At 38.9% G+C, this 1,132,517-nt stretch overlaps 5 protein-coding genes and 1 pseudogene across 26 annotated transcripts; 2 read left to right on the top strand and 4 right to left on the bottom strand.

Annotated features, from left to right (window-relative positions):
- Window positions 1-49,779: 49,779 nt before the first annotated feature.
- TRPM3 (transient receptor potential cation channel subfamily M member 3) lies at window positions 49,780-837,608 on the top strand (the record flags this gene model as incomplete). Of its 21 annotated transcripts, none has more annotated exons than XM_082657218.1 (27): window positions 49,780-49,962; window positions 575,579-575,658; window positions 577,082-577,286; window positions 594,310-594,523; window positions 597,638-597,762; window positions 611,355-611,526; window positions 629,319-629,393; window positions 651,583-651,757; window positions 672,116-672,239; window positions 718,049-718,121; window positions 740,493-740,593; window positions 741,992-742,126; window positions 747,941-747,991; window positions 755,169-755,204; window positions 755,363-755,503; window positions 756,878-756,907; window positions 757,702-757,991; window positions 758,645-758,873; window positions 761,048-761,215; window positions 765,951-766,091; window positions 772,728-772,856; window positions 777,333-777,584; window positions 783,625-783,799; window positions 823,614-823,764; window positions 823,885-824,084; window positions 826,044-826,176; window positions 836,156-837,608. In XM_082657218.1, the coding sequence occupies 27 exons, from the start codon at window positions 49,780-49,782 to the stop codon at window positions 837,606-837,608; spliced, it is 5,241 nt and encodes a 1,746-aa protein (XP_082513344.1). The 21 variants fall into 21 exon arrangements, with proteins under 21 accessions (XP_082513344.1, XP_082513362.1, XP_082513348.1 ...); XM_082657229.1 differs by lacking the exon at window positions 49,780-49,962 and adding an exon at window positions 324,132-324,308; XM_082657236.1 differs by lacking the exon at window positions 629,319-629,393.
- LOC309824378 (transcription and mRNA export factor ENY2-like) lies at window positions 627,533-627,986 on the bottom strand. Its single transcript, XM_082657240.1, has one exon. It carries the CDS (start codon window positions 627,885-627,887, stop codon window positions 627,582-627,584), a length of 306 nt encoding a protein of 101 aa, XP_082513366.1. The 5' UTR covers window positions 627,888-627,986; the 3' UTR covers window positions 627,533-627,581.
- Window positions 837,609-942,415: 104,807 nt separating the features above from the next.
- Window positions 942,416-966,811, top strand: KLF9 (KLF transcription factor 9). The gene is made up of 2 exons (XM_082656193.1): window positions 942,416-943,043; window positions 963,403-966,811. Exons 1-2 carry the CDS (start codon window positions 942,539-942,541, stop codon window positions 963,630-963,632), a joined length of 735 nt encoding a protein of 244 aa, XP_082512319.1. The 5' UTR covers window positions 942,416-942,538; the 3' UTR covers window positions 963,633-966,811.
- A 30,092-nt stretch (window positions 966,812-996,903) lies between these two features.
- On the bottom strand, window positions 996,904-997,344 carry LOC309823804 (small ribosomal subunit protein uS8-like; the record flags this gene model as incomplete). Its single annotated transcript, XM_082656383.1, has 1 exon — window positions 996,904-997,344. Exon 1 carries the CDS (start codon window positions 997,309-997,311, stop codon window positions 996,904-996,906), a length of 408 nt encoding a protein of 135 aa, XP_082512509.1. The 5' UTR covers window positions 997,312-997,344.
- Window positions 997,345-1,017,361: 20,017 nt separating this feature from the next.
- SMC5 (structural maintenance of chromosomes 5) lies at window positions 1,017,362-1,122,673 on the bottom strand. Its single transcript, XM_082657095.1, has 25 exons — window positions 1,122,413-1,122,673; window positions 1,117,304-1,117,445; window positions 1,108,929-1,108,981; window positions 1,083,564-1,083,726; window positions 1,082,417-1,082,551; window positions 1,080,725-1,080,865; window positions 1,078,939-1,079,100; window positions 1,078,067-1,078,138; window positions 1,063,148-1,063,403; window positions 1,060,066-1,060,220; window positions 1,055,345-1,055,458; window positions 1,046,214-1,046,308; window positions 1,045,439-1,045,571; window positions 1,042,604-1,042,777; window positions 1,041,159-1,041,328; window positions 1,038,511-1,038,634; window positions 1,038,050-1,038,172; window positions 1,024,831-1,024,956; window positions 1,022,322-1,022,366; window positions 1,021,781-1,021,876; window positions 1,021,111-1,021,215; window positions 1,020,776-1,020,895; window positions 1,018,915-1,019,094; window positions 1,018,743-1,018,838; window positions 1,017,362-1,017,588 (listed from the first exon to the last, which is right to left on the bottom strand). Exons 1-25 carry the CDS (start codon window positions 1,122,607-1,122,609, stop codon window positions 1,017,445-1,017,447), a joined length of 3,321 nt encoding a protein of 1,106 aa, XP_082513221.1. The 5' UTR covers window positions 1,122,610-1,122,673; the 3' UTR covers window positions 1,017,362-1,017,444.
- Window positions 1,058,089-1,059,442, bottom strand: LOC309823712 (ferritin heavy chain-like; annotated as a pseudogene). Its single transcript has 2 exons — window positions 1,059,425-1,059,442; window positions 1,058,089-1,058,571 (listed from the first exon to the last, which is right to left on the bottom strand). The product of its transcript is annotated as a ferritin heavy chain-like (transcript).
- Window positions 1,122,674-1,132,517: the final 9,844 nt, after the last annotated feature.

Here is a 1,132,517-nt window from a genome sequence, read left to right on the forward strand (position 1 = left end):
TGTATTTCCTGTGCTGTATAATATATCCTTGTAGCTTATTTTATTTTTTAATTTTCCTTTTATATTGGAGTATAGTTGATTAACAATGTTGTCTTAGTTTCAGGTGTACAGCAGAGTGATTCAGTTATACATATACTGATACATGTATCTATTCTTTTTCAAATTCTTTTCCCATTTAGGTTATTATAGAATATTGAGCAGAGTTCCCTGTACTATATAGTAGGTCCTTGTTGGTTATCTATTTTAAATATAGCAGTGTGTACATGTCAATCCCAAACTCCCAATCTATCCTTCTTCCTCACCCTTCCCCCCCAGTAACCATAAGTTTGTTCTCTACATCTGTGAGTCTGTTTTGTAAATAAGTTCATTTGTATCATTTTTTTAAGATTCCGCATATAAATGATATCATATATTTATCTTTCTCTGTCTGACTTACTTCACTTAGTATGATAATCTTCAGGTTCATCCATGTTGCTGCAAATGCCATTATTTCATTCTTTTTAATGGCTGAGTAATATTCCATTGTATATATGTATCACATCTTCTTTATCCATTTGTCTATAGATGGGCATTTAGGTTGCTTCAATGCCTTGGCTATTGTAAACAGCACGGTAATGAACATTGGGGTGCATGTATACTTTTGAACCATGGTTTTCTCCAGATATATGCCCAGGAGTGGAATTGCTGGATTATATGGTAGTTCTATTTTTAGTTTTTTAAGGAACCTCCATACTGTTCTCCATAGTGGCTGTACCAATTTACATTCCCACCAACAGTATAGGAGGGTTCCCTTTTATCCACACCCTCTCCAGCATTTGTTGTTCATTTTGTTGAGAAAATTTGCATCTGTATTTATCAGGGATATTGGCTTGTTTTCTTTTCTTGTACTGTCCTTATCTAGCTTTCGTATCAGAGTAATTCTGGCCTTCTAAATGAGTTTGGGAGTGTTCCCTTCTCTTCAGTTTTTTGGAAGTGTTTGAGAAGAATTGGTGTTAAGTTTTTTTCAAGTATTTAGTAGAATTCACCAGTGAAACCATCTGGTTCTGGGCTTTTTTTGTTGTTGGGAGTTTTTTTGATACTGATTTGATCTCCTTGCTTGTTATTGATCTGTTCAGATTTTCTTTTTCTTCATGATTCAGTCTTGGTAGCTTGTAGGTTTCTAAGAAAGTATCCATTTCTTCTAGGTTGTCTAATTTATTGCTGCATAATTGTTCATAGTAGTCTCTTATGATCATTTGTATTTGTGTGGAATCAATTGTAATGTCTCCTCTTTTGGGCTCTCTCTCTTTTTCTCTTGGTTAGTCTACCTAAGATTTGTTAATTTTGTTTTTATTTTCAAAGAACCAATTTTTAATTTTGTTAATCTTTTCTATTTTTTTCCTATTCTTTATTCCACTAATTTCTGCTCTAATCTTTTTTATTTCCTTATTTCTGCTGATTTTGGACTTTGTTCTTTTTTTAATTCCTTGAGGTATAATGTCAGGTTGTTTATTTGAGGTCTTTCTTTTTTCTTGATGTATGTGTTTATAGCTATAAACTTTCCTCTTGTAACTGCTTTTGCTGTATCCCATAAGTTTTGTTATGCTCTGTTCCATTTTTGTTTGTTGTTAAGATTTTTTAAATTTCCCTTTTGATTTCTTCTTTGATCATTGGTTGTTCAGGAATGTTGTTTAATTTCCATGCCTTTGTGCATTTTCCAGCTTTTTTGTGTGTGTGTGTGTGTGTGTGGTACGTGGGCCTGTCACTGTTGTGGTCTCTCCCGTTGCAGAGCACAGGCTCTGGACACGCAGGCCCAGCGGCCATGGCCCATGGGCCCAGCTGCTCTGCGGCATGTGGGATCCTCCTGGACCAGGGCACGAACCCGTGTCCCCTGCATCGGCAGGCGGACTCTCAACCACTGCGCCACCAGGGAAGCCCCCAGCTTTCTTTTTGTTATAGATTTTTACTTTCATACCATGTGGTCAAAACAGATACTTGATATAATTTTTATCTTCTTGAATTTGTTGATACTTGTTTTGTGGCCTAACATATGATCTATCCTAGAACATGTTTCATGCACTCACCAGAAGGGTATGTATTCTGCTGCTGTTGGATGTTCTTTGTATGTCTGTTAAGCCCATTTGGTATAGTGTTGTTCAGATCTGCTGTTCCCTTATTGATTCTGTCCAGATGATCTGTCCATTGTTGAGAGTGGGGTATCAAAGTCTCCAATTACTATGGTATTGCTATTTATTTCTCCTCTTAGTTGTTAGTATTTGCTTTATATATGTAGATGTACTGATGTTGAATGCATATATATTTACAATTATTGTATCTTCTTGCTGAATTGATCCCTTTATCATTATATTATGACTTTTTTGACTCTTGTGACCACTTTTAGCTTAAAGTCTATTTTTTTCTGATATAAGCATGGCCACCCCTGCTGTCTTTTGGTTACCACTTGCTTGGAATATCATTTTCCATCCCTTCACTCTCAGCCTATGTGTATCCTTAAAGCTAAAGTCTCTTGTAGGCAGCAAATCATTGGATCTTGTTTTTTAATTTTTAAATTAAAAAAACCTGCTCAGCCATTTTGTGTCTTTTGATTAGAGAATTTAATTGATTTACATTTAAGGTAATTATTGATAGGTAAGAACTTGCTATTGCCATTTTCATTGTTTTCTGATCCTTTGTTCCTTGCTTCTTCTCTTGCTGTCTTCCTTTGTGATTTGATGACTTTGGGGGTAGTATGCTTTGATTTCTTTATCATAATCTTTTATGTATTTACTACAGATTTTTCCTTTGTGGTTATCATGAAACTTACGTAAAATATTTTATAGTTATAACTTGCTGTTTTAAGTTGATAATAACTTAACTTTGATAGCATACAGAAACAATATTTTTTCTTCTCTCCCCCCTCACATTTAAGGTTTGATGTTACAATATTTTTTTAATTTATATTGTGTATCCAATAAATAATTAATATATAGTTTTTAACATGTTTGTTTTTTAACTTTTAAACTAGAATTGTGATTCATTCACCATTATTACAATATTAGAGAATGTAACTTTTACTACGTATTTACCTTTACTGGTGAGTTTTACACATGCATATGTTTTTACCATGTTAATTATCTTTTCATTTCAGCTTGAAGATCTCCCTTTAGCATTTCTTGTAAGGCTTGTTTAGTGGTGATTAATTCCCTCAGTTTTTGTTTGTTTGAGAAAGTGTTTATTTCTCCATACTTGAAGGACAGCTTTTCCAGGTATAGTATTCTCTGTTGAGTATTCTTGAGTATTTTTAGAACTTGCAGGCTCACTTCATCAGGGAAAGACCTTCACCAGTCAGCTCAGTTTGGTGTACTGGATGGGTCAGCTTATAGTGTTCATGGGTAGGCAGGGCTTGCTATCAGGGTTTCTAGTTGGGTAAGGTCACTGCTCATGCTTGGAGGTCAGTGGGGGTTGCCACTGGCTCTGCTCTGTGGTTGGTTGGGCCTATTCAAGTAGATGCTGATGGATTCCCTAGTTTGATGGGGCTGCTGATGGTGTTCTATGGTCAGGTGGAGCCACTAGCTGGGCTCTGCAGTCACTTCTGGTCAGGCAGTGATTCCTAGCAGGGCGGTGCCACTCTTTGGATTCTGCAGTTTGGCAGGACTGCAGGATATGCTCCATAATTACTCACGGTCAACTGGGTCATCAGGCTGTGCTCCTCAACTAGATGGTGCTGCTGACTGGATTCCGTGTTCAGGCAGGGTCACAGGCCAAGCTTCTCAGTCAGACAGGGCCTTAGGCTGTACTCTGTGTGATCAGGCAGGGCCACAGGCTGTGCTCCACTGTTGGGAAATGTTGCTGGCTGGGCTCTGTGGTTGGGTAGGGCCTCTGACTGTACCCTCCAGTTGGGTAGGGCTCGAGACTGCTCTGTGGTCAGGCTGGGTCAGTGTCTGCACTCCCTGGTTGAGTGGGACTTCAGGCTATGCTCTGCAACTGGGTGGGTTCACTCTCTGGCTTACCTGCCTGGCAAAGCCACAGGCTGTGCACAGCAATCAGGCATGGCCATAGGCTGGGTTCTGCTGCTGGATCGGGTTTGTAGGCTGGGTTCCAAGGCTAGTCAGCACCACTGTTCAGGCTTGCTGATTGTGTGAGACCAGAGGTTACCCTCAACAGTTGGGCAGGGCTGCTGGCTGCTGGGTGGCTCCATAGCTGGTACAGCTCATTGGCTGGGGATCCAAGTCAGGCAGAACTGCCAACTGAGCTACCTGACCAGAGAGGGCCACCAGCTCAACTCTGCAGATGGGCAGAATCACTGGCTGGGAAGTCTGCTTTGGCACCGCTGCAAGCGGGAAGGTTGTCCATCATAGTCTGAGCGCTAGTTGCTGTAAGCTTTGGCCCCTTCTCTGTCTCTGTCTGATCACCAGTGTTGAGCTCCATAGATTCCCCTAGTGTTCCCTGTGAGGTGAGTCCTGAATGGGCCTCCTGGGAAGCACCCCAGGAGGGGAACCTGGTTGTCCACTTTGGACTCTCTTTCCCCACTAGAGAGACCTTAGGCCAGGGTTGAGGTGGGGTTTCCCTCATATGGCACTGTGCTAGTCTGGGACAGAGGTGGTGCAGTCAAAGTGCACTCCTCTTACCTTTCTAATGCAGTCCTTCTCTGACTCTGTGGTCCTGGGGGCCCCAGGTTCTGGGATTTTCACACTGGTGTCTATCTATCTATCTATCTAATCTATTTATTTACGTCTTAGTTGAGGCAGGTGGGCTCCTTAGTTGCGGCTCGTGGGCTCCTTAGTTGTGGCATGCATGTGGGATCTAGTTCTTAGACCAGGGATCAGATCTGGGCCCCCTGTATTGGGAGTGCGGAGTCTTAACCACTGCGCCACCAGGGAAGTCCCCACAGTGGTGCGCCACCAGGGAAGTCCCCACAGTGGCGCCTTGCCTGTGAAGAGTTGCTAGTTGACCTTCTGTGAGAGAGATCGAAGTCAGGAACAAACTGTGTCACCATTTTGATGACATTACTTCTCTTTTCATGATTGCTGATTTCTGAAGATTGTCTTTGGACCTTATCCATGTGCACATAGGAAATAATAGAGTTATGCTGTGCATTTAAAGGTAATTAATATCTTCACGTAATGTATAAAAGGAAATTATTTACTCATGCTCTGTGAACTTGAGAGCATGACCTGAAAGGATCTGAAAACAGAATAGCTTTACTTTCCTTAAATTGTGTGTATGATAAAGGGCATTTCTAAAAACAGGTAGCAATTTTCAAATGACTTGAATCAAAAATCATGGAGGCTGCTTGATTTGAATCTCAATATGCCTACTTATTAACAGTGGGACCATGGGTATGTTAAACCTCTCTGAACCTCAGTTTGCTTATCTGTAAGATGGGGAAAATTCCTGTTTCATTTATTAAGGACATTAAATGAAATACTCTATCTAGAGGTTTATGCCCAAAGCCTGGCATTTAATAGACATTCAGTGGATGTAAGCTTTCTCATTCATTATGGATGATTGCAAGAACTTGTGCATTATTCATTATCTGGTAGCTAAGAAGAATTTGAAAGGCTCACTTTCAGTTCAAATACCACAGTAGTTCTTAAATTTAAAAAAGATGTTATATAGGTCTTATAAATTAACAGCTTATACTTTAAAACCATTCAGATATGTAATTTGTACAAATCTGTGGAAATACAATAATAAATTATAATAGCAATAACCATGAGAAAAACAAAAACAATGATAGTAGCCAAAATTAACTGAAAGTTTATTTTGTGCACAGAGAACATGATCTTATTTAATATTTGCAAAGCACTTGGGTGTTTATTATTCCTGTTTTTTGGATGTGGAGTTGTAGAGATTAAATTAATTGCTCAAGGTCATGTAACTAGCAAGTAGAAGATCCAGAGCTGGAAACTTCTGTCTTAATCCAAATCCCAAAGTCTTCTATGACCAGTACCACTTTTCCGCCTGGGCCCATGGGCCCTTGCCCTTCATCTTACCCTTAAAAGGATCTCTTCTGACCCTCCTTTGGCTGTGTCCTTTCCTAAGAGGCAAGAGCCTGAGGAGCAAAGGGGAGATGCTCACCCAGAGCCTGTAACCTCTTCTACACTACAGACTGGGTACTCAGGGCCTTGGAATTCTCTGCATTCAGAGTCCCCAGCCAGCTTCCCAAACTTGCTTAGATTTATCCCCAGTGTATCCTCCTGAGCATGGACTATCCGTGGTGTGCAAACCCCAAGTGGACTCGTAAGCTGCTGTGTACACACTAGGGAGATGGGGCACCTTGAGGTGTGGGATGAAACTGAGGGTGATAAGAAGGAGGCTGCATGAATGCAGCCAGGGTGTTGCCATGCTCTCCAGGGGTTGGCTGTTGCATTCTGGACTAAAACTTCAAGGAGTTCAAGAATTCTAAACCTGAATCTGGTCTTTCAGATCATAGCAAAGTTATTTTTCTCAAGAGAGGAGATAAACAAATTTTATTTGATAGTTTATTGTCTTGATTGATAGATTTTAATTTTTGAGGATAGTTAGAAGAGCTGTTTTCAAAACCCTTTCTGCTAATTCAAATATCTGGATTATTTGGAGATCTGTCTTTAGTGATTACCTTTTCCCTTGAATATGGGCCATATTTTTTGGATTCTTCATAAATCTAGTGATTATGGATTGTATCCAGCAAATTGTGGTTGTATGTTACAGAGACTCTACATTTTATTATGTTTCTCTGCAGTGTTTTTTGTTTGTTTATTCTTTTTCCATTTTGTTCTAGCAGACATTTAAATGGACTGAACTCATATTTTCAACTCAGCTTCCCCTGTGTGGGCAGAAGCTAAGTCTCAGGTTAGTTTTATTAGCTTTAGCTGAGCTGCTTGGAGTCTTCCCAGATTATTAGAATTTTATAGGTCAGTGAGAGATTTGGGCAGAGTTTTTATACCAAATTTGGGGCTATCTCTTTTCTGGTTCTCTTCTTTCTGGAACGTCTCTCCTCACTTTCCAACTGTGGTTGCCCTGAAATCTCTCTCTTTATCAAGCCAGTAAAACTGCAGGTTTCTGTCAGCATGATGATGGAAGGGACCTGCCCTTAAACTAAAGCCTTTAAAAATCAGGAAGCTCATTTCTGTTTTCTTCCTTCAAGTGTCCACTCCTACCCTATGCCTTCTTTTAGTCACATTTAAACATGACTAATGAGTTCTTTACTAGTATATTTCCTTGGACATGAATATCACTCGTTTTCAGATAACCAAATAGAATTTCATTTTAATAAAATTTTCAATACCAAGAGGAAAAATAATAATCAAGCCTTGGCTCTTGGGTTGATTTATTTTTTCCCTTGTGCTTATCTACAAAATGATTATTTGATCACCTATAAAATTATCTATCTTTGGACATTCCAAATATATATCTTAATGATAGTGAGTGAGTCAAAGTTATTGTCAATGTGTATATTATTTAAAGAAAAAAAATACGATTTTCATGAAAGCACGTATCTATTTGTTGAAAGCAAGACTGCATTGCCTATTTTCCCATTTTGGCCTATAACAGTGTTTACATATTGGCACTTGATGTTAATTGACTCCCAGGCCCTATTTGACTTACTATTTTAATCCATTGAAAAATATGGTAGCAATATTATTTCCATGTTATAGAACTTCTGTGGTCTAGTTTATCAGTTGTTTTTTTTGTTTGTTTTTTTTTGTGGTATGCGGGCCTCTCACCGCTGTGGCCTCTCCCGTTGCGGAGCACAGGCTCCGGACACACAGGCTCAGCAGCCATGGCTCACGGGCCCAGCCGCTCTGCGGCATGTGGGATCTTCCCTGACCAGGGCACGAACCCGTGTCCCCTGCATCGGCAGGCAGACTCTCAACCACTGTGCCACCAGGGAAGCCCGAGGATGTGCTTTTTGAGTTAAGTAGTTGGAACAGAGTATACTAAAGACCAGTAACAAATTCAGCATCCAAGGATCTTCCTAACAAAACATAATCCAAAGAGAAAAAAAATCTTAAAAATACTATTTTTCATTTACAAAAGTTACTTTTAAATCTCTTAAGAAGGGCACACATTTGAATAGATGGCTGAACACTAGTAAAAACTCTGGGTATTTTTCATTTCAAAGAGAGGTTTCAAATGCCTATGATTCTTTATACCAAAATATACCAATACTGAATAATGAATCAAAGGGATTCAACTCTGGAGCCATTACTGCTGGTTTCTAATGAGCCCATAAGTCAGGGCAGATGACGTCTCTGCAGCGTAGTTAGAGATAGTAAATGTTCCAGAGAATATGCTGAAATAGAGGAGTTTTTAACATCATCATATGTCTAAGTCAGTTTGCTTCCTATAACAAGGGTGATGATTCAGGACAACAAAAAAAAAGACATTTTGTAAATATGAGGTATTTTTTATTTGTCAGTACTACTATTCATCTGATTTTTCTGCCCCCAAGTATATTTTGTTCATTACTACAAAATTCTGTATATAGCAATTTCTCTGTAATAGCCATGGTTAGAAAGTAAGATGCTCTGAGAAAAAATATCTTGATTAGTGGAACATATGTTTGGCCCTTCTTCGATTATTTGGAAGATAACATAATATCTCGTACTTTGGAGCCATTACAGTTATGGACATCATTTTTTTACTAATATATTGACTCATATTAATTTTTCTAATAACCATTTGTTGAATGTTTTCAATGTGTAAAATACCATGTTATACATATGACCAGAAATTATGTTTAAAGTATCATTTAATCAAATTATGTAAAATTAATAATTTGTTATACTTTGTATAAGCTTCTGCGAACCCCAGATTATTTTGCTCCCATATCACAATGCAGTCCTGATGAAACTGAGGAATACATGAATTATTAACTGTCAGAAATCTGATAGAAGCTGAAACATGAATATTGCTACCTAAATTTGGAAGCATAAGTCGCGTTCTTTTTTTTTTTAAACAATGTTTTTTGTTTGTTCTTTTGACAAGATGGAAAACCAAAACAAAGATAAGCAATGAGCATTCTCTCCTAGAGAAATTTGTTGCTGTCACATAAGAGTTGGCATGTACAATCTTGATGCCTTTATCTCTGATGGAAGGGTGTTTTTTTTTTTTTGTGGTACACGGGCCTCTCACTGCTGTGGCCTCTTCCATTGCGGAGCACAGGCTCTGGACGCGCAGGCTCAGCAGCCATGGCTCATGGGCCCAGCCGCTCCGTGGCATGTGGGATCCTCCCGGACTGGGGCACGAACCTACGTCCCCTGCATCGGCAGGCAGACTCTCAACCACTGCGCCACCAGGGAAGCCCCCTGGAAGGGTGTTTTGATCCCCCTCCTCTTAAATTGGGAAAGACCCCCTCACTCCCCCTCCCCTCCTTCCTCATTCATTTTTCTAGCCTTTAATCTGTGAGTCAGAGACCTAGCAAGAAACATGTGGAGTAACTGAAGAGCATTTAATAAAAGGAAAAAGGGCTTAGGGAAACCAAAAAGTGTCTTACCTTCCTTTGACTGAAGGAGCAATGGGAGGAAGCATTTACCTGTTACCCAAAGTTGCTGTATAGAGGCAGCCTTCTGACAGGAGCTGTGACCTCGTGGAGAGGGACACATCCAACCTGTGACAACTTGACAGGGAGGGATCCTGGGCAAGACATTCCCTGGCTTCGCTGTCTTCCTACTTTTTCTGGTACTTCCAATTAGCCAAGTCCAACCAGTAGCCAGAGACAAGGGAGCCTCCAAGGGCTTAGGGTAAGTAGGTAAGCGTGGACATTGGATCTGAGGACACAGATGGAAAATATTCAGCATGTGCTGCATTATATGTTATCAAGTCAGTATCCCCACCACTTCTAAATGCAAGGAACCATGTTTCCCAGAATCCCCTTTGTCATAGGGATCTTAGTTAGGGTCTGCCAATGAAAGCCACTTGTGGGAGGTTAGAAGGAAGAGGAGAAGGAGAGACCATTCTTTTCCCTATGCAGCAGTGGACAGATGTGTGCCCCAACAAGCAGTTCCAAGCAGCTTCTAGGTAATTCCTTGAGAACCACTCACTTCATGGCAAAGGCTGAGAAAGCTGGTGGGAGCATTTCAGAAGTTTTGGAGATTCACAGCCACTTTCCAACAAAAGGGCCATAGGTTGAGCTCATTGGTGGCAGCTTTCCTACCCCTTTGTTCTCTCAACACTTCCGATGGCTATGTATGTCTCTATTTCCAAATTTGGAAAATGTGGAGTGGCTGCAGTTTTTCTGACTGAATTCTGATTGATACACAGAACAATTCCTGTCAGCTGAAGTGCTAGAAATGTTCATTTTATTTGAAGAGGGAATATTGGGATAAATGATCAGCTTGGCACTGATACGAGGCCACAACAGGGAGCCCTAAGGATGGTGAGACAACAGGAGGCTCTGGGAGTAAAGGGGAAGAAAGAGGAAGGAAAACAGAGTCATGCTGTGCTATGGAGTTCCCTGGGGTAGCTATGAAGAAAAATTCCTTTGTAACCACGGAGTTGGGTGGCATTATAGGAATACCTAATAGATATTAGCCAGATTTGGTTTTGTAAACAATAGTCTTGTTTCAAGCATACTGTTATTATAATTATCAGGGCTATTAACCTCTGAGGAAAGTGACATGTGCCTCTTTTGCACACAGTTTAGCTCATGGAGATGCCATCTGTATAGCTTCAATCACAGCCTAAGCCAGTGGTTTTTTACTTCAGCTGCATATTAGAATTACCTGGGAAGCTTTTGAAACAATACCAATTCCCTGGAATCACCCCAAATCAGTTAAATCAGAATCTTCAGGCATCAGTGATTTTTTTTTTTGAAACTCCATAGGTGAATATAATAGACAACCACATTGAGAAGTGGTTCTAGAGCCTTGCTACTCCAGCTTGGATCCCCCGATAGCAGCATGGGCATCCATCCATCTGTCCACTCACCCACCTTGATAGCAGTGTGGGCAGCCCCACCCCAGGTCTACTGAATCAGAATCTGCATTTTAAGAAGATACCCAAGTGACTTGTGTGCACTGTTAAAGACTGAGAAGCACTAGTCCTGGCCATTCTAAGTAGGCAAAATTTACCATTGTTCCATCACATTTTCCTGTTAGCACTTAAGTTTCCTCCTGCCCTTTTGTAATACCTTTTTCACACTCCTCCCCTCAGCCCTTCCCCCAACCCTATCCCCATGCAACCATTGATCTGCTTTCTGTCACTATGATTAGTGCATTTTCTAGAGCTTTATATACATGCAATCATACAATATGTACTTTGTCAGTCTGGCTTTTTTCACCTAGCATAATTACTTTGAGATTTATCTGTGTTGTTGTATGTCATTCTTTTTCATTGCTAAGTAATATTCTATTGTATGGTGTAATACAATTTCTTTATTCATCTGTTGATGGGCACTTGGGTTGCTTCCAGTTTTTGGCTTTTACAAAGAAAGTTGCTATGAACTTTCGTGTACAAATCTTTGTATGGATATATATTTTTATTTTTCTTGGATAAATACCTAAAAGTGGAATGACTAGGTTATATAGTAGTTGTATGTTTAACTTCATGAAATGTGTTTCATAACAATCCTCTAAGGTAGGTATTATTGTTGATCTCATTTTGAAGTTGAAAAAAAGTGACCCAGAGAGGTTAAGTGATTACACTGCCTATTGTGAGATATTTTCCTATCTTTATAGTGATAGCTCAGTGATGACAAAATTTTCACATGTTCTTGGATATTTAATTATAGCCATTATTACAGTTTGGGGACCATTGCTTGCGTCTCAGCCAGATGTGACTCAAACCATTTGGTCCAGGGAGGGTCCTTACATGTTCAGCAAACTCCTTTTCCCTCTGGCCATCATATATTGTGGATTAACAGATGATGCTGGTTGAAGCCAAATGCCATCATGTCTATTGGGAAGTCTACTGTTACGCAAATTGCCATACTTCATAGAAGATCCCTGTATCAGTCAGCTATTGCTGTGTAATAAACCTGAATGCTAAAACCTAAAAGCTTTCATTAATTCTCACGTCTGTGAGTTGGCTGGGAGTCATATGATCAAGGCTGAACTTGGCTGGGTAACTGTTTCAAGCAGTAGGTCTGATTGAGCTTGGCTTTTCACTGTGTGTTGGGCTCAGATTAGCTGCATTTGTCTTCATTTGGAGGCCCAAATATTAGTTATTAGTGCAATTATTCTTCGTTAGGCCAACCTGTATGCTGAATTTTCTGAAGCCAAATTGCCAAGAAAGTGAGTAAAATTAATAGAGTGGAAGAATAGAAATTGCACAAGTAGGAGTGGAGAGGGACAGAACACAGAAATTTATTTTCCAAGTAGGATACCTTTAGCAGACATTGCAGTTATTTCTCACCATTCAGTCTGTGAAGAGGCTGATAAGTTCACATAAGGACTCTTGGATAAATTAAGGGTCCAATGAATTCCATTTAGCACATCAAATTTTACCCAGTTACCACATTCTACTCTGCTGCTTGAGGAAAGCCTGAAAATGACCTTGATAGCTTATAGAGGAGACTCATGAAGTAATAAACTCTAGTCTGCCATTTCACTTAAGGTTTGACTTTTAACAGACTGATGATCCAGCAGTATGAATAAGTTTAGCATACTGGATTACAATGAATTTTCTGGCATAATGTGCAAGACACAGATTCAGCTGGCTTTGAATGGGATCATCAAGTTGGTGATAACAGAGTACAAATGAATGAATGATCGGCAGATAAGAGCATTAAATGATTTTAAAGTAATAGCATTCTCAGTCTGAGATATTTCCATTGGCTACAAATGCCCTAAATGTTATTAGACTAAATCATCCTTTGACTGAAATAACATTTCACCTTTTCCTCTTTAATTAGTGTTTGTGTCTCTATTTGGGAGCAAATAAACATTTTCTCACTCATGTTACCTAAACACCAAATGAAAATAAAGACATAATTAGTATAAATATTCAGTTCTTGGTAGGGTGTCCCAGTCTGTTAATTCTAATTTCAGAAATTCATTGTCTTTTTAAAACAGGTAAGCAAAAACCACTTGGTTTGCAAATAATGGTACCAGACCATCGCCACCATTGGAACTAATTTGATCCAAATTATGGCATCATGCAAATGAAGCATGGGCATGGTTCCCTAGGGAGAAATGCTTTTGGAGATAGGAAGAACATTGGCAGATGATCTATACCTGCCAACAGTGGAAAGGGTTATACTCTGGCCAGGAACATTGTGATCTCTTGAATTTTTTGTAAACATACAGGTACTCTTCACTGACAGGTTACAAAATGAGTCATTTCAATTTTATAAGTTGTTGAAACATTCAACTAACCCTTGCATCCTTATGAATATCTTAATGCTAGTTGGGATACAGAATTTGTAGAAGCTGGAGATCTATAAACTTATATTAAGGAATCCCATGATACTTGGATGGTAAAGCAATGTAAGGCACAACCAGTCCTCCAAATTTCAATTCATGTCCCTAATACTAACGTTCTTTAACTTTTGTCTGTGACATACTATGCATGCAGGAGAGAAAGATATTTTTCCCTCGTATCATTGGTTCTCTAACTTGAATTGATAATAAGTATATTCAAGGTTGCTTATTAAAACTTTAGATCCCCAGGACCCACCTTAGAGTTTCTGATTCAGTATATCTTGAACGAGACTGAAAATCAGCATTTAAAGTAAATCCCACAGGGGATTCTTTTTAAGGTGGTCATGAGCTCACGCTTTGATATAGACGTCGTTGGACCTTTGTGATAAAGAGCAGAACTGTCTCACATAGATACAGGGTGACATGTCTTACCAACTTGGTGTCGGGATGTATCCCCTGGTTTATTACACAAAAGACCTGAAGTAGAAATAGCTTAAGATAAAGATAGATTTAAAAATAACATATTATAAACAAGCAAACAATAAAAAGTAAGGAAGATTTAAAAACAATTTGAGTAAGAAGTCAAGATTGAGAGAAAATAGTACAAATAAAAAATGTATAAAATCTTGGTTACTTGCTATGATTAAACTAACAACTTGGTTTAAATTCTCTGTTCAGCCAAAACAATAGGAAGATACAGTAAGTTCTACAGTCAGTTTTCTGTTACCAAAATGAGGAAGAAATACCTGACTTAGCAAAACTTGCCCTGGCATTGCCCTGGCATAGAAGGACACTGAGTGCTGGGGCAGGCCATGTCCTCAGTGGCTTTCTTCATTGGCAGGAAGGAATGGTCCAGTCCCCCACTCCATTATTGTCTCCCTGCTCTTGAAAGATGAGGTATGTGTTAGTGTAATCTGGGTGTAGAAGGCATCCAGCTGGCCTGAAATGCCCAGATCTTCTACTGTTTGAAAGCTGAAGATTGGCATAAAAGGTGTTTTCCCCTAACTCTCACACCTTTCCTCACTCATCCCATCATTGGTAACAGTTACAGCCATCTTCTCTCCTGCCACGGAATCATGTTCTTCCAGCTAGTAGAGTCCTGCACACATGCTATCTTCTCCAGGAGGCCCTTTAGTCATATGATGGTTGTTCCCAGGATTGTCCAAGTCTATCTAAGGGGGACTGCAGTATGGAGTTCTTGCAGTTGAAAACATGATACGAGCCAGAATTATATCACCCTTCCCATCATTCTCAGATCCCACTCAGCTTTTAGGTCTGGACAGGGAGGAATGAGACTGACATAGGCTCCTGACTGTTTCTGGCTACTGAATTTAGTAGGATGAGAAGAAATCTTGAAAGCTGCCTTAGATCCTCTTTGGGAAGCCTGCCTGCATCTTAAAACCATTGCTACACTTATGTGGAGGTGCAGTCTAGATGGTGAAATCTAAATCTCCTCAAGTAATATGTAGTTTAGAGTTGAAATTCCACCATTACCAATTCATTCCTTTGTATTGAAAACTTTCAACTGTGGTTGAATCCTCAAATATACAGGATGATTCAATATGAGTACATTAATCAGCTTCTTTGTAGCAGAAGGACCAGGATTAACTGAGAACCCTGAGATGCTAAAGGCAGGAATCACTTACAAAAGGAACATAGGTGTGGAAGGGTAGCAGGAATTAAAGATATTTATCTATCTCATAATTTTGCCTAGTGCTATTCTTGCCTATCACACTGCAGTGGAATGAAATGAAATTGTCTTTATTTTCTTTGTGAGGTGCCATATGATCTGCTTATATTAGCATAAGAGACATAATCTAGAAACAAGGGAAACCCTTTAATGTTAGGGATGCTTTTGCTAAAATTCACACATGTAGTGCTGATATATTTAAAGAGGCCAGAGGAGATCATAATTAACAACTGAAGCACGAAGAGGAGAGTGCAGGACTGCAGGTCACAGCAGATGCCAGTGAGAACCTAGAATGAATTTTTTCCCCCAGGTGACCCTTATATTATTTGTGAGTAGTAAGGCTTGATTCCACTGAGAGGAGTCACAGGTCTGGAGTAGATTTTTTCCAGAACATCAGGGAGGGGACATCGTTAGAGGGCCTTCCAGTCACTGGTCCCTACCTAATATGGCAAAGTTTGTGGTAATGATTCATGGTAGACACAATGCCTAATAATCTGGTAAAACCTGGGCAAAATGGAATTGTTATTCCATTTGAAAATGGACATTCACTATGGCCTCTTTGCTTCATAAAGTACATCTCAAAAGCACAGTAAGGTGTAATTGTCATTGCACATGAAAATAAGCCAAGTTTTCTCAAGATTAATCTGAGGGAATGGTCTTAACTGTAAAAGGAAACTGTCCAATGAAGTAACTGGTCTTGAGAACATTTCAATTACACTTTAGAAAGGAAAATAACATTAGCTTTTCATGGAGGGGAAATGGGAGGAATGCATTTTCTTTTTCTTGTTTTTTTTAATATATACCAGTGGTATATTTTTAGGAGCTATTTTGAAAGTAGAAGATCTTTATGCTTACACAAAGATCTTCCAAACTTATTTGTAGGTTAAAGCCCAATTTTTCTTTATGGATTAAAAAATGTAAATCCTATTATTATTTGATCAATTCCATTCTTATTTAAATCTTCATAGATTTTTAAAATTCTAATATCAGTAGGTAGTTTAGAACTTTGAATAACTATACTCATAGACAAAATGATGTAAATAGAAGTTAGGTTCTTAAGTCCCTTCATCAGACATGATGGAACCTACAATGTAGCCCAGACCAAATCAACCCTAATCGCCCTGTCACATGTCCTTGGATCTCTGTATTATCCAGAGCCCAGGACTCTCAATCCTAACTCACCACAGGTTCCTTGGGCTGGAGGTTTATCACTCCATGGCCTTCTGATTCTTACTGGGGTAGTGTTCCTGCAGAGAATGGGGCTGTGGCAATGAGGGACAAGCTTAGAGAAGGGAAAGAAGGACGGAGACCCCATTAACAGCAGATTCTGAGGTCAAACTGGAGAAGGGTTTTATTGTCATTGAAGTAGGATCATTGTGGGAGATTCACTGTGGGTAATTCATAAAGTCTTAGTACTTTAAGGTGGGGACTACGTGTCTCTCATTTTTGAGCATTATCTTTGAGTGGGAAAAAAAATGTTAGACCTTTTTCGTATTGCCCCTGAAGTCAACCAGCAAAGTTGTTTGTTTATTTTGGTATTTTCTTTTGGAGAAAAGAATTGGTTCAAAGTGATGCAGAATATAATCTTTTCTTTAGAAGTTTGACTCACAGCTAGCAACAAATGGATGTTTTAGATAAAAGGAAGCACAATTAATAACCAGACAAGAAGTATATAGTTACCTAGGAGATCACTCTCCTTCCAGGTCTACTTATGTGGGTTCCTTCTCTTTTCTTAGAAATGCAGTGGATTAGATGAGGTGCCAGCTGTAGGAACTGTGGAACACAAACATGGAATTGTGGAAACATAATTATGCCAGCCAAATAAAAAGCCTTTATGAAGTGTACATTAATAACATTGAAGCTGTCCTTCTTGTAACATAAAAGACATAAAGTCTCAGTTTCTTGAAAAGACAAATCTATTCATGGAGAAAATCAGTAAATGAATACACAAAAGCTATAGAACATTGGAGCTGGGAGGTCTCTTAAAGGTTATCTGTCCAACTGCTTCATGCAGATGTGGAAACATGCTCAGAAAAGTTAGTAAATTGCTCAAGCTTGCAGAGCCAGAGGCAGGGCTGGGGTTGGGTTAGAATCCAGGATTCCTAAATCCTCTTCAAATCTTTTCCCCTCCTTTCTCTACATACTCTGCTTCCACAGCTGTGGTTCTCAAACAGGGGCAGTGTTGCTTCCCAGGTGTGCCCTTTGGCGATGTCTGGAGATGTTTTCAGTTGTCACAACTGAATGTGTGTGTGTGTGTGTGTGTGTGTGTGTGCACAGGAGGGGTTGCTACTGGCATCTCCTGGGTAGAAGCCAGGGATGCTGTTGAACATTGTACAATGCACAGGACAGTCCCTACAACAAAGAATGATCTAGCCCAAAATGTCAGTAGTGCTGAGGTTGAGGAAACCTGCTTTAATAATAAATCTTAGATTACCCTGCATTAAGCAGACTGTGAGAAAAACTAGATTTAAAACCAAGCAAATGCTTTATAAAGGATTTACCAAAGGGTTTGATTAATTGATCATATATTCTAATGTGAGGATCTTAAATAAGGTTTAACCAACAACAAAAGACATACGTCAAAGAGACACAAGTACTATAAAAAATCCTGACACTCTTACGTGAACAAAACATGAACACAAGTGAGAAGTAAGCATAGTAATACTGTAATTTCTATACATTCTATAGGGTATGAAGTGATTTCACAGGTTATTCCTCACTATTAGAGCCTTGTGACAACCAAGCCAAGTGGGAATGGAAAGCATTCCTATAAATCTGAAAACTAAAGCTCAGAGAAGTCAAAGATTCACTCCCATCATACGGCGCTGGAGCTGGTACCCAGACCCAGTATTTCGGTCTCCAACAACAATGTTCTCCACGCATTTCCATGTTGTCTACATAATATATAGGTATTTATAAGTATGTATTTTAAGAATTCATAGTCTAGAACATGTGAAAGTTCTTACGTCTTGCATGTTTTGGAAGAATGTGCAGAGAAAACCAGTCTTGCGTTATTTTTCACTGGGAACCAGAAATGAAAACAGTAATAATATTTTATAGGAACTTCTCTGCCTGAAAGCGGATTAATTTAAAAGTGACAACTTGCCTAGAGCCTCTCTTCTTAGGATCATTAGACCTGTGTTAAGATTAGGTGGAGAAAGCCATGACCAAAATCCCTGGAGGGGTCCAGATAAACGTCACAGCTGATGCTCTCAGCTTATTTCTCATGCACTTTTTACATGATTTCTTTGCTCACTGACTTGAGCAGAGTTATGGAGATGGGGTAAAGATGATAGGACTTTATTATGATCTGTTGAAGTCAAAAGACCACCATCATCAAGAGTGTCAACTCTGCTACTTTGGAACAAAAATCTTTATTTTCAGTTTCTCTCTAAGTCTGGGTTTCTGTCCTTTTCTCATCTGAAAGATTTTAAAAGGAACAGCATCTCCAGGTGAATATCCGGTAACATGACATTTGATATTAATAAGGTATTTCTGGTGGGTTCTAGATTTTACTGTATTACTTTAAACTTGAAAGGAAATTGTTCTTCTGTTTCAAGGAATTGATAATTCAGAACCTCTTAATTTTTTTTTTTTTTTTTTTTTTTTTTTTGCGGTACGCGGGCCTCTCACTGTTGTGGCCTCTCCCGTTGCGGAGCACAGGCTCCGGATGCGCAGGCTCAACGGCCATGGCTCACGGGCCCAGCCACTCCGCGGCATGTGGGATCTTCCCAGACCGGGGCACGAACCCGTGTCCCCTGCATTGGCAGGCAGGCTCTCAACCACTGCGCCACCAGGGAAGCCCAGAACCTCTTAATTTTGAACCTTTTAATACACGTGTTCTTATAACATGTAAATACTGGTTTATACACCAAGAACAAAAATGAAATCAAAAGATTTTTATGGGAATCTATTTTAATATTGTTTTATTTGGTTTTCTGTAGCCAAATTCTAAGTACCTTTCTGGTAGGCTATTTGTCTTTGGCCTCCAAGGTAACGTAATTCATTCTCACACTTTTCTCCCCATCATTTTAGTCTTTTAATCTCTCCCATGGCAGAATGAAGACATTTTTATTCCCTGCCTTCACTTCCTCTCAGTTGTTTCCATTTTGTACCCATCAACTAAGGTGAAGGGAATTTCTTCTTTGAAAGTAACTTTCTCCTCAATGTCCTGGGAAGGAAGATATTCTTTCATACCTGGCTGATCCTTGGCATCCTATGGCTCAGAGGCAGGAGTCAGGCTTGGTCTGGATTAGGTGTCATAGAATGTCTTGAACTTTATACATTACTTTACGCTTGTGTTTACTCTAAGGAAGGCTGCCCATGGAAAGACACTGCAGCGGAAGGGGGCGGGGGTTTAGGAGAGAGCGAGAGTTCTGAGCAGCCAACCCTGGGAGCGCTGTGAGTAGGTATTATGAAGCAGGACAGCACTGTTAGAAATGCAAGAAAATACTCAAACTATTTCAAGATACTGTCCTGGGAGGCCTCTGCCCATAGCAACAAATTCAGCTGCCAGTATTCCATTTATTCATCACTTCATTCAAATATTCTTAATTCATTTAGGCATTAGTTTAATCAAACGTTTTGATTATAGATGATTCCCAGCACCACAATCTCAGAAAATGAGCTGCCCAGTTTTCTCAGGAAAGAGTCCTCTTGTACCTGAATGTGCCGATGACATGAATTCTTCAAGAGTAGAAGAGTAGGGCTATGTTGTTATTACTTTTAGCCCTTGTTGAAAAGTGCTTGAATTGGGACATCATAGGGCTGCCTGTTTGGGGAATTATCCTCATAAACACACACACACTCCATAGAAACTAATGGAAACATGATTTACTTGGAGAATATTGCTATACAAAGACATAGATATGTGTACATAGGAGTTACGACTCTGAAATACTGAGGCTGATTTTACAGTCAAGCATGAAACTTATTTTTATCATTTTAGAGTTATGACTTTGCATTGAAATATGCTGCAAAGGCAGGAAGGGTCAGAATCTAAGAGTAAAAATATTGGAAAAAAGAGGTATGTCTGAAAATGCCAGAGGTGGATGAAATCAATGCATATTTGAGGACCAAGGGTAATATTTTATGGAATTAATATTTTTACAGGTTATCCCCACAATGGTATGTTGATAATATTTTTACTTCTGCATGTTATGGTTAAAAGTAGAGAAATAGATATAAAGAAGTAAAAAGCCTGTATCCATATTTTGCCAATCCTCTATCTTATTGAAGAAATAAAGTAAATATCAGTCTCTTCTTCAGCAAGAATGAGTTCTTTATCATAACATAAATAAAACAGATTAGAAAGAATTAATATCTGGGAGAAGTATCTAAATAAATAAATGGAAAAGAACTTGAGAGAGATTTATTTTTGTGAGTTTTGTGGGCTGTGATATTAGATCTGGGCAGCTCAGTGTTGGACAGATATCGAGTGGTGTGGTGTTTGTAGCTTCAGATCCTTCCAACAGAGCCATCTTTGTATTTATTAAGAATGTAGAATGCAGGGTGGGAAAATAAAACTCCAAATTAATCACAGCAAGGCTCAACAGGGGAAAAATACATGGGTAAGAAGCATCAGGAGAAGTCCATTTAGCAACAGGAAGCTAATTGCTTCATTTTTATTCCATGGCAAAATCAAAACCAGGTGGCTGGCAGTCAGCCCACACGTGAAAATGTTTCTTAGAGTTCCTCAGTCCTGGGTCATGGATGTTGTCAGATGAAGTTGGAAGGCTGAAACAGCCATCTGGTGGCCGGTCATATTGTTGAACTTAATGGCCTTGGCTCCATCACAGAGCTTTCTAGCTAGATCACCTCCTGGTCTGTACATCCTTTATTAAGAATCAACAGAGCTGCTAACACTAGCCAGACAGATAAAGCCGCACACACCTAATTAACTCACATTAAGGTTGATTGATACTTCATTCTTTATAAAAGTAGAACTCGTTAAGCAGTGCTTCTTAAACTTTAGGATGAATCAGGATGGCTCGGAGGGTTTGGTAAAACACAGAGTGCTGAGTCTCCTCCTCCCCAGAGTTTCTGATCTGGTAGGTATGAGGTGGGCTCTAAGAATCTGCGTTTCTAACAAGTTCCCCAGTGATGCTGTTGCTCTGGTTCACCATCCTCAGGGGAGCCATTTATTGTGTTAGGTGTAAATAAAACAAGAAGTGAGTTACATTATAATGCAATTTTCTCCATTCACATGTGACACAAAGTTCCTGAATTTTTATTTCTGACAAAGTTATAAGGCAGGATTGCCTGTATTAACTTTTTCATAGAAGTTCCTCCTGATCATTACTTTTAGGTGATACACCTGTCCCCATCCTCCCACCCTGATAAGTGCAAATAAATTAATGTTCCTATTTAGAGTGACTCATTACTTGGTTAGAAAACAAATTCACATCCAGTGTAGGCTGACCTTACCTCTGTTTTATTAAAAAACAAAACAAAACCAAAGAACTCAACAAATCTATTGTGCTTTCACACTAACAAGCATTTAACAAGAAGTAAGGTTTCTTTTTTTTTGCTTCTCTTCCTGGAGAACTACATTGACCTATACCTAGTATTCTATGTAATGAACATTTTTCAGGGATTGCAATGGTAGAAAAGTAGAGAGCAGTGGTAGGCTGCTGAGAGATGGCAAGGATAAAAGACGTGCTTTACAAGGTATCCAGAGATGAATAGTATCTATTTTTTGTTAAAAGTGATGAAGACAGGCTCTGAATATACAACTTTAATCTAATTGACTGAAATAGAAGTTGGTTAGGTGTATTAGAGGAAAGAAAACCTTTACTATAGTATAAATCTTGAAAAGGAGAGACATAATCAGCATAGGCAAAAAGGAGACAGGATGGCTTAGAAGAGGCAGTGTTGTGTTTTCTTTTGTTTACATTTTTATTGAAGTATAATTGACATATAACATTGCATTAGTTTCATGTATGCAACATAATGATTTGATATCTGTATACATTGTGAAATGATCACCACAATAAGTCTAGTTACCATCTATCATGATACCAAGTTACAATATTTTTGTCTTGTGATGAGAACTTTTAAGATTCACTCTCAGCAACTTTCAAATGTGCAATATCATCTTACTGATTATAGTCGCCATGCTGTACATTACATCCCCATGTGTATTTATTTTATAACTGGAAGTTTGTACCTCTTGACCCTCTTCACCCATTTTTCCCACCCTCCCTACCCCTCTCCCCTCTGGCAACCACCAATCTGCTGTCTGTATCTATGAGTTTCATTTCATTTGTTTTGTTTTTCAGATTTCATATATAGTGAAATCATACAGTATTTGTCTTTCACTGTCTGACTTATATCACTTATCATAATGCCCTTGAGATCCATCCATGTTGTCACAAATGGCAAGATTTCCTTCTTCTCTATGACTAATGTTCCATTATATATATACATATATATGTATATATATATTCATATATATATGTATATATATATAAATATTTATACAGCTCTATCTTGACTTATGATAGGGTTACGTCTGATAAACCCATGGTAAGGTGAAAATATTCTAAGTTGAAAATGCATTTGATACACCTAACCTACTGATCATCATACCTTAGCCTAGCCTAGCCTACCTTAAATGTGCTCAGAACACTTACATTAGCCTATAGTTGGGTAAAATCATCTAACACAAAGCCTGTTTTATAATAGTGTTGAATATCTCATGTAAATTATTGAATACTGTACTGAATGTAAAAAGCAGAATGATTGCATGCATTCACAATGGTTGTAACTGTATCAGTTGTTTACCCTTGTGATTGCATGGCTAACTGGGAGCTGCAGCTTGCTTTCTCTGCCCAGCATCATGAGATAATATCATACCACATATTGCTAGCTTGGGAAAAGATAAAAATTCAAAATTCGAAGTATGGTTTCTACTGAATGCATATTGCTTTCACACCATCATAAAAATGAAAAATTGTAAGTTGAGCCATCGTAAGTTGGGGACCAGCTATATATTTTGGGTATTAGCCCCTTATCAGATATATGATTTGCAAATATTTTCTCCCATTGAGTAGGTTGACTTTTCATTTTTTTGAAGAGTTCCTTTGCTATGCAGGAGCTTTTCAGTTTGATGTAGTCTCACTTATTTATTTTTGCACTTGTTGCTTTTTCTTTTAGAGTCAGATTCAAAAGATCACTGCCAAGACCTGTGTCAAGGAGTTTACTGCCTATGCTTTCTTCTAGGAATCTTATGGTTTCAGATCTTACATACAAGCCCTTAATCCACTTTGAGTTAATTTTTGTGAATGGTGTAAGATAGTGGTCTAGTTTCATTCTCTCCTGCATTTGGCTGTTCAGTTTTCCCAAAGCCATTTATTGAAGAGACTTTCCTTTTCCTGTTGTATATTCCTGGCTCCTTTGTTGTAACTTAGGTGACCATATATGCATGGGTTTATTTCTGAGCTCCTATTCTGTTCCATTGAGCTACGTGTCTGTTTTTATGCCAGTGCCATACTGTTTTAATTATAATAGCTTTATAATATAGTTTGAAATCAGGGAGCATGATACCACCAGCTTTGTTCTTCTTTCACAAGATTGCTTTGGCTGTTCAGGGTCTTTTGTGGTTCCATACAAATCTTAGGATTGTTTGCTCTGTTTCTCTGAAAAATGCATGTGAAATTTTGATAGGGATTGCACTGAATCTGTAGATCACTTTGGGTAGTATGGACACTTTAACAATATAAATTCTTCCAGTTCATGAATACAGAATATCTCTCCATTTATTTGTATTATCTTCAGTTTCCTTCTTCATTTTCTTATAGTTTTCAGAGTACAAGTCTTTTAACTCCTTGATTAAATTTATTCCTAGGTATTTTATTCTTTTTGATGCACTTGTAAATGGAATTAAAAAATTTTCCCTCTCAGGTAGTTTGTTATTAGTTGTACAGAAATATGACAAATTTTTGTATATTGATTTTGTGTTGTGAAACTTTACCAAAATTGTTTATTAGTTCAAAAGTTTTTTGGTGGAGTCTTTTTAGTTTTTTGTATGTAAAATCATGTCATCTGCAAATAGTGATAGTTTTACTTCTTCCTTTCCAATTTGAATGATTTTTATTTCTTTTTCTTGTCTTATTCCTCTGGCTAGGACTTCCAATACTATGTTGAATAAAAGTGGGCATCACTGTCTTATTCCTGATCTTAGAAGAAAAGCTTTCAGATTTTCATCATTGAGTATAATTTTAGCTGTGGTCTTGTCCTATAGGGCCTATATTGTGTTGAGGCATGTTCCTTCTATATCCACTTTTTGAGAATTTTTATCATAAATGGCTGTTGAATTTTGTTAAATACTTTTTCTGCATCTATTGAGATGACCACATGATTTTATCCTTTGTTTTGTTAATGTGATGTATCACATTGATTGATTTACAGATTTTGAAACATCTTTACATCTCTGGAATAAATCCCACTTGATCGTAGTGTATGATCAATCTTTTTAATGTATTGTTGAATTTGGTTTGCTAATATTTTGTTACAGATTTTTGAAACTATGTTCATTAGGGATATTGGCCTGTAATTTTCTTTTTTTGTGGTGTCCTTACCTGGTTTTGGTGTCAAGGTAATTTTGGAGAAGAAGTGTGTTTTTTACTTCGGTGATTTAATGAAAACCTTGCCAATGGCTACAACAATATCCTTTCTGTCTTCCATTTTCTTTTTTTCCTTTCTTTTTTTTCTTCTCTTTCCTTCCCTTCCCTTTCATTTTCTTCCCTTACCTTCTTCACTCACTAGATTTTTACTTGTCCCTAATATGTGCAAACATAATTCAAGATTGTAGAGGGAGAGGTGACTCAAACACAGATTCTGTCCTCAAAAAAGTACAAGTTGACAATTTCACCATATTTAAATCTACTTGGGCTTAAACTATAATAATTTCATCTCAGATCCTTAATATACACTTTGATTATGATAGACTCCTTTGAAGAATAACATGGTTGCCTCTCCCTCTCCATCATGTTTTGCTTGACCTGGAGATTCCCTCCTCTCCTCCTGGGTGCCTCCCTAGCAGCCTCTGTCCTTTAATTTGCTATTATATTTTGGTAGGTTTAAATACATGTAGCTTACAATGGATAGGGCTGTGTGTTCAACACTCAAAGGAACTGGGCAGTCAAGATGAGGAATGTCTACGCTTCCAGCTGCTGAACTATAGCATGTACCTCAAAGACAGGCAGTATGCCAGAGGTCTGTCAATGGAGCAGTTACTACATTCATACAGATGTGGCTAATATTAAGTTATATTGGTTCATTCAGTGGTTTAATGTGTGGTAACTAAATTAAATAATTTGCATTCTGGGCATGTTTATTGATTATTTTGTTGCTGTGGAAATCCTGAAGAACAGAGCATGGTCATAACTTGGGTGAGTCTGTCTTTGAGGCATGTTGAGACCTTGACAGCACTGATGGTTGAGGAGGGGAGGAACTGGTGAGTGAGCAGGATTGGGGGGCTTGCCTTGGCTCCTGACTGTAGCATTGACCAGCAGAGAGTAGCAGAAGTACAACATATAGGGAAATACATGTAGTTGTTACCAAAAAAGTGACATCTGAGGAGTCAGGACCAAACTCCACCATCTACTGTGTATATGAACTTGCTAAGCCAAAATTCCCAAGTAATATGGGAACATTAATATTGTATTATTAATAACAACAATACTCAATTTATAGGGTGGTGTGAGGTAAGTGAAAAGTGTCAAGTATTTAACACAATACCCTTAATAAATATTAACTTTATTAATTATCTATCTATGCCCTCAAACACAAGCTACCCATAGGCTTCTTTCCAGATTTAAGTGATCTAGTTCTCTATGCAGATGTTCTCAAAGTGTGTCCTCAGACTGAAATCACTGGCATCTTGCTCAAAACGCAGCCCCTCTAGCTCTTCTCATACCTACTAAGTCAGAAACGCTGGGGGTGGGGCCTAGTAACCTGTGTTTTCTCAAGCATTTCAGGTGATTCTGATATACCCCCAAGTTTAGAACTGTTGCTTTAGTGGGACATAATAGAGTCATTTTCAGCAAGGGAGTGATGATCAAAGCTGATGAGTGAAACACTGTGGTTCCAGGGGATTGGCAAATACAGCAGAGGCTTCTAGCCATCAGCCAGAGATATTGAGGACGAGGTCTAATCTTCCAGGAGAGAAGGCTGGGACAAAAGATAGGCAGCATGGCAGGCTTGGCTCTATCCTTCCTTTCCCTATCCCATCCATACCAACTGACTTTGGAGACAGGGTTCTTGCCCTTTGAGGGAATGGGGATGCTAATTATACCAGAATCCCATCATAAATTGGGGCAAAGTAAAAAGAGGGTAAGGGAAACTTGCAATTTTGTGGACCTGTAGGTAACCAGGGTTCACTTCCTGGAGGAGCAAAACTTATTCCTGATCAGATATGAATTAGGTTGGAACTAACGCTGAAGATAAAAAGTTTTCACTCTTCGAGCTGAATAGAGCTTGGCAAGGTAGGGACTGAGATGCTGGTTGCATTAACACAAACTCTTTGGTAAAGCATAACCAACTTCAGTTCAAAATACCTCTGATCCTCTACTCTCTTGTTCTGTCCTCCTGGCTCACATATTCACAGGTTTCTTGGAAAAATACTTAGCATTTTCTTTGAAGGGCCAGCAACAGGCTGTGGCCAGGCTATTTGTGTCTGGTGGTGGCTGCATGAAGCCCCTGGGATTGCCCACTTAGCTACAGACTGTGTCTGAATGCCCTGGGCTGGAAATTGAAAATGTGTGCTTGTGTGAGCGATCACCCTTGGCTGTAGGCGATGATTTCCACAGTGCTCCTTGTAGAAACCTCAGGGGAGGAAATCATGGAATGATATAACTGGGAGGACCTCTGAGAAATCATTTGGCCTTGCCTCCCATGGAGAGCCCAGGACAAAGAAAACAAGGAAAAGAAAAACAAAAAACCGAACCCTGATTCTCTTCCCTCTTGCTGGCACACTGTATAATGCCGGTGTTCTCTCCCCATGCTAGCAGAGGAAGTTAGGATCAGGGAACCACTTGGGTTTTTTCCCTGCCATCCATCATTTGAGCTTTCACAGTGTGATACTCAACAGCTTGGAAATATTAGCACTAATATGTAAGATATGGATTGAAATTCAGCCTCACAATTATGATTAGAAATGAAATCACATTGAACTGATGAGTGTCACATTGTCATTAAATAGAAATTAAAACCTAAAAATGTGAATGAGTTCAATAAATATTTAAGGTCCCATTAGGGTAGTTCTCAAATAACACATGGAAGTATCACCTGAAAGGCTTATGTAAAGTGTTCTCAGGATCCACCCTCAGAATTTCTAATTCATTGGATTAGGAATGAGGCCCAGAAATCTATATTTTTAACAGTGTCCCCAGGGAGTGCTAATGCTAATGCTCTACAAAGCATACACTGAGGAGCACTGTTTGCGGAAAAGGACAGATACTCTGTGAGTAGTTACTATGTTCCGTCTCTAGACTATAAGCTTCCCACCTGCAGAAGCTTTTCATTTGCCACCATATCATTCCTGTGGCTTGTGGCTTTAAATACCATTATATGCCCACAATTCTAAATCTGTATTTTCAGCCCAGACAACAGTTCCTAACTTCAGACTCATATAGCCACTCAGCACCTCCATACAGATGTCTAAAAGACATCTCAAACTTAACATGTTGAAATTGAACTTTTAATCTCCCCTAACCTACTCTACTTTCAGTATTCCCATCTCAACTAATGCTGAACAAATCCTTCCAGACGTTCAAGTAAAAAAATAGTGGGTCATCTTTGACTTCTTTCTTTCTCCCATACCCCTCATCCAATCTGTTAGAAATGCTGTTACCTGTGTCTTTAACCTATATCCAGACTCTGGCCACTTTCACTCCTACCACCCTGATTCAACATACTCTGTCTAACCTCTCTTGAGTTATGGCCAATTGTCTCATATCCATGCTTCCACTCCTGTCCCCTACTGTCTGTTTTCGACATAGTAGCCAAAGGGATCCTGCGAAAATATAAATCAGGCCATGTGACTCTTTGGTTCAACACTATTTTGAGTAAAAGCCAAAGTTCTTACAGTGGACTGCAAAACCCTGTAAGAGGTGACTTCTTGTTGCCTCTCTGGCCTCATGTCTTGTTCCTCTCCTCCTTGCTTTGCCATGTCCACACAATCACTGGCTCTTGCTGCAATATACTCATCATGTTTGCACGTAGGCCTTTATATTGGCTGTTCGTTCACTTTGCCTGGAACACTATTTCTCCATATATCCACATAGATCACTCTCTCACTCACCTTCTTCACGTCTTTGAGTCTTTGCTCAAATTTGTCTCTATTACCTTCTCAGTAAGGTCTATCTGGGCTGCCCTATTTATTGTTATAATGACTCCCACCCATCCCTAGCATTTCTGAACTCCTTCTCCCCTCCTCTGTGCTATTTGTTCTATGGCATTTATCACCATTTAATATACCAGGAAATTTACTGATTTATTATGTTTATTGTCTTTTCTCCCATTAGAATGTAAGCTTCACAAGTGTGGAGATCTTTGTCTCTTTTGTTCAATGATGCCGCTCAAGCACCCACAGCAGTGCCTGCCACGTGGTAGGTGCTTTATTAATATTTGTTGAACAAATTAATGATGCATAATAAATTCTTAATATTTATTAAACGATAAAGCATTTAGAAATATTACTTCATTTAACTCACAGCAGCCCTTTAATCCCCATTTTACAAATGAGAAAACCAAGGTTGACATATATTAAGTAACATGATCAATATCAAATATCCAAATATGTCTGACTCTGAAATGCCTCCACTTTCTACTCTCCCACTACCTGTACAATGCCCCAGGCACTATACTAGCTATAGGATATGAATGAAAGAGGCATCGTTCCTTCTCTAAGGATCTCATTTGTTAGAGAAGACAGATGTACAGAAAAAAAAAATGCTACAGGGAACTTACAGTTTATTTCTATAGCAAATGTACAGACAGTTAACTACAGTGCAAAGCAGAATGTGGCATATATTATCAAAAATGTACTAAGTGTTATAGCAGAGAGAGTTAGTCTTGCATGGAGTGACAAGAGATTGAACTTGTAGGAGGAGGAAATAATAATAATTGAAAATGTGAATAGTCCTTGGTTAGCTGCTGAATGATGGATAGGATTTAATAGCTAGAGATGCTCAGGACTAGTATTTCAGCATGAAAAAAGGAAATAAGCAGAAAAGTGAAGATTAGGTGTGGGGAACATAGAATTTTCTAGAAACACAGTATATGAGGTGGCTCAAAGGCAATAGCCTAGGTAAATCTATTGGATCTTTCTTCTGAATCTGCTAAAATGCTTTTGTTGAAGGGAAAGCTGTACTCTGGGAGAGCTATTCTGGCAGGCATGTGTTCATTTATGTAACATTATTAAGTGCCTGGCTATGTGTTCGATGAAGGGGTTAAAATAGAAAGAGAGATGGAAGATGCCTCTGCTCTTCAAAGCTTGTAACCTGGCAAAGATGGCAGCTGATTAAACAAGGAAATACAACTCAATGAAATATGTACAGTGGAAGGAGACACAGAACCCATGACAAGGGAGAACAACGTTCTCTGAGGTCAGGGAAAATATCAGAGACTTACTAGAGGACTTACATTTCAGCTGAGACTTGAGGGATGTATAGGCATTACCAGGGCAAATAAGAGGGCAGAGAGTGTTGTAGGCAAGGGAATGACATGTACAGACAACCAGAAGTGACCAATACCATTCACTGAGCCCGCCAGGACCCAGAAAACATTCAATATAGCTGGAGTATAGAATGAAAAAGGAGAGAGTGGAAAGTAGTAATCTGGAGGAGTAGGCAGAAACACATTATAGGCATGTTAAAAATTTTAACTTTATCAAAAGGCGAAAAGGGCGTCATCATGGGTTTCAAGCAGAGAAACTGTATGATCAGATTTTCATTTTAGAAGCTTTAATCTTGCTTTAGTGAGCAGAATGGGTTGGAAGGGACTAAAAATGGAAGTAAGGAGATCTATTCAGAGGCTGTGGTAATAATCCAGTCAGGCGGGGATAGATTAAAGCAGATGGATGAGATTGTCAGGATTTGGGGATTGATAGGATATATGGGATGGAGAAAAGGGAGGCCTCAAAGATGACTTGCAAGTTTCTAAATTGTGCAAATGGGTCATGGTATAGTCAGTTACTGAAATATGACTGAACAGAAAGTATGCATGTGTGTGGGTGTATATATGTAGATGTAATCAGGGAGTTATTACAGTAGACCAGACAAGAGACTTAACAATGGTAATGATAGAAGTCAAGTAAATAATATTTAACCAAATTTATAAATATTTTAAGGTTATTAGTAAGAAATCATGTAGACTTATAAAGTGATGATGGCACAATTTTTATAATCCATTTGTAGTTTTCTAGATCATTGTTTGATAGTCTGTCTGCGTACTGAGTTGTTGAGTCAATGCCTCATTTATTTAGTCAGTACTTACTTAGGGAGAGGATTTTAAACCATCTTATAAGACCAAAATTTATTATTAAAAATATTAAAAATATCCATCATTTTCATTTTATCATTTCATATCTCTGATATAAAGAATGAGTGCACTATTTAAACAGAGCCCTAATTTATTAGCTTAAGTACAACATGAGCTGCTCCCTAGACCTGACCATTCTTTTTTAAGAAACACACTAATTTGGGAATTGTTCAGTTGTATAGGCTTAAAAAGTAAATAGGGGCAAGGAAAAGCTACATACGGCTCATCTACATGAAGGATGGCTGGAAGATCAACTTAGCTTGATTCTTCAGGGAGTGATTTTCTTTGAACACTTAGCTGAATTCACATATAATATTCATCCAAGTGGCTCATTGCATCTTCAGAAAAAGCCTCATCTGGGCTTGCAAATATTCTTCTTTTAAAATGGTAAACTTAAACATTACTTTTGAAAGCACCAGTATAGAAAATGAGCCTTCAGAATATTCATTCAGGGCAGTCATCAATAAGATGGCAATCCTCTCTGGGCTAAGAATGATGGGTGGCCAGTGCTCAGAGACTACCTCTGCACACTCTGATGGAGATAGGGGTAGCAGGAAAAGATACAGCTTATAGGAAAATTAGCCTCGTCAACCAAATGGACTTGGTAAGATTCTCCTCTTTCTACCATTTTGAATAAAATGATGGGCTGTGTAGTTCTCAGGAGTGTGGTCTGCCTTTATTACATACCTCCTTCTTTTCAGAAAATATATAAAGAATTCCAACCCTCCACCAGGCACTGTGCTAGGTCCTGGGGATACAATATACAAATTCTGGTTTCAAGAATCTTATAGGCTGGCAGTGGAGACATTCTCTTCATGCCATTCCTAGTAATTAAGCAACTAGCATGTTGACCTGCTTATGGTAGGTATTCAATACATGAATAAATGAAATGACAAATAATTCATAATATATAATCCACACTGCCTGACTTGACTTCCCTGATTCCCTGTAGAGACCCCTGCGCTTGAGTGGTTCATTTCTCATGCAAAAGCAAATATTTTGGATAGGAAATTTTTAATGAATACTTACGGCAGAGCCTTTAAATTGCAAAAATAGATTTTTCTCTATAACTATTGCTCTATAACACTGAACTTCTAAAACCAAAATTATTCCTTGCTAAATTATTTGCTACAAAGTAATAACACGTTTCTGACCTAACAACCAAAAACTCAAAAATCGGAGACACAGAGCTGAATGGAAGACAGTTTACTCACTTAGCAACACATGATGGAGGAGAACTATCAGCAGGTATATGGTGGCTTGAAGGGCCTTCAGTTTATCTTTTCTTCTAGTAACTCTCTTCACACTGTGTTGTCTTCTTTGGATCTCTAATGCCATTCAGTTTTCAAAATCTGCTCTCAGGAAAGCACCTTATAACTTTGTAGAAGACAAAATTTATTCTCCCAGATGGAGGGTCACGGGAGGAAGGATAGGGGATCCTTCTCAATATCCCTGTTACCAGACCACACAAGCACTGCCTTTGGTGTTCATAAGAGCGGGGTGCTCTAAATAAACATACATAATAAATTAATTTATTCATTCATTCCTTCAATAATTGAATGGTTAATAAGACAAAGTTTTTGGTGCTTATGAGACAAGATGGAGTTATGAAGTGACAGAAATTATGATTCAGAAGTAATAGGCATACAGTAAGTAAAATGGAAACAATGAAGTCAGTAGATGAGAGAGCTGAGTGGAGTAGACTTAGGAAAACATAGACACTGCTAAAAAGAGTAACTGGCCTCAAATGTCTTAAAAGGACTGAGATGAGGGCCACACTTGACCCACATGCCTTTGGAAAACCATATTGGAAAGTATTTTAAAACTTTAAATAGAATGGAGATGAGAAGTTAGGAACCAAGAAGATAAGCCCAAACTCTTTCCTTCTATCTCATGGTGCCTTTATCCCTCATAATTCCAACTCTACTTCTCCCCTTCATGACATTAAAAAAAAAAATTGGCCTATCTTCAAACTACTTAATTTGTTCACCATTTCCAGAATACAAATTGCCTGAGAATAAGATTGGCCCAGCTCATCTGTGTACAGTGGACTTGTTGTGTTTATGTCAAGTGCCTTTATCCTTGTCTAATCCATCATCCATCGATGGCTTCCCAGTGCTGGGGCTGTGGGTAAGTAGGGCTGTGCCCTTTAGAAGGAATTTGTGACACCACAGGCATGAAGACTAAAAAAATCTAGAGCAAAAACGAGTTATTAGAATATAAAAAGAGCTAACTTCTTTGAGTATCTGCCATATGCTACATACTGCTTTATATACTTTAAATTTAACCTTAATAACAATCCTTTCATTATACTTACTTTTTATATGAGGAAACTGAGATACTGAGATATTCAGTAACTTATCAAGTGGCAGAGTTGAGGATTGAACTCAGGCAGCCTGATTCCTGAACCTATGTACACAACAATTACATTCTACTGAGTAGTTTAAAATTGTTTTCTCACTTACTGTTAGGTATGTGCTTCTAGGCAAGGGATACAACTCCTTTAAACTCTAGTTTTTCCATCCATCCAATGAAGGTAATACCTGCCCACATACCACATAAGATTGTTCTCAGGATTAAGTAAAAATGTATTTGAGAATTCTTTTTAAACTGTAGAGCAAGGTATTACAATTTAAAGCAACAACATTATCAGTAGCAATAGGAATAATAAAAGTACGGAGACGTTTCGTTAAGTAGTTAACTTTCTGAGAGCTCCTTAAAAAATTCATATGTTCTTTGCCCTCAAGTTCCCATTATAAAATAGCTGTCGTCATCTTTTACACTTCAGCATGACAGTCTTTTGGGGGATTTTTTTTCTTGAGGTTGATCAGATTACTGCTGTGTCATCCAAGAAATGATAATATAATGGGAAAAGGGCAAAAGTCCTGGATCTGCATCTATTTTTCTCATTTCTCTTTCTACCCATGATTATTTATGGGATAGATAAATTTGTAACATGCTTTGAAAGCTTCAGATGAAAGGTGTTATAGGCAATTTAAAATCAGTATGTTCTGTTCATTTTTTTTTTCTTGAGACTTTCAGCAACAAATTGCACAATGGAAAGTTCTCTTACTACATATCTCTTTAGTTATATGTCTGTTTTATTTTAGCACACTCAGATTTGCATGGCATACATCTAAATAAATGCTATAAAAAAGAAATCATGGGATTTTCCTGGTGGTGCAGTGGTTAAGAAACCGCCTGCCAATGCAGGGCACATGGGTTCGATCCTTGATCCGGGAAGATCCCACATGCCATGGAGCAACTAAGCCCATGCACCACAACTACTGAGCCTGCGCTCTAGGGCTGGTGAGCTACAACTACTGAGCCCACGTGCCACAACTACTGAAGCCCATGCGTCTAGAGCCCGTGCTCCGCAACAAGAGAAGCCACCACAATGAGAAGCCCGTGCTCGTCGCAACTAGAGAAAGCCCATGCACAGCAACGAAGACCTGATGCAGCCAAACATAAATAAATAAAATAAAATAAAATAAAATTATGATTAAAACTGTTAGAACTAATAAACGAATTCAGCAAAGTTGCAGAATACAAAATCAATACACAAGAATTTATTGCATTTCTATATGCTAATAACAAACTATCTGAAAAAATAAGAAAGCAGTCCCATTTACAATTGCATTAAAAAGAATAAAATACCTAGGAATAAATTTAACCAAAGAGGTGAAAGACCTGTATATTGAAAACTACAAGACATTAATGAAAGAAATTGAAGAAGACACAAATAAATGGAAAGATATTCCATGCTCATGAATTGGAAGATTTGGGCTTCCCTGGTGGTGCAGTGGTTGAGAATCTGCCTGCTAATGCAGGAGACACGGGTTCGAGCCCTGGTCTGGGAAGATCCCACATGCCATGGAGCAACTAGGCCCGTGAGCCACAACTACTGAGCCTGCGCGTCTGGAGCCTGTGCTCCGCAACAAGAGAGGCTGTGATAGTGAGAGGCCCACGCACTGCGATGAAGAGTGACCCCTGCTTGCCACAACTAGAGGAAGCCCTCGCACAGAAACGAAGACCCAACACAGCCAAAAATAAATAAATAAATAAATTAATTAAAACAAAAAGAATTGCAAGAATTAATATTGTTAAAATGTCCATACTACCCAAATAAATCTACAGATTCAATGAAATCCTCACCAAAATTCCAACAACATTTTTTCACAGAAATAGAACAAACAATCCTAACATTTGTATGGAACCATAAAGACCCTGAATAGCCAAAACAATCTTGAGAAAGAAGAACAAAGCTGGAGGCATCATGTGCCCTGATTTCAAACTATATTACAAAACTGTTGTAATTAAAACAGTACGGTATTGGTATAAAAACAGACACATAGATCAATGGAACAGAACAGAGAGTCCAGAAGTAAGCCCACTCATTTATGGTCAATTAATTTGCCACAAAGGAGCCAAGAATATACTATGAGGAAAAGATATTCTCTTCAGTAAATAGTGTTGGGAAAATTGGACAGCCACATGTAGAAGAATGAAACTGGACTGCTGTGTTACACCATACATGAATATTAAATCAAAATGGATTAGAGGCTGAACATAAGACCTGAAACCGTAAAACTCCTAGAAGAAAACACAGGTGGTAAGCTCTTTGACATAGGTCTTGGTGATGATTTTTTGAATCTGATACCAAAAGCAAAGGCAACAAAAGCAAAAATAAACAAGTGGGACTACATTAAACTAAAAACCTTCTGCACAGCAAAGGAATGCAATGAAAATGCAGCCTACTTTATGGGAGAAAATATTTACAAATCATATATCTGATAACGGACTAATATCCAAAATATTAAAAGAACTCATACAACTCAATACCAAAACATAAACTCTCTGATTTAAAAAGTGGACAGAAGATCTAATTAGACATTTTCCCAAAGAGGACATACATATGGCCAAAAAGTATATGAAAATATGCTTTATATCATTAATCATCAGGGAAATGCAGACCAAAACCACAATGAACTATCCCCTCACACCTATTAGAATAGCTGTTATCAAAGACTAGAAATAACAAATGTTGACAAGGAGGTAGAGAAAAGGAAGCCCTTGTACACTGTTGGTAGGAGTGTAAGTTCATGCAGCCACTATGGAAAACAGTATGGAGGTTCCTCAAAAAATTAAAAATTACCATATGATCCAGCAATTCCAACCCTGGGTATTTATCCAAAGAAAACAAAAACACTAACTCAAAAAGGTACATGCACCCCCAACATTCATTGCAGCATTATTTACAATAGCCAAGATATGGAAACAACGTAAGTGTCCATCAATGGTTAAATGGATAAAGAAGATGTGGCATGTATATATAATGGAATATTATTCGGCCATATAAAAGAACGATATCTGGCCATTTGTGAGAACATGAATGGACCTTGAGGGCATTATGCGGCGGTGGTGGTGTGATGAATTGGGAGATTGGGAATGACATGTATACACTAATACGTATAAAATGGAGAATTAATAAGAACCTGCTGTATAAAAAAATAAACAAAATTGAAAAATTCAAACAAAAAAATAACAATAGTAAACAACTAATATTTATGGAGTATTTCCTATGTAACCAGGCACCGTGCAAAGCACAGCGGAGCACACACTTAATCTCATCCTCTCATCTGTATTAAAGAGTAAGAAACTGCAGTTTGGAGAGCCTCAGCAACTTTCTGAGGACACACAGGGAAGTTTTTAACTATACTCTCTTCAGATATTTTTTCGTGTCCTTTCTCTCTTCTCCTTCTGGTACCCCTATAATGCAAATGTTGGTGCATTTAATGTTGTCCCAGAGGTCTCTTAGGCTGTCTTCATTTCTTTCCATTCTTTTTCTTTATTCTGTTCCATGGCAATGAATTCCACCATTCTGTCTTTCAGGTCACTTATCTGTTCTTCTGCTACTGATTCCTGCTAGTGTATTTTTCATTTTAGTTATTGTGTTGTTCATCTCTGTTTGTTCTTTAATTCTTCTAGGTCTTTGTTCAACATTTCTTGCATCTTCTCAGTCTTTACCTGCATTCTTTTTCCGAGGTCCTGGATCATCTTCCCTATTATTATTCTGAACTCTTTTTCTGGAAGATTGCCTATCTCTGCTTCATTTTATTGTTTTTCTGGGGTTTTATCTTGTTCCTTCATCTGTTACACAGTCCTCTGCTCTTTCATTTTTTGTATCTTTCTGTGAATGTGGTTTTCATTCCACAGGCTGCAGGATTTTAGTTCTTATTGCTTCTGCTTTCTGCCCTCTGGTGGATGAGGTTATCTAAGAGGCTTGTGCACATTTCCTGATGGGAGGGACTGGTGGTGGGTAGAGCTGGGTGTTGCTAAGAAGAAGGTAGAGCTCAGTAAAACTTTAATCTGCTTGCTCGCTCATGGGTGGGGCTGAGTTCCCTCCTGGTTGGCTGTTTGGCTGAGGCGACCCAGCAATGGAAGCTACAGTCTCTTTGGTGGGGCTAATGGCAGACTCCGGGAGGGCTCACGGCAAAGAGTACTTCCCAGAACTTCTGCTGCCAGTGTCCTTGTCCTCACGGTGAGACACAGCCACCCCCCACCTCCACAGGAGACCCTCCAACACTAGCAGGTAGGTCTAGTTTTGTCTCCTGTGGGGTCACTGCTCCTTCCACCTGGGTCCCGATGTGCACACTACTTTGTGTGTGCCCTCCAAGAGTGGAGTCTCTATTTCCCTCAGTGCTGTTGAAGTCCTGCAATCAAATCCCACTAGCCTTCAAAATCTGATTCTCTGGGAATTCCTCCTTCCGTTGCCGGACCCCCAGGTTGGGAAGCCTGATGTGGGGCTCAGAACCTTCACTCCCGGGGGTGAACTTCTGTGGTATAGTTCTTCTCCATTTTGTGAGTCACCCACCCAGTGGTTATGAGATTTGATTTTATTGTGATTGCGCCCCTCCTACTGTCTCATTGTGCTTCTACTTTGTCTTTGGATGTGGGGTATCTTTTTTGGTGAGTTCCAGTGTCTTACTGTTGATGACTGTTCAGCAGCTAGTTGTGATTCGGGTGCCCTTGCAAGAGGGAGTGAGCACATGTCCTTTTACTCTCCAGTCTTGAACCAATCTCCACATTTTAAAATAATGTCTGGCACCTGTATATTGTTTCCCTTTTCGCTTACATAATCAATTTAAAATTTTCCCAATAGCCCTGTGAGAGTATGGCGGAAAATAGTTGCAACAGATATAAATATACATATTGAAACTGCTGTAAGGCAAATGCTGGCAATTTATTTAATGGAGAAAAGCCACCCAGTTCTTGATTTCTCATTTCCAGTACAACAGCAGTGATGGTGCTAGGGGTTATGAATGATAATGATGATGATATGCTTTATTTGTATAAGTTTCTACTATTTTATCTGCTGTTTGATTTTGGCCTAATCCAGGATGACATTATCAGGCATTTCAGTGCTTCGGGAAACACTTCTCACCAGCTGGATTGCTAGCCAAACTTGTAAGCTAACAACTGAATACTACATAAGGTCTATCACCCAGCCACCCCCATACTTGCTCCCCAGGGCTGATGGGGAATGGGCCATGAGTCATGGAGGCAGTTGGTGGGGAGGTGGCAGCTCTACCCACCGATGATTATTTTTTAAAATAACTGAGGGCTCTTACTGTACCTCAACCCACAATTTCCTTGCCTCCACCACAACCAAGCCAATGTGGTGGGGTAAACATCATCAGTTTTTTACTTCTTTTCATGTTTTAAATTTGTTTTAGCTGGATTTTTTTCAGCATTCTGATATCAAAATAGAGGAGAAGGGAGAATGTGCAGGATAATTTGCCCAAGTTCCTTATCTCTCTAGCAAATACCAAGACTCCTGAATTGTACTATTTTCTGTGCCTCATAATTTTTTTTGAATTTTATTTATTTATTTATACAGCAGGTTCTTATTAGTCATCCATCTTATACACATCAGTGTACACATGTCAATCCCAATCTCCCAATTCATCACACCACCAACCCCACCACCACCCCCCACTGCTTTCCCCACTTGGTGTCCATACGTTTGTTCTCTACATCTGGGTCTCTATTTTTGCCCTGCAAACTCGCTCATCTGTACCATTTATCTAGGCTCCACATATATGTGTTAATGTGCAATATTTGTTTTTCTCTTTCTAACATACTTCACTCTGTCTGACAGTCTGTACATTCATGCACGTCTCTACAAATGACCCAATTTCGTTCCTTTTTATGGCTGAGTAATATTCCATTGCATATATGTACCACATCTTCTTTATCCATTCGTCTGTCAATGGGCATTTAGGCTGCTTCCATGACCTGGCTATTGTAAATAGTGCTGCGATGAACATTGGGGTGCATGTGTCTTTTTGAATTATGGTTTTCTCTAGGTATATGCCCAGTAGTGGGATTGCTGGGTCATATGGTAATTCTGTTTTTAGTTTTATAAGGAGCCTCCATACTGTTCTCCATAGTGACTGTATCAATTTACATTGTCACCAACAGTGCAAGAGGGTTCCCTTTCCCCACACCCTCTCCAGCATTTGTGTTTGTAGATTTTCTGATGATGCCCATTCTAACTGGTATGAGGTGATACCTCATTGTAGTTTTGATTTCCATTTCTCTAATAGTTAGTGATGTTGAGCAGCTTTTTGTGTGCTTCTTGGCCATCTGTATGTCCTCTTTGGAGAAATGTCTATTTAGGTCTTCTGCCCATTTTTTGATTGGGTTGTTTTTTTAATATTGAGCTGTATGAGCTGTTTGTATATTTTGGAGATTAATCCTTTGTCCGATGATTCATTTGCAAATATTTTTTCCCATTCTGAGGGTTGTCTTTTTGTCTTGTTTGTAGTTTCCTTTGCTTTCAAAAAGCTTTTAAGCTTCGTTAGGTCCCATTTGTTTATTTTTGTTTTTATTTCCATTACTCTAGGAGATGGATCAAAGATCTTGCTGTGATTTATGTCAAAGACTGTTCTTCCTATGTTTTCCTCTAAGAGTTTTATGGTGTCCAGTCTTACATTTAGGTCTCTAATCCACTTTGAGTTTATTTTTGTTTATGGTGTTAGGGAGTGTTCTAATTTCATTCTTTTACATGTAGCTGTCCAGTTTTCCCAGCACCACTTATTGAAGAGACTGTCTTTTCTCCACTGTATATCCCTGTCTCCTTTGTCATAGATTAGTCGACCATAGGTGCGTGGGTTTATTTCTGGGTTTTCTATCCTGTTCCATTCATCTGTATTTCTGTTTTTGTGCCAGTACCATATTGTCTTGATTACTGTAGCTTTGTAGTATAGTCTGAAGTCAGGGAGTCTGATTCCTCCAGCTCCATTTTTTCCCCTTAAGACTGCTTTGGCTATTCGGAGTCTTTTGTGTCTACATAGAAATTTTAAGATTTTTTTGTTTTAGTTCTGTAAAAAATGCTATTGGTAATTTGATAGGGATTGCATTGAATCTGTAGATTGCTTCAGGTAGTATAGTCATTTTCACAATATTGATTCTTCCAATCCAAGAACATGGTATATCTCTCCATCTGTTGGTATCATCTTTAATTTCTTTCAACAGTGTCTTATAGTTTTCTGCATACAGGTGCTTTGTCTCCCTAGATAGGTTTATTCCTAGGTATTTTATTCTTTTTGTTTCAGTGGTAAATGGGAGCATTTCCTTAATTTCTCTTTCAGATTTTTCATCATGAGTGTATAAGAATGCAAGAGATTTCTGTGCATTAATTTTGTATTCTGCAACTTCACCAAATTCTTTGATTAGCTCTAGTAGTTTTCTGTTGGCATCTTTAGGATTATCTATGTATAGTATCATGTCATCTGCAAACAGTGACAGTTTTACTTCCTTTTTTCCAATTTGGATTCCTTTTATTTCTTTTTATTCTCTGATTGCCATGGCTAGAACTTCTGAAACTATGTTGAATAATAGTGGTGAGAGTGGACATCCTTGTCTTGTTCTTGATCTTAGAGGAAATGCTTTCAGTTTTTCAGCATTGAGAATGATGTTTGCTGTGGGTTTGTCATATATGGCCTTTATTATGTTGAGGTAGGTTTGCTCTGTGCCCACTTTCTGGAGAGTTTTTATCATAAATGGGTGTTGAATTTTGTCAGTAGCTTTTTCCTCATCTGTTGAGATGATCATATGGTTTTTATTCTTCAGTTTGTTAATATGGTGTATCAAATTAATTGATTTGCATATATTGAAGAATCCTTGCATCCCTCGGATAAATCCCACTTGATCATGGTGTATGATCCTTTTAATGTGTTGTTGGATTCTGTTTGCTAGTATTTTGTTGAGGATTTTTGCATCTATGTTCGTCAGTGATATTGGTCTGTCATTTTCTTTTGTTGTAGTATCTTTGTCTGGCTTTGGTATCAGGGTGATGTTGGCCTCATCGAATGAGGTTGGGAGCGTTCATTCCTCTGCAATTTTTTGGAAGAGTTTGAGAAGGATGGGTGTTAGCTCTTCTCTCAATGTTTGATAGAATTCACCTGTGAAGCCATCTGGTCCTTGACTTTTGTTTGTTGGGAGATGTTTAAACACAGTTTCAATTTTATTACTTGTGATTGGTCTGTTCATATTTTCTATTTCTTCCTGGTTCCGTCTGGGAAGGTTATAGCTTTCTAAGAATTTGTCCATTTTTTCCAGGTTGTCCATTTTACTGGCATAGAGTTGCTTGTAGTAGTCTCTTAGGGTGCTTTGTATTTCTGCGGTGTCCGTTGTAACTTCTCCTTTTTTATTTCTCATTTTATTGATTTGAGTCCTCTCCCTCTTTTTCTTGATGAGTCTGGCTAAAGGTTTATCAATTTTGTTTATCTTTTGAAAGAACTAGATTTTAGTTTTATTGATCTTTGCTATTGCCTTCTTTGTTTCTATTTCATTTATTTCTGCTCTGATCTTTATGATTTCTTTCCTTCTGTTAACTTTGGGTTTTGTTTGTTCTTTCTCTGCTTTCTTTAGGTGTAAGGTTAGATTGTTTATTTGAGATTTTTCTTGTTTCTTGTAGGCTTGGTTGGCTTGTATTGCTATAAACTTCCCTCTTATGCTGCATCCCATAGGTTTTGGATCGTCATGTTTTTGTTGTAATTTGTCTCTAGCTATTTTTTGATTTCCTCTTTGATTTCTTCAGTGATCTCTTGGTTATTTAGTAATGTATTGTTTAGCTTCCATGTGTTTGTGCTTTTTACGTTTCTTTTCCCTGTAATTGATTTCTAATCTCATAGTGTTGTGGTCAGAAAAGGTGCTTGATATGATTTCAATTTTCTTAAATTTACCGAGGCTTGATTTGTGACCCACAATGTGATATATCCTGGAGAATGTTCTGTGTGCACTTGAAAGTTTTACCTGCTGTTTTTGGATGGAATGTGCTATAAATATCAATTAAATCTATCTGGTCTATTGTGTCATTTAAAGCTTGTGTTTCCTTAATTAATTTTCTGTTTGGATGATCTGTCTATTGGTGTAAGTGAGATGTTAAAGTCCCTGTCCCTAAAAGCCTGGCACATAGTAAGTGCTTAATAAATGTTAACCATTTTAATATGATTGTTATTAATGTTTTAGTTTCTCGTATCCTACTTGGACTTTTAGGGACACTTTTGAATACTACATGAATAAATTGTTGACACTTGAAACTAAAATTACTGCCATGATCTTAATCAGTGTGTTTACTTTACTTCATAAAGTAATTTGGAAAGAATGTGGTCATGACAGATACATAGATTTCTATACATGCATAGAAAAGCTGGCTAGAAACTTTCAACCATCTTGCAAAGTTGTTCACACAGGTGAACAGTTTGTAGCATCCATCTGTATTAGTGGGTATGATGGAAGTAATGAACAGGAGTGCTTCATGTGTTTGCCTTGACTCCACGTTAGGTCTGGTTGAAAAATACTGGTAGAAAGTAAGAAGTGAAGCTAACTAACCAGTGAACAAATACTGAGGCATCTTGTTGTTAGAGATCTTAAAAATCACTTAAATGTTCACCTTTAGGTAGAAGAAACATTTGTCAATAAAGCCTTAACAGAAAAGAAGTGTTTAGAGCACTATGACTTTCCCATTTGCATTCTCATTTTGGTTAAGTTTTTATTTTAACCAGTTTGGCAGTGCTTTACATCTTATTGTAGTTTCAACAGTGATGAATTTTGTTTTCAAGCCACCAAACTGGACATGTAAGTTCTTTCATTGTTGCAACATAATTCATACCTTTCAGACAATCAGACCAACTTTCTTTTCAGCTAAATGGCATAACTCTACATTATTTGGTACATATATTTCTTTTAACCCAATTTAATACAAACCATCTTTTAGTCTCAAGTGTTATAGTAGGCATTGGAGTATCTACTGAACCTCTTAAGAGCCCATTCACCAGGCAAAGGTAATTTGTAATGGAATACATTGTGTCAATGACAATAGCTTGTCTCATTTTTAGCATCTTGTTGGCTTTGTTTCTTTTGTGGAAGTCAAAGGAGAAATGTGAAGCACTTGAGAGTTTTAGTTCGTTCATTGAGCCTCTGCCTTCAGACTCTTCTCAAGCCCCCATAATGATTTTGCATGAGTTGGAGGAAATTAACTTTGAAATACATCAAAGATGAAAAGGTTACTAAGCTGCTGTTTCTTGTTTAACTAATTGCTTTCACTTCATTCACCTTTATACTTTGGGGGGAAAATGCACAAATTTGTTCTGTTTTGAGTAGTGAAAAATGCTTAATAGGATTCTAATTAATATGCTCAAATTCAAAAATCACATTTGAATAATTCTTTTCCAGTGTGAATAGAAATTGTGTCTTTAAGAAATATGGGAGTTTTGCATGGTCACTTACATGTTCCCTTTTCACTCTGTTTTGTATTGGAGTAGATGACACTACTTGTCCTTTTGCAGAAAAGGACAAAATTGCACAAAATTATTCAAGTGGGCAGTTTAAAATTTTAGTTTCATAAAGCCATTTAATACACTTACATTTAGGAAACTAAACGTGTTTAAGTGCTGGACCTAACTGTGTAGGACATTACTGAATAGTTTTATTGACCTGTGTGGTGCTTTTAGATATTCATACTTTCTTAAAAATTCAAAAGGAGAAAAAGTAAAGTCTTCCTCTAGTGATTAGACCCTGTGTTCATTTTGAAGCTGACCTTTGATGTTTTCTTGCTCTTTATACTGGACAAACAGAAATAACTGGACTTTAGAAGAAATGATTGCCTTCTGTTTTAGTGGTCTAACTCAGGAGGAGGAAGGAAACAATAGTTTCCCTTTAGAAACCTGCAGGTGCTGCATTCTGTACCTCACCTTACCACATCTGTGTATCCTCTCCCAGTCTCCTGGAGTTCTTGCTACACACCTAAAAAAATCTTGACTTTAGAAAGGTGCTAATGAGTGATAAAATTTAAAGGATTACTCATTGAAGAAGGAGTGGCATTTTTAAAGAAGAAAAGTAGTGGAATTACAAAAGTTCAGGTATCCATGGTGTCAGAAAAGCAGTTTGAGAAAACATGTGTCCCTTCTAGATGGGTAGCTACCAATTTCTTTGACTGTCAGCAAGACCAGTTCCTCCTGGGGATAGCTGAATCCTATATCAGTTGAAAAGTCAGTTAAGCTTAAATAACGTATTTTAACTTAAAACATTATATTTATTTACTGTTTTTGATATAAGGATAAAGTCTTTTCTTTGACAATGGTACTAGTCATTGAACCTCTGATTTACCTCTTTACATAAACCACATCCATCATGTAGCATCTAATTTCCAGTTTCATTTCTTTAAAATAGAGATATTAATGATAACTGTAGAGCAATTTGGTGGAAGTGAACTTTTGTATTTTTTCTACTTTATTATTCTTATTTTTACATTTGTCTACACTACATTATTCTTATTACTTCATCCATGGTTTTGCATGTAACAGTGATTCATTCATTCTTGTTACTGTATACTATTCCAAAACTTATATATCCATATTTATGCTGATGGGCATTTGTGTAGTTTCTAGTTTGGGACTTTTACAAATAGTGCTGCTGTGACTGTTTTTTCCGTATTTTATTGATCGTGTGCATGCATTTCTGTTGGGTATATACCTTGGAGTAGAATTGCAGGGTCATAGTATGTATATCATCAGCTTTAGTAGACAGTGCAAAATAGTTCTCTAAAATAGTTGTACCAGTATACTCCCACTAGCAGTGTGAGGGTTCCAGTTGCTCCACATCCTTGGCAACACTTGGTATTTTTTTGTCTGCTTAAATTTTCTATCTATAGAATTTTAGCCATTCTGTTGCTAGTATTATATTAATATTTAAAAATCTTAGACATTATTTTATAATAGATAAGAATTTAGTTCACTTACGCTTTCCTTTTTTTGTTCTCTCTCCCTTTTTCCCCAGTTTTAATCATTAAATTATTTTCAATTCTATTAATTTATTTTTATAATTCTTACACAACTTACTTTAGTCATGATCTTTTAATTTTGAAATAAAATTTTAAAAAACTATGTAGATTGAGAAAGAGGGAAAAGTGTTTTTATGCAAATACATCAATGAAAGATAAAGAGGGTTTATACTAAAAATTTCTACAAATCATAATGTGTTTAGTGGGCAATTGGAGGATTTTGTTTTATGTTGAGGGAATGGTCTACAGAAAAATTAAGAATAGGAAAGAAGGAAGGGGGAAAGGAGAGTGGAAGAGAGAGAGAGAGAGGAGAAAGAAGAAAGGAAGGAAGGGAGGGAGGGAGGAAGGAAGGAAAGAAACAGTGCAGATATGCAGCTAGATTCTCTGACCTGCAATGACTCCTGCAGGGAGGACTTGGGTGTGTACCAGCTGTAGCAGCTGGTATTTCAGGAAAGATATGACATTGTTTTCAGGAGGGGATCCCCAGAGAATTTCATCCACATAGATGGCAAACTTATATAACCAGGATAACCCTACTGCTCCTTTTCTTCATTAACAGTCGTGGGCTTTGGGAGATCTTTTTGCTCGAATTACAGGAGTAATTGTTTCAGCTCTCACTACAGGAGTAATTGTTTCAGCTCTCACATTTGTTTGGCTTGTGTGAGAATCAGCCTCATATCTACTGAAGGGAATCTAATCATAACTAAACACATCCTATCTCCTGCTTCATGGGTATTGACTAATCCCACTTCACTGTGAGTCTAGTCATAGTGATTAAGCTTTTAGTGAATTCACAAAGCAGTTGGCTCCAAATTCATTTCACACTCACCATTTTCAAATTTCTTAGTATGCTAGAATGCCAGTTCTGACTTTGCTCCTCCATGTGTGTGAGGATGTGACAAAAGGAACCAGATATTGTTTAACTTAAGAGAAGATAAAAGTTAGGAAGCTTGTAAAGGCCATCTTCAAGGACCTGATGACTATGAGGAAAAGAACATATGTTAAATTAGGGTGACTCTACAAGTTGAAATAAGGGTAGAAGGCACGGGTTTCAGCTTAGTCTATAAGGATGAGCTTCTAATGCTTAAAATTGTTTAGTAAGGAAATGTCCTGCTTATGAGAAAGAAGATATCTAATGCTGCAGACTGAATGTTTAGGCAGAGGATGAATGATAGCTTGTTGGGTTTCTACGGACAGACCTCTAAGTGTCTATCTCACTGTAAATCTCTATGATTCAGTAAAACGTATTAGTCTGAATTTGAGATACCATCTATTATAAAAAGCATCCCGATTTCAGGGAGGTTAAAATGTAAAAAATTGAGAGTGTTAAAATTGATGAAACGTGGTTCATATTCTCTTATTTTGTGAGGAGAAATTGTGGACCAAACATGGCTTTGTAGTTTTCGTCACTTTCTCTATGTTTACTCTCCCCTCTCACACTTTGCTTGATCTAGTTAGTCCCAGGGCATGCCTAGAACTAACCAAAGGAAAATAACCAAAGGAAATAACTAGAAATAACCAAAGGAAAATATATTTACTGTTAACTCTCCTGCAATACAGTGCATGGCCATGTGACCCAGAGCAAATGGGATTTGGAGAGAGTTTCTTCTGATTATAGACTCATAATAGACTCAACAGGCTAGTAGGACCATGTGTGTTCATAGAGTACCTAGGGCTAACAGATGACCTTTGGCATCTAATATTTTCTTGAAAAAAATTTTTTTGAGTCCTACTTGAAGTTCACTTTCCAGAACACTTCACAATATTATATTTTGATTGATTCATGCATAAAATTTTTAAAATTTTATGTAGAAAATCTATTATTTAACAATATAAGTAATTTTGCCTTAATCTTTATTTATATTCACATCCTTTAATGCCAAGAAACAATGGAGAAAAAAAGGTTTATGTCATACTTCCCGTTTACCTTTTTAATGTATTAACATCCACCTTTGTAATTGTGGTGACTCTTCTGGGAAAGTTAAGGTGCTCTGGAAATGGCTTCTAAGCCTGCTCCCAGAATTTCAATGCTGGTGATTTTAAACGTGTTCTTAGTTTTGATGCTGCTATGCTCTGCTAAGTTTGTGAGAAATATGATAGACATTTAACATAGTTTTCCAGTTCCTGGCTATTAGGGAACTTGAAAAAAGACAAATGAACATCAGAAGAGGAAGGGGTCGATTTTCTGCTTGCTTATAATCATGTCTAATTTAGCCTCTTGTACAGTTCCCAGACATTTTTGGTCCTTGTCAAGTGCAAAAAGAAATGCAGAGATGGTCTTCAAACAAGGCTTTAAAAATATTGCTCTAAGAGTCCACCTGCCGATGCATGGGACACGGGTTCGTGCCCTGGTCCGGGAAGATCCCACATGCCGCGGAGCGGCTGGGCCCATGAGCCATGGCCACTGAGCCTGCACGTCCGGAGCCTGTGCTCCGCAATGGGAGAGGCCACAACAGTGAGAGGCCCGCGTACCGCAAAAAAAAAAAAAAAAAAAAAAAAAAAAAAATTGCTCTAAGATAAGGGCAATTGAAAGCTCATTTTCAGACCAAACAGCTAAAAAAAATGACATATGCAATCAAAACTCATCATTAAATTTTTCTAAGTGTGTTTAAAAAACTCATCAGTTGCTCTGAATGCTCATGGATGTGCTGGTACCATCGTTCATGACAGATACCATTGATTGATAGCAGGGTTATTTTCCCCTTAATAGGCAGATGCAGGTGAGCCAGGGTCTTGTGGCTCTGTGAGGTGAGCATTCTTGGATTTTATGTGCCTTGATATATCTGTGAAGGCCCCTCGTAGCTCCTTTTCAAGGATTTTATCATTACACCTAAAGAATGAACTTTCAAGTCATCCAAGTTGGCACACAGGCTTTTCATCTTCTAGGGTGTTCTCACCTATATTTCCCTTCATTGACAACTAAAGGAAAAGGTAAATATTTACTTTATCATAATTTATTGACTTTTATTCTACTCCCTAATTGGTATTTAGTTCTCATACTTGTCTAATTTGTAAACTATGCATAATCATTTTGATTTATTTTTGTCAGGGGGAGGAATCTGGGCTGAATTATTATATTTCCATGAAATGTCACTAATAATTTCAAATCCATGAACCTAGATAGGAAGTGTGAAAACGCAGAATGGAGCCTGTGGTTTTCTCATTAAATGGCATTGTGTGTTGCAAACATTGTTTAGAGTCTCATTTTATTTAATATGGGTGTGTGATTTCTGGACACAGAGGATTGTTTAAAAAGGTAGAAAGTATGCTCTGTGAGTCGCTTTGCTTAAAATGACAAGATTAATATTAATGTAACACTACATACAGGTGCACAGCTGTGGGATATTAGGGCTCTGTATTCCATTCCTGTGAACTAGCCAATTCCAAAACCTCTGCTTAATCGGACTGACCACTGACAAATCAAATTATGCTTTTCATAACTGGCACCACAACACCAATTTTCCCACAGCATTTCTCACTCTCTCTCCTTCCCTCTTATTCCCTTTTCACCTTTTCCTCCTGGGAAGACCTGGAATTACTCAAATAGGAGGGAGAATGCTTGATTTCAGAAAGAAATGAAAATACATCTGTTGCTGTTGCAACAGTTAAGCAACCAGACAGCCCTTTTCAACTAGGAGCGAGTTTAGGTCTCCTTCCCTTTAGTAATGAGTAAGGTCATTGTTTCAGTTTTTGTAAATTTATGATGCCCCCTACGACCTTCTCTCATCTGATCAAGGACATTTCTGAATATGAGGACAGCTCAATCTGGTAAAATAACTAACACAAAACTGATGAGAGATTGCTGGCTTTCCTTCTGATGAGCAGAGGCAGATGCATGAACACAGGCGGAGGTGGAGGTGTCAAAGAATGTACAACAAACAGAAGCTCAAACATCATCATCCTCACTGCTTAACGGCTGTACCACCCTTGCCCCAGGAGTGAAAGGGTAAACTGAATACCCATTCCTACCTCGGAGAGAGAAGTGTGTTGATTTAAGAAGTATCAACCCTCTATCCCTTCCAAGGATCCTCCTCTGCCCTGTCCCTATAGTTCAGGTCCTTGAAGGCTTTTAATTGCGGTTAGAACAGCAAGAATCACCCGGGGAGCTTTTAACTATCCTGATTCCCAGGCTACAGCCAGGCCAATTAAATTAGAGTCTGAGGAATATCAGCATTAAAAAATTTTTTTTCCTTAGGTAAACTCCAGTGTGCAGCCAAGTTTGAGAACAAGTAGGTTAGTCTAACCAGGCGTGAGAAGGAATTAGCGTGGCGTCTGACAAGGAGACGAAGCTTTACTTTCCCCAGGGATACTTGGGAGACAGTTGTTGCTGCACAGGGGAGAAGGGGAAGAAAGAGAAAAGGAAGAACAAAGTTATACGTTTCCAGTCTTTCTCCAAGCCAACTGGAGTCTCCACCCACCCAGTGTGGGTAACCCAGGCTTGCACCTGCAGCTCGTGGTGGGGTGAGGTTGATCTCCAGGCCTGGGGGACTGGGCGGGGCGGGGTGACCGGAGGTAGCTACCCAGCGGCGCATCAATAGCCCCAGGTGTGGGCCGTGCCCCCCCGCCCCCCAGGGAAGGCGGCGGCCGCGGGTGGAGAGCAGTTTGGGGGGCGCAAAAGGAAGCTGTCTCGGGCGCAGGTGGCGCTCGCAGCCCCAGCCCCCAGTTTGGCCAATCGCGGGCTCAAGCGCAGCCTGGTGGCAGCGGCGGCGGTAACGGAGTGCAGCAGGGCTGTGGCCGGAGCCGGCGGAGGCAAAAAGGCGGCGCCAACAGTGAGCTACGTGCATGCGGGAGTGCGACCCGGCGGCTTGAGGAGCGAGCGAGAGCGCTCGACGCCGGGGTGTTGCCCGGCCGAGCGAGGCGAACTTAGCATGGGGAAGAAGTGGAGAGACGCGGCCGAAATGGAGCGGGGCTGCGAGGACCGCGAGGACAGCGCGGAGAGCCGCAGGCGCAGCCGGAGCGCCAGTCGGGGCAGGTTTGCCGAGTCGTGGAAAAGGTTAAGTTCCAAGCAGGGATCCACCAAGCGCTCGGGACTCCCGTCGCAGCAGACGCTGGTGAGTGGCTGGGGGAGAGCCCCTGGTGTCTTCTCCCTCTGCACGCGACTCGAGCCCTTTCCATGGTGCTGAACTTGCCTCCTTAGAGGCTCAAGCCAGGAACTTGTGGAGCCGCTTCTAATGAAAGTGTTGGGGTCTGTGAGGAGGGGCAAGAAGGAACGACTTTCCTTTCCTCAGCTAGGGGAGGGTCTCCTGACATCTCTGGTGTCTCTGCAAAAAATGGAAAACATGTTCGAGAGGCGAGGGCTCACTGTGAGATCATTAGAGTTTTGCAATTAATGGGACGTGGGAGATGTTGTCGAGTGTGTTGTTGTGACTCGCATACGTCCCGAGGGTCTGCCTGTGCAGAGTGTTCAAAGGTACTAGGCATTCGCTGAATGAGGGCGGAATAAGAAGGGCATGCCATATTTTTACTCTTAACACTTGCTCTTTTCCATCACACACCCCCACTATGTTAATAGGTGCGTTTAGTTGTTTGCAGAGTCATTTACACGCAGAGAATAGCAAGAATATCCCAGGTGTTTATAATCTGACTGTTAACATATACAGCGTTCAGAAAAGTTTTCCCATGTGCCAGCTCCTTTTCAGTGTCTAATTAGTGCAATAAAAGCACTCAAGCGAAATTAATATAGGCATCGTATGTGTGTAGAGAAGTACAGTTGATAAAAACTTCAGCCGCATTTGCATTTTTAGTATTTAAATATTATGTTTTCCTTCAGCCTAGAGGGAGAGAACTCTGTTCTAGAAGAGAGTGCAGAGCCCTCCTGTTGCTCCTAGGGAAGAAGGGTACACCACTTTAACTTCCAAGACATCACTGAGAACATCAGGGTGTGTGTATTTATGTTTTACATCCAGAGGAGTTGACAGCAGAGATTGTATAGTGAAGAGAAATTGAATTCGTTTTTTTAAAAAAGGATGGTACATAAACATTGTATAGCACGAATAATGTTACCCTGTTCTGTTTTTGAAAGGTCATCATTGCAGGACAAAAATTAATCCCTAAAAAGCAGGATGTCTAAAATATTCCTTCAAAAGAGTAAAATATAAATGCATACCATTTTTTGGTATTTGTGTTTATGTTGTTTGCTTGTTCACAAAAACTACTAGCAGAAAATGTTATTAGATATTTATTTGAACTATTTTAATATTTAGTGTGTTGAATGGGTAGGTTTTTAATAAAAATATGGATATAGAACACTTAAAATGCAATTAATTTTATTTCAGCCATTAAAATATTATTTTTCTAGAAATGTAGACTTGAAAATATTTTAAAAAGGAAAATATTCTGAAGATAGGTTTTTTCTGAAATAAATTATGTAGAACATATAAAATTAATTGATTTTGGTTTCTATCAATTATGTGAACTACGAATTAATTTTATCCCCTTTTTAACAGAAAGTGTAAATATCAATTTAAGTAACTTCTTTGATTTTGTTCAACAGATACATTCAGAGTCTATATCAGGAACATATAAAATCTTCATAAAACTGTAAGTTAGATTAAATAGCTTGCAGGTCTGTTAGCTAGAATAAAAATGTGAGAGAAAGAGGACATAATAGATACCATGACAACCAGAAGACATCTGGAAAAGTAACCATGTCTACTAAGGGTGATGATGATGCTATATTTCTCTGTAGTACTTGTTAATTGCAACATTAGTAATTCAGCTAAAAACCAGTAATGGCAAAAGCCTGTGCTTATTCTCACATTGCATGGCAAGTTTGATATTGATTTTGTTTTAAAAAAGTCTAATAAGTGCTCCTAGCTGTGATTTTAATTATCAGAATTTTTAAAACAAATATAATGAGGTTTTGTAAATGTTGGAGCTGGGATGATGGTTTTTAACCAAGGTTTGATTCCATTAATTCATAACAAAGACTTTCTACTTCATTTGTAAGTAAGACATCCAACTTATTTATGCAAACAGGAGGGAAGCAATAATAATGTTTGCAACAGATATGCTTATAAAAGTTTTTAATCTTTAAGGTAAGATGTTTGACTCCCTCTTAAAGTGAGCTGGTGCTATTTTCAACTTTCACTGTATTTCATGTAAAAAATAGCTCAAATTATAGATATTAGGAAGAGATTAAAGTAGTTAATTTGATTAATACTGCTTTTTATTTATTCTTATGAATAAATAAGATATTCTGTGATGTGGCTTTGGATCTTATTCATTTTGTGTTGTACGCAGAAATATTGTGGCATCCATCCTGATAAAAATCGTATAAGGATTTTACTCTTTCCTTTGAAGACAAAATAGATAAATGTGGAAAAAATTAGTTAATAAAACATGGAAGCTTTCTAACATCTTTCTGTCTTCTTTCTTTTGAGAATGTAAAATGATTATATAGTTGTTTTAATAATGTGGCCTTTGTTACTCTCTTCTCTGCTTTAGTTAGAGTCTTGAAATTACTTCCAGTTAAAGTTGTTCCCAGGGAAAGATACAACCTGTGACTCTGTCCCCAATGGGAATGATTACATTATTTTCCATTTTCACTAACAACAAAGCAGGCATACATCATGGATAATGGGGGAGATTTTCTTCAGCAAAGAGAGGTCTGCTATATTCTTGGTTATCCAGAAGTACTTTTCTTCTGTGATCTGAGTCATGGTGATTTTGTGTGTGAAGTATAGAGGAGGTGTGTTTGAATCAACCTTGGCAGTTAGATTTCCTACCTATCACTAAATATGTTGGGGTTTTCTTAGAAATATCTTAGAGGCTGGGCTGGTCCCATGATTTTAATGCTGCTATTAGAAATCAAAAAGTCACATTCCTGGCAATCCCTTTGGTACGCAGAAAATGGTCTCCTGATAGTCTTTACAGATTACGGCAGGCCCACATTAGGACAGTGTGTGCCACCCCTGCCCCAGCTCTCTGAGGTCTGCTTCTATTCTGCAGAAGCAGCACTACCCTGTGCAATAGCTGGAGGACAGGCAGCCGTTCTGAGTCCTAACAGTGGCATTTAAAGGGCATGTTTTCAATTTCTGGACCACAGTCCTGGGTGTGTCAGACAAATCAATCCTTGCTGATTTGAAAAGTTTTTTTTTTTTTCATTTTTCTAATTCAAGAAACACTCTCCTCTCCACTTATTTTTAGACTTCATGGTTGACAATGAAAGCTTTAATCCAGTAAGCTACAATACTCAAAATATACCCCAAATCATAAAATTCTGATAGAGTGAAGCAGGATTTAATCATATTCATTCCTTAGAATTTGTTCCTCTCTGAAAGTGCATCATGGATTATTTTTTAAAATCTAAAAATACTGGGTTTTTTTTTTTTTTAGTAAATGTAAAGAATTTTATATCAAGTTTACAGTTAAATTAATATGAAAGTTATATATTTGAATTTTGGATATGAAATGAAGTTTCTGGATATTAATGTTTTATGTAATGTCTCTGTTGAATTGGTTAATAAGCATAAAAGTAATTTAAAACTTCTTTGCCTCCATTCTATAAGATCTGGATTTCATATTTCTCCTTGAAGTATTGTTCTTGTTATTCCTATTATTTGTTTTAATTCCACCCACACAGAAATACATGGAAATCTATTGAAAGTTGAGTCAGCAAGTGCTGTCTGGTGTTACAATATCAAATGTTCACCTGCGCATATAACAGTACTTTTAATTTTGAAAGGCGATTTCCTCCTCTAGTCCATTTATACAACTATTTAAAGGCTTGTTTTCAAATAGAGGCAGATTTAATTTAATCTCTGAGTAATCTCTTGCAAAAGAAAAAGAAGCAGTTCTGAGGGAGTCAAATGATGGTTGTTTTTCAATCTTAGATGTCATGCTTGCTTCCACTAATGCTATAATTACCCTCATCAGCAGGTGCCCACCACAGAACATCACACCTTGTGCAGACAAGAGGGCAGCTAAGAGCGTATAGAAGCAGCAGTGAGTCTATGAAACAGCAGTCCTGAGAAGTAGACGAGAACCGTTCAGCTGGTACCACATTCACTACTCCCACAGCTGTTTGAGATGCTGTGTGCGCAGGGGGGATTCCATGAACAAACCTGGTTCCGTTTCTGAGGCTGACTTGTCTCTTTTGGAGCAAGTGACTTCCAGTTGTTCCTGCCAAAAGCTGGGTTCTACAAGATCTTAAATGAGAGAAAGCTGAGTCAAAGGCAGGGCTAAAGTCAGAAAAACTCATTTCCCAATCGATTGCCCATTTGAGGGTTGTGTGAGTGGTAGATCCCATGGTGGCCGTAGAAACAACAGCAACTTGGTGAAAAGAATCCTCATTTCCTTTTTCAGTGTCTAATATGCTATTGCAGTGTCATTAAACCCTTAATAGTTTGTTCTTGTTACACAAAGGGCTCGCTGGTGAAAGCAGAACAAATCCCCAGTAGTGAGTCCATTACTGAATAAACCATTTCTTGACAGGTTGATTTTTGTCTACTGCCTTTTACTCCCTGTGTTGAAAAAATAAAAAAAGGGACAATGTTGTATCACTTAGGAATATGGCTGTATGTTCTTGTTATTGTGATTTTTTTGTTGGGGAAAAAAAGCCATTTTCTGATAATCGTCTATTTTGTTTAAGCATTTCTGAATTCTTTTTCTAGTAATTAATATAACTAACAAGCTTTTTCTCATCAATCACAGTGAATTAAAAATTTAATTTAATTTAGTTTCATCTTTAATTTGAGGGCCATGGTATTAGGTGGCAGGTAATTCAATATTTTAAGTTTTGAGGAGGAAAAATATCCTTGTATGGGGATGGTTTTAAACATGTTTTCAGTTATTCCCAAATATATTACAGCAGTTTCTTCTGCCATCATTTATTGAGATCTTGAAAAAGAATTGAATCATTAAAAATCATTTATAAATAGTAGCAAAACATATTCATTTGTTCTGACCAGCTGTGCTGGTCTGTGCATTGGCTTTACTTTTTGTTTCTTTCATTTGCAAAGCCAAATGGGGGGCTGTTAGAGCAAATATGAAAGGATTATAGAGAACAATATTTAAAGAAACTTTTATTCCTCTAACATTCATTGAGTACTTAGGAAGTGTTAGGCACCATGGTAGGTACTGAACAACTTCCTCAATAGAACTAATGGTTTAACACAAGACAGAGATGTGCAAAGCAACAAGACAGGGTTATACATAGACTAGCTTCATGGTCAGAATACAGTGGAGCAAAGATTAAAGTAGTCAGTGCCTCTTAATGGATGGTGATGGAAAATTTAGATAAGAAGCATCCTAGACTTGGTGCCTGATTCTCAAAAGATGAGGAAGAAAAAGAGTTGCTTGGCTTTGGCAGTTTGGAAAGAGGGCAATAATTCCTTTCTCAGTCATTTTAACAGACTCATGAGGGTCGATGCCTGACTGCACAGCAGATGAGACAGAGAAGTAACAGCGATGACACAGCAACAACACAAAGCACATAGGTAGTACTCAGTATGTGCCAGGCATCACAGAATTTATTATCTATTGCCTGACTTCAGCTAGACTGTAATCAAAAGTGGGGATCTTTGTTTTGTTCACTGACTTATCCAGATGCCTTGAATAGTGCCTGGTGTGTACTAAGCACTCAAATATTTGTTCAATGAATAAAGTGACCAATTAATTGTAAAATGGTGCTTTTTGATTAATATGAGGTAGACTTTAGGTTCTTAGCTATGAGGGAAAAAAGAAATACAGGCAATTTTTCTTTTTTTTTCAAGATGGGAGAAATTTGAGCTTTCTGTTTGCTGGGTGAAGAACCTATTAGAGAAGGAGGGTTTAAACAAGTAGGAAGGGAGAAAAGCGATGAAACTAGTTTATACATTTGGAGGAGTTGGGATTTGCTTAATGGGAGGGTTAAAGATCTGTTTTCCCTCATGTTCAATTCTGGCTCTACCCTCTTTGTCTTAGGGACTTGGCTGGTGGAAATTGGACCCGATCGTTGATTATTTTGCAGGTTTTACTTAGTACATATTTAGTCTATAGTGTTAGTGAATAATTCAAAATTATCACGCAAATATATGTATTTCTGGGAAACTATTGTTTGTTAATAATTAATAGATTGCTGAAATGCTACTTTGTATCTTTGACCTCTCTAAGTACCTGAATTCTTTGATCTCACCAAATACCTCAAGAGATGTGGGAAATTCCTCAGATCTCAACAAGGTGGGAATCAGTACATCAGTTTTCCTGAGGATGGTTATCTTAGTTGAGTTGACATGGCAAGCTGCCAGTCCCTGCATACAATGTCATGGGACTGTATATTTATTTAAAATGCCTCTGTAGAATACCAGAACTTCAACCACAAAATAGTCACACAAAACGGAACACATTCACAGTGATAATCAGTAGGTTTTGTCCTCCACAAGCATTGATTTTTCTAGGACTTCCTTGGGAATGAACTTTATAATGGTGAGATTAGGAGGGACAACTCTTTTGGGTAAGTGTTCCCAACAGGCTCAATTTGAATGCAGTTCATCTCTACTTGGAAAGTTCTATGGACAATCTGAATTGATTTTAGAGAACAGTATTGTGGCTTTGGAAGCAAGCAGATCTAGATTGGAACCCTGGCCTCTCTCAGTTTTCTCCCCAGTTCTATCAGGAGGATTCCTTCTTCCTTTCCCACTGTTTAAGACTCACTTGTGTTCTTTTTTTTTCCTAATAAAGAAAAAGTAATTATTGTATTTATTTTTATTTAAAATTTAAATTGGCCCAAATAGGCAAAAATAGAAAATACTATGAAAAGAACTCACATACTCATAATACACATTAAACCAAGGTTAACAATTTGCCGTATATTCTTTATATCTTTTTAAGAGTAAACTGCTACAGACACAGCTAAAATATCTGCTTACCGTTCTCTTGATTCCTTTCCCAAAGGTAAGAATTATTCTGAACTTGAGGTGCATTCTTCTCGTATAGGTTTATTTTAAAAAATCTCTACTACATATTTATTCATAACTATGTGTAAATAGTATGGTTCTGTATGTTTAAAAACTTTTACGTGAATGTATAGTATACTTTTGCAATTTGCTTTTTTTCATTCAACATTGTATTTTTTGAGGTATATCAAGGAGTTAGAAATAGATGTTGCATATTATTTCAGTCTGTTTGTACCACAGGTAATTTAGTCATTTCTCTACTGGCAAAATTTTAGTTTATTTCCTTATTTTTTCGGCTATTACAAACAATATTCAATGAAAATCTTTGTACTTGTCTCTTTGGTCCTTAACTTGCAAAAACAGGATATAAACTCAGGAACTGACCTTGCTCTTTGGAAGATATAAGGACCAGGGCTTCTTCCCTAGAGAAAGGTCAAGCTTGTCCAGCTCCTTATCTCTGAACAGATCCAGAATTTGCAAGGAGTTGAAGGGGAATGGTGCTGGCCTTCTTTAATACTGGACTGACATTCAGATCAGACAGACTTGATTTCCAGTCTGGCTCAGGTCATTAACTGGTTTTGCAGCTTTATCTTTCTGTGTCTCAGTCCTTTATCGTAAAATGAGGATGGGAATACCTGTCTCCAGGATGAATTGTGAATGTTAAGTGTATTGATGTGTGTAGCTATTTCAGTGTCTGCAAGAGCTACTTGTTAAATGGATGTTACCTAACGCTCGGTATTAATCAGAGGTCTTACAACAAATAAGACTTTGTTTGATGGGGAAGTGTTTATAATCTTTAATTCTCTTGAAATTAAAATGTTGTTTACAGACAAGAGATAATATAAGGCTAATGATCATTTGTATTGGGCTGCTGGTTTTGAAAGTGCTTCGGAAAATAAAGTCAGCTTGTCTTCTCCAAGATGATTGTTTTCCACAGTTGATTCTCGTCCTTGAAATGTCCATTATTCTGTGTTTTTACTGAAGGTAAATTTATTGACATTTTTAGAAAAAAAATGTGAAATCTGTACCATATTGAAATACAGGATACTCTTTGCTTTTGGTATTTTTACCATTGGGTTCTTTGTGTTTTGAAACAAATTATGATTATAAAATTGTTATCGTCATGAACCTCAAGATTTTTGGAAAAGAATGCTTTTTAAAATACCTTTATTAAGGAAAATCCAAACATATACAACACTAGAGGGAATAGTGTAATAACCACATTTACCCATAATCCAGCTTCAACAATTATCAAAACATGACAAATCGTATTTCATTTATATACCCCTATTTCCTGTTTTTTCCGTCTTCACTAGATTATTTGCAAATTCCAGATATCATATTACTTTTTTTTTTTTTTTTTTTTTTTTTTTTTTTTTTTTTTTTTTTGGCGGTACGTGGGCCTCTCACTGTTGTGGCCTCTCCCGTTTCGGAGCACAGGCTCCGGACGCGCAGGCTCAGCGGCCATGGCTCACGGGCCCAGCCGCTCCGCAGCATGTGGGATCCTCCCAGACCGGGGCACGAACCCGCGTCCCCTGCATTGGCAGGCGGACTCTCAACCACTGCGCCACCAGGGAAGCCCATCATATTACTTTTAATAAATATCTGAAAAATAAGGACCCCTTATCAAAACAAAACTGCAATACCATTATGAAGTTTAAACAAATTAATAATTTCCTAATACCCACATATATTAAATTGGGATCACGTTTCCTTAATGATCTCATAATTCTGTTTTCTACTCACGGTTTGTTTGAATCAGAATACAGCTGTAATTTACACATTACAGTTATTTGTGTTTTTCAGTCTATAAGTTTCCTGTCCAGGTCTCCTGTTTTTCTGTTGAAAATTATTTTTCAAAGAAATTTATTTGTCCTGTAGAGTTTCCTCCATTATATATTTTTCAGAATACATCCCAGTGGTGTTAATCTTACATTTTCCTCTGTCCATTGTATTTCCTGTGAACTGGTAGTTTGATCAGGAGCCTTGATCGGTTTTGACTTTTTTGGCGAGGATCCTGCATAGATATTCTGGTTGCCTCTCATTTTAGGTATTAGCTACCATTGATGATCACTGTCTAGAGCAGGTGTTGGCAGACATTTTATGTAAAATCCAAATAGTGAACATTTTAGGTTTTGTGCACCATAAGGTCTCTTAGAACTACTCAACCCTGCTATTATAGCCCCAAAGGAGCCATAGACATTATATAAATAAGTGGACATGGCTGTGTTCCCATGCAACTTTATAAATAAACACTGAAATTTGAATTTCATATAATTTTTTATATGTCATGAAATACTATTCTTCTTTTAGTTTTTTTTAACCATTTAAGAATGTAAAAATCATTCTTAGCTCACAGGCCAAGAAAAAAACAAGCCACAGACTGGATCTGGCCCTTAGCTGGAGTTTGACTAAGATCCTGACTAAGATCCATTGCTTTATTAGGGCATTGCAAAATGATAATATACAATTCTATCTTTCCTTTTTCATTTATTAGCTGAAATTTTATAGATAGGAACCACTGCATCAACGATTTGCTTACTTTGAGTTATAATTCATACCATAAAGTCAAGATAAATATTTGGGAGAGACAGTTTTTAAAAAGCTGAGCTAATAATAATAATAGGAGCTATGTGGTGGCACTGATCTCTTAGTTTACTGTCAAGCCTTAGATTTTAATTGGGTCACTGTGTTTGGTTAACCATCAGAAAATACTTGGCCGTTTATTATGGAGGCCAATTAAACTGTCATTAAGAAATGGAATATGTAAAAACATTGTCAAACTGATTCTGTATTAAGGCTTTTGCTCTCAGTATTTAAAAAAACCCTGGGAATTGTGTTAGGTTTCTGCTGCCACCATAAAAAATTACTACAAACTTAGTGGCTTAAAGCGACGTGAATTTATATTATCTTACAGTTATGTAGTTCGGAAGTCTGATATGGGTTTCTCTAGACAAAAATCAAGGTATTGACAGGGCTGTGTTCCTTTCTGTAATCTCAAGGGGAGAGTCCATTTCCTTGCCCTTTCCAGCTTCTAGCAGATGACAACATTCCTTGGCTCCCGGCTCCTTTCTCTTTCACATCAAAGGCAGCAAAGTTGTCTGTCATTGACCCCTGCTTCTATCATCACAATGCTTTCTCTGACCCTCTCTTTTGACAAACATTATATATATTTAAAGTATATAACATGATGTTTTGATATAGTATACATTGTGAAATGATTACCACAATCAAGCTAGTTAACATATCCGTCACTTCACATAGTTACCTTTCTGTTTTTATGGTGCGAACATTTAAGATCTACTCTCTTAGCAAATTTCAAGTACGTAGTACAGTATTGTTAACCATAGGCACCATGCTGCACATTAGATTTCCAGAGCTTATTCATCCTGCATAACTGAAACTTATACTCTTTTGTTTTCTGAATGTTGAATTCACAGTGAAAACTATAGAAGTGAAAATTACCTTTCCTACCAGTGGATATTCAGTAGATTTGGGGATATGAATGTTTTGTTTTGACATACATTTTAATGAGCACCCACTCTGTACAAGATAAAGCCTCAAATGCTACAGGAGAAAGAAATGTGAAAAAGACTTACTTGTGATTGGTGGGAGGGATGAAACTATAAGTTGGCATATAACATGATATATTTACTGTAACATATTAGGTATATAGTTAGCAATTATACATAAATGATATATTATGACTGTTACTCATGAGTATATTAAAATTGCCTTAATTATATTATTAGTCTTCTAAAAAGCTTGGTAAGACTTGTCAAATGGTTGAGAAAATCAGTTGATTGGACCCATGGTGGAACTTTCAGTTTTTGATCCACAGACTTGAAGCTGTACAGGTAAAATGATTTTGGGGATATCTTTAATTAGTATTTTCTTTAAAAAATTTTTTTAAACTTTTATACAATTTTTAAAGGTTACTTTCCACTTACAGTTATTACAGAATATTGGCTATATTCCCCGTGTTGTACAATACATTCTTGAGCCTGTCTAATACCCAGTAGTTTGTACCTCCCATTCCCCTACCTCTGTATTCCGCCCCCCCAGCCCCCCCATAACCACTAGTTTGTTCTCTAGATCTGTGAGTCTGCTCCTTTTATGTTATATTTACTAGTTTGTTGTATTTTTTAGATTCCACATATAAGCGATATCATACAGTATTTATCTTTATGTCTGACATTTCACTTAGCATAATACCCTCCAAGTCCATCCAGGTTGCTGAAAATGGCAAAACTTTTTCTATGTAGATGTTTCAAAAAGCAGTTTTTACTAGTTTGTAAATATTTTATTGATTTTTTTAAATGAATGAAAATAACCCTTAACTTGAAATTTTGAGTTACAACTACTTTTTAAATAGGGCTCTTAATGTTTTTTCCCGTTATTTGAGTACATCTGATTATTCATGTAAGTGCTTGTCTCCTTTATTCAATAATCATTGTAACAATAGATAATTTTTATAAATCACTGTTAATAGAAAAGAAAGAAGGATGAATAATTAGCACCAAGTGAGGACATAGTAATAGGTAGAGTCTTCAAAATGCTAAGGTCAAATAGGGTGAGAAATTGAGTCTCTCTTTCTAAAAATGTTCCTATTTCTATTTTTATTGAAATATATTTGACTGTAACCTTGGGTACATTTAAGGTATACAACATGTTAATTTGATACATTTATATATTGTTATATGATCACTATAAAAGGCAAAAGGACCAAGATGAAGACAAAAGATCTGGACCTTGACTCAAGATAAAGACATTTCCTTCTATCATTCCTAACTAAGGGTTTTCCTGTGGTTATAGCTACGTATTATTGTTACTATTAATGATTACAACTTATATGTGTGATTAAGTTTAAGGTAATATTGGTGAGTAAACTCCGTTTTATTCCCTTTTCCTTGACTTTATAAAGTCTGTCATAAAATAAAACCTTCAGGAATTATTGAGGGGAAGTAGCAGAATTGGACCTGACAGACATTTGTCACCAGCCCATTGTCCAATGTGGGTGCCAGTTTCAGAATAAGATCTATTTCCATTTGTTTGGACTTTATATCACAAAGTTGACCCCGCATGTAAAGACACATTTTTAACAAAAAGATAAAGTTTAAAATTGCTTTCCTTTTTTCGGAGTTATTGGCAGCCATTTTGTGGGAATGTGGGTTTTTAAGTATTTAAAAGTATTAGATACCCTAGCACTAAATGAAATTAGTTTTCTTTAAAAGATAAACAATAATGATTCAAATTACTAGAGCCTAGGACAAAGTGGGAATGATTTGGATTACAGATACAAAAAGAGCTCATTGTTTGAAAGGTGCATCACGTTATCGGATGTAACTATAGAATGCAGTGGTAACAGTAACTAAAAGAAGAGCTTAAATCATGTTATGAAAATCACATACTCCAGGTGAATAGACTTTGAAAAATGAATGCAGAAGGAACCAGTGATAAATAATGGCTAAGTCCTACTTTTGTCTCATTACCCATTAAGTACACTTAGGGGAAGAGAGGGAAAAAAATGTGTGACTATACTGTACCTTGTATAACTGGTGCCTTTGGGTCCACTGATGGAGATAGACGACTAAGCTGGTATGATAACATCACCGTCCTGCATTGATCTGGGCAGTGAGGTAATTCACAGGATATTGTATTACTGCATAGTTTGTGAATCCTACACATTGTAAAACCTTTGGATAGCTGGGAATTATTTCTTCTTCCTGGGGAAAATGTCTGATTGTCAAATATAACCTTAAATGTGCCTAGAGTATAATTTAGTCCTTTTGTTTAGGATCTCCTTTAGGATGAGGTTTGTATTTTATTTACCAGTGTAGCCCCACATTTTGCACAGTGCCTGGCATGTTGTAGAAACTCAGTACTTGTATGTGGAGTAAATGAGAGAACATAGTGAAAATGCTCTAGACTTAGGTGTTTCATACCTTGGACAGAAAAAGGGTGAAGAAAGGAAGAAAAATAAACATTATTTTGGTATTTTTAAATACCAGGCACTTTCAGTGATCTCTTATGTAATCTTCTGTACATTATTCTGATGTAGGATTGATTTGGATGCCCAAAGCACAGATGAAGAAACAGAATTTCAAAGAAGTCAAGTCAGTTCTTACCAGGGTAACTGGGAAATGGTAGACATAGAATTCAAATGCAACCATCCATTAATTTTTTTTCAATACTCTGCTGACTTGTGAGTTAGGGATAAGATGATTTAAAAAGCATAAACAAAGTTTATGTATGTCGCTTCCCTCACAAGGGTGATTTGTTCTTGGAGGTGGCTTAAAGGTCACTATGGGTAGTGAGACTAAGTCAGAGCAGCACTGAGTAATGAAAGCAATTAAACTGTATTGTTAACAGTCCTGCCAACAAGCTTAGTCCCAGGTATAAACTATTGAATGGAAAAGCAAAAACATGGTAACTTGTTATTGTTGCTACTTCTCTTACTGTTGTTGGGTGAGAATAGGGCAATATAGTTGCATTTACATGATTGTGATACTTTATTTCCTTTATTTTCCAAAATATGTTGAATCATTTACTTATTCTTTCAAGTTTTAAATAAACTCTGGTTATTTCATTTTTGTGATGTCAAACAGAACCAGATTTAGAAAACTATAATTTCAAGTGAAACTTGAGTACAGAACCCTTGTTAAATACGTTCTGTGTGTGTGTGTGTGTGTGTGTGTGTGTGTGTGTGTGTTAGAAAAATGTGACAAATAAGAGATAAATAAGAACCTTTCCTGGGAGTTTAATTTGAGAAAGTAATTACCTTGGTTTGTCTTGAGGTCAGAGTAGAGTCAGGCCAATGTACCGAATCGTTAATATCTTAAATCAAATGGAATTGGAGTCCATAATAATGACCCTGAGCCAAGGTGTTGTACTCAGACATAAGAGAAAGATGGGTTTGTGTTCCGTGCTTCCTACTTACTAAGGCAATAAGCCGCGTTAAGATCAGGAAGAGAGATGTTCAATAAAAATGGGTGACAGAAAATGAGTTGTTGATTAACTAGGGAAAAAAACAATCAAAAGAACCCTTTTCACAAGCATTCTTATTTAATCTTACTCTGTGTGTGTGTAAGAAGTATATGCCTATATTTTCACAACCAAGGGTGTTTAAAATCTAATTAGGATATGCTGACATTTGTTGTAAATCTAAATAATGACCATAAAATTGAAGTTTCCATCCATTCTTCTCAGATATCTGGGATACTAATTGTGGGGGATGATGGTGGTGGTCGAGATACAAGAGAGGCAATGTGCCCACCCTCTTTGCTTGTTATCGTGAAGAAAGGGAGAAAATGAACATTTGCTATATGTTCAGCACTTTGTTAGGCTTTTTTAAAAATATTTATGAAGGCTTTATACTTTATACATGCTATCTCATTCAGTTCACACAACAACCTGATTAGGTAAGCATCCCTCCTGGAGCTTATATTCTAGTGAGGGCTGACAGAAGATACACAAACAAGCATGTAAATATGTAATAAAATGTCTAGTGATTATAAGTACTATGAGGAAAAAATAAAACAAGGCCAGGAGGTAAAGAATGAGTGAGGGTACTATTTTAGCTAGAGGGGAAGCCTCTCTGATTGGTGCTCTTAGGCAGATGTCAAGATGAAGTGAGGAAACAAGCCATGGAGATACCTGGGGAAGAACATTCCAGGCAGAGGGAACAGCAGGTACAAGTGTCCTGAGGCAGAGGAATGTCTGATGTGTTCAACCAAAGACGCTGGAGCAGAATGAGCCAGGACGAAAGGGGAAGGAGATAAAATCTGATTTGAACCCAAGTCTGTCTGACTCCAAACTGATGTCCACAACATTCCTGTCACACCATGAATTGGGAAGATGTGTAGCACTAGAGAATGACACAGGAAATTGAAAACAATTTGAGACTTTATAGTATGGACTGTAACTATTGTAGAAAATCAAGAATAGGACAGAAAGATGTTTTGTTGGAGGCAGGATGACATGGACTTGGGCTCTAGGATACACATAAATGTGGGCTTGCAGATTCAAACTACAAAGAGCAGATTAAAATGAAAAGACCATTGACATGGGAATGTTAATAACAGTTACACGTGTTGAACTTCATGTGCCAGGAACTGTTCTGTGAGACTTACATGTATTGAATAATTTCCTCCATATAACAACCTCATTGTACCCATTTTATGGGAGAGGAAACCAAGGCACAGAGATATACAGTAACTTGCCCAATGCCATGGAATTTAGGTTTGAAATCAGGATGCCTGGCTCTGTATTCTGTACTCTTAAAGAATGGTGAGATTGAAAGAAAACGTGGAGCAATTTAAAAAATTCTTTTTAAAATCTTCTCCCATCACTTTCCTGAAGTATGGAACAAAGATTGACAGATGACCTATCAGAAACAAAGTTTACTTTTATCCTTCTGAAGAATATAAAAGGAAGTTTGGGCAGAATCAGTTGGGGAGGATGGTGAAGATACACATTAGTCAAAGTATTTTCTCATCTCAGTTTTCCTGTGGCTTTTGGCTAGGGTGAAAAGGTGATTAGCCAGTGAGGTACAGTACTGTGCACATAGTTGTCCTCAATAAAGAGCTCATTAAATCTGCTTCAAAATATTCTTTATATTATTTTTTCTTTTTTAAAAAATAATCTTTATATTAAATGAAGAAGCCAATTATTGAAACCGGGGGCAATTGGATGATTATAATGTATTAAATATGTGCTCAAGGGTTAAAAGAAACCATGAGACAGTATAAATTTGTTTTCATTATTGCTTTTGTTTTTTGTGTGTGTGTCTCTGTTTTGTGTTTTTCACTGAGCAAGACTTTTAGGCTTGTTTCTCTTGTAAATTGGCTGCTGAAACATGCCAGAAGCATCAGAACAAGTAGTTTTAGATTAAATTTGTTGAAAGCTCTGTAGAGATACATCAGTGAGATTTAAAACAAACAAAAAATCTATCCAGGAATTCTGAAGGAACTTAACTGTGAAATAGGAAAGCAGTTCATTGAAATGTGTAACTGATTGTAAATACCACAGCATTGGAGAAGTGTTCCCAAATCTGCTGGCCATTAGGATCACCTGCGAACTGTTTGAAACTGTAGACTGCTAGACTGGCCACACCTTGCCTGCGGGCTTTCCGTCTCTGTGACAAGGCTGGAAAAACAATAATTTGATGAGATCCTCACGTGATTTAGATGATAACCCATATTTGGATACTACTATTTTTATAAGTATTATCTGTGATGGTGGGTCTCAATGTTAGCACATATCAGAATCACCTGGAGGGCTTGTTAAACCACCTTACGGTGGGCTGTAACTTCCAGCGGACCTTAACTTCCGGTGTTTCTAAATAAATAGACCTGAGGCGTGGTCTGAGAACTTGCATTTTGAACAAGCTCCCAGATGTAATGGCAGCTGCTGGTCTGGGCATTGCGCTTTTGGAGCCATAACTTATAAGAACTTCAGAGTAGGATGTGGGTGACAGCCGGACAGGTAAGCAATATGATTTTCATTAATGGAATCTGGAAGACTTCATGGTATGGGATAGAATCAGTGACCTTAAAAATAAAAAAAATATGGTGAGTAAGGCAACGTTATTGCTCTAAGGTATATTCAACCAATTCAGTTGTTTGTGGTTTTAGTAAGTTTGTGAATAATGGCTTAACAAGGAAAATATAATTTATAGGCCAAAGACTAAGAACTTCTAAAACAATCTAGTTTCATGGAATTGGAAAAAGTGGATGTGCGAAGGAAATCTTTTTTTCAAGGATGAGATCAGATTTAATGACAGACGTGAAAAGGAGATTAGCAAGCATTTTTAAAGACACAGAAAACAAAACAGTGAATTACCTTTGGCAGTAGGTCTGGGAATTTCTTTTCTTTAATGCTAGTAAATGTCTTACAACTGTGAATACCATGGTAAATCACTCAGTGTACTTAGATTCTAAATTCTTCCCAGTAAGAAAATGCCAAGCTAGTAGAAATAAATTTAGGAATCTCTTCACAACAAAATCTGTGGTACAGGCAGGAGCAGCTGCATAATTTGTGGAGCCCAGTGCAAAACGAAAATGTGAGGCCCATGTTCAGAAATTACTAAGATTTCAAGACTGCAACAGGAAAGTATTAAACGAAGTGTGGGACCCTGTGAGACTAACCCGATCTCACATCCATGAAGCCAGCTCTGGGTATAGAGGCAAAGGGGCTTCAAGAGATTTGGAGTTAGAGCTAGATTTGAATTCCATCCCTGACACTGTGTCATTTTGAGGGATATACTTTTGCTCCCCAGTTTCTTGATATGTACAGTTTGTTGAATAATCCCTACTTTGAAAATCCATTGAGAAAAACAAGTTAGGGAACAGATGAAACTCTCTATGGCAGCACATGGCATAGGGTAGACAATTTTTAAAAATTCTAAATAAAAAAAAGAGTTGGTAGGGCTGGGGAGATTATTGATCTTACCAGTATGAGTGTGTCATTTCTCATATTCGTATAAAACTGACAAATTCATTAAAGATTTGTGGACTGCTTATAAAGTGCTAGGCAGCGTCCTAGGTGCTGGTGTTTGTGCAGGTCACAGTCTAGTGGGAGACACAGCCAGTAAAGTAGATGAAAACATAATTGTGAAATGTGAAGTGTGATGGAAGAAAATAACTGGCACAAGAGGTATGGCCTTGGAGGGAGGCCAGGGAAAGCCTCTCTGAAGAGATGGCATTGCAACGCTACGATCTACAGGTGAGGAAAATCTAGTTAGGGGAAGAGAAGTCAAGTTGGAGAGAGCAACACGTGCAAAGCTTCTTAAGCAGGAAAGACTTCGGTGTGTTTCAGGAACTGAAAGAAGACCAGTAAGACTACTAGAGAATGAGGTAGAGAGTGGTAGGAGATGAAATTGGGGAGGAACATAGGACCGGAACGTAGCCCTTTGTGGGTGAGAGTCAGAAGTCTGGATTTTATTCTAAGTGTAATGGGAAACCATTGAAGACTTTTAAGTACAGAAATGATGTGTGCTGATGGATATTGCTAAAATATCTCCAGATGCTTTGCATACAATAGTTGGAAGAGGGACAGAAGAGGAAGTGCGAGGCCACTGTGCAAAACCCAGTGAGAAATGATAATGGCATGGACTAGGTTTGTGACAGTGGAGGTAGGAAGAAATTGATTTTCTAATGTATTCTGGTGGTAGGAGCAATTGAATTTGCAATTGGGATTTGTGTGAGTGTGAAGAGAGACAGATGAATCAAGAATGGATCCCAGGTTTTGGGCTTGGGCAACTGGGTGGATGGTAATATTCCAGAAATCATGAAGACCTGGAGGAAAACAGGCTTTGGAGGAGAGTGAGAAGTCCAGTTTTGAACATGCTGATTTTGAGATGAGGGTATCAAGTTGGTTAGTTGAATATATGTGACTGGAGTTTAGAGGAGAGGTCAGAATGAGAGATAATCCAGGTGTTATCTGTTTATAGATGGTATCAATATTAAAGCCCTGGGAATGAATGATGAGTAGCATGACAGTACATAGATAAGGGAGTCCAGAAAAGACCCCTGTGGATCTATTTAGTAGAGGGACCATCCAAGGAAACAGAACAACCAGAGAGATGTATATAACCTCTTATGTTACAGAGGCCAAGAGAAGATCTTTCAGGAAGGGAGAAGTGACCAAGAGGGTTGAATGCTGCAGAGATTGGTCAAGGAAGATGAGGATACCAAAGAGCCCATTGTATTTGGCTTGGCAATTTAGATTGTTGTGAATTTGCTAAGAGCAGTTTTGTTACAGTAATGGGGACAGGAGCCAGAGTGGAGTAGGCTGAGGAATTAGGTGTGAAGTAGTGGAGACAGGGTGTATACTCAATATTTTGAGAAGTTTAATGTACAAAGGAGTGGGAAAAAAAGGGGATGGGCATTTAAGAGGGCATGTGCAGTCAAGGTACTTTTCTTTTTTCTTTTAGGATGAATAATACCAGGGCATGTTTGTGTGTTGATAGGAATGATACCACATAGAGGGAAAGAATAATGATGGAGAGAAGGGATGCTTGTTAAACACAAAGTCATAGAGAAGGCTGAGGGGATCTATAAAATTATGCAGAAAAGCAGAGTGACTCACTGAGATAAGTGGCCAGCAGGGTAAACCTAACATTTGAACTATGTCCTCCCTTATGATATTGCTTGTATTTGGATTATTTAACCTGTTTTGTATATTTTTTTCTCTCCTTGGCTTGTCAGCTCCCAGAGAAAGAGAACATGCCTAATTTACCTGACCCCTTACACAGTATCTTGGCTTAAGTGTCATCCAGATGAGTTTTCTAAAATGTTGTAGTAGGAAAAAAATGGAAATTTGAACCAGCTATCTTAAGAATTGGTAGATGGTTTGCCATAAGGCACAAAATGACTGTTTCTGAACAGTATAGGAAGGAGCGCAAATGCATATCAGGGATAAAAAAGAGTAAAGAAATAAGATTTCTTCACGGAAGAGTGTGTATTGAATTATCTATAAGAAACCGTATGATGTTGTAAAGTTGATGGTGGTCTATAAGGCCTCATTAAGAATGCAAATGATATGAGCTCTGGGTGGAAACCAAAAGGCAGACCCTGGAAAGCTGGAAAACTGTTGAGGTGTACTTACTCTCACTGGGAGCACTCAAGGTCCAGAAGCTCAGCCAGCCCGATTTCATGCAGCCCTTTCTGTCACCTTGTCCCAGACAAGGTGGAAACATTACTGGATTTGGAAGAAAGGCCGATGAAGGAAGTAGGTTAATTACATGAAGCCTTGGTTGTCATTTTAATAATTTTAGCCTCATCAGAAAAAAAAACATTGTTTCTCTGGGTTAAGAAATTGGGAGCTGAGGCTAAGATTTAGGAAGAAAAACTGTCAGAAATAGCAGAAAAATATTATTCAATGGCTTAGGCAAGGCTGTCATTGCTCTATAATGTTAACATCCTGAATTATCCTTTGAGATTTTTTCAAATATATACTTCTTAAATTCCATAGCCAAAATATAAAAAACAAAACATTAAAAGCAAAAACATTGTTTTTATTTCTAGAAGAACATGATACTGTTTTCTATTCACAAAAGCTCAGTAATGAGCATAAAATATTGAGAGAAAACAGACTTAAACTACTTTTATGGTGCCAGGCTTTAGTTCTGGAAGACTGTTTTGTAGAGAATGGTGACAATGAATAACTCCTAGAGAACAAAGGAATGGTTACTCAAAAATGCCAGGTTTATTTATTGTTTAGGTGCAGTGTTTGCTTCTCCTGTATTCTGGTCACATTCCCAAATAGTCTGAAAGGATGAATCTTGAAAACAAAATGGCAAATTCCGATTGGTTTTTAAAGGGTAGTTTGTAAAAAAAAAAAAAAAAAAAAAAAAAAAAATTATAATAATAAATAGAATATTTTAAAAATCCTATTGAAAGAGTTTTATGGCCATCCTTACTGGATGTTTCCTGTTTATTTCGTATAATTTCGTCTGTCAAGGAGTGAAAATCTTCTATGAACAGGAGAAGTAAGTTTAATGGTAATGAAAGCGACTTGCTCACAGCAGGGAATGGAGTTTTGCTCCAGGTTTTCTGCTTTGGTGAGCAAGTGATGAGAGACTGAAATGAAAGTGCTAGGAACTGAATGAAACTCTTAATCAGCTATATAGAGGATTGTCATAGAATTGATTTGTTCCGTTTACTGGGATAGGAATTAGAGCAGTTTTTGCTTTGTAGATATTGCATATTGATGTGGTAATGAATGTGGGGGGCACTTCAAAGATTACCCATATCACTGGGTATGTGGGGTGAGCTGATAAAACCAAAGGTTTAAAAATTATTCTTAAATCTCCACTGAACAAAAACTTATGAGTTGCTATAATATGTAGTTGTCTCAAAGATTCGGAGATACTGGAAAATTAATGTATTTTATCAGCTGAATAATCTTCAGAAGCTAACTGTAAGAAGCCAAGCATAGCAATATGACATGGGTTCAGCCAAATGTGTCTCATTTGGACTCCCTTTTTAATTTCAGTGATCATGGAAATGTTTTTAGCTCCCTTGAAGCCTTTGGAGATATGCTACTAGAAAAATCTTCAAATTATGTTACCTAAAGTATAAGGAAACAGTGATTTTTTTTTTTCAAACTACTTGGTGAAATCCCAGGTTTTCATAAAATGTCTGTTGGGATTCCTTGGAACTAGGCGTGTGGTCAAGTGGTCGTAACTTTTGCTACTGGGTCCAGTAGTGAACGCAGATTGAGGGGTCTCATAGGCAGAAGGTGACCCAAGTCAAAAGGATGGAAAACCGTTGCCTTAAATAATATATACAGATGGCATTGCTTGCTGTGAGTGTCTATTTATAAGTGTAGAGATAATCTGCCACATTTTCCTTCAGCATCTGAGATACTGATTCCTTTTTTTCATATTCTCCTTTTAGTATGATGTCAGAATGGTCATGGTTCCTTCCTAAGTTAGTAGTCGTATTATCATACCTCTGTGATATTTGCTCCAGTATTCCCTTCAGAGTCTGTGCTTGACATATTTGCTCTAAACATCATCCTGAAAGAAAAAGGGGTTTATATAAGACACATTTGTTCAGTTAATTAGGTGGCCCTTTACGGGAGGAAGTGGGCAACAGAGCAAGTCTGTGTAGCATTCCTGTCCTTGGTTTTCCTTCATTTACCTCTCTAATTCTCTGCTTTTCCAGTCCCCTCCTTACCAGACTTCCCACCCACACCACCCACCTGGTGATGTCTCAGATTCCTGCAGGTTCTCTCCTCGTTATGAAGAGTAATGTAAGACAAAGATGGTAGCTAAAGATTTTAAACATGGAAACTATGAAAACTTATTTAAAATGACATGCAGCAGAACCCTTTATTTTATTCTTTTTAATTTAATTTTTATTTTATATTAGAGTATAGTTAATTTACAATGTTGTGTTAGTTTCAGGTGTACAGCAAAGTGATTCAGTTATACATATACATATATCCGTTCTTTTTCACATTCTTTTCCCATAGAGGTTATTACAGAATATTGAGTAGAGTTCCCTGTGCTATACAGTAGGTCCTTGTTGGTTATCTATTTTTTAAAAAATAAATTTATTTTATTTTATTTTTGGCTGCGTTGGGTCTTCATTGCTGTGTGTGGGCTTTCTCTAGTTGCGGTGAGCGGGGGCTGCTTTTTATTGTGGTGCGTGGGCTTCTCATTGCAGTGGCTTCTCTTGTTGCGTGCGGAGCATGGGCTCTAGGCACACAGGCTTCAGTAGTTGTGGTGCGGGGGCTTAGTTGCTCTGCAGCTTGTGGGATCTTCCCAGACCAGGGCTCAAACCTGTGTCCCCTGTGTTGGCAGGTGGATTTTTAACCACTGCACCACCAGGGAAGTCCTACTTTTAAAAAAATTTTTATTGAAGTATAGTTGATTTACAATGTTGTGTTAGTCTCTGCTGTACAGCCAAATGAATCGGTTATATCGGGTTGGCCAGAAAGTTCATTCGTGTTTTGCTGTAGGCTGTTACAGAAAAACCTGAACGAAGTTTTTGGCCAACCCAATACTTATATCCAATCTTTTTTAGATTCTATTCCCATAAAGTTCATTACAGAGTACTGAGTAGGGTTCCCTATGCTATACAGTAGGTCCTCATTAGTTATCTGTTTTATACATAGTACTGTGTATATGTCAATCCCAGTCTCCCAATTTATCCCTCCCCCCTCTTTACCCCAGGTAACCATAAGTTTGTTTTCTACATCTGTGACTCTATATTTCTGTTTCGTAAATAGGTTCATTTTGTACCATCTTTTTAGATTCCACATATAAGTGATATCATGATATTTGTCTTTCTCTGTCTTTACTTAGTATGGTAATCTCTAGGCCCATCCATGTTACTGCAAATGGCATTATTTCATTCTTTTTAACTGCTGAGTAATATTCCATTCTATATATGTACCACATCTTTATCCATTCCTCTATCAATGGACATTTAGGTTGCTTCCATGTCTTGGCTATTGTAAATAGTGCTGTAATGAACATTGGGGTGCACGTATCTTTTTGAATTATGGTTTTCTTTGTATATACGCCCAGGAGTGGGATTGCTGGTTCATATGGTAGTTCTATTTTTAGTTTGAGGAACCTCCATGCTGTTCTCCATAGTGGTTGTACCAATTTACATCCTCACCAACAGTGTAGGAGGGTTCCCTTTTCTCCACATCCTCTCCAGCATTTACTGTTTGTAGACTTTTGGATGATGGCCATTCTTACTGTTATGAGGTGATACCTCATTGTAGTTTTGATTTGCATTTCTAATAATTAGTGTTGTTGAGCATCTTTCCATGTAGCAGAACATTTTAAATGTAAGAATGTATGACCAATTGGACTGTGATTGGTTGACTATTTTTTTTTTAATTTTATTTTTTGGCTGTGCCACATGGCATGTGGGATCTTAGTTCCCCTACCAGGGATTGAACCCATGCCCCCTGCATTGGAAGCGTGGAGTACCTGTGGGAAGTCCCAGTGATTGGTTGACTATTAATAACAATTCATAATTTGATTTAAAAGAATAGTTTTGTTGGATTTCATTGAAACTTAGGAGGTTTAATGTTTGGTGAGTATCAGAATTATATCTTAAATATGTATCTGAACCAAGATACGAGCATTTGTTACCCTTATTCTGACCTTCATTATAGAACAGAAACCATTGGTCTCACATATTATGGAAAGGAAATAAGCCAAAATGAGATTTTTTTATATCAACTTTTTAATGTATTTTTACTTTTTTATTGTGGTAAAATATAAAATTTATCATTTTGTCACTTTTAAGTATACAGTTCAATGACATTAACTACCTTAACATTGTTATATTAGAACTTTTAAGGAAACACGTTTTGTGACATGTATTTCTGGTTATAAATTTTTATTGCAAATGTTTTGATCTCTTTTGCTATTATCCAATTATGAAAATTAAGAGAATTCAAGATTTATGGCCAAAATAAATTAACTGACTTGATACCTGACTGATTTTTTCAACATGCTCAGAAATAAATTATTCCTCAGGCGAAGAGAAGCCTACCAACATACAAACAAAAACACCGCTGGTGTATACATTGGACATTTCTCAATCTTATCTAAACTGTCATTGGATTTCTTGGTCCTTTGGGAAAAATTTTTAAATTCAAAGTCTTTTTATAATACAAATATCCACACATTACTACTACCATAAATAATGATTGTACTGCATTAAATCCTGTCAATAAGGCCTTTTCTATTATGAGTTCTATAAATTACTTTGGAAGAGAAATTGCCCTAGGAAGTAGATGCTATATTAAGATGAGCAAAACCCATAATAGCTCTGAGGTTTTACATTTTATGATAGCTTTTTAGTTTTATTTACCTTAGGTTTACATTCACTGTTATGTGTTTTCATATGTCCTCTTTAAGTTCATATCAGTGTAACGAAATGTTAACATTTGCTAGGTGCCTATGGTTTTCAAAGTACTTATGTACATATATTGTATTATTAGAGCCTTTTAGAAACCTTTCAGTTGGGGAGGAGGGGCCATTCTCAGAGTTTTATAGATTAAGATATTTAACTTGCCTGAGGTCATTAGGGGAGATTGATTAGTTCCTGAATTTTCAGGGCCTTTTTCTATTTCCTAACAACACATGAATACCCTTTCCCCCTAGATACAGTCACCTAGGGCTGTAGTGAGGGGCCCACCAATACCTGGTCGTGGGGGCAGGTATGAGACCTAAAGCACAGGCGGTTAGAGGCTCCCTTTTTGCAGCATGAACAATGAGATTGCTAGTGGCTGAGGTTACTCCATCTCAGCAGAGGCATGTCTTGATTTGACTGTTCCTGCTGAGAGCACTGCAGAACTTCCAGCTTCCTCAATCTGAAGTGGCCTTGCTTCCTCTTTTCCAGGTTCTGAAGCCTCCTGGAGACTCTGGGAGTCCCTGATATCCTTTCAATAAATTCCCTTTAGTTTGAGTTTGCTGGAATCTCTTTCTGTTGCTTGCCACCCCAAAACCAACACAAGATCATTCCCAGTGTCAGTGTGGTAGAAATCATTGCTTGGACCCAAATATTCCCTCATGATGTTCCATCAAATATTGGTTCTTTTAAAGCATATTATTAAAGCTAATTAAAACAATTGCTTATCCTTTTAAAAAAAGATTTCCAATTAATTGTTATATTTTTAATATTTAATTCCCATTCCTTTTCCCCCTTTCCATATGCCCTTCTCACCAAAGAAAAGTTTTTAGTCTTTTTAGAAACTTAAAATTTTTTTTTTCTTCAGGCCCTCTGCTGACAGTAACAGAGCATGATAAAGAGAAATGGTTCATCTAGTGCAGGCAACTAATGTGTTTTGAAGTGAAAATTAAAAAAATCTTACCTCAAAGTTGAGGTAAGTCAATGGTTAGATAGAGATGGGTGTGAAATTGTTTGATATTTGGATTTCAAAGTAATCATGTCTCCTCCTAAACTATGAAGTCATTTTCTTAGAGTACTTCTTGTTTACATGTCCATGTGAGATAAAAGAACCCAGCATGCTGTGTTCTTTAATATTTCCATTTTGTTGGCACTTTACTTCTTTTATGCCCTCTCGCATGTGTTTCTAATACCTGTTTCCTGTAGATTCTTTATCCACTAACTTAGATTAGGACATTAATGTCATAGGATTATGAGGTAATACTTTGGAATACCAAGTCATTTATTCAGTCACTATTGAGTGTTTATGGGGTGGGAATTGTGTTAGTGTGGGTAGATATCTTTCAACAAATGGACTATTCACTGAAAGATTTGAACAGGGACTTCACAAAGGAACATATAGAAATGGCTAATAAACACACGAAAAGATGCTCATTATCACTAGTTTATCTGGAAAATGTAAATTAAAACCGCAATGAGATACAACTACACACCAAACAGAATGACTAAATTAAGATTGACAGTACCCAATTTTGGTAAGGACATAAAGCAAGTGAAACTCCCATATTTGTTACTGAGAATATAAACAGATACAGCACTTCAGAAAACAGTTTGACAGTTTCTCATAAAATTAAACATACACTTACCATATTTTGCTGTCTTCCCTACAAAAATATCACCCCCCAAAGACTATCACTTGAATGTTCATAGCAGCTTTATTTGTAAGAGCCTTAAACTGGAAACACCCCCAAATGTCCACTAATAGGTGAATTAATAAACAAATTGTGGTATATCCATATAATAGAATATTTAGCAATAAAAAGAAATGAACTGATATATAAAATTGCATGGTTAAATCCTAAAAATATGTTGAGTGAAAGAAGGAAAGAACAGAAGAGTACATATCGTATGCTCTCACTTATATGAGATTCCAGAAAAAAAAAATCGATAGCAGAGCAGGGGTTGCCTAGGGATGGGAGTTAAGGTGTTTGGGAAGGGGGCACAAGGAAGCTTGTGGGGGTGGTAGAAATGTTTTGTATCTCACAGTGGTAGTTTCCCAGGTGTATAATTTTGTTAAAACTCATTGACATGTACTTTTAAAATGCGTGCATTTTATTGTATGTAAGTTATACCTCAATAACGCTGGCAAAATGTAGGTGGATACTGTCTTTTTGTTTTACAAGCCAATTTGAAATATGACTAATTAAAATGGAAACATCACAAGGCACTTAATTGTTATATTTTTAAAAGTATAGTGCTTTTTTGAGAATTTTAAATCAAAATTCCCTCTATTTACGGTAATACAGGATGGGGAAGTTATCCAAGAAACCAAATATATTTTCCACTATTAAATAATCTTTTATTATGGAACAAGAGTTAGACAAGTCCTCATATCTTTAAGTAGCTTGTGCTACTAGTTTGGGGAAAAAATGTTAAAACAGCAACAGCAAAAAAATTTATGCTAGGTGGTAATAAATTGTCAACCAATCCAAACTCATTTATCAAATATAAAATGATAATTTTAACATACTTAACTCAATATTTTATTATGTTTTATTAAAATGGTAAGAAACCATGTGTTAATTTCTCCCCTGCTTTCTTAAACACCTGCTTTAAGTTATGTGTTGTGAAATCGTCTCCATGGACTTGTATCTTTTAACAGGTGCCAAACAAATCCCAAGCAATACTTTGATTCTGTAGGTAAAATGACTAGGTTCTTTCTTTGTGAAATAAAAGCATATTAAAAACGCATTTATTGGTATGGTGATACTCAGCCTTCCTGTCAGCTAATAGAAAGTAATACCTTAGCAAAAAAAAAATCATTGGGATATTATAACAGGATTATTAAATGTTTTCCTGAGGCCTCAGGTAATAATAGAAATTCAGTGTTCTACCATCTGTTCTTTTAATGCAATTTCAAAGTAAGTTTTTCAGGAAACAGTCTCCTCACAATTCCTTTAAATTTTTACTTTTCTAACATGATTTCATTTTTAGTGCTTATATTTTTAAAAATCCATTCACTATAAATCTAGAGAGGCTATTATAGGTGAGAACCTCACAAAGAGTCTCTTGGATACCCATTTGGGAGAGGCAGGGTATAGAAAACTCTCCCAGTGAGGCAGCAGTAGAAAGTAGGTGAAGCATTTTGTAAGCTGGAGTCAATGAACTTCCACATTAAGAGTTTAATGGCCATACGTAGCAGTGGAGGTTTATAATTTAAGTCTGTTTGCATTTTTTTTAATAGTTCTGAAACTTGAATGTTTACCTCCTTAAAAGCATATTTTGGTAGCACCCTTAATACTTCTATTTATAATTTAGGAAAAAGTTTTTCTTATTAGGTTGTCTTTAACAGGTCTAGATAAGTAGAAAAATATTTTTTATATGTTTGAAGAATAATAATTAGATAATTATATCATATTGAAACTTAATTATGACTGTATCAGTTTCTTGTGGCTAATATAACAACCACAAAGACAACAGAAATTAATTTTCTTGTAGTTCTGGCGACCAGAAATCTGAAATTAGTATCACTAGCTGAAATCAAGGTGTCAACAGGGCCGTACTTCCTGCAAAGTCTTTAGAGGAGCATCTGTTCCTTGTCTTTTCCAGGTTCTGGTGGCTCTAGGCATTCCTTGGCTTGTGGCCACATCACTCCAATCCTTGCTTCCATGGCCATGTTCTCTTCTGTCTAGGTCAGATTTCTCTCTGACCTAGACAGACTTGTGACTTCATTTAGGGCCCACTCAGATAATCCAGAATCACATCTGCAACGACCCTTTTTTCAAATGAGGTAACATGTACAGATTCCAGAGATTAATTAGGACCTCATATCTTTGAATGTCATTATTCAGGCTACTGCAAAGACCTAAAAAATGAAGCTTGCTATGCCAATTATATTGCTCTTTTTCCTGTCATTTCAAAGCACATATGGTCTTTCCTACACATTTAGTAGTTTAAATATATTACTTATTTACCCCAAAAAAGACTATTTCTGTTGTATAACACACTGTCTGTTGTCATTTACAATAATCAGAAGAATCTTAGGTTTTCTCTGCCTTATGAGTTAGTGTCCTGTGTCTCCATTACAGTAGTAAAGATTTTGAGCACAAGACCTATGTGATACTATGCCGTGTATTGTGAACCTGAGAATTTCACTGATAGTATTAATTTAAAATATTCAGTCCTGTTGTTAACCAATGTGTTTATTGCATGCTAAATTTTTGATTCAGAAAATGTGATTGCTGTATACAGACCATCTGATAGAGTAGAACTTTTAAAAATATCTGTTCAAGAGAATAACGGCATTTCAGTTTTTTAAAGCTAGTTCACCATATCCCACGTCTATTTTTTTTCATTTTGGGAAAGGAAGTAAAAAGGTAATCAATGAATAAGCTGTTAAGAGTGGCAATATCAACTCTGTTTCACAACATAAAATGATAACAGCCTATTGTTATGATGAAATGATTCTTGTAATAAGGCATTGATGTAGGAAAAAAAATCCATCATATTAAAATTTCATTTCCATGGTTTCACTTAGATGCTGACATCTTCCCTCAAATGGTATAATATTTTTTTTCATTTTAACAATGTCTTTTAGCCTTGTAGGCCACAGAACATGCTGCTTCTGTGTGAGAGGTCAGAGCTACCCTATACATCATAAAGAATGGAGCTACAACAATTGCAGTACAATAGGACAAATTAAATTTTATTTTTACACAGCAAAATTAGAAGGTTATATTTCAGTTTAGCCTTATGAATATTACAAAGCAAAGGGTCATTCTTGGGAAGCCATTTTTAGAATAGTGTCCATCGATGAGGTGTGGTGAAGTACCGAAGAGTGAAAAGTGAGCAGACAGTATACAAGCCAGTGAAGAGTATGCACTATTCATTCATCCATTGAGCAAATATAAAGAGCCCTGTACAAGGTTGAGAGGCTTGTTAAGGGTGTAGTTTGGGGGGCCTGCCCGTATGCATACAAATCACATTGTGACTACTTACTAATTTTATGACCTTGAGAAAATTATTTAATCTCAGCTACCAAAGTCTATTTTCTTCTCATCTATAAAAAAGAAATAGAAATTATCTCATACTTTTAAAAGTTAAGTTAGATGAACTGTAAGAAGCACTTAGGACTGGCACATACTAAATGTTTAACAATATGAATTACTGATTTTCAGGGTCTGAACTAGATATAAACCATATAGGAGATAATAGCCAGTTTGATGAATTTAAGCCATGACCACACTCATACAAATTAATAAGTAGGCCATATTCAATGCATATGACCAACAAAAGTTTTTCCTTCACTGTGGATCAGAGTTTCTTTGCAACTTCCAAACTGGCCCTCAAATTCCTCACATCAAACCTAATCATTTCTCTAAACCTGCAGCCCTAAAGTCTGAGTTCTAAAACTCCAGACCACTTTATTGTCTTTGAGTTCAGTCCTTGATCCCTCAATCAATACCATTATTTCCGTTTTTAAAGAGGACTAAATACCTCGAAACAAAGTCCCCTAATCCAATGGAAACTGTTTGTTATGGTTCATAAAGGTAGTGACACAAATGACGTGACTGTAACAAAAACGGTGGAACAAAACAAACACATTTGGGTTGTGTTGATTTCAGGTCACTCTAAATATCTGGAGAAGTTTCAGCTACATTTTTTCCATGGACAGAATTTCCATTTTCTTTCTGTCAAAACAAAACTAATTTTTGCTTCCTGTGTATGTGTATTTATGTGTGGTGTGTGTTATATTTTTTCTCTTGGTAAATTGATGTAAATGGTTTTCTTATTTAGGAAGGCAGGCTCTAGCTAAATGCTGATGTTGGAAATGTTTAAGTTAATTCTCTGATGTTTTCTTCCCTTGGAGTTACCCCTTTCTAATATATCTGAATGTTCTCTTATTCCTTGAGGAAAATTTTGGTCTACTTTTACTTACATTTTTCTTTTCTACAAACTATATCTCTGTAGACAGAGGCCATATTGTGTGCCTTCTTCCATGCTCTACATTCATCTCTTTAATTCAACAAATAGTAAGCACTGCCTATATCCGAGGCATTGTGCTCGGTGCTAGGAATACTACAGTAAACAAAATAGACAAGGTTGGATCTTTTTTTTATAAGGGGAGCTATTTACCAACTTCTTACTGTGTTAAAATAATGACACTGTATTCAGTAATGGAAGGCTTTATTTTTCTTGTTTTCCTCTGTTACCTTTTGAGTATTTATGCACTTAGGTGTGAGGCAATGAAGAATAGGTACAGAGATTTTTTCTTAGCCTTTGGCATCCTTTAAAATATATTTTCGTCTTGAATATGTATTAGTTGTCATCTGCCAACTATTAATTACTGTTCTTTGAAGCATGCCTGGTACAGAGAATAAAGACAAATAGAGTTGATAATTTTGCATAGCACTGTGAAAAAAGGAATCATCAGAAGGAGATGAAATGCATAAAAGGACATTTTTGTTATAAAGCAATTATAATTAGATCTCAGTATGTACAAAGCAAACAAAATTTTTCCAACAGAGCTCTCTGAACTTATGGTGGTTAGAGTGGTTTAAGCTTACTTTTGTCCTCCTCTCATTTTCCAAAAGGAAAAGACACAAATCTATTTGTATAACATTGACAAGCAGGAAAAAAAATCCATGTTTATGGTTGAAGTTTCAGGATAAGATCTTGTTTACATGGAAAGAAAACCTACCAATTATCTACTACTGTTGAACTACCTCTGGGAATTGGGAGGATGTGAGCAGCTGGTTTGTGTCTCCACCTATTCTAAACCCAACGTCTAATGATTATTTGTGCCCTTTCCTAAATTCCTAGAATTTAGCACAGGAGGAAAGATCCTATTTCTTTTTGACTTTGTATATTCCACTGGGCACAGGACAGGGCCATACATATGGTAAGGAAGTGCTAATTTCTAGTAGACTCAGAATGAAGTTGTTTTTATATGATGGTAGAATCTATGTTGACAGTAAGACAAGGAGTAATTATCACTACATTTGCCAGTCGACAGATATTTACTAGTAATTAGATAAATATACCAAGTGTGGAGGATATGAAGTCAAATGAAAAGAAACCTCCAATTTAGAGGTTCCCACAGTTTAGGTGTGACCCATGCATGTTAATTATAGTACAATACAGGAATACCAACATGTAGATATGTACAAAGTACTGCAAGAGCTGGAAGGGTCACGTACCAATGCTGCCTGGATAAGTTGGAGGGCCTTACAAAGCACAGAGATATTTGGTTTAGGCCTAGAAAGATTTTCTAGGTGTCGAACACGACAAGGGCCGATGAATCTATTTTGTGGGGAGGTGGCAGAAATTGAGGCAGGGTAGTTAGATAGGATGTGTCTTGGGGGTTGTGTGAAAAAGTTCAGAATTCAGTCTCCATACAACGAGGAGCCATTGGAGGTTCTAAGACGACCAGTGGCATCATTTTAAGACACCCATTGGTCAGTTTCGAGAACAGGCTGGAGGAGAGGAAGAGACTGATACAGCTAAAGCCTTCAGAAGGTGATAGCACCAGTCCAGTCAAGAGATGACCAGGATCTACCTGACATAAGGACAAGAAAGGGAGGAGAGATTTAAGATTTCATAAGGTAGCTTTGAAAGAAATTGGTGAGTAATTGAATTGTAGGAAAGGGAGTGATGAAAGATGGGTAAGAGAAAGGCAACTGGAATAATTTCAAAGTCAGAATATTCCCATGTTATGCTACGTTGCTCAAGTGGAATGCATCTGATTAAGGTTGATATTAGCTAAATTTATTTCCTAATGAAAGTCTATTAATGTAACAAACAATCACTGAACACCTGTTTATTTCTTATGTGTTGGACACTCTTTTATCCTTAAAAATCCAATAAGAAAAGCTAGCATTGAGCTACTACTTTGTGTTAGGCATGGTGCTGCACACTTAGATGTTTCTATCTAGATATCTTAGATATCAGATGTTTCTATCATTCTCACAGTCACCCTGGGTTGTGTGTATTATGGTCCTAATTTTATATATAAGGATGCTGAAACTCTGATATCTAGTTTTCTGTGTAATTGAACTTATAAGAGGTTTACTAGTTGAACAAAAACTGGACATTTCTGATTCTAAAACTGTTCTTTTCATTAGCTTACTCTGCTTCTCTGTCAGAATTTCATATACCCTGCATTTTCAGGATTTTGAAAGGAGAAATATTCCCAGTTGGTCATTAGGAAGCACCAACTTGCTGACATGCTCTAAATTCCTTTAAGTCTTATTCCTGTGGGTTCCTAATTCTTATTAGGAAAATGCACGTGTCCTTTATCCTATAGGAGTCTGTGGGGTTCCATAAGTCCTACCTCTTTGGATCGCATCTCCCGAAGACTTTGTGGTGATAACTGCTTCATACTTGCCTTACTAGTGGTATAGAGCTATAGGAGTTATACCGCCTGGGTTCAGACCTCTCCTCTGTCATTCATGAGCTATGTAACCTCAGTTCCGTTCTCTCTGCATCCATTTACTCACTTATCAAATGAAGGTTATAGTTTTACTTCACAGGACTGTTGTGAAACTTAAATGAGGTAATGAATGTGAAAGGATTAGTAGAGTAGTACCTGGCAAAAAGCAAACACTAAAAAATGGTAGTCATTATTAACATTTTTTCAACTACCTACGCATGAAGTGCTTTGTAATCTGGTCCATGGTTATCCCTCTAGCCACATTCCTCCCCACTCCCCAAGCACACTCTGTGTTCTAGCTACTCTGAGCCACAAACAGTTTCCTTTGAAACAACCAATTTTTTTGTCACTCTGCTATCTTTGCACGTGGTTCCCTTCCAGGATGGCCAAATCCTATCTCCAAATCCTCCATAGCCTCTTTCTCTAGAACAAGAGTTGGCAAGTTTTTTTTGTTTTTGTTTCTTGCAAAGGGCCAGACAGGGCCTATTTTAGGGTGTGGTATGTGGTATCCATAGCAATTACTTAATGCTGCCATTGTACCATGAAAGCAGACATGACAGTAATCGAAGGAATAATTGAGGCTATATTCCAATAAAGCTTTCTCACAAAACAAGTGAGCTGGTTTTACTTGTAGGCATATTTTGCCAACCCCCTTTCTGGAAAGTTCTCTGGAAGCTCCCAGTCTGAGGTGGGTGCTCTTCTAGATGAGCCTTTACCCACTCATGCTACCTGTAACCAAGCATTCTTTACCCTCAGGAAATTATTTGTCTCTCTGTCTCTCATAAGACTGAGAAATGTGAGAGCAGGGATTACATCTTGTCTTTTCTGGCTTTTTATACCTTTCCAAGGGCAGAGAAGTCTCATTAATGTTTCTTGTGGAAATGGATGAATCTCATTAACAAGATGCTGTGCACTGACTTTGTGATTCATTTGCTCTTTACAAAATCTGGCCTAACCTGATAAGATTACTGTAAGGTTCAAATTGAGGCCAAATCAGCATGGCTCATACTTTCAGAAGGCGTGGCCTCTGTCTTATAGATAACATGAAATTGGCATATACCACTCCTTTCTGTTTGCTGTAAAGTATTTTCCCTATAAAAGAGTACAACTTTCAGAGGCCATTGAAGTGAAACAATTTAATAAAAACTGTTTGTTCATTTCTTAGTAATGGGGTGATTCAGTTAAGTGCAATTTTAAATTTAATGATGTGGGGAAAAATTTGGAAAGTGAGTGTTGATTGTATGCTTTGGAAGTACCTGTCCTATAAGATTATTGAAGTAGGTAGAAGAAATACCATGGACCTTTGATACATCCATACAAGCCCTTAGGGCATCTTCAACATAGCTGACTGAGTAGGGAGGAGGTTAAAGATAGGGGTTACCAAAATTATCAAAGAATTATCTGGAGAAGATGGCAAACCAGATATCTTAAATTTGATAATTTTCTATCATTTCCAATTTCAGGAGATTGTGTACATTTCTTATTGTTGACTACTGAAGCAGCAAGGTTTTGTGGCATCTTTTCAAATTTTCATTAAGTTATCTTGACACATAAAAATGAATCCAATATCTAAAATAGCTTTGGATTTAAATTTATTTTGGCATATGTAAGCAGCAAAGTGACAGACTATGTAGACTTGCATGCTGATTCTAATTTGTGATAAGCAGTTGATGACAATTTGTTTGAGTGTTCATTTCTCCATTTCAACCTTGCTGGTTAAAAGGTGGCTGAAACAATTCTGGTATGTAGGCTAGCCATAACTTTATTGCTTACATATTGATCATGAAGGGTGTGCCCTTTTAGAACTCTTTCTCCTAGTAACCCATGAGAGTGATCTGAGGAGATAATATTAACTCGAAATTTCGATTTTTGCCTCTTCCTCCTAACGGCTGTTCAGCTGGTTAAGTCATTTACTTGAAATAATTCTTCAGTTATTCAATTGTCTGTGGTCAGATTTGAGTCTAAGCTTTATTTTGACTTAGCCTAAGGAATCTTAGGCTGTGTCAATCTTTTCAAAGACTGTTTTGAAATGACAAACAGGGGCTTTGCCTTCCTCCCCATTATAGCTGTCATCACTCAAGTTCATCTCTTTAGCACTTCAGCCTTACAGCTCATTTCCCATTCTCTGATTACTCTCTAACCACCCTGTGTATTACTTCTGCTTTCAGGATATCATTACCTGTTCCAGAATATTCAATGAATCCTTGCTATGCACATCATCAAGAGCAAACTCTTCAACTCTTTTTTTTTTTTTTTAATTAATTAATTAATTTTTTGTGGTACGCTGGCCTCTCACTATCGTGGCCTCTCCCGTTGCAGAGCACAGGCTCCGGACGCGCAGGCTCAGCGGCCATGGCTCATGGGCCCAGCCGCTCCGTGGCATGTGGGATCTTCCCGGACCGGGGCATGAACCCGTGTCCCCTGCATCGGCAGGCAGACTCTCAACCACTGTGCCACCAGGGAAGCCCTCAACTCTGCTTTTAAGACTGCTAAAATCTAGCTCCATCCTGTCTGTCCAACCCTCAATTTTCTTTCACCTAACTTAAAGCACTATTTTTATATCTCAGCTATTGGGAAATAATGCTGCAGTGAACATGGAGTGCAGATATCTCTTGTCTAACTCATAGAAGTAGAGGGTAGAATGGTAGTTGCCAGGACTGGCGGGGAAAAGAGAAAATAAGGTACAAAATTATACAAGAGGAATGAGTTCTGGAGATCTAGCATACAGCACGGTGAAAATAGTTAACAGTACTGTATTGTATACTGGAAAACACACACACACACACACAATTGTAACTATGTAGAGGTAATAAGTTATTTAGCTTGATTGTGATCTTTGCACAATGTATGCATATATCAAAACATTGTTATATACCTTAAATAATATAGTATTTATACATAGAAGATATAATAAATAAAGTTGTTTTTTTAAAAAAAACCACTATTCCCAACAGATGAATTATTTACTGCCCCTTAGGCCTGCCAAAACCATGTCCCCCATCTGCTTGCCTTTTCTCTGTCTGCTCATATGAATCCTGGGTGCCCTCTGAACCCCTCCAGTTCCCCACATCCCCTAACTACCCCAGCCTACTCTGATATCCTTTTCTCATCTTTATCCTACTCTATGTCCATTTGTTTCAATTAAATGGAACTCTAAGTTCCTTGAAAGCAGAGGTTAGTGGCTATATCATTGATTCTTAATGAATATGTGATCTTTTTTTTTAATGAAAATTAGAAACCCCTTCTTTGAATTTTTTTTTTTTTTTTTTTTTTTTTTTTTTTTTTTTGCTGTACACGGGCCTCTCACTGCTGTGGCCTCTCCCGTTGCGGAGCACAGGCTCTGGACGCGCAGGCTCAGCTGCCATGGCTCATGGGCCCAGCTGCTCCGCGGCATGTGGGATCCTCCCAGACCGGGGCACGAACCCGTATCCCTGCATTGGCAGGTGGACTCCCAACCACTGCGCCACCAGGTTATAAAGTTTGTCTTTTTCCTTGTTAAGAGCTCTGGCAAATAAAGTATAGGAGTAAAATTAACACCTGTTTTCTAATTATCTGAAGATAACATTGTTCTCACTTTAGATTTCCTTGTATTCTTTATTTGAATACATATAATACATAACATAACTACAATCACTGTGACCATATGAAATCTACAATTTATCTAGTTGTTTCCACTTCGACTCTAAGCTCCTTGAAGCAGCGAGTTTGTCTGTTTACTCTCCACTCAGCTCCCAGTGCTTTGAAAATTCTCAGCTGTATGCTGGGTGTTGACAAGGACAATCCCCTCTGCTTATTTCCACATTAAATAGTCTTCGAAGTCCTGATGGTTAATGGCTTCATTATATTCCTGCTTACAATTATACTATATTATTTTAACATCCCCTGTTTTTGTGCATTTAGGTTGTTGCCATATTTTTCCTTATAAAATTGCTGCTATGAAGCTTCTTGAACACAGATGTTTCTGTACATATTTGGGTGTTCTTAAATGGTAAATATTATTGTTTTAGAATTGAGGCAAAGCTTATGGCCAAAATTCTTCTATTTAAAGGCAAATTATGGGTATTGTTAATGCCCTTGATAAATATTATCACTTTTGAGATTGTTCTCTTTCTGTTTAATGAATAAAAGGAGAATTTTAAAGCCTTCATTTCTTATTTATGAAATTGAACAGTTTCCTAACATTTATGGATTATATTATCAGTTGCCTGTTCATGCCATGTGGCCTTTGTTTTATGAGGACGTTCCTCACATTTCTCACTTTACATTTGTGTAGTGATTTACAGACTCAAAGTACAGATGGTCCCTGGCTTACGATGGTTTGACTTACAGTTTTTTGACTTTACTGTAGTGAGAAAGTGATGCGCATTGAGTAGAAACCGTACTTCAGATTTTGGATTTCGATCTTTTTTTCAGGCTAGCAATCTGAGGTACAATGCAGCTTCCAGTTAACCAATGCTATCATGGGGTCAACAACTGATATTTAGAACCATTCAGGGACTTCCCTGGTGGCCCAGTGGTTAAGAATCCACCTGTCAGTGCAGGGACACGGGTTCGATCCCTGGTCCTGGAAGATCCCACATACCACGGAGCAACTAAACCCGTGTGCCACAACTACTGAGCCTGTGCGCCACAACTACTGAAGCCTGCACGCCTAGAGCCCGTGCTCCACAACAAGAGAAGCCACTGCAGTGAGAAGCCTGTGCGCAGCAATGAAGACCCAACGCAGCCAAAAATAAAATAAAGATTCATTACTATAAAAAAAAATTCAGTTTTTCCCTTTCAGTATAGTATTCGCTAGATTACTTTCGATAATCAACAGTTTATTATAAAATGAGCTTTGTGTTGGATGATTTTTGCCCAACTGTAGCCTAATTTAAGTGTTCTGAGTGCCTTTAAGGTAGGCCAGGCTGAGGTGTGATGTTCAGTAGGTAAGTGTATTAAATGCTTTTTTGACTTTATTTTCAATTTATGATGAGTTTATTGGGATGTAACCCCATCTTAAGTCAAAGATCTGTACACATAGCACCTTATTTACTCATTGTAACAACCTTCTTGGAGAATAGGGCCATGTATGAGCCTTATTTTATATACGAAGAGAGACTCAAAAAGCTAAACTGCTTGCTCAGGGTAATGGGCTAACAGATGCAGCTGGGACCAGAACGTGCCTTTTTACTGTTATCCTAAAGCTTTTCCCTCAACAGTATCTGGCCTAAAGAAAACCTTTTCAAAGGAGAGATCCTTGAACTTGTAAAGAAAAATTAATACTATGTGAGAGTATCAAGTGTAATTAAATGTATCATGAAGCTTATCACGACACAGACCAGTGTTGGTCAACTCAACAGTCTTATGCCAGTGCCTGACACAGGTGATGCACTTCATACATGGTTGCTGAGTAAATAAATGGGCAGAGTCTATGTTGGATAAACTGGATAAAGTTGCTGGGAGCATGCATGTTTTGATTGAAAATCTAACCTGTTTGGATGGGAGTTTGTCTTAGTAAAGAATCCATTCTATTTATCAGGCAATGTTCAGACCTACATTTGAAAGCAATTTTTGCCAATTTAAAGAATCTGTAATGTGGAGTTGATGAGGTTTGATGGACTCAGTATTCTGGAGTATATCTTATAGGTTCTCCATCTTTTTCAGTCTTTTTCTTTATGATGTAAAAATGAGTTCTAAAAATGCATTGTAATATTAGACTCATGAGTTCAGGTCACTGCATTTCAAATTGCATAATCCTCTTCCACAATTTCATTTCAAACTCCTCTAATTTAGGTGGGCGGATTTTTTTTTAAATTTATTTAATTTTGGCTTGTTGGGTCTTCGTTGCTGTGCGTGGGCTTTAGCTAGTTGCGGCGAGCGGGGGCTATTCTTTCGTTGCAGTGCGCAAGCTTCTCATTGCGGTGGCTTCTCTTGTTGCGGAGCACGGGCTCTAGGTGCGCCGGCTTCAGTAGTTGTGGCACGTGGGCTCAGTAGTTGTGGCTTACGGGCTCTAGGGCGCAGGCTCCGTAGTTGTGTTGCACGGCCTTAGTTGCTCCACTGCATGTGGGATCTTCCTGGACCAGGGCTTGAACCTGTGTCCCCTGCATTGGCAGGTGGATTCTTAACCACTGCGCCACCAGGGAAGGCCCTGGGCAGATGTTTAATGCCAGGGATTTAACTCTTTTGTCATTCCTTGTGCTTCTGAAAAAAGGTATCAGAGAACTATGGGGGACAGAGGGTTTTTTTTTTTTTTTTTTAGGTTTAATCTAACAAACATTCATTGTGATGTTTTATGTAATAATCAACAGACCTTAGGGTATCAGAAATCAGTTATTAAGGTATGGTTTATAAGATTATTTGATTCAGAAATACTATAGAGTAAAAAGGAGAAGCAAAAATCGAAGAGTGGTTATACCTAAAGGTCTTAAAAAACAGACAGTAGAATAGTATTAGAAAATATATGCCTTATAAACAAAACCTATTATCCCTGGCCAGTACCCTCCAGATAAAGGCTGTACTCTTCTGGCTGTAAAGGAAATAATAGTAGCTTGAAAAGTGGTCCTTCTCTAAATTGAGACACATTTCATCGTTGGACGAGCATGGTTTTATCCTGGTTACCAACTGTACTATTTTATTTAGAAATATCTTATTGTACTACATGAATGTTATTGAATTTTCTACATTGGAGACACAGCTTCTATTTTATTTGTGATATGAAACTATTTTTCCTGCCTAATTAACATAAATTAGATGTGAACATTGGCAAAACAGAGCTTGTGTATGTTTTTATTCAACTGTATATGTTGAATTCTTTTTCTTACAGAAGGATTTTGTTCCAAAGATTGATTTTAATTTCCTAGACATGGTTCTTAAACATCTATCTTCTGAGCTCATACTCCTATGATTGGAATTTCCCAAGTGTAAGGGTATAATAGGATGACTCACATATAAAACTGGCCCTCTGACTTTAAAATATTCTGTCCCATAGCAACAAACCTATTGCTTTAAATGAAAACGAAATCAAAGTTTCTGTAAATTATGATTGTTTTACAGCTGTTTAAGACCAAACTGTATCACTCTCTGGACTCTTAAAAGTGGTTAAATAAAACTGTGCTTTGATGACCATAATCATTACTGATGTATAAACGTGTACCCCAAGAGTATCTTTTTAAACAATAGTTCTTAAAAACAATGTATAAAGTTAAATATAGGAAAAGTATATCTGCTAAACAGTCTGTGATTAATTCTAAATATCATGAGCCAGAGCAGAAAACAATTTGCAAAGTTATTTCTGTTACCAGCCTGCTTGAATCCATTTTATGGCTCTAGGAGTTGTTTTCCACTGGTCATGGAATTAAGACCAAATTACCAAACTCTTCTTCAACGTAATCCTCTTACTTTTGTTAACTTTTCCTATTTTCATTTTTTTTCCCATTTTTGCTTTTCTAGGTGGTCTTCCTGAACATTTTCTTCACTTGATTTTTTTTTTTTTTGGTTCCCACTCTTACCCTTGTTCATTCCCCAAATTCACACCCAGTGGAAATTGTTCCCCCTGCTTTCAGACTGTGAGCTTCTAAAAATTTACATTAATTCTGTAATTCCATTTCTCCCACTAAATCTTTACCAGTTAAAGAAGGGCATTACTTTTCCCTCCAGCTGTGTCTTTTCCAAAGCATGCAATTTCTTCTTTGTTCCCATCTTTTGCTTCAAGGCTCTCTCTCCTTGACCCCCTACTAAAAAACCTTAGGTCAATTTTAATTGGTATGAAGCTTGCCCAGCACATGAACCTAATAAGTTCTTCTGATCATAATGATAAAGAATGAACTAACCTAGAGTTTAAGACCTTAATCAAGATGTCTAATCCAAATGTTGAAGTAAGCTTTCATTAATTTTCTAGCAGCTAGAAAAATCAGAAAGGGAAATAGTTAATGTTTGATCATCTACTGTGGTACCAGTATTACCTCAGCACAGTACTGCTATTGTCAGTTATACCAAGTTAAGGTTAACAGTTCAGCTCAACATGTGCTTGTTTCTTTAAAAATAACTCTTCCTAGAAAGTCTGAAGTTTTTGCAGTATTTGACCTTTTTCTATATAACGTATTCTGATTTGTTGACATAGAGTTTAGCATTTCCTAGATGATAGTACTCAGAATTTTCCTAGGTGACCACACACTCAGGACCTCAAGGTTCTGTTTAGGAATGCAAAGCATTTATATATGAAGTTGTTAATCCTTATATAAAAAACATAAGTACCAAACTGAGTACAAGAGATGGAGATACAGAGAAGGGATGCGAATGAAGTGTTTGGGGGAAGTTTCATAGAGAAGATGGATTTGGACTTGAGCCCCATAGGAGAATAAGAGTGTATGGGAAGAACACAGACAAAGGCTTAGTGTTTCTCAGTAGAAGTGCTGTTGGCATTTTGGCAGTACGGCTCTTCATCATGAGAGACCGCTCTGGTCATTGCAGGATATTTAGCATCCCTGGTCCTTGGGTACTAAATGACAGCAGTATTCCAGTTACAGTGTAATCAAAGCACCCTACACAGGTCCAAAACACTTGCATGGGTGCTGTGCTGCCCTTGGTTGGGAACCACTGTGGAACATGCCATCCTCTTATGGATGGTCCTGATTTTGGCTTTCCCAGGCAGAGTTTATGATGCCAAGTAACAGGAAGTAGAGGTTTATTTATTCACACTGTAACATATTTTAGAAGGTGTAGACTTGAGTATTTTTAAAGGATAGGTTGGATTTTTCTCTTGAAGTTATTTCGAAATGAGTTTTTCAGTCACCCAGGAGAAACCTTTTTTTAGGTTAGAGAAAATCATGTGTGAGATAGGTAGATCATACATAATTTAAAAGACTGGGATGTGTGAGGACAACATCGACACCAATAAAATATAATTTTCTGAAATTGGTGAGTTTTGGGACTAATCATTTTTGGCTGATATATCTACACAGGGAAAATATCTTCACTTTTAATTCTGGAAGCCTGTACTCTCCATGTATCTTTATAAATTATGTACACATGTACAGATTAAGTCTAAAAAGGCTAAAGCAATACATGCTTACTTAAGAAAATTTAGAGAACACCAAACATTGTGGGGAAGAAAAAACTAAAAATTATAACCTCAATAATGAGGGATATTTTCTCAATGTTTTCTATGGTTCATACATACAATGTAGTTTCCTGCTTTTTTCCCACTTAAAGTTCTGATGAAAGTATTTTACATATATATTGAACTCTTCATAAGCATATTTGTCATGCATCAATAGAATATTTAATATGAATGATTGAGTCAGTTGTAGTACATTTTGTCTATTATCAGTTCTATGAAACCTCTCATGTTAAATGAATCCTGGCAAGTAGGTGTCATTGATTTTTTTTTTCTTTTAGCAATGGTTCTTAATTTCTTGCATCCTACATCTCTTTGAGGGCCTAAGGAAGTCAGTGGATCTCCCCTCAAAAAAAGGCATATATGTATATGCTCAGAAAATTTCTAGACCACCTGAAGACTCTCTGTGGGTCCTTTAAGGAAATATAAATATTGGATTACAAACTCCTATTTTTCAGCATAAACTTTCTCTCAAATGTGGGAGATGTCAGGGGAAGAATGAATGCCACTGTTGAGATGTCTGTCACTTGGTGGTCTCAGTGGAACTTAATGACATGAGTGTGCTGTGTGGTGTGCTATTGCCAACTGTTCTGAACCCTGAGGCCATCTAGAGTTCGCTTTTTCCAGGCCATTGTACCAGAACCTGTTTATTGATGGAACTGGCTGTGTAGTGTTGGAAGGGATATGAAGAGTCTCTAAGTTATTAACGTAGGAAGAACTGAAGTCCACATTTCCAAAGAGTCTAGAGATAAGGCTTTTTCTCTGAGCACTGCTTATTCGCTGCAGAATTGGGTAGTATCCAGATTTTTGTTGGTGACTTCCCACTTTTCCTTCAGGTGTTTTTGTTCCTTCTGTTTGACATTGCATCCTTAAGTTAAGCTCTATTGCAACTCTCCCCCCCAAACACCCTTAAGTAGCACTTACCAGCATCTCCTTTTTCATTTCTTGCCCCATCACAATCTCATCTGTTTTATTCTTTTCAACCTAGGCCAAATTCTGGAACACAAGAATGAAAATGGATACTATTTTCTCAATACGTGGAGCATTTCACCCCATATTATGCTATTCAGTATCTATAGAAATACCTAGAAAGTGGTGTTCTCAAACTTAACTCTGTGCTTCCCCTTGGCTGTTTTATTGCCATAGAAACTTTAACAGATTTAAAAGTTAATTCATTTATCTCACTCCCTTGGCTTGAATCTGTCTCTCCTTTTCTTACTGCTACATTATTTCAGTCCCCCCAGGCTCAACTGCCCGGTCATCTTTGACACCTTCCTCTCACTGGCCGTTTAGAACTATGGTATCCTAATTCCTCCTAGAAAACAAATCACTTCCTCCTTTTAATTCTGACTACTACTGGCCTAATTCAGGACAATAATTTATGTCCTAGATTGGTTTCCTTTCTGTATTCTATATTCCTACCAAATCATGTTCTACAATATTACTTTGACCACATTACACATGTACTCTAAAACGCTTAATGGCTTTCCCATTTCCTAGAGGGTAAAGTGCTTTCAAGTGAATAATTATTCAACTAACATGTCTTAAATGCCTTTCTCCATGCTATATAGCGTACAAATGTGATATAGATATAGTCACTCAAGAAATTGTTCAGTAGGAAAACCAAGATGTGCATAGTTAACTATAATGCTAGATAGAAGATGCTCTAAATTTTGAGAGGTAGAAAGTTATAGTGAATTTGAGAGGAGAGTGCTGATGTTTCCCTCTGACTGAGAGAAGTAAGGAAGGCTTGTTAAAGCCAGAACTGAAAGAATGAATGGGATATAGATGAGGGAGAAATGGGGCAATATGCTTTGAAAACAGGGAGAATAAGAATAAAGACTGACACTGAGCCAAGGCACATTTGGGGAAATTCAAGTTGTAGTTTAAACTTAGTCTTGGATTGAGGGCCTTCCAGACCTTGGCTCAACCGTCTTTCTGGTTAACTTAACTCCTTTCATGTCCTTAAATGCACTCTTTGTTCTAACGAAATTGGCCTATACTTTATCCTATGACAAATGCCTTGATTTCCCTGTCTTCATGTCTTTGCCTTTGTGTTTCTGTTAGTAGGCTCTTTCCCATTTTCTCCATAACCAAAGTTCAGACTATCAGTTACAGGTCCTGACTCACTTCTGAAGATATGTCTTGTTTAGCAGGTACAATGTTTGTTTTTAAATTAAACTTGAATGCCTGAATGTGGGGCACATATGCTCTCATTCACTGCAGTTCCCCTAAATTCTCTCGTCATATTTTTTTAAAAAGGCTTTTCCTTTTAGTTCCCACCCAGGCCCTTGTCAGCATTTGAGTTTGCAATCCCTATGAACTTGTTCAAATCCCACTGATTTTTTTCTTTAATGATTTTCCAAATTACTCTAGCCCATGGAAATGACTTATATCTTTAAATTCTCTTCCTTCTCTGAACTTACTGTTTTATCTCCTTCAGTTGGAAATTAGGTACTGCTTTAAAATGTCTATGGATTTAATGATTAAATTTGCAAAGATGTTTAACTATTATACCCAGTATCTTCAGCACTGGGTATGTAGGAGCTAGAAATGTTTTACAAGTTCTTCATGCCACATGAGTGGCATTCAGCATGAGTGCAACAAATATTAGGTTGAACCATATGAAATTGTTATTTGTGTTGGTCCAAATGGTTGAATATTAACAATTTCAAACAGTTCAACATAAGAAAAATCAAATTTGATTTTTAAATTTGCAAACTTATGAAACTTCCTAAAATGAATTTTTTAATTGTATAGGTTGATTTATTTATCATCCTTCATGTGGAAAAATTCCAGTAACACTTAATAAAGCTTGACCATTATATTCATGAATTAGAATTTTAAAAAGTCATTTTAATCTAAGTATATGCATAATAACCATTATTAACCTATACTTATAATAGGAAAAGTTTTGAGGAAAGGTAATATCATAGGAGAATCACTTTATATATTTTACCTATGTATAAATTTTTTTTCTTCAAGAAATAAAGAGGTAGATAGATGTAGTTGCTTTTGTATTATTGTAGAATCAGTTATCTGAACTTGATTTTGGGTTCTGAACAAGTCACTTCATTTTTTTAACCTCAGTTTTCTACTGTATGAAATAGAAATAATGGTAATAATACCCCTCACAGGTTTGTTGGGAGGATCAAATAAGAGAATATACATCAAGAGACCAAGGATGGTGCCTAGCGTGTAATAGATGCTCATGTTGGTTTCCTTCCTTTTGATCTTCAGGCAGGGATGGTCTTAGGGAGTATGTTGATGATAAATGAGGGTAATTTGTAGTCATCAAGGCTATGGGGAATGTTTGCTTTTTTATTTATTCATATGTTATTCATTTGGATCTGCCGAATCTCTCTGGCCTTGTGTTCAACACCTTTTACCTCTTCATTATACTGCTGTTCCCTCTGTTCTAGCCAACTCGAGGTTATCTTTTAATCTTTGCTCGAACTATAGTCTTCCCCATACTCAATGAGGACAGTTCTCCCAGGACTCTGCTTTCTCCCTCGTAGCATGTAACCACAACTGCAGTGAAAAGCAACCATGTACTTCAGTGTTTATTATCTCCTCCTTCACTAGATTTAAATCTCCAGTACCGTGACCATGTCAGTTTAATTTACCACCATCACTACAGGGCCAAGCATGGTACCTGGTCCATAGTAGGGTAGGGTTCAGTGTATGTTTGCAGAATCTATGACTGACTGACATCTAATTAGTGAATGTCTAGATCTAAAGTGGTGCATGTACAATCAGGATGGAGGAAGAGTCTGTTAGGTGGTCACCTCAAGGTAATTTGCCAGCTTAAACTGTGTCTAAAAGAGGACTACTGATTCTTATTTATGGAGCTGGTAGAAAGGAGAGTCCTGTCTTTAGCCAAACCAATGATTGTGTTCTGCATTTCAAATGGTCAGAATTTAAAGATATGCAAGTGACTGAAGCTGAAATTTAGACAACTCCTAGAAATATAACTGCTGCTCAGATGACAACAGCCAAGTTCAATTGTTGATTGAGATGAAGAAAGTTATTTAGTTGTTTGTTATGCACATAAACAAGGGAAACTTAATACTCTCGACATAGTACACTCATTCCTTTCTCCAGGACACTCATTCCTTTCTCCCTCTCATTTCCTTTCTTCCTTTAAATAAATGGGCTCCTAATAGTTTTACCTCTTGTTCTCTTCTGTGTGCCAGTGAGATCTATTTATCCATCTCATATGGAGAATGTAGATGAATGTATGTATGTGTGTATACATGTCTATCTGTGTGTGTGTATATATAGTCAATGCTGTCTTGTCTAAAATATTAAGTCTTCTAGATGGGTTGTTTGAATTTTATATAGGGTTGAGATTATCTCTTATTTTTATCACATAACATTTTGTTCTCCTTTTTTGCTCTAAGAAGCTGTTGCTTTGCTATAGTTCTTACAGCACGATAAGACTTTTCAAGTGGCCAAATCTATTCACAGCAGTTCAAGTCCCCAGAATCCTCATTTTGATTTCTCTGAAAAACAGTAGACTGTTGATCCCTGGGCTCTGGACTGCAAATGTGCATTTCCTCAAACTGTTAAGAGTAATCTCTCCTGGGGAGCTGAAGCCACATTAGGGAAATTAAAGACACAAATTCTTTTTTTGTTCTTGAGTTTTAAATGACTTTGCTCTGAAGATAAAGTCTCCCTTGACTGGTATATGTGGAGAATTTAGAGGCTAGTAAAATGTGCCTGTAGACCCTAATATACTGTGTCAGCTATTCTCTAGGCTGAAATAGGTGGATGGGGCAGGAGCATGGATTAATTTCTGCTTCAGCGGCAAATGACTTACATGTTCCTTAAGGGATTTTTCATACTGCCATTGGCTTTCCTACACATATCCCATATTATGAGGCCAAGATAATATACCAAGTGCCATGTATGTACTCTAAGGTTTTATCTCAGAAATTTTGTGGGGAGGGATTTGTGGCAAGCTTTCCTTCTCATTTGTTCAATTTTTATTTTAAGTCTTTCTCATAGCCCAGACTTAATTTGATTCTCTCAGACAGACATAATTAAATAGCCAGACTTTATACTTTTCTTGAAAAAAGATGATGCACTTTGACTTTTTTTATTCCTCTAAATTTTGTATACCTATCTGTGTTTCTGTTACCTCTGCCCCTCTGAATGTATCCTCTTCCTGTATTCTCTATTTTAGGTAGTAGTGTACCACTCTTCCCCACCAACCCAGAAATCTCAGTCATTCTTAGTTCCCCTCTTTCCCTTGTAAGTTCCAAGTGGTGGTAGTCCAATCAGCCACCATTTCTTACTGATTTATATGCCTATATATTCTAAGAATTACTTAAAAATAACAGATAATCTGTGAATGTCAGTGTAGTGACGAGTATGTTTTTATTGTAGATAGGGCTAGTCATTTAACTTGAGCATCACAGTTTGGTTGTAAAGTGATTGGGAATGGCAGGGATTGTGGCAAACTGAATAGTAGCCATGCAGAAGTGCAGACTCCGAGTTTTCAGATATTCCAGTATTTTAAGAGAAGCTGGAAATCTGAATCTTTGTGTCAACTCCTGATTTTTAAATGTAAGCTTCTAGTTTAAATAAAGAATATGCCAGGCTAGTTAATAAACTCTGTAAATCCAGTTTATCCTCTGGGTTGCCACCTTTAGATCTATGCATATAGATCATGTTGGGTACTATGTTTCATATACATTCAAATTGGGTTTTTTCCTAAATAGTTATTAAAGAAATAACTTCTTTTTCAGAAAAATTGATTTTTCTAGATTGATATTTTGAGAATACTGCAGAGACAAATGTGGAGATAATATTCTACCTCCTTATATTCTGGAACCATTCTCTGGGACTTCAAGGACAAACTTCCATAATCCAAATTTAGGGCTCTCCGTGTGCTGCTCAAAGTTTTTAGATATTTTCTTTGTCTTTCCTTTTATCAAAGGAAGAGTTTAGTTTCACTCTCGAAATGGAATGGGCGATAACTGTGTCCCCATTATCTCAAGAGATTCAAAATTTTATAATTCCTTGGTTACATTTTGCCAAAGGGGTTAGACTTCAAATTCTATTATATCAACTTTTCTTCTCCATTATTCAAGAGATTTTTATTAACTGAAGAATTAATACCTTTTATAACTGTTGATTCTTCTTAAATGACATTATAAATCTTCTATTTAACAATATTGAGAGCTCCTGAGCAGTTTTAAGGCTCACCTGGGATTGTATTAAAATGAATTCTTGCTCATACTGTGTTCATTGCACAGCATTCAATGACTAAAATTGTTACATTTAGGTACAAGATACCAACAGTGTTTTTTCTTTGTTTTCTTTTTATTTATTTTTTCTTTCTGGCATTGCCAGAAAGCCCTAAGACTGCTAAAGCCTAAGAAAATCAGAGCGGAAAATTCAGTGGTATCTATGGGAGAGTCAAGGAATAGAAAGGCTAGTGACTGGCAGTTTCCATGGCAACAACGGAATTTTCGGGCTAAAAAGATGTGTACGCTACACCATCAAATGTGCCAGAGATTGGTCTCCATGACGACAGCACTGTGAATGGGGAAATGTACGCTCATGAGATTTTGTTTTAAAAGCCTGTTGGGTTATTTTAGAAGAAAATCCTTGCCAAATCAATATATTTTTCTATTATTATTTCCCTAAAAAATACATAGTCAAAATAAGGAATTCCATTTGTTCCAATATTTGAGAAAGTAACATTCTTGAATATTGGTATTACAAAAGGGGTTACTGACGTACAAATAACTCCTTTGGCAGCATGTCTGAGATAAAGAACCCGAAGAGTACAGATTTTTCGAATGTATTTACTTTTAAATTTCAACATTTATTTCAGAGAGCAGTGCCTCCAAATGTGAAAATAACTACAGTTATTTAACTTGTTTCTGAACATAAATCAACAGCCAGAATGCATGATGTATTAAAGCTTTCCTCCTGTTGTATCAGAGAGACAGGATTTATTACAGCAGTCATAGAATAAAAGAATGCTCAAGACTAATTACTACTCAAGTTCTTATGCTTCGATTTCTAAGAGCTCTTGGCGAATTTTCCTTGTTGCTGCATTTTGTAATCTCTAATGTAAGCACTAGGGAAACAGACCATGCGGTTAGTGTGTTGTGTGCATAATTAAGGACTCATATACATAGTGTTAGTTAAGGATCGATTCAACCATAGAAAAAAACACTGGCTTTCTGCCTAAGGTTTAAAACACTTGGTGAACACATTTTGTTTTCATTTCATGGGCAGATGCTTATGTAACCATTTTTTGAGACCTGCTTGGTAAGATTGATTTGTTTGTATTAGTGAGGAAATGTAAAATTTATGAAACTGTAAACAGGGTTGAGGAAAAAGGGATAGTATTCTCTGGGCTGGTACTAGCTGGAAGCATTTAGGCTAACCAGGACAAGAAGGCAATCCCAGAACTTGGAGAGAGGAGCTGCTGCACTTTTGTAGAGGGACACAGATAACTAACTTGGAGCAGCCTAACAGAGCAGGAGCTGAGAGTAAACACCCCGAACGCATTTTCCACCCTTCTCAATCTCTCATTCGTGTTTCCCATCGGCTGATCCCAACAGAGGTCAGAAGGCAAAAGTAGCAAATAGTCTCTGAAGGTCAATTGCCAACGGCACAGAACAGGGAAAAGAAGGGTGGAAAATGAATCTGGAGGGGCAAATACAAGATATCCAGCACTACCAGAAGTGAGACATTTAAAAGTGTCAAGAATAAAAATTAGCTTGATTTAAAAATATCACAACATACATGTATGTATAGTAGTTTGGGTTAATAGTGTTGTAAATATTGATGTAAAATGTTAGAGAAATCTTTTTATGCTCTGTATTTTTAAAAAAGCAAAACTGAATAGTAATACAGAATATTGATGAATGTCTTTTTAAAATGAGTTCTATTTCATCATTGTTGATAGTCATTTATCTAGTATCCATATATAATATACAATATTATTTGGGGTTTATACAAAGTAAGCTAAAAAAGTCCCCTTTTTTAAAGATCAGTACTGTAGAACTGAAAAGGATTATCAGACACTATTTTCATGTTTGTTCTCTACTTTGAGACAATATGTAATATCAACTCTCAGTGAATTGATAAATAAAATGCATATGGTCATTTCTGAGTAAAGGTGAAAAAGGAAGTATGAAACATTGCTTTGTCCTTTAAAGAGCTAAAGATTTAATTGAGAAAGAAAAATGTGTATTCGAGAGACTAAAGGACATTAAAAGCAATATGGGATAAACTGCAAAAACTATGGCTTTACAGACATAAAAGTTCCATAACTGTTTTGAGGTGGTTTTTTTTTTAAGATTTTCAAACAAGAAAAATCAGGATATCACTCATTTCAGGGTTCATCTGGTGCTTTTGCTGGGTCTACGCAAGGCAAGCATTTTCTGTTAGTTCTCCCTTATATAGTCTTATGTGTGGATTTTTTTCCCCCCTCTTACTGTTTAAATTCAATTCTAAATACCACGGTACTTAGAGTAAAAAGAACAAAAACACAAATTCACATCTTGGTTTTACCATTTTCTTGTAGAGTGGTTTGGATTTTTAACATTAGCGCCTCAGTTTCCTTATCTGTAAAATGTGAACTTAGAAGAAAATAATAAATGGAAAGGTTTTTCACATGCAGCTGTTGCACAGTAAACCCTATAAATGAAGTGGAGCCTGTCCTTTTATTTATCAGTTAAGCACTCAGTCAGGTTTTTATGGAGGGTTAGAGAAGCAACCATTTCAAAAGTTTAATTAACTAAAATTCTCATTGACTTTTCTAGTCCATGACTCATTTCCCCCTAGGTGTGAAGCAAGTAGTTCCTTTCAAGGACTCAGTTTAATAACTGAATCTTTAGATTGGCTCCATGAGTTATACATACTTAGCTTCTTGTAAACTTACACAAGTATTTCGAGTTCCAAGTCTATAGAAACTATGAATTGGTTTTCTTGAATTCACTGACCAGTGTGGTAATTGTGTACATTCATGAACAGTGAGAAAGGTGGACATTTGTTCATGTTCAAACTTGTTAGTGCTTGTGCCTAGTGGCACGGAAACGCAGGTCTGTCTAGACTTTAGACCACAGGACACCACCACTTCTAACACCAGAATGACAGCAATTTATTGAGTGCTTACTCAATGTCAGATACAGCACTGAGTGCTTTACATACATGACTTCACTTAACCTGAATAGGGACCCTGTAACTCCTAGGCTTTTTGATCCTCATTTTATGGATGAATAAACTGGAGTTTTGAGAAATTACTTACACAAGGCTGCGTAGGTAATAAGTGACAGAAGTGGGATTCAAAATAAAGTCAGACACTAAAGCAATGTTCTTAACCAAAACCAGTTTCAAATACTTAATTGTGTTAAAGGGCACACATTTATTTATCCATCTATTCATTTATTCAATCAACCGTGGCATGCGTCACAGAATACTGTGATTGTTTATTTTCTCCTCTCTCCTGTGGGATCTGTCAGCACTGTGAGGTCAGGTCTAAGTAGAGAGGAGGTGCTCAGAAACTGTAGAATCACTCAGCATTTACTGAACCCAGCCTCTTCTCTAGTTGTTGGGGACAAACAGGAAGGATGAGGAACTTAGAATATTTAATAATCCCTCTGTCCAAGAACTAAAGCCATCCCAATATTAGAGAAAACCGTGTTAACATAATGAATTGCGTGGGCTCTGAAATAGACATACCTACTTTCACATTTTAATTTGCTTGTTAGAGTGAATTTGCTTGTTTCTGTGAGCCTCAGTTTCCTTACCTGTAAGTTGTGGTTAATAGCGCCTACATCATTATGTTGTCCTGAGCACTTGTATGCTGACAAATATGAAGCATTCAATAATAATAATACTTCAGTGCCATATATTTTTCAATTCAGCCACAAATATTTTTTCAGCTTTGAACTTGGTAGTTGCCTAGAGTCCCACTTAATCACTGAGAGTACTAAATGACACATGGGGCCTTACCCGGCCCCATGAAATGGCCAGGTTCTGACTTGACCATACTTACAGGACTCCGGACTCCTATTTCTTCCTACTCTGTTTTCTTCGGGGATGTACTCACCTGCTCTCTTCTACCTCTGTGGTTTTGATAATATTCATCCTTATGTCTGGGATGATCATCTTCTCTGTTCCCCCATCTGACTGTTACTAGCTCTTTAAGATTTAATTCCAACTTTCATTCTTCTAAGAATTTTTTTCTATGCTCTAGTGTTTATTGATGGCTGAGTGTTCTAGTCTCTACCACATAATGCAACACTATTTTATGCTGTCTGAGGTCATCTGGTATCATTCCATATGCATGAGGCTTAAGGGCAGTGATTATGTCTTACATTTCTTTAGTCATGGTTGGTCCTTATTTCAACCTGGGGACTGACCTGACTCTACTTATCTAAACCTGTGTGTGTAACATCTTTCCAGTGGGTTACAAGATAGTTCCAGCTTTTCATTCTTCAATCTTCTATTCCCTCGTACCTAGGGGCAAGATGCATAATAACTTCTTCCCTTGTAAGTTTTAAGCAGTTCTGAGTTGAGATGTTGAGTGCTTCAGAGTCGTCTTGGCCAAAGATCAGGGGAGTGCATTCTCCCTGTCAGGCCCTAAGTTACTAAGTAGGTTTTATTTATGATGTAGTGAGTGAAAGATTTAGAAATCCAAGAGACAAAACTCAGGAAAAATGGATTTTTTTTTTTTTAGTAAAGTCACTTATTTTTTATGTAATAGAATGTTCAATAATAATAACCAGATATTGGCCATACAGTACTGGTTTCTCAGCTCTTTGCTGATGAAGGTTCTTTCCCTGGGAAGAATTGTCTTTCTTAGAAGGGGGTGCTTTAGGGAGGTTGATCCATGGTTCAGCCCTGTGAACTGAAGTTGGTTACTGCTTCTCCAGGGTCAAAATGACCTGCCTCCCTCCTTAGGCAATGAAATGATTGACAAAGATGAAATAAAGTTTGAACTTTTCCATTCTTAATTGTGGTGCTGAGAGTTGGGATTCTTTGTCTTCTAGTTGATAATATTACAAAATCACAAGCATGCATAATTTCTCATAACATAGGACAAGATTTAAAGTGTTTACGTGCTATTTCATATATTCTTCTTCTGCCTTGTATGTATTATCCTTTGGGATTGGAATGGCCAAGGACTTACTGTGTGAAGCACAAAGAACATCAATGACATTTTAGAACCCTGTCTTTTCCTGGAAAGAAGAATTTCCCTAGGCAAATAACCAAGAAGACCACTGCACATTGAGGAAAAATGACAGTCCCTTCTAATTTTGGGAGTGTCGGACACTAACCTTTTAAATCAAGATTTGTACTTCTTGGGCTTCCCTGGTGGCGCAGTGGTTGAGAGTCTGCCTGCTGATGCAGGGGACAGGGGTTCGTGCCCCAGTCCGGGAAGATCCCACATGCCGCGGAGCGGCTGGGCCCATGAGCCATGGCCACTGAGCCTGCGCGTCCGGAGTCTGTGCTCCGCAACGGGAGAGGCCACAAGAGTGAGAGGCCCGCGTACCGCAAAAAAAAAAAAAAAAAGATTTGTACTTCTTGAATCTACACATATTAATAAATTGACTATGTTGAAGGATTGTGAAAGCAGTGAAAATTAATGCATTGCTTTTACAAACCTGGGCAATCATTATCTTGTCTTAGAAAAATTGATAATATTTAAAATATTATTCCAAATAATGCTCTTTATATTGGCATAAGACCTGCTTGAATAATGAAGATCTGTTCTGTCATGTCATAAAGATATGATTAAGCATTTATATCATTTATATTCTCATAAATATGCCACTTGATATTTTACATTTATCTTAATTGATACAGCCACTATGGAGAACAGTATGGAGGTTCCTTAAACTAAAAATAGAACTACCATATGACCCAGCAGTCCCACTGCTGGGCATATGCATATGCATATGGCAAAACCATAATTCAAAAAGACATGTACCCCAACGTTCATTGCAGCACTATTTACAATAGCCAGGACATGGAAACAACCTAAATGTCCAATGATAGATGAATGGATCAAGAAGATGTGGTGCATATATACAATGTAATATTATTCAGCCATAATAAGGAACAAAATTGTGTCATTTGTAAAGATGTGGATGGACCTAGAGTCTGTCATACAGAGTGAAGTAAGCCAGAAAGAGAAAACCGAATATCATATATTAACACATATATATGGAATCTAGAAAAATGGTACAGATGAACCTATTTGCTGGGCAGGAATAGGGATGTAGACATAGAGAATGGGCATGTGGACAAGGTGGGGATGTGGAGGGTGGGATGAATCAGGAGATTAAGTTTGACATAAACACTACCATGTGTAAAATAACTAGTGGGAACCTGCAGTATAGCACAGGGAGCTCAGCTTGGTGCTCTGATGACCTAGATGTGTGGGGTGGGAGGGAGGGAGGTCCAAGAGGGAGGGGATATAGGTATACATATAGCTGATTCACTTCATTGTACAGCAGAAACATAATATTGTAAAGCAATTTTACTCCAATAAAAAAAAAAGAAAAGAAAAAATAAACAATGTGCTTAGTGATTAAAAAACAAAACAAATCTCCAACATTTTGGAAAAAATTAAAAAGTCAAAATATTATTTAAGTATTATATGATAAAGAAAGAGAAACATGGTCTTATTTCCATGTCCTTTAAGTCACCCCAAGTAGTTGTAAATTTCTGTGATGCAATACTGTACCTAAAATGGAATTTAAAAAATAAGACAATTATTTTTGCTACTTAAAATTTATGCTCCTTTAATATTAATATCTTCACATTCATATCACATAGCAGTTCTAATTTTACTATCATTAGACTTTTAAGAACAAAGATATATCTAAATTACACCATTGACTTTCAGCGATAGTTGTACACACTGTATATTATTATTCAGTAATATCTAATGCTGTAATAGTATCTAAAGCAAAGATGGACATGCGTAGGTTCTAGCAAAGGGAATTTTTTAACAAACAACTTGTTAAAATTTTACATAGATGGTATTTGAAGATATTCACTCAAAAGGGCATCGTTAAAGTTATAGTCTAATGTTTTGATAATTTGAATAGTGACAACATAGAAACATCGCCCAAAGTTTCCAAAGGGCAGCAAGAGGAAGCATCTCAGCATGAAAATATGAGGGAAGAACTAAGTTGGAGTCTTATATCCTCAGAACCTGGTACAATGTCTACGACTTATTAGGTATTCAGTGTTTGACTGAATAGCATTTCCATTTTGCCCAAATCAAGAAAATTATGGCAAAGGTTTTCAGTGCCTTGGATGGCTCTAACTATAGCATTATTAAATAAGGAATATTACAGATGGTGCAACTATGAACACTTTTGCTAAATAGTTTTTTAAAGTAGTTACACCAATTTACAAAGTGGTTGTATCAGCAGTGTGCCTAAATTCTAATTGTTCCATTTTCTTGCCAGTACTTGGTATTTTCAGTTTTTTTCCACTTTAGCCATTTCAGTCTGTGTATAGTAATATCTTATTATGTTTTAATTTGTATCACCCTGATGCTTAGTGAAACTGTAAGTCCTTTTGACATGTTTATTGACTATTTGCATATTTTTTGAAGTACCTGTTTTAAATCTTTTGTTCCTATTTCTATAAGGTTATCTTTTTTTTTTTTTTTTTTTGCGGTACGCGGGCCTCTCACTGTTGTGGCCTCTCCCGTTGCGGAGCACAGGCTCTGGACGCGCAGGCTCAGCGGCCATGGCTCACGGGCCCAGCCGCTCTGCGGCATGTGGGATCTTCCCGGACTGGGGCATGAACCCGTGTCCCCTGCATCGCCAGGCAGACTCTCAACCACTGTGCCACCAGGGAAGCCCTATCTTTTTATTTTTGATTTGAGTTATTCATATATTCTGGATATGAGTCATTTAGACCTGTGTATGGCAAATATGTTCGCCCACTGTGAAACTTGCTTTTTATTTTTTGAATAATGTCACTTGACAATCCAAATATCCATTAATAATAGAATGGATAAATATATTGTGGTAATTTCATACAGTTGAATATTATATAGCAATGAAAAAAAAGGGCTGCAGCTACATGGACAACATATTGGGTTGGCCAAAAGGTTCATTCGGTTTTTTTCCATAAGATGGCTCTAGTAGCACTTACTTGTCTTTAATTTCATTCGAAATAATTTTGTTAGATTGTATGCGACAGCTGTCATATCAGCGTGCATTTAAAAAAAGACATTGAAATTGGTGAATTTTTGTGTAGCCATTTTGATATTGAAGATGGAAGAAGAAAAGCAACATTTTCAGCATATTATGCTTTATTATTTCAAGAAAGGTAAAAATGCAACTGAAACACAAGAAAAGATCATGCAGTGTATGAAGAAGGTGCTGTGACTGATCGAACAAGTCAAAAGTGGTTTGTGAAGTTTCGTACTGGAGATTTCTCACTGGACAATGTTCCACGGTCGGATAGACCATTTTAAGTTGATAGCCATCAAATTGAGAACAATCAACATTATACCCTGGGAGATACCTGACATACTCAAAATATCCAAATCAAGTGTTGAAAATCATTTGCACCAGCTTGGTTATGTTAATTGCTTTGATGTTTGGGTTCCATGTAAGTTCAGCGAAAAAACCTTCTTGACCGTATTTTTGCATGCAGTTCTCTACTAAAATGTAATGAAAACGTTCCGTTTTTAAAATTGTGACGGGCGTTGAAAAGTGAATACTGTACAGTAATGTGGAATGGAAGAGATCGTGGGGCAAGCAAAATGAAGCACCACCGCCAAGGCCGGTCTTCATCCAAAGAAGGTGATATTGTGTATGTGGTGGGATTGGAAGGGAGTCCTGTATTATGAGGTCTTTCCAGAAAACCAAATGATTAATTTCAACAAGTACTGCTCCCAATTAGACCAACTAAAAGCAGCACTCGACAAAAAATGTCCAGAATTAGTCAACAGAAAATGCATAATCTTCCATCAGGATAACGCAAGACCGCATGTTTCTTTGACGACCAGGCAAAAACTGTTACAGCTTGGATGGGAAGTTCTGATTCATCCGCCATACTCACCAGACATTGCACCTTTGGATTTCCATTTATTTCGGTCTTTACAAAATTTTCTTAATGGAAAAAAATTCAATTCCCTGGAAGACTGTAAAAGGCACCTGGAACAGTTCTTTGCTCAAAAAGGTAAAAAGTTTTGGGAAGATGGAGTTATGCAGTTGCCTGAAAAATGGCAGAAGGTAGTGGAGCAAAAGGGTGAATACGTTGTTTGATAAAGTTCTTGGTGAAATTGAAAAATGTGTCTTTTATTTTTACTTAAAAACTGAAGGCACTTTTTGGCCAACCCAGTAGCTGTGTCTCACAAACAAAATGTTGAGTGAAGGAAGCCAGATACAAAATAGTATGTGAATGTTATATAAATGGTCTGATACAATGCAAACAGGCAAAAGTAATCAATGGGAGACTAGTAATGTTCTGTTTTTATATCTAGGTGTTGTTCACATAAATATTGGTCATATTGGTGTGTTTACTTAGTTAAAAATAAACCTTATACTCTAATGATTTGTATACTTTTCTGTATATATGTATGCTTTTCTATATGTATGTTATAGTTCAATAAAAACTTTACATAAAAGAGGTACACACTAACCCCACTTATAGAAGGATAATATATCAAAAATAGAAACTCTTTAACAGATGAAGAGTAATGGGCGTGGTGATTTATTATAGATCTACCTTACGATGAGCTGGTTCTGGTCAGGGTCACATCAAAATTTTGGCTACTGAATACAAGCAATTCAATGGAACCAATATTTCATATTAAGCTTAAACTTGAGATTTGGTCTAAAGAAACTTAGATGAGAACCTCCATATGATTATTTCCTTCTTGTCAAATGACTCAAATGATTATCTTTGGATAGTGGTTAATACTCCATCTCTCAGGTTAAAGAATAATTAGAATGTTTTAATGCCCATATATCTCAGGTTTATTATAATAATCTGTTACCAAAATATCTTTGGTTAATAGGAATTTCTAATAAATGGCTATTATATTTAAATATTTTATCAGTACGAGGCAGTATAGCAGGGTGGAAATAAAAAAATGACTTGGCATCTCCAAAAAGTGGTTTGAAACTCATTTCTGTCATGTATCAGTTGTTCGCATTTGTGTAATTTGCATAATTATTTGAGCCATTTTTCAGTTGTGTAGTACTCAGAGAAACACCTTCATAGCAAATAGTAGATACATGATAATTGGTAGCTATTATGCAATTTTTATAGACTTTTGAATTTAAATTCCATTCTTTGAGAGAATCTTAATTGCAGTGATATAGATGAAGATTACATTTCATAAATAGCATTGAAAATAGAAAACACTTTCAAATTTAACTTAAATATTAAAGATATATAAATTTTCAATCCATGATTCACTGTGCCTTTGTGAATAGAAACACAGAATTTCAAAATTTTCGGTTTTCTTAGCATGTCATTAAATTCAAATAGCACTGAATGTAAATCATATTACCTATTTTTGATGACTAGAACCTGGATGTATGCATTTAAATATGGAAAAAAGGAGTTGTGATTCTAATGATAAAGGTGATAATGATGATAAAATAGCAAGCAATTATTGAGCCCTTACTATGTGGCAGGCACTGTTTTATTAATTCTATATGCATTTTCCTATTTAATCCTAACAACTTGGGTAAAATAGAACATTTATATTCCTACTGTACTGACAAGAAATGAGTAAAGTTAAGACATCATTTAAAACATGCTATAAATATAGAACTCTTGGAAAATTGCTTGTGTAGCCATTTACTGATAATTATGAAACAGTGTTGTAGATTTTAAATCTTACTCTATTAAGGAGTTTCATGTAAATCACTTGGAGGGGAAAGTTGTTTTCTCGAAGTTGCAAGAGTTGGCCTTAGAATTCTGTTATATTTTGTCTGATCTCCCATAATCCTAAATGAAAATGAAATATAAAAGTTTATTTTTTCCAGATTTCATTTAGTTTAATTCAGATTTTTTTACTATATCTCCCACCCACTCACCACTCAGTGTTAGAAATTACTATCTGTGAGTTTGGGGAAAGAGATTGCACTCTTGTCAGGAAGTATCTAGTTATATAATTTTTTAAAGAAATGTTTTATTGCAGTGTAATATATGTGAACAAACAACAAATTATAGGTGTAGAGACTGATTGAATATTCACAAAGAACACATTTGTGTAACCATAACCCCAATCAAGACCATTATCAGCAAGTCAGAAATCCCCCACTAGCCTACTCTAGATGTAGCACTAGTATATCCCCCTAGATGTAGCACTAGTATATTGTCTGTCTTCATTTAATTTCTCTAAGTTTTGATTTTTTTAAACAAATGTGTCCTTTTATTTATATTTTCAAATATATTGGCATAAAGATCATAATAGCCTCTTATTTTTTAAATATATAGAGTATTATCCCTTTTTAAATTCCTGGTATTAGACTTAGTATTTTCCCTCTTTGTCTTTTGATTAGCATTACTAGAAATTTTATTAGATCTTTCAGAAAAACAAAGTTAATTTCTCTTTTTATGTTTATCCTCATTTCATTCATCTGTGTTCTCTGCTTTCATTTTCATTATTTTTTTCCTTTTACCTTTTTAAAGGATTTAATTTGTATTTCTTTTTCTAAGTTAAGATGGATAGTTTATTGATTTTTAGCTATTTTGGTAATATACATATTTTTAAGACTATATCCCCAGTAAGCATGGTTTTTTCTATATCCTACATGTTTTGGTATGTCCTATTTTTATTATTCAGTTTACCACTTTTTAAAATTCTGTTGTGATTTCTTTATTGACCTGTTTTTTTGGGTGGGAATTTCTGCTTGTCATACATTTTATTTTCACTTAATATTTTATTCTGAAAAATTGAGTGGATTCAACAGAAGTCCATTATTACAAATTGTCTAGCTTGCTTGTTTTAGTATTTATCTGGTTGTTTTGTTATGGATCATATAGGAAATATTTGATTCTTTTCATGAACCAGAGCCAAAGCATTTTGTTTATTGCCTAAACTTAGGTGTGAAAGAACATTTCAGAACAGTAAATCACTAAAATTATTCGAAGCAATTACATTAAAGCTAGAGACAATTATACAACAAAGGTATTATAAATAATACCACATATTAAGCATTACCTATTTTGATTTGTTGTTTTAGAACCTTAATACTAATATAGAATAATGGAAGATTAAGCTCATTTTAGCCTGATATTGAAATTGGTGGGTATTTGGAGCTCTGCTTAGGGTACTAATGAAATTTAATTTATAAGGGACCAGAAAGAAACTTTATTTCAATGCTATGACATCTAGAAAAACATAGATTAAAATTAATATGTCATCTTTAAAGTGCTATTTAAATTTTACTAATTAAGTGAAACTTTTGGCCCCAAAAGACAGAGTGTTGAAAGTTATATTAAATGCTTTAGAGGAGCAATAATAACAGTAATTGGTGAGTCATGATCTTATATTTCTACATATCAAAGGATAGTTTAACAATTTTTATGAGGCAGTAGCATTTCAATAGTAAGAAAAATCTTAAAGGTAACCTAAAATCTTGACTCAAAATCTAGTATCATATTATATATTTTGACCTAAAGTATACAATGCCTACAATGAAGAATAACATCATTGTTAGGAAGAAAAATCAGAGGATCCCTACAACAGGGTAAAGTGATAAGACTCTAAAAACAGGTATATGGATATTCCTATAACAGCTGCATGTAGTGCATTTTCCAGTTCCTGGTGAGGAATTTGTGAATGTTCCCAAAGCAATGCTCTAGGTATATGAGATAATAAAGTATACGGGAATTTTAAAAGTTGCTATTTGAGTAAATGAAAATCCTTTTTATTTTAAAAAATGTGATGTTTATTTGTACTGTATTACCAAACCGAACGTCTTTAGAATTTGATAATTATGCCTTCTTTTCTCTTAGCTTGAAATTATTGGAACTTTTTGTTATACGTTGTTAAAGGGACTTACTGATATGTCTATGCAGGTTGTACTGTAGGCTCAGTGGGTGTTTTTTTTTGCGGGGGAGGAGGAAATTTCTTAAAATTAGAGATTCCATTAAAATAAGAGAAGGCTTCCATGAAATAAAACACTTTAGCTTGTATTTAGCATGTATGAAAGTGGGAGGTGGGACCTTATAATCCTCATACTGTGTTACTTTTTCCAAAGCACTTCTTGGGGTGACCAACTATGATTTTACTTTGTTGTGTTGTAGTGAGTTGGTTTCTTCATGATGAAATGGCTTCGGTTAGTTGAACTTGTGATTCTTAAACCTCTTTTAACTTTAAATTTTCTTCTAGCTTTAAGATCCTAGTAATTAATGGGTAAAAAAAATTTTTGTCTGACCTTATTTCCCTTTTTTAAAGGACAGTGGATTAGTAAATACTACCTGAAGTCTACAAATATGAAATTTTAAAACCTTTATTTACATGAGAATATGGTTATAAATATGGTTATATAGGTTTTTATTCTCTGGCTGCCATTAGATTGTATTCCTGTGACTACTGCAAGCAGGCATTATCTAGATAGCCAATGAACTAGCAAGGTAACCAACCAGCAAATTTAGCTACTGAAATTCTTTTCAAAGAGAAAATGAAAGTGAAAGTGAAAAAAAGAAGAAAAAATAAGTGAGTCAGTTAAACCAACAGTGTGGTTTAAAGTACACAGGGCCACATATGTGTATATTTTGTGGCACCTCTTGCTAAAGATGCATGTCATGTCTGCGATATGCAGTGTAAATACTCATGCTTCCCATTGTAGTAGGTTACAAAATTATGTGATTTGATTAATGCTATTAAGCAGGAAACTCCAGGACACACAGAACTTACGACAATTGAGAGGTGTAGGAATTCCTATGATTTGTGTCTCTAAACTTTATTGGAAAAAGTCATGGCATAGATAATAAAAATATTCATGTATTATTTATGAATTACCCTAGAGTACATATGGGACTCCAGCTAGCTATAATATTTCTTTGCCTTCTTTCCTCTTTTTTCCTTTTTTTCTTTTTAGACTCAACTTATGTACTTTCAGGAGCTCTGTATAGTATAGATGCAAAGGACCCTTCCCCTAGATATACATACACATTTTATTGCAGGTCTATTCATTTATTAATTTAATAAACATTTTCCAGACCACATCACTAAATGTAGGCCTTCTGCTCCACACTGGGCAAACACAATTAAACAAGATAGACGGGGTCCTTGTTGTCAGGGCTTTCCATCTACTGGTTGGGGGCACTGCTTTACTCCTTAGGTATCAAAAAAAAAAATCCAATCATGGAACTTTTTTCCTATAGGCTTTGGGATAAAAATTTCCTTGTTGTCACTAGGGTTCACATGGGAGTTCAGGCCTGGAGTTTGGCCAGGTGACTGAGGATTATTCTAATCCTCAGTTTGTCAGTAAAAGTTTCAAGGTAGCAGTAGCTCCCCTGAGCTAATGGATAAACTCTGTAGCTGTCAAACAAGTAATCAGAAGGTCTAAATCAGCTTCTACAGTTGTACTCACAATCAGAGAGAATAGCGCTGTTGGGAGTCTTCATCACATTTTACCAAAGAAAATTATTTTAAGGTCAGAGTGGCACATCTAAAATCTTGGTTCTCTCTTTAATGGTTGCAGATCCATCCCTGGTTACGGATAGTTCTTTAGTCAGTTAACCTAATGATGACTGCATGTGTCTCATATCTTTGAGTGCTCAGGTTTCCTTAAGTGATTAAGGAATTAGTTTTCAATATTGTTTTTGGAATTGATGTATTCTAATAGTGGTGAACAGAAATATTAAGGCTGCCCCAGGAATGGACGATGTTCTCTTTGTATATGGGAGCCCAATACTTTATTTTTTCTTGGTCATATTCCATGTGCTCTGCTTCTTATTTATTTATTTTTTGCATAAAGATGTCTTACTATCCTACTACGAGATAGCACTAAATCTTTTTTCCAGTCCTATTATTTTTCCTGGTTGGCATTAACAAATAAACAGCTTTCAGGATTCAAATGAACTTCAGTACCACAAGGTTAGCATATTATTTCATCCATTTATTTCATAAATATTTTTGTACATTATTGTACGTGCTAGGCCTGGGCACACAGTGGGGTCTAAGCCGTGTTCAGGGTCTACTCTCACAGAGAGTAGCAGTTAATTCTGGTGTGATGTATTCTGGTAGTGCATGGGAGCTATGGGAACATGTGTCGGGGTCCTGTTCAGGGATCAGGAAAGAATTCCCAGAGGAGGTATGTTGTAGGCTGAGAAGTGATGGGTGAGAATAAGTTAGCTTAGAAAAAGAGATTGTTACAAAAATACATTTTTACTTTTTATGCTTATGAGCTTCTAGTTCCGACAAGTATATTTTATGAAGATGGCTAGGGACAGAAGAGTTGTTTCAAACGAAAAGCAACTCGAGTTGAAAAAATAAAACATAATGAAACCACATGGGGCAGTGTGGTGACATGAAAATGGAATGACATTAAAATGATGGGGGCTTGGGTTCAAATCGCACCTCTGCTGTTTATTAATTGTGTGTCCCTGGACACATTAGTTAACTATGGCAACCCTCAGTTTTCTCTTCTCTACCTAGGGTTTGTTTGGATATAATAATGAGGTATAAAGTATCAGCATACAGTAGCTCTTGTCTACATGGTATCATTTTTGTTACTGATTCAGGACTCAAAGCAATCTATCACATTAAACATTTGCAAATAGGGTGAGCAAATTAGTCAACTGAAAGGCATTTGATTTGAGTGACCATTTTTGCTCTCTTATTCATGACATGGCATGGGCACCTTTTTTTAAGGATAAAATTACCCAAGCCAGGAAAGATGGTGATGATCATTGAAATTTTCTTCAGTTAGTAGTGAATACAAATGAAGTTAGCTTTACAAACACAGTGAATTTTATATGTTCTTATTGGACTTAAGAACCTATGCCAACATTTTGGAGTTGTCATTGCTATGTGGTTTTCTGGAGCACAGCTTTGGAGTTCTGTGTTTTATTCCTTTAATTTAAAAATAGATGAACTTGATGGAATCAAGAGTATTTATTTAACAAGCTCTTAATCTAAATTCTGTGGAGAGCATTTTCATGGCACATTACATTTAAGCAATATGTATGGGCATCTGCATGAGAAGCAGTCACTATAGTGCTGGGGACCAAGATTTCAGAGTTACCCTGACTGTTCTAGTTCTGGCCCTGCTACATATTTACTTGTACAAGTAAATATCACCAACCCTCTCTTTCCCCATCTCTACAGTAATAATTATAATAATAATAATAGCCATCTGATAGTAATTTCTGGGTCAATTAAGATAATGTAAGCATATACTACATGCTTAGCATAGAGCAAGGGCTCAATTAATGGTAACTATAATCTCTCAATTTGGTTTGTAACATAAAAATAAAAAGCACAACCCCAGGTCTATTGGCTGGTGGACTGCTTATATATCTCGTATAGACAGGACTTAAGACAAAATTAGTTATTCCATGATCATACCAGTAAAGGATGGTAGAATGGTGTTATTAACCTGGAAGTGATGGCAGGTATCCTCTTATTTAGCTGAGTGTTTCCCTTGATATAACTTTCCAGTAGTTATTTAAGTTCTAGCAGAACCCACATGCAGAAATTTTGGCATATGAAAATTTTATCAGAATGATCCCTCAGGAGTAAGTAGTACAGGTAGTAAAATGAATAAAATCAACATTTCTGGTTTCTTAATCATAGTACTGGCAAGGCTTCTTGTTTTCAAAGTATTGTTCTAAAGAAGATTTTGCTTTTTTAGCTTGCTTGTTTTAAATGAAAGAATTGCTCTTTATGATCTTAAGCAATTCCAATGAAATGCCAGTGTGTTTTCCCAAACCCATGCTTACTAAGCTTAATTCCTAAGATGGTTATTATTATTATCTTTATAAATTCTGGCCTAAATTTTATGCAGTTGTTAACTAGAGCCATAATCTGTGTTCCCAAGTCACTCAGCTTTAGTAGATACAGGTACTGTTTAATTTGAAACTTTAGATCTAATTTATTATGTTAAAGAAAATGTGTTTAATTAAGTTTCAAGAATTGTTATCCATTATGTTCAGGAGGTTTATCTGTAGTCATAGAGACAGGCAGTAATATTAAAGAGAGAGGATCATTCTGGATGTTGGTAGTTTGAAACTTTAATTTCAACTCGTATTTTTAGAATGTGTGAGTACAAGGGCTACCCTTGCTGAAATTTGCTTTAAATAGATAAGAGTAAAGTCCTTCAGGGCCAGCCGCAGGGGAAATAGTCAAGTTGACAGTTTTTCTTGGATCCAGTCACAGCTTCCTGTTCTACAACTCTTCTTGCTGTTCTGAAGAAAGCCCTGAAGTGAGCACTTTTGACTTCCTATTCACTGGACCCTGCCCTTCCCAAGGTCAGTATCCTTTGTTCTGGGCTGGCTTAATGGCTACGGGCACACCTCCTCCCAGGGGAACTGGGTTTGTAATTCTTTATTCCTGAACAAGGCAACCTTTAAGAAGCCTTCTCTGAAATGAAAGATGTTCAGGCTGTGAACAGGCCTAGACGGGGGATGGAGGAACCTTGTCTGAAGTTTCTCCAGCCATCCATATATACGTGTGTGGCCTTATCCATGGGCATCATTCATGCGGTGAAGAGCACTAGGGGAGTTTGTCCAAGACCCCATCCCAATGTGGCTTTAAGTAAGGTGTGATGATCTTGAAGCAAATCGCCTCCTAGCTGAACCTTGGATCTTTTGCCGGCAAAATGAAAAAGCTTCAACTTGAACATCCTGTGATTCTGTAATCTCTTTCATGTCTTTTTGCACACTTGCTTCCATTGGACTGCAGGAAAAAAAAACAATGAAAATGTTTTATTTTTCAAATATATTTGAAACTGATTAGGGAGAAATGACTAGTCTTTCAACTCAACAATAAATCCAGTTTAATTAGTGTCACCTTTTGGGTAGAAGTTGTAGAGTAGTGTAGACTTTGAAAAAAATTGGAAGAATTTCATAAAGAATAATTCATAGTCACTAGAAACAAAGAAAGCCATTTTTACATACCAGAATTTCTCCATTGCTGTGGCAGTGCCATAGGAATAACCACCAATAAGTAAGCAATCTGGTCAAAAGAGTGAGCTTGGGTGCAACACATATGTAAAAGAAAAACTTGCTCTCTTTTCCAGCTAGCTTGCTATACCTGAGCCCCTTGTACGTAAAACTTCTATAGCTACCACTGTCTAATCAACAATTTTGGTATGGTCAACCACAAGGACTGCACATGAACCAGTTCCTGCCATAAGTATTTCCACCTCAGGGAGGTAGTGTTTTTGGATAAATTTTTCCCGTCCCTTTTGTTTCCTCTGTCTCTAACTTGTCCCTTTCATTTTGCTGAAGATCTTTGATTGAGAGTTAAATTTATTATTCTGTGATCTTTCAAAACATCATAGGGACATTTTCATATATTTATCAGTTTTTGGAAATGCAAGGCTCATTTCAAAGTTACATTAGAGTTAAGATTTGTCAATGTCTAATTTTAAAAAAATTATTATGAAAAATTTCTAATATACCCAAAAGAAGATAGTATAATTACTCCTCACATATCTATCCTCTAGCTTCCACAATTTTAAACATGTTGGCAATTTGCTTTCTTCCTGACTATTTTTCTGGAGCATTTTTCTACAAACTCCACTGCTACAGTTAAAAGTGTTGTGATATAAAATGATGTTGTGCTGGGCTCTGGCTATTGAATCTCCTAAATTAGAAATTCTTCTAAATTAGAAAAACTCTGAATGTACAGAAAACTACAACTAGGCTGTGTTGTCTGATTCCAAAGAGATGATGTTATGATGACGCTATGCAATCATACAGTCTCTCAGAGTTGGTATATGAAACTATCCTGTTAGTGAATCATCTACTAGAATGCAAGTTTGTGAGAGCAGCTTTCTTTTTTTTTTTTAAAGTGAGTTCACAGTATTTCGATTGTGGTTTTCAATTTAGATTAAATTTAGAAATTGAATGAGCTTTTGTTACCCTTTTACATCCAACTATAATACCTAATCCAACAATTTATGGGGAAATTCTAATTTATTTTAAAGCTGATTTCAGTGAAATTAAGATACCATTTTGAAATTCATAACATTTTTATTCATTGTTTTAGCTCTTGTGATCTTTGTACCCAGAAATGTTAATAGCAAAACTGTGATATTTATCATACCATTCTATCAGTTCATTGATTACCAAAATGGTAGAGACTTGTCCAAGGTTAAATAATTGTGTGTGGTTGAGTTAGAACTGGACTCCTGATCCCTGACTCTTAGGCCAGGACATTTACCACTATCTCATAGTGCTTTCTAAAATCCAGCGGGAAATTAGAGGTTAAATAACTACCTTATGGTTACACAGCTAGAAAGTTAAGATTAGGACAAATATGATGATAAGAACAATACTGATGAAAATAACAACCAACAATTATTCTAGCTATGTGTCAGCTACTTTTCCACCAACATTGTTCATTCTTTCTCCTTTATTTAATAAATGTGTATTGAATTCCTACTAAGTGCCAGGTACTGTTCTAGCTGCTGGAATGTAGCAATAAGTAAAGCCCCAAATCCCTGCTCTCAGGCATCTTATCTTGTAGTAGTATTCTATATAGATCATTCTATTTGAATTTATACAGCAACTTTACAGATAGCTACTCGTTATTTTTCCCATTTTATTGTTAGGGAAATTGAGTCACAGAGAGTTGAAGTATCTTAAACTCCAGGTCACACAGGTAGGATGTAACACGCAGAATCTGAATACAGATGGTTTGGTTTCAGAAACCATTATTATAAGCATCATGCCCTATCGTCTCCATATTGAGCTCCAAAGCCTTTATTTGTGATCCCTCTGCTATGCCGCACCTCTAGTTCTGCATTTCTTACTGAAGTTCTTAACTTTTTCTAAAAAGTGAAACATGGATGGCAAACAGATTTTATGTCCCTGTGATTCAACCTGTTTCCAGGGAACTTCTTTTGGAGGCAAGGGGACAGTTGTATCTCCGTACTTGTTCAGTCTTTGGTATGTTATGTAAGATCCTCAATTATGATTTTTCTGATGGTAACACAGAGTGCTGGCTTCTTTCAAAATCTGAGCAGCTTTATTCCTTGGGATCAGTCTTTGAGCTGCCCAGCTGAGATGCCCTAAGTCAGTCAATATAAAATTGGATTTAGAGGGAAGGAAAATGGACTTCTTAAAATATCATTACCACATTTTAAGTACTTTTTTTTAATTTCTAAAAGATAGCTCTCCTATGGGAGAAGAAAGTAGGAAATAAGAAGAAATTTAGCATATTTCTAGTACTCACTCATAAAGAATATATCAGAATGCGAGAGACTTAGTAACCAGCCAAAGAAATGAATTAAAGCAGCCAGATATTGACAACATGGAAATTAAGAATTTGCTTTTAACAACAAAAGCATTTTCTTATAGTGTGCCTAGAAAATACGCCAACTGATGAGATGTTTGAACTTAAAAAGTAAAACAAAGGCCTTCAGAATCGAAAGTTAGGTTTGTTTCCCTATTAAAGGCTTCATACAGAGTAAGGGTAGTTTCCCTCCTTAGTGTGAGCTATTAAATATAAGTGTTAAGGACATTAAGTTGGGTCTCCAAGGCCCTAAATTGCAAAGGCTTCTATGGAAGAATCCATGGGTAGAAATAGCCATGAAGAGTTCTGAAGTGGATTAAAACCATTAAGACATCGAAGGCATTTGTGTTGTGACCAAAATCGAGGGTGGTGCCTAATTTAAAATTTTAACATCTTTCATGAGCCATCTTTTTTTTTTTTTTTGCGGTACGCGGGCCTCTCACTGTTGTGGCCTCTCCCACCGTGGAGTACAGGCTCCGGACGCGCAGGCCCAGCTGCCATGACTCACGGGCCCTGCCGCTCCGCAGCATGTGGGATTCTCCCGGACCAGGGCACGAACCCGTGTGCCCTGCATCGGCAGGTGGACTCTCAACCACTGCGCCACCAGGGAATCCCCTCATAAGCCATCTTGACACTCTTGCTTAGGAACCAAGAAATACTCCCTGTGTGCCCCTTCTATTAGCCTGAGTCCTGAAAATAATGAAATTTTCTTCTTAATGTGAAACTCTAGGATGGAAATATGCACCGAAAGAGAAAATTATTAAGAATATACAAGTTAAAATTTTAAATATTGGCATAATAAGAACTATGGGAGGTTAACCATAAAATTTGTCTCCAGCAATTAAATTGACAAGTTAATGCAGTGGGTTTAAAATTATTTATATCTTAGAATAAAAGCATTTACTTAGGTGCATTTCAGAATTTTCTGTCAAGGTTTCAGTGACTTCTGTTCAAGATTTCCTTTCTTCATGGGTGCAGCTATACTTGATCACAGATATAGCTCACAAAACAGGCATGTTTCCCTTTTTCCTTACTAACCATTTCTTGACTCTTCACCAAATGGATTGGTTAAATTCTAACAGATTTATTGCTTCACATTCAAGCACTAAGCCTCCTCTTTCTTCTGCATATTGATTGTTATCCCCTAATTCTCTTTCTTTGGGTAGAATAGGATAATTGATATAATTACTCCTCCCCTAACCCCAGTTCTTAACATTTAGATAAATGACACCTAGCCTTCGTTTCAAGGCTCAATGAGGCACCATATCATCAAAAGAAATATGACTGTATTCTTAAACAAATGGTCAATAGAGTGATTTAAATTTATTTTGATGTATAAAAGTCATAAATTATTTTTAGAAAAATTTAAAAGGCCTGAGGTATAACTGCTGCTGGCAGAAAGTTTGGGAATTACAGGCTATATCTGTACATTCCTTTAGCAGTAGCATCTGTGTGTTACAAGCCATGATAATTCCCAAAGGTATGCAATTTCCATAAAACATAGCCTATAAATGTTCTTCTTAATGACTTGTGCATTACAAGTCTGCTTGAAGAAGTCTTTGTGACACCAAAGTCACAAATATATTCTCCTACATTTTCTTCTAGTAGTTTTTATGATTTTTTCCCCCTTCCACATTTATATCTTTGGTCTATTTGGATTTAACTTTTGAATTTGATATGTAGTATTAATCTAATTTTATGTTCTTCTGTATATAGAACTAATTTTCCCAACACTATTTACTAAATAGTTCATTCTTTCCAGATTGACACATTCTAAGTTCCCGTGTAAATGCTTCTGTTTCTGTATTCTATACTATATTTCCTTGTTCTATTTATCTGTTACTGTTCCAGAACTGTGCTCTTGTAAATTCTGTGTATTTGTTATATGACTTCACATATGATAGGGAAAGTCTTCTGCGTTTACTCCTCTTTGAAAAATTGTTTTATCTCTATATTAAAAACTTTGTTCTTCCATAAAAAAAAATTCTAGATCTGTCAGTTTTATTTCCTTCCCCTATGATCAGATACTTGGTAAAAGAGAGATGTCACATCCCAGTTTTAAAGCTTCTGCTGACTTCCCCATTCACCTTGCTTTGTTATCTGTTCTTTCTGGTCTTCTGACCACACCCTATTTTCTATTTTCAGTACCTTTACATTTAGGATCTGAAATTTGAAATATCTTGTAATTAGAGGGATTGTCAGTAGATTGTAAAACATTTCTGTTTATGGTCCATTTAATCTGAAGAGAACAGAAAGCTTGAGCAAATAGGGATGATTGGAGCCCTTCATTTTGGAGTATATTCTAACCCACAATCTCTAGGGTAGACTCCTTTAGTTTATTTTAATCAATTTTTATTGGAATATAGTTGACTTACAATGTTATGTTAGTTTCTACTGTACAGCAAAATGAATCAGCTATATGTATACATATATCCCTTCTTTTTTGGATTTCCTTCCCATTTAGGTCACCACAGAGCATTGAGCAGAGTTCCCTGTGCTATACAGTAGGTTCTCATTAGTTACCTATTTTATACATAGTATCAATAGTGTATATGTCTCCTTTAGTTGTTTTGCCTTACTGGTGGTGGGTTGTGTTCATCTACCTGTGCATCTCACTTGGCCCTGCGGGACAGATAATGCACATTTTCTAAAAGATTGTTTTAGGCTTAAGTGTCTGTGCTCTTGAAAGTGATGTAGAGTTAACAGAACCATGTGGGGATTGAGCCTATAACCTTGGCCTCATTAATCCCTACCAATGAGTGAATTGTTTAGATAAAGAAAAGAAGAAAAAGAGAAAACAACAATAACAACAAACACTGTTGGGAATTATAATGTTTAATAACAAATTAAATGGATGTTCTGGTAATTACTGAACTTTCAGACTGTTTTGCCAAAAGTGAGATTTGAGCCCAAATTTATCTAGTTTATTGAAGATAAAATGCCTGCTACCTTCTTGTCAGTAATTAGGTTCTGTTGAGGAAGTATTGTATTCTCTTAAAATACAACAAATATTTTACCTCCACTGTATTCATTTGTTTCGACACTTTTTCCTACTCCCCAAGGCCCTTGTTGCATTAGGATATGGGACAGAAATGTGGAGTGAGTAATCTAGCCCATTTTGATAAACTGAAATTTGTTTGCAACAGAGTATTATCTTTCAAATTGCTTTCCAAATGCTTTTGGAATCACTTTCCTTCATCACAGGTTCATGGGAAAAGCTTTAGAACTGAATAGTTATTTGACTCTGGATCTCTTTATAATGATTAAAAAAATTTTTTTTCTTTCAAAGATAGCATATCACTTGAGTATGAAGCAGTTAAGCCTGCTTTGAGCCTAGTTCCAGTGAACTGAGGGCATGATTTGTATTTCAGAGAAGGTCAGTCAGTTTTGGTGTGTGACATCACAATACAGACAGTGTTTCCAGTTCCAACAAAACAGCTGGCAAGTGCATGCTGTTGTTAGAGACTAGGCCAGAAAATGCTGATGGATGCAAATTCAAGCCAAAGTGAGCGCACAGTAGTGCTGTCTTTGTGAGTGACAGAGTTGTTATGAATGTCAGCACAATAAAACGTGTCTGCTTAGCTTTGCATTTGGAACTCCTGAGCTTGGTTCATTGTCATGTTACACATCTCTCACTGTTTGAGCAAGTGGCACTTGAAGAACGTGAACATGCTTTTTAGGAAATACTACATTTTGGTTTGAAGATAAATGACATGAAATTGTATCTTTACATGTACCATTTGCTTCTTTAGAAATAACAGACTACACAGAAAATATTGGTAATGCAGCAAGAAGTAAAGCTTGTGATGTTTGAAAATGAGTCAAAGAAATCAATTTTAACTGAGTAGTGTGTTCTTTTTTTTTTTTTTTTGCGGTACGCGGGCCTCTCGCTGCTGTGGCCTCTCCCGCCGCGGAGCACAGGCTCCTGGGCTTCCCTGGTGGCACGGTGGTTGAGAGTCCGCCTGCCGATGCAGGGGACACGGGTTCGTGCCCCAGTCCGGGGGGATCCCACGTGCCGCGGAGCGGCTGGGCCCGTGGGCCCTGGCCACTGGGCCTGCACGTCCGGAGCCTGTGCTCCGCGGCGGGAGAGGCCACAGCAGTGAGAGGCCCGCGTACCGCAAAAAAACAAACAATTTCCTTCCATAGCAAACCTAGCATTGTGGTAATCCTAAATGCAGTGGTATGCTGGAGGGTGGGCTCTCTGTTCATATACATCCTGTTGTCCCTGTTCACTATTTTGTTTTTCACGGGTGCCATCAACAACATGGTTTGCCAGCTGCTCTGGAAGAATTTTCTTGTCTCCATTTGGTCCAATCATGTGGTTCCTGCCCTTCCACTAGCTTCTCTCCTTGGGGCTCAGGGTTGGGATACGGAAGGAGTAAGAAAGATTAAGAAATAAATATGCATGATAAACAAAGTGGTAGAAAGTCGCTGGGTTTTGTGCTATGTCAAAAAGTTACATTGTTCATAAGTAACAATTGAGCATCTCAAGCATCGACTGAGAATCTACTATGTGCTGGACACTGACTCAAGCAGTTCCCATGGATTATCTCATTTAATTCCCATAGCAACCTAATGAAATTGTTATCCCCATTCTATAGCTGTGAAAACTGAGGTCTAGCCAAGTGAAGTAACATGCCCATAAAGGTGGAAAGAACCTGAGATTTGAATTCAAGTACATCTTCCTAATCACTTCTCTATGCTACTATCCTATAGTATAGACACATTAACCTCTGAATTTCCTGGGTCACAGACCTCCCATGAAAAGAGTTCAGTTAAAAGTACATGATCTTCTGGGCCAGTGTAGCTGTTTTCATTGGCTGAATGGGTAGTCACTTACTTGGCATGATTTCATGTGTGGCAGAGAGACCCACTTGCTGGTTATTGCCTGAAATTTCACAATTAGGGGTTTTCTCCAGGAGTGAGAACACATTGATGCCTAATGAGCTACTAACTGGCAGATTTTGTTTTTCCTAAAGTGTGCTTTTTCTAAGTGCCGTAGTTTAGATCATTTGGACTTTAATGTGTTAGCTCTCCATTAAAAATCTTAATTTTTTTTCAGTGTATTCTCTCCTTTCAAAGGCTTATAGTAAGTGTAGCCCCTAGGAAAACCAGGATAGCCTGCATTATGCTGTGATAAAAATATCCTAACTATAAGTGGTTTGCAGAGACAAAGGTTTTGTTCAGCTCATGCTGTGTGTCCATGTCCATTGTAGGATTTTAGGGACCCATTGTATGAGGGAATGAGAGATTCTGGAGCGTCTCACATCAGCAGTAAATTGCTTTTCCTGTAAGTAATACATGCACTTCTCCTTACAGCTTATTGAAGAAAAATAGTCACATAGCCCCAAATAGCCATAAAAGGGCCATATTAGTTTCCTACAGCTGCCATAACAATTACTACAAACTAGGTGGTTTAAAGAAAGAGCAGTTTACTCTCACAGATTTCGGCTAGAAGTCTGAAATCCAGGTGTTGGTAGGATTCGTTTCTTCTGAAGGTCTGAGTAAGAATCTGCTCCATGCCTCTCTCCTAGCTTTTGGTGGTCACCAACAATCTTCTTCGCTTGTAGAAACATCACTCTAATCTCTGCCTCTGTCTTCACATGGGATTCTTCCCTGTGTGGGTCCAGAATCTGTGTCTAAATTTCCCTTTTCTTATAAGAACAGTAGTCAGTGGATTAGTGCCCACCTTAATCCAGTATTACTTCTGCAAAGATGCTTTTTCCAAATAGTCACATTCACAGGTACTAGGGATTGGATTTGGACATATCTTTTGGGAGGATAAATTCAACCCTCAACAAGGGCCATGAAGTACAATTAGACCATGAGGTTAGAAAGGAAGAGACATGGAAATATATGGCAAAGGGCACTAGCGATGGCTGCACTGCTCTTTGAAATTTGAAGAGGAGACACTTCTTTTCAGAAATAGCTAGGAGTTTAAGAAAGGTTAGCAGCTCAAAGAACTAAGACTTGACTATGGATGTTAACCATACTGACCTGCTAAGAATGTATGAATAGCAGAGGGATACTATTTGGGAAAAGAACACAAAGATATTATTTATAGTCTCAGTAGTTTGATGCCTCTGCATTTCTACCTATGTCTGCCACCTCATGGAAGGAAGTGAATCAGGGCTTTTGTGAGCATAGGGGCAGAAATAAAAACGACGTCTTTTACCTAACTGGAGCGTTTTGTGTAGGATATGTGTGTTCTCTTGGTGGTGATTATAACAGAAGATAAATTAGAAATAAGTAAGATAAGACATTTTGGTGCCAGGGATGTCTCAAGATTGAGGATTTAGTACAAAGAACACAGTTTAATTACAAACAATGACTGTATAAACTAATGATAAAAAAAATTCAGGATTAATTGAAAAGTTGACAAGCTGTATCTTTTGGTTAATTAATACTCAGGTATCTTTTAAAATAAAATTGCTTTGTGATTAAATTCTGCAGTTTAAAAATAAATTATATTTGGATAAATAAGCTGTGGGAAATGCATAGAAATAAATGCCTTTGGGGTTAAGAAGGACGCCCCATCAGAAGCTTGTTTAAAGTATCTATGAGTCAGTTCCATGGGGTTTGGATCATGAGTTTAGTGTAAAGGATGACACTGAATCCATAAATCAAAGTGGTAGCAACATCACAAGAATACTGCGTACCTAACCAGTATGTGGGTGGTTGGGATGCAGGGAGTACGCTTAGGATCTGCCAAGTGGCATGATACAGTCATTGAGATGGGGGCATCTGAAAACAACCTTTATCTAGGGCCATCTCTTATTATAGGATGAATCTTCCTGAACCCTCCTCTATGGCCTTCTACAGCTTGACTGTGTATTTCCCGATTGCCAATCTCCCAGTTTTGGGGGCTAGGAATTGGTGGCGATGAGAACTTTCATGCATGAAAATCTCAAATGTCAGCAAAAAATGACACAGTATTTCAGAAGTAGAGAGGGTGAAGCATGTGGAAATAACAGAAGGGCTATAGCTATGGCCTATGGTGAGTGGCCTAGATCTTAAGGAAGTCAGCAGTTAATCAAAATGAGAGGCCAGGAGATGGAGTGGAAAGACTGGGAGAGAGAAGAGCTGGGTTCTAGGCCAAGCTTTGTCACCAATCATTTATGGCTTAGGCAAATCACTCATTTTCTTTAAAATTGAAACAGGTATTTCCTAAATTCCTTTCTAGCTGTGAAGTACTATGATTAAGGGCATTTTCATCTTTCTGTTCATCAATATACGTGGTCAGTGATTCACGGCAAAGAGGCAGTCCTCAACATTGGGGGAAAGCTTTCTTTCCTAAAACTGCCAAATGTTTGTAAAGGAGGGGTATCTCAGGTTTGGTATCAGAACTGCCATACAGCAAACATAGGAAAAAATAATATATTTACTGAGTGTAAAAATAAATACTTATTAACAGACACTGTTCTGTTTTCTCTGCAATTAATCTGCATACAGTCCTAGAAAAGGAAATGGAACTACAGAAGTTGCCCGAAATGACACAGCTAGTGATAAGGTGGCCTGACTGTTGAGGCTTTGTACCTTGCTCCTTTATCATAATTCCTGCCATGGATAAATACATAGACATTAGGTCAGGGGAAAAAGCCAGGGTTTCATAATGCCCTTGGACTTCACTTAAATATATGCATTCGCTTATTTACTAAACATTCATCTACTGTGCACTTGCTGAGTGCCAGTCACTGTTCTAGACACTAAAGATATAATTGTGACCAAGAGGAGCCCAGTTCCTGCCGTCACAGTATTTTCAGTGTAGTAGAGGAACACACAGAGTTAGACAGCACTTAGAATACAGTGCAAGAAGTGCTGATATGGGACCAGGTACAGTTAAGAACGTGTGTTTGTGTGTGTGTGTGTGTGTGTAGGGAGATCATCCCAGAAGTAACATTCAAGTTGTACATTGAAGGATGCACACCAGTGAAGGGAGAAGAAAGAAGGTAAAGAGAGAAAAGTGTTTGTAGCAGAGAGAACAAGTGAGAAGAATCTAGAGCTAGCCCTTAAACTTTGGACAGGTGCTGACGTAGCAGCTTAAGTTTCACTTGAGATTCTGATTTGGCAGGTGTGGGCCTGGGCATTCATAGTGTGAACAGAGTGGTTTGAATGTCAGGCTGGTTTGTGAACCCTTTTAGGTTTTTGGCTTCAGGAACCCCACATATTCTAAGGTCCTTCCTGGAGGTTCTGAATCATTTTGGAAAAGCGCAGGTAAAGAACCTGGTTGGATGCCAGAGATTACAACCTCCAAGGTAGCTTCCTGCTCTGGGTGGATTTGGGTCGTGTTTGAGACAGACAAAGGCTGGACCTTCTGAGGGCATTCTGGGAGTGGCTTGGACCAGCCAGAGGGCATAAGTTCAAGGAGTTGCTGAAGCAACATGAGAGGACCTTTTTTCTTCTTGTTTGAAAAACTGTATTTGGGGAAGTATTTCATTCTCAAAGACTTGTGGCAGAGTTAAGTCACATGATGAGTGGTGTTCATTTAGGTGCCCTCTCTCACATGCGAACCATGTGGCAAGTGTCTGTTAGTTTTGTTACAACATTTGTAGATATTTTGCTTTAATGTCATAGGCCAAATGCTGTGATAGCTTATCCCATTCTTATCAACAAAAAACCGTAAAGGAATATAAATTGGGACCATCAGTTTTGGTTGTCTCAGTTACATCTTTATGCTATTCTTTCTAGGAAAAAGGTTCATTATGTAATCTAGTGAAAAAAATCTCTGAAGTTATACTGTATTTGAGTCACTTTCAAAGTATTCACGGGAGAAGTTCTTAAGTCACTTTTCTTTAAAAAACTTACTGATTTTTTTCTTTCATATTATGGAACTTTTCTAATATATAAAAGGGTAAAAATAATATAATGAACACCTATATGTATCCTATTAACTTTAAAAATCTTCCTGATTTCACTTCCTTCTCCCTTCTTTTTATCACCCAACCCCTCCCATAACACTTCTTACTGAACTTGGTGTTCAGTTTCAGTTGGTGTTCAATTTAAATAACGTTTTAAAATGTCCAAATTACTACATATTTTATAGTTATACCCTTACATAGTAAATGATAACATCTAGGGCATTTAAAAATATTTTTCTATGTAAGTGTATGACCCTAAAAATATATAGTAATTTGGACATTTTAAAACATTTTTAAAATCATAGCTTCCTGTACGTATCTTTCCACAACTTTTTTTTTAGCCCAACATTACACTTTGAAGATCTATCACTATTGGTGTGTATCACTACTTCATTCATTTTCGTTGCTTTATAGTATTTCACAATCTAAAAAGACAATGATTTATTTATTCTCCTATTGATAGGCATTTAAATTAGAAACAACCTATCAAGTTCATGACTAATTATACCTATAACTTAAATTATTCAATCTTTGCCATTTATAGCTGCCTCCTTCCTCCATGTTTTCAATGATCATCTAATGTATACAGCCATTTTTCAGGAAGATTAAAGAAAAACAGACAACATTGCAATAACTAAATTTGTGTGAATCTAATTACAACTTGAACCTTGTGTGCCTAAGCTTACAATTGGAACTAATGATGACTTTCTAAATGGAGAGGAGCCAGTGAGCCATAATAAAGCTGAAGCTCTGGTCATACTCCCTAACTTAATATTTTCTAGGTCCAGTGAATTTGTTAGAGGCCAGTAAATTGGTAGGTATCTATAGGAAAATATTTTCATATCAGCTTCTTCAGGATTGCCCAGCAGATTCACCTTCATAGAATTATTTATTGTAAGAAATGGTCACCCAATCAGATCCTGTCACACTCTGGGTCTTTTCAGTCTTGAATTCTAAATTTTAAAAAGCCTGTTTTTAGCCATTCCTAATTCAGAAAATTTTAGAAATATTTGTTTCATGAGCATGGAGATAGCTCCATATGGTGATTAGGCCATATTGATATCTATCATCCTCTCCCCAAAATATCTTCAATATCAGTTATCATTGATGTTTCAAATGGTCTCACCAGAAGACACATCCTTTCTGCTGTATGACTAAAGATAGCACGTGTTAAATTTGAGTGATATAAATGTTTGTTAAATTTGGGTGACATAAATTTTGGCAAATGATTTGTAGGTTAGATGACAGAGGTGGTAACTTCATGCACTTGAAGGAGAAACCCAAGTCAACAAAATAAAATCCCATTTTAAAAATTGCCTTGTTTCTTTTTCTTCCAGTCTGTCGGCAGCCTTTTTCATTCTCTTAATATGGTATTTTTTGCCATGTAAATCATTTTATTTGTATATAGTAGTCAAGGTTATCAATCTATAATTTTATTGAATATAGATTTTTGAGTTATAGTTTGAGAACTTTTCTTACACTTAGGTTACAGAGGAATTCACTCATTTTTCCCCTTCTAATATTGGCAGTTTTATTTTTAAAGTTTAGATCACTTATGTTTGGAGTTTATTCTAGTATGTGGTATGAGGAATTGATTCGGTAGACCCAATGTTACCTTTTTCTACATGGCTATACAATAATCCCAATACTATTTACTTGAGTATGTTTTGCCCCAGTGGTTTGAGATGCAACCTTTATAATATGCTAAATTTCCATAAGTTGTTAGGTCTATTTCAAGGCTTTCTGTTCTGTTTTATTGGTTTGTCTGTTCGTGCACCAGTACACACACTGCTTTAATTTTGGAGGCTTTGTAGTATGCCTAAATATCAGGTAGAGCTAGATTTTCCTCAGAGCTCTTTTTTTTCACTGTTTTCCCAGTTTTTATTGCATATCTATTTTTTCCACTTAAACTGTAGTGTCAACTTGTCTAGCTCCAGGAAAAAAAGATTTTTATTGTGATCAAATTAAGTTTATGAGTTGACTTTGAGAAAACTTACATCCTGATGCTATTAAGACTTTAAAACCAATAAAAGGGATGTTTTCCATTTACACAAGTCTCTGTTTATATGTTTTTTGGGTGTTTTTATAATTTACTTCATAAAGGTTTTGAAGTTAACTGGCTAAGTTCATTTCCGAGTATTTATCTTTATTGTTGCTACTGTGAATTGTTTTCTCTTCCATTTTATCTTCTTAGTTATTATTGGTTGTATAAAGGATATTGATTTTTGCTTGCTAATTTTGTATCTGCTACCTTGTCTAATTCTTTTATAATTTGAGCTAGTCTTAACATTGATTCTCTAGGTGTTTCTTGGTGTAGTGGTATGTTACTTACAAATAAAGATAGTTTTATCTCTTCTTTTCTCTTGTCTAATTGCATTAGTTAATACATCTAGTACAATGTTAAATAGTTTTGGAGATAGTGGGTATTAGAATCCTTGCTCTGTTATTGATCTTAATGGGAATGTTTATGCTGTTTCCTCATCAAGTAAAATGCTGACTCCAAGACTGAGGTAGGGATGGGTGTGTGTGTGTGTGTGTGTGTGTGTGTGTGTGTGTGTGTGTGTGTGTGTGTGTGTGTGTGTGTGTAAGAAAGTATCCATCCATTCTTCATCAAGGGTTTTATTAGAAATAACTGTTGAATATTTTCAAAGGCTTTTTGGCTACCAATTAAATATTTTATTTCAGACAGTGCTTTTTTTTTTCAGTTCTAGGATTTCCATTGGTTTCTTTTATAGTTTTCATCTCTCTCCTGAAATCCCCATCTCTTTACTCATAAATTCATCTTTTCTTGGAGTTTAACATTGATCAAATGTTCTTTTTTGTTTTCTAATTCTTGTATGTTAATTCCAAAGTCTGCCTTGTCAGTGGATCTGTTTATATTGACCTTCTTTCTTTTGACCAGGAGTCATATTTTTTTCTCTGATAATATACAGGGCATTACATATGACACACTGAAGAGATTTGGGTTCTGTCATATCCCTCTGAAGAGTGTTGAGGGTTGTTCTCGCAAGCCCTTACATTACTGGCAGATCACCTTTATTTTCTGGAGGCTTGGTTTTAGGTTTTGTTGGAGTGGCCCTATATCAGTTTTTCCCTTAATCTAAGGAACGTCTTAGTCATGGAATATGATTTATACTCCTCAGGTAAACTGAGACCTTCAGTGGAATGGCTGAGGTGTTTACTAAGCCCCTCTGACTTAGTATAGTAGTTCTCTCAGTATTCTGTGTTTTTTTTTTTTCCCTTGGGCTGTTTGGGGTCTTGCCTTTAATCATGTACAGTGCAGTTAGAAGTCACCCAAACATCTTGAGAGAAAATTTCTTTTTTTTTGAGAAAATTTTATGCAGATTTTGGGACTCTCTACATTTTAGCTCCCTCCTCTCAGGGAGTTTCCTCCTTGATTTATAGTTTTTCTGGCAACCCCAAACTCTGACATTGGACTCTTCACTTCATTAAGATTACCGTTTTCTGCTTGAGTTCTGCCCTTGCTCTGGAAAGAATGGACTGTGTTTGCAGAGGAAAAGCTGTATTCATGTGGATCTCATTCAGTGTCATTTCTTTTTTCAAGGGATGGATTCTGTCCAGTTCCTATCTATTTTTCAGCCACTTTCCAGTACCTCCAAACACGTTAAAAATATTTTACTTAGTTTTTTTATCGTTATCGGCAGGATACAATATAGTCTGATACAATGACTCTGCCATTACTTGAATCCAGAAGTACAGAACCAAGATTAATCCCAGTGGAATTAACTCCACAGTGTGTGCTTGTTCCATTTTACCACACTTCACTACCTATTTTATTGGTACTTCCTAGGTGTGAGAAATGACTTTTATTATTTTCTGGTCATTTTTCAAAGCTAGATTGCCAGAAGTAGTCTTCTTGGAGTTTGGTAATAAGCCAACAGTTTGGCTGTTTTTTTGTTTTGTTTTTTTTTTAATTATTTACTTATCTACATTTTGGCTGTGCCGGGTCTTAGTTGAGGCCTGTGGTCCCTGGTCGGGGAACTAGATCCCGCATGCATGCCACAACTAAGAGTTTGCATGCTGCAACTAAGAAGCCCACATGTTGCAACTAAGAAGTCCGCATGCTGCAACTAAATTTGGCTGTTTTTAATGAATTGATTGGTAGTTGTTTTTTTTTTTTTTTGCAGTACGCGGGCCTCTCACTGTTGTGGCCTCTCCCGTTGCGGAGCACAGGCTCCGGAGGCACAGGCTCAGCGGCCATGGCTCACGGGCCTAGCCGCTCTGCGGCATGTGGGATCTTCCCAGCCCGGGGCACGAACCCGTGTCCCCTGCATCGGCAGGTGGACTCTCAACCACTGTGCCACCAGGGAAGCCCTGATTGGTGGTTTTGAGGAGTAACTACCTTGACTGTTTTCTCCTGTACTGATCAGTCTCACTGAACCCATGGTAATTTGCCTGACTTTGGTAAACCCCTCTCTTGATTTTATGTTGTTTATATGCAGAATCTGAAGTCAAAGAGTACCATATCTTGCCACTTCTAAAAGGGTTAAAGATATTTTGTACTGCAACCCCAAACTAGTTTACGAATGTTGTATTTGTTAGCATCTACTTGATAATAGACCTTTCCAAGATGTTCCTCATGTTTATAAATTTAATGTGAAGACTTGGAAAGTATATGGTATGTCTGTAAGAGAGAAACTCATTTAAAAAATGGTTATTTGCTTGTTCTTTCAAGTAACCCAGTTTATTGGTCCTAGAGCATAATACAGACTAACTTATGATTTCCTTCTCATTATTTCAAATGGAAAAGTGGTGAATTTAATTTTGGCAGTTGTCTTCAGAATTGTTTCATGTCAGTGGTGAGGAGATACTTTCATATGCAGCTTCATCAAGTTATAAAGTGTTGGTATGAGTCATATAATGGGAAGATTATAAAAGGTGTGTTCTGGGCTTCCCTGGTGGCGCAGTGGTTGAGAGTCCGCCTGCCGATGCAGGGGACACGGTTTCGTGCCCCGGTCCGGGAAGATCCCACATGCCGCAGAGTGGCTGGGCCCGTGAGCCATGGCCACTGAGCCTGCGCGTTCGGAGCCTGTGCTCCGCAATGGGAGAGGCCACAGCAGTGAGAGGCCCGCGTACAGCGCCCCCGCAAAAAAAGAAAAAGAAATTGATTTGCCAAACTTCTACCCAGGGTTTTAGGGGAGAGTTTAGGTTCAATGAAATCTGTGATAATCTATGCTAAATAGCAAACCTTGCCAAAAAGCAGAGCTAACTACAAGTCCCCAGTGAGCCATGACTGTGACTCATGTCTGCAAACTTATTAATATGCTTTCATGTCACTAAAATTGATTATAGTTGCTGTTATCCATAATTTTTGGTTATCCATAATCTCCTTCCTAATATCTTATAGTTCATTTCATCCTGTTATGGTGGTTAAAAATTCAGTTGTGATTGCATTTTGTAATATGGGGCAAAATTCAATTATATTATCATCAACAATTGATATTCAGTGACATTTTAAAGAGTTCGATATTGGTATGTATGTATGTATAGTATAAATTAATAAAAGGGTGAACAGTTGGAAAGAAAAAGATGAATAGAAGAAAATGACATAGTAATTAGGGTGTTAGTTGGTGAGGGTTTGAACCCGCTGTCATTCTTGTAGAAATATAAAGGCAGTAATGTTTAAGATAATTAGATTAAAGAAATAAAATGAAGAATAATTTGACTTGGTAAGTGGATGAAAATGGCTATGGTGGAGTAGTGCAATGGGGAGGCAATTTGAGGAGAAAAATGAGTGTTGAATAAGAAATAGAATAGCTAAGAGAAAATACAATTCGAGATAAAGGATTGTAGTTTAAGGATCTGGCCAGGGATGAAATGCATATTTGAGATTCATGCTCATCGAAGTGATAGATGAAATGTTGAAAGTGAGTAAAATGGGATTAACCATCATCCATATGAAAGCAGATGATGCTATGGTAATTCTGTGGCACAAATTTATAGAAACATTCTGTCTTAAAATATTTTAGTATGACTTATATCCCTGAGTACATTTTTATATTAGAAATTGGCCTCTTTTTCCTAGCAGTTAGGAACTCATGTATATTAACCATAGTATAGGTTTTTAAATTTAAAAAGGAAAAAATAATCCCTTGGGTTTACTTTGCTGCTTGCTTATTACCATTCGGTAGAAACACATGAGCCAAATTTTAAGCAGCTTTAATATTAGAGCTTTGACTGATTTAAGGTCTTATCAATGCGTGTTCACTTTTGGTCATCATCTCTGGCATTTCCCTTGTTAGCGTATCAGAAACTGGAAATTTGTAATCCCCTCTAGCATTCAGATGTGGCTACATATTTATCTATTAAATGAATTGGTTTTCAAGTTTTAAAAGTTAGGAGATTTCACACACATGAATCTGAATTTCCAGCTACTTTGGAAAAATTGGAAAATCTGGTGACACTCTGCATTAGCTGTTTAACGCAACAATGTTTGTTATGTCAGTTTCTGTGGGTCAGGAATCCAGGTGCAGCTTGACTGGCCCCTCTGGCTCAGTGCCTCTCACGAAGCTGTACTCAAGGTGTGTACTCGGATTGCAGCCATTGTTAAGATTCCACTGGGAGGATCATCCAGGCTCACTGCCAAGGTGGTTGGAAGCATTGAGCTCCTCAGGGGATGTAGGTTTAAGGCCTCCGTCGGTTCCTTTTCATGTGGGCATCTCCATAGGGCAGCTCATCACACGGCAGTTTGCTTCGTCAGAACAAAAATGAGAAGAGACAGAGTACCAGCAGGACTAAAGTCACCATCTTTTGTAACCTAATCTTGGAAATGCCATCCAGACACTTTTTTTTTTTTTTTTTTTTGCGGTACGCGGGCCTCTCACTGTTGTGGCCTCTCCCGTTGCGGAGCACAGGCTCCAGACGTGCAGGCTCAGCGGCCATGGCTCACGCGCCCAGGCGCCCCGCGGCATGTGGGATCTTCCCGGACCGGGGCACGAACCCGTGTCCCCTACATCGGCAGGCGGACTCTCAACCACTGCGCCACCAGGGAAGCCCCATCCAGACACTTTTGCTCTTTTTTTTTTCCCACTGGACACAAGTCACTATGTCCAGCCCACGCTCAAAGGGAGGGCATTACCCAAGGGAATGAATGCTGTCATGAGCTGTTTTAAAAGTCATCCATTGCTTCCTGTTCATGAGTTTTCACAATACAAGCATGTGTTAGAGCTGAGTCGCGACGGACTCCTTATGAGTGGGTCATGAACTCTCTGGTCCAGAGCTGACCTCGTCCAGTCCCCTTAACCTTTTTATGTTCCCTACTGGGATTCTACATGCAGTTGAGTTAGTGACAATGACATTAAACAGGAATCACAATCTTTTTTGTAGAGATGTTTTCCACAGTTCCAAATTCTTCCCTTCTCTGCTCTGTGGAGACAAAATAACCACATGAAGTCAGAATAGTAGATTTGAAAAGGACCAGATTTAATATAGACTAGCTGTTTAAAATATACCACTTAGTTTTTCAGAAGTTCTTTAGGTATTCTCCAAATTTTGAATTAAACTTTATTAATACAGATACTTCAATAATTTAAAAACTGTTTAAGTAAACCTACTAGAGGTATGCAGTAAAAGTTGTCACACTTAGAAACCAGTAAAGCTTCATTTGCACATACATTTTAAAGTATTCTAAATGTGTTATTAATTAGAAGCTTGTGACACTGCACTGATTTTTTTTTAAAAAGTTCTGTGAAATTCTGCATGAATGCTCAGTGGTATGAAGCATTTAGGTAGAATGGTATGAAGCAAGCTCTTCATGAAATTGTGCAACTAAAATATATTAATAAATTGATGATGAAGTTGATATAACACTAACTTTAATACTCTGATTTCACATTTTGGGTTTATCAGATCAATGTATCAATGTATTCTCATTGACTTTATAAGTAAATTTTTAAAAACATGAACTTATGTTAATAAAATGCCACTTTTAGCTCAATTACAGTACTGTGTAAGAATTCACTTGAGCAAAGAGTTTCACTCCTAAAAAGCATAAACAAATAACATTCAAAGCTACTGATGTGGAATAATTTTCTTTTAGGTTAAAGAAACTTTAGCAAGAGATATTTCCAGTAAAAGCTGTATTATTCCTAAACAAAATCATAAAATAGCCATTTAGAATAAAAGATATAGTGGAGCGGCATATTTAAAATACAAACTCGGAGGTGCAGCAAGCTTCTGAAGTGTCTTTTTTAATCTCCAAGATTTAATATTCATAGTATAGTTTATACCTTGAAGAGATTATCAGTTACCCAGATGTATTATTATGTTACCTGACTACCATATTCAATTAACCAGAATTTGCTATTCCCTGACCTGTAGAGTTTATTTTATAAACACTTTGTCTACACAGTAACTTATCTAAATACTTATTTTATTTACCATGTTTATTTATTACTATTTTTAGGATATTACTTTAATGATAAACATAAAAAATATGCTTAGATCTCCTGAGATTCCTCTTAGGTATTTATCCCCCCTCCGGGTAGAATTTAGTAGAGAATTGTGGCAGCTATATGTAGTAACAATGTTAGCAAATCAAATGTTAGTTAATCATATTTATTATAAGTCTGTATTCTTCAAGGGTATTTATTACTTATGCATCAAAATAAATATGTGGCTAGTTTATCCGAACATTAATGAAAAGTTTATTGTGCTTTTAAACATAGATATTTTAAGAGTTCACAGTATAACTTTTTTTGATACATTTCTGTTGCATAGTATTTGTTTTTATTTCACTCCATTTACCACTCCAATATGGAAATGGCTTTATTGTATTATCTATAGATGTGCCATGTGGTTAAGGAACCTGGTACCCAAAAGAATTTGCCTCATCCCGTCTTTCATGCTAACCCCCCTGACACTCATAAAAAGCCCCTCAGGAGGAGGCCACCACTAGAACTGGGTGTATTAGCAGCCTCCTGGTTGAAACTCTCGAGTTCTATCTGAAATGGCAGATAATTAGTGACAGGCATTTGTACATGGATATGGGAATCCAACTGCCATTTATAATCCTTTGCTACAGTAAAGTATGTTCTAAATGCTAGCTCAGAGTTGAAATTTTAGAAGCCCACCTATTAAAAGTTGAAAACTTGCTGGTACTCTGGTGTTCAAATAGGTGTGTTATTATCTCGTCAATCAATACTTCTAATACAGGCGGAATCCTATTCTCAGATTTCCCTTTTCCAATTTGAATATATTTGTTTTTATAAGAAGTTTTATAAATTCGCCTATTTGGATGGACAGTTGGGATGGTTTTCTTTCTTCTCACACTTCCCCTCCACATCCTTGTATCCACTGCAGCCTTTAGCACATGCCTCAGTGTTAGCTTTCGAGATACCCATCACCTTTGTTCCTGCTTCTATGAGATGGAGAAATCAGAAATGTATTCTGGGCTCTTTCTGTTACACCATATTGAGAATTTCCCAGTATTACAAAAATATTGGCAAGAATAAATTCTAAGATTTCAGGGATGTTGTGATCATTAGTAATATAATACTTGTAAGTGACTGGTATTCAGTAAATAATGCTCATTATCCTTCTATTAGTGCAACTAATTAGTATAAGATTCTGAATTTTGGGAATGCCATTTATGTATGAATTAATACAATGACTATAAAAAACACTTTTCTCTCATTAAAGCAGGTCCCACACTGAACTAAAAACCTTTTGTTAGACTAATTGAGTTACTGTGTGTCCTTAAGTAATTAAACTACATAACATAAAAAAATACTGCAATTTAGTTTTTCAGAAATCCAGACTACAATTATTGCTCTGATTAGGCAACATTAGTGAGATGTTCCTGTTTGTGGTCTGACAGATGTGAGTTGCCTGCATGAAGGATGCACTAGGACTGTGCATAAAGAATGTATTTTTGGGTGCTATGTTGGGAACTGTGCTACAGCTGCTACCAGGCTATGATTTGTGAGGGGTTAGCTTTCTTCTATTGTCTTTCTAAATATGGGTCTTTTTTTCTCACTATTTTTTCCTGGTGTGCCAGCTTACCTCCAACAACTCCTTTAAATTAAAACTCGGAATATGATGCTTCCAAAAAGTTTTCTATATGTGTATAAAGGTTTATGAATACTTGTGTTTGAGGTATTGGATGATCAGCACATAGTAGGTGCTCAGGAATGCTCGTTTAAAAAATTCAGGACTATAAAACACATTTTTACCTTTTTATATAGGGAGACAGTATCCCCCAAATTCTGGGGTCGTGCATATATCTCTTTTTTTTTTTTTCCTTGTGGTACGCGGGCATCTCACCGCCGTAGCCTCTCCCGCCGCGGAGCACAGGCTCCGGACGCGCAGGCCCAGCGGCCATGGCCCACGGGCCCAGCCACTCCACGGCATGCGGGATCCTCCCGGACCGGGGCACGAACCCGCGCCCCCTGCATCGGCAGGCGGACTCTCAGTCACTGCGCCACCAGGGAAGCCCCGTGCATATATCTCTTTTCCTCAGAATGCAGGAAGAGTATAGATGAAGATCACTCTAGTATTTAGAGATAAGTGGTTTGATGCAAGATATCTAAGGTGTGTATTGATTTGTCTTTAAGGTGGCATATCATTTTGATTACCCATGGCAATGGTTTTCAACTCCTCTTTAATTCTTCCCCTTTTACCCAATTTCAATTTCATTCAGATCTCCACATTATAAAGCATATAAAATAAAGCTTCTGGAGTTGAATCTCCTTGGCCACTTTGAGCCCTTTGCTGTATCCCCAAGGCTCAGCTCAGCTATATGGCTTTGGGAGACTATGTACCCAACTCTTCTTGACCAATTGACGTATTGAAGAATCATCAGATAATTAAAACTTTTTTATTCTGACTACTGTATGTTTTAACTCATATTAGATGCTGTACAAAATATAGAAAATAAGACCCAGTCATGTTTCTCCAGATGCTAACTTAAGAGATGAGATAAACATACATGAAATAAGGGTGAAAAATCAAGGCAGTAGAAATTAAGAATAACTTTATCACAGTTCTGGGGGTTCTTGCTGTTGATACTCTTCATGGATGCTGCAAAACCCAAGATAACAAATAGTGGCTAACTTCTATTCAGTAGTGTCAGGTACTTTTCTTGCCTTAACCTGTTTTATCCTCATAACAGCTCTGTTGTCACCTCTCTTTTACATATGAGGAAACTGAGGATCAGAGAGGTTAATGCCTTGCCCATATGCACCAGAGCTGAGTTTTAAAACCTGCTGTGTTCAAACTATTGATAGTTACACTTTGCTGGCATTTAGAGTTGTCCATATGTGAGTATGGAAGGTCTTGGCCTCTGGGGCATGGCGATAGGGATGCATTTCTTAGCCTGACAGCATTCAAGGTAGCGTTAAAATATAAATGAGATCTGTGCTATAATGCAATGCATGAGACATAATAAAAATAACAAATCAGCTGAATAATCTTTTGAATTTTGAAAGCAGCTTTATATACATTATCATAGATATGAATTTTTCATGATAAGCTAATGTTGTAACAGGTATTGCTATGCACATTGGAAAGATGAGGAAGTATACCAAAAGATCTTAAATGACTTGTCCTAGGTTACAGGACTAGGAATAGATCTAGCAATAGAAATCAGTATCCTGGACTCCTATCCACCAAGGTTTTCTTCAGAATTGGGAGACAGAGTAAAAAATGGATATTTTTGTGGACTGCCTGAATATTTTTACTAATAGCAATTTTCAGTCTGTAACAATGATTCATGTTTGTCAAAGAAGTACTGGGTGGGAATTTAACATTAATTGCTTGGACATGGATATTTGATTCATACCTATTTATCATTTTTTTTTTAGTAATCTTTCAAATTCTCCTGGAATTAAACTTGAACCTCTTAATATTTGATCATATTCTTCCCCAATAGCAATTGTAGAGGAATTCAAAACCTGCTTGCATGAAACCTAATTGCAGTCACCCAGCCAGTAGTAGTTACTGGCAATCTTTAGACTCTTGTGGTCAATCAGTTCTTGAATATTAGTAAATTAGTTAAAAAGATTTTTCCCCTTGGCTCAGAATTTCAGAGATGCTCCATCTCAGTCACATGTTGAGCTCTTGATCATTTGATACCCCATGGCCTGATAGAGGTGAGGAGAAGATCAGGGTGAAATATGAGGTGTCCTAGTTAGACACCCTACTCACAAACCTGACAAGTTGGGCTTCCAGAGAGATAACAAAGATGAAAGAGAAGCCAGAATATAGATAGGGGATTGAGGACCCTTTGGCCTCTTCATTCTGGTCACTTAGGTAGTTTTTACTCAGCAAAGCATATCTTTTCCTTGGCTAATGCATCTGTAGTCATTCCCACTCTTTCTGATATTCAGAGACTCATCATCACTCCCAAATAAATCCACCTCAGTAGTGCTGTAGAGCAGCCAGCACAGCTTCAGACAGGAGGACTGCTCCTTGAAGGGCTGCATTCCCATTGTGCTACTTAATGTTAAATACCACACGTAGCTGACACTCATGAACTGATTCCCCTTACATCCTTTTTGGAAGCAGGGAAGAGATAATGATTAATACATTACAGCATTTTTAAAACATTGGTAGAACCTCTTAGGAAGATGTTAGTAGGTGCAGATTGTTTCCAAAGCAAAGCTAACTCCTGATGGGAATTTAGAGGTTGTTGGAGAGATAAAAGAAGAGTCGAGGGAACCTAGGAACAGTGTGTGTTTTCTTTAAGATACACAGAATTAAAAACCAGGCTACATTATTTAAACCTTTTGAAACACTGATTTATAGCTTTTGGTTTGGAAACCAGTGGGTGACTTGTTCTGCACTCTTCCATTTGGTTATAGTGTTAATATCATATTTCATATTTATCTGGTGAATTTTGTCTCAGAAGCTGTAAGTGTGACTCTTATTGCGGATAAAAATCCTTCTGTATCCCTGGAAAGCCAATACATCTCTGCTGGAGGCAACATTAGCTGGGGAGGCAGAGTGTATGGTGTGGCTGATCAGTTAGCTTGTTCTAGCATGCTAGGTGCTTAGACATCCCCAGAAGTACCACCATTGGATGGTTGTCCATTGCTCTCCACACTCACCTTTTTTTCAATGATCTTTTGACCCCTGTAACATTTAAACAAAATCCCAACTTTGATGTCAATTCTTCGGCATTTCCTTAGTAAAAGCTGAGACCTCCAGCCTCAGTACCACAAGAAAGCAAATGTTGTGGTCCAAGGAAGATGAAGTAGTAACATAACTACAAACAGCAGGTCCTAGTCTCAGTGTAAAATCTTGGATCTGTAACTGAGGAGAGTTTTCCATAGTAGTAGATGCTCTGCCAATAGCACACACAATTGGTCTGGCCATGCAGCCTTATCTAGAGAGGCAGTCCTGATGTCATTATGCCAGGTGAATTCATCATCAGTGTGTTGGGCACCTGGAGTGAGAGAGTTGTAGATAGCTTGTTTTCCTACTGTGTGCCCTCGGGAGGACCAGGACTTGGGAGCTACACCAGGGACACTAGCCCTGTTTCTTGTCTGCTGGGTCAGAGGAGGTCATGAGAGGGGACCCTCATCCATTACCAGGGCTCAGAGTTACTAAGGATGTGAAGATATTTCTGGGTTTGGGAAAGCTCCAGTTGTCTATTTCTCCTGTTGATCTTCCCTGTCACAAAAGAGTGTTCTTGGGCTGCTTTGCCAGCCAATCAGGAACACACCATGACAGCATCAACCATGGTAAAAAATTGCATTAAAACAACAATCATCTCCTTATTTGCCTTTGCTATAACTCATGCTTGAGGAGTTTGAGTTGCATTTTACAGATTCTTGACTCATTCAAACAATACTCAATAGCACACTCATGCTGAGTCAAGTAAGTTGTTGGGTGCTTTGGATACAAAATGAGTGAAATGCATAGTCCCAAGCTCATAGCCAGCTAAAGAAATAATTGCAATGTAAAGAGCACCCGGTAAGCATTACCAACCTGCCAGTCACCTGGGAAAGCTTTAGTTTCCTCATCTAAAATGGAAACGTTGTATAAAATGGTTTCTTGGTTCTTCTCTAGTTGGATGTTCCCTGATTCCTTCCGACCTGTTATCAATAAATGTCATTTTTAGGAATGCAGAATATTTTGTTTGATAGCCTCAATTTGTTGGTTCAATTACTACATGTGCTCTTGCCCACAGTTACCAAATACTTGAACAACAATATTATGGTAATAAAATACAATGACTATATTTTAACACTTTAAAACCTGAGAAGTAAAGATATTTTCTCACATGGGCAAGTACTATTGAATTGAAGGAAATATATAAGTACCATGCAATATTTATCATATGGCTGGAATCTGATCTTTAGAATGGACTTCTGCTATAGTAGAAATATCTTCTGAAATGATAGTCTTAGATTCTGCCCAAGCTGGCCACAAATGTTTAAAATCCCTAAGTGAATTTGGTTATGGTTAGCAATTAAAAATATAAGCAGAGTGAGAGAGATAAAATCCCCAAGGAAAATCATCAAGTTACCATGCCCATTTTTAATGAAGTATGTGGCAGCATCTGGATCACTGTGTGCATGTGTGTGTGCATGCGTGTGTGTGTGTGAGAGAGAGAGAATATGAGAATATGGCTGGCGTCTTTGAGAACAAAGAAGGGAGAAGTTGCAGCTTTGTTGACTTGGTTATTGCCGTGACCTTTCTGCCTAAGCGATTCTTTCATTCATTAACAAACTTAATTACCTGTTATGTGAAAGGCAGTTCTTCAAAAATGTGTCTTGTCCTCTCTCACATACGGGCAAAGATGTATTTGAAGTTATGTGATGTTTCTTCAATTCTTAGTTTTATAACTTAAAATTTCTGTGATTCTAGACTTGACATTTGCTCTCTCTGAGCCTTAATTTCCTCACCTATGAAATGGGGGGACACTTTCCTCCCAAGATTTTTGTGAGGACTTAACAAGCATATATGTGGGAAAAAAAGGTCACACATATGCCAGTAGCCTTCAAAGATGACATGTGATAATAAACTGGTGCTCGAAGACACGTCAACACCTTTTCTTACCATATCAGCTCTGTCGATGAAAAATTAATCCGTCGATCTAAGAAAAAAATAGAAAATTTTATTTGAGCCAAATTGAGGATTATAACCCGGTAACAGCCTCTCAGAAAGCTCCAAGAACTATTCTACCCGTTAGAAGTCAAAGCACAGTTATATAAGTTTTTCGAGATGGAGGACTGTGCGTTAAATGACGTGTTATTGACAGTTCACACAATCCAGATCTGCAAGTACAAAGTGGTAGGTCATGTGACCACTTACAAGATCAAGAAGGAACATTATCTTTAAAGGAGTTGTCTTGTTGGTGCTAGGAGAATGTTGCTCTTTATGGTTGAGCAGGTATTTCTGCTGATGGGTAAGTTTGTTTGATGCATACCACAGATATGCGACGCACAGTGAAGGGGAGAGAGGAGCCCAAAGGGCAGAGAAAATTTTTTGTTTAAATTTTTCTTGTCTTAGCATAAACTATGAATTTTTATTTCACAGCTCTAAATGTAGACATTGGCTTCTGTTGATATTAGTCCTGTTTCACAGTCATGTGGAAGCCTGTTTTAAAATTTTGTGCTAGGGAAGGTCTGCATTTATGGTTTGGGTTGCAGAAAATTGCATGAGTTTGGATCACATATTCAAGAGACCTGTGTTTTCCAAGACTCTTTTCATTTACATATTTTCCCTAATTATTTTCCGATTATTATTTTCCTAATTATTTATATATATAATAATTCTATTATATTAATAAATAAAACAACAATAAATCTATATATCTCTATATAGAAATTGAATAGAAAGTTATACCAGTGAGCACATTCTGACACTATTTAAGGCTATCAAAGAAATAGATTCCATAAGGAAGAGCAGATTCACAATTTTGTGCATGACAAAGAGCTGTGGGAATAAAATCCAGAGCATGATGGTTCCAGTTAGGTCTCTGTTTTTTAGTCAAGGCAGTTTGGATTGTGACAGAGCCCACTCTAGCTAGCTTAAGCAAAGGCATTCATTGTCTCTAGTAGTCAATTTCATTGTCATCCAAGATCAGGAAGTAAAGTACAGCCAGACCTCATGGGAATCAGAATTGGAAAGCCAGGTACAAGATTCTTTATCTCTTCTAGGTTGCATGGTTCCTTTCATGTTTTCTCTCTGATATCAGTGTGTCAACTTCATTTTATTTTCTTAACCATTTTCTTTGGCTTGCTCATATTTGATATGGCTTAACAAAGTCATTTTTTCATCCTTCAGACTACAGTGTGGACTTTGATTTTTGATGCCTCATCCAACTGACAACAGTCTCTTTGTATCTTGGTTCAGATTCTCAAGACAATCTCATGGGTTGTTTGGGATCAAATATCCATGCCTGATCAGTTTAGTAGTTTTTGTTGGGAAGGGTACAGACAGCAAACCATATCTAGTAAAACCCTTACTAGTTTAGTAAACTTGGATAAGATTCAGATAAATTTTGTCATCTGAAAAAATGTGGATAACACTACTTCCTTCAAAGTATAATGTGAGAATCAAAATCAAATATTGATAGGTAAAGTGTAAAGACTTCTGTTTAGGGGTTAATGGATATTGGGTAAGTTGAAGTGTTTGGCAGCTAGTATTCGTGAATCTACAGCTGTTCCCCTTTACATCCACTCCAACTCATTTCAAGGACTTAGGTCCCAATCGTGCTATAAGACATGAAGGCTGATGAAATGGTATCTCTGAAGAATGAATAGAGACCACAGTGTGTTTAAATTACTGGGGTGTGAAAACAGGACAAATTAGCTTGAACTGCAGAGGAGAAAAAATAACTGTGTTCCCAAATGTTGAAGTATATTTAATATACATCCAATCTTGACATTTAGAATGTATCACCTTTTTTTATTATAAAAGGCAAAAAAGAGTTAGAAATATTGCAAAAAATGTGAATGGAGTGGCAGATCTTTCTGTCAGCAAACACACTTTTTTAGATGAACTATTACCTTTAACTTGAACTACTTCTTTTTATCAAGTCAATGTACTTAATTTGTGGTTTGCCTTAAGAAAATTTTTTTTGTTGTTTTTTGGCTTTTTTTGTTTGTTTTTTGTTTACTTTGGAAATGATGGAATCTAGGAAGAATTGCTTAACTGTGCAACTCATCATTTAGAAAATATATCAGAACTTAGAGGTCAGCCAAAAAAAAAAATAATTAACTGGTTGATATGGTGCTTTTACATGAAATCCTGGGCTAAATGTCTATCTAGTGTAGTTTATTTTTTAATCATCTCCATTGACCTCATAAAATATAAATTGGAAAAAACTAACTGCTTTTTTTATGGCTTCTTCCTAAAATGTTCATGAGAGAGGACTTGACATTTTCATTGTAACCACCTCACTCACATAGAACATGCTGGCATAGTCTAACTCTGCTGTAACCTGAGGTAATATGACTGGCTGAGATGTCATTTGTAGTGTAATGTATCAGGTTGACTAGCTAGTTATATATGAAGATGCTTAACAAATTTACTGCCATCTTACAAGAAATATTTTGAATAATAATATTTCATCCCAACAACTATGACATGATCATCTGATTGTGTGAATCATTTGAATGATTTCTCCAGATGTGAAATATCTGGACAAATTCACAGGCCAACATTCATTTAACATATCAGTGGGTCGCAACCTTAGTGGTTGCATCGTTTGCAAATATTTTCTCCCATTCTGTGGGTTGTCTTTTCGTTTTGTTTATGGTTTCCTTTGCTGTGCAAAAGCTTTTGAGTTTGTATCAGTTTTCTGTTGCTGCCATAACAAACTCCCACTACCTTAGTGGCTTAAAACAATAAAAACTTACTACCTTAGGGTTCTGTAGGTCAGAAGTCTGATGCAGGTTTTGCTGGGCTAAAACCAAGGTGTTAGCAATGCTGTGTTTCCTTCTGGAGGCTCTAGGGGAGTATCCATTTCCTTGCCCTTTTCAGCTTCTAGAGAGCTGCCCTGTATTCCTTGGCTCATGTCCTCCTCCCTCCATCTTCAAAAATAGCAAGATAGATTCTCTCTGTAACCTCTGACTCTTATCTCAGCCAGAAGTGTTCTTTTAAGGAGTCATGTGATTAGGCTTGAGCCCACCTGCATAATTTAGGATAATCTCCCTTTCTCAAGGTCCTCAACCTTAGTTGCATCTGCAGAGTCACCTTTGCAACTAAAAGTAGCATAGTCACAGGTTTCAAGGATCAGGGCATAGACATCTTTGGGAGGCCATTATTCTGCCTCCCATAGGGTGAAATTCTAGAACAGTTAAGGACTAAAACAAGGGCAGGGAGAGATTGAATTAATGGATATGTTTTTGGAGAGTATCTATTGGTGTGGTCTTCAACAGAAGAGTCAACAAACGAAAAAAATTATCAACAGATAGAAAATCAGGCATCAGGATAGCACTTTGAGTTAGGAGTTGCCACACTTTGCACGTAAAAAGCAATCCTCTTTGTTCAGTCAATATTTAAATAAGCTAATTACACGAATGGGCCTGTTCTGTCGTCTGTTTTTTAATCTGGTAGCAGATACAACTCCATCACTTAGGTACTTGAAGTTCTGTAGCAAACATTTATGAGAATGAGTTGACAATTACTAGTGTAAAAGCAAAGCTAGGTTAATACCATTTTTAAACCTAGAGTTTCTTGCTTAGGATGTATTAAAGATAAAGAAGATTAAACATTTAGAAGATGTTTTTTACTTAAATAGATAAAACTGATATGTGAACATCAATAGGAGTGCAAGATTAGTTCTAGCTTTTAAATTAGCAAAACAAAAAAATTCCAGTTTTCACAAAACTCAGTTGATAAGGAAAGGCAGATTATACTTCAGGAATCTTTTAAAAACACTGCTGGATAATCTTTTAAAAACACTTCTTTTTGGGTTAGTTGATTAAATACCTTTAATTCCTTACAGAATCCTTTCAAACTGTATTTTTCTTTTTTAAAATTGATTTTAATAAATGGGCTGGATAAAATTAGTATTCAATTGAATCTAATAGATAGCTGTAAATATAGCTAGATTTGATGGTCTTAAAATTAATTGTAGTTTGAAATTTAGAGCTCAGGCTATAAAATCAGTGACAGGTGAGTAAAGCAGAGATCCAGACAGAGTGGAAAGATAATTTTGTGTGTCATGGGAAATTCCTCAGCTTTAAATATGTAGAACGTTTAAAAAATGCTCTCTGATCTTTATAAGGAAAAACTGGTTTTACATATAACAAATAGCTGAACTGTGCAGTAGAACTATTTGGTCTGTTTTTTAAAGTTAACTCTATGTAGTTGTAAATCAACACCATATTTACTTGTATAACTCTCTTATTCCACCTCCTGGAGTGGGCTAGACACCTAGAAAGAATCCAGACTTTGCTTGATTTCACTCTTCCTTGAGCCTTGGAGGAGAAATGGGAAAGATTGAGTGAAGTCGAGGCCACTGGAGGCAGGGAAGGGAATGAATGCTTCTTACCACCAACTGTGTACTAGGTACACTGCTTCATGCTTTACATGTATTGCCACAACTTTAGTTATTATCCAAGAAAGAGAAATGAAACTTACAGTGGCCAAGAATTTTGTCAAACATACCCTAGGCAATAAAGCCTGACTTGAACTCACGTACACTTGACTCCAAAGGTTTGTTCTTCTCATTGTCTCTATGCTTCCTTCCTGAACCTTGAGACCCATTTTTCTGATTCCTCTCCTTAAATAGAAGGCACTGTGTACCGAAAAGAAAGGCAGCTCCCTCAAAACCGGTGACACTGACAGGTTTACAGGATTCCCCAAAGTATCCCAGGGCCCCAAATCAGAAAAGCCTTCAAGTCAAGGAGCCATTCTTGTTATAGTTGTGTGAGCCATCTACTCCTTTAACCGAAGGCCTCACTTCCAAGTTATGAATCTTCTCCAGGAACAGATGGACTTTGAAGTCAGCCATGCTCTCTGCATGGTGACAGGGCATGGTTATACTTCAGCTCGGATCTTCCTGTCTTATTGACTCCCATGCAATTTCTCGGAGGACTCCTGCTTCCCTATCTGTTGCTCCCTTCGTTATAATCATCAGGGGTTAACAGGATAGAATGTGGGGCCCAAATCATTTTTCCTTATTTTAAAAGAACTTCAATAATGTGGACTGAAGTTGAAACTAGAGAATAAAAGGAATTATCACACAGGCTACTGAAAGGGGATAAAAACCTCTTACGTGTTGTGGAGTAAGGAAGGCAGGAATATGTGGAAAATATGTTTGATGAAAAGGATGCAGATCTATGTGATCTTTGTATGTGATAAAAAATAATATAATTGTGTTCGTGGTGTATTTATCACAGATATATTTTATCTTTAAGGCCAGTATGGTATCATTTAGAAAATCACCTATGGGGGAACTTAAAATATAGGCAGGCTTTACTGTGAAAAGGTATTGATTACATCATAATGCCTAGCAACAAGAAAATGATTGTACCTCAATGTGATATCCTTAGTCTTTAACACTGATGTTTATAAAGAGTTAATAGTGATACAACAAAAAACCTTTACTTTAATATTTTAAAAACAAGATGGAAAGTTGGGGATATGATTTTTCTTAATTATGAAATTGCATAAAATTCTAAACATAACTGCTTAAATGTTAACAGTGTTTGCCTGGGGAATTCTGGTTTATTGCTGTTTTTTTTTTCTTCTTCATTGTATTTTTTCCAACACTTACAAGCAGAAAAACAAATAAGTTTCCATGATGAGAAAAAAAAAAAGCAGAAGATTTTATGAGTATTCTCAAGTGACCAGTGAGGAAACAAAAGATCTTCCTGGCCAGATGAGACTTAATATTACTACAAGTTAATTGATTCAGTGATCCTTCTGTTTAGATTAAAGCTAGTAGAAATCAGATGGTGACTGTACACCTAATTATCATGTTATTTTAACAATAGGAAAAAATAATAAGCAAAGTTGTGCAACAGTTTTTCAACTATAATGAATCAAGAAAAGGCATGTCAAGAATCATATAAGGCACATGTTTTAGACATTAAAATGTTTGTAGAAACAATCATAAGTCAATTATGTAATTTTGAAGTAAAATATGAATAGTATGTAAATGCATTTGCTATGTTCTACTTTTTGTAATTTCCTTTGATATAATATTAGCTCTGTCTAAAGAACCACACAGGTCATGTAGAAATTTGGAAACCAGCTATCAGGTGTCAGTTCATCCTTTTTAAAGCTATTAAAGTACTATATTTAGGGATTAACATCAGTAAGCAATGAGTTAGATTATGTAAATTCATAAATATATTACTTTTTAAATTCTTAGTGTTTTATTTCTTTTAAATAGACTTTGTCAGAGCAGTTTTAGGCTCACAACAAAATTGAACAGGAAGTATGGAGAGTTCCCATATTTCTTTACACCCCTTTCCCCCACATAAATACAACCTCCCTCTCCCCACCATCATCATCCCACACCAGAGTGGTACATTTGTTACAATCGATAAAGCTACATTGACACAACATTATTACCCAGAGTCCATAGTTTACATTAGGGTTCTATCTGGGTGTTATACATATATATAATGATATGTATCTACCATTATTGTATGCAGAGAAGAGTTTCACTGCCCTAAACATCCTCTGTGCTCTGCCTATTCATTGCTCCCTTTCTTTAACCCCTGGCAAACACTGACCTTCTTACTGTCTCCATAGCTTTGCCTTTTACAGAATGTTATATAATTGAAATCATACAGCATGTAGCCTTTTCACATTAATTCTTCCACTTAGTGATGTGCACTTAAGTTTGTTCCATGTCTTTTCATCTTTGATAGCTTGTTTCTTCTTGGCGCTGAATAATATTCCATTGTCTGAATGGAGCACAGTTTTTTTGTTTGTTCACCTACTGAAAGTCATCTTGGTTGCTTCTGAGGTTTGGTAATTTAAAAAAAAGCTGCTATAAATGTGTGCAGGTTTTTGTGTAGATGTAAGTTTTCAAATCTTCTAGGTAAATTCCATGGAGCATGATCACTGGATCATATAGTAAGACTATATTTGGTTTTATAAGAAACCGACAAACTGTCTTCCTAAGTGACTGTATCATCTTGCATTCTCACCGACAGTGAATGAGGGTTCTTGTTGCTCCACATCCTCATCAGCGTTTGGTGTCGTCCATGTGTTGGATTTTGGCCATTCTGTTAAGTGCGTTTTAACTTGAAGTTCTTTATTGACATATGACTTGGTGCATCTTTTCAATAAGCTTTTTGTCATCGCTATATCTTCTTTGATGAGGTGTCCAGACCTTTGGCCCATTTTTAATTGGATTGTTTGTTTTCTTATTGTTGACTTTTAAGAGTTTTTTGTGTATTTTGGATAATGGCCTTTGATCAGATATGTCTTTTGCAAATATTTTCTCCCAGTTTGTAGCTTGTCTTCTCATTCTCTTAGCAGTGTCTTTCACATAACAGAAGTTTTTATGAAGCCCAGCTTATCAATTATTTCTTTCATGGGTCGTGCCTTTGATGTTGTATCTAAAAGATCATCGCTGTACTTAAGGTCATCTAGATTCTCTCCTATGTTATTTTCTAGGTGCCTTATGGTTTTGCATTTTACATTTAGTCTATGATTCACATTGAATTAATTTTTGTGTAAGGTATAAGGTCTGTGTCTAGATACATTTTATTGCATGTGGATGTCCAATTGTTCCAGCACCATTTTCTGAAGAGACTATCTTTTCTCCACTGTATTGCCTTTCCTCTTGTCAAAGACCAGTTGACTATATTTATGCAAATTTGACTATATTTATGCAAATTTGACTATATTTATGCATATTTATGGGCTCTCTGTTCTCTTCCACGGGTCAATCTGTCTATTCTTTCACTAATACCACAGTGTCTTGAAGAGATACTACTTTGAAACTAAAAGAAGGTATTAGAGTTTTTTTTTACTTGACTGTGATACATATTTTCTAAAACATAATTGTTCTTAAGAACATGTTTCTCTAATGCTGAAATTAGTTCTCATATCCTAAAGAGCTTAAATTGTGTTGAAAAAATGAATTTACAGAAAAATACACTTTCCTAGTGACAATTTGGTTTCACTGTACATATTTGTATACAAGTTTTAAACTACTCATTTGTGCAAGGATAGACATGAAATAATTATCAGAATGACATTATATTTTCTTTTGTGTGTGTGTGTGTTTTCTTTAAAGTCACTCTCCAAAAAGTATGTAAGGAAAAATAGATGAAGAAAGAAAAAGTATAACATTGTGGTTTCTGTTCACCACAGTTCCAGAGTAATTTTTCTAATAATTTTTAGTAGAAATTTATATTGAAGAATAAAACTCAATTGAGGAACAGATTGAGAAGTTAAATCAATATCAGATTAGAAACTGTTTCAATGGTTTATTATAATTTCTTAAAATTTTGAAAATTGTATCTCTTATTTCACCTCTTATTTGACTGGCTCTGTGATAAAGATAAACACATCAAGCTGTTTCAGGTTTTGCCTTCCTTGGTGCCAACATTTTGGTAAAGAAAGTTATTCAAAATATTGTTCTATGCTTGAAATCTCAGAGCATGTCTGTTCAGCTAGAGGTGATACAGCCTGAAAGATTGATTTGTATTAGCCAAAGTCACAAGAGACTGATTTATAAGTCTTAATGCCCACTCATTAATTTACAGTGGGAGCTACATTTAGTACAATAACTGGATCAGTTATACAAGACACTCCCTTTGGGTGAGTAGATGTACTCTAGTGGCCAAACTATAGATAGGAAACTTTCTTGGAGGCTATGAAATTAGGCCAATGGGAATTGAATATTAATAGATATTTCTTTCCAGTTAGAGGAGGCTGATAATTTGCCCTTTGCCCCTCTAGGAATTTTTCTATTATAATAAGAGATGTTGCTCAGATCTTTCCTTAAATTTTTTTTTGACCTACCTCTCCTTTCTCTAGATTGTGTAAGGTTACTGAAACATACTGTCATGAAATCATCCTTCATGAAATGTTGGTTTCTATTTCCAAGATTATAGTATGTTTCGCATTTGTTTAATTTTACTATGAGTTAGTTCTGCTGACTCCTGGAGACAGATCTTCCTCTAAAAAATAAACTATCTGAAAATAATGGTATAGTTTGCAATGAATTCCAGCTATTGTATGTTGATTCTTACCTCCATTAATTTCAGAGATTGCCATACTTTGATTTAGGGTTCTGCCTTACTCTTTTGGCTTTTTCTTGTTTCCCTGTAGCATATTGAATGATAGATTATACCTATGATCTGAATTTTAATTTTATATTTTATTTTTATAGTTAAAAATATCAGTAGTATAGCATTTTTGCTATCTACCTTAATAATATGTTATACTCTTTCTTTTATGAAAGAAATTCTTTTTAAAGTTTTGTTCTCCATTATAAAGTTCTTTCATAATTTGGTTTATGGGCAGAATGATAGAAATCCTTCATTCAATTTTAAATTCCGTAAATCACCTTCAGAAAGTAAAAAAGTATGCTGAGGGAATTTTTTGCTGTAATATTTGTCAACTCTGCCATGATATTTTCATGATATTTTGATGAAAATGAATGTATATTTTAGTTGCAAATTAACATGTCAGTATAAAGGTTGTAGGAAGAATGTCATTCTAAGAAAATCGAAACAATGAATTAAATATTCAAGTTGTGTTTTCCCCTGAAGTATTATTAAATACAGTGTGTTTGTTATTCCTTTGTACATTATTTCAGAATTACAGAGTTGTAAAATCAAGAAAATAATGACAGATCCAGCATTTGAAAAATGAAGTTTGGTGGATCTTGCCAAGCATACTTTATTTTTGAGTGATACGTGTTTACAGTGATGGCTGGAATACTTTGTGTCTACTAAGTAATTAAAATGAATTTGTCTTTAACCATTTGTGCTGGGAAATGTCTATTTTGCATTCATTGAAAATGAAAGTATTACATTGGTATCTTTATGGAAAAAATATGAAAAATGTTTATTATTACTTTGAGCCTGTTTGTATTAAGACTGTTCATGAAACAAATAGAAATTTTGCCACGAATATAACACAAAAGTGGAATATTTATTAAACTCACCTCAGAAAGTTTAGATGTCCTAAAATTATAGCTGTAAGGAAATGGGCAATAGCCTAGAGTGTTTGTTGTGAGTCCTTTTGAAAAGGATACATAATCTGAGGAAGCTATGTTATTCAATGCCCATTAAAAAATTAAAAGTGAGTTTCAGATGTTGATGTTTCTATCTCTCACACTAAGTTCTGTTTCATAAGGTGACTCCTGTGATGCTTTGGAACATGTAGCAGGATCTTCAAATATTGACCAGACAAGAGTGCCAGTCAATCTTATAGTACGATGTCGCTTGATGCTAGAACAAAATAGTCTCTGGTAAACTTGAAAGAGAAATATTTAGGGAAGTATATAATTTAATACCAGTACAAGATCTCAGTTCATTAGAATGGGCTTCATAATCTTATGTTCCTAAAGACTGGGAAAATCGGTCTGAAGCCCATTGGTCTGTATACCTTTTCATTGAAAGTTTACCTTGGTTTTCTGCTTCTGTGGTTTCATGGTCTGTCTTTGAGCTTCAGTTACAGAGCACAGAAGTACTGTTTATGTCAAAGCCCCCCATTACTTTGCTGAAGTGTAAAATAATTTTTATTCTGAGCCAGAACAAGTCCTACCTAATCTCCAACTGGCCTCAGAAAATAAAATGACTAGGTTCTTTAATTTAAGGGTGTTAAGTACTACCTTTAGGAGAGGAATTTTAATGAAATAACTGATCATTAAATAGTTTTGACAACTATACATTCTGACTGAATGTGCTAATAAGACCAGATAAATGTAGTAATCACAAATCGGTGTTTAAATTATATGTCTAAACAACCTTATTAATCTTCCCCTCGGTTCTACTGGATTCATGCTGAGAAAATCTCAAATAATTCTCTATGCTCAGATGGTGACAATGTGTAAAAACAAGTAATCTTTTTTTTTTCTGAGATAAATATTTCTCAGTTATCGTACTTTCATATAGACTAAGTATAAATTATTTTTATTGATTTTGAGAGGCAAGGATGTTAAAGTATATTGAGGCTTACATAAACCTTAAGCATTTAATTATTAAAATATGAGTAAAAGTTTTAGATAAAAACAGTTTTATATAAATGGTGGTCAGTTTGGGTGACAAATTTAGTTAGATGCACATTTTGTACAATTTACTACAATAATTTCCAAAGAATTAAATTAAAATAAATACATAAATAAGAAAAAATAATAAAATTGAGTGTTAGCTCTTAGTTGAAAAAATAATCTGAATTTAAAAGTTCCAGAAGAAGTTTAAAAGGAAAAAAATTAACAAATTTAATTAAATAACTTTTTAAAAAAGGTAGGCACCCTAAGGAACCAAAATAATTAGGTAACTAAGTACAATACATGAGAAATGTTAAGAGCAAATAGAATTTTTCAAAAGACAATATATTTATATTAGTAATATATAAATATATAATGTATTTATAAAATAAATGTATTATGTAAATATCTAATTTGGTAAGAAAAGTATTTAATCAAGTAGATAAAGGACCAAGTCTAACATAAGATTCATAAAAGAGGGGCTATATTGAAAAATAAACATGAAAACAGAAAGATCAAAGCATTATTATATTAGGAAAAATTAAAAGAACAAAGCTAAAAGAAATTTTTTAAAAAATAAGAAAATGGTTTCTCCTGATGAGGTTGCCATGAAACCACTAGTCCCATGTACTGCTGCAACCAGTCCACATAAAACTAACTTCAACAATTATCAATATTCACTGAAGTGTGCATAGCCTTTGGCCCAGTAATCCCACTCTGGCATCCCAGATTAATCTAAATGATGATAAAGCCAAAATCATTAGACTTAAAGATGCATGAAATGTTTAGCACAGCAACATTTATTCTAGTAAGAATATTGGTAGCAAACTAGTGAACAATAAATGAATTGTTAAATTATGTTTCATTGTAATGTCAAGGGAGTCTTTTATGGACAGTGACAGTGATACAATATAGAGAATATCAAAATATCCTTGAATAGATACTTGAAGTTTTTTTAACTATCTCTATATTTGAAAAAAAATATAGAGAAAACTTAATAGATAGTAGAATAGTGCTTATATATATATCCCACTCTGTTTGCCAGATTGGATTTTGTAACATAAAAAGAATAAACTTTAAATTGAGAGAAAAAGGGAAACTTTCCAAATTGACTATGTCTGTTTATTACTTATAAAAATATGAAACTAAGCAAAAAATGAAAAAAAGTGTTCATATGGATGTTCCTCATTCAATTCAGGTAGGGTTTTCACTGCTGAGTGGTGCCAGTTACAAATGTAGGCCCTGGAGGCCAACAGAAGTCATGGCTGTTGAGTCTAGCAAGAACTTGTAAGAAAGGAGAGATAGATGGTCCAGTCATGTAACTGGAAAGTTAACAGATCTGCATGGATTTCCTGTTCAGTCCAGAATTTAGACTGCAGGATTATGATAAGATCTCAGTAACCAGAATGTTTCTTTCCACCTTCTAAACTATAACGGACCAAATATGTTTATGGTAATAACAAGTAGCAAAGCAAGGCTCCTGTGCATTTTTGCTTAAGAGACTATGCACTTAAAACAATTATGTATATGCATGACAATCAAACATCCTTTTTATTAATGGCAACCATAAAGCCCTACAAGAGGATTAAACTATCAATTTGAAATGCAGAATGGGAATATCTAGTATACATGAGGCACTTTTCTTGGATGTTCTCCTTACAGTTAGAGAAAATTGCAAAGAGACAGTCTGATCAGGAATAAGCCATGATTGCATAAAGAAATTTCCAAAAGAAATAATACTGGCATACATAAATAAGGTAAATCCTCGTAATAAGATGATACAGCTGTGAAGAATAGTCACCATGATCTGAAGAAAGAGAGAAAGCAGGACCACACTAGCTCTTTGGAATTTCTAAAACCTAGTCTGAGAGCTCATATTCTATGTCCTCACGTATTCTGTAGAATGAGTCTCAAGCCTGACTGCACATGAGCGTCACCTTAGAGTGCTTAAGAATTCCTGACACCCAGGCCATGACAGAGCAATTAAAATGGAATCTCTGGAGGTGGACCCAGGCATCATTATTTTTAAATATCCACAAGGGATATCAATATGCAGCCAAGGCTGCGAACCAGTGCCTTAATGAAGTGTCAATGGTTTAAGACAGTTATGTTTATTTGCAACCCCTACTTTATGAAATATCTATGGGGTCCTGAAAGGTAGTGCAAATGAGTAAAGCTGACCAGGTTTTTTTTTCATAATTGTGTCTTCAGTAGTATTTTTTCAAAGCCAACAATTTGCTTACATATTAAATGTATAGGAATGCTTTGTTCTTCTACCCAGCCCCCTGCCAAAAAAAAAAATGTTTTCCTGTGTTTTTATTAAAATACATTTGGGTCTGTTTTTGGCTTGGGCCTATCTTTGGTTTGGCCAATTTTGATAGAGCTCAGAACAAGAAATATTTCACTTTTTACTTTATTGTATGAAAACCTAGCACTAGGGTGATAATAAAAGACAATCAACATTTGTAGACTATACCATGGCAGCTGCTCTTCAACCTTGGCCTTTGGTTACCATGCAGGAATGTAGATCCAATCATTGCCATATTTTTCGGATATTTCAGAAGACAGAGATTCAGATTTGCGTATGAAGTCACTCAGTATTTATATATTGGCAATTCAGTTTAAAAAAAAGACTCAGTGTACATCAACATTGCAAGCCAAAGAACACATCTGTGAGCTTTTTCTGCTCACAGACTAAACCTGGCCAGCAGGGTGGCAGTTCATATGTTTTGGTCTAAGGCAAATCTATTGAGGCTGCATAAGCAGTTGACCGTATTGCATCATTTCAGAAAGAATCTGTTATTGGCTATAAAATAAGCAGGGTCCGGATTCAGTTACAAAAGATGCCTTGTCTCAAAAATAAGGTCAAGGCGCTAGACTTAAGGCACGTGGTCAGATTTAGACTACTGGCCAAAGAGATTTGATAATGAGTGACTCTATAGTAACATTAAATCAGCTCTTACCAGGGGCAGGCATATTCTATAGACTCTGGCAGGGCTTAGTGGGGAAGATGAGAACTGTAGGAACTAACATCAGTCAGGTCTGAGGCGTTGGGACAGATCTTTGCACTGTTGACTCATCCTGTGGCTTGTTGATATGGAAATCTTGTCTTCCTCTTGTTACCACCATGATCTAAACAGCTCACATAATCTGCCATATGGCCTTTTCACCAAGTTGGTTCTTGGAGAGAATTTGGGGAGAAAAATATGTTCTCCTTTGGCTGGCTAGACAAAGATTGATGTTATATCTGGAGAGCAGTGGTTCTCAAACTTCAGTGCACATCAGAATCATCTGGGATGATTTGTTAAAACACAGATTGCCAGGCCCACCCCCAGAGCTTTTGATCAGTAGGTGTGGAATGGGACATGAGAATTAGCATTTCAAACAAGTTCCCTGCTGGTGTTGATTGCTGCTGGTCTGGGAACTACATTTTGGATCCTTAGGTCTAGGATCTTTAATTCTCATTTTCCCACTAACCTGTTTTTGTACCTTTGTCTCTGATAGTGGGAAATGATGTTCTTTTGGTGTGTGTGTTAGTGTTCTCCTTTGAATAAAATAAAATACAAATGTTGAATAAATATTATAAAGTATTTTTTCATAGGGCCAGCACTGATCTTCAGGTTCTATTAATTGACAGTTGTAGGAGCCACTTGAGATCCTTATCCTTTAAGTTTTCTGTGGCAATCAATGGAAGCCGTTTCTGCACTTCCAAACTTCCTGGCATGTTGACGGGGATGGTGACTGGGGAACCCCAGAGCCTGTACCTCATATAGTCCAAATACGGGTTCTTGGATTGTCTGGTTGAAAGTGTGGTGTCTGTCTTTTCCTTGTCTTTGTGTATCTGGTGTTATCTTCTAAGACAGTTGAATCATGAGGCCCATCCTGGAAGCTGCTTATGATTTCCTTGTTATTATGATGTTACTTACTGGAGCTGCCATTTGTCAGGCATGGACCTAGTAATTGAACTCTCTGGAGGTCAGAATTACTGAGAGAGGGAAAGCATAAGTGTATTCAGTTCAGCCAGATATTTTTTCTGTATTATTTTCTGGGAAGGCTACCATTTGGAACAAATCTTAAAAGAAACAGGCCAGTGATTCTTAGCTGTGGCTGAGACATCAAAAAATCCTAGGCAACTTCGAGGTGAGAGGCTGAATGCTTGGACCCCCAACTCCCACCCCAGACTAATTAAATCTGATGCTCCACGGGTGGAACCTGGTCTTGTTATATTTTCAAATCTCCCTAGGTTAGTGGTTCTCAAATTTTGGCCTGCATCAACATCACCTGCAAAGCCTGTTGGAGATTGCTGGGTCCCACTGTTAGAATTTATGATTGAGTAAGCCTGGGTTGGGGGCCTAAGAATTTACATTTCCAACAGGTTCCCAGGGGATGCTGATGCTACTGGTTTTGGAACCATACTTTGAAGACCACTGCTTTGATGATTACAGTGTACGACTCTAGATAGCATGGCTGCTCTGGGCAGAGGTTGCCTTTTCTCTGAGCTCAGCTGTTAGCTACTTCATTAACCTCGGCTTCCCTAGCAGGCTAAATAATAACTCTCAAATCCACTGTGAACCTTCTTTTTTTTACAGACTGAAGTATTTTTGGGGGGTTGTGCTCTTAGTTACATTGGAGCCCATTAAATTATATGGCAATTTAATTTTGTTAAACAAAAACTATATTTGTATCAAATATGTCACTTTAGTTGCTCCTAGCTGTATCAGTGAGCTTCAAAGAGCTCCATCTTTGCTGATATTTTTCATTATATTTTCCTGTAATTTTATTTACCAGACCCTTAAATTGAAGAAAAATAGCAACCACAGCATAAGCAGGCCTAAAATAAATTAGATCTTTATGGGCAGTTCTCTGCATTATACTCCCCTGGTATGATAAATTCAGTCATCATTTTATGAGGCTCGCCATTCCTGGAAAGGTTATTTTTTACCAAAAATGTCTAAAGAGCATCTTCAAACCCAGTGAACCTTAGGAGTTCCCAAATCTTGGTTCTTGACCTGATCCTGCAGAATTCTGAATGTATTTTAATCATAATTATACCTTTTAAAACAGGTATGTACATTGGCTTTCTCACTGTACCAAATGTTCATGCCTCTCTTGCTAGTGTGATAAGAAGAGCAAGGCCTTCACAGACATATCTGTATTACTGTTACTAGCAGAGTAGGTTGGGCAAATTGCTTGGTCACTCCCAGCCTTAGTTTTCTTATCTGTAAAATGGTTAGGAATAATCCCTGTCTCACAAGGATATTGCAAGATCAGATATGAGGAGGCCCAAGTCCCCAGCATAGTGCCTGCTAAAAAGTGCTCTATAAGTGGGAGCTGTTTTTTGTGGTGTTGATGGGGTCTAAGAAGCTCTTGGAATCCTCTGTGTGGGGAGAGGATGCCATGATCAAAACTGGATATTCACCCAAGCCACAGAACCAAATCAAACAAATCATATGTAACTCCATTGTGTCTACACATGAATTCACCACATGTCTACATTACTTTTGTACTTTATTCTAAAGTATTAAAATGTGTCAGTGGAGAACATTGCAGGTCAGAGTCCTGCTCTAAAAAAAATAACTTGTGCAAATATGATTGTTGACCTAGTTTTTAGTACTGTCTTTCATTTTTACGTGGTGGCGTGATATGTCTATTAGGCACTATTTTTAATGTGGATTCTTGGCAATAATTCATTTAGGCTTAATTAAAAATGGAACTTGATTTAATTAAAGGATTACCTTCACAATAAAAGCTAGGGCGGATTTCTTTGAAGTTTGTAAATCTTCATTCTAATGATCATATGGCTGATGCCTTGTGAGACTGTGCTTATTTACAGCTTAAACCAGTCCTTGCAATACAGACTTCTCATTTCCGTGAACAAAAAGGGTTTTGGAACTTTACCCTCCATTGAATGAAGTGGGTGCACCAAGCAGGCTACTGTAGTTTTTCAAAGTCAGTGCTAGTTTGGAAGAAATAAAGTCCATGTGAAAAAACAAAACCAAAATCAAAACCACACCTGGAGAACTCTAATTATTCTTATCTTGATATGTTAATTTAACAAGGTTATGATATGATTATATAACTATATAATATCATTATGTAAATGTATAGTTTAGTTTAAGTCCATTAGGCTCAACTTGTTGCATCAATTATGTGTTCAGTTTCTTCAAGTTAGGAATTTTCTATAGTGGTTCCCAAAATGTGTGTGTCTCAGTCTTTACAGGTGTTTTGATGTGTGTGTTTTTGTATAGATCTGTGAGCATTTTGTTTGGTTGTTTTTATAATGCACAAAAACAACCCTTGAATAATCATTGTAGTATAATGACCATAAAGCATAATTTTGCTTTCCTTCAGTATTTCTGTTAAAAACCCATTTAAACTAATATAAAAATCGTTATATTCTACCTTTTCTCTTGGTCTTGATAATAAAAATTTCTGTCTCTTTTTATTTTAATAAGCTAGTGAAACAAGTTAGGCTCTTAGATTTAATTTTGCCCAACTCTAGGTGAGGGTTGAGCTTTCTTCTATAGGGTGACCATTCCTCTCCTCTCTTCCTCAAGGAGCTCATCTCTTCTTCTCACTGCTGAGCTAAAAACTTAATAGTGATATGCCAAAAAACACATGGGATTAAGACCCCTGGATGAGGATAGTCCCCACATCTTTTATATGTATCCACTGGGCTTCTTGCCAACCTTCTACTTCTCTAGAGATTCTTATTGAACATTTCTGCTACTCTCTTCCGCCAGTGTTCAAAAGTTAACCCCTAGGAAAGCACTGTCATCTATTGGGATTTACACTGTAGGATGTACATGTACAGAAACTTGACTTTGTTTTCTGTAATTGAACTCGATTTGATCATGAGCTCCCATTTCTGCTGATGGTGGGGGAAAATAAACTTTTACTTTTTCAAAATAATTTGTTTTCTTCCTTTATACAATTTTGTCTTTAGATAAGGCAGTGGGTCCTGGATTGTTTCCTACCATCCCCTTTCTCTTTCCTTGTTTTGAGAAAGAGGGGAAAGCTTATCGAACCTTATAGTAGTGAGATGGAATGGGTGGAGTGTTCAGGATGTCTTGAGTCTCCTTCTGGCCACTGTGGGTGAGGTAACCAGATTTATTCACCTCTGAGTAGTGGTCAGCACCACTGCTAGTGTCCCTGGAGTCTGTGATAGAATCAGGCCTCAAAGTTCAGCAACTCTGTAAGCGTCTACTTTAACTTCACTGTGGCCACCAGGTATTCTCCTCTCAGGGCCCCAGATAGGAGCCAGGGCACAATCCCTCTCTAACTTCCCCTTCAATCTATCTGTAGTTTATACAATTTCCCCTTGGACCGTCATCTTCACCCCAGCCAGGGTTTCTCAGGGACACAGGCGGTATCTTAATGCTAGACTTCTCATTTTACACTCTCTTCATTCTGCAATACAGCTTGTAAACAGCTTTAAAAATACCTTTTTTTGGTTAAAAAAAAATTTTTTTTTTCCCCCGTATTCTGCAGTTGACCTTATTTATCTCTGTGTTGAATAGTCCAGCTTTGACTCATTGGTCCTCTGAATGCATCCTTGCAACAATGCCTGGCTGTTACAAAATAAAAGCTTTTGCTCTCAAAAGTGTCATCTTTAAAATGGACATTAAGAGCCTTTTTTGGAATTCAAAAGTAGAGTATAATTTTATTTTCTCTGCTGGATTCTGCCTTTCTCCTGAACCAACCGATACCTCAGCTTTAGGGAGCACAGACTGAGGGTTAGCAATAATTAAATAAATGAAATTATATCAAATAACATTTCAGAATTATTTGATATTACTACTTCAAATAAGCTTATGTGCTGCAGATCTTACATAATGATTTTGTCCAGTATTGTTTCAGAGACTATTTTGGTGGGTTTTGGACTTTCATATCAATTAGATAGCCCTATTTACTCAAATAGTCTGTTGGCTTTTCAATTTGATCATAAAATAGTATGTAATGAGGATGCATAAAATATTTACTAATATTTATTGGCAAATTTCTATGATCCCAGACATATTAAGGAGTATCTGCAATGACCCTTATTCTCACTGTGTGATTTAAACAACTATGGTTTATTTTTTAACTGTGTAGGTTTTTAAAACTACAGTTACATAGAAAGCAATTAAAAAACCTACTATGTAGGAGTTCATTGTGACACTAAATTATATATATAAAACAAAAATAAATGTGTATTTGGAATTTGCTCTATTATTCCAAAGCTATGGCAATTATCTCTAATGGTTCATAGTAAAGAAGGGCAGAAACACACAAGCCCCTAGGGGTAAGGCAGGAATAAAGACGCAGACCTCCTAGAGAATGGACTTGAGGTTATGGGGAAGGGGAAGGGTGAGCTGTGACGGGGCGAGAGAGAGTCATGGACATATACACACTAACAAACGTAGTAAGGTAGATAGCTAGTGGGAAGCAGCCGCATGGCACAGGGATATTGGCTCGGTGCTTTGTGACAGCCTGGAGGGGTGGGATAGGGAGGGTGGGAGGGAGGGAGACGCAAGAGGGAAGAGATATGGGAACATATGTATATGTATAACTGATTCACTTTGTTATAAAGCAGAAACTAACACACCATTGTAAAGCAATTATACCCCAATAAAGATGTTAAAAAAAAAAAAAAAGAAACACACAAGCCATTTCTTTTTTATAAATTTATTTATTTTATTTATTTATTCTCTGGCTGGGTCTTCGTTGCTGTGCACGGGCTTTCTCCAGTTGTGGCGAGCAGGGACTGCTCTTCCTTGTGGTGCGTGGGCTTCTCACGACAGTGGCTTCTCTTGTTGCGGAGCACGGGTTCCAGACACGCGGGCCTCAGTAGTTGTGGCACACAGGCCTAGCTGCTCCGCGGCATGTGGGATCTTCCTGTACCAGGGCTCGAACCCATGTCCCCTGCACTGGCAGGTGGATTCTTAACCACTGCATCACCAGGGAAGCCCAAAAATGCATGTTTCACAAGGATACAGTGAAATAACCTCAGCCCACATCCTCTTTCCTTTCCCTCTACCACTTATCCTTATTTACACTCTGATAGTGAATTTTTATGAATGATTTTTAAAAAATCTTCTCTAATATAATAATCCCATTAAAGAGGCTGTTTCAGAGATTTTCTGTGGTTTAATATCACCCAGAATTTACTCCTGGAATACTGAAGCCATATGTGAACTATCCCTTTGTCTCCAGTTTTGGCATCTCCATCCTTTCTCCAGCCAGCTGCCAGGGTGATCTTTTTAGAGAGTACATCGGAATCATGTCATTCTCCTGCTTCACATCTTTCCATGGTTCCTCATTGACTATAGCCGTGGTTCCCAAACTGTGTGCTAAGGCACCCCAGGCATGGCAGTTAACTCACATCAGTACCATGGGATATTTTAAATATTTGTGGGAAACAAAGCAATCTATCCCTTAAACACCCTCTGTAATAGCTCGAGGTAGTTCAGTTTCAACATTAGATTGGCTCCATTCCTTTTGATGATGTCATATTTTACAAAGCTGAGTTTTCAGTGGTTGCTGTGATGTAAAACAAGCATTGTGTAAAAAAACAATGTAAAACAAAAAAGGTGGCAGTGTTCAATCTGATTCCAAAATCTGTGAAGATGTGCAGTGCCCAAGCAAGAATGTCCCATTGGTAAGTAATGTGGCTACTTAAGGATGAAATAAAAATGTTAATTTTCTTTTAAATTTATGTGTATTATGTTTTCAAATGGCTACTAAGTTTTAGGACATAACTATTTATTGGGTGTTTTTAGACATAACTACTTAAAGAGAACTGTTATTTATCTCTTTTGGCCTAGAGTCTCAATGAAAAAAAGTACTGACACTAAGAGTGCTGCAAACCAAAAAACTTTTCACATATCTGGTCAAAAATTAAAATTCAAACTCCATGGCAAGGTATGGCAGGCACAGTCCTTCAAAATCATTTTTCTGACCTTAAAATGAAGAAGTAGTACCATTCATGCTTATTACATTTCTAGGTTTCAAATTCCTTATCTATAAGGTTGGGATAATATTAGTACCTAATATATATTAAGAGAGTTGTTGAAATTAAATTAACATGTACTGGCACTTAGCACAGTGCCTGGCACATGGTAAGTATGCAGTGAAGTTTTGGTGATTAAATTAAGCACAATGATATTTGTTCTTAAAATTAACATCATCTCAGTCAAAACAGATACAGATTTAGAATCTGAGAGCCCTAATAGTCTTAAGAGTCCTAGTGTTGGTTAACTTGCTTAAGGTAGTTCAGCTAGTTAGTGGCAATGTGAAAACTTGAAGTCAGATATTTTGAGTCTGTCTCATCAGCCTTTCCTCTACTCTGCAAGCAAAATCAGTGGTTTTCATCCTTCAGAAGGTGTGCATTATGAAGTACCAGTCATGAGTAGAAATAAGTTTTCTAAGTTCAAGGAGGACATTAAGAAATCAAATCCAATAGTATCTTTTTATTTTTTACTTATCTTTGGACAAAGATTTATCTGGTATTACATTTGTGAAAATGGGAAGAATAAAATACTGAGTTGTTTGCCTTACCTAGAAAAGTAGGACAATGTGGGCTATAATTTGAATTGATTCTTATTCCCATATTGCTTTTTGCTTCTGTGTCTTTTTTTCCTTAAAAGGGAGGGTTCTATAAAAATACTCATATTTATTCTGCAGGTGGAAACACCTTGCTTTAGTGACGCAAATACCCTGAAGGTGGCCTGTTTTGAGCTAGAGGGAAGTGTAGAAAGATCGTAGAGGTGACATTGGAAGGTCTTTCCTGTGTTGCTACCTGCAGTTTGGTCTTGGGCCCTGGCCAAGCAGAGATAGGGCATCTGTTTAGGCTTTGAATGCCTAATATTGAGAGAAACAAAACTAAAACAAAAAGGAGTAGATGGTGGTGTCAGGATTAGTGAAGTACCATACTAAGCATTACTGCTGCTGAACAAACTTAAAACTGTGAACCCTGATTTCCTCATCTAAGTAAGAAAAAAATATATGATCAGATTATTTCTAAAGTCCTTTCTTGTTCCATGATAATTTGGAGGATCAAATTTATTGTCCACAGGGCCATAAACTCATATTCTACCCCTGGGGCTTAGAAAGGTCACTTAGCTCAGTGCATGAGTTTCCTGATCTGTTGGATTGATCCAGCTGGGTCTACGGATTATATTTCCTGATATCATGCAAAACAAACAAGCAACAAAACCAAACAAATCCTTTATTCTAGATCAAATAAGTTCAGCATATAATACATCCTATATTCCTCTTAGAGATTCATAATACACATTATTATATTAAAGACTCAAAATATCCTTCAGTAAAGATAGGTTTATTTTACTCACTGTCTTAAAAGAACTTTTTTGGTGACACAGTTCATTGACATACCATGGACTGACCACTCTGGACTAGAGTATTTCTAAATCCCAACTGTAAACATTTCGATGCTATGTTTCCAAAAAATAATTCGAGATCAGATGAGTTGGTAGCCAGCTCTGTAAGTCTGCTGAGCTATGCCTTTCACCTTTTATTATATGTGAGGGTCAATTACATTCTAGGTGTGCTAAGTAAACCATGAAATTATTGCAGTCAAGTGGTCCAGAATAAAGATAATGGAACCAGACTGCTTGGATTCAAAATTCAAGCCCTGCCTCTGCCACTTACTAGCCTTGAGAACTGGGACAAGTTAAGAAGCTCAGTGCTTCATTTTCTGTCATCAGTTAAATGGACATGATGATAGTACCTACATTGTAGGGCTCAGACCAGGAGCAGGGGCTGGTACATAATAAGTTTTCAACAAACGTTACTACTACTATGATGATAGTGATGATTGCTAAGGGAACCTGCAGACTTCTCTCCTGGAGATATTGAGAAGGAATGGAAAGAGTTTCATCTCAGGTTCACGCATTGTTAAATTTTTATCTCCTTAAAATTTCTCCTCTCCATAGTGTTTGCCATCTCAATAAATGGCATTAGCCTTCAGTCAGTAGTGCAGGCCCCAAACTTAGGAGGCCAATTAGTAAGTTCTTTGTCCTCTAGCTTCAAAATATCCTTCAAATTATATCTCAAAACCTGTTCTTTTGAGATATTTATTAATATTATCACAGTGCAAGCCACCACCATCTCTTCCCTGGAATCCTGCGATAACCATCTAATGATTTGTGATCCCCCATAGTCCCTTTATCAGTAGCAACTAGAGTGCTTATTTAAAACTTACATCAAATAATTTGCCTAGGGCCCCATTGCATTAGAATAAAATCCAGACATCTAACCATGATCTTCAGAGTCCCTAGCTGCCTCCCTAATCTCATCCCCTTCATTCCCAGTGCTTTGGACATCCTGGCGAAACACAGAAAGTTTGTTCTTACCTTGGTCTTTTGTATTTGATGTTCTTTTTGCCTACAGTATTCATTCCACAGATTTTTATACGCCTGGTTCCTTCTCTCTATTCTGGTCTGAGTCCAGTGTTACCTTCTCAGAAAGACAATCTGCCATCACTGTAGTAGCCCCCAACACACTATCTGAATTTTTAAATTTGTTTATGTGTTTATTTTTCCATCCTTCAACCAGAAAGTAAAGCTGCACGGGGGTAGAGATCTTGCAAGTCTTGTTCATGGGCATTTAGAATAAATTTTATTATTTCCATTTAAGTATATATTTAATGACTGAATGAAGTTTTGTTTGAGGGTCTAATGGTACCCATCTCACAAGCTTGTTTTGAAGGTTAAAAGAGAAACTACACATAAAGCAGCTGAATTCAGTACTTAGCAGATGGAAGCTGCTTAGTATCTGCCCTTAGTATTCCTTAGTATTTTTATGCCACTTCCTCATTTTCCTGTTCTGTCCCCTCAGAGGTACTGAGAAAGAGGCTCAAGAGACTCCCCTTCCCCCTAATATCTGGAGGGTGCAAAGAAGCAGAGTCAGGTCCAGGATGTCTCTCACTATGTCACCAACTTCTATGGTAAAATTTATTCAGCATTTAAGTTTTAAGAGACATTATATATATTTCATACTCCATACAAATAATTCTTTTTAAAGAGGAAGGAAACCACAAGAACAGATTTGAACCTATGATGGAATTAATTCATTATCCTGTAATCATTTAAAATGTTTAAGATATAGCTAATCATCTATATTTTTTCACCTCTTCTACGATCCAACATTTGGATTGATTTCTCATTCTATAGTGTTATACTCAGTCTACTTTAAATCCTAATGTAATTAAAATTTTTTATTTCCAAGCTGAAAGTGCTGACCATAACTATGTATCATTCCATACCTAATCCGTATTCTACCCTTCTGAGCTTCATGTTATTTGCATACTGAATTAGCAAGATTCATATTCAGGTACCTATGTTACTGATTAAATTGTACACAATGAAAAGTGTTGAGATATATCATATGTACAAACGTGTGTAACATGAGCATTTATATACATATATATACACATATGTACATATATGTATATATATATAGTTTAAACAATAACAAATAAGCATCTTTATTCACCATGCAGGTTATAAAAATAGAACATGATCAGTACCATTGACATTCCCTGTGTGCCCCCCTCTATTTACAGAATTTGGTAATAATCATTTCTTTGCTTTCCTTTATATCCCTAAACAATATAAGTTTAGTTCTGCCTATTTTTGTTCACTTCATACAAATGGAATCATACTGTATATATTGTTTGGTGACTTGCTTTTTCACTTTATATTATGTGTTTGAAATTCATCCATGTTGATGAATACAACTGTGATTCAGTCAGGCTCACTTTAGTACAGAATTCCATTGTGTGAATAAATCAGAATTTATTTCTCCCCCCATCTTGTTGATTTGAACTGTTTACAGTTATTTGCCATTATGAACAGGGTTGCTGTGGACAATTTCTTATGCTTGTTAGTACATGTGTGCAAGGGTTTTTCTAAGGTTTATACCTAGAATTGGATGACTCTGTCATAGGATATTCTCATATTCAGCTCTCCTGTGTTAATACCAACTTGCTTTCCAAAGTGATTATATCAAGTTACATTTCCCTCCAGTGGTACACAAAAATTCACGGGGCTTTCTGTCTTCCTGAACATTGTCAGGAAGACTGTCAGGCTTTCAAGTTTTGCCAGTTTGGCAGGTGTGAAATGGTATCTCCTTGAGACTTTAATTTGCATTTCTTTGCTTACTAAAGTCACTGATCATCTTTACATATATTTATTTGACATTCCCATTTTCTCTTCTAAGAAATGTTTATTTGTGGGTTTTTTTTTTTGTATTTGTCTTATTGATTTCTGAGTTCTTTTTACATATTCTAGGTACTACTTTGTCATATGTACAACAAACACCTTTTCCCAATTATTTGGATTGTCATTTCATGATTCCTTTTGATAAACAGAATTTTAAATTTTAATATCGTTGAATTTACCAGTATTTTCCTTTTCTAAAAATTGGCACATACAACATTCTCCATATTGATGTAATAAAGATATTCTCCTACCTTTTCCAAAAACCCTTAATGTTTAACTCTTCACATTAAAGTCCTTGAATAGATTTTTGTATGAATTCCAAGGAAGGAATCTTGTATTTTCATGTGAATTTGTAATTATTCAGGCATAATTTATTGAATACTGTGTACATTTCCCACAGATGTGCATTACCACTTCTATCATATATCAAGTCTCCAATTATGCATGAGTTTGTTTCTGAGCTCTCATTCTCATTTTGTTGGCCTATTTGTCTATCCCTGGGATAATGCTATAGTTTTAAAATTGCTCTAGCTTTATAATAAGTTTTAATAACTGGTAGGGCTAACCTTTTTTATCATTTTCTTGACTCCTACATGAAGATATTTAGAATCATTCTGTCAAGTCCTATAAAATGTCCCATTGGGATTTTTATTTAAATTGCATTGAAAGTGTAGATCAATTTGGGGAAGGGGGTTGATACCTTTACAACATTGGGTATTTCTATCCATAAAAATAGCATCTCTCTCCATTTATTTAACTCTCCCTTAGGGTTTTTCAATAAAGGTTTGTACTTCCTACATAAAGAATTTGCACATCTTTATATGAAAATTTTTTCTAGGTACCTCATCTTTTGGATTTGTAAATGATGTGTTTTCAAATTGTATTTTCTAATTTCTTCTATTAAAAAGCAATGTACTTTTATTAATTTTGATAATTAGGAAATGCTTAAGTTTTCTATACATACAATGATGTTATCCTGAAATAATAGAAGTTTTATTTCTTAATTTACAAACCATTTGTATTTTTTTTTTTTTTTTTTTACTTATTCCACTGATTCAAAAATCAAAGGTACTGTTGAATAGAAGTGATAGTGGGCATTTTTTTAATGTAAATTCAAAAGGAATGATTTTGATATTTAACCACTGAATAAGATGTTTGCTCGAATTTTTTTGTAGGTATACTTTTCAAGATAAGAAAGTTCTTTGATTGCTAGTTTTTAAATAATTTATTATGAAGGGATGCTGAATTTTATAGAGTGCTTTTACCCGTTAATCAAGATGAATATGTAGATTTTTTCCCTTTGAACTGTTAATGTGAAGTATGTTTCTGATTTCTAATGTTCAACCAACTTTACGTTCTTGAGATAAACACAATCTGGTCATAAAAATTTAGGGTTTTTCTGTGCATTGCTGTGTTTGTCATACTATTTTAAATACTTTTATTATTTATTTAGTTACTGAAGTATAGTTGATTTACAATGATTAAGGTTTACAACAAAGTGATTCAGTTTTATATATATATATATATGTTTGTGTGTATATATATATGTGTGTATATATTCTTTTCCATTGTAGATTATTACAAGATATTGAATATGATTCCCTGTGCTATACAGTAGGTCCTTGTTTATCTATTTTATGTAGTAGTGTGTATCTGTTAATCTCAAATTCCCAATTTATCCCTCTTTGCCCTTTCCGCTTTGGTAACCATGTTTTCTATGTCTGTGAGTCTACTTTTGTCTTGTAAATAAGTTCATTTGTATCATCCTTTTTTAGATTCCATATATAAGTGATATCACATGATATTTATCTTTTTCTGTCTGACTTCACTTAGTATGATAATCTCTAGAATACTTTTATTTCTACAATTAGCATTGGTCTGATATTTTTCTTTCTTATCTGCTTGTTTGGTTTCAGTGTCAAAAGTTACTCATAAAATTATTTGGAGATTGTTTCTTTGCTTTCTATTACCTAAAATTAATAAATACGAGATTATTGATTCCTTGAGGATTTGTAGAACTTGCTTTTAAAATGCTCTGGGTATAATGTTTTCTTGAAAAGAAGATTTTTTTTTATAGCTGTCTTTTTTTTTTTTAAAGTGTTATTAGCATTCAAATTTTCTCTCTTCTTGACTCAGGACTAATAATTTGTACAGTTCTAAGACTTTATCCTTTCTACTTTCTTTTCATATTTAATTGTATTTTGTTGTTTATAATGTCCTCTTATCTTTTAAATTGTTTCTTTTAGTCCTAAAATTGTTTATTTGTGCCTTTCTTTCTTAAAAAAATCTGTCTTTTTCTGGAGATTACTCAGTTTTATTAGCCATTAAAAACTAAAAAATTTGACTTCTCTAATCCTTTCTACTGTATCTTTTTTTTCTATTTTCCATTCTTTATTTTCTATTTCTGCTTTTAATTATGTTGTTTTTTTACTGCCAGCTTTAAAAAAATGACTTCCCTTTTTTACAACTTCTTAAATTCCTTAGCCTATTTTAACCATGTATATGTGTACATATATGCATTCTATACTTTTCCTTCTAAGTGTACTTTATAAGTTTTGATACATTGTATTTTTATCATCTTTGAGTTTTAAGGATTTCTTTATTTTCATTATGCTTTATTTTATACATGTGCTATTTAGAAGTGTGTTTCTTTAATTTCTATTTTTCTTTCTCCTCCTTATTCTATTTGCTCTTTTTGTCTTCCACCTCTTTTTATCCCTTCTATTATTTGTTTCTACCTTGTTTATAGTAAGAGAACATGATCTATATGACACTGATCCTCTGAAATATGGTGAGATTTTCTTTGTCCTACATTGTGATCAGTTTTCCTTAAATGCCTCATGTGAACTCGAGAATACATACCCTTCAATTAATGATTGTCCATCAGATCAGGGTTCTAATTATGTTATTCAAGGCTTTACTGTTTTCACCAATTTTGTTAATATTCCTTTATAGTATCAGTTATACTTCATAAGTGAAGTATATCAGAACTTCCCACTATCATGGCAGATTTGTCATTTTCATGTTTCTATATTTTTCCTTTTGTGTTTTTGAGGTTCATAGAAATTTGAAATTGTTACATATTCTTGGTAAGTTAAACAACTTACCAATAGATAGTGACAAACTTTTACCTCTGCTAAGATTTTACCTTAGTCTATTATGATTAGTAATAATAAATTGCATTAGCTTGGTTCAAGTAGTATTTTACTAATATAACTTTTGTTGCCTTTTTTCTTTTAACTTTTTATGTCTTTGTAAACACATATGTAAATTTTATCTTTTTTGAATCATCTGATATTTTTTATTAATTGGAGATTTAGTTCATTTATGTTGAATATTTCAGGTGTATTTGTCTTCATTTCTAACATATTACTTGTGTTTGTATATATTTTTTCACTTGTCTTTTTTTTTCCAGAATTATTTTCTCATTCCATTATTCTCTTCCTTGAGTTTAGAATTTATGTATGCTTTGTCTATTCTTTTAGGTCAGTACACTTTAAATGCATATTTATCAGAGTCTAATGTTAATCCATATTTTATTATCCACCCAAATAATAAAAGGATTTTAGAATGATTTAGTTAGTATTTTCTTTCTGACTTGTATAATTGTCCTAGCTTATCTATATTTTGATTCTTTTAACACCAGAAATAAGGCATGCATTTTTTTTCACTAGCTTAATTAATTTATTTTTTAAAGGGATCAGTATTTTGATTCTTCCTTTTTTTTTAAGGCGTGTATTATTATTATTATTATTATATACAGTGTCACACATATGTTTGCAAATTTCCTTTCTTCATCATTTCTTGAATCTTATATATTCCTTTTGAGATCATTTTCTTTTTTCTAACATATAAGCTTTAGAAGGGCCTATAGAGAGAGTTTCTTGATTCTAAACACTGTTTCTATCGATTAGTCTGTAAATCTTTATTCCACCCTCATTACACTGGACGTTCTTGGTTGACTTTTTCTCTCTCAGTATTTTGAAAGTATTATTCCAACTACTGGTTTCCACTATTGCATGTAAAAATAATCATTCAATGTAGATTTTTATTTTAAATCTATTTTCTTTGTTTATGGTATTCTGAAATTTCACTATGACATATTTAAGTATGTATCTCTTGTTTTTTCATGGGATATCTTGAACTTCTTAAATATATAAATCACTATCTTAGAAATACTAAGTTATTATCTCTTCAAATATTTCCTCTGTCCCATTTCGTCTTTCTTCTTTTTTGTGAACTTTGAATAGATCTGTGTTGCTGTTTCTCATTCTATTCTCTAGCCTTTTAGCCTCTTTTATATTTTGCCCCTCAGTGCTACCTTAGAGTAATTTCTTTAGATTTATCTTTTAGTTTCACAAATTTTTTGTCAGCTTTGCTCAACCTCCTGTTAAACTCATTTATTAAGGTTTTGATTTCTATTATAGGTTTTTATCTCTAGGAGTTTTATTGCTTTCTTTTGCAAAACTCTGTGGTTAATTGTTTTTTTAAAAAAATAAATTTATTTATTTATTTGGCTGTGTTGGGTCTTTGTTGCTGTGCGTGGGCTTTCTCCAGTTGCAACGAGTGGGGGCTATTCTTCATTGTGGTGCGCGGGCTTCTCCTTGCAGTGGCTTCTCCTGTTGTGGAGCACGGGCTCTAGGTGCGTGGGCTTCAGTAGTTGCGGCACACGGGCTCTAGAGTGCAGACTCAGTAGTTGTGGCACACAGGCTTAGTTGCTCTGCGGCATGTGGGATCTTCCCTGACCATGGCTTGAACCCGTGTCCCTTGCATTGGCAGGCGGATTCTTAACCACTGCGCTGCAAGGGAAGCCCTCTGTGGTTCATTTTTGAAGGTCTCTTTTTCCTTTGAGATATTCTCAGTGTCATCTTCTATTTGTTGCACTGAAAGCATTTATAGATGCTAAATATTTCTGGGTTTTACAGGACTGCCCCTGCAGTTTGTGTTTTTTGCTGACTATTTGAGTCTACTGCTGCCTTACATGTTTTGTTAACTTTTTTCTTATGAGCTTCCTGTTCCTTGGAACTTCACCTGTGGAAATTCTCTCAGGCCTGGTTTTACAGTGTGTTCCTCTAGAGAGGATTTGAGTTTGCTTTGTGTGTGGTGTTAGAGACACTACTCATCCGTCCCTCTTTAAAGTAAATGTATACATTAGGGATTCTTGAGCGAATCAGGTTGTACAACAGGATGTGGGATTAGAAAGTCTCAGGGAAAAGTTTTTCTCTCATTCCCATCTATAGTTAAGAGCATGAAGGGATGATACCCACTGTTGCCCTCTGCAGGAGGTTTTATTTTTCTCTCAAACACTTAAGAGATTCCAGCTATGTGTACACTGGTCTTCTGTCTGACCTCCCATCTACTTAGGCCTTAAGCTTTTCCCCTGTATTTTCTGGTCATGCAGTCTTCAAAAAACCAGGCTCTGGGGAGCTATGGTTTGGCTGATACTCCCAGAGTAAACACTGGCTTCAGTGCTATCTTACCTCTCTGAATTCATCCTTTCTTGTCATTTCTCTCCTTCAATGAATTCTCTTCATTTCTCCATCAACTCAGCCCTGCACTGAAATTAATTTTTAAAAATCTATCATTTTTAGTTCTGTATTATAAAGATGTCTGTGTGTGTGTTTAAAACTAGCCTGCCATACTACTGGAAGGTAAATGTGCATAGTTTTCACTAGAGAACTTCTTTTTATATTCAGATGAGCTTTATTTTTATTGTCTGTGTGTTTGTGTCTCTCTGCATATACATGTGTTTAACATATACAAATATATGTTAAACAATTTAAAGCTATGGATAAATAGCATCATAAATTTTTATTTTGCTAATAATCAAACAATTTTAGCTCTACATACAGAAAATAACATATACTATGGATGGCATTGTAGATTTAGAAGTTGTTCCTGTGCTAACATGTCTTCTCCTATCCCCAAGGTATCTCTCTTTTTGATTTCATAATTTAGATAAAATTTCAGGCATTTAGAATGAGGAATGATGGGGGGAAAAACCCTTCATTTTCAGGAAATAGCAAATCTTATAAAGTTTCCATCCAGCCAACAAAGGATAAGCCAATTTAACAAATACTTAGGATTGGACTTGGTCACAGAAAACAGACAGTTAACATAGGCCTTCTATCTGTTAGAAAGTTTAAGTTCAGGGCCATAGGTACCCATCCTTGGCAGTACCTGTAAATAAGCAAATTGGCAGAGGACTTCTCAGCAATGTGACCTTGCCTGCAGAGCTGGCTTCTAGAGTTAAAATGCCAGTTCTTATTATACAGGTGACATTGGATGCCTTTCTTAACCTCTCTAACCACCATTTCCTCATTTATTAAATGAATTTAATGAAAATAATAAATGTGTCTGTCTCATATAGCTGCTGTGAGAAATCAAATAGTTTATTCAGTTGGATATACATTTGTGATTAATGTAAAGTATTAATAGGCCAGTCTAATTTTTCTGAGTCAGTGACAACATGTTCTATGATTCTGAAATTTTAGCCTTTTTATGCACTGAAATCCAGCAACTGAATTTTGAAGGCCTTCCTGCCTATCCCCCAAATTGAGAAACTACACTTGTCATGTTCCCACTTTTCTGAGGTTGATCAGCATTCAAAAACATCTTGTCTATTACCAGGAGCACATGTAGATTTTTGTACCCAGGTTAGTGTTTTTTCTATACTCCACATAAGGTGGAGTTTGTGTGCCAACCCTATAGTGACTTCCAGTTTTAAAATCTGTTTGATATGCAGCCACGAAAGCACAATGGTGCATATTCCAAGATTTCTGAGACTCAGGAAGGAAAAGCAAGTCATCGTCTCTTCCCTGAATGCCTATAATTCTTCCTCTTGACATTTGTACAATGCATCCAGGTATTGTTTTTCTCAGTACTGTATTTCTCAAATTAGGTGGTAAATCTCTAGAGGGTGGGTATCCTGAAATGGTTTTCTTATGTTAATTATTCAATATATATTAAGTTTTTGAGAATAATCATATCCCTAATTCATTCATTTAACAAGTATTCATTAAGCACCTAAAAAAAAAAAAAGCACCTAAAAGAAAAGTTCTAGGTCCTAGGGTATGCATGTCAGTGAACAAGAGATACAAGGCCCTGTTCTCATGGAATTTACATCTGCTTAAGAGAGACTGGAAAATAAACAAGTAAATTACAATGGATTATAAATAGTGGTAAGTGCTATGCAGTCATTAATGGATGTGGGATGGGAAGGATCACTTTGGCTAAGGTGGAGGGAAGGCCTTGGTAAGAGGTGATATTCGAGCTTTGAGTTAAACAATGAGGAGAAGCCAAGCATGTGAGGATATGAGAGAAGAACAATCAGGCAGGGGAAAGAGGTTGGCATTTTGAAAAACAAGAAGAAGGCCATTGTAGCTGGAACATAACAAACAAGGCACATAGACTGGTACTATATGAAATCTGAGAAGCTGACCAGGGCTGGATCATTTAATACGTGATTTTTACTAACAGTATTCCAGGTGCAATTGAATAGGATTTACCATATTGACTTCTGTTTCATTTTGTTTCTTCTCCCTGTAAACTTGCTGCTATTCCCTTTGCTTAAGCTATCTATGCCAGTGAAAGTCTCTTTTCCTGTCTCAGCCTTCCACACATAACTCAAATGGCCACAAAAGCTAGTTTGATTAGTAAGGGATTAAGGATTAAATGTATTAAGGTCTGGATTCTCTGGGAAGAGATTTTCCCTCTGAAAAGTGAGCTTTGCACATGAAGGGCAGATCACAGCAAGATTCTGGCTTCTTGCAATAAACAGATCACAAATCTGAATAAATTACATGTCCTCCCTTGGCTTAGCTTAATTTGAATTACTATTGTCTAATATGAGTTTCCTGAACTGTTAATCATGATTTATCAACAAGTTGATTGTGAAGCTATTAAACTATCTCTAATCTGATGACACAGCATTTCAGTGGTTACCACACCTTCCTACCCATAGGAAGAGCTTATGAAAGGGGATTCTTAGGAGCTTAGGGGACATCGTTAAACCTTCTCATAACCTTCTCATAGATGCAGGGCCCTTGGTCTTGTGGCTTATAGGTCTCTAGAAGTGTTGACATAGGGCCATTCTTTTCTGACAGTCGCATGGCTTTTTGCATTGGAAGAAATAAGTATTTGAAGGAAAATTGCAAGCAAATATGAATAATTTTGTCTGTGGCATTATCAATCTTCTGCTTTTGTAAAATGGATATGATTACAATTTTGAAATTATGGGCATAATGGTAATTTGCACCTGCAGGGTGACTGTCAAAGGGCGTCTAGTTGGCTTTGCTCCGTGAGACTTGATTTTGAAATTTGGTACAAACCCCAGCTGGGAAGTTAGGCTACAGAAAGCAGCAGGAGCAAGCTAAATGTGCATAGAAACTGGTGGTGTTGGCGCTTGTTCTCAGCAGAGAGAGCCTCGTATGATGTCTGAGCACTTGAGAGATTTGGACCAAACAGCACTGGCATTATTTGATTTTGACTAAGTAGCCCTGGGATGAAATGGCCTTTCATTCAACTTTGTTAAACTTAAGGGCATGCTGGGCCTTGCTTCACTCTGAGTTTGCCAAGGACAGGGTTGGCAGCTGCAGAACAGAGCAAGACATTTCTGCCACATCAATCTCTTGATGGCAGCTGTATGCAGTACGGTCTAATAGGCACCTTTTCAACTCTGAGAGACTGCTCAGTGTTTCCTTGCTTGTCTGGGTACACAAAAAAAGAATAGAAAGACAAGAGGCACGGAGCCTCTTTTTACATAATGTAGCTGGCGCCCTCTAGTGGGTGATGGTAAGTATGCAGGTAATTTGAACTGCAAGTCTGGAAAAATAGGATTATTTCTAGCCTTCAGATAAATGATGCATACCCAGGCAGGATTGGGTTTGGGTTAGTGGGGCCTAAAGCTTATACAACTTAGGGGCCCCTTTTAGAAGAAAATGCAAAATATCTTGTTTAAGTTTTACAAAAACCGGCAAACATGTAAACACAACTAGGATTCCTCCCTTATCACCTAAACCTCATGAAATTCATGGTAGATCCACCTCTGTATTTACTGGATTCTGTTTTTGCTGATTTTAAATAAAATATAAATTATGGAGAATATATTTTTTTAAATGTTTGGGAATTACAGCTTTTTAGTCTATAAAAGTTTGGACAATATTATAATATAGTTTTTAAGTACAATACAAAATTCAGACTTAATCCTTTCTTTCTTAGAATTAGTTAATCCAGGCTTTATAGCATTTCTCAGAATGACTATTCTTCTATTCCCTAGCTGAGTTCAGAACTATATGTGCTAAGTAATATATAACACATTAGTCTTTAACCTATAAAATCTTACTTGAGTATGGTAAAGTACAAAGTTAGTAAAGGTTAGTAAATAACTTTGCCTTCATTAACCTGAGGGGAGAGTATTTTAGTGAACAGCATATTCAACTTTGCTTATCCATTGGTAACTCTAGAAATAGATGAATCTCATAAGCAGAAATGTTGGAATTTGCAAATTGGCTTGAAGATCCGAAAAGTGGGAGCCAGAACCTGCCAAGTACAATGGAATAAGATTGATTCAGTCTTGAAGTGCAAAAACATTAACGAAAGACATTTCCCACTCAAACTAGGGCCTTAAAAAGTCCATTTTCTGAAACAAAATAAGCAATCCAGTTTTGACTGTTTCCTTGAATTAAAGGGGATATAGATTTGTGGTTTTGTGCTCAATTGCAAGCTCTTTCTTAAAAATTAAAGTGCCAAGTAAAGTTACTAAGTCACAGAGTTTTCTATACTAAAAAGTTCCTAGATAATGATTTATAGATAAATTTCCTTTTTCAAATAGTTGAATTTGTGAATGGGTTTTAAGCATATAATGTGCTTCTTTATCGCCCGAAATATGCAGTCTCACCACTCAAAAGGACCGTAGACTAATAAAACAGTAAAGAGTTTTTTGGAATCAGATTCAGAGAGACAAGAGCCGAAAAAGAACTTGTAAGGCCGTCTCGTCCAGTCTCCTTTTCCATTAGACAGGTCAGGAGTTGTGTTCTTCATGTTTTCTTCACATGTAAGGATGGCTGATTTTAAAGAAAAACTTAAATTGAACTTCTCTGTCTTCATAAACATTGAGGCAAGCTACCTGAAGTATTAAAAACCCTGGACTTTTAACCAGAATCACTAGCTATTTTTATATAGAAATATAAGTTGGTTTTATTTTCTCAAAGATAATGTATTCCAATTTAAAATCTAAGGTAATAATGGCTAGCCTTTTTGTTTGGTTTTTAATATATCAGGCACTGGTCTGTGTATTACTATAGTGCTTAAGCTTCTCGTGTATTATTTCCCTTTTATCCTTACGACAACCCATTGAGGCTGGTGTACTGCAGATGAGAAAACTAAGGGCCGTAAAGGTTAAAGAAATTGCTTAGGGTAATTTAGCTAGCAAGTGGCAGACCAGGGCTCATACCCAAGCAGTCTGGCTTCCTGATATATTATCTCCCTGTCAGAAGACTTTGAGGAACCCACTGGAGCATGTGACAGATTAATGCATTAAAAAAGAAGGAATACAGATTGGATTATAAAACACAAACTTCGGAAGACAATAACTGTACTCACATAGATGTTGGTGTATTAGAAAGTGCACTCAGCTTGGAATCTTAAACTTCTGAATAGTGGTGGTAGTTAAAAATGGAGTAGACAGCCATAAAAAAAAGATGAAACCTTGCCATCTGTGACAACATGGATGGACCTTGAGGGTATTACGCCAGGGTGAAGTAAGTCAGACGGAGAAAGACAAATACTGTATGATTTCACTCGTATGTGGAATGTAAAAAAACAAACATAACTTCCAAATAAATGAACAAACCAAACAAAAACAAACACATAGATACAGAGAACAGAGTAGTGGTTACCAGAAGGAAAGGGGTGGGGTGGGAGAGGGCAAAATGGGTAAAGGGGATCAGCTGTATGGTGACAAATGAAAACTAAATTTTTGGTGATGAGCACTCTGTAATGTATACAGAAGTAGAGACATAATGTTATGCACATGAAACTTAGATAATGTCATAAACCAGTGATACTTCAATAAAAATTAAATTTTAAAAATATAGGAGTATGAGAAAACCATAATTCAAAAAGAGTCATGTACCAAAATGTTCATTGCAACTCTATTTACAATAGCCAGGACATGGAAGCAACCTAAGTGTCCATCAACAGATGAATGGATAAAGATGTGGCACATATATACAATGGAATATTACTCAGCCATAAAAAGAAACGAAATTGAGCTATTTGTAATGAGGTGGATAGACCTAGAGTCTGTCATACAGAGTGAAGTAAGTCAGAAAGAGAAAAACAAATACCATATGCTAAAACATATATATGGAATCTAAGGAAAAAAAAAAAAAGGTTATGAAGTACCTAGGGGTAAGATGGGAATAAAGACACAGACATACTAGATCATGGACTTGAGGACACAGGGAGGGGGAAGGGTAAGCTGGGATGAAGTGAGAGAGTGGCATGGACATATATACACTACCAAACGTAAAATAGATAGCTAGTGGGAAGCAGCCGCATAGCACAGGGAGATCAGCTCGGTGCTTTGTGACCAACTAGAGGGGTGGGATAGGGAGGGTGGGAGGGAGGGAGACGCAAGAGGGAGGAGATATGGAGATGTATGTATATGTATAGCTGATTTGCTTTGTTATAAAGCAGAAACTAACACACCATTGTAAAGCAATTATACTCCAATAAAGATGTTAAAAGTCTATATATAGGAGTAGATACAATTTCTAAGACAGGAATTCTTGCTAAAAGTGGAAGGGTCAGAATGTGGAAGCTTAGGGAACACCAGAGAAGAGGAAAGGTGGCCTGAAAGTGACACTACAAAGGAATGGTCAGTGGGTTGGGAGGGCTGCTGTCTGGCAGTGCCCCGGGGGAGGGAACAGACACTCTCAGCAGCTGAGGGCAGATGGCAGTGCTGGCCGTCCAACACACCACACACTGCCTCCTTGAATAAGAACACCTGATGCCTCCTTGAATAAGAACACCTGAAAGTGACCTAAAGGTGTCTGGTCACATCAGCCACATTTAGAGTCTGATTATACCCTATAATCAGACGGAGTCTTAGGCTCAGTCTGAAGTACCTGAGTTACTTCACAGGGGGTGGGGGCAGGGTGTTAGTATTCCTTAGATAAGAACACTGATACAACAGGTTATAAGTTATCCTGTTGGTGAGCCTCAAACAAGAAAGAGCGGGCTGCTACTTTTGATGTTGAATTCCTATACAGATGGTGCTAACAGATGTTTCCAAGCAACAGACTTCTAAAAATCACAACTCTACTTGAGGCTTCAAACACAAATACACACAGACTTTGTAGTGCTTTGGCATACCTCTTGTTTTAAAAATAGTACCACACTCTCAACCCCTTGGGGTGAGCGGAACTCTATAATTACCCTTTTCACATTTAGATGTACCTTACTATGGTTGAGAATTTTCATGTACACTTAAACGTGGTTTTCCTGTCTTTTTAATGGCTTTAACGGGATATGAACAATATAATGGCTCATAGATCCAGCAAATTCTAGAATAATATGAAAAGCACACTTCCCCAGCTTAGAAAACTACAATCAAAGAGATGTAGATAACAAAAGTGACAATTAAAAAAGACTTTTTTTAAAACCTCCAGCAGGAGAATTCATGCAATCATTAAATATTTGAGTACATACCAGTTATCTATGTGGGGAGACAGCAATGAAGAAATGCATTCCCCTGGAGCTTTATTCTAGAAAATAAAATAGGTAAATAATGAATAGTATGCTAGGTGGAGGTGAGTGTTTTGGAGATAAGGGGACCCAAGTTTGTTCCTGATCCTTTAAGAGTCTCAGGGTGCTTTTTATTTTTTTAATTTATTTTTATTTTATCTGTGGTTGCATCAGCTTTTTTATTTTATTTATTTATTTATTTATTTATTATTTTTGGCTGTGTTGGGTCTTCGTTTCTGTGCGAGGGCTTTCTTCATTTGCGGTGAGTGGGGCCACTCTTCATTGTGGTGTGCGGGCCTCTCACTGTCGCGGCCTCTCATTGTGGAGTACAGGCTCCAGACGCGCAGGCTCAGTAGTTGTGGCTCACGGGCCCAGTTGCTCCGCGGCATGTGGGATCCTCCCAGACCAGGGCTCGAACCCGTGTCCCCTGCATTGGCAGGCAGACTCTTAACCACTGCGCCACCAGGGAAGCCCCTCAGGGTGCTTTTGTACTCGTTTTTAAAGGTCATTCTGGTTCTATCACTGTCCCTGCTGAAGTTTGCCTCTCCTCTGTCCCCTGTGTCCTGAGTTGCTGCTGCCTTCGTGGCTTCGTCTATGGTGTAGGTTAACCTGGTAAGGTTACAACAAGCCAGGATAGGTCTTTATCATATTGATATACCTCTCAATTTCTCTTTTGGGGTCCTGATTTTGTCTGTAGTGGTGCTTCCTCCCCCAGTGTATTCACTGATCATTTCAGCAGATCTATATTGAGAACACATTATATGTCAGGCACTGTGCCAGGTGCTTGGGGGCACAGTGGTAAGACATACATGGTCCTTGCCTGCATGGAGCTTATTGTCTGGATAGGGGGAAGAGAAACAAACAACATAAACATGTAACCACTCAAGTGAATCGGATAAGTTCTATGAAGGAAGCAAAGAGACTTCTGAAATAGAGAATAATAAGACATGGTGGTCAGGGGACTCCTCCTAGAAAGTGTACCATTTATCCTGAGATTGGAAGAAGGAAAGGAATCAGCCTTTTAATTTATGTGTTTGTGTATTTGTGTGAGGGGAAGATGGAGGGTTGCTTTTCAGGCCGTGAGAACACCACGTACAAAGTCCCTTAGCCAAGGGGAGTAAAATCCGGCGCCTTCACGGATCTGCACGAAAGCTTTGGCAGGACTGAGTTGGAATTGGAATACTGAGTGTCCTGAATCTGTCTCTTAAAGCAAACCTGATGGTAAAGCCTTATTTGACTCCATTATTTACTTTTTCCTACACACCCCTCTTTCAGGAACTTGGGGGTTATTTCCATCCATGCTGGGTATTGGTGCATTTGACAAAGTATGAATCAGCACTGCTCCCAGAACCACCTCTCCCTGTCTAGCTTGAGTCCCACCACCTAGACTCTGTTCTCAGAGATTTGTTTTCTGAGCATCGGGGCGACCAATACTTCCAAATGTTCCCACCGCTGTTCTTCCTAGGAAGTCACTGAGTCCCCATCAGTCTCCCGTGTCATACCAGACCTCCTCAGAGGCTTGACGCCCTTCTGAGACACTGGTCACCAACACACATGTTTGGTAAAAAGAGACAATTTTAATTTTTTTCAGTTAGATAAAGTTTTCCTTTTAAGTCTAGATTTTGGTTTTCCTTTAAAAATACTGCATTTTTCTAAAGTTCCAGGTAGACAAATATTTAACTACACTCTGAATTGCCTTGGTAAATCTCAATTAGCCAACATACCTTGGAGCTCTGTTGTGTAACTGTCCATATTTGGGGTTTTCTTTTTTTTTTTCCATAGTATATTTTTTACCCAGTGGGTAACACTCCAGCTGTTGATACTTTCACAGGAAGGAGTTACCCTCTTCTGCCTGTGTGAACATTTTGAGCTTAGTAGCTGGGGCAAAGGAAATACTTGTGGTAAAGGACAATCTGTTAAAGAAACTAAGTTACTTCCTTTCATTTCCACTATGGGGTATTCAGCAATTTGGAGAAACTGGAAGAAAATAATACACAGAAATGGTCATCGGGTGTTTTTTGTGCTGAAGCGGGATAAGTTTAGTGAGAAGAAAAATCGAGAAATAAGTGTAATCTTTGCCAATCTGATGTCCAAAAAGTAGCATCTTACTGTTTTAACTTGCATTTCTTTGGTTACTATTGAGATGAACTATCTCTAGGTTTACTTGTTGTGCATAGCTTCTTCTTGTCTCTTAGCCGTTTTTCTTTTGAGGCTTTACTTTTCTTATTCATAAGTAAGATTTCTATATATGTCACATATGGATATGTTAGTATGTAATCATTAACGCTCTTGTCATATATGTTTCCATGTTCTTATTTCTGGTCAGATCTATTTCTTTATATCAAGTTGAACCATATGCTGTTGCTGTTTCTGTACTTCAATCATGGTTAAAAAATAATGTAGAAATTACAAATGGTTCAACCTAAATAGTTTATGACTTAGAGTTTGTACTCACCCCAGATTATATTGTTTCATATGTACTTTTTTTCTCATGCCTAATAACCTATATAATCCTTTAAAAATTGTGTTTTTTTGAAAATAAGTACTTTATTACTCCTTAGTGTATTAAAAACTCTCTCTTCTAACATGGACTGCTTTTATCTGATTTGGTGCCTTTTGCTTTTGTTCTAATACAGTGGTGTTCATACCCTTCCTTAACTCTGTTTAGCTTCAGCTTAGGAGTTGCCCCCTCTGGGAAGCCTCCTCTGACCCCCTTAGCTTGGTTTGGTGCTAATGTTCTGTGCTTTGGTGGGACTATGTATATCCTTCTCCCCTGAAATTTACGACATTTACTGGGATTGTTGATTTCTCCACCTCCAATCTGTGACCACATTTTGTTTACTTCTAAGTCCTAGGATCCAAGATACTGGCTGCCTCATAATAAATTTCCAATTAATGTTCCTTTTACCTGAATTAAACTACTTGAGCATGAGTTTCCCACGGATCAAGGAATAGAGTCCTTATTTTTATAGCTGACGTGATATAAACGCAAGTAGCCTTTTCAGCGCAGCACTGATACACATAATAGGACCATGAGAACAAAATGTGCTGAATTGCATTGTGATCCTACACTCTTTCTAATTAGATCTCTCTTCCTTTTTCTTTCCTTCTAATTTATTTTCCTTTTTATATTTTCAAAATAACCTCCTTCCTTACATTGCTAGTCTCTGATCTTGTCTCTACATCCTTTTCCTGAAACCCATCTGTTGAGTGCAATGTTTAACTATTTCATGTGCATGTGTATTACACCATGATGAAGTGTTTTCCTATTTGAATATTTTACTCTTCATTTTACTTAAATATAGGCTAGATGTTTGTTGAAAAAAATGTAATTAGAAGAGTCATATCATTATATTCAGGCTGGACTGTAGGCATTTTCTATTTGGGGAGATGCTCTGCATTTTACCTGATCATAAACATATTGTAGGCCATTAACCTCATTCATAGACTTCAGAATTTCCCACTTTGTACTGTTCTTTGCCGACCACATCTTTCTTTTTCAAGCCTGTGTGAAAAAAAAAATCACCAAATCCAGTCATGCTACTTTGATTTATCACACTAACTTTTCCAAAACTTTCCTCTCATAAATGTTGTCTTTTACATCAAGTATAAATAGTTAATCATAAACTCTTTTTATTTATTTATTTATTTTAATTTTATTTTAATTAATTAATTTTTTCACATCTTTATTGCAGTATAATTGCTTTACAAATAAACTCTTTTTAGAAGGCAAAAATTTTAAAAGTTTGTTATTGAGGAATAATGACTACATATGAAAAGGCACAGGAAAACATGAAGTTTAAATCAATAAAGAAATGCATATCTCTATATACTTTACTCAAAGCAAGAAATTTATTTACCATTTCCATCTTACTCTCATCTTTTATCTGTGCAGGCCTTTGTGGGGAGGGTCATTATCCTGAATACTATTGTGTTAATTATTCCCTTATTTTTCTTGATAACTTTTAGAAAACAACCTTTCTAGGAATTCTGACATATTATATTGTTTAGTTATCTGTTTTTGTAATTTAGGTAATTACAATAAAATCATACCACATGAAGTTTTAGGTGATTTGATTCTATCATTCAACGTTATATTTTTGAAATGTATCTATTTGATGAATGCAACTTACATTCTTTCTTTTTCATGGCAACATAGTATTTCATAGTATGGATAGATCACAACTATTTTTCCATTTTCTTTTGAGGAACACATAGGGGTTTTCCAGTTTTATTGCTATTTCAAGCAGCATAATTGTAAATATACGTATTTCCTGGTGCACATGTGTGAGAATTTTTTCCAGGGTAAATACCTAATAATGAATTTTCTGAATCATAGGCTAGGCAACAAGTTCAACTTTCCTACATGATTTTCCAAAGTAGTTTTACCCATTATCATACCTAGTTTCAATGGATGAGAATCCTCTGTGTATATTCATGACGACACTTAGTATTACCCTGCATTTACATTTTTGCCAACCTTGTGGGCATGAATTGTATCTCATTGTGCTTTTAATTTACACTCCCTTGATTACTGAAAAGGTTAATATCTTTCAATACGCTTTGGGGCCATTTGTTTCTTCTATTTTGAATTCATGTTCATTCCTCTTTCCCATTTTTCAATAGTGTTGTTTGACTTTGTCTTATTAATTCATAGAGTTCTTTATATACACTGCATAGTAACCCTTTGATTACGTGTTTTAAAACACATAATCAAAGCAAATTTATAGCTTGTATATTTATTTACATTATTCTTATATTTATATATTTATATATATTTTATATTAATTAAATTTTGTATTTCTTTTAAAAATATAATTGTATTTACCAATTTTTTCCCTTCATAATTTGCCCATTCTGTGCCTTGTTTAAGGAATAATTTTCTATCTCCTAAGGTAAAGAAAAAATAAATCTTTCCTAAATTGCTTCTAAAATCTTGTCTTTTACATTTAAGTGCTTAATTCATCAGGAATTGATTTATCTGTATGGCCTAGAAGGGGATTTTTTTTCTTCCCACATATGTAGTCAGTTGTCCCAGTACAATTTATTTTAAAAAGTTCATTCTTTCTCCACTGATCTGTGTTATAATCTCAGTCATATATTTTGACTGTGCAGTCATCATTGTATTTCCAGGCTCTCTATTTTGGTTGGTTGCTCTATTTGTTAATCCCTGTTCCAATACTTGACTACCTTTATTAATATGGCTTTATAATAAAGTTTAGTATCTGGTAGTCAAGTCCCATGATATTATTCCTCTTCTTCATTAGTGTATTAGCAATTATTGGAACCTTGAAATTCCTTATATATTTTAGAATCAGTTTTTCAAGTGTCACATATAAAACACACACACACAAACACACACACACACACACAGAGTTGAGATTTTGATTGGAATTGAATTTATAGATAAATTTTTGATCAAATAATATTTTTGCAATACTGAGTATTCCAGTCTGTTAATATAATATTTCTACTTTTTAAATTATTCTTTCATGTCTTTCAATAAAATACTATAATTTCACCATAGAGATTTTGCATGTGATTTTTTATGCTACTCTAAGTGGTGACTTATTTTTAAGTTGTCATTTTCTAAATTTTGTTGTCAGTGAATAGAAATTCAAGTTTGTTTGTGTGCACTGATTTTTATATCCAGTAATTTTGCTAAGTGTGTTAAAAGTCAGTAATTTGTTGTTTGAATCTTTTTTTTATTGTCTACAACCATTATCATATCATGGTGAATAAAGATAATTTTGTTTTTCCTTTTCTAATTCTTATGCCTTTATTTTTTCCTTGCCTTACTGCTAAGAACTTAAGAACAAGGGCAAACAAAAATAATTTTGTTTTTCCTTTTCTAATTCTTATGCCTTTATTTTTTCCTTGCCTTACTGCTAAGAACTTAAGAACAAGGGCAAACAGAAGGGGTGATAACATGCATCTTTGCCTTTCTTTGCAAACTCAAGAGATACTTTCAGTATTTCAACATTGAGAATCAGATGGGCTCTCTCTGTCTGCACTAGATCTTAATATTGTGTAGGCCCCTAAGTTGAGATAAATCACTGGAGGCAAAGGAGAGAATACCAGCTTAAATTTATATTTCTGCCACAAAGCATATTAGGACCTTAAAGTAAAAATTAATTTCTACCAGAGAAAAATAAAATGATGTTATTTCTTGTACATCTAAGTTTGTAGACTAAGGTACATTCCCACTACATAGTGAATAGATTCAAGAAAATGATACTTTTTCCAGTGAGGAAAATACCGTCAGAGCATTTTCCAGCTCTCTCAGTGGACAATTTCTTAAGGAATTCCTTTGCAAAAATTCTCCCTATTAGAGAGCAACACAGTGGGTGACAGATTAACTAGTCATTGCAGCATTTCCTGGAGGAAGGAAGGTGACAGGGTGCTTGCAGTTCCATTTAACTGTCCCAATAAGTATATGAGGGACCCGGTTGCTCTTTAACCAGTACTTTACTAGGTAAGTGTAAGTGATAGAAAAAAAAACAGGACAATTGTACTACACAAATGTCTCATTCTAAAAAAAAGAAAAAAAACCCAGAGCCTCTGAAGTCTCACTCAGTAAAACCACTCAGTTCCATCCCAAATAAAAACAGAATACGTGATGCTGGTCCTGACATAAAGAAGGCTTTCTGTGTAGTAGACATTCATCCTCCTGAAATCCACTTGGAGGCTTTAGAAGTCAACCCCAGGCATAGCAAATCTAGGAGCACCTCTGGTTGACACACCCCTGTCTCAGTGAAAGTGCCCTGAGTCACAGGAGCAGCCTGTTGCTTGGGTGAATATGGACAAGGGAGATAGTTTATTCACAGCTCCAGGGAAGGAGAGGATGAACATTATACAGAAACCATTGGTTACAGATGAAGAAATATGTTGGTTGTAGCCATGGGCATATGTTATTCTTACACAATTGCTCAGAGATAAGAGATGGCATATCCAATATTGTCAGGAACTAGAGTTGAGACACACAGGTTAACTCGGGAGAGCATCTCGTGGAACAATGTGTAGGCTATAACTGGGATGTTGGTTGGCCTAGAAAACATGTTTCATCATGGCTAGTGGACGTGCCTCTTGGGCAGAGTAAGCCAGGCTTTGCTCCGGGCACAAACATGAAAAAGATGCAGAAACTTGAAATGTTTTTTTAGAGATTCATCATCTCTCCCAAGAGTTCCAAACCCATTATGGGCACAACATGCTTAATTGGCACTTTAGAGAGTAGATTAATAGTAAACATTGTAAAGTTCCCAGAATTACATAAAGTCTTCCTTTTGATATTGTAAACTTTTAATGTATAACTTTACTGACATCCTAATGACAATGCTAACAGGGAAAAATGCAAGGCATAGTGATACTTTATCAAGTTATCATTTATTGATATCAACTTGGCTTGCCAATGCTATCTCCCTGTTCCTGTGATAAGAGATGAAAGGGAATAGAAGACAGGAAAACAGGATTGGTGGTGAGAAGTCAGATGGCAGGGCCATCCTTCCTTTCTTCTGATAACGTGTTGTCATGTTTGTTGTCAATACCACAATGCAGTGATTGTGGCTTTGCTCTAGTAACCACTGTTGAAGGACTGTATAGATGGAACTGAACATGTCTCTGATGGTGAAGGGGGACATAGAACAAGTCAGATTTGATTTTTCCCTTTTAACTTTAAGATTGTGGTCATGTAAAATTATTGTTAGGGAATTAAACATGCTTCAATATCATTTCTATCTTATAAATTCATGTAAATTTTTTAGATCCTGGCTCTTTGCTTTCCTAGAAATGTACATCTGAGCTCTCTCTACATAGAGCATAATTATGAATAAATACTATGACTCTATAATAGATGATCACATAAAATGATAAAATATATAATATGAAATTTTAAATTTGTGTGATTCCTATTACAAATGGGCTAATTGCACAGCGTTAGACTTGAGGAATAAAGTCTAACCAAGTAGACCAAGCATGTGAGCTTGGTCTGCTGGATACAGGTGCATTTAATCTTTTCATTAGATTATACACTTCTGAGTCTGTTTCATCTTTGTACTTCCCAAGCTCCTTAAGTACTTATTGAATGAATAAATACATGGATGAGTTAGTAAATTAATAAATGAGCTAATACATAAGTACATAAATACATAAATACTTGGTATTTCTCTAGGAAAAGTGGTTAGTACATATTGGCTTATTTGGGCTTTGTGCACTATATTGCCAAATAGACTTTCATTATTTTTATACCCCTTACATCAATGTACAAGGTTTTGTATTTTTAACTTAAAAATTTTTTGTTATTGTTTAGAATCTAGCTATGTGAAGTTGTAATCACCTTTTAGAAATGTCAGTTTCTTTCTATGCCACTTCTACTTTCTTGATGTCTTCATCACTGAAAATTTAAAAAGAGAGAGAGAAAAATCAAACACTTCTCTTCCATACCCAGGCACTGTTTGAATAGGATGCTCTCTCATTCAGTTTACTACCTGCAGGGTTCATTTGCCAAGATTCCTTTGAAGCACAGCTCTTAGCTTTCTAAGTTGTGAATTAAAAGGTATTCCCTCTGTTACCCAAAATTATGTCTCAGATGATCCAGCTGGCAAAACAAGGCTGGGATAAGTGGTACAGGTCTGCTCTTCATAAGACAATGGATGAGAGCCACTAGTTTGGCCCCCCAGGGATAGAGAATGAATAGATCTTTATCCTTTTCCTCCTCCCATCACACTTCTGTTCACCCCTTTCTCTCATGTCTTTTGATAGAAGGAGACAACTTCTGTTACTGTTCATCAAGTGGAAAAATGGCTCAGTGTGTTTGGGACTTCGTTTCTAGGGCTCCGGGAGACAATAGTGACACCTCCCATTGAGAGGTGTGTTTGCCTGTTTAGTCATTTTCCGAATCAAACCAGGTCCCTCTGTGAGCCCCTTCTGATTCTTTTATTTTATTTTTGACTTTTGCTTTTGTTTTTTCCACAACCAGACACTCTTCTTCTGCCTCTTAAGTGGAACTTGTATTCCTCACTTATCATGGTCTCTCAGAAGCCCACTCTCCTTTTCCTTGTTGTAAGAATGACCTACATTTCCTTTACCCATGACCATGATAAGCTGGTGCTAAGTTGCATCCATGGTGGAGAAATCCAGAAAATATATTAAGTCAAAAGATAAGAGACCCTTTCCAACTGTGATTCTCTTAATTCAGTAGTTAAGTTTTGGAACTAAAATAGGCTTAATAATTTTGAATATAGGGAAATTCTTTGTCAACTTTGTTCTTAGGTAGGAAAAAGGGAAAAATACTCATACTTTTTTATACTTGTCAACTGGGACTCATTTTATTACTAGCACTTATTGTAAATTATAGGGTTAATATGTTTATTCAGAACTCCAATAGCTCCACTCCCTGCAAAATTTCTCTCTTAACTACATGGAAAATACTCTGCACATCAAATTTAGGAGAACTGTATTTTATTTCCTCTTAAAATTTTGATTGGAATTAGACACACTGGATGGTTTGTGTCTTTGTAGGTACACGAATGCCATTATACTTCCCACTGCAGCACGATTGGGAAGTCACACACACAGGAATGCATTGCAAGTATGTGAGGGTGTGAGGGGGTATAATGTTGCTTCATTTTTGAGAGCTCTGATTAAACAGACACGTTCTGTGGCTGTGACTTTGTACAGATGGCAGGACTAAACCAGAGAGGCTGAAAGCGCTTTCTAAAATGAAGCCAAGAAACAGATCTAGTTTTCTCCAGTGAAAGTTTGGGGAAAACCACATGAAAGTACATGCTATTTGCATGTGCATGCATGCTGGATGTGTGTAGATCTTTTACCCCTATTTTTGGTCATGGAATTGTATATGCCACACCTACTACCTACTGGTGAAGTTTTAAACCATATACATATTATGTAGAAGTTTAAAAAAGGATGTTTTATTTAACAGAGAAAGTGGCTGGATATAGAGCAGTTTTCCCTGCCTTGGCTCTTTGAAACTGCTTTGGACAACTTGGGTACAAATCTTTTAGAAGGTCTAAAGACAGCCAAAAGATTACCTCTATTACATTTGTTTGAATTGTTTTCCACCTCATCATATTTTTCTTTTTCCTTTTTTCTTTTTTTTTCTGATGATCATCTCTTCTACCTTAGCTCTGGTCCTCTAATATTTTCCCCAGTTGGTTCTTGCTTAAAAAAAACCTTCTTGTCTACATCATGTACATTTCTACTAGATCTCCATATTCTCTGCCCTAAAATCTTCGCTAAATAGTGGCTATCACACAAAATAAAACAAAACAAAAAATTTTACCCTTTCTGCAGTTCAGAATGTGCAGTTTTGCTCGAGGGATAACCGAGCCCCTGGTTCCTCTTCTTGGCTGGGTTCAAATACTTCTCACTCTTGGATGGAATCTGAGCCACCACATAGGTTGGGAGAAGGATTCAACTCACCAACCTCTTATATGCCTTTGGAGAAAAAAGTGAAATCAAATTTTCACAGAGGGCTAAGTTATTCTCTCCACAGGTATCTATGGAGCATCTACTCTAGTTGACCCAATTCTTGGCATAAACATTGGTAAATCGGGCAGATAAAGTTTCTGTCTTCAAGAAGCTTACATTCCAGGACTTCCCTGGTGGTCCAGTGGTTAAGACTCCCGCTTCCAGTGCAGGGGGCGTGGGTTCGATCCCTAGTCGGGGAACTAAGATCCCTCATGCTGCGTGGCGTGCCCCCACCCACCCCAAAAAAAAACCCTAAAAAAAACCCTTACATTCTAGTGATGGGGAGACAAGCACTAAACAAAATAAAAATGAACAAGACAATAAGCTATGGATAAGTGGAAGAAAGAAAATAAAATGGAGTAATTTCATAAAATGTGACAGGGTCTTATAATGTGTAGAGTCTTGGATTATATGTCAGGGGAGACCTATATGAGAAGACATAATAGTTATTATTGCTGTGTAACATATCACCCCACATCTAACAGCTTAAAAACATTTATTGTATCACATGATTTTTGTTAGACAGGAATTCAGTGATGACTAAAATGGGTAGTTCTATCTCAGGGTCTCTTAGGAGATTGCAACCATCTGAAAACTTGACTGGGGCTAGAGAATCTGCTTCCAAGATAGCTCACTCCCACTACTGTTGGCAGGAGGCCTCAGTTCCTTCCCCTGTGGATCCTTCCATAAGAGCACATGAGTGTTCTTGTGACATGTTGACTGATTTTCCCCAAACAAATGATCCAAGAGGGCAAAGCAGAGTAGCGATATATTTCTTAGCCTTGGAAGTCGCCTGATACCACTTTCTGTGCTGTTGGTCACACAGTTTAATGCTGGAGGACACTACTATAAAGGTGTGAATACCAGGATGTGAGGATCATTTGTGGGGTGGGGGGACATTTTGGATGCTGGTTACCACAGGAAGCGATAGCTGAACTCAGGCCAGAATAATTAGAAAAAATCTGTTAGACGAATGCTCAGGGGGAGGGCATCCCAGCTGGCAGGAGCAACAGTTCGTATGACACTGAGGCAGAGAATACTTGGTATTTTCAAGGAATAGATACAAGGCTAGATTGAGTAAATGGGAGAGTTGCGTAAGATGAGTCCAAAGAACAAGGGCCAGATTACATAGGACCTTACAGGGGTTTGGAATATATTCTGAATGTGGGGAGAAATTGTTGGCAGGTTTTAAGCAGAGGAATAACCAAATCACATGAGTATGTGTTGAACAAAAGTACACTTTGAAGAACTGAATTGGCCCTGAAAAATTGTAATACTGAAGAGAATGAGTTTGACTAAGACTTTCGACTTTGACTCTTGATGGTCATACTGTGCAAATGCATCAAAGATGTGACGTGTATTTATTCAACTCTGTTGAGTAATAGAACAGAATTGATCCAGAGATTTAAGCATAAAGTGTGAGCGTCTCTGAATTAGCCCAAACTCTCTATTCTGTCATCAAAAGGAGGCTGTACTTTTGACCCCAACCATTTATAGGAACCAAAACCCACAGGGAATTTCAGGCAGGAATATACCTATTGAGGTATTTTATAAATGTTTCAAAGGCCAGGTTGAATTCCTGCTGAAGCAGTTGGGTGTTTTCCCCTTTGTTTGCCAGATAGAATGTCATTCACTCCGATTTCTCCAGTTCTTTTTTGTGCTGTTAAAAAGCAGGAAACTTTTCTAAAAATGTTATCATTTTTAGAAAATTCACTTCAGACATAAAAGAATAGCTCTTTCTTCTCTTGACACCATGCCCCACCCTCTCAGCTCACTGGCCAGTGATGTCTTGCCCTTTAGAAGGTGATTCTAACCTACAGAGAAAACACAGCATTTTATTTTAAATGAGATTATTCTGCTCTGTTGCTCTGTGCGGGTGCTGAGATTCTGGCCATGGTTCACTGACTTGGAGGAGGGATGTATACAGTTTTTCTTAACTACCTGCCATGCCCCTCAAGACATTTCAACAGTAATAGAATGTATTTTATGCACATGAAAATGTTCATAGTCGGGGCGTCCCTGGCGGTGCAGTGGTTGAGAGTCCGCCTGCCGATGCAGGGGACACGGTTTCGTGCCCTGATCTGGGAAGATCCCACATGCCGCGGAGCGGCTGGGCCCGTGAGCCATGGCCGCTGAGCCTGCGCGTCCGGAGCCTGTGCTCCACAACGGGAGAGGCCACAGCAGGGAGAGGCCATAGCAGTGAGTGGCCCGCGTACTGCAAAAAAAAAAAAAAAAAAAAAAAAGTTCATAGTCTCTGATTCTGATTATGTACACAAAATTAACCTTTGCTCCAGGTCTAATGGTTTGATGTGACATTCTTATCTTTTCACTGCTTACATTTCCTTCTTTTTACTTAAGAACAGGAACTTTTGACTTGCATATAATGTACCAGCTCCTCAAATACAAATCTACTAAATTTTGCGTGTCTTTATTAAATATTTCTAACAGTTGGAATGTACCTGCATTGTGGAACTGAAAACCCATATCTTGGTTCACTCTCCACCTGTGCCCACACCCTACACCCTATGCTGTTAGTCACCGATAAGTATGCCATGTACCTGGCTGTCTTCACTCCTTGTTCCTGTGGTTTGCTCTGCCTGAAATGTCCTCTAACCTTACTTCTGTCATGAATTTATATTTCTCTTTCAAAGTTCAATACAAATATCACTTCCCCTGAGAAGCCTTCTCTGATCCCTATAAGCAGATCTATCTCCAATTCCCACCATAAACCCATGCTAGGACATTCAGGTCTCTGCAAAGAGCATTTAGTTCTAAGTACCATAATTGCTTAATGACGTAATTCAATTCATAGTCTCTGATGTATCATAGGCTCATAAATATTTATCTTAACCAGTCAGCCCAAAATCATTTTAAGTAATCAATATAAAGTATTTCAGTGTTATCAAGCAAATATGCTTCTGTGTCCTTTGCTCATCAGAATCTTGTAACAGCTTCAAGAAAAGGAACAACTTCAGGGTGACTGATCTCAAGGGATTTTAAATCCACTGAGATGGAAAGTAATTCCTGACTTTTCTTATATACCCTACAAGCTTTGGTAGCAACAGTCAGGAAGATCAGAGGCTCATATTATTTGTGTGATGATTGTTCTCATATCATCATTTATCACCCACTGGGAACATTATCAAACATGATACTCGCAAGTTCATCTTCTGTCATGTCCATTTATTTAGATTATGTGGCAGGAAACAAATGCCGACTCACATCTCTGGGCATTCTAAAAAGTAAGTATAATTAATCACACAGAAAGAGTGAGCCTTGGCATTTAAAGTGGGATACGGGCTGTGGAGTTTTAGGTCCTCTGAGGGGAGGAATGGCAGAGATGATGAATAGAGTCTGAGTGAGGCGTCTCCCTGGGACTTTTGAATTTCTCTGTGCCTGGGGGAGTGACAGGAAGCAGCTGCAGTACAGAGTCCTTAGGGAAATTATCATGTGTTTACTTATCTGTGTATGTGTTTATTCATGAATTCAGCAATCATCTATGGAGCTCTCTCTATGTGAAGTCACTGTGCTGGGTACAGTGATAAATGAGACAGAAGCATATTACCCTCATGTTGCTTCCAGTCTAGAAGGGAAGACAAACATGATTACATGAATAATTTGTCTACTATCCTTTTGATAAATACCATAAAGTAATACTCTGGGTTGTTAGAACGTGTAGTAGTGGTTAGGGTCTTAACTTCTTGCGGTACGCGGGCCTCTCACTGCTGTGGCCTCTCCTGTTGCAGAGCACAGGCTCCGGACCCAGCCGCTCCGCGGCATGTGGGATCTTCCCGGACCGGGGTATGAACCTGTGTCCCCTGCATCGGCAGGCAGACTCTCTACCACTGCGCCACCAGGGAAGCCCAGGGTGTTAACCTAGTGGGGGCCCTTAGGAGGCCTTCCTAAGGAGGTGACAGTTAAGTTGAATTTTAAAGGATAAGGTAGTCAGGCAAAGAGAATGGGACATGGGGAGAAGGACAAGTAGGCCAGGATGGGGGAGAGAGATCAAGCTCCAGGTGGGTAGAACCGCCTCTCGGGCACTCTCCGTGGATTAATTTGCCATAAAAGATGGACAGAGTTAGGTTTCTTGCTTTTTTCTAAAGTTTGAGTTATGTGGAAGTAAAATTTACTTTTGACATGACTTTGCTTGGGGAGGGAGAAAGATATGATATTCAAAGGATTCAAATTTTGTTCGTTAATAAAAATACAGAACACACTAAAACAATTTTTGTTTATGCTTCTGTGCTCATTCTGCGATTTATGGAGAGAGTTAGGAAGGGAGAGAAAGAGAGAAAAAAGGAAGGAGAGGACTCCTAGAAGGAATTACTGGAGAGACAAAGGCAGAGAAAGAGAAAATAGCAGGATAAAATACGAATAGAGTGATGCATTGTTTGTATCAGCGATTAAAAAATGATTTTGTCCTTTCTTGCTGGAACATCAAGGTTTAGATCACTATTTTTTCTCATTCCTTCATGATATAAAAGTTACAAGGTTAGTCTGTGTTTACAGCCCTCAACTTTATTTTCACATCTTCAGATAAATTATTCTCCAGGTTTCAGTGCCCAGATCGCATAATTTTGAGAGCAGGACAAAATGGAGGCAGGGCTCTAGATGGGCTTCAGGTCACTAGTCCTGTCAGTGGAATTCAAAGGGGTGAGCTAGGATATGAAAATGTCCAGGAAATAGCAAATATCTTAGGATTCTGTCTTTGGCTGCAGTAGAGTCCCTAGGTTTGAGAGGCCTGATAGGCCTCAAGCACTCACAGTGTTGGCACTATTGAGAGACAACCATTCCCTTTTCTCTAGCCTGAGAGGGGACAAGCACAGCACGTTGGTTGACACTGAATGGTATGATAAGTTACTTATATTCAAAGAGAAATCACGGTGCAACATAAGTTGATAATAACTGCAACAGTTTTGAATTTTAATTGAGTGGGTCACTTGAATTTAGCATATGGGGAAAAAATGGTGAGAGAGGAAGAGAATAGTCACTGGTTAGGAGAGGTGACCGTGTAAAGGAAGAACTACAGCAGTAAATAGCCAATTAACTCAGCCAACTGTTGGGCATTAGAAAGAAAAATGTGAATACACAAAAGATGTTGTTTTTTAATACCAAGAGGATTTGTCCTTGATGCTTGAGCACTTGTAATAAACTTATGAATACCCCTAGGCTACATATCATGGAGGAGTGAAATCAGTTAAAGAGCTTTGAGCATCTTTTAAAAACATATGAGGTAGGTGAGGAGGGATTAGAAAATTAGTGAAACTGAAATCAAAGGTGTCTTGAACTCAGTTAACTTGATGTATGTACTCAGACAGGACAATAAAGCAATAGCTATTTAGCACACACATTCACTTACACCTCCCCAAATGTCACTCATTTCAAAGAAGGCTTTTAAAAATCAGTCTTACTAATTTTTAGTTCCATCTCTTATCCAAATGATTCTCTCTTCTAAAGGATGTGAGAGAAAACAAGTTTAATAAGCTGCATGAGGAAGTTAATGTCAGAAAGATAACCCAGGATGATAGTCTGTGTGACTACCATAGGACATCTCGGTATCATTATGCTCAAAGAAAATTTAAAATTACAAAATAATTTTTTATATTTTAAAAAGACATTTTATAAGTAGCATATGAGAATGGCTTTATTAACCTTTTTCTTTGTGTCAGAGAAGTTCTAATTCATGTTTTCCCTTAATTCATATTGAAATAATAAAGATCCCACACTTGGACTTAAGAGAGCCGAGTGGGTGTGAGTGTTGCATATTATAAAAATATCTTTCTTTGCTATCATCCAAATTAAATGTATTTCTTTGTTAAAACACCTTGTGGTAAGGTTTAAACATTCTTTTCTCTAGTATTAATGGAAATGATATGCCCACACACAACCAACATACTTCTAAGAATTTTTTTTTTAATTTGGAATTAAGTGGATTTTCAAAATATACCTTACCATAGAAATCTCTGCTTTGGGACACAAAGGCTAGAAGATGGAACACTTCTATAATGTGGGAAGAAAGGAAGACAGAAATGAAGCTTAAGGAAAGGCAGAGAGGCACGATGGATATATGTGCAGGTCTGAAGTACACTTGTCTGGATTCTTACTGAGGCTCCATTCAAGGGCAACCTTGAACAAGTCACCCAAACTTTCCTAGCCTCAGTTTCCACATCTGCAAAATGGGCGATAGTGGTTCTCCCCTCATAGGGGTTTTGTAAGGATCAAATAAGTGAATGCAAAGCTCACATAGAGACTGCACATGGTACAGCCTCATTACTGTAAGCCTCATCTATTATTTTCTTCTAAGAGGAGGGCTATTCCTATGCTGATTTGGGGACTTTCCTTTGGATCACTTAATGTGACTGTGGAAACAGCATTCACTTTGTTGTTTCCTGGGGATAGCAGGCAGTAGAGAAGGTAAGGGAGGTCAAGCCCACTTGTAGCAATATGAGTTCTCCTCTCTACCCTCTAGACCGACATACCATCCCACACTGTTTTTCCTTATTCAGCTCTTTACCCTTTTCTTTCTCACTTTTGTTTCCTTTACCTTCTCCTGTTACTTCAGAATCTTAACAGTTGGGTCAAAGGTAACAGCATTAATTGTGTGAGCCAGAACAAGGAGTTAGGGATTAGTTCAAATCTGAACAGGGGGAGAGGGTTGCATGTTTGAGATCTGGAGTGGTTATTCCCTTGGCTGGTTCTGTCACCCTTGTACATATTCATGGGCACAGTATTTCTGGACTCACTGTGATTATGCCAGAATTAACACACAGCTTTACTTATCTCTTCTATGCAGAATAATCTAAGTGCTAAGAGTATTAGAGAAGATAAATAAGACAAGATCACGTAGCCTATGGAATGTGTCATCACAGGCATACATGTTAACTGACAGTGCCATGGAGATCTGTGATAAGGGCCATGAGAATTATGGCTCAAAGAATTGAAAGATGAAATAGATAGTTGTAGGCCCAGAAGTCATCTTATCTTTTGGGACTTTTTTTTCTCATGCTCTTGGAAGTAAATTTCAAGCAAAATATGCAGTCTTTTGACTGCATCATCTCCTGCTCATTTTTAAAGTTTAATTTTATAGAATTAACCCCAAAGAAGAAAAAAATATGCATAGATTTAGTTACTGTAACTTTTATTTTTTATTAAAAAAATTTTTTAAACATCTTTATTGGAGTATAATTGCTTTACATTGTTGTGTTAGTTTCTGCTGTATAACAAAGTGAATCAGCTATATGTATACATATATCCCCATATCCCCTCGCTCTTGCATCTCCCTCCCACCCCCTAAGCGACACCTCTAGGTGGTCACAAAGCACCGACTCATCTCCCTGTGCTATGCAGCTGCTTCCTACTAGCTATCTATTTTACATTTGATAGTGTGTATATGTCCATGCCACTCTCTCACTTTGTCCCAGCTTACCCTTCCCCCTCCCCATATGTTCAAGTCCATTGTCTAGGTCTGCGTCTTTATTCCTGTCCTGCCCCTAGGTTCATCAGAACCTTTTTTTTTTTTTTTTAGATTCCATATATATGTGTTAGCATATGGTATTTGTTTTTCTCTTTCTGACTTACTTCACTCTGTATGACAGACTCTAGGTCCATCCACCTCACTACAAATAACAATTTTGTTTCTTTTTATAGCTGAGTAATATTCCATTGTATATATGTGCCACATCTTCTTTATCCATTCATCTGTCGATGGACACTTAGGTTGCTTCCATATCCTGGCTACTGTAAATAGTGCTGCAATGAACATTTTGGTACATGACTCTTTTTGAATTATGGTTTTCTCAGGGTATATGCCCAGCAGTGGGATTGCTGGGTCATATGGTAGTTCCATTTTTAGTTTTTAAGGAATCTCCATACTGTTCTCCATAGTGGCTGTACCAATTTACATTCCCACCAACAGTGCAAGAGGGTTCCCTTTTCTCCACACCCTCTCCAGCATTTATTGTTTCTAGATTTTTTGATGATGGCCATTCTGACTGGTGTGAGATGATACCTCATTGTAGTTTTGATTTGCATTTCTCTAATGGTTAGTGATGTTGAGCATCCTTTCATGTGTTTATTGGCAATCTGTATATCTTCTTTGGAGAAATGTCTATTTAGGTCTTCTGCCCATTTTTGGAATGGGTTGTTTTTTTGATATTGAGCTGTATGAGCTGCTTGTATATTTTGGAGATTAATCCTTTGTTAGTTGCTTCATTTGCAAATACTTTCTCCCATTCTGAGGGTTGTCTTTTCATCTTGTTTATGGTTTCCTTTGCTGTGCTCTTAAGTTTCATTAGGTTCCATTTGTTTATTTTTGTTTCTATTTCCCTTTCTTTAGGAGGTGGGTCAAAAAGGACCTTACTGTGATTTATGTCATACAGTGTTCTACCGATGTTTTCGTCTAAGAGTTTTATAGTGTCTGGCCTTACATTTAGGTCTTTAATCCATTTTGAGTTTATTTTTGTGTATGGTGTTAGGGAGTGTTCTAGTTTCATTCTTTTACATGTAGCTGTCCAGTTTTCCCAGCACCACTTATTGAAGAGGCTGTCTTTTCTCCATTGTATACTCTGGTCTCCTTTATCAAAGATAACGTGACCATGTGTGTGTGGCTTTATCTCTGGGCTTTCTATCCTGTTCCATTGATCTATATTTCTGTTTTTGTGCCAGTACCTTGTTGTCTTGATTACTGTAGCTTTGTAGTATAGTCTGAAGTCCGGGAGCCTGATTCCGCCAGCTCCGTTTTTCTTTTTCAAGATTGCTTTGGCTATTCAGGGTCTTTTGTGTTTCCATACAAATGGTACAATTTTTTGTTGTAGTTCTGTGGAAAATGCCATTGGTAGTTTGATAGGGATTGCATTGAATCTGTAGATTGCTTTGGGTAGTATAGTCATTTTCACAATGTTGATTCTTCCAATCCAAGACCATGGTATATCTCTCCATCTATTTGTATCATCTTTAATTTCTTTCATCAGTTTCTTATAGTTTTCTGCCTATAGGTCTTTTGTCTCCTTAGGTAGGTTTATTCCTAGGTATTTTATTCTTTTTGTTGCAGTGGTAAATGGAAATATTTCCTTAATTTCTCTTCCAGATTTTTCACCATTAGTGTATAGGAATGCAAGAGATTTCTGTGCATTAATTTTGTATCCTGCTACTTAACAAAATTCATTGATTAGCTCTAGTAGTTTTCTGGTAGCATCTTTAGGATTCTGTATGTATAGTGTCATGTCATCTGCAAACAGTGACAGTTTTATTTCTTCTTTTCTGATTTGGATTCCTTTTATTTCTTTTTCATCTCTGATTGCTATGGCTAAAACTTCCAAAACTATGTTGAATAATAGTGGTGAGAGTGGACAACCTTGTCTTGTTCCTGATCTTAGTGGAAATGGTTTCAATGTTGCTCCATTGATAACGATGTTGGCTGTGAGTTTGTCATATATGACCTTTATTATGTTGAGGTAGCTTCCCTCTACGCCTACTTTCTGGAGCGTTTTTATCATAAATGTGTGTTGAATTTTGTCAAAAGCTTTTTCTGCGTCTATTGAGATGATCATATGGTTTTTCTCCTTCAATTTGTTAATATGGTGTATCACATTGATTGATTTGCATATATTGAAGAATCCTTGCATTCCTGGGATAGACCCCACTTAATCATGGTTTATGATCCTTTTAATGTGCTGCTGAATTCTATTTGCTGGTATTTTGTTGTGGATTTTCACATCTCTGTTCATCAGTGATATTGGCCTGTAGTTTTCTTTTTTTGTGACATCTGTGTCTGATTTTGGTATCAGGGTGATGGTGGCCTCATAGAATGATACTGGGAGTGTTCCTCCCTCTGCTATATTTTGGAAGAGTTTGAGAAGGATACGTGTTAGCTCTTCTCTAAATGTTTGATAGAATTAGCCTGTGAAGTCATCTGGTCCTGGGGTTTTGTTTGTTGGAAGATTTTTAATCACAGTTTCAATTTCAGTGCTTGTGATTGGTCTGCTTATATTTTCTGTCTCTTCCTTGTTCAGTCTCAGAAGGCTGTGCTTTTCTAAGAATTTGTCCTTTTCTTCCAGGTTGTCCACTTCATTGGCATAGAGTTGCTTGTAGTAATCTCTCATGATCCTTTGTATTTCTGCAGTGTCAGTTGCTACTTCTCCTTTTTCATTTCTAATTCTGTTGATTTGAACCTTCTCCTTTTATTCTTGATGAGTCTGGCTAATGGGTTATCAATTTTGTTTATCTTCTCAAAGAACCAGCTTTTAGTTTTATTGATTTTTGCTACTGTTTCCTTTCTTTTTCATTTATTTCTGGTCTGATCTTTATGATTTCTTTCCTTCTGCTAACTTTGGTGTTTTTTTTGTTCTTCTTTCTGTAATTGCTTTATATGTAAGGTTAGGTTGTTTATTTGAGATTTTTCTTGTTTCTTGAGGTAGGATTGTATTGGTATAAACTTCCCTCTTAGAACTGCTTTTGCTGCCTCCCATAGGTTTTGGGTCATCGTGTATTCATTGTCATTTGTTTCTAGGTATTTTTTGATTTCCTCTTTGATTTCTTCAGTGATCTCTTGGTTATTTATTAGCGTATTGTTCAGCCATGTGTTTGTATTTTTTACAGTTTTTTTCCTGTAATTGATACCTAGTCTCATAGCATTGTGGTTAGAAAAGATACTTGATACAACATTAATTTTCTTAAATTTACCAAGCCTTGATTTGTGACCCAAGATACGATATATCCTGGCGAATGTTCCTTGTGCACTTGAGAAGAAAGTGTATTATGCTGTTTTTGGTTGTAATGTCCTATAAATATCAATTAAGTCAATGTTGTTTAATGTGTCATTTAAAGCTTGTGTTTCCTTATTTACTTTCATTTTGGATGATCTGTCCATTGGTGAAAGTGGGGTGTTTAAGTCCCCACTTAAACTATTATTTAACACAATACTATTATTGTGTTACTGTTGATTTCCCCTTTTATGGCTGTTAGCATTTGCCTGTGTATTGAGGTGCTCCTATGTTGGGTGCATAAATTTTTGCAATTGTTATATCTTCTTCTTGGATTGATCCCTTGATCATTATGTAGTGTCCTCCTTTGTCTCTTGTAATAGTCTTTATTTTAAAGTCTATTTTATCTGATATGAGAATTGCTACTCCAGCTTTCTTCTGATTTCCATTTGCATGGAATATCTTTTTACACCCCCTCACTTTCAGTCTGTATGTGTCCCTAGGTCTGAAGTGGGTCTCTTGTAGACAGAATATATAGGGGTCTTCTTTTTGTATCCATTCAGCCAGTCTGTGTCTTTTGGTTGGAGCATTCAATCGATTTACATTTAAGGTAATTATCGATATGTATGTTCCTAGTACCATTTTCTGAATTGTTTTGGGTTTGTTTTTGAAGGTCTTTTTCTTTCTCTTGTGTTTCTTGCCTAGAGAAGTTCCTTTAGCATTTGTTGTAGAGCTGGTTTGGTGGTGCTGAATTCTCTTAACTTTTGCTTGTCTGAAAAGTTTTTAATTTCTCCATCAAATCTGAATGAGACCCTTGCTGGATAATCTTGGTTGTAGGCTTTTCCCTTTCATCACTTTAAATATGTCCTGCCACTCCCTTATGGCTTGCAGAGTGTCTGCTGAAAGAGCAGCTGTTGACCTTATGGGGATTCCCTTGTATGTTATTTGTTGTTTTTCCCTTGCTGCTGTTAATATTTTTTCTTTGTATTTAATTTTTGATAGTTTGATTAATATGTGGCTTGGTGTGTTTCTCCTTGTATTTATCCTTATGGGACTCTGTGCTTCCTGGACTTGATTGACTATTTCCTTTCCCATATTAGGGAAGTTTTCAACTATAATCTCTTCAAATATTTTCTCAGTCCGTTTCTTTTTCTCTTCTTCTTCTGGGACCCCTGTAATTCATATGTTGGTGCCTTTAATGCTATCGAGAGGTCTCTGAGACTGTCCTCAATTCTTTTCATTCTTTTGGCTTTATTCTGCTCTGCAGTAGTTATTTCCACTATTTTATCTTCCCGGTCACTTATCCGTTCTTCTACCTCAGATATTCTGCTATTGATTTCTTCTAGAGAATTTTTAATTTCATTTATTGTGTTGTTCATCACTGTTTGTTTCCTCTTTAATTCTTCTAGGTCCTTGTTAAATGTTTCTTGTATTTTCTCCATTCTATTATCAAGATTTTGGATCATCTTTTCTATCATTACTCTGAATTGTTTTTTAGGTAGACTGCCTATTTCCTCTTCATTTGTTTGGTCTGGTGGGTTTTTACCTTGCTCCTTCATCTGCTGTGTATTTCTCTGTCTTCTCATTTTGCTTAACTTACTGTGTTTGGGGTCTCCTTTTCACAGGCTGCAGGTTTGTAGTTCCTATTGGTTTTGGTGTCTGCCCCCAGTGGGTAAGGTTGATTAAGTGGGTTGTGTAAACTTCCTGGTAGAGGGGACTGGTGCCTGTGTTCTGGTGGATGAGGCTGGATATTGTCTTTCTGGTGGGCAGGACCGAGTCGGGTGGTGTGTTTTGAGGTGTCTGTGGCCTTATTATGATTTTAGGCAGCCTCTCTGCTAATGTGTGGTGTTGTGTTCCTGTCATGCTAGTTGTTTGGCATAAGGTGTCCAGCACTGGAGCTTGCTGGTCGTTGAGTGGAGCTGGGTCTTAGCATTGAGACAGAGATCTCTGGGAGAGGTCTCGCTGATTGATATTACGTGGGTTCAGGACGTCTCTGGTGGTCCTATGTCCTGAACTTGGCTCTCCCACCTGTGAGGCTCAGGCCTGATACCCAGATGGAGCACCAGGACCCTGTCAGCCACACGGCTGAGAACAAAATGGACAAAAAAGAAGAAGGAAAAATAAAGTAAAATAAAATAATTAAAATAAAAAATTAAAAAAAATTATTAAAATAAAAAAGTAATTAAAAAAAGAGAAACCAAACCAATAAACAAATCCACCAATGATAACAGGTGCTAAAAACTAAACTAAGATAAACATATAAGTCAGAAACTAGTCAGTTGCATACAGCAAACCCCAAGTCTACAGTTGCTCCCAAAATCCACCACCTCAGTTTTGGGGTGATTCGTTGTCTATTCAGGTATTCCACAGATGCAGGGTATATCAAGTTGATTGTGGACCTTTAATATACTGCTCCTGAGGCTGCTGGGAGAGATTTCCCTTTCTCTTCTTTGTTCGCACAGCTCCCGTGGTTCAGCTTTGGATTTGGCTCCGCCTCTGCGTGTAGGTCGCCGGAGGGCGTCTGTTCTTCGCTCAGACAGGACGGGGTTAAAGGAGCAGCTGATTGGGGAGCCCTGGTTCACTCAGGCTGGGGGGGAGGGTGGGGTATGGAATGTGGGGCGAGCTTGCAGCGGCAGAGGCCAGCATGACGTTGCACCAGCCTGAGGCGCACCGTGTATTCTCCCGGGGAAGTTGTTCCTGGATCACGGGACCCTGGCAGTGGCGGGCTGCACAGGAGGGTGTGTAAGAATCCTGCACACAGGAGGGTGTGTAAGAATCCTGCACACAGGATTCTTGGTGGCTGCTTAGCAGGCTTAGCATTTCATGCCCGTCTTTGGGGTCCACGCTGGTAGCCGCGGCTTGCGCCTGTCTCTGAAGCTCGTTTAGGCGGTGCTCTGAATCTCCTTGCGCACCCCGAAACCATGGCCTCCTGCCTCTTCAGCAGCTCCACACTTTCTCCCAGACTCCCTCCCGGCTAGCTGTGGCGCAGTAGCCCCCTTCAGGCTGTGTTCACGCCGCCAACCCCAGTCCTCTCCCTGGAGTCCGACCAAAGCGCAAGCCTCAGCTTCCAGCCCCGCCCGCCCCGGCGGGTGAGCAGACAAGCCTCTTGGACTGGTGAGTGCTGGTCGGCACCCGTCCTCTGTGCGGGAATCTCTCCGCTTTGCCCTCTGAACCCCTGTTGCTGCGCTCTCCTCCATGGCTCTGAAGCTTCCCCCCTGCCACCCCCATCTCCGCCAGTGAAGGTGCTTCCTAGTGTGTGGAAACCTTTCCTTCTTCACGGCTCCCTCCCAGAGGTGCAGGTCCTGTCCCTATTCTTTTGTCTCTGTTTGTTCTTTTTTCTTTTGCCCTACCCAGGTACCTGGGGATTTTCTTGCCTTTTGGGAAGTCTGAGGTCTTCTGCCAGCATTCAGTAGGTGTTCTGTAGGAGTTGTTCCACATGTAGGTGTATTTTTGACGTATCTGTGGGGAGGAAGGTGATCTCCATGTCTTACTCCTCTGCCACTTTGAAGGTCCTCCAGCTACTGTAACTTTTTTAAAGTGTTTTTTAATTGTGAACAAACTAAGCCCAGATGTTTGGAAGAAAGTTAACTAAGTTATAATGTCGACTAAGTGAAATAAGATGTACCCATTAAAAATGATAATTATAAAAACACATGACATAATGTTAAGTGAAATCAATATTATAGTTTTAGAAAGAAGAGGAAAAAAGACAATGCTAGTCAGTGTGAAATGTAGGATTATAGTGATTTTTAGTTTTTTCCTGTTTTCCTTAAGTCCACTAAAATTCTTACAAATGTAGTTTTAAAATAAAATTGAGCTCAGGTACCCAACTACAAGTATCACCAGGAAATAAGTTTACAAAGACACCTTGATCCCTAAAATAGTAAGAAGTCTGTAATTTTTAAAAATTGCAGTATATTTTGTTTACAATATTGTGTACAGCGTAGTGATTCAGGTGTACACGTGTACAGCATAGTGATTCATTTTTCTTTGCAGATTATATTCCATTATAGGTTATTACAAGATGTTAGATATAATTCTCTGTGCTACACAGTAAATCCTTGTTGCTTATTGTCTATTTTATATATAGTAGTTTGTATCTGTAAATCCCATACTCCTAATTTGTCTCTTCCTCCCCTCACTGTCCCCTTTGGTAACCATAAGTTTGTTTTCTATGACTGTGAATTTCTGTTTTGTATATAGATTAATTTGTATTATTTTTAGATTCCACATACAAGTGATATCATGTAGTATTTGTCTTTCTATATGACTTATTTCACTAAGCCTAATATTCTCTAGGTCCATCCACCTTGCTGCAAATGGCATATTTCTTTTTTATGGCTGAGTAATACTCCATTTTATATACATACACACACACATACACCACATCTTCTTAAGCCAATCGTCTGTTTATGGGCACTTGGGTTGCTTCCATGTTTTGACTATTGTAAATAGTGCTGCTGTAATTTTTTAAGAGGACAACTTTCTGGATGCTGAGACCAGGGAAAATTTCTTTACCCCTTTGATTCTCAGATTTCTCATCTGTAAAATAATCTGTGGATGTTGGGAAGATTAAATATGATGATGCATGTAATGCAATTACCATGGTACCTGGAAGTCAGCAATCACACAAAGATCTTAATGAGTTGGTATATTTAGGAGTATTGATGTAATTAATTAAAATATAAAAACATTACTTCAAGGGATAGAAATTCAAAGTGAAAGTTCTGCAAGGTAAATACCAATTTATCGTTATCATGAAAGTCATTTATTTTTGAATAAGAAAATAAGAAATAAGAGGAAACTTTTTCTCAGTATAAAAAATCCAGATCATGGATAGATACAAAATCTAGATGGATAGATTTCCTACAATAAAAAGAATTCATGGGAACAGTGGGGACACCTGCTTGAAAGGTTAATGCTAGACAAGTACAAATAAGTGATGGCCAGGGGGTCAAGAGCTCAAACTCTTAGCCAGTTTGCCTGGGTTCAAGTCCCAACTTTGCTGCATGAACTTGGACACCCTACCTAACTTCAGTTTCACCATCTATAGAGCAGAATTAATAACAGCACCTACTTGATGCTGTTATGGTAGGAATTAAATGAGTCAATACGTGCAAAGATCCGACAGCAGCACTTGGTACATTAATGAGTGCCATGTAATTTACTTAGAAAATGTGATTATGAAGTTTTAAGCCTTATTATAAGTTTGTTTCCATAATTTTAGCCATTCATCCAGTTTTGATTGGATAAGAAACCACTTACGGTATTAATAAAATAAAATATCATTCTTGGAAAATGTAAGCCTTAATGCTTTTAGATGGTGAAAATCTTCAGATGTGTGTTCTCGAGGTGTAAATACTTATTGAATGAGTATAAGCAAGTCATTCCATAGAGCAGTTTAACACATAGTGACCATATTACACTACCCCCAATTTTATGTCTCTTATAAAGAAATACCACTTCATTCTCAGAAGTGAAGCCATAAGACCTCTGGATGAAAATTAAAACAGTTCACTCAGTTGCTAGGATATTAACTGGAATGGAGGAGTATTGACTGTCAAATGATATTATCAGAAGACTCACCAGCACTCTGCTTATCTCAGATTTAAAAATCAGCAAGCATTCAGGTGCAGACTTAGTACAAATGCATTCAGTTGTGATTACAGGTTTTATGAAAGTATTTCCCTGAGGACTTCTATAAATAATTTCTCTTGGTGTAAGTCAACTCCATTTAGATAAATTTGTATATATAAATATGTAAAGAAAATATGTCTCAAATAGCTCAGTCAGACCCATACCTTTGCTATTATGACGAAACATATTTCATATGTAATAATTTAGTCATCACTGTCACATGGTATTATTGACCAGCCATTGAGCCCATGGCATGAAGGTTTTCACCACATTAGCACAAGATCATTATTTGCTCCCAACTTGCTCTTATTTCCCTCTTTTATCAGATGACCCCACCATGTATTAAGTTACCCTGTTTGATAACACAGGGTCCATCTTCTCCTCATCTTCCTTACACAGTACCCACCTCCCATCCAGTCAGTTACCACACTCTCAGAAGTCTCTCCCCTAAATCTTTTGCTATCCTATTAAAGAACTTGTCATCTTCATCTGTACCATTATAGCACTTTCCTACCTGTTTCTTCCTCTAGTGTCTAATAAATTACTTTAGAAGATGACCTTAAAGCAACTCTTCTAAAATGCAAATTTAATTACAGTGCCAGACACTTCCCATATTGCTCTGCCCATATTCATTCTGAAGGATGTTAAAGATGTTACATTTGGGAAATTCTGGGTTAAATCATGTTGAAACATGATTTTTCATCGTAAGACTTATCAGGGCTTTGGGGATTTATACATTATGATATCCAAAGGGTGTTTTAAAAATTTTTTTTATTTTAATTTAATTCAAAAAACATTTTTGACCTTGCGGCATGTGGGATCTTAATTCCCTGACCAGGTATCAAACCCACGCCTCCTGCAGTGGAAGTGCAGAGTCTTAACCACTGGACCACCAGGGAAGTCCCCAAAATGGTGTTTTAATGTGTAATTTTTCCTAAACTGTACTGACCAAAAACTTTTTGGAGGGGGGCTGGGGTATAGTACAGAGAGGGCTGATGTCCTTCGGAATGGACTTTGTGAAATACCATTTTATTTGCCTCTCTAAATCCGCATTAACCTGTAAGATAAAGCACAAATTCCTTAACATAACTTATAAGAACTTCTACGGTCAGCCTCCTGGTATCACCTTAGCTCCATTTACTGCTCTTGCACACACACTTTTTGTTCTGATCCTGTCAAACTATATTTAGACCCAGTGTCCTGTGTATTGTTATGCCTTACATGCACTGCTCTCTCTCTACCTGAAATATTTTCTCTTACCTTGCCTGCTGGATGCACTCCTCTTTATCCTTCAAGATGAGGGATGGGGTACAAATGACACCTACTCTGTAAATGTTCCTGGACAGACCCAAGCAGTCAGTCTCTTTCTCCTCCATACTTGCTGGTACTTATCTCTCTTGTAATTCTAATCAAATTTTATTAAAAATAAAATATTTGTATATAGTCCCCCTTCTGTACCAGACTAGGGGTTCCTTAATGGTCAGTATTCTTTGATCCTGTGTCCTGGCATCTGGTCCATGATTGATGCTGAGTAAGAAAAGGAATGGTGCTTCTGTAGAGGTAAATGGACACCCTATTGTCAGAGGAGAGACATACAGTGTAATCAAGTTAAGACTCTAATGAAATCACAGAGGCAAGACTGTGTTTGCTGTTTAATACATGGCAACTTCAGACATGAAAACATTTTCAGCAGAAACAGCATCTGAATACCAGTGCCTTTGTCTACTAACAACGATGTCCTCAAATCAAATGGTAAGCATTTGTAACATTGAAGGTTACTTCCTACTTTTTTTCTGCTTTCCTGATCACCATATCTCTGAATAAAAGAGAAAAGAACAGAATGGCCTTCAGAGAGGCTGGAATCGTTATTGAATATGTCACATCTCAGATCTTGGAAAGAGATCAAAGGAGAAACAATAAATAGGGTTTCCCCCCTTTTGATTTAACCACTCACTCTTGCTTAGCTATATAGATCATTCATTTTTGAAATCAAGATAATTGTGGCAACAGCTCTCTGTAAGAAGCAAATAGCAGAGTTGGCTTTATCTCAGGACAAAGTATATTCAGAGAGTAAATTTACTCAGAATAATAGCATTAGAGTTTTTACAATTAAAAGGGGCAAATAGAACCCATATTATTACACGGAAGAAAATGATGCTGGAACAGGGTAAAAGACTTGCCCAGGGTCACAAGAACCAAAAATTTACTTTTTCTAAGTTGCAAAGGTATGTTTTTAGTCATGTTTAAAAATACAACTCACATAAGACTAGAGAAATAAAGCAAAGTAGACTTTAAGATCAGCAGGCAAAATCATATTGTCAAGCTTTTGTCTCTTTACCTTTCATTTGTGTAGAGCATACGTCTTTTAAGTAATTTTTACACTAACTGATGTTTTACAGAGATACATGGAGAGGGTATCAAGGAAGGATTTAGGAAGAGACGGGTGGTGTTTGTAAATTGGGGCAGGGTGGGCAAATGCTTGGCCAGCCATTGGGGGTGATGGTGGATCACCATCTTGTAAAAGTTTTGCAAGATGAATCTAAAGCATTCTTCTTAAATTTTCATTCGTTTTCGTTTCCTAGTACAGAAGACCACATATTATTGACTCACCACTTAGCATTTTCTTTAAAGTGAGCATTTAAAATTTTGTTAAAAAACAACAGAAAACTTTACCATTTATGGAAGCAGGTTAACTGAGAGATGAGGCAATGGGAAGACAGACGTGAACAGAGATGGTCACAGTAGTAGCTTCTGGTCGTGTTTGCTTAGAGCAGGCCCAGAGATGGATTGGTGGTAGCTGTAAGGACTTTGACGTATTCCTTTTGTGGACTCAGTTGGCTGGCTAAAGGAAGGGCACAACTCCAGGGCTACCGAAATCAGCCACCAGGGTGTGCCTTTGCTGGGATGAGGGCTATCTATGAAGGAGGGAGGGGCTTTCTTTTGATACTTGGGAAGCTTCAGCCAACCTTATCTGAAGGAGAGGTAGGAGGGATAGTTTATCTTTTCTCCTTGCCCTTACCTCCTCTGCACTTTAGAGGCTGCATGAGATTTGATCTTACCATTGTTAGATCAAATCCAGCAACAGTAAAAATTAAAACCAGATCAACAAAATAGTATTTGTTAATAATTTATTGTGCACATAAGAAGAGTTCATGAACTGGGAGCTTTCAAACCCCAACCTGATGTGAAGCTTACAGAATGACTTGTAAAGTGAAAATGAGGAAGTTGGTTAACCTTTATAAAGATTGGTTATTACAGTGGGAATTTCTAGAAGGAAGGAGATTGGTTAAAAGTGTTTATCTTATACTTTAAGGAAGATGACTTTAATTTCTTTTATGATTGCCAGAAACATTTACCAGTGTTTACCTAAATTAAATTTTGCTTATGATTTAGTTTTGCTTACATGGCTTAAATGGTTTGTCTGCTCAGGGGATTTTCAAGTTGAGTCTCCACTTTATATTTTACTTTATTTATTTATTTATTTATTTTACATCTTTATTGGAGTATAATTGCTTTACAATGGTGTTAGCTTCCGCTCCACAACAAAGTGAATCAGTCACATATATACATATGTTCCCATATCTCCTCCCTCTTGCGTCTCCCTCCCTCCCACCCTCCCTATCCCACCCTGTATTTTACTTAAGCACCATCCACACATAAAGCTTTACAAACTATCTAAGGGTATACAAGGCCAGAATGCTAAAGTGCTTTTGCATTCAACCTCTTAAAAATACTGTTTTGATAGATCATAAGACTTTGGGTAAAACCAAAGCAGCTTCTAGGAGGATAAATTTGGTGGCTGCTGTTTCATTTTAATATGTGTGAAAAGTAATTGAAACTTTAACCTAAAGGAGGATGTCTCAATCTTGGCACTAGTGACATTTTGGACCATACAATGCATTGTTGTAGGCGGCTGTTCTGTGCATTGCGTAATGTTTAGCAACATTTCTGTCCTCTACCAACTAGATGACAGTAACACAACCCCTGGCCCGCCCAGTTGTGACAACTAAAAATATCTCCAGATATTGGCAGATGCCCCCTGGAGGCCAAAATTGCCCCAGGTTGAAAATTACTGACCTAAAGCAGAATGTATTGTTTCCTGCTTACTATGAAGTGAAAACTTGCCTTTGAGTCAGGAAACGTTCAATTAGTGCTGAAATCTCTTTTTCTTTATCCATCACACATGTGTTGAACATCTTACAATTAATCAGATCCTGGGGATACAAAAATAAATAAGAAATTGCCCTTCTGGACTTACATTGTGGTAAGGAAGACAGGTATATGAAATAAATCATTACTGTATAGGGTTCGAGTGTAATTTTGTAGAGGTAAGTTGTGGTGCCATGCAAGCTCCAAGAATGCAGAACCAAGTTCGGAGTGAAGAACTCAGGGAACTTCTGTGATGAAAGGCATCTCTGGATAATTTCAGAGCTGTTTCTCCTGTGTTAGATACATTCCCTGGGAGGTGAGGCCCCTCTTAGCCCCAAAGATGCAGGAAAGTCATTGATTTTAGTTATAAGAACCTGCTCCCAATAAAATTGCACAATTTTATGCTGGAAGAAGTTGGTCCTGGTGTGCGACTTTCACAGCACTGTTCTGTGTTGATGTGGCGAGTCATTGTGACAGAGGTGGTCGATATCACAGACTTTCATCATTTTGAGAAATGTGAAATAAGCAAAGTCAACATCAGGCAGTGTCATCACTTTAAAGACAATGAACTGAACTCATGTTACATAAATTCCCAAGAAAAACTATTGTTACCCTAAAATACTGTGTTTCCCTTGTTTAAATAGCTGAGCGGTAGAGTTAATGAAAAATCATGTGTTCTACCTCCATTGACTATAATTAGAATATGTGAAAGAATAATGTTTTTCTTTTAAGTTAGAAAAGCTAACAGAATAAAGAAACTCAAAATAAAGTTAGCTTGTATCTGAGTTTTCCTTTGCGGAGGCGAACGTTCTAATTTTAAAAATTAAATTTCTGTGTTACAGTGAATTAGTATTATATGTAAAATTTTATTTAGTTAAGTATTTATTGTATAGCTACCAAGTATAAAGGACAGTATTGTGGGACTGTAAACAATGAAGAAGACAGTGTTTACTCTCAAGCACTTATCATCTTGTAGGGAAGATGAGCACTAAATAACCAAGCTAAGTCATCAGAAGGTAAGATTAGTGCTGTAATAGGGGAGTTCAGATGAGAAAGTGAAGAATTATAACTGGTGAATGAAGAAAAACGAGCATCAACCCTTTATCTTTCTGATTTCCTGAGCACAATAATATATATCAGGAATATTTGCAGGTCAAAAGTGTCATCCTTGGGCTTCCCTGGTGGCGCAGTGGTTGAGAGTCCGCCTGCTGATGCAGGGGACACGGGTTCGTGCCCCGGTCCGGGAGGATCCCACGTGCCCCGGAGTGGCTGGGCCCGTGAGCCATGGCCAATGAGCCTGCGCGTCTGGAGGCTGTGCTCTGCAACAGGAGAGGCCACAACAGTGAGAGGCCTGCGTACCGCCAAAAAAAAAAAAAAAAAAAAAAAGTGTCATCCTCTAGTATTAGTAAAGCTGGTAGAAAGCTATGATATGGTTTTAGTAGATTGTTCTCAAATTCAGTTTTCTCTTCAAACAAAACAGTAACAGGAAACTTCCTCTAAAAATGCAAGAATACCCTCTCTTGCCTTCCATTCTTCCTTCCAATTATTCTGCCTTTTTCCCTATCTTAGGACCATTTCATATGCACCTTCAGTTCTGTCCCTCTGCTCTTGGCTCCCGCACGGCACTCTGCTGGCTCCTTCTCATGTTTTACATCACAGCTTAAATGTCACTGCCTAGAAAAGGTCCTTATTTACATTTATTCACTTCCTCCATTACACTTCAAAGCATTACGTGAAAGTAGGATCCTTGTCTATTTTGTTCACTAATATATCCTTGAACAAGGCACAAGAAATAGTGTATACTTTGAATGCATAGACAAATACATCTCTTCAAGTGTTTATCCCTACACTAGATTACATATAAGCTTCTTAAGGGCAGGATAAATGTCTGTTTTGGTCACCGTCGTATAACCATTACCTAGATCAGTGCCCAGTTCAACGAAGATTTTAAAGAAATATTTTTTTAAAGATGGAAATGAATTAATCAAGGTCTAGTTCAGGTAAAAAGCAAAAAAGGAAAACAAGGGCAATAATAATAATAAAAACATATGATCCTACCAATAGCTTGCCAATAGGTATGGGAAGGAAAAGTAAACATTTGATTACTCAATTTTAAAAAAGTATAACTTCAAGGTTAAATACATGTAATCATCTCAATTTGAATTTATTATGGTAAAATTCCTTAAACATCATTTATTAAAGCAGATGTAATAATTTTAAACATACTCCCTCTCCACCATAGAATTGCGGCTGATAATCCATTATTAATATTCCTTATGAATCTCTCATTACTCTAAGTTAAATAATCAGTGTTGTTAATGGGGTTTACTCTGTTAATGGCAGTGGGGAGTTACCAAGCCTTAAACTATGGACCACGTGAAAGACCGATATTCACATTGTATAGTTTTATCAGTCTAAAATGATTCTCAATATTGGCCACCAGATGGCAGTGTATGGGAAAACTTTCCCACTTCAAAAAGAATTCTTTCTTCAGCCACTTGATGGCATCTCTTCATTGTTTTCAAGAACTCTTGACCCACTCATCTTGATTCCTTTTGTGTTCCCTGTCTGCACCGCTTTCCTCCTGCAGTTCTTCCCTATCACATGGACTCCCACGTGCAATGCTAGTCATGCATATATCCCTAAAGAGAAGGTCTTTAGGACATTCCTTTGAATGATATTCATTGTGAAAAATTTCCACTCTAATTGTTTAAAGTGTACTTTAAAGAAGAATTTTTTTCTTGTATTTTAAAGGCAACAGAAAGCTGCATAGGATTCTTTAAACATTATGAGAAAATTATATATATATATATACACATATATACATATATACACACACACATGCATATTTATAATGGAAAAAATGTGTGTGAGCAAATGATGTTTTTGTTGAAAGGCTTTAGGATTAGCTTGTACAATAGCATCACGTTTTTGAACTATAATATTATGATTCCATATAGGGGCTTTAAGCTCTGCCCTTCATAGGAAAATATAGACTGTTTACACCTCTTTGGCCTATTAAAAATTCCTGATTAAAAAAAAAATTAGGGTGAAATGTAGAACTACATCAGCATTCCAGTGTAATTTAGACTTTGATTTTATAGTGTTTGCAGGCAAATTAACCTTTTAAAGTATGTATATATATGTGTGTGTGTGTGTGTGTGTGTGTGTGTGTGTGTGTGTGTGTGTAGGTATTTTTAAGGGCTGGTAATTTTTCCTCTCAGGATATTTTCTCGTTAACATATTTGACTTGTCAACCAAAATTCTCATAAGGCCATTATATAAAGTGAAGCTTTGGGGTATCATACTTTCAGGGGTCACTCTTTCAAGCATTTTAAAGGTACTCCACAGGAGAGGAGAGGAGGGCATTTGCCCCACCCACTCGAGCTAAGGAAGCCTGCTGGGCTCCCAGGTCTGAGACCAGGGGTGGGGGGCACGCCTGGGCCCCTTCTGTTCCTTGAGCCTAAGCCCCACCCTCCACAGCCCCCAGGGCCTTTTCCAGCCCTGTGGGTCCTGAGCATTGGCCCCACCCACTGTCCAAACCTCAGCCTTGCTTAGGCCCCGCTCTCCACAGCCAAGGCCTTTTTATCCCCCCCCATTTTTTTTCTTCTCCCTCCTCCTCTTTTTTACTATGGTGGTACTGTTGTACCTTCCAGTTGTTGATTCATCTATATTTTTATTTTTAAATTCTTTCTAACATATCTGTTAGTTTCCTAGTCTAATTTTATTTTTTCTTTGTTATTGTCTCTCTCTCTTTTTTTTTTTTTGCGGTACGCAGGCCTCTCACCGTTGTGGCCTCTCCTGCTGTGGAGCACAGGCTCCAGACGTACAGGCTCAGTGGCCATGGCTCACAGGCCCAGCCGCTCCGCGGCATGTGGGATCCTCCCAGACTGGGGCACGAACCCGCGTCCCCTGCATCGGCAGGCGGACTCTCAACCACTGCACCACCAGGGAAGCCCTCTCTCTTTTTTTTTTGCTACCCCACACGGCTTGTGGGATCTTGGTTCTTGAGCCAGGGCTCAGGCCGAAGCTCCTGCAGTGGGAGCTCTGAGTCCAAACCACTGGACTAACAGAGAACCTCATACCCCAGGGAATATCCATCGGAGTGAGGTCTCATGGAGTTCCTCATCTCAGCACGAAGACCCAGCTCTACCCAACAGCCTACAAACTCCGGTGTTGAAAGCCTCAGGCCAAACAGCCAGTAAGACAGGAACACAATCCCACTCATTAAAAAAAAAAAAAAATGAGATGGCAAAAAAAGATGTCACAGATGAAGGAGCATCTGAATGCCTACCTTGTAGGCAAGGTAAAAGCCTACAAGACCAAATAAATGAAGAAAAAATAGGCAATCTACCTGAAAAAGAATTCAGAGTAATGATAGTAAAGATGATCCAGAATCTCAGAAATAGAATGGAGGCATGGACTGAGAAAATACAAGAAATGTTTAACAAAAATCTAGAAGAGAACTAAAGAACAAACAAACAGAGATGAATAACACGATAACTGAAGTGAAAAATGCACTGGAAAGAATCAATAACAGAATAACTGAGGCAGAAGAATGAATAAGTGATCTGGAAGACAAGATGGTGGAAATAACTGTCAAGGAGCAGAATAAAGAAAAAGAATGAAAAGAATTGAAGACAATCTCAGACACCTCTGGGACAAGACTAAACACACCAACATTTGAATTATAGGGGTCCCAGAAGAAGAAGAGAAAAAGAAAGGGACTGAGAAAATATTTGAAGGGATTATAGTGGAAAACTTCCCTAACATGGGAAAGGAAATAGTCACCAAGTCCAGGAAGCACAGAGAGTCCCATACAGGATAAACCCTAGGAAAAACACACCAAGACACATATTAATCAAACTAATAAAAATTAAATTCAAAGAAAAAATAGTAAAAGCAGCAAGGGAAAAGCAAAAGATAACATGCAAAGGAATTCCCATAAGGTTATCAGCTGATTTTTCAGCAGAAACTTTGCAGGCCAAAAGGGAGTGGCAGGAGATACATAAAGTGATGAAAGAGAAAAATCTACAACCAAGATTACTCTACCCAGCAAGGATCTCATTCAGATTTGATGGAGAAGTCAAAACCTTTTCAGACAAGCAAAAGCTAAGAGAATTCAGCACCACCAACCAGCTTTACAACAAATGCTAAAGAAACTTCTCTAGGCAGGAAACACAAGAGAAGAAAAAGACCCACAAAAACAAACGCAAAACAATTAAGAAAATGGTAATAGGAATATACATATTGATAATAACCTTGAATGTAAGTGGAGTAAATGCCCCAACCAAAAGACACAGACTGGCTGAATGGATACAAAAACAAGACCCCTATATATGCTGTCTACAAGAGACCCACTTTAGACCTAGGGACACATACAGACTGAAAGTGAGGGGATGGAAAAAGATATTCCATGAAAATGGAAATCAAAAGAAAGCTGGAGTAGCAATACTCGTAACAGATAAAATAGAATTTAAAATAAAGACTGTTACAAGAGATAAGGAGGGACACTACATAATGATCAAAGAATCAATCCAAGAAGAAGATACAACAATTATAAATGTTTATGCACCCAACATAGGAGCACCTCAACACATAAGGCAAATGCTAACAACCATGAAAGGAGAAATCGACAGTAACACAATAATAGTAGGGGACTTTAACACCCCACTTACACCAATGGACAGATCATCCAAGCAGGAAATAAATAAGGAAACACAAGCTTTAAATGACACAATAGACCAGATAGATTTAATTGATATTGATAGAATATTCCAACCAAAAGTGGCAGAATACACTTCTTCTCAAGTGCACAAGCAGCATTCTCCAGGATAGATCACATCTTGGATCACAAATCAAGCCTTGGTTAATTTGAGAAAACTGAAATCATGTCAAGTATCTTTTCCGACCACAGTGCTATGAGACTAGATATCAATTACAGGAAAAAAACTGTAAAGAATATAAACAGGTGGAGGCTAAACAATATGCTACTAAAAAACCAAGAGATCACTGAAGAAATCAAAGAAAAAATTAAAAAATACATAGAAACAAATGACAATAAAAGCACAATGACACAAAACCTATGGGATGCAGCAAAAGCAGTTCTAAGAGGGAAGTTTATAGCAATTCAATCTCACCTCAAGAAACAAGAAAAATCTCAAATAAACAATCTAACCCTACACTTAAAAGAACTAGAGAAAGAAGAACAAAGAAAACCCAAAGTCAGTAGAAGGAAAGAAATCGTAAAGATCAGAGCAGAAATAAATGAAATAGAAATGAAGAAAGCAATAGCAAAGATCAATAAAATTAAAAGCTGGATCTTTGAGAAGATAAACAAAATTGATAAACCCTTAGCCAGACTCATCAAGAAAACAAGGGAGAGGACACAAATCAATAAAATTAGAAATGAAAAAGGAGAAATCACAACTGACACCACAAAAATACAAAGGATTATAAGAGTCTACTACAAGCAACTATATGCCAATAAAATGGACAACCTCGCTGAAATGGACATATTCTTGTAAAGGTGCAATTTTATAAGACTGAACCAGGAAGAATTAGAAAATATAAACAGACCTATCACAAGCAATGAAATAGAAACTGTAATTAAAAATCTTCCAACAGGGCTTCCCTGGTGGTGCAGTGGTTGAGAGTCCGCCTGCTGATGCAGGGGACACGGGTTCGTGCCCCGGGCTGGGAAGATCCTACATGCCGCGGAGCGGCTGGGCCCGTGAGCCATGGCCGTTGAGCCTGCGCGTCTGGAGCCTGTGCTCCGCAGCGGGAGAGGCCACAACAGTGAGAAGCCTGCGTACCAAAGGAAAAAAAAAAATCTTCCAACAAACAAAAGTCCAGGACCAGATGGCTTCACAGGCGAATTCTATCAAACATTTAGAGAACTAACACCCATCCTTGTCAAACTCTTCCAAAAAAATTGCAGAGGGAGAAACATTCCCAGATTCATTCTACGAAGCCACCATCACCCTGATACCAAAACCAGGAAAAGATATCACATAAGAAGAAAATTATAAACCAATGTCACTGATGAATATAGATGCAAAAATCCTGAACAAAATACTAGCAAACAGAATCCAACAACACATTAAAAGGATTATATACCATGAGCAAGTGGGATTTATACCAGGGATGCGAGGATTCTTCAGTATACGCAAATCAATCAGTGTGATACACCACATTAACAAATTAAGGACTAAAAACCATATGATCATCTCAATAGATGCAGAAAAACTTCAGACAAAATTCAACACCCGTTTATGATAAAAACTCTCCAGAAAATTGGCATAGAGGGAACCTATCTCAACATAATAAAGGCCATATATGACAAATGCAAAGCACGCATCATACTCAATGGTGAAAAACTGAAAGCATTTCCACTAAGATCAGGAACAAGACAAGGATGTCCACTCTTGCCACTCTTATTCAACATAGTTTTGGAAGTCCTAGCCACAGCAGTCAGAGAAGAAAAAGAAATAAAAGGAATAGAAATTGGAAAAGAAGAAATAAAACTTTCACTGTTCGCTGATGACATACTATAAATAGAAAATCCTAAAGATGCCACCAGAAAGCTACTAGAACTAATCAATGAATTTTGTAAGATTGCAGGATACAAAGTTAATGCACAGAAATCTCTGGCATTCCTATACACCAACAATGAAAAATCAGAAAGAGAAATTAAGGAAACACTCCCATATACCACTGCAACAAAAAGAATAAAATACCTAGGAATACACCTGCCTAAGGAGGCGAAAGACTTGTACTCAGAAAACTATAGAACACTGATGAAAGAAATCAAAGATGACATAAACAAATGGAGAAATATACCATGTTCTTGGATTGGAAGAATCAATATTGTGAAGATGACTATACTACCCAAAGCAATCTACAGATTCAATGCAATCCCTATCAAACTACCAATGTCATTCTTCACAGAATTAGAACAAAAATTTTTACAACTTGTATGGAAACACGAAAGACCATGAAAAGCCAATGCAATCTTGAGAAAGAAAAACAGAGTTGGAGGAATCAGGCTTCCTGACTTCAAACTATACTACAAAGCTACAGTAATCGAGACAGGATGGTACTGGCACAAAAACAGAAATATAGATCAATGGTACAGGATAGAATGCCCAGAGATAAACTCACACACATATGGTCACCTAATTTACGATAAAGGAGGCCAGAGTATACAATGGAGGAAAGACAGCCTCTTCATAAGTGGTGCTGGGAAAACTGGACAGCTACGTATAAAAGAATGTTATTAGGACACTACCTAACACCTTTCGCAAAAGTAAACTCCAAATGGATTAAAGACCTAAATGTAAGACCAGACACTATAAAACTCTTAGTGGAAAACATAGGAAAAACACTCTTTGACATAAACCACAGCAAGATCTTTTTAGACCCACCTCCTAGAGTAACGAAAATAAAAACAAAAGTAAACAAATGGGACTTAATCAAACTTAAAACCTTTTGCACAGCAAAGGAAACCATAAAAAAGACAAAAAGACAACCCTCAGAATGGGAGAAAATATTTGCAAGTGAAACAACAGACAAAGGATTAATCTCCAAAATATACAAACAGCTCATGGAGCTCAGTATTAAAAAACAAACAATCCAATTAAAAAATGGGCAGAAGACCTAAATAGACATTTCACCAAGGAGACATACAGATGGCCAAGAGGCACATGAAAAGATGGTCAGCATCAGTGATTATTAGAGAAATGCATATCAAAACTACAATGAGGTATCACCTCACGTCAGTCAGAACGGCCATTATCAAAAAATCTGGAAGTAGTAAATGCTGGAAAGGGTGTGGAGAAAACGGAACCCTCCTGCACTGTTGGGAATGTAAACTGATACAACTGCTATGGAAAACAATATGGAGGTTCCTTAAAAAACTAAAAATAGAACTGCCATATGACCCAGCAATCCCACTACTGGACATATACCCAGAGAAAACCATAGTTCAGAAAGAGACATGTGCCACAATGTTCACTGCAGCACTATTTACAATAGCCAGGACATGGAACCAACCTAGATGTCCATTGACAGATAAATGAATAAAGAAGATGTGGCACATATATACAATGGAATATTGCTCAGCCATTAAAAGAAACGAGGGGCTTCCCTGGTGGTGCAGTGGTTGAAAGTCTGCCTGCCGATGCAGGGGACACGGGTTCATGCCCCGGTCCAGGAAGATTCCACATGCCGTGGAGCGGCTGGGCCCTTGAGCCATGGCTGCTGAGCCTGCGCGTCCGGAGCCTGTGCTCTGCAACGGGAGAGGCCACAACAGTGAGAGGCCCACGTACCGCCAAAAAAAAAAGAAACGAAATTGAGTTATTTGTAGTGAGGTGGATGGACCTAGAGTCTCATACAAAGTGAAGTAAGTCAGAAAGAGAAAAACAAATACCGTATGTTAACACATATGTATGGAATCTAAAAAAGAAAATGGTACTGATGAACCTAGTTGCTGGTCAGGAGTAAAGATGTAGACATAGAGAATGGACTTGGGGACACGGAGTGGGAGGGAGAAGCTGGGGCGAAGTGAGAGTAGCATCGACATGTATACACTATACCGAATGTAAAATAGCTAGTGGGAAGCAGCAGCATGGCACAGGGAGATCAGCTTGGTTCTTTGTGATGACCTAGAGGGGTGGGATAGGGAGGATGGGAGGGAGGCTCAAGAGGGAGGGGATATGGGGACATGTGTATGCATGTGGCTGATTCACTTCAGCGTACAACAAAAACTAACACCGTATTGTGAAGCAATTTTACTCCAATAAAGATTTATGTTAAAAAAAAAAGATGCTCCAGATAAGTTTAGCTATTAACCAGCAGTTTGCAAATAAATGACCAAGTTTTGCAAATGCTGTTTTTAAGTCAGAGAGTGTATTCCACATGAAACATTATTTGCATTGCCTACTGTTTAAAAGCAAATCATAAACATCTTAAAGCTCATTAGAGTTGATCTGCTTTGAAATAAATCTGTTTTCATATTCTTCCCTCATGAAGATTTTATCTGTGTATCCTCAAATGGCTTTTCTTTGTACTTTGTGCTATAAGGCTCTTTTTTTCCACAATTCACAGAACTTGTATTTATGATCTTGAGGGCTCTTTCAAAATGTTGGTGTTTAGGGAAGTTGACAACCCTAGGGAGCTATGTAAGTGCATAACAATAATTGGATGTGCATTATAACACAGACCAGGGCTCTGTTAAAAGTGCCTTGGAGACTTCCCTGGTGGTGCAGTGGTTAGGAATCCGCCTGCCACTGCAGGGGACACAGGTTCGATCACTGGTCCAGGAAGATCCGACATGCCGCAGAGCAACTAAGCTCGTGCACCACAACTACTGAAGCCTATGCACCTAGAGCCAGTGCTCCAGAACAAGAGAAACCACTGCAACCAGAAGCCCGCGCACCACAACTAGAGAAAGCCCGCGCGGAGCAGCGAAGACCCAATGCAGCCAAAAATAAATTTAAAAATAATAATAATAGTAAGTTTTAAAAGTACCTTTGCTGAATGGGAGAATCAATCAGAAAATGAGAGACATTGGTAATTAGCTGAGAATAGGAGCTTTCTCCTATGCCCCACCCCTTTAAATCAGTTAAGATGGGATTTGCTTCAACTAACAACAAACAAAAACTTAAAGTAACGTGTAAGAAAAATGTGTTATCTCATATAGAAGAGAGGGCTGAGGTGTGATGTTTCCAGGGTTGGTTAACATAGAACCTGACAGATATCCTTTCTGTCTTCCCCTTCTAGCATTCCCAACCTGTCAGCATTGTCTTCTGGCTTGTCCCCTCACGGTTAATAGATGATTGTATCTTTCCAGAAGCCACATTCAAACACCAGAATGTCCAGAGAAAAAAAGATAATGTTTAACCATACCCAGAGGTCCTGCAGGCAACTCCCTCAGGTCTCATTGGCCAGAACTTGTTGTATGTATACTCCTTTCTAAACCAATCCATTCCTGCTATTTCCTCTGCAAAGCAATTTGATTTCCATGATGGCTCAGACTATTTAGTTTACCACTGAGTCACATAGTGGAGGGGAGAATTTTCCAGTGAGAAACAGACAAGAAGGGTGGATGGGCTTAGGGTAGACAACCAATAATTTCTGGTGCCCTACCTTTTTCTCACTTGGTGGAGGTGTGGGAGAGCTTGGAAAAATTCGGTAATCAGATAAGAGGGAGAGTTTGCTTAAAATCTCAGTAGTTGTAATGTTCTTGGCTCGTGGACCCTTTGGGAATGATGATCCATTAGCCTTTGAGATTGTGCTGTCAGCTCAGGAAAAACTGGTCTCCTATTTATTCCCTCAAATATTTCGCTATTATATCAGCTTTAAAATCTTCACTCTAGCTAGTAAAATGGAGTATTTATAAAATGAAGACTTGGGATTCTGGGCCTCCTTGTTTTAAACCCTAGTTCATAAATGTTGGATTTCATATTTCTGCCAGGAATGGTGATTCTAGACCATCAGTAATTATCAGGCAGGAGAAGGGAATCTATCCTGTATTCCACTAGCCAGTTTCCCACAGCAGCTGTTCCCTCACACTGGGCTGATTACCTTGTATCCCTGAGAAAATAAAGGTCAGCTCATAGGTTGATCCTCCCTTTGTCATTTCTGAGTCTCTCCTCCTTCCCTCTCATTTTCAAGTATGGAATACCTCTCCTCCCTTCCTATTTCCTCCGCTAGTGTTTTTGATTCTTTTCTTTCCTGACTCCTTGAGCTCTGTCATTCCAGTCCTTCTCCAGGTCACCTGGGCTGGACACTTTGGACTTTGACCCCCACATGCAATGAGGTGCCAATTTCTATTCTTCTCCTCAGGTATCACTCATTCCTTCCTGCTGCCACTGTTGTCTCGTACTGAAATAATTTTAGGTTCTTGGAGCTCAGATTATGTTCCTTTAATCGAGTTGTGCAGTAGTCTGGCATTTGAAATAGAGTTTCTATTTTGCTATTTTTTATCTTTATTAAGTATTCTGAGAGGTAACCTTTTGGTGAGCTATATTTGCTTTGCAGTACACTAGAATTGCAGGATGCACATAAAACCTGAAGAGGCTGAAATGGTAGCAACTAACTACCAAGTGCAGAGAGAGCACTAATTAAAGTGTCTTACAATTAAATCTTCCTTATATTAGGGTAGATAAATTAGAACTGTGTGAATTTACAGGGGCCAATTTTGAGATGACAAAATAAATCCCATTATTATTTACTCCCTAAAATTAGATTGATAGTATTGTAGGCAAATGTCAGTTAATTTTGTGAAACCAGCTATTTGTCTAAATGGCTATTAAATAGGGCCAATTCAATTCTGGGTGCTTTTCATTAAAGCCATTGTTTACTCTTCTTTTTTTCCTTTTAGTTGAAAATCTCAATCCATTTTATATTATTGCCAAGACTGAAGGGCTTGGGGAAACATCTCATTTTCCAGAACCATATGCTAAAACGTGTAAAGGGGAAGAACCTTAAGTAATTTTATTTAGTTTGTACACAACTCTCTGTTCACTGTTCTACTCGTTTTCATTGATTTCATCCATTCACAAATCCAAAATATGATCAGTCTTATTTGCAGACATGACAAACATGCCTTTTTTCTAATTGTTTCTAAAATATAAATACTTTGAAAATTAAAAAAAAATCATTTAAGTATCTACAAACTCTAGAGAAGAACATAAAACATTCTGGCAAAACCATTTTAGTGTTAGAACTTTTATTGAATTTACTTCTCCACCTATCAGTGGATCAAGTAAAGGGTACATTAGGCAACCAAATAAGGGTCCAAATTATTCAGCAATCCATTTCCCAAACCCTCATTCAAGTCCCATAATTTTAAAAGTTTTAAAACTATTTAAAACCCCAGCCCTACTCTAATCCCTTCCTTCTCAACTGATGATCTTGGATTCTGCTTCACTGAGAAAATACGAGCCATTCTTTATTAACTTCATGAGATGTCCTTACCAGTTCTTTTCTGTAAATCTCTTTTCCATTCTTTCCCTCTCTGGGGAAGTTGAGCCCTCCTCTTTTCCAACATAAACTCCAAACCCATGTATTTGATAACATTTATTCCTGTCTCCCGAGCCTTTGGCCACTATCTTTCTAGTTGTCCAGGCTACACACTTCCAAATCATTGTCAGCCCCGATTGAGAGCCCCTTATCAAGTGATTACTCATCCCAGTTTATTCAACTTCTCCATAATTCTATCAAATTCTTTGCATTTCCACCACTACTGCCCTGTGTAAAACCCAGCTCATCTGCACATCCTTGGCACTACTAATTTATTCTTCTTACGAATTCCTTCAGCTATGTTCTCAAAACAATTAAAATTACGTTACTCCTTGCCTCAACAAAATTCATCAGTGCCTCCCTGTGGTCTAAAGATAAAATTCAGATGTCTTCACATTTCATTCATACTCTTGCTTAGTCTGACATAAAACTACTTTTCCAACATCTTCTCCCAGAGTATTCTTCATTCTACCCACCTTGGACTTGCCCACGATGTACCAGTCACTCTGACTGTCCTGCCTCTGCTCATGTTGTTCTAGCAACCCAGGAAGTCCTCCCCACCAACCTGAACTACTGAAGTCCTACTTACCTTTCAAGATCCACTTCAAATGCCATCTGGAGTTTCATAAACTCCTTCTCTTGATCCTTCGTTGAGAATTAACCCAACATTCCCTGTACTCCTAAACTAAATTTCTTATAGTGCTATCAAATCACTTCACTTATCCTGCTTTTTATTGTATCCAATAGTACATTTGTATTTTCCTCCATGAATGACACATCTTTTGAAGATGGTGACTATATCTGATTTATCTTTGTAGCTATTCTCACTTCCCTGCCCCAAGCACTTAGCAGAGTGTTTTGTACAAAGCAAGAACTCAGTAACATTTGCTGGAATGAAATTACCTGTTATTCAAATAGTCTGGCTTACATTTTGATGTGATCTTTATAATTTCATGGCATTTACAATGAAAAGTAAAGCACAGTGTTCAACCTTCTAGTGTTCAATGCACTGGTTTGCCTCAAATGATCTTTGATATGTCTGAATACTGATTGTCTTAGCATTCAAGGCAGCATGACAGGGCTTAGGGTACCTTGAATGATTTACCCCAATATGCATTACAAACATTGTCATTTGCTATGTTAACTGTGATTTGAAATGGTTGTCAGAGTGCTTAAAAGCATGGGTATTGCAATCAGAATGGCTGGATTTGAAATCAAACTGCCACTCACTCTTTTAAGGCTCCAACTTTTGAGTCTTAGTTTTAGTTTTAGACTCGGGTGAGAGGGGTCCTTGCTTTAGAAAGCTCTGCTTTTCCTCTGGCCACACCTTTCTTCACAAGATGAAGAGTTCATGCGACCAAAAGGATGTTCTTACCTGGAGCCTGTATCTCCACTTTTAGAACATGCTTCTGGATTCCTGAGGCCTTTTATGCACATGACCTTGTACCCACTTCCAGGTCCTGCAAAGGCCTCTCTCCTCACCTGTCTTCCCATGGATAGACCACAGGAACAAAGTGTCCGCCAGGGAGAGCTATTTGATGGGGCAGGGACTGAGCTTGGACATGGGAGCTGCGCTGTCCACAGACCCTTGCAGTATGGGACATGGCCTAGGGTGGGAGATAAGGGAGGTAGGCTGGGGAGTGGGGGTCCAGAATGATCTTTTCCCATATCTCTGCATTCTTGTGTGGAATCCGAGGAATTAAAAAATTCAAGCCTGATCTTACGTGTTTTTGATGTTATATTGCCAAGATAAGAGTAGAGAACGTATTTTATTTAACAGTTTATTAGCTTGGTTTATAACTTTTGAGTATTTGGACTCAAAGTGTCTGGGTCCCCATTTGTCTTCCTCCCTAAGCCTTGCATATGTTATAGGCTATAAAACTGAGATAATTAACACTTCTTCCCTTACAGTCTGACACTGCAGATTAATTATGATAATGTAATCACAGCACATTGGTTCTTAGTAAGTGATCAGTAAATACAAGCTCCCATTAATAATAATTTATTCCTCCATTTGTTTGTTCAAAATATTTTTATTGAGTACTTACAATGGATTAATCACAATTTTATGTGAAAACAGACAAGATTCCTGCCCTCATGAAGTTTATATCTTAGAGAGACAGTGAAAACTTGAACAGAAAAATTGCAAGTTATGCCAAAAGCAATAAAAAGATGAGATGATAATCTAGAGAGTGATAGCACAGCACTGGGCATCCAGGAAAGTACTCCATCAGGAGGTGACATTTGAACAATGGAAATGACAGTAGCTGTCAGGAAGCTCCACCCAAAGGCTGGGACGTGAGAATTCCAGGTGGTGGGAACAGCAGGTGCAAAGGCTCTGGGACCCAAATTAGTTCAGTAAGATTGGGGGCATTGAGGGCCAGTGTACAATGAGCTGTGCCTTCCCCTGTACCCCAGCTACACTAGTGTGGTATGATATTGGTAAACAGGGACAAGATTATTCATATTTAACAGGATCAGCAGCTTGCATTTTACTTTGAGCAGATGGGCAATTACTGGAGGACTTTCAGCAGAGGTGTGATAAGGTCTCATTCATACTTTTTAATTTTGTTTGAATTTAATTATTTTTTTATACAGCAGGTTCTTATTAGTTATCCATTTTGTACACATTAGTGTATATATGTCAATCCCAATCTCCCAGTTCATCACCACCACCCCTACCCCCACCACTTTCCCCCCTTGGTGTCCATACATTTGTTGTCTACATCTGTGTCTCCATTTCTGCCCTGCAAACCGGTTCATCTGTACCATTTTTCTAGATTCTACATATATGTGTTAATATATGATATTTGTTTTTCTCTTTCTGACTTACTTCATCTGTATGACAGTCTCTAGATCCATCCACATCTCTACAAATGACCCAATTTCGTTCCTTTTTATGGCTGAGTAATATTCCATTGTATATATGTACCACATCTTCTTTATCCATTCGTCTGTCGATGGGTATTTATGTTGCTTCCATGACCTGGCTATTGTAAACAGTGCTGCAATGAACATTGGGGTGCTTGTGTCTTTTTGAATTAGGTCTCATTCATACTTTTGAAAGCTCAGTCTGGTTGCAGTATGGAGAATGGATGATAAAAGTGATGAGGGCAATGATGGATAATTAAAGTATTAGAGTAGAGCTAGTAAAATTAGTGGGGAGGCTATTACAGAAGGCCCAGGCAAAGAGTAGTTGTGGTAATGATAACAATGGTCATAGTAATAGAAGTAGAACTAATAATAATTATAAAAAGTAACATCAGCATTAATATCAGTAATAAGAGCAATAAATAACAGCAATGATGATAATATAGAATTATCTTTCTTTGTCAGGTTCTGAATTGAATACTGTAGAATTAAATTTTTAGGTAGCCAACTTAAATTGATTTCTGTTTTTATTGAAGTATAGTTGATTTACAATATTAATTTCAGGTGTACAGCATAGTGATTCAGTGCTTTTACAGTTTACATTCCTTTGAAAGTTATTACAAAAAACATAAAAGTTATTACAAGATAATAACTGTGATTCCCTGTGCTGTACAATATATCCTTGTTGCTTATCTGTTTTATATACAGTAGTTTGTGTCTCTTAATTTCATCCCCCTGTCTTGCCCCTGCCCCCCTTCCCTCTCCCCACTGGTAACCACTAGTTTGTTTTCTATATCTGTGAGTCTATTTCTGTTTTCCTATATAAATTCATTTGCAATACTCTTTAGATTCCACATATAAGTGATATCATACAGCATTTGTCTTTCTCTGTTTGACTTACTTCACTAACCATAATATTCTCTAGGTCCATCCATGTTGCTGCAAATGGCAGAATTTCATTCTTTTTTATGGCTGTGTAATATTCCTGTGTGTGTGTGTGTGTGTGTGTGTGTGTGTGTGTGTACACATCACATCTTCTTTATCCGTTCATCTGTCTGATGGACATTTAGGTTGCTTCCACATCTTGGCTATTGTGAATAGTGCTGCTGTGCACATTGGGGTGCATATATCTTTTCGAATTAGCGTTTTCATTTCTTTTGGATATATACCCAGGAATGGAATTGCATCAAGATCTAAGTTCCTTCATTGAAATGTTGTTCTGTTAACAAAAGTCAATCTTAAATGAATAGGTCATTTTCTCTATTTAACCCATTAAGGATCTAGACTTTTCAGAGCAGGGCTATACAGTTATAGAGGGTGTTTGGCTACGGGGAATCATACACTTCCTCAGCTAACTGATCATTTCACAGGGTCAGCCTTTTAGAGCTGAAACTCATCCTGTGGGTCCTGTGGATCATTTGCCAGTGAACAAACTGCCTCTGAGGATTTAGTGACCTAAACTGGAGATGCCCCGATTTCTTTGTGGCTTCTAGTCTGTATCACAGCCACCCTCTGTACATAGCCCAGTACCTTGTGCTGCTGAAGGACAATGGAAACTTATGCCTGAAATATTGCTTTCCACATCTGTCTGCCACAAAAAAACTATTTAAAGCTGTTGAGAGGCAGTGATTTCCCAAGTTGACACATATGCAAATGTGAGAGATGCTTTTGTCTTAAAGTCTCCTTCCAAAAGCAATGTATATCTGAGTCATCCTGATTCTGTGTGCTCAGTGTTGAAATGAGCATTGCTGCTGGATGTCTGATGAAATGAATGTCCTGAATAAAGTCACATGAGATGGATTTTCGCTTAAGAATATTTTAAATCAACACTAATTTGCACAAAGTCCGTTTCTTAAACCTTTACTTTTAAAATGAGTCTGCATACATAATGTTTATTTCTATAACTTGTTTTTTTCCAGTTGAGTTTAGATTTCATAGCGTATCAAATTAGTAAGCTTATGAGGCATTCATACATTGCATAATAGAATTCCAGTATATTCTGTAATGCATTTTTACATGAACCCAGGCTTCAAACCAGAATTATTTTTAAAGTGTTGAACCAATTGAATTTTCTGGCTAGATACGGTTAAGAAAAGGCCACCAGAACTATAGTGAAAAGAGCTATGAGGGTATAAGCAGAAAGAACTCTAGCAGCTTTGCCATCATTACCACTGAAGAGGATTTTAAATTTAAAGGTGTGAAACAAGAGAACTGGTGAGTGTGTGATTGCCTGAGGTTCAAGGTCTGTTTGAAGAACTGTGCATGTAGGTGAAGGAATGTATTCTGCTATTAACTTTAAATCTTACAAAGCAATCATTTTGAGGTATTTTCCTCCATTTGCATTTCTCTTGGAATCTAAGAAACTTAGAGCATTTTAAAAGCTTTTTATATCTTTGGAAATAAAAGAAATAGTTTAACAAAGAAACAATGTTCAGAAAAGTTCTAATGATCAACTAATAATATAAAGCAGACTCTACATTGTAGGAAATTTTCAACCCAGAAAATTTGGTATCCTTCTAGGAACCAAAAACGTTCAATTAAAATGTTATTCCTGGCATGACCTAGATACTACTATGAATTCCTTGTAGCAGACCTAATCCTACAATGGGTAGACTACAGACTTCTGTTTTGTTTTATTTTGCTTTTTCTCAAAAATGTTGGTATTCCTCCCTCCCTTTCTCACTCTTGTGTCCTTTCTCTCTCTTTTTTCTTTACTCTATTCCTTCTCCAACTCTACCTTAAATACTAAAAATGTTTTTGTAAAAGCATTAAGCACAAGAAATTGTTTTTTTTCAAATTTGTTTTTGGTTCCAAAAATGAAAAAATACACTTGTTGTTATTGTTGTTGTTTAATTCTGGGTGTTTAATGCAAACATTTAAACTTATATTGACACTTTCAGAAACTATCTATATTAGAGTAAATGTAGACTTAGATAAAAGATGTTAAACTAATGGGTAAAGTCGTATGGTAAAAATAATGCATCCCATTGGCTAAAAGTCATGGCTAGATTTACAATGCATTTATTCGTTCACTCATTCAAGATAACACTTGTTATTGCTTACTCGGTAAATGGGATGCCAGGGATAAAAAGATGACTATGACCTAACAGGAATTTGTAATCTGGCCAATCTCTTTTCCCCTGATGGTTATTTTGAAGAGTATGACAATAACTTAACATTTCCCTAAATGAATCCAAATAATTATTCAGTGTCTATGTAGAAAATTATTTTTAAATTTACAAAATAAATTTCCAAAAAAGAATCTGAAACAGGTGCAAAAGTTGGTATATGTAAGGCTCATCCAGTTCCAATGGGAAAAAAACTTTACATTTATGTAATGAATTTCAAGATGCACTAAATTATTCCTCTGAGCTATATTTAGATGCTATAAAGTTCTCTTCAGCTAATCCTTGACAAAAGAATGAAACCTTTTAAGCGAATAAATTCTTACATAGCAAATGTGAATAAATTCCACAGGCTGCCCTAATTAATTCCATTTTCTAAATACAATGAAATCCCTCTTCTAACAAAGATCTAAATAGGCAAAGTAATCTTTGAAAACCCCAATCCATGAGGCTGAATCTTGGTGATATTATATAGTTTCAGTGCATAACTTTTATATTTGGCATATTTAAGGACTTGGAGTTGATAAATTGCATGAAAACATATTTTCCTCTTTCCTATTTAACTAAAAAGAAAAAAACAGGCCATCAATAACTTATTCTAAGAAATGCATAGTATATTATCATTCTAAGGAATGAATAAGTATATTATATTTCCTGTTGAATTATATTCTGAGTTTATGTCAAAGGAAACATGCAAATACTTCCTGTAACTAATTCAATCCCTCTTTTGATTCATGACTTTTGATGTAGAAAGGTGATTTTGTTTTAAATTTATGCTACTTTTTAGTGAAGTTTATTTTCTTCAAAATATTTATTTGATGATTTTTGAATGACAAATTCATGGATCAGTGTAGTTGTATGTTTTCCTATAGAACATTGAACTATAGTGATTGTAATTTAATATTTCAGTGATTTAAAAGTGCCCTGAAGATGTTTGAATTGCAAGAGCTGTGCACTTTGAAATGTTCATCTGTGAGAAACTTTTCAAAATATACTAATAGTAGTGGTAGTAAACCTATTCTGCCATTCTGGTATGAGAAATGCTATAAATAAAAACGTATTAATATGGTTAAATTTTACTGCATGAAATGTTAAAAATTCCACATTGGATTTGTAGCACGAGATTTGTAAAATTCTGTCATTTTTTCCCTTCTTCAAGGGAAGGAGGTAGGGAAGGCCATCTCAAGAAGAGAAGTGCATTTGACACAATACAACCATATATATTTTAGAATATTCTAATCTGAGATATTTTGTACCACATTGTACAGTTGGTAGGGGGCCATGTCAAAGAGAATATTAATATCTCTTAGAACAAGGGTTGGAAGTTTTTCAAAAGTGTTCTTCAAAAGTAACGTTAATATTTTTGAGGTGTGCTAGGGAAAAAGAGAGCCCAATACCCTTCTACAAGGAAGAGTAGATGACTGTGAGTTGTGATTTAAGTAGCACCAAGAAGATCCGCCTTTCCCTAAGTTTTCTTGACAATCTCACATACTCTCATTGCTTAAAGTTCTACTGATTAGAGGTACATTGAGTTTATGAGTAAACGGCCCTTGAAGAATAAAGATGTGTAATGCCAAATTTTATATTCATGGTACCTTCATTTAATCATAACTCCAGAAAGAGGGCTTCCTTAAACAGTCAGTAGATATTGGAGCATGGGAACTTAAGAACTGAAACCCGAGAAATAAAGGCGCAAAATGGTCAGAATTAACTGAGGACAAAATCAAGGAGGACATCAGAGCCTGGTTTCACTTTGAATGTTTTTCCTGTGGTTGAGCTGATAATTTAATTTACATCATTGTGTAACACTTGGATGGGGAGAGATAGTTGTCATTTTACCTGACTTTAGGGAATGATATATGGAGAAGGAAGCCAGACTGACTTCCTGAAATACTGGGCATCATCTTTGGCAGACATTGTTCATGATCCATGTGAGATGGAATAAAAGTAGGTTTACTGAGGAGAAAATGGTTATATTAATAATTTAATGCTGCTACTGCTTTTATTTTTCATAGAAATGTACTTTGGAAATGCAGAAAACGTGTTACTTTGAAAAACATGTTGAATTTCTGCTAACCCTTTATTGTAATGAGCCATTAGAAATTTGATAGGTATAACCTACATGTCCCAATGGGGAATATGAAGGTGAAAGATCTGCCAATCACTTTTTGGTAGTCTTCTAATCTTTTGCTTGGGAGATTCATCTTTATATTGAAAATGGCATCAAAACCTAAAGAATTAAATCCTATCAGAAGTGCCTAAAGACTTTACAATGGAGTTCATCTTCCAGACCACCTAATAAATAAAAGTATAAAATTTGGGCTTTCTATTGCTACCCATACCTCCTCCCCCAGCCGCTTTGTAAGAAATTGAAGCAGGTTTCTGAAACCGTGTACCTGGATGAAGAAATACTACCTAAAATCCCAAGAGGGAAGTATTTTGAAAGGATATGATTTAGACAAATGTCAAAGTCATATTGGACATGCTCTAGAACTATGTTCACACTATCATCACCTCATTCAGAGAAAAGCAAAGAATATTTGATTCATGAATATACTAAGAAGGCTTTAGATAGGTCAAGTTCGTGAATCAGGAAGTGTGAAAACCACACAGCCTAATTGTATCCATTTCTGGTATAGCTCAGAATTAAACTATTTGAACATTTAGCAACTTTTATGTACAGAATTTTTTTTTTTTTGCTCGGAATGTACGAAAAGTTTTGCACAAAACTTGCTGTAGGGAGAAACACATTGTCATATTGTGAACAATTATTCAGCATTCTAGTTAGGTAATTGCTATAAGACATAAGATATATGATCCTGCCTCTATCCTGAGGGGACTTAATTAATGTTTGTGACTAGGGTGTCATATATGTGGAGAGTTGAAATTATGAAAGTCATCATAGCTAATTGAATGCCACCTGCCTTTGTTTTAACAGAATTAAGAGTGCTGCTTATTTTCCTCCAATTGAACCATCAATTGAATTGTGTATTGTATGACTACTCTTATGACATGAAGTGAGATAACTTAAACCTCCAGAAAATCTTCTAGGGATGAATTGGGAAACAGCAGTTGAAGAATGAATAGTACCTTTCTTTTGATTCTTATTAAGTGTAATAAGATTATTTGCTTATATACCACAGCTCTTCCTAAACTTTTCCAGTTACTTCTTTTTATTTATATCTGCAAATCTGAAGGTAATTTATTACATAATGATAGGTAATTAGTATAATAATTAAAGGAGAAAGGACTCACCAAGATAGCCATATTCCTTCTTGCGAATTTCAAAGTTGATCAGTGGGGTTTCATTCAGTCTGAATTAAAGGAAAAGACTTTTGAGCTTCACTGCAAAAGAAATCCGAAGCCTAGAATGACATTTAAAAGGGCTAACTGAATATTTGGCTAGGGTCTTGAAAGTTGAGGTGCTTAAAAACTCTGAAAGACCTTCTAATGCTAATAATAACACCTACAGTGTATTACCTGTAATTTAAAACACATGTTCACATGAGTTTAGTTTAATTTGGAAGGTGGCAATTATTTCTGCAATTTCCTAGAATTTGCATAGTGCTTTTCCAAAATTATCAAAGCTGCTTTCCCATGGGATGATGTATAAGATGATGTTTTTGTTTTTATGGCATAAATGATGCCTTTGCAAAGTAAAATAAGACTCTCTCCCATTTTAACATGGCTTTTACTTTTGCATATACTACTTATACCAAGAAAGGAGCAAATGAAGATATCTGCATATAATTAAAGCAGATATGTTGATTGAAATATGAGTATTTGGTATTGAAACTCAACCTGAATTATCAAAGTGTAATTTGGAGACAAATGAGATGTCTGTTGGCTGTAAGTGATTGCAGCTTTTATAAAATGAAAGCATGGAGTCTGATAAAGTTAATATGGATTGATAATGCTCCTTTTGAATTTTTTTAACATCTTTATTGGAGTATAATTGCTTTACAGTGTTGTGTTAGTTTCTGCTGTATAACAAAGTGAATCAGCTATATGCATACGTATATCCCTATATCCCCTCCCTCTTGTGTCTCCCTCCCACCCTCCTTATCCCATCCCTATAGGTCATTGCAAAGCACTGAGCTGATCTCCCTGTGCCATGCAGCTGCTTCCCACTAGTGATCTATTTTACATTTGGTACTGTATATATGTCAGTGTTACTCTCTCACTTCGTCCCAGCTTACACTTCCCCCTCCCCATGTCTTCAAGTCCATTCTCTACGTCTGTGTTTATTTCTGTCCTGCCCCTAGGTTCATCAGAACCTTTTTTTTTTTTTTTAGATTCCATATATATGTGTTAGCATACGGTATTTGTTTTTCTCTTTCTGACTTTCTTCACTCTGTATGACAGACTCTAGGTCCATCCGCCTCACTACAAATAACTCAATTTCGTTTCTTTTTATGGCTGAGTAATATTCCATTGTATATATGTACCACATCTTCTTTATCCATTCATCTGTCGATGGACATTTAGGTTGCTTCCATGTCCTGGCTATTGTCAATAGTGCTGCAGTGAACATTGTGGTACATGTATCTTTTTGAATTATGGTTTTCTCAGGGTATATGCCCAGCAGTGGGATTGCTGGGTCATATGGTAGTTCTATTTTTAGTTTTTTAAGGACCCTCCATACTGTTCTCCATAGTGGCTGTATCAATTTACATTCTCACCAACAGTGCAATAGGGTTCCCTTTTCTCCACACCCTCTCCAGCATTTATTGTTTGTAGATATTTTTATGATGTCCATTCTGACTGGTGTGAGATGTTACCTCATTCTAGTTTTGATTTGCATTTCTCTAATGATTAGTGATGTTGAGCATCCTTTCATGTGTTTGTTGGCAATCTGTATATCTTCTTTGGAGACAAGTCTATTTTGGTCTTCTGCCCAGTTTTTGATTGAGTTGTTTGTTTTTTTCATATTGAGCTACATGAGTTGCTTGTAAATTTTGGTGATTAATCATTTGGCAGTTGTTTCATTTGCAAATACTTTCTCCCATTCTGAGGGTTGTCTTTTCATCTTGTTTATGGTTTCCTTTGCTGTGCTCTTAAGTTTCATTAGGTCCCATTTGTTTACTTTTGTTTTTATTTCCCTTTCTCTAGGAGGTGGGTCAAAAAGGACCTTACTGTGATTTATGTCATAGAGTGTTCTGCCGATGTTTTCCTCTAAGAGTTTTATAGTGTCTGGCCTTACATTTAGGTCTTTAATCCATTTTGAGTTTATTTTTGTGTATGGTGTTAGGGAGTGTTCCAGTTTCATTCTTTTACATGTAGCTGTCCAGTTTTCCCAGCACCACTTATTGAAGAGGCTGTCTTTTCTCCATTGTATACTCCGGTCTCCTTTATCAAAGATAACGTGACCATGTGTATGTGGCTTTATCTCTGGGCTTTCTATCCTGTTCCATTGACCTATATTTCTGTTTTTGTGCCAGTACCACACTGTCCTGGTTATTGTAGCTTTATAGTATAGTCTGAAGTCAGGGAGCATGATTCCTCCAGCTCTGTTTTTCTTTCTCAAGATTGCTTTGGCTATTCGGGGTCTTTTGTGTTTCCATACAAATGGTACAATTTTTTGTTCTAGTTCTGTGAAAAATGCCAGTGGTAGGTTGATAGGGATTGCATTGAACCTGTAGTATAGTCATTAGGTAGTATAGTCATTTTCACAATGTTGATTCTTCCAGTCCAAGAACATGGTATATCTCTCGATCTGTTTGTATTATCTTTAATTTCTTTCATCAGTGTCTTATCGTTTTCTGCGTACAGGTCTTTTGCCTCCTTAGGTAGGTTTATTCCTAGGTATTTTATTCTTTTTGTTGCAATGGTAAATGGGAGTGTTTCTTTAATTTCTCTTTCAGATATTTCATAATTAGTGTATAGGAATGCAAGAGATTTCTGTGAATTAAGTTTGTATCCTGCTACTCTACCAAATTCATTGATTAGCTGTAGTAGTTTTCTGGTAGCATCTTTAGGATTCTCTATGTACACTGTCATGTCATCTGCAAGCAGTGACAGCTTTACTTCTTCTTTTCCAATTTGGATTCCTTTTATTTCTTTTTCTTCTCTGATTGCTGTGGCTAAAACTTCCAAAACTATGTTGAATAATAGTGGTGAGAGTGAGCAACCTTGTCTTGTTCCTGATCTTTGAAGAACTGGTTTCAGTTTTTCCCCATTGAGAACGATGTTGGCTGTGGGTTTGACATGCTCCTTTTGAATTTTAAAAGAAGGAAATAAAATTGATTTGATTTGAAAGGATATCCCCTCTTATCTAGGTTTTATAGGTTTACTAGGTTTGTTAATTCAGTTGTCCTATGCTCTTTTAGGTAAGGATTATGTATCCTGTTGGAAAGTAAAGCAGGATGGTAAAATGAAGACTCTGGCTTGCCTTTTCTGGGCTACATATGGCACTTACACATGTAACCCCAGACAGAGCCTGGGGCTGGAGGCAGGCCACTCCTTGATAGAGGCTGAAGACAGACAGCTGATAGAGTCTGCTTATGGAAGCAAGGTGAACCCCATGTTCCCCCAACACAGTGGTGTGATAATGGGGGCTAGAGAGTTAGCACACCAAAGCAGAGGGGCAAAGACACTACAGTGCAGGGAGAAGAGACAAACTTAAGTTGTAGGCCAGGAAGAGAGATGGCACAAGTTAAAGAATAGGTACCTTGACACTGAATCCAATTTATAAATGCATTAGAATATGCATCAGGAAATGGACAGGGTAAGGAAAATGAACAGGCAATCTTCTCATGGTGAGTACATGGGAAGCAGGATGGTAGAGCATTGATAACATGCACATTGGAGTCATATCAGCTTCAGTTTAACCTCTGGTTCCACACTTTACTAATCAATAGTGTGATCTTGGCAGGTTGTTATACTAGTGCAACAAGATACCTAGCACAGGCCAGACTAACATGCAAGAAGTACAAACGATGTTGGTTCTAGTCTTATTCTAGATTGGAAGCTCAGATTGTTTATATTTGCTATATTCTTTTCCTTCTTAGCATCCACTCCACTTGGTATCAACATTTGCTTGAAATCCTGTTCTCTAAGGCTATTTATTTTTAATTTGTAAAATATGGTAGCTTATAACTAACAGACATCTTTTAAGTCTCCAGTGGAACACAGTGCCTTTGGAGTACTTTGAGTTGAGCTCCTTGAAAGGACTACTATAAATGTAACATTTAAATAATACCTGATTTTTAAATCTATTATTCAAATGTAATTGTGTTTATATAATATGTATGTATTAGTTTCCTATCCCTGCTGTTTGACCACCAACTTAATGGCTTAACAAAGCACACATTATTCTCTTGCAGTTCTGGAGGCCAGAGATCCTAAAATAAGTTGGCAGGGTCATGTTCCTTCTGGAGGCTCTAGAGGAGAATCTGTTTCCTTGCCTTTTCTATCTTCTAGCAACTGCCTCAATTTCTTGGCTCACAGATCTACCCTCCATCTTCAAACAGAGATGACAGCACCTTCTAATCTCACTCTCTACCTCTTTCTCTCTCACACTCTCTACCTCTCCGCTTCTATCATCCCATCTCCTTCTCTGACTCTGACCCTCCTGCTTTCCTGTAATAAGAACCCTTGTGATTACATTAGGTCTACTTGAAAAATCCAGGCTCATCCACTCATCTCAAGATCCTTAACTTCATCACACCTGCGAAACTTGTTTTGTCATGTAGAGTAACATATTTACAGGTTCTGGGGATGAGGACATGGGTCCCTTTGGTGGGCCACTATTCAGCCTACTGCAGCCCACTGACTGAAAGCAGTCAGGTGGAAGGAACTCTCGTTCTGTTCCATTCAGGCCTACAGATTTAAATGTTGATCTTTTCCAGAAACACACTGACAGATACAACCAGAATCACGTTTGACCAAATGTCTAGGTGGCCCAGTAGCCCAGTCAAGTTGACACCTAACCATCATAGTTATGAGTATAGTTCCTATTCTATCTTAATATATTTTAATTACCCATTACAATGTATGGATATAGTCTTTACTGTCCTAATCAAAACGCCTCCACACTGGAGAGGTTAAGTAGCTGCCATATTCCGTAGAAGAACACTGCTTTTTACCCTGTGTCACTCTTGGGGAAATTTAGCTAATACTGGTTAAACTGTGGCTCTGAAATCTAGTAAAACTGGAAAGCAATAAATAAATATTTTCTCCTGTTCTGCAACAAATACTTTCCTGTGATATGAGCAGTTTGAAGTTTGCCTTTCAAATGTGGAAGACAACACAGAAGCCAAAACAGAAATATGTGCTTTAGAGACACTAGGCTTGAGAAGTGACAGAACTGCATTTGCAATCCCCCAAATCTTGGAAGCTTGGCTGTACCCTTAGGTTGTCTTCAGTTCATGTCCAATTTTGAATCTCACTGCCTGAAAGCTATGCTGATCAGGCCCCTAATTTACTCAGAGTAAGAGCATGAGCAATCTCGACCAAGTCAACTTTTTGAGTGCAAAATTTGGGACAGAAATTGGCTGAGTTGGTCTAGAAGCACCTTTGTATTAAGTTACTTTGCTATAATTGCCTGTCTTAATTATTGGAAATAATACATATGGGTGACTTATGGTCAGGACTCCCCACTGCCCCTCCCAAAACAATCAACCAAAAGAGTAAAGGGTGACTTCAGTTAACAGAATGTTTGCTTTTAGTCAATGGAACTTGATTTCTTTAGCTTTTGGACTCTGATACTTATTAAACTCTAAGCATCCTGGGAAGATCGAAACTATTGTCAGTCACTGAAAACTGGTTCATTATTATATTTTAAGTCATTCATGCAGACAATTTTTTATTCACTATCCATTTATCGACAGTATACTGCTTCAACTAATATATTTCAAGCACAAACTAAGGGCCAAGCACTGTGGTGGGTACCATAATCACATAAGAAGATGAATGTAACATAGCTTTTTCCTTTCAGAAGCTAATGATCCTTTAAGGATATAACAGATGTAAGAATTATTTCAAACCTAAGTGGTAGGGAAGTGGACATTTTATTAAACTGCAAGCAACTGTGCATACACACTTACTTGTTGCAGCTCTGGGCAGCTTCGTCTTCTGGGGCTATTATGTCCCTTCATCCTTTTCCCTCAGGCATATTCTAACTTTCTTGCTTTTAATCTTGCTGGGTTTTTGTTCCTTGATTTATCTCACAGTGTCTCCCGAGTTATCCATTGCCTGACGGGGTTCGCTGAGGTAATCTGCCTATGTTGAGATCAGTGACGTGGCCAAAGTCTGATCACACAGCCACTTTTATCCTCATGATGCCACTGGCACATGTGGACCTTTAGAATGGAACTGTGCAATATGGCAGCCACACGTGGCTACTGAGTACTGGCAATGTGGCTGGTTCAAAAGAAAGTAAAATCTCTCACTAATAATGTTTAATGCTTTTAAATATGTTGGATTAAATAAAACATTAAAGTCTGTTTTACTTTTTTAATATGGCTAGTAAAATTATGTATGTTTATATAATACCTATATTATATAACATTTAAAATTGAAAATTACACTGTGTTTCTGTTGCCCTGCTCTAGGACAGAGGTCAACCAACTTTTTCAGTAAATGGCCAGATAGCAGTGCTGTGGGAGCACAGAAGGATGTCGTGTGGGCACAGGGCGGTGCCGATAAGTTTGTTAGCTTTCCCTTGAGAGCACTTTTTGATTTTGATGGGTAATCACAGATTTTTGTGTGTAAGCACATATTATCTTATTTATTCTTCAAAACCTGTGAAGTATGTTATTAAGACCATTTTATAAGGAGAGAGTGGCTGAGAAAGGCTAACGCATTGTTCAAAGGAACATAGTTTGTGAGAGGCAGAGCTGGGGTAGGAACTGGGGCTGTCTGAGACCAAAGCTCATATTCTTTTGTTGCTAAGTTGTACTGCTTCCTGTGACAGTCCTAAATGTCTGAAGTTGTGTTGAAATCTCAGAACAGGGCATAAACTAAGAAAATTTCAGTTGGCCCTTGAGTTAGCTAATAAATTAAAGGCTATTGGGAGCAGGTGGTGTGGGATCAGTTTTTCTTCCTTAACTTACCTATTTAGGTCAGTTGGTAAACTGAGTACCAAAAAAAAAAAAAAATCAGACTTTCTCAAAATTAAAAAGCACTGCATGATAATATTCAGGACAGTGGACAAAGAAGGAAGTAATGATATCTACTATCAATTCTCTTAATATCCCCAGGGCAGGATTTTCTAATCTCGCATAGTGTAGACATGGCCTTGATAATACGGTGGCTGGTGTCAAATGTGAGATTAGTGATTCTTCTTAAACGATGGTTGACCTTTTGTGTTCAGTTTTGGGGTTTTTTTTCCTGTTTTTTTAAAGCAATACTGGAGAAGCTTTCAAACAGGGAACTTCATGTGTATATTTTATTGTACAGTGAACCAGGCAAAAATATATACAATAAGCAATGAATTCTGAAACAATGGAGACCTGATATCACCTTCTTTCTCACTAGTGATAACTGTTAGCCTGATGGTTTTTAACCTTTTGGGGGAGGTGGAGAAAGGAAATACAAAGATTTTAATACAAATCAGTCCTGGACAAATGTAGCTTTGACCACTTACACACAGTTTTGTACACAATATCAGGCAGTTTATAGATCCTTGAAGGCCACCCATAGATGGAAATTTAAGACACTCTGATGTGTGTTCATTGTCCCACATCCTCTGTTGGGCAAACTGAGTTGCTTAAATTTACCCAAGATTCCCTGGTTCCCAACTCCCACACTAATGTTGTTCACATATTTCAGAATCTAAGACACAGTTGTTGAGACTGGAAAAACGTATGTGATATCTTCTAGCATATGCTTAAATACTTGTGTCAAGAAGCATGATGGAAAAATAAGTGTGCAAGAGTACGTGATTTTTAGTTATCCTCAGTTAGTAGTAGATGACAACAGTTTCTTTTCTCAATTCAGGACAATTTTATTGGTTTCTTGGATGGCAGCTACTTTTCCCTGTCAGTGATATAAATATTTTAAGAATGACTAGGCTGGCTTAACGTATCCCTTGAAAACTTAAGCTATAGATTTAAATAGCACAGAGTATCATCAAACCCCGCTATAGCTAACTATAAAGAACATCAGAAATATGTACGCAATTTTAGAGATTAGAGAATACACTGATGTGTGCTATTTTGTGTCAAGTTGATGGCACTGTATGCATGCTCTAAATATTTTGGAAGGTGCTTAAATAACGATAATTCAGACCCATGAATTAATTTACTCTCTTACCAACATTTTTTTGACTTGGTTCATTTAAATAAATCCACTGCAAAGAAATAGAAATACAGCCTGTTTTCCCTGGAAAGTTTTGAGTGAAGTCATAACATAGCCAGGAAACCACCAGTCAATGTTTCTCATCCTTTTAGACTCGGTTAAATTATCACTCACTGTGTAAAAGTTTCCTTGCCTTGGCAAACAGTCACCGTTTTCTGTGCTCCTATAGCACTTTGAACAGATTATGCAGCATGTATTGGAATTATGAGCCTGCCTTTCCCAGTAGATTGCAAACAGTGTTGTCCATCCTTGTATCCCCAACTCTAAGCACAACGCTTGTGTATAGTATGTGCTCAACAAATGTGTGTTTAATGAATGAGAGAATGGGTAAACCTCTATAAGAAGGACCAAAAGCATATCAGGTAGCCAAATGAAACACTGAAATATCTATGCTGGGAATTAAAATTCACTGTTGGTGATATTCCTTGGCAAATTTTATAGATGACGAAGAGCTTTAGCAGTATAACTTAGTGGTTATAAACAGGGACTCAGGAGCTAGATTGGGTGCAAAGCCTGACACTACTGCTTACTAGCTGGGTGACCTTAGGTGAGTTATTTAACTACACTACATTTCAATCTATTTATCTGGAAATGGTTATAAAAGTATATCTACCTTATACATGGTGTTGGTTATGTTACTGTTTGATTAAATGAGTCAATATTTGTAGAGTGCTGACATGTAAGAAGTACTATATGTGTGTTCTTTTTGTCGTTAGTATTAAGTCTATGTATATTTGCAGTGACGAGGAATGAACAGACAATTCACATGCCCTGTTCCACTTCTCAAAATTCCCTGGATAAGTGGGATTATGTGGATGGGGAAAGTTAGAAATGTAAATGAAATGTAAATAACCACGTATCTCTTCTCTTATTTTGCCTTATATAAAATTTGTTAATAGATGATGAAAATCAGTTAAGCAAAGCCATCCTGTTCTTATTGGAAAAATTTATTTATAAATAATTCCAACAGTCTGTGATCCAAGTGGACTAATTTGTAGTTTGGAAAGGAAATGTTTAGATGGAAACAGTGGTTCCTCCTTTTCCAGGTTCTAGTGGCTCCAGGGTTATAAGTTAGGTGGTAGAGGGGCTGCTGTCAAGTACAGTCCAGCAGAAGAGCCCTGGAGAGGACACTGTGGTCGGGACACACTGCTGCTTAAAGCATTGTTCCTCTGACGCCAAGTGTGCTGGCTTCGTTCCCAAGTGAGCTGTCTGGCTTGGGAAGCAGAATGATCTGGCCCAAAGAACATTGGATTTAGTTAGGAGAGCTAGATTTTAATCTAAACCTCAAAACCATTGCTTTAAACCTTTAGATGTCACAAGTTTTCCATTCATCCTTAGCCTGATATGTTATTAAATGGCATTAATTAATCAATAAATGTGTATTATGCATATTATAAGAATAATAATGTACAAAATACCATGGACATAAATTCTGACTTCAGAGAGGAGTGATGAAGGTGTCTGGGCAGAAGACTGCTCTGCTTAACTCTTTACTTGATCATAGAGGACACATATGAAACATTCGTCAGTTTTCTCTCCCTACCCTTGACACACACATTCTTTAGTGCCTGTAAAAGTATAACAGGATGACTGTTGCGTGGCATGTCTTTGTTAAAAGTATGACCATGAACTCCGTTACACTGTCTAGAGTCCATAGGAGAGACAGTGTTCTAAGAGAGGCCCAAAGAATATGCATGCACAAAGCGGATCTCACAAAGTACGGCTAGGGTGTGCTTATTGAATATTTTCATGAAGTAAATTTTCTTGGGTGTCAGTGAGGAAGTATTTGCTCTTCCCCAAGGGGTAAGGCTAGAAAGCTCATATTCAGTTCAATGCTACAGACAAGTATTGAGCTCCTAGTAAGATAGAGATTCATCATTTCTTTAAAAGAATTTACAGGGAAGAGGATCTAACTAAATTTAAATATTCCATGTATACTGGGTTCAATGCAAACATGTTCTTTGCTTAGCTCTTCACTTTCCATTCAGCCCTATAGAATAATTAACACATTAGTTACCTTTCCCTGTACACGTGTCTAAAAGGCATTATGGGCCTGTGTACTGGAATGTGAACACAAAGGTCCAAAGCATAATTTCAAGCCTTGTGCCAAAGAAAAGAGCTATATTTATTATTTTATGTAGATTAAAGTATAATAATTGGATTAGCCCTTTTAGGCAATTGCAGTATGAAAGTGATTTATAATCTTTGATTCGTTTACCGTAACTCACCAAGAACTAGACAAATATGAGACAAATAAGCATAAATACCTCGGAATCCATTTTAATCTGTTTGACAGGTATCTGTGAGATCAACTCATTCTAAGATGTGCACAAATGAGTAGAAGAATGATTAGTATTGTAAGTTAATTGTTTGTAGTAATTACCTTTTAATAAAATCACATCTGTTATTAAACAACCAAGAATTTTTACAGGTCCCCTTAGCTGAGAGCAAAATTCTGTCAGTAATTTTATGCTTCAGTTACAGTCAAGGTATAAGTTCTCACTTAAAGCAATCAAATTATTAGCTTTCACGATAGATGCCCACTGGACCCTTTTTTGCAGACCTCTGCTGGCTTCAACCTATTAACTTCTGATCCATCCTCAGTATAACATGTGCCTCTACTCTCCCATCCTGTGAGCCCACCAGGGGTAGACATTCCCATATGTTACAAATAACTTTGAGGTGTCCCTGCTACTTAGCGATATTAACTTCCTTTGTTTTGCACTGAAATGCCTATTCATCCTGACATTAAAAATAAAAAAAAGAAAAGCCATGGAAAACTCTATTAAACAGTACATGAGCAAGTGCCTTATGCAATTAAAACCACCAAACAAAAGTCTTCAGTTCTTTCCCAAAGTGGAACTGAGTACTTTAGAGATTCCATTCAATTTTATTTCACACTTAAGTAAACCTGCCTCTTAAATTTGCCAATTTCTTTTTCTTTTTTTTTTTTTTTTTTTTTGCCGATTTCTTAATAGTAGTCTTACTTTGGACTACTATTTGAATGTCGAGAAAAGTTAGTGCATCCATTGGTAGTGGTCCAATAATACATTTAGTTAAGACAAGATCAAAGCAAAAAAAAAAAAAATTAACTGATTGCTTCTTGAAGGAATCTCTTAAGCTGAAAAATAAGAGGCGTTAAAAAGTTCTGTAATTCCATGAATCCTAGCATTAAACTCGTGATCCTGGGCAAAAATGAATTGCAAAGCGGAGCCCCCAGTCTAACTTAACTTTGGAGGCTTTCACAGAGGAGGTGACAGAGAATGCCTATTGTAATAATACAAACAGATGCCAGGAAACAATGGTATTTGTCTTCACTGTTGGTTTATTGGCATGCTTGTTTGAAATGACTACTTTTCAATTGTCTCCTCCAATGCAAGCCAAATTCACTGTCTTAAGATACATTAAGAAGTAAGGTTTTTAAAAAAATGTTGCTTTCTAATGAAAATATGAGCTATGTTCAGGGATATTAGTCATTCAGCAGATACTTTATGAACCACAACTTTTTGTCAGGCATCTGTATTAAGCATGAATAAGGCATATTTCCTATCCTCGTGGAGCTTACAGTTTTGAAGGTTTCGTGTGTGTGTGTGTGTGTGTGTGTGTGTTGTTGGCAACAGTGGACAGATAAATAACAATAAAATCTGTCATAAACAATGACAGACTTATGACAGTCATGAAGAGGCCAAGCTGTAGAAAAGGAAAGGTTTTTAAAGGTGGAAAGAGGTTGAAAAATAGGAAGTTACTAGCAAGGAATGCATTCTTTCAGAGAAGGTCACCCTCCAAAGGGGAACAGATTATCCTTACTAGTGCTGACTAGGTAATTCCAGGTTGATGGGTTAAATGTTACGTAACGGGAGGGACTGCAGTTAGGTTAGATATTAAGTCTTTGTTTGCTAACGTGGGATTTAGCACAAGTGACTCCATTTGGGGCCTGCTGTCTCCTTTTTCACAAGACTTAAGTTTTCAAAGTAAATACAAATTTGTACCAGGCTCTACTGTGGCAAACAGGTTCCATTGTGTGTTTGTGGTGTCAGAAAAAATGAGGCGTTCTTGACTTCTGGTCAGAATTTAAAAGTTGGAGATCTTTGTAATATCTCTTGAACGCACTCCCACTTCCTAGTAGCCTCAAGAACTGATGTTTCCCATCTGTGTCATATTCCTTTATGTTTATAAGAGTTTATAATTCATGTTTATGTAGTTATTTATTCTGAGCTTAAATGTAATAAAACAAAGAAAGAAATAAAGTGAATATCCAGTTTAGTGGTCGGCAAACTTTTACCTGTAAAGTCTCAGCTAGGAAATATTTTAGGATTTGTGCACCACACAATCTTGGTCATAACTGTTAAACTTTGCCATTGTAGTGCAAAAGCGGCCAGAGACAAAATGTTAACAGATTTACATGGCTGTGCTCCTATACAACTTTATTGATGGACACTGACATTTAAATTTCATGCAATGTTTGTGTTGTGAAGTATTCTTTGTTTGATGCTTTTCAACCATTTTAGAATGTAAAACTCATTCTTATCTCATGTGCATACAAAACCAGATAGTGAGTGGGATCTGGCCTATAGGCAGCAGTTTGCCTCCCCACCATGGACAGTTCCCCTCCTCCTCCATCAGCAGGTGTACTTAGCCTCTCCCACAGCTTTTGCCAAGCTCACTATTGTTCTTTGTGCGCCAACAGTACATATTTGGTAGATGTAGGGGAGCAAATAAGATGGGCTCCACTACCAGGTATTGTTTTGCTTGAGATTATTTTGAAAAAGTTTTTTTCTTTTTGTCCAGTCGATTTATATTCATGTTAGAGGAGACAATGTGTTCTTGAGATTGACAGAAAAACAATGTGTTCTTGATTCTCTTGTTCAAGAGTGTCAAATTCTCTTCCTCTCCTCTCTCCCTCTTTCTCCTCTATCTCTGTCCCTAACTCTATCTCTGTTTCTCCAGTTTAAATTCCCTTGATTTGGTTAGATGTTTTAACTCAAAAAAATTACTTTTGGAACTGGCTCCCTTAGACAAGAGTTAAAACTTAAGAAATGAATAAACTTTGCTTATGAAAATATGAATGTTCACTTCCTAATATTGAGAAATTATAAGCTTACTCCTTAAAAACACAAGCAGTTAGTTTTAGCAACCATTATGCAAAATAGAAATGGGGTATCAATTTGCTAATTATTCTTTCCCACTCTAACATCAGCTAGAATTCACTTTCTAGCTATGGCATATGAATAATTAAAAGGATTGAAGTTTCATGATTTACGTTATGTCTGGATGGGCTAAGATATATGCACTTAAATTCTTCACAAGAAAATAGTTTCAGGGACCACTACTAAAAGTCTTGATATTTTCACAACTGGACAGATTTTAGGTTTACTAGGGTTTCCAAGATATGTAATAAAACTTCATAGGAACTTTTAAATCACTGAGGGTTACATTTATGTTTATATTTTCCTGGCCATTTCAGTTTTTACCTTGGAAAATAGGACAATAAAGGGAGAACTGTAGTGCCTAGTTTAGCAGATATCATAAAAATATTTAGAGATGTTATTTTGACCATGAGATGTACTTCTATGATGGTAAGTATTTCTGATGAGATAATTAAAATTTTTTTCATGTTAATTATAGGATTAATAAATTTGATTGACTTCAAAGACCCAAGTAAATTCTTGGTTCTTTCTTGGAAACTGACCTCACAGTCAGTGTTAATGAATGCAAACCAAATTAGGCCTTTATAAAGCAATTTGAACTATTTATTCTTAACACACGCACCACCACCACCAAATGTTTCTATATCTTCTACTTGCAGTAATGTTTTCTATTGACTTTTTTTTTTTTTTGCTGTATGCGGGCCTCTCACTGCTGTGGCCTCTCCCGTCGTGGCGCACAGGCTCCGGACGCGCAGGCTCAGCGGCCATGGCCCACGGGCCCAGCCGCCCCGCGGCACGTGGGATCCTCCCAGACCGGGGCACGAACCCGTGTCCCCTGCATCAGCAGGCGGACCCTCAACCACTGCGCCACCAGGGAAGCCCTCTATTGACTTTTATTCCAGGTTTTAGGTAAAGGATGAAAGTCAAGGTCTAGCATTTCACTCAGTGTTTCCAAAACTTTTTAATACCTAAATTATTGCTATATTTTGTGAATGTTTTATTTAAAATGAAAATTTTAAACTGCAACAGTAAGTTGTGTTCTCACCTTTCCCCTTACCCCAGCAATATCATTTTGTGCGATTATTCAGTGGTCAGTTCCAGCAAAGGTCAATATCAATTACTGGTTGGATAGGCATGCTAGATCAAATTAATTAGCTTAAAATACAAATGTGTCTACGCTGTTTTTCTGGAAAAACACCAAAATTCTTTTTTCAGGAGCTCATTCCTTGTCCTTTACAGGGCTAGAAGTGGAAGAACAAAATTGAAATAATTTTGGCCTTTTCTTGTTTTGTTAACTGCCCTCCCTCCTCCTTATCCCTTCTGATATAAGATGCCTTACTCTATTGGTCAAGTGTGGACCTAAGAAAGGGAGGCTTTGGTAATAAGGAAACAATTCCTGTCAAAGAATGGATCAGCATAATTTTGGAGCAGTTAAGGAAAAATAAAAATTTAAGCTATATTGGAGAACTGATGAAAATTTAAAGCACTAGACATGCATCAACTCTTTTTGTTCTTTCATAGTGATTTTTTTCAAAAGGGCAATGAAGATCTGTTGAAAGGCATTAAAATAGACCAACGGGTTTTCTGTGACATATTTAAAGATACTTTAAAGTTCATTCTCATTTTGAACAATAACTGATTCAGGGAGTTTCTGTGATTACACTATCTATTACCGTATGGAAATTTTATAGTACCACACTATAAAGTGCCAAATTTCCCACTGAAGAATTAACCAAATGGTATGTAATATTTATTACAAAATATATGTTGAATATTTCACATTTATCTTTTATGCCAAAAATCAATTTAGGGAATAATGACCGATTTGACTTAATTGGGCACACTATTGAAGCATCTCAGTATATTTTTTTCATTTAAAAGAGGTAAGATACATAAGAGATGTATTATTTATTCCAGAAAGTAGGTCTGTAATTGTTAATAGCATGTTAGATGTCTTTATAGTGTCTTAATCCTTTTACTTAAGAAAAAGAAATTTTAGCAGAAATCAGCTGCTTATTCCATAAAATTTCAAGGAAGGAAACTATCATTCCTAATCAGTTTCCAAGTATATAGCATGGATTTAAAGATCAACACTTTATTTTATACTGGTAGCTACTTCTTCAGTCTTCTTGTTTAACTTCTGTACCCATTTCAACTGCTGAAAAGAAGAACATCCCAGTAAGACCATCTTTGAGATAGCTTCGGGGTCATGAATTATTCTTTGAGGTAAGTTAGAGAAACCTTTTGGTACCTACATAAACCATTTTTGCCCTACAAGGCTTTTGGCAAACTTGTGTACATTAGTTCCCCCTTATCTGCAGGGGATATGGTCCAGGACCCCCAGCAGATGCCTGAAACTGCACATAGTACCCAACTCTATACAGGTGACTCCTGAACACTGAACTAATAATAAAATAGAACCATTATAACACTATACTGTAATAGAAGTTTGTGAATGTGATCTCTCTCTCTCTATCTTTCAGAATATCTTATCATACAAATTTAATGCGTTTTCCATCTTAACTAAGCACTTAATCACACACTGTGGCTGTAACTTGTAGTTTGAGGTGTGACAGCAAAACTAGCACAAATTTCCTTTCCCTTGAGGTGTGACAGCAAAACTAGCACAGTTTCACAGATAGAAGATTCATTCTGACCCTAGATCTTAGCAACCTCAGCATACGATTTTTTTCCTTTCCTTATTAAATCAGGAACTTCCACCTTTTCACTTAAAGGAAGCACTTTACTGCTTCTCTTTGGCATATCCGAATTGCCAGCATCACTACTCTTGCGCTTTGGGGCCATTATTAAGTGAAATAAGGGTGACTTGAACACAGGTACTGTGATGCTGTGACAATGGATCTGATAACCGAGGTGGCTGCTAAGTGACTAATGGGAGGAATAGGCTGGACAAAGAGATGATTTCACATCCCGGGCATGATGGAGTGTGACTGCGCAGGATTTCAGCACTGCTACTCAGAACAGTGTGCAACTTAAAGCTTATGAATTGTTTATTTCTGGAATTTTCCACTAAATATTTTTGGATCTCAGTTGACCAGGGATAACTGAAAATGCAGAAAGTGAAACAGTGGGTAAGGGGGGGAACTATTGCATGTATTTTACTTGGTAAGCTTTCTCTTTACCCCAGCTGTCCAGTATCCTTCATCTTAAAACTCCATTTTCCTTTCAAGTTCCTGAAAGAGTGTTCTTAGAATGGAAGCCAGGGCTTCGTTTGCTGTTTCCTTCTGCTGAGATAACTCTTTCACATTCTTATTTTTACTGAAACCGTAGTGCGCAAACACAAGGATTCCTGTCATTTCTCATGGAAACTACCAGGAGATGGTTCAGTTTGTTCATTGCAGTCTTAGGTAAGAGATATTTGTTAATTCACGTGAATGAATCACTTTTAATGCTACATGAAATGTGAATTTGAGAAGGATGAGTAATTACTTCTTGAGCTGATATCGTTCAAACTACATAGTATATAGTTCAAAATGTATCAGCATATTTTTTAAGAAAATGCATAATTAGTAATATACCTTTATTTTGTCCTCAGACAATCCCTACTGTGTTTTAACGTTTCACACAGCATTGCATATAATTTTATTTTAAAAGTGTTTGCCCGACAAACGACATGGGTGCCCTTCCATCTTCCTCACCCTCCTGTCCAGCCCTATTCCTCCTCAACCACTGTCTACCCCACTAAGAAAAACCTGGGCAGGACACTCATAAATTCAAGCAAAGTAGAACAAGTTAAATTCATTTTGAACTCAATGAGTAGCTTTGTTTTTAAGCTTTGAGAATAAAGACTAATATGTATTTTCATAGAGGTGATCTTTTTCCTCCTTTTATACTCAAATCTTTGAAATGGTATTAGTAACAATTCTACTGCTATCTGTGGCACCAAATTGCATTTAAGATGATGATAGTTGATGTTAGCTGATACTTTCATAATGCTCTTCACACTGTACCAAGCACTATCCAAAGTACCATAGGTGTATTAATTCCTTTAATCGCACAACAACCCTCAGAGGTAGACACAACTATAATTGCTGTTTTACAGATGAGGAAACTGGGACACAGAGAGGTCAAGCAACATGCCCAAGGTCACACAGCTAATATAGTTGATAGCAGAGCTGGGATTTCAAACCAGACAATCTGTCTCCAGGGTTATTCTGCCTTTCTAATATCATTAGCACTCAGTTTTACCCAGCCCCTACTGAGACTTTGAGACGTAATTTTGGCTGAATAAACACATGAGAAGATAAACGCATAGACAGGAATTTGCGTCTGTTGCATTTTGGTACAAAATTAGGAATGGTAGGTTTGGCTGCAGCTTACTGAAACATGTTAAAAGGGAAAGGTGGGGGTAACAATAATACTGAATATGCATTATGAGCCACGATGGTCCAGTAAGGGGGTATTTTTCAGATTTGCAGATAAGGGAGAAGGAAGCCAAGAAAGGTTAATAAATGTGCCCAGAGTGACACTAAAGTGGTGAAGCCAGCATTCTAAACAGCTCTGTCCTGCTCCAAAGCTTTCTGCTTCTCTGGAACTAGACCTTCCTCAGAGAGTATGTATCAGTGTCAACCAGAGAAGCAGAACCAGCTATATATCTATACTGGCTAAACCAAACACTTCTGGGGGCCAACCTGCAGGCCACCAATTTGTAACTTGGCCTTAAATAATTGATACTGTTTTCATACAGTCACTGCAGTGGGCCTACCATAGTATTACTTGCCTATTTGGGGATTTCTCTTTTACAAAAAGAAATGCGTAATTCAATATTTATAATGTCCTTACTTAGAGAACATTTTTCGAATACCTATTATGTATCAGACACTGTTTGAAGCTATTCACATACATTTTCTAATTTAACCCTCACAACACATTTATGAGGTCAGCTATACCATTAGGTTCATCTCACAAATGAGGATACAAAGGAGGAAAGGACATTGTCAGTGGCATAGTTGGCATTCAGATCTGAGCAGTCTGGCTGCACAGTCTGAGCTCTTAAAAATGATTCTTTGCTAAAGTGTTACAACCAAGAACTAACACATAATCCTACATTGTCCAACTGAGTACCTGGGCCCATCGGTCTTCCCCATGAGGCTTATATGTACCTGCCACGCTATACCTGGAAAGACACTCAGAGCAAGCACAAAGCAAAAGTCAGAAAGTGTTAAAAATAACAGCCTGGGATCTCTATCTGCCTATGAAGTCTGTGCCGGAAAACACTATAACAAGATCGTTTTAAAATGTTAATAATCGAGTTCTCTTGTGAGATATACACAAGGACCTAACTGTGATCCATCCTGCCTCATAACAAAGTGCTGTGCAGTGTCACGTGTATGCATAAACAATGGTTTAATCCCCTGTTCATATCTTAGTTTTCTTTAGAAATATATAAAAGTCTTATAAGTATTATTAAATAAAATTTAAAGAAGAGGAAAGCTCCCTCTTAATGCATCTGATACTTATTTGGTTTACCAGGAATTTAATTGCCAGCTGTCAATGAGGAAACCAAATATTGGGGATGATTTGGGGTGGAGGTGGGGTGAGGTGACAGCAGCAGGATAGGTCAATATATAGGGAAAAAGGAGGCAATCTGGTGAAATACACATGACATTTGTAAACAGAAAATGTAGACTATAAAACTCCACTTATGATACTAGGGTAAAAATGTAAATATCAAATATGCACATGAACAAGGACCAAAGGATGATAAAGATTTTCAACAATGCAATTGAGGATGTGAGTATGAAGTAATTTTTTTTTTTTTTTTTTTTTTTGCTTTCTGTTATTTCAATACTATCTGAAATGAAGTATTAAAAAAGAAGGGAAGGGAGGGCTTCCCTGGCGGTGCAGTGGTTGAGAGTCTGCCTGCCGATGCAGGGGACGCGGGTTCGTGGTCCGGTCCGGGAAGATCCCGCATGCCGCGGAGCGGCTGGGCCCGTGAGCCATGGCCACTGAGCCTGTGCGTCCGGAGCCTGTGCTCCGCAACGGGAGAGGCCACAGTAGTGAGAGGCCCGTGTACGGCAAAAAAAAAAAGAAAAAAAAAGGGAAAGAAAACAATTAAAAAATAAAAATAAAAGAAAGGAAAGAAACATATATTAAAGATCAAGAAATTGGGAAGCCAAATAAATACACCACAAGTAGAGCAAATAAGATACAAAACACTATTTTGTGGGAATTTTTTAAATGCATGTATCTTTTATAGTAGTCTTTAAAGTGACAGTCGGTGCCTATTATAAATTGCTTATTTTTAGTTAACTCAATGAAATAACACATAGGGTGTCAGTGTTTCTATGGGTAATATACATGTCATTGCTCCTAGTGAATTATCTACTTAGAAATTGGTTCAGGGTGATTATTCTTGGTGGTTTTTGTTTGTTGTTTTGGGGTTTTTTTTTTGATATTGTTGTATATAGTTTGGTAACATTTGATCCCCTTTTCAAGTCTAGCTGAGTTCTCAGAACTAATTGAAATCAAAGTGTTTTCTTTTTTTTCTAAGTAACTTCAGCACACTTCCAACTGTATACTTTTAATATGATCCATATACAACTGGTCCTACTCTAAAAATATTTTCTAATGCATGTATATTAGTTAAGGTAAAGCTTGCTGATGTGGCAGATAAATTTAGTGGTTTAGCACAATAGGAGTTTCTCTCTCACACGTGTCAGAGTTCAGTGAGGGTGTCCCTGGTTGGGTACCTCTTCTCCAAACAGTAATTCAGGGCCCAGGCTCTCTCTGTCTTGTGATTTCACTGTCATCAGTTTGACACCAAGGCTTACCTTGGGGGCCATATTCACTCCAACCAGCCAATCGCCTGAAGGGGTTTTTCATGGACTGACAGGTTTTGGAAGTAGAATGCATTCTTTTGCCCAATTCTGTTAGCTAGAATTCAGCAACAGGGCCACACCTAACAGGAGGTTGGGAAACATGGTGTAGCTGTGTGTTTGTTAAGGAGGAAGAGAAGGATTTAGTGAGCACATAGTCTCTGTCACCATTGATCCTCTTGGTCACCATATCTTTATTTCACTCTTCCTCCCATACATGGAACATTCTCACCCCCTTCCCATGAGAAATCCTGAACTATTAGAGCCAATAATCACTTACTGAAAATTTCAGTGATCTGTAATTATAAGTTCAATTTTCTAATTTAGCAGAAACAAAGTGAGGGAGAGGGGAACCTGATTCAAGCTACCAGTTACAAAAATCACAAAATTACAAATACCAAGTTACAAAAATTGCAAAAAAATCACCCCTTCAATAAAATGAGACAATTTCAGCATCAACTATACTTGTAAAATATATCTATCTATTCTTTTTCACAGTCTTTTCTATTATAGCTTATTACAAGATATTGAATATAGTTCCCTGTGCTATACAGTAGGTCCTTGTTGGTTATCTTTTTTATATATAGTAATGTGTATCTGTTAATAATGAATTCCTAATTTATCCTCCGCCCCTTTCCCCTAAGTTTGTTTTCTATGCCTGAGTCTATTTCTGTTTTGTAAATAAGTTCATTTGTATCATTATTTTAGATTCTGCATATAAGTGATATCATATGGTATTTGTCTTTCTCTGTCTGACTTAACTTCACTTAGTATGGTAATCTCCAGATCCATCCATGTTGCTGCAAATAGCATTATTTCATTCTTTTTAATGACTGAGTATTATTCCATCGTATATATGTACCACATCTTCTTTATCTATTCATCTGTCAGTGGACATTTAGGTTGCTTCCATGTCTTGGCTATTATAAACAGCACTGCGATGAACATTGGGGTGCATGTATCCTTTCGAACCATGTTTTTCTCCAGATATATACCCAGGAGTGGGATTGCTGGATCATATGGTAACTCCATTTCTAGTTCTTTAAGGAACCTCCATACTGTTCTCCATAGTGGCTGTATCAATTTACATTCCCATCAACAGTGGAGGAGGATTCCTTTTTCTTCATACCCTCCCCAGCATTTCTTGTTTGTAGACTTTCTGATGATGGCCATTCTGACTTGTATGAGGTGATACCTCTTTGTAGTTTTGATTTGCATTTCTCTAATAATAAGCAGTATTGAGTGTCTTTTCATGTGCCTATTGGCCATCTGTTATAAATTCTTTTAAAGAAACTTTCATTCATTTACTAGCCTCCTTTAGCCTGGACCTTAAACTGCCAAATTGCTTTCAGAGACAGAAACCTCATGCCTTATTTCAGCCCCATCCCCACCCTGAAGCCTAGATTTGGAAGAAGAGAACATTAAAAATGCTCTAAAAAGGAGAGAATCACCATGATACCCATTGGAATTTCTGTTCAATAATTTGTGCTTTTGCTATATTTACCTAAAGATTAAAAAAATAGATTTAAGATAGTGTCTTCCTTTAGCTTAGAAATAAATGTTACCGTATATTAAATACATTTTTCTTAAAAAAATTTTTTTATTCCACTACTGAAAAGTCAGCACAATAAAGTAACAAATCTATCAGAATGTTGCATTCATTTCTATGTGAGGGAATAAAGCAGTCAAAGGCACCTTCTCACCAGCCCTCCAGGTCAGAAAAGGGAAAGGTACTGTGTCTCACAGATACTGTATTACCCTGAGGCCCAGGCTCCCAGCGGCTGAATTCACACTTCAGTTCTCTGATCCTTGATGATGTGGTGGGTTCAGAAATTTGCTATTCAGTTGTTTCTTAAGGAAACAAATACAGATTAAAGTTAAAATAATAGTTTGTCCATAACAAAGGATACAATGTTTACATGTGAAAAAGAAGTGCTCCAAATTGTCAAAACAGCAATACTTACAGTTTTTATCTCATAGTTACAGGCAAGTAGTCCAGCACAGAAAATGCCTGTATCAGTTATCACTGGGGGGCCAGACATTAAGCTAGATGGTGTAAAGAATTCAAAGTTTAAGAATTAATGAGACCATGAGAATAAAAATAAGTGAAACAGAAGGAAAACAAATACATAAATGTTACAGGGAATTTGTGTATTAATTATGATTTTCTAGTATAGACCATGAATTAAGGAGAGATTGAGGTGAGCTGCTAAGCATTATGGAAGAATGTGAACTTGAGAAAGGGGTTGAAGGTTGTATGTAGGTAGATGGGCATTTCCAACATAGTCAAAAAGCAAACAGACAAAACCCACAGGATCTTGTTTTATTTATTCAACAAAAATCTATTGAGTGACTACTATGTACCCTACACCACGCTGTCACTGAGGACAGAGACAAGTGTTGAAGTCAGAAATTACAGGCCTATTCAATACAGCTTTAGGCTTAAGAAGGCTTGGAATAAGTATTCAAACACTGGCAATGTTATTTTTGTTCTGTATGGCCTTAGAAAAGTTACCTTATCATTTTAGGCTTAAGTTTCCTCATCTCTAAATATATATAAAAAAAAGAAAAAGGCTCCCTCGCAGGGCAGTTGTAAGGAATAAATGAGAAGAATAAATGAGAAGATTTATCTCAGCTATTAAACAGTGCAGGGTGTGTATGTAATAAGAGCTCAGTAAATAAGAATTGCTCTTCCCTGGATTGAAGCTTATATTTAGTGGAATAGTAAGCAATGTATCCAGGTGCTTGGTTGAGAGACAATCTGTGAAAGGGTTTCAATGCCAGTCTGGGAATTTGGGCATGTTCTATAGGTTGTGGAGAGTCTTGCCCAGGGAATATCATGATCACTGTGGTGTATAACAGGTGGACTAGATCAGAGGGGCAAGGTGACTGGCTGGGTGGCTTTTTTTTCAAGCTTGATGTCCCAGAAAAATGATATTGTGGTCTTCTGTGTTTAGGTAGATGTGGAGACTTCATAAGGAAGTGCATGTTATAAATGTATGGAATATACGACATTACCTGTAGGAGTTTATAAACTGTTGAACATTCCCTTTACCCAGTCCTTCATTATCCTACCCATCCCCTCTTATAGAGAGGTCTCAGATGCCTGGAAGTCTTGAATGTTTTCAGATATTTCATACATTAAATAAAATAATTGGATGTGCAAAGAGGATTGTTGTCTTTGAGCTAATTCCATTAAATCTCTGTGGCAAGAGTTTCTTCAGTTTGATACTCGGATATGTGTGGGAGTACCTTCATTGGTGAGAATATGAAAAGGATGGGCGTTTACTCAACAGATATTAACTGAATGCTTAGTACTTAGATTTTGTGCAAGTTCTTTAGAGGTAAGCTGGACTGAGCTGCTTTGTTCAGCATATTAGATATCACTTGTAGATCCCAAGTCAAACGGGATTTCAGTACCACTGCTGCCTTGTTTATATTGAGCAACTGTGCAAAATGACATGATGTGATTATTGCTCCTGCTTTATGTACTGAACTGTCAACACAGCCAAGCCCATGTACCTTTAATACAAAAGTCAAGGCAAAGGGCAAGGTGTTAGATTTACTCTTTCAAATTCTTACGTCCCTTATGGCCATTGGGGAAATCAATTTGTAACTTAAAGTCTATAAAAATGACACGAAAATCAGTCAAGAGGAGAAAAAAATCCTCTGCTGATTTTGCAAATTCTTTCCTAGTTATTGTGGGCCACGGATGGATTTTTATGTGAATAGTGCATGTGAGTGGAAGCGCTATATATGTCTGTTGATATGTAAACTCTTGGAGATAAAAGATTTAAAAATCCTGGACACCCCAGGAATCCCAGAAATCCTGGACACCAGAGAGAGGCTGTTGCTGATTACCTGATTTTTGGAAGCATCCTTACTGGCATGGTGTTGGCACAGATTGATTTGAAACCACTTCTAGGGGACTTCCCTGGCGGTCCAGTGGTTAAGACTCAGTGCTTCCACTGCAGGGGTCACGGGTTTGATCCCTGGTCAGGGTAAGATCCCACATTCCACGTGACGCAGCCAAAAAAACAACAAAAAAAACCACTTCTAGGTATTACATGCTCAAAGTTTGGGGAAGAGAACAATCAGTCTCTTCCTTTCTTGAATTTGTAAAATAGGTCCTTTTTTTCTTGGTGGACATGTGTGCAAAAAAAGCACAGTAACATAAAAATATAAATTTTATACATTTACTGTATGCTAAGTGCTGTGCCTATTACTTTGTATACATTATTTATATAATTTAACATAAATTTTAAGAGATAAGTATCATTTATTATGTATAGTTTACAGAAGAAAAAAGCAAAGCGTAGGGATGTTGAGTAGCTTGTTCACTGGCACAAAGCTAGTGAGTAGCTACATAGATTCATGTGCAGGTGAGGTAGCATGGTGGCTCCTGGGTCATGACGGAATATACTGGGGTGTCTGCAGACCGTGCTCAGAGGTGGGCTGAGAGCAGTTCTGTAGGTGTTTGAGAGACAGGCACTTTTCCCCTAGCTCCTGGGCTCTCTAAGATCCTGTCTCCGAGCGCACTTCAAAGTCTACAATTAGGAGTTTCTACTATGCAGCGTTATAATAATAAATATCACATGGTAACATCAAAAGTATCATCTAGCAGATTAAACAAGGAGAGAAAATATGAAATTGCTTGTACAGTCTTGTTACAGGGATAGAAACCTATCGAGGGACATGGTTGGCCTATGCATGTCAACTATAGATGGCCCTGCTGTTGTGTCGATAGGATGTTTTAAATTAAGAACTTCCCTTTTCCTGATCAGATTGGAAAAGATGAAGATGTTGATGGTAGCTGGTATGGGCAAGGATGTGGGGGAACGTGCACTCTCACACTGTGCTGCCAGGAGTGTAAACTGGTATAGCTTTAGAGGTTTCTCATTAAAATTAAAATGGTGCAAAACTTTTATTCAGTACTTCCTTTTCTAGAAAGTTATTGTATAGGTATACTTGCATTTGTGTCCAAAGGAAGGTGTATACAGATGTTGATTGCAGTGGTTTATAATAGAAAAAATGGAAGCAAACTAAACGTTCGTTGAGAGAGAAATGTTAAATTATTATAACTATATAATTGAATACTGGTTAACGTAACCATATCTCTGTCTATATATATGTAAAGGTTTGTGTGTATATGGACGTGAGGAGAGATGGTATGTTCAGAGAAGAGGGTATTGTAGAATAACATGTAAAATATATTCCTTTTTGTGGTGTAAAAAGTATGTGCCCTTGTATGATCTTATATTCTTGGAAAATGCCTGAAATAACAAAATTAGGAGTGGTCCGCTTTGGGTAATGGGGAAGCAGGGAGGGGAGCTTTTAAGTTTTGCATAATATTCTTCTGTATCATTTGAGTATTTTAACTTTATGAAGAGGATGTTGCTTTTTTTTTTTTAATAAAAATGAACATTAGGTTTAAAAAAGTCACTTGATTTTGTTATGATTTTCTCCCTAAGACGATCTGTGTTTCCCACTTGAGTGGTACAATGTGTATATATGCCTGGTTAGGATGACCAAGAGAGCACATTTTTCCTCCTTCTTCCTTCCTTCTTCTAGCCTGTAGGCCTAGAACAATAAGAGGTGAAATAAGAGGTGAGCAAGAATTTGTTGCTGTTGTGACTGGGAATTTCCTGGAGGGAAGAGGAAACTTCATACTGTGTGTTGAAAGGTAGTTCAGTTGGAGCAAACTATGTGGAAACAAAGATTGTGATGCCAGCATATAACCGCTAGCATGTAGATTGACTAATTAGAAATGAGGGAATAATTTAACTTAAATTGAACTAAAGTTTAACTTTATTTGATCTATGAGAAGAGATTTGCCGAGCACAATAGTACTGTTATAAAGATAGCCAAAGGCTTGTTTTATCTGCTCTATAGAACTGTTAACAATTAAGTGAGCTAATTATTGGTATGCAAAGGTACTAGTAATTATAAATCAACCTTATCTTTTAATTAAAACTGGCCCAGAACTGTATGCTGGCATGATAAAGTATTATGCACTATTGCAGATGATTTTTAAGAAGAGTTTTTAACTGATAGGGGAAAACATGTTTATGAGATGTGTTAAAAACCCTGTGGCATTCTCAGATTTGCTCGTAGACGCAGCTGAGGTAGAATGAGATGGTTAGACTTTTGCTAGCTCATCTTCTTATACAAAACATTAGTCAAGCAGCAGTGCATGCGAGAAAGGCTTGAAGATTTTATAGACATTCAAATCTATTATTTTTAAAAGGAGCTAAGTATACCAATTAATAGCAAATTCTGCCCTTAATATATTTCCATTTAGGAATATTACAAATTTTTTATAGGATTTTAATAGATCTCATTCCTAATCTTGGTCTGGGCTGACCACATAGTTCCATGATTCGTTTATATATTCTCTCAGTCAGACATAGTTCATCATTGGACATTAATCAGTTGCCTTTCTGAGGGATGATTTGCAAACAAAATACCTTGGAGATAGGAAGTTAAGGTAGGCAAAGAACTTGCCCTCAAAAAACATACAGTCTAAAGACAGAGAGGATATGAATTTAAGGAGAAGTAGAGGCTTGGGTGGCCTTTATAATATAATTACTTAGATTTTTCTAAGTTTGCAGTTAGAAAATAGTTTAAATTCATTGGTTAGTTAATCTCTGCAATGTTGTTAATATAGTAAATAACCTAGGAACTAAAGCATTTAATTAGAATGATTTTCCCATGAATGCGAGATTGTGATGCTTTTCACATGCACGTGCTGTTTTCTCTGCAAAGTTTTCCTGATACTCAGAGTGGTTAGTGATCCCAGGGATGAGTTACCTTATCTCTATGAGCCTCAGTGTCCTAATCTGTAAAATATTTAGACTAATAACTAATGGCATATTAGTCCACACATGTAACACGGAGGATGGAGCCTGGAGCCTGGCACATGATGGATGCTTCAGAGGTACATGTGAATTCTCGTGCATTCCCTCTCTGTGAGTTGTGCAGGGCAGAAGGTTACTCCCCAAGAGCCTTTGTCTGAAGTCTGTCCTAATTAGTGTCTGAGTAAGAGAAGCCAGGTCTATGTCAGTGATTGGGTTTATTCCCCATTGGTCCAAACAGCTTAGCAGGAAGCGTAGAGGGTCTATCTATACTTCTAAAACAAGCTTCTTTGGGTTTTGTGTTGTTGTTGTTGTTTCTGTTTTTTGTTGGTGGTGGTGGCGGTGGTCATTCCACATAAAATATATAGATACTTTTGGAATTTCTACAGGTTAATATCTTTGCTTTAGGTCGGATAGGATTATGCTTTCAGTGGTGAGAAGCAGAGAAGTAAAGGGTAGAAATGAAACAGCTGTGGTTGTTCTAAGTTTTGTACCCAGGGTTGCTCTGAATTTATTTCTTTCATAATGTCTCCTCTTTCCTTACATGTACCAGTTGTACAATGAATTTTTATTACTGTAGTTGTAGCTTCCCCACAGCAAGTTTTCCCAAAAGTTCCCTGTGGTTCGTTCGAGAGCACAGTCTTTGAAAAGTCACTTGGTTTCTCTGAACATTTGTTTACCCATCAGTGTATGTACTTTCATATCTACTTGTTATGAAAGACCAACAAATCTTAAGGCAGTCATCCTGTATCTTGATAACTGCTGTTGTAATCTGTGTGTCTGTTTGTGTGTGTGTGTGTGTGTGTGTTGACAGTCTTTTACTTTCTCCACTTTTTTTTTTGTGTGTGTGTGAGAATGAAACAAACTTCTTCATTAGAAATAGAACCTAAGTGTAGATTCTTCGGGAATGTGCAATGCATGGAATTAATTGGATGAGCATACAAAAGCTGGTGTCAGATCCTTACTTGCACTAGTGATTTTTTTTTAATGGATCAGAGACTGAAGTAAGCATAAGGATAAAGATTGGGTCAGCAAGACAGGAGGGGCTTCCCTGGTGGCGCAGTGGTTGAGAGTCCGCCTGCCGATGCAGGGGACACGGGTTCGTGCCCCGGTCTGGGAGGATCCCACATGCCGCAGAGCGGCTGGGCCCGTGAGCCATGCTCGCTGAGCCTGCGCGTCCCCTGCATCGGCAGGCGGACTATCAACCACTGTGCCACCAGGGAAGCCCTTGCTTACTTTTACTATCCTTAAAGAATCTGGGAGAAGATGAACAGGTGGTGCTGAGAATGAGAAAGCACAGTAAATGCATTGGACTTGACTTTGCAGGGCTGGTGGACTGTGCGGATCTAATTCAGGTGCACATCAATAGGTCCTGGATCCTGAATACTTATTTGATTTTGGGTCACCCAAGTGGTGAGTGATGGATAATCTCATAATATATCCTTCTATTTACTAAATTCTCTATTTACTGCCTTGCCAGGTACATTCTATCTGTAACATCACCAGATAAATAAATGTCTTTTTTTACCCCACTTGAGGAATGCGTAAAATCATTCGATTCCTTGATGGAATGAACTGCTTGTTTTAAAACTTTTCAGTAGTGAGCATTTTTGGTCATATAAGTAAGCCATTATACTATTTTGTGTTTTGTTATGTTTAATTCGATCAAATAAGCTTCAGAGTTGCTAAAAATATCTTTTAGGACAAATTGACTCCTTTATGTTTTTGATAGATATGTATAAATTTAGGACCATTTTCTTCATTGAGGTTTACCTGCCATGTTAAGATAAATTTAAAAAAAGAAATGATCAGATTTACTTGGCCATGTAGAAATATTTAAAGACTCAGAGGAATCCAGATTCCTTTCAAAGCCTTGGAATCCTGGAGAGCTACTCTTCTTCCTGTGACTATCTTTTGAGGAGGGAAATTCAATGAGACCAGAAGTATTTACATCACTATTATGTGTGGCCTGATAGATTAGCAATATTTATCACACAACCCCCCAATAGTTGTTTTCTTTCCTATTCTCTGCTATGACTTCAACTTAATCATCTCTGAAATCTTAGTACCAAATTATATTTAGGTGTGGAAAGAAAAACAATTGAACGTTTATTTAACACACACTCAAAGTGCCTGTTATATGCTTGTCTGAGTCTGGTAAAATATGGTCCATATAAAAAAGAAACAAGAAAGCTGAGGATGATAGGCAAAAGAGAGTACAGAGCATGAATCATGTAGATGTTGTGGATTTCATCATTCAGTGTGCTTAAAAATGGCCTGTGGGGCTTGTCAAACATGCAGATCTCCATGCCCCCATTGATTCTGGTTCTGTATGAAGTGGCTCAGGAATTTGTACTTTCACAAACACATTGGGTGATTATGATGCAGGCGGTACAGGAGACACTGAGAGGGTAATCTTAAACTGTGCTTTATGTTGACCACTGTGAGATAATCTTTAAATTGTTACCTGGGGCCAGACATTTGAGCAAAAGTTATATCTAAGGATTACTCAGCAGCTAGTTCAGCTATAGCAATCCCACATGAGTGAGTGTGTATGGCAAGATACAAGAATATAGAAGTGAAAAATGACCTCTTATTGCTAAAGGACAATGGTAAGTTTGACATTTCGTTTGTAAGTTTCAGAAAGAAAAACTGATCTGTAGAAATGCAATATTATAGTATTTATCTCATAGGGAGGATTAAACATGATAGCGATTGTAAAATACTTCATATAGTATTTCACATAATGTCTAATACTAAGTTTAATAAACACGATATATTCTTCTTGTTATCATTTAGTTATTATTTAGGCTATGCATTTCCTATTCTCTGTTTTATTTTTAGTAAAGTAAGTTGACCGAAGAGCTTGTTGGTCATCTTGTGGTTTGAAGAGCTAGGTTTTTTCTGCATCAAAAGAAAATAGCAGTTACTGACTCCATTATTCTTTTGAAAAATAACAAAAGTATTTTGATTAAAACAGGAGTTGGAGTAGAAAAAATGCTTACATGCTTTTACTTATAGGGTTCCAAGTTGTAGAGGGATGTGGTAATAGAAGATCAGTTTCCATGCAATTTAAAAGAGAACCTTAGATAGTCTGAATGGTGAATGACTGGGATAATGCCTTTGTTCTCAGGAAGATCACAAGCTCTTTCTTGCTCTATAAAGTAGGAGTATTAAAAAAAAAAGGCATATTACATTAATTTTAATGGAAATGAATCCAATTTCTGAAGCATCTGGGTCCTCAGGTAAGGGCAGTCTTGTCAACCCCCTGTGACTAAATTAGCATGATGGAAGTAAACACTAGAGCCTCTATGAACTGCTTGCTTCTATTCTAGCAGCTTAATTCACAGAGGACTGAAAGGCCAAACCTTTAAAGAGTACTTCTATCCTATAATTAGAAAATCCAATATGCCAGAATTTGGGGGGAGATGAAAGGCCTCTCTAGAAGAACTATTAGTCTTTTATTTACTCTAACTGCCTAATCTTGGGATTTAGACGTTTAGCTGGGGTCAAATCTTATTTTAAACAAGAGAGAAATTCCTAGGGATTTATGCTTTCTTCTTTTTGGTAAAAATTTTCAGAATTCGTTAGGCAACAAAGAGAACACGTGGTCTAGGACGTCTGCCACTCACTACTAGTTTTAGTGGGGAGCATATAGCCACTCCGCCCCCTTCCTTTATATCCAATAGGACATGTTTTCAGAAATTAATCTGACCTTAGAATGTCTGTTATGGATTCCCATGTGAGGTATTGCAACTCACATTTCTCACTAAGTGTAGTACTTAACAAAGTGTAAGTTTCTTTCTGTTGATAGAAATGGGGTCAGGTCATGGCCCACACACCTTAGGGAATTATATCCAGGTTAAATTCCTATTCAGATGAACTGAATTTGAAGTACATTGGAAATGATGTCCCTTTCTAAGAAAGATGGATGATAAGGATCTCCCCTTCTGTTGTGTAATGTAAAATCTATTATATTCTACTGAGAGAGAGATGATTTCCAACATGGTAGTTCCAACAAAGCAATCTCCTACAACGACGAACACCAGCATCCCACACACATTAATGCCATATGGTGAGTCCTGCTGCTATGGCCAGGTGAGCCACTAAAATTTACTTCCTATTCTGGGAGGCAGATTTGATTAGGAAGTCTCGTTATGATTTTAGAATTTTGTTTACACAGGATGCTCATGGAAAAAAAATTCCCCAAATGGGAATATATGTTGGTGATGTTTAATTGGTATGACAAGTAAAGCACTTCTGGATCACTACAAATCACAGCTGTCTTCAGCTAAGTCAGCATCCTGCCCCTTCGGAAAAAGTGTAGAGTCTGGTTTCCTTACTGCCTTGCCTCCTTCAGGACAATTTTGTTTTATGGTCTCAGTATTTACTAAGTAGATGCCATTAAAAACTGACTTGTTCAAAATTATCTAAACTGATCAAATTCACCAAAAATTAGCAGATTCTCCATTTTATTTCACATAATATGCATTGGGATTTGGTTCTTAATAAAGCAAAGCAACGTCAAGAACAAAAAACAGGAATATGGGGCACTCTCTTTGCCTGCAACTTTGAATGTGGTGTACATTTTGCTATTTTGCTGGACAAATAAATGTTTGATGTCGAATAACTCCCTTTAGAATCATGAATGGTGATGGCCCCTGCCTTTCCCTTTCCCTCTTGATGATAGGCTCATCCTATCACTTCTTTTAGGCTCAGTCTAACTAGTCCAGTCCAGGCCCTCACTTTGGAACTAACAATGCATGGTTAGCTGGCACACTGCATTTCACATCAAATTGTTCTCTGTTTCAAGTGTGTTCGCTTTTTCTCCTAAACTGGGTTATCAATTCCTTGAAAGCAGGGGAAATGCTGGGATTAAGAACTAAGGAAAATCAAGGTTCAATATTTTCTGGAAGTTCTCCTTTATCTAGTTCATCATTCTAATGTATGAAATTTCTATTAATAAAAGTTTAAACTGTCCTCTTAAAATATTTTTAAACAAAAGTTAATTTTTAGAATCTAGGCTCCACGGCAGCTGCAGTGTCACTGAGGGAATAAAATAGGTTAATTACCTTGACTTCCTAGAAGTAATTCCTTTGAAATAAGAAAGCAGCCTTTGCCTGTCAGGGTTTCAGAGTGAAGGATGAAGGCGTTTTTAACAGCAGCTTGGAATAGCAAGGACCAAGGGATGATGACTCTGATATAGTTATGGATGCTATAATATTTATGTCTTGTATTTATTTGGGAAATATTCTTAGAAACTGAATAAATCTTATAAAATTGCTATTTCCTCTTCATGCATATTTTCATCTTATAATTTGCCTACTCTTAAGTGATTATTTCTTTAAATACTATCTTCTAATACCAGTAACATAATGTCTAAAAAGAAAAGGTGCCTACAGTCTTACAGAGTGAGAGAAATTATATTTTGTTTTTATACTCCTTTTGATTTTATTTATTTCCAGCATTATTGACATATAATTGACACATAACATTATGTAAGCTTAAGGTATACATGTTGATTTGATACATGTACATGTTGCAAAATGATTACCATCATAGGTTAGTTACCACCTCTACCCCCATCACATAGTTACCATCTCTTTTTCCTCATTTCACTATAAATTGCCTGGGTGTGTAACCTACTCTATACAGAAGCTTTTATATTAAACTACTATGAGAAACATATTATTATGTTTATACTACCTAAAATAAAACATATTGAATTTACATACCCACTTTCTGTAATATTCTCCACTCTGTTTTATTTTAAGCTGTAAATATGTATACCACATGCATAAGAATTCCTCCTTGCAAGTCTTATCAATATAACTGCAATAATACACTGTAAATCATATATTACCCATTGCTACATTTGCCATGTGTAGGTTTATTGCACTCTTTCTACAATGTGGCTATATGATAAAAATCTTATCTAGAGGAAAATGAATTCCAAAAATTACCAAACTGAATAATTCTTATACTGAGTTTAAGATCATATCTTGGTTTAATATAAAACATTTTCTGTTAGCAAAGGCAGGTTAGTTAGAAGCATTTTTGTTCCAAACTATCCTTTCCATTGTGGTACAAAAATACAATCTCCCGGGGGCTTCCCTGGTGGCGCAGTGGTTGAGAGTCCGCCTGCCGATGCAGAGGACACGGGTTCGTGCCCCGGTCCGCGAAGATCCCGCGTGCCGCGGAGCGGCTGGGCCCGTGAGTCATGGCCGCTGAGCCTGCACGTCCGGAGCCTGTGCTCCGCAACGGGAGAGGCCACAACAGTGAGAGGCCCGTGTATCGCAAAAAAAAAAAAAAAAAAAAAAAATACAATCTCCCTGTTAGCTTAAGGAACTTAAGGCAACAAAAAATGAAACCTCATAAAAGTCAATTAGGATAACCCTATGTGGTGCTTCCATATGACTAAAAACTAAGCCTTAGTGTGCTAGTCCCAGAGGCAGAGGAGGCAAGAGCTAAATTCTAAAAACCCAGTGACATTTGGGGTCCGGGTTTAGTAACTTTAAGAATATTTATAATATCGTTTGGGTCTTTTTTAAGTTGAGTATTTGTGTGTGGCAATAGCTGGGTCTCCTAATGCATGAATGACACTGAATCCTGTCTATGTGTGTGAAAACTTGGGTGTTCAGTGTGCTGATTGCTTTTCATACCTTCTGGTATTTCTCCTCATGGCTTGGATTTTTAATGCCTCTCTTATCCGTGTCCTTTACCTTTTGATGATTTCAATTTCTATGTTAAAAGCCATTTGATTCCTCCATCACCTGGCTTTATGCCTTCTTTGATAGCACAGCTACTTGGCAGCAGCCCAGACACTAAGTACAATGAGTATTGCTTTGCTTCAGAGATCTCTTCTTGGTCCTCTTTCTTTCCCTGTTATACCATCCTCACAGCCTACCACCACTGAGACCAGCCTGCCTGTCACATCTACATCACTGGCTGCCTGCCAGCTCATCACACTCCTCCCTCTCTTTTACCTCTAGTCTTCATTATATTAGAAATTTATTTTTTCTACCCACATTTCCCTTGGTCTGCCTCATTGTTTCCCAAATGTACTGATAACGCCTGCAACTGTTTCAGCTTATGTTCTCTGCTCTTCTGCTCCTCAACTGCCAGGCTTGATGGGAGAGAAGCATAGAATTGTACAGGCCGAGCCTATTACAGGTTCACACAAATGCAGTTTGACTATCATTGCAGCTCTGCAAGACATTTACTTCTCTTCTATGCAATCCTAACCTTACTCTCCCAGAGGCTACTTGTGACCTTTTTTCTCTTCTTTGAATCCCAATCCTGCCTTCCCTCACTTCCAAATTCATGGCTAAGATCATTACAGTCTGGCAGGAGCTGCTCTGCATCTTCCGTCATGTTTACCTCCATCGGTTGCGTCCTTCGTCCCAGTCCTCTTCTCCCTAAACTCCCTGTCCCCATGGTATTTGGCCCACCTGCCATTCTCTTAATGACTGCTTCAAGGCTCTCGGTCTCTCATCCAATCCCAGTAGCCCCAGCTGCTCCTCTTCTACTTTTAAGCAAGATTAGCCCTCAGTATCTGAAAACAAATCAGCCAAATGTGTTTTTCTTGGCCTCGCTCTCTAATCTTAGTACTCAAACATGGCTTTGTTCCTTCTGTTGAGCTGTTAGAATGGGTGGTCCTCACCTGATGGCTGCATCACCTTCATCAGCAGCATCTCTTAATGTTCTTGGACTCTGACTTCTAAACTTGCTTTATCCAGATTCTGCCCAATAAATAGTCCTGCCCTGTTTTCCTCCTGTTACCTGATAGCTCCTTTTTACCCTTTAGACTTTAAATATAAATATATTTTTAAAAAAGTTTATCCTTGATACTTTTCCCTCCTGGTTCTTTGCTTGGCATTCCCCAGTTCCAACTATCAACTGTATTTTCATGATGCCCCAAGATATGTCTCCACACAAATCTCTCTCTAGAGTTACAACTCTATTTTCAAAGGCCTACTGGACATTCCAACTTAATTTTCCTATGCTTGCTTCCATTTAGCTTGTCTAAAAGTTAATCAGTTATCTTTTTCCAAAGCCTTTCCCCTTTGACATTTTTTTCCAAATGGCTTTTCATTTCCAAATTTATTTTATTTTAATTTTTGAGGGAAGAAATATAATACTGGCAGAATCATACTCTTTTGACTTGGTGCCAAAATAATCATATGGAGACTCAGTTATCACTTCTGTAGATTATGAAATATTTTCCTTCATAGGAAGTACATTGTATTGCAGGTGATTATTGTGATCTGGTTTATCTTGGAGTACAGTGAATGTAGAATGATTTTATTTTTAGCAATTTATAATGTAATGCACTGCCCAGATCATGTCAGTTATTTGCTGATCAAATTCATTGTATTTTTACAAGTAAAAACTCACAAGTAAGAACAGTAATTTCCGGAAGTAAATTGGTCTTCCTAGGTAGTACATCTAAAAACAAATTAAAAGGTGACTCATGCTGTCCTCCAGCTGTTTCAATATCATTCTTACCTTGAATGAAGGTAGAAAAAAAACATTTGGACAATTTGTGACATGCTTGTCTCCAAAGCTCATTTACAGGCAAGTAGTAATCTTTCTCTCCCCTCAGCACTCCATGGAATTTTCCATAAAGAACCCAGACACCTCCATCAGTGCACAGCCATGGACCTACCTTCTCCCAAATGTAGGGAGATACTTGCCAACTACGTTTTAAGGAATAGCATTTTTGCAAAGTATAACTTGTTTCTTTCATCACCACCAAATGTAAGATTCTAAGGTAAATATACTGCCTTTCCATATATGTTCCATAGGAGGGGAAAAAGTTTTCCTCTTTTCTCTTAGGGTTCCTGGCTAGATCTGAATATTAAACTGGCAAAGACAGATTAACAGGAGAAAAGCATGCACATTTATTTAATGTAAGTTTTATGTGACATGGGAGCCTTCATAAGGAAATAGAGACCCAAAGAAACAATTAGCCCTGAGTATTTTTATGCTAGGTTTGATGAAGAGTGGTCAGACGTGGAGAGATATGATAGGTCAAAGAGTATGAGGTAAGTATAGTAATCTGGGGAAAAATTAGCAAGACCTGTTTGTTCGGATTCTTCTGGGCATCCTTTGTCTCCAGAGATAAGGATGCTCCTTTCCTGGTATAGAGGAGCATCCTTATCTATACCATCCTCATCTATACCTCTCACATGTGAGGATCTGTAGTCATAACCTGTTTCAGGGGAGAAGTTGTAGGGAAAGGTCAGAGTGACCTTCCTGCTTCTACTGTTTTCTTAAACTCCCTCAGCTTACAGTATTCAACATACTAAGGTGACATATTTTGGGAAAGTATGTACTGAACCCCATCATTTACAGTTTACCTCCTGCATTCTTTGTTTCTCTAGCTGTCCTTATTTTTCTGTAATTAGGAAAACTTACTTATAAGACTCTACCAAGGGGGCTTCCCTGGTGGCGCAGTGGTTGAGAGTCCGCCTGCCAGTGCAGGGGACACGGGTTCATGCCCTGGTCCGGGAAGATCCCACATGCCATGGAGTGGCTGGGCCCGTGAGCCATGGCCGCTGAGCCTGCGCGTCCGGAGCCTGTGCTCCATGGCGGGAGAGGCCACAGCAGTGAGAGGCCTGGGTACCGCAAAAAAAAAAAAAAAAAAAAAAAAGACTCTACCAAGGAAAATGGGTGTTTGGAACAGGAAAGTCCTTTTAAACTGTTCCAAAGTGTTTGTATGGAAATTTGAAGAATCTGGGGCAAAGTTAAATTGTGATGCATAAGAAAGTGGTAGCAGTATTAGGGGCAGAGAAGGAAGATCAGGCAAAAATGATAAATATATTGCCCCAGTATATTCCCCCAGTATGGGAAACCCCAGTAGGAGGCTGGGTGAAGGGACTGGAGGAAAAGGAACGTGTGAAATGAGGATTTAGGAAGTGGGCTATAGGGAATAAGACACAATGCCTTTCTCCAGTTATACTATAATATGTTCAGGGAAGTCAACTTTGATCACTAATCCTTTTCAGTATAAGTAGATTCTTTCTGGAAATGCAAAGAGTCCTACACACTGATGGCACTCCTAAAGACTGCATGGTGGTGGTTGCATAGGGTGGTGTTACACAACTCACATAGCAGAAAGCAGTTGTGATGCCATTGTTTTCTATTCATATTCATCATCAACATATATTCAAGGCACGGGTTGATGCTCGAGGCACTATGGAAAATGCAGTTATGAGACAAGGCACTTACAAGTCTAGTTATGAAGAGAGAACAATTATAAAAGCAATTGGGTATCATTGACAAGTGGGTGGTCCAGTCAAAAGGTGTTCAGAGGAGGAAGACATGGTTTGCAGAAAAACCATGTCTACCAGCTGTTCCTTCCTTCCCACATCTATGTGACTTTCTACTTTGTCACGTATTAATATTTTGTAAATACCTTTGCCCTTTAGATACCTCTGTTTTCCATGTATGATGTCCTTGCAAAACTTTACACCATCTTTAGTTTTTGTGTTTCTTATGCTGCACCCTGATTCAATCCGCTTTAGTTCAATGAGAAGAACCTACTTAGCTATTCTGTTTGGGGAGTTCTTTTACGTACATCACATTCAGTAAATCTGGGCTACAATGAGAAAGCTTTGATTGTTCCTCTCTGAGACTTCACAACTAAAGATATGACTTGTTATTTGGTGGCAAATGTCCTTTAAGCATAACAATGATGAAACTCTTAAGGACTTGTAGTCTGTTTTTTTTTTAACATATTCATCTCACAGGAATGAGGTCATCCCTGTTCCCCTCCATCTCTCTCCCAACAAATATCTGTGTAGCTAAATTCTTCTGATACTTTTTTTTTTTTTTTTTGCGGTACGCGGGCCTCTCACTGTTGTGGCTTCTCCCCGTTGCGGAGCACAGGCTCTAGATGCACAGGCTGCGGATGCACAGGCTCCAGACTCACAGGCCCAGCGGCCACGGCTCTCGGGCCCAGCCGCTCCACGGCATGTGGGATCCTCCCGGACCGGGGCACGAACCCGTGTCCCCTACATCGGCAGGAGGACTCTCGACCACTGCGCCACCAGGGAAGCCCCTCTTCTGATACTTTTAAGACTTAGTCCAGAAGCAGCTTCCTCAAAAAAGCCTTCTATGATGCCATACTGTTCTCATTTTGATGTTAGAAGCTGCCACGTTATGCAGTTCCAGGGGACGCCATTTACTTCCAGTCTATGTGAGTGCTACCTCCCGGATTTACGCAGCTCACAGCCTGAGCAGCAGTACACAGCAGCCTTGGGTGCTTCTCCCATAGTACCCTATGCCTCAACTATTACATTATTGTTCCTTTCTATTTATGATTCTGTCCCCTAACACACTGTAAGTATTTTAGAGACAGAAACTGTAACTTAATTCTCCACCCATAGTAATTACAGAGTAAAGGTTTATTTTATTAGTGAAAAGGAAAGAAAGAAGTTGAATGGAACCTCTTTGTAAAATTCATACCTTAATGATGTCTCTAAAGACCTATGCTTAACTCACACTGTTGTTACATATCCTGACTCATAGGTGTAGCAGTCCAGACTTTCTCCCCAATTCTGACTCCTGATCCAAAATACCAGGGTTTCCATTTTCTAAGAGCCTTGTACCCTTCTGACCCCATCTATTCCCCGTCCCTTTCTCTATCTGCTGTAATCTTGTTCATTGGCCATTATCACCTTATTCCCCTGACTCGTTAACTTTATGGAACAAGTACTGGAGAATCTTTTGAAAACTCTACCAACTCCAGTTTCTCCTCCAGGTCTTTCCCCCTCTTACTTCTGTTGTGCATCTCTCCCCTCCTCCTCCACACTTGCCACCAAAAGTTAGAAATTCAGCAATAAAGGTTGAAATTAGATTTTTATATCACTATATATTTTTCTTCTCTGCCTTCCTCCCCAATTGGGAGGAAGGCAGAAGAAAAATCCATAGGTTTAGTAATATAAATTAGATATCAAATCTGTTTGTCTAACAGAATAACTGATTAGGGTGCATGCCTCTTAAATAGGTTAAAAATATTTTTTTATTTTTAGAAATAGGTTTTAGGTGATTTTCCTAATCCACCCTTGATCAGTATGTGTGGCCTCATTCTGCACATCATTTGTCTATTGCATATAAACAACATTCACCTACATACTCTCCCCTTTCAAGTCTGTGTTTCCAATTTTCTCTTACATAGAAGAGATCTGGGAGCTCCTGTTTCCAGCCACTGGTGAACATGAAGAGCAAGCCTTGCAAACTGGGGTCTTTGACCTGCAGATGTGCTTTATTTAGAAAGCATACTACTTGGAAAAATTGTTTTTTATTTAACAAATGAAATTGGAAGATTTCACATAAGAATTCAACTTTACAAGTTTTCTTTAAAACTTATTTTGAAATCCAACAGATGATCCGCTTTACGACATGGTAAAAATCAGTGGGGCTTAGTAGCAATTACTTCATTTATACAGATATCCACTCCCCATAGACCACAGTCGTCACCACTCTTCATTGTCTCCCTGAAGTGGAGATCCAATGCATCTCTGCTCTTCCAGTGTATTCTCTTATTGTGGAGAAATACTTCCTTGTATCCCTGGTTTTGTCAATTATAGGGAAATGAAAAATGACTGCAGAGGGCAGTTTATTTCATGCAAAAAGTGGAAGTAGCTTATGTCCTTGTGCCAGTGACACATATTTTTATATATCAAATGCAAAAAAAAATGTGTTTGTGGAACTTTAACCAGGCATCTTCACTCATTTAAGTTACTTTCTTGTTCTTGTATACATATTCTGTGACCCTTGAAAAATAAAAAGAACGATATTACTAAAATAATGACAACATTCCAGGAAGTAACTCATTGCCAATGGCATAGGAGAATCCATGTAGAAAGAAGGTCAGGGTTAAAGAAAGGTGTTGGAGATGTTGAAGTGGCAAACAACAGTGAAGCAAGGCTCTGACTTAAACTCTTGCAACTCTAGATCCCCGTGTAATACCCACTGCTGTCTCATCCTCTCCACACAAGTGGAATATGGGGCCTGGATTGGGAGAGGACAGATAGCGTAGGACCTGTCTTAATTTACCCTCTGGATACTTAGAAATCCAAGTGAGTGAAAACTAGACCACAGGGAAGACAGCACATAAGTTTTATTTTCAGAATCATTGTAGTCTGTATGCCATTTGGAAGCAGAAGTGTCTTGGTGGCTTCAAAGCCATATAAACAACACCAATAAATAGTATACAGTGATGGGTGGTAGCTGATAATTTGGTTTGCTTTGCCCATTAAAATACCATTTTTGGCAATCTATTTTTGTATTCTCTGTTAGATGATAACAATATTTTTTCTTCTAAATGAGGTATGTCATAGTGCACTTATTTTTAGCTTCAACAAAAACAATTCCATAGCAGTCTGTTTGTCATGGTATTGTGCAGCTGTTGGTGCGATAACCATGTACCTAATAAAAAGTATTGTTTTATTTCCTCCATTCTCCCACATCCTGCCCTCCACTTACCCTTTCTAATTTCTCAATTTTTTCTTCTGCAGAGTGAAGCTAGAATGTTGTTAGAGTTTTAAAAAAATTATGCTGTCATGATTCCCTCCATAATTAGCTTATTGGGAAAGTTTGGGTAAATATCTCATAGCTCAGCAGGGAAAACATTAAAAAAACAAAAACAAAAAACTCTTACTCAACTCAACTTGTGCAAGGGGTGAAGTTACTAGGGAGTTTTAATTGGAACCTCAACCATGAGCGTATAGTTCTCAGAATTCTGAAAACTGCTAATTAGGTTCAAAATTAACTTCTGCATGGAGTAGAAGACTATATTGAATTTAGGAATGTATTGTCACTATGTGGAAAAGTGATATCTATAAATAATCCAAAATGAAATGTGTCATGAGAGAAAGAAGTGTGTGTATGTTTTTGTTTTTTGTTTGTTTGTTTGATTTTTTTGGCGGGGGGGCAGGAGATAATTGGTGCTTTCATTGGTTTTATGGACAAAGGAGGTATTATTCTGGTAAGTTCACTCTTGTGTTCTAGAATAAAATATGGGCATAGCAGAGAAAAATAACAATGAATTTTAAATAAAAGATAACATCTTTTTACCATACTCAGTGTTCTTCAGGAAAAACACGTGAGGGAGGTAAGATAAATAAATGAGGAAATCATCCAGGTAGGTCAGACTGAAATGAATACATCTTTTTTCAGAATTATCTGGATATTGTTCTACTGCCTTTTAATCAGTGGCTTTATAACAACCACTGACTAGCCCAAATAATGTCTTTCATTTGACTCAAATTTTTGAAATAATAGCTGTAATAAATAAATTTTATTTTTGCTTTTCTTTTTATTTTAGATTTGTTTTATTCCTTGTGGTGCCAGATATTTGAGAGAGCCTAGTACATATGTATTGGTTGAGAAATATAGTTTGGCATAAGAGCGTAAAATGATGATCTCTCTGATATAAGGGGGAAACTTGAAAAAAAAATCATTGAAACAGCATAAAACATTTAAAGAAAAAATGTGGACCAACTATATTTTAGAGACCAACTGTGATACTTACTTGGTATAATATTGGAATATTCAATGGAGTTCTTGAATCCCTTCTGCAATTTACCTCATTTTTCTCAAACAAGATGATGAGAAGAGATTAAAGTGATGTGGACAGTACCTGGGGTATTTCCATGTTATTCACCATAATTCCTTTAATCAATTTAAATTAATCAGTGTATGATTCCAGTCATTTGTATGAACCTTCAGTCTGTGCAACACATTATTTTACATTGTTGCTGTCTTAAATAGTCAATTTCCAAATATTTTATGCTTGATAGCATGGCTAAATTTACTTTTTTATGATGAAAGATATATTTAAGTTTCACTTTTGCGCCTATACGTTGATGGTCCGTGAGTCCTTTTAATTCTTCTCTTCAAAACACTGTTTTAAAGAATATACAGGGCTTCCCTCGTGGCACAGTGGTTAAGAATCCGCCTGCCAATGCAGGGAACACGGGTTCGAGCCCTGGCCAGGGAAGATCCCACATGCCACGGAGCAACTAAGCCTGTGCGCCACAACTACTGAAGCCTGCACGCTTAGAGCCGGTGCTCTGCAACAAGAGAAGCCAGGACAATGAGAAGCCCGCGCACCACAACGAAGAGTAGTCCCCGCTCGCCACAACTAGAGAAAACCCGCGCTCAGCAACAAAGACCCAATGCAGCCAAAAATAAATAAATTAATTAAAAAAAAAGAATATACTAACATGGAAACATTATATTTTTATTTCTTTAGCCACAGCTGTCAACCTACTGTGTTTGTTGGATTTCCTGTTTCCTTCCAGTCCATTTTGGCCAGTCACCATCACTTTCTGGTCACTTTGGTTTATTATAATTAGTCTAATCCTGTTTAACTTCCAATATCATATCTGATTTCACTGTTTTCTTCCCTCCCCCCAGCTGCAGATTGTGATCTTGGCTACTTGGACTTTGGAGAGTAGGAGGGTCTGCCTTTTAGATCTTCATTACCTCTTCCTTTTCAAGGTCCAGTCTCTTGAAAGAGGGAGAGAGAGGAATAGTGGAAGCAAAGCTTGTCTGTAACTAAGCTGCTCTGATTCCATCTGTGATCTACTCAGAGAATGGTCTTCGTGTAGATGTTACATTTGGGTGGGGGTGGGGGAGTGAGGGCTTTGTTCATCCTCCTTTTGATGACCTCTATTGCTGACAACTCCTGCAGAGAAAGACAGCTAGTTTCCCTTGAGTGCTTCCAGAAGGCCATGTTTCCAGTTCCTTCTGGTACTTCCTCATCTGTCTCTGCCCTTCCTCTGTCTTCCTTGCTCTTTCATATGGGGCCACAGGAGTCATAGGCTTCTTCTGTCCCCTCTGATGGCCTCTGGGAACTTAGAAGGGGCTGCCCCACCATTTTTCTTCACAAGTGTAATGGACATTAGTCCTTTTAAGACTTGCTGACAATAGACTACTCTGAAGACCTTTCTGCTTTCGGACAACCCTAGCCCAGAAATGGGCACCAGGTTCTATATTTATTATTATCCTACATTTCAGGGGGTGGATATTGACCTCACCTGAGAACTTTCTCACTGTTCTCAACTCCAGCCAGGTTTCCTCACCGACTGCTGTACATGAGTCTCCTCCTCCCCTGACATGCTTGGCTTTAGCAAAAAATTATTCTTGCCTTTCTCTTATGGTTGGGACAGGCATGAGTAACCTCTAACCACAAAGAGTGCATAGCCATTAAGTCTAAGGCTGACCCTCAGGATCATTCATCTATGCACTTGGGGGAATAGAGGACAGAGAAAAAGTTAGTGAATGGGGGCTCTGGTAGCTGCTTCTGCCTCTCTGAGAAGAGGAACATATCTGGGGGGCTTGTTGTTAGTACAATATTGCGCCCTCCCTGTAATATAAAAGGTCCCTCTCAACATGCTGTTAGGGTGTGTGTGTGTGTGTGTGTGTGAGAGACAGTCTCTCTCTTCCATGAATTTTAAGCTACTTTGAGGCAGAAACCATATATTGCAGCTTTTTCATCCCTTCTAACTACCACTTTAACAATAAAATTGATATCAAAATGGTAATAATAATAGTAAAAAGAGTAAATGGTGCTTACTTTTTAGGTCAGGCACTGTTCTAAAAGATTTATATATATTTATGCATTTAATCCTCACAAACCCTATGAGGCCGGTATTGTTATTGCTGCAATTTAGCTTGTGAAAATAGGTTATGGAGTGGTTAAGTAACTTGCTGAAAGTCACACAGCTGATAAGCGATGAAGCTGGGGTTGGAACCCAGGCAGCCTGGCTCTGAGGTTTATCAATACTGACTGTCCTCGTCACAAGCATATGGCCTTACTGTGAACAGGTGTTGGTAAAGTTAATTAGAAACAGGGATAATTTGCTCAGTCTGATTTAGTATGTGAAGGAACATATTAAATTTTAATTTAAGTGAATTATTTTACTTAAGAGAAAAATCAGATTATTATTTATGCATGCAACTTCATAAATTATTGTTGAACTCAGTGAATATGAAACTTTATAGATTAAATATAAGCAAAAATTAGTCCCGAAAGAATTGAGAACATTAAAACAATTCCTTCTAAAGATGAGTCAGAACAGTTACTTAATGAGTGACTGTCCCTGAATATATTAGATATGTTTGTAAAAGTAAGTTTAAAAAGTTCAAACCATATTGGTTATCTAGTCTCAGATGCTATCTGGTATCTCTTTGTTGGTAAGAAAATAAAAATCAGAGTTCAGAACGATGAAGTCCATTGTTCTCGCCTTGCATCTCCTTAAAATCACTGATGATCTTCTCCCAGATTTAAACAGATGCTTTTCAGACCATATCTCTCATACTCCCCTTCCCTCTCCTCCTCTGTCTCCAGCTCTGCCCCTCGTTCTCCACCCACTCATTTTCCCCTCAAGTCTGTCCACTGCACCAGCTCTGAGGTGCACTGAGTCTCTTCTCTGCTCTCTTCCTGCTGTGTGTTCTTTGCCCTCTACCCCTTCTCTGGCCAGCTCCCTGCAGTTCTAACAATGGGTATCTGGGGCAAATTCAACTCTCTTGACAATGCTCTAATGGAGAAAAAGAAAGAAAACTGGTCAGCTAAAACATGGCATAAATTTTTCACAAGCTCTTATCTCTACCCTATCCAATACACATTTCTGTAAACCATTTCAGATTGTTAAAAGAAGCAAGTATTTCCCTTTCTGACTTACTTCACTCGTATGACAGACTCTAGGTCCATCCACGTCTCTACAAATGACCCAATTTCGTTCCTTTTTTATGGCTGAGTAATATTCCAATGTATATATGTACCATACAAATATCGTATATTCATATATGTGGAATCTAGAAAAATGGTACAGATGAACCTATTTGCAGGGAAAGAATAGAGAACGCAGATGTAGAGAATAGATGTGTGGACGTGGGGAGGGGAGAGGGGAATGAATAGGGAGAATGGGATTGACGTATGTGCACTGCCATGTGTAAAACGGATAGCTGGTGGGAACCTGCTGTATAGCACAGGGAGCTCTGCTTGGTGCTCTGTGGTGACCTAGATGGGTGGGATGGCAGGGTGGGGTGGGAGGGAGGTCCAAGAGGGAGAGGATATATGTATACGTATAGCTGATTCACTTCGTTGTACTGCAGAAACTAACACATTGTAAAGCAACTACACTCCAATTTAAAAGAGGAAAAAGAAACAAGTAGATTCAGTGAACTTGTTATTTGGTGGATTGACTTTCAGCAATCCAGCCTTAAATGAAGTGGCCATTCAGTCAGCTGGTAAAATGGTGAATTGTCTTTTGAGATATTGGCCCTGAGGCTGCCCTGGTTCCTGCCTTTCTGGTTGTTCAGCTTGTCCTTTGATACCATGACCTATCCCAGCATGCTTTGTGCTTAAGCTGGTTGGCTTCTGTGACTTGATGGAAAGGACCCTGACTGCTTTGAACCTTAGTTCAGCTAGTCTCTGAGCAGGTCTGTTGGGAGTAGCAGAAGCAGAAAACTCTGGGGCCATCTGGCTCTCCTGTTTTCAGAGTTCCTATGATCACTTGTGGTCTGTGCACCTGTCTTGCTCACAGTATAAACCTGGACTTTTTAATATGTATATTATATTGTAGATACACACTGATGGGGTTAGGATTAGGGTTAGAGTTACGGTTATGGTTAGCTTAGTGCTGGATTTTGGATTCTCTGGTGAGATTCCTCTGGTCACAGAGACTATTGACCTCCATATGGCCAAATCCAGTAGCTACAATTCTGTCATTATACTTCCTGATAATCCTATTGATTTTTGCAATGTTGAACATTCTCTGCTACTTAAAATCTTTTTCTTTGGTTTCCAGAATCCTTCTTTCCAGGATTTGTGGTTTCTCTTTTAATAATAAATAAAAATTTATTTTTTAAATAAACTGTTATTTCTGTCATCTTTACAAATCTATCTTTAGCCACCCACTCCCTTTAATAATGTGTTTCTTCAGGACTCAGGCTCTGACGCTCTAGTTACCTTACCTTACATTCTATTTTTTAAAATTATTTATTTATTTATTTACTTACCCGGCTGCGCTGGGCCTCAGTTGCGGCACGCAGAATCTTTGTTGCCGCTTGCGAGATCTTTGTTGCGGCATGTGAGATCTTTTTGGTTGTAGCATGTGGCATCTTTTTTTTAGTTGCAGCATGTGGGATCTTTAATTGCGGCATGCGGGCTCTTAGTTGCGGCATGTGGGATCTAGTTCCTTGACCAGGGATCGAACCTCGGCCCTCTGCATTGGAAGTACAGAGTCTTAACCACTGGACCACCAGGGAAGTCCCTACCTTACATTCTTAAACACGCTTATCCATGCCCATGACTTCAACTGATACATCTCTACTTAAAATCCCCAAATTTCTATCTCTTGTTTTGGCCTCTCTACTGGTCTCTAGACACGTAACAACTGTTCACTCATTTCAATTTGGTTATTTCACAAGCACTTCAAACTCATCATCATCCAAATTTTCCTCTTCGACATTGCCCATCTGGTAAATGGCACCACTGTTTACCCACTCCACCCAGCCTTCTCTGTCATCCCATTCAGTCACCAGATCCTACCATTTCCACCTTCTTCACCACATCCTACCATTTCCACCTTCTAAGTCAGCATCAACCACTCTCTCCCTCTTTGCTTTTCCCTCTTCTTTTCCCCCTCTATGTTTCTTTTTCATCACCATTGCTCCTGCCTTAGTGCAGAGCTGCATCTTTTCTCTCCCAAATCATTACAACTGTTTCTGAATAATTATTTTCTTTCCAGTCTTAACCTCCCTTCAATCTGTCCTTCATACTGTGGCCTTGGAGGGAGCTTCTGAGGTGCTGTTCTGATCATATCACTTCCTTGGGTAAACCTTGTCATTGATGTCCATTCCCTTTAGAACAAAGAGTTATCTCATTAGCATGAACATGTAAGCTGGTGACATGTAACATGAAACCTTGTAACCTAGCCTCTGCTTAGCTCTCTAACATTTATTCTTTTGCCTTCTAACATGTATTCATCACTCCAGCAATAGCAAACATGGCATTTCCTAAATGTGCCATGTACCTTAATGTTTCGCACCTGTTTGTAAGACCCATGTGAATCATCACCTCCTCAAGGAAACCTTCTCTGAACCCTCAGCTTAACATAGATGCTCTTCCTTTGTGTTCCTACAGCCTCGAATACACATATATCTCTGCCTTAATGCTTATCATACCCTTCTGGAATAGTCTATTTACTTTTCTGTCTCTTACACTAAGTCCAAACCTATTTACTTTATCTCCCCCAAACCTAGCTCAGTACATAGGAGGTAATCAATAATTGTTTATTAAATGATTAATATATTAATGAATGGGTGAAATATAATAAGAAAATTAAAACAGAAGAATTTTTCTTATTTAAAAATACAAGTGATTTCTCTGAACAATTTCATTTACGTAATGTTATTTCTATTTTAAAATACTCTTTTGCATGTTTGGAGGGCAGTTGCATTCTTGCTAATTACATATTTCAATTAATATTGTGTAAAGCTAGTTATGCCATGTAAAGTATGCCCATTCTATTGAATAAGAATATAATAAAATACGTGCTGCAAAATATTGTAGTCCAAATGATTCAGTCTACATTGTTTTTCTGTCCTTTATTCATTGTTATGACTGTCAATTATTATTATACAGTAGATAAGGAACCTGTAGGTCATGAGAAAGTCAGAAGTATTATATTTTATTATGAACTAATCTTGCTCTAATCCCCAATGCAGCTACTTCCTTCTAATAACATTGTTTTAAAAGATCTTCTGACATCTGCATATACTCAGTAACATGAATATAGCAAACTTTTAGGTATTTCACTCATCTCTGTGCAGCATATTAAATTACTAAGAATGTCCTTTTGGAATCATTTCCTGGAATATAGTATCTTTCTTAAAGTCTAAGCCTTTTTCCTAAAACAGTCTCCCTTTCCCCTAGAGGCTGAGTAATCAGAGGCTCCCCTATTCACCTTCTCCTTAGCATGGTACCAGATACTCAGCAAGTTCTCAGTGACTGTTTCTTGAGTCTACATCCTTGAAACTCTTCTCCCTTTCAGTTGTACCACATTTAGAGGATTTTCAACCCACCAAAGCCCCTAATATATTCTCTACAAAGCCAAGGGTTTATTTAAGGGTATAATACAGCAGGGAACAGGAAGTAGAGTGAGTGTTTCTTCATCTCCTTGGAATTGTGGGCCCCTTGAGAATCTGATGTAGTTCTCTCTCAAGGAAAATGCACATACTCATATACTCACAAACGTTAAAAGTTCAGGGGGTCATAGAGCTCTAAAAGGATTTCATTGACTCTCCTGGGTCCATGGAACTCAGATTAGCTCTGAAATCAGGTTTGATTATGGCTGGAGTGAAGGATGTTGTGTTAGGACATGGTAGAAGATGAGGCCAAACCAGAGGTAACCAAGAGATGGAGAAGGACTTGGATTCCATGAAAGCAGTTGTGATTTCTTCCTAAGGAAGCATTAAAACTCATGATAACTAAATCGAAGGATATTTATAAAAGCAAGACTACCAAGCCAGAAAGTAAAATTTCCATTTATTTTATGGGGAAGATAAATATAATTTTGCATAAGCATCACGGGGGAAATAATGAGTTCCTAGTGTTGCCTCTTTGCTCAGTAAAATGCCACTAAGTTGGAAATCTCATATTTCAGCAGACCAAATCTATCTGCACTGAGTTGGCAGTAGTTAAGTACCTTTCTCTACAAAGTATAAGGCTTACTTATATCTAATATTTTGTCTAGTAAAAAAACAAAACCAGAAAGTTATGGCCAGTTCACTCTCATACATATAGTTGAGTGACTACAAAGGGTCAGGCACTATGCTAGGCTCTAAGAGGAATATATAGACAATTTTTAGAAGACTAGAGAGCTTCTTGAACAGCCTGAAAAAGAGATGCACAAATAACTGTGGTGAATGCTGTAACTAAGGTCCAGTTATAATGGGAAAGAAGAAAAGAGGATTTGATCCTCCCTAGTGGAATCTGGGAAGACTTCACAGAGGAGGTGGAACTTGAGCAGGCTTTGAAGACAGTTGGATTCTGACAAGTGGAAGTGAAGTACGGAGACCACTGTAGTTAAAATATGTTCAGAGGGAAAACGTGGAAGTTAGGGAGAGCAAGGAGAATGGTGAATAGGCTCCTTGGGTTGGCGCAGAGGTGTCAGGATGCATGGTAAGGAAATGCCCTATGTGGCAGAACATGCTCTGCATTCCACATTCAGCAAACCTTGAGCACTTACTATGTGCAAGTGGAGAGAGAGAAATGATAAGCCATAATTATAATAGGAAAGTTATAAAGGATTTGATAAGTGATAATGTGATTTTTAAAAAAAGAAAAAATAAAGCAGGGTAAGGGGGATTGTAGTGCCTTATAGGACGCAAGTTAACATTTTAAATTGGGTGGTCCAAGCATAATTCATTGAGAAAGTGACCTTTGAGCAAAGCCTGGAAAGGGATTAGGGAGAGAAACATTCAGATATCTTAGGGGAGAATGCTCCAGGAAGAGAGCGATGAGGCCAAAGTGTGCTTGGTTTGTTCAAGGAATGACTTGGACACCAGTGTAACTGGAGCTGAGTGCAGAGGAGAGAAGTAGAAGACACAGTCAGGTAAAGTGGTGTGTGATGCAGGTGGGGATGTGTCCTATAGGGTCTAATCGAAGGTTTAGGACCTTTCTTGCTTCCTCTGCCAATATTTTCCCCAAACACTCTAACAGTTCCACAGTTTTGGAATGTCAAAGAAAACATGGAGGCAGTGTTCCCTGGAAGGGATGTAGTGATTCATCTATTCATAGCACAGTGTATGGAATCAACATAGTCTATTTTATTTCACATTTTTTGACTCAACCATACAGATCTCTGGAAGGGAGATGATTTTGCTAGACTTCAAATAGTAAGGAAGCAGTACTTCTGATTGTTACACGTCCCCCATGATTGACATGGTTCTAAATACTTTCGCTGCAAGCATCTTTGCTGCAAACATTTTCACCACATAACTAATTGGCTGTAAGGCAGTTTTCCCATAAAAGATACAGTAACAAAAAATAAAAGAGGGACATTTAAAAGGATGTAATGAAATATGAGAAATGAATAACAAAATTTAAAAACTTGTGAAATATAAAATATTTGAATACATTTAAAATGTGTTGATTCATGGCAGTTCTGCATAAATAACTGATTTTATTTTGTGGGTTGTACCTAAGCACTTGTCTTCCAAGTATTTTCTCCTAGTATTTTCTGCATTTTTTTTTCTTGTTGATTCATGTCCTTATCTGGCATCACACTTTTTCTTTTTTGCCAAAATTTTCATTGAGAGGTATCAGTTTCCAAATACTAGGATGTATATTTGTACCTGAGCTTTGTATTGCATTGTGAAAGCCTTCTACACTGTTGTTTGTTCTTGGCATATTGTCACATGTCCGTTGACAGACATTCTAAAGTCCTGTAGGAATCTGCATTCAACTCTGCACCTTGGAGGCCCTGGCCTCTTTCTCCTCCAATGTAGTGTGTTTCAAAATAAGAAACCAACTCTTGAGGCAAATCATCCTCATCTGTCAGGTGGACAAAGCCATCAGTAACGTCGCTAACTGGAAGAAATGCTAATGTATTTCAACCAGTTGAAACTAAACTGTTGAAACAAAAACTGTCAACCAATTGTATCTTTCACGGCAAAATTGCCTTACGGCCAATTAGTTTTGCGGCAAAATGCTTGAGACAAACGTTTACGGCAAAGAAGCTTATGGAAAAAATACCGGGCTCTGAGGCACTCCCATGTTGCCTTCGATATAACAGGTAGGAGTTATTTTTCATTGGAAAATTTTGACTTCAAAAATATTCAAAGGGGGGCTTCCCTGCGTGGCGCAGTGGTTTGAGAGTCCGCCTGCCGATGCAGGGGACACCGGTTCGTGCGCCGGTCCGGGAAGGTCCCACATGCCGCGGAGCGGCTGGGCCTGTGAGCCATGGCCGCTGGGCCTGCGTGGCCGGAGCCTGTGCTCCGCAACGGGAGAGGCCGCAACAGTGAGAGGCCCGCATACCGCAAAAAAAAAAAAAAAAAAAAAATATATATATATATATATATATATTCAAAGGGAATTTTTAGAAAGAAAGACGGTAGTTATGAAATAAGTTTCTTGGGACTTCCCTGGCGGTCTAGTGGTTAAGACTCCACTTTTCCACTGCAGGGAGCGCAGCTTCCATCCTTGGTTGGGGAACTGAGATCCCGCGTGACAAGCAGCTCAGACAAAAAAAAAGAAAAAAACAAACAAACAATTCTGTTAATAAGTTTCTTAAAAACGAAAGATGGAGAGAAAATATGTTTATAGGTTTTAGGTTCATTAGGATTTTTAAAAAAGCGTATATGTATTTTTTTTGGCCAGATATTGAAGTATGCATGCTTGATATAGTTTTTTTTTTTTTTTTTTTTTTTTTTGCGGTACACGAGCCTCTCACTGTTGCGGCCTCTCCCGTTGCGGAGCACAGGCTCCGGACGCTCAGGCTCAGCGGCCATGGCTCACGGGCCCAGCTGCTCCACGGCATGTGGGATCTTCCTGGACCGGGGCACGAACCCGTGTCCCCTGCACTGGCAGGCGGACTCTCAACCACTGCGCCACCAGGGAAGCCCATGCTTGACATGTTTTATTCAACATAATGACATTTGGGTTTCCTCTTTAATTAACAGAGATGATGTAGTCAAGCCTTATTTCTTCACGTGACTCTATCTACAGCAAGGATGTACAAAAACATAGTTTTTGTGTTAATGGCCCTCTCTGGCCCATTGTGTTCACTACTGTTTGCACTATACTTTATTTCCTATCCTTACAATGACTCTATAAGACAGAGATTTTTAGTCAAATTTTCAAGAGTTACCTGAAGCTTACAGAGGTAAATTAATTCTGCCCAAGTTAACAGTCTATTCGTTGTGGTGCTGTAATATTAGTTCATATTGCTCTGACCCCAAATCCTTTGTAATTTCCACATGATTGAATTGTCATCTTCTTTTTAATTCCCTTTGAACCATATGTAGCTAGAGTCCGGAGAAGGAATAAATTGTTAATAGGGTAGTAGCTACTGAGTGTTTATCTCTGCCCGATATGGTATCCTAATTTAGGTAGTAGGCATTTAAAAGTCCTGGATTCAAATGCTACCTTCCCTCTATGAATGGTATGACTTCGGTCAAGTTACTGTACAGTTTTGAGCTTTCATTTCCTGATCTATAAAGTGAGGATTCATGGCTACCTTGCAGAGTTGTTGGCAGAATTGAATAAGTGCATATTTTGGACTAAGTAAGCTTTCCGTTTTTGCTAGTTGAATGTAAGACCTTTTCTTTGTGTGGTTGGCAGAGCGTATTTTTATATCAAGGATTAATAGTCCAAGCTATGTCACAGCTTTAAGATTGCATGTATTGCTCCCTGTGTAATATTATAATTAGGTTTCAATTAGAAAAGTTCACAACCAGTCTTGCATGGCAAGTTGTGTTAACCTCATTTAACCCAGTCAAATGTTCTGTGGTACCAAATGCAAAATTTTTTTGACAATCTGTCCTCATAGTTTTTGAAATAATTTCATTATTTCAGTTTCAACAATCTGTGTGCTCTTCAGCTTAGGTCTTCTCTTACTAAACTACTTGATTCCTCCTATCCATGAAAGAATAACTAAAAATAGCATATCTTTAACCCAATTCCTTTATTACTTGCTATCTACCCTCAAATATTGTCGCTTAAATATTAGGCCATCACAGATCTATAGTTCTTGTGTCCTGGTCATACTTAAAAACAAGAATGATGTAGCAAAGCATTTGTAAGCTAATAGCTTGGCCAACTTTGATTAGAGTTTTAAGTTTCTGAAAAAATGTATTAATGGAATACATATAGACATATATGTATTCCATTAATACATTTGACTTATAGATTTTGACTTATAGATTTTAATTGATAGATTTTAATTGATATTATCTTTGTAGTGTAATAAGATTCCTTAGAGGGTGCCCTTGGTTTAATTTTATCTTGCTCTGACTATGAAAGAGGCAAGAGTTGGGTAAATGATACTGTAGGGTACTGTAGGTGACTGTAGAATAGAAAGTAGTAGAACTAACATTTTTTGAAATTAGTAGCTATAGCCTTTAAAACTTTTTGAAGTAAAAGGTAATACTTTTAAAGATGTTTAGATAGCATTATAGACACATTTATGGTAATTTGCTTCTGATATTTTTAAGCTATGATACTTTGCTATTTGTTTAGGCAAAATATTCTTTGCCTTCAGAACTGTAACATTTGTTAGCTAAGCAAAGCAAAATGTTCCCTCAGCATTGTGTAGGTGTTATGCTTTTTGTTTATAATGTACTATTATTCATCTTCTATTTATATTTGGAAAATAAACCTGGAGTCTAAGAAAGTGTGTGTCCAATGTGGATTATTGCAGTCAGGGAAGCCCTCACTCATCCATGTGTGTGGGAAGCAGGCAGAAGTCAAACATTTAAATATTTGATCAAATATGCTTTATGGAAATTATACTGGACTTTGACATTCTTGGACACAATTTTCATGGAAGCCCCTTTGTAACAAGGGTTATGACGTAGAGCACTTTCAAGTGATTTGGCCTTGGAGAATGATTGTCTTGAAGATGCTTATTATGACATCAAGCTGTGATCATTTTTCTTTCCAAAGCAATTTGGAATGCGTTCACAAGTGACATCTAGCATTCTTGCATAAGGGTTTGCAAATTTTTAACAGGGTGAAATTTTCCTGATCCTATATTAAGAATAAGTCTACAAGTCTCTTAAGAATCCTGAAGAATGCTTATTATAGCAAGTTTTCTTAAGTACGGTGATGAGTAATTTAGAAATTTAAGTACATGTTTGTCTTTCTCATAACTTGAAAAGCATTTAATAACATCATATGGGATTATATGGGCAGCAACCTAAGCACAATCAGTTCTTCTCATTTAAATCTATAAAAGAGAGCAAGAAATTTGACTTGCTTTAAAAAAAAAAGTAGATTAAAAGACTAGGCTAATCATTTAATTATTAATAATCATAGTTGGTATATACTGATCAGTTACTATGTATCTGGTGCAGTGATAAGCTGATGAACAATGTATATACTGGTGGTATACTTACATTCTGTATAAAGAAACAAAGGCTTAAGAATTTAATGACTTGCCCAAGTCTGATGACAGTATTCAAACCAGGAATGATCTGACTGCAGAATTCAGGACCTCAACCAGCAGACGCCATGGCCTTTCTCAAACTCCCAATGTACCTGAACTAACAAACATCAGCCTAGGGTTGACCACTAGGGAGAAGAATGCCAACACACAGTCTGGTTACTAGATATGGCAGTTTCTAGATTAACTTAGAACAATGGCTTTCAACTCTCATTTTGTATTAAAATTATCTGTGCAATTTTAAAACATCCTGAGATTCTGATTCAATTGGTCTTGGGTGGGACCTGGACACTGGTATTTTTTTTAATTGCCCTATAATTGATGTTAATGTGTAGCCGAGATATAGATGCATTTATTTAGGGCAGACTGTGTCTTGTAAGACAGCAGCGTTCAGTGGAAATACTTCAATTTTGTTTCAAGTTTAATTTTTAATATATTTGAACTATTAATTAAAATAAAATATACAATCAGTTGTATTAACTACAAACCTTAAATCTCAGGATGAGCCAAGCTCATTTTAGCCTCAGGGTCTTTGCAGTTGGCCTGCAATACTTTGAAGCTTTGCCTGGATGGTTTCTTCTCTTTATTAAGGTTTCCACTCTGTTGTTCCTTTAGAGAGACTGTGAGTGTCTCCCAAAATACCTCCCCCGATTTTTTATCTCATTGTTTTTAAAGGTTTTCATTAAAACACTTTAATTTCCTGAAATTGTCTTATTTTCATTTGTTTTTTGTTGGCTTCCTTGCAAAATGTAAACAGAGATCTTGTCTGTCTTGTTTTAACATGTGTCTATCCCTAGCACAAGGAGTAGAGTTTGGCATAGGGTAAGTACTCAGTAAATGTCTGTCGAATGAATGAATGAACGGTGAAAATTTAGCATAGATTTTTGATTAGTCCATCTGTTTATAAGCTAAACTGACTCTCCCAACTTTGAACACAAATTCTGTGTACCTTACTTCCTAGATAACTGGAAAAAGAACACACTTGGTACACAGGTAGAGGTATTCTGAATTCAGTTTAAAATAAAGGTGATTTGATAAAGCCTTCATTCGTAGCTGGGATTGTGACTCTTACTTGATGATAAAACCACGTTTCTGGAAAATATTAATTGTGTTTTACAATAAATTGACATCTCTGATACGTAGCAAGTCTAGTTTTTTAGACTATCCAGCGAAAATAAAAGTCTAAGGTAATGCTTTTTGAGTATGTGATTAGTACACTGGATGTAGTTCTGCAAGTCTGTACCATTTTGAAGGGAATCTTGATTTTGAATCCTAGACTGTATCATTCTTTTCTTTGATAACCTTGGCACAATATTCTTTGGATAAAATAAAACTATTGATATTTGGGAAAGTTGAGTTTCTAAAAATGGGAACTTGGATAACAGGGAGTTATTAAAATACCTCATAACTCTTGGCCTTTGTCTGCTTATCCAGGATGGCAGTTCTTAGAAACCGCTGAAGCAAGTTCTTAGAATAATATAAAAGGAAGCTCACTTCTTGATTGACATTGGCTTAGTACTTAATGTGAGATGGGGAAGTTTTCTTCAGTTAGAATATTTTGAAGGAGGAAGGTCAGTTGGGTTTCATCCCATGCAAGTATCTTTTGACCTGCTGCTGATTATCAAGTTTGTTAGCTTGCAAAGTAGCAATAGACTTAAGAATCTTTAAATGTGAAGAAGACTTACGTACCGTTTAGTTCAATCACTTTATTTTACATCAGGGAAACTGGGGCCGAAATAGGAGAAGTAAATGTGGAACTCTATCTTCCCTCAGTAATTGCAGTGTAGCTACATGCTCTGCCTTTCTAGCAAATGTAGTGAAAGGTTTGCTCTTGTATCTTTTGGTGTTTTATCGAGAATTGTTTTGCTTTGTACGTATAAAGGCTAAAAATACATGTTTTAAATATATTAATAATTATATATGTATAATATAAATGCAAAATATCACTGGATAAGAGATCTAAGGCATAAGCAATCATTTGAAGTGCCAATTTGAAGCTAAAGTTTTTCTGTGGATCTATCTAAAATAGAATAACATTTACTTGGAGAATTCAAGGAAAATAAGCTCCAAAGTTTTTTTTGTTTTTGTTTTTGCTGTTTAAGACTTGAACTTTGCCATTGTAGCTTCCCTCAGGTTCACTCTCACAGTGCCAAACTAAATTTACTCCTGGTGTTTTTAACATTGGCCTTACAGAAAAATGGCTACATAAACCTCAAATTGTGAAACATTAAAGGAATTTGAAAGAAAATATTTTATTTGACTATGTGCAAGTAAATCAGGTTGCTAAATTACAAGAAAAAATGAAGGTGCTTATTATACTTGTTGGGTCCCATTTTAGCGGTATAGAATTCCAACTCCTATGGGAATGTAGTGAAAAAGCACAGACTTCAGTCAGGTCTAACAGGGTACAAGTCTCACTACTGCTTATGAGCCAGGGCTCTAGGGCAAGTGACAGAATATCCCTGACCCTCCTTTGGCTTAGCTGCAAAATTACCCTGAGATAAAAAGTACAGTGAAGTGAACTAAACAGGGAAGGGTGTGTCCCAAGGCACCAATGTTAAGGGAGTACAAACCTTTTAAAAATTGAAATTTTAATGATGTCATTTAAAATAATGTAACATTTGCATATTGACAGCATATGCACTGAGCTTAGTACCTAATTAGCAAGAAAGAGTAATTAAAACAGGAAGCTACCATGTGACAAGTATTGTTACCGATACCTGCACCTGAGGCACATTACCGAGATGATCTGATGGTTCTACTTTCTGTGGGCTCAGTATTGCCAGTGACCGCCCTGATAATGCCAACTTCACAAGGGCGTTATAAAGATTCCATGAGGTAAAATGCTGCTATGACTGTATAAATGGTAGTCATTGGCCATTGTGACAGGAGCTCTTTCTCAGGTTTCTAAGTTTAGTATTATGTTGACTTTCTTATCAACCTGATATCTCTTTTACTAGACTTTCTGCAGGGTAAGGTCATTGTACTGTTTTATTCTTTGAGTCTACCAAGTAAGTGCCTGATGTGGAATAGGTCCTTTTTGAAGAGTTCAAATGAATGTATACAGTCATCTAAAAGTTACTTAACTGGGGATCTTGTTATCATTTTGAGAGCTCTAATCTCTGTCCTAATAGGACAGATGAGCTAATAAAGGAGAGTTGAGTACCAATTCTACTCCCCAGATGGCCTCAACCTTCTTGGGCAGCAGTAAGGTCAGGAAGAGTCAGTGGTGATCACTCCATTGTGAGGACAGACTATATCTAATTCTGCTGGCTCTCCCCTCTGTATTTCTGTTCATCGGCAATATAATGGGTTGGAATTCATAAAATAAAGTTCTCACTTGTTTATATTACTTTCATTGGACATTAATGATCCAGTTAAATGGAAAATAGAACTTTTGTTTTTTTGGGGTTTTTTTGCGGTACGCGGGCCTCTCACTGTTGTGGCCTCTCCCGTTGCGGAGCACAGGCTCCGGACTCACAGGCTCAGTGGCCATGGCTCACGGGCTCAGCTGCTCCACGGCATGTGGGATCTTCCCGGACCGGGGCACGAACCCGTGTCCCTTGCATCGGCAGGCGGACTCTCAACCACTGCGCCACCAGGGAAGCCCGGAAAATAGAACTTTTTTGAGCGGGGGTGTGTTAAAGGTGTATTTGCTCTCCCATTTAAGTATTTCCTTGAGATTGAAACCTTTTAATAATGGTTTACTCATATAAGTACAATACTGTTATAAAGAAATTTGTTAGGTCGTTAAGTCCTGAGGAGCAAGGTACAAGGCAGTCAACATCCAGCCCCTTTTTTGAGAATACGTAACATATACCCTCTAAAGTAACTTGGTTTTTAGCCGTGGCCTTGACTTGAGAAATAAATCTCCAAGTTACACTGTGCCACCAGGGAAGCCAACAAGCCATAGTTCTTATACCTCTTTTGAAAGGAAAGGCATATATATCACAGAGTGGTTTTTATAATGTACATTTTTCAGTTGTTGATGGCAGATAGTTGAAGCAAAAACCTCAGAACAGTCACACGAGAGTTTAACACATAATTTTGTAATAACGGAAGCATGGTTGTTTTCAACCTTTTTTTTTTCCCACTGGGAGCCCATTCCATATTAGTGTGTATAGAATTACCTTTTACTTTTTAAGGGATAGTAAATTCCTTTTATTTGGATTTATATAATGTAGTCAACCATTCTCCTATGGATGGAAATTTATGCTGTTTCCAAACTTTTGCTGCTATAAACAATGATGCAAAGAATGTCTGTGTCCATGTCATTGAGCGTTTGGGTGAATACTCTGTAGAATAAATACCTAGCAGTAAAATTGCACATTTTATTGCATTTTTTATTTTTGATAAAGACAGCCAAATTGTCTTTCATAGAAGTTGTATTAATTTACACTCTCACCAGGGGTTTGAGAAGATACATAATTCTTCACATCAAGCTTTTAGATCTTTACCAACCTGATGGGTGAAAAATGGTATCTGAACACGTTTAATTTACACAGCTCTTGTTACAAATAAGAGCATTTGAAGTTATTTATATTTCATTTTCTATGAACGCTCTGTGTATTTTCTGTTCTTTTTTTAAATCTTAGATTGTTCTTTTCTGATTTGTTGAAACTCTTTCCATATTGGAAAACCTATGCCTTTGTGATAGGGTTTGCAAATATTATTTTTCCTCATTTGTCTTGAAGCAATCTAGTGATATGTTTTGTCATGAAGAAAATTTAGATTCTTTTTTACCTATTCAATTTATGAATCTTTAATTTGATGACTTCTCATTGCAAACTCTCCCCCCCCAACACACACATAACCTCTCTCTCTCTCTCTCTCTCTCTCTCTCTGTGTCTCTCTCTCTCTCTCTCCCCCTCTCATTTGTTTGTAGGGTTTTATCTGGAATTTATTTTGTTATGAGATAGATATCCAACCTTAGTTTTTCCCATATGATTTCCTAGTTGTCTCAATTTCTAATCTAGTTCTCCTGCATTCCACTTACATCATAAACTAAAGTCCCACATTTATTTGGTTTTATGTCTAGACTCTGTTCTGTTCCATCTTTCTTTCTTTCATCACAATATTTTAGAAGCAGTAGATTTATAATAAAACTAGTTTTCATTCCACCCCCTCTTCTTCAATAGAATTCTTTTCTAAAACTTTCCTTTTTGTACACATTTATTTTCCACATGAATTAAATAAACAGCTTGGTATAGGTCTAAAATATATGTTGCAGTTGTATTTAAGATTTGTGCATCTATTTTCTTAAGTGTTATTCATTTGTGATTTTAGTGGGAGGCTATTTCGTTGGATTTTAGCATCCATGTTATACTAAATTCATATAAATTAAAAGATTTTCTTCTTTTTTAATGCTTTGGAACTGTCTCAATAGTTTTGGAGGTATCTGTACTTTCAAATTTGATATGGTATCAGAGCTATTTACTCTTTATAGACTTTTTTCTCCTGGGAAAATCTGAGACTTGTGCTTAAAGGTATAAGAGGGGGTAGAGGAATCACTCTTCTGTGTTTCCTCGATTTTATTTTCACCAATTAAGATATTTATATATTCTGCTTATTTAGATTAGTGGTTTTATAAAGGCTTTATTTTTTTAAGAGCAGTTTTAATTTTACAGTAAAATCGAGAGGATGGTATAGAAACCCTCTGCTCTCGTACACACATAGCCGCACCTGTTAACAAGATCATTCACCAGAATGGTACATTTTTTCACCAAGGATGAAGCTACATTGATACATCATCGTAGTTCACCTTAGGGTTCTTGGTGCTGTACATTTCAGTGGGTTTGGACAAATGTATAATGACATGTATTCATCATTATAATATTACACAGAGTATTTTCACTGCCCTAAAATCCTCTGGGCTCTACCTATTCATCTCTTACCACTCTAGCTCCATTTTTGTAAAATTATATTTTCCTAGTTAACCATACATTTTATACAGATTTTCAAATTCATTTTCAAATTGCTGAATATAATAGCAGTCTCTTATTCTAATTTCCTCTGTTGGGATTATTTCCCCTTTCACCGTGTGCATGTATATATGTATGTGTGTGTCTACATCTCCCACTTTTCCTTGCTTGTGTTTATTGTTTATTCAATTGTAGTTTTAAAAAAGACTCATCTTTTGTATTTTAAATTAATTCTACAACATTTCTGTATTCTAATTATTTGGTTTTCATTTCTCTTTACTGTGTTTTTTTTCTTTTTTGTATTGCTTAGTTTCATTTTCCTCTTCTGTTTGAAAATTCTTATGTATTACCTGGATAATTATTATTCAGTAATTTTCTTTTTCATTATTACATAAACATTTTAAGACTAAATTTTTCTCTTAAACCTGACTTTAGCTATTTCTTGCCATTTTTAAGATAAATTTCATTATCTATGTTTGCTAAGTATTGTGTAATTTTTAATTTATTTCCTCTTTAACTCACATGTATCTGTACTAATTATATTTGGGGGAGATTTATTTAGGTTTTCTAAATGGCCTAATACTTGGTTAATTTTTTTGTGGCTATTCTGTTATTACTTTAAAAGAAGTTATTTTGTTTGTTTAAAGATTATAGAAATTTATATCAATTACCTTGTTAATTTTGTCCCTTAGGTATAAGAAGACCTTGTTTATTTCTGTTCTACTTGCTCTTTTGTGAGTGGGGGAAAGGAATTCAAATTCCCTATCACTGATGTGATTCCATCTATATCTCTTTGTTTCCACTAGTCTTTGCTTTATGAATTTTAATGTTATTTGATTCACAGATATCATAGCTGTAAACCTTCAGTTGGTTGAAATCATTATCACCATCATTGAATGCTTTCTTTGTTTTTATTTAATGTTTATGGCCCTGAATTTAATGTGTTTGGTACTAGTTCATAAACCCTTAAACCTCTTTTGTTTACATTTCTTCGAATACCTTTGCTCACCCATTTTCAACCATCCCTAATCACCTTGTTTTAAGTATATCTCTTGTGTACCTCATATAGCTGTTTTGCTTTCAAGAATATCTGTCTTTCAATAGACAAGGAAATTCTTTTTACAATTATATATAAGACCAATTTGTGTGGCCTGATTCTGTCACTATATTTAGTGCTATATGTGCTCCTTCTATTTCTTTAGACAATTTATTGGCCCTCCTCTGTATGTGGTCTTTAAATTCGTATACTTTCACCTTGTCTCACTTGCCTTCCGTCCTGTCATTCCCTTCACAATTTTGGGTGATTACATTTTAACTAGTCCTGAAATTTAAATTATATCTTTGAATATCTTCTCTTTCTGTTATTTGATTTATCAGCTGTATATGATGCATTTTGAATCTCCAGCTCTAAAAAGAGAGAATATCAGCATACATCTACTACCGTCTCCTTCTTTCTCATTTAAGTTTTGGTAGTTATATTATTTTTACATTTCATATTTCTATTACCATAATGGCCACAGGGTTGCATTTTTTCTTTATCCTAGAATTAGATGGCTTCAGTAGCCTCTGCATTTGCTGTTCTTACTCCATTTTCCTCTTCTTCAGCTGCAATTTAGCTTCTGACTTTCAAGAAATTTCAAACTCCTTCAAGAAAGCTTTCTTGGAACAATGATCTCTGAGTTCTTATATGTTCAGAAGTGTTTTTCTGTGGCCTTTATACTCAAATGATTGCTTAGTTGGGAGTAAAATTCTTGGTTCATGCTTTTCCTAAGATCTTCCCAGGTATCACTGTACTATGTGCTAGTTATATATTCTGCTCCGGAGAATCGTGTGAACAGTTGACAGAAGGACAAGAGAGGAGATTTTTAAAAATCATAAAAATCTAAAATAAATCCCCTCCATAGCAAAGCATTTCAAAACAACATCCAATACACCTCAGTTGTATCTAAAAACATTATTGTAGCATGTCATGTGATAATGATATACATTACCATGTCCCAGGGTGTTAAGAAAAATGTAAATTACTTTCAATGTTATTTATAAAAATTCAGGCAAATGTAAATTTGTTTATAAATATCCCTCTACTGATTAATTATATTAATTAGTATTAATTATATTAGTCTAATATTTTAAACATCTGGTAATTTTAGCTGATTAAAAAGTTTAGTTCTGTGAAATTAATTATATCGTAAGGACTGAAGAAAAATACGGTGCTTCTGCCTATAACAGTTTTTCTCAAATGGGAGTACAACTGTCATATTTACTTGAGAAGATTTTTAAACATTAGACAATTCCACCACTCCCTGTCATTTCTGTTTGAGAATTGGTAATTTAGTACCAAATGAAATATGGTAGGGAGAAGGAGAGGGAACATTGTTGGACTAAATTTTTTAAGGCAAGCTTCTTGATGAGGTGACTCTGGACCTGTATAGATTTTTGTCAAGGTAGAAGGGAAAGGGAGCATATTTGTAGATCCCTGGAAAATGAAGTGTTGGTCAGAAAGTGCCACATAATCAGTACTGCTTGTAAGGGTCCTGTTTATAGTGTTGCCACTTTTTCCGGCTGGTCTAAGATATGAGTTGTGTACCTACCTTTGTCCAGAGGCAGCATTTTCTGTCTCTGAGAACTTGAATCAGCAGGATTGGCAGCAAACGAAGTTATTTTTTCAGTCAGTTATGTGATTAGAGCACTTGAAACAGGCTAAATTCCAAAATGCTATCTTAACCTGATTTCCATTCAGACTGGAGGTTGGTTGAAAAGAATCACTGAGTGATTCTCAATTCAGATCTCTTGAGGGTTTCTGTCAAGTATGGGCCTAGGACTTCAGAGAAGCTCTGGGAAAAAGTTCCATTATGAGGAAAAACAGTTGAATTTGCTTTCCATTAACCAGCCAGCACAATTTTTATTGTTCTGGGTGTGTGTGGGGAGGTCAGGGGGAGTATTTAATGACAGGTGTGTATTTTGTTTTAAAGAAAAATAGTTATCTGAACTCCTGTTTAGTATTTGAACTACTATTTTAGTAGTTTCTGTATGGAATTTCTGTTCTAAAGGTTCCAAGGTCTATTTTTAACACATGAAGATTTTAAAGCAGGAGCAAATTAACCCATGCCTTGCAATACACTGTGAATCTTTACAGTAATTTCTAGGCTTTTCTGTTTCCTAAGGTACAGCTAAAGGTATGTTACATATTTTAATTCTTTATTTTATTCAACAAACATTTGTTGAGCATTGTGAATTGGAGAAACACAGATATATAAAATACCTCCCATATATTCCAAGAATCCATGGAAGCAGTTGTCTACAGAGACCAAATCCATGGGAACTTTGGGAAGTACATGGAACTAAGTGGGGACTCTGTGGCGTGTTTGGTATTTCCTGGACTTAGGGATTCTTAAGCATCCAATATCCATTACCCAAAGTCTTTGGCCTCCCTGTGACCATCATTAATAAGTCAGGCCTGTGGCATGTCCTTCTTGGTGCACCTTTACTTTCTAATCAGTTCTCACTCAATACAAGAAAATTTTAAAATTTTCATTTATTCTAGGTGTAGTTTATGAAATGTTTATAAACTTATGATTTGTAGACAGAGGGATTAGAGACAAATTGCATCTCTGAGCCTTATTAACTGTGTGACATTAGGCTCTTAATCTGATCTGTAAAATGGGAATGATGTGAAGGGTCCTTATGAAGATTAAATGAGGTAACATAGGTAAAGGACTTCGCAAAGTGCCTGACATATAATAATTTGTCAATAATTATGTGTATGTGATATATATTCCTCTCACAATTACTGTTTTCAATAAACTATGAACTCCTTAAAGGCATGAAATAAGTCTACTCAGTTTTTTTATCTGAGAGTTAGGAACAGTGTGTTGCATGAGACAGTAATGAAACAAATGTTTGTTCATTATGAAGGAATATTAATAAATTATGCAAGCCTTCCAGCTGCTGAGATCTTCAAGAGAAAGCATGTGCTTTCAGGGTTCCAAGGACATGGGTGATGCCTCATTTCCTATAATCAGCAGTGTCCTCTAGGGTATATATAAGTCAGGTGCTGAGTTTGAAAGGCCTGGGGTTGATTGTTATTGTATCATTGTGTAGATTGTAAAAGAGAAAAGAAAAAAATCCATAGGATTATAAAAGAAAAAAAAAATTCATCCATAGATGAATGATGATACATCCACTTCAGTGGAACTATTTAGCATTTAAAAACGGATGGATCAATATATCCTGACACTTAAAGGAGCACTGCAATGTATTGATAAGCAAGTGGAACATGATGCAAACACATACAACCATACATAAAAGGACTCAATTATTTTGAACTATATATAAACTACTTCTGTGTCTATTCATTTACCCACATATCCACTCATCAATCTGTTATTTTTATACCTACATCTATAGAAGAGGCTATATATCTACCTATTCATTAATCCAACTATCCATTTACCCTCTCTCTCTCCATCTTCTCTTTGTAAACATGAAGAAAAAGGAGTTCTGAGGATACAGACTAAACTGATAAAAATGGATATGGTGGATGTTGGAGTGGGCAAGGGAAACTTTTGCTCTATCTGCAACATTGTAATGTCTTATAAGGAGAATCATTTAATGAATTTCTTGTTTTTAAGCTCTATTGAGTATTAAACAAGAAATCATGGGGTTATCTCCTTGTTGAAAATATTGTATCCTGTGTCAGAAGATGTTTTGCCTATGTTCTCTTCTAGGAGTTTTATGATGTCATGTCTTATATTTAAGTCTTAAAGCCATTTTGAGTTTATTATTGTGTATGGTGTAAGGGTATGATCTAACTTAATTGATTTACATACAGCTGTCCAAATTTCCTAATGCCACTTGCTGAAGAGACTGCCTTTTCCCCATTGTGTATTTTTGCCTCCTTTGTCGAAGATTAATTGACCATAGGTGTATGGGTTTATTTATGGGGTCTCTATTCTGTTCCATTGATCCGTATATCTGGTTTTGTGCCAGTATCATGCTGTTTTGATTACTGTAGCTTTGTAGTATTGTCTGAAGTCTGGGAGGGTTATGCGTCTTGATTTGTTCTTTTTCCTCATGATTTCTTTGGCACTTCTGGGTCTTTTATGGCTCCATATAAATTTTAGGATTATTTGTTTTAGTTCTGTGAAAAATGTCATGGGTAATTTTTTTTTAATTAGTTAATTTATTTATTTTTGGCTGCATTGGGTCTTCATCGCTGTACGCGGGCTTTCTCCAGTTGTGGCGAGTGGGGGCCACTCTGTTGCAGTGCGCAGGCCTCTTATTGTGGTGGCTTTCTCTTGTTGCGGAGTATAGGCTCTAGGTGTGTGGGCTTCAGCAGTTGTGGCTTGGGGGCTCCAGAGGGCAGGCTCAGTAGTTGTGGTGCACGGGCTTAGTTGCTCTGCGACATGTGGGATCTTCCTGGACCAGGGCTCGAATCTGTGTCCCCTGCATTGGCAGGCAGATTCCCAACCACTGCACCACCAGGGAATTCCTGTCATGGGTAATTTGATAGAGATCACATTAAATCTAGCTTGCTTTGGATAGTATGGCCATTCTAACAATATTAATTCTTCCTCTGTTAGAAAATTTTAATCTGAAATTTAAATTCCGTATTTTTTTAATTAATTAATTTAATTTTGGCTGCATTGAGTCTTTGTTGTTGTACGCAGGCTTTCTCTAGTTGTGGCAAGTGGGGGCTATACTTTGTAGTGGTGTGAGGGCTTCTCGTGGCAGTGGCTTCTCCTGTTGCGGAGCATGGGCTCCAGGTGCTTAGGCTTCAGTAGTTGTGTCACGTGGGCTCAGCAGTTGTGGCTCCCAGGCTCTAGAGTGCAGGCTCAGTAGTTGTGGCACACGGCCTTAGTTGCTCCACGCCACGTGGGATCTTCCCGGACCAGGGCTCGAACCCGTGTCCCCTGCATTGGCAGGCGGATTCTCTACCAGTGTGCCACCAGGGAAGCCCTAAGTTCCATATTTTAAGCTATGTTTCTTTCAATGCTTTTTTTGGTATGTTACTCATAATAATATATTAACAGTAGTATACTTTTCCTTTTTGATTACACAAAACTAAAATTAGGATTTTACATGAAAAACTAGACTTTGGAATGCTCGTTCTGTCCATTCTTCATATTATGTCTGTTTTCTTTTCCCAGAAATGCAGTTTTTTCCTGCAGGTCACCTCCAGGCTTCACAGCAGTTTACTAGGGCTCTCAAAGTTGGCTGAGAAAATACAAAATCATGACGTGGTATTTAGTGCTTTCTGAACTTATAGAGTATTCCAGAATCCATTCTCAAAGTCCCATATCTAAAGGAACCTACATCTCTTACTGGAAAAAGGAAAGAGTAGCAGAAGTCCTTGCCTGAATGCCCACATTCAGTCATTTTTCTATTGTTATTCTCCTCTGGAGTATATCACCTCTAGGGAAGTTGCCCTATCAGATTTCCAAATGGAGTTCCATCTGGTATCTAAGATAGCATTTACATTTTCTCATATTTTCATATCCTTTTTGACTTCACAGTAGTCTGAAGGATATGTGACCCTTGACTCTTTGGTCTTCATTATAATTATGATATTAAACAGCTTTTCTAGTTTCTCATTAAGAATGATAATCAAAACTTTTCATAATTTTGATTTGCTGTAAAGATTTTTTGCTGGACTATTAGCTAATGGATGTTTATGTAAACATAATTTTATCTTATTACAGTGTTTTAAATAATTTACATATTCCTGGTAACATAGCTATTTGAAACTCAAAAACGTAAACGTAGGTTGTCATGGATACATACATGAAGAAACTTACTTCATACATTTATTACAAAACTACCTGTTTATTTTTAGTATGTAGTGTAGTGTAATCCAAAAAACTGCTGCTGTAATTGAGGTTCATTTTCGTTTTCACTAAGGTTATCTTATTAAGCATATTGCTCCTTGTTTTTCTTTTGATTTTTTTATTTCTCTAAAGACATTATATTGCCAAAGGGCACAGTTTAAACTTTGTGTCAAAATGACTGATCAGCAGTCTAGGTTGACTTTTGCTGCCTTTCGTTTCTCTGGCTGATATGTCAAGTCAGGTCTATATATAACCCTCAGAATAATGCTTATTATAATGTGTCAGACCAACTCACTAGGGAGCTCATAGAAATTTAATTGACCCAGAGGGGAAAAAAAATAAAACCCTAGCTCGCCCTAAAAAAAGTCAGCAAATCTCCCTGTGCTTTGCCTTTTAAGGGTACAATAACAATTACTAAAAACAGACTAGAAGCAAAAAACACATTGAAACAATTATATTTTGGGGTTTTTTTGTTTGTTTGTTTTGGCCGTGCCATGCGGCATGTTAGTTCCCTGGGATCTTAGTTCCCTGACCAGTATTCGAACCCATGCCCCCTGCGTTGGGAACACAGAATCTTAACCACTTGACCACCAGGGAAGTCCAAAAAACACATTGATACCTAAGAAAGTAGGGGAAAGAGAATGAATGGATGGGTAGGTGGAAACAGTATAGGTCAGGTTGCCCAGGAGCAAAGAGTTAGATAAAAAGAATTGGGAAAGGTTTTTTTAGTTTGTTTGAGTAGACCAAGATTGTGTAAGACTAAAATTAAAATGATCAGATGAAACTTTGTTGAAGTAACTTGCTTGGATAAAACATACTGCTGCTAGGTACACAGAAGTTTAAAAATCATGAACCTTATGAAATTTAGAACTCTTAACTCATTTTTGTACTTTTTTTTTCCCCACAGGGTTGGCCATAAAGTAAGGGATATTTTGGTGAAACATAATGGAGAAAATATACATTTTGTTTGATAACTGACAAATATGAAAAGAAGTTTAGAATACATATTTTTAAAAGCCAGCTCTATTAACTAATATAATAGCTAATGGGACAAGGTTCTACCAGTGGAAAAATACAAAACTGCTTTGAAGATTGTGTACTATTTATATAAAGTAACAGAATCTGACAGTGCGTGAAAAATGCATCTTCACATAGGCAGAAGAGACAACTTTAATATAAATTGCAAGGCAAGCTTCTTTTTTATAAATTATCAGTGAAAAATAAATCTGAGAATGTTACCTTTGTTAAAGTTAGTGTGCTCAAATTGGTGTTTTTTGATAATCTGATTTTAATATTAAAAATTAAACATCTGATTTGATCTCAGGTTAAATTATACATATAAAATATGTAGAAAAATGGAAAAGTCTTAAGCAGCACAGAGCCTTAAACATATTAGGTAGACATTCAATATATGCTTATTGGAGCTGCTACTGCTGGATGAATTTTACAGCGTGGCTCACCAAGTTTTTGGTGTTATGAATTTGATAACAACATTAAAATGTCAGCATAAACTGTTCCACTGTTTCAATGTCTAAATAATTTGAGTTACAGACAGGGATGGGTATTTGGCATAAGCAACTGTAGTAATTTCTGCGTGCTCTGTTTCCTCACAGAAATTAGGTAAGAGACAGCTTGGTGAATGTTAAATTTTTACAAAAGAACCACAGGCTTACCCAATAGCATTGCTCAAATAGATGTAGGTAGACTACTAAGCTAGAGATAGAAAGAACTTAGAGTTTAGTGGAGATAGGCATGCAGTGCAATCATTCCTATAATGATGTATGTGGTATGACAGAGCTCGGGAGTCAAGGGAAGCTGTGCACAGATGATATAACATTTGAGCTAGTTCAGAGGATGATTACAAGTCTGCCAGGTAGATTGGGAGAGGAGCATGGGAAGGAGTGGTGTAGTAGATTCCACCTATGTCCTTTCAACCCATTTTCAGTGCACTTTGCCTCAGCATAAAATTCCTCACATCTGTATCTCTTTGCTTGATAATGCTGGCTTCTAGAGCCCTGCATGGCAGTATGGAAGTGCTGGTGAATAGAACCCTCCCCCCTCAGTAGCCCCCAACCAGTGACTGACAGGCGTTGGTGTACAAATGCCCTGGCTCCCTCAGCCTTTGGGTAGGATAACTCTGGGAAGCAGGTTCGACATCATACAAAGCATCCCAGTGAAATGAAGCTCCAGGTACTCACTGTGGTAACTTAACATCCTCATTGTCTTTCCCCTAACTGGTTTCAATTCCTTCTTTCCTTCTTTGTTTCCTGGGATAACTACCAAACAAACTGCTTGGGCTCAAATTCTTGTTCCAGGGTTTGTTTTGGAGGGAGTTCAACCTCAAATATTTAAGACATTTCAGAACAAGTGGCCACCATGTCCAAAGGCATTTAGAGATGCGCTGTCAAGAAATTTCCCAGCTTAAGCTCTTCTCTTGAGAAATAGGAAACTGGAGGTCTAGAGAGATTGATGCCTGGTCCAGTGTCACAAACATTAAAGAAAGAATTCTACCCTTTGGACTCCAAATTTAGTGTTTTGACACTAGTCAACATTAAGTTTATATATATATATATATATGTGTGTATATATATATATATATATATATATATATATATATAACAAAGGTAAAGCTTAATATAGAAATCCTGCAGTGGTAACAAAACACTTTCTGTTCAGTTTTGAAAACATTCAGATATTATATACTGGTGTTTTTGATGATATCCTTCACAGATAAGGACCTTGACTGTATTACAGACCCAGTGAATGGAATTTCAGAAACCATCAAAATACAAGTATAGTAACAGGGTATTAAAGATGTTATTGTGGATGAAGCAGCTTCATTTCATGGGAAATCAAAAGGTCATGCCAACATAATTGGGATTTTGCAGGAGAGCAACTAACAGAATTACAAACATGAGTGAAAATGGTATATAAAAAAATGTAGTCAGCCTATGAAATGTAATAAAAATTTATTGTAAGTGGTAGTAATATTATTAATTCCATTGTTCAAGACCTCACAGATATGCTTCAAACACTGTCATGTTTTATTGCAGATTCAGACAGTCAGATGTTGTCCAAGTAATCTCATTAACTCAGAATATTCCAGGTTTGTGTTTGAAAAGTCCCTTTAACTCAATAAATAATGCATGGAAAAAAAGGATGTCTTGGAACTAAAACATGAGTGAAGAAAGACCTACTTGAAATCATCGGAAAAAGAATAGAATCAGAATCAGAGGTCAAAAGGCAGAGTTATATCCATCCCCAAATTAAAAACTAGGTGTTCACAGTTTGTTACAATCATTTTGAACATGAAAATCCATCTTAAATATGAGTTTTAGTATTTTTTGTGTTTATATTAAGTACTCAAAGTATTTGTAAAATGTGCGACGATATCAGAATCCCAGTCAACTAGATGCTATTTATAAAGATGGCTGAAGCTAAGTGCATTGGTAAATTTTAGTACTTTTAATACAACTAATTAAATTGTAGAAAGTAGCAGATTAAGAACCAGAAGCTTAAGAACATGCTAATAGTCTAGCTTTCTTAGGTTTCTGTGGAAATTTTAATTTTACATGTCAAAGTTAAATGTATCATGTTCAGTGTACTTGATTTTGGATCTTGTAAATATAAAAAGGTAAAAATGGGATATATATAATTTTTACATTTAAACATTACTGAACACGTGACAAATGAGTTCGACATCAAGGGTGTAATCTGCATACTTCTGAGCATAGAAACTAATTACATTTGAATATGATATAGTCCAGCTCAAGCACACCCTCTTGAACCCCTGAGATGACCGCAGACAGAGCCAGTTGCTTTATTCCTCTGCTAAAATCATAGCTTGTTTACATTTATTTTATTATGTTTTTCATTGTAATCTGTTTATACAATATGTTAAAATACAGTATTTTCCTGTATAAGTGCATGTATGATTCAACTGTTAGACACAAGTCCTGTTACTCGTATCTCAGGGCCAGGCACATAGTGGAAGGTCAGTAAATGTTTGGGTGGATTGATGGATGGATGAATGAAAGAATGAAAAATATGCTAATTTAGAGCAGTCATTGAGGAACGTTATGTGCCTGTTGGCTTTAAAGGTACCATAACATTAAAATACTTTCAAACATTATTCTAGGGTGGCACAAAAGACCAAACTTGAGTAGATGTCAGGATGCCATATTGAGGAACAAGAGGAGATTAAAAGAGGTAGAATTGGAAAATATTAGGAGGATGAAGAAGAAAAGGGAAGTAACTCTGTTTTCAAACACCATGCAGTTTCCTTTGGAAATGAAAGGTGTTGTAGAGCAGGGATTTAAGACACTGGAGACAAAGTGCCTGGGTTGAAATCATGTCTCTGCCACTTCCTAGCTGTGTGACTTTGGGGAGGTCAGCTTTTCTGTCCTTCAGTCTCTTCATCCATAGTTTGCTTCATAGGGCTGTTTATTCTAATGCATAAAGCTGCAAGTAACAGAAGACTTACTAGCTGCTTAAATACTGAAGGCACTTAATTATATAGTATAAGTAGAAGTCTCAGAGGTAGTAGATTGTAGGTTGGCTCAACAGCTCAGGATATGAAGGCCCTGGATGCCATGTCTGTCTGTCTTTTGACCTCTCACTCATGGCTTCAAGATGATTGTTATAGCTCCAGGCCTCCCCTTCTCAAATGACAGCATCCCAAAGGTAGGGAACAAGTAGAGGGACAGTAAGTGACTTGGCATAGGGGCTGCAAGAGAACTTGGTGCCTTTCTTGTTTTTCATAAAGGGAAATCTTTCCCCTAACACGCACATCAGTTCTTTCCCTTTTTGACAAGAACTAAAGGTGAGGGAAGCTTAGAAAACAAGTATCTTTTTCTTAGCCTTTCCAGCAGAAGGACAAATAAGAAAGTGGTTAAAAATGGGAACTGACTTGCCAGCCAAGAGTATATGTCACTTTTGTTGTAAGGATTATTACTGCTTAGCACCATGCCTGGCACAGATTTGATGTTGTTATTATTACTATTATTATTGTTATTATTGAATACTTATTTGATACATATTACAGTTATTATTATAACTACTCTGGAATGCATTGAAGAGAATAAATCCAGTATTATTAAAGGTTTTCCAAGGGAATATAGACTCCTTTCTACCACTTACAATTATTTTTATAAATTATTTACAAACTCAGACATTACTATTGTTCTCCTCTTAGTATTATCCCTACCCCTACCCTTTCTTTATCACACCCCTACTCTGATTTGTGTAAATTGCCAACTAAGAGAAGTCATTTTTTCCTGTTTTCAAGACTGAAATGTAAACAGTGGTTTTTCTAACATATCAGTTAAGATGAATGGAAACTTTTGTTTTAATTATTTTTAATATCCTCAGGAATTAAGGTTAAATTTTACCTCAGAGCTTCACAACTAATAAAATTTTCATTGCAGAGAACCTCTTGAGGTAATAACTTGCCACACAGCCATTTCTATGTGGACTGTTTAGCTAATGGGAAAATTCATGTTATATGCTATTCTCATCAATTTAATTTTTGAGGACATCACTTATTTCAGTTACAACATGAATTGTAGTAAGAGAGGACAGCATTTGGGGAAGATTAAATAGCATGTATTCAGGGAATCAAGTAAGAATGCCAAAGAGGTTAACAAAACAAACAAAAATGAAAAATGACCTCTAGAGAAGAGACAGAAAGATGAAAGTAATAAAATCTACCTCACAGTTTTTATGCTAGCAAATTAGGAGACCTCTTTCAATGTCCTAATCACTAGTCTTTTATATTAAACAAGTTATATACTAGTATAACTTGCAAAGTCAGAAGCCTTGAACAATAGTATTTTTCATGTTTCTATGTAGAAAAGCAAATAATCACATTTTAAAAATCAATTTTTATACTGGAGCAAGCAGAAACATACATGACTATTTGAAATATATGTCACAGGTATACGGAAGGATCAGAAGCCCAATTAGAGGGAGAGTATCTCCCCAGGGAAACCTGATGTGATTTCCGTTTAATAAATGGTTGAAGTATGAGGAAAATGGCACTAAAACCCAGACCTGTTATTATTTGTATGCTGTATTGTTTCTTTTTTAAAAAGTTTTATTAAGATATAATTTTTATACCATAAAATTCACCCATTTGAAGTATACAGTTCAGTGGTTCATTCTATTATTTTTAAGTGAAGCAAACTGAAAAAAAAAAAAGATAAAAGATAAAGAGAGAATGCTTGGAAAATGCTGATTTCCAATTAGAAGTTTATGTAAGTACTAAAAAATCAATTGGAAGACAAATTTTTCGTTTAAAACCCCAGAACAAATTAGAAGTAATATTTATGCATTGCATCATTCTCTGTATCCTGAGTTCAGGCAACCTTAATGTTAGCACAGGATCACCTGCCTGAGAACAGAAAACCACTAGTTTTTCTCCTCAGATGACTGGAAACAAATATAAACTAAGAGAAAGCTGGGAGGAGAAGGAAATAGGAGAGACCTTTGATGTGGAACCAGGTGTGAGAGTTTGAGAAAGGAGGTTTTTGTTGCCATGCTTCATTTTTATTTTTTCTTGATTTCTAATACTTCCTCTTTCCAAAGTTTCGTTGTCTATTTCTAACTGCAAAAGTTCCTTGAACATAGATTTTCAACTGTTTAAATGATGTAAAAAGGTTACTTTCCTAAAAATAATACTTGAAATGTGTCATCCAAGCCTGAAGCTTCCTTTTGGACATTTTGCAGAACTTGAATCTTTTGCATATGAGTCCTTCAGTGACATGTCAAAAGTAAGGAACTGATGAGGATTACAGCTCAAAGTCATGTGCTTCTCCGTGTGGAAAATTAAAGAGAAATAAGATAACCATCTTTTTAAAAAAAGGATTAAAATAATTGGAATTGCTTAGCCATTTTACCAAAGTTTATGTTGACACAGTTGCCAAATATGTATATTGTCTGTAATCCCACTAATGAATCTTCAAAACTCAGTTATCATTTCTTCATGTTACTGTGTTATGCTCAGACAGGCTTGTCTTAAGTATTTACTTAAGTGCTTAAGGTCATCTATTCACTTGATATTTGTTAGACTATTAGATTTTTATTTGATACTCGTTTTTTTTTTTTTTTTTTAACAGAGGAGAAGCTATATCAGATGTAATAGAATTTTGCCTTAGTCTGAAGCTGTGAAAATGGGGGCATTTCATCTTTATTTCTTTGAAGTAATATCTTTGTCTATTTTGTGTGAATTTCAGTAGTTTTTTAAATTAAGTTTTAAGGAAAAGCCACAACATAAAAAAATAACTTTTTGCATTATGAAGCACATGCTTGGAACATTATGTTTACCTCCATTCTATAAGAAAATTTTACCTTTGGGTCTAGAAGTTAAAGGAAAATTTGGTATCAACCACTAAAAACTGAAGAACTAATAATTTTCTATAATTGACATGGTTTGCTTTCCTTCCTCTTGTTTTGCCCCACTCTGATCTGTTTTCTACGGATAGTAGAGTCATTTTCTAAAACACAATCCTGATCACAAAACCTTAAAACCTCTCCCACCCCATCCAATTTAATGATACAGTTCAAACATCTTAGTTCAAACTGTCCCCATCCACCCCCAGCCTATTGTTGTGCTATACAACACTTCTTATATTCAGAAAGTACCATGGGGCCTCTTACTTCTTTGCCTTTACCAGAGTGCTATCTTACTCTCATATCTGTGGCTAAATTTGCCAAACTCTTTTGCTTCCAGAAATTGCGTTTCTCTCTGTGCTCCAGACTGAGAGGCCACCCCGAGATGCTCCCTTTAGCATTTTGTGTGTAGCCCTATCTACATCTGGATTAAGGAGCAAACCTGGGAGTACCTACCTGGTCCCTGTTCTGTAATGGGCATTTGATTTCCTTAGACATACATAACACTGAAAATGTCCCAAGGAGGAGGATATTACATTTATTAGAGCTCCTTTTAAGGAGACTAAGGTATGTGGTTGGGAAGATTTGATTGAAAAGTAAGTAGGGTTGAAGAATAAAAATCCCCAGGAAGTAGATTACAATCACAAAGTGGTCCTAGTCCCAAACTACCTTCTCAGGTATATGAGTCTAGTTACCTGTGACACTTTTGCATTACCAGATGGAGCATCCATATTTGGTGTTAGAGCTGAACAAATCAGGGCAATAGAGGAGAGGCTGGGCCTAGCAATCTTAAATCATTCCCCACATGACACTCACCTTACTCCAAAGTAAAGTTTAAATGATTAGCCCTTCTTGAGCCACTACGTAAAGAATTTATGTCTTGAGTTTGTCTAGGAGGCTGTCTCTGTCCGGTCTTGCCTTTAGTCTGGCACTTACCATGCTATGTGAACTGCTTGTTTTCTCAAGTAATGTGCTTATGTCATCATTGTGTGGACTATATACTAATCGTTTTATATCCTCAGCACCTGGCACAGTTCTGGGCACATAGCAGACATTCAGAGGGTAGTTAGATTAACAAATCTGTCCAGTGAGTTGGTAAATGTTAATTATATCACTTTTAAATGGTGTCTTCATAAATTTGCTAAAATCTTAAATTCAGGGTTAGGCTGCAAGTGTGGCACCAAACAAATTCTAGACCTAGGGATAGATATTTATGTAATTCCTCAGCAAACAATATGTAGTATTTGTATTATGTTAACAGCCCTTAAAATTCTGCTCTATTTTACTGAGAAAAATTAAGACATCTAAAACTTGTGGATGTTTTTCTTTTTTCCTGAAGATAAGCATATGCTGAGGTATATCCGGCCCAGATATTTCATAGCATAAACTCCAGTAGAATAAAACTCTCCAATTATATCTGTGATGCCAGTTGGCTCTGGGTGAGTTTATGAGGCTGTCCTATTACACAGACCCTATAGTAAGTGTTAGGCAGTATTCACTTTTTATTCAAAATGGGTAATGCTGAAAATGATTTATTTGTGGCACAATGAAATAGATGGAAACTATCTAGGAAGGAATTAGTATTAAAATCTAAAATGTTAGCTCTGGAAAAAACTCAGCACAGCATCAACATCACTCTTATTATATTTTAAAATTTATTTTATTGAAGTATGGTTGATTTACAATGTGTTAATTTCTGCTCTATAGCAAAGTGATTCAGTTATACATAAGTATATACATTATTTTCCATATTCTTTTCCATTATGGTTTATCACAGGATATTGAATGTACTCCCCTGTGCTATATAGTAGGACCTTGTTGTTTATACATTCTATATATAATAGTTTGTATCTGCTAATCCCAAACTACCAATCCATCCCTCTACCATCCACCCTCCCCCTTGGCAACCACAAGTCTGTTCTCTATGTCTGTGAGTCTGTTTCTGTTTCACAGATAAGTTCATTTGTGTCATATTTTAGATTCCATATATAAGTGATATTGTATGGTATTTGTCTTTCTCTGTCTGACTTACTTCACTTAGTATGATAATCTCTAGGTCCATCCCTGTAGCTGCAAATGGCATTATTTCATTCTTTTTTATGGCTGAGTAATACTCCATTGTATATATGTACCACATCTTCTTTATCCATTCATGGACATTTAAGTTGCTTCCATGTCTTGGCTGTTGTAAATAGTGCTGCTATGAATATAGTGGTGCGTGTACCTTTTTGAATTATAGTTTTGTCCAGATATGTTCCCAGGAGTGAGATTGCTGAATCATATGGCAACTCTAGTTTCGTTTTTTGGCGGAGCTATCATTCTGTTTTCCATAATGGCTGCACCAATTTACATTCCCACCAACAATGTAGAAGGGTTTGCTTTTCTCCACACCCTCTCCAGCATTTGTTCTTTGTAGATTTTTTTAATGATGGCCATTCTGACTGGTGCTAAGTGGTACCTCATTGTAATTTTTATTTGCATTTCTCTAATGGTTAGCAATGTTGAACATCTTTTCATGACCGTCACTCTTATTTTATACCATTATCCTGGATCCAGAGGAGGGGGGTGCCATCACAAAATTCCCCACTCCTACTTAGTGGTACAGCCTGGAGAAGAATCCAGCTGCCTTGGCTTCCATACTACTCCCATTCTACGTAATCACGTCTCTGTGGCTTCTGCTTCTCGCCCTCCTCTCTAACCCCAATCAGAACTGGAGGTGACAGATGGCAGATTTGTGTTGCAGAGGGAAATAGCTAAAGGGTGACTGAAAATTTGCTGTCCAGTATATGGGAAAGATGCCAACAGAAGATGACCTTACAGATGAATGCTTAAGGAGTCACATAATTCGAAGAGACTAAAAATTGTCATAATTGATAATTCCAGAAATTTTGGATTTAGCTAAGTATGTTTTTATAAGGTTGTGTTACGATGAGTTCCTTTTGTTGACTTTCTTCTTTGTCATTTTGCCTCTTGCCCATCTTTCCTATTGTTAAGGTTTAGTGAGTTTTCAAGTTGGATTTTTCCCCAACTGGTTTGCTACCAGTTGACAGCTCTTAGAAACAGATGTTCTCCATTTTCTGGCTACTAGTCCAGAGAGCTTAGTTTGAGGTATTGACTCTGATCCTCGAAGGCTCTAGTGGCTTAAGTTCTGGCAAACTCAGAAATCCATGTTACATTTATTCAGTAGCCAGGCAATAAGGTACATTCAATTCACTCATTGCTTTTACCAGTCATTTTTGTGGCAGAGATCATAGCCACATTGAATCTGCAGGATTGCATCTATCAGAGACTGGGATGACAGAGATTTCATGGCTTTTGGATCCTTTTATTCTATGGAGATAGTGATTGTGGGAGAGAAAAGAAGCCTTAATACTTTGAAAATATGAAGCAATAAACTTCATTTAGAACAGATTGTGGATTATATCATAGAACAGAAGATCCCTTTAGTCACAGTTGCTGTTTAAGGAATTTTATCGCACCATTTGGATGGGCCTCTAATAAAAAGAGTGATATAGGATTGCAGTTTGGTTAAGTATCAGCAAAGAAATGTTACTCCAAATAGTTTAAATATAATGAGAAAGAAAGAATTTGAGACAGGCGTGCATGTGTGTGTGCATGTGCACACACACACAGACTTTTATAAATAGTACGCAAAATAATGAGGTCACAAAGGAAGGTGAATGGACCAGAGATGGTGTTGAGATGCTAACGGACTATGGAACAGCTATAAGAATGTATAAATGAGTATTTATTGGAACCTGGGTCAGGGATGGCCTTCCTTTAGCCTAACGTGTATCATGGGAGCTACAAAGGAAATGACTGCTAGATTTGAATGTATAAATGTTAAAAAAATTTTATAAGTTAACAAAAAGAACATAAACAAAATTAAAAGACAAGTGGAGGGACTTCCCTGGCTGTCCAGTGGTTAAGACTACATGCTTCCACTGCAGGGGAGTGCGGGTTCGTACCCTCATCAGGGCACTAAGATCCCACATGCCTCGCAGCACAGCCAAAATATATTTATAAAAAAAAAAAAGTGGAAAACTGTAAAAATAATAACTCATCTGACGACGGGTCAATACCTTTAGTATAAAAAGAGCTGTTATGGCTTAAGAGGAAAAATAAAACTCTGTTACAAAGAAGAAGCAATTTACTAGAAGAATTACAATTGGCAACAGGAAAAATGGAGCTTTATAAGTTACTCAGTGAGTGCACAATACACTTCTTTTTCTGTGATCGACTTGGTATATTAATGATATACCTGGTTTTGTAAATGATTCAGTAATGACATTTTTATCTATTGCTGAAGGGCATGTAAAATGGTACATTTTTCTGAATAACAATTTGGAAATACCTATCAAGAACCTAAAAAAATATTCATCACTTATGAACCAGTTATCCTTCAACCTAATTGTATCTTAAGGAAATGATCAGAGATGTGCACAAAAATGTATGAGCAAGTTTATATATAGATAGAATTATTTATTACAATGAAAATGGAATCAGGCTGATAACTTGCAGTGAATAAACACAATAGGGCTTCCCTGGTGGCGCAGTGGTTGGGAGTCCGCCTGCCGCCTGCCGATGCAGGGGATACGCGTTCATGCCCCGGTCCGGGAGGATCCCGCATGCCGCAGAGTGGCTGGGCCCGTGAGCCATGGCCGCTGAGCCTGCGCGTCCGGAGCGCGCAGGAGAGGCCACAGCAGTGAGAGGCCCGAGTACCGCAAAAAAAATAAATAAATTAATTAAAAAAAAAACCACACGATAAAATTCTATATACCAATTTAATATTATAATTTCTAAGAATATTTGATAACATGGAGGTCAATTTATGATATCATCATATTAAGTTATATATCAAGTATAATTCCTAAAATACTTGATAAAATTTTTTAAGTCACATCAATAGTTATTTATGGGTAGTGAAATTATAGGCATTTTTAATTTTTGATACTCCTATGAATTAAAAAAATTTTGTATTGAAAAGTTCTTTTTTATAATCAGGGAAAAAATATATTTTCCCCAGCTTTATTACATACAAAAAATTCACTAATTGTATGGTTTGATGAATTGCAGTAATTATATGCAGTTGAGTTAACTGGCATTACATTCAAGATATAGAACATTTTCATCACCCTAAAAAATTCCTCATGTCCTTTTGCAGTCAATTCTATCCTCAAACAATTCCTGGCAGTCTCTGTTCTTTCTGTCACTGTTGTTTGTCCTCTCTAGAATTTCATATATCATTTTGAGATCCATGCTGCTTATATATGCCATTTTTTTGTTCTAAGGATTTTATTTTGAAAGAATATTCAGTATGTGGTTCACTCCAAGAATTAACCCAGGGGTGAAGAGGTGATGGGGCATAATGAAAAGAAGAAATACTGAGGCTGGAGAGTCTGGATAAGTCATCTACATCTTCTGATTCTCAGTTTGCTCATCTCTAAGATGAGGTTAAAAATAACATTTTCCTTACCTATACTTCAGCATCATTATGGATAACAAATTAGAATATGCTTGTTAAACCACTTTGTGAAGCATGTGTATCAGTTTCTGTCTTAATTATTATTGTGAGTATGATGATTATTGCTGATGTGTAGGTCAGTGTACCTATCTCCTTCAAAAGGAGATTTGCCTTTATGTGAAATAGAGGACTGCCTTCGTAAAGGTATATTCTGACATTAAGTTAAGCCCTAATAAATTGATATCATGGGAGATGTTTGAGTATGGACTAGACTGTCACAAGTGGTAAATGATTGAATTCTCTAGCATGAGTTATTTTCAGATTCAGGTCCTGATATCTATACTTTCCCCCTTTCCTCTTTCTCTTTTCCAAATCCCTCTACATTTAGAGCTTGGTCTCTACTAGCAGGTTAGAGTATAAGAATGTACTCCCTTTATTAACTTTTTTGATATCTAATAAGTAATTCTTAGACTTTTCAAGGGAATGGAGTTAAGATTTGGGGAAACAAAAAGCCAGTGAAACCCAATAAATGTGCAACCCAGTTTGCAGATAAGCACCATGAAATAACTTTAAATAACTTGAAAGAAAGGATACAACAAACATGTCTAGGTCATTCATTCATTATTTATTCATTGTACAGTCACCAAATTTTGATTGAGTTTCCATCATGTTCTAGATGTTCTGTAAGACCTGGGATATAGTTGGTAATCGTCCTAATAGAAATTACAATCAAGTAGGAGATGAAGACAAAAAATAAACAAATCATTAAATAGTTACAGATTCTGATAAGAGTAAAAAGAATTCAAACAAAAACTGCAATGGGTGATGGAGTGTAAGGCTAGAGAAATCAAGAAAGGAATCTCCAGGGAGACTACACTTAAGCAAGACCTGAAGCATGAGAAGGAGCTAATCTTGGGAAGAGCTGGAGAAAAGAGCATTAGGAGGAGAAGAAGCAACACTATGTGTAAATACCCTGTGAGAAGAAATACAGGAACTAAAAAAAAAAATCAATATGGCTGACACACGATAAATACGGAAAGGTCCATAGTTGAAGATGGAGAGTTAATAAGCAGGATCAGATCAGACTGAGATGAAGACTTTGGGCTCTATCCTAACTCCCTGGGGAGAACTGGATGGTTTTACTCATGGGGGTGCCTTAATCTGTTTTAATCCTGATTGTTTTCATAGAATCGAACTGATCATTCTCTCATCTGATCTGTAACGAACCGTTTAATTGCAAAGAATTTAATTAAGAAGCAAAGAAAACTTACACATATTAAAGACTTACCTACTTATTTTCTTTTTTTTTTAATGGTCACTTGTTTATTTATTTAAAAAAGTTTTTTTTAATTTATTTTTGGCTGTGTTGGAACTTCATTGCTGTGTGCAGGCTTTCTCTAGTTGCGGTGAGTGGGGGCTACTCTTCATTGCGGTGCACAGGCTTCTCATTGCAGTGGCTTCTCTTGTTGCAGAGAATGGGCTCTAGGTGCGTGAGCTTCAGTAGTTGCAGCACGTGGGCTCAGTAGTTGTGGCACGCGGGCCCTGGAGTGCACGGGCTTCAGTAGTTGCGGTGCGTGGGCTCAGTAGTTGTGGTTCACAGGCCCTAGGGCGTGTGGGCTTCAGTAGTTGTGGTGCGCAGGCTCAGTAGTTGTGGCTCGCGAGCTCTAGAGCACAGGCTCAGTAGTTTTAACACACGGGCTTAGTTACTCCATGGCATGTGGAATCTTCCTGGACCAGAGATCGAACCTGTGTCCACTGCATTGGCAGGCAGATTCTTAACCACTACACCACGAGGGAAGTCCCTATTTACCTATTTTCTAAAATAATAATTTAAGATTTTCGCTTTGAGATAATTTCAGGTACTATAGGACATTATAGTTCTTTCCTCTATTATCATCCCTCCACTTCCTTATTGGGGAAGGCTTCCCAGGAACACCTGGGGGTCCCATGCAGTCAGCCAGATACCCCACGCCAGCACATGTATTGTTTAGGCTCCTGTGGGTGGCTTTGGCTAGATTTAGAATAACAGCAGTCGGAATCTGATTTATTAGCCAATTTAGAAGCTATTGTTAAGTCAATTTTTTCTTTGCTACCTAATTTTCTAGTTTAACAGCTTCAGGTCAGTAGTAAAGTTTTGGTATTATTTTGTTTTCTCCCCAGATGCTTTTGTACATTTCATACAAGGGTCAAGTAACTTTGAATAATCACCATAATTTTATATGATTACACAGATACCTTTGGTATTTACTTACTATGATAGTTATCAGGCCAAGTGTATTTTTTGTATAATTGAAACTTCTTATTACCCTAGTAAGTATCTAGAATATTGTCTTTCAGTCATGAAGACTGCTGGTTTTATGAGCTATCTAACTAAAATATATGAAACTAATTCTATTGCCTTAAAAATAGATTTTATTTTTAATTTATATATTATAAAACATTACACAATATCTCAAGAGTTTATATTTGAATTAAAACCGTGGCTCTAACTTACTGTGTGAACTTGAATAAGTATTTAACCTTTCTGTGCCTCCATTTTCTCATCTAGAAAATGCATGTGGGGATAAAAGTAGGATAGTAATGAGAATTAAATGAGTTCATATATGTATATGTATATATATTCAGTATATGGAGAACTTACCCCACGTTTGCAAGAATCATGTGAATCCTTCAGAAAAATTCATTTTTCTGCTTAATAACTACTGTGTCCCGGGCCTTGTGTTAAAAATATTGGCATACCAAATGAATAAGGAGAAATCATTGTCTCACCAGAGAGACCTAAGCTTCTAGCCCAGGACAGGCTGCCCCAGCCAGATGGAACAGGAGAGTAGGGAAGGAATGTGGATGTTAGCTGTAAGAACATAAGAAACTCAGAGCTGGGAAGATCCCACATGCTGCGGAGCAGCTAAGCCCGTGCACCACAACTACTGAGCCCGCGCTCTAGAGCCCATGAGCCACAACTACTGAGCCTGCGTGCCACAACTACTGAAGCCTTCGTGCCTAGAGCCCGTGCTCCACAACAAGAGAAGCCACCACCATGAGAAGCCCGCACACCGCAATGAAGAGTAGCCCCTGCCTGCCACAACTAGAGAAACCCCATGTGGAGCAACGAAGACCCAACACAGCCAAAAATAAATAAATAAAAATAAACTAATTAATTAAAAAAACAAAAAAAAGAAACCCAGAGCTATTGGGAGAACCATTGGTCCTCCTGTGCTCTGCAGGATTCTTACGTTAAGGTTAGATGCACAAGTTACTTCTTCTGTTTTCAGATTGTGTCAGTGATCAAATACCACCTTCCTTTTGGAATGCAACCAAAAACTTGTATAGATCTTTTTGTTTTTAATTGTAGTGGTGTAGTGTGAACAGCACAGATTATAGAACCAGATGCACAGATTTTAGAATCAGACCTGGATTCAAGTCCATTTACTACCCATGTGACTGTTGACAAAAATAGTAAATAGTCAGTAATAAGAATAGGAAAGGGTTTTATTTGAGCCAAACTGAGGACTAGCCTGGAAGCCCGCTTCCCAGATTACTCTGAGAAACCGCTCCAGAGAAGCAGGGTTTTCAGTACAATTTTATATCTTGTCAGAACAAAGAACATTAAACATTTCTTCAGGGGTTACATTTCTTCAGGGTTTCAAAAAAAAAGAACAGACCAGCATGTACACAGTGAGTCAGTATGGCCTTGGCACCAGGGAAGGTAGCCTTATCATCAGAGGAGTACCAGCATTGGCATTCTAGGAAGAGGGGCATTTAATCTTTATTTTTAACATGGACATTCTTTATTTCTGGTCAATGTGCCCTTTTCTTTCATTAAAGCAGATGTACAATGTATGTTTGATAGGCCACAAACAGGCTATTTTAGTTAGCATAAAATTCAAATTAACTCACGTATAAGTCAGAGGGAGTTCCCTGTATCTCAATGTGTGAAAATTTCTTGTATTATGACTTACTGCAAGTTTCTTAACTTTTTTGAGCCTTTGGTTTTCTGAGACTACTTCCCCATCTGTAAAATGAAGATAGTAATGCTACAAATCTCATAGGTTTGTTGTGAAAACTAAATGAGCTAGGCACTTAGAAGGATTAACACACTTTAGCATATAATAAGTGCTCAAAGTTGTCAATCATCATCTTAACATTATTATAATTAACTAGTATGTTTATTTTAAAGATGAGGATTCATAAAAGTTGTATAAATTGCCCAGTGACTTAATGTGGATTCAAACCCAGTTCTTCCTGATTTCGAAATCCATGTTTGCATTGATTTTATGGTGCCTCATAAGAAAAGCAAAACAAACAAAACAAAAACTAGACCAGTCCCTTAAACACTAGAATCGTGTAATCCCCACCACTATTGTTAATTAAAATAAAAATGAAAGGCTCATGGTTGTTAAAGATGTGATTTCAGAATAAACATCAACAGTGATACATTTTATGGTAGGCTGACAAAAGTAGATAGCAAGTATAGTTTTCATTAGCTTTCTTTGTTAAAATCCTCTTTTGTGCAGATCTACTGCTTTGAGGATTTTCCAGATCACAGCATGTCTGTTTCCCAGGTGAGCAGACCTTATGGTTCAACACAGTGGTAGCCATTAGTGTCAGAAGCCCAGATGCACAAGGTGGAGTGTGCAGCTCAGGCAGTTTCTCTGCTCTCATGGGTGGGAGTCAGATGGTGTTTGAGAAGGTATATGTGAGGCATGAGCTTGAACTTGTATCATATTTGAGCATCCAGTTAGTCAAAAGATCAGACTTATGCTGCACTGTTAGCAAGGAAATAGTGAGCTTCCCTCCAATTCACATAGTTTATTCAAGCAGTAATTGGAGATTCACTGCTTAAATCCCCCTCCCAAAAGATATTCATTCACAAGTTTTGTACCAAGTTGGCCAGATTTGTGGTTTTTGTAATGGAGGATTCTCTAAAATACCTATATTCTCTCTGTATGTGGTGCACTTGAGTGTGTGTGTGTATATGTGTATGTGAGATGTCTAGGCTCAGAATAGAGAATATCTGCAATAATCAGTAGCATTGCAAGTATTAAAAGAATGCAAATATTAAGTGGTTTAGAAATGCACATCTCAAATTCCTATAGTTTTAATAAGCCTCCATGGACTCATTAAAGTTTTTGGAATTGTACAAAAAAGCAATCCCCTTTGTTAATGAAAGTATTAGGGTTTCAAAGCTTGCATGAGGATGTATTTTAGCTCTTGGCCTTTGAATACTTGTTATACGTTTGTGTGTGTGTGTGTGTGTGATTTCTATTTTTGATGAAACAGAAACTGCTTATATACCTTAATGTTTTCCAACTGAAACATTTTATATATTAAAGCTTTGTACTCTGTTAGTGGAATATACGATCTCCTCCCAGCTGCAGAAAGGAAAGCAGTAAGTAAAGGCAGGTGTGTTTTCTTCTGTGTTTTCTGAAGCTTATCCTCTTACTGGAACAAGCAAAGGAGGAAATGAAGGCGTTTTGCTTTGCTTTTCCTAGAGCAGCAGCTTTGGGAAAGACAGTACATTTGATGTCATATTATTAATAATCAATTACTAATATTTTTTGAGCTTTTACCATGTGCTGGTTCCTCTTTTGAGGGTTCTGCATATATTAGCTAATTAACTTCACAGTATTCCTTTGACATAGGTAGTAGTATTATCCCCAAGTTACAGATGAAAAAACTAAAGCATGGTAAGGTTAAGAAACTTGCCAAAGCTACATGAAATGGTAAAGCTGGGGTTCAAATCCAGGCCATTGGCTGTATGGCCTGTGCTCTTAAGCACTATGCCAGTGGTTTCAGTGAAAGAGGTAACAATCATCATCACCATTCATCATAATTACACTTAAATGTGTGTTTACTATATAAGCACTGTGCCAATTGATTTTAATCTTCACAAACATCTTGAGGTGGAAACTGCTGTAGACCCCATTTTACAACATGGAAACTAAGACTCTGGGAGGTTAACCGGCCCAGGGCTACACAGCTGTGAGAGGTAAGAGTTGAGTTTGAATTAAATCTGACTGCAAAGCTAGCAAATAAAGACAGGGAGAAGGAAACACAGACTAATCCCTGCCCATTTCTAGATAACATGGCTTCTCATTAGCTGGAGCTTATCAGTACCTCCATTCCAGGGGCAAAAAAGAGGAAATTACATGCATTTCAGGCTTCAGATACAGTGGAGGTCGGTTTGTAACAGAGGTTCTATATGGCACACTTCACTTAGGGAGGGGGGGGGGAGTCAGTTATTAAACTGTAGGTTGAGTAAACTAATTAATTCATGAAGAAAAATTTTTAAAGAAACTAAATTATTAGTGAGTTTGCCCTCAGAGCTCCCTACAGGACCTTTATGAGAAGTAATTAAAGAGGATTAGACACCATTATACTTAAAGTGCCCTATGACATAATATTGACTATAACCATGAAGAGGGTTTTTACATAATGCTACTCCATCATGTGAAGAAGGATCAAAGGTCCAAGATGTCCAGTATGGAGAAGAGATTTGAGTGGAGCTTGTTGCCTGTCTTTATACTTTGGGAGAACATTCTCTGGAAGAGAAACTTGACTGGGAAGTTCCAGGGAGACACATTTTATCTTAGTTGTAGGAAGAACTTCCTCTCAACTAGAGCTGTCCACCCGTGGAATGGGATGCCTTAGAAACACACCCACTCCCTGCCACTGCATGCAGAGGGGGGGATAGCACTCAAGGAGCCGGGGAGAAGTGGAGTAGACAACTATTCTAATTTTGAGACCTTTTAATTTTATACAGCATAAATGTTTAAGCTACTTACCTGAGTGAGTCATGGGTTTTAATAGATTTTAATGTATGTTAGAATCTATTATCTATAAAAGATACCAAAAGGGGAAGAATAAATGTAGAAAAAAATTAATCTACTTGGAAAACATATTTGAAACTAAATTAAGAACTGTTCTGTATCAATGGAATCTATAAAGAGATTTAATACCTTAGAAAATATTGTTGAAGGATCTAAAATTTCTAAAAATTTTATTTGCGGTTAAAGCGAAGAGAGAGGAAAAGCATGGTTTTTTGATAAAAATGATAAATTGCCAGTGCTCACAACACAAGTGTTTTTCTGATAAAAGTGATGAATTATCAGACACAACAAATAGGGTGATGATATTGAAATTACAAAATATTAAGGCAAATGAAGTTATCTTGCAAAAGCTTACCCTTGGACTGGTTTCTGCTATTTCACTGGGATGCTTGAGTATCGTCCTTCTGAACTAGGTACACTACATTCACTGTGAGAGCCTCGAAATATCTGTTCATTTAACGTCAGATACCTATGAATTTCCGTGTTTTAACAACATTGTGAAAAATTACACTGGAGCATATTTTAAAAACACATTTTAGGCGGCAGATTTGGAACACTGAACCACCCGTATACTGTGTCATTTCCTTTCTGTTTTCTTAGGTTTCCATGGATCAGCCTCTTGTATATCTAAGAAATATAAGGGAAGACAGTGTGCAAAGTGGAGCAATGCTATGTAGAGGATGCCATGATTTTTTTAAAGAGAGGGAATGTGGTTTTCAAAAGGAAGGCAGGCAGCCTGTCTGTACTGTGGCTCGTCGTCAGCATTGAGACAGCTCAAATCTTATCATAATTCTTAAATTTAGCATCATTAAGACAGGAAGTAAAACACAAAGATGATCAGTGGGAAGTGGGCTTACATAGCATAGGAGAAAATTAGTTCAAAGGCAGGCTTCAGAGAGCAGAGATTTGATGCGCTGGGCTTGCTATTTTGGGAGATACTGAAAGCTGATGTGGTCATGTCAGGCTTTTAAGTCTGTTGGAATTTATTGTGTAGCTTTGTAAACATCCACATTCATAAAATTGGTAAACAAGCATTTTGGATTTATGAGAGGCAGACGTCTGGGGCTGGGCTTGCTCCCCTCTGCTCTTTCCTCATTAGACTCCTCTCTAAAAGCCAGGAAGACATCATTCCATGTGAAAATATCATTTCTTGAAGCAGGGTGGGATCCTGAAAACTGCTTCAGATGTTGTGATAGGAAACAGTTGTGGCCCAAACTATTCCAACAATGGAAGAAAAACCTTCTCTCATGCACTGTCATTCTTCTTTGATCTTTACTTCTTTTGTGTAGTCTCCAATTCTCTAGAGGTTTTGTGCTCGCTCTTCTAATTGCCATTAGAGAGGGCTGTGAATCCTCCTACTTCTCCATTCCGCAGAGTTCCAAACTATTCTCTTTGACCAAAGTTATTTAGTAAAAATTAAGGGGGCTAGGAGGATCAAAGGCTGTGTGTTTTCAGAATGATGCTGTCCTTTTTTTTTTTGCGGTACGCGGGCCTCTCACTGTTGTGGCCTCTCCCGTTGTGGAGCACAGGCTCCGGACGCGCAGGCTCAGCGGCCATGGCTCACGGGCCCAGCTGCTCCATGGCATGTGGGATCCTCCCGGACTGGGGCACGAACCCGTGTCCCCTGCATCGGCAGGCGGACTCTCAACCACTGCTCCACCAGGGAAGCCCCGATGCTGTCCTTTTTGTGGGGTCCCTTAACAGTGAGGAACAGTTGGAGCAGGGGAAAGTCAACTGCAGTGTTTCAGCATTTTAACCAACCACTTAATAGCGTTTAATAGCTTAGGGAGGTTGGTGCCTGGTAGCCTAACCAAAGGCAACATCTTGCAATCTGATGAATACCACTCTGCAGTATAGCATGAGGAAATCCATACTGCTGTCTTAGTTTCCCACTTTTCTCTTTACCCCATTTATTAATCTCATGGTAACTCATAAGGAGCTGTCAGGTTTAATCTGCCTTGCTTGACTTCATTACCTGGTACTAAAAGTGTATACACTTGTGCATGCTTAAGGGAATCATCAGCAGGTTCCCACCTCAGCATCAGTGCTTGCTACCTGGAAGATAAATCATGGTATAGGAGACTCAGTATACGCCAGGCACTGTTCTGAGTGCTTTACTGATCTCTTAGCTGACTTAGTCTTCACAGCCTTAGGTGTGTGGTTCATTTTTATCTCCATTTTACAGATGAGGACTCTAAGGTGCAGAGTAGGCCGGTAAATTACCCAAGGCCAGGGTCAGAATTAGAGTTTGAACCATGCAGCCTGATTCTAGAATTCATGATATTTACTATATCAACGTCAAACCAAAGAAATAATTTGAAACAAATGCTGAGCATTTTTTCTTCATGGTCTTTTAGCTCAACTCTTATGTAGGGTTAAATCACCAGAAAACTGAAGCAGTAGCTTAAATGCTGTGGCTGCCATAACTATGAAAGAAATAGGAAAGAAGATAAGCTTGTCTTTATAGTCTTGTAGACTGGTTTCAGTCTAAATCCCAGTTTTATTAGTTATGTCATTACTAATTCTTAATTACTCATTACGAATTTCTCAAGACCTCAGTTGCTCAATCTGTGAAATGTGGATATGACAGTAGCATGTACTACATAGAGTTATTGTTGATGTGAACTTACGTAATGCATTTAGAGTGCCTAGCACAATGCTTGACACAGACATGTTAGCTGTTACTGTTTTAAGCTGCCTTTAATCTCTGGTGGAAATAGAATGGTGGCAGATAGTGAACCAACTGTGTGTGAGTGGGGTCTATAAAGTGATATTGGTTAATAGAAGGAAATCAGATGCATGAATTTTATTACACAAGGCAAGTCAATAGTCTGGATTCTACCCATGGACTAGATTTTCTATAAAAAAAATTCTTAGTGTCCTTAGATCTGTAACACAGGACCGTTGTGAGGGAAATACAGTTGTAATGTGGTGTTTCAGGTATATTACACTCCAGGGAGGATCCATGTTGCTCCAAATTCTGAATTACAGCAGCGTCTCCGTGTATCACATCTGCTCTCACATCTCCCGTTTCTGCTTCAGAATGCATAATAGTCATGGAGCTGGGATTTACCATTCTCTTCTAGTTAATTAAAAATTGAAAATCAGTACAGTCATAGGGAGGGACATAAAGAGGAAGAATAAGCTGGAAATGCTCTAAGGATGTGAGGGTTCTCCTGGGCAGCCGTCAGTCAGCTGCACTCACTGACGTCCGATTCCTCGGGATGGGGGCGTTTACGTGGGGCTGGTGACTTCCTCTTCCCACCCACCTCACTGCCTTCAACTGGGAGAGTTCCCCTTTATGCTTTCTCACCACAGGAGCCCTAAAGACTGTTCACACCACCGCAGCAACTCTCTCTTAAAGCTACCCGTAGGAAATGGTGGGGGTGGGTATCCCCAATTCAGGAAACTCCATCTTTTATAGAAAGCATTCCATGTGGCACCTTAAGGGTTAAACTTTTGTTGCAGATAGAGTATCAGGTGGCTTTTCAGGATGGGATAACCCCCAATTTAGAAACTGCCATTTCTAAAAGGTAAGCCAAAGATACATTAGTTTACACTGCTTTCTATGAAAGGAATAACTCACCGCTTCCACTGTGTGTGTTAGTTTGCTTCTCTCTCTGCCGTCTGCCTCCTCTAATCTATATAATGTATATATCAGGGTGAGGACTGTCAGTCACAGTTAATAAAAAACCCAGAACATGACAGAGATCTCTTTTATTGTAGATACATTTTACAATAGCTCTCAATTTATTGTGTCACATAAATCAAAAGTATTTATCTTATCATTCGGAGGCATTCCCTTCTGCTTCTGTGTCCTAGCCCCTCCCCCCTGTGCCAATTTCCAGTCCCTCAGAGATGCTTTGTACCAGAAAGTGCAAGTTCCCCGTTCTCGCTTTATTGATGTTTCCTTTTGCTCTCCTCCTGGCTCCCCCCCAAACCAAGTGAGCAGAACAAATGGCCAGGGTTTTCCCCCAATGCCTGACCTGCGTTTACTGGGAGGAGAGCAGGAGAGGGAGCGCACATTCTGAGCAGGCTGCTCTGACTCCGACCGCTGGCTGTTCCGTGCAGGCTGTCCCTCTCCTTCAAAACCGTGCATCCCCTCCCCGAAGCAGCAGGCAGTGTGCCTCCATTCAGCCACGTTTGGTATGCATGAGCACGGCTGCAGGGAGAGGGGAGGTGGCTTTCTTAAGAAGGTTCAGTGGCTCAGGCAGCGCCACTTGACTAGTCTCCCAAGTTGCAGGAAGCCTTTGCCCTGATGGAATTCTCAGGTGTGGAGATGACCATGGGATGCCAGGACTGTGGGGGACCGTTTATTTTCTAGGCACTGCTCAGGTTTGCGGCTTCTGGTTTTCCCGGTGGAATTTGGACGGGGTCATGAATCAAACTGATGCTCCTCGACCCCTAAACTGGACCATCCGGAAGCTGTGCCACGCAGCCTTTCTCCCATCTGTCAGACTTCTTAAGGTACTGTAACTTGCTGCTTTGAATGGCTCTCATTGTGCTTTGCAGGTCTAAATACCCAACTTTGCACTTGGGCTGGGACACACCTTTTGGGGAGTATAGATGCCTTGTAGTACTGGCTCTGCTGCCCATGGCTGGAGAGAGGTTCTAAACGCCCCTCACCCCATGGTGTCAGGGAGGGAGGATGGTCTGAGCCACATTTGAGAATGAGATTGTGGTGGTAGAGAATGGGCTGCCTGAGTGCTCCCCACCCCAAATCCCTAAAATAGAGATAATTAACTTCTTTGGGAGGGTGGGAACAGTGGTGGGAGTGAAATCTCTTACTCCTGTGTGTTTGGCTCCTGGATTATTTTCCCTCCCTGGGGAAGCCTTTCGACCCAGTTTTCCTTTAAATGGAACCTGGGAGAACAAAGGATTCTCCTTATTAGTTTAAAAGCCCTGTGTCCTTAGGTGGTCTCTCAGATAAAGACAAAGAACAAGCCTCATCAGATTGTGACTTTTTTGGTGACTTTTTGTTTTTTTAAAGGCATGATAATTTTAGTCTCTTAAGTGAAGTCGGTAGTGGAAAATTATTGTTAGATATATACCGAGTGTGTGCCTCTAGCTTTCTCTCTAGCTGAGTTACACAAAAGAATGGTAGTATACCTGAGCTAGGATGCTACCTGGTGTCTGCAGCACTCCTCTTTCTAGAAGCAAATACATTAAAGATACTGAGAAATTCCCCACAACTTCATAATAATTCATCTTCATCATCTGCCTTGTAGGGAAGGAAATACAAGTAAAATTTAAAAGGTGCAGAAAACAAGTATTATTTTCCCTCAGAAAAGAGAATGTGGTAATACTTATTTGGGAAAAGTGCATATCTCTGGATGTTCCTCCCACATCCATGTGGCGTTAAAAAGGCAAGGTGAAGTTCTTAATTCTCTTTTCCATATTAATATGATACTGTGATATAATGACCACTGGACCTTGAGTCCAGTGTCACAATAGAGGATTAATAAGTTAACCCTGAATAAATTACACTTGGAACATTTTTTTTTTTCTGAGGCTGTGTTCTAGTTGGGTCAAATTTGATGTGGAAAATTAGTTCTGTACAGCTAAGTGGCTTCTTACAATGGAGTATTATCTTGTCTGAGTTTCCTTTATTCTGTTCAGCACAAACTGAGATTAACTTTCTCAAAGGCTACCCTTACGTACTGTTCAAACACCTATCATATTGTTGTTATGATGGTGGTTTGCTTCCTTTCTAAAAGAGTATTTTGGAGGAAAAGCAGGTTTGAGAGTGGGAGAGAAGTTTCCTTGCATATAAGGGTTTTTGCTGTATTGGAACAACATGCGTGATAGGGCATGAAAAAGAATGAGGCCAGGGAACCAACAAACAAATGTAAATTTTCTTCCAGAATTACTCCTGAATCCAGGATCTGGGGCGAAGAGTGTCTTGTCAAACCTAACTATGACTGAGAAAATTGACTTTAGCAATTCCATGTGCAATAAGAAGCATTTTTCAGTTAAATCATTCATTGGCTTTACCCCAAAGTAATGCTTTTTAACTTACATAATGATTTTTTAAACAGGTGTGTGTATACCACCTTCAATATATTATTCATTAATACTCTCATTTTTTTAATGGAAATGTTATTTATCATTTGCTAGTCACAGAACCAGCAGAGAAGTATCTCTTTGAGGTATATTACTTATTTTTAGAAGAGCTGTCATCTTTTTTAGCTGAGAGTACCATCCATGCTATATACCAGCAGACATTGTCAGTACTACACCAATACCATGGTTGGCATACAGCTCGGTCTTACCATGGTTTATTAACATGGTGCTTTATAACAATTCATTCTAATAAAGTACATTCATGAGTATCCTTCCAATTCTCTCAATATCTGAAAGATAGGATTTGTTTTACCTGAGAACTTTCTTTCCAAATGACATCTGTATTTTTTGAAAGATTATACCTGTCCTAGGAGACTTCAGATATTGAGCACATTTCAAACTAGAAAAAAAAAGTGCTACCAAATTCTTTCAGCAATATTTGGAAAGAAATAAAAGCTGCTTTTGTATATGAGTTATTGTATTATCAACATTCTGGATATGAATGCCATGTAATTTTTTCCCCTCTGGATTGTTGCTGTCATTGTCTTTGCTTTCCTAGTCCCTGTGTATTCTTGCTCTGCTTTTACATTTTGAGTAGAAGGGAAGTTTCTGAGTAATCATTTGCAACTGTTGCCCAGTGTTCTTCCTGGTTTAGTCTATAAATTAAATATTTAATAACCGCAATCCTACTGTTCTTTCCGTACTTTCTGCTGGTTCTCTGCCTCTCCTCCTCCTCTCTCAGTCTCTTATTCTCTCCCCTACACTACCCCAACCATGGTAGTATAGTGGATGGATTCTCTGGAGTCTGTTGAAATTGGAAGTGAATAAACCCAGTTCTCCTATTCAATAGGTAATGTTTGTTCCTCTTTCAAGCTTTTTCTGGTGTGATATGCCCTTTCCAATGCCCTGACTTGTCAGTAAATGCAGTTTAGGACATGATGGCATGATTAGATTTAACTAAACTCAGGTCGCTCACCGTTTCTGACAGACGGGGCTCAAGCCAATTTCCCTCCCTATCCTTTCCTTGAAAATGTGTGTTTCTTTGCTAACTTACTTCAGTACCATGCTAATGTTTAGAAATGGCTTCATAATCCTGTTTCCTGTATTTCCCATTTCCTAATGAAAACGGGATACTAAAGAATTAGAAGGGAAAGGGCAGCATCTGAAGCATGAATTAAACCCAATGAGTGGTGGAATATACTTATTATTCCTTCTGAAAACATCTCATTTGTTGTTTTGTCCATCTCAGAGAAAATTTTGAACATGCCAACCAACTCACATTTTGAATTTGGGATTGCATTCAGAAATATCATTTGAAAATGAATTTTTGAACAGGCACATGACCATGATAGCCAAAAGTCAGAGGCTGTTTTCAAACGGATACATTTCAAATGGGACCCTTTCCAAAATGTTTCTCTTCAGTTGTCATTTGCTTCATTCTTATGTGTTTCAAGATTTCATCTTATTATTAATCTCCAAAAGTCTAATTTATTTCAGTGATAGAATGTTCTTAGCATATTTTATATTCATTGTAAGGTCTGTCTCTGACGTTGTTTTATTTGGGAGATTTTATTTTGGTTACTTCTGTTGAATTTGAATATCAATTTTAGAGCAGAGAGCTTTCTTTGTATTGACGTCTTGGTAGACTTAGTAAAGGGGCTTCTGAAAAGTGGATTGCTTTGGGGAAAAGGAAACTCTGCACTTGTAACAGACTTTGGATACACATGTTTAAGCCAGTTTCTTAATGAAGACCAAATGGTCTGTATCATTTTATGATTTTCAAAGAAAGAGTATGACTTTGCCACTTTGAGTAATGTCAGAAAGAGATTAAATAAATTATACTTTGGACAGTTAGGCCTAAACACTGGGTCCTAATTCCTTCATGTTCCTAATCACCTGTGTGACCTTGGGAAATTACTTAACTCTCTGTAACTTGGTGTCCTTCTCTTTAAAATGAAGAGTTTAGGTCTTGACTTAGATTCAGTGCTATGATTCCCTGTGGTGAAGGCTGCCATGCTCTGTGGGCATGGAAGAACATAGTCTATTGAGGCTAAAAGTAGTTAATCTGTATTGAACATTAAACTGGAAGAACTAGAACAGTCAGCAGAGTTTAGATCATAAAGGGCCTTGTCTGCTAAGCCAAGGCAGTTGACAATGATCCTGAAAATGAGGGAGGGCCATTAAAGGGGTCTTAGCAGAGAAGCGATTGCTAGATTCAGCTATTAAATAGATTGCTTTGGCTGTAGTGTCTAGAGTGGATGGGAGATGGTAGGATTGGAAGCTGAGAGATTAAATTAGAGGCCTGACGAGTTCATGAGGACCAGGGCTAAGGCAAAAGTAATGAAGGTAAAATAAATAGGGACTTGTTAAATCGATCAGTTGTGGTGGAAGAAAGAATCTAGGATACCTTCAGATATCCTACTTTGCTGTCTCATGGTCCCAGTGGTGGTGTTTCCAGTGTCTGAGAATAAAGGTCCTGAGAAGGAAAGACAGAACTTCTTGATTGGTGGTTCTTTGGTGAGCTAGAAAGGGTATGCCAGTTACTAATTCTAGTGGGACTAAGACAAAAGTAAGGAATGTAACTTCATGTCATCGATGAGTAAGAGCCCCATTGGATGCCTGATAGCAGAACTCTTTGATTAAATAATATACAATCAGAAATATCACTTCTAGTTTTCTTAGATTGTTTTTTTTTTGCTCTTATAAAACAATGCATAGTAAATTCCCAATTTTTTGAAATCCAGTCAGAAAGCTCAGAGTTTCATTTCATTTTTTTCCCTCCTTTCCCTCTTTTATGTTATTATGCAAAAGAGGGATAAATGAAGGTGAACTGGGTATGACACAAGAGAAATAATTGAAAGAGCAGTGATCAAGTTAGGCTACCAGATCACAAATTCTGCCCAAGTACCAATGTTTTCTACTCCTGTAATTTCGTGTCATGGTAACCAATATCCATTGTATTGTCCCTGAAGCATAGCAAGATCCTGATGACAAAATAAGTTGGGTCTGTCTTCTACAGTTGATGCCAGGCATTCCAGAAACTGACTTCCCTTTGCTATTCTCAAGCTCTTAGAAAAAATTATGTTGAGATTCATTTCAATTTGTGTGTTAAATTTATTACTTTTAATGTCTTCTTTTCACATCTAAAATTCTGAATCTTTACATGGCAGGTAGAATAATATTAATACACCAGAGCTTTTCCTTAGCCAGGACAAGGCACTCCTAAACCACATGCTGGTGAGTAGCCATTAAGTTCCCACAAGAAGAGAGGAAACATACACCTATTATATCTAGATATGTTTATGAATGGTGGTAAGTGAGGTCAGGGAACTTGTTATGGACCAATTCCACTAAGCACCTTAAAGATGGGAAGCTTGAAGAATAAATTGCTTTTAGGAAAATGCAGTGTGTGGTTAGGCAAATTTTAAGGGCTACTAATAAAGAAACTTCTGTCTTTCCATCTCAGTATGCCAGCCTCAGATTCCCTTTAAGAAAATAAGAAAAAGAAAAGAAAATGTGCCCAAACTAAAACCCAGGAGAGACAAAATCTGTCTGGTGTGTTTCAAGGGGTGCCTTCAACTCAGACTGCTGAACAGTGACCATGTGATTTGCCTTTTTGTGAAATGTTCCTCGGGCAGCCTGAAGGAAATTCCTGAGGCAACAAGAAACCTGTCTCTCTGGAGAGCTTTGTCTTCTGATGCCCACTATTGTGGAGTAAAGAATGAAAGTGTGTGGTCACTGCAGAATGAGGAAGGGCATAGCTGGGATGTCCAAGCTCAGGACCATCTGGTTCTGGGATGACTTGTGGAGTCACAGTAAAGTGGGACAAGGTCTGTGTCAAGGAAAAGGGTTCTGCCTTCCCTGTAGATGACTTCCTACAGGGGGCAGGTGGGGAGGCGGGCGGGGGAACACTGCCTCTCTAGCAGTGGCTTTACATTCCTCCCCCTCTCTTAGTCTGTTGGTATAATCTCAACTGGCTCCAAGCTCATCTGCGGACAACTAGATCATATCCTTTCTCCATTTCCATTAGCTAACATGAAAAAGAGTTTTAAAGACTGTGGCTCACAAAATGTATTCAGTAAATGTTTATTGAAAAATAAATGAGTGAAGGAACATGTGAATGATACATGATATGCTAAGAATGCTTAGGAATCACTTGGGGAGCTTGTGAGCAAAGCAGATATTCATGTCCACCCCTTGTGGGTGCTGACTCAGTAGGTAGGTTGTGGGCCCAGGAATTTTCATTTTAACAGGCTCTCTTAGTGATTCTGGTATGAACACCCCTTAGAAGGACCGCACACTGAGAAAAACTGCTGTAGATTCAACTGAGCTGGAGGGAAACTCAATTAAATGCCCTCTCTCTTTTGCTGGCATCTGGGCAGAACAGATTATGTGTTAGTTAACAGTGGGAGCAAAGGGTTTTAAGTGAACAGTTCACAGGTTTTCAAAATTTTTAATCATGAAATATTTATCTAGAGAAGTAATTGAGTTCAGCTGCCCCGTCTTGGTTTGTAGATGATATAACATCATAAAGTGAAGGAATGTTTGTCTCCATTCTTTTTCTTTTTCATTTTCATTTATCTATTTGAGATTTCTCTGTGTATTATTTTCATGATGTTTTTCAGGCACATGACCTACAATTTTAGATTCTTCTATCCTACTGAATTTATATAGAGATATGATTGTGAACCAGAGCTCCCAAAGGTAGTGTCCATCGTCAAGATTCCGGAGCATCCTGCTTATGCCCCCTTTAAACTTCCCAATGATGGTACTTGGAATTGCAGTGGTCTCTCAAGTGCATGTCCCTTAGATTCCAGTAATATGTGATAGTACCAACTGAGCAGTGGTCAGTTCACTTGGGGACCAAGGCCAAAGCAGCCATAACTGATGACTACATTAGTAGAGATAATCCCCCCACCCCTGCCCCCTGTCTGCTCTACCCTACATCCTTATAAAACTAAGGAAGAGGTTCTGGACAGGAAGGGGGAGGAATAGAACATCCAGGGCTTTCATTTGAAAAAGAATGTTCAGGGGCTTCCCTGGTGGCGCAGTGGTTGAGAGTCCGCCTGTCGATGCAGGGGACACGGGTTCGTGCCCCGGTCTGGCAAGATCCCACATGCCGCGGAGCGGCTGGGCCTGTGAGCCATGGCCACTGAGCCTGTGCGTCCGGAGCCTGTGCTCCGCAACGGGAGAGGCCACAGCAGTGAGAGGCCCGCATACCGAAAAAAAAAAAAAAGAAAAAGAATGTTCAAACTTAAAATTAATTTTGTATTTGAATTTTTAAAATGATGCCCGGTATTAAATATTAAGTGTGGAAAATTGAGCTGAACAAAATTTTCTTGGCTCCTGAGCACTGTGAGAAAGATTCAATAATATAATTGCTAGGGTAAGGTGGGGGCAGGTATAACAAAACCTCTAAGACGGAGATGTTTAATTTTTACATTTGTCTCACATAAAATTTATGTTTAAAGCATTTGGGAATTTTGTTCCAGCCATTGGCTCTTCTCTACTTCCATTTTCAGAGGCACATGCATAGAAGTTTGCAGTTTAGGGATAGCATTGATAACTTTTGCTTCTTTTCCCCCAAATAATTAAAGAATTTCAAAGTTTAATATTTAGAGAGACAGACAGATAGGTGATAGTTAGATGATAGATAGGTGATAGACAAATAGAAAGATAGATAGATAGATGGAAGGAAGGAAGTTAGGAGTGTTTCTCAAAGTATGGTCTAAGACTGCCTGTTGTAAGTCTGACTGAGTCTAACTTTTTCCCTAATCATTCAGCCATTGCTGAAATAAGCAGGCTCCCTCACACCTGCTCCTTTTCCTCTGTTTTCTCCCGATTGCTAGAATCACCCATTCACCACGTTGCCCAAACTGGAAAACTTGGGCTTATGCCTTTTGCTTTGTTTGCTCTCATCCCTTACATAATCAGCCAATCAGTTCTGCCATGTTTTCTCATAAATATGTCTCTGATCCACCTGCTTCTGTCTATTCCTAGTTCCCAAGACCAGTCTCTCTTTTTCTTGGGCCCAAAATACTACAGCTGTCTACTTCAAATTGATCCTTTCTACAGCCACCAGAATGGTCCACTTAAAATGCAGGTAAGACCAGGATACTGCCATGTTTGACATTTCTTGTAGAATAAAATCCTAAACTCCTTGGATTGGTATATAAGACCCTCTGTGATCTGTCCTCTGCCTACTTCTCTGCCTTTATACTTTGTTTTTCCCTTTCTCATATCATGAAATTCCTTTTAGCTGGGCTTTTTGCACAAGCTATTTCCATTGCCTGGAAAATCTGAACCACATCTTCTCCTACGTGACTCCTGCCCATATTTTAATACTCAACTCAAGTGAGTTGGATGAGTTCAAGAAGAATTTCTTGAATCTCTAAAGCCAGATTAGGCCCTTCTTTTTTTTTTTTTGCGGTACACGGGCCTCTCACTGTTGTGGCCTCTCCCGTTGCGGAGCACAGGCTCCGGACGCGCAGGCTCAGCGGCCATGGCCCATGGGCCCAGCCACTCCGCGGCATGTGGGATCTTCCCAGACCAGGGCACGACCCCATGTCCCCTGCATCGGCAGGTGGACTCTCAACCACTGCACCACCAGGGAAGCCCTAGGCTCTTCTTTTATTCATAAAAAAATTCATAAAAATCAGTGGGTATTTCTGTCTTTGCTTTTAGCATGTTGTAGCATTATTAGCTCTTTCACGTCACTCTGAGGAGCTTCTTAAAATTAGCAACCATATCTTAGACAATTTCCCCTGTACCTCATTTAGCAGAGAGCACAGGATAATTAGGGTGCTAGATGAGTAGGTAAATGTTGGAGAGCATGGATAACTGTGCTCTTGATGCAGTGCTCTGAAGTCACTGCTTAGAAAAGCCAAATGGTTTTATAGGGTCTTGGCATTTTTGTCTAATTAAAGGATACTTTGAGCTTGAGTTGATATAGTTCATATGTTCCCCAAATTGGAAGATTAGTTAGGGAATTGAACTAATAATTATTACTCAGTAAAAGTGATGCAGAGTAAAATATGTACTCAAGGAAGAAACTGTAAGTAGGTAGCACCAGATGTCTGCTTTGAAAATATTTACTGAAAGTGAGATGTTGAAATTACTTCATCTATTGCTTATGTTGGAGAAAGGGCATTCCTTAATTTAGTGATCTAAGAGACTTTAATATGTTACTTTCAATAATGTTGGCTGGGTTACACTGTGAATTAGAGAAAGTACTATTAGAAGAAAAACTATACTGTTAAACTCAGGCTATTCTTGCTTTAATCTTTAAATATGCCATTGGCTAATGTCTAGAGATAATTACGTAGACAATTATATTGAAGTATTTTGTCATTTTCATTTAAAGGCAAATGTGGCTTACGATTTGTTTTTCTGTTAGCATTAGGTTATTTAACTGTATCAGATATTATGGATAGAAATATTTTATTATATCAGGTATCACGGATAGCTGGTATAAAATAGAAGTTTTAGTTTATCCCATGTGACACCCAAAAATGTCTACGCACATGGTCAAATCTCCTTTTGGGGGCAAAATCATCCCCAGTTGAGAAGTGCTGCTTTTAAACATTTCCTCTTGAAGATGGAGGATAGGTAATTGATTACACTGGAAACCCAACAGATACATCCTAGTGATGTAAAAGGGATGCTTTAACTTTAGACACACTTCCTTTTTCATTTTATAAAAGACTGAAATTTACATTTACATTTAAATCCCAATTTACATTTGGGAAATTAGCTGGTCAAGTTCTAGTCACTAAACACAGAAAGGCTAAGGGATTATTTTCTCATCTTGTTGTCAGTCATCTCTTGTAAGAAAGTTGAATGTGGCTAGTTTGTCTGAAAGTGTTTGAATTTCCATATATTACTGCTTTATGAATTACAAGCAGAGCATGTGTCAGTTGATTGATGTGTTAAGCAAAATATTTAATTTTTACCATTATTTTATTCTACAGTAACTTCTACTTAGAACTATTTAAGAATAATACAATATAAAATACATTTCAATGAATAAATGAAGAAAATATTTTACTTCATCAAGATGAATTTTTTGTATAATGTTAGCTTATGTGAGCAAAGATTCTGAGATAAATCTAGTCATTAGCACAAGGAGGCTACATAATTTAAAGATGAGTATAATTAAAGCTAATTTTTAATCATTAAATTGAGCATGATCAAATGGACAGAAATACTGGGTTTTAGCCCTAATTCTGATTAATTAATATCCTAGCTGAGTTACCTAGAGTAAATAGATTTATCTTTAGTTTTCTCCTCTATAGAATGACAGGATTGGGTTAGATAAGGGTTGGCAAACTTTTTCTATAAAAGGCCAGATGGTAAAGTGGCTTTGTGGGTCATATAGTTACCGTGTCTGTCACAACTGTTCAGCTTTGCCATTGTAGTTTGAGAAAGCAGCCACATACAATACATAACAAATGAATGTAGTTGTGTTCCAGTTAGACTTACTTATGAACACTGTGCTATGGTGAGTGTTCATGTGCTGAAAGTCCATATATTGAAATCCTAACCCCAAAGGTGATGGTATAAGTAGGTGGGGCATTCGGGAGGTACTTCAGTCACGAGGGTGGAAACTTTATGAATGGTATCGGTGCCTTGTAAAAGAGGCTCCAGAGAGCTCACTATATCCTTCCAGCAAAGAGAAGTCTGTGCCCTAGAAGAGGGCCCTACCCTGACCACGGTAGAACCCTGATCTTGAGCTTCCATCCTCCAGAATTGTGAGCAATAAATTTCTGCTGTTTATAACCTGCCCAGTCTGTGGTATTTTGTTATAATGGCCTGAACAGACTAAGACAGATTGAAATTTGAATTTCATATAATTGTCACATGTCATGAAATATTATTCTTATTTTCATTTTTTCAACCAGTTTTAAATGTAAAAACTATTGTTAGTTTATTGGCTATACACAAACAGAGGGCAGGTGGTAATTGGCCTGTGGAGTGCAGTTTGCCAATCATGAGGTGATTGTTAAGGTCCCTTATAGCTCTAATATTTTTAGATTAATTCATAATAATAGAAAGCCATTTCATGCTCCTATTTATTTTAAAATGAGTTTGATATTTGAAAGAGCTGAGAGTAAATCATTTATTATAATAACGTTATCTCATGCTCACTGGAGAGCAGTGTGGAGTAGACTTACTATCTCGTGATGTAGCTCACATTTAGTAAATGTTAGTAGGGAATGCTTGTTTTCTATCTCCAGCAATCTGAATGTCTCTGTCCTTCAGAAGATGTCATTATTCACAAACTATTTTGAAAGGTGCAGAGACTACAAGTGAAATGATATTAAAACTTAACATTTAAAAAGTCCTTTTCAGTTTACAGAGTTCTTTGCTTTACATCAAACAAACTGAACTTCATAGCAACCCTGTGACACAAGTATAGAAAACACGGCTATCCCTCTTTCGAGCTGAAGAATTGACCCACCTAGGTTACCCACATCATTGGACTTTGCTGTTCCCGAGCTCAGAATTCCCTCTTTTGCGCCCTCCTTACGTCTGCCCCATCCCCACCACCTTCACTCTCTCTGCATCTGAAACCCAGCTAGATGATAGCGTTACTCATGCATTGATAATACACACAAGCAGAACATTTGGGTACTTGCTACCAAAATAATTAAATGGCATATTCTCAAAATGATCATTGACAAAATAGGAAAACTTCTCCAAATTTTAATTTCCTTAATTATAAATTAAATAAAAATATTGCTTTATGTTCAGAAATTAATATGTTTGGTGTCGGCATACTCTATAGCCAGTATTCAGTTAATATGAGTTCCTCCCTTCCAGCCTAATAAAACAGAAATGGTGCAGTGCAAATGAACAAAATTCAAGATGTCTTTTGTAATAATTTGGGTTTAGGTAATACATACTATTCACGTGCAGCTAATTACACGTTGTAGTTATTGTAGGTTGTATTAGTTAGGGTTCTCCAAAGAAACAGAAGCATCTGTGTGTGTGTGTGTGTGTGTGTGTGTGTGAATAAAAAGGTTTATTTTAAGGAATTGGCTTACATGATCGTGGAAGCTTGGCAAATCCAAAATCTGATGATGGACACTGGCAGGCTGGAGACTCAGGAAGGGCCTGCAGTTTTAGTCCAAAGGCAGTCTTCTTTAGAACCAGGAATCACTGATGTTGCCGATGAATTTCAAAGTCAGTCTTCTGGAGAATTCCATCCTGTTTGGGGGAGGGTCAGCCTTTTGTTCTATTCAGCCCTTCAACCAACTACATGAAGCCCACTCACATTATGGGGGGCAGTCTGCTTTACTCAAATAGCGTTGATTTAAATGTAAGTGTCAGCCAAATACACCCTTACAGAAATACCCACAATAATGTTCAGCCAAATACCAGAGCACGGTGGCCTAGACAAGTTGACACATAAAATTGGCCATTGCATAGATGATTGTTACAGTTAAAGTTATTATTTTAGATGTAACAACATGGGCTTGAACTGTGCAGGTACATTTATATGTGGATTTTTTTTTCAATAAATATATACTGTAGTACTACGTGATCTGAGGTTGATTGAATTCAAAGATGTGGAACTGTGGATATAGACGGCTGGCTTTAAAGTTACATGTGGATTTTCAACTTTGTGGAGAGTCATTGCCCCTAACTCCTGTATTATTGTTCAAGGGTCAACTGTACTTTGCTTGCAAATAACAGAAATCCACTCATGCTAACTTAAATAAAGATTTTCTTCTAAGGCTAATCTCTGGGATATCTAGCAACTGGAATGGAAATACATCCAGACAACACAGGGACCCAAGCTTCACTGTAATGGGGCCCTAGAATCTCTCATTTTGGCTTCTTTTAGCCCATCTATTCTGTATTCCCATTTTTCTTTGTAGACTAGCTTCCTCTATCACTCTGTATTTCTCTCATACTTGCCACAGTGTGTAGGTCTATATGATCTTGCTGTTGCATTCCTTACATCTTACCAATTTGTCTCTCCCATTCTCCTGAGGAATCTCCCTGACTCAGGTTTGGTCAGATATCCATCCTTGCCTACATATCTTTGGTCAAGGAAATTGAATCACCTGATATAAATATGGCCACCTAGACACATTCTTCTAGTAGGTGATGTGGGCAGGGGCAGATTCTCTTAGCAAGGATAATTCACTTAGTATGAATCCCCTACACACACAATAGCTTAATGTTTCTGGAAGCCATCCAGGCCCAAAAGTTACAGCAAGCAATCCAAAACTAAAATTTCATCCTGCAAGTGCAGATAAACAATCTGCACCTTTTCGCTAGTATGTAACAGGAGGAAATGGATTCCAATTATAGAACCTGATTTTATGTGTACTATAAAGACAATATTTCTGAGGAAGGGGCTTAGAGAACCAGGGAAAATAGTAGGCTCTCCTCCATTAGAATCAAGAAGAAATGCTTTTTAGAGTCCACTACAAGATGGCATGATGGGCTCCAATATCCCCTTAAATGCCTCCTTGGGTTCTCTCATTTTTCAGGGTTTCACCACTGCTGAAAGGTCCTATGGAGCTTTTAATGGGGTTTGTCAGCTCTTCTGACTGAATGAAATTGCACCATCCCAAATGTATATCCCTGAGAAAAGCAAAATAGCACATTGTTTAGAAGTAGTAACATGATGGTGAACTAAATACGAGAAAAGTTTTATGTTTTAAAAAAATTAACCATGCTAAAGGAGATTCAGTCTGAGAGATTAGTGTTTTAATCAGAATATTCTTGTTTTCCTCAGTGTTCATTTGAAGGGGAAAAGTTCATAGATATTTAATGCTGTCAAAGTGAGTATTGTTTTGTTTCTAGGTGTACAGCAAGCAATTCACAAATCAAAACAGGAATATAAAATTAGCTTTTCTCCCCATTCATTTATTCATTCTTCACACTCTTATTGATTCTACAATTATCTATTACTATGTGTCAGAAACGTGCAAAGGTATTAGAAATTCAGAGAGGAAGAATACTAGGCTCCCCATCAAAAGGTGATAAAATGAAGTTAGGGAGACAGACAAGCAAATTGGGAGGGATACTGTGGTTTGATAATTGGTGAACATAGATAAGGGGCACCAAATAATAGCCTGGAAGGTACTAGAAAAGGTAACTCCTGAACTGAATATTGAAAGAGATACCTATGGGAAGTTGGGTAGAAAGAATATTCCAGATAGATAGAGTGGCATGTACAAAGGCAAGGCGATCCTGGAGAGTATAGCTCATGGAGAGCACTCCCGTGAGGGAAGCTGAAGTATCAAGTGTAAAGGGATTGTCATGGAGAGAAGTGGGCCAAAAAGAGTGCCATGTAGCTAAGGGACTACTTCTGGTGGTGGGTGTGGGGTGTATTTATATTGCTCTGGCGTGTACAGCTCATACTCATTTGACAGTCTGCCCAGTTTAGACTGCTCACATTGAAGTGCAAGCTGCCACCTCCTCACCCTCTGCCTCAAAGAAGCTCTGTAGATAGTACCACTGCCCCCAGCTGCGCAAATGCAGAGGCGAACTCAGATTCATTAATCATTAAATGTAGGAATTGTTCAGCAGCTGCAGGATGCTCTATTAAGAGTGTTACACTGTAGGAGAGCTCTTCATTTTTCTTTTCCTTCTTCCTTTTTTTTGTGCCCCGGCAAACTCACTTTGCCTCATCATGGAGAAATGTTTTGTCCTGTTTTATACATTTTAAAATGTCTTCATCCAGAGTGATAATGGCCTTATGAAAATTATAGTAAACAAAAGCTATGACACAGAACATCTTTCTTTTGTTCTGGACAGCTGTAAAATGTTAGGCACAGGGGATAATGAGCTTACTGTGTAGTTGTCAATAATGGCATATCACTGAGTAGAGAGAGTAGGTGTGCCTTCAGATGTGTCCCCATTTAGCAAACAAGTGAACTCTGGACATCAAGATTGTTTAAATCTAAACTGACTACTCTGGGATTTCAGTCATCCTCCATCATCCTGTGAAAGCCTCTACCAGGTGAACTACTCAAGTGAACAGTTAAACATCAGAAGACTTTCTAAAGTTGAGGTAAACTTACATACAGTAAAATTCATGAGTTTTCATTCTAAGCTCAATAATTTTTTGGAAATGTAATCACCTGTGTGAGCACTACCCTTATCAAGGCTTGTTAGTTTACATCACTCTAAAGAATTCTTGGTGCTCTTTCCCAGTTAATACCATTACAACCAGCACTACCCAAGGTAACCACTGTAAAGCTTTTATCACTCTAGTTTTGCCTGACTTAGAATTTTGAATAAGTGGAATCATACAGTGTGTACTCTTGTGTCTGGTTTCTTCCACTCAACATAGAGATTCATCCATTTTGTTTTGTCTATCATTCTGTGTAATATCACATTGTATGAATACTATAACTGGTTTATCCTTTTTCTTGTTAATGGACATTTGGGTTCTTTCCCACTTTGAGTTCCTATGGATAAAGGTGCTGTAAACATTCTTGTGAACCTATGCACTCATTTGTGTTGGCTATATACTAAGATTGGAGTTGCTGTGTTATAGTGTAGGCATATATTTGACCTTAGTAGAAACTGCCAAAGAGTTTTTCAGAATGGCCATACCATTTTGTACTCCCTTTTACACAATATACGAGAGTTTCAGTTGCTGCATATTCTCACCAAAATTAGCATTGTCTTTCTTTTAAAGTTTAGCCATTCTGTTGGGTGTATAGTTGTACCTTACTGTATCATAGTTTTCATCTCCCTGCTGAGTAATGTGATGTTAAATTTCACATGTAAACATATTAAAAAAATAATAACAATAGCAAAAATGTGTGGATAAACCTAGGGAAAGGGGAGGAAAAATAATTTTTATTGAGTTATTATTGTGGCTAGAAACCATGATGCATGATTTGTATCTTGTCATTTAATCTTTAATGAGGTATTATTATCCAGTTTTCAGGCAAGGAATTTATGATTAAGAGACATTAGATAAAGCAGGGATAGTTATAATATTAATTACTTTGCAATGTAGTTGGAAGAAATAAATGAATCATACACATTTATACACATTGTGTTGTATACTGTCAAGTACTGAGAATAGTGCTTGGCATATGAGAAGCACTCAGTATGTTTTTGTTGTTTTGAAACATAGTGCTACAAATTGTAACTAACAACCAATAGTTTGTGGTTTTTAAGGAAAGTCAGGATGTGGTAGGCTATAGATCTACACATCTGAAGTCAACATGAGGAAGTTTCATACAGTGTTGGCTGTTCTATTAGGGATGTCTCAATATTAGTAGTGATGGTCACCCTTGAAGAGTTGCTGAATGGGTCTGATTATTCTGAGCTATAGTTATTCCACGCAGCTTGGTTTGGATGGAGAGTGTCCACGTTTCAGAAAGAGGGCATAGGATGTCATTCGTTGAGTGATGTGTTCACTGCTTCCACCAAACTTGTCAGGTGCCTCCTACACATGGGTTGTCATACTGAGTGCTGGAAATACAAACTTGTATAGTGATTATAGTTACATTTCATGGAGCTGAAGAGAAGAAAATACTATCTTTCCATACTCTATTTTCCCAGCCCATCACATCTAGTTCCTTAATCAGTTACATTTAGACCATGTCAGGTGCTTTTGAAGACTTAACAGCTTCCAAGACTCTGCAGTTAGAAAGATCTTTGTGTTTGGGGCAGGCTTTTGCTTTTGTTTTTGTTTTTGTTTCTGGTTTTGTTTTGAGGTCCCTGTAAATAAATATCAAAGATTGCAGTGACACAAATGACTATACCAGTATTTCATAATTTTTTATTCAACTTTGACTTCTGAAATCTCACCTTATTTGGAAGCCTTCTCAAATAACCATATTTTGACCTCGGCAGCTTGAAAGACTAGTTTTCATAGGATACTCAGGTGATAAGAGAGGAGATACTCATCAGTTTGCTCTAAGGTTCCTATTTCACTTTTTCTTTTTAGTAATTCTCATTTTGTAATAAAATTTAATAGGGGTATTTACATCGGTTACAATCAAGATTCAATGGAAAAAATAATACAAGTGTTTGAGAAAACTTCAAACAGTGCAGTTCAGCATGTGATTTATTAGGGATAGCTACTTTTAAATGACCAAAGCTGTTATCCTCTTTACTTACTTACATTCCTCTTACGTCAGAGAGGATTTGAGGTAATAATATCTTAAAACTAAAATCTTCTTTGGCTAGTTTTAAAAATTTTTTAGTTATACCTCAGAATTCTGTTAAAACACAAATATTGGGAGGAGGAGAAATGTCCTAGTTTGTCAGAAGGGGCAAAGCATATGTGCTGTTCTCATAATTTCAAGTCAATTCAGTAAATATTGTTGAGCATTTCCTATATTCCACGCTCCATGCTAAGTGTAAGGAATATGAAGATGAAAATGACATACTCTATACATTCTAGGCTCTGAACAACTTATGGGAGAAATCCACATGAACAATTAACCATAATGCTTTCTAATAAAAAATATAATAGAAAAATGTTCCATGTATTAAAAGAGAACACTGTGCAAAATAACTAATTTTTCCTGAAGAAAAAGGCATCAAAAATGGGTTATATTGGGCTCATATGAATCTTAAAAGTTGATTTCAACATCTTTTAAGGAGGGCAAGGACATTCCGGGTGGAGAAAAGAATATGTGGAAAAGCATCGTGGTGTGAGTGAGCATGGCATGTGTGGTGACTTGAAGTTGATCAGTGATTTGAAGTTGATCAGTGTATCTGAGCAAAGTGGGCTGGAGGGAAAAGGAGGCATTGTAGAAGGAACTAGGGCAGGAAATGAGAAGGTTTTCATGTGCAGTGTTCAGTAGCTTGGATTTTACATCTGAACTTGTTTCTAAAATGTTCTTAGGGGAAAATGTATTCAACAAACATTTACAGAAATCAGCTGTGTGGCAGAGTCTGAACTAGGCACTAGGAATACAGTAATGAATAAAAATTCATTCCCAGTGCTGAGAAATCCCAAGTAGAGCTAGACCGACATAGAAGTAATGTGGTTGACTCAAGGATAGGTGGTTCTCTTACCTCATGGGAAGAGAGTTGGGAGCAGAAGGGAAGGTGCTTGTTTTGCTTTACCTTTGAAAGGACACATACCACTCACTACCAAGACAAAAATGTTCAGGTTATGAACCAAAAGCTTAATAAATCAGTAATGTCATTTCTGATTTTGCTTTGGCATGGAGGGGATGCTTGAAATACATTTGAAAAGAAAAATTTATACTAGAACTCCACTTTCACAGATTTTGGCTCAAAACACACACATATCCCCCTAAAAGGAAAGCTGGAGTCTTGATTTAATTGCTGCTTCTGAAAGGCTCAGAGAGAGAGCTGTTGGGCTTCGCAGGCTTTTAACCAGTTTTGTTATCAATAATACAAGAGATGGGTGCTTAAATGTACCTTTCTCACAGGGGAAATGCTGCCACAGGAGCCAGTGACCTAAATTGTCTTTGAACATCAAACTTCCTAAAGTGAAGAGGACACATCTACCCTTTGAATATTAAACTAGTCACTAAACTGGGTCAGAATGCCTGCAGAGAGTGCATTTACAGTCTTCTCTCTCTCATAGAAAGTAATGTCTTAGGCCTTCATTACCGTGAAGAAAATAACTGTATTTCCTATACAAATTGCTTTTGATGGAACAAGTGTTTTACAATATTCATCTTTGACAGTATAGCCCTGCACCAATTTTTAGATTTTCTTAACTGAGTTTGAACTAATTCCTTGGGAATTACTTATCCCTTGCTACCTGTGTTCTCCACTTTTCTCCTCTATATCTGTCTCAGTTACACATACACACACAATTCAGCCCTCCCTTCAGACATTAGAAACAGTCTTAACAATTGTTTGAGACTGCTTCAGCAGTTTTCTTACATCAGCATCCTTGGAAGGAGGGTGTCAGTGAGGACTAAGAAAAGACGCTTGGATTGAGCGATTTGGAGGGTTCAGGGTGACTCAGTCAGAATCTATGGCAGGGTGTTCAAGGGGCAAAATACCCACAACCATCTCAAGAGCAGAGACCATACCTGGTTCATGTTTCATTGCACAACACCTACACTGAAGTCACAGATGCTTGTATGTTTCCTGAATGGATCAGTAAATGAACAAGTGGGAAGTAGAGGCAGTGGGTATACTATTTCAAGAAGATAAGCAGTGGAGGAGAGGAAACATATTGAGTTGGCTTCAGGTGCTTACATGGTCCCAAAAGAAAGGTATATTTAGCTTTTAGATACATGACAGAAACCAAGAAAAGAAAAGATTTAGAATTCAAGCATGATTTAAGAAGAAAAATGAGTCAATATCAGGCCAGGAGTTTTCCTTGGAGCTGAGAAGTCTAACAGTGGACACACAATAAATATTTGTTGAATGAATCAGTGGGTGAGTAAAGACACTTCATCTTCTAAGACATAAAAAAGATTGGCTCTAGGTACAAAAATTTTGATGGAGATAAAAGGAAGTTGGAAACTCTTAAAAGATCTAATCATCTAAGATAATTGTAGTGAAGATTTAGGAAATGATCGCTCTATGCCAGGTGTCATGTACTTTCATATATTATTTCATTTAATCCTTACTCATAAGCCTACACTGTGAGTGGGGGTAGTATTTTGGTCATTTGTAGTTAAGGAAACAAAACTTAACCTTATAGTCTAGACGTAGGGAACAATTGTAGCTGAGCTAGGACTTGAACTTTGGGACTCTGCCTCCAGAGGTCACTGCTTCCTGATGGCAAGGGAATGAGGCTGGAGGCTTGAGTATCCTTTGCTTTTAATTTTCCAGTGGTTTCTTATTTTCTTATGCTTATGTGAATCTTGCTATATGGATTATATATTCATTAAGCATGAAGACTTGAATTTGAATTTCCTTCAAATTCAAGATTTGAATTTCCTTCAGTGGCTAGCAAAATGCTTGGATTATCGTAGTCAGTTGGCTGCTTGTTAACTGATGTGTTAATCAAAGAAGTTAAATCAAAGAAGTTAAAATTTAGGATATGAAACTTAGGAATTGAAAGTCAGAAAGGAATTAATTTTTTTTTTTTTTTTTTTTGCGGTACGCGGGCCTCTCACTGTTGGGGCCTCTCTCGTTGCAGAGCACAGGCTCCGGACACGCAGGCTCAGCGGCCATGGCTCACGGGCCCAGCTGCTCCGTGGCATGTGGGTTCTTCCCAGACCAGGGCACGAACCCGTGTCCCCTGCATCGGCAGGCGGACTCTCAACCACTGCGCCACCAGGGAAGCCCAGGAATTAATTTTTATAAAACATGATAAAACATAGAAATATACCAGTCCCTTGAAGTGTGGCCAATAAGATCTGAGGCTCTGCTATGTCAGGTAAAATTTCTAAAATAAAGGCACATAAAACTTCTTCCAGTGTTAAAAATAATGGACGAGGCTACAGTGCACTGTCCAGCACATAATAGGCTCAGTATACATCAACAGGGATGCAGGATATCATAGGCATTGCTTGGGTCCAAATCTCATCTCAGTCACTGGAAACTTTGGGTAAATTACTTAATCTCTTTAAACCTCAGTTTCCTCATCTGTAAAGGAAATAGATGATACCTCCTTCCTAGGGTTGTTATTAATATTAAATAAAGTAATGCACATAAAGCACTTACTTAAGGCATTACACATAGTAAATGTTCAATAAATATTAACAATTACTATTTGATGTTGAATGAGGGAAAGGGAGCTTAGAGTCATAAGACAAATATAGCATGGATCTCCTGGAGTCCAAGTTACATTTTCTATCCTGGCATGTATGTAATGGGTACAGTGGGCTTGCCCCAGGCTTTTTGGGAAAGAACTCATCTAGAGGTACAGTCATACATACGCTTGGATCATTGAAAAGGCCCCACACTAGAGAGGAGGGTTGGTTGTGGTATACAGCATTGTACCTACCCTGTGCATTTCAGGAGACAGGGATTATGAATTAAATATAGTGGGGAGATGGGAGAGTTCTTTTCTATAAAGTGCCTGAGATATTGGAAGCACCAGCTAACATTGCTTTGGCTTCAGTGTCATGGCATGAGGCCTAAGGAGTAGGGAACAGCACTTCCCCCTCTCAGCTGAGCAGCCCAGCCTGGTGCCTGCAGCAGCACCACTCTGACAGCTCTGGGAGAGAAGGAAGTAGGGATGCCCAGGGAGGCATGGGTATCACTTCCTGAATGGTAGGTCTGGAGGTGGTGACACTTGTGAGATGCCATCATCGGTTTCACCTGGCCACTGAAATCTCCAGGGGAGTCCAAGACATCTTTGGATAAGACTTGAGGAGGATTAGAAATCCTTTGGTTGACGTTAGAGACAGAGAACTGAGCTAAATTATATCCATACATTTACAACTTCCAGGCCATTGTGGTCAGGGGAATAGGAATTATGTAGAATTCTAGAGTTGAGAAGAATGTAACCGGTCATCTGGTTCAATTTTATCCTTTAATCTGTGGTCCAGAGAGCCTAAGTAATGTTCCCACGATCACCTACCATAAGAATCTGTGTAACAAAGTTTGAGTGACGGGAGTATTCACCACTGCATATGTCCATTACTTACTAACGTTATGAAAAGTGTGAGTGAGCTAAATATATATGAGAGTGATGGCATTAAACCAGAAAACACCAGTATGAACAGCCAGGCAGCCTGCTTGGTTTGTTTCCCCACATATATCTGCTCCTTTATCTCTCTTTAACGGTTGCTAGCTAACTGATGATGTGAAAACAGACTTCCTTAACTCCTACACACTAAATCAATTAGTGTTGAGGTGCCACTCTGTTCACTGAGAACTGTTGATTTCTACCCCGTTGTTTTAGTTGTTGCTTTTATTCTTTTTCATTACTTTTTGGTTTGGGATTGTGTTGGTAGAGTGAGGACATCTGCATGATCCATGGCCCTATTAAAGGGGCTAATAGGAGATAAGTAAACATATTACAGATATTCCAGTGTTGACTACAGAGCGATCATTACACAATGAAACGCTCATGGCCTGAGCACAAATCAAAGAGGCCGTGCTGGTATTGGGTGAATTTTTGCATTTTCTTTTCTTCCTCTTTATAGAAGAATGCTCATGAGAGTCCTGGATGGTTTGAGGAGCTATCTTCTCTGCATCTTTCCCTTCCTGGACTGCTTTAATCATATGCCCCTTCCTTTCCCTTCATCTCTGTCTTCATGCCATCTGTGATACTTGGCAGCTGCTGGTATATCCAGAATACTCCTTGGCCCCAGCATCTGTTGGTTTGAATGAAGCTGGAAGTATTTTATCTATCGGTAATGTCTTTCAAAACCATAAATGGTCATTTTGTCACCTGTTATGTTGGGATAATCATTTCCTTTATATATGGCACCTTTGGGCACTTTGACCTCTGTTTCTTTTCAGGCCCTAAAATGCAGAGGCACACGAGCTTGAATAATGGGAAATTAGATTTTCCTATGGGGTGTATATTTGGTTCTAGGATATTCAGTGGTGGCATTGAGCATAAAGAGAATACAGCGTTAGAAGAGTCAGAAAGTTCTCCGTGGTGTTTTTTAAGCTCAGAAAAGTTTGGAACCAAGAAACTAAAAAGTATATATATATATATATATATATATATATAAATTTATTTTGTGTCCATAATACTAAGTATAAACAAATACCATACAGACATACAAATTAAACATACCCTCATTTACACCACGTATACATTTGTATATATATGTGGCTGTGTGTACAAAAAGTGTTGGCCAGTTGTATATGTATGTATATCTGAAAGTGTTCATAATATTACTACATGGCAGAATTACAGAAAATATATATTTTCTTGTATATTTTCTGTGCTTTTCAAAGTTTTAACTGAGCTTGGAGGCCTTTTATACAAAGGAACAACCAAACATTGTAAAGCAAATCCATGCTTGGAGTCTGACAGCACACCATAAAAGCTGCCAGAGTCAGGAAGGACATAGAAATTGCAAATGTTCCCTGGGCTCTGGCCAAATAGGTCACAGGAGTTGGTCCCTACCCCCCATCCCCACTCCCATCTCCTTCTTTGAGGTCCCAGCTGTTTTGAGACAAAACGATGTATGTGATCAGTGAGGTGACTGAGATGGTATAACCAAACAGATTACTCCAGCCTCTCTTCTAGAGACAAAGTCTGATTATGTTTGAATTCTAAATTTGTGTTTCCTCTCAGATAGTTCCAGAGAGTTCACTCACAGAAACTCCAGAAACAAATTAAGTTGACCACCAGCTGTTTTGAAATTTAGCATTTAGTTATGAAGGACTGTTTTTTTTACAGATAATGATTGTAGCACTCCAGGTAAATAAAATCTGCCACTGCCATTGTGGGTTCCTGTACTCCTTCTCCATTTTCTTTAATTGGGTGTGTGTGCACACAGGGGATGGGGGTTCCAACAATCAGTGGGAGATCCTGCAAGCTTCTCATCTGCTGGGTCCCGTTTTCACTCTTAACCTCTGGAAGAGTTCCATAGAGCCCAGAGGTAATGTAGTATGTAGTCTTTGCTTTTTCACAGGTTTCCTGACTGAGGTTACGCTAATGATTTTCAGTTAGAAATTTGACCATGGATATGACTGTTGTCTTCCTTTAGATCCTAGCAGGGTAGTTACATCAATTTTTAGTAAAGAAAGAGAAAAGCAACTGTATCTAAAAAAGTGCAATAAGAGTTTACCACACTCTGATGTTTTGATTCTGATAGAAGCATAGCATTTATAACATTATTTGGAATTTACATTTTTTTCAAACCACCGATCTATTTTTAGATTGGAGGAAATGAACTTATTTTTGAAACATTAACTTGACTTAAAATCAGATTTGGTTCTCCAGAATCAAGAAAGCTAATCTTGGAAAGTTATCCTGCTTGGATAAATACCTTTTTTAAAACTCTTAACTGGATAAAGCCATGGTGGTCTCCAGAAAAGAAAAACATAGGCCCACTTTAATTTTTATGACTGATCTATCTGAAAATGGAAGAGGAGAATTGTAATTCCTTGAGAAGTTAAATGCTAATGAAAATCTCAGGTGTCCATTCCATATCTCTGGCAGCTATCTAAGTGAGCAGTGGAAATATCCTCTGCTAGAAGTTATATCTTCTAATATAACTATTAGAAGAGAATAAATGTAAATGGAAAATTCTCATTCTCCTGCATTGGGAGAGTTACTTTTGTCTTCTGCTTGTTTTAATTTGTGGTTAAGAACTTAAACAGTCCAAGAGCATAAGTAAAGTGTTCTCCCTTCATGCCCCACATCATACCTCCCTCCAATTCCATGTTCTTTTATGAGAGAAGAAAAAGAAGGGAATCTGGAAAATGGTTCTATCTCTTATATACGATGATGGAGTCAGTTTGACCCCTTCTGTACTCATTTAATAAGCAAATCTTTTGTTAGTGAAAATAGGAGAGTTTTTGTTCACATGAATTTTAACAGCCAAATGTAATCAGAAACTCAGTCCAAGAAGCAAAAAAGGAAAAAGTAATATGTCCTTTGAGCCCTACTCCAGATAAAAGCCAAGGCATTTCCCAGGGCTTGGATTACAGTCCATTTTGTAGATACTCATCTGTAGGGATGATATAGTTCCTCTTTTGAATACGAAGTAGTTGTTTTGGATGGCGTATGCTAAGAGGACTTAGGACCTTACTGGCTGGAGCTGTGTGTACTTCCGAAACTTGAGAGTTTTATGGCTGTCCTTTTCCTGGTCCTCCCTGTAAACCCTGACTATATCCATTGAGATCAATGTTACATTTCTGAGTTGCAAGTATATGTTCTATTCTGAGGATGGATTTTTCTTTTTTTTTTTTTTTTTTTGAAGTATAGTTGATTTACAGTGTTGTGTTAATTTCTGGTGTACACCAAAGTGATTCAGTTATATACACACACACACACACACACACACACACACACACACACATTCTTTTTTATATTCTTTTCCATTATGGTTTATCACCAGATACCGAATATAGTTCCCTGTGCTATACAGAAAGACCTTGTTGTTTATCCATTCTACATATAATAGTTTGCATCTACTAACCCCAACCTCCCACTCCATCCCTTCCCCACCTCCCTTCCCCCTTGGAAACAACATGTCTCTTCTCTTTGCCTGTGAGTGTGTTTCTGTTTCATAGATAAGTTCATTTGTGTCATATTTTAGTTTCCACATGTAAGTGATATATGGTGTTTGTCTTTCTCTTTCTACCTTCCTTCACTTAGTGTGATAATCTCTAGGTTCATCCATGTTGCTGCAAATGGCATTATTTCATTCCTTTTTATGGCTGAGTAGTATTCCATTGTATATATATATATCACATCTTCTTTATGAGGATGGATTTTTTTTCTTTAACAATATATATAATTAAACCAGAGGCAAAGTTTGATTTTTAGAATGTGCCTTGATGGCAACATCTAATGTATCACAGAACAATTACTGTATGACAGGCATGGTGCTTACTACCTTTCATACATTTATCTCTCTCATTTTCCCAACACACCTGTGACAAAAGATCATTCTTTCTACATACAGCTTAGAGCATTAGATATCATGCTGCTAGGAAATGGTAGGAAATGGTAGCTGAGGTTTGAACCTGGTCTGTGCTGTTAACTACTAACTGATTTCCTCCTATTATATTCCTCTTGCTGTGCTCTTCTGTCTCTTCCATGAAATACTATGGATTCTCTAAAAAGAGTAAAGCATAATACTTAGAAATGGAAGAGAAATAGAGAAGCAGTCAAGCTAATAAAATGAGAGTACACAGGCCTGGAAGAAAATGCAATTTTCCAGTCTTAAATGTTTGTCAGAGATGGTTTATACAACAATAAGAACCTTGTCTTCTTTTTTTTTTTCATTCTTGCATCCCTAGCACCTAGTACAGTGCTTGGCAAATGGAGGCAACCAAATATTTTAAAATAAATTAATGTTTATATTAAATTTATCACAGTGTTTAATGTAAAAGATACATTATAATAACGTTCAAGGAGCCGAGGACATTGATTTTATCAATTCAAATAAATGCTTCTGTATTGGTCTTAAAGATTCCGAAATTTAGAATCAGGGCAGAAAGAAGTAGAAAACTTATTTTGCCCTTGTTAATTCTTTTTTTTTGTTTGTTTTTTTGTTTTTGTTTCTTGCGGTACGCGGGCCTCTCACTGTTGTGGCCTACTCCGGTTGCGGAGCACAGGCTCCGGACGCGCAGGCTCGGCGTCCATGGCTCACGGGCCCAGCCGCTCCGCGGCATGTGGGATCTTCCCGGACTGGGGCACAAACCCGTGTCCCCTGCATCGGCAGGCGGACTCTCAACCACTGCGCCACCAGGGAAGCCCCTTTGTTATTCTTAAGTCAGTATTACAGTCTTAAGAAATATACTGACATTATTTGTGGATAACTTCCTAATCAGATCCTGAAATTTCAAATTGAGTCTATTTTATAATTTATAAAATGTTAAAGGAAAGCAGAAAAGTCTATACTTGGTAAGTGAAGAAGTTGGTCTTATGTCCATTAGGGGAACAAATTTGTGACAAATCACATTGAAATTTAAATAAATCCATTATCTCCTCATGTTTATGGTGAAGATAGATAATCAGTGTTATTTTATTTTCTATAATTTAAAAAGCTTGCTCAAGTTGCTTCACTGAACAACTCCAGAGGGCGTCATTCCCAGTGCAGTGAATCTATGTGAATGGTGCTCTGGGCTAAAGGGATGCTGTAGTTTCACAGCCATTGGCAGCCCTGCCATTCCTTCTGTCCATATAGATGATTTAGGCCTAACCTAAATAGATTCCTATTTGCAAAAACGATCAATTTATCCAGGGATTTTTTTCATATTTGTGTGATGTGATAGTTTATTTCAGCATTTATTGAATACCTATGTCAAATTTTAGGCTAGAACCTTGCAGATAAGTAGGACATGATCTCTAAAAGAGATTTACCATCTGTCAGAATGAAAAATACTAACCTGATGTGATAGTATCTTTATGTACAGATAGACGTGATTGATGGTTAAGTGGTACAGATACAGAGGTATAGATGTATAGAGATATATATAATACATGCTTATGCTTGGATAGCTGCAAATCAAGGTTATTATGATGTTCTAAAATTGGGTCATCCATACAAAATTCTTCATCCCTCAGATACATCCTTGCTGTTCGCAATAGCCCAAACTCCCTGTTCCCAGGGGCTTTCTAGTACTAGAAAATGCTTGGAAACTGGCCTTTTTCTAGGGTTTATATCCTTGATTTTCTTTAGCAGTACATGTAACGAGTGATTTCATTTGTATCAGCTGTGGCTCTTTGTGAGCTGAAAATCACAGAAAATGCAATGCCAACCAGTTTAAAGCACAAAGTAAATTTTTTGGGTCTTGTAACTGAAAATCCAAGGAGCTATTTGGCTTCAAGTAGACAATGTCACTAGTATTTGGTTTCCGTTGTTCCATCTTTTATTACACTTACTCTGGATTGTTTCCATTCTCTTGTGGCCCAAGATGGCGGCAACAGTTCTGGACTTAATGTGATCATGTTTCAAAGGCTGTGATCAGATCCTATGGCAAATCCAAACCAACCATTGTTGCAAGGGGAGTGTGATGCTCTGACCAGCTTACACCTACATTACACGCTCCAGCCCTGAACTGGGGTGGATTCTCCAGCTGAAGACTAGTGACTGAGACTCAGAGAGAGGGGTGGTTCCTCAGAAGTTTGAGTTTCAATTACCAGAAGTGGGGTGAAAGGAATTCTGGAGCAATAGATGTCAATCACACAGGCACAAAGAGAAAATCGACCTTCTTTATCTATCCTTTACCACAATCAAGACAAGTTTTATAATAAAAGCTGCCAGTATGCTAAAGAATGAGATGTCCTGTCTACAAGGGAATGGCAAGCATAGCATTTTTAAGTTTTGATATTTCAAGGTGTTTCTTATCAAGCTAGAGTCAAAGGTAGGGTCAAGAGCCATGAAGCAAAAATTAATTTAGAAAGTAAAAAGTGACAGTAAATTTTTGTGACTTGTTAAAAGAACGGGGTGAGGGGGTGTTAAAAAATTCCTACTATAGATATAAATCAAGAATTTGAAAGTTTCACTGGAGCTTTTAAAATCATTGCACAGTTAGGTACTGTAATACTAATAGTACCTAATGTGTATTTGGTACTTAATACATGCCTGACATTATGCTAAATACTTTTAATCCTCACTTAATCTTCTCAGGAATCCCATGAAGTAGGTAGGTATCTTCATTTTACAAATGAAGATGCTCAGTCTTGGAGAAGTGCGTATTTTAGAGGAGACCTTCCGAAACATGAAGGCATGGTATAGAAGATGGCCAAGATGGTGATGATTCTGGAAATTGGCAGATGAGAAGGTTCATATCGAGGAAAAAGGACATGATTTGCCTCTGTCTTAGTTGAGGCTGTTATAACAAATAACCATAGACTAGGAGGCCTAAATAACAAATGTTTATTTCTCACAATTCTAAAGGCTAGAGGTTTGAGGTCAGGGTGCCAGCAGAGTTCTGGTGAGGATCCTCTTCCTGGTTCCCAGATGGCTGTCCTTTCTCTGTGTCTTCACATGGTAGAGAGCAGAGAGAGAGGAAGCAAGCTCTCTCATGTCTCTTCATATAAGGGCACTGATCCCATCGTGATGGCTTCACTCTCATGACCTGATAACCTCCCAAACACGCCATCATCTCCAAATACTCTCACGCTGGGTTTAGTGTTTTAACATATGAATTTTGGGGATACACATTCAGTTTGTACCGTTCTACTTGTGAGAACTGGCTCGCAGATATGGAATTATACTTAACCCTGCATAGAATGGTTGTTGGATGTTTCAGAAAGACAGTTTGCAGATAAGGTAAGACTTCTTAGCAGTTACCCATTGGCATATTCTGTTACTTCTGTCTACAGTGCTTCTCCATTCTCTTTACATGCCTAAATACAACCGATCCTTGAAAGCTTAAAATGCCATTTATTCCACAAGACCTTGCTTGATTGCCTTTACCACTGCCATCAAAGTGAGGTATCTCCTTCCAGTAACTCCCAGAGCACTAAGACACTTGCCTTAGGACCTTGTGCTGTGCTTTATTAATGTAGAGCTCTTATCTCTGACTTGAGCCTTAAGCTCTTTGAGGATGAGTGCTTTGCCAGCCTCATCCATGAACCTTTCTAGAGTGCCCCATCTGGCCTTGCACGCAGCAGATGCTCAGGACACCTCCTGAGATGGCCTGGCTGGTGAGACGGGAGCTCCCGTTCCTAACCATCTTCAATGAGTGCTGAAGACAGTGATTACGGGGATAAATCCCTGCATTCAGTGGGAGGCACATGAAACCGCTTCCAAGACCTCATTTATTCTAATATTCTGTGATATTTATGGCATAATTTTACACTTATTTTTTATTTTTTTTCACATCATTGTTGAAACATGACTTTATGCATCTGACAACAAAAAAAAATCCTAAATGAATTTCTGGCTCTTAAGTATCTAGATGTCTCTAGCTAGACAGAAATATTTTCAGGTCATATCAATATAAAGGAAGATACAGATAACATAGCCATAGTCTGTTACTTTTATCTATCCCTAAGTAGATCTATACCAGTTATATGGAGCTATAAATGCTATATTAAGAAAAGTATGTATTGTATTTATGTATTCTTTTTTAAAATTTATTTATTTTTGCTGTGTTGGGTCTTCATTTCTGTGCGAGGGCTTTCTCTAGTTGTGGCAAGCGGGGGCCACTCTTCATCGCTGTGCGCGGGCCTCTCACTATCACGGCCTCTCTTGTTGCGGAGCACACGCTCCAGACACGCAGGCTCAGTAGTTGTGGCTCACGGGCCTAGTTGCTCCGCAGCATGTGGGATCCTCCCAGACCAGGGCTCGAACCCGTGTCCCCTGCATTAGCAGGCAGATTCTCAAGCACTGCGCCACCTGGGAAGCCCTGTATTTATGTATTCTTGCATGTATGCTGTATCTGTGTATAGCATGTTTAGAGTTATAAAACCCTTCTGCAAAAATCATTTCATTTTATAGTTATATAAAAACTATATACACCTATGAGCAAATGTTTGTATATATAACATATATATATATAACCATACATATATACATTATATATGTATACATGTATATATACAATGCATATGTATATTATCCACACACATACACACACTTACAGTGATGTATAAACTTGCCTTGATATTTGAGGTTGCCTTTTACCCTGGAAGGCAGCTGAAATAGTGCCGGGATTATTTTTCAGAAAGGATGAACTAGAGAAAGAAGGGAACAGTGTATCAGCAGCTGTCTCCTTCCCCCTCAAGTTTCCATTACACCTTCTTCCCACTTTCTTTCCACCTCTCTACTTACAAATCTTATCATCTGGTCTCAGTGTACTAGTGCAAATAACAAGTTTGAATGGAGTGAGTTCCAAAATCAAGAGAGCATAAAGAATCTTTCAAAGAGAGGAAAATTGTGTGAAGTGGTGTTGTGGATATTTAGTGCCTTGCCAACAACCACATACCAATTATGTTACCTTGGGCTAGGTGAAAATGAGGAAACCTCATTATGCCTTGGAAATTCTGCTGCTTATACCTAGAAGTGTCACTTGGCTTTCTGGTTAGCACAGAAAATTTTGGACTTTCTGAAATTATGTAATGGTAGTTAGCTTGAGTCTAGAACAAGAGGAAAACATTGTTGATATATTTGGAAACATTTCGATAACCATATATATACAGTTTAGTTTGTATAATAAGCTGAATTAGATTATATCTGTATATTATGTTACCTTCCAAAGATATTTTATATCAGTCTTTAAATTATGATATAATAGATTTTGTGGTATATCAAACCCATTCAGAACTCCATATATTTCTGTTCTTATTTCGTAGAGTGAAGTTCCTCCCTTGCTTTCTAAAGGTCCCACTCAGAATCTGTTTGAACAGCTTCAATCCTGAAATCCATTTTCTCTTTTCAGCTATAACCAAATATTCTATCTTCTGTATAACATGGGTTCATAAATGCTTCTCTCTACCAACACTTGTCTCAAGCTACTTTTCTTCCACAATTGACTATGGAGTCACTGTAACCTGATAGGTATAACTGTATCTCATTGTTGACAGGAGCTTACTGAAGAACATGTTTTGGTCTTATTTTATTTCTAGCAACTAGTCCAATCTCAAGCATAACGGAGACACATAGTAACCTCTTGATTAAAGAATGAATAACAGTATAAGGGTTAAGGCAGATCTACAGCCATAGATGCAATTGCTTTCTGGCAACATTTAAATCCAAAGAACATCATGTCCTAAAGAAAATGGGATATACATGCATATATATACATAATGGAAAAAAAAGATGAAATCTTGCCATTTGTGGCAACTTGGATAGACCTTGAGGGTATTAAGCTAAGTGAAGTAAGTGGAGAAAGACAAATACCATATGATTTCACTCACATGTAGAATATAATAAACATAAATATAATAAACAAATAAAACAAAAAACAAACACATAGATACAGAGAATAGAGTAGTGGTTACCAGCAGGGAGGCAAGGTGGGGGAAAGGTGAAATGGGTAAAGGGAGTCAACCCTATGGTGATGGATGAAAACTAAACCTTCAATGGTGAACATGCTGTAGAGTATACAGAAGTTGAAATATAATGTTGTACACATGGAACTTATATAATCTTAGAAACCAATGTTACCTCGACTTAAAAAAAAGGAACAGCATGTGTACAGTTTTTTGAGCTTTTCAAATATTTGAGCTTCCAATACTTATTTGCTTTGTATTTATGCAGTTTGTAATTTTCGAAATACAATTAGTCCATGTACTCACCCTGAAGTCATTTATTAGTTATAAGTGTTTTCCTAGTCTTTATACCCAGTAGAATTGGCCTAAACATGCAACAGCCTATGTTTAAAATCTACTTTGCTGATTAAAAGAAGGAAGTGAGCTTGTACTTGCTTGCTTGCTCTCCCCCAAAGCTTATTAATCCATGTACACTTATTTTACTAAAGAATGTACCCGGTCATGCAGTGAAGTGTAAATATATTGAGTGCCCACCATGTGCTGGATTCTGTGGGAATACAGAGACAAATAAAATGGACACTTCCCTCCAGGAGTCTAAACGGTATTCACAGAACAGATATAACTGTAAATAATGTTTTTCATAAAGGATCCCTGAGATACATGCTCTCTCAATGTTGTGAACAGAAAGAGGGGTAGAACAAGGAAGGACAAAATTAATTGCCATGGGTGGGATCTGAAAAGGCCTTTCAGAGGAAGGGGCATTTGAATCAAGCTTTGAAGTTCATGATATAAACATTGTACAGTATAAGCAGTCTGAAGGAAACTTCCAAGAGGAAGAAATGTCTTGGTCAAAAGACTGGAAGCAGCAAGGTTAAAAGCTATTCTTTGGCACAGATGGGATATAGGAGTGGAGATGGGGTATCAGATAAGACTGGAAAGTCAGATTTGGGTCAGAAGTTCTTGGTAAGAGGTGAGGATCTTGCTTTAATTTCCCAGGCATCAGGGAGAAAATGAAAGTTTTTAAGGCAAAGAAAAGAAGAGACAAGCTGTGATGTTTAAAAGTTTTCAAGAATCAGAGGCATCAGAGCCAGTGGCCAGAGAATTTATAAGTAGGAGGAAACTTGATAATCTTCATAAGGAAATAAAATGCGCAGAAATTCCTCACCTCTTCTCAAGTAAGTGCTGGTACCAGGGCAAAGCATGTGAGGTGAGTAGGGTATAAATTTATAGGAGGCACTCATTCTTAGGGCCGTGAAAGTACATGAAATTGTACCTCTCTCACCTTAGTCTAGTTCTGACACTGCCTGGAATATTAAATTGGCATTACTGTAAAAGATACTCGTGACATTTCCCGTGAGAACTCACTTCCTATGAGTTTCAAAGTGGTCTACTTTCAAAGTGGTCTACTGGATTCTTTCCTTGGGCCACCATTTTCAGTTTCTGTAAGGGGAGAGGAAGGCTAATTCACATAGAAAAGTTGCACTGCAATGAGATATTACACTGAACCAGGCCAATTAGAAGAAGAAGGTCTTACCTCCATGAGCCTGAAGCTCCCATTTATCCTGACAGGATATGCATAATGACACCCAGGTCTTTTGATTTTGAACTCTTTAATTTAGATTCTCAGTCTGAGGTAGAGAAAAGGACACCGACTGAATGGTGAGGAGCACTGCACTCTGAGCTGTGAATTTGTGTCAGTGGGTCCATTAGGGTAATCCAGACCTTCTGCCCATTTGTAAGGTTGCTGAGAATTTGTGTCAGTGGCCCATTAGGTTAATCCAGACTTTCTGCCCATTTGTAAGGTTGCTGAGAAGAGGAGGAGAAAATTAGAATGAATCTCTTCTTTTTTAAAACCAAGAAGTAGGTGACACAGAACATTTGCTCATTTGTGGTCAAGATCCCTTCATGTTACTGCTTGTTCATTATCGATTGCCTGTTGTGATGCCTTGTACAATCATAGATTCTTAGAGCAGTTTTCATTTTATAAATATACTGAGTGGTCCATTGTTAAAATTAGTGTACACTGCATATGACTATCCATTCTACAGTCAGTCAGCCTGTTTCTCACCCATGAGAAACAAAGGAGATATTCAGGAAGCATCTAGCACAACATTGGCACATTGTAGGTCCTCAGTCAAATACTGGCTCATTTTCTTCCCCTCTCTCAAAAATCTCCTTCCTCTGTAGAATCACTCTCTCCCCCACAGACTGGGCCCACATCACTCAACTTCAAGATTCCACTGCTAAGATAATTTTTCTAAAGTATTATTTGACTATCCTATGCCCAGCAATTAATTGATTGGTTTATTATATTGTACCCCACCACTTAGAAGGAAAGTTGGTTTAAAAAAAATATATATATACACACACACACACACACACACACACACACACACACATACTCACACATACATATATACACATACACATGCATGCCCTTCAATGTACAAGTCTACTGAGTCCAAAAACAACACATAGTATGTAAAGTCATAGTCGTTAAACACAGGGCTACATTAACTTTTTTTATATACGTTCCCATCCATCAAAAAAAGTGCCGTGTGCAGAGCATTGTGATGTTTACAACGTCAGAATATGTAGCTCTTAAGATTGGCTCACCCAGTAAGATTCAGAGAGATGCAGGATGCAGAATGGGAAAGAGCATGGGCTTTAAATGAGTAAGGCTTGGGTTTAAATCTCCTATCTACCAGCCCTGTGACCTTGAGCAGATGGCTTACTGTTCTGAATATTTGTTTAAGATATTAAATTGCCCCCCTGCAATTCTATAAGTATTAGATGAGATGATATATGTAAATCATCCAGTGTAGTTTCTGATCCATGGTTGGCACTCAATAAGTGGTAACAATAAATGACATTGATTACAGTTTTAGGAAATTATTTCTGTCTCACACAATCACTCAGCCACTTCAATCCATGTATATTCTAAGGGATTTACTTGGAATTCAGACTCATACCTCCTTTATGTGTTCAGTGAATTCTATGAAATGCAGTACCTGTCATATCATCCAAATGAAGGCTGTTCTTTGGAACACATACATAGAGATATTTGAAAGATTTCCCTATTCAGGACAAGCTAGACATCTCCATATGAAATCTCCATGTAAAGAATGTTTTCAGATTGTCTTCTAAGATGTTATCTGTCCTGTTCCTGCCTTTTCAGTTCCTTCCTGCTATCCCCAAATCTCGTACAACAGAAGTAAAATTTAGTACCTTACTGTGTTTTTGTATGACTCTTCTTGCCTTTACTACCACAGAGTCACTCTTCTTGTTAAACACACTCTCAGTGATTACATTATTAACCTTTGACTTCTTTTCCCTGACACAGATCATTTTTAAAAATTTATTTATTTATTTATTTATTTTTGCGGTACGCGGGCCTCTCACTGTTGCGGCCGCTCCCGTTGCGGAGCACAGGCTCCGGACGCGCAGGCTCAGCAGCCGTGGCTCACGGGCCTAGCCGCTCCACGGCGTGTGACACAGATCATTTTAATTCCAGTAACGACCTGTTCTTTCTTCCTTGATTTGACAGGGTATCAGGCCATGTAAGATCACGTAATCCACTAAGAATCATAGACCATTAGAGCTGGAAGGCATTTTATAGATTATCTAGTTCACTTTGTTCTTTATATACAGGATAAAAGGGAAGTTCTGAGAAGTTAAGGCACCTTGTGAACTATCATTCAATGTCTGAGATTTATGTCTTGAAACCAAACAAAGATTCTCTTTAGGGCTTCCCTGGTGGCGCAGTGGTTGAGAGTCCGCCTGCCGATGCAGGGGATGCGGGTTCGTACCCCGGTCCGGGAAGATCCCACATGCCGTGGAGCGGCTGGGCCCGTGAGCCATGGCCGCTGAGCCTGCGCATCCGGAGCCTGTGCTCCGCAACGGGAGAGGCCACAGCAGTGAGAGGCCCGCGTACTGCAAAAAAAAAAAAAAAGATTCTCTTTAATTACCTGGAATGAAATTAGAACATGGCTCTAACATACCTTATGGTCATCCTCTCTTTGTTCCTTGTCTTGGTAGGTATTACATAAGAAGACATGATAGAACAGTAAAATTATGCAGCCTTGTTAATAAGGTAACATTCCATCGATGTAAGGAAAATTGGCGTCATTTGAATGGTTTCCTAACTTTTATTTTCGACATCAGCTGTTTGGCAGTCTGTACATATACTATTAGGAGCGAGCACTTATAAATCCAAAGCAACCAAATGATCATCAGTAAACACCAAGGGAATTTCCCTTAGCATATTCGATATATTTTTGTGATCCTTGAGATTGGCGCTGGGATTAGTTGAGAGTATACAACTGTTAACACACAGTTAACTATATTGGTATTTCAGGAACACTATTACATGTAAAACATTCAAAGCTCGATAGATGCACTGTTGCTGCATTCTTTCCAATACGATTTATTTTAAAACATCTGTTGATGTTGTTACATCTGTGCAGACATAAAGTTCTGCTACGAGAAAAATTAAAAGATTGGTGAGTAGGCAGATGTGGCTGTTATCTTACTCAGAATCATCTGAAATTATAACTCCAATAAGTCAGTGTGGTAGTACAGCTAAAGGAAGAGCCAGAATGTAAGACAGATGTTTACACTTTTATTAGAACTGCTTGATACCAAATCAAGACTCTGAGTTTGGAAAAACCATTGGTAATCATTTCAGAAATAGCTTACAAAGCACGTAGTTAAACTAAGTCTCTTATTTCTAAGTGCTCCTGTGCGTGTGTGTGTGTGTGTGTGTGTGTGTGTGTGTGTGTTTTCAAATAAAAATGACGTAAGGCATTTTCATCTAGATATTCTACCAAAGATCCTTCTTACCAAAAGTTCTTATGTTAAGCTCACAGTTCTTTCTTAGCAATGGCATACAAATTTTCAGTAAAGGACTTTTGTCTTGGCACCTTACAAATCTTTCCTCGATTATCCTGAGTCCCTCAAAAACTTCCCTTGTTTGAACCCTTATATTTAACACTGGTGAAGCAGTTTTATGTGTTGAGTACTGTTCTAAGCATTTAATCCTTCCAACAGTTGCTAGAGAAGTTATTCTAATTATCCTATGTTTAAAGATGAAAACACTAAAATAAGAGGTCAGCTTGTCCAGAGTCACACAGCCTGTGAAAGATGAGGCAGGAGTGGAATCCAGGCAGTGCCTTCCTAATTACTTCTATAGATTGCCTCACTTGTTCACTATTAATTACCATTCTCTGGGACATTATATCATATCTTTCCAGGTAGTTTGTTAATGCTTTATAGGCACTGTTCCTCTTTATAGTCTTTTTTGTTTTTTTTTTTTGCGGTACGCGGGCTTCTCACTGTTGTAGCCTCTCCCGTTGCGGAGCACAGGCTCCGGATGCGCAGGCTCAGCGGCCATGGCTCACGGGCCCAGCCGCTCCGCGGCATGTGGGACCTTCCTGGACCGGGGCACGAACCCATGTCCCCTGCATCGGCAGGCAGACTCTCAACCACTGCGCCACCAGGGAAGCCCTATACTCTTAAAGGCAGAGTAGATTTTGTTTGGTAAAGACCAGTTTAGCTTCATGCCCAGAAGGGTAAGAGTAGAGGAAGTGTCCTGGACTTTCTGAGGGCCAAGCTGGAAGGGCCAGTCTTGCCTCCAACCACCTGGCATTTCTTGTCTCTTCCCTCACTTGCTCCTGGTCCTTGGTTTTATCCTTTGCAGGTGCAGGATTGACTCCAGAATGTGTATATACAAGGGGTTTAGCCACCCTGTGAGAGAAGGGACTTTAGGGACTTCCATGCCTACTGTGAAAATACAAGGCCAGTTACATAACTTGCTAGGTCTAGTGCAAAATAAAAATGTATGACCTTTTACTCAAAAATCAGGAAAAAGTTTATTCCTTTCTACTGTGGTCTCTCTCTCAACCTGTCATGGTGGTTTTTATTTGTTATTTAATGTTGTGCTCCCTCAGGCATGGGGAACTCACTAAGCGAATGCACCTAGGGCCCCTGCAGGAGGGAGATGGGGAGAGGGCAGTGGCTGAGTGGGGTTGTGGTTGGGGATGACCAAGAGTCCGCTCCAAGGAGGGAGTGGGAGATGAGACCATGGTTGAGCCTAGGCTCTGAAGGCCCAGCACATCCTTCATTGTCTCATCAGACCTTACAGAACACAAATTCAAAATAAAAGTACTAAGAATTTCAAGATGGCAGCTGCAGAGTTAACCCCCAAGGGTAGGCCCCCCTTTAGAGCACTGGTTGCAGACCAGACCCATGAAGCTGGTTCTTTATACCTATTAATTTGGTTTGACTTAGGGGTCAGAGCTGATGAAGAATATGGCTGAAGCCTGTCTAAGCTGTCTTTTGCTCCTTCCACTGTTAGGGTGATAGCATCTTTTGAGGTATTGTTGTCTCATCCCAATGACTAGATGGCAAATCTTTGAGATCAAAGCATTTCCTTTGTGTCTTTATGAACTCTCGCAAGGTGACCAGAGGACCACTGCGGGTAATGAGGGCACTATGGAAAGTCCATTTGAGGGTAGACAAGCCTGTGCAACCCAACAGAAAGATGACTTGTACCACTTTATGATGGCAGAGAGTCTTCACGTCCACTGGACTCACTGAGAAACATTGTTGACTACTAAGCAAGCTTTACACTCTCTATTGGGGAAGACTCTCATGCATTTTTTTTTTTTTTTTTTTTGCGGTACGCGGGCCTCTCACTGCTGTGGCCTCCCCCGCTGTGGAGCACAGGCTCCGGACGCGCAGTCTCAGCAGCCATGGCTCACGGGCCCAGCCGCTCCGCGGCATGTGGGATCCTCCCAGACCGGGGCACGAACTCGCGTCCCCTGCATCGGCAGGCGGACTCTCAACCACTGCGCCACCAGGGAAGCCCTCTCATGCATTTTTAATAAAGAACCATTTACTTTCCAGCTTATCTCCAAATGGTACAGTCCTGAATGTGCAGACTGAATGGGACTTTTGAAATCATCCCTTCCCAGCCAGGCACTTTACCAAAGAGAAAAGTGAGGCCTGGGGAGGTGCCTTGACTTACCTAAGGTCACAGTCCTCCAGAGATACAGTTTTCATTCGGCCTGGTCTTTAACACAGCACACCTTTCCCTCGAAGTCTGACACAAGTTTTTGGAGACAGAAGCCAACCTGAGAGAACAGTTCAGAGTGCTACCCTCTCAATCATTCCTTCACTCCAAACCCCAACTTGTCAGTGTCCACAGATGATAAACTTTTCCTTCCCCAGAGAGCACATTCTTTTTTCACCTTGTTCATTTTTCAGGTGTTCTATCCAATGTTTTGTTTCAGGGCAGATTATACTCAGAGACTGAGATTGTATTGCCAGTATTTTATTTAACAAAGATTCAGTGTACAAATTATAATTTCACAGGCCAATAGCATACAGGAAAATGTCTCTTAACAAGCCAATAAAGAAGTAACATACTCTAAAACGATGATAATTACACTGTTCTTCTAGGCAAGGGGAGGTGACAGAAATAAGTCCAAATTTAGTTGAGGTGTACCTTTTTATGAGTTAGTACTCTGGGGAGGCAGCTTAGTCAGTCATCAGCTGATGTCCAGCTGCTGGCAAAAACGAAAGTCCCCTGTTGTTGGAGCACGTTGCTAGGGAGTGATGGTGCTGGTTTGGGGGAGATGATCTGCTTCACGGGGCAACTGCACAGCTTTCATCACTGCCAGTAAAAGAGTGGACTTTACCAAGGCAGGAGCTAATGCCCCAAGGTCTTCCCAGAGCTATTAGATCAGCAACAGCAAAGAGCCGCCTTGCCCAGATGGAAGACTCTCACTTGGTCCTCAGAAACTCTGAGTATTTATAGTCTAAATGTCCCATCACCATACTTGCCTCTGTGTATGTTCTTATTAATAAGCCCCAATGGCACCCCCAGCAGCTGAGCTACTGAGTGCTCGTCAGCAACCACACGTGTGGATGACAACATCCCCACATGCAACTTCACTTTTATATCAAAACAACTTACAAAAACAACTTCATTTTTAGACCAAAACAACTTTACTCTTAAAAACAACTTCATTTTAAAAATGAGTCGAGTTTTTTGTCATAAAAAACAAGTGGATTTGAAATTCTACTGTCGACTGAAAAAAATGCACAACTTAGAAGTTGAGAGTTATGTTTTATTTGGGTACTTTGCTGAGGGCTATAGCCCAGAGAATCAGCCTTTCAGATAGCTCTGAGGGACTGTTCCAAAGAGGTAAGGGATAAGGGATGAGACAGGATACATAGGCATTTTTGTTGGAAAAAAGAACATATAGTTGAACATCAAAAGATAACTGCTAATTTACACACAAAAAAAACCCCCAGACATTTCAAGTTAATGATTTTATTGGTTTTCTGTATATGGGAAGATGCAAGAGTCTGGGCTCATTGAAATTACTACTTTGATTTGCATCTTAACTAGGCCCGGTATCCTGTTCTCTCCATCCTGAATTACCCTCAGGGCACACCATAGTGGGCCGCTGATGACAGGTAACATTGGTTGTTTACCGGAATGGCAGGCAACATTCTTTGTTTACAGTATCAAACCACTACACAACACCCACAAACCCATCACCAACTCTGATGGACACAGTAAAATCTTTCCTCTTCTTTGAGATATTTGGGTTATACAGACAGAGCCCTAGCCAGGCCAGCACAGAGGCTTCTCCTCTCTGCCTCCCCAAGAGTTCAAGGTGGATGAGAAGGTACACTGTTGAGGTCTGATGTGGAAAAACTGGTTTTCATTCTACTCAGCTGGCAGTGAGCACCTTGAGGATTCTGAAGTTGACCCAGGGGCACAGTGGGAAAGTGTACCTTGGCCTTTGGTAGTGCCTTCCCGGTGCCAGGGCAAAAAGGGTGGTAGTTCTGCCACCTATTTGCTTTGTATTAGCTTCTGTGCTTATTCTGGATTTCTTCCTGGATTTATTATGCTATAATTTGATGTGCTATTGGAAAATATTTTAGCTGAAATTCTAGGCTCATTGATGAGCTTTCATAACCGGCTCCTCCATTAGGCCCTGCCAGCAGAAATCCTCTCAGCATATATTTAAAGAAGCAAGATGATTAGGGGAAGAGCCTATTGGTAATCTTAACATTGCAAACTTTTAATTAACAAAATGTTATACCTACATATATGCATGTAAGTCTAAATACTTTAAAACTCTTTTTAGTTATGGTGATTTCTGTTTTTAAAAATTATTAATTGAAGAAGTAATATAGCTTATGGCAAAAATTTTAAAGAGTACAAGAAAGCATGCAATGAAAAATATTGTGACATCTCATCACCAATAATTAATTCCAAATTCTCCATCCCAAGAGGCAATTACTGTTAAGAATTCCTTCTGTATCTTTCTAGAAATTTGCTACGTATAAACAAAAGTGTGTGTTTATACACTTGAGAAGATAGTTTACATATTATTCTGCATCTTGCTTTTTTTTCCATGTAAAATTATATCTAGGAGATAGTTACCTATCAGCACAAATAGATCTCATTTTTTAACATCTACATATATTTCCATTTCACAGATGTATTTTAATTTATGTAGCAAATGCTCTAAAGAGGATACTTTCTAGATATTTGCAATTACAAACAACACTGTAAAAAACCTCATGACTATGTTTTTGCCCACATATGTACATACATGTGTAAGGTGATTTTCTAGAGGTAGAGTTGCTGGCTCGAAAGATACATGCACTTAAAAATTGTGATGTTTCCAAACACTCTAAGAAGTTTGTGTGACTGGTTAGCATTTGAAAAACCGTGATTGAATAGAAAAAGACAGATATAAAACCAAAGTAGATGACTATGAATTGAATTAATATATTCTACTAAAAGCATAAAGGAAATAGTAATTTAAATGGAATCTAAAAACAATAAGTAGTTTAGTTCAGTTTATCAAACACTTGTGCCTGTTGTGTACTGAGCAGTGTCAGGTGGATGAGAAGGAGCTGGAGGCCATGGGGAGGATAGTGGACACAGGTGAGTAAGGCTGCATGCTTGTCTTACCTTGACGGGGTCCCCAGTCCACTAGTGTAGGCAGTTGTGGGTGAAAGCACAGGTGTTAGAGAAGCACAGGTGAGAAGGTTTAAGATACGTGTGGGGTTGGTGGGGAGAGGGCTCATGTTTATAGTACTTTTTTGTACCTCAGATATCTTTCTGCTTCAGCCTATAGCATTTATGTACAATTCAGGAAGAACTGATTTACGGGCTGCTCCCTGTTTAACCATGGGTTGAATTCCAGAAGTTGGTTTTAAGTCCATCTGGAGCTTAGAGGACCTTTCCTCACAGAAACATTGTCATAAATTGTTTCATTTCCTAAACCATATAAAAGCAATCTCACCCACAGTGTAGCAGAAAAATTGTGCATATGTGGTTAAAGAAGGCAGTAATATTCTGGTAAGATCAGGTAATTAAGCAAAAGACAAAACAAGTCAATTTAAATGAGTAGCTTACCATGAATGCCTGCACTTGAAGACTACTAGGTTTAGTTAGAGGAAGATGAAAAGGTCTGTGGAGATTCTGAAAAGTACTGGCTGTTTCTCTGGAAACTTTCAGGGGTTTTCGGAGCTAGCCAATCCATCCTAATTTCTACTTTTTTGTCCTCTGCACTCCCTTGGTTTTGTAATTCATGGAATGAATCAGAGGGAAAGGTTTTCCTGAGGTAAAAAAGGAAAGAGTTGGAAGAAAGAGTAGAAAGAAAAATGAATTCAAGTAGGGTGTGTATATCTCCGTGAGAAAGAGGTGTCCTGAAATGGAATTGAGGAGTGTCTGAATACTTGAGTGATGAAGCTTGGAGTCACACAATTCTACAGTCTGCCCAGGAGGTTATGATGTTTGTCCCAAATGCCTTGGCTGGTCTTTGAGAGGGCGGGTGGGCTTGGTAGTGCTTCCTTTAAATCAGTGGTTCTCAAACCTGGAAGTTCTTCACAGTCATTTGGAAATTTTAGAAATGCACATTCCTGGCTCTAATACTGGAGATTTGATAAGAAATTTCTGTTTTCCTGTCCAAGTGCATAATGTACGTAGGTGATTCTGATATTTAGCCAGGCCTGGGAACCACTACAGGGTCGGACTTCATAGCCTTGGGTGAAAGGGGAGAAAGACTATATGTAACCTGTTGATGGTGTAAAAAACACTTCTTTAAGCCAAGTGATTGTAATGTATGGAATGCTTATTTATATTTCAGAAAAGGGCAGTCTCCTCTTTTTGGAGCAGTGGAAGGTACAAATCCTCTGTTCCTGGGGACAGGATGGTAAACAAGATAGGTCCCTGCTGTCTTTGAGTTCATATTCTGTTTTTTACTCTATTCAGTGATTCTGGTAAGTGATTCTCAATCACACTGCACCTAGTGCCTGGTCCGTTCTTGGCTGTGATCCCCTGGTTCCAGGATGGGACTCAAGCACTGATATCTTTTAAAGGTCTCCAGGCGATTCTCAACAGTGAAAGTATTAAGAACCTTGTCTAAATTTGCATGAGGTTGAAGAGGGAACAGTAACCTGTCTCCAGTGTTTCTCCTCTCCCAACTTAGTTCCCCTCTCCTCCTGGATTTCTGGTGTAAGAAAAGATGCTAGTACTGTCAAAAATTTTTGAGATGAGGAGAGAGAGTGTTTTGTTCATCGTACTAAGAGATGGAGAACTCTAAGAGCAGCAGAGCTATGATCTTCAGTGACTCCCTGAGGATTTTCCCGTGTGTGGAGCTACTGTCCCTTTTCCAGCTGATGGTTGATGCAGGGAACTCCCCACCCAGTCCAAGCATCTGAGAGCAGATAAAAGCTTTTCTCCTCTTCCTGAGAATGGCTGCTTGACCCAGTAGCAAATTAATCCATTGTTTTTATTGTAAGATTTTGTGATGTGCTAGTGAATGTTTAACAACCGGCTCTGGAAAGAAAACAGAATCCGCAACTGGTAGTGTGTGCTAATTTCATGGTGTAAATACTCTCCCATGGCTGATTTCAAGCTGACAGCAGTTAAACACCTCACTTGCAAGGTTCCTGAAAGCGGAACAAGTAGCAATCCTGAGCAGTTAGAAGCCAGCACACCACTAGATGTATCTTTCCTCCACCCCTCTGCATGCCAATCATTTTTTATTTTTGATAGTTTCTTTCACATAAATGTACAGTTGACACTTTATTTTATATAAGTGATATATCAATTATACAATAAAACAAAAACCAAAATGAAGTATTGAGGCTAAAGTTGTGCCAGTGATTTCCATCTCTGCCCTGCGTTTTTTCATTTATAGGGACAACTTATCTTCTTGCTAGTTAATATGACCTCTGAAGACTCTTCATTGACATGAACATCACAATTAAAAATAGTGTAAAATATTTTTGTTCTGAGACATCTTGTTATAAAGCTTATGCCAAAAAAGCTAGTTTTCCTTAAAGCAGAAAAAAATTTTAATATTTGCTTCTTTTCAAAATTTAAATAAATGGCCTAGATATTATTTATGGTTTATTTATGACCCACAAGACACTCATTAGATGGCTTTATGAGGTTGGCTTATAATGTGGAAGTTTTACAGATTTAAAAAAATAAAACAGATGTATTTTTAAATTAAGTCTATCAAGTGGTATGGGAGAGCGAGTGGTTGCCTTTTGAGCATTTATTATCCAAATCTCTAAGGGAATTAAGGTTGCATAGGGGAGCAAAGTTGAACATATCATAGAAATATTCACAAATGAACTGACCACTTATAAAATTAGCCCCCATTCAAACCACCCTCTCCACTTGACATCTTATCTATTTAAACACTGAACAAAATGCAATGCAAACTGGCTTCAAAGTGCATTGGAAATCCTTTAATATGAGGAATTTCTTTGAAGGCAGTGTTGGCTTGTGAATGGCTTGAATCTTGTGCAGAGCCGTAAACAAATGGTGATCGGATTGAGTCATCTGAATCAAGAGGTGAAGTAGAAAAGAAATATGAAGATGAAGACAGGATAGGTTTTTCAGAAGTGAATTATTCAACATCAAAATATTGAGAGAGACCTCTGCAAAAGTTGATGATAGACATTTTTGCCAAAATGGCTCTCTTAATTATGGTGCTACAAAGTATCGTGTAATTTTGTTAGGAAAGTTAGCTATATTCCCATCCACCAAAAACAAAAAAAAAAACCCCAGAAAACAAGAACAATTACAGTAGAGCCACTTGTTCTTAGAAACAATAGCCTAATTCACTGTGGACAACAGTACACAGTGGGTGCAATTATAATTTAGTTTTTTGACGTATAACATATGTTATTTTAGTAATTTTTATGAATTTATCAAAATTTGCCAAAATTTTATGACATTTTTCCTGGGTAAGGTTCCATTCAAACTTCACCCTCATTATTTATAATGAAATGTTTTTTCCTGCTTTAATTAGGGTCATTTCAAGTCAGCCTTTTCCAGGTAATGGTAATCCTTAAATAACCATATAATGATGTACTCCTGAATTCAATCCAGAACTTGCCAGGTCCCTACTTTTTTGGTAATAAGGACAACAATAATAATTATTGAGAATATGCTATGTACTATTCTATGCCTATGTGCTATTCTGAGTACTTCACAAGTGTCATCTCTTTTAATCCTTACAACAACCCTGTGAGGTAGAAACATTTATTAACAGCATTTTAGATATGAAGTAACTGAATTGAGAGGCTGGAAAGTAACTTTCTAAGGAGGGGAAGCAGACACAGGTAATCTGATGCCAGAGCCTGCTGCCAGTGTTTACCAGTGACATAATGGCCAAGAAATATTAAAATGCTTAACGCCTCAAATTCTAATGGTGAAGTGACCAAAAGTCATATTCTTATCTACTTTAAAACATAAGATGAATATTATATTAACAGGAGTTAATAAGTATCAATACCGGGAAATCCTCTCCCTAATAACTGGCTTATTCACATGTTAATCAGAGTTTAAAATGCTGCAAGAAACAGCTGCACAGACTGCTTGCCCCATAAGCAGAAAAATATTGTATAATATTTAGACAGTAACTTAAATAAGAGCTAACTATATATACCTTGCCTGTTCTGGTAGTTACTAAAATAGAATTAATTGCAGGCTATTGAATTATATTGTTAACAGTAATCATGGTGCTGCTAGCCTTTTAGGTGAAGAAAAAAGGCATGTTGTAGTTCTTAAAGTTATTTATTATTATTTAAAAGCTCCAAATTAATAGAATCAAAAGATGTATTCTTTACATAGAAGAAAAATGGTACAGCAAAGAAAGTTTAAATTAGAGTAGATTTGTACGCTGGAAGCGTATTTTTCTCCTTAGGTTAGTGACTTTCCAACTTTTTACAGCTTCTTAGGGAAATGAAATCAAGATAATGATAAATGCCTTTGTGTCACTATAAAATTCAGCACTCCTTTTTCAACATTATCTCAGCAGTATTTAATATATTAAATTTGTGCATCATGGAGTCCCTGCCATATGTAAGCTGCCAGCTTGAAAAGCAAAGCTCTCTGCTTTAATATTACGTGATACAAGAAATAAGATTTTCCAAATAAATTGGTTTATTGTTCATTGACGATTGGTGGAGTGGAATAGGGAAACACATTACATTTTACTTTAAAATAGAATTCAAGAAAATACAAATGGGTATATTAGAACATGGGCATTAGTTGAAGCTGCATCTCTGGCCAGCAAAATTAAAGCAATTAGACAGTGTCAGAGGCTAATTACTGATGAGACCTCTGTATTTTCTCAAGCTTGGAACCGGGAAATTAAATGCAGAGCTGAAGATATAGTAAGATACAGCATGTTTCTTTTTGAAAACTGTAATCTTCCTTTTACCATATAGTGAGAACCATGTCATATATTTGATCTTCCTTTTTGTCTTGATCTACAAGAAGTTCAGAGGCACAAGTTTGGCTCAAATACAGGATCTTGCGTTAAGCCTACATTTTTGACTGTTAAGCCTCACCTTCTCTCCACTCCTTCATTCTCATCCTTATTATTTCGATTTCCCTTTTTAGTCTTCAGTTCATAGTTTTACTTTTTTCTTGTTTCTATGCATTATACTATGTTTTGTTTTAGTTTTTGCAAGTTATTCTGAATCCTTGAAGAGACAGTGTAACTTTATGAGCCCTGGAGTAGGACTGCCTGGGACCAGATCTTGACTCGGCCACTCAAGAGCTGTGCGATCTCAGGCAAACAACTGAATTCATCTGTCATTTGTTTTTCTCATCTGTAGAATTGTGTAATTATGATACCCGACTCCTAGGGTTACTGTAAGGATTAAATGGGTTAATATATGTTCAGTGCTTTAGAAGGGAGTCTGGCACATGGTAACTTTTCAGTAAGTATTAGCTGTTGAAGCGATGGATGGACAGACATGCTCTAGGTGGAAGAGAAATAGGCAAATATAAGATAAAATGCTTTGTAGAAATGATGATAGGTTTAACTACCTGAACTTAAAAGAAAATTAACTGAAGGTGACCCTGAAAACAAAATGTGGCCCTGATACTTACCAACTGTAACAGCAAATAGAGAAATCTCAAACAGTGTAGACATTGTCATCAGTGAAGGCATTCCATAAACTACTGGAAACTAGATCTGAAATGTTTGGGTCTCCGAAGTCAGATGGGGATATGTTTTGTGACATTAGTGTCAATTATTTCCTCTCTGAAGTTATGTCTTGTAATTCTGGGCCAAAAATCCTAAGATTACTACATTATTAAGAGATTAATCATACCTAATCAAGAGATCAAATGCCAAAAAAAAAATTGGAATCCCACTTTCTATTCTTTCTTCTTGCCTCCTTCATTCTTGCTTTCCTGGTGCTGAGATCTCTGTGATGTCCTTTGAAGGAGTAGAAGAAAGATAAATACACCTGACATTTGTTGATTCCCTCTGCATGAACCAGGTTATCTACTAGAAGCTCTAGCCTGCATCCTCATGCTGCAAGTAGGTATTAATATCCGCGCTTACGTTGCAGGTTCAGAGGACTTAAGTGTATGCCCCCAAATCTTACATTTAGTGCGTGACAGAGTTGGATTCAAACCCTGGTCTGTATGGTGCTAAAGCCCATTCTCTTATGGATACAGCCTATTCTATATATCTAATCACTCTACCACAGAGTCTGTGGATAAAGATATAGCTATAATGCGTTAATTAAGTCTTGCTTAATTAGGAATCAGTTGCAGTGGTTGTACAGTTTGGGTTACAATTCATGTTGTAAATTTTTAAACATTTTTTTAAAAAATATTATGTATTTATTTATTTGATTGCGCTGGGTCTTAGTTGCAGCAGGTGGGCTCCTTAGTTGCAGCTCCAGGGCTCCTTAGTCGTGGTTCGCCGTCTCCTTAGTTGTGGCACATGGGCTCCTTAGTTGTGGCATGTGAACTCTTAGTTGCGGCATGCATGTGGGATCTAGTTTCCTTACCAGGGATCGAACCTGGGCCCCCTGCATTGGGAGCACAGAGTCTTATCCACTGGGCCACCAGGGAAGTCCCTTGTGTTGTCAATTTTTGAAGAGAGGTTTTCCTGGGTAGTTTAATATCACTTATTTCATTATCATGATTGAAGTTCTGTGGCTACAATCTTCTAACAACCTCTCATCCTTTATTCTTTGTGACCCTACCGATTCTTGATTACTCATTAGCTAAGCTAATTTCTGAAAACACGCTCCTATATGAGGTCAGGCTATGCTTTTGTAACCCAAAGACCCAAAACCATAGTGCGTCAAGCAAAAGAGTTTATTTCTGTCTCATGTAGCAATCCAGGGCTAGCAAGCAGCTCTGCCATCCTCAAAACATTGCTTTGAATGTTGCCTCTTTCCAAGAAAGTGGGAAAGAGGTAGGCCAAGGCAAGGAGATAGCCCAGAAATGGCACGTTACTGCCACTCACATCTTATTGGCTCAGACTAATTAATACAACAAAGCTAGCTACAAAACTAGAGAACCCTCTAACCAAGTGACTGTGGGGAAAGATGTTCTATGCTAAAAGAAGGAAAAGAAAATATATACTGGGGCACAATCAGTGGTCTCTGACTCATCACCCCCGACTAAAGAACCCCTGAGACTCCTCACTGTCTCTGTTATTGAAGCTGACCTAGATTCTAGTGTCCTCTGTAATGATGCCTCACCTTACCCATTCAGTTTTTTCCCCTGGAGCCTTGCCAACATAGGGCTATGTCAGCTTTAGAGCCGGAAAGAAATCTTTTAAAGCAACAGTTATGGTTTTGACATATGTAAAAGTCTGTATATCACAGGCCCATCAGCTGAGTTGGAAAAATGTCCAGCCCCTCCCCAGGATGAAGAGTGCTGCATGTGAGATGGGGAAAATGAGATTTGTGTTCATATTAACTAGACACGAAGATTTATATTTGTATCATAAAAAGGCAATAACTACACTGCAAAGATAATTTCAGAATTGGATCTCTCTTCTTCTCTCCCTCTCCAAACCTCATTATTAAAAACAAAAAAGGTGAATATGTTGTTATTTGCATGGGTATCAGTTGACAGTGCATGTCTGGCAACTCAGAGTTTTGCAAACGTTGTCCTTCTAAAATACCTTGCTGTGGTTTTGTTTTGCTTTGATTTTTTTTTAAAAAAAAAGAAAATACATCTGATAAGAAATCTGGCCCCAGAGAGTTTAGAGAACAAAGCTTACAGAAATTGCAATGGATTTGTTCCACAAGCTGGTGCAAAGCTAAAAGCAAAGTGAAGCATATTTCTCTGCTTTCTAACAGTCTTCTCTGTTTCATTCCGAGTACAGAGCTGTATGGCTGAACTTCTTGTAGCACCATGCATCATTCATGACCTGATGGAGTAGACAGAGTGCATAACAATCAGTGCAGAAATCCACTGCATGAATAAGTTGACCAATAGGTTACAGACGTCTCCATTTTGTTTTCTGCTGATCTAGGACATTACCCCTTCCCATTTCAGGAGCAAATTACTGATACATTTTAATCATAACACTTCATCCCGATATGTTTCCTCTTAATTTGGAAGTTGATTTGGGTGATGAGAGTTTTGGCAACTGTTAGAGTGAAATATAATCATTGTATGGTCAACACTCATTAAAATCGAAATTAAACAAAAATGATAACACAGCATATTAAGTTACTAGACTGGTGACTTTAAATCCACTTTTCTTTGCTTAGAATACATTTATGTTAGGGGAAGAGACTAAGAGGCATGCTTTTTTAAAAAAATTAATTTGGGTAAACAGGTCTTCCTGTTCCTAGCTACCTATCTCTCCCCACCATGTGAGGCCCTGTAGTAACCATTCTTATTACTGTCTTTATGCATTTAAATATAAATGCAAATACATGCTCCCCTGCCATTCTTATATAAAAGGTATATATTGGATTGGCTAAAAGGGTCATAAACCCGAACGAACCTTTTGGCCAACCTAATATATACCGTACTATATATACTGTGGTGTACTTTGTTTTTCTTACATAAGACGTCTTAGAGAGCTTTTGATATGAGTACATAGACAGCTTCATCATTCTTTCATAGAGTTGCGTCGTTTCTTTTTTGTGGATCTGTCAGAGTTTATTTACCAGTCTGAGGAGCATTGTTTAGTTAAATCCTCAGCTCTAAAGTAGGCATTATTAATCTGGATTTTCAGAGAAAACCAAGGCTCTAGGAGCTTCTACAGTGCTTCCACGGTGATCTCTATCTTCCAGGGTTTGGTAGGTGGATTCATATTACATCACCATGGTGGAAGCAATAGTATCGGTTCTTAAATATTGGCTATTCTTAAGAAAATCTCCTTCCTTCACATGCTCACAAGTACGTTTTCCTATGCCAGAGGTTCTCAACTTCAGAGTACAAGAGAATCATTTGCCGCCTCTGAGAATGCAGACTCCTGGGCGGCACTCTCATAAGTTCTCATGAGCATGTCTGGGGTGAGTTGCTGGAACACAGCTCTCCCAGGTAGCCCAACTCCATCATGGCTATTCACATAGAGTGGAACATAGAGGTTCTGGTCGGCAATACTCATTTGAACATACACTCCAGAGGGTTTGTGGCAGCGATCCCTGAGCCACACTCTAACACACAGCTGTAGATAGTCCCTGGGTGTGTATAGTATTTGTGTACAGCATCATGCTTGGTAGTCAGAAGCATTCCCTGACCCCATTGCCACCTGGTTCCCTGTGGTGCCTTGGGCTGGGCTTTGTTCTCCAGCTTACTTTGCACCCTGGCTGTACAGGCTGCCTTAGGTGCCAGTGGGTGCAGCAAAGCATGAGGCTGAATATCTCTTGTGCCTTTGGGATTGAGAAAGACTTTAGTTCTCTGTAGCAAATTAGCATATAAATAGGTGCTGTTGGAGTCCCAAATCCTGAGTGCACCAGGAATTGAAAATATGTGCAAGGGATTTAATTAGGAAACTCTTAGAATCTCCAATGAGACAGAAAACAGAGAAATCTTCAGTGAGGAAGAACTGCTTCCTGAACTTACCTTTCACTTCTTTCTTGTTTCCACCATAGTCAGGTCAGGAATTATAAGAATGAGACCATTTCTGTAGGACTGACCACGACAGAATGCCAGAGCTTGAAGAACCATGAGAGGTCATGTAACATGAGGATTCTTAACATGGAGCCTCTAGAATGGACCCTTTAACTTCCAGAGGTCAGTAAACCCCACAAAATCATAAAGTACTGTGTCAAAGGAGTTTCTGATCTTCTCAGAATGATAAAGGACCACCCATATAGCCTAGCACCTTCATTTTACCAATGATGAAACAATGATGCAAAGAATTGCAATGACTTTCCAAGGTCACATAAATATTTGTGGCAGGGATGGGGCCAGAATATGGGAATCTTCATATCTGGTGATTGATATCTCCAAGACTTTGAAAACAGCATATGAAGGTGGCTTAGTAAGAGTCCTTGGCAAGGAGCATGCCATTGCCAGGACTTGCAGTCTTTGTAATAGAAAATGCTAATTGACGGCTTACTTTGTGCTAGCCACTGTTCTAAGTACTTTACATATTAGCTCATTTGATTCTCATAATCACTGCATAAAGAACCCTAAGAATGGATGAATTGTAGGAGTTAACTTTTGAGTACAGAGAGGGAAACAAAGACTGGACGTGATGGTGAGATTTAGATGAAAAGGGGGACAGGGACCAGGAAAGACTGGCAGCGGGAAAGCTTTATGATAAGCCACATAGGAAAAGGTGGTCAGAAGAATAAATGATGTTCAGCTGTGATTTTCCCCACCTTAAAAAAAAGTAATTCAATATGTTGTTGTTCTTATCATCCCATTTTATTTATGAGGAAAAGAAAGTACAAAGAAATTAATTTATCTGCTAGGATTTAAAGTCTAGCAGTTTGGTTCCACAACCATGTTCATCATTACGCTATGCCATTTCTTTCTTTGAAATGATGATTAATGTCAACTGGGAGAATGAGCACCAAATCATTTACAGATCCACATTTTCATGAGATGTGAGAGAAGGTAATCTTGGCTCTGTTCCCGGGAACTTCTGCACTTCAACATGAGCCCTAGAATGAAGAAACACCATTGAGACGCTTTCAGTGATAAACGACAAGATGGTTATACACTAAAACGTCCACAGTAGTTATGTCTGAGTTCTCCAGTATGCAGTTTTATTTTTGCTTGGTGCTTTTCTGTTTTCCCAGTTTTCTACAAAGTATATCTGCCACTTTGATAGTCAAAAAGAAAATAAATATTATTTAAAAGATACTATACACAGTATAAGAAACCCAGAAGTTCATTGCCCCCTTTTTTGTCTCAAACCATTGGAAGGGATCCTTCTATAGACATTTGCTGTCAGGTTTTGGGCCTCTGGGGTGTATTCTTGTCTATCTTCAGAGTGCTTTTGTACAGTGGGAGTTTCAAGGGCTGACAGAACTGCTCTAATGCTTTCCTGGGTTGAAATATGGCACCATAGCACCAACCCCTAAAAGGAAACAGTTTTCCTTCAAACATTATCCAGAGGACACTTTGAATGGATGAATGGTAGGAGTTAACTTTTGTGTTCAGAGAGGTAAACAAAGACTGGACATGATGGTGAGATTAAATGAAAAGGGGGAACAGGGTTCAGGAGAGACTGGCAGGGGGGAAAGCTTTAGGATAAGCCACATAGAAATAGGTGGTCTGAAGAATAAATGATGTTCAGCCCTGATTTCCACACCTTTAAAAAAAAAAGTAATTTAATATGCACCAGCCTTCAGTGCTATTCAGGAATGATCTATCAGTGTGTGTCTGTTATGCCGAAACTCAGAGTGGTTAATTATAGATAGAGCAGCATGAAATATGGCCTGCTCTGCATATAAGGCCATCAGGGACCCTCTCTGTTCCTTGCTGTCACTAAAGAGTGTCAGCACAGCTTAAAGATGGCACCCTATCTGCCAGCACCCCATTTACAAAACATTTTCAGAATAGATTTATGGCTGGGAAGGTCTGTGTCATGGAGTTTGTTTCAGTTTCAAGTCTCAAATTAACGGATAATTCCTTGGAAAACCTACACGGAATTCATTTCTTTAAACTGTATCTGTTGGTATGAGCATCAGACCCTACCTTAGTCTTTCAGGAAACTTAACATTTCTCTAGTGTCAAGCTGCACCATAAGCAAGGTTGCCAATATTTTAGTAATAAAGTTCACAGAGTCAAGTCTTGCTTAGATATTACTGTCATCAGGATATAAAGTATTTCAGTTCGGTAAGTTTTTTCAGAAGACTGAGTTTCATAACTTTAAGGTGTTAAGGCTATTTTCTCTAACTTTAAACACATGGGAGGAACATTTCTCAAATATGTGATACATTTCTGTCCCTTTTGAAACAAAGCACTGTACTCTGGGTGGCTAGGGGGTCACCACTGTACATGCAATTGATAATTCTCAGAAAGTATTGGTGCATATGTAGCAGTTTCCCCTTGCATGTAAGTCCCAGACTGCCTTCCTGGGTCAGTTTGTGTGTCTACGTTTGAATTTGTGATCTCTTTGCTTACTATCCATCCCACTTCCAGATACCATTTCTTCCTCTTACCCGTGTGCCAGTCACAGACATGTTGTATGAATTTTGATGACTTTCCTTAATCTCCTCGGTTCCAGGATTGCTTTAGGTAGTTGAGGTGATTAGACAAATGTTTTTTAGATAAGTGATATTTTGCTATGAGCAGCAATAGATATTTTAATGTTTTTTCAATAAATTCCCTTAATGATATGCTCTCAAAGTATTTAGAAGAGGTTAGTGGTCCCATTGTTTAGAAAGGTGGAGTGAGTGACGGGAGTCACAGAATTCTGTGTTGGTGATTGCGGCCTAAGACTTAGCCAGTCAGCAGCAGCCCATCAGTAGCATCACTGATGGTCTCCTAAATCTCCCAGGGGTCAGAGCTCTCATTCATTCATTCATTCATTCATCAAAGTGGTAGTTTAAGAAGGATTAATTTTATACTTGCGTGTAGAATGATTTCAAAGCTATGGAGACTTAAGAGGGAACGGGGCTTCAAAGACATATAATGTTGAAAGCAATTGAAGCCAGTTAGAAGCAATTTCAATAATTTATCATGAAAAGTCACCCTTACTTGACAATCCTACTTGAACATGTTTTCTTCATCTATTAGCTTTGAGATTCCTCAACAACTATTACCTTTGACAATAAAACTCATTCATATGGTACAGTTCATTATTACAGAGATTTATACAAATGTCACCTGCAAATATCATGTAAGATCTGATATATCAATTGCTTACAAGCCTTACCACCTAAATGTAGTTGAATGTGTTATAAATAAGCTACTCCTGCTAGACATTTCACCTCTAATTCACCTTGCTTAAAATTTGATTTATCATATATTTTTTTCAAGTTATCCCCTCGTCCTAATATGCCTATATATTAATTCCAGTTTTTGAACAACTGCAGTATGCCACGCCCTACCCCAGGTACTTGAGACGCAATCACAGCCTGCAGAAATTTATGGGCTATAAAAGAATAACAATAAGTCAAATTACACTAATAATTATTTTGTTACAATTATAATGAAGGCTATGAATTAGAATTTTAGCACATTATATGAGTGTAGTATTAAAACCAACTTTTTTAAACTTCATTTATGGGACCTCCATATCATGAAGTGTCTCCAGTGCTTATTGACTGTGCTGTCATTTAGCCTCTCATATCCATTTCTTTTTTTCTGTTTCCCATGTTTGCAAACTAATTCGACCTCTTCTTATTTCAGTAGGCATACTCTGCTGCCCTTCCATTCCAGGCCTTCTCCAATTTCTGTTTCAGTGACTTACAACCTCTTTCATACCTCTCTTCAGTTTTGTCTTACACCACACCTCCAGACGAAGCATCCACAAATGCCACATTGAAAGCAGAAGTACTCTGCTCTACAGACACCTTTGGTGGTCTTCCCTCACCAGCAAGATGAATGCCAGCCTTCTTAGACTGCATTCTAGGCTGTCCTCAGCCTGGCTCCAGCTGCCTACCCAGCCTTATTGTCTATTATTCCCTTAAACACAGTCTCCCCTCAGCCACCTTAGTCTACTCATTGTCTCCTGAATGTGCGTCTATGCACGTTATCAACTCCATCGGAAATGATCTCCCACCTTGGAGCATTCTATACCACCAAACTTCATATTTCAGTGTAGATTCTTCCTGTAAAGATGTTTACATCCTCAGAGGGTCCTTTCCTTTCTGAACTCGTAATAGTAATCTGCATTTCTTACTTAACAACATAGCCTTTCTATTGTTTCATTGTATTGCAATGTGTGATTACACACCTAAGGCTGATGGTTTCTAGATATCAAGGACTATGTCACTTTCAGGACATAGCACATGTTTTACATGGAGTAGGTGCCCAGTAAATATTGATTTCATAAAAGGATTCTAACTGTACTCAGCAAAGGTGAAGGCATTCTGTAGATCTATATCAGTGAAAATCTCCATAGGAATAGCGTGCCAGGCTCCTCAGAGATGTCAAGTTTGAGAGCTTTCTGACTCTTCCAAGTGGAAGTTCATGGGAGGAGAGTAAGTGCTGTGATAGGAATTTATACTTGCTTTGATAATGTGAGTAAGATGGCCGGATTCCAGAGAAAGAAGACCAGTAGTGTTGTTTGGTTGTTTACTTTAGAAAGCAAGATTTGTCTTCCATGCCAGTTCTTATCTCATCAATATTTTATTTGCTGTTTTCCTCTTCTGAGAACGGAAGAGTAAGTATATTGGATTTTCATTTACTCAAAGAAACAAAAGTATTTAGTAAGCAATATCCAGTTTTAAGCATTGCTCTACTGGAGATAGTGAAGTTGGCATATATTTTGTAAAATTTGCCTTTGTGGTTTTCTAGTATGTTTGTATTGATAGTTCTTGCAATTAACAGAATATAAAGTACAAAGAAATGACTAAGTTTCCTAGGTTTTGAATAATAAATTGAAAGTATAAGAGAAAGAGGCCATTCAGACCGTAACGTTGACTGGCTTAATATAAAGATATAAAATGAAAATGACCTTATTACACTCATTGGCACAACATGCATTTTAATAAAGGCAGATAAATTAAAGCTATAGAGCATTATGAAATTGGTTTTCTGAACTCCTGAAGGTAAGATGCCATGTTCCTGGGCAAATGCAGGGCAGTGGCACTGGGGATTGCAGGTGGTTGTTTAATATTTATTATTAATCTTTGTTGGAAGTTAGTATATGTCTTTAAATTTTCATTACCCAGCTGTGGCTCACTGTAGACATTTCCAGACCTTAGAGTCGTGAAGCAACTGCAGAGGTGAGAGTTGCCCATTCTAACCCACCTTTGTAAGCTGTTCAGTGGTTGGAGGGGAAGCTTTGATTACATGGTCACTATAGGCTTTGGGGTCAGCAAGGTCACAAGCCCTGTATCAGGGGTCCCCAAGACCACCCTCCCCTGCCCCACTAGGTTTGGTGATTCACTAGGGACACTCAAAAGACTTATACAGTCATCCTCATGGCTAGGATGTGTTACAGGGAAAGGACACAAGGCAAAATCAACAACAGGATGAGATGCATGGGGTAAAGTCTAAAGAAAACTAAATACAAGCTTCTGTGCTTTCTCCCAGTAGAGTCATACAGGACATGCTTAATCCCCCCAGCAGTAGTTGTGAAAATGTTTGTGAAATACTGTCTACCATGTAAGCTTATTAGACTCTCAGTGCCCAGGGTTTTTACTGCGGACTAGTCATGTAGGCACCCTCTGCCTAGCACATACCAGAATTCCAGACTCCCAGAAAGAAAGCAGGTGTTCAGCAAAAACCATATTGTTTGTACAGTTTAGACACAGTGAGCCACTCTCATCAGTTCTGGAAAGGGTGGGAATCTTCTCAATATCCAGGTGTCCTGTTGCCTGCCAAGGGCCAACCTTGCAAACAGGACTTCTAGGCATAGCAGTCTCAGGTCTGCTGTGCTGTTTGTACATACCACCCAACCTCCATGTGCAACTGCATTGAGGACTATGTGATTGGGATGTCCCAAGCCACCAAGTTATCTCTGTCCTTATGCATTCATTTGTTCATTTAGAAAATTACATATTCTACATGGCCTTGCATGAAGTGGCTTCTGTCCGCCTCTCTAGCTGCATCTGATGCCACTGCTCTCTTTATTAATAAGTCAGGCACCCTGGATTTCTTTCAGTGCTCCAAGTGGTTTCCTATTTCAGGGCCTTGCTGTACACTGCACCTGGCTGAGCACCGTACATCCTTCAGCTCTTACCCTGGCAATTACTTATTGAGGGATGTCTTCCCTGACCCTCCAGATGAAATAAGGACCCACTTGTTACTCTCTGAGCACTCTGTCCTCCTTCTCAGCATTGATGACAATTGTAATTAAATACTTATCAATACATTTTTTTAAATAGTAAAGTTTTTTTTAAATTTATTAATTTATTTATTTTTGGCTGCATTGGGTCTTCGTTGCTGCACTGGGGCTTTTGCTAGTTGCAGCGAACAGGGGCTACTCTTCATTGCGGTGCGTGGGCTTCTTATTGCGGTGGCCTCTCTTGTTGAAGAGCACGGGCTGAAGGCTCACGGGCTCAGTAGTTGTGGCTCACAGGCTCAGTAGTTGTGGCTCATGGGCTGTATAGCGCAGGCTCGGTAGTTGTGGCACATGGGCTTAGTTGGTCCGTGGCATGTGGGATCTTCCCAGACCAGGGCTTGAGCCCATGTCCCCTGCGTTGGCCAGTGGATTCTTAACCACTGTACCACCAGGGAGGTCCATCAATACATTTTAATTTAATATTTACCTTCTCTGTAGATGTATGTATCTGATGGGGCTGGGATCGTATCGGTCTTGTTTGTTGCTGTATTCCTGGATGACTAGTACCTGTGAACGACCAGCGTTTGTTTAATGAAAGAATACAATTCTTTCACTTTTAATGCTCTGAAAAATAAAGCATGGCCCCATCACAGATGAATTCACTACATTGGACTCAAGGCAGATAAACATATAATTAGGGTGCATGTACTAAGGATCGAACAGACAATGACTTGTGCCTCATGCATGAGATTTTGAGTCCTTCTATCACAGGGTAAGGAGAGTGTTTCCACAGAGAGTTGCCCTCTTCACAGTGGCTTCCCAGGGGAGTCTGGGGAGTCAGGTGGGCCTGGGTTTGAAACCTAGCTTTGAAATCTACTTACTGGATGACTTTGGGCCAGTTACTGAGCTTCCAAGAGACTTATTTTTCCTGTCTTTAAAGTGAGGGCACTAAGCCCACCTTAGAAGTTGGGAGGATGACGTTGTGAAATCAGATATCTAAGTGCTGAGCACAGTGTCTGGCACGCAGGGAGGACTCAGTAAATGGTGGCTTTGATCAGGGAACTGTCAAGCTGGATAGGAGCCTCCAGGTCATACTCTCTCCTCTCACCTAACCAAGAAGAATCTTTTTAAATCTCCTGCCACGTATCACAGTCCTTTTAGAAAGCTGGTCCCTGGGAGCTGATCCAGTTCAATTGCTTCAGTTCTTGCGTTTATTGATTGCCCGTCTGCCCACTGTAACTTCTAACCTTAGGATCCAGTTTTGTATTCTGGGGCAACACAGAACACGGCTATCTCTCTTCTGCATTTCGGACCTTCAAATATATGAAGGCAGCTGTCAGATCCCACTTAGACCTTCTTCTTCTAGACTGAATATCTGTAGTGCCTTCAACCTCTCCTCACATACTGTCATTTCCAGACCTTCCTGGTTTCCAGATCGCTTGAAGTCTTGGCTGCCTCCCTCCCCACACATGCTCCGTTTGGGTGGTGTATCAGTCAGGGTTCTTCAGAGAAGCAGAACCAGTATGTATATATTTTAAGGAATTGGCCCATGCAGTTGCCAGCACTGGCAAGTCCAGAATCTGTAGAGAAGGCCCCAGCAGGAAGCTCAGGCAGGAGCTGATGCTGCAGTCTGGAGGCAGAATCTCTTCTTCCTGGGAAACCTCAGTTTTTGCTCTGAAGGCCTTCACTTGATTAGATGAGGCCCACCCACCTACATTATCAACGGTGAGCTGCTTAAAGTTAACCACATCTATAAAATACCTTCACAGCGATGCCTAAGTAGTGTCTGATGAAATAACTGGGCACTGTCATCTAACCAAGTTGCCATAAAAGTAACTATCACAGATGATATACTTAAACTATGATGCCAGAACTGAGCATGAAACATTCGCTCTGACTAGAGTCCAACACGGGAGAGTGTTAGCTCCCTGGATCTGAAAACTACTTTTGTGTTAATGTGGTCTAAGATTTTATTAAATTTTTAAAAAATAGCCAGGCCACACAGACTTGTTGGTGCTAAACATATCTGCTACCTTTGCATGCAGGGGGCATGGACCCTGCTGCAGAAGCTCCTGGTCCAGGTAAGAGGGTGCCTGACAACAAAGGAAAACCCCAGATCAGAGGAAGTGGGGGGAGGGAGGGATTCTGTCAAGGAGCCTGGAGGAGGGAAGGAGACAGTGTTCTTTGACACAGTCCTACTTTGTTTCCAGTAGCCTTTAACATACCCTTCATCTCCCAACCAACTCTTCTGTTCACATGTCCCTAACTGCCACCCAGAAGCTAGTAGCATAACACTAGTTAATAGTAACTTACATTGTTATTTCTCCTATAGGTTATTTATAGCCTAATAGATGACTCTTGAAATTTGAAAAAAAAAGTCATAGCAATGTATTTATTGCAGCAGAGCTTCAGGCTCCAGAGGCAGGCAGGGAGGGAGATATTTTTGGAAACAGGCACAAGATCCATCAGGTGGACCAGCTGCTCTCCATTCCTGACATCTCTTCACTGTCCCTGTCAGGAGGCTGTGAAGGAGGTCAGGAGGCTGACCTCTGCGAGAACTGTGTGCACTCGGTTAGCCTTGCAAGGCCAGCCCTCCTACATCTAGGCAGCTGTGCTGCCTCTGGCCCCGGGTTGTTTTTCTAATTCCCATATTAATATTAAGAGGGACTGAGCAGCTGACGAATCAGCAGGAGAAAACAGGAGAATAGAGCACATTACTTCAAAAATATTGTAGCCTGCAGTACCCATCAGTCAGAGCTCTGGATTTGAAGCTACTGCCAGGTGGCTGCAGAACTTGCTTAAAACATGTATATAGTAGCTTCTGGAAAAGCATCAAGGCTTGCACTGGGCTATGCCCTGGGTTATTTTGTTCATAAGTGGTATCAGTTTGTAGTGCAGTATTTCACAGACTATGATGCCCATACTATTGGTGACTCACAGATAATTTTAGGTGGTACAAGGATGATCATATTTTATTCTAGACTTGTGTGCTTATTTATTTTAGTATATATTCTTGTGAAATGTGTTGTAAGGTTATATTCATATTCATATATTCATATATTTTAATGCTTATTTTAAAAGTATAGTTGTCTCACTGAGCTATATAAAAGTATAGCTGTTGCATACTGCTTAAGACAACATTAAGGTAAAAATTTGAGGCTATTTAAAGAAAAATGTTCAATAGATAATAGTACAGATAGTATACAGATATGGTAAAAGTTATGATAGTGACATGAGAATGACCACAATTAGAAAACACATGTCCAATGAGTAAAGTCTGGGCTTTACTATCCGACCTTTGTTCTGATATCAGTTCTATTATGGCCTCTTTATGGTCTTTTGTGTCTCATCGATAAAATGGAAATGTTAATACTTAACCTTTAGGATAGGTTTGAGGATTGGAGCTAATAATACTAAGTGCCAGGCTCATCATAGGTACTCCGTAAATAGAAATTATTGCTTTTAGTATTTTAGATCTGTTAGAAGAAAATGGCACAATTATCAAAAAGATGAGATCAAAGGCTAGAGATCTAGCATAAGACATAAAGACAGAAAACTATTTAAGTTGTGAGACTGCATCAGTGTAGTAGTTCATTTGACTGTGTTTAGAGCACTTCATTATCTGACGCTAGCTTCAGATACAAAAGTAGAACATGAAGACACAATTGGGGAGGCCAGGCTAGACTCAGAAGTAGACTCAGTGGTATAGAAAGTGTCATGAAAGATTTTTCAGTTAAAAATTCAGAGAGGAAGGACTGACAGCTCTCTGGCCCTTCAGAGGAAAGGGAGAAAGTGACGTGGACCCTCTGGTCCAGCAGAGGAGCAGTGAGAGGGGCATGGAGATCCAGTTCTGCATCAGGGGTCTCATGAGCCCATTACATGGGTGTCTGGAGACAGTAAAATGAAAACAACAGTACAGACTGAATCGTTTATCCTCTTCCTCTATTTTGTTGAAACCTAAAATAGGACACTTTGTCACTAAACTCCCAAGCCTCCAAAGCATTTCCTTGTCACTGTTTTGTCCATCTTAGTCAATGCACTAATAAGCTTTTCCTCACAAGGGAGGTCAGGTTCTGGAGTGTGGATGAACCCAAGGATGCTATATTAGTTTGCTAGGCTTGCTATAACAAAGTACCACAGACTGGGTGGCTTAAACACAGAAATTTATTTTCTCACTCTTCTGGAGGCTATAATTCTGAGGTCAAGGTGTCAGCAGGGTTAGTTTCTTCTGAGGCCTCTCTCCTTGGCTTGCAAATGTACGTGTTCTCCCTGTGTCTTCACTTTGTGCTTGTCTGTGCCCAAATTTCCTATTCTTGTAAAGACACCAGTCATACTGGATTATCGTCCTCCCTCATGACCTCATTGTACCTGAAGTACCTCTGTAAGGCCCCATCTCCAAATATAGTCAACGTTCTGTGATACTGAGGGTTAGGACTTCAACGTGTGAATTTGGGGAGACACAACTCTGCCCATACACATGTTTGCTAACTGCTCCTGGAAGAAAAGAATTCACACAGTATGACCTGCTGACTAGACCACAAGCTTCATCTTCATTTCAATGAAGAGTGTCTAATTATCTGTATCTTTGCAGTGTTTCCTAAAGATTAGAGTTGAATAATCATCCTTCTCTGAAGTTTTAAAATTAATAAAATCAGATATCGTTTCAACATGTTACGAAAAGATTACAATAAGAGGCAGCACACTGTAATTGGTATCTTAATTTCCCTTCACAGCTAATGAGTACTTTGTAAACACTGGAATATAATTTATTCTTCTTCAATTTTTCTAGTCCCAATTCTACTCCCAGACATGTTATTTTAATATATCTTTAAGATGGATATGAATCATGACTCTGCCACTAGCTGCTGGAGTGGCGTTGGGCAATTTTGCCCATCTGGGTCACAGTCTATTGCTGTGTAGAATGGGGATGATAATTACCTGATAGGGAGGCTAAGGGGATAACAGGAGATAATGGTTCTAAAGTGCTTTGTACAATGCCTGGCATATAGCAGGCGCTCAATACATGATAAGTAAAGCTCTAAGGGTTATTTGTATACAGGGTATATAGAAAGGAGGGTGGATTCTTAGCTGTCGGATTAGGAAGAACTAAAAAGGAAGATGTGGTCCCCTTCAACTCATGCTCTCTGTCAAGAACAGAAGCTATTCTGGATTACTACCAAATCATTCATTAAAATCAACATTCATTCACAAGCTCAGAAGGACATGCTCACATTGAACTGTAGTGGCTTCAGCACATGTAATATTATCTTCAAGGAATTGGCATAAAGATCTGAATCCTTATGACTTCTATCTACATTATCCATTCCTTTAAGAGAGCAAGCAGCCAGGCTAGAGATTATATAATAGGTGTCAGAGCAGATAGCACAAAGCAGTAAGTGATACCGCCTGGACATGCATGCATTCTGATTCATCTGAAGCTACCTTTTTGGAAAAATGGTCCACTTGGATATAAGAAAGGATGTGTACTGAATGTTGTCCTGCTACTCACAAGCCCTGACTTTAAAAATATTTGCTGAAAAGTAGGGAATTGGACCCTTTGTCTTTCCCCTCTTGATTCTGTTGCTCACCCTGAATACTCTACTTTTCTAAGCACTATATTTGAAATCTTGTAGACACCTGTAATTTCCTCCATTTTATTCTCTATTTCCAATGGTGTCTAATTATCCTTAGACTGCTTCCTTGTTATTTTTATATGTCTGTTGTACGGACTTTACCTTAAGTTCTCACTAATTCTTGACAAGATTATTATTTTTATAACTAGTCTCCTTGACTTTATTCTCTTTCCTCTCCAATCCATCCACTTACCCAATTAAGTTTCTTAAAATGTGACTCTCTTCAACCCAGCACTTGAAAAAGTGAATATTTAGTTAGCAGACTGCCTCCAAAATGGTTTAAGCACAACCTAATCTCTGGCTTCAACATAACTAAACAGCACCTTACCTCCTAACTTGTGTTTCAAATGAACTGGAATCTCCAAATCTGTTCTGAACTCACTACTTAAACTACATATGTAGCAAACATTTGTAGATACGAGTGCTTAGTATCTACCACGCATTGTGTGGAGTGATTTATATGTATTTTCAAATCACCACAGTAACTCTATAAGAAATATTTGTAAGATACTGTTATTATCTTTATTTTATAGGCTGGAAGTGGGGCTGAGGAGGTTAAGTGGCTTTCCCCAGGTCACACAACTAGCAGTGATGGAGCTGGGTTTACCTGACTCCAAAACCTGCCTTCTGCCCCAAATGCTGCTTCTTCATATCTGCCAGTCAGACCTTTAAGGTACATCTGAAGCATCTCCACTAGTTAAAATTGTAAGTTCTTTTATTATAGGGACCGTGGAGATGCCACTATATGTATGTATGTATGTGTGTGTGTGTGTGTATATTTATATATATATATATTTGGTGCTCATAAGATCTAGCATAGTGTTAGCCTCATAACAGATACTCAATACCTGTTTGAGTGGACAGAACAGACGATTTCAGATGAAGCATAAAACAAAAGTAAAAAAGTGGTATGCAGTGCTACTGTAAACATAAACAAAAGCTGAGCTGAATTAAATTTCATTTCAGTGCACAACTACCTCAGTCTGCCTCAAGGGCAGAATAAACAGATTCTGTGAACTTTATGAGTTCATACCTATAAAAGAACATTGCTCATGTGTGGCCTCCTCTGAGAGGGAATAAAGTTTCATATCAGGCATCCTGAATAACTGAAGATGCAGAACTCTGCACATGGAGAAACATCTTGGCCAGTCAACAAAATCAGGCTGCTGCCCTCCTGGGGACCATTTTGTTTGCTTAGCATCCACTCAACTTACTGGGTTGTTTTGGGCAAGACTTCACCTCTTTGACCAAGTTCCTCATCTCTAATGCAGAGGGGCTGGTGGAGATAGTAACAGCTACCGTGACATACTAGCACAGCTAGTATGAGCAGAGCTAGGGTTTAAGCCAACTAACTGAATTTAAAGCCTTAATGCTACTATTTTAAGTCCCTTGCATCTGTAAAATTCAGTGAATCTCCCACATGTTCTCTCTGACTCTGAGTTGGTTGGAGGCTCTTACACTCCCTTGTCTGAGGATCCTTTACTCTGTTTTGTGATGTTTGGTAATGATTTTTGTACTTCTAGCCCATGCGGGACCTGCTGGAGGGATCTCAGCCATTATGCAGCCTTGTCTGGCTCACATCTGCTGAGGGCTGCTGGCTGGGGAGGGTGTGCAGGCAGAGCAGACAGTAGAACAAAGCTTCTTTTGCCAAGTCCGTGTCACTGAGAGGCGATTCGATACTTAAAATTTTACATATTTCAAATTTCAAATATTTTCAAATTGTCACATAACCTCTCTAAAAGAACTGAAAAATAACACATTTTTCAAAATTGGGTAGTGGAATTGTAGGTGGCATCTGCACCTCTTTTATAATCTTGTTTTCATACACAATCAGCAGGTTGACCCTCATCTTCTGCCACCGTGACCTTGAAAGAAGACCTGAAATTCTCAGGGCCACAAACTGTGTGTGTGTATTTAACAATAAATCTTTTTACTTTTGGGACACTTACCCTTCACAATCTCTGGAGTGATATAAGAGGTACTTAAATGAATGCGAAAGGAAATGAGTGGACAGCACTGTATATTGTGAGGATAATGAGGCAGGATGAGTTAGCTTGAAAGGCCCAGCATTGCACAGACATCTGCAGAGGTCAGTTGTGGCTCAAGCTTTGAAGAGACTTTTCTTCAGCAGGGATTGGAAATAGATGATCTTGAGGTCCCTTCCAGGTTGTTTAATTGCAAGATTTACTGCTAGACTGGAAGATACTTTCCCTCTTCCCTCTCTGCTCAGTTTTTTTTCTTTTTCATAGCATGGTTCTATAAAAAAGGTACGTTAGTTTTCTCTGTGTTATAAAACTCCAGATGCATCGCTGATGCCAAGAGAGTTACTGAGATGCACTTTGGGTAGGTGTAAATATTGTTTTGTTATTGTATTTTTGTAATAGTGTGATTTTTTGCCATGAAAGTACAGCTTCTGATGGTCATTTCAGTAAAAAAGAGAAATAACTACCTCACATGAACTTATGGGAAGTTCATTTTATCTGGTGAAACTGAGTTTTGCTTTGTGCACTGAAGGAAGCAAATGATGGTACCTTGGCCATTTGCAGCAAACTCTTAGATACCTGGAGTTGTAGGTGTTTTTAGAAGGTTATATGTGTTTTGGCTCAGCTAGTGAGTAGAGGTGGAAACAAGCCTTCAGTATGACCTATAAGGTTAAAATTACTGTAAAATAATTATGATGAGCACTAGTTATTTTCTGCTGTCAATAGGTGGAGTGAAGGTCGTGAAGCATGGAGCATTCGTGGCCTCACTCTGGTGTGCACACCCTGTGTAGACATAACTGATGGAACTGGCAGTCTTTCCTGACTTGGATCAAGACCTCAGAATCCTTTCTCAACACAACAATTCAGGAAGTTGCTATCATCTAATGAGAATGATCTAGCACCTAAAACCCAGTTGCTATTCTGAGATTCATCCCTGTGGGCATCCAAGAAATAGATATGGGTTCTAAATACAACATATTTAATTTAGCTTGATTTGCATTAATGAGTATGAATTCTTGATCTGCCATTTACTAGCTGTGTGACCTTGGCCAAGTTTCTTAACTTATCTCATTCCTTTAGTATTAAATGGAGATAATAATATGTACCATGAACATATAAACATGGTTCCTTAACATGAAGCCACGTTGTGCCCTAAATTTTCACTCTCCCCCATGATACAGAACCAACCACTTACTGTCTTTAAACTTTCTCCTTCACCCTGCCTGCTTTTCTTCTCCTTCTGATACAGTTCTTCCAATGCCAGGAATATGTTTGATTAAGAGATATAGTACAGAAGCAGATAAGACATGCCAGACCTGAACACTAATGAGGATGAAATTAAATGATAATGGATTTTCCTCTCCTATCCCCTAGATAATGATGAGACTGAAATGAACACCAAAACTGTGTTCTTCAGTAATCCATGGTGACAGTAAAAAGAAACAGCCAAACAACATATTGGCCTCAATATTCGGAGCACATTTGGAATGCAGAGTAAGACTGAACAATCCTCCATTTCCCTTTCTCTCTTCTTTTGTGTAGTATAGTCTGAGCAGGTATGTGGGTGAGGCAGTGTGCTCCCCCCAGGTGGGGGAGGGACACTAGGCTTGGGACTCAGAATACTTGTGCTCGGGTGTCAGCTCCATAACTGACTACCTGTGTATCTTTGGATACATGGCTTCCCAGCTTCCTGATCTTCATAATGGAGGAGAATGATGTTATCGACCTCACAGCAGTGTTGAAATGAGATAATGAATTTAGTAATGCATTTTGTAAACTGCAAAGCACTTAAACACATTTTAGAGTCTTAGTAGGGATGCTCAAAGACATGCTGAATGAATGCTAATCAGTTAAGCAGTAAAGGCTAAGATCACCATCCTAGTAGATTCTTTATAGTATAATACTTTGTTCAAATAAAATCTTATTATGGAAAGCCAAGTTTTTGCTGTCTGCCATGGCAGGAGCTTCAGGACTCATCTGAGAAACACTTCCATTTCTGTCAGCAACATTGTGCCTTATCCCCGTCCTACCGAAAGGTACAAATTGTACTTTTTTCTATTTATTTTTTAATTTATCTGTTACCAAGGTGTATCTGAGACCTACATGAGTCTCACAAAAAATAATTGATGAATCTAATTGATGTGCCTAAATATTAGTTGAGAGCTTCCTAGGTCCCAAGCACCATGCCCTACACCAGCAAAACAATAATGAAAATGTCACAATTCCCATATAACAATTTCCTATATGCATTGTTTTCCTAGTATTTGCATGACACTGAGGGAGGCACAATTAATAGTTATAGGCTACACTTACTAAGGCTCTTGAGCACCTTCTGTGTTCCAAGTCCAGTCGTTATTTTACTTTACAGTATTCCATTTAAGCCTCACAAAATCTGGACGGGGATTTGTTTTGTTTGCTTTTATTTTATATTGTGGTAAGAACATTTAACAAGAGCTATACCCTCTTTTTTTAAATTAATTTTTATTGGACTATAGTTGATTTACAGTGTTGTGTTAGTTTCTGCTGTACAGCAAAGTGAATCAGCTATACATATACATATATCCACTCTTTTTTAGATTCTATTCCCATATAGGTCATTACAGAGTATTGAGTAGAGTCCGTGCTAAACAGTAGGTCCTTATTAGTTATCTGTTTTGTATATATTAGTGTGTATATTTCAATCCCAATCTCCCAATTTATCCCTCCACCCCCTTTCCCCCTTGGCCATGTTTGTTTTCTACATCTGTGAGTCTATTTCTGTGTTGTAAATAGGTTCATTTGTACCATTTTTTTTGGATTCCACGTATAAGCGATGTCATATATTTGTCTTTCTCTGTCTGACTTACTTCACTCAGTATGACAATCTCTAGGTCCATCCATGATGCTGCAAATGGCATTATTTCACTCTTTTTATGGCTGAGTAATATTCCATTGTATATGAGCTCTACTCGCTTAACAAATTTTAAGTGTACAATACATTATTGTTGACTCTAGGTACAGTGTTGTACAGAAGATCTGAAGGGAAGTTATTATTAACCCCTGGGTCACAGATAAGGGAACTGAGTCTCAGAGAGTGAGATAATTTTCCCAGACTCACACAGCTGGAAAGTGGGGGAAATGGGATTTTTTAACCTGGGCTGTTGGAACTCTAGAACCTATCCTCTTTTCCATTACACCACAGTGCCACCTCTGCCTTCAAAGAGCGACAGTTCAGCTGGGCAGATACAATCTACCTATAATGACCAGGAAAAGTAGAACTGGCTAAGGGCCAGTCGCTTCAAGGACCCTCTCATTTGGCCACTTCTTCCCTTCCTCCCTCAAACCCAGGTAACACATATGCCTCCTTACTGGCTTGGGCTCCTTGGGGCCACCCTTTCCTTTTTCCTCTCATGAACCAAGTAAAAGTTGGTTAACTTGTTTTCTGCATATAAAATGATGTTTTTAGAAACTAAAACTCACATTTCAGATTGGGACATGACAGAGCATCATTTTACAGAGTTTTCTCGTGCCCTGAAAGATGAGTACTTAACTCTGGTTATGACTGAGCATTTTGGCTGACGTGGCTGTCATTGGGTACAAGACAGGAGCTACGTGCCTGGAGGAGGATCGAGTCATTAAGGCAGGTCAGCATAGCCTCGGAGGGAGGGAGCCAAGGTGTGCCTTGTGATAAAAAGGATAAGTGAGATGGAGTCATTGACAACGACTGTGACACATCAGCAAGAATGGTGCTAAAAGTGTTAGTGCAGCAAAGATGTGGTAAAGAAAGTGAGGGTCTTCAGCCTGCTCTGGGGAAAGACTCATTTATTGTTATTTCCCTGGAAGTAAAAGATCATGTCAAAGCTATTTTATTTTATAAAATGGCATTGAATAATATGGATTTGAAGGAAATGAGTAATTTTCATCTGATTTCATCTCATAATGGCTAGCGTGGGCCAGAATGGAGCCATAGCTCAGGGTCCTGATGAAAAATCATATGTCTCCTTCACATTAGCAGTGAGGGATTTTCAGTCCCTTTCGTTACTTAATGCCCCAAGGAAATCTGTCTTGACATTCCTCTCACAGCAGCATCAAAGTGAGATTTTTGCTGTCTGTGGCCGTCTCAAAAATTGGCCACTGCTTTTCAGTCACCCAGTTTCTGTGCGTGGGTGTGACTGCCTGCAGTTGTCCATCCCTGCCCCAGTGCAAGGCTCAGATTCTAACCCATACCTAAAACACGGTAGATTCATGTCACAGAATTGAATGAGGTGAGGAAGACAAGGCTCTCCCCGCTGGCTGGAGCCATAAAGTACCTGGAGAGGAAACAGAACCCGAAGGGAATTGTCCTGATTTTATGGTAGGTGAGAACCATAGTATTGTTGCTGAAAGCACACTCTGACAAGCATTCCTGCTTGGGGAAGGTTCGGTACTTCATGGATGGCTAGTGAGTAAACTGTCCCCAAAGATCTAAAGATCTGAGGCCAGTAGGCCTGCCCCTAAATGGAAGCTGACCTTCTGGGCAGTTGAGGCTAGAGGAATTACTTAGTTCTTTGGCATAAAGTGAGATAGGTAATTCAATAACTAAATGCTTTAAAAAGTTAAAAGATAGTTTTAGCCATTCTTTCATTTAACAAATATACTGAGCACCTATTCTGAGCAGAACACAGTCTAGGCTCTGTTGCGGATGGGGTAATGAAAATACTACTCCTCACCTTTCAAAAAAAGTGTCAGTAACATATTAGATTAAATATCTATACTAAAGTTGAATGATGAGATGGCAAGAGTAGAAAATACGAAATCATTTATTCACTCAACAAATACTTACTAAGCACATAACCGTGTTCCAGGCACTCCACAAAGCATTGGTGAATCATTGGTGAATGAAAGTCAGATTCTCTGCCCTTGACACCCTTTTGTTCTGGAGGAATGCAACCAGTAGGCTTCCATTTTGAAAGCAATGATTTTCTCTGGTGATTGAATATCTGTAAACTTGCAGTTGTATAGTTTGTCTGTGGGGCAGATTTAGCCACTGTCAGCTTTCACTGATCATGAAAGAATGAGTTTTTTGCATGTGGTGAACCAGAAGACCAGGTCCTGTCTTCTCCAGATACTCTTCAAGTGAAATAATCAGATGAGCAAGGTGTTGACTTATCCAGAGGATAGCCAGAATTGCAGGAGTTTGGGACAGCCTCCTTTGTATCAGAAGATTTCAGCCCCTACACAAAATCAAGCTACTGATTGAATTCTTTCCAACATTATTTGTGCTGTGCCTAGGTTCTTAATGGTGGATCCTGATTCTGGGGCATTCAGGTAAAGTGTATCATAAGGCTTTCAGGAAAAAAAAAAAAAATTAAAATGTTTTTACCTGATGATCAGTTCAGGCTAGAACATTTGAATGTTTAGAAGAAAACCAACAAAAACTGGAATAATAGAAAAATAATTGAAAGTCCATGAATGATTAAAGATTATACCATATTTATACATCTGTATAATCAGTATATAGTAATTCCTATTAATCTCTAATGATCTTGGTTCTAAATTGCCAGAAGATACCCACATATGAACTTTTATCTTGGGTTAATTTGGGACCCTCTTCATCTATTGGAAAAGCATTTCATTAAATGGATTTTACACACACACACACACACACACACACACACACACACACACACACACACACACACACACACACACACAGATTTCTTTCCCTACAAGAACAGTTTTGAGGAATTCATTATCCTTAAACACTGCAAATGCAGCTTGCATTTGGCCTTTAAAATATTCCAAGGGGCAGTTCTTAGGGATTACAAGGGTAAGCCTATTTTGGCATGTGTGTGAAAGTCATGTGGTATTTGGTGCTTATTAATTTAAAGTATTATTATAGCCACAGGACCTATAATACTTATAAAGTATTATAAGTAAATGTCATGGCATTTAGGAAAAAAAATGGACCACAACTCTGAAATATCAAAGACCAGATAGAATATTAACTCTATTCCATTCTGATCAGTTTTTTATTCTGTGCCCCCAGGCAAAATATCTGTTCGATATATATGTTGCTCTAGCAACACTTTCAAGTCGTGGTAAACCTATTTTAAATTATGAGTCTGAGAGTTGTATGTGTAGTTAATTTTCTTTTTCCCACCTTGCTTGGATTGCTAAGAAAATCCCTCCAAAAACAAAACAAACAAAAAAACCATGTTTCACAAAGTGGGAATAGGGAAGAGGGGTGGTTGGAGGAGGATAGAGCTGGAAACAGGCAACAAATAACTGATAGTCTGAGAAATCCTCAGGAGAGGGGACTGTGGAGCAGATAACATTATTTGGATGCTTGAAAGAGAAGGGCCCTTTTTGCCATTTTATGGGCCAGCTAATTTATTTTTTCCATTTCTAAGGTACTGAATATTAGAATTGCCAGTTTCTTATTTAAAAGATCACAAAATATCAAATTGCAGAGGGTCAGTCATGTAGTGTTTCCCAACGTGAGTTCCTCAGAAATGCTGTTCTTACAAGATGCTCTATGATAGAAGAATGTCTGGTCACATAAGTGCAGGAAATACCACAAGCTGCAGATTCTCCTGGAAAGTCATACATTAGTAAATGAAAGATTTAAGAAGTGGTACAATAAAGAATCCTTTTCATTTTTATGTGTCAGATTTTCTTCAATTATTTGACCATAGAACCCCCAATTTAAATAGCAAGCAGTTACTCATGTTACTCAGAACTAATGTTGCGCAAAGTATGCTAAATTCTATGGGAAGCACCCCTGTCAAGTATTCTTCCCTAAGAGTCCCTTAGCCTGCAGTTAGCACTCTCCACAATTGAAAACAAATCCACATTACTTCCTTAGAACTCTGCTGGAGGATACTCTAGTCTTTGTTTCTCTAGGTCATAAGACTTCTTGTCTGCTTGCTTTATGCCTTTTCTGTTCCTCCACCTTCCTCTTTGGTTGCTTCTTTTATAAGACCCATCAGTCATCTCATGGGCAAATTTTACACAGAATTTATTCAATTCAAAAATATTTATTAAGCATCTGTAGCGTGACAAATTGTGCACTAGGAACTCAGATACTCAGGTGAGAAAGAAAAACTTAGAGACCAGCTCAGTACCTGTCTTTAAGGAGTTTACAGTCGAGCGAAGAAGAGAAGCCATTGTACACATTATCATAATAACTTACAGATGTGTCACCTGCGATAAGAAGGATATAAAGAAGGTGAAAATAGAGGAAAGATAATGTCCTAATGGGGGCTACCTAAGAAGGAAACATGGAGGATAACTGAAAGGGTATTCTAGGTTGAGTGAAAGCATTAAAAAATAAAATTACAGAAATATTCAAAATAGTGATGAAGCTCAGAGAGTCTTTAATGGAGAGTCTCCCAACTTGGCTAGACTATAACAGGGAGCAGTATGAACTAAGCCTGGAAAGGAAGTTTGGAGTTATATAATGTAGTAGATAATCTCATGTGTCAAGCTAATGAATGAAGATTTTATATGTGAGGTAGTGGCAAGTATTAGAGAATCATTGTATGTCTTTATAATGATACAATCAAAACCTTGAGATTAACTTAGTAGCAATTACTAGAAAAAAACTCAGGTGAAAGATGACTAGAGGCTGGGTCTACTGAGAAGTTGATGGAAATGCAAATAATATAAACAGACTCAACAAGACTTGGCAAGTAATCAGTTGTGGAGTGACTGAAAAACAAGGATGAGTCTGAGTCTCTGAGCCTTCTTGTCAGAGTCTGGGGAGAGAAATAGGAAAGCTGAAGAGCAGGGGCTTTTGGGGGTGGTAAGGACTGGGTGTTTGGGTTTTGATGTGTTCCTTATAAGAAGCCATGGGGCACAGGGATGGCATTTCTAATCAAGCAATTGGAAAGGTAAACTTGGAGACTCTGTTAAGATTGCATAAAAGACAAAATTTTTAAAGTCCTGTGGCTAAAATGAATGATTGAGATCATAGCGATGCATCAGATTCTCATGGAAGGAAGTACGAAGTGAAAGGAGGCAAGGTTTAACTATGGAAAACTCCAGATAATAGGGAAAAATGTCACTGAAAGAGATAAAGGAATTGTGTGAGGTAAAAAGAGAATTAGTCAGGGTAATACAACCACAGAAAGCAAGGGAGGAGAAAGTCTCAAGCAGTGAAGTGAAATGGTACAGGGATAAAGAAGGATCAGGGCTAGGGTAAGACCCCTAGACTTGGTGAATTAGAGGTCCTTACTGAACTTTGAGAGAGTGGTTCCAAGAGGGCAGTGTTGTGACTGCGGTGTGCGTTGGAATCTCTTGAAATGCTGGTTACAGCAGAGATGGCTGTTCAGTTCTCTTCCCTAACCACTCTCTGCCAAAATTTCGATTTTGTAGATCTACGGTGAGCCCGGAAATTTCCACTTCTAACAGATTTCCAGCTGATGCTGGTGCAGATGTGCTAGTCCAGGAACCATACGTCAAGAATCACTGTAATAGAGTGATGGAAGATTGTAACAGATGCAAGAGAATAAGGGAATAAAAGATAATCTAGATGTCTATGTGGCAAATGGAGGCAAGTTCAGAATACTTGCCTATGAAAAGAAGATGGGGAAGGGCAGTAGACTGTGGGCTAAATTTTCCTCCCATAGCACCCAGCACGGTAGCTTATATATATTAGGTTCTCAGGGACTAGCTATACACTGAAGATAACCAATAGCCATTTCTTTCTCCTTGCTCTAGTAGCAAAGACTTCTTAAATGTAGCCTTACGTGTAGTCACCTCTTCTAAACTCCTCCATCTCTTCTTGCCAGAAACTGCCCCCGAATTCCATCTTATGTCCAAAATATACCAGTTGTGTGACAATCACCTCAACTACCAAAGTTGGGGGATAGCTAGGTTTGAGGCTGTCTGCAAAGAGGTTAGCTATTAAAAGATAAGGAGAATATGTCAGATATCACTTTAGCCTTGAAAATGCCGCAGTGTGTGCATCCTTACATTTATGTGCTTAAAAGCTCAAGATCTGTTTTGCAAAGATATCAAATTTTCTGTTTCTCAGAAAACTGCAAGAACTTGGCAGAAAGCCTGTGCTTTGGACCAAATGCAGTCATGCTCGTGTGTAATCCCAAGAAATAAGAATGCAACTTTCGTAGTTTAGAAAAGTCATTTCAAAGTCTGTGTAGTGGTTTCCTTCATGACACGATGATTTTATTACTTATAATTTAAAACACCATGGTGCTTCCTGATGAACTGTTTATGGCCCTTTGATTTTTCCCAACTGCCAGGTATGTAATGCTTACTTAAATTAAATTTTTCATCTCCTATTCAAAACCTTTTAAGGACTCTCCTCTTTGCAAAATTGACTCTTAACCTGGGTAAGAAGAGAATGAAGAGTTACACAAATGTAATCACAGGGTGTCAGAAGGCTGAAGCTTCTATTAATGATTAGAAGTCAGCTTCAGGACATCCAAAGGTCACTTAGTTTGTATGTAAATATTAGCTTAGATAGAGGAAATTGGAGGGATGAAAATTCAATACCACGAGATACTATAAGAAGAAAAGAAACAGTATAAGAGGCTTAGTGTGTCCCTGCCAGTAATCATAGGATATTTATTGAATATCTACTATTTGCTTATCATGTAAAAGAAACTGAAATGTAAGGTACATCGAGTTCTTCAAGTAAATACTATCTTTGGGCAACTAAACAAAATTACATAAAATAGCTACAATTTTTTTTAAGTGGCTGTTGAGTGGCATGGTATACATTATGTGGGGAATGCTGTATAATGCATAACAGAAGAGTAGTGACATAAATTAGCACAGTAGAGGCTGAGTTGATTAATTTCATTTAATGCAATATATCTGAAACATATTTGACCATTATACTCTCCCCCTTTTTTTTCAAATAACAACTTCAACATTCTAAGGTGTATACTTTAGGAAGTGAGAATGGAAAGGACAAAGCCAGACAAATAAAAATTTGTCTTAACTTTTGATCTTCAGTTTTCTGAGCTCTAAAATGGGAACAATAATGCCTATCTCACAGAAGATCCAGGAGTTAAATTAGATTGTGTGTGTGTGTGTGTGTGTGTGTGTGTGTGTGTGTGTGTGTGTGGTGGCACACTTAAATACTTTACCCTTGAATACTTCAATGTATTTTCCCCTAACAAGGGCATTCTCTTTCATAACAATAGGACAATGATCTAATTCAGGAAATTAACACAAGTACAACATTATCTAATCCACATACCTTATTCAGATTTTGCCATATTTTTCCTTCTTCCTGGGGAAGTGCCTCAGTCTTCCCTTGTCTTTCCTGACCTTGACACTTTGAAGAGTTTAGGACACTTATTTTGCTGACTCTCTCAATCTTTGATCTTGCCTGATATCTCCTTGTGATTATATGCAGGTTATACATTTTTGTCACAGAAGTGTCATTGTGTCCTTCCCTGTGCATCATATCTGGAGGCACCTGATGCCTGTTTCTCATTGCTGGTGATGTTCATTTTCATCACTAGGTTAAGGCAGTACCTACTAGGTTTCTCCTGTTTGCCTCTGCTTCACTTTGCAATTATGTAAATATCCTGTTACTAATCAAAGTTTATACTACTTGTTTTAGCATCCACTGATGACTCTTTTTAATCAGTTATAACCATGATGGCTGCCAAATGATGGCTTTTTAAAGTCCACGTCAAAAGCAATTTTAAAAAATTATGTAATCAGAGAGATGCTACTCTATGTGAATGCCTCTAGTTTACAGAATGCCACCCTGAAATAATGTTTTTTATACAGCATGAGGAAACATCCCTAACACCCAGCTGTGACTGTTAATGTTGTGGGGATAGCACTGCTGAGAAAGTCTGGGAAGTAATATCAGGCTGATGAACAGCTATGCATTTCAAAGCTTCTGTTATAGAGAAAGCTTTGTCCACTAATGTTTATCTATAAAATATATTGAGAAATATCGTGTGCTTTGAGATAAATTATTTTTATGAAGAATTCTAGCTCTGGCCACCAGGACTTGTTTCTGCTTCAAGACATAAAGAATTTTTGTCTTTTGCTTTTACTCAAGCAATAAACTTATTTTGTAAATGACTGAAAGCAGATTAGAAGCCTTTAAAGGCTTGTTTGTAACAGCTACAGGCTTTCTCTTTCCTGCATAGGGACTCCTGCTCCCTTTTCCCCTTACTTGAAAATTATAGCAAAAAATTAATGCTCATAGTACCTGTGAGATGTATTGGAAGAGAAGAAAGTTCATCTACTTCTAAATTATTGCCCTTATAATAAAATTATCAAGTATTAGCATTTCAAATATTGTATTTTGAAATGTGATCTTTGTATACCATGAATAAAAAAGTATGACATCTATTGATCACTTATTATGCCCCAGGTACAGGATATACTAATAGTCTATATATTCTCATTTAATCCAAAACCACTCTCTGAGGTGGTATCCCCATTTACAGAAGACAAAACTGAGACAGTTAAGTGCTCTTCATTTCGTTTCCAGTGTTTGTGAGTCTTACTCATAAATCCTGAGAATTAGAACCTATCTTTGTTCATTTGTGTTAATGAGAATAGTCTTGAGATTGAGTTGACCATACCTGTGGCCCAAAGAGGCTCACTGATATTTTCTACTTTTATGGCCACATGTGGCATTTCCAGACCCAATATGTTTTCTTGAAATAGCACATTCTTTCATTCCTGGCAGTATCTAGCTAGAGACTATAGATTTACAGTTTTGTAAATCGTTGATATTATTAAAGAGCATCTATTGATATTATGATTTAAAACTTTTACTTTTAAAATGTTATATACCTTTTTACCCACATATTAAATATTTGTTGAATACTTAATATGCCTGGCACTATGCTGGGCTCTTTACATGTATAACCACCCGGTTCCATACTTCCTGGAGGGTAGTTTTTAATTCTGATTCTGCACATGAGAAAGCTGTAACTTAGAGACAGAAGTATCTGCTCAAGACCAAAACACCAGAAAGTTCGGAGTCAGGATTAAATTCCATGATTTGTCTGATTTCAGAGTCCACAATCCATATAGTACCCTGACGACACTGGCTTTCATAAAGGTGCAGGGATGTGTAGGTAAGAAAAAGACCAACGTTGCATGGTTGAGGTGACAGGGTTTTAACATGATGCAAGGCACATTTTCCTCTATTTCTTTTTTTTTAAGTTTACTTCAAAATTTTTATTCCTGATTTATTAATGCAAAGTTCAAAATTATACAGAAATGAAAATATTTTAGAGGAAATTTTGGGCTGGGAATTGGGCCCATGACATTGAAGACAGTCAGATAATACTCTTCTGCCATTGCCTGATGTGTCAGTTCTGCTGAGATCCTCCAGTGGCCTCTTCTGGCAGCTTTCTGCTGTGGAACATTAGCACAAACCACGTCCTCTGCCTGGAATGTTATATACCCCCATTCTGTGACAGGCTGTCTCCTATCCCTAGGTCTCAGTGTGAATATGACTTCACCAGAAAGCTTCTCCTGACCTGTCCATGTGCCCGACTAGACTATAAGTTCCATGAGGTCAGTGACGCAACTGAAGCCCTAGTCCCTAACCCTATGCCTGGCACATAATAGCTGCTCAGTAAATGTTAAATAGATGGATGGATGGGTGGGTGAAAGAGAAAGAGGGAAATGAAAAAGACAAGGGGAAAGAGGTGGAGAGGAAAGGAAGGAGGGAGGAATATTGTTAAAGAGAAAGAGACAAGAGGGAAGGGGAGAGAGAGAGAGGAAGGCAGAGAGGGGAAGAAAGAGAAAAATTCTCATTCAGGTTATACAATAAGCATGTTGTAATGCAAAAACTTCCTGGACCTAAGGCCAGTAGAGATGAATTCAGATGCCCCTGTGTTCACTTGTTCCATAGCATTGAATATATTATTTCCCCTCTCTGAACTTCTAATTCCTCATCAGTAAAATAAGGATTTGAACTTGAAGACAGGAGGCATCTCAGATCCCTTCAAACTCTGTCATTCTCCAGAAATGCAATTGTTAGTGGATAAGTATTCTCAAATGCCTGATATGCACTTCTCCACTTCTCCTCCAACTCCCCAAAGACTAAAACAGCCCATGGCCTTGAACAATACAAATCTGTTTGAAAACACTTTATGCTCTGTCACTCCAGCTTTTATCTCACTAAGCTGTCTAAGACTATTGAAAATTCAGTAGGGTCATTAAAATCAGCTCGTCGATTTCTTTTCCCTTGTAATCTGTAAGCACTACTATATTTTGACTGAAAAAGACCGAAACAGCATGTAAAAGCATTAGCAGCAAGAATGATAGGCTGCACCATTTATTTGAATGCATGAATGTCGTTTTCTAGGACGACTGATGTTATCCAGGTTTTTCTTGATTAGGATTCTCCTGTGGCATCCATGCTTGATGGGACTGTGTGGGTGGGCAGGAGGGAAGAACAGCAGACTGGCTTGTATTAAACAAGTAGTGGGCTCTGTACATGACTGATTAGATCTGAGGTGATCCATTTCACTGAGAGGCTTCTGCATATGCCTGCCACATCATACCAATGTTCTGCAGGCTGCTAGCTGAGAAATGAGGTAAACCACACAGTCAACTAAGGTGGGAAGACTTGAATAAGCAAGAAGTGCAGTTTTGTAACTTCATAATGGACAAGTTATGCTGAGTCAATGGGCAAGGGCCACTTTTCTGCCTGTGCACACACGCACACGTATGTGTGAGCTTGTCTCACTTGAAGCCATACATTTTATGCACACATATCACGTATATACATACAAATGTTTATGAACACATGAGACTCCACTGAGTTTTAGGAAACACTTGGATTCTACCCAGTAAAGTTAAATCCAGTCAAAACACTGGATTTGTGTTACATATTCAAACTTTAAATGTAGTATTTCCCATGATACCAAAACGTACTCTGAGGTTTAGGGGGTAGCTACTAATTGTTTAAACTAGGCTAGTCTTATATACCTAAGTATCCAAGTGTTGAATTCTCCTCACTATTGTAAGTTGAACATAATCATGATAAGACTTGAACATGGCTGGATGATCAAGATACAGTTAATTCTCAATTAACACCCCTAACAAAAAAATAAATACAGAGTTTATAGCGTACCTTTTCACGTGGGACGCTTTTTAAAGTTTTTCATTATTGCTGATGCTTCTCTTGTTGCTGCTGTCATTGGTCATGAGCTGAGTATAGCAACTCTGTCTCATATTTCTTGGTATCTCAATCATAGCTTTCTGTCATCATCGATGCTTAATAAATGCTTATAGTCATATTGTACTAGATTGTCCTAAATTTAGCATAATTTAAAAATGATCAATCTGTGTTAATTTTGAAATGTGTGTTTTCACTCATATTTGAGTGTCTATTGTCCCTCAACTCCTGTTGAACCACCTAATGACATCCCCAAGGCACAAAGGAGTTGTCAAGTTCCCCATGCTGCCATTCTTATAAGTTGCTTCATAATGGTAGGCAGCTACTTCAAACTAATGCAAACTTAGCCTTCTTTCAAAAATTCTCTTTATCTGGGCGTAGGGCCAAAAACTTCTGTTTCGAAGAGTTCCCCTCAGGCAAAGTAAATTGAGGGAGTTCCCTTGTGCATTCACCTGTTCCTTCAAAAATAGTGTGCCAAAAAAATAAATAAATAAAATAATGTGCCAACAAATGTGTAGTGAAGCCTTTGTACTGTTAACTTTTTAGTTAATGCCCATCAAATGAAAAATAAGTAATTTAAATGAACTGGAGTCTGTGGAAAAGCCACAAGGCAGTGTAGATAATATACCCACAAATAAGTGAAATTTGGTTGCACTGAGTTTATATGGTCTTAGTAAAAACCATGTCAGGGTGCCTGAGACATAAGTGCTTTCTCAAGAAAATTGAAGAGGCATAATTTACAGAGATGTGACCTGGAGGTCCCTGCTTCATGCATCCTAATTAAGTAAAGCAGTCACTGAAATTGCTTTCTGTCATCTGGATAAGAAGCAATTACAGTTACACTTCAGGTTGCTGGTTTGGTTAGGGAATAAGGTATTGTATTTAGCTGACTCCTTCAATCAGCTGAGGGTTAATAAATTAATGTCCATAGTTGTGAAAAGGTAATGTGGCAAAGAGGGAAATCTAACTTCTTAGAAGATGGAGACTTTAAAAATTCAGTCTGAAACCTCTTTCCAGATCATAAAATTAGTGTTAGTGGTTATTTTTGTTTTCTCTCTTACAGAAACTGAAAAAAAAATCCCAAAATTGTTTAAAAAATATTTCCATCACCAGGTTGAGTTTTAACATGGTATGGTATACAATAAATTTAGTTAGAATAGATTTCTGATTTTTTTTTCTTTTTTTTCTGATTTCTTTATAAAACCTCCTGTATACTTACTTATCTCTATTTAATAAATATTATAATCTGTGATCTGCTGCCAACTAGATGATGAGTTCTTCAAGTGTTGATACTGGAGTTTTTTCTTTGAGAAATCCTAATTATAGCAGGCCCGCATAAAGTTTGATGAAGGAGTAAATTTTTATACTATGTTTTATGAATTCGCAAATTTGTGTCTCCTAATGCCTGTTCTTGAAATATGCTAAGTCTCTAAAAGTAGTTTCTGGCTTCTTGTTGTTGTTGTTGTTATTAGAATATTTTCTGGAAAGATTTCAAAGTTCGCATTCATTTGTTTTTCGGTAGTTTCATCTTTCTCTTCCTGATCAGTCGGCACTCTCTGAATTGCTGGTTACTTGATGCATGCAGTTAGCTGAGTGCTTGTTAACCAAGTTTTTACTAATGAAGAAAAGCAAATGAGCTCAACTGCAAAAGCTTTTGGAATAATTCTAATTAACTTCAACAAAAGAGTTGGCCTACTAAAGGAAAGAGTGGGCTGGAATTACCAACAGGTTGAGATTAGTCCACTGTTACCAACTTCCCACTGTAAAAAATGAATAAGCACGAGGAAACTGTTAAGAGATTTTGTAGCTGCTGAAACATATATCTGACCATTTTTAAATGCATGGGTGAGCTAGAGGAAGATTTAAAGTTATTTTGACTAATTTTCCAGAAACTAAATTTCCAGAATGTGTGCATGCACACACATACACAGACACACATTGAGTAGTGTGCTGATGTATGTTTAACAATGCAAAGCTCTCTGGAAAAAAATAATGATACAAATACCCTGATTTGTAGCATTGTTGATTTCCAGCATAAATTCTCCCATCATGGCCAATTTCAGCCTCCAAAGGTGATGTCACTGAGCACAGTTAGGAAGAGATGTGCACAATCAGCTCTTACACTGAAGCAAACCAGCTCAAACAAACCACTGCACACTCGGCCCCAGTATACCATTTAACTTCTAATATCTCAGATACTGAATCCTGTGAATCATATATAGAGGTGTGACCCAAAATCCAGTATGAAATATCTAAACTGGAAGAATGAAATATTCGCCTTTCTTTTCCCATGTTTCAGGCAACTAAACAGAACAATGAGGATTGCCACTTCATGGGAATAATAAGCTCATTTTGGTGAAACACATTCACTTGATAAATGATATCTGTCAGCATAAAGCCCTCACCAAACCTTCTATCATTTTGCTGATGACCCAAACTTACTGACCAAGCTGAGTGCTGACTGGATCTCTGCTATCCCAAGCAGAGCTGGGGCATGGCCACCATGAGAACCAGAAAGAGCAGCTTCAGAGTCCTGGCTTTGAAGATATTAAAGTCAGCCTCCCAGTGACCTTGCTCTCAGCCACAACCTGCTTCTTTGAACAGCTCTGTCTGTTTGGCTTCCCAGCAGTTTAGGACCCCTTCTCCTTATTTCCTGTGTTCCTTCTTGCTTCAGAGACTGCAAGCCCCAGCCTGCTTGAGATGGAGATATGGCTCGTGAATGGAGTATCAGACGGGTGCCAAAAGACTCAGATGGAAATAGGATCTGATTGTTTGACTCTGCTTAGAATCAATAATTGGCACTAAGTAAAGCAGGGAGTTTAATCAAGGTAAATGGGACGGTGATAAATAGATAGCTAAATGGAGTCCAGGAAGTAATAGAGTATAATTCCAAAAGAAAGGTTACATTTAATCCAAATAAGTAAAGTGCTTCTGAGAGGGAGGAAGTTAATAGAGGGATACACACTGAGAACCGTTGATGGTATGAATAGCTATGTACTACACAGGAGGAATCTTTATGGAAAAACTGCTATAAAACATTTAAAACACACACACTCATACACATACCCCTTGGTGTTGTGGTAGAAAAAAATAAATGCCACATTTTCAGATGTGAGGTTAATTGGACACAGGTGATTGTTGTTTCAATCTATGGGTCACACTTTTATATCATCCTTATTTAGTTAAAATGTTATTACGTTTATGGAGACTTAGAATGACTGTCTTCTTATCCTACCCCTCATTTCTGCAATCTCTTCTCTTCTTTCTCTTGTCCTATTAGCTTGTTTTACTTCTGCAATATTCAGACTGTATTTCAGTAATATGTTGAAATTAGTGGTGGGTTTATAACCTGATGTTTATTTTTAAAAACCTTGGTGTTAGTAAATACATCAAGGATGGGTCCCAGTATCTTCCGTCTAGGTTAATATTTAGGAAGTGTCAAATTTCATTGGTTTTCAAATTATGGTTCGTGAAATATATTTTATGAAAGAATCAGTGGCTAAACATAATTCAGAGTAGGATTAGCCCAGTGTCTCCAGCCTTGACCCTGAAGTTAAGATGTTTACGTATGAAAAGGGAGTGTGTAAATGTCTCAGAATCTCAGAAATTGCATGTTTCAAGGCCCTAGTGGACTATAACTTGGCATGGTATTTTGTAATCTGACTAAAAATATCAACAACAGCCACAAAAGTAGTAATAGTGAGTATGCTTTCTTAAAGTATCTACATTGTGCCAGGCATCTGACTTTCTTAAGTATCACTATGTGCTGAGTATATACTAGGTATTTCATATGTATTGCATTCATTCTTTTTTTAAAAAATTTATTTATTTATTTATTTTTGGCTGCATTGGGTCTTCGTTGCTGCCCGCAGGCTTTCTCTGGTTGCGGTGAGTGGGGGCTACTCTTCGCTACTGTAGGTGGGCTTCTCACTGCAGTGGTTTCTCTTGTTGCGGAGCATGGGCTCTAGGCGCATGGGCTTCAGTAGTTGTGGCACACGGACTTCAGTAGTTGTGGCTCATGGTCTGTAGAGTGCAAGCTCAGTAGTGGTGGCGCACGGGCTTAGTTGCTCCGCAGCATGTGGGATCTTCCCAGACCAGGGCTTCAACCTGTGTCCCCTGCATTGGCAGGCGGATTCTTAACCACTGCGCCACCGTTGCATTCATTCTTGAGAAAAACTTGACAAAGGAGTTATCACTATCCTGTTTTTATAAATGAAGAAATTGAAGCTTAGAAAAGTTTAGAGAGAAATATGAGGGAGAACCAATATTCAAACTCAGATCAAGCTGACCGTAATTCTGCTCTCTTACTACTATGGCCATCTGATTTTAAGCTCTGAAAGGGCAGAGACCATGTTGGTTGTGCTCATCTTTCTATCTCTAGCACATAATAATTTGCTTGGCATTCAATCTATATGTGTGAGTTGAAAGAATAAATGAAATCTCTCATTTAAATTCTTGTTAGCTGTCGTATTTTTTTCCATCTGAAAGTGAGAATTATAATGTTAAAAATTTTTGTTAAACTTTTCAGACATTTAATGAAGCCATATGACTTAGTGTGGTTGCAGCATTTTAGTGCTCAGCATGCAGCAGCAGGAGCCCCCAAGTGTAATCTATGAAAGACTACAGAGATGCTGAAATAAATTAAAAATTTTAATGAGTTCAACAATTCAAACTTTAACTCACATAATTTCTATGGTGATCAATAAATACCCTGTGCCTATGTAATTTCTTTTCATATGTTTCATGTCAATATCAGCATAATAAATGCAAGAATTAAAATCTCTAGGAGAAATGGCTTCAGATTCATTCAGTCTTTATAACCCAGATAAAACTACCAAATAGCATTAACTACATCCTGGGCATTGAATTCATGAATTTGCTATTACAACTTAATATACCCTTTATGTCCAAGCTCGCATTGCTGCACAAGATTCCAAAATGAATAATCTTGTCTATGCTAAAATAATGTTTTGTGTTTTTAAAATGCCATTTAGTCCGATTGGTCAAGGAAAACCTGAGTGTCATTTTAGCCATCTAAGCTTCATTAAAATTTATGCTTCTGTCATTAGAAGGAAATTGAATGCATCTTGTCAAAGAAGGCATCTCTGTTACCTCTGAAAACAAAATCATGGCAGCTTTTTTTTTTAACATTTATTTTTTATTATTTTTTTGGCTGTGTCGTGGCTTAGTTGCAGCACGCGGGATCTTCGTTGAGGCATGCGGGATCTTTATCATTGCAGTGTGTTGCAGGCTCTTCGTTGGGGTGCGCCGGCTTCTCTCTAGCTGTGGCATGCGGGTTTTCTCTCTCTAGTTGTGGCGTGCAGGCTCCAGGGCACATGGGCTCTGTAATTGTGGTGTGTGGGCTCCAGAGCGCGTGGGCTCTGTAGTTTGGGGCACGTGGGCTCTCTCGTTGAGGCGCACGAGCTCAGTAGTAGTGATGCGTGGGCTCAGTTGCCCTGCGACATGTGGGATCTTAGTTCCCTGACCAGGAATCAAACCCATGTCCCCTGCATTAGAAGGTGGATTCTTTACCATTGGACCACTGGGGAAGTCCCATGGCAGATTGTTTTTAAATAATTCTAATAACTTTCTGTAACTATAAAATATGTTTACTGAACAAACTTTAGAAAATATGATCAAAAATTTAAAAATAATTATACCTCCTTAGCCTTAGGTGACCACAGTGAATGTTCATTAACATTTATTTGTGTTTGCTAAGAGACTTTATACTTTATTTACAGATAGGTGAGTCAGTAGAAAGGGAACATGAATCAGACATTCTTGTCTTTATAGAAAGCTTCAGCATGTAATTTCAGGCTTTTGGACCCCTGAAGTAGCTTCTTTGAGCTAAGAGTTCAGTCTGTATCCTGGTACATGACTCAAATGATAAAAGCAGCCCACCAAAGTAATGTCATAGCCCTAATTCTACTCTAATTTTCCTACTAAATATTCTCTTCTGAATTCCAGTTATCTGTCTGACTATTGTTTATTATCAATATCTATAGTATCTATTGACATTTGAATGCATATCTATGTAAGGATATGGAGTGACCAATGTCGTTTTTTTGAAGTTCTCTCATAACACATCATTATATACCTTAATTCTTAAAGACTTTCTAATTCCTGAAAGACTGTTCCCCAGAATACATGCATGAAAAATCTGTTGATTTTCCTTTTTTTGGTCATAAGCTTAGATTTTCTAAACTGTATTATGGTATTTCTCTTCCTTTATTATATCTTCACATAGTAATTGAATTTGGAATGGGTAAATCTTGAACTTTTTATTGATGAATATTTACATCTTTATTTGGTGTCATTTTATATTTTGGTCACCTTTCAGTATGTAGCTTTTACTCCATACTGAATTTTGTATATCTTTGGCTCTAGAAATCTGTGAATACATAGAACATGTTAAAAGTCCCTCATAACTATTAAGCTAATTTCTGATAGCATTTTATTTTTCACTCTCTCTTTATGAGAATATTTTGGTCTTATTATAGGTCAGGAGTTTTTTTTTTTAATGTTGTGTTTCAGGGGTACAGCAAAGTGAATCTGTTATATATATACATATATCCATTCTTTTTTAGGTTCTTTTCACATATAGACCATTACAGAGTATTGAGTATAGTTCCCTGTGCTATACAATAGGTCCTTATTAGTCATGTATTTTATATGTAGTAGTGTGTATATGTCAATCCCAATCTTCCAATTTATCTCTCTCCCCCAGCTTACCCCCTGGTAACCATAAGTTTATTTTTACATCTGTAACTCTGTCTCTGTTCTATAGATAAGTTCATTAGTAGCCTTTTTTTTTAGATTCCACATGTAAGTGGTATCATATGATATTTGTCTTTCTCTGTCTGACTTCACTCAATATGACCATCTCTAGGTCCATCCATGTTGCTGCAAATGGCATTATTTTGTTCTTTTTATGGCTGCGTAATATTCTATTGTATGTATGTACCACATTTTCTTTATCCATTCCTCTGCTGATGGACATTTAGGTTGCTTCCATGTCCTGGCTATTGTAAATAGAGCTGCAGTGAACATTAGGGTGCATGTATCTTCTCAGATTATGGTTTTCTCTGGCTATATGCCCAGGAGTGGGATTGCTGGATCATATGGTAGCTCTATTTTTATTTTTTTAAAGAACCTCCATACCGTTCTCAACAATTTACATTCCCACCAACAGTGTAGGAGGGTTCCATTTTCTGCACACCCTCTCCAGCATTTATTGTTTGTAGATTTTTTGATGATGGCCATTTTATAGGTCAGGAGTTCTTTACCTAGAATCCTCAGACTCCCAAGGGTTCAAGGATTTAATTCATAAGGTCTGTGAACTTGTATAGAAAAACATATACATATTCATATTCACTAACCTCTGACTAAAATTTAGCAGTTTCTTCAATTATAAATGTAGACAACAAACCACAGTACTGTTAGCAATATCTGACTTTGTCACCACTGAAACTGACAGATATTTTCATGTCACTTTATAGTTGCTATAGATATCTTAAAATATCATTACATTCATCACTACTTAGAAATTATGGAAGTTATTAGATCTACTGCTAGATCTTGATATTTAGTATATTAATAAGGGCTTGCATATTTTTATAACAAATATCTGGCTTTAATTTTTCAACAATATTTAGTGTTTTAGTATTTCAATATAATAGGTTTTCTTTGTAAATAGATGTAGTTTATGCACGAAAAACTATTTTGATGATGCGACTGTATCTTTCACCTATTTATTTTACTCTTCCAAACATTAGGATTATATACCAACACACAGCGTAAGTATCTTTCTTGGTACTTAGACTTCAAAAATATCTTCTGATTAGTTTTCATACTTAAAAAATGACTATAGAACTTGGAAGAACTGGATAAGAAAGAAACTTCAAAACAAACAAAAGGGAATGATTAAACGATAGAAGGAGAAGAGTAAACAAGGGTGATCCCAGACGATCTAGAAGAGGAAATTTCTTATATTTCTATTTATACATGATGCTAATTTCATCCAGGTGATGAGCTGCCAGATTAATAAGGATCATTTCAAGAAGGCCTAGTAAGACATGGCAGATGTGCTTTCATAAGGAAAGGTAGTAAATTTGCAGAATATAGTTCTAGAAAGAGGACTTAAATCTGGAAGCCGTGGTTGACTGTTTCCCAAAGTGTAGTAGTGTCTGCAGCCAGAGATGCTTCCCCTTTCCCATTCATCCCCACCCTTGCAAAGCTGGGAAAATTTCCAGAAGGAAAAAAAAAAAATCCTGTGCTGATTATCATTATACACTCTTGCCAGAGGTATATTTCTGGATCCTGTACTTCCACAAAAGAATGAAGAATATGGAGGAAGTTGAGTGAGTGGTAACTAAAATGATCAGCGGATGGATATATCCCTTGATTTGAGGAAGTGAGGACTGAACAAATGCAAGGCCTGTAAAAATTTGAAGATTATAAACAAGATGGAGATGGCTCTGTTAACCAAATTCTTGAACACAGAACTCTTTTTTTTTTCCGGTATGCGGGCCTCTTACTGTTGTGGCCTCTCCCGTTGCAGAGCACAGGCTCCGGACGTGCAGGCTCAGCGGCCATGGCTCACGGGCCCAGCCGCTCCGCGGCATGTGGGATCTTCCTGGACCGGGGCACGAACCCGTGTCCCCTGCATCTGCAGGCGGACTCTCAAGCACTGTGCCACCAGGGAAGCCCAACACAAAACTCTTAAAAGGGATTTGATTCAAGAATTTGAATAAAAATAAATGACAGAATCACTATATACTGCAAGTAATAAACATATGGAACTGGTAGTCTCCAATGGTGGTATTCATCAATATAAACAAAAAAGGGGGGCTGAAAACAGTTGAGTGTGTGAATAGTGGCTTTCCAATGGGATTTCATTAAGGGAATGTTAAAATGATAAACCCATATGCTTATTAAACTACTGAAGTTATTGACAGGACAACCACTGCATGTGACGAAATACTCTTCAGTGACATTAACAGGAGCCATACAATTGGACTGTATTCTGGTGTTCCCGCTGTGTGGTTGTTTTTGTTTCTCTGGCTGCATGTTGTGTATGGTATGCCAACAGCGGTGGCTGCTAAGTCAGTGCTTGTCCTTATTGAAGAAATGTGCCAATACCACCAACTTGGTATTTTCCCTGCAAATGATCGTATCCTGGTTCATTAGAAAATATGAGCCTCATATAGTTCATACCCATAAATATTTATTCCTTTTCTGTGCATCATGTATTCTTGCCAGTAAAGCTCAGGCTCTCGTAGAGTGGAATTCTCACAGCTGTCATCCTGTAGACTTCAGGGCTACTTCAGCAGCTCCTTCTGCACTACTCAGAGCAAGTCTATCTGTAGGGGATTTAGAGCCAACAAGTTCAGTCTAGATCATTACTGCCTGCCAATCTTCATCAGTCAAGAGGGTTGCAAAATAAGGAAAAAATTTTACCAGCAGGGCGGGAAAATGATGATTACAGTTTCTCTTTGGGGAATGAGTGTTTCATTACTTGTGATGCATTGTACTTTGTCAGAGAATAAATAGGTTGCTTGGTGCTGAGAAGGTGAAGAAACCGCAGAATTATCTCTAATTTGGGCTGGACTCACAAAACAAAGATATTATTGGAAATCAGTCAGGAAAAGGGGGACAGGTTTGAGGGAGATGTATTGAAGTGGTTTCCCTCTCCAAGTAACATTGTTTATACTTGGATGGGTAAGCAGCCACCTACACAATACTGTGCTTCTCTGGCCTGCTTTCAAACAACTTTAGAAATCAGAGATGCAGAGGTGTCAATTTCCCCAGCTGCTGTGGCATAAGCTCAGTTAGTAGAAGTATCAAAACACGGTCAGTAATAAGAAAGACACAGGAAAATTATAGCTTATGTTGCCCTGTGATCAGGTAATGATACAATCAGCTAAGACTGAATATCAGGCACTCTTCTAAGATTTTTATATACATTAATTTATTTGGCCCTCATAATAGGCTTATAGGATTCATATATTATAAGGAACCTGAGGCATAGAGAGGTTTCAATAACTTGCCCAGGGTCATCCTGCTAATAATTGACAGAGTTGATTTTGGGTCTCAGGCAGTCAAGTTTAGAGCTCACACTCAACAGTTATATTCTACTGTATATTTTGGGTGTATTCTGTTCAAGAAGGCACCACGAAATACTTGCCCTGGATTTTCATCCCTAGTTAAGTAGAAGCTTGTTACCTCCTCCTTAAAATCTCAGTTTCAGTCTTAACCAGTAGTTACTTCTACCTCTCTGATATCCTGTACCCAATTTGATTTTTCTTTTCCAGAAAATGATAATGGCTCAGTTTTTGATACTCTGCACCTCTGTCCTGTGTGTGTGTTGTGTGTGTGTGTGCACATATGTTTTTTGTTTTTATTCCAGTTTTATTGAGATATAATTGACATACAGTACTATGTAAAGTTAAGGTGTACAGCATAATGGTTTGACTTACATAACATCGTGAAATTATTACCAAAGTAAGTTCAGTGAACATCATTTCATATAAATGCAAAATTAAAGAAATAGAAAAGAATGTTTTTCTTTTGATGAGAACTCTTAGGATTTGTTCTCTTAACAACTTTTATGTATAGTCTACAGCAATGTGAATCATGTTTATCATGTCCAGTGCTGTACTGGAAGTTTGTACCTTTTGACGGCATTCATCCAGTTCTCCTCCCCTCACCAACACCACAGATCTGATCTCTTTTTCTAGGAATTTGTTTGTTTGTTTTTGAAGTATAATTTTCCTACAACATTATGTTAGTTCCTGGTGTACAGCATAGTGATGTGGCATTTCTATACACTTCAAAATGATCACCACTATAAGTCTAGTTACCATCTGTCACTCTACAAAGACATTACATAATTATCCACTGTGTTCCCCACACTGTAAAGTTCATACCCATGACTCATTTATTTTTGTAGCTGGAAGTTTGTACCTCTTAATCTCCCTCAGGAAAGAAACCTGTTTCTACCCCCCTCACCCCCCCCACCCCTCTGGCAACCACTTGTTTGTTCTCTGTATCTTTGTTTCTGTTTTGTTATGTTTGTTCATTTGTTTTACTTTTTGGATTCCACATGTAAGTGAAATCATATGGTATTTGTCTTTCTCTGACTTATTTCACTTAGCATAATGCCCTCTAGGTCCATCCATTACATCTATATTTTTTCTTTGAGTTTATAGCTGAGGTATATTTTTGTGTTCAATAATTAATTAAACATTTTTGTTTTGAGATAAATGTAAATTTACATGCAGTTGTAAGAAATAATACAGAGAGATCCTGTGTATCCTTTATCTGGTTTCCCCCCATAGTAACATCTTGCAAAACCACAGTATAATATCACAACCAGGATATTGACATTATCCAATCCACCAATCTTATTCACATTTCCCAAGTGTTACTTTACTCGTTTGTGTGTGTGTGTGTGTATACTTAGTTCTGTACAGTTCTGTCACATGGGTCTGTTCATGTGTCTGAACCATAGTCAAGATATGGAAGAGTTCTATCACCACAAGGATCCTTTGTGTTGCCCTTTTTATAACCACGCCATCTTCCTCCTGTACCTCCCCTTCCCTGTTCCTAAACCTTGGCAACCACTATCCTGTTCTCCATTACTTAAATTTTGTCCTTCCAAATGTTTATTATAAATGAAATTACTATATGTAATTTTGGGGGATTGGCTTCTTTCACTTACTGTAATACCTTGGAAACTCTTCCAAGTTGTTGCATGTATCAAAAAACCGTTCCTTTTTATTGCTGAGTAGTATTCCACAGTTGGTTTAACAGTTCACCTGTTGAAGGACATCTGGGTTGTTTCCACTTTGGGCTGTTATGAATAAGGCTGCTTTGAGCATTCACACACAGATCTTTGTGTAAACATAAGTTTTTATTTCTCTAGGATAAATGTCCGAGAATATTACTGGGTTATATGGTAGCTGATGCTTAGTTCTACAAGAAACTGCTAAATTGTTTTCCAGAGTGACTCTATCATTTAATATTCCCAGTAGCAGTAAATGAGTGAGCCAGGTTTCTCCCCATTCTCACCAGCATCTAGTACTGTTACTATTTTTAATTTTTGTGATTCTGATAGGTGTATAATTATAGCTCATTGTGGTTTTAATTTGCATTTTCCTGATGTCTAAGTATGTTGAACAACTTTTTATGTGCTTATTTGCCATCTTTATTTCTGCTTCTGTGAAATGTCTGTTCATCTCTTTTGCTAATTTTCTAATTGGGTTTTTTTGTTTTTTTTTTTTACTGTTGAGTTTTGGCAGATCTTTATGTATTCTAAGTAATAGTCTTTTGCTGGATATGTAGTTTGCAGATACTTTCTTCAATTCTGTAGCTTGTGTTTTTATCATGTAGCAGAGTATTTCAAAGAACAAAATTTAAAAATTTTGATAAGGTCCAAATTATCAATTTTTCCTTTTAGGGATCGTGCTGTTGGTATCAAGACTAAGAATTCTTTACCTAGCCCTAGATCTCAGTGGTTTTTCTCAGTTTTCTTTTCTACAATTTTTATAGTTTTATGTTTTGCAATTTAAGTTTATAATCTATTTTGTGTTAATTTTTATATGAGGTGTGAGTTTAGTTTGAGGTTCACCTATTTATTTATTCATTTTGCCTATGGATTCCAATTGCTCTAGTATCATTTCTTGAAAAAGCTATCTTTTCTGATAAATTGCTTTTGCACCCTTGTCAAAAATCAGTTGGATATATTTGTGGGGGTCTATTTCTGGGTTCTTTATTCAGTTCCATTAATCTGTGTGCACATCCCTTTACAAATACCATATTGTCTTGAGTAATGTAGCCATATAGTAAGACTTGATTTTGGGTAGAGTGATTCCTCCCACTTTAGTCCTTTTCAGATTTGCTTTAACTATTTAATATTTAATTTATGATGTTAATTTATAATGAAAAACAACAGCCCATGCTCCACTTACATTCTTATTCCAACCTCCTGGAGGCAGCATCTGTGAGTAATTGCATTTTAGTTTCTTTTGGTGGTTTACCCTTTATTTCTTAATAGTATATATTGCTACCTCTTGATTTATCAGCTTTTCAATGCTTTGCATTACTTTTTGCTATAATATATAGTGTCTTAGCTCACTTAAATCAATCCCCACTCCCTCTCCCTCCTACCTTTTGCTATTGTTAAGCCACTAGTTTTAGTTTGTTCACTGGTCATTTGTGTACCTTAAAAAGACATACCTGAACCTTCTTCTCTTGACTTCCCTCTTTGTTAGATGACAGTACTGCTCCCCCAACTCTTTCACCTCATGTTGTCTTATACATTATTGAACTTTTCAACATTTTCATTCTGTTTTGTAATGAATGATAATTGTCTTATTTCTTTGTAGTCTAATTTGAAAAGTTGAAAATCAGTAGATATTATTAGCTTTTTAAAACTGTAAATATTTCATCATAAATTTCTTGACTCTGCCAAATAGCCCTATGGACCATTCCCATTATAAATGTTCCTAATACCAAGTTGAATAGACTCTCCCCACCATCGTCAAAATTAAGTCACCTTTTAGATTACTTCACACTTGAATGATGCATTTCTTATTATTCCTTGAGTTGCATATTATCAATCTTTTTGGAATAAATTTTCTTATTGAAGGATATGCATACATAAAAAGCAAAGATTATAACTGTATAGCCTGATATATTTTCACAATAAATAGAACATTAGCAGTACCCCCAAAACCTTGTTTGCACCACCCCAGTCATCACTTGCCCTTCTCCAGTCATTTTCCTGACTTCAAACACTATATGTATTTGTTTTATTTGATTTTGGATTTTATATAAATTGAGAGATACAATATTAATCTTTTGGTCTGGCTTCTTTTACTTAACATTAAGTTTGTGAGAGACATCTTTGTGGTTGCATTCAGCAATAATTCTTTTATTTTTGTTGCTGTAAAGTAGTTTTTGTAGTAAAATACCACAATGTCTTTATTCCAACTGTGATTGGGCATTTTTTTCCAGTTTGGCTATTGTGGATATGCTGCTTTAAATCTTCTTTTCCCTGTCTTTGAGTATATACATACAAACTTGCTGTTGGGCATATGTTAGGAGTATAATTACTGTGTTATAGAATATGAATATTTTCAAGTATAATGAATACTGCTAAACAGTCTTTCTAAGTTTGTAATCTCACTAACATGTATGAGAATTCTATTTGATCAATTTCTTCACTAACAATTAGGCTTGGCAGTTATTTTAATTTTACCCAGTTTGGTGAGTAGATGTTTTTACCTCATTGTAATTTTAATTTGCATTTTCCTGATGAATAATTGAGGTTGAATAGTTTTTCATATTTTTTGGCTAGTTCTTTAAATATTCTGGTTTTGAATATATTTTTGTTTATTCTATGGCTTTTCACTTTTTTAAAACTGTCTAAATGAGCAAAAAAATTGTAATGTTATCCAGTTAATCTTTTCTGTTTTGGTTAGTGTTTTTTGACCCTTTTAAAACGTATTTGTCTATCCCAAGTTTATAGAAATATTGCATAATATTTTCATCTAGAAGCTTTATTGTTTTACCTTTCATATTTAGACTTACTGAAATTAATTTTTGTGTATGGTGTGAGGTAGGATTCAAAATATATTTTTCCCATATAAATATCCACTAATTTGGTTCCATTTCTTTAAAAGGCCATCCTTTTCCCAAAGTTCTGCAGTGAAATCTTAGTCATAATCAAGTGTCCATAGATGTGTGGGTCTGTTTCTGCCCCTCTATTCTGTTACATTGTTCTATTTACCTATCTTTGTACCAGCACACACTTTAGCTTTTTACTGATTCTTGAAATGTGGTTGTTTAAGCCTTCCAGTTTACGATTGTTTTGGCTATTCTTGGCCCTTTGAATTTCCATATAAATTCTAGAATCAGATTATCATTTAAAAAAATTCTCTTGGGATTTTGACATTTATAGATCAATTTGCAGAGATATGACATCTTTACAATATCAATATTCCAACCCATGAATCTAATACATATCCCCCCAATTATTTAATTCTTTAAAAACCTCCTCTCAATATATTTTTTTCAGTTTTCTGGGTTCTTACACTTCTTTTACTTCTTTTGTTAGAATTATTGCTAGGTATTTGAAGACTTTTGATATAAACAGAAACTTTTTAAATTTTCATTTTTAGCTGTTGATGAAATATAGAAATAAATTGATTTTTGTATATTGACCTTTAGCCGATGAACTAAATGATTTCACTTACTAATCCTAAAAATGTATTTTTAGGTTCTTTTCTAGTTACTATATTTCTTTTAGTCACATAGTACAGGGTGTCAGTTTGGGAGGGTGATAAAAGTTCTAGAGATGGATGTTGGTAATAGTTGTGGAACAGTGTGAATGTACTTAATGCCACTGAACTGTACACTTAAAAATGGTTAAAAAGGTACATTTTATGTTATGTATATTTTACCACAGTTTATATAAAAGAGATGTTGATGAGATCTGCAGTATACTCACGTTTGGCAATGTCGTCAGAATTTCTTTACCTCCCTCGTGATTTATTATTATTACTCTGAAGCAAGTGTGTAGGGAACTGTCCAAAACCTGCTCCTCAGTGTGACACATGGATATTCCATTCAAAACAAAAATAGACCCAAAACTCTACTGAATTAAACTAAACTACTCTGGTTCATTGGCTTTCTTTTTTGCTTAGCAGATTTTCATAAGGAAAGCTCTGATTTAATTGATAGAAAACACAAAACAAATGTAAAAGACCCCAAATGATAAACTCCAGAGTGGAATGGTAAGGGGACACTCTCATAGTACTCTGAAGTACTCTGAACATAAGAAAACACAAAGAATGAGGAAAATGTCCTTGAACTGCTATGGAATGATTTCCAGGATATACCGTCAAGTGGGAAAAAAAAAGCAAGATTCAAAGGATTCAAAATATTTAAACTAAATCTAGCCTTGAAACTATAGTTAGACAAGTCAGTTTGTGGAAAAATCATTAAAGATAACTAACCCTAGGACTCTTTGAAAATGTCAGTATAATGAATAACCAGAAAAAGAAATATGAAGGTAATAGGCTTATTCTAGATTAAAAGAGGGACTAGATGGTTGAGAGTTCGCCTGCCGGTGCAGGAGACGCGGGTTCGTGCCCCGGTCCGGGAAGATCCCACATGCCGTGGAGCGGGTAGGCCCGTGAGCCATGGCCGCTGAGCCTGTGCGTCCGGAGCCTGTGCTCCGCAATGGGAGAGGCCACAACAGTGAGAGGCCCGCGTACCGCAAAAAAAAAAAAAAAAAAAGAGAGACTAGAGAGACTTGACAACCAAATGCTGTTAAGTAATCCTTTAATGAGTCCTGGATCCAACAACAACAATTATTAAAGACATCTTTGGAAAACTTGAATATAGACTATATATTAAATCATACTTTTCCATGTTAAATTTCTTGGTTGAGATATTGGTATTGTGGTTATGTAGGAAAACATTCTTGTTAAGTGATACATGCTGAAGTGTTTGGGGATGAAGTGTAATGATATCTGCAACTTGCATTCAAGTAATTCTAAAGGATATATGTGGAGAACGGATCTAGCTGAAGGTATAGAGGTGCTCATTATACTATTATTTCAACTCAAAATCAGACTTGAAATTTTTCAAGTAAAAAGTTGAGGGACAAAAGGGATGTCCACGATAAAAAATAATTTAAATTAGAGCTATGCCATTTACTTATTTTGTAGTTCATTGGAGTTTGAGCTTACATTTAAGTAATGTTAAATGGTAATAAATTGGTCATCCTAACCAAATAAGCCTTCATGGAATGCCTGTTGTGTCTGAGATGTGGTAGAGAATAGATATGTATAATGAAAGGAGAAAAGAGTCAAAGCAGAAAAACGATCAACACGATGGATGAAGTTATAGTGAAAACCTCAGTGTAGAATAATTGTGTTGTGTGTCTAAAAAGTTGGTCTTTCATTTTCTCTGAGACCTCTCATTAAAAAGAAATGTAGTCCCTTGTATTAGATGGTTTCCTGGAGACTGAGATTCCTTTTTAAAGTTTGAAAGCTAAAACCACTGCCTCCAGTTTCAGTGAAGAGAAGTATTTCTAGCAACTGATTGATAGCTTACGGCATATAGTACATAAAATGACTTAGTACATGGAGTCAGGGAATGCTTCCTTGAATTGATGTCAGAGGTGAACTTTGAAGAATGATAAGAGTTAACTAGGCAAATGGGATAGGTGAAAGTATTCTAAGCACAGGGAACAGCACGTACAAAGAACAAAAACGAGGGGAATGGTGCATTTGGGAGCTAAGAGAAGGTCAGTATGCCTGGAGCACGGAAACGGAAAAGATGAATGTAGAAACAAGGTTGCAACCCTCCATCTCCCACCCCTTCATTGTTCATTCCTCCATCTCTATTAGCTTGTCAACCACAAGGGGGCTCCCAAGACCCAATACCTGGTCTGTGGCCTGTGTGCCATTCCAAAGGTGTTTCCTTTCTTCCTTGGGGTTGTACAGAACCATCCTGAGCAGCTCCCATCTCTTTCACATATGCCCCTGCCAACTGAGTAGCAAAGGGGAAACAAGCGAATAAGTTTCGAGTTACTACCAACACACAATAGATGCCATGTGTCTCATACTCCCTCTTGGGTTAGAAATCAAAATAGCTGCCTAGACACACAGGGATCAACAATGCAGTCCTCCTTTCATTAGAATGATGTTTTGCTTTGGATTCTACATCAAAAAGGCTAATTTTTCAGGGTTAGGGACTTGCTGTTTTTATAGGAGGACAAAAAAAGAGGAGAGTGTTTGGTTTTATTTTTTACAATGTCTCTGTTGTTTCTGGCTTTTTTGTCCTTAATGGACATTGCATGGCACCAAGGCATTTAGAAGTAACTCAGTATGCCTGTTCCGAAATCATGTAGATCAGTAAGAATATCATAACTTTTGAAACTAGAACTATGAGGTAGCAGAAATCTTAGGTTTGCTGAGATATATTTAAGCTTAAAATGACCTTAATGGAAAAAACAAATGTAAAAATCTAAGGGAAAATGACATGTGTGTATATATTTTTTTCTTTATCTCTATGTGTTAGTTATCCTAGGGTTGATAAAATTAATTAAAAGGCACAGTGACTGCTGAATTGGTTATAGACATAACCCCCAGATTGGGATTGCTTTGGGGAAGACTCAAGGGTTCTCATACCACACCACCTACCACAGTCTGGACTCCCAGGTCCTGGCACTGGAGTGGCTCAAAACTGGCTTTGGGTTCCAACAGCACTAATAATCAGAATTCACTCAATCACCCATCCACCAACCACCATTCAAATATGTTCTACACCAATGTTTCATCTATTGGAGTGGAAGGCAATTAGGTAGATCTGAGGAAATTCAGCAGGCCAAATCATTACTTTGCATTCTGCATGTAATTTGTTGAGACCCTTCTAATAAGAAAAGGTATTTTGTTTGTTTTCTAGCTAGAATTATATTTATAGGAACAAAACTTATCAGACTAATATCAGTTTCTGCTATGAAAGTGGCAGGACTGATAAATTGCAATATGATTATAATTTATCTTGATTCTGTGAGGATTTTTATTCTGTTCATACTAATGAAAAGAACTGGAGAAACAGCCCACGTCCCTTTTCAGGGTGTTGTCAATCCTGTGGACTAAATAGCAGGTACGCACTTTATTGTCAGCTTCTCATGAACTGTGTGAGGGGTCTAGGTTAATGAGGTAAAGGGCAAGATCCCGTTCCTTTATGATGGCAGGTGATTATGTGATTTAATCAGCAAACTGTGTTTAATTAGCTCTAAAAGTAATAAAACTAGATAAGTTTGACAGCTGGAAGAGGAAAGTCAAATAAATTAAAAAGCAAAATCTAAGTTTTTCTGGATCCCAACTAGATTGAAATTTTATTTGAGTTTTATATATACACTTTAAAATTTATTTTTCATGTAAGCACCACAGCTCAGGGGATTATTTTTACACCAGGAAAGCCTGGTCATGGATCTGAAAACCAATTTAGCACTTTCTTTATTTTATTTCCAAAACTTAGCAGTACTTTGGAAATGGCTAAAGAAAAAATAATAACTACAATGAGATGGAATTCAACACTTTAACCTCAGTGTTCAGCCAAACAGAATCTTAAGGCTCTAAATTGTAAACTCATTCCATTTGACTTGATTTTAGGGTCACATGGAGCCAAAACTAACTTATGTGCCTTGAATTCACTGCTTTGAACTGAAAAGTAAGCTGTTTGCTTGCTCCCAATGGGAATACGTTATGCTGAAAGATCGCTTCCTGTCTGTCCTAGAGGGGCTTCCCTGCCCTGAAAGGAGCGGTAAGTTGGGCCAGCTGTCTCTGCAGGGGCCGCCTCTGACAGCTTTCTCAGGATGAGGTCAGGAAAGCACCAAGCTGTCGGAAGATATGAAGCCAAAGGCTTGGCACAGCCCCGCCGCTCCCTTGCAGAGGGCTTTAACTTTAAGTGCGGCCCGAATGCTGAAGTCACAGAAAAGGGACACATTTCCCCCAAGTGACTTCTGCTGAACCACACTGTGGATTGTTTCAGATACTCCTGAAAGTCATTAGGAATGCTGTCCTGCATGGATATTTTAGACCGTCTGTAGGAGGATTGCCCAGAGAGAGTTGCCCCTCTCTCTGGTGTGACATTGGAAGGTGCTGGAGAGTAAAAATAATCCTGGATTAGCATATTAGTCAGATGCAGTATTTATCCATTCTGCAGTTAGGGAACAAAAACTTAAAATGCCACCTTGCCGAAAATAACAGGCAATTAAAGTATGCCGAATCCATGATACTACTTGTGGTAGCCAAGAAGCATTATTGTAGAGGAATAATTATTAATGGGGTTTCCAGTCTTTCATTTCCCCTGATATTACCTACCTAACTCTTTACCCTTTTGCCTTTGAAAAGAAGTGAAGAGTTTTTCTGGTTTCATCCAGGGTAGTATCACCACTTCTGCTTATTATTTCTGATCACTGTCCCACTAAATTCTAAGTATGATGCTAAGTTCTGGCATGAACCACTGCCGGAAGGAGTCCAAATGAAGAAGTGTAAACATCCAAAGACTGCCCCATTCACACAGCTGGAAAAATCAATTCAATTGAAAGCACACATCCAATCTACTTCAGGTGTGATCGACAGCATATTACCAGGTCAATGCCTTCATAATTATTTCTTTCTAGTGAGGCCTTGTGGGAGATAGGCCAGATACTCTGACTCATCTTTACTGAGTGCTTTCATGCCAGCATGCTCCCTTCTCTGAAAGGCAACTGGAATTGAAGGAAAATGGAAAACTCATCTTGAGGTGAAATGGGAAGTGACCAAGGAGCCACAAGGCAGTGACTGTCAATAGGCAGAAATAAGTGGCTTTGCTACAATCATGTCTCGTAAATGTGCCTACCTTCCATCACAGTGCCTTATATCTAGCAAGTGTGGAACAAAAAATTCTGGAAAGTATGAAAATAAGGAGTGCACTGTGTAGTACTGCAGGGGACAAAGGGGTAGAAAGTAAAAGTGTGAAGAAGATGTGAATACCATCATTGCAAAATAAATGGAAATGCAGTTCCAGGACTTCTAAAACCACGCTAGTGAAACTGTTTGTGTTGTAATCTGAGTTCTAAGAGTAAATAATGTATCCTATTCGTGGGAGAAGTTGCTAGTGGTGAAAGAACACATACTAGAAAACAACTAAAAAATAGTGATAATGATACAAGTAAAATTCAGTAAAAGTGGTTACATCAGGGTAAGTAACAAACTGAAACTAAGAAGTAGAATTGAAGCATAATATATGGATTATATAGAGAATAAAATTAAAAACAATTTTTCAGCAACAGCGATAACCTGAAAACAATAGAAACAAGCTTGAAGGCATATGGGAAAGGAATTTCTTTTTGAATTTTATTTTTTTATTTTTTTATTTTTTTTATACAGCAGGTTCTTATTAGTCATCCATTTTATACACATCAGTGTATACATGTCAATCCCAATCACCCAATTCATCACACCCTGAACCCCACCCGCCGCTGCTTCCCCCCCTTGGTGTCCATATGTTTGTTCTCTACTTCTGTGTCTCAACTTCTGCCCTGCAAACTGGTTCATCAGTACCATTTTTCTACGTTCCACATATATGTGTTAATATACAATATTTGTTTTTCTCTTTCTGACTTATTTCACTCTGTATGACAGTCTCTAGATCCATCCACATCTCAGCATATGACCCAATTTCGTTCCTTTTAATGGCTGAGTAATATTCCATTGTATATATGTACCACATCTTCTTTATCCATTCGTCTGTCCAGGGGCATTTAGGTTGCTTCCATGACCTGGCTATTGTAAATAGTGCTGCAGTGAACATTGGGGTGCATGTGTCTTTTTGAATTATAGTTTTCTCTGGGTATATGCCCAGTAGTGGGATTGCTGGATCATATGGTAATTCTATTTTTAGTTTTTTAAGGAACCTCCATACTGTTCTCCATAGACGCTGTATCAATTTACATTCCCACCAACAGTGCAAGAGGGTTCCCTTTTCTCCACACCCTCTCCAGAATTTGTTGGTTGTAGATTTTCTGATGATGCCCATTCTAACTGGTGTGAGGTGATACCTCATTGGAGTTTTGATTTGCATTTCTCTAATAATTAGTGATGTTGAGCAGCTTTTCATGTGCTTCTTGGCCATCTGTATGTCTTCTTTGGAGAAATGTCTATTTAGGTCTTCTGCCCATTTTTGGATTGGGTTGTTTGTTTTTTTAATATTGAGCTGCATGAGCTGTTTATATATTTTGGAGATTAATCCTTTGTCCACTGATTCGTTTGCAAATATTTTCTCTCATTCTGAGGGTTGTCTTTTCGTCTTGTTTATGGTTTCCTTTGCTGTGTAAAAGCTTTGAAGTTTCATTAGGTCCCATTTGTTTATTTTTGTTTTTATTTCCGTTTCTCTAGGAGGTAGGTCAAAAAAAATCTTGCCGTGATTTATGTCAAAGAGTGTTCTGCCTATGTTTTCCTCTAAGAGTTTTATAGTGTCTGGTCTTACATTTAGGTCTCGAATCCATTTTGAGTTTATTTTTGTGTATGGTGTTAGGGAGTGTTCTAATTTCATTCTTTTACGTGTAGCTGTCCAGTTTTCCCAGCACCACTTATTGAAGAGACTGTCTTTTCTCCATTATATATCCTTGCCTCCTTTGTCATAGATAAGTTGACCATAGGTGCGTGGGTTTATCTCTGGGCTTTTATCCTGTTCCATTGATCTATGTTTCTGTTTTTATGCCAGTACCGTATTGTCTTGACTACTGTAGCTTTGTAGTATAGCCTGAAGTCAGGGAGTCTGATTCCTCCAGCTCCATTTTTTTCCCTCAAGACTGCTTTGGTTATTCGGGGTCTTTTGTGTCTCCATACAAATTTTGAGACTTTTTGTTCTAGTTCTGTAAAAAATGCCATTGGTAGGGCATTTGATAGGGATTGATTGAATCTGTAGATTCTTTGGGTAGTATAGTCATTTTCACAATATTGATTCTTCCAATCCAAGAACATGGTATATCTCTCCATCTGTTGGTATCATTGTTAATTTCTTTCATCAGTGTCTTATAGTTTTCTGCATACAGGTCTTTTGTCTCCCTAGGTAGGTTTATTCCTAGGTATTTTATTCTTTTTGTTGCAATGGTAAATGGGAGCGTTTCCTTAATTTCTCTTTCAGATTTTTCATCATTAGTGTATAGGAATGCAAGAGATTTCTGTGCATTAATTTTGTATCTTGCAACTTTACCAAATTCATTGATTAGCTCCAGTAGTTTTCTGGTGGCATCTTTAGGATACTCTATGTATAGTATCATATCATCTGCAAACAGTGACAGTTTTACTTCTTCTTTTCCAATTTGTATTCCTTTTATTTCTTTTTCTTCTCTGATTGCCGTGGCTAGGACTTCCAAAACTATGTTGAATAATAGTGGTGAGAGTGGACATCCTTGTCTTGTTCCTGATCTTAAGAGGAAATGCTTTCAGTTTTTCACCATTGAGAATTATGTTTGCTGTGGGTTTGTCATATATGGCCTTTATTATGTTGAGGTAGGTTCCCTCTATGCCAATTTTCTGGAGAGTTTTTATCATAAATGGGTGTTGAATTTTGTCAAAAACTTTTTCTGCATCTATTGAGATGATCATATGGTTTTTATTCTTCAATTTGTTAATATGGTTTATCACATTGATTGATTTGCGTATATTGAAGAATCCTTGCATCCCTGGGATAAATCCCACTTGATCATGGTGTCTGATCCTTTTAATGTGTTGTTGGATTCTGTTTGCTAGTATTTTATTGAGGATTTTTGCATCTATATTCATCAGTGATATTGGTCTGTAATTTTCTTTTGTTGTAGTATCTTTGTCTGGTTTTGGTATCAGGGTAATGATGGCCTCATAGAATGAGTTTGGGAGTGTTCCTTCCTCTGCAATTTTTTGGAAGAGTTTGAGAAGGATGGGTGTTAGCTCTTTTCTAAATGTTTGATAGAATTCACCTGTGAAGCCATTTGGTCCTGGACTTTTGTTTGTTGGAAGACTTTTAATCACAGTTTCAACTTCATTACTTGTGATTGGTCTGTTCCTATTTTCTATTTCTTCCTGGTACAGTCTTGGATGTTTATACCTTTCTAAGAATTTGTCCATTTCTTCCAGGTTGTCCATATTATTGGCATAGAGTTGCTTGTAGTAGTCTCTTAGGATGCTTTGTATTTCTGTGGTGTATGTTGTAACTTCTCCTTTTTCATTTCTCATTTTATTGATTTGAGTCCTCTCCCTCTTTTTCTTGATGAGTGTGGCTAATGGTTTATCAATTTTGTTTATCTTCTCAAAGAACCAGCTTTTAGTTTTATTGATCTTTGCTATTGTTTTCTTTGTTTCTATTTCATTTATCTCTGCTCTGATCGTTATTATTTCTTTCCTTCTGCTAACTTTGGGTTTTGTTTGTTTTTCTTTCTCTAGTTCCTTTAGATGTAAGGTTAGATTGTTTATTTGAGATTTTTCTTGTTTCTTGAGATAGGCTTGTATAGCTGTAAACTTTCCTCATAGAACTGCTTTTGCTGCATCCCATAGGTTTTGGATCGTTGTGTTTTCATTGTTATCTGTCTCTAGGTAGTTTTCGATTTCCTCTTTGATTTCTTCAGTTATCTCTTGGTTATTTAGTAACGTACTGTTTAGCCTCCATGTGTTTGTGTTTCTTACGTTTTTTTTTCCCTTAATTCATTTCTAATCACATAGTATTGTCAGAAAAGATGCTTGATATGATTTCAATTTTGTTAACTTTACTGAGGCTTGATTTGTGACACAAGATGTGATCTATCCTGGAGAATGTTCCATGTGCACTTGAGAAGAAAGTGCAATCTGCTGTTTTTGGATGGAATGTCCTATAAATATCAATTAAATCTATCTGGTCTGTTGTTTCATTTAAAGCTTCTGTTGCCTCATTTATTTTCATTTTGGATGATCTGTCCACTGGTGTAAGTGAGGTGTTAATGTCCCCCACTATTATTGTGTTACTGTTGATTTCCCCTTTTATAGCTATTAGCAATTGCTTTATATATTGAGGTGCTCGTATGTTGGGTGCATATATATTTATAATTGTTATATCTTCTTCTTGGAATGATCCCTTGATCATTATGTAGTGTCCTTCCGTGTCTCTTGTAATATTCTTTATTTTACTTTATTTTATTTTATTTTATTTTGCGGTACGCGGGCCTCTCACTGTTGTGGCCTCTCCTGTTGCAGAGCACAGTCTCCGGACACGCAGGCTCAGTGGCCATGGCTCACAGGCCTAGCCACTCCATGGCATGTAGGATCTTCCCGGACCGGGGCACTAACCCGTGTCCCCTGCATTGGCAGGCGGACTCTCAACCACTGTGCCACCAGGGAAGCCCATATTCTTTATTTTAAAGTCTATTTTATCTGATATGAGTATTGCTACTCCAGCTTTCTTTTGATTTCCATTTGCATGGAATATCTTTTTCCATCCCCTCACTTTCAGTCTGTCTGTGTCCCTAGGTCTGAAGTGGGTCTCTTGTAGACAGCATATATATGGGTTTTGTTTTTGTATCCATTCAGCAAGCCTGTGTCTTTTGGTTGGAGCATTTAATCCATTCACGTTTAAGGTAATTATTGATATGTATGTTCTTATGACCATTTTCTTAATTGTTTGGGGTTTGTTTTTGTAGGTCCTTTTCTTTTGTGTTTCTCAGTTAGAGAAGTTCCTTTAGCATTTGTTGTAGAGCTGGTTTGGTGGTGCTGAATTCTCTTAACTTTTTCTTGTCTGTGAAGCTTTCGATTTCTTCATCGAATCTGAATGAGATCCTTGCCGGGTAGAGTAATCTTGGTTGTAGTTTCTTCCCTTTCATCACTTTAAGTATATCATGCCACTCCCTTCTGGCTTGTAGAGTTTCTGCTGAGAAATCAGCTATTAACCTTATGGGAGTTCCCTTGTATGTTATTTGTCGTTTTTCCCTTGCTGCTTTCAATAGTTTTTCTTTGTCTTTAATTTTTGCCAATTTGATTACTCTGTGTCTTGGGGTGTTTTTCCTTGGGTTTATCCTGTATGGGACTCTCTCCGCTTCCTGGACTTGGGTGGCTGTTTCCTTTCCCATGTTAGGGAAGTTCTCGACTACAATCTCTTCACATATTTTCTCTGGTCCTTTCTGTCTCTCTTCTCCTTCTGGGACCCCTATAATGCGAATGTTGAAGTGTTTAATGTTGTCCCAGAGGTCTCTTAGGCTGTCTTCATTTCTTTTCCTTCTTTTTTCTTTATTCTGTTCCACAGCAGTGAATTCCACCATTCTGTCTTCCAGGTCACTTATCCATTCTTCTGCCTCAGTTATTCTGCTATTGATTCCTTCTAGTGTATTTTTCATTTCAGTAATTGTATTGTTCATCTCTGTTTGTTTGTTCTTTAATTCTTCTAGGTCTTTGTTAAACATTTCTTGCATCTTCTCGATCTTTGCCTCCATTCTTTTTCCGACGTCCTGGATCATCTTCACTATCATTATTCTGAATTCTTTTTCTGGAAGGTTGCCTATCTCCACTTCATTTAGTTGTTTTTCTGGGGTTTTATCTTGTTCCCTCATCTGCTACATAGCCCTCTGCCTTTTCATCTTATCTATCTTTCTGAATGTGGTTTCTGTTCCACAGGCTGCAGGATTGTAGTTTTTCTTGCTTCTGCTGTCTGCCCTCTTGTGGATGAGGCTATCTAAGAGGCTTGTGCAAGTTTCCTGATGGGAGGGACTGGTGGTGGGTAGAGCTGAGTAAAATTTTGATCCGCTTGACTGCTGATGGGTGGGGCTGGGTGCCCTCCCTGTTGGTTGTTTGGCCTGAGGCAACCCAACACTGGAGCCTACCTGGCTCTTTGGTGGGGCTAATGGTGGACTCTGGGAGGGCTCACACCAAGAAGTACTTCCCAGAACTTCTGCTGCCAGTGTCCTTCTCCCCATAGTGAGCCACAGCTGCCCCCCGCCTCTGCAGGAGACCCTCCAGCACTAGCAGGTAGGTCTGATTCAGTCTCCTCTGGGGTCACTACTCCCTCCCCCGGGTCCTGATGCACACACTACTTGATGTGTGCCCTCCAAGAGTGGAGTCTCTGTTTCCCCCAGTCCTGTCGAAGTCCTGCATACAAATCCCACTAGCCTTCAAAGTCTGATTCTCTAGGAATTCTTCTTCCCATTGCTCAACCCCCATGTTGGGAAGCCTGATGTGGGGCTCAGAACCTTCACTCCAGTGGGCAGACTTCTATGTTATAAGTGTTCTCTAGTCTGTGAGTCACCCACCCAGCAGTTATGGGATTTGATTTTACTGTGATTTCACCCATCCTACCGTCTCACTGTGGCCTCTCATTTGTCTTTGGATGTGGTTTATCTTTTTTGGTGAGTTTCAGTGTCTTCCTGTCAATGACTGTCCAGCAGCTAGTTGTGATTCTGGTGTTCTCGCAAGAGGGAGTGAGAGCATGTCCTTCTACTCCACCATCTTGGTTGAATTCCTGGGCAAGGTATTTCTTGTTATTATGTGGGCTGTGGGATGTGGGATATTCTATTGTGAGGCTTTGGGAGATCTTGTTGGGTGCTGTGTAAATTGGTATTAGAGCAGTGTTGAGACTTATAAAAGACTCTCAATTCAGAGGAGGTAGACAGAGCATATCAGAAAGGGCACAACAGTTCATCCAAGAAATGCAAAAAAAAAAAAGAAAAGAAAAGAACTAGTAGAAATCCACAGTGCATTATAATTAACATTGATACCCAGGAACCGTGAACACTGAAGATTCTGTCAGATTAACTACACAGTGTGTGTGTTCTGAAGATCATCTGGAACTAGACATCAATGATGTGGCCTTCAAAAGAAGCTAGCCTACTTTCTTAAGGGGAAGGTGAAAATCTACTCTGATTGACTAGGTTCCAAACAGATTGGAAATGATAGTCTGGGAAAGACTGTGCAAGAATCAGATTTTGAAAAGGTGGAAGGAAGCCAAAGAAAGCATTCTGGTTAATGAGTATAAAAATGTGACACGGGGAGAAAAAAAGAAAAGAAAAGGGTATATACATTACTGAAGGTATAAAACAGTTTTGAGCTCTGTAATTGGAAAATATGTTGTCCATCTAGTCCTTCTTAAGGTGTAGACAACAAACCATACTCAGTAGAGCATTAAAGACATTAAGGCAGAAGAAACCCTAATATGGGCCACAGGAGAAAAACACAGGAGTCATAAACCCCCGTTAAAGGTATATTTATGACTGATTATAAGTTTACTCTCATTTATGAAAAAAAGGCAAACCTTCCCACAACTCCCGAGATCTAAAAAGTGTTCTTCCCATTTACCTGGTCATGGGTGCCAACTAACATGAGAAGAAATTTAATCCAAATTTCTCGTTACTTTGAGATACTAGGTACTACATGTTAAATCTTTTGGAGGCAGTTTAACTGGATAATTTACCTGACCCAACAGAAGAAAACTTGAGGCTACTGTTAAGGTGAAAAGAAAAGGAAATCCCAAATAAACTATTAAAGCAGATAGTATTCAGTACACTAGGAATGACCCAATGGGCTGACCTAAATGTGAGAAATTAGTGTGATTTCATATTGTGACTTGGCCAGTGATTCATTGTTAGCCTTGCATACAATCTGAGTGCTCTGGCCATGGGATGTACATGTAAGTGGAGCCATATATTTACCATCCCTGTTTGCTCAGTCGTTCATAAGCCAACATAACAAATGCTCCTGGGTATCTTGTTCACTTGGTTGGACTATCAGGATTTGTTTACAGTAGACATAGATGGCCCAAGTTCTTCGGTGTCATTGTGGAGCAGGGAACAAGAGGACAGAATTCCTCTATCAGATTCCCCGTGACTTTCAACAGTATTGGATCTATGCGTTTCACCACCTAGGACTTCACTCTCTAGATAAACTGAGCAAGGTGAGTTTGTGTCTATAGATCAAAGTTTTTAATCCCTTCAAATGGTAGGCAGGGTTCCGTTTCTATGGATATGTGTTTAGTTTTTCTAAGGAGAATGTATCATTGGCCATTCATCTGCCAAAGTTAAGAAGGGCCTTTCATTAATCCAACAATATATTGTAGTACCTTCAATGTATAAGATACTAGATTCTGTGATTACAAAAGTAAATATGACAGTAGTTGCCCTTAAGCAGTTTTCAGTCCACTGGGGTGAACAAGCCCCAGCCAATTTCAAAGATGCGGTAAAGACATGCATAGAGCTAATGGATCCAGAGAATTATAGAGGAAAAAGGGACAAGATTAGAGTTTCTTCCTGAAATTGCATAAAATTATGGCAATTAGGAACCAAAGTTGGGACACCAAGATAGAACAATTAAGTAAATGAGTCCAGCAGTATGCATGTGTGTAAATCAGTGTGCATAGAAGCAGACAGCAGTTGGGTTTTGCAGGGCTTTATTTTGAGCAATTAATTTTTAAGAGCCTGGAATGCTACATTTATTCATCATCTTGCCCACACATCTGGAAAGATGCTAGGAACCTCTGACCTAGCTAATTAAAACAAATGGCTCTTGTTGTGGCATTACGAATGGCTAGGCAAACGACATCGCACTGTTTGTTAGCAGATTCTGCCACACTAATGGAAGAAAAATGTCAGAAATCCTAGCAGATGTCTTTCCTAATTGCTACAAGGACACTTGATGGGCAGGGATGACAAATGCTAAAACAAAAGGAGATATAAAGAAAAATGGAAACAGCGTGTTGGGCGTGGAGATTAAGTTGATGAATTTTTTTTTAAAAAAGGAATAATCTAACCTGTACACTTTTGCAAAGATAAGAGTTAAAAGCAGTAAGTGATCCATCCCTCTTCCACTTTTCATCTGCCCTGATCTAGAGAAAATTTGCTTGAACTGCTGATTTAAATGTATTTTTTTAGTAGATCCTTTTAGGAAACCCTGATGAAGACAGTTCAAAGAGAGTTAAGTAGATTCCTTAACCTTAGAAAATGACTTTAAAAACTGGTCAGCACCCATGTACTGCACTATAAAGACTCCTAGACCAATTTTCAACCAAACGTAAGAAAAATGTGATGAGGTTACACACAAACACGCATACACATTTACACTCATACAAAGGAGGAAGCAGGAATCGTGGAAACCTACATGCTCTGATTTCTGCAAGAGTCCTCTGTACCTGCCTTGATGGTGGTGGTTGTTCATTAGGAGCATCCACCTGGATCCAGTGAATCACCTGTACAAATACAAAGTGGGTTGGAGAGCACACTCTGCAGAAAACAAGAAAAGGTGTTTTGAAGATGATCATGCTAGACTGAGTCCATGTTTCTAATTGATCTTCAGGGATAAATTAACTGTCTCCCATCTTTTTTGTTTCTCATATCCACAGTGGTTGAAGATTTATTAAATAGAATGCACAACGAAAGCAGAGTCAGCAGGAATGTAGCTAATCCACATGTTTCACTGCAGTCTGGGAAAAGAGCAGTGCTTGTATGCCTTGCTGGCAAGCCCTGCATGCTGAGTAAGCTGGTGAGGTTCCCCTGGAGAGTAAGGTGGGCTGGGAGGAGGAAAAGGGGAAACATTGGGTTTCCTGGGCACACATTTACAAAGGCCATGTGAAATTACATAGTTCCTGCCAGAGAGCAGTAGGCAGAGCCAGTTTCTGGAAGCAGCACTTTCCAATTAAAAAAAAATGAATTAAATTAAAAAATTATTCTTAGGGAGCATTAGAGAAGTAAACAGAGAAAGAAGGGATAGAGCCAAAATCAGGTAGTTGTCAAGCACAGGAGTCGTGGCATGGCACAGCGGAATGATCACAAGCTTTGGAGTTGCGTACACCTGGGTAAATTTCTTAGGCACAGTAACGGAATTAGTAACACTGACCAAGGTATTTCATATCAACAGCTAACGCATTTGGGGCATTTATTATATGTTAGGCATTGGACTTGTATCCATTATTTTACTTAATTCTCCTTACAGCTTCACTTACTGATGAAATTTGGGAGACATTAAGTATCTTGTCCAAGGTTATGCAGCCAATAAAGAGTGGAGTCAGGATTTTAACTCAGGTCTGTATGACTGTTTGTATACCAGTTACATTCTCTGTGAAATAGAGGAGCTATTACTAATCTTCCAGGGTGACACAGCTAGTAACTGTTGGTTCTCCCCCTCCCTGACTGTAGCCATTTGCTCAGTGCAAAACTCAGAGTACACCTCTGTGGTGTGAACTTTGGGTCACTGATGGTTGGGCCCTTGGAATTTGCACATTTTGCCCCAAAGAGAAGTGATCCTAATCTAAAGAGAATAAACACTGTGCAGGTGCTGGTCAGCATACCCAGCCCTCCTGGAGCACTTTCTCTTTTCTGTCTGGGCTCATGCCACAGATGATTTCATCAAGTCCCTCAGCTTCAAAGACCATTTCTGTGCTGCTGCCTCCCAAACCCACATTCGCAGTTCTGACCTTTCATTAGAATTCCAGACATGACATTTCCACTTGGATGTCTCATAGGTATTTTATACTTGGCATATCCAAAACTGAACTCTTGATTTTTCACCCTTGAGCTGGGTCTTGAATTTACCAGCAGTCAATTAGGGAAAGACTTTTTATCAGAGAGAACAGTGTGCCCAGAGATAAAAGAGAACTGTGATGGTTCAGTGCATCTGGAAACTTGAAACAGTTTGGAACAGATAGAAAGCAGAGTACAAGGATCAACACACAGGCAGCGAGGCAGTGGAAGGAGACATGTAGATCATGGAAGGTCTTCTGTGAACCACAAAGGATTTGGATGCTATTAGGGAGATGGCTTGGTGCCACTGAAGAAGTTTAAGTTAAGGGAGTAACATTATGAAAACGTTAGAAAGATCCTTCCAGAGCAGAGGTTCTTAATACTTGTATGTGTGCCATGGACTGCTTTAACTGTCTGGGAAAGCCTAGAGATCCCTTCTCAGAAGTGTTTTTTTTTTTTTTTTTTTTTTTTTGCGGTACGCGGGCCTCTCACTGTTGTGGCCTCTCCCATTGCAGAGCGCAGGCTCCGGATGCGCAGGCTCAGCGGCCATGGCTCATGAGCCCAGCCGCTCCGCGGCATGTGGGATCTTCCCGGACCGGGGCACGAACCCGCGTCCCCTGCATCGGCAGGCGGACTCTCAACCACTGCGCCACCAGGGAAGCCCCAGAAGTGTTTTTTAAATAGACCTATAGAATTTCAAAGGAGACCAATTACTTGAAACACAGTGATCAAAATATAAAAAAGAAACAAATCTGTAATACAGCTATATATGTGCTTCTTTATTAAATGCACTAAATAATAAGATCTAGGAGGAGGTCTAATAACTAAGATAATTTTGAATGGTGGTGTACTTACATGCTATTGGGGATATTTGCTGTAACTGTAGTGAGATATGAAAATGTCTGTGGTTTTGTTTGGCGACTAGCTCACATCCACTACAAATAATACTGAAATTTGTTTCATCGTAGAAGGAAATGCTGAATTTCGGTTTGAGATTACGGGAAAAAAAAGATACTTTATCCAAGCTTATGGACCACTGAATTCTATCCATAGGTCCAGATATAGAGCCCCTATTATAGGTGATACGGAGAATAAACTTGGGGGTGAGAAAGCATAAGGGTGAATGTGAGGCTTGTGATGAGACAGGGAAAGCAGTTAGAAAGATATTACCATAGTTCAGTGAGAGATGAGGAAGCTTGAAGGGAGCAATTCCTTTAAAACAGATGTGGCACAAATTCACTTCCAAAATAGATCATTTAAAGGGTAATTTTTCTATTAGAAATGATACATCACAAGTCCCTTATAAATAGGCTCCCCCTTACCTTATTTAAGATTTAATTTATATTAACTTTGAGATATGTAAGTTTCAGAGACACAGTATTTCTGGAGAGATAAAGTTATACTAGTGCTATTTTCTATTTTTTTTTAACATCTTTATTGGGATGTAATTGCTTTACAGTGTTGTACTATTTTCTGCTGTATAACAAAGTGAATCACCTATATGAATACATATATCCCCATATCACCTCCTTCTTGCATCTCCCTCCCACCTGCCCTATCCCACCCCTCTAGGTGGTCACAAAGCAGCAGGCTGATCTTCCCTGTGCTATGCAGCTGCTTCCCACTAGCTGTTTTACATTTGGTAGTGTATATATGTCAATGCTACTCTCTCACTTTGTCCCAGCTTACCCTTCCCCCTCCCCGTGTCCTCAAGTCCATTCTCTACATCTGTGTCTTTATGCCTACCCTGTCCTAGGTTCATCAGAACCATTTTTTTTCTTTTAGATTCCATATATATGTGTTAGCATATGGTATTTGTTTTTCTCTTTCTGACTTACTTCACTCTGTATGACAGACTCTGGGTCTATCCACCTCACTACAAATAACTCAATTTTGTTTCTTTTAATGGCTGAATAATATTCCATGGTATATGTGTGCCATATCTTCTTTATCCATTCATCTGTTGATGACACTTAGGTGCTTCCATGTTCTGGCTATTGTAAATAGAGCTGCAACAAACATTGTGGTACATGACTCTTTTTGAATTATGGTTTGCTCAGGGTATATGCCCAGTAGTGGGATTGCTGGATCATATGGTAATTCTATTTTTAGTTTTTAAAGGAACCTCCATACTGTTCTCCATAGTGGCTGTATCAACTTACATTCCCACCAAGAGTGCAAGAAGGTTCCCTTTCCTTCACACCCTCTGCAGCACTTATTTTTGTAGATTTCTTGATGATGGCAATTCTGACTGGTGTGAAGTGATACCCCATTGTGGTTTTGATTTGCATTTCTCTAATGATTAGTGATGTTGAGCATCCTTTCATGTGTTTGTTGGCAGTCTGTATGTCTTCTTTGGAGAAATGTCTATTTAGGTCTTCCATCCATTTTTGGATTGAGTTGTTTGTTTTTTGATATTGAGCTGCATGAGCTGCTTGTATATTTTGGAGATAATCCTTTGTCAGTTGCTTCATTTGCAAATATTTTCTCCCATTCTGAGAGTGGTCTTTTTGTCTTGTTTGTGGTTTCCTTTGCTGTGCAAAAGCTTTTAAGTTTCATTAGGTCCCATTTGTTTATTTTTGTTTTTATTTCTATTTCTCTAGGAGGTGGGTCAAAAAGGATCTTGCTGTGATTTATGTCAGAGTGTTCTACCTGTGTTTTCCTCTAAGAGTTTTGTAGTATCTGGCCTTACATTTAGGTCTTTAATCCATTTTGAGTTTATTTTTAGATATGGTGTTAGGAAGTGTTCTAATTTCATTCTTTTACATGTAGCTGTCCAGTTTTCCCAGCACCATTTATTGAAGAGCCTGTCTTTTCTCCATTGTGTTTTCTTGCCTCCTTTATCAAAGATAAGATGATCATATGCGCATGGGTTTATCTGTGGGCCTTCTATCCTGTTCCATTGATCTATATTTCTGTCTTTTTGCCAGTACCATACTGTCTTGATTACTGTAGCTTTGTCGTATGGTGTGAAGTCAGAGAGTGTGATTTCTCCAGCTCTGTTTTTCTTTCTCAAGATTGCTTTGGCTATTTGGGGTCTTTTGTGTTCCCATACAAATTTTGAAATTTTTTGTTCTAGTTCTTTTAAAAATGCTGTTGGTAGTTTGATAGAGATTGCATTGAATCTATAGATTGCTTTGGGTAGTATAGTCATTTTCACAATATTGATTCTTCCAATCCAAGAACATGGTATATCTCTCCATCTGTTTGTATCATCTTTAATTTCTTTCATCAGTGTCTTATAGTTTTCTGCATACAGGTCTTTTGTCTCCCTAGGTAGGTTTATTCCTAGGTATTTTATTCTTTTTGTTGCAATGGTAAATGGGAGTGTTTCCTTCATTTCTCTTTCAGATTTTTCATCATTAGTGTATAGGAATGCAAGAGATTTCTGTGCATTCATTTTGTGAACAGGATTTTATGTATCCTGTTACTTTACCAAATTCATTGATTAGCTCTAGTAGTTTTCTGGTAGCATCTTTAGGATTCTCTGTGTATAGTATCATGTCATCTGCAAACAGTGACAGTTTTACTTCTTCTTTTCCGATTTGTATTCCTTTTATTTCTTTTTCTTCTCTGATTTCTGTGGCTAAAACTTCCAAAACTATGTTGAATACTAGCGGTGAGATTGGGCGACCTTGTCTTGCTCCTGGTCTTAGAGGAAATGGTTTCAGTATTTCACCATTTCACCGACCTCCGAAGCCCGAGCCTCAGCTCCCAGCCCACGCCCATCCCGGTGGGTGAGCAGACAAGCCTCTCAGGCTGGTGAGTGCTGGTCGGAACCGATTCTCTGTGCGGGAATCTCTCTGCTTTGCCCTCTGCACCCCTGTTGCTGCGCTCTCCTCCATGGCTCCAAAACTCCCCCCCCCCCCCCCGGCTCCACCAGTGAAGGCACTCCCTATTGTGTGGAAACTTTTCCTCCTTCACAGCTCCCTCCCAGATGGGCAGGTCCTGTCCCTATTCTTTTGTCTCTCTTTTTTCTTTTGCCCTACCCAGGTACGTGAGGATTTTCTTGCCTTTTGGGAAGTCTGAGTTTTTCTGCCAGCATTCAGTAGGTGCTCTGTAGGAGTTGTTCCACATGTAGATGTATTTCTGATGTATTTGTGGGGAGGAAGGTGACCTCCATGTCTTATTCCTCTGCCATCTTGAAGGTCCCTGCTAGTTCTATTTTTCAAAGCTCATTTCTAACATGGTGGGAAGAAAACTGAGTAGTTCTAAATTGTGATTCCAGGAAAAAGATCCCTTCTGTGCATTTTATGCCTTTGTTTTGTTTTTCAACGTGTGTATGCGCGCGCGCACACACACACACACACACACACACACTGCTTAATATCCTGATTTCCGTGACAGTAACAAAAGCCCAGGACCAAGAGAGGTGAATTGTGCCTTCCTTCATTTCAACACAAGCATTTCAAGCACAGGGTGTTTTGGGCCAAGAACATGTTATAAAGGAACAGGGATCCAGGGAGTCACCTTCAAGACCTATTCATCTCATAACTTGAACTAAAAGCTTCTATCTTGTTATAAACTATTAAAGTATACTATTTGTTTTATGGTGCCTTACTGAATTTTTTAGGCTCTAGGCAGAAGCTTTAAAGTAGGCTTTTGTATCCTTCATTTTTCTTGCCAAGAGCAGTAGTGAAGGAGAGGGAAAGGTCTGGAATCAGTTACTGGTTTTTAGATGTTCCCTTGTTTCACGCCTGTGCATTTTGCCTCTCCAAGCAGAGGCAACATTCTTTGACACGAAGGTCCTGCGTCTTCTGCTGAAGGCTGCACTTTGCATGCAGTAGATTTGTCAGCTAAGAGAAGTAATACATCTCATCTCAAAATAGAGTAAGCATTATAGACACAACTTAAGAGCCAGAATTTCTGAGTTCCAGCTTCTCCACTTATTAGCTATATGATCTTGGGCAAATTATTTAAATATTCTATATATAGTTTCTGCATTGTACAAAAGGCATAATGTTAGAACTTATGCTACCTTTCTAGAAGAGATGTTATGACAGTTAGATTAATACACTTAGAGTGCCCACACAGGATCTGGCATACAATTGCTTAATAAATGTTGTGTATTATTGTCTACATGGGAAATGCACATGTTTCCTACACAAGTAGAAATTCCTATGTACACTTGCTTCAGGTTATAAAAACGGGAAAAGAGATCATTATTCTCCTATTAGATCTGACCTCATTGAGATTGGAGACATGATTTATTTTTATTTGAAATACTTTAGAAGGTAGAGTTTGGTTGAATGTCTAAGTTCCTGGTCTAAATAATCCAAACCAATTGGGATTTAGTTTGAAGAACATATAAAGCTGCATGTTCTTACTGAAATCCCAAGACTTTTAAAAAAAATCTTGATCTTCTTGATCAGATCAGACGGCCAAAAGTACCAATTCCCTTCCTCCAACCATATAGAAGGACTAAGAAAATGAAAATTCAACAACAGTAACAAGGAAGGAAGCTCTTCACAGTTGTAAACCTTTGGGAATTGCTGTTTCTTCAAGTTAATAGTTCAGTTCCTGTCACTTCTAGATTCTTAGCTAAGCCTGTGGGCAAGATGGGAACGTTATTTCACTGTAGGGCATTTATAACAAACTAAAGGAGATGGAGTGAAAGAGATGTGCATTTATGTAGTCCTTGGTAATATGTCAAAATAGTGAATATGTTGTTTCTCCTTCCATTTGGCCCTTGGAAGATAAGAACTGTCACTTCTTATTTCTGTTACAGATACAAGCATAGGTACATGGTGGAAAAGGCAAGAGGAGGAATTTGTTCTTCAAATAATGTTAACTTTTAAAAACAATCAATAATACAATTCTGTTGTATATATATATTTATTGTCATCTAACAAATTATCACAAATTTAGAGATTTAAAAGAACACTTTATTATCTTGCAGTTCTATAGGTCAGAAGTCTGGCACAGCATGGCTGGCTTCTCTGTTCAGGGTATGGCAAAGATGATATCAGGATGTCGGCCAGCTGCATGCTCCTCTGGAGGCTCCTCTAGGGAAGGATCTCCCCCTTTGCTCCTTTAGGTTGTTTCAGATTTCATTTCCTTGCAGTTGTAGCACTGAGGTTGACAGTTGGGGACTGATCTCAGCAATTACTCTCAGGTCCTTGCCATGTGGCCCCATAGGCAGTTCACAACATGGATGTTGGTCTTCTTCCAGGCCTGCCTAAGTGCATCTCTCTGACTTCCTGTGGGACAGCCAGCAAGAAAAATCTCTCTGTTTTTAAACGGTTCATGTAGTCAAGTCAGACCCACCAGAATAATCTTTCCATCTTAAGATCAACTGATTTGGGACTTTAATTACATAAGCAAAATTCCTATACAGAAATACCTAGATTTGTGTTTAACTGAATAACTGGTGGCTGGGAATTTGGAGAGGACCATCTTAAAATGTTGCCTATCCAAAAATACATATGCAAGGTATATAATGGACACTTAAGTAGCATGGTGAATACTTAACTAGCATGTACGAGGGTATGGTGGAGAACTGATTTTCTTGGGTTTCTTTTCTGGACCAAGTGCTGTTGGAAACTTTATACTGATTAATGTTTTCATTCTTCTAAAAGCCCAATCATTTTACAGGGGAGACAATGAAGGCTGCGAGACTTTAAAAGTATCTTAAGTCACCCAGCTAGTAAATGGCAAGGCAAGATTTCAAACTTTCGAGTATGTCGATTCAACGTTTGTACATACTAGTGGTTCTCAAACATTAGGATGTATTTGAATCAAGGAAAACTGGTTAAACATGTTAATTTCTAGACCGTCCTCCCAGATCATGGTCTAGGAAATCTGGCTCTATAGCAGTGTTTCCCAGAGATTCCAAAGAATCTCAGTGGCTAACACAAGCTTGCCTACATGAAGAACAGATATTTTAACCCTGAAAAATTTAGAAGAACATACAGAATAAGAGATAATCTCTTAGGTCCTTATTTTTCACCCTTCTCCATAGAATGATAACAAAATTGTCATGAAATTTACTTACTAATCCCAGGTCTGGCATTTGGGAACCACTGTTCTATACCATAGTTGGAGTATTTTTAAATTAGTTATTTACATAACATACCAGTCATTAATTATCCATGAAATAAAATTTTACTGTAGTTTAAAACATAGGAATATTTTAATATAGTGTTAAAAATTTTTAACACTCTGAAGACATTTCAGGAACCAACAGAGAGTTAATCTTTGTTGTTTGGTTGATGTGCAGAAGGACTACTTAATGGAAAGTTCCAGCTGATAGATTACTAGATTAACAATATTTTATTCTGTATGTATGACTATAGCCTCAGGATGATAATATGACAGCAAGAGCCTCTCTGATCTTGTTTTCATACGTTCTTTTCCCAAAGAATTTTCATTGCTTGTAAAACACATAACTAATATATGTGGGTGTTTACCCACATATAACCATATATGTGCGAATATATATTCTGACTTATTAGTGACAGTTATTGTATCACATATACTTGTCTCTGGCTTTCAGGTTTCAAAAATACCAGAATTAGTCATTGGACATAATCTCTATGGCAACAAATTGATCATTTCACATCAGAAATAATATTGGTTCTTAAAATATTGGGGAATATAATAGATTTTAGAGATCTTAGAAAAGGACACAAGAAATGGAAGAATTAAGCGGAGTTTTCCAAACAGTGAGTATATTATAATTACCATCTACATCAAATGTAGCACGTGAAAGTTGCATCAGAGCCTGTGTTCAGAATTTAGCAGGAAATGCAAAAGTTACGTAAAATCAAAATTACCTTTTAAACCAAATAAAGGGATAGAACAGATCATACTTTCTTCAGTTAAGCACTAGTTCAAGTATTTGGCTTAAGTTTGGGGCCCATTTTGTGTTTTAAAAACACATGTTGGTTTTTGTTTTTTGCTTTTGTTGTTGTTGTGTCATCGTTGTTGTGTTGATTTTGCTGAGTCCATGTGATTACACTGATGGAGTTTAATGGACATATACTATTCTCTTGTAGGACTTTTTAAAGCTTTAAAGCTCTTTGAGTTGGATTTCTATCTGTGACTGACTGAGGGAGTCACAGACATGGTGGTGTTTAAGCTGAATGTAACTAAATTTGAAAAAGTAGGAAAAGGAGGCAGATGAAGGAAGAAGAGATGAGCTGAGAATTTAAAAATAAAAAGGAAGTGTCCACATGTATTCCCTTCACTGTTTTAAATAAGCATCTTTTGGAAACAGCTTTATGGAAGCTAAAATAGTATTTTTCAGCTTTGTTGATAAGGAAACTGAGTGCTTGGGAATTCTTGCTAGGTTTACATTAACAAAGGTTGCAAACCCTTACATTTTTCTTTTTCTCATTAAACTTCCACATTCACCCATTTCGCCCACTCCTCCCCTCCCCCACCCCACCTCTGTGGGTTTTTTTTTTAATTCCATACAGTATATACAGTATATATCTTGAGATCATACAGTATATATCTTTCCCTGTATGAGATCATACAGTATATATCATACAGTATATATCTTACAGTATATATCTTTCTCTGTATGACTGTTCAGTGAGATCATACAGTATATATCTTTCTCCGTATGACTGTTTTCTCTTAGCATAATGCCCTCTAGGTCCATCCATGTTGTCACAAATGGCAGGATTTCCTTCTTTTTTATGGCTGAATAAGATTCCATTGTATATATACCACATTTTCTTTACCCATCCATCCTGAAAAAGATTAATGAGATCTGTAATCTGTGCCTGTACTGTTCAGTAAATTAAATGTAAATTAATTAGAATTAAATAAAATTAAAAATCCAGTTCCTCAGTCACACTAGTTGCATTTCACATGCCCAAGAGCCACATGTGGCTAGAGGCTACCATATTGGAAAGATACAGCAGAAATATAGAACATTTCCATCATCCGGAAATCTCTGTTGGAATATACTGACCCATCATTGGATAAATGATGCTCCTAGAAGGTTAACTACAGATAATAAGGGACTGATGTGACCTGTGCTCTTTTGAAGAGTTTTCTAAAACCAGAGATCTGAAGAGGCTCCACTAGATTAAACATCTGTTTTTGCACATTTGCCTGTATTCTATTTGCCTACATTTTTGGGAAATCACAAATGTTAAAGAAAGAGGCAGAGTAATATAGTAGAAGAAAAATAGTGCTGCTTCAAAATCTGGTTAATTCACTTGTGAATGCTGCTACTACAGAGCAGTCACCATACATTTGTAGGTCTCTCTTTCCTCACCTGTGAAATAGGATCATAATATTGACCTCACATGGAAATTGTCTGACTTGATTTATATAGTTCAAGGGGAAAACATCTCAAAGCACCAGATAATTCTGAATCATAACAAACTTCCTCTTGAGATGAATGTGTAGTCAAGTTTTGGGTTTTGGGTATTTATTAAAATATAAGTAATAAAATTATAATATTGCAAATAGAGTATGTTTCTCTTTCCCGCTTAGATTAAAGGTTCCTTGAGTATAGGGATCATATCTGGCCCACTTTTATACCCACCAGAGCCCAATACTGGAAAAAGTCAGTTCTCAGAAAACACTTGACTCGAGCTGAGATTACTAGCAAGTACTTTGGATGGATTTAGAAGCCAAATTTCATTTTTTAAGTAGCATTTTAGTTATAATACTTTTGACCAAAAGTAATAGAATAAATTCCTGACTAAAAACAAATACAGACATTTCATTGCTTGTACAAAAAGTTTGGAAATGTGCATCCCCAGGGCTGGTTCAGAGGCTCAGTGCTGTAAGAGCACTGGGTTACCCTCTTTAGAATTCTCTTGACCTCTTCCTCATGGTTCCAAAATGGCTGCAGAAATTCAGTATACATGTCCGGACATCAGGCACACCAAGCAGGAAGGGAGGGAAGGAAAGGTCCTCTCTTCATCCATCTCTCTTTAAGAAAAAATTCTTTCCCAGGCACTCAACAAAAGAGGTCTTAAATTAGTCAGCACTGGATGTTAGGGTTACTGATGACATTTTCAGCTTAAGGAATGTCTGGTACTGGCCCCAACAGCCTCTGCCACAGTAAGCTGTCCCTAAGCCCCATAGATAATAATGCCATAATTAGACCTTCGTGATCTCATTTCATTTTACTTTTTTCTTCTTTTTTCCCATCTGTTCTTTGGCACTCCATGCCATCTGCTGGGTATTGTTTACATCTGCATCTTAAAGTGTATTTAATCTGAGATAACCCAACAGCAGAAAGCTGGAACCTAGGATACAGGTGCAGGAAGCTCCACATGACCCCAGATAATCTGTAGGTAAATGAGACAGTGGATGACATATTAGCCTCCTATTGTTTCTTCGGCAAATTACCACAAATTTAGTGGCTTAAAACAATACAATATATTCTCTTACAATTCGGGAAGTCAGAACTCCAAAAGGAATCTTAAGCAGCTAAAATCAACATGTCGGCAAGGCTTTTTCCTTCTGGAGGCTCCATGGAATGTTGTTCCCTGCCTCTTCCAGCTTTTAGAGGGGGTTGGCATATTTTGCCCCGTGGATTCCTCACTCCATTTTCTGCTTTTCTTGTCACATCACCTTCTGTTCCATTGACCCTTTTGCCTCCCTCTTATAAGAACCCTTGTGTTTATGTTGGCTTACCCAAATAATTCAAAATAATCTCACCATCTTAAGATTCTTAACACTATAAAGTCCCTTTCGCCATGTAAGGTAGTAGATTCCCAGGTTCCAGGGATTAGCACGTGGACATCTTTTTTGGGGGAGGGCAGGGAGAGGAGACATTATTCAGCCTACTACATATAGGCAGTTCAATTGTACACCATCAAAAATATGTGTAAATAGGAAACAAATGTCTGATCAGGAAACACAACTTATCTGAAGTCTTTATTAATTATAAGGCACTAAGTAAATGCTGTTCTTATGGAGTTTTGCATCTCCAAGCAGCAACGTCTTTTCTTTTACAAATAAGGTGACATGACTTACCTGAATTGACTGTTTTGGAATCTGGGGCAGAAAGCGGGTGTCTGAGTCATAATTTATAAGAAGGATCAGGCAAGAAAAATGACCCCTCAAATGCACCAGTACATTAATGCTATTATGCCTGCCAAAGCAGATTATATGTTATATGCACAAGAGCTTTATTTGTAATGTTTTAAGGGAAAGTTGATCCAGGAGGTCAAAACAGGAAAAACAGAAAAGGAAGCTTCTGTTTCACACTGCATCATGTCTCCTTTCTACTCACTCTAAGCGTCATTCTCATTTATTTTTAAGATGTCAGTTTGATACCAAAAAAAAAAAAAATGGTAGTGTGGGTACCAGTGCCAATAACAGATAAAGTATGATGTCATAAGAGAACAGTTTTCAAAAGGCCACTTTCTGAAGTCTTTTTCTAGTTTCAAAAGGAAATTTCAAAATCAAGGGAGTTTTAAGCATGAGATAAGGTTGTTTTGAGAGATGCCAATAACCACATAACCAGTATTTATCATGCACCTAAGGGCTGCAGAACATTACTGTGCTTTGAAGGAGCAGTTATAAGAATCCTGTGAGGGGGTCTCATGAATCCCTGCTATGCAAGGGGTTGAAGTATGAATGGAGCTATTTGGGAAAATTTTTCTGAGGATTGCCTGGAAATAGACTTTAAATAAAGGAAGGATGTAATACGGAAGAGAAGAAGAACAACCATAATAGCACCTCCTAGGTACTCTGTTAGGCCCTCTACACAAATAGTGGCAAATCCTTACAACCTGCATTGTCCCCATTGTATAGGAAAAATGCTGAGGCTCAGAGGTGACTCCTCGGGGTCATGCAGCTCATCAGCAGCAGGAGCAGGGTACGAATCAAGATCTTACTTTAAAGTCCATGTTCCCTATACTACTCTGCTATGCAGCCTCCAGGGGCTAAAACATTTATGCCTTTAGAGGCGAGGAATCTTTTAGGAAATAAAGTGCTACATTGACAACCCCCTTCTTTTTTTTTTTTTTTTTTTTTTTTTTTTGCGGTACACGGGCCTCTCACCATTGTGGCCTCTCCCGCCACGGAGCACAGGCTCCGGACGCGCAGGCTCAGCGGCCATGGCTCACGGGCCCAGCCGCTCCGCGGCATGTGGGATCCTGCCGGACCGGGGCACGAACCCGTGTCCCCTGCATCAGCAGGCGGACCCTCAACCACTGTGCCACCAGGGAAGCCCCTGACAACCCCTTTCTTTTTTAATGTGAAGTAGGGAAGAAGGAATGATCTACCATGTATCTAATGTCAGAATAGACAAAAAACTTCTGTCTTGTTGAGATCATTGTTTATAATGATGTATAGTAAATATAAGGATGGAAGAAACTTTCTATGATAGCACATAACAAAAAAACTTGATCTGGACAGGGGTTTTTGGAAAGGCTTCCCTGACAATACCATACTTTAGCTAAAGGATGAGTAGGAGTGAACTCAGAAGGAGGGATGGTTCGGATGCATTCCACATAGATGGTAGGGACAGTATGTGCAAAGGTTCTGTGGTGAGAAGGAGCAAAGTTTATTCCAGGAACTGAAATAAGGTAAGCATGGTTGGAGTACGGGGAGCAAGGGAAAATGTAATGGAAAATAAGGCAGAAGAGCTAAGCAGAGGCCATGGAAGACTGTTGTAGGCCATGCTAAAGATTTCTATCTTCATCCCAAAAACAAAGCCAGGAATGGTTTTTAGTTGGGTGGAAGCAGAAAGACAGGTTCACCGTATGATAAGATTAGCAGAAAGACAGGTTCACTGTATGATAAGATTAGCATAGTGCAGAGGAGATATTATGGTAACTGATAGCAGCGAGGATGGAGAAAAGAGAAAGGGTGTCAGTGGTACTGAGGAGATGATGGGAAGACTTTGGTGATAGGTTGGGAAATAAGGAGGTGGATAATAACAACATTAGCTAACGTTTATTAAATACTATGTGCGAGATGTGTTGGTAAATAACTTTTTTGTGGGTTATCTCATTTTTCACAGTAACTAAACAGTAACATAGTATACTTTTAGCTTCAGGTGACAGAAATGCCAGCTTAACATGTTCTTATGTTGTAGAATGAAAGTCTGCAGGTTGAGCAGTTTTGATGTTGAATTAATTCATCAGCTCTAATGTCATCTGGGACCCAGGTTCATTCTGTGTGTTCATTCTGTCATCTCCGTGCATACCATAGTGCTTTGGATAGTCCCCCTCATGGTTGCAAGCTGGCTGCAGCAGCTTCAGCCATCACTATTCATACAGCTATGTCCGAAAGGAAAAACTTTCCATCCCTGTCTCCTTCTGTTACCTTCTTTCCTCTTTAGGTAGGCATGTGTTTTAGTTCGGAGGTTATTCTCACACTGCTTCCTTCTGAAAATAAAAACAAATATGTAGATGTATTTATTTCCTCTTTTCTTACAAAGGATAGAATGCTATACACACTCTTCTACCCATAGATTTTTATTGCTTAACAGTATATCCCAAAGATCACTAATGTAAAAAGATCTTCCTCACTCCTTTTTAGAGGTACATGGCACTAAGTTTATGACTGTACAAGAATTTATTCAGTTAATTCCTCATTGATAGACATTTAGATACATTCTAGTCTTTGCTATTACAAGTAGTGTTATATTGAGTGAACTGTTCATACATGTCATTTCATATTTCTTCCTGTGTATCTTCAAAATAGATTCCCAGAAGATGGATTGCTCTGTTAAAGGGTAAATACACGTGTAATTTCAGCAGTAAACACCAAAATCCCCTCCATAGTGTATGCTGTACCTCTTTGCCTCCCCACTAGCAACATATAAGGCTGTTTGTTTTGTGTTGGCCTGGCCAGTGACGATTATTGTCAGACTTTAGGTTTTTGAAAATCTGATAGATGAAAAGTAGAATCACATTATATTTAATTTTACATCTATCTTGTTAAAAGTATGGCTGAACATCTTTTAGTATGTTTAGGACTATTTGTTCTGTGAGCTGCCTGGTCCTATCATTTACTTGTTTTTCTACTGGGTTGTTGGTCTCTTCTAAATTTTGAGGAAGCTTTTATAGATTACAGATTTAGCTGTTTGTAATTTAATTTGCAAATGTTTTTCCTATTTTGACACACTCTAGGTGGAATTCATCTTGGTGTACAGTGTGAGAAACCCACCCCATTTTATCTTTTTCCATACTTTTACTCAGTTGTCTCAACTTGATAAAAAGTCCATCATTTCACTTCACATCACTGATTTGAGAAGTTGTCTTTAAGTATTCTAAATTATCAAGTGTACTTTGATCTATTTGTGAATTTTCTCTCCTGTTCTATTGGTTTGTATCTGTCTTCATGTACCAGTGCATACTATTTTAATTGTAGAAGCTTATATAATATTTTAATATGTTAGCCACCCCTGTCCCCCTTCCCAACATTGATTTTTTTAAGTTTTCTTGGAAATTTTGCTTGCTAATTCTTCCAAATTACTTTGTAGCTGACTTACCTGGCTCCAGGAAAAAAATCAAATGGTACTTTTGTCAGAATTTTATTACATACATAAACTGACTTCTGAGAATTGACATCTTTCTGATATTGAGTCTTTCTTTCCAAGAACATGGTATATCTTTCTGTTTGCTCAGGTATACTTTTTTAAAAAAGACTTTATTTTTAAAAATTTTTATTGGAGTATAGTTGATTTACAATGTTGTGTTAGTTTCAGGTGTTCAGCAAAGTGAATCAGTTATACATATACATATATCCACTCTTTTTTAAGATTCTTTTCCCTTATAGGCCATTACAGAGTATTGATTTGAGTTCTGTGCTATACAGTAGGTACTTATTAGTTACCTATTTTATATGTAGTAGTGTGTATATGTCAATCCCAATCTCCCAATTTATCCCTCCCCCACCTTATCCCCTCATAACCATAAGTTTATTTTCTACATCTGTAACGCTATTTCTGTTTTTTTAAATCATCCAGCTGGACACTTTATTTATTTCTTGGCTGCTTTGGGTTTTTGTTGCTGCATGCGGGCTTTCTCTAGTTGTGGTGAGCAGGGGCTACTCTTTGTTGCAGTTTGCGGGCTTCTCAGGGCTTCTCATTGTGGTGGCTTCTCTTGTTGCAGAGCACAGTAGTTGTGGCACTTGGGCTTAGCAGTTGTGGCTCGTGGGCTCTAGACCACAGGCTCAGTAGTTGTGGCACATGGGCCTAGTTGCTCCGCGGCATGTGGGATCTTTCCAGACCAGGGCTCGAACCCGTGTCCCCTGCAGTGGCAGGCAGATTCTCAACCACTGCGCCACCAGGGAAGCCCCTTATTTCTGTTTTGTAGATAAGTTCATTTGTACCCTTTTTTAAAATTCCACATATAAGCGATATCATATAATATTTTGTCTTTCTTTGACTTACTTTACTCAGTATGACAATCTCTAGGTCCATCCATGTTGCTGCAAATGGCATTATTTCACTCTTTAAAAAAGACTTTATTATTTTTTTAGAGCAATTTTAGGTTCACAGCAAAATTGAGAGAAAAGTACAGAGATTTCCCATCTATCTCTTGCCCTCAACTCATGCATAGCCTCCCCCATTATCAACATTCTCTACCAAAGTGGTACATTTGTTACAATTGATGAACCTACATTGACACATTGTAATCACTGAAAGTCATAGTTTACATGACAATTCACTCTTGGTGTTGTACATTCTGTGGCTTTGGTAAAATGACATGAATCCACCATGATAGTATCATGTGGAGTAGTTCACTGCTCTAAAAATCCTCTGTACTCCACCTATTCATCCCTCCACCCCCAGTCCCCAGCAACCACTGATCTTTTTACTGTCTCCATAGTTTTGCCTTTTCCAGGATGTCATATAGTTGGAATCACACAGCATATAGCCTTTTCAGATTGGCTTCTTTCACTTAGTAATATGTATTTAAGATTCCTCCATTCTTTTCATGGCTTGATGGCTCGTTTATCACTAAATAATATTCCATCACGTGATGTACCACAGTTCATCTGTTCACCTACTAAAGGTCATCTTGGTTGCTTCCAAGTTTTGACAATTGTGAATAAAGTTGCTATAAACATTTGTGTGCAGGTTTGTGTGTGGACATGTTCTCAACTTCTTTGGGTAAGTACCAAGGAGAATGATCGCTGGATCATATGGTAAGAACATATTTAGTTTTGTGAGAAACTGCCGGATTGTCTTCCTTAGTGGCTTCTATTTTGCATTCTGACCAGCAATGGATGAGAGTTCCTGTTGTTCCACACCATCACCAGTATTTGATGTTATCAGTGTTCTGGATTCTGGCCATACTTTGAGTGTGTTGTGGTATTTCATTGTTGTTTTAATTTGAATTTCCCTGATGATATATCATGTAGAGTATCTTTTCATGTGCTTATTTGTCATCCATATATCTTCTTTGTTGAGGTGTCTTTGGCCCATTTTTTAATCAGGTTGTTTGTTTTCTTATTGTTGAGTTTTAAGAATTCTTTGAATATTTTGTCCTTTATAAGATGTGTCTTTTGCAGATATTTTCTCCCAGTCTGTGACTTGTCTTCTCATTCTTTTGATAGTGTCTTTTTCAGAGCATACCCATATGTTTTATATTTAATTAAGTGTACTTATCAGTTATTTCTTTCATGAACTGTGCCTTTGGTGTTGAATCTAAAAAGCCATCACCATACCCAAGGTTATCTAAGTTTTCTCCTTTGTTATCTTCTAGGCATTTTATAGTTTTGCATTTTACTTTAGGTATTTGATCCATTTGATTTAATTTTGTGGAAGTTGTAAAGTCGGTGTCTAGATTCAATTTTTTTTTGCATTTGGATGTCCAGTCTTTCTAGCACCATTTGCTGAAAAGATTGTCTTTGCTGTATTGTATTGCCTTTGTTCCTTTGTCAAAGATCAGTTGACAGTGTGTAGGTCTTTCTGAGCTGTCTCTTCTGTTTCATTGATCTATTTGTCTATTCTTTCACCAACACTATACTGTCTTGATTCCTGCCTCTTTGTAGTAAGTCTTGGAGTCCAGCAGTTTCAGTCTACCAGCTTGGTTTTTCTCCTTCAGTACTGTGTTGGCTATTCTGGGACTTCTGCCTCTCCATATAAACTTTAGGATGCACATATTAACTTGCTAAGATTTTTATTGGGATTATATCAAATTTATAAATCAAGTTGGAAAAACTGACATCTTGAAAATACTGAGTCTTCCTCTCCCTGAATATCTCCCCATTTATTTAGTTAATCTTTGGGAGGGTTGGGGGGGAGACGCAAGAGGGAAGAGATAAAGGGATATATGTTTATGTATAGCTGATTCACTTTGTTATACAGCAGAAACTAACACACCATTGTAAAGCAATTATACTCCAATAAAGATGTTAAAAAATAAATTAAAAGATTAAAAAAAAGAAAAGGGGGAAAATGAGAAGTAACACACCCACTGAAATATGGCATATATTATATCCTGTTACACAGGAAAGGTCAGGACTCTCTGATAGAGATCAGTCAGTCATTCTAGTCATCTCTGGTTCTGCCCTAAGGAAGGATCTTTCTTATCTGTTGTCATTCTGAGTGACATCTGAGACATTTATTGGGTAGAATGTCCTTCCTTTGAGCCAATTGTTTTAGCACTATAATTCTTGTAAGTATGAGTTGTAGGGCCTCAAAATCACTGTAGGGTTTGTTACAGATAATTTTTAGCCAAGCACGTTGTAAATTTAGTAGTGTAGTCCTCAGAAATAAAAAATTACTAGCTTTCCATTCTGTTTTTTTTCCCCACAGGCAGCTCCATATTGTAAAACCAGCGCCAACAATCTCCTTGTACATAATCCTTAAGAATATCTGTCTTCTGGTCACTGGCACATTTCCTCTGCTAAACCCAGAGCTTTGATTTTAATGTTAAAATATGGAATAGCATCTTCAGTGATATGGGAACACACCTCCTTTAAGCTTATTTTTGCCATCAGTCTTTTCCCCTTTGTCAAGCAGAGAATGATTAAGATGCCAGGTCCACTGTTTTCTCAAGTGTATATCCTACCTCTCTCTCTCTATTTAATTCAGGTTTGAGAATTCCATTATTCCAACACTGCAAGACTTCAAATTATAGAAGTCTTGGTTAATTTTAATTTCAGGCTATTGGCACAGAGAGCTTCTCTTAGCAAGTTTGACTCTTAAAATACTATACTGAATTCTGCGGGGCTGTAGCTAACACATATGAGTAGGCTGAATTTTCCTTATATTACCATCAGCCTTGTTAGTAAAATTGTCTTCATTACAAGGCAGTAATGCAATAACTAAACCAAGCATTTTGACCTTGAATGACAAAGCTTATCAACTTCCAATCTAGGAATAGCGGAATTCTCAACACCCTCCATCTCCTTTCGTCCTTCAATCAAATTCTCATTTTTAGGGTCTGTTACTTATAATGCACCATTCCTGATTATCATTGGACCAAGAACAAAGCCAGTAGTTAAACGTTTTTAACACTCCAGAAAAGTGTGGGTAATGGCTGTTGAGTAGGCAATAACTGTGTCGATGTCAGATAAGTCTCCCATTCTACTGATTTTTAGGTTAAGTAAATGAAAATTAAAACAAAATTTAAGTACCTTGTCCAGAGTTACAGAGCTCATGTGTGGTAGACCTATGAAATATAAACACAGTATGATTCCAGAGCTCGCATTCTTATTATCATGCTATATTGCCTCCTTAGTTTCTGGTTTACGAGACCGGACTGAGGGAGTTGAGAGACTGAATATACAAATGGACAATGGCTAGACCATATATAAAATAGAACTCTGACCCATAATCTGCAGCAACCAGCCCAGGAAGTGAACCTCCCATTTATATTTTCTCCAACTGGAGGAATCCAAATATATACCTCTAACCAATCACATAGGAGGCCCACTTCTAGTTAGCCCACGTCCAGCTTTCCCATGCCAACAGCTTCTAATCAGGGCATACCTGGAGCCCTTTTTTCTTGACTGTAAAGCATCCCCACTCCTCTCCCTGCCTTTGAGTCTCTGCCAAACACCGGTGATGGTGGCTGACTCCCTTTTTGTGAATAAATAGTCTTTGCTTGCTCTCATTTGAGTCGTCTTTTTGTTTATTTCCACAGAGGTATCTTTCAATGAGAGAGAAAGTGCTGAAATGAAAGAAAATGAATCTTGGATAGGATGTGTTTGATGCTTTTGAAGTATCAAAATACATGTGTTAAGTAGGCACTTAGACTTATTGGTCTGAAGGGCCTAAGCTATGAAGGGTGGATAAAGTTGCCTAGAGAAATATACAAAGTGAGAAGATATGAGGTATTAGAACCGATCCTGGAGGAACTCCCACGTCTAATGGTTGGAAAAAGCAGTATCAGCCTGCAGAAGAGTATGAAAGGATGAGAAGGGAATAGGAGAAAAACAAGGGCCATGAGGTCATGGATGTCAAGGGAAGAGAGCTTTCAGAAGGAGTTGATCGACAGCATCTAATGCTGATGAGAGTTGAGTGGATTTAGCACCATGGAGGTCAGTGTGCTCCTAGCAGAAATGCTACTGTGATAGCCTGGATTCCAGACTGGTGGAGATTGAATAGAAAGAGAGATGAGGAAAGAAAGACCAGAAGTTTAAAGAACTTTCAACAAGTTTGGCTGTGAAGAGGGGGGATGAAATTGTGCTGGGGGCTGAGGTAGAATGTGAGGATCAGAGAGGGTTACTTGAAAATATCTAAGGTTTGCGCGTGTTTAGATGCTGACAAGAAGGATTTGTTTGACAGGTATTGGTTGATTATATGCGAGGGGAAAATGAATAGTCATATGTCAGGTTCCTGATGAGACTGGAGAGAGATTAAAGCTTAGGCAAAGGCAATAAAAAGGAAGAACTCCTTTAATCTAAAAGGAAAGAAGATGAGGGCTGTTGACTAGGTCAGTGGGTTTGTCATTTTCAAGTGAGTTCCTTGGGAAATCTTTGATTTTCTGAAAAATATATAATGATATTGGAAATATTTCAAATAGTCACTGTGGAAATTAGGCGAGGTAGTTTACCAGGGAAATGATGGGAAAATGCTAGGCATAGTTGAAGGCCCATTTGACGTTTATAATCTTGATTTTTTGTCACATCAGTAAATTGATCCAAGAATGTGAGGTTGTACAGTATAACTGACTTGGAGGAAATAATCACCAGAAAGATTCCATGCTGGGCTGAGAGGAAAAAGAGAACATTCATGATGGGTGAGGTGAAATTAGTCTGGAGAGTGTATATAACCCAGAACTGAGGCTTGGTGAGGTTTAGATGGTGAAATAGCCCCAGTCTTCCAAGGTTTCAGGAAGAACAAGAAGCTTTGCAAGGTTTGCTCAAGTCACACCAGTATATCAAGGCACTTTAGCATATGTCCTCTTGTGTTTTATAAATTAGTGATTAGTGTTTTACAAATCTAAGAATACTTTTAGTGCTTTATTGGGTGAAGTCCAATTTGTTTGGAAATAATGTAAAGATAATATTTTCTAAGATTAGGATGTTTCTGTGCTTTTGTATTACTTTTTTGAAATTTGTATTACACATCTTAGATGCACGAGCTTCAAATGGAATGGGGAAAGAGATGCTATCATCCTCACATAATAATAATTATTAGCATGATTTGAGTATTTACAATAAGCCCGACACTGTGCTACATATTTGCCTACATTTCCACACTCCATCCTCCCAACAACCATGTAATTTAGATAGCATTCTTATCTCCATCTTACAATCAAGGAAACTAAGGTTTATAGAGGCTAGGTGACTTGCTGGAGGTCCCTCTACTGGGAAATGATGGAGTCAGGACCAGAACCCAGGACCTTCTCAGGCAAAATTGTGATGTCAGTGAAAGTGATCTTCAGGAAATTCCTGGTTCTCTTCCAGCTTTACTTTCTCAGACCTTGCCTAACAACTCCCACCTCCCCAAGATGACACAGCTTCTATCTCTTTTCCAGGTAAGGCAATAAAACATTCTTTGCTAATGGGTTAATCATGTACTCCCAGACATTGTATTCATTATTTATTAGGAAACTTTCTGGAGACACTGGCCTAAATTAGTGAGATCGCTCTAATGGTGCTTTTGCTCTCCCATTTTCAAGTCATTCTGTGCTGTAAAACTGCAGAAGCGGTAACTACTGTTTTCATTCACTAGGGCCCTAAAATCAAGACTCCTGTCGCTCTGGACCAAATCACATTGTCATCTTTCTCAGTAAAAGTGAGCAGGTCTGTGGGGATGGGAGAGCAGAGAAGTGACTCAGATTGTAGGTTCATCAAAGCTTATGCTAATTAGGAAGCAACTGATTTGATGTGACTCTTGAGCTTCCAGTCACCCAAGGAAAGAGGCATCTTGTGTATGCATGCATGTGTGTGTGCACGCACATATGTATGTATTGAAATTGCTTTAGATTTATTTTTTGTTTTTTAAAATTTCAGCTTTATTGAGGTATGATTGATAAAGTTGTAAGATATTTGAAGTGTACATTGTGATAATTTGATGTGTATGCATTTTAAAAGGATTACCCCTCCACCCATCTAGTTTATTAACACACCTTTTCCATCACCTCATATATTTATCTTTTCTGTTTCTTGTAGGTTTTTTTTTTTTTTTTTTTTTTTGCTGAGATAGATTTCTTAAAACAAATGAATATAATGCATTTCCTGAGTCCTAAAACATACGGGAGGATGGAAAAAGGAGAGAAAAGGCCACAGCAGTGTGCCTATCTCTGGTGAAACATCTAGTTCGAAGTTTAGGCAAAAACAGCACAAAGTACCCAAAGATTGAGTTCCCACATTTAAAAAATAGTTCAGTTGATTTTTAATCACTTCTGCCCACTTTTTTTTAGAGAGAAGCTCAAGGTAAGGCAGTTGAAGGGGGTATGTGTTGGCAGGGGCCAGGATGCTAGCGAACAAATAAATTGGACGTGGGAAGTAAAGGAGATGGAAACAAGATGAGTGCGTGTAGAGGGATGAGTTAATCAGTCAGCTTGATAGAGACTGGAGCAAAAGAAGAACATGAAACAGATGCCTTAGAACCGCCGGGAGTAGCCAACAGAAGTGAGCAGAGGGAGAAAGAAAAATGAACACCTACACATAGCCGACATTGATTAGCTTCCCTCCTCAGGAACATGAAGGAAAACCACCTTAAAACCACTTCAGAAAAGCAAAGGGAAAATACGAAAAGTCTCCCAGACTGCCCCCATCTTTCTTCCTTCTAACACTGATCTCTCTCATGCTACCGCTCCCTCTGGTCTTATTATCCTGTGTTATCACTCAAATCTTTCTTTCTGCCCTCCAAAGATGTCCAGAAATCCCAGTTCCTCCATAAAGCCTTTCCTGGATAAATGAAAAGAGGTCACGCTGACTTCTCCTCCTCCAGCAGTCTGGCAGAGAACACTGCAAGGCCTGATTTAAGAAGGTTACCCTCAGTGTAAATATTTAATGACAGGTGCCCTCACCACAGCATTAGCTCTTGGCTTAGTGTGCTGTGTGTGCGTGAGCATGTGCACGTGCTATGGACTGAATTGCCTACCCCACCAATTCATATGTTGAAGCCCTAGCCCCCATGTGACTGTATTAGAGATAGCGTCCTTAGGAGATAGTTAAGGTTTAGTGAGGTCATGTGGGTGGGGTCCTAATCTGATACGATTTTGGCCTTATAAGAAGAGGAAGAGAGACGTCCCATCCTCTGCCCAACCAATGCCGCACCCCTCACTCCCTGCTACCCCGTGAAGACACGGCAAGAAGGAGGCAGCCTGCAAGCCAGGAAGAGAACCCTCACTAGAACCTGAACCCTGCCTGAACCTTGATCTTGGACTCTTTGTCCTTCAGAACTGTGAAAAAAAAATATCTGTTTACACCACCCAGTCTGTTGTATTTTGTCATGGCAGCCCAAGCAGTCTATGGCAGTGTGTGTGGGTAGCGGCAGTTGTGAAGACTGTTAGTTGAATTTAGGTCATCCATTGTTAGAATAAAACTCCCATAAGGCAAGGATTGTCAATTTAACTGTACTTACAATAAGCAAAGTGTTTATGTGACGCCAGTACCTAATAAATACCAGGAAATTTTTGCTGTTTCTTTTAATACAGAAATGACAAATGTCTTCTGCCTATTTTTCTTTATGTATCCGTTTGGCTCCCCCCTCCCCTAAATTTCTGTTTACCTGAAACCAGGGACCCAGATATAGCAATACAGGTATTCTTCGTTATATCACACTTGGCTTTACTGCACTTCAGAGATACTGCCTTTTTTTTTTTTTTTTTTTTTTGCAAATTGAAGGTTTGTGCAGTCCTTGTCGAATAAGTCTCTTGGCACCATTTTTCCAACAGCATTTGCTCACTTTGTGTCTTTGTGTCACGTTTTGGTAAATTCCCGCAATATTTCAGACATTTTCATTATTATTATATTTGTTATGGTGATCTGTGATCAGTAATCTTTAATGTAATTACTATGACTCAGTGAAAGCTCAGATGATGGTTAGTGGTTTTTAGCAATAAAGTATTTTTAATTAAGGTATGTACATTATCTTTTTAGACAGTGCTGTTGTACACTTAGTAGACTACAATATAAAGTATAAACATAACTTTTATATTCGCTAGAAAACTAAAAATCTCATGTGACTTGCTTTATTGCAATGTTCACTTCATTGCTGTGGTCTGGAACCAAACCCGGAATATCTCTAAAGTATGCCCGTACTGGAACCTCTGGATTTTACAGGACAAGGTTGGAGTAAAGTTATCTAATACCCCAGAAAATTGAGAGGCTTTGCCAATTAGATGTAGATATTTCACACTCTATAGCATTTCTATTAAATTAAAGCTGTAGCCAGCTGTATGCATTTTTAGTTGTAGAACTCAACTCAGATAAATTATTTCAAGTAAGGACACTGGCAGTTATCAAGAAGTAGGTATTAGATGGCAGCTTAACTGAAAAAGCGCTTTCCCTACTACCGTAATTATTGTGCTGAAAAACTGCCTAGGAGAAGCCTGAAAGTAATTAGTTGCTGTTAAAAGCAAGTGGAGGGAGGATGCTTCATTCTCCTCCCTGGGCCAGCACACCCACATGGTAATTTACATCAAGGAATCCTTCCCTCTGACTCAGAAAGAGGGTGGTCCCTGTGGGGCTCTCCTCATGTGAGGAATAAATGTGCCCCTGCGCACTCACCCTTTTTAATCATTAGATACTCCAATCTAGCAACATGGACCTCAGAAAAGAGTATTAGCAAGGTTGGCAAAAAAGCACGTTTGCCCTCTATAAGACTTCATTCAGAGACAGCCTGGAATGTAAAATGGCATTGGCCATTGAGCAGGAAGACTAATTCTGGTTCTCTTCCCATTACAAGGGTCGGGAGGAGGGGGACTATTAAGACCTTCCATTTTCTTGCATCTTTTTTTCCTACATGATACATCAGCACCTCAAAAGCCTTTCTTGCACCAGATTCTGTATTACATATATCAATGAGCAATGCTGATGCCTAACTCTTGCAGGGTGCTGGCCAGTTAGGGGGAGAGAAAGAGAGCCCAGGCTCAACATCCTCCCTCCCACCTCCATCCCTACCCGTATCCCCCAACCCCCATGAAAACCAAAAGGGGTCCTAAGGTCAGGAACGAGGACCTGGAACTCTTTCCTCCCCCAGGACCACACATCCTCCTAACTCACATCCCTATGCCCTCTCCTCCCCACAGCACTGCGACCTGGGTGGGATTAAAACCCCTGAGGCCCTGAACCCTGGAACTGTTATAGAACCTCTTCTCATATGTAAATCAAAAATGTAAATAAGTCTAAATGGAATAGCCATACACCTTGTCACCCAAACCTGGACACTTGTGAGAAAGGAGGAGCTATTGACAAATGTCAGGCAGCAGACACAAGCCAGGAATGTCCTGAGCAAATGGGGATGTATGATTACCTCAACTCAAAACCATAAAAGAGGTATAAGAAAGTTCTTTTTCTATGATAACTAATTTGATTTGGAAATATCAAATTCTTACCGCCTAAATTCTTTCTCTAATATAAATATAGTTTGTTTTTTCTTTTTCGAAAGAGTTGATGTTGGGCTGCTTATTGTTAAATCCACTAGTTCTCAAGTGTAGTCTCTGGACCAGTATCATCAGAATCATCTGCAAATGTATAAGAAATACAAATTCTGAGGCCTACCCCAAACCCACTGGGGGTGGGGCCCAGCAGCTTGTATTTTAACGAGCCCTCCAGGTAATTCTGAGCCATGCTGAAGTTTGAGAAACATTGGGATAATCAGTTCAGCTCTGAAGGCAGCTTGGTAAGGAAGTTCATCAGGGATTTGCTTGAAGTGGTTTCCCTTCCAGTGGAAAAGGAAAATGCCTGGATGGACCTAACCAGCATCTGCTGATAACTTATAAGCCTAGTTGTCTATCAAAGTCTTCACCTGTTGACTAGCTTTTGGATTCTGAAGAAGGCTGCAGCTGCACAGGCCATATCTAGGGTTTTGTAAAATGCTTTAGTTCCTTGGAACTGGATCTCAATATAAAGCATGCAGATATATTGTTTGACTTTCATACCATTGTGTTTCCAACACACTTTCAGAAATTTGTTATGTGTGCCAGAGAGGAATATCTGGACTTCCTAGCTGTGTGACATCAGGCAAGCAATTTCTCCATCTTTCATGTATCAGTCAAAGTAGCTTGGGTGATGCTGTGCTAGCTAACAACCCCAAAATCTCAGTGACTTAAGATGACAAAGGCTGATTTCTTGCTCATGCTTTATATTTATCATGGTTTGAAGGGGTGAGAAGGTCCTGCTCATTGGAGTAACTCAAAGACCAAAGTCACCATCCACAGACATTGCTGATCTCCATATAGAGGCAAGAGAGTTCTAGAGTGTCTCACATCGGCAATTAAATGCTCTAACCTGAAAGTGACACATTGCACTTCGGCTCACAGCTTATTGTCAAAAACTAGTTACATGGCACAACCATGGGGGTATCATATATTAAACAAAAGACATAAGAAATGAGTTATGTAATATGTAAGAAAGAGATGAGTGTGATGCAGAAAGAAAACGTGGAGCAGATAAGGAGGATGGGATGTACTGGGTAGAGGAGAAAGGGAGGAAGGTTGTCAATTTAGACAGGGTGGTCGGGGAAGACCTCAGGGAGAAGATGACTTTCCAGCAGAGACTTAAAAGAGATGAAGGAGTCAACCATGCAGATACCAGGGGGAAGAGCATCCTGGGTAAATGAACAGAAGGAACCGCTAATGCCAGTGCAAATGCACATCAGGCATGTTCAGGGCCAGCAAAGAGGCTGCTGGTATGACAGAATGGAGTGGAGAGGGGCTTGGCTGTGTGTGTAGCGGGGTGTAGGAGGTAAGGTCAGAGAGGGAAAGGGGCCTCAGTCTTCCTAAGGACTTGGCTTTTACTCTGACTGCAGTGATGGTGACCTATTATAGGCATTTGGGAAGAGGACTGATGTGATCTGACTTGCATTTTAAACTGATGCTCTGGTTGCCTTGTTGAAAATAGACTGTAGGAGGGCAACGGTAGAAGGAGGGAGACTTATGGGAAGCTACTGTCATAATCTGGGCTCAAGATGATAGTTTGGGCCAGGGAGGTAACAGAGAGGTTGGAAGCAGAGATCAGATTCTAGATACGTTTGGAAGGCAGAGACAAGTGAGATTTCCTGACAGATTGGACATGAGGTGTGAGAGAAAGAGAAGAAGAGTCAGGGACCCGCTTCGAGGTTTTTTGCTCAAGGAATCAGAAAAGTGGAGTAGCCATCAACTGAGGTAGGGAAATCTGAGAGGGGAGCAGGGTTATGGGGGGCAGACCAAGAGTTCTGAGTTAGTGTGAAATGTGAGAGAAAGCCTCTTACAAAAGGCAGCTTCAACTGAAGTGCTATCAGTAGATGTCAAAAGTAAGAGAAATAGAAAATTCCACATGCTAGCACAGGCTAGCTTCCTTGATTTCACCAATCCAGGCAGATATGAGAGACCTGGGACAATCCTTTTGACAAAAGATGATGATTTTTACTGGTTATCATATGTTTCATAGAGATGCCTCAGAATGCAGTAGGATGACTGGGGTTAAAATTAGAAAGTTAACAATACATCATATTCATCTTTGCATTCACCATGAGTAGAAAATCCATGGTACATAAGCAAATGATAAATATTTGATAAATGGATGAATGAAATTACCATACCCACATCTCCCCAAGTCTGAGCAATGGAAAGGCAAATGGAGAGGTGTAACAGGAGAAAAGGAAAGCCAAGTGAAAGGCGTGGGCTTGAAAAAACAGCCATTTCGCCCAAAGGGGACTTGGTATGTTGACCTATCACTGGTTTCAAGAAGTACTACACACCTAATCTTAGCAGTAGTTGTATTAGTTGGAATTCTTTTCTGCTCTAGAAAGGTATTCCTTTAAGATGACTCATCTCAAGATATCCATCAGGGCAATAACATTCAATCTTCCAATTTTCTTTCTTCCTTAGGGAGGAAAAAGTCTCATTTTAACTTGTTTCTCTCTGGCATTTGCGGAAAAGGTATGAGTGTGGCATTTTGGAACAATTATGTTCATTTTCCTGGAATATGGATGGCATCCAACCTCGAGGTTTTATGTTGAGGACACTGGCAGGGCACCCAGTGAGCATGTAGCCAGGAGACAAACTTCCTCATATAAAACAGAGCCGTCTGACACCAAAACAAATGTGTTTCCATTCATGCCATTTATGTTTTATGAAGTTGTTTAAATTATGCTGATGGCAAATTAACACTAAGCTAAATGCCTTACCCCATGATGGGAACTACAGTATTTCCTCGTGGAGGCAGTGTTTCAGGAACTTATGATGCAAGCCATGGCATCGGAAATAACTTGAATCCTGACGATGTCTCTAAAGCATTAAAAGCATCTCTCGTAGATGCATGAAATAAATAGGATTGTTGCTGGAAAAAGAGAAAAAACATAAGTTTTGGGAAGGGAGAAACCTGTAAAGGGATTTTCTGAGCAATTTCAACTGACTGCAAAAGAGTAAAATACACTATATTGACAGACTGTGGAATATGCATGGGGCTGGTTTTTCTTACACTCAGTGGGCTGAATTGCATTTGCTTTGGTCACTAGACATAAATATCCAAGCAGGCAGCTGCCCTGAGAAGCATCCAAGACATTTTTCATTTCACCTGTGCACATTAGTCACATGCATTTGTTAAATATTTTTTGACCAGAAACAGTTTAACTTTCTCCATGTTATAAAATTCAGTTATCCATCCTTTCTGAAGTTATACTCTCAGGTGTAGCTGAGGAGCAGATGGGAAGAAAAAAAAATTTTTTTGACCTTCATAATTAAAGTAATGCTGTGCCTTTCTCTTAAAAAAAAAAATCCCTGGAATTAAAGGAGAATCACATTATGGTGATTCACAAATAAGAATATCATGACTCAGAAGAATCTTTCAGAGACTTGCCCACTGTCCATCTGTGGCTGCACCCAGGTTTCTTCATTCTCAGGCAGGAATTTTTATTATTAATAACTATTATTTACAAAGGACTTACTAGAATCCAGTAGAGTGATGCATTATCTCATTTAATCCTCACAATAATCCAGTGAGGTAAAAACTATTATTTGTACCTTTTTACAGAGAGAAAATTGAAGCATAGAGTGGTTAAGAGACTTACCCAAGGTCACACAGCTACTAAGGTGAGGATCCAAGCGTTAAATGCAGGCAGTCCGGTTCTCAGGTTCTTTGCCCTTAACCAGTGCACAGACTGCCTTTTTAAAGACATAAGCACTTTCAAAGAAATGAGCTTTGATTGATTGATTGATTTTTGGCCATGCCACACAGCATGCAGTATCTTAGTTCCCCTGCCAGAGATTGAACCTGTAACCCCTGCAATGGAAGCGTGGAGCCCTAACCACTGGACCACCAGGGAATTCCCAGGAAATGAGCTTTTAGAAGATGTTCTCAAATTATAGTATACATAAGAATCTCCAGGAACCCTCTGATTCAGAAGGTCTGGGCTGGGGCCCAGAAATCTTTTATGTTCAGGTGCTTGTGGCTGGGCCCGATGCTTTAGAACACCTCAGCTCTCTCTGGATAAGTGGTACCTGAGATGGGCTGGGGTGCTTTTGAAGCTCTTGACTTCAGTGTGTACTTTGCACATTCTGCCTAGTGACCTGGCCTCGTGAGAACGTTCACCTGGGTGTGGATGTTGGCGAATCAGGTGGAGAAATCACTAGCTGCGTGACCTCCTAGGCAGGAGAAGTTGAGCTTCCCTGTTTTGTATTTTCTTTCACAGTAGACAAACCCTTCACTTCCTGAGGTTTTAACTCATGACATAATACTCAGTTCACCTTGCTCCTTCTTGACAATGCCTCATGCTGAGTTGTTCTGCACCAGGAGTGAAGAGCGTATCTGTGTTCACCTTCCTCTTATTGTCCAGGAAATTTCACCATGGATAGTCTTCTCTACACTGGAAGCAGACTGATTCTCTCAAAGTGATTGCAATGAAAGTGCATGTTGAATACGGTGAAATGAGAGTCCCCTTGGATTCTAAGGCTGGGAATGGATATCAGGCTTTAGAGAGCAGGGATGGAAAGAAGGGATACTAAAATAAGTGTCGTAGGCACTGTGCTTGATCATTTGGGTCTATGATCTTCAAGGTACCTGTTACCTACATTCTTACAGATGAGGACTCTTGGCACAGAGAAGTTAGGTAACGTGCCCAAGTTTGTTCAGCTAAAAGATTCTGGCCTATCTGATTCCAGAGAGTGTGTTCCTTCCATGATACCGTGCTGGCCAAGACAACGCAGGTGGCTAGCTGAAGTAAGCTCCTAGGTGATCCTAACATGCAGCTTACATCTTTAACCTTTGAGCTGAACCTGAGAGGTTCTCCAGGCCTAAGGTCTTACGTGGTATTTATCTACTGCAACTAATTAGAGAATCTTCTTTAGAAATTGTGACTATTCAGTGTTAGATAAGTGTACATATAAACACTTATTTTTTTACTGATATGAATCAAAATGCATTCTGGCTTAAGGCCCTGGGTAGTATTATGTATTTGCTCTAAGGCACATAGAGGTGTTCATAACATTGTAGATGTACAAAAGGTTTTTCCCCTAGGTATTTCCTAGAAATGGCTGTGGTGCAAGTAACAAATTCTTTTTCCTTTAAAGAATCCTTTATTCATCTCTTATCTCTTACTCTTAAAATACATTTTGAAATAGGAGTAACATGATACTATAAGATGGCTCTACTCAGCAGCTCCTTTGCAGAAGTTATCTTTAGCTTCCTGAAGAAATTAATGGTCTTTCTTTCTCATGGAACTGTAATCAATTTTGAATTTTTGTCTTTATGTACATTTATTAACCTTTGTAAATTTCACGTTTCTCCTATTAAAAACAAACACAAAAAACCTTTCTCATTTATATCTGGAAATTATTATATGCATCAGAAAAATTACACATGTGAAAATGTTTCAGGAAATTTATCATGCTGTACAAAGAGAAAGAATTTGCTTTCAAACCATGGTGACTGGATTACATTTTGGGATTAGCCTGCTGGTTTCTCTGGTCGGTAGGCAGTTAATAACCTTTGTAAGTATCATTCCTTTTTACTTATGAAGTGCGTAAGTATACTTCACTTACTATGCGCCAAGCATTTTGTGAATAGGAACTCACCTAACTTATTCAGAATGTTGTCCTTTTAGGCATCAACTACTTTATAAAACTCCCTGTTTGTTAGTGAGGAACTTTATCACAGCTTTGAAATTGACCAATTCTAGGCTATGCAATTTAAAGAACTTTATCTTAAAATTTGTATTCAGTGAAGTTTTTGTTACAGTTGGTAGTCCTTTTTTCAGTGACTTTAGTCTGAATTTTCTAATTTTTTCCAAGGGGAGATAGTTTTGACCCAGTGGTGTGCTGTAAATGTTTAATAACCAGATGGATGATGTTTAACAACCAGGTTGGGGGAAGGGATTAAGACCTTAATTTGTATCATTGGCCAATTCCTATGGTGTAAAACTATGGCTGATTTGGTGCCACGATGTGGAATTGGGAAGAAATGCTAACAAGCAGCTCCCGTGAGTGTGGTCTTTTTATATCTTATCTTAAAGATGCTATAAATTTGAGTTTAGTGAGAATGACCTAAATTCCTAGATAAGGTTTAAAAAAGAAGTGTCTCATGAAATGGAGGATATTAGTTGCCAGACAGTTACTACCTTCTCATGTAGGTATAGTTGATAAGGTTTGAAATCTTATATAAATACAAACCAGTAGGAAGACTACATAAGAATGAGTCACTTTTACTAGAAATTAAATGCTTTCACAAATGAATGAGACCTCCTTGCACTTGGGCTAACTCAGCTTAAATAAGCAAAGTAAGCAGTGTCCTTGTCAGTATGATAAGAAGACTAAGGAAAAAAGATCTCTGCTAGTATTAACCACCCACAACCTGTCATTGATGTGATAAAGTCAGTCCTTTGAATTAAGAAATAATTGTACACAGTTAGATGTAAAGAGGACTAGACTATGATTCAGCAGACTCACATTCCATATATGGAATCTGTCCACATCTTTTTATCTATGTCACTTAAAATCTCATTTAGGCCCCAATTGTTTCATCTTTATATTGGAAATAATAATTATTGAAAGCATAAATACCAAGGTACTTTAAAAACCAAAGGCATTATGGGAATGATGAGGCATCTTATGTAGGGGTTAGATTTTTAAAGTGAGGACGTGAGAAGGCAGATCATATGTAACCTCAGTCCATGCTTCCAGTCCTTTCGATATCATAGCTTCCACAGAAAATAATAATAGTGGTGGGTCATACTGGGCCCCCAGCTGAATAATGCTTACCAGATGAAACCTTACAACTACTATAAGCCAGATACTATCTGGGGTTTCTTGCCCCTTGGGATGTAGAAAAAAATTCTGCACTGATACAAGTCCAAAGCCCTCTTCAAGAATCTAAAAAAAATTCCTAAAGCACTTTTTAAATAACAGCTTTGTTGAGATATTATTCACATACCAAAAAGTTCATCTTTTTTTTTTTTTTTTTCCTTTTTTGGGCCGCACCGTGAGGCATGCAGGATATTAGTTCCCCAACCAAGGATCAATCCCATGCCTACTCCAGTGGAAGCAAGGCATCCTAACCACTGGACCGCCAGGGAAGTCCCAGTTCACCTTTTAAAAGTGTACAGTTAAATAGATTTTAGTGTATTCACAGAGTTGTATATCCATCACCACTATTTAAATCCAGAACATTTTCATCATTTCCAAAAGAAACCCTGTACCAGTTAGCAGTCAGTTCCCATTTCCCCTCATCCTACCCCTGACAAACACTAATCTACTTTATGCCTCTGTAGATTTGCCTATTCTGAACATTTTATATAAATGGAATTATATGTGGCTTTTTATGTCTGGCCTTTTTCACTTTACCATAATGTTTTCAAGATTCATCCATATTGTAGCATGTATCACATCTTCATTCCTTTTTATGGCTGAATAATTCCATTGTATGGTATACCACATCAACTGATGGGCCTTTGGATTGTTTCCATTTTGTATAATGAATAATACTGGTATAAACATCCATTTACACTTTTTTTATGTGAACATATATTTTCAATTCTCTTGGGCATATACCTAGGAAAGGAATTGTCGGGTCATATGGTTAACTCTCTTTAGCATTTTGAGGAACTGCCTCCAAAGCAGCTGGACTATTTTACATTCCCACCAACAATGTATGTGGATTTCAATATCTCCACATCCTCGCCATCAATTGTTATTGTCCACCTTTTTCATTATAGCCATCCTAGTGGCTGTGAAGTGGTATCTTAATGTGGTTTTGATGGGTATTTCTCTAATGACTAATGATGTTGAGCACCTTTTCATGTATTTATTGGTCATTTGTAAATCTTCTTCAGAGAAGTGTCTATCAAGTCCTTTTACCATGTTTCATTGGATTATTTGTCTTTTTATTACCGAGTTGTAAAGTTTCTTTATATATTGTGGATACAAGTTCCTTATCAGATGTATGATTTGAAGATAGTTTCCATCATTCTGTGGGTGTCTTTTCACTGTCTTGATGGTGTGCTTTGCTGCACAAAAGTTTTTAAATTTGATGAAGTCCAAAATTATATATTTTTTCTTTTGTCACCTGTGCTTTAGTTATCTAAATATCTGAGATAGATATCTAAGAAAGCATTGCTTAATCCAGGGTCACAAAGATTGACCTCTGTGTTTTCTTCTAAGAGTTCTTACATTTAGGTCTTAGGTCAGTTTTGAGTTAACTGAGTTAATTTTTCTGTGTGCTGTGGCACTGATGCTTTTATGGTAACTCTACCCTCAGGTTCCTACTTTTGTACATAGTGTCTCTGTTCTCATATTGACACACAGGAAAACCAGGCCCTTCCTTGATTTCTACACACACGCGCGCGCGCGCACACACACACACACACACACATACCCACAGATCCACACACATACACCTAAACTCCTCTTCTATAAAACATCCCCAGGATAGTATACTTCACAAAAATTTTAATAGTCACATCATATATCAGACAAACAACCTAAAATCACATTTTAGACATCTCTAACCTCCAGAGTTTTTTTGGCCAAGGGATATTCACTGTTAATTGTCCCAGTATGATGCAGTTTCTAAGTGGTTTTTTTCTTTGTTCAGTTCCTCTCTCTCTCCCCTGTACTGCTCTCCAGGCTCTTGAGAACCGAAACACAAATGTCTCTCATTTTCTCATGTAGCACAGCTTAACTTCTTCATTTCCTTACTTCAGTTCCTCATGGTTTCTCACTTGCTTTTCTGCAAGAATGTATTCCCCTACCCCCCAAAAAGGTTTCTCCCTAATGGAAATTCTGGTACCATTTTCCATACCATTATTCTAAGCAAGTTTTGGTAAGAATAATGGATGGAGAGTGGTCCTAGGAGTGAGTAGAGAGCCCACATACCTGAATAGCAAAAAATAAGAATCACCAAATGAATAAAAGAAAGGCACAAAAGGGGAGACCAAGAACACTATGATGACGAGCTTCAACTATTCCAACATGTTGACAACAGTTGAGGTAGCAGAAAGGGTCTTATAGGTCAGCTCAATACAGTGGGGGAGAGATTAGGTTGTGGAGAGATTGGTCAGTGGAAGGGGGAAGGAAACCTACTTTTAAATATACAAAGTTATAGTGTTTTGATTATACAGATCCACAATACTTTGGGGCAGATACGTTTTATAATTAAGTATTTTTCCGATTTTAGAATATATTACAGTAGGTGTGTCATGTATTATATACAATATAATACCCAGGTAGGGTGAGGCAGCATCCCATAAGCAAATACAGCATCAAAAGTATATAACATGAAGGGGGAAGAAAACTCTAAATAGCTTTATATCGATTATTTAGTCTTGTCAAATGCGTTAGGAAAACAACTTTCTGTTTTTGGTTTGTTTTTTTTTTTATTCTGAATGTCGTATCGTGGAAATATGAGATCTGTAGGTGATAAACCACTATTCCAGTGTTCTCTTTTGCTGAGACTATTCAGCAAGGCTAGTGATGATGAGGATGAAGATGAGGATGCTTCCCAAGTGCCAACATTCTTTCTAGCCGGTGCATATTTTGTAAGTGATTTGCCAGGCAGATCAGCTTTGCTGCTTAAAAGCATTCACTGTAGCCTCATTTCCTCCCAGCTTTCTTTTTAGCTTCAGTCTTACCGCAGTGAATATAGTTGGAACATAAGATGATGAGCAAATGCTGCTCAGGATAATAATGTGAGCTCAAAAAGGAGAAAGAAATCACTACAGAAAGGAGAGTAGCAGGGAAGAAGTAGACTAAAGCAGTATAAGGAAATTGCTACCCACCCCTCAAGGGAAAAAAAACCTATCAGCTGTACTAAAGCTGTCTTTGGAAAACCTTGAATGGTAATAAATGAGCACAGGCATATAGAAGGAGTGACCGGCAGCCTTTGTGGACTTAACGGAGGAATTAATCTTAATTTTCCTTTTGCTTAAAGGAATTCTGATGCAGCTTTGATGCATGAAAAATGCTCAGGATTTGGATTCAAGATACTGGGTCTTAACCAATCTCTTCCTGAATGTGACCCTAACCAGCATCATTGTTTTCGTTAGTGAAGATTACCATTTTGTAAAAATCACTGTGATCGGGACATTTTACATAAATTAGTCCTAATATTCGTAACAGCTTTTCAATGAAAAAATACAGGTCTTAACATCTCCATATAATGGATGAGGAAATTGAGATCTGGAGAGTTTACCTGACTTAACCCAAGTTACACAGTGAAAGATCTGTTCCACTGGGATTAGACACAGTTCTGTCTGATGCTAGAGCTTATGTTCTTTCTGTTGTTCAGGATGCCTGTTTAACTGAGACTCTGGTTTAGCACGTGAATACTGATTTTACTGTATAGTGTAGAGACCTGCAGACCTAGCTTCAAATTAAGCTTATTATATGCTAGCTATTCAAGCTTGGAATAGTAATAATAGTAGTAGTGGTAATAGTTACCATCACTGTGTATCAAGCACTATTCTAAGAAACTTTATATAGATATAGCTGTAGGTAGATATTTAAGGGGTAAAGATACCAACTTGTTTTCTGTGTAGTTCACATGACATAACGTGGATCAGCATTCTCCACGGTACATTTTAGGAACTACTAGACTCTTGCAATATCCCAAGAGAAGTGGTTTTATGCTAAAACAAATTTGAAAAACCCTGACTATGTTTTTCTTTTATAGGTTCTCAATGTACATCCACATTGTAATGATGCTGAGAACTACTTAAGGTTAAAAAGAAATGGTTGAACCTTGTTTAACTTAGGGGTTTCCCCAATATTTTGACCACAGAACCTCTTTATTCAGAGTTTATCTGTTAACATCCTTAACTTCCATGGGACACAGTGTGAGAGATGCTGATACAAATGAAAGTCCTCTGTATACTGGTATAAAGTGATATGATCACTCAAGTGGGCTTTGCCCACTTGAATATTTTTTAAATAAAAATAATTTTTAGGGTTATGTCTTGCCATCCAAATTCAAGGCGCTCAAATCCTGGTCAAGGTTTCTCTCTTTCACAGAATCTTCCCAAGCCTCCCTCCCCTCTAGCCCATAGGGATCCCTCTGTTCTCTGCCCTGTCTCAGCACTGATTGTCCCCAAGGAACTGGGGCTTCAGAGTCGTCTCTAAGAAACTAGAATTATGCGGAATTAAAATGTTCTGCATTTGATGGAGCTGAATAGGAATAGATTGAAATTTGTGAGAAAGCCACAGTTTTAAAACAAAAGGCAACATTTCCTCATTAGCTGAGAAGAAATTCACAAGGGGAAACTAACTTTCTTGTTTTCTTCTTTGTGATCCAATCCTGAGTACGGAGTTACAGAAATTTTATTTACCAAAAACAGATATTCAGTTTGAGTCTTCTGAACTTGGACATGGATTTACATTTAAATTTCTCATATATCTTTTTTTAAAAATACAACTGCAAAAAGTAATGACTCTTCTCCCTGTGTGAGTCCTTGATTGATTTTAATTTGTAACACTTCCCAGCTATATGGAAATTGGTGAGTCTCTATGCAGAATCACTTTAAAAAAAAAAATGATGAAGTGCAACATTCCTAATTGAAATTTAGCACCTTACTTATTATTGGGGACCCCTTTTATTAAAGTTGTGAAATTAAAGTACAGTGTTTACTCTGTTTAAAATGTCCTAAATATGCTCAGTGCTGCTCTTGCAAGAGAGCCATCCTTTGGCCCTCTGACTAATGCACCAATGGAAATGTAATCTGTGCTAAAAGAAAATGCCCATGACCTGCTTCTACTATGAATTTTAAAAAATAAAGGATAGCTTGAGGGTGTGGCACTGTAGCTGTCCTTGGAGAAGCTGGAGTTAGGTAGGAGAGGGTGAACGAGTGATCAGCCACACCGGGGTGTAGGTACGAAAAGATTGTGTCAGGCACTAGTTTACTGTACTAACTTAAGAACAACCACAAGCTAAATGTGGTGCTCAGTCTGCAGAGAGAAAATTAAATTAGGCAGAGAAATAAAGATTGATGTAAATATCTGTGGCTTCATATAACAGGAAAGAGAAGAGGTTTGATTTTGAAAATTCTCATGCTTCTCTAAAATAGAACTAGCCACCTAAGCAGAATCACAAAGGGTGATTTATTTGAAATCCTGTGGTTAATCATAATACCATTAGTCAAATTCAAATTATGATTTCTGAAAATTAGTCAAGGATAACAATTACACCTGTGGCTCTGACTTAAACTGGAGTTATTTATAATAATACAGATCAGTTCAGAATATAACTGGAAATTTATCTATGAGTTCCTCAACCACATTATTCCCACTGCACATACAGAGCCTGGAATGTAGTAACTACACAGTAACTGGAACAGAATACTTGCTCTCCAGATTAGTCATGTGGGTAAATAAAACAGAATGAGAGAGATGGAAGCAGCTTAAGTGCCCATCAATAGATGAATGGATAAAGAAGATGTGCAAATATATACATACACATATATTGGAATATTACTCAGCCATAAAAAAGAATGAAATCTTGCCACTTGCAACAACATAGATGGATCTAGAGGGTACTAAGTGAATAAGTGAAATAAGTCAGAGGAAGACAGTGCAGGATCTCATGTATTATACGTGGAACCTAAAAAACAAAAACAGACAAAGAAAACAAAATGAAAACAGACTCGTACATACAGAGGACAAAGAGGTGATTGCCAGAGAGGAGGAGAGTGAGATTGGGCAAAAGAAGTGAAGGGGATTAAGAAGTACAAACTTCTAGTTAAAAAATAAATAACCCACAGGGATGTATAAGGAATATGGTCAATAATAATGTAAATAACTTCATATGGGGACAGATGGTAATTAGACTCATAATGGTGATCATTTCATAATGTATGTAAATGTCAAATCACTATGTAGTATACCTGAAACAAACATAATATTGTATGTCAACTGTATTTCAATTTAAAAAACAAAAACCAAAAAATAATTAGGAACCACAAGGAAAAAACAATGATAGTGAGATCGTTGCCTTGACTTAAGAAACGCACTTCTGTCATTTACCAGAATGCCTCATAGTTTTTAAACTCACTTTATTCTGTCTCCTCTCTGTTAGCTCATTCATTAGTTTAAGCATTCATTCATTCACTCAAAACCTCTTCTTTGAGCCTATTCTTTGTTCCAAGTACTAGGTATACACTCTGCCATCCTAGGGTTTGTGGTCTAGCAGAAGAGCCAAAAAACAAGAAAAAATATATATAAAATCATAATTGGGATAAATAATAAGACTAAAAATAATGATTGTGAATACTTCAGTATGACAGGTCTAGGTGAACAGAAATTTCACCTTCCTTTGAGAAATCACTGTATTATATTGATTTGTACTCACTGATTTGCCAGTAAAGCACTTGTGACATTTAAAACAAAGATTAGAAAGGTCTCTAACCCAAAAAAGACACTGCCAGAGAAAACACATTTTCCAAGGAAAGAATATAAAGTTAACAGGATCTTAAATGTCATAATTGTCCCTCATTAGCTAAAACAACACCAAAAGAATCTTGCTTTAAAACATTTCTTTCTGACCCCAGACAGAAACTTTCTAGACCAAAGCATGGCCTACTATTGATGCAAAAGACTCATATTTTATTCACTCTCTTTAAGGGCAGCAGACCTTGGGGAAGACTGTGGATTTTGGTGCCCACACTGAGAAACAAGTGTGTGAATCTGTACTCTTCCACACGTTTTCCATGTGGACATGGACAGATTATTTAACCACTCAGAACCTCGTTTTTATAAGCCTTTTAGTTGACACACAAAATGTGCAAAGTATCAATATACAGCTCAATGAATTATCTGCAAAAGAAATTTGTGTAGCCAGGCAAACCAAGATGTGGGCCATTGCCAGCCCATCAGAATCCCCCCTCAGGCCACCTCCAATCACTTCCCCTCTCTCCTCTCTAAAGTAACCAGTCTTTTAACTTCTTACACTACAATTTAGTGTTGTACTTTCTTTTTTAAAACTTTATGCGTATATAGGATCAAATCATATGTATTGTTTGGTGTCTGGCTTCTTTCACAGAGGCACATTTCTGTATCTGTAAAATGGGGGAAATCATACCTACCTTATACTGTGGTTACGATAATGATATTGGAATTTTGCAGCTTGGAAAGTACATGGCTACCAACTAGTTGGGAGAAAAGGGGAGTGGTTTATCCTCCCTAGTTCCATGTTCACAAGCAGCAAGGTGAACATGCAGAAATGCTAGTGACAAGGATGGGTTGGATTTGGAAGCGTCTGATAGACCTGACCTTGCCTTGAGATCTACAGTTAAAACATGAACCTTTATCTTGGCAGTTAATTCTTCTTTTCCTGATGCCATTTCCTCCTGTGGAGTAGCTGTTCCTTCTCCATTAGTCTCCAAATGAGCTCAATTGGTTTGTGCACCAGAAGCTTGTAGAAGTGACCCAAGCAGGTTTTCAGAGAGAACAATAGTTATAAGTAGTTTTTCCTAAAGACTCATTATGTGCCAGGCCCTCTACTGATCACTTCACATACTTTATCTCATCTAATCCCACCACAGCCGAATGAGGAAGGTATTCCTATTATCCCCATTGTAGAGATGAGGTACTGAAGCCAGAAAGACTTGAAAGTTTACCCAGCCTCTAGGAGATGGAGTTAGGATTTCAACCTAGGCAGTTCATCTCCAGAATGTTGGCTAGCTGCTGATGTGCAGGGCCCTGGTACAAACAGATCCTGTCATTTTTACTGTACTTCTTTGGGAAAAGTTATCACATGTAGATTTCAACTTATTGGAGAGATTTGGTTGAAAAAATAATAAGAAAGTGTTTTACACTCTCCCCTCTAACCTTACTAGGAAATGTCCTCAGTGAACAGAGTTTGGAAGACACAGGCCACATATGCCTCATGAAAAGCCCTAAAATTTAAGGCCTAAATCTGTGTTTATTGTGTTACCCCTGCACTAGAGCGCATGTCATGTTATCTAGGAAAGTGCTTTTGGGGATTTTAGTGCCCTCTCTAGTTCTACTACCATTTCCTTCTTTTTATCTATTTACCTATTTCTTTATTTTCCATTATTGACCAATAATCACAGCCCTATAGAGTCATTCGTGATGCTACTTCAGAAATTTAGAGAGCCCCTGTAAAAAACCACTGCCAGGTTTAATCCTGTGAAGTTGCTGGTAAGACGTTTTGTAATAAATTTCTTATAGCATTATTTAATATGTCAAACCAATACTTATTTCGTATTTTTTTTGTGCACGATACTATTCTAGGGGGGTATAACAAAAAATTATATGACATAAGCCCCATTCTCAGAGTGCTTGAAATTCAGTTGGGGAAGAGGACAAAGGTGTAATCACAGAAAGTTAAATGTTAGTTCAAAGCAGTAGTAGAAATGTTAACAATAGTGCCTATGAGTAACAGGACATTTAAGGTGGTCTCAGAATAATTACCACAGATGTTCAGAGAAAGCAGGAATCACATGGTCAGAAAAGCAGTGGGATTTTTTTTTTTTTTTAACATCTTTACTGGAGTATAATTGCTTTACAATGTTGTGTTAGTTTCTGCTTTTATAACAAAGTGAATCAGCTATACATAAACATATATCCCCATCTCTCCTCCCTCTTGCATCTCCCTCCCACCCTCCCTATGCCACCCCTCTAGGTGGTCACAAAGGACCGAGCTGATCTCCCTGTGCTATGTGGCTGCTTCCCACTAGCTATCTATTTTACATTTGGTAGTGTATATATTTCCATGCCACTCTCTCATTTCGTCCCAGTTTACCCTTCCCCCTCTCCGTGTCCTCAAGTCCATTCTGTCCGTCAAGCAGTGGGATTGAAGGTGCTTCTAGAACATGAACAGGATCTGCAGAATGACTGTAAAACACCTTGGCTGATAAACATGGCTTTACTCAAGGATTCGGGAAGACGAGAAGAGAGAGGGTAGAAGATTGAGTGCATTTGTTTCCTATTGCTGCTGTAACAAATGACCGCAAACTTGGTGGCTTCAGATAACACAAATGTATTATGTAAAGTCTGCAGGTCGGAAGTCCAAAATAGGTCTATGGCTAAAATCAGGGTGTCAGCAGAGCTGCATTCCTTCTGTAGACTCTAGGGTAGAATCTGTTTCCTTGGCTTTTCCTTGGCTCCTGGCCCCTTTCTCCATCTTCAGAGCATATTATTCCAACTTCTGTTTTCCAGCTTCTGTTTATGTCATCACATCTCCTTCTCTGACTCTGACCCTCCTGCCTTCCTTTTATAAGGGCCCTGTGATTATGTTAGGCCCTCTGGAACTGTCCAGGCTTATCTCTAAGTGTATCATCTCTACACTAACTGAATCACATGTGCAAGGTTTCTTTTGCCGGGTAAGATAGCATGATCACAGGATCTAGGGGGTAGAACCCAGACATCTGTGGGTGGGGGGGGAGGCATTATTCTGTAGATTTCGCTCAGCACCATGCTGAGGAGGTTTTTGAGTGATAGGCTTTGAAGTTTACCTGGTGCAACTTGAAACCATTGAACATTTCAATCTGGGAAGTGACATGAGCAAAGCACAGAGTAAAAGGGAGAGCAGTGGTTAGAAAAGTGGTTAGAGATAAGGAGACCAGTGCAGAGAGTGCTGAGTCAGTCACTGGACAGTGTGCATGTGGTGTGTCATCTTTGCCTGTCTGTATGTCAGTCATGTGTGGGTGTGACAGACCACCCACATGTCTGTCTACACTTGTACTTGTGAACACTGCCTAAGCTTGTTCCAAATGGATATTTGCCTAGCCATGGGAAAGCGGCCACCCGAGAAGACGTGCACCTCTTCCTGCGTCCCAGTATTCCTGTTAGAGCATGGGTGATGTGCAAGGATTTTGGTTTCTAAGTAATTGTCATTATACTTCAAAATATGGGACATTCAGAGAGCTGGGAGTTACCTCTCCAGACAACCATCCAGGTGTTCCAAGGGGGTTTCCCTACTTTAAGAAGATCTTTTAAAAAGTAGTCTGTGATGGGCTATTATACAAGCTGCAGTGATCTCCCAGAGAGACTGTTTCCTGGGGTGGCAGGGACTGTCACATAGTGGCAGCCAGGAGAAGTGATCTGATTAACAGGAAGTCTGAATGGTGTTCAGAGCAGAGCTGAGATGCTATTCATTAACTTGCCTCTCTATTGTTTTCCCTCTCTTTATTGTCCAAAATTTGAAATAAGTTGTCACACACGGTGAGTTTTTGTTCAGACACTGCTTTCTTGGAATTAGCTGTAACTATGGCTCTACACAGGTTTGAAATTAGGCAAAAACAAAAAAAATCCCCAAATCCCAAGCATCAAATGAATTAGCATACTTGCAGCAGCCTGAGAAATTTTTAGAATTCTCACTGACATACAGGCAAAGGCTGGAGTTGCCTCTCTGGCCAAACAAATTCAGATAATTCAGGAGTGAGCAAGCCCAAATGGTTTATTAACTCATTTGGGGGTCCTGTTATCAGTGTAGTTGCTTATCTAGGGTAAAGCAATTAAGATGGGATCAGATAGCTGCACCCAACTGCCTAGTAAGACTTGATAACATGGAATTTTTGGAACAAAAGGGTGTGTTTTCAGCAACGGGAGAAAAAATTATAATGTTGGTATTCAGACTTTGAGGAATTACAACACAATCTAAAAGGGATGGATGTTATGAAGTGAACATGTTCCCCCTTCCCAAGGCTGAATGGTATAGCAGAGTTATTTTGGTGGCTTTTAACCATTATGGTGTTCAATAGCAAAGAAAGATCCTCAGAAATAAGCCCAGAAGTCTCCGCGGGAAAACATAAATATTCAGCATTGCTTTTAAAGACTTCTGTTTTCTTTCTTAATTGCGTTTACCTTTTAAACAACAGCAAACAGAAGCCAGAAACTTGGCAGAGGAATGCTTTTTAAGGAGAATGTATTCCTTGGCTGCTAACTGAATATGCCTCTTTTTTTATTTGGTTCTTTTTCCTTTAAAAAAGAAAAAAGTGATACTTCCCATTTTCTTCATTCAAGAACATCTTGCCCTTCAGTCATCAAGAGTACTCAGACTTCAGAATGGGGTCCCAAGGAGGATAAGTCCAGGGATGTGTTTATTATTATTATTATCATCATTATTGTTATATTGCATGAAATTATAAGACTCAGGGTTTGGAGTATTAGACATATACTAGATTGATAGAAACATATGCATAAACAACTAATGACTATACAACATAATAAGGCATTTGTACTTAAAAACTCAGTATGGGTGTGTTATTATTTTCAAGAGCGATGACCTCTAGTGAATTCATGCACGTGTTTGCCACCTTTAAAGAGTTCCTCACCTCATACAGCAAAACCAAACAAACTACAAAGCAGTAGCAACCTATCCTTTTTGAACCCATTTCCCATGCTTGGGGTATAAGACAGAAGAGGAGGGCTTCCCTGGTGGCGCAGTGGTTGAGAGTCCGCCTGCCGATGCAGGGGACACAGGTTTGTGCCCCGGTTCGGGAGGATCCCACATGCCACGGAGCGGCTGGGCCTGTGAGCCGTGGCCGCTGAGCCTGCACGTCCGGAGCCTGTGCTCCGCAGTGGGAGAGGCAAAAGACAGAAGAGGACCATGGCCTTGGAGTCACTGACATTAGGTGGTAGCCACTGTGGTAATCAGGAGAGACCCCAAGGGGAAGGTGACTCAAGTCGGTGCTCTCCTACCACCTAATGTCCCTTTCTGTGCTTCATTGGGAAGTTGCAGGCTCCATGTCTAGTTAGGTGTCTCATACATGGTATTCCGAATTTTCTGGTTGTTAAACCCTCTTCCCTGTGCACTCAGAGAATATCTCCACGGAAATGGGTTCAGAAAGCAAACCACCATCTTTTTTACGTAACATCCCTTTACAGAGACTAAAGCTTGGCAAGAGTGCTGAAGAACTAGAGGGGAACTTTTATATCGTAGTAGAGGAAAGTCTGTTTCCTAAATGGAAAAAGTTCTGCCTCTTCTTAATATATTTATGTGGACACCATGGACCAGTTGATGTTTGGGGAAGTTGGAGGAAGGGGGAGCAGGGTAGCTGCTAGGTTTGAAGACTTTGGGCCAAGTATTTGAATTATTGTGGGATTTAGAAAAACTGAGAGGAGTATTTATTGATGAACTATGAGCCTCTGCTAAATAATTTAAATATTCATTTCATTTAATCTTAAAACAAAGTATGAGGTTTACAGATATGGAAACTAAGGATTTGCAAGAAATTACCCAAATACATTATTGTTCCACAACCACTGAGTGACAAAGCTGGAGTTTGAATTTGGTCCTGCCAGAGGGCTTTCCACCTCAACAGTGTAAACACCTTGGGTAGTGGTAATACACTCAGGCCTACCTCTGAGATGTGTGTTCAGTTCCAGATGACTGCAATAAAGCAAGTCACATGAATTTTTTGGTTTCCCAGGGCATGTTAAAGTTATGCTTACACTATACTTTATTGTGTGCAATAGTATTATATCTTAAAAAAAAACAATGTATATACCTTAATTAAAAAAAAATATTTTATTCCTAAAAAATGCTAACCATCATCTGAGCCTTCAGGAAGTTGTAATCTTTTTCGCTGATAGAAGGGCTTGCCGTGAAGTTGACGGCTCCTCAACAATGAGGGTGTGGTGGTTGCCGAAGGCTGGAGTGACTGTGGAAATTTCTTAAAATAAGACAACAGTGAAGTCTGCCACATTGATGGACCATTCCTTTCGCAAATGATTTCTCTGTAGCCTGAAATACTACAGAGCTTTTTAGCTACAGTAGAACTTCTTTCAAAATTGGGATCGGTCCTCTCAAACCGTGCCACTGTTTTATCAATGAAGTTTATGTACTGTTCTAAATACTTTGTTGTCATTTCAACAATCTTCACAGCATCTTCGCCAGGAGTAGATTCCATCTCAGGAAACCACTTTCTTTGCTCATCCAAGAAGCATCTACTCATCTGTTAAAGTTTTACCATGAGATTGCAGCAATTCAGTCACATCTTTAGGCTCCACTTCTAATTCTAGTTCTCTTGCTATTTCCACCACATCTGCAGTTATTTTCTCCACTGAAGTCTTAAACCCCTCCAAGGCATCCATAAGGGTTGGAATCAAGTTCTTCCAAACTCTTGTTGATGTTGATATTTTGATCTCTTCCATGAATCATAAATGTTCTAGGATGGTAAATCCATCCCAGGAGGTTTCCAATAGACTTTGCCCAGATCCGTCAGAGGGATCACTATCTATGGCAGCTATAGCCTTACAAAAAGTATTTCTTAAATAAAAAGACTTGAAAGTTGAAATGACTCCATGATGTTAGCAGGCATGAAAACAACATTAATCTCACTGTACATCTCTATCAGAGCTCTTGGGTGAGTAGGTGCATTGTCAACAGGCAGGAATATTTTGACAGGAATCTGGTTTTTTTGAGCAGTATATATCAACAGCAAGCTTAAAATGTTCAGCAAACCATGTTGTAAACAGATGTGCTGTCATTCAGGTTTTGTTGTTCCATTTGTAGAGCACAGGCAGAGTAGATTGATCATAATTCTTAAGCGCCCATGAGGATTTTCAGAATGGTAAATGAGCATTGATTTCAACTTAAAGTCACCAGCTACATTACCCTCTAACAAGAGAGTCAGCCTGTCCTTTGAAGCGTTGAAGCCAGGCATTGACTTCTCCTCTTTAGCTATGAAAGTCCTAGATGGCATCTTTTTCCAATAGAAGGTTGTTTCATCTACATTAAAAATCTTGTTTAGTGTAACCACCTTCATTAATGATCTTAGCCAGATCTTCTGGACAACTTTCAGCTTCTACATCAGCACTTGCTGCTTCATGTTGCACTTTTGTGTTGTGGAAATAGCTGCTTTCCTTAAATCTCATGAATCAACCTCTGCCAGCTCCAAACTGTTCTTCTGTAGCTTCCTTACCTCTCTCAGCCTTCATAGAATTGAAGAGGATTAGGGCCTTGCTCTGGATTAGGCTTTGGCTTCAGGGAATGTTGTGGCTGTGGCTGGTTTGCTCTTCTACCCAGATCATCAGAACTTTCTCCATATCAGCAATAAGGCTGTTTCACTTTCTTATCATCTGTGTGTTTACTGGAGTAATACTTATAATTTCCTCCAAGAACTTTTCCTTTGCCTTCACAACTTGGCTAAGTGTTTGGCGCAAGAGACCTAGCTTTCAGCCTCTCAGCTTTTGATCACTAAGCTTAATCATTTCTAGCTTTTGATTTAAAGTGAGAGACATGTGACTCTTCCTTTCACTTGTACACTTAGAGGCCATTGTAGGATTATTAATTGGCCTAATTTCAAAATAGTAGTATCTCAGGAAGTAGAGGCCCAAGGAGTGGGGGATAGATGGGGGAAACAGCCAGTTGGTGGAGCAGTCAGAACACACTCAACATTTATGGATTAAAGTTGCTGTCGTATTTGCGCGGTTTCCACGCCCCAAAACAGTTACAACAGTAACATCAAAGTCACTGATCACAGATCATCGTAACAAATATAATAATAATGAAAAAGTCTGAAATATTGCAAGAATTAACAAATGTGACACGGAGACACAAAGTGAACCAATGCTGTTGGAAAAATGGTGCAGATAAACTAACTCAATGCAGCATTGCCACAAGCCTTCAATTTGTAAAACACACAATATCTGTGAAGCCAGGTGTTCCTGTACTTCCTAAGTGCTTACTGGTCTAAACAGGCCAGGTGTTCTGCTCTTAAATTGATGTTGTCATTGCAATTATACACAAGTGCAGTTTAAAAATAAAACTTCAAAAGTTAGAAGCATTTTTAATGTAAGAAGTAAACCATTAAAACTTTCATTCATTTAGATATGATATACATATAAATGCATATACATATCAATACATCCCTATCTTTAGTCAATGCTAAGTTCTTAGAGATTTTCAACATCTTTATCTTTGCATTAAAAGCTTGCTACAACTATTCCATTTGCCTTGCTAATATGTTGCTTTTTTTTTGGGTCTCTGTTGCTGCGCACGGGCTTTTCTCTAGTTGTGGGGAATGGGGGCTACTCTTCCTTGCGGTGCGCGGGCTTCTCATTGCTGTGGCTTCTCTTGTTGTGGAGCATGGGCTCCAGGCGCACGGGCTTTAGTAGTTGGAGCATGCGGGCTCAGTAGTTGTGGCTTGTGGCTCTAGAGCACAGGCGCGGTAGTTGTGGCACACAGGCTTAGTTGCTGCTCAGCATGTGGGATCTTCCCAGACCAGGGCTCGAACCCTTGTCCCCTGCATTGGCAGGCGGATTCTTAACCACTGCGCCACCAGGCAAGCCCGCAAATTTATTTTTTCTTATTTTTTTCTATTTACTATCCTTAGGTAGAAATGTTGAATTAATTAACAAACCTTTCTGAGGTGAAAAATGTGTGTTTCTCTAAGTAGAGTCTTGGCTATATTTATTCATGTGACTAAAAAATAAGATTAAATCCTAAAAGCTGTCCAAATTCTGCATTTATTTATATATTAAGTATATTATGTGCTATGCTCTTCTCAATATTGCCCAATTTCTTTATCTTTTTATTCTGAAAAGCTTATCTTGGAGTAAGCAAATATGTATATCTTTCTGATTCTCAGTTGGATGCCCTTCAAGTAACGCTGCCAAATAGTACAATTAGAACCCTGGGAGTGCCTCTGATATGAAAACTCATTCAGTAGATATTAGACCAGTGAGTAATTGGCATTGGCCACTGAAAGGTTGTCAGAGATAATGATATACTGTCACTCTCACTATTGTTATACTTTTCCAGTATACCAAATATATTAGATGCCAATTAATAATCATGGAGCTGCCCCCCAATGATCTTGCAGTTACCCATTGAGCTTGTTATATTAATTTGAAAAATGAGACTCGAAGAATTGACAAAGACTATTCACAGAAAAGAAACATGGTAACTCAGAATTCACAGGCTTCATTCTATAGGAAATTTTCACCAGTCATGAAAGATATATGCAGAGTCACCATCTTAGTGAGCTAGTAGAGTACTATCAGACACCCTGGAATAGTAGTGGTCAGAAATCATGGATTCTGGTTCTAGCATAATCCCTGATTTTCTGTGTGACCTTAAATAAATCACTTCTCTGGGTTTCAAGTTTCCCACCTGTTAACTAGGAAGATATAATGCCATTCCATTGTAGGTATAAAAGTACCATGAAGATCAAGTGAAATAAAATATATAAATATGAATTTAAAAGTGTTAAGAACAAGAGAGATGTTAACTGCTACTGCTACTATAATTATGTAGCCATGTGGAATAGTGAAGATATCTAAAGACAGGAGTATGAAGTATAAATATAAATAAAGATAATTAGATGAGGTAAGGGAACTAAATAAGCCAAAGAATATTCCTCATTCTTCCTGTAATGTCTTCTGCAGTGCAGAAACAGCCTCCAAAAAAAGACTACTCCCTAACTTTAAAAAAATTTTGATAGCTAAAGGCAGAGGGGTGTTACATAGGAAAAAGAAGAATGTGATTGTCACTTGTTTTCAATCACTCTACTTCAAGCAAAAAAGAATGTAATATAGGGAATTAGAGGCTGATATAACTGTTGGAAGGGCTGCAGAAGCAAAGGTCAGGGGGAGAATGCCGCTGGTTTTCAGGAACTCCAGAAGTGCAGGAAACACAGAGAAGCTGTTGCTGATGATCTTTAATTGCTGGCAATTCCCGAGTGACTTGCCACTGCTCACGTAATAAGCCCCAGGCAAAATCTGCTCTAGGCATCTGTCAGTGTTGCCTGGCTGCTGCTGGAGAATGCAGGCTTCTCCTCTTCTGTGCTCCAGCTTTCCTGCAAGGATTCCCACTGGCATAATTCAAATTGGAACCTAAAGGGTGAGGAATCCCAGGAAGTGTGGGTACCAGGCTTCTCCCCAAGGATGGGAGTGATGTGCAGTTGACAACACAAGCTGACACACTCCTGCTCTTCAAAGCCATTTCCTTAATAACACTTGCATGAAAAGACTAGAGTTAGAAAGCAAGGATCTCAAATGTTAAATCAGAATTATTTGAGAGTGAGAAACTAGACTATTTCTGTACTCTCTCATATGTTATACTATTGCCACAATTCTAAGTTTCCAACAATTAGGAGTTGCACCATTAATTTAATAAGAGCTTTTCAAAAAAAAAAAAGCAACATAAAAAGTACACATCCAATGGAAGACTTGCCCCCTCCCAAGTCACTGTTGTTGATAGTACAGAGATTAGTCTCAGAGATAAGGAAATAGGATGTTACTGTGATATTGAGGGGGGTTCTAGTGGGAGGAAGTTGGAAATCCCTTACCCTTCTCACATCCTTCTACACACTGACAACTGATCCTTTAATCAAATTGGGTCAGGATCAAGGCGTTTTCTTCTTCCACTAAAGAGGCCTGGTGGACATGCTCAAGGATGTATCATTGGTTATTGAGCTATAGGGGTAATGGAGAGAATGTCACTGTCCTGGGCAGAGAAGGAAGGGGGACCAGGGAGTGTCACAGTCTCTCTGTACATGGACTTCCTTACATTATGCTAGGGAGAAGTAGCTAGTTGTCTCTTTCTCTCTGGTTTCCTTCTGCTCCCTTCTGACCTTTGTGCCCATGTGACCAGGGTAGAGGTGGCCCATTTCCTCCTGGAAGAAGCCTGGTCTTCTCTGTGTATTTCTTTTTGGGATGCTATTTCTTCAGGGATGTTCCTGATGCCCCAGCCTCAGAAGATCTACCGAAGTTTCTCTAAACTAAATCTACTATAGGCGTTTCAGAAAATGTTTCCTCCATCTTCCTCTTTGAGCTCTTGGACTGGCCCTGGATGAGAGCCTTTGCAGTGGTGTGGCTGAGATTTGGGCTTGGGCCCAGTGGCGCCCTCTACTCTGGCTTGTGGTCTTTTCAGTCCACCTTGTTTAGGCCATAGTGGTTCTACCCAGGGCCTCTTCCACCTCACTGGAGAGTTCTGCATTGGAGTTTAGTGGTTATGTATATATAAATTTCCTTTGGAACCTGGTAAAGAGCGATGGCCAATTTATGACCTAGATTCTTGGACTCTTGGCCAAATTCTGTGGTGATCTCACTTTGCGTTGAATAATGCCATGTTTATTGCCTAGAAAGTAATTTTAAGTATTTTAGCATATAATCAGTGTTGAGCACCTGGCATATGTTGCCTGTTATCAGAAGTAGAAGTCCAAACACTTCTGCATACTGCATTTTGATATTAGAGTTGCCAAGGAAAACACAATGATGTCAAGTACTGGATGGAATAGTGTTTTACTTAATAAAGAAGAGACAGAGCAATACCAGCTTCAGTAGTTTGGCATCCATCACCCATGGTGCCTACATGCACCCCAGTTGTGACACAGAACAGAAACCCCGTCCCCTCCCTGGAAGGGACAGGTAGAGCTGTGGAGCTGACCAGGTGCCATATGACACATACACTTAAGCAGAACAAAGGAGTTCACATTGAGTCTGAAACAGAGAAAGATGCTCTTCTTTCTCAAGTCCAGCACAGGCTTTGAGGATTTTTTAATTTTCAGTGAGAATGTATTCTAGGCCCAAGGCCTACCCTGTGCAGCTAACAGGGTTGAAAAAAACTACATATATAGAACTATTTCCCTAACAATCAGGATTTTCAAAAAATGTATTTCCTGATTTCTGAAAAGAGTGTATATGTACTCATAAAAATGCTTGATAATGTCACAGATTTTTCTGGAAATGGTATTGTGTCCTACTTTGATTTTTTTTGAGACCAGAAGAAGATTATTACCTGCAATAATCTTCTCGAGGGCTGATTGGTTCACTCTGAACTAGGTTTCACTTTGGAAGAATATCTATGGACACCCTGCCCCAATCATAAATGCTAACATGACAGCCTTCTCATCAGAGCCTAAGCTGGTTAGGTGACCTTGAGAAGCAAAAGCACTTTGAAATTGGGTGACCAGTGCATGAAACATTGTCAGGCAAACTCCCCACCATGGGAAAAGAAAAGAGAATATTTGGGGGTCTGTCATAGACCTTGTCTTTTATTTGTGCCATAGAAGTTCTGTTGAGCAGCAATGAAGCATGAAACATTTGGGGTCCCAGAGCTATGGACCAGTATTCAATTTTAGCCAATATATCCTTTTAACCAGAAAAGAAGCACCCATTTTTGAGGTTATTTCTGTTATTTGGGTCAGTAGAGAAACCATTTTTTTTAGTACTTGGCAGGAAAAATGGTTTGAATGCTTTATCATTTCTTTGCTGAGTTTAGTTCAACTTTGTCACTTCTTTGCTTTAAAATTCCTTCAGTGGCTCTCCCTTATTTTCTGGATAAAGTTCAGATTTTTTCACATGACTTGACTAGGACTTTCAGTAACTGGTTCCTCCTTGCCTATCCAGATTCATCTTCCAGTGACCTCCCACAGGGTGCAGCTCCACTACAGCCTGACGAAGCTATTGTCATTTCCTCCGACACTCATGGTCACCTGCTAACCCCTCTGTCTAGCTTCCTATCTCCCCTAATCCCCTCCCTCCCTTCATCTTTCAGATGAATTGCTACTTAACCTTCAGGAGAACAGACTTTAAGTGCCTCCATAAATTGGCCATGTCCTATTCATCTCCAAACTCCTGGTGCCTATCAGAAAGTTGGTACATCAGAGGTGCTCAGAAACAATCAGTGTATCTGAAATGAACTTTATAATTGTACATTTTCAAGAGTCTTCTGCTTAGGTAATGTGAACAATTACTAGAAATTGCTCATTTAATTTCCGTGACATCTCACTAGCAAGAATCTCTTCATTACCAAAGTCCCTATTAAGAGCTGTATTATGAATTCCACATATAAAAATGTGTCCTGGGCTTCCCTGGTGGCGCAATGGTTGAGAGTCCGCCTGCCGATGCAGGGGACACGGGTTTGTGCCCCGGTCCGGGAGGATCCCACGTGCCGCAGAGCGGCTAGGCCCGTGAGCCATGGCCGCTGAGCCTGCACGTCCAGAGCCTGTGCTCCGCAACGGGAGAGGCCACAACAGTGAGAGGCCCGCATACCACAAAAAATATATATATATATGTCCTAACACACCATTTAAGAATTCTACAAATTGTAGTTGTAGGAGTGAGACCATCCCCTGTCTATGGGTTCAGGCTATAAGATGAGCAATAGAACTTTGCTGCTAAAGAAAGGTGTGCTTTCATTAGTGCCACAAGTTCCATCAAATATTAGAATCTTAGTTGAAAGACTGTGAGCAAATCTTTTAAGGAAGCAATCTGGGCTCATTGATGGTTAGGAGATGATGCTTTTCTTTTCAGGGCATTGCATTTGTTTTCTGGAGGTAGAATCAAGGCTTCTTGGGTTGTGGATCCCAGGGAGCCTCCTGACCTTGAGCATTTTGGTCTGCCCTAGAGCAGCCATTTTTAGCACAGAGTCAGCTCATAGGTTTAGGGGAAAGCTTTGTTCAACTGATCAGTAATTCTAGAAGGCTGAAGTGCAGTGAAACAAGTCACAGCTTCTTTGAATGTGTATTAGTTGTTTTGCTTGTTTAAATAGAATTCCATCCTCATTACCAAAACATTTGTCATGTTGAGTGCTATTAGGAAACAGAAAAGAACAAGCAGCCCTTCCAGAAGACATTCCTTTAGCTCTGCAAAATCTGTATATCCCTGGAAGTTACTGCAGAGACTCAAGAACAGACTGTATAATGGAAATATTATCAATGAGCTTCACTGCCCTTGGGTATGTAAGCAACAGTACTCACATTCTGTCCTATTTCTCAAATTCTAGAAGGATCATAATGGTTTAATATGCCTGATTTACAGAGTGTGTTTAGTGAGGAGAAGCTAGTAATGTAATAAAATAAAATAGAATATGTTCTATTTTAAAAGATTTAGTTTACCTCTTAATGTTGTACCTATATTTTCTTTGATCTTTTACATACATAATATATATTTCATGCCAAACTCCTTAATCCATAATTTGATTATTCACAGCATAATAGAATGTTGTCAAATGTACTTTTTTCTTTTTTTTTTGATTACCTTGGTCATATGGTTCACCAATTTAGAGAGTTACTTATATTCAACTGAAAATTACTCAAGAAGTTTATCATCATTATTTGTTGACATTCTCTTTCCACCTATTCAAACGTAATTCTTCATTAAGCATCTACTAAGGATGAATCCTGAGATGCAATATCTAGTCATTGTTTCCACAAGCTAAGTTGGTTAAATCATAATATGTTTTGTTTTGTTTTTTTTTGCGGTACGTGGGCCTCTCACTGTTGTGGCCTCTCCCGTTGCGGAGCACAGGCTCCGGATGCGCAGGCTCAGCGGCCATGGCTCACGGGCCCAGCCGCCCCGCGGCATGTGGGATCTTCCTGGACCGGGGCACAAACCCGTGTCCCCTGCATCGGCAGGCGGACTCTCAACCACTGCGCCACCAGGGAAGCCCCAAAATATGTGCTTATAAGAGATCAGGAGAACTTGAAGGCTGAATAATTGAAAAATAAATTAAATAAACCACAAGGTATATGTGCTATGAGAACAAACTTCAGTGCAGTCTGGAGAGGCTGCATAAGATTTAATAGGCCTTTTCAGATTTTTAATTTCAGTCAATTCATGGGTCATGCTGTTGGCTTTCTCCTCCTCTCTTCATCTTCGTTAATTCCATTTGCTTTAGAACGTGTCTGTCTGGTAACTGTGGAGGAACCCCCATTCTCAGTGCTTCAACTCAAAGAATCCTGTTCCCTGAAAAGGATGCCTTTTCCAAAGGATTCCCATGTAATAACAGGTGGTCTCAGTTCTCTTTGTTCTCAACCAGCTTATTTTTCCTTCTGTGATACTGTCAGGAGCCTACAATTAATATATCACCCAAATCCATGAAAATATTGAGGAGGTTTGACCATCAATTTTTGATGGACCAAGTTAAAAATGTTACCACAGCCACTTGAAAAATAACACCACGAGTGTGTGACAATGCTTTATTAAGAGCAAATAGAGAGTTCTTTGAAAGGTTTTTTGAAGCTACAAATCATGTTCTGGTGTGAATTTAAATACATCTGTACTGTGGCATTATTTAAAAAGAAAGCCGTTTTGCTAGTTAAATACTTTCTAAATTGTTTAAATAAGGCAGCTTTAAGAAGGTTTTGATAGAAATTGCAATACCACATAGACTTTGCCATCTCTATTTAAGAAAAAGACAATGACTGCACAGGGAGCATTTCAGATTTTTTTTTTTCCAAATCTTAGTAAACAACATATGAACAACTCATCAGTCAGGCCAAAGTGAATTGCATTAGTATCCTTCCCAACTGCAGTGCCAAGTTAGCCTTTGGGGAGCTTCCACGTGTCACATGGACTCCGTAACAGGAGTCAGTTTGTCCTATAGCTTAGGCACGGGAAAGAAAAGCAGACCTCGCTTGGCCAAGGCAGTGACTCCCATGTCACAAATGAAGATGAGTCCCATTACTAGAAATAAGAGAATGTTGAATTTCTTCTGGAAACCTGCATCATTCTCTTTTTTTTTTTCACTTTTTTTTAAAAAATTGAATTGTCGTTGATTTACAATGTTATGTTAGTTCCAGGTGTATAGCAAAGTGATTCAAAGTGATTCAGTTTTATATATGTATTTATATATTCTTTTTCAGATTCTTTTCCATTATAGGTTTATTACAAGCTATTGAATACAGTTCCCTGTGCTCTACAGTAGGTCCTTGTTGTTTATCTGTTTTGTTTTTTTTTAACATCTTTATTGGGGTATAATTGCTTTACAATGGTGTGTTAGTTTCTGCTTTATAACAAAGTGAATCAGTTATACATATACATATGTTCCCATATCTCTTCCCTCTTGCATCTCCCTCCCTCCCACCCTCCCTATCCCACCCCTCCAGGCGGTCACAAAGCACCAAGCTGATATCCCTGTGCTATGCAGCTGCTTCCCACTAGCTATCTACCTTACGTTTGGTAGTGTATATATGTCCATGCCTCTCTCTCGCTTTGTCACAGCTCACCCTTCCCCCTCCCCATATCCTCAAGTCCGTTCTCCAGTAGGTCTGTGTCTTTATTCCTGTCTTACCCCTAGGTTCTTCATGACATTTTTTTTTTCTTAAATTCCATATATATGTGTTAGCATACGGTATTTGTCTTTCTCTTTCTGACTTACTTCACTCTGTATGACAGACTCTAGGTCTATCCACCTCATTAAAAATAGCTCAATTTCGTTTCTTTTTATGGCTGAGTAATATTCCATTGTATATATGTGCCACATCTTTTTTATCCATTCATCCGATGATGGACACTTAGGTTGTTTCCATCTCCGGACTATTGTAAATAGAGCTGCAATGAACATTTTGGTACATGACTCTTTTGAATTATGGTTTTCTCAGGGTATATGCCCAGTAGTGGCATTGCTGGGTCATATGGTAGTTCTATTTGTAGTTTTTTAAGGAACCTCCATACTGTTCTCCATAGTGGCTGTACCAATTCACATTCCCACCAGCAGTGCAAGAGTGTTCCCTTTTCTCCACACCCTCTCCAGCATTTATTGTTTCTAGATTTTTTGATGATGAAACTTCAAAGCTTCTGCACAACAAAGGAAACCATAAACAAGACCAAAAGACAACCCTCAGAATGGGAGAAAATATTTGCAAATGAAGCAACTGACAAAGGATTAATTTCCAAAATTTACAAGCAGCTCAATAACAAAAAAACAAACAACCCAATCCAAAAATGGGCAGAAGACCTAAATAGACATTTCCCCAAAGAAGATATACAGACTGCCAACAAACACATGAAAGAATGCTCAACATCATTAAGCATTAGGGAGGGAAATGCAAATCAAAACTACAATGAGATATCATCTCACACCAGTCAGAATGGCTATCTGTTTTATATATAGTCTTGTGTATCTGTTACTCCCAGACTCCCAGTTTATCCCCCCACCACTTTCCCCTTTGATATCCATAAGTTTGTTTTCTATGTCTGTGAGTCTGTTTTTGTTTTTTATTTATGAACACCCATCGTATCATCTTCATAATATATTTCCTTAAAATCCTTCATTGGCTCCCCTTCATTGTCTTTAGGATTAAGTTCAAACTCCCTGTCATGGTGAAGTCCAAGTCCTTCCAGGATGGCATCTCCCACCCCCAACCTCTGTAGTCTAGCTCACTCCCTCTCCCTGAAGCTGCAGCCATATGAATCTTGTGTGTGTCCACACTCACCACGCTCTCCAAATGTGGCTATATCTTCTTAGAACACTGTGCCACCTTACCTAAACCATTCCATTTGTCCCTACTTATTTATCCAGACTCACCTCATGAGTTACCTCCTCCATGAAGCCTTTCAGACATATTGGACCACTTTTGGCACCTACAGGACTAGAGTAATATAACTATTACTTTTCTGTTTAATTCAACTAGATTGTAAGCTATTTATGGGAAGAAATGTCATCATATTTATCACTGTATTCTCAGTGTTCAGCATCATGTTCAGCACAGCACATTAGAAAAACACTTCTTTTTAAAAACACATTTTGAAAGAACTCCCCCCATCTAGTTAATTAACCTATCCATCACCTCACATATTTATCTTTTTTTTTTTTTTTTTTTTTGGTGAGAACATTTAAGTTCTATTCTCTTGGCAAATTTCAGTCCCCACAGTTTGTTTATTTATTTGTTTATTTTATAACTGGAAGTGTGTACCTTTTTACCCATTTTACTCATTTTACCCACCTTCCAAATGCCCCACCCCCATCTCTGGCAACCACAAGTCTGTTCTCTGTATCTACGAGGTTGGTTTTTTGCTGTCATTGTTCTGTTTCTTTTAATTCCACATATAAAAAATAAGATCACACTTCAGTGGAAGATTTTGAAAATAGAAATACAAAAATGTATTTTTATAAAGGTGAATTGAGTTTTTTAGTTGATTTGATTATAGAAGTAATACAGGCTAATTGTAGAAATGTAATGCAAATAATACTGAAAATAAAAAGAAAATAAAAATTATCCAGATATAGCCACCATTAATATTCTCTATTATATTCTCTGTCCTTTTTAATGCAAAGGTATTTTTAGAGAATATATTAGATATGCTATTTGTATAGTTGTGTAACCTTCATTTTAAACTTCATTATGGCCTACTTTCTCAGTCAATAAATGTAGATGATGATGAAAATAGTCCTTAATGTGAAAAGATACTTTTCTAAGTCTTTTACATATATCAACTCATGTAAATTTCAAAACAGCCCTATTGTAGATTGTCATTATCTTCATTTTATAGGTAACTAAAATACAGAGAAATTATGTAACTTGCCCAAGGTCACATAGCTACTAAGTAGCTGAACCTCAGTTTGAGCCTAGACAGTTTTGCTCTAAATTTATGTCTAGAACCACTGGACAACACTATCATCCATCTTCAATCTTATTTTTATGGATGCACAATTTAAAATTGTAAGCATGAACTTTATTTAACAGTTCCCTTATTGTTGGACATGGAAGCTATTTTTCTAGCATTCAGTATGATAAACAATGCCACAATAAATAGCTTTGTGCAATTTTTTTTTTTTTTTTTTTGCGGTACACGGGCCTCTCACTGTTGTGGCCTCTCCCGTTGTGGAGCACAGGCTCCGGACGCGCAGGCTCAGCGGCCATGGCTCATGGGCCCAGCCGCTCCGTGGCATGTGGGATCTTCCCGGACTGGGGCACGAACCGGTGTCCCCTGCATCAGCAGGCGGACTCTCAACCACTGTGCCACCAGGGAAGCCCTGTGCAATTGTTTTTGTACAATTACCTATTTATTGCCTTATGATAAATACCCATCTTCAATTTGTTCTTTTCTCTTTGGACACTGTACTCCTGCTACATGTGCTTCTTGTTAATTCTGCAGACTCAGAAAGTCCTTCCCTGACTACTGTATCTAACTTAATCCCTACCTCTGTTATTCATTATCATTGCTTGCAGTGCATTTCATTCAAAGCACCAAAGTTCTGATAAAACATACATCTGATGGTCTACATATTTATTACTGCCTCCTTCACCCCCAGTGGCCTATGAGCTCCATGAATCCATAGGTCATGTCTATTTTATAGAACACTGCTTGCCCAGGGTTTGATTCCATGCTCAGCCTATGGTAGATATTTAAATACTAATTGAAGAACAAATAAATTTGAGTATAATTGCTGAGTCAGGTAGATGTCATGAAAATTTAAGCTAAGAGCATTACAGTTTCTTTCCCTAAAACCACAACATAGAGAAAAATTCCAGAATCAGCAAAACAGTAGATCAGTCTGTAGTAAGGATATAATATGATCATACCTTTGAAGCAAAAAAGTCAGCATCTTCCTGCATTAGTTACCACTCTTGGCAATAGGGCAGATGGTTTAAGTAGTTCAGGGAAATCTGTGTCAAAAGTGGCTCCAGGTCCAATGTCATGTTGTGAATTCACTGGAAGCAGGGATTATCTTTTGGGCTGGCCACTTAGTGTGAGTAGTGGCTGGAATACCAACTGCTGAGAGCAACAGAAATACTCTTTGCTGCTTGTAAATTCCTAACAGGGTCATGTTTGTTTAATAGTCTCTCAACTACCCAAGCCATGTTTTTGAAGACAGTCTCTTCAATTGTTAATAGATTCATTCATCTTTAACCTGCAACCCAGCCCACTGGTCACAGTTTCAATTTTTTATCGACATAACCAAACCAGAAAGCATGTTAAAAAAACCTATTTCAGCTGTCAAAAGCCTCTTTATTTTTCAAGCTTAATGTTTCATTAGAGAAAAAGACAAGGAATGCATACAGTTGGAACTGTTAAAGTATATTTTATTTTCTGCAGTGTTCACATTGGCACAAATGATTCAAAAATGTACCTCTCTAGTGTTTCCCAAGATTAAAAAAAAATTCTTTTAAATAATTTATATTTGAGAAGGATTCTAAAGGAAGAATATTCTTTCAAATCCAGGAGAGGAAAAACTGTGTGTGATTTGAACGTAAGCCAAGAAGGTATATTCATTAGCTGGAACCCTTTTATGACAATGAAGAACAGTTTAGTGTTCTATCTGAAGGCAAGAAAGGCTTTTGAGGCTGAGAATAAATATGTAGGAGCTGTATCCTGGATAATACTAATACTGTTATTTATTTATTTATTTTTGCGGTACGCGGGCCTCTCCCTGTTGTGGCCTCTCCCATTGCAGAGCACAGGCTCCGGACGCGCAGGCTCAGCGGCCATGGCTCACAGGCCCAGCCGCTCCGTGGCATGTGGGATCTGCCCGGACCGGGGCACGAACTCGTGTCCCCTGCATCGGCAGGTGGACTCTCAACCACTGCGCCACCAGGGAAGCCCTAATACTGTTATTTATAAAATCAAGTTATGTTAAGGAGTTTGGTGGTGTTTCTGTGCATTCTCATAAATATAAAGAAAAGCAGGAACAACTTAAGTGTTTACAAGAGATATATCTTATAATAGTAATTTTTCCCTATTTACTGTCCCTACAAAAGGCTTTGGAGGAAGTATGGGAGACTTAGGTATACCTGTATGTGCTAACAGTAAAAGTAAAACTTAAAACCCAAGCTGCGATCATGCATTCTCCTGCAAAATACTCACAGACATGCTGTACTGTCATTATTCTCACACATACACCCAATCTTCCTGCCCCCCACGCACCCCTGGGTCAGTTTCAAACATAAATGTCATGAAAACACCTTGCAGTCACTAAAAACGATGTCATGGAGCCTCCAGAAGTAGGTCATCCTTCCTTACTGTCTTCCCCTCCCCCCCTCCAAACGCTGAGCAGGACTGCAGAGCCAAGATAATTTTCTAATTCCACTTTGAATGGAAACAAAAGGAAGTGCAAGACAGTCTTTTATAAAAGACCCCCTTACTCCCCTCCATTACCAGAGGATAGTTCTCTAAATTACAAAAGAAAAAAAAGTGAATACAGAATAAAAATAGTGAATGCACTTGATTTCTAAATTGGAACTTATAATTCTTTGAAAAACTTTGGAGAGAGGCAGTTATTTGTAAAATGAAGGGTGGGGATAGTTATTTATAAAATAAAAAAGAGAGAGCACAGGCTTTTGACTTAGAAAAACCTCAGTTTAAATCTTGGTGTTGCTTTATACAAGATATCCAAATACCCAATAAATAGGTGTTTAATTTCATTAGTCATCAAGGAAATGCAAAGTAAATCCACGATGAGATACCACTCTACCCCTCGAGAATGGCTGCAATGAAGAAGACAAAGTAGACTTTCCATATTCTCATGGGGAGTACTTATTTACAACTAATCTCTGTTTTACGCTATATTCTAAAGCTGACTATATTAATACCTTATGAGCCAGAAATTCCACTTGTAGATATATACCAAATAAAAATGTGTATACATGTTCACCAAAAAGCATTGTTGAAAGGTTTATAGCAGTACTATTAGTAATAGCTTAAATTTAGGAACTACTCAAATGTGGATCAGCAGTAGATTGGATATATTAGTTGTGGTAAATTTACAGATAAAATAACATACAACCATAAGAATAAAGGATTTTTGTCCACATATAACAACAAATACAAAGTTTAGTAGAAGAGGCCAGATACAAAAGGTTATACATTGTGTGATTCCTTTTATATAAATTACAAAAACAAGAAAGACTCTTCTGTGTGTTAGAAGTCAGACAGTCAGTAGTGAAGGGTTTGGGGATATGACTGGAAGGGAGCATGAGCAGAGCATTTGGGTGCTGGTAATCTGTTCCATGGTTTGGATGCTGGTTACATGAGTGTTTTCAGTGTGGGAAAATCTATCAAGCTATACATAAATTTTAATAGCTTTTAGAAATTCTAGTGCCCCCAATAACTAGCTATGCATCCTTGTATATGATTATTACCCACCCTTGTGCCAGTATTCTGAGAGCTTTATAAATAGTGATGCATTTAATCATCACCCTGGAAGATAATTATGATTATTATCACCCCGGTTTTACAGAAGAGGAAACTGATGCATGGAAATGTATGTAACCTGCCAGAGACCCCGTGGCTGGTCCATGTTGGAGCTGGGTTTCTGATTCTGCCTGCCTCTCTACAAATTCAGTGTTCTTACCACTACACTGCTCTGCTTCCGGAGGCACTTAATATCTATGAACTACCATTTTCCCTTTTATAATGTCAGCATAATAATACATCAAAAGTTGCACTAAGGATTAAGTAACATATCATTTGATGTAATATAGTCATTCCTCGGTATTTGCGGGTGACCCCCTGCAGATATCAAAATATATGGATGCCCAAGTCCCTTACGGTTGGCCTCCGCATCCGTGGATTCAACCAACCAAGGATCAAATCCATGATTGGTTGAGTCTGCGGCCACAGAACCCTCTGAAGAGGGCCAAATGTATATGACATTTGTCTAGCTCACAAGGTGTTTAACTAACGTTAACTAAAAGCATGTCTGCTCCACCTTTCTGACCAGAGTTGACCCAAGATCTTCCTAGTTCAGGGTCAACAAAGTTTATTATTCACATACTTCCCTCTCCCTTTTCTGGTCCTATTGGACCCCGTGTCCTCAACACTCTGCTCCATTTCTGTCTTCCTCTGTACCTCTCCAGGCAGTTCTTACTAACTAGGGCTGCCCTGCCTGAATAGTACAGAACCTCCCTCAATTTTAAATTTAATTCAGAATTACCTTGCTCTATATTTTAGGGTTGCTAATGGTTGCCAAGTGATAATAACTCATCTAATTAATATTATTCCACCAAACAAGGAATTTACATTTTAACAATAGTCAGTCACAGCCAAATAAAGGAACCTAATGTTGAAAATTTCAAGCCAGGAGCTATACAGGGAAACATTTTGGGTTGGGTAGTGTTTTGTAGTAATAAGAATAACATTTCTTGGCATTTTACGTTATCCACATTAGTTTATGTGGCCATGATTTCACTGAATCATCACAGCAGTCTAGCTGGATAGGTAGTATTTTGCTCATTGTAAGATGAGAAAGCTGATGTTTAATGTATTTAAATTTATTTATTTGACAAATATATAGAGAGTAACTACCCTGTACCAAATATTGTTCTGGGTCCACAAGATCTTACATTCCTGAGAGAGGAGAGTGATCGTACACAAATAACACACAAGACAAGTATATAAAGATAATTTAAATGGTAAGTTAATGCTATGAAAAAGGAATAAAACAGAATGGTAAGATAGAGACCAGCAAGGCTGGGGCAGGAACTCTATTTTGTCCTGAGAAATTCAAGGCAGAGTCTCCTGGGCCTTCTCACTTTCTTGTAAACAGTGTTTCTCCACTTTGGCTGCACGTTAGAATATACTGCGAGCTTTTAAAAAAGTACCTCTTCACCTGCAGAAAGACTTTTTAATTAGGTGTAATACCTTTTAAAGCAAAAAACGAATGAGGCCCAAAGAATGACAGCACTTGCTTCTGTTGATGCTTTCAATTTAATACAAAACATGAACATGCCTACATTGATTTCTGATCCCTCACCTAGTTTTTATTGAGGCTTTTCTGTTGGTTTTTCCCCCATGAGCAGAGTAATCTGTCTCTATGCAATGGAAGAAGATAAAACCTTCCAAACATAAATGAGCATAAACATTTCCTTGCAAACCACAAAAGATTATTGTTAAAAGTTTAAAGTTCAAGGGCTTAATGTCATCTTCCTGAACATTTTAATCAAGAAATCTTTGAAAAGACTGAAGGGAAATATGAAGTTATAATTTTTCTACTAAGCGTCTGTTAATCTACTGCTGGTATAAGCTGTCCATATGGAGGAATTTGAATTGGTGTCAAAAGACATTATCATCCACCTTTACCTATTAAGGTATGAGGGGTGTTTGTGGAGAAGGAAAAGGGCAAGTCTTTACAGGGAGAATCTAGAATAACCCTTCCTTTATGATCTCATTCCTTGAAGAAAAAAAGAGATAAGAGAAAAAGAGAAGGAGAAAAAGGAAGGAAAGGAATGAGAAAATAAGGAAATTGAGAGTGTGGAAATGAAGGAGGGATGGGGACTCTGTGGTCTAAAGTGATGGAGCCGACTCAGAAGTCAGAAGACAAAATAAAGGTACATTAGAGAAACACACGCCTTGCTCCAAGGCTGCTTTTCACTTAGGCTTGTGGCTTTCTTTTTGCTTAATGAAGGCAGGATTGTTCAAGCAGGGTGGTCATTCATGATGCTGCTCCATGTTTTCTCTTCTCTGCTTTTCATTCATCTACCTCCAGCCCTCCAACTACTTCCTTTTCTGTACTGCCAACTAGAGCAGAGGCCAGACTGAGCTTTCTTCTGTGGTACTTGTATAACTCTGTGGAGGCAATTTTTTTACAAAAAAAATTACTTTGAAATCATCATCACCATTGTAATTACTCATGCACAATAACATTATTATTCAGTATCAGACATTTTTAGAGACTTTGAGGCCTATACAAAATCTTTTAACCAAATGGTAAGGGGTTTTTTTTTGAGTTTAATAGAATGAAAAAATGGCTTAACTTGGAAGCATAGGTTAGTAACTATGACCTTTGTTTGCCATTAGCTAGGATTTTGGTCATAAGTTAAGAGGATTTGCACACAGTCAATAAAAATAACTCCTAACCCAGTAAAACAAATATTCCCTCAGTCTTTTAGGGAAAGTTAACTCAGGTTATTGAACGGGTGTAAGAAACCAACCATACAGGAACTATGTGTTATGTAATCAAAGCATTTTGTGTCAGAAGTTTTACTGAGTATCATGGGTAAATGCAGTGGCAGTCATACTTTCAATTTCTACATTCATGGTATTTGTGATCTAAGTCTTGAGAAAGTTTTCATGGAGTTAAGCCATGTAAGTTTTGTGTCTAGAAGTTTCTAAATATGTAAAGAAATCCAAATGTGGTAAGAGATTTCTTCTTCAGCCAACATCTGTCAGTCACCTCCTGTGAGCCACCTTGTCTCATCCAACTCATGACCCCTTGATGTGGGCATTATCATCCCTGTTTAACAAATGAGGACACTATGGGTCACATAAGTTAAGTGACTCAGCAAAATTCCCACAGTTAGTAGGCAGTAGAACCCACATAGGGACTCAGATCTTGGACTCCACAAAGACAAAAAACTTTCCATTTTACCACATGATCCTAGTTAAAAAACATTTATAGTGGGCCAGGTACTTGTTACATTAGCTAGTCTTTTATCTCCAAAATCAGTGGTTCTCAAACTTTGGTGACTATGAGGATCACCTGAGAACTTGATGAAACTACAAATGCCCAGGCTTTGTTCTCCTTTAATTAGTTTGACCTCTGTGTTCTTCATTAGCTCCACTGAAATTTGAGAAGCACTGGTCAAAGCCATCCATATTAGAGATGATCTACAGAGGTTAGTACAATAATTTGCCCAAAGGCAATGCTGGAGCCATTGGTGGAGCTCCAGGTGGGAGCCAGGACTCAACCCCAGTCTGATCCCAAATCATTGTTTCTGAAATTGCAGTGGGATGCCAGTGGAGATAGAAGGCTAGGAAGGCATATGCTACCTAGAACCAGTCTTTATTTCTGAAGAAGGTGGAAAAAATGATATCACTGATAAAGAAGAAAATCCCTGCCCAGTGAATTTTCCAACAAGGTTTTGATCTCCAAGAGCCAAAGTTGATTTGTAAATAATCTGTGCATTGTGCCAATAGGGTTGTTGAAGGTCGAGATGCTCACCTCTTCTTCCTGAATCTTGCCATCCTTTCCTTTTGCCTCTCCTATTGGACTTCTGTACATTTTTTGGCCTAAATGTGTTTGCCAATCTCTACTTCGCCTGAGACTCTCTAACCTGAATGGTTAATGCATTTGTCTGTGTATGTATGTGTGTGTGTGTGTGTACAAACCTACATAACAGCCTGTGTGAGATTCCCAAGTTTAACTCTAAAAAGAATGTCAAGAAATGGTCCTGGGGTAGATTTTTAAGAAGGAAGATTGTCTCTCCTCTTTCAAAAGTCTGTTGCTGGAAACTATCTCAGTTAAAGGTTGGCCAGTTGCTCCTGCTAGTGCCTGCCAAACTGAGCTGCATGATTTATTTGTCTCCCAGATAAAAATCAAATGGCATCCAAAGAGAAGTTGAAAACAGTATGTGGTAAGATTTAAGAGGAAAAAACTTACAGGTTTAGAACAAAATATAAGGGCCTCTACTGATTGTTTTTGGAACCGATAGAGACTGGTTATTTTTTTTTTTCACGTAACAGATTTGGGGATAGAAAGTACTTGCTGAATTGTGGAGTCAAGATAAACAGTAATCAGATCTATTTTCCAAAGAGTCCAATGAGTTCTCAGAAGGTGCCTGAGATTCAAGGGAACAAAATCTTATCCAGATGCTCATTTGGTACAATTCACTCCCTCTGGGTCTTTTGCAGTGTAAATAGAAAGCTGACAGTTTGCCACCTTTAATGAAGTGCCCCTTGCCTTGCTGAATCAGCCTGTGCATCAACAAAATCCACCCAGGGCAGATATCACACTGATATTTTGCCCCACCCTACACAATGGTTTTCAAATTCCATTCTTGCCTTCTTATATGCAAGCTGTTAAAAATCGTAAAATATTTATTATTTTAAAGAAGAATCTTAATTAATACTTAAGCTGCAATGATTTCTAAATAGAGAGTTAATTTTGTCCCTCACTAAGACACAGCAATGCTGGTTGTACTTCATTTTTTCAAATACAAACTACTTCTTTCCTCAAGCCCTTGCACACATGCTCCTTCAGCATGAAACACTCCCTTCCCTCCACTCTCCATCTCCGTCCCCAAACTTCTCATTGCTAACTCATCCTTCAGCCTTAGCTCCACGGCCACCTCCTCCGAGAAGCCTTTCCTGGCCACCTTATAAAAACAGGTCTGTCTGTGCCTTGGTCTTCTATTTGCTTCACAGTTGTTTCCTTCACACCATTTATATTGTATACTCTTATATATTTTTGTTTACCGCCTTTGTTATATATGTCTTTGTTTCCCCACCATACCATAAACCCCATAAGGGCAAGGAACACGCCCTGCCTAGCATCACACTTCGCACATAGTTCAAGAAATTTTGAATTGATGTACCACCAAAACTAAGAGATTGAGATTGAGCCACTTTCTTGTCTCCATTCCCTACCGAGTATTCTCTAATCATGCTGTTTTTATATTCCAATGGAATCCTAACAGAGTTTCAAAGAAACTTAGATAATGTAACTTGCTGATGAAAAACACAAGCTTAAATGCCAGCTTTGTCACTTCATAGGTTGGTGAACTTAGGCAAAATATTTTACCTTTTTGTGTCTAAGTTTCCTCTCTATATACTGAAGATAATACTTGTATCTAATTCAGAAGGTTGTAATGAGTCCTACACAAGTTGACACATTATATGCATTTTAAAATAGTAGCTGGCAGATAAATTCTGGCCAGAATAGTTTCAAAAGCTCCATACAGGGCAGGGTTCCAGCACCTGCAGGAATTCTGAATTGATGATAGGAAGGTTGAAACCACCCAACTGAGAACCTGTGTTGTGTGTTTTAAATACTGAGATATCATCTGGATTCCTCACTTTAGCTTCTTAACTTTAGCTAGAGCAGCTGACTGTAATTATAATGGAGAATCTGCCTCATCAAGCTGAATTCTAAAGGACCCTGCCACCTTCACACTTCAAGGAACAACATCTTATGTCATTAGCAGTATTAATTAATTTTACTTAATAGATGGGTACATTGAGGAGAAGAGACTCCCCAGGGCCATAGAAAGAGTGAATAATAAAGGTGCTTGGAAAAGGTTATAGCAGCTCTGTTTCATAATTCACCACTCAATTCAAATGATTGAGCTGTCCCTCATTTAGATTTCCTGTTCTCTCTCTCAATATAAATTTTAGTTGGATTTATCTTAGGAAATTTCTCTTTCCAATCTTTCTCTTTTTTTTAACATCTTTATTGGAGTATAATTGCTTTACAATGGTGTGTTAGTTTCTGCTTTATAACAAAGTGAATCAGTTATACATATACATATGTTCCCATATCTCTTCCCTCTTGCGTCTCCCTCCCTCCCACCCTCCCTATCCCACCTCTCTAGGTGGTCACAAAGCACCAAGCTGATCTCCCTGTGCTATGCGGCTGCTTCCCACTAGCTATCTACCTTACGTTTGGTAGTGTATATATGTCCATGCCACTCTCTCACTTTGTCACAGCTTACCCTTCTCCCTCCCCATATCCTCAAGTCCATTCTCTAGTAGGTCTGTGTCTTTATTCCTGTCTTACCCCTAGGTTCTTCATGACATTTTTTTTCCTTAAATTCCATATATATGTGTTAGCATACGGTATTTGTCTTTCTCTTTCTGACTTACTTCACTCTGTATGACAGACTCTAGGTCCATCCACCTCATTACAAATAGCTCAATTTTGTTTCTTTTTATGGCTGAGTAATATTCCATTGTATATATGTGCCACATCTTCTTTATCCATTCATCCGATGATGGACACTTACGTTGTTTCCATCTCCGGACTATTGTAAATAGAGCTGCAATGAACATTTTGGTACATGACTCTTTTGAATTATGGTTTTCTCAGGGTATATGCCCAGTAGTGGCATTGCTGGGTCATATGGTAGTTCTATTTGTAGTTTTTTAAGGAACCTCCATACTGTTCTCCATAGTGGTTGTACCAATTCACATTCCCACCAGCAGTGGGAATGTTCCCTTTTCTCCACACCCTCTCCAGCATTTATTGTTTCTAGATTTTTTGGTGATGGCCATTCTAACTGATGTGAGATGATATCTCATTGTAGTTTTGATTTGCATTTCTCTAATGATTAATGAAGTTGAGCATTCTTTCATGTGTTTGTTGGCAGTCTGTATATCTTCTTTGGAGAAATGTCTATTTAGGTCTTCTGCCCATTTTTGGATTGGGTTGTTTGTTTTTTTGTTATTGAGCTGCATGAGCTGCTTATAAATTTTAGAGATTAATCCTTTGTCAGTTGCTTCATGTGCAAATATTTTCTCCCATTCTGAGGGTTGTCTTTTGGTCTTGTTTATGGTTTCCTTTGCTGTGCAAAAGCTTTGAAGTTTCATTAGGTCCCATTTGTTTATTTTTGTTTTTATTTCCATTTCTCTAGGAGGTGGGTCAAAAAGGATCTTGCTGTGATTTATGTCATAGAGTGTTCTGCCTATGTTTTCCTCTGAGAGTTTGATAGTTTCTGGCCTTACATTTAGGTCTTTAATCCATTTTGAGCTTATTTCCAGTCTTTCACTGGCAAAATCAACCCTTGTGGGTGTGTCTGATCACTATAACCCAATTAGGGATTTGTTGATTTATCTTAAGAAACTGTTCCTTGAATCATTAAAGTAAATCTCTCTGCAGCTTTTCAGATCCTGTATTTCTTTAAGCAATTGGGCTGACTAATATTTGCTGTGCTGCTGAAATCAAGTGATAACTCATTAATCTTGCTGAATAATTAACGTATGTGAGAAAAGGTGGGGAAGTACTATCAAGTTCTGAGAGAAGTTTCAGGGACTCTTGGATAATTAGCAAAGCAGGAGGAGGTGGAAACTCTTGCTCACTTTGAAAAGTTCTATCATCAAGACAATCACTTTGGTGAGAATTTTGGTAACAGAACTGTAAAGGAAACAAAGCTCATTTTAGTGTTCTGTGCCACCCTTTCACTCTTCTCTTCCCCTTCTTACTTAGTTGCTTTGAAATAGCCATTATTTGTGATGCCTCCACCTTTCACAGAGGAGAATGGCTCTGAAAAGCAGGTGTACTTTAACCCATTAGTAGTTTAATAAGATATCTCTTGCATAAGTTATTGCATTACACAAGGTAAACCATAAAGAAACAAATGCCTAATGATGGAATTTCAGCTGCTGAGACACCTTGGTAGAGGGAGAAAGGAGTAGTATTACTGATAATTGGCAACATTTCATGATATGAAGGGGGCTGAAAATGGGCAGCATCACTGTTTAAAGAATGTTCAGAGGACAGGTAATCTGCAAAGAATGAGAAAGAATCAGCAGAGAGATAGAAGGAAAAGCATGATTAAATGGAGACATATTTACCAAAGGTAGAGAGAGCACCCAGGAGGACGTTGCGGTTAGCAGGGGCAGATGTGAGGAGGGCTCATAGAAGGTAACTCCCATAAAGCATGCAGGAGTTAGCAACAGAGAGTCATTGGTGCCTTGAGTAGAGTGGGCTCAGGGCTCAGTAAACTGAGAAGGGAACAGAACCTGAGGAAGTGGGGATGACATGGTTACTACATGTTTGAATTGCTGTTTTGGAATCTGTCCAGATCTCTGCATTTTTTGATGCACCCTCACCCATCAATTCAAAACTCACAACAAAAATCACAGAGCACTTTAGTCCCTCTGCCCAGCCCTCCCTTACACCATTATAGTGATGCAGCCCCAGGTCCTCTTCCCCACCCCAGAACATTTAGAAGTCCAGAAAGTGGTCTTCAACTTCTGCTTACTTACTGGACAGAATATACTGAGAAATTATCATAGAAGAGGTTTCTCATAGGAAAGTAGCATATTTGAGAACAAATCCTCAGAAATCAACTAAGAGGTCAAATTTCTGAACTTTATTAAATTGTAAAGGGAGTTCTTTAGAAGCAACCCCCTCCCAAAACATTGATAGCTTTTAGTCTGAGAGTCTAGTTAGGCTCTCAGCTGATTTCTGCAGGACCTGCGAGAGTGACAAGGGCTCACGGATACAATTGCTGGAGCCCTCCTGCCCCAGGAACTTTGAAAGAGGATTTCACAGTCCACCTGGTAAACATTCAAATTTCTGTTTAGAGATGGCCACATTTTCAGTCAGTCACACTTCGAGGCTTCTTTTCTGGTGAAGTTTCTGTACAAAAGAGTCAATGGACTATGCTATGTATTCAGTTTCTTTTAACTCAAGAATGTTGTTAGTGAATTTTTTTAACGGTTTTTTGTTTGGTTGGTTTGATTTCTTTGTTCGCAGGAAAATTTGTAATGTCTCAGTAACTTTGGACATTTCTGTCTGTAATATGTTGCAAAGTTATTTTAGCAAGAATGAAATCAAATATTGTGTTGGCCAAAAGGTTCATTCGGGTTTTTCCATAAGATGTTATGGAATAACATAATATAAAAAATTACCATGTTTACTGATTCCAGTATAGTTCCTACAATATAGATCCTCAAAAGATTGATTTTAAAGTCATAAATAAATCTTGTCATTTAGAGATGGCTACGCTGAGGGAGAGGTACCTAACAGATTTGCCCAAAGATGATTGTGGCCAAGCTGAGAAGAGAAACGAGAGAATAACATGAAACCTAAGTCTGATTCCAAGCTTAGTGCCTGTTTCTATGCCTATCTATCCACTTTTAACTAACCACTTTTAAAACTTTTTCATTTTGAAATGTATAATTATGAAGTTATCTCATCAACTCATGCCATGTGGTGAAGTTTCATCAAAATGTATAATAAAACAAGTTCATTAATTCTTTTAAAACTATTTTCAGCTCATGACATATTTCCTCATTGTGTTAATGTTGAACAAAAGTATGGTAATTGATGCAACAGGCTGATTTGTTTCCGAAGGCTTTTGAGATAGTAGAGATTAAAAACTGGTGATAAGACATGTATCTTTTGTATGGTCTGGGAAGCTAAAGGCTGGAAGATCTTGACATGTGAGTTATGGCACAGAAATCCTACTTAAATTTCCTCTTAGATGCTAAAGCCTGGAGTTAGCTGAGCTGAGTACAAATGAGGTTGATCTTAGTTTACTTCATCTATAAGAACAACTCTCGTCCTGAGCAAAGAGTATAGTCATCCCTCGGTATCCGTGGGGGATGGGTTCCAGAAGCCGATCCCCCACAGATTGGTACCAAAATCTGTGGATGCTCAAGTCTTCTATATAAAACAGCTTACGTAATACTATGAATACAGTTGGCCCTCTGTGTCTGCTGGTCCTATATCCCCCTGTTCTGCATCCACATATTCAACCTACCCAGTTTGCAGTTGGTTGAATCCGCAGACATGAAACTCTCGGATAATGAGGGTGGACTGTGTATCTCATTGAGTCATAATGAAAATCTGTTTACTGAGTCAACAGAACTCTAAGCATAGGAGGAGACTTGTGTGATACAGAAGTCTCACGAATACTTTTGAGGGGTAAAGGTTGTAGCTTTCAGTTCATCTGAACCATTAGGCAAATCACCCAGCAGCCTAGTAGTGATCACACTATTTCAGTTCTGATTTCCACTCCTCCGCTAACCCATTAGTGGTCTCTGAATATATCAGTTGCTTTCCCGCTGAGGTGTCCCATTTCTACCAGTTCAACATGAATTTCCTTGTCTGATCCCAAAGGATTAATTAAACATTCTGTCAAGAGCTATAGAGTACAGAATTTCATTCTTTGCCAAATTTCACAGAGGATGGACATAATTCTCTCCCTCAATGGAAAATTCTGTGGCTGGAGGTCTTCATACAGATTTTAGTGAATGGGGTTGAGTGAAGTTTTTGTTTTGCTTTGTTTTAGAAGTTCCTAAACATAGAATCAAAGCAAAGCAATACTGTTGTTCACATTTGAAGTTTGGTACAGTTAGGCATTTATTTACTTACCCATTTACTGCATTTATTGAACTTACAGTACATTTATGCCATACAATCAAGTTTTAAACCCTTGGAGGCTGAAGACTGGAAATTATAAAATTACTTCCATGGAGCAGTCACCCCAAGAAAGCTCTCTCTCCTATGTCTTTGCAGCCAAAGTTAATCCTATTGCTAAAGCAATGCCAGGTGTCTTTGGCATTATCAGAAAGCTTTTGAAGGAAGGGAAGTGCATAGATGCACAAGTATTTGCAGGTCTTTTGTTCTGTCAATAACTGGACCACTAATACTCCTTCCTAATCTTTGTAGCTTTGAAGCACGCTAGAGGAAATTTGGAAATGGGTTACTGATTTGAATGAGCAGCATACCTAAAGATACTAGGATGTGGAGCGTTTATCATGCTTGGGGGGAAAATCTTTTTCTTTTTAAAAAGTTCACAAATATAAACAAGATAATGTTTAAGTCTCATCCAGAAAACATTTAAGTGTCTACCTACTCTTGGAATCAGACTATTAGATATAATTAGTTTGTCAGAGTTCCTAGTGGCCAGTGACCCAGACAAATATGTAGGACACACATTGGTGAGGGAAAGATGCAAAGTAGGTGCAGCAAAATGGTAATGGATAATATCATGCATTTTCAGTATGCACAGGCCAAAGTTTAGGTATATTTACAGGCAACCTGTAAAGTGTAAACAACTTCCTGTTTAGATGGTATTTTTTTCATATATATATATATATATATATATATATATATATATATGTTAGATAATTGTGCAAGTCAGCCTTGCCATTAAAACTATCCCCAGGATTCATTCTTTACTTCATCTAACATTTATTGAGCACCATGGTACCTAGCCTGGAGTAAGCACTAACGTGGTTCCAAAAATGGATTGAATCCTTTACCCCTGAGATGCTCAAAGTCTGGTGGGGAAGGCAAATCAATTAACAGACTAATTAAATACAACCCAGTAAGTATTAAAATGGGGGTATGTTCAAAATGTCAGTGTTCTATAAGCCTAGAAAAGGTATCTGCCTGGAGAATTGGGGAAATCTTCATAGGAAAGAATATTTCCATTGAGTGGGTGGGAGTTAATGAGGTAGATAAGAGATACAGTGGGTGGAAAGGGATGGGATGGGGACTGTGGTGTAGTTGCAAAGTAGGGCATAGGGAAGTGATGGAAGATGAGGTGATGAAGTACATTGGGGTCCAACTATGAAGGATTTTGTAAGGATTTGCATTTCATTTTCCAAGAACTTGATACCTTGGGAAAGGTCTTCTAGACTGCCAGTGTCTCTCCTACAAAATTTATATAAGCCCATGATTACCCAGTTGTTTTCTCTGGTCATTGTATGCCACAATTCATAAAAGCTCAGGTTAAATTTCCCACTAGTTACATGTAAATTACATTTCCTATGTACTTCAGCAGCACGCCTCCTCATTACAGACACACACAGGCAAAAGAAACAAAGATATTTGACATTTATTCTGAGGGAAAGAGGAATTTTATTGTAGTAGTCATTTTACCTACATTATCCTGTTTGATTCTTCCAAGTCTATGGTGGTAGGTATTATTAATACCTCATTTTTAGGATGAAGAAGTTGAGAAAACTGATACTCTTAGAGTAAATAGCCCAAATTCACCATCATAATAACTTTGCAAGTTACACTTAACATATTACAAATGTATTGCAAGTACATTTAATGCATACATCATATATATTTCATGTATTGTTTATTTTAATCTTCACAACCATATGAGATCTTTTTTTTTTTTTTTTTTTTTTTTTTTTGCGGTACGCGGGCCTCTTACTGTTGTGGCCTCTCCTGTTGTGGAGCACAGGCTCCAGATGCGCAGGCTCAGCGGCCATGGCTCATGGGCCCAGCCGCTCCGCGGCATGTGGGATCTTCCCGGACCAGGGCGTGAACCCATGTCCCCTGCATCGGCAGGCGGACTCTCAACCACTGCGCCACCAGGGAAGCCCTGAGATCATATTTTATTCCTATTTAGTGATGAGGAAACTGAAGCTAAGAAAGACTAAATAAATTGCTTATGATAGAACTGGGGTTTGAACCCAAGTCTAGCTGATTCCAACACCTATTTTTTTCCCCAATACTGTCACTTATGCTTATAAAGCAAACCTGAAATGCTCTTTGATTTTCCCAGGCATAATCCTAGAATCATCAAATGTTATGTTTTCTTGCCGAATCCTCTCATTATCCTTCCATATTGTAGATTTTTCAACTGTGCCTTCTTTTTTATTCCTGAGTCTACCTGGGACTCAGCACATCTTGATACTGCTTTGTGTATTCCAAGGATTTTGGTACACTTATAAAAAGATTTTGACAAATACATGTTTTGGACAGCCAGGGGAAGTTTTTTTAATATCCAGCATGTTGGTACAGCAGTGGAAGCCGGGGAATGCAGTTTTGTAGCTTCCGTAACTTTAGGAATTAAGTTTAGTAAAAGAGTTTATGTGGGCTTCCCTGGTGGCACAGTGGTTAAGAATCTGCCTGCCATGCAGGGGACATGGGTTCAAGTCCTGGTCCAGGAAGATCCCACATGTGGCAGAGCAACTAAGCCTGTGCGCCACGACTACCAAACCTGCGCTCTAGAGCCCGAGAGCTGCAACTTCTGAGCCTGCAAGCCACAACTACTGAAGCCCGTGCGCCTAGAGCCCGTGCTCTGCAACGGGAAAGCCCACCACAATGAGAGGCCTGTGCACCGCAACAAAGAGTGGCCCCCACTCGCCACAACTAGAGAGAGCCTGTGCACAGCAACAAAGACCCAATGCAGCAAAAAATAAATAAATAAATATTTTTAAAAAGCTTTAAAAAAAAAAAGTTTTATGCATCAAGTAGAATGTTCAATTTTATGGTCGTTATCCTAGAAACTCCCAAATATATGGGATAGACAAACTTCAATGTTTATTACAAAAATTTGATTTAAAAATTTTTTTACAAATCTAAAAAGCATTGGTGAAAATATTAAAAGGTTTGTCATTTGGAGAAAATACACATTTCTTTAGAGAGCTCATTTTTCCATTTCTTTCTGATCATTCTCTATGCTGCAAAAAAAAACTATAGCACAGAAAACAAAAAGAGTAAAATAGTGATCAGTCCTGCCTTTCACGTCTTTAAATGAAATGTTTTCTTCAAACTTCATTTTATTTTTGTTATTGCTCTTATTGTTATAGCTCTATTTTCTGGGTTCTGTCTCCACTCAGTTTTAGTCATCAAGAGCTCACATTTATGAAGCCATTCTTATTTCTTAATTATGGACTTGTTTTCTTTGTGCATTTTCTTAATGGATTCTGAATACACTGTCTTAAAATTACATAACCTTTGCATTTTTATATTACTTCAGTGCAATCACAAAATAGTTTTTAAAATTTACTTACAGTTTTTTCAAATGCATTTCTAATTATTCTTAAATATATAACTTATACATGCATTTAAATGCATTTACTATAATTATCATTACACCAGAAACCCTATTGAGCATAAGTTTCTTCAGAGTCTGAACATTGTCTTCCCAAAGCTGCCTTGCTTATTATTATCCTTATAAAACTCATAAAAGGCAGAAAACAATTCTTTACGTTAAAAAAATTACTTTTGGGGCAAAGTGAATATTATGCTTCTTTATCCAATCCAGAGCTTGGAAAATATGGTTATTGGAGCCCCAATATTCAAAGTTATCTACAATTTCTCTGCTTTGACTGTTGCATATGATACATATAAATGTGTGTGTTGTATTTTTCCTGCAGCTAGTTTCCTTTATTCTGCTTTTCCTGCTCCCAACTCCCACATCTCAACCAAACACATTGGCAAGATTTTGTCTTGGTTTTAGTGACTGTTTAAAATGAACAGTTTTCTTGCTTTTGCCAAAGTATTTATGGAAACCACTTTCGATATTTAAGTTAATTGAGTTGAAATCATATTTCATTACAAGAAAACAGCCACACAGTTATGTCACAGGACCTCATCGCTCCTTGATAATCCTGCATTTCATTCCTTAACACCTCCTAATGTAACATTAATAAGAATGTGTGCTGCTCTGCTCTATCCTTAACTTTTTGTTTATTGTGGATTCAAATATTAACACACTGTGGCTTAAATGTTAAGATTTAAATAAATGAAATAAGTCAATCATATACATGTTATTTTTTAATAATCAAAAAACAATTGTAAGAAAAACATAATGATGATAAAGGAAAGTATAAAAATTCACTCAGAGAAACAATTTCCATGGCATTGCTGAATCCTCACATAGGAACTTACATAATCTGCATTAAGTGACAACAGGGACAAATTCTTGAACTACAGTTTTGAAAAAGATAATACTAAATAGCTACCATTTTCTGTATGCTTTCAGTGTAAGGCATTATGCTAGGTACTTTACAAATGTGACTATATTTCTATCTATTAATTTGTTCTTTCTCACCCCACCCCTGTCCTGCATTGTCTCCTGTGGATCTCTTCATTTCTCCCACCACCCTTAAACAAATATAGAAAGAGAAACTGTGGAAAACCAAGGATACTGCATCCCAACTCCACCGTTTACTATGTTTAGAATCTGTACTTTCTCTTTTTACGTTGTCTAAGCCTCAGTTGCTGCACAGGTAAAATGAGAATAAAAATATCTACCTCAAAAAATTGTTGTGAAGAGCAAATCATATGTACACCCAGTGGTTGATACTTAAGTTTCCACAATTTCTCTTGTACCAGACAGACTGAAGAGCTGAAATATTGAGGGCTAATTCTAATTGTATACAGGGAAGAAAGGCTAGACCGAGGGGCTGGGGAGGAGGACAGCAAAAGCGCGTCCTAAAGAAAACAAAACACAAAAAATTCTTTAAGCATGTTCAAGCCCTTAGAGAAGCTCTTGGTAAGAAAAGGGTTCTGTGCCAGAAAACCGTGGGAGGAAGCAATTTTTCCCGACCGTATTAACAATAGACTTTCCAGTTATCAATGCCAGCCATAGCAACTCAGCCAGGACCCAGTGGAACATATGCTTTTGGATAGAACTGTCTTCAAGGGCCATCCAGAACCTGTGATTTTGTAAAACACTATTATCGTATAGCTTAGGCTCCAAAGACATGAAAAAGTATGAGGAAGAATTATATTTAAGAGATGATACAAAAAAGAAGTCAATGCTTGAAGACTCTTGGAACTTATCAGATATCAACTAAGTAAACCAAGAGGCTACTTTCTACCATTTGTGAATATGGCTGGAAAAACCACAAGGATGTAGAATCCTTTCTTTCCTGTACATGTGCTGGGTCTTTCCTGGAATGTGGAGGAAGCCATTGTTGGCTGGTCAACTAGGAATCATAGTAATTTTTATCATATATTGTGCTGTGCCAGAACAGGAACTGAGGGCTTTTCTTAGGGACAGCTTGGTTGCAAGCTACTGAAACACATTCAAGCTAGAATTTTTGATTATTAAAAATTAACATGTATATGATTAATCATCTGTATGGTTAATTGTCAGGGCAACCTCTCAGATACCCAAGAGCAAGGAGCAAAGGTCAGCCAGGTCTCTCATGAGGGTGCATGATCCTCGCTTCATCATCTTGTCACGTACCTGCTTTGTTCTCCCACATCTCTCTGAGATCATGTTTCTCAGAGCCTCCTGTCATCCGTGGCTCAGGTTTGCCTTGTTTCCTTTGGATCCAGCTGCCAGACCCAGTGAAGTAAATAGAGAGGCAACCCCATTTGATAGTCAGTGTCACAGAGTTCCAGTGCTCCATATTGTCGCAACTATATTTGGCATGTGTGTTTTAGATTGAATTTTCAAGAAAGACACTGTAATAGGCCGTACTTAATCCCTAGGTGCATTCTCTTGGTGTCACGTTTCCACATTGCTGTCTCACTTTGGCCAGAGGGTCGAGATCACCTGTATGAAATCCAGCTGTTCCTAGGATCACCCTTTTAGTAAGAATTGAAGAGAGAAAGTGATTTTTTAAAAGGGGTGAGGAGACCCGGTTTATTCAGACAAGTCCGAATATCTCTAATAGAGCTTCAGCCTGCAATCCTGCAGATAGCATTATCTGCAGTTCACAGATGAAGAAACGGAGGCTCCAAGATATTAAAGCTCCTTCCTAATGTCACATACCTAGTAAGTTACAAAAAAAAAAAAAGGCATTTCATCCCAGTTGTATCTCTCTGACCCCGAAGCTCACGTTCTTCCGATTTTGCCTTAACAGCTAAATATCCAGATGACCCGCAAAAATGGGAGCAATTTGTTTGAAGTCATAAGAACTCAGAAAGAATTAAAGGCTCCAAAATAGTTTCTACACTTCCAAGCAGTGTATTCATTATCTTGGAATTAAGAGATGTCTCAGGAAAGCTCCTCATAAAAAGAAAAATACTGCATTTAAATGCTATTAGAAACTATTAATTAGTGGGAGGTGAGAAAGCTGCTCCCAAGCTAAAAATAGACAAAATAGTGTAAATTAGGGGGGAATGGACGATACCCAAAAGGAGACAAGAGACCCACTTGATTGTGCCTGCTTTTAGGGTTTTGCCCTAAAGCCCTCTGGCTGGCAGGTCCTATCAGGTGCTGTGACATTGCCAGATCTCCCTTTTATGTATAAAATGGGGCACCTCAGACTCTGTGCCCAAGCCTTGGAGAAACACTGAAAGGAAGAATACAGGAGAAAAGTATTCAGAAAGTCCTTGCGAATAGCAGAGATCATTAAACCAACCATTGGAAGCTGGCAGCCCAAGAAAGTATATAATAAAACATATTTTCTGGGCTTCCCTGGTGGCGCAGTGGTTGAGAGTCCGCTTGCCAATGCAGGGGACACGAGCTCGTGCCCCGGTCCGGGAAGAGCCCACGTGCCGCGGGGCGGCTGGGCCCGTGAGCCATGGCCGCTGAGCCTGCGCGTCCGGAGCCTGTGACCCGCAACGGGAGAGGCCACAGCAGTGAGAGGCCTGCGTACCACAAAAAAACAAACAAACAACATATTTTCTCTTATCTCCATGAGAAAACCTTAATGTACTTCTCTAAGTTACAAAATTAAAACGGAAGATTTGGATGCCTTTAAGCTTTTCCTAGTTTCATTGAGATTCCTTTACCTTTTCTCATGCTATGAATTTCATTAAATGTTGTCTGTTGGCCTACAGAACTGTCCGACAGTTACTTTGTGGATGGCATTTACCAATATCATTCAGGGAGCATTCAGTAATGTCTTATGTGCAGCTTAATGTATTTTCACCTCTTATGTGCAGAACATAATAGCATGAAAGTACATCTGAATTTCCGTAAAATGTAAGGAGACATTCTTTCTCAAGCTTCCAAATAAGAGAACTTTTCTTTGGCCCCCTCAACATCCCTTGAAAAGAACTAGAGTACAGTAAATTCAGATACAAAGTGATGATGAACAGGAAAATGTTTCAGTTTGTCAGTAATAACTTATAGTATAAAACCCTGATAAGTAAGGCTGAGCCCTTCAACTATGACAGTTGTGGAGAATACTAGAATAAATTTTCATGTTACCTGAAATGTAATTTCCTTAGATGTGGTGCATTTTCAGGTTAGCACTTAACCTTTAAGCTGGAAATTTTCCGATTAAATCCAATGCCTGCAGTAGGGAGAGCTGTCAATACAGGTCTCCTCTGGTTGGAAGATTTTGTTGACATGTTCTTGCAGTGTGGGTATTTGCGATCTCAAATCTGCAAGGATGCTGACAACTTTGAAAATCTAGTCCTTAAAATGCCTTCCCTAAGCACACTTGGGACTGATATTTCCCACCAGTTATAGTGTGTTTAGGAGCAACACAGCATCAGATGGATATGCAGAAGACTAAGTAAATTACGACAAAAATTTCAAAAGCTGCTTAAAAATAATAGGTCATAGAAAAATGGTTCTGGTTGTTAACTTCTATTATTGAAGTCCCAGACCAGGATGTGAGTTGAGTTAAAAAGTGCCCCTATGTTTCTTTGAAGCAGTACTACATGAAGAAAAAGTTGTAGCTTTTTTTCCAGGGTGTTTTAAGATCTAAAACGTAGCTCTGCCTTTGCTGTCTACCTGCCTCTTTTTCAAATGCTGCCTTTTGGGAGAGCCTACCTTTCATTTTCTGGTGAGTCTCTCTATGGAATCACATGTAGTCATGTGATTTTGCAAAAGAATATGGTACATACAGTAGTATCTCTGAATTATATAACCAGAAACCTTTACAAATAAATACAGATAACTTCATGAACAAATACATTAGTTTGGGCTAGACTTGAAATATTTTACAAATGCTTTGTCTCACTTTGGTCTTGGGGACACCTCACTCTGAAGATCACACAAGCCCCCAAACCCACATCTGTAATTTATTTCCGTTTCTTGTCAAGTTACAGATTTGAGAAGGAAACCATTATAGGTGATCTCTTGTCAAAATTATTGGTCGACAGTCTCTATACCAGCAGCCTATGGACCATGTTTGGTCTCCTTGAAAGAAGGATGACTTTTCTGTGTGTATTAATAATAGTTGTTTGAGATATGCTGTTTATAGATTGATTTTTAAAGGTGGGGGGAGCTTTAAGCTTTAAGGTGTTTCATTTTTTTCAAAGTCTTTTTCTTTTCTAGTTATGAGAGGATCATAAAATGCCTAACTGAAACTGATCCCTCACCTAAACTGACGCTGTTTTCAGAGAAATGAGACTGGCCTTGGTTCCACACTGTAAACAGGAAAGGTGCTGTTCTCCTCCAAATCCTAACTGTGTTGAAGAGAACTTCTAACCTGTATTGACAGTAAGAAATTTATCTCCATTGTGCTGCCTAAAAGGACATATTGTGCTGCTTCTTCTATCTTAACATTAAATTATTTTGGAAAATGAGTCACTGCTAATATCCCAGCCATCCAATCCATATTCTACCAACATTTCTGTGAAGCTATCATAAGAAAAATATAGTCTGTATAATGACTCGTAATCTTTTTATAACTACCCTGTTTAAGACCCACCTCTGACTCCCACTGCCTCCCCAAAAACATTTACCTATGTGTCTTTAGGAAAAAGGTCTGGTTTAATACATCATTGCTATGAGGTGGTGAGTCATCGTTTATTTGCCCTCAGTACCCCCGAAAACACATTTCTTTAAACACTGAGCAAAGACTGGTTTTGTATTTGAAGTCTGCTGTCTCATTTTCAGGTTCAGTTTTGGACCTGTGAGCAATTTCAATAATATCAGTGCGCAGAGTAGACTTCATTGAACAGCCTTACGCAGGCCTGCTCAAATCAGTCAAGTTATAAATTTGCTGTGTAGCAAATTTAAATGTTGGAGAGACAGCACCATCTGCTGGAAGGGGGCAGGTAGGGAAACACATGTTAGCCAAGTGTTGGAGAATCTGAAGACCAAAATCCCTGACTGGCTCAAGTGTATGCATATTCATGTTCAAATAATTCATATTTTGAACTGGCAATTGTGGTATTTCAATGATAATGACGTTTTATGGTTCAGTGGAAAGAGCACAGAGTGAAAGTAGGATTTTGGTTCTGGTTCAGCCTTCTTCATCTTTTTGTTGTTTTTGTTTTTTTGGTGGTTTTGTTTTTGTTTAATCCATGTAAACTTGAGCTCACTTCTTTAAAATAAGAGCTCCTTATATGGGTCTTGGGGTGTGTGAGTAGTAGTACCTAAGCTTCCTACCTCACATTAGTCAGCTGTAAGAATAGTTGTTAAAGTGCTTTGTACCCTCTAAGTCACATTAGAGTATAAGATATAAGTGTTAGTGTTAGCATATCAGATTTTAATTCAGCAAGATGCAGTAGAAGCAGAGCAGGCCTGTTGAGTATTCTGATACACTGCTGGAGAGACTCTTAATTGGGAAAGCCATTTGGCAAGAAGAGGAACAGCTTTAAAAACATTCATCTAGTTTGACTCAGTAATTGTGCTTCTAGGAATCCATCCAAAGAAGATCATTAGAGATGTGGAAATAGATTTATGGTCAAGAACATTCGTACTAACATTATTTATGATGTTGAAATACTGGAAATACAAACTGATGAATATCAGTAAGGAGTAAGTCCCATGATAGAATAGTGTGCAGCATTAAACATCCCATTTTGAAGAATAATGATATGAGGAAATATTTATAATTTAATTATAAGTAAAAAAATATGGGATTTGAATGTGAATGACCAACGTGATTATAATTTTTGGAAGGAAAAAGAAAAGAAGGGATCAAGAGAGGAAAAAAGATATTGACGGACACTCAGTGAGATGTCAACAGCAGTTATCTCTGTTAACACCGTCAACACTGTTGACATTGTTGACTATATAATTCTTTGTTGTGGATTTTGGGAGACTGTCCTCTATGTTGGAGGATATTTAGCAGCATCCCTGACCTCTATCCACTGGATACGATAGTAGAACTTCCCCCAGATGTAACCAAAAATGTCTTCAGACATTGCCAAATGTCCTCTGAGAGCCAAAAATCACCCTTGGTTGAGAACCATTGGTTTAACGGCAAGTAGTAAAAACATTACGAAGTTATTTCTGTGCTTGTACATATACTAAGCCCAGTTTGATCAATAAACTGGTTATAGGAATCAAATGGAGGAAGTAGAGAGTAACTCACTGGCTCTCCAGGATTTTGCCTAAAGGAAGTTCTTGGGAAGTGGATTGGACATCTGGCAAGAAAAACTCATAGGAGATACATATCTATGCACTGATTGAAAACAAAGATTTTCTGACATATGACCTTTAGGAACTTAGGCCTTTTCCCTTTGTACTAGCTACATTACTTTATGGTCGTTTCTTGGCATAAGAGACTGAGTTCTCATCACTGACAGGTGATGATGAGTAACTTTTTTTCTTTGCACTTTCTATATTTTACATATTTTTCTACAATTAACATGAATTAATTTGTTATCAGAAAAAGTAAATGTGTTTTAAGAAACCCTTGGAGCAGACCAGGAAGCAAATGCTTGAATCCTGGCTAGTGTTTTCCTCATGTAATCCTGATGAATTCATCTGCTTTTTGTATCCCTTCCATCATCTTAAAATCGGACAAAACCTGCATAATTGCCATAGTAAATATGAACATGTACTGAAAAGTTTAAAATGCCATGAAAATGAAAACACGTCGTTAACTTAATAACACTTACCTTCAGGTTTTCCTGGCTTCTTTTTCATTAATTAGTTTACTCAAATTGTCAAATTAATAAATCAAGAAATTTTGAGGCTCCAGTTAATTGTTCCTGGATAGGTAACATAGATTATCATAGGCTGAATTGTCTAATCCATTTAGAAAGCCAAAGTCAGAAAGACCAATCACTTTTATTCTTGGTGGACATGATCTTTGCCAAGCAGATCATTTGCACTGTTTCAGCTGAGCTCGTAGAAGGTGAGCTTTTGTGGAATGTGTTTACAGAGTCGATGCTCTTTCCTCAGGCCCCAAATATTACATTCTATATAACATGCTGGTTACCTGCAAAATCTCCCTTTGAAAAATAACCTTTTGGAGATCTAAGCTCAATATGTGGAGAAAAAATGAGCCTGAGACCACCTAGCAGCCCAGCAATAACTGAAATCAAATAAAAATGAGCGGACCGGTTCCCTTTCCAATTTTTCAAAATGAAATTTTCTCAGCAATGCAGTATCAGTGTGTGAGGGTTTAGCCACAAGCTAAGTTCAAGGAGTTGTAATAAATTCTGAAAACAATGATTTAGTGGAAAAAATGGTAATCAAGGCAAAGTATTACGTATCTTCAAATACAGTAGAACGAATAAATATCTAGAAGACCTGCTGAGATGCAAAAATATAAGGGCTGACTTCCTGCTATTTAAACCCCTTAACAGCTTTATCAAAGTATAATTTACCTAACATTAAATTAATTCATTTTAAGTGGCTGTTCAATAATTTTTAGGAAACGTGCAGAACTGTGCAGTCAGCACACCAATTGAACTTCTTTTTGAGGCCTAATATTTCATTGTCCAAGTCAAACCTTAATAACATGATGCATCACACGTGTGTGTGATTGAGGACAGGATTTGGAGAGATGGTATGTATTCAGAATTGAGTCTCTTTTGCCAAGAACTGACTATAAAGGAATGTAGTTAATGCAAAGGGGAAAGGTTGCTTAGTTTTTAAGAGTTATATGTCAGGAAACATTTTTTCAATCCATGCATAGACATGTATCTTCTATGAGTTCTTATTGCCAGATGGCAAATCCACTTCCTAAGAACTTCATTGAGGCAAGGTCCTGGAGAGCCAGTGAGTTACCCTCCACTTTCTCCATCTGATTCCCATAACCAGCTTATTGATCAAACTGGGCTTGGCAAGGTAGAAGTACAGAAATTATTTTTTTTGCTACTTTCTTTTAAACCAGTGGTGCTCAGCTAAGGATGATCCTGCACCCCATCTTAGGGAACATTTAACAGTGTCTCCAGTCATTATTGGCTATCGCAACAGGGGGGATGCTATTGACATCTAGTAGGTGGAGGTTAGGGATGCTACTAAACATCTCACATTGCACAGGATATTTTCCCCAGCCCCCCATACACACAACAAAGACTTATTCTGCCCAAACCATCAACAGTGCCAAGACTGTAAACTCAATTCATGCATCTGCTGGTCCCCACCATGGACAAAGTGTCAGGCAGGATACATATCTTCTCATCAATCATTTTATAGTAATAAAAAGTCCTGTGGTCATTTTCAAGCACTTAAGGATTCACCCTAAGCAAATTATCAAATAATTCCAGTTTCATCTGGTCAAATATCAAAACTTAAAAGCTTATTTGGAGTGAACATTTTTCCCATGTAGTAGCTCAGGCCTGCTGGAAACCTGCAGCAGGAAAGGGGCATGGTTAGAGGATTCTTCCCTCCTATCTTGCCTAGCTTTCTGGTCCCTGAGCTGCTGTTTCTACGCCCGTTACAGTCCAGCCCAGGTGGCCAGGGAATTACGTGACTGGTACAGTTGTAATTTGGCATCAGTGCTCTCTGGTATAATGCTTGGACAATACAGACTTTTTCATTCATGGGATACTTTTGCTGTTTCTTTACAGCATACTCTCCACCCCAACTTACCAAGGTCTTCTCCAACTCCTTTGCTTCAGGCAGTGTCTCTCCTCCTCTGGCTGCCTACTTAAGATTCCCTGCTAGTATCTTGTTCTTCCACTGTTCATCCCTCTCCTGGGGGGTTTCACTCATCAATCCAGATGCTCTTCTGCAAGGAGATCCCTTTTTAAGACACTCTCAGACCAGATCCCATTCATGGGGTCCAGAGTTGGTTCCCAAGTGTATTTGTTATCTACAGCTATGTAACAAATTATCTTGGAACTTAGTTGTTTAAAACAATAGCACTTATTATCTCACAGTTTCTGTGGTTCCAGAATCCAGGTATGACTTTGCTGATTTCTCTGGCTCAGAGTCTCCCACAAAACCACAGTCAAGGTGTTGGCTGGGGCTGCTGTCTCATCTTAAAGCCTTATTGGGAAGGGAACCTCATCCAAGCTCTTTCAAGTAGTTGTTGGCAAGATTCAGTTTCATGCTGACTGTTGCACAAAGGCCACCCTCAGTTCCTTGCCATATGGGTCTTGCCTCATGGCTACTCACAACATGGCAGCTTGCTTCATCAGAGAAAGCAAGAGAGAAGAACCAGAGAGAGAAAGACAGAGCAAGAAGACCTTGGCTCTGCTAGTGTTTGAAACAGTCCCTCTCTGTCCAGCCTTCCTTCCAAGAGACACTTACCAAACTCTCCTAGGGGGCTGCTCATTGACCCACTTGGATCTATCACTTGGCTAAGGAAAAAGCAACCTTCTTTTCCCAGTGGAGAATTGTCAAAGCACCTCAACACCCTCCCCACAAATATTTTGTTTCTTGGACTGTTTAATATTGATCTACGTAGATTGTGAGAGTGGGAGGCCTGGATAATTGCTGACAGTACCAATCTGGAGCTTGCTTCTTTGCAAATGCTGTACTGATGAGCTAGCATTTTGCTATACAACGTGAAGGAAGTTGGCAATTATTTATAATTCAGCATTTAGAGCTCAGCAAAACTGAGGCAGGAAGTACTCACTTTTAATATCCTGCTACCTTTTAATCTAGAGGTAGCATAGAATAGAGAAGCAGATTATAAAATTTTATTTAAGTGCATTGTGGAAAACAGAATTTAAAATGAGAACTGTGATAAAACTGGAAGAGAGAGACTAGAACATCCTGTATAGAAGAGTATAATCATTCGTTCAATTAATAATAAAATAGGCAAAAAATGATGAGGACACAGATGTAAGAGAAATGAATCTACTTGTTAATAGAAAATCAGTAGGGAAGGCAATCAAACATTTGGAAGAACTAAGAAAAGGTGATTTGGATCTGTGTTTGATGCCTATTTTTCTCTTACAGCAACACTTCTCTGTCCACAGAGAATAGGAATATTGAACTAAGAGTGTGCAACCTGTATTTGAGGGGTCTGCTAAAAATGAATCCTTAGTATTGGTCTACAGCAAAATTTTCATCAGTTCAGGATGGAATAAGAAGTTAAGAGGTTATAGTAAGCATTTCATGTTTATTCAGTATAAATAAATATACTCTGGCATTTTTTATATTTGGGAATATAAATATTTCCTCTTATTTATGAAACTGTTGAGGGTAGATATCTGATTATTTAGATTGGAGGTTTCATGTTTTTTACCTTTACCCTTCAGAGATTTTTTTTGATGGTGTATTTCATCACTTTTTTTTTTGATATTAACAAATATGTAGTTTTAGGAAAATACAGAGAAGCCAAAATCAGCTGTTTTAGCTCCTTGTTAGAGTTCTGGCCAGAAGTTTGATAGAGGAGACTTAAAATTCCAAAATTATTGACATTTTAAAATGGTCTGTCACTTTCCATTATTTTTTGTTTCTATTCTATTACCACATTTCATTATTTCCATTATTCCTATTTCATTACCACCGCATAAAACTAATAGACTTTTCAAAGCGCTGACCCCACTCACTAAATGGTGAAACAAAATTTTAGTAAGCACCTACTGTGTGCAAGGCACATAGGCATTGTGAGGGCTACAAATAAGAACGGCACAGTTTTTGCCTTCAAGAAGCTTGTAGTCAATGGGGAAGAAAAGCTTTTATCCCAAGTTTATTGATTTCTCACTAACAAGAATTGAATTCTCTTATAACAGGTACTAGGAACAAAGTAATAAAAAAAAACATGCTCCTTACCCTTCTTGAATAATCACCAAATGATGAACATGGGATAATTTATTATCCACAGTAAATATCTTTGTCTATTATTTCAGGTTTTTTTTAACCTTGGACTTGATGTGACAGATTAGAGAAAGCAAACTGTATTCTTGAAGGTCAATTTAGTCAAACCTGGGGAGAGCCTGTTCTGTACTTTTGACCCCATATACACAAAAATATCTGCATTAGTTGATGGACAAATGAACACCAAGTTAGACCTTTACAACTAAATATCAGTCATGGACCTACATAAATAAAAGATAAGGTAGAATATAAGTACTATAATAGGGAAATGAACAAAATAGCACAGGAGTACAGACAGGTGTAAGATTAATTCTGGCTGAGGAAAGTGATGAAAATAATTCTACTTGAGCTAGCCTTCAAGAAGCTAACAAACATACATAATGAGATTTGGGTGGAGGGTAAGAGACCTTCCAGACCAGGACAGGGTTTGTCCCATGGTGAAGTCACTTGCCGAGGCCGGGCATGTTTCTAGAGCAGGGCTCAGTTTGACTGTGGCACCAGGTTCCTGAAGAAAAGTGACTGGTCAGGCTGGGAGAGCAGATTCCAGCCTGATGATGGAGAGCCTTGGTTGCCATGCTGAGCAGTTCGGACTTATTTCTTAGCAGATGAGTAGCTATTAAGGGATTTTTCACTGAGAGTGTGATAACCTGGTGCTTTAGGAAAGTTACTCTTTTGGAAGGATAGTTTATAGGATGAATTGGAAAAGGGGAAGGCAGTGGAGAGACAGACAGAGAGCTCGCTTGAGAAACTATTGTCAGCTCCATTGAGAGACTATTGTAACCACCCAAGAAAGAGGCAGTGAAGGCTCATATTTAATGAATAGCAATGGAAGTGGAAAGGAACAAAGAGACTGAATAAATTGTGGATTGAATCTATAATACAGTTTTTAGGTTTTCTGTAGAAAATGCTACATTAATTTGGGTGGAACAATATAAATCTGCTTCATATGAAAAACATGAGCATCATCTTACTGTACAACAATTATTACATATTTGTCACCATAATTTTTTTTTTTTTTTTTTTTTTTTTTTTTTTATGGTACACGGGCCTCTCACTGTGTGGCCTCTCCCGTTGCGGAGCACAGGCTCCGGATGCGCAGGCTCAGTGGCCATGGCTCACGGGCGCAGCCGCTCCGCAGCATGTGTCACCATAGTTTTTAACTGGGGACCTAGGAAATTTATTTTTTTAACTCAAAACTGCCCAAATGAATAATCTGTACACCCAAAGCTGACTTTTCTCTCGAAATATTTGATTTTCTCTTTATCGAGTAGGTGCTCCTCTCTGAGCATCCCCCAAATGGCATCATTTTACGTTTGTATAATGCCCAAGCCAATGTGCTCCTTCATTAGCTCAAGATTAAGGGTTTTACTGCACTGATCTGTCTTTAAAATAAAGGGTTTCTATTTTATTCTGGGGATGAGGGATGGATGAAAACATATACAAGAAGGAAGAATCACAGGCTCATCCACATCCAAATCCTAGAACAAAGCAAGTGACAGTCACTTAAATGCTTGAGTAGTGGTGGTCAGTTCCAACCAAATGGAATGAAGATTTCAAAACAAACGCAAGCCCCATTTAACTTGAAACAGAGGTGTTTTTGTAGATGTACCACTTTCTTCAAGACTAGAAATCATTAAAATATATTCTAATGGCATTTCCTTTCTTGAGGGTCTAAATGTTTTGAAAATTACAAAGAAACATGTAAAGTCATTCTTACACACTTTTAAAAGCATAGTCATTATTTAGTTGTAACCACAGCTTGATCCCTGCCCTTTCATCATCACACTGCACGTGTCTATTCTGCTTCAGCATCTGTCTCTATAGGAAGTTTATTTTGACACTGCTTTTTTCTCATTATACCTCCAGTGACTCTAAGAGATACAGATTATGGTGTTTAGCAGCCATCATTAAAGACTGTGATCTAAGTTATTTTGCCCAGGGAACATGGTGAGAAATCTGTAACTTTATTTCTCTATTCTTTGACCTGGTCTTTCTCATGCGCAATAGAACATGTTGGTGCACTGGGGTCTAGGTGTGGTCGCTGGCCGTCACATAGAGGAAAGCAAGAACTTGTAAGCTCGACATGTTTTATGTTTTTAAGACTGATAGACAAGTCAATATTTTACTTCTGGGAAATTTGGGAGAGACAATTAGATACTCAGAATACCACAGAGACTTAGGAAATTAGATTTAAACCTAAAAGAGCCTAATTCATCCATGGGTCTAGTAACAGCCTATTGTCTTTATGCTGGTACTACTGGACACCACACATTCTACTCTAGAACAGTTAATACTTCGTTTATTGAAGTATAGTTGATTTACAAAGTGTTAATTTTTGCTGTACAGCAAAGTGATTCAGTTATACATATGTATACATTCTTTTTTAAATATTGTTTTCCATTATGGTTTATCATAGGATATTGAATATAGTTCCCTGTACTGTACAGTAGGACCTTGTTGTTTATCCATTCTATATATAATAGGTTACATCTGCTAACCCCAACCTCCCACTTCATCCCTCCCCCAACCTTCTGCCTCTTGGCAACCACAAGCCTGTTCTCTGTCTCCGTGAGTCTGTTTCTGTTTCATAGCTAGGTTCCTTTGTGTCATATGTTAGATTGCACATGTAAGTGATATCATATGGTATTTGTCTTTCCCTGTCTGGCTTACTTTACTTAGTATGATAATTTCTGGTCACATCCATATTGCTGCAAACGGCATTATTTCGTTCTTTTTATGGCTGAATATTCCTTTGTATATATGTACCACATGTTCTTTATCAATTCATCTGTTGACGGACATTTAGGTTGTTTCCATGTCTTGGTCATTGTAAATAGTGCTGCTATGAACATAAGGGTACATGTATCTTTTTGCATTAGAGTTTTATCTGGATATATGCCCAGGAGTGAGATTGCTGAGTCATATGTTAGCTCTATTTTTAGTTTTCTGAGGAGCCTCCATACTGTTTTACATAGTGGCTGTACCAACTTGCATTCCCACCAACAGTGTAGGAGGGTTCCCTTTTCTCCACATCCTTTCCAGCATTTATTATTTGTAGAGTTTTTAATGATGGCCATTCTGACTGGTGTGAGGTGGTACCTCATTGTCGTTTTGATTCACATTTCTCTAATAATTAGAGATGTTGAACATCTTTTCATGTGCTTATTGGCCATTTGTATTTCTTGTTTGGATAAATATCTATTTAGGTCTGCTACCCATTTTTCGATTGGGTTGTTTTTTTGTTATTGAGTTGTATGAGCTCTTTGTATATTTTGGAAATTAAGCCCTTGTCGGTTGTATCATTTGCAAATATTTTCTCCCATTCTGTAGGTTGTCTTTTCATTTTGTTTATGGTTTCCTTTGATGTGCAAAAGCTTGTTAGTTTTATTAGGTCCCATTTGTTTATTTTTCTTTTTATTTCTATTGCCTTGGGAGACTGACATAAGAAAACATTTGTACGATTTATGTCAGAGAATGTTTTGCCTACGCTCTGTTCTAGGAATTTTATGGTGTCATGTCTCATGTTTAAGTCTTTAAGCCATTTTGAGTTTATTTTTTTTTATATGGTGAGAGTGTGTATTATAATTAAATTGATTTACATGTGGCTGTCCAACTTTCCCAGCACCACTTGCTGAAGAGACTGTCTTTTCCCCATTGTATATTCTTGTCTCTTTGTTGAAGATTAATTGACCATAGGTGTGTGGGTTTATTTCCAGGCTCTCTATTCTGTTCCATTGATCCATATGTCTTTTTTTGTGCCAGTACCATGCTGTTTTGATTACTGTAGCTTTGTAGTATTGTGTGAAGTCTGGGAGAGTTATGCCTCCTGCTTTAGAATAGTTAATACTCAATAAACACTAAGCTATTCATTTTTTTAAATCATTGATTATTAGTTATTTGTGTCTTTTTCTGCTATAGAAAATCATGGAAATTTTAGCAGTGGCTATTTTCCTCTACTCCTTTGAATTTGAATATTGTAAATAAATGTACATGAACTTGATGACCTTTTTTCCTACATAATATCTCCCTCTAACCCACTCTCAATGGTGGTGATGTGAAAAATGTGAAATCCAGGGGTGATCTTCACCAATCCAGGGAAAAGGAGGACACTATACTCTGTACTAGTTCTAGCACTGACTTTTGACCCCCAAAAACTTTTAACCTCAGAGAGTACAGTAAATCATTTCTACGTAAACCAAATAAGACTATTGGGACACCTCTGTGTACAGGTGAAGTTTATAGTTCATACCTCTGAAATATGTCTAAGAAACAGAGGCCTGGAAAACAAAACCAAATACGTGGAAGTGACTCACTCACAAATTTTGAAAAGGGGAAAAAATGGCTGTTTCTACCATTTTGTTTTGGGTTAGACAATTTCACCATTGGGAGGGTAAGCATATGTCTACTCTACATTTATAGGTTGCCCACCCAGATTTTATTTTACAGGATGCCTTCTCATAAGTAGGATACCCATGTATACAAGTGGTTGCCTGGGAAGGGATGGATTATAAAGGAAGAGAAGGAAACTTTGGGGAATGGTTAAGTGTATGTCATCATAATTATGGTAATGGTGTCATGCTTGTATATATATGTCAAAACCCATTTCATATATGTGTAGTTTATTCAATGTCAATTGTATTGCAATTACTTTGTTTTTTTCTGAAGATTTATTTATTTATTTTTTATTTATTTATTTTTGGCTGCTTCTGGTCTTAGCTGCGGTAATGGGATCTTTGTTGAGGCATGTAGGATCTTTCATTGCAGCACATGTGCTCTTTGTTGTGGTGCGTAGGCTTCTCTCTAGCTGTGGTGTGCTATTGCAATTACTTTGTAAACCTGAAGAGTAGATTAAGAGAGAGAGGGGGAGAGAGAAACAGACAGAAAGAGAGACAGAGAGGCAAACCTAAAATACCTTGCATAATGGGTGACTGCTGCAGAGTTGGTGCCCATTGCATTTCAGCTTGTTTTTCCTTCCCATTATTTATTGTTTTTTCCAGGCTTTCGTTCCAAGTTTGCAATCTCAAACACTTGTTAGGGGGCAATGTCCACATTTGTTTTGGCTTCCCATCAGCTGCTCCTTTCACTGAGCAGTATTTTCTAAATACTTCTGTTGATTTTCAGATAAGCAGCCCAAACATGTTTTTACATTTACTCTGCTGGGCTGCCCTGGTCTGTCCTCACTCTCTTCACCCACTATCTATTCTGTCTGAGAAATTAGACTAAGAAATTCCAATTTGTTTTAGCTGTTTGAGGTTACTTTGCTTTATCAAGCCTGTTGAGGCAACTATTTAGAATTTCGTAGAACACCTCAGAATTGCTGTTTTTGATTCTTTAACAGGTACCAATGTTTTTTCCAAACATAATATTTTACCCATGAAAGAGTTGTTTTGTTTTGTGGTTTTAACTTTGAGAAACTGTTTAACCTCTAGAAAACATTCTTAACTTTTAACCTTTGGGATAAAAAATACTAAGTGAGAATTTAAAAGTTCCTGGAAAACTAAAAATTAATATAATGATTCTCAGGGAAGATTGCATTAATCCTTTTAAATATTTATTTGCTTCCTCTTCCTCTCTTTGACTTTTCTTACCTATATTGTCCATAAAGGTTGTCCTGACGTCAACTTCTGATTGAGACAGTCATGGAGGAATCCACTTTGACTATTATGACTCTATTCTAACTCTTCTCTTTGGTTAGACATCATTCTGTTTCCTCAAGTCCAAGCCAACTCCTTTATTTTTGTATCCCAATCCTCATTCATGGCTACTCAGCCCTTGTCCCTCCAAGCTAGGTCTAGCCATGTCCAGAAGGGATAAAAGGGATGGTGAGGCTGGTGAGGGGTATTCAGGAGATACCTGTTAGTCGTAGGGAAGCAAATGAGGAGATGGGATGATGGGACTTGATGAGGCTTGCTAGCAGGCTGTTGCTGTTCTGCAGGAAGAAGAGATGAAGGTATGAACTAAAACAGTTGCATTGGCAATGGGAAACAAAAGGAGAGGACAGATTCATGACAAATTGAAAAACTAGAATCAGGACTTCCCTGGTGGTGCAGTGGTTAAGAATCTGCCTGCCAGTGCAGGGGACATGGGTTCAAGCCATGGTCCAGGAGGATCCCACATGCTACGGAGCAACGAAGCCTGTGTGCCACAACTACTAAGCCCACCTGCCACAACTACTGAAGCCTGCACACCTAGAGCCCATGCTCCACAACAAGAGAAGCCACTGCAATGAGAAGCCTGCACACCACGGCGAAGAGTAGCCCCGCTTGCTGCAAATAGAGAAAGCCCTTGCATGGCAATGAAGACCCAACACAGCCAAAAAAAAAAAAGAAAGAATAAAATTTAAATAAATTAATTAATTAAAACTAGAATCAGTAGGACTAGGTGACTTTTAGATGGTGAGTGGAAAAGTAAACAACAGAGGGGAGACTATTGGCATCCAGGGGAGCCTTAGGGAACACCAGTGTTTCAAAGGTGGTCAGAAAAACAGGACCTTGCAAAAGAAACCAATAAAGAATGGCCAGAAAAACCAAGAGTAACTGATCTAATAAAATGTTCCCCAAAGTATTGCTGCTGGACAGTACTCCTATGATTTGATGTCACATGGGGTTCATTTGTCAAATAAGTTCGCAAATGCTGCAGGATATATTCTTTCCTGGAAGAGTCCCCATCTGAGGAGTCTTCTGGTAAGGAGAATTGTTCAAGTTATATAATCTAGGAATTTCTCAACGTGTTGGGCCGCAGAGCACTTTTCAGACACAGTACATCTCATTAACATTCAATACAACTACTACCATTCCCGAAACACACTTTAGAGGTAGTGTAATAGAAGTCTACATATGAGAACACCAAGGAGGGGGATGTCATCTGTTTCCATTGCTGCAACAAAATCAAGGACAGTTTAGGGCTGAGAGCCATCTATTGCATTTGGCAGTGACTGCAGTGGTTAAGAACTCAGGCACTACTATTAATTACTTTGTGGAACTTTCTTAAAGATAGAAATAGAAAGTGTATGCAAACTGCTAAGAGCAGCTATTATTTGGTAACTCTTATTCTTAGCTTGGCAATTTTGGTTGCATTTTATGGCAGAATCTTTATTTCTAGGAGTTAAAAAGTGAGTAGAAAGTGATAAAAGTGATAAAGATTCAGCTTCTAAGGTGTATTTTTCCAATTATAATTTTACCAAGTTTTATTCTTTTTATTTTTAGAAATTTTTAAAATTAAAGTATAACAAGTAGAAAAGCACATAAACTAAAAGTATGTATCTCAATAAATTGATACAAAGTGAACACACCCAAGTAACTACCAACCAGGTGCAGACAGCACACTAAAAGTTCTATTTTTGCCTCTTCCCAGTCACTATCCATACCCTTTTTCCTGAAGATAACCATATCCTGACTTCGAATACCGTGATTAGTTTTACTTGTCTTCAAACTTTGTATAAATGGAATCATGTATTCTTTTCCATAAGACTTATTTTGTTTAACATTATATTGGTGAGAGTCAACCATACTGCATGTAGTAGTTTATTCTTTTTCATTGCTGTATAGTATTTTGTTGTGCCACATGCCACAATTAATTTATCTGTTCTATAATTAATAAAAATTGGAGTTGTTTCCAGTTTAGGGCTGTTATGAGTAATGATACTGTATACATTGATTTATACATACCTTGGTGACCATATGTATGCATTTCTGTTGCTATTAGCCTAGAAATGGAACAGCTGGGTCATAGGGAATACATATATTCAACATTAGTAGAAATTCCAAGTAGTTATATCAATTTACACTCAAAATTGTAGCAATTTATACTCCACCCAGCATACAAGGGTTTCATTCTCATATCATCAACATCACTCTATATTGTCCATCTTTTTACTTTTAGCCATAGGGTGGGAATATACTGGTATTTCATTGTGGTTTTAATTTTCATTTTCCTAATGACAAATGAGGTTGAATATATTTTAATATTTATTGGCCATTTGGATATCTTCACAGGACCTCATCAAGTCCTTTGCCACCTTTCCTATTAGATTGTATATCGAACCCAATTTATATGCCCTCCACCCAGTTCACTCCTTCTAACCCCAACTTTTTGAGCCCTTAGCTACTTGATCAGTGGACAGCCCAAGCTGCCAATGCTGTTGCTTTTTTTTCTTAACACCACAGACTGCCTAGGGCTTCCCCAGAATAAGGGCTGGGCTTCAGCATGGCCTCCTTCATGCCCACCTTGCCTGGGGCTACAGCAATTCTGGTTCCCAATCCCAACCCTACCAAACTATGGAGGATCTGGCTTCTCCCACCACCTCCCTAGGGGTTCCCTAGAAAGGCCAAGCGAATTAATCTGGAAATATAAAAATTTGACAGTGAAAGACATGAGCTAGAAGGAAACCAGCATACAAATTCTTTTCCTTCCCTCCTTTCCATACTCTAGGTATTTATGTCCTCTCTGGAAACTGAGCAATCAGCTAGGTTTTCTTATAAGGCTGTGGGGTAACCAGGTATTTGCTTTCCCTTGTTCCCTGCCTCTCTTCCCTATTATCCTTTACTCTTGCTGCCCTGGACTTATAACCCCCCAATAAAGCATTATCTTGTTTTTCCCTCAGGGTTGATTTTAGGGAAACTGGATTATTGATTTAAAAGAGTTTATATATGTAAACTTAATTGGTTATGTGTATTACAGATATATTCTTCATTACGTGACTTCTTATAATGGAGTTTTTTGATTAACAGAAGTTCATATTTTCAATGTATTTTAATGAATCATTCTTTCTTGCTTGTGGTTTATGATCTGTGTTCGAAGAAATCTTTGCTTACTCCAAAGATATAAAGGTACTTGACTGTCTTCTCAAAGCTTTATTTCACATTTCACATTTTTATCTACAGTCCAGCTGAGATTGTCATTTGATGATGTGAGATCAGGGTATTTTTTTTTTCCCATATGGATATGTGGTTAACACAGCATCCTTTGTCCTTTGTCTACTTCTCTGGGGTGTCATGTTGGTCATATATTAAGTGTCAACATATGTGAGGGTCTGTGTCTGGACCTCTGTTCTATTCCATTGGTCTATTTGTCTATGCTTGAGCCAGTACCACATTGCCTTAATTACTGTAACTTTATAATGAGTGTTCATATATGCTAGTGTGGATACTCCAAATTTGTTCTTCTTCAAGCTTGTTTTGACTATTTGGAGCCCTGGGATTTTAATTGAAATCACATTGAATACAAATCAGCTTGGGGAGACTCAACATTTCCACATGTTTGGATCATCCAGTCCGTGAACATGGAGTATCCCTCCATTTGTTTAGGTCTTTAGTTTCTTTCAGTATTGTTGTGCTTGCTTCTATGGACTTCCCTTTTGTCCTGGACCTTGGCGCCATAAGGCCTTGTTACCTTCACAGCTTTCCAATGTCTTCAAAACTTGATGTATATTTTGTCCAGTTCATATAGTTGTTCTTGGTGGGAGTGTTGCCTGAAGTGAAACTCTCCCTATCTGTATTAAATAATTAAGTATTATTTAATCAGTTGATTCTCATTATCTGTAATTATTTTCTGTAAAGTCACCAGGAACACTGAATTAGCAAATATGGGATCATTGCTCCTAGGGGAAATACAGTGTTAGTTTCCTGTGAGCCTCTGCTCATAACATTTTCATCAACTGATCAATACATAACCTTGATTTATGTGTGTTTCTGTTTAAAGACATCTTATTTAATATATATTGCTTATTCATTAACATTGAATTCACAGCCAAAGCACTATAACTTATATCTGAATGAAGCTTATCTAACACACATTTTCTCTGTAAGGCAAATCACAGCCTTTGCATACTCAAGAACACTAGAAGACACTTAGGAATAATGTTAGGGGAATATTTTAAATAAAGAAATCACAAGCAAAAAGCACAAAAATGTAAAAAATGTGTCTAAATAGACCGTGAAAAGTCTACAGTATGAGAGCTGAAACAGGAAGCCAAGAGTCATCTTGTTCGACCTCAGCTGGGAACACACATGTCAGGCAAGTCAAAGTGTTTGCCCCTCTGCACAGGAATGACTGTGAACACGTGCCATGGGTACTGATTTGGGGTTACAAATAAATTATCATAGGTAGGCTAATTAAAAAATACAGAATCCATGACTAACAAGAATCAAATGTATTTATCTGAGTAAAATTTTATTGTTTTCAAAAGCTCTGCTATAATTAAATATAAATTTCAAAAGTAAATAGTAAATGTATACAGAACTCATACATTTGGGTATGTTTTAGTCCAATTGAGTTCATTATTTATCCCAGAGTTACCCTACCTTTCCTGTCTTGTATCTGAACTTTTTTAAAGCATCATTCTTATCCACTGTAACTGAATATGTAAAATCCCCATCTAACCGTTTCTCAACCTGGAGGATTCTTCCCCAAACTTCCAGAAACTCCCCCAAACACTTCTGGCATTTACTTCCCTGAAATTTAACAAAGGGATGGCACTAGCTTCACCTGCCAGAGGTCACCAGCCCTCTTCACCTTTGATTTCCACCCTCTCCTCAGAGCCCAGGCCAAGTGAAGAATCATGCAGCTGGCCCCCTCACAGGCTCATGGCAGAAAATGAAACTATGTGTCATTCCCATTTTAAGATTTTCTTTTCTTTTGTACCTCTTCATCTCTTTTCTGTGATAGATGTAAACTCCAAAATCCCTGGCTACTACCTGGGATTCTTTGTATACAATAGGAAAGAGCTGCTGATTCACAAGACCTTTTCCCCTAAATATTATTACAGAAATAAATATTCAGAAAAAAAGATTCTTTAAGTTATGAAGGAAGAACAAAGTCACAATTGTATTCTGTCTTCCTGTGAGCTGTTATTGTTAGTTTGTTTGTGATGAGAGAAGTCAGAGGATTCTCCAACAAAAAATGATTACTTTATCAGAAGCCAGGTCCAGGAAGTAGAGGATGCTTTGTCTTGGTATTGATCATCCCTTGGGTATATTTATTAATCACAGAGATGACAAATGCTTATTCATTGCATTTTTAATGTCCAGGTATTTATAAAATGTTGTAGCTTCTGTTTATGGCTATAAATCTTGTTGGTCTATTTGCACAGTGGTATATTACTCTTCCTAGTAATTAAATATACTTTATTGAGAGAAAATAGTATAGTTACAGTTAAATAGAGGCCATTCCCTTCAGCTGGTTTTAATGACACTTAGTGAAAATTCCAACACAGGCATTTTGGTACCTTCTGCAAGGTATTAAGAGTTGCTACTGGTCTGTAAACAAAGAGGAGAGGGACTTTTAATTTGTTTCGGAAATGTTGATTTAAACAAAGTTAAACAGCTTGTTTACTGCAGAACTTATGCTCTTTAATATGTCCACGTGTATTGGGCATCTCCAGAAGGAGATTATAGTGTACTGCAATCTTGAACATACTTAACTTCAGAACCATTTTAAGAAACAACTTGTGGGAATAATGCTATGAAAGGCATAAATTTGAAAATACTACTCTAGAATATGACCTACATTATTTTTGTGGACTTAGAAATTCTAGTGGAGGAAAATGGATAATTAGTGATTGGCAGGAACCATGTCTGTTTGTTATAGATGCTCTGGAGATGGCTTTTCAGGATTATTAGCACCTCCCCAGGATATCCTGAAACCTACCAAAACAATTGAGTTTTTGCTTACCTACTTCATTAAACCACACTGTGAATGAAGCAGATGTTATGAGATTCAGGGATCATTACAAGGAAAGGTTCCCCAGCCATAAGAAAAATTTAAACTCTGGAATATAAGCAAAAATTTTAGAAAAGCTACTTTCAAATTTTGTTAATCTCAAAAAAAGCCAATTGTCAATTAAAAGCTCTCCTCTAAGTCTTCTTTTAAAAAGTCTTTAAATTAGCAAAACTTCATTTCAACACCTTTGAAGAGAAGATATTCTATTCGATTACCCTGTGAATATGTGTTTTCAAACTGAGTATGTGAAACCCAATTTAGCCCTTCCTTGAGGGCTGTGTCATTTTGTGACATTTTGTGTTGAAAGGCATTGCTGCTCCAGGCCCATTAATATATGCTGGCCGTTTACCCCATCCCTAGATGGGCCCAGGTTGCTCTGCTTTCTGAGATTACTTCTTATCTGCCTCTGAGTTCCTTCCTTCTTACCACTCTTCCTCCTTCACATTCTTCCCTGGGCTGTTTCTAATCTGCTGGGCTTTTGGAAACCACAATATGTATTACACTTGTTGGTTTAAGTAGTAAATTAGAGAAGGTGGGCCCTTGAGCACCTAATTTGCACTTCGTTGATTAGAAAGAAGTAACTTTTCAGAAAACTTTCTTAGTTTTATTTTTATCAAACATGTATTCAGCCAACAAATATTATTGTGGCTTGGGACTGTGTTTTGGATGGTCAGGTTTGCCAGAAAAGCGAAGAATCTTTATATTTTTATTAATTAATTTCAAAAATAAGCAAAAAAGAAAATATATGATAACTTCAAATCCTACATAATTCTGTATCTCAGAGAAAACATGTTCTCCTTTCTATTCTTGAGTATACACAATGGACTTTTAATTGAACAATATTTAAACAAACTCATTTATCATGTACCTCTTATATGCGAAGAACCCTGCTGTTTGCAAGCAATAGGACCAAAACTGTGGCAAACTATAATAGATCCTTGCCCTAACTGTCTAGTAGTTTTAGCTAATAAACAATATTCTGTAGGTAGAGTTTACCTTAAATCACTCTTTAGTATTTTATATGCACCATTTTGCTTTTTCATTTTCTTCATGATAAATAAACAACAAAAAAAGTAAATGTCTTTCAGTTCCCTTGTTAAGGAGAAAAGTATGTTGATTCCTCATTGTGATCTCTTTCTTTTTGCCAAATTCCCTTTTTTTTTTTAAATAGTACCCTTTTAATAGGAACACTTTTAACAGAGTACTTTAAGGGAAATTATCTTTTGGGGGAGGTGGATGAAGCCTCCATTCACACTTTACGAGGTCCAGGATGTTAGTGTAGGAGTGCCAACGTGGCATTTCCATATAATGGAGCTAATCCCCACACAAAATGTGTCAGTCATTTCACTGTGTATTAATGCCCCAGCTCTCATTTAAACAACCAGGAAAGCTCAGATCTTTGTTTTAAGTGCAAAACCCTGCTGATGCGCCAACTTTGTTCAGGCCTCCGGCACATTGTCTGTGCTTCATGACCTGGAAAAAGGACCCATTATATCTGAAAATGTTAACGTTTCAACACAGGAAAGGACAGTAAGGTACAAACCAACACGGAGTCATCTTTCCTTTGTACTGGATTTGGTTTCTGAATTCCTTCCTGGGAAAGAGTTCCGGCTGTAATTTTCCCCTGGCCAGCTACGTGGATAACATCTTCACGTTCCCCTCCACTTCGTTTCCTCTTTTACATTTACAGCAGGACACACTATGCTTGTATTACAGCCATCTTATGTGCTTGGGCAACCTCTGCCCAGACTGTAAACTGGAGGCTGGAACAAGGTTATGTCACTCTGCTATTTGTCCATGACACCGTGAGCTCTTTCAAAAGGTTCTGTGACTTATTCTAATAACAGTCAAGCCAACAACTTTCTCTTCCCCTGAAAGATCACTAGTGCAAGTCACAGGTACATATTTATTCACTTGTTCATTCATTCATCTAGAACTCCCAGCCTGGGGCTGAAAATGTCCTCAAAAACTGAATCAACGAGTGAATGGTCTGCGTTTTGCTCATTGTATCTTCTCTGGAAGAAGGAAGAAAGCAGCTGACATGATTCTTATTCAAATAATAGGTGAAAGATTGGAAGAAGAACTGAGCTAACCCTAACTTGTCTCATGCAGATGCAATGAATTTGTGTCTCGTGCAGAATTTGATATCTGTGTCCCTCCCTTATGCTCCCCGAGATTAAAATAAGTGGCCCACAGAGTAACAAAATAGATCTTAACCAGTTGCCATTCAGTCGTCAGCATTTATCGAATATGTACAGTATCAGGTACAAAAGAAATGAGGCATCCCAGATCTTGAGTGCAGTGAGGTCAAGCGTAACCGCAGCTTTGCAGAGTGTGAGGGATGTTGAGATGAAGGGGCATGCCTGAACTGGAGCTGGAGCTATGACCAGCCTTGCAAGAATCTGCTTATTTGCTTCTGGAACTTCTCTCATCCTGCCTTCGCTATGGGTTATTTGCTCACCAGTGGGGTGAATTTGGTTTCTTATTAGCTAGACATATTAGAGAGAAGCAGGCCTTGTAAAGGAGAATTACGTAAAAATTGCTGTGTGTTGCTGGCTAGATATTCAATGTGGACCCTCACATTCTATGTGACTTCTCCCCTAACCACCAAAGAAAAAGAATGTCAGAACAGGGCTTCCCTGATGGCGCAGTGGTTGAGAGTCTACCTGCCAATGCAGGGGACACGGGTTTGTGCCCCGGTCCGGGAAGATCCCACATGCCGCGGAGAGGCTGGGCCCGTGAGCCATGGCCGCTGAGCCTGCGCGTCCACAACGAGAGAGGCCACAACAGTGAGAGGCCCGCGTACCCCCCCCCAAAAAGAATGTCAGAACATAAAGACTGCTTTGTGTGGCTACGGGTGTCTGCCCATGTCATCTTTCCTAATTCTACGACAAGCACAATAAATGACATTTAATAGAAACATAATTATGATGATGAACATCCTCAGCTGGTTTAAAATTTACAAATATATGCTCTCATGAACTTGCTTATAAATTGTTCTCTGGGGTCATTCATTAATTAATAGTAACTTGGAAGTTAATAACTTAGAAACAAAACTCGCCTTCTTTTTGTTCTTCTGTGCCATTAAGTAACATTAAACCTTTGATGCTTCAAATGTTTTAACTTGTCAAAGTCTAATAATTATTCACAGCTCCACATATTGCTGCTCCTCTCCTATTATAAACAACTAATTTTTTAAATTTTTGATGCTTAAATTTTATTTTCAATTTATTTGTTGAATATATTTCTGGATATATAATAAAATTCCTAAGTATGTTCTTTTCACGGTATATTTCAAATTCCATAAAATGTTTTACCACCATGGACACAACATCTACCATGTTGCTAACTGAAGTCAAATTTTTTAACCTACCTTGTTAAGGAAAAATAAAAAAGCTGAATGTTACATCTTGATAATTTTATTCATACAAAGTAAACATGCCTCCTCTTCATATTATTTGATGGTGTTTGGAGCTGCCTCAAGGGGATTTTCTCTCTAAGGACTGACTCTGTAGTATCTGGAAATGCTTATGGGGTCATTAATGAATGTGCCCTTTGAGCTCAATGATCAAGGGTGTTTCCTTTGGTTTTAATTTGTGTTACCATATCCACAGTCATAACAATTGTGTAGGTCATTATACTATGCATTTTCGCCTAATTCCTGGTTACATTTTAGGTCTCCACCCTTATTTTTCTTTCTTTTTTCATGCCACTTTCATTTTAGTCTATCCTGTTCCTTGTGGAAGAAGAAGGAAGTATGTAAATAGTACTGAAACAAAGGACAGTTAAGGCAAACCAACCAGTGATTTCTGTTGAACACAAATGGGGGAAAAGTTGTCCTCTGCTCCCTGAGAATATCATAGAAAATAATTTTAAAAGCTCTTTATAAACTTCAAAGACATAAGTATTCATAGAGTCTCTGGTCCAGAAGGGAAACCTCTCTTATGAAAGTAGCGTGGTTGCCTGCCTGTGAGGCCAGACACAGATTCTTCCTCTAGATTGACCCTTCTCACTCATTATCAGGCCTATGACCATGACCACAATTTAGAGCAGAATCAGAATCCCTGTCAGACTGTATAGTAACTTTGACTTGGAGAAAAATGAAAAGAGTGTTTGAATAAAGGTTGATCCAAGTGAACGATCCACTTATAGTGGGAAAAGACTAGAAATTCTTGCTAAAAGATATTTGTGGATACTTCCCCAATTTTTTGCTATAACGTATAGAATGCGCTTTTTGAGGTAAGGTATTTAATTTGCTTCTCTTTTTAATTTTAATAACCTATTTTTATAATGCTTGTGTCCATTTTCTTCTGTTATTCCTTGTTTGTGCCCTTGAATTCCAAATTTCGCTACTCTTTTTTTTCCTTTTACTTTCTTAATCTCTGCAAGAAATCTTTGAACCATGACCCATGCTTGTACCTTGTATCATTTGATTTTCTAGAAATTTATTTCTTGACCTCCAATAAGTTTGATTTTATCTATGTCATTAAAGTTATGATTTCCATATTGGAACTTGATTTTTTCTTTTTTGATGAATTTATTGTTAAGGGTCCTTCCACCCCTGAGATTCTCTGAAATATTTCTTCTGTCCAAGAAAAAAGGATAATGAGAGTTTATTCAGTGCTAGTTTTTATATTCTTTGCAGACATTTTAAAGCAATTTTCATGCTGCAGTAGTATAATTAAAACCAGCCTCTTCAAGTATACATTTATCCAGTGATTGGTTGATTGATCCATTCATTCATATATTCTTCAAACATTAAGTGACTTATCTATATGCGAACAGGATGCTAAGAACTATTTCTACAGTGATAAAGCAAAGAGGGTTCCTAACCCAGAGAAGTTCACAGTCTTGTAGATATAAACACACAATTAAGCAAATGCCATAAAGTGGAATCATTACTATGGTCTAAGCATCTATAGAGGGTGCATTGGGGCACAAAAGAGTGTGTGATCAGTTCTCCCTGAGGTATAGGTAAGGAAAAGCTTCATAGATGAGATAATGATTCAGCTGAGTTTTTTTAAACTTTTTATTTTATATTGGAGTATAGTTGATTAACAATGTTGTGTTAGTTTCAGGTATACAACAAGGTGATTCAGTTACATATATACATGTATCTATTCTTCTACAAATTTTTTTCCCAACTAGGTTGTTAGCAACAAGGACCTACTGTATAGCATAGTTGAGTTTTGCAAGACAGTAGTTTCATAAGGGGGCAGGGGAAGGGACAAAAAGCAGTTTGGCCACAGCAAACAATACAAGAAAAACCAAGGAACATGAACCAATATAAGCAGTTTAGGGTTTTGGAAGTGGTTCTGTGGCTCAAGTGTGAGGTGTGAAGTGGAGACAGAGTAGAAGGTGAGGAAAGAAAGAGATGGAAGAGAGCTCAGATGATAAGAAGTTTGGACACAAATCCATAGGCAGTGAGGATCTGTTGAAGAATCTGATCAGATTGCCTGAGAGACCCTGTTTTAATAAATAAACAGTAACTGTAAGATTACCTCCAGGAATGACAAGTCATCTTTTAAGGCCACAACAAAATGTGGTAACAGGTTTACACTCAGTGATGGTAGTTTGTATTATGCTCTAAAATTAAATCTTTCTTTCCCTCTTTCTTCCGTCTTTCAATTTTGGTTGCCCTATTGCTTTCCGTTCCAGTACCACTGATGTCTCTGTCTTTGCTCTTGTCTTCCCTGCCCTGCTCCTTTCTCTGGAAGCATCAAATTTCAGGTTCTCTGAACACTTTACACAGGCACTGGCCTTGGCTCTGTTCCTTTCTCTGACTGTTTCCTACAGAGGGATAGTGCATTTATTTCTCTTGTCCAAGCTGCATATTGGTAACAAACTTGCCAGTTAGGCACACATTTCCCAAAGCCATTTGGACCACCTTCATTCCTAGTAAGTCAGTCCAAATTCTATCAGAAGCTTCTGTTCTCCTCAGGCTGCTTTCAAATCGGTAGAAGTAGAAGAAAAAACAAGTAAATCTTTCAAAAACATTTACTTTTAAACTTATTGGGAGCTGTTGAGTGAGAATTCGTGTTCCTTCAATACCAAAATAAAGACTGTTCTAATGAGTTGCTCAATTCGTAGCACTTGTCAGGGATCTTATTCAAGAGGGGTATCCCCAGAGCTAGAAAAGCTCCAGAAATTGGAGTGGTGCTTTATTTTGTGTTGAATTATCTCTGGTTTAATGACAACTACCTAGACAGCTTCAGCCTTGCTGTAATTGATCAATCTGACTCTCCTTGACCTTCATAAGAGATGCTATTAACGGCCAGTGAGCTGGTGCACAGTAATAAAGAGAATTGTCTTTAGAAGCCATTGTTTAATTTTACAAACCATTAACATACTCTGAGTCTTCCCTTCACTAAATATAATCAGTTCCTTCTCCTATTTGTAGACATTTACCTACAGATTATCTAACTTTTCTAGGAATTTACCTCTGGGAAAATAATTTCCTCTTCAAAACTCAGCCTAGACTTTTTGGAGCTTTTAACCCCAAGACTTGCTGGAGCTTTCTGGAGCAACTGTCCAATATAATCAAAGACCTTCATAAGGAATTGTTAAAAAAAATTCAATGGCTATCAGGTTTGGAACTAGACCCTTTCCCTTGTGCACCTCAGTTTTCTCACCTGTCAAAAAAAATTAGAAGGTCTGCTTAGCTCTAAAATGCTCTTTGGTGTTAGGAAGTTCTTTACACTGCTCTGGCACGTAGAGCACTATTGTAAACTAGAGGAATTGGTTTTAATAAAACATAAATCTCCTGATTTAGGCATTAGTCCCTACAAATCTCATCATTGTTGTTTGTTAGTGGTAATCTTTTAATTAAAATCTGCCTAATTCAATCCAAGAATGAAATACAATGAACATGTTAGGCTTTTATTAATAAATGTTCAAATATCTTACTGCACAATGAACATCAGTAGTGATTAAACAGCTCTGTGGGGGTTTTTTTGTTTTTTATTATTGAAAGTACTCATTGTCTCTATCCATTCACAAATCAATTAGTACTTTTTGTGTAATAATTCGTGTACATTCACTTTTGAGTCCTTTTGTCTTCTAGCATCTGGTTCTTTATTTTCTGTGACTGTCTGTATCTTATAAAAGAAATTGAAGCTATGGCAGCTATCTAATTAGTGTAATCAGTATGTGTAGCTGAAGTAGGAGATTCATCCAGACCCTGGTATATTGTGAAGGGTTTTAGCCTTTGAGTGATCAGTTTAGCTAAATAAATTTGTAAGATTAAATCACCACTTTCCACTAGGCTATAGAACTATCCTGTGTAGCCTACTCCAGCAAGGCATGACAAGCAGATAGAAGTACACATCCCTAAAATTTGCCACTGTGCAGACACCTTACACGGCAAAAACATTGTAGTGTGGTAAATTCATTGAAAATGGGGAGTTTTTCCCAAAAGTATAGAGGTTAGCACAAAACAAAAGGTAACACCCTAAACCTTTTTTCTTAACTATATCTTTTTTTCCAGTTTTATTGAGAAATAATCGATTGACATACATCACAGCATAAATTTAAGGCATACAGCATAATGGTTTGATTTACATATATTATGAAATGATACCACAATAGGTTCAGCTAACATCCATCTTCTGATAAAGTTACAATAAAAAGAAAAGAAAAGGAAAAAAGGGAAAAACTTTTCTCTGGGATGAGAACTCTTAGAATTCAGGATAAAAACTTTCTTATGTATCATAGAGGTGAGTTAGCTATAGTCATCTTGTTGTATAGTACATCCATAGTATTTAATTGTCTTATAACTGGAAGTTTGTACTTTTGAACCCTAAACTTTTTATGAAATGCTGCTGTTCTAATCTTTATCTCTTTTTATGGGTATTGACCTTCATCTCATCTTTCTCTCCAAAAGTATTCTTAATTTCTAATTATCTTCCTTGTGACTCATCAATTATAATTGTTTTAGTTTCTTTTTGATCATTTAGGCCACCTGCTATCTGACCCATTTGACCAGTAATGCATTTTATAAGAGGGGATGTTTTCCCTATGTGATGAAATTTCACCAGAGCCACTCTCCGGATAATCCCCTCATTCTTAATTTAGGGTTATCTAATACTTTTGCTGTCTCTACTCAAATTTGCTATCTCTTCCAGATGTGTTTCTTATAAGATTATCCCTTTTAGTTTCTGGGGCATTTTGAGGGCTAGTCTGTGGTCTGTCTCTTTTTGTAAGGTATAAATATTATTTAACTTTCTAAGTTTCTTCTCTATCTTTAAAATATATCCTCAGTGCAGATTCCCCCAAAATAGCTTGTAGTGTGGTAAATTCATTGAAAATGATGAGTTTTTCCTAAAAACATAGAGGTTAGCACAATTGAAACATACACAGAAGTATAGAAAGGATTATACTATATTCAATAAGCCCCTGTTTATCCATCACCCAGCTTCAGTCTTACCAATTCATGGCCAGTCTTGCTTCAGTGACTTCACCACCCACTTTCTCCCTTCCTAATATTATTTTGAAACTATCCTAGACATATTTTATCCACAGTGTTTTTAAAATATATATAAAATATATATTAGAATATATATAACACATATGTTATATAAAAATACATATTAGAATATATAGCACATGTCATATGTATGATATATACAACATGTATATAATACATATATAATATTCAGTAGAAAATTGCCTAAAAAATTTAGGGAATTTTCTGTAATCCATTTGTCTATATAAACACTGGGAGTTATCATAAGTCATCTCTAACTGATATGTTTGTAGTATTAGATCATTCTAATTAAAATATCAGATGTGAAGGAGAAGAAAAATTAGAATTCCATCCAGATATTAATTATATAGTTTCATTTCAAGTAGCTTGGGCAGTTAATATGTTCCTCTAGATTTTCAGTGGCACATAAGCTATTTAGTAGATGGAGGGGCCTATTCAGAGTGGGCCAGGTGGTCCTGCCCAGTTGTAGAAAATATTATGGATTTTAAAAAGCTTTTGCAGAGTTAATAAGCATTAAACATAGGAACAGGGCTTCCCTGGTGGCGCAATGGTTGAGAGTCCGCCTGCCGATGCAGGGGACACGGGTTCGTGCCCCGGTCTGGGAGGATCCCACATGCCGCGGAGCGGCTGGGCCCGTGAGCCATGGCCGCTGAGCCTGCGCATCCAGAGGCTGTGCTCCGCAGCGGGAGAGGCCACAACAGTGAGAGGCCCGCGTACCGCAAAAAACAAAAACAGAAACAAAAACAAAACATAGGAACACAATTCAAGGTGGTGTACACTTCAGAATTCCATAAAGAAGAAAATGCAGCCCTGGATCTCTGCAAAGCTCAGATCTGCCTGTGTTTGGACTGGCATACAGAATTGTCATAATACTACTAATGTTTATATAGCACCTGACACTTTAATATCTCATCTGATGTTCAGTTCACCTTAGAGCTGGGAACTCTTATCATCTTCCCTGGGCTCAGGAGGAAATAAAGGCTCTGAAAAGGTAAGGCTTTCCCCAAGGCCTGGCCCTAGCACCCAGTAGAGGCAGCACTCAAGCCGATGTTGTCTGCGACTCTAAAACTTGTGCTCTTTTTCTCATTTAGGATTCTCATGGGTCCTGTTAAACCAGTGTAGCCCTGAGATGTAGGCTTCTTGAAGATATAGACCCTCAAGAAGGTCTATTGTAGGAAGTAGTATTGACATGATGTTACTAACATTTATGTAGCAAAATGTCAAGTACTCTTATTTAAATGTTAGTAATGTTATCACAATTCTATATGATGGCCCAAACAGATACAGGTCAGGGCCCTGGAGAGGCCTAATACCACATTTTCTATTCTTTACAGAATTCTCAAGTACACCTAACCTTGTATTTTATTCTCATATTCAACGTTTTCTTGGTCAATACTATATAACCAAGTTCCTGAAATGGTGTGTGGTACATGGTAGATGCACAAGGAACATTTGTTGAATAAATAAATGGATGAAAAGTGATGACAGTATCCCTGGCTCTTGTACCAAACGCACAGACCTTGATTTATAGAGAGATATTCCATGAGTTGCGAACACTGAATATAGCAAACCAAAGTGGTGCAGTCCCAGGAAGCCCAGTTGATGTCCCGTGGTCCCCCTTGCCGAGGTATCCATTCGCCCCATAGCTCAGGGCAAAACTCAGCTGGGTCCTAAGCTTGACTGCTCCTAGCTGACAGTGTCACCGGACAACGCCACTGAAAATGTTCCCTTTTGTTTGTTTGTGTAACAGTTACCAAAGTGTCTTCACATACATGGCGTCTGAGCCTCAAAACAACTCTGGAAGGAAAATCCCGGGCCCTTGCAGCTTACCAAGCTCCTTGGTCTCTAAACTCCTTTCCCATTCTGGTGCTGTGATTCTGAAGAACCACTCTTTCCTCACTTTTAAATTAGAGACCTTTACTTATCTATCATGAAGTTACTTCCCAACTTTTAAGCTACTGTAAAGCAAAGTAGACTTTTTCTATGGTAATTTTCTGCATATCTTTTTTATTTTGATTTTGGATATTCCTGATTGACGTGTGTGTGTGCACACACGTGTGTGTGTGTATTCTAAAGCTATACATCATAGTTAGATGACTGTTAACGTGCAAACATAGACATGCATCCACTTCATTTGCACATGATACCATACAAGAAAACTTACATCTTGGTAGCTCAACAAGGAGTACATATCAGTGTTGAAATTTGGTGGGATGGCTTATGAACACTTTTTCAGTCTGTCTGCTGTATGTGTTGTCCTCTACCTGTTCAAAACAAGATTCCCGAGTTCTTAGGCAGCCATGACCCAATTTTCCCTCCAATATAGTGCTATTTCCTATATGTGAGATAAAGCCTTACACGCATTATAACTTCTGGTATTTTCCAGTAGAAGAAAAATTGTGCTTACCTTGTCATATTTTTCAGCTTCTTTTAAAATAACTGAGAGGCTTAGAATGCTTTGCATAAGACTTCTTTCATATCCCAGGCCTTTCTGGGAGAAAAAAGAAAGAATCCTTTGATGTAAATCTTTTTTGATGTAATCCTTTTCTAATATTAATCTTATTCACTGTGTGTCAGTCTTTAATTACCATTAGCCCTTTAATCTGACCACGTGTGGGATTTGGGGTGGCGCTGGTGGCTTTGCTAGCACAGTAATGTGACTCCAGCTACATGAATTACTTTTCCCTTTTCTGTAAATAAGTTTATAGGGCCCTAACTGTTCCACGTCTAAGAGGTGTACTTTTAATCCCAAAGTTATCAAGGTACAACTGAAAATATCCATAATATACCATAAGCTGCTGGTGGTCACCATGGGGCATTTTGATATTTATGCTGTGCTATTATTATTTGTATTAGTCATATCATTATAACTTATATTTCTCTGGTACCTTACCATTTATAAAAGAGCTTCCTGTACAGGACACATTCATATTCTTTATTAATTTGACCCTAACAAAAACCTTGTGATGCAAACAGGGATCTCTTTTTATGGATGAGAAAATTTGGGCTAGGAAAGTTTACCAAGGTTGCTTGTGACAAAGCCAGCTCTTTGATCCAAGCCACTGGTATGGTCTAAGTGACTTCACCAAGCAAATATCGACAGTATGGTTATGCAGCCCTTCCAATTTGGAGGACCTATGGGGAGTAGTTTCATTAGCCAATGTGTTACTGCTATCCCAGGCAATATCTGCATCAATATATTGTGATAGCAATCTGGTACAGGAGACTGTCCTTTGGGGAAATAGATCATCAGTGTTGCCTCTTTTTCAGAATAGGTTGTGCAGAGATGGTGCCTTGTGTTTGTTTAAAATGCCATCTCATGTTGCAGCATATTAATAACCTTGTAAGTAGTTGCAGTGGGTGGTATTTTCTCAATTTTATTTATTGACATATATGGTCATGTAATTAAGTGACTTTTCTAGGTATGTGAAGGTAACATCAGAACAAGAAAACTATAGTATTCTTTTTTGTTGTTTGAGTTATTTTCTTTTTTTCAAGTTTTATTGAAGTATAGTTGATTTACAATGTGTTAATTTCTGCTGTACAGCAAAGTGATTCAGTTATACATGTATATATTTGTTTTCATATTCTTTTCCATTGTGATTTATCATGGAATATTGAATATAGTTCCCTATGCTATAAAGTAAGACCTTGTTGTTTAGCCATCCTATATATAATAGTTTGCATCTGCTAATTCCAAACTGCCAATCCTTCCCTCCCCCACCCCTCTCCCCCTTGGCAACCACAAATCTGTTCTCTATATCTGTGAGTCTGTTTCTGTTTCATAGATATGTTCATTTGTATTGTATTTTAGATTCCACATATAAGTGATACCATATGGTATTTGTTTTTCTCTTTCTGACTTACTTCGCTTATTATGATAATCTCTAGGTTCACCTGTGTTGCTGTAAATGGCATTATTTCATTATTTTAATGGCTTAGTAATAGTCCATTGTATATATGTACCACATCTTCTTTATTCATTCATCTGTCAGTGGACATTTAGGTTGTTTCCATGTCTTGGCTATTGTAAATAGTGCTGCTGTGAACATAGGGGTGTGTGTATCTTTTTTGAATTATAGTTTTTTTCTGGATATATGCCAGGAGTGGGATTGCTGGATCCAATGGCAACTCTATTTTTAGTTTTTTGAGGAACCTCCATACTGTTTTCCATAGTGGCTGCACAAATTCACATTCCCACTAACAGTGTAGGAGGGTTCCCTTGTCTCCTTTTTCTGTTCCACCACACAATATGGTTGGAATGACAATTACCAGTTTTAACCACTTATATCTTGGTATTGACTAAGAGTTAGAAGAGTCTCTTTAATTGGAAACCCTTGACCTACATGCAGAAATAGATTCCCTAAGTTTAATGGATCCCTTGAATAGATTCCCATCCATGAACATGATAGTTTTTCATAAATGTTTACAGATAGGCTAATTTTTTGTTCCCTTTTTTGAGGCCAAATAGGCCATACAAAGCTTGAATCTAAAGAAGAAGGAGCAGTGTATTAATTTGGGATTTTTTTTTTCATTTCAAAAGCATAAAGGATTGAAGTAACCAGAATTGAATTGAACCATAGAATTTCTTTGAAGATAATTATTTAAAAAGTAAAAAGTGGCACAATCTCAGTAATAGCTAAGACTATTCCCCAGAAATTAATCAAATATCAGAAATTGGCTTTATCTTTAATCTCAAAATTCAAGGTCTGACCCCATTAATGTAAAGGAAGAAAAGCAAATTACCCTGTTTCTAGGTATTTCCACCAATTTATAGATGCCTAGCTTAATGTCTGACAATAATAGTGGCTTCTTTCTCTGAAAGTTATTAAGTATTATTAATTAATTTTACTTTTTATAGTGTATACTACCCTATTGGTTAAAAAAGTAAATTCTCTACTCCCATGAAAAATTAATTTCTAAATATAGTCTTTCAAAAGTTTAAGGCACAAGATGTTAAAATAGTGTGGATAATACATTCTGAAAATAAAGAATCCTCTCACATCTTGCTTTTTTTGTCCCTCTTCCTTTATAAATAAATTCCCCCAAAGAAGGATTAAAGTTATCATCTAGATGTCCACTTTATTATGAAACGCTATGAAGGCTAGAAGAAACATGCAGTCCATAACAATTTCTTAGAATCAAGCTTCCATATATAATTAAATGTAACTTCAGAATATGATGAGAGCATGGAACTCAGGGTGAAAAAGGCTTATGGTAGGGTGTGACTTTGCTAGCCCTCTGACCTTGGACAAGCCTTTGGAACTCAGCCTGAGTTCTCTTATCTGGGATGTGGGGACAAAAATGCCTGCCTCATGGAATTGTCATTAGCATTGAATGAAATAGTGCCTAAGAGACTGCCTAACACAGGGGCTTGTAATAGATAATACAGGTTTGTTTTAATAACGACCCTAGGGGAGCTGGAAGGATAACTAACAATCCAACCTCCTACTCAAGTTTTGTTGTAGTTGTTCATTTAATTCTTATTACATAATTTTATTACATAGCTTAAAAAATAAAATAGAACTACAAGATCTTTAACCCCAAAACTGAGTCCCTTTCCCACTCCACATTCGTGCTTCCCATTCACTTTCCACTCTTTTAGCGTCTTTTCCTGTTATTTATCTTTGTTTGTAAATAACATGCTTATATGTCTACATTTTTTATTTTTCATAGTAGATATTTTTACCCTGAAAGATAGGATTTAGCTATTTTACTCTCCTTCCCCAACATACACTTCCTCTTCCCCCTTACTCCCAAAAGACCATTGATAAATTTTTTTACAATCCATATTCAGTGTTTTTTATGAATATGCAAACTTTGTTCACTGCCGAGACAAGCAAGATTATTAAACCTCGTTTCCTGAACAGTATTTAAGGTTATCTGTGTTTGTTTGTTTTTGTTGTTTTCATACGCGTGATTTTCTTTGTACTTCTAGCCAGGTTTTCGGGTACCCTCAGCAGCTTTGTAAAATGTCTGGATCCAGTTTTCCCCATCTGTCCTTCTGCCCTAGTCTGGAATGGTTGGTCCTGTGTGTGCTGTGTAGCTGTCTTTTCAACCTGGCCCTTGATTTTTCCATCCTCCTCTCACTTCACTCTGCTCCTATCTCATGTTGGATTCCCTGTTTCTTTCTTACCATGTTTTCTCATATTTATGGAGCATATTTTCCAGTAGCTTTCTAAGAAAGGGTGCATAGCAGGTTAAATTTTGAGATAGTTTAGATCCTAAAATTCCTTTATTCTATTCTTACACTTGATTAAGAATTACTTTCACTCACAATTTTGAGGTAACTCCCACCACTTTCTAGATTTCAGACTCTTGATCTTATTTATGAAACCCACTTTCCCCTGTCAGGAGGCTTATAGAACCTTCTCTTTTTCTCAGTCTTTGGAAATTCTACAGTGTTATACTATGGTGTAGGTCCATCTTCATTCACAGTGGCTCCTTCAGTTCGGAAATTTATGTTCTGCAATTCTGGAAGCTTTTCTTACATTGATTTTTGATAATTTTCTCCTTTAGTGTTCTCTATTCTCTTTTTTCTGCAAACCTTCACTACTGATTCTCTGATCTTCTTATTTTTTTCTCCTCTTCCCTCTTTGTTCTGTTTACTAAGAAATAACCTTACCTTTATCTTCCAGCACTTCTGTTTAGGTTTTTTTTTTTTTAAGGTTTTTTTATCATATCTTTAGCTTCTAATAATCCCTTGATGTTTTTGAAATGCCCTTTGTTATCATCTCTCTCCTTTCATGCATGGGGCTTCTTTATCTCTCTGAGACTATTGTTTATACCCATTCCCCTTGTTCTCAGCACTGTTTCCTTTGTTGATTTCGATGGTCTCTGTCTTTCGTATTAGAGGCTTTCTTCAAGTCCTGGTAACCCTTGGCTGTTATTATATTTAACACTGAGGCACTAAAATGCAAATTGGAAATTATTTGTACTGAGGTGGGATTTTTTTGACTGATGGCCTTTTCAGTGGGTTCCCAATATTTTGGTGGGAGAGCCCCCCCCAAAATCAAGATCATTAGGTCTCTGTTTGGTGCTCTTTAGTATTTCCAGAGGAAAGTCCTCCAATGTCCTGCCTAAAAGTGGGTACAGAATGGAGTAAGAGTGATCAGGGAGGGTGGTGAGGCTATTCAGCCAGTCTGCCCATGTGTAGCTGAGAGAGGTAAGGAACTTCTGGGATCTCACTGGTCTGTCTGTAGACTTCCACTCAATATTTTTGTTTTCAATCTGGTGCCTCATGCCTTGTTTCAGCTGTGCCCCAGAACCCAATCCTCTGAAGTTCAACTTCTCAAAAGATATACCTCTGGTCTTCTGCCTGGGTGGGATGGGGGCAGTTTCCTGGCTCTGTGGAGTGGAGGAGGAAATTTGGCTCCTTCTTTTAAATATTTTCAACCAATTATCCCTGTGGGCTTGGCCTCACAACCCCACCCACATCCCAGCCTTCAAAAATACCCCAATGTCTCTATTTCTAAGCCTGTTTGAGGTTCAGCAGAGTGAATCAGCTTCTTTGTTGTTGGCTTATGCCACCCTTTCCAGTCCCTTAGCTTGGAAGAGTCCCTCGTCAGCTAAATCAGTTATCACTCATCTACTTTGAAGCTTCCAAAAATGTTGTTGACATCCTTCATGTGTTCCCAGTTCCTTCTCCATGCTCCTGTCCTCATAGGCTATGCCTTTGTTGTTGTTCCTTTACTGTCACTGTAGGAGAATATTTAAGAAGAACCAGGAAAACTGCATATATTCAATCTTCCATGTTTGATCAGTCTCTTCCCATTCCAAAACAGACATCATCACTCCTTAACTTAAGCAAAGGTCAGCGCAAGGGAACCATATCTCCTTCCTCTTCTCATCCTAGGCCCAGGAGTCAAGTCAGTGTCTCTGCTGAGCCAAAGTAGCTAGACAAAAATATTAGTGGATTGTCACAACCTCAGAAGGGGAGGGTAAGGTACATCCAGCCCTTCCAGTTATCACAGAAATTGTTTAAAATGGTATGTAATGTACATTAACAGTGGAGGTAAGACAATAAGCAAAAGTTGAAAGCAAAACATGTATTTGTCAATGGAAAAATAAATTCAAAAATAAAATCTCCTAATCAGAGAGAAATTTTCTGAGCAAAATTTTGGAGAATATATACTATCTGGTTATTTCCAGTTTTATCTTAATTATCCAGAAAATTTTACATCTAAGATTGGATAAACCACACACACACACACACACACAAAAGCAAAACGTACTCTCTTAACTCCTATTAGCCCAATAAGAAATTTTTAAAAATGAAAATATTGTTATAAAAATTCAAGTTTTCAGGCAACTACTATGTGCTAAGTGGTTATAATAGTTCATAGTAAAGATTGAAGCTAAGCTTCCTTTAGTGATAGAAAGCCTCATCATTATAGTGATTTGGGGAAAGCCAAATCTTAATAATATGCCTTCTTGGTTCTATGGAGCATGCTACAATCTGTGCCAGATGCAATTAAAGAATGGTTCAAATGGCAATCTGTAGAGCTTTGAAGATATCCGTGGGAAATAGGCTGCTTGGCTGTTCATTACCATTGTAATAGATTAGAAGTGACATTGGTTTAAAAAAAAATAACAACTCATCATTCTGGTCCAGTTGACCAATTAGGGCATTCACACTTCTCATACTGCAGTTGCACAGTTGTTGACATTATTTTTCATCATATAATGGTTATGGGAAAGGAACACGGTACTTTATAGACCTTTACAATATCTGTGCTTCTGCCCAAATGTAAGTCTTCTTGCATATGAGAGTTAAATATGTTGTGTTTATGTACATAGATATAATGGAGGAAACCAGTGTCTGGTGATAAGGAATAAATGGATTGGTAGTTGAAAAACAGATGTTGAAACAAACAGAAAACCAGATATCAATAAAATATGAGATTTGTATGAGCTGCCTCGCTCACCCACATGTAACGTAAATGAGAAGAATTATAACTACTGAAATGGGAAACTTATAGTTTCCTGCCAGAAGTTTATTCTTGTCATTTCAGATATTCAGGGAAACTCTCTTCTGTAATAATTCATAAAAAGAAGGCATTTATACTGACATGAATATTATAGTATAAAATTATACCTGTTAGATTTGTATCACTGTATATTCTAAAATGCTCTAAAAATGGAAGAGAAAGCATTTTTATGTTTATATTCCTTATATTGATTCCCACTAAGTTTTATTAGCACTTTAGATGAGTAACAGTGTAGACAGTGAATAATTAGCTCTTTGAAGATCTTCCCAACACTTAAATAATCTTCAATTTTCCTTTTGTAACTTCAACATTGAAATTAGGAGGAAGACTGTGTATAGATGTGACACAATTTGGACTTAATAAGACCTGGAACAATGTAAACTAAGTCACCTGAATTCATATCCTCAGACCCCTTTCTTTCTAAGCAGGAGCCCGATCAGTTGAGCATAGGTGATATGAAAGAGCTCCAAATGGCTTAGGAGTTAGGTAGTATATATTGGTAAACTTAGGCAGAATGCAGTTACAGATTTCCATTTAGAAGAATGACTCTCCTTTAAAACTTTGTTTTGGTTTTGTCTTCTCCCAGTTATTAGTGATAAATAAAGACACCTTACAGGTAAAAAGAAAAACTCTCAAAGGACCTCCACCACCACCATCTTCCTCAGTAGTCCTCATTTCACCCTTGAGCTGTTGTCCCCATCTCCTCCTTCTGAGTTCAGGGTAGCTAAGGCGGTCAAAATAGGCACTTTAGATCTGGGCTGAGATTGGGTGTTTAGGATCAACTAGATGTATTTGTTATACAACATAAAGTAAGGACACAGGGCAATGAGGGGAGAATGGAGACAAGCTAATTGTTGTAAATTACTGTGATTGTTAATCCATTAATAGAGTAATTCCTAAAACCTAGAACTTCTTGGGAGTTCCCTTTGTAATAATTCTACCAAAGATGCTAACGTAGCACCTACTGAATCAGTGCTTTTCAAAGGTGATTTGAGGTATAATTTATATCTATTAAAAGCAGGAAAACACTAAAGTGAGCATTGCTACTTGGTTGGTCTGGGACTGGTTTTGTTTAATTTTGGGCTGCTTATGAGTAGTTTGGTTACTTTTTCTTACTGACTTTAACTTTAGTTAAGGGCTTACTGCAAATTAAATATTCTAAAATGTTGATAGATAATATCCTGACTAAAAATGTAATGCTGTAGGTCTATAGCACACACATTTAATTTTGTTTCCATCATTCTTGGTGAGTCAGTTATAACATATAGATTAAAAAACTTTTATTCTCTGTGGTGTGCTTTAAATGTCACTTTTATTCATTTGTGCAGCTATTAAGGGCCAACTTGTGCTTTCCCTATGCTCAGTGCTTATGACTTGGGAAGAAATACGTTCTGGTCTTTCCAATTGAGAGGGGAAGAGATGGGCAAAAAATTGGTTGTGGGACAAATCTGAATAAATAAGCTCTAGATAGAGGAAAAAAAAAAAAACTAGTACACACAAGGAAGGAGTGGAGATAATTAGGAAAATCAAGAAAACTTTGGAGAAGGTGGATTTTGAGCTAAGCTTTGAAGATGTCAGGTTTTCCTGGGAAAGCAAACAAAAAAAGAAAAGGATGCTTAAGGCTTGAGAAAAAGCAGAAGCTAATGTACAGAGTTGTGAATATCAATGGTTCTTGATATTGGGTAAACTAGAATGGCCTAGTTTGGTAGAGAGCAAGGATCATTGAGTAGTTTAGCAGTAGGCACGGCTGGAAACATGTTTTGGAGGCAGATCACATAGGTATTTGAATGCCATGGTAAAACATTTAGACAATAGAAGAAGAGACCTAAGGTTTAAGAGCAGTGGTGTTCAACCACGGTCTGTTTTTCCCCAAAGGGATATTTGGCAATGACTGGAGACAATTTTGGTTGTTACAACCAGGGATGGGGATGTTACTGGTTTCTAGTGAGTACAGCCCATAGATGTTGCTAAACATCCTACAAGGACAGGACAGTACCCACACCCAGCAAAGAATTATTAAGCCCCATGTGTCAACAGTACTGAGGTTAAAGAATTCTGGTTTAAGAAGATATTTCTTATGGCACTGTGAAGGATGGAAGAGGGTGAGGGAGTGGGGAACAGAGAGGCCTGTTAGGAAACCTAGAGTAATGATGTTGGAGTGAGAGAGAGGACTTAACCAAGGCAGTGGCAGTGGGTTTGGCATCTTGCAAATAAACATAAATAGCCGACTTCAAGAAACTCAGATTCCAACCAGTGGCCGAGAGGAAATCTTAGTGTTGCTCAGACAGTAGTTCACGGAATTAACTGTGGTTATTATTTAAAAATTGGGATGCTGGAGACCCACTATCACCTACAGATGCATAATCTATGAACAAGGGACCATAATGTACATTTTTCACAAACTCCTGGAATAATTTTTAGCAGGAGTTCCACTTCATTGATTCTTAAACTTGTTTTCTAATACATCAGAATGCTATAATTATCTCCAAGATTATCCTAGTTTTTTTCATCACTTAAAGTAGCAAAATACATGTCCCCCAGCTCTGTGAAGCAGGGGCATAAATCAGGCATATTTAGGATATTGCAAAAACAAAGGCATAGCTATGTCCTCTGTATACAGGAACTATTTGGGGTATTTGTATAAAATGCCACATCTCTCCTGTAATAAGGAGCACCTTTGCCGCGTGCCACTTGCACACTCTGCCCCATGCTGGGGCCATCACTAGTTCTGTCCTCACATGCCTGGTCAGCACATTCTCAGATGAATGGTTAATTCAGTTCTGCATGCTTTCACCAGGTCACTGTATCCCAGGGAGAAATCAGACATTTGCCTTGTAGGCTTCTGGGGTATCCTATACTTTTCCACCAAGAACATATGCCAACATGTTATCAGAGTTCTCTGTGGGTGGGAGTCAAGATTAGAGCAGTCAAGATTATTTTCTGTGGGTGCGAGTCAAGATTATTTTCTTCTCTTTGTGTAACTGTTTTCCAAAGGACCCTCAGTGAATTAGCACAACTTTTGTAAGACAGAAAGAATGTACAAAATAAGTTGTAAAAAAGCAAATTAAAGAGTTTGCATGTGGGCATTGTCCCTGCAAGTGATCATTGTAAACCACCCCTAATACAGGAAAACACCCTAGGAAGCTCTTCATTATGAACAACAGCAAAGGATGGAGACTGAAAGGGGATGAATCTCACTGTAAATACATGTCCCTAGATTTCTTAAGATCCCCAAAATATGTTTTTCAATATAACCAAGAAAACAACTACCCAAATGCCGAAAATTATTGAGTTGGCCAAAAGGTTCGTTCGTTTTTTTCCATAAGATGGCTTTAGTAGCACTTAGTTATCTTTAACTTCATTCGAAGCAATTTTGTTAGGTTGTATGTGACAGCTGTCATATCAGCGTGCATTTAAAAAAAGACATCAAAATTGGTGAATTTTTATGTAACCATTTTAATATTGAAGATGAAAGAAAAACAACATTTTTGGCCTATTCTCTATTATTTCAAGAAAGGCAAAAACGCAGCTGAAACGCAAAAAAAAGATTTGTGCAGTATATGGAGAAGGTGCTGTGACTGATCAAACACGTCAAAAGTGGTTTGCGAAGTTTCGTGCTGGAAATTTCTCGCTGGATGAACCGCCACAGTTGGGTAGATCAGTTGAAGTTGACAGTGATCAAATTAAGACACTAATTGAGCTCAGTCAACGTTATACTACGCGGGAGATAGACGACATACTCAAAATGTCCAAATCAAGCATTGAAAATCATTTGCACCAGCTTGGTTATGTGAATCGCTTTGATGTTTGGGTTCCATATAAGCAAAAAAAAAAAACCCTCTTGACTGTATTTCCACATGCAATTCTCTACTTACATGTAATGAAAATGTTCCACTTTTAAAACAAATTGTGACAGGCAATGAGAAGTGGATACTGTACAATAATGTGGAACGGAAGAGATTGTGGGCAAGCGAAATGAAGCACCACCAACCACACCAAAGGCCGGTCTTCATCCAAAGAAGGTGATGTTTTGTATATGGTGGGATTGGAAGGGAGTCCTATATTATGAGCTCCTTCCAGAAAACCAAACAATTAATTTGAACAAGTACTGCTCCCAATTAGACCAACTGAAAGCAGCACTCAACGAAAAATGTCCAGAATTAGTCAATAGAAAACGCATAATCTTCCATCAGGATAACGCAAGACTGCATGTTTCTTTGATGACCAGGCAAAAACTGTTACAGCTTGGCTGAGAAGTTCTGATTCATCCGTTGTATTCACCAGACATTGCACCTTCGGATTTCCATTTATTTCGGTCTTTACAAAATTATCTTAATGGAAAAAATTTCAATTCCCAGGAAGACTGTAAAAGGCACCTGGAACAGTTCTTTGCTCAAAAAGATAAAAAGTTTTGGGAAGATGGAATTATGAAGTTGCCTGAAAAATGGCAGAAGGTAGTGGAACAAAAGGGTGAATACGTTGTTCAATAAAGTTCTTGGTGAAAATGAGAAATGTGTCTTTTATTTTTATTTAAAATACCGAAGGCACATTTTGGCCCACCCATTAAGTTCCTTTAGCTGAATCCCATTAAGGGAAATGTTGGGACATCCAAGACTCTTGGTTGTCAGAGCTAACACTGTAACTGTTTCCAAAAGCAAAATAACAACTAGAATTGTGTCCTTGATACAAGCAGAATGTGTCAGCCTCTCTCTACTTATCCTACAAATCAGCCCCTTTTCAGAGATGAAAATGTTTTAGATGCCAGCTGACTCTCCCTTCCATGTGGAGGGGGTAGTGTGATGGGACTGGATTGCACAGGTGTCTGGATCAGAAGAGCTGGCTTTAGTTCTGCCTTTGCTAGTTGCTAGTGGTGTGACCTTGAGCAAGTCATATCTCCCTCTCTGAACGTCAGTTTCTCCCAACATGGAGCTCAGGTAGAGCAAATGAGATACAGCACTTGAGAGCTGGATCTGTGAACTATGAAAAAATAAGGTTTTTTGGTATCTTTTGGCTCATAAGATTTTATTGTTACCTTTCCTAGCTGTTCTAATGAGAATCACTCAAGTCATGTTAGGGAAGAAGAAATTATTGTGAGCCTAGAAATTGACTAGAATTGGAATGGGAAAATCATCAGGAAGCAGGACTACTCTCCCCATCTCTCTGTCTCTCATAGGCTACCTTGTTTCTCTCTCATACACAGCGTTTCTACTTCTAACTGCACAGGCACTGTGGAGTGCTCTGATAATGCACATGTTTCCCTCTCTGAATTTCTACTTATACCTAAGTGTTGTTACCTAGTTGGAGCTTTCTCTGCCTCAAGACTTTTCTGCATTAGTTCCCCATGGTTCCTGGCTTCATTTTCTCTGAGTTTCTAAGTTCAGATTTCCAAGAAAAGGACTATGATTGATCAGCTTCCCTTTGGGGTCCTTCATAAATCAAAGGTAGTGGCCAGCCTATGACTTTTTTGCTGTGATGTCAGGCACCACCACTGGTCTATTCAGTTATGACCATGGTGGGGGGGGGGTAGGTGAGGATATGGTATCACGATAAAAATGGCTACATATGGACAGGCAGGCACTAACTGAGATCTCTAGGAAGCACACTGGTTTGAGTACTTCTTTATAATCCATGCTTTAGCACTCTTATATATCTATCCTTTTGAGGTTTGTTACTATCATATTAAGTGTTATAGGGGACATATATGTCTAGGGATGTTGTCTTGAGGAATGGGTCCATGGTTTAAACGATACCCAGTCTAAAACAAAATCACCGCTCACTCAAATGAAGGACCAGAATCAGGTTTCATTCTTCTCTGCCCTTTATGATGTTGTGAAGTCATTGGGAACAGTCGCCATGACCTGCAGCCAAACATCCTTGCAAAGTCACTTGCAAGGGAGAACCTTACCAGTAAGTCAAGGTAGACCTCGTATGAAGTGGGAGACATAGGAGTGGGATTAAGTTTAAAACTAATTTTGAGGAAGGTGCTATGTTCCAGAATACTCAAAATGTCTCACTAACTTTGAAGTTCAGGTGTCATTCTGAAAAAATAAAGTAGCTATAAAGCCAATGGAGAAAACAGAAACCAGCAGTGATTCCTAAGGCCTGAGTCTCCACACCTGCAGTCTTGCTAATAATCTGATATCCAGGAATGGAAGAGAAAGAATACCAAGATTATTTCTAGAAACTTATTTCTAACCATTCCAAACAGCTTTGGCATTTCCTGTTAAGAAATGTTATTTATATCACCTTCCCCCAGTGTAGCATTTTTCACTGTCTGGTTTGTGACTCTGTTAGAAATATGGCAGACCTAGGAGTCCCAGAGGAATGAGGCCTCTGTCTCTTCATGTTGTGATGACACCAAACGCATGTAACCAAATCAACTAAAGTGAGGACTGGGTCATGTCAAGACACTAAGTTAATTTATTTAGTCGACTAACAAGCTGAATGCTCTGTGTGTCCAAGAATCTATTGGGTAATAAATCATCATTTTACTCTTTCGTACAATATCTTTCATATGTTGACTCTTAGTCTTTTGGCTAACACAGCAACTTTATACTCTGGCTAAGACTAACTTCCTAGAACTCGAAAACTTGGTGATAATGTTATTTTTAGAGCATACTTTGGATTATTTAAGATAATTCATTGTTTTTTAGGCAAACAGACTGAGTGCCTCGATATGCCAGATATGGTACTAATTGCTAAGGAATCAGATGAGAGACACGGCCCCCACCCTTGAGGTACTTACAATCTGGACAAGGGGATAGACAGAAAATTTTAGGAAATAGTGGAAAAGTTCTGACTTAAGGTAGAGAGAGCACAACTTGCTCTAACGTGAATCTTTCCATTCATGGCTTACATTGCATGTAACTAACCTTAATTTCTAAGTAACATAATTCACAGGTGATGGGTTTTGGTGTCACTTGAGAGAGATGCAGGAAACTCCAAAGGCAGTGCTCTAAAAGAAACTGCAAAAATGCAGAAATGGCCAAAAGCACCAATGTGATGTCGCCTTTTATTAGTCCACAGAGGAGATGTAATTATTCTGCTAAGTCTTTGTTTGCTATTTGAGAGCAACAAATTAAACCCCACTAATCTACCTCGCTGGATAGTACCTACTGAACCTAAGAGGCTTCAATTATCAACAGCTTAATAAACTTACTAATCTGCATTAAATGAAATCCTTTGCAAAATCACATTGAAACAATGCTTAAGTCGTAATCAGCCTGCCTGGTATCTGTAGCCTGCTGTGGCTGAGCCCCAGAATGCACTGTGTAATCAAATTCCATGTTACTTAAATCTTAGAAAATTCCTAATAGTTGGTTGTGTTTGTGTGTGTTGTGTGTGTGTGTTTTGTCACATGAATTCATATAGTGCTTTTTTTAATCCAGAGAAAATTGACATTTAGGTATAAGTCAAGCAAGAATGTAATTTAGAACTGCTTAAATTCAACCACCTATTACCATAAAAAGGAAGCTTAAAAAGAATGTTCTATCCTGCATACAGCAAGCCAGCATTCTGTGTAACAAGTCTTCATATGACACTTAAAGAATCCAAGGTTGTCATCATGTTATCAATCCAGACCACAGTCCCTTACGAGGTAATAAGAGAAGTATTCTTTAGGTTTGCAAAAGGAGAAACGGAGGCAATGGAATGCTTTGTCCCCAGTCATAGAAGGGAACACCAGCAGGCTACCATTTCATTCCTCTTTCTTTTTCTAAGCAGTCCAGGTAAGGGAGGACTGTTAGAACAGAATCACTAATTGAGTGGTTTAGGATTCACATAGATATTCTCCAAGTGATTTGTATTGATGTCTGGCACAGAAGCTCAAGTTGATAGTAACAATGCCATGAGGAACTCATCAGTTAGTTCTTAAATGTTAAATAATGAGCAGTGCAGTACAGATGAGGGTAGGATTTGTGCACCTAAGAACAAGGAAAGGGAGCCATAAAATAAACTGAACAAAGCATTTCAGGATTTTGTCCTCAATTTTATGGACTAATTAATCATGTAAGCCTGTCCAGGGCACACACACGCAAATGCCAACTAAAATCTATCCATTTAGGATTCTGCTGGCACGGTTTTATTTTTTTAAGGTATAAAATGCAGAATTTTCTATCTGGGTAAAACAGAATCTAGCAAGGACTATCATTTAAAAGCTACCTAGGTAGTAAAAGTTCTGATCCTCTCTATTATTTTGAATTATGCTGACTAAAATTATTTTTCAGATCATCTTCATCAGCCTGTAGTTTCTAAGACTTGAAAATTTTTGAGCAGAGGGGAGGTGTAACATGTCTAAATTCAGTGGTAAAATATAATTGATGGGCAATTATACTGTTTAACAAGTGGCTGAATTTAAATAATGACATCTACTGACATTAAGAAAAGACTACATACCCCCAAAATAGCATTTGACAATCCAGAACTTTTCTAAGATTTTTATCCTTAGACTACAGAATATTAATTTGAAGGTCCAAGCATTCAAGAATGATCTATGAACCCATTGTCCTTAAAATGCACTAACAAGCTATAATGCCAACAAAAGGAAAGGTGGAGATGAATTACATTTTTATATATTTCTCCCTTTTCAGTGCTTTCCAGCATGTTTTTGTAATATAGAACTGGTAAAAGTAGAACTTGGTGTGTGCCTACCAGATTCCAACAGAAAAAAAGTGTGTGTGTGTGTTTCTGTGCACAAACACCGTGTGTATGGGCATGTGATCAGTGTAATCAGTCAACTCAGTGGCAATGCTTTAAGTCTGACAGTTATATTTTGCTAATATTTTAAGGTTTGACAGTTCATGTTAAGGTTCTGGTGCAGAACGTGTTAGGAAAATAGAGAGCAATGAATATCTAAAAGAATGTTCCACCTGCAGCTGAACGATCTATTTTCTTGGTAACTTTATATTATTTTAACAAAGGTTTATTGAGGTACCAGGCACTTGGGGTTCAAGAAGAAGAGAGATGCAAATCAAAACTACAATGAGATATCATCTCACACCAGTCAGAATGGCCATCATCAAAAAATCTAGAAACAATAAATGCTGGAGAGGGTGTGGAGAAAAGGGAACACTCTTGCACTGTTGGTGGGAATGTAAATTGATACAGCCACTGTGGAGAACAGTATGGAGGTTCCTCAAAAAACTACAGATAGAACTACCATATGACCCAGGAATCCCACTACTGGGCATATACCCTAAGAAAACCATAATTCAAAAAGAGTCATGTACCATAATGTTCATTGCAGCTCTGTTTACAATAGCCAGGACATGGAAGCAACCTAAGTGTCCATCAAAAGATGAATGGATAAAGAAGATGTGGCCCATATATACACAATGGAATATTACTCAGCCATAAAAAGAAATGAAATTGAGTTATTTGTACTGAGGTGGATGGACCTAGAGTCTGTCATACAGAGTAAAGTAGGTCAGAAAGAGAAAAACAAATACCGTATGCTAACACGTATATATGGAATCTAAGGAAAAAAAAAAAGGTCATGAAGAACCTAGGGTTAAGACGGGAATAAAGACACAGACCTACTAGAGAATGGACTTGAGGATATGGGGAGGGAGAAGGGTAAGCTGTGACAAAGTGAGAGAGTGGCATGGACATATATACACTACCAAACGTAAGGTAGATAGCTAGTGGGAAGCAGCCGCATAGCACAGGGAGATCAGCTCGGTGCTTTGTGACCACCTAGAGGGGTGGGAGGGAGGGAGACGCAAGAGGGAAGAGATATGGGAACATGTATATGTATAACTGATTCACTTTGTTATAAAGCAGAAATTAACACCATTGTAAAGCAATTATACTCCAATAAAGATGTTAAAAAGAAAGGAAGGAAGGAAGAAAGAAAAGAAAAGAAGGAAGGTAAAAACGTAAATAGATGTGGTCCCTTCCCTACGTGAGCCTGAGGACATAGGCTAGCTGCACATTGTTAATCAGGACAGAAGGTGTTAATGGGCCAGGAAAGAACAAAGTATAGGGAAGCTCAAGGAAGGAAACAAACACTTTCACTGTAGAGTTGGAAACAGAAGAAATAGGAGAAGAAAGAAAAATTTGAGCTGAATCTTAAAAAGTGTAGAGTTATGCGAACAGGTAATTAAATTGAAACCACCTCCCTGAAACTATGGAAATAGGGAAGGACAAAAGTTATGTAACTCAGCGAAATGCAACCAAAATCATTTAAGTGCCTACTGTATGCTAGGAATGCCAGATATGTGCCAGACCCAGCTCAGATACCTGTCCTGTCCAAAGTTGATCCTTCCCACATCTGAGCACCCCGTCAGTCAGTCTCAACTTCTCTCATGTCCCTGAAGCTATTCTCATTCCTACATTCTGCTTCCTAGCTGTGTGACATTGAACTAGATGGTTAAACTCTATTATCTGGTGTCCTTACCTGCAAAATGAGCATAATAAAAGCACTTAACTTCACAGGTTTGTTATGAGGATCAGGTTAGTTGATGATATATGATAATAATTAGACCAGTGTATGCATACTTCCGGTAAGGGCTATAAACCTGTTTGCTGTTATTGCTGTTATTAAATGTTATTGTAATCTTTCATTCGTCTGATTGATTTCCCTGCAGAACAGTGCTTTTCCCCTGTGGGTCTTATTAAAATGCAGATGCAGATTCGGTAGGTCTGGGGTGGGGCCTAAGAATCTGCATTTCTGACAGGTTCCCTGATGCTGCTGGTCCATGGACGACTCATCGAGTAGTGCCTTATGGTACACAAACTGATACTGGCCCACGAGCTGTTTGTGAATGATGAGAGAAGAGCAAAATTGAGAGTAAACATCTGGAAACGTTTAGAGCAACTTGCCACTGCCACAAAATCCAAGTGCCTAATCAATTCATGGCATTTTACAAAACTATGAGTTTGTAACAGATCGAAAAAAGTTTTTAAAATGGTCCTTCACCACAAATCATTTGAGAAGCTTTGCTCTAGAACACAGCATAAACTTAAAAACAGATAAGAGGTCTTTGTAAAGTTTTGTACCACCTCATCAACTAAAAGAACTTTGTACAAGGTTGGTGTTCAACAGATATTCTTGAATGCTTGTGAGAATTCATTTTAAAATAAGGAACTACAACTCTGATTGCCCATTTTCAAATTCTCCATGTAATGGCTGGAGTCAGAGCTCCAGGTAGCATCAACTTTAATGAAGTACAGTTAGCAGTTGTACGACTAAGCTTCTGTTTACATCTTATGCTTAATGATTGTTTAAAGACTTCTGTGTTAGAACTGTAAGCACAGGAAGGTGTTTTCTCTACCTGGTTCTCTCCTGTGAAATATTAGATTTGTACATTTGTAGAAATACATGCCCATGTTCATAATAACTGACTTTTAAATAACATTAGGATCTGAAGAGAGACAGAACACATACACACGTATGTTAATGTGAGTCTCATATTTCATCCTTGTTCTTCATCTGCTATGGCCTCAGGTAGAGCAGTATTTAACAGTAGTATACATATCAGTATGTCAAAGAAAAAAGTAAAAGGGAAAAGAAATACCTGTTTGAACAAAAGAAATATATTATTATTGTGTGTGTGTGTGTGTGTGAGTGAAAGTCAGTATTACAGTATATTTTATGACTTTACCTGTAGTGGCAGTTTTAATGACTGGTTACAGACAGTATTCTAATGAAAGGGATCGCATCCCAGAGTCAGGAATTTCATGTGAGTGTGTGTATTTATGATTTTCCTTTGCAGTTATCTCACCAGCTAGAAACAAGGTGTCATTCACCAGAAGAACTTACTTAGTTTTCTACTAAATATTGGAGAGAGGACCTAAGATCTCTAGCAAACTTAGGGTTTGAAGTTTAAGTTAATAGATGAATCAGGATACTTGGTCTCTGCTCCATGATTTTCCAGTGATTAACATCTTTACTAATGACTTCCAAAATCATTATCTACTTATCTCTCATGTGCCAAACAGGAATCTTAAAATAAACTACATTATCAAATTAAACAAATCTGTGTTACGAAAACTTACATTCGAAATGAGGACATCAGATGATCCACAACCCCCTCCACCCAGGTCATGAATGTTATTTGTATCCCCTCAAAAAGTAGTATTCAAATTAAAGAGTAAATTCTATCATGACATTTTTACTCTTCCATCTCTTTTATGTGGAGAAGTTGCAGATCTGAAAGAAGGCTGGTATGGCTGGAGGTAGTGAGTTGGGATGTGACTGTGCAAGGCCTCTGAGGCCTGCTAAGGAATCTCGATTTTATTCTGGGAGTCACTGAGTGATTTAGAGTAAGGGAGATGGAATGCCACGAGCTAATACATCATTTTAAATGATCATCAGTAAAACTATTCTATATGATACTGCTATGATGGATACATGATATTATGCATTTGGCAAAACCATAGAACTGTACAACACAGAGAGTGAACCCTGATGTAAACTGTGGATTTTAGTTAATGGAAATATATCAGTATCGGGTCGTCATTTGGAATAGATGTAGCACAGCAGTGCAAGGAGTTAAATAATATGCGAAACCATGGGGATAAGTGGAGGGAGGGGATATTTGAGAACTCTTTGTACTTCTGGTCAGTTTTTCTTTAAACCTAAAACTTCTCTAAGAAATAAAGTCTATTAATTAAGAAAAAAATGATCACTCTTGTTGCTGGGTGGAGAATGAATTAAAGGGACCAATTAGAAAGCCAGCACAGTCCATTTTTAAAAATAGCTTTACTAATATAGCTTCCATCAGAAGAATTTTGCTATCAGAATATCATTTTGGCATCAAATATCCAAAGAATGGAATTCTTTACATCAGAGTAAGGGTGAGGTGGTAAGAAAACAGGAGGAAAATATCATGTTGCCATCCAATGGAATACAACTTGAAAACTAAATCTATATTTTTGCACTACCTACTAACATTTTTTACACCTACTTCTGAATTTTTGTTCATTTCTATGTGCATCAAATTTAAATTAATATATTTAAAGAAAGCTAATAAATGTATTAGTATCTTCCAGGACCTGAAATCTTTCAGAGAAATTTTTTGTATTAACATACTAAGGTAAGAATAAATCAAAAAGATACAGGCTTTGGTAGGGAGTATGTAAGGAAAGGCATAGACAATATATGGAAGCTAATAACCTTGAACCATTTTAAAACTGTCACATTAGTACAACATAACCAGAGGCTTGAATTTATGTGGATGGCTTTATTTTCTACCTAAAAATCTAGTAATTTGACAGAGAAAGATGACTATCAGACAGAAATACATTTATGCTGCATTACCTTAATACCTAATAATTTTTCATTTCCAGAGAGAGAGGAATAGCTTTACAGTTACATCGCTGGACCTATCTGCTTATAACTTACTTCTGATGATAAAAATGGTATTGATTTGGCCTCAGTTTCTCCAGTTAAGTAATTCTTGATAGGTTAAAAAAAAATTACAGATCATGGACAGACTCTGCATATTCTGACCAGAATGACCATCAAGATTTGATTTATCATTTGGTTGGGAATCAGGGCAAGAGAACACCAAGTTCTGGTCTTGAAAACTCTCTCGATAGCAGAAATAGAAATGTCAAGTTATTAATTAATTGCAATAATGTCTTAATAATACTTGAAGTCTTATTGAAACAGAATTAGGACTTGACACGTGTGCCAGATTGCTAAACCAGGGGCATTCTTAAGAATGGTTGGGGGCTTCCCTGGTGGCGCAGTGGTTGGGAGTCCGCCTGCCCATTGCAGGGGATACGGGTTTGTGCCCCAGTCCGGGAGGATCCCACATGCCGCAGAGTGGCTGGGCCTGTGAGCCGTGGCCGCTGGGCCTGCGCGTCCGGAGCCTGTGCTCTGCAGCGGGAGAGGCCACAGCAGTGAGAAGCCCGCATACCGCAAAAAAAAAAAAAAAAAAAAAGAATGGTTGGCGTCTGGGGAGAATTCTTTCAGGGATTACTTATTAATTCAAATCTCCTTATGTGCTTTGTGCTCAGTAAGCACAAAACTGTGTGCTCTGCTACATTTTCATTGTCAAAAGAATAGTGGTTTCATGAATTTGTAAAAATTAAAATACCCTCTTATTTTTTTTATTATTTTTTTAATTTATTAAAAAAATTTTTTTAATTATTATTTTTTTTTTAATTTATTTTGGCTGTGCTGGGTCTTCGTTTCTGTGCGAGGACTTTCTCCAGTTGTGGCAAGTGGGGGCCACTCTTCATCATGGTGCGCGGGCCTCTCACTATCACGGCCTCTCTTGTTGCGGAGCACAGGCTCCAGATGCACAGGCTCAGTAGTTGTGGCTCACGGGCTTAGTTGCTCCGCGGCATGTGGGATCCTCCCAGACCAGGGCTCGAACCCGTGTCCCCTGCATTAGCAGGCAGATTCTCAACCACTGCGCCACCAGGGAAGCCCCTACCCTCTTATTTTAAAAAAAACAAAAAACAAAACCTCTACATCTGTTTTGTACACATTAATGAGGAGCTAATGACAAAGCTGTCAGGTTCTGATTCCCAGAATCCTCAGCTCTGAGAGCTGGGGTTGACCATGAGATCACCAAGATTAAGTCCTCCCCCAAGTTTACACGACTAGGTGTCAACAAGACGTGGCTAGGATGCATATTTTGGGACCCCCTAATCAGTCATGCTTCCACTAGGCTCTGCCTTTGAATGGATAAAGAAAATCAGGATTTCAGAAATAAAATCCTGCACCAAATTTAAGTCTATACTTTGTGAGGATAAAGAGTTTGAACTGAACTAATCACTCATTGATTAAGATGAGTCTGTTTCTGTACCCAAAATACTTTAAGGTAATTAGGACTGATGATAAAGAAACTAAAAATAATAAAAATGAGAGAGAGAGAGAGAGAGAGAGAGACATTGATTTCCTAAGTAGTTAATCCTCATATGAGAACTCTATTACAAATAAAAGTACAGCTACTTATCCATTGTCCCCTTTTTCTTAGCATCTTCATCCTTCCAGGGCAAAAGAGGCAAACAAAATAAAAATCAGCCTCTGAATCTATGATATCATTTGTCACATAAACTCCACGTTTCAACATAACATAGAATGTTCCAATTTCATGACTCAGCACATTTCTTTGGTTCCTGACAAAATCAGAATGATGCGGGAATGAATTGTGAAAGCTAAACAGAATTAAGGACTTAAAGGATGACATTACATTGCCCCAGCTCCACAGTTACTTGACAGAAAAGAAGGTTGTATTTCCCATGTATGCGGCCTCCAGGAATATAAAAAGCCCTCCTGGTGACTTGCTCTATGCTGGCTTTGTCACACTGTTGCTGCTTTCTAACAAATGATCCATCATTTTAAACTTTCTAGCTCTTGAATATGTCAAATCTCAGTCTTACAATTTTGTTAGTCATAATTTTGTCTTTCATTTCCTCCTTCTCTGGGTGAAGTTTATCCTATTATTATCTTCTTAAGATGTACACCGGTTTTATAGAGCTGGCTCCAATGTAGGTATGATTTTCGGTCAATGAAGGCAGTGAAGTCGCTAAAAGTATGTGTGGAGCTTTTAAGTTTTTATGTCACCGTGTATGGAAATAGCTATTATATCCAAACAGATATCTAATCCTTGATCATAATTAGGATACTTTTGAAATAGAAGCCTATGTCCTCATTTCAATTTTTCAGCAGTCTTTTAGGCTTGATGAAGTGTGTATGTCTTTATTAAGATCATAATGATTAAAATGCACCTATCCCACCACAAAGAAGAAAAAGATGACTCAGCATTCCTAAGGTTAGTCATAGAATATAGAGGATGCAGAGTTCTCTGTACCCACTGAACCCTATGGAAGCACAAGGGCTTTGGCTCTATCGCGCTAAGCCAACAGCTGATATACAACTTAGGAATGAGACTAAACCTCTGTAGACCCCAGTTTTTAATTTGCGTAATGGAATTTTATAATACCTACCTTACAGAGTTATTGTGAGTATTTCATAAAATACTATGTTTGGAAGCATTTGTGAACTGTAGAATACTTTATAAATGTAATATATTATTGCCAAGCAATAATTAACTGATTCATAATGAAGAAACAATTTTCCAAAGAAACATGAAATATATTTTTATATTGTTTACAAATATTCTATGAGGTTAACATTCGTATATATTCATAGTACATCTATATAAAATTCTGCCTGTATTCAAGTGTAATTTACACAGTATGACCTACTGAAAAAAGATGTTTCAGTTATAATTATAAAGCATAGTTTATTGAATTTTTTGCAAATCTAGTGATAAAAATATAATCTAATTTAACTTTATGTTAAGGTGTATATGATTTAAGTTTAGGGGCTATAAGGAGGATTTTAGTACAAATAATTTGTATAATAATTTATATACTAATTATAGTAATTAAAATAATTTAGTATAAATAACCCACAAAGAATTATTCCCCAACGATGACTAACTAGGAATGAGAAATTGATATTTCTGCAGAAACAATGTTAAAAATAGAAAAGGAGAGTGTTCTAGGCAAGGCTATGAAACTATAGTTACACCATGATAGACCCAGAGTACTGTGTGTTTGCAGCAAAAATTGGCAGTGGGTGATTATAAATCTTGAAATGAAAACAAATAATTATAAAATTATATGATTTTTCTCCTAATGGAAGTGTGAGCAAGGTATGGAAGTGGATCAGTAGTTGTGGTGATTCATTTTGTCTGGCAGTGGGCAGCCGAGCTTGTCAAAGAATACAATATTTTGTGCAGAGTTAGGAAGAACAAACAGGTGTTTACTAAGTACAGAAGGAGGAACCTAGCATTCCAGGCAAATGGGACAGCATATTCAAAGGTTGAGGAGTATGGCACAGCATGGTGCATTAGGGAAAGAATCAATAATCTAGTGTACTGGAGCATAATGTGTTTAAAGATTTAGAGGGAGATTGAGAGATTTGAACAGATAGTTTCAGAGGCAGATCCTGAAAGGTTTTAAATACTGAACTGATCTGATCTTGTTGGGGTTGGGGAGCCAAAGAAGGGTATTGACCAGGGGGTGTCCTGATTGACTGTTTTAGGAAAACCATGTTGGTGGTATTATGCTCCAGAGGCAGCTGGCTTTGTCATGTTCCTCTGGCATTGTTTTACTTTATAGGTCAAGGGCAATTCTGAATATTAGAGAACACAATACATCTACTTTCATGCATTAGAATAAAAACAAGGAGCCAAAGGGACATTTAAGAGGAATTGGTCCTGTGTTTCCCAAACTTCATTTGCTTACGTGGTACCATCATTATCTACAAATCATTTTTAATCTAATTTATTAAATTTTTTTATGGATTCATTTTTTCATAACTCCTCAAAAGAAAATGTATGTCACCAAGCAATAATATTTATTAAATTACAGCTTTAGCCATTGCTTAAATATTATATATTATTATAAATCCAACTGTTCAAAGAAAAATGCATCTGGGTACCACCTTTAGGAAACACAGGTCCATCTGATGTCATCATCTTACAGGTGAGGATTTGATGTACAAGTAAATCAAATGTTGTCCCTAAGTCACCTATGTATGCTGACCACATCCCAAACACAGTTCTAGGTGCTGGGGTGACAGCAGTAACAAAATAAAATCGCTGCCCTCAGGAGCTTACATTCTAGTGGGGGCAATAGACAAAAAATAAATACGTGAACACATGTCATAATGCTAGGTAATGTGAAGAGCTGTGAGGAAAAGAGAGGGAAGTTACAGAGTAGAGAATGATGACACAGGTGTGCCTTCAGATGGGGTGTCTGGGCCTGTCAGTGTTCCTAATGTGCTGATGGAGCAAGTTGTGGGCAATCTGAGGATGGAGCTGTCCAGGTAGAAGGAACAGCAGAAGCAAAAGTACCTGAGAACTTGCCTGACATGCTTAAGGAAGAGCCAAGACAAGCTAGTGGTGGTGCCATGGAAACCTGGTTTTTAGGACCATCACCCCTCGCCCCTGCTGCCCCATCAGACATACCCCCTTTCTCTACAGCAAGGGCTGACCAGTACACACCAGTTCCAGCCCACTGCCTGTTTTATTGGAATGCAGCAATGCTCATTTGTTTATATCTGGCCTATGAGCACTTTTGTGCTGCAACAGCAGAGTGAATGTTGTGATGGAGACCATGTGACCCACAGAGAGCCTAAATTATTTACCATCTGGCACTTTACAGAAAATGTTTACTGACCCCTCCTCTATATCATGCTCTTGTTGTCATTGTTGTTATTAAATGTGGACATCACAGAAAGGAATGCTTTGGACATCTTTATAAAAATGAATACAAATCATCCATGTCAAAGTCTAGTTTCTACTTGTAGAAAATCTGATTTCATTTTTTAAAATTGAGTTGTGTACTAGTGGGAACTTTTTAGTATATTCTATTCAAATGTGATCTTTTTTCTTAACGATGAATTGGAAGAGTAAGGTAATCTGGGCTTCCCTGGTGGCGCAGTGGTTGAGAGTCCGCCTGCCGATGCAGGGGACACGGGTTTGTGCCCCGGTCCGGGAAGATCCCACATGCCGCAGAGCGGCTGGGCCCGTGACCCATGGCCACTGGGCCTGCGCATCCGGAGCCTGTGCTCCGCAACGGGAGAGGCCACAACAGTGAGAGGCCCGCGTACCGCAAAAAAAAAAAAAGAATAAGGTAATCTGCCATTACATGAAGATAGGAGTGAAGAATAACCACAGTTCGCATTACACTGTGATTTCCTCTTGTTAGTATTCAAAGTATATTCTTTCTAAACTACATCTGAAACAAGATGGTGATATATCCTGTCAGGAGTTGGAGTTGCATTGTTGGGTAATGCATAGGAGTTTAAAAGATATGTGTGGACAGTGTGGCCCAGAGCTACAAGTCTCTTTGGAACTAATTACCTTCTTAAATCAAAGAGTCCTGAAGATCATCTGTGACCTCATATGAAAGAGATGCTGTGCTGATTTTACCTCAGGCTTCCTTGTTCACATAGACATAGAATGCTCGTGGTTCTGGTGACAGTATTTTTGTCTTTGGTGTAAAGTTCATAGAAGGTGCCTCATATTCTTTTCCCTATCAAATATTTCTCTCTGGGAAGGAAAAATAAGCAAAAAGAAAAACAGCAACAAAAAATGAGTAAGACTAGCGAGAATAAGGCTAAAAAAAATACATGGGCAATATTTAAAAGACTCAGTATGGATCTGATTGAACTCAAGATTTAAAGTAAATCAGATGAGGAACTGAAGTAATATCTAGTGAAGAAGGAAGATGAGAAAGCTGGATTTTTCAAATATTTCTTAAACTACTAGGTCAGTATCTCTCAGATGTCAGATGTCAGATGTCAGCCAGCCCCCCCACCCCCACCCCGGTCTTCTTCCATCTCCTCCTCCTCTTCTCTGTTCCCTTCCCTGCTCCGCTCGCTCACTCTCTCCTGCCTTTATACCCTAGGAAACTCACCCTGTACATTATAGAACGTCCCTTTCCAAATATTACCCACTGAGCCCTCTCTATTAACTGAGCTCTTCGTAAGTCACTTCCTGAACTACTCTTTCCTAGTGACTTCCCATTATCATAAGGTCGAGCTTAACAGCTGGAAAAAAAATCTGGAAATCTTCTGACCACATAGAATATAGTTTCATGAGTATAAATGTATGGTTACAGAAGAAAACTTTGGAAAATATAAAAAAGCAAGAGGAAGAAAATAAAAATTAGCTACAGTTTCCACTTCAGTATATTCCCAGTTATCTCTGTATCTAGTTAAAATTTGTAATTGTTCTCTACTTACAATTTTGTCCTGCTTTTCTCACATAACAATGTGAAAATGTATATTTCTCTTTGTAATTAAATAGTCTTCTGAAACCTGATTGTGGTCATCAAACAGCATGAACCATAGTTTAATTAGCCTCCCATTAATTTTCATTTTTTTCCAGTTTTTCTGAATTATAAATAATGCTGCGGTGAACATCTTTGTGTGCTCACATCTCTGTTGATTCCCTAAGAATAAATGCATAGGAGTGTTACCGCTGCATAGAAGGATGGGTATCCTCATTATTAAGGCCATCACTACGTATTATTCTGCAGCCAACTTCTGAAGACTGTCAAAGGGACTTCTCCATCTCATGTTTAATGCTAACACTCAGTCTGATGATGATTCATTTGCATTTTGCTTATTGTAATGTTTCCTCACTTGAAAGTCACTAAGTAGTTTGTTGCCCCTTGTCTCCGGGGAAACCTTGGTAAGTGAGAGGCCAGAAGATGGGGGAGTTTGAAAGAGATCCATCCTGGAAACAGCAGAGAGGCAGGGAGAAGGCTATGGATCTGATCCAAGCTAGAAATAAGTCACCCAGTTCCCACTGTGACTCTCAGGGAGTGCCCACATAACACATACTAGGTGCTTTGACAGGAGATTGTGGGAAAATGAAGCTCAAAACGACACTGCCCTCAGAGGTTCACAGCCCACAGAGTTGATGATGAACACACCTCTCAGCTCTGACTTCCATCTGCAAGAAAAGTCTTTTGGAGATGAAGTGTTCACATAGTCACTTCTTTAAAAGTATTTTTGCCTTTTGTTGAAAGTTGAGCTCTCTTCTTCCCCAGTTCGTTCACTTATCTAGCTAAGAACTACTATTATCTAAAAAACTTATTCTTGGAAGATATTTGAAAGAGCCCTTTTGTGTTGTGTGAGCCAAAACCTCTAAGTTGCCCTCCACCCGCCCCAGATAAACACATCACAATGCCACTGCTTTCAGCCTGCATCCATGTGCTGTAATAGTCCCAGCTCATCTTTTTTTAATAGGGGAACAGGGGAGTGTAGGTTTCTAGTCACACATTTACAGTAGTGGGGGAGGGGCTGCAGGATAAGAAGTGTGATCAGTTTTATTATTATTATTTATTGACATCTCAGAAGTTGTGGAAGGTTACTGACAGACCCCAACTTTATTCTCCTTGGGCTCACATTCAGGGACCCAGCTATCCTTTTGAAACATTCAGAGTTTTTAGCAGTTCCTCTTTAAAGAAATGCTATCATTCCATCCTTTGGGAAGGAATGAACAATGCCGCTTGTGTGTTCAAACCACTCGGAGCATTAATATACTGTTTCTTTAGAAGGATTTGCTTTCCAAAGTTGAACTTTTTAGAACTCAGAACACCTTATCACACTTTCACAAGCCTTCTCTCTGAAAATGGAAAAAGAAAAGGGGGGAGAGCCTGTCAGGACTTGTGCCAGTTAAATCCGATCTCTCCGGGGATTTGTTTTTCTTCTGGCGTCAGATTAGATGTTCAAATCAAGCAGTGTTTGAGGGCTGCGAGGGAATGTCCATGGGATTCTTAGTGAGGCTAATCCCAAAGCAGCACATTCCAAGGGGCTAATCTGCCCAAATTCATTGCTTACTTGAAACGTCTCTTGGGGGAAGAGCCGGGCAAGTGACTTTTTTTCCAGTGGGCGGTCATAAGAGCATTATTAACGGGATGACCAGCCCCAGACACAGCAAAATGAAAGCAACAAGAGCCGCTCGTGGGACTGCCTTTGCCACCACCCAGAGTCAATGCTCAGGTAAAATGATTTCAGCTCATTTTCTTCTTGTTCAACTTCCCAATACTGGATCTGGGGATCTAGAGGAAGACCCAGGGAATGCCAGGGAGATGTTGAGGGAAAGCAAAAGGTAAAAATGAACACAGGCATTCAGTACCTTGGGGTCTTTGGTGTTTTGTTCTGATTAGGGCAGAGTGTACCTTTTAAACCTGAGAGTCTCAAAATGAGGGATGTAGTAAAGTTTTGCTTTATTTGTTCCTATAAAGTTAGTGGACTCCTTTTTTTCTAATTTTGCAATTACTGGACTGGATTGGTGTCCTGTTAAGTTGCCCTGCTAAAGGGTAGATTGCAGTAGCAGTTTCTGAGACTTTCTGTAGACAGATTTAATACATACTCTGTGTAAGTACTTGTAAATCATCGTTGCGCGGAGAAGGTCTTAATTCTGTAGCTAATGGGGAGTGGGTGGTAAGAAGAGTCAAAGAAGTTTGAGAGACTAACGTTTGTAGCAGAGTCTTTGTGAAAAAGAGTTGAAACCTGGTTAAATGAAACTATTTTTTTCTTTTTTCAGTTCCAATTATTTTGATGCTTTATTGACTGTATATTTGACTTTCAAAATTCATACGTACTTTATTCTTTGAGAGTTATTATTATACTTTTCTTGAAATGTGAATGTCCTCATTTTTGTTTTGAATAAGATGTCCTTTAATTATTAGCCTTTGAAAAACAGTTCCCTATTACACATCACACATGACTGATAATGCAGAAAGACAAGAAAGAAAATAGCCCTTCACAAACTCAGTCATGGTGATGTGACTGTTCTACCTTTAGAAAAGTGATTTTCTAAGAGCTGATAGAAGCCACCTTTTCTAAGAGTACATGAGCCCTCCAAAGCATGTTTAGAAAGAAGAGATTTTAAGGCATGCTGCTGAAGTTTTGCGTTAGAAGAGAATTAAAGGGTCAGCTAGAAATATGGCATGTCAAAACTGCTTCATTCTTTCTAACAATAAGGTTAGCCATTCTGTGCTAACTTAGCTGGATGTTGCAACCATGTATAAAGCTTCACACAGAGTAGTTCAAAGCCTTTGAACAAAAGAAAAGGGAATTAGTTTAGGGAACAAGTTAAATCATGATTATACATCAAATATGCCTTCTCCAAGAAAATGATTTTAAAAATCTAATATCCATCCACACTGAAGACTGAATAAAAGCACAATAAAGCAAAGCCCACAATAAATCATAGTAAATTGTGCATGATATTTGGTAGAATTCCTAATTCATGTGCTATATGTGCACTCTTCCTGTTATATATTATGCTTTTCTTCTCAAAAAGAGAATCCAACTCAATTATGAATGATGGAAAGATTTTTTTACATTTTCCCCCCTCAAATTTTCTATGCTTTTGCAAGAGAAACTGTTAGTTTGCTAATAATAAGAAATAAAAACTGATCCTCAATCCCTTTGCTGACAGTGAGGTAGCTTTTCACCTTTGAGAAGGTAATTAAGTTGCTAAACTGCACATAAGTCAGATTACTTAAAGACTAACAAACAAGTTGGCAATCCATATGCAGTCATTCTTATTACACACCTTCCAGGGCCTTCCAAGTTGAAACCAGGATCCATGAGTGAGAGAAATAATGGAGGTGCCCTTGAAAAGTCTAATCTATTTGTTGCAGCCCCCAGATTCTCAAGTTGGGAGTCCTGTGTGATTACACTTCTTTGGGGTAGCCGTTATAATGATCCCCCCCCCCTTCTTTTACGTCTTTCTTATATTCTGATGTCTGCCTAATGTCCCACCTCTATCCTTGGCCCCAAGGAGAGAGGAACAGAGAGCAGAGTGTTCATTACTCCACTTGTGGGGACTGGAAGGGGGAAATAAGGAGGGGAAAGGTGCAGGTATGAACTGGTTCCCAGACATGCCTCTAGAAGGCACTCCCAGGCAAGCCCAGATGGCACTGCCCAGATCTAGGGTATTTAATACCAATAACACCTAATTTGGAGAGGCAGTTGAGTAGAGTGGGTAAGAGTGTGAACTCTGGAGTCAGACTGCTCACGTTCAAACTCTGTCTTCTAATCTGCTGCATCTCTGACTCAATTTTTTCATTGGTAAAATGGACATAATAGTAGTACTTCCCTCATGGGCTTCTTGTGTGGCTCCATGGAGATAATACGTATACAGCGCAATTCCAGGTACATGATGAACCCGTAATAAAGGTTAAGCATTGTTATTAACTACTGAGTGCCTACTATGTGCCAGGTGCTTTCTCTGAATCATTTGCTTTGATTAATACAACAACTCTCCAAAGTAGCTGTGGTACCCTCATGTTATAGAAAAAGCTCAGGAAAGTTAAATAACTTTTCTGTATACCTTGTATGTGGCCAGCCAGGCCTTCTGGGAGCATATCATCTCCAGTGCAAAGTGAAATCAATTTAGGTCAGATCTGCTACAGCAGTTTCATAGGAATATCATCTAACCCTTTATCTGAACTTGTAGTACCAGACCAACCTAGGACTGGTCCCTGTTCTTGAGGTGAAAACTTGGTACCTAAATAATGATAACAACTCTGTGTCAGGCATTATGTTTGTGCCCATTTTATAGATGAGGAAAACCAAGGATCAGAGAAATTATACGACTTTGTCCGAGCTGCAGAATCCCATTCACGACAACATTTTCTAACTGCAAACGTCATTGTCTACACATGATACTGCCATTCCTGCTTTCTCTCAATGAGTATTGATCAGCACTCCCTGAAATTCCCAGATCGTGGGCCACAAAAAAAGGGAAAGTATGCTCTCCCTTTTCTGCTCCCCAAGGTGAAGGAAAAGTTGGTTTCAGATGTCCAGTGAGGAATATTTTTACCATCTATCTGCCAAGAGATGTTATCAAAGAAAGTATTCAGTTTCTAGGAAAAATCACAGCCTATGAATAGTTTAACTTACAGGCTTTTTACGAAGATAAAGACTGGTTATCTATGCTGCTAAGCTCATTTCTGCTGCAAAGATGAACCCACTAGTTTTTCCTATGTATTTGAGAAGAAAAATCTTTAAGAATAGACACTGGGGCTTTTTCCATGCCCAGATGACAAATGACTGCAAATGTTAGTTTTGTGGTGTGAGGGTGCAGAGGGCCACCTGGACCCAGGGATCTCTGTGGCAGGGTGGGTGCTCCTTTTCACTTGGACAATGTTTATACACTCAGAAATTATGCAACCTGATTGTAACCATGACTGAAACAGGATGCAGGTCCTTTGTATCCCTCAAGCATCCCCCGCGTTGCTACTTTTAAAATGTGCTTTGTCATGAATATAAGACAACTACTTCCTTTTGTGCTACATGCTTGCATAGACTCCACTGTGAGAGAGGAGGCAGGTGCAATATTAAGGGGTTGAGGGCAAACCAGACCTTAGCACAACTTATACAGACATTTGGGTCCCTGGCAGAGTCAATATCAATTACAGCCAACAAGCAGGGGCTTGTAACAGTTAACACTGGTCACTGGGACAGGCCAGGTAAACAGCTTAGTTGCACTTTGGTCCTGTATATTTTAAAAGTAGGAATTTGGTCCTGATGCTGGGTTAGAGAGAAGACGATACCTTGTAGATATAACATTACATGTTACTCTAGCAACTTCTGTCTTAAACACGCGCTTAGAGAAGGAATCTTCTGAGTAGCTTACTGGATTTCGTAGGAGGCTCCTTTACTGTTTCAAATCCTGCTAAAAAAAGGGGTTAAGGGATGAAGGATGGACACTGCTTTGGAACAAAGATGGTACAGTTTGTTGAAACTTCCTTTATCCTTCTGGGAGCCCAATCTCAGTGGCCAGGCTTCTGGGTGGACAGTCCCAACAGTGTTCATTCTAAGAAGCCATGTTTGCTATGCTGAAAGGCATGTCAGTTGCCAAAAAATGTGGTATCTTCCTTCCAAAGGCATTACCTGTGAAATTTTGGACTGTGATGAAGACATTTATCTTCCTATGTTTCCATTTCCTTTCTTCCCCTCCATATTCAAGCATTGCTAATTTGGATTTTAGTAAGAACATGGTGATGGATTAGGGCTCGAATTATGTAATTTCCTCACCGTTTTTCTCTCTTTCTATAAGGAAAATATAATGGAAGTGTTAGCCATGAAAACCATATGCTTCTTTAGATATATTTCTTCCTACCACTGAATACTTGTTAACTAAAGGGTTATAAACATCCTGCTCTGCGGCTTTCATTTTCTCTGTAAATAGCATTATTTTTCTGTTCTTCAAAAGTCACTATGAACTTGTATATAGTTTCATTACTAACATTTTTTATTATGGTCATTTCCTTTAACTCTCATATTATAATGTTAAATAACCTAATCAGCAGATTCTGGTAATAATTGATTTTGTTATATGCAGTGTTTATGTGTGAAGTAACCACAATTTCAATTCAGTTTATGATACACTAGTCTCTTAAGTGATTATGAAATTTTGCTTTCTAGTCAAAAATGCTTAAAGGTTGTGTTCACCTTTCTTCTTCTTTTTTTGTTGTTTTTTTTCAGGCTCAGAAGTCCTGGATAGAAAGAGCGTTTTATAAAAGAGAATGTGTTCACATCATACCCAGCACCAAAGACCCCCATAGGTAATCTTGCTGTCTCTATAATGTAGCAAGAACTTGAAGTAGCAATTATGGGAACAAAAATATGATACCAGTCACTATCCATTGCAAGAGAACAGATGTTAAAAGATCATTTTTTAATTGTTGCTGGACATCTTTGAAGCAATCTCATATATACACACCATGTAATATGCCATGCCTGCAGTTAATTGTCTGAGAGCCTGTACAAAATAAAAGCTACACCATAGGGAAGGGAATTCATCACTGTCTATAGGAATGGGATATATAGATAGATAGATAGATAGATAGATATAGATATAGATATAGATAGATATAAAATATATGAATGGGATATATAGATGTACGCATATACATATATATATATATATATTTAGTGTGGTTACTGGTTTTCCCTTTCCAGCATTTCATCAAAATGCTTACTTTTTACCAAAATGTTCTGCTACAGTGAAAAAGAGACTTTTAAAGGAAATACTCCTAGCAGATTACTAATTAGACTGCAGACCTTCAGATTTCTATCCAATCACTGGATAGATTTCTATCCAATATTCTACTTACCTTCCTGAAGATCAACAGTATATAAGGTGGAAAGCATTTGGGATAAAGTAACATATGAATGTCTGGAAATGCCCTTATGAAAAGGCAGTAAAATGGAGTAGTTTAAAATATAGACTCTGGAATCTATAGACCAGCTGTATAACCTTGAACAAATTACCTAACCTTCAAAACTATAATATTTTACTCATAAAATGAATGTCACATTGTTAGTATTTAATAAATGATAGCTCTGTATCAGTATTATTGCTAATAGTCATAACAGTGCTAGTAGTAAAGTATGAAGGACATTTTCATGATATGAGGGGTGAATTTTGTTTTCAAATACCTTGTGAATCATTTTTTCATTGTTTCTTCAACAACACTTCAGCTGCAGATCTTCATTCTCAGAATTGGATATATGACAGAGAGTGTCAATTGGGAAAAGACAAGTTAGGTTGTGACTCACATACGATTGAGAGTCCTTATTTAAATGTACCTGTTAAAATTCTTCCCTCAAAGCTGTTCAGTGTCCTTCGTGCAAGATTTGATAGATGGGAGGAGTGAGAAGTAGAAAAATCTACATGGCATTCGTTCTTTTCGTTCCAATCCTGAACAATGTGGCAGGTGTGAAAGGTGGTAGGTGCAGAAGGATGGGAGGCATGTTACAGCCTATACAGCTAGAGGAAAATGTGGAGGGGCCAGAAAAGAAAAGAAATGTATGTCAAGTAAATCCCGAGTTCACCATTTGCCAGGTATGGCCACATTATGGTTTCCACCTGAAAACTGACTCGCTGGCTTGCTACGGTTTGTAGGTTTCTCCAGCAGGTTGCCTTCAGTGTGTATTACAGTTGTCACTAATACAAGGGGTTCACTTTGACCTCTTATGTTATAGGTGTTGCTGCGGGCGTTTAATAGGCCAGCATGTCGGCCTCACTCCCAGTATCTCAGTTCTTCAGAATGAGAAAAATGAAAGTCGCCTCTCCCGAAATGACATCCAGTCTGAGAAGTGGTCCATCAGCAAGCACACTCAACTCAGCCCCACAGATGCTTTTGGGACCATTGAGTTCCAAGGAGGCGGCCATTCCAACAAAGCCATGGTAATCAGAAACCATTCAGTCACTTCTCAAATTCTATCTCAGGTCCTGCAAAGGAATGGTGAAGAGCTGGAGATTTAGTCTTTGGGCCGAATCCCAGCTTTGCCAGTCCCTGGCTGGGTGACCTGCTCTAACTGCATTGCTCCTGTGCCTCTCTGCTCTTCCTCTGTCAAATGGTGCAAACCTTCCTCTCAGGATTTTTGAAATGATTAATATGAGATCAGACACAGTGACTCTTGTTTTTAATAATAATAACAAGTAGCTATCTACAGTTATCCACTGTTCATTATTTTATTTTCTGGGTCTCATCCATTGAGACATGTTTTTCTAACTCCTTTGGTAAAAAATATCTTAACTTTAGGTCTCTGTTTCATTCTGTTCGTAACTAGCATTTCTCTCAATTCAAGGTAGAAATTATCATCCCAGACTATTTCCTTCCCTGTTCTAACAGAGATCTTGTCATCCAAATTGAGTGCTTTTTCTTCAAGCAGCTGTGTTCAATAATGTTCTCAATAGAACAGCTCCATATGAAAAGCATTTTTTTTTTTTTTTTGGAAAGGAGACATTAGGAAGTATACAAATTTTACTTCTAAGAGTTGTTGCTTCTAAATTTTTTTTTTTTTTTTTTTGCGGTACGCAGGCCTCTCACTGCTGTGGCCTCTCCCACTGCGGAGCACAGGCTCCGGACGCGCAGGCTCAGCGGCCATGGCTCACAGGCCCAGCCGCTCCGTGGCATGTGGGATCTTTCCGGACTGGGGCACAAACCTGTGTCCCCTGCATTGGCAGGTGGACTCTCAACCACTGTGCCACCAGGGAAGCCCTGTTGCTTCTAAATTTTAGCTTTCATCATGGACCTCTCCCTACTTGACAGATTTTGCCAGGAGAAAAGTCTACCATGTGTTTTTGGAAATTCTAGAAATGCTGTATTCCAACAAGCTTGCTTCTAACTTTTGAGAGAGAGAGAGTTAGTTGAGGGTGGAGCAGTTGGAGATGACTGTTCTCAGGCATGCCATGGAGCTTTCTAAGTTTGGAGAGGAAATTTTTCTTAGAGAAGCATACTGCAAAATGCAGGGGAAGTCACTTCACACCAGTTACAGTCTAAAAATGTGCAATAAAGCCACCTCTCTTGTCTCTTTCCTCTTCTCTCCCCTTTCCCCCATCCCCCCCTTCCCACTGCAGTATTTTCTTCACCAAGAATAGCTGACCAAGCTATTCTCACAGTTCTTCCCTAAGAAAATTAATTCTGAGCAATATACTGAAAAGGAGGATGCTATGTGCAACCCCCAGAAAGGCCTGGGGAAAACAAAGAAAGGGTTAGGTAGTCTTGACCTGGACAGAACCAAGGGAAATGAAGATTTGGTAACTTCCTCATCCACTTAAGAGTTGGATATGCCCACACAAGATCCTTAAGGGTTCCCAATTCAATACAGTCCCCATTCACAGTATGAGATTGAACCATATGCAGTGTGGATCCTCTGGAACCGTGCATTAATTAAAAGTCATGAAAGTTCTCCCTATAAGAAAAGTGCTGCAGATGAAGAAGTGGTTTAGCGGTCAATAATCATTATAGAGTAGTATACCCAGTGACTTCATAGGGTGCTTAAATGATGCCTGTAAGCATGGTGCCACAAGCCCATGTTAGCCATTATTTCCTTCATTAATATGCAGTGTCTGTCAAATATAGAGCATAAATTTGGTCTTAAGTAGAGCATTCCTCCAAAGTCATCACCTAGGGAGATTCTAATTACCGTGATGCACGAGTGCACAGAACAAATTTTGGGGACTGCTTTCAGACAATTTATAGATCATGAGAGAAAAGCACTCTGTATTTTCTTCAAATGATGTTTTTGATCAGAAGTTAATCCCGAGTACCTAAAATTCAAAAAAACTTAGGGCTTTGTCACAAACGGCTTCTGCTAGTTTTTAAAAATCAGGTCTGTTCTCAGAAGATAAAGTTTTCCACCACTAAAAATTCTGAAAGAATGGAGTACTAGTTTGGAAGTGAAGAATGTGGGTTTTGGATGCAGACAGTCTAAGATTATCCCAGAACCATCATATATTTGCTGTGTGACATGAGAAACATCAATTAAATTCTCTGGGCCTCCGTAATTTATTGTTATCTAGGAATAATAATACTACCATTATAAATGTTAAATAGATGGCATATGTAAGTCATCTGACACAGTGCCAGGACACATAATAGATGTAAAATTAATTTTAACTGCTATTTGTACTACTATCATCATTATTGTTTGCTTCAGGCTTTGAAAATTTTTAAAAATATTTTGATTAATACTCTGAAGGACATACATTTGGGTGCATATCTTGGTATATTATTTTAGAAAGTCAAGTCATAATTTTTCAGTTAACCCTTTGAAATAATTCAAGAGGGGCTTCCCTGGTGGCGCAGTGGTTGAGAATCTGCCTGCCAATGCAGGGGACACGGGTTCAAGCCCTGGTCTGGGAAGATCCCACATGCCACGGAGCAACTAGGCCCGTGAGCCACAACTACTGAGCCTGCGCGTCTGGAGCCTGTGCTCCACAACAAGAGACGCCGCGATAGTGAGAGGCCCACGCACCACGATGAAGAGTGGCCCCCGCTCGCCACAACTAGAGAAAGACCTTGCACAGAAACAAAGACCCAACACAGCCAAAACTAAATAAATAAATAATAAAAATAAAGGAATTCCTTAAAAAAATTTTAAAAATAATAATAATAATAATTCAAGAAGTTCTGATTTCTTCACCTAGTTCTTAAGCCCCGAATCTGAAGCCACATTGCTTTGTTTATAGTCTGGCCTGTCACTTACTGGTTTAAAATCTGGCCCAGTTTATTTAACTTCCCAGTGCCTTAGTTTACTCATCTGCAAAATGAGGATAGTAATTCCTGCTTTATAGGGCTGTAGCAAGGATTAAGTGAGTCAATATATATTAAGTGCTTAGAAGAGTACCTGGTGTTAAAGCTCAATTAATGTTTGCTATGTTATCACTTCCACTAAGTGTTCACTTACTATAGTTACAGGAGAGGCTTTGCAATCAATTAAAATAAAATGCATAATCTTGAAGTCATATAGAACTGTGTCTAAACACTCACTCTCTCCGCCAGTTAAAAAGTCTTGGTTAGGGCTTCCCCAGTGGCGCAGTGGTTGAGAGTCCGCCTGCCAATGCAGGGGACACGGGTTCGTGCCCTGGTCCAGGAAGATCCCACATGCCACGGAGCAGCTGGGCCTGTAAGCCATGGCTGCTGAGCCTGCGTGTCCGGAGCCTGTGCTCCGCAACGGGAGAGGCCACAACAGTGAGAGACCTGTGTACCGCAAAAAAAAAGTCTTGGCTAAACCAATTAACTTAGCTGAGCCTCAAGATTTCTTATTTATAAAGTGGGCATGTCTTCCTTATGAGATGGTTACAAGGATTAGAGAGAATATAAAATCACCGGTATACAGCTAGTGCTCAATATATTTATGAAAATCATAGTAATGGCACAGTGAAGCAGCTTTGTTTACTTCCTAGGAATCCAAAGATATGTTAACATATTTCCACAGGAGTACCAGGCTGCATACACTGGTGTTAGTGACAGTCACTAATTGGAGGCTACCACTGTGGACACCAGTTCATCAGTGACTGGAGACATGTGGCTTGTAAACCACCACATTATACACTTTGACTTCTGCATTGAGTCAACCTCCTGTATCCACTTATTCTAGCAAAATGGAAAATGAGCTGTTACCTGGTATCCTCTTTACTTTACTCACTGTAGACTTCAAAAATTAGACAGCTACTGTAGGTGTGGCATTTGTGCCTTTTATGATGGACAAAGCCAAGATTCCTTCTCATTATACAATTTTCTTCTACCTGAAATTTTTCCCCTCCTAAAAATTTCTAGTGAATTTGAAATTTTTAAGAACCCTGGAGATTGAATCTCCAAATAAATTTACTAGAACATGTGTCCTTCAAAGTATCAATCAAGATACTTTTGCAACTGTTTTCAGGGTCTGTAGCAAATAATAATGACAGTCGCAATAATAATGGCAACTAAAACTTATTAAACATCTACTATGTGCCCAGCACTGTGCCAAGTACTTATCTGTGTTTGTATATTTCATGTTTATGACACTAGCATTATTATTCCTGCATGACAGAATAACATACTAAGGCACAGAAAAGTTAAGTAATTTTCTCTATGTCACACAGCTACTATATGATATGTGTATATTATGGTATCTAACAGTAGAGGAAAAACTTGAAGAGACAGCTAGATCTTTCACTCTGTTCCAGAAGAGTGAACACATTAGGACATTGAACCTTGACAGCCCTCCCCAGGCCCCACATAGCTCTGTCCAGCCCAGAGCTGTCTGTTGGCAATCAGGTTAGGCAAGGTCAACTACATGATTTGTGGAGCCCAGTATAAAATGAAAATGTAGGCCCTCAGCAGGGGTAGGGAAATCTATGCCCCTTTCCCATGACTGCAGCCCCAACCCGTCAATGGATTGCCATCTCCACACTGGGAGTGCTCAGTATCCAGTGGGGGAGGCTCCCCACAAAGTTGCCCACAACACCACTGCGGCACTGCCAGGCCAAGGCAAGGACATCCTTACCCTGCCCTCCAGTGCTACAGGCCACATGCCCGACCCTGCCCCTGCCCTTGCCCTTGCCTGCACCCAGGTCCCAGCCAGAGATGGAGGGTAATGATGGAACACGGCCCTGTCAGCTGCCCCAGGCAGGGCTGGGGAGAGGAGGCTAGGCTGGCAGGGATACTAAAAGCAGGAGCGGGTATGAATGAAATCCCATTCTGGCGAGGCAGCAGGAGGTAGGACGTGCGACTGTGAATGACGTGTGAGCCGAGGCTCCAGGCCCTCTGCACATGCCCCACTGTCCCATCCGCCTTCACTTACAAAACACGGATTCAAGGGTAAATTTGTCAGGAATTTCAAGACAGCAAGTGCAGAACATTAAACCCTAAACACTGCCCTTCTGAGCAGTGTGACTGGGCTGGTAGCACGACCATGAAGCTGGCACTGAGGCTAGGTCTCGCCTGCCCTAGGTGGTCTCAGAGCAGTCACTTCAAGGGGAAACCTTTGTTTCTGAGTCTTAACCTGCCAAATGAGGACCACTTTTTCTTTTTTATTACAACCCAATATTTAACAAGTGGGAGTCCCCACTGTTCATCTAGGCACAATGAGCATTTTGTCCACTTTGGATACTTGGCCTTGAATTATTCCGATTCTCCTGTCTAGACAAAGGGGTGGAGTTATCCATAGGACAGATGACTTGTTTTATCAGGCAAGACAGTCATTTTGTGCCAACCTGTGCCTTCTTTACCTCTTGTTCTCTCCAACAAACCGAAATGCAGTTCATCAAAGGGAAAAATCAGCAACTACTGTCTGTTAAAGAGTGCCAGTCTTTAGATGGGGAAGCCATGGTTAAATATTCACCAAGACTGAAGTGAAACAGGTCAACTAACTTAATATGTCTTTGGTCCCCTTCTCCTGACAAGAATATTTGAAAGTTGAAATGATTTTTAACAAAGTGGTCAAAAAATTCTAGAGGGCAGATTAACTTTGACCTTCATTAATTTTTTAAAAAATAAGATATAACATTAACTTTTCCCCTCAAGACAGCCCAAAATAAAGCACTTAGGTCTTCAAAATGCCAATGTGATCTGGACACAATTTGAGGCAGAATCTGCCATAGTTTGGTAGAAGATACAGATGGAGAAAAGGGACTCATTATTAAAATGTGGTGGGCTATGTGAGAACCATATCTCACATATGTATCTCTGTTACCACATAGACAGTACAGCATGATGTCACAGGACTTTGATCACCAGCGACCCTTGAGGGATCAATGCAGTGGTTCTCTACTTGGAGGCTCACAGTAACCTGTGGGGCTACTGCCACAGGAGTGGCATGTACATGCCCAGGAGTCATTCCCAGAGAGTCGTCTTCATTGGTCTGATATAGAACCTGGACATCCAAAGTGTTTTATTTATTTATTTTATTTATTTATTTTTGACTGCATTGGGTCTTTGTTGTTGTGTGCAGGTTTTCTCTAGTTGCGATGAACAAGGGCTACTGTTCTTTGCGGTGCACGGGCTTCTCATTGCGGTGGCTTCTCTTGTTGCAGAGCACAGGCTCTAGGTGCACAGGCTTCAGTAGTTGTGGCCTGCGGCCTCAGTAGTTGTAGCTCACAGGCCCTAGAGCACAGGCTCAGTAGTTGTGGTGCACAGGCTTAGTTGCTCCGTGGCATGTGGGATCTTCCCAGACCAGGGCTGGAACCCGTGTCCCCTGCATTGGCAGGCAGATACTTAAGCACTGCACCACCAGGGAAGTCCCCAAAGTGTTTTAAAAGTTAGCCCGGTTAATCTACTGTTCAGCCAGGCTTAAAAAATACTGAATAATCCCAATCTCTCTACCTATTTTATAGATGAGGCAACTCGAGCCCAGAGAGGTTAAATTATTTTCTGAGAGTCACCCAATTATTTGACAAAGATAGTTCTCAAACTCAGGATCCTTAGCACTCTCCATCAGTTCTGTTTCTTCTCTGTCATGTATTCCTGGTGCAGCTTATAATAGATGTTTTGAAAGGAAGCTAATTACTATTATGTTTCTAACTCTTTATAAGGGTTTCGAAAACTTTCTAATAGAATTATAAAATCACTAGTATTTGATGAGGTTAATTACACTCAAAAGCTGTGAGCAGGAAGAGCTCTCTGTAAAATTATATCCTAGGTTAATGGAGCAATTTTCTGAGCCCTTCCCAGGACTCTGTGGTATTCTGTCCTCAGTTCTCAGACTTGACAAACCCCAGTGAGATAGCAGTGAAACCAGAGTCTCTCACACTTTACGGAGAAAGAAGTTGTGACACAAAACAGAGACATTCAGAGCTGACAGTGAGTGAAGGATTCTCTTTCCTCTCTCTTCTCTATACCAAGCCACATCTTACCAAAAAATTCATGCCCCCCAAATCCATTCCTGGGCTGTTAAACAACCTGGCAGTTCATGCAGATGCCTTATAAAAACCAGAACATGAGGACCAAGGAAGAAGGTACTAAGACACTAAAGCTCTGGTTTAGGCATTTTCTTACTAGACTGGGTTCCAGGTAACTTTTAAAACTGACTGAGAGAGCAATACCAAAATGGCCCAACAGCAGACATTGTTGGGTCCTTTCTCAAAGACTCTTCTTTATCTGGGGCTGAGTCTATTAAATTATTTAGAAAAGTAAGCAGTGCTGGACTTAATTAGACAGACTCTTATTTGCTTACTAATCATCTCTTCCAGTTAATGCTGAGCTGACTTATAGACCAGGTAAGTATAACCTAATTAAGGACTTGTATTTAAACTTCTCAAGTCACCCACATAATTCTCTTTGGGTTTTCCCTTGCTGTTTACTCAGCTTATTAGATCAGGTTGAGCCCCTTATTACAGTTTTTGTATAATTTAGAGAATTATCCCTGTGCTTCATTTTCACACTTAGAGCTGTAACTGTTGAGTCAGCTGGGATGTAAGCCTTCTTCTCTGAGCATTACCAGAGAGTGTGTGAGAGGGAGTAGGTAAAACTGAGGAGCTACTCAGGCAGGTGGGGAGGCTGTCAGCTGCATGACGTCTACAACCTTATACTCTTAAAATGCTTTAGGATTAAATCTGATTTTTTAAACATTATCTTTCTTTGCATTATACAGATTTGATCTGGGAATCACTGACTGACATGCACAAAATACATTAAATAAATCCCAGTTCACAAAACAAAATAGCTCATCACTGGACTATAGCTAACTAAGAAGCTTTATATAGCATGGTATGGTTTTTGAGGGGTTTTGTAATTGCTCTGTTGCTTTCCAGTTGCCACCTTGAAATCTCTAGACCATTAGACTGGCAGTACCTTTGGAAAGCCTTTCTGAAGCTGGGAATAAAACTAGAATGTATCAATATCACTTCAACTTCTGATCTCAGTCACAGACCTATAGGGAAGGAAAAACCGACATTCCTCAAGAAACTCATCTTGTTCTAGAAAATTTTATACAAAAGCAATTCTGGCAGAAAATTCATAGAGTACCCCTGCAATTAGGTCATATGCTCAGTGAAGTTTTATATTATTTCTAAACCTTTAGCTTTGGCTTATCAGCATCCATCACCTGGAAGCACCTGTTATCTAACATTGAAGAACCACAAAAACAATATAGAATAAATTACAATGGCATTTTCACTCCCAAAGTTTTGTGGGTCATCAAACTAGGAATCCAATAACAGTGACACCTTACATTTGCATTCCACATATCTTCTTTCTAGGGAACTTTTGCATACATTAAACCACCATAAGCATTAAACATTTGGCGCAAAACCAACGGCTCCATGGACTTGGAAAGCTGATATCAGCAAAATGGTCTCAGCAGTCTGATGCAACATATTCTCCTTGGCCACAACTTTAATTTAAAATACTCATTTAAAATGGGGCTACAGAGAATTAGAAAATGAAATGATGCTTGTCACAGATCTCAACAGAAAGGAAAATGGGACAAATTCCCACTACAGGCTCGGAAGAAAGGCATTGAAAATACTGTTAAAATAAATTTAGCTATAGTAGTTCCATTACTCAGAAAAAGTACTACTGAAATATACCAATTGGTTATTTCCCCAAATTAAAGATGGCTTCACAGTGAGAGTTAGAAAGATTTGTCATTTACCATTTCCTAGAGTGCAACCAGATTTATTGTTCTGTAAATATCTTCCCTTTTCATTTAAAAAGCTGGGCAAAATGATGTGAGTAAAAATTTAGGGCTGAAAAGGTGACAGAGTAATTATCAGAGACAAATTGCTCCACAGCAAGTCAAGATCAGAATACCAAAGGAAGATTATTATTATTTTAAATTAAACAACCCCAGCCTATTCTAAGTAGTGATGGCTGCTTCTCCACTTTCCAGCCTTCACCCGCCCTGGGTGTTGTAAAGGGAAGGATACTGTCTGGTTTGTGACACCTCTCTACCAGTTTAATGCAGTGAGGCCATAGTAAAGTTGAGTTCTACTTTGACAAGTGAATAGTAACATTTCTAATGATGAGGCAGGTTAGAGTGGCTTTAGAAAAAACTGCAGTGAAATCACCTGCTAAACAAAAATAAATTTAGCAACTGGAAAAAGCAAAAACTCAAGAGTTTTAGCTACCAAAGCCCTCTGCCATTCGAACAAAAGAAAAGCTCTAGTTTGCTCTTATAGTCTCACTTGCAAAATTTCATTTGTAAGTTTGTGGTTTGGAATTCAAAGTACGTGTTTTTGTGAAAATCATGCTTGTATGCATTGGCCTCCAAAGCACCTAAGAATAGATCAAATAGTACTATTTCAAGTAGAGCTAACTTCTGTTTTATACAGTACATTCTTTAGATGCTCTTCTGAATCTCATTAGCTCATCACACAGGCTTTCTGCTGCCAGGCAGGGGCACTAATGGTCGCAGTGCAGGCATGGGTAACTCATTTGAGCTCAATTTATTTCTAGAAATTAAAAGTAAGGAGCTAAGGGCATGAGGGAGAAGGATAGGATAGGTAGCCAGACAGAGGTAACATTTTCCCTCTGGACAGGTACTTTTTATAACTTGCACCAGTCACTCCTCAGATAGCTCAGAGTTGAGAAACAAAGGGCTGCTTCGAAGGGGACATTAAAGAGCTAATGGCAAGTTATCTGGATCCTGTTGTATGCAGAAGTCATTTATAATGTGAGTGCTTGTAACTCTTATCCAATTTACATATACTGATTTTTCTAACGTTCCAGGCATTTCCCAGAATTTAATCTTTAGTGTTCTGTGTGGTGGTCAGGATCACCCTTATTTTACAAGAGAGGGTCTCAAACTGATCAAATGACTTACAGTGCCAGTACTGTAACTGTTGCTAGAGTGTGATGCCACACGTGATTGGGAAACCTGCAAATAGGAGCACACATCACCACATCAGAGTACTGCCCAGGTAACAAAATTTAATATACACATTAGGAAGATTTCTTGTTATTTGTAAGGTGATCCCTTGGCAATTAATGAGCTCACAAGTGGACAGTCAAAATTGCTTCTCTTGACAACCAGAATAGCTCCTAATTTCAAATCACATTGACCTTTGAGCAGGAATTGATTAATTGCTCTGGGTACAACCATTTATGACCTTGAAGCTGCTGATTCAGCACCTGAGTTAACTGTTATATTACAAGCACTGGGAGAATTACTGAATAACCTGATTCTTATGGGTATAAGAATATAATTTAAAAATTGAAATCTCCAGGTAATCATAAAGTGTCATTTTATCCCTTAGTTTTAATTATCCTCTTATCCCTAAACTGTTTCCTTGAGCTGCTAAACAATAACATACAAAAAGTAACAAATTGATTCATTTAAATGCTTCCTTTTTTTAAAAAATCTTTTATTCTCCAAGGGAAGGAAAAAATAAATCTAAAATAATGGCCGACATTAAAGGAACAGGGACACCAAGTATTTATGTTATTTATCAGTTTCTGGATATCAGGGGTGGGCTGTCATTAATCATGTGTTCCTTTGTATAAGAATTAGTCCTGGTGAAAAAAAATTAGGTAGTTGAAATTGAGTAGCTTATCAGTGGCTGCACTTTCCTACTTCTCATGGCCTGAGTAATTTTCCATTATTTCCTCCATTCTTCTGTTTGATTTTTGTGTAAAATATTGAGTGTTCTTTCTTCCCTCGGGCCCAGTGATAAACGCTAGACACACCACTTAGAATCTTTGGTCTGGGGAAGAGTTGTAATCCTTGCTACTCCTGTGGTCCCTGGGGAGCTAGTTAGAAATGCAAAACCTCAAGTCCCACCTCATACCTACTGAATCAGAACCTGCATTTTTGAGGTCCCCTGGGTGAGTTTTGCATGTTAAAGTTTGAGAAGCACAGCTCAACCTAGAGTTTTCAGTGTAACAGTAGCTTTAATAATGGGTTAGGTGAGTGGTTAATTACTAGATAACTAATTCTGACTCCCAGTCACTCACCTTCCCTGGGTCTCAGTGTCATCTGTAAAGCAGAAGAACTGAAATAGAGTATTTCTAGTTCCCATGATTGCTAAGATATTTCTAAACTCCCTTTTATTTCTAAGATTGTAACTACATCATAGCCAGTACTGAAAGGCTTATCCAGAATCGTAGGTCAGACCAAACATGATCCCTCCACTCAAAGATCTTGCAAATAGGGAGATAAAACTGACACAAACAAGAAACAACAGGAAAAAAATGTATATTAGACTGGGTTTGACTGAGCGTTATATTGAGTCAACATGAGCTTGCATTCCAAGGAGCAGTCAATAAGAGCCTTTGAAAGACAAGAATGATTTATGTAGATGAAAGGGGAGGGACTGGGTTTTCTAGGACTTGGGGAATAACATTAGCCAAATACAGAGAGAAGCGGGGGAACGCCTCTTAAATGAGTAGGGTAAGGCCAAATTGTGGGGACCATGACAGGCAGAATGGGAGTTTATGTATGATGTAACTATTTGAATTGAGAAATAATATGATCAAAAAGGAATTGGGGAAAGAAATCTGCCTGTTGGTGTCTCATTGAGAACACAGGGTTAGAGGAACCAGTAGGACTGTTGCCACAACCCAAAATGACATCCTAGTAAAGAGCATTCTTATTTATTCTTAAAATAACAACTGAAGCAATAGAAGGAAAGGCCTGGATGAGAGCACCATTTGAGAAATGGATCGTTAGGACTCGCAGACTGCTTGGTTGTAAGTGAAGGAAAAGGAGAAGTGAGAGAGGAGGCATTTATGTTTTTGAGGTCAAGAGCAAGGACCTGGAGTCAGACAGACCTGGGGTGTGAATCCTGTCATCACCACTTAACAGCTGTTGAACTTACTGTTCTTTCCTGTCCCCCGTAAATGTGGATGCCACCAACCTCGTAATTGGGAGGAGTCCATGAAATGATGCATGTAAAGCACACAGTATGTATGTACCTGGAACACAAGGGATTTGATTGTAGGTTTGGGGTTTTTTCTCAGTAGTTAAGAAATTGAGAGTAGAGAGAAATATGGATAGAGAGCCTATGAGCAACATGACCTTACACAGGCCAGACACTGAATACCTCTGTTCGTCTGTAAGACAGAGAACCAGGGACAAGGTGATCTAAGGTCATTCATTCATTCCCCCACTGGAGCACTTATTAACTGAGTAACAAGTGTTTCGTGATCACCAGCAAGCTTTTCTTCGTTTCCTAGCTAGGAAAAAGATGAAGCTAGTTCAAAAGGAATTTTAACATATTCACTAGATTCGTTGGTCACTTTCCAGTGAACTACTTACATGATCAGTAAATTGGGTTCCTTATTGGTAAGTTGTAACTTTAGAAGCCCCAAAGAGAATTATTTACCAAGTGAGACTTATTCCTAAAAATGCATTAGAATTATTATTACTAATTACCATAAATAATTGAACTCCATAATATGTTATTTTTTTAATATTATTTATTTATTTATTTAATTTTATTTTGGCTGTGCCAGGTCTTAGTTGCGACGTGTGCAATATCTTCATTGCTAGCATGTGGGATCTTTAGTTGTGGCATGCGGGCTTCTTAGTTGTGGCATGTGAACTCTTAGTTGCAGCATGCATGTGGGATCTAGTTCCCCGACCAGGGATCAAACCCAGGCCCCCTGCATTGGGAGCGTGGAGTCTTACCCACTAGATCACCATAATATGTTATTTAGCTAGGTTACACATACTAAAATTATTACACAATCTCTGTAGTGATTTAGTATGATTGCCATATCTCTTCACATTGAGTTCATTAGTAATGTATGTGTGTCTGTTCCCAGACACTACCTGTGGCTCAGAATCTCACATTATTTACCTGGCTAAATGAAACGTGCAGGTAGGATTGCTCAGTGAGGCATCTTGAAGTTCCAAAAGCCATAATCACACTACTTTTCTTGTTTTTCAAAACATTTTACTGTTCTCATGTAAGCCTTCTCTAATCATTGGGACTACAGCTTTACTGTTCTTCAGAAATTTTAGGAACCACTATCTAGGCTTGCAAGGGGATTTTAGAAGGATGTTTTAATTTTAGAAGGATTTTTATACTTTAGATGTTTTTCTATATTTAGAAGTGTAATTTATATCTCACCTTAGAAGAATATGGATTCTTATTTAGTTGGGGTTTTTTGAAGGAATAAGAAAGTGATACTGAAATAAAGTTACTGAATAATTTGAGAAGCAGTTTCTTAGCATCTTCCACAATGAACATTCTTGGTTTGTATAGTTTGGAAGCCTTGTGAGTCTCAGTTCTAGTTTATTTTACTAAATATCCCTTTCTAGAATTATTCAAAATGGTATAAATTTAATCTAGTAAAGCTACCAAATTTTAACTACTTAAGTAGCATAAGTTCAGTGTAGGGGCACAGAAAACATTTTATTCTTTTATTTTATAGCGTTCATTATATAGATAGCTTTCTTATAAACAGTCACTCAATGAGATAATAAATATAACAATAGATGATTTTAAAAGCTTTTATTTAAGAAACCCTTGTGTTTGCTTCTACCACTGCAGTACCCTTTCTCCAGCCCCAAGGCTGGACAATAAATTGTCATCTCCTGCATAACCTTTTTTATTTATACATCCGAAAGCATATGTTTGTATGATTACATGCAAGTCTATTCTTTTTGTGGTTATGCAACTTCAACATTAATACTTCACAAATTCCAAAAAAAGCACGTTGTTGTTGAAGATTTCTGCTGATATCTGAAAGTTCTTGCCCTCTACATGAGTTTGTGTACAAAATATGCGGTTTCCCACATTGTAAACTCTAGTTAAATTCTATTGATATAAGTAATATAATTCTTTTTTTTAACATCTTTATTGGAGTATAATTGCTTTACAGTGGTGTGTTAGTTTCTGCTGTATAACAGAGTGAATCAGCTGTATGTATACAGATATCCCCATATCCCCTCCCTCTTGCACCTCCCTCCCACCCTCCCTATCCCACCCCTCTAGGTGGTCACAAAGCACCGAGCTGATCTCCCTGTGCTATGCAACTGCTTCCCACTAGCTATTATATCACTTATTTTATACACTACCAAATGTAAAATAAGTGATATAATTCTTTTGATATAATGTACTTAGCTAAAATTGCCAACCTTTATACTCTTTCCATTCTGGAATTGATTTTTGCTGAGTAGATTAAATCAATATAGAACCAGCTTGTTAGATTCTAACACTTCTTTGGATTTCTAGTATATGTATATGAGAAACTTTAGCTCTTCTGTATTTCTTGATTATGCAGCTTAATTTATCAAGCTACTTTGATATTTTGTATGTTTGTACCTCACATTTCTGCTAAATATATTTAAAATATAGTTTAACAAAAGAATTGACATATAATTTTTAAGGTTTTTGCAACAGTGGGGTCTCCCCGATCCAAAAAATATTACAATAAATTGTCATCTCCTGCATAACCTTTTTTATTTATACATCCAAAAGCATATGTTTGTATGATTACATGCAAGTCTATTCTTTTTGTGGTTATGCAACTTCAACATTAATACTTCACAAATTCCAAAATTAAAACTTTTCTCTCCCACATAATATATAGACTTTAGAATGCTTTGACTCTAATTACTACTCCCTAATTTATATGCTATATTATCCAGTGCTTTAGTTCTATCCCTTTCCACCATATATTAGACACTATTATCATTTTATATTTTACAACCAGTGCTTTTTAAGATTTACCCTGTATGTGCTAATATCTTTGTTTACCATTCTTTCTTGTATCTCAGATCATCCATCTGGGATCATGTAACTTCTGCCTGCTACATATATCTTAAAATTTCCTTCAGCGAAGTCTGCTAGAAGTAAATTCTCAGTTTTGGTAGTCTAAAAATGTCTATAATATGCTCTCATTTTGGAAAGATATTTTTGCTGAATTCTACACTGACAGATAATTTCTCTTTGCAAATTGAAGACACTGTTCTGGCATCCATTGTTGCTGTTGAAAGTAAGCCATCAGTCTAATGACTGTTTCTTTGTAGGTAATCTGTCTTTTATTCTAGCTCCTTTTGAAGGCTTTTCCCCCTACCCTTTGGTGTTCTCTATGAGGTATCTGTGCGTGGGGTTTCTTTTTATTTATCTTGCTTGGGATTCATTGAGCTTCTTGAATCTGAGAATTAGTATTTTTAGTAATTCTGAGAAATTCCCAACCAATATCTCTTCAAGTATTGCCTCTTCCACATTATCTCTTTTATTTCTATCTAGAATTCTGATTACGTCTTCTAAAATTCTCAAATTTTCTTCCATGTTTTCAATTCCTCTATTTTTCTAGGCTGCATCTGGCTTATTTCTCTGGATCTATAGTTAACATGTCTGATCTGTAGTTTCATTTATCCCCTGTATTTTTCATTTAAATTGTTATATTTTAATTTCTAGAAGTTCTCTTTTTTACTCTTTTTCAAATGTGTGTGATCATTTTTTATAATCACTTGTTCTTTATTCATATGTTCAATTTTCTCATTTATGTTTTTTAACATATTAAATGTAGCTATTTCATATTCTCTCTCTGAACATTTCAGTATCTTTGAGGATCTTATTCTGCTATCCGTTGTCTTTTGGTTCTCATTCATGTTGCTTTACTTCCTTTTGTAATTTGTGATTTTATTTTTTTACAATGAGATGCTTATTTTCCCATGGGAATTATTTGAGACCTGGATTGATGATGTATTCCTCCACAGAGAATTTGCATTTACTTCTGAGAGTTATCTGGAGCCATTACCCCACCAGAACCATCTTATATTAAATACTCTGATGTTTCTCAAACCACACTGAGAGTGTGAATGTGGACCAGAACCTGTATGAGGACCCACTTTTGTTTATAAATAACCAGAGGAGAATTTTTTTTTTTCCCATCTGCTGAGAATCAAGGTTGAGGCAGGCAAGTTTCCTTGCTCTATTCTTCTGACCATCAGCCTTATTTATTTTTCTTCCTTACACTTGAGAGTGGAGCCCTTTGAAGTATCCCAGCTTTATGTGGGGTCTCTCCTTAGGCACCTAGGCACCCCCATACTGCATTAAGCTACCAAAGCAGATGCTCATGGTCTTCCAGGATTCAGGAGAAAGCCTCAAGGCCAAAGCTTGCTTTGGTATTTCCTTACCTCCTGAGATTCCAGCTTCTACTTTGTTTAGCTATCTGAATGTTCTCTCTTTTCATGCCAGCTCAGCAATACATTTCAAAAGGCTTTCAGGTGCATTTGCCCAATATTCCAGTTGTTTCCAGCTAGAAATGGAATATTTATATAATTAAAGACCTAAATGAGTATGTGTGTGTATATATATATATATATATATATAGTTATATAGATGTTTATCATTATATGTATTTATAGCATTTTATTTATATATCCTTATCATAACTTTATTTCCAGTTGCATCTGGTAATACCTTGATATCTGCTATGCACTTCAATTTTTTTCAACTATTCTACAAAAATAATTGGAATGACTTCTGTCACTTTTCTTTGAAAGATAAAACATTTGGTATGCAGTTATTTTTAGATTTAAATAAATATAATCAGCTGTTACCATATTTTAAAATTCTTGTTACATTATGTAGAATTGTAGAATTTTTCAAAACCTCTCAAAATAATAGGGTCACAGAAACAGTCATATCTAGGTCCAGTTGGTATAGGGGGATTATTTATATTGAAAATGTTAGCAACATTTGAACTGTTGCACAAATTTTAAGGTTGGTAAAATATAAATACGATTTCCTTTGAGCAAAGAACCCATCCCAGGGAAAGTTGTGTTTACACTGCATTTTAGAAAGTTAAATAATTTAAAAATTTGTAGTCATTCAGAATTTCAAGAAAATCTTTTAAAATGGTGAATCCCTTTGTCTAGAAGGCTCTTTTGGTAAAGCAATTGATTTGCCCCTTTTAAAAAATCTAGTTTTTATAAGACGTTTTCTTCAAGTAACTATACATATCATTGCAATCAGTAAAGGTAAGCAGCCACAGTCAGCCCTGCCCTGTCTCCCTAATCAATGGTCGTCCTTCTTCTAGTACGTACGAGTATCTTTCGATACAAAACCTGATCTCCTCCTACACCTGATGACCAAGGAATGGCAGTTGGAGCTTCCCAAGCTTCTCATCTCAGTTCATGGGGGCCTACAGAACTTTGAACTCCAGCCAAAACTCAAGCAAGTCTTTGGGAAAGGTCTCATCAAAGCAGCCATGACAACTGGAGCATGGATATTCACTGGAGGTGTTAACACAGGTAATTGGAAGTGGGACAGAGAAGGACAACATAAGGCCACGAGAATGTTGTGACTAAGGTCATTTTCTCCTGAGGTTAAATATATTTACATTCCCCCACCTCAGCCCCTACACCTGTGTGTCCACACCTGCTGGTTATTGCTCCTTTCACTGAGTCTCTCTCCTTCCTCTACCTAAATGATAACTGTACTGTCATTTCTCAACCAAGAAGAATTATTTACACTTAAACAGATTGGGATATTTAATACTCGACTCTACAGAATTTATAAACACGACTAATGGAATTTCACAGGATATTTTCAATACCTCAATTTGCCAAATAGGCATCCAGTAATTTTTTAAGGAATAACTTTTGCTCTAAATTGGAGACTCTGTTCTTTAAGTGATTTTAAGTTTGATGCAAATAGCTTTAGAGTTTGCAGAATGCCCTTTCCATCTGGGGTGACAGCAAAGTCTGGAGTAACATGTGTTTATTATTTAAAGTATTTCATTGAATCAACTCTGCACCAACAGAAGACACACCCCACTCTGAACTCCAAGCAGTTTTTTCTACCTGCCAAATGAGTTTCTATATTGTGATCCAGGCAAGCTGTCAAATCAATTCTTACAAACCCACTTAGAGTTAAGTGCTTATCTGCAGAACATTATGAATGTGCAGCAGATAATGGAACGGATGCTGTAAATGTTTTGATGTATTTCCCCAGCCTGAGTCAGAAGTGCCAATTGGAAGAGACAGGTAAGGCTGCAGTAAATTAATTCAGACTTGTTTCAATACTCAAAGTCTGCGCATGTGGACACCTTTGAGGTTAGTGGGACATGCTGAACATCACCCTGGACCAACTAGTTTTAAATAAAATGTATCTCAATGTTGTTTATTCATTTGTTTGTAGTTTAGATGATGTCTGAGTGAGACCTGCACTCAGAAGTCTCCTCCATACCTAGAAGTTGTGAACATTCAGCTCACAACAATATAGGTTCACTTACACAGCGAAATCTGCATATTGGCCATGCCCATCGTTGTCATGTGAAACCCTGACTCAGTCTGTATAGTGACATGATCTTGGAATGACCTGCTCAGCGGGCTCTTTACTGTTTACTTTGTGATGATCAAATATCTACCGAGCAGTTTTATTTCGTGGCTGTTCAGGCTTTAAGCTCCAACTTTCACTCACAGTTTAACAGGCATCATTTGCCTATAATTATTCAGTCTTTTGCTTTCCTGGCATAACCTGCATCTCCTGTGGAGATCAACTCAAAGGTTTCTAAAAGAAATGCTTACCAATTTTCTGTTTGGGGGAACTTGGAACATTGTTTATTGTTTTTCTTCTTTTGTGAAATGCATCCAATATCAAAAGAAGAATTAACAGTGTAAATGTTGTAAACCAAAGAGTTCACCTCTGCCTCTCTCCAGGCATCGAGTTCAATCCAACACTCAAAGTGTGTTCTATTGAACACTCAGCTTGGGTAAAAGGTGAAGGCGGAATTGTGGCAGATGGAGGGAGGGGCTACCATGAAGTTAACCTTCTTGTCCAGGACTGGACCCCAAATGAGTTTTGCATATAAATAGGAAAAAACTTAACACTAATATTCACACCTTTACTCTTGTATTTGGTTTTCTTTATCAGTACTTTCTCTTAGAAGATCCATAGATGAGATAGTAAGTGAAATTGATATGCTTCCCAATGCTCCCAGCACAGCTCAGCATGGATTAGTGGCTATTTACACTACTCTGTTATTTGATTTTTTTTAAAGGAGGCTCTTTCTGTTTGATCTTATGAATATTTCAGAATTGAGTTGTTCACACATGTCTGTTGTCTCCTGTGATTAAATTGCCTGGTGTGTTTTGTGTGCTTAGTTAGTTCAGTGGTGCCCAGTTCCTGAGCCCTCGCTCTGTGCTGGCACCTGAAGAGAGTAAGACGCTGATCTCCAACCTTTCCCTAAATGAGTTTACTCTGAGCAGAGACATCCTCACATGTGATTATGAACCAAAGAAGAATATGTTCAGTGACATATTGAACTATTCAAAATATACCAACTGCAACCCTGTTCAAATGGAGAAGAAATCAAATCCAACTCAGCTTTCATATAGGAGATGGAACTAGGTGTGAGTTTTTCCTTGAAGAATGGGTGGAATTTTCCTTAAAGTATAAATGGAAGCATCTTTTCTTAGAGAATGTATTTTATATCTTCTATAAAAATGATCACTTGAGAGAGAAGTTAAAAGATTAGAAATTATATCTTATTTAAATGGTTTATTAAAAGATAAAAGGTAGTTCCCTACCATCTTGTAAACTGAATTTTCTCACTCTTAACTATGGTGAGGAAAGGCGTGGTGATGGGAAGGCCATTATGACAGAAGAGGAAAATAATTAGAATGATGTCTAAAAAGGTGTATTTATGTATTTTTAACATACATTTTCCACAGAATATGTCAACATTTTCTTTACAAGCAGGGTCTCCACATTATGTGTCCATAAATAAGAAGTTGAAATCAAGATTAATAAAATCTGAACTAAGTAATTACTCTATTTGCTGACCCTAACTCATACACAAACTGTGGTATAGATTTAATATAATATTATTTATGATGCTTTTTATAGGATATTGTCATGGTATTAGTACTTAGTCATAGTAACACATCATTATACTTATAATACAAGAAAAGATTCTCTAAGTTTAAAGTATCGTATTTATTCTTTTTTTTTAAATGAAGTTTTATTATTATTTTGGCCACGCAGCTTGCAGGATCTTAGTTCCCTGACCAGGGATCGAACCCATGGCCCTTGCAGTGGAAGTGCAGAGTCCTAACCACTGGACCACCAGGGAAGTCCCTGTATTTATTCTTTTTATAGATACTGTATACATCTTTTTTTTCATATGAGATAGAATAAGAAATGTATTACTAGAGTTCATATACAAGTCCAGCAAATGTATCTGGCATTAGAGGTGCAAGTTTATGTTCTCTCCTGAACATGTGTAGTTCATGTAGAAATGTGTCAAAACTTTATATTCAGTGCATTTAATCTTAGGAAAAACAGTTACCACAATTTCCTTTAGATCAATGGAAAGTAATTGCTTTAAAAGGCAAGAGTAATACTTCTCTTTTTCCTCTTAGGTGTTATTCGTCATGTTGGAGATGCCTTGAAGGACCATGCATCTAAGTCTCGAGGGAAGATATGTACCATAGGTATCGCCCCTTGGGGAATTGTGGAAAACCAGGAGGACCTGATTGGAAGAGATGTAAGTCCTGGGAGCTCCCTGTATGTGACTTCTCATAGAGGTGATATCAAAAGAGTAAAATAAAATTAGAATTCAAACTATGCATACTGGATTACTCTGTCAGTCCCCACCTCCCAAAATGAAACTGATGTTAGGAATAGTTATGGGAGACTATTTATTTTCCAGAATCTATCTATGTGAACTCCGTGTCAGTTCTTAGGATTAGGAAAGGTCCTAAGTAAGATTTATCAACTACCCTCTTGGTTTGAATCAAGCAATGGTCTTTTATCACCCATCAAATTTTGCAAGTGCTCTTGGCACAGTTATGTTAAGATTAATTAACAGCTTGAATTCATTGACTGATACATAAAATGAGGACTTTCCTCACCCCAGGTCTCCAGCTTCTTTATTTGAGTGCCCTTCACCTAGGACAGGAGGCTACAGAGGGAGATTCTTTCCATTCAAACTTGTGGCTTCCCTGGTTGGCCTTTCTTTTGCTAAATGCTTGGGTGAGGAGTGGCACAGTTGGGATCTTTATTTCCTGCTCTGGAGCTACTCAGAAGCCCTTGACCAAACTCAGCAGGTTGTTAACCTCTCTTTCCTCTTCTGATGTCAGGAGCCACACACTGACCAATCAATCAACAGTTTTGCCAGAGAGAATTTGGTCCTATTTTTTCTGAGTCACTGTCTTATTTCCAGGGTCTCTTTTTCGTTTGTTTAAAACCACAAACAGGTCATTCCCCACCTACCTTCTAGGGTTTTTCTCTCCTACTAACAACCAGACTTTTTCCCCTATGTAATACTTTCCAAAATTCCACTGGTATGAGTTAGACTATGTACACAGATTGCCATGCATTATTTATTTCTTTTGTCCCCAATAATTTTAGCAATTAATTATTTATCAATGCTTCTCTATATCAGATCAATACAATCCTCCATTCCCAATCAGGGCCTGCCATAGAGTAATAAATGTGCTTCGCAGTTCTCTCTAAGTAACATGAAGTCTGTCAGAGTCAAAAAAAAAAAAAAAATTTTTTTTTTTTAATCAAAGAGGTTGAGAAGTAACTGGTCCTAAACTGCTTCTTCTATTGTGTTGCAGTATAATGAAACCATCTTATTTCAGTGCAACACAGTATGTGCAATTTTTTAAAATGCAATGCAAAATACTTTGAATTTAAAAATCAAAGATCATGAAATGGAAGCAGTAAATAAACACTCTTTGAATCCTTCAGAACTTTATTTAAGTGACAAATAACTTTATTTTAAGTGATAAGAAATGTCCATATCTATGCTTCCAAATTACATGTAGAAACACGAATTTATCCAGAATATGTAGAATAAGGAATGAGATAGTTTTATCAGTGTAATATTCTCTTAACTAAAATGTACTTGCTGTTTTGTATCATACAAAAATTGAATATCTCAAGCAGCAATTCCCAAAGTGTTATGCTGGCAGAACCGACTGGAAAAGTAATACTAATCTTTTCAAAGTATCTGGGACTAGTCTTTGATGGAACGTATTTGGGTTAATATTTGCCTTAGATTCCAAGTTGGCTTTTAAGTATATATCAGCTGCGAACTAGAACAAATACAGTTCTTAAAGAATTAGAATATGCTAAAATGCCCCCTAATACCAAGAGCATCTAATAGTTCATTTTATTAACAAATGAATTAACTATTTAAAATGTCGTGATGATTCAGAAGTCATTTTTAAATGTTCATAGTTTCAGCATCTCTCTTGTAAACCTGAGTTGTTATTATTCAATTTTGTGGGGGGAAAACCGTTTTGGAACTTTCTCATGCAGATGAACTATGAATAAATGAAGGCTGATTATTTCTTTATTCAAGATAGAGTAACCATATAATTACCTCAGTTGCCTAATCATTTGCAGAGAATGCTGGCCTACTGCCTTTCTGTGTCATTTTGTTTGTCTTCTATTTCTGTATGATTGTGGAAAGACAATACTTATATTGTATTTACTTGCCTTGCTGGGTTGGGTGAATCACCCCTAATTCATTTCCCTCCAATTCTAGCTTTTTTTCTCTGATTTCACCTCCTCATGTGCTCCTCTTTTTCATTCTTCTTTTCTTTCTCCCTGTATTTCTTACCTGTTCTGTGCCAATAGGAACTTACATACGCCTGTGCCAACGGGACTTACTTACATTGTCTGACTTCAAAACTAGACTTGATCCCAGTTCAGGGAGCAGAAAAAGCCACTTATAAGTTCAATAAAATGTGCACATTCATTGTCCCTGCTCACAGGGGTCTAATAAAGGCAAGCCATGGCTCACAAAGATCCAAGTGAACTTGCGGAGAGACCGAGAAGAGGAAGTAAAATTGGCAGGTTGTAGAGAGCACGGGAAAAACAATCGTATTTTCATTTTTTAGTAAATCTTTGACCAAGATCTGTTGAATTTCAACCACTCTGGCATGCTTTTCCCCCAAAATTGGGAAACCACAATACACATAGGACTTCTCAGGCTCTTATATAATAAGAGTTTGTTTTTCAAGTTGTAAATTATTTGGAGCAAAAGTGCTGTTTTTTGTGAGGTTTTTTTAATTTAATTTTTTTTTTTTTAATCTGTGTACTGACCTATTTAGGTGATTCACTTTCCAATCGTAATTTTCTCTTTCCTATAGATTCTTTCCTCTTTTCTATTTATTTATTTATTTATTTAGCTGCACCACGTGGCTTGTGGGATCTCAGTTCTCTGTCCAGGGATTGAACCCAGGTCCTCGGCAGTGAAAGCAAAGAGTCCTAACCACTGGGCTGCCAGGGAATTCCCAAAAGTGCTGTTTTTGGTATACAGGATTTATGACATAGTTTGAGGGACATTTAAATATGTGTTTATTATTCTAATGTATAATTTAAATGATAGTTTAAAAGGAATATGATGTTAGGCTGTCATAAAAAGAAGTATTTGAGTGAAATATGTAGTCACTGGTAAAAATCTCCCTAAAATTCATTAAAACAGAAGTGTTGTCTGGTAAGCTTCTTAAGTAGTTACAATAATTTCCATAGCTAGCTTGATTTAATACCTTCTATCCTTTTTCTTCCATTTTATATAAACAAACACACATGTAATAAACATCAAAAAGGAAACCTTATAGGATCAGACATCAGGTAGCAGAGAAAAACAACCAACATACTATTAAAAATCCTGACCACTTCAGAATTCTATCAAAATGCAATCATTTGAAAAAATAGGATTGTTGCATTTTTGGTCAAGTCTATGTCTATGTTCCAGAATAAGATTGAAGTGGCACAAAGTAAATGTCAAGGGAAATCCAGGAAATTTACTTGAAATAAATTAAAAAATAAGGATAAAAGAAAGGCTCTATATCTTATGCCAGATATTTTATTACAGTAGATTTATATCCAAACCAATAGAAAATATAGATCATTTTATTTCTGTGGGGCTGGCTCTCAGATGAGCACTTTTAGAAGCTGAAAATTCAAGTACTACTACAGTTATTTTATTGATAGGAGTAGTAGACATCACAGTTGCTATTCATTTTAGAATTTGAATATACCTTTGGAATGACACCATAAAGGCAAATACTAGCCCTAAAAATAAAGAAGAAAGATTAATTTGTCCTAGGGTGTGCTTCTAGATATTCTGAAAAATGTACTTCCTTTCAAGTCTGATCTCTTAACTAGGCTTTAAAGATATAAGGCATGTATCTTTGGATTCTGAGTTCAACTTAGAGCCACACACATAGTAGGTACTCAATAAATATTGAGGAGATGGATTGGCCATGATGAAATTCAGGCTTCAGGGAAAATAAACATTATGGAAAAAATATAATGATAAATTATATCTGGTTCACAACTTTACCACAACTTAATCTCTACTCATATTACAGAGCTTGATCGTACTATAGTAACTATAGTTGAGGGATTTTTTAACCAAGTATCTGAATATAAAACTATTTTCTTATGTAGCAGCTCAAGTTGGGTGGTGGATGGTGAAGCCTCTACACGTTGGGGATGGAGACAAAGAAATGTGGAATGAGAAGAGGCTCTTCTGTAACCCCTTTGAAAGATGCATGATCCTCCCAACTCAGTGATAGAACTAGCCTTGATTCTTTAAATTTAAATACCTTCAACTCTGTTTAACCAAATCTTTCAATTAATAGATAAAAACAACAGACTTTGGTGAAGAATAATGCTATGAATACTGAGATAGTAACAATCTTTTGCCCTGCCATTAGACCTGAAAACGAATATTGTTCAGCTCTTAAGGTTAACTCCACCTCTGTGGTGTCTCCATATTATTCCTACTGCTCTTCTCTTTTATGGCAACCCGTAACCCTATACTTCCATCAAACTAAGCTCAAGGCTCCCTTCTACCAGACGGCTTCCCTGACTTCACCCACAATATCATATGCCTGATGGTAGTTCTCCCACAACTGTCTTTTTCCTCTACTTAATTAAAAACTCCTCAAAAATAGGGATTAAATTGTTTTCTTTGTTTGATGGTAACCACTAACATAATACCTTGCATGAACATAAGGCCTTGACATGTCACTTAAACTTTATAAGATTTGATTTCTTCATCTCTCAGTTGACTATAAAACATTTGCTCTATTTTATACAACTTCAATGAGCATAATCATAATAGTAATTGTAATTTATTGAGCTCATATTTGAGGAAGCTCTCTGTGATTGTATATATTAGCCTGCTGAGATACGTTTTATTCCATAAAAAAAAAACTAAGCCAAGATCCACTGTCTCCAAAGCCCATACTCTTAACTAGTATTGGGTTGGACAAAAAGTTCATTCGGGGTTTCCCATAAAATCTTATGGGAAACCCCGAATGAACTTTTTGTCCAACCCAATAGTATGCCAAGTGATATATAAGAAAATATTTAATGATATTATGTTTTTATTGTTAGTTGAGATACTGGCAGATATCTTATGCCTGTAAATTAAACTCAAAAGTAGACTCAATGAGAGTGACCTGAGCCCTTTTCTTTGTCCCTAAATACTCTCAATCTCGAATGATGATTATGAAAGTGTCACCAGTGTTAAGTCAAGAAAGAAATTCCAGTGAATTGTGATTTTTATATGACTCATTTCAGACTTAGATTCTTGCTTTAGAAAACAATCTGACCAGAATTGTTTCAAGTAATTGAACAGTTTATGAAGCCTTTATGATTTGTCTTTTCCCAAATTTAGATTAACAAAACACATGGCAAATGAAAAATCTAGGCATGATCACAAGAAAAAGCACTTTTCATTTTAGCCTGGGGATGAAAACACAAGGTAGATTTCCAAAGCATCATCTTATGTGGTTATTAAATTATCTTGACGTTCAATATATTCTGTCTTCCCTAAGCTGTAGATATATTCTCAGAATTTTATAACCTTTAAGAGTTGTTACATTTAATTGGCAAGTGTTCTTTTGATGTCATTTTTATATTTTAAGCCAAGAAAAATCAAGTTTAATAATGCAATTGATAATTCTAGTGTCATTTTCAACTCAGTACATTTTTCATTTACTTCAGATGCAAGCCAAATGTGACTTCATACTGTAAGCTCAGAAAACCTCCCAGGAGTGTTATTACATGGAGTTTATTAGACTTCTATGACTAGGTTAGATACGATATATTCAGAGGATGTGAGAGGAGAAGTTGAGACAAGGAGACCCACCCAAGTCTTTACAGTCATGAAGGAGCCAATGCTAGCTAAACCTGGACCACACTCAGGTTCAGGGCTACATTCAGTTGCATGGGTAATACAGTTTCAGTAAACACAGTGTTGAGTTTGGATTTGGACATGTTGATTTCAAAGTTCCTTTGAAATATCTATGTGAAAATGTCCAGCAGGATAGTGAGAAAGATCTGGTTACCCGCTTAGATTCAGAAGATATCTGCATATAGATGATAATTAAAGCCACTGCAGTGGATGGATCACTACATACAGCAGAGTATGTAGAGTGATGAAAAGGAGGGCCTGATAATATCCCGGATCCTGGTGATAGCCAATATTTAACGGTTGAGCAGAGGAAAAGCAGCCTGCGAAGGAGACCAGAGGAAGGGCTAAGAGGGAGGAGCAAAACCAGGGAGTGTTTTAGAAGCCAAGGGAAGACTGTGTTTTAGAAGGACTGAGTGAAGGGCAATGCCAAGTACAACTGAGAGTCTAAGGAAGAGAAGGACTTAGAAGTGTTCATCGACTTGATCAAGACAGACATCATTGGTATCACTGGTCAGAGCTGTTTCAGAAGCATGATGGAGGATCAAGCCATATTTCAATGGGTTGAGGAGGAAAAAAAAGAAGTAGAGATGGCAAGTAGAAACTACCTTTTAGAGGTTTGTCTGGGATGCGGAGAAGGGACATGAGGAGCCAAGGGGAGCCATAATTTGAGGGATTTTTTTCTTCAAGATGGGAGAGACCTGAGTTTGTTTATAAGTTTATGGTAGAAATGGAGTTAGGGTTGGAGAGGAGATAATTAATGAAATAAGTCCTAGAGTGGCCCTGAGGTGATGGGGTCCAGAGCTAAAGGGGAGATTAACCACCTGTACCCTTGTAACCGAAGGAGACGAGGAAAGAATATGTAGGCAGAGAATTGATGGCAGGATTTTGAAGTTTAGCTGGAGGTTTATCATTTATCACTGAAATAATAATAACAACAATGATAATATCAACACAATTGTAGAGTTTAATAAGTATCGACATCCATCTAAGCACTTTACACAGATAGTCATTTAATCCTCATAATGGCACTCAGAAGTTGCTATTTTTAGTATCACTATCATCCTTCCCATTTTACTGATGGTGAAACTAAACACAATGAGATTAAGTAAGTTGCCCAATGTTATATAACTAATAAATTATGTAGCTGGGATGTAAACCTAGGCCATCCAATTCCCCAGATGATATTCTTACCTATTATGCAATATTACTTCTCCATATAAGAGCAACTGTCATTTTTTTGAGTTCATATGTGGATCATTTCATGCGTTTTATATCTCATTGAATCCTAAAAATGACCCAGTGAGGTAGTTATAATCATTATTAATCTCCATTTACAAATGGAGACACTGAGACCAGAAGGTAAATAACCTGCCTTGGGTCATCCAGCTGGCAAATGTGTAAACACAGGAGTCAGATCATCTGCCAAATGAGGAGAGATAGTGTTTGGGGTCAGACGTATGAGGAACGTGGAGGATGGTAGTCATAGCCCCAGTGTAGAATAGGAACCAGAACTGATCAGAGCCTAGGGATGGAATGCCAGGCAGCTTAGAGGACCAGAATGGGGCAGAATGGAGGTCATGCAATTATGATGCATCAGTGAATCCAGAGTAGAGGGAAGAGAATATGTTTTGAAGTCTCCAAGAAGATAATAATAATGCAGTATTATATTAGTTATCTATCACCATGTAACAGATTACCCCAAAACTTAACGACTTTAAACATTCATTATATCACCGTTTCTGCGGATCAGGAATTTGTGAGTGGCTTAGCTGGGTAGTTCTGGCTTGGGGTCTCTCGTAAGGTCACAGTCAGGATGTCAGTTGGGGCTGCATCATCTGAAGGATTGAATGGGGTTACAGTACCCTCTTCCAAGATGACTCACTCACATGGCTATTGGGAGGAGTTTTCACCATGTGGATCCCTCCAGGAGGCTGCCTTATTAACATGGCAACTGGCTCCCCCCAGAGTAGGTGATCCAAGAGAGAGTGAAGAGGAACCCTCTTATGACCTAGTTTTGGAAGCCACACACCATCACTTCTGTTTTATTCTGCTTAGAAGTGTGTCACTGAATCCAGCCAGACTAAGGGAAGATTTTCAAAGAATTTCTGAACAAATTTTAAAATCACCCCACTGATACATGGTGATTTCTAAAGCAAGTAACCCCTTTCAGAACTCAAGGCCTTTTCCCACAACCAGTAGGCCCTGTATCTGAATGGTACACAGTTCACCTCTGGACAGGGCAGAGGGAGGCGAGCCTATTCGAGCAGAAAGCCTGAAATGTGGACGGGGCAGCTCTACAGCCCATGAGGTGAAGAACACATTTTCAAAGTGCTGCAAAAAGATGCAGTTGTTTTCCTGTGGATTTGAGTGGGAGTCACGCAGCTAAAGTATCTGGGCATTCTTTAGAGATGGATCCCTGGGTTTGCTGGTTTCTCGTTTGGATTGCTGAGCTGAGAGTCAGCATCTGGGTTTCAATATGACCCTGCTTCATACCTAGACTTGCAGCTGAGCTGCCTGAATAGGAAACAACAAGCCAGTGTTCCCTCTAGCTCAGGCCTTGCTATGATTTTGAGGATACACAGTGCCTTTTTTTTTTTATTTCATTCTCTCATTCCCCTTGTTTCTTTACCTCAGACACAGGTTGTTTCCCACTTCTCTGCAGTATACCCTCATCCCTCCCAGAAACGCATGCCTGATCCGAAGAGTACCTTGCCACTCCTTTTGTGTCTCTCTCTCCAAAGCACAAACCCCATTTTGCTGCCTGCTGGTGCCTTTCCTGACCTCTGTCTACTCTACAGTTCTGGAGAACTCATCTGGAAATAATCTGATCAGCTGTCAGCAGGATTTTAATGCCCGGCTGAGTCACTGACAAAAATGTCCAGCAGCAAAACCAACCATAATATCCTTTATAAATTTAAAATCAGGCTGGGTCCTCTGTCTTTCCTCTAAATGTCTCCTGCCCTGTAAAGGAATTTAAGGTCTACATGCGATTTATAGGAAACAGTGAGGTTAGTGGGGCAGATCTTGTCAAGACGCTTTACTTCTCTGAGCCTCTATAGTTTTGTCTTTAAAATAAGCATGAAATGGATTAATCCATGTAAAAGTGTCTATCACAGTGCCTGGCATACAGTAAGTAGTCAAAGAATGCTAATTTTCTTCCTGCCTAAATTATAATCATGGTGCTATTAGGAGGGAAAGAATGACTCAGTGGACTACACATCCCCTACCCTGGTATTGCCTGGGGCAGGTTGACACACACCTCACCAGGTAATAATGTCTGGGATTGCAGAAGGCCTGTGATTGATGACTCAGAAACCTGATTTAACTCAATTCAATTCTGTTCAGGAAAGAAGTCACAGATACCCAAACTGCCCTTGTGTCGTGGAAAGCACCACAAAATGGAGGAGACCCCAAGATATGAGCGAACTAATTTTTTTGTGGCCAGCACACACAGAAGGTCATTGTTCTGTGCTAACTTGGAAAAGGCAAATGTATTTTTTAATACAGACTGTACAGACTCAATTTTAGAGGTAGAAAGCCTTCAGAATTTATAGTCAAATCCTCTACCTTACAGATGAGAAAAACACCCTCCAAAAAGTTTCTTTTGATTAATATATTTTGAATATTTATTTGAGATAAGATGCAAGATTATATGTCTCCTCAAGCCAGTCCAATACTTATCACATACATTTCCTAGAGAAATTCTGAATTGGTGTGTGAACGAATGAATGAATAAATTTGAAGACTTGCCCAAGTTCACAAAACTAGTTAGGGGAACTAGAACTTGAAGTCCCATCTCCTGACTGCCTACTAAGTACTCCTGGGTGAGACCAGAACATGCATGAAAATAGCTAGGAAAACTCCAGCAGGTGTCCTAGATCAGCTCCCAAATGATCGATTTCAGCCCATCCCAGTAAAATAAACGCAGCACGCTGCACCAACACACAAATGATGTTAAGTTTCTCCGCAGTGTCTCTAGATCGGTTCTCTCTTGGCAATGATAATGGCCCTACAAGTATCTTATATAAAGGCCCTCCACCTCATTAACTTCTTGAACAGTTTCTGTTACATTCCCTCTTTGTTGCAAAGTCAAGGTACACAGAGGCCTTAGAACTAGAGCTTTACCAATCAGCCAATACAAAGCGTGTACAATAGATTAATGAGTGAAATACTAAGTATCTAAAATCCATTTCTAAGCAGATTTCCCTTCTAGCTATAGATACCAACGTATGTTACCAATCATGAAAGATCACTTGATATGTAGTCTTTTCAGACACAATTCAGTCTTTCCCAACCCAGATTCCTCATTTGAGCTACAAAACACAGAAAATTATTTGAATGACTCTCTTCTCAGTTCTCTCAAGGATGGTACATAACATGGACCATCCTATATTCTTAGGAGAGAAGGTGATCCATTACATACAATGAATACTGCAGAGCATTAGGGCTTGATTCTCCCAGGAAACACTGGCTGAGAAACGTGCTAGAGTAATCTGTATACCTACAGATCACAATTGTTCTTGCTATGCAAACATGCACATGCACACACACACAGACACACACACACATACACACATTTCCAAAAAGTCCTTTTTATGTTTGCTCTTAACAATAAAAGTTTTACATTACCTCTAAAATTTTGTCAGAAGGAAAAATTCATTTGTATTCATGTGATACAAAGGCATTATTTTTTTCTGTTTGAAAAACTTAACAGGAAGATCAGCAAATCTTTTGTAGAAATGCAAATTGTAACTTGAACAAAAATAGACTGCTGGTATGTTTGTTATGAAGAATATTAAGTGTATTTTGTAGACAAGTTAGACCAAAATGCATTCCTCTGAAGTATTTGGGAAGTTATTTCCAACTTTGCAGTTAATCAACAAATATTTCCAGAATATCACCGTCTTAAATGACCTAGGAGGACATGCAAAAAAAACCACTTTGCATATTTTGGCAACTGATAAATTTGTTTTCTTTACTCATATTGATTGATTTAAATCCCTGTGTAAAACAAAAGTGACTGAATTGTCTCCCATCGTTTCATTTTGGTCACTAGTTTGCAACTGGAAAATCAGTTTATAGTTGTTAAGATAAAGCAGGACTTGAGAAGAAATTCACATTTGTAGATTGCCTACTAGGAGCCAGGCATGGTGCCAGGTACTTTGCACATATAATCTCATCTAACCCCCATGAGGTAAGTGGTTTTATCATTTCTCTTTTACAGATTAAAAATGTGAGACTCAGATTCACACAGCCATTGACAGAACTGGGATTCAAAGAGATTTCCATGCCTCAAACGTTCATGATTGTTCCAGGATTCAACATACCTTCCTCCAATGATGACTGGAAAATAATTTAGGACATTTAACTTATTTTTTGGATTTATATCCTCCATTATTCGGCAGAAAAAATCCCTGGCAAAATATAACTACCTTTAACTTACTTTAACATAAGATCCAAAGAAATGGGGAGCAGTAAGATGAAGACGTTAAAATTCATGAGTGACACTGTAAACTTGATCCTCTTATCATGATTAATTCAAATGTACCGTATTCCCAAAGAGCTGGTGCACCGTGTTTCACAAGAAACGAAGGTCAAAACTCAGAAGGCTGAAGCATCAATGTCCTTAGAATCCTGTGGTGGGGGAAACAGATATATAGAATATAGTCAGATGATTTAACTGTGTTTTATTCTCAGATTGTGGTGATTAAGTCAGATTGACCCAGAATCATTTTCATTCCTTTATTTGTTTGAAAACATCACTTTCACTGGTGGTCTTTAATTAAGCTCCCAAGAATTCGAAAACGTGCCCCGTATCTCATCTAGAACAAGTGTCTGGAGTTCTCCATCACAAATAGTTTAACCTCTAGAAAATCCACTGTCCCATGCCCCTCACAGAACTGCTTTGGGGTTCCCTCCTTCTTGGCATGGAGCCTTGGGGAACTGCCGTTAGGAAAGAGAAAACAGTAAACTAAAGCTTTTTCTTTTATCCAGAAGTACAGTGCAGAGGTACTTTAAGAATAGGAGAAAGTCTTTCTGCTAAGCCTTTTTCAACAAAGCATTAATATTTATTAACTTGCACTCTGTTATAGAATGAATGTTTTATGATAAAAAATGCGTAACAGCAAAATGGGAATTTTAACCACAAGCAACCTACTCTTCCAGTGATAAAAGAACTCAGGATGGGGTTAGCCAACCACTCTCTCTGTAGTTCAGGAGGTACTCTCATTCACTCATCTAGACAAAGGGGTAATTGAACACTGCTCCATGTGATTACTGGAAACAATAATCACAAATTTATAGGCTTCCTTTATAAATGAGAGCCATCTAGAATAAGCTGTGAATTAATGGTATATTAATGGTATATTAACAAATAGGGACATTTATTAAAAGGTCTGAAAGATATTTCAAAAGCTCAGAATTACCCATTTTAAATTTAGATTAGATCAATTCCCAAACAATTCAGATAAGAGAGGGTTTTTATTTTTCAACTTTTAATAAAAGCATGTCTGTCTCAAGTCTTTTGAATTAATCCATTCACTATTCATTGAGTAGATTCTGTTTGCCAGGCATACAGAAATGTGGGGTTTTGAATCAGCATCAAGGTGTAAAATATGGCTTTTATGAGATCTTTTCTACTGATGCTGTCTTTACTGAATCACTTTGTAATTCCTTTAGCAAACTACTTTGCTAAATTCCTTTAGCAAATTACAGCTTTGCCTGATGAGTTATTATATACTTAAAATGAACAAGTGCATCTCAACTCTATAATTAATGTATACACTGCATAAAGGCACAGAAATAAAAGTCCCTTAGCATTTATTTCTGTCTTGTCAATTTCAGTGATACAGTACAGAAATAACTGTATGGACACCGTGTAACAGTGAGTTGGTTAAATGTTCCTTTTCATAGTCTTGAGTGAAATTTCTGCCTAAATGTTTTAGGAGTAGGTTTCCAACACGTCATCTTGTTTCCATTGTGTCTAAGCAGTTTGGGAAAGGGGAATGAATAAGCATAGATTTTGGAATCAGGCAGACCTGGTTGTGATTTCTGGTTCTGAGCGTGGTAAACTCTTGTAAAACCTACTTAATCTCCATCTCTGTTCCTTCATCTACAAAATAAACATAACAACATCTACTTTGCAGGATTGTTGCAAGGAGTATAGATAATGTATATAAAGCAACTGGCGCACAATAGGTTTTGTTTTTCTTTTCAGATCAAAAGTCTGAAAGACCATACTAAGAATTGTTCTGTTTCAGGTAGTCTGATTCACCATGAAATTAAAATAACACAACAAAAATTTAAGACAGAGATGAACATTGTGAACCTGATTTTTATTTATATCATGATACAGTTATTTTACATTCAGCATTTCCACTTAAGGTGTCTAATAAGACACCTTAAGGTGTCTTAAGGTCTGTTTAAATAACAGACCTTCAGATTGCTGAATGGGCTTGACAAAGAAGATCACCCCTGACCCCATTCTCCACCCTCCACTCCCCATCCTCCACTGTACTCCAGAATCATGGTTGCTCTTCTCTGCCTATTAGATGTATGGACATGAAGGAGAGGAGAAAGAAAGAAACAAAATAGCTAAATTTAAAAATTATTTTTGGTTCATCAGCATATAAACAATCAACTTCAAAATGAAACAGACATTCACTTGCCAGTTTTTGAGTACAGTGAAAGCACAAACTCTCATTTCTGTATGAATCCAGAAAATTAATGGAATACTTACTGTAAATCTTGCTTCTACCCAAAACAGTATTAGGAGGAGGATGTAGACTATCCTTTCACTGTACCAAAGAATTGATTTCCCTTCTCTCTCTCTCATTCCTGTCTGTCTGGTTCTCCTTTTCATATTTTTCACTCTTTTCTCTGACTTTGCCCCTTTTTTTGAAATTCTGCAGGTTGTCCGGCCATATCAGACCATGTCCAATCCCATGAGCAAGCTCACTGTTCTCAACAGCATGCATTCTCACTTCATTCTGGCCGACAATGGGACCACCGGAAAGTACGGAGCAGAGGTGAAACTTAGGAGACAACTGGAAAAGCATATTTCACTCCAGAAGATAAATACAAGTAAGTCGGCTACTGTTCCCACTCAGCCTTCAAATAGGCTGAAAGTGAGAAAACTTGAGCAGATTTTGAACACAGATCACTTTCTACTGGGCCAATGGTTAGAATTAGAGGAAGTCATCTAGAGGAGGATGATTGGAGGCGCAATAAGTGTTTACACAATTAGTGGACTCAAGCTCATTTATTATGTGTGAAAAATTCAACCCTGTCTGGGGTTTATAAATGCAGATAAGCTTTTCCTTCCAAACTTTTGTCTACATCTTTTACACAATACTCTAAGGAGGAAAAGCACCCTGGAGAAGTTTTTTTCTATTTATTAAGCTATTTTTGGTGGCTAAAGAAAAGAAAAAAAGAAAAAAAAAACAGGTTTTGATCTTAGCATAGATCTGGCTGTGCGAAGGCATTTCCAGGGAACTGACATTGTCTAAACTAAAGCATAATGTGTAACCATGTTGATGAAACTAATTCTGTCTCTTAATTTTATGTATGTATTCATTCACTGTCTCTAGATACCTATATATTTAGATATATGTGTGTATTTATGGGTACCACATAATACTTAGCCCATAGGTACACTGAAATGATACTATTAAGTACTTATGTGTTCTATGCAGTATTTATCGTGTACCCATTTAACTATGAGAAGGTAGCATTGTAAAAACAGCAACGCTCCCCAGCACACTCAGTGGCTTGCATTTAAATGTGGTAGAGGTATGAAAATAATCTACTGACCTTCCTCACAAAATAAAATTCAATTTGTTTTCACAAAGTAACACATGGCTTCGCGGCAGGCTCAAGCTTTCTGGTAATTGTATGTTCCATCAGGGAAACTTGTATTTAATTGATTAAACTTTCAAAGCCTGCAATTCCAAGTAACAAAAGATTCTCTTTGGCTTGATAAGCTTTCAAAAATTCAGTGTAATATGATTCAGCCTGTCCAAATGGCTTTTCTCATCTCCAGTCTTTTCTCTGCATCTGTCCCAAATGGATTTTGCTTGCTCTTGCCACCTTCCTCCCAGAGCTAGGATGTCCCAACCTATCAGACCACAGCTTCTCTTTCCTGTACTCTCTTTTCTGGTTCCACGTTTTAGGAGCTACTGCTGTTTAAGCAGTCAAGTTTCATACCTTCATCTTTTTCACAGAGAATTCTGGAATAATAGATTTTGGTGTAGGCCTGAAGTCAACATTGTATTAGAAAACTCTCTTCTAAGAATCTTCAACTATCTTTGGAAAGAGAAAACACAGGATTACCCAAAGGTAAACATCTTTTGGGGAAAAAAGAGTAGAAAAGACTAGAAAATCCATCCAGAAACCAGCAGAGATCCAAAGTAACAAAGCACTATAGCCGATGGGTGGTAGGTTTTGTTAAACTAAAATTGAATTTTATTATAATATTTGACAGGAAGGACAAAACTCATATCATTAATATTATCCATTTAGGTTTTTATAGGCTACAGCATTACTTGTTTTACACCAGCAGGTTAAGAATGAGCCTAAATAGGAGTAACCTGAAAGCTGAAGAAGACGGGAGCAGGGTAGACAAAGAGCAAATGCAGGGTCAAGTTCAGTGCTCAATAGTGAGACCAAATTTGTCCAGACACACAAAGCATGCCATTGTGCCAGGTCCTGGTGGCAGCTGGGCCAGGTATTTGTTAGTGTTAGGAGAAGAGCTAGGTGTGCGGTTGTGTAAGTTTAAACACCCAGCTACGATGGTGCCAGCAGGAGTTAAAACCCAGCCAGGGCTCTGTCTGCCAAGCCCTGTGCCTTATAGGTGCCCAAGGAAAGGATACTCTTTTCTAATTAGTCATCCCAGAGGGGACATTGTTTTGTAACCTTTGTGCCTGGGGAAGCACCTGTCTCCAAAGCTCACAGAGTTGCTATGCGTGGGGATTGCCCTGAAGGGGAGGCTCATAGACAGTGGCCAGGCCTCCGTGAGGAGCAGAGCCCGGCAGCATAGAGTCCAGGAGAAGGCCAAGGCTGGTGGTCAGGGCATCAGGGATGCTGGAGGAGCCAGGACCCCAGGCACATGTCTCATGCCACTCGTGTGACACTGGACCCTTGCGAGCACATCAGGGCAGGTAGTGGCATGCAAACACATTGCCAAGTGAAATCCCAGTCAAGGGTCTAGGGCGCAAAGTAGGGGATAAACACAGACCCAGGTTCCAAGCTGAAGCACCAGGTCAGAGAAGCTGGCTTGAGACTCCTAAAATGTTCCGAGTCCACAAACAGGATTAGGCCTCGGATCTGGGGTAGAGGCTGAGCCCCTAGGTTGGGTTAAGTGATAGTAGCTGGAACAGGATGGGGGCAGAGAGAGGCAAATAGTCATTGCAATCGTCATAATTTATAAACACAATTTTCCTCTTTGTTTTGGGGACTGTATTTGAGGCTTAATAGGAATTCACAGACTCCCATTCAGTGCAAATAATTAAATAAGAAGAAAAAGGTTAAAGATGCCCAGAGGAGATCCCTGAGGTCACAGGAAGTTACAAGCTCAGGGCCAAGAATTTGCCACAAGCTGTAGTGAATGATGCCATGCCTTAGCTCTTCTACCAGTTCTATCCTTGAACTTAGTAGTGGGAGGGTGACCAACTTGTCCCGGTTTCCCAGGGACTTTCTCAGATTTAGCATTGAAAGTCCCATGTCCCTGGGCCACCTCCATCACAGGCAAATGGAGATTGCAGGTCGCCCTCCAAGTCAGACTCAGGAGTCATTAGTTCTACTTCTCTTTTTACTGCATTCACCCCACAAAGCAGGGAAGGAGCAGCGAGGGCCTCAGAGCTTAAGGAGTGGCCCAGGCTCCGGAAGTAGAGCAGGACCTTGAGATCTCCATTCAGTTAGCAGTAAAGCAAAGTGCCCACTGAGAACCTGGAAGTCTCCAGAATAGGACTGACTGAGAAAAAAGGAGGAAAAGTTGACCTGGTTAAAATAAGAAACAGCAGAACTAAGAACATAGACCTTTAATGTAACTCTCTGTTCTAATCTGAACACTATTTTTTTCTTTATATAATAATTAGTGATAATGTAATTCTTCTTATTAAAATAAAATTTTATTCTATAACAATTCTAAAAATCTCACCTACTTCTTAATTTCCCTCTTCAAAAGTCTAAGAAATCTAAAATACAACAGGAGAACTCAATTTTGGGAAACCCCAGTTTAGCCTCCTGAAATTAGACCCTCCACCAGGATACCACAATAATACTATCACCACCTATTACACTTAGCACGACCCTGGAGGTGTCTGAATACACTCAGCATTTTACTCATTAAAGTGCCATTCCTCTTCATCACTTAGGGATGACATGCATACCATAGGATTCTTTCCACAAGTCTATTTCTTGCATAAATAGCATAATCTTCTGAAGAATATTTTCAAGAGACCTTTAAGCCCTTTCTCATCAACATGACAATTATGAATAATAAAATATTATAAGCACCAGCATCTTAGACTTTTCTCAGCACTCTGGCATCCATTATCTCAACTCTCCCCTCCCTCCACTCATTCTTGCTGTTAACAGTCCTTACTGAAGTGTTGTCATTGGTTACTGAAGGACTTCTTTGCTGTTAAAGGAGAATCCTTTCCGACGTGAGCCACTTAGGAACACTCTTCCATCTGAAATTTTCTAAACTTCAAATTTAACATGCAAAGCCTCAAAAAATCCCCATAATGCCTTTAGCAAACAAATATTTCTTGAACTCCTATTATGTACCAGTCATGGTTAAGGTCTAGAAAAGCAGCAGTAGATAATTCATTGAGTTTACGTCAAGAGGGGCAGACTAGTAAGTAAATAAGTAAATAGGCAAATATATGTAGTAAGAGAGCTGTTAAAAATAAAGCAGAGGAAGGGATATATGTATGTGTCATGGGTACACATGTCTGCATGCATGCACATGTATGTGATGGGAGGATAGTTTAGATTAGATGATTGGGTATGGTGTAATATATGAGCAGAGACCTGAATGAAGTGAGGGAGCCAGCTCTGAAAAGAGCATTCTGGAGGGAGTGAAAGCAGGAACAAAGACCCAGGTATTTGATGAAGAGTACGACCTTTGTAAAGAGTTGAATTTTATTCTGACCGAGTTTTGATCTGGCAAGTTATAGGATCTCCCTTGTGGTTTAAAACATCACTCTGCTGTTCTGTGTAGAGATCCAACTGACGCATGGGGCAAGATTAAAAGCAGGTAGATGTTTCAGTAGGCTATTGCCGTAATGCAGGTGAGAGATGATAGTGTTTTGAATTAGGGTGACAGCAATAAAAGTAGTAAAAAGCGGTTGGATTCAAATTTATACATATCTGTTTTCTTAACTGATCTTTCTTTTAATGTGGTAAAATATATATAGCATAAAATTTATCAGTTTAACCATTTTTAAGTATACCGTTCAGTGCTATGAAGTACGTTTACATTGTTATGTAATCATCACCACTATCCATCCCCAGAACTTTTCATCATTCCAAACTGAAACTCTGTACACATTAAACACTTTTATTCCCTCCCTTCAGCCTCCGTAACCATGATTCAACTTCATGTCTTTATGAATTTGTTCTAGGTACCTCACATAAGTAGAATCATACGATATTGGTCCTAAGATACATTTTGAAGGTAGAACTCAAGAGAACTTGCTACTGAGTTGAGCATTCAGGGGGAGGAATAGACACATCAAGGATGCTGAACAGTCATCCTTACAGACACCAGTATATTCTTCAAAGAATGGGGCTAGTGGGAGCCCCTAAGGAGTAAGTTTTTACAGAAAAGGGAGTTGAGGACTAATCTCTGGGGAGTTGAGACAAAGTCCTTGAGAAGGAGGGAGATGATGAGACTCAGTGCACAAATGAAGAACGTGGCCATAGGTAGAACAGGAAGAGTTTCATCCTGGGTAGCAGGAGGGAAGGCAGAGTTTATGTGCGCAGATGTAGGTGGGATGGAACATTTTCTGCTGGGAAGATCAGGTAGTTCTTTATAGATGCTTTCTATATCTGAAGAAAATAATACAGGAGGTCATTGGCTAAGAGTGTGGAAAGGGAAGAGGTGTAGAAGATTAGGGAGAAAATAAAAAAAACAAGTGTAGAGCCTGGGAGAGTGAGCTGACTAGGGAAATGTAAGACTGCCCACTTGATATTTGTGGTCATAAATTTGCAGTGGCGTGAATCATCAGGGATGTGTGTTTTTTTCCAGGCATGTTCAGCTTGAGTAGTAGAATAGGCAGAGACTTGGGTTGAGAGCCTGTTGGGATTTTGCTAGGCAAGTAGAAAAGAGGAAGAGAGAGGCAAGGGAGTGAGGCTATGTGTACTCTTTATACCTATATCCCAGGAGTATTGTCAGTGTCTGGATGAAAGCAGTGCTTTCCCACCCACATCTGTGCCCATTCACGAGAACATAAAATCATTCATCTAAAAGATCAGAATAAGGTGCAGAGAAGTGATTAAGAGAATTATCAAAGGTGACCCACACCTTTAGTTAGTATTGCCAAGCATTACATATGTTAAGTTCAAACCATTTAAGTAAACAAAGGTTCATAATAAGCAGTTCCTCATATTTTATTGTTGTTTACATATTCATATAAGTTGAATCAAGTTAGCACAATGCTGGGAACGTAGTAGCTGTTCAATAAACACGTGTTACCTGAAAGACTGAATACCAAGGGACTGCTCCAGAAAGACTGAATACCAAGGGACTGCTCCAGAAAGTAACGTGTAAGTAGCCTGATGAACCTATAAAATCCCAAGCATATTTTCTGCATACATTTTTGCTTTTAAAAAATTTCCAAAAAAATTAGAGAATATTATAATAACCCCCATAACTATCACCCAGACTCTACATTTATCAGCCTATAACCAATCTTGTTTTCTCTATGTATATAACCACCTACATCTTCTTCCGGGTAAGTTTGAAAGAAATCCAAACAGTGTATCATTTCATCTATAACTATTTCAGCACCAAAGCATTTCTTTAACTTGCGTGGGCCACACGCAAGGTAGATTTTTAAAGTATTTCCTTAACTTAGTAGCAACATAATGGAAAATACTGATCCAGGTATCCTTTAACAATTCTTTCAAAAAAATAAAAATTAAGAACTATGTTATCACATGTTAAAATTTATCTAAAATTTTGATAATCATTTTCTCTTGTCCCAAATTCTACACTAAGTTGGCCAAAAAACATTTAAAACAAATATTACCTTGCAGTTCTTAAAAAGGAAGATTAGAAAAATCCCCAGCAATTGTGGCTTTCTTGGAAGCGTTTGAAGGGAAGAACATAACTTTTGGGAAAAAAGGAAGGCTTTGCCTCTTGCCAGTGGTATAAGCTGAGAGAAACAGGGAGACCTGGGGGTTCAGATCTTCATGGCTCTGTGACCTTAGGTAAATTACTGTATTTCTCTCAGACTTTGTTTCTGTGTCTGTGAACCAGGGATGATAATTTTTCACAGTGTGGTGATTAAATGAGTCAACCTATGAAAGGATTCTGGCACGTGGCAGTTCAGAAACACTGATTCCCTTCCTGCCTTCTCGGTGGCACAGCGGTCCCCTAGTGGGAAACCATGTTCTGTGTTGATATAGCCTGATGGGCTGCCATAGATTCCAACCTGAGATCCAGACCTTCATTCGAAGCCCATCAGAGTCTAGGATGTCTGTCAGAATATCTTTACCACAAAGCGAACCTGTCTCTGCTTGTTAGGGAAAAGCCATGGATCTCTGGGGTTACAGAAAGGGTCCAAAGAAAAAAATGAGACTCAAAATTATATTCTGAAACATATTATCAAGCCTCTATTAACATTACTTCTTAAAGAGTAGTTCATTTAAAGTCTTGATCATTGCAGCAATAAACAGAAAACTCATGTTTTTTCATTGTTGAAAATATATTCTAAACTGTAGTTGTTCCTCTTGCTTGAGTGAAGAATATAATGGAGAAAATTTCATATTTCTTTAGAGAGTCAAGCTATTCTAGTGTCTTGGAGCAATCATTATGAATGTCAGTTAAGTTTGCAGAGAGAACTCTGTTTGGTGGAGGTGTTAGAATTTGGGCTAAATGTGAATTGGTCCCGAATATATAAGATAAGATTTATATGTCAAGTTTAGATTTGGGCCAATATCAGATTTCCTTCTTATAATTTACTGTTTTGTTTAAAAAGGAGATTGGAGGAAGAGGACAGAAATCTAGTTTGTTTGGGGCTCTAATTGATGAAAGTGTTATACTCCGTTGTGTTTGAATTTTATTTTAGGTTTGGCTAAATGCAAAGTTTTATTTGGATTACATATCTTAATTAATTTGTGAACATTAACTTTGTAGGAAATTTCATTATGAGGCTAGAATTTTCCAACTTTGTCATCTTCATACTATAAAGTGAAATCTGTGTCAGACTAAATCTAGTCTAAGAGACTCTGTCCCCATGGTAGTCATTATAGATACACCCATTCTGCAGTACTGATGAATGGGGATGTCTGAGTAGGTTTAGATTTTTGTAACCATTGCTTTTGCCACTGTCAGGGTTTTCTTGAAAGAGAATTTGATGCTCTGCATTTTCTTTGCCCCAGAGTAACAACTGACATTTGAGCATAGCCTCATCTAATGAAGCCACAAAGAATACTTTCTCTAAAGCAGTAGATTAAAATCTGCTTGGCAGTTCTAAGCAAACAAGTAGCGGAAATGATCACAGAATTCATGAAACAATCAAATTTGGTATTTGAGGATATTGCTATTTAGAATTCTCTGGGAAAAAAGAACAGATGTTTTGTTATGCAGTCCCTAAGCCAGTATACCAATTTATATATGACTGTGTGCTTACTCACACAAACTAACAAAAAATAATAACGATAATAATGTCACCCAGTAGCACCGAATGTCATCCCTGATAAGTTATGCTTTATGATGGGAGCAGATGTTTCTGATTTCCACTGAGTTGTTTGGTATAGGAGTCCCATGAACAGACTAATCCATAGAGTGAAGTCTCATGGGTTCCAGGACATTTTATTTTAAAAAGATCATCTTTGTGATGTGACACTCATCAATTTACAGCATTTTGTTTCAGTGAAATTTCCATAATCAGAAAAAATACTCATGACTGTATCCTTGTTCCATTACCACCATTTTTTGGTGATAATTCTTAAACATGGCTGTGGTAGTTTTCAACTAAGGTGACACTGCGTCCCGTAGGAGGTATTTTAAAATATCAGAGGGGTTTGGTTGATACAATTTCTGGTGCTCCCAAATGACACACAGAGGAGGAGGGAATGTTAATATTCTACCTTGTGCTGGACGGTTTCATATGCAGAATTGCCTGGACCAAATGCCAATCCATCCCTTAGGAAACACTACCCTGTATGTTTCCTTGAGTTTTGTTTTTCTTTTTTTTTTTCCCCAAATCTTTCCAATAGCCCACACCTGATGTGGCAGGGCCACACACTTCCAAGATACTCTGTCCTAGTCTAAAGACGTAGAAAAAGCAGCAATCATGAGCCAGCAGTGAGATTTAAAATATTGAACAACCTATGAAGACTTTAGTGTCCTCAATCCACATCATAGGCTGGATGTCAGCCCTGACATGTCCTTCAGATCCTAACATCCCTTGCTGTTGGGAAGTTCTCCCTTATATCCAACTTCATTTGCTCTGAATCAGTTCTCTTCTGGGTGAGGACCAAAGTCATCATCTGTGTTAGAGCTCTCAGCTTATTTGAAAACTGTAAATGGACTTGAATTGACCTTTCTGCCATAATGGCTGTAAGGAAGCTGTTTTTCATTTGAAGAGACACACTGACCTGCTTAACAGGCAGAACTGACTCAAGAAGTAAATCAGAATTTCCATTTCGGCAGCACCTGCTCTTAGCACCACTGCTTTGTATGTTTCAGGCTCAGTGACTCCAGAAATGTGCTCAATGCTGGGGGCTCTACTGTCAGAGTCCTTGATGTTCAGAGAAATCCTACAGTCCACCGTTATTAGCTGATTTGGGGGTAGAAACAGAAGCCCAGAAATGTGGTTGCTTTACCTGCAGGCCCCTGGAGAGCCTACTAACTAGAATTCATTGCCAAGGGAATATTTTAATAAACCAAGTTTCTAGGAGAATAAAGCGTTTGAAACTGAATACAAAGAGACCTCTAATTTTTAATCTATATATTACTGAGAATTATGTTGGAAATAAGGGAGCAGGGCAGTAATATAAATCTTGAGTGAATGAATAAATTCATGATGTAAAATGCCATAAAGCAGTGCTTTTTAAAAATTCACATTTCATTTCTAGTATATGTCTCTCATTTCCCTGGACTGTAATAGACCCCTTATACGTATTAGTATTTTTCTCTTGTTAAATTATGAAGCCAACTTACCCTGGAAATTTGACATAGATTATCTAAAGAATACTACTGACATCCTTACTATTAAATCCTTACTATTTACCAACCTCTCTGACACCAAAACTACAGTTAATGTCATGCATAGTAAGTGCTCAATAAAGAGTTGCTGATTTGGCATGAAACATATTTTAGTGATTTTGACCCAGTCATATTATTATAAGAAATGTGTGAATTTACAATTTCCAAAAAATTCCAAAAATATTTTAGCAACAGCAGCATTATTGAAATAAGCAGGTAGCTTCCTGGGAGGCTATTTTAAAGGATTGTAGTCATTTATATATAAATAAATAATTTGTATCATAAATACTACATAAATTATTTATTTTTATTCTTATTATGACTGTTAAGTAAGTCTCATTTCTTTGTATTTATACCAAATACAGAGAGACGAAGCCTGAGTGTCAACAATAGCACAGAGAGGGAGGCATATGACAAAGGGAAAGTCTAAGGTATGAGTCACATCAGAGTTTCCTTGGAAAGTTTTCCATTTTGGAGTAAGTTGGATAGCCATAGAGTAAGAGGTTAGAGTTGGCATGGAACCATCGGGTCCCTTGCCCACTATTGACATTGCAGACCTAGCGGGACACTTTTCCCACTGAGCCTTGTTACAGCTCAGGACCATTTTGCATTCATTAAGACACAGGTTCTGCTGCTGTAACAATGACTCAAAACAATGGATGCCTCAATGAGACAGGAGTTTATTCCTTATGCATGTGTTATTCTGAACATGAGTCCAGGCCTTTTGTGGTAGCCTCACAATGTTGAGGACTCAGATTTCTTCTTTCTTTTGCTCTGCACATCCCTGTTTTCATGGTCTGCGGGAACTCACTGTCACATCTACATTCTGCTCAGAAGGAATCAGGAAAAAGTCATGACCTGTTCCCTTAAAGGCACAATGAGAAAGTCGTATACAGGATTTTGGCTTACATCCTATGTGCCAATATTTGGTCACATATTTACACCTAGCAAAAGGGGGATTCAAAAATGTAGTCTTTATCCTGGGCATACAGCTAAAATTCTATCACTATGAAGTAGGAAAATAGATATTAGGGTACAGCCAGCACTTTTTGCCACACCTTTCCAGCATAGCATTACAGATGGTTATTAAGAATTGGCTGGAGTTGGCACATGAGGTAAAACATACCTGCCATTCATAAATAAGGTACACCTACATGTTCTAGTGTGTTCATTGAGTAGCTTTGTCCATAAATGACTCCTGTAGCATATGCTTCATATCATGCCCTTTCACTCTTCACGTGTGTGTTTCTTAGTGATACGTAGCTGAAGAGTCTTCCACTGGTTCTGGAAATTGTAATTTCCCCTTGAAATGGGATTGAGACTAGCTGTCTAAAATTATATACATTACTTTAGACCATCCTGGTTTAGTTAACTTTTTAGGTTAACTCAAACAGATCCTCCTAGCCTCAAAGTAATTGCACAGGCTCTACTATGCATAGTTTGTACACATTCCATAATGGATCCATAGCCACATATTTTCTTGCACATCATTTGTAACCTTTAAATGCCTAAATATTAAAAATAAATAGAAGAGATTCAGTTCCGTGTTTCTGTGACATTGTACTTAATATTAATTTTTCAAAGATAAATCCTAGGAAATAATTCTCACGTGACCTACACAGGACTGTACTCTTGGTAACAGGCAGGAGAATGGAGATTGCTCGCCTCTCAAATCCTTCCTGAGGGGGAAAGGTTGTAACTGGGCCTTGGCCCAGTTGGGGAAAAAGGACGAGAAACCCATCTTAGGGAGTAAAAAAGCAGCAGCGCATCCTCCAACTCTGTTGAGGAAACGTTTGAGGAGACCTGGAAAGCAGATGCATTTGTGAGGGATTTAAAGCTGTTTTATACCAGTTATCCAGTTTGACATTCCTACATTTTATAACCCCTAAGTGATAAGTAATAATTTGGCAAGATACAGCTGAAAGGCTCTTGAAACCTTCTGAATGCCTATAAATATATAATTAAGAGTATTTCCTGACACTGACAGTTATAAAAAGGTTAATTAGTAGAACTTCTCTTAACAAATGGTGAGCTGGGTCACCTTGTTTTAGAGACTGAGATACATGTGTATTACTGATCCAACCCTAGTTAGTTTTTCTTTTGATTTTAGCTTGTGTTCCTCAGTAAAACCAAAAAGATAGAGCTAAAAGCAGTTGGGGTTTCTTTTCTATCTTAAGTGAATAAAGCCTACGAGGATCTATTGCCGTACAGATTTAATGAAACCACAGGCCGGCACTTTAAAAATAAACTTTGCCTTTCCTCTCTGGGTATTCTTTGAATAGAACAGTTTCTTGGCCTTGTTTCTGTCTTGCCTATATCTTTTTCCCTCATCTTTTTATAGTACCAAACTCAGAGGTATTGTGACTTTTCCATTCAGACAAACTAAGTTTCTGTAGAAAATAGATTCAATGTTTAGAAACCCCATTAGAAAATAGTATAAATAAATTCAAAGAACAATTGGGAACGCAAAGAAAATATTTGCAACCATGACAAAGAGCTTATTTACATAATAAGCAAAGGGCATCTACAAATCCTAAAGGAGAATCCTGTAAGAAAATGGGCAAAGTATATCAACAGGAAAATCTTGGGGAAGAAAATACAAATGCTCAACTTCACTCAAAATTAAAGAAATGGGGCTTTCCTGGTGGCGCGGTGGTTGAGAGTCCGCCTGCCAACGCAGGGGACACGGGTTTGTGCCCCGGTCCGGGAAGATCCCACATGCCGCGGAGCGGCTAGGCCCGTGAGTCATGGCCACTGAGCCTGCGCATCTGGAGCCTGTGCTCCGCAACGGGAGAGGCCACAACAGTGAGAGGCCCGCATACCGCAAAAAAAAAAAAAAAAAAAAAAAATTAAAGAAATGAAAGCTAAGACAACAATGAAATTTTTTTAACCTATCAAATTGACAAAAAACAATTTAAAAATATCTGGTGTCAATAAGTGTGTATGGAAATCTGTACTGGAGGGTGTGCAAATATGGGCAACCTTATCTGGAAGATAATTTGGCTACCCCTATTAACTTTTAAATGCACATACCTTTTGGCCCTGTAATTTTACTTCTAGGGATTTATTTTATGCATATTTATTGCCATATGGTTTATGGTAATAAAAATGGAAATAATTCAAAGATTCACCAATAAGTGACTAATTAAATTATAGACATACACTGTATGTCTTATAGACATACAGTGTATGTCTTTCACTGTAGACATACAGTGAAAGACTGTGAAGTTATTATAAATAATGCAATAGCTCTGTTTGGGCTCCTATTGAAAGATACCCAATGGTAGTTTTTATGTCCTTTTCTTAAGTTAAAGCCTATTGTACAACAGTAGAACTGTGTGTTTATGATCACATTTATGTTTTTTAAAATTATGTGTGTGTGTGTGTATATATGCTTACAAAATATCTTAAAGGACACAGATGAACAATTATAGCTTCTAGAGAATGAGACTTTTGAGGTAAGGGAAGTAAGATGAGAACTGACATTTTCCACTAAATACCTTTTAAAAACCTCTCAGTGTTGTTTTTTGACAATGACCAAATATAGCTTTTATAAAAGGAAGGAAGGACGGGAAGGAGGGAGGGAGAGAGAAAAGGAGGGATGGAGAGAGGGAGAGAGGAGGAAGGATGGATGAAGGAAGAAAACTTTTTGGAAGTAGTCAGCCTATCCATGTTCAGTACTTTCTTCCCACAAGTGTATGTTTATCATTCTTGACCTGTGGGTAAGGAGCCAACACAGCTGTGTTTGACACACCTTGATTTCTCTTGCTCACTGAGTCTGCTGGCAATTCTTTGCTTCATCTAAGACAAAAGGAAAGAGTCAAGTCAGGAGACCTAATGGAAGAGGCTGGTCAAAGACATGCCATGGAGAATAATATTCTCAAATCATATAAAGGATGTGTATAAAACAATAAGACAACATAACAGGTTTGAATCTTATATTTGATAGTGGCTGGAATCAGAGCCAAAATTATCTTCCCTGTTTGGAGTTGGTAAATGACAAAATAGCCTAAATTTATTCCCAATCCTTAGCCATAACCAGGTAGCCTAGTATAATGGGGCTCCTGAAAATGCCCTACTTCTATACCTCTACCATGAGCACAATTCAGTAGAGCTAAATTGTTCATTTTCCTTTTATTAGGCTCTTGGGCACCCCAAAGTCCAGCTCCCCTCTCCCTGGATCCTACTCCCCGTGATGGAGTAGGCTCACACACAGCTCATTCAACAGCCATTTCATGTTGAGTATTGTCTGTGATGCTCACACTGGAAAAAATGGCTCCCACTATATTCTTGACTCCATTGTACTCTTTAGATGCTCTGTATGGAGCCAAAATACATGTCAGAAGTTCGTCAGCTTTTCAAAATATGGCAAGAACGAGAACTCAAAATATCTGTCATCTAAAATAAGTAGTGATCGCTCCCTCTGTTATTTTCCCCTTGATAGTTCTTCTGTTACTCCACCAGTATTTGCTTGTGTGCCTACAATATATAAAGCACTATAGAGGTGGCAAGATAAATAAGACATAATTGTGCACTTGAAGAACTTAGAGTTTTACAAATAAGTTAGCAATAACTAGCTATTGAGTGCTATTCTAAAACTTTACAAGGAATAACTGATTCAATCCTTACAACGACCCTATGAAGTGAGTACCATTATTATTCCCATTGGCCAAAAAGAAAACTGAGGCACAAAGGAGGTCAAGTAATAGCCCCCAAGGTCAGACTGCTAAAAAGTGGCAGACCCAAGAAGTCTGCCTGCGTCCATGCCTCAACTGTTGTGCTCCACGGGCTCTCAGTATGCAAAGGGCTGCATTAAACAGCAACAAGTGTCAAATGCCCTTGAATGATACGAAATACAACAGGAATTCAGACAGAAAGCATTTCTGGATGGAATGTTCATGGGGGCAGTGTAGTCAAGGTATTCTCAGGAAGATTTTGACAGATGGAATGTGGGCAATGGATTGCAAGCTATGCGGGTGAAAGCTTTCAACATTTAGAAAGGTAGTGCATAGCATGTGGTCTAATTACATTTATTTTACTTTCATTAAATTGTTTTTCCTATCTTCATAAGCAAAATTTCAGCTGCAAATATAAATAAGGTCTATATGCGAACTAGGCTTAGTTTGTTTCTTTAGGAAACACGATCATCAAAATCATAAGGATAAGATATAGATGTTTCATTGTTTCCCTTTTATTGACCCTCCTTAATAGAATGATGTAAAGGTAGAATATAGTGTAATATGATAAATGGAACATTATTGTGTATACATAGATATAGATATATAGATGGGGCAGAAGCAGAGCTATTCATACTCATGGGATTCTATATATCCATAACTATATATTATCATTGGTATTTTATATATATATATATATATATATATATATATATATATATATATATATATATATATATATATATATATATATTTCACCTAGTTCATTGCCTTCATTTTCCAGATAGGAAAGCCCACTTGGAAAAGGTCAATCAAGTGTCCTACCTAAATTCATACAGTGAATTAACTGGCACAGCTTTTACCTGAACTCATGACTCCAAACTCCTAACTGCTGCTCTTTGCTCAGCATTGTCATTACCTTAGTTTGGGAGGTACTTCTCTTATTCTGTTTAACAAAGCACCAGGGGAACTCAAATAAGAAAAGGTTCTCCAGGCACCTGAGCAAGGAATAAAAGCAGGGCACTTAGGATATCAACGTATTTGATGCAAAATCCTTAGCCCTTTCTTCTCCAGTTTTTCCCCTTGAGACCATTTCTCCACTGCATCTTGAAGGGTAAGCAAGGAAGTATCAAGAGAATTGGAATCACAATCAACAGACACTGGATGTTCAGACATTTCCATTTTTAGCTGTGCAACAAATCGGCAAAAATCTGGTTGATCTGCACTAAAATGTCATTTAACTTTTGTTCATTAGGACTTGGTAACTGTGGGGGGAAAGAAAGAAACTAAAAATATCAGTGTGCTGTTCAGTCTGCAGGAAAGACACAGCTAAGCCAATTTTGTGCTTGGTTCCTTAAACAAGCGCTTTTGTGGTAAATTTCCAGGAGGGTTTGTGTCATCAGCTCTTTGAGGGTTTGCTCGTAATATTTAACAAGCTGTCTAATTGTTGCACAAAGTAGTGGAGTGGCCTGGGGAGGTGTGTGCTCCCAAACTGAATTTATGTTCTCAGGAAGGTGCTAATTAGTAACTTTCTGGAAAATGTACAGTAGTTACTCTTGGCTTGTTACTTTTTTTTTTAATTCATGAGATATTTATTAAAATAACACATTTAGGGAAAAAATCAATACAATTGTATGCATCATTACTGAAAACTGTATACCATCATACAAAAAAGGATTTTATTTTGGGAAATCGATTCCTAATTTATGACAAGTTCCCCCCCACCCCGCCCCCGCTGCGTTGGGTCTTCCTTGCTGCGTGCAGGCTTTCTCTAGTTGTGGCAAGTGGGGGCTACACTTCATTGTGATGCGCGGGCTTCTCACGGGCTCTAGGCACACAGGCTCAGCAGTTATGGCGCATGGGCCTAGCTGCTCCGCGGCATACAGGATCTTCCCTGACCAGGGATCGAACCCGTGTCCCCTGCGTTGGCAGGCAGATTCCCAACCACTGTGCCACCAGGGAAGTCTGGCAAGTTTTACTTTCAGAAATAAAACCACAAAACAACACAATCTAATTCAATCTTAAAGGCTGGCATGCTGAGCAAGGAATGTTCTTATTCTTTGTAGGAGCTCCTTCTTTACACTGTCAGGTACCAGGGCTCTGCCTTTTGGTGTGATTTCAGCCACCGAGTCATCAACAGTAATGTGTTCTAGTCCTTTTTCTTTAATTACCTCTTTACAGTGTGCCTTCAACTGATCCTTCCAGCCACATTCAGTTAATTTAGCTCTCAGCCACTCTTTGAGGCATTCTCTTTCTCCAGTTTCTATCAACTTTTGGTTAATTGCTTCTCTCATCTGCGCATCTTTGTTCATCTTGCTAGCCACCATCACCGCGGGCAAGGGCTGTTCCTTCCCAGTGATGAAATGACCCTTGCGCTGACGACCATTACCTACCACACTCTTCGGCCGCCAGGACCTAGACCCTCCTTGGCTTGTTATTTTGTAAACTATTGATAATCCAGAAGAACCAACCCTTATATTTTGTGCTTCAAGTGATATTGCTTTGTGTTTTCCCCAATGAGTACATTCTTATGAAGAGGCAGCCCTGCCAAGTTATGGGCACTGAGGAAATTACCAAGTGATGTTTTATGAAAAGTGAGGTGAGACCCTACTATGCCTCTCACCAGCCAGCTATCCCCTGACCAACCAACAACCAACAACTACCACCCCAAGCTGTGGCTGCTCTAGAAGTCTGGCTTGATTCTAGGACACTAGGGCTCGAACCTAACTCAAGGATCTGGGCCCCTCTGTAAATGCTGTTTTAGGGAAGGAGCAAAAAGGGGCAGAGGCAGATTCTCCTGAGGCCTAGATTTGAAATGAGATCCCGCCTGAGTCATCTAGCATAAAACTAGCTTGTTAGTAAGTTAACAACTCCAGAGACATTACTTACCATTAAATTTCTCTCCCAGTTTGGGATAGAATAGCCAGAATTGGTAGGAAACCTGTTATAATGAAATGTCTTTGACGACTTTTTTTTGGAAGATAGATAGATAGAAAGGTAGGTAGGTAGGTAGATAGATAGACAGATAGAAAGAGGTATATGATAGAGATAATATGTGACAGATAGATATAGATATATATGGTTCTATCTATCTATCTATCTAATTAGTCATTTTCTTGGCCCATGAGAGAAGAGAGGGAAATGTGGGGATCTCTTCAGTAAATAACATGAGCTATGTTGAGTGACACATTGGCAATGGTTTCAATTCCCTTTTAAAAAGAAAAGTTAAGTACATTAGCCTCTGAAAAAGTACTTCTTTTAGGTCAGAAGTAGCTAATTACCTGAGAATAAGACATGTATCTCTAGAAATCAGAAAAAAAAATGTTTTTAAAGGGAGGGAGGGAGGAATCCAGTACTTATTCAGCCTTGGAAGACATAATTATTGTTATAATTAGTATAACAAAAACAAACATTTCTTGAGGATTTACTAAGTGCCAAGCATTGTTACAAGCACTTAACATGGATTAACTCATTTAACCCTTTAACCACTACAACAGTTATCTAGGCTGAAACAGAATAATGAAGGCTATGTCCTCCAGCAAAGGGAATGTTGATTTTAAGGACCCGTTCATCTGAGGGAGCAGTGAGACAAGGCATAGCTGGTACAGAGTGCTGTTTGATGCTTTGCGTAGGTCTGAATATGCAGTTGGGTTGCCATCACATGTGTAAATTTATAAATTGGGAGATTGGTCTGCTTTAATAAAATGTGAATCCAACCATTGGGTTGTAGAAATTTCAAAGATTTTATTTTTTGACAGGATGCCTGCCGTTTTTCTCTCTTGATTCCCGCTTGTTTTATTCATTTTGGGGTAGTTGCCAATTAGACCCAATTGGTAAGTATAATTAATGGACAACATGAATTTCCTCTTAAACCCCAACCAAGAAAATTAACCATAGAAATAATGATTTCCTTTACAAATTCCTAACACTGTCCCTCCCTGTGACTGCTGTTTATCTCTTCTAAGACATCCAACTACACCAGAGATTAATTACTCCCTATTATTTTTCATCTTAATAATACCACATAAGACAGAGAAGAGAGAAATGAGCGTTTATTGAGGTCCAAGTATATTCCAGGCACTGTGCTAGCATTTTCATATATACTGTCTCTTTCAATAGTCACAAAAACCCTTCAAAGTAGGAATTATTATCTTCCTTCTTTATAGTAGATGAAATAGCATCTCAGAGTAGTTAAGCCCTTGTTTTATATCCAGTTAGTGGTACAGACAGGTACAAACCTAGGCTGATAAGATTCCAAAACCCTTGCTCTTTTCACCCCACATAAGGAAGCATTATTTCATTCAAAAAGACACTCCGCTAAAATTTTGTTACCTTGGAGGGTTTGGGGGTCATTATTTCATTCAACAACTATTTGAACACAAACTCTGTGTCAGACACGGGTTGAGTATTGGTTCAGCTGGGAATAATCGTCAGCAGAACTTTGGGTGGAGGACAGTGGTTAATGGCAAGATGGTAGAGGAATTCACAGGAACAAGAGGAGGAGGAAGTAGGACAGGGTGGTGGCATGGGCGGTAGGGGTGAAGACAGAGGAGCTCCTGATCGTGTGCCCATGGCTACAGTCTTTCTTCATGTGACTCGTGGACTTCCCTTTGTCATCCTATGCCTGAGAATATATGAAGGAGGCTGGGAAGGCAAAGGGACGTTCAGTTGTCATCACTGGCATCTTTTTGATCATTGCACCATCATCCAATGCATTGGGGTAACCATGACATGAAGTTTTCCATCATTGAGCTCATAACTGTTCCATGAGATAAATAACAACTCTGTAAGTTAAAGGTCATAGCAGAGCTTCATCCAGGAAGCCCTGGAAGTAAGAAACAGTGAATTTATATTCTCAGAGACTGACAGCCCTGGATTCAAATCAAGTGACCTGAAAAGGATGTTAAACTTCCTCTGGGCAGGTTACATGCATATCAGGAACATCTCATTGTCTTCCTTGGATGCTGTAACGTGTTCAGCCTAATCATTCAGACTTTTTACTACTGGTAGAATCAACCAATCAAGTAGAAGACCATCCAAAATACAAATACCAAATTCATGATCAGTTAACTTTGGACTGTGATAACTTGCCATTTTCCAGATGCTCTCAACTGAATGTGTTGTTTGAAGTTTTTCTGCCTTTTAAAGAATTTTCCCTTCAAAAGATAGGTTGTGTGAAGAAGACAGTTACAGTTTAAACATCTGCCCTCTCTTCATTTTATAAAGTGGCTTGACAGAAGTTGTCTGTGACACTGAACTGTTTGCCACGCTTGTTAATGAAAAGTCACCTTGTCAATCAAGAAAATAACAGAGTCAAAAGAATAATATTGAAGGAGTAGAACAAATTTAATGAAACCTGTTTCTTGGTATTTGCCTGTCTTGTTTATCTGACTTATTTTCCAATTCAAGCTAGGAGCTCTCTCTTTTTTAGGAAGGAACCCCATTCCACATTGGAACTCTCTGTTCAGGGACTGGGACAGTTCCTGTAAACAAATGAGTCTGAAACAGGTAACTGTCCACCATTCTGATAAGACTTAGGTTCTTTTACACGTAGGGAAGAATGCTGAGATCTCCTTTCAGATTAGAAAGATTTGGGTTGCAAATGTTTGACTGGCATTTTGGTCTCAGTTGCTGGTCAGAACTAATAGGTCCTTCTGGTGGCAACTTTCTTGGTGGGACTCAGTCTCTTCCTTGTTTCACTAACTGGAAGACCTTCCATATCTTCTCATTTGTTGTTTTTCTAGCTTTCCTCTCCTTCCTAATGCCTGTGGACCTTATGTCCCACCCATTCCAAGCTACTTGCAGTTTCTCTTAAAGGACATGCCCTGTTCGATGTGTTTTTGTCCCATTTTGACATTTGCTGAAAGTCCAACCTCTCCCAACTCTACTTATTGGCAAAAACCTACACTCTTAAGTCTAGCTTGAAAATCTTCTTTTTTCTGAAATACTACCAGAAACCATACACACACACACACACACACACACACACACACACACACACACACACACATGTGATCCTCTTAGGCTCAGTTATTCACCACATAACCCTCGTTTCCACAGCACTCTGTATAAACCTGTGTTGTAGCATTGCCTCTTTGGTAGAGCGGTTGTCTGCCTGCACCTCCTCCCTCACCACCTGTAGATTGTGAGCTCCATGTGAGCAGAGCCTGAGTCATACTCACTTTTGTCATCCTGCAAGTCTAGCACAGTGCCTGACACATGCAGGTAGGTAGGTGCTCAATAAATTTTTATTGTAAACATCAATACTTGGTTTTCTGGCCTTATTTTTAACTCTCGTTTCCAGCCTGATGTAAAAATGTAATAGAAGAGTTTAGAAACTAAAAGCTATATGGAAGGGGACACATAATAAAACAATAATACATAGATTTAGGGAGGATAAATAAATAGGAACGTGTACAGGTAAAGACCATCATGCATACTTCCAACTGTCATGGGCATAAAAAGGTTTATTCTGGAAATTTGACTGCATTTCTGTTGACTTGTGCTTGTTGTCAAATCATTTCTATCTTGTGGATTTAGAGAGTCTAGGATATACATTTTTGTAGCAGCCAATGCCATCATGGCTTCATTATTTCCATTTACACAGAAAAAGAAATAAGTATTGATTTTTCTGCACTTATCTAAAGTGATAAGTGCCCATGGCTGCTTTTCAGTCTACATTAGGATCAACCATTCAGTAGAAATGCATAGCTAACTTTAGAAAGTTAGACAAACATAAAATAGATGGGAAAACTTGTGCTGACTGAGTGCTTTTCTGCCATAATCAACAATTTTACAGTAGGATATATTTGGAGACGATAAGGTATCTCATTCTCCAGGGGTCTTTTAAAAAAGCAGACTGAGATTTTAATTCACTGGAGATGGGTCAGGCCAGGGCAATTGTCATAGGGCCCTTCAAAGCCGCTTCCCAGGATTTAAAATAATTTGCCCATCCTTTGAAAATACTGTTTGGATCATTTCAAGCCATTTAAACTAGTGGAAGTAAGCCTATATTTCATATAGGCTAGGAAAATGACTAGAAGTAGTGCTCCCAGAATGTCAGTAATAAAGTTGTCATAAGTTTTAACAGAATAAATATCTTTTAACTTGAACCCTCAGCTTAAGATCATTAAGCCCTGAGAAATAGGAGGAAAATAGAGATGTTATGCCCTAATACTGGCCAAATAAGCATGCAGCTTTTTTTTTTTTTTTTTTTTTTTTTTTTGGCATCCATCACTGAAGCAACAAGCACTCTTACCCTTACTGAACAGGCTGTCCCTGTTCTGCAAGGAGGCCAGATTTCACAAGCCTCACAGAGTCCCACATGCCTGCAACCCTGCAGGCAAACACTCAAGTCCTAAATCCCAGGCAGAGGAATCAACAGTTCTTGTTGGCTAACGAGCCTTGACGTCTCTGGGTCCACATGGGGTTCTGTGGGCAATTTCTGGTAGAATGAGGCAGGGTGGAAAAACAGGTGCACCTTTGCTAAAACAGAGGGCTGAGGATTGAAGAGTCAGCTTTCCTGGTCATCAGAAAGATCTGAGCTGAACCCTTCCTCATTAGCAGCATTTCGTCCACCCAAAGGGAGAACACAGGAAGTGCATATTGACTCTGGTTAACATTAGAATTTATTATGAAATCATGGTGGAGTTTGGGGAGAAGTGGAGAGTTCATTACACCCTGTATTTCCATTTTTCTATCCTGTTTTCTTGGTTTGAGTGGAGCAGGGTTTGTTTTGTTCCATTGATTTATTTATTTCCATTATTCAAGTAATAAGAACCGTTGTTATGAGTATGAATTATTGTTCATAAACTTAGGTATGTAGGAAATGTCACATAGTAACAATTTTCCTTAATTCAAATAAATCCAATTCCAAGCCCCCTTTCCATCTAGTTTTGGTAAATTCAATCTTTATCTATTAGGTGTCTCCCACCCTCTCCCTCTCTCTCTCTCTCTCTTTCTCCCTTCCTCCCCCTCCCTCCTTCCCTCTCCCTCCCTGTCTCTGTCATTCTTCTTCTCTCCCTCTTCCTCTCCTCTCTCCTCATATTCCTCTCTCTTCTCCCCTCGTCCTCTCCCCTTCTCTCCCCTCCCCTCCTCCCTCCTTCGCTCCCTCCCTCCCCCCTCTCTTCCTCTCTCTCTCTTTCTCTCTCCCCCCCCTTCCTCTCCTCTCCTCCCACCTCTCTCCCTCTTTCCTCTCCTCTCTTCTCTCCCCACCCCACTGTCCTCTCTCTCTCCCTACCCACCTCTCTCATGCTTATGATGTACCTGGAAAACTGAATAAGAGCCTTTTAACCTCCCTCAGCCAAGGTGACCACTGATAAAAACAACTGCCCAAGCCTGCTTGGTCCCTCCAGGGTGGAAGGCTCTGGTGCTGCCTGGCCGAGTAAAGCCAGCGGTATCTTCACCGCAGCTGGCATCGCCGTGGCCAGGGCTCTGCAGCCCCGACTCAGCACCCCAAAGGCACTTCACAGCAGCCCCCTCAGACCAGATGGCTGTGCTAATCCCACCCTTAAGGAGCTTACATTTGAGTGGAAGGAGACAGAGAACAAACAAGTAAAATACATAGTGTATTGCATAGTGATAAGTGCTGGGGAGAGAGAAAAAGCAAAGAAGGCAGAAAGGCAAGTGCAGGGAAGGGGCTGCAATTTTCAGTAGAGTAGGGGGAGGACTCCCTGAAGAGGGGACATCTGAGTAAAGACTTGGAGGAAATGAGGGAGCAAGTTGTGTGATGTTTTGGAGGAGACCATTTCCAGCAGAGGAAACAACATTAAAAAGGCGCTGAGGTGGGAATGTGGGCAGCATGTTTGAGGAGCATCAGGAGGCCTGTGTGACCACGTAGACGGAAGAGTAGGAGAGGAGTGCGGAGGAGGCCAGAGAGGAAACAAGGGCCAGGGCCAGGCAGGACTGTAAGGCCTCTGACTTTCACATTCACTCTGTGGGAGGTGGGAGCTTGTGGAGTTCTGAGCAAAGGAATGAGTGGTCTTGTATGTTTCAATAGACTCACTGTGCCTGCGGAGTTGAGAGTCATCCAGATTGGGAGCAGGAATGAAAACAGAGTTGCCAGTCAAGAGAAAATGGCACTAATCCAGGCAAAAGCTGATGGTAACTAGACTAGGGGTGGTAGCAGTTGAGGTGAGAAGTAGTCAAATTTGAACCATGATATGAAGGTAGACCAGGCAAGATTTACCATCAAATTGGATATGGGGTATGGTTCCAGATTTTGGAGGCTGATCAGTAGAAGAATGGAGTTTCCATTTTCCAGTCTGGAGAAGACTGTGGGGATGGGGATGGCAGGGATGGGACAATGTCAGGAGCTTAGCTTTGGACATGTCAGATTTGAGAGGCCTCAGAGCACGCATGGAGACGTCGAGAGGGGCACGGTTATGTGAGACTGAAGTTCGGTGGAGATATTTGGCCTCGAATTATAAACGTGGAAGTTGTCTGTGTGTCGACAGTATATGAAACCATGTGAGTGGATGAGATCACCAAGGTAGTGTGTGAGGAGAGGACAGGACAGGAGAGAACCAAGAACTGAGCTTCGAGACAGTCCTTCTATCAGAGGAGAGACCAGCAAAGGAGATAAAGAAGGAGCAGCTAGTGAAGTGAGAGGGAAACCAGAGGAGAATGCTCTCTGGAAGCCAAGCAAAGAACATATTTCCAAGAGGAAGGAGTGGCCAACTGTGTCAAATGCTGTTGACAGGACAAGTAAGGAGAGACCCGGGAACTGACCATCAGGGATGTTGCGAGTCTTTTCTGCCTGTCCCAGGAGTTGGATAATTTCCTCCCCATCTCATCCGCTTCCACCTCTCCCCATCAAATACACTTGTCTTTCTCCTCCTCCTCTTCAGAGCATCAGCGAGCTTAGTTCTTTAACAAAAACCATCATGAGAGCTTATCTTCAGGCCACCAGCGTAAACCTCCTGTGAGAAAAGACAGCCCAGTGGGCCTTTTGGAAATAAGGAGAAGAAAAAACAAATTTAAAATGAAATATGAATTAACTGATAATCAATGATCCCGCTACACAGGAAGATATTATTGACTTTTAGGCAAAGTACCAAGTAGAGAGTAAATTAAATATATGTAATTTCCAGCAGTGCAGTGAAACCCCTGTTGAATTAGGATGAAGTGGTGGGCCATTGGTTTTTAAACGGTTGTAGGTGTTGAATTGCAAGAAGAATTGCAATTGCAATTGCATATCTTCCGGTGCGGGCAATAGTCAACCAATCACATGCAGCTAAAACAGGTGTCAGTGCTTGGCTGACACAGGTTTCCAGCTTGGTTGGTTTCTCATTGATCATAGGCATACTTGGGCTCAACATACTAACAGATGTTGCAATATATGAATCATATTTATCACATTAGTTAGACTCAAAGGTTGGCAAATTATGGCCTGTGGGCCAAATCCAGTGCATTATTCGTCTTTGTAAATAAAGCTTTATTGGAATATAGTCGTGTCCATGCTCCATCTTTCATGCACCGTCTCTGGCTGCTTTCATGCTACAGTGGCAGAGTTGAGAACTTGCAGCAGAGATCATCTAGCCTGCAAAGCTGAAGATATTTACTGTCTGGCCTCTTACAGAAAATGTTTGCTGACTCCTAGTCAGACTTCAATAGACTATTAGAAGTATAACAGGGACATTTCAGTCCTACTCCATGGGCTTTCATCTTAATTTATTCCAGGGGGCACATCTTAGATTTCACTTCTTTTCACAGGTGCAAAGTCTCCACTCCCTACAGTTTTATGCTAGGGTGTTGGTTCTCAGAGTGTGGTCCGTGGACCAGCAACAATAGCATCATCCAGGAACTTGTTAGAAATGCACATTCTCAAGTCCCATTCTAGACCTACTGATCAGAAGCTCTGAGGGTGGGGCCCAGCAGTGTGTATTTTAGCTGATCCTCCAGGTGATTCTGGAGGATGCTAGGCTTGAGAGCCATCCCACTAGAGCACACACTGGTAAGAAGAGCTGAGAACTGGAAATGGGCATTTCCACACACCTCTTCTTGTGATAATTTTCAATGCACAAACTAGTTCTTTGCACATTAGAATCAGGATTTTAAGAGCAGTCCTTAGAGTGCCACGCTCTTCTGTGTAACATTAGGATAACCCATTTACGAGAATGATAGTATTAGCACTGAGTATTGATGTCAAATGACTCTTGGTGGCAGCAGTAGGAATAACTCAAGTGGCTGTTTCACACCAACTCAACAGAGCAGGGTAATGAGGTTAACCACCCCCATGCCCCAGGGCCTTGACTGTCTCTGATTCTTCATCATGACACTCCAGTGTGCTTAAGTGATAGAATCTAATGAGACATTTATTTATAAGAGAGAAGTAGAAGGCATTTATATCCACCTCCATCAAGGATATGCTAGAACTTTATGAGAAAAACTTTAAATTGATCTTTTCCCCCTACAGAATTTATGCAGGTGCTGTTGTATTGTTGCTATTTTCCTTTGCTTAATGATCTAATCCTTCCCTGGAGCTTCATGCCTCTGTGTGGCTAGAAGAAGAAATATCTCTGATAACAAACAGCTGTGATTTATTTAGATGGAGCTAGAAACTGGATCTCAAGAATCAGAGAGGGGCAACAAGTGAGTCTTAGCCTTTTTAAGCCAGGAATAGGTGAACAAAGGAACAGTGAACAAACTCAGGCCCCTTTCTAAATATCCAGAATTGGCGTCTATTTTTAAAAATCTGCTAGAAACGAGTTTGAGACCCTAGAGTGATCATATGTACAGATTTGTCCAAAACTAAATAATTCTGGTTTATAGTGATCCTTGTCATCCCAGAGTAATTATTAATGATGACCTCTTCACTTGCAAGAATGTCCTGGTTTTTGTATAATAAATCACCTGGTCACCCTAGTGAGAGACAAGCCAGTGGAGTGCAGAGTGCAGGCTCTGAATTTCCTAATAGGTCTCTGAAACCCTGTTCAGACATGTGATTTACTCTCAGTGCCTCAATTTACTTAACTGTAAAATGGGGATGATAATATCTCTATCATAGGGTTGGTGAGCAGATTAAGTGAGCATATACAACTCGCCTGGCTGAGTGCCCAGCACCTGGTGGGTGCTTCGTAGCCGCTACTTCCCCTACAGGAATAAGAAACTGTCTTCAGTCAGTTGGCTGAGTGGATTTCACTACATGAAATCATTCACTGCGACCCAGAAATTCATAAGCCCCCTTGTTTGGGTTCCATTTTTAATAAGCTTTTTTTAAATCTGTGGCAATTGTTGTTTCCTTTTAAGGAGCTGTAAAGACATTAAGAAAAAACTGTCTTTCAGAAGAGGCCATATTTGCGTCTAAAAAATAAGATCACGTTCACAAACTTGAACCAGAGGTTCAAGTTTGTTAGATGCTGCTGCAAAATGAATGCCAGAAACAGAAGTGACTGCACTGTAATTCATGGTGTTGGAGCTTGAGGAAGTCGAGTAAATTATAACTCACTCTTGACAGGACAAGATTCAAATTGACCAAGAGTTGAACACTGGAGTTAGGCAGATGGAGATCAAAATATCACTTTTATTAATGATGAAGTAGTTGAAGATAATGACTTATTGTGAGGGCCAAATGGGTTTGCCTGCTTACCTCAGCCCTCAGACAGCCAACCAGAGGAGAAATTTGGGTCTACAGAAACAGTTTTACTAATATTACTGACTGGCACTGGTCCATAGAGGAAAATGAAAAAGGATGCTAAATCCTCCTCACTGAGAGACTTTTAGTAGACTCGTCCTATCCAATCAAGAAACATGGACATTAGTCACCACCAACCAGGTTACTCAATTCTATATATAGAGACAAGAGAAGGACAAGGGGCTAGATGTGTCACATTAATGGAGCCCTCCACATGGAAACTTGACACCAGAGGAAAGAAGGTTTCCCATGACATTGTCACCATACTTCTCACTGAGGATTTAGTAACAGTGAAAGTTTGATCAGATTGGACACATTATCTTTTGGAAAAGATGCCAGATAATCAAATAAAAATGTATCGCTTTTCCCAACCGCTGGTCAGAAATTGGATTACATACCATTACCAGCTCCCAAATAGTCAGTACCCTTCCTTTGTCTCATACATGATAATGGCAGTCAGTTATTTTAATAACTTTAATAACCTTTGTGATGAATGAAGGTCACTCCTGGCCTACAGCAAGTTAGCTGCTAAAACGTATCCATCACCTCAGAGAGAACAGAATTAGGTTTCTACTTCAGTCATATAGTTCCCTATTTATTTCAACTGGAGGAAATAATAGCTTTCACAGACATCCTTCCAGCAAGGGGAAGGGTGTAAACCTTTGTTCCCGTCTTTCTCCCCAGTGTCCAGGACACGTTGTCACTGCAGCTGGGTCCAATTCTGAGAAATAATAAGGCTTCAATTTAAAAGTACAAGACAGCTGAACTGTAATTGGCTATTCAAGTTCCTAAGAATCTGGACTCTTGCAGACTTAATCCAGATGGACAAGGCAATGTGTGAGCACCCACCCAGGTCACTCAGCGTGTTCTTTTCTTGGTCTCTGACCACCACTAAGCCAGTAGTGAAGGCCTGTAAAAGGATACCAGGGACCACTTAAATGGCTGTCATCTCCACTTTGAGCAGTTTGCATCAGTAGTATTGAGGTATGATACTTAGTCCCCTTATAACAACCCATCTATTCATGTCATTTCAGCTGTGCTAGTCCCAAGGTATAGACCCTAGGCATTGTACCTTTAATTTTACTTCACAAGCATTTATTTGAACTACCTTCTAAGTATGAGGCACTATGGAAACCAAAATGTTGTCTAAGAGGGGTGTGGGTGTTTCTGTCCCAAAGGGTTTACAATGTAGTGGATGAAACTTTCATTAAAGCAAGGCAGAATTTAAAAACTGCCAAAGGATATGTAGAAAAATAAATAAATAATGGGACTACAAAGGAATGAATAATTAATACTGCCTGAGGGAGTTAGGAAGGGCCTCAGGAATTAGTAACATTTGAACTGGACTTTGCAGATTGAGTTAGGGTTTCTGAGGGGCTACAATAAATAGCACCTCTTTTCCTCATCCAAGTTCTAAACACTTTGAGAAATAAAAGAAGTAGTTGATGGAACTCAGAATATCATTTTTAGTTGGGGGACAAGTTAGCAGACATGGCTTTTAGACTGTTGACCAAGTGGGATTATTGACTCCCCAGAATTAGGCAGAATTCCACAGTAAGCCTTCATTCCCCATCCCACCACATACACCCGCAGGGACAGGGCCCTGGAGGATTTGGGAGATGTCAGGCTTCCTGCAGGCAGGAAGATGCCAAGAGAAAGAAGAGCGAGACTGAGTGGGCAAATCCAGTTATTATTCTCAAATCTACCAAGGAGTAAAAGCATAGAAAACCCAAGGATCTGCTTAGGAAAAATTCCTCCTCATGAAACCAAGAGTAGGGAAAGATACTCCTCTCTGAAAATTAGGATGGCTAAAGGGAAATTTAAAAATAGTCCTAGATGGAGGATAAGGAAGATAGTCTGGATGAGACTAGAATCAGAATGAACAGAAAGTTCTGGAGAGAGGGGTGAGGCTGTGAATAAAGGTTGGGTCCAGAACATGGGGAGCCTTGTCTGTCATGCAAAATTATTTGGGCTTTTATCTATAAGCAATGGGAACCCACTAAATATTGTTACAGAGAAGACTGTATTTACAGATGATAACTAGCAGTTATGTGATGATTGCTGTAGAGGCAGAGAAATCAGTTAGGAAGCAATCTCAGTAGTCCACAGGAAAACCAGTGAGCACAGAAACTGGGCATTTGGCATCATTCCTGATTTCAGGAGAATTTAAATCAGATCTAAGTGCCCTGGATCTCAGGTCAGTTGATTAAGGGAAAATTGCTTATGTCATAAAACATTTGAAAATTTCTGTAGAAATAATTACATTGTCATATAACCTATGAGCAATCAGGATATACTTGAGGTGATTCAGTATCCTGCCTTCCTTCTGTACCCCAGATTTTAGTGAACTACATGTAGAACACTCTATGATATGCTGGGGATACAAAGATAAACCTACCTACAGAGAAAAGAGATGTCCAAACATGTAAATTAATGAGAGAAAACTTCAAGAGATATGTACGGTACTATGAGAGTTTTTTCCTTGATATCATAGTAGTTGATTGACAAATTTATAAAGTATATTCATTGGCATGGGCTTTTAAGAAAAGTAAATGCTATAAGAACACAGAAGTGAGAACAGTTAATTCTGCCTGGTGGGGGTGAAAGGGAGGGGCCTAAGGAAGACTTTGAGCCTGGGAACTGCAGGATGCATATAAGTTCTCCAGAAAGAGTAAGTCAAAAAGAACATGCCTTAAAGAGGGAATAGAATTTTTCACATTTGGTGCAGGGAGAAGTAATTGCAGTCTCCTTCAAATGACGCAGAGATTTTTTTTAAAATTATTTTGGAAGGGCAAATTAATATACAATTTTGCCATTACCAGCAACATTTCCCTCTCTCTTACCATTTACCTCTCCTACCCAGCCGTGCCCTGCACTGTGGGCTAGGTCTTTCCAAATCATAATTCCCCTGGCTGCTCTGCTGCTTACTAATTTTGCCAAGAAGCCAAAGGATCTTGTACGAGCTGTGGACCTAGATCCTGGCACATTTATAGGGGAGTGTGGGCAAGGAATTATAAAGTAAAATGAGTTAGAATCACTTTGATTACCTTACATTTGAGAAGGCAAGGATGCCTTTTGATGTGGGTTTTGAACAGAGCAGAAACTAAGAAGACTGTAGCTTTGTTTGGGCGAGTTTTCTTGTAGACTTAGATCAATTACATTAAAACATTCAGCCTGCAAACAATGGCCCCAAAGAAAAAAACGCTGGCTCTTTCCTTTTATGAGAGTAATACTTGCCTTACAGCCCATGCCATTGGCCGTTCCCTTTCTTTTGAAACGATTCACGTGGATTGTTGCTTGGATGTCCTAGAAACATATGGACGTTAATAGCAGAACATTTTAATCAGAGCTGTCTGGCCATGAGGGAATAACTGTTTTCCATTGATTAAGTCAAAAGCTAAGTTTGTTTACTAGCATGTAATATACTTGGAGTCAACTTATGAGTTTTGTTATTTGGCATTTACATCTTTGTCCAACCCACAGAATTCAAGAGACTTAAGCTCATTGAAGCACTGAGGAGAGGCCCCTTGGTAGAAGACATCTGGGGAGTGACAAAAAGATCACCTACCCCAAAGCAGAAAGTTTTAGTGTTTTGGATAGGAGATAAAGGAATTTGCCTTCCTAAGCATATTACTGGTCTGCATGAGAGAATATTCAAACTTTGGAAAAGTGTGTATCAAATTATTTATTTGTCAGAGCATACTTTTGGTTTAAATCCATAAAATGCATTTGTCGTCATGAATCATTTATACAGTTAAAATAGAAACCTTTTACAAACCTAATAAATATATATAAGAATCTTTATATTTGTTTAACCATATAGTTCTCAGTAAGTGCCAGACTCTGTTCTAAGTACTTGACAAATAACTCATTACTCAAAACAGTGCTATGAATTGTGTGCCAACTCTGTGTATTAGACACTGTGTAGAATTCTAAAATATATTGTTGGTTTATCAAGTCATATCAAGATGTATTTATGCCTTTCTAAGATGTGCATAGTTCCAGCTACCATGTTAGTAGTACAATGTCTAGACATGCTGTCAGAGTTTACAGTAGCAAGGAGGTACAATAGACTAGAGTGACCCATGCTGAGTTAGAAAGTAGGGGTCAACAGGAAGCAGCAGACAAATGAAGGTAGAGGCAGTCATGGAACTGGGAATCAGAGTCAGAGATCAGGACAGGACAGGTTCAGCCTAGTTCCAGCCAGGCAGCCCATGATCTAAAGAAAAGAGTCATCATCTGAGTGAGACAGGTCCAGGCTTCCAGAGTATAGGGCAGAGATGGTCGTGGTGTTGCATGAAGAAGTGCTTCCAGAAAAGTCTACTGAAATCAAGGCAAAACCCCAGTCTTGGGGCCCACATTGCGAGTGGGGGAGCAAGCAAATGTCCCAGGCTGGCTGGCTTATAGAAGAGGGTGCCACTCTCCAGGAGCCAAGGGTATTCAGAGAGGATGGATTGCTCTCTCTGCTCTAGGGCTTAGAGCTCTCTGAAGACCATCTGAATCCCTTCCGCTGTCTGAGTGAATTTCCTTGATCGACCACATGAGTGAGTCCTCTTCTCTTTGAGAGAAGCAGAGCAGCTCACCATGACTGGTAACCAGGTTTCCCACGTGAGCATCAGTTAAGCTCCAAAATCAAGGCCTGCCTGACACTGTGTAGATGGTAGGCTTACACCCAGTTTAGAACTGAATATTGCCTCTTAAAGCCCTACCTCAGGGCTTCCCTGGTGGTGCAGTGGCCAATGCAGGGGACACAGGTTCGATTCCTGGTCCCAGAAGATCCCACATGCTGCGGAGCAACTAAGCCCATGCACCACAACTACTGAGCCTGCGCTCTAGAGCCCGTGTGCCACAACTACTGAGCCTGTGCGCCTAGAGCCCGTGCTCCACAACAAGTGAAGCCACCACAATGAGAAGCCCGTGCAGTGCAACGAAGAGTAGCTCCCGCTCACCTCAACTAGAGAAAAGCCCACGCACAACAACAAAGACCCAGTGCAGCCAAAAATAAAATAAATTTAAAAGAAGAAAGGCCTTACCTCAAAAAAAAAAAAAAAAATCTCTGCTATCCTCCATTTTTCTCTTACAAAGAGCCCTCAACTACTGTCTTCCTGTGAGGGTCCTCAGGCTGAGAAAAGAGCATCTGAGGACTTTCCATGTTGTTAAGGACAGGCGAAGACTTCCTTGGAGTCAGCAGAGGTGAGGCTGGGGAGGGGAATGTTTGGTGGCAATAAAGAGAAACTCACTCAAAATATATAAAGGAGTATTTTTGATAAAGAGAAATGTGTTTAGAGGAAGGTTTGCAAACTATGGCCCACCCTGTTTTCATATGGCTCATGGGCTAAGAATGTTTTTTTTCATTTTTAAATGTTTGAAAATAAAAGAATAGTTTTGTGACATATGAAAACTACATCAAATTCAAATTTCAGCCTCCATCTGAAAATTCCATTTTTCTCGTTAGTAGACCTGTAGTACAAAAAAAAATGTATTCAGTTGTGTTTTGCAATTTGTCCATAAACATTCTATATAATTTGTTTTCTCTCTTGTTATATACGTACCTGCATGATGTCCTCTATTTTGCCCATTGTCCTACAAAGCCTAAAATATTTACTATATAGCCCCTTACAGAAAAAACTTTTCTACCTTTGATCTATAGGGGACTCTGTACGAACTACAGCCAAGTGACTGTATCTTGAACTGAAAAGTCACTAATAATCCAGGCAATAAATCCCTCTCTCTCTCCCACTCTCGCTCTCTCTCTCTCACTCCCAAACACACACACTCTTTCCCTCCCTCTCACTCAGGCCACGTGATCTCTCCTCTGTGATGCACTCAGTTCCCTTCTTTTCTTCCTGCACACAGACTTCTTTGCTTGTTTATTCACCCTGACATGGTCCCATCAGAGCCACCACTAATAGAGGCTTTACTCCCCAAATACTCATGCCCTCCCAGTCCCTCCCAGTTACTCACCTCAGGTTCAAGGTCTCCATTCAAAGTGCAGGAAGGCAAATCTGGCCCACTGCAGGTCTGGAATCTACCTCCATTCCAATCAGCTTTGAAAGATGCCAAGTAAGGCTGCCCTTCTGTGCTGCGGACAGTTCAGTTCTCTGATAGGCGAGTATGGATAGAGAGGACATGATGGGAGTTGCCAGTACACATGCCACAGTGACCTCTTTGGTTGGCTTTCAAGATTTTTACATTCAGTCCACTCATCCACTCCCCCAGTTCTGGCCTTTGGCCTTCAATCGCTACATGGGAAAGCAAAGCAAGAAGGCAGTGTCCAAAATTATAGTCCTCTGGTGGGGGCTGGTACTGAATTCCTAAGAAAATACCTGCAGCATTGATAATGTGAAAAATAGATTGGTTCAACAAGAGAAAAAAATGCATTGGAAACAAACAGAAAAAAAGGGGATTGGCCATATTAATTCAGTAGATTTAACATTCTTAGTCCCCAGGGTAAGAAATGCTATGCACCATCTGTTTTCGGTCTTTTATCATTGTCTCAGAGAGATGTTTCCATGAATTCAAACTCTATATCTTCAACGTCTTGACAACCTCATATCTTCAGCCAAATTTACTGAGATTTTAACTGCCAAGATAAAATATACATGTATGTTTATTCTGGAATATTGGCACTAGCTTTAAATATGGAAAGATTGTGTATGGATGGGGTCTGTTAAGTTAAATATCGACAAGGGAGTTGCCATAGGGATTAGTGTTGATAGGAAAAGACATTTAAGCAATTTGCAGTATCTTTACCCCTGCCTAGTCCTCCAATGGGTTGGAAATTTATGCTTCGGGGAAAGACCCCAGTCCTTTTTCAAGGAATTTCTTCCCCACTAGAGAACCAAAAGTGTCTAAAAGTGAAGCATCTTGTTGCATGTGGTTTCCTTTTGACTGCTTAATAATTTGTGCAGTATTTTATATTTCCAAATGCTTTTCTAATCCATTTAGGGGCAGAATTATAGTGGCAAAAAAAATGTAGTAAGGATATACATAATTGGTTTGAACTGGGATTGGCATTTACCAATTGAATACATCATCAGGATTTGCTAAAATGAATGGGTTTATTACCCATTTCCAAGTGGGATCAGGCACATTCCAGTAATAGTTCTGTTGTCTTGAATAGATAATGTATTCTATCTCTAAAACATGAAGGCAATATCTAAAACATCTGCTTCCATTGAAGACTGAAGAGACATTCTAGTTAAAATGAGATGGATTTTTTTTTCTTATGTCATTCCTTGATATTTTCTTGGGCTCACTCTGTTCCTTAGTAGCTCAAAGATTTCCAGTCACGTTTCTTTTTGCCAAAATAAAGCATATTAAAATATTGTCTTTCTATACAGTAATATTCTACAGTTGTACCTGAATATTCATGTTCTGGGAATCTTCCTAATTATAAGAAGCACCTTAAACTTAATAAATAAGAATAGTATCGAGTGTTGTCAGTTAAACACAGCTGATTACCAGCTTTATTTAATTTTCATAAATCCATCCCACAATTTGCAGACCATAGAAGAGATTCATTAAGGGGAGCAAGAACCTAATTCTCAAACTTTTGTGAAAAGCCGTGGTATTATGCAAACTTCAGCCACTATTTCTCAAGTAGAGAGTAAACTGGTGCCCATTAAAATGAGGCAAATAGCTTGACTGCTTCTTCTCCCATCACTACAGTAGTTGTTAATGCCCCCCAGGTCTGTATAAAGTTCTTTTTGTAAAATATAAGATCTTAAGGGGTTAGTGAGTTTTTATGGCCCCATTCTAGTCCAAATACAGGAGATGGTGACCAGTATATCTATTGGTCGAGTCAACCATTGAATCAAAGACCAGACTATTCAAATGAGAAATGGGATAAAGGGGACATGTTCAGTGCTTTTTTTTTTTTTGCGGTACGCGGGCCTCTCACTGCTGTGGCCTCTCCCGTTGCGGACCACAGGCTTCGGATGCGCAGGCTCAGGGGCCATGGCGCATGGGCCTAGCCGCTCCGTGGCATGTGGGATCCTCCCGGACCGGGGCACAAACCCATGTCCCCTGCAACGGCAGGCGGACTCTCAACCACTGCGCCACCAAGGAAGCCCAGTGCTTTTTAATAATATACACATTTTAATAATATAAATTTAAAATTTTGCAACATAAAATATATTGACAAATTCTCACTGTATGCACACTTTGAAAGCATATGCATTCTCCAAACAAACTTCTAAATCATCAAGAATCACATAATCCCAGAACTGGCAAGGCCAGTGTGTTAACTGTGTTCATGTTATTGCTAAACAGCTTTAGCTGGTAAACAGAAATACCTACCCATCACTGACAGACTCATTCTCAAAGTGATTAAGATCTTCAAGAAGTCATCGCTCACGTAATGTTTGAAGCCTCCTTTCTAAATGACCTGTACTGTAACAATCACATGATCTGTGGCTTTGGTCATTAAGATTTAGCTAAATATCAATCTTCTATGCTCCATCTCCATGTAAATATAAACCGTTTTCCAACAGCAAAAAAATTATTCCTTAGGCCCACTGGCATTTTAGATCATATATAATGATGTTGACAGTAAACCAAAGGATTAATTTGGTTTGATCAAAATTCTATTTATCCGGGGCTTCCCTGGTGGCGCAGTGGTTGAGAGTCCGCCTGCCGTTGCAGGCGACATGGGTTCGTGTCCCGGTCCGGGAAGATCCCACATGCTGCGGAGCGGCTAGGCCTGTGAGCCATGGCCGCTAAGCCTGCGCGTCTGGAGGCTGTGCTCTGCAGCGGGAGAGGCCACAACAGTGAGAGACCCATGTACTGCAAAAAAAAAAAAAAAAAAATTCTATTTATCCAAGCATTTCACTACAATACACCAAATATTTTTACAAGTAGCTGCACTGTTCGTAGATTATAGTCTCATGTTGGCAGAAAGAGAGAGAAGAAAAAGGTCTTTCAGAATTTTAAGACATTCTTCTCTCCCTGCCACCTCCTTCTTTACACCACCCAACCCAATCTTTGTTTACGCCAATTTTGACAGTATTTGAATTATTGGAAGCCCAGACTTAACTGCATAGTGGTCATAACAAAATGGGACAAACGTCTAAGAGGTTATCTTCTGCAAAGAACCATTAACTGGGGTTCAATTTATAATTTGAAAGCCCGAGGTCAACCTGGAATCCTCTAGAATGTAGTTGCTAAGTCCGTTACTCAAGCTCACATTTTTGTAGGCTATAATGCTTCCAGTTCCAAAATTACAAAAACTAAAAAGTGTGGCAAACATCTTGCCTCTTCCTGAGTAAGCAACTCTGCGTTGCTCTAAAATTAAATTCTAATGGAAATCTCTAAGAAGTTTTTGGTTATAGTAGAAAATGAAAAATTATTGCAATCAACTAAGGAATTAGCCTACTTTCCCCAAAACCAAAAGAACAAGTATTGACCAAAAAGATCTCTGAGGGGCCTAGATAAAATGAGAACGTTTTGGTGATAATAGAAGTCATATTTTTTTAAAACTATAAATCTAAACTACTTTTTGTGAATGGTCAGTAGTTTCAGCTGAGCAAGGCTTACACTTGTGAGGCTCTTCAAAGGAATTTATGTTAAATTTTTTTGTGGGCATAAAGAAAATTGTAGTGGTCCTTATGAATCCAGCTGGATCTGCAGTGAATTCCCAAAATGTTTATTTCACTAATAAAGAATATACCATTCTTGTTTTTTTAAATGCTTTTTCTTTACTAATGATGTCATATTTGTAAATCTGTGGTTTTCTCTAGAGATTTTTTTTAATATCCTACGTCTAAAATGTAATTTAGAAAAGAAAATGTCAACAGAAGAGATAAAGAAAAACAAGGAAGAGAGAAAGGAATGAAGGATGGGAGGAGAAATAACCTATAGACAGTGCTTCACCTTGGAAACTGGCCAGTCACTGTAACCGGGTAGTAATAATGTGATATAGTTTCCCTGGACATAGAGTTTTGTTTGAAAACCCATTCTAGAACCTGTCTCAGAGGCCTCAGTGGGCTTCATAAAAGAACACAAACTGATGCTTTTTGCATATATAGTGGTCCCTCAGTACCCTTGGGGGATTGGTTCCAGCCCCACCCCCACAGATACCAAAATTGCGGATGCTGAAGTCCCTTCTATAAAATGTGCAGTATTTGCATTGTAGCCTACACACATCCTCCTATACCCTTTAAATCTTCTCTAGATTACTTATAATACTTAATACAACATAAATGCTATGTAAATAGTTGCCAGCGCCCGGCAAATTCAAGTTTTGCTTTTTGGATCTTTCTGGAATTTTTTTCAAATATTTTCGCTTCGCAGCTGGTTGAATTTGTGGATGTGGAACCCACAGATACAGAGGGCCAACTGTATATCAATGTTCTTAATTTAGGGTGGGGCTTTGTAAGGGTCCATTAGCAAGATTTTTATGAATAGGCTTCAGGGATCCATGAACTTTTGAAATGCATAGAAACATTTTTGTGACTGTCCTTATGAGCATTTATTTTTCTGGGAAAAGGATCATTAGCTTTCATCAGATTCACAAAAGTTTTCAAAGATTCTTGTCTCCAAAAAATAGGCTAAGAACCATTGCTTTAGGTCATTACTAATTATTTGATATCATTTTCTTTTCTCAGAAAAAAGGTAATATGTGTGATGGGTGTGTGTGTGTGTGTGTGTGTGTGTGTGTGTGTGTGTTGACAAAAAGGCTTAATGTTACCATATATCCATATATTGGCATGTTTAATTTACACAAAGCATATTTTTAGGCACGGCCTGATTCTCTACCACCTATAACTAAGAAAATAAAAAATGCTTTTATTTTAGGCTATAAGGGTTTTTCATTGTCTATGGAACAAATTTCCATATATTATCACTAAAGGAAATGGGAGAGAATTTGGAGGCATAGATATATTGGATATATTCAGTTTATGAAAAAATAGATGGTATTTTGATACTTCAACCAGTTTTTAGCTCTGGAATATATATCTGAATTAATGTAGTTCTTTTCATCATTTCAGTTAATTACAGCTTCATTCCAAATATAGGAAATCTGACCATCTAAATGCTTCTGTATTTCTAGAGGTTATAACAATTTGATTTATTGATAAATATAACTGACAGCTTATTGCTCTCAAATCTTCCTATGAAAATTGATCCTTTGCACCTGTGTTTCCTCTCAAAGAGAGGAGAGTTTTCCAGCCATCTTGCCTATTGTCTGGTAGACTCTGGATCACTGGAACATTCTAGAAGATCCATTTTATGACTTCTTCCTTCATGAGTGGGTCACAGTTGGCCTGTGAGTAGGAGTAAAGATCCACTGATAGAATCAGTGCTCAAGAATCAGAATTTGGCCAAGGCCTCTCTTAGAAGAACCTAGAAATAGTCTAAATGATATCCTTTGGTATAAAACAGTAGGTATAGCATATTGTTCCTTGACATGAAACAATATGAGAGCATGTGCTAAAGAAAAGCAAAGGGAAAAACTAAATAGCATAGTATTTTGGAAATACCTTATAAAATCACTTTAAACATTTAAGTTTAAACTTTAAACATAAAATACTTTATAAAATAACTTTCAATGTGCCTTGGAAAAGAGTCTCTTTTCCAAGGCACATTAGAACATAAATCCATATAGGGGTGGGTATTTTTTATGTCAGAAAATTCTCCTCCAAAAGAAGTGTGCTGTATTAACATTTCAAGTTAGCCCTTAATCTTTAACGTGCCTTTCAACAGGAACTTACTTAATCCTCATAAACAATAGCAGTGGGAAAGTGTTTCTTTCATAGACACCCCAACAGAGCTTTAAAGTGGCCTTTTGTCTGAGTCATTAGAGCTTCTGGGTCAAAGGAGAACAGCATGACCTTTTACTTCCCTCTCCTTGGATTTGAAGGAGTAATTCTCAAAAACTCCCCATTCACAGAAAACTCTGATGGGGCTACAGGTCATCCCTCTCTCCCAGTTCCTTCTGGGGAAAAAAAAAATCTTGGCTTCTTGCCTTAATCAACAATTGTTATTTTCTTACATTTTTTAAATGTAGATTTAAAACAGCACTCTTTTTTTGTGTAACTGGCATTTTGGACCATTCTTTACAGATGAAAATCAAACCATGAAAAACACTGACTTATAAGAGATCAGGCCCTAGGAGACTGATGTACTTATACTTCAGAAGTAAAACAGGTCACACAAGTCTAATAAAATCTCTTACTAATGGAGCAAGAAATCAAACACCAAACTGTTATTTCTCATAGGGAAGCAGTTTCTAGATAAAAGATAAAACCATAACAGAAGGGGGAAGAGGAAGGAAGAACTGAGGTGATTAAGGGCTTTTTTCAGTTCATATTTACAGAAGTGGTACAGAATCTTGACTCTATTTTTTAAGATAACTGCTTTGTGTACCTTATAAAACCCTTTCATTTTTATGGCACTGCCCAATTTCCTAACTATTCTGAGAAGATAGAGTGAGAAAATACAATGTGGTACCAAACTGAGCAAAAAAACTTATTCAATGAACGATGATACTTGAGATGTCACTTGAAAACTAATTTAATTTCTTTCTCATCATGTCTCTCATGGACATTTGTTTTTAATACTTCTCTTTGTTAGGTTGAACATACGTAAGTGTTGATGTTAGGGCAGTTTTTACTTGAAAACAGCAATGTCTATGGCTCAGCATAAATAGCTGAAATCCCTTAATTCAACTGAATTCAGAAAATGTTTGCCCATCGTGTGCCTGGCACCTTCCTCAGTAGTAAAGGACACAATAATGGCAGAGGGCAGTTGCCATATCTCCTGAGTAATTTATTATAACTATTCTAGTGTTAAGAATCCATAATCAAGCTTATCACCTATGGTCAGAAATAGATAGACCCCTAATTTTGCCACTGGTTGATTCAACAAGTTAAAATATGCCCCCAGCTGATTTTGGTAGTCTTTAATAAAAAGAACCATTTAGGCATTTTCTTAGCACTGTGATGACTTCAGGGAGGTGGCATTTTTTTAACTTCCCATTTTTCATATAGGAAACTGACCCTTGGATCCATATGAGACTTGCTTAAGATCACATTTAGCTTCCAGTCTTTTGGCTGCTGGCCCAGCACTTCTTCTACTAACCAATTCCCTTCCCACCCTCCTCACTCTACGCCTCCCCTGTGAGGTATAGTCATCAGCGCTTTAAAACCCCGGCACCCTGGAAGTTGCGGGGAGAGGGCAGAGTCGAATGGACTCTCTAGTGGGAAAATTCTGCTAAAGGGTTTTCTGTACATTTTCGCTCCGTATGTTAGCCCTTCATATGTTGTTACCCTCCCCCATGCTCAGTAATTTTAGTTTGTGCTTTTTGTTTCTCTTTTTGTTTCTTTGGTTTGCTGGCTTTGTGTTCTTTTCTCTTTTTTTCCTTTTCTTTTCCTTTTTTAATGCAGGAATCGGTCAAGGCGTTCCAGTGGTGGCGCTCATTGTGGAAGGAGGACCCAATGTGATCTCAATTGTCTTGGAATACCTTCGAGATACCCCTCCCGTGCCAGTTGTTGTCTGTGATGGGAGTGGACGGGCATCCGACATCCTGGCATTTGGGCATAAATATTCAGAAGAAGGCGGGTAGGTAATTTTCCAGGCCCCAGAGTTGACCTGTGAGTGCTAAGCTTGTGTTCCAAGTTTGGAAGAGAGGGTGTGAGTTGATTGATCATTTGGCCTGGGAGGGAGGTGGGGAAGAGCAGGGAAACATATTCTACATGTCCTGTGAAGTGGGCAATTCCATGACAGCTCTACTAGTCCACACTGATGATACAGAGAACTAGGGGAATGGAGGGGTCATAGGATGTGGTCTCCTTTCTGTTCTCTTCATTTTCCTTCTCTCTTGTCCTCCTCCCACTGAGGAGAAACAGGAATTGGGTTTTAACACATGAAGCACAGCTAACCTGGACCATACAGTACAGGTTAGTAACTCTAGAGAAGCTATAGGATGTGCAGCTTCCAGGCTTGACCTCCAAATACCACCTTCCCCAAGCTGCTATGTGTGTACAAATGCTAAATGTTTACAAAAGCATTTGGTGGCCTGTCCCATCAGATCCCTCTAGACTGGCTTGGAAAGTAGATTCTCTGTAATGGTAACCACTCTGTCCTGTGTAACCTGCTCTTGAGCCCCTCACGCACTTTCCTTGGTCTAGCAACCCCCTGATGCTGCTCTCAACAGTACAAAGTACCCAACCCCATGGAGGACTTCCTTTCGTGGCCCTCCCCCCCAAATCTGAGATCCCCCTCAGTGAATCCTGAAGTGCAGGCACTCCTGCAGATGATTAGATCAAAGTAATTCATCTGAAGGTGTGAATGACTTTAAGGAAGAAAACTCAAGGGAGCAATTGAAGTTTTAAATAAGGAACTTCGTAACCTAACCAGTTCTCCTAACACACGAAAGTAGTGGGAGAAAGAAACCCCGAAGGAGTTGGGGGTCTTTTATTCATTCCTTTCATAAATATACAGTAAGTGTCTACTGGGTGCCAAGCACTAAGATATGAAAAAGAATAACAAGCTATTCCTACCCCAAAGAGTTCATAGCAAGTCTTGTAAGTAGACAAGCATATCATTATAATAATAGTAATAACAGGTGAGCTTGCCTACTCAGGCCGCTCCCTCCTCCACCTCTCTCTCACCCAGCCTGACTTAAAATAGACTCAGCATGGCAGCTTAATACCCTCTCTGTCCCCAGTCCTCCTCTTGTCTTTGCCAGCAGCCCAGCACTCTGGGTGAGCCATTAAAACAGCACACTTCCCTGGTTAGTACATGAACTTAGACATGCGAAAGGAAGACGGTTGGAGACATAAGACTCTCAGCTTAACATTGCAAACATTGACCGTGACTTTAGGCCCTGTTAAAGCTTTTGATACTAAAAGAAAAAAAGCTAATTTTTGTACGCACCAAGTTGGAGTTTGCTTACTGGCAAATTCGATGAAGTTACTGTTATCTTCTTCTTTAATAGTGAATATCAGTCACATTTGCCTATGTGTCCGCATGTCTGTTACCAAAAAGAGTTCGAGATCCTCAACTATGCTTTGCTTTTAGCCATAGTTCTCATTGATTTAAATATAGCAATTGGTTCTTTATTCAGAAATAGGTTAGAGAATGTACACTGTTTTTAGCTTTGCTGCTTCTTTTCTTTTTAGTGCTTGCAATTATTTTGCTGTATCCCTAAAAAGTAGATACAAGTTTGCACTCAGAATGCACATTTCGTTTTCAGAAACCTCAGCATTTCAGGTTTCCAGGTCTATATACAATGAAAGTCTGGACCTAGTGCTTGTTTTTTGTCATTCTCTAGGGTTGGGTACCTTGAAAAATATTAAAATCTCTGATAAGTTGCTTTTCCTGATTCTGTTTTAATATAGGAGAAATGTTATACATTTTAGAGCTGGGTAAGACTCTATATATTATTTAACCTAGGGGAGAGATACACAGAGAAATTAAGTGCTTTCCCAAGGCCACACAGCCCATGATCCCAGGCCATTTCTGGTGTATTATAAAAATTCACTGAAATGTGTTTTGTGGTATGTGCCCTAGTGTTTCTCATATAGTACTTCAGTGATACTATCTTTTAAATATATAGGTATACTTAAGCTGCCTTCAGTTTCCTCTTTCTGTTATAATTTAATTTTTTTATTATTCTGTATATTCAAAAAAAGGTAAAATCAATGCATTTCTGGTTGTAAACCAACATCCAAGCTGATCAACTCTACATCATGTAGATTCTTTTCTTTCTTACACCCAGACCATCATACTTCAACTCCAAAATTAAGAGTCAGAAATACCATGCCCTTTCATGCGTGTAACTAGTGTGAAGATAAAGAGTTAAGACATAATTTTATATCTTTGGAATTATTAAAATTAAAACCGGTAATTTTCAGAAACATTTAGAAATGGTTGTTAAGAATATAGAAGACTAAAAAGAGCATTATATTTGCCAGTCTAAATATATATGTATATATTTTAAAGTTATGATTAAAATATGCTCTGCTTCAGGAAAGCAGTTATAAGTTTAACATGGTAAAATGCATTCAGAATGTTTCTGTGTGCCGTCTGAATAAATGCCAGAATTAATCATGTTTATTTACCTTGGTAAGAAATTGTCCAGCCACACATGTGCAGCCAATTTTAAAAATCATTAGTGTGCTTTATTATATGCTCCTGAAAAAAATGGCCCACCTGGACTTCATTCATCAATAAGGATTTCTTCTTTGATTTTCAACAAAGTCCAACAGAGTTGAGACATGTTTCACTGCAAATAAATATAAACGCATAACTATATGTTCATATAAACAAATCTATATAAATAAATGTGTGTGATCGTACATATACTGTTGAACATAGGAAATATACATACCCTGTTTATTAAACATGAATCAGGATTTGACTTATTCTTCAGTTATTTTGGTAATTTAAATATGATTTTTTAAATTTTAAGTTCATTTATAAGTTGTTAAATAGTATAGGCCCAAGCACTATAAATTTTTATATTCAGCTGTAAAGCTTTTCAATTTTATAATCCTAGAGGAGTGAATAGAATTTACACACTTTGTAGTTTAACTTTTTTTTCCCGTCCCAGAGCACAGGCTCCGGAGGCGCAGGCCCAGCAGCCATGGCCCATGGGCCCAGCCGCTCTGCGGCATGCAGGATCCTCCCGGACTGGGGCACTAACCTGCGTCCCCTGCATCAGCAGGCGGACTCCCAACCACTGCGCCACCAGGGAAGCCCTGTAGTTTAACTTTTGTGAACTTGATATTTTGACTTTAAATTCCCTGTTATTAACTATCTTCCAAGAATATGAATTTGAAAGGGAATCGCTCTGGAAGCAAATTATCATTGGAAATACTGATTAACTTTTGTCGATGAGATTATGTGAGGCAGGAAAAGTCAGACTGTATCTCTCCCAATGCAAATGGGTTTGGATAGACTAGGAGACTGTATCTCTCCCAATGCAAATGGATTTGGATAGACTAGGAGACAATTTCAATTAAATCCTTATTTTTATCTTTTCTCCCCACCTCTGTTCTGTGGACTATACTACCAGAAAGAAATGGTCAAATTTTGTTTTTTTCCTTATTGACATATTGGATTTTCTATTTCTCATCTGTCATAGTTTAGAATGAGTCACAAGTCACTTTCCCTACCTAATTTCATTGCTTTAGAAATATTATCAAATATTATTTCTGAATCACAAATGACTCAACACTGCAGACATAAATAGATTGATGCTATCTAAGTAGCGTTAGATTCAGTTACCTCAGTTTTTTTTTTTTTTTTTTGCCTTATGCGGGCCTCTCACTGTTGTGGCCTCTCCCATTGCAGAGCACAGGCTCTGAACGCGCAGGCTCAGCGGCCATGGCTCACGGGCCTAGCCACTCCGCGGCATGTGGGATCTTCCCGTGTCCCCTGCATCGGCAGGCTGACTCTCAACCACTGCGCCACCAGGGAAGCCCTACCTCAGTTTTTAAATACTAGGATTCCCCTTTTTGCTGTGTTGACTAACCAAGATGACCAGCATTACCCATAGTCAGGAGCACCTTTCCAGCTGTAGGTTTCTGAAGTTGAAGTCAGAGATTACTTTGCTTGATAATTGTCAACCCAAGTCTCAGATTGCAGAGAAATGTGGTCTAGCCCCTCATTTATCAATTAGTGAGCAATGACCCACAGATGAAAAACATCAGCATGAAAAAGGCATCTGAATGAATGTGAGTCCTGAGATGATTGCCCCCATTCATCCAAATTGTATTATCAGTGCTTATGTTTATTTTAAGTTTGTCCCAAAAATAATCTTCCGGATTTACCATTTTTAGATACCCTAGGCAAGAAGCAGAACTTGCAGTAACAGAAAGCCTTAAAGTTTTAAGTAGTCATAACACTTGGAAAGTTATTAATGGGGCAAACACCAATGGACTTCACATCCTTATGTGCCAGTGGAATTTGCATCAGGTATTGTGAAGAATAAATGAGCAAAGCCTTGCTGTTGAATACGGGAGATAAATACTGTATTTGAAATAAAAGTCTGATTTGCCTGTTTAAACGGAGCTTAATAGGGTCCCTACATTTTTGGATTAGCTGAAATAAAGGCATAAATGGAACACAAAGTAGAAATGAAGAAGGAAAATTTTGCTGCATGGCTTCAGATTATATAACTGTATCCTACCAGAGATGTGACAAGTTTGTTTCTCTCCAAATACACATCAAAATGACCAAGGACAGGAGAAAGTCACCAGAAAACTAGTCATTTTAGAACCCCAGGTGTTGGGCTTCCCTGGTGGCGCAGTGGTTGAGAGTCCGCCTGCCGATGCAGGGGACACGGGTTCGTGCTCCGGTCCGGGAAGATCCCACATGCCGCGGAGCGGCTGGGCCCGTGAGCCATGGCCACTGAGCCTGCGCGTCCGGAGCCTGTGCTCCGCAACGAGAGAGGCCACAGCAGTGAGAGGCCTGTGTACCAGAAAAAAAAAAAAAAATAGAACCCCAGGTGTAGACTGTATTCCCTAGGGCATATCATTCTGTGTGGTGGCCACTCTTTCCTTCTGCTGCTCAAGAGATTTCCAGCTAAAGCTGAAGGATGCCACAGGCCTATCATTTGTCTCTGTAAGATCTGCTGAAAGAAAGTAATTGATCTCGATGGTTTGTATTCCAGCATGATTTAGACATAATGGGAATGTCAAGTGAGAAGGAAGGAAACCAATAGCAGGCATGCCAACTTCAAGTGTCCATTTTATTTTTTGTTAATTTCATCTTGCCTTGTCTCTTTTCTAGAATTTTCTATAAAAAGCATGTCAAAACTGGATTCTGTTTTATGACCTCAGAAGGGAAGTAAGAAAAATTGGAAACATCTTGTACCGGCACAGAATACTGGTGGCTTTATTTATAAAAAAGTGCTGGTTTTGTAAACTGTTTTCCAAGTTAACATTTAACTGTTAGAGGACGGGCAGGACGTGGCACTGTCAAGGACTTTGGAGATTAAATGGAGATATCCAACACAGGCATGAGTACAGATAGCTAGAAGGTCATGTATGCTATGATAAATGTATAAAGTGTTACCAGAGCACAGAGCACTTGAGTGTGGCATTCCTCATGAGAATCTATTTAGTGGAAACATTTTTGTTAATTATCCCCAAAATGGCAATGTAATAACTCTATTGCTTCTCTTCCCCTTTTCCATCAAAAACTAAAGTGAGGGTCAGTATGAATGATCAAGGAAAAGCTAACATACGAACCTCTTTTATGTACGTCAACACAGAAAAAAGAATCAATCTGAGTAGGATTGAAGGAAAGCTGGTAAAGAGACAAATTATATGAGACAGTATGGTGTTTTGTGTGGTGGTGTGTGTGTATAGATAGATATTATTAAACTGAATTTATATATACTCAAATTCAATGTAATGAAATTAATTGATATATTAATTTAATACTATAAAATTTAATTTTATATAATTAAGTATATATACTTATATATAAATGATAATAATATGTGTATGTATGTGTGTGTTTAAATTTTAAGTGAAAACTTAAATGTAGGACTGATAACCTCACTTTTCAAATCAATCAATCACCAGGTATTATTTGAATGCTTGTTTTAGGCCTTTCCTGGAGAGGTATAATCTCATTTGAACTAATATAATAGAAAATAATTTTCAACTAGTTGTTAGTTACTGAATTCTAAAAGGCAGAAAGAGGCAGAGGTTGGAGGAGATGCAGAAAGTTTCATAAAGAGAGTATTACTGCGATTTTTCCCTCTGTGGAATATATAAAGATATAGTTATATGGTTACTTATGTCATTGTATCCAAGTTCCACAAGGCTAGAGTAGCTTCATTTATTTAGGAAAGTGCAAAATAAAATAAATATTTTTGCCTTAGAGTTTGCTATTTGGTCCCTCCATGTGTGCCAACATGGGGAGAATGAAGCATTGACTTAAAAAATCTAGATAGTTCATGGAGGAAAGTACCAGTGAAAACTTTTATTGATATAAATTAGCCGATAAGTTCTCTACATTGATTAAATTTACTTTAGAATTGCTCAACTCCAAGTTGGGAAAATGTGGTCTTGAACATAAGGAGCAAACATGAGAAAAACACAGAGCTGGGTAATCCATTACCGTAAAGAAATCCTTTTTAGGGAACCACTGCCCAGAACTTTTAGATACCCCATCAATGCAAGTGAAGACTTCAGAGGTACCAGTTGTGTTCCCCTGAGATTTGCTTAGCTAACTCTCGGCCACTTGTTATATAGAAAACTTTCAAAATAAGCATGTGGTTATCACATTCCAGCATGCCTGAGAATCACCTGGAGAGTGAAAGAAAAAGTCCCCTAAGCATCCCGATTCAGTGTAGCTGGGCTGGGGTGCAGGAAACTGTATTTGAAACCAAAACCCCAGCTGATTCCAATAAGAGTGGTCCATGGACCACACTTTCAGAAACTTTTTAAAAATTTGTTTCATTGAAGTATAGTTGAGTAACAATGTTGTGTTAATTTCTGCTGTACAGCAAAGTGATTCGGTTATACATATGTATATACATTCTTTTTCATATTCTTCTCCATTATGGCTTATTACAGGATACTGAATATAGTTCCCTGTGCTACACAGTAGGACTTTGTTGTTTTTCCATCCTATATATAATAATTTGCATCTGCTAATCCCAAACTCCCACTCCATCCCTCCCCCATCCCCCCCCTTGGCAACCACAAGTCTGTTCTCAATATCTGTGAGGCTGCAGAAGCTCTTTTAAAGGTTATAAAAATTAGATTTCTCTTTATATTTCTCTGGTGTTTCCAAGAACAGCTTCTTCACTTTCTATGCCTCATGTGCATTCTACTCACACAAGTCATTGCATTGTTACCACAAACACTTTGTACTCTCTGCCAAACTTTGTCTTTGGAACCCAGTTGACTTGAAAAGTGTATTTAGCATGAATCTCCTCATTTCTTCCTTTATCACAGCTGTTCTTGGTTCCAAACATCTGTCAGACTTGAAAATTCTTCCCTTGAAGAGCAAGCTATAGCTCTTCATACAGCATAAAAATATGCATTTAGACAGGACTGGGAGACTTCTCTGTTAGTATTTTTATTTATATGGATTTCTTAAAGCTATTCAGCTCACCTCCCTATTTCTCTTGAAAATTATTTTCTGAGTAGTTCAAAAGGTATGAACAATTTAAAAAGAGAAAGAAAAGCAGATGAGAAAAGCAATAGTACTTAAAAGTGAAGCAATGCTAGTTGGTTGTGAATGATGGCTCTCAGCTGTTTGAGAAGCCACTGACAGTCACTGGGGCCACTAACTTCAGCATTAGAAGGTATTACCTCACTTTCCTTTAACTTGACAATTGCAATGGATAACCATTTAAGAGTCCCAATTTCCCACTTGCCTCTAGTATTGATTTTCACTTCTTTAAAGCCCCTGGACCCCTTCTCAAATGAAATCTGTGGTACAAGTGCCATTTATAAAACAGACAAGACACAGGTTTACTCTGTTGAAGCTGGGGTGGAAGGCCTAGACCACTGGTTCTCAACTTTTACCTTACATCAGAATTACCCAGAGGGCTTCTTAAAGTCTGCATGCCACAACTAAAAAAAGATCCAGCATGCCACAGCGAAGATCCCCGGTGCTGCAACTAAGACCTGGTGCAGCCAAAAAAAAAAAGATTAAAAAACCATTAGCATTAAAAAAAACTACCCAGAGGGCTTCTTAGAACGAATTGCCCGGCCCCACCACAGATTTTCTAATTCAGTAAGTCTGGTTGGGGCCAGGTGATTTGCATTTCAAAGGAGCACCCAGGAGATACGGGTACTGTTGGCCCAGGGTCCATACTTTGAGAACCTCTGGCTTAGCCTCCTTCTCTCTGCCTGGGTCTCACCCACTAAAGCAGTTCTGAAGCAGCTCTGGAGCTCATCCTCAAAATTCCAGGGGCTTCTTTGTAGAACCCAGTTGAAGACCATTAATCTACAGGTTAAGTCCACATTCCTTTACTTAAACTCAGGACTCTTTGCATTCTGGCCCCAGCGTCCCTCTAAAGCCATCTCAGTGAAACTTCCATTTACCTGAAACCCAGCTGAACTGTCCGCCTGCACTGCTCTCCAAGCACAGCTTGCTGCCATAGGCCTCTCTGCCTTAGCATGAGATGTCCATGTACATTTCTTTACCCACTTAATTTCTAGGAAATTTTTCTTTCTGAAGTCCAATGCATAGTTTCTCTCTCATGAGAGCTTTAAAACCCACAAATACATTTAAAACTTATCTGGATGAGGTGCAGATAATAAATTCTCCTGGTATTTAATCCCTCTACCTTAGAGGAAATGAATTCTGAATCAACCTGGCTGACATTAGAACCTGCAGCTGCTAAAAATACAGTGTATTAACATCTCACCCAGTGATCATTAATAATAGATAATGTTTGGAATGTTCTTAATGGATTTCACTCAGATTCCCCATGCAATTCTCAGATGTTGATTATGAGCCACAGGGTTTATGAAAACTATTTACAGCAGTAACTACCTGCTTATAAAAGCTTCTTCACCCAGAGAAACACTAAAGATGCATTAAAGTAGGACTGCAAGGTTAACTCAAGTTTGTACTTCTGAAAAGTACAAACTAGAAAAGTCTCCATTCAGTTTCAATAAAGCCTGTCCTTTATTGTCCTAATTGCTGGACAACCATCCTAGAGTTAATATACATGTTCATTGTGTTTTCTGGGTTTATTCAATGTAAATGAAGTGTCCGTCCATGAGCAGTGACCCCCTAAAGGTCTTAAGTAAGCAATAAAGAATCGGTTCTTCTAACTCCATGGAAACCACAGTTCAGTGTCTTAGAGACAGGCCTAAAATTTGGAGCTCTTTGACCCTATGATCTTATTGGTTTTCACCATTTGACAGTATATTTGAGATTTAATATCTCTGGTAGAGGGATGACAAGTTTTCATCTTGAGTGTCAACAATGATCAACCAGTAGTGGCTTCCTAGGATGATGTGTTGAGTGATTCTGAGGCCACATCTGGACTCTGGAAAGATTACTGTGATAGATTAGCAATGATGCAAAGAAGGAAATTTATAGTCAAAATACCATGGATGTCTATTCTTATTCTTGAATAAAAACAAAATCTTTTAGCTAGCCTGCGTATATCGCTACCAGGCACGCATCAAGCAGCACATTGAATTATGAAACCAGGGGAAAAATAAGAACCTCATCTGCCTAAAAGATACTTAAGAAATACTCAGTTTTTTTATCAACACTGTGAATCACATCAGTCTTTAAGTTATCTGATGATATGAGCCTTTTCACACAAGCATAATGCATAGGATATGAGGGACAAGAAGCTCTTTATTGTGGGATGGTGCTGTTTGGAGCCGGACTGAGGGACAAAGTGCAATTGCCAATGGATAATGTATTAGAAAAAAGAATAACTTTTTCAAAAAGCTAGGAACTAATTCATCACAGAATACATACAAAAATAGAGAAAATTACATTTGCCCCAACATCTCATAGAGTAAGATACAGGGTTAGAAGGAATACTTTGACAAATGACTTTGAAAGAGAAGTGATATTTACCACTCCCTTTTCCTCCACACCCGACCCTCCCCCCAATAGCATACTTGAGGAGTTGAAATTACTATTTTTTAAAGCTTCTACATGCAAGAGCCTGATCTAGACACTTTATTTCATAAATGCTGTGAGGTAGCTATGATAATTATCTCAATTTTATAAATGAGGAAATTGAGTAGAGAAAGGTTAGGAAAGTTCAGTATCGCATAGCTAGAGAGTGGTCTGCCTAAGAAGATTAGGGCTGGAAACTCTGCTTGTAGCAGCTGTACCATGTTGCCTCCTAGGAAAATGGGCCCCAGGAACTGCAGGAGGTTTACTTGCCCCAGAGCTGAGTTACTCCGAGCAACAGAGGAAGCTGCACCCAGCTTCCATCTTCTCCTTCTTGCTTCACATGCTGGTTAACTTCTCCTTTGAATTAAATGTTGGACCAACGTTTAAAGCATGTCAGTTGAAGAGGTGCCAGTGTTTTTGCCTGCCCGAGGAGCCTACACATCTCAGTCCAGCTCTGATTCTGTCTCTCATACAGGGCCTAAAACAACAAAAGTTTGATTATTCCTCTTGCCTGGCTATGTGCAATATTCACTGATGGGATTTCACTTGGAATGAAATCAGAGGATGTGTTTTCCTTACAGTTTTGGCAGCAGAGAAGCTACCTGACCATGTGGCAGTCCCCATATCCTCTGGCAACAATTCAGTTTCTACTCTTGGGCACATTCATAACCAAAGGCAAAGAGAAGAATAGGAATTGGAGAGATGCAGCCAACACTGTTCAGGATTTCTCACCTAATGTCCTGCTAGTCCCTGACTAAGGTTGAGGATTTGGCACCTCTGCCTCAAGAGCAGCGCTATCCAATAGAACTTTCTGTGATGATGGATATGTTCTGTATCTCTGCCGTCCAATCAGATAGGCAGTGAGCTCTTGAATTGTGGCTAGAGTGACTAAGGAATTGAATTTTAAATTTTATTTAATTGTAATAAATTTAAATTTGAATTGCCACGTGTGGCTAATAGCTCGCACAGCTCTGGCATTTCTGTAATGGGATTCTACCACACTAGGAACCCTTGAAAGTCTGACAGATTTCCAGTGTTATTAGAAATTGTTCCCTTCATTTTTAAATTACATTCTTTCATCCAACCAACATTATGTACTCAATCATTCAATATTTTTGGACACCTACCATGTTCCAGGCACTATTCTAGGTGCGGGCAAAAACACACCTGTGAGCCAAATAGACAAACATTTCTTCTGTTGTGGAGCTTACATTTTAAATTTTAGCACGGTTAGATAGATAATAAGTAATATACATAATAAATAAGCCTGTAGAACATTTTAGAAGGTGATATACTATGGGGAAAAGGAGAAGGGTGAGGGGAATCAAGATAAGGAGGTAGAGGAAAAGCCTCTGTCTACAGCACGTCCGTGAACACTGAGAGAAGGAGTACGTAAGTAATATAACATGTAGTCCATGCATCCGAGGAGTTAAGAGTTTGTTAGGATTTTCTTAGATTAATCTGTCTTTCTTTATGAAATGCCAAATACAAGATGCACGCACAAAGCTTGTCTTATAATAGGTGTTAACTGCCTCTCTTAGCACCACTCTCAACCCTACCTCACCACCTACCTTCTGTTTCCTTTTGTATGTGTATCTAAGCCTTCTGTTTTACTATATCTGGCTCAGGATTGTAGAGTGGGTTTTAAAAAGTAGATAGATATTAGATAGGTAGGTAGGTAGATAGATAATAGGTAGGTAGGTAGGCAGGTAAGTAGAAAGAAAGGAATGGAAGACACATCACTCTATGGTTAGTGGTAGGTGAAATTTGCCAGAGAGCAGACTGTACCATCAAGGTATGTGCATCTTGCCCAATTATAAGCAGCTTCTCTAAGATACGTCTAACTACCTCACATTGCTAGATGGAAACCTCAGGAAAAGCCCAGGTGAACAACTTTTCTAGGCCAGATGCTCAAACAAGATCAGAGGTACTATTTCTAACATGTCTTAGCTAATAAAGGCCATTTGTACCTGGAGTTGATCCACAGTAAAACTTGGGCAATGTAGTTTGGTCACTTTTCTACATTCCATTCACATCCTCCCCAACTTTCTATCCAACTAGTGCTTCCTGAAAAACATCAACATCAGTCAATTATAGCTAAGTAGTTTAACATGAAATATCACGTTAGGCCTTCTAATTGTTGAGCAAAATAGTTGTTTGCCTTTTAATTAATTTTAAAAGGAACTTGGGGCATCTGCTAAGTTAAGGGAGTAACTCTGAGAAAGTAGTGGATCCTTGAAATCACATTACTCAGTCTTCTCACATATAAGATATATAACATCCTGTCTCAGGGATAAAACAGAAGAAATCTCTTGTATCCAATCGTTTAAACAAATCACTAACTTTACTACACTGAGCTGAGCCTATGTATTTAGGTTAGTATAATTCATTGTCAAAGGTTATTCCTTCTTATTCTCTTGTTCTCTAAGCCCAGCTCTGATGCTTTCAGCTATGTAATCTTTAACAAGTCAGTTTACCTGTTCAGGCTTCAGATTCTTCATCTGTAAAGTGGTTGTTCTGAAGTTGTATCATTCCTTTATCCTGAACTTCAAATTCCTCAATAGAATTTTTGGATTAGCACTTTTCCTAGAACACACAGACTCTAGAAATATCAAAATATAAGCTTCAGGAGGAGGTCATAGTCAAGTAACAGTTCTGATACTAACAGCAGTTTGACTTCAAGATGACATAAAATTATCTAGAGTAGTGGTTTTAGGGTGTCTTAGCATCACTTGTTTGTTTTTACATGACATTGATGAACATAATACAAGAGCTAATGAACTCTCTTCATTGATACCTTTCTAAGTGGTTTTGAATTATAGCCTTGGACTTCCCTGCTAGTGCAGTGGTTAGGAATCCACCTGCCAGTGCAGGGGACACGGGTTCGAGCCCTGGTCCAGGAAGATCCCACATGCCGTGGAGCAACTAAGCCTGTGCGCCACAACTACAGAGCCTGAGCTCTAGAAACTGCAAGCCACAAATACTGAGCCCACATGCCACAACTACTGAAACCTGCGTGCCTAGAGTCCATGCTCCACAACAAGAGAAGCCACCACAATGAAAAGCCCACACACCGCAACGAAGAGTAGCCCCCACTTGCCACACCTAGGGAAAGCCCACGTGCAGCAACGAAGACCGGACGCAGCCAAAAAAATAAGATAAAATTAATTAATTTTAAAAAATTTTAGCCTTTTCCATCCCATTCACAGACCTGCTCCATCCAACTTTTATAGAAATACTGCAGTTTTTCCCTCCTCCATAGAATTGGTCTCCTCCAGCTAATTTGCATATGCAATACCTTGCTTCAGCCCTGAGCTGGGCACATCATTGGGATTCCCTGCAGGTGCGAAAGCCCCTGGGGTATTTAATAATAAGAAAAAACTGCTTATTATTGAACACCTACTACGTACCAAGAACAGTGCTAGGTGCTTTCTATACCTTATCTTTTTCCAAATACATCAACCTACAAAGACATTCTACCCTCTTTCAACAGATAAGGAGATGGAGGCTTAAAGAGATTGAATAACCTGCCTCAGATCCCTCAACTAGTAAATGAAAGAACTGGATTCCAACCAAAGGCACCATATCATAGTGCTTTAATTATAACATTCCATCTTCTATAGAAGATTGCAAAACTGATCTCACCCCTTCTATGTATGACATGGAATTAGTTGAAAAAATGTAGATGTATGTTGAGTTGATCTTTTTAATTTTAGTTTATTTTATTGTAGTATAGTTGCTTTACAATTTGTTTTAATTTCTACTGTACAGCAAAGTGATTTAGTTATACACATATATATATATATAATCATTCTTTTTCATATTCTTTTCCATTATAGTTTATCACAGTGAGTTGATTTTTATGTGATATAATTACTTCCATAAAAAACACCAAGATCTTTGTGAAGGAATTATCTTGATATCACTGAAGTCCTTAAAGTCTTTAAATAGTTATTGGGCACTTTTATGGGCAAGACATTGCCCTAAGCATTATGGGGGAGACACAGTGAATATGCATCTCCTCCTGATGAGCTACAAAGCAATTCAAAAGGGGAAAACAGTCTCCAGAAGTAGAACCAAATATAGATTATTGAGTTTGGTGGCCAATTAATTTCTAAATACCCTTTGAGTTTAAAGAAAAACTAGAATATTTCTTAGAGATGGATCTGATTGAATGAAAAACGATCAAGAAAATCAGATTGTTGGGGGGTGAAGGGCAAAACCCTATGCCACTTCTCTCATTCTCCCAAATAGGTTTGAAGTCCATCTCAGCATGAGGAGCAAAGGGGAATGGGGAAGACCACCTGGTTAGCTGCCACAGAGTAGCTAATGAGTAGGCAGCTACACATTCATTCAGTCAATACACAGATATGCTTCTAGAACCAACAATGAACTATGTACTCTTCTAGAGCTTAGGTACAGGAAGTGTGAATATGCATTCACTCCTTCAAGGAGTTCATAATCTACTGGAGGGAGACATACATGTAAACAAATAATTCCCATACAATATAATAATAGTAGTAATTAATATGTATCCAGTGCTATGGGAACATCAAGAGAGTGGTAATCAGAGACTTTCACACAGGAGGTGGACTTGGAGCTGAATTATGAATGATGAGCCTGAGTGACAGGATCAGAGGTAGAGAGCATTGCAAGCAGCAGGTACAGCAAGTTCAGGGGCATAGAAGCATGCACGAGTCTGGTGTGTTCGGGCAATAATAGCATTTTATAGAATATGTGTGAGAGAGTTGCAGGGGATGAGCCTAGCTGGGAGAGAGGCCATGTTAAGCCTTAAATGCCATATGCAAGTTGAGGTGTTATCTTGCTAGTGATGGGAAGCTATTGCAGGGTTTTAAGAAGGATATGATAGAATCTTACTTGCCTTGTAAGAGAACCATTCAATCAACACCGTGGGGAATATAGTAGAGGACATAGAGAAGAAACCAATTAGTGATCTGTTAGTACCATTTGCATGAGTCACCTCTGCCTGAATTCTTGGCCCACAAGATTATCAACACAGTAAATAAATACTGTTTTACATTGCTAAGGTTGGGGTGTGTTACCTATTAATAAATGACCAGAATATGTTGACACACAATCCTGTGAGTTCCTTGAGGCTAGGACTGAATAGTGTTCATCTCTGTACCTCTAGCATAGTGCCTGGCACATAGTAAACACAATATTGTTTGTTGAATGAATGAGTGAACGAATGTTTAGGTGCTGCCTGCATGGGATGTTTGCAAGGCTCCATTATAATTAAACCTCCAAATCTAAGTATCTCTGTCTCAAATGTAAGAAAGAATGGTGATCTCTGACCTCTCTGAAGTCAGAAAGTTATTTCTCTGACTGCACACCTGGCGAGCCCAGTGGTATAAGGATTGGAGTGTCCTTATACCGCTGGGCTCTCCAGGTATGCAGAGCACTGTTGATGCCAGGGGAGAGCTCTGCATTACACACAGAGGCCCTGGCCACTGGTTGTGCTACTTGACAAGAAGGGCTGGTCAGTGACGCTTTCCTAAGGAGCATTGTAGGACTGAGCTCTAATAATAGCAAACGTTTACATAGGACTTGCTGTGTGTCAGGCACTTTTCTAAGCATTTTGCAAAGATTAATCCATTTAACGTTCACAAGTCTATAAGTACTACTATAATTCCTATTTTACATATACAAAAAATATGACTTGGAAATACTAAGTAATTTGCACAAGATCACACAGCTAGAAGTGACATTTGAACTCCAGACATCCTGGCCCTGGTGACCATGATGCTTTTATTCATGATGCTCTCCTGCCTCTCTGGGAAGAGTCATGCTGCTACTTGTGACCTCAGCCATTTGGGAAGAACTGATAACTTTTACTAAAGAAGAAAGAGAAGGAGAAAGGGAAGAGAAAAAAAGAAAAATACCAGTCTCTGTGACCTTAGACAAGACATGTAAACTTTCTGTGCCCTAATGTTGTATTTAGTACTTTGCTTTGGTTTGAAGCAAATGATAAAATTTCTTTTTTTTAGACCATTAGAGATTCCATGGGAAATGATGTTTTGTAAGTACCAAACAGTGGTATTCTTAACAGTCATTTTTATTTATACAAGTAAAATTTTCTCACATTGTATCTGAATAGGTTAAGAGAGAGTGTCTGTGGGGGCATAAGAAGGGCTCCTCTCCTCAAAAGCCATTAGCCTAAGCCTAGCTGTTTGAGTCCCATTGAATTCTGAATGTGTTTTCCAATTTTTTTTAAATCTAGGAACAAAACTCTGATATTGCAGATAAATTCATTTTGAGAAAAATATGTACATGTGGGTTGAATTGCCAGCATTTGAACAGAATATTAGTAGCAAACTGTGGGAAGTTTTGGTTACTCTCAGCACTGGATGAACACTGACCTAGTTCAGATAACTCTGTGACTCATCTGAAAAGCTTCAGATCACAAGTACAGCATTTAAATGGAGACACAAATGCTGTAGTGTAGAGATTTTCCTCACTTCAATGACTACACTTCCTAATCAGAAAGCCTTCTAATTTGAAGTATACCAAAAATAGCATCGGTACATATGGAACCACAAATTAACAGTTTCCATAAATAGGCACCCCTTTGTCAAAGACCCAATTCTAAAACTAAAATTTTACATAATACTATGACCATGTTTTGGTGTCAAGAAATTTTCAGTCACTATTTTAGTGCCATAAAAAGAAATCTAAAATGAGCTTATTTCTATTTTTTGTTCATGATTAAATATAACAGTCAAGATTTTTAAATCATTCCAGTGTGTGCAGAAAAAAATATGCGAAGAGCTAGGAAAGTAATAATTTCAAGAAAGTAGGCCTCCCAGTATCATAAGTATAGTCACAAAATAAGAAAGGTGTGGTGGAGAAGACAGTAAGAATTTGTGCCAAATGGAAATCATCTAGGTCAGCACAGAAAATACTTGTGGAAAATTAGAAGCAAATGTAATCTTCAGTGCACTAAATGCACTTTTTCGCTGTCCTCATTTACCAGTTTCCCCTTATCTTCTCCAAACTTGTCTGATTTCCTTCGGATATTTTCTATGTAACTAAAAGGAAAAGCAATTTCCTACAACAAATACACGCAAATGTCTACCTCCAGTGCAGATGAGTAGGAAAGTAAAAGGCATATTCATAGATTACAATCAGGAAAAGCAACACCATGGAAGGAAGGCTGAATTCAGTAAGCCCAACTGAAGCACTGAGATGAGCAAGCTTTGTGACTTTGCACACATCATTTCACCTCTTTGGGCCATAGTCTCCTCTTCTGCAAAATGGAATTAATACCTGCTTTTCTCACAGATTGTTATGAAGAGCAAATAAGATTATCTCTGTGAAGCCCATTGTGTGTCATAAACACTGCTGCACTATGAACACATCAAACCATTATACAGTATCTTTTTAAAAACGATATTATTAAACTCTCTGCAAAGAGTGTGGGACCTAAAACCTGTCATTTCTCTGTCAAAAGGGGGGATTTGTAAGTGTTTGTGAGCTGTGAAAGGCAAAGAAGCATCAAAAATGAAATTGTCCTCTTGATGCAATCAGAAGGACAGAAAAGGAAGTAAACCAGGAATAACAGTTATTTAATATTTAATGAGTATAACCTAATGCTTTGAAAGGACCAAATCACCTTTGTTCCACCTAAATTCATCTCAGCTCCAGCAGTGACAGTTTTCCTACACTCTGGAAAACACCAACCTAGAGAATTCTTGTACTTCTAGAAGTAGAATCCATGGCTTTTGTTGCTAAATGATTTAACCAAAGCCACAATTTCAGTCAGTTGCAAAATTGGACTAAAAAGTATAAGATGTTTAGTGTCTTTCAGCTCTCCGAGCCACTGAAGCCCAGAGTCAGCTGAGTTGTACATCATTTCTGAATTGTTACAAAGTGACAGACTGGGTACAAGTGACAGACAGATCCCTCAAACCGTTAATGACCTCAGGGAACTGGGATTTCATTACAGATGTTTGGCAATAGAAAACAAATTTTGAGTAGTTGTCAAAATTAAACACCTGCAGATGAGTGATTGGATCTATCAAGTGGCTAATCAGGAGAGTCTTTTCTGTTGTTAATCATGTACAACATTTATGTGCACTTGATATTGCAAAAACCTCTAGACTGTCAAGTAGACACATGCCCAGGTATGAGTGCTCATGTCTTGACTCTTACAGAAAATTAATTGGCAACACAAATGTAATCATGTTACTCTCCAACTTAAATCCTTCAATGGTTCTCCTTGCCTGGGGGATAAAAATCCAAATCTCTAACACAGTCTTGAAAATTTCCCATGATCTTGCCCTTGCTTACCCCTTCTGCAGCCTCATCTTGTTCCATTCTTTCTTTTGCTCTCTGTTCTTTAGCCATACTGGCCTTCTTTATTTTCTCCAAACTAGTCCTATTCATGCGGTTTTGTTTGCCAAATACGCTCTTACCTAGCCCCCAGCCCCACCCCCATCCCACCCCCTTCAAGTGCTAAATGCTCCTCCATTCTTCAAGTCTCAGATAAAAGAGCACTTCCTCAAAGAAGTCTGCCCCGAACCCCTTAGATTAGATTGTATTCAACTGTCACAAGCTTCTCTGCTTCTTGACCACTGTAAATTATACTTGAATTGCTGGATCGTGTCTTTCTACTCCACTGGTGTGTAAGCCCATTGAAGGCTGTGAGTGTGTATATCTCATCTATCCCTGTAGCCCTGGCATGCACCACAGTGTCTGGCACTAAATAGACATCACTAAGCAATTGTTGAATTAATGAATGAATGAATGGTTTCAGAGTGGTTCACAACTAAGAGTACAGAGTCCTCCAGAATAATTCAGTAATCTTGAGAGGATTTGGTATCATTTTTCAACTTTATCTGGATCATTCTCTTTTTCTGAATGTATATGTTCATGATATAAATCTTCCTGGGGGGCCAAAAGGGTAACCGAATCCTCCATCAAGGTGAGTGACATTCCAGGATCCTTGGTATAATTCTGTCATGGGGAGTGCAGCTGCCTCAAAGTAGGGCCACCATAATATCCAGCCTCGTGGGTCTAGGTGAATCTTCACACAATCCTGCGGCACAGTAGGTCAGTGATATGAAGACATTCTCAAGCCTCTCATCTTGCTTTCTTTTAAGAAACAGATAAAGGAAATTTTATAATTTCCTGCTCAAGTAGCCACAGTGATATAAAGAGAGGCAGTGGTATATTGCGAGGTGTAATACAAGGCCGCATGGTGTAGTGGAAAGAGCACCGGCCGAGGAATCAGAAGAACTAGGTTCTGGTTTTGACTGTGCCACTTGTTTTCTGAGTGACCTTAAGCATCTGGCTCTTTCTGGCTAAAATATCCTTCCCTTCTGAATTGGACAGATCTCTTGTCTATCAAATTTCTGTAGGCACCAAATGAGATAATAATTACAGTATACTATTTTATCTAGGAGTTGTTGCTTCATGTGTGAAGACAATTTGTAAACTGTAAAGTACTAGGCAAATTATGGTAATTTTGTCACTAGTCCTTAAGAGAAGTTTTATCTTCCTGATTTTGAATAGTATCTATTAATACAAAGTGAATTTTCTTTCCTGCTATTTGATGGCTGATAGAGATAGACCAGTTCTCAGCAGCCTCGTGGTAAAGGAGTTAAAATTAATTGTGATTCGTCCACATGCAAGATATAATTGAGCTTTAACTTGATATGATGCACCTTCCTTGTTTCAATTCACTCCTCTATAATACGAAAACTATCTTTAAATAAAGTAGTCAATATAATACCTCTTTATGGGTCAGACTCTTGTTTGCACACAACACAGCAAAAGTTCAACATACGTAGTGAGGACCTGAATTGTGGGCCAGATCAGCTACTACCTTCACAGAATGATTTTAGAGGAAACATAAGTCATATTTCTCCTCACTGATACTCAGAAATCCCTTACTGAGACAAAATTTTTCTTTCCACAGTTAGACATGAAGGTGAAATTTAAATCTCCTTCAAATAAGTAATATATTAATAGTAAATTTTTACCAAGATGCAAAGGATTAATTGAAGGTATTTTTTTGAGAACAGCACTTGAGCAAGAGGGCATTAGACATATGCCATATGAAAGAAAAAAGGGAGAGCCAAAAAAGAACTAAATCCATCTTCTTCCTTTACTCATTTAGGTACTGAGATGTTGGAATGGATTTATTTTTAAACGCACTTTAAAAAAAAATTATCACAATCAAAATAACTGCTATAGAAAAAAAATATGGGAAGAAATAACTCCTATCTAAAGTAAATCCTCATAATGCTTTCTCGTGTTCTATATTTGTCAGAAATATGTACTAAATAGGAGCTGAGTTAACCCGCTTTCAACATTTTTTCACTGCAGACTTATAAACGAATCTTTGAGAGACCAGCTATTGGTGACCATCCAGAAGACTTTCACATACACTCGAACCCAAGCTCAGCACCTGTTCATCATCCTCATGGAGTGCATGAAGAAGAAGGAATTGGTAGGTAACATTGTGTCCATGGGTGGCAGAGACCTCCCCACATTCCCTCTGTCTGTTTAACCATTTTCTTAAATCACACACCCACTGTTTCTCCTTTCCGGCCAAGCTCACAACCATCCTCAGCCTCCACTGGCCCCTGTAGCTTCCTCCCTTCAGTAGCTAAGAAACTTTTCTGCCTGGATCTAATGAAGTGTGGGCAGCAGGGTTCTAGCATCATTTGCTACTGAAGCTCACCTGAATGCTCCGACTGCCTCAACCCAATGAGGTGAAGAGAGAACATGGGTTTTCCTCTTGGAAAATGCTTCAGTTGATACTCTGTTAGGTTTGGAGTTTCACTTGACTTGTGAGTCATGAATCACTGATGTGCTTAGTATCAATGATCTTAGTGACACAGGGTCCAGGCTGATCTGTTCATCTGTACAGGTGGAAAATGGAGAAACGTAGCCAAGGAAGGGTGGGAATTTCTGTAATTTCCGAAGTGTCCTTCAATAACTACTGAGACATTTCTTACATCTGGGGAAAATGTCTTAGAAGTGTGTCAGCACAGAGACCTTCTGTTACGGTGCACAGAAATAACCTGAGCTAACACTGAAGGAGTAGGCAGGGTGCCAGATTTTTCCATGTATTAGCTCACGTGATCTTGGTGACTGTCCCAGTGTCAGAGGTACAGTTATTATCCTCACCTTAAGAAGCCCAAAGTCACCTGATGAGTAAATCAGGAACTAGACTAAAAACCATTGGTGGGCTTCCCTGGTGGCGCAGTGGTTGGGAGTCCGCCTGCCGATGCAGGGGACACGGGTTCATGCCCCAGTCCGGGAGGATCCCACATGCCGTGGAGCGCCTGGGCCCATGAGCCATGGCCGCTGAGCCTGCATGTGCGGAGCCTGTGCTCCGCAACGGGAGAGGCCACAACAGTGAGAGGTCCGCATACCGCAAAAAAAAAAAAAAAAAAAAATCATTGGTATTTCATCTCTGTGGGAAGTATTTTTATTCAGAAATTGTCTCATTGAAGCAAATGCAGTGAATCACCCACTCTGGGTCGATTTGAGGTAGGCCTCAGTGAGCGGAGACTATTCTCAAAGGCCATGTGAGCCCACCTGCTGATGGGAGGCGAAGGAGCAGTTCAGACCTGAGCAGTAGCCTCACTCAGGCTTTGACGATCTCAAAGTCTGTGTAGGCATCCTGGAGTGATCATCTCCGGAGACGTAGGGGGACACAGCTCCTCCAGAGGGGCACCAGGGCCAGACCCTAAAAGGCTCAACCACAGGCAGGTAGGTGGTGAGGAGAAGAACTAGAGAGAGCTGCCTGCAGGCAGCTCCCCACTAGACTATAGCTCCCTGGGCCTGGGCTGGAACTGTCTTGCTCATGATGGTGTCCCTGTGTATGTGACGGTGGCTGGCACGCACAGGTGCTCACTGAGGCTGCCAGGATGGAGGGAAAGAGGCAGTTTCTGAGTTTAAGGAACTAAATATTTAGAAAAAAAAGATTTGATTCAAATAAACAAGATCCAACTCCAGAAAGCATCACACAGCCTTTGTGAAAAGCCTTTCAGCAGCTTCTAGGTTTGGGAGGAGAGGAGTGAGGTGAGGAGAATGGGGCAACACCTCTAATCCTTGAGTATCCAATCTAAGTAGTCTGGCCGCCCTGCAGAGAGAAGCCCACGTGCAGACTGGGTTCACAGTCATGACCGCTGGTGTCCTAGCAGAGCCTCTGCCAATCCTGAAAGTGCCACTGGCGTCCTCCCATCTTGGAGGCAGTTAGCTCACAGCACTTCAGCCCATGTGCTTCCTGCACTCCCAAGGAGGGCATGGAACTGAGCTTCTGCATGCTTGCAGCAGGGATTTTCTCCTAACTGAGGATTAAGGATTTTCCAATGGTAAGGCCAATGACTGTGAAAGCTTACCAGAGCTATGCATTTCAGCAGTCCTGCAAGTTTCCTAGAAAGGCGGTGAGGCTCAAAATTCTAGGAACCAGTTAGAAGTCATAAAATCAAATGAGGCTGAATGTACTTTTCTGGGTACTTTACAGGGCTGTTCCCTGGGATTCTTTCTGTCTGATGATTATCTTGTTGCTTAATCATGGCCCCTGCTGTAAGGTCAGCTGCATTTTCATGCGAGATATTTATTCTAAGAAACGTGAGGTATCCCTAGCTCTAGGCTAAGGACATGTGATCTAAACAAGCAGTAAATTGTCCTGATTTCCATCCACATCTGGACAGAAATTAGGATTTTTAAAATCATAAATGTAATTTAAATAATTTCCATTTTTGAAGGACTATGTGTGTGGACAGTACTAGATGCTTTAGAAAGGAGGTGGAAGGAGGTAGGCATTATTTTTCTCAGGGAGGGAAAGAAAGAAACAGGGGAGGGAACTGAGGCTGGGGAGGTGAGGAGATGTGCACACAGCCAGGAAGAGCCACACTAGGTCTGTCCTGCTGCAGAGCCCAGGTACCTTGTCCAGGCCGCCTGGCTTAGCACACACAGCAGCATTGCACAGGGAGCTCCTCTTCACTTTTACATGCTTCAAGTTGCTTTTTTTTTTCTTTTCTTTTCTCAGTTAGGTAGTCTAGAGTTTTTATTCCCCCACTGGAGATTTAATCCATCAAGTATTAGGTACAGAGTTTCTTTGCAACTTTTTTTTTAATTGAAGTACAGTTGATTTCCAATGTTTCAGGTGTACAGCAAAATGATTCAGTTTTATATATATATATATATATATATATATATATATATATATATATATATAAAGAATTTTCAGATTCTTTTCCATTATACGTTATTACAAGATATTGAATATAGTTCCCTGTGCTATACAGTAGGTCCTTGTTGGTTTATCTATTTTATATATAGTCCTGTATATCTGTTAGTCCCAAATCGCTTATTTATCCCTCCTCCCCTTTCCTCTTTGGTAACCATAAGTTTGTTTTCTATGTCTGTGAGTCTATTTTGTTTTTAAATAAGTTCCTTTGTATCATTTTTTTAAATTCCATGTATAAGTGATAGCATATGACATTGGTCTTTCTCTGTCTGACCTGCTTCACTTAGTATGTTATTCTCTAGGTCTGTCCATGTTGCTGCAAATGGCATTATTTCTTTCTTTTTTTATGGCTGAGCAATATTCCCTTGTATGTATGTATATATATATATACCACATCTTCTTTTGTATACTTAGGTTGCTTCCATGTCTTGGCTATTATAACTAATGCTGCTATGAACATTGGGGTGCATGTTTCTTTTTGAATTAGTGTTTTTGTCTTTTCCGGGTATATATGCCCAGGAGTGGGATTGCTGGATCCTATGGTAGTTCTATTTTTAGTTTTTTAAGGAACCTCCATACTGTTCTCCATAGTGGCTGCACCAGTTTACATTTCCACCGATAGTGAAGGAAGGTTCCTCTTCAAGTTTCTTTTGATTTCCTTTACAAATGAAGTGGGATGTCATATCCTGAGGTCAACCTAACCATTCATTGCCAAGTTCAATTTAGGGATTTGGTTCTAGAGCTGATAATACATCTTTCTCATCCCAGCATCCTATTAACTATGTCATAAAGATCTGCACTATAGATGCTTGTGAAACCCAGGCCTCTGGGCTGTGTGACCTTATGGAAAATACGCATTGATGGGCCCTTTGTGTGAGTGCTTTCTACTAACTTCATATTGTTCTTAAAGAAATTCACTTCTCCTCTGCTTACTTCCCAACTTGGGTCAAAACACCTGAAATCCTGTCACCTTCTGAGAAGATAAATCCCCCTAGAAACCAAGCCATGAACTAAATTCCATCATTGTTATTGAGGAAAAAATTTAAAGTAAAGCAATAAAAACTGTCCCCAGCCAGTATAGTAATTTGGGGGCAAATGTAAGGGATCAGTGGCCCTCCACCTCCTTCCTCTCAAGAGGAATTTGGTCATAAAGAACATCAGGACAGGAAAAGTGGGATAGCGTACTCTGAGGCTCATTGCGTGTGTAGAAACCACAGAGCCTTTTAGTTCCAGAGGACAGTGCCACCTCCTGCCTCTTGGAGCTCCTGCAGAAGCCTCCCCCCATCACCACTTCCAACCCACCAGTCCCAGGCTGGGCAGTACCTTTGCTCCTGACACTCCGTAGTGATGGGGTACTGGTCAGACTCAGCAGTGTAAGCCCCATGGTACGTGTGGCCCTAAACAAGTCATGGTGGAGGATGGCACCCGCCTGGCTACTAGTTCACTACTTCCACTTACACACTGATGGCTCCTCTAATTTGCTACCCTTCTCTCCCAGCCGTTGGACCTGCTAGGGGCCAGTGCTGTTCGTCTGGCCACCACTTCCCAGTCACACCTGAGGATCATGTCTCCACTCAAGACTGATGCTGCTCTAAAATCCAAGACTTTAAATTCCATTCCCACCTCCAAATACAGTCACCCTCCCCTCCCCCCACCACCATCACTTTATTCATATCAAACTTGAATGCCAAGCTTTTCCATAATTTGCTAGTCTGAGATCAAATTCTTGAGATCATCCATGTGAGAGCATAGTTTAGAGTGTGGTTTTCTTTGTCCTGCTCCCAGTTGAGAGTCCAAGCCATCACTCCCAAAGCTGAGTCATTGGTTCTAATTCAGTTAGGTCTTCAGTCATACTGGGCAATCTCTTTATTCATCTCTAGTCAATTCAGAATGTACAAGAATGAAGATAAACTGATTTTTTAAAGACATCAGATGTCAAGAATCTACCAAGGATGTCTACAGGTATAGAGAAGAGGTAGTTTGGGGAGAGTTGGAGGGGACCTGCTACCTACCTTTCTTTGGAAAATGATGGACACGTGCAACCTGAGAAGCTAAATTTAAGGAATAGGTCACTATTATGTCCTAGCAGCTGAAGCTATATAGCATCTCAATATCATCACATTCTCACTTGGGTAGGGCACCTTAAGGCAAGGAAAAGCCAAGGACATAGAAATGTGCTAATGGAATAAACTGAAGCAAAGATATTAGGTCATCAGGTTTGTGTCCTTTTCAGTAACTTCTCTGTAGCATTTGATGCTGTTAACTCCCCTTCCCTCTTTCAACTTACATTCCTGAGGAGTCAGTGATGTTAGACTCTGTAGATTCTGTTTCCTTGCCATTTCTCTTACAGTTCATATATCTTTCTATTGCTAGTTCCCCTTCTTCCTCCCCACACTATAAAAAGATGTTTATCAAAGATCAGTTCTTGGGACTTCCCTGGTGGCACAGTGGTTGAGAGTCCGCCTGCCAATGCAGGGGACACGGGTTCGTGTTCCGGTCTGGGAAGATCCCACATGCCGCGGAGCGGCTGGGCCCGTGAACCATGGCCGCTGAGCCTGCGTGTCCGGAGCCTGTGCTCCGCAACGGGAGAGGCCACAACAGTGAGAGGCCCGCGTAACGCAAAAAAAAACAAAGATCAGTTCTTGGCTCTTTCCCCTTTCATTCCTTATTCTGACCTCAGTTATCATTTTGAGACAATTCCCAAATTACACATATTAAGCCTTGTCTTCCTCCAGTCTCCTTCATTTCCAAAGTCCATGCTCTCAGACATTCCCTTTCTTCCTTTCCTATCACTCTTCCCTATTAACGTGGTTTCCCCTAATCCAGTATCCCACCAACAATCCATTTTATACACTGCAGAGGTTGGCAAACTTTTCTGTAAAGAGGCAGATGGTAAGTATGTTAGGTTTTGTGTACTACATGCAGTTCTGTCATATAATTTTTCTGTTTGTTTGCTTATTTGTTTTTAAACAAACCTTTAAAAGATAAAAACCATTCTCAGCTTACTGGCCACAGAAAAACAGGCCATGGACCAAATTTGACCCACAAGCTGTGGTTTGCTGACCCCTGCTATGTAGTAATGCCAGGTACTCTTGCTGGAGCAGAGAACCAATCACATCAATCATTTGAATATGAAGTATAACGTTTTGCTTATAGTTCCAGCCTTACATTCCATCACTTTTTTATGGACGCCTTACACTAACCAAACTAATCTTGCAGTCATTTTTTTATTTCCTACTTCCCTGAATTTGTTCAAGTTTAGAACCCTCTGTTTAGACGTAACCAGTTGCCAAACACATGCAAATACATGCATGTACATGCACACGTGCACACACACACCTAGAAAACACCTCACTCCTTTATTTGCAACTCTCTTGTGGTACTTATCATTTATACCTTAAGTTATTTATGTGTATCTCTAACTTCCCATGTAAACTCTTAAGAGCAGAATCTCTGTCCAATTCGTTATTCTCACTCATCCCTAGCTGTACTTAGTAGCATAGCATATATGTAGCAGATGCTCAATAAATCTTTGTTTAATGGATGAGTGAGTGAATGAATGAATTCAGATGAATATACATTAAGGCAGAAAGATACAGATTCAGTATCCATAAATTGCCCTAAAAATTTCATTTACACAGCAGCATGTCTCCTTAGGGCATCATAGATATGGTTTATGGACATAGATTTGATTCAGGGCCATCTGCTTAAGTTGCTGGACCTATGGGAGGTATCCCAATGCAGTGGTTATAAGGAGCAAGCTGTAGAAGCAGACAAACCTGGATTCCAATTCTGGCTTCAGTGCTTAAGAGACTTAACTTCCATTGAGGCCCAGGGCCCTCAGCTTTAAAAGAGACTGATAATAATACCTGTGTGTTCCAGGATCTGCCACATTTAGAGCTTCTTCCTTACTGGTACAGATTATGCTTTGATTCTTTTTTTTTCTAACCACAATGAGACAAATATCACAATACCAAAAGATTAAAACTGGCACGAGGATTTCACATGCCCTATGTCTATGCCCTACCAAGTCCAAGGCCAAGCAGTACCCAGACATCACTCACGTGGCTTCTTGTCCTCTGCTTGATGGTCCCAGGCTCCAGAGCTGATGAATATCCGCTAGACACTGGGGAAGGCAACAGAGGGGTGTTTTCTGTGCCTTACAGGTGAGTCTTTGGAGGCCCAACTCTGCTACCTTCCAATGCAGGGAGATGTATTACTTTTATGAGGGCATATGTAAAGCATATGCTGATGTCCCATCACAACTCTCTAACCACATTTGGGAAACTGAGAGACAACTCTCTACTTGTCATTTCATAGATTCATAAAAACCAAGCAAGCATGACTTCTAAACAAACAGGTTTCCTCTCCTTTCGCAGATGGGTATCCTATATCTGAGGAAGAACCACAAAGTGCAAGATGTTCCTTGCTTAGAAAAATAGATGTTTGTAAGACTCTTAATACCATAGACAGGAGCAGTTAGCGTACCTTGACGCATTGATACCTTAGCATCGTGTAGGAGATATTCCTGAAGATCCCAGTTACCCCTCCACCACCCTGGGATGCTGGGAGAGTTGAGTGTTTCAGCCTATGCAAAGAATGTTGGCACAGTTTGTGGCTCCTAGGAAATACTCAGTAACCTCAGCTATCATTACAGTTATGTGACAAGTCACTACAGATGCTAATCAGAGTACAAGCACAGATACCTGCTCTTACCCTCGTTTTCTCCCTAGTCCTATCGATAGTTATAATTGTCACTGGGGCACAGTTTGACTTGAGTCACTTGTCATCCATCTTCACGTTCCGTCTTCCTTCCTTGCTCATCACCACGGATAGAGAGGACAGAAAAGAGGAAACATATTTATATGTAAACTCCCATGTGATAGGAGAGGAGTGAGCCTGCGCCTTCCCTGTTTAACACCAATGGCCAAACAAGTGCAGTAGGTCTCGTGTGGTCATGAATGAAATAAAACCTCTTAGAGCTGAAAAAAGGCTTTTTAGGCCAAACGGCTGAAAGTCAAAGTCATGTATCAAGTTTAGAAAACAGTTCTCTCTAACACAGTGTATGGGGAGAAATAGAAATGCTCTTTGAGATCAATGCTGAATTGTACCTAGCTCCTTTTAAGTTCATTTGACTATCATCGTAACAATTTAAATCCAAACGTCTTAAATGAGATGGAAAGAGGATAGAGGAGCAATATTGTTCCATTAAAAATGTTTTCATATTAGTTCTCAAAACACACTGAGTTACTGATTAATTTTTGGAAGTTCTGAAACTCTTTTAGGTGATAGACTATCACTATTCTAGGAATAAGGATGATGAAGGCTTTGGAGTCAGTTTGCCTGGCTTCAAATCCCAGATCTGTCATTTAATACATGCCATTAGCAAGTTATTTAATCTCTTTAGTTTTCTCCTCCAGAAAGTTGAGATAATAATAATATTTATGTTATGGGGTTAATTATAAGGATTAAATGAGTTAACATATGTAAAGCATTCAATAAATACTTTTATTGTAACAATGATGATGATGTCTATATAGCACTTTATTTTTAATGAAGACAATTTTCTTGTCATCTTATTTGATACTACAATCAACCTTGCTAAGGTCAGTATTAGAATCTCCATTTTACAGCGAGAAACCAAGACTCAAAGACTTAAGTGACAGGCCCAACGTCATGTAGCTTAGTCAGTGGCAACCCCAAGACTTGAACCAAGAACATCTTTCTGCAAGTCCTCTGCTCTTTCCACCATATTTCAGCTGATTCCATATTCAAAATATCAGGTATGACCAAGTTAAAATGACTTTAAAGTAGGAGCCAATTTTCTCTTTCATTCCTAGAATAATCTGAACAAATATTTAGTAGATTTTTAGAGTCCTGGAAGGAAAATAAAAGAATACATTGTTGGTTGATATTCCTGGAATGCCTTCTGCCCCTGTAGCCATTATATTCCTACAAGGAAAATGTAAGTACAGTGTCCAAATCACTTGAAATTTCTGCATCAAGGGCAAAGTGAAATTATTCTTTTCCAGCATAATATCTTAATCAGACTAACTAGAAGTCCCAATTAGAGATCAACTCTCCTATGTCTTCTCACAAAATATTCATTGAAATAAAAAAGAAATTTGAAGGAAATGTCATTTACACAATTCCTTGCCAAGACAGCTGATCATAATAACACCTTTCATTTAATGATGTATAATAACACTTTATAATAGACAAAGGTCTGTTGCACTCCTTGTGTCATTTGAGCTGCACAGCAATGGGACAAGAATCATGTCTATTTTTCAGCTAACCAGAAAAATTTAAAAAATTGGGAAAGACCAGAGAAGTATACAGAAAATGGCCATCTGATTTTTAACCCCACTATCCAGGTCTCACATTCTCTCATAACCAATAAAAATGCATAGAACTTTAATGCTCCTGACTTTTTTCAACCATATTCATTAAATATTAGTAGATTAAGGCAAAGGGAAAATATAACAAGCATTAAAATATAAATAATTAAATATAAATAATGCACAAAAATAAACATATTATTGTATTATATTATTCCTTTAGGAGCTGACTTACTAAATGGTTTACATGACAATTGGTTTGAGTTCCAACTCTAGGAAGACTCCATCTCACCTCCAGTCTGCATTTTCCCTCTGCCTCCCTGGTCTAGGGTCTCACCATGTTCACCTAGACCATTGGTGTCTACTTGGTCTCACCACCGCCAAGCTCTCCATTCCAACTGACACTCAACTGCTGAAGGATTCCTTTTACAGAGCATCTCTCATAACATAACCTCCCACCCACTCAGAAGTCCCCATCGCACTCTCTAGTGTTTCCCAAAGTGAAGAATACCTACTGATGATTGCATGAGATCATTTTAGGTAGAATGCAAATTCATATTTTTATTTTAGGAGATATAGTTTTTTGCATATGTATTTGAAATGATTACAATAAAATGCAAAATATAAGTATATATTAAGCCTTTAAAAATATAAGTTTTAAAGGGGGATCAGTTTGAAAAAAAGATCTAATTGTCATGTTGGGATATAGATATGGCCAAAAGATGAAGATTGTACAAGGATGACTGTAGGCTGGAACATACTGGCTTTCAGAATTAAGGTGCAGCTTCTTAACCTAGAATTCAGGATCCTCCGTGATCCAGATCTAGTCCTCCTTTCCAGGCACAGCTACCAGTACTACTACTCTTGTCCCTTATACTCTAGCCTCTCCATACCTAATTTTCTTTGAGGAAAAAGACTGTGCCTTATACATCTTTCTGTATTTTGTGCAAGCTCTTGAATCCTCTCTCAAATGTTAAATGCAGTAGGCTCTACAAGCACCAGGATGGCTTCTTCACCCCTACCCTACAGCCTATTCCCAAATAGGAATTTTTCTGTTGTAAATAGGAATACATGGGCTAGTGTTTTCCCTGAGTTCAATAGGCTAACAATTCTTAGCCTAGTGTTTAAGAACAACTAGAAGTCTCTAGGGAGTTCTGCGAAGCCCCTGAAAATATACATAAGATTCTGTGTGTGTGTGTATGCCTTTAATGGAAAGAATGCATTCAATTCTCAGATTCCCCAAGGTACAAATAACCCCAAAGAGTTAAGAACCACTACATTAGAGACCTCTCCATGGTAGCAACCAAATTAGAATCATGGGAGCCATAAACATTGTCTCACATTCCTTTTAGTTCCTCAGAGATAATCCCATTTGGATAAATATTTAAACTCTGAGAAATTTTTAAATGTGTGAACCTCCACATTTCTCAATAAGAGTTTGTACACGTAATTTCTTCCATGCAAAACAGTCAATCACGCATCTCAGGAAGTCATCAGCTTATAAATGGGCTGTGATCCAAGGATCTATTTACAACCCAGAATCCATTTTCTCATAAAGCAATGTAAATAATTTAGCAAAATTCTGGTTTGCTATAAAGAGTCTGAGAACAAGAAACCAAGAAATGTAGTAGGAAAGAAGGAAAAGATTGTCATTCCCTTCTTTGGGACATCCCCATCTTGTTCCTCCATTGTGACCCATCTCCCACCTCCTACAATTCCAAGTCCTCCCTGCAGAGCATCTTGTCTGGGAACCTGGAATCCCAGCAGCAGGAGTGATCGTTCTTTGACCTCCATAACATACTTGAGCTTCCAATAGAGGAAACTTATTGAACCAAAGGAATTATTGATTAGGGGACTTTAAGGTACTATAACAAATGAAGGGGGAAATACAGGTGGGAAGGGCAATGAAGAGGTAGGATGTTGAGTCTTTTTTGGAAATCTTCTGATGTCAACTGTCATATTCAAACCATTTCCAAACTCTGCTTCCTACAGCATCTTCATGATGGGTAAAGGCAAGAATAAAAAACATGCTGAATATGACAGACACCAGCCCACCCTTTCTCTGTTTTAAATTCATCTTAGTTCTGTAACCCTTCTCCAGTAACAGTTCATTCAACTAAAGATCATAGGACTAAAGTTTGAAAATCACTTCTCCAAAATAGGTGTTTCCCAGCTTATTCCCTTTCTCCACTTCTTTTTTTTTCACAGCTCTTCTGTAAAAATTTTATTGAAATATAGTTGATTTACAATGTGTTAATTTCTGCTGTGCAGCAAAGTGACTCAGTTTATATACTTTTTCATATTCTTTTTCATTATGGTTTATCACAGGATATAGCATATAGTTCCCTGTGCTATACAGTAGGTTCTCGTTGTTTATCCATCTTATGTATACTAATTTGCATCTGCTAACCCCAAACTCCCAATCTTTCCCTTCCCCACCCCACCTCCCCCTTGGCAACCACAAGTCTGTTCTCTATGTCTGTGAGTCTGTATCTGTTTCGTAGATATGTTCATTTGTGTCGTATTTTAGATTCCACATATAAGTGATATCATATGGTATGTGTCTTTTTCTGACTTAACTTCACTCAGTATGACAATCTCTTAAGTCCATCCATGTTGCTTCAAATGGCATTATTTCATTCTTTTTTATGGCTGAATAATATTCTATTGTGTGTGTGTATATATATATATATATATATATATATATATATATACACCACATCTTCTTTATCCATTAATCTGTTGATGGACACTTAGGTTGCTTCCATGTCTTGGCTATTGTAAATAGTGCTGCTATGAACATAGGGGTGCGTATGTCTTTTCAAACTATAGTTTTGTCCAGCTGTATGCCCAGGAGTGGGATTGCTGGATCAAATGGCAACTCTATTTTTAGTTTTTTGAAGACCCTCCATAATGTTTTCCATAGTGGCTGCACCAATTTACACTCCCACCAACAGTGTAAGACACTTCCTCTACTTCTGATTCCACAATTTTACTCAAACATGTAAGTTTTGGTTTTGACCCACAGTGTTTGCAGGAGGAAGAGGGGAGTGGAGGGTTGCCGGGGGCGGGGGGGGGCGGATAAATGGGAAGGAGCTAGAGAGGCTATTTGTATGTGTGGATTATTTGTAAACCAGGTTTCTGAAACCAGATACTTTCTGCTTTCTCTTCCATGCTAATCAATGTGTATAAAATACCTTCTATCATTTGATCTCATTCAGCCACACTTCCTTCTATATTAGTATTTATGCTTCTTATTAGATGTGAGGCTCAGTAAATGAATACATTCATCAAATTCCAAGGTTTCAGGCAGGGCCATTAGCCTGGTGTTGATCACATGTTGCCCAATATATCATTCTCCCAATTCATGATCTGCCTTCCCCAAACCCAAACCTTGACCTGAGAAAATTTTTCCCAATCAGAAGACAAACATACACTGCATAAAGAGCACTCCTACTACTATTATCTCTATCATTTATCTTTGGGTTTTTACTTGACCATCTTCTCCCTTAAAGGGAATTTAAATATTTTACCCACTAATCTCCTCCTTTACATTAAATAATACTTCCTTTCTTTTTCCTTCTCTTTTGGCCTTTGTATTTTCTTTATTCTCAGCCCACTTCTACTGTTTGTTGTCAGCACATGGCTATCAACTGTAGGGCCAGTGCTCAGGCCTTGTTCTGGAGCTGGTCTGTCATCTTCATTCCATAGCAATGTGACTAACACTTCCCCCGTCCTTGTGGGCCTTAGCATTGGCCCATGGCAGCCACATTAGTTTCCTTACCCTACTTCTTCTCGTTTTTAATTCATAGAAACATAGACACATAGTTCACAGAAGTGTAGAGGCTCGGGGTGTTAAGAAACCGCTTAATAGTGATTCTCAACCTTGGCTGCACATTAGAATCACCTGGGGAGTTTTACAAACTGCTGATGTCTGGACCCCACCCCTGTGAAATAAATTAAAAGTTGCCTTATGTGAAACTCCTCCTTTTTCAAAGATACCAGCAAATGAAGTATCCTGATACAATGAGAGCAGGCCTGGTGGGGGGCTGGACAGAGAAAGAGAAAATTATTAAGTAAAACTGGCCCCAAACTGACTTGATTTTAAATGTTGTGATCACATCCTCCTCCATGCGCTCGGCCATGACTAATAACAGTGGTGAGAATGACTGTTGGGGTCTCACACCACATCATGGGCTGTCTGCACATGCCAGCGGCCATTCAGTGATAAAAGACAAGAGGCTCAAGGCGTCGCCGACTGGTGGAGGGAAGGGAAGAAAGGAGTGAAGTGGAAGAGGAGGGAGGAAAGGGAGTAATTCATCCCTAGCTTGCCAGTTGCTTTTTGCAATTTTATCTTCCCTACAGCAGAGGCAAATAATGCCATCCCTATTTTTACAGACAGAAAAGTTGCTTGGAGTGACTAGAGGTCACTCAGCTAGCAAGTGGTCTGATCAGGCTTCCCCCTACCACTCCTACCTTACTGTCGTCACCTGTTCAAAGTCTACTGCTCTGGTTTTGAAGGTCAGGGAACACAGAGCCTCCAGATCTGAGTGAAATAAAGTTCCAGGTGGGAGGAAGGGCAGCCTCCACCCAGGGGGAGGAGCATTACAGCTCTCAGCCCTCTGGGTAGAGGCAGGCTGACTTGGGAGCCAAGAAATGGAGTTTGAGTTTTTCTGGCAGTGGTTGGCCTCCAAGGGGACCTGGGTCAGGGGAAAAACAAATTCCACCAAGCAGGTTCCAGCAGGCGCTACATGAATGCAAAGTCTGGAGTATGAGTCCTTTTGCCAGGCTTCCCCAGGAAATGGGCTGGAGGAATTCTGTTACTGAGCTAATGGGGGGACAGTTTCAGTTGTTGTGGAGAACAGCAGAGCATAGAGTATTAACAAAAACCCACCATCTTCTCATCTAACGACACTAAGAAACAGTCAAATACTAATGATTCAAACATTTGGGCAAACTTGCACTTCCACCAAATGGCATCGTTTTGTTTCCATACTTGTAGAGGACAGAATGATAACCAAAGGGAGAAATCTGTTACAGCACAGCATTTAGGGGCAGGAGGTGGCCAACTCTCAAAATAGATTTTCCGGAGGAATGACTACCAACATTTTCACCCGGTTTTTCTCTCCTTGCTCTAGCACTGGTCTCTCATCTCAGCCACTCTGGTCTTCTTTCAGTACGTCAAACAACCCTGTGTCTTCTTTGGTCTCAAGACATTTGCTTATATCCTTCCTTTTGCCTGAAACCTTTCCCTCCAGTCTTCATGTGGCTGGTGCTTTCTTATTCTTCATTCTCAGCTTGACCATCACCTCCTCCAGGAAGCCTTCCCTGAACACCCTATATAAAGCAGTTCCCCCTTTCATTCCGCTATTTGTTTCCTATTAGCATTTATCACACTTGACAGTTCTCTCATTTGTTTATGTTTGCATGTGTTTTTGTCTATCTGCAACTTTAGCCTCGATGAAGGCATATCCATCTTGCCCAGCAAGTCACACATTTTTAGATATAACGTAGATGCTCCATTTAAATGTTTGCTGAATACATTAGCAAACAACGCCTACGTGTGCCATGTCTCATGCTGTATTTTCTCCCCCCACCCTTTTTTATAACTTTTTAAACTTATTCAGGGTGGGCTCTATTCCAAACCCTACGCTCATATTTCATTTAAGACTCAAAACAATCCTATGTGATAGATATTTCTCCAATTTTACAGATTAAGAAATTAAGGTTTGAGAAATTAGGTTTCTTGCCTAAGGCAGCATCATAATGAAACAGTCCGGATTCAAGCACAGATGTATCTAATTCCAAAGCTTTTGCTCTTTTCACTCTATGACACTATCTCTAAGGAAAAAAGAGGGATTATTGGGGTGGATGAATAATCTTTCCAAAGAATTGAACAACAGTGCTTCTCATTTATCTTTCTTCCTCTCTTTTTATTTGTTCATTCCTTCCCCCCATGCCCCCATTTCACATTGCCAAAAACATGCACATCCATTGGCAGGAGACACAGGGAAGTAATCTCTGTCCCAGATAGTGCCTTTAGAAACACTGAAGTCAGAAAGCCACTTTGAATGGAAAGCTCCTTTTCCAGTCATGGAAATCTCCTCTTTTAGTACCTATATTTCTAGAGCCTCAATGCAGCAGACCTCAACGCACCATACTCAGCCCCTGCAGCTTCAGAGAGATGCCCTTGGAAGGGCTGAGTGCTCTGGGGAAAGGGTACAGGGCCCAGATAACACCCCCACCAGCATCCCCAAAACTCAGGGCTTGCAAGAACCAACTTGCAAGTTCTACTGTGGACAAAAAAAAACGGATCAGGGTGTTGAAGGAGAGGACCCCAATCCTGACATAGATAAAGTTTGAGATTGCTAGGACTGTCACTAGCCTATGCATAGCTTTAAATGCCCATGTTCCAACTCAGCCTAAGATAAAATGTTTCTCAACAACTCATTTCCTAACCAGACCTCAACCATCTGCCGTCCGTGAGCCATAAGCTCTTTGTCTTCCTCTTTCATTGGTCCTCGGAAGCTCTCCATTTCCACTACAGCTGTTTTATCTCCTTGTGTGGGTTGATTCTGTCACTCTGCCAGCTTAGGAATACTTAGTAGCTTTCTCATCCCCAACAGAATAAACCAGAGAGCTCAGAGAGAATTTCTAACCCTTGTAACATGCCAGTCAGCTCCCAGATGCCCTGTGGGCACAGGCACACGGAGGGGCAGGAAGCAGAGCAGATGCCAGGCACAGCATACATCATATACACATAAACAAGGGCATTTGCAACTGAAGCTCACTGCAGAAAAATCCAAGTGGGAAATGCATCTCTTAAAGCCAAATCATTACACATACCAACAAATTATAAGCACTGAACAGAAGTCCAGAATGTGCTCAGGAACTGCCCATGGCATCCATGGGGTGGACTTCAGCTTGGAACATACATTCACATTTCCCTCAGGGTCTCCTTCAGGGAAAGGCAGTCTGTTGTTACCTGCAATAGATTTTTGCTGAACAGACTACTTTTGCAGTCATTCATTCCACACACCTTTATTGTATGCTTGCCACATGCCAGGCACTATTCTAGGGGCTAGGGATACAACAGTACCTGTCCTCATTTCAGTCTACATTCCAGTGGGGAAGAAATAGTAAAGAAATTGGTACTGACCCTTTCGAGTCTGGCCCCAACAAAGGTCCTCCTGCCCAATGTCATTTGAGCCAATACAACGAGACCGTGTTCAGTGCAGAAGCAAAGCAAAGTTTTATTCTTTGATCAGAGAATGGAGAGGCCTGAGCTCACGCTCTAGAGTACACGGTCTTTTGACAGGCTGTGGGCGGAACTCCTTTATAGGGATCGTGTCATCTGGGAGGGAGCGGAGTTCTGGTAGGTTGGCGGGGCCGTGCTGTTCCGGCTCCAGATAGCAGTGCCGGGCGCAGCGCCTCTGCACACAGCCCACTGCCGCCATCTTGAATTGCAGTGTCGGGCGCAGCGCCTCTGCACACAGCCCACTGCTGCCATCTTGAATTGCAGTGTCGGGCGCAGCGCCTCTGCACACAGCCTGCCCAGCTGAGGCGTCAGGACAGACGTTCGGCGCTAGGAACTCTGGCCCGAAGGGCCAGGCGCAAGGCCTCTGCCGGCGGCACCCTATGAGCAAGTGACACTAGACTAAGCACAAAGGAAAAAAGGTTAGACTTTATTACCCAGATTCTGTTTTTATTTCCAGGGACTTGTTAATGGGATTTGCTGGTGACAAAATAAATACATGGAAATATATATTATAATAAATGTATGATCTTGTGCATTTAACGCATCAAGTACTATAAGTATTAAAAGTCTGCCACCAGATTTAGCAAGATGGAGTACACTGGTGGCCTTAAGGAGCATGGTTTTGGTGGCGTTGTGGGCAAAAATCCTATGAATAGGGTACATTCAAGAGAGAATGAGGGCTTCCCTGGTGGTGCAGTGGTTGAGAGTCCGCCTGCCAATGCAGGGGACACGGGTTCGTGCCCTGGTCCAGGAAGATCCCACATGCCGCGGAGCGGCTGGGCCCGTGAGCCGTGGCCGCTGAGCCTGCGCGTCCGGAGCCTGTGCTCCGCAACGGGAGAGGCCACAACAGTGAGAGGCCCGCCTACCGCAAAAAAAAAAAAAAAAAAGAGAATGAGACTGAAAGGAATGAGACAGTGAGTAGAAACTGCTATGTGAAATTGAAATAAAGGAAAAGAAAAAGTGGGGAAGAAGCTGGAGGACAATGGAGATCAAGAGATGATATCACAATAACTTGTCCATTAAAAAAATATTCCATGACCTTAAATATTTATCCTATCCAGTACCGGAGACACAGGACAGAGATTTCAGTACTTATCTTCATTCTTTTCTAAACCCAAGAGAAATGGCATCAAAATACTTCTGGCCTGGGGGCCACCGAGGAATCAGAGAAGTCAAATAATAATGATAATGTTAAAAGCTGCCATTTTGAGGGTGCTTTAATGATTAAGCAGTTATATACATGTGTGTATATATATTTCCCTCTCATTTAAATCTGAAAAACACAGTAAGAAGTTGCCATTATTGTCACCTTCCCTCTCTGAAGTTGAGAGAGGTTAAGTAATTTGCCCAAGGCACACAGAGTTACGGAACAGCATTAAGATTTGAATCCAGACTTGTTTGAATAAAAATCTTGTGTTTTTTCTTCTCTCTTCTAATGTGAGAAGAACAGACTTTCAACTCTCCAGCCTAAAAATCTCACCTTAAAATGACCTGATCAGATGGAACACACAATCTAGATGATCTGTAAGTCCCTCTGGCACTGCTTTTCTTTTATTCTATGATTGATTTACAAAGAAAGACTCTTTCATATTTCAGATTCTTTTATTTTTTACAAATTAATTTTACATCTCTCAGTGAACAATCATCTTAAACTTAATTTTTAATGTAGTTTTGATTTTGTTTATTTCTTCCATTGTGAAAGTAATATCTGCTAATTGAAAATATGTTTTTTATAGAAAATTTAGAGACCACTGAAAAATGAAAGGAGGAAAACTATCACCCACAGCCCCACAAGCACCAGTGACTTTTATTGTTTCCTTCTATGTGTTTTCTATGTGTAAATTTTTAGATTTATTTTGTTTCAAATACAGTTGTAATTAAGCATATATTTTTAAAGTAAAAATTTTCATTTAACATTAAAATATTGGCATTTTTTCATACCATTTGTAAGTATACATTTTTAGGATTAAATTATTCATTATGTTACAGTGAGATTTCCCCACTGAAAACATTAGGTTGGGTTTTATTGGGAAAAGATATGGATAGTGCACTTAAGTCCCCCAGCCATGCTATTAGAAAAGAATAGGTGTCTGGTTATAAGGATACATGACTCAGTACTACTAGCAGCTTCTTCTACCATGGTTCTCCACTATGATTCTCAAAACTACTTTGAGTAGGGGATCCGCCTTGGCAAGTATAAATTTTGGGGTCATCCTGTTAATCAGTGTTATGACCCTGCTGAGAACACTTGAAAAAACTTTTGATTAAGAAACATGCCAACCCCACCTCTGCTTAACAAAGCCCTTCCTAAGCATTAACATTGCACATGAATGCTGTTTATGATCATGTACTGAATATTCCAGCATTTGAACAGAGGATAATGTAGAGACGACCTTTACTACTGGTCCCTTTTCACTTGTGAAGTTTATATAATACAATTAATTTGAATCCACTTAATGTCCAAACAGTTTATTGGGCAATTTGCAGACTTGGTGAGTGTCATGGATTCTTAGACATTATGGAATATAACCTACTAGAGAACCTTTGTCCCCTAAATAGACAGTCCATGTGAAGGAGCCACAGCATAACAAGAAATGGCGTGACGAAAAGAAATATGAAGACCCAGCTTGTACTTGACATCTGTGGTGAATGCGGCCTTTCACTGATGTACCCCTGCCAGTCCTACCTTGTTTGATTTTGCATTCTCCATGAATGTGGCTATAATGCTGGCCCTGGTAAAAGTTCCATTGTAAGCTTCCTGTTTCCTGGGTATAATACAGCCAGCAAGCTTACTTACATACCAGCTATTGACCAACAAAACAGTGACCTATTATTGAAGAGGTCTTGGGTCACTGTGCAGTATATGCTTTATGTTCAATGAAAGCTGTATCAGGGACAATGTTAGAAGCCAGTTCGAACCGCCAAAGAGAATCCTCTTTCATTCTCTCATATATGCTCTATTTATCTTTTTGTCTTTCTTTTCCTTTTGTTTTTGAAAGGGGTATTTCCAGTAAATCTATGTCTAATCGGAAGTGGTTGATTTTGTAAAATGCCATTGAAATCAAACTACTGATGAATAGCAACTTTTTTTTTCTTCTCTGGACTATTGTTCCCTAGAAAAATTGTACCTTCCTGACCGCTTTGTCTCTCACCAGGATTTTTTAATACTTCTTTTTAATGCATTTGGGTGCAATAAATATAGCCCTTGGATTTTGGTGGAGCCTAAATCCAGGGTAATGTAAGGTAAAAAATCTCTTTTTCAAAAGAGGACATACTCACTAGCTCAAAGCCTAATTGTAAGCAGTTTATAGCCCCCATGACTAGCATTTATTCTGCTTAGGAAGATATTTGAGAAAGAGAGCAACCATTTGGGGGAATGAAGGATTTACAGTAGCAGTTGTTGGAACAACTGGCCATCAGCCTGTCCAAACATTCTCCCAGATTTGTAACATAAAATTACCGTATCAGCACAAGTGAGCCTCCAGGGAGCTAAAACAACCAGTTGACAAGCTGTTCTACTCCCTGTTAAAGCTGAGCTGGGCCTCTCTCCTCCTGGATCCCAAAGCATTCAAAGCTAGGCCAAGTTTTTAAGCCCCCAGGAGAAATTACCTGCTTAATATCATTTCATCATTCTGGCATTATAAAAAAACAAACAGAAGTTATTTGCATGGAGCAAGACAAAACAGTTATTCTTATGCTTCCATTTGCTGCCATGAGCTCTTAATACCTCAGGGTAAATTTTCATTTGTGTTAAATGTTAACCTGATCCACTGATTTAGGATATTGGTCCCTCCATAGAAAATTGAAGGACTTTAACAGAGGTCGCCAAAACAAAGAAACTGTAGGGATCGTCAAGATTAAATCCACCCATCCAGTTTACAGATGAGGAAACTAGGACTTTAAATAATAACAATAATAACAATAAAACAAAAATAATAACAAACAAATAATAGGACTAGGACTTTAAATAATAACTTTAAATAATAACTAATAACTAGGACTTTAAGTAATAACAATAAAACAAAAATAATAACAATAATAACAATAATAGCAACAGCATTTACTGAGCACTTACCTTTTCATTGGTCTGGTTTTTTTAGCTCACCTGTAAAGCCAGTTCAGTTTCTCCAAGAATATGCCAAGTTCTTTTCTGACTGCTTTACACGTGTTAATTCACTTTTCCCACAACAACCTATGAAGATGATATTGTTAGTGTTGTTGTTTTGTAAAAGTTAGATGACTTGCTTGAAGCCACAGAGCCAGTTAAGTGGCCTAATATATTATGTGGGTGTATATCATTATATTACATTGTCTATAACGTTATTTATATAACTGTCAAATGTCACAATACAATGATGTTATATAATAATAAATGTTATTATATGTTGAAACTTACAAAAATCCATTTTCCTGAAAGGTTCTATGCATTTTGTTTTTCACTAAAGAGGGTTGTAATAAGTCCATTATGTACTGGTAAGGAAAACCAGGAAAAAATAATATGCCATATCCCACGTAATATAAGTCTTCTGATTTCACTAGATATTGAATTAAAACACCAGCCTTGCATCTGAAGAAGGTGTTCAGAAAATATCTGTTGACTCAAAATCTGACTTTCTCTCTTGGAGTCATAATAGTGGATAATATGGGTCCGGAAACCATATTTTCAGAACTAAAATCTAGACAGGGTGGCCTTGGATGTGAGCTATAAACTGGGCAGAACATTTGAAATAGGGACAGTTCTGGAAAATTCCATTTGCATAGGGAGTGTGTGTGTTTAATATGTGTACTTGGTGTGAGTGTAAAATGTAGGATGCCATTTTTCAACCTCTTTTGTTTGATGCCGAGTAAAAACATTTGTAAATTTTTAAAACCTGGCTATTTTAGAAACTGTAGGTAAAGCCTAATAAAAATTTGAGTTAGAGAGCAGGAATGTCTAATATTCTCTCACAAGTCAGCGTAAGTAAGTCACCAAAGACAAGGAGGATGTCTTCTCCCTGGATTTTATCCCAGTTCCAGAAATGCCTCCTTTCCTTGTCCATATCAGAAGGTATAGGATCAGTCACTGTAAAAAGGTATGTTTAGGGTGCTTGATTTAGAAAGCTGCTAAAATATGCCTTTCCTTTAAGGGACTTTCCAGTTCTCTGCCAGCCTTTGTCACACTGGTCTGGGTGGTTCTGTGATTGCTGAGTGTGCTCAGTGAAGCAGTGCTTGAAAAGCAATTGAAACCTGAAGTTGACTGGGCCCATAACAGCGGCCAGTCTACTCGAAAATACACACTGAACTCCTTGAAATGGAACTTGTCATGCCCAGCAAAGCTGGTGACTGCCTGTCACATCTGGGAATTCTTGGAGGAATTGAACTAGCCTGACAGATAGACTCAAAAAACCAAGCAACCTGGAGAAATGTTCCTGAGCTGCCCCTCCTTTGCAACATCAGGCATGCTGGTGGCTGTGGGCTGTCTTCCTCATTAGTTCCTGGTAGCATGGTGGTCATGTTTCTGGTGGCCTTTTGTAAAAGATGGTGAGATACTTGATAAAATATTGTCTTGAATAACTAAAGGATTTGTCATTCACATTATATTTCTTCTTTTGGAAAAAAAAAATTCTTCCTGTTGCCCAGTTTATTTTAGGGCTGCCACAGTTCTATCAAGTCTTAGACCCTTAGAATTATGGTATCTGTATATGGGGTAAACTTGGCCTTACATGCTTTTTCAGATTGATGACATAATTATGGAGAGCCACTAATGGTGTCATTCCGTCAAACACACTCTACTATTTAGTTAAAACTAGGTTTTTCTTTTCTGAAGGGTGAATAAAAATAAAACCTACTTTCTTTTCAAGGGATTAGAATTATCCATTGTACCTGGTATAAACCCACTAATTTCCTTTTTATTCACAATTTCAGGGACCCACTGAGTAGTACATAATTGTGTAATTTTTTCACACATCTAAATTTAGCTTCATTTAGCTGCTAATATGTTATATTGTTTCTTATTTTAAACAACTATGGCCGGAAAAACTCTCAGGTGCACTTTTCTCATCATCTAAGAACTATATTTGCTTTTTTAACTAATAAAATTACTCTTATGATGCTGTTTTTAAGGTTATAAATTTTGAACTGAGCTTCACCTAGCTACAGTTCCTATTCCATAGAAACAAATATCTAGAAAATATAAGTGTGTGTGGTGTGTGTGTGTGTGTGTGTGTGTGTGTGTGTGTGTGTGTGTGTCCCTGCACAGTGCCTGGCCCTTTAAAGGCTGCTAGTTAATATTTTTGGAAGGAAAGAAGGAAAGGAGAGAAGGAATGAGGAAGAAAGGAGAAGGGGAGGCTAAAAACATAACTGAAAGAAATGCAGTGTTTACATGAGAGAGGGACTCAACATTTGAATGTTTCTTGAATGTTCCCATGCATCTCGCCATACACAACTTTCAAGCTAAGGGATGTTCTGCTGCAACTGACTGATAAGGAAGAGATTAAAAAGGAGAGAAATATTTCTCACTGATGTCCAGAAATGAATAACGAAGTGACAGACTCAAAGACAGGTGCTGGACAGAAAATAATTACATTCTACTTTGCACCACTGTTACTTCAGTTTAATGCAGTAGCTTTATAATTGCTAGCTAAAAATATATGCCTTTCCATGCCGTTCTATCAAGCCTATTTTTGGGAACTTGACTTTCTTTAGCAGCTTGCTTTATTCCATGTTATTTCTACTTTGGGGCATCTAGGAAATTCTCTATTTAAAAAGCAAAGTCTAAAAGAGCTGATGATAAATGATAAAAATCTGTATGCATAGCTGACAATCAGTAAGTGCTCTTGCCGAAGCAACAGAGAGGAGGTTCAAGACTGAATAGTAATGCTGTCTCTTTCATCAACATCAAATATGGACACTACCTCTGACCTCAGTGCAGCTTCCATTCATTCTCTTTCTGTCCCTCCATAAAATCCAGGGAACTCTGATGAATCGTCCAGCAGAATGAGCGGCGAGGCCTTCAACAGTAGTGTTTGAGCACACCCCATGAGAATTCCAGCTATGTGACTTTGAATAAATTACTTTACCTTTCTAAGCTTCAGGTATCTCTACTGGAAAACAAGAATAATAATACTGAGGGTCATTGGGAAGATTAGTGAGTTGTACATGTACAATGTTTAGAGGAGTGCTTGCACACTACAGCTGCTGCTATTATGATTAAGAGCTTTCTTCTATTCTTACCTTAGGCAGATGTGCTAATGTCACTTAGCAACTGCTCTCCTTAAGAGGCTAGACATGTTCAATTCTTAACTCCCTAGTAGGGATTAGCAGAAATAGTTCAAATGAAATTAATTAGAAAAATTTCCTGCTATAAGTATGACAATGTCTAATTTATCTGAAGATCTCTTATACATAATCCTCAACTATGCAGAACCAGGAAATAAGAAATGAAAAAAGAGAGTTATTTGAATGCTGTCATTAATATCAGACAATCTGCACCAAGTCCCACACAGTCAAAAGCACTAAATGCCACAGAAACCACCATTCTTCGGTTCAGTTTTGGTCTGGTACTCCTGCCCTTTATGCCTCAAGGATGGTTCTGAGAAGAGTTAAACTGTGGAGTGAGGAACCAATAAATAGCAGATACATGAACTCTGAACATGAACGGTCTGAGGTCATTTCGATAGGACGAAGTAGTGCTACCTTCCTGACAGTCAATGAGAACATCACAAAGTCACACCAAAAATAAATGGATTTTCATTTTATTTAATGTTGTCTAAGAAGACAAATGTGTTCCATTTTAGAAACGTTTCCATCCAAGAGAACTAACTTGTTTTCATTTGGTGTCAAGCAATCACCCATACTTAACTAGAAAATTCACCTCTATAGAACAATTCATCATTCTTTAATATCTCCAGGTAAGATAGACATCATCATATAACTGTACAATCAGTGTAACAGGAATATGTAAATACTGCAAGCATTTGATGAAAGTGGTAAATGTAAAGCTGAACATTTTTCTGAGGGTTCTTTGTGGGAAAGGCGATGCTGCTTGAAAGGTACATTCTTCCATCCAAGAGAACCACACTCAAATCGTACAGAGTTGTTTTCTGGGGCGGCTGTTAGCATATTTAATATTGCCAAGTCATGTGACTCACAAAACCACTGTGTGTGTGTGTATGTGTGTGCACGTGCACATATCTCCTTATTGTCGTGATAGGATGTAAGTAAAACATGCCTCTAATTTTGCTCTCTAAAGAGAGCAACTTGATGAGAGCTTCTGTTTTCTCAGTCCTGGGTATCTCCACATACATACATATTGCTCTGTGGCAGTTATAACCTGAAAAGCTGTTGACAGCTTCAAGTTTTGCCAAATCCTTCCCTTTTCCTACTCTTCAGAATCTCCCCAGGGCTTTGGTGTAGCTCTAGTCAAAGGCATTTTAACAAAGAGCTCATCTTTTGCTTACAGTGGGAAGATTTCGAGGGCGTGTGGGCAGCAGGGATTCTACTCATTTTGGTTTCACTGCCCGGCAGAGCGCTGTCGAAAATCACCCCCTACCTTGTAGTGTGCTGCCCTGGCCAATACTCAACTTCTGAATCAAAAAGAATAGAAGTTATGGAAAACTCTTCACTTTTCCTGGCTTTTCTGTTTCTCTTAAGAGCAGCCCCATGCTCTCAGCACCAAGGCTGAAAAATTAAGAGTCATCTTTGATTCCTTCCTGTCTCTTGACCCCTGAAAATCAACCCACCTTGTGATCCTTCTTGATGTTCCTCGCACAGAGCCTCTTCTCCATCACACAGCCATATCCTAATCCAGGCCCTTGTTACTTCACCTTAAACCTGCTGCAACAGCCCTGAAGCTGGGCCTCACCTCCAGTTTGTACCCTGAGATTAATTTGCATCCAGCAGTATTTGACTTCAGCAAGATAGCCTAGCAGGCTAAGAGCATAGCCTTTAGAGCTGAGCAGATCTGAGATCTAATCTTGACTCTGCCATTTACCAGCTAAGCGCTGTTGGGTACTAATCTAATCTCACAGAGCCTCACAGCGTTGATGTGAAGATTCACAAGGTAATATATATAAAGTGCTTGGCACAAGGCCTAGTACATAGTGAATTATGTCCAAATTCCTTAACACTGAGGATGGTTCACAACTCGGCCCCAACCTTCCTTCAATAGTTACCTTCCCTTTACAGTGCTCCAGCCAAATGAATATGTAATGCTTTTATTTTTTTTTAAGTATTTCATTTTATTAGCTTTCTCGGAAAGTGCAAACTTAAATAGCCATATGTGTTCTCCTGGGCAACACCAAGTCTCTCTTGTGTCTTATTTTTAGTCTTGGCAAGAAAACTGTCTTTGTCAATTTGCTCAGAACAGGTGATGGATGTAGTATTTATCCTCAAAGAAAGGAGTAGCAAGAAAAACAATAACCTACATTTATACAGTGCTTATACATATTTTATATCATTTGATTCTTTTTTTTAAAGTTAGTATCTTTTTTGGAGTATAATTGCTTTACAATGTTGTGCTAGTTTCTGTTGTATAACAAAGTGAATCAACTGTACATATACATATATCCCCATATCCCCTCCTTCTTGCGTCTCCCTCCCACCATCCCTATCCTACCGCTCTGGGTGGTCACACAGCACTGAGCTGATCTCCCTCTATTATGCAGCTGCTTCCCACTAGCTATGTCAGTGCTACTCTCTCACTTCGTCCCAGCTTACCCTCTCCCCTCCGCGTATCCTCAAGTCCATTTTCTAGGTCTGTGTCGTTATCCTTGTCCTGCCCCTAGGTTCATCAGAACTGTTTTTTCTTTTTTTGATTCCATATATGTGTGTTAGCAAACGGTATTTGTTTTTCTCTTTATGACTTACTTCACTCTGTATGACAGACTCTAGGTCCATCTACCTCACTACAAATAACTCAATTTCGTTTATTTTCATAGCTGAGTAATATTCCATAGTATATATGTGCCACATCTTCTTTATCCATTCATCTGTTCATGGACACTTAGGTTGCTTCCATGTCCTGCCTATTGTAAATAGTGCTGCAGTGAACATTGTGGTACATGACTCTTTGTGAATTATGGTTTTCTCAGGGTATATGCCCAGGAGTGGGATTGCTGGGTCATATGGTAGTTCTATTTTTAATTTTTTAAGGAACCTCCATACTGTTCTCCATAGTGGCTGTATCAATTTACATTCCCACCAACAGTGCAAGAGGGTTCCCTTTTCTCCACACCCTCTCCAGCATTTATTGTTTGTAGATTTTTTGATGATGGCCATTCTGACTGGTGTGAGGTGATACGTCATTAGTTTTGATTTGCATTTCTCTAATGATTAGTGACGTTGAGCATCCTTTCATATGTTTGTTAGCAATCTGTATATCTTCTTTGGAAATACGTCTGTTTAGGTGTTCTGCCCATTTTTAGATTGGGTTGTTTCTTTTTTTGATATTGAGCTGCATGAGCTGCTTCTATATTTTGGAGATTAATCCTTTGTCAGTTGCTTAATTTGCAAATATTTTCTCCCATTCTGAGGGTTGTCTTTTCATCTTGTTTATGGTTTCCTTTGCTGTGCAAAAGCTTTTAGGTTTCATTAGGTCGCAATTGTTTATTTTTGTTTTTATTTCAGTTTCTCTAGGAGGTGGGTCCAAAGGAACGTGCTGTGATTTATGTCAGAGTGTTCTGCCTATGTTTTCCTCTAAGAGTTTGATAGTGTCTGGCCTTACATTTAACTCTTTAATCCATTTTGAGTTTATTTTTGTGTATGGTGTTAGGGAGTTAGGGAGTTCATTCCTTTACATGTAGCTGTCCATTTTTCCCAGCACCACTTATTGAAGAGGCTGTTTTCTTTCCATTGTATATTCTTGCCTCCTTTATCAAAGATAAAGTGGCCATATGTGCATGAGTTTATCTCTGGGCTTTCTCTCCTGTTCCACTGATCTGTATTTCTGTTTTTGTGCCAGTACCATACTGTCTTGATTACTGTAGCTTTGTAGTATAGTCTGAAGTCAGGGAGCCTGATTCTTCCAGCTCCATTTTTCTTTCTCAAGAATACATTGGCGATTCAGGGTCTTTTGTGTTTCCATACAAATTGTGAAACTTTTTGTTCTAGTTCTGTGAAAAATGCCATTGGTAGTTTCACAGGGATTGCACTGAATCTGTAGATTGCTTTGGGTAGTACAGTCATTTTCACAATGTTGATTCTTCCAATCTAAGAACATGGTATATCTCTCCATCTGTTTGTATCATCTTTAATTTCTTTCATCAGTGTCTTATCGTTTTCTGCATACAGGTCTTTTTATGTCTTTAGGTAGGTTTATTCCTAGGTATTTTTTTCTTTTTGTTGGAGTGGTAAATGGGAGTGTTTCCTTAATTTCACTTTCAGATTTTTCATCATTAGTGTATAGGAATGCCAGAGATTTCTGTGCATTAATTTTGTACCCTGCTGCTTTACCAAATTCATTGATTACCTCTAGTAGTTTTCTGGTAGCATCTTTAGGATTCTCTATGTATAGTATCATGTCATCTGCAAACAGTGACAGTTTTACTACTTCTTTTCCGATTTGGATTCCTTTTATTTCTTTTTCTTCTCTGATTGCTCTGGCTAAAACTTCCAAAACTATGTTGAATAAGAGTGGTGAGAGTGGGCAGCCTAGTCTTGTTTCTGATACTAGAGGAAATAGTTTCAGTTTTTCACCATTGAGAACAATGTTGGCTGTGGGTTTGTCATATATGGCCTTTATTACGTTGCGGTAAGTTCCCTCTATGCCTACTTTCTGGAGAGTTTTTATCATAAACTGGTGTTGAATTTTGTTGAAAGCTTTTTCTGCATCTATTGAGGTGATCATATGGTTTTTATCCTTCATTTTGTTAATATGGTGTATCACATTGATTGATTTGCATATATGGAAGAATCCTTGCATTCCTGGAATAAACCCCACTTGATCATGGTGTATGGTCCTTTTAATGTGCTGTTGGATTCTGTTTGCTAGTATTTCGTTGAGAATTTTTGTATCTATGTTCATCAGTGATATTGGCCTATAGTTTTCTTTTTTTGTGACATCTTTGTCTTGTTTTGGTATCAGGGTGATGGTGGCCTCGTAGAATGAGTTTGGGAGTGTTCCTCCCTCTGCTATATTTTGGAAGACTTTGAGAAGAATAGGTATTAGCTCTTCTCTAAATGTTTGATGGAATTCACCTGTGAAGCCATCTGGTCCTGGGCTTTTGTTTGTTGGAAGATTTTTAGTCACAGTTTCAATTTCACTGCTTTGTGATTGGTCTGTTTATATTTTCTATTTCTGTTTTGTTTTGGGGTGCGTGAGGAGAGGGGTTTCAGAGCACCACGTAAACGAGCTCCAGAGACGGCTGCAAGCCGCAGCTGTCAGCATGGATACCAGAGGCGGGCATGAGACGCTAAGTCTGCTGCTGCAGCCACCAAGAAGCCTGTGTGCAAGCACAGGTCACTATCCACACCTCCCCTCCTGGGACCCTGTGCTGCCTGCCACTGACAGGGTCCCATGATCCAGGGACAACTTCCCCAGGAGAGCACACGGTACGCCTCAGGCTGTTGCAACGTCATGCCAGCCTCTGCGGCCGCAGGCTCTCCAGCAGTCTGTACCATTCCCTCCCCCAAGCCTGAGTGAGCCAGAGCCCCCTAATCAGCTGCTACTTTAACTACATCCTGTCTGGGCAGGGTACAGACACCCTCAGGCAACCTACATGCAGAGGCAGGGCCAAATGCAAAGGTGAACCCCAGGAGCTGTGTGAACAAAGAACAGAAAGGGATATTTCTCCCAACAGCCTCAGGAGCAGTAGATTAAATCTCCGTAATCAACTTGATGTACCCTGCATCTGTGGAATACCTGAGTAGACAACAAATCATCCCAAAATTGAGGCGGTGGACTTTGGAAGCAACGATATATATATATTTTTCCTTTTTCTCTTTTTATGAGTGTGTATGTATGTATATGCTTCTTTGTGTGATTTTGTTTGTATAGCTTTGCTTTCACCATTAGTCCTAGGGTTCTGTGTGTCCGTATTTTTTTTTTTTTTTAAGTATAGTTTTGAGCGCTTTTTATCACTGGTGCATTTGTTTTTTGGTTTGGTTGTTCTTTCTTTTTTTTTCTTTTTTCTTTTAATAATTTCATTTTATTTTATTTTATTTCTTCCTTCCTCCCTCGCTTCCTCCCCTGTCTCTTTCTTTCTTTCTTTCTTCCTTCCTTTCTTTCTTTCTTTCTTTCTTTTTTTATTTTTTATTTTTTTTACATCTTTATTGGAGTATGATTGCTTTACAATGGTGTGTTAGTTTTTGCTTTATAACAAAGTGAATCAGTTATACATATACATATGTTCCCATATCTCTTCCCTCTTGCATCTCCCTCCCTCCCACCGTCCATATCCCACCCCTCTAGGTGGTCACAAAGCACCAAGCTGATCTCCCTGTGCTATGCAGCTGCTTCCTACTGGCTATCTATTTTACATTTGGTAGTGTATATATGTCCATGCGACTCTCTCACTTTGTCACAGCGTACCCTTCCCCCTCCCCATATCCTCAAGTCCATTCTCTAGTAGGTCTGTGTCTTTATTCCTTTCTTACCCCTAGGTTCTTCATGACATTTTTTTTTTTTAGATTCCATATATATGTGTTAGCATATGGTATTTGTCTTTCTCTTTCTGACTTACTTCACTCTGTATGACAGACTCTAGGTCCATCCATCCCACTACAAATAACTCAATTTCGTTTCTTTTTATGGCTGAGTAATATTCCATTGTATATATGTGCCACATCTTCTTTATCCATTCATCCGATGATGGACACTTACATTGTTTCCATCTCCTGGCTATTGTAAATAGAGCTGCAATGAACATTTTGGTACATGACTCTTTTTGAATTATGGTTTTCTCAGGGTATATGCCCAGTAGTGGCATTGCTGGGTCATATGGTAGTTCTATTTGTAGTTTTTTAAGGAACCTCCATATTGTTCTCCATAGTGGCTGTACCAATTCACATTCCCACCAGCAGTGCAAGAGTGTTCCCTTTTCTCCACACCCTCTCCAGCATTTATTGTTTCTAGATTTTTGATGATGGCCATTCTGACCAGTGTGAGATGATATCTCATTGTAGTTTTGATTTGCATTTCTCTAATGATTAATGATGTTGAGCATTCTTTCATGTGTTTGTCGGCACTCTGTATATCTTCTTTGGAAAAATGTCTATTTAGGTCTTCTGCCCATTTTTGAATTTGGTTATTTGTTTTTTTGTTATTGAGCTGCATGAGTTGCTTGTAAATTTGGAGATTAATCCTTTGTCAGTTGCTTCATTTGAAAATATTTTTTCCCATTCTGAGGGTTGTCTTTTGGTCTTGTTTATGGTTTCCTTTGCTGTGCAAAACCTTTGAAGTTTCATTAGGTCTCATTTGATTATTTTTGTTTTTATTTCCATTTCTCTAGGAGGTGGGTCAAAAAGGATCTTGCTGTGATTTATGTCGTAGAGTGTTCTGCCTGTATTTTCCTCTAAGAGTTTGATAGTTTCTGGCCTTACATTTAGGTCTTTAATCCATTTTGAGCTTATTTTTTGTGTATGGTGTTAGGGTGTGTTCTAATCTCATACTTTTACATGTACCTGTCCAGTTTTCCCAGCACCACTTATTGAAGAGGCTGTCCTTTCTCCACTGTACATTCCTCCCTCCTTTAACGAAGATAAGGTGACCATATGTGCGTGGGTTTATCTCAGGGCTTTCTATCCTGTTCCATTGATCTATATTTCTGTTTCTGTGCCAGTACCATACTGTCTTGATTACTGTAGCTTTGTAGTATAGTCTGAAGTCAGGGAGCCTGATACATCCAGCTCCGTTTTTCGTTCTCCAGATTGCTTTGGCTATTCGGAGTCTTTTGTGTTTCCATACAAATTGTGAAATTTTTTGTTCTAGTTCTGTGAAAAATGCCAGTGGTAGTTTGATAGGGATTGCATTGAATCTGTAGATTGCTTTGGGTAGTACAGTCATTTTCACAATGTTGATTCTTCCAATCCAAGAACATGGTATATCTCTCCATCTGTTTGTATCATCTTTAATTTCTTTTCATCAGTGTCTTATAATTTTCTGCATACATGTCTTTTGTCTCCTTAGATAGGTTTATTCCTAGATATTTTATTCCTTTTGTTGCAGTGGTAAATGGGAGTGTTTTCTTGATTTCACTTTCAGATTTTTCATCATTAGTGTATAGGAATGCCAGAGATTTCTGTGCATTAATTTTGTATCCTGCTACTTTACCAAATTCATTGATTAGCTCTAGTAGTTTTCTGGTAGCATCTTTAGGATTCTCTATGTATAGTATCATGTCATCTGCAAACAGTGACAGCTTTACTTCTTCTTTTCCGATTTGGATTCCTTTTATTTCTTTTTCTTCTCTGATTGCTGTGGCTAAAACTTCCAAAACTATGTTGAATAAGAGTGGTGAGAGTGGGCAACCTTGTCTTATTCCTGATCTTAGTGGAAATGCTTTCAGTTTTTCACCATTGAGAATGATGTTGGCTGTGGGTTTGTCATATATGGCCTTTATTATGTTAAGGAGAGTTCCCTCTATGCCTGCTTTCTGGAGGGTTTTTATCATAAACTGGTGTTGAATTTTGTTGAAAGCTTTCTCTGCATCTATTGAAATGACCATATGGTTTTTCTCCTTCAATTTGTTAATATGGTGTATCACATTGATTGATTTGCATATATTGAAGAATTCTTGCATTCCTGGAATAAACCCCACTTGATCATGGTGTATGATCCTCTTAATGTGCTGTTGGATTGTGTTTGCTAGTATTTTGTTGAGGATTTTTGCATCTATGTTCATCAGTGATATTGGCCTGTAGTTTTCTTTCTTTGTGGCATCCTTTTCTGCTTTCGGTATCAGGGTGATGGTGGCCTCGTAGAATGAGTTTGGGAGTGTTCCTCCCTCTGCTATATTTTGGAAGAGTTTGAGAAGGATACGTGTTAGCTCTTCTCTAAATGTTTGATAGAATTAGCCTATGAAGCCATCTAGTCCTGAGCTTTTGTTTGTTGGAAGATTTTTAATCACAGGTTTAATTTCAGTGCTTGTGATTGGTCTGTTCATATTTTCTGTTTCTTCCTGATTCAGTCTTGGCAGGTTGTGCATTTCTAAGAATTTGTCCATTTCTTCCAGGTTGTCCATTTTATTGGCATAGAGTTGCTTGTAGTAATCTCTCATGATCTTTTGTATTTCTGCAGTGTCAGTTGTTACTTCTCCTTTTTCATTTCTAATTCTATTGATTTGAGTCTTCTCCCTTTTTTTCTTGATGAATCTGGCTAATGGTTTATGAATTTTGTTTATCTTCTCAAAGAAACAGCTTTTAGTTTTGTTGATCTTTGCTATCGTTTCCTTCATTTCTTTTTCATTTATTTCTGATCTGATCTTTATGATTTCTTTCCTTCTGCTAACTTTGGTGGTTTTTTGTTCTTCTTTCTGTAATTGCTTTAGGTGCAAGGTTAGGTTGTTTATTTGAGATGTTTCCTGTTTCTTAAGGTAGGGTTGTATTGCTATAAACTTCCCTCTTAGAACTGCTTTTGCTGCATCCCATAGGTTGGGGGTGGTCGTGTCTCCATTGTCATTTGTTTCTAGGTAGTTTTTGATTTCCTCTTTGATTTCTTCAGTGATCACTTCGTTATTAAGTAGTGTATTGTTTAGCCTCCATGTGTTTGTATTTTTTACAGATCTTTTCCTGTAATTGGTACCTAGTCTCATAGCGTTGTGGTTGGAAAAGATACTTGATACAATTTCAATTTTCTTAAATTTACCAAAGCTTGATTTGTGACCCAAGATATGATCTATCCTGGAGAAAGTTCCATGAGCACTTGAAAAAAATGTGTATGCTTTTGTTTTTGGATGGAATGTCCTATAAATGTCAATTAAGTCCATCTTGTTTAATGTATCATTTAAAGCTTGTGTTTCCTTATTTATTTTCATTTTGGATGATCTGTCCATTGGTGAAAGTGGGGTGTTAAAGTCCCCTACTCTGAATGTGTTACGGTCGATTTCCCCTTTTATGGCTGTTAGTATTTGCCTTATGTATTGAGGTGCTCCTGTGTTGGGTGCATAAATATTTACAATTGTTATATCTTCTTCTTGGATCTATCCCTTGATCATTATGTAGTGGCCTTCTTTGTCTCTTCTAATAGTCTTTATTTTAAAGTCTATTTTGTCTGATATGAGAATTGCTACTCCACTTTCTTTTGGTTTCCATTTACATGGAATATCTTTTTTCCATCCCCTCACTTTCAGTCTGTATGTGTCTCTAGGTCTGAAGTGGGTCTCTTGTAGACAGCATATATATGGGTCTTGTTTTTGTATCCATTCAGCCAATCTGTGTGTTTTGGTGGGAGCATTTAATCCATTTACATTTAAGGTAATTATTGATATGTATGTCCCTATTCCCGTTTTCTTAATTGTTTTGGGTTTGTTGTTGTAGGTCTTTTCCTTCTCATGTGTTTCTTGCCTAGAGAAGATCCTTTAGCATGTTTTGTAGAGCTGGTTTGGTGGTGCTGAACTCTCTCAGCTTTTGCTTGTCTGTAAAGTTTTTAATTTCTCCATCAAATCTGAATGAGATCCTTGCTGGGTAGAGTAATCTTGGTTGTAGGTTTTTCTCCTTCATCACTTTGAATATGTCCTGCCTGTCCCTTCTGGCTTGCAGAGTTTCTGCTGAAAGGTCAGCTGTTAACGTTATGGGGATTCCCTTGTGTGTTATTTGTTGTTTTTCCCTTGCTGCTTTTAATATGTTTTCTTTGTATTTAATTTTTGACAGTTAGATTAATACGTGTCTTGGCGTGTTTCTCCTTGTATTTATCCTGTATGGGACTCTCTGTGCTTCCTGGACTTAACTATTTCCTTTCCCATATTAGGGAAGTTTTCAAATATAATTTCTTCAAATATTTTCTCAGTCCCTTTCTTTTTCTCTTCGTCTTCTGGAACCCCTATAATTCGAATGTTGGTGCGTTTAATGTTGTCCCAGAGGTCTGTGACTGTCCTCAGTTCTTTTCATTCTTTTTTCTTTATTCTGCTCTGCAGTAGTTATTTCCACTATTTTATCTTCCAGGTCACTTATCCGTTCTTCTGCCTCAGTTATTCTGCTATTGATCCCTTCTAGAGTATTTTTAATCTCATTTATTGTGTTTTTCATCGTTGCTTGTTTCATCTTTAGTTCTTCTAGGTCCTTGTTAAATGTTTCTTGCATTTTCTCTATTGTATTTCCAAGATTTTGGATCATCTTTACTATCATTATTCTGAATTCTTTTTCAGGTAGACTGCCTGTTTCCTCTTTATTTGTTAGGTCTGGTGGGTTTTTATCTTGCTCCTTCATCTGCTGTGTGTTTTTCTGTCTTCTCATTTTACTTATCTTACTGTGTTTGGGGTCTCCTTTTCACAGGCTGCAGGTTTGTAGTTCCCCTGTTTTTGGTGTCTCTCCCCAGTGGCTAACATTGGTTCACTGGGTCGTGTAGGTTTCCTGGTGGAGGAGACTAGTGCCTGTGTTCTGGTGGATGAGGCTGGATCTTGTCTTTCTGGTGGGCAGATCCACGTCTGGTGTTGTGTTTTGGGGTGTCTGTGGCCTTATTATGATTTTAGGCAGCCTCTCTGCTAATGGGTGGGGTTGTGTTCCTGTCTTGCTGGTTGTTTGGCATAGGGTGTCCAGCACTGTAGCTTGCTGGGCACTGAGCGGAGCTAGGTCTTAGCATTGAAATGGAGTTCTCTGGGAGAGCTTTCGCTAGGACCTAGAAGAACTAAAGAGCAAACAAACAATAATGAACAACACAATAAATGAAATTAAAAGTTCTCTAGAAGGAATCAATAGCAGAATAACTGAGGCAGAAGAACAGATAAGTGACCTGGAAGATAAAATAGTGGAAATAACTACTGCAGAGCAGAATAAAGAAAAAAGAATGAAAAGAATTGAGGACAGTCTCAGAGACCTCAGGGACAACATTAAACACACCAACAGTCAAAGTATAGGGGTCCCAGAAGAAGAAGAGAAAAAGAAAGGGACTGAGAAAATATTTGAAGAAATTATAGTTAAAAACTTCCCTAATATGGGAAAGGAAATAGTTAATCAAGTACAGGAAGCACAGGGAGTCCCATGCAGGATAAATCCAAGGAGAAACACACCAACACACAATAATCAAACTATCAAAAATTAAATACAGGGCATCCCTGGTGGCGCAGTGGTTGAGAATCTGCCTGCTAATGCAGGGGACACAGGTTTGAGCCCTGGTCGGGGAAGATCACACATGCCGCGGAGCAACTAGGCCCGTGAGCCACAAGTACTGAGCCTGCGCGTCTGGAGCCTGTGCTCTGCAACAAGTGAGGCTGCGATAGTGAGAGGCCCACGCACCACGATGAAGAGTGGCCCCTGCTTGCCACAACTAGAGAAAGCCCTCGCACAGAAACGAAGACCCAACACAGCCAAAAATAAATAATTAATTAATTTTAAAAAATTATATACAAAGAAAAAATATTAAAAGCAGCAAGTGAAGAACAACAAATAACACACAAGGGAATCCCCATAAGGTTAACAGCTGATCTTTCAGCAGAAACTCAGGACATATTTAGATGAAAGGGAAAAACCAACAACCAAGTTTAGTCTACCCAGCAAGGATGTCATTCAGATTCGACAGAGAAATTAAAACCTTAACAGACAAGCAAAAGCTGAGCGAGTTCAGCACCACCAAACCAACTTTACAGCAAATGCTAAAGGAACTTCTCTGGGCAGGAAACACAAGAGAAGGAAAAGACTTACAATAACAAACCCGAAACAATTAAGAAAATTGTAATAGGAACATACATATCAATAATTACGTTAAATGTAAATGGATTAAATGCTCCAACAAAAGACATAGACTGGCTGAGTGGATACAAAAACAAGACCCATATAAATGCTGTCTACAAGAGACCCACTTCAGACCTAGGGACACATACAGACTGAAAGTGAGGGGATGGAGAAAGATATTCCATGCAAATGGAAATCAGAAGAAAGCTGGAGTAGCAATTCTTATATCAGACAAAAGAGACTTTAGAATATAGACTATTACAAGAGACAAAGAAGGACACTACATAATGATCAAGGGATCAATCCAAGAAGAATATATAAAATTGTAAATATATATGCACCCAACATAGGAGCACCTCAATACATAAGGCAGATGCTAACAGCCATAAAAGGGGAAATCGGCAGCAACACAATCATAGTAGGGGACTTTCACACCCCACTTTCACCAGTGGAAACAGTCACAAAGATCAATAAAACTATAAGCTGGTTCTTTGAGAAGATAAACAAAATTGATAAACCATTAGCCAGACTCATCAAGAAAAAAAGGGAGAAGACTGAAATCAATAGAATTAGAAATGAAAAAGGAGGAGTAACAACTGACACTGCAGTAGTACAAAGGATCATGAGAGATTACTACAAACAGCTATATGCCAATAAAATGGAAGAAATGGACACATTCTTAGAAAAGCACGACCTTCCGAGACTGAGCCAGAAAGAAATAGAAAATATAAAGAGACCAGTCACAAGCACTGAAATTAAGACTGTGGTTAAAAATCTTCCAGCAAACAAAAGTCCAGGACCAGATTGCTTCACAGGCAAATTCTATCAAACATTTAGAGAAGAGCTAACACCTGTCCTTCTCTAACTCTTCCAAAATATAGCACAGGGAAGAACACTCCCAAACTCATTCTATGAGGCCACCATCACCCTGATATCAAAACCAAAGATGTTACAAAGAAGGAGAACTACAGGCTGATATCACTGATGAACAGATGCAAAAAATCCTCAACAAATTACTAGCAAACAGAATCCGAGAGTGCATTAAAAGGGCCATACACCATGATCAAGTGGAGTTTATCCCAGGAGTGCAAGGAATGTGATACACCATATTAACAATTTGAAGGAGAAAAACCATATTATCATCTCAATAGATGCAGAAAAAGCTTTCAACAAAATTCAACACCAGTTTATGATAAAAACCCTCCAGAAAACAGGCATAGAGGAACTTACCGCAACATAATAAAGGCCATATATGACAAACCCACAGCCAACATTGTTCTCAGTGGTGAAAAACTGAAACCATTTCCTCTAGTATCAGAAACAAGACTAGGTTGCCCACTCTCACCACTCTTATTCAACATAGTTTTGGAAGTTTTAGCCAGAGCAATCAGAGAAGAAAAAGAAATAAAAGGAATCCAAATCGGAAAAGAAGTAGTAAAACTGTCACTGTTTGCAGATGACATGATACTATACATAGAGAATCCTAAAGATGCTACCAGAAAACTACTAGAGGTAATCAATGAATTTGGTAAAGCAGCAGGGTACAAAATTAATGCACAGAAATCTCTGGCATTCCTATACACTAATGATGAAAAATCTGAAAGTGAAATTAAGGAAACACTCCCATTTACCACTCCAACAAAAAGAAAAAAATACCTAGGAATAAACCTACCTAAAGACATAAAAAGACCTGTATGCAGAAAACGATAAGACACTGATGAAAGAAATTAAAGATGATACAAACAGATGGAGAGATATACCATGTTCTTAGATTGGAAGAATCAACATTGTGAAAATGACTGTACTACCCAAAGCAATCTACAGATTCAGTGCAATCCCTGTGAAACTACCAATGGCATTTTTCACAGAGCTAGAACAAAAAATTTAACAATTTGTAATGAAACACAAAAGACCCTGAATAGCCAAAGCAATCTTGAGAAAGAAAAACGGAGCTGGATGTATCAGGCTCCCTGACTTCAGACTATACTACAAAGCTACAGTAATCAAGACAGTATGGTACTGGCACAAAACAGAAATACAGAACAATGGAACAGTATAGAAAGCCCACAGATAAACCCACGCACATATGGTCACCTTACTTTTGATAAAGGAGAGAAGAATATACAGCCTCTTCAATAAGTGGTGCTGGGAAAACTGCACAGCTACATGTAAAAGAATGAACTCCCTAACTCGCTAACACCATACACAAAAATAAACTCAAAATGGATGAAAGACCTAAATGTAAGGCCAGACACTATCAAACTCTTAGAGGAAAACATAGGCAGAACACTCTATGACATACATCAGAGAAAGATCCTTTTTGACCCACCTCCTAGAGAAATGGAAATAAAAATAAACAATTGCGACCTAATGAAAGTGAAAACCTTTTGCACAGCAGAGGAAACCGTAAACAAGATGAAAAGACAACCCTCAGAATGGGAGAAAATATTTGCAAATTAAGCAACTGACAAAGTATTAATCTCCAAAATTTACAAGCAGCTCATGCAGCTCAATATCAGTAAAACAAACAACCCAGTCCAAAAATGGTCCGAACACCTAAATAGTCATTTCTCCAAAGAAGATATACAGATTGCTAACAAACACATGAAAAGCTGCTCAACATCACTTATTATTAGAGAAATGCAAATCAAAACTACAATGAGGTATCACCTCACACCAGTCAGAATGGCCATCATCAAAAAATCTACAAACAATAAATGCTGGAGAGGGTGTGGAGAAAAGGGAACACTCTTGCACTGTTGGTGGGAATGTAAATTGATACAGCCACTATGGAGAACAGTATGAAGGTTCCTTGAAAAACTTAAAATAGAACTACCATATAACCCAGCAGTCCCACTCCTGGGCATATACCCTGAGTAAACCATAATTCAAAAAGAGTCATGTACCAAAATGTTCATTGCAGCTTTATTTACAATAGGCAGGACATGGAAGCAACCTAAGTGTCCATGAACAGATGAATGGATAAAGAAGATGTGGCACATATATACAATGGAATATTACTCAGCCATAAAAAGAAACGAAATTAAGTTATTTGTAGTGAGGTGGATGGACCTAGAGTGTGTCATACAGAGTGAAGTAAGTCAGAAAGGGAAAAACAAATACCATATGCTAACACATATATATGGAATGTAAAAAAAAAAAAAAAAAACCGTTACGAAGAACCTAGGGGCAGGGCAGGAATAAAGACGCAGATGTAGAGAATGGACCTGAGGACAAGGGGAGGGGAAAGGCTAAGCTGGGATGAAGTGAGAGAGTGGCAGGGACTTATACTACCAAATGTAAAACAGATAGCTAGTGGGAAGCAGCCGCATAGCACAGGGAGATCAGCTCAGTGCTTTGTGACCACTTAGAGTGTTGGGATAGGGAGGGTGGGAGGGAGACGCAAGAGGGAGGAGATATGGGGTATATGTATATGTATAGCTGATTCAGTTTTTTATAAAGCAGAAACTAACACACCATTTTAAAGCAATTATACTGCAATAAATTTGTTTTAAAAAAACTGGTGAAATCCAAATAAACTCTATAGTCTAATTAAAAATAAAAGAAGGTGGTATAGAAACTAGAGTTTCCAATTATAGGAAAAATATATACTTTGAAGTTAAAAGTTATTTCAGTTACCATACAGGATCAAAATAAAGGTAGAAAACAGGAGAGGCCTGGGAGCAGAATCAGGGTAATGAATTAAAGAGCTTCTCTCAGATTAAGTGGGCCAAGAAATTCTATATCTACAAACTTTATCCTACAGGTATACTCAGCCATGTGTGCACAAGGGTATCCCCTGCAGTGGTGTTAATAATGACAGCAGATTGGAAACAACCCACATGTTCATTAATAGAAGTACAGGTATGTAGTGAAACATTAGGCACTAAGCAGATAAGGGTGCACATCTCTTCATGGTTGAATAGAATGGTCTCCAGGATAGATTGTCAAGTGTAAAAGAGCAAAGTATAAACTACTATGTAAAGCTTGCCACCACTTGTTTGAAAGGGAGGCATATGCATTTCTGTCCATATATGTGTAGAGCATCTCTACAGCTAATAATACTGGTTGCCTTTGTCAAGGGGTACTGGAAAACTGAAGACAGAAGTGATATACTTAATTTTCACCATATATCTCTTTCTACTCTTGGGTTTTTTTTTTTTGCCATGTGTATGTATTATCTATGCAGATATATGATTTTTTAAATTTATTTATTTTTTTTTTATTTTTGGCTACGTTGAGTGTTCGTAGCTGCACACGGGCTTTCTCTAGTTGCCGCAGCAGGGGCTACTCTTCATTGTGGTGCATGGGCTTCTCATTTCAGTGGCTTCTCTTGTTGGCGGAGCATGGGCTCTAGGCACGTGGGCTTCAGTAGTTGTGGCATGTAGGCTCAGTAGTTGTGGCGCACGGGCTTAGTTGCTCTGCAGCACATAGGATCTTCCCAGACCAGAGATCGAACCCATGTCCCCTGCATTGACAGGCGGATGCTTAAACTGCACCACCAGGCAAGCCCAATATACGATATTTTTAAAGGAAAAGAAAGGGGTAGAAGGGAAATGATAAGAAAATCTAGAAAACATAAAGTAAGATGGAAGAAATAAGACAAAAAAATCAATAATCATATTAAACGTAGCTGAACTCTTTTCTGCCTTTCAGAGAGAGATTTTATTTGAATTTTAGAAAAAACATCTAGCCTTGCTGTTTATAAGATACACACCTAAAACAAAGTGATCACAGAAAAGTGACAAATAACCAGATGGAATAATATACCAGACAAATCCTAATCCTCCATAAGTGTATGTGTGACAATTACAATATTAATATAAAACAAAATATAATACAAAGCAACAGCATTAAATAGGAAGAGGAGATATTATATGCTGATTAAAAGTTCAGTCTACCAAGAACAGATTGTCACAAACCTTTTATACATTTATAAGAAGCTTCAAAACATACAAAGCAAAGAGTGTTTGCTTTCAAGGAATAATTGTGACATGTATAATCAAAATAGGAGATTTTAACATGCCTCTCAGAAGTAAGAAACAAGTAAATATGTAGAGTATTTGAATCAAAAATTAGTATGTAATCTATATATAATATTGAACTCTGTACCCAACAAATAGAGAATAAACACTTTATTCAAACAAAATAATACATTTACAAAATGTTACATATATATGTACATATAGACTCTAATATTAAAAACAATTTTAAGTAAGAGAAAATAAATTACATATATTTAAAAGTGAATGAAAACTACATAATGCATATGAAAACATGTGAGATACATAATCTTAAATGTATTTGTTAGAAATAAGAAAGAATGAAAATAAATTGACCAAGAAGTCAACTTCTAGGAAAAGAGCAGTTAAGGAAGCAAAAGTAGAAGAAATGAATGAGCAGGGAATAGTAACTTCAAATTTAAATAATAATATTGGTCAATAAAATGAAAACCCTTTTGACCCACCTCCTAGAGTAGAGGAAATAAAAACAAAAATAAACAAATGGGACTTAATGAAACTTAAAAGCTTTTGCACACCAAAGGAAACTATAAACAAGACCAGGGGCTTCCCTGGTGGCGTAGTGGTTAAGAATCTGCCTGCCAATGCAAGGGACATGGGTTCGAGCCCTGGTCCAGGAGAATCCCAAATGCCATGGAGCAACTAATCCCGTGTGCCACAACTACCGAGCCTGTGTTCTAGAGCCTGCGAGCCACAACTACTGAAGCCTGTGTGCCACAACTACTGAGCCCAAGTGCTTAGAGCCCATGCTTTGCAACAAGAGAAGCCACCACAATGAGAAGCCCGCACACTGCAGCGCAGGGAACTCCCCCTTGCTGCAACTAGAGAAAGCCCGCTCAAGCAATGAAGACCCAAGGCAGCCAAAGATAATAAAATAAATTTTTAAAGAAAGAAGAAGAAAACAAGACAAAAAGACAACCCTCAGAATGGGAGAAAATATTTGCAATGGACAAAGAATTAATCTCCAAAATATATAAACAGCTCATACAGCTCAATATTAAAAAAACAACCCAATCAAAAAATGGGCAGAAGACCTAAATAGACATTTCTCCAAAGAAGACATACAGATGGCCAAGAGGCACATGAAAAGCTGCTCAACATCACTAATTATTAGAGAAATGCAAATCAAAACTACAATGAGGTATCACCTCACACTGGTTAGAATGGGCATCATCAGAAAATCTACAAAAATCAGATGCTGGAGAGAGTGGAGGAAAGGGAACCCTCTTGCACTGTTGGTGGGAATGTAAATTGATTCAGCAACTATGGAGAACAGTATGGAGGTTCCTTAAAAAAACTAAAAATAGAATTACCATATGACCCAGCAATTCTACTACTGGGCATATACCCAGAGAAAACTATAATTGAAAAAGACACATGCACCCCAGTGTTCATTGCAGCACTATTTAAAATAGCCAGGTCATAGAAGCAACCTAAATGCCCCTCGACAGATGAATGAATAAACAAGTTGTGGTACATATATACAATGGAATGTTACTCATCTATAAAAAGGAATGAAATTGGGTCATTTGTAGAAACATGGATGGACCTGGAGACTGTCATACAGAGTGAAGTTAAGTCAGAAAGAGAAAAGCAGATATTGTACATTAACGCATATATGTGGAATCTAGAAAAATGGAACAGATGAACCGATTTGCAAGGCAGAAATAAAGACACAGATGTAGAGAGCAAACGTACGGACACCAAGGGGGGAAAGTGGGGGGGGAGGGGGGGAATGAACTGGGAGACTGGGATTGACATGTATACACTAATATGTATAAAATAGATAACTAATAAAGTGCTGTATAAAAAATAAAATACAAATCAAAAAAGAACAGTAGATAAAGTATGTTATGATCATAAAAAGATAAATGAAACCTGATTCTTTGATATGACAATGATTTTGATGAAGTGAAAAAGAGGAATCAAAAAAGCTGCCATATAACGCTATACATAAAAGATTTTTTAAGTAATAAGAGAATTCTGTGTACAACTGTATACCAATAAATTTGAAAATCTAGATGAAATGTTTGATTACATAGGAGAATATATGAAATTGAATCCAGGAGAAGCAGAAAATCTAAACTGATTAGTAACTGTTGAAAAATTTATAAAGATGATCAGTGATCTATCCTTAAAAATGCTTCATCCTACTAAACCTTCCGGAAGGAGAATTCCTTTGTTACGCTAACCGTTCTAGGGCATAAGTAAATTTTAAAAGATTACCAATTCATACTGAAAAGTTAGTGCAACTCTAATACCAAAACTAGGCAAGAATGGTGACATGTACCAACCTCACTTACATAGTTGAAAAGATGCTAAATAAAATATTAGCAAATAATATTTTGCTAATTGCTGTTAAAGAATAATACATAAAAACCAAGGAATTTTATATCAATCTATCATACTCCAAAACTACTATTTCGATTCACATCCCCACCAAGAATAAGAACACCTGGTTTTCTGAATCTTTGCCAACACCAGGGGTGATAGGAGAAGACGACTCTGGTTTTCTTGTTTGACTTCTCTTTTTTTTCTGAGAAAGACATATAAATTGAGTAATTGATATTTTTAAATTTTTAATTTCAAATTAAAAAGTTTAGAGTAGGGCTTCCCTGGTGGTGCAGTGGTTGAGAGTCCGCCTGCCGATGCAGGGGACATGGGTTCGTGCCCCAATCCGGGAAGATCCCACGTGCCCCGGAGTGGCTGGGCCCGTGAGCCATGGCCGCTGAGCCTGCACGTCCGGAGCCTGTGCTCTGCAACGGGAGAGGCCAGAACAGTGAGAGGCCCGCGTACCGCAAAAAAAAAAGTTTAGAGTAATGGAGACATAATATCTCAGGTCAACTCAAGGGAAAATTATGAAATAAATTTCATCTTTGGATCCTCCAGCCTCCCTTTGGTGCTTCCTCTCCCTCTTTCTAGGATCCTTAGGTACTTCAGTCTAAGCACACCATGGGGATGGGGTGCCACAGACAGGTGGACAGCCATCCCCTCCACACCAGTTTTCCAGAAAATCTGTGAAGCCCCAGAGTACAATGCTATTTCAGGCTCCTGGACAAACAACAGCACACATATCTGCATCTCCACCACGCCCACCCTGAAATCCTTTAGCAGCTCCACACTGTAAACCTTCCTTTCCCCTCCTCAAAGCTGTTCCTAAGAAAACCTGATACTCTTATATTTCAGGGTAAATTTATCTATTTGCTACCTTGGAAGAATTTGCATCTGAAATGGGATCTCTAATTGGGCAGTGAAATTTAGGCATCTGCAGAACAAGTAGGTCAGATGTTTAAGGAATTCCGTTTGATGCCTAATTTCTGAATTCTTCTAAAACAATGAGAGATGTTATCCTGGTAGTCCACAGCTTGCTACCAGCTCAGCACACGGTTAATACCTTTCAAACCCTAGCCAGCCCTGGCTTAAAGAGTTGAAGATTTAGCCAAAATTCCACTTCTGCTCCTTGGTTCTTTCTCCAGTGGACCTGAAGTTTTCTTCCCAATTAAGGCACTTCTGAGTTCAGAACAGAGAAGAACTACCTCTCATCTCTGTTCTTGGTTCCAGTCACAGCTGTTCTTCTAACTTGATGCTGATACTCTGTCTCTGGATAGTGGACTAGAGGATTTCTAAGGCAACTGACAGTTTAACCGTGATTCTAGGTACCTGTTCTCTTCATCATGGTGGCAAAACTTAGAATTATACATTAGCAAATCCTACAAAGTTTACTTCCTATGTGGTTAGAAACAGGGAAGCCCTATTATTTTCCCAGTTTACAGATAAAGAAACGAAGTCTAAAGCAGTTGAGCACAGTAGTAATTCAACCAATGTATATATTCAAATAACCTTTTGGCTTCCTTAAGTAGCTTCCATCTGACTTGGAAAAAAAATCTTCATTATTGTTAAGCATGATGTGGGGACTTCATATTAATCCAACTTGTATTAACCCTTCACTGCTACATCTGTACTGTCCTCCCCATCATTCATCCCCAGAGAATACTTTTCTTACCAGAATTAAGAGGAAAAAATGTTATTTTATTGTGTGCTTTTTCATTCTTACAACCTGGATACTAAGTCATTCTCAAGAAGGTTTAAGGTTATTGAGAGGATTGAAGGATCTAGAGGCATCACAATATTGAAACCCTTGAATAACTATTGCTGAGGAGAGAGTGTAGTGATGGCTATATTGCACACGTGCATATACACAAAAACACACGGGCACACACATGCATACATAGTGGGGCCACTTACTGAAGGGCATACTAACTAGCTATTTTTAAACACTTAATTTCTCAACTCATAGTTTAAATTATAGCTTACACATTTTTGCAAATCTGGAAAGTTTTAATTCTAAAACTGAAATGGTAGAAGGCGACATTTTCTTTGGTCTCTGGTTTCAGAGATTGTAACCATAATCAGTGAATTATCTAAGTTGGTTTCTGTTTGGAGGCTACTGAGGCAATTCCCTCTTAATGAGTTGCAGACCCCTCTAATTGAATTCTTGGTATGCATGCTTTTCCTGTGGTTAAGAATCTACCTTATAGATATTAAGATAACCTGTGTTCAAATATGGTCTCATTGATTTAATTTCTCTTGAGAGAAAAAATGCATTGCTAATGGTCACCTTGTCTCAAATTTCAGATTACAGTATTTCGGATGGGATCAGAAGGACACCAGGACATTGATTTAGCCATCCTGACAGCTTTGCTTAAAGGTAAAGAGTTTCTACGTCCAGAGAGTGCAAAAATAATTTAAATGGATTAACACAGTAACCTTATGTCTCCTAAGAGTGGATATAATTCCAAATGATACCATAACACATCCAATTATTGATAACATAAGGGCTTCTGTTATAAGACATTTTTAATGCTATTAAATTCCCCTATAATAGACCTGTTACAGTGTGACTCAATTTCATAAAATTTAAGTGTACTACAGTTCATCCGTGTCCATTCAATCATAAAAATATATGAATTAAAAGGCTAATGTAGGGCTTCCCTGGTGGCACAGTGGTTGAGAGTCTGCCTGCCGATACAGGGGACACGGGTTCGTGCCCCGGTCCGGGAAGATCCCACATGCCGTGGAGCGGCTGGGCCCGTGAGCCATGGCCGCTGAGCCTGCGTGTCCGGAGCCTGTGCTCCGCAACGGGAGAGGCCACAGTGGTGAGAGGCCCGTGTACCGCAAAAAAAAAAAAAAAAAAAAAAATACCACTGGGGAATCTAAGTAAGACATGTAATGAATACAGAACTAACAGAAAACAGTTTGTAGGAAATCAAATGTCCTGTGGACTTATACAATCATTTCAGAGATAATTACCATTTTATTTTATACAGTTCACTTCTTCAGACATAATTAATGCTATCAGTAATTAATAAACTAATTACTTACCTATTCTTAAGCAGAGAAAGAACTCTTTTTAAGGTATGTATTTGTTAATTTGTTCAGACTATAAAGAAGAAAGTTTAAAATAAAAATTCAAATGCCAAAAGAAATAGTCAATATGTTCTAACTTTAGAAAATATTTCTAGTAAGAATGCTATTGATTAGATTAGATCATACAAAACAATGAAAATCACTGTTTTCAGAGTCATTTTCCTTTAAAACTGTATCTTTAAAAAAAACCTCTAAATTTGAAATAAAAATGGGTAAAATCTAATGTTTTTAAACTACTTCTGAATGCATGCCCCTCCAACTCTATTAACTAGAAAATGCAGAATTATTGTCACAAACTAGTACTGATATAAATACACAATTAGTCTTGCTAAATAACTCATTTTTAAATGGCTTAATTAATCCTTGATAAAACAAAAATTTTGACATATATTCTAAAGTAGTTTCTGTCCAATAATTCTCTGCACCAGATACATTTCGTAAGTAACTAACACCCTAGAATGTTTACTGAGAAGCTGTCTTTGCTTAAAATTGGATGATTAATGAATAGGTTTTATGGGAATTTACTGTGGCTCTGCTTTGAAAATTAAAAAATTATTTCTAATTATGTGTTCCATCTTTCCCACCCTTTTTTCTGTGTGTAGGCAGCTTAATACAACACATGCATGATTGCTTTCTTTTTAATATTGTTTTTTTTAACCCAGAACTGTTTAGATAGCTTTATTAAGGCCAAAAAAGACATTCATGTTGACAACTTCATCATTTATATGCAATGCAAAGTTATTAAATATTATGCAATGGAAATAGATGAAATTTTGTCCCAAAGATATCTCCAAAGTCAAAATGTGTGGCATATTTATTTTAGGTTTAAAAGGGCATAGGGGGTAAACTGTGGGAGAACGGTGAAATATTTCAGGTAGAGATGAAATTCACCCAGTATTTTTTACAGTGTAGATTCTTAACAAAAGTATTATTAAGGCCTTCTCTGTATGAGACCACTTTTAATCTTCCTTGTGTCCTTTGACTGTAAATCAAGCTTCCCCAAATGCACTTGTTTCCTGATGGTTCATTTTACCTCTTTAGCCAAATCTTTAACTTAGATGTCACGGAGCAGATTGGCCATGAGCATTAGAACCTTAGCATGGGCCCCCCAGACCTATGTCTGCTACTGGCCTCTTATTATTACTTCATCCCAAAGCCACCCTGAAGCCACAATACCCTCTTTCACCTTGCTACTCCCTTGCATTTTACAAACTTGGAAATTGAGACCAAAGAGTCTAAAAGACATTCAAGATCATCAGGCAAATCAGTGGCAGAGCCAAGCCTTAAACTTCTATTGTTTTGTTTACAAACATGTATGAGTGTTTGGGGCATCCAGGATTTCTTGGCTCTACACTGCCACAGAGATTTCAGGCATTTGCCCCTTTGACTCCACGGGTATCCGAGTGATAACAGATCAGGACATCTACTTCCTTAAAACTCTCAGAACACTTACCACGGCCCTCAGCTGCCAGACGATCTTAGCTGCACGCACAATATCTTAATGATGAAACTAGAATGCCCACAATTTAACCTAATGTAATGGAAGAAAAAGTATAGTCTGACACTTGTTTTATTTTTAAAGATTAGACCTCTGGTGAAATATTGACTTAACCAGGAATTTTTTTAGTTACATGTGATAGAAACACAGTTCAACCTAGTTCAAACAAAAAGAAATAAAATAGTTCACACAGCCAGGAAGTCTGAGGGTGAAGTGAGTTCAGGCAGAGTAGCATGCAGGACTCAAATGGTGTCATCAGGGTCTATACTCCATTTCTTAGACGTTAGTCTGTACACTTGTTATGCAAAACAGCGATCAGTAGTGCCAAGCTCACATCCAATCCACTGAGCAAACCCCAATTCAAAAGAGCCATCTTTCCTCGTACTTACAATGAGAAGTCCCAGGGAGCATTTGGATTTGCTTGCCTTGGTTCAGTGCCCATCCCTGAATTCATCACCGTGGCAAATAAGATGGGAGAATCCCTGTAAGCATGAAATACAAGATGGGATCAGCTTCATCTGAGTCTCAGAGTTATAGATTCCCAACAACACAAAAAAGAGGTTCTGTAGCCAGAAAGTAGAGGAGGAAAGAGTGCTGAGAAGACCAAAAGCAACTAAAAAATATACACATCTCTGCAGTTGTATTAAAAGAAGTACTGAGGGTCAAAGAGTGTCAGATTTACCTCACATGCAAGCACCTCATGCACCTTAGTGGAATAAATTCTTCACTCAGTAGACAAAAATGGAAACTAGGTCAAATGAATACTAATCAGGGTTCAGACATTCTCCCAAGGCATTCTCATGCAGTTCACTTCAGGTAGACCTAAATATGCAATTTATGAATATTATTTACTATATATTGTTATTTATTACTATAATCATTATAACCTTTTCAGTTTTAATTGTCTGTACTTGATTATTTCTGCCAAAAATTTTAAAGGAGATTACATTCTTAACACTTTTTCCCCAAGACCAAAGTCTATCCCTTAGGAAAAAATGATTCTGGGAAGACCAAATTGTCCCAGGCTTTCCCCACTAGACACCATCCACCCCATCCTCCACTACCACCCCAACCCCTCAGAATAGTACTTACCACAGTGAGACCACCAGTAAAGGGCCTTATAATGGTAAGAATTACAGCCATACTCAAAGCATCGCTACTCCCTGATTGAACAAATTGCTTTACTTCATTGAGGCTTGGTTTCCCAATCTGTAAAATTGAGATAATTATCATACCTCACTTACAGTCATTGTAACAATTGTAATTAATAATGCAAGTAAAGCACTTAACAGTACCCGGAAAGTTCTGTTTAATAAATGATGGTTGGACAGATCCTGATGATGATGATGCCAAACTAGAAATGAGGACAGGGACCACATCTGTTTTACTCATGACGATATACACATATACACAGTGCCTGGCACACCGTCAGTATTCAGTATGTTATATTTGTTGGATGCGTGAATAAATGATCAACAGGCTTTGGGATAAGTTTTATATATATATATATATATATATATATATATATATATATATATATATATATATATATCTCCTAGTTCTTTGCTGGCTGTAGAATTGACCACATTATTTAACCTCCGTATGCCTCAGTTCCCTTAACTGTGAAAAGGGAAATTGTACCTTTCTCATGTGGGTTGGTTTAAAAGGGATGCATGAGATGGTTACAGTGGAAGCTCTTTGAGGGCAGGCACTCTGCCTTCTTCATGGTAAATACTGAACACTTAGTGCGTTGATACTCTTCCCCTTCTAAAACAGGCTTTAAAAATTCCTAGGGGATTAGGATGTCCCCCATGTCCAAAATCCAACAGAATCATAAAATGTTAATTTTGAAAGAACACATAAATTTGAAAAAACAACACCCTTGAGCATACATGTAAATAACCAGAACAGACCACAAAAGAAATTTAATCTTGAAAATGGTTGAGCACATGCTAAGCTGCCTTAAAATAAAGTTAATTTTCTGGCAAGTTTATTTTCTTGCATATCCAAGTAGATCTCAGAGCAATAATAGAGACCATGGTAGATAGCAATTTTGGACATTTCTGTTTGTCTCTAATAGGAGAATGCAATAAAAGAACTTAAATCTCTTAATCTTTTTATTTGTGTAACGTTTTACAATTCACAAAGCATTTTCGCATAAGTTTTATCATCTAACCTTTATAACAACTCTGTGGAATGGTTGCCAGTTTATCTGCAAACTGGGCCTTCTGGGGCATGAAAGTGGGAGGTATAGATAATTATGACAGAACAAGCAGAATGAACCAAGAATGTCCAGGTTAAACTGGGAAGAGTGAGCATCCTGATTACAACACCCAACTTCCAATTAGGAAGTTTCCGGAAGAAAAGTATTATGTCTTCTTTGCCTTCGTATCCCAATACCAGGAAGAATGCTTGACATACACTAAGCATTCAATAAATGTCCACTGATTGAAAGAAGTGAAGTTTAGTCCCAAGCCCATCAGTCACTGGCCAAAGTCATATAAACAACCTAGACATAAACTGGGCCTCCTTACCCCTTGAAAGTTCGTTGAGGTGGACTCCAACCTTTCAACTCAGTGATCCACAGAAATGCAAATTCCACATCCTCCCCAGGATTTCTGCAAATTCCTGGAAGATGTAAGTTCTCTTGGTCACCCCTGCCTTCAGGTTCCTGATTCCACATGTGTTATTTCTGTTTCTCATCACAGAAGGCAAAATGTAAAACTCAGCCTTGCCACAGTTTCAAAACAAAAAGCAAAATTCACTTACACAAAGCTTTTAACAGACATAGTAGACTTTTCTAAAAAAGTAGGGATGGAAGAGAAGTTCTCAATAATGCACAGCAGGCATCTCCAATGTTGACGTCCTTTGGCTGTTTCACACAGGGACTTTCCATGGATCCTTCACCCTTGACTTCCCCAATGTCACGCTGTCTCACAGTCTTCTCCCCCTCTTCTCCCACTGTTCTCTTCTTCATGCTCCCTTCTAAGAGTAAAACAAAGTCCTTCAAACAGAGCATTTCATCCCTGTTCTCTGACATTTTGGCCCTGGCCCTGAAGGGCTCATCTACCCTAAGCAGCTTTGCAGGGTATTTTTACAAACAAAGACAGTCTCCTTCCTAAGCAGAGTTCTGGTGCCAACTCATAGGAGAGAGTGATTTCTTCAGCTCCTTTGATGTAGGTAGTAAGTGAGAGAGTGGGGCTTGGACTTATGTCTCTAATCAGAAGATGAGAGTACGATGTTCTTTGCTCCAGGGCCATAATCACCAGCAGTACAAGTTACAATGTGTAGTAGGCTCAGGTGCTTGCAAGAACTGTGAATATCGGCCCCCAGGTCTGCAGCTGTGGCAGGCCATTTGTAGCAGATTTTCAAGATTATGACCGTGTCCGTAATATTGTCTCATTGTAGAACTACAAAGCTGGATAGAACCGTAAAGGTCTAGGATAGGGAGAGGCCTCTGCTGATGTTCAGACAAAGGGGAACTGGGATCCAGGTCTGCAGATGTCCGGGCCTGTTACTCCTTCCCTGCATCGTGCAGCCAGTTCTGGAGGCACATGTCATCATCCTTGGCCTCTTGTTACACAAAAGGTAAACACCTTTCACTCTGCAGCTCCCTCATGCATCAGGATTGGCACGGGAACAAAGCCATGTGCACGTTAAGCTAACTGCAAACCCAAAGCTCCTGAGCAGCTCTCAGCTTGTGAAGACATCATCACTGCCGACTGCCCAGCAGTGCTGTAGAATTATACCTTTTCTTCCTTGACTTGCCTGAGAGCAATGAATCAGCCATTAGTTAAATCACTTATTGAATATTCTGAATTACATAACCATGCAGATTGGTAAGAGCATGATTCCAAAATGAATAGTTTACATTAATAACAAAAGTAATAGTGATAACAATAGTAAAACATGTAACAATAACAACTAATATGGCGCTTACTATAGTACAAGCATTAACTAATTTAATTCTCACACTACTACAGTAGGGCAGGTACTATCAGTATTAGCCATTTTACACTTGAGGAAACTGAGGCACAAGCAGGCTGCCTTGGCCAAGATCACACAGCTAGAAACTGATGGAGTCTGGACATGAACTCAAGTTATTTGAGTCCAGAACACTTGCTCTGCATCCTAAACCTCTATGGCCAGGATCAGATATTAAGGACTACCCCCATTTTTTACATGTTCTGAACAATAAAGGGTGGCTAAACTTTCCTTGATGTATAAAAAAAAATACAGACTCCTAGTTAAATATGGTCCACTGAATACGTGGATCTACTATTATTAGTCTCCACTGAATCCCTCTAAAACAAGAGTAAATGGTATTTATTTATTTATTTATTTTTGCGGTACGCAGGCCTCTTACTGTTGTGGCCTCTCCCATCGCGGAGCACAGGCTCCGGACGCGCAGGCTCAGCGGCCATGGCTCACGGGCCCAGCCGCTCCACGGCATGTGGGACCTTCCCGGACCGGGGCACGAACCCGTGTCCCCTGCATCGGCAGGCGGACTCTCAACCACTGCGCCACCAGGGAAGCCCTGGTTATTTATTAAAAGCATTGGAGCAGAACAATATTTTGTGTTCACCACACTGATTTCTCTTCTTGCACACTGAAGATTAAATATCCTAGCTTTCCTTCGAGAGAGGTCGGGACCATGTGACTGTGCTTCAACCAAAGGGATGTGATCAGAAGTGGTGTAAGCCATTTCTAGACCTGGAAGATGAAAAGTCAATGTAAGAATGGAAAATAACACACCAAAGAAAACTGAATACTAAGCTAATACCAAGCTGACTTACACTTCAAAATGCTCAAAAGGCCCAGAAAAGTGGGGCACACAGAGGCTAAAGAAGTAGCCAGAATGCCATATCCACTCCCCTAGACTCCTGTACACTCCAAAACCCTCTCCAATCAAAAAGCAAAGATTTATTCTCTGAAGAGGGTAAAACATATTCTCTGCACCAGGAGACACCAGGTGCAAGGTGAGGGCTAGGCTATAGAACTGACAATGGGGGTGCTAAATAAATTAATAGATATTGGATGCTGAGACCCCAGCCCTTCGCCCTCCACTTGGTTCCCAGCATGCTGGTGGCTGGGATCTTCATCCTCCAGTGAGGAGACTGGAAGATCCTTTTTTGTAAAACCACTCCTAACACCCGTTGGCAACTCTGACATATATATAAGCCCTTGATAATTTAGGGACCTCAGTACTAAATTCTGAGAACTACTGTTCTCAGTAGTTACTGAGAATTACTGTTTCACTATACAGTTGGTATTCTGTGTGGTAATTGTTCTCCATCCAGGAGTGTCTACACGGCAATGGCATTATTAACCTGATAAAATTATTAAAATATTATTATTAACCTGGTAAATTTATTGTCAGGAACATGTAAGACACTCAAAATATTTGCACAGTGCTTTAACAAAACAATTTTTTCATGTTATTCTATTTAATCCTCAATCCCTTGAGGGAGATATTGTTGACCTTGTTTAACATGAAGAAACTTGGTCTTGGGAGAATAAGTAACATTTCTAAGCCCCCCAGGTAATATCAGGGATAAACAGCCTAATCACTGGGGCACCTACTATAAGGCATTATCTTAAGTGCTGCGAAGTCTTCAAAGTCTTAAAATATGGTAGAGTACACACCCCAATGTAAAATGTAAACAAAATGCTAAAAAAGTGCAAATGAAAGAGACTGCGGGTTCAGGGGAAGTTTTATTATAGAGGCAGCATTTGAAATGCACCTCGGCAGTTCAGAATACTAAGCCTATTATATTGAATAAACAGCCTAGAGAAATCCAAAATAAATAGTATGCCAATTATTTTTTCAGAGGAATTTAAAATCAAAAAGAAGATATATATTTTTTTCTTTTTCAAATTATTTTCCCATTTAGGTTATCACAGAACATTGAGCAGCGTTCCCTGTGCTATACAGTAGGTCCCTGTTGGCTATCTATTTTAAATATAGCAGTGTGTACATGTCAATGCCAAACTATCATCCGTACCCCCCGCCCTTCCCCTGTGGCAACCACAAGTTTGCTCTCCAAGTCTGTGAGTCTGTAAGAAGAAGATACTTTTTAAAAATCTTATTAAGACTGAAAATCAGAGCCTCCAAATAAACAGGATATAAGAATGTCCAAACAGGGTTTCTTTTGCCTGTACAGGTGTGCAACATTTTATCCAATCAGTACCTTCCTTACAATGTATTTGTAAATTGTATCTTTTGAACTGTATCATACTTTAGACACACTTGTACATTCCTAATTAAGGAAAGACTAAGCCCTTTTGCAAAAGAGAATCCTTTTACAAAAATATCATCTAAGTCACTGTTCTGTAAGTATTCATTTTTACAATATTGTTACCAAAAGTGGGGTCAGGCTGCTTGTCCCTCTGAAGCCGATAAAGAGGCAAGGCTGGTGGAAAGGAAAGTTTGCTTTATTTCAGAGGCCAGCAACTGTGGTGGAGGGTGGAGTCCTGCCCAAAGGCCGACTCCCTGCAACTGACAATCAGGGGGCAAGAGCTTTTATGGCGGAGGGAGGGGGCCACATGCAGAAACAGCACAGTCAGTTCTGCCAGTCCTCTTGAAGTTGGTCATGCTGTGGTCTGATCAGTGTCATCTTGATGTTTTCAGTAAAGTTAGTCTTCAGTTCCCGGTCAGTTTGTTTCCATTTCTTTGAGCCCAGTTCTCAGAATTGTGGCAGCTTATGTCATGGCTACAGTCTGGTCATCATGTAGTTCACTTCTTCCACCTGGTGGGGGTTTCAGTATCTACAAAACAGCTCACAGGATATGGCTCAGAATATTACTTATAGCCCTTGAGGAGGAACTAAAATAAAGGTCCTTGACTTTGCTTAATGACTAAACTTTTTTTTTTAATAAATTTATTTATTTACTTTTGGCTACTTTGGGTCTTTGTTGCTGTGCGTGGGCTTTCTCTAGTTGCGGCGAGCGGTGTCTACTCTTTGTGGCGGTGTGCAGGCTTCTCATTGCGGTGGCTTCTCTGTTGCAGAACATGAGCTCTAGGCGCGTGGGCTTCAGTAGTTGTGGCATGCAGGCTTAGTAGTTGTGGCACATGGGCTTAGTTGCTCCACGGCATGTGGGATCTTCCCAGACCAGGGCTCGAACCCGTGTCCCCTGCATTGGCAGGCGGATTCTTAACCACTGCGCCACCAGGGAAGTCCCTTAATGACTAAACTTTTATTATTTTGTCCTGTTTGACTGTTTTCCTTTGCTTCTGCATTTTCTCACTTCTCTGATTAAATTTATTCTTTGACTAAAGTTTTTCTACAGATGAAAGGCAGGCAGTGGACATGGTGGGGAAAGGACCATAGGGTCCTGCTCCGTTTCAGCATGAGACTTTCAAATGGAGAACTCCTATTTATGACTATCAGGAAGGGGTGGCAGTAGAGGTGGGATAATTGAAATGAATGGAGCTGGTAGGGTAGAGTGGATGGAGCCCAATTTCGGACCAATCTTTTCTGTTCCAAAGGAAATGAAGAACACTGAATTCATTTTGGGTCACTTCAAAAACTGGCATGACTCTTAGGTAGTCTTCTAAGGACTCTATCCAAAATAAGAGACTCAATAATAGAATCCAAAGGAGGACTCAGGAGATTACATATATATTTATTTTATATATATATATATATATATATATATATATATATATATATATATATTTTTTTTCCCTTTGAGAGTAGAAACTTTGGTTCAACCTTATTTTCCCCAGGGCCTAAAAGAAAGGCTGATGGAGAATTGGAATTCAATAAAAATCTGTTGAGTAAATGAAAACAGCTGGGGATCCAGCTCTCTTCTCTAAAGTCAGCCCTTAGAGGCAGGGAAATGAAGACATCAAGAATTTCAGCAAGGAGTGGGAGGTGGGGGTAGGTGAAATGGGTGAATGTGGTCAAAAGGTACAAACTTCCAGTTATAAGTAAGTTCTTGGGAGGTAATGTATAGCGTATAGCATGGTGACTTTAGTTAACAATGCTGTATTTTATATCTGAAAGTTGCTAATAGAATAGATCTTAAAAGTTCTCATCACAAGAAAAAAATTTGTAACTATGTGAGGTGATAGATGTTAACAAAATTTATATTGTACACCTAAGACTAGTACAACATTTTATGTCAATTATATCTCAGTAAAACTGGGGGAAGATGTTTTTAATAAATAAATAAAACCTCAAGCCCAAATGGCTTGACTAATAATAATAATAATTAAAGAAGCTGATATGTGAATTTTAAGTAACATTTTACTGTCAATTTTGGACCTAATCATAGGGCATTAGAGAATATTCTGGCTTACTTCATTAATGCAATGTGGGTTATTTTGTGATAAAGGAAGCAAAAACCTGTTTGCCTGCTTCCCTTTTTGTTGTAGGTATGATGTTCTAAATTTCTATGAATCAGAAAAAAGAAAAGTTCAGCTCTTAAAACCAGATTGCCTGAGTTTGAATCTCATCTCTGAACCTCTTAGCCATCTCACCTTGGACAAGTTTCTGTGCCTCAGCTTCCTCATCTGTAAAATGAGGATAATGGCACCTCAGAGCTTGTTGTGAGAATTCAATACATTAACACTTAGAAACAGTGCCTGGCACAAGCTAAGCATGAAAGAAATATTAGTTATTATTATCTTTCTTATTTACTAAAGATAAACCAAGAAAGAAAACTCCATCTCCCCACAAAGGGCTCTTTCACTCAGCTGTCTGGGTTTTCTCTTACAAGCCAAATCCGAATTTCTTCAGCTAAAGTTAATCCAATTTTTCCTGATTCCTTTTAACTTTCTCCTGGGAGTCTACCTGAAGTTTTTTTTTACCAAGAGGAGATAGTTTTCATTCAAGGCAAGAAAATAGAGCAAAGAATAATTATCCACAGACCTCACATACTTTATATGTGTGTGTTTCAAGCCTTTAATTTGTTTTTTTTCAACATAGCAGCTGCATTCCTAAGAGAGGCTCACAAGGCTAGGTCATGTCTCTACTCTGAGAGATAACTGAAGGTGTATCCTAGCAACCAAGTCACATGGCAGGGCCTTTCAACTACTTTCCTTCCACCTTTGTGGTTTTCATGTAGGTAGAGAATCTGGAGTCTTTAAATGAATGGATGGATGGGTTTTCACTGACTTACTGCATTTAGTTGCAAAACTTACCAGTAAAGTAAATTGTTAGAAATGAATAGAATTCCCGGGAAGAATATTTAATCCAGACAAGATTCTTTAGATAAGACAAGGAAAGGCCCAAAGATCCCAGCAAGAAGAAATGTTCCTTAATTAATATAGGGATGGGCGGCATCATCCTATATATCACAGAATCAATGCACTACTAAGACCTTGCAAGGTCAGTACCTCCTGCCCTCTCCCACCACCACCCAGTCCATCAGCTATCCATGCTTAACTGTCCAGGTCAAATGACTCACCCAACATTTTTATTTGGAAACTCTCCCAAAGAGAGTCCACAGCTCTATTTACAACCCACTGAAGTGTTTAGTGACCCTCAGGGTAATAAAAAACAAAACAAAACATAACTTTCCCTAATAGTGATGCTCAAGTCCCTAAATAAATATTGCCTGCAACATGTACCCGTTGGTGCCATGACATATTTGGGATGCCTTACCTCAGGTGGGCTCTAACTCTGCTCCAAAACTGCTTCATTCTTTAAGCCTCAGCCTCAGACACATTCTCCATGTTCCTTCCTTCTCTTCAAGTCCCCACTTCCTCTCACTCACAGCAGATGGTATCCCCTCTTACTTAACTTACAGTATTTAGGTTCATCTAAGCTCCCTTCTTTTCCTCTCATGAATATGTTTCTTCACTCAGCCTCATTGCTTTTCCTCCTCTCCCTGAAGACCTCTCTTTGCTAAAACCAACTACTCCCTGGCGTCCATTCTCCAGGAACTCAACCATCACGCACTTGCTCTTTCCTCTTACATTTTCAATGCCTCCCTCACCAGTGGCTTTTTCCCTTCTGCTATAAACACGCTCCAGGTACTTGTCATCTAAGAAGACCTGGCTCCTCTCCACCAGGACCCTCAAGGAAGCATCCTACTTTTCTCATTTAACCATCAAACTCTGAAAGGTAGCCTGCCTTTCTACCAGCATTCCTCACCCTCCACTCACTCTAAATTCTTGACTTACTTACTCACTCTGCAAATTCTTACATTCCATATTCTATCCCAGCCAGTTTATTCACACAGCTTTCAGTGACTTGATGATGTCGTCTTTATCCTCATCTTACTGCAACTCTTTTCTATTTTGAGGGAAGGCCTCAATTTAAAGCCTAGTTCTACAGGTTAATCCACCTCTCTGAGCCTCTATTTTCTTTTCTTTTTTTTTAATTTTATAGTTGCTTTATTTAACAAAATTTATGCCAACTTCTCTATCTATATACATACGTGTTTCAAAATCAGAGCAGCAGACACACAAACTGTTAACACAGGACTTATAATAAATCTTAAAACATGTTACACAGTGTTTTGTTTTCTGCTCATACTGACATTGACAGATTCAAAATTATTCCAAAGGCTGAGCAGCATCATGTCTTCATTTTCTCGGGTGGTTTATATGGTATGTCCTAAAGAAAGAGGGATGGAATTTTTGAGGGTTAATACATTGTGTTCAGTTTAGTTCAACCAACAGTTCTTGACCCATAAGAGAGGCTCACAAAGTGTTTTGGACTAGGGATAAAAATTTGAATAAAATAGAATCTGAGTATACTTTAAAAAGCTTTTTTCACTGTCATATCATAAATATAACAAGGTCATCTTGTTTCTGATCCCCCAAAGTAAGAAAATCTATTTTAAAAAATAAATTAAAAATGATTTTAGTAGTAAGTACTATGAATAACATTTAGTGAGTAGAGATCCTTCAAAATCAAGGTAAGAAAGAGTGGACAAATACTCAACACAGTTCTGCCCCTACCTTCTCGAATTTCGTTGGAAATATGTTCATTTCATGACATGAAGCTACATGTTGACAAGATGTTTTCTAAAGTTCTTTATATGGGGAAGATAGCCATTTTCTGCTTTCTCGTTTTTTTTACAACTTCCAGGAGCCCTCTTAATTCCTTAAAAAGTAAGTACTATAGTTCTGAAAATCTCAAAAAGCTTAGCTACATATTCTCTTCACAAAATTTTTGAGCCTCTGTTTTCTGATCTGCAAACTGGGGATAAAGATATTCACTGTACAGATCTTTGTGAGCATTAAATGAGATAATACATATAAAATGCCTGGCATGTAATTGTATATATGATGGTAGTTGTTTTTATTTTTCATTGGTGTCAGAGATACTGAATATTCTGCCTTTCTGACTACTCCTTTGTTTCTTTCATTAAACCCTCTTACTTCTTCACTCTGCCTCTGTCAAACTTTAAAAGTACCATAACTTTAAACAGCACATGTGCATGAATAACCTCCAGACTCACCTCCAACCCTAGCTTCCCTCCCTGCTCCCTAGGTAGTCAAATTCAATCAAATTAATTATCATAAAAATAAATATAAATAAATGAAAATAAATTCTTTGCCCAAAAAGCTAATTTCTACCATTTATGTTCATGTAACAGCCATCCTTTTGGCTATCGAGGTTCAGAGCCTTCATCAAGTTCTTCCTCCCTTTGTTCGAGCAAATCCTTGTTAATTCTGGACATTTTTACCACCATAATTTCCTTTATGTCTATCCCTTCTTTTCCCTCCTTGCTCAGTCAGCATTGTTAGGCCTTCAGGACTTTTGATCTGAATTATTGCAATGGCCTCTTAAGGGATCTTCCTGCTTCTTGTTGAACATATTCCTATCCATCTTCTATGCTTCAGTTAGAGGAATACTACTAGTGCAAAGATCTGATCAAAACACTCTTCTACCTACAAAATCCTTCAGGACTTCCAGTATAGACCTGCCAACATAAATTTATCATTATCTTCCTAGAAAGCTTCAAAAATCAATCATGAAAAAGGAAGACAACAGCAAACAAACTCCATTTTTGGTAAACTAGGAAAAATTCCAAAATATTTGTATATGTGGGACATTTGTAGGAGGAAAGGGTGAAAGCTGAGGAGAGAGAAACCAGCAGTGACAGTCCTCAGAAAGCACCAACAAAAATGTAATTCCTAGATGTGAGGAACACCCTAAGGTACAAAGTTCTCTCCTTTGTCAGGAACAGCATGTGCAAGAACAAGAGGGAGTTGGATGGTGGCAGGAGACCCTCCTGTTCCTGACTTAGTACATATAAGTAGAGGAGGTGAGCCACATATGGAATTATTCAGATAAGCCATGTTTGCAGGAGAGAGTTTTCCTTCATGGTATCTGGGAAGAAAACCTTCCAGCTGTGAGTAATAACTGGCCTGGAATGCTACCCTGGGCCCATTATAACCCAACTCACTGAATGATAAATAATAAAAAAGGAATTAGCATAAGATTTATTCTAAGAAAAAAATAACAAAAGAGCAAAATGTATTCACAGAAGACTAATACTCTATAAAAATGTTTCCAGGGAACAGATGAACATTATGAGTAAATACTTTACCATGAACTTTAAAAAACTTAAATCTCAATGAAGCACTTACCTATGAAGAAATACTTCAGAGTTGGAATACCAAAATTCAGGTAAGACTAGGTGAGGCAGCAAGAGGAGATAAAATGTGAATAGCACTCAGGAATAAAGTAAAGGGGGAAAAAATAAAATTATCACAGAATTGCCGAAGAAATGGAAAATGGTACAAGATCAAATACACATTGTGAAAACCCCAGTGCAGGACACAAAGAATAGAAATGAGGAAAATATTTATAGAAGATAGAAAAGAGATCCAACATAAACATACTTGGTGACTCCAAAGAAGACAACCAAAATAACGGATCAGAACAAATATTTTGAAATATAATTACTTAATTTAAAAATATAATTTAAGAATTTTTTTATTCAAAATTTTTAAAACTTTGACCTGGATATTGAAAGGGCCGCGTTATGCTAGGAAAAAAATGGATTCAGAATCCTCAACACCCACACTTAAAATCCTAGTAAAGTTACTGAACATCAAAGAAAAATAAAAGATACTTTGGGCCACCAGGAAAAGTAATCAAGTCTTTTATGAGGTGAAAATCAAGCTGGCCTCAGACCGTCTTACAGTAACATTCAATGCCAGGAGTCCATAGAGGAATAGATTTTATATTGAACCAATGTCATTCAACTACAATGACTACTGAAAAAGCAAAACAAAACAGTTTAAAACAGTCTAGAACCCTGGCAGTATTGTTCCCTTAAGTTCCTCTTAAAAAAAACTATTGGAGAATTCAAGCTACCAACCAAGAGATGCTAGGTTGGTAAAATCACTAATTGTGAGCATTGCTACTAGAATCTAATAGAACTAAGACTAAAAATAAAAATGGGAATTTGAGTAACAGAACAGAATGTAAATGTTACTTTCATTTACATAACAACAAAAAAAATTAACAGGAGGAAAAAGCGTGAAGGTAAAGTTAGTAGGCTTTTTGCCCATTATTATATCTATGCCTTTTGCCTAAGGAACATAATTTAAGACACAATTCAAGTATTAGTAAAAGAAATATAAGCGTATTTGACAGCACAGAGTAAAACACTAAAAATACAATCTTATGTTCTAAAACTGAATGGTGGAGGAAAGGAAAGGGAGAAAGGGTCCATGCACTAATTTTATCATGATTGCAATAGAAAACTAATTAATGCTTGCTGTCTAGAGAAACATAATTAGGAGCCCACCCCAGACCAACTGAATCAGAATCACCATTTAAACAAGATCCCCAGGTAAATCATATGCACATTAAAGTTTGAGAATTGGTACCATAACAAATTGCCACAAACTTAGTGGCTTAAAATAACAAAAATGTACTCGTAATTCTGGAGGCCAGAAGTCTAAAATTAAGGTGTTAGCAGGGTTATATTCCTTCTAGAGGCTTCAGAGGAGAATCATGTCCTTGCCATTTTCAGCTTCCAGAGGCTGCCTACATTCCGTGACTGTGGCTCTTACCTTGCATCAATCCACCTTGTTGCTTTCATTTTCACATGTCCTACTACTATGATCCCTCTATGTTCCTCTTCTAAGGACTCTTGTGATTACATTGCATAAGGCCCATCAGATAATCCAGGACAATCTCCCCATTTCAAAATCTTAATTACAGCAACAAAATTTTTCTGCCATATAAAGTAACAGCTTCACTGGTTCCCAGGATCAGGACGTTGACATCTTTGAGAGATGGGGGCATCACTCAGCCTACCACAAACTCCATTTGTTCAAGTCTCCCTCATCCTTCCCCATCTCTCAGAAAATTCTACTTCCTCCTTAAAGTTGCTCTGACTTAACTGACAAGAAATGCTCTAGACTTATTTGTATAGCTTTTACAGAACTTACCACTTTGTTCTTTGATACAGAGATTTGTATACTTGTCATATCTCTCCTTTTATTCCATTCCACCTCCATTCTTATTAGATCATAATTTCCTTGAGGGAAGAGTTAGGAGACATGCTTCCATTCCCGTACTCTGCTGACAGTGCACACACTGATTTCATCAAGGACTTCTTAATTGCCAAATCCAGTGCACACTTTTGGGTTCATTTATTCATTCAAAAAATAGTTCTTAAACACCTATTATGTGCCAAGCACTGTTTTGGACTCTAAGAATACAACAGTGAATAAAGAAGACTCAGTCCTTGACCTCTTGCAGTTTACATTCTGGTGAAGGTAATAAGTAATAAACTAATAGATGCATAAGCTAGTGCTCAGTAATGAGAAGAGTTGTGAAGAAGGAAGACCAGTCTTTTCACTTGCTCTCTTTGCAGAATTTGCCCTAATGCCCGTCCCCTCTTTCTTGAGAACCTCTCTTTCCATAGTTTAGGACACCATGATCTCCAGTTCTCTTCCTATCTCTCTGTTTGTGTGTGTGTGTGCTTTCTTTCTAAACATTTGCTTTACTTTCATGCTTTTTAAGTATTGGTTTTTCAGTTACCCATCTTCTGCTGTCTTCTTCTTGTCACCTTCATGCTAATGTTTCCCAAATCTGTATCTCCAGGCCTGACCCCTGCCCTGCCGCAGACCTCAATATCTAGTGGCCTCTGGTCATTCCCACCTGGACATACCACAGGCATTTAAGCTCAACATCTTAAAGAATGAAATTTTTCTGCCCCCAAATGCTTGTTTTATCTTGCATTGCCAATCTCAGTTGGGTTCCCAAGCTGGAGACAGGGGATCACATTTGACTTCTCTTTCTCTCTTGCTCCCCACTTTAAATCTTACCCAAGCCTATCAATTTTGCTTTCTAAATATCCCTCCATCAAAGCTGCTTCTTCAGGTTCTCATTATCCCTTTCCTAGAATGCCGCAAAACTTTCCTAACTGCTTCTCCAGTCCACTGCTCTTCCAATCCATCCTTCACACTGCTCTAGTGATTTTCCTAAGTCATAAATCTGACTGCGTTGTTTCTGAGACAGAGTCCTCCAGTGGTTTCTCCATGACTTCAGGATAAAACAAAACTCCTCCACATTATTTATGTCTTTCTATTCTAGCTTCATCTCTCTCTGCTTCTAACTCACACTATACCCCAAGCATTGAATCTTCAATGTCTTCCCATGAATTTTCCAAATTCACTGAGTTATTTAACTCCCCAATCTTTGCATACATGATTCCCTTTGCTAGAACACTTTTCTTCCTCTCATTTGTCTAGTGAACTAATCCCTTAAAACCAGGTGTGGCCATTACTTATGCAGGGAAGATGACCTGCAGAAAGAGGAAATAATAAAAACCATATTTTAATGTACTTATACCTACTTGTTTTCATTTCTATGTCAGGACCTTTGCACTTGATGTTTCCTCTTCCCAAAATGTTTTCCCCCCAATTCTTCACATGATGGCTTTTTCTAATCATTTAGGTCTCGGTTCAAGTGTTACTCTCGGGCGGGTCTCCTGTTCACTCATTTTAACAGAGCAGCTCCACCACCCTGATCATTATCAGTACCATCCTTAGACCTGTGCTTTCAAGGGCCTTCTCCATGGCCACCAGGGATCCCGCACCAGCTAGGGCTGTAGTACCATACGGTGGGGAGGGCAGGGACTGAGCTGACACCAGGACCTGCATAGACCCCAGACCCATTTCAATACTTCAGGGCATTTTTGAAACTTCTGTTTCCCATACAGGATCAACCAGATGCCCCAAAGTACTCCCAGACTTGTGCTATGAGGTTATCCAATGGCTCCATGTCCAGCCTTGGTTTCAGGAGGGCAGCCTGGCCAGAAGATCACTCCAGCTGACTGGCACAATACTTTTGTCCTGGGATCATATGAAATGGGTTGCCAGAATGTTGCTGCCACTTTGATTTGGAATGACTCAAATTTTTTATATAGACACAGGTCCCATATATCCTGGGAATGACACTGCTCCTTCATAGCACTTACACGTTCTGAACGTTCTGCTTCTTCATAGCATTTACACACACTGTTTATTAATTCATTTATTCATTTATTTTCTGAGTGCCACTCCTCCACTAGAAGTAAATAGTAAGCTATGTGAAAAGAGTGACCTTAGATATCTTGTTCACCACCAGACATTCAGTGCTAAAACAGTTCCTGGCACCGAAGGTATTCAGTAAATATCTATTGAGCAGATAAATGAATGATTGCATGAAATAGTGTATTTAATTACAGACCTCTCTCCTTCTCTAGAATGTAAGCTCTCAAAAGACAAAGGATTTTGTCTTATTCACCTTGGTCTTCATACTGGCATAGTGCCTGCCATATGAGAAGGCATGAGGTCAATATCTTTGAATTGATACATAAATAAATAAATGAGTGAATGAATGACCATATAATATCTAGACTCGAGGTTCTTAACCTTGTCTTCACAATTCTAACGTGTAAATGATGTTAAGAACCTCTAGTTCTTAAAAGCTGTTAAGAACCTCTAGTTCTTAAAAGCTGTTAAGAAACTTTTAAAACTGCAGTGCTCAGGACCAGTTAAATCAGAATCTCTGAGGATACATCCCAGGCATGAGTATATTTTAAACTCTCCAGGAAATTTCAGTGTTCAACCACAGTTGAGAATAGGGTGACCAGCCATCCAGGTTTGTGCAGGACTGAGGGGTCTCCCAGGATTCAGAAATTTCAGTGCTAACACTGTGACTATACCAGGCAAACTAGAATGGTTGGTTACCCTACTGAGAACCACTGATTCAAACTGTCACCCAGCACCAATCTTGAGTGATATATTTTCAGTTTTTGAAAAGTCAAGACTCATCAGTTTCATGCTTTCATTTGACACTTACCTGATTACATTCAGGCAGCTCACGTTGACCTCAATGACTGCTTTCTGCTATGTGTTCTTGTTCAGATTTGTGTGGCTACTGTTGACTTGGGTGACATACAAATTTGTGGCATACAAATGGCAAGGGAACGATTAAACCATCACAGCAGGTCAGCAAGGACCAATAGGGCAGCTAAGCTTCCTTAGCTGGAAGTTAGCATAAAGTGCTACCTTTCCAAATGCAACTCCATTGAGCCTTCACTTTTCATTCTCCTTCAAAATGTTGACAGTACGTTCTGACATATTCCTATTTATCACTTATACATGTCAGTTACCCTGGTATGAGCTTGCAGTCCCTGCTGTTATCTGAGGAGACAAGAAATACTTTTCTTAATGGAAAAATCCCTATGTAAACTGAATTAATATTTATCATTCCAATTAATTTAATTCCTAATTAATTTACTACAAGTATGTGATTTATACTGAACCCATCAATATCTGGACACCAGAATAGAAATGCTCTTTGACCCTTTGACCTATGAAGGGAACATAGCACTGCAGCTCTCTAGGGCCTTGTTATTCAAAGGGTGGCCCTAGATCATCAGCCTCAGCATCGCCTGGGAGCTTGTTAGAAATACAGAGACTCAGGTCCCACCCCAGACGTACTTAATCAGAATCTTTGGAGGTGGGGCCCAAGAATCTGTGTTTTAAAAAGCTCTCCAGATTATTCTTACGCATGCTCAAATTTGAGAAGGGGTCATCTAGAGAACACTTGACTTACCTAATTCTTCACATCATTATCTCAAAGCCCAGAGAGAAGAGGTAAGGGTAAGCAGAGGAAAGAAACATGTGGCACAGTGGTCCCCAAACTCTGCTGCACATTGAAAACACCTGGAGATCTTACACACTATCTGCGCCTGGCTTGCCACCCAAGGCACCTTGATACCATTGGTTTGAGGTGCAACCAGGGCACAGGGATATTGTAAAACCTTCCCAGGTGATTCTAATGTACAGCAGAGATTGGGAATCACTGATACAGCAGCCATATCCCCAGCTCCTTGCTTTGGGCTTCCACTGATGAAGAACCCAGAGAAATGGGCAGCATCAGCATTTTCCATCCCTCCTTCCTTCACAAACATCGGAATCAGCAGGGGCAAAATGAAGGGAAAACGCACTGAGTCTGAATCTCACCTCTGGCATAATGAATGCTTATTCTGTTTACCCTCTGTTAGTAGCTGTTTGATCTTTAACCTCTCTGGACCTCAGTATCATCTGTCAAATGGAGACAGTAAGACCAAATTCCCAGGATTATTTGGGACATTACATATGATAACATGTGGATGTGCCTAATACTTTGCCATTCGAAAACATCTGATGCAGGAAAGAGTGTCATCTCTTTATCCTGCTCCCCTGGAGGTGGGACATCCAGCAGCATGAAGTCTGACAAATATTTAGGGATGTGTCTTGCTCAGTGCACCAAGGATATTGATGAATTGAAATAACCCTGTTCACGTGTGAGTTCATTTATATAATCCCATTTCAGTCTCACATCTCAGCTGGGTAAACAGGATAACTTTATTATTTTTTTTGGCGGTACGCGGGCCTCTCACTGTTGTGGCCTCTCCCGTTGCAGAGCACAGGCTCCGGACGCGCAGGCTTAGCGGCCATGGCTCACGGGCCCAGCCGCTCTGCGGCATGTGGGATCTTCCCGGACCGGGGCACGAACCCGCGTCCCCTGCATCGGCAGGTGGACTCTCAACCACTGCGCCACCAGGGAAGCCCAACAGGATAACTTTTATTGTCCCCATTTTACAGATGATAAAACAGTGGCTTAGAGAGGTCCAGTGCCACACAGCAGTGAAATGGCAGACTCAGATCCTCTGACTGTAGCCCATTTTTCTCTTCATTCTCAATCTCACATCCCGCTGCTTGGCAGGTTGCATTTATGGACAGGATACATTGATTTAGACCAGCTCTGTCCCAGTAAACCATCTCTGTGATGATGGAACTGTTCTGTACTTGCACTGTCCAATTCAAAGGCCACCAGCCACATGCGACTATTGAGCACTTGAAATGTGGCTACTATGAGTGAGGAATTAAAGTTTTAATTTAATTTTAATTAGTTTAGATTTAAATAGCCACACGTAGACAGTGCAGATCTAGTGACAGAGTCTAGAGAATAATGGGAAACTGAAAAATTGTTCAGTGGTTTCTACTCACAAATCAAAGTAAACCTCAGCCACTTGTTTGCCTTTGTCTTAAAAGATCTTCTTAACTCTTTTTCTTTCAGTGTTAAAGCTGGCTCACTTTCTTGACAAGGGCACCATCACCATGCAATATATAATTCAAATGATGCCTTGAAACCAGTGATTGGCCAGCAGAAACAAAATGTGTTGTAGAGCAGGCTTCTCAAACTTCAACATGTATAAGAATCACCTGGGATCTTGTTGAAATACAGATTCTGATTTAGTAGGTCTGGGGTGGGGCCTGGGATTCTGCCTTTCTAATAAGTGCCCAGGTGATGCTGCCGCTGCTGCCCTGTGAACCACACCTTGACTAGCAAAGCTGTAGAGCAGCAGTTGGGTTAATATTGTCTCCCTTCACTCCTGGGCGCGTTTGGCAATGTCTGGAGATTTTTTTGGTTGTCATGGCTTGGTGGGAGAGGTGCTGTTGGCATCTACTGGGTCCTGAGATGCTGCTAAATATTCTACAATATATAGGACATGATAATTATCCTGCTCAAAATGGCAGTAGGGCCAAGTATGAGAACCCCTGCTGTACAGCCAAGTCTGCTCTCCAGGAAGAGGGGGTGCATGGGAGAGCGATGGAGTGGGTCTTCTTGGTATAATAACTGAGTGCTGTTTTCTCTCTCTCATTCTTCTCTCCTACTTATCTACACACAGGAGCCAATGCCTCGGCCCCAGACCAACTGAGCTTAGCTTTAGCCTGGAACAGAGTCGACATCGCCCGCAGCCAGATCTTTATTTATGGGCAACAGTGGCCGGTAGAGTATATGTTGTCACCCCTGAAAAGCCCACTTGCTTGGGCAAGGGTATTTGTTTAAGGAATCTCTGAGAGCGGCCCAGGAAACCGCTGCTTTTTCTTTAGGGTGGAAATGTTCCTTTGTAGCTGTCCTCATTCTCAGCTTCCTTTCTTATATTTAGGAAAACACTGTCATCTGGTGGAAGATATGACAAAGCACAGCTCCAAATGTTCCAAACATTTCCATCTCTCTGAGTGGCCTTTGATAGCTATGTTTAGCTGCAACTAATGCCATTTCTTTTATATGCCTGAAAAAATATATATAAGACAAAATTGTGTTCATTAAAACTAAGTAAGGAGCAGAGTTAGCAGTTTGTTTCTGGTTGTCCCGGAGGTTTCTGCTGCCATGTGGCGGCACCCCATGCTGGTGTGGGGCTGGGTCGCACCTTAGGATACAGAATTAGCAGGCTTCCACGTGCCGGTGCCATCTGGTCCTGGAGGCTGAGCACAGGTCCTCCCTGAACCCAAGAACAATACAGAGTCAACGAAAGCTTTATATAACTGCTCTTGGTTTGTTTCTGTCAACTGGCTCTACCAAAAATAAAATCTTGGAAAATTGGCCATTAGGTGGTGTATGCTTGTATGCCCAGGAGGCAGCCAACAGTCTGGGATTTGATTTCTGTGCCTGGAATCACTGCAGGGCAACACCTTCATGTACAGGTCTTTTTTAACCCTTCCTCTGCCCCAGAGAGCTTCTGCCTAGGATTGAAACCCTGGCTTCATTTAGTGCAGATGAATTGCTAGTGTGGAAAGATTTGTCAAGGAATCTGGACACTGGGAAATTTTTGTGAAAGAAGTTAAATAAAACCCTAGTAAACAGGCCAAATGACCTAAATAGTTACTGGGCCTCTGTGTAGAAATGGGCGAGGTAGAGACAAGGAGTATCACTTAACTAAAAAAAAAAAAAGAGCAGCCTTCTTTCTGGTCTGTTTACTAGGATCCCTCCTCTCAGGTCAGCCAGGAGTCCAATTTAGAGCCTAAGGAAGATGACAGTGAAGACAGTAAAGTACTCACTTTGGCACTTCACTGGTTTTGTAGAAGTTTGGTCAGAGAGTTGGAAGAGGGAAAGCCTTGTAAACCCTTGTACCTTCTCAGAATCTAGAACAAAAAAAGAGATTCAAGGAAGAATTAGCTTTTGGAACTAGAGATCCTTGTGTTCTGTTTGCAAAGACAAGCCCCAAAACATAGGAGAGAGTGTGACTGTCCCAGAAGTGGGTTTGAGAAACTCTTGCTAGCATGTTCTTGGGGGTGCTGAAGGTTTACCAGATGTCAAAGGCATCCATTTCTAAACTATTCAGGAGAATGCCAGAGAACTACATCCTTAGACCCTGGGTCAGACTAACTCTGACTTGATTTGCAGGTGGGGTCTCTGGAGCAAGCCATGTTGGATGCCCTAGTTCTGGACAGAGTGGATTTTGTGAAATTACTCATAGAGAATGGAGTAAGCATGCACCGTTTTCTCACCATCTCCAGACTAGAGGAATTGTACAATACGGTAGGACCAAGCTAAGGCACATTTTATTTTCTCTACTTTTTGTGTGTGTTTGTTTTACCTTCTCCTGCCCCCCACATGTCTGTGAGTCCCTCCCCTCCCCTTCAAATGCATGGATCATTTTCCACAAATGCTCCCTTAGACCTGTATAGACAACAAACACCAAGTCACCAAGAATCCACTTGTTTTAACTGCTCAGTTGTCAGCATCTAAGAAGCAGAAAGTTACGTGATCACCAAAAGGTAATGTTCTCAGGTTCTTACACAAAAGCATACGGCTCTGGAAATTAGAACACACTTTATTCTGTAAGCCCAGAGGGTGTTTGAGGCAATCAGCAGAGGAGGATTGATTTAACTCCAAGCATCAAAGGAGGCTGATTAACTATCCTGCACCATCTTGTTATCCTCAGAGCTATGAAGTTCATTCATTCCACTATAATAGGATAAAATGTAAAAACCTCTTGTTTGGAGTTACCCAGAAAGATTTTGTTTTGTTTTGTTTTATAATGATTTGTTAATTCATTCACTAGGGATACCAAGAAGTAATCAAAAGAAAACCTACTCTTTATGAAGTTGTTGAGAGTATCCAGTGAGTTAAGTACATCAGCTCTGAGCTGATACTCACTAAAATACAATGAAGTTTAAAGAGTAGATATTGTTTTCCCCCATTTTACAGATGAGGAAACTGAGGCCAAGAAGAGAATTGGCTTATTCAAGATAACAGAATTTCTAAGTAAAGAAAGAAGCCAGTACTGAACCAAAGCTTCTTTCTCAGAAACTGTTTTCCCCTCATTTGTCACAGTGCCTCTTTGTCCCACCACCCACAGCACTAATGAGATGGAGCTTGTTGTCCTGTCCCCAGCCAGTGATAGGTATTAGCTGGTGCCACCCTGGCTCTGTAACATTCCCACTGCTGGAAGTAGAAAACAAGTTAGCGGAATGACCCCACGTTTCTGTTTTCTCTGCAGATTTTTCTCAGTTCCGGATACTAAGACTTTCAGTAATAATAGGCCAGAATGGCAGAGTGGTAGACCCAGCCTCTATCCCCGCCCCCCCCACCCCCGACAAAGATCCACAATTAGACAGCTATCCACAGACAAAGACAGCTCTAGGAGAGCTCAGGAGTTCAATTAAGAAACTTCAGCAAAACAGTGGAACAAAAAATATCTGAAAATAACCACACAAAAAGGAGAGGAAGAACAGCTTCATTGTGTCTGTATCACCCTGTCCCCTGAGGCCAGCACAGCTCTGTGCCAAGAGGAAGCTCCTCAGCTAGAAATAGTTCCCCTCACTGGAAAAGAGAGCCAGTGAGCCTTTCAGGGCACTGCACAAAGGACACACTTCGGTTTCACCCCGCCCAGAGACCTGCAAAGCTGAGACGTACTGTGATAGCTAGCAACACAGTATGAGCCAGGCTGAAGGCTGAGTAACCACGGTTCCCAGGGACCTGCTCTGCAGAGGACCCTGGCATTTTTCACCAGTGAAGAAACCAATAGCCAGCACAGCTGCCACAGAGCCCTGCAGATTTCACTGGCTTTTGCTCTACAGATACTTGCGCTCATAGACACCAGTCACACAAGCCCCTCACCACTCCCTCTCCCCTCACCCCTGCTGGCGCCTGGGGTCCACACCAGCAGCCAGCCCAGGCCTCTGTGGCTACACGATTGCAAGAACCCAGCCTAGACCCCCATGGCTGACCTCCACTGCTGTGCACACTCTGAAAGCTAGCACCTCTGGCTGTGCACCTGTACACTGCTGGCCTGACACACACTGCCACGCCTGTGGAAATGCAAGACCCTAGAACTGCAAGACCCTGCAGCTACATGAGTACACTCCATCAGCCAAGGCTGCATGTGGACCAATAGCAAGTAAGGAGATTGAATCAGGAATCAAAAACCTCCCAACAAAGAAAAGCCCAGGACCAGATGGCTTCACAGGTGAATTCTACCAAACATTTAAAGAATTAACTCCAATTCTTTTCCAATTCTTCAAAAAAAATTGAAGAGGAGGGAATGTTCCCAAACTTATTTTAGGAGGCCAGAATTACCATAATAGCAAAGCCAGATAAGGACACTGCAAGAAAAGAAAACTACAGGTCAATATTCCTGATGAATATAGATGCAAAAATTCTCAACAAAATACTAGCAAACCAAATTGAAGCACATTAAAAAGATGGTATACCATGATCAAGTGGGAGTCTTCCTAGATGCAAGGATGGTTCAACATATACAAATTAATAAATGTGATACATCACATTAGTAGAATGAAAGACAAAAATCATGATCATCTCAGTGGATGCAGAAAATATATTTGACAAAATTCAACATCCTTTCATGGTAAAAACTCTCAACAAATTGAGTATAAAAGTAACACACCTCAATGTAATAAAGGCCATATATGACAAACCCATAGCTAACATCATACTCAATGGTGACAGATTGAAAGCTTTCCTTCTGAGATCAGGAACAAGAAAATTGTGCCCACTCTTACCACTCCTATTCAACATGGTACTGGAAGTCGTAGCCAGAGAAATTAGGCCAAAATAAAAGGAGAAAAAGCAATAAAAAATTTTTACCCAAATTGAAAAGGAAGAAAGAAAATTGTCTCTGTTTGCTGATAACAGCATCTTGTATACAGAAAATCCTAAAGACTCCACCAAAAAATCTATTAGAACTAATAAATTCAGTAAGTTTCAGTATACAGAAGCAGCATACAAAAATCAATTGCATTTATGTATGCTAACAATGAACTATCTGAAAAAGAAATAAAACAATTCCATTTACAACAGCACCAAAAACAATAAAATACTTAGGAATAAACTTAACCAAAGAAGTGAAAGATCTATATATCAAAAACTATGACATTGATAAAAGAAATTGAAGAAGGCACAAATAAATGGAAAGATATCTCATGTTCATGAACTGGAAGTGTTAATATTGTTAAAATGTTCATGCTACCCAAAACCATCTATAGATTCAATGCAATTCTGGTGGCATTTTTCACAGAAATAGAAAAAAAATTCCTAAAATTTGCACTGAAACACCAAAGACCATGAATAGCCAAAGAAATCATGAGAAAGAAGAACAAAGGTGGAGACATCACACTTCTTGATTTCAAACTATATCACAAAGATACAGTAATCGAAATAGTATGGTATCAGCATAAAAACAGACACATAGACCAATGGAACAGAATCAAGAGCCCAGCAATAAACTCATGCATATACAGTTAACTAATATTAGACAAGGGAACAAAATATAGGAAACAATATGGAGGTTCCTCAAAAAAATTGGGGCCGAGGGGCGGGGGAAATGGGGAGATGTTGGCCAAAGGGTACAAACTTTCAGTTATAAGATGAATATGTTTCAGGGATCTAATATACAGCATTGTGACTGTAGTTAACCGTACTATATTGTATACTTGCAAGTTAATATGAGATCAGAGCTTTAATGTTCTCACCATAACAACAGCAAAATGATTATTAAGTGAGGTGAAGGATATGTTAACTAACCTTATTGTGGTAGACATTTCACAATATAGACGAGCATCAAATCATCACATTGTACACCTTAAACTTACACAATGTTACATGTCAATTTTATCTCAATAAAACTGGGGAAAAATAATAATGGGGTTTTCAGTAAAATAAATAAATGAAAACACAGAGTTGAATGACCTTCATATAAATTAGAGAATCAAGGGAGTAGAGTGATTTATTCCAATGATTGGAAAGAAGTAAGTAGGAAAGTTATAGATCAAGAAAGGCCAATAGATTTCATCACTCCAGTCAAGTCTAATCAGCGTTCCCTAGAGTACTCTGTTGAAAAGGATTATGGAACAGTGAATGACCTCAGTGATAAGAATAGCTAGCATTTTCTAAGCACTATTTTAATAGTTTTATAAACATTTCATCATTTAATCCTCACAACAGCCCTACCAGATAAGTGGTAGTATTATCCTCATTTTATAGATAGTAAGACTGAGTCACAGTTAAGCAGCTTGCCCATGGTCACAGCTGGTAAGCAGCAGGGTCAGGTTTGGAGCCAGGCATTCTGACTCCAGAGTTTGCATGTTTAATCCCTACACAATACTGCATCCCTCAGTGGAAAAAGAGTTCTGATGAGTATGTCCGCCTGAAGGGACCAGTAGTTGAGGCGGTACACAGGGATTGTCTTGAATACTTGAATGTGTTCCAACAGTGCTTAAGGATTTGCCATCACTGTTCAAGATCTTCCAATACGGTCACCAGATTCAGCAAACAAAAATACAGAATTCCCAGTTAGGTTTGAATTTCAGATAAAGAACAAATAATTTTTAGTATGTCTCACATATTGCACAAGACATACTCAGAATTATTCATTGTTATTGGTCAAAATGTACAAAATTCCAAATTTATTTATAAAATAAATGTCATGAGGATGTAATATACAGCACAGTGACTATAGTTAATAATATTGTATTGCATATTTGAAAGTTGCTGAGAGAGTAGATCTTTAAGGTCCTTATCACAAGAAAAAAATCTAAGAACTATGTATGGTGAGAGATATTAAATAGACTTATTGTAATGATCATTTTGCCTCATATACAAATATCGAATCACTATGTTGTACACCTGGAACTAATATATGTCAATTATACCTCAATTTAAAAAAGATGAGGAAACATAAAAGCAAAAGAAGCTGTAAATCAAAAGATTAAGAGATATAGTTACATTTAAAACTTTTAATTTGATACATAAAAAATACATGAATACTAAAAAGAAATACAAAATAGGCCATCAGGGCTTCCCTGGTGGCGCAGTGGTTAAGAATCCACCTTCCAATGCAGGGGACAGGGGTTCGATCCCTGGCCCAGGAAGATCCCATATGCTGCAGAGCAACTAAGCCCGTGCACCACAACTACTGAGCCTGCGCTCTAGAGCCCGCGTGCCACAAGTACTGAAGCCAGTGTGCCTAGAGCCCATGCTCTGCAGCAAAAGAAGCCATGACAGTGAGAAGCCCATGCACCGCAACAAAGAGTAGCCACCACTTGCTGCAACTAGAGAAAGCCTGCACACAGCAACAAAGACCCAACACAGCCAAAAATAAAAACAGATTAAAAAAAAAAAAAAGGCCATCAATATGACAAATAAAAGTTCAACATTAAGAATTAATAAAATGAATGAAAATTAAAACAAAAAAAGAAGTTATTCATTGGCTGTCTGGAATTCAGATTTAACTAGGCATCCTGTGTTTCATCTGATATTCCTGTTCCTGAAAGACAAGAGAATGGCAAACCACTTCACTTTATTCTTACCTTAAGCAACGGTAAGGATCTTTTGCACAATGGCAGAGTTGAACAGTTGCGATGAAGACTGTATGGCCCACGAAGTCTAAGATACTAACCATCTAGCTATTTACAGAAAAAGTCTGCCAAACCCTGCTTTAGCCAGTTTCTCATGCATTATGGGTAATAAACAAGTTGTGATTGGCAGTGTGCCAAATTGTACTTCTAATGCAGTAAACTGGCCCTTTTGTCTCCCCCTGCTGCACAGCTAGCCTCTTGAATGATGTTTTGGCCCAGCTGTCAACAGAGTTGATGGCCTCCTTTGCAAAGTTTGAATCTAGAACCTCAAATGCTTTTTCTTGAGGAGCCACAATCCAAAAACCTGCCACTGTGTTTGTTTAGAAAAGACAGGTACAACTGAGCAACTAGAACAAGGTTCATCTTAATGAACTTCCCCTCCGCCAGCCAGAACCCTTCCTTCCAGATCCTTGTTGCCTTGCCAATGAGAGCCCCTGACTAGCAAAACCATTTGATTCTTCTTTATTGTTTTCAGAGACATGGGCCCTCAAACACATTGTACCACTTGGTCAGGGATGTCAAAAAGGTAAGAACCCTCGCGACTGCAGGTCGGAGGCCCTGTCTTGACTGCTTCCTGTGATTAGAAAGTGCCTGTTTTGCATGAGCTGCCAGAGTATTCCTGTCCCTGCCAGACCCCCTCATTTCAGGACACAGTGTGCGTGTATGTCTTTTAACTTTGACATCTCTGCTTATGATGCAGCTGCAGTATTATCGCCAGTCTCCATGGTTTTAGATGCTTTCATTGGACATAATGCTTTCGGGTAGTGGAACCCTAGGCTTTCCCCCCATGCCTTGTGGATTTATGCCATTACCTGTATTTTTTCATGTGCTCCTCACTATTTGGGGAACTCGTTTCCATGCTATCCAACTGACCATGAAAGGTACATTTATTTACTAGCTCCTGATACAGTGTATCACCGCCACATCTAGCGTGACACAGAGCATATAGTAAGCGTAGCTCAAAAAGTCTCAGAGAAACAGAGACTACAACATATATATACATTCCATTCTGCTAACACTTCATTTTCTCCAATATATTTTTTCACATTCATCATCAAATTTGATGGGGGAAAAAGCCAGTTGGTTTGGATCTAGTAGATTTATGCCCAATTTAAAAATGAGGAGGTTGAAACACAAGGAGGTGAGATCTGTACTGAGTGGTTGGTAAGGAGCTAGAATTAGAACTCAAATCCTTTAATAATCATAATCGTAAGTAATGGTACCTAGGATTTAGTGATGACTAGGTATGTGACACTAATCCTTCTATGTGTCTTAGCTCATTTCATCTTCACAACAAATATATGAAGTAGAGTTATTATTTTATTTTTTTTTACTATATAGTGTTATTCCCATTTATAAATGAGAAAAATGAGGCAAAGGGAGGTTACATCTCATCTTAACCAAGTGCTTGTTCTGCCCCATAAAATCTCTTTCCGAGGTAGCTTCAGTTCTGAACGCTTGGCAGGGTTCCCAGAAAGTGATGTTTTAACACCAAAGGATAAAATAAATGGTGACGCTTCCCCTACCACATACACATGTACACACGCACACACATACACAGGTATATCCACCTACCAGTTGGTAGCAATTCTTTGCCAAATTCCATAGGACATACTCGGAGAAAGCTACAAAGTGAGGTAAAAAGTAGAGTGCCATTCCTTCATCTCATAGGAAGTCATAGGCTAGAACTACCCTTTAGGTGTCCTGTAGCCGCTTACTAATTTTTCCTTCCAAAGGCCCTGGGGCTGATTATAATGTACCTATTAACCAGCTGGACCTTTGCTAATAATGAGTAAAGAGTACTAAAAAACCTCCTTCTGTAGGCCCTTGGGAACTTTACTCCCACCTCTGCACAACCTTACTGAAAAATTTCTCATCCGTGTGAGTGAGTGAAGCCTGTAGTTCTTTCAAAGCAAGGGAAATAAATGCTATGCCATCTGTATATTTTACCAAGATCACACCTTTGCCTGGTCTGCCTCATTTCAAGCCATAAACATACCTGCCCTCAACAAACCCACTTCTCTTTTCCTCAAGTCTTCCTATTTTGTTTAATTTATCTTGGCGTAAAATTTCCTGGTAACTAAACAGAAGTATCTCAGAAGATTAGATGTACACGCCAAGCATGTATTCTTTGCCAAGGTACTTGTTGCTCATGTTCAAAACTCAAAATGTTTTGAGGTTTTCTAAAATAATAAGTAAAATATCCCCCTCACCTTAATCTAGTCTGTGTCACTGAAGGAATTATGAGGCTTTCTGAAGAGACAGCTGTGTGCCTTTGTCCCTTAGTCCCAGCCACTGGGCAGGCCAAGCCTTCATATAAAGTCACTCATCTACCTCCGTCACCAAGCTTCTCAATGTCTTGCCTGATTTTCAGAGATTTTTGCAGTTAGATTTTAATGAATATAAATGATTGAAATCCCTCCTAATAGGTTCTCTTCCTCGTAGGACTTTGCTTTGCATATCATTTTCTTTTTTCTGAAGTTCCATTAGCTGCCTCTTACATTTGCTTACATTTAGTGGAAGGCATGTAGAGTATTTTTAAGGTAGGGTTTTCTTTAACTTCTTAGCTAAAGGTATACCTCAAAAATAATATAGACTAACAAGACAGGACAGGATGGTAAGAATTTGGGAGGATTATCAGTTAGGAGCAGTTTTATTTTTCTTTCAAGTGTGATCCAAATACTAGAGCAAGAATATAGTTATATGAGGATTCATCTACTTACTAACTTAGTAGCGGGAAAAAAATAACAAATCATTCAGGATAGTACTGAAATGGCTTAGGAAAAATTTATCCTTTTTCTTGAGAAAAGAGACTGCCAATATGGTTGGGAGAAACAAAAGCCTATGTTTAGTTTCTTCCCTTGGGAAGAAATAGGGGCAGGAAATGCAGACTCCATTTATTTCTATGATAAAGGTGAGTGTCTGACTATTGGAGAGCAAGAAAGAATAACAATGGTAGCCAAAGGAGCTGTAAGTGTCTATGTTTTATGGATGAAAGTAGCTAAAAATGAGGGGTTTTTGTTTGTGTTTTTTTTAAGAAGTGAATGAGAGAGAAATTAATATTGGTAAACATCTTCCTCACAGTTTATGCCAATAAGATATGCAAAATCTACAAATCTAGGTTTAAAATGCTAAGAAAATCTTGGGCAGTTTAAACAGTTTTCAAAATTAAGGAACATAATAATTACCATGTGCTTTGTGCTTTATGGTTATAGGACTTTATGTACATGTTAATTGATTTAATCTATGACAAAAATTAATCAGTAAGTGATAAGCCCTAGTATGAAACGAATGCTGTTCAAAAATTAGAAACACAGTTCGGGACCTTAAACGTAGTGTTTGATAATATGTCTGTAAAATAAAATGTAAATAACTGATGAACCCAGAGAATGCATTTAGGAATTATCAGACCATCATTAAGTTAACCAGCGTATCTCCAAGTCCAACTATCCTTTGAAACCAACAGAACTGAACGTGGAGAATTACTCCCAAGCTAGTTTCAAAACCTTAAATTATTTATATGAAGGGAGCAATCTAGGAGCAATGAGGTAGAGTTAGTATCAATCAGAAATTTAAAATATCAGCCAACCCAGTTCCCTGAACCTTTCTTGTGCATAAATCCATTGGATGTACCAATGCTCTCATATTAAACCAGAGTGGCCTGAGTCTGTCCGCTATTCCATGAAATCTAACTTGCCATTTTAGTAGCTAACTGTCTGCTCAATTTGTGCCTCTGTATGTTTTAAAGTAGTAGTTTTTCTTTCTTAAATGTACTAATACTTCAGATTGCCTCAATTATCCCTCCCCACCAAAGAAGGGTGATATTTGAGTATTATGTAAGAGTAGTGGTGAAATTATGATAACTTAAAATTCAGTTATATGGGAATCAAGACCCAGAGCTTTGCCGAATTTTAAAGAAAAAGCATTTCGGACACACTTTGGGGAAAAAAAGGACATTTTCATAACTCCATCTGCTGAATTCATGCAAATTTTCAAAATTCTTAATTTTTAAAAGATTGGTTGCCCAGTCTACTGCCATGCCAAACACTGAGGGAATGTCCTCTTTTCCCATGAATTTTCACCAGGTTGGTCTTTTCCCCACTCTCCCTTGGTAAATCTTACAACCAGCTATCATTTTATACCTTGCATACATCAGAAGGAAACAGTATTCTTTGAAGGCTTGTTATGAGTTTCAAAGAAAAAAAAAGTTTCCTAAACAGCTGAAATCTGATAGTGATATCATGAGCTGACATCTGAAAAACAGAGTGCATTTAGAAGAGCAGATCTAATAAGTGAATTTAAGTTATTCTTTTAATTAAAAGACATCCTTAGGCATGGCATGGATTAAAATTTAGCCTCAGAGTAGTATCTCATGGCATGAAAAAAAAGGAGACAATGTTTTCAAGTTGTAAAATTTACTTACCCATGGATCCAAGCCTCTCTATTTTACTCTGTGGATCAAATTATTTGAATCCTGTGGCTTGCTATGTGTTGTTAAGGCATGAAATGGGAAATAAGTGTCCAGATTTTACCAGTTACCAAAGTAATTACCAAAAACGGGGAGCAGGGAATAACAGAAACAGCAGGCAGAATGAATATTACTGCAGTATATTGACTTCCTATTCGAAAAGGAGACAAGCAAAGGAAGACTCCTCCAGAGGCTTTTGGACATTACTTGTGGAATATGAGGAGGCATTTTTCTCTGCTTTTTTTTAAAGGAGGTGGATGTTATGAGCACAAGCCCATCCCTGTCTAACCCTTTACCCTCTCTTTTCTCTAAGCCTCCATCTCTACTAACCAAATTCCAGCAGATTATTAGAAACTGCATCGACTCTGGAAGCTCTGGACAGGGGTCTTTGGCCAGTGACCTGGCAGCATAGAAATAAGAGCAGCCTTCCACGTAGTGATCAAACAACTGGACCTTTAGAAACAGACAGGACCTTAGAAGTAACTATGTCCACATTGCCTGTTTTCAGAGCATGAATTGAAGTACAGAGAGAGAACCCTCATTGCCTTGTATTAGGTGACCATCGCCCCCTTGTAGTCAAAGAGAAATCAGGCCAGTTCCTTTCAGGCCATCACTCAAAGCTCAGTAACCCAGAATGGTCACAGAATCTTTTCTCCTACTTCAGACCAGATCATACAAAAATCACTCCAAAATAATCAAGCTTTATATAAGAAATTTCTAGGAAAAGAAGATTCTAACACCTTCTTTGGTAGTATGTAAGCCTATCAGCCCTTTATGAATTTGCATAAAATTTTGCAAAACAATGTTGCCAGTGTTTGCAGAACATTTGTAAAAAGTGTTGCCCCTCTAAAATTTTTGTTTATTTTGGATTTTACTATTACCACTTTCCTGACAACCCACGCTTACAGAGACCTCAAAAGCATAAATATTGCCATTCACTATTGGTCTTCAGGCAATATTGGTTCTTGTTCTTAGAATTCAAACTGATGTTCACACATACGTTTCTCAAAAGGAAATATACAGGTGTTAGGCTCACTATTACCCACGTTTTAAATTTGGAAAATTGTTACAAGACTAAAAATAGGCACAAATTCATAGACCCACTATGATTGTTGTTCAGTAGCATCACAATAAACCTTTTGGGGATTTTTCTGAAACCTGGTACTTGAGCAATACAAACCGTAAAGGGCATGGAGTTTAGCCCCTTTTACTGGGAAGAAAACTGAGGCCTTGAGGGAAAGTGGATGATTTGTGAAGGATGGACAGAGTCCAGAGCAACTGACTCGCAGCCAGTACTCTTTCCCCTGCCAGCTTCACAGTGCCAAGGAAAATAGCACCGATCGGGTGAGCCTCCTCTGGAGGTCATCCGTGTAGGAGCCAAAGGCACAGGAGATGAGGCTGACCGAGATGTGCCCAGAGAAGCTCTGGGGCTCTTCTACTCTTGAAATAATAGCCTCGCCTAACCGTCCAGTAAGAGCCAGACAATACAGAAAGCGCAGTCTTGTTAACCTGCCCAAAATAATGGAGAAAAAGTGTTGCACAGGTAATATTTTTAGATTCAGTTTAATGTTTATGGAAAGGACAATACATAAAAAGTTACTACCTTAAAATAAATCTTTCTCTAAGTTCCCTTTTAAAGAAGTCAGACAATTGGTCTTTCTTGATAACCAGAGGATAGCTGGGGCTTTCCCACCCAGGAGTGACTCATAAACTGTAACTAGTTAGTTGTTACTGAGAACATAATACTGAAGAACCCCAAACTGAGGCTTGATCCCAAATACGTTGATTAATTTCAGTGTTTTACTTATTCACATTTTTGACCAAAAAAAAAAAAAAATTGAATGCCTACCATACACCAGGCATTGGGAATACAAAGATAAATAAAACAATTAAAAATATGAAGTTATAGGTTTGATGGCAGGATACAGTGGGCCACCTGTAATCCTGAATCCCTTTCAAGTGATTGCTGTTGACCATAGGAAAGCTGATAAGGATAACTGAAAACCTACCTTCAGTTAATAAAACTACATAAGCTAATTTCCTAGAGATAATGATATCTTCATATACTATGAATTTCCCAATTCTGCTGTGTAATCCCACCTGAACTTTACTTAGTAGACCTCAGAATCACCTGGACAGCTCATAAAGTGCATAGAGTCTCATACTCGAAGCAGGATAGGGTCCAGACCTTTGCATTGTCACCAAGTTCCTCAGATGGTTCAGATGCCACAAAGTTGGAAAACCACCACTATTATGAGCCACTTCTGTGAAGTGGCAGGAATCTCACACAGCATCCTGGATGGATCCTCCATTAAAGACAAACCCCAAAGTGGACAAAGCCCTCAGGCCCCTCCAAAATGTATCTAAGAATGCAGTGTGCCAGGCTTCCAACACGGTGTGGTACCCCTGCCATTCATGGTATAGAGCACACTTCTGCATCAGGGAACTAAACCAGACAGTGAGACTTGATCATTTGTACCCCTTGGAACTCACTGTGAGCTCAGAATTTCCCACAAACAGAACTAATTCTTCCTTGACCTAACAAAATAAGGACTTTCTCAGACCCTATAGAGTTCCCTTTTGAAGTAGAAACCAGTAATGAGCAGATAATAATAAAAACGCTTGTTTTTGCATCTATATGTACAACATTAAACTTATACCATAGCTCTAGGTCCTTAAGAAGCACTATTCTCTGAAAGAAAATATGAAAAACCTCTTTAATTCTGAGAAAATAAATATTCTGTTGATAAAACTTCTCTTATTTCACCCCTCTTTCTCTTTAAACACAGGGGGTGTTCATAAAGGACTTTGTCATGACATCCATCTTGCTGTCCTTTTATTAAAAGGGTGCCAATTTTTTAAAAAGTTTAATAGAAGTTTTGTATAAAAGATATTTGAGCTCTCAGCATATTTCACCTGATGCAGTCCCTGGTAATCACAATTGTCTTCTGGAAGGAGTCTTCATTCAGTGAGTGTGAAGAAATAAATGATCAGCAAGAGGACAGCAACAGGCCTGGGTCAGAGGCAGAGCAGCGAGGGGGTCCAGGGAGAGTATCTGGGGGACATAGTTCCTAGTGGCTGGGAGTGGTAGAATTTGCCATATCTAGCCTTGTGTTTCTTTCTGCTACACTGGTGTTTTTTTCTCCCCAGCTGAAGACTTGAATAAATATTTTGATTTTCTGTTATTGCCGACGATTACTGCATCTTCTTATTTAACTTATGTCTTCTTTCCAAGCGAGAATATCCAGGTTTCGGTTGGATCTATTTTAAGGTGAATTGATTAACCAGAATAATAATACATTCATATGTTTCTTTTTTAATTATTATTATTATTTTACTCTAAAATAGTTACAGAACACATGGAATAGAATCCCTAGTAAACCATGCTGTCTTTTGGATGTGTCTGTTTGTTCCATTCTTCCGTGATAGGGGAACCTGCCCCCAGACTACAGAATCAGCCTGATAGACATCGGCCTGGTGATCGAGTACCTGATGGGAGGGGCTTATCGCTGCAACTACACGCGAAAGCGCTTCCGGACGCTCTACCACAATCTCTTTGGCCCCAAGAGGGTGAGGCTGGCAGCAAATCCCATTTCCTGGACTCTGGGGAGGACTAGTGTGCAGTAGATTTGGAGTGCGGCTGCTTTGTCATCTCCAAGGGGGAGATCAGATGACAAGGCAATTGCCCTGCCTCTTCTTCCCTCTGCCGTCAAATCTGTTGAAAAAAGAAAAAAGAAAAAAAGGAATATGCTGGGTGTTACACTTCTTTCTTTTCCTCACTAGATCCAATTCAAACCAGAAACTGGCATTGAAAGTGAACCTTTTTTAGCTTTTCTACATGCTATGAATTGAGATGACATGCTCAACTTCTAAATAAGTCATTTTGTATATTAAAAAAGTAATTTTTCTCATTTAAAAAAAGTGAACCTTGGGCTTCCCTGGTGGTGCAGTGGTTGAGAGTCTGCCTGCCGATGCAGGGGACACGGGTTCGTGCCTCGGTCCGGGAAGATCCCACATGCCGCGGAGCGGCTGGGCCCGTGAGCCATGGCCGCTGAGCCTGTGCGTCCAAAGCCTGTGCTCTGCAACAGGAGAGGCCACAACAGAGAGAGGCCCGCGTACCGCAAAAAAAAAAAAAAAAAAAAGGTGAACCTTAATGATCAGAGAATAGTAATTATATTCAAATAATCTTATTATCTACCACATCACTTTTCAAGGTTTTTGCTCTTGGGATCTATTTATAAAAAATTATTGAGGACCCCCCCAAAGATTTTTATCTGTATGAGTTCCATCTTGTTCTATAATTTGCTGAGTTGCCTTCTCTTCCGTCTTGGTCTGTGCCTGTTTTGCACATCCCCAGCATCACCGGTGGTGCTACTGTGTGTGCTTACACTTTCCATGCCATGAGTGCCTTTTGCCGTCAGCACATGCCCCTCTGGTCCCACTCACCCTTGCTCTACTGGACAGCAGCAAAGAGAGATAACCAGCGTGAAGCATCTCAACATATAGTATTTCTGAATAATATCCCAAGTCTCCAGATAATAGAGGTCTTTCAGAGGTTTGGGAAACATCTCATAGTTTGACTGACTGTCTCATTGTTCACTCAAGTGCTTGATGTCATGGAGAGGTCGGCCTAGCGGGATGGTTTTAGGATGATGGAAGAAATCTTGGTCCACAAAAGAGATTATAAACCTGCAGGCTCTACCCTCGGGCAATCTCATTATGCCTCTCCAGTTTCCTAATTTTCTGTAATTTACCAAAATCACTAAATCCCTAATTCTCTTAGAATTTCTATAAAGAGTTTCCCCTGTGGTGTTTTATTTAGTGAAATGAATACATGCTGTGTGGTACAATAGATTTGTTCCATTACCTGTTTAAGATACATTAGGATTCTTTTCTTACCTCTATAAAGAAATCTAACTTTGTGCATAACATTTTTTTTAACAGCCCAAAGCCTTGAAACTGCTGGGAATGGAGGTAAGTGTTTGCTCAAATTATTAGTGTCAATTGTTTATTCTCTTTATTACACATTTCAAAATATATATATATATATAAGGTCATTCCAGTGGTAGAGCTTAGTACATGATTCTAAAATAAGGTGGTGAAATTTTTTCCAGTGTCGAGGGGGCAGGTCACAGTAGCTTTGAAAATTCTATCATGGGGTTATATTAGCATTGCAAACAAAAAAAAAAATCCTATTTGAAATACTGACTTGAAAACCAAGAAAGCGTATAAATTCCAGTAAGTGAAATCTATTCATGGAAGTTTACAAATGGCAACAGATCCAAAGACCAGAAATTCTTCACAAATGCATCTAATGAAGTATTCAGAAACTCAAGAAAGATTATCTGTCTCCCATCTTCTGTTCATGTGGTTATTATCGTATATCCAATTGCAAGTATAGGATGTCCTTGTCTTTTCAGTGGAAAGGGTAGTGCTGTCCATCATGAGGTACAAATAACCCTACTTGTAGAGGAAGAGAATGGACAAAAGTTAAAAAAAAAAAGCCCATTTAAAAATACTGTTCTAAAATTAAAGTATAACACTGACATGTTCCCATAGGACTGTGCTTATTCATTTATTATAACTTGTTTTAAAGTTAGGCATTCAGGGGCTTGTGAGTTCTTTTAGAATAGAAGCTAGGAAAAGACAGTTCATTTTTTCTGTATCTATTCCAGAGCTGGGCCAGTAGTAGACATACAAGAACTATTTACTGAATTGAGTGGATTCATTTCTAACTCCATCTCTGTATTTTTTCCCTAAAATTACAGGATGATGTTCCCTTGAGGCGAGGAAGAAAGACAACCAAGAAGCGTGAAGAAGAGGTGGACATTGACTTGGATGACCCTGAGATCAACCACTTCCCTTTCCCTTTTCATGAGCTGATGGTGTGGGCCGTCCTGATGAAGCGGCAGAAGATGGCCCTGTTCTTCTGGCAGCACGGCGAGGAGGCCATGGCCAAGGCCTTGGTGGCCTGTAAGCTCTGCAAAGCCATGGCCCACGAGGCTTCCGAGAACGACATGGTTGATGACATCTCCCAGGAGCTGAACCACAACTCCAGGTTGGACGGCCTAGCAAATGGTGTGGTCAGGGGAGAAGAAGGGAAGGTGGTCCCCAGATACAGGTTTTTTGAGCTATCCAATACTTCAAGGGGAGACAGAATCAACCCAATGGTGCACACAGAGGGCGGACACAAACAGTTAACATTTACAGTGCACAGTGCTAGATACAGAGGTACATACAGATACATAGATTTCATTTCATCCTCTCAACTGCCTCAAGAGGTAGGTCCCTTATGATGCATACTTTACACCTGAAGAAAATGAGACTCAGAGAATTTAAGTAACCTGTCCAAGATCACACACTTGTGGTTGACAAGGCCCAGCTCTGAACTGAGGTCTGTCACATTTAAGAAGACATACTGCACTCTGAGTTTTGGGTCTGCCTTCCACATCCATATGCCTTGAACTGGGGGCCTTGAGTGCAGGGATTGTGCTTCATTTGACTTACACCCCCAGTTCTAAACATGGTATCTGGCACACAGTAGATGCTTAATGGGTGTTGGCTGAATGAATGAATGAACAGACTAGACCCCATAAGGAACAACTAGACCACTCAGCAACCACCCTTTGTGGCTTGGCCAGTGGGTCCCCACTTTCATCATCTAAGTCTCCAAGATGGCCAAAAGACAGTTCCTCACATTCTCTCATTCAGGGACTTTGGCCAACTGGCCGTGGAGCTCCTGGACCAGTCCTACAAGCAGGATGAGCAGCTGGCCATGAAACTGCTGACGTATGAGCTGAAGAACTGGAGCAACGCCACATGCCTGCAGCTCGCAGTAGCTGCCAAGCACCGTGACTTCATCGCACACACATGCAGCCAGATGTTGCTCACGGACATGTGGATGGGTCGGCTCCGGATGCGCAAGAACTCAGGCCTCAAGGTCAGTGAGTCCAGAAGGCCCTGTTGGCTATGAGGGCCAGAGGGCTGGTGGGAGCTTTCCAAGCCAAATCTGCAGTGGTAGTGGGCATTCTCTTAACTCGGGAGGGTGGTTCTGAGCCCCAACTGTGCATCAGAATCTTCTGTATAATGGGTTGTTTTTTTGAATACAGAGACGAGGGCCTACCCCAAGTTCTGCTAAATCAGAACCTTTAGAGATGGCATGCCTAGACAGTAATATTCTCAGAAGATCCAAGGTGATGGTCACACAGGGGTACCATAGGAGGTATCATTTGCTCTGTCACAAGCCATGCTGCACCAGGAGACACTTACTTAGGCAACCTTTCACCTCCATGTGAGCCTGAACGCCTTGGCCCCTCCTTGGCACCATAAAGAGACATTGGCTCTTATCAGCTGTACTTTAGAAATTTTTTAAATGAAATAAGAATGAGATAGATTTATATGTAAAGATGTTGCTAAATAATCCTGATCTATTTTTCATTGAAGGAAAACAAGTTGCAGACCAACAGGTAGAGCCTGAGTCCATTTATTTGGTTTTTTTAAAGCATGTACATGTATAGTTCTATTTGTACAACTTCATTTTTTTATTAAAAAAAAATAGAAAGGATACACAGTAAATTGTTTGTAGTGGTTACCCCTGGGGTTGAAAGTATAAGAAATAGGATAATAAGTGGCTTTTGATTTTTTGTTTTCTTCAGTGTTTTACAAGCAAAACATTAAACTGAGAGAATTTTTTAAAAGACCAAAAAAATGGGAAGGGAAGATGGAAAGAATGTTTTAAAATGCTTTATCTGTTTAGAGTCTGTGGCTGTTACAACTGAAGCCAGCCAGGCTTATACTTACCTAGAACTACCTGCTCTAGGTAACTCTGAGGTCAGCCCAAAATAAAAGGGCCACCAGACCAGAGCAGTCTGCTGAGGCCACCCTGATTGAACCAGCAACCCTCCCCAACTCCACCCTTTCTGTGGGCTCTTGGCCCAGAGTCACAGAAGGGTTCCATGAAGTGGGTCATGGGCATTCCATCACTACACTGCAAACAATGCCAAGCCTGGCTCTCAGCTCTGAGGACAGGGTGTCATGTCCCCTGAAGACTGCCAGGCATGCCACCTGAGCGTTCCCAGGCCTGCCAGGCACCCTTAGTGAGGGTCACCACTCTCCCCTTTCCCTTAGCTGCTCTCAAGTCCCTGGGCACTCGAGCACAGACTGTCCCTGCCTCATTACTTGAGAATCATTTTTACTTATCCTTCATGGCCTCTCTTAGCCCCTCACCTTGGTATACTTTCTTCAGGGAGGGTTGTATTCAGAAGCCTTGTACACAGAACCATTTTAGGACTGAGGGAAGAGGTGAGAGAAGATTTAGGAAACACAAATCAGATGTCAGTATTATCATTCAGAAACTTGGTCCCTGGAAATAGAGAATGAAATTATTGCCCTCTCATGAGAAAAGCCAATGAATTTAGTGTCATCACGTGGAGATTTAAGCATGTGGTTTATAATGAGAGAAATACAGTGCTGAGCCTCCTGGGGCATTTGTGCAGAGGGACTCTCATAGTGATACAGAGCCCACGTGTGTGGGGGGGGGGTTTCTGTTGGATAGTAGCAAATGCTGGGGGATGCTTTAAAATGAATACAGTTTTCCTACATGGACTTTCTCAAGGTCAACTTAGGACAGTATTTTTTACAGAGATAACCAGGTGACACATAATCAGTTCCACTTGGCATATTAATAAATAAATGCCAGTGGACGTAAGTATGAACTGACTTCACAAAGTGCCATCAAGTGACTCAATGGGAATCTGGATTTTTTCCCATTTTTGCCTTGGGTAGAATCTTTTTCCTCTGTTTCCCTCATGCAAAGTAGGTGTTAATTGGACAAGATGTATTTGGATAAGATGCTTTGTTTCTCCAAGATCAGACTGAGCTACTGTGAGTTAACAGTTAACAGTTCCCAGTCATGTGGGCAGAAGTGACCCTCTTAGCATGGATGTTCTTAGTTATTCAGATATGCAGGTCCCCACTGTGGGCACACCCAACACTCATACACCCTCACATCACACACACACAGACCCCACCCCCCAGGCTCTCTGATTCTAAGCAACCACCCTTATCTGAATCCTTTAAATGTGATTATTATTATTATCATTATTATTACTTTAGGTAATTCTGGGAATTCTACTTCCTCCTTCAATTCTCAGCTTGGAGTTCAAGAACAAAGATGACATGCCCTATATGACTCAGGCCCAGGAAATTCACCTCCAAGAGAAGGAGCAAGAAGAACCGGAGAAGCCCACGAAGGAAAAAGACGAAGAGGACATGGAACTGACAGTAAGAAAAAAACTATTCAGTTATTGTCAGAGGGGAGAACCCCTAATCCACCTCTCCCATGGATATGGCTTAAGATTTAATAACTCTTGAGGTCAGCTTCCCACCAGGTACTTTCATTTAAGTATTGAGACCAGGTTATTACAAAAGTGTCCTCTCAGGGACTTCCCTGGCGGTCCAGTGGTTAAGACTCTGTGCTTCCAATGCAGGGGGCACAGGTTTGATCCCTGGTCGGGGAACTAATAAGGTCCCACATGCCTCATGGTGCAGCCAAGAAAAAATAAGTGTCCTCTCTGTGCACAAATAACATAACTAAAGGGACTGATTCGAATCCTTCAGCCAGGTAAGCGGCACTCAACAACCCAATGAAATTCAGAAGCAAGACACCCTGAATTTTCCAAACAGGCGACACTTTATAAACAACAGGTGATGTGGCAGTCTTAGCACACGAAGAAGGAAAGGGAATCTGATTTGGGAGCAGCTGGCGCCACTGAGCTGGAGCCGTTGTGCTGATCAGAAGCTAAGCCTTTATCTGTCTTCGAGGTCAGGCTCACAAATACAGCACTAATTGAATTTTGGGGTTTGTATGGAAGGCTTTTATTAGCTCTTCCTGGTATAATTATAGAGCATGGATGGTTTGTTCTGTAGGGGGAATGGGGCAGCTGGGCATGGGACAGCTTCCTGCAACCCCTGCTGGAGCAGCATGACTACCACTGGATTGTATCCAAAGTCTAAAAACATCACATGCTATTAAAGGGACAAACAAGGCTTCAGAGCTTTGGAGACATAAGGCAACAGCTCCACAGGACTTCCTGGATACCCCCCACCCTCCCCACCACCCTGACCAATTACTGTGACGAGCCAGAAGAAGCTGTTTGGGGAAAAAACAAAAATTGGTTTTGCTCAGGTGACAAAAGGCCTTGGCATTATTATCCTAAGTGGGACCACCCTGCGAATTGATTTTCCTCCAGATAAACACTATTTCCTTCAGTAGGTCCTTCCTAAAGATATATTTGCAGGCACATTCCCAGACCCAAGTACAACAGGGGCTATGCATCGGGCCACTCTTTGGATTGATTAATCATTCACTGCTTTTGACTCACTGAGTTCAAGTCCTATGTTTGCTTTCAGTTTCAGAATCCTTATATAAATTAGTGGAGGAGTCTGCTTTCCTCTATGACAGGATCAAATGACTGTCTTGCCTAAAGAACTTACCATAATTTTGGCCTCTGAACCCCTTCAAGGATAGGAAATGATATTTTGATCATTAGCAGAAACATTGGTAGTAGTAATACCAAATCTTCATTGAATGCTTCAGCAGAGGGGTAAAGAGTGTGCGCTCTGGAGCCAGAATCCTGCCCTGTCACCTACTCACTGTGGGACCTTGGGCACAGTTTCTTAACCTCTAACATGGGAATAATGACATTATTATTATTACTAGCTCACAGGTACATGTAAACTATGTAACAAGTGTGCATGTAACTAATGTAGACTGGTGCCTAGCACATGGTAGATGTTTGCTAATATACACCATAATATACACCATTGCTATAATGGTGCTAAATGCTTAACCATACACTTACTCATGGAATCCTCACAACAAGCCTACAAGGTAGGTACTATTGTTATACCATTTTATAGATGAGGAAGCTGAGGCTCAAGAGAGGTTAAATGGTCCAAGGTTACCCACCTAATTAGTTGCAAAGCCAGGATTAGAACCCAGGCATGCAGACTCCACTGGCCATGCTTTTACCTGATAAAGCTAAGGGATGCAAAGAATTTCTTCCTAGTCTCAAATGTAGGAGCTCAGCTAGTTTGGTCCACCACGTAGTAGAAAGAATCCAGTAGGGACGCATGGGCCTCCTGTGTCAAGTATGACATGGCCTTGACATTGGTGTACATCCTAGGAAGGCTCAAAGAAGGAACCTAGGAAGGTAGCCAGAAGCTAAAGCAGTATCTTTCTGGTGGGTCTGAAGGAAGATAACAAAAGAGGCAGCTGCCTCTCCTGCTCAGTCCAGAGTTTTGAGGATCTGATCTTTCAAGAAGCCACAATAAAAGATGCATCTCTGGACTAAGAGCAGTCTACTTCCCAAATAGCCCCCGCCGTTGTCTACTGAGAACCCAAGTAGAAGACACCACAACAGCGTTACTGCCTGAGCTGATTCTCCATAGGCTGAAACAGCAGGGAGAAGGAAAGGAAGGAAAGGACTTATGGGCTGGCAAAGTCAGGGTTGGACAGCACTTGTTTTTAAGGTGGCACTTTCTTTCACCCTAATGACAAATTCTGTTACTGCTGGACCACTGGTCTCAGCTCACCCCAGACAGGATTGGAGAATACAGCTTGTTGACAACTCCACTCCCTTCATAGCATTGATATTTGAGCTTCTGTGTTAAACCAATATATCCTCTCTTGGAATGGAACATTTTCCCTTGGCCCTTCCAAAATTATACATGGAATATCAGCTTCAGTTTGCTTCACTTTAGTAGCCTTTAATAGCTTAGTTCACCTCAAAGGATCTTTCCCAGACTTGACATCTGTGTCTAGCCAGCAAAGATTCTGAAATCCATATCATGCAGTCATGTCTGTATTTGACCCTGTTACAATCTGCTTTAAGAAATGTAGGCTAAGGAAATGTTTGACTACTGGGAAAAGAAATCAACAAAATCAGCAAGTTACGCTGCTTAAGCTGGAATTAATGAAATGTCGAAAATGCTTTACTTAAACCATGAAAGACAAGCCTCTTAAAAATGCACTCACTTTGAAATATTTTTGAACAATAAAGGCAAAATAGATTGTTCTGTTTTTCACTTTGTTTTACCTGCCTTGCTAGGTAAGTGTCTTGAATTTTTCCTAATAAAGCCTCAACACATCCACGGACCCAGGGCATTGTTACAACTCTGTTGGGAAAGCCACCGTCCCTAGAGGTTACCCCAAGATGCCATTCTCCAAGATGCCTAAAACCCTCCAAGCTGCCTTTACTCTCATCTAATTGTGTACCCAAATGGTCTTGTATTATTGAGCATATAAATAAGCAGAATAGAAGTAGGATAATTATGTTACATATATTATAAATTATAGAAGAGAAATATGTAACTTCAGAGTTTCCTGAGGTCGATGATCGATATTTATAGAACCCTATTGCTGTCTAGTGTGCTATATCCATCACAAAGATTGACTCAGCTCACTGATCAAAATAAATTCTTAGATGGGCCATAGTATGGAATCTTACCTATTCATTAGTTCAAGGTACTTTTCCAGCCAGAGAGTCCATAAAGGAATGGAAGTTACCCTTTCCCGAAATCCTATGGTTACAGGTAAATCATTTGTTGATTGTTACATATTTGAGTAAAGTGGATATTTGAGGCAATGACAAAAATAGTTGAAACTAATATATCTATATTGTGGGTAAGGTAGTTTGAAACCAGAATTATCTAGTTGTTGTCTCTGTTATCAACTTCAAGGTAAATTATTTTGGTAATTAGATCTGCAACTTTAAACCCATATTCCTATACTTTTTCTTCTCCCAAATTCTTATCTGTCTTCAGTAGTTATAAGGTTTTACCCTGTTCTCACACTTAATAAAAATTTCATTTCCCAAACATTGTAGAACGAACCTTGCTTAGAACAATATGGAAAGAATTAAAGCCAAGAAATTGTGCTGTAATAGGTGCCTAATATCATACTTTTTTTTTCTTGTGAGAGATCCCAACTAGATCATTTCAGTCACGAGTACCCGAGAAGGTCTTAGTTCACTTTAAAGACCAGCTAATCTTTACCGAGCACTTATTACGTTCCAGATGCCGATTGATTTGTAAACCTACCCTCTATCAGGTGCTATTACTACCCTTATTTTACAGTTAAAGAAACTAAGTCTCAGAGAGGTTAAAAGAGTTGCCCAAGGTGCCACAGATTCTGAGTGTCCAGGGTAGGACCCAGTCCCTTTCTGTGTCCGCTTTTTCTCAAGTTCTGCCTTTTTTGTGATGTTTAATTGTTGTTGCCGCTTCTCCTGTCAGAAATGAGGAGGAAATAGTGAATTCTTAAGGAGACCTGTAATAACTTGGGAGATTAGGGCCTTTTCTGGTCAGCCCTGACTTCCAGTCCCATCTGGTTGACTCTGCCACGCAGAGGAAGGCAGTGTGCCCAGGAATCACCAAACTAGCACCAGCAGTAATTCAGGCTTTACAGGGTTTGAAATCAGGGAACCGAGGCATATGCCTAGGAGTTGGGTAGACATTCCTAAGTTCAGGCACTACAGATAACTTAACCTCTTGAATATTCAACACCTTCGGATAAATAAGGTATTACTAGTCCAATTTACCCTTGACTTAAGAGTCGTTAGCATGAGTAGAGAACCCAGACCTGCCTGTTTCATGATACATAAAGGGAGAGAGGGGTTGGGAGGAATGATAGATTCCTGGCCTTTCCAGGTTACGCTCTTTCTGTCTCTCAGAACTCTGGGTATCTTCCAACAGCTCATCTTCCAGAGGTTCCAGGCTGGAAGAGAAGAGAATGGTCAAGAAGTATCCCTAAGGCCTTCCATCCCAGGGAAAGGATACATAGATTCTATGTATAATGCAAATGCACACTTAGGGAAGGCACAATCTCTAAATCTCTGGGGGCCCTGAACAAAGCTGTTAGGTTCTATAAACACACTTTCCCCATCTATAAAATGAGATACATGTTGAAACATGTTCTGCAGAACCCTGCTGTGATGGTATTGGTTCTCTTCCACTGTAGGCAATGTTGGGACGAAACAACGGGGAGTCCTCCAGGAAGAAGGATGAAGAGGAAGTTCAGAGCAGACACCGGTTAATCCCCCTGGGCAGAAAAATCTATGAATTCTACAATGCACCCATTGTGAAGTTCTGGTTCTACACTGTAAGCATCTTTCCTTTTCTCCTTTTATTAAAGGAGAAAAGGCTACAAAGAGTCAATGTCAGTTTCTCACACACCTGGGTGGTTTCTTCTACAAGTCATTATATAAAGACCATACAGGCAGGAATAATGGCTCTGTGACCTTGCTTTTTCCTGTAGCTTTGCAAGATTTGTGGAGTCTGTGAGGCAGCTTCCACAGCTTCTACATTTCTCCTCCTTGCAGAAAAGAAAGGAAATGGTAAAAGTGAGAACTAGCAGAATAGAGGTGAGATGAATATGAGTCTAGTCTAGAAGGGAAGTAGAGGTCCTTCTACAAAACGCTTCCCTTTTCTGGATGGATGAGCAATGGATCAGAGTTGCCCATTTTAGACACCAGCCCTGGGTTTGGGGGGACATTTGGTGGGTAAGGGCTGAGCAGAGTGTTAAAAGGAAAACCACTAAAGATGGGGATCAGAAGTGTGTAATTACTCCCAATCCGGTATGTCATCAAACAACCTTTCTTGCTCTGACACCGTTAAACAACATGCAAACCAAAGCAGCAAAAAACATGCAAAGCAACCTACAATCACAGCAAATACTGTCCAGTAAGCACACCCTGCAAATATTTTCTGCCCACAAGATAAAAGATTATCCCTGAAATAGCCTCCTCATATGGGAGAAATGGCCCGTCTGCCCCTGTTTTTCATGATGTTTTAAGCTTAAGGTGAGCTTTGACCCAGGTCGTCTCTGCTGCTCTCCAGCCAACGGTGGAGCTGTGCCAGATGAAAGGTAGTGCATCTGTATTTTTGGCCTTTTTCACAACCAGCTCCACACCAGTCACTTGAGTCAGCAACAGGATAATCTGAGTCTGAGGCTGAGATGACGCAAATGACCAGATGAGGTCCTTTTTGTGTGGTCCTGTATGCTAACACTCAACGCTGGCTTTAAGCCAGCCTTTCCCAGCCTCTGCACGATTGACATGTGGGGCGTAATAATTCTTTGTTGAGGAGGGCTGTCCATGTGCAGCAGCATCCCCAGCCTCTGTCCACTAGATGCCAGTAGCAGTCTCCAGCCCCCAAGTAGGAAACCAAAATGTCTCCAGACATTGCCAAATGTCTCCTTGTGGGGTAAAACTGCCACAAGTTGAAAACCAATACTTTAAAGTTTGGTCTTCAAAGAGGATGGGAAATTATTAAAATACAAATATGATCTTTTTAGTGAAGTAAAAATTTAAAGTTTAAATTTATTAGCATTAAAAAAAATCCTTCCCCCCTCCCCAAAAAAATAACTAAGGCATGCAGAAATCATTTCTATTTATCTATTGCATGCAGATATACACTATTTTTACCTTGCAGAAAACAACAGAGTGGTGGCAAGCATGGACTTTGCAGTCAGACAGCCTAAGTAGAAATCCTGTCTGGGCCTCTTTATTATTGTGTCATCTTAAGCAAGTTACTTTAGCACTACGTTCCCAGTTTTCTTAAGATGGGGATAGTAATAGTACCTACTTTATAAGGTTTGGTAAAGATTAACTGTGTTAAAATATGTAAAGCACTTAGAACAGGGCCTGGAACACGTAAGCACAATATAAATGTAACTTGTTATTTCTAGGCTGGTCCCATTGCAGAGCAAAGGTCAGTGTTTTATTCATCCACCCAGGCAACAATGATAAACTATCATTTATTGAATACCTACCTTTCTCTTATATTAGACTGCTTTAATTGTCTAGGACAGAGCGTGGCAAACTACAGCTAACAGGCCAGACCCAGCCCACTGCCCATTATTGTGGCCCGTGAGCTAACAATGTTTTTTACATTTTTAAAGAGTTGAAATAAAATCTACTGAAGACTAATTTGTGACACATGAAAATTACATGAAATTCACATGTAATTCATGTGTCCATAAAAAAGTTTTCCTGGAATACAGCCAAACTCATTCATTTACCTATAGTGTGGGTGCTTTTGTGCTACAACTGTTGAGTTGATTACTTGCGATAGAGACCATCTGGACCACAAAGCCTTAAAAATTATCTGGTCCTTTACAGAAAATGTTTACAGACTCCTGATCTAGAGCATGAAAGAAACCAGTAGTAGTATCAAGAATTATCTATCACCTTTACAAATAGAATACTAGCATCTCTTACCCTTCCAAGGCATCTCTTTTTTTCTTTGTCTGAGTTCAGTATTAATTTTACTTCCTTGATTCCTCTAGTCCCCATTTACTCAGCTGAGGCAATTTGTTAGCCCAGAATGTTTTTAAATCACAGATGCCTTGCCAGTGGTTCTGAGCCTTGGCTACGCATTAGAATCACCTGGAGTGCTTAAAAAAAAACAAACCTGAGTTCTATTTAATCGATACGTTTATCTACTTAAAAAGATGCCTGGGTTCTTTTCCTGGAGATTCTGTTGACATTGTTCTGGGGCACAGCCAGGACATCAGGATATTTCAAAGCTCCCAAGTGGTTGTAATGAGTAGCCAGGGATGAGAACCACTGCCCTAGACAAAGGGCTGAGTTTTCAGCCTGGTATTTCCAAAACTTCCATGATGATAAGGGATTGTGTTAGAAATGCAAATTCCTGGCCCTATCACAGACCCACTAAATGAAATCTCCAGGGAGGAGCCGGAGCGGTTGTGTTTAACAAGCTTCCCAGGTGAGTCTTGTGGTCTGGGAAGCTTGGGGCATACTGCTTTTCTTGTACCATATACTGCAGGTTGTAAGGCTGTCCCTTTGAGAAGTGGGGCCCACGTGTCCAGCTCCCTTTTGTATGGCTGACTGGTTACCCTCCACAAACCCATCAGACTGGATGCTCCAGTCATGTCTGATTGTGTTTCCACAATGATTTTCAGAAATCCATATGTATTGACAAAGCCTCAAAGAAGTAAATGGAGATGCGGAGTGTCAATCTTTAAAGTCCCCAGAGATGCTTAACAGTAAAATGCAGCTTTAGATCAAAGGGCCCATTTGCTTTTGGTTGTGTTTTTTTCTGTAAGAGTAGTTCCCAACTTGATTTCCCAAAGTGTCCCCTTCTACACTCCCAAGGTTCTGAAAGGTAGGACACACCTCACTTCCACATAACCTCACTTCCATGTCTTAGCAAGTTTCCAGAGGAGCAGGTTGAGTCCTCTTCTGTTCCAAGAATAAAGGAGGCAGGGATCCAACTGGCTCCCAGACCAGTTTGTGGTGAGGGCCTGTTTCAAGTGCCCAGCTGGAGAGGATGCCAGTTCAAGGTGCAAAGTGGTGCCAGGTCAGAGGGCACCGGGTGTGCTCTGGGCTTCTCCAGCAGGAACAGACTCCTTCCTCTGCTAACACGATGGGCCCCTCCACGCTCTAGTGGCAGTAGGAAAAGGCCTGGGAAGAAGCGGGGATGGCCAGGCCCCACCAGGGATCCCCAGGCAGCTTCAGCAGGCTTTGGTGCTCGCATTTCATACTTTAGGAGTCAGGCACCTTGGTTAATGGTAAATTTATAAAAATATATAAGCAAATAAAATACAAATTCTTATAGGATTCCCACTAACTTAAGAATCACAAGGTTCTGTTTCTTTTCGAAGCTATGGCATTCTACACACAGCTTGTTAAAGCTTACAGAATATATATGTGTGTGTATATGTGAATATATATTCACACACACACACACACATTAAAGCATGTCATGTTAGGGTTATCTGCAGCAAGGCCCCATGAATGTTAGCGAGTTCTAAGATAGGTTTCTTCCAAGGCAGCATCCAGTCCTCTGTTGTACCACTGAAACATGTTTAAAGCCCTATTTTTGGAAGTCCGTATTTTGAGAGTTGTCCCAAAATATTATATTGTAGCTTGTTTATGGAAAGAAAAGCATTGTAGAGTAACTGATTTAAAAAATAGGCAGGAGCTAAAAAGGATGTTCGTGGAGGAGGCATAAGCAATGAGGTCAATTTAAAAAAGAAAAAAGAAGAAGAGAGGTATGAGTAGTTAAGGGGGGTAAAAAAGGAAGGAAGGACTGAGGTAAGAGGAGGCGAGAGGCATAGAAGTTTCTTGAAAAAAGAGGTGTATAATAATATCAGTCACCATTCATTGGGCCTCTATACTGTATCAGGAGGTAGATGCATATTCCCCTCCCCCATCCTTCTGAAAGCTCTACAGGGTCGGTAGCAAACATCTCCATTTCACAGAAGGGAGGCCCAGGCAGGCGAAGTGATTTTACACAAAAAGATACAGCTGGGATGTACTTGAGCCAGGATTTAAATCCAAGTTTCACTGACTTTGCGTCTACATTCCTTCCACCAACACTAGTCCTTCTGCCAAACAAGTACATTAGACCTGTGTTCAGAGGAGAGAGGCAGATTGAAGGGGTTATTTAAGTACTGAAATGAAGAGGTTCTGGAAGAGTTGTGTGTGTGTCACTGGGCCTACCTGTGACAAGAGAAGATAACGCTTTGGAATGTTTTGTAATGAACTGAGTAAAATGACAAAACCTGGGCAGTTAACAAGGCCCACTGGAAGCAGTGGAATTTGGTCCAACAAAGAGAAGGAAGCAACTAGAAAGAGAGAAGGATTTCAGGTCAGAAGGAGGCTAAGAGCATATTTCACCGTTTATCCACTGAAGTCCTTTCCTTGTGTTTTGTAAAATACAGAACTCACAGGGACTAGAGAGTGGATGCCAGTGTATAATGGTAAACAGGAACCATATGAAACGATTTACACTCTAAACACCATCCTACACGCTTTCATATTGAGTAGACTCTTTTCAGGTGAGGTTTTTCACAACATGCTAATGATCCCGAAGAGGGTGGGGTAGGAACTGAGGCATGGTTATAAATGGTGGTCCTTGGGCGGGGCGTATACCAAAGTGAATCTCTCAGGATGGGGAGGAGGTCTGCTGATCCTCCAGCATCTATGCAGCTGCCGTCTCACTTTCATACGTGATCTCAATTCAACTCTGATATATGCCCACCCTTCAAGAGATGAAAAGTTATATCTCTGTGTCTATAAATCCATCAGTGTAATAGTGTCTCAGAAAGTACCTTTGACTCATATTAAGGACCTATGTATTCATTTATTTTTTAAATGAGAAGGGGGAGAAAAAGGAAAAGGGAAGAAATAAGAAAAAGAAGAAAAAAAGAAAAGGGGGGAGGATAAAAAGGAAAAGGGGGGAGAAAAAAGAAAAGGGGGATAAAAAAGAAGGAAAGGGAGGAAAAAAGAAAAGGGAGAAAAGGAAGAAAAAAGGAAAGGGAGGAAAAAAGGAAAAGGGGAGGGTAAAAAGAAAGGGGGAGGATAAAAAAAGGAAAAGGGAATAAAACAGGAAGAAAAAGAGAAGAAAAGAAAAAGGGATTTAAAAAACAGGAAGAAAAAGAAAAGGGGAGAGAAAAAGAAAAGAAGGGGAAAAAGGAAAAAAAGCAGAAGAAAAAAGAAAAAGGGAAGGAAAGAGGTCCGTTAGTAGAGAAAGCAGTGTTTCTCTAGCTCTGCAGGGCCACCCGTTCCCCTGTCTCCCAGCCAGGCTGCATCTTTCTCCACCTTCTAAGCTGCCTCCAGGGCTCCAGAATCATGCTGTATCTCCAAAATTCTCAAGGTCTCAATCCTTTTGCCCACACCATATCCTGTTCTTTGCTACCTAAGCTCCAAAGAGTGCCGATTTCAATAAATTCACTCTTAGCTCCTATTCACAGCCCCTGAGGCCCCTAAAGGCAGCAAGTACCTTACTCGGCCTGAAGCCTTGCCTAGAAAAGGCTTAACTTCTATGCCATTGCCCCTAGGATGAGTTTTTTTCTCCAGAGGCTCCTCAGCCCCTTATGTAAGAACCTCACTAGCCCTCCTATACTCCACTCATCTAGACGTACCTGAGTTGTCCAGTGGCATTCACCAAACCTGAACCCTGAGGAGTTTTCCTGGGACATCCAGCAACTCAGCTAGTTCCATCAGGGCTCAACCTGCAGTGCTAGTGCCTCCTGAGGATTAAACCTTACTCCAAGCCACAGTCGGCCTTACAGACTCATTCTTTCCTATAAATTGCTTGTCTTCTCTTGTTTTGTTCAAAGAAGCAGAAACCAGGAAGGAATATCCCAGCTTGGATAGGGCAGGAAAGTAGTGCCTGGGATAAGAGGTAAAACCTTCCCAGGGTACCGCCAAACCAAGCACATTAAGATAAGAGAAAAAAGAAGACATTAACATAGAAGAGAATTAAAGTGGGGCTCCAAGAAATTCCGGGCTATTATTTATGTCGGTTTGACCAATTTACACGTATAGCATGTGTCTGCCTTTCCTTCTTACAGACATTTAATCTATCTGGCATTCATTAGGCAAAAATTCACTGTGCTGTCCTAGTTCAAGGACCCAAGGCTCATGCATGAGCAAGAGCAGCCCCTGAGAAAAGAGGTTCCATTTTTAGCCAAGAAAATACGAGAAACAGGGAATTGCAAAACAAAATGGTGCATCATGACACAGGTACGAGCAAAGTACTGGGACGCAGAGACACGCAAGGATCAAAAGGAAGATTGTATATCAAATTATTTCAAAATCACAGTCTTTTAAACTTCTTTTGATCGTTTAGAGCCTAGAAGTTCATTTCGTCGTGAATTCCTAGTCCTGCTTGCTGACCTTGTTGTGTCCTGACTCACAGTGGCCTGGCGCAAGGGCAGGGTTCCCAGGTCTTCGCAGCCAGAGCACTGTATTGTGTTTCCTTACAGCTGGCGTACATCGGATACTTGATGCTCTTCAACTATATCGTGTTAGTGAAGATGGAGCGCTGGCCTTCCACCCAGGAATGGATCGTCATTTCCTATATTTTCACCCTGGGAATAGAAAAGATGAGAGAGGTAACTGCTTTCATAAAAGAGAACAGAGGAGAAAGACAGTGGTTAGTTACATCTGTGGATAGAGGGGATCATGGAACACTCGGGATCCAAGTTAAGCCAGAAACTATTTCTCTAACACTGCCACAGAAATAAAGGACTTGGCTTCCACAGCTGCTGACAGACCTGGGAGGCTTCAGTGTGTGTTTATAGGTTGTCAGTCCATGCATGTTTGGGATCTAGTCTGTTTTCTGCTAGAGTTATCTCTTACCCCAAGAAACCCTCCAGTTGTCTTCAACACTGTTTACACCTCTCTTTCCTCGTCCTGATAAACATGACTTTAAAATTTTTTCTACTTTAAGAAAGTTTTTTTTAATGTTTAAATTTTCCACTTTTAACTCCCATTGCAACCCCTTACTCTGTGTCTCTTTGGACACAGTCCACCAATACCTATGATTCTGCAAATGCATTTCAGCAGCTCTAGGAGGAACTATGCTTTCATTCATTAATTTATTCCCTGGTTTATTCCTTCTCAACATTTATTATGTCCCTGCTGGGCACCAGCCTCTCTACCAGCCCTAAGTGAATTGAGCATATTTCTTGTCCTTCAGGTTGAGGATGTGGGTCCCTCTCTTCTCCCCCCAACGCCATCGCATAAAAGGAGCCATCAAAATGCCACCCTCCTGTGACTTGAAGTCAAAGCTAGCCTCGGGTCATCAGATTCAGAGCCATTAGAATAAATGTAGTCAAGCAATAATCCACCAGAGGGCTCTGCAACCCTGCCCAACAAGCTCCCAAAGCCCATCCCCAAGCCCACAGGGGAGGCAGGCTTGTAAGTTATAATGATTCCTCTGCATTTCTTACTCCCTGTCAAGTCCACTGCATTCTCGAGAGCTCTGGAACAACCCTACTTGCTGTACTACAGTGAGTAGGAAAATATATTGAGCTCCATAGAAAAAAGGATTCCTACAAACCCACAAATTCACCCTTGCCTTCATTACTAAGGTTAAAAGGGCCTTACTCTCTTAGGGCTTAGCTCTAGAATGTTCTCCTCCAGAGAAAAAGTGGGATCATTTTTTTTTAAAAAAGCAAACATGTATAAATATTTAGAGCCCTTCCTTGGGTTTTTTAACTGCTTTGGGGATATTTAAATTCTAACCAGCATGCCCCTATCCTGAGAGTACCATTTTATAAGGGACTGGATTTTTTTTTTTTTAAGTGGCTGCCTTTGCCTCATTCCAACTAGTTGTCTACTCTTAGGCTTTCCCATTCATAATGTCTTCCACTTCCTGACCACGGTTGTGCATTTCCCATTTGTAAACTGAAAACAGTAATAAATTCGCTTTGGTCTTTGTGTAGCTCTCTGAGAACTGAGGCCGCAACTGCTGAGGGCTCTGTTGCTGTGCAGCGCCAGCTCACTGGCTTTGTGATTTAAAGCCCAGATGCCTATTCCTTCCCCAGGACAAGCAGAAAAGGGAGAGACTTGAGCAGGGAGACTGGAATCTCTCCAGGGACTAGACTGGAAGAAGACAGGGAGCAGTCTGTACTCCACGGACTGTTCTGGAAGAGGCTGCCAAGCCGGCGGGCTGCCAGGAATCTCCAGGCTGGCTATCCATTTCTCCTGAGGCGGCATATAACAGCGGGGAGAGCAGGCTTTGGAGCCTGGGGTCAGCGGGGGGTCAACCAAGAGTCCTCGTTTCCGAGGAAGCAGTGGGGCGGGAGGCACTGACCACCTAAGTATCTGACCTTCCCTTCGGCCCAATGAGGTTGCGCCCTGGCCCCTCACCCCACGTCCCTGAACCCATTAAGGACATGCTCAGGCGCCGAGCGTCCCGCCTGGTGCCTCCTCACAGCACGCGGGCCCTCCAGACCTCAGACGCAGGAGCCTGAAAACAGGCGAAAGTCTGTAGGCTTCCGCGCCTCCGGGGACATAGGCGGGCGCTGTGGTTTCTCCCGGGGCCCGCCCCTTCCGGCATACGTACTTCTGCGCGCAGTCAGCCAAACAAGCCCGGTCATCACGTGATAGCGCGTAACTGCCCCCGGCTGCGGGTAGGCAGCTTCTCACGTGGGGCCTCCTCCCCGCGACTCGTGAGGGAGTTGGCGCGCTGTGAAGACATCTCCACTGCACAGGTATGGGAACCAAGACCCAGGAGGGATTGAGCAATTTTTCTGCGTCCCACAGCTAGAGAGGAGAGCTGGGTCTTAAACCCGACTGACCTGGCCCTAGGCCCACGGCTCTTTCCACTCCCCGCGAGGTTGCAAACTGAGACGCTCCCCGGATCCTTGGGATCCTAAGAGAGACCTCACCCCAGCCACTCTGCTTTTATCTCTTTTTACGTTGAGATTTCAGAAAAATACTTTAACTATTTAAAATACATATACATATATACTATAAACCTTAGGCGAGTGTGGGCAAAGGGTTAGAGAAACTCTAAGGCATTCCCCACCTCAGCACGTACGCTTGTGCACAGACAGGTTTTTTCCCCTAGTTAAGGTGGAGCCTGGGTGGGAAGCCATCAGGACAATAGCTGCTGCAGGAATTCTTCATGGGTAGGACAGTGGCTCCCAACCTGTGGTCACCAGCATGACCTGGGAGCTTTTAGAAATGTAAATCCTCAAGCCCCACACAGGCATACTGAAGCAGAAACTCCAGGGGTGGGGCCCAGGCAACTGTGTTTTCACCAGCCCTCCAGGTGATTCCGATGCATGCTAAGGGCTAGGGTTTAGAAATGAGGCACTAGAGGATGAAGAATGAGGCTGCCACGTGGCTCCTGGTATCTTGCTCAGCCTTCCAAGCCCCAGTCCTGACTCGCTAAAACCTCCCTTCCTTAATGTTTCAGGCCAAGGCAAGCTATTAAAGGCACCGTGAGGATTCAAATAAATAGCTGTAGATTAGACCTGGCCCCAGTCTTTGCACTCCTCTCCTTTGAGAGGTCCTGAGTCGGGAAAGGGGTGTGTCATGGCTTGAAGAGGTGGAAGTCTCAGAGGCAAACACAAGTGATTCGTGAAGGTAGCCCTACTGTATAGCCTCACCAGGTTCCTAACATCCTGTGGTGCAGAATGGGTGTCAACTCCTGCTATCCAACTGTTCATTTCATAGAGTGTGGAGCAGCAAAAAGCCCCTCTAGATTTAAGATAATTCAGAGTACCACCCAGCAGTTAAGATATACAAGGGAGTGGGGAATTGCTATGAGGTGTCTCAGCAACAGTCAGTCAACACATATTTCTTGAGTGTCTGTTATGTAGCAGGGCCTGGGAAACAAAGGGTCTGTCCTCAAAGTTTACAGTTATAGATGAGAGGAGAGATGGATGGATGTTGAGAGGGATGCATGGATAGAAGATAGCTAGCTAGCTAGACTGGCATGCGTACGTGTACGCACACGTATACATGCATGCAGAAGATTCCCGTATAATGATAAAAATCTTCAAAAAATAGAGTAGGATAATGTATTAGTGGCTTGGGCGTGTGGAGACCACTGCAGGGAGGTGGTCAAGGAAGTTCTTCCTAAGAAGGGGAAATTTGAGTGGAGACCTTGAGTATAAGGAGAACCCAGACATGTAAAAATCTGGGAGAAGAAAATGCCCAACAAAAGGAACAAGTGCAAATGTCCTGAGTATGGAATGGATTTGTTATGCTTAAGAGCAAACCACTATGGCCTCAGGGTAGTGAACGGGGAGGATATGGTGGGACATGAAATGAGGCCACTGTAAGGAGTTTGGATCTTTCTGTATTCGTAATGGAAGCCATCAGAAGGCTTAAATATTCAGTTATCACAATTTGCTTTAGTTTTGCTGTTGTTCATATGTCTCTCAAGTCTCTCTCTTTTTTAAATTGAGGTATAATTCACCAGTAAGAAAACGAACAACTCATAAGGGTACAGCTTGATGAGTTTTTACCTACCCATACAACTGTGTAATCACCACCCAGCTCACGGCTTAGGCTTTTAAAGGTCTTTCTGTTTGCTGCTCAGAGAATACATTGAGGCTGGTCAGGCAACAGTGGTGGCAGGGATACCAGTTAGAAGGCTGTTGCAATCATCTGGGCAATGTAATGGGGCTTAGGATAGAGTGGCAACAGTGAAGGTGGTGAGAAGTGGTTGGACTAGGTCGTATTTGGAAATATAGGTAATAGGACATGTTGATGCAGAGGATATGGGTATGAAAGAGGAATGAAGGAGTCCTCCTAAGTTAGTGGCCTGAGTAGCTCAATATGGTGATACCGTTTACTGAGATGAAGGAGGATTTTGGAGATTTGCAGGGTATTAGGAATCAATAATTTTATAGCAAAACCCTAATGCGTGTCTTAGAATTGTAAGGCATCCCAAAGGAACAAACTTAATTGCTTATATACAACTGAGCTAAGCTTAGGCCATCCAGATGAGTAGATACACGTAGACAAAACAAGCTACTGATATCAGCTAACAGACCAAGCACTTTGCAACTGGGCTGAAAATATAGACAGAAATCAAACCTAACCCCACTCTCTTTCCTGACTTTTAGATTTTGATGTCAGAGCCAGGGAAATTGCTACAAAAAGTAAAGGTGTGGCTGCAAGAGTACTGGAATGTCACAGACCTCATAGCCATCCTTCTGTTCTCTGTTGGAATGATCCTTCGTCTCCAAGACCAGCCCTTCAGGAGTGACGGGAGGGTCATCTATTGTGTGAACATCATTTATTGGTACATTCGTCTATTAGACATCTTCGGCGTGAACAAGTATTTGGGCCCATATGTAATGATGATTGGAAAAATGGTAAGCAGGGTCCTCTGATTCCATGTTATAAGTTCTCAGAGAAGGAGTGGTTATCATAGGAAGAGAGAAATAATTCATTTGGGTCTGCTGTCAATGTCTGAGATGGCCCTGGGGGTGTTTTATTTTTTAATTCCTTTTGAGTGTTCAGAAGTTTGATTACATCTATATATTATTAATACATAACTGGAGGATTAACTATCACTTACTCATTCACTTACTGACAAATATTTATAAACATCATCTATTTTGCGCCAGGCACCTGGGTAGGAGTTGGGTATATAAGGACACTCATTTAATAAGGTAGATGATGAGAGAAAGAGAGAAGTGATTACCATACAGTGTGAGAATGCTGTAACACAGTTGTGTATAAAATACCTCAGGAGCATAGAAAAGAGACGGTTGGTCAGGGAAGCCTTCACACAGAAGTTGCATTTTATATCGGAGAAGGTATGGATCTCCACTGTAAATTTTTAACAGATTCCTTTTTTCTTAATGAAGTTCTGGAAAAACATCTTTCCCTACACAGAGGGGAAAAAAACATAGTTTATTTGAGTTGAGTTAGGTTGAGTTTGAGTTGAACATTAAGTTCTGTCAATATTTTGTGTTTTGTTACATTACTGGAGAATGATATCTGTTGAAAACTAGATTCCAGAATGATGCTCCTACTTATCTTATTCTTTTAAAAAAAGAATCCCAAGTGCCAAGTTAATACGCTTCCCACATATGGCTGTGGACTTGTTCCGGTATTCCTGGACCATACACTAGTTCCCAGACTTTCTCCATAAAGACTGAGCCCTCACGGGACAGCATCGGTGTAACCCTGGGAAATGCACAAGTAAATCAGCCCCCTCTCCAAACTTACTAGAGGAAGAATCAGAGTCTGATGCTCAGTGCTTTTTATCAGTTACCCCACTTTTCTAAGTGTGTCCCCTTACTTAACCTTTACAGGGCATATATGGAAAAGCCAAGTACATCCATTTTACTATGGCAAACAGCTCTTACTGAAAAATCTCATTCCTAATGTCCTCCACTCCACTCCCATTGTATCAGCTCTTGAAACAGTTGAACAGTTGGTCCACAGATATCCTTCATCATTCTCACTCAGGTTTTACTATTTACATCATTACTGCTTACCTTTCAGTCAGCAAATCAATATTTATTATTATTTTTTTTGTGTGTGTATATGTAACTCTACTAAAATGAGTCTTAAATAACAAAAACTCTTCCTACAAAAGCACTGGCAAACTCATACGAAGAGAGGGAGACTTTGAATCTAAAAGGAAAGGGTTATAATACCTTGAGCAATTTATTAACCTCTTTGAGATGCAGTTTACTCATTTCCAAGTAGTAATAATAAATGCATATCTCTTCAGGTTGTGGTGATAGTTAGAAATAACACAGGTTAAGTGGTCAACAGTGTCTGGCTCACAGTAGGTAGTTGATAAATTATATCTGTTACCGTTGTTAAAGTACAATGGAAAAAGGAAAAATCGGTGAGCATACTTACTTGCTCTATTCCTAATCCTTTTGTACAAAAGCTTGGTGTTTATAAAACCAGCATTGTTTAGGGAAAATATTACAAAGCCCACTCTAGAGTGGAAAAACTTGAATTCAATAAGCTTGAGTTACTTACCCAAAGCTGAATCCCAGTTCATTTGGGGGGTTTTTGAGTAGGAAACAAATGTGTATCTTACTGTATAACACTCTTACATCATCTTTGTACTTTAGTAATGAATTTGAGATGGTGGTGAAAATTTCCACATCTAAAAGCAGAGTCTCCACTTAGTCTATAGAAGAGGTTTAGGAGAGAGGATCTGTTGGCTTTCCACACAATTTATGTATAAAAATGTGTAGGTGTATGAATTTTCTGGACAGAGGGGACAGACATCTATGAGATTCTCAAATGTGAAATTCTCAAATATATTCTCAATGGACCCAATGAAAGTGAAGAACTATAACAGCTGCAAAATTAAGCCAAGTTTTCTCATTCTTGACACTATTGCTATCTTGGACTAGATAATTCTTCGTTGGGGGGCAGGGGACTGTCCTGTGCATCATAGGATGTTTAGCAGCATCCCTGGCCTCTACCCACTGGGTGCCAGTAACGTGTGTGCATGAGCGCGCGTGCGCACACACACACACACACACACAAACACTCACAACAACAAAAACATCTCCAGCTATTGCTGTATGTCCCCTGTGGAGCAAATTGCCCTCTGTAGAGAACCAGTACATTAGGTGAATACATTATCTGATTGGTTGTTTTTCTTAATTGATCATTACCTTATCTTATTTCAATAAATAAAATTGGGAAAGACCCAAACAAGCCAGATATATTAGTTTTAAGAGGTTGAGTCACATTTAAATCCTTGAAATAACTAGTCACACTAATGCAGTAAGATTATTTTCAAATTCATATTTATCTTTTTAATAATGGCATAATTATCCCCAGTTTTGATGAGAATGAAACCTTACCGTGGAGTGAGCAAAAGAGATTGTACTGCAGTTTTTCTACATTCTAACTTATTCTTGACTGATTAGTGAAGTCATTCATAAGTAGAAAATGAGTATATTTGGGGGCTTTGTTTGCTTTCATGGGGCTTTTAAGATAATTAGTTCAGTAATAGAGTCACCGATCCAGAAGGTAGGTAAACTATGCCTATGGAAATTATCAGTGAGCTGGATGGACTGCCAGGATGGAGGCTTAACAAAATATGCCCAGATGTGGTTATACCGAAAGCCCCCAACATTAGAGAGCCCCTGTTAAGTACTAAACAGCCAAGTAACTCACTGTGCCCTGTGGTCTAGGGACTGCAGGCTGCTAAAGTACCTCGACTCATACTGATCAAGTATGATTCCAATTAATCTTCAGATGCAAAATCACTTAATGGAATTCCAACCCCTTTTCTTCATATTCCACTTCTCAATGGGTCTCTAAGCCTAGCACTAAGCTCACTTATATAATGTGGAATAAAAACAACAATAATAGGTTTCATTTACTATGTGCCAAATACCATGTCAGACTTGTCAATCATCATTACAACCCCATGAAATAGGTTTTAGTATCTTCATTTCATAATTGAACAAACAAACTAGGCAAGGAACAAAGGAAGGATTCAGACTCCTATCTATCTGACTCCACAGCCTGACCTCCTTTCAATTCTAATAATAAACTTTTACTGCGAACTACCCACATTAAGTGTTTCACACATTATCTCATTTAATCCTTACAAAAATAATATGCATTATTATTATTTTCCCCACTTTACAAATAAACAAGACCAAGCAACGTGCCCAAGATCACCTAGTTGTTTTTACTACCAGAGTCAAGGTGAAAACTCAGGTATTCTGACACCTGAGGACACATACTTAACCGCTACAGTATATACTCTCCTCTATAGAAACCAACCAAAGGATATTTGAAAGAATGAGACACAATCAGCTCTCTTCATATTGAACCAATTGGACAATTTAGCTTTAAAAACAGAGGTAGCCAGGGCTTCCCTGGTGGCGCAGTGGTTGAGAATCCGCCTGCCAATGCAGGGGACACGGGTTTGATCCCTGGTCCAGGAAGATCCCACATGCCGCGGAGCAACTAAGCCCGTGCACAACAACTACTGAGCCCGTGTGCTGCAACTACTGAAGCTCGCACACCTAGAGCCCATGCTCCACGACAAGAGAAGCCACCGCAATGCGAAGCCCACGCATTGCAACGAAGAGTAGCCCCCGCTCACTGCAACTAGAAAAAGCCTGCACACAGCAATGAAGACCCAACACAGCCAAAAATAAATAAATTAAATAAGTAAATTAAAAAATAAGTAAAAAATAAAAATAGAGGTAGCCAGACCCAGTTCTCGCTAATAATGTCCTGTTTCTGCAGTTCACTCCAACAGATACCAGTTTTTGTATGGAAGCTAAGACTCTTTTGAAATGTATAAAGTTGAGTGTTTGGGAACAATGTTTCTTTGGTTGTTTTGACCCTTTGAATAGATATTACAATCAAGCTGAATGAAAACAGTCCTGAGAAATTAGAACAGTTGCTGTATTTACTGGCTGAGTTTTCTTGGGTCAGACTAGTTCCTAAGTCTCATAAGTATACACCTTCCTCTCCCCACCCACCTTTTCATCAGTCTAAATAAATATAACATGAAGGACCCATTTGTGTTTTCTCACTAATAGAACTTTTTGTAAATAAATGATGAAAGAATTTTATAAGAGAGAGAGAGGTTGAGAAATAGACCCACATTCCCTATAAAACTGTTTCAGCACAGCTGGCTTGTTTACTTTTAAGAGAGTTCTGAGGCCACTAAGTTGTGAAAAGAATAATTAACCAGCATATATTTTTAAGGACAGTGAACAAATGTAAATGAACATCAAATTTTGAGAGATTCTTATTTAGTTTCAAAGTCAGACAATACTTGAGAGATTTTTAAGTTGCCTTGGAAGTTGATTAATTGGCCTAAAATGTATTGAGCCCCCAGTGTCCTAAGGCATACAGGAAGGCTGTAATGTTTTAATTCCAATAACTGGCACCATGACACGTATTCTTGCAAAATAAAATTTTAAAACTAATTTAAAGCCTTCATTACTATTGATAAAATTATCATCAGTCTTTCTTTGTGGATGGACATTCCTTCAGGAAATTTGGTATCCAAGGGAAGATAGTCTTTTGTATTAGGTGGTTTTATGTAAGGGATAGAAACCAATCTCCAACTAGCTTAAGCCCAGGAGGGGTAGATTGATTTACAGCAGGGCATGATGGAACTGGGCTTAAAAGCTACTGCAGCCAGGCCCCCAACTACCATCACAGCACACTCTTTCTCTCCGGAATAGCTGCTTCATTCACTCTGGTCAGTTTCTCTAGTGGGAGACTCAGCCTCAGACACTCTGAATTCACGTCATTACAGAGAGAGTAAGGGAGCTTCTCTCTCCTGCTTCAGTTAAAAAAAAAAAAAATCTGAAGAAGGAATTCTGGTTGGCATGTCTGTGTCACATGCCTACCTCCTGTCACTGTTGCCAGAGGGCAAGGTACCATGATTAACCCAGCCTGGAAAAGACACCTGCCTTTAGGGCCAAAGTGGGTGGGAACTGTTTCTGAAAGAAGGAGGCAGTGGGTTCTGGCCAGGCAAAATAATAGTTCATCCTCATCTACTTTCGGTGATAAAAGGAAAGTAATTTGGCATGTGAGAAACAGATCCCAGATAACATGTATCATGAAAACAAGCAAAAAAGAAAGGAATAAAGAGGAACAAGAGATAACATTGTACTTGAATGGAGTGGAGAATTTTATAAACATGTCGAGATGAAAATCCAACATTTCAGCAGCAAACACAGGAATGGGCCATTAGGCTACCTGATTCTAATGCCTACAAAAACACCCTCCATAACTGATAGGATGCACTGCAGAAGAAAGCACAGAAGAAGTGGTTCTCTGAGAGACTGGTTTGTGATAGAATAGCATGCAATGAGGGGGGGGCCACAAGAATAAGATGGTATAAGGTAGATATTTGGGTTGTCCTAGCCTTGTTAACAAATGATTATTTTCTTGAGCTTTTCAGCTCTCCATAAGCCTTTCAGAATTTAGGGAATTTACAGCATTGCAATAGTTGTTGAAATAGTTCAACTATCTCAATTCCAGTTTTGCTAAGAAAGAGACCCAGCAAGGGCATTTGCCTTTCCCAGGAGCAGAAAAAAAGTTAGTACTGCATTAATATAAAGACTCAAGCCTCTGTGTTATATGACTCTCATGCCTAGTCTTGACTAGGTCCCACAGAAAACAATGGAAGATGGAAGGGTTCCACTGTGCATGTGCTTTCTTTTTTTTAAAAATGATTTTTAAGTTACTGACAAGCTTGTATAGACATTGGCTTCAATAGACCAAGTGTTCTCTTACCTGAACACAGCTCCCTATGTCAACATCCCTTATCAGCAGTCTCAAAAGTGCACCTCCTTCAAAGGTTTCCTTCAATGTCAGCACCACAGGAATACTCGGTCATTCTGGTTTTCTTTTGTTTCTCCCTCTGCTTTCCCACCCTTCCAGATGATAGACATGATGTACTTTGTCATCATTATGCTGGTGGTGCTGATGAGTTTTGGGGTCGCCAGGCAAGCCATCCTGTTTCCCAACGAGGAGCCATCATGGAAATTGGCCAAGAACATCTTCTACATGCCCTATTGGATGATTTATGGGGAAGTGTTTGCAGACCAGATAGACCGTAAGCAAGTTTATGATTCTCATACACCAAAGTCAGGTATTTAACTTCATTTGGGTCATATCTTTTCCAAGTTTATTTGTTTGTTTTCAATAAATGGCTCAAGATAGAGGACTGATTCCTAGCTTGCTATCTTGGAGGAAAAAAAACAATTACAGAAGGTGAATATACAATTTTAGCAAAGTAGTCCTCGGGTGTTTTTTTCAGGTATGTCCTTTCTGTGACATCTGTTGTGCCAAATTTGATCAAGAATGAACCATTTAAAAAGGTCTAAATTCTTTGGGGATTCAAAATCCTAGGGCCATGTGTTGAATATTTCAATATTAGGAGTATATTATGTCACTACTCCCCACCCTACCCCAGCCCCCAGCCTTTAAAAAATAAATTCCTTGGGTTTGACTTCAGAACAAATAAACAATTCTCAATTTCGCCATCAGAATTCAAGAGGGCAAACATCTGCATGGTGTTTTCCTTGCACTGGAAACTATTCTCCAGCTCCTTTTCCCACTGTCTTAAATTATGTGCTATTGAGACTCAAAAGAAGCTAGTATTCATTGCCTGAAAGTATGGAAAATGCCTTAGGTTATAAAATGAGTTGCTTGCTTGTAAATGCCAGAAAAAAAAATAGTATCTATATCATGAAGTGATTCATTGTGAGGAGCGAGTGCCAGCAGGCCCCCGATGTTTCATGCCCTAATAGATGCTGATTCTCTGTAATAAACACCCTTCTTGTATAGAGTTTGAAGATAGTTGTGTCCTAGGAGTCTGTTCCAGCATTTTATTTGGATCAAATGTCAGGGCACACCAGGCACTGGGAAATTATTTGGGAAGAAAGCATCAGGAAAGAAATATCTTTCAGTGTGGAGGAGTTGAATCCCAGGAGCAACCATTTCTCATTTTCCCTGAGGAGTTTAGCTCTAGAAATAACATCCTTCCAACATTGTTGAATTAACATTTTTCTAACATTTTTTGCTGACAGGCCAGCCATCTGAGCTCTGGACTATGGACATGGATTAGGATTATATAACTAGGTAGTATAGCTTATTAAGAACAGGAACAGAAACTAGTCAGCATCTCCCCCTCCCCACCCCCTCCCCGCCAGTCCCAGGTAGGACTGAGACCAGGAAAGTAAGGACAAAGCACCAAAAAGTGTGAGTCCTACAGGCCTGTGAAGAGCATGTGTACACTGGCCACAGAACACACCAGTCTCTCATTTTCCCTTCCATGACGGGTTTTGAACAAATACTCTTTCCTTCTCACAGTGAGTTATCTGAGGCAAGAAGGTTTTTTGGAACACCTAATTGGAACAAATACTCATTTCATGAGACTTAGCCATCTCACTGAGCAAGAATTTTAACTCCATCTCCCAGTTGGAATATCTTTGACAATGTGCAGCCTTCACCAAGACAGCTTTCCAGGGACTGGGGAAAACTCTTTTGAATTCCTTTTTTCAAATGGTCCCTAAAGGCAAAGCAACACTTAAAAAGCCCACCTATGATCATTCTCCTCAGAGATTAAATGTACTATTTTTCCCCAAGAAATTGCTTTTCCACTTACATTATTTTACTCTTTCTATCTTTCCTTTCTTTCCCCAAATGAAATTAAGCCCCTATGGGTCTTTTGACAGTGCAACATTTTGGGATGGGAGAAGGAGGGAGGTGTAGGTGTACTTTATGAGTGGGATTCTGTCTGTCCGTCTACAAGTGGCCATTTATTGATGTTGTACTGTGAACCCAGCCTAGTGCAACAAACACCACCATCTGGCTGAATCAGAGGTTCTATTATTGTTATTTTAAAAGAAGGGCTGATTGTAGTTTAGAACTTGAAAAAACCCTGGAGATGGAAGTGCAGTGTTCTGTGTGAGTGAAGTATGAATAGAGATTTCCCACATTGTTAATTAGATCTGTGGTGCTCTTTGTGTGTGAGAATAAATTTCTACCCCATATCCCACATATCCCAGTATGTAGCCAACTCAGCCTTGGATGGATGTAACCTTCATGACACCCTTCCCCCCGACCACTTACCTTCCTTTTTGATATTCTGAAATTGGCTGCAATGGTGGCCACTGTTCTAAGCTAAATCAGCCAGTTTTCTGTCTAGAGTGTTAAAGAGTATTTGTCCTTTCTCAAATGGGTATAGGACGCTGCCCCCAAACCTGTCATTACACTTGGCCAAAGTCATTGAACATCCCTGTCCTCTAAATGATTTGGTCTTCATGTCATGGCACTGAGTGGGCCAAAGGGGGATTGGGTGATGGCCCTGCCCAGACGTTCAGAACTGCCCCGGAGACCCAAGTACCGAGCTATTTGAGAAAGGTACAAATCGTTTATGCTGCCCTGCGGTGTCTTGCCTCCTTTCTGTGCCGTGTGCAGGTTGGTTTGTGAAGCATGTGTTCAGGCTGATTGGATCTCATATCCCCCTGGACGCACAGCCCTGCCCAGGGTCCACCAGCCCCATCGTGTGGATGTGCCCAGTGGGGACTTCTCCAAGTGCTGCCCATCCTCGCACACCTTCTCAGAGCAGCTCATTGCTAACGTAACGCACGCGCTCCATGTCTAACTCTTCTTGTTTTTAGCTGCAAAATTGTCAAACCCATTTCATGTTTGCAGAAATAATGTTTCTTAATTAAGATGAGTGTATATGGCTGTATAATGGGGCCCTCGGGGTGGGTTAGTAACATCTGTCTCACACCTCAGAAGGGAGGACAGCTTTAATGCCCTCACTTCTGGGAGGCAGTATTACCCAACTACAGATTTTTAATATACATTCCATTTTTTTCTTGTAGTTAGTCCTAAACCCAGAGACTATCAATAAGGCCAAAAAAGCTAGAATGAGACTTCTAAGGTTACTTTCCAAATGTGCTTAAAGACTAAAAGCAAAAGGAAAAAAGAAAAAAAAAAAAGAATGTAAATTTACAAAATGACGTATACTTTGACCTCTAAGCCAAGTTGGGTTAACACAAACGATAGTCCAGCCTTAATCTTAATTATCTGTAGAGGCTAAAACATTTGCGTTGGTGTTGGGAGCAGAAGTGAGTGCAAGAATGTGTTTGGAAACAGCAGATAATGAAACTCAGGAAGGAACAGTGATGATCTGCTCTTCTAGACACTTTGCCTAACACCCTGATTAATGGATGGGAATTGAACCTGCTGTCATTGTCTGATTGGTGGGTTTCTGGTTTTTGTTTTTTTCACATAGCCCAAAATAATCTCAGGTATTTATGTTATATATACTAGCTCTCTAAGACCCAATCTCTGGGCTACCGTGAGGGGACTTGGGCTCCAGGTTGCTAAAAGCATTGCTACCGAATGATGATATCCTTCTGGGCATCTCATTAAATGACCCATGTTGCATGGCTTCTGAGAGCTGGTCAGGATCCCACTGGAGCCTGAGGGGAAAAAAGCCACTTCAGAGTAGAGGAACAGCAGAATAAATTTCCAGCACATTCATGCCAAGGCGGGGGCAAAGCTAAAATTAGATGGATTTTCGCCAGCTGAGAAATCTGGTTCTACGTTTTTGTGTGTGAGGTGCTTGGAAGTTCACCTCTGTTGGCAGAGAAAACGGGGTCTCTAGCTTCCTCGAGCCTCTGAATGAATGAGACATCCCTTTATTTACAGGGCATCTTTGCGTTGCCTGCCATACACACAGATTCCCCAGGCTGTACCAGGGCAGGGGGAAAATGAATCATGCTCTTGAATACATTAAATCAGCATCTAAATTTAGTCCTTTTTTCTGTCTCTCTTGAGTATTTTCACAAGTTTGGTTAGTAATGTGGAAGCAGAATGTCCAAAACTTACTTTCTACCATGACAACTTATTATTTAGCCGTTTCTATTCTCCCTAAATTAACTATCCAACCTACCTAATGCATGGATCACATTTTATTTCCCTTATTGCCTAGGGCCTTTCCGTCTGAAATTAATAGGTTATCTGGAGTAAGAGGGATATTTGTGTTGTTGTTTGGTTTGATTTGGTTTTGCTCATTTGTTTATTTAGTACTGAAGTTTTGCGGTTCAAAAACTCTATAGGCTTGTTGTCTCTGTGATGTTGACTGGATTTAAAGTGTTGTTTTTGTCAGGAAACAAGGAGCATGCATGGGCATGTAAAGCTCAGACATTCTCCTGTATTACTTTTCTGTCTCAAATCATTTGTTGCTCACTTCAGGTGTGGAAATTAGGATAGCTCAAGGCCGGTCTCTAAAATATGCCTACTTATGGTGAAGCTTAGAACAGCAAGAACACAGAAGATGACTGTTGTTATGCATTTCAAGCCATAGACTCCAGTTCTGGAAACTCAGGGCTCTGCATCTGTTTGGTATTCAGGACTGACCTTCTCTAATGGATTCAGAGCACACTATGCCTGACAGCTGTGGCGTGGGGAGTGTTCCCTGACGAAGGAAAGTATTTTGGAAAAGACAAACTCGAGCCTGTGCCAACTTTTGGGAAAGGGGGTAATGTTTTGCTGGGTTTTGTTTTTGCAAATTGCTAAGGACGTAAGCCAATATGAGGCACCACCCCCATTTTCTGTCCCTGAAAGTCAGCTTACGCTCTAGAGAATCCTCACCCAACTTGTTTACTAATGCAACCTGAGGGTTAGCGGGCTTACAAACAGCAGAACTATCTGCAGACAGGCCATTGTGATGATTCATTTCACTGTTGTAACCAACATTTGTTCCACTGTCATCATGCTGATTTTAGCCTTTGCTCACAGGTTAGGCTCCATTTTTAATTTGTTCATTTCTCAGTCAATGAATATTTATTTTGTTCCTACTATGAGCTGAACATCGAGGTACAGAGATGCATGTGACAGAGACATTGTCTTCAAGGAATTTACAGTCCAGGAGAGACAGACTGACGTGGTCCATACATGTGGAGATGGAGCCCCAGAAAGAAAGTAGTCAGTTCTTCCTGGGGTGAAAGGAGGAGCACAGTAGATGAAGCCTTGCAAAGAGTGGGAAGGTTGAGCTGAGCCCTGAAATTTAAGTAGATATTTGCTAGACAGATGGGAGCAGGGGGGGTGTGAAGGAGAAGAATGACATTCCAAACCGAGACTTAGCATGGAAAGTTCCAGGCACAGCAGGTAGTTTAATATGGCTGACTGCAGGGTGAGAGGCAGGAGGCAGGAAGCAGGACAGATGGGTCTGAAGAGAGACAGGAGTATAGATCTTAGCGGAGTTATACTCCCTGCTCAGGGTAGTACCATGATATGATATATGTTTTAGTTGGAGCTATCAAGCAAAATGTAAAGGGTCCATAAAAGGGATGGAGGTGGAAGGTGGGAGGACATTAGCTAATGCGGTAGCAGTTGGGATGGAGAAGATAGGCAGCATAAAACTTCAGGAAGGTAAAGTCAGAAGGACCTGGATGGAAGTCATATGGTGCAGAAGGTGGGAGTGCGGGAAGTGGAAGAGGATTTAAGATGGAGGAGATGAAGTTCACTCCAAGGTTTCTGGCTCAGTCTAAACAGTGCTGTCATCTACTGAGATAGAGGAGCAGGAAGGATGAACTGTGGGGGGAAGGGGACTTGTTCACTTGGGCTTGGATGGAGCTTGAAGGTTCCATTGGAATTCCAAAAAAATTATGAAGAAGACTATTTTGTATATAGAACTCTGGAGCTAAGTAGAAAAAGCTGGACTGGAGATACAGATTTGGGGTTCAAGAATATTACCACCAGTCAAAGCCATGGGAGTGGGTGAGCTTCCCAGAGAGCACAAGTAGAGAGAGAAGAGAAGGCCAGAGCAGAACACTGAGAATGGAGGAGTCAGCAGTATCAAATGCAAGAGAAGAGTGCAACTAGGTGAATATTTGAAAGAGTCCATTCAGTTTGACCTTTAGAAAGTCACTGGTGACTTTGGCCAGAGAATTTGCATTTCAGTGGGGAGTGCAAAAATCAATTACAGTGATTTAAGAGTAAATGAGTAGCAAGGCAAAGCATTTACCAAGGAAAAGGGAGGGAGAGAAGTGTTGTATATGTATGGCCTGGGGGTGTCCATGCAGTGAGGCTTGGAAAAGAAGAGTATTGTTTTGTAATCACCCCTCAGGAAAGTCACTGACCCAAACATATCAAAGAATTGCTTAGGGCTGCCTCTTTGCATAGTTAGGTTGTCTGTTTTCTCAGTCAAGACTCAGCAGCCCAGATCAGGAAAGACAAATAGTTGGATTAAGTCAAGATTGAAGATTTGTTGTGCCATTACGGCAGAAAGAAAGGGGCCTAGGGATTTTGAAGAGGCTTGCAAGGGTTCTTAAAGTTATGCATTATAAGGTCTAGGATGGAGGATGAAGAAAATAAAGGTACAATGTTGGTAAGTACCTAGGAGGAAAAAAGAATAATCAAAGGACTAGAATTCTAACCTGAACACCAAGGGCACTGGGGACTAAGGATCCTGAGAGTAGTGATAACATGCTGTGGTCAGAGAATGGTAGACGGGCATTCAAAATGGAGAGGTGGAACAATTTAGGATAATGATAAGGTCCAGGAGTGGCTATAAGAATGGGTTCAAGGATATGCTGGAATCAGGGTCCCACATCGTGAAGCTAGGTTCTTCTGTGTTTGTCACTTACAGATATTGAAGTGTCCATGGTAATGACAAGAGAGGGGGTGGACGGGAAGACTGAGCGGGATGATCTGAAACCCAAAGGAGAAGGGCTTTTTGCACAGCAGTGAACAACAGTGGTCTAGAAGAGGCAGAGTGTCAGCGAGAATGCACACGTTACTTATGGGAACCACACTGGCAGATGAGCGGAAATGTGGGATTTCCATTTGAGAAGGTTACAGGGAGGTGGTGTCTTCCTACAAAATGAGTTTAGCTAAGCCAAGAATATGGGGTATTGCTCTTACGATAAGGGTAAGAAAGCAGAGGAGTTTGTGTTCAGTGGTAAGCGTTTTCCAGAAGGCTCTGGGGAAAGGGAGGAAAGGGAGAAATGGGAAAATTCAGTGGGCAGAAAGCACAACATCACATGAGGACAGTAGCATAAGGCAGGATAGTTAACCAGGGGAGTTTGCATTGCAGATATAGAGGATCATAGGTAAGAAAGGTATGGTGGGAATAACTTTTCCTTAGTTTTGAGGCAGCTGGAGACTGGAGCCCTAGTAGCATAAGAGGCCAGATGAGGCTGATGAGATCTAGGTCTCAGAGGCAGACTAGAGTGGCCATTGCTCAGGCTTCCAAGATTGTGTTGGGGACAGATTGCTCTGGTGCCTGAGGAATGGGTGTGGCTCCCAGATCACAGATGGAGAGGCTGCCAGAAAATCAACTTTATTTTTTATTATAATTCTGCTTATTTCTCTTTTGAACACCTACCCCTTATGCTGGGGGAGAATCATGACCTCAGGCTCAGCCCTCTCTACCTTCCCTGAGGTGGGTTAATGTTGGGGGTGGGAGCACGTTATAGTTTTGAGTAATCTGTCCACACAGTTTGCTGCTAAAATGTTCATTATGCCTGTCAGTGTGACCCTCCAAGTGTAGCTGACTTATGAGGTCTCCCCACAGTCCCAAATCCTAGACAGTTGCTCCCTCTGGGGTCCTGCTACCCACAAAAGAACTGCCAGGAAAACCATGCAGCCTGCGCCCACAAAGCACATGCAAGCTGGCGTTCACTCCCAGACACCCTCACACATACACACAGACACACATTTCTTTCCTCTCCCCTCCAGTCTTGCTCCCGCCAGCGTAATTTCATCTATTCCCCAAATTCCTCTCTCTGTTACCCCTTCTACAAATGCTTGAAAGTCCTGAGAGCTGGTACATCCGGACCACAGAAGCAGCCAGAGACTCAAAGGCTGTCTCTGGGTTGTGCCTTGCAACCCCTCCTTCCCTGATACAGAGCCATTACCTGCTTGCAAAACAAGCGGGAAATGTGAATGAGTATTTCATAATGCTATCCCACCACACTGATTTAACCATCTTGTAAGTAAAAACAGGATGCCCCAAATAAAAATAAACTTATTGGCGCCAGGCATGCTAGATGTAATCTCAGTGTTTCAAAGGAAATGTGTAGGCATCATAATAAATCGTCTCATGGTGTTGCTGCAGGGATTTCCTGAAGTCTCAGAATGGTAGTAGGTCTTGCAAGTTCTTCTAGAATAGCCCTGTCCAGTAGAATCTTCTGTGATGCTGGAACTGATCTAGTCCTGCACTTTTAGTCACATGTGGCTAGCGGGCCCTTGAAATGTGGCCGGTGTGAATGAGAAACTGAATTTTTGTTTAATTTTAATTAATTGAAGTTTTAATTTAAAGGGCTGCACATTGCTAATTGCTACCCTATGGGACAGCTCAGTTCTAGTATATAAAAATCCTTCAGCACAGCAGCTCTGTGAGAGCTGGAAACACATCTGCCTTGTTCCCTACTGTAGCCTCAGCATCTCAAACTGTCTGGCACAAAGTAGGTGCTCAGAAAATAGTTGGTGCATGAAATAAACCCCTTGACATAAGGAATAGAAAGAAAGTAAGGTTGTTACCTGCTTTACATAATATAAAAAAAGATTTCAATGATACATATAAAGGAATTTGAAAATTTTCAATTGAGAGGATGAAAAGTTTATTATAAAGGAATTTAAAATTTGGGTTAAGTTAAATGTAGTGATCATGGATTCATACTTCAACACACACACACAGAGAAAAGTGAACTCAAATGGGATCCTAGAGTTGATAACTTCCTGCAGTTTAGCTGAATTTGTATTCAAGAAGAGAATTACAGCCACATTCAAGAAATATTTATTGAACAAGTCATCATTCTAGACTGTGCAGAGATTGATTGTTGGGTAGCTAGAAGAGAGGAAGGAAGAGAGGGAGAGAAGGGAGGAGGGATGGAGGGAGGGAGGGAGGAAGGAAAGAAGGGAGGGAGGGAGGGTAGGCATTTGGTTGTTGAGGGCAGCTGAGGAAGGAAGAGAGAGCTGTGTGAGCCCAGCAGTGGGGCTGGATGAGACCCAGAGAGCCCTGCCAGCTCCACATTGTGCCACACTGGAGGTGGTTGCCATGCATCCTGTAACTACGGGCCTTTCCACAGGCACAGTGTCCTGACCAAATGCAACAAGGCAGATGGCTGATTTCCACTCAAAGCAGAGCAGAGTACATCCCTTCTGATAACGTGGCAAGATTTTAACTGATCTGTATCAACAACAACCAAAAAATAGACTGACCTCCACACAGGTTAACTATTAACAGACAGGGCCAGCAAGATTACATGTTAATTGTTTTTTCTCAAATGTGACGAGAATCCAAATAAGCCTGCAGCCTCAGTGAGGAGGGGAAGTTAGGTGCTCAGGATCTTTTACAAGATACTGTCCAGTGGAGTGAAGAGCTTCCTGCTGCTAGATTTCAGACTCTGTCTGGCAAGTGACATCTGACTGAATCGCTTGGCCTTCAGCCAGATATTTGGTGTCTAGAGTATCAGGCCTGAGGTTCAAGATGAGGGCATGCTTGGCAGAAGACCCCAATAACTTCAACTCGGGTATAGAATTTTGAGTCCTTGCCATGGTGACACACCCAGTTCAAGTAGATGACATCCACTGATGGGTTAAAACCTGAGGGGCTATTTCTTTCTGTTGTTGGTTTTTTTTGTTTTTTTTTTTTTTTGCGGTACGCGGGCCTCTCACTGTTGTGGCCTCTCCCGTTGCAGAGCACAGGCTCCGGACGCGCAGGCTCAGCGGCCATGGCTCACGGGCCCAGCCGCTCCGCGGTATGTGCGATCTTCCCGGACTGGGGCACGAACCCGTGTTCCCTGCATCGGCAGGCGGACTCTCAACCACTGCGCCACCAGGGAAGCCCTGAGGGGCTATTTCTTGACCTGGGTTGTCGTTACATGGGTTTTCATTTTACACTGGGCATATATGTTTTATGGACTCTTCTGTATATATGATATATCTCACAATGTAATATAAAAAGGAATAAAACAGACAGGCTGCTATCACATTTTCTAGATTCTAGTTAGAATGGATTCATTCATTCAGTGACATTTACTGAGCGCTTCTGTGTGCCAGGCACTGTGCGAGGAGCTGGGGATTAAAAAGAAACATACATTATTGCCTTGGCTTTGAAAAATGTTTAATAGGGATGATTGACAAGTAAACAAATCAGTATGATATATATTTCCATAGATGTGATGTATAAGGACTTAACTCAAAGGAAAGAACATACTTTTATTTGAGGGGGGGTGGGGTGAGGGGGACGTGTTGAAGCAGAAAAACAAGAGAAGGCAAAGTACAGCCAGAAAAATTCTCCTGGAGGTAACAGTTAAGCTGGATCATAAAGGGTATTAAGAGTTTCCCAGACAGATCATAAGAGGGCATTCTAGACAGAGGGACCATCATGCACAAAGCTAGAGAGAGGTGACAAGGTATGCCAGGTGTAGGCATGTGGAGACAGCAGAGAAGTGAGACTCCCTCCCTGGACCGGTCAGTTAGGGTTAGTCCCCGTTACAAGGTGCTCCCAAGCCTCCTTTACCTACCCTGGGTTAACACATGGCACCATATTGGTTTTTTCTGGTTTCTTATGTGTATCCCCCACTGGACTATATGCATTTTGGGAGGGTGAAGGCCGGGGTTCGTGTCCATCTTTTTTACCATATTTGAGTGAATGAATGGAGAAGAGGTTAGAAAGGTAGATTGTAAAGCCTTTGTATGACAGGCTAAGGAATTTGAATCTTTTCTTATGGGAAATGCACAGCTTACCTTGTATGGAGCTCATTTCTAAGTTAAGGCTGTAGTTTATGGAATTCGCAGGTTGTGAATGCCAGTGGGGATATTGTGACTGGAAAGTATACAACCATGATGCTCATTTCAGGGAAGCTCGGTGAGCCGTAGAAAAGCCCTTTGTTCCAAAATGTCTTTTAAAAGAGAAATAGCAAGTTTCGAAGAGTCAGAACATCCCCTGAATGGGTTAAACCTACTGACTCTTCTCCCCTTAGTGTGAAGTATTTGAATCTTTCATCTTAACCCCCCAAAAAAGCTGAAATCAGCATTCAGGGAAGGAAAGTTAAAATGGGGGCAGGTAAGGAAGGAAGCAGATGGCTCCAACGGAGGGCGAGGCAGACTTTGAGCACCCAGAGGGCACCATGAGGCGACTGTGTGCCTGGAGGGCAGGGAAAGTGAGGCGGGGTGTGTGGAAGGCTCGGAAAGAGAGCTGGTGGCAGAAACAGCTATGCCTACCTTGCAGTTTTGCCAAGGGCCCTGGCAGATGCCCGGCTTACCTCCAAAAACCATCTTCTCTGCTGTCTGCAATAAATTGCTGATGCCTGAATTTAAATATCAGGACTACTTGAAGTTCTAAAAGCCTCAGGCTCCCCCCAGTTCAGGCTGCAGGTGCTGGAGTTCCCAACTCCTGCTTCTCCAGTTCAGCCAGGTTTCTCCTCACCTACACCCCACCTCTCCCTGCTAGGAGACTAACAGATGCAAAAGAGAGAGAGGAAGACAGAGGAGAGGAGTCACATGCATTCAGGTACCACCCTCTCTCACCTTTTCCTTTAGTTCATCCTTTATTTATCTTCAGGTCCATTAAAAATCTATTTCCCAGGAAACTCAAATGTCTAAAAAAGCCCCGGGAAAGCCAACAGAAGCTGGAATACCTTCAAAGAAGTTTTCTTGTGACCGCAGGATCTCCCACAGTTAGGTCTGCCTCACTGATTCTCAACCGGGGGTAATTTTGCCCCCCAGCCCCACCCCCAGGGGACATTTAGCACTGCTTAGAAGTATTTTTGTTTGCCACAACTCGAAAGATGCTACTGGCATCTAGTGGTAGAGGCCAGGGATGCTACTACACAGGACAACTTCCCAAGCAAAAAAATCTTCCAACCCAAAATGTCAGTAGTGCTGAGGTTGAGAAAACCTGGTCTATTAGAATCCAAAATTCAACTTATTGTTGCTTCTCAAAAAAAAATGGCACAAGGTAGTTGCCGTCAACATCTGCAAAGTCCTAAAGGACAGATCTGAAAAGATCCCAAGTCCTCACAACCTGATGCCAGGAACAGTGTTCTAGGCCCCCATCTGCCATTGCTTACAGTTTCGCATCTCTCTCCACTCTGCTCACTCATTTGATCTTCAGACCAAAGACCAAGTTAGGACATCATGCAATTATGGTGTCAGAATGATCAACATGCCAAGCCTCTTTTAGCAAACACCAGTAGGTCCCATCACCTGTTCTTGGGGACCAGTTTTGGATGGAATAAATCCAGCTACCATTGCAGTGAAGAATGAGGAGAACCCAGAGTTCTTATCATTCAGAATTCACCACGTGTTTTGCTGATCCAGGTAAAATCTAGCAAACTTCAACACTTCCCAAGTTTTTATCTGAGAGATGTCAGTGATTTTTTAATAGGAAAGGATCATCCTGCATGACCAGAGAAAGTGGCTTCAGTGACCTCAGAAGTCCTGTGAAATTGTCCAGTTCAATCAGTCTAGCTCATCATCTGAGATGAAGCAGGAAGGAGAACCACACTCCCCATGATCAGACTCAATAGTTACAGTTACTGACCAACTTAACACCACTGGACCAAACCCAAAACCATTTTTAAACATTGTGCTGGAGCCAGTGACTCTCTCCTGAGTAGACCACAGGATCCAGCTTTACAAAATCACAGTCCTTGAAGCAAAGGAATAGAGTGTGTGGCATGCCCTTTTTAATATTCTGAACAAGGGCTTTAGAAGTAAAACGCCACTGTGAACTAAGTGGTTGCAGTACAGTTGCAGGAAAGCCCGTTGCTGACAAGTACTTCAAAGTCACGGATGCCACCTGAGGAACATAGTGTTCAATGACCAGAGGAACTGTGTATGGCGCATGGGTTCTATTATACAGCGAGTAATTGAATATACAGGGTGAGGGACGTCTCCATCAAACAGGTCAGGCACTAAAAGACTAGATTCTTTTCAGTGGATTTAAGATTATACAACCTGTCAGGAGTCTGCATAAGATAACCAAATGTCGAAAATGTCACTGCTTTTTGAAAAATACACGGCAGTTGCACTTAAGCAGATTGTACTAAATATAAGGATGCCTGAGTGCTTTATTAGCTGTCAGGTGTGTTACAAAGGCTGTGTCATGAGTTTCATGGGTTTCTTCTGGCATTTCTAGGTGAAGAGAAGTCAATTAACATTTGTTGAGATCCTATTACAGTGGCTGGCACCAGACCAGGCACAGGATATACTGCAACCCACTTAATCCTGATTTACTGTTGAGGTACAGAAAGAGCAGAGATTAAATAACTTCCTTACGGCACACAGCCAGGGTTGCAGAGGCGGAATTGGAACCCAGACCTGTCTAACTGCTAAGTCAGTGCCCTCATTTCTACGTTGTAACAGAAGGCTGCTTCCATCTGATTCCACAGGCCTCCTTTCTCCCCTGCACCTTGCTCCAGTGACTGGACCACAGTTATGCATTCATTTACTTAGCAACCACTTATCAAGTACTCTACTTGGCCCTGGAGAGAAAGTGGTACACAGGAGAGACCTCATCTTTCCCTTAGTGGGAGTTATAGTCTATTGGGGGCAGGAGGGTGGTAGACAATTAGTAAACAAATAAGATACTTTGGGATAGTAATAGGTTCCATAAAGAGAATAAAGCCAAGTAGTAGGCTAGGGAGTCATTGGGGCGAGGAATTAGGGTACAATTTTCCATAGAATGGTCAGGGGAAGACCTTGAAGTGATAAGGTTGTATTGAAATATGAATGATGAAAACAAGTGTGGCAAGAACTGGAGAAAGAACATTCCAGACAGAGGGAACAGCAAGGACAAAAGCCATGTGGTAAAAATGATCTATTAGTTGTGCTTAACTAGGATCAGAAAGAATGCCAGTGTGACTAGAGTTTAAGGTCTAAAGCAACTCAGTTTGGTATAACATGCCATATTGGAAATCCTGCGTTCAAATGTGTGGCTTAATTCTAAGTTAGGGACTGGATGTAAGAACAGATCAGCAACTCTGCAGTCATTCAGGAAACAGCACTCCACCATGTGCTGATAGGAGGGTAGGGAATCTTCCAGAAGCTGGTGGCTTCCAGGATCAGGAAGGGAGCTGCCTCCACTGTTGGAGCCATCCTTTGGCCTCACTGAAGGGTTGCTTTGACACTGGGATGGTGATACTTTGGACACTCTCAGAAGCACCCATCATGGATGAATTAGACACCCACGTGAATAACACATTGTACTTCCCAAGAGGATATTGACCTGTCACTATGAGCATCTCAGCATCCATCATCAGAACTGTGAACATCTTAGTAATGTAAGCAAGAATACAGCACTTGTAAATGAGACGTGTTCACAGATGGGTCAGAAGATTACAGACTGGGAAGAGGCCGCTAAAAGTGTTAGCCCTGAGATACCAGCACTGTGCACTGGGTATAACATACTCAGTGAAAAAAATCTTACAGAAAAGTTTGCTTTGGGGAGTGATCATTAGTCCCATAGCAGTTCACATTTACTCATGAGTGCCTGGTATGCGTGTAGAACTCAGTTAAGAATGGTTTGAGTTACTGTAGCAGGGACAGCCCATGATGGAACCAAGAACCAGGCACTCTGAATCCTAGTTCTGTCACCTCTGATAACTCTGACCTTGAGCAAGTTAGTGAACCTCTCTATGCTTCAGTATTCCTAACAAATTAAGGACAGTAAGGAGGTCTGGCTTGGTAAACCTCCCCCCAGGAACACTGTTAAGAAAAAGAGCAGTCTTTCCCCAATGAGTATAATAAGCCCAAGAAATACAGGAGTTCATGCATATTAATGTTTATGATGAAGCTAAAATCTGCATCAATGTCAAGGTGTGGTGTGTTCAAAGAAAACATTAATGAATAATAACCCTGGTGATGTGCAGATGTGCCAAATTAATGAAAGTGATACCCAAAGGACTGGAAGTTTGGGAAAGAATGAAACAAAATTTGCACTTTATTTATTTATTTACTTATTTATTTTTGGCTGCGTTGGGTCTTTGTTGCTGCTCACGGCTTTCTCTAGTTGAAGCGAGCGGGGGCTACTCTTCGTTGCGGTGCGTGGGCTTCTCATTGCGGTGGCTTCTCTTTGTTGCGGAGCATGAGCTCTAGGTGCACGGGCTTCAGTAGTTGTGGCCTGCGGGCTCTAGAGTGCAGGCTCAGTAGTTGTGGCGCATGGGCTTAATTGCTCCGCGGCATGTGGGATCTTCCTGGACCAGGGCTCGAACCCATGTCCCCTGCATTGGCAGGTGGATTCTTAACCACTGTGCCACCAGGGAAGTCCCAAAATTTGTACTTTAAAAGGCACAATACCAAGGACTAATCAGAGATAAGGTGTTATTGGTAGTAAACAGGGAAAGGATGAAGTGTGGTTGCTTGTAGGGTTGAGTCCTATAAAGCCAAAGTTTGCAAATCTGTTCCCTTCCAGCAGGGAAGCCAGCTCTAAGTAGGTGCAGGAGCCTTGAGTCATCCAAACAACAAGGTGCTTTCCAGCATCCTCTATTCCACTGTGTTCTTGTCAAACAAAGCCCATTGAAACAGTTAAGCCAAAACAATCTGTCTCAAATAATAGTGTGCCTCTCTCTCTTTACAGCAAAATAGAACCAAGGTTCTGTTGTTACTGATCATAATGAAAAACCACGATCTTGTTTGCCCTATTGTGTCTGCCTTCTAGCCAACCCAAAAGTCATTTTGGACAGCTAACACAATTTCTCATCCATTCGTGGATTCAGCAAATGTTTAGAACCTACTCTGTTCCAGGCGTTATGATGGGTGCTGGGGGTACAGTAATGAGTAAAATCTGAGTGGGGGCATCAGATAACAAACGTAGAATCACACAGATACTTAATCATAAGCTCTGTTAAGTGTGTGTTCAAGAAATAGAGGTAATATGAGAACATCAGACACGGAAACTCAGGGAAAGGCTTTCTGAGGAAGTGACTTTTTGAGCTAAGCTATGCAGAATAAGTAGGAGTTTGCCAAGCAACGAGTAGGAGAAGAACCCAGGGAGGGGGAATAGTCTGTGCCAAGGCCCTGAGGTAGGAAGGAGGTCATTCTTGTCAGTAACTGGGAGAAGACCAGCATGGTAGAAGCATAACATTCAAGGGAAAATATAGTTTGAAAAAAAACTGAAGAGCAAATGAAGGTCAAGTTGTCCAGGGCCTTCTAGGCCAGTGTAAGGATATGAGTTTTCTCTTGCATTTAATGGAAAATCTTTGAAGGGTTTGGTACAGGAATTTAGCTATAGTGTAATGATAGTGGTGGTTGTGGTGGTGTATATATGTGTGCATGCTTATGTAAGTGTGTGTTTGTGTATGTGATGTGAATTGCATGATTTGATCAATCAGCATCAATCCAGCGGTTACCATGGGTACTGTTGAGGGCTCAGCAAGCACCAGATCATGCAGAACAGGAGCACAGACCTGAATTTCAGGTTAAGTTTTGCCCTCGTATGCTGGCTACGTGGACCTAAACCCAGCCCCTTGCTGTGGACTGAATTGATTGGACTTAAACTAGTTGAGTGGTGGTCTTGACAGGGCAGCATGGCCTCCATATTTTCTTTTTGTTGTTGTTGTTTTCTTTTGCGGTACGCGGGCCTCTCGCTGTTGTGGCCTCTCCCATTGCAGAGCACAGCCTCCGGACGCGCAGGCTCAGCGGCCATGGCTCACGGGCCCAGCCGCTCCGCGGCATGTGGGATCTTCCCAGACCGGGCACGAACCTGTGTCCTCTGCATTGGCAGGCGGACTCTCAACCACTGTGCCACCAGGGAAGCCCTCGAGGAGTGTTTTTGTTTGCCCTCCCTGATTGGGAGGGACCACTGGCATTCAGTAGGTGGAGTCCAGGAAGGGCCCCTGTCCTGCAATATACAGGACACTCCCACAATCAAGCATTGTTCTCTGTCCCACACAGTTTTCCAGAGTTCCTGCAGGCATTCATGTAGGTGAAAAACCTGGTTATGATTATCTGAGCCTAGCTCTGTTTTACATTTAAAGATACAATATTTTTGCATGTTTTTAATAAGCAGTAAATTTTTCCAGGAATGAAACTACCATGAAAATTGATGGCAGTGGTATTTTGTTTGCTTTGGAACTTTCCCAAGGGTTGTTCACCCTTTTAGAAAATCAACTCACCAGTGACAATCCTGCCCATTATACTTGAGTCATCTGTCAGTCTACATTTGTGTCTGTCTCATATGTGGAGATTCTTCATGTAGGTGTAAGCATCTGACCACTTCACTGTGGCTTGTGGAATAGTCAGACCTGAGCATTTATATATTGAAATGTTTATTATTATAACTCACTTGCCTTTTTATTTTCCCTTTATTTTAAAATTAGGACATTATATTGATTTTTCTGGTTTTTCTGATTTTGCATACAGGTAAATTATGCCATCAATAAATTTCATTTCAGAGCAGTAAAGGAGGCAGTAGAAAATACTTATTATAAAAAAGAGGTGTTGGGTCTGATAAGATTGATAACAACTGAACAAGCATGTTTGGTAATTCAAAATACTATGATTTTAGGAATTTTGCTACTTACTATCTTTGAAGAGTCTCTTGGGAACTTTAATATGTCGAGAGTTCTATGTAAAAATTTTACTTTGTTAAATAACCCAGGGAGGTATCAAGGTTGACATCACCAGTGAGAAGTCATGTGGGTGTCATTTACCCTCAGTAGAATATGATGAGACAAACATTTGACCTTTGTGGTATTCTTCCCTAAATTTCATAACCCCAGTCTAATCATGAGGGGAAAGAAATACGACAAACACAAATTGAGTGATATTCTTCAAAACACCTGACCAGTACTCCTCAAAACTTTGTCAAGATCATGAAAAACAAGGAAGACTGAGAAATTGTCACAAACCAGGAGACTAAGGAGACTTGATGACCAGATGCAACGTAGCATCCTGGATGGGGTCCTGGAAGAGAAAAAGGACATTAGTGGAAAACTGATAAAGTATTGACTCAAGTCTGGAGTTTAGTTAACAGTAATATACCAATGTATATAAATTTCTTCATTTCAGCAAATGCACAATAGTTGTGTAAGACCTTAACATTAAAGGAGACTGAATAAAGGGTACACAGGAATTTTCTGTACTACCTTTGCAACTTTTCTATAAACCTAAAATTATTCAAGTTTTTTTTTTCAGGTTTCTGCTTTATTGACCAAGGTAGATCTAGGGGTCAAAATAAGCAAGGAGCTATATTTTTTTAATCTGCATATAATAAATAAAATTTGCTTTTGGTAGTGGTGATTGTATACAGGTCTGTGGATCTTAATACATGCATAGATTTCTGTAACCAGCACCACAATGAGGATACAGAGTCATTCCATTACCCCCAAAAAACTCCTTTGTATCAGACTCCCCCTGACCCCAATCCCTGACAACTATATTCCAGAATATCACATAAATGGAGTCGTATAGTGTGTACCCTTTTGAGACTGGCTGTTTTCACTCAGCAAAATGCCCTTGAAAGTAAAACCATGGTGTTGCATATCAATAATTTGTATTATTAGTTCATTCCTTTTTATTGCTGAATAGGATTCCATTGTATAGATGTATCACAGTTTGCTTATTCACCTGTTGATGGATATTCTGGTGGCTTCCAGTTTGGGGCAGTTATGAATAGCGCTGCTGTAAACATTCATGTGTAAGTTTTTGTGTGAACATAAATTTTTATTTCTCTGGGATAAATGCCTAGGACCGAGATTTTTGGGTCATGTGGTAATTCTATGTTTAACTTTTTGAGTAACTGCCAAACTGTTTTCCCAGTGATCGTACCATTTTACATTCCCACCAGCAATGTATGAGAGTTCTGATTGTTCTACATCCTCTTTGGTATTGTCACTTTTGTTGTTCTTCTTCCTCTTTGTTTCATTTTTATTTTGGCCATTCTGATAGGCTTGTGGTGATATCTCGTTATAGTCTTAATTTGCATTTTTCTAGTGTCTAGTGATGTTGAGCATCTTTGCATGTGCTTATTTGCCACCCATAGGTCTTCTTTGGTGAAGTGACTGCAAATCTTTTGCCCATTTTAAATTGACTTGTTTGCTCTCTTGTTGTTGAGTTGTAAGAGTTCTTTATATATTCTGGACACAGGTCCTTTGTCAGATCTATCTTTGCAAATATTTTCTCCCAGTCTGTGGGTAGTCTTTCCATTCTCCTACCCATGTCTTTCTTAGAGAAGAGTTCTACATTTTATGAAGTTTAGTTTAACAGTTTTTTTTTCTTTTATGGGTTGTGCTTTTGGTGTCATTTCTAAGAAATCTTTGCCCAATCCAAGGTCACAGAGATTTTCTCCTGTGTTTTCTTCTAAAAGTTTTATGGTTTTACATTTTACATTTAGATCTGTGACCCATTTTGAGTTAATTTTTCATAAGATGTGAGATTTAGGTCAATGTTTATTTCTTTTGGCATGTGGATGTCCATTATTCAAGGTTTTTTTTTAGTCTTTTTTAAAAAACATAGGAAGACATTAGGCGTCCCACATTTAAAGATCACTTAATTTTTCTAAAGATATAAAATAATCATCACATGAAAAGATACAATTAAAACAGGAGAAATGTCATAACCTTGCTGGACCCTCACACTCCAGGGTCAATATATGAAGAAGACAAAGACAACATGGGAACCACTGTCAGCTGATGTAAAATAACTTGTCCTTAGTGAATAAACAAATGCGAAGAGACATGGCAGAAATGGAATAGAGTGGGGGGGTCGATCACATGAATTGAGACCAAGCTTTGAAGGAGGGAGAGGGGCATTGCAGGCAAGACAGAAAGGCTGATCGACAGAAGCAGGCTATTCTTGGGAAAAGTTTGTGTCAAGCAGTAATGAGATGTGAGGGTAATAAAAATAATAATAGTAAATACTTAAATAGCACTTTCTGTTATCAGGCATTGTCCCACGTGTTTTATGAATGCTTACTCATGTATTCCCCATAACAATCCTATGAGGTAGGGTTATTGCCTCTTTTTAAAATTAATTAATTAATTTATGGCTGCATTGGGTCTTCGTTGCTATGCACGGGCTTTCTCTAGTTGCGGCGAGCGGGGGCTACTCTTCGTTGCAGTGCACGGGCTTCTCATTGCGGTGGCTTCTCTTGTTGCGGAGCATGGGCTCTAGGCATGCGGGCTTCAGTAGTTGTGACATGTGGGGCTTCAGTAGCTGTGGCTTGGAGGCTCTAGAGTGCAGCCTCAGTAGTTGTGGCACACGGGATTAGTTGCTCCGTGGCATGTGGGATCTTTCCAGACCAGGGATTGAACCCATGTCCCCTGCATTGGCAGGCGGATTCTTAACCACTGCGCCACCAGGGAAGCCCATTGCCTCTGTTTTTAATGGGTAAGGAAACTGAGGCACAGAGAATATTATGTTCATGCTAGGTTCAGCCCTGTGAAGCTGCCATTTTTGTAGGTCAAAAATGATCTACTCTCAGAAAGTTCATATGGTCTGACCTAATAAGTAACTTGCCTAAAGTGTATGGCTATTTTGAGAGGCAGAGCTGAACTTTGAACCCTGGCAGCTGGGTCAGGAGTCTAGACTGGAAGACTACCAGCTAGAGGGCCTCTTATAGACATGACCAGCACTTACTGAACGCACACTGTGTACCTGGCACTGTCTAAAGTCTTACATGTATCAACAACTCATTTATCTTTGCATCAATACTCTTGAGGGTAGGTATGATAATCACCCAATAATCTGGAGAGGAGAGTCTTTTCCTGTCAAACCTCGGTACAGCTGCTAGGGGCTTTGCATTGGAAGGACACACAAGAAGGGGACATTGTATTTTCTGGCCAGCTCAAAATGAATGACATTGTTATTCTGATGGAACAGAAAATTGACCTCATAATCTCTTCAAAAATAAGGACGTAAAAGAGAGAATGAATGATAATGGAACAGAAGGAGAGAAACATAATGTGAAGGACTGGAAGATGGACTACAGAAGGTATTTCAGATGTTTCTATGCTGGAGATATTTGGAATCAAGTATTTTATTTGCAAGTGGCTAGCTTCTTCCTACCCTTAAATGATTGGCTGGCCATTCAGTGGACATTTGGTGCTTGGATCTACTCTATCGAACAGTTAGTAGTCATGTCATAATGGCCCGATGTTCAGTCTACTTAATTTACACCCAGATTCTCTTAGGCAGAGAAGAAAAAAATACCCAAATGTTGCTCTTCAGCAAATTAACTTTTTTTTTTTTTTTTTGCGGTACACGGGCCTCTCACTGTTGTGGTCTCTCCCGTTGCGGAGCACAGGCTCCGGACGCACAGGCTCAGCGGCCATGGCTCACGGGCCCAGCCGCTCCGCGGCATGTGGGATCTTCCCGGACCGGGCCACGAACCCGTGTCCCCTGCATCGGCAGGCGGACTCTCAACCACTGCGCCACCAGGGAAGCCCCAGCAAGTTAACTTTTTAAAGTATCGTTTAATAATATGACCTACAACTCTACTAAGTTTAACTACCAGATGAATCAAATTAGCAAAAAAAAAAAAACAACAAATCTGAATTACAGAATATTTTAAAATGCAGTTTTATTATTTTTACATGTACAATATCTTAAGTTAGGCTAGCTATGGATTGCCTAGCAAGACGATTCCACACGAATAAAGAGTCTAAGAATCTAAAGTAATTTAAATCTTGAGCATTAAATAATTCAGATCACCAAATCTATAAAAATATGGAAACATCCTTAACTTTATCTCTTTAAATCTCAAAATAGAGTAAATTAAGCTCCATGAACCATTGTTTGTGGGTCAATATTCTGGGTCAGTTCTGCAGAAATATAACGTAGACTAGAGCCAGGCCTAAACAAGGCATAAGTATAAAAAAATTATTAACTAATTCATATGAACATTTAATTAATTAAATGAAAGAGACTGCAAGGACTGTATTATTGGCACCACTCTGCCCACTTGGCCCTGTGTACCTGCCATAACAGTGGCAATTCTCTTGCATTTTGAAGCACATAAACATGACTGTGAACATCTCTGTTGGTCTCAGATGCTGACACACAGACTTCCACCAGTTAGTAAAGCCAAATCCCTTCATTTGATAGTCCTCGACTCGACATCACTGATTCCTGTTGTAATGTGGGACGAGCTGGAGCAGTGTATATCCATGGCAACCATCAGTATAGCCAATTCCTTCACTCACCTAGTAATATGAAATAATAGTCTATTCTTTATAACACATAGCAAAACAAGATTTGGTTTTGTTCCTTGATTGTACACTATTTTGGTCCTCAACCTCTTCTCAACAGAGATCCTACTGCAAACCCAACACTACTATGTTAAATGAAGCTATCAGTCATGGTGGGTGTAAACAGCTATGCCTAAGCAAACAGCTTATTCTTGGGCCCATCTACACACTCTAGTGAAATGGAGAAATCTCTGTTTCCATGGGTTAAAAACAGACTGTTTACACAGTTAACTGGGATAAATGAGGCCCAAGAAGGGCTTAAATCGAGTCTTCAAGCCTGTGGGATGAAGCGCCTTGCCCAGGGCACTCAAAATGATATTTCCTGGCCTGGAATTATTCATACCCCTTCCAAAGAATATTAGTTTACTCATTTTCAAAGGCACCACTGGACAACAAATAAAATAAAAACTGGGCTTTTAAATTTCTTTCATTATGTTTGTGGTGATCAATATACATTTTCCATTTACCCTGAATGTATTATCCACACAGATGTGGTTCTAAAGTAAGCATGTTGGCCAAAAGTCACTTCTGGTCCAACTTACTCTCAAAAGTCTTTATAACATGGAAAGAGTATTACTTATGGACATCACCACTTGAGAGCCACTGACCCAGACAAAAGAATGAAACACAAGGATAGTCTAAATACAGATGTCTGGACATTCAAACCTTCATGACTCTAATGTAACTTTCAACTCCCTGACCGTGAGAAATAGCACAATGCGGTAGTTAAGATGATGGAATCTTAGGTTTGAATCCAGGCTCTGAGGTCTCTTGCTCTTACTAGCTGTGTGTCATTGGGCAAGTTACTTGCCTATTTGCGCCTCAGTTTACTCACCTATAAAATGGACATAATAGAATCCACCTGTTATGGACTAAATTGTGTCCCCCCAAAATTCTTGTGTTGAATCCCTAACCTGCAATGTGACTGTGATGGGGCCTTTGGAAGGTAATAAGATGAAATCACAAGGGTGGGACCCTTATAAGAAGAGACAGCAGAGAGCTTTCTTCCTCTCTCTCTGCCTTATGAGGACACAGTGAGAAGGTAGCCATCTGAAGCCAAGCTGAGGACTCTCACTGGGGATCACTGAGAGATCAGCTGGCTGTTTGATCTTGGACTTCCTAGCCTCCAGAATTGTGAGAAATGTCTGTTATATAAACCACCCAGTTTATGGTATTTTGTTTTATGGCTGTTTGAGCTAAGACACCACCTTATTTTTTTTCTCATATTTTTGTGAGCTGAAAGTTATAAAGCATGCAGAATAATGCCTAAAATATAGCAAGTGTTTTATTCATTGATTGTCAAATGAAATTTCTAAAAAATAAATGAATGGGCGGGAAATTCTAATGTGTTTCTTGCAGGGTTTCCACCACTTTGTCTTATGATCAGCCTCCATAATCTTAATAATCTTTTAAAAAATGTGTTTGTTATCATGACAAATGAGCTAATATATATGAAGGCATCTGGCATAGAATCTGATACACCCATCTCTGGGGTGTTTGTAACCACAGTTGTTTGCTGTATAATTATAAATGCTTGTTGTACTTGAGTTTGAAACTTGTTTCATCAGATCCATATCAACCCTGTTCTTTGCAAAGTTGTAGTGAAAAACCTGGCCATCTGCCTTATGTCTGTCCAAGTCCACATGTTCTGTTGTGGCCCCAAGGAACAATGATCACACTCAATCCACCGGACATTGGTTTTACGTCGTCTTAAGTAGAATTGCATCTTGCACTGGGACTTGATTGTAGCCAGGTCATACATTAAATGCATGTAGGAGACTGTTCCTTTACATCTTGTTAGCTAACTTAGCAATCAAGCTGGATTTTACCCCATAACTTTCTTTTAGCTTTTCTTCCTTTTCTCTCCACTCTCTCTCCTGCTGTCAACATTGAGCATGCAGCCCAGAGCCTGCATGTTAACCATCCTCTTTTTACTAAATAGTTGTATAAGATACAGAGAAAGAAAGACAGAACATTCACTTACAAACTCCCCAAGTTTGCAACCCACAAGCTGGTCCACCAGAGCCCAGAGAACAGCCTTTGTTTCACAATTAGGCAAGGGATACAGTGGAAAAAGCCCAACTTGTTTCCTTTCTGTGTAGGACCCAGAAACTAGCCAATTTTATACTGCTTTTTGGTTTAGTTTTCAGATTTTCTCACAGGTCTATTGAGACCAACTTGGCCAAAGGAAATGCCACTGCACAGCATTGCTTAGAGTAGACCTGCGTGAGGCATAAGCTTATGAAAATTGGGAAAGACTTTTAAAAAAGGTGTGTGTGTGTATGTGTGTGTTTGTGTGTGTATGTCGGCTCTCACATGTCACTAGTTTGTACTTTGTGCAGTGACAAAGTGAAGCCATCCAATTTTCAAATACATGAATCAACACGGTCAACTCAGTTGATCATTTGTGGAAAAAAGCAACATCTTTGTATGTGTGAGTTTTGTCCAGGTACAGGAGAAAAATACAGATTTTATATAAACCATCTATTTCACTTTAAAAAGAAGTAACAACCTTCGTATCTTCACGAAGAAAAGAAATGAGAATTTAAATCCACCCTTTCTCTGCATATACTTTGTGGTGGGTAGGCACACTGTTGAATAAAACTGCCTAGAAGTTTTTCAGACTAACTGTTGACTACAGCCTTTGGTTAGGTTTCCTGCCTCGGGGAAAGGTTAGGATACTTAAGGAACAAAGGGGCTTTGCCTGTCCCTAAGCTTATTGTTCTTTGACACACCAGGTACAGCAAATAGTTTGCACTAAGCAGCAACCACTGAGGAGTTTAGCAGCAATGAGAAACGCTGGGTTGTGCTCTGAAGTCATTAGTGAGAACCTTGTTCCCTCTCCCAAGCCTCATACTGTGAGGACTTCTCCTATTTATAAAAGTTGATTTTGCTCAAATTAGATTAGAAATCAGCTTTCCCTCAGCAGGCTGCTTGTTTGGCCGATAAAGGGAGGATAGCTGTTGACGTGGGTAGGATTGAGAGAAAGGGTGAGCCCAGGCACCTGTTCGCATTAGCCTTCCATCCCTTTATGGTAGGTGGACGCAGAGGGAGTCTGAGAGCTACTGTTCATTGCAGATTGTGGAGGGCCAGGATTCAGCTGCCTTCAGTTCACCACCTGGGGACAGAGGGTTGGTCCCTATTTCATTTAAGGGCATCGGGGGTCTATAGGGAAAAACAGAAATAACGAAGAGAGGGCTTACTAAGTAAATCAAAAAACCATCCAGCAGGAACCGGAATGGATGAAGGGGAATTACTCAGCTTCTTTAATACAGCCAATAAGGATTACAATAAATAGCAATGCCTTATTATCTGACTGGATCCTGGGAGGTCCTTCCATAGGCCCCACATGAAGTTCGACTTCCCTCCACCCCTCAGCACTCTTTTTTCTTCTCTGCTCTCCTCCGCATTAGGGCAGACACAGAACACAGCAGGAGCACTTCTGCCCCAGGGCCTTTGCCTTAGCCCTGCCTGCAGCTTCAAACACCCTTTCCCCAGATTGCTGCTTGGTTAACTCCCTCATCCAAGACTGGAGCCTGTTCCCGTCTCACCTTCTCATGGCTGTTCCCAGGCACCCACACGCCCGCCTGATCCTTTTTGCCCTGCCTTACTTTTCTTTTCTTCTACAGCACTTATCACCTTCTAACACACCACTTAGTTTACTTATTTTTGATGCTGCTGTTTATTTCCTGTCCACCTACCTCTCCCAATGCAGGCTGAAGAAGACCAGGAATCTTTGATGCATCGTTCACTGGTGTATCCCAAACACTTAGAACAGTGTCTGGCACATCGTAGGGGGTTCATAAATACTTGTTGAATGAATGATGAGGGAGTCTGGGCATGTATCATCATCATTATTAACATTATTTCTATTACTACTATATTCTATTAACATTACTGTTATTTTATCCGGCTTAGACATTTTAATTGACGTACTCTATGACGTGCATAGATGGCAAATGTCAGGTCTAGGACTCAAACTGAGTTCACTAAGATTAGTAGCTTGTGTCTAGTGACTTCAAAGAGTGATTTAATAAGATGGGTCACTTATGGATAGATCCCAAAACAGGAAATGTACAACAAGGAGATTATTTAAAATATTCAAACCACAATTAACAGCGAAGTGCCTTTCCCATCTTGCTCCTTTCTATTCCTCCCATCCTGCTTCTCCACTTAATTGGCATCTGAGTTTCTTATTTTTAACAGATAAATCTTTCAAGATACAAGTGTTTATTTTATTTTCACTGATGTGTGCTAGCGTTGCTCTGGGAAAGAAAAAAGTTGGTAGTCCACACTGTACGAGGGTGTACTGTCACCCAGTCTTTTGTTATAATAATAATAATGTTTATATTCTGCATACAGTTGGACTCCTATTCACAGCATGACAGCAAGTGATGGACCCTGGAATCTGAGCCCGCCCATAGCAGTTGAGGTTTAAGTAGAACACAAACTGACTATGGTCCGGATTCTTTGCTGTTTGAAGAGCAGGAGTTGAAGTGTGAAAAGCTCACATTTTAGCAGTAAACAGAGACAAGTGGGCAGAGGGGCCTTAAAGTAAAAAGAGAGAGGGCGGGGAGAACAGAGCCTGGGGTCTGGAGGGGGCAGTAAAGGGAGCCCAAGAGGGCTGTGTGCCGGGAGGCTGAGCCAGGAGCGTGAGTTCTGAGTACACATGGATTTCCTGCATTATCTGTCACTTACCAGGGGATTTGTAAATAATGTCAGCAGGAGCTTGTGTTTGCTTACAAGCACATTCCTGAATATTAGGGGCCACATTGATTGTTTCCCTTTATGTCCTGTAATCCCGGGGGCACAATCCGATGGGAGCTGGCAGGAGCTGTGGATCATTTCCGTGGAGCTGGTCCAGCCTAGTTTCCCTGATGTACATCCGCACAGAGATATGCATAGCCTGGCTCGCTAGACTGATCCTTCTCAGCGCAAAGAGCCCTGAGGTCAGCTTGCTAGTTTCTTTTCATAAAACACTCCCTCTTGAAGAAGGCCCTGGCTCCTCCCTCTTCATACAGCCAGCAGGACAGCTATATGGGTTTCTGAAAAATTATGCAGTCCCTTTTTAAACAAAAACAAGGAGAGTGTTCCTTAACGTGAGGCGTGGTGGCTCAGGTAGAATGGACCCACAGGGGAAGCCTTTCCCGGTTAAGGCAATGAGAAGGGAATCACGCTCCCTGCACCTGGGATGGAAGGGACACCTGTTTCTGCCCTTGTAGCTCTGGAGAGTGTATTCTTCCAACATGAGGAGTTGGTACAAGAGCGTCACAGTCAGGAGTTACAGTGGAAGTGGACATAGCACAAAATCTAGGAGAGTAAATCATTTATTTGACTTCTTCTCTGAATGTTTTTGTTTTTGGTTTGAAGCAGAAAAAAGCTTATCTAATCCTATTTTTGCTTAGGCAAATATCAAAAGGAATGAGATGAGCCCTCTGTAAAATTGTAAGTTAAATGCTTTTTATTCCCACCTTTCCGACCCTTCCCTGGGTCTCTTTCCCGCCCCCCACCCCCCCGTCCCCGGCCCCCTCCCTAATTGCCATAAGTTCCCAGCCTGCTGGATCTTGGCCTGCTCTGATGAAACTACCAGCCTGAGAAGCTGATTCTCTCTAAGGTGTTAATGGCTGTGCCCTCAACTAGAGAAACATTGCTTGCAAGAAAACAAAACCCACTCAAACTAGATTAAATAAAGAAAGATTGACTGTAAGTGTCTAAGAGGAAACCTCAAAAACATTCAAAGACAGGAAACAAAGCATGACATAAACTGACTGGAAATGAAGCTGGAAGTTGTTTTGGGAAGCCAGAATCTGAAGACATGACCACTCGTCTGCTCTTCTTTCCACTTCTTTCCAGGCTCAATCAATCAATCATCTCTCTCATTCTCTCTTGCTCTCTAGCTCTCTGTTTGCTTTCCTTCCGTTCCTTCCCCTCTCCTCTCTCAGATGGCTTGCTTTCCTTTTTTTTTTTTTTTTTTTTTTTTGGCGGTGTTGGATCTTCGTTGCTGCCTGCAGGCTTTCTCTAGTTGCAGCAAGTGGGGGCTACTCTTCGTTGTGGTGCGTGGGCTTCTCCTTGCGGTGGCTTCTCTTGTTGTGGAGCACAGGCTCCAGGCGTGCAGGCTTCAGTAGTTGCAGCATGCGGGCTCAGTAGTTGCGGCACACAGGCCCTAGAGCAAGCGGGCTTTAGTAGTTGCAGCATGTGGGCTCAGTAGTTTCAGCGCATGGGCTCTAGGACGTGCGAGCTTCAGTAGTTGTGGCACGTGGGCTCAGTAGTTGTGGTTTGCAGGCTCTAGAGTGCAGGCTCAGTAGTTGTGGCGCATGGGCTTAGTTGTTCCATGGCATGTGGGATCTTCCTAGACCAGGGATTGAACCCGTGTCCCCTGCATTGGCAGGCGGGCTCCTAAGCACTGCACCACCAAGGAAGTCCCTGGCTTTACTTTTAAATGACCTAACTTGGTCTGATTCTATATGATCTTCAATTAAGTACCTGCCATCACCTAACTAAAGTCTCTGCATCTCAGTTTAATTTCTAAAAACCAAGTCTGATTCGCCGTTGGTCATTCAATGGATTTGCTCCTCGCTCCTTGGGTAATAATGGGATTTGATCTGAATTGAGGGGGGAGGATGAAGAAATTAGGAAAGGGTTTGTTAACCTGTGTAACCTAGGGCTACCTCTTCTAGCTGTGAGCAGGTCAAGGGAAGTGGAGCATGTATATCAGATATCTTTGACACACACCCCAGAAGGCAGTGGCTTAACGCTGTAAGCATTTATTGAGCTCAGGAGCCTGTGGGTTGCCTGGATGGTTCTGCTGTCTTGGCTGGGCTTGGGCATATGCCAGGGAGTCAGCTGGCTGTCAGCTGATCCAAAACAACCTTAGCTCCCACAGCAGAAATGACTGGGAGCAGAGGTTCCCGTGTTTCATCCTCCAGAAGACTAGCTCAAGCATGTTCCTCGTGGTGATGGCTGAAGTGGAAGAGTGGAAACAAAAACACTCAAGGTTTTTTCCAGGCTTCTATATGGGTCACATTTGCTAACATCCCCATTGCCAAAGAAACTCACATGGCTAAACTCAGAACCAAGGGGCAAGGAAATAGATCCTATCTGTTTATTGAAAGAAATGAAACTCTCAACTCACATGGCAAAGGAGGTTGGATACAGAGAGAGCAATTGGAGCTATTAATGCAATCAATCTGCTGCATCATGGCAACAAATTCACTGACACGTACAACAGGCTAGTATAGATACACATCCTTCGCCGGCAAAATTTGTATAGGATCTTACTGATACTAACTCCTGATCCCAAATAATGAACTACCAAGGTTGGAATTTTGAATCCTTCTCAAATAACAGCAAATAAATGACATGTTTGTCTCTAGGTAAAGCTAGAAGTTAAGAATAACTAAAATACAGAACCAAGATAACAGAGGGAATTGGATGTTCTCCCCTTCCCCCCTCCCCCGCCCACAATTCACACACAACATACCTAGGCTTATAACATCCTGCTTCATATATATATAATATATATATATATTATATATATATATATATATATGTATTTCTTTTTAGGGGGTGGGGAGCGGCTGCATTGGGTCTTTGTTACCGCGTGCGGGCTTTCTCTAGTTGTGGTGAGCAGGGGCTTCTCTTTGTTGCGATGCCAGGCTTCTCCTTGTGGTGGCTTCTCTCGTTGCAGAGCACGGGCTCTAGGCATGCAGGCTTCCGTAGTTGCACATCCTGCTTTCTGATTCACCAGATTAAAAAACAAAGCTTATTAATTTAATTGTGTTTCCTAAATAGCTGAAAGCTGAGCATGTGTAACCCTAACCCTGTGAAGAGTTAAAGGCTCTGTCATTGGTGAGTTTTTTCCCCCTTGGTGGTGGCTGGGTTCTCTGTTGTGCAGTGGGGGCTAGGTATTTGTTTGCTTTTCTGACAGGAATAAAAAGAATACAGCTTTTATAGGTGCCCTACAGTAAGCTCCTGGGATAGATAATCCAGCCTGGGGCTTATTCTGGTCTTCTGCTCCTCTTCTTAGATTCATAGAGTAATAAAATGTCTGGACTAGATGGGGCTTAGAGATCATCTAGCGTTTCCCAACCTTTAGTTAGTCACATAAACGATTCACTGTTTTGTAACATCTGTCCACTCTTTAATGTTTTTAGTTCAATTGGCTCAATTTTAAAACCTAAATTAATTTATTTTTAAAAATTTACATCATTGGGCTTCCCTGGTGGCTCAGTGGTTGAGAGTCCACCTGCTGATGCAGGGGACATGGGTTCGTGCTCCGGTCTGGGAAGATCCCACATGCCACGGAGCAGCTGGGCCCGTGAGCCATGGCCACTGAGACTGCGCGTCCGGAGCCTCTGCCCCGCAATGGGAGAGGCCACAACAGTGAGAGGCCTGTGTACCGCAAAAAAAAAAGAAAAGAAAAGAAAAATATTTACATCATGGCCGTAAGTTGAAAAATCAGTGTGATTTGATGTAATAGAAAATGAGCATAAAATAAACAGAATGAAAACACCGCATTGTTAGGAAATTCTGTCCAGATGCTTGAGCCTTCAGCCTGCCCAGTCTCTACTAAAAAGGAAGTTTAGCAGATGTGAAGGAAGTGTTAAAGAAATATTATCCTCAAACTGACGCATTCTCTCTGATGGAGTCAGGAAGATGGAAAGAGGCTTGAAAAGGTCATCACTTTCTCACTATCCAATTCAGTGCTACTTAGTGAGCTGTTCCTGTATCCCACAATCATCTTGGACTTCCTGAGTTGTGTGGGCAGTGCACTGTAGGGGATATCAATAGTCCAAGTCCCTCCATTCACAGATGGAGGAACTGAGACCTCTTACTCCTTTCTCATGGTTGCCTTTGTACCATGTCACTACCAACTTGCATCTTGCCCAACACTTAGGGCAGGGGAAGGGAAAAGAAATGAACCACAAAAGAAGTAAAAGAGCTGGTGGGTGGTGCTTTTGACTCTACAAAGTTGGAGCTTACCTGGTATTCAATTACCTCTGTTCTTCCTGACCTCCATTTCTAGAGGACATTGACTATAGCCTATTAAAAGAAACAGAAAGAGCCCCTTACTTACATAAAGAAGACTTCTGCCTGGATGTACTGTTATCCAGGGCTCTTAGATCAGGAGCTTCTAAATAGATACAGCCATACAAAAGGAGGCATCTCCAGTTCTCTTGCCAAGGAAAGCAGTGTGTCAGGAAAAAGGCCAAAAAGGCAGAGCTATCTGGTTCCTTGGAGTAAGCCATAGGAGCTGTGTAATGGCATTCTAAATCCTCCATGGCAAACTGTATGGATTTTCAAAATGAGGTGGGGAAATCCTCTTTGTCTCCTTAGCTTTTCAGGATGGATTTTTAGTTGAAAATCCTTTGTTTAAAAAAAATAGGATAAATGTAGTCATATGTTTAACTAAGCTCTTTATTCCATTGCCTGTGATTTGGAATAAGCTATTGAGACGTTTCTTCAGCCAGGTGAGGAAGAGATAATCTTCTGGAAATATCCTTCTTCTTCATATTTTTAAAGATGATGCTCATTATATCACATATTGGTGTTTCGTTTTTAATCTCTCATGCTTTTTGGAAACAGTGTGGTATGTGTATTAAGTAAACAAATGTTTCTTTTCCCCATGCCTTATAGGATAAAATCAAAAGGGCAAGTGTCTTAATCTTTGGGATGTGGGTGCCTACAGCTGGTACCTATTATATGAATCAAATTTCTTTCTCCACACTTCAAATTTTAGTGTTCTATACATTTGTACATGATCTGAACAGCTCAGGCTTTATTCGTGTTGATGGAAACAAGAAAAATGCAGATGTCTATCAATCTGTCTTTACATTTGTTCATAGTTGAGATTCCTCTCAACCCCATGTTGGCTCTTCCTTCAGAGGCACAGAGAGAAAAGATACTTTACAGTTGAACAGGTTTGTGTGGACATCCTGATTCTGTTCTTACTGTCTCTGAAATAACTGACAGAGATACTAAAATTTTCTGAGCCTCACTTCTTCACCTTTAAATGGGGCAATAAAATCCACCATGTCAAAGTATTATAAAGATTAAAATAAGGTGATATAGGTAAGGCTCATAGCACAGGGCCTTACACTGAAGCTTGCATAGGTAGTCAGTAGCAATATTACATTGGAAAGGCTGTATGAGATAGAGAGGCATACATACAGGCTTTGGGGTCAGAGGGGAGGAGGACCCATTTCTGCTTCATTCATAAGTGCATCTCCAGAGCCAATTCCCACTGGCATGTAGCAGGAACTCATTATTTTTTGGATGGATGAATGAATGGTTCTGGCATATTCCCTTATTAGTTGTGTGATCTTAGATAAGGCATTGCACCCCTCAGTGCATGTTTCTACAACTATGTAGCAAGGATAATACATTTGTTATGGAGTTGCAAGGAAGCTTAAGTGCAATGGCTGATGTGAAGTACACAGCACAGAGACTGCCACACGCTATGCTTTCCACAGTTATTTATTTCAAATCTCTATTGTCCTTCACTTTAGTGGATCCCAAATAACAAACTAGGATTAGCAGTTCCACTAGAAGTATCCATTTTAATTTAGTTTTGTTTTTTTGTTTTTTTGGCTGTGTTGGGTCTCTGTTGCTGCACGTGGGCTTTCTCTAGTTGCAGCAAGCGGGGGCTACTCTTCATTGCGGTGCGTTGGCTCTAGGCACACGGGCTTCAGTAGTTGTGGCCCACAGGCTCAATTGTTGTGTCTCGTGGGCTCTAGAGTGCAGGCTCAGTGGTTGTGGTGCATGGGCTTAGTTGCCCCACAGCATGTGGGATCTTCCCAGACCAGGGATTGAATCCATGTCCCCTGCATTGGCAGGAGGATTCTTCTCGAGCCTTTTTTTTTTTTTTTTTTTTTTCTGTGGTACGCAGGCCTCTCACCGCTGTGGCCCCTCCCGCTACGGAGCACAGGCTCCGGACGCACAGGCCCAGCGACCACGGCTCACGGGCTCAGCCGCTCCGCGGCATGTGGGATCTTCCTGGAGTGGGGCACAAACCCGCGTCCCCCGCATCAGCAGGCAGACTCCCAACCACTGCGCCACCAGGGAATCCCTGGCAGGAGGATTCTTAACCACTGCACCACCAGGGAAGTCCCAGAAGTATCCATTTTAAAAGGTAACTTTTAAAATGGGCAGTGGGCAGTGTCCAGGAGCCCAGGACTTATGTAGGTGGCCCTTCATCAAAAGTGTCAGGGTCTAAGAAAAGCAGGATGTCTAATTTGACCCATTTTTGTTCCTGGGCAACTTCAAGGTAGTATAGGTTGGGCAAAGGCCAGGCCATGCGGGCATAAGGAGGATCCTGAAAAGAGGTATAGAAATTATCTTTCACCGAGACCTCATGTTCTCATTTTTGAAAGAACTAAGAGAAAGTTTCCATCTCTTGTGTTAACTTCAGTTGATTAGTCGTGCTTTGGGGAGTTTTGTCGTAAAAAGGATTCCAAGGCTACAACCTGACAGAAGAGTGTAATGATTGATTACCAAATGTCTGCCGTGAGTTTAAGATGGGGTGTTATGTCTGGTGTGCCGTGGAGATTTATGCAACAGCATTCAGAAGGGAGATTTTCTATAGCCTTTACCGAAGCCAGGCATGTTCCTTTGCAAGTTAATTGCAAAAACAAATAATCAAGAATCTATTTTTTCCCCTCTTTCAGATTTTTGCTCTTACAGGAACCATCTCATATTAGCAGGTCATGGTGGCACTTAAGATCTTGAAGTAAATAGGAAAACAACCACTGACCCAGTGAAATTGATCGAATGTAACCCTTACAGAAATGCCTGACATTGCAGGTCAAACGTACAGTATGTGATATTCCTGCCTTCATTCATTTGGCAAATATTTATTGAGCATCTGCTATGTGCCAGGCAGTGTTATAGCTGTTGTTTCTTTAGTGAACAAAACACACAAAAATGCTTTTCCACATGAAGCTTACATTCTAGTGAGGGACTCTGTTGACCCTTATTTTAGTTATTATAAAAATTTATGATAAAAAAAATTTCAGCCATTGGAAGGCTGCTCTCCAGAACATGTACAGAAAAGGGAGGACGTTCTTACTCTGACCTGCGTAACCTGGCTGGATTATAACTGCACAACCTATCATTGTTCTAGAGCCCAGTCATCCATTTCACTTCTACTCGTTAATGCACTTCCAACTTTCTGCCTTGTGATGTGTCATTGTGACCCACGTAGATAAACTGTAGAGAATCTGCATTTCCAAATGTTTGATCCCTTCTCATTTGGCCATAATTGCATAGATGTAGGCTTTACACTCTGTACCCGCACCCCCACACACACCGGGGCTTCTTTGGCCTAATCTATCTATGATCAGCTTCTAGAGCAAGGTTTTCTTCACTTTGGGAGTAGCTGGGAACTTTGGCCAGTTTCCCAAGTGTGTTTACCCTACTGACTTGATAATAAGTGAAATCTGTATCATTAGTTTCTGAGTCAGAGGACAATTGAGCTTTGAGCAGTGTAGACCCCTTAAGTTCTTCTATGTTTGGGGAAGAAAAAGAGCAACAGAGCCTCTGGCTCCTGAAACCCTGAAACTGTGATTCAACCTTGATGTCAGGTCAGATTTCACATTGCCAGTTGCCTCTTCCAATCTCTTCATGCTACTCCAAGGCTCCAGATGTTGCCTCCCAGGAGTGGTATAAACAAAATATCAACATCTTTAATGACCGTGGACAGGGGACAGGGAGGCAAGGGTGACTGTATTAGCCAGGACTCACTGCAAGTGATAGAAACCCAATTCAAATTGACTTAAGGAAAAAAGGAATTTTATGGTTCATATAACTGAAGAATTCTGGTTTTAGGCATGGCTGAATCAGGAATCTGTTTCTCTTCTCTGTGATGTAGTCACTCCTGGGCAGGCTCTCTTTGCTTGGTAGACTTATATCGCATTGTAAAAAGAGCTTCTCTTTAATACAAGTTCTAGCAAAAGGCCCAAGGTTTATGCTCATTGGCTCTGATTGGTCAGGCTAGGATCACATGTCCATCCCTGAACTAATCACTGCAATCAGGAGATAAAATACACTGATTAATTTCCTCAATATGGAACTGCATGCAGCTCATTTCACCCAAACTTCATGGACTGAGAGTAGGGAGGAATAGCTCCACAAAGGGAAACCAGGATGCTCTTAGCAGAGGAAGGGGAAATGTATATACTAGGCAGGTGGAACCACCAAACATCCACCAGAGGCACCCTGCACTGACTGTCATCAACGAAGAGGGAGGTGACAACATGTCACTTGGTATGAGGGTGGTAGTGACTGTACATTTACTTCTTGCAAGAGGGTTGGGAGAAAAACCACTCGTGTCAGGTTCCAGAGCAGGGAAGGAGGAGGCGCAATGGCAGCCACCAGCCCACACGTTCCTAAACATCCACCCGTGGGCCATCTTGGGTTTGTGTGCCCTGGAGTATTTCCCTGGGAATATGAACCCCTAGATACTGGTTGGTACTATAACTTATATAAGTTATAACAGATAACTTATCCCAAAATCTGCTTGTCAGGGCTTTAAGGCACCCAGTTCATCTTCATCAGGGGTAGACATCTGTAAGTTTGAGTCATAGCACTTTCTAGTGCAGATAAATGCTCTGAGCAAGGACACGACTAGGAGCCATTACAAAGCAATGTTTTGCACTAACTGCTGCATATAATGTTCACTGCCTCTTTGCTGATATTACCAAATGAAGGCTGTTTCTTACTGGTTCATTTTTATTTTCATTATCACAAGGGTCATCTAATTCACTTATACTGCACGTGTTGCTGTAGAGTCTAGATGGTAGTCCTCAAGGCTAATCCTGAGTACCAGCCTGCTCAGTGTGACCGAGGCTAGAAGGACGGCAGCAGTTCTGCTGTGCTTCTTCAGAGCCCCCAGCAGAGCTCACGTCACCCGTTAAATGCAATGTTCTATTCCCTTTCTGTGCCCCTACTAAACTGTGAGTTCCTTAGCAACAGGGACTGTCTCTTTAATCCCCAGCATCTCCCGTACCCAGCATATTATAACCACTCAATGAATGTTTGTAGAATAAGTGCTATGCTTAGTGATTGTAAAGTAAAGAGGAATAAGACATAGTCCCTAACCTTGAGACACTTCAAGTCTATTAATTACAAAATAACAATACCAGTCATGACACCAACTAATGTTAATTAAGTGCTGTATGCTAGATACTGAGCCAAGTGCTTTCCATGCATTCTCATTTAATGATTTTGACAATCTCCCCCCCATATATACTATTACTACCCCATTTTACAGATGAGGAGGCTGAAATTCATGGAGTAAGCTAATGTCGCATCATTTGAAAATGGTGGCATTGGGATTTGAACCCAGGTCTGCCGGATTATAATGCATGTTCCTAACCACTAAAGTAATACTACTTCTATAAAGGCAGGATGAAAAAAAGGTGGGGGAAGGTGGAATAAATTAATACCCAAAGAATTGGCAGAGAGTTCCCAGAGCCAATCATGATGACATTAAATCAAATCAAATCTTGTATAAAGGTAATGAGTTGGTCCAATTTTCCAACTAGTAGGGGAATAAAGCAGAGATCTAGAGACATGTTAATGACACTATCTGAAGACCCATGGAAATGCGCACCGGCCACTTGAAACTAGCGAGCACCTACTATTCTCCCTGGGTTTTTCTCTAGGCTAGAAGAAGGTTTCTTCTCTAGTGGAGGAAGTGTCTGCATCTTCACTAAATACGGGGTCAAAAGCTGGATGAGCTCTGCGCCACACAAGTTCATTTTACGTTCTCCCAGAATGTAAAGAGAAATCTCAGAATGACATCATTAAATGGAAATCAGGGATCACACCTGTAAGAACTGTGTGCGCTTTGTACCCTACCCCAAGCAGTTCTTTCTCCTGCTCTTTGTCGGCTTCCCCATAGAGATCTGAGCAGGAACCAAAGAAAAGGGCAGCACAGGAGTGACAACCCCAAGGGAGGTCAAGTCAGGAGGAAGGGGGTAGGGTGGCCGGGCAAGCTTCATGAGGAGAGAAAAGCAAAGTGAGCCATTCCATGAGGCCTGCAGCCAAGTGGGTGTCAGAGACCCAGGTATCTGGTTGAGCCTGAGAAGCCTTCTTGCCAGACCAAGGGCAGGATTTCTGGGAAGAACCTAAGGAAGGAGCCAGCAACTGCTTAGAGCTAGAACTGTCCATCATGAGTAGGCTTGCAGAGCTGTGGGGAATGTTAGTGCTCAACAACCAAACTGTGTTTAGTGACCTTTATTCACTCAACAGTTTTCATGTGTGGATATGTGTGGATGTGCTGTGTGTATGCACTGAGCCAGGTAACTGGAAACCATGAAGAGATATGTTACCACTGGAAATCTTATGTAGGACACAGAGCCCAGTAAATTGGCAGCAGTGATACAGTGCTGAGAAACCCCCCAAAGGGGCAAGCAAACAGAGTTCTGGGATTATATGGAAGACAAAATTACTAAAGAAAAGATTATTTGTTAAAGAAAAAATTATTCATGACATTTGGTAAAAATGGTAAGGAAGACTTTGTTCAAGGGGGGCTACAGCAGTGGTGTTCTGTAATAGGAGAGAGAGATTGGCCCTACTCTGAGTGAAGAAATAAAAAAAAAAGGAAACTTATAGCCATGAGCTGGGTGTGGGTCAGTGGATGGAAGTTCACTAAGAGGAAACATCAGGAGTAAGGGGGGTTCTGGCTTACCTGACGTAATGGATTCTTACTGAAGACAGACCAGTGTGATCAGACTTCAGATGGAGGATGGTGGAGAATGAGGAAACTGATTAGATATCGATGGTGATTAGAAATTGAGGATGGGGATTCTGGCTAAACGTACTTAGCAGGATTCTTGCTAAAATTGGACAAATGCAGAGACAAGCATGGAAGTCCACAAGTTGAGGCCACAAAAGAGCTCAGAAGAGCCTGCCTGAGTGGAGTTTGGTCAAGCAGAGGATCTTTGTTAATACCTATCCCAGTCCCAGCTGGAAAGGAGCAGAAATTTAGCTGAAAGCTAAGTAAGCACTGAAAAGTGAATAGGATTCATCCAGGTGAAGCATGGGAGTCGGGGGAGCAAGGTGTCAGGGGGCCTTTGGGAAGGGAAAGAAGAAGCATGGCTCAAAATCAGGAAATAGGGCTTCCCTGGTGGCGCAGTGGTTGAGAGTCCGCCTGCCGATGCAGGGGACACGAGTTGTGCCCCGGTCCGGGAAGATCCCACATGCCGCGGAGCGGCTGGGCCCGTGAGCCATGACCACTGAGCCTGCGCGTCCGGAGCCCGTGCTCCGCAACGGGAGAGGCCACAGCAGTGAGAGGCCCGTGTACCGCAAAAAAAAAAAAAAAAAAAAAAAAAAAAAAAAATTCAGGAAGTAAGAGAGGGTGTGACAGTTCTAGGAACTGCAAGAAACTTGGTCCAGTTTGTGCTCAGAGGGAGAGGTGGGAAGTAGCAAGAGGTGGCACCAGGCTAGCTACCCTCAGAGCTTGGACTTCATCCTGGAGCCAATGTGGGCTCTATCATTGGGTTTTCCTTCCAAAGGAGGAAATGATCAGAACCTCTCACAGGGCTGTCTTGGGTGCATAGTGCCACAGCTGCCAACAACAAAAAAGATGCTGGCTCCTTGAGAACATCTGAGTCCATCAACACCTGATCATCTTACAGGCTGGTCCAAAGGAAGCACTTTGGCCATCTTTTTCTGGCTATAAAAACAGAGTCTTGGTGTCCTGATATTACTAAAACCCTCATAAACTGAGATGTATTTTGGACTTCAGAGCATGTCAAAAATCATATAATGTTTCTAGACTAATTCTAGTTCAGTAGACTCATGTTAGTGGCACCTGAGAATTACCTGGGAAATTTTGAAAGAAATGTTGATGCCGGGGCCACCCTCAAAGATTCTGGTTCAATTGACTGGGGTGGAGCTGGGCATTGGCAGTTTTTAAAGATCCCCACATGGTCCCCTGTGCAGTCAGATGTTTTATTTTTCTCTATTTGCCCATTTATTCAATGCAGTTGGGTTTTGTTCCCTGTGCACTGGAAGCACATTTTTGGAATGGAAATGCTGCAGGAAAAAAAGCAGGTGGCTACAGGCTCCAGGGTCCTGGCCCATCTCCCCTCACTGCCCCTCCCCATGAAATGCCATCCATCAGGAGCACTGAGCAACAGTCCCCCTAAATACTTCCCAAGGTGCTGCCCTGTTTCGTTCCTTCCACACTGAGACAGCAAATCGTTAACTCAGAGTCCCTGGGTTGTTTCTTGAAGCAATTAACAGCTGCCCCGTGTTAATTCCGAGTCAATAGCCCCTCGAGGCTGCTGCTCTTACAGCTGTAGGCTTCTGGCCTCCACAGCACATTTTGAAAGTAACTTGACGGGGCAGTGAGACTCTGCCCCTTCTGCACTCCCTGGGAAAGCCTTCACCAGGCTTCCTTGGGGGGACACTAAGTGCCCCAGGGACTCGGCAAGCCAGCAGGGGGCTCCACCCACCTCTTTCGTGTCAGATGACAACTTGGGAGACTGGCAGAACCAACTCCCCTCTGCAGAGACAGCCCCTAGAGATATTCATGAAGCTTTCGTTTGTTTGTTTTGGCTTTTCTGGAATTCCTTTTTCTGTTTGTTTTGAGATGGCTGTATTTTTCCTTCATGTAAAAACCCCTCCTTCAACTCAGTCTGTGGTTTCTATCACAGAGCCACACGATTTCTGACATCTTGCCTGTGCTGCTTCCTCCAGCTCCCTGTGGACAGAATGAGACTCGAGAGGATGGTAAAATAATCCAACTGCCTCCCTGCAAGACAGGAGCCTGGATCGTGCCGGCCATCATGGCCTGCTACCTCCTAGTGGCAAACATCCTGCTGGTCAACCTCCTCATCGCTGTCTTTAAGTAAGAGGGTCCTTCTTCAGAGCCCTTGGAATGGAGTAGGGAGACTGAGGCAGGAGCGGGGCATGACGCTCCAGAAAGCAGCGGTTTTCCTCACTTGATTCTCTCTGGTCTCTATTTCAGCAATACATTTTTTGAGGTAAAATCAATATCCAACCAAGTGTGGAAGTTTCAGAGGTATCAGCTCATCATGACTTTCCATGAAAGGCCCGTTCTGCCCCCACCTCTGATCATATTCAGCCACATGACCATGATATTCCAGCACCTGTGTTGCCGATGGAGAAAACACGAGAGTGACCCAGATGAAAGGGACTATGGCCTGAGTAAGCTTTGAGTGACAACCCCCCGCAACTACAGAGCAGAAATCCCCACCACGTCTATACCTGGTCGTGCAGGACCACTGGGCACCTGGGTCCTCCTGCTTCCTGCCCATAGCTCCGAAGACTTGGGAGGGATGGGAGGGTATGCATGATGAGAAATGGTGCTGGAAGGGAAACAGGAGAGGCTTAAAGCGAGCACTCTTAGCCTCACACCTTTCTTAGTGAGATAAAACCAGGCTCCAGCAGGGCTGTTTTAACACCTTCATAGGTTCTAAGCTTCTTACTTTACAGACATCCCACCACAAGATATATCAACCATGTTAATATGCTCCCAATGCTGCAGTATATATAATTTAAGCATCCTGACATGAGTTGAGTTGTAGGTGACTAAGTTTGATTTTCCATGGTCATTTTTGGATCTATCATGTTTTTAGGTCTTAAACATTTCCCAAGCCTTAAGGGTTGTGCCTATATGGCTTCATGAGGAAACCAATCCTGCTTTCCATGATTCCAAGGACAAAAAAAAAAAAAGACCCTCCACCAACCACCTTCTAGCCCAGTGTTTCTGGAAGGAAATTAGATTGACATTGGGGTGGAATAATTCTTCATTATATAGGATTGTTCCACATATTGCAGGAGATTTAGCACATCAGGCCTCCACACATTGAATACTAATAGCTCCTGCAGATTCCTAAATATCCCCTGGGTACCACCCACAGTTAAGAACCATTGGGAATCCAGCCCCCATACAAGCAACCTACCGTGGTTTCTCAAAGTGTGTCAGATAGACCACCTACACTAAATCTACTGAACCAGAGCCTCTAGGATTGTGGCCCAAGAATTACCTCCAGGTGATCACTAGTGCAACTAAAGTTTGAAACCAAAGCCACTTAATAATCAACTGCTTCTCTAAGTCTGAAGCTTTTAACAACTTCTCTGACACAGCAATGCCTGACTTCTTTCGAGACATTAAAATTGGAAAGTTGGAGAGGGGTTAAGAATTCCAAAATTCACTATTTCCATTATGAAACACCCATTTAGGCAAGTAGAAAGCTCAGGGGGAGAAAAGGTTCAGATTTCCACTGGGCTCTTTCTACCACTGAATCAGTTATGAATTTGTTTACCAGCTATAAATAGAAAACCAGACTAACAGTAACACAAATATGTAAGGTTTTACTTTTCTCACACAACAAAAAGTGAAAAGGTAAATAAATAGCCCAGAGCTCAACAATGACTCACTGAAGTCAAAGACCCCAAGTCAGCTATTCCTTGTCACACTGTCTTGTCTCATGGTAGCGAAATAGCTGCTGCACTTCCAGTCATCACATTCATGTTCAGGGCAGAAAGAAGCATGAAGGGGAAAAAAGGTAGAAAGAAGCAGCCACATACGTACAGTTTATCAGGAAAGCAAAATCTCTTCTCAATACACAACCCTTTCCTGCAGCAGGTTTTTTTTGTTCCTTGAGCCAAACTGGGTCTCATGGCTGTTGCTAGCTTGAACGGACACTGGAAATGTGTATTTGGCTTTCCAGTCTCAGTAGTGGGAAGAGGGAAGAGGGAACTTGGGTTGCAAAGGGCTTTTAGTAAGGTGAATGAACAATGTCTGTCTGCCACACTCCTCAGCCCAGAAGTTGAGTTTTTAAGAAACCTCCATTCTCTGCATAGCTTCCCTTTCCTTTATTTAGCTACATTTTTGTCCTTATGATATATATAGTTCTAACCGGTCTCTGCAGTAAACCAGGTGTACTCAGGTGAGCTTCAGAGACCCATAATGAATCTAACACAGAGAAAGAGGACAGTGACACAAGTTGCCTGACCAGATTTGGATTTAGTTTGAGACTCAGTGAAGAATCTGGGCCCCATTCCCTAACCTTGAGTTAGATTAGGAATGTCATTTGACCCACAAGTCAGGTGCCATCGCTTTTACTTCTCTGCCTCATATCTCTCATTTCTTTTCCACAGAGCTCTTCATAACTGATGATGAGCTCAAGAAAGTACATGATTTTGAAGAGCAGTGCATAGAGGAATATTTCAGAGAAAAGGATGACCGATTCAACTCGTCCAATGATGAGAGGATACGAGTGACTTCAGAAAGGTGTGTTCCCATGGGTACATGCCTCCTGGGGTTGTTTTATACCATGGCATGCCTTATCAATTGATTTTGTTTGCAGGGCCACAAAAAAACAGAGACCCCGTTGTGCTTATTTTTATTGTCCAAGAAATCATCGAGCTTATGAGAGAACAGAATGTTGTCTGAAATGTCTATAGATCAAAGTCCCAGACTTATAGACCCTAGACTTCTCCAGCAGGCAGTAGCAGCCGCCTTCCTGGACACTAGAGATTGTTGAGTCCAGGACAGGGCAAGAGTTGCTGGCTCAGACCAGAAATTGGAAAGTTCTGACCCAGACATAAACCAAGAGAGACCCAGCCCAACTCAAGGCTTTCCATCAAGTTTGTGTTTCATGTAGATCACTGAGCATCTTCTCCAAAGTTGAGGATGGTCCTAGTGCCTGGCTTATATGGGTGCCCAATACTTTCTGAATAAACAATAGCAAGAGACTTGTGAATTAGATAAAATAATGGTTGAGGGTTGTTTTTTTCCAATTGTTTTGTTTTTTCTTCTTATAGAACAAGATAAAAGCAAAGAAATAAAGGCAGATTTTTTACTTACTTACTATATAATTTTAGATCTCATTGGCCAAATAGCTTTGTAGACCAGTAGGGCTGTAAGAAAAAAATCTCAAAATGAAGAGAAGAGAATCCTTTAAGGTTAATAAATCTAAGTTTATGTAAATGAACTTACATTTTCTGATTTTCCCCATTTTGCTGTAGACTAATACAAACTTCATTCCAGCCTGGCGCTCAAAACCCAGCATTTAGGAACTACTCTTCTAAAGAACACCCCAAGTGTTACAAAGCATTAGTGTAACTTTAAATTTTAAGCACTTTCAATATAAAGGTGGCAGAAGCAAATTATAAATAATGGGAAAAGGATGATATACTGATGACTTCAGATGATATATGACTCAGACTTCTAAGATTTGAGTCAGTTGCCTCTAGTTTTCATGAAATGACATTTTGTCTGCTTACCCATGTCATACATTTTCTCTAGTGGCTCTGTAGAAATTACACAAATGGCATTTTTCTGTCCCTGGCCCTTTATTTCTTGAAAGAATGCAGTCTAGGTAAGTGAGTATATACACATATGCTATTGAGTGATTGTATCCATACGTACTCAGCCAATATTAATAAAGTTTAAAGCCATGCACAGATTTTATACGCATCTGTCATTGCAAAATAGAGCATTTTATGATGATATGGTGTGAAGCAATTTTCCAGCAAACAGAGGAAGGAGCTGCAAATCTAAAGCTCTCTCTCATGCTGAGGCCTTGAAAAAGCTATTTATTAATGGACATATAGCCATGTGGTTCCAAGAAAATTGTGCCCTGTGGACACATTGTCCATTGCTCAGACATATTTCCAAAGCATGTGTTTGAAATGCTTTTTGGATTCAGAAAACCACAGACCTGGGAGGAAAGAAAGGTAGGGGAAGGAGTGTTAAGATGCAAGGAAGTCTTTGTCTTTCTTTCTGGGGAACTAGAATGAGAGTTACAGACACCAGGGCATGTAAACTGTGACCTTGTCACCAATTCCTTTTGGATGGAAACATAAAGGAACTATAGCACCTCCAACTGAGGCTCTCACCCCACACCTACAAACGCTTCCAGGAGACTTCTTCCCCAAGGCCCTATTCTTCTGTGGGTGGTTACAGAGCCCCACCCTTCAGAGCATGACCAAGATGAACAATTCCCAGAAATCAGGACAGCGTGCAGGCGCACCCTCCCTGTGTCCCAGGCGTTAGCTGACCTCCTGGAGTAACACTGGCCTAGAGGACCAGGACGAGTTCTCGGCCAAGCGCAGGTGCCAGAGAAGTGAACTTAAGCCCGGGCCTCATTCTGCTTCTGTTGCTTCTGTCTGTGTTTATTTGAGGTTTTGCTTTTGTTGTTGGTGGTGGTAGTTTTGGTTTGTTTTGCATTTGTAATTGTACCCGAAAATAACATCTTTAAACACTAGGATTATACTCAGCACAATAGAAGCACCACGAGATGCATAAGGGAATCAACCAAGGGAAGAGTGGGTCCATGTTACCAATCTCACACATTCTCTAGGCCATGTCCTTTCTAAGTGGAGTGGCATGTGAAATCACCTGTCCTGTTGTACATTAGCTAGCTAGCTAGATGGATAGCTAGATGGATAGAGAGTGATAAATAGATAAATATGTATAAACACACATTTGAATACATATGTTAAATTTACATAAGTTAACTGTGCACATTCTATATAGTATATAAAATGTTTTATAATTTTCTCTTCATATTAGATAACCTCAATACAGAGATTTGAAATCAGAAAAATTAAGAGCTGGTTCTTTGCTCTACTAAAAACTTGGGAAAAGGATTTTTTCACATAGTGAGCCCCATGCTTCTCCCCCTGCTACTACCTTTAAAATACAATTTATTTATACATGTTCTATTTGCATGAATCTTTTTAGAAATACAAATATACTTCCATAATTGTCTATTTAAATGGATCATTATTAAATCATATTTTTGTCACCAAATGATATGTATAGGGCTCAATACAATATTCAGGAGATCATTAACACCTTGGAGGAACTTGATCCTGAAAAATCCTTGACTTCCCTTTTTTTTTTTTTTTTTTTGTGGTACGCGGGCCTCTCACTGTTGTGGCCTCTCCTGTTGCGGAGCACAGGCTCCGGACGCGCAGGCTCAGCGGCCATGGCTCACGGGCCCAGCCGCTCTGCGGCATGTGGGATCTTCCAGGACTGGGACACGAACCTGTGTCCCCTGCATCGGCAGGCGGACTCTCAACCACTGTGCCACCAGGGAAGCCCGACTTTCCCATTTTTATATAGCAATGACCATGATGTATCTAAAGCAATACAGTTCCAGAATGTAATGAGCTAATTGATTGTAACCAGTGCCCTCACTTATTTGGGACAATATCTAGCTGGTGATAATTATATTAAAATAACCAAATTTCTAAACTATTAAGCAACATTGGTGACTGGCTTCTTTTCTGAGGATTTTTTGACTATTGGCTGAAGATAACCAATCCTTGGAGTTTGTTCCATCAAATTCTGTGCTCATCATCCTTTAACTAGTTCAGTTCTGTTTCAGTACATGCATACTGGATCTTTACTGTATACCAGACAATAAGGCAGGGCCCTGTCCTCAAAAACACAGTCTCATTGAGTTCCAGTGTACACCCAAGGCAGGAACAACCAGAAACATCTAACTCAGTGTTGTAAAACTTTAGAAGGCCTGAAAAATCATCTGGAAGGCTTGTTACTACATAGGTTGCTGGGCATCCGTCCCCACTCCGGGTTTCTGATTCACTGTGTCTAAGGTGGGGCCTGAGAATTTGCATTTCTAACAAGTTCCCAGGTGATGCTGATGCTGGTTCTGGACCACACTTTGGGGGCCACGAATAGAATACAATGGACAAGATAAAAGTTAAAGTAGGAGAGGACGGTGCAAACTTACTCACTGTGGAACATACAAAATTCGGCACCTTCCATTCAGAATAAGTTCGGGAGGTCAGTGAATACAGATTACTTGTACCCAAAGCAGTGTTTCTCCCCCACACCTGACCAACAGCACTTTGACAAGCAGGTACTGAGCAGGGCCTGGGTTGGGGTGGGGATATAAGGACTTTGCTTTGAAAGAATGCATAGTCGTTACACTCAGCCTCTATTTGAGCACCTCCTAGAAAGAGGAGAAACTGCCTTAGATACCAGCCTTATGAATAAATACAGAAAAAAATTAAATTCATTTCTCTCTGAGAAAGTATTTTACATAGGTGAAGATCACTATCATCTCCCCACTTTGCTTTGTCTTTTCTAAACTAAATATCCCAAGATCTTTTAACCACTTACCATGCATACAGCAGGTCTCCCACTACCCTGCTCACTTTCTCAGTATGCACTTTAAATTGTCAACGTCACCCTTTAAATGTGGTCTCTAAATGGAACTTAATTCTGTGTTTTAGTTAGAGCCTAGATTCAATTCCTTTATTCATTCATTTACTGTTTTTGTCATCTACTATATGCTAGGCTAATAATCATAGAGTGCAATAGAACAAGCAGTTCTTTTCATGTTACAAGAGAAAGAACACAGTATAATGGAAAGATTTTAATACTAATTCTGCAGTAACTAGCTGTGTGACCTTGAACAAGTTACTTAACTCCTCTGAACCTATGTCCCCATCTGTAAAATGAAGTATTAATACCTAACTGTAGAATCTTAAAAGTTATTGAGATAACATATATGAGATATTATACTTTCAGTAACTGGTAGTTGTTGTTTGATCCATACATTTTATTTGCTGTGAGATTGCATTACAATCATAGCAGCCAAGTCACGTCTTTGGTTCAGAGTGAGACTACAGTTAATTAAAACCAGGGCTTTTTCACATGAGCTAATTCAAATATCCTCAAACCTCTTCTTGTGAAATGTTTGTTTTTAACCTAAAATCAAGACTTAACATTCATCGCTGTGAAATTTTTCTTTAAGTTGTTCCCCCTTTGGCTCATTATTCTCGCATTTTAAGGACAATTTTGGATCCTGATTTTATCATCAGTCTATTAATTTTTCATCCTATTCTTTTTATATCATTGTTTGCTTGATAAGCATACCTACTATGCCTTCAACATAATCCACCAAAATGTCACCAGCACAGATCAGGTGAACCAAGACAGAACTAAGATATTGCATGACTCCAAAAACTACCTCTCTTCATGACATCGGCCCATCGGTTAATCAGCCAGCCAGGTGTCCATATTTCTCTAGTCACTCCAGTGTGTCAACCTCCCTGCCAAAATCACAATGTACTTCGTCAAAAGTATTATACATCTGTGTCTCTCTATTAGTCTAGACTATCAAAAGAGAGACAAGATTAACATTGAGCCCATGTAGTTGTGTGTTAACTAATCCTGTCTCTTTAAAGTACTCAAAAGATACCATCTGCTTAATTACCTACGTCTAAGCCATTCAGTAATGCTGCCTACAATTGATGTCAAACTCCCATAATTCCTAGAATCCAGGAATGTTGAATGTCAGGAAAAAACATTTCCTATCTGCAGTCTCCTGGAATTTCTTTTCTTTTTTTTTTATTAATTTGTTTATTTTGGCTACGTTGGGTCTTCGTTGCTGCCCGCAGGCTTTCTGTAGTTGCTGTGAGCAGGGGTCTACTCTTCGTTGCAGTTTGCAGGTTTCTCATTGCAGTGGCTTCTCTTGTTATGGAGCATGGGCTCTAGGCGCACAGGCTTCAGTAGTTGTAGCACACGGTCTCAGTAGTTGTGGCTTGCGGGCTCTAGAGTGCAGGCTCAGTAGTTGTGGCCCACGGGCTTAGTTTCTCCACGGCATGTGGGATCTTCCCAGACCAGGGCTCGAACCCATGTCCCCTGAATTGGCAGGTGGATTCTTAACCACTGCACCACCAGGGAAGTCCCTGGCATTTCTTTTTACTTCCCTTTGGTTTTTAAGGGTCACGTACATTTTCTGTTGATCAGAGATGGAAGTTCTTTTCTGGTTCCTTTAACTCATTTAAAGCAGAATTTGCAAACTGGTTGCTCATGGGCAGCATCTGCCCACAGAGGGCTGTTGTGTTGAGCTTGCAATGATTGTTAAAATTCACTCCAAATGCCTTTGGACTGCGTGTGCTCTCTGCTGACACAGACTCCTTGCCTCTGTTCTCTTACGCCTTGCCTGCTTCACCTACTCACTTGATCTACCCTTCTATAGGCATTTGATTCTCAGACCCCTAACTTAGAGCTTCCAGTTTATCCTCACCATCACCCACCCGCAGGGCCGCACCTGTCAGAAGTTTCAGTTTGAATTTTCTCCTTGACAGTAACAATTGGAGCAACTGGGATATACATTATTCCTTGCTGTCATCTTTTAATCTAACATTATCTTTCCCAAACCAATGGGCTCTATGCCCTTTTTTCACTTCACCTGGATCTAAAACATATTAGACAATGACTATTAATAGCATATACAACTTATAATTTTTCATAACAAAGAGAGAGGAATAACTTAGGATATATGAAATTTATAAATAATCCAAAAAATAATGTAAGCCAAAAAAAATGAACTTCACCCACTTGCCACCATGACCTTTTCTAAAACTGATCTTTGATATCTCCACTGATAGAACCAAGTTTAAACTTTTCTCCCTTTTTTTGGTTCCAGAGTTAGTGAGAAGGATAACTGGCCCAAAGGGAAGGGTAGGTGACCCTAAAGGACTTAAATAATTCACAAATTAGGTATCAGTCTGCGGATAAGCAAGAGTTCGCTTTAGCTGCTCTGCATCATTGCCTTTGATCTGAAAACCTGTGTCAGTATACCCTCCCCCCCGCCCCCCCCGCAAGAGTCCCCACAATTGGGCTCATGCGTTCTGGGATTGTTTTTGCTCTTCATCCTACACCCATTCTACTGCTGGCACTCCAGGGAATATTTGAAATTTAGAGCAGGCATGGTCTGCCAGTTCTCTTTTTCCTTTTACCATATTTCCTTTAACTACATTTTGAGGTTATCAGAAAAGAAGATGAATTTCTGGAAGGTAATACAATAATCCTTAAGAAATTACATATTGAAGTTGAAATTTTCTGTGCCACCAGAATCTTCTTTTGAATGCCCTTTTCCTTATCACATTGGCTGTTAGAGGCTGGTTGTTTTACTACCTGGTTTTTGTTTGTTTGTTTGTTTCACCAGCCTATTGTGTCCTCTCTAATGGGCTTCTGGCTGTCACTTTCTTGGCCTCCCGGGAACAGGAGCCACCTCACATCTTTCCAGGGTTCTGCTGGGTCCCTATTGTGATTGCCTTGTGAGTTATTCTGAAATAAGCCATGCAAGGTCTGGAGATTTGAAAGAAAGAAAGGAAAATAAAGTGTTCCTTCATACAACATCTTCCTTTCCACAGTTCCTTTTTCTTTTCTTACTTAGTCACTTCCCATATCTATCTCCTTAAGAATTCTTATTGATCCTTAAGTTCTTATAATTCTTATCTCCATTTTATCTCCTGATTTATTTGACCAGAGTCAGCTCCTAGAAACTGCAATCATGACTCGAAACTCTTGGTTTGTTCCTCAGACCTATTTTTATCTGTGATGCGTGCCCATTTGCAAATAACTTTTCAAGAATTCTTTTTTAAAGATTAAGAGAAGTACTCTATTTATGGAACAAGCATATGTAAACTTGACTCTGGGAACGTTTATTCTTTTATAACTCCTACATTAAACCCCTATCAGTTATATCCGTGCTCTAATTGATGATATAATTAGGTGGTTAAACACATCTAGAATTCTGAAAGGAAATGGATCAAACAGTCCTTTTTTTTTTTTTCTTTTTTTAAATTCAAATCTTACATTCCAAAGCACCTCAGAGCCCACAGGAGAATTAAGATTTGGTGAAGAATAGCTCCTTGGCCCTGTTCTAGCAGGCTTTCCTCCCCTACTTCCATCCCCTGGAGCCATGCTTCTTTATCTTTGCTCTTGAGGCTCCACTGGGCACCTCCTTGCTTTCCTGGACGACCCTCTTCCTCCTTGTACCTCCCCTCTCTTCCTCCCATCCTCTTGGGCTCTTTAGTTTCTGGGTTCCGTTTATTCCCCACAACCAAGGCCTTAGTCTTCAATTGCCTCTTGGTGCCTTAGCTTGGCCTCTCACCTGCTAGTTTTCTCTGCAGTATTGGATCTTGGGGCTAAAGCGAGGTGGGATGCAGGGAGGGGAGGGTCCCCCCAGTGCAGGGAGATAGCTCACCATGCTCAGACTAATGATGGCATGCATTTATGCTCAGAGAGCATCTTTATCTCTTTCCATACTGACCTTGTATACACCAGGCTCCAGGAAAGGGCAGGAGAGGGAGGAAGAAAACTATACTGCCTTTTGTTACTCTGCCAACACTAAAAAGCTAGGTGGACCCAGTACCTAGGGTATGCCAAACAAAACTCCTCATTCTATAGAAATGTACTATCTGTCCTTCTCCTGACTTTAATGAAGAAGTATTTTTGTCCACTTACGCAAAGCTTATTGAATTACAAAAAAAAAAAATGAAATTGTAATACTTGAAAACTCCATAGGCTAGATGGTGAAGAAGTGAATTGTAAGTCTGTAAGACACACAAACTTATTATTGTAAGTAATTTGTTTCTCAGGCTATGTTTATACCACAAAACAAAGTGAAACAGAGGAAAGTTGAATTTTCCTACTGAATCATCTGTGTTAGCTGGATGAATAGCATTGTGTTTGCCAGACACAGAATTACTCGATTTATAAGTCTGCTGGAAATACACCTGGACATGATGGCAGAGTGTGCCTGGACCCCGGGAGGCTCTGGATTGGCTGTGGAGCAGCAGGAAGGAGCAAAAGAAAAAAATGTTCCCAAAGCAGGGCTCTCGAGAGCAGTCCAGAACCTTGGACCAGTGAAGGGAAGCTGAGAGGTAAAAGAGCAGAGTAGGTAGAGTGAGTTGGGAGGTTGTTGCTAAGAGAGGCAGAAATGGGCCCCAAGGCTGCAGCAGCAGAGGAGGAGGCTTTTAAAAGGCCTCAGGTTCCTCAGCGAGGGGGACCACATGCCTCACATTTCATTCTGGCACTGAAATGTACAGTCTTCTCTGATAGAGGCACTGCTACTGTCAACCCACCATCGCCATCACTACCACCACTACACCAGCTGGAGGGACCCAGCTCTGATGCCCACCGCTCTTCGTAAAGCATGCAGCCATGTTCCTTTTAAGGGTCAGCAGTCAGTGATTAGCTGTGCATATTGGAAGTATTGGAAAAGTATCTTTATGCTCCCCAAAAAAGTTGTGAATGGATCTTATTTAGATTCTCTAAAAGATTTGCCTTTGGGCATCTAAAAGTGAAAGTTTGAGCTCAAACCAAAACTTGGCTTTGGTTTGTCCCTTCCAAGTTAATCTGAGCAGGTGAAAATATGGTACAATTTTATTTTAAATGTGTGGTCTCTGTCTTTATAAATAAATGGCCAGGCAACCTATTGGACAGTTGAAATCAAGTTCATCACGGTGATTGACTCAGTGAACCTTTATTGACACCTGGCATGTATTGGGCTGGCAACACAGAAATGGGAACAGGAATATGAGACAGGTCACACACCTAAGAATTTCCAGTGGGGAGGGTCAAGACCTGGAGAAATAACTGTAATATAAAGCATCTGTGATCAGCTACCCAGAGAGACAGAGACAGAGGAGTAGGACTATTTATTTATTGATAGCCACTCCAGAGTAATTTACCATAAATTACTCTATGTAATCTTGGCTGAATTTCTTGATATTTGATTTTCCTTTATTAATGAAAGGATTCGGTTAAATTAGATCAGCTCCAGGTGACCCAGTGACAGTACTATATCAGTTCCTTTGGAGGCACTACATTCTAAAAGGATTGTTTTGAATAACAACAACAACAAAAGATTATTATATAAACGCAAAATAAACATAATCCCAGTCCATAGAATACAAATTTAAATGTACACTGCAGTAAGAATAGCTACATTCTGCAATTCTACTACAAAAGTCTGGGTAAAGTGATCCAAATGTAACATTCTCATTTTGTTGGTGACTGATAAGCCAACACCCTAATACTTATTTAGGTCATTGAACCCTGCCCCAAGCCACAGCGAAGCCAGGAGGGTGGGAAAAGGTGGGGCTTCGGCCCACTTTACTTGAAGAAGAACTACTCAACTTTGGTGTTTATTTATCAGGATTGAGCATTAATTTTCACTGAGGGAAAAGGGGTTTAGTAGCTAAAAACAGCTGGATTCAATAATCTCTAAAGCCTCTTCCAGCTCTAGAAGGTGGAGATTCTGTGATTCTCAGTGACAGGGTCACTGCCATCCTCTCGTCCCCACCCCCTTAGTTTCCCTCCAGTGGGACAGCGAAGGCACCGAGTCTGGGTGCAACTCTGATCCCCTCTGTGCTCTCCAGCCTCCTGCAGAGAAACCAGCCCCAACTGACTCTGGCTCTCTTTTCCGTCCCAGGGTGGAGAACATGTCCATGCGGCTGGAGGAAGTCAACGAGAGGGAACACTGCATGAGGGCCTCGCTCCAGACCGTGGACATCCGGCTGGCGCAGCTCGAGGACCTCATCGGGCGCATGGCTACAGCCCTGGAGCGCCTGACGGGTCTGGAGCGGGCCGAGTCCAACAAAATCCGCTCGCGGACCTCCTCAGACTGCACAGACGCAGCCTACATTGTCCGCCAGAGCAGCTTCAACAGCCAGGAGGGGAACACCTTCAAGCTCCAAGAGAGTATAGATCCTGCAGGTGAGGAGACCTTGTCCCCAACTTCTCCAACCCTAATGCCCCGTGTGCGAAGCCATTCTTTCTATTCAGTCAGTATGAAAGACAAAGGTGGGATAGAAAAGTTGGAGAGTCTTTTTAAAGAAAGGTCCCTGAGCCTACACCGGGCCACTAGTTCCCACTCTGTAGCAAAAGAATCCAAAGTTCCTGCAGCCCCTGCAAACACCTTGGCCATTGTTCCTGATTCCAGGAGACCGTCTTCATGTATAGACATCTATGTCTCTGCCATGGATGAGCTCCACTGTGATATAGACCCTCTGGACAATTCCATGAACATCCTTGGGCTGGGAGAGCCAAGCTTTTCGGCTCCAGTATCTTCCACAGCTCCTTCAAGTAGTGCCTATGCAACTCTTGCACCCACAGACGGACCTCCAAGCCGGAACACTGATTTCGAGGACATCACCTCCATGGACACTAAATCTTTTTCTTCAGACTATACCCACCACCCGGAATGCCAAAACCTGTGGGACACTGACCCTCCAATGTACCACACCATCGAGCGTTCCAAAAGTAGCCGCTACCTAGCCACCACCCCCTTCTTTCTAGAAGAGGCCCCCATCGTGAAATCTCACAGCTTTATGTTTTCTCCTTTGAGGAGCTATTATGCCAACATTGGGGTGCCTGTGAAAACAGCAGAATACACAAGTATTACAGACTGTATTGACACAAGGTGTGTCAATGCCCCTCAAGTGATTGCTGACAGAGCCACCTTCCCAGGAGATCTCGGAGGAAAAGTGGAGGACTCATCATGCTGCCATCCCGAACGAGAAGCAGAACTGAGTCACCCCAGCTCTGACAGTGAGGAGAATGAGGCCAAGGGCCGGAGAGCCGCCATTGCAATACGCCCCCAGGAGGGTGATAATTCAGACAGAACCCTGTCCAACAACATCACAGTTCCCAAGCTAGAGCGTGCCAGCAGCTACTCAGCAGAGGAGCCAAGTGTGCCATATGCACACACCAGGAAGAGCTTCTCCATCAGTGACAAGCTCGACAGGCAGCGGAACGCAGCAAGCCTGAGAAATCCCTTCCAGAGGAGTAAGTCCTCCAAGCCAGAGGGCCGAGGGGACAGTCTGTCCATGAGGAGACTCTCCAGAACCTCCGCTTTCCACAGCTTTGAAAGCAAACACAACTAAACCTCCCAGTAAGCTTTGCAGGAGGCTCAAGAATCCAGCCCTAAAAGTCTCCCCCAAATTCACCTGTTCCCGTTTCTTGAAACTTATCTGCTTTATTCTTAGCTGAGCAAAACAAATATTGCTTTGGGAGGTGTTAATTCAAAGGTGACTTCTGGGCAGAGATCAAGAAAGCATTTGTTCTGGCCCAGTGCCAAACATGGGATTTAAGTCATGTTCACACTTGATGGGCAGGGAGGGGAAAGAGGGAGAAGAAGGGTTGAGATGAATGTGTATCACTAGTCACTTCAGAAAGCCATGAGTTCTGGGAATGAATGGGGCTTCAAGCACTGTCCGTGCCAGGAGTCATCTTTCCATTTCTGACCGTTATCGAGAGTTTTAGGATGCAGGGCTAAATTGCAAAAATAAAATAGAACAGCCAGCATACAAATGAGATATTCTAAACTTTCAATTCTGTTTTCTTTTCACATTGGCTCCATCACTGGTGACTGATGAAGAGCATCCTTTTTATTCAGTATAAACCGGCAGCAAGCAGTTCTACCTAACGTCCCACATCCTTCTCATGCCAACACTTCTGTAATTGATCATTATAAAGAAAAAACAAGGTAACAGTCATAGTTCACCTGTCTCTTATATATTCGTTTCTGGTGCCACAACTTTTATCTTTTTTGAAGAAAATAAAGGGAAAAGAAATGCCTTTTTGTATTGCAATCAAAATGAAAGAAGAATTGATGTTAAAAACAGATGTCAAGTGGTTTATTATAAACAGTGGGCATTCAAGTATAGTCAAGCAAGCTCAGGATGAATGTAATTAAATAATTTTATATTTTTTAATTTATTTTGTATCTCACCTGTCATCAGTGAAGCCACTCACTGAATATGTAATAGTGAACTTAAAAAAATAGTAGGCAGAACTCACCTAAAACTGCCATATGGGATACTGTTATCTTCTCACCATCCATGTCATGTGTGATGCTGCTGTGTGACCTTCATCATTTGTATGAGTCTACCATGTCTTCTGAACGTCTCCAGGATGTAACTGCCAATTTTCCGCACCACTCATCACGCGAGCATTTTGTATATGAATATCTGGTTACATGTAGATATTTTCATACCTAGAGTTTTGCCATTTAATCTGAGCTCAGCGTAAATTTAATTGGAGTTTTTCAAGGGCTGGTATCTTTTTTATGGGATGTTCCAAAGCACTTTTTAAGGAAGTTTCAAAACCATAAATAACCTTAGAATTGACTGGGAGTTTGGTATCAACCCAAGCCATCAGTTGCACGCATACCATGAATATTTTTCTTATACACAGAGTTATAAAAAAGATACAGTAGACTAAAATAGAAAACAAATAAACATGTAAAGAGTTCTGTAGTATATGCTGCTTATATACATATATATGCATTTACCCAGGGAGACATGTTAATATATAGTATATAAACAGACATATAGAGCTTTCTTAAAAGGCTTGGACTTTTCTATCACCTTGAGATATAACCAGGATTTTTTAATATCCAAGGAGTTCCATTGAAAGAGTTCATTATGTTAAATTTTGACAGATGTTGAAATTATGAATTTTTTAAATCCCTATGACCTCAGCTTTTCCTTGTACCAAACTAGAACATGACTCACTACCTTCCCTCTGCCCCTTTTTGTGCGGAAGCACTTGCTGTCATGACGTCTCATTTAGTCTGGTTTCTCCTACACAAAGCGATTATGCCAAGTACAATCAGAATAGACAAGCCAGTCTAAGCCAGATAGTATTATGAACTCGAGAATATAGGCATACGTTTCTAGATCCGAATCTGGATTTAAAGTGGGATAAAGAAATCTTCGGATTCCTATTTGGATCACTGATTTCAAAGCGAACAAAGATCTTTAAGGAAAAGGACTTAATGTCTTTTGGCTCTTTTGTTTCTCTGTAGTTATGAACTCCAAATTGTCTCATTATGTGAAATCAAGTAAGTACATGGACAAAATCTCTAGCCTTTAAATATTTAAACAAAACCCAAAACCTTCTGAACAAGCTTTTCAGTTGTAGAGATAATGATGTGGCCACATATAAAGAATTAAAGAATTCCTTCTTCACTCCTTGGATTTAAGTGAATAAGAAATAAGTCACCAGAGTCCCTCATATATAATTGCTCTAGAAACACTTAAATTTTTATTGAACTCCATATTGGCTATTTCCCCCTCAGCGAACACACATTTGAGAATAGATCAGTTGCCCTTAAACTTCCTTGAGTCACGAATCTCTATGAGGATCTAATGAAACCTCTGGGCCCGCTTCCCAGAAAAAAATGTACATACATGCAAAGTTGCAATATACCTTAAAGGGTTCATGCACCCCTGGTTCCATATTGATTGATAATGAGGAGGAGGAACCATGTTTGTTCATAATCAACGCAGTTGTAATAGGCACTTGACATTCCAAGACCATTCCTCGGTGACTCTCGGGAAGGCCAAGTCTCAGCACCAGAGTTTGAACCAAGATTTTGTTATTTTTGTTCCTTAGATTAGCTTTTGCTAGTTTGATGTACTTACATCCTAACACTTTGATGGTTTTACGTATGGAGCACATTTACAAAGCCAGAAGCCTCTCTAAATCTGTAGAGGAATCTAAGAAGGAGGTGAAATCGTTATTCTTTGACCACAGAGCAGGATATCACAGCACCTCCAGGGCCTCATTCTGGACCAGACTGAAAGTAGGGGAAAGAAATTATGAGCATGAGTGTTTCCATTCATCGTGATTTCTGGAGAGAACCGAGCAGAACCTGGGAAACAAAGTATTTAACAGCCCTGACCTTGTGACTACCTGGTCCTTTTGTTGTGCATGAAAATGAAGTTCTTACATCTTCTGTGAAGTGTGTGAAATATATAAGCCAAATTTAAGTGACTTTAAACACAACCTGTGTAACTTTCATGAGCCATTTCTTTCCTGTGCACTTACATGTGTATTATGTTTCCATCCATTTCTTTCCATTTCTGGGTGTTATGCACACCGATGTGGCATTGATTCTGTGGCCTTGTACAGTCAGCTTGTGTGCAGCTCATTTATTTCACCATGTCCCTGATCGAGGGGACGTTAATTACCTGTCTCTGTGAATTAAGCAGCCCGTGAGCAGCAAGTTATTGAGGAATGTAAATAAAGTCATAGAGCGCTCAAGGAAGTAAATAGCTTTGGTTTAATCATGTGCTTCTAAGGTGCCAATTTTTGTATACTACTATATGTCATGATTTGTTCTAAATTACTCAGTCCTTTTGAAAAAGAAAAGAAGTAAGGATGTTTAATGAAAATGACCGTGGAAATTCCTGATTAACCAACATACTTTATACTTATACTTAGAAACCTCCTGCTTAATGGATTTCAGTGAAGCTGGAAAGCTTGAGTGTAATTGCCGTGACTAGTTTGAGTATTTCTCCAGCCAGAAGGTGTATTAGGGGTCAGAATGCAGCACTTTACAGAACTGGATTTTTTTTTAAGTCTAAGCTTCCAGGTCTAGGATATTATATAGCACTTTGAAAGTTCCCCCTTTAAAAAATATATATCAGAATAATCGAATGAGAAAAATGTACTTGCAAGAACACAAAATGTGTTTCTTCTGAATGTTTCAAATGTATTCTAAAAGATGGTTTCTATAGATAATATTATGGTAGATAACTGGATAGCACATTTATTCTAGTTTCTGAGGCTGTACAGTCTAATCTTTCTGAATGTTTAGGCTGTTTAACTTCTGTAATGATAATAAATATTATCCAGTCATCGATCATGCTATATCTATAGGCTATACCATTCAGTGTGTGTGGGGCAATGCTGTATTATAAAACACATGTAAACATATATGTAACCCGTGTTTAACTCAGCATAGTTGTAGCATGTGGTTGTATTAATGAACGTTACAGGACAGCTTTATAATCATTTACAAATCTGTAACATTCAATAAAGAAGCACATGTTGCAAGGATTAATGATGTTCCCAATTCCATGTTATTTAGCATCCTCGTGAAATGGGCACTTTTGTTCCTGATCTGCTTTATGTTTTCCACATTCCCGTAGACCACTGTAAAATATTTGTATAAGCTGATGTGCATCTTCTAACCAGCCCTGTGAGCTGTGGTAGGCAAGTTGTGATTCTGTGAAAGACAAACTGGCATGTTATACAAAAGACTATATGACAAATGAACTGAAAATAGTATTTTAAGCTCCAGTTGAATTAGGTGTTTGTTTACATCTGCTAACCCAACGTGGAAGCAGTGTACAGTATTTTATAAATATGTTCATGTAGTAACACTGATATGTTTGTTTCTAGATAAAGTGATGCTAGTGTGTAGGTGGTTATATCCTTGTTCTAGATATTGCATTATAGCTCACTATTCTTTAATAATAGTAATGTGACTTAAATGAAATAATCCCGCTCCAAATCCAGTCTTAATTTTGTGGCAACAAAATGCATGCACTGCTTTATGCATTTCTTTTGACTTTTTAAAGGCACTTAACATTTTACTGTTGCCTGCTGTGACACTTAAACCACTTAGGAACTCACTCAAAATGTCGGGCTTCTTACACTGTTTGGGGATTATGTCCAGTTTTTTTAATTAAAAACAAAAAAGCAACCAAGGATTTTTTATTATTTTTTTAAGCTCTGAACAAATAATATGGACTAAAGTATTAACCACAGGGCCTATAGCTATGCGAGACCTGGATATAGCTAGCCAATACCACTTGGGTTTACCAAGGTCTAGGTGTTGGTGCATCTGTGATATATGAAAGGCATGTTTCTGATTCTTTTGGGCCATTAGGTGCAAATTGCTAAAACAGAGATGAGAGGGAGAAGTCCATTCGCGACAGTGTAGAAATCCACATATCAGTATGAATGAATCCAGTGGACAACATATGACCACGCTCCTACCTTGGGGCTTTTTTCACCTTCTATGTGAGCCTGGCCCAGGGGAGGGTGAGAGATGGGTGACTGGGTGTGTGATTGAGCACTGGGTGACTCTGAAGAATTTGCCTTGTAAGGAAATCACCATTTCATTGTTAGAAGCCATTCAACATCTGGACAAGAGAGGGACCAATTTGCACAATTTACACATCTTATAAATGATGGCTTCTCAACGATTAGAGAGAACTTTTCTCTCAGCCTGCACTGGCCTAAGCTTTCGCTTCTTTTTACCTGTCAAACAGTCTCTTTCTCAGATTAGAGTCAACCAAAGGAGGGGTTGGTTCTGATTTAAGGAAAACAAGATTTTTTTTCCTTTTCTTTTGTAATTCGTTTGAGAATGTAGTTGTGTTACCTTTTCTCTGATGAATTCCTTGCACTGATCGCTGATAATGAAATCAACACATGACCGTTTCTACATGTCATCTAAGAGAGGAATTCGGTGGCCAAGTAATCCCGACGGCGGTAAGAGTGAGGTGAATTTTCCCTCCCCTAACTTACCTAGTCTGCTGGCCCCATTAAACCTTCAGGCCATTGCCTATTTACACAGTGTTGTGTGCTGGGAAGTGAAAAGGACATGTGTGGCCAGAAGGCCATAGGCTTTCTGATGAGCATCAATGCCAACCTTGACCCAGGCCTTCCTCTGGAGCAGGCAGGCTGCTGAGAGCTGTGGGACACAGAGGGGTGTTCAGCCTTGTGCCTGGATGCATAGCCTTCTTCACCCCCTTAACTTTCTTCCTTTCTCTTGGCCCAGCACAAGGTGTTTTTTGCCAGACCAGTTGACTCTTGCTTCTATTACCTCAATACCCTCTGGACACCGGCACAGTAAACTGAAACAGTGGTTACAAACATTCAGACTTTGTCCAGCCCTCACCGTCCCACTGACTTTTCATCCTCCGCGCAACTCTACCCCACATGCTCCTAACTTGGCTGGTGTTTGCATCAGCCTCATCAGTTCTTTGCCTGTCTGAATCCCAACCCTCACATCTTCACCCCAGCTTCTCACATGTCATCAGCACCGGCCATCTGCATCTAGATTGTGGGGTTGCAAACTCAAATATGTGGAGGGACTGGATCCAGAACACAAATGTGTCAACTGGGCTGGCGAAAGACAACAGGAAGGAGTTGGGTTTGTAGGGCACGAGAGAACATGTGTCCTGCTGCAAAGACATTCACTTTCAGATGTGCAAACACTGTGGTAGCCAAACAAACGTGTCTGCCAGCAGCTTTCAGTCCCAGAGGCAATAGTTTGGGACCTCTGAATCAGAGCCAACCAGGATCATATTCTTGATTCCAACTTAGTGAATATATATACACAAAATACACTGAGAATGGAGGCGGGAGGGAAAGAAACTCACCCTACTCAGGGTTCTTTCTGTTCTCCCAAATGATATGTGCATGTATATTTGCTAGCTGCATCATTCTGTACCTAAACTCAGGATCTTTGTGAGGGAGATTCAGAAGAAGAGTACCGTAGCATTGTATCGAGGCTCGTCCGCTTCCTGTCACTACAGTGTCTGACCTGAGTTTTTATTGCTGCTCCTGCTGTGCAGAACAGTCCATGCAGTGTACTGTACTCACAGCCGTTTCATAACACAGAAGTTAGACTCTCATTTGTAAACGTTCTAACCATAGTTTATAATGGGGAAAATTATTCAAATATCATTTTTAAATGAACTCCTATAAACAATTTTGCAGTTGGGTTTCTTAAAGACATATGCATCTTTTCGTTCTTTGTGTATAGATAGACAGTGGTTTGCATATCTATCGACATTATAAATATATATAAATCCTTAGAGGAATTGTTCTTTTTTAAAGGTCTCTTATTGGATTCACAGTGCACTTTGAGCTTGTTCATTTAGATATATAATTCAAAGCAAAGGTTGGCAGATACTATGGGAGAAACTTTCTGAAATTTCTGTAACAAATGTTTTGCAATAAAAAAAAAAAACTCAGTAGTTCAAAACATGACTTGGACTTCCTTGTGCATTTATTTGCCACCATGTGATCTCTACCATTCTCATGCCAAGAATTGTTGGGGTACAGAGAGACAATTGCCTTGGGCTCCATAAATTACTTGTAGAGCAGAGGCTGCAACTGGTGGTCTGTGGGTCATATCTAGCCAGCAGAGAAGGGGTGTTGTTGTCCAGCACAAATATTTTCACTTCAAATAATAGTGGGAAAAGAAATTGCAGAACACATATATGTACAGTCTTTTATTTTAAAAAATATTTGCTGAGCACCTACTCTGTGCCCAGTAGTGTGCCAAGGTGAATAAAGCAGGCAAAGGCCCTGCCCCTGTGGAGTTTTAAATCTAACTGTAATAAAGTGTAATCATATATTGTTTTGTAATTACCATTTCGCCGCCTAAGAAATAGAGCATGAAAAGTAAGAATCTATAGGTTCAGAGGAGTGACAGTGCTCTGTGGCTCAGGGCAAGGAAGGCCCTATGGGGTAGGCTACACCAGAATGTGCCCTGAAAAACAAGGGGAGTTTAACTAGTCGATAGGAGGAGGACATTCCATGTAAGGGGGACATTATTTTTTTTTAATTGAAGCATAGTTACTGTACAATATTGTATAAGCTACAGGTGTACAATATAGTGATTCACAATTTTTAAAGGTAAGAGGAACGTTAATTTGATAAGCACCCAAATGTTACAGTGCTTCACCCTGGTTAGAACCTCTAAGCAGCCCCTGCGTCACGGGCTGCATCTCCAGCGTGGACCCTGATGTTGAGAATGAGGCTTTGTTCCAGTGAGCACCTTTATCTTTACATTTCCCACTGGCTCTGTCTGGTCAATTTTTTGAAAATGGAATGGCTGGCATAGCTTTCTGCACATTTATGTAACACATACAATATTCAATCATGTGCCCTCAGATTTCCTGTAAAATCAGGTCAACCATCATTTGCTGCCAAAATCTCAAATTTAGACCAACATGGGGCTTCCTTGAAGGATGTGTTAATGGAGGTAGAGAAAGACTAAATTCTCTAGAGATAATATATCATCATTTCCTTTTTTACATTACCCAATTTGATTAAAAGCCGGAAGACAGCTTACCATAGAAAGGCCTGGATTACCACACCCTTGTCTGTGGAAAGTTCTCAGTAATTATTTCCTTTTCACCATGGCTGATCCCTGGTCGTTAACTTGGCCTCTGCCCTAACGTACAGCACATTACTTTTTTATAGTATGAACCGTTTCCCAGAAGCCTTGGGCTGTGTCACAGTCATTATCTTACAATATATCATCGGATAGACATGATGACACAATGCAGACACCCTAGAAAGGCCTTCACTCAAATTCATGAACTGTTGCCCCAATATTCTTTACCTCAGGCACTAAACAATTTTTTTTTTTACAGACTGTATTAATCTGCTAGGACTGCCCTAACAGAACAGCACAAACTGGGTGGCTTAAACAACCGAAATGTATTGAATCTAGACCTGGAGGCTGGAAGTCCAAGATCTGGTATTGGCAGAATAGGTTCCTTCTGAGGGCTGTGAGGGAGAATCTGTTCCAGGCCTCTCTCCTGCTTCTGGTGAGTTTCTGGCAATCTTTGGCATATTCCTCGGCTGATAGAAGCATCACCCTGACCTTTACCTTCATCCTCACAGAATGTTCTCCCTGTGGTCTGTATTCAAATATTCCCTTTCTAGAAGGACACCAGTATGGGGCCCATCCCGCCCCAGTATGGCCTTATCTCAACTAATTGTGTCCACAATGACCCTATTCCCTAATAAGGTCAAATTCTGAGGTGCTAGAGGCTAAGATTTCAACGTATAAATTTGGAGGTGGCAAAATTTAACCCGAATTTGTGAATAGGAGTGTGATGGTCACACTATCACACACACCTATCTTTTTTAATATCTTTTAAGGTAAAGAGATCAGAATTCAAGAATCAATTGGAAATATGTTGATCAATAGGAGAAAAATATAGATCAATTGTGCCACCGCATGGAGCCATTAAAAATAATTAAATCTTTGTACATTGACATGAAAAAGTGTCATTGGTATATTGTTAAGTCTTTTTAAAAGGAAATACAAAGCAGCATATAGAGTGTAATCCCAATTTTTATAAAAACTAAACCAAGTGTATAGATATGGATATATTTGTATATAAATAGTAAAAAGACTGGAAGAATACACCAAAAGGGAGAGAAAGGAGTAAAAGTTTTGCAGTAGAATTTTTTTTTTCAAAAATTCAAATACTGTTTAATCTAAAGTGGCCTAAGTGAAGTTGGCTTAAGTATCAATAGCCATCAACCAGGGACTTCCCTGGTGGTCCAGTGGTTAAGACTCCACGCTTCCAATGCAGGGGGAGTGGGATCGATCCCTGGTCAGGGAAGTAAGATTCCACATGCCGTGCACTGTGGCCAAAAAAAAAAAAAATAGACATCAATCAAGAGGGTTTTCTTTGCCTTATTTCTGCTCTAGGCATGGTCACAATAATCACAAGCCCTGTAATGGCAAGTCCTCTCCCCCCAAGAAATGGTGAAGGTGAAAGAAAAGAAAAAGTGGTAGCAATGGTTTAACTACTAATGTCATGAAATTGTAGGCACAAGTACAATCAATGCCTTTCCAGCTGGTACTTTGTTCCTCTGGAAGAACTGAAAATTTTATTAAAAAGGCAAGACTGTCGTGACTAAAAAGATAATTACACATTGCAGTTATTTAATTAGAGCTGCTGAAAAAACGGGATGAGCAGCCCAAGTTTAGCTCATCAACACTAAAAGTGTTTATGTAGAAGCACCGTGGCCACCAGGAAGGCAACGTGTGGATGTTTTTCACATTAGGGCAGGAAATTGGGCTATTGGGCTACGTAATGTACTCTGACACTCTGCACAGAATAGAGGAGAGATGCCCTTAGAAGTAAGAGGTAAGAATGAGTATTTGTAGCCTAGCAGGGCCCAAAGTAATATGCAGGACTGAAAAGATAGGAGGTGAGGGTCAGATATTTCCAGGGCTGGAGTCCCAGGCAAAACAAACGCATAGCCATGAGAACACATAAGACTCACTGGGAGAGCCCTGGGCAGCCAACCTGAAAGGGCAGAGGGTTCACGCTGGAGACTTGTGGGAAAGGATAACAATCCCTAATATTCACTTAATCTTCTCAGTACATCAGTGAATCTGGCATTATTATTCTCCTGTCCCGCATGGGGAAAAGGTGACTCGGCACTTTATACATAAATGCCAGGTTAGAGTTTGGACTTTATTCTGAGATAAAAAAGAAAGTGACTGAAGAATTCTGGGCGAAAATGTGACATGTAAAGATATGGCATGGCCGAGGAAGGAGAGGTACAGTCAGAAGAACTGCAGGATTCCAGGCAAAAGGAGATAAAACCCCCTGGATAAAAGGACACTTTGAAGAAATTTCACAACTCTTCCTAATTCCAGAAACATTTCATGGATACTCACTGTTTGAAAAACACTTGACCAAGTGCTGGCACATTCTGTTTGAAATGTCAACCTCTAACTTAATTCCCCGGTGAGTAACCAGTCATCCTTTCCAGAGGATTCTTTTTCACTGTGTGCCCAGCTGAGCATCCTTTGAGATGCCTCCCTGCTGGCAGTTGTTTTATACAATGTGGAAGAGCTGTACCCTTTCCCTCAGCCACAGTTTTGGCTACATCTTTGGCGAAAGGTGACATTGACCCAAGAGTGCCAATCAGAGCTTTTTCCTTGGGAAGTTGAAATAGAGGTAGGGGTGGGGACAGTCTCTGGCTAGTGAAACCATAACTTACAGACTCAGGAATTGTCTACCATCATGTTCCAACATATGGCTGAGCTGCAGAGGAAGTCAGTCTGAGGAGAAAGACAGAAACAAGGAATACAGAGACAGAAGCAATTATGGAAAACAGAAAAATTCTAGACTCTTCCTGGGACATGACTGTAGTTCACCTTTGGGGTCTAGAAACATCAGTGTCTTTAAATTCCTCGTGTGGTAGGCTAAATAGTGGTCTCTCCAAGATGCTCACGTCCTAATCCCCAGAACCTATGCATATTACCTAATATGGCAAAAGAGGCTTTGCAGATGTGATTAAGTTAAGGATCTTGAGATGGGGAGATGAGGCAGCCTCAGGACCCACCAGGCCCTTCTATCCAGGACCCAGATGCTTGAAGCCTTTCAAAAATTACTTAAATGACATTGCTCTTAGTTATAATTATTCTCCAATAATTCCCCCCCCAACACACACACCCCTATCCTTCTCAGTGTTCAATTAAGAAACTTTCTGTCTTATTTGGTAAGCACAGCAGTGCTTCATCAAATACAGTGCTGTCTCTGTTTCAGAAAGAAAACTGAGGGACTTCCCTGGCGGTCCAGTGGTTAGGGCTCTGCCCTTCCACTGCAAGGGGCACAGGTTCAATCCCTGGTCAGGGAACTAAGATCCCACATGCCACGTGGCAGTGCAGCCAAAAAAAGAAAAGGAAAATCAAGCTTTCTTTTGCCTCTTTTGTGTCAATCCTGCCAAGGGACCCACATTTTTTTAAGACAGTGGGTGGAGGGGTCATGTGGGAAAGGAGGTGGGTGGAGGGATGGAATTTGTTGACAGAGATCTTTCTTAATGATAGTTTCTCTCAGAGATCAAATGTAATCCACACAAAAGAACCTAACTGGTCTCCCCTCATGACTCTGACTTCCAGAGACTGCAGGAGCTGCTCCTAAATTATGTTGCCTTCTTAAGGTTTTCAACCAGACTTGTCTCTGCTATTTGGGGTTTCTATGCTGACAGCAAAAGCTCCCTAGTGGCTCTGTTTCATTCAACCAATTTTACCGGGCCATTAGCTCAGTCTGCAGTGGGAGAAAACCAGGTCAGTCCTAAAGTATACAGACATTCCAAAAATTTTAATAACTGCTTCTTTTCCTAATTTGTTCTCTCGGTTTCTCTGTCTGTTATGTGGAGCTTAGAAGTTGGACCAGATCAGTGGCTCTTAAATTTCTTGAATTATAACCACTTATGGGATCTATTGAAAGCTAGGAACCCTTCTTAGGGAAAAAAGCTTAGATTTGGGAGACTGTTTAAAGGGGCTCCTGGAAGCCCTGAAAGCCACCCAGAGTCACCAAGGGAAGACTCTCTGAAACCCAGGTTAAGAACCAAATGTCTCTCCAGCTCTAGAGTTCTGAGACTCCATGGAGCCTGGCAAAGCAGAGAGCACAGGGTCATTTTGAAACATCTGTCTGCAGAAGAAATCAGGCTGACAGCTGGGTGAGCCATCATGCAAGCGTCAGGCGCTCACCCGTCCTCCCCCACAGCTGCTGAACAAATGCACTGAAGTCGATACAGAAAGATCCCGAATTAAGTCAGTCAATCTATTCCCGATGAAGGCAGTGCGAGCCATCTGTGCACTTTCAAGTCTCCGGCAAACCACAGATTCCCCAGCCCTCCAACTGGAAGCTCTGCCTGCAAATGAGGGTTCACCAATGGTCTCCTCAATTACCTCAGTATGTCTTGAGATCAGGCTTCCTGCCTCCACCTCATGAAGAACTGTCTGCTGATGAGAAAGCCACCCCTATCTAAGCACCGAGCCTTTCTCATCGTGACTTTATGGAGTTGACACGTAACTAGATTTCCTCTCTGTCGGGTATTCTAAGTGAACAGGCTTCGTCTGCTATTTTTTTTAAAGCGGTATGAGCTGCTGTCCCACAAACATGCAGTACAACTATTGTCATATCTCTTTGAACCCTCACATCTTGTTAGCTGAGACAAGTTACAACTCTTGAGTCTCCCACTCCCTCTTTTTTCCCTCTAACTCTTAACTATGAAAATTTTCAAACATACAGAAACGTTGAAAGTACAGGACAGTGAAGACTTTCATACCCTCTACCTATGTTCAATGATTATTGACCTTTTGCTCTATGTGCTTTCTCTCTGTATATATTATTTTCCAAAACTGTATGAAAGTAAGTTGCAATAATTGAAACACTTTACTTACACACACTTCAAAATTTATGTCCTAAGAATACTGATATTCTCCTCCATAACCACAATGCCATTATCATGCCTAAGAAAATAAGCAATAATCCTTAATGCCATCTAATATCTGGTCCATATTCAAATTTCCCCAATTGTTTCCAAATTACTTCTGTGGCTAATTTTTATTCCCCAAATCATAACATTTGGTTGACATATCTCTTTAGCCTTTTAGCCTAGAGCAAGGCCCCAGCAAACACTAATTTTTCACAACAATGACTTTTCAAAGAGTCCCGGCCAATTGTCTTACAGAACGCCCCACACTCTAAATTTGTATGATTATTTCCTTTTGTCCTGTTCACGCTCCTCTGTCCCCTTTATTTCCTGGAAACTGAAAACTTGGTCTAAAGACTTTATCAGATTCAGGTTAAACATTTATGGCAGGAATACTTCACAAGTATCTTACATACTTTCACACCACACCAGGAAACGCATAATGCCAGGTGTTTCTGCTAGGAATAGTAGTGCTAAGTTTGACCACCAGATCTCTCCAATGTAAAGATATATTTTACCTCCACAATTCGTGAGCAACCTGTGGGGTGATACTTAGCTAACACGTGAATGTGCTGTTCCCCCACCGACCTTTCACCTAATGGTTTTAGTAACCATTGATACAGCCCTTGACTGAATCAATTATTACATAGCGGATTGCAAAATGCACCCTCCCTCCCTCCAGAATTACTCAATCCAAAGGATCAGTCCTACTTTCACATTCAAGTGAGGTGAGAATTAGGTCTGATCAGTCTGCCGCTGCCATGACTTCTTGTTGTCACAGGGTGTCACTGTTGAACACTGGCCCTGCACAGCCTCAAATGTCTGGCCCAGATCAGACCACTTCTCAGATCGCTGCCTACCATATTTATTTAAATAAAGTACTGTAAAATGATGTTTAGTTTTAGTCAGTGCTTATCTTCTCCAAATACTTTTGTGCCAAGCAAGTCGTTCTTTTAAAACACCTGAATAAGGCACTTTTTGTGTTAAAGTCAATAAGTAAAATGGGAGAGAGGCCTGGAGTCATGAATATCTATTTCCTGAGCTTGCTGTGAAGCTAAGGTGAAATGCTTAAATGTTTCCCACTTCCACATCACAAAAGAATGACCACAACATCTCATTGCTTTCTATTTTGACAATATGTAATCCATTTCATCCAACTCACCTGTTGGAAAGCAAATGGCTCCACTAAGCAAGCCAGAGATGATAAATGGGGAGCAGAGTCTTTGCTGGCTGTGGTTCATCCCTGATGTCTCCCAGGAAGTGAGACTCAGGGGGGCAGATATGAGTGAGGAGACCTCCCACGTGGCCACCAGGAAGGAAGCGGCCACCAACATGGCATCTCCGTACCTGCGCAGCTTCAGGATACAGCATTGCCAGATTGCTTCCCCTCTTACTCAGCATCTGAGTCCTCTAATCTCACTCCTCTGAGGCAGCACCCCCTCTCATCAAGAGACACCGAAAAAGACAAACTTTCCATGTGCTGTCTTTCAGTTCTCTATTTGCCCACTTCGATTAAAGAGAAGAGGGCCAGTGTTTACTGAGTGCTGGCTCTGAGCCAGCCAGTTTGACACATGTTCACATTGAACAGCTACCACAGCCCTAGGAGGTGGGCATTATTATCCCCCTTTTAGAGAGATTATATCTCTTGCTCAAGGACACGCAGATATCACATAACAGAGTTGAGAAATAATCCCAGGTCTGTGTGGCTGGTTAGTCTGATAACTCCTGACCCTCCTTCTAAGTATGTCCCTCTTCTGTTCTTTAAGAACATGTGTCAACAGGATGGGCATCAAACACTGTTTTAGTCTCTGGAGACTTTGAGCTGAAAGAGAAACTTACTAAGCTATCCTCTTTCGATGGCTCTTTGCCTCTCTTCTCTGCTATGATGACTTCTGCTCCCTGGGCTAAGCCATTCTGTGCCAGCAGTAGTCTCATTCAAGAGAGCACATCTGAACTCCAGTGAGTTGAGTGACATTATGATAGGAGACAGTGCTAAATCTGCTTTCATTTTTTTATTAAGTAAATGTGTACAAACTTTGCAACTTTATTATTTTATCTTTAATTACTGCTATACATATTATTATCTATTATTCTATAGTAATCCTGGGTTGAAAATCCTGATTTAGTTCAACCAACAGCCAAGCAAATTAAAGCCCCAGTGAAGATAAGTGATTTGCCCAGGTCACACCACTTCTAGGTGGCTTTGCTCCAGCAAGTCTTCTGAACCAGGTCTTGATTCCTGCCACTACATCACAATAACCAACGATCAGTCCCACGCAAGGACAAAGTCTCGTTCCTAGCTCTTCCTGACTCCCCTCTCTGCGCCCGCTCCTTCTCCTGAAGACCTTCATGCTATCTTCTCATTTCTAAGTCTGCATCCTCCATGGACAAAGGCCATCCTTCTCCCCACCCCACTCCCACACCCAGTGCCTTTCTTACTGACCTAATTTGGGTCCTCCCTCTTTTCTTCTTGGTGAAAAAGGAATTCAGCCGACACTCTGATGAAGATGGCTAGGCACCACACCAGCTATGCCACAGAGCAGTGGTTCTCAGATAGTTTGATCTCAGGATGCTTTATGCTCTTCAAAATTACTGAGGACTCCAAAAAGCTCCAAAGTGAAAAAAAAAAAAAAAAAAAAAAGAAAAGAAAAACAGCATTGTTTTATGTTTGCAAACCTCTTTCATGTCTGGCTTAAGAGAAGGCAACTGGATTCTCAGATCTGCTTCTGCATTTGATTCACTGTGATATCACCTATCATGTAGCCTCTGGAAAACTCCACCATACAATCATGAGAGAATGAGAGTAAAAAAGGCAAATACTGTCTTAATATTACTATGAAAATAGTTCTGGGACTTCCCTGGTGGCGCAGTGGTTAAGAATCCGCCTGCCAATGCAGGGGACACGGGTTCTAGCCCTGGTCCAGGAAGATCCCACATGCTGCAGAGCAACTAAGCCCATGAGCCACAACTACTGAGTCTGTGCTCTAGAGCCTGCGAGCCACAACTACTGAGCCTGCGTGCCACAACTACTGAAGCCCACGCGCCTAGAGCCCGTGCTCCACAACAAGAGAAGGCACCACAAGGAGAAGCCCGTGCACCACAGCGAAGAGTAGCCCCCGCCCTCCACGACTAGAGAAAGCCCGTGCACAGTAACAAAGACCCAACGCAGCCAAAAAATAAATTAATTAAATAAAAATTTTAAAAAGTATAATTTAAAAAGAGAAAATAGTTTTGATTACACAGATCAACAGAAATAGTCTCTAAGACCCCAGATGTCCCAGGATCATACACTGAAAATCACTGCATGGAGCAATGAACTTGGAGTCAGAGGAGCTCCAATCCTGGTGACCGCTTACTAGCTATGTAACCTTGAGCATGAATTTATGCATAAGAAACAGCCTGGCACATGCAGTAATTTTTTTTAAGCTTTTTAAATGCCTCTCCAAAAGATATTTATATAAGAAGAGATATGCCTGGGGATAGTGCCTGAATACAAAGAATGACTCTAATGATGGGCTGTCGGGCAGGCAAGGAAGCAGAGATAGAAAGTGAAATTTGAAACCTGGTGGTGGTGGTGGATATTCCTTGGATCATCTCTTCCCGACATCCTTAGTTTCACATAATGCATGCGACCGCTTTTTGGAAAAAGTCTAGCTATAGTTACATGCCACATCTGGGTCTTTCAATCTGCACTGACTCGTCTGAACCCACCTCCGCCCACAGCATAGAATAGGAAATCTTCTGAGAGATTGCCCTGCAGAAATGAGTCCCTTGGTTGAATGACCTATCTGAGCCTATTGTTGGGCCTCCCTTTCTCCTGACAGAGACCACCTGGGGAGCCCTCACCCTCCCACCACCCCATCCCCATGCCATAGGCATGGACGGAGTCTGGGACGCATTCTAATCTATTTTCTCGCTAGATGAGCAGGAATCCTTAATTTGACTTAGTTCGTTGGGAATTGTTTCTGTGGGTGTTATAAATATTAGAGAGTGGTCTGCATTCTGAATTGTGAAAATTATTTTTGGCGGCCTGGTGCACTCTGCTATTCCTACTCATCTTTCACAGCCACATAGGACCAAGAATGAGCTCTAAGGTCATATTCCTGCCACTGAGGAAGCAGGGTTTCTAGGACCTTCTGATCGTAATTTTAATTGAATCACACTGTCCAACGCCCCCTCCCCAAAACACAAAGACCTAAGGAAGGATGGTGAGGTCCTAGGTGCCCTGTCTTGCACACCCTTTGAGTTTCAATTTGAATTTAGTTTAGAAACACATGACTAAAATGTTAAGAGGGAGGAAAAGGTGTTAGGGGGAAAATACAAATGCCATTGTCTACTGCCCTAAACCAGGCATTACCAATCTGATAATCAGGCAGGTAATGTAAATAAGTGGCACTGTCAGGTGGGGACTGTGGTTAGCAGGAGAGCACATGTTCCACCTAAAGGGGGCAGCACCTCCAGGCAACGGCTCTCCGTTTCACTATACCGTGGACCCCGTGGTATCAAAGCTTTTCTCTTAAATCTCTCTTTTCAATAAATTCTAGAAATCTGGATTTTTTTTTTATGTGAAATCTTCCGAAACAGATGTTTATACATTTTCGAATAATACATTTTTTTCTTTCAGTTTTATTGAGATATAATTGCCGTACAGCACTGTGTAAGTTTAAGGTGTATGGCATAATGATATGAATTACATACATCATGAAATGATGACCACAGTAAGTTTAGTGAACACCCATCATCTCATATAGATACAAAATTAAAGAAATAGAAAAAAAATATTTTTCCTTGTGATGATTTTTTCCTCTTAGGATTTACACTCAACAACTTTCATATATAACATACGACAGTATTAATTATGTTTATCATATTGTACATTACATTCCTAGTACTTAGTTATCCTATAACTGTAAGTTTGTACCTTTTGACCACCTTCATCCAATTCCCCCTTTCCTCTTTCACCCCCTACCTCTTGTAACCACAAATTTGATCTCTTTTTCTATGAGCTTGTTTCTTTGTTTTTGAAGTATGATTGACCTACAACATTGTGTTAGTTCCTGGTACACAACATAGTGATTTGATATTTCTATATAATATTTCAAAATGATCACCATGATAAGTCTAGTTACCATCTGTCACCATACAAAGGTACTATATACTTACTGACGATATTCCCCACCCTGTACATTTCATCCCCATGACTCATTTATTTTGCAACTGGAAGTTTGTACCTCTTAATCTCCCTCACCTACTTCTCTAATACTTAAATGTTCACAAATTTTTCAATAATACATTTTTTTATATTTTTCAGTAAAATTCAACAAATTATTTTTTCGAAATCAGTTTCAACAAAAAATGTCTGTGGGCTGCCAGTTTGTGTCCTGTAGCTCTGAATCTCATTTCTCATGGTGTAAGACTGTTTCCCCCAACCCAAAACACTGTGGCTCCTGCCTAACATTGCCCAGGGCTCAGTTTTTGTTTCTGTCTTCTACGATGATGAAAATTTGCACTTTACACTGTCATAGAACACATAACACTGTAACTGATATTTCACAATTTCAGGAGCTGATTTGGTGTACTTTTGACAGATCTGACATGTTGATACAAGAATATTCTTCCTTCTGGAAAGTTGCAGAGGTAACCAAGTAATTATGGCCTTGGGGTTCTGTCTTACTTTAGCTACCACTGTTTCCTCCCCCTGGTCCCCCAGGATGCATTGCTACCCATCATGGTCAATACTTTTTTCTTGGTACCCATTGGCACAGATGAGTCGAAGTGAAAATATCAATCAATCAATCCTAAATCATCAGGGAAAGCTGAAAGGCAAGGCAGAGCAATAAGCAGAGGAACAGAGAGAAAAACACTATAAAACCACTTCAATTTACAAAGTACAACTCTCTGTTCCCTTCTTTCATGGAAAAAAAAGATGTTTATTCATGTTTTAATACTGTTACTATCTATTTATGTAGCCATACATGACATACAGTACTATTTCATAGATTTTAATTTTTCATAACTGATGTTACTGGATTGACTCTATAATGTTTTTTTTTAATTTAATATTGTGTTTTTGAAATCTTTGTTGTTATATATTGACCTAATTTGGGTCCTCTCTCTTTTCTTCTTGGTGAGCCTGGCCAGAGGATTGTCAATTTTGTTTACCCTTTCAAAGAACTAGCTCTTGGTTTTATTGATTTTTTCTATTGTTTTCTTAACCTCTATTTTATTTATTTCCTCTCTGATCTTTATTATTTCCTTCCTTTTTCTGACTTTAGGTTTTGCTTGTTGTTCTTTTTCTAATTCTTTTAGGTGGTAGTTTAGGTTGTTTATTTGAGGTTTTTCTTGTTTTTTGAGGAAGGCCTGTATCACTATGAACTTCCCTCTAAGAACTACTTTTGCTGCATCCCATAGATTTTGTATGGTTGTTATTGAACTAATTCATTCATTTTCATTGCTATATAGTTTTCTTTTTTTTATAAGTTTATTTATTTATTTATTTATTTTTGCGGTACGCGGGCCTCTCACTGTTGTGGCCTCTCCCGTTGCGGAGCACAGGCTCCAGACACGCAGTCTCAGCGGCCATGGCTCACAGGCCCAGCCGCTCCGCGGCATGTGGGATCTTCCCGGACCGGGGCACGAACCCGTGTCCCCTGCATCGGCAGGCAGACTCTCAACCACTGCGCCACCAGGGAAGCCCTGCTATATAGTTTTCTATCACTTAAACATATCATGATTTAATTTAGCCATTCTCCTTTTGATGGACATTTAGGATTTTCTTTTTTTTTTTTTGCGGTACGTGGGCCTCTCACTGCTGTGGCCTCTCCCGCCGCGGAGCACAGGCTCCGGACGCGCAGGCTCAGCAGCCACAGCTCACAGGCCCAGACGCTCCGCGGCACACAGGATCCTCCCAGACTAGGGCACGAGCCCGCGTTCCCCGCATCGGCAGGCGGGCTCCCAACCACTGCACCACCAGGGAAGCCCAGGGTTTTCTTTTTTTATTCACACTAGTATGAACGATGTTGTACACCTTCAACACTAAGTTTCTCTAGAAAGAGAATTGCTGAGTTATAGCCAGAACACTTTTGTCTGTTCCGGATTTTGTCAAATTGTCTTTCAAAGTGGTTGCAACAATTGACAGTTCCAGCAATTGTGTATGGAAGGTTCTTCTAATAGGGTCTTGTTTTTTCCTTTGTGGTCCTGAAGACTGTTAAGATTTGGTTAGTACATGAATACAGTGAAAAATATGCCCTTTTACGAATGTGGAATATCTCTATATGCTACTAAGGATAATCTTCAAGATAGATTGTTAAATACAAAAAAAAAAAAACAAGAAGGGGAAAAAGTGTGTATGGTAGACTTCATTTATCTAAGAAGTAGGAGGATATAAGTAGATATATGCACATTGCTTATAATTTTTAATGGAATAATAAAACAATTTTTTAATGTTACCTATAGACAGAGGAAGAAATAGGTAGAGGGAACAGGAAAAAGGCTAGACTTCCTTGAATATACCTTTGTTTTGTAGATTTAACTTTGGAACTATTTACTATTTTGCATAATTACAACAAAGTTAATATAATACAAAAACAACCTGAGAAGTAAGAAGCAGAATAAAGCAAATAAACCTAACCATATGTCTAGTTGGTGGCAGAACCACATAGAGATGAACTAATCTAAATCATTTCATGATATAGAACTGCAAAAAAAAGAAAGACCCTATTTTAGTCATTAAATTATTGGTTGTGGTGTTGGTATTTTTATTTTTAGACTGAGAGGGGCAAGAATAAAGCAATTTAGCAGTTATATTGTATCATTAGAAATCATAATTTTTAACATGAGAGAAAGGAGATACAGACATAAGGCTGATAAATTAAAACCCTGTAGAACTGAATTTAAATTTGAAATTTCACTTTGAATTTAGAATGTGTCTTTAAAACAGAAATTAAAATTCCCTATCTCTGTCCCTTAAAAAACTTTGAAACAATGACCAGGCCAGTGTTAACGAACTCCTCTGGCACCCCTGACAGTAAAGTCTAAAGATCATTTTCCACTATAAGGAACCAGGCTGACTTAGAGAAATTGCTGATTCTGGTCTGAAGCCAAAAGTGTACAAGATGAACCTAGAACATTTTGTCATACCTGAAAGCAAGGAATTTCCCAAAGATCACTGGGATCATACCAAAGACTCAGGACCAGCCTATTGGTCAAAAATGGGAGAACTTGGCAATCAATAAAGATAAAGATACTAAGAGATTGAAAACACAACAAATATGTTTATATCTATATTTTCATAGTGACTTTTTTTAAAACATCATCATTGATTACTTTTGGAAGATGCTAATGAGCCAACTCATTATCTTGAAAAATAACAAATAGAAGGAAAGAATCAAGCATTTATTCTGCTTTCCAAAGGAGCTGTATGTCAAGGCAACCAAATAGTTGACGTGGGAAAGTTTCTCTTCATAGATGTGTTCCAGCCAGTAAAGAAGGATAAAATTAGACTGCTACCATCTTGCAACCCCAATGAATTGATGCATCCAGGCAATCAATATCAATGGCTCAAACCCTAAGGGAGAGATAACCAAACAGAAATACAAGAACAATTCTGAAGTCTTAGCCAAGAAAAGGAAGAGGAGGAAGAGTGGGGGCCGTGGGGGAGGGGGCAGGAGGAGTATCTACTCAAATGTCTGTGTCTAACTATAAATTTGCACGCACCATGCGCCACAAGGGATAGAGAAATGCATTAAATGGCACCAGGGGAAGATGTGAAACAGGAGTATTGCAGGTTACTAGGTTGCTCTTGGATTGACATCTCTGTCAAACTGCTAAAACTCTTAATGAGTCCTAAGGATTATTGACAATGTGTCCATTTTCAGTGAAGCTGAGCCACCTAACTGCTCACATTGCTCCACCTCTTCTTGACTTCCACAGTCATATCCTCAAAATAAACCCTGAAGTTTCTGATCATGTCTTTCTTTCATAAGGAAGCATTTTACACAAGCATGAGGAAGGACAAAATTCCCTCCCTAGCCCTTATACACAAGTGTGTGTGTATATATATATATATATATATATATATATATATATATATATATATATATATACTTTCCACCATATTTCCACTGATGCACCCCCTGAATTTGGATAATACTTTGAACCTGTGTTGAATGGGAGACAGAGGAGATTATGTCTAAAGGGGCCTGATTCCTTAAAGATGAAAGATGCTGTGAAATGTCCATTTCTGTCATTTCCAGACCATTAGAAAATATAAATTATAATTCATATATATTCTTTATATAAAAGTATATAAATCCTTTGTATAAAATATATATAAAAATATATACTCTTTATATAAAAATGGAAGCTCAGGGCTTCCCTAGTGGCGCAGTGGTTGAGAGTCCGCCTGCCAATGCAGGGGACACGGGTTCGTGCCTCGGTCCGGGAAGATCCCACATGCCGTGGAGCGGCTGGGCCCATGAGCCATGGCCGCTGAGCCTGCATGTCCGGAGCCTGTGCTCCGCAACGGGAGAGGCCACAACAGTGAGAGGCCCGCATACCGCAAAAAAAAAAAAAAAAAGGAAGCTCAGAGAGCATCTCCAGAAACTGTGACCATGCCAAGGGCTGTGACTTTTGTACAGGGATGGAATTTCTGATATATTGTGAACACAGCATTAAAGGGATGAAATGATTTCTTAAAAGAAGGACTAAAAAAAGCAGAACAGCTCCCCTGCTTCTCATGGTGTCTCAATGTTTTCCATATTTAGTGAGTAAGAGTCAAAAATATCAAAACTCCTGGGAAATTCTCAGTAAAAGAAGTTATTTTTGCTCAGCATAATTTAGTTCCATTTGTGACTTTATCGTGCAAGGCTCAGGATCCCTTATACTTAGAGGGAGAGAGAGAGAGAGAGAGAGAGAGAGAAAAAAAAAGGTTGGAAACAGGATGATCCATGATTGTCAATCAATGGTCCAAAGATTCCTTTTTCATTTGGTCATTTTCTAGCACATGTATATGAAATTAAGAAAATGGGATCAAAAAGAACAAGAACGTGGCCTTAAATAACAATCCTTAGATGAAGAACACTAGGCTGTGATTTCATCAATGATAATAGAGATCTTATATCATCTATGACCAGAGTAAAGGAAGCAAATTTATGATGAACAATACAGTGCAATGAGGAGGATGTTGATTTTAATCGCTCTTAATTTATTCTGCAAGTCAGACACAAGGCAAGGCTTTGGAGAAATGAATGGTTTGTTTTTAAACCAAAACCCTGACATTGTGGAGTACATGAGGACAGAGAACTGGGTTCTGCTTGAGTCATCCTTTAAGAAGACATTCTTCCTTCTTCCCAAACAGCTTCTATAGCTACTATCCTGTAATATTGGCCTATGTCACAATCTTGGACCCGGAGCGAGACTTGCAGTTACTGTGAGTGTAGGATTCCAAGTCTCAGCTAAGAAGGGAATTCAGTGCCATGTAGCTGAAGCAACCAGATTTTTTTTAAGGTATAATACTTGCTCTAGGTGTTTGGCTATGCTATTTTTAGTCCATTAGTAATGGCTGATTTAAAAGTTAGCACATCCAGACTGGAATGAACCTTGGGCATAAAAATTACTCCTAAATGACATATCTGCTTGCTATGGACTAAACTGTCTGCCTATGTTCGTATGTTGAAGCTGTAACCCCCAATGTGACTGTGCTTGGAGATTGGGCTTTTAGGAGGTGATAAGTTTAAAAGAGGTGATAAAGTTAGGGTCCTAATCCAATAGGACTGTGGAGTTATAAGAAGAGGAAAAGGGAAATCTCTCTCTCTCTGTCTCTCCATGCCCACACACTAAGGAAAGGCCACGTGAGAACAGCGAGAATCTGGGCTGTCTGCCAGTCAGGAAGAGGGCCCTTACCAGAAACCAAGTTGGCCAATACCCAGAGTTTGACCTTCTAGTCTCCAGAACTGTGAGAGGTAAATTTCTGTTGTTTAAACCACCCAGTCTATGGTATCTTGTTATGGCAGCCCAAGCAGACTAACACACTGCTACTTTTAAAGTTGCCATGCAGATGCTACAGATAAATCCATCATGTTTGATGATCTTGGGTTTCTAATCTAGTATACAATCATACAATTGGAGAATTTTTTGAGTTTAACAAAATTCTAAAAAGATGTCTAGTCCTGGGATGTATTGTATCATGTCACTGTGTGGTATGTTTGGGGCACTGTGTTGAGGACTCTGGTTAGGGTTGAGCTCAATGGGAAAAGAGAGCTGAGATCAACTGGGGCTGCAACTGCCACCTCTCGGCCCCTGGAGTGTGTCTGGGCGGGGACAGAGGGAAGAGAGGGATGTGTGGATTACACATAACACAGATTTGCCACCCCTGCTCAAGACCAACAGCCCATTTGGAGGCAAAAGACCCAGATCTACTCCTAAACTCTTCCACTAGCTGGTCCGGGCCAGTACCATTAGAAAGCAAAAATAAGTCACCTAAAATATTTGAGCCAGGGTTTATTCATCAGCAGTCAAATGAGAGTAGTCATTAATGGTGCTGCTGCAGCTCTCGGAGAAGCCAGGTGATGAGATCAAATAAGAGAATGTCTATGCAAAGGCTTTGTACACCCAGAACACTATGCAAATATCAGTTTGATTTTTTTTAAAAAAACTAATCATCCCATATAGATGGCTACTTATCTTTCACTCAAGTGTAACTGCTCCTAGCTGCAATCCACACATGGGCTTTCCAATATAACAGGAAAATAAAATCAGGTGGAACCATTTTTAAAGAATGTGGGGTTTTTTTTAAGGGGTGGATATTTTGAAAAGTTTCCATTTATTAATTATATGTATTACTATATCCCTTCTTATCCACAAAGCCTTTGAGTCAGTGTTCATACCATATAAAAGTACATACAGGGGCTTCCCTGGTGGCGCAGTGGTTGAGAGTTTGCCTGCCGATGCAGGGGACACGGGTTCGAGCCCTGGTCTGGGAGGATCCCACATGCCGCGGAGCAACTGGGCCCGTGAGCCACAACTACTGAGCCTGCGCGTCTGGAGCTTGTGCTCCGCAACAAGAGAGGCGGCGACAGTGAGAGGCCCGCGCACCACGATGAAGAGTGGCCCCCGCTCACCGCAATTAGAGGAAGCCCACGCACAGAAACGAAGACCCAACACAGCCAAAAAAAAAAAAAAAAAAGTACATACAATACATGATTAATAGAAGCAAAGGCAAAGGGCACAAGACTGTCAGACAAGATGGAAAGTTTGAATCTGAGCTTCCTGGCAACCAAGGGAAAATAAAACAACATAGTTATATAATTCTCATTTTCAGAAAGGAGAAAAAAGTTTTACATAGGAATTGTAATGAAAAGAAACTTTCTTCACCGTACAGATAAGCCAGTATTTTTCCATCAAGCCCCTGTTTGCCCGCATAAATGTGGATGCAGCTAACAGTGTCTCTCAGGAGAACTGTAAATATGAAGGAGTCCATGTCCCCAAGAGTGAGGATGTGCTTTGACCCTGGCTAAACATTCATTTCAGGAACGCAGGGCCGTGCCCCTGAGGCCGCACAGAGCCCTGTTGAGAATATGGAACTGAGAATCTAAATCTGTTCCAGCCCCAGTCTCCCCATCTCTTGGCTGGGTGGCCATGGGCAAATACTTTAATCGAGAGAGTCCCGATTCTCTCTCCTCTGAGAAGGGATAATTATACCTACCTTGGAGAATTGTGATAAGGAAAATGCAAAATCTATTTGGCAAACACTTGTAAAGCGCTAATGACACGTTTGTTGTTATTAACCCTTGTGTTTACAGCCCATGAACGTACCTAAAAGCAATGCCCAGCATGTATTGAATGCACGCTAATGCCACATCTTCCCTCGTGGAGATTTAATGTATCCGACAGCATATTGCAGACCTGGGAAGCCCTACAAATAAAATGCTCTGTTTAGCTTGTTTTCATTCAGCATTTCCAGACTTACTGGACTATAGACCCCACTTTCTTTTTGTATGACCCCCTAGTCTATGCTGCATTTGAGGAGAACATTAAACTAATCCACTGGGGGCAATTTTGCATGTTAGGAGACATATGGCACTATCTGAACACATTCCTGGTTATCAGAACAGGGGTGGGTGGGGGAGGAGCTCCTGTCCTCTGATGGGCAGAGGCCAGATATGCTGCTGAACATCTTCCAATGCTCAGAACGAGAATCCCCACCCCGAACAAAGAATTCCCTGACTCAGAATGCCAATAATGCCAAGGTTGAGAAGCCCTAAATTAGCCCCTTCTTTAAAATATTTATATTTCCAACCTGCCTATTCTTACAGGGCTAACAGGCCCAGAAATATACTACCTTCTGTGAGCCATAAAATCTTTCCTTCCCTCCAATCTTATTTAGTCGGCCTGGTTTATATATCTACAGTGCTCCAGGAATTCACGAACGATCCATGGGGCCCTCATGGATTAAATCCTCACCTTGCCGACTCTGATTAAATCTCCTATCAGCGCCGTGCATTCCAGGCCACAGTCATAACTACACCGCTGTATTGGGAGTCAGCACTGTCCCCGCCAACTTTCCTGCTTCTCTCACCGCTGCCCATCCCTGCGTCTTCTCCAAGGCCGTACAGCCGTTCCTTCCTGGAGTGCAGGACCAGATCCACAGCCAGTACTACAGATACAGGGGAGCCTTGCCGTGAGCTGGACGCTTCCCACCAGAGACCACCGGTATGTTTCCCAGGCCACAGTCAAGAGCCAGAGAATGTTACCTCCTCCTCATTGTTTGAGGAGAGCCTTTCTATGTGTAACGCATACAGATAGCAGCTAAACTGTGCCCACAGTGTATAATTCTCCTTTCTGTGATTAAGTTCCCCTTTTCAGCTCCCACTCTGCTCAATGGCAGGACTTTAATCTCAGTAAGTTCAGGATTCCTGGAGATCCGCATTCCTTTAGGGCTCCCAGGATTTCAGGGGAAGGTGTCACCAGGTCCTCCGTGTCATCATCCACCATGCTGGCATCACAGAGGGGCCCCCACCCCCACCGTCTTCTGCCATATTGTTCTGGTCCCCCCTGCTCACTGGTTCCCTGAGCCTCGTCTGTGCTACTCTCAGAAGCACAGGGTCCAGGCTGCAGTTCTCACACTATCCTGGGCTTCAAGAAACTCAGAGGGTTTGTCTGAGGACCTTCATATTCCATACTCTGCTGGGCACTTCCTTGGGCTCAACCTTCATGCCCTGTGCCTCAGTTTCTCAAAACTACCTGGGGTGCCATCATTCCTCCCCCAGACTTGGCCCAAGGCCATACAGGGCACAGAAATTCTTCCCAAAGGCCCACCTCTCCCCATATTTCTTCTCCCCACTCTGACTTCCACGCTTGAAGAGCTTTTCGCTTTTTGCCTGTTTCCATTCTTTTTTCCTACTCATCATATATTCTCTGTGCTCTGAGTCCCCTTATGACACATGCTTTTGAAACTCCAAAACTTAAGCTTTTCTCTTTTTTTTTTCTCAAAGTACCATCTCTGCCAGGAGTTTCAAAAGTCTGTTTAGACTCTTAGCTCTCTCTCTGCCTTTTCAGAGTCATTCATTCACCAAGAGACTAGAAGCAGAATGTCATTAGCCTGAATTCAGGGAAGGACTAGGGGCATAATGAAATGAGCGGGAAAACTGTGGTTAACTCTCAAAATAATACAATTATCCCACAATAGTGAGCCCCTGGCCACTTGTGGGTCCACTTTAGCGGCCTGTCCGTGTCTTTTGTATCCATCTTGACAAGGTTTAAAGTTTCACTCCCTGGAAGAGCTGGGTGTAGGGGTAACAGATTTCATCTCACTTGCTAAGTTCAGTTGATTGGTAGGGGCTGCCTACAGTAGTGTTGAAAAGGTTTTTTGAGGCCTCCGTTGGGCTCACTGGGCAAATGTGGATTAGTCACATCTGCTATCGGGAGGGGAGGAGAAATGTGATCGCATGTGTGCCAAGAACTAGCCATCACCGGCTTACTCTTATCTCATCTAGAACTTCCCTTTTTTGGTACATATAAGTCATGTTGTTAGAGGGCCTGATGGAAAGTCTAGGATAAGAGGGGGTCCCAAATGTAAAGGGTGTTTGGCACCGGCAGGAGCATCCCAGAACCAGCACCCCAAGTGGCACCCCTCAGAACTGGGAGTGGGTTATGACATATTGTCCCTCCTTCTCCTCAGCTCCCAGGCCTGCACTCAGGGAGGGGTGGCAGAATTTATGGGGTCTGTACCCTCTGGAATTAAGCATGGGATACCTTGATTACACAGACTAATTATTTATACCACAGGATATAAGAACCACTGATGGTTTTTGAGTGGAGGAATAACAAGATACGACAGGGCTTTAGCAAAATGAATCTAGCAGCCACAGAGAGAATGGATTGGAGGGGAGAATTTAGAGGAAGAGAGCTTCTTGGAGAGTTGCCATAGAGGTCTAGGTGAGAAGTCTTTGTGAAGGGGAATAATGTTTAGCATTATTGAAGTGAAGAGATAATGTTTAGACAACAGAGGGCAGTGGGCCTCCCTCACCTGGATGCAAGCCAAGTCATAGGCCTTACAGAAGCCTGGAGTGTGGTGAACTTTCTTGAAACACCTTGTGCCTCTAGCCTCTGCCTTCACTTTTAGGGGAACAAGGGATTTGCAAAAGTCAGAGTGCCTCAACACAGAATGCTGCCAGCCTGGTCTGACGTAGGGAGACCTAGTTGGCTAGTTGGAACCCTAAAAGGAGACAGAGTGCACCCGGCCCCTGCAGGCTGTGGGGCAGCAGGCACCGGGCATGCCCACTTCCAAGTGCCTGCATGACCAAGGGCAATTTCTGGTCTAGGGTGGCTCTAGGCCATCCTGAGAAAGGTCAGACTGCACTGGGATGTGGCCATAGCTCTGGGCTAGGCATTTCTCCAGGGCTGGGAATAATTCCTCCAAGGCACAAGTCAGTCCCTCCCACTGAAACAAACTAAACCAGAAACACAAAAACAAAGCTGGGCACAGCACACAGAGGAGTTTGCCAAGGAGGAATACACTCTGGGCTGGGGCTGCTTTTTGACCTATCCTATTGAGGATAACTGGGGCAGAGGGGCAAGGGTGGGGGGGTAAAGAGAGCCTTGAATGCCAAGACAAGCCTTTGGAATTTCTCCATTCATAATAGTGAGATATGGAAGTTCGAGGAGCGAGAGGAACATTATCAAAATGATGTATAAGAAGATATCAAACTAGGGCCTTTCTTGTTGCAGCAGGATTGGCGCTCGGACCACAGCTGAAAACAACAGCAGTTAAGTAACACATATTGTGAAAAATAAAGGAAAAAGATGGGCCAGATACCACACTCTTCCGCAACTGATTAACTGTGGCTCCACTCTAATCCCCCCCACTTTGAAGAGCTGTATAAGCACTTCCACTGGGGAGGGGCTGGGGGTCAGGAGGGATGCGGACACAGTGGCTTTGCCTCCTCCGTGTAGCAGGGACACGCCTTCTTCCCCGCCCCACCTACCACCGGTGTCTGGGAGGGATTCCCATGGAGACTGAGGCACTTGGAAGACAGGGAGGCAGCCATCCTTTGCCTGCTTAGGCAGCAGGGTGCTGCTCTCCCTCTGAGCCAAGGAAAAGGAAATCTGAGTGACAGCAGGTGGAGAGAGAAGGCAGCTGTGGGGCACCTGCACAGCCACCATTTGGTACCACAGTTCTGCCTGGGCTTCCCGTGGTCACCAGGACACCTCAAAAAGTAGCTGTGCTTAAGACACAGAAGGTCACGTAGTGTATGGTTCCATGTATGTGAAATACCCAGAACAGGCAAATTCATAGAGAGCAGATTAGTGGTTACCAAGAACTAGAGGATATGAGAAATAGGGAGTTACTGCTTAATGGGTACAGGGTCTACTTTTGGGGTGATTAAAAGGTTCGGGAACCACGGCAAAAGAAATCATAAGCAAGATGAAAAGACAACACTCATAATGGGAGGAAATATTTGTAAACGAAGCAACTGACAAAGGATTAATCTCCAAAATATACAGGCAGCTCATGCAGCTCAATATCAAAAAAACAACCCAGAAATGGGCAGAAGACCAAAATAGACATTTCTCCAAAGAAGATATACAGATTGCCAACAAACACATGAAAGGATGTTCAACATCACTAGTCATTAGAGACATGCAAATCAAAACTACAGTGAGGTATCACCTCACACTGGTCAGAATGACCATCATCAAAAAATCTACGAATAATAAATGCTGGAGAGGGTGTGGAGAAAAGGGAACCCTCTTGCACTGTTGGTGGGAATGTAAATTGACAGCCACTATGGAGAACAGTATGGAACTAAAAATCTAAAAATAGAACTACCATATGACCCAGTATTCCCACTACTGGGCATATAGCCTGAGAAAACCATAATTCAAAAAGAGTCATGGACCACAATGTTCACTGCACTATATACAATAGCCAAGACATGGAAGCAACCTAAGTGTCCATCAACAGATGAGTGGATAAAGAAGATGTGGCACATATATACAATGGAATATTACTCAGCCATAAAAATAAATGAAATTGAGTTATTTGTAGTGAGGTGGATGGAGCTAGAGTCTGTCATACAGAGTGAAGTAAGTCAGAAAGAGAGAAACAAACACTGTATGCTAACACATATATATGGAATCTAAAAAAAATGGTTCTGAAGAACCCAGGGGCAGGACAGGAATAAAGATGCAGATGTAGAGAATGGACTTGAGGACACAGGGGAGGAGGGAAGGGGAAGCTGGGACGAAGTGAGAGAGTGGCATGGACATATATACACTACCAAATGTGAAATAGATAGCTAGTGGGAAGCAGCTGCATAGCACAGGGAGATCAGCTCGGTGCTTTGTGACCACCTAGAGGGGTGGGATAGGGAAGGTGGGAGGGAGACGCAAGAGGGAGGGGATATGGGGATATATGTATACATATAGCTGATTTGCTTTGTTATACAGCAGAAACTAACACAACATTGTAAAGCAATCATACTCCAATAAAGATGCTTAAAAAAAAGGTTTGGGAACTAGATAGTGGTGATGGTTGCACGACACTATGAATGTACTAAATACCACTCATTTGTATACTTTAAAATAAATTGGTATATTTCATGTTGTATATTTGACCACAATACTTTTCCTTAAAAAACAGTAGCTGGGCTTCAGCCATCTTGTCAGTCACCCAGGGCTGCCTGTGAGGGGAGGAGATCCAGAAGGAAGATGCCATGGAACGTAATCCTTCCAGTAATGTGAGGGGAGGGACAGTGGTCTTCAGCCAGGAGTTTGACCCTCCTTGCCAGAGAAGGAGGCCATGCTGAATCTTCTAGAGAACTCACACGGGTGCCCTGTTGTAATCATCAGTGCTGCTCCCAAATGTGCAAATGTTCAGGGCACTCCTTTTGGGCACGTGGTAAGATTGTACTTCCTGTTCCCATTCTGGTTGGGTGGGGCCACATGACCAGTCCTGGCCAATGAGATGCAAGTAGAAGTCATTCCAGGCCTCCGGATTCAGTCCTGGTGTCAGATCTTCTGCAAGCTCTTGTTCCCGCCGTAGGCTCTGAGAGTGTTGGAGGTGAGGGCTGTCCCATGAGCCTGCGTCCGAGTGATCCGGTGAGCAGAGCTTCTCGTGGCCTGCAGTGGACATGTAGCAGGAAAGAGAAGTAAGCCGTTAATGATGTAAGTTACTAAATTTGGGAATGATGTGTTACCACAGCATAACCTAGCCCAACCTGCAAGAATCAGCATGTGAACTCTTGCTCCATAGACAGCCTCCATTAGCCAGAGACACTGGCAGAAAGACCAAACTATCTCAGCAGCTGGTTATGAAAAGAGAGACCCGTACCTTTTCCTCATCCTTCCTCCAGCACCTGCATACAGGAGATGCCTGGTAGAGGCGGCAGGAAGGGAAAGAGTACACCATGCCTTCCCCCTCAGGTCCCTATTCCTGAGGGGAAGAGAAGAGATGAGAATTAAGTCAGAGATGAGATTAAATTTCTAACCAGACTGGACCTAAGTGGTGATAAATTGAAATGACCAGGATACAATGAGAGCTCCCTCAGTGATAGGAGAGGGAAAGTCTGCAGAGCTTGACTGACAGCAGTGACTGGGGCCTCAGGACCAGTCAGGGTCCCAGCAGGAAGCACATGGTACCTTCAAATGGAGGTAATTTAAGAGAGTTTAATAGGACAGGACTATTTACAAGTGGTGGGCAAGTTAAGCCTAGCAGTAGCAGGGAGATGCTAGCATCCCGAGGTCCAAAGGCGAGAAAGTAGGTGTGGCTGTAGAAAGGGCTACCCAGCAGGGGGCTGTGGTCTATGTGAGAGAAATGTAGCCACTGCCGACCCTCTGGCCATCTGGGAGGCAGCCTGGGAGATGAATACCGCAAGCTTATCTTCCTCCTGCCCTTAGAGTCCTTGCCAGTGATTCTTAACTGGCTGAGCCCAGCGGAAGGCTAGAGGACAAGGGAGCCCTTTGCTACCTCCCTAAAGGTCTGTCTCCCAGGACTCAGAGCATGATGGAGAAGGAGGAATTGATCAAGAGGGGCAAATGGAAGCTCTCCAGAACGTCTCCATCCCGAGTGAGACTGCTCCATAAATTGTTTCCAGGGGTTTTGGGAATATTATTTTTTAATGGGTGATGTTCCAGATAGGGCAGGATGGAATGGAAATCAGAGGACCACTTAAGAAACAATTAGAGTAGTTCTTGTCAGAGAATGAGTGGAAAGGTAGAAGAAAAGGAGGATAGGGTAGCATCTAGGAGAGGAGAGGATAAAGAGGAAGAAATAACCTAAGCACGAGGGGTTAAAAAGAAGAGCAGGGAGGTTTTCTTGGGTACCTGTTTTGAGCGTCCCTGGTGACCAGCCAGGAAGCTCTTCTGGAAGAGTGGCAAGGACGAAGGCTGTATAGTTAGTGTCCTGGCAGGAAACAGATGGACACTCAAAAAAGTTGGACTCTAAAGAATTTCACGAAGGGGCTTTATAAGGTGTAGGCAGGATTAAAGGAGCCAGAAAGAGATAATGAGTCACCCAGAGACTCATGATTGCTGGAAGCTGTTTCCATCCTTGTGCCTGAAGGAGCAGGAGAGGGGGTGGTGACACTGGAGCCGTGGAGGAAACCCTCCCACCAGGAACTGGGGCTGCAGAGGGACACAGCCTCTACCAGAGCCTTCATGAGGCTGCCATGGAGGGTCAGAGGCAGCCCCCACCTCATCCCACAGCCCTCACACCCTCCAGTTTCCTGCCATGCCTCCCATTGGGTGAACCAACCAGAAACCCCAGAGCAGAGGAGCCCAAGAGGGGCAGAGAATGGATCTGTGGAGAGAGGGAGGCAAATGGAAAAACCATCTACTTGGAGGAAGGAGGAAGTAAAAGAGGCAAGGAGACAGTGAGAAAATGGCAGATAGCACACCAGGCTATTTTCTGGGTAAAGAAGAAGAGGGATGAGGGAAGAACAGCAGTGTCAAGCAAAGGTGTTTTCTAGGCAAAAGACACCTGAGCATGCTTTAAACTGAGACCCAATTTACCTAAACCACACCACCGATGTCATGGTGACCAGTTACTCCTGGCTCACATCACGTTGGAAAGTTTCTGTAATTTCAGGTGCCCCAAAAGACACCAGGGATGAAGTGAAAGGGGCAACACGGTCACAACAACATTGCAAGCTCATGCTGGCTCTAACTATCCATCTTTCACACAAGAGAAAGATAATCTTTTAGAATAGGAAGACCTTCACTCATAGTAACACAAAGGCATTCCCCGGCTCCCTGGAGGCTGGCTGGATCTAGTTCAAATAATTTCTTTCCGGAGTTGCTGTTACCAGGAGGATTTAGAATAGCAAACAGGGGTGGTCAATCTAGGTGAAGCTGCCTGTGTTTGCATCCCGTCTTCCTGAGCAATTCGGAGAAATCAGCATCTGACTTTCCAGCAACAGACAACTGTGGGCAAAGAATGTGCTGTGCTCATTTTAAAGGCTTAGCTATCCTCTGCAACATCACTCATCAGGACGGTTTAAAAGGAAGGATTCTCTTCCTTGCAGTTGGAGTGGGATGCGATGAGCATCTGAAAAGCCAGCAGAATCTGGATTGCTAGTGGGTAGTTAACTAAAAGAGACAGCACAGACTGCTGCATTCAGCATGAAGTGAAAATGTGCAGAAAAGGGGAAATTGATAAATGGCCTTAGAAGGTTAGGTGAACTTTGCCAGGAAAATGAGGAGTTAGGCTTTCAGAGTTCAACGTCCTCAATGGTTCATCACCAAAGGCAGGTCCACAGGGTACAGTTGTGCAGGTTGTGCACTGCACAGAACAACCCTCCACCCTTGCCTGCCCGCCCTCCTGTCAACGGGGCAGGGACAGTTGAAATCCAGTGTGCTTTCCCCTCACCAAGCCATGCAACCTAGCATGCAGGTGTCTACCGAGGAAGGGGTGGCTTTTTCTCTGCATGAAGATCCTATTCCCCTGCCAAGCCATGTTCCTTGGAAACTGCACCACTCAGAGATGGAGGAAAGGGTCTATTTCTGATTCTCACAGAGATTGTATATATGCTTATAGCAACCCTGGCCAAATTCTTTCTAGTTGCTGATGATGCATTTACTTTCCACGCCTTGCCTGAAAGAGCATTGCATCATAATCAGAGCATGAGTGGGAAAAATTCAGAAAAGATAATAGTAATAACAACGACAATCCCTCATTTGGATTTAGCCCTTAACATTTATTATAAAAGTACTTTCCTATACAGGATCTCATTCAAGCCTCAGGACAACACAGGGATCAAATTGGGTAAAGGTATTCTCTTCCATTTAACAATTGTGGAGACCAGAAAGACTCAGAGAGCCGGGACTGAAATCTCCATTTTTCTGATTTCAAATTCTCCGCTCTTTGCACAATATAAACCAAAAAAAATCTGCACATTTAGAAAAGCTTCTAGGTATTGAGCTGTTCAGCGAGAACCTATTCGCATGTCGTCTGGGTAAACAGAACAGTAATTTCCCCCCAGGGTATCTGCTGCCATTCTCAGTCCACTTTCTTCAATCCAGGGAGAGACTTGTAATTTAGGGCCGGCTCTTCAGGGCACTGCCCTAGTGATTGGTTCAGGAAGGGCATGTGATCCAACCAGAGCCAATGAGAGTCAAGAGTATATTTGCATAGGGGTTGGGCTTAAGATGGCGAAGCGGGAAGGCCTGAGCTCGTCGGGGACCCACCAAATTCGAAGTTTGGAAGGATTTCCTCTGAGAAAAACTTAAAAACTGGCGGAGCGACCCCTTCACATCGGGCAAATGAGAGGAAACTCGCCTGGAAGCAGGTAGGAAACGCTGAAACACAATCTCGCCATAAATCCCACCCCCACCCCCTAGCGCCGCGACCCGCCGCAGGACGGAACTCAAAACCCGGAGCTTCTCCTTGAGGAGCGAAGGGTTCCTACCTCGCACTGGGCACTCCAACTTTTAAGACATTTGCCTCACCTGAGACTGGAGAAAGACCCATCTCTTATCTGTTGGTCCTGAGCAGGCGAGATGGTGTGCCTGGGGGTTTTGGCTGCAGTCTTATCCCCGTGTGGAATGTGGGAATAAATAAAGACAGTGTGAGTGATAGGACAGCCAAAAAGTGACTAGAGGCAGGGTCCTAGTGGCAGCATTTCAGCCTGTAGGTGAGTCACACGCCCAAGATCCTTTTTACTTAAGCCCATGTATTTCTTTTATTATTTAGACAGCTTGAATTGCATTATCTGTCACTTGCAACTAAAATATCTTGCCTAGGTCAGGTAGTTTCTTCCTCTTTTGTCCCTTAGCCATATGCAAATGCGGGCAGTGCCATTCACAGCACTGGGGACCAGCATAAGGTTTCAGTGGCCAAAGACTGAACTACAGAAATTCCCTCAGTGCCATTCTTTGGCCACTCACCACCTCTACTCAGCAGCCTGGAAAAGTTGGAAAAATTCCTTTTGCCCAGATGCCAGCAGAGTATTCTGAGCTACTAGTAATTGTGAGGCAATTGTGTGGTATAATGAACAGACTCACTTAGTAGAGGTTGAGCCGTGCTCTGATTGTGCTTGGACACCTGCATCAGATTGATCCCTGATGGTGAAAAGTTGCCTCTCAATGATACTGGAGGCTCCATGCAGGAGAAGGAGTCTTCTCCCCCAAGCAAAGGACACAATTTCTCTCCTTCAGTCTTACTGGTGCACCATAGGTCATGTATTCCCCTCTGGATTAGTAGTGGTTGCCAGGAGCATGCCATGCATTGATTGGTTTAGACTAACCAGGATCTACCCTGGATCTGGAAATGGTGTCACGTTGGTGATCCCTGAGTCACACTGGGGAAGGATAGATGCCAAAACTGGAATTCTGTTGAAAAGAAAGAAGTAGGGACTGGACGTTGGGTAAGACCAAGAGTGTCATTATAGCCACTACTTGATCATGTGACCCTGGGCGTATCTCTCTAACTCTTTGGGCCTCCGTGTCCTTGTCTGCAAATTGAAGAGGACAGAATGAAGGATATCAACAGTCCCTTTCTACTCGAATGTGCTATGACTCTATTTGACTCCAAACACAAAATAGAAAACCCACATAGTATGGTGTCGAAAGGAAATTTGATGATGGTGGTAATTAATTACTCGTGTTCATTCATTTCAAAGTCACTTCACTTTGGGGGAGAGGTGTTGATAGGACACAGGTGTGTCCTACCTTAAGCAAACCCAAAATCAGATCCACAAAACACAAAAACTTAGGTGAGACTACACATGCTATTGATACATTTGCTTTACAAAGGGATTAACCACAGTAAATCCTCTTTCCTGATTTCTGTTTATTTCTAGATATTATGATGATATGATGTCTTAAGCTTGAAGAAATTGCTTTTACAACCTTTTGATATTTCTTTGGTTTTTGTTTGAGGAGTTCTGCTGTTTCTCCACACTCAAGAGGGCTTACAAGCGGTCTTGTGCAATGAGTATGGGAAGGAACTAAGGATACTTTCAAAGAAAATGTGGGAAAACAAGCTTCAGAAGGTGTGATTCAGTTCAGTATAAATCAGCTTAACATTTGTATGTTTTAGTAGCTTCTCATATCACTCCTGAACTCTATTAAGGACATTTATGTCCAAACAGTGGTTTTCTCCTTTCCCTCTGCATGCTCCAAAGTCATAAGAATGAGGGAGCATCATAGGTATATCAACTGGTCCCACAGGCAAAATTTCATCTCAAAATCTAGCAGCTTCTAAATGCATGAAGACAAATGAGTCTCACTCAAATCTAACTCTCAGCACCTCCTTTTCCCGTGACAAAACTCCAGTCTCCTGTCAGTGACCTCCTACCTTTGACTTTAAATACTCTCTACCTTTTTATTTTTTTGCGGTACGCAGGCCTCTCACTGCCGTGGCCCCTCCCGTTGTGGAGCACAGGCTCCGGACGCGCAGGCTCAGCGGCCATGGCTCATGGGCCCAGCCGCTCCGCGGCATGTGGGATCTTCCCGGACCAGGGCACGAACCTGTGTCCCTTGCATCGGCAGGCAGACTCTCAACCACTGCGCCACCAGGGAAGCCCTCTTTTCTTTTTTAAATTAATTAATTAATTTATTTTTGGTTGCATTGTGTCTTCATTGCTGTGTGCGGGCTTCCTCTAGTTGTGGCGAGCGGGGGCCACTCTTGTTGCGGTGCGTGGCCTTCTCATTGCGGTGGCTTTTCTTGTTGCGGAGCACGGGCTCTAGGAGCGTGGGCTTCAGTAGTTGTGGTTCGCAGGTTCTAGAGCACAGGCTCAGTAGTTGTGGCGCACGGGCTTAGTTGCTCGGCGGCATGTGGGATCTTCCCTGACCAGGAATTGAACCCGTGTCCCCTGCATTGGCAGGCGGATTCTCAACAACTGTGCCACCAGGGAAGCCCCCTCGTGCCTCTCTTGATACTGTTTACCGGACACAAGCAGGGCCATTGTGAGCAGGACCCGTGTTCCTCCATGACACTCCCCTCCTCCCTTTTGCCTCAAGACCCATCCCAGGGACCCTGACCCTGGCCCAGCCAGCCTGGTTCAGAGGTTTGCCAGACTACTGAAAACCACTTAATACAGCAGGTATGATTCCTTCCAGCTCAGAGCTCTTGCCCAGGCCATCTTCCCCACCTAGCATGTCAACTCCTTAAAGCTTAGGAAACTCCCAAAGAACAAACTAATATGTTTTCTAGTGCCTGTGAAAATAGAGAATGCTTCTTCCCCTAGCAAAGCAGCCTATAGATGAGTCAATCCATAAAACGATGGGAATAAAAGTAAGTTGTAGAAATGGAGTGATTTACTAAAAAACAAGAAACCTGATTTTAAACAGATTCCCACCTCTGTACAGTTTCAGAGTTCATAAAATGATGATCTGGTCCTCAAATGTGCTTTTTGGCATTCAATGTTCTTAACACAAAGAGATTCTGCATACAAATATTAATGTGTGTATTCTCCCCCAAAGTTGTGGCAACGTTAAGACCAGATTCACTTGTCATTAATCAGCCAGAGTGGGGTCAGTGTTTCCCTTGAGAAAGGACTCCTGCCTCAGCCCAGGCCTGTGCTCCTGGCTGCCTGGTATCCTGCGCTTCGCCGGCACTCACCTGCCTTTCCCCAGCCCCAGGCAGGTGTGTGAGGTTGCAAATCCCGGTTTACAGAGCACTGCTCCCCGCACCGCCCCTGCTTCATAATCTGATTTAGGCTACACAGCAGTCCTGTGGAACGGGCAAGGTGAAGATGTTCCCCCTCCCATGACAATTCAAAGAAACAAAGTTTTTCCAAATTTCTTTATTATAAAATCATATTCTATGGCATATGGAAAGTAAATTCTAAGCAATGATAACCTGTTTAAACAGACTGGATTTAGCTTTTTTTTTTTTTCCTGGACCTGGTCAGATCATACAAACTACAGCACATTATAAATACTTGGAAAGTTGTTTGGTTTTTTTTTTTTTTTTCTTCTTAAAAATGGAAGTATAGTTGATTTACAGTATTATATTAGTTTCAGGTATACAGCACAGTGTTTAATTTTTTAAGATTATATTCCATTTAAAGTTATTACAAAATAATGGCTATCAATATATCCTTGTTGCTTATTTATTTTATACACAGTAGTTTGTATCTCTTAATCCCATACCCCAATCTTGTCCCTCCCCCATTCCCTCTCTCCGCTGGTAACTGCTAATTTTTCTCTTTACCTGTAAGGCTGTTTCTGTTTTGTTATGTACATTCGTTTGTTTTATTTTTCAGATTCCACATGTAAGTGATAACATAGAGTATTTGTCTTTATCTGACTTATTTTACGAAGCATATAACTTCTAGGTCCATCCACATTGTTGCAAATGGCAGAATTTCATTCTTTTTTATGGCTCAGTAATATTCCTATGTATGTATGTGTGTATGTATGAGACATTTTTATAGTTTGCATATTAACCACTTGTTGGTCATGTCGTTGGCAAATATTTTCTCCCATTCCGTAGGTTGTTTTTTCATTTTGTTGATGGTTTCCTATGCTGTGCAAAAGCTTCTACATTTGATTAGGTCCCATTTGCTTATTATTGCTTTTATTTCTTTTGCCTTGGGATGAGGGAAGGATTTATACAGGAAAAAAGGCAGTGCTCCTCTATACCCATTTAGTCTTGCTAAATCAATAGATTCACTTTGATCTGACCCTCAACCCAACCTAAACTGGAATGGGAATCAGTCTAGGCTAATTAGGGAAACCTTTTTAGTTGTAGATTACAGAATCTTAACAGAAACCGACCTAAACGAGATAATTTATTATGTTAAGGTACAGTAGTGGCTGGATCTAAGCACCTCAGAGATGTCATCCAGAATCAGTCGCTTTCCATCCCTCCACTCTGATTTCCTCCATGTTGGCTTCATCTTCAGACAGGCCCTCTACAAGTGGTGACAGTAATAATTGCCTGAAGTTCCTGGCTCAGGTTCAACCAGCTTAGCATCCTCGGATAGTTCTAGCAAAAACCTGGGGTTAATTTCCAGTGGCCTAGCCAGAGTTACATACCATCTCTGAACCAATAGCTATGACCAGGGAAATGCAGTTCTCTCACTGGCCTGGGCTGGCCTCTGTCATATGCCTACTCCTCATTCAAGGTGGGGAGGTCAGCCCTGCTCATCCAACATGGACCAATACTTAAGCAGGTGCCCAAAAGATAATTGGAGTATTTTCCTAGAAGGTGAATGGAAGCTGAGTATCAAAAACAACAACTCTGGACTATACTCTGCTGGCCCTGTTTGTGGATGCTGGAGTTATGACACCTCTTCTGACCTTCATTGTCGTTGAATTTCCTGTGTCTGAAACTTAATAGGCAATTCAATAATAAATAGTTTTAAAATGAATAAATGAATGAATCTGGATAACAGTATAAACATGAATCATTTAAATAGTCTACAGTATTTAGTGATGTTCCTAAGTGGATGCTACAAAAGCAAAGATGCAAAGATAAAAGAAGAGATCAGGGGTAGAGGCAAGATCTGAACTGGGTTGTGAAGGATGGATAGGTATAGAGAGGGGGAGGGGTAGAGGTGCATTCCAGGCAGGGGCACAATGGGGGCACAGCCACTGAGATCAGACAAGCGCCGCGCATCCAGGGACAGAGAGACAACTTGCCAGACTGAGCTTTGTGTGGGGAAATAGTGGGTGGGGCCAGGTGCAAGTCTGGAATGACCATCTGCAGAGTAGACACAGGGTGGGGTGAGAAGGGTTAGCATTGAAGGGTAGCACTGAAGGGAGGGAGGAAGCATTCAGTTTGGGACAGGATGAGTTGGCAGTGTCAGCAGGAAGCATGAAGCAGGATGACAGTGCTGCTTTGGAAAGATAAGCCTGGTGGAGATGGGGAGGGTGGAGGGATTGTCAGAGGTAAAGATGGAAGCAGGGAATTAGTCCAGACACTGTCGCCAGGTAAAGGTGATGAAGGTCTGGCCTCTACCCTTTCAGATAGCTGTTTGCAACCCAGCCTCAAAAGTCCATTCATCAACCTGCTCCACCCTTCCTCTTTCTTTCTTGCTACCTTTCCTGCCTCCACTTCCTGAATGCATGTCAGATATTTGATTATATTCAAGAAATTTTTAAACGCATGGAGGCTCCACCGAGAGAAGGAGTAACAAGTGCCGTGAGAAAAGAACAAGCCCTGCCACACGAGGGACTGATGGCGATGACATGGAGGCCCAGGTAGACCAAAGAAGATGTAGCTTACTGTCACTCGCTATTCTGCAAGCTGAGTTTGGATCTCAGCTTCACCATTCACTGGCTGGATGATCACGGGCATGTCTGGAGCATATCTCCCTTAGCCTCAGTATTTCTCATCTGTAAAATGGAGGTAACAATTGTACTTTCCTCAGAGGCTTATTATGAGAATTGTGTTAACAATGTTATGTAAAGTGCCTGACTCAATAAATGTCATTATTGGGCTTCCCTGGTGGCACAGTGGTTAAGAATCTGCCTGCCAACGCAAGGGACATGGGTTCGAGCCCTGGTCTGGGAAGATCCCACATGCCACAGAGCAACTAAGCCTGTGTGCCAGAACTACTGAGCCTGCGCTCTAGAGCCCATGAGCCACAACTACTGAGCCCACGTGCCACAACTACGGGAGCCCATGCGCCTAGAGCCCATGCTCTGCAACAAGAGAAGCCCATGCACCACAAGGAAGAATAGCCCCCGCTCGCCACAACTAGAGAAAGTCTGCATGCAGCAACGAAGACCCAACACAGCCAAAAATAAATAAATAAAATAAATAATTTTTTTTTTTAAATGTCATTATTATTAGCAACAGCAGCAGCAGCAGCAGTAGTAATAGTCGTATTTGCATCTGGGAACCAAACAAGCAACACTGCTGGTAGAATTCACCTAGGCTTCCTCCCAAAGTTAAAAATCCTTACAGGAAAGGGAGGCCTTTGGAGATGGAGTTAAGCTTTTCTCCAGGGGTCCTCAGGCTGAGCTGAGACTAGTAAGCTCTGTTCTCTCCTGAAAGATGCCAACCACTAGAGGGAGAGTGGATTTCTAGAAACCACAGCCCCTTAATCCCATGTCTTTCACAGTGCAGTTAGCCATATATTAGCAGTTGTGATATCAACTTACTGGGACCCAACCAGCCTTTTTTTTTTTAATGGAATAGAATAAAATTGAAAATGGCATTAATTGCAGAAGATTCAGGCAGATATTGTTCCATAAAGCCCTTTGTTTTAGTTACATAATTAAGTATGTATGTGTAAAATGTATTTCTTATTGTGGGACATGATCAGCCAACAGTAGCATAAGAAACACTGCCTTAAAGGATATGCAAGAGAAAACTACCTTTTTTCTTTAATTCTCACACAGACACCAAACAAGTAACATCCAGGTGAGTCACTTTTCTGTATTAAAGAAGAATCAGATACACGAGTAGAAGATTAAACGAATGGTGCCCCATATTGTTAAAAACCTGTGTTATAAAGCAGAAACTAAACACACCATTGTAAAGCAATTATACTCCAATAAAGATGTTTAAAATAAAAGACTAATGGAATTAAAAAAAAAAAACTTGTGTTATTTCTTGGATTCTTTTCCGCTGGTGTAAGCATCTCTCAAGGTATAATCAGGCCCTCTTTTCCACAGGTCTGTAAGTGACCTGCATAGCTCTTTTTCTAGGTGATAACATCAACTCCCAAGGCTTTCAGTGGTTCCTTTAATGTGGCTGAATCCTGAATTACTTCTTTAGCTTTTAACTCCAGACATGTATTTCCAAATGATGGCTCGAGTTCTCTCCATAAGATGTCCCATATCCCTCAAATTCAACCTATCTGAAGCATAGTGTATCATCTTCCCTTTATTTAAAAAAAAAAGTAAAAAACTCTTCCTGTATTCCTTCTCTTGGCCCCTGTCTTAGTCTTAGTCTGTTCAGGCTGCTATAACAAAATATCACAGGTTGAATAGTTTATAAATAACAGAAATATATTTCTCACAGCTCTGGAGGCTGGAAGTCCAAGGTCATGGTGCCAGCATGATTGGGTGAGGGCCCTCTTCCAAGTCTCAGACTTCTTGTATCCTCATACGATGGAAAGGACTAGGGAGCCCTCTTGGTGGTGGTCACTTTTCTAAGGCACTAATCTCATTCATGAGGGCTCCACCCTCATGACTTAAGACCCCCATCTCCTAACACCATCATTTTTGAAAGCTAGTATTTAAACATATGGATCTTGGGGGACACATTCAGACCATAGCAGCCTCTTGCCTCTCAGTAACCCAAATGAGAAAACTCAGTATTGTCAAGTCTTCTTTACTTCCTGTATCATCACCAAGTCCTATCACTTCTACCTCCCCAGTGTTTCATCTGTCCAACCCACTTTTCCCTCCCACTCACACGATTCTAGATGATTTGTGTAGTCTTCTTACTGATCTCCCATGGTTTCTAGTCTCACCTTTCCCATGGATCCTTCCCATGGCCATCAGCTACCTTACAAAAACCCAGGTTGAATCATGTCATTCACTCATATCATCTTGATTCTTAGAAACACGCAATAACTTCCCAAGAACAACAAAATAAAATGCAAATGTGTAAGGATAGGATTTAAGGCCCAAGCAAAGAATGACAGATGGTTTTATCTCAAGTGCCAATCCCAGCTGATTAGTGGTGGCTTTTTGGAGAATTGCGTTGAGAAAGATTCTGAGGCTTCCTACAAACTCAGCAAAAAAGACTAGCTGTGGGCATGAGATGGAAAAGTAGACATCCCCAATCTAGGCTCAATCTATTTTTTTTTTTTTTTTGCTTCTTCATACATACTCTAGCAATAACTGCTCAGCCACAAGAACTACTCATTACTACTCAAATAGTGTACACAATTCTATTAACCACAAAGACCTTCCCTCTTCCTGATTTGTTTCTTTTTAAAAATTAATTAATTTGTTTTTTTATACAGCAGAATCTTATTAGTTATCTATTTTATACATATTATTATGTATATGTCAATCCCAATCTCTCAGTTCCTCCTACCACCACCACCAACCCACGCCCCACTTTCCCCCTTTGGTGTCCATATGTTTGTTCTCTACATCTGTGTCTCTATTTCTGCCTTGAAAACCAATTCATCTGTACCATTTTTCTAGATTCCACATATTTGCATTAATATACGATATTTGTTTTTCTCTTTCTGAATTACTTCACTCTGTATGACAGTCTCTAGGTCCATCCATGTCTCTACAAATGACACAATTTCATTCCTTTTTGCGGCTGAGTAATATTCCATTGTATATATGTACCACATCTTCTTTATCCATTCATCTGTCAGTGGGCATTTGGGTTGCTTCCATGACCTGGCTATTGTAAATAGTGCTGCAGTGAACATTGGGGTGCATGTGTCTTTTTGAATTATGGTTTTCTCTGGGTATATGCCAGTAGTGGGATTGCTGAGTCATATGGTAATTCTGTTTTTAGTTTTTTAAGGAAACTATATGCTGTGCTCCATAGTGGCCGTATCAATTTGCATTCCCACCAACAGTGCAAGAGGGTTCCCTTTTCTCCACACCCTCTCCAGCATTTATTGTTAGATCTTCTGATGATGCCCATTCTAACTGGTGTGAGGTGATACCTCATTGTAGTTTTGCTCTGCATTTCTCTAATAATTAGTGATGTTGAGCAGCTTTTCCTGTGCCTCTTGACCATCTGTATGTCTTCTTTGGAGAAATGTCTATTTAAGTCTTTTGCCCATTTTTGGATTGGGTTGTTTGTTTTTTTAATATTGAGCTGCATGAGCTGTTTATATATTTTGGAGATTAATCCTTTGTCCATTGATTCGTTTGAAAATATTTTCTCCTCTGAGGGTTGTCTTTTTATTTTGTTTATAGTTTCCTTTGCTGTGCAAAAGCTTTTAAGTTTGATTAGGTCCCATTTGTTTATTTTTGTTTTTATTTCCATTACTCTAGGAGGTGGGTCAAAAAGATCTCGCTGTGATTTATGTCAAAGAGTGTTCTTCCTATGTTTTCCTCTAAGAGTTTTATAGTGTCCAGTCTTACGTTTAGGTCTTAATCCATTTGGAGTTAATTTTTGTGTATGGTGTTAGGGAGTCTTCTAATTTCATTCTTTTATGTGTAGCTGTCCAGTTTTCCCAGCACCATTTATTGAAGAGACTGTCTTTTCTCCATTGTATATCCTTGCCTCCTTTGTCATAGATTACTTGACCATAGGTGTGTGGGTTTATCTCTGGGCTTTCGATCCTGTTCCATTGATCTATATTTCTTTTTTTGTGCCAGTACCATATTATCTTGATTACTGTAGCTTTGTAGTATAGTCTGAAGTTAGGGAGTCTGATTCCTCCAGCTCCGTTTTTTTCCCTCAAGACTGCTTTGGCTAGTCGGGGTCTTTTGTGTCTCCATACAAATTTTAAGATTCTTTGTTCTAGTTCTATAAAAAATGCCCCTGGTAATTTGATAGGGATTGCATTGAATCTGTAGATTGCTTTGGGTAGTATAGTCATTTTCACAATATTGAGTCTTCCAATCCAAGAACATGGTATATCTCTCCATCTGTTTGTGTCTTCTTTGACTTCTTTCATCAGTGTCTTATAGTTTTCTGAGTACAGGTCTTTTACCTCCTGAGGTAGGTTTATTCCTAGGCATTTTATTCTTTTTGTTGCAGTGGTGAATGGGATTGTTTCCTTAATTTCTCTTTCTGATCTTTGGTTATTAGTGTAGAGGAATGCAAGAGATTTCTGTACATTAATTTTGTATCCTGAAACTTTACCATATTCACTGATTAGCTCTAGTAGTTTTCTGGTGGCGTCTTTAGGATTCTCTATATATAGTATCATGTCATCTGCAAACAGTGACAGTTTTACTTTTTCTTTTCCAATTTGTTTTCCTTTTATTTCTTTTTCTTCTCTGATTGCTGTGGCTAGGAGTTCCAAAACTATGTTGAATAATAGTGGCGACAGTGGACATCCTTATCTTATTCCTGATCTTAGAGGAAATGCTTTCTGTTTTTCACCATTGAGAATGATGTTTGCTTTGGGTTTGTCGTATATGGCCTTTCTTATGTTGAGGTAGGTTCCCTCTGTGCCCATATTCTGGAGAGTTTTTATCATAAATGGATGTTGAATTTTGTCAAAAGCTTTTCCTGAATCTATTGAGATGATCATATGGTTTTTCTTCTTCAATTTGTTAATATGGTGTATCACATTGATTGATTTGCGTATATTGAAGAATCTTTGCATCCCTGGGATAAATCCCACTTGATCATGGTGTATGATCCTTCTAATGTGTTGTTGGATTCTGTTTGCTAGTATTTTGCTGAGGATTTTTGCATCTATTTTGTCAGTGATGTCGGTCTGTATTTTCTTTTTTTGTAGTACCTTTGTCTGCTTTTGGTATCAGGGCGATGGTGGCCTCCTAGAGTGAGTTTGGGAGTGTTCCTTCCTCTGCAATTTTTTGGAAGAGTTTGAGAAGGATAGGTGTTAGCTCTTCCCTAAATGTTTGATATAATTCACCTGTGAAGCTATCTGGTCCTGGACTTCTGTTTGTTGGAAGATATTTAATCACAGTTTCAATTTCATTACTTGTGATTGGTCTGTTCATATTTTCTATTTCTTCCTGGTTCAGTCTTGGAAGGTTATACCTCTCTAAGAATTTGTCCATTTCTTCCAGGTTGTCCATTTTATTGGCATAGAGTTGCTTGTAGTTGTCTCTTAGGATGCTTTGTATTTCTGTGGTGTCTGTTGTAACTTCTCGTTTTTCACTTCTAAGTTTATTGATCTGAGTTCTCTCCCTCTTTTTCTTTTTTTTTTTTTTGGAATCTCAGTTACCTTCACCACCCAGTGCCTATTTCAGCCTTACTCACCTTTCAGGTCTCAATTTAGACTTCACTTCCCATCTCTCCTCTCTCCCTGTCTCCCTGTCTCCCTCTCCCTCCCCCCACCCCATTTCTCCCTCCCCCGTCCCTCTCCTTCTCTCTATATATATGTATATATACATATATACTTAGAGAGAGAGAGAAACAGTATATTCTCATAGCGCCTCATTTGTCTGTAGCTTACCTGATTTTCCCCACTAGATGGTAAACTCCCAAAAGGGAGAAGTCATTCACTCTTGGGGTTTAAAACACAGAGGGGACGTGTTTAACACGTTTTTTATTAGTGGATGCCTTTAGATGGGGCTTGCCTCTCATGTGCCACAGTTCCCCCAGCCCCGCCCCCAGCTGCATCTTTTTGTCATAAGAATGCATTATTCGTTGACCTGCCTGACCCCCCAGCCCCCCACCTCCTGCATCCCAGACCAGAGTAGACCCTCAATAAGCATTTATCAGAGGGATGATTTTTTTCTTTTCAGGTTGGGTAAAGCACAGAACAAGATGGGAGTCAGTATTTCTTTAATGACCCCTGCCCCTCACTAGCCATGACCCTCAAGACTGTCTTGACCTGCAGGAGTCCTGATACCAAAAGCTCAGCCTCTCTGTACACCTGTGCCAAACTGAATCTAAGAGACAGAGTTTTGGGTGAAGTAGAAAAGGATAGCTTTTCTGCTTTGCCAGGCAAAGGGGAACACAGAGGGATCCTGCCTCGAAAAACTGTGTCCCTCCCTCTTTTTCTTGATGAGTCTGGCTAAAGGTTTATCAATTTTGTTTATCTTATCAAAGAACCAGGTTTTAGTTTTATTGATCTTTGCTATTGTTTCCATTTATTTCTGGTCTGATCTTTATGATTTCTTTCCTTCTACTAACTTTGGGTTTTGTTTGTTCTTCTTTCTCTAGTTCCTTTAGATGTAAGGTTAGATGTTTATTTGAGATTTTTCTTATTTCTTGAGGTAGAATTGTATTGCTATAAACTTCCCTCTTAGAACTGCTTTTGCTGCATCCCACAGGTTTTGGATCGTTGTCTTTTCATTGTCATTTGTCTCTAGGTATTTTTTTTTTAACATCTTTATTGGAGTATAATTGCTTTACAATAGTGTGTTAGTTTCAGCTTTATAACAAAGTGAATCAGCTATACATATACATATATCCCCATATCTCCTCCCTCTTGTGTTTCTCTCCCACCCTCCCTATCCACTGCTCTAAGTGGTCCCAAAGCACCAAGCTGATCTCCCTGTGCTATGTGGCTGCTTCCCACTAGCTATTTGTTTTACATTTGGTAGTGTATATATGTCCATGCCACTCTCTCACTTCGTCCCTGCTTACCCTTCTCCCTTCCCATGTCCTTAAGTCCATTCTGTACATATGCGTCTTTATTCCTGTCCTGCCCCTAGGTTCTTCAGGACCATTTTTTTTTTTTTAGGTTCCATTTATATGTGTTAGCATACAGTAATTTTTTCTCTTTCTGACTTACTTCACTCTGTATGACAGACTCTAGGTATTTTTTGATTTCCTCTTTGATTTCTTCAGTGATCTCTTGGTTATTTAGTAATGTATTGTTTAGCTTCCATGTGTTTGTGTATTTTACATTTTTTTTTCCTGTAATTGATTTCTAATCTCATAACGTTGTGGTCAAAAGAAAGATGGTTGATATGATTTCAGTTTTCTTAAATTTACCACAGCTTGATTTGTGACCCAAGATGTGACCTATACTGGAGAATGTTCTGTGTGCACTTGAGAAGAAAGTATTATCTGTTTTCGGACGGAATGTCCTATAAATATCAGTTAAATCTATCTGGTCTATTGTGTCATTTTAAGCTTCTGTTTCCTTATTAATTTTCTGTCTGGATGATCTGTCCATTGGTGTAAGTGAGGTGTTAAAGTCCCCAACTATTATTGTGTTACTGTCGATTTCCTCTTTTATAGCTGTTAGCATTTGCCTTATGTAGTGAGGTGCTCCTATGCTGGGTGTATATATATTTATAATTGTTACATCTTTTTCTTGGATTGATCCCTTGATCATTATGTAGTGACCTTCCTTGTCTCTTGTGACATTCTTTATTTTAAAGTCCATTTTATCTGATAAGAGTATTGCTACTCAAGCTTTCTTTTGATTTCCATTTTCATGAATATCTTTTTCCATCCCCTCACTTTCAGTCTGTATGGGTCCCTAGGTCTGAAGTGGGTCTCTTGTAGACAACATATATATGGGTCTTGTTTTTGTATCCATTCAGCCAGCCTGTGTCTTTTGGTTGGAGCATTTAGTCCATTCACATTTAAGGTAATTATCAATAGGTATGTTCCTATTACCATTTTCTTAATTGTTTTGGGTTTGTTCTTGTAGGTCCTTTTCTTCTCTTGTGTATCCCACTTAGAGAAGTTCCTTTAGCATTTGTCGTAGAGCTGGTTTGGTGGTGCTGAATTCTCTTAGCTTTTGCTTGTCTGTAAAGCTTTTTTTTTTTTTATTTTGTGGTACATGGGCCTCTCACTGTTGTGGCCTCTCCTGCTGCGGAGCACAGGCTCCGGACGCGCAGGCTCAGCAGCCATGGCTCACGGGCCCAGCCACTCCTCGGCATGTGGGATCCTCCCGGACCAGGGTACGAACCCATGTCCCCTGCATCGGCAGACGGACTCTCAACCACTGTGCCACCAGGAAAGCCCTGTAAAGCTTTTGATTTCTCCGCTGAATCTGAATGAGATCCTTGCCAGGTAGAGAAATCTTGGTTCTAAGTTCTTCTCTTTCATCGCTTTAAATATATCATGCCACTCCTTTCTGGCTTGTAGAGTTTCTACTGAGAAATCAGCTGTTAACCTTATGCGAGTTCCCTTGTATGTTATTTGTCATTTTTCCCTTGTTGCTTTTAATAATTTTTCTTTGTCTTTAATTTTTGTCAATTTGATTACTGTGTGTCTTGGCATATCTATCCTTGGGTTTATCTTGCCTGGGACTCTCTGTGCTTCCTGGACTTGTGTGGCTATTTCCTTTCCCACGTTAGGGAAGTTTTCAGCTATAATCTCTTCAAATATTTTCTCGGGTCCTTTCTTTCTTCTTCTTCTGGGACCCCTGTAATGTGAATGTTGTTGCGTTTAATTGTTGTCCCAGAGGTCTCTTAGGCTGTCTTCATTTCTTTTCATTCTTTTTCTTTACTTTGTTCTGTGTCAGTGAATTCCACCATTCTGTCTTCAGGGTCACTTATCCGTTCTTCTGCCTCAGTTATTCTGCTATTGATTACTTCTTGTGTATTTTTCATTTCAGTTATTGTATTGTTCATCTCTGTTTGTTTGTTCTTAAATTCTTCTTGGTGTTTGTTCCGTAATTCTTCTAGGTCTTTGTTAAACATTTCTTGCTAAACATTTTTGTTAAACATCTTTGTTAAACATTTCTTCTCGATCTTTGCCTCCATTCTTTTTCCAAGGTCCTGGATCATCTTCACTATCATTATTCTGAATTCTTTTTCTGGAAGGTTGCCTACCTCCACTTCATTTAGTTGTTTTTCTGGGGCTTTATCTTGTTCCTTCATCTGGTACATAGCCCTCTGTCTTTTCATCTTGTCTATCTTTCTGTGAATGTGTTTTTTGTTCCACAGGCTGCAGGATTGTAGTTCTTCTTGCTTCTGCTGTCTGTCCTCTGGTGGATGAGGCTATCTAAGAGGCTTGTGCAAGCTTCCTGATGGGAGGGACTGGTAGTGGGTAGAGCTGGGTGTTGCTCTGGTGGGCAGAGCCCAGTAAAACTTCAATCTGCTTGTCTGCTGATGGGGTGGGGCTGGGTTCCCTCTCTGTTGGTTGTTTGGCCTGAGGTGACCCAGCACTGGAAGCCTACAGGCTCTTTGGTGGGGCTAATGGCAGACTCCTGGAGGGCTTACACCAAGGAGCACTTCCCAGAACTTCTGCTGCCAGTGTCCTTGTCCCTTGGTGAGCCACAGCCACCCCCCACCTCTGCAGGAGACCCTTCAACACTAGCATGTAGGTCTGGTTCAGTCTCCTATGGGGCCACTGCTCCTTCATCCTGGGTCCTCATTCACACACTACTTTGTGTGTGCCCTCCAAGAGTGGAGTCTCTGTTACCCCCAGTCCTGTCAAAGTCCTGCAATCAAATCCCACTAGCCTTCAAAGTCTAATTCTCTGGGAATTCCTCCTCCTGTTGCCGGATCCCCAGGTTAGGAAGCCTGACATGGCGCTCAGAACCTTCCCTCCAGTGGGTGGATTTCTGTGGTATAATTGTTCTCCAAGTTTTGCGTTACCCACCCAGCGGTTATGGGATTTGATTTTACTGTGATTGCACCCCTCCTACCGTCTGATTGTGGCTTCTCCTTTGTCTTTGGATGTGGGGTATCTTTTTTGATGTGTTCCAGTGTCTTCCTGTCGATGATTGTTCAGCAGTTAGTTGTGATTCTGGTGCTCTCGCAAGAGGGAGTGAGCACACATCCTACTCTCCCATCTTGAACCGTATCCTATCATCATTTCTTATTTGATAATCCATGATTTCATTCTTTTGCTGTCTAGACTGCACATAACCCAACTTCCACCTATTAGAAGCCTCATCTTGTTCCTGTGATACTCTACATTCACAGTTTATAGCCTTGTCCTTCCATTGGACATAACATCAACTCCTTTGTAGTACATATGTATACAGTATTATGTGTGTGTGTGTGTGTGTGTGTATTTCTGCCTCTTCCAGTGGACAACAAACTCTCTGAAGGCAGTGAACATATCTTATCCATCTCCCAACCCCTAAGTCCCATCTAATAACTTAAAACATACCAAGTATTCAATGGGAGTTTATAGAATGTATGAACTAATCAACCAAAATTCTGATGGCATGTTGACTTTAAAAAAAAAAGATCACAGGGACCCTCCAGGAACTAGCATCATTTCAGAAGTAAAGACACTCCTGTAGGAATCTCCCAGTTGCCAGCAGTGAGCAGTGAATAAGATCTACAAGACAGCAGCCCCTCAGCTATGACGTAGGAGGTGGAGCTGTGAATGCAAGAGAACGTCTTTGATTGGCATAGCAGTGTAGCACTGGACACTTAGGAATGACTCTGTAAGTACACAAGACAAGCCCCTTTCACCAGCTGAGTTTTACAAGGCATGACTTGACCAGTATCACATGTGCACGCATAAGTAGAAGACTCAGACACGCAGCTCTCACAAAATTGTACTCTTCTGCTTTACCAGTGAGTTTTGGTTAATTATAGCATAAAGAAAGGAATCTACTGCTATTAAAAAATAGTAAGTTGGAAAACTACTGCTGCCTATCCTATAGAGGTCTCACATTCAGATCCTCCAAGCAGACCCCCTAAACCATTTATCAATGTGCCCCCAAATTTGAGGCTCGGCCCTAAGACCAGGCAAAGATTGTTTTCAAAGAGAAATTTCAGACCACCTTACCAAGCATTAGTTGTGTCTCAAGCTGGTGATTTATGTGGAGGCAAATGACTCAGAACCCTTACTATCAATTCTCTCAGGCCATACAGTAAATTGGGGACCACTGTTTGTAACATCATGATAGCCTGAACACCTGAAAGAAGTTACAGGCATAGGAGGCCTTTCCTTTCCCTACAGGAAAATATCTTTTATTGTTGTTGTCCCTTGAATGCCTAAGAGGAAAAAAAGAAAGAAATAAATAAATCTAGGAGAGATGGTGACAGACTTGTTCCTTTCCAAAGTGGAAGCTGGAGTACTGACTCAGAGAAAGGACATCACAGGCATCTTGTTCTTCCGAGAACTGTAATGCTTGGGATTTTTCATTTCGAGCAGTGAAAAGCAAATGATCAGGGCCAAAATCAGAGAGAACACAATGATTTCAACAATTTGAGGGTTATCTTCCCTGTTTTTTCCCCTCTGTGTCTGTATGATTCCTCAAACAAAGTGGGTTGGAAAAGTTCAAGCTCAGTTCACAGAAGAGAACATTCTGTACTCTTCACAACAGGCTGGGCTGCTCTCTGTAAAACAAAATCAACAGCGTGATCTCAGCCACCGCGGCGGCAGGCACTGCGCCGCCAGCCTATGGCCCCAGCGTTTGAATAGACAGGCTGTCAAAGGCACCCTGTGGACAGGACACGCAGAAGGTGCAGCCACACGCGCATGCGCCCCCCGCCCCCCAAACACACACACACACGACTTTCTGTCCAATTGTTATTTCTTCTCTCCAGAGGGTCAGGAAAGTTGTTTGGATATTTCTCTTTGGAGAGTTATTATAGCTGAAACATTTCCAAGGAAATAGCCCCCTGCGTGTGCACTTCTGCTCTGGCATTGATTGGAGCTTTTCAATCTGTTTGGATGTTACTGTAATCAAATGACAGCATTAACACTAAATAACGTGGCTGCTTCCCTATTAAGGGGGAGTGAGGCCATGAAAGGAAAGAGTCAAGCTGGTGTTTGCACCCCTGCCCCACCCCCTCAGCTTTTCAGTTTTCTTTCTGGATCTGCAGCCTTTTCTTCTTTGTCTAGAATTTAGCATGCAATTCAGTAAATATTTATTGAGTGCATATTTGGTGGCAGGGACTGTCTACAGAATTATACCTGTAGCAAGGTTGTTCTCGTGAAGTGAAAACCTGGCCTTGAAGCCAGTCAGCGGAGGAAGGAAAGAGAAGCTGTATGTGTCAGCAGTGGAAGGTGGGAGGGGAGGAGAGGGGGTTCTCCAGGAGGGCTGAGGGACTGAGGTACTAGAAGGCCCTGAACATGGGTGGGTGTTCTTCAGGATGACGAAACAGACATCTGGAATGGGGCTGCTAACCCAGTGCTCCTTACATGCTGGATTCAACCTATTTGCTAGAGGAAGAAACAGAGAATGCACAACTGCCCGCAGCAGGGGAGTAGAATCGCTGCCCCACGCCTCCTTTAAAGTCACCCTTTCCTGCAGACGCTGCAGGACCCAGAGATGGGGAACTGGGCAGGGGTAGGGGGGAGAAGCGTAGAGAAATGGCAAGTGGGAATGCAGGGGCTTCCGTGCCTGTGAGGAATTTGGAATCCTGGCTTACTGTCTCTGTGGTCTCAGATGAGATTCTCAGACTTTGTGTCTGTGAGTCTCCTCCGCTGTGCCCTCCCTCAGGTGTTAACCGGGGAGAGAAATCCCTGTTTCGTAGAACTATTGACTATTGTAGAATTTAAGGAAACAATATATGCCTTTGCTTGGCATAGAGTAGGTATTTAATAAATAGTAACCATTGTTATTATTAATTTAAGTACTGTTCAGAGAAAGCTGTTAACTGGGGTGTCAGTTGAGAACTTCCACCAATGTGTCCTCTCAAATGTTTTCTTGCCCACGTAGTTCACAATTTATTGACTTACTGGGAGTCTGTTGAGCACCTGTACCCAGCACTGTGCTCTGTGTTAGGCACTGCAACAGGCACCGGGCCAAGAAAAGACTTGTCCTCAGGAAGCTTCCTCCCCTGACCGGAGATGGAGTTTACACAGGGCAGTGGCCGCCCTGGGGTTGATGGATGCTTCCTCACAGCTGACCTTACTTCATGTTCAGGCTCATGTCTTCCATGTCCCAGACCACCTTGGCTGTCACAGCCATCCCACAGAGAAAGCTGCTGGGGGGCAGGGATTGGTCGGGAATAGCCTTGATGTAAGACATTTCTCGAGACTGCTCTTCCAGAATGTAAACACCCTTTCTCACTTCAGGACCAGAGCTCCTGCCAAGGCTTTGAACAACAAGTTACACAAGCACCTTTGGGGTGGTTGGTCATGCCACATCACGGCTTCTACTTGGCGATGCGGGGGAGGGGTGGCCTCAAGGACTCAGTCAGGTGCAGTGCATAAACCTGTACACACAAGGCTCACTGAGCCAGGAGTTCAAGAAAACGCAAGCCCTTGGGCACCACAGCAAGCCCCGGCGTGGGGAAGGAGTCAGTCATGGCAGATCATTTCACAGACTTCCCTGCTGCCATCACTGAAACAATCCCAGGGCTCAGTAGAAGAATCATCTGACATTAGAGCCAGGCCCAGGCCAAGGTGGGGCTTCCCTGGAGCTGCGTACCGTGACGTCTTGAATTCTCTCTCCCCCACAGAGATCACCTCCCTGACTATACCCACCTCACCAAGGGTCCTGTTTAACATTTTCGCAGCAGACAGCCTGTCCCAAAAACACTTCCCCCCATTGGACCTCCTTTGCCAAGGGCTTCTGCCAACTCCAGCCAGTTGCAGATGGACTTTCTCAAAAGGGCAGAGTGTGCATGGGACAGCAAAAGGAAAACCCTGAGGATCTGAGGTAGACCAAGCTAAATCAATCCAGGGACTTAGGCAAGTAACCAAGATCTCAGAGAGAAGAAATGAAGGGAAGTGGTTCCAGGTTCATACCCACCCACACATACTTGATGGGAGGAGGGCCTAAGAGAGTGACATTAGTTGACCATTTATTATATGCCAGGTGCTTTACACACATTCTCTCATTTAATCCCCATAATAACCCTGTGTGATAGTTAGTGATGTTATCCCAGAGTCAAAGAGCTTAAATAACTGGCCCAAGGTCATGCAGCCAAGTATGTGGTAGAGCTCGCACTTGAACCCAGGTTTGTCCAGCTTGAAAGCCCAGGTTCCCTTCATTATACTAGTCTGCCTCCCTGTATGCAAGGATCTTTTTAGAACACTGTTGGAAGCATCGTGTACATTGATTTTGGTTTTTCAGAGACGGAAGTCTCCAAGTTCTGACGCCAAGTCCTACTATCCAACCTCTGATATTTTACTTTATCTCAGTGTATGTAATCAGTCAGCAATAATTATTGAACATGCATCGGGCATTGTGCTGTGCGCTCTGGGGCATAGAAAGGTGAGTTATGCATGAGCGCTGCCTTCAAGGAACTCATAGTCTAGATAGGATAGATTGTGCTGTAGTAACACACAATTATTTAATTTTTATTTATGTTATTAATTATTCAAACAACCTCTGAATCTAAATGGCATAACACAGTTTAGTTCTTACACCACATACCCATTGTGAATCAGCTGGGTCCTCTATCAGACTTCCATGACAGTCCACTAGATATCTCAGTCATTGCCAGCTACCAGTGTCGGGGGGAAGACCAGTCACCAGCTCTTACTGCTTCTTCCTCTGAGAGCTTCTTCCCTAAAGGGGCTCATGTCAGTTTTGCTCATATTTCTTTAGCCAAAGCAAATTAAACAGCCCCACATAACTTCAGAGGTTAGATAAGTACAAACCTACCACGAGTCTGGAAATGGAGAAAAACCTGAAAAATCTGGTATAGAGACCTATTAATGACCACATTCTAGGAAGAGGAATGGCCTTAATGCTTCATGCCCCAAATTCCAAACAATGAAAGCCTGAAAGATGAAGTGCCATTGGCACGGATGCATTCAAGCCATGTCCTAAGGACTCAAGAGAGAATTATGCCTGGACCAGAGACCTCAGTGACGTATCCTTAGGAAGTGAAGGCCTGCATTGAATCTTGAAGAGTGAAGGCCTTGGATGGACCCACAGGAGCAGACCAGTTGCATCCACCTTGGCCTTCAGTAGGGTGAGGGTAATGCACCACTAGTCACGCTCATGAACTGCATAGGTAATTCCAGGCCTGGAGAGACCACCGAATGAGTGCCTGAAGGCGAGAATGCGGGTGGGCTTGAGAGGAAAGGGCCCATCACAGCTGGGCAGAGTGCTCAAGTCAGGGAGAAATGGCAGTTGGCCAAAGCATTGCTTTGAGAATCCATGAAAAAATCTTTAAACAGGAGAAGCCATGATTACAGTGGAACTTTCTGGATTTTAATCTATGGCTATATTCTTTCATTTCACAAATATTTGAAATATTTTGCATAGAAATTGCAAAGGTAGATAAGGCTTGATTCCCACCTGTAAGTCTTTAGTGGAAGAAGAAATGTGTTTGGTTTTTTACCATTGCATTTTAAGAGAATTGATCTCAAAGAGATACTTTGTTTGATGAATAGGATCTAAAATTTCAAGGATGTGCATTTATGAAGCAGAAGGGGCTGAAATGGCTAGTCTGCTAACTGGAATTGGGATGGTGGTGAGGAACCCAGGGGTGGGAGGAGCATGGAAGTGGAGGAGATAGAGGGGATAAGGCAGCTGGCAACGCGAGAAAAGGCTTTGGGAATGACAGATTTTTAATGGGGATATTTATGAAGTTTCACCATATGGTGTTCAATGTAAGCCCTCCACTTTTCTCCCTTGTGAGCATTTCTGTAAAATATACATTACTCAAAAAAATATATATATATACATTACTCAAAATACTTTGGGAGGTGACTTGAGAGGTCACAAGGGGGCAATTGAGTAGCAATGAAGTGTTGATTATGGCCTCAAACCGTGCAGAGTGTGAGCCAGAACTTCTGAAGCGAGCCCAGTCGTGTTTGTGTTAAATAGATATGTGCAGTCACATTTGTACAGGATAAAGTGGCAGTTCTAGCTGTGGGAGAGTTTGTCAAGAAGAGCTTCATAAAGGAGATTCACCTTTAATCTGAGGCCGGGTGTTGAAATATCAGAAAGTGTCCCCGGCCCACCTGGATTAATGAAAAGCGTTCCAGTCCAGTCACAGAGAGCAGCAGGTGCAAAGGTACTGGACAAGAACAGCCTGGTTTATTGGCACTAATCCGAGCAAACATTGATGGGTAGGATTTTGAGGGATAGGGTGAGAGGGGGCAAGTCCAGTAATCTAATCCAGTTGTCAGTGTTTGTGGAAATAAGGACATGTGTTTACCGTCAGAACTATTTCTTCAGCATTTATTGACTCTCAGATACTTTCCAGCTTTTATATTGTTGCAAAACTATTTTGTTTTAATTTGGCAAAAAAAACTGGGGAACTCATGATTTTCTATTTTCTTACCTATTGGTGAGACAGAAGGTGGATCCAGAGATGAACTTTTCTAAGGATATCCTGAGTTGTTTATATTCACTGCTCATGTACAGCATGTCAATATTTACCTGGCGGCTAAGCACCCCCTCCCCATGTGCAGTGCAGAGAAGTGCCAAGATCCTTCAGGTCCTGTGTCCCAGGAGGTGAAGGATTGCCTGAGACAGCAGCACACAGAAGCAGAGAGCTGGTGACTGTTAAAACACACTTCTTGATTTACAGTCACCTGTCAGGTAGGAGAATTTATCCCTGCCGATCAGAGCAGGAAGTACCCTGAGTGTGGGGTGTGAGTGTATGTGTGTGCCTGGGTATATTTTAAGTATCCACATGGGAAATCTCTAAATCAGCAATTATTTCAATAATGTCATACATTCATATGGCACCTTTCTCCATAAATGCTTCCAAAGCAGTTTGCAAATTTTATGTAGCAGGGGAATCATCACTGCTGGAGTAGAAGGAAAAATAGATGCTTATCGGCTTCTTAATGAGAACTCGGGACTAACTGTACTTTTGTTAAGAAGTACAGAGATCCAAGAATGTGTGTGTTTTTAAATGACATTGTGTTTCTTTAAAATAGTATTCAAATTTCCTCTGAATAATCCATTCAAATTCTACCTAGCCTTCCAGGCCCACCTCTAGATTCAGCTCTGCAGTTGGTGCTAAATTTCGGTCCCCTAGAGCAAAGTACTCTCACCTTGCTCTGGATATGGCTCTTCCCTCAGTACCCAGAAGAACAGAATTGGGCAGGAGACCTTCGTCACTCTTAACGTTGTATGTTATGCTTTTCTGGCCCATTAGGAGGATGAGCAGTATCTGAGAGGCCAGGTAGCATCTGAAAGGAACTTCAGCTCATTCATTCATTCAGTAAATATTCATTGGACCATTATTATGTTCTAGAAACTCTGCTAGGGTGCTGGAGATAAAACTAAGAGCACCAGAGACAGGGCCCCTGACCTGGAGCCAGCAGTTTGGCAGGGGAGGTGGTCATTAGTGAAATAATCACACAGATCATTGTAAACTGAGAATCAAGATAAGTGCTACAAAGGATGGTTCTGAGAGCATAAGCAGGGAACTTCACCGAGACTGGGGAGCCAGGAAGGCTGCCTGAGAAAGTGAAGTTCAAGGCTTCAGCTCAAGGATAAGTAGGAGATAGCTACGAGAGAGAGAGAGAGAGAGAGAGAGAGAGAGAGAGAGAGAGAGAGAGAGAAAGAAAAAGAAGGGGGGGGAAGGGAGGAGGGGAGGGAGAGGAAGGGAGGGAGGCAAGGAGGGAGAGCAGGAAAGGAGTGTGGATGGTGTGTGTGTATGTGACAGTCTCAGTTTCTTCATTCGTAAAACAGTGGTAGTAAGTTTTACAGTCTAAGTTTGGGGTCCCCAAAAGCAGATCCTGAGATAAGGACTCATGTGAACATGGTTTATTGGGAAGTGTCCCCAGGGGAAACTGCTAGAGAAGCTGAAGAACGGGAACATGAAGGGAAGGAGGCCAAGCAAGGTTGAGACGAAGCAAAATGCCACGGAGGGGAGAACTGGAGACAAGATAGGTGCCACTGGGAGCTGGGGCACTTGTCCCCCTGCACTGTTTCGTTACCAGTAAAATCCTAGGCACTTCTGCTCTCCGGGCTGGGAAGCAAGAGTGGCTCCAGTAGCTCAAGGACTGTCCCCCAACACAGAGCCAGGGTGCTGGCTGCTGGGAGCATAGCACATGGTGATAAGTGTACAGGAATACGGGGAAAGGCTGTGAAGGGATGCGGGCAGAGCACCGGCAGCCTTTGCCACACAGGATACAGGGACAGGTTAAAGGAAGCAACGCATATAAGGAACAGAGCTTAGTGCCTGACACGTAGTAAGTGCTCAGTAAATACTCTCCTTGTAAGTCTTGTTTATTGACTAGGCATTGATGTGGCCTGGAACAGGCTTACTCTGCCCAGTCATCTCTGCCTGCTTCAATCCTGAAGGAAGCACTACCACCCACCACTCCCCGCCAGGTCTCCCGAGACAAACACGTGTATAAATATAGCAGTATATATTTATATTTCCCAGGATTGTCACATTTCGCTGAGCTCATAATAGAACTGAACAAATAGCCCCGTCATCCTCTGTAATACGTCCCATCATTCACTGAGGCCGCATCTCTCCCTGTCCTTCTGGACTCCTGAAAATTTACGTGCCTGGCTACTTCTTAACTGAGATGTGTACCAGCCTGATGCAATTCTCAGGGCTGCGTTACCCGGACAAGTTGATAGAATTTTTATACCAGAGGGACTTCCTAGCTCTGCTCATCTTCCTAAGTGGTACACTGAACAATTGTTTGCTACTTCAAAAAGCAGCATTTTAAATAAAAAGGAATGAACTATGGATACACTAACAAGAATGAATCTCAGAACTATTATCCTGGGTGAAAAAAGCAGACGCAAAAGAATGTGTATGGTATGATTTCGTATGTTGGAAATTCTGTAACAGGCAAAATTAATCTGTGGTGACAGAAAGCCGGTCAGCGATTGCCTGGGGCAGGGCCTGGGGCAGGGGCTGGGGCAGCTGCAGAAAGGCGTGAGGAAACTTTTGGGAGTTGAAAATGTCCCATGTCTTGATTACACCAGTGTATACATTTGTCAAAACTCACTGAGTGGTATACTTAAAATGGGTGTGTTTTACTGCATGTAAATTATACCTTAGTAAAGTTTATTCAAAATCAAATAGGCGTTTTATTGCCTGACCAGGGGATCAGAAGTAGATCCAAGACCAGTCTCAGGGACCTCCATGTGGCCAGACATGCAGATGCCTTTGTACTGTTCCCCATCCACCACCACCCCCTATTTTTTTCTTTTGGCAAGAAGTTGGTCATTATTATTTGCACCAATGGAGGGGAACAATGGCCCAGAGAATCTAAAAAGGGAATAATCCACAAACCATTTACATCTGGTGGCTCTAGAATGTGTTTTGTTGCCTGTCTGGTATTTGAATAGAGGTGTGCCTGCTTGGCCTCCTGAAAATACAATTCAGGTGAAATAATGAAGTTCCCTATAAAGACCTGAATTGCTGGAAGCTTGGGAAGCACTTCACTTTCCCTGCCTGACCTCCCTTCTCCCTTCTCATTCCAAGCAGGAAATGCAGTGCTTCACCTGGGCCCAAACCTTCCTTCAGACAAGTTCTCTCTCAGTGGGTGCCTCTACCTTGTGAGATTTGGTGCCTCTGTGTTAACATGCAGTGTACCTAGAGGGAGCTGAGATACTCAAGCCATTGAAGAGCAGGCTTGAAAAAAGTTTTCTTGCAAACCAAGTGGAATCATCTATTTGCATGCAGATAATGGAGAACAGATTCTATAAAAATTGATTTCTTATATTTAGGGTACAGTTTAGCCAGCTCTGGCTCTGCGAACCCTCTGGCACCCCCCCACCCCGTCCCCCGCCCCTCACAGCCCTGCCACTCCCAAGGCTGTGTTCGCAGCCCCTGCTATTTGCACCGCACCTCCCACCTCCAGCACCCTGGACTTTGTCCTTCATGGCACTCACCACGTGGAGGGCAAATGCCTGTTTACTAATCTGTGTCCTGGACCCGACTGAAAGCTCTTTGAAAGCAGGGTCTGCTGAGGTCACCAGTGTATCCCCAGCTGCTACAACAGTGGCAGGCTCATAGTAGGTGCTTAATAAATAGTTGATGAGTTGTTATGATTCTGAACACATCACAACAGAGTTTATTTAAGGCTTTCAAAATCAACTGCACAGACAGGAAAACTCTGGTGCTTCCAAAAAGAACTCCACCCAGACAGAGCTCCAGCAGGAAATACCAAAAAGTCAGTATCTAGCACAGAAATCACTGTGTGTGTTTCAGGGCAAACTCTTGTGATCTGATCTCTGAGAGGCTGTGGAACAGTCTGGAAAATCCAAAGCTTTAGGAACTCTACATAAGAATTCTCCTCCAGGGCTTCCCTGGTGGCGCAGTGGTTGAGAATCTGCCTGCCAGTGCAGGGGACACTGGTTCAAGCCCTGGTCTGGGAAGATCCCACATGCCGCGGAGCAACTGGGCCCGTGAGCCACAACTACTTAGCCTGCGCGTCTGGAGCCTGTGCTCCGCAACGAGAGGCCGCGACAATGAGAGGCCCACGCACCACGATGAAGAGTGACCCCCGCTCGCCGCAACTAGAGAAAGCCCTCGCACAGACACGAAGACCCAGCACAGCCAAAAATTAAAAAAAAAAAAAAAAAAAAAAAAGCTCCTCCAAAGCAAGTGACAGTCCCTAAGTGGGGGTGGAGGGAAGAGAGGAGAGGCTCCCAGGAGAACACCCTGCGACTCTAGAGAAGCCCTGAACTTGGAGCCAGTGGACCAGACTGGGCACCGAGACTCTTAGAACCTCTGTAAATGACAGTAATGACACCTCCCACAGAGTTTCATCTGTAAGTCCTTAAGGATGGTACACATTTTAGCTGCCTGTATTATCAGGAAAAACAACAAAGTACACCCAGGACTTTAAAATCGACAGAACAAGAAGAGGAAGAATGAGGAAATTCTAAATAAAAGTCATAAGTTACTCCTCATTTTTCAAACATTGACTTCCAAGATATAAACCACCCCAGTCCTTTTTTTCTTCCCCATGGCCTCCTGGGTGCTCACCTTGGGCTCATTTCATTCCACATGAGTGAGGAGAGAGCCCGGAGAGCTTAAATTTACTCAGTGCTGCTCCATATTATCCACGTTAGAATGGGGAAAGGAACAGTGAAAATGAGCATTTGAGAGTATCTGAATGCCAACTTTCCATAAATTCACCTTGGTGGGCATCTAGGTCTCAACATACAAAGAGTTAAATTTGTTCATTGATTGATGGTGCCTCTTTCACTAAAATGCTTAGTTAAGAAGCGACTTCATGAACTTACCAGAGTACCGTGGCTTAGACCCATCAGATAACTTACCTTGAATTTAGATAATGAATCATGCCAACATTTGGGGGAAACCAAAAGAATTGCAGAACATCAACAATCAGGTCAACTCCTAGTGAAAGTCCAGCTGGTGCATGTCGTGATATCACCAGTCATCCATTCATTAAATCATTTGTCCAACAAAGGAAAAGATCTTCGAGTCTGGTCTGAATACTGGCTCTGCCTTTTATTAGTGATAGAACCTTCATCAAATTGGGTGTCCCTTCCTTTGTAGATTACAGGTCACAATTCCTACCTTGGAGATTTGCCATGAACATTAAATGAGTAGTTTTAATTAGTAATAATAGCAGCAATAGCTATGGCTCAGAGCATAATATGTGCACCAGGAACCTAGAGCCATTTTGCTTCTCCCACTTTAAGAATGTTCTTTCCAGCCTTAAGGCCTAGACTCCTGTATCTGGGAAACAGTCAGTTTGCCACTGGTAGACAGTAAAAGAAATTTTATACAAAGCAAGCTCTGCAAAATGCTGTGTTTCTAGGAAGACAGTCACAGTTCCATCAGACTAAGCCATCTGAATGTTTTTGGAGAAAGAGAAAGCTTGGATGATTAGGAACTGGAAAACAGAAAGCACAAAGGATCAAGGTAAATACATAAGAAACGCAGTTTAAGCATCTCAAATCAGATCTTTCTAGCACAGAGTTGTGATGAGCACAAAAGCGTCTCTAAGGTCTTCCCTGGTGGCGCAGTGGTTGAGAGTCCGCCTGCCGATGCGGGGGACGCGGGTTCATGCCCCGGTCCGGGAAGATCCCACATGCCATGGAGCGGCTGGGCCCGTGAGCCATGGCCGCTGGGCCTGCGCGTCCGGAGCCTGTGCTCCTCAACGGGAGAGGCCACAACAATGAGAGGCCCGCGTACCACAAAAAAAAAAAAAGTTCTCTAAGTATGTCCCTGCCTAACCACAATTCAAGTGCAATGTTTTGTAAGTAATGTGTGCTGCCAGTACATGCAGTAAATATTCATCATGCTTCTATGGCATAAGCAAGGTGAGAGAACCAAACATGAATTACATGGGGCCCTCCCCTGAAGGAATCTGACGGTAGATGCTTGTTGACTAAAAAAGGAAGTTTTATATTTCACTTCTAGTTTATCAAATTCCATAGCACTTTACCTGTCCCACTCTTAGGGAGCAGTTTCTCCTGAGCCTATAGCTGACCTCCCTTGCCAGAGACGGCAAGCAGTTGGGATGGGACCATGGCTGGTCCACCACTGTGTCCCTCACAGTATGCAAAAGACTGCCAAACACACACACACAGCATATTTTCTCCTCTCTCTCCCTCCCCCACACTTTCTCTCCCCCGCCCCGCTCCCTCCCTCCCTCCCTCCCGCCACCCCCCCCACACAGTACTAAGTCTGTTTACAGCTGTCACACCTATAAAGGCCTTTCTTTTGAAGGGTGCAAAACTGACCATCGTTTCTTATATCATTCTTGCGCTGATTGATGAGATGGGCAGTGCATTCAGTTGGAATGTCTGAACCCCTGTCGTTTGCCAATTGTATAACACATAGCTCTCCAGTGAATGAGGACTGTCATATTTCCTATTTCTTTAAACCTCACCACCTTCTCCCTCCAATCATATCTTCCTCTGGCTACCTATAAATCACTGGCTATTTGGAGCTAAAGGAGCCAGTACAGCACAGCCTCCACCATACTTACTATGCAGTGAAATTCAGATAGTGAGGCAGGAGGGTGATGCTCCAGGTCATACAGCCAGTGATGTGGTCAGGAAAAGGACCTGGCTCCTTAACTTCTTGTCTTCCATATACTCCCTTTCCAAGGAAATTAAATCCCAATTTGGGAGAGAGGCTTGATTCAGAGAGCTAACCTGGAGGGCAGCAGAAATATGGAAACAGTCCCTTCCTTACCTTTGTTGACTTTGAATTTTAAAGGCTATTGGGGAAGAGTTGTTCTGTTATATGTAGCAAATGTATGTGTACACACATATTTCTTTTTGCATATGTATGTTCACCTGTAGTGTTAAATCCTAAGATATATGTGTATATATAGCATTATTGTATATTATTATATATAGCATTATTGCATATATATGTCAGATTCAGACATGGCCCGTTCAGCTATTGAGATTGGCTCCAGAAGATTTTTATTTGCATGTAGAACCAAGATGCCTTATTGGAAAAATTTAACCTAATGAAACATGAGTCTCAGAGTATCTGCTTTGTTGAAGAAGAGTCAGTTTGCCTTAAAGAAGGATGCCTAGAGGGCTATTCCTTGGAGTGCTTTTGCCCATTCTTCCTGCTCTGTGTTCCTACAGTTCCCCCCTCTCTTTGATGATGTTATCATATGGTGGATGCTGGGGAAAAAATGTCTGCAGCAGCTGCATCAAAACAGCAACAGTGGAGTGTTACAGCTCATGTAGGGGAGGGAGTGACAACTATAGGAATGTGCTATAGCAGTCTTGGATGCAGGCACGCAAAGAAAGAAACTGGGATTTGTTCCATGCAAACTGGTTAAAGACTGAACCAAAGAAACATTGTCTGCTTGTCCCTGGTCCTTTCAACCACATCAGCACCCCTACACCCAAATACTAGACCTCAGCTGTTGTCATTTGAGGGAATCCCTTCCTCACCCAAGTTTGGAACCAATCAAGAAAAAGAGGAGTTAGGGAGATGGAGATGAAAATACCATCTTTATTGCTTGCTATAGGCTGACTGTGTGCCCCCCAAATTCACATGTTGAAACCCTAATCCCCAATGTGATGGTATTTGAAGACGAGGCCTTATGAGGGTGGGAGATAAGATGGGATTAATGTCCTTATAAGAAGAGACATGGTAGAGCTTGCTTCCTCTCTCTGCCCTATGCCATGTGAGGACACAGAGAAAGGACAGCCACCTGCAAACCAGGAAGAGGGCCCTCACCAGAACCTGACCATGATCTTGGACCTTCCCAGCCGCCAGAACTGTGAGAAATAAATGTTGATATTTATGTCTATGATAATTGGTTATAGCAGCCGAAACTAAGACATTACTCAGAAAGGCTGGGTGGGAAGATGTGTCTGGGATGTGCAGTAATAATGAGCTTTCTAATGCTGAATCCCAGAATTAGGCAGACTTAACTCACCCAGTCATAGGCAGCACTGAGTGATTACAAACCCCAACCGAGGCGAAGGCTGCTCTATGTAGACGATGCAGGAGCAGAGCAGAAGGGGGGCTGCCTGCCGACCGGCCAGTCCCAAGGATAGGGAGAAACTGAGCCACAGGACTCAATTCGCTGTCTCAAGCTCATCATTCTCTTACTTCACCTAGCCTCTCCTGGGAGGGATGAATAAAAGGGTATGGAAAGGCCAGGAATGTTGCCGTAATAAAAGGCCGTCCACATGGAAGGAACATCGTGAGTAGGGAGTAAGCATTCCCCAGCATGAGCCAAGACACAAGCCAGGCTTCAGGTGACAGTGGAGGTCCCCAAGAATGGCTCAGAAATGGTGCTCTTCTTCCAGAGTCGTCTTCTTTCCTAACTTTCTAGTTTCACTTTGTTTACATCCCCTTGGGCCACTCCTCTGGATTTTTTTTTTTTTTTTTTTTTTTTTTTTTGCGGTACACGGGCCTCTCACTGTTGTGGCCTCTCCCGTTGCGGAGCACAGGCTCCGATGCGCAGGCTCAGCGGCCATGGCTCACAGGCCCAGCCGCTCCGCGGCATGTGGGATCTTCCCGGATCGGGGCACGAACCCGTGTCCCCTGCATTGGCAGGCGGACTCTCAACCACTGCGCCACCAGGGAAGCCCTCCTCTGGATTTTGAGTCATGGCGCTCTTGCATGAGGGAAAGGAGTAACAATGAAACCTGGGGGGGGGGGTTTGTTTTTGGTTTTCTCTTCAGTGACTTGGCTGGAGTGGCACTTCCCGAGGATAGAGGATGGGCTGGCAGGTCAGATTGGTGGTTGGTAAACAGTGCCTCTGCCTGATAACCTTTTCCCCCTCTTCCCAAAAAGGATGCAGAACATAAGCAAAATTACCCTAAAGTCATAGCCTTGCTTTATTTTACTGCCCAGAGCTAGAAAGGAATCAAACGAGTCGACCTAAGAGCAGACTTTTGGATTTACAAACCTCGTTAGTTCCCAGTAAGATTTACTCATGTGTTCATTCAGCATTTTGGTTGAGCACCTAAAAGGTATGAGGCAGTAGGTACGGGGGACACAGGCACAGTCCAAGCCCTAATGAGATTTGTATCAATCCATTAGTCAAATAAGAATTTAGGAGCATTTATTATGCACCCCATTGTGCCAGACATTCAGCAAACCCCTGAGATTTGCCCCCGCCGACCTGCTGAATGCAGCAGTGGAAAGCGCTTACATGAAGTGTCCAAAAGTACGGTTTCCTTTGGGGAGAGATTTCTTCAGATTGCCTGAGAGTGGTGGAGGGTTTAGAAAACCAGAGTAAATGGCTGATTCAGTTAACTAAAATTAAATGTCTCTCGTGGAAGACTGCACAACTTCTGAAGAAGGGCTAGTGAGCATTACTCTTGGGTAGGTAAAACCATTCTAAAAAAATAATACGTGGTGGCTTTAAAAACGTTAAAGGGTTGAGAGTCTGCATCCCACCCTTGACGGAGGTGTGACTGCTGACCTGACCATGGCTCTTAGAGAGATGGATTTGTACATTTTTAGACACCATAGATATCTTTCTGTCTGGGTTTCTTCTGAGCATTGTACATTTGGTAAAATTTTAAAACAACACAGCAGGTAAAAGAATAAAGGCCTTTCTTTCCTTTAGTCTCAGTTTAACTGTGTATGAAGGGCAGAGAGCCAAAAAGTTCATGTCCAGAAACTCAGGTGCTATTTATAGCTTTCTAATAAGCAAAACTTTTGAGGCCATTTACTCATTCATTCATTTTGTTATTACAAAACCTAGCATGAAGATAGGCACATAGTAGGTGTCCAGTGAGGGCTTATTGAATGAATGAATGTCCAGAGATCAAGCCACAGTCTGTCTAGCTTTCCACAAGCACAGAGTGACTTTGGGACTGGCCAGCGGTAACTAGCATGTTTATACCCCACCAGAGACTAGAAGCAGAGAAGTTCTTACATGCTGACCCCTGAAAGGAAAACAGGAAGTAGAGAAATAGGGTGGACTCATTCAGAAAGACTGCTGAACCCAAGAAGTAGAGCACTAGAACACTTGAGAGATGAGGGGACTGGGGGATTTATAGACCCAATCTTACCAGCCATTGCTTGAGCACTGTTAGGGGACAAGAGCGTGTCTTCTGGGGCCCAGATTCCTGATTCCTCAGAAACTGTGAGATAATAAACGTTTGTGGCTTTCATCCACTAAACTTTGGTGGAATTTGTTACGTGACATGGGTAACTGATACAGTTGTGATAGCATTGGAAATCCACTACAAGGTACAAATTATTTTTGAGCCTAAGATATTGTGTTTCTTTAAAATGAGCTTTATTACACAAGCTGCAACTACTCTCCTGACCCACGTTTATATAAGTTCCCCAAAGCATAACATTCTGTTATTTCACATCTCCCCACCCCATCATGAATATTCAGACAAGGTCCCTGACTTCCTGTAAGTAAAAAACCAGCAGCTTCCCAGTGGGAAGTAATCCCTTCCTTTTCTGCCTCCACCAACCCTAGTGTGGAGCAACCACTGATGATGGCTGTGACCGGTGCAGCAGCTGATCACAATCTCACAGAATCGTATCATCAAAGAATCATAAGATTAGGAAGAGCCCCAATGAGATTTCTTTACTCTAAATTTAATAAAGGTAAAAATTGTATGCCCAATTAGAGAGGAAATCCTTAATACCTTTTCCCTCCCCTACCAAAGAAAGCTAACAGGGCCAAGAGCCCACTGAGTTCTTTCACTTTTAACTTTGCATAATGGAAATGTTCAACGTAGAGAAGTAGAGAGAATAATACAGTAAACCCAGAACTCTTGCATCCATCTTTCATCTTCAACAATTATCAACTCAAGGCCAACTGCATTTCATCGCTTGCCTCCCTTCCTTCACCATAAACTTAACCCTCACCCTGACCCTTTGGGTTATTTTAAAACAAATTGCAGACATCGTATCATTTCATTTGTATACACTTCAATACATATCTCCAAAAGATGAGAAGTTGAGAACTCTTTTTGTTTAACATAATCATGATACCATTCTCATGCCTAAATTTTTTTTTAAAGAATTCCTTAATGTCATCAAGTATCCAGTCACTGTCTTATTTCCTCCAATTGTCTCATGTTTTGTTTTACACTTGGTTTGTCCAAATGAGGATCCACACAGGGTCTACACACGGCGTTTGGTTGATATGTCTCCTAAATCTGTTCATTCTTCCTCCGTCTGTCACTACTCCCCACCTGCCACACCCTGCACTAGTGGTGCATTTTGAGGCAATCTTTCTAACCTTCGTGAACATTCTATTTTCGGATTTCCACTAGTGACTCATCTCTCCTGATCAACAAATAACAGCACACTGGACCCCCTTCTTTAAGGTGTAACTTTAAGAGGTATGCTTGAACTTGGGTCCATTTTAAACCATCAAAATTTATCAAGGAGAGGTAGTCTGATTACACATCGTACTGGAGGAGATAGAAGTCAATTTCACACTACAGTTGATGTAACACTTTTAAAAAATGCTACTATTGGGAGATATTTCACAAAAGTCAATAAATATTTTGGTCCATTGATGCTGCCCTTGCCATAACTTGTAAATAATATATATGAAATGAGAAAGTATTTCAACAGCAGTACACATCACTTACATCAGGTGGCCTTCCTTCTAAACCTCCTTAAGATTTTTCTTATTTTCTCTGAAGTGGGATAAAACGAATAGCTTCACAGGAAAAATCTCACTGAGGCCTCTTCCCAAGTTTTTCCCAAGTGGAGACGCATCTGTGGAGAGTTGGTGTGAAGTGAAAACACAGGGAGTAACTGATATGTGTGAGTTTATTTGGGACATCATGATGCTATTAACTGCAGGGTTTTGACAGGAATGCTGTGAAATCTCCTCCCAAGCCTGGTGTCGCTTAGGACCCAGGAGGAAACACATTCTCAGGGCCTGTTTACTCTTCAAACCCATCACCCTGGGCTCGCATTTCACCCCTGCACTTAACACCTGACCAGACAGAGCTGGGCACTGCAAACTTGGAGGTGTGAGCCTCATTATGGCTTTTCCTACGGTGCATGCCTGGGATTTGTCCAGCCTTGGAACAGGCAAGAGTTCAAAGCAGATGGCACCTTTTCATGACTTGAGTCAATTAACAAGTCATTCCAAGCCAGCCTGGAAGGCCTGGTTGCCAGAAGGGCCCTGGAGCAACAGCTGGAATAAAACTAATAAAAACAACTACAGAGCAATTTGTGAAAATGTCCAGGCCAGCACAAACACACTGACCCTCGTAAACCTTGACATGAACTTGGAGAGGATGGCCCAGCCTGCCTTCAGGATGGCAGAGGGGGTAGGGGCTGCTTGCCTTCTTGCCAATTCTGGGTTCTTTCCAAATCTTCCTAATGCCTCTTGCTCCACTGCCTGCCCCTCTCCCGATCTGGCTTGCTCCAGTGGACCAAAGATCTGCGCCGTCCACCCTTTCCCTCTAGGTAGACCCTCTCTCCATACAAAACTCCCTCTGCGATGAATGAAAGTGTCGGATGTATCAGTGGTGGCTGGAGCCGGTAATTCTAAGAGCCTGTTAAAAAACAAAACAAAACAAAACAACAGCTCCTCAAGCCTATAAAGACACTCAGGACCTAAATAAGTAAATGTTAGGATTCCAGACTTTTCTTTTCTCCTCCCTCCCTTTAAATGGTTTGGTACTCACCACTGTTTACACAGAAGCAAATGCCTCTCTCAAGATAAATGGACTTTCTGTAAACTCACAGCTGTATCAGCTACAAAAAGTTACAGAGGTGACTAATTGATCAAGACCACAGCTTAGCTTACACAGACACAGGGCAACAGGCAGCCCAGATCACAATTTTGCAACTACTGTAGGTATTGAACCAAATAACTGTCTCAGGACCCCTAAAGTCAGACTAAGGTGAAGAAAAATTAACCTGTATTGGAAAAGGGAAAATAAGATTTGCTTTTATGTCATATTAATTTGCAAATGTGTGTTTTTTTTGAAGTACTTTCATGAGGAGAGTGGTTCTCTTTGCAGGGGAGGGTGGTAGGTGGCAGGACAAGAGGACATGAAAGGGGCTGCTGGGGTGCTGGCAGTGTTGCCCAGCATGATGGCCGCATCAAAATTTGCTTTGTGATCAGTCACAGAGTTTTCATTCCTATTTTGTATGCTTCTTAGTATGTGAGAGTGCTTCACAATTATTTATGTATTTTGTTTTCAAGATTAATAGACAGTCCATATAATGCACAGTCCCTAAAACCAGTTTACAAAAGTTTTTTTTTTTTGCGGTACGTGGGCCTCTCACTGTTGTGGCCTCTCCCGTTGCGGAGCACAGGCTCCGGACGCACAGGCTCAGCGGCCATGGCTCACGGGCCCAGCCGCTCCATGGCATGTGGGATCTTCCCGGACCGGGGCACGAACCCGTGTCCCCTGCATCGGCAGGTGGACTCTCAACCACTGCGCCACCAGGGAAGCCCCAAAAGTTTATTTTTAAGTACTTTCTTCTTATGGGCGCCTCTAAGAACTCCCTGTACCGTAAACTGTGTCCCTCGACTGCCTGCTTCTGAGTTATATGAGATGATTGTTATAAAAGCAGAAAGTGGGATCCCACCCAGCCCAACAGATACAGACTTAGGGGAGGGAAGGAAGGAGGGAGAGAAGTGGTTTCTCCAGAACCCATTATCCAAGCCAGAAAACCAAGAACGAGCCTTTGTGCATCCCTCTCATGCACCGCCCACATCCAGACAGCTACCAGATCCATTCTGTGGCCCAGGACAAAATTGACGCAGCCTCTCTACTGCTGCCTTTCTTCCCTGACCTCCTAATACGTGTCCAATTTCTGTTCTTGCCCTCCACCCCCTCATCCTCTGTACTGCTTCCAGAACAATATTTCTGAAACACAAACATGACTATGATAAGAGACCCCCTTTGCTAAAGTCCCCCTCCACACACACAGCCCAGCTCCTTAGCTGGGTCTACAGCTGTACCTCTCCACCCTCCTCTTTCCCGAGTGTACCTAGGGCCCCCGCACCTCCAACCTGCTCCCTGTACCTTCTTGCCTTTGCTAATTTTGTCTCCCCTGCCTAGAAGGCTGTCCACTCCCTTCTCCAAGCAAAGTCCTACTCAGATGTCACCTTATCTGCCTTCATTTCCTGCTGCCTGAGTCCCTGTAAGCTCCTCCCTTGCCATGGCTTCACCACTAGAATGATATGTTGTGTCTGTTCTTATGGAGAACTTCTCTACAAGGTTATAAACACCTAAAGAAAGGGACCTTGCCTTGTTTCTCTTTGAATTCCTGAATCCTGGCACAGTTTGAGATACATAGTAGGTGCTCAACAAATGTTTTCTCCATTGAATTTAATTGACTCTAACAAAAACCCTATAAAACCTAGCACTTGCCTCCTCAGCCTTGGGCTCTCTTACCTAAACTGTTCTCTTTTGGTTCCTTTCCTCTCTTTTGGTTCCTTTCCAGTCAGGGTGAACACTTGATCATTTCTGGCCTACCAAGATGCTTCTCCTAATGCAAGTCTCTCTCTACTAAGCCTCCTCTCATTGGCCAAGCTTGGGCCTGAGCAGCTAACACTGGTGCCAGCAACTATAACCATTACACGCTTTTCCTGCCAAGAGCAGCCATGACCCAGGGGTAAGATGAGCATGGTCACTGGAAAGCATTCAGTCTTTGCCAGTTGATGTAACCTTCTCTGGTCACCTTCTGAATCAGCAAGCAGCAGATAGAATTACCCTCACCTGAGGCAGAGGTGTGTGGCAGGATACTTACCTTCCTCCAGACCAAACCACCTTTTCTTCCAAATGCCTTTGCAGTCTAGGCTTCTGCCTCCCTTCCCTGGAACTTGCCTTCTTGGAGGTTGATTTTCCAGCCTAAGGTGGCAGAAAGCCATCTTAGAATGCTTTGAGTTCTGTGGGCAATTGCACTGACTCAGAGGCTGAGCACAGCTTTCATTCAGCTGCTCGGGGACACCCAGGACTTGAAAACAATGGGACAAGCACTGGGTCCACAAAGCATTATATTAAAAGATTAGGATACTGGGCAACATTTAGAATTAGCATGTTCACGTCGAAAAGGACATTAGGTAAATCTCAAAATGTCGTAGGAGCAACTTATAGATCAACAAGTCCATGGTCTCATTTTACATATAGGAAACTGAGGCACAGAGAGGGGGAATGGCTTGCCCATATCACACAGCCAGTCAACGCTGAGCCTCACTCCATTTGGGCTCTTTTCAGCATCCTTCCATACTTAAGTTGGAGGACTTACTGGCAAAAACAGACTCCAGGGTTTTCCACACCTCTGCCCAGTCCATCTTTTCATCTGCTCAGTTGCTTTTAAATGGGTTGCATTTCTGATCCCCTGCTTATTTATTTACAGTGCACATTGACCCCCAGCAGCTGCAGACCATGTCCCCTCTCCTGTGCACTTGGAGGGCTTCCACTTAAGCCATGGTTTCTAAACCTGCACCAGACTACCTGGAGTGATTTTTTAAATATAGAATTCTGGTCCTCATATTGGTATTTTCCGTTTCAGTAGGATGGGCTCATGAATCTGTTTTGTTTGTTTGTTTTTAAACTCCTTCACTAATTCCCTTGTAAGGCAAAATTTCAGGGCCACCCTGACAGCTGCCCTTTCTAGGTCCTTTCCAACCTGGAGGTTCTGTGCTTAAATGTTGTATGGAATACCTTACCTGTGATTTACTGGCAATCTGTCATTCCTAATTTTAAAAAAGAAAGATACAATCAGAAGTATGGGTTCATTGTCCAGACTTCTAGCAAGAAAATGAGCATCCAGAGAGAATGAAAGTCACTCAAGGTCACCAACAGACTGCCTGCCTCCGTAGGAGAGCCCAGCAGTTTTAACTCACTGACCACGAGGTGATGCTGTCCTATAGAATAAGCAGCAAAAAGGAGACCTGTGACACTGGATGACTCAGCCATTGCCCTGCAAGGTGAAAGTCAATTAATGTCTGTGCACCATTTCTTCATCCATGACATGAGAGTGGTAATGCTTGCCTCTATTTCAGGTGACAGAGATGCTTATAAAACACCAAAAGGATAAAAGTGTTAAGGGAAGACAGACTGTCTTTTTAAAATAACTCGCATGCTATTCCCTCTTAAGTGGCTGTGTTGAGTAAAATTTCCATTAGATCCAGCATGGAAATATGAACTATGAGAATACTGACATCTTAAACCACTGTTCATAGAACTTGGGCTGCATGGATGGCCTACTTGTGGCTACTTCAATTTATAATTTATTGAAATCAGCCTAACACCAAGATAAAATTTTATCTGGTCAGTTGATTCTTTTAGTCTCCAGTCAAATCCAAAACCCCATTATAGATCTTGCAGTATGGAAGGTGCCTCCAAGGCAAAAGTCATAAACCTTTCAACTGCAATCACTGGACTCAAGGAGCTAGAAGCTAAGAGCTGACTGAAGACCACTGCTTACTGATCCAAAGAAGATTGCTATAATCATTGTAGATCCCTGGGAGAACGTCTGTATTAGCCTTCTACTCCTTCTTTGTCCCAACTCTCACTAATCTAATGAACTGAAGGGAAACACTTAGGCCTGATCAGTAGAATGCCTTGGATAGAACTGAAAGCTTAAGAAAGCCTTGAGGGACTTCCCTGGCGGTCCAGGGGTTAAGACTCCGTGCTTCCGTTGCAGAGGGCATAGGTTCAATCCCTGGTCGGGGAACTGAGATCCCACATGTCACCTGGTGTGGCCAAAATAAAAAAAAAGAGAGAAAAGAAAGAAAGCCTTGAATAAAATTTCACTTAGATATATGGAATTTCAGTGGCTACTGTCTTGGGGGTTTTAAGACTCTACAATGCTGAAGTTGTTTTGCAATTTATTGTGATCTACTTCTGTCCATGTAATGCTCATACTCAGAGATTCCTATGGTTTTCCCATTGGTTTGTGGATAGGAAACTCTCACCAGTCTTCACATACATGTATTGGGAAATTGCAGAGGGAACAAATGGGCAGAAATACAGAGGAAACAGATCCAAAAAAATGGAGCACCAGGACAGACCAGAGAGAGCAAAGTGGACGCACAGTGAAACAATAAGGTCATGTGTGGAAACTAGAGAAGCAAATGCAAAAACAGAGAAGGGAGAAGAAGAAAAGGCAAAGAGGGGAGAATAAGATATCTACCTTTCAAGGAATCCACATGCCAGGTAGATGGTAGATGGAGAAGGAGACAGTTCTCTGTTCCAGATTGTTTTGAGCTGAGGCAGTAGGAATAGAGATGGGACGTGATAGCAGTTTTGTTGGCTGCAAGGAGAGGAAAGTCATGTCAGCCCGTGTGCTGACCATAGCAACACAGCCCTGGGCCAAGGAAGCTACAGGGAGATCACATGAAGGCCTTCTGGACTGGTGTGCAGAGCAGGTCCTCAGGATGTAAAATCAGACCACCTGCCAAGGTTCTCTGCAGAGCCTGCATCTCTGGGAGAAGTCAGGTCTAGGGGAATCACAGGTTGTCCACTTGTCTGAGTCAGCTCGGGCTGCCATAACAAAATACCACTGACTGGGTGGCTTAAAGAACAGACATTTTGGACTTCCCTGGTTGCGCAGTGGTTAAGAATCTGCCTGCCAATGCAGAGAACACAGGTTCGATCCCTGGTCTGGGAAGATCCCACATGCCGCGGAGCAACTGAGCCTGTGCGCCACAACTACTGAGCCTGCGCTCTAGAACCTGCGAACCACAGCTACTGAAGCCCGCGCGCCTAGAGCCCATGCTTCGCAGCAAGAGAAGCCACAACAATGAGAAGCCCATGCACTGCAACAAAGATTAGCCCCTGCTCACTGCAACTAGAGAAAGCCTGCGTGCAGCAGCAAAGACCCAACACAGCCAAAAATAAACAAAATTTTAAAAATGGAAAAATAAAAATAAAATCTGTTTAAAAAAAAGAACACACATTTTTTTCCTCACAGTTCTAGAGGCTGGCAAGTCCAAGATCAAGTTGCCCTGCTGGCCAATTTGATTCCTGGTGAGAGCCCTCTTGCTGGTTCACAGATGGCTGCCTTCTCTGTATCCTTAACCTGACAGAGAAATAGATCATCTCTGTTGTTTCTCTTCTTGTAAGGGCACTAATCACATTCGTGAAGGCTCCACTCTCATGATCTAATTACCCCCCCAAGACTCCTAACTCCAAATACCATCACACTTGAGTATAAGGCTTCAACATATGAATTTTGGGGGGACACAAACATTCAGTCTGTAGCACCACTAGTATTTGTTTTTCTCTAATTATGAAAAATGTCACACCATAGGAAAGTATAATATAAGCCATAGTACCCACCACCCAGACTTAATAAATGTTAATACTTTACTGTATTAGCTTTAAATCTTTATTCTAAATGTTACAGCTACACTTGGAAACTTATCTGGACCCTTCTCTGATCCTGTTTCCTGAGAAGTAACCACAATCAGGAAAATCGTGTTTACCCTTTAAATCTATCTTTTTATTTATTTTTTTTTACTACATATATATGCTTCCATAAACAGTAGCTGGCATTGTTTGAGGGTGTTTTTAAATTTTGCATAAAAGATAGTACATAGGATCCTGAAACTTGCTTTTTAAAATTTAAACATTATGCTTTTGAGATTCATTTATATTGCTACTTACAGGTCTAATTTATTCAGTTAGTTGTTGTATGCTATTCCCTTATCTGAATAGCCCTCAATTTTTTAATTCATTTTTCTTTTAATAGACTTGGTTTTCATTTTTTGCTGCTACAACACTGCAATAAAATCCTCGTGAGAGTTTCTCTAGGATATATGCTTGGTGGTAGAGTATATATATCTCCAACTTTCATAGATATTACCAAATTATTCCTGTAACAGTCCTCCCAATTTATGTTCACCAACAGTGTGTGAGGTTTCCTTTTTCTCCACACCCTCACTATAATTGTTGACTTCTAATTTTCGTTGATGGGTATGAGATAATATCTCATTTTAATTTTACTTTGTATTTCTGTGATGACTGGTGAGACTGAGCATCTTCCCCTTCAGGTCAGCATCTTCTATGAATTTCCTGCCTGTATTCTTTTCTTGTTTTCCGTTTTCTTTGGTTAGTAGGTTTTTTCTCAGGTATTTACGGGAGTTCTTTGTGTATTCTGGATGCTAATCCTTTGGGGATTTTTTTTGTTTGTTTTTGGGTTGTTTTTTTTTTTTTTGCTTATCTTTTGTATATTGTGTGTAATGCAAAAAGTCTTCTCCCAAAATATAATTATATTTTAACTCTGTTTTTTTGGTGTCTTTTATCACTTAGACTAAGTTTCTTCTTTTTCTTAGTATAGTTAAATTTATTAATTTTTCATTTATGGTTGTAATTTTTGCTTTGTTTAAGAAATTCTTCCTTATCCTAAATGATAGTCTGCTATAATTCTTTTTAAAGTTTTGCTTTTTATATTTAGAGCTTTAGATATTCTAGAATGTATTTTTTTAGTATGATGGAATGTAGAGATATATTTTAATTCTTTCTCATATAAGATATCCAAATGCCACAGCAGCAACGTTGAATAGTTCATTTTCCCTATTGAGTTGTAATGCCCCTTTATCATATATTATGTTTTCATGTATGTTTGTGTGTCTTTAAGGTCTCTCGGTTCTGTTCTATTAGTCTTTTTGCCTAGACTTCACCAGTATCATACTGTTTTGATTAAATAGCTGTATAATAAGTCTTGATATCTGCCAGAGCAAGTCTCCCCCCACCCACCTTCTTTAAGTTTTCAAAATTCTCTTAGCTTGTTCTTGGCCTCTTCATCTTCCAAATTAATTTTCAGATCAGCCTGTCAATTTCTATGAAATGCCTCTTTGGGACTGCATTAGTTAAGAGTTGCATTAATTAGGAATTGATCAGAAACACACAACCACTATGAATGATACAGAATAGGGATTTTTTTTAGGGCTGTGTCTTGTGTTGGACCTGAAGTCAACAAGGCCAGTAGTAGGGAAACAAGAAAAAAAGGACGGAGCAGAGACAAGTAGGAAACCACAAGGGCAAACCTGTGTCTCTCTCATTGCCCCCAACCTCCATGATACAGATGATTTTCAGGATAAGCTGGCACCCTTCACCATAGAATTGTCAACAGACTTGGTGCAGCCGCTACCTCATGAGTTGCAACAGGGCCTGGCCCTAGACAGAACTTCAGAGCATAAAAAATTACTACTGCTTTACCTCCACGTTCCAATCTTCACGCAGACTTTTCCTATGGCTCATCCTAACCTAGGACCATTCAGTGAAGGTAAGTCTGGGTAACAAAGCTCCTGCCTAGCTAAATTGACACTGTTCAAAGCTACCTCAGGGATTTTATTTGGAATGGCTTAAAGTTATAGAATAATTTAGACTAATTGGCATCCTTAAAATATTTAGTCATTCCATCCATGAAACCAGTTTATCTCTCCTTTTATTCAGATCTTCCTTTATGTCTCTTGACACATTTAATATATTTCTCCAGAACAGTCTTGCGCATATATTGAACCTTAAGTACCTTACAGTTTTGTTTGATATTTTGAATGGAATCTTTTAGTGTTACATATCTTAGCTGATTACTAATGATTTACAGGATTTGATTTCTGTAAGTCTGTTGAAAGTATACCTGCTACTTATAGAATTTCACCACTAAGTATCATGTTTCTTACAGATTTTTGGAATGTACTTTATATTAATGTAAAAACTTTTCCTTCTATTCCTAATTTAAGTCTTTTATCATGAACATACTTTAAATTTTAACTAATGTTTTCGTTTCATTTATTAGAATAATTATGAACATTTTCTCCTATATTCTGATTGTGATAGCCAGCCTCCAAGATGCCCCCAGTAATCCTCACCTCCTGGTATTCACACCTTTGTGTAATGCCTTCCGTTAGTGTGGGCTGGACCTAGTGATGTACCTCTAATGATAATGTGGCAAATGGGATGATATGTCATTTCTGAAATTAGGTTTAAAGATATTTTTTCTGGTTTTAAGAAACGAAGTAGTCAGTTTTCTGTCTTTTGATGTTCTGTAAAACATTTGTACAGGAGGAATTATCTGTTTCTTAAAGATTTAGTAAAACCTGTTTGTAAAATTATCTGGGTTTAGTGTCATTTAAGTGAAGATTTTTAAAATTCCTAAGCCAATATCTTAAATAGTTACTGATAATTCTTCCTGATTCACTTTTTGGTACATTATATTTTTCCAGCATATTGTCCATTCCATTTAAGTTTTAAAATACAGTGTCATAACCTAGCTCATATTCATCACCTGTGAATTTTTAAATCTGTGTCTATAGCTATGATCACAATACTGTTTATTTATACATTTCTCTTTTATCCCTTGATTAATCTTGCCAGTAATTTGACTATTTTATTAAACTCTTCAAAAAGTCAGTTTTGGGTTACTTCCCTGGCGGTCCAGTGGTTAAGACTCCACCTTCCAATGCAGGGGACGTGGGTTCAATCCCTGGTCAGGGAACTAAGATCCTACATGCCATGCAGTGTGGCCAAAAAAAAAAAAAAAAAAATCAGTTTTGGGCTTTGTTGAGACTCTATATTGTTTCTTAGTTTTCTGTTTTACTTAATTTCAGTTTTATAATTACTATTTTCTTGATTCTACTTTCTTTGGATTTACTCTGTTATTTTCTCTTTACCTTCTCAATACAATATTTATTTTGAGCCTTTCTTCACATCTAATTAAGTGTGCTGAATGCCCCACTTCAAGCAAAAACTTTCTTTACTGCTTCTGCCTGATTTGGACCCAGGGCCTGCTGCTTCAGGCCTACTCACTATTTGTCTTTCTGCTCCATTTCTGATCAACAAATGTTTATCTTGCCTTTGAGCATGGCTATGTAGTTTTACTTTCTCATTTTATTTTTATCTATCATCGGTATCATTGGAGCAAAGATGCTGATTGGAGGATGAACTTACAATACAATCTTTACAGAATTCTCCAGCTAATTCTTATACCAAGCCTCAAAACACAAAAGCCTTTGTCTACATGGAAAAATTTAACCCTTATGGAAGGGACAGGGATGTTGTTCCAAATGTTGATTCAAAATCTGTGTTTGGAGGCCTGCAGCTTTCTTTTTGTGAATATTATTTTATTTTTCCCCATCCCATATGCTCTTTTTAAAAATTTTTTTTAAATCAAAGTATAGTTGATTTACAATGTTGTGCTAATTTCTGCTGTATAGCAAAGTGATTCGTTTATACATTTACACACATTCTTTTTTTCAGTATTCTTTTCCATTGTGGTTTATCATAGGATATTGAATATAGTTCTCTGTGCTATACAGTAGGACTTTGTTGTTTATCCATCCTATATATAATGGTTTGTATCTGCTAACCCCAGTCCCCCATTGTGTCCCTCCCCCTTGGTAACCACAAGTCTGTTCTCTATGTCTGTGAATCTGTTTCTGTTTTGTAGATAGGTTCGTGTCATATTTTAGATTCCACATATAAGTGATATCATATGGTATTTGTCTTTCTCTTTCTGACTTATTTCACTTAGTATGATAATCTCTAGTTGCATCCATTTTGCTGCAAATGGCATTATTTCATTCCTTTTTATGTCTGAGTAGTATTCCATTGTATATATATACCACATATTCTTTATCCATTCATCTGTTGATGGACATTTAGGTTGTTTCCATGTCTTGGCTATTGTGAATAGTGCTGCTATGAACATAGAAGTGCATGTATCTTTTTGAATTAGAGTTTTGTCTGGATATATGCCCAGGAGTGGGATTGCTGGATCATATGGTAGTTCTATTTTTAGTTTTCTGAGGAACCTCATACTGTTTACCATAGTGGCTGCACCAGTTTACATTCCCACCAACAGTGTAGGAGGGTTCCCTTTTCTCCACATCCTCTCCAACATTTTTTATTTGTAGCGTTTTTAATGATTGGAGGCTCACAACTTTCGGTGTTGTCCCACATATTCTCCCTAAATTTGTGTGTGTGGGGAGTGCATTTGTTTAGCCTTGCCAGTAATTGTGTTCCTGATCAACATCAGAAGTGATAGTGGCCATCACAGGGTTTACCCCAGCTGCCCCACTGCTTAATGATCCCTTTGTTTGGTAGAGAGATCCTCCCTGAGGTTTCCAGTCAAAGAAAGAGTTTACATACTGTTGGTAAGTAAACACATGTTTAAATTATTAAAACGAAACTCCAAAGATCAATTTACCCTTGAACTCATAAGGATATGCACCCTAATTAGGAGTATGTGGTCATGTGGCAGTGATGGCGGTGGGAACTACACATAAAGCCACTGAATAAGTACTATACAACCAGTCTCTCTGGGGGGACAATTTTACCATTACATTTGGGTAAGAAAAAAAAACTTTTATATTTTTATATTAAAATACATATAGATATGTAGCATCAATACAAAGTTCCTCAGTCGTTATAATAAAACACCAGTCTTCAAAGAAATGACAAGAAATTGCTGTTTTTCTTTGTGGCAAGCCCTTAGAATCTCAGTGGTTCACTCTTCTGGCCTATTAGGATATTTTGGTAGAAAAGTTGGAGAAGAATCATCATAAATGAATGAAGTAAAATATAAGGTGGAATGAACCCTCCATTCCTTACTCATTCATTCACCCCACATTCCTGTTTTCCCAACTTTGTAACCAAGGAGGCCAGGACTTAAGGTAAGAGTCAGTGGTTAGGATGTTGTTTAAAGCCTGAGAGTTTAGTCTTCTTTACTTCAAATATTTCTAGTTAATTCTAAAACAGGCACAAAAACCTGTGTGCATAGCAGTAAGGACACTCCATAGTTAAATATTCTACCCCAAAATATACCAGCCAACAGTTGTTTCCTTCCTTTCTTTCATTCACACCAAAAAATTATTTTGCCCTGTCCCAGGTCTTTATAGTCTCCCTGTGAGCACCATATTTTCCAAAGTATGAAACACATGATCTGACAATAGAACAAAATATTTGAAATTAGTACTATCCTAGAAAATATTTGATTCATTGGAATTATACTACTGAAAAAGGCCGATGATTGAACAGTATACAGCTTTCCACAAAATGACAAGATGGAAGAATGAAGTCTCAAATGAGATCATCTTGTCACTACACCTAACATGTACTAAATGGTCAATAAATGGTGTCTGGAATTCTCCATGTTCCTCTGGGCATACCTTCACCTCCTCCACCATCGTCTGCTCCCCAGTCTTCTCAGGCTTCTCTCATACAACAAGGGTTCCTACTGACAGAGAGCCTTACAGTTATTCGTTTATTGATTCAACTTCCATGTTTTCTTTTACATATTAACAACTTTTCACCATCCCAGCCTTTGAAAAGTTATACCACTTTATTATTTTTCCTTTTTTAAATGTATTTTTTATACAGCAGGTTCTCATTAGTTATCTATTTTATACATATTAGTGTATATATGTCAATCCCAGTCTCCCAATTCATCCCACCACCACCCCCCGCCATTTTACCCCTTGGTGTCCATACGTTTGTTCTGTATATCTGTGTCTCTATTTCTGCCCTGCAAACCAGTTCATCTGTACCATTTTTCTAGATTCCACATATATGCATTAATATATGATATTTGTTTTTCTCTTTCTGACTGACTTCACTCTGTATGACAATCTCAAGGTCCATCCACGTCTCTACAAATGGCCCAGTTTCGTTCCTTTTTATGGCTATGTAATATTCCATTGTATATATGTACCATATCTTCTTTATCCATTCATCTGTCAGTGGGCATTTAGGTTGCTTCCATGACCTGGCTATTGTAAATAGTGCTGCAGTGAACATTGGAGTGCATGTGTCTTTTTGAATTATGGTTTTCTCTGGGTATATGCCCAGCTGTGGGATTGCTGGGTCATACCACTTTATTTTTGATATAACAACTTTTTCACTCAAAACCTTACTAAATAAATAATGAACAAGAAGTAATATTTCTTCACTGGGGTTTCAAGCAAAAAACCCACTCACCAATTTTCTTGACACAGATTTATTGTAGGGAATATTATTTGGAACCAAGTTAAATTGTGAGTCATGTTTATATAAACTCCAAACATTTTGTTTTGTGTACATGGGCCCAATGAGAGGAATGAAGAGGTCGCAGCATCTATGACTCTTTGACTTGTTGAGTGCATGCACTATTTCCACATATTTCGAAGCACTCTCATGCTTGACTTTTATTTTGCCATAGAGGTATTTTTCTATGCTATAATTTTATTTTTAACCCCGTGTAAGTGCAAAAGTCTCCAAAGTGTTGAAAAATTGAACAAGAAAGAAGATAAAGAAGTACAGTAAGCCTTTAATACATTGTTTTATGTATAAACTGTATTGATTTAGCTTTCAAATTGCTGTTTATTACTTAACTAAATTTATTTTCATTGTTCAACTGATACATTTTTCTTTATCTGTAAAGTTGTTTGGTATCTTGGGATGGGATACAACGCAATTTTTCCCGTTAAAATGAATAGAGATTTTTTTTCATGTAATAGCTTTTCACATAGTAGCAGAATTTTCAGTACAAATTAAAGTCATTGAGTGAGAGATGGGTATACCCTGTTCAGGGCACCCTCTAAGGCATTGGAAATCCAAAGATGAATTGAACAGAGATCCTGCTTCAAACTCATAATCTGATAAAGGACACTGGTGAGTCAACAGACAACTTGGAAAGCAATGAGAGAGTGCTACACTGGAGATTCAAGGAGAAAGTTTAGGTCAGCCAGAGGTAGGAGGATGAACTCTAGGAGGGCATATGAATTTGAGGTAGGAGATAGTTCAGGGCTTTTACTTAGCCCTCTCTCCTTCAGCAAAACAAAAGTACTTGTATCCTGTTCCTTTAGAACTTTAAGTTAACTAGGTTGTTAATCTGTAATAAAGTAATTTAAGGTGAGGAGTTAGTGGCTAATAATTAGCCAGCTGTCTACTAGGCTTGTCCACTGGACTGTCCCGCAGACACTGCAAAGTCAGCTCCCCCCAAACCTAATTCTTTATCCTCACCTACAAATCTGCTTTCCACAGTTGTTGAATCCGTTAACCTAGGAGACATCCTTACCCTCTCCTTTGCCCTTCTCCACCAAACCTGATTCCCAAGTCTTGTCAGTTTTTCATCCTAACTGTATCCAGAATCTGCTTACTTCTCTCCATTCCTTTGCCACAGTCCTATTCCACGCTACTTCCATCTGTTCCCTGGACTCTCATTTCCGTTCCTCTAATCTTGGCTCCTTTTGATTCATTCTTTAGACTGCAGGCAGAGTGGTATTTCTAAAATACAAGTCTATGTCTCTTTCCTGGATAGAGACCTGAATGGCTTGCCATTGCCCTTAGGATTAAAGCCATATGGGTATTCACAGCCATTTAAGATCTGACCCATGCCATCCTTCCCAGCCTCACCTCTCTTCACCCCTGCCTTCTCAGGCTACACTACTTTCAGTTCCTTATATGTAGCCTGATCTCTCACTTCAGGACCTTCATACTTGCTATTCCTTCTTCCTAGAACGTTCTTCCACCCAGTTCCCCTCCTTGCTTGCCTAAATCCTACTCAGCTTAGCTCTCAGTCCTTCTCTGATGCTCTGACAAGGTGAAGGACCCCTATTATGTTTTATTTGTAGCACCCTTTAATCCTCTTGTCATAACATTAATTACACTGTATTGCAATTGATTATCCCCCTCTCCCACCCCCGCCACTTCTAGAACATAGGATTGGGAAGACAGTAGTCATGTGTGTTCTGTTCACCATTATATCCCTTGTGCCAATGCTGGCATATATGGAGGCCCAATCTATTGAAAAATGAATGAATGATGAGTGAATGACTTGCTTCCTTTATGAGTAACTGTAAAAACTTACTTACGGGCTCCATGCTCTAGCTCAGGAAATGGATTGTTAAGGAGGACATTTCAGACAACTGTAGCAGGTATGGTAGTCCCCCTTATCCAAGGTTTTGCTTTTCATGGTTTCAGTTACCCACGGTAAACTGGGGTCCAAAAATATTAAATGGAAAATTCCAGAAATAAACAATTCATAAGTTTTAAATTCTGTGCCATTCTGAGTAGCGTGATGAAATCTTGTGCTGTCCCGCTCCATCCCACCTGATTCATGAATCATGCCTTTGTCCAGAGTATCCTGCCATCTTGGTTATCATACGTGGTATCTCAGTGCTTGTGTTCAAGTCACCCTTATTTTACCTAATAATGGCCCCAAAGCACAAGAGTAGTGATGCTGGCCATTCAGATATGCCAAAGAGAAGCCAGAAGTGCTTCCTTTAAGTGAAAAGGTGGAAGTTCGTGATTTAATAGTTAAATAAACGATTTTTAAAAATCGTTTGCTGACGTTGCTAAGGTCTATGGTTGAGAACGAATCTTGTATTCTTGATATTGTGAAGAAGGAAAAAGAAATTTGTACTAGTTTTGCTGTTGCACTTCAGACTGCAAAAGTTACGGCCACAGTGCATGATAAGTGCTTAGTTCAGATAGAAAATGCATTAAATTTGTATAGTGAGATAGGTTGAGAGAGAGAGAGGCCACATTCACATATGTTTTATTAGAGTATATTGTTATCATTTTTCTCTTGATTTGTTAGTTATTGTTAATCTCTTACTGTGCCTAATTTATAAATTAAACTTTATCATAGGTATGTATGTACAGGAAAATACAGTATATATAGTGTCTAGTACTATCCACAGTTTCAGGCATCCACTGGGATCTTAGAATGTATCCCCTACAGACAAGGGGAGACTATAGGGGGCGTATATCTGAAAGTGTCTTATCCCAGAGTGGCCTCTTCTTGGTCCCTAAAGGGCTGGAGCATTGGTTCTGAGCTCCTTGTGAGGTCCCTCTACTTCCTCTCCACATCACCTGCCCACCTCCTTCAGTGACATGGCATGCTCTGGTCATTGCTGTAATGTAACCACCATACCAAAATCTCAAGGCCCTTCTCTGACCACCTCCCCCATTCCCATACTGTTGCTGGGTTATTCAGGGCCAATGTGCAGACTGCTGTCTGCATCCAGGAGCATGTCCAGAGGCTCTGCATCTGGAAGTCGGCCTGCTGAGCCTCACAAAACCCCAACTGCTGCTGAGTATCTGACTCACCCTTTTCTCTGCTCCAACAAGACATAGAGAGAAGAGCAATAAAAGGTAAATGTAATGATAGACCAGATATGCAAATACAAAAGCAATTACATAATGAATTTTATCACAGTCAACACATTCCCCAGTCAGATCTGTTTCCTCCTTGAAGGCGTGAGGTAGGAAAATTACATACCAAATCTCAAAGAGGGTTACTAATCTGACTCTCTGAATTGAGAGGCCAGAGAACTAGTTCGACAACTTTTCTGCTTTCGGAACTGTTAGGAACTGCTTAGGGGAAACTTAGGAACTTGCCTATCAGTGCTGTAACTAATTTATGGTTGGTTTCCCAGACACCTCTTTACAGTACTAAGTTCAAATTGATATAAACTTGTGGAGAGCAATTTGGCAACACGTAGCAGTCCTGGCATTTTCCTCTTTGCTGTCAGCTCCATTTTTGCCCATCTGTGGCTCTGCAGAACCAAATCCATAATTTGCAGGGTCAGTGCAAAACAAAAATGCTAGACTGTTTGTTCAACACAAATTTCAAAAGAGTGACAGCATGGGGCTCTTCTAAGGATGAAGCCCTGTGCAGCTGCACAGATGGAATGGCCATGAAGCTGACCTTGCTTGGCCTTGTGTCTCTGTATCACATGGAGCTGGACTCTGTAAACTATTTTTCCAGACTTCTTTGCCATCTTGCTTCTGATTGGGTTCAGTCAATGGGAGGCGTTGGTGGGGTGGGAGGGGCACCTGAAAGGGAGGAAGGAAGAAGGCATTTGTATCCCCCTCTGCTTCTGGGTCCATCTCCAGAAGCAGTGGAGCATCCCTTGGTTCCAGCAGCTGCAGTGGTGGTGACTGTGGTTCCTGCATCCTGCAGTGATTCTAGCAGTAGCGTGAGTGGTTTCAACAGTTAAGTACAAGTCTTCATCAGTGTCCGGTGTGAGAGTGTCCTGGGTTCTCGCAACACTACCTCCTCCTGTTTGCTCCTGTAATCCTGGTGTTGGTAGTGGCTTCTTGCAGTTACTAATGTAGCGGTTATCTCACCTTCCGCTTTTTGCTTCTTCAGTCCTTCCAACAATAATAATCATTCCTTAAATTAGGTACCCTGATTGAAACAATTACCATGGTTTTTATTTTCCTGATGGGACACTGGTTGAAAAGTAGCTAAATTCTTAAAATTATATCTACTCCTTGACCCAGCTATTCAACCTCTAAGGACTTATACTAAGTATATAATCATGGAGTGGGAAAAGATCTAGCCAAAATACTCTTTATTACAGCATTGTCTGTAGTAGCAGAACCCTGGAAAAAGCCAATTCCCAGATATCCAACAATGCATCCATTAATGATAATGAGGTAGGAAAGACAAATATTAATGAAACAAAATGTAACATAAAATCCAGAAATGGACTCAAACATTTATGGAAATTTAGTATATGACTAAAGTGGTATCTCAGGTCAATACATAGCAAGGACATTACAAGGAAAGACCAGTAGGAGGGATACTGATCGATATCCCTCATGAAAATAATATGAAAATCCTTAACAAAGTACTAGCAAATAGAACCAAGCAGTATATGAAAAGATAATAAATTATAACCAACTGTAGTTTATTCCAGAAATGCTGTTGACTTAACATTCAAAAATAAATTAATATAATTCACCACATTAACAGAATAAAGGCCAAAAAAAAGCACACGATCACCATAGATGTAGAAAAAGCACTTTTCAAAATTCATGATAAAAACTCAACAAACTAGGAATAGAAGGGTACTTTCTCCATCTGATAAAGTGTATCTACAACCTACAGCTAACATCATACTTAATGGTTATGGTTTCCTAGGCAACTCCATATACTGCAAAGTACTTCAAATTGTCATAAACTTTGTGGAGAGCAGTTTGGCAACACAGAGCCAGCTCGTCCTTTACCTGTTTGCTCTCAGGTAAGATCAAGAACAAGGCAGAGATGCTCACTCCCCCTACTTCAGCCAACATTTTACTAGACTTTTTAGCAAGTACAATGAGGTAAGAGAAAGAAATAAAAGGTATGAAGCTCAAAAAGAGGAAGAAAAACTCTTTATTCAGAGATGACATGATTATATCTTTAAAAAAATAAAATCAAAACAGGATTGGAATAGCTAGATATCATTTGGAAAAATTTTAATCGGGTACATACTTCACAAAGTACACCAGAAAAAAAAACAACAACATTTAAAATTGATCAATGAAATCATAAGGGCTCTAGAGGAAGCCATGGGACAATTATTTTATAATATGAATGGGGAAGGACTTTAAAATTATGAAATAACATCTAGACGTATAAGAAACTGATAAATATAACAACAATAACAAAAAAAACCACTTCTGCATGGCAAAAACACAATAAGCAAAGATAAAAGGCAAATGACAAATTGGCCAAAAATATTTGTGATTCATACCAAAGACAAAGGGCTAATATCCTAATATAAAAAGACTCTAGAGGGAAGAAGCCTACAGTCCAAAAGAAAATGGACAATAGCTATGGGTTAAAAAAGGAAACATCCAAAGCTCTCAAACATATGAAAAAGTTCTCAACCTCACCTCTAATGAGAGAATGAAAATTTAAAGACTGAAATATCATTTTTATCAATCAGAATGGCAAAGGTCAAACAGCTTTTTAACCAACTCATTGATGAAGATGTGGAGAAACAGGCACTTTTATACATTGCTAGTTTATACTTTTATACATTGCTGTACGGAGTTTGTACATGTACATAGTACAAACTCTAGGGAGAGCAGTTTGACATCTATCAAAATTACAAATGCATGTACATAGCTTTTAACCCAGAATTACACTCTAAGAAATTTATCCTTCTAGTGTATTGCTCGAAAGTGAAAAAAGGTTATTTAAAGTAGTCTTTTTTGAAATTCCCAAAGACCCAAAGTAACCTAAATGCTGAGCAACAGGGGACTCGTTAAGGTACATTTGTATTAGAATTCTATGGCAGTCCTTAGACGTGAGGAAACTGTATGTATTGATCTGTAGTGATCGTCAAGATATATTAAGTTTGTAAAGCAAGATGCAGAACACTGCTATGATATAACCATTTGTGTAAAAACGTGGGCAAGATATGTGTATTTCTTGGATATATATAAAATATCGCCGGAGGGATTTAAAAAAAAAAACTTAGTTGCTTCTGGAAAGGGTAACTAGTTAGCTGAAGGACAGGGTTGGGGAAGAGTTTTTTCATTACATATCCCTTTAAACTTTTTAAATTGAACCATGTGAATGCTTACTTATTCAAAAGATAATTCTTTTAAATAATAAGGTGGAAGAATGTAAAATAATGTGGAAAACATTCATAGAATTGTTAGCTGAAATTGTTCAGCTGACTTGTTAGCTGAAGAACAGGTTATACAAAAATATGTATGGCCTGATCTCGCTTTTATTTTTTTTTTAATGTATAGCTGTGCATAAAGAGGACAAAACCAATATATACTGAAATATTAACCACGGTTACCTCTGGGTTTGTGGGGTATGATTAATTTTTATTTCTTTTCTTTGAGTTTATCTGTATTTTTTAACTCTTTTACAACGAAAATACATTCATTGCGTAACAAGAAATAAAAGTTATTAAGAAAGCCCCACAAATGCATGGTTTACCATCTCAGCTGGGCAGCTGTTGCTATTTAACGATCCTATTACTCATATTGAGTCAATTCATTCTTCCAGCAGACAGAACCTGCCATGTGCCAGGCACGGTGCAAGGAGATATAAGTAAGGTGGCTTATTCTGATGACAGGTGTTCCAAACCCTTGCCACTTTCCCCGTGGCCTCTGTCACATTCCCCATCATCTCCCTTGCACAGATTACCTTGTTTCTACTTCACAAAGAAAACAGGCATGAACTCCCCAGGGCTTTCCTCTTTCCACCTCCAAACTTCTGCATTTCAACCAGGCTCACAGTCTTCTTTCTGCCTCAAAGGAAGACAGAGCTTTACACTTTCCTTCTGGGCTCTCGAGACACTTTTCCCTCTGTACCTTGTTTGATCGGTGATCTCCTCCTTCATATATTTTAAATTTGTGCCTAACCACTCTCTCCTTCTCGATGAAACGTATTCAAGTATTTGCAATCTAGAAAAAAATGTTCCGATGATCTTTCCTTCCCTCCATATACCCCTACATCTGCTTTTACCCTTAACCTTCCAACTTCTTGCAAAACCACACCATAGGCTCTGATGATATGTGTTTACCTATAGTTCACACCTCAGCTCATTTGAGTTTGATTCATGTGCCTCTAATCTATTGAAACATTTCTTGCTAAATGTGTCTGTTAGGCTGCAAATAACAGAGCATCCAACTGGCAGTGGCTTAAACACAAACACTATGATTTTCCTCATAAACAGACCCAGAAGTAGGTCACTGCTAGCAGTTCAGCACTTAACCAATGACAGGGCTCTGGGTTGGTCTCAGATATCCTCTTGGCCTTCTTCTCACGGTCATAACAGATCTAAACAGATCTGAATGGCTCAATGAACAGAATTTCTTCTCCTTACACCCAGTTGTCAGAACCGAGTCACATGCCCACCTCCAGAGCAGAGATAAGCCTACGTTTTCTGAGATCAAGGGATCTCTGCCAGAAAGGAGAGGGGAGGGGTAGTTTTTGTTTAGGAAGTGAACTGTGTGACTCACCAAACTGCCCCATCACCTCTTAATTTTTAAATCCAGTCCCCATCCTATTTAATCACGGGTAACAACTCCCTTTCTCTGGACCCTCTTTTCCTCTGTCTCTTTTTTTTTTTTTTAATTAATTTATTTTTATTTTTGGTTGCATTGGGTCTTCGTTGCTGTGCGCGGGCTTTCTCTCTAGTTGAGGCGAGCAGGGTCTACTCTTCGTTGCTTTGTGCGGGCCTCTCACTGCAGTGGCTTCTCTTGTTGCGGAGCATGGGCTCCAGGTGCGCGGACTTCAGTAGTTGTGGCTCGCGGGCTCTAGAGCGCAGGCTCCGTAGTTGTGGCGCAAGGGCTTAGTTACTCAGTGGCACGTGGGGTCTTCCTGGACCAGGGATCAGACCCACGTCCCCTCTACCGGCAGGTGGATTCTCAACCACTGCGCCACCAGGAAAGTCCCCCTCTGGCTCTTGAGGCACACCTTTTCTCCTCTTCTCCACTTCAGCATGTATACCATCATTTTCTCTTTTCCCTTGACATTTGCTCCCTGGACAATCTCATCCACTACCGTAACCCCAGTCTCAACCTAGACGGATAATTGACTTCTCTAAACCCTAAGACTCTTCTGAGATCCAGTCCTATCTTTCCAAATGCCTACTGGCCATCTCTGTCTAAATAGATCATTTGGGCTCTTTGTGTTGCAAACACCATAACAAAACTGGCTTTATAAAATAGAGTACTTATTTGTTCATGTACCATGAAAATACGCAGGTTGTATAAGCTTTAGGGTCAATTTGAGTAATTAACTCACTGGATCAAAGACCCCAGTTCCTTTCCAACTCTCTGATCTGACTTCTGTCTGTCCAGCTCACCCTGTGGCTGGCTTCCCTCATGGCCACTGAATGCCTGAAGATCTTCCAGACTCTGCCATCTCCCAAGAAATGGGAGAATTGATATTGGGTGGACACCCAATGGCCCTCAGGCTCATCACACTCAAAGTGTCAAAACTAAGTTAATTACTCCAGTCTCTGCCCCCATGTTCAAATTCACTCCTCCAGTGTTTTCTTTCTATCTCAGTTAATGGCACTAGTCCCCACATTCATAAGCCTGGGGCTTACTGTGGACTCCTCCTAATATTCAGTTGGTTACTAAGCTTGGACGATGCTATTTTGTGACCATCTCTCTTTGTAATCACCTCTCAGTTAGTTTCCTGCCTCCAGGTTCTCTCTGCCTCAGTTGATCCTCCATATTTACCCTACAGTTATCTTTCTCTTTTAGGCCCTTCTTGACAGGTTCATAGTTCCTGCCACTCCCACAGGAAGAATTAGATGACTCTTGGTGCCCCAAACACATTCCGCACCATCTTGCCCTCACATCTATGCCAGGTGTGGGATGCCTTTCTTCCTCTTTTATTTTTTAATCATCCTTCACAACCCAGCTCAAATACAACTGCTACCATGAAGCCTTTACTTATCTACCCCCCAAGGAGGGCTAATTACTGATTCCTTGGAATCCCAGAGGTCTTTGTCTTTGTACAACCTGTTTTGTTTGCACATACCACACTATGTTGTAATTTTTTGGACATATATCTTCTTCCACCATACTGTGAACTCTTTGGGAAGGTATACCATGTAGTCATTAATTTCCTGTACATCAGTATATCTACTTAGAGTTAATATTATACCACTTCACATAAAATTTAAAAATCTTGTAATATAGAGTTTCACTTACCCTCCCCCATCTTTTATGCTATAATTATTATATGTAGTACACATACATTATGGTGAACTTCACAAGACAATGTTATAATTTTTGCCTTAAATAGTTAATATGTATTTTAAAGAAATGTTTTAAGTCTTTCATATTTACCCACATATTTGCCATTTCTGATTTTCTTTATTCCTTCCTAAAGAGCTGAGTCTCTATCAGAGTTGATTTTCCTTCATCCCAAAGAACATCCTTTAGCATTTCTTGTAGTGCTGACCTGCTGGTGGCAAATTCTCTTGGTTTTCTTTCATCTGAAATTATCTTTATTTTGCCTTCATTCTTGAAGGATATTTTCACTAGATGTAGAAATCTGGTTTGACTGGAATTTTTTCTTTCAGTACCTCAAAGATGTCATTCATTGTATTCCAGTCTTTATTGCTTCTGATGAGAAGTCAGTGGCATTCAAATCATTATTCCTCTTTATACAATATGACTTTTTTCTGGCAGCTTTTATGATTTCCTCTTTGTGTTTATGTTTCAGGAGCTTGACTATGATGTGCTTAGGTGTGGTTTTCTTTGTATTAATGCTGCTTAGTGTTCACTGACCTTTTTGAATATGTCATTTTACGTCTATTATTTCTTCCAATACATTGCCTGTCCCATTCTCTCTCTCTCTTCTCCTGGGACTCTAATGACACATGTATTAGATATTCTGATATTGACCCACAGATCCATGAGGCTCTTTTTTTCCCCATTTTTTTCTCTCTGTCTTCTGATTGGGTAATTTCTATTGATACCATCAAGTTCACTGGCTCTTGTCATTTCTACCTGCTGTTTTTAAATTCTATAAATTTCCACTTGATTTTTTTGTTTGTTTCAATTTCTCTACTGAGACCTCCTGTCCATTCATTACAAGCATATTTTTCTTTCTGCCCATGAGCATGAGTATAATGGCTGCTTTAAAATTCATATCTGCAATATGCAACATCTGAGTTATCCAGGGGTTGTTGTCCATTGACTGTCTTTTATGATGTGAGTGGGTCATATTTTTCTGTTTCTTGATATGTCAAGTAACTTTGGAATATGCCCTGGATACTGTGGATAACAGGTTGTAAACACTGTGGATTCTGTTATATTCCTCTAAAGAGTATTGATTTTTTTCATTTAAGTGAACAGTTAACTTGGCTGAACTCAAACGGCAAAACTCCATTTCCCCTACAGTGAGTGGCTGCTCAGATTTCAGGTCACTTGTGTCTTTTTACCTGGGGTGCTTGTAGTCTGTCGCATGCATGTATGATTCAGCGATCAGCCAGAGATTTGGGCAGAGTTTATACCTAGAATTTGGGGCTCCTCCTCTCTAGCTCTCTCTTTTCTGGAGTTTCTTCCCTTACTTACCAGCATTTGTGGGTGCCCCAAAACTTATCCCCTGGCTCTTTAAGCCAGTAAGATTGTTGCCTTTCTGTCAGTATTTTAGCTACTGTAAATGATACAATTTGGGACCTACACACAAGCTAAAAGCCATAATAAACAGGAAATTCTCCTCATGTCATTCCCTTCTTCCAAATGTAACTCCCTTCCACTATCTGCCTGCTTTTGTTCACTCTTCAGGAGCCTCAGGTAATTTTATCCAGTTATATTTTATCCAGAGTTATAGTTGGTATCTATTAAGAGGGTTGGTCCAACAAAAAGCATAGTCAGTAATACTGGACATGGGCCCAACAACTATTTCTAGCTCTCTGCCATCTGGGCATATGGAAGGATTATGGTTCTTCTTGTTCCCTTTATGGATGAGATGTGACAAATGAGATGTAATTAGAAACTATGACTTGAATGTTCCAAATAGTGGCTGTTCCAGCAACCTGGGTCCTGAATTAAGAGACTCCAGTCAGTCTTTGTTCAAAATACATGGTGAACAAGAAACAAATCTATTGCACCACGCTGCCTCTGTTCTACAAATATGCTCAGCATCTTCATAAGTAGCCAAAATATTGTAGTGCAAGCTAAATACATGGCCATGTCCTTGCCCATCACCCTCACCCTTTCTTCAGCACGAGCATCTAGAGTAAGGGAAGGAGCCTGTGTGACCCACCTGGCTGCCACACACTCAGGTGACATCTGCATACGTCACAATGTGCTTCGCCACAGCTGAAAGAACTCACTGTTGCCTTACAGCTTCTACATATACAGGGGCACGATAATAGAGTGCTAAAGAGCATGCGCTCTGGATTCAGAGTACTGAGTTAAAATCCTAGCTTCGCCACCGTGTGAGCCTGGATTTGTCACTGATTCTCTCCTAACCTTAATTTCCTCATCTATAAACCAGAAGTACTAAGACCACACAGAGTGTATTTTGGAGTGCCTGGTATATAGCAAGGTTCAAACAGAATTACAGCTGTTTATCCCCTGTTTACATTCAGCAGAATTTACTGAGAGCTTATTATCTGCCAGTCCCTGTTCTAGACACTAAGAATACATCAGTGAACAAACAGCTTGTATTTAGTAGGAGACAGATAATAAACAACAAATATAACAAATAAGCAAAGTATGTAGCATGTGGGAATGATAAGTGCCATGGGAAGACAATGTAGAAAAGGGCAACTGCAGGAGTTGCAAGTACAAGTAGGACAGCCAGGGCAGACCTTGCTTAGAAGGGGACATTGGCGCCAAGGCTTGGAGGAGGTGAGGGAGTGAGGCAGGCAGAGATCTTGGAGAAGAGGGTCCAGGTGGATGGGAGAGCCATTGCGAATGTTTTAAGGCAGGAATGTGGCTGGAAAGTTCCCAGCTGAGCAAGGTGGGCAGGGTGGCTGGAGCAGAATGAGGCAGGGGGTGCAAGAAGGAGAGAAGGTCAGACAGCCACCTTTCAGGTGGATGGTATGGGCCCCGTCCCCATGGTGAGGACTTCGGCAGTCACCCTGAGACAGGAATCACTGGAGTTTTGAGCAGAGGAGAGATGTGACCTGTCGTGTGTTTTTAAAAGAGCTCTCTAGCAGTTGTGTGGAGAAAAGGAACCAGGGCAGGGGTGGACGCAGGAAGCCCAGCCGAAGACCACTGAAGTTATCTAAACAAGAGATGAAGGTGATAGCAGTGCTAGATTCTGGCTGTATTTGGAAAATACAGCTAACAAGAGCTCCTGATGGATCTGCTGTGGGGTATAGATTAAAGAGAGGCATCCGAATAACTCCTTAGTTTTTGGCCTGAGCAATCAGAATCACAGGAGTACCTTTATCTAAGATGGGGGGGGTCTTTGAATTGAGCCTTTTGGGGGGGAAATAATCAGTAGTTCAATTTTATTTCTTTTTATTGAAGTATAGTTAACTTACAATGTTGTGTTTCAAGTGTACAGGAAAGTGATTCAGTTATACACATCTATATACTTTTTCAGATTATTTTCCATTATAGGTTATTATAAGCTATTCAGTATATAATTCCCTGTGTTATACTCAGTAGTTCAGTTTTAAAATGTTAAGTTTGAGATGCCTGTTAGATCTTCAAGTGGGGGTGAGGAATAGATGGTTAGTCAAGTGTGACGTTTGAGACAGGTCTGGACTGAAGATAAAGATTTGGCAGCCACTGGCATATAGAAGGTATTAACGTCTTCAGGGTGGATTAAGTCACCAAGAGAGAATATAGATGTAGAAAAGGGCAAAGGATAGGGCCCTGGGGCACCCCAGTTCTTAGAGAGCCAGGAGAAGAGCTGAAAGAGTCCCTCTAAGGAGACTAAGAAGGAATTAATTAAACTCTTTTCCTTGAAACAATTTCTCTTGGCTTCTAGGATTCCATATTTTCCTGTTTTCCTCTTACTTCGCAGCCCACTCTTCTTAGTCTTCTTTGATGAAGTGAAATAACTGTCCAATAGATTTCATAGGATGGAGGTCATTTGTGACCTTGACAAGAGTGGTCTTGGTGAACTGATGGGGGTGAAAGTCTGATTGCCATGAGATCAAGAGACAATAGGAGGTGTGGGCATACAGGCAACTTTGAGGTGTTTGCAGCCAAGGAAAAATGGCAAATTAGAGTAATATTAGAGGGGAATATGGGGCTAAAGGGACATATGTGTACATATAAAGACAGGAGGGTGTACACCATGTTTTTGTGCTGAAGTGAATTATTTAGGAGAGGACAATTGATGAGCAGGAGATGAGGAGATAATTTCAGGAGCAGTCATTAAATAGTCAAGAGGGGAAGGGATCATGGTGCCAAATGGAAGGGCTTGCCTTAGATAAGAGCAGGGACACTACATACATGAGACAGGAGGGAAGGCAGAGTCGAGCAGAGAGGCAGGTAGGATGGAAGCCATGGGGTGGGAAGATGAGGTAGTTCTTGTAAAATTGCTTTTATTTTTCTCAGTGAAATGAGAAGTAAATTTTTCAGCTCAGAGTGGGGAAGGGGAGAGGTGTTGATATTTGAGGATAGAGGTCCAATGCAGTCGTTTCAGAGTGTGGGAAAGTAAACTGACTAAGGAAATGCAGAAGGGCAGTGTTGAGAGCCCACTTGAGATTTATGGTCATAAATTTAGTGACAACAGTTAACACTGTTATTTTTGTCCAGCGTGTTAAGCTGGACAGAATCAGGGTTTTGCCTGGCAGGTAGTCCCAGGAACAAGGAAGTGAGGAGTGTATGCAAAGGGATGATATAGTGATGACTATGAAATCTAATGTGCGTAGGAGAGATATGAGAATATAAGGGCAATGAAGAACAGTGGGAAAGTAGATTAGAGGTCAAAATGGGGGCAAAGAATTGTTCAAATGGGGTTATTAGAGTAAATAAGCTGGAAGGGAAAGACGTGTTGATCAGGGAACAGGATGCTTGAAATGAACAGTTCAGCGGTGGTGCTGTTATTTGGTGATGCAAAGGTCCAGGGTACCCACATGACAGTAGGGTGGAAGGGGATATGGTTGCAGTTTAGATACTAGGGTTTCAGTTGGGTCATTATTCTACAAGGATGCTAAATTCACCGAAAATGTCAGCAGGAATGAGGTGGAGGTGCGGAACTCTGCTGTCAGATGCTAGAATCTCCGGGAATGGCAGATGGGGGGGGCGGTGCACAAGAGAGAGATGTGGCAGAACATAGCAACAAGCAGGGCTTGGTATGGTCTTATGGCAGGTACTTCAGAGCAGCTGGGGGTTTACAGCTGGAGGGCAGAGGGGAGAACTAGTCTAACTTGGGTATTAATTCTCTGGGTGTAGGTGGACCTACTCTTCTGAATTCTACTCTCTAGTATCTCAATAAGCTCCCTTCCCTCCTTTGGCTCTGAGAGGCCAGCCAGGGTGAGGGATTTATTCAGGGTTACAGGGTCAGAAGGAAACCAGGGAACTGTCAGGATTTTCACTCTCTCTTCTCTGCTACCAAAATACCAAGGCAGTGTTTTGGATATTTAAAAGAACATTTAAAATGCCGTCGTTTGTTTCTGCCTCTGTGCAACATTTGTGCTGCGGAAGGACAGGGAACTGGTAACCATGGTAGTGGAGCAGGGCAGTGGTGAAGCGGTGGTTTTTAAATGGGGTGAACTTCAGGCAGGCGGCACCCAGAGCTCAACCCTCATGGCCTCCTCAGAGATCTTTGTTCATTCAGCTTCCTTAGGGAGAGAGCTTGAATTCTTCCCCGCTGGGAAGCAAGCTTTGAAAGGGAAGGTTTTGCCAGATTCCCTATGGGGAGGGTGTGTCCCTGGGAGCAGGTTTCGGGGATCTGCCTGAAACCTTGGTCAGCAGGGAACTTTGGGCACCCTGTCATGAACGGGAGAGCCTGTGATAACAAGTAAGCCAGCTCTGCGGCATCCTGGATGCCGAATTCCTACACACCGTCAGCTCTCTCACTACCTGTCCCTGGACAGGTGGCCACTCATGGCAGTGGCCCAGAGCCCTGGCCCAAAAGGCAGCCCGGCAGGGCCCCCACAGGACGATACCTGGTGCCAAGAGGGGAGAGGAAGAGGGAGGGAGGCCTCTGCCACATTCCTGGATGGGGAGCCCCAAGAGCCTTTCCAGGACAAAAACGTGCCCCAAGTGGACACAGGGCAAGGCAGGGCAGGGCAAACCCAGGCCGCAGCTCGAGTCGCAGCTCGAGTCTCATGACTGCAGTGTTTTGCTGCAGGTTTCCCAGCTGCTCGGGGCGGGAGGCGGCGTGGGGTGGTGGGGGCGAGGACGAGGGAGGGGGAGAGGAGGAGGGAAGTAAACGGAAGACCACAGAGAGAGCCAGTTCCCTGCGTTCAGAGAACACCAGCCGCCTCCGGTCCCCGGTGGGTGGCTGTATGTGTGGAAATGAAACTGGGAGGGGAAAGGAGAGAGGGAACAAACAGTAAGCAAGCGCTCCTCGGCTGTTACCCACCCACCTCGCCTTTCCTGACCCACCAGCCCACTCCCCCTCTGGGGTGACGGGGTGGGAGGGAGACGGTTCACGAAGCGCCCACCCCCAAGTACTCGTAGCTGGTTCAGCTGTCGGTGAATCAGACACTGTCTAAGCAGCTGTCACCTGCGCTCAGGAGGGGAACAGGGGGCGGCCTGGGGAAGGGGGAGGATGGGTGAGTGGAAGATCCAGTACTGGCCTGGGCGTGGGGTGCCGCCTGGGGCTGGGGAAAAGGGTGTCTCCCTTCCAACACATGCACATTTCTCAACCCAGTCCCCACGACACGGGGGTATCGGGGGTCGGGGGTGGGACGAGGGCCTGGGGACACAACTTAAGTGGGAATTGGAAGCAAAGGAGGGGCTGGGAGGGAGGTTGGAGTGTACTGCGGCGGGAAGCGCTGGGGTGCAGGGCTGGCGGGGGCCGCGGGGCAGGCTGCTGCCGCCGCCTGCCCGCGCGGGGTTATGTGAGGTAACCGCGAGCCGGGAGAAGGAGGGAGGCGGCGGGGGCCGCGGGCCGGGGTGTCTAGCGCTCGTTGGACAAAGAGATGATGAAACGTGAGCGCTATATTTACCAAGGGGGTGGAGACCGAGCGCGGGGGGGGGGCGGGGGAGGAGGGCGGGGGGTTAAAAAGGACAAACTGTTCCACAACAACTACAGGAAACACAGCCCATCTGACTCACCGGGAGGGCCCGCCGACCCCCTCTCAGGCTTAGCCTGGAGGCCGGCGCGGGGCTGGAGGGCGCGGAGGGTCCCCGGACCGACCCAGCCCGGCGCTACGGCTACAGCTGGGGGATGGGTTGATTTATATAAACAAAGGCAGCTTAGCTCCAAGGGCTACGTGCGTGCGTGTGGCTTTTGTGGGGCAGGGGAGAGCGCGGAAAGGCACGAATGTTTCCTAACCCCGTGGCCCCAGCATCCAGTGGCCCGACCACCGCGGGAAAGGCTTGCCTGCAAACTCCGTGAGCACGATTCCTGCAAAGTCATCTCCTCCCGCACAGCCTGGCTAGCCGGCCCGCCCCACCCCGCCGGCGGCCGGCAGCACACGCCTCCCCCGCTCTCCCCCCTCCCCCGCGCTAGGCCAGCTCGCGGCGCTCAGAGTTGGGGTGCGGTGCGAGCTATGTTTAGAAGCTGATGTCATCCGACACCCTACTCCGCAGTGTTCCCAAGGGGACCGTAGGGCAGGTTTTCCTCTTCCTCGCGGGCGTGGGTGATGGAGAAGGTGCCTCCTCCCCCCAGTCCCCCCCACACACACCTGTCTTCCCCCAGGGAATTTTTTTTTAATGCAACCCCGCCAGGGTTATGAAACGGGGGCCATACGCACAGAGGGCGCAAACCCTAGGGCTTGGGCCGCGAGGGCCCAACGAGCAGCCTCCGCCCACTCCCACCCCTTCCCGACCGGGTGCAGGGGCTAATTTCAAGGTTAGCTCACGCGGGCGCGGGCGCCCAGAGCTTCTTGCACGAGTTTGGGGCGGGTTCCTCATCCCCTAATCTAGGGCAGTTTGTTCAACTGCAGTAAAGGGAGCTTGATGTTCCAGCAGGGAAGGGATTTCTGAGAACTGGGACTGTCCTCAGATGAACTCGCCTCCTCCGGCTGCTGCTGCGGCGGCCGCCCGCGGAAGACTTTTTAAAAGGGCGACGCCAGGCCGGGGCGCGCGGCCGGCGAGTGGCTGCGCCGCCCGCCAGTCTGCGGCCCCAGCCGAGCGCCCGCCCCCGAGCTCGGGTGATTCACCGTGCGCGCGGCGTGGGGCTCCTCCGAGCGCGCGGGGCTGAGAGCTAAACTTATCCTCCTACATATGCATGAACGGGTGGCCTTTCGGCTCGGCAAAGGAGAGGCCTGGAGTTTTGCGGAAGGCTGCTAAGTGGAGCGAGAGCAAAGTAGGGCGTCGTGCAAGTTTTCGCGCGGGCCGGAGGCCCCCCTCCCTCTCCAGCACCTGCGTGTTAACTGTCGTTATGGCCACGGGCATTACAACAGATAGGGAGGGCTTTACCTGATTGCATTTCAAATCCAGGCACACCGCCATTGTTGGAAGCCCGATCCCTTCAGCCCCTCTTGCCTCCTCCCTTCTCCCCAAACTTGCCACCTTCCCCTAATTACCCAGGTTTCACTAAAATAAACACTGCTTCTCCTCCTGCACCCCCGCCCCCCAGTATGCCCTGTATGACTTGGTGGGATCAATGAAGCCGAAGGACCTGGGTCCTGAAAGAAGTCTGGAGCCAGCCCAGAGTGAGGTCCGACACGTGATCCCCTACCCCCAGCGGGCCATCTGTTCTTCTTCCTTCCAACCGGGAGGCTGGCAGCTCTGCCCAGCACCGTCCACGCCTCCCAGCAGGAAAGAGGGAGAAAAGCCAGCGTTGGAAGCCACTACCTACAGAGTGCGATTTTAACCTAAAAGTCCCTGAGCCTTGGGCAAGGGGGAGACTGGGCAACGTGTATTTTAGATTAAGCTCCAGGTGACTAGCTCCCTCCATTTGAATTAAAACCTCCAGGGAAGGGGCCTGGGAATGGTCTGCGTGTGCCTGGAACTATCTCACTAAGAGCTGGGGTGGAAAACTGGCCTAGGAAAAAGGGTGGGATTCTGTGACCCCTCCCCCTCCCCACTCGCTTCCCACAAACTAGTTTGAAGAAAGCAGCAGCATTATAACAAGAAATTAAGGAATAAAGGATTTAAGGGATTTGGGACGAATTTATGTTTGTGTCTGCTAGCCAATTAAATTAAGACACCTTCACTGTCCTAAAGAGCTGCATTTGTAAATGCACAGCAGATGAGGTGGTGTTTAAAGAACCCAAGTCTTGCCTAGAATTTTTTGGTTGGAGGGAGGACCCCTGGAGTATCTGGAGTTTGGAAGGGACTACAGAGATGTATTCATCTAATCCCATTAATTCACAGATAAGGACGTAGCTCCAAGAGGTTGCCTAAGGTCACACAGCCACTCTCAGGCCCAGGAGGCCAGTTCCCTGCCCCTTGCTGGCCTAAACTGAAAATCAGCTCACTGTAGGCACTGTCTCTTAGGAGAGTGATAATGATAATAAAAACTTTAGGATGCACAGAAAATCAGACTTAGATGTTCTTGCTACAAGCCATTGTTCTTGAGAACTGGGAAAATAAAGCCAAGGTTTAGGCAGAAATTAGGGAGGAAAATGCATACTTACAAACTGTAAGCACAGTTCTAGTCTTCGAATGCCCGTGCTCCTCCCAGTTGGTTTGTGTGGATTTGAAATGTGTATTTACAAAGATTAACTTGGGGGAAAACAGACTTCTTATATTTATGTGGCATAATATATACTTTACTATAAATTATTCATTGCAATTTGGAATGATTCACATTGATCTGGGATAATTTGTTTTGCCAGAATTTTAATTGGGACAACCACATGCTGGCAAAACAGCATTAATTGGTTTAAATTATAATATGCACTCTAGTACAGAAAGGAAATCCTATTGTTGAAAACACAAGAAAAAATCCTGATGTAGGAATTATTACTTGTGAGATATCTATATCTATCTATATCTATAGTTGTTTTTAACATATAAGCCTCATTGAGGACAGACTGCCTTTTCATTTCTGTATTCCCCCATGCCTAACTCACTGACAGAAACATAAATATCTGGAGAGTGAATACGTGGAAGAGGAGAAAAAGGAGAAAGCAGTCTACAGTTCTAGAATTGTTGGGTTTAAAAAGATATTCTAAATCAAGTAGTAGTTATGTTTTTAAGTGTGTGAGAGAAATTCATGTAAATGAAATCTGAGTTGTATTTTATTACTTTCTTGTATAGCTCTGAAATGAATGAGTTGGAAGAGTTCAGGGTTTATGTCCATTCCAAACAAAATTAAATTAAAGGGAGTTAAAGAGAAGAGGGCAAGAAGTAAGTCTATATAGAAAAAAACACAAAAACCTATGATGATTGACTTATTCAAGTTCCTGGATTACAATCTTCAAGGAAAGATACAAACTTTCCTTCTTTTCTGGAATAACCCCGATGTTAACTCTAGGGCTTTCTGCTCTCTGAAGGTGCCCACTGCAATGCCAGTTACAATGCAAATCTGAGAGACTGTATAGGCTGTGCTCATGGGAGTCCTGGAGAGATCTTGCTGGTATTTGTGGTGGACCTTAAAGAGGCAAGCAAATGTGAAATTTCTAACTGATCTTGTATCCTTGGGGACAGAGTTTGTCCCAGAAAAATCATGAAGTAGGCAGACTCCCTTGGGCTTCAGTGAATTCTTTTCTAAAATTAAGGGGATTGGAATACAAGAACTCTAAGATGGCTTCACTTTACATGTACCTACCACCTACCTTAGTAGGATGGTGACGATGATATTCTTAGTTGACCAGCACCCCCTTTCTAAGCTTCCCTTTCCCGTGTAGTCACCTACTGCAGGATCTTTCTGTACCACTTTAAAAGCAAAGTCGAAATAAACTACTGTAGACTTCAAACTAGAAGGGTAAATTTGAGACCCTTCCTTTAGAGACCAAGAACCTGATGTAACTTTCCCAAACCTTAACAAAGGCTAATCGCCAGTGGGGGGTATGGTTAGACCTCACTGGATCTACATCACAGAGAAACAGGTATCCCTCACACCCACTTAGGAAAATAAATGTATTTTTAATCAATTCTGCGGATAGTACACCTCCTGGAAGAGACATTGGCCCTAGATAGATTCTTTTCTCAGCTATCAAGATGGAAAACAACCCCATCATTCCTACAGAGGGAGAGGCGAACATAGTTAATCAGACTCTAAGAGTCATACTAATTGTTAATCAAGTAATGCCACAATATTCAATGGCTAAGGATCTCTGGCTGGTTCCAGTTCTTAAGAATCTGTTAAGCAGAGTTAATATTTCACAAAACCAAAAGAGTTCAGTTGTGAAGCCCGAAGAGCTAGGAATCAGATTTATGTTTTCAATGGAGTTCTGTCACAAGTCACTTTCTTGCGTCTCAGTCTTCATATCTGTTAAGTGAGGGAAGGGATGCACGCCCTAACATCCCACAGGAGTCTGTGGAAAGAAAATGAGCTAAGAATGTTGTTTTTAAAGTTTTAAAAGTTATGCAGGGATTTTTGTCTCCATTTATTTTAGGGAGGTTACAATAGCGTCAAAACAAAACAAAAACAGCTTCCTTAGAATAAATTGCACGAGGGAAGGAGAGGAATTGAGGTATCACAAAAGAAAAGATGAAGCGTTTCAAAGTAAGACTAGCCAGACAGAAGAAGGACTATGCTTTAAAACAGAACTTTTGTCAGCTCTGCATTTTTAAGATGAATTAGTCATAGTTAATGTACTGGGTGGAAGAATTATTAAAAATCTGCCCCAAAGTATGCTGCATCCCGAAACGGAAAAACGAATTGATGCTTTCTCATTTGTGTTTATTCTTGAGCAACTTGGCCTGACATATTTAGTTGTTGTTTTTTTAAATTATTGACTCACTTTGCATTTATTTATCACCACTGCCCTCCCATACATATCTCGATTTTCCCATCAGCAACACAAAGTACAAGGATGTGTTCAGTTTCACTACAGCTCTTCGCGTTTACAAGTGTGCAGCGCTGGCCTTCGGAATGCCCTTCTGATTGGCTGAGCCAATGTCAGTGACATCAACCAACTTACTTTTGATTGGAAGACTGGTTGCTGGGACTGTAGCGTTTGCAGGAAGTCACTTAACTGTTTGCGAGCTGGAAAATGAAACTGAAGTTCTCTTTTGTCGTAAGAAGGAACGCAACCGAGTAGGGAAGGTGTATCCCACAGCTCCGCAAGCTGGAACGTGAGCCAAGAGGCCTGGACCGGCTAAGGGATTGAGAGACACTCCCAGAGATGCGCGGCTGCTCCTTTCCAGCCTCCCGGCTGTTACCCTTTTAAATGTCAGCGTTCGAGGCTGTAGAGGTAGCACGAGGCATCGAAACAGAACTGTCGGATTGGCCGCACGCCTCAGTTCTAGACGCACCTCTCCACCGAAAGACTGTTCTGACTGGCAGAGGAAGAAAGTAAACAGAGTTGAATCACCCTCCCCACTGGCCAATTGGAGGGGGTTTGGATTGTGACGTGATGGGATTCTGCGAAATTGTTACTGAGCGAGAGAATGCCGGAACGGTGCGCACCGGCAAGAGCAGGGGCTCAGAAGCCGTCAGTGGACTGGGGGAAAAGTGTCTCTTAGACCTGGCGCTTGGTCCGGCCCTTGCCACCCACGTCCGGGTGGTTGGGTGAATGTCCTAGGGCTTTGGCTGGACTGAAAAGGCGGCCGAGGGCGTGTACCTCTCTTGCAGTTTCCTCTCCCAGCGCCTCGGGGCGTTTTCGGTCGAATAAACTTGCGACGACCGCCACGTGTGGCATCTTTCCAGGGGAGCCGGCTCGGAGCAGACTGCGCGCCCGTCGGGCGGATTGCGCCCGGCTCTGGGCACCGGAGGCGGCGAGAGGCGGCAGCGCGGCGGAGCCCGGGGCCGTGGATGCTGCGTGCGGAGGCGCTGCCGGTTACGTAAAGATGAGGGGCTGAGGTCGCCTCGGCGCTCCTGCGAGTCGGAAGCGCCCCGCGCCCCCGCCCCCTTGGCCGCTGCGCCGCGCCGCGCCGCGCTCGTCGTCCGAGGCCAGGGCACGGCGAGCTGAACCTCCGCAGCCACCGCCAAGTTTGGCCGCGCCTCCGGGGCTGCTGTCGCCCGCACCATGTCCGCGGCCGCCTACATGGACTTCGTGGCTGCCCAGTGTCTGGTTTCCATTTCGAACCGCGCTGCGGTGCCGGAGCATGGGGGCGCTCCGGACGCCGAGCGGCTGCGACTACCTGAGCGCGAGGTGACCAAGGAGCATGGTGACCCGGGGGACACCTGGAAGGATTACTGCACGCTGGTCACCATCGCCAAGAGCTTGTTGGACCTGAACAAGTATCGACCTATCCAGACCCCCTCGGTGTGCAGCGACAGCCTGGAGAGTCCAGATGAGGATATGGGATCCGACAGCGACGTGACCACCGAATCTGGGTCGAGTCCTTCCCACAGCCCGGAGGAGAGACAGGATCCTGGCAGCGCGCCCAGCCCGCTCTCCCTCCTCCACCCTGGAGTGGCTGCGAAGGGGAAACACGCCTCCGAAAAGAGGCACAAGTGCCCCTACAGTGGCTGTGGGAAAGTCTATGGAAAATCCTCCCATCTCAAAGCCCATTACAGAGTGCATACAGGTTAGCGGCGTCTCCCTCTCCCACCCAACTCTCGGGTTAGTTAACCTTTGGCCGGGCAGCCTTCCTGGGCGTTAAAGGACACCACGCTCGGCCGAAAGGGTGCAAATACTTAGGATGAGATGCTGTTTAACTCTTTAAAATGATTGAACCGGTTAGAGACGGAAAGCTCACTCCTTAATCGTCCCCAGCCTCTAGAAGCCACGGAGAGCCTTAACCTGGCGGGCAGAGTGAGTGCCGAGTGCCAGCCGATGTGCGTGGCTTCATGGGGAGTGGTGCCGCCCCTCCCCTGTCCCGCCCCGCCCCCCCCAGGACTCCCGCACCCGGCGACTCTGGGGCCACCCCACTTGGACAGACGCTGGCGGGGGTTGGGGGGCACAGTCAAATGGCGTATCTTTTATTTTACTGTCTTGTGGGATTGCCGCGAAGTGGCCGAAACCTGGAGAAGCGGCGCACATTATATGGAACCTTTTAGGGATGACTAAGGGCTCGGTTAGCTGTATGCTTGCTACTTTTCAGGGCCTGCCAAGGTGGTTTTAAATTTGGCCAAGAGTCCCCAGAGAGGTTTAAAATAACACTGCTTCAGGCAGCAGAGAAGTTTGATCAAGTGATGGTTGGTTAACTTCACAACTAGTTAGCTTTTTTAATGAGATTTCAGAGTGGATTTTTTCCCACGTGATTTAGGTCGCACCCGCCACCCTGAATAGAGCAGTTAGTGAGGAGGTGTGGTTCTTGCCGGAGGTCAAGGCTGATGATAATGAACGTTGGGATGTTCTGGAGGCCCCGTGGAAGGGTCTCTCCCAGGGAGAGCCAAAGGCAGGGCTGATCAGATGCATGTGGCTGGTAAGACATCTGCAGTATAAAATGGGCTTTGGAGACTTATAGGAACCTTGGTCAGCCAATTCTGTTGGTTCTGTTTCACATATTCAGAAAAAGTTGGAAAGCATTCACACTTGACCATGCTGTCTCCTCATCTTTAATAAGGTTCCTTTACAGCTGCTGTTCTGATAAGGAAGCACAGTGCTTGGTCCTCTCATGAACTCCTTTCCCTCTGTCCTATAACACCATGTTTAAGAGGAGGTTGTTGGAGTTACTTGGAAAGTATTGTCGTTTTTTGGTGTAATTGTTGGTACTTTTAAGATGAGGCCCTGGGCCTGTGGTTTCAAAATGATCATTGGCTGGTTTGGTTTGGTTTTGCTTATTTAAAGAGAGGCCACGTAACTGCATCTCATATTTTATTTCCTTTGGAAAGTGCTTCTTGTGGAGGTGGCTGCTGGCACAGGAGTAAAGCTGAATTTCCTCCTCATGGTTAATGCAAAATCAGGTTCTCTTTGCGGTTGTCATCTAGGTTGCCGTAAAACAGCACATTTTAAAGTTTGTGTCTGTAAGGTTGATGTGCCTGGCTTGGGGGATGTGACCTTTAGCGAGGCTCCCAGGGTGAAGTAGGGGTATATTAACCAGAGGGTGTTACTCACCAACAGCTGTTGGGCGGGCCTGGCTGTGTCAGCCATGTTCCCAGAGTTCAGCTCACAGGGACACCCACTGCCACCTTGAGCAAAGGCACTTTCTCCTTCAGGGAGCTGCCCAGTTGTGCAGTTGGGGAGGCCTGCGGAGCTTCTCTGTTAGCTCCCTGAGTCTGTCCAACTCAGAAGAGCATTCTGGGCCGTTCTGCTGAGTGATTTTCTCAGGCATATAGAAATGGCTGCTAATGTGTGCGTGCACGCACGCTGCTCTTTAATTCTCCACGAGGCAAGTGAGCTCAGTTGTTTCAGGAGAACCTTTTACACAGTCTGTAGTGGAAAACGAAGTGAAGTGTTAATCCCATTTTATATGCTACAGTCAGTCTTTTGAAACTAGTGATGTGGTAATTGCAGGTGTCTTATTTATGTTTGGGGGCTCTGTAATGCTAGGACATGGTTGGACAAAAACCTCAGCCTCTGTAAAGACTGTCAGAAGTGTACTCCTGCTAGAGAAGGTGTGTGCAAGGGATACTCTAAATACGAGACTCGTAGGAGGTCTCATGCATTTGGAAGTTTCCCATTCAGCTTCCAGTTAGATTGTCTTTAGGGTGGGGTAGCATCTTGATTGAAAAAATTTTTTTAAATTTTTCTATTTTTTGCTGGTATTAAACCCAGAAGATGGTCAAGAGGTAGCAGTTGGAATGTCTGTATTTTGTGAAGACTTTTTAAGAACTAAAATTCCAGCCACACCCCCCCTGCACAATGTGGCCCAACCAGAATCCCTCCTGCTGCTTGCTCCTATCCTCCTAGAGTCTCATACCGATGCCACTTTTATAGAACCAGTGGGTTTATTTATATATTTATTTGTTTTGGCCACGCTGCATGGCATGCGGGATCTTACTTTCCTGACCAGGGATCGAAGCGCAGAGTCTTAACCGCTGGACCACCTGGGAAGTTCCAGAACCAGTGGCTTTAGAAGTTGAGACACTTAAAATTGTGTTTAGTTCAGTGCAGTTATTTCTAGAGTATCCTAAGAGAAAAGACCCCTTTGAGGTGGACTGAGGTGGGTTCTGATTTGTCCTTCTGTTTCCCAGTTGTGAGATGTTAACCTAGTTCAGAGTTTGTAAACTAGAGGTCTGCTGCGGAATTTGCTTTGCAAATTTGTTTGGCTTGACTAGCACAGGGTTTGTAAAGATTTAGTTACTAACATGGAAAAATCAGGATTTCCACACAAATCCAGATTTCTGGCTTCTCTGGAAAAATCGAATGAACTGGCAATACTGCGTCTGAATTCCTGCCCAGCAACAATTGGCTTGAACTGACGGTTCTTTATATGAGGCAGTTTCCCTTATTTTAATCATTTACATGGTCTCTGTTGGCATTTAAGTTTGCAGTCTCTTCTCTATTTGAGCCTCAGTTTCTTAATCCACAAGATAGGGTACCATCTCTGAACTTGGATTCTTGTGCAAAGATAATAGTTTGTGTGTACTGGGCAGAGCTTAAAATCAGGAAACATAGAAGAAACTTATTTTTAAGTAGTACAGTACTTTACATTTTCTAATACTGTGTTCAGTTTGTTTTTCTTCACCCTCTAGATCAGATATCTTCTCAGGTGATGTACCTCTAAAATTTAAGCAGTGGATCCATGGTTAATCTGAGAAAAAGTACAAGGAATATGAACTTTTCTGTCTCCAGACCTTTTGGACACTTCAGAGTGTATTTATTGTTTCTGATTAAGTATTAGACCCATTGGAGTACTTTTCCTGAAAACATACTGAGCTTATTATTTGAAAATGCAACCCACTTTAAGTTTATCTTGGCACACCCTACATCCACACGCCACCCCCCACCTCTGAGCACACACCCCAAATTGGCCTCCACAAACCCACACCCAAACCCACTGACTCCCCAGACCCTCTCCCACGTCCCCTCAGCCTCTCTAGGACCGCGAAAAGAAAAAAGAAAAAAGGATTATCCCAAGTTTCCTAACTTTGTGGTCACCCTGCGCATGCACACAGGCACACCCACACACACATAGACACATGGGGGTATCTTTTGGAGAGGTAAACAACTGCATCCAAATTCCAGCTCAAAAGTCATCAGAACCAGCTGATGTAGAGTCATGCTAGGTTGCCATCGCAGTGATAGAAACCTTAGGCCTTACTTCCATGCCAGGTACAATTTTACTATCTTTTTGGAGGGACTTAAATCAGCTGTCCCCAAATGGTGACAATGGGTTGAGCTTAAGGGCACTGCTTACAGGATTCTGCAAACCAGAAAGCCCTAAATCCCAATCAGCACACCCCAGTTTTGTGGGAAAAATTTTAAAACAATGTACTTTTTTAATAGGGCAGAAGGAAGTTCGTGAAAAACAAGGAAAGACAAGAACTGCAAAAGCAGCCAGCAGTGGCTGCTTCTGTTTCTCTTCATCCTGTTTGAACATTTCTCTGGGCTACCTAGAATATCTGGTGGAGGGGACCTGGGTAGCTCCCACCATGGAAGTTATCCTCCAAACAGGAAATAGATTTTCTGGCCCCTCTAGCAACGTCCATCACTGGCTAGCTCTAACTCAGGCAGATTTCCTTCCCTGAGACTAAAGTTTTAAAAGTTTGCTTATACAGGAGCCAGGCCTGCTCTGTGCCTCGTGAACTCTTCTTCCTTAATTGCTACAAAAAGCTTTGGAGTCAACTTTTTGGTTCGGGAGAGTCTAGTACCATCAGAGGTATGAGAAGGACCCACTTCCGTTACCCAGGAGGCAGGGGTTGAGGGACAGGGCAGGGTGTTGAAATGGCCTCTGGGCAGCCCATTAATTCGCCCCTGCCCAGTCTTTCCCACTTGCTCTTCTCTTCCTGAGTAGAAGGGAGGCCCTGTGCCTTGGTCCTGAAGGAAACCACCTCTCTGCCCCCTTCTTCTTTCCATAATGCTCCCCAAAGTGATGTAGAGTGGTATTTCATAGCCTGACATGCTTCATCCAAGATGTATTTACAATTAAGTCTGAGTGGGGCCTGCATAGATCATCGTTTTGCCACCTTTTCTTCCACTTTGTCTCCCCTAAGGAGATTAGCCATTTTTTCCCCTATAATTGTCCTCCCCGTGACATTTTAGTACCACAGACATACTGTAGAGCTGCTTATGTACTGTGCCCCTTTATAAGGCCACAAACCATTGTAATAGCTAAGACTTTTATAACCTGCCAAAGAGACAATCTTTGCCCTGTGGGGGCGATTTCACCCCCATCCCCATCCCCAGTGAGACTGTCTAGACCCAGGCTCACGTAACCTGTCGGGGAAAAAATGAGAGCAAAGGACTGCAAACAGGCTCTAGCTGTGGAGGATGATAGGAGTCTAAGAATTGCAAAGATGTCCTGCAGGGTTTGCTTCTGGGTTTCAGACAAGAGGCTAGAGGCTCCCTTGCTTCCAAGGAAAGATGGCCCACAGCTGCTTGAGCCCCAGCTCACTGCTGTAATCTCACCCTGGGGACTGAGGCCTGTGAGGGGGCCTAACAGCTCGTTATTCCTGGTCCTGGAGGTAGGAAGGACCAGTTGCTCCCTCCTCACTTCCCTCCCCCCCCACCCCATCCTTCATCATCCTGCACCTAGCTGCCCTAGCAAGACAAAGCGGGGTTGCCTTAGAAGAACTGCTGCTGCTGGCGGGATTACTGTCTCACAACAGAAAATACAAGTGGGGTAGAATTACAGAGTGAAACCATTGTTTCCCGTGATTTTCCTCTCAAATCTGTGAGTGGTGAGAAGAGAGAGGGGAGGAATGCAAGTGGAGCCTGGGTCAGGGAGGGAGGTACCAGAGTCCACAGCGTGCTGTTTTGACGGTAACACCCCATTACCTTCAGACGCAAAGATGTAACCTGAGGGAAATCAGTTCTTGAGACTCTGAACATAAGGGTCAGATATACATTCCTGGCTCAACTGTTGACGCTTATCCTAGGAACTAGTCATTCTGCAATGTCTGTGGGAAATTCCCCGATTTAACTTCCCAGGGAGAAACATCATGTGACATATTGGGAAAGTGGCTGACAATGGTCTTCCTTAAAAAGCTCATTGAGAAAAAAAGTGGGTGGGTGATTTCCCAGTATTCACTCGTTCAGGAGCCCCTAAAGCAACCTGACGTGGTGCCCTGGTTAGAGTCGGATTTCTTGACCATCATTTTGATTTCAGAATGCCTTATGATCGTGAGCATACTTGATTTAAAAAAAAAGAAAAGAAAAGCCAGCTTTGTCAATTTTGTTAGTCTTCCAAAAATTTTTTCCAGTTACTTTTTAAATATTCTTTCCTCCTCTTGTCTGTTCTCAGGCTTGGAGAAAGAGCTTGCAGCATTCCAGGCCTCTGCTGCTAGAATCCTCCCCCACCTCCGACCCTCCCACCTTTTCCTAATGTTTCTCCAGCAAGCCCCGCCCCCTCTGAAGAGCGTAAATTAGTGCCTAGTAATTGGTACAAAGGCAGTTTCTGTTTCTATGCAACACATGCAAAAAGGAGGGGCAAAGGAAGGAGAAAAGCCCACAGGCAGTTAAAAAGGGAAAGAAATGGGATCCTCTGCTGTGGTCTTTGAGCAGTCCTGTCTCTTGCTCTGCCCCACTTTTTGTTGGGAAGTTAGTCACAGGCCTAAGCCCAACTCAGAGCATTTGGTGTAAGCAGTTGTTAGTATCAAAAGAATAGAATTTGGATGTTGGAAGTGACCTTGAGAGGTCATCACATCCATCATTTTGTCTGTAAAAAAGTGAATGCTTTTTTTTTTTAACCCTCTCAGATAGATGAGGATTGTTCCATTGAAGCATTGGGGGTGCTCTGGAGGGTTTGGAAGCACACCACCAGGGTTCAAAGTCTGGCTCTCTGCCTTGGCAGGCACGTAACGTTGGGCAGAGCGTAGAAGCTACCAGAGCCTCAGTTTCCTCAGCAGCACAATGAGGACATGGGGTCCTGGGAAGTTGAAGTGCTCCAGGCCGGAGCTTAGCCAAATGGAGATCTTCCTTCACTGTGAATTCTTTGCAGTTCTTAGGTTTGGATTCCTTTCCCCCATGGTCTCCTGAGGATTTTTCAATCTGGTTAACATTTTTTTGTTTTGTTTTAACCTTGGTTTAAAGAGCTGCTTTGCATTAACCAAATTAACGGAGTGAAAGGGCAGAGGGGGAGTCAGTCGGGGGGTGGGGGGTGGGGGGGTGGGGGTGGGGGGGTGGGGGGGGTGGGGGAAGCTCTGCCCTTTTATTATGGGAGCGGCCAAGGCCATTGCTTGTGGGATTTCCTACTCCTGCCTTCCTGGAGCCCTCCCGAAACTTTAATACCTTTTTGGTGCTTTAAGGCCAGGAGTAGAGATTTGTCTTATCCCAGCCTCAAATGGTCCCCTCAGCAAATAATAGGACTAACGTTAGTTATTATTCATAGAGAATGCCTTTCCCACTAAGGGAGTGAGAGGCATCCATCTTTCATGCGTGGGATTTTCCAAGGCATCCTTTCTATTTGTGATTAAAGCCCATGTTTACAACGGTGCACCCGCAGGCTTCCCTTGTAATCTCAGTTTATCAGCCTTTCGAGTCTTGAGATGAGAATTGAACGTCTGGATCTGAAATCTAAAGGTTCTAGAGCTGCAAGAACCAGTAAGCTCACCATCTAAGCCCAGGACCACTGGGCATGTGAATTTTTTTTTTAACCAAAATTGAAAATGATCGCAAATTTGAACAGCAGAATGGAATTCGGCCCTGATTGAGCCCTTTTTTTGTTTTTTTTTTTGAAGTGAGGACTTTATTTAAATAGATTAAAATAAAGAGACGGGAGCTTAAGTCATACAAAACTAATGACAAGGATTTGAAAAGCAGGCAGCAGTATTTTGTATTAAACAAAGTGTGAACGTTTTTCCATGGCGAGTCTCCGTTGTTTTAGAAGTGCCTCCCAGAGGACCTGACTTGAACCGAAGTGGGGCAGTGAGGCAGGCAATAGACAAAAGCACAAAAATCCTGCCTGAGAATTATGGACATTTAATAACTGGAAGGAATCTTACAGATCCTCTTTCATCAGAGAGATGGAGATTTTTACCATCTCTCCCTTCCAGGGAGCCAGCTTTGATGAGACAGAGGCAGTCAGAAAAGCAGAGTAAGGCCTGTGAGAAGGAAACCAGGCCACCCTAAGGAACTTGAAGATGAGGGGTCTCCAGAGAGGTCTCTACCTTCAGCAGGGAGGCAGTAGGTAGAGCCAGTAGAACACCGGCTTAGGGGTCCCTCCGACCTGTGTTTGAATCCTGCCTCTGCCACTTTCTAATTATGAGAACTCTCTGAGCCTCAGTTTTCCCATCTGTAAAATGGAGTTCAGTAATTATATATTCATAGAGTTTTTATGAAACTTAATTCAGATGAGGTATTTAATGCATTTAGCACAGTGTCTCCATATACTAAGTATTACAATTAAAAATAATCTACATGTGTTGGCCAGAAGCCCTTGAGGTGCTTAGAATTTTTGTTTACAGTTCCACATTAATCCAGCAGCAGCTCATTCATTTAAATAATACTTGTTATCGAGTAACTGTTACATGCAAAGAGGTGTGCTAGATGTTGACAGCAGGTACTGTGAATGTTGTGGATAATAATAGTGTTGATAGTAATAATAATTATAAATTATTAATACTAGTAATAATGCTATTGATAGTGATGATAATGAAGCATCCAGCATGTATTACACTCCAAGTTCCAAGCCAAATGGTTTACACACATTGTTACATTTAAACTCCCAGAAGTCCTATGCGATAGGAAGGTACTCTTATTCTCATTTTATAGGAGGAATTGGAGTTAGTTAACTTAGTCCAAGGTTACTCTGAAGTTTTCCTACTATGTTTCTAGGTGCTTGGAGTTGCACCGTGAATGGTTGTTGACGAGGACTCCTTGGGTTTTTGCCAGTAGTAAGAGACCCTGTGTTTTGCATGGCTCTCTTGGATTTGGCCCCGAAGCCACCATTGTCTATACTCTTGGGTTCTAGCTCTGGCTTCTGGTTTGTTTTTATGAAGCTTGGTGAGGAATACCTTCAGAAATCATGGACCTGGCCAAACCTATCCTGTATTTTCCAGTAGCTATCCAGAACCTTCATCCTTCCAATTGAAAAAGATCCCAGTTGTGGGTCCACAGCTGTTTTAATCAAGCCTCTTGGTTGTAAGGAACAGAACCCAAACTTGGACTGGCTTAGTAAAAATGAGAACTTCATAGGTTGCCATTTCCACCGCCTTTGGGGTCACTCTAGTGTTAGGGATCTCTGGATACAGGTGGTCAGTGCCTTCCTCTCTCCCTGGCCCAGCCTTGCTCTCCTCTGCTTTGGCTTCATTCACCCGCAGGCTGTCTCTGAACGGTGGTAAGGTAGCTGCCAGCAGTTCGGACTTCCATCCTGCCAATTCAGCAAGCCCTGTGGAAAGACAGTTCCCCTTTTCTAGTGATTCCAGCAAAAGTCCCAGGCTTCAGGCTTCAGAACACAGAATTTTGTGCCTGTCCCTGAACTCAGTCACTGTGGCACAGCTGGGTCACATCCAACCTCTGGGCCTGGGGTGTGGGGTCGCCCGCCTGGAATTACGTAAACTCAGAGTGAGGAAGGAATGGTTTCCAAAAGGAAATTCAGGGTGTGCTGTTTATCACCCCAAAGAGGCAATAGGTGCCAGACAGGCGAAACCAGCAGCTGTTCATTCGATCCACCCATTTAGAACTACAGACAGGATATTCCCAAAGGCAGAGTTTGACAAAATGAGAGACAGATTAGTATGACAACAATTTCTCTCATTTTTCTCCCCTTTGAAGAGAAAGAGCTCTGAACTCTCTCTGGAGTTCAACCTATAAGATAGCTGTATACTAAATAGTCTTTGTAAAAGATAGATTATTTCAACACGTATTTCTTATCGTCAGGATCAGCCCCATAGGCCCTGCTCAGTGGATGTTCTAGAAGCCAGTACCCAAAACCTCACACGGAACATGTATAGCGGCAACAATGTGATCAGTGGCACCATTCACTTGGTCTTAATTCCAGTCGTCTATTTTAATGCCCAGAGAAATGAATTGTGTTTACGTGAACGTTTGTCACCCTGTGTGCTAATAGAGAGAGGCCTTGTCTTTACAAAGATGAGCTGTTTATATGGTGGTTCCCAATGGGATTCAGAAATCTATTCGGTGTACGTAATGCCCAACAAAAACACCGCAATAAATCGTAAGAGGCAAAAATTAGATCTTAAAAATAACTTAAAAAACATATAAAAATGACTTAAATCCCTATGCTGTCATAATTCTACAGTAGTTTTGTACCATTGCTGTTTTAATGAAAATAAGCAGAATGACAAGCAAACAGCTGCTTTCCCCCGTGGGTGTTGCAATTCATACCCATGGCCAGCCACAGGATGCTTGTCTGCTGAGCATTGCCCACCGAAGCGGGGGTTCCCAGTGTGAAACAGACACAGTCTGCACCTCTGACCTGAGTCATGTTTTCTCAGTGCCCTGCTTGCTCCCAAACTTCAAAGCGCTGTCCAGGAACGCCTGCCCCAGGAGGGCTGAGGGAGTCAGGCAGGGGCTGTTTGGTAAGAGCTGGACAGCTCAACCCTGCCGTTCTTCGTGGTCTTTGGTGACAAACACCAGACTGTATGAATTAGTGGCTCACTCCGTAAAAGCTGGAAAAATGATGTGTTGATGGCGCATGTGGCATGTGTGAGTAGGATCTGTGGTCATCGCAGCCTTACTCTCATGCCAGCAGTGTACAGAGGTTGAGCCCGGAGAGAAACAGCTGGAAACCTGATGCTGGAGCACCGTCACTAGTCACTCTGGGTCACTGCGAGTGCCGTGACCTGAGTGGCAGGTAGAGGAGGCATCCACTAACCAGACAACAGCCTCCTGTGTCTTCCTGGTTTGCTCATTGTCTTTTCTGAGCCAAAGAGAACTGAGTTCTCTTGAGCCCCCCTGCCCTCCCCACCATTTCTGCTGTTGGTGGACAAACTTTATCTTGGCAATTTGGGGTCTCTCAGTCTCTTTTGTGTTAAGTTTTATTCTCTTTTGGGTACATAGTCACAAAATCAGAGTTCTCTCTGTCTCTCCTTTTGCCTTTCTTTCTCCTGGGAGTGATCTACTTGGTGGGCAAGAGCCTCACCTCTTCTTCCGGCATCATGGAAGGGCTGTCCGTGTTGCGTGCCATCCTTTGACCTTGCTGGTCTCCCCGAGGGTGCCCTATACCAGTTTGGGTCCTGGTCCTCAGATGAAACATTAGGAGGGGTGGAAACTTAGGCAAACACTTGAGACCCTTTTCTCAGCGTGGCTACCCAGCTCCTCAGGTGCCCTGGTGTGTGTGGCGACTTCCCTAGAGAGGCTCAGACAGGCTCCAGGCATGCCGTGGGCCAGGCAGCAGTGGTCGGCCTCTGAGACTGCCCAAGACTGTTTCTAATAGGAGAGTCCAGAACGCTTGCACTTCTCAGACCTCTGTATCTGTTCCCTAAACACAGCTCCTCCAGTTTCTCTCCCTATAGCTCAGGTCTTGCTACAAGCTCTGGCAAATTAAGAGAATTTGAGGATTTCAGGGTCTGCTTTACATTTTTAAAGCTCTATTTTGAAACCTCAAGCTTAGCAGCAACTTACTTGTTTTAAACTGTCTCTTCCCTCCCCGAGGCAATGCATCTGGAAAGGAGGGCCTGGGAGTAAGAGGATTAGAAAAACACGGAAAAGGCTGTCTCTACATTTAGTTAAGGCCTGTGTTCTGCTTTCACCTCTAATCTTGTTCAGTGCTCAGAACTGAAGCTAGAATTTGAAAACTGGTTCTAAGGATGTCCTTGGGCGAGTCATTGGCTCTCTGAGTTGGCTTCATCGGAAACAGGATGGGTTTGAATTAAGGTGGTCATAAAAATAACCCAGAATGCAAAGATTCAAAGAATCTACGTTCTCAGCATAGCTTTGCCATCAAACTTACATATCCTGTTCAATGTTTAGTGCCTAGTAGGTTATTTATTTACTATTTCTCTTTTCCACAAAGAACTGGGCAGAGGCAGTACAGGCTGGGGTGGGAGGAAGAATGCAGTCATGGGCATTGGCTAATCTGGGCCTGGACCTAGCTGTGTGGACGTGGGTAGATCACCTTACGTCTCTGCCATTTCAGAGTTGCTGAGCTGGGGGCCAGGTAATGGAGACATCAAGGCATAATGATATATCTCTTGCTGGGTTGAGAACCTAAAGAGTCAAGACTCTATTGTCTGTTGTCTTCCTTTCTGAGGTCCTGGCACATGTGCCATCTCACAGATCAGTTGAGAATGTGGGAATGTGCAAGCAATATTCGGACAGGCTTGCTTCCAAATAGCTAGGCACCAGCTTCCGGTGAGGAAGTACTGCATGGCAGACGTTACGGACACCCACTTCCCAGTTCAGAACCTCAAGTATGGAGACAGGCTGCTTTCCACAGATAATCACAGGGACCAGGAAGTAAAATCTCACATCCAGACTCTATAATGAGTCCGTTGTATCAACAAATGAAATGTAAAAGGAAACCAAATCACAAGAGGGATTCAGAGAGAGAGGCCAGGAGCAAACCATAATGTGATGGGATGGCATTCAGGCAGGATTCTTCTGAAGCTATCAAGAATTTCTGTCTTTTTAGGACATCTACCTGTGTAGGTAGTAGCAACATTTCTGGCGAACAGGAGGCTTTTAATTTCTTGATTTTTGAGTTTGATATTAATTGGAATGATTTATGCAGGGAAATGTAGAATTGGCTGTACCCAGACGATGCAAGTGTATGGGTGCTTCTGCACTTGGGTGTGGAAATGAAGAACAGTAAAGCAAAGCTCACATTTTTGTACCTGCAGGTTAGCATTGCTTTCCCATGGGGAAGGAGGACCGATGATAATGGACAGTGGGGTGTCAATGGCTTCGGGTTGCGGCAACTGTGTGGGCTGGTGCTGCACCAGGAACACTGCGCTGGGCTCTGGGCTTTGTGTATCTGCGCCTCTTTCTCCCCCTGCTTCCTAAGGAGCCTGCTCCTTGGTGGGGCAGCCCTGCCATCGCTGCCTGTGTCACTTGGTATCTGAAGGGAGATTCCTGTCTCTTCTCAAGGGCCGTTTTCCTTTCACATATGGAAGAAGGAGAGGAGGAGGTGGGGGAGGAGTGAGAAAACACACGTAGCTTACTCTGAAAGTTTCTTACTTTCTAACAATTTGAGAAGGAAGCAGAAGGATTCTTTGCCTTTCTTTGGTCTTGGACACTGGAGTCTATTTCTCAATAGAGTGTAAACCACCCACCCCTCGAATGGAATCGGATCTTGATCAACCCATTGGTGGAAAAATTTGAACTCATATGCATCAAAACAGTTGTTACCTTTGTTTTGTGTAAGACTTTTCTGACTTCTCTTTATAAAAGAAATTTGTACTTGCTTAAAAAACTCAGAAAACATAGGGGGAAATTACAAAAAGAAGTAGAGGTTATCCCCTCACCTGTAGATAACTATTGTTCATATTTTGCATATATTCTTCCAGGATTTTTCCTCTCCTTAGAAGTTCACACACATACACAGCAGATCATGCACTGCTCTTTTCACTTAGCCATGTATTGCTAACATCTTCTGTATAGAATAATCTAGTACCTTTTTAACAGGCACATATTATTCCACTGCATGGAACACTAAAGTATTAAACCAGTTCTTTATTGTTAGACATTTAGGTTGTCACCAAGCTTTACCTTTTATAAACAATGTTGGTATCCTTGTATATTTTTGTTTTCCTCCCTAATTGTTACCACAAATAATTCCTGGACAAATGTATTGCCAGGTGGTCCTGGAACAATTCTGATTTCCACCCATGCCTATTTCCTCATGCCACCATCAATGATAGGTATATGAACATACTTTTTAACACTTTTACCAGCCTGATGTGTATTTCATTGGTGTCTTGATTGGCATGTTTTGATTACTTATGAGATTGACTATATTTTCATATATTTATTAATTGGATGTTAGTAGTTCTTATTTTATAGATTACTTGTTTGCATCCTTGCCCCATTTTATTAAGTTGGGCTATTCATTTTGATTTGCTAGTGCCCTTTCTGTACCACAGATTTTAACCTTTTGTCATAGGCTGCAATTTCCTTTATTTGTTCACTGTTTTGGTTCTTAAATTTTTTTTTTTTTTTTTTGCGCTACACGGGCCTCTCACTGTTGTGACGTCTCCCGTTGCGGAGCACAGGCTCCAGACGCGCAGGCTCAGCAGCCATGGCTCATGGGCCCAGCTGCTCCGCGGCACGTGGGGATACTCCCAGACCGGGGCACGAACCCGTGTCCCCTGCATCGGCAGGCGGACTTTCAACCACTGCGCCACCAGGGAAGCTCCCCTGGTTCTTAAATTTTTTTACTTATGTGTGTGTGTGTGTGTGTATATGTATCTTACCATGCAGAAGTTTAACATTTTTAAGTATTTTAAAACTATCCTTCAAATAGGGTACTGCCTTTGATTTCATGTTTAGGAAGTCTCTCCCTATTCCGGGATTCTAAAAATATTCACCTGTATTTTCTTTTACCTTTATGGTTTTATTTTTTACATTTACGTGTACAGTAAATGTAAATAATTCCATTTGGAATTTAAGTGTAAGGTATAAGGGTAGGGATCCAGATTTAATTTTTTTTTTTTTTACCAGATATCTATGCCATTTATTGAATTAAACATTCTTTTCTTCACTGATTTGAAATGCCCATCCCTGTAGTCTTGGGTTTATCTTCAGACTTGACTCTGCTCCACTGATTTGTCTTTTCCTATGCTGGTATCGCACTATCTTAATTTTTTCAGCTTTAATCATACATTTTAATAACTGGTATTGCAAGTGCTCATTTATTATTGTTCTATTCCAAAATTGTCTTGGCAAGTGGAGGGTATTTATTCTTCCCAATGAACTTTAAAATAATTTTGTCAAGTTCAAGAAAAAAGAATTTCTATGGTGTGTGTTAATTTCATAGATGAATTTGTACAGAATTGCCATATTCAGAACATTGGGTCTTGCCATCAATGGGACATGGGAAATGTCCCATTTATTCATTTCCTTTCATATCGTAGTTTTATGATTTTCTTCATGCAGGTCCTGAACTTTATTGGTGGGCTTATCCTGACTGACTATGCTTAGCATATAAGAAAACCATTGCTCTTTTGTATATTTACACCTATGAATGCATTTTTTTCTTCAATTATTTTATTGAAGTATAGGTGATTTACAGTGCTGTGCCAGTCTCTGCTCTGTATTTTTAACTTTTGTTATCTTAGACTTTCCAAATAGGAAGTTGTATCAGTTGCAAGTAATTCTTATTTTGCCTCCTCCTTCCCACAATTTACTTCTTAATTTGTTATCTAATTGCACTCACTAGCATTTCCTGAACAACGTTAAATAGCTACAGTGATTGGGGCAGGAGTCCATTCCTGCCTTGCCTGACTTCCGTGGGAATGCGGCCTTCATTTTACTGTTGACCCTGCTGGGGAAAGGTCTGAATCTATATTTTCTATCCTGTTAAGGAACTATTTTGTTTTCCTAAAAGCTTTTATTAGGGATGGATGTTGAATTTTATCAGATATTGTTCTGCATTTATGAAGGCAAGATATGAGTGTGGGTGGGGGTGAATTTAACCTATTAAATGACATGTAATATCATTATGATTTTCCAATATCAAATTATCCTTTTATCTCTGGAATCCTAGTTGCTTTTTTGTAATTAAGAAAAACACTATTTTTCCTCAAGAAACAGCCTTGATTTTGTACATCTGTGCGAAGCTATGATTATTAATTGACATTTTTAGAGTTCTATTTTGAAAAGGAGGCCCAATTCCCTTAGATTTGTTTTACTAGATTGGGTTACTTTTCCTCAAAGCAGTGGAAGCTTCAGAGTTGGTATTTTTAACCCTCTTAAACCCAATTAAGTTTAGCCCATTTTGGGCTCTTCTGTGGAGTTGTGGGAGGGGAAGAGAGAGGATCAGAGGGGGGAGGGGGAGGGTCGAGACCCTAGGCCAGGACTGCAATGGCTGTCCATCTGAGCTCTGGGGAGCTTGGACAGGGCTGGATATATCCAGTTAGCAATCCCCGTATTTGTCCTCATTCTCCCTCTATATGGAAAGCTCACCACTGTTCACTTCACGACTTTACCGAGAAGAATAAGCTTCACTTGACATCATCAACTAATCACCGGGTAGGGTGGAGGCTCCTTAAAAGCAATGAGCCATCAAGTTAGCGAGTGCATAGCCAGAAGGCCCCCCCTCCGCTTCTCTTGAACCCACTGGAGACCCAGGAGAGTTCTGGAGGCCTGACCTGTCTCTGCAAAGAAAGCCTTTTACACGTTTGATGCAGTGTTCAGTAGCCGTTTTGATCCAGTATGTTTTATACTCAGAGCTGAGTCTGTCAGTGAGAGGCGCTGAGCTTGTTGCTGAAGGGGAAGGGAAGTGGTATATAAATAATGAGAATGCACAGAAACTTGTGCTGTTACCAGCTCTGCTCCAGTAAAGCAGACTTTATTGTGTCACTGCCTCTGGGTGTGTTTTCCTGTGAAGGCCAGAAATAAAGCACGAGTACATGTCTGTCCTTTTTTATTTTTTTCCCCCAGGAGGATGGTAACTCTCTCATTAATACGAAAGACAAGTTTAAATATTCTTTAACTGATAGTTGCTTTACCATATGATTTGTTCTGTATAAAGAAGGTTAACCATTCTTTTGGGGGCCTTAGCCTTGAGCTGAAAGGAAGGGCCTGGGGCTTCCCTGGTGGCGCAGTGGGTGGGAGTCCGCCTGCCGATGCAGGGGACACGGGTTCATGCCCCGGTCCGGGAAGATCCCACATGCCGCGGAGCGGTTGGGCCCGTGAGCCATGGCCGCTGAGCCTGCGCGTCCGGAGCCTGTGCTCCGCAACGGGAGAGGCCACAGTGGTGAGAGGCCCGCGTACCGCAAAAACAAAAAACAACAAAAAAAAAACACGTATCTTTTTCTAGATACCTTAATATGTGTCTATCATTAACTAACATGTGGAAATGCATCCTATAGTATAGGTTGTATGCAAACTCTCCACTGGGTTAAAGAGGTGGTTGATTTCATAGGGCTGCAAATTGCAAATCCCCAAGAAGAATCCAGGTCCCCTGAACACACACTGCTTGGCTGGCACAGTGTTTCATCACGTGTCGAATTTGAATGCCTTTATGTGTGGAAAGCACTCCCCAGTTGGCCCCAGATTCCTCTACAATCCATGGTCTAATATACTTGGCATTTCACCCACTTTTCTTATGTGTCTGGCTCCTGAAGACATTTGGAATTACAGATTCTGGTGTACACTAGATAGAAATTCAGGCCTGCAGGTTGAGATCAGGGGTCAGCCAACTTTCTATAAAGGACCAGATAGTAAATATTCTAGGTTTTGTGGTCCGTACGATCTCTTATCACTACTCAACACTGCTGTCGTAGTGAAAAAGCAGCCATAGGTAATACATAAACAATGAGTATGATTGTGTTCCAGTGCAACTCTGTATGCGGACATGAAAACCTGAATTTCATATGACTTTCCCCTGCCACAAAATGTTACTGTTTGGTTTTTTTCAACCATTTGGTAAAAACTAAGTATAGGAATGGTGTTTATTCCAGCAGGTCAGATTTGACCTATGGTCCATAGTTTGCTAACCCCTGATTTAGATCATTGACCAAAAGCCCCTAATGCTTTTCCAAAGGATCTGAGAAAAATCAAAATGATTCTAGAGCTTTTAGACCAGCAACTCACTTCCAAGTAGATCTATTTTTAAACGCTTGGAAACTGTAAGCTTGAATTATACACGTTATATGAATCTAACAAAGGCTACTGTTGGCTCTTATTTGCTCTGGGCTCTGTGGGTGACCCTGTGTCTCTGAAGCACTCAGGGAAAAGGATGCTAGGTCAATGACAGCACCTGGATTAGAAGCAATGAGAACAATCACATGCCAACTGTGAGGGGCAGTGAAGAGTGTGTAGCCATAAGCTAGACCGAAAGGGAATCCGATGGGAATGGACCCTGATTACACTTGAAATCTTTTTAAATCATAAGCATATAAATGCTTAATAGATCTCCAGTACATGCAGCTGATTCAGGCTTCATGATGATTTCCCACTATCACTTCCATCTTGTTAAAACAAGGGGTGCCTTATTTCTTTTCCAGTCTTAGCACACAGTAGAGTGGTCTTCTGACCCATTTTTCCCACAATGGACACAGATCCGTTCAAATAAATTAATCTCCCCTCATGACTCGCTTGAAAGAAACATGTGCCGGTGAATAACTAAACCACATTACCACTCCTTCAAGGAAACAACCTCTGATGGGTGTCTGTCCTAACAAGTGTTGAGAAAACACAGAACTTTTCCTTGTCATTGTTTTCCTCCCCACCAAATCCTCAAGCAGTGGAGAGAGGGCTTCAGGAAAGGGACAACAGACAGGGGTTTTTGGTCTGTTGTTTTTTTTTTTTACAACTTATCACGCTATGAATTCTAACTATTCATTATATTTTTTAACATAACATGTTTAAAGAACACTTCTCCCATAGATTCTTCATTTGGGTTAGTGAGGACTTGGCTGCAGTCTGATTCAGAATAGCCCGGAAATATTCCTGTGGTCTGGGAACTTCTGAGCAGGATTTGGTCACCTGCGCGACCTGGAGTTTGAGCAGACTCAGCGCGCACACGCGCACAGAGCTGAGGCCTTTACTAAATGCTTGACAGCACAAGTAGCACGGAGGTCAGACGGGATGCTGTCCTTGCCCAGCGAAGCTTAACCTTGTTGGGTTATGATAACCTGCATTTTGCCTTTTGCTCAAAAGTTCTGCTGAACTGGGTAAAAATGCTTTTTAATCCAACAGAAGTTGCAGAAGTGTAGTTTTCAACTCCATGTCATTGGATTTTTCAGAGGCTTCAGTCTGAAGCTCCTTTTTTCCTCTCCCTCTCTTTTTGGCCCTCTGAGTATCCTCGTACAGCATCCACCTTGGGTAGGGCTCAGGGCTCACTGGCTTGCTATTGCCTTTTGCTGCTGTGGCTTTGCAGCTTAGAGCTCAGTGAGGAAATACTTATACTTAGACCTGTGTATAGTGAATCTGTTTATACAAATTTGTTTTGCCCACATCAGGTTTCCCATAAGAGCAGGTAGGTTGTACATGGCGTGATGGCTATATCTCTGCTTAGAGAACAGCAAGTAAAACCTTAGTCACGAAGGTGATAGAGGTATTTTGTTGTTATTATCTTTATTTTCACATCTCTGGCACAGGTTAGGAGAAGCTTAGGGAAAAGAATCATTTTTGGATGACTCAGATGCACCACGCTGGGCAGCTCCAGGCCCTTTGAGCCTCTCTCTGGGTCCCAGGAAGGTGGGAACAGGAGTGAGAAAAGATTCACTCCTCACACCTACCTAAGGAGTGTCTGGAGAGTTCTGTGGAAACCAGAGTCTGTGTCCTGAGTCTGTGAAGCAGCTGCTTTGGGCTGTGCTTGGAAAGGTGTGAGGAGTAGGTAGGCAGGTGCTCAGAGCTGGGGGGTGGTGACAGTCACTCACAAGAAGAGCAAGCAAGACTCTGATCTTAAGCAGCTCTCTCTGCCTTTCTGCTTGTGTGTGTCCTGCCCAACAAACATGGACACAGACTCTCCCCTGCCAATGCAGGGGTCAGGAGGCCCCCAGTGCTGGCCTGATCATGTCTGGAAGGCGGGCTTAGCTGCGTTTTAAGTGGGACGAGGAGACAATAGCGTGAATCTGAGGAGAGCAACCGTAATGGGAGGGATGTGGAAACTCTGACAAGTATTAAGCCTCATCTGTAAAATGGGCCACCTCCGTGGGGTGTCCTGTAAGAAGTCAGTGAGATAATGCGTGTGAAACCCTTAGTGCTGTGCCTGCGCTTATGTTATTATTTTAGAATTATGTGAGTTCTTCTTTTATGAGAAATATGGAAGAAACTGGGATTGTTTCAACTAGACCAGAAGAGATTAGAGAATGGCGTGATAGCAGTCTTCAGATAGTTAAGGGATTATTATGTGGCAGAGGGAAAAAACTAATTTTTAGTGTTAAGACAATATAACTTAAGATATGGCCTTCGCAGGAAGGCAGGTTTCACATCAATAAGAGTGTTTATTACAGGGATGCTCAGAAACAAGCAGGCTTCCTTGGCAGGTAAGGGGCTCTGCCACCGGAATTGCTCAGGCAGAGGTTGGGTGGCCAAACACTCAGGAGCTTAAGGGGAGATGCCTGCCTCTGGTGGGAGGTTGGTTGGATTAGATGCCCCAGTTCTCTTCCATCTGTACAATGCCAGGAAGTTTAGCAAAGGGCTAAGGTTTTTGACTCCTCGGAGAGAACTCGTGAAACCAGCAACCGTGTAGACAAAAACTGGAAAATATAGTTTCCAAGGCTCTTGGGGATCCATTGGGTACAAATAGCAAGCTCATTTACGTAGAGAAGATGACTCTCAGCAATTTCTTCATGGTATTACTTTGTTAGGGCTGCCATGACAAAGTACCACAGACTGGGTGGCTTAAACAATAGAAATTTATTTCTCACCGTTTTGGAGGCTGGGAGTCCAAGATTAAGATGTTGGCAGAGTCAATTTCTTCTGAGGCCCGTCTCCCTGGCTTGTAGCTGGCCGTCTTCTCCCAGCATCTTCACACAGCCTTTCCTCTGCAAGTCTGTGACCTAATCTCCTCTTCTTATAAAGACACCAGTCATTAGATTACATGACCTCATGTAACATTAATCACCTCTTTAAAGACCCTATCTCCAAATACAGCCACATTCTGAGGTACTGGGGGTTAGGACTTCAGCCTATGAATGGGGGGCACACAATTCAGCCCAGAACACAAAGGAGTTATTTCCTGAGTCATGGGGATGGTTGACCAGGACCAGCCTGGAGAATTTCGGTTACACGTTCTTTAACCTGTATCCCTGATTCTCTTCTTTTAGGTGAACGGCCCTTTCCCTGCACGTGGCCAGACTGCCTTAAAAAGTTCTCTCGCTCCGACGAGCTGACCCGCCACTACCGGACCCACACGGGGGAGAAGCAGTTCCGCTGTCCGCTGTGTGAGAAGCGCTTCATGAGGAGCGACCACCTGACCAAGCACGCCCGGCGGCACACGGAGTTCCACCCCAGCATGATCAAGCGATCCAAAAAGGCGCTGGCCAACCCTTTGTGAGGTGCTGCCCACCCGAGCCAGGGAGGGACGGACCCGGAAGGACGAACTACTCCCAGCGAACAGACAGACAGGTGGGAACCATGGCCCAGAAGAGGCGCGCTGCCAGCACAGGAAGTCGCTGTTCTTTGGTCACTAGTCTAATTTTCCTCTCCCTGCGTTGTTTTTAAAAAGCACATTGTAGCCTAAGATCAAAGTCAACACTTGGTCCCCCTTGCAGAGGCAACTCTGAACCGTCTCTGACTGTTGGAGGGAAGATAAATGCTTTTTTTTTTTTTTTCCTCTCCTTAATTTTCTTTTGGGGGTGGGTGGAGGGGTGGCAGGTGTGGGGAGGGGGTTAAAGCCAAGACTGGGGTAGAATTTTAAAGATTCAACACTGGTGTACATATGTCTGACTGGGTGAGTTGACTTGTAGCATCACGCAGTGATTCTGGGCCCTTTCTGCTTGCTGTCTCTCAGAATTGTTTTCTTACCTTTTAATGTAATGACGAGTGTGCTTCAGTTTCTTTAGCAAAACCACTCTCTTGAATCACGTTACCTTTTGAGATACGAAACGCCATAGCACAGCTGTCTTTATGCAAGCAAGAGCACATCTACTCCAGCATGATCTGTCATCTAAAGACTTGAAAACAAAAAAGTTACTTATAGCCAATGGGTAAGCAGTATGAATTTATACTAATCAAGACACACCTTTGAAAGGTTACTGTAAGTACAGAACTTTCAAACCTTGCTTTGTATGAATTGTACTTTTTGAACATAAGCTGCACTTTTATTTTCTAACGCAGAGGATGAATAAGTTAAATACATGCTTTAAGGATAGAAGCAGACATTCTGTTTGGAACCACGTTATAATCTGCTTATTTTACAGTATACACGTTTCCCTATGAAATCATGGCAGAGATGTGAGGGCAGAATATATACAACAGACGCTGAAGGAGAAGGAGGGTAGTATATATATTTTTTAATTTAAAAAAGAACAAACAATTTTAACTCTATTAACTTTTCCAAAATTTCCGGTCCTTTTAATTAACCTCTTCTTATTGTACCATAATGCCACGAAGGGCGAGGGCTTTGACTCTGTTGGGTTTTATTTGAATGGGTGCATAACAGTAACTAGCTCTGGAAACGTTTATTCTTTGGGGAAGAGGTTTGTCGGTTACCGTCCCATGTTCCTACAGAACCGCCACTAACAGGTGCAAGAGTTACGTAAAAGGAAAAGGGAGCTGAAATGTGAAAAGAAAAATAACATACCCCTATAAGTAGTGAGCGCTAAGGGAAGATACCACGATGATTTCAGAGGAGACTGCGCAAAATCATCCCTTTTGGAGAAGGAAGGCACATGGAACATATAGGAATGAAAACACAACACTGTATCTTTTACATCAGTAGCCTCACCACTATAAGATCTCGTATCCAGGGGTCTAAAATGGCCTCAACCACTATATGCATAATATGCCATTTACCTGAAAACTTAATTTTGGCCTTTACGTGGTCAGAAAAATGAACCGAGTTTTCATCATTGAGAAGAAACCTCAAATAGGGGAGTCAGCAGTGATCGTGGGGGAAATGTTTACATATTCTTCTTTTTCATCAGAAACAACGTTTTCTGACAATTTTATCTGATATTTAAAACAGGGAGTTATGGTGCACTCTAGTTTATACGTGTGCTATGAGATGTGTTGTGTAAACCTGGGGTGAATTCATCATTTCACCTGACACATGCTTGTTTCCCGTTCAGAACCAGTGTGGACTCCTGCAGCCGGCATGGGTCACAGCTGACTCCAACTTCCAATACAGTAACCATCACTAGCACGGTGTTTTTCTTTTGTTTGTTTAACCAGCGTAGTTGTATTAGTAGTTCTGTAAAGAGAACTGCTTTTAACATTAGGGACTGGGAGCAGTCCATGGGATAAAAAGGAAAGTGTTTTCTCACGGGAAAACATGTCAGGAAAAATAAAGAACACTTTCTACCTCTGTTTCAGATTTTTGAAACGCTTATTTTAAACCAAATTTTAATTTCTGTGTCCAAAATAAGTTTTAAGGACATCTGTTCTTCCATATGAAATAGGTTAGGCTGCCTATTTCTTACTGAACTCATGGAATGGTTCTGCTTGTGACCCTCTGCATGCTGCCTTTTAGTGAGTGAGGAGTTTGGCGTTGCCTAGCAACCCACTAACTTGTACAAACTCATCTTTCCCTCACAGAACGAAATGAAGGAAAACCAAGCAAAGTCAGTGAAAGACAATCTTTGTAGTTTCAGGAGTAAATCTACATGTGGCTTTTGTCCAGCACTTAGATGGTTGTAAATGCAGCAACTTGTTTTAAAAAAAAAAATGCACAATTTACTTCCCCAAAAAAGTTGCTACTTGCCTTTTCAAGTCGTTGAAGAACACACATTTGATATTCTCTTCTATGTTATAGTAACATAACGTATAAACTCAAGGCTTTTTATTCCTTGTGATAACTCCTGTTTTAAAATGTCACAAAACAGGAACCAGCATTCTAATTAGATTTACTCTATCAAGATATGGTTCAAATAGGACTACTAGAGTTCGTTGAACACTAAAACTATGAAACAATTACTTTTTATATTAAAAAGACCATGGATTTAACTTAAAAAAATCCAAATGGAGGATAGTAATTTTTGTTTACTTTTTTAACCAAACTGAATTTTTTGAAAGACTGTTGCAGGTGTTTCAAAAGAAAGAAAAATTGTTTTATCTAATACTGTAAGTAGCTGTCATATTCTGGAAAATTTAATAGTTTTAGAGTTAAGATAACTCCTCTCCTTGGTTAGGGAAGAAGAAAGCCCTTCACCACTGTGGAACGATGCCGTGGCTTTAAGGTGTAGCCCTACATCATGCTTCTTTTGAGAATTATATTTGGTATAGTTATAATTACAGAAACTGACTCGTTGTCAGTTTGCAGGTAGATTAAGCACAGTACTCATCACTCTGGATAGATTGAGATGTTCTTTCACAACAGATGAATGATCTATAACACTGTAAGATACTGATCTTTACAACTGTTTAATCAGTTTTATTTTTGTACAGTATTAGTGACCTAAGTTATTTTGCTGTCCCGTTTTTGTAAATCAAATGAAATTATAAAAGAGGATTCTGACAGTAGGTATTTTGTACATATGTATATATGTTGTCCAAATAAAAATAATAAATGATAAAGATTGAATTGTTCCAGCCATTATGTGTTGTAAAAGGGGCATGTTCTGTCACACTGGGGGTTACTTCTTTAACTTGTGATGAGTGCAAAGATGATTTACCCTAATAGGCCTTTCAACACGTGAGGTATTTGTGTAGACTTGTGTGTATTTACTATTCACAGACCTCTGAGGAAGTAGATGGAACGGAGGCCACGTGAAATCACTGTATTATACTGGAGGGGAATATTTATATTTCAGGTAAATCACTTAAAGAGGTTTATAAAGCTCATAACTGTTCTGGTGTGTGCCAGGAACTAGTCAGAGGATATTACTCAGATTGTTCTCTTGAGATATGGTATTGATAAGGACACACAAGTTGAAGTCTCAAAGGCAAAACAATAGACCCATTAAACCAAGTGAAGATGAACACCAAAGTGTGTGTGTGTGTGTGTGTGTGTGTGTGTGTGTGTGTGTAATTTAGTCTAGAGAATCTAAAACCTGTCATTGTAGTATAATCTAGTATAGATATATACTAGCTAGCTAGTGTTTGTTAAGGTTTTATTGTATGCTAGTCACAGGGCCGAGTGTTTAGGACTTTTTTCTCATTTTATCTTTTCAGCAGCTCTGTACAGCTGCTTACAGAAGATACCATTGTTATCCACATATTTCAGATGAGGAAATTACTAACTTGCTAAAAGATACATCTAGTAAGTGGTATACACCATATTTAAATCTGGATCTGCTGAATCCAACCCTCCATCTGTCTATGCCTGCAGCAGGTTATTTGCATTTGACTCATTTTATTGAGCAACTGTTAGTGTCACACATTGTTGTCACTGAGGACAGGAAGGTGACAAAAACGTACCAGCTCTCTGCATTCAAGGAGTTTATGTGTTAGTGGATGGAAACACATAAGCAAGTAAACAAATTACCCATGTGATTTTGGATGGTGATAAGAATTATGATGGAAATAGACTTGGGTGACTTGAGTGTTGGGGAAAGGCTACTTTAGAATGAGTCTCCCTGAGGGGACTTAAACATTTGAGCTGGGACCTGGGTGACACGGAGGAGCCAGGCCTACAGATGTAGAGGGAGTGAGGAGAGACAGTACGAGGAGTTCGGCAGGACGGTGATCAGGATTTTGGAGGAACTCAAGGGGTGGCTGGAGTATAAACAAGGAAGATGAGAGGGGATGGGAAGTAGGGGTGGTTGGCACGGGCCATATCACGGGGCCTGGTATTGCAGGTTACAATGTGATGTTTGATTTTGATTCTAAGGGCAGGGCCGGGCAGTGTCATGGAAGTTTGCAAGCAGAAGAAGGTTATGATCAGATATATATTTCGAGAAGCTCTTTCTGAGTGCTGGGTGGAAAATGGATTTTAGAGGGGCAAGAGTGGAAGCAGGGAGACTAGCATTTGTCCGGGCAAGAAATGATGGTTATTTGGACCAGTGGAAGTAGGAAGAAGTGAATAGTTCCAAAAACACCTCTGAGGCAGAATCATTGGACTTGAAGATGTTAGGATGTCAGGGGTGAATGATGAAAAGGTCCCATCATGACCCTCAGGTTATTATGGCCTGAGCAACAGGTTAGTGAAGTTTGATAAGGTGGAGGAAAGGAGAAAGCTGGTGTGAAGGAAAGTCATGGACTCGTCCGGGGACATGTTGAGGTTGATGTGCCCGTCAGACATCACGTGGACATGTTGAGAGAACGATTGTGTATACTAGTTTAGAGCTCAGAAAAGTGGTGTGGAGTGGAGATTTGGAAGTCACAATCATGTCTGATGGTAACTGAAGCCACAGAAATGGGATCACCTGTGGTAGAATAGAGAGAGAGGGTTAGAGTCTAGAACAGAGGGGAGGGGAGATAGAAAGTTAGCTCAAGAAGTAACAAAACTTAGAAAACTGCAGGGTCCTAGGATAAGGGGCAGTTGGGGAGGCAGAGTAATCAATTATGTTGAATGTCACTGGGGTCTGGAGTAAGACTAGTACTGAAATGTGTCCACAGTATTTAGGTATTTGAGGTTATTGGTGACTTATTAGAATAGTGGAATAGTACATTAGAATAGTGGAAATAGACCTCTGGTTGGGTAGGGGGAAGAGTAATCAGGAGGTGGAAAATCATAAATAGGAAGTATAGTCATGTCTTGCACAATTTGTAGAAAATGAAAACAAAACAAAAACAGCCTTGATCAATACACAGCACAAGATAGGAAAAAGAAAGGAGACACAAGAAAACCAAACAAAATAAGGAAATTAGAATCCACGTGTCACCTAAATCTCCTTATTTAAAGTTAGATTTTTCAATTTGGATCAAAATATGAAAGTGTGTGTGTGTGCGCATGTGCGCGTGTGCATATTTCACTAGAGCCTCACCTAAAATGAAATGACAAGGATTAAGGCAGAGGCCAACAAAAAATAATTCAGCAGTAGTCATACTGAAAACAAAAAAGAATAGAAGTTAATGTAAAAAAAACTGGATGGAAGAGGGGATTACTTTATACGGGCACATTCTATGTTGAAGATGTAACAGTGGCTAGTAACATTCCATCAAAATACATAAAAAGAAAAATAAAAAACAAACAAAAAACAGCAGGAGAATTTCATGAAAACTACAGTCTTATCCAAAAAAGAGAGGATTTTGGTAATATGCATATTCTTTTCAAATATTCGTGGAATGTGTACAAAAATATGATATAATAAGACTGTAAGTAACATATTAGAGACTACATTTTCTGACCACCAGGCAATAAAGTGAACAATTCACAATAAAAGGATAATTTTTAAAATACCAGAAATTAAAATATTGTCCTAATTCTTAGATCAAAGAGAAAATACAAATTATAATCAGCATTTAAGTCAATATAAATAGTGAAAACTGTATATCCAAGATATACCCAAAAGCTTTACTTCAGAGCCTGATATGTTTTTATTATTATCCATGAACAAATAAAACAATCAATTCAAGAAGCCAGAAATTGAGCAAAATCTGAGAAAAGCATGAGGAGAGAATAAAATTAAAGTGAGATTGACATATAAACCCAAGAGGTGGATCTTTGAAAAGACCAGTAAAAGTTAATTTTGAAAAGCAAAACAAGAAAAATAGAAAATCTAAATAATGCATGATATTATGAATGAAAAGAGAGATTATAGATATAATGATCTAATAATTTTGGACATTTTGATTAAATGGCTTTCCTAGGAGAAGAACAATTTTGATGAATAGCACAGTATAGACCAAAAACTATAAAAGAAGTTGACAAATGTCAGCGAATTTCAGCACCCAGATAATTTTATAGGCAAATCTTTCAAATCTTTAGGGAACCAATATTTTCTTTAGAATTTAAACTGTTAAAACATAAAGCATAGAAAATGATGGGAAACGACTCAATTCACTGTAGGAAGCTAGTTTAACCCTGACTTACAAGAATAGTCAAGAATATTTTGTAAAAGAAAAGTGGGAGAATTTGCCCTACCAGGAATTACAGCCTGTTTTAAAGACATAATACTTTAATATATTTTGTAAGAGTGACAGTCCAGATCAATGGGGAAAACAAGAAGTATCCATTGTGTTTAGCCAGTTGATTATCTGAAAAAAATCAAGGTACATCATACTATATACCCAATTAACTCCTATATCAATTAAAGCTTTAAATAAAATGATTAAAGCACTTGAAGAAAATATAGATGAAGATTCATAAATCATGATTTGGGGGAGAACTCAAATATACAAATCTAAAGGTAGAAACCAATAACAGAAAGATTAATAGATTTAACTATTTTATAATGTGAAACTATTATAAATGAAAAATTAGCCTAAACAAAATTAAAAGGTACAGATATGGAAAAATGCACTTCAAAAGGGTTAGTATTGGGATTTCCCTGGTGGCACAGTGGTTAAGAATCTGCCTGCCAATTCAGGGCACATGGGTTTGAGCCCTGGTCCGGGAAGATCCCACATGCCAAGGAGCAACTAAGTCCATTTGCCACAACTACTGAGGCTGCACTCTAGAGTCCACAAACCACAACTACTGAGCCCACATGCCACAACTACTGAGCCCACATGCCACAACTACTGAAGCCCACGTGCTTAGAGCCCGTGCTCCGCAACAAGAGAGGCCACTGCAATGAGAAGCCCGCATACTGCATCGAAGAGTAGCCCCCACTCGCTGCAACTAGAGAAAGCCTATGCGCAGCAACAAAGACCCAACGCAGCCAAAAATAAATAAATATTTTTAAAAAAGGGTTAGTACTTTAATATATATAACTTCTTACAGGTCAATATGAAAAAACATATTTAGAAAAATCCAGCAAATGGTATGAATTGACACTTTATTTATTGACAAAAAGTCAATAAATATTTTAAAATGTTCACCATGCTTTCAATGAAAAACACAATATAAAAAAAATGAGGTACAGTTATATTTGCCTATGCGTTTAGTGAAGATTTAAAAAATAAAGCACCCATTTTGTCAAGAACTGGGGGAGATGGGCATATTGTTAGTGGGAATCCAGATTGGTACATGTTTTCTAGGAAACAGTTGGGCCATAAGAATTTAAAAACTATAAAAATGTTCTTAAGACTTTAAGAAGAGATGTCTGGAAGGGAGGTGGGTATGAGGCATCCATGCTTCTTATATTGTCCCTCTTCCTCTTCCCTCCAGCTAACTCAGGCTCCCATCATCTCTCACCTGTATTCCTTGAATAGCCTCCTAACTAGTCTAGTTTCCTCCATGTTTTCCTCTTTTAACATCATCTTCCACTTTGCAGTGTCAGTGTCCCAAATATAAACTGTCCATGTCCTTCCTTTCACAAGGACCGCCCATATCCCCATCACTTACAGGATTAAGGTCAATCTTCTTAATATGGCTTTCAAGGTTCTCTATGTTCTGATCCCTGCCAAATTTGCTAGGCACACCTTTTTTCCCCACTATTTTGCCGTCCATTCATAATACCCATCTGCTTATAATTTTTACAGATGTGTTACTTCTGTTCATATTATTCTTTAAATTTAAAATTCAGTGCTGTCCTCCCCTTCCTCCATCACTCCCCCAATACTTTGCAGTGAAAGCTGTACCTTCCCCCAGGAAGCTTTCTATGACTTTCTGGGCTGAGTTAGGTACCCCTCCATTTGCTCCCACAAAACACATTTATCTACTTACTCTACATTATGTTTATGAGATTCATTCATGTCATTGTAAGTAGGTGTAGTTTGTTCACTTTCATTTCTGTATTCAACTATAAGAATATTCCACAACTGTTGTTGAATAATTTCTCCAGGTTTTGCTTAATATGAATAGTGCTTCTATTAGCAATCTTGTGCATGTGTTTTGGTGAACATATGTATTCACTTCTGTTGGGTATATATCTAGGGCTGGAACTGCTGAAATCATAGGAGGCTGTCAGCAGAATACTAAAAATAGCCCCCAAGAATCCATGCCCTAATGATAGATTTTCCAGGTGGGCTTTATTGGGAGATATCCAGGTGGGCCTAATATAATCACACCAACTGCTTTAAAAGCAAGAGTTTTCTCCAGTCGGGAGTAGAAGAGCACGTCAGATTTGAAGTGCAAGGGATCCTTGCTGCGTCCTTGGGGGCTTGACGATACAGGGGTCCACATGTAAGGACTGAAAAGTAGTCTCTAGGAGCTGAGGGTAGCCCTCCGCTGATAGCCAGCAAGGAAACAGGACCTCAGTCCTACAAACTCAAGGACCTGGATTTTGCCAACAAATAGGATATGGCTTTCTCCCCAAAGCCTCTAGATGAGGATGCAATCCTCCCAACGCTTTGATTTCAGCCTTATGATACCCTGAGCAGATAACCCAGCCACACTGGGTCGGACTTCTGATCTACAGAACTGTGAGCTAATAATGATTTTGCTTTTAAGTTTGTGGTAATTTGTTATACAGCGGTAGAATACTAATACATAGAGTTCGCATGTATTCATTTTAGTAGATGCTGCCATCAGCCGTGTATGAGTTTCAGTTGCTCTGTAAAATCAGTACATGTTGCTTTTAGCATAGTCACAATATAAAGCACCTAGTAAAAATTTGCCTGATTAAATGTCTAAGTATTAATCATTAGTGAAATGAAAGTGAAATGTAGCATTCACTTTCTCATGTGAAACAATTCTATAAATGATAGCATCCATTTCTTAAAAACTATAAGAATGTTCATATCCTTGACCAAGCAATTGCATGTCCAAGGAATTATCATGAAAGTCTGCAAAGATTAAGTTGCAAAAATGTAAATGGTGGTATTGTTTATAATAGTGAAAATTTGAAAACAATCTCAATATTTAGTTCTAATGAATCTTTTTTTTTTAGAAATTTATTTATTTTATTTATTTATTTTTGGCTGTGTTGGGTCTTCATTGCTGCGCTCCGGCTTTCTCTAGTTGCAGCGAGTGGGGTCTACTCTTGATTGCGGTGCGCGGGCTTCTCATTGCGGTGGCTTCTCTTGTTGAGCACGGGCTCTAGGTGCGTGGGCTCGGTAGTTGTGACTCTCGGGCTCTAGAGTGCCGGCTCAGTAGTTGGGGTGTATGGGCTTAGTTGCTCCGCAGCATGTGGGATCTCTCCGGACCAGGGTTTGAACCCGTCTCCCCTGCATTGGTGGGCGGATTCTTAACCACTGCGCCACGAGGGAAGCCCTCAAATGAACTCTTTAAATAACAATGGAATATGGTGCATCCATTACAAATGATATAGAACAGCTTTTCACCAAAGGATATTCTGTAGAACATTAATTTTCCAAATGTTACATTATAGAAGGATCCCATGATTAAATAAGTTAAATAAGGGATACTCTGGGCAAGGTGAACCAGGTTTCTCCAGTGGAGATCTTTGCAAACCTTTGCTCTAATCAAGCAGGCATTGTTAACATCTGAGGCGCTGACAGTGCAGAATTGCACAAACCTGTTTGATTATGATCAGTTTGCTTTGTTTTGGGGGACATTTTGCAAATTAGACTTTGAGAAATGACACAGAGACATGTTCGTGATATATTTGGTGCAAAGTGGTACGAACAGCGTAGTCCCACTTTAAAACATAAAGGAAGAAGGCTAGAAGAATTTAAATTACACAAAAATGTTAAACGTGATTATCTCGATGGGCAATTTTTATATTATCTGTATTTTTCTAAAGTTTCTAGAAAGTAAATATAGATTACAGTTGTAAAAAGCGGCAACATTAAAGCCCTAGCTCTTCAACTGGGGTTAACTTGTTATATGGTCTGGCCTTAATTAAATTAGATTTGTTAATGGTCTGCTTCTGGGCTGCCTCTCTTACCATGGCAGGCCAACCTGGGGGGGGGGTCACATCCTCCCGTTGGTTTGGGTTGATTTGGGGTGGCCTCTGGAGCTGCTGTGCTCTCGTCACCCCGGCATCAAAGCCCTTGCTTCTCGAGCTTCATCTCTTCCGAGTGCAACTTTTGTTCTTCCCATCTTCACTATCAACTCAGTTCTTCCCAGGTCACAATACCACATTGAAGGTTTTCTGAAAAGACCAACGCATGTTCAAACCCTACCTGGGAACCAGGTGGAAGCAAGGCTCTTAAATTTTCTGAGTCTCGCTTTCCTCAACTATGAAAAGTGTGCATGTACATGTAATACTATAGTATTAGTAGTACATTAGTACACACAGTGTAGTAGTATTGTTGTGAGCAGTAAATCAGTAAGACTTAAACACAGTACTAGGTTTTCAAGAAATATTTGTTCTCTCCATCTCTCACCCCTAGAATTAACATGGCCTTCCATTAATCCTAGGAGTTACCACCTGGTTTCTCTCTCATGGGTGGGTCCCGTTTTCTTACATTAGGCTTTGTTTACAAAAGAGTGTGAAGTGGAATGGGCAGGTGGTGTTTGTGTGGCGGTCAGCAAACTATGGCCCCTGGTCAGATCTGATCCACAGCCCGTCTTTATAGAGTCAGCAAGCTAAGAATGGCTGCTACAGTTTTAAATGGTTGAAGAAATCAAAAAGAATTTTATATCAGACACCTGAAAATGATTTAAAATTCAAATGTCAGTGTTCATAAATAAAGTTTTATTGGAACACAACCACTCACTTATTTGCATGTTGTCTATGGCTGCTGTCACACACCTTCAGTGTTGAGGATCAGTGACAGAGACTGTACAGCCTACAAAGCCGTATTTCCCACCTGGCTCGTTGCAGAAAAAGTCTAGGCTCTAGACCCTAGGCTACGCCCTTATCTAGGCTCTAGGCTATTTCTTATTTAAGTATTTCTTAAAGACCAGCTTTAAATATGAGACATGGTGCTCACAGGATTGCATTTTGTAAGTAATCAAAATAAATGTCTCTTGAAGGCTTGAGTTTTGAAGTTTCCATTTCCACCCTTTTTCTTTAACTTCAGTAAAGTCTGTGATAGGTTTGAAATGCAAGCCTGGCACAGCTAAGGCTGCATGTTTCTTTCTAGATGCTCTGCCTCTCTGTTAGTTAAGAGCCACCAAGTTAGTGGTCAAGACTAGCTTTTAGGGTTAAGCTTTTAGGTTATATACCTATTTTTAAGTAATTATTTCAGATTTGTTTTTTATCATAGGTTTCAATTGATATTTAATCAGCAGTGCCTTAGAACACTGCCTTTGTCATTGGCCTCTCTTGTTATTTAGTTTATAAAAAAGTATCTGAGGAGATGCTGCTTTCAAGGGACCCTGTGATCTCTTTGTCATGTGAGGATTCCTATGCAGTGAGACCACTGTTACTGTCACGTTTCTCTGTAGATGAGATGTTCAGATACTAATTAATGGTAAGTATTCTGTTGCATAGTGCAAAGGGCAGTCCCCTAACAGGGACAGTAGGGTGTCTTGGGTAGAGCCTCTGCAGATTTTTTTTCCTCCTTTCTCCTCTGAGAATGGGTATTTTGGTGGAGACTATCTGCAACCTGGCCAGCTCTGGCTGCGTAAATTTTATAAATAGGTACAATGAGCCTAAATAATTGGAGGGTGAGTCCAACATATCGTCCATTCCATTTATAGTTCTTTCATAAAGTAAAAAATCTATTAAATGCAACTGACTAAGCAAAATGTTACACATGTGAGCAGGATTTAAAGGGCCACAGCCCTGTGTTTGAGTGATAATAACAAAGCCAAACCGAATTCGATTTGCTTATTCTGAGAGACCTTTGTGTTGTTCTGAGGCAGAAATACCACACCGCCTGGAGACTCAGCAGGCAGGTTTTCTTCTGTGGCCAGCTCTCAACAACCATATTTGACCAGTTTTAGAATACTCTTGCTTTCTGTTAGTCCTAGGAAAAACCTTAAGATCTTGTATCTTCTTTGCATTTTTACTAGCTGCAAACCATCAGTGTTGGCAGAATTTCCCCATTTTCCTAAAGCAACAGGATACCAGCCCTTCCCTACTCCCTTTAGCCCCTTGATTTCCGCGCCTTGTCTCTACTGGGGTCTTTTCCGAGAGGTTCCTGCAGACTTTAGACCCCTGCCGAGGCCAGACTTTTTACTCTTTTGCATAACAGTTATAAATAGACAGAGATCTCCCAGAGAGGAAGTGCTAAATCGTCTGTAGCTTCTCCAAGCTTTTATTATTTCCTAGGATGCGCTGATTAATTTCATTATGTAGTGTTTATGCCGCCCAAGATTCCAGCTAACTTCCCCCATTTTTAAGGGAGCCACGGATAAATGCATTCTAAACCACTTGTTCTCTATTATCTTTCTGGGTCGAGATCAGCATTGACGTGAAAGGTACTGTTCCTAAGTACCTCTGGTAATGGCTAAAAATGTTTTCTTTTTCTATAGAAATCAAAGTCACTTTTTAAAAGCCTACAATCACTTTCTGTGTTTCTCTGCTGGTCTTAGGTAATCAGCTTTGGGCATCCTAAAAAATGATTTTCTTGTTATCACCACCCATGGAAATCCCAGTTGGCCTCTGAGAAATTTACCTAAATGAGTCATCCTTTATGCGTGTTTCAGTTTTATTTTTATTATCAAGTCTTATCATTTTTTTTCTCTTCAGAATCCTATGAAGGAATGTCTCAACATTTAAATATTTACGTTTTGTGTCGTCCAATTTAAATATCTGAGAGTTTACATGTACTCCAAAAGGCATTTCAAAATGAGGCTGCTTGAAATTTACTTTTGAAACTGGCATTTATTTTTCCCGGTGCTTCTGTGCTCCCCCATCCCCCCAAATACTGTTTGAAATCTTGATAACATATACAGAAACACAATTGAAACAATAAGGTCAACATATTCTGGGGAAATAGACTAGAAAACGTCGCTCATTTGAAAGTCAGAATAAGCTTCTTTTCTTTTCTTGAGATGGGGGAGTGGTGGGTGGGAGGAAGGTGGGGAAAGGGGCTGAGTAAACTATACAGTTTTTCATGAGAAAATGTTGCACTTAAGAGAATTGAAGTAGAAACGTCAAAAGACTGCATTTACTCAGATGAGGCAACATTGTTATTAACCATGGAAGGTTGAGTCCATTTTTAAAAACAAAGATTTGGCTGCTCATTCTTCTGGGCTCCTGAGCACACAGCATCATGAAATTACAGCTTTCTGTTTACTCTTGTCTTTGCCCCGAAGCTCTCAGTAGCTTGACCTTATCTTCATGTAGCATCTGTCCAACCCAACCCCATCCTTTGAGGGCTTCCATACCTTGTCTCTCCCAGATATTCAGATTGGCCCCAACAATGTTGGGGAAGAAGTGCTTGTCTGCTGCATTTGCTAAGTTGGACTGTATGAGTCTGGGACGGCGAAGGGCCATCTTTCCTGGCTGCATGAAAAAACTGTGAGGGAGAAAAAGAGAACAAACGTACAGAGGATGAAGAGCTCAGAAGCAGAACCTGAGTGAACCCTGAGGATATGTGAAACCTTGGATACAGCTGAGCCTGTTTCACCCTGTACTTCCCAGTTGTGTGTAAGTGAATTGCCTAATTTGTCTCAGCTAGTTTAAATTTAGCTTCTAATGATATAACTTTGTCAACCTAAATAAAGAGGTAAACTAAGGCAAACTCGAATTACTAGAAATTGAGTCAGGAATAGCAGAGGAACTGCAATTTGGGAAATGCATGCTCCAGCAAGCTACAGGCCAGTCTATTGAGGGTTAGGGTGGGCTGTATTTATGGACAGGGAGTGCAAAGAGGGAGCATCCAGCCAGAGTCCAAGCAGTGAGTTCATTACCCTGAGGAAGGAGAGAGATTCTTTTTCTTTTTCTTTTTCTTTTTTTTTTTGCGGTTCGCGGGCCTCTCACTGTTGTGGCCTCTCCCGTTGCGGAGCACAGGCTCCGGATGCACAGGCTCAGCGGCCATGGCTCACGGGCCCAGCCACTCCGTGGCATGTGGAATCCTCCCAGACCGGGGCACGAACCCGTGTCCCCTGCATCGGCAGGCGGACTTTCAACCACTGCACCACCAGGGAAGCCCAGGAGAGAGATTCTTGGCGGGTGTTCATTGGTCAGGAGATCATCTTGGTTCTGTGAATCAGGCATTTATGGGGAATCAATCTCTCAGTTCTTAAGTTTCCTTCTTCGGAGGGCACATTGGTGAGATTCTCCATTTTGCATCTTCCAAGTATATTTCACATTTTTTTAGACTGTGTTACTTAGTTTATCCATTATAAATCAAACAGCATTGCAATGTTACATTGACCAACCGTTCTTTTAGGGTCTGTTTTTTCCAGAATGAGAGGGAGTCTGGGCCCCAGGTGGTAATTTTAATGTATCAGGGGTTCCCTCCCAGACTTTTTTGTTCCTCTCAATCTGATATATTTGAGTTATTTTAAATTGTTTATACCTATTCTGCTATGTAAGCAATACTTTCATTGTTTACAATTATTAATCTCTAATTCCTAGTAAATTGTCCAAGAGCAAACTGGTAAACAAACAAAACACTGTCTCCTACAGTCAATTCACAGATAGATAACATCTGTTCATTCCAGGGAGCTTTTTTTTTTTTTTTTTTTTTTGCTGTACGCAGGCCTCTCTCTCACTGCTGTGGCCTCTCCCGTTGCAGAGCACAGGCTCCGGACGCGCAGGCTCAGCGGCCATGGCTCACGGGCCCAGCCGCTCCGCGGCATGTGGGATCTTCCCGGACCCGGGCACGAACCAGGGGACTCTCAACCACTGCGCCACCAGGGAAGCCCCAGGGAGCTTTTACAAGTTAAAAATTTTTAAGCAACTGCTTTGTTCTAAACTACTTAAAATTTTTTTCAGTCAGGGATGCCACTTTGCCTGTTTGTCAACACGTTCCACATTTTCTATTGGGTATTTCTGTCACGTTTAAGCAGCTTTTCTTCAAAACAGAAAACCCCAAACCTCTAATAGGATGATCAGTTTTTTATGGCATATTCCTGAAAAAGTTTTATAAGCATCAGAGTGTAAAAGCAGCATGTGAGAAGCATTGCATAGTTTGTCATAAATTTAATCTGCTATAAAGAAAAGGTTGGAAAGAACCTAAATATCCATCACACAGCCTCAATTAAAAACATTATGACAAATTTAGAAAATGGAATAAAATTTGCTGTTAAAAAGAATGAGGTAGAACATACGTGTGATATGGGACACTTCTCAGGATAGATGTTGTGAATAGCATTATTCATTCATTCAAAAACTATTTATTGAGTACCTTCTAAATGCCAGAGAGTGTCTGAGCACTGGGTACACAGAATTTAAGATAGACAAGCTCTCTGATTCTCATGTCCACATTAGTATCGCATATTTCTATTTGTGAGGTTTTTTTTAAGCGTATCTATAAGTATATATAAAAGTATAATTTAAAAATATGCTTGTATGTATATGTATACACATGTACGTATACACATACACACATATATGCACACACATATATGTACATATAAAATGTTTGCTTTGCAAGCTTCTGGAAGTATACCTAGTAAACTGTTACAGTGATTGCCTCTGGGGAAGGGGAGGGAACTCTGAGGTAAGAGGGAGCCTTCCTTATCTACTATATATGTACCATATACATATATTACCTTTCCAATTGAAAATAAATGACTTTTAAAGTATAACTTTCCAATAATTATAGGCAGTATTTGTAACCTTCACTCTACATATATAACCATTGTTTGTTAAGGTAGAAGAGTCATTGCTGGTTGAAAAATTGTGAAACCATGACTGGAAATACTCATTTCCCAGTAAATCTGTCTGCTTCTGTGTGATCATGTCTGGCATTCGGTAATACTTGTGGGAAGTGAATAAAGAGTACAGTACAGAAACTGGAGCAAGAGGCAACCGAAAGTAGAAAAGCATAAACACAGAAGAAAGGGGGAATAATATTAGTAATAAAGAAGTACAAAATAAGGAATGGGTTGGTGAGAATTTTTGGTCTACACTAAGAAAACAAGGGGAAAAAAATCAGGAGATACACTGAGCTCAAGGGAGATTTAAGAGTCAGCATTAGAACAGCAGTGAGGCAGTCGAGCAATTTCTGGGTACCAAATATTATAAGGTAGCAAATTCAGAAGGCGATTCATGAGAGGAAGAAGAACCAAGGCTTCCTTCAGTACAAGGTGTTGTGGAGACTCTGCAGGAACAGAATGGACCCTCTGCCCCAAATTTGGTTCAGACGTCAAGATTAATGATGCCTCCACCACAGCAAGAGGTATGGAAAGGTTTATTATTCATATAACAAGACTTTCTGGAGAGAGCAGAGGAGGCCCCAAGTTTATTCAAAATGACTTGAGAGCAAGGAGAGGAGAGTGGTGTGGGTTTTATTGTGGTTAGGGGCTGAGGTCAGGGTGAAGCTTTCTGCAGGTGGGTATGGGCTTGTGAGGTTTGAACCACCTGCTGGCATTGAAAGAGGGGGCACCTGAGCTGTCTTGTCAACTTGCCCAGATGTGGGGCACAGGAGGAAGAGGCTTATAGGCCTCAGAAGTCAAATATCAACAACTCAGTCAGGCTCTATTGCACAAGGTCCGATGAATTTAGAATAATTTTCCATTATTCCATTTCCATGTGAAAAAGATAGAATGGGAGAGAAAATTCTGAATTTCTACTGCCTATGTTTTAAGATTGGTAAGGAGGGAGTATGGCTCTGGAGAGAAAAAGATACCCAACGGACAAAGACAGCGTGAAAAAGTCATGAGAGGGATGATACAAGACATTTAAAATGCCAGGCAATCTCAAAGATGATTTAAGGAGTCAGTGGATTTGCAGGCAAGATTGCTACAATGTCAGAAAGTGGCTACAGGATTCAAAGTTAAAGATGGGAACTCACGGGACAGGTTTTGTACCAAAAAAAAAATTTAATTTCAGTGTTAAATTTGTTTATATCCATTTTGGCTTGGCAAAATATTTGAGGTGATAAGACCAATATAAAACCAAAGTTAGAAAATATATCTAAAAAAGAACAAGAAGGAAAATATGATCTCTCCAAAAGAAGGATATGGAGGTCAGTCAGATACAGAAATTCAGCAAAAAGGCAGTCAGTAGACCAGGGCTCGGGCTCTGAAACAAGAAAGGGGATGCTCAAGTCTCAGTCCTGCCACTTACCCACTGTGTAACTTTGAGTAAACAAGTGACTTGATTTTTTTTTTAAGCCTTAGATACCTCCTCTGCAAGCTGGAGATGATACCAGGACTTATATAGTGGTTGTAAGGATTAAATAAGATAGTATATATAATCTACTGAGCACAGGGTATGGAGTTCAACCAGTGCTGGTATTAACATATTAATATAAAAAGATCCTGAGAGTACTTGGCAAAAAAAGGGAGGAGTGAGGGTGGCTGTTTTGGAGCGTGCATCATCTCATTTAATCCCCATAACAATCCTGTGAGGCGGATACCATTACTATCTCCACTTTACAGATGCTGAAATAGAAACAGAGGTGTTCTGTCACTAGTCCAAGGTAGGCATTGAAGCCAGCTTCCAAGTACAGGTCTCCATGGCTCCAAAGCCTCCAGGCTGTCCTATACCAAGATGCTTTTCTTTGCTACTCCTTAATGGATATTTTTCAAGTGAGAGAGGAGAGGAAGAACAATGGGTCTTAGAAAGAATAGAAATGTGAAAGTCTATAAATGACTATGAGTCAGAAGAAGGGAACCAGGATGTAAAATACATTTGAGAATTTAAAAAAAAAAAAAGGGAAAAATAATGGCCATACGTATATTGTGTTAAAAAATGCAATGTTGGTGGAAATTTTCTTGGCTAGGTGATGGAGGAAATTGTATGTAAATGTAAAGTGTTAAGATAGCTTTTGTAATTAAAACCTGTGAGAAAGAGATACGAAATTGCTTTGGCAAAATTAAAGGTACTTTACCCATAAAACAGTATTAGAAATGAAGTATTCTTTAAATGCTTCTTGATAATGTTCTAACTAAGGCAGGTTTTAATGGCTTTAATCTTTTAACTGTTTTTTAAAGTTGAGTTTGGTGCACAGTAAGTGGAAAGAATGCATTTATCCAAACAGCTCCTCATTTCCATGTTCTTGTTTTTTGTTGATTTAGGCGGGGGTGTCTCTCTTAACTTCAAATGACCGTTCCAAGACAGTCTCAAAGGGTGGCATTATTATTTGGGTATACATACAAAATTTATGCCAATAGCAACCAATCCTGGTCCCAGTCATTAAGTTTTTAATATTCCATGCATCTCACAGGTTGCTTCATTCAGTATTGTCACTTTAAATTCGTTAACATTTAGTTTCTGAAGAGCCAGAATGTGTGGAACTGAGCAGCAGAAAGAATGTGATGAGAATATCACAAGAAGAAAACAGTAACTGTATACTACAGTTCCAGAATACTATAATGAACAGTCAAATGGCGAAGTCCAAGCAAGAAAACAAGCGTTGGTGTCCTGTCCTCTTGTTCACCTGCCTTTCATAATTCTCATTGAGACACAAGCCAGCCATCTCTCTATACTCCTCCCTTGTGTTCTCCTTAGACCCAAATCCAACAGAAAACTGTACTCCATGGTAACGCAGCCTCTCTGTAAAGACTTTTCATCCATTTGGAAGCTGTAGCTGAGGCAAGAGGACAGATAATGAACAGAATCTCTCCACCTGAGCACTATGGGTTCCAAAGTCTTCCTACTTATTTCTGTAAAATGAATCCAGGTTTATGCAGAGTAGTTTTTTTTTTTTTTTTTTTTGGTATGCGGGCCTCTCACTGTTGTGGCCTCTCCCGTTGCGGAGCACAGGCTCCGGACGCGCAGGCTCAGCGGCCATAGCTCACAGGCCCAGCCGCTCCGCGGCATGTGGGATCTTCCCGGACCGGGGCACGAACCCGCGTCCCCTGCATCGGCAGGCGGACTCTCAACCACTGCGTCACCAGGGAAGCCCTGCAGAGTAGTTTTATATTTCCACATTAGGTCTATTTCTTCTTCTTTTATATTCTTATCTCCCTCAGAAGACACAATGGTAATCAATTTATCAAGCTGGGCAGTCTACTTCCCTCGTACTCAGTAATGATTTTTAAGACTAGACTTTGGCTATAACTTCTGTCAATTTTAATAATATGATAGCTATTTTACCAGCAAAACTAGTTTATTCAGGGGCAGTCGGAGGAGTTGGATTCAGAATATGTGAACTATGGTGGACAAGAGGCAAATCCAGAAACAAGGAAGGGGAACTTGCTTTTATAGGAAAAAGGGGAGAGTTGGAGCAGCTGTAATAAAGAATCCCTTGGAGGAAGTTGGGAGTCCCAAGTATGAAGGCTTCCCATTGGTTGGGTTGCTACAGTTTCTGATTGGCTGGACTGTCCCAGGGCAGAGTTTTTTTCTTCCTGCTGAATAGTAATATAGGTAACACTTTCCTGTCGGAGTTGTATCCGTAGGTTTCTTCCTGTTTGGAGTAACTGATGATACATGGCACCGATGACAGCTCCCCCTACAGGCTTGTCCCAACTCCAACTTTAGCTGAGGTTTCTTTAATTCCACAGTTCATAACAAGTTTGGGTTATAATCAGCCGAGAAACTCTTCTCCTCCCTCTATAATGATGACAAATGGGTCATTTTTAATTTCAAAGGAGAGAATTTTTGCTCATTCTATATCAAAACCCTCTTTTGGAGACTCCAAGGAATTAGTATCAACAATAGATAAGGCAAAACAACCGACAAACATAAACAAGTAGGCAAGACTTTGCAAGAATTAACTTTCATGCTATGATTTGCTCTGGAATGAAAGTCTCTTTTTATCCCCCAATCTGTCTGTCAGATTGATTTTTTTTTAAGTTCTCAATATTTTATCAAATCAATGATTTTAATAGCTTTGGTGAGTTAGGATTGACATACAAGAAACTGCATGTATTTAAAGTGCACAATTTATTTTGACATACGTATACCCCTCATGAAAACCATCACAATCAAGATAAACTTACCTATCAGCCTCAAAAGTTTCTCACGCCTGTTTATAATTGCTCCATCCCATTCCTTTCTACTCACCTCTGCCACATACCCAGGCAACCACTGATTGTTTTCTAACACTAGAAATTTGTTTTTATTTCCAAGAATTTTATATAAATGAAATAATACAGTTCTGTTTATTTTGGGGTGGTGACTATGGCCTCATCTGCTCAGCGTAATTATTTTGAGCTTTATCCTTGTAATATTCCATTGCACGGATATACCATAGCTTACTGCTTATCCTTTCATCTATTGATGGGCACTTGGCTATTACAAAGACAGCTTCTATAAACATTTATGTAAAAATCTTTGCATTGACATGTGCTTTCAATTCTCTTGAAATACTTAGGAGTAGAATAACTGTATCATATGGTATGTGTATGTATAACTTTTTAAGAAACTGGCAAATTGTTTTCCAAAGTGGCTATGTCATTCTACTTTCCCAACACTTGTAGGAGAGTTTCAGTTCCTCTGTGTCTTGATTGACCCTTGGTACTATATCTCTTTGATTTTAACCATTTCAGTGAGTGTGTAGTTGTATCCAGTTATGATTTTAATTTGCATTTCCCTAATGACTAATGATGTTGAGAACGTCATAATGTGCTTATTTGCTTGTATATCTTCCTTAGTGAATTTTCTGTTGAAACTTTATGCCTATTTAAAAAATTAGGTTATTTTCTAATTTGGAAGTACTTTATATGGTCTGGATATAAGCCCTTTATCAGATATATGCCCTGAAATTATTTTGTCCAGTTCGTGACTTGTCTTTTTTCTTTTTCTTTTTTTGCAAATGTCAGATGGTTTTTAATTTTTTAATTGAAGTACAGTTGATTTACAATGTTAATTTCTGCTGTACAGCAAAGTAATTGTCATATATATGTATATATACACACACATTCTTCTTTATATGATTTCCCATTATGGTTTATCACAGATATTGAATATAGTTCCCTGTGCTATACAGTAGGACCTTGTTGTTTATCCATTCTATATATAATAGTTTACACCTGCTAACCACAAACTCCCACTCCATCCTTCCCCCACCCCGCCCCCCTTGGCAACCACAAGTCTGCTCTCTCTGTCTGTGAATCTGTTTCTGTTTTGTAGATAGGTTCATTTGGGCCATATTTTAGATTCGGGCCATATTTTAGATTCCACATATAAATGATATCATATGGTATTTGTCTTTCTCTTTTTGACTTACTTCACTTAGTATGATAATCTCTAGTTCCATCCATGTTGCTTCAAATGGCATTATTTCATTCTTTTTTATGGCTGAGTAGTATTCTATTGTATGTATGTACCACATCTTCTTTATTCCTTCATCTGTTGATGAGCATTTAGGTTGTTTCCATGTCTTGGCTATTGTGAATAGTGCTGCTATGAGCATAGGGGTACATGTATCTTTTCAAATTATAGTTTTGTCTGGATATATGCCCAGGAGTGGGATTGCTAGATCATATGGTAATTCTATTTTTAGGTTTTTAAGGAACCTCCATACTGTTTTCCATAGTGGCTGTACCAGTTTACATTCCCACCAACAGTGCAAGAGGGTTCCCTTTTCTCAACACCCTCTCCAGCATTTGTTGTTTGTAGACTTTTTGATGATGGTCATTCTGACTGGTGTGAGGTGATACCTCATTGTAGTTTTGGTTTGCATTTCTCTAATAATTAGTGATGTCGAGCATCTTTTCATGTGCCTATTGGCCATCTGTATGTCTTCTTTGGAGAAATGTCTATTTAGGTCTTCTGTCCATTTTTGGATTGGGTTGTTTGCTTTTTTGTTGTCGAGCTGTATGAGCTGTTTGTATATTTTGGAAATTAAATCCTTGTCGGTTGTGTCATTTGCAAATATTTTCTCCCATTCTGTAGATTGTCTTTTTGTTGATGGTTTCCTTTACTGTGCAAAAACTTGTAAGTTTGATTAGGCCACATTTGTTTATTTTTGTTTTTATTTCTATTGCCTTGGGAGATGGACTTAAAAAAAAGTTGGTATGATTGATGTCAGAGAATGTTTTGCCTATATTCCCTTCTAGGAGTTTATATCATGTCTTATGTTTAAGTCTTTAAGCCATTTTGAGTTTATTTTTGTGTGTGGTGTAAGGGTGTGTCCTAACTTCATTGATTTACTTGCAGCTGTCCGACTTTCCCAACACCACTTGCTGAGGAGACTTTTTCCCATTGTATATTCTTGCCTCCTTTGTCAAAGATTAATTAACCATAGGGGTGTGGGTTTATTTCTGGGCTCTCTATTCTGTTCCATTGGCCAATATGTCTGTTTTTTGTCAGTACCACACTGTTTTCATTACTGTAGCTTTGTAGTATTGTCTGAAGCCTGGGAGGGTTATGCCTCCTGCTTTGTTCTTTCTCCTCAGGATTGCTTTGGCAATTCTGGGTCTTTTATGGTTCCATATAAATTTTAGGATTATTTATTCTATTTGTGTGAAAAATGTCATGGGTAATTTGATAGGGATCATATTAAATCTGTAGATTGCTTTGGGTAGTATGGCCATTTTCACAATATTAACTCTTTCAATCCAAGAGCATGGGATATCTTTCCATTTTTTTGAATCATCTTCAATTTCCTTTATTAATGTTTTATAGTTCTCGCATATAAGTCTTTCATCTCTGTGGTCAGGTTTATGCCTAAGTTTTTGTTTGTTTGTTTTTGGTTAGATTTTAAAAGGGATTGTTTTTTACATTCCCATTCTGATATTTCACTGTTAGTGTAAAGAAATGCAACGAATTTCTGTATGTTAATCTTGTATCCTGCTCCTGTGCTGAATTTATCAGTCCTAGTAGTTTTTGTATGGAGTCTTTACGGTTTTCTATCTATAGTGTCATGTCATCTGCGTATAATGATACTTTTACCTCTTCCCTTCCAATCTGGATACTTTTTATTTCTTTTTCTTTTCTGAGTGCCTTGGCTAGGACTTCCAATACTGTGTTGAATAGAAGAGGTGAGAGTGGGCATCCTTGTCTTGTTCTAGGTTTTAACAGGAAGGCTTTCAGCTTTTCACCCCTGAGTATTATATTGGCTGTGGGTTTGTCATAAATGGCTTTTATTATGTTGAGATATGTTCCCTCTATACCCACTTTGGTAAGAGTTTTTATCATGAATGGATGTTGAATTTTGTCAAATGCTTTTTCTGCATCTACTGAGATGATGGTGTGGTTTTTGTCTTTTCTTTTGTTGATGTGGTGTATCACATTGATTTGCATATGTTGAGCCACCCTTGTGACCCTGGGATGAATCCAGCTTGGTCATGGTGTATGATCTATTTTATGTGTTGTTGGATTCAGCTTGTTAATATTTTGCTGAGAATTTTTGCATCTATATTCATCAAAGATATAGGCCTGTAATTTTCTTTTTTCATGGTGTCTTTGGTTTTGGTATCAGCGTGATGGTGACTTCATAGAATGTCTTTGGGAGTGTTCCCACCTCTTCGTTCTTGTGGAAGAGTTTGAGAAGGATGGGTAAAATTTCTTCTTTGTATGTTTGGTAGAATTAACCTGTAAAGCCACTTGGTCCTGGACTTCTGTTTGTAGGGAGATTTTTGTTTTTTAAATTACAGATTCTATTTCACTTCTAGTGATTGGTCTGTTCACATTATCGATTTCTTCTTGATTCAGTTTTGGTGGGCTATATGTTTCTGTATAGAAACTTGTCTAGGTTATGGAATTTATTGGCATGTAATTGTTCATAGTATTCTCTTATGATATTTTTGTATTTCTGCAGTATTGGTTGAGATTTCTCCTTTTTGTTTCTTAATTTATTTACTTGGATTCTCTCTCTTTTCTTCTTGGTGAGCCTGGGCCAGAGACTTGTCAATTTTGTTTACCCTTTCAAAGGACCAGCTCTTGGTTTTACTAATTTTTTTATATTGTTTTTAATCTCTATTTTATTTATTTCCTCTCTGATCTTTATTATTTCCTTCCTTCTGCTGACTTTTGGTTTTGTTTGTTCTTCTTTTTCTAATTCTTTTATGTGGAGGTTAGGTTGTTTATTTGAGATTTTTCTATTTTTTGAGGAAGGCATGTATCACTCTGAACTTCCTTCTAAGAACTGCTTTTGCTGCATCCATACTTTTGGAATGGTTGTGGGTTTTTTTAAATTTATTTTTATTTTTTAAATTTATCTTTGGCTGCATCAGGTCTTTGTTGCTGTGCATGGGCTTTCTCTAGTTGCGGCGAGCGTGGGCTACTCTTCATTGTGGTGCATGGGCTTCTCACTGCGGTGGTTTCTCGTTGCAGAGCAGGGGGTCTAGGCACATGGGCTTCAGTAGTTGTGGCATGCGGGCTCAATAGTTGTGGCGCACAGGCTTTGTGGCTCCACGGCATGTGGAATCTTCCTGGTCCAGGGCTCGAACCTGTGTCCCCTGCACTGGCAGGCAGATTCTTAACCACTGTGCCACCAGGGGAAGTCCCTGGTTGTGTTTTCATTGTCATTTGTCTCAAGGTATTTTTAAGTTTCCTCTTTGATTTGATCATTGACCCATTGGTCTTTTTAGTAGCATATTGTTTAGTCTCCATGTAATCGTTTTTTTTCTCATTGCCTTTTCTGTGGTTAATTTCTAGTTTTATGCTGTTGTGGTCAGAAAAGATGCTCGAAATAATTTCTGTAGTCTTAAATTTGTTGAGGTTTGTTTTGTGCTACAGTATGTGGTCAATTCAGGAGAATGTTCCATGTGCACTTGAAAAGAATCTGTATTCTTTTTTTTTTTTTTTTGATGTATTGTCTTTTTATTTTTTCTTTTACCAGTCCTTTCCATGAGCAAACGTTTTAAACTTTGATGAAGTCTAATTGAAAATTTTGATATTTTATAAATTGTGTTTTGGTCTCATATCTCAGAAATATTTACCTAACCCAAGATCACAAAAGTTTTCCCATTTTCTTCTAGAAGTTTTATGGTTTGGGATCTTATATTTAAGTCTATGATCATTTTGAGTTAATTTTTTATATATTGCAAAATATGGATCAAAGTGGGTTTTTTGTTGTTTTTTTGGTTTATTTGCTTTGTTTTTTTAATAGGACTATTCAGTTGTTCCAGATGAAAGGCTATCATTTCTCCACTAAATTCTCATGACAATTTTCTTGAAAATTAGTTGTTTGTATGTATGTGTGTCTATTTATAGACTCTTTATTCTGTTCCATTGATTTGTCTATTTTTATCTCCATAGCACACTGTCTTGATTACTTTACATTTATAATAATTATTGAAATCTTCTGGTGTTAGCCATCAAACCTTGTTTTTTTTCAAAGTTGCTTTGAGAATTCTCAGTCTTTCAAATTTCTATATGAATTTTAGGATCACCTTGTCAGTTTCTATAAAAATGTCTGCTAGGGTTTTGATTGAGCTTGTGCAGAATCTAGAGATAAATTTGGAAAAATAATAACAATACTGAGTTTCCAACTTCTGAACAATATGTATTTCTCCATTTATTTAGATCTTCTTTAATTTCTCAGCAATGTTTTGTAGTTTTCAGTGTATGTCTTTCACATTTTTTGATAGATTTATTCCTAAGAATTCTGGGTTTTGATGACATTATAAACCATATTTTTAATTTTCAATTTCTGATTCATTTCTAAAATATGGAAATACAACTAGTTCTCTTTATAAAAAATTAATTGAGCTATAACTGACATATAATATGCTAGTTTCAGATGTACAACATAATGATTCCATATTGGTATACATTGTGAAATAATCACTACAATAAATCTAGATTACATCTGTCACCTTACATAGTTAAAAACAATTTTCTTATCTTGTGATAACTTTCAAGATCCACTCTTAGCAACTTTCAAATAATCAATACAGTATTGTTGACTATTCACCATTACTGTACATTATATCCTTATAACTTATTTATTTCATAACTGGAAGTTTGCACCTTTTTGACCCCCTTCATCCATTTCTCTCACTTCCCAACCCCCCTGCTCTGGCAGCCACCAATTTATTCTCTGTATCTGTTAGGTTAGTTGTTTTTTGTGTTTTTGTTTTGTTTGCACTGGATTCCACATAAAAGTGGGATCATATGGTATGAACATCACCCTTTAAATGCTTTCGCAGCAACCCATAAACTTTGCTATGTTGTATTTCCATTTTTGTTTGTCTCAAGAAATTTTTTAAATTTCTTATTTGATTTCTTCTTTTTAAAATAAATTTATTTGTTTATTTTTGGCTGCATTGGAGCTTCATTGCTGCACGTGGCCTTTTTCTGGTTGCAGTGAGTGGGGGCTACTCTTTGTTGCGGTGTGCAGTCTTCTCATTGCAGTGGCTTCTCTTGTTGCGGGCCATGGGCTCTAGGCACGTGGGCTTCAGTAGTTGCAGCATGTGGGCTCAGTAGTTGTGGCTCACAGACTCTAGAGTGCAGGCTCAGTAGTTGTGGTGCACAGGCTTAGTTGCTCCGCGGCATGTGGGATCTTCCTGGACCAGGGATCAAACCCGTGTCCCTTGCATTGGCAGGTGGATTCTTAACCACTGTACCACCAGGGAAGTCCCTTTGATTTCTTCTTGAACAACACATTGGTTGTTCAGTAACATGTTGTTTAATCTCCACATATTTTTGGATTTTCCAGTTTTTTCCATGTAATTGATTTCTAGTTTCATACTACTGTGGTCAGAAAAGATGCTCAATATAGTTTTAGTCCTCTTGTGTTTATCAAGACTTGTTTAGTGGCCTAACACTTAATCTATCCTGGAGAATGTTCCATGTGCACTCGAAGAATGCATATTCTGTTGCTTTGGGGTGGAATGTTCTGTATATTGTATATATCTGTTAAGTTCACCTAGTCTAATATGTTATTTAAGGCCATGCTTTCTTCATTGATTTTCTGCCTAGACGATCTATCCATTGATATAAGTGGGGTATTAAAGCCCCCTACTACTATTGTATTGCTGTCTATTTCTCCTTTTAGCTCTTTAATATTTGCTTTTTACATTTAGGTGCTTCTGTGTTGGATGCGTATTTACAAATGTTATGTCCCTAGTTGGATTGACCCTTTTATCATTATGCCCTTCTTTGTCTCTTATTACAGTCCTTGTTTTAAAGTCTATTTTGTCTGATATAAGTATAGCTACCCCAGCTTTTTTTGTTTTTATTTGCATGGAATATCTTTTTCCATAGATTCACTTTCAGTCTCTGTGTGTCGTTACATTGGAAGTGAGTCTCTTATAGGCAGCCTATAGGTGTGACTTTTTTTTTTTTAATCCATTTAGCCACTCTTCTCTTTTGATTGTAGAATTTAGTTCATTTACATTTAAAGTAATTATTTATAGGTAGGGACTTACTGCCATTTGTTCATTGTTTTCCTGGTTGTTTCGTAGTTCCTCTTGTTCCCATCTTCTCTTCCTCTTTCCCTTTGTGGTTTGATACCTTTCTGGTATACTTAAATTCCTTTCTCTTTATCTTTTGTATATCTACTATAAGATTTCGCTTTGTGTTACTATGAGGCTTACATATAATAAGAATCTTATTTAAGTCAATAACAACTTAAGATCTCATTTTTTTTTTTTTTTGCGGTACGCGGGCCTCTCACTGTTGCGGCCTCTCCTGTTGTGGAGCACGGGCTCTGGACGCGCAGGCTCAGTGGCCATGGCTTACGGGCCCAGCCGCTCCGCGGCATGTGGGATCCTCCCGGACCGGGGCACGAACCCATGTCCCCTGCATCGGCAGGCAGACTCTCAACCACTGCGCCACCAGGGAAGCCCAGATTGATCTCATTTTAAAGCTCTACACAATTACTCTATTCCATCCAACTTTCATGGTTTTGATATTACATTTATATCTTTTTATCTTGTGTGTTACTTATTGTTGTAATCATAGTTATTTTTACCACTTTTGTCTTTCAACCTTCATACTAGCTTTAAAAGTGATTAATCCACTACCTTTTCTATGTTTACATTTCCAGTGAGATTTATTCTTTCATATGTTTTCTTGTTTCTAATTAATACCCTTTCTTTTCAGCTTAAAGAAGTCCCATTAATATTTCTTGAAAGACCAGTTTAGTGGTGACAAACTCCTTTAGTTTTTGCCTGCCTGGAAAACTCATCTCTCCTTCACTTCTGATTGATAACTTTGTCAGGTAGCGTATTCTTGGTTGGAAGTTTTTGTTGTTGTAATTTGTTTGTTTTCTTTCAGCACTGTGAACATATAGTGCTTTTTCCTCTGGCTTACAAAATTTCTGCTGAAAAATCTGCTGATAGTCTTATGAGAATTCTCTTGTATGTAACAAGTTGTTTTCGTCTTATTGCTTCTAAGACTCTCTCCTTGTCTTTAACTTTTGACATTTTAAGAAAATGTGTCTTGGTGTGGATCTCTGGGTTCCTCTTATTTGGAACTTGGATCCTGGGCTTCCTGGATCTGGATGCTCTTTCCTTACCCAGTTTAGGGACGTTTTCAGCCATTATTTCTTCAAATAATTTTTCTGCCCCTTTTTGTCTTTTCCTTTTGGGAGCCCTATAATGTTAGCCCATTAATGTTATGAATGTTAGCCCATCTGATGGTTTCTCATAAGTCCCTTAAGCTATCTTCTTTTTTATATTTATTTTTTCCTTTTGCTGCTCTGATTGGGTGAATTTTAGTACCTTGTCAACAAGTTAACTGTTCCTTTTTTCTACTTTGTTTAGTCTCCTTTTGAACCCTGTAGTGTACTTTTCAGGTCAGTTATTCTTCAGCTCTGTAACTTTTGTTTGGTACTTTCTTATATTTTCTATCTCTTTGTTGAATTTCTCACTGTGTTCATTTATTTTACTCCCCTGTTCAGTGAGCATCCTTATAACCATTACTTTGAACACTTTATCAGGTAAATTACATTCTGTTAAGGTTTTCTTTTTTTCCTGAGCTTTTATTCTTTTGTTTGGAACATATTCATCTGTTTCTTCATTTTCTTGACTCCCTGTGTTGGTTTCTTGAAGTAGATTAAACAACCACTTCTCTCAGTGTAAAAGGAGTGGCCTTGTATAGATGAATCTTGTTCAACCCTGCCCTAGCCTCTGGTTGTCTCTCAAACCTTTGTGATTGTCCAAGCAACTATTATACTTTTAATAGCTCCCAGTAGTTAAAGGTGTGCCAAGACCTGTACTACACATCCCAAAAGGGGAGGCTCTCAGTCAACACTTAGATTCAGACAGATTGGAAGCCAAACCCCGAGACAGCAGATTTTAAAGTTTGCAAATATCTACAGTCCTGTGGGACCACAGGCTGGTCTACAGTCCTGTGGGACCACCAAACACCAGAGCCAGGTGATCTGGAGGTGTCCCCTCGGCAGAAGTCATACAAATCAGGGCTCCAGACAAGAATATAAGCTCTTTTCTGGGACGTACCACTGAGCCTTAGTGAGAAAGAGGGAAAGTGCAAGGATGGCATCCACTGGCCTGTGTTTCCTGAGATCAGCTCCATAGACCCCTAGATGTGTGCCAAACCTGAAGCTGCCCCTCAGGCCAAAGCTCCAGGAGATTCAACTAGGCCTCTTTCACAGAATGACCGTGGGTGTGTTTCAGTCTTCTGTCTGCGCAGTGTCCTGGATTTGGTAGCCTGCCAAGAACTACCTCTCCAATTCTTACAGTCCCTTGGGACCCAGGAACACAAGACCCTCTGGCCACCAGAGCAGAAGCAGTCAAGGTACGTCCCCTGGTTGGTAGCTGCAAAAACCAGAGCACCAGATGTAAAAGCCAGGGCACCTGACACATGTGAGAGCTCCCCTCTGGGAGATGCTGGTGTTCCGGAGGATGGCAGAGCCCCCCCTTCTGAGGTCTGTGGAAAAGATTACAGGCAGCCCTTAGATGTGTGTTTAATTAGAAACTTGCCCCTCAGGCTGCATCTGTGATGTGATGATTAGTTAATAGGCCTCTTTCACAGAGAGATTGAGCTCCTGGGTCTCTTGCTCTTGCTGTGCCCTGGGAATGTTAGCTATTTAAGAACTCTTTTTCTTTGGTTATATTTCTACGGGCTACCAGAGCCAGATCATGTGGAAGTGTCCCTTGGCAGCAGCTACAAAATGAGGGTGCCAGACAAGGGTATAAGCTCCTCTCTGGGAGATACTGGTGAGCTGGTGAGGCAGAGGGAGAGCACAAAGATTGTGCCCACCAGCCTCTGTTCCCTGAGACCGCTTCCTTAGGCCATTAGTTGTGTATCAAACCAGAAGCCCATCTCTTAGGCCAAAGCTCCTGGACCAGCAAATAGGCTTCTCTCACAGAATGACTGGGAGGGTGTTTGAGTCTGCTGTGCAGTGCCCTGGGCGTGGTAGCCTACCAAAAACTGTCTCTCTGATTGTTACAGCCCCAGGGGACCTAGAAATGCATGCTCTCCTGGCCTCTAGAGTCAGGCAATCAACGAGCATGCCCTAGACAATGGCTGCAAAACTCAGGGCATCAGACACATGTAAAATCTCCCTTCTGGGAGATACTGGTGCTCGAGATCACAGCAGAATTAAGAGCATGAAGATGATGCCCACTGGCTGTAGTGAGGAAGTAGGGGAGCATAAAAATGAGGCCTATAGGAATAAAAGAGAAAGAAAAAGAGGGCGTCTGTTGGCTAAGCAAGGCGGAGTGACAGCACATAGATGGCCCCCACCAGTCTCTGTTTCTGGAGAGTGTTTCAACAGCTCTTAGATGTGTGTGTAAAAATAGATGCCTGCCCCCCAGGCCAATGCTTTAATACATGAAAACGAACCTCTTTCACTCAAGGTCTAAATGCAATCTGCTGCCTCAGCTGAGCCCTGGGGAGGGAGAGTCTAAGTGTGCAAGCCCTTCTAGAGCCATTTCTCAGATTGCTACAGTTTTGTGGGTCTTGTGGATGTGAGCCTGGTTGGTTTTCAAAGCTAGGTATTTGGGGGTTCATCTCTCAGGTGCAAGTATTAAAAGTTGGAGTGCTTGATGTGCGATTGATACCCTTCAATCCTCAGGGAGAAGCTCTGGGTTTTGAATTCCCTCCTGATTTGGGGTCACTGTATCAACAGTGGTATGTATAGCAAGATTGTGTCCCAGCCATTCCTACCCCCTTTTTTTTAAAATTTTGTTTATTTTATTTTGGGCTACGTTGGGTCTTTGTTGCTGCGCGCAGGCTTTCTCTAGTTGCAGCGAGTGGGAGCTACTCTTCATTGCGGTGCGCGGCCTTCTCATTGCAGTGGCTTCTCTTGTTGCGGAGCACAGGCTCCAGGTGCATGGACTCAGTAGTTGTGGCTCGCAGGCTCTAGAGCGCAGGTTCAGTAGTTGTGGCACATGGGCTTAGTTGCCCTGCAGCATGTGGGATCTTCCTAGACCAGGGCTCGAACCCATGTCCCCTGCATTGGTGGGCAGATTCTTAACCACTGTGCCACCAGGGAAGCCCCCTACCCATTTTAATGTGGTTTTCTTCTCATTTGCCCAGTGTAGTCCATGCTCAGCCAACATTTAAGTTTTTTTCCACAGGAAGTTTATTCATATGTAGCTGTAGACTCGGTGGGTCTGTGAGAGGTGAGTTCAGGATCTTTCTATTTCACCATCTTGAACTGGAAATCGAATTCTTATATAGTGATCTTGTATCCTGTAAATTCACTTAACTCACTTACGGGCTCTAGTAGAGTTTTTATAGATTTCATCAGATTTTCTATATAGGGGAGCATGACATTTGTGAAAAAAAGGCAGTTTTACTTCTTCCCTTTCCAATATAGGTGGTTTTTATTTCTTATCTCTTGACCTTATTGCACTGGCTGGAATCTTTAATGTTGAGGTTTGGCATCTTTGTCTTCTTCCTAATCTTAGGGGAAAATTGATTCAGTTTTTCAGAATTTAGTATGATGCTAATTGTAGGATTTTAAGTAAATGCCCTTTAATGCGTTGAAGACTTTTCCTTCTATTCCTACTTTTCTGAGAGTTTTTGTCAGGAATGGATGTTGGATTTTCTCAAATGATTTTCTGCATCTATTGACATAATCAGAAATAATTATTTATATATTTATAGATGAATATTCTTTAGTTTGTTAATATGATGAATTATACACTGGTGGATTTTCAAGTGTCAAAACAATCTTGCATTCTTGAGATAAACTTCACTTGGTCAAATGTATTAATTACCCTTTTTATAAATTTTGGATTCAATTTGCTAAAATTTTGTTTAGGATTTGTGTGTGTGTGTGTGTGTTACATGGGCCTCTCACTGTTGCGGCCTCTCCCATTGCGGAGCACAGGCTCCGGACGCGCAGGCTTAGCGGCCATGGCTCACGGGCCCAGCCGCTACGCAGCATGTGGGATCTTCCCGGACCGGGGCACGAACTCGCGTCCCCTGCATCAGCAGGCAGACTCTCAACCACTGTGCCACCAGGGAAGCCCTCTGTTTAGGATTTTTGATATCTGTGTTTATAACATAGGAATATTGGTTTGCCATTTCTCTGTAATATCTTTGTCTGGTTTTGGTGTCAGAGTAATTCTGTAATCATAAAATGAGTTGGGAAGTATTCTCACCTTTTTAATTTTTTGAAAGAGTTTATGAAGAATTTGTAAATGTTCAGTGGCATTCACCTGTGCTGCCCTATGGGCCTGCAGTTTTGTGGGAATGTTTTAAACTACAAATTCAATTTCTTTAATAGATAGGCTCTTCGGGTTATATATATTTCTTCCTTGGTAAGCTTGGGTAATCTGTGTCTTTCAAGAAATTTGCCCATTTTATCTAAGTTGTTGGATTTACTAGCATAAGGTTGTTCATAATATTTTCCCAGATTATTATTATTACACTTATGTGAAAAATCTCATGGGTAATTTGATAGGGATCACATTAAATCTGTAGATTGCTTTGGATGTCCTCTGAGGCATTTTATTTGCATGTGTGTATTACATTCCTAGAAAAAGATCCAAGTATTTTCCCTCCAGTGTGTTTTCGTCTTGCTTCTTCATGGTCCATGATGCCAGCTGAGGTTGTCAGTACAATGAAAAGAAAGTGATGGGATGGGAGCACGTTATTCTGACATTTTTCTAGATCTTTGAGTTGCACATCAAGTCTGGGGCTGATCACTCCACAGTTATTTAGCCTGCCTATGAGGCTCACAACAATTTCCCCAGCCCCGTGATCATCGATGATTTCAAATTTGCCAATGTAACCATGATTCATCATCACAGTTAGAAACCTGACGATGACTTTGGAGCATGGCCTAATAAGAACCTGGCGTTTGCCTCTTTTTTTGGCATTGTTGATACTGTTGAGCGTATCAGCCAGGACATTCATGCACACCAATATGGCGGCACAGAAAGATGGTGGAAAGAGCAGGATGGCCATTTTAACAATATTCTTCCAATCCAAGAGCATGGGATATCTTTCCATTTCTTTGAATCATCTTCAATTTCCTTTATTAATGTTTTATAGTTCTCAGTATATAAGTGTTTCACCTCTTTGGTTAGTTTTATTCCTAAGTATTTTATTTTTGGGGGATGCAATTTTTTTAATATAAATTTATTTTATTTATTCTTGGCTGCATTGGGTCTTCATTGCTGCATGTGGGCTTTCTCTACTTGCAGTGAGTGGGGGCCATTCCTCCTTGCAGTGCACGGGCCTCTCATTGCGGTGGCCCCTCCTGTTGTGGAGCACAGGCTCCAGGCACGCAGGCCTCAGCAGCTGTGGCTTGTGGGCTCCAGAGTGCAGGCTCAGCATTTGTGGCACACGGGCCTAGCTGTTCCGCAGCATGTGGGATCCTCCTGGAACAGGGCTCGAACCCCTGTCCCCTGCATTGGCAGTCAGATTCCTAACCACTGCGCCACGAGGGAAGCCTGGGGGGTGTGATTTTAAAAGGGATTCTTTTTTTACATTCCTTTCTGATATTTCATTTTTAGTGTAAAGAAATGCAACCGATTTCTGTATGTTAATCTTGTATCCTGCTACCTTGCTGAATTCATTGATCAGTTCTAGGGTTTTCTATCTATAGTATCATGTCATCTGGATATAATGACACTTTTACCTCTTCCCTTCTAATTTGGATAGTTTTTATTTCTTTTTCTTACCTGAGTGCGTTGGCTAGGACTTCCAATACTGTGTTGAATAGAAGAGGTGAGAGTGGGCATCCTTGTCTTGTTCCAGATTTTAACAGGAAGGCTTTCAGCTTTTCACCCCTGAGTATTATGTTGGCTGTGGGTTTGTCATAAATGGCTTTTATTATGTTGAGAAATGTTCCCTCTTTACCCACTTTGGTAAGAGTTTTTATCATGAATGGATGTTGAATTTTGTCAAATGCTTTTTCTGCATCTACTGAGATGATGGTGTGGTTTTTGTCTTTTGTTTATGTGGTGTATCCCATTGATTTGCATACGTTGAACCATTCTTGTGAACTTGGGATGAATCCCATGTGGTCATGGTGTATGGTCTTCTTTATGTGTTGTTGGATTCAGTTTGCTAATATTTTGTCGAGAATTAGTCATTTAAAAAATATGGTAATAGACCAATGTAACCCAATACAGATTGGGGTTTAATAGATGATAAAGATGGAATTTCAAACTAATGGAGGAAAGGTAGACTATTTAGTATATGGTATTGGCACGACTGATTGGGCTTTTTTTTGGGGGGGTAGGGGTCGGGCTTGATCCCTCCCTCATTCTTATATCAAAGTCAACTATAGACAAAACAAAAATTTAAAAGCAAAAGTATAAACATAAGAAAATATGAGTAAATTATTGATATCATCTAAGAGTAGGAAAGACCTTTCTGAAATGACATAAAATACCAATTGAAAAATCTGATTAAAACAAAATTGAAAAAAAACCCCACAAAGCCAACAAGTCTTATCTAGAACAACTAAAAACACCATAAACAAAATCAAAAGGTATATTGGGAAAACTATTTATAACTTATATCATGGGAAAATGGAGATTATATATATATATATATATTTATAGATAGATATAGATAGATCTCCTAAAAATCAGAATGAAAAAGTCCCTAGTAGAAAATAATGGGCACAGAACGTGAACAGATAATTTAAAGAAGAAATACAAATGATTGAGAAACATAAATATAGGCTCAACCCCAGTAATATAATGATGGTTTAAATTAGAGCAAAAATAAAATACTATTTTTCTTGCCTACCGGATTTATGAATATTAAAAAGATTTTCAATATCCAATAAAGTCAGCCCTTCATATACTTGGGTTCTGCATCTACAGATTCATCCAACCATGGATCACAAAAACTCAGGAAAAAAAAGTCCCAGAAAGTTCCAAAAAGCAAAACTTGAATTTGCGATGGGCTGGCAACTCTTTTTTTTTTTTTGTGGTACGCGGGCCTCTCACTGTTTGTGGCCTCTCCCGTTGCGGAGCACAGGCTCCGGATGCGCAGGCTCAGCGTCCATGGCTCACGGGCCCAGCCGCCCCGTGGCATGTGGGATCTTCCCGGACCGGGGCACGAACCCATGTCCCCTGCATCGGCAGGCGGACTCTCAACCACTGCGCCACCAGGGAAGCCCCAAGGACTGGCAACTCTTTACATAACATTTACATTGTATTTACAACTATGTATTCAGTATTTGCATTGTATTATGTATTGTAAGTAATCTAGAGATGACTTAAAGTATCAGGGAGGATGTGCATAGCTTATATGCTAATACTACACTGTTCTATGTAAGGGACTTGAACATCCAAGGATTTTGGTATCCATAGGGTTCCTGGAAACAATCCCCCTGAGAATACCGAGAGACAGTTGTATATGGGAGTGTGATAATTCTGTACTACTGTAACAGAGACAAAACAAAGTGGTTTAACAAAGATGCTCAAAGATGATCTGTCTTCCTGCTCTCAGGGCTTTTGCAACTTTTGCTCCGTAATGCCAACAGCCCCTTCCAATTTATGTCCTGTCTTGCCTTGGATTGATGTGGCTACATTGTGCTCTCCCAGGCTGGTCTTAAGTCATGCCCAACAAGGGTCAGACGTTTCTTGTCTGAATGGGGCTGCTGTTCTCATGTTGCACATGGGCCCCTTGCTTCTCCTCCTCTCCTGGCAGTACTGTGTGGAAGGCAGGCGTGTGGTCAACAGAGAGTGAGAACCTGGTCTAGGAATGCAGTGATTCTGGCCTAAAGAGCTCAAGAGAAGTCACTGTTGGAAAATCTGTTGTTCTATTTTCATGCTATAAAATTCCGAATGGTAAATTTTACATGACTAGAAAATGAATGATGGTTCTTGTTTTCCTGCATACTCAGGGTAAGACTTGCTCTCATCATCAAAGAGCACAGTGTCCCTCTCTGACAATCACTGGAAGTGGCTGGATGCTGCACTCTAGGGAGCAATAATGTAACCAGCATTAAATAATTGGTACTGGGGGACTGCATAGGTGAGATGACCTATATTGTTTCAGTATAAATTCCCAAGAGTTATGGTATTTAATAACACAGTTGCTACTTTTTTCTCCAGGTGGGATATAATATTAGCCAGAAAGGGTGATTTGTCAATAAAGAAGAGCTAGTTCCTGGACCTGAACAGGAAAATATGATGCATTTATTAAACAATAAACAAATATTTAAGTACTTTCTACTCATTATTCTAAATCTTCATCAATAAATCTCTGTACCTTACATGGACCAATAAATTTTGTAATACATTTAAAAGTTAAATTGTTTACTTTGTAACCAGAAAGAAGTACAGGTTTTTTAAAAGACTAGGAAGAATTACACCAAAGTTTTATAGTGATTGTGTCTTGAGTGTTGGCTTCTTAAGAGACTTTTTGGTTTCTTTTTTATATGTTCTATAATGTGGTCACAATAAACTAGAAAATAATAACTTGGACATGGCCACATAGCTAATTAAGTAGAAGAAACAAATTCTCCTTGAGTTCAGAGGCCATACTCTTTTTTTCTCTTAAAACAATTTAAAAAGTAATAAAAGGTATATAATTCAAAACATACAAAAGGACTAGTGAGAAATAAATCTTCCTCCCAATCTGTTGTTCAATTATCTAGTTCTTTTCCTCAGAGGCAGCCACTGTTAGTTTCTTTGTATCCTTCAAGAGACAGAAAATGTGTGTGTGTGTGTGTGTTTTCTTTTTAAACACAAATGACAAATACACACACACACACTCTTCAGTACTTTGCTCTTTTCATTGATACATCCTGGAGATCTGATCATGTCAGTATATAGAAAACAGACAACTGTACATTATTATATTAAATGGATATTTGCACCATGATTTATTAACTCATCCTCAACCTACTGCTATTTCAAAGAATATTGAACTTAATAATATTCTCACACATATGCTTAGAAATACATGTGAGAGTATATAGGTGGGATAGATTGCTATAAGTGGATTTGCTAAGTCAAAGGGGCTACTTATTTAAAGTATATTGCTAAATTACTCACTTCAGAGGTAGTCCTAGTTTTACACTTTCACCAAAAAAAGCATGTATATCTTTCACCCCAAGCTTGCCTACTTCCTAAACTTTGCCATTTCCCATGCTCTTTTTAGTGTAGCACACTGCCTGGCTCTGAGTCGCAATTCTAGCATTTACTAGGTTTGTGACTTTTGGAAGTCAATTTAATGTCTCTGAACCTTCACCCTTAATGAAGATAATATCCATTTTCCATAGTTTCTATCAAAGTTAAAGGTGATATGTGAGAGACCAAACATTACACACATGGTAGGCAGAATCAGTATTTTATATATTCTACATATAAATAGCTCTTGTACTTTTCTTCCACTTCTCCACTTCAGCAACTGTTGTGGCTTTATTATTCACCTACTTGCTTTCAGTATCTTTTTCACATGTCGTCCCCCACTCCCTCATATCTGATGGTCAAATGAATCTTCCTGAATTCAAGTTCTAGTTGTTACTCCCCTGCCTTAAAAAACAAAAACAAAGCCAAAGCCAAACCTGTGTAACTAAGTGGAAATTCTGTACCGTATTCTCCATTATCTAGCCCCACTCTACCTTCCTAAGTGATTAGAGAGGTGCTATCACAAGTGCATCTGCTATCCATATATTGATTAATACCAGACAGATGCTTTGCTAATTAGTACAGCAAATGTCAGAAATGGGTTTTTATTAAATTGATGGCTTGTCATTAGCATGATGAATGTTAGAAATGGACTCTCACTGAGAAATTACAGATATTCAAGATATGTATTAATAGATTGGCTAAAATGTTCAGACACTCCCCATTATTTTGTGAACTGGGTGTAAGTTCTATGTGCTTTACCCTTAGAGGTGGTTCCCAAATTTTGAACACCCAGCAGTTCCATGGTCAGACTTCGGGTCTAACGCATTTCTGGTTGTTTCATGTCCATTTAAAGGAATATTATCACATCTGGTATGAGTGAACCTGTCATGCAAAGTGTGATCAAATCACCCAAACTGGTGAAGAGCAGGACTTCATCAGAGTTACCAAACAAGTTGTATGACAGTTTTGTGCTTGCTTGTAGTAATGCTCAGCAAAGGTGTGAGAGGCAGAATTTGATCTAAGACTGACTTTCATCATATCCTGTTAAACAAGGGTGCGGGGGAATAGCTAACTCTCATCCATGCTAAACTTTTTTTTGCCAGTAAAATCCCTAAGAGTTGTATATGACGACATTGTCTTGGATCAGTTGGGAATAATTGGATGTACATTTATAACATCGTGAACTCCCCTCTCAATTCCAACAGTATTAAATCTGCATATCACTTAGTGCATTTCAAAATTTGTCTTTGTGGTCCACTTTATACCACTGGTAGACTAAGTTTCTTAAAAAAATTTTTAAAAAATTGTTTACCTTTTGACCCCCTTCACCTATTTCTGCTACCTCTTCCCCCAACTACCCCTGGCAACCATCAATTCATTCTCTGTATCTATGAGGTCGGTTTTTTGTTTGTTTGTTGTTAGAGTCAGTATTTAAGAGAGATCATGCAGTATTTCACTTGACATAATTCCCTCGAGGTCCATCATGTTGTCACAAATGGCAAGATTTCAATCTTTTTTATAACTGAATAATATTCCATTATTCCATATATATATATATATATATATATATTCACATTTTCTTTATCCATACAACTATTGATGGACACACTTAGGTTGCTTCCGTATTTTGGATATTGGAAATAATGCTGCAATGAATATGGGGATACGTTTATCTTTTTGAGTTAGTGTTTTTATTTTCTTCAGATAAATACCCAAAAGTGGAATTGCTGGATCATATGGTAGTTCTATTTTTAATTTTTTGAGAAACCTCCATACTGTTTTTAATAGTGGCTGCACCAGTTTACATTGCCACCAACTGTGCACAAGTATTCCCTGTTATCCACATCTTTGCCAACACTTGCTATTTTTGTCTTTTTAGTAATAGCCATTCTAACAGGTTTGAGGTAATAACTCATTGTGGTTTTGATTTGCATTTTCCAGATCATTAGTAATGTTGAGATTCTTTTTTTAAAATTTTTTTTATTGAAACATAGTTGATTTACAATGTTGTGCTAGTTTCAGGTGTACAGCAAAGTAATCTAGTTATATATATGAGTGTGTGTGTGTGTGTGTATATATATATATATATTTTTACATTCTCTTCCATTATAAGTTATTACCGATATTGAGTATAATTCCCTGTACTATACAGGGAGTCCCTACTATACAGCAGGTCCCTGTTGGTTATCTATTTTATATATAGTAGGGTGTATATTTTAATCCCAAACTCTTAATTTATCCCTTCCCTCCCCTTTGGTAACCATAGTTTGCTTTCTATATCTCTGAGTCTATTTCTGTTTTGTAAATAAGTTCATCTGTGTGATATTTTAGATTCCACATATAAGTGATATCATATGGTATTTTTCTCTTTCTGACTTACTTCACTTAGTATAGCAATCTCTAGGTCCATCCATGTTGCTGCAAGTGGCATTATTTCATTCTTTTTTATGGCTAATAGTCCATTGTGTATATATATATATATATATATATATATATATATATATATACCACATCTTCTTTATCCATTCATCTGTTGATGGACACTTAGGTTGCTTCCATGTCTTGCTATTGTAAATAGTGCTGCAATGAATATTGGGGTGCATGTATCATTTCAGATTATGGTTTTCTCCAAATATATGCCCAGGAGTGGGATTGCAGGATTATATGGTAGCTATTTATTTATTTATTTTACTTCTTTACTTACTTACTGCACCACGCAGCATGCGGGATCCCTGTTCCCCGACCAGGGATCGAACCCATGCCTCCTGCACTGGAAGCACAGAGTCTCAACCGCTGGACCACCAGGAAAGTCCTGGTAGCTCTATTTTTAGTTTTTAAAGGAACCTCCATACTGTTCTTTGTAGTGGCTGTATCAATTTACATTCCCACAAACAGTGTAGGAGGGTTCTCTTTTCTCCACATCCTCTCCAGCATTTATTATCTGTAGACTTTTTTTTTTTTTTTTTTGCACTGCACTGAGCAGGCTGCGGGATCTTAGTTTTCTGACCAGGGACCAAACCTGTGCCGCCTGCGATGGTAGTGTAGATTCTTAACCACTGGACTGCCAGGAAAGTCCCTAGACTTTTTGATGATGGCCATTCTGACCGGTGTGAGGTGATACCTCATTGGAGTTTTGATTTGCATTTCTCTAATGATTAGTGATGTTGAGCATATTTGCATGTGCTTTTTGGCCATCTGTATGTCTTCTTTGGAGAAACGTCTATTATTTTTTTTGGCTGCATCAGGTCTTTGTTGTGGCTTGCAGCCTTCTCTCTAGTTGTGGTGTGCGGGTTTTCTCCAGTTGTGGTGCGTGCGCTCTGTAGTTCTGTCACACGGGCTCTCTCGTTGAGGCACACGAGCTCAGTAGTTGCGGCATGCGGGCTTAGTTGCCCCATGGCATGTGGGATCTTAGTTCCCTGACCAGGGATTGAACCTGTGTCCCCTGCATTGGAAGGCAGATTCTTTACCACTGGACCACCAGGGGAGTCCCTAGAAATGTCTGTTTAGATCTTCTGCCCATTTTATTATTGGGTTGTTTTGATATTGAGCTGTATGAGCTATTTGTATATTTTGGAGATTAATCCCTTGTGGGTCACATTGTTGGCAAATATTTTCTCCCATTCTGTAGGTTGTCTTTTCATTTTGTTTATGATTTCCTTTGCTTTGCAAAAGCTTTTAAGTTTAACTAGGTCCCATTTGTTTACTTTTGTTTTTATTGTCATTACTCTAGGAGGAGACAGATCCAAAAAGATATCTGCGATATGTTTCAAACAGTGATCTGCCTATGTTTTCCTCTAGGAGTTTTAAAATATCTGGTTTTACATTTAGGTCTTTAATCCATTTTGAATTTATTTTTGTATATGGTATTAGAGAGTGTTCTAATTTCATTCTTTTACACATAGCTGCCCAGTTTTCCCAGCACCACTTATAGAAGAGACTGTCTTTTCTCCATTGTATATTCCTGCCTCCTTTGTCTTAGACTAATTGGTCATAGGTGCGTGGGTTTATTTCTGAGCCTTCTGTCCTGTTCCATTGATCTATGTCTGTTTTTGTGCCAGTACCATACTGTTTTGATGACTGTAGCTTTGTGGTATAGTCTGAAGTCAAGGAGTCTGATTCCTCCAGCTCCATTTTGCTTTCTCAAGATTGCTTTGGCTATTCAGGGTCTTTTGTGTTTCCATACAAATTAAAAATTTTTTTTTGTTCTAGTTCTGTGAAAAATGCCATTGGTAATTTGATAGAAATTGCACTGACTGTAGATTGCCTTGGGTAGTATAGTCATCTTGACAATATTGATTTTTTTCTATCCAAGCACACAGTACATCTTTCCCTCTATTTGTATCATCTTCGATTTCTTTCATCAACATCTTATGGTTTTCAGAGTACAGGTCTTTTGCCTCTTTAGATAGGTTTATTCCTAGGTATTTTATTCTTTTTGATGCAGTAGTAAATGGGATTGTCTCCTTAATTTGTTTCTGATATTTTGTTGTTAATGTATAGGAATGCAAGAGATTTTTGTGTATTAATTTTGTATCCTGCAACTTTACTGAATTCATTGATGAGCTCTAGTAGTTTTCTGGCAGCATCCTTAGAATATTCTGTTTATAGTATCATGTTATCTGCAAACAGTGACAGTTTTACTTCTTCTTTTCCAATTTGCATTCCTTTTATTTCTTTTTCTTCTCTGATTACCATGGCTAGACTTTCAAAACTATGTTGAATAAAAGGGGTGAGAGTGGGCATCCTTGTCTCATTCCTGATCTTAGAGGAAATGCTTTCAGCCTTTCACTGTTGAGAATGTTAGCTGTGGGTTTCTCATATATGACCTTTATTATGTTGAGATAGGTTTCCTCTTTGCCCACTTTCTGGAGACATTTGTTTCTTTGTTTTTTATTTATCATAGATGGATGTTGAATTTTGTCGAAAGCTTTTTCTGCATCTATTGAGATGATCATATGGTTTTTATTCTTCAATTTGTTAATGTGGTGTATCACACTGATTGATTTTCAGATACTGAAGAATACTTGTATCCCTGGGTTAAATCCCACTTGACCATGGTGTATGATCCTTTTAATGTATTGTTGGATTGGTTTGCTAGTATTTTGTTGAGGATTTTTGCATCTATGTTCATCAGTGGTATTTGCCTGTAATTTTCTTTTTTTGTGGTATCTTTGTCTGGTTTTGGTACCAGGGTGATGGTGCCCTCAGAATGAGTTTGGGAGTGTTCCTTCCTCTGCAATTTTTGGGAATATTTTCAGAAAGATAGGTGGTAACTCTTCTCTAAATGTTTGATGTAATTCGTCTGTGAAGGCATCTGGTCCTAGACTTCTGTTTGTTGGGAGTTTTTAAATGATTGTTTCAATTTCAGTAGTTGCGATTGGTCTGTTCATGTTTTCCATTTCCTGGTTCAGTCTTGGGAGATTGTACCTTTCTAAGGATTAGTCCATTTCTGTTTGGATGTCCATTTTATTGGCACATAGTGGCTTTTCGTAGTCTCTTAATGTCTTTTGTATTTCCGTGGTGTTTGTTATAACTTATCCTTTTTCATTTCTAATTTTATTGATTTGGGCCCTCTCCATGTTTTTCTTGATGAGTCTGGCTAAAAATTTATCAACTTTGTTTATCTTTTTCATGTATCTGTTGGCCATCTGTATGTCTTCTTTGGAAGAATGCCTATTCAGATCTTCTGCCCATTTTTAAGTAGGTATATGTATTTTTTCCTATTAAGTCATATGAATGCTTTATATATTTTGGATATTAATCCCTTATCAGATATATTATTTGCAAATATTTTCTCCCATTCAGTAGGTTACCTTTCCATTTTGTTACTGGTTTCCTGTCCTGTGCAGAAGCTTTTTAGTTTGATCTAGTCCAACATGTTTACTTTTGCTTTTGTTGTTTTTGCTTTTGGTGTCAGATTAAAAACATCATTACTAAAACCTGTGTCAAGGAGCTTACCACCTATCTTTCTTCTAGGAGTTTTGTGGTTTCAGGTCTTATGTTTAAGTCTTTAATCCATTTGAGTTAATTTTTGTGTATGGTGTAAGATAGCGGTCCAGTTTCATTATTTTGCATGTGACTGTCCACTTTTCCTAACGTCATTTCTTAAAGAGATTGTCCTTTCCCCACTGTGTATTCTTGGCTCCTTTGTCATAAATTAATTGATCATATATGTGTGGGTTTATTTCTGGGCTCTTACTTCTGTTCCATTGACTTGTGTGATTGTTTTTATGCCAATAATGTCCTGTGTTAATTACTATAACTTTGTAGTATAAGTGGGCCCTTGAACAACATGGGTTTGAACTGCATGGATTCACTTATACCTGGATTTTCCACTAAATACACACTACAGTACTACGCAAGCAGTGTGGAACTGCAGATATGGAGGGCTGACTGTTAAGTTATACACACAGATGACTGTGTGGCAGGTTGGTGCCCTTAACCCCTCCATTGTTGAAGAGCCAACTCTAGTTTGAAATCAGGGAAGATGATGCCTCCAGCTTTGTTCTTCTTTCTCAAATTTGCTTTGGCTATTCAGTGTCTTTTGTGGTTCTATACAAATTTTAGGATTGTTTGTTCTATTTCTGTGAAAAATGTCATTGGAATTTTGTTAAGAATTTTATTGAGTTAGTAGATTGCTTTGGGTAGTACGGACATTTTAACAATATTCTTCCAATCCATTAGCACAGGGCATCTTTTTATTTGTGTTGTGTTCAGTTTCTTTCATTAACATTTTGTACTTTTCAGTATACATGTCTTTCAGCTCCTTGGTTAAATTTATTGCTAGGTATTTTATTTTATTTGATGTAATTGTAAAAACGATTGTTTTCTTAGTTTCTTTTTCTGATAGTTCATTATTAGCATATAAAAATGTAAGAGAGTTTTTGCATTGATCCTGTATCCTGAAACGTTACTGAATTCATTTATTAGTTCTATCAGTTTTTTGGTAGAGTCTTAAGGGTTTTCTACATATTGTATTATGTCATCTGTAAATAGTGAGTTTTAGTTCTTTCTTTCCAATTTGGATGCCTTTTATTCCATTTTCTTGCTTAATTGCTCTAGTTAGGGCTTTCGATACTATGTAGATTAAAAGTGGTGGAAGTGGGCATCCTTGTCTTGTTCCTGATCTTAGAGAAAAAGCTTTTAGCATTATACTGTTGAATATGATGTTAGCTGTAGGTCTGTCATATATGTATGGTCTTTGTTATGTTGAGGTATGTTTCCTCTATCCCCACTTTGTTGAGAGTTTTTATCATGAATGGACGTTGAATTCAGTCAGATGTTTTTCTGCATCTAATGAGATGATCGTATGATTTTTACCACTCATTTTGTTAATATGGACATTGAAACATCCTTGCATACCTGATATAAATCCCACTGGATCCTTTTAATGTATTGTTGAATTTGGTTTGCTAATATTTAGTTGAGGATTTTTACATCTGTGTTCATTAGGGACATTGGCCTGACATTTTCTTTTCTTGTGGCATCCTTGTCTGGTTTTGGTATCAGGGTAATGCTGGCTTCATACATTGAGTTTGGAAGAGTTCCCTCCTCTTCTGTTTTTTGGAAGAGTTTGAAAAAGGGTTGGTATTATGTCTTCTTAGAATGTTTGGTAAAATTCACCAATGAAGCCACTTAATCCTGAACTTCTGTTTGTTGGGGAGTTTTTGATTACTGATACAATCTTGTTACTAGTAATCAGTCTGTTAAGATTTTCTATTTCTTCACAGCTGCCTTGAAAGGTTGTATGTTTCTAGTAATTTATCCATTTCTTCTAGATCATCCAATCTGTTGGTGTATAATTGTTCGTATTGGTCTCTTCTAATCTTTTGTATTTCGGTGGTATCAATTATAATTGATTATATTTTATAATTGATACCACTTTCATTTCTGATTTTATTTATTTGAGTCCTCTTTTTTCTCTTGGTGTGTCTAGCTAAAGTTTTGTCAATTTTGTCTATCTTTCCAAAAAGCAGCCCTTAGTTTCCTTGATCTTTTTTATTGTCTTTTTAGTCTCTATTTCATTTATTTTTGCTCTGATCTTTGTTATTTCCTTTTACTAACTTTGGTCTTTGTTTGTTCTGCTTTTTCTAGTTCCTTGAGGTATATAGTTAGGTTGTTTGAGACTTTTCTTGTTGTGTGAGGTATGCATTTATAGCTATGAACTTCCCCCTTTAACTGCTTTTGCTGCAACCCATAAATTTTGGTATGTTCTGTTTCTCTTTTTTTTGGTCTCAATGTATTTTTAAAAATTTTTTCGATTTTAATCTTTATTTTTGGCTGCATTGGGTCTTCATTGCTGCACGCAGGCTCTCTCTAGTTGTGCCACGTAGGAGCTACTCTTCATTGTGGTTCACGGGCTTCTCATTGCAGTGGCTTCTTTTGTTGCAGATCACAGGCTCTAGGTGCATGAGCTTCAGTAGTTGCAGCACATGGGCTCAGTAGTTGTGGCACACAGGCCCTGGAGCGTGCAGGCTTCAGTAGTTGCAGCACGTGCACTCAGTAGTTGCAGCACGTGGGCTCTAGAGTGCATGGGCTTCAGTAGTTGTGGCACATAAGCTTAGTTACTCCACGGCATGTGGGATCTTCCTGGACCAGGGATCGAACCAATGTCCCCTTCATTGGCAGGCAGATTCTTAACCACTGTGCCACCAGGAAAGTCCCTCAAGGTATTTTTTTTCTTTTGACTTCTTTGACCCATTGATTGTTCAGTAGTATCTTGTTTAATCTCTACATATTTTTGCATTTTCCAGTTTTCTTCGTGCAACTGATTTCTAGTTTTATACTGCTGTGGTCAGAAGGGATGCTTGATATGACTTCTCCTAAATTTACTAAGACTTGTTTAGTGGTCTAACATATGATTTATCCTGGAGAATGTTCCATGTGTACTTGAGAAGAATGTATATAGTGCTGCTTTGGGATGGAATGTTCTGTATATATCTGTTAAGTTCACCTGATCTAATTTGTCATTTAAGGCTGTGGTTTCTTCATTGATTTTCTGCCTAGATCTATCCATTGACATAAGTGGGGTATTAAAGCCTCCTACTATTATTGTATTGTTGTCTATTTCTCCCTTTAGGTCTTTAATATATGCTTTTTACATTTAGGTGCTACTATGTTGGGTGTACAAATATTATGTCCCCTAGTTGGATTGACCGCTTTATCATTTTGGAATGCCCTTCTTTGTCTCTCATAATATTCTTTGTTTTAAAGTCTATTTTGCCTGATATAAGTATAGCTACCCCTGCTTTTGTTGTTGTTTTCATTTGCATGGAATATCTTTTTCCACTGATTCATTTTCAGTCTCTGTGTGTCTATAAATCTGAAGTGAGTCTCTTGTAGACAGTATATAGATGGGTCTTGTTTTTCTTAATCCATTCGTCCACTCCATGTCTTTGATTGGAGAATTTAGTTCATTTACACTTAAAGTAATTAGTGATAAGTAGGAACTTATGGCCACTTGTTCATTGTTTTCTGGTTGTTCTGTAGTTCCCCTCTGTTCTCATCTTCTCTTCCTCTCCTCCTTTGTGGTTTGATGACTTTCTTTACTGGTAGACTTAAATTCCTTTATCTTTTATATATCTACTACAAAATTTTGCCTTGTGTTACCATGAGGCTTACATATAACAACTTATATCTGTAGGAGTCTTAAGTCAATAACAATTTAAGACTGATCTCATTTTAAAGCTCTACATTTTTACTCTATTCCAACCAACCAACTTCTGTGTTTTTGATATTACATTTATATTTTTTATCTTGTGTTAATTATTGTAATCAGTTATTTTTACTTTTGTCTTTTAACCTTCATACTAGCTTTAAAATTGATTAACCCTTTTCTATATTTATCTTTCCAGTGAGATTTATTCTTTCATATATTTTCTTGTTACTAATTAATACAGTTTCTTTTCAGCTTAAAGAAGTCCCACTAACATTTTTATAAGACCAGTTTAGTGGTGATACACTCCTTTAGTTTTTGCTTCTCTGGAAAACTCTTTATCTCTCCTTTAATTCTGAATGATAACACTGTCAGGTAGAGTATTCTTTGTTGGAAGTTTTTTTTTTTTTCTTTTCTTTCAGCACTTTGAAAGAGTGCCATTCCCTTCTGGCCTACAAAATTTCTGCTGTAAAATCTGCTGATAATCTTATGAGGATTCTCTTGTATGTAGCAAGTTGGCTTTCTCTTACTGCTTTTAAGACTCTCTCCTTATCTTTAAGCTTTGACATTTTAAGAAAATGTGTCTTGGTGTGGATCTCTTTGGGTTCCTCTTATTTGGAACTCTCTAGGCTTCTTGTATCTGATTGCTGTTTTCTTCCTCAATTTAGGGAACTTTTCAGCTATTGTTTCCTCAAACAATTTTTCTGCCCCTTTCTCTCTTCTCCTTCTGGGAGCCCTATAATGTGAATGTTACCCTATTTGATGGTTCCCTAAGTCCTTAAACTATCTTTTTCATTTTTTTCCCCTCATGCTGCTCTGATAGGGAGAATTCCACTGCCTTGTCTTCAGGTTAGCTGATTATTTCTTCTACTTTATTTAGTCTCTTGCTGAACCCTCTAGTGTACTTTTCAGTTGTTATTATATTCTTCAGCTCTGTGACTTCTGTTTGATACCTTATGTTTTCCAACTCTTTGTTGAAGTTCTGTGTTCATTTATTTTACTCCCGTTTGTTGAGCATCTTCATAATCATTACTTTTAACCCTTTATCACATAAATTACTTATCTCCATTTTATTAAGCCTTTTTTCCCCCTGACCTCTTATCTTGTAATTTTGTTTGGAACATATTCCTCTGTTCCTTCGTTTTCTTGACTCCCTATGTGCAGTAGATAAAGCCACCACTTCTCTCAGTCCTAAAGGAATGGCCTTGTGTAGCAGATGAAAGTTGTTCAACCCTGCCTTAGCCTTTGGTTTCCTCTCAAACCTTTGTGATTGTCCAAGCACCTATTATATTGTTAATAGCTCCCAGTAGTTGAGGGTGTGCCAAGACCTGTCCATGTCCCAGGGGGAGGTTCTCACTACCTAGATTCAGGCTGATAGGAAGCCAGATCCTCAGGCAGCAGCTTTTAATACTATGGAAATATATGGAGTCCTGTGGGACTCCAAGTGTAAACCCTGTTGGCTCCCAGAGCCAGGAAATCTGGAGGTATCCCTGGGTGGCAAAAAAGCTGTGGCTCCAGACAAGTGTATAAGCTGTTTTTTGGGAGATACCAGCCAGCTGGAGCAAGGCAGAGGGAGAGCACCAGGATGGCATCCATGGCCTGTATCCCTTGAGAACTTCGTAGGCCACTCGCTGTGTGCCAAATTTGAAGCCTGCTTCTCAGGCCAAAGCTCCAGGACAAGTAAAGAGGCCAACTTCACAGAAAGACTGGGGTGAGGGTATATTTCAGTCTGCTGTGTGTGCAGTGTTCTGCCAAGAACCGTCTCTGTGATAGCCACAGTCCTGTGGGGCCCAGGAATGCAAGCCCCCCTGGCCTTCACAGCCAGCCAATCAAGGGCCGTCTCTTGGGCAGAAGCTGCAAAAAGTGAGGACCGGATATAAAAACCAGGGTACCAGACGTGTAAAGCTCCCCTCTGGGAGACACTGGCACTCTGGAGCATGGCAATGAGAGAACTTGAAGATAGTACCCCTCTCCCAGACCTCTGGAAAATATTGACAGCCCCCAGAAGTGTGATTAATCAGAAGCCTGTCCCTCAGGCTGCAGCCATTTTTTATAGGCCTTCTGCACAGACTGAACTCCTGGGTCTGTTGCCTCTTGCTGTTCTCTGGGGATGGTAGCTATTTAAGAACTCTTTCTCCATTGATTATTGTCCTGTGGGACCCACTGGCATAGGCCCCATGGCTACCAGAGTCAGGCAGTGTAGAGGTGCTTGCTGGCAGCAGCCACAAAAATTGGGGCACCAGATTTTTCTGGTGACACTGATTCTTATAGTCCTATGGGACCAGGAACACAAGCTACCGTGGCCTCCAGAGCTAGGCGATCAAGAGGTGTTCTCCAGGCAGTGGCCAGTAAAATAAGGGCATCAGATGCATGTGAAAGCTCTCACCCGAGGGACAGTTGTGCTCTGGAGCATGGCAAAGGGAGAGTATGAAAATAGCACTTGCCAGTCTCTGTCCCCGGAATGTCCTAGCCAGCTCCCAGATGTGCATGTCAAAGTAGATGCCTGCCCTCAGGAAGGCTGATGCTTCAATTCAAGCAGGTGAGCCTTCTTCCCTTTATGTCTGGGTGTGATATGTTGCTTCTAAGCTGGGCCCTGGGGTTGGTGAGTTTGAGCACACCAGCCTTTTAAGAGCCATTTTTCAGATCACTACTGTTTGGGTCTTGGACATAAGCCCCAGTGGTTATCAAAATTAGATTGTGGCTTGTCTTTCAGGTGTAGGTCTTAAAAGTTGGGGTGCCTGATGTGGGGTTCCAACCCTTCACTTCTCATCAAGAAGCTCCAGGTTTTGAGTTCTCTTGCAATTTGGGGCCCACCAAGGGTGGGGTTTATGGTGAGTTTGTGTTCCAGCCTCTCCTGCCCTCTTCGATGTGATTTTCTTGCTTGCCTGATGTGTAGTCATCACTCGGCCAGCCTTTAGGGTTTTTTTAAGAGGAATTTTCCATATGTAGCTGTAGACTCAGTGTGTCTGTGGGAAAAGGTGAGTTCAAGATCTTCAAGATGGGGTTCGCCATCTTGAACTGGAATCTCCACCCTAAACTAAGTTTCTTGATAGTGGAATCATATGCAGGCTCTATTTTTTATTCAAAATACACAGCATAGTGCTTTCCCAGTGGTACACGTAAATAAGGATTGACTACGTGAATAATGGAATAAATATGCTCAAATATCTGTCAGTGTTGTGAGAAAGGGCATTCATTCATGCTACAGTTACTGAGTGCTTACTATGTACTGATAAGCATTTTTCTATGTCCTGGGGAGGTAGCCATCAACACAAAAAAGTCTGTGTCTTCAGAGAACTCAGAGTCTAGTGAAGAAGACAGACAAGGAACAAAATACATAATGATAAGTAGTGATAAATGCTATGATGAGAAACCAGGGTAAGAGCACAGTAGAGCAGCTTAGGGATGCTATTTTAGATCAGGGTAGAGTGGGGAGATATGTAGAAATCTTGAAGGCTGTGACAACTGGATTTTTATGAGTGTGATGGAAAACCTACCAAGTCTTTTCTCTGAAAACAATGTCAATAGGCCATAGGGTAATCAGTTATCTCCTTGGGTCTGTGGCAGAGACTCCTGCTTGTCCCCAGTATTCACCCTCCCCCTCTTGAGTAACAGTGGCTGAAGTTTAACTAGTTACATAGACACATAAGTAAAGATGACATATTCAAGGCTCTCTTGCAGGCCATCTAAGGTTTCAACCTAAAAATATTTATACTTGCCTTATAACTGGTTTCTTTAGGTGGTTTAAACCTTTTTTTCTTTCATTTCTTGACTCATTTAGACTAATTTCCTTGCGGGCAGACAAGGGACTACATTTTCTATCCTTTTGAACATGGACAGCCAAACACTGTTCTGTAAATGGTAGGCATTCAATAAACTTTTCAGCAAATCTGAAAACCAAAATGACTCTTACGAAGGTTCAAAGTATATAAAAACAGTTCTCATTTAAAATGACATACACCAAAAGAATATGAAAATATGCATTTATTACCAACAAAGTAGCATTTCCCACAGAGTTTTTTTCCAATTACACACACACACACACACACACACACACACACACACAACAGCAGGACAAAATTACACTTTTTTTTTTCACTGCACTGCACAGCTTGCAGGATCTTACTTCCCTGACCAGGGATTGAACCCGGGCCCTCGGCAGTGAAAGCGTGGAGTCCTAATCACTGGACCACCAGGGAATTCCCTCAAATTATATTTTTTTACACACTAAAGATTCATACTCCAAAGAAAACAAGCACATGTCCAAAAGACAGTTAGAAAGCAGCAAGAAATCTTTCCTTTTACTTAATGCTAAAAACCTTTTAATTTCTCTCCTGATGCAAATCAATGAAGATTTTGTCTTTAAAAATACTTGCTTGTCACCTTAGGGTTTTAAATATTTTATTCATCAAATCAGACTGTTACTTGAAGTTTTCACAATTTGTATGTAATTAAAATCAACTTTTACAGAAAATATGTGAAGCTTCAAGTGGCTGAGACTAATGCGCTAGACTTACTATTCTTCATAGGTCAACATTCAATGTAAAAACCAAATATTTGTCCACTAGAAAGAGAGAAATGCTTATAAACAAGGTATGGAATAAGTAAACTGAAAGGTAGTTGACCATTTTATTTTCAAACACACCTAATCTTCAAACTTCTTTTTCACATTGATAATCATTTTGCAGAAATAAGATGACTGGCACTAACTCAGACAATAAACAAACTACACCAAGCACATATTAGTAAAGATACTTTGGTGGAAAACGAAGTATTAAACAACAAAAACATTTGGTAACAACATCCATTTACTAATATGTTACCAAGGTTTTCAAGGTTTACATGAGCTGTTTGCACTAGTAAAAATGTTATTTTAAAATATTTTCATAGTATATGCATTAGACTTAGTTTAAGAGGGGAAGGCTCTTTTAAAAATTTTATGAAGAAAAAAATAGCTTTTTAAAGAGAAAATGTCCAAGTAAGAGGTTTATTTTTTGACCTAACAAGAATAATTTCAGTGGCTATTTAAGAACATACAAAACCCAAACTGACTGCAATTCTTCAACTGAGTCAAGCTGCCAAGTCAAAACAATAATTGTTATTACCGGCACAGATCCAGTCCATTGTTCAAAGATATGTCCTTGATCTAGTCCGTTATTTTACAATATTTAAAAGAATAGAATTTGTTTTGGCACTGTTAATTAATATAACGCAGAGATAAACAAATGATTTTCTCATCTAATTCTTTCACGTTGAAAGAACAGTTTAAACTAGATTTTCTAAGATAATGGGGTAGGATCAACACTAAGTTTTAGGACCTACATAAGCTTAGATTCTAAAAACATTATGGTTTTAAACAAATCAATACTTTTCCTCACTCTTTACATTAACACTGAGAAATTTCAAATATAAACTGTAGAAACCAGTATATGAAATCTTAAGAAAAATCTTACTAAAAATAATTAAGAAAATGCTTTAGAAATTTAAGATGTAAAATACAATTGACTTTAAATTAAAAAAAGGAAAAAACCACCAAAACCCAAAAAACCTCACCCACATTTTACAGGGTTATTCTTTAAAAACCCTTGGCACTTGATTTTATTCTCTGTCAATCTTTTGGTTGCATTTTTTGCATCATCTAGTGGCCACCTTGTGGCATTTCAAAGAAGTCCTGCTACCATTTTTGAACCCCAATACTTTTCCCTTCTTTGAGATACCAATATAGTATCAAGTTTCATAAAACTTTTTTTAAAGGCTCATAAAATTCCATTTCCTAGTGGAGATAAGGTATCTTTTTAATAGGAAGAAATGAATAGATTTGCCATAAATTACTATACATTAGACTAGACATTTCCATATCAAATTTTAAAAATTAAATATAACACTGGGAGAAACTGTGGCTTAAGCTGTAGAGTCATCTTTAGACTCTAAAAGTAGTTAAAACTACTTTGCAAGTAAAGCTCAGGGTTACCATGCCAACTAAACTTCTTGTAATTGATAAGCCCTTCCACTGTACCTTTGATTTGAGTAGCAAATACTTTTAAAAATGGGGACCCAATGACTTATGGTCAGAGTGCTAAGGACTCAAGAAGACTTAATTTTTACTACCAGATGATGTTCCACAAAAAGAAGTTATTATGGTCTCTTTTCATCGACCCATTTGTATCTAATAGTGGGTTTCCAAAAATAACTGATCTTTTAGTCTTAATGAATCTCCTAACTTTTATTCAGTTGAGCCACACTTATATACAGGATTTAACAGAAAAGTCCCAAAGTTCTTGCCCTTTACTTTTATTGAGAAGGCTGAGTGAATGTAATACGGCGCCGCCTCCTTTGGAAAGCCTTTAAATTCCATCTGTTTGGTTCTAGCATATGAGGACCATTGTAGACAAATAACACCGTCATCTTTTCATTATAAGGAAGATTTTGCAGGAGCTGTAAGTGTTAAAACAAACCGTCATATAATGCTTTCCGTTACGAAGCACAACTTTCCAACCTTACATGTGTATAGTCAAATATATTATTTTATTTGTAATATGAATGAAACTCTTAAGTTCTCAATTCAATATACACCCTGCCCGACTGTGATCCTCATTTGAATTAGCGCATCTGAAGCGCGGCCTAAGGAATCATCAACATGCCTTGGGAGCCCTCTATATTCATAGGCCAAATGGGATCATACAACTTCTTAGGTTGACCCTGAAAAAGTGTGTCCTCCAGAATTTTCCTAGGATACTTCCACTCTTTTATCCACAAAACACTTCTCAAGCAACTTCTATGGTGAGGCACTGTGATAGATTCGTAGCCTGAAAAGTGTATGTAACAGGGAGGTTTGGTTTATAGGCCAACATGTTTGGTAAACAATAGGGAATTAACAGATCTAGCTACTCCACAGGGTATCTGCTGGAAAAAGAAGACAGATTATACTATTCAATAAAAAATTGAAGATAGGATTTCCAATGAAATTTTTCATTGAACAATTTAGTTAAAAAAAATCTGATTACATTAATAAATACATCTTTGATTACTGTACATCAGTTTTATAATTGACCCACAAAAGAAAATTTCCCATTGTAATGGTCCTAGCTTATGGAAAATTCTCTGTGAAGATAATTCTTTTTCTTTCTCCAAAGTTAATATATGAACAGAAGATCACGGGGTACTTAGGATTGCCTCTGGGCCAAGTCAGTGGCAGTGGTGAATTAAAAAAGGGCAGAGCACAGCACCAAAACAGACCTTTCTGGAGAAATGAGAAGGACCAGCGTTCTAGGGTTTATATTCTCCTGTCATTTTTTAGTGCTAAAAGAGGAACTTCTTTAGAGGAAGAATAAGTGCCAAAAGCATGGAGGAAATCTCAGTTCTAGAACATAATACTATGCCTCCTATGTTTCTTCCTCTGATAACAAGGTTTCTGATTAAGTATGTCACTGGAACTTGTCCCCTTTAATAATATAAATATTACTATAATCTTTTCAGTTCTATTTTGGGAGTGTTCCTGCTCATATTTACATACTGGGCCAAAATCTGCTACATGTTTTAGCCACGAGGGACTTCTGAGTATGAGTATTTTTAGGTTACTTATTACCTACCTTTGGTGTAATAAAGAAATACTGAGATGTGTTTTCTTTACAAGCAGTATTTACAACCATTTCAAACACTCTCCGTTCATTGATTGGGTCCATTCCCTAAACAATGACAATAATGATTAGATTTAAATCTATTACAAGATACAGTGAAACCCAATAAAAGAATAAGCTATACCTGATTGATTTCATCAACTACTCTGAATGGACATCTATTAAGCTCCTGAAGTGCCATCAAGTATAACATGGTAGAAACGCTTCTTTCACCTCCACTTTGATGATGAGGAGTTAATTCATGTAGTTGAGTGCTACTGCGAAATTTGACTCTGATTCGAATTCCATATTTATCATAGTCTTCCTATAAAACATTTAAAAAGTTGATGAAAGGTGAGAGTTTTCTCTGGTAATTCCATACAATTTTTTGAAAATAGACTGAATCAATCAATTATAAGAGTAAAGAACTTAAAACCTCATGATATTAGTTTTATCTAAATAGATCCTTGGAGACCTCTAGAGCTTGCAGAGAGTAAGTGGTTCTAATATTTTACTGTTTCAGTTTATTTATAAAATACGGTTTTAAACCATTCTGCTTTATAGAATGGTTCTGAGGATTAAACAAGATAAGCCTAGAAGTGCTTGGCACAGTGTCTGGTACATAGAAAGTATATTATAAATTATATGTTATAACACATCCCTTCCTTCTAACAAGCCCACACTATGTAGATGACAATTCTCATGGCAGGTCTAATATCTTACTAAAACTTAAAGTGAAATGATGTTTGCTATCCTTATGTATCACACTAAGCAGATAAAGGAGTCATGGGGCAAAGTTCCTAAGGGGAAATAAAGGTGCTACCTTGCTTTATAAGGGAAAAATTTCAACATTTACAAAATTAGAACCCTAAAATAAGCTTAATGTATCTACCATCAACTAGTCTCAACTATGATCAATACTTGACCAATCTTGTTTCATCTATAACTCCACCCACTCCTCTTTCCCAATTATTTTGAAGCACATCCCAGTTCATCTCTTTACACATTTCTTTTTTAATATGTATATTTTTTTGATGTGGACCATTTCTGAAGTCTTTATTGAGTCTGTTACAATATTGCTTCTATTCTATGTTTTGGCTTTTTGGCTGAGAGGCATGTGGGATCTCAGCTCCCCAACCCAGGGACTGAACCCACACCCCCTATACTGTAAGGCAAAGTCTTAACCACTGGACCACCAGGGAAGTCCCTCTTTACACATTTCTTTTTTTTTTCCAAATTAATTAATTAATTAATTTATGGCTGTGTTGGGCCTTCGTCTCTGTGCGAGGGCCTTCTCTAGTTGTGGCAAGCTGGGGCCACTCTTCATCGCGGTGCACAGGCCTCTCACTATCGCGACCTCTCTTGTTGCGGTGCACAGGCTCCAGATGCGCAGGCTCAGCAGTTGTGGCACACAGGCTCAGCCGCTCCGCGGCATGTGGGATCCTCCCAGACTGGGGTTTGAACCCGTGTCCCCTGCATCGGCAGGCAGACCCTCAACCACAGCGCCACCAGGGAAGCCCCTACACATTTCTTAATGGAAATCTTATTTTACCCACAACTGCAATGCATGAACGTAGCTCAAGAAATTAGTACCAAATTTCTAAATATTTTTATTCTTGTGAACTCAAATTTTTGATCAAAAGGAAACCACTGATACTATACTATGTTTCAGTTATGTTTACCAATTTGTTTATGACTCTTCAAACGAGTAGTAGATTCAAAAAGCAATGCATTTGCTTACCACACCTGAATAACCATTACTTAGACTGGATATGAAAAGACTTTGTAAGGTATTAGTCACTAATCTCCAATGTCACCAAAAAAAAAAAAAAAAAAAAAAAAGTGAGCCTGATGGAATCCCATATATGGTCTTTTCCTTCCTTAGGACAATTTTTTTGTAAGCAAAATTTTCACAGATATAACTTTAGAGTAAATAAACAATTTACATGTACTTTTAGCATATAATTAAAATTACTTGCCAGGAAACATTTCAAATGCAATTTTACCTCATTTTCTGTATGGAGATCAATTTCACCAGCACACTGCATGGAACTAAAAAAATTGCTAAATTTTTCATTAATTTTTTCTACCAGCTCTTTTAAAGGATTCAGCCACCTTTCTTTTACCTGCAAGTAAAGGCAATATAAAAACACAATTTAAAAAGTGTCCTTGCATTGATACAAAACTTTATATAAAACAAATTTAATATCAATATCAATCTGGTCATGAGAACATACGCTTCTAAGAAAAAATGCAATGTATCATTTCATTTTGCATTATCCTACATTCCCATATGATTAATGGTAAGCACATGAGAAAAAGAAAACGGTTGAATAATTACCTGTGAAATGTTTTCCCTATATTTATCCAGTTCAACATTCTTTATCTTTAGTTCCTCAGTTAATTGCTCTATTTCTTCTTCTCTTTTTGTGTACTCCTCAACAACCTGGCAGAAAAAAAATCTTTAAGATTAATCTACCAAAGGATAAAATTATAGAAAAATTTGCATCAATTAAAACATTAACTGAAAATGCCACTTTTGTTGCATTGTTTGTATGCAGTTAATTTATGTTCTTGTAACATACTGAAAATGCCATTTTTTATCCTTGAAAAAATAGACATTGCAGTATTTCAGGTTAGCCCAAGTATTCTTTTTATAAAGAAAAGGCACAGAACACTGTGTTCCTTAGGAAGAATCTATTTAAAATTCTAATAGATTCAGAATCTGGCATTTAAAAGCACATTGTTCCTGCTGTCTAGCTTATTATTACCAAGAGCTCCAGTACAGAGTGGGAGGCAAGTACTGGAGGGAAGTGTGTGTGTGTGTGTGTGTGTGTGTGTGTGTGTGTGTGTGTGTGTGTGTGTGTGTGTGTGTGTGTGTGTGTGTGTGTGTGTGTGTGTGTGTGTGTGTGTGTGTGTGCGCGCGCGCACGCGCGCGCACGTGCGTTTCTGTTTGGGGGAGGGTGTGGTGACGGTGGTGGCTGCAGTGGGCATTAGGGAAAGAGGCATACTGTAGGATTCAGTCCTGTGAAGCAAGAAGCTCTTGATCTTTCTTCAGTTAATAAAGCATCAATTTCATCCAAGGTGTTTGGAAGATCTTGGAAAGCCTAAAGAAGAAAAAAATTGTCCATTATTATAGATAGTACAGTGAAAATAGTTCAAATAGTTAAAAGAAAAATATTCTGCTGAGTTAGTAAGTATCTACTATGTGTTGAACAGCATGCTAGCACACAATAAGGAATCAAAGGAATTATAAACACGGCTTTTTGCTTTCAAAAAGCTTATACTTTAAAAGAAAACAAAATGTATATACTTAATAACACGGGCTAACACCTTAAGGCAATGTATTGATGCTGAGTATTAAAATAAGCAGTACATATCATACAGGTTATGGAATTCAGAGAAAGGAAGTATCAGTTCATGCTACAGGAGCTACAAGAGAGTAAGAGAATTCAGGCCCAGATTCCATCTCTGGGCCTTAAAGCAAATGGCTAGGGAAAAGTAAGGCAGAGGGGAGACAGGAGCTTGGAAAAAAGAATGAGCACTGCATACCATGGGGGGTGAGGAGTTGTGTCCATTTGGAATGGTGGGTACTTGCTGAATTGGTAGAATGGGTCCAGAATATGTGGGGCATTGAAAGAGAGCAAGAAGTTAGAACTTTATACTGTACTTGTGAAGAACTACAAAAGCATCCTAAGAATCCAATTACTTTGACAGTAGAATTTCACCACAGTACTATCTTCTGAGACCATGCCACAGAGACAAATTAGAGGAGATACTTTATTGTGGGGCGAGGCAAAGCAGTACATTGCTTTTTCACCACAACCTGCGAAAGTTTATGTACTACAATGTACAAAATGAATATTGAAACCTTGAAAAAGATCCTAACACACTGCATTAATCTAATATCTTAACCTGTCTTTTTTTCCCTAACCTTTTGGAAAGCAGTTCAACTTCTATAGGCCTTCAGATATTTGTTAAGTATATTTTTCTGAATCTGACCTGTCCATTGAGATTTGAACTCACATGCCAAACACTTGGTATCTTCATTTGACTCTTTAATAGACAAATTTAAGATGGTGAAACACAAATCTTCAACTTCCTCACCTTCCCCACCAATTTGAGCAAACTGATTTGTCCTTCAATCTTTTCCATCTCAGTAAATGAACAAATTAAGGGGTTCTCTCTCTTACCCTTCAACTCAAATCCATTACCAAGTCCTGCTGGTTCTGTCATTAAAAGATACCTCAAGTCTGTAAACTGCTCTGTGTCTAATGCTTCCACCCTAATCCATGCCACGAAAATCTCTTGGCTGGTCCAAAGCAATAATCTTCTAAATGGTCTTTGTGCTTCCATTCTGGTATCCCTACTTTATTTTCCATACGGCAGTTGGAGTGCTCTTTTACAAACGGAAGTTGTCCTACCTCTATAACTCTTCTGTTTAAAATTCTCCAGTGGGTTCCATCTCAAAATAGAGCCAAAATTCCTTCTATGGTGTATAAGGCCCTACAGGATCTGGCTTCTGCCCCCCTTTCTGCTTGGATTATAAATTGTAGCCCCACTGAGATTCTTTCTATGCTGAAACAGGCCAAGTATACTTCTGCCTCAGGAGCTTTGTATGAGCTGTTTCCTCTGCCTGGAATGCTTTTCCCTCAAACCTTCACTTGACTGATTTCTTCTCTTCATTCAAGACTCGTCTAAAATAGTATCTTCTCAAAGGAGCCTTCCCTGACACTCTAGCCCCTTACCTTGTTTTATTCTTCTTCTTAGTACCTCTTACTATCCCCGAAATAATCTGTTTGCTTTTTGATTTGTCTTCCCCACCCTCCAGACTAGAATATAAATTCAAGAGAGAAGAAAGTATGTGTGTTTTGTTCAGTGCATGTGATATATAGAAGGTAATCAATACATTTTTAATGAACACATGAACTATGTTCTAATCTTGTTTCTTTCAAAAACAGTACCATGTATCAAGGACAGAATCATGCTACTTTCTGGAAGAAAAAGTACAGATATTGTACTAGTATTTACTTATTTTATAAACACAATGTATTCTGGAGAAGGTTTATTTTTAGAAACAATAGCCCCTCAATTTTCTTACAAATATCTACTAAATTCCTATTATGTATCCAAACAGATCCATTCTCCCTAGTTTCTGGGTCTGACAGCATAAAGCACAATCTTTGAGGATATGAAAATTATAATCCAAATAAGTTTTATTTCCAGTTCTATTTGTATCTTTAGCAGACATTTCATTATCTAGTGAAATAGATAACATTTGAAATTAAAAAAGCCACACAAATACCAGATATTTAAAATTTTATTTCTAATTTTACTTTGACATTATTCTGAGAGAGTAAGTATGTAGGCAAGGTATTATTCCTACCTGTCAGATAAAGCTTTGGGTCACAGGGCTACCTAATTAGTGGTAGAGCTTGGAAGAAAGGGCAGCATCTTCTCATTTTACTAACTGAATGATATGTCAGAATATAAAATACACATAATGTAAAGAAAGAAAGGCTCTTTTTTTCCTTTCCTTAGCAACAGATGTCAGCCATAAAGATTCAGCTCCCACTCAACCGTAAATAAACACCCTAATTTCCAGGAAAACATTTTCATTTTGCCTTCGTTTGTCTAAATATCACCTCTCTTTACTGTTCCTTATATATCAATTACTGGTACTATGTTTCCATGAAAAGCTATAACCCGTCTCCTGACCCTACCTATTAAAAGGGTGCTTGGGGAAAAAAGCTTTTTACTGGAAGAATGAATGTTACGGCATTAATAATTTTGCAAAATAATACCCATGTTTTAACAACTTTAGTATGAAGCACTAAGACTGACTGGTGTCCAAGTCTGAGTATAGTGAAGAAAATTCGTTGAGCAAAATTACTTTACATACATACTCAGTTTAAAACTGGTGGCGGGGGGGTGGGGAGATCTCATATTTTATGGCACATCGTGTTTTTCATGGCCCAGTACAATGCCTAACACACTTTAAGCTTACAAATAGCTGTCTGAAATATGTTAGCTTGTAGCGTTATATACTTTTTATACTTACTGTCTGATATTCTTGAGGAATGGTCTGCTCTGCACCCAGGTTACATACTTGCCTGGCTCTCTTCATAAGTTCCCTGCATTTCTGCAATAATCTCTGTCTACTTTCATCCAACTCGATGAAATGTTGCTAATACAAGAAAAAGAAATATTTTGAAAATTTGTATGTTACTGTTAAGTCAGAGGGCTATTTTATTAAACCACCACATTATATCAAATATATTATTGAATTTTGATTGTGATAAGCAAATCATCCGAAAACATATCTCAAACCATGATTGATTTTATTGTAAAGGTTAAATTTGAACTTAAACTTCACAATATATCGGGACATTAATAATATGGCATTTCTTGAATCTGTAAGAGCTCTGAAATTTAAATTTAACTGCCTTTTTCTGAAAGTTTAATTTAGCTATGTATAATTATACTCTAATAAAATTTGATATATACAGTATGTAGGCTTCATATCCAAATCCTCAGCATTCAAATGTAAGCAAAACCTTTAAATAATGTTTGATAGTTTTCCAAGCACCTTTCAGGTAGCTATCATTTATTCATGGACCCATTCGTTCCTTCACCAAATAATTACTGAGAACCTATCAAATGTCAGTATTTTATTATGCACTGAGCATACAGAAAGGTGAATAAGAAGGAAGATACACAAAGTCATTAATTACCATACAAGAAACAGCTACTATTTACTGAAAGCTTATGTGCTAGGTGCTTCACAGCACTGTATAGTATTATTGTCCCCATTTTGCACATTAAAAAAGAAAGAGGAATTACACAAAGAGAGTATGTGTGTGGTGTGGGCAAGGGATGGAGGAAGGTCAGAGTGGCCACAGAAGCTATGTCAAGTGAATGATCTTAAAGGACAAATAAGAAATTACTAAGAGGGAGCAGCAGAAGGTATTCCCAGGATAGGTGATTTAAAACGTACAGGCCATGGAAGCCTCCAGGGCCTGCTTATTTAGGGAACAAGAAATTCAACGTGGCTGGAGAAGAGGTAAGCGTGTAAAAGATGAGAGTGGCAAGGTGGGCAAGAGCCAGGTGGCAGAAGTTTCATGTGTAACAAGAAGGGCATTGTGGAGGACATGGAAGCAACCTAAGTGTCCATCGTCGGATGAATGGATAAAGATGTGGCACATATATACAATGGAATATTACTCAGCCATAAAAAGAAACAAACTTGAGTTATTTGTAGTGAGGTGGATGGACCTAGAGTCTGTCATACAGAGTGAAGTAATAAGTCAGAAAGAGAAAAACAAATACCGTATGCTAACACATATATATAGAATCTAAAAAAAAAAAAATGGTCATGAAGAACCTAGGGGCAGGACAGGAATAAAGACACAGATGTAGAGAATGGACTTGAGGACACAGGGAGGGGGAAGGGCAAGCTGGGATGACGTGAGAGAGTGGCATGGACATATATACACTACCAAGTGTAAAATAGATAGCTAGTGGGAAGCAGCCGCATAGCACAGGGAGATCAGCTCGGTGCTTTGTGCCCACCTAGAGGGGTGGGATAGGGAAGGTGGGAGGGAGGGAGACGCAAGAGGGAAGAGATATGGGGATATATGTATATGTATAGCTGATTCACTTTGTTATAAAGCGGAAACTAACACACCATTGTAAAGCAATTATACTCCAATGAAGATGTTAAAAAAGAGAAAAAAACAAAGGGCATCATGGGATGCCTTCTGTGTGCCAACCATGGTTATCACCCCCATCCTATACGGTAATTAATATAATCCTCATTACCATCTTAAAGAAATGTATTATCTCCTTTTTTATATGTGGTTCAGAGATAATTAAGTTGGAAATAGCAAATGAAAAAGAAAACAGGTCTTAGCTTGCTCTTTCCATCAAACTTTGGTCTGCACAAAAAGTACCAGAGCAGGGGTGAGATAGAGGGAAGATTTGTTAAACAGTATTGATGTCCCAGCCACAAGCCAGATCTAACAATTAAGACCTCTGGGGCCAAGGCTTGGACATTTGCATTATTAATAATGTCCTGAGGTAATTTTTATGCACACAAGTTTGACAGCAAAGAAAGTAAACTAAGACAAAAGTTAGTAAAAGTATATATATACTGGACTGATCTGAAAATGCAAGCAAGCCTTTATACTGATCAGTTAGTATCAATATAAAGTTTCCTTGAATGGATTCCTTGGCTCCTACACAGCAAGAGAAATAAAAGAAAATTAAAGGCTCCCAGTCACCCTTACTCTGCTCTCTAGAGCCTATTATACTCAGGCAAATGCAAAACATGGGACAGCTAGACAGAACTAAACACTCCTCAAGTCTTCTCTTCCTACTTCCTATTCCTCTGGATCTTGCTAAAGTGAAGTATTAGAACATTATGGGAAAGAAATATTCCCAAGCTGAATATCTGGGGCTCTGGGCTTAGGACAAAAGCTCATTCAATAGTTTCCTTCTGTTTGGTGGCATGTCTGATAAAATCTTTATCAGAGGGCTTCCCTGGTGGTGCAGTGGTTAAGAATCCACCTGCCAATGCAGGGGACACGGGTTCGAACCCTGGTCCGGGAAGATCCCACATGCCGCAGAGCAACTAAGCCCAGGCGCCACATCTACTAAGCCTGCGCTCTAAAGCCCGCGAGCCACAACTACTGAAGCCCTTGTGCCTAGAGCCCATGCTTCGCAACAAGAGGAGCCACCGCAGTGAGAAGCCCATGGACCACAACGAAGAGTAGACCCTGCTTGCCGCAATGAGAGAAAAGCCTGCGCGCAGCAATGAAGACCCAATGCAGCCAAAAAAAAAAAAAAGAGAGACAATGTTGTTTCTATACATACATGTTTGTGACACTATTCACATAGCACCTGTTCTTCCCCCACCCCATAATTCTTACTGAGTTTTTCTGCGGGGGTGGGGTGCAGAAAAAGTCCAATTATATAAGATAACACTGTAAATTCAGGCTAGTGAAAAGGGCTTATTTACATTTCTTCATAGAATCTAGCCTTTAACAGTTAAAAGGCCACAGAAACAGTTCATCTGTGTAAAACATAAGGGGAGAAAATGGCAAACTTACAAAATATCCCCCACCAACATCTCAGAAAAGATTACTCTGTAGGTACATACCCTGAAAGAAATGAATAAGTATTATCTTTTCTCTGAAAGTCTTTTGATAAAGTTCAATTGTTATGAAAGTTGTACAGAAATACCTTGACACTAAACAAGAAAAACCTTCTCTAAGAGGGCCCTCTAGTGGAAAAAATCAGATTGTTCACAGAATTTCTTACTGAATATATGTTGCACATAAACTTAACACAGTAAATATTCTACTTAATTTATTAAAATAAGAGTGAAACAAAATGAAAGCCATTTTGGTGTGAAAGGAATTAAACTATGTTCTAGGTAGCATAAACTTATGCTTAAAAACTGGTTGTAGATCAAAACATTTCTTCCTCAATTTTCCTTTCATATAAAGAAAAGAATCAAACTTCATTCCAATTTAATTGATTGCAAATTCAAATGTTAACCATAAGTTTTCGTTCATATTGGACTGCATATATATTTTAGAAATATGAAAAGTATTTAATCTTTTCTTTAAGCAGCTTAAAATTTTAACGTCGAATTTGAAGTTTAGAAATCAGTGGTCTTCACTGACGTTTTAATATACAAGCTTACAAATTCTATTTCAATCAATCTAATAGTAAACAGTGACAATAATACTATTTACTTGGGAAAGGATTTTTTCCCGCCAAATACATATATCTCATTTAAATTGGAAAAAAAAGTCCTCTGAAGTTGTTTTTTGTGGGAGAGTAGTAAGCAGGCAGGCAGAGGAAAGAACATTAGATGAAAGCACAGAATTTCTAAATTTAGTATTAGGATAAATAAATTTAACAACTTCCAATTCTTGTAATATTAAACCTGATGTAAATCTATACTTCTTAAGGAAATATGGGCTTCATGCTAGATACACACTAAGCATCATGATATATATTATTGAATTTACTATCACAAATAGCCCTGCAAGTTAGGTACCATAATACCTATGGCTGAAGACAGTAGGCTTGGAGTGGTTAGGAACGCTGCCCAAAGTAAAAAACCAAGTAACCTGTACATCCATCTGTCCCCTCCATATCTGGATTCAGTCAGCTTATTAACTTGTCATAAAAATATTCCAGAAGGTAATGACATACCTCTGGAGATGTTTTATGGGTCTGGAACCCTTTTTCCCCTATTTGCCTTCCAATAATTTGAGGAAGTTTGAAACTCAGTGGTGGTTAGTTATCCCTATCCCTAAGTTCCTTCACGAATACAATCCCTACTGAATTTTTGTGTCAGTCTTCTTTTGTGAACTTGTTTTCATGATCAGGGTAAAAGACAAACCCTGAAGTGGCAGTAATGGTTCCTTAATACAACCTGCAGTGTGTCCAAAGGAGGAGGGGAGGGAGGGAAGGAAGGAAGGAAATGATTTCTTTTTGTTTCAAATGCAGTAGGACAGCAGAAGAATAGGTAAGAGCAAATATGGGTAAGTGACAGCAAACATGAGAAGGAAAAAGAGCAAATGAAAGAGAAAATGAACTACCAAACACTTATTCTCTGTATCTTTTACTCATCATTCTTGACTGTTTAAAATGTGTGGTTGGTGACTATGATCAGTCAGTAACAAAACTTATCAAAACATAGTGTAAGAAATAAAAGAACCTTACAAAAGGGTTGGTAAGACAATTATGAATAAAAAGCATTTAATAACTTTCAGATCAACATATAAAAAAGGGAAACCATGCTGCAAAATATGTTGAGGAAATACAAAATAAAGCCAGGGGTAGTATCAAGTAAGATTAGTATGGAAAAACCTGACAAGATGTGTGGGTGAGTATGGTAAGAGGCTGAAAACTGAGTGGGTATTATTTCCAGGTAACAAAATCTAGAGTGACACGCAGCTAATCAGATTATTTCTCTAGACAGTATAATGTGGCCATCTTTGTAAAAAATTAGTGACTCAAAGATTGAAAACAAAACCTCCTCACAAGTACTTTCCTACTCTCCAGAGTAATTAGCTCAACTCAAAATATTACTATTTCTGCTACTACTAACAAAATGGATCAGTCACAGTTTGCACCTAATCTTAGTACATCTATGTGAACTAAGGCTGCTGAAGAGTATCTCTAACCATGTCAACAGGGGCTGAAGTCTGGGAGAGGGCTTACTCCAAAGTGAACATGATTTTGTGATACTTATGTAACATGACACCCATAGTTTTCTTAAGTTCTCATTGACAGTTAATTCAAAAACAAAACTTCAGGCAGCAGGATCAAATACTGTCTCGTGTGCCCGGACGGAAAGCTCCATATATCTGCATAAGGGGTCAATTCCTTCATGAAATCTCTTCTATAACACCATACTCAACAACCATGTTCACAGGCTCAATCAATGAAGAAACTTTGGCATGGGCTCTATCATTATTTACCAAGAGAACACACGATCTGCAGATGACTTCCCTTATGCTCCCACGACGTAAACACTGATGAGCTCTCCGTTGGAAACTTGTTTCACATCCAGCACCCACCCCCACACCCCCCACCCAAGTTTCTTTGCCGGATCTCTTCTACATATTCAGAGTGACTACTGCTACACCCGCTGCCTTCCTGTCTTCCTCCACCCCTTTTCTTTGGGTGGGGTGGAACTTTCCCCTCTTCCAACCCTCCGGTTTTTGCTCAAACTGAACTACCCACAACCCTAGGATATGGAACCTGACCTTCAGCTCCTTTTGGCTAGGTGTGTTTGTGCTTGCATACTTTAAGATGCTTACCTGCTAGCAAAATTCTTGGTTTTTTCCCATTTCTTCTAGCCATAAGCTTTTTCAAGAAGCCAGAGAGTTTGAAGAAGCTGGCTTCAGAATAATGAAGCTCTTCTTCTACTCTGATTTAATCTTTCCATTCATCTATGCAATCCTATGGCTACCCAGCCTCTAAAGACTCTTTCCACTGAAAGATACTACTATAGTTCACTTTTACACAACACGTTTGTTTCTGGTAAGTGTAAAGTGAATCATGTACAGACCACTGCCAGAAAGGAGTATATTCTAGCAAAGCAGAAGAATAGATAGGAAAGGGTACAAGGGGACTCTGAATACATGAATAGTCTTAAAACCCTGCAACCAATATGGCGAAGTGTTACATCTGTTAGAAGAGACAGTGGACACATGGATGTTATATTACTCGTTTTACTTTTGTATATAAAATTTCATACTTGAAAAAAGACTTCATAAGTTTTTTCCTTAAATTTTTCAGTTCTGAAGTGTAACTAATGGATAAATAACCTGCACATATATAAAGTGTACAACTTGATGAATTTTGACAAATATGTACATCAGTGAAACCATCACCACTAATAATGAACATGTCTATCGCCTTCAACAACTGTGTATCCATCTGTAATCCATCCCACTGTACCCTTCGCAGGTAACCACTGATTTATTTCAGTCACTAAGCATTCTGCATTTTGTAGAATTTCATATTTTTTAGCTATTACAAAGAAAGTTGCTACACATTTGTGTACTAGTCTTCCATGGACATATACTTTTATTTCTCTTGGGTAAATACTGGGAGAGGATGGCTGGCTCACACGGCAGGTATATGTTTAGCATTTAAGAATCTCTCAAGTGGTCTTCCAAAGTGGTTATTCACTTTAAATCTCTACTAGAAATGTATGCAAGTGCCAGATGCTCCACACCCTCACCAGCACTTTGGTTTGGTCAGTCTTAAAATTTTAAATCATTCTAGTAGGTCTGTGGTGATAGCTCATTATGGCTTTAATTCACATTTCCCTACTGACTAATAAGGTTGGGCACCTTTTCATGTGATCATTTGCTCTCTGTATACTTTAGTGAAGACTATGTTTAAATCTTTGGCCTGTTTTTTTGACTGAATTGTCTTGCTTATATTGATGATTGTTAAGAGTTCTTGTTATAGTATCTATCGGGGGTCAGCAAACTTTTTCTATACAGAGCCACTAAGTAAATATTTTAGGTTTTGAGGGCCACATACAGTCTGTTACATGTTCTTCTTTTTTTGGGTGGAGGCTTTTAAAAATGCAAAAACTATTCTTAGCTTGCAGGGACTTTACATAAACAGACCTTAGGCTAGATCTGGCCCATAGTAAGAGCCCTTCATCTAAATACAAGTCCTCTGTCAGATGTATGTTTTGCAAATACATTTCCCCAGTGTGTAGCCTGCCTTAGCAGTGTCTACTGAAAAATTTTTAATTTTGAGGAAGTACAACTTCTGATTTCTTTCCCTTTATAATTCATGCTTTTAGTGTTCTATTTATTCTATTTTGTCAAAACTAAGGTCACTAAGATTTTCTCTTATGTTTTCTTCAAGAAGTTTTATAGCTTTAGTTCTTACATTTAAGTCTATGATCCATTTGTATATGGTATGAGGTAAGGGTTGTGGTTCATTTTTTGTATGTGACTATTCAATTGTCCCAGCACTATTTGTTAAACTATTCTTTCTACATTAAATTGCCTCAGTATCTTTGCCAAAAAACAACTGACTGTATATATGTGTATCTATTTCTGGATTCTCTGTTCCACTGATCCATATGTCTATTTTTACACCAATACAATGGTGTCTTCATTACTGTAGCTTTGTACTAAGTCTTAAAATTAGGTAGTTTCTGTCATACAATTTGTTCTTTCTCAAAGTTCTTCTAAGCCCACTGCATTCTAGAATAAGCTTGTCAACTTCCAAAAACTAAAACCCTTCCAAAAACCCTGCTAGGAATTTTACCGAATCTACAGATTTGGAGGAGCACTGACATTCTAACAAATCTTGAATCACTGATCCATGAACACAATCAATTCCGTTTACTTTTATAGTTTTATAGTTTTTAGTGTATAGGTCATATATATCGGGCTGGCCAAAAAGTTCGTTCGGGTTTTTGTAGCATCTTACAAATAAACCCGAATGAACTTTTTGGCCAAAATATATACATCCCTATGTACTTAATATTTCTGATGCTATTGTACACAGTATTTTTAAATTTCAGTTTCAAATTGTTCACTGCTAGCAGACGGAACCACAACTGATTTCTACATATTGAAACTTGTATCCTGCAACCTTGCTAAATTCAACTAGAAGCATTTCTGTACATTCCTTAATATTTTCCACAGAAATGATCATACTTGTCTGAAATGGGCAAGTTTCTTCTCCCTTTTCAATATGTAAGCCTTCTCTTTTTGTTGCCTTGTTGCACATTTCTAGTAGAGATTTAAAGATTTAAAGTGAATCAACCTTGTATTTCTGGGATAAACTCATTTAGTTAGGATATACTACTCTTATATACTGCTGAATTTGATTTGCTAACATTTTATTAAGAATTTCTTCATCTATGTTCATGAGAGATATTGGTCTGTAGTTTTCTTTTGTCTGGTTTTGATATCTAAGGCTGGCCTCATATAATGTGTCAAGTATTCCCTTCCTTTTCACCTTTTCTAGACTTTAGGTAGAATTGATATTATTTTAAATGCTTGGTAGAATTCAACAGTGAAGCCACTGGGCCTGTAGTTTTCTTCATGGGAAGACTTTTAACTACAAATATGATTTCTTCAGTAAACATAGGGCTATTCTAATTAGCTCCTTCTTCAGTGATCTTTGATAGCTTGTATCTTTTAAGAAATTTGTTCATTTCAATGAACAAATCCTTTTAATGTCTGTAGGATTTGTACTGTTATGCTCTCTCCTATTAAATCCCTCTTCCCTACATCGTGGCCTGGAAACTCTCCAGGCAATAAACTAATTAAGGCAATTGTAGAGCTCACCTGGTTCTGTTTTCCCTTCTCTTACGGAATCACTGTCCTGTGCTGCCTGTTATTCAATGTCTGAAAATCTTTGTTTCATATACTTTGTCCCATCTTTTAGTGGTTTAAAATAAGAGGGTAAACTGAGCCCCTGTTTCATCATGGCCAAGAATGGAAACATTTACTTTTTATTATGGGAAATGTAGAAATATATGAAACAGGAGAGAGAACAGTATAATAAACCTTTATGTATCTACCATCCAGCTTCTTCAACAATTTTCAACTCATGACCATCCCCACTCGCTCCCCATGTGGCCCCCTCCCTGGATTATTTTGAAGCAATTCCAAACATTATTTTCTTTGTAAATATTACGGCAATGTATTTCTAAAAGATAAAAAAATCCATAACCACATTATCAAACTTAAAAAATACTGTCAGTAAACTCTAATATTATCAGATATTAAGTCAATATTCAAAATTCCATTTCTTAGAACTTCTTCTTTAAGTAGTTGCTTTGCTCAAATCAGGATCAAAATAATGTCCACACATAGTATTTGGTTAGTACGTTTTTTAAGTCCCTTTTAGCTTATACATTTCCTCTCCCCTTTTTATCTTAGTTACAGTACTGCACTGCCCAATAAAGTAAGGCACAAGTCATATGTGACTAGAATTCTGAGAGACTAAATTTTTAATTTAAAATAATTTAAAATCAATACTCACTTTAGCCACCAGAAAATGTTTAGAATAATCTGAGTATATGAATTTACTTTTGCAACTCTTAAGTTTTATAAAATCTAATATTTGTGATGAAAATTTATCATCTAAATTCAGATGTAAGTATTTATTACAGTATTTTGAGGGCTTATTATAAAATTGTAAAATATCTCAATAATTTTCCAGTATTGATTACATGTTGAAATAACATTTTAATTTACTGAGTTAAATATACTATTAAATGGATAGATAATTTTACCTATTTCTTTTTACTTCTTAAAATTTGGTCACTAGAGACTTTATAATGACATACAGCTTGCACTATATTCCTATTGGACAGCGCTAAAGTAAATGATTTGTCCCTATATAGTCCCTTACGTTCTAGATTTTGCTGACTGTATTCCTGTGGAGTCATTTAGCATATTTTTTGCTCTCCTGTATTTCCTGTAAACTGGTAGTTTTAGAGCAATGGTTCTGAATGGGGGCAATTCTGCTCCCCAGGGCAGTGTCTGGAAATATTTTTGGTTGTCACAGCTGAGGGAATGGTGTACTACTGGCATCTAGCAAATAGAGGCCAGGGATGCTGGTAAAGACAGCCCCCCACAAAAAGAATTATCCAGTTCAAAATATTCATAGTGCTGAGATTGAGAAACCTTGTTCTAGAGGCTTAATTGGGTTGAAATTTGATTTTTTTCACAACATTAGTTCATAGATGGTATTGTGTTATGTCCTTCCATCAGGATACACATAAATAAATATCTGGCTATCTTTTTGTGATGTTAGCAGCTAATGTGATCCACTGATTCATTAGCAGCTACAAGGTGGTGATATTCTAACACTATAATTCCATTTGCATCTTTTCTTTTCTTTTTTTTCCTTCTGCATTTATTAACTGAAATACTTCTGTAAAGAAAAACTTCCCCATCTCATTTGTTTATCCTAAATAGTTCACATAAAAAAGACAGCATAAATGCTAGATTCTTTCTTTGCCATTTTTGAAAATCATGAGCTTGTTCCCTAATATCCTCCAAAGGTGACCATTAATATTTTAAGCATTCAATTATGAAATCAATAGGTTTATCATATATTTTTGATTAATATTTTGAGCCTTTTTGACCCCAAAAGATCCCTTGTGCTCATTGTCCTTTCATTTTAAACCTTTTTGAATCTCTTTCTTTTAGATGTGCCTCTCATATTATGCATAGTATTGGAATTTACTTCAAAAAATTTTTTAAAAAGATAAATTGTCTCCATTTATATTTAATGATATGACTGATGTTTGGCCTAAGTTCTGCCATTGTGTTGTCTTAATATGTATATAAATTAAATATCTAATCTTCAGTGATGTAATCTGTTTTATATTGTCCCCTTCTCCCTTTTTCATCTATTGTTGGCATTTAAGGAAAGCTATTTTTTTTTTTTTTTTTTGCGGTACGCGGGCCTCTCACTGCTGTGGCCTCTCCAGTTGTGGAGCACAGGCTCCGGGTGCGCAGGCTCAGCGGCCATGGCTCCCGGGCCCAGCCGCTCCGCAGCATGTGGGATCTTCCCGGGGCATCAACCTGCGTCCCCTGCATCGGCCGGCGGACTCTCAACCACTGCACCACCAGGGAAGCCCAGGAAAGCTATTTTTATTTGAAAGATTATTTATGTGCAAAATATCTTATACAATATCCTTACGGCCTTAATATCTTTTTTGAGATACTGGTTCCTACTATAAACAATATTGAAATTCTCCCTCATTTCCCTCTCCCAAAGCAACTAATCTGAAGTAGTATCCTTTTATTTCCTGATAGTACCTATAGGACAATCAGCAAATATATTCCATTTTACTTACACTGTCTCCCTTCTCCCATGTTTAGACTGTTGTGCCTTTAGCTGTGTCAGCCTTATAATCACATGATACATGCTTACTATCTCCTTAGTCTATCCTGTAGTTCTAGTTCTCCTCAGTAAGCAGCTTTGTTCTGCAAAGCAGTTTCGGTTAATTTGAGAGCTCACAGGGCCTAAACCACCACCCCAGCGCCACCTGACCTTTCTTGAGTCTATGGTCACTTCCCAGTTTCAGCTGCTCTCAAATTGGTCTCCTGAACTTTCCACACCAAATGGGGCCTCTTTTCTTTAGAGATGAGTACCTGTTGGTGACTTGATTTTTGGATTCTTGGAGCCTTCCCTCTGCTTCTTACCACATACTTTCTGATACCACACCAGTCTTGATGCTGCTGCTGATTTGATCTTACCCACCTATAGTTTGGAGTTCACAGGTGTTGTAAAATATAGAATTTGACTGATGTTTTTCCCTGGTTCTTGGGAGGAAGACTCTAAAACCCTAGGAATTATCTGAGTGATAGGAGTGTCTGTCTTTGTTTTTCATGGGCCCCTACTAGGATCACACCTGACTTTACTATGCTAAGGAGTGACTCAGGATGGGCGAAGGCAACGCCAGAAAGACAAATCATGTGACTAGAGGGGAGGGCTGGGGCTTTGAGTCTTATTATTGTCCTCCCAATCTCTTGAATTCCAGGGAGAAGGGCTGGAGATTGAGTTCAACCACATGGCCAATGATCCAATCAATCATGCCTAGGTAATGCAACCCCAATAAATGTCCTGAACACTGAAGCTCCATAGAGCTTCTTGGTTAGTGAACACACTGATGGTAGGAGGGTGACACATCCTGATTTCACCAGAAAAGTGTACAGAAACTGTGTTCAGGACCCTCCCAGACCTCACCCTACATGTCTCTTCATTTGACTAGTAGGGATTTGTATCATTTATAATAAAACTGTAATTGTTAAATATAGCCTTTTCTTCAGTTCTGTGAGTCACTCTAGTTAATTACAGAACCTGGGGGAGTCATAAGAGCTCTTGAATTTGTAGCCAGTTAGTCAGAAGTGCAGGTGGCCTGGGGACCTCTGAACTTGCAGCTAGCATTTGAAGTAAGGGTAGTTTTATTGGGGACTAAGCCCTTAACTAGCCTGATGTTAACCTTGGGTGGTTAAGTGTGAGAATATACTGCAGTACACCTATAGGGATACCTTAAAGCTTGGTTTGTTGTATATGTTGTCCATGGGTTGTTTGTTAACTGTTATGTTATCCTAGTTGCTCTTCTGTTTTTGGGAAAGGATTTGAAAGACTCAAAAACTATCCCACTGTTATACTAACTCATTTTGTTGCTAGTTCTTCTTTGGAATTTATGTTAACTTAGTACAGCACCCCCAACCCCCCACTATTTCGATATTTATCATCGTTTCACAGGTATTAACAGAAGGTTAAATCACCAAGATTACACACTAAGGCCACTCTCAGTGTTGATTAGAACTGATCTGCAGTTTACTTTATGGGATACAAACTGCAATAAAAGCTACTAGTTGCTGCTTGGTAACAGTAACAACTATAATTTATATTGGTTAAGAAAGCAGACATGAGACTTTGGTCTTCAAGTGACTAAATCAGGGACTCTAATTCTCTTTTTTGATTATTACCACACCTCTCCCAATCAAATAACATAAAATGCAGAATACGTACAAAGGGTTTCAAATATTGCTTCCTCATCAGCAGGATGGATTAAATTTGTAAATTAAAGAGCATAAAAAAACTGCATATTGCAAGGCATGATATATATATATATATATATATGTGTGTGTGTGTATATACATACACCCCCCCCCCACACACACACACATTTTCAAACTGGTCTGAAGCCCCAAAATAAAAAATAAAAACAAACATTTTACCTCTGTGAGACGTAGCTGTGATGAAGCAGCCATATAATCTGATTCTAATTTGTTCTTCTCGGAGATCACTGTAGTATTTTGAAGAATTAAATCTACTTTTTGTATATGCAAAGAAGTACAAATCTAGGAATAAAAAACCCCTATGAGTTTGTTTTACAACTAAGAAAAACAATACAGTTTCTTTTAAAAAACAAAATTATAAACCATGAAAAAAATAACATTTTTCTAATGTGACTGATACCTCTCTCAAATAATTCTTTTTATAATTTTATTCTAAGAGAATTTGAAAGTTTTCTTGTATATTTGAGTCATCTGGAATAAAATAATTTAGCTTAATGAGTGCTTTAAACCAATTTACTGATCTATAATGAGAAATGTCCAACAATACAATCTCTTGCTAAGATTTTGCTGTCGACCTGCAACAAAAAAAATATGACTAAAATTTAAAGAAAATGGCTTACCTTTATCAGGTTTGTTAATTCAGTAACAAGTTTGGCTTTTTGAACATTTATTTCTTTGATTTTGGTGCTTGCTTTTCGTTCTTCCTCTTCAAGGTTGCAAGTATCCTGTTCCATCAGCTTTAAACTGTATGAAATGCATAATGATGTGGAAATCAGAGAAAACACAAGGATTGAGCCCAAATTCTTAGGCCCCCTGCTGCTTTATGGGTGGGCTATTTAGCAATGCTACTCAGATGTTAACTGCTAGCTTCTAGGTTAAACAATCATTTTGTGTAACCACTCAAGATTGAAAATATTTTTTGAGATAGAGTATGTGCCCAGCATAGTCTAGGTAATGCTAGTGGCTAATGGTATAGGATCTGGAATCAGAAAGATGGATTTAAATTTCCTCTTTGCCACTAATGAGCGATATAACTGAACAACTTCCTTCTCTGAGCTTCAGTTTCCTCATCTATAAACTGTAAATAATAATAGTACTTCTCCACTGGGCTCTGGTGAATACGAAAAAAAGGCAAATTATGCAACACACTTAGTATAGTGTCTGGCCCATAACTGATAAACATTGTTTATAAATATAGTCCCTTCCCTTATGGAGCTTAACTGTGGAGATCTGATTAACAGGTAAAAAATATATATAATGAAAAGGCAATACAACAATCCTAAAGGTTAATACTTTGCTCTTTAAGACTATATTTATAAATATAGTCCCTTCCCTTATGGAGCTTAACTGTGGAGATCTGATTAACAGGTAAAAAATATATATAATGAAAAGGCAATACAACAATCCTAAAGGTTAATACTTTGCTCTTTAAGATGAAGAAACTAAGGCTCAGAAGTTGTTACCTAAGATCCCAGATACTAAATTGTAAGATGTGTTTGTTTGACATCAAAGTCCAAGTCTTTCCACTACATCATGTTGCCTCAAGGGAAAAATCAAGAACAAACGATGGAAGCAATAATAAACAAGAATGAATAAGTTCAGTGGATGCTGCAGAGAGTGGACTGAATGGTACATGAAGAGACTTTGGTGAAGACAGGGAGGAAATTAGAATGGGTGGAGTGAAATAAGATTTTGAAAAACGTGAAAGCCAATCTAAAAGAAAGCAGTATTTAATTAAATTTCATGTAGTAAAGGTAGGGAGCTATAAGATATTCTTGAAGGGGGTAGGAACGTGAAAAGAAGATAAACTGGATGACAGTATTCTGGATGCATTGAACAGAGAAGGAGACTAGTCAAGTAGAGACCACTAACCATGTCACCACTGCAGTATTCCAAAGTGAGTAACTGGAGGTATGAGACAGCAGGATGACAATGATTATGAAAGGTTACTGCACTACAAAAATCAACATTACTTTATGAGGAGAAAGTTTCGCTTTAGACAATGAGTTCAATACAGCAGTCCAACAGTAAATGTCTTATAGATGACTGAAGACAGAAGTGAAGGGTTAAAGTAGAAAAAAATTCTAGGCAGTCAGTTAGACTAAATAGCTATATCTTGCTTTAAGCAACCAAGGTACATTATTGACTTTTTAAACAAAAGTTAACGGGCAATTGTTTGCTTAAAATTTTTTTTCTTAAAGCATTTTAAATATTTAATTTATGAATGTGTTTAGAAACATTATTATATTAGATCAAGGTAAACTTGTACCTTATTCAAGACTGAGCTGTCATTTATTATGTTATTGATATCTATATTTTTATTCTATAGCAAAGAAGCATAAAAGAACAATCACAACAGAAAGGTCTGTGCTGTGTCATGACAGGACATGGGAAAAGCCTTGAAACTGGAAGCCACAGTTCCTTTCCCCTAGACTGAACACCCTAATAGCTTTTATCCCATCTTATATATTCCAAGTTTCTATAAAATATCTAAATTCAAAATAAACAATAAGTAAGTTCTGAGAACAATTGCCTGGGCTCTCACAGTAAGCTAGCATAAAGTAACAAAGTCATTCATGGGTGAATGATGCACTTAACGTAATGTAGGAGTGCACAACTTCACTGATGAGGTCACATTCCATGTTGCAATTAAACTTTCACAAACCAAACCTTGGCAAGTTTTGATAATACATACACTGAAAAGTCTATTAAAGCACTTCTCCCTTTTCCAGCTGCATATCTATGTGAGGCCAGATTTTCTTCATATACTTCAACCAAAACATCTCACAACCCAGTGAATGCAGAAGCACATATGAAAAACAACTAACTTCATCTAAAGAGATTTACAAAAATGTAAAAACAATGTCATTCTTCTTGCTAAATGTATTTTGTTTGGAAAACTTTTTCATAAATATGTTAATGTATGGCTTTATTATCATTTTAATGAATTTAATTTCTAATTAATTTGGTAAATATCAATAGATATAATCCATAGAAACAAAACTTCCTCAAGGTCCTCAATAATTTTTAAGAACAGAAAGGGGTCCAGGGATGAGAACAGCAGATCAGGGAACAGAAAAACTCACAACACTTAAGATTCACCTCCCTTTGTCCCATGTTTTGGGTAGGAGGGTGTAAGTTTGAGAGAGAAATTGTACGCAGAGTGCTGGTGGGAATTGTGTCATTACAACGTATAACTAACAATATCCTTATAATGCTTTTGTACCACCCACCCAGCCCCCTTACCCCAAAATAGGCTGAAAGATACCTTCCTAGTTTGGAACTAATTTTTTGTTCCAGTTGTCTTTTCTTGGTTTTCCTCTCAAGAAGCTCCTTCTTCTTTTGTCTAAGTTCATTATCTTTGTGTTCTAGATGTTTGTTTGTCTCACGTAAGGCAATCAACCCTGATTCTACTGCTTGCAATTTTCTATTAATTTCCTATGGAATATGCAATATTAGTATATTTAAAAAACAGGCTAACGTATTATAACTCCAGTTAATATTCTTTATTAATACTCAAAATAACCAATCTTTAACTTAGATATAAGACATAACACCATACATTCTCTGACATAAATCATACCAATGTTTTCTTAAGTCAGTCTCCCAAGGCAATAAGAAATAAAAGCAAAAATAAACAAATGGGACTTAAACTTACAAGCTTTTGCACATGAAAGGAAACCATAAACAAAATGAAAAGACAACCTACGGACTAGGGGAAAACATCTGCAAAGGATGCAACTGACAAAAGCTTAATTTCCAAAATATACAAACAGCTCATATAACTCAAAAATAATCCAATCAAAAATTGGGCAGAAGACCTAGATAGGTATTCTCCAAAGAAGATAAACAGATGGCCAATAGGCACATGAAAAGATGTTCAACATTGCTAATTATTAGAGAACTGCAAAGTGAAACCACAACGAGGTACCACCACATACCAGTCAGAATGGTCATCAAAAATGCTGGAGAGGGTGTGGAGAAAAGGGAACCCTCCTACACTGTTGGTGGGAATGCAACTTGGTGCAGCCACCATGGAAAACAGTATGGAGGTTCTTCAAAAAACTAAAAACAGAGTTACCATATGATCCAGCAATCCCACTCCTGGGCATATATCCAGACAAAACTATAATTTGAAAAATACATGCACCCCAGTGTTCATAGGAGCACTATTTACAATGGCCAAGACATGGAAACAACCTAAATGTCCATCAACAGCTGAATGGATAAGGAAGATGTGGTACATACGTACAATGGAACACTACTCAGCCATAAAAAAGAACAAAATAATGCCATTTGCAGCAACATGGATGGACCTAGAGATTATAAGTGAAGTCAGGAAGAGAAAGATAAATACCATATATCACTTATACGTGGAAACTAAAATATGACACAAATTTATTTACAAAACACACTCATAGACATAGAGAACAGATATGCGATTGCCAAGGGAAAGGGGGAGGCAGGGGATGGATGGATTGGGAGTTTGGGATTAACAGATGCAAACTATTATAGGTAGAATGTATAAACAACAAGGTCCTACTATATAGCACAGGGAACTATATTCAATATCCTGTAATAAACCACAATGGAAAAGAATATGAAAAAGTATATATCTATAGCTGAATCACTTTGCTGTACCCCAGAAACTAATGCAACACTGTAAATCAACTGTACTTCAATTAAAAAAAAATTTTTTTTTAAATGACCAACCTTTAGCTGTTCTTCTAAGTGTCGTCTTTGCTCTAGATCCACAGTGACTGTGAGAAACTGGGCTACTTTTAGTGATGTGTTACTAGAAATAACTTTGTTTGAATAAAAAGAAGTTTTCACCACAAACTTTTCTTCTGCTGTATAAATTTGTTTTAATCGGGTTTCTTGTATTACCTATAATGTAAAATACGCATTCAGTGCACATCTAAGAATAATTATGACATTTTTAAAAGGACTAAAGAATTAAAAATACAGATCTCATGAATTTTAGAAGATCAAAATATACTAGGATATACTTTATTTTTTAAAAAATGTACCCAACATCTCTAAAAAGGTGAGTGATAAAATTCAGGTTATTATTTGGGAAAACAACACTAAGAAAGAGAGAACTGGGAGAAAACCAAAACAACAACCAAAGTTGGCTATACTTCTACTTCACTATACAATCTCTCCCAAGTAAGTGTACTTTTGGGACTTTATCTACAGAAGAGATACCAGGAGTCAACTTCCCTGTAGACTGAACTGTGTTATCTTAACTAACACATTTACTCTCCCCTCCCCTCAGTTATATTGTTCAAAGATACATAATCTTATATTTAATTCCTGTATATTTGGGGAATACTTAATGCACACACTTTTCAAGGACTTCAAAGACTTTGCATTTTTTGGAGATCTTTTCTCTCAAGAATTTATTTAAGGAGTTTCATAAACTAATGCACATTCTAAACACCCTAACATTGGATCTGTTACTGTTATTTATAAAGAATAGGCTGCTGTAGTTTTTTCCAATCTCTAAAGGTTTACTACCAGTATTCTTGTGGCTTGTTTCTCTCTAGAAGTTTAAGTGAAGAGATAAGACATATTTAAGCATACTTAGTTTAATAGGGTATAAACTGGTATCCACAAATGCTGAATAATTTGAAATGAAGGGAAAGCCTAGATGAGGTTAGCCTACCCACATTTCATGAAAATAAGTTTTAAGCAAATTGAAACTGACAGAGATGGTGGGAGTGCTCTCAGCAAAAAGAACATTGTTAAGCTAAGGAGGTCAGCAGACAATTTAACCAGAGACCAGCCTTGGAAATTAACGAGAACAACTGCATAAATAGAGTATAATCATTTACAGAATCTAAAATGTCAGGACTTGATAATAAAGCAAAACTTACACTAAAGAATGTTATTTTTATTCTAAGGAAGAAATATAGCCATTATTTGTCATTAGGTAGACATGAAACATTAAGACAGTGAATTTCCTCAGTGAAGGTTTGTATCTTCTGAAAGATGGCTAAGACAATGTCAAGGGCTTTATTAGGTGTCTGACTTTGCTTTACTATATACAATGTTATTTTTCTAGTACAGACAGTAGAGTTAAAGCTCTCTAGATGACTTAACCAAAATGTTAAAAAGTGCATAAAAATCAACTTGAAGCACTGTTCAAAAAGTGAAAGTATTTTCCAAGTGCAGTATTGCTCCTTTCTGCCCCAAAGTAAAGCTATGAAAGCCCTTACCAAATTTTCTATAGTCTTTCTGCAATAGTAAAGAATACCTACTATCCTAAGCTTCAGAGATAGCACCCTACCTACCTCTGAAGTTATGACAGAAATTGGATTGGTCTATGTATATAGTCTTGTCCTCTTTTTTTAAACCCCATCTATGAAGACCAAAGAGAGAGGTATACCCACGTGGAGAGTTGTATTTTTGGTTTCCCAAAATGGTCACCATAATATAATTTTTAATCAAAGACACAGGCAACTTACCACAAGTAATAATGGCTTGTCTGTGCAAAATGGGTTAGTAATGAGCCCCCATTTCTATCTTCTGTTAATGAGGTATATAGAGGCCCCGAAATTACAAATGAATATCCTAGGGATACTTGTAGAATGGTTGTTAAAAAATTTAAAACACATTCTCTAATAAGTTCACTATAATAAATAGCAGTTAGGTCTGTAATTGGGTCCTACAAGCAGTATTAATATGGCAACTTGGTATTAAGGAAAAATCTTTTCTAGAGGAGACTTCTTCCCTGTTTCTCCCTTTGATAAAAGCAATGAAGGTGGTTTGGAGTCTTAGAGATTACTTGTAAGGAGAAGAAAACTCCAAGCAGCATTAGCAGAATATAGGAACTTAAGAGTTTATGTAGCTGTACTAGACAGGAAAATGAAATCCTATTAAGGGGTGGTCATTCACATGAGATAATCTTAAATGGAAACTTTAAGGGGAGGGCTTACCAAAGCAGTTACATATCCTAGCCTACCATCCTAAAGTATAATTTGTCTGAAAAACATAATACAAGAATTTAAATGACTAAACCGTTAATGTTTGAACAAATGTTTGTCAAGCAAGGCAGAATCACATAAGAGAGCCACGTGTCTCTTCAGGTTTTAACTTAACTACCCTACATGTATTAAGTTATTTATTTACTCTAGGTCAGTGGTCCCCAACCTTTTTGGCACCAGCGATCAGTTTCATGGAAGACAATTTTTCACAGACCTGGGCTGGGTGGGTGGGGGGGATGATTCAGGCAGTAATGCAAGCGATGGGGAGAAATGGGGAGCGGCAGATGAAGCTTCGCTCGGCTGCCCACCGCTCACCTCCTGCTGTGTGTGCGGCCTGGGGGTCGGGAACCCCTGCTCTAGGTAACTCCACACCACTCCTGTCGTCAAGTATTAGTCAACATTCACTGTCCTATGTCATATTAAAAATGGAAAATACCAAGATAATTTCTGTATGGTTAAAAACAATGGCATGTTTCTTTAAATTACAAGTTTTCCTTGACTTTAAGCTAAGAAGTTTTAACAAAACTACATTTTTGGTACTGATTCAGTACTTTCTTACCCGTTCAATTCTTTCTCTGGTTCTTTCAGTTCCTACAGGAACTTCATGAATGTGATACTGGCAGCAGAGGTAACTCATGACAGGATCAGGTGCATCAAATAACTCTCGCAAATAAGAGAAAAATCCATATTGTCTGAAAGGAAAAGCAACTATTAGGTTTTTCTTCTTAAAATATCATTTAAAAAAAAATCCTAGTTGACATGTGGTGACTAAACAATAAATAAAAAATAAATTAACAATGGTACAGAAAGTATTTTCTTTGTATAGTTTAGTCACTTAATATTAAGTGATTAATATTCAGATTTATTTCCTTGTCAGAAAAGTTTAATATTTATAATTACAAACCATTAATCTCTTCTTTTGTTGCTTCTACCATTGCTTTTATACAGAATTAAGACTTTATTTACTTATAGCTGTTTTATAATTGCAGTTTTTCCATTTAATCCTTCTGGAAATTATTTTTATATTATGAAGTGATGATTTACCCTTTTATTTTCCCAATAACTAACCAACTATTTTAGTAGCTTTTACTAAGTAGTCCAATATTATTCCACTGATTTAAAAAATCACCATCATATACTAACTGATACCATGGTCTGTTCCTGGGCCTAGATTTTTCCTTATTTTAGACTTAGGAAGAGATCCTAAAAGGGAATAATACAGCCTATAAAAAACATATTTATGTGACAAAGAAATAATTAAAATATATTTGAGAGAAATGATTATTCAATATTCAAAGTAACAGCTTAGTTCTAATAATATTTTCAAGACTTACTTAAGTTCATTCAATGGTCGTGAAGGTGCTTTGTCTGCATATGAACTCTTAGGAGCAATAACAGCATTCACTCTTAATTTTTTATGGTCACGAACCTTAATATAAGGAAAAGAAAATATTACCTTAATTACCATATACTCAATCAAAAGAATTTTTAAAGTTATGGTATTCTTACTGGCATTCATGGGACGATCAGAAATTTGAACACTGACTAGCTATTTAATGGTACTTATAAGAAAATTTTTTAGTGTGATGATATTGTAGCTATGTGTTTTCACAAAGAGTACATTTCTTTTTTTATTTCCACCAATAAATTCTATCAAACAGATAAGGAAGCAGTAATACCAAAAACCTTTTCAGAACAAAAAGGAAGGAACAAGTCATTTTATGATTCCTGTATAATCCTGACAAAAGTATTACAATATCCCTCATGAACACATATACAAAAATCCTTAACAAAATATTAGTAAACAGAATCCAGCAATATACGTGACCAAGTAGAATTTATCCCAGGGATGTGAGATTGGTTGATTTTGAATGCTACATCAATCCAAGTTATTGTATTATCAGAATAAAGTACAAAAGCCATATGATTTTCAGCAAACTAGGAATAGAAAGAAATTTCCTCCACCTGGTAAAGGGCATCTATGATAAGTATACAGCAGACATAATACTTAATTGTGGAATATTGAGTGCTTTCCCCCTAAGTCTGGGAATAAGCAGGGGTATCAAATCACACCACTTCTTTTCAACATTGTCCTAGAGGTACTAGACAATGAGGTGAAGCCCAATAAAGAGGTAAAAGATTAAAAAGGAACAAGTAAAAAGATCTATTTGCAAGGGTATGATTTTCTACACAGAAAGTCCTGTGGAATCTATAAAGCAACTACTAGAATTCAGGAAGTGAATTCAATAGTGTCACAAGATACAGATCAAATGAAAAAGTATCAAATTATATCTATGTACTAGCAGTTAACAGCTGAAAAATGAATTTGAGAAATCCATTTCTAAGAGTGTCAAAAATCCATAAAATACTTAGGAACACATTTAACAAAAGATGTGCAAGACATAAACACAAAAAAATAAAACACTGCTGAGAGACAAGATGGGATGGTGGAATGGAGGAATTTCATGGTGGCACAGATTAGCAATGTTCAAACTACTTTCACAGCCTAGAATGCTGTGACTACTTTCACAGCACTCTACACTTGAACAAATTAGTAAATAAATTGATGATAAGGGGGAGAAGGAGGTGTTTTTCACTGCTACAGTAGGAAATTACAGATATGCAAAGGATTGAAAGAGTAGAAGGTACCCTGTTGTGTTCGACTGTAATTGGAAGCATCAGTGTGAATTCATGGTGCCCTTATGCACTCTTGTTCTCCAGATAAATATAAATTAAGGGTTCGCATGCAAGAGCTAAGAAGCAATGAGACACTAGCAGCAATGCACACATCTAACACACAGATCTTGGTTTCTAAAAACTAGGGTTCTTTGGGGAAAAGGCTGATTGTAAGGCCCAGACACAGCAAGGTAAAGGTATAAGTGAACACCTTGCTCTCCCCAAAAGTAAGTACTGCTCAAAATATGTTGGTAAGGGCTTCCCTGGTGGCACAGTGGTTGAGTCCGCCTTCCGATGCAGGGAACACGGGTTCGTGCCCCGGTCCGGGAAGATCCCACATGCCGCGGAGCAGCTGGGCCCGTGAGCCATGGCCGCTGAGCCTGCGCGTCCAGAGCCTGTGCTCTGCAACAGGAGAGGCCACAACAGTGAGAGGCCCGTGTACCGCAAAAAAAAAAATGTTGGTAAAATAACATACAGCGGTCAAGCTGAAGGTCTCACTGGCCAAATGTGGGACAATTTGAGCATTAAAATAAATAATGATAGTAATGGATTAAAATCTATAAAACAAAATTCTATGAGTTTTATATGATATAATGACTAAATAAATGGAGAAGAAAGAGCTCTTCCTTATAGAATACCAACTAATAAATATAGAAAGAATGATGAGAATCATTAATGGTTCTTAAACCTACTAGGCAGTTACATGAGCAACAGGATATTTTTAAAGGCTCAAAGTATTTCCTCACACGTAATTACAAACAGAAAAATAGTTTTACTGTAATGCTTGTTTTGAGGACAAATTTATTCCAAGCAATTTATATATTAGGGGACAACTTAAACATTATGTGATTCTCACATTTGCTTAGGTACAATTATATCCATAACAAATATAAGCTTTTCTCTAGGTGAATGCAAAAAATGGCACCCAACTGAATGAAGCTGTGTAGGAATAGATGTAATTTGTGCACAAATACACAGACACACACACATCCCTCTCAAACATCTACCAGCTGCCTGAGTTCACTACATATTATGAGCCACCCCTCAACCACATCTGGTGTTACAACTTTCCATTCAATTTCAGGTAAGTGCTTTATAATTATTTTACCTACTACATAATTCACATACGGAACCCTTCCAATGCCTACTTCCACAAGCCAACTTCAGGTCTTTCAATAAGGCACAGGGTTGTAACATACAGTACAAGGAATACAGTCAATATTTCATACTAATTTTGCACATTGTGTAATCCATAAAACATCAAATTACTATGCTGTACACCTGAAACTTGTAAGTCAACCATACTTCAATAAACAAATAAAAAAGAAAAAGCACTTTTATTGTATCTGCATATTTCTTAATAATTTAACATATGTAAAGCTGTGCTTCCCCCCCTCCACACCATAGCCCCTGTGGGTTTTTATTATACAATTCTGCAGTACAGTAATTTTTAGGAATTATATATTGCTTATAGCAAAACCACCTGTACTTTGCTATGGAGAAATAATAAAGCAGGAGAAGACAAGACGGAGTAGAAGGAGTGAGCTCACCCCCTCTTACAGAAACACCAAAATCACAACTAACTGCTGAACTACCTCTGACAAAAAAATGCTGGAACCTACCAAAAAAGATACCCTGTATGCAAAGACAAAGAAGAAGCCACAACAAGATGGTAGGAGCAGTGCAATGGCGATAAAATCAAATCCCATTATTGCTGGGTGGGCGACCCACAAACTGGAAAATAATTATACTACAGAAGTTCTCCCACAGGAGTGAAAGTTCTGAGCCCCACGTCAGGCTCCCCAGCCTGGGGGTCTGGCAACAGGAGGAGGAGCCCCCAGAGAATGTGGCTTTGAAGGCCAGCGGGATTTGATTGCAGGAATTCCACAGCACTGGGGGAAACAAACTCCATTTTTGGAGGGCACACACAGGGTCTTGCGTGCACCAGGACCCAGGTAAAAAAGCAATGACCTCATAAGAAACTTACCTGCTAGTATTGGAGGGTCTCCTGCAGAGGTTGGGGGGGGGGTGTCTGTGGCTCACTGTGCAGACGAGGACACTGGTGATGGTAGTTCTGGGGAGTACTCATTGGCATGAGCCCTCTTGGAGGCTGCCATTTTCTCATCAAGACCTGGCTCCACCCAACAGCCTGTAGGCTCCAGTGCTGGGATGCCTCAGGCCAAACAAACAACAGGGTGCGAACACAGCCCCATCAATCAGCAGACCAGCTGCCTAAAGCCTTCCTGAGTAAACAGCTGCCTGATAAACACACCCCTTGACACAGCCCTGCCCACCAGAGGGGCAAGAGCCAGCTCTACCCACCAGTGGGCAGGTACCAGTCCCTCCCACCAGGAAGCCTGCACAAGCCTCTTAGACAGCCTCATCCACCAGGGGCAGACGGCAGAAGCAAGAAGAACTATAAGCCTGCAGACCGCAGAATGGAAACTCTAATCACAGAAAGTTAGGCAAAATGAGAGAGCAGAGGAATATGTTCCAGATGAAGGAACAAGATAAAACCCCAGAAGAACAACTAAGGAAAGTAGAGATAGGCAATCTACCTGAAAAAGAATTCAGAGTAATGACAATAAAGACGACCCAAGATCTTGGAAAAAGAATGGAGGCACAGATCAAGAAGACACAAGAAATGTTTAACAAAGACCTAGAAGAACTAAACAACAAACAGAGATGAACAATACAATAACTGAAATGAAAAATACACTAGAAGGAATCAATAGCAGAGTAACTGCGGCAGAACTGGTAAGTGAGCTGGAAGACAGAATGGTGGAAATCACTGCTGTGGAACAGAATAAAGAAAAAAGAATGAAAAGAAATGAGGACAGTCTACGAGACCTCTGGGGCAACATTAAACACACCAACAGTCACATTATAGGGGTCCCAGAAGGAGGAGAGAGATGGAAAGGACCTGAGAAAATATTAGAAGAGATAATGGCTGAAAACTTCCCTAATATGTGAAAGGAAACAGTCACCCAAGTCCAGGAAGCACAGAGGAAGCAGAGTCCCAGGCAGGATAAACCCAAGAAGGAACATGCCAAGATACATGGTATCAAAATGACAAAAATTAAAGACACAAAATATTAAAAGCAGTAAGGGAAAAGTAACAAATAATGTACAAGGGAACTCCCATAAGGTTAAAAATATTAAAAGCAATAAGGGAAAAGTAACAAATAATGTACAAGGGAACTCCCATAAGGTTATCAGCTAACTTCTCAGCAGAAACTCTGCAGGCCAGAAGGCAGTGATGAAAAGGAAGAACCTACAACCAAGGATACTCTACCCAGCAAGGCTCTCATTCAGATTTGATGGAGAAATCAAAAGCTTTCCAGACAAGAAAAAGCTAAGAGAATTCAGCACCACCAGACCAGCTTTGCAACAAATGCTAAAGGAACTTCTCTAGGTGGAAAAGAAAAGGCCACAACTAGAAACAAGAAAATTATGAATGGAAAAGCTCACTGGTAAAGGCAAACATACAGTAAAGGTAGGAAATCATCTGCTAAACAAATATGATATCAAAACCAGCAATTATGAGGAGAGCATAAAGGCAGGATATTGGAAATGCATTTTAAATTAAAAGATCAGCAACTGAAAACAATCTTGTTTATATATAGAATGCTATACCAAAACCTCATGGTAACTGCACACTGAAAATCTACAATAGATACACATGCAGAAAAGAATAAGGAATCCAAACACAACACTACAGTTAGTCATCAAATCACAAGAGAAAAAAAGAGGAAGGGAAGAAAAAACACCTACAAAAACAAATCCAAAACAATTAACAAAATGGCAATAAGAAGCTACAGTCATCAAAACAGTATGGTACTGGCACAAAAACAAATACAGATCAATGGAACAGGATAGAAAGCCCAGAAATAAACCCACACACATATGGTCAATGAATCTACAACAAAGGAGGCAAGACTATACAGTGGAGAAAAGACAGTCTCTTCAATAAATGGGGCTGGGAGAACTGGACAGCTACACATGAAAAAATGAAATTAGAACATTCTTTAACAAGATACATATAAATAAACTCAAAATGGATTAAAGACCTAAATATAAGACCAGATACTATAAAACTCTTAGAGGAAAATATAGGCAGATCACTCTTTGACATAAATCGCAGCAATATCTTTTTCAAGCTGTCTCCTAGAGTAATGGAAATAAAAACAAAAATAAGCATGGGACCTAATCAAACTCAAAAGCTTTTGCATAGCAAATGAAACCATAAACAAAACGAAAAGATAACCCACAGAATGGGAGAAAATATTTGCAAACAAAGAGATTAACAAGGGATTAATTTCCAAAATTTACAAACAGCTCATGCGGCTCAATACCAAAAAAACAAACAACCCAATCAAAAAATGGGCAGAAGACCTAAACAGACATTTCTCCAAAGAAGACTTGCATTTAGAAACTAAAATGAAATATCACCTCAAAAAAAAAAAAAAAAAGGACATCCCTGGTGCCACAGTGGTTAAGAATCCGCCTGCCAATGCAGGGAACCTGGGTTCGAGCCCTGGTCCAGGAAGATCCCACATGCTGTGGAGCAACTAAGCCCATGTGCCACAACTACTAAGCCTGCACTCTAGAGCCCACGAGACACAACTACTGAGCCCACGTGCCGTAAGTACTGAAGCCTGCGTGCCTAGAGCCCATGCTCCCCAACAAGAGAAGCCATCGCAACGAGAAGCCTGTGCACCGCAACGAAGAGTAGCCCCTGCTTGCCCCAACTAGAGAAAAGCCCGCACACAGCAACAAAGACCCAATGCAGCCAAAAATAAATAAATAAACAAATACATATATTTTAAAAAAAGAAACATCACCTCACACCAGTCAGTATGGCCATCATCAGAAAGTCAACAAACAATAAATGCTGGAGAGGGTGTGGAAAAAAGGGAACCCTTTTGCACTGTTGGTGGGAATGTAAATTGGTACAGCCACTATGGAGAACAGTATGGAGGTTCCTTAAGAAACTAAAATTAGAGCTATCATATGATTCAGCAATCCCACTCCTGGGCATATATCCAGAGGAAACCATGGTTCGAAAGGATACATGCACCCCAATGTTCACTGCAGCACTACTTACAATAGCCAAGACATGGAAGCAACCTAAATGTCCATCAACAGATGAATGGATAAAGAAGATGTGGTACATATATACAATGGAATATTACTCAGCCATTAAAAAGAATGAAATAATGCCATTTGCAGCAACATGGATGGACCTGGAGATTATCATACTAAGTGAAGTCAGTCAGACAGAGAAAGACAAATATCATATGATATGGCTTTATGTAGAATCTAAAAAAAATTGATACATATGAACTTATTTACAAAACAGAAACAGACTTACAGACTTAGAGAATGAATTTATGGTTACCAAGGGGAAAGGGTGGGGGGGAGGGATAGATTAGCAGTTTGGGATTGACATGTACACACTGCTATATTTAAAATACACAACCAACAAGAACCTACTGTATAGCCCAGGGAACTCTACTCAATACTCTGTGATAACCTAAATGGGAAAAGAATTCGAAAAAGAATAGATACATGTATGTGCATAACCGAATCACTTTTGCAGTATACCTGAAACTAACACAACACTGTTAATCAACTATACTCCATAAATTAAAAAAATGAAAAAATCAATAAAGCAAATAGGGCAAAATGTGAATAATTATTGGAAATCTGGGTAAAAGGTATATAGGAGCATATGTATGACTCTTGCAACTTTTCTATAAGTTTGAAGTTATATCAAAATAAATTATTAAAAAAAATAGAGTGGAGGTATAATGAAACAATATTGGCCACGAGTCAATGTATCAATGATACTAGTATGCAGAATTCATTTAAGTTTTAAAAATCTATTTAGTGGCTACACTAAATAAAATTGAATTATACAATGAGAAAGTAATTTCCTTTTCAATTCCCTTTCAATCATACCAATGAGTAAGTTACATACAGTGTCATTATGTCTTTAACTCCTTATTACCTCCTTTTAAAAAAATCATATCATCTGCTTTTGAGAAGCAACAGTACAGATCTAGGATTTACTAACACTGCCTTTACAGTCTTTACTGTAATGTAAATTATTTGTTTTTCTAAGTTGGTAATGACATTATACTTCCTTTCAGAATATTTCATTTCAGTAACAAGTGAAGTGATTTAAAGAAAAATTTTAAATAATAATATAGTTAGTACCCAGATATGGCAAAAAATTGTAATGGTAGTACACGGTAGTATGCAGAAATGGCAAACACCATGAAGAAGGTTTGTAAGTTACTGAAGGATGGGAAATGGTACTCTAGTAGATATAATTACAGGAGGAGGTTATATACAATATATTTCAAAATTTAAAATATACATACAAAAAGTGATACATGTAAGAGGAAGTTCTAGTCCTAATGATGAGCCCCTATGGAAAGTTGTCACAGTACAAGGAAAAAAAAAAAAAGGTCAAATTTCCAAGAACCTGACATATTATTAATATATGGTTCAAATTCTTAGCACAGGGGAAGAAGCATGAGTTTTTGAGGCAAATCCAGTTACTCAGTGTAGGCTAAGCTGGCCATTTGCAAAATAGAAATCATCTAATTACACCTGACTCCAGACAGACCCTTCACACTGTGTCATGTCTCACAGACTTGTAATCCAAGTAACCTACTTCTTCAGTGACATCAGTTCAAGAACTCACTGTTTAGGCTTAAATAGTTCTAAATAACACAAATGCTTAATTTTTTGGAGACCATTTTATAATTCTGTAGATTCAACTTTTTTATCCAGTCATCTTTTATTCACATTCCCTGTCAACTCCAAACCAGAAGGAGGGCAATATGTAAAAGCCAAAGAAAGTAAAGATTCTTTCCAATCACTTGTGTACCAGAGAAATAGAGGACTACTTAAGCCGATTCATGGTCCTGTCCTCAATTAGACTTACTAGAAAAAGTTTAAACAAAACAAAATCTAAACCTCATCTTTCCAGGGCTTTTTAAAAAGTAGACGGCGTATTGCAAAAGGAAAAAGAAATCTTACTGGCAAGGATAGTAACATACATAGCTAACAATATGTATTATACAGATATATAACAATATATAATAAAAACAATAGTACCCAACAAACTGTTCTAAACTTTTTCATTTAATAAATTATTTAATCATCACAACCATCTTTTGAAGTAGATATTATCTCCACTTTATAGTGAAGAAATTAAGACACAGAACATTTAGTCAACTTGCTGAAATCAGCAGTAAAGTCTGAATTCAAAGCCTGGTACCTATCTGTAGAGTCTATACTCTTAACTAAGCCATGATGTCTTCCAGTGGCTTATATTCTTTGTCAGTAGTGTTTTTCTAGTCAGATACAGAATTCTCATTCTTTTTAAAGTTTTTTATTTATAATGAGCAACATTATATTCCCCTCCAAAGAAAAACGGAGTTCATTCCAATACATTTCCTAAAAGGATGTCCAAGACCAAAGTCTCATCATTATGATGTTTCTCTTAAAACAATGTGACAGAATTACTCTTCATATTAATTCCCAATGGTAATTTCAAAAAATGTTAAAGATGGAATTATGGGCTCTTGTTCCTCTTATAAAACTAATTCAATCCTCAGTGGTATAGACAAAAGAAATTAGCAAATTTGAATAATTTTACACAAGAGTTACTGATGGTAAAATAGGTCGTTACCGTTTTTTGCTCTAGGTTGAGGTTGAAAACTCAAGCACTGGAAGCTAAGTGTGAAGTGAATTAAAATATTACAGTACTTGCCTCTTTGAGGAAAACCTCCATATCTTCTTGACTTTCAAACACAAAAGCTCTCAAGTCATTTGATGGAATATGATTTTCAATATATTTGGCATTTTTGTTATCTTTCATATTGATCTAAACAAAACAAAAAGAAAATAAAAGTTGATTTTCATGAAACCCAAAGTGACTACCAGAACATAACTACCAGAACATATACTTAACTTAGATTTATTTAATTAGGTTAAATAAATCTTCAAGAAAAAAGTAGACCAAAAAAGAACAGTTTGGTATTGAAGAGTCACATTTTTAAACATCTATTTAATTTACTGTCCAAGACATAGTAAAACAAAAGCCAAGACTTTAACAGCACCTAATGCATATTGATTTTGATACCATCTAAGAAATAAAAAGTTCCCTTCTGGCCAACTCACTGAAAACATTTGAAATAGGGTTAGATTGTAACCTGAGTATAAACATTTCTCATCTGTCCCCAAACTTTTAATATTTTTCTTCTTAATCTTTAAGAGGAATTCATGCTATCTATGGCAAAAACTAATTAGTATAAAAATACAAAGGCCTAAATAAAACTTTATGAAACTAATGAAAAAACTTGCTATGGATTAATTATAACTGTTGGTGCTTTCAAGAGAAACCCTAGGTTTGTACTACTAGAGCATAAACTTAATTACTCACTCAAAAAATACTAACTAGTTAGACATTTTTGCACTTGAGGCTCAGTGCTATGGAAGATACTAAGATAGTTCAAGATCTAGGGCTCTGGGATCAGACAGATGTCACTTCCATTCCTATGTATGACCTTAATCAAGTACCACCTAAATCTCTGAAAGCTTTAGTTACTTCATCCTAAAATGGGTAGAGTAAAACAGTCTATATCTCAAGGGACTAAATGTGGATTAAAAGAAATAATACAACAAAAAAAATTAGTAGGCTGCTTGTCACATAAATGTTGGTATTATTTTAAATTACAGAATATTGATCAGTATAGAAAGATGGGAAAACTAAAAAAACAAGCAAACAAATGAAAAAAATCAAAGCCATATAAAATACCATCACCCAGACATAAACACTACAAACATTAGATGTCTACTGTTTCACTTTTTTTTTTTTTTTTTGCGTTACGCGGGCCTCTCACTGTTGTGGCCTCTCCCGTTGCAGAGCACAGGCTCCCGACGCGCAGGCTCAGCGGCCATGGCTCACGGGCCCAGCCACTCCACGGCATGTGGGATCCTCCTGGACTGGGGCACGAACCCGTGTCCCCTGCATCGGCAGGCGGACTCAACCACTGCGCCACCAGGGAAGCCCCTGTTTCACAATTTTTTTGGTACCAAGTTATTGGGTTGGCCAGAAAGTTCATTTGGTTTTTCCAAAAGATGGCTCTAGTGCTTAGTTGTCTTTAACTTTGTTCAAAACAACTTTGTTAGACTATATTGTGACAGCTGTCATATCAGCGTGTATTTAAAAAAAAAATCAAAATTGGTGAATTTTTGTGTAGCCATTTTAATATTGAAGATGGAAGAAAAAAGCAACATTTTCGGCATATTATTCTTTATTATTTTAAGAAAGGTAAAAACGCAACTGAAATGCAAAAAAAAGATTTGTGCAGCATATGGAGAAGGTGCTATGACTGACTGAATGTGTCAAAAGTGGTGTGCGAAGTTTCGTGCTGGAGATTTCTCGCTGGACAATGCTCCACAGTCGGGTAGACCAGTTGAAGTTGACAGCTATCAAATCGAGACATTAATTGAGAACAACTGACTTTATACCAAGCAGGAGATAGCCGACATACTCATAGTATCCAAATCAAGTGTTGAAAATCATTTGCATCAGCTTGGTTATGTTCATCGCTTTGATGTTTGGGTTCCACATAAGTTAAGTGAAAAAAACCTTCTTGACCGTATTTCTGCATGTGATTCTCTACTTAAACGTGATGAAAACGTTCTGTTTTTTAAAAAAATTGTGATGGGCCATGAAAAGTGGATACTGTACAATAATGTGGAACAGGAGAGACTGTGCGGCAAGTGAAATGAACCACCACCAACCACACAAAAGGCCGGTCTTCATCCAAAGAAGGTGATGTTGTGTATATGGTGGGATTGGAAGGGAGTCCTCTATTACGAGCTCCTTCCGGAAAACCACACGATTAATTCCAACAAGTACTGCCCCGAATTCAACCAACTGAAAGCGGCACTTGGCGAAAAGCGTCCGGAGTTAGTCAACAGAAAATGCATAATCTTCCATCAGGATAATGCAAGATGGCATGTTTCTTTGATGACCAGGCAAAAATGCTTATTGCTTGGCTGGGAAGTTCTGATTCATCTGCCATATTCACCAGACATTGCACCTTTGGATTTCCATTTATTTCAGTCTTTACAAAATTCTCTTAATGGAAAAATTTTCAATTCCCTGGGAGACTGTAAAAGGCACCTAGAACAGTTCTTTGCTCAAAAAGATAGAAAGTTTTTGGAAGACGGAATTATGAAGTCGCCTGAAAAATGATAAAAGGTAGTGGAACAAAAGGGTGAATACGTTGTTCAATAATGTTATTGGTGAAAATGAAAAATGTGTTTTTACTTAAAACTCAAAGGAACTTTTTGGCCAACTCAATACTTTGTTGTAAGGAATGGTACAAATGAAAAAAAAAATAAAGTGGGTGTTTGCTACAACTTACAGAAAGGGTAAAGTAATCCCAATATCACCATAGGAAGTCATCTTTTTTTATAGTTATGGATAAGCCAGCATAGGACTTAGCTCTCGTTATCACTCTCCCCCAGGGTGCATTTATCAGAGACATTCTGCCATATCAGATTCTGGGGCCCATATCTTGTATAAGTTGGTTACACAGTCATCTATTTTTTTGATGAATTTCACCTGCTCGTTTAGGTAATGAGTCTCAGAGAAGTCACACTTCTCTGAGAAGAAGGGGTCATTTTTGTCACTGGTCAGTTTGTGCATTTACAGTAGTGACTGATTCACAATTTTTTCCAAGTGTAATACACACTCCATTGCATTCATTGTCTGGTTTCCTGATATCCTGAAGGAAGATTTGGCCCCTTGTTGGTTCTGAACCTTCATCAGCTTCTTAGCGAGCTCCTTCTCCTCATGAGATTGGTGAAGAAAATATCTGGCAAAGTTCTTCAGAGCCACATCTTTACAAAGTAGTAAGACATGGACAGGTAGACATAGGAGGTGTAGCTTTCCAAGATGTTCTGGTGGTTGATGGCAGACTCCTGTTTCACAATTTTTAAAAATGAAATCTTTCTATATACCCTATCCTGTAATCTGTTTTATAAGTCATTAACATATCATAAATGTCCCTTTATATTAGTAAATAGAGACCTATGGCAACATTTTAAAGGCCTATGGAGGTGGTACAATGCATTTCAACTAGATTTTGAAGGGTTAGGTAAGTGTATGGGCAGGATACAGTTGGAAGAAGGTGGTAGTAAAAGTAAAAGGTTGTTCCAGGAAGGGTAAGATAACAGAGTATCTCCCTTTATCTCAGACTCAAATGTAATTTAAAAAGTAAATATATGCCAGCTAGTAACCTGACTTGGTGATAGGCTACTATCAGGAAATCAAGTGACAAGAGGATGACAAATCTAATAAAGTCCAGAGGTATTGTTTTGAGTTTGGCACTTTAATAAGAATCTGTTGAAAATTACACTTGCATTCTAATTTATAATACTAAGGGTCACAGTATTTCTTCTTGTGTTTTCTTTCAATCCTTACTGGATTAATCAAAACAGTAATGTCTGCATCCAAAATAGGTATTCCCTTCTTGATCGAGCAAAAATATTCTAATGATTCATACCTGAGCAAGAAGAGAATACAGTATTATGCACACTAATTTTGCTAATATAATGCAAACTATATGAAATGACTTTGAATAAAGCATAATATAAACAGGAGTTACAGAATATAGAACTTTTCATGAATCCTACAAGGATCTACAGTGAATTCTTTCCAAAAAAAAAAAAATCATCTAGCAAAAATAATCCTTTTATCATTTTGAAGTTTTAAGTGTGTGTGTGTGTGTGTGTGTGTATAAAACATGTCATTAGCAAAGAATGTGGGTTTTACTTTTTCATTCCTTCTCATGGCCCAACTTACCATTTAAAATATTTTAGATGGAAATTTTCCTAGTAAATCCACACCCACATTTCATTAAATGATTTACTAAATACAGCTTGCCCTATTCTTGATGACTCATGATAAGACTTATCAAATAAGACTTATCAAATAAGACTTATCAAATAAGACTTATCAAATGTTTATAAGGTCAATAAATTGTTGGTTTCATTCTCAGAATCCTCAGAATGCTTTATTTTTGTAGCAGATGATTTTGTTGTCTATCCTGTCAGGTGTTCCATATCAACTGTATTTATTTATAGCAGTTTTCTACCCCTTTGGCAGCATTTAATATATTGCCTGTTGTAACCAAAGAATAGCAATTGCCAGAAGGAAACCAGCTAACCAAGTTTACACATGATTCTAGGTCAATAAGTTGCCAGTTTCATACTTCTATCAAGAAAAAGTTCATAGGTTTATTATCAAGGACCCTTTAAAAAGCTCATGTATGGATTCAGCAGCATACCAGATGCCACAAGTCTACTAATGGAAAAGCAGGGTGTTAACAAGACTAAGAATTCTTAAAACAACAAAACCTACAATGATTACAATAATAAAATAACAGATACTACTAAGATGAACAAATTTCTTACCGTGAGCATTATGGGTTCACAGACTCTTTGCTTAAATTTGTCTCTGTTATTTCTCAGCCATAAAACAGCATCATATGTGTCACGGTATCTCTGTCTCAGCTTATCTTCCTTTTGATTCAAAAGGTTGTCAAAACGCACAATATGATCAGCCACACCTAAAATTGGAAAATAAAGCATTATTCCTCTGAACACTTTAATTAGTGAAATAATCTATTAATAACATAAAAGAGTATCTTAGATCTAAAGGTTATAAACACCACTCAGCAAGTACCCAACACAGTGAAAAAGACCCACCCTGGACAAATCATTCTTAAGTTTCTAAACACCTGGGATAAAAGATGATCTTTAAACTACCAAAAATAAATAGGTCACATACAAAATAATGAGAAAACACTAGATTTCCTATCAAAAGACAATGGCAACAGGCCTTCAGGATTCTGAAAGAAAAACTATTTTCAAGTTAGATTTTTATAACATCAAAATAAAAAAGGGGATAATGAAGTAAAGATTTTTCAGGGATGCAAAGACTCAAATTAATTCCCAAATATCTCTTCTTAGCAGGTTATGTGAAGATGTACTCTTACAAAACAAGGAAGTAATTTAAGAAAAATGAAGACACAGAATTCAGGAATAGCTTTTTATTCAACACAGAAAAGGTGTGAGAGAAGTCCTAGGTAACAGCCATAAGGAGACCTTGAGAACAATCAGTTTAGCTGGGAGGAGGATGGAAGGTCTCAGAACTCAAGAGAATGCTTGATAATTTTTTTCCCAATTTAAGGAAATGCTAAAGTAAATGGTGTTTCTAAAAAATGGTAAATTAAAATCCTAAAAAAAAATTATCAATGAACAGAAATTAGATCATAATGCACTACTTGGCTCTGCTGTGAGCAAGTTTTCTTGTTGTAATAACATAAATAATACTTAATATTTCTAGCTAGTAGAATCAACCCATAAACAGACCATATAAAACTTAATTATGGTTCTCAATAAAGTATGTTTTCAGCCTTTAAACTATAAAAACCAGAGTACATATTAAAGAATTAAAGGGAGGAAAGTAAAAAGAAAGGCTAGGAGTATCAGTATTTTTAGCTTATAAATGTGCATTCAAGCATTATCAACAAATATTAAATGACAAAAAAAAGAATATTATTGGTAATAAACATTAATAAATGTTAATGATTACTAATATTAATATAATAATCCCATTTGGGCAATTACAATAATAGGTAGGGGAGGTGTCATGAGTTGAAATCCACATCTGAAGCAACAAAATATTAAAAGATGATATCTAAAGTTGATTAACCAAGACATGGTAAAATAAAAATATGATTAAGATATATGAAAGACTATTAGAAAAAGTTACTGAAATAGTTAAGAGTGCTTACTCTTGACAGTGGGTCTGGAAGTTGGAAAGGCACTGGGCCACCCTTCTTGTCTAGTGTTATTATTTTTTTTAAACCATACACCTAGCATTTTGCTAAACATATAAACAAATTTTTTTACTAACTGACCTTAGTCATATATACTGAGCAGACAGAATGTAAGATCTCCTCTAACTGAATAATGCTACAGATCTAGCCACATGGTCTATAGCAAAGAAAAAAAAAGATGAAATTGGACAGGCTTCAAGGAGCAAAGCTAATGGAAGATTATGAAGGCTAGAATGAAGAGCTTAAATTTGACCTGAGAAAAAACAGAAAAGTGAGTGACTGTAAAGAAAATAAAGCAAAGTATTTTTAGAGAATTAAATCAACTGCCAAAATCTGACATAAGACAACGGTCTGCTTGCGGCAAATCGTTATACAATAGATATAGGTAATTAAGACACTAAAATGGAAGAACTGAACTGAGCTTCCTCAACAAGCAGACATGAACATTTAGAGACATGATCAGGGGAAGAAGAAAGCCCATCAACAGAGACATATCTCCATTTTATAAACATGTCTTCACTGTAAGTTTAAAAAAACTCAGAATGGGAGAAAATATTTGCAAATGAAGCAACCGACAAAGGATTAATCTCCAAAATTTACAAGCAGCTCATGCAGCTCAATAACAAAAAAACAAACAACCCAATCCAAAAATGGGCAGAAGACCTAAATAGACATTTCTCCAAAGAAGATATACAGACTGCCAACAAACACATGAAAGAATGCTCAACATCATTAATCATTAGAGAAATGAAAATCAAAACGACAATGAGATATCATCTCACACCAGTCAGAATGGCCATCATCAAAAAATCTAGAAACAATAAATGCTGGAGAGGGTGTGGAGAAAAGGGAACACTCTTGCACTGCTGGTGGGAATGTGAATTGGTTCAGCCACTATGGAGAACAGTATGGAGGTTCCTTAAAAAACTACAAATAGAACTACCATATGACCCAGCAATCCCACTACTGGGCATATACCCTGAGAAAACCAAAATTCCAAAAGAGTCATGTACCAAAATGTTCATTGCAGCTCTATTTACAATAGCCCGGAGATGGAAACAACCTAAGTGCCCATCATCGGATGAATGGATAAAGAAGATGTGGCACATATATACAATGGAATATTACTCAGCCATAAAAAGAAACGAAATTGAGCTATTTGTAATGAGGTGGATAGACCTAGAGTCTGTCATACAGAGTGAAGTAAGTCAGAAAGAAAAAGACAAATACCGTATGCTAACACATATATATGGAATTTAAGAAAAAAAATGTCATGAAGAACCTAGGGGTAAGGCAGGAATAAAGACGCAGACCTCCTAGAGAACGGACTTGAGGTTATGGGGAGGGGGAAGGGTGAGCTGTGACAGGGCGAGAGAGAGTCATGGACATATACACACTAACAAACGTAGTAAGGTAGATAGCTAGTGGGAAGCAGCCGCATGGCACAGGGATATTGGCTCGGTGCTTTGTGACAGCCTGGAGGGGTGGGATAGGGAGGGTGGGAAGGAGGGAGACGCAAGAGGGAAGACATATGGGAACATATGTTTATGTATGACGGATTCACTTTGTTATAAAGCAGAAACTAACACACCATTGTAAAGCAATTATACCCCAATAAAGATGTTAAAAAAAAAACAAAACAAAAAACTTACTCCTCTTCTCCTTCTCTAGAGTTTCCCTCTCTCTACGCTTATCAATTATCTCGCCTTCACATAATGCCTTTTCATCTTGAACTCGTCTCAGATCATTTGTAATGGCATCAATTTGGGGTTGAAGGTTCTCACAGTTTTCTGTGGTCTTCAGTTCATTTTGCAAATCTTCTATCATTTTGCGGGTATTACTTATTCTCCTCTGTCGATCATGCTCTTCATTTTGTTTTACTGTTAAAGCCTGCTGAAGGTCCTCAATCTAATAAAACAAAAGCAGGTTAGCACTGGAGATTGTTTTTTCTCCTGGTTTATTAGGCTTTAGTAAAACAGTTTTAAAAATGCAAACAACCTAAGAACATGGGTTTTTTTCTCACTAAAAGGTATCCTATTAGAATTAAACTGTTACTCCTACCAGACCACCTGTCTCTTTATTTGTTCAGCAATACATTCCAAGTACCTAGGGCAGTGGTTAGCATATAGTTAGCATTCAGTAAATATTTGCTAAATAAACGAAATATTTATAAAGCCAATCAGCAGATTTCTAAATATTTATAGGAAGATTTCACATACTATATATCATAAAACTGAAAACAGTCACATGGTATACCACAGACTTTCAATAAACCAGCAATAGAAATGATGGTGAAGATTATGTCACCCTACTAGTTTAAAACCACAATAAACTATTTTCTTTCCATTAAATTATTTTCTACTAGCACTTCAAATTAGTATTTTGAGATTTTAATCCTCAATCTGTATGTTTATATTCAGGGTAAGTCATTAAAAAAAACCAGATCATGCAACTTACCAGTGGAATTTTTATCAAAACCATACATGGTCTACCTAAGACAGAGTTATGATTTTCTTCAAGACACAGATGCATACACCCAATGTATTTTTTGCAAAAATAGAATTTTGTGTTAAATTAGATAAGGTTATCGTATCATATAATTTGCTTATTAGTTACCTTTCTTTCCAAGTCAAATTTACTCCCTCTTCCTCCCCATTATAAATGTATATTATGACATATTCAATATAGAAAATATGAAAAATATAGAAACTTAAAACAAATAAAAAACACCTAAAATCTTGAGGTCCTTAAACATTTACATTTTAATGCCAGCCTATATCCATCAATAGAGCATATACGTTTTAGCGAATGGCATCACTAAAAATTTATCGAGAGCAGTTTCTCATTACCTCCATGTCCTTGCAAAACAAAAATTTAATACCTACATAATGTTCTTTTATATAGATATACCACATTCTATCCCATTCCCTACGGTTGGAAATTTGGGTTATAATCAATTTTCTTTTCTAAAAGTTTAGCTTTGACAGTGTCAAGATAATGAACTGAATACATGCCAAAATCTCCTCTCCTATAACAAACATGCAGAAGTGAAAGATAAAATATTATGTTTGAAAGAATTAACACTGTGTGTGTGTGACTGAAAATTAACAATGTTCAATGAGCCCAAAAGAAGGAAGCAGACAAGAAGCCACAGTGTTCAGCCAGGAAACCCATGGAGTCCAAGGCTTTTAGAAGAATAAACTGGCATGTCACGGGAGACAGAGAATTAAGAATCACCAAACACATGAGGAAGTCTAAGTCCATCAAAAAGGGACAAGAAATTTAACAAATATAACCGCTACAATCCCAGAAAAATAGAGACCACCAAGCTACCAAAAATCACTGGGCTGCTGAATAAATTTTATATCAAGAGGTCTTTGTCTGACGTTGACCTGAAAAACTGAAAAGCAGCTTGATGGTCCCATGTCCTAGCTAAATTTTCTGAGTTCTAACTTTAACTCATTTGCCACCTTCATCCAAAAAACTACCATAACTAACTAATTCCATCACACCATGTTTAGCTCAGGCACAGTAAGTCCAAGCCTCCTGGATCATGCATGTTCGCTAGGATACCATCCCCATTACTGCTCTCTATCTTCAATTTCTCTGAATGCTCTCTCTTATTGTTCTAGCTAAAACTTGGCTATTCCTGGAAGATACTTCTCCCTAGAGACCTTTCAAATGGTGACCTTTTCCTCCCATAATTCTTCAGAGCACTTCAGGACTCAGAAGTGGGGAGGGTGTCCTCATCAATCTCCACTGTACTACTTCCTCCGTTAATTGAGCCCCACTTCAGATCTTTGAAGATCATATGATCAGACTTTAACACCCATTATCTTTGCTATGTTAACTACCCCCCTCAAAGTCTTTCCTCACCCTCTTCATTCATTGATGCCTTTAGCACATGACTCACTGTCTTTCTCTCCATCATTATGCTGGCCATAATGGAACTCCAACATACATACAGAAAATCAGTCTAACTCTTTGGCCTCTGTGCTCCTTGACTTCTTCAACTGTCTTTTCCTAAACACCACCTCAGCCACCTTCTCCTACAGTTATATTAGATTATATCTATAGTTATATCTCTGACTAGATCATGTAGATCACCAAAAATCATACCACCTCTGAAAACTATTTCCACAATCCTACTCTTTGATCACCATCTCCTTTCCTTACATTTTTACTTACTATGGTCTTCCTACTGCAACTATCCTTTGACTGCACAGGGTCCTGTAATCCACTGACCCTACTATCTTTTCACAATCCACCATCCCCCTCATTCCTTTCCTTAACTGGCTGAGGTTCCACAACTCTAGAATCACTCCCTTGCAAAAGCCTCTTGACCCTCCACCATTCCTATCTCACATTAGCAAAGGAAAAAGCTTAGTCCTTATTAAACCTAAATAAATATTTTCTATTTATCTGTATCTAAACAACTAAACTAATTGGAGAAACTCTTGAAAACAGGTCTTACTTCAAATTTATGGCCACAAAACTTAAAGAGGCACTCAGAACTCTCAGAAAAACCTACTATATTTTTCTAATAAATGTATGTTCTCATTCTGAGATGAATTCACATCTTTTCCTCCTTCCTCAATCTTATATTGCTAAAGGCTCTCTACTCACCCAGCTAATGACCCTGTCTCATATTTCATTAACAGCAGTGTTAAAGTCAGAGTACTCTGATCAGAGTACTTTTCCTCCTTTCAAAACCTTCAACCTACCTCCATCTGTACTCACTCTGCTTTATCTTATACAATGTAAGGAGAGTTCTTGTAGCTACCTAAATCTACCCCTCCAGGGCTACTCCAAGCAGTGTTTCTCAAATTATTTATGGTGAAGAATCATTAAAATAATTCTAAGTAATCACAACAACAAATAACACATAAGGGAATCCCCATAAGGTTAACAGCTGATCTCTCAGCAGAAACCCTACAAGCCAGAAGGGAGTGGCAGGACATACTGAAAGTGATGAAGGAGAAAAACCTGCAGCCAAGACTACTCTACCCAGCAAGGATCTCATTCAGATTTGATGGAGAAATTGAAACCTTTACAGACAAGCAAAAGCTGAGAGAGTTCAGCACCACCAAACCAGCTTTACAACAAATGCTAAAGGAACTTCTCTAGACAAGAAACATAAGAGAAGGAAAAGACCTATAATAACGAACCCAAAACAATTTAGAAAATGGGAATAGGAACATACATATCGATAATTACCTTAAATGTAAATGGACTAAATGCTCCCACCAAAAGACACAGATTGGCTAAATGGATACAAAAACAAGACCCTTATATATGCTGTCTACAAGAGACCCACTTCAGACCTAGAGACACATACAGACTGAAAGTAAGGGGATGGAAAAAGATATTCCATGCAAATGGAAATCAAAAGAAATCTGGAGTAGCAATTCTCATATAAGACAAAATAGACTTTAAAATAAGGACTATTAAAAGAGACAAAGAAGGACACTACATAATGATCAAGGGATCGATCCAAGAAGAAGATATAACAATTGTAAATATTTATGCACCCAACATAGGAGCACCTCAATACATAAGGCAAATACTAACAGCCATAAAAGGGGAAATCAACAGTAACACATTCGTAGTAGGGGACTTAAACACCCCACTTTCACCCATGGACAGATCATCCAAAATGAAAATAAATAAGGAAACACAAGCTTTAAATGATACATCAAACAAGATGGACTTAATTGATATTTATAGGACACTCCATCCAAAAACAACAGAATACACATGTTTCTCAAGTGCTCATGGAACATTCTCCAGGATAGATCATATCTTGGGTCACAAATCAAGCCTTGGTAAATTTAAGAAAATTGAAATTGTATCAAGTATCTTTTCTGCCCACAACGCCATGAGACTAGATATCAATTACAGGAAAAGATCTGTAAAAAATACAAACACATGGAGGCTAAACAATACACTACTTAATAACGAAGTGATCACTGAAGAAATCAAAGAGGAAATCAAAAAATACCTAGAAACAAATGACAATGGAGACACGACGACCCAAAACCTATGGGATGCAGCAAAAGCAGTTCTAAGGGGGAAGTTTATAGCAATACAAGCCCACCTTAAGAAGCAGGAAACATCTCGAATAAATAACCTAACCTTGCACCTCAAGCAATTAGAGAAAGAAGAACAAAAAACCCCCAAAGCTAGCAGAAGGAAAGAAATCATAAAAATCAGATCAGAAAAAAATGAAAAAGAAATGAAGGAAATGATAGCAAAAATCAATAAAACTAAAAGCTGGTTCTTTGAGAAGATAAACAAAATAGATAAACCACTAGCCAGACTCATCAAGAAAAAAAGGGAGAAGACCCACATCAATAGAATTAGAAATGAAAAAGGAGAAGTAACAAATGACACTGCAGAAATAAAAAAGATCATGAGAGATTACTACAAGCAACTCTATGCCAATAAAATGGACAATCTGGAAGAAATGCACAAATTCTTAGAAATACACAACCTGCCAAGACTGAATCAGGAAGAAATAGAAAATATGAACAGACCAATCACAAGCACTGAAATTGAAACTGTGATTAAAAATCTTCCAACAAACAAAAGCCCAGGACCAGATGGCTTCACAGGCGAATTCTATCAAACATTTAGAGAAGAGCTAACACCTATCCTTCTCAAACTCTTCCAAAATATAGCAGAGGGAGGAACACTCCCAAACTCATTCTACGAGGCCACCATCACCTTGATACCAAAACCAGACAAGGATGTCACAAAGAAAGAAAACTACAGACCAATATCACTGATGAACACAGAAGCAAAAATCCTCAACTAAATACTAGCAAACAGAATCCAACAGCACATTGAAAGGATCATACACCATTATCAAGTGGGGTTTATTCCAGGAATGCAAGGATTCTTGAATATATGCAAATCTATCAATGTGATACATCATATTAACAAATTGAAGGAGAAAAACCATACGATCATCTCAATAGATGCAGAGAAAGCTTTTGACAAAATTCAACACCCATTTATGATAAAAACCCTGCGGAAAGTAGGCATAGAGGGAACTTTCCTCCACATAATAAAGGCCATATATGACAAACCCAGCCAACATCATCCTCAATGGTGAAAAACTGAAAGCATTTCCACTAAGATCAGGAATAAGACAAGGTTGCCCACTCTCACCACGCTTATTCAACATAGTTTTGGAAGTTTTAGCCACAGCAATCAGAGAAGAAAACGAAATAAAAGGAATCCAAATCGGAAAAGAAGAAGTAAAGCTGTCACTGTTTGCAGATGACATGATACTATACATAGAGAAACATAAAGATGCTACCAGAAAACTACTAGAGCTAATCAATGAATTTGGTAAAGTGGCAGGATACAAAATTAATGCACAGAAATCTCTGGCATTCCTATATACTAATGATGAAAAATCTGAAAGTGAAATCAAGAAAACACTCCCATTTACCACTGCAACAAAAAGAATAAAATATCTAGGAATAAACCTACCTAAGGAGACAAAAGACCTGTATGCAGAAAATTATAAGACACTGATGAAAGAAATTAAAGATGATACAAATAAATGGAGAGATATACCATGTTCTTGGATTGGAAGAATCAACATTGTGAAAATGACTCTACTACCCAAAGCAATCTATAGATTCAATGCAATCCCTATCAAACTACCACTGGCATTTTTCACAGAACCAGAACAAAAAATTTCGCAATTTGTATGGAAACACAAAAGACCCCGAATAGCCAAAGTAATCTTGAGAACAAAAAAAGGAGCTAGAGGAATCAGGCTCCCTGACTTCAGACTATACTACAAAGCTACAGTAATCAAGACAGTATGGTACTGGCACAAAAACAGAAAGATCAATGGAACAGGATAGAAAGCCCAGAGATAAACCCACGCACATATGGACACCTTATCTTTGATAAAGGTGGCAGGAATGTACAGTGGAAAAAGGACAGCCTCTTCAATAAGTGGTGCTGGGAAAACTGGACAGGTACATGTAAAAGTATGAGATTAGATCACTCCCTAACACCATACACAAAAGTAAGCTCAAAATGGATTAAAGACCTAAATGTAAGGCCAGACACTATCAAACTCTTAGAGGAAAACATAGGCAGAACACTCTATGACATAAATCACAGCAAGATCCTTTCTGACCCACCTCCTAGAGTAATGGAAATAAAAACAAAAATAAACAAATGGGACCTAATGAAACTTCAAAGCTTTTACACAGCAAAGGAAGCCATAAACAACACCAAAAGACAACCCTCAGAATGGGAGAAAATATTTGCAAATGAAGCAACCGACAAAGGATTAATCTCCAAAATTTACAAGCAGCTCATGCAGCTCAATAACAAAAAAACAAACAACCCAATCCAAAAATGGGCAGAAGACCTAAATAGACATTTCTCCAAAGAAGATATACAGACTGCCAACAAACACATAAAAGAATGCTCAACATCATTAATCATTAGAGAAATGAAAATCAAAACGACAATGAGATATCATCTCACACCAGTCAGAATGGCCATCATCAAAAAATCTAGAAACAATAAATGCTGGAGAGGGTGTGGAGAAAAGGGAACACTCTTGCACTGCTGGTGGGAATGTGAATTGGTTCAGCCACTATGGAGAACAGTATGGAGGTTCCTTAAAAAACTACAAATAGAACTACCATATGACCCAGCAATCCCACTACTGGGCATATACCCTGAGAAAACCAAAATTCCAAAAGAGTCATGTACCAAAATGTTCATTGCAGCTCTATTTACAATAGCCCGGAGATGGAAACAACCTAAGTGCCCATCATCGGATGAATGGATAAAGAAGATGTGGCACATATATACAATGGAATATTACTCAGCCATAAAAAGAAACGAAATTGAGCTATTTGTAATGAGGTGGATAGACCTAGAGTCTGTCATACAGAGTGAAGTAAGTCAGAAAGAAAAAGACAAATACCGTATGCTAACACATATATATGGAATTTAAGAAAAAAAATGTCATGAAAAACCTAGGGGTAAGGCAGGAATAAAGACGCAGACCTCCTAGAGAACGGACTTGAGGTTATGGGGAGGGGGAAGGGTGAGCTGTGACAGGGCGAGAGAGAGTCATGGACATATACACACTAACAAACGTAGTAAGGTAGATAGCTAGTGGGAAGCAGCCGCATGGCACAGGGATATTGGCTCGGTGCTTTGTGACAGCCTTGAGGGGTGGGATAGGGAGGGTGGGAGGGAGGGAGACGCAAGAGGGAAGACATATGGGAACATATGTATATGTATAACTGATTCACTTTGTTATAAAGTAGAAACTAACACACCATTGTAAAGCAATTATACCCCAATAAAGATGTTAAAAAAAAAAAAAAGAATAAGGAACAGAGAAAAAGAAAAATCAAAAGAAAATCTTGGGTATAATCCAACAAAACATAGAGAACTTATATGCTGAAAACTACAAAACACTGATGGAAAAAAAATCAAAGATCTAAATAAATGGAGACATACCGTTTTCACAGTTTGGAAGATTCAACATAGTAAAGATTTCAATTCTCCCCAAATTGGCATATGTTTAATGCAAGTCCCATTAAAATCCTAGCAACATTTTTCTGTAGATATAGAAAAGATTTGGCTGTCAACAGGAATGGCAAAGGAACTCTGAAAATCCTCTCCTCCAGAAAAGTAATGAAAACATTGACAAAAATTATCAAAATTAACTCTTTCAGAACTCTGGAATTTAACCAAAGGCTTTTCAACAAGCCAGAGAGCATTTACTCAAGAAAAATGCTCGAATCTTGGTAAAAGCAACAAGCTTTGTGGTGTTTTGAATATGCCCTATTCCTATTCCCCTCTCCTCAGTTCCTTGGCAGCCTTGAAAACCAACAGCCCACAGTCATAGTGAAATCAGCAGCCTAGGAGCTACGGGAGAGATCACAAAGCTGGAGAACTTTCACATTCTCAATCTCAGAGAACTATCATTATCTGATCTGTCTGGCAGTTTCCAGGAAAACCTTACTTGCAAAGCTTGTCTCCATTTGACCTGACTCCATAGCTTGCACACTGCAAAAGACCCTTTTCCTTGGAGGAAGCTGTCAAAACAATCAGTGGCAATTGTTTAACGACAGAGCTGCCTGGTGTGAGATAAAAGTGTGGCAAACAATAAGCTAACCAAAAAATTTAAAAGAAAAAGCTGGAGAATACGATGCCCATAGGAAGTTTTGGTAGCTCCTGGGAATCTAGAAGGTCAAATGCATGCTTGAGTTAGGACTGTGCATGCCCAAGGCTGTATGCATGCCCTAGAAAGAGCTGAGGAGGCCCTTATCTCTCACAACATTCTGTGCAAATAGGAAGTGAAAGCTGAAACAGAGTTGTAAACTAGCAGTGGAACTTAACCAACACTTTCAACAATTCAGGGAGTATTTGAGGACAGAATCTTGGTGGAAAGTGAAAACAATGCCTGGCTGAGTGTTGAAGGTGTGAACCAACATACATTCAGAGACCCTCAACAAACACTGGGAGATATACTAGATTGGGAGACATTATAGTCATTTGAGAAAATACCTGTCCAATAATTAGCTGACCATTAACTAACTGAGCAGAGACTTCAGTAGTCACATATGACAAAGAATACAGAATTCACAGAGTTAGGAAAGTAATTAAAAAAAAACAAACAGTAACAACATCATCAGCAAACAAAAATAACACAAGCCTGGGTTAAAGGAGGACATCTGATTTCAGAGTTGCCACATCCTGCTATTTAAACTTTATAGTTTCAACAAAAAATTAAAACACAGTCAACAAAACAAGAAAGTATAACCCATACACAGGAAAAAACAGCAGTCAACAAAAAATGTCCCTGAGGAAGCCCAGAAATAGTTACAAATGACTTTAAGATAGCTATTTTAAATATGTTCAATGAACTAAAGGAAAACATGTCTAAGGAAAAGAAAGTAAGAGAACAATGTCTTATTGAATAGAGAATATCAATAGAGAGAGAAATTATAAAAAAAGAGTCAAGTAGAAATCCTCAGTTGAAAAGTTCAGTAACTGAAATAAAAGATTCACTAGTGGAGCTCAATGGCAGATTTGAACATGCAAAGCAAAGATTAAGTGAGCTTGAAGATAAGTCAATTGAAAGTATTCAGTCTGAGGAACAGAAAAAAGAAAAAGAAAAATAAATAGAATGTAGGACACCATTAAATATATCAAAATATGTGTAAAAGGAGTCTCAGAAGGAGAGAAGAAAAAGAAAGCAGGAAGAATATCCAAAGAATAATGACCCTAAGCTTCCCAATTGTGATGAAGAACATTAATCTACACATCCAAGAAGCTCCATTAATTCCAAGCAGGATAAACCAAAGGCGACTCACATCTAGAAATTACATAGTTAACTGCTGAAAAGAAAAGGAGAGAATTTTGAAAGCAAGAAGTAACTCATCATGTACAAGGGATCCTCAATAAGATTAATAGCTGATTCCTCATCAAAAACCATGGAGGTCAGAAGGCAGTGGATGTTATATTCAAAGTACTGAAAGAAAACCAAGAATTCTATACCCAGCAAAACTATCCCTCCAAAAGAAAGAAAACTTAAGACATTCTCAGATAAACAAATATTGGTAGAATTCATCATTAGTAGACCTGCCCTACAAGAAATACTAATGCAAGTCTTTCAGAATGAAATGAAAGGACACTAGACAGTAACTTGAAACTACACAAAGAAATAAAGAGCACCAGTAAAGGTAACTACATATGTAAATAAGAGATAGTAAAAATGTATCTGTTGTTTGTAACTCTTCTTTTCTCCTATCTGATATAAAAGACAACTGTTGTGGTATAATAAAAAATATATATTTGGTTTTTTGTTCCCAGTTCCTGGCTCAGAGGTCTTAAAAACCTTAGAATTCCCTGAGTGACAGAAGTGTCTTTTGTTATTCACACTAAGCCCCTTTTGCAGATACCTGATTTTATGCTAATAAGACGAATCTTGGCAGGGTCCCTATACAGCTTCAGAATAGAGACTGATTACCAGAAGAACCAACCACATGATTAAGGGGTTGGAACTTTCAGCCTCACCCCCTGCCCTCAAGGAGTAGAGAGAGGCTGGAGATTGACCTCACTCACCAACAGCCAATAATTTAATCAATCATATCCAGGTAATGAAACTCAATAAAACTCTTGAACAACATGGTTATGGAGCTTCCGGGTTAGTGAACATGTCCATATGCTGGGAAGGTGGTGCACCCAGAAAGGGATTAGAAGCTCTGCACCACTCTAATCCCCATACCTTGTGCTATGCACCTCTTTCATTTGGCTGTTCCTGAGTTGTATCCTTTATAATAAACAGGTAATTGTTAAGTGTAACATCTTCCTGTATTCTGTGAGTCGTTCTAGCAAATACTGAACCTGAAGTTGGCGGTGGAGGGGGGTTGTGGGAATCCCTGAATCTGTAGCAAAGTCAGAGAGAAGAGTAGGAAATCTGAGGTCTGGGGAATTGAGACTGGCATGTAAAGCCAGGACTATCTTGTGAGACTGAGCCATGAAATTGTAGAATCTGCTTTAATTCCAAGTAGTTAGTATCAGAACTGAATTGAACTTTAGGACACAAAGTTGGTGTCAGAGAATCACACAATTATTGCCACAAAAATGAAACTATATAAATAATTATAAAACTATGTTGATAGGCTTATAATGATTAAAAATGTAACTGGTATGATAATAACACAAAGGAAGGAGAAGGGAATGGAGCTATATGGGAACAAAGTTTGTATACTACTCAAGTTCATATTAATATGAAATAGATTATCATAAATTAAGACGTTATTTATAATTCTAAAGGCAGTCACTAAAAAAATAGCTCAAAAAATACACAGCAAAAGAACAAGGGAATTAAAATGGTACAATAGAAAATATTTAACACAAGAGTAGCCTCTGCTCGCCGCAATTAGAGAAAGCCTACACACAGCAATGAAGACCCAACACAGCCAAAAATAAATAAATGCACAAATAAATAGAATATATGAAATACTGTTTCTCTATGGCTTAAAAACTTTCAAAGCCTTCTTATAGTTTCTCACTGCATTTACAATCAAATTCAAATTGCTTTCTTTTTTCTTCAAGGGTCTACCTAACATAGTCTCTGGCTACTTCTCATATCTGCTACTTTTCAGGAACAATACACTTGTCCCCTGGTATCCTCAGAGGGTTAGTTCCAGCACCTCTCCATTCCCCCCTCGTCTACAGCTACCAATATCCACAGATGCTCAAGTCTCTTACATAAAATGGCATAGTATTTGCATACAACCTACACACATCATTATTATGGGATGCAAAGGTACATCATTATTGTAGTTTTAAAGCTGTACGTAAGACATACTTTGTTTTTATTGTATGCTTTTACTGAGTGATCTATTCCCCATCCCAAAGCAAACATGAAAAAAAATTACATTAAATGTAAAAAATAAAAAAAAAATCATCTCTAGTACAATGTAAATGCTATGTAAAAAGTTGCTGGTGTATAACAAATTCAAGTTTGGTTTTTGGAACTTTCTGGAATATTTTTTTCCCCAAATATTTTTGCTTAGTGGTTGGTTGAATCCACAAATGCAAAATCCATGGACATGGAGGGCCAACTACATTAGACCCAAGACACTGAGGCAGACTGTCAAAGTGCTAAGGAAAAAAAAATTTGTAATTTAGAATCCAATATCCAGCCATATTAATATTCCATAGTGACTGCAAAGAAGATAGTTTGCAACATACAGGGACTCAGAAAGTTTATCACCCAAAGAACGTCTCTAAAACACCTACAGAAGATAGCCAGTAAGAAAAAAACCCCCAAAATTCCCACCTCTTCAAAAGAAAGAATCATAAGAAGTGTAATATAAGCAGAAACATGATCAAATAAGCCAATAAATATATTAAGTCTAAATAAATACAGATAGTAGAAAATAACATCTTAAATAACTGACAAGTAAAATTTCTGATGACACTGGCATGAAGAGGAGGAAAAAGAAATATAAGCTTGCTAAGATTCTGATCTTAATTAAGTAGAATGAAAATACTGATTAACTTTTTTTATTAAGAAAAATATGTTATTTAAACTTCAAGAGTAATCAGTAGAATAGGCTTAGAATATATAACTTTAGGAAAAAAAATGGAATAAGAAAACCTTGATCAACAGCAACAGAAAGTAGAAAGGGGAATAGGAAGAATCAAACAAAAAGCATAGGAAGTAGAAAACAATGGTAAATGTGAACTGGTTAAACTCCTTTACTGTATGAAAAAGTGTCTCTCACACCAAACTGAAAAAATTACAAAGCAAAACCCAGTATATGTTATTTACAGCAGATAAAATAAAAACATGATGCAGAAAGAACAAACAATAAAGCTTTAAAATCTAGAAAGCAAGAACTAATACAATTACAAGGAAAAATAGACAAATCTACATTCACAGAAGGTACTGATACTTTAAAATGGATGTCAGGTTGGTAAGAAAAAAAAATAAGTAGAACATTTGCATAATTATAGTAAGCTTGATATATATATAGCTATATATCTATATTTATATGTATAAAAAACCACCCCTAAAGACAGAATACATTCTTTATGAATGTATGAAGAACACATACAAAACCAAATATAAAAGTCCAAAAGAGGTTTCCAAAAATTCTAAAATAAAGTCATAAAGGCCACATTTATTACTCATAAAGCAATATAACTGGAACTACACATTTTTTAAAAAGCTTAAAAATTCCATATCCAAGTAAATTGAAACAGTAAGAACTCCTATGTAAGCTTAAACAAAAATATTTAAATGAGAATTATAAAATCTTAAACAGAAAGGCAGTACATATCACACATATGAAATGTATAACCAAATGATAACCAGAAAAAAATTTATACCCTAAAATGTATTAAAAATTAAGAAAGGCTAAAAATTCAAGAACTTACGAAAGTGACAAACTGGCAATTATGATAAGGGAAAAAAAGAAAACATTGGTTTTAGGAGTACTAAACTACTTAAAAGGTTGGCATAACACTAAAAAAAAAAACAGTTAAGGATGGAATAAAATAAAATTTTAGGTCAATCTCAGATGGTGCAAAACAATCCTAAAAAGAAGATTTTCTATTTGAATCCAGGAACATATTAAAATACCAAGTAAGATTTATGACAAAATGCAAGGACGGTTCAATGTTAGACAACCTATCAACCTAGTATTCCCGTTTGGGGTTTTAAAGGTGAATCTTTGTGCCTTTTTCCTTCTAAACTCTAACTAAATAACAGAAACGGAGCAAAAAGGGCTCAATCTCACAAGAACAAAAGGAGTAAGGGAGGAGACATCAATAACTGGAGATTTCAATAAATACTCAGAAGAGTAAATGTAGTAGAGGGACAACTAATTTAGCAGCCTATTATAGGAACCACAGTGTAAAGGGTGAGTGAAAGAGAAAGAAACAAGAAAAGAACTGACTCTTCTTAAAAAAAAAATATCCTGGAGACTCTTAGAACTAGGAAATATCAAGTAAAAAGACATTACATATTAAGTAAGATTTTTATGGAAAATGTTATTTTACATTGGGGAAAGTAGAGTGCGGCACTGGGAGCTACTTCTGAGTTCTGCAAGTTGTTTAATTTTGTTGAGTCTCTATTTCTCTACCAGGTATTTGGACACAATGGTGACTGCCCTGTACATACTTTAGAGGGATTTAGAGAAAGGAGATTTTGCTATAAATACATTATTGTTGAGCCTTCCAAAGTAAATTAAAAAAAAAGAGAGAGAGAAAGACACACACACCCCACATAGAGAATTACCCCTACCAACCCTACACTACCCTCCTACCCCAATGCCTTCACACCACCTCTATGCACACACCTTGAGCACTAACGCTAGCAAGCAAGCTTCTGTCATGAAAATGTGAGGTTTATTCTCTGGAGAAGTTAAATGAGAGAGGATTGGAACTTGAAGATAAAGGCATAGGAAAAGGGGTAAGGCTGAAAACTGAGAGATTAACGTCATGCTTTAAATACCAGGAATGCTTCAAGACATGCATCTATCCCTAAGAAAGGTAATACAAACTTTAGTTTCTGAATGGTCCTGGAGAACAGAACCCCAAATACATTTTGGGATCTGTTAGCTAAAAAGCCCACTTTCTTGCCCAATTATCCTAAAATAATTTTGTCATCAAGTCCCATCCATGCACAATGGATTTATAATCAGCTTTTTTAATACCCAACTCTTAATATAAACAAACAACAGAATAAATCCCTTATAATTTAATTTCTGCTATTAAGATAACTAAATCCAACTTTACCATCACCCTATTAAATACATATCTATTGCACCCTATAATGCATATCTATGAGTAGTTTAGAGCCATTTTCCCCATTTATCCTCCGTGCAAGTGCTATACTTCCAAAGCTTAGTTCCCCTCACAGATTAAGATAAGAAATAGAGAATGAGGAGGATCTCAGACAATTCCCAAACAAGAAGGTGTCTCATAATCTACCCCTGAACACAAAAGTTAGGGCAAATTAACATAACAAAAATTTCAATACAAGATCTTACATGTTTATCTTTCCTTTCTATAACATCTTGCTTTTGTTTGCATTTTTGAGATGTCTCCTTAATATCTGTTGCCTGTAAGATTGAACCAGAAGAGGGGAAGTTAGTTAAAAATTCAAGCAAGGCAATTATGTGACCCCACTCATCCAAATATTAAGTTGCTATGTAAGTTTACCCACAATGATTTTCTATGGTTTCTTTCCAACTAAATTCATAATTATCACCCAAAATACCAACAATTATTTGAAAATCTATGAAAGGTTATTCCTATAGATATTAAAAATAGCTGCAGCAATATGTATACATATGTTTCTGTATCTCTTCACATTTATTTTCTCATGTTATTTTATCCTAGAAACGATTACATAGAATTGCAGGGTCCATTCTCAAAACAATATCTGATGCCAAAATCTCACCTAAAGGTTAAAAGCCATGATCACAAAAAATTTCAATTTACATTTTCAAAATATCAAGAATATTCCATAGGCCATTATATTATTTATTCCAAGAAACATCAGGATTTTTATATTACATTCCTCCAAAAGGGTATACAGTTACAAAGCATGTATAATAAATTCACAAAAGGAGTTAAACGTTTCTAGGAATACTACTCTGAATCCTCCTGTTATTAAAACAATAACATTTCATTTTTCTCTTTTTATGTCTTGGAATTTCTATAGAGTAGCAAGCTCCTATAAAGTAGCAAGTGATGATTAGGACCTTGAAAGATCTGTGGTAGTAGAATTCCTAGTAAAAGAACTTAAGGAACTAAAGTTAACAAGTAAATCTACAAAGCATTTTAAAAGACCTGCAAAATATTTTTTGTATTTGCTAAAATAAAATACAGGAAATCCAAAATTGAGCCAGAAAAGTACCTTCTCTTTGATTCGAGCCTCCAAATTGTGACGCTGCCTTTCAATTTCTTCAATGCGTTGTGTTATAGGAATCTGCCCTTCTTTAAGTTTCCTGACCTCTTCCTTCGCTCGGTCCCGAGCTAGTTTTACTTCTTCATAGTCCTGACGAACATTTTCATATTCCTTGTAATGAATTCAAGAAAGAGAAGTTAATGCACTCCTAGCTTAAAGTAACACAAATACAAAAATCAAGGTACAGGCAGAAACCAAATCTATGAAAAAGATGGTTTTGAATCCCTTTAGCAGGTCTATTAATAAAAAATTTGCCCTCTGAAACAACTTCAGAAATAGTCAATACCAACATAATGATTAACTCAGTGATACTCACTGAGCACTTATCTCTATCACTAGGCCAGACTCTCTGTCTTCCATCCCTTCCTGTTATTGAAATTTACATCCTAATGGCTTCTAACAGTAGGCCCTCCTCTAGTCTCTCAATAAAGAAGGCATTCAAAAACATATAAAGAACCAAAAGAAACTCAGTTATGAAAAATAAAAATGAAAAAACAAAAAGTAAAATGGCTCAAGAGAAAAGCAAAATGTAGCATGCAGGTGAAAATGATGCTTGTCACATCACAGGAATTAATAAATATTTGCTAAAAAAAATTAAGGGGAGTGATAAGAGAGCATATAGTAAGAATGAATGGGATGAAGAAAGGTAAGAAAAGAATACAAATAAAATTAGAGTAAACCAAAAAAAGGAAAAAATGAAAAAAGATTGAAATCAATCTTGAAAGAAAAGGGAGAAATCAAAAGACTTCAAAAGACAAACATAAAGCAGGTGCAAGAATAATAATGGACATAGGATAAACCTAATCAAAGTGAGCTGAAGGAAGAAAAAAGTTTAAGAAAATGGAATTATGGGAAAGGATAGGGTGAAGCAGGGGTGGTGGGGTTAGGGTGGGTGGGAGAAGTTCACAAATAAAGCCACATATTTCTCCAATCTAATAATTATTTCCATCCTAGCCTTAAAAACATTATTAGGGCTTCCCTGGTGGCGCCGTGGTTGAGAGTCCGCCTGCCGATGCAGGGGACACGGGTTCGTGCCCCTGTCCGGGAGGGTCCCACATGCCGCGGAGCGGCTGGGCCCGTGAGCCATGGCCGCTGAGCCTGAGCATCCAGAGCCTGTGCTCCGCAACGGGAGAGGCCACAGCGGTGAGAGGCCCGCATACCGCAAAAAGAAAAAAAAAAAAAAACCAAAAAAAACCATTATTAAACTTTCTTATTTTGTTTCACCCACTGAAAAGTAATGTATTGAGGGAAATGAATCTTTGGCCCAAACTGTGGTTTTAAACAGTATACATTACAGAGTGACTAAAAACAGTAGTTTCAGTAAGCTTATGAAGCATAATGAGTAGAAGATTACAATTAATATCCTTCAGCTTTGTCTGTAGCTGAAGCTGATATTAGTAGCACACTCAAAGTAAATTCTCAGTGACCTGAGGACACTCAAAGATTTGATTTTTACATATGTAAACATTTTAGCTGATTAACATTTTATAAAACAAAACTATCCGTTGACTCAAATCTGGAAAAATTAAGGACACAGACTTAATCAACATGCAATAACAACATAGCACACAGTTATATAATAACACAAAGAAAGAGAAAAATGTTACTATGTATGATATACAAAGCAAAAATGAACAAAAGCACCTAATTTGAATACACAGCAATTAGTGCCTTCTTTATAACTTTTCTGCTAATTAAAGAATCACTATTTTCACCTTTAATAACTCACACTTACCACCCATGGCCTTTTTGCTTCAAGCATCTCAATCAAATCTAAATGTCGCTTACGTTCATAGAACCTCTCCACATCTTGTTTATATCTTTCATTCCTCTGAATCATCTTCTCTAGATATTCAGTTTTCTCTTTGCATGAGGTCTAAAATAAATATTTATTTAACAATTAGTTTAACTGAAGAAAGACAAAAGGTCAAAGCTTTTAATAATGAAAAATGTACCGTGCTAACAAAATTTCACAATAAATGATTCCATAGGAGTTCTTAACTGTGTGCAACTAATGTGCACACCTGAATTCTGGTCTAGGTTCTACTATTTATTAATTATGGGACTGTGAGGAAGCCCTGCCACATCTCTAAGCCTGGATTCTTCTTGCCTAAAGAGAAGAGAGGTATCTGCCCCATTCACCTCAACGGTAGAAGCAACTCAACCTACTACAGGTGAAAGCTCAACAAAAGCTGTAACATGACATACAAATGAAGAGTGGTATTATTATGATTACTATGTTATAAATACCAATGACTGAAGGACTTAGAAATGAGATAAAGGAAAGCTAAAATTCAGCCTTTATATTGTGATTTAACAAATGCCAAAAATGTACTCAGAGCTTAGTAAAATACGTTTGTTTTCTTTCAGAGTTTGGTAGGTAGTTTCAGTGAGTGTTTCAGAGGGGAGTATTAAGATTGTTTGATGTGGCAAAAAGTAAAAGGACCGACAGAGTATATAAAGTAGGATAAAATAATTACAACTCCTTTGGCCATTCGCTCTGAATAAGTATAACAATAAAAATAGTATTAAATTATAATAAAGCTCATTATCAAGTACAGACAGTTACAGTTTAAGAGAAAGCATTTGTTTACAAGATTTCTCATTACAAAAATTTACTGAATTTATTTTAGCTGCTGAGATATGGAAAATGATTCATTAAATAAAGCACCTTTTCGAATGATATGCTAAAAAGAACATTTTAATTTATTTATTAAAGGTGAAAATAAAAATCAAACAGTGCAACTAAATGTACAGTTCTTTTACAAAGTCCATCCTCACACAACTGAAAACAATATGAGAACTGGCTCAACAGAGACTATATTAAAAGCTACATATCTGCTGTATTTCCCAAAGCCTTACAGAGTGCCTGGCATATAGTAGGTGTTTAGTAAATACTGAATGAATAAAAGAATAACACTGAAACTTCCTGAGAGAAAAAAAATACTTTATAATACTATTATCGGTTCTTTAGAACAGGGGTCCCCAACCCCCAGTCTGTAGACCGGTACTGGTCCGTGTCCTGTTAAGAACCAGGCCGCACAGCAGGAGGCAGGCGAGTGAAGCTTCATCTGCTGCTCCCCATCGCTCGCGTTACTGCCTGAACCATCTCCCACCCCTCCCCCCGTCCGTAGAAAAACTGCCTTTCATGAAACCGGTCCCTGGTGCCGAAAAGGTTGGGGACTGCTGCTTTAGAAATTCAATTAATAACATATATTTGATGAAATGATAGTCAAAATTTTCAAACTTTATATAAAATCCATTCCCACTTTTTGTCACCTAACTTAGTTAGCAACAAAATCCTAGGTGAAAAAAAATCACAAATATATGAATGCACTCAATGAATCAAAACTACTATTTACTTTCCCACATTTTGAGACACAGAAATCAATGAGAGACATAAAATGAGTTGTCTATTTATAAATACCTCTAGTTGTTTTTCTTTCTCCCTGAAGTTTTTGAGTTCACAGTGGTATTTGTGCATTTCTGGAGGACCAATTGACTTCTCAGTAGCTTCAAGGAGTTCAATTTTACTGAGTTTAGCAAATTCTCCAACTTTATCCTAGAGCAAAAAACTTAAATATCAGTTAATATTATCGTTTATAAATATCTTCAAAACATTTTTCATTCAATGATATTTGTCAAGAAGAAACTCATTTAAAAGAAAAAATCCCCTTTATTTTGAGATGTGAATCTTAATATAAACCCTGTCCTTCATATATCATTCTTTAAAATAATAAACTTAGGGTATAAACTGTCATCTTTTTGAGAACCTAAAAAAAATTTCAATGTCAACATTTCCAGGTTTTAAGTTTTATACACATTTAACAAATAGTTTGGAAAGAAAAGAAAAAATACTCCCCTGGACTGAAATGATTATCTACTACACATAATTTGGAATGAAATACTAGAAGTTAAAAAAAAAACACACAGAGCAATTTAAAACATCTACTTCTGCAGATAGTCTTATAACAGCTGATAAATACTTTAAAATTTTAACTTTTCTTTCACTTGGACATAGTAATCAAATCATCAGTTTCTGAAGAAAAAAATGAACTATAATTCGGTCACTAGACTGCATTCAAAGACAAATTTAAAAGATCTGATTTTAACATATAACATGCAATATCAGGATGTTTTATTTTTACTAAACAAACTTAAAATATGAAAGGTTTTTAGAAGGCACACCTATAGATTTAAAAGTCTTAGTATATAAAATATTTTATATAAACACATTGATTAAGAAGTTGTTTATTAACAAAATTTTATGAGTCTATGAATGGGAGCACACAGCTGTTCAAGCTACTCTCTGTACTTAAAAATAATACCTTTATTCCTTTACAATACTTTAACAGGCTCATTAATTGAATATTTACAAATTACTACAAATTAGTAAGATTATACTGTAAGAGATGAGATGCTACCTTTTACAAAGAACTGTAAGTATTAAGACCACTATGCTCATTTTAAATAGTAACCATTACAATACTCTTAAAAAGTATTTACATTCTTATATGACATAAAGAGGAAACATACACAAAATTTCCCCACATTTACATTTAATTCTCTCATACCTGAGGTAGAAACTGGCAAAGATTGCCCACTTGAATATTTAAGGCTGCAACCTGCTCTTCTACTACTTTCTGAGTTGTAGATTTTTTGTTGATGAACCAAAAGGACTGATTTTTTGCCACATCAATCTCACGAGTGATTACAAGATTTCCAGAAGTCCTGAACCTAGTTAAAAAATAAATTAAAAATATTTATGCTCAAAATACATAATTTTAGAAATAAAATTTCTAAAATTCTCTTGCATCAAAGGTTGCCACATAGGATTATTATTATAATTTTTACTCCTTTTGACATTTTGGCCCCTCCAAAGAAGAAAAGCCTGACATTAGTGATAATACGTAACTGACCACCTGTAGGTTATTACTCTTTCAACATTTGAAATTATTTAAACTGTTAAAATAAAATTAAAACAAATGCCAATACTAATTCCCAAACACTGCCAGAGGAGTTATTTATCCTTTAATCATTATGCTACACTCCAATCACGTGTTGACTACAATTTTAAATGGGTTGGTATATAAAAGCATACAACAGTTAAACCTCGAAACTCTCTCTACTTGGAAAATGTATGAATGAAAACTAACTCTTACATATGCATTTCCAGACATCAAAACCAGCCTGCCCATACAGGTGGCCCATGGTTTCCTCATCTTACACTCCACCACTCTAAATTCAGAGGAGACTGTACCACATGACTATAAGGAACATTAAAAAATAGAAAATCTGAAAGAAGGGTATTTACTTATTTCTTGATTTAAAAGTACTACTGCTTCACATCTCCTATCTACTCATCCATCTTCTTCACTGGCAATCAGCAGCATGGAAGAAGACCTGGGACCACCAGAGAGACAAGGTGCCATTGTTTGGGTGTGTGTGAGGAGAGGGGTGGGACCACCATAGAAGCTCCTTTCTCTGCACGCGTTTTCAGGCGGCAGGGCACCACCTACAAGAGCTCCAGGGATGGGTGCGAGCCACCACTGCCATCTAGGACTCCAGAGATGGGCGTGGACTGCTGCCGCTACCAAGGGTCCCATGAGTGGATGTTGGTTGTTTCCCCCACCTCCTGGAAACATGCGCAGGCAGTGCACCTGCATAGCCCCTATCAAGGGATAACAGCCAGCACACGCTGAGGAAAGAAACGGCAAGCATCCAAACCAAAAGCAACCCTCACACCAAAAACATATTAAACCCACACAAGCTACACAGGGACACTTCTGCCTATTAATAGCCCTCCAAGACTACAGTATATAATTGTGTATTTACACAGAGTAAGAGGGATATAAGGGAACCATTCCCAGTGAAAAGACCAAGAGAATTCCCCTGAAGGAACAATGAAACAGACCTCTTCAGTCTAACAGACACCAAGTTCAAAAAGAAGGTAACAAAAATACTGAAGGAATTAAGAAAGGCTATCAACAGAAATGCAAATTACTGTAAAAAGGAAGTAGAAACTATAAGGAAGAGACAAGAAAAATTAGAAAATTCATTTGCCGAGACAAAAGCTGAGCTAAAGGCAATGAAGAGCAGAATGAATAATGCAGAAGAAAGAGTAAGCGATCTGGAAGACAGAATAATGGAAATTACCCGATCAAAACAGCAGACAGAAAGCCAAATGAAAAAAAAAAAAAAAGAAAGCAATATAAGAGACCTATGGGATAATACAAAGCATGCCAATCTACGGATAACAAGGATTCCAAAAGGAGAAGAAAGAGAAAAGGGGATTGAAAATGTATTTGAAGAAACTATGGCTGAAAACTTACCAAACCTAAAGAAGGAAACAGATATCCAGATACAGGAAAAAGAAGGTCCCAAAAAAGATGAACCCAAACAGACCTACATCAAGAAATATTATAATAAAAATGGCAGAAAAGCACCGCTTAAAGGAGTTCCAGAGACGGGTGTGAGCCGCGGTTAAAAGCACGGACCCCAGAGACAGGCATGAGACACTAAGGCCGCTGCTGCGGCCACCAAGAAGCCTGTGTGTGAGCATAGGTCACTCTCCACACCTCCCTTCCAGGAGCCTATGCAGCCTGCCACTGCCAGGGTCCCGGGATCCAGGGACAACTTCCCCGGGAGAACGCACAGCGCGTCTCAGGCTGGTGCAACGTCCCGCTGGCCTCTGCCGTCGCAGGCCTGTCCCGCACTCTGTGCCCCTCCCTCCCCCCTGGCCTGAGTGAGCCACAGCCCCTGAATCAGCGGCTCCTTTAACCCCGTCCTGTCTAAGCAAAGAACAGACGCCCTCCAGCAACCTACACACAGAGGCGGGGCCAAATCCAAAGCTGAGCCCTGGGAGCTGTGCGAACAAAGAAGAGAAAGGGAAATCTCTCCAGCAGCCTCAGAAGCAGCAGATTAAAGCTCCACAATCAACTTGATGCACCTTGCATCTGTGGAATACCTGAATAGACAACGAATCATCTCAAATTGAGGAGGTGGACTTTGAGAGCAAGATTTATGACGTTTCCCCCTTTTCGTCTTTTTGTGAGTGTGTATGTGTATGCTTCTGTGTGAGATTTTGTTGGTATAGTTTTGCTTCCACCATTTGTCCTAGGGTTCTATCCATCCGTTTTTTGTTGTTGTTTTTTTGTTTTAAAAAAATTTTTTTTCTTAATAATTATTTTTTATTTTAATAACTTTTATTTTACTTTATCCTCCTTCCTTCCTTCCTACCTTCCTTCCCTCCCTCCCTCCCCCCCCTTTAGACAAAAATCATCCCAAATTGAGGAGGTGGAATTTGAGAGCAAGCTTTATGATTTTTTTCCCCTTTTCCTCTTTTTGTGAGTGTGTATGTTTCTGTGTAAGATTTTGTCTGTATAGCTTTGCTTTCACCATTTGTGCTAGGGTTCTATCGGTCTTTTTTTTTTTCTTAAAAAAATTTTTTTTCTTAATAATTATTTTAATAACTTTATTTTATCTTACTTTTTCTTTCTCTCTCTCTCTCTTTTACTAATTCCTTCTTTCTACTTTTTCTCCCTTTTATTCTGAGCCGTGTGGATGAAAGGCTCTTGGTGCTGCAGCCAAGAGTCAGTGCTGTGCCTCTGAGGTGGGAGAGCCAACTTCAGGACACTGGTCCACAAGAGACCTTCCAGCTCCACATAATATCAAACGGTGAAAATCTCCCAGAGATATCCATCTCAACACCAGCACCCAGCTTCACTCAACGACCAGCAAGATAAAGTGCTGGACACCCTATGCCAAACAACTAGCAAGACAGGAACACAACCCCACCCATTAGCAGAGAGGCTGCCTAAAATCATAATAAGGCCACAGACACCCCAAAACACACCACCAGACGTGACCTGCCCACCAGAAAGACAAGATCCAGCCTCATCCACCACAACACAGGCACTAGTCACCTCCACCAGGAAGCCTACACAACCCACTGAACCAACCTTAGCCACTAGGGACAGACAGCAAAAACAACGGGAACTACAAACCTGCAGCCTGCAAAAAGGAGACACCAAACACAGTAAGATAAGCAAAATGAGAAGACAGAAAAACACACAGCAGATGAAGGAGTAAGATAAAAACCCACCAGACCTAACAAACGAAGAGGAAATGGGCAGTCTACCTGAAAAAGAATTCAGAATAATGATAGTAAAGATGATACAAAATCTTGGAAATACAATGGAGAAAAGGCAAGAAACATTTAACAAGGACCTAGAAGAACTAAAGATGAAACAAGTAATGATGAACAACACAATAAATGAAATTAAAAATACGCTAGATGGGATCAACAGCAGAATAACTGAGGCAGAAGAACGAATAAGTGACCTGGAAAATAAAATAGTGGAAATAACTACTGCAGAGCAGAATAAAGAAAAAAGAATGAAAAGAACTGAGGACAGTCTCAGAGACCTCTGGACAACATTAAACGCACCAACATTCAAATTATAGGGGTTCCAAAAGAAGGAGAGAAAAAGAAAGGGACTGAGAAAATATTTGAAGAGATTATAGGTGAAAACTTCCCTAATATGGGAAAGGAATTAGTTAATCAAGTCCAGGAAGCACAGAGAGTCCCATACAGGATAAATCCAAGGAGAAATACGCCAAGACACATATTAGTCAAACTGTCAAAAATTAAATACAAAGAAAACATATTAAAAGCAGCAAGGGAAAAACAACAAATAACACACAAGGGAATCCCCATAAGGTTAACAGCTGATCTTTCAGCAGAAACTCTGCAAGCCAGAAGGGAGTGGCAGGACATATTTAAAGTGATGAAGGAGAAAAACCTGCAACCAAGATTACTCTGCCCAGCAAGGATCTCATTCGGATTTGATGAAGAAATTAAAATCTTTACAGACAAGCAAAAGCTGAGAGAGTTCAGCACCACCAAACCAGCTTTACAACAAATGCTAAAGGAACTTCTCTAGGCAAGAAACACAAGAGAAGGATAAGACCTACAATAACAAACACAAAACAATTAAGAAAATGGGAATAGGAACATACATATCGATAATTACCTTAAATGTAAATGGACTAAATGCTCCCACCAAAAGACACAGATTGACTGAATGGATACAAAAACAAGACCCTTATATATGCTGTCTACAAGAGACCCACTTCAGACCTAGAGACACATACAGACTGAAAGTAAGGGGATGGAAAAAGATATTCCATGCAAATGGAAACCAAAAGAAAGGTGGAGTAGCAATTCTCATATCAGACAAAACAGATGTTAAAATAAAGACTATTAGAAGAGACAAAAAGGACACTACATAATGATCAAGGGATCGATCCAAGAAGAAGATATAACAATTGTAAATATTTATGAACCAACATAGGAGCACCTCAATACATAAGGCAAATACTAACAGCCATAAAAGGGGAAATTGACAGTAACATGTTCATAGTAGGGGACTTTAACAACCCACTTTCACCAATGGACAGATCATCCAAAATGAAAATAAATAAGGAAACCCAAGCTTTAAATGATACATTAAACAAGATGGACTTAATTGATATTTATAGGACATTCCATCCAAAAACAACAGAATACACATGTTTCTCAAGTGCTCATGGAACATTCTCCAGGATAGATCATATCTTGAGTCACAAATCAAGCCTTGGTAACTTTAAGAAAATTGAAATTGTATCAAGTATCTTTTCCGACCACAATGCTATGAGACTAGATATCAATTACAGGAAAAGATCTGTAAAAAAAAAAAACACATGGAGGCTAAACAATACACTACTTAATAACACAGTGATCACTGAAGAAATCAAAGAGGAAATCAAAAAATACCTAGAAACAAATGACAATGGAGACACAACGACCCAAAACCTATGGGATGCAGCAAAAGCAGTTCTAAGAGGGAAGTTTATAGCAATACAATCCTACCTTAAGAAACAGGAAGCATCTCGAATAAACAACCTAACCTTGCACCTAAAGCAATCAGACAAAGAAGAACAAAAAAAACCCCAAAGTTAGCAGAAGGAAAGAAATCATAAAAATCAGATCAGAAAAAAATGAAAAAAAATGAAGGAAACGATAGCAAAGATCAATAAAACTAAAACCTGGTTCTTTGAGAAGATAAATGAAATTGATAAACCATTAGCCAGACTCATCAAGAAAAAAAGGGAGAAGACTCAAATCAATACAATTAGAAATGAAAAAGGAGAAGTAACAACTGACACTGCAGAAATACAAAGGATCATGAGAGATTACTACAAGCAACTCTATGCCAATAAAATGGGCAACCTGGAAGAAATGGACAAATTCTTAGAAATGCACAACCTTCTGAGACCGAACCAGGAATAGAAAATATGAACAGACCAATCACAAGCACTGAAATTGAAACTGTGATTAAAAATCTGCCAACAAACAAAAGCCCTGGACTAGATGGCTTCACAGGCGAATTCTATCAAACATTTAGAGAAGAGCTAACACCTATCCTTCTCAAACTCTTCCAAAATATAGCAGAGGGAGGAACACTCCCAAACTCATTCTACGAGGCTACCTTCAACTTGATACCAAAACCAGAAAGGGATGTCACAAAGAAAGAAAATTACAGGCCAATATCACTGATGAACACAGATGCAAAAATCCTCAACAAAATACTAGCAAACAGAATCCAATAGCACATTAAAAGGATCATACACCATGATCAAGTGGGATTTATTCCAGGAATGCAAGGATTCTTCAATATATGCAAAAAATCAATGTGATAAACCATATTAACAAATTGAAGGAGAAAAACCATATGATCATCTCAATAGATGGAGAGAAAGCTTTCGACAAAATTCAACACCCATTTATGATAAAAATGCTGCAGAATGCAGGCATAGAGGGAAATTTCCTCAACATAATAAAGGCCATATATGACAAACCCACAGCCAACATCGTCCTCAATGGTGAAAAACTGAGACCATTTCCACTAAGATCAGGAACAGGACAAGGTTGCCCACTCTCACCACTCTTATTCAACATAGTTTTGGAAGTTTTAGCCACAGCAATCAGAGAAGAAAAAGAAATAAAAGGAATCCAAATCGGAAAAGAAGAAGTAAAGCTGTCACTGTTTGCAGATGACATGATACTATACATAGAGAATCCTAAAGATGCTATCAGAAAACTACTAGAGCTAATCAATGAATTTGGTAAAGTAGCAGGATACAAAATTAATGCACAGAAATCTCTGGCATTCCTATACACTAATGATGAAAAATCTGAAAGTGAAATCAAGAAAACACTCCCATTTACCACTGCAACAAAAAGAATAAAACATCTAGGAATAAACCTACCTGAGACAAAAGACCTGTATGCAGACACTGATGAAAGAAATTAAAGATGATACAAATAGATGGAGAGATATACCATGTTCTTGGATTGGAAGAATCAACATTGTGAAAATGACTCTACTATCCAAAGCAATCTACAGATTCAATGCAATCCCCATCAAACTACCACTGGCATTTTTCACAGCACAAGAGCTAAAAATTTCACAATTTATATGGAAACACAAAAGACCCCTAATAGCCAAAGCAATGTTGAGAACGAAAAACAGAGCTGGAGGAATCAGACTCCCTGACTTCAGACTATACTACAAAGCTACAGTAATCAAGACAGTATGGTACTGGCACAAAAACAGAACAGGATAGAAAGCCCAGAGATAAACCCATGCACATGTGGTTACCTTATCTTTGATAAAGGAGGCAGGAATGTACAGTGGAGAAAGGACAGCCTCTTCAATAAGTGGTGCTGGGAAAACTGGACAGGTGCATGTAAAAGTATGAGATTAGATCACTCCCTAACACCATACACAAAAGTAAGCTCAAAATGGATTAAAGACCTAAATGTAAGGCCAGACACTATCAAACTCTTAGAGGAAAACACAGGAAGAACACTCTATGACATAAATCACAGCAAGATCCTTTTTGACCCACCTCCTAGAGAAATGGAAATAAAAACAAAAATAAACAAATGGGACCTAATGAAACTTCAAAGGTTTTGCACAGCAAAGGAAACCATACACAAGACCAAAAGACAACCCTCAGAATGGGAGAAAATATTTGCAAATGAAGCAATTGACAAAGGATTAATCTCCAAAATTTATAAGCAACTCATGCAGCTCAATAACAAAAAAACAACCCAATCCAAAAATGGGCAGAAGACCTAAATAAACATTTCTCCAAAGAAGATATACAGACTGCCAACAAACACATAAAAGAATGCTCAACATCATTAATCATTAGAGAAATGCAAATCAAAACTACAATGAGATATCATCTCACACCAGTCAGAATGGCCATCATCAAAAAATCTAGAAACAATAAATGCTGGAGAGGGTGTGGAGAAAAGGGAACACTCTTGCACTGCTGGTGGGAATGTGAATTGGTTCAGCCACTATGGAGAACAGTATGGAGGTTCCTTAAAAAACTACAAATAGAACTACCATATGACCCAGCAATCCCACTACTGGGCATATACCCTGAGAAAACCATAATTCAAAAAGAGTCATGTACCAAAATGTTCATTGCAGCTCTATTTACAATAGCCCAGAGATGGAAACAACCTAAGTGTCCATCTTCGGATGAATGGATAAAGAAGATGTGGCACATATATAAAATGGAATATTACTCAGCTGTAAAAAGAAACAAAATTGAGCTATTTGTAATGAGGTGGATGGACCTGGAGTCTGTCATACAGAGTGAAGTAAGTCAGAAAGAGAAAGACAAATACCGTATGCTAACACATATATATATGGAATTTAAGGGGAAAAAATGTCATGAAGAACCTAGGGGTAAGACAGGAATAAAGACACAGACCTACTAGAGAACGGACTTGAGAATATGGGGAGGAGGAAGGGTGAGCTGTGACAAAGCGAGAGAGAGGCATGGACATATATACACTACCAAACGTAAGGTAGATTGCTAGTGGGAAGCAGCTGCATAGCACAGGGAGATCAGCTCGGTGCTTTGTGACCGCCTGGAGCAGTGGGATAGGGAGGGCGGGAGGGAGGGAGACACAAGAGGGAAGAGATATGGGAACATATGTATATGTATAACTGATTCACTTTGTTATAAAGCAGAAAGTAGCACACCATTTTAAAGCAATTACACTGCAATAAAGATGTTAAAAAAAAAGATGAGGTGGCACATATATACAATGGAATATTACTCAGCCATAAAAGGAAACGAAATTGACCTATTTGTAATGAGGTGGATAGACCTAGAGTCTGTCATACAGAGTGAAGTAAGTCAGAAAGAGAAAGACAAATACCGTATGCTAACTCATATATATGGAATTCAAGAAAAAAAAATGTCAGGAAGAACCTAGGGGTAAGACAGGAATAAAGACACAGACCTACTAGAGAATGGACTTGAGGATATGGGGAGGGGGAAGGGTAAGCTGTGACAAAGCGAGAGAGAGGCATGGACATATATACACTACCAAATGTAAGGTAGATAGCTAGTGGGAAGCAGCTGCATAGCAAAGGGAGATCAGCTCGACGCTTTGTGACCACCTGGAGGGGTGAGATAGAGAGGGTGGGAGGGAGGGAGACACAAGAGGGAAGAGATATGGGAACATATGTATATGTATAACTGATGATTCACTTTGTTATAAAGCAGAAACTAACACACTATTGTAAAGCAATTATACTCTAATAAAAAAAAATAAAAATGGCAGAAGTTAAAAATAAAGAGAAGATTCTAAAGGCAGCAAGAGAAAAACAAAGAGTTAAATTCAAGGGAACCCCCATAAGACTATCAGCTGATTTCTCCACAGAAACACTGCAGGCCAGAAGGGAGTGGCAAAGTATATTCAAAGTCTTAAAAGGGAAAATTGTGCAACCTAGAATACTCTACCTAGCAAGATTATCGTTTAGAATAGGAGGAGAGATAAAGAATTTCTCAGACAAGCAAAAACTAAAAGAATACAGCAATACTAAACCTATCCTAAAAGAAATATTGAAAGGTCTTCTCTAAACAGAAAAAAGCAAGAAGATATAAGAATGAGGAAATCACAATTGGAAAGTAAACTACTTAAATAAGCCAGTATACAGATCAAAAAGAAAAAAAAATAAAAAACCTATTTGTGAAAGCGACGATAAAGACAAGGAACAGCAAAAGAATAAACATGAAGATGTAAAAAAAGGATATCAAAATCATAAAAGTTGGGGAAGAAGAGTTAAGAAAATGTAGATTCTTTTTTTTTTTAGACTGTGTTTAAGGCTGTATGACTATCAGTCTAAAGCAAGCAGATATAAGAAGGGGTTAACATACTTGAAAAACAGGGCAACCATAAATCAAAAACATACAATTGATTCACAAAAACCAAAAAGAAGAGGACACAAGCATAAAATAAAAGAAAGTAATCAAGTCACAAAAAGAAAAACAAAAAAGGAAAGGAACAAAGAAGAAACATACAATCAACTGGAAAACAAGGTTTAAAATGGCAATAAATGTATAGGTATCAATAATTACCTTAAATGTCAATGGACTAAATGCTCCAACAAAAGACAGAGTGGCCGACTGGATGAAAAAACAAGAGCCTACAATATGCTGCCTACGAGAGATCCACCTTAGGACAAAGGACACACACAGACTGAAAGCAAGGGGATGGAAAAAGATATTTCATGCAAACGGAAATGACAAGAATGCGGGAGTCACAATACGTGTATTAGACAAAATAGATTTTAAAACAGAGGTCACAAAGAAAGATAAAGAAGGATACTATATAATGATAAAAAGGTCAATACAAGAAGAGGACTTTACACTCATCAACATATATGCACCTAATATAGGAGAATACAAATACATAAAACATACTAGCAGACATAAAGGCAGAAATTGATGGGAATACAATAATAGGAGACTTTAACACCCCACTCACGTCAACAAACAAATCTTCTAGACAGAAAATCAATAAGGTAGCAGAGATCCTGAATGATACAATAGAACAGTTAGACTTAATTGGTATTTTCAGAACATTACATCCAAAAAAAACCCAGAAAACACATTCTTTTCAAGTGTACATGGAATATTCTCTAGGACTGACCACATACTAGGGCACAAAACTAACCTCAACAAATTTAAGAGTACAGAAATTATTTCAAGGATCTTCTCCAACCACAATGGCATGAAACAAGAAATCAACCACAGGAAAAGAAATGAGAAAAAAATAATTACACGGAGACTAAACAACATGCTACTAAAAAATCAATGGGTCAACGAGGAAATCAAAAAGGAAATTAAAAATACCTGGAGACAAATGGCAATGAAAACACAACCATACAAAATCTATGAGATGCAGCAAAAGCAGTTCTTAGAGAGAAATTGACAGCAATACAGGCCTTCCTCAAAAAATAAGAAAAACCTCAAATAAACAACCTAACCTACCACCTAAAAGAATTAGAAAAAGAAAAATAAACAAAACCTAAAGTCAGCAGAAGGAAGGAAATAATAAAGAACAGAGAGGAAATAAATAAAATAGACATTAAAAACACAACAGAAAAAAATTAGTAAAGCCAAGAGCTGGTTCTTTGAAAGGGTAAACAAAATTGACATGCCTCTGGCCAGGCTCACCAAGAAGAAAAAAGAGAGAATCCAAATAAATAAAATAAGAAATGAAAAAGGAGAAATCTCAACCAATACTGCAGAAATACAAAAAACCATAAAAGAATACTATGAATAATTATATGCCAACAAAGTTGACAACCTGTAAGAAATGGACAACTTTCTAGAAACACAGAGCCCACCAAAACTGAATCAAGAAGAAAGATGATTTGAACAGATCAATCACTATAGGTGAAATAGAATCTGTAATTAAAAAATAAAACAAAGCAAAAAAACTCCCTACAAATAAAAGTCCAGGACCAGATGGCTTCACGGGCGAATTCTACCAAACATACGAAGATCATACTTATATTGATCCTTCTAAAACTCTTTCAAAAGACTGAAGAGGAGGGAACACTCTCAAAAACATTCTATGAAGCCACCATCACCCTGATACCAAAACCAGACAAAGACATCACCAAAAAAGAAAATTATAACATCTTTGATTAGTATAGATGCAAAAGTTCTCAACAAAATATTAGCAAACCAAATCCAACAATACATAAAAAAGATTATACAACATGACCAAGTGGGATTCATCTCAAGTTCACAAGGATGACTCAATATATGCAAATCAATCAATGTTAATACACATTAACTAAAGTCAAAAACCACATCATCATCTCAATAGATACAGAAAAAGGATTTGACGAAATTCAACATTTATTCATGATGAAAACTCTTACCAAAGTGGGTATAGAGGGCACATATCTCAACATAATAAAAGTCATTTATGACAAACCCACAGCCAATATAATACTCAGTGGTGAAAAGCTGAAAGCCTTCTCGCTAAAACTTGGAACAAGACAAGGATCACCACTCTCAACTCTTCTATTCAACATAGTATTGCAAGTCCTAGCCACAGCACTCAGAAAAGAAAAATAGAAAGTATCCAAATTGGAAGGGAAGAGGTAAAATATTTACTATATGTAGATGACATGATAGTATACATAGAAAACCCTAGGGCACCACACAAAAGCCACTAGTGATAAATGAATTCAGCAAAGTAGCAGAATACAAGATTAACATTCAGAAATCAGTTGCATTTCTTTACACTAACAATGAAATATTAGAAAGGGAATGTAAAAAAACAATCCCTTTAAAAATTGCACCAAGGGCTTCCCTGGTGGCGGAGTGGTTGAGTCCGCCTGCCAATGCAGGGGACATGGGTTTGTGCCCCGGTCCGGGAAGATCCCACATGCCGTGGAGCGGCTAGGCCCGTGAGCCATGGCCGCTGGGCCTGCGCATCCATGCTCCACAACGGGAGAGGCCACAACAGTGAGAGGCCCGTGTACTGCAAAAAAAAAAAAAAAAAAAATTGCACCAAAAAAACCCCTAGGAATAAACCTGACCAAGGAGGTGAAAGACTTATATGCTGAGAACTATAAAACATTAATAAAGGAAATCAAAGAGGATTCAAAGAAATGAAAAGATATCCCATGCTCTTGGACAGGAAGAATTAATACTGTTAAAACGGCCATACTATCCAAAGCAATCTACAGATTTAATGTGATCCCTAGCAGGTCACCCATGACATTTTTCACATAACTAGAACAAATAATACAAAAATTTATACGGAACCATAGAAGACCCAGAATTGCTAAGGGAGTCCTGAGGAAAAAAAAAAAAAGCAGGAGGTATAACCCTCCCAGACTTCAGACAATACTACAAAGCTACAATAATCAAAACAGTGTGGGGTACTGGTACAAAAACAGACATATGGATCAATGGAATAAAATAGAGCCCAGAAATCAACCCACACACCTACGGTCAATCTTTGACAAAGGAGGCAAGAATATAAAATGGGAAAAAGACAATCTCTTCAGCAAGTGGTACTGGGAAAGTTGGACAGTTGCATGTATATCAATGAAGTTAGAACACACCCTCACACTATGCACAAAAACAAACTCAAAATAGCTTAAAGACTTAAACGTAAGACATGAGACCATAAAACTACTAGAAGAGAGCAAAGGCAAAACATTCTCTGACATAAATCGTATAAGTGTTTTCTTAGGTTAATCTCCCAAGGGAATAAAAATAAAAACAAAAATAAACAAATGGGACCTAATCAAACCTACAAGCTTTTGCACAACGAAGGAAACCATAAACAAAATGAAAAGACAACCCACAGAATGAGAAAATATTTGCAAACAATGTGACTGACAAAGGCTTAACTTCCAAAATATACAAACAACTCATACAGCTCAATAACAAAAAGACAAACAACCCAATTGAAAAACGGACAGGAGACCTAAATAGATATTTCTCCAAAGAAGACATACAGATGACCAGTAGGCACATGAAAAGATGTTCAACATCAGCAATTATTAGAGTAAATGAAAACCAAAACCACAACAAGGTACCACCTCATGCCGATCACAATGGCCACCATTAAAAAGTCTACAAATAAATGCTGGAGAGGGTGTGAAGAAAAGGGAACCCTCCTTCACTGTTGGTGGGAATGTAATTTGGTACAGCCACTAAGGAAAACAGTATGGAGGTTCCTCAGAAAACTAAAAATAGAATTACCATATGATCCAGCAGTCCCACTGCTGGGCATATATCTGGAGAAAACTATAATTCAAAAAGATATTTGCACCCCAATGTTCAGAGCACTACCATTCACAATAGCTAAGACATGGAAACAACCTAAATGTCCATCAACAGATGAATGGATAAAGATGTGGTATATATATACACACACACACACACACACAATGGAATACTACTCAGCCATAAAAAGAACAGAATAATGTCATTTGCAGCAACATGGATGTAACCAGAAATCATCACACTAAGTAAGTCAGAAAGAGAAAGACAAATACCATATGATATCACTTATATGTGGAATCTAAAATATGGCACAAATGAACCTATCTACAAAATAGAAACAGGCTCACAGTCATAGAGAACAGACCTGTGGTTGCCAAGGGGGAGAAGAGGTGGGAGAAGGATAGGCTGGGAATTTGGGGATGGAACTATATGCAATCTCCTGGGATAATCCATAATGGAAAAGAATATAAAAAGGAAGGTATATATGTGTATAACTGAGTCACTTTGCTGTACAGCAGAAATTAGCACAACACTGTAAATCAACTATACTTTAATTAAAAAAAAAAAAAGGAGAAAAGAAACCATCCCCAAAAGGCTATACTGTCACTGTGAGGGTAAACTAGAATTACACCATTACCTCCACCACCACCCTCAGCCACAGCAAGGCCAACTTGCCTGTATCAAACTATGACTCGAACTGTGAAATGAAGAAAAATTTTACCCTGAGAGTTACTAACCCCAAGTCACTCTCAAACAGATTTGTATCTTGAAGTTACATGACAGACGTAAGGAGGTTCAAAAACCCTCAAACTGAGAATTCTGTATATTGAGATACTGGTTTAATAGTATCCAATGATCTTTAACAGAAGTTAACAAAAATTCTCTCTGCAGGAATCTACCTTTATCATCAAAGAGTTTAACACAGATAAAGTTCCAAGAGAAAGGAGAAGCTCGCTGGAAACACACATGCAAGAAAACAAAGCTTCAATAGTAAGAACTAGCAGAAATCGAAAGTAAAATCGTATTGGAATCAAAGGACTCAAGTATAAGTACGTTTATTATATTTTAAGAAATAAAAGATTGAAAATATAAATAAACAATAGATCTGAAAAAGAACCAAAGAGAAATGGATCTAGAATGCAACATAGACATAAAAAGATGAAAAATATGAAAGATCTTAAGAGACTTGGATGACTGAGAAAGCCTAACATCTGTCTTGTAAGAGTTCTGGAAGGAAGGGAGGCTAAGAATGGGTCAGTGGCAGTATTTGGAGAAATAACAGATAAGAATTTTCCAAACTACAGATTTAAGAATAAATCACAGTATTAATAAAAAATAAATCCACACATAAATATATGATGTGAAACTATAAAACACCAAAAACAATTACCAACAAAGAAACTAAGATTAGATTCACAACAGAAGACAATGGAATACTTTGCATGTGCTGAGAAAATATCTATCAGTGTAGAATTTTATATAAAGCAAGTACATCTTTCAAGATTTAGAGCAAAATATTTACAGACAAAAACCGAGTGTTAGAAGAGCTTCATTAAAGGAAACTTTAAAGAATGTCCTCTGGCAGAAAGTGATCCCAGAGGGAAGAAAACAAATGCAAGAAAGAATGAAAAGCAAGGCAAACAGAAAATATGTGGCGTAATTCTAAACAAACATTACAGTTTAAATTAATAATAGTTATTATATCTTGAAGAGTTTAAGAAACAAGACAGAATTAAAGTAGCATATAAATTCAGAGAAAAAGTTATAAAAAGCACTCTAAGATATTTATTCAGTAGGAAGATGAAAATTTAAGTCTAGACTCTATTAAAGTATTTGTTAAAAATTCTAATAACCATTAAAACAAGAGAAGAATGCATAATTTCCAAAACAATAAAAAAGGAAAAATTAACCAAACAAAAAAATCCAAATGAAGGCAAGAGAGGAAACAAATACTGAAAAGTGGGCCAAATTAAAGGCACAGAATAAGGCAGTAAAAATAAGTCCAAACGTATAAGTAATTACAGTAAATGAACTGTATGTATTATTTAAAAGACTATATGAAAAACACCACCCCACTATCCTTGTTTAAATAAGATAAAAAAGATATTAAAAACTTGAAATGAATGAAAGAAAGATAACCAGGAAAATATTTAAAGAGAAAGCTGCTAACTACATTCATTAATAGCAAGTTAAACAGATTCTAGAGCAAAAAGTCTCGAAAGATGAAGAAATCAGCACATAACAATAAAGAATTCAATAATGTCCTGAAAATATATAAGGCAAAAATTGACAGAACAAGGGTAATTGACAAATCTACATAAAGGAATAGTGTAATACACTTTTCTCAGTAATTAAGGAATTGATCTGACAACTGCAATCAGCTAAAATACAGAAGATTTAGCAATATAACTAATAAGCTTGAACTAATGGACAAATACTGAACATTGCACATGCAACAGCAGAATTCTCATTCTTTCAACCAAACAAGTAACAATTACAAAAGCTCAGTACAAGTAAGTCTCAACAAATTTCAAAGGAATGGGAACATAAAGACCATCTCTCTCTCTCTCTCTCTCTCTCTCTCTCTCTCTCTCTCTCTTTCTTTTACCACACTACTGTCAAGGTGGAAATCAATACTAAAATGTAACAGGAAAATCACTACATTAGAATCTGAAACAACTTTTAATTTATGAACTCAAAAAGAAAATGAAGAAAACATTCACAACTGAAAAGTACGAAAATACAATATACCAAAATTTGGGAGATGGAACTAAAGCAATACTGAGAGGGAAATTTTTAACCTTAACTATTTATATCAGGGAAAAAACAAAAGACTGAAAACTAGTACAATAAATATCCATTTCAAGAAATTAGAATAAAAGAAACCAAAAGTTTAAAGAAGAATTAGTAAAGGTAAGAGTAAAAATTAATGAAACAGAAAGCAATGATGTTAAGACAGAAATAACAATGCAAAAAGTTAATTCACTAAAAAAGACTAATAAAACTAACAAATCAATTTTTTCCAAATCATGGAAAAAAACATGAATGAAAGAGGGGAATACAACTACAGAAGACACTTAGATAATATATATTATATATGAGACAACATAATACAAATATAATAAAGTTACATAAGAAGCTATTATTTAGCCCAATAAAATTAAAAGCTAAGATGAAAAATTTTTTTAGAAAAGTATAAACTACCATGATGATTCAAGAAATAGAAAAACTAAATAATCCACTATCATTAATAGTTAAAAAATTAAAAAACAAAAAAACTCGAGGCCCAGATGATTTTATCAGTAAGTTTAACCAAACATTCAAACAACAAATATTTCACAAACAAAATACAGATGTAAAAATCCTAAATAAAACATTAGAAAAGCAAATCTAGCAATGCAAAAATTATGACTATACTGCATTTATTCTAAAAATGCAAAACTGGGTGAATATCAGGAAATTAACTGAATTTAACAATTAAAATAATATGATCAATTCAATAGATGCTGATAAAATTCATTAGCTAGCCATAATTAAAAGAACACCAAATCAGGAACAAAAAGTAAATGGTATCAAGGAACCAAATAAATGGTATCTTCCAAAGTCCTACAACAAATACCTCATTTCACTGAAGCCACACTACCATTTTTCTGTTCCTCAGAAACAACAAATTTAATTCTGCCCTAGATGCTGAGCACAAACTCTTCCATCTGCCTGGAACACTCTACTCCCAGTTCTTATAGTTCTTATTTAGTTCTCAACTCATGAATATTCTCAACAAGCCTTTCCTGAACATTCAACAGAAATAAATAAAAGCACCACCTCCCCTAAACCTTGCCAAGGCCTACAATGAGCTAAATCTAATCTAAGTTCTTTGTCTTCATTTTACTCGACCTATCGGCAACACTGGACACATATCAATCCCTCCTCCTCAAGCCATTCGAGCCATTCAAAGTACTGCTTTCCAGGTACTATATTCTTCGGACTCACTAGCATTCTTCCCAGTTTCCTTTCCCTATATTCAGCCTCTAAATGCTGCAGTACAACAGGGTCTAGCTCTTAGACTTCTTTGCTTTGTATCTTCTCCCTTGGAGATTTCAATCACCCTACTGCCAACTCCCCAAACGTATTATCTTTGGCCCAGACTTCTCACCAAACGATAGGTTAAAAAATCCAATTGCCCATTCAACATTTCTACCTGAATGGCTATATAGGCATCTCAAACTTTACTCTGTATTTTACTGACCCTGAGAAGCATCTGTTTTTGTTATTGTTCTTTTCCATCTTAACATTTCTGAAACTGGGTTGCACATTTCAAACTGTGTCATAGTTCAGTTGGAAGCTGCATTTTACAAATGGTGCCATCTTAATTTGATGAAATATAATTTACTCCAAAATGACCTTCTGATCTTACTCTAAAACATCCTGACGCACGTTTCATTACCTCAGCTAACAGAAACTCCACTCTTAAGCATGCCAGATTATCTATATATGTACATGTCCTCTTCGATGCCTCTCTTTCACACCCTATATTCAATTTGTGAGCAAATCCCAAACTATTTTAATTTTCTCTTAGGGTTATTATTATTCATCACTACATTGGTATCCTTGCTTTTGCCTCTGTTTCCTATTTTTCACACAGCAACTTTAATGGTCTGGTTAAAATTTAAGTTAGATTATGTCACCTCTCTGCTCAAATCCTGGTGGCTTCCCATCTTATTCAAAATAAATGCAAATTCCTTACAGGTCTACAAGGCCTTATGAGCTGGCTCCCTCCCTGATATTTTCAGAACTTACCTTTTCCTGTTCAATGCAATCCAGTGACTCTAGGTACCACTTCAGAGTCTTAGCATTAACAGATTCTTCTGCCTGAAATGCTGTTTCTCCAAATATCTCCATGCTCATCCCCTTATTCTCTTCAAGTCTTTGTTCAAATAATACTTTCTCAGGGAGAACTTTCCTGATCACCTTATTCAATACTGTAATTTCCACTCTGGCATTCCCTATATTCTCTTCCTGCCTCTATTTTTCTACACAGTGCTTATCACCATCTAACATATTTTATTACCTATTTGTTTATGTCTCCTCTTCGCCTCTAACCATAAATTCCATGATGGCAGAATGCTGTATCCCCCAATGAACTAATAAATATTTGAAAAATGATTGCATAAATGCATGTCAGAGACTATTCTATCCACTGTTGCCTTCAATGGATATGTGGTCAGTTAATGCAGCCGTTCAACAGCAATGACAATTCCAACAACTAAAAATGAGCCATTTTGTGTCTGGTACTCTCAAAGCCACATGGACCCTAATGGAACAAGAGAGCACAACATAACCATGTTGAGTATGGGGAAAAGGAAATCTCCCCTTGTGCCAGACTTGGTAACAGAACTCTGGTTAATAGTCACTGGTTAGATTATTAGAGCAAGCAGCTACTGCACACCAAGTAGTTAACCTATTTAGATAACTAAGAAGACAACTGGGCTTTGGTGATTCAGGGTAGAAAGTCAGGAGTGCTTAAGACCTGCAGCCATCCATAATGGACTTTTGAAACTTAAATATTAATACTTCCTCTGTATTTTATAAATATACCTGGCTTAGTATATTTTTTCAGTTTCAATATCTAGGAAACCATTGTGATCAATCAATGGTACCAAGGCTAACCCAGGAGTATCTTTGGCAACAGGCATACCTCGGAGACATTGCGAGTTTGGTTCCAGACCACCACAATAAAGTGAATACTGCAATAAAGTGTGTCACACGAATTTTTCGGTTTCCCAGTACTTATAAAAGTTGTTTACACTATACTGTAGTCTACTAAGTGTGCAACAGCATTACATCTAAAACAACAATGTACCTACCTTAATTAAAAATACTTTATTCCTAAAAAATGCTAACCATCATTTGACAATGCGGGGTTGCCACAAACCTTCAATTTGTAAAAAAACAAAAACAATGTATCTGCAAAGCACAATGAAACGAGGTATGCTTGTATTTTTTAAAATTGAGATATAATTCACATATCATACAATCCACCATTTTAAAGTCTACAATTTGATGGTTTTTAAAAAAATGGTGGTAAAATGTATAAAATTTACTAGTTTAACCATTTTCAGGTATACAGTTGAAAGACTGTGTGTAGCAACAACGGTTTTTAAATACATTCACAAGGTTGTGCAACAATCACCACCATCTAATTCCAGAATATTTTCATCTCCCAAAAGAGGAGCCCATACCTGTTAAACCAATCACTCCCCATTCTTTCCTCTCCTCATACCCCAGCTACCACTAATCTATTTTCTGTCTATGGATTTGCTTATTCTGGACATTTCATATAAATGGAATCATGCAACATGTATTCTTTTGTGTCTGGCTTCTTTCACCAAGCATTATCTCTGCAAGGTTTACCCATGTTATAGGATCTATCAGTACTTCAATCCTTTTTACGGCTCAATAAAATGTCATTGTATGGATATATCACATTCTGTTTACCCATTTATCAGGTGATATACATTTGAGTTATTCATAATTTTCATTATTAAAATTAGGAAAAAGCTACTTTTGTGTCAATGAGCAATCAATCTCTAGAATAGTGACTGACCAAAGAATATTTGTATTTAATATTTGACAGATGCTGCCGAATAGGATATAGTGCCTGTACTCCCACAAACAGTGCACAACAGGATTCACTTTCCTATACCTTCATATGATTGAATTTTATTTTAAAAATTTTCTAAGCTGAGAAGAAAAGAATCCTCACCTTGATTTCCTTGATAACTAGTGAGGTGTAGCCTCTTTATATATTTACTGGCCATTTACTTTGCATTAAATTTCTTTGCTTATTTTCTATTAAGTGGTTTATAATTTTTACTGACTTGATGAAACATTGGTATTTTGATAATTTTGAGACATGTACATGCTATCTGTACTGAGAATGTTTCCTCCCATCTGTCACTCATTTTTAACTATGGCACCATTATATTTAGCTAGATTTCTATGGAGCCTAAATTTCTTATTTTCCTTTATTTGTTTATTTTTTTCGAGGCAAGGCTTTATTGCGTCTAATGCTGCAGCATAAGGGGGTGAAAACAAGAGTCAGGTGCCCATGCTCACTCCACAAGAGGAGCTGCTTGGGTCCTTAAAATGGGTAACAACAGGGGCAGGTACGTGGGTTGGGCAGGAGGTACAGCTTAGGTAACCTGTCCACTGCCGTGGTGGTGCTTTGTGCAGGGATTATGCACAATGCCCTGCTTTTGCTCCTGGCACCTCAACTGGTTTGTGGCTTTTTTTTAATCTTATTGTTCATAACTGCCCCAACTGCCATGTGTGCAGTTATTTTTAGTCCCTTACAGTTACTTTGTATTCTGTCGCTTCAGGGGAAGTTTGTCCAGGTTCAAGTGCTCTGGTAAAGGGTCCCAGGTACCCAGCCTATCTCAAGTGGAGACCTGCTGTTCTCAGCCTAGCTTTCCTCGTGATTTGGCAGAGGCCGTGTAGTTCCAGTCATCAAAGCCTTCTCTTCCTTAGAGCTCTTCCTATCTTCCTTTATATTGTTATTGGCTATCCTGTTCTACTTAGAAAGCCCCTCCCTTTCCTGAGATTTAAAAAATATTCTACATTTTTCCTATCATTTTCAAAGTTACATATTTTTTTCACTCAGCCTTTAACACATCGAGATTTTATTGATGTACAGGGTGGCTGATAAAGCTCTATATTTATCCATTTTAAAAATTAACAGCTAATTATTTCAACTCAATTTGAGTAATTTATACCCAATGCTTAAATTGCCACCTTTACAATAAATTAAATTTTTATGAGGAAAACATAGGAAGAACACTCTTTGACATAAATCACAGCAAGATCTTTTTTGATCCACCTCCTAGAGTAATGGAAATAAAAGCAAAAATAAACAAATGGGACCTAATGAAACTTAAAAGTTTCTGTGCAGCAAAGGAAACTACAAACAAGACAAAAAGACAACCCTCAGAATGGGAGAAAATATTTGCAAATGAATGAACGGACAAAGGATTAATCTCCAAAATATATAAACAGCTCATGCAGCTCAATATTAAAAAAACAAACAACCCAATCCAAAAATGGGCAGAAGACCTAAACAGACATTTCTCCAAAGAAGTCATATAGATAGCCAAGAAGCACATGAAAAGCTGCTCAACATCACTAATTATTAGAGAAATACAAATCAACACTACAATGAGGTATCACCTCACACCGGTAAGAATGGTCATGATCAAAAAACCTAGAAACAATAAATGCTGGAAAGGGTGTGGTGAAAAGGGAACCCTCCTGCACTGCTGGTGGGAATGTAAATTGATACAACCAGTATGGAAAACAGTATGGAAGTTCCTTAAAAAACTAAAAATAGAACTATCATACGACCCAGCAATCCCACTACTGGGCATAAACCCAGAGAAAACCGTAACTCAAAAAGACACATGCACCCCAATGTTCATTGCAGCACTATTTACAATAGCCAGAACATGGAAGCAACCTAAATGCCCATCGACAGATGAATGGATAAAGAAGATGTGGTACATATACACAATGGAATATTACTCAGCAATAAAAAGGAACAAAATTGGGTCATTTGTAGAGACGTGGATGGATCTAGAGACTGTCATACAGAGTGAAGTAAGTCAGAAAGAGAAAAACAAATATCGTATATTAATGCATATATGTGGAACCTAGAAAATGGTACAGATGAACCAGTTTGCAGGGCAGACATTGAGACACAGATGCAGAGAACAAACGTATGGACACCAAGGGGGGAAAGTGGTGGTGGTGGTGGTGGGGGTGGGATGGATTGGGAGATTGGGATTGACATATATATGCTAATATGTATAAAATGGATAACTAATAACCTGCTGTATAAAAAAATAAATAAAATTCAAAAAAAAATTCTTATATACATTTAGAACTGTTCCTATTTTCTCCATTCTGCTCCTCTAATTTTCTGTACGAATTCCATACTATTAACAGCTTTATTAACTAGACAGCCACATGTGAAAGAATGAAATCAGGACATTCTCTAACACCATACACGAAAATAAACTCAAAATGGATTAAAGACCTAAATGTAAGGCCGGATACTATAAAATTCTTAGAGGAAAACACAGGCAGAACACTCTATGACATAAATCACAGCAGTATCTTTTCTGGACCCACCTCCTAGAGTAATGAAAATAAAACCAAAAATAAACAAATGGGACCTAATTAAACTTAAAAGCTTTTGCACAGCAAAGGAAACCATAAACAAAACGAAAGGACAACCCCCAGAATGGAAGAAAATATCTGCAAACAAAGTGACCAACAAGGGATTAATCTCCAAAATACACAAACAGCTCATGCAGTTCTACATCAAAAAAACAACCAACCCAATCAAAATATGGGCAGAAGGTCCAAATACACATTTCTCCAAAGAAGACATACAGATAGTCAAAAAGCATATGAAAAGAGCCCAACATCACTAATTATTAGAGAAATGCAAATCAAAACTACAATGAGGTATCTATCACTTCACATGGGTCAGAATGGCCGTCATCAAAAAGTCTACAAACAATAAATGCTGGAGAGGGTGTGGAGAATAGGGAACCCTCCTACACTGTTGGTGGGAATGTAAATTGGTACAACCACTATGGAGAACAGTACGGAGGTTCCTTAAGAAACTAAAAATAGAATTACCATATGTTCCAACAATTACCATACATCCCACTCTTGGGCATATATCCAGAGAAAACCACACATGCATATTTGAAAAGATACATGCACCCCAATGTTCACTGCAGCACTATTTACAACAGCCAAGACATGGAAGCAACCTAAATGTCCATTGACAGAGAAATGGATAAAGAAGATGTGGTACATATATGCAATGGAACATTACTCAGCCATAAAAAAGAATAAAATAATACCATTTGCAGCAACATGGATGCACCTAGAGATAATCATACTAAGTGAAGTAAGTCAGACAGAGAAAGACAAATATCATATATCACTTTCATGTGGAATCTAAAAAAAATGATACAAATGAACTTATTTGCAAAACAGAAACAGACTCAGATTTCGAAAGCAGACTTAGGATTGTGGGGTGGGGGGGGACTTGGAAAGAGATAAATTAGGAGTTTGGGATTAACATATATACACTACTATATATAAAACAGATAATCAACAGGGACCTACTCTATAGCACAGGGAACTCTACTCAATATTCTGTAATAACCTATATGGGAAAAGAATCTGAAAAAAAATGGATATATGTATATGTATAACAATGACTTAGCTATATACCTGAAACTAACACAACACTGTAAATCAACTATACTCCAATATAAAAGAAAAATTAAATTTTAAGAAAAGGCTTATTTTACACTTTAACATCTGTTACATAAATGTCTTATTCATGATTCTACTTTTCAAGACCTCTTGGGTTTATTCTTCCCGATGAACTTTATAATCAACTTATAAATTTACCTGTTGAGACTCTTATTGGAATTATATCAGATTTATACATTAGCTTGGAAAGGACTGACATGTTAATGGTGACTACAAATTTATATTTTTAGAACATAATATGCTTCTCCATTTATTCAGGTCTTGGTTTTGTATCCTTCAGTAAAATACCACCATTATATTTTAATAAGTTGAGCATAACCTCTTTAACTGTTTTCTTCCATGTGTGCCTATTTCTCATCTCTACATAAATTCTAAAATTTTCAACAATTTTTGAATAAAGATCACTTCCTCATTTCCTATAAAGTATTAGATAATCTTTAAGAGCTATTTCAGCTAAGAAAATTCAATAACTTTCTATAAACACTCCAAAAAACAACACTCTAAAAATCACCTAAAGGATGTACATGTTCATATATAAAAGACAAAGTATCTGCACCAAGGATGGTCAACTGGTTTCATCTTGAAGAGTAACTCTCATCCATCAGAAATGGCTGCCAAGAGTGGTAAACTCAGAACATCTAGGTTTAAGGGAAAAGAACACCATAATGAATTATCGATTTCTACCATGAGGGAGGGAATGGAAAATGGTGACATAAATGCCAAGTATCTGCCATACATGAAGTTCACCAAACTACTAACAGTGGTCGTTTCTGGAAGTGGAATTATGGCAAGAAGGCTTTCATCTTTTTACACTCCTACATTGTTTGCATTTTTTTAAACAAGCAAATATTTTGCTTTCAAAATCAGAAAAAAGAAAGCTTAAGTTTGTAAAAAATACTGCAACTTCTTAATGAATATTTAATAGTGGTATATTTCTATTTCATTATCTCCCATAAATTTCTAATTTCCTTAAGAATTTTTCCAGAAGAAAGTTCTTACAATTCAGGTTTTAAAAGATGCATTAAGGGACTTCCCTGGTGACGCAGTGGCTAAGACTCTATGCTCCCAATGCAGGGGGCGAGGATTCAACCACCGGTCGGGGAACTAGATCCCACATGCACGCCGCAACTAAGAGTCCAAATGCCACAACTAAGGAACCCGCCTGCCGCAACTAAGACCCGGCACAACCCAAATAAATAATAAATAAATATTTTTTAAAAAAAGATGCATTAAAAAAAAACAAAACAAAAAACACCTTACCTCTCTAGATAAAGTATCCCTTAAATATTATTTCCAGTATCTATGCCACAATACTGTATTATTACTCTTGACTAGAGTCATCAGGAAAGCATGAACATAAACTAAGAAATTATGTAGGGAAATGTGGTGTTAGCACTTTTAACACTTACAATTCAATTTCAACCATGCCTTTGGAACATCCTCTCTTCACAAAAAAGCCAACCTAAGATATAAGAAAGACAAAGTGAGCTGTGTGATGACATTCCCAGGTTAACAATGAGCGACTTAGCAAAGTCATCATTATTTGTCAGATTCTTTCAATAACTACTCTGTACATTCATTCCCATCACCTTCTAATTGCACCCTTCCCAGATTTAGACTCCTCCATTGGTTCCACTCACAGATAGTCATCATCTAAGTTACCATTTATTGAACCTTCTATGTGCCTAATAGCCTCTTACAAAGTTCATGACAGAGCCAGTAGGTAGTGCAGAGCAAGGATCTGAGCCCAGGTAGCCCAGCTCCAGACCCTGGGTACTTCTATGGAGTTGCACAGATTAAATATTATTAACAATCACTCTAAAAGTACTCATCCTGTTATTAATTAGGATACACCTACCACCCAGCACTTAAAAAAAAGAGCAATAAACGTAGTAAATACAATTTAAGTAAGTACAATTTATATAGTATAATAGACATATTTAAGCTAGTTTCTATATATTTGAGCATAAGTATGAAAAAAGACCCTGGGCCTAAAAAAATCAGATTGGATCTTAAATTAGGCTGTAAGTAAGTAATACTTAAAAAAAGGCAAAAACTGCACCTTGCAAACAATTGTCTTTTTAATAGTGATGATGACAATTATAACCACAACAGTTAACATTTATTTAGCATTACTAAATGTTTCTGTGCTAAGCACTTTATATACAATTTTCTCATTTAACACTCATGAGCAAAGTTATGAGCTATATGTTATATCCATTTTATAGATTATGAAAGTGAAACCCAGAAATATGAAAAAGCCTGTTCCTGTAACAAGAAAGTACAGCTTAATGATCAAGAGTACAGGCTTTACCGTGTCTAGTTCAAATCTCAAGTCTGCCATATGTAAGCTGTTTGACCTTAACCAGGTTACTTAGCCTCTTGTTTCAGTTTCTTCATAGATAGGGAAAACAGTGGCATTTTTGTAGGAGTGGGTCATCTACTCATTAGCTTGCAACAATTAAAATACTTCGTACCAAATGGAAGAAAAGATCAGGAGGAAGTTTTTATTATAAAGTATCTGTACAGGTGGTACAGAACATGCTTGTACTAAATTTTTATGTTAGCATTTAAATAGAAATACTACATTAAAATGGTATTTTTGCTAAGAACTTGGACATCCCCTAAACACAAGGTCTGCAATCTGTCATCTAAGAAACACTGCACTGCACTCCACAGCTTCCTTTAAAAAGCCTACCACTCAAGGGTGAGGAGAGATGTGTCTTCTTTATGACACAAATAAATAGGAAGATTGGTGAACATTGTTACAGCCCAATCCATTCTGACCATACAGCCCTTGGAGCACAATCCAGCAGACCATTACACAGAGATAAGGATTCAATAAATGATTTCTGAAAATTACATATCAGGAATTCCCTGGCGGTCCAGTGGTTAGGACTCCGTGCTTTCACTGCCAACAGCCGGGGTTCGATCCCTGGTCAGGGAACTAAAATCCCACAAGCCGAGCAGTGGGCAGTGCGGCCACAAAACAGACAAAACTACGTATCAATATTTATAAAAATCTGAGTGGGTCCTTGGAAATTATCTACCCCAACCCGTTCTTTGAAATAAAGAAAAACTGAGTTCCAGACAAATGACTAAGGTTACAAAGCCAATCATTAATAAAGCAGTATCTTTTCTACCTCATAAATGCCTCCCACAGAGCATTAAAAAAATCATATTTTGAATACGTTATTTATAATCATAAGGGGTGTAAAACTCAATCTTGTAACCTACATTAAATTTTAAGCCTGGCTAAGAAACCTGTAATATCATTTTGATAATATCGTAATATTTACAACAGTTTTAGAAAAATGAATCACTTCAAGTTTTAAAAATATTTTACAGTGAAGTAACAACTCAACTTTTAGACTTTTTTAAAAAAATTATTTTATTTATTTTTGGTTGCTTTGGGTCTTTGTTGCTGCGCATGGGCTTTCTCTAGTTGCGGTGAGCAGGGGCTACTCTTTGTTGCGGTGTGTGGGCTTCTCATTGCGGTGGCTTCTCTCGTTGTGGAGCACGGGCTCTAGGCGCACGGGCTTCAGTAGTTGTGGCATGTAAGCTCAGTAGTTGTGGCGCACGGGCTTAGTTGCTCCGCGGCATGTGGGATCTTCCCGGACCAGGGCTCGAACCCATGTCCCTTGCATTGGCAGGCGGATTCTTAACTACCATGCCACCAGGGAAGCCCCTAGACTTTCTTTTTAAAACATGTTTTTATGTGAAATACATACCACACAGTAAATATGAACTTTATGCACTGTTTAAGAAATAACAAAACAACCATGTATCTACCTATTTAAGGAACTGATCACTACCAGTGTATCTGACATTCCTTAATTCACGCCAGCTATGTCCTTCTCTCTCGACAGATGTAATCTCTAAATTGATTTGCTGATAATTCTTTTGCTTTTATTTTTACTGTATAAATCTCCAAATATTAAATATATATTATATATATATTTGACCATTCCAGAAACAAATTCACATTACATGTATTTTTCTGTGATGGCATTTTTCCTTAAAATTCTGTTTTTGAGATTTAACCAATGAGCCAAAGTTTGCTTTTACTGTCATATAATATTCAATTTTATTTGACTATACTAAATTTTATTGCAAACAATGTTTCTATAAATATTTCCATAATTTCACCTAGTATAAATGGACACAAGCTTACTAAGGTACCTAGAAGTAGAATTTTTGAGGGACTGGATATAGGCATTTACAGATTTACTAGGTAATGCCATATTTTCCAAGGGGGTTGTACAAATTCATATTCCCGCCAAGAATGTATCAGAGTTCCCACTGCTTTATATCCTTATAAGCCACATGGCACCACAAGAATTTTTGTGGGTCTAATGGATGCACCATGCCAGGGTTAATTCGTTTCTCTGATAATTAATGAAGCTGAGCATATTTTCATGTATTTACTGGCTGTTTGGGGTGCCTCTTCTGTGAGACATCTGAGCATATCTTTTGCTCATTTATCTTCTCAGTTGCCATTATTTTGATTATGTAGTCTGGATACCAATCTTGTTATATGTGCTATATATATACCTTCTCTCATTTGTAACTAGTCTTTTCTCTACAAGGTGTCTTTTGATGAACAAAAGTTCCTTAATTTTACTGTAGTTGAATTTATCAACCTTTCCTTTGCAGTCTATATTTTTATTTAAGAAATTCTTCTTTAATCTGAAGTCACAAGGATATTTTCTTCGACTACCAATCTTTTCCAGAAACTTTCTGTTCAATCACATTTAGATCTTTAATATACCTGGAACTGATTTTTGTTGTAGTGTGAAGAAAGGACTCAATTTCATTTTTTCCTATACCAATAAGCAACTGTCTCAGTAGTATTTATTCATCTCTTCCCCACTCATCCACAGTGTCAGTTCTGTCATAAATCAAGTTTTTACTAATCATGGCTTTGTATCTGGGCTCTTTATTCTGTCACATCACACTAGTCTATCCTACACCAATACCACAATGTCTTAATTTACTATAATTTTGTATTGTCTTGATATCTGATAGGCAAGTTTTTCCATTTTGTCCTATTTCTTTAGAAGTATCTTAGCTATTTCTGGCCCTTTATTCTTCCACCTAAAATTTAGAGTCAGCTTGTAATTTATATAGACAATATAGGGATTTTGACTGGAATGACATTTTTATATTAGATCTTCTTGTCCATTAATACAGTGCATCTCTCTAAACTTCAATGTTTTTAAATAAAAATTGTAATTTCTGCATATAGGTTTTACATGTCTTTTATTAATTTACTGCTATGAAACTTGTACTTTTGTGGCTGTAATGTCCATTTTTAATTGCATTTTCTGGTCTTTGTTAGTATATAGAAATGCAATTGATTTTTGTTATACAACTTTTTTTGGCAGGGTCTCAGTTTTTATTTCTAATCTGATAATTATTTTTAAGTTTATTATTGTTTTTGTTTTCGTTCTTGCGGTACACGGGCCTCTCACTGCCGTGGCCTCTCCCGTTGCGGAGCACAGGCTCCGGACGCACAGGCTCAGTGGCCATGGCTCACGGGCCCAGCCGCTCCACGGCATGTGGGATCTTCCCAGACCGGGGCACGAACCTGTGTCCCCTGCATCGGCAGGCGGACTCTCAACCACTGCGCCACCAGGGAAACCCTAAGTTTATTATTAATTCTAATCAATAGATATAACTCACAGAAACAAAAGGTTTTGGAGTCCTCAGTAAGTTAAAGAATGTAAAAAGGTCCTTGCCTTAGTCTGGGCTTCTATAAAAAAAATACCACAGGCTGGGTGGCTTTAACATTTATTTCTCACAAATCTGAAGGTTAGGAAGTCCAAGATCAAGGTGCCTACAGAGTCAGTGTCTGGGTTATACAATCTTATATCTAGTAATCCTGATAAATTTGCATATTGATCCATCAGGAGGCTTATCTGGAGTTTCTTTGTGGTTTTTATGCAGACACTCACATAATCTGTGAATGACAGTTTTCTTTCTTTCCAACATGTATCTTTTCTGTTCTACCTAGAACTGCCAGTACAATGTTCAATAGTAATGGTAGTAGGCAACCTTGACTTGCTCCTGAACTTGCTGTACATTTTCATAGATATCTTTTGTGAAATTAATAAAGGTCCCTTCTATTCCTAGTTTGCTAAGAGCTTTTAATCATACACTACTGTGGAATTTAACTGAATGCTTTTTCTCTATCTATTAAGATGACCATAGAGTTCTTCTCCTTTAAAATGTGGTTGATTCTTAGGAAAAAATTAACATAATACATCTCTCACTCCTTGAATAAATTCAATTTGGTCATGATGTGTTATGTACTATTAAATTCAAAATGCTACAGTTTCTTTTTTGTGTGTGATTTTTGCTTCTAGATTCATGAGTGAGACAAGCTTGTAATTTTTTCATTCTATCCTTGATTGATTTGGGTACCTAGGGTCACATTCTCTGTGTAAAATAGAAATCTACTGCTATTAGGACTAATCCACAATTGTCTTTGTCTTTCTCTATGAGAAAAAATTTACCAGCTAATTTATCTTTTCTACTTAGTCAGTTTTGATAATTTAAGTAGTTGTAGAAACATTTATAGTTACAACTTTTTAAAAATTTAAACTTGAGTGGCATAATGATTCTCATAATATTCTTATATAATCTTTCAAACCTCTGCTGCATTCTTGTAACACCCTCATGGTAGTCATCAGGGCAGTTCGTGAATATTCTGATTCTCCTTTCAAGCAAACGACTGCACTTGCTCTTTCTCTCTGATCCAAGTTATGGCTTCACGACATGCTTTGTCCAATGAAATATGAGCGCAACATATATATTTACTATTGAAAAATATTCACATATAAGTGGACCTGTGCAGTTCAAACCTGCATTCTTCAAGGGTAAACTGTATATACTGAAATGAAGATTCTATAAGGCTAAAGTACCTAAGTGACCACAAAGGGCCTACACTGGATAAGCAGCAAGAATTAATCTTTTGTATATTTAAACCACTTAAATTTGGGGATTTTCTGGATCACAATTTAACATATCTTAACTATTACTTTTTGCCATTCCTTATATTTTTTTCTTCCTTTCTCTCCCTGCCCCCAGAAGTTACTGATTTAAATAGTATTTTTGAAAAGCAATTTTTAGTTTTGTGGTTCCTACTGAATCATTGTTTATTATTTTATTAATTTCTGCTCTTACTTTTCAGTTTCTATTAAAATTTCTTCTTTGACCTGTGGATAATATAGAAGTACATGTTTCATTCTAAACAAATGGGAAAATTTTACTTATCTTCTTTATTATTTCTATCTTAATAGCACTGTGGTCAGAGAACATAGTTATGTGGTAGCAATTCTTTGATATTTTTTGATATTGCTTTATGGCTCAGTTTATGGTTAATTTTAAGAAATATTCCATTTCTGCTTAAAAAGAATGTATGCTCTACCAATTGTTGAGTGCAGTGTTTACAACATGTCCATTAGTTCAATCTAACTGTTGTTCATACCTTCTATACTCTTACTAATTTTTTATCTGATTGGATCTACTGATTACCACTAGCTCTTCCACTATAATTCTGGAGCTGTTAACTTGTCTTTAAGAACTCTGTGATTGTGCTTATATATTTTGGAACTAGATAATGTGAATTTAAGTTGGGAGCTGAATTATCTTCTTGCTGAACTGAAACTTTCTTCAATATTTAACGACCATCTTTATCTCTAAAAGTTCTTTTTTCCTTTAAATTCTATTTTGCCTGGTATAAATTCAGCTACACCTACTTTCTTTTGTATAATATTTGCCTGGTATGTATTTTTTCATCCTTTTACTTTCAACTTCTCCGTAGTTCTTTATTTTAGATATGCTTATTGTAAACAAAACAGAATGGAACTTTGTTTTATTTATGTACTCTGACTTTCTCATTTAACAAGAATGTAGAGCATTTTTTATTATTGTGAATGTATTTCCACTATCTTTTTTATGTTTTTTAATAATATCCTTTTCTATATTTCTCTTTCTTTACTCTTCCTCCTCCTTTCTTGAGACTCCTGGGTTGTTTGGGCAGTGGTTATTTTTTCTCTACTTCTCTCTTCCTACTTTAACCTTTCTTGTTTGGAGATTATATATTTCAATTTTTTTACTGGCTTACCCTAGAAATTTTAACATGCATATTTAGCTTAATAAACTCTGAAGCTAACCAATTATCTTAACTTCCTCCCAACAATACAAATTCAAAGAATACTTCAACTCTGATCACTTCCTTCCTGTTGTCCAGGAAGGACATGTAGTACTATCTTCTTTGATTTAAAAACTTGACAAATGAGACATTAGTATTATTTTACACAGTTTACTTCCCTACATGTTTACCATTTTTTTGCTCACCATTTCTTCTTACCTCTCAGACTTCCTTCTGGGATCATTTTCCTTCTTCCTAAATTATATACTTTCAAAGTTCCTTTATGAGCATCTCAAACTGTTCTTTTCTTTGCCCCTCTGTTTCCATTCTGAGACAATATTACTACTATGTTTGGTATTCTGGAATTTACTACAATGTGTCTATTTGTGTATTTCTTTCATTTACCCTGTCTGGGATACATTAGGTATCTTGAATCTGAGGATTCAAGTTTTTCAACATTTCTGGAAAATTCTTAGTCATTCTTTCTTGAATATTGCCTCTTCCTTAGTCCATTAACTATCAGGTCACAATCTTTATTTCACACTTTTTTCTCACTTTATCTCTATATTGCATTTTTAGAAAAACTGTCAAGTATTTTGGTTCACAAATTCTCAAATATGTCTGCTTTGTTGTTTTACCTGTCCATGAAGTTTCCCTCCCATGTACTGTTATTTTTTTATGTTCTATTTGATTCAAATTTACCTGATCAAATTTTTCAAATTTACCTGATCTTTTTTGTTACTTATTCTTTTGTTATACTTGCAATCTTCTTTCACTTCCTTAAATAAATTAAGTATTCCTAGTTTACATTCTGTGTCTACAAGCTTTGCAGGTCTGATTGTATAGTCTGTTGTTTTTGTTAGCTCTCATTTTTGGTGATTCATTTCCTCCTATGCTTTGTGATTTTTTTAGGTATGGATTCATGAATTTCTTAGAGCTTTATGTTGAGGACTGGATTGAGGATATTTTCCTTCAGAGGATTTGCATTTGCTTCTGCCTGAAGAGAGATGTTACTAACTGGGACCACTTTAAACTAAAATTACAATGTATGTGATAAGACTCGTTTGGAAGATCTTCTTTTTTTTATCTACTGTATTCAGAGCTAACAATGAAATAAGTAACCTCACTGTCCCACTTTGTGATTTTTTTTTTCTTCTGCTACATGCAGTGCTTGGCTTCTAGTTTTATCTTCTAACCCTTCTGCACCTTCAGGACCCCCAATCCTATGCAACCAATTCAAAGCCAGGCTTTAGGGTGCAAGGTAAAGCAAATGCCCCTGGGTAAACAACCCCAGAGCTTGTAGAAATCTTTAGATCCAAACTACTTTGTTTGTGCCCTTTGTAAACTTACTTCACCTTTCCACAAGCCCAGAAATACATTTAAAAAGATATATTTTACATTATTTCTAAGGTTGCAGGTGTTACATACTTGGAGAATTCTCTAGGTATATAGTGCACACTACTTCTGGAAATGGAAATCTCCCCACAGTGGCCCTGCCAACTTCATTATTTATATTCAAGCACAACACATTTGCTATACTCAAGGAATGGAGATATAGAAATTGATTTGTTACTAAAAGCAATTCATGGCTTTGAATTCTGTTAAAAAGTACGTATGTCAACTCACCTTATCTGCCCGTCCCATGAAAGCAGGTTTGCCTGCTAATCCAAGGCAAATGGCACACACGATGCTGGACTTCCCTGTTCCATTAGCTCCAATAATCATATTCAAGTGGGGCCCAGGAGATACTTCACAGATATCATATGTTCTAAATTATAAAGAGGTGATATTACTAAGCAGAGATAAGAAGTGAAGAATATTTTCTTACCAAAGCACTTTTTCTTCCTTTACCCTTATCATTACCTACAGGCTTCCTCAAATTCTTTTAAAAACCACCTAACCTTACAAATTTAATGTAAGGTTAATTTATAGGTTGTTAATAAACTAGAGGGAAAAAAATCTGTCAGTGGGAGAAATGAAAAATGATAATGTGTATCTAAAATAAGAACATTCATGGGAAAATAAGACTTCATGTGCTTTTTTTCAAATATTAAGTCTGCTGAATAAAGCAAAGTTTCATATTATTTACTCTTTAATAATTACAATACATGAGAGAGTACATCAAAGCTACTATACAAATAAGATAATTTTTAACCAAATTATATGTAAGTGAAGCCATGGCTCATCCTGAATCTGTGGATTTTACATTTATATTTCTCTTGAATTAAAATGCTTACTAGCAACTTCTCATAGTCAACCAAATTATTTCTATTCTAATTAGAAAACTGAAGATATATCAAGCCAATAGTTTAATTTTTATTATTACTTAAAAAATAACATCCAATTCCTTTAATATGCTGCCAGACATTCACCAAAGGATCTATTTTTAGTACAAATTCAAGTAAATTTTATTCCTATGGGAGGAAACAAGAGTGCATCATCACCAAGCACTTTTGTAACACTCCCTCATACTAGAAGGCAGCATGCTGTCCAGCACTCTACATGCAACAGTAGCATCTAATCCATATTAGTACTCCGGGACAGCTATGGCAAAATGTGAAGTGAACTCTGACTCAGATATCCTTCTACCTTGTCTTTGAATATTCTGAATTGGAACCCATAAATAATGTCCTGTTCCCACAGGGTTTCAGTTAGCTGCCAACTAATTCCCCAAGAGTAAAAAAAACCTTAGCCTGTTACCTGCTAAGTATTTAAATAATTTAACCAAGCACACTTTAACTTTAACACTCAAACAAATTAACAATTCTGAAATGCCATGTGGTAATAAAATAAATACAGGTGGTAAAGAGAGGTATTTTCTGGCAGGTTTCCAACCCCACATCTCTGTACAGCACCTATCTATCTATCTTTTCAGAAGCTTTATTCTAGTAACAGCTGAGTCTTAAAGCAATCCTTTACAACGGCTAAAATAAAACTAGTTTGGGAATTTCAGACATCTGGAAAAGTATCTGACATGGAACTTCTTAACCCAACACATGAAGCCCCATTCTATTAATACTGGAATTTCCTGATGTGAAATCTCTGTGTGACTGTCTTACTAAAATAGTAATGCAACTGTTATTTAAGCAAACAATAAATACAACAGGAAGAAGCATGAGAATTTCTGGCCTATACTATACACACAAATATTATAAACAGGAAAAACTGCCCAAAACAAAATAAAGCCTCTGCATTTTTTTTTTTTTTTTTTTTTTTGCGGTACACGGGCCTCTCATTGTTGCGGTCTCTCCTGTTGCAGAGCACAGGCTCCGGATGCGCAGGCTCAGCGGCCATGGCTCACGGGCCCAGCCGCTCCGCAGCATGTGGGATCTTCCCGGACCGGGGCACAAACCCATGTCCCCTGCATCGGCAGGCGGACTCTCAACCACTGCGCCACCAGGGAAGCCCAAGCCTCTGCATTTTAAAAAACCTTTCTGACTCTAAAATATGTTTACTGGGAATTCCCTTTTTGTGAGTTCCCTTTGCTCTGAGCTCGCCCTGAAAGAGCTAATGTCAGAGGCCCACCCTCTTCTCAGTCTACATACTTTGCCTAGTACTTCATGTATTCTCCATGGCCTCAGGTAGCATCTATATGCTGAAAGTCAGTCCAGATGACCTATATAGATGGAATTCCCACCTCAAGAACTCTATTTGGATAGAGTCACCTCAAACTTAACACATTCAAAATTAAACCCACCATCTTTTCCATCTAAAACCACTCTTATAGTCTCTTAGTGAAGGATATCATCATTCATCTCACTGCCCAAGTCAGAAACCTAGGCATTAGTTTTGCATCATCTTTGATTCTTACCATCTCCTTCACCTCTATCCACACTACCCACCCGCCCATCATCCAATCAATCACCAAATCATGTTGGTAGACAAGCAAATCTGAAATAACTTGTTTTAAAGAAAAAGAAGGACTTCCCTGGTGGCGCAGTGGTTAAGATTCCACCTGCCAATGCAGGGGACATGGGTTTGAGCCCTGGTCCGGGAAGATCTCACATGCCGTAGAGCAACAAAGCCCGTGCGCCACAAGTACTGAGCCTGTGCTCTAGAGCCCGCGAGCCACAAGTACTGAGCCCATGTGCCACAACTACTGAAGCCCACACGCCTAGAGCCCGTGCTCCATAACAAAGACAAGCCACCACAATGAGAAGCACGTGCACTGCAACGAAGAGTAGCCCCCACTCGCCACAACTAAAGAAAGCCCGCGCGCAGCAACGAAGACCAAGCCCAGCCATACGTTCATACATACATACATACATACATAAAGTTTTTTTAAAAAAAGAAAAAGAAAAAATAGGACCCTTCATAACTTAGCTCTAGCTCATTGTTTTCTACTTTCTATCTCCTTCCCCTATTCTCTAATAAGACCTCTATATTCTAACTATAATGAATTTTTCAGTTTCTTGACTATCTTATGCTTCCTTCTTTCTCCAAGTCTTTGCACATGCTATTCCTTCTGCCTAGAAATCTCTCCCCCCATTCTCGATCCCATTCGACTTGGTTAACTACCAGGAATCCTTCCTTTGACTACCCTCTTCCAGGCCATTTCGGTTCTCTAAGCCTACTCTTCCTACTTCATTCCTAAAACTCAAAGTCCTCTCATTGTAAAAATAAACAAAACCTCCCCTAGCTCTGCACTTTCCAGCTACCTTTTCTTTCTCCTCTTCACATCCAAGCTTTACTTCCTCACACTCATTCATTCTTCAATGACTGCAAAGTTTTCTGCTTCCACTACTTCAAAGTGTCAAAGATTTCCTAACTGCTAAATGCAGCAGGTTCTTTTCTGTCCTGTTATCTGACTTCAATGTAGCAGATGATATTTTTGAAGCGCTCTTTTTCCTTGGCTTCTTTGATAATACTCTCCCACGGTTCTCCTCTTACTTTCCTGAACAGTTCTTTCTTAGTCTGTGAGTTCTTCTGCTCGCCTTTAAATGTTGTCATTCCTCCAGGACACCGTACTCAGCCTTCTATTCCTATTTATATTCCCTTTTGGGCAATCTCAACCATTTCTGCAATTTCAACAATCACCTATATGCATGATTCTCAAGTCTCTCACCTCTCACATTTTCCTGTAAGCTCCAAACCCTTAAAACTACTGACTATAAAAGATCTTTAAGATGCCCCACAGGAAACTTCAATTCACAGGATCCAAAAGGCATTTATTATTATCCTCCCCAATTGCTCCTTCTGCATAGCACTATATATGACCAACTTGCCAAGGCAGAGACTTGAGAAAAATGCTCCATTCCTCCCTTACTCTCATGCCTCACAATTAATCTGCAGCCAAATCCTGTCAAATCTCTTATTTCTGATCCTACTTCCCACTGCTAGGTTCAAACCCTAATCATCTCTGCCTTCATATTGTAAAAGCCTTCTTGCCTACAATCTTGCACCCTTTCTAAATCATCCTTCACACTGCTTCCAAAGTAATATAAATCATATGTCATGCCCTGCTTAAAATGCATCCTGGCTGCCTACAGGATAAAGTTGGAATTCCTCAGCAAAGGAAACACAGACCCTCAACATCTGTCTACATCTTCAGTATCTACTCTGTCCACATACTAGCTCACATCCTATGTTCTAGCCATACTAAAATATTGGAAATCTCCCCAATATAGCAAACTGTTTCAGGCAGTTCCTTGCTCTTCCCTTAAGACTTTCATAACCCTCAGTACAAAGCCCTTCTCACAACTGTGGACGAAATTAATCATTTCATCCTTTGTGCCCGCACGGCATCATGACGCATATACATTATTATGGTAGGTACTTCATTTAATTATATTTATCTTTCCTGATTTGGATTCAAACAGCAATTCACCTACTTATTAGCTGTGTAAACGTCGGCAAATTAACCTCTCTAAGCTTATCAATGGAGGTGATATAAAGAGTTGTTATGAGGAATGAATGAGGGCACTGTGTAAATAAAGCACCTACTTCTATACCTGGCACATGATAGATGCTTGGGAAAAAAAATGTTCCTATTGTTACTGCAATTCTGTTTTCCCTACAGCGCTCTGTGAAAGCTTAAAAAAAAAGAAAAAAAAAAGGCCTTGATCAAACGAACTCCAAGGTGCTAAACGGATACACGGTATTTGTGTTAGAACATGCTTACTCAATTCTAAAGTGAGTATTATGGTTAGTTGTCTGAAGGGTAAGAAAGGAACCAGGGAAGAAAGCCAGATTTAAAGGAGTCAAGGGTCTGTTGGGAGGCGCAACAACTGAAAGTAAGGCTCAGTGTTCCTGTACATTTCAACCTCCATCCAGAACAACCTTCACCATCTTTGTACACCTGGCAACTGCCTAGTCCTCACGTATCTGCCGCAGCATCATTGCCACTCTGATTTAACTGTTGCAGCCTCTAAGTTCCCAGAACGCATAGTTTTGTGAATTACAGATTATGTCCTACCTTTCTAGGCCGTTACTCCCAGCGGGCGGAGATCTAATTCCTACTACTTCCAAGGCCCGCCATATGACGCCTTCAAGCAACGTTGGCATTAAGAATTTAAAAACCGTAACACACTACACACACGACTACCGCATCAACACACACGTCGATCTCCACGGCCCACAAGTAAATATCCTCACGGCAATCCCGGCAAGAATGTACTGTCAGACGCACAAGCCAGGCACACATCCACCCACCCGGCCCCGCACGCACTCAGCCCGCGCCCCCAGTGTGCGGGCCCGCTCGCCTCCCCCGCCGCGGCACGGCCTCCGGCCACTCACAGGAAGTTCTCCATAGCGATGCGGACGATAGAGCCTTCAACGAAAGGCCCGGACGACTGCAGCGGCAGTGGCGGCAGCGCCGCCGGTGGGGCCGAACTCTTTTTCTTGTTCGGGACTTCCGACGAGGGATCTCTCGGGAAAGCTCTCTTGGGGGCCAGGGGACTTGGGATGGACGTTTTCCTGCTCGGAGTCGCCATCCTGGCTGCCTCTCTTCCTGGCCGTGGCTTCCGTTCCCACAGACCCGCAGCTCCGACGCTCCAGCGCCCCACTCCCGCGCGAAGTGAGCGGCGCGCGACTCCCTCGCGAGCCCGCCCCGCGCCTGCGCAGTCCAGGCCCGTAGCGTCAGCGGGCATACTCCGCCCCTCCCACCGCCCTGTGCAGGGCCTAACCTGAGCCGGCGAGAATAGAGCGGCGGGGTTTGGGAACTCGCGGAAAGCGGATACGGGATTTTCTGCTCTGTATTTTCAGAGGTTTTGTTTGTTTTTAACTCAGAAAAAGATGTCAGTTGCATTTAGTATTTTGAAAGACTTTTCAGCGCTTCGAGGAAACAGATCCGGGAGGGGACGGAGGGCGGCGTTTGCGGTGGTACCTGGGTGGGCCGGGGTCCCGAGTGCGCCGGGACTCGCCGGTTTGGAGTCCGGCGAGTCTTCTTACTTTGCTTTCAATCAGGTCTCCGTGTCCAAAAAAAAAAAAAACCACAAAAGAAAAAAAAGACTTTTTCAAATGGCTCTATGCTTGCTTCTCCCCTAAAACATCGCGCTAGGGTCTCCTGCGCTCTCCAACAGATGGAACGACTACACCGCAAAGGTTCTCCTCATTGACTCTCCACCCCCTCGCTCCCTAATTCTCTATTAAGACTTCCTCGCCTGAGGTTTCTAGAAATCCCCGCTGGCGTCATTGAGCGGGTGCTTCCACTTAAACCTACTCACATTTATCTAGTTAACTCCCTTACTAAAGATGAGGTTCCCTGAGGTCTACATAGGTCTTCGCTCACTCAACTAATAATGTCTAATCTACGAGAGGCTGGGCTGTGGTACTAAGGGATCCAGTCAATGCTGCATGTCTCAGAGCTTACGTTCTGGTGTGTGAGACAGGAACAAAACAAGATAACCTACATATGATCAGGATAATTTCAGGCGGTGATAGGTCCCAGGAAGAAAAAACAGAATGAATGTGATGGAGAGTCAGGAAAGGCCTGTCAGAGGAAGTGATATTTAAGCTAAACCCTGAAGGAACACGAGCCAGGTGTGGAAATGAGAAAGGAGCATTCCAGGCAAGGACAGAGACTCTGAGGTGGGAAACAGTGGAATGAGGAACGAAGGGAAGGCAGCGTGGTTGCAGTGAAGTGAGCAAGGTTGCTTAGGGGAGCCTTGCCCATCATGCATTTTATTTTAAAAGCAATGGGAAGCCATTGGATGGTTTTAAGCAGGAGAGAGACGTGATCTGATTAAAGTTTTTAAGTGAGCACTCTGCTGATTCGACAGGGTCAAGCATGGGAGTGGGGAGGCCATTGAGGAAGCTATTGCAGTAGAACCCTGATTCCTGACTCCTGGACAAATGCTCCTTTCCCAGGCTCCTGCTTCTTCCTCTCACACAACTGAAATCTGTGCTCTCTAAAAGTTGTAACCAAAGAAAAGTAGAATAAGTTTTTTTAAAAAAAGTGAACTTGTTATTAGAAAATTTTAATACAAATTAAAATAAAGTAGAATACCTTTATAACTGTTCAAAAGGCAGGAAATAATTTAAAAAATAGTGTTTAGGAGGGCACTATCCTGTCATTTGCTACATTACTAGTACAAATTTTTTGAAAAGTGACTTGGTACCCTGCTTCAAGAGCCTTAGAAGAGTCAAATTCTTTGAAGAAATGATTACATTTAGGGAAACCTATCCTAATGGAAAAATAATGTAGGTGTAATGAGAGTTGAGAGCAAGGAACATATCTAATCATTTTATATCATCATTAGTTCTTTAGTGAACTACTCAAATTGTGCTCATAAACTTGAAAGTTGGGAAAGAGCCCCTGAACTTGTGATGACCCCATGAATGCACACACACTATGAGTTCTTGTCTAGACAGTCAGCCAGTCATACTCTACCATCATCCTTTGAAAAGGAAAATGTTACTGGGTTTCGCAAACACAATTTGTGTTAAATGCCGAAATTTGGGGAACACAGAGAAAAACATACACAAAGGGGAAAATTACTCATAATTCCTTTACCCAGACTAATCATTGTTAAGATTTTGGTGTATGTTTTGATATCTTTTTTCCTTGTATATGTATGTTATGGCCCTTTTGTTAAAAAAAAAAAAAAAGGATTATACTGCACAAATTATATATACTGTTATTTAACCCCCTTTTTCTCACTTATTATCTTTCTATGCCATTAAATATTTTTCTGTAACACAGTTTTAGGTAACTATATAGTATAGGGTAGTATATAGTATTCCATCAAACAGATTTAAATAATCCTCTTTTGTTGGACTCTATGACTGGAAGTTAGCATGAACCAGAGAGACACTGGCAGGTTATACTAGCTCAGTGCTTCCTAATATTAACAATTTCATACACCCACAAAGGTATACACATTTATTTATTAACCAGCCACGTCTGGTTTCTTTAATTCCACTGGTGAAAACTGTCTTGAAAGGGGTTGTGTTAAAGAGGCAGAAGGAGGTCTTTGGAAATAGAATATCAATTAACCAGAATCTGATGCTAATGAATGAATGAGTGAGCCAAAACGGTTAATCCTACACATCCATGATTTAAAGTCCAGTCGTCAGCTCAATTCATCGTGCCATCCTTGCTAGGTAATAGATGTGGCAAGGCAACTGTATTTAACTTTTTATTGACCGAGGAATAAGTGACCAGGGGCCATTTTAAGTGATGGCCTTCCAATTCTGCAGAAACTTTAAAACTGACACAAACAAAAACCTGGCAGACAGGGGTAGGGTCAAGGATTATAAATATATTTCACCTCACCAGTAGAATATCATATTCTATGTTCTCTTTCTTGGCTTCACTCCAAGCTTTGGATAATGATGCCGCAATAGCAAGAAGGTGGGGGCACAATGCCTGGAATGGGACACTGCTGAGGCCATCTCTGACTGAGACAGTTTTCTCTTCCAGTTCTAACAAGAACCCTCACAGGTTAACAGGAATACTCTCCTCTGGTTTATATACCAAGTGAGAGGGAATATTTCTTTTGCTTTTGGTAAATTCATAAAGTAGAAAAGTGAACCATCCTGGCTTGAAAGGGAGGGAAGAAATCAGATGCTAAAACCTAAGTCCTTGGCTCCCAGGAACAACCCTCCCCCCTCTCCCCGCTCCCAGCACATACGCACACACATATATACACACTTTCTCATCAACCTAGTTAAGGAACTGATGGGGAAGATCTAGGCAGGGATGAGGGTTTCTGAAGAGAATGAACACCCTTCCCACAGGGAACTGAAACCCCATAAAACAAGTTCTGCTAGCGGTAAGAATACCTTATATCTACAGTTCTTAATTTTTAAAAATTTGTTTCTAACATCATACAAAAGTTGCAAACAATCAAAATATCTGCTTCTTCTTGGTGTAGCAATATTAGTATTAGAATTGGTTGTAATAATAGCTATCATATTAGTAGTAATTGCTAATACTAACAGCATTTACCATATACCAGCTGCTGCTCTAAGCACTCTTTCATAACTCATTTTTATATTCTGGATCAATGTCTCAACAGATTTGTCTCTTTCTCAAATTTCCATTTATTGGATACAAAAACCAACTGAAAGATTAAAAAAGTAATTAGGAATTAATATTAGGTTTCAGGTGTTCTTTGTGATGTGTCATGATAGAAAGCCTAGAGCTAAACGGGCCTTCATTTCTTTGGAGGATATAAATTGGGAAAACAATATTAAACCACTCCAGAAGGAATTTACGCTCAACTTCAAGTTGATGGTCCTCCTTGCGCAGGCTGGGTTGGGAGCCTCTGGGGGGAGAGCAAACATTTCCCCTAACACCCTGTTACTTCCTAAAGGAAAGAAAGTTGGTAATTGTCAGCATGGTGCTAAATCTGCTGAAATCAGCTTCATAAATTATAAAATAAGTGAGTCCTTTGGTATCAGGAACCGAGAGTGACATTTCATCCCAATATGTCCACAAGCTGGGGTGCTGAACTCTCCCATAACTTGTTAGTTTTAAGTTCAATTATATTTCAAAAACAATAAACTCATAGAGAAAAAAATTCAAATTTGTGGTTACCAGAGGCAGGGAGTGGGGAGAGGGGGAATTGGATGAAGGTGATCAAAAGATACAAACTTCTGGTTATAAGATAAATAAGTAGTAGGGATGTAATGTACAACATGATAAATATAATTAACACTGCCGTGTGTTATATATGAAAGTTTTTAAGAGTGAGTCGAGTTCTCATCACAAGGAAAAAAATTTTTTTTCTTTCTTTTATATTTTGTATTTATATGAGATGATGGGTGTTCACTACACTTTCTGTGGTCATCATTTCATTATGTATGTAAGTCAGATCATTATGCTATACACCTTAAACTTATACAGTGCTGTATGGCAATTATATCTCAATAAAACTGGAAGAAAAAAAGAAATTAACCCTGAACAATTTGGCATGATTTCATTATCTTTTTTTAATCTATTTAAAAAAATTACATATGAAACATTTGAACACATTCTTCTCTTAAAAATTAGAACAATACAGATAAAATTAGTATACACTTGACATTTTTTTCTTCAATCATGTTGCTGTATTCCTTATCCCTCAGAGTTAACTACTCTTATACACTTGTTCAGTGTGTAATGTAATGCCTTTTAAGGCCATTTCAATATTTACGTGCATTTTATCTACAGAAAATATGTAATAATATTTTGAGTGTGAGTGCATTTTGAAAATGTATTATATAAACACACAATGTAGTACATGCATACATATGTAAATGTATTAACATAAAAATGTGGTAAGAATAGTTATGCAATGGCTTTTTTATTTAAAAAATATATTCCTGTGATATATCCATGTTGACAGATATAAATCTGGCTCCCTTTTAACTGCTGTAGAGTTTTTGTATGAATATATCACACTTCATCCATTACTCTACTGATTTGAAATGTAGATTGCTTCCAGTTTTTCAGTTTTACAAACATTGCTTCAGGGAACATCCTCAGACATGTCTTTATGTATGTGTACTAGCATGTCTCTAGGATAGATACCAAAAATTAGAATTGCTAGACCATATACCACACTAATTATTTTCCTTCAGTTTCTTGGAATTGTTGCTTGTGGCCAATTTCTTAGTCACTGTGATTATTTGAAAATTATGTCTAAACAAAATTTCTCTCTTTTTCCCCCTCTCTCTAGCATTGGCTTTGACTCAATGATCTCTCTCTCTCTCTGTCACACACACACACACACACACACACACACACACACACACACACACACCTCCTCTATATGGTGCCCTCTCTTTCTCCCACCAGGTCCAGGTTCTATGGGGCCTGAAGCTTATATAAATTTTGAAGCCCTCTCTGAAAAAATACCAAATTACACATACAAAATGAGGAGAGTGATTATTTCTTCAGAATGAGAAAATAAACCACAGCCTCAGCACCACTGACCATTGACATTCTGGGTACAATTCTTTGCTGGCGGGAGAGGAGGCAGCTGTCCTGTGCATTGCAGGATGGTCAGCAGCATCCTTGGCCTCTACCCACTAGATGCCAGTAACATCTCCCCAGTTTTGATAACCAAAAATGTCTCCAGACAAATGTCCTGTAAGGGATAAAATTGCCCTCAGTTGAGAGCCACTGCTCTAATCCTACCCACTCTTTCAGAGAATAGAAAAAAAAGGAAGATTTTTCATTCAGCTCATCTTATGAGTCTAACCTTGTCTAAATCCCCTAATTTCTAAGGAAATTAAAGAAAATTTTCTGTCATTCTTTTTCATGAACATATTTGCACATATGTAGCAATGTTCAAAAAAGTAAATGTCATTACTTAATTGGGTTTATTACAGGAATTCAAGGGTGATTAAATATTAGCCAATCAAATCAATTAATATGATTCTTCATATTGAAAGATTTCAGGAGAAAGATTGAAGCAGGAAAAAAAATATTTTCAACACACATTCATGGTTAAAATTTCTAGGAAACTATGAGTAGAAGAAAACTTCATTTAACCAATAAAAGGCAACACCAGAAACCTTCAGCAAACTCATATTTAATGATGAAATGTTTAGAAATGTTCTCAGGTTCTGGAACAAGTCAAGGATGATACTATCACTGCTTCTATTTAGCACTATATTGGATGTCTTAGCCTGCCAGATAAGAAAATAAAGCAGATAGAGGAGTTGAAAAGGAAAAACCAAAATTGGCCTTTTAAAGAGAGCTGACCTAATAGCAAAAGAAAATTGTGGTAGGCAGAATAATGGCTCCCCCCAAATGCCCACAGCCTAATCTCTGGAATTTGTGAATATATTACCTTCCATGGCAAAAGGGAATTTTCAGATGTGATTAAATTAAAGGTCTTGAAGTGGGGTGATCATCATGGACCATCCAGGTAGGCCCGATATAATCACAAAGGTCCTTATAAGAGGGAGACAAGAGGGTCAGAGATGTTAGAGTGATGGCACAGCTGGATGGGGGCCATGAGTCTTGGGTATCTAATTATGCTGTTTGTTGGCAGCTGACTTGTGCTTCTAGTGGACTGTTTCACTAAACGTTTTGTGCTTTTGGATTGTGAGTCCTTCCATGCAGTTTTATACATGGGAAACTTGTACAGCCTGGGTTGAATGCATGGCCTTCCAAAGAAGCTTTATATTTGTTTTTACCAGGTGCCCCAAGTGGCCAGTGACATATTTTTAAGTTAAATTTTTAGTGTGTGGATTTCCAGACCATGAAATTTTGATGGACCAAAGAGAATCTTTATATCCTTCGTGATTTTTGGAATCCACACACATATTTGTACTAAACTAAATGCCTTTATTGAGAATTTGTTTATTTAGTTCAGCAATATTTGTTGAGTATGCTAGGCAGAGTAGGTACATAATTGAATATGCAACCATTCTTGAGGAGATGGACGTAAAAGCAGGAATTTAGGTTTAGCATGATAAATCTTGCAAGGGGTATGAATACAGGTAAGCAGCAAAGAAGAACATTAACAATGGCTGGAATAGGAAGGGCAAAGTGGGCATTGCCCAGGTGCTGGTTAAAATGAGCCTTGTATTGCGAGTAATAATTTTAAAAAAAGATGATAAAATGACAAAATCATATGGTTGCTTTATCCTTAAGATGGCACTATAAACTCACAATTCCTTTGTAGAGAAAGGATACATAAAAATAACTGTGATTTATCCAAAAATTTCACTCAACCCTTATAATATAAACTAGAAAGGCTTTTGTGTGTCAGACACTAAGGACTTGTATGTATTATTTTCATTTAATCTTTACAGCACCCTTAAGAAGTAGAGACAAGTATTTGCCCCATTTTTCAGATTAGTAATAGGAGTCAGAGATGGTGTGACTTGCTTTCAGTCACAAAGCCTATAAGTGGCAAAGCCAGGATTTAAACTGAGACAGCCTGAATCTGGAAACCGTGCACTTAATCACTATGTTTCCCCTCTTTATAGTAATCCACGTTGAAAATGCCACAATATTAGAATGACCGGTACAAAAACCCTCCCCCCACCTCCACCAGCCCCCGTTCTGGCTAAATCACACAGGAAAACAAGTCCCTTGCATGAGAAGAAGTCAAAGAACCCATGCCTTAGCCCCCAGAGAGTGACAGAAGACATTGGGCACCCGGAACACTGTGTTAGAGCTGGTTCTCACTGCTCTGCCCAGACTGCAGTTGGAGGTTTGTCCTGCCCTCCCTTGGCAGATGCCCCTCCTAAACCCTCCCTGGGCATCTGGTCTCATCGAACTTAGCGCTCTGATTGTGCTGACAGGTTTACATCTCTATTTTCCTCACTAACATGCAATCTCCATGCTTAGTATAATGCCCGGAGCATAAATTTCTCAACAAATCTTTGCTAAACATTTTCTTCTTCCACGTTAAGCCAGACCTTGCATCAGAGTCGCTATTTTCCCAGTAGCATCTCCTTTGCTCCCTACTATACATAATCTCCAACCCAGACAGCAACTTATAGGAGAGAAGGCAATTTGTGTGAAAAAGTAGTTTCCATCTGAAGGACTTATGTGTTTAGGTGAGAATTGGAATAAATGCTAAGCCTGGGTTTAAATGGTTAAGCAGTATTTATTAGCTAGTATGCCTTCCCCTGGGGCATTTCTAAACCTGAGAAAATGATACTGTGCTTACCGTTCTTCCATATTTTCATCCAGGTGAAGTACAGTTAAAATGAAGGCCAAGGCAACCTGGAAAAGGAAGAGAAGTATCCAATCAGCGAATCCTGCAAAAGGGGCATGAGTAAGGGAGGGTAAGTTCATCTGCTCACCTTCCACTTCCTCTCTTCTCTTCTATGAACTTCAGGTTGTTTCTCAGCAACAATTGGTAATAGTTACCTCCTGCCTTTTTGCCCTAAGTCAATAATTAGCCCCCAACCCCTGCTCCCCACTCCACTTCCCAAAGCTAGTGCTCCAAGTAGTATCTCTGGTTTGGCAACCTTCAGAGCAATTTTGGTAGCCAATAAATCCTCTTGAGTGAGGGAAACTTGGAACCTTTGGTATTGGGGATGGAGTTGGTAGGAGAGTTAGGAAGTTCAGGAGACAGTCTTGTGAGGATTACAGCACAGGTTTGGCAGTGTTGAGTAAAAATTCAAACGAGCCGATTGTAAAGATCTAATTGGCTTTATTGAACAATTCATGAATTGGGCAGCAGCCCATCTAGCAAGTAGAGAAGAGCTCCAAGGAGTTGTATAAAGTGGAAGCCTTTTATAGACAGGAGGGGAAAGGCAAAAGGAGAGAGTGGATTACTTCATCTTCCCGTGAGGGATGGGAAGGGCCTATGTGGCTGATTACCTCATTGGTGCTGACCAGAAAATTCCAGACTGACCTGTTAAGACTACAGTCCTAGGGGAGGTTATAACTGCAGTTAGGTTACCTACTAAGTCTTGGTTTGCTGATGTGGGGCTTAGCACGAGTGACTCTGTTTTGGGCTTGTTGTTTCTTTTTTTCAAGAACAGTGAAGCAGATCAAGGTACAAAGCCAAGCCCTACACTAGCTGCTGAACTTGGACAGATTTAGTTTTCCTACTTACAAAATGGAAATATCACTAGCTCTACCTCATGGATTGTTGTAGGATTAAATGAGCAAATACATGTAAAGGTCTTTGAACGATGTCTGAAAATAATAGGTATTCAATAAATGTTAGCAATGATCATTACCATGGATTTATGTAATCTGTAAGCAAGGAGTCTGGTGAATGACTTCATTCCTTCACCACATATTATAAATCCCTTATTATGCACTACATACTGTGTTAGGTCCTGACACAATCTTCAGTTCTTTATTCAGCAAACATAACTAAGCTCTGGACAGGAATAATGCTTTGAAGAAATTATAATGTCTAATATGCTGATGAATTAGTCAACATCTTGAAATCTTCCTTCCCCAGTGTTTCAACTCTGTTTAGGGATGTCCCCCCATAGGTAATTAATCATCATAAATAGAAAGGATTTGAGTTACAAAATTTTGCTTTACTATAAAAGTTTATTTTATTTTCTCCATGAACTTCAGGATGTTTATTTTGTATAGTGGAGTATTTTTTGTTTTCTATGTAATGTGGCATTTGAGGAGCTATAATGCTTTTTACAGATTAATTTACGGGTTTTGACATTCTTGAGTGGGAAAACCTCCCAAATCCATGAGCACAGTGGATTTTTGGCCACACAAAGCAATTAAGAGGTTTGGGCTTTAGGGTCAGAGAGACCTGACTGTTAAATTTCTCCACTTAACAGTGGTAAAATCTTAAGTAATTTTTTCACTTTTCTGCACCTTGGCTTCCTTATCTATAAAAAGGGATAATAATAGATCCACTTTGGGGGATGTTTGGTGGGTTAAATTCATTCATTCATTCATTCAAGTATTTATTTGTTGAGTACCTACTATATACCAAGACATTCTTCTGGGTACTGAAACTAC

This window comes from Grampus griseus, assembly GCF_964374135.1.
Source record: "Grampus griseus genome assembly, chromosome: 6".
Classification (NCBI taxonomy): Eukaryota; Metazoa; Chordata; class Mammalia; order Artiodactyla; family Delphinidae; genus Grampus; species Grampus griseus.

What these genes read in the sequence shown, in the direction of transcription:
- LOC309824378 (XM_082657240.1), bottom strand. Translation starts at nt 627,887, where the DNA reads ATGGTGGCTAGCAAGATGAACAAAGATGCGCAGATGAGAGAAGCAATT.
- KLF9 (XM_082656193.1), top strand. Translation starts at nt 942,539, where the DNA reads ATGTCCGCGGCCGCCTACATGGACTTCGTGGCTGCCCAGTGTCTGGTT. An exon ending in CCATTACAGAGTGCATACAG is followed by an intron (nt 943,044 to 963,402) that starts GTTAGCGGCGTC and finishes CTCTTCTTTTAG; the next exon opens with GTGAACGGCCCTTTCCCTGC.
- SMC5 (XM_082657095.1), bottom strand. Translation starts at nt 1,122,609, where the DNA reads ATGGCGACTCCGAGCAGGAAAACGTCCATCCCAAGTCCCCTGGCCCCC. An exon ending in TCTAGAGAAGGAGAAGAGGA is followed by an intron (nt 1,060,221 to 1,063,147) that starts GTAAGTTTTTTG and finishes TTCCAATTTTAG; the next exon opens with GTGTGGCTGATCATATTGTG. An exon ending in CGACCATTGAATGAACTTAA is followed by an intron (nt 1,045,572 to 1,046,213) that starts GTAAGTCTTGAA and finishes TTTTCCTTTCAG; the next exon opens with ACAATATGGATTTTTCTCTT.